The sequence below is a fragment of the Bos javanicus genome, chromosome 5 (genome assembly GCF_032452875.1).
Source record: "Bos javanicus breed banteng chromosome 5, ARS-OSU_banteng_1.0, whole genome shotgun sequence".
Lineage (NCBI taxonomy): Eukaryota > Metazoa > Chordata > Mammalia > Artiodactyla > Bovidae > Bos > Bos javanicus.
This window is the reverse complement of record NC_083872.1, coordinates 84,343,231-85,270,579: the sequence shown is the minus strand read 5'-3', so window position 1 is coordinate 85,270,579 and position 927,349 is coordinate 84,343,231. Positions and strand designations below refer to the sequence as shown.

The 927,349-nt window shown below is 40.4% G+C and overlaps 3 protein-coding genes and 3 long non-coding RNA genes across 22 annotated transcripts in view; 3 read left to right on the top strand and 3 right to left on the bottom strand.

Annotated features, from left to right (window-relative positions):
• Positions 1 to 22,390: 22,390 nt before the first annotated feature.
• Positions 22,391 to 38,367, bottom strand: LOC133248002 (uncharacterized). 2 transcript variants are annotated; one of them, XR_009736589.1, is made up of 3 exons: positions 37,526 to 38,367; positions 29,178 to 29,292; positions 22,391 to 23,656 (listed from the first exon to the last, which is right to left on the bottom strand). It is a non-coding gene; the product is annotated as an uncharacterized LOC133248002 (long non-coding RNA). The 2 variants fall into 2 exon arrangements; XR_009736590.1 differs by lacking the exon at positions 22,391 to 23,656 and adding an exon at positions 27,285 to 27,471.
• LOC133248001 (uncharacterized) lies at positions 36,885 to 109,280 on the top strand. The gene is made up of 2 exons (XR_009736588.1): positions 36,885 to 37,355; positions 109,121 to 109,280. It is a non-coding gene; the product is annotated as an uncharacterized LOC133248001 (long non-coding RNA).
• A 16,833-nt stretch (positions 109,281 to 126,113) lies between these two features.
• On the top strand, positions 126,114 to 172,475 carry LOC133247998 (uncharacterized). Its single transcript, XR_009736587.1, has 2 exons — positions 126,114 to 132,432; positions 170,826 to 172,475. It is a non-coding gene; the product is annotated as an uncharacterized LOC133247998 (long non-coding RNA).
• A 78,880-nt stretch (positions 172,476 to 251,355) lies between these two features.
• Positions 251,356 to 742,390, bottom strand: LMNTD1 (lamin tail domain containing 1). Of its 11 annotated transcripts, XM_061417580.1 has the most exons (16): positions 741,524 to 742,390; positions 624,274 to 624,449; positions 602,814 to 602,893; positions 601,807 to 602,070; positions 591,747 to 591,831; positions 473,538 to 473,688; positions 426,220 to 426,321; positions 315,272 to 315,332; positions 306,914 to 307,032; positions 300,045 to 300,280; positions 295,855 to 296,047; positions 279,750 to 279,936; positions 278,611 to 278,730; positions 274,255 to 274,469; positions 273,128 to 273,293; positions 251,356 to 253,868 (listed from the first exon to the last, which is right to left on the bottom strand). In XM_061417580.1, exons 9-16 carry the CDS (start codon positions 306,973 to 306,975, stop codon positions 253,821 to 253,823), a joined length of 1,227 nt encoding a protein of 408 aa, XP_061273564.1. In that variant the 5' UTR covers positions 306,976 to 307,032; positions 315,272 to 315,332; positions 426,220 to 426,321; positions 473,538 to 473,688; positions 591,747 to 591,831; positions 601,807 to 602,070; positions 602,814 to 602,893; positions 624,274 to 624,449; positions 741,524 to 742,390; the 3' UTR covers positions 251,356 to 253,820. The 11 variants fall into 11 exon arrangements, with proteins under 11 accessions (XP_061273564.1, XP_061273563.1, XP_061273565.1 ...); XM_061417579.1 differs by lacking the exon at positions 624,274 to 624,449; XM_061417581.1 differs by lacking the exons at positions 624,274 to 624,449; positions 741,524 to 742,390 and adding an exon at positions 727,302 to 727,373.
• Positions 742,391 to 742,467: 77 nt separating this feature from the next.
• On the top strand, positions 742,468 to 875,251 carry RASSF8 (Ras association domain family member 8). 6 transcript variants are annotated; one of them, XM_061417592.1, is made up of 7 exons: positions 742,475 to 742,569; positions 789,176 to 789,272; positions 789,571 to 789,608; positions 856,843 to 857,048; positions 870,532 to 871,421; positions 874,035 to 874,179; positions 874,794 to 875,251. In XM_061417592.1, exons 4-7 carry the CDS (start codon positions 856,946 to 856,948, stop codon positions 874,913 to 874,915), a joined length of 1,260 nt encoding a protein of 419 aa, XP_061273576.1. In that variant the 5' UTR covers positions 742,475 to 742,569; positions 789,176 to 789,272; positions 789,571 to 789,608; positions 856,843 to 856,945; the 3' UTR covers positions 874,916 to 875,251. The 6 variants fall into 6 exon arrangements, with proteins under 6 accessions (XP_061273577.1, XP_061273576.1, XP_061273573.1 ...); XM_061417589.1 differs by lacking the exon at positions 789,571 to 789,608; XM_061417591.1 differs by lacking the exons at positions 742,475 to 742,569; positions 789,571 to 789,608 and adding an exon at positions 742,717 to 742,817.
• Positions 875,252 to 921,244: 45,993 nt separating this feature from the next.
• Positions 921,245 to 927,349, bottom strand: part of BHLHE41 (basic helix-loop-helix family member e41) — a 7,177-nt gene continuing 1,072 nt past the window's right edge. The window contains exons 4-5 of the mRNA XM_061417575.1: positions 927,266 to 927,349; positions 921,245 to 926,790 (exon numbers count right to left, since the gene is read on the bottom strand). The exon at positions 927,266 to 927,349 is cut by the window's right edge and continues 28 nt beyond it. Coding sequence (XP_061273559.1) covers positions 925,679 to 926,790; positions 927,266 to 927,349 — 1,196 coding nt within the window. The 3' untranslated portion in view covers positions 921,245 to 925,678. The remainder of the gene's footprint in view (positions 926,791 to 927,265) is intronic.

Sequence of the window (927,349 nt, the reverse complement as noted above, 5' to 3'; positions counted from 1 at the left end):
ATCACCTGGTACTGCATCTCTTTTAAGTATTAGCAACTCAGTCATGTCCGACTCTTTGGGATCCCATGGACTGTAGCCCAACACATTCCTCTGTCCGTGGAATCCTCCAGGCAGGAACACTAGAGTGGGTAGCCATTCCCTTCTCCAGGGGATCTTTCCAACCCAGGGATCAAACACAGGTCTCCTGCATTGCAGGCAGATTCTTTACCATCTGAGCCACCAAGGAACCAGAGCATTTACCACTTGTTCTAACACAACATACAGTTTATTTTGCTTTCTTGTCTCTCTCCTATCAGAATATAAGCTCCATAAGGGGAGGGATTTTTGTCTGCTTTACTTACCACTACAAAAACAATAGACACTCAATAAGTGCATGGAATGTTGAATAACTGATGTTACCCTGCTTCTGAACTGTGTGAATCTAAATCCTTCTTTAGACAGAATACCTCAAAGTCTCTGTAGTCTTAACAAAATCTGCTTTTAAATTTACCCACATCACCTTCTGATATACCACACCCTGGAGATTCTAGAAGGCAATGGCACCCCACTCCAGTACTCTTGCCTGGGAAATCCCGTGGATGGAGGAGCCTGGTGGGCTACAGTCCACGGGGTCACGAAGAGTTGGACACGAGTGAGCGACGTCACTTTCACTTTTCAGTTTCATGCATTGGAGAAGGCAATGGCACCCCACTCCAGTGTTCTTGCCTGGAGAATCCCAGGGATGGGGTAGCCTGATGGGGTAGTCTGATGGGGTAGCCTGCCGTCTTTGGGGCTGCACAGAGTCAGACATGACTGACTCGACTTCGCAGCAGCAGCACATGATGGACACAGTGAGTTTTCGTTACTGAATGAATTTGCACTTATTTCTATGTTGCTTTGTAGTCACCCTTCAATGTAAATCACAGATGTATTTTGTCCAATTTCAAGTACATGATAAGCTCCTGTTTTCTCTGACAGCTGCTAACACAGTGTTCTCCCTATAGCTGGTGCTCCATAAATCTTAAAAGGACTATAATATAGAAGAGGGGAAAGCTTTATATAGCACTTCTGTGCTGACTATGAAAATTCTGGCACGAGCAGAAATGTAATCCGTCACGTGTCTCAGTTATCATCTAGGCTGGAGATTGCCGAGACCTGCATCCCCCTCTCTGTTCTGTGCACCCCACACCCCTGCCTCACCTCACATATTTTCTCTCTCCTAACTTTTTTCATCTATTGTAATGTAAGTATATGCACTAGTCTTTCTACCATTGGTCCTAAGCAGCCACCTCCTCCCTAACAAGCTTTTCTTGACCCTGGACTTAGAGTGGGTTTGTTAAGTCCCTTTAGTCGTGTCCGACTCTTTTTGACCCTCTGGACTATAGCTTGCCAGGCTCCTCTGTCCATGGGATTCTCCAGGCAAGAATACTGGAGTGGGTTGCCATGCCCTCCTCCAGGGGATCTTCCCGACGCAGGGATAGAACCTGCATCTTTTATGTCTCCTGCGTTGGTGGGTGGGTTCTTTACCACTAGCGCCATCCGGGAAGCCCAGACTTAGAGCTGCTACTACTGCTGCTGCTAAGTCACTTCAGTCCTGTCCAACTCTGTGCAACCCTATAGACGGCAGCCTACCAGGCTCCTCCGTCCCTGGGATTCTCTAGGCAAGAACCCTGGAGTGGGTTGCCTTTATGTGTGAAAGTGAAGTTATTCAGTCGTGTCCGACTCAGAGCAGTGGGTCTTAAAGGAAAGCATTTCGTGAATCATCAGGCAAATTTACAAAAATGCATGTTCCTAGGCCCCTGATCCAGATATCCCATTCAGTTGGTCTAAGATGAACCAGAAATCTTAATTTCTGAAAGTTGAGAAACTCTGATCTAGAAATACTCAGATTCCTCTCTCCTTGGCAGTTGCACTTTCTGCTAGCTTTCTTTGCCTGAGTTGCATAGTCTCCCTGACTTTGCCTTTCTTCACCCGCCCCACCCCCACCCCCCCAAGGACACACAGACCCACACTGATAATGATGCAGCAAGAAAAAAGGAATGACAAAAAGTATTAATATAAACTTTGGTGCTGTCAGACTTGCTCTAAGAGGTAACTGAAGTTTCTACCTTCTACTGTTATACATTCCTGGGCAGGCAGCCACCTACACATGTACCCACACTCACATCATTTTGCTCTTAATGAAGATCATGGGCTTCCCTGGTGGCTCAGGGGTAGAGAATCTGCCTGCCAATGCAAAAGATATGGGTTTGATCCCTGGGTTGGGAAGATCCCCTGGAGAAGGAAATGGCAACCCACTCTAGTGTTCTTGCCTGGGAAATCCTATGAACAGAGGAGCCCAGTGGGCAATAGACCCTGAGGTCACAAGAGCTGGACACAACTTAGTGACTAAACACCACCACCCAATGAAGATCATACTTACCCTTTCCTTCATGGGGTACTCCCTGATAGAATCAAAAGCTAAAGCAACAGGGACACCCTTGTGTTAGTTGGGCTCTTATGAGATATAAAATGCCAGGACATGTCCACAATACTGCAAATGCTGAGGGTTTATTTAAAGAAAATTAGCAAACTTTAGAAAATTGTATCATATCATCAGCCAGAACTCCCATTTGTTCCAGGAATCAACTGCAGCTCTTGTGATCCAAAATAGGCTCTGGTTGCTCAGCCCCTCTTTAACAAGCATCTATTGCCTATACTCCAGTAATTTTGCCATTCTCTCAAATCCACATCCCCTTGCTTCTTTTTCATAGTCTCAGCCTGTACTGCCATCTTGCTTCTGGTGACCACTCCCTGTGACTTGTGTTTAAAACATCCCAAGAGAGAGGATCTGAATGTATCTATCATTCATTATTCATTAGGATGGGCCTTTATGGGACATAGTTTTCCTGATGTGCTACCTGATTGGTGACTTGGTCTTCTTTATGCCTGCTTAGAGACCACTGAAAAAGATGGGAATACCAGACCACCTGACCTGCCTCTTGAGAAACCTATGCAGGTCAGGAAGCAACAGAACTGGACATGGAACAACAGACTGGTTCCAAATAGGAAAAGGAGTTTGTCAAGGCTGTATATTGTCACCCTGCTTATTTAATTTACATGCAGAGTACATCATGAGAAACGCTGGGAAAGAAGAAGCACAAGCTGGAATCAAGATTGCCGGGAGAAATATCAATCACCTCAGATATGCAGATGACACCACCCTTATGGCAGAAAGTGAAGAGGAACTAAAAAGCCTCGTGACGAAAGTGAAAGAGGAGAGTGAAAAAGTTGGCTTAAAGCTCAACATTCAGAAAACTAAGCCCATGGCATCCGGTCCCATCACTTCATGGGAAATAGATGGGGAAACAGTGGAAACAGTGTCAGACTTTATTTTTCTGGGCTCCAAAATCACTACAGATGGTGACTGCACCCATGACATTAAAAGACACTTACTCCTTGGAAGGAAAGTTATGACCAACCTAGATGGCATATTGAAAAGCAGAGCCATTACTTTGCCAACAAAGGTCCGTCTAGTCAAGGCTATGGTTTTTCCAGTGTTCATGTATGGATGCGAAAGTTGGACTGTGAAGAAAGCTGAGCGCCGAATAATTGATGCTTTTGAAGTGTGGTGTTGGAGAAGACTCTTGAGAGTCCCTTGGACTGCAAGGAGATCCAACCAGTCCATTCTGAAGGAGATCAGCCCTGGGTGTTCTTTGGAAGGAATGATGCTAAAGCTGAAACTGCAGTACTTTGGCCACCTTATGTGGAGAGTTGACTCATTGGAAAAGACTCTGATGCTGGGGGAGATTGGGGGCAGAAGGAGAAGGGGACGACAGAGGATGAGATGGCTGGATGGCATCACTGACTGAATGGATGTGAATTTGAGTGAACTCCGGGTGATGGTGATGGGTAGGGAGGCCTGGCGTGCTGCAATTCATGGGGTTGCAAAGAGTCGGACACGACTGAGCGACTGAACTGAACTGAACTGAGTGACCACTGCCTTTGTTTGAGTGCCAATCCTGGGTCCAGACAGTGGTGGCCAAGCAGCAGGATATGTAGCAGGGAAAGTTAAACAAGAGGAGCCACCTATGGATGTTTACATGGACCCTCCATCAGTTTTCTCAGATGAGTTGCTGAATAGGTGCTATTTGAAAGTGAAGTCACTCAGTCATGTCTGACTCTTTGCGACCCCATAGACTGTAGCCTACCAGGCTCCTCTGTCCATGGGATTTTCCAGGCAATAGTACTGGAGTGGATTGCCATTTCCTTCTCCAGGGGATCTTCCCAACCCAGGGCTCGAACCCAGGTCTCCCACATTGTAGACAGACGCTTTACTGTCTGAGCCACCAGGTGCTATTTAGATAGGTTTTTAAATTAATTAATTTTTGGCTGCTCTGGATCTTCGTTTGCTTTGCATGGGCTTTCTTCAGTTGTGGCAAGTGGGGACTACTCTTTGTTGCAGTGCACAGACTTCTCATTGCAGTGGCTTCTCTGGTTGCAGAGCACAGGCTCTGGGTGCACGGGCTTCAGGAGTTGCAGCACGCAGGCTCGGTAGTTATGGCTCGTGGGCTCTAGAGTGCGAGCCCAGTAGTTGTGCCACACGGGCTTAGTTGTTCTGGGGTATGTGGAGTCTTCCTGGACCAGGGATCAAACCCATGTCCCCTACATTGGCAGGCCAATCCCTATCTACTAAATTACTGGGAAAGTCCTGAATCAGATCAGATTAGATCAGTCGCTCAGTCACGTCCGACTCTTTGCGACCCCATGAATCGCAGCACACCAGGCTTCCCCGTCCATCACCAACTCCCGGAGTTCACTCAGACTCACGTCCATCGAGTCAGTGATGCCATCCAGCCATCTCATCCTCTGTCGTCCCCTTCTCCTCCTGCCCCCAATCCCTCCCAGCATCAGAGTCTTTTCCAATGAGTCAACTCTTCTCATTAGGTGGCCAAAGTACTGGAGTTTCAGCCTAGCATCATTCCTTCCAAAGAAATCCCAGGGCTGATCTCCTTCAGAATGGACTGGTTGGATCTCCTTGCAGTCCTGAATAGGTGCTATTTATTTCCCTTAGCCAGCACATAGTCTCCTCTGGACACTTATTGCATCAGACTTTGTGTTCCTTTTTGGCGTATCTGTTTTCTCCACTAGGTTGTTAATTTCTCGAAGTCCTTGCCCCATTTTACTCTGTATCCTCATCGAAACACCTCTATGTAGTGAATGAAGTTATAACAAAACTTCTGCCTTGTCTCTGCATAGTCACTTTGTATCCTCTAGCTAACTTCTCAGACCATTTCTTTTTTTATCTATTTATATATTTGGCTGCACCCGGGCTTAGTTGCAGCACGTGGAATCTTAGTTGCCGCATGCAGGATCTTTGCTTGTGGCACGTGAACTCTCTAGTGGCATGCAGTCTCAGGAGTTGCAACTCGTGGACTTAGTTACTCTGAGGCGTGTGGGAGCTTGGTTCCCTGACCAAGGATTAAATCTGAGTCCCCCTCACTGCAAGATGGATTCTTAACCTCTGGACCACCAGGGAAGTCCCTCTCAGATCATTTCTAAATGAATGTCCAGTCATCTTCTTGAATGCCTGTTAAAAACCCAAATTCCCCATCTTATTTCCCCAAGCTACTTCCCTCTCCCTGTTTTTTCCCTCACACTCAATCACTGTCATGATCCTTCAAAACACTGAGATTTGAAATTTTAATGTTTACCCCTCTCTGCTTGCAAGTTCCTTTTAGTGATACTTCCTAGTCTTTTCTCATCTGTGCCTCATCTACAGTCCTTCCTTCACACCTATGTTTCTAGAACAGCTTCCTTACCTCCTGGCTTTCTTCTTTTTCATTCAGGTCACATAATGTTGCCAAGTGAATCTTCCTTCCACATGTCTTTCATCGTCATCAACCATATATTCTGTACCGACTCCATAGAGGCTGCACTCATACAGATTATATATTTTAAAAGTGTAAAGAGTTACAAGCTAAGTTCCTAATGAGTACATAAAGACTGATCATTACCTTAGAAAATTAGAGAGGGGAAATGATCACTGGCCCCAGTTAATCCTTCACAAAGACTGACTCTTGCTTATAAATCCTTATTAACTCTATATCCAGTTGCAGCAAGTCCAAATCTTTGGCTCCCAGCTTATGATAGGACTCATAGTCCGGCACCATCCTGCCCTGAGATTTTGTCCCCTGCCTTTTCCCAAAGATGCCTTCTTTCCCTCAAAACAAACCTCCGTTCTGTGCCATAAAGCTAGGATATTATGTCTTTACTCCTTTCTTTTCACCAGGCATCTTTTTGCCTCTCTCTTTGCTAAAATTCTCTTTCTTTCAAGATCTAGCACAAGTCCTTCCTCCTATTTAAAGCTTCCTTAATTATGCCATCTCTTTTTGATCTCTCTCTTTATTATGTCATATGAGTCAATCATGTCTTCCCAAGTAAATTCTAAAATCCCAGAGGCGAGAAGCTATCTTAGGTGTGTGACCCCACCCACCCAAACAAGCCTAGTTCACTGCAATTACTCAATACCCATATAATACATATAACACTCTTATCAGCAAGGTAAACATGATGAAAACAGTGTTTGCGAAAGATTAGAATGGCAGCTAAAGGCAGAAAAGATTGGAAGGAAAAAAGACCTCAGGTAAGGTGTTTTGTGGATCATGTAACAGTATGGCAAGAATAATATGTTAAGTCCCTTCACTCATGTCTGATTCTTTGTGACCCAATGGACCGCAGCCCGCCCAGCTTTTCTGTCCGTGGGATTCTCCAGGCAAGAATACTACAGTGGGTTGCCATTTCCTCCTTCAGGGGGGTCTTCCCGACCCAGGGATGGAACCCAAGTCTCTTACGTGTCCTGCATTGGCAGACGGGTTTTTTACCACTAGCACTGGCTGAATTTCCAGTCTTATGACCTAGAACAAATTGGTGAATCTCTGGGAGTTTCATGTTTAGGAATGGGATGGTGACATAAGGGTTACTGTTTGTTGAGCTCCGATGAGCCGAACAAGTTTTATACACTCTTGTAAACAAACAGCACATCTGTCTCCTATCTGTCCGCTTCTGTTTCTCACTGGGACCACTGTTCTCCAAGCCACCATCCATCATCCCTTTCCCAGGGGACAGTCAACTGCTAACAGTTCTCCTGGCTGCTATTGTTGCTCCTCTGCAATCAGGTCCCATAACAGAGCAGCCAGACTAATTCTTTTCAAAGTGCAAACTGAATCGTGTGACCAGCTCAAACTCTCATTGCACTTAGAGTAAAAGTCAAGTTCCTTCAAGCTATTTCATGGGGTTATTTTTGTTCAGTCGCTAAGTTGTGTCCGACTCTTTGCAACCCCATGGACTGCAGCACGCTAGCCTCCCCTGTCCTTCACTAACTCCCGGAGCTTTCTCAAATTCTTGTCCATTGAGTTGGTGAGGCCATTCAACCATCTCATCCTCTGCTGCCCTGAAGTAGCTTCTACCTTTTTCAGATCATACCACTCACAACCCTTCCCCTCACTAGGCTCCAGCTACACTAGCCACTTCTTTCTTCCTATTCTCTCCCTGAGGCCTCATACCTCCATTTTCCTGCCAGAGAGCCTCAGCCTGCCTTCCTGGTGTCAGCTTAACATTAGCACTTCAGTGAGAGGTTTCCCCACACCTTGCTGAATCAGCACCCCTTCTCCCTGTTCCCTTACTTCTGCCCTTCAACTAATCCCTGTCTAACACCACGGTTTGCTTAACACCCATATCTGAAATTATCTCCGTCATTTGTTTGCTTGTCTCTTCCTCCCCTGAAATATAAATTTCATGAGCCAAAGACCCCTGAATCCTCAATGCCCAGAGAGAACTTAGTGCATAGTAGTCACGTCATAAAGATTTGCTGTTAGGTTGCTCTAAAGAAAATATAAGAACTAATAATAGTCCACTCTAAGTAAAGTCTTTGCAAGTTAATTTAAGTCTCTTGCTCTTGACTCTGTTTACCTAAGGCAATAGGACTTCACTGAAAGCTTGTTTTGTTTCTAAGAAAACCAGAAATTAGGTGTATTTTTTTAAAGAGGGGCTCATTGGATGACTTATTGACTACAAGCTTGATTTCCTAGATTCTGTCTGTCTTCCTTAATCACAGTTATTGATAAGTTGTAAGTTGTAAGTTTTGTGCATTCAATAGAGCTTTACTTTGCACATCAGTTGAACATTCTGGAGTCTAGGGGCATTAACCCTTTGGGACCAGGTGTCTAATTTAGTATCCATATGTCCTCAGATGATAGAAGCAAGACACTTTTTGGGGGGGAGCTAAATTCTTCTAGTCTCTGTGGAAGATTATATGTCTTTTCATATATCCAGTGAAAATAGCCATGTTTTTAAAAATAGTAAGAAAAGTAACATTGTTTTAACATGTTTGCAAATCTCTTAAAGGCCTGGCTTTACAGAAGCTAGATTTTCATATCTACTTTAGACAGATTCTCTGTTTAGACATCACACGTAGCATCTAAAAAATTCCACTATACACTCAAAAGAGAAATGAAAGTGAAAAAAGAAAACAACATCTTGGTGTTACTATGAATATAGATTTGACCTTGAGGAACACCTAAAAATGTCTTCAAATCTCCAGGGGTACCTGAACCATATACTCTTAAGAACTACTGTTCGAAAGAACTGCTGAATTTTTACTGGTAAACCAGAATCACATTTAATAGAGACCAAAGCCATGGTTAACTTTTCTAAAGTTATTCTTTTACTTCTCAGAACAGGCTCTCTGAATCCCTATTAAAAGGCATCGGACTTCCCTCAGTCAGTGGTTAAGACTCTGAGCTTCCAATGCAAGGGGCAGGTGTTTGATCCCTGGTCGGGAACTAAGATCCCACATGGCAGGCAACAGTCAAAAAAAAAAGAAAAAGAAAAGAAGGCTTCCATTGGTAATGGTGTGTAGGAGAAATTATCACTGAGGTAATATGCAAAGGTAAAACAGAAGCCCCAAATAATGTACTTCCTTGTGATAACTGCAAACTCTTATTTTTAGGTCAGTTTTGTGTTCCACAGGATTTTGAAGCACTTTATAAATAACAATTAATTAAACTTCCTAGGACACCAAAGGAATTATTTCCAAATATAATCTTTGTGTATTTGGCAGACAGTTTAACTGACAAAGAGAGTTTCAGGGCTTTTCCTGGCTTGAAGGAAAGTTGTGAGCAAAAACAAAGAATTTATCATCAATTTATTGTGACTATAAACACACTGTATATTCTCCAGATTGTTTTAATTTACCAGGTTTGTCAGGACTATGGATAATGTTGTTAAAATGAAAATTTCTACTCTCAGTGTCTCAACAATACTTAACTTTTTTCCCCTTCTTCTTTCTTCCTTTCTTTCTTTTTCTTTCTTTCTCTCTCCTTCTCTTCCTTCCTTATTTCCCTTTTTTGCTCCTCCCTCCTTTATTTTTTCCCTCTTCCTTCCTTCTTTTCTTCTTTCCTTCCTTTCATAATTTTTGAAAAAATACCCAAACTATGAAACTCTTCAGATATTAAATCTTAGCCTAGCTCCATAAAATACTTTGACCTTCCGAAGTCATCAACTGAGTTCAAATTCATATTGTATTCCACCCACTGATATTCAAGTCAGTTGCAAGAAAATCTTGTCACTCCTCTATTCTAAACCTCCAGTAGCTTCTCAAGTCATTCAAAGGCAGACCCCTCAGCATGCCCCACGAGAGACCCCCTTACCTTCCTAGAGGCATGTCCTTCTCCTCTTTTGTTGCCACACTGGCCTCCTCTTATTCCTTCGACATATCGGCAAGTGGTCACCTCAGGGCTTTTGCACTTGCTGTTTCTACCACATGGGAGGCTCCTGCCCTCTGATCACCCCATGACCCTGTCCCTTGTTTCCTTTAGGTCTTTGCTGAAATGCCACTTCCTCAGCAAGGTTCCTGACCACCTACTTTAAAACTGCAACTTCTACTCCAGAACTGTCTCTCTTCTCTTTATCTACTCTTCTTTTCTCCAGAGAACGTATCACTATCTGTCTGCCTTCCCTCAACTAGAAACCAAGCTATACATGAACTAGGATTTGTGTCTGTTCTATTCAATGCTGAATTCTCACCACGAGAACATGCAGGAGACACTCAAGAAATACCTGTTGAGTAAAACAACAAAAAGAACTTAGACACGTGTCATAATAGTAAGAAGGTGACAAATCACAAAAATATGCTAAAATATAATAAACATTTATTTCCAGAAAACCATCCTGACACCAGCTATTACATCAAGAAACAAGGACTAATGGACACTCTACTGAATTATTTCTGGCTTAACAATGTTATACAGCTTGTATCGTTTTCTAAAAGGTAAAAAACCCAAATGAGTTGTTTAATAGATAAAATCATGTGAGAGGTATGCAAATTCTCCTCATGAGTTTAGATGAGAGAAGGTACTCTGCCTTTGAACATGATTGAATGTTTCTTGTTTTCTCTTTATGATTTAGAATACCTATTAGCCTAAATTCAATTTCATGAAAATAAAATGAACCAATAACCAATCTGATTTTCTAAGTGAAAATTTGTTGTGATTTATGTAAAAATTATATATATATATATAAATCAAAGAACAAATTCTATACAAGAGTATGTAATTGTTGATAGAATTTGAAAAATGAAAGCTCAGAAAACAGAGCTAAAAATGAAGAAAATGTGAGAATCTATGTCTTGTTAAGCCTTTCTTGTGGTTTGGACAGTAAAGAGCCTGCCTGCAATGCAGGAGACCTGGGTTTGATCCCCAGGTTGGGAAGATCCCCTGGAGAAGGGAATGGCAACCCACTCCAGTATTCTTGCCTGGAGAATTCCATGGACAGAGGAGCCTGGCGGGCGACAGTCCATGGGTTCGCAAAGAATTGGATATGACTGAGCGACTAACACTTTCACTTTCATCTTTAGTTAAGACTGGGAAGGGACTTTCCTGGTGGTCCAGTGGTTGGTAATCCGCCTTCCAATACAGGAGATTCAGGGTTGATCCCTGGTGGGGGAACTAAAACCCCCACATGCCTCAGGGCAGCTGAGCCCGTACGCCACGACTATTGATCCCATGTGCTGTAGAGTCTGTGCTCTACATCACGAGAAGCCCATACACCGCAACAGAGATTCAGCACAGCCAAAAAAAAAATTTTAATGAAAAGTTTGAAAAAATGAGAGAAAGACTGGGAAGGTGCACGCATCCGGATGGTGGGGGAGTGTTATGTGTGTGCTTTTACCACACTGAGTAATGCTTGCTGGTGAGGGCGTCATCAAGGCTAGCAGCTGTCAACTAAGCAAGGTGTTGAGATGATTTAGCTGTGAGAATATCTATAAGTCATTTGTAACTGATATTAAAAGATTTCATACTTGAGTTGGCTTTAAGAAATTTAAGTCATGTTCAGAGTCATCTTGAGCACATGCTTCTCAAGCTGACTTGAATTCTCATGTGCTTTCTTGAGTAGGAGTTGCAGCTAGTTCCCATGGGAGTCTATGGTGAATGTGATTATCTTCAATCGTTTGCATCTCAGAAAAGACTGAGAATCATTGGTCTGGTTTTTTTTCTAAGAAAAAAGGAGAAATCCTGCAAAATAAAGAAAAAGAAGGAAGAAAAGTTTTGATGCCATTTTCAATATAGAGTCAGGCCGTCTTTTTCAAATAGTTCTCAAGTAGAACACTTGACAACCATTCATTGGGAGCTTGCTTTCAGATAGTCAGAGACAGGCTGCTGGGATGCATGTTACGTTCGTAGGGTAAAACACGAGTATATAAAATCCAAAAATCCTAAAAGGTGTAATATTATGTATTGAGACATTAACATAAAACTCAACATCCAAAGGTAGATTGCTTTCAGTTTTCTTTCAAATCTAAAGATTCATAGAGCAGCTGAGAAAAAAGCATTACTTCGTAACAAGAATTTGGGGCTGGTTAGGTTTCAGTAACATCTCTACCCAAAATAGTAAACAGTGTGTGGAGTGGTTTTTATTTTTCCTTATGTGCTGTTGAAGAAACAAGCTGTTGTGGAATTTTGCATCTAGTATGCAATCCTATTTCTATAAATTAAAGAAAGATGTGTAGTATTGCTGTGGTCCTGACTTACCATAAAGAGCTGTAATAAATAAATAATGAGGAATGCAGTGTTCTTGCCTGGAGAATCCCAGGAACGGGGGAGCCAGCTGCGCTGCCGTCTATGGGGTCGCACAGAGTCGGACACGACTGAAGCGACTTAGCAACAGCAGCATATAAATGCAAGACACTTACACAATTAGTAAATAATATCACTGTAAAGTACATAGTTTTACAATGAGGATAATCCACATTACCTCTCACCTGGGCTTTTGCCCCTCTCTCCTCCCACTATTTTTCCCTCTTTAAATCCACTTTCACATGCTATTATCAGATTAATCCTCTCGAGGCACAATGCTGACATCTCTCCCTAGTTTAGAAATCATAGAGAATTCCCTGGTGGTCTAGCAGTTAGGACGCCAAGCTTGCACTGCAGGGGGTCCTGGTTTGATCCCTGATTGGGGAACTAAACTGAGAGGCACAGCCAAAAAAAAAATTCATATAGCCTATAACACAGATACCTGCAGAATAAAATTCAACTCTGAATCTACTTTTCCAGTCTCATTTCCCATTAGTATCCTCCTTCAGGTACTTTAAGCTAAACTTCATTACTTCCTTACTTTTCCTGCCTCTAAGAATTTGCTTCCTGAAATTCTTGTTTTCATGTTTGAATCCTCCCTAATCCTCAAACATTAGCAAAAACAGGTTCTAATGGAGGAGGAATAGACAGGTGTGACACCTATGTTTTCGTTTTATGAGATGAATACAGTAGGCTCTCCTTTCTGCACTCACAGATTTAACTAACCTGGGATTGAAAATATTTGGAAAAAAAAAAAATTCAGAAAGTTCCCCAAAGCAAAACTTGAATTCGTCACATATCCAGCAACTATTTGCATAGCATTTACATTGTATTAGATATTATCAGTAATCTAGAGATGATTTAAAGTATATGGGGGAATATGTGTAAGTTATAAGCAAATACTACGCCCTTGTATACAAAGGACTCAAGCTTCCTCAGGTTTTGTTATCTTCACGGGTCTTGGAACCAATCCCCAGGGTTGCTGAGGGCCCACTGTGCCTTCAAACAGCACAACTCTTTAAATGCTGTTTTCCTACTGTCCTCTTCAAAGTGGGCTTCCCTGGCGGCTCAGTGGCAAAGAATCCACCTGCCAACACAGGAGATGAAGCTTTGATCCTGGTTTGGGAAGATCCCCTGGAAAAGGAAATGGCAACCCACTCCAGTAGTCTTGCGTGGGATATCCCATGGACAGAGGAGCCTAGTGGGCTCAAAGAGTCAGACACAACAGCGACTAAACAACAACCTCTCCAATGCATTTTCATCTTGCCCTTAACAACTTTCACGACAACATAATAACTTAAAAACAGTTTAAAAGTCCCACTTTTAGAGACTGTTTGGAGGAGCCATCCCTCTCTCATTCCCAACTAGGCACCTTCTGACTTCAAGTCTCTGCTCAGATGATACAATCTTCACAAAAGCTTGTCTCTGATTCACTTAGCAAAGAGTAATTTCCACTCTTCTCAGCTCTCACTACTATATCCACTTTTTTTTTTTTTTAACTTTTTGCCCATGCTACTCAGAATCTTGTTTCCCTGATCAAGAATCGAACCTGCACCCCTTGCACTGGAAGAGTGGCGTCTTAACCGCTGGACCACCAATGAAGTCCTATACTGCATCCACTTCTTTTATTCATTATCTGTGGGGCCTTCTAGGTGTCCTGTGTCAGAAACTACAAGGTGAGAATGATCCTGCTCCTATGTGTTTCACTGAACCCGTCTGTGTTTTTTGTGTGTGTGTGTTAGAGTTTTTTCAGTGTTCAAGGAATAAGCACACCCAGTGGAAAAGTGAAAGGTGAGTCTCTCAGTCGTGTCTGACTCTTGGCGACCCCATCAACTGTAGTCCCCTAGGCTCCTCTGTCCTTGGGATTCTCCAGGCAAGAATACTAGAATGGGTAGCCATTCTCATCTCCAGGGTATCTTCCCAACCCAGGGATCGAACCCAGGTCTTCCACAGTGCAGGCAGATTTTTAACCAGCTGAGCCACCAGAGAAGCTTCAGGCAATCCCCTAATTGATAGAAATACATTATGAAGCTCTGTAGGGAAGTAAGAGAAAGAACCACAGTCTCTACAGTCAAGTCATTGGGGAGTCTAAATCCAGGACATAGCAGTGCTCTGGACTCTGCAGGCTCAAAAGAAACTCTAGCCATCTGCTCAGCTAGCCGTCCCCATTCGAACTCAAGTAGCACATCACTGCTTGCTCCTTTTTCTTCTTTTCTGTCATCACAGTGACAGTAAGCATCTATCTCTACTTCTTCAACTTCAGTAGTGTTAACTTTTGAAAGGTGAACTTCATCAGGCTGTCTGGTGAGGGACTCATCAATTTCAGACTCCTATCTTGGGCAGAGCTTGTGCCCCAGACAGCCTCTGGGATTTTGGTATTGGTTTCAGATCCAATCTTCAAAGCATATTGAGATGCAACATGTATATAATAAGTAACAATTTTTAGCTGTTTTTCTTTGAAGTTGGCTATGAATCTATCAGACAATCAAAGCTTCACACTAGACATACCTTTATTATAGCTGGTTGGGATGATTCATATCTCCTAGTTGGATTGCAACCCTCTTGAAGACATAATTGTGTTCCATTCGTTTTTGCATCCTCCATAGAGACTAGTTTTAGTACCTGGCACAGACTGGATGCACAATAAATATACGTTGATATGTGCCAAGATTACACCCCAGGTGTAAATCCTATACCTCCTGACAAAATGCTCTGAAGTCCAACCTGGCCCTGGCTATTCTCTGAGGTGGCTGTGTATCACCCCTGTTCTCAGCAGCCATCACACTGAAATAGAATTTCATTGCTTTTATATATGGTTCTAGCCAGAAGGAGGGTGCAAAGTCAAAGGTGGGGGTAGAGGCGCAGGTCGATCGTCAGTTTGCCTTTTTCTCCACTGCGGTATGTTATAAACCATTTCATAAGATTCCACGAGAGCCTGGGGCCTCTGTATACATTAGGAAATGCTGAACTAATTGCCAGTTGATGTTTTAAATGTAGTAGAAACAAATTTTAGGGCTGGAGAAAGAATGTGAAACAAACTTTAGATCCCCAAACCACATTTCTAGTCCAGTTCTGATTTGGCAGCCATCCAGAGGGGCCACATTAAGATACAGATGACATTCTAAAAACAGAGATTTACTGGTACATTTCCTGTGATATATATATTTTCTCTCTGAGTAATTTGTTGTTTCCCCTTCTTCTTTGTATCTTCTAGATTGTATTTCTAGTAGTGGTCCCATATTTACATAAAACAAAACATTTTTACTTTTTCGTCTTTAACACTACTTGCCTAGAAACTTTTTATCACTAGGTTCTGTTTCACATTCACTTCCCAAAACTTCTGTTTCTCTAACTTTCATGCATTAGAGAAGGAAATGGCAACCCACTCCAGTGTTCTTGCCTGGAGAATCCCAGGGATGGCGGAGCCTGATGGGCTGCCGTCTATGGGGTTGCACAGAGTCAGACACGACTGAAGTGACTTAGCAGCAGCAGCAGCAACACAAATTATCTGTAACTGTACTTTGTCATAAATATTTCTGATGTGTATATTTCTTTTAGTAATGCTCTTTCCTGGAAAGAATACCAAATAAAATAAGTCCATAAAAAATGTAAAATGTTTAGGTAACATCTTATTTGACTTTCAAATTGCTTATCAAATATGAATGCTTTCACCCCAAAAGAGAATAATTTATTTGCTTTTCCTGCATGATTACCTCAGCGTTTGAAAAGAGAAGCACAAAAGTCATTTTGTAAGGCATCTAGTTGGAAATTTTTTCCTTAGAAACATTGCTACTTAAAAAAAAAAAAAAAAGAAACATTGCTACTTGAACTGAAAGAACGAGAGGAGTGAATGTTACATGCCTAGTAAGATAGATACTATGAATATATGAAACAGCACCAACCCCGTTTAGAGAATAATTCTAAAGCATTAACAAATTAAACAAATGAATATTTCACCTTTCTATTGGAAAAAAAAGAACAGGATGAATTCTTTAGACGATTTTATCTTAATATATGATCCATCAGTGTTAACCTCTTGAGTTAGATGACTTGGGAAATTATATATGTAGTCTCCATATTAAATGTTTTGTTACCCAGGAAATGCAGGCTTTTGTGGCACAGCTCTTAAAATTATACATAATGTATGACCACCATCAGCCTCAATTTATATTCAGCAAGTCTTTTTTGCAAAGCATCCATACCATTAGTAGAGACAAACGTATTTACCCAAAACTTTACACAGCACTCCGCATTTGCCATAATGAAAATGTTAATAGTCCAAATGGCATTCTATTTTATCACTAAAAGTTCTTGTTGTCTATTATTTACAAATGAAGCTATGTCACTCACATACATAAACTGATAACATCAACACACAGAGCGCCCTTCAAGAATCTCAATATAATACACCATCTGTGCATTGTTCCTGCAGGAATCTGTGAGTGCTAACAATATGTTTAGAGTCAGAGGTACTCTCCTAGTTGAAAATCTCTGTTAGAGAACCCTTTTCAGTGTTTACTTGGGAACAAGGACCCATAATGTTATGTTCAACAACATAATTTGGTTTCATTCAGGAGATAATTTCCTTTCCTAAAAGAATTTTTTTTTTTCTTTTAGGCCTAAACCAAGGGACTTTCAAGATAGAATGTAAATTGTTTTATAACAGCATAAAGTAGAAACACAGCAATTGTGCCTGAGCTTCCAGATTCTTTCTCATATAGTTAGAGTAGAATGATGCAATGAAAGACACTGACTACTTTACGTTTAATTTCTAGTTTGTTCTTTTTTAAACATTTTTTTATTTATTTATTTTTGTCTGCACTGAGTCTTTGTTGCTGCGCCTGGGCTTTCTCTAGTTGCGGAGACCTGGGGCTTCTCCTCCTTTAGGGGTACAAGCGTCTCATTGCCGTAGCGTCTCTTGTTGCAGAGCATGGGCTCTGGGGTTCAAGGGTTCAGTAGTTGTGGCCTATGGGCTTAGTTGCTCCCGGGCATGTGGGATCTTTCCAGACCGAGGATTGAACCCATGTCTCCTACATTGGCAGGTGGACTTTTACCCACAGGACCACCAAAGAAGACCCTCTAGTTTATTCTTTGATGAGAAAATTTCCCTATAAGTATTTAAAGCACTTTTTAGGAATTAGGGCCTCCTAGTAGCTCAGTACAGATGTGAGAGCTGGACCATAAAGAAGGTTGAGCACCAAAGAATTGATGCTTTTGAATTGCAGTGCTGCAGAAGAGTCTTGAAAGTTCCTTGGACTGCAAGGAGATCAAACCAGTCAATCTTAAAATCAACCCTAAATACTCTTTGGAAGGACTGATGCTGAAGCTCCAATACCTTGGCCGCCTGCTGTGAACAGCTAACTCATTGGAAAAAACCCTGATGCTGGGAAAGACTGAGGGCATAAGGAGAAGAGGGCAACAGAGGATGAGATGGTTAGATGACATCACTAGTTCAATGGACATGAACTTGGTTAAACTCTGGGAGATGGTGAAGGACAAGAAAGCCTGATGTGCTACAGTCCATGGGGTGGCAAAGAATCAGACATGACTAAACAACAGTAACTCAGTAATTCACAGACCCCTCTCCCTCTGGTTTTATTGTTCTAAGGACCTATACTGCTATTTTTCCTCTTCTCCTTTTCAACTTCACTTTAGTACTTGATCAGAAGGCACAATGCCCATAGCAGAAGTAAAAAGGAATGTTGTATTAAAATTATTTACAAAAATTTATATTTGGACTCTAATGATAGACAGTAAAATGGAAATCGGTATGTTAAAGGTATACCCAACCATGCATGAGTGCTAAGTTGCTTCAGTACCTCTGTCCATGGGATTCTCCATGAAAGAATACTAGAGTGGATTGCCATGCCATCCTCCAGGGGATCTTCCTGACCTAGGGATCAAACCAGCATCTCTGTATCTCCTGCAACTGACAGGTGGGTTCTTTATCACTAGAGCCACCTGGGAAGCCCACCCAACCATGAAAAATAATTAAAATTATAACTACACCTATTAGGAAGCTAAGAATTAAAAAAATTGGACTCAGTTCAACACATTTTGTCTCTTGAGCAGAACCATTTGGCTAGGAGACAGAAATATTTGCTTTAGAACCCTTCCAGCCTTATGACATACTGGGGAAAACTGGGGAGACCAAATTCTTTAGTCCCCAGCCATCTTAAATCACCTCCAGCCTGGGTTTGGTACCCTTGTTCCCACTGTGTTCATCTCTATAGGAGCACTTATTATTGTACCCTTTTTGTTTCTTGTTCACTCGAGTGTAAGCTTCTTGAGGTCAAGAGTCATGTCTTATTCATTCATACATCCAACAAATATTCATCAAATATCTTCTACGTACCAGTCATTATTTAAGGCACTGAGGATACAGCAGTGCAAAAATAAAGCAGAACAAAAAAACACTCCCTGCCCTTGTGTAGCTCACAGTCTAGGAAGATCAGGGATGTGTTGTGTTGCCTTTCTCAGACTTACCTGCCTATGTGTTTTCCACGCTTGTGTCTCTTATCCTTTCAATGTCTTCATTCAATGCCCCTGTTGCAATGTAACCTTGCTCAGTGTCTGGTATTCAATAAGTATTTGTTGAATTGAACAATTGTTTCTCTGTGTTCAAAGAAGCCATGGCTTGTGGCATTTCTAAGTTAGAAAAACATAAATACATTTCTGTGGGGCCCATTCTAAGGTGATGTGGGACCTGAAAAGAGAGAAAGATGTATGGAGATGACTCAGGTTTGCAGAACCAAAGAGTGGCCCAGGTCACTGTGACAGGGCCTGGGCCACTACAAGATGGGCTTGGTATTGTAGCTGAGCAGAGATGAAGATGGCTAAAAACATAAAAAAGGAATTTGAGAGGTATCAGGAAACCCCCTTTCACCACCTTAGAGGTAAGACTTAAAGAACTGAGCAGAAACCAATGGCCTGTTGAAAACCGGGGAGGTCACCCCAATAGATACAAATTTTCTTTTGGAATCCTATCCTGCTAGCATGACATTTTCTGGCTGGGAATGGAAGTAAAGGGAGAACAGAGGTAAAGATAGACCATGGACAATGAAGCTTTCTTAACAATAAGGGGCAGAGTCTATTCTAAAGATAAATCAAAAGATGGATGGATGTAGAGAAAACTCTATAGTAGGGCAGCAGACATGATTAAGGTTGAAAATAGCCTATAGGCCATTGAGGGGCCCCATGGACTCTAGAGTTACCAGCTCTAATATCCAGTTTAGGTCTTCTGTAGTATTCTTTCCCGTTAACTGCAGACTTCAGTAAAACTTTGTTCAATGTTTGAAATATGTTCTAAATATGTAATAAGGTTCATATTTAGCATAGTTACACTAGCAAAAAAATGGATGCTAAGAGATTGTTAATATAGAACATAGTATAGCCACTTAAGAATGCCATATTGCCACTAAGAATGGTGGTATAGAATTATTTATTATGATTTATTACCAAAATATTACTGAATGAAAATCAGTTCAGTTCAGTCACTCAGTTGTGTCTGACTCTCTGTGACCCCATGAACTGCAGCATGCCAGGCCTCCCTGTCCATCACCAACTCCTGTAGTTTATCCAAACTCATGTCCATTGAGTTGGTGATGCCATCCAACATCTCATCCTTTGTCATCCCTTCTTCTCCTGCCTTCAATCTTTCTCAGCATTAGGGTCTTTTCAAATGAGTCAGCTCTTCACATCAGGTGGCCAAAGTACTGGAGGTTCAGCCTCAGCATCAGTCCTTCCAATTAACACCCAGGACTGATCTCCTTTAGGATGGACTGGTTGTATCTCCTTGCAGTCCAAGGGACTCTCAAGAGTCTTCTCCAACATCACAGTTCAAAATCATCAATTCTTTGGTGCTCAGCTTTCTTTATAGTCCAAATTTCATATCCATACATGACCACTGGTAAAACCATAACCTTGACTAGACGGACCTTTGTTGACAAAGTAATGTCTCTGCTTTTTAATATGCTGTCTAGGTTAGTCATAACTTTCCTTCCAAGGAGTAAGCGTCTTTTAATTTCCTGCAATCACCACCTGCAGTGGTTTTGGAGCTCAAAAAAATAAAGTCAGCCACTGTTTCCACTGTTTACCCATCTATTTGCCATAAAGTGATGGGACCAGATGCCATGGGCTTAGTTTTCTGAATGTTGAGCTTTAAGCCAACTTTTTCACTCTCCACTTTCACTTTCATCAAGAAGTATATTATAAAATTACATGATCTTGTTTTTGTAATAAGAAATTAATATTTACATATGTATTCAGAAGTCTATCCAGTAAACTAAATAGTGGGTGGTGAAATTTAAAGTTTTTAATTATTTAAAAATTTTACCATTAAGTTTGTTGCCTGTAAAGTAATAAAATAATACATAACCTTTAAAAAGAGAAATAAAGAAGCAGAAAAACTAAGAACTGCTCGTGCAAACGCTATGCAATCTTTACAACTGCCAATTGGAAGGTTTTCTTACCTGTATCCATTTTTTCCCAGAGTGATTAGGAAATGAAATGCTTGAAACAAAACATGCCAGATATAGATATGTGCTGAGCGCCTACTCAGTACCAGTGCTGTATCATTGCTCAAGGCACTCCAGTGAGCACATCAGACGTGGCTCGCATTCTTACGGAATGGGGAACGTAAGAGTAGAGCCATGCTAACCATTTGCCACTGTCCAGTCACAGTGGAGGAGACAAGGCCTGGCTTAGCCATCATGCAGAAGTGGGTTCTGATGTTTTACCTGTGAAGCTCCTGACTGAAAAACTCAGTTACTCTTGCCATGGTCTCAGGGCATCTATGGTACACAGTCTTCAACCTACTGTCTCAAAACAGGCTCCTTGGCTTTCCTTGCCTGGACTCCAACAGGCTCTTTTTAGTTGTCACATCCCCTTTAATAGAATTTTTCTTCCCTTCCTGAGGCTAAAAGACTTTTCACCTTATTACTTTCCTTAAATGAGCTTTTATTCATTTAATAGAGCAATTTTTAAAGTGGTGTGAATTAGACAGTATGGCTAGCAAGTGGAGAGAATTTTAAAGCAGATAGGTGTGTGTGTGTGTGTGTATATGTAAGAGAGACTGGGGGTACATCCTCAGAGATCCTCAGATTCCCTCCCATCCTATGGAACTTACTAAAGCAATAAGTCCCTGCACTGTTTGCTGATTGAAGACCTTAATGAAAACAATGCCTGACAATATGTTTGATGAATTAGTGGTATCTACTCATTGCATTCCAAGAGGCCACCAAGGAAAAGGGGGCATGTATTCATTCATTCAATTCATATTTAATGTGTATTATTTTATGCCAGGCATTGGAGTGAATGGCAAACAGAAAAGAGTGAATAAGACAGGTAACTCTTCTATTCTTAAGAAGAGTATGACCCAACAGCAAAACAAAGACCCCACCCATCCACATAATGGTTTCCGTCTTATTATAAATTCCATATGCAAGCCCTAGGAAAGCAGCAAACCATAGGCTCTTCACATTAAAGTCAAGACAGGTCCGGGTTTATTCTCAGGTGTAGTGATTTTTTTTCAAAGTTTGTGTTTTAGAAATTTACTTTTTAAATCAATGTTTTCTTCTGAAGGTTTCCATTTACAAAAGAAATGTTTTAATTTGCTTTTTAAAATAAGCTTCACATTTCAGAAGTTTTAGATTTATATAAAAAATATGAAGATGGTAGGTACAGTCCAGTGATTTTTAAACCTGTGAACTTTTGAGCAAATGACAGTCTATTTGAGTCTCAGTTTTCTTATCTGTAAACTGGGAAATATAGAGTGGCTTTCATAGGTTTTTTATAAGAATTGAAAATAATATTTATAAAACATCTCACACTTGATTGATGTTTTATAAATTCTAGCTTTTATTATAGCCCTCCAGCCTCATTCTTGGGTTCATGTAAAGGTTAATATCCCAGAAGAAGAGGATATATGTATAACATATAGAGGGTTCACATTGCTGTACCACAGAAACTAGCACAACATTATAAAGGAATTATAGTCTATTAAAAAGGTAATAAAAATCTTAACAATTTTAAAAAGTAAACGCTAATGTCATTTCTGGACTTACAGGCAAGTCATTTATAGCTTTTCAATCTCTGTGTCATCTGTCCAAGGGATACTTCCAGAATGACCTAAGCACACTCTGTTCAAGGTCAGAGTCATACTAGTGTTGAAAAAAGAAAAGCCTTACTCTAGGAATTCTTGACTATGTAACCATTAAATCATGGCCACTCTTTTAGACGATTGACATACTTACTAAGCTGAAAGAATCTAGAGTTACAATCCTTCATACTTTTCCGCATGCCTTTTCCACAGCCAACTGAATTCAGCCAGAAATGAGCAAGATCAAATTACTCACTACTGGTGAGAATGGCCAACCAGCCAATTGGAAAAAAAAAAAAGAGAAATTTGCAAGGGAGCATCACCAGTGATGCTTCAGATAGTGCTGATAAAATGTACATGATTACATCACAATGTGTGTGTGTGTGTTTAAATCTATCTTCACTTGGCTTTTGTAAAAACTTCCCTCTTTTTTTGAAGACAAATGCTGAGATTCATTGCTAGTCGGGGGATAGTAAGGATTATTGTTATAGAGAACATTTTTTCAACACTACCAATATGCCAAACACCTTGCTTAGGGCTGCTGCTGCTGCTGCTAAGTTGCTTCAGTTGTGTCCGACTCTGTGCAACCCCATAGACAGCAGCCCACCAGGCTCCCCCGTCCCCGGGATTCTCCAGGCAAAAACACTGAAGTGGGTTGCCATTTCCTTCTCCAATGCATGAAAGTGAAAAGTGAAAGTGAAGTCACTCAGTTGTGTCCGACTCCTAGCGACCCCATGGACTGCAGCCTACCAGGCTCCTCTGTCCATGGGACCCTCCAGGCAAGAGTACTGGAGTGGGTTGCCATTGCCTTCTCCGGCGTATGTGTATTTTCTCATCAAATCCTCACTACGAATCAGTGAGGCAGGCACTGTTACTCTATCCAATCTACAGAGGTGGAAAATGACATTGAATTTGATTCCAGAGCTTGTGCTTTTAACCCCCAGATGGCACAGTTATAGCATTTTATTCATCAAATAATTTGAGTACCTGCTCTTCTGGGTATTATGCTGGTTCTGGGGATAATACAGAACAAGACAAACATGGACCTTACCCTCACACAGTCCACAGCGCAGTCAGAGCTATCCATTATGAAGGGATTTCAATAAAGTTTGATGATAATTACAATGAGAGCAGCATAGGGCACCAAGGGAATAGAACCAAAGTATAATTTCATACCCACTGATCTTTCCAGAGTTCTGAGACTGCATGCATTCTACAGAGAAATTTAGATCATTGATTACGTGTCACTCAGTTCACAAATCTGTAATTCTTTATCATCTCACTGGTTCTTTTTTCTTTTTCTTTCTCTTTGTTCTTCTTCCCTCACCCTTTACCCTTTCTTTATCCCTCCCTTTATTCTTTGTTTTCTTTCTTTCTTCTTTAACATCTAGGTTAAGAATATGTTTGGCTTCTCCTCTGTTGCCTTAGTTTTCTGGAATTCAAATTACTGTAGTTTTGTTCATCCCTGGAAGAAAGGAGATTTTTCAGATATTACTTTTTCCCTGTTATACAAAGGAAGGAAAAATATTTGGTAAGGTTTGAAGGCCAAGTTCTAAGACCCTTTTAAAAAATCATCTAACTCAACTCTTTTCTGAAAAAGCACTATCACCATCCAAAAAAAACCTCTTAGTTAAAATACTCATTGAATTTTTAAACATCAATCAAGTCCTATTAGATAATACTAAGTTACGTAGAATGAGTTAGAAATATGTATATTACATTTCCCTTGAGGACATTTGAATGTTAAAAGGAGAAATTCTTCTAGAAAATCATTTTGTTTTTGCCAAGCCAATAATATTTGAAAAATAATTTGAAATATTTTGTGAAACCTCATATCTCAAGAGATTCATCCATCTCTCCCAAATTGTTAGAACATGTGTTTTATTTCCACACCTAAACTTATCCAAATTGGGTACTCTCCTAGAATTAAAAAAAATCTTTAAAGGACAGGGGAGGAAAAAAAGCTGCTGCTGCTGCTGCTGCTAAGTTGCTTCAGTCATGTCTGACTCTCTGCGACCCCACAGACGGCAGCCCACCAGGCTCCTCCATCCCTGGGATTCTCCAGGCAAGAATACTGGAGTGGGTTGCCATTTCCTTCTCCAATGCATGCACGCATGCTAAGTCACTTCAGTCGTGTCTGACTCTGTGCGACCCCATGGACAGCTACCAAGCTACAAATTCAAACCAACTGCAACACTTGGATTTGAGTATTAGTCTGAAGTTTTTGCTTTTGCTTGAAGAATCTCTTTAAAACTAATAATAGCCACGCTATATGAAGCTCCTGTTACATTCCAGGCTTTGTGCAAGTTTTCAGTGTTGTGTTAATTAGATTCTTTATGGTGGCAAAAAAGGAGAAATGGTCACTTGGCTCAATTAAATAGGTTTATTTAGAAGGATGGCGTCTCTGGTGGCTTAGTTGGTAAAGAATCCTTCTGCCAATGAAGGAGAAGTGGATTTGATCCCTGGTTGGAAAGATCCCCTGGAGAAGGAAATGACAACCCACTCCAGTATTCTTGCCTGGGAAATCCCATGTACAGAGGAGCCTGGTGGGACACAGTCCACGGGGTCACAGAGTCTGACACGACTTAGCCACTAAACCACCACCATCATTTAAAAGGATACAACATGGGGAAGTAGAAAAGATGGGTAAAGTTCTCACTGCAGGCTCGTGGAAAACTAGATTTTTGTTCTAGGCACTCTGCAACAACTGAGTAAAAGCTCTAGTCTAGCCATATAAGCTCCCCTTTGGTGACCTCACAGGAGCTCTTGGCTTGCTGCCATGCACATGACTCAGCTCCTCTGGCTGTGTCTCTCCACCTGCTTATTTTTCCAACTATTGCTATTGACTCCATGCTGCTCACTTTCTTTCTGCCTCATGGCTTTGCTTACTCATGGCTTCTATTTCCTGTCACCCCTCTCCTCACTTCTGCATTTACCCAAGGCTGACCCTCCCTGGATGTTTCATACTAAAACTCTGCCAGAGAAGAAACGGCATGCCTCTCATGCCAGGCTTCATCACCGGCCACCAGTCTTCCAAGCTTTGTCAATCTCTGTCTCATGGGCAGAGTTACATGGCAAAAACACAAGGCTAACACAGCTGAGAAATCTGTATGCAGGTCAGGAAGCAACAGTTAAAACTGGACATGAAACAACAGACTGGTTCCAAATAGGAAAAGGAGTATGTCAAGGCTGTATATTGTCACCCTGCTTATTTAACTTACATGCAGAGTACATCATGAGAAACGCTGGGCTGGAGGAAGCACAAGCTGGAATCAAGATTGCTGGGAGAAATATCAATAACCTCAGATATGCAGATGACACCACCCTTATGACAGAAAGAGAAGAACTAAAGAGCCTCTTGATGAAAGTGAAAGAGGAGAATGAAAAAACTGGCTTAAAGCTCAACATTCAGAAAACGAAGATCATGGCATCCAGTCCCATCACTTCATGGCAAATAGATGGGTAAACAGTAGAAACAGTGGCTGACTTTATTTTTCTGGGCTCCAAAATCACTGCAGATGGTGCTTGCAGCCATGAAATTAAAAGATGCTTACTCCTTGCAAAGAAAGTTATGACTAGCCTAGACAGCATATTCAAAAGCAGAGACATTACTTTGCCAGCAAAGGTCCGTCTAGTCAAGGCTTTGGTTTTTCCAGTGGTCATGTATGGATGTGAGAGTTGGACTATAAAGAAAGCTGAGCGCAGATGAATTGATACTTTTGAAGTGTGGTGTTGGAGAAGACTCTTGAGAGTCCCTCGGACAGCAAGCAGATCCAACCAATCCATCCTAAAGATCAGTCCTGGATGGTCATTGGAACGACTGATGCTGAAGCTGAAACTCCAGTACTTTGGCCACCTGATGTGAAGAGCTGACTGATTTGAAAAGACTCTAATGCTGGGAAAGATTGAAGGCAGGAGTAAAAGGGGACGACAGAGGATAAGATGGTTGGGTGGCATCACCAACTCATTGGACATGAGTTTGGGTAAATTCTGGGAGTTGGTGATGGACAGGGAAGCCTGGCATGCTGCAGTCCATGGGGCCACAAAGAGTTGGACACGACTGAGTGACTGAACTGAACTGAAATGAGCTGAACACAGCTAAATAGAACTTCTCAAAAAGAGCTACGCAAATGCTTTTCAGGAGAGAAGAGTAAAACTAGCTAAGTGCCTTAAAAGACCTGTGCATGTGTTATTAACATGGAAACTAAACAGATGCTATTTATATGCCAAGTAGAATTTATCATCATCATGTCTACCTTGTATAATAATATATAGAATGTGTGTGTGCTTAGTTGGTCCAACTCTTTGCGACCTCAGACTGTAGCCCACCAGACTCCTCCGCCCATAGGATTCTCAGGCAAGAGTACTGGAGTGGGTTGCCATTTCCTTCTCCAGGAGATCTTGCTGACCCAGGGATCAAACCCAGGTCTCCTGTATTGCAGGTGGATTCTTTACCGACTGAGCCACCAAGGAAGCCCAATATGATTTGCTCTGGCTTGTCAAACATTTTTATTAGTAGAAAAGGTTTTGGCACCCTAAATGAAGATTGTTGATATTAAAAAAAAAAAAAAAAGGCTAGACTAGGAAGGCATAATGGTGGGCCAGTGGTTAAGAATCTGCCTTCCAAATGCAGGGACATGGGTTTGATCCCTGCTCGGGGAACTAAGATCTCACATGCTTCTGGGTAACTGAGTTTGAATGCCACAAGTAGAGAGCCCACACAGCACAACTAGAGAAGCCTTCTTGCTGCAACAAAGACCCAGCACAGCCAAAATTAAAAATAAAAACAAACAAAGGCGTAGCACATAACCCAGTACTTTTCAGCTGGGGATGTTCCAGGACAGTCAAAGACAGAGACAGGAAGAGAAGTGAAGCAGCACACACAACCAGCTGCCAACCCAAACACCCAGGAATTTATCTGTTTTCTATTTTTCACATGCACAGAAGCTTTTGCCTTAAGATTCTACAGCTTTTTTTTTTTTTTTTTATTCTTCCAATTTTATTTTATTTTAAAACTTTACATAATTGTATTAGTTTTGCCAAATATCGAAATGAATCCGCCACAGGTATACAGCTTAAAACAAAGTCTGAAAGCTATCCTAAGAGATCTGTGTCAAATCCCGGTTCCTTCTCATTCTTGTTATGTCAAAATGCATAAGTTAATTACCTTCTTTTGCCTTTCTTTCTTTGTTTTGAAGATGGGGAGAATGGTACCTCCTTCATAGGTTTGATGTGCTGATCTAGTAAGATACAGTGTATAATGCACCAGGGTCCTTGTAACTAAATAAATGTTAGTTTCATGTCAGATACTGAATAATATAACTCTACTGGTCATGACTTAATCTTTTTATTACTGGTTTAGAGAAGGATTTTTCAGCAGCTTCATGAATAAAATGCTGACTGAGTTATAGTCAATGTTTGCTATAGAAGTACTATGTTGTACTATAGATACCAAACTATATTGTTACTGTGAAAATCCAGCCTTTCAGAGATTTTTCATTGTACAGTCAAGGAAATAGGAAGAACATAAGGAAGGGGCATTACCTCATTGGGTTATTCACACATATTATTTAATATGTAATTCAATTTTAATTTAAATCACAATTCCTTGAAAATACTGTGCTTTTCAAAGATAAGGTATTATCATTTTTATAATTATGACTCATTTCTGGCTTCTAGGTACTTTTTCTTAACAACATTCTAGAACATTAATTTTACCTTATTAATAATGCTTCTTTTTTCAAAAATCTTTCCAATAGTGAGATCATTATACAAAACACAACCTTAGGTATCAGGAACACTAAAATCTGTATATGTACCAGTAGTTATATGTACCACTAAAATTGCTTTGTATGTACCAGTGTGGGTTATTTTTCATGCCAGTTTATCAGACAGATAATTGAAAACTCAATATTCAGTGACTTACCCAATTTTATAGAATTTTAGGATTGTACATATTCAGGGCACTTATTTGATATATGAGAGAAATAAGTACAGAGAATATATGTGAAATCACACCATAAATAATGCTGGGACCCCCAAAAAACATGGGTTTTTTGGCATTCAAGCCTCTGCCTCATGTTGAGACCAACAGAACAAGCACCTACATCCATTTGTTGAGTTATCATTTGAGGGTGAAGCTGAACTGAATTCCAATAAAAGGGCACATAATAATTACCAAAACTAGAAACATGGAAAATGAAGGCAGGGAAAAAAAGGTAAATATTTAATGCTATTTAACAAACTTAAAAATACCACATCAAAAAATAACTTTGTGTATTATACTACATCAAACTAAAATCTAATATTCTAGTAGAGAAGCCAATTAGAAAATCCAATGTTAGAGTCCTCCTTAGATTATATTAACAGTAGTTCTCAATTACTCATTTGTCTGAGAGAAAGTCTTACCTTTATTATATTGACCAGTGGGAAAAATGTGTTTAAATGTCTCCAAGAAGTTAATATTTACTCTTCTATGAGCAACAGCAAGTGAGATTTGATATGTTTAAGTAAGAGTCAATCTAGAATCTTATTTAAACTAACAGATTATTCTTTGTCATGAAATGGAATTCAAATGAGTTGATTTGCTATTTTTCTTTTATGTTGAGATAGTAGCTTCTATTATGATTGATGCTAATGCAAGTTAAGTGTGCAAAGCAGACAGGATAGGAATAATGGGTATCAGCCAACGTAGTCTCTGACCATATCTCTGGGAAAGAACTATATTATTGTAGGAAGCTTCTCACTTCTTTCCAATATTCCTTCAAAGCTGTATGAGTTATCTGTTTTGATATAGATAATATATTTGCCTGGGCTCAGAAATTATCCCCAACCAGATACTTGAAATGATAAATATTCATTATATCTTATAGTTTCTAAAGGCTAGGATTTAAGGGGGTTTGGCAGGTGGCTTTCAGTCAGGTTTCTCATGCAGTCATTAGGAGGCTTTGCTGGGGCTGGAGAATCTGGTTCCAAAGGTGGCTTACTTATATGGTGACAAAGTGGTCTTGGCTGTTGGCAAGTGGCTTTAGTTCTTCTCAATGTATGTCTCCTCTTGAGACTGCTTGAGCATCCTTACAACATGGCAGCTGGCCCCCTCCTCTGCAATCAATGGGTGAGATGAAAATAGAAGCCTTAATACTTTCTGTGAAGCTACAAAGTCACAGACCATCACATTCATTATACTTTATTGATCACTTTCCTATTCAGTCTATGAGGATATTACACAAAGGTGTGACTGCCAGAGTTGGTGATCTTTGGCAGCGGTCTTGTAGGCTGACTACCAAAAGGATAATGTATTAGCCAGGGCACGTTTGGCTCTCAAGTGACAGATACACCACTCAAATTCACTTAGGCAAAGGGAAATTTATTGCCTTGTCTAACTGGATTGTCATTAAGGATAGGATATACATCTATGCCTTAGATATTAATGAAACCAGCTACACAAAAACTCTGAGAACTCTCTGTCCATCCCATGAATCTGTTCCTCTTTGCATATCAGTGATATGCTCTCAAACCAGTCACATGATCAGGCACACTCTTTCTCCTTCACTTTCTTCAGTGAAGAAAAGCTCTCTTTTCAAATCCTGGGGTGGTTGTTGTTATTCTGTTGCTCAGTCATGTCCGACTCTTTGAAACACCATGCATTGCAGCACTCCGGGTTTCCCTGTCCTTCACCATTTCCTGGAAATGGTGAAAAACTATTGGGGAAAAACTATTATTAGTTCAACTTGCATCACATCATCATTTTTGTGGTTATTGGTTTGGGTACTACAGTTGACCATTACTACAAGAACCACCATGCTGAAGCTCAAGGCAGACAAACCTCTTAAGTGGTGTTCGTCCCAGAAGAGAAGAACTGGGGACAACCAAACAATAGTGGTCTACAAAACTTAAATATCTTAAGTAATTTAACATAACTTTTTAAAAACTAGTACACTTTGAATAGACAATTGCCTCTCCTCACTGCCAACATTTCCTTTCTCTTGCCTTCACTGACACATTTAAAAAAAATTTGGGCCATCAAGGGCAATATTTGTTAAAGAAGAAAACTTTCTAAAGTTCTTTATCAAAGGTGTGCTTTGCTTTAAATGTTATAGACGAAGTGAAGTGAAGTCGTTCAGTTGTGTCCGACTCTTTGTGACCCCATGGACTGTAGCCTACAAGGCTCCTCTGTCCATGGAATTTTCCAGGCAAGAGTACAGGAATGGGTTGCCATTTATGCACTATTTTAATTTGGTGTCATGTATTTGCAAACTGTTCAAATGAACCATGAGGGTGCTGAATAATGTGAAGCTAATAAAAGATCATTACAATGGCAGAATGGACAAATAGAATATTTGAAATCTGGAATGAGACAAAATTTGATAAAAATGCTAATGGCATGAAAATTGATTCTCTATTTGTCTACCTACATATATGTAATATTCAGAAAAATAAGATATTGTATTTATATACATATGCACATATATAATATATAATAAAATAGTTGTATAATAATATATAATAGATACTATATATATAATTTTATATAATATTATATGATGATGTTAATATTATAATGTAATTATAATATTCAGTTCAGTTCAGTTCAGTCAGTCAGTCGTGTCTGACTCTTTGCGACCCCATGAATCGCAGCACGCCAGGCCTCCCTGTCCTTCACCAACTCCCGGAATTCACTCAAACTCATGTCCACCAAGTCGGTGATGCCATGCAGCCATCTCATCCTTTGTCATCCCCTTCTCCTCCTGCCCGCAATCTCTCCCAGCATCAGAGTCTTTTCCAATGAGTCAACTCTTCGCATGAGGTGGCCAAAGTACTGGAGTTTCAGCTTTAGCATCATTCCTTCCAAAGTACACCCAGGACTGATCTCCTTTAGAATGGACTGGTTGGATCTCCTTGCAGTCCAAGGGACTCTCAAGAGTCTTCTCCAACACCACACTTCAAAAGCATCAATTCTTCGGCGCTCAGCCTTCTTCACAGTCCAACTCTCACATCCATACATGACCACAGGAAAAACCATAGCCTTGACTAGACGGACCTTTGTTGGCAAAGTAATGTCTCTGCTTTTCAATATGCCATCTAGGTTGGCCATAAATTTCCTTCCAAGGAGTAAGTGTCTTTTAATTTCATGGCTGCAATTACCATCTGCAGTGATTTTGGAGCCCCAAAAAATAAAGTCTGACACTGTTTCCATTGTTTCCCCATCTATTTCCCATGAAGTGATGGGACCAGATGCCATGATCTTATAATATTATATAAAATATTAATTAATCATATAATTATGTTATTGTTGATTATGTATTTGTATGTCCAGAAAGTCCTTTTGGGTTTTTATATAAGATGTCATAGAAATTAATTTATTTACTTAATTGGAGGCTAATTACTTTACAGTTTTGTGGTGGTTTTGCCATACATTGACATGAATTAGCCACGGCTGTACATGTGGCCCCCATCCTGAACTTTTTGGCCAACCCAAGAACTATATTATTACTACTACTAATATAAAACATGTATGTGTGCATATATACACAAAAGTGTATTCAGAATAGGAGAATAAGGGAGAGATATACTTACTGCTGGCAATATATGATAAAATACTAATGAACAGAAAAATGTAGAACTCCTCAAATCTGCCTTCTTTTTCTAAGTAGAGAGAAGACTGAACTTTCTTCTGGAAAGTGTAGATCAATCACTGCTAAAGAGAACCTGAAGCTAGAGATAGATAAGAGGTTAATGAGAAAGCACCTCATTACTTTAATGAATTTAATACTTCTGAGCCAGCCAAAGACTTATTAAGTTACTATACTACTACTTGTGCTTGAGGACTTGATTTCAGCCACCTTCGAGAAATCATGAGGTTCTTCAAGACTGTGCTGACCAGCTGTTATTACTCAGTCGAACCTGAAAGTATTCCCCTTGTGGATGTGAATAAATCAAACAGAGGTGCTTTCAAAAAGTAATCTTAATAAATCATCTTATCTGTCTAGTAATAACAAGGGCCATATGCTTCTGAAGTGTGGCTTGGAGAGGCGGGTTGGAGTCAATCCATACACGTTATCCAGAGATCAGCCAGCATCATTGACATTCATAGAAGCTGAGCAAGAAATCCCAGAGAGAACCTGAGGTCGTTTATTTGAGCCAGTTTACCACATCCTTCCTTCTGGAACCCTCAGAGATGACTTTCTCACAGATCCTACGAACATTTTTAAAAACTGTTTCGACGATAGGACAGCTGTAGGACAAATTAAAATAGAAATATAACACATCCACAAATGTGAGTCCCATATGCAATTTTAAATATAGTAGCTACATTTAAAAAGTAAAATGAAATATGTGAAAGTAATTTAACAATATATTTTATTTAATCCCGTATAGCAAAAATGTTATACTCTCAAAATATAGTCAGTAGAAAAAAATTACTCTGATACACTTAAATTTTTTTTTGTACTAAGTCTGAAACACAATGCATGTTTTAAACTTACAGTACATCTTGACTAGTCACCAAATGCTCAATAGCCACATATTGCTGGTGGCTGCTGTAATATTTGACAGCACAGGTCTGGTTTAGAACTGTGGACAGTGGTCCTCAAATCATTGTTATTTCTCTTTTTTTTAAATAAAGTTTTATTTTTAATTTATGGTTGCACTGGGTCTTTGTTGCTGCACATGGGCTTTCTCTAGTGGTGAGTGGTGGCTACTCTCTGATCGCAGTGTGCGGGTTTCTCATTGCAGTGGTTTCTTGTCTTGTGGCTCCTAGACTCTAGAGAATGGGCTCAGTAGTTGTGGCGCTTGGACTTAGTTGCCCTGCATTATGTGGAATCTTACTGGACCAGGGATTGAACCCGTGTCCCCTGCATTAGCAGACAGATTCTTAACCACAGAACCACCAGGGAAGTCCCAGTATTGTTCCTCCTTTCCAGGAGGATCTGAAGACTTACGAAGATACCTCTTTGACAATGTAGATGGATTTTCAAAGCCCCCTTCACACGTCTTTAGCTTTTTTGCATACCTTGTTTCACACATGTTCCTTTCTTTCACTCAACTTGCTAATGCTAAAAGTGGGGCCAATTCAATGTCTTTTCTATACCTTTCTCCATGAACAAATTTGTTTTAGAAAGACTATGAAGGCAGGACGTATCTGAGTTCAAATCACGTCTGTGCCTTTATGACTATCGTAGAGGCTTCCGGTTGTCCCTAATATCTGTCTTCCCCTCTGTAGATGTAGAAAACTTGACTGGGCACAAAGCCACTTAGAAAAAGAATTACATTTCCAGCATAACTTGCAGCAAGATATGGCTACATGCCTAAGTTCTGACCAAGAGGGTATAAACAGAAAGGTCAAGGGGAAACTTCTGGGAATCTTTCTAAAGAGCAGCACGGTGCACTTTTTGACCTCTTTTTCCTTCCTCCTGCTTAGAACACATATGCAGCCATCTTGGACTCTAAGGTCAAGTCCATGCATAACTTGAAACATCTTATCAGCTCAAAGACTCTAACACAAGAGGGAAATAAACTTCTATATCTGCCACTGCAGTTTTGGATTTTCTGTAACTTGAAGCAAAACTAGTACAACGATCTTGGGTAAAGATTTAACCTCTAACGTTATGAGAAAGGTGACAGTGGGAATTTGATATATGACTCCGGGAGCTCAAATCAGTGCTCTGTGACAGACTAGAGGGGTGGGATGGGGTGGTAGGTGGGAGGGAGGGCCGCAAGGAGGGGACATATGCATACCTATGGCTGATTCATGTTGATATATGGCAGAAACCAATACAATATTGTAAAGCAATTATCCTCCAATTAAAAACAAATAAAAAAAGAGAAAGGTGTCTTTCTAATGCTTAGTACAAAGTAAGTACTGTTCTAATGCTTATGTTCTAATGTCTGTTCTAATGCTTAGTACAAAGTCAGTACTTTACACTGTTAGATTTTTTTTTTAAGTATACTAAATTACAAATCTACTAAACTCTGTAAGTTTCTAAATAAATGCTTTTGTTATTCTTCCAACTCAGCTTCCTGGCTTCCTTCTGAACTAACTTGTAGATGATAGATACAAAGATCTTCATCGCATTTGCATTTCTCTCCAGAAAATTGCCTGACTGCCAGTTTAGTCATGCTCATGAATGCCTGATGGCTCAGAAAAGCCTCTGCAAGAACCTCTCAAATAAATATTTAGAAAGGCATTATGAGAGCACTTAGCAGTGCTATTCTAGTATTTCTAAAGCAACAAGATACCAAGATCATGAGGCCCTTCCTTCACTTTAAGTCGCATCTCTCAACCAAGCAGATATATTTACCTTGTTATTATTTTTAATAGGAAAACAGAATCATTAAAGCATTCTTTTAACAGGTTTCTCGCTTTCCAGGAGAGTGAGAAGCATAGGGAACACTCAATGTTCTATCAGTTGTTTTTCAGGTTCTTTTTTTGGTCGTGGAACAATATGTGAAAAATTTCAAGGAACCTCACTCTTTAAAAACAAAACCTTAAATGAAAACAGTTGACATCAGGAAGTATGTATTGCATAATGCCTAATTAAAGGTAACTGCCAACAAAGATTAAGTTTCTAGAGGATGACAATGTGTTTAAATTGTACATGGCACTTTTTCGTGTGTACATTGTCATTTACTATGCTTTCAAAGAATGGGTAAAAATAAAAAAGAAGGAGAGTATGTAAAAAAGACACAGAAGTTAACCCAAAAGAACCCAAGGACCAAAACTGGAGCAACAAAATAGAGTATTGGCTTATAATTCAAGAAATAATTGGAGAAGGGAATGGCAACCCACTCCAGTATTCTTGCCTGGAGAATTCCATGGGCAGAGGAGCCCGGCGGGCTATGGTCCACGGGGTTGCAAAGAGTCAGACATGACTGAGCACTAACACTAACACACTTTCAATAACAGTTCACACTGATTTAAATAAATAATTGGATGAATAAAGAAACGGGTTAAGGGACAAATTTTCTTACAAGAAATTGCAAAGAATGTATCTAGATACTTCTGCTCCTGGAAGTGGACTTAATTCCTCGCTTCTTGGGTATGAGCTAGACACAGTGACTTGCTGTAAAGTGTGGAAAGAAACAAAACAACACAATTTTGTAGTGAGGAAACCTGGCACCCAGCACCTTAACAAAGTGACCAAGGTTAATATTGTCAGTAATAACTCTTGTGGATGTCATGATACAAGGACAGTGTCAATTCACCTCTGTGGAATTATTTCTCAAAGCCATGTCTGTGTGCATGCTAAATCGTTTCAGTCATGTCCAACTTTGAGTGACACTATGGACTGTAGCCTGCCAGGCTCCTCTGTCCATGAGATCCTCCAGGCAAGAAAACTGGAGTGGGTTGCCATGCCCTCCTCCAGGGGATCTTCCCAACTCAGAGGCTGAACCATCTCTTACGTCTCCTGCATTGGCAGGTGGGTTCTTTACCACTAGTGGTACCTGGAAGCCCTCCTAAATCCATAATCCTAGTCTAATCATGAGAATAGTCAGACTAACCTATGGAATGCCTGACCATAACTCTTCAAAATTTTCAAGATCATGAAAAATGAGGAAAAACCAGGGCACAGTTGAGATAGAAGGAGACTAAGAAGATAGGACACCTAATGTCATGTTTATCCTGGATTAGGTCCTGGAATAGAGCAAGGACTAATGGGAAAAAAAAAAAAAAACAACTGGCAAAATCAGATAGTCTGTAGTTGAGTTAATAGTTTGGATGAATGTAGCATAGTTACAAAAGATGTTTCTCACTAGAAGAATGTTAAATGAACATTTGTAAAAAGCCTACTGGGTGACAGCACTATACTAAATTATAAATGTACCACATGTATATAATATTCATATTATGCATAGTTCCTTCAAGAGCTATTAAAAGAAATACGATTGCCCTCAGGGAATTAAACTATAAAAATGAATCAGAGCAAAAAAAAAAAATGAAAATCACCTTTAAATGATACCTATCATCTAAATAATGCTGAATGTATACTCAGGCACTATTCTAACTTTGCATATATGTATCTCAAATTATTTAATCTTCCGGAAATGCCATGAACTAGATATTTTTACTATTCATATTTTCTAACCATCTAAATAAATTTTGGCTGCACTGGGTCTTTGTTGCAGCATGTGGGCTCTTTGTTGCCGTGCGTGGGCTTCTCTTGTGGCACACAGCCTCTGGAGAGCAGGGGCTCAGTAACTGCGACATAAGGGCTTAGCTCCCTTGCAGCATGTGGCATCTAAGTTCTCTGACCAGACATCAAACCTGCGTCCCCTGCATTAGAAGATGATATCTTAACCATAGAACCATCAGGGAAGTCCCTTCTAACTTTTTAAAGTTTGAAATTATTATAAATACCTGGAAAGCTTCCAAGAAATATATATTCATCTTTTTAAGAAAATGTTTGCAATTTTTGGTTAGAACTTAACAAGGATCTTGTTCCTAAATTCTTTTTCTTTCACTTTCTCCCTTGTGGTTGGGTTATTTCCATCTGCATGCAAACATGTCTTAATATCATCTGTGTTAGAAAATAAATGATTAAAACAAATCTTTTACTTCCTCCTTAGCTGTTATACATTTCTTTGATCACCTTCAGGACAAAACTTTTGAAGTTGTCCATGTTACCTGTCTCTTTTCTTCCCTTGAAATCACTCCTCAATCCACTATGATCAGGCTATGTGAATATGACTCAACTGATATGGATTTTATGATCAAGTAATTTTATTTTGCAAGGTTCTTACATGCCAGCTTTCCACTCATCATTTAGTTGGATCTCTTATAGTCATTGTTGGAACATTTCCGTCTCTGGGCTTCCTTGACATCACAAACTTCTGATTCTATCCTATCACAGTAGTTCCTCATTCCCAATCTCCATTGTTCCTCAGTCCTCTTCCCCACACTCCCTACCCCGCCTCTCCTGGTGATCTCCAGGTCCATGGCCTTGGATGCCTGCCATATGCTTATGACTCCCACGTACATCCAGTTCTGACCTTTCCTCTCAGTTCCAGACTCATACATCCAATCGTCTACATGACATCGCTTCCTGGATAGCATCTCAAACTCAACATTTCCACAACAAGAGAATGTGAATGCTTAGTCGTGTCCTACTCTTTGTGGCTCCATGGACTGTAGCCCACCAGGCTCCTCTGCCCATGGGATTTCCCAGGTAAGAATACTGGAGTTGGTGCCAGTTCCTCTCCCAGTGGGTCTTCCCAAGCCAGGGATCAAACCTGCTTCTCTTGCATCTCCTGCATTGGCAGGCAGATTCTTTACCACTAGCACCACCTAGGAAACCCTGCAACTACTGATTCCTGGCCTCGCCCCACTTCTACTCACTCTGTCCAAATGTGCTCTTTCTCCCCATCTCAATGGCCCCACGACACACTCAGGCCAGAACAAGTGGCATTCATCCACAATCCAGTCCTCCTGACGTCTCAGAGTCAATCATACACAAGACCTGTTTGTGACATCTCCAATAGAACTCAAAGATGGTGCCTCTCTTTCATTCCACTGAGGAACTCCAGTAAAAATTTCTCTCTTGTCTCACAGAGTCCCTGCTGCAGTCTCCCTGTTCTCAGGGCTTCACCATTCCCGTCACCCAGCTGTATCTACCTGCCACTCAAGATCTCCACAAAGTGTACTCTGTGTAGACTTCTCATCTTCATAACTTTCTTTTTCAAATAAAATAAAATCATTCACCCTCCTAAGGTCCATAGACCTACATTGCTTGACTTCTACCGACCTCTGTAACCTTGTCTCCTACCACTCTCCCCTTATATGTTTCTTCCTGCCATATCCCTCTGCCTAGAATATTTTCCCTCTGACTTCTCTGACAGGATAACACCTACGCATTTTCTCAAGCCTCAGCCCTGTGAAACTTTCCCAGACACCCTTCTCTGCTAGATTTGCTTGATTGCCCAACAATTGTCCCTTCTTTGGTCTAAACCTGATTTTACCTCAGGGCTTTTGCATTTCCTGTTCCTTCTGCCTGAAAGGCTCTTCCCCCTAGAAGTCCTACGGATGTTCCATTTTATCACTTATTTCTCAGTTCAACTGTCACTTCCTCTGAGTCCTTCTCTGACCACCTGATGAAAAGTAGTTGCATTGTATTCTTCTGTCTCCTGTCCCTTCCCTTGGTTTTATTGTTTTTATGTCACTTAGCATTATCTGTAATTATTTTATTCATTTATCTGTGTACATGTTTCTTTTCTGTATTCCTCCACCAAGATGTCTCCTCTGGTGAAGAGCTGACACACAGATAAAGAGTTTCATGGATAAAAATTTAAGGATAGTTTATTATGTGCCAGTTACTACATGAGGTGAGGGGGAATAATTCTGAATAAAATATTGCTCCCCGCTCATGACCTTCCAGTCTAGGAAAAGAAGAATGATATGTAACCAAAAGCAATCATAATACCATATAATAAGTTATATTGAAGTATGCAAAACTAGCTGTGGAGTGCAAAAGAAGAAATAAGCAGTTAATGCTATCTCCACAGAGGGCTGACTAGGAAGACTTAACAGAAGTGCAATTTGAACTGAGTCCTGAAAAATGAATAGTAGTCACGTTTTAGTGAAGACATAAAAAGTATATTTCAAGCAGGGGGGTTAACTTACAAAAAAGAATGGAGAAAAAGAAAAAAAATTTAAAGGACAAGACACAAAATTGATCTATAGCTCAATGTCATCCAAATTATAATCCCAGACAGATATTCCGTAGAACTCAACGAGCTGATTCCAAAACATATATATGGAAACACAAAGGGCATAGAATGCAAGACATATGGAAAAAAATTGAAGCATTTATATAATACTGCATGATTTCAAGACTTACTGTAAAGTTACAATAATAAATAAATTATGGTACTAGTATAAATATCAGCAAAGATCAATAGAACAGAATTGAGAGCCTCCAAATAAATCCTCACTTAGACGTCCATTTGATTTTTGACAAAATACCAAAGCAATCTTATGGGAAAAAGAAATTATTTTTGACAAATGGTTCTTAAATAACTATATATCAATACAGAAAAAATGAATCTCAATGTCCATCTCACACTGTATACAAAAAAATAAATCAAGTTAGATTAGGTATCTAAACATGAAAGCTAAAACCATAAAAGCTTCAAGGAAAAAACAAAATAGGGAAGAGGCAAATGTTTCTTAGGATATGGAAAGCAATAGCCATGAAGGAGAAACTTGATAAACAAGATTTCATGAAATCAAAACCTTCTGATTATTTAAAAATGCCATTAAGAAAATAAATAGGTAAGCCACAGCCTAGAGAAACATTTTTAAAACTTAGATCTGACAAAAGACTCGTAAGCAGGCTATATGAAAAACTCCTACAACTTAGTAATAAAGATTTGAACAGATGCATCACAAAAGGAAGTGTGTAAGTGTACAACAAGCACATGAAAAAGGGCTCAATATCATCATTCATTAGGGAAATGCAAATTAAACCACAATGAGATGCCATTACACACCCACCAGAATGGCTAAAATTAAAAAGACTGACAACACCAAATGTTGATGGGTGTGTGGAGCAATCACAGCTCTCATACATTGGCAGAGAAGTATAATGTAGTAGAACTACTTTGGAAAAGATTTGACTATGACTTATAAAGTTAAATGTATAATTACCATATGACCCAGTAATTCCACTAATTTTTACACAAAAGAAATGAAAACATATGTTTAAAGAAAGACTTGTACAAGAACATTCATAGTAGCTTTATTTGTAATAGAAAAAAACAGAAAACAGCCCAGATGTCTGTCAATAAAAGAACGGATAATCAAACTGTGATACATCCATACTAAGGAATACTACTCAGCAATAAAAAAGGAATCAACTGCTGATATACTTGGATACACTCAAAAGCAGTACACTGGATGAGAGGAGAGTATATTCTGCATAATCCCGTTTATAGGAAATTCTCTGACGGTAAGGACAAATCTCATCTCCGGTGGAAAAAATTTAAGCAGTAGAAGGCTGGGGCTGGAATTAACAGGAAACTAAGGCCTGACGGAAGTTCCTGAAGTGATGATATAATGCGATATCTCAATAGGACTTTATATTACACAACATTAGTCAAAATTCAGTGGACGGCACACTTAATATTCACGCATTTTACTGCATGTAAATCTTACTTCAGTAGGAAAATAAGAGGTCATAAACAAGTACTGATCTGTGGTTAATGAAAATGCATGCAGTTTACTTTGATGGATAAAGGGGTAAAGAGATGAGTTAGCTATATAAAAAATAAGTACAATAAAACAATAATAAGGTCTAGATAGTGAGCATATGGATGTTCACTGTAAAATTCTTCCAATTTTTAAGCTTGAAAATATTACAAATGAAATATTGGGGGAAAGGCAGGAAGATACTAAGGATGTGGGGAATCCCAGACTGTATTCAACAGCTTAAATGTGGGGTAGTTGGCAAAAGATGAAACAGGAAACACAAGAGAAGCGTGATTGTGATGCCATTTCATGCCATGCTAAGGAGCTTGCATTTCATCCTGTGCCGTAATATTGCTCAATTGTTTTTGTATTCTCAAAGCTAGTATCTTTAGCTATGCCCTCATTAACCTTCACCTAGGATTTTGCAATGTATTTGTTTAGTTGAATTGTATCTAATTGAATGTTATGAAGAATGCCCTTATATTCCCTGTGAGTTTCCATAATTTTTCCTGTATCAATAGCATTCAACTTTGAGATTTTTGTGTATATTCAGAAATTACTGTTTGAGTACATTTTCAGTTGCCAGTAGTTTCAAAACTGTATTTTTTGTTTCTAGCCCTGAGCACCTTACTTTGAATTTTTCCCCAAATGAGCAAGTTTTACAAATGAACAATGAGAGATGAATTATCTTTGTTTTTCTCAGTATAAAGTATTCAAGTCAATGTCAAATATAAAGTATCATAGTAAACACCAGGGGGTTGCATAAATTGTCTAATTGTAAAAATAGCCTCTGTCTCCAAGGTCTTGACAGTCGAAATTCCTACATTTTATGAAACACAAAATCTTTAAAATGCATGCTTTGTTAGTTGGACAGGCATATATTTGTCAGATTCTGTGAGTCTTCTCCTGTTTCATTATTCTATTCACATTTGATAATGAGATAACTATTTGCAAAGGTGTAATGGCAGATGATATCATCAGTTTGAGCATGTTAAGTGTTTTTACCATCTATGGAGATAAGCAGCAGAGACTGAGAGCCTTATATTTCCCAACAGTTTCCTCCCAAATGTAAACTCACCTCCACAAGATGGTTTTAAGAAAATGATTTTTTTTTTTTTAAATTGTACCACGGAATCCTAGCTCCCGGCCAGAGATTAAACCACAAGATACAGCAGTAAAAGTGCCGAGTCCTAACCACTGGACTGCCAGGGAAGTCCTGAAAATAATTCTCTTTTTTAAAACAAGATTTAATTGATTTATTTGGCTGCACCAAGTTTTAGTTGTGGCATGCAGGATCTTTAGTTGCAGCATGTGGGACCTAGTCCTGTGACCAGGCATGGAACCTGGGCCCCCTGCACTGGGAACACAGAGTCCTAGACATTAGACCCCCAGGGAGGTCCCCCCAAAATAATTCTTAAAACACCATACTATTTATGTGCCAGATTTGAAGAAAATTGGCTTAAAATTTTTTTTCTTTCTTACTTCTTTCAGAGTCTCTTTATATTTGGATGATTTTAAAAAATATGAGGCAATGGCACCCCACTCCAGTACTCTTGCCTGGAAAATCCCATGGACCGAGGAGCCTGGTAGGCTGCAGTCCATGGGGTCACGAAGAGTCGGACACGACTGAGCGACTTCACTTTCACTTTTCACTTTCATGCATTGGAGAAGGAAATGGAAACCCACTCCAGTGTTCTTGCCTGGAGAATTCCAGGGACAGGGGAGCCTGGTGGACTGCTGTCTATGGGGTCGCACAGAGTCGGACATGACTGAAGTGACTTAGCAGCAGTAGCAGCAAGACATTAAATCTTTCTAAACCTACCAAGCAAAACATCTATTTGTTCTTGAGAATCCTTTCAGTTTGTGCCACAGTTAGCATTCTTAGAATTTTGCTTAGTGCCTGGTATAAAATATATAGGCTTCCCAAGTGGCTCAGTGGTAAAGAATCTGCCTGCCAATGCAGGAGATGCAGGTTCGATCCCTAGGTGGGAAAGATCCCCTGGAGGAGGAAATGGCAATCCACTCCAGTATTCTTGCTTGAGAAATCCCATAGACAGAGAAACCCGATGGGCTACAGTTAAAAAGTCAGATACAACTTAGCAACTTAAAAACAGTAGTATAAAATATATAGACAGTAAATACTACTTGGAAAAATAAACGAATAAATAACAGCTGTGATACTAGAATATTAGAAAATGCAACTAATGACTATGAATCTAAATATTAAACAGTATATAATCTCCTCTCAGCACTAAATCACAAAATATTAGGTACCCATGCATATATCAAATTACCTTTTCATGAAATTACAAGACATATGTAGTGTTTTGTCTGTGAAACCATTATTGCAAAAATTAGTTTTATACTAGCTTCAGTTGGAAAAAGGAAGCGTGAGGTCCTAGTTAGTATACTCAATACTTCTATCAATAGACTGTTTCTATTATCAGGTAATTGGTAAATAGAGGATCTCTACTGACATATATTTCTATGACTGGTGTACAATGATAATGGATGTTAACATCAAAGACAAATTTAACTCCAGAGTTGAATGCTAGGCAAAAGTTTAACGCCTATGAATTTTGGATCTGGAGGTCTCCCTCTTAAGTCTCTCCTTCTCTTTCACTTCATAGAATCATGCATCCTTTACCTTTAGCAGATACGTGAGTGTGCTCAGTTGCTCAGTCATGTCCCACCAGGCTACTCTGTCCATGGGACTCTGTAGGCTAGAATATTGGAGTGCGTAGCCATTCCTTTCACCAGGGGATCTTCCCAATCCAGGAATCGAACCCAGGTCTCCTGCATTGCAGGTAGATTCTTTACCATCTGAACCACCAGGGAAACCCTACCTAGCAGATACTGGTTACATAATCAAGAACCAATTGCCTTGAATTTTCTGCCTATTAGAGTTCCACTTTTTTAGGTCTCTGTCCTCGTCCATGGTGCTAGGTGCTTCAAGAGGTAGTGGCTCTACCTCTAGCTAAATTCAGATTGATCTAAGGCAGTCATGGCATTCTCTTTCTCCTGACCAGAGATGGACTTGTGACCAGAGATTTGATTTGTGCACCCATTTGTGACATATTTTCAACCAACACAGCATACTAGGGAAGTTTGTCTTGGCTTCAGGAAAATGTTTGGCCATCCTACAACGACACAGGAAGAGACTGTGCCATCTTTCTTTGGATATTGTTGTGACCTGGAATTGTTGCAGCTGGTGGCTCAGACTGTAAAGAATCTGTCTGCAATGCCGAAGACCCGGATTCAGGAAGATCCCCTGGAGAAGGGAATGGCTACCCACTCCAGTATTCTTGCCTGGAGAATTCCATGGACAGGAGCCTGGTGGTCTACAGTCCACGGGGTCACAAAGAGTCAGACTAACACACACTATGCCCACACACGGGTTGCAGGTGAAGCCAACACACAGAGAAAGGCAAAGGCAAGAGATTACAGAGATGTGAAGCTGAACTCTGTGTTTGTAGACTACCTGACTTTAAGATCAATTTTTCTGTAAAAGTAGTTTTATCAGTAACCTTGCTTCTGAGTACTGGATGTTCCCATGTTTTCCTTTGGTGTCACAAAGCCCTTCAATAGAGAGACTCCAGTCTACTTTCTACAGTGTTCCTCCTTCCCTATTTCACCACTTCTTCTAGTTCATTATTCATTAAAAGTTTCATTATCTGACTGCCTTTATTTTCAGCTGGATTCCAAGGGAAAATCCATCTGATGCTAATATTCACTAGAATGTTTCCGGGAGATAACCAATCAGGTACTGAATGGTATTAAGTTGAGAATGACTGGGCCCCTTGGAGTGTCCCATATTCTCAATGCAGAACTTGTTAGCTGAAATAAAACTTGGATTGATCCAAGATTAGAAATCTGACAAAATGAAGAGTATTTCAGGCAATGTGGGGTGATATCTAAAGTTAGCTATTAACTCATTCTTCCTGAGGCTATCAACTTATTTATAATTCCATAAAACCATATCAACTCATTTATAATTTTATGTGGATTTTATTAACTCTAAATCTTGGAAGGCTGATCATCTATGAATGATATACAGATATTTGACTTACATTCTCAACCTGGTCTGGAAGATGAGAATTTAATATGTATGTGCTTAATAATTAACATAAAGCCTTTCCTTAAAGTCTTTTTGTTAGGGCAAAAATATGCAAAATCAATTACATTAGAAGGGAAGAAAATTATTTTCTTAAAAACAAAAGGAATGCCTTAGCATATTATTTTATATAGTTCACCCTAAGGGTGGATTGTGAAGAGTAAAGCTTATTGATGGTCTGTGATGTTTTACTCTCTAGATGGCCTGTAAATCTAAATGATTTCATTCAAATGAGGCTAGATAGCCCCGTGGTCACATGATGGACTCTCAAACATAATTGGCGCCACTTAATAGAATGGTGGTTAGTATTGCTGTCTGAGAAAGGAGAACATGTGACTGAGGATCAATTTCACCTCATCACAACTGACAATTTCTTTTTTCAAATCAGATTCTTCAGGGGATACTTTGAAAAGCTCAGGTCAAGTGACAGAAGCTGAGAAATGCTTGTATGAGCATTTATGATGAAAGGATGAAAGGAGCTATTTTAAAAGCTGATTAAAAAAGGAAAGGCTGATCCTTTCGTCATGGGATATTCCAGGCATCTGCTATGAGTGAAGGCAAATAGGAAGCTTCTTTTTCAGATCCAACTGTGGTAGATCTACTATTCCATCAGGGATAGAGAGCCATGAAAATGGGATTATTAGTCACTGTGTACCAGCATCTGGCATAGTAACTGGTACAGAGGAAACGTCCAGTTGTCATTTACTGGAAAAGTGTTGAGTGTTAGTCACTTAGTCGTGTGTGACTCTTTGTGACCTCATGGACTGTAGCCCACCAGACTCCACTGTTTATGGAATTCTCCAGGCAAGAATACTGGAGTGGGTAGCCATTCCCTTCTCCAGGGGATCTTTCTCACCCAGGGATCAAACTCAGGTTTCCCACATTGCGGGCAGATTCTTTGCCATCTGAGCCACCAGGGAAGCCCTGCTTTTTATCAGGCTCTTACAAATAAATATATATAGTACTATTCAGGGACTAGGTACTATTCAGATACTATGATCAATAAAAGAGGGCTTCTGTTCTTGGAAGAAAGACTAAAGCGTTTCAAAACAATAATCAAGACAGGAACCAAGTCACTTTGGGAGCCCAAAGCAGAAAGTAATTAAATGCCTGGGGGAGCTTGAAGCATCTCCATAAAGTCTAACAGTGTTACTGTCAATATGCACTTACTGAATGCCTACTGTGTGCCAGTGGAAAGACATGGGATGTTTCCACAGGCATAAGAAGGCTCAGGTGGGACAGTGCCCAAAGGTTCAGTGTAATTGTAGCATAGCCTATCTCTGGAATCCATGGGAGAGGAAAGGACCAGTGGCAGGAGAATAAAGGTAGAAACTTCAATGAGCCATCAGGATTTCAAGGAGAGGGATGGACACAATTAAATCTTGTTTTGGAAAGTGTTTCACATGAAGAATGAATTAGTGGAGAGAGAGATTAAAAGCAGAAGAGCCAGTTAGGAGGTCTTTTTAATAACTCCTAGGAGGGAACTAAAATCATTGCCAGTGAGAAAGAAAAAAATACAGAATCCAGAGCTTTTTAAATAAAATGACAGAAGTACAATCAGGAGGACCAGGTGAATGATTACTTGTGGAGGGAGGAAGGGGATTGTTGAGGATTATTCCTAGGAGATACAGAAATGATTTCTTCCACAAAAACTCCTGTCTTTATGGATGTCACTAAATCACCAAAGAGAGAACAGCATAATGAAAGTAGTATTTTATTAATAATTTATTAATAATAATAGGTAACAGATTGCAGACATGGTAGGGTACTGAGAACAGAAGAAAAGATCCTCATTAAGCTCACAAAGCGAATAATATTAAACACAACATTCCCTGAAATTCAGCACTATTTATTATTAACTTTACCATAGATGTTATCAATAGTAATAAACAGTAATTGTTTAAAATAAACCTCAACTGTACACAAGAAACTGGAAGAAACATAATGATTTAAATTATGCCTCTAGATCTTCAACTGGATTTTTTCTCCTTGATTTTCAAGTCTTACCTTGAGTTTTCTGACTTAATCTTCACATATTTGGCCCCAAAGTCATATCAATGAGCATTACTAGTCATGTTTAAAGAGAAAAGGAAATAGCTAAGTCATCTGTTTCCACTTTTGATGCTGCATAGGTCTAGACAGGATGAATTTGTTTTAACAGAGCTTTGGGCTAGTAGCCACTCTGCCCCTGGAAATGTGATTTTTCAGTTGAGAATATGGTACTCTAGTATTGTCAGTGTTAAGAATGACTCAAGTTCTTTATAACTATTTGTATATTGATATTAATAGAAACAACAATAGTATAAACATATGGTAGGTTATAGTTTTAAAATAACTTTACATTTCTTATTTAACTTAGACCTTTGATGTAGATAGGGAAGATAAAATTAGGTTCTTTAAAATGAAATTTAAAAGACGCTTGCTCCTTGGAAGGAAAGCTATGACAAATCTAGACTGAGTATTCAGAAGCAGAGACATTACTTTGCCAACAAAGTTCCATGCAGTCAAAGCTATGGTTTTTCCAGTAGTCAGGTACAGATGTGAGAGTTGGACCATAAAGAAGGCTGAGTGCTGAAGAATTGATGCTTTTGAACTGTGATGCTACAAAAGGCTCTTCAGAATCCCTTAAACAACAAGGAGAGCCAACCAGCCAATCATAAAGGAAATCAACCCTGAATATTCATTGGAAAGATTGATGCTGAAGCTGAAGGTCCTATATTTTGGTCACCTGATGTGAAGAGCTGACTCATTGGAAAAGATCCCGATGCTGGAAAAGACTGGGGGCAGGAGGAGAAGAGGGTGACTGAGGATGAGATGGTTGGATGGCATCACTGAGTCAATGGACATGAGTTTGAGCAAACTCTGGAAGATTGTGAAGGACAGGGAAGCCTAGGGTGCTGCAGTCCATGGGGTCTCAAAGAGTCAGACACAATTTTGTGACTGAGCAACAATAGTGTTTCCAGCTGCAGTTCACTCATTCTCATTGCAATGGAATATTTTCACTGGATAAGTATCCCACAACTTATTTATCCATTTACTGTTGATGGAAATTTGGATTGTTTTCAGGTTTTTGGCTAATGCAAATAATGCTTCTATGAACTTTCTTGAATATGTGTCCAGAAGTGCACATGTACACAAGTTAGGGTAAATATATCTGGTAGTGAAATTGTTTAGTCACAAAACATGTACTCACTTGTTTAGCCACTAAGTCATGTCCAACTCTTTTTGTAACCTCATGGTCTGTAGCCTGCCAGGCTTCTCTGTCCATGGGATTTCCCAGGCAAAAACACTAGAGTGACTTGCCATTCCCTTCTCCAGGGGATCTTCCCAACCCGGGGATTGAACCTGTGTCTCCTGCATTAGTGGATTCTTTACCACAGAGCCACCAGGGAAGCCTGATGTACTTATTGGATAATGCCAAATCATTTTTCATTTGGTTATACCAATATATACCCCTGTCAACAGCATATAAATGTTCTTGTTTTTCTTACTATTCGCTATCACATTGTTATGGTTGGTCTTTAATTTTACCCTTTTTTATGGGTGTGTAGAACTATCTCACTCTAATTTGCATTTCTTTGATTATTAGCAATGGAATTGAACACTATTTCCATTGTGTTTATTGCTATTTGGATATCTTTGCTTGGAAGTGTCTGTTGAAATTCCATGTCCATTTTTTTCTTGGATTATCTTTCTTATTGATTGGCAGGTGTTCTTAATGTATTTTGAATATGTTATTTGCCATTTATGTACATTACAGCTTGTTCTTTCCTGGGTTTTGTCTCCCTTTTTTACTTTCTTATTGATGTTTTCTGATAAAAAGTCCTTCTTTTAATGTAGTCCAATGTATCAGTCTTTCCCTTTATGGCTATTGATTTTGTTTTGTTTGTTTTATAAGAACTCTTTACCGACCTCCGAAAACATGAACCATTTGTAGATAAAGAAATGGTGATGTGGAAAGATGGGGTTGTTTGCCAAACTTGAATTCAGATATTCTGATACCAAATTCTGCTTAAAAGGATATATTATATATATATTATATAAAGCAGTAACCCAGGGTGTTCCCAGTTGAATATGACTCTCCCTAAGTTTCCATAGGGATGTACAGATACATATGATATCATCTGTGCTAACAAAGATTCCACCAGATTTGAGAAGCATCCAGAGTTCCTTGTTAATACTCTGGCAACTTCCCCCAAACTTCTAAAAACTCTAGTTGCATTCCTGCTTGCTCGCTGGGAGCAAGTGACTGATACAAATCAACTCCATTACATCCCTAACATACAACAGTGTTAATTATATTTGTCATGCTGTACATTACATCTCTGGGCTTCTCGGGTGGTGCTAGTGGAAAAGAACCCATCTGCCAATGCAAGTAGACATAAGACACAGCTTTGAGCCCTAGCTCTGGAAGATCCTCTGGGAGGAGGACATTGCAACCCACTCCGGTATTCTTGCCTGGAGAATCCCATGGACAGAGGAGCCTTGGGCTACAGTTCATAGGGTCGCAGAGTTGGACAGGGCTGAAGTGACAGAACGCACGCACATTACATCTCTAGTACTTATTTATCCTATAACTGGAAGTTTGTACCTTCTGATTGCCTTCATCTAATTCCGCCTCTTCTCACCCCCCACCCCTGGTAACTACAAATTGGATCTCTTTTTCTATGACATTGCTTGCTGGTGTGTTTTTGAAATATAATTGACCTACAACACTATTTAGTTCCTGGTACATACACAGTGATTCAGTATTTCTGTACATTTCAAAATGATCACCATGGTAAGTCTAGTTGTCATCTGCCACCATACAAAGATATTACATGACTGACTATATTCCTCACACTATACATTTTATACCTGTGACTCCTTTAATTTGCTTTTTAAAATTTTTATTTTTTTCTGATTCATTTATTTTGTGACTGAAAATTTGTACCTCTTAACCACCCTCATCTATTTCTCTCCCCTCACCATCGTCCCCTCTGAAAAGTGAAAGAGCTAGTTCCTCAGTCTTGTCTGACTCTTTGCAACCCCATGCACTGTAACCCCCCAGGCTTCTCTGTCTATGGAACTCTCCAGGCGAGAATACTGGGGTGGGTAGCCATTCCCTTCTCCAGGGGTTCTTCCCCACCCAGGTAGATTGGATTCTGGATTGCAGGTAGATTCTTTACCATCTAAGCCACCAGGGTAGCCTATCTTCCCCTCTGGCAACAATCTATTTCCTCTCTGTATCTATGACTTTGTTTCTGTTATGTGTGTGCAATTGTTTTGTTTTTTAAGTTTCACATATAAGTGAAAGCATGCAGTAGTTATCTTTCTCTGTCTGACATTTCATTTAGCATAATACCCTCTGCTGCTGCTGCTAAGTCGCTTCAGTTGTGTCCGACTCTGTGCGACCCCATAGACAGCAGCCCACCAGGCTCCTCCGTCCCTGGGATTCTCCAGGCGAGTACTGGAGTGGATTGCCATTTCCTTATCCTAATACCCTTTGAGTGAGTGAGTGAGTGAGTGAAGTCGCTCAGTTGTGTTTGACTCTTTGCGAGCCCATGGACTGTAACATACCAGGCTTCTCTGTCCATGGGATTTTCCAGGCAAGGGTACTGGAGTGGGTTGCCATTTCCTTCTCCAGAGGATCTTCCTGATTCAGGGATCAAACCTGGGTATCCCACATTGCAGGCAGACGCTTTACCATCTGAGCCACAGGGATTGTCACAAATGGCAAGATTACATTCTTTTCAATGGCTGAGTAATATTTCATGATATGTTTATGTGTGTGTATATATATATATATATATATACGTATTACATCTTCATCATCCATTTATCTATTGATGGATGCTCATGGCACTTTCACATCTTGGCTATTGTAAATAATGCTGCAATGAACATATGGATGCATGTATTCTTCTCAAATAACTGACTTTGTTTTCTTCAAATGAGCACTCAGAAATGGAATTGCTGGATTGTACCATAGTTCTATTAAATTTTTCAAGAAATTTCATACTATTCTTCAGTGTTTGCACCAATTTATATTTCCACCAAGGGGGCATAGGGTTCCAGTTTCTTCATATGCTCACCAACATTTGTTATCTTTTTCATAATAGCCAATAGCAAGTTCTATTCTGAGAGCACGTAAGTCCAATTTGTTCCTAAGTCCAGCAAAGTTACCCTAGGCCCCCAATTAAACAATTGGCTGTATAGTACCGTATTATAATAGATCTATAATAGTTTTCACACAGCTCAGTTCAGTTGCTCAGCCGTGTCCGACTCTTTGCTACCCCATGAACTGCAGCACGCCAGGCCTCCCTATCCATCACCAACTCCCGGAGACCACCCAAACCCATGTCCATTGTGTCAGTGATGCCATCCAACCATCTCATCCTCTGTCGTCCCCTTCTCCTGCCCTCAATCTTTCCCAGCATCACGGTCTTTTCAAATGAGTCAGCTCTTCGCATTAGGTGGCCAAAGTAACTGGAGTTTCAGCTTTAACATCAGTCCCTCCAATGAACACCCAGGACTGATCTCCTTTAGGATGGACTGGTTGGATCTCCTTGCAGTCCAAGGGACTCTCAAGAGTCTTCTCCAACACCACAGTTCAAAAGCATCAGTCCTTCAGTGCTCAGCTTTCCTTATAGTCCAACTCTCAAATACATACATGACCATTGGAAAAACCATAGCCTCAACTAGACGGACCTTTGTTGGCAAAGTAATGTCTCTGCTTTTTAATATGCTGTCTAGGTTGGTCATAACTTTTCTTCCAAGGAGCAAGCGTCTTTTAATTTCCTGGCTGCAATCACTGTCTGCAGTGATTTTGGAGCCCAGAAAAATAAAGTCAGCCACTGTTTCCACTGTTTCTCCATCTATTTCCCATGAAGTGATGGGACCGGATGCCATGATCTTCGTTTTCTGAATGTTGAGCTTTAAGCCAACTTTTTCACTCTCGTCTTTCACTTTCATCATGAAGCTCTTTAGTAGTTCTTCACTTTCTGCCATAAGGGTGGTGTCATCTGCATATCTGAATTTATTGATATTTCTCCCGGCGATCTTGATTCCAGCTTGTGCTTCATCCAGTCCAGCATTTCTCATGATGTACTCTGCATAGAAATTAAATAAGCAGGGTGACAATATATAGCCTTGATGTACTCCTTTTCCTATTTGGAACCAGTCTGTTGTTCCATGTCCAGATCTAACTGTTGCTTCCTGACCTCCATATAGGTTTCTTAAGAGGCAGGTCAGGTGGTCTGATATTCCCATCTCTTTCAGAATTTTCCACAGTTTATTGTGATCCACACAGTCAAAGGCTTTGGCATAGTCAATAAAGCAGAAATAGATGCTTTTCTGGAACTCTCTTGCTTTTTCCACGATCCAGCAGATGTTGGCAATTTGATCTCTGGTTCCTCTGGCTTTTCTAAAACCAGTTTGAACATCTGGAAGTTCACAGTTCACGTATTGCTGAAGCCTGGCTTGGAGAATTTTGAGCATTACTTTACTAGCGTGTGAGAGGAGTGCAATTGTGCGGTAGTTTAGTACACAAAAAACAAACACACAAAAAATAAAGAAAACATTTTTAATCTTGCAATGAAAAGTGAAAATCTGTCACTAAGTTGGGTCTGACTCTTTTGTGACCCCATGGCCTGCAGCCTGCAAGGTCCATGGGATTTCCCAGGCAACAATACTGGAGTGAGTTGCCATTTCCTTCTCCAAGGGGTCTTCTCAACCTAGAGATTGAACCCATGTCTTCTGCTTGTCAGGTGGGAAAATATTCTTTACCACTAAGCCACCAATCTTATAGTGTACTACCCTGTAAAGTACAGTAGTACCAGCTACATCTCTGCTGCTTTTACACTTGCTTTTGGACATTATGGGCTTGAAATAAAGGTACTGTATTACTGTACTCTACAGTACTGTACAGTAAAGTTCACAAAAGTGCAACCACTTGTAAAGGACGCATGCATGTGACAATGTATTTTAGACATGTGAACTAATTTATGTGATTAGACTCGCGAAGGCATACTTGCATCTTCGAAAGTTCGAAAATTTATGGTTTTGTATGTGGGGGACTTACTGTACACCTCTCACTCTTTTACAAATAATTTTATTATTTATGCATCTATTTTTGGCTGTGCTGGGTGTTCATTGCTGCGTGGACATTCTCTAGCTGCAACGAGCCGGGCTTCTCCCAGCAGTGGCTTCTCTTGTGGAGCGTGGGCTCTAGGGTGTGGGGGTTTCGGTAGTTGTGTCATGTGGACTCAGCAGTTGCAGCCCCTGAGCTCTAGAGCACAGGCTCAATAGTGGTGGCGTTCAGGTTAGTTGCTCTGCCGAATGTGGGATCTCTTGCATTGGCAGGCAGATTCTTTACCACTGAGCCACAAGAAGTAGGGAAGCTCCTACCTCTCACTCTTTTATAACCATCCCTAAGAGAAAAGGGCTCAGAAAGATTCTGCTCATCTGGGAAAAATTCTTAAACAAGTGTCTTTTATTGAGATCTCAGTCGACCTTACTATCATGACCATCAGTTCTATTTCCTAGCATCCAGTGGATCTCTCAGGACCCAACCACTAGCTATCCTGTCCCCCATTTATCAGGGCATGCTATGTGCTTCTGCTGGGGTAGACTATGTCAGGCAATTTCTTCTACAAAATATTCTATTTAGCTGGTTAGATTTCCCAGAGCAAGACATGTCACCCTATTTGCTATTTGGTTTACCTCACTCACAAAGAAATCTGACCTTTAGAAATTTTGGTTAATCAAGTAAGAGAATGACTTCTTAGAGTTAAGATTTTAAAGTCCCCTTTCCCTGGGTATGTTTCTGTCTGATTTGAAGTTGTTCGTGGACTTCTGTGCTCTTCTCTTCCCCAGAAATCAGAAAGATTGTTTGGAGAAGGTTACCATTAATGCCTAGCTTTCGGGTCCGCCTGCCGCATATGACCTCTTACTCTGCTGGTGAAAAATAAGTTGAGCTCCTTCTTGTCTTGAATGGTCATTTTCCTTCACCTTTTGAAGTGGAATGTTTGCAAGAAGCAAGTTTCACCACTAATCTACAACTCCTTCATGTTGGCAGGTAATCCCTTCCACTCTTGAATAGATTCCCAAAAACTTCTGTTAAATTGAGTTTCTATTATCCACACCAGGCATTTTCTTCCCTCCTCTGTTGGAAGATTTGAAGGGGACAAACTAATCTACCATCTTATCTCTCAACCGGGCTTCCCAGGTACTATTAGTGGTGAAGAATCCACTTGCCAATACAGGAGACATAAGACACAGGGGTTCAGTCCCTGCGTGGGGAAGATCCCCTGGAGGAGGGCATGGCAATTCACTCCACTATTCTTGCCTGGAGAATCCCATGGACAGAGGAGCCTGGTAGGCTACAGTCCACAAAGTTGCAAAGAGCCAGACACCGCTGAAGCGACTTAGCACGCAGCATGCACGCATCTCTCAACTAGTGTCCAACCAAAAGTCCCTGACATTAGCAGATGTGCTGAGAATGAGCTGGGATTTTGGTAAGCTATAAGTCTCTCTCTATTTGACATTCCTCTTGAATTTCTTGGCTCCATACTGCTGTGCCTTATTATCTATCAGTGTATGACAATTCATCCTCAAATTTAGCACTTAAAACAGCAAACAGCATTATCTCACATAGTTCTGAGGGTCAGGAATCTGGATTGAGTTAGCTGGGTTGTTCTGGCTCAAGTTTTTGTATGAGGTTGCAGTCTGATAATGGTTAAGGCTTCAGTCTCTGAAGTCTTAACTGGGGCTAAGGAATTTGCTTTCAAGCTCATTAATGACTGTTGACAGGTAGCTTTATTTCCATACCACATTGGCCTTTCTGTTGGGCTGCTCATGATGTGACTTCTTTCAGAGAAAGTGATACATGAATAAAGATAGATAGAAAGGTAGATATATGAATAGATGGATAGATAATCTCCCAAGATGAAAGCAGAGTTTAAAAAATTTGTTTTTAATTTTATTTATTTGGCTGTGCCAAGTCTTAGTTGCAGCATGCAAGATCTAGCTCCCTGACCAGGGCTCAAATATAGGACCCCTGGATTGGGAGCATGAAGTCTTAGCCACGGGACAACCAGGGAAGTCCCCAAAATCTTTTTATAAGCTAATCTCAGAAGGGACATGCCATCACTTTTTACAGAATGCTCTTGGTCACAAAGCCCTATTTTGATGTAATGTTAGAGGAAACTATACAAAGGTGTGAATACCAGGAAGTGGGGTTCATAGGGGGCAATTCTAGAAGTTCCTACCATTATTAAGATATGGCATCTGGTCCCATCACTTCATGGCAAATAGATGGGGAAACAATGGAAACAGTGACAGACTTTATTTTTTTGGGCTCCAAAATCACTTCAGATGGTGACTGCAGCCATGAAATTAAAAGACGCTTGCTCCTTGGAAGAAGAGCTATGACCAGCCTAGACAGCATATGAAAAAGCAGAGATGTTACTTTGCCAACAAAGGTCCGTCTAGTCAAAGTTACGGTTTTTCCAGTAGTCATGTATGGATGTGAGAGTTGTACTATAAGGAAAGCTGAGCACTGAAGAATTGATGCTTTTGAACTGTGGTGTTGGAGAAGACTCTTGAGAGTCCCTTGGACAGCAAGGAGATCCAACCAGTCAATCCTAAAGGAAATCAGTCCTGAATATTCATTGGAAGGACTGATGCTAAAGCTGAAACTCCAATATTTTGGCCACTTTATGCGAACAGCCAAGTCATTGGAAAAGCCCTTAATGCTTGGAAAGATTGAAGATGGGAGGAGAAGGGGATGACAGAGGATGAGATGGTTGGATGGCATCACTGACTTGATGAACATGAGTTTAAGTAAGCTCTGGGAGTTGATGATGGACAGGGAAGCCCGGTGCGCTGCAGTCCATGGGGTCACAAAGAGTCGGACACGACTGAGTGATTGAACTGACTGACCATATGCCAGCCACCCTTCTCTACTGACAGCATCCTTGGAAGACTTGCTGACAGACATCACCTGACCCTGTGATGTCTGTATTGGTTAGTTCCTCAGTGTTTTTTTTTCCCTAACAGTTCTCTCCTCTCCCCATTACAATGGCCTTTTCCTTAGCAGCAAATATCTGCCCTTCGGCAACACGCAGTCCAGTATTATGGTAGACTTTTCTACCTTTTATTCCTAAATGTCTACATTTAGCCTTAAGTTAAGGCTTACTCAAATGCAAAGATGCATGGTTGCCCCCAGCTCGTCCCCAAATTTTCAGTTATGTCTGCGAAACCTCATTATGGAAACATCTCATTCATAACAAGGCTAAATGCTCCAATCGTACCTGCTAGGTAAAATCACTTTCCTTAAACTGGTAAAACTCACTGAGGGTTGGTACAGAGCATTATTGCAGTGGTTGGTACAGAGGATTATTAAGAAGTTCCTCTTTTCCCTCTTGGAAGTCTCTTACTGAAGTTTGTTTTTTGTTACCATCCTAGTATAAAAGCCTTGGAATGTCATCTTCAAAATTCTCACCCTTTCCTTCTCTTTATCATCTTTAACAGGTCTAATAAATCTGTAACTGTCAAACAAAATTTTCCTAAAAGTCTGAGCCGTTATGAAGAAAGTGAACACTTAAAGTAAAAAAAGTTAGAAAATCTAGCCTACAAAGTAGTTTAGAGAATTTCACTTGTTCATCACTATGAAGTGCCAGTCCATTCATCCTTAGCCTCCTCCATACATCCACATGGAAAAGGCTTCTGTTAATCCCAGCTAGTAGGACCTATTGTTGAGACACCTGGATTTTTTTTACCATCTAGCCAGAATGGAGATAGAATTCTTCTCTCCTACCTACCTAGAGGTTACCTCTAGTTTTTCTGCTTCAGGAATTTTCTCTTCGTGAAAATTCTCCAACCCTTAAAGAGAAATAATCCTTCCAAATCTAAAAAATTATCACTCTGTCCTTGTCAGGCTTAACATAACTATTTCTCAACAAGTACTGCTGCTGCTGCTAAGTCACTTCAGTCGTGTCCAACTCTGTGTGACCCCATAGACGGCAGCCCACCAGGCTCCCCTGTCCCTGGGATTCTCCAGGCAAGAACACTGGAGTGGGTTGCCATTTCCTTTTCCAATGTATGAAAGTGAAAAGTGAAAGGGAAGTCGCTCAGTCGCGTCTGACTCTTCACGACCCCATAGACTGCAGCCCACCAGGCTCCTCTGTCCATGGGATTTTCCAGGCAAGAGTACTGGAGTGGGGTGCCATCGCCTTCTCCTCTCAACAAGTGCAATAACCTGAAATTCACATAAGTGTTGCAGAAATTTAAAGTTGTTTTCTTACAACTACTATCATGATCAATTATTTTAATTATTGATGTGATTTCAGCTCAATTCAACTGGTGCTGAGAGAATAATTCTCAGAGTAAATTAGAACATGGGTAAAACAAACACTTTGACAGAAGTCGTATTTCATATAGTTTCTACTACAAAGAAAGGCATTCAACTTAACGTGTATATGTGTGTGCTCAATCACTCAGCTATGTCCGACTCTTTGTGATCCCGTGGACTGTAGCCTGCCAGGCTCCTCTGTCCATGGAATTTTCCAGACAAGAATACTGGAATGAGTTGCCATTCCCTTCTCCAGGGGATATTCCTGACCAGGGATCGAACCCTCATCTCCTGCATTGGCAGGTGGGATTCTTTACCACTGCACCACCTTGGAGGTCCTTATTTAATATGATATCCTTTCAAAAGTGACGTATGGATTCCAAATTAATTTCCAATCTCATGGTTTAACTCTGGCTTATTTCCCTGGTTTGCAATAGGTATGAAAATGGCATCTAGGTATTAAAAAGGGCTGAAGGTGCTGGAAGATAGGCTGTAATCACAGAGTCCCTCTTGCTATGAAGAGTCATCCACAGAATGTACCTTTCCTCTGCAAAACACCTGTCATTCAAAGTACACACGCGAACTGTGTCAGGATTCTCTGTACCTGGGATGGTAAGAGGATTTCCTATCAGGTGCCTGGAGGTACTTTGAGGAATGATAAAGTCACCCTCATGATCAGTAGCAGAGTCTATGATTGGTCACAAATGTCTGCCTTGGGGTATGAATGGTTTTATGTACCCAGGTGCCATGAATAGGTCATGCCCATCCTAAAAACACTGTTTGGTGGGTTCTGGGTTTCTCCCACACTCTTTAACCATCAGCCCATTTGGCCACATATGCAAGATGCCCAGTCCCAAAGATCTTTAGGAAAATGTCTCTATGTATTCCCTCCCCCAGACCTTGGAAGGTGAATTCAAGGAGTTCTTTTGGTTGACAAGATCAACCCAAAAGAATATGTAAAACAGATTTCTGTTTTACACTCTTTTTGGTGAAATAGCCTTTCACCAAAAGGTTTAAAACACATAGCTAAACTGAAAACCTTGAAAGAATTTATGAAATTGCTACAAATATCCAATAACATGCACTAAACGTGAAGCAAAGTGTATTTGTAAAGAAGTTCAGGAAGACAATAGTTTCTCTTAAAGTAAAGGGGGAAAAAAACCTTCCTGACACAATTTTATAAAACAAATATTTTAGGCATTCATGAGAACTAGTTCTGGAAGCTTGTGTAAAGAAAAGACATATTCTTTTCCAGCACCCACATAGCTGTAGCTACCCTGTCAACAGTCTCTAGAGTTCACATAATTGGCCCCAAGATTTTCAAATACTTTAGCCAAATCCCTGGAGTGAAATATTTGCCATTTAAATGTTCTTTGCTTCTTTCAGTCATGTCTCTTTCTTAATATCTTACTTGCTTCTTTGTCTAACAATTAATCATACTGATCTATGTAACCACCAGTTTTTTTCCCCTCTTTTAAGATGAACATACAATTCATATGAAGAGCATACCCTAAAGGGTAAAGAAGAGTTTCTGTGATTTAGGATATGCTCTATTGTTCAATGTTAAGGATCTTTATGATGGTATATGTAGGGTACAGGAAGAAAAACATCTTTCTATACATTTGAAACTGAAAAGGAGTTAAGAGTAATTAATGTTTACACTCTTTTGGTAATGAGTTAACATTTAAAGTAGTATAAATAACTTAGGCAATTTTTCAATCCCATAAGTATTTGCTAAATATCTACTCTGCAAATTGCACCAAGTAACGAGACTATAAAGATTAATAAAAGAGAATCTCTGCCTTGAAAAACGTACAACCTCATGAAAAAGATACACAAGTGTAATTTCTTATTTTTCTGTAATAATTAAGTAATATTGGATTATGACTAAATGGGCATACTCCCATCCCAAAAGAAGCATGGTTTTAGATCTTTTAAAAATAGAAGATAAAAAAATAATCTCTTCTATAAAGCTAAAGTAGAAATGGAAAAGGATTGAGGCATTTATACTTTGGATAACAGCAGTCATATTTTATATATTTCACAGTATATGAAACATCACTCTGTTGGGTTATTATGATCCCACATAAAGAAATTGAATCTCTTAAATGTTATTATATTCCTAGAAAGCCACATAGCTAGTAAGAGTTAGAACAAGGACTCAACCTCAATATTTGTACTCCAAGTTCAGATATGCCATATATGCAAGTAATTTTTCTCTAAATCCATAAAGGACTTCCCTGGTGGCTCAGACGTTAAATCGTCTGCCTACAATGTGGGAGCTAAGTCGCTTTAGTCGTGTCCGACTCTGTGCAACCCCATGGACTGCAGCCTACCAGGGTCCTCCATCCATGGGATTTTCCAGGCAAGAGTACTGGAATGGGGTGCCATTGCCTTCTCCGACAATGTGGGAAACCCAGGTTCAATCCCTGAGTCGGGAAGATCCCCTGGAGAAGGAAATGGCAACCCACTCCAGTATTCTTGCCTGGAAATCCAAGCATGTTTGATGTCCAGGACAGCCCCACATACAGTTCAGTAACTCCATTTCCTAAATTTTTTCATGATTTTTCTTGAGAAAGAGAAATGACTCTGTAAAGTAACTACACAAGCTTACCCAGCTTTTAAACACTACAAGTGGTTACTGGTGGGAGCTGTGTAATCTACTCTGAAGGTATCTAACACCGCTAATTCTCAGATGCTCAGGAAAATTTCTCAATATAGTTCTGCCTGAAGGTGGAAAAATAGGCCCAGTAACTTCAAAATCCTTATAGTAACATGATTTAGGGGAAAGGGCAATAAAAACTTTTTATCCCAAGTAGAAGCAAAACATTGAATGTCTAGATTGCTGGTCAATAATGAACAGGATAAACTTTACTTTGTGTAACCTTGTAAAATAGAGGCATTTATCTCAAACTTTTTTTCTGCTATTATTAAATTCTAGAGCTGGAGACCTGTGACAAATAACCCAGACTTTTCTATATTGTAGCAGCCAACTTTCCACTAAGGAAAATAGCTTTAAGCTTCGAAGACAAAAAGAAAAAGTGATCAGGTATGAAATTTTCACTAACATTTCTTACCAACTGGAATATAGAGCTAACCTATTATATTCAGAATCCATGCAAGACACTAGGGGAATCCAGAGAAGGATAAGACACAACACTTGTAACTGAGTCAAGTGTAGCAATTTTATTGGGATCATCTTTGATTCGCCAAATGGCAAGGAATCTGCATGATGCATTTGCAGTTCTAATTAAAACTCCCCAGAGTCCTTTCTTTGTCTCAGCCCTAATTCATTTCCAGACAGCCCTGCAGTTTTGAGGTGATTTGTATAGCTTCTGTGAAGAACATGGAGAGAACTCTTAGCAATCAGATGTCTTGTATAAGTGCAATTCATAGATTAAATTAGAGAAAAAAGTACCAACAGAACTCTGAGGAAGGAACCATGAAGTGGTCCTAAACCGTACAGTGTTCGTAACACATACGGGTGCTTAGTTGCTCAGTTGTGTCCAACTTTGCAACCCTGTGGATTGTAGTCTGGCATATTCCTCTGCCCATGGGATTCTTCAGGCAGAATACTGGAGTGGGTTGCCATTCCCTTCTCCAGAGGATCTTCTCAACCCAGTGATCAAACCTGGGTCGCCTGCACTGCTGGCAGATTCTTTACAGTCTGAGCCACCAGGAAACCCCATAACACATATGTGCACTTGATAAATATTCGTAGATTAAATAAAGGTGTTCTGTCAGATACTAATGGAGGCGACCAAGGTAAGGAAAGAATGTTTCTTTCTCTCTGGAGGTTCTTCTATCATGGGGACAGGGACACACAATGACTGTTAACAAGATGGACTTGCTGTGTGAGAGTCCTGAACTGATCCCAGCTTGACCACAGCAGAGGTCATGATCAGCACTGCATTAATAGTGGTCCTGAGCCTCTGAACTTTGCTCAACGTCATTCCTGATCTTCTCATCTAACAACTGTCAACCTTGAACCTCCTCACACATCAATGCATTTCATTCCTGACCTGTCTGGCATTACATGCTGGTACTGTCTGTTGGCGTCTAGCTTCACTTGGACTGATAACCTTAGCTGGAATTGCTGACCTTGGCACTGCCCCAGGAAATGTTTAGGAAACAGCATGGTGATTATTTAAGAGGGCAGACTCTTGGACTTCCCTGATGGTACAGTGGATAAGAATCTACCTGCCATTGCTGAGAATGTGGGTTTGATCCCTGGTCCAGAAAGATTCCGTATGCTGTGGAGCAACTGAGCCCGTGTGCCACAACTACTGAGTCCCCGTGCCCTAGAGTCCTGTGCTCTGAAACAACAGAAGCCATTGCAATGAGATTACTGCACACCGGAGCTAGTGAGTAACCCCCCAGGTTAACGACAATTAGAGAAAGCCCTAGTCCAGCAACAAAGACCCAGCACAACCAAAAATAAAATTAATTAATTAATTATTTTGAAAAAAGAAAGAAGAGAGCACAGACTCAACTTTCTGGGGCCATCTGTATTGGAAGCTTGGCTCTGCTATTCATTAGTTCTTTGACCTTGGGCTCATAAGTATTTTTTTAAGATTTTTTTTTGATGTGGACCATTTTTAGAGTTTTTATTGAATTTGTACACCATTGCTTCTGCTTTATGTTTTGTTTTTTGGGCAAGAGGCATGTGGAATCTTAGTTTCCTGACCAGGGATCAAACTGACACCCTCTACATTGGAAGGCAAAATCTCAACCACTGGACAGCCAACTGATTTTTTTTTTTTTTTTATGCCTTGGTTTCTTAATCTTTTGAATCAGGATTTTAATAGTATCTAACTCACAGGGTCCTTAGAACTAAATGAGTTAATACTTCCAAAATTATGTTCCTGGCACATAATCTCTGTGTTAAATAAAGGTTACCTCCTTGTGGTGTCCTCTCAGGACCATTTCACCAAAGCAGACAACAGGTTGCATGATTCTATGGCCTAATTGGGTCCTAGGACATGCTAGTTGACAAAGACCATGGAGTGAGTGAAGGTAAGGAGATGGAGGAAGAAAGGATGTCTAATTAAGAGTCCAGTGTGGCTAAGACAGTGGGCCCAGTGGCTGCAGATGTAGTATTGATTTTAGAAGGCTGAAAAGGACCTGTTTTTGGAGTAACTCAAATACCAAAATTTGGAGCTTGTAATCTATTCTGTTTGCTATGACAAGTGCGTTCTCTTGGCAAAACTATATTAGCCTTTCTCCTGCTTCATTGTGTACTCCAAGGCCAAATTTTCCTGTTACTCCAGGTGTTTCTGGCACCCCACTCCAGTACTCTTGCCTGGACAATCCCATGGATGGAGGAGCCTGGTAGGCTGCAGTCCATGGGGTCACTAAGAGTCAGACACGACTGAGCGACTTCACTTTCACTTTTCACTTTCATGCATTGGAGAAGAAAATGGCAATCCACTCCAGTGTTCTTGCCTGGAGAATCCCAGGGACAGGGGAGCCTGATGAGCTGCCGTCTATGGTGTCGCACAGAGTTGGACACGACTGAAGTGATTTAGCAGCAGCAGCCAGGTGTTTCTTGACTTCCTACTTTTGCATTCCAGCCCCTGATAATGAAAAGGACATCTTTTTTGGGTGTTAGTTCTAAAAGGTCTTGTAGGTCTTCATAGCACCGTTCAACTTCAGCTTCTTCAGCATTACTGGTTGGGGCATAGACTTGGATTACCGTGATATTGAATGGTTTGCCTTGGAAACGAACAGAGATCATTCTGTCGTTTTTGAGATTGCATCCAAGTACTGCATTTCAGACTCTTGTTGACTATGATGGCTACTCCATTTCTTCTAAAGGATTCATGCCCACAGTAGTCATCTGAGTCATACAATGGTCATCTGAGTTAAATTCACCCATTCCAGTCCATTTTAGTTCACCGATTCCTAGAATGTTGATGTTCACTCTTGCCATCTCCTGTTTGACCACTTCCAATTTGCCTTGATTCATGGACCTAACATTCCAAGTTCCTATGCAATATTGCTCTTTAAGCATCGAACCTTGCTTCTATCACCAGTCACATCCATAACTGGGTGTTGTTTTTGCTTTGGCTCCATCCCTTCCTTCTTTCTGGAGTTATTTCTCCACTGATCTCCAGTAGCATACTGGGCACCTACTGACCTGGGGAGTTCCCCTTTCAGTATCCTATCATTTTGTCTTTTCATACTGTTCATGGGGTTCTCAAGGCAAGAATACTGAAGTGGCTTGCCATTCCCTTCTCCAGTGGACCACATTCTGTCAGACCTCTCCACCATGACCCATCAGTCTTGGGTGGCCCCACACGGCATGGCTTAGTTTCACTGAGTCTATGGTCCGTGTGATCAAATTGGCTAGTTGTCTGTGATTGTGGTTTCAGTCTGTCTGCCCTCTGTTGCTCTCTCTCAGTGCCTACCATCTTGCTTGGCTTTCTCTAACCTTGGACGTGGGGTATCTCTTCATTGCTGCTCCACCAAAGCAGAGCCGCCGCTCCTTACGTTGGATGTGGGGTAACTCCTCTCCACTGCTGCTCCTGGCCTTGCACATGGGGTAACTCCTCTCGGCCACTACTGTGCCATGCAGCAGCTGAGGCTCTATACATGGACATCACCAGATGGCCAACACTGAAATCAGATTGATTATATTCTTTGCAGCCAAAGATGGAGAAGCTCTATACAGTCAGGAAAAACAAGACCAGGAGCTGACTGTGGCTCAGATCATGAATGCTTTATTGCCAAATTCAGACTTAAATTGAAGACAGTGGGGAAAACCACTAGACCATTCAGGTATGACCTAAATCAGATCCCTTATGATTATACAGTGGAAGTGAGAAATAGATTTGAGGGACTAGATCTGATAGATACAGTACCTGATGAACGATGGTTGGAGGTTTGTGACATTGTACAGGAGACAGGGATCAAGACTGTCCCCAAGAAAAATAAATGCAAAAAGGCAAAATGGCTATCTAAGGAGGCCTTACAAATAGCTGAGAAAAGAAGAGAAGTGAAAAGCAAAGGAGAAAAGGAAAGATATAAGCATCTGAATGCAGAGTTCCAAAGACTAGCAAGGAGAGATAAGAAAGCCTTCCTCAGCAATCAGTGCAAGAAATAGAGGAAAACAACAGAATGGGAAAGACTAGAGATCTCTTCAAGAAACTTAGAGATACCAAGGGAACATTTCATGCAAAGATGGGCTCAATAAAGGACAGAAATGGTATGGACCTAACAGAAGCAGAAGATATTAAGAAGAGATGGCAAGAATACACGGAAGAATTGTACAAAAAAGAATTTCACGACCATGATAATCACGATGGTGTGATCACTCACCTAGAGCCAGACATCCTGGAATGCGAAGTCAAATGGGCCTTAGGAAGCATCACTATGAACAAAGCTAGTGGAGGTGATGGAATTCCGGTTGAGCTATTCCAAATCTTGAAAGATGATGCTGTGAAAGTGCTGAACTAAATACGTCAGCAAATTTGGAAAACTTAGCAGTGGCCACAGGACTGGAAAAGGTCAGTTTTCATTCTAATCCCAAATAAAGGCAATACCAAAGAATGCTCAAACTACTGCACAATTGCATTAATCTCACATGCTAGTAAAGTAATGCTTAAAATTCTCCAAGCCAGGCTTCAGGAATACGTGGTCTGTGAACTTCCAGATGTTCAAGCTGATTTTAGAAAACGCAGAGGAACCAGAGATCAAATTGCCAACATCCACTGGATCATGGAAAAAGTAAGAGAGTTCCAGAAAAACTTCAATTTCTTCTTTATTGACTATGCCAAAGCCTTTGACTGTGTGAATCACAATAAACTGTGGAAAATATTTCATGATATGGTAATACCAGACCACCTGACCTGCCTCTTGAGAAGACCTGTATGCAGGTCAGGAAGCAACAGTTAGAACTGGACATGGAACAACAGACTGGTTCCAAATAGGAAAAGAAGTACTTCAAGGCTGTATATTGTCACCCTGCTTATTTAACTTATATGCAGAGTACATTATGAGAAATACTGGGCTGGAAGAAGCACAAGCTGGAATCAAGATTGCCAGGAGAAATATCAATAAATTCAGATATGCAGATGACACCACCCTTATGGCAGAAAGTGAAGAAGAACTAGAAAGCCTCTTGATGAAAGTGAAAGAGGAGAGTGAAAAAGTTGGCTTAAAGCTCAACATTCAGAAAACTAACACCATGGCATCTGGTCCCATCACTTCATGGTAAAGAGATGGGGAAATAGTGGAAACAGTGGCTGACTTTATTTTTCTGGGCTCAAATCACTGTGGATGGTGATTGCAGCCATGAAAATAAAGACGCTTACTCCTTGGAAGGAAAGTTATGACCAACCTAGACAGAATATTAAAAAGCAGAGACATTACTTTGTCAACAAAGATCTGTCTAGTCAAGGCTATGGTTTTTCCAGTATTCATGTATGGATGTGAGAGCTGGACTATAAAGAAAGCTGAGCACCGAAGAATTGATGCTTTTGAACTGTGGTATTGGAGAATACTCTTGAGAGTCCCTTGGACTGCAAGGAGATCCAACCAGTCCATCCTAAAGAGATCAGTTCTGGGTGTTCATTGGAAGGACTGATGCTGAAGCTGAAACTCCAGTACTTTGGCCACCTGATGCGAAGAGCTGACTCATTTGAAAAGACCCTGATGCTGGGAGGGACTGGGGACAGGAGGAAAAGGGGATGACAGAGGATAAGATGGCTGGATGGCATCACCGACTCAATGGACATGAGTTTGGGTGAACTCTGGGAGTTGGTGATGGACAGGGAGGCCTGGCGTGCTGTGGTTCATGGGGTTGCAAAGAGTCAGACATGACTGAGGGATTGAACTGAACTGAACTGAATCTATTCTGTAAACCTTGTATCATCACAAAATTACATTGGTATCTAGAAAGAACCATAGTGGTAGTGAGAAGGATGGACAGGAGGCTGGGAGGTTGTTTGGGCAAGAAAATATTTTTCAAAAAGTTGTAAGGATCTGGGCAAGTGATGCAACTCAACACTAAGGTGGTGACCAGGTCAGTGACATTGAGAAAGAAAATGCTCAGACAAGAAACGATATTTGGAAGCAAAACTATAAAAGCAAAATGAAGCAAAACTATTTGCATGTCTATTATAAGTTAGGCATGTTCAAAGTGGTTTGTAAAACATCCCATTTGATTGGTGCAACTGGTGCATGCTAAGTCGCTTTAGTTGTGTCTGACTCTTTGTGACCCCATGGACTATTTCCTGCCAGGCTCCTCTGTCTGTGGGATTCTCCAGGTAAGAATACTGGAGCATGTTGCTGTGCCCTCATCAAGGGGGTCTTCCTCCTCCAGGGGTGCAATGTGTACGTTGGGTAAATAGAGATTCTTGATCAATTCAGATGAAGAAACTCAGGGAGATTAAGCTCTTAGCCTGAGGTCACAGTTCAATGTGGAAGAAGAGAAATTCAACTCGACCCAGTCTGATTCCTAAGTCTTTCCCCGCACCTCCCACTGATTAAGTTCACGGAGGAAATGAGAGAAAAGGAGTTGAATATGCTTTGCAAATGCTCCTGATGGCTGGAAATTCATTAACTGAGGTGAGCAAGTTTCAGAGATGGGATGATTCCTTAAGCTTTGATTTTAAAATTTAAATTGTTTTGGAGTGTAGAGGGTGTTGCAGACAATTGGGAATTCAGGTGCTGAAACAGGAGAGAAGTCAGCATTGAAAGCATAGCTTTTGAAATCATTTTCCAAAAGGTGAAAGAGTTGAGATAAGCTCTCCAAAAGAGAGCACAAAAGGGTAAGATAAATGAGGGTCATGAAAGACCCTTGGTGGCAATTCATTTAATGAGCAGAAGAGAAGGAAAAGCCTGGGGGTGAAAGGTCAGATGAAGGAGTCCAAGACCTCAAGGAACAGAATTTCACCAGAAAGTAGATGGTCAAGCATGTTGGATGTTGCTGATATCAAGACAAGGTAAGAAAACAGGAAAGGCCAGTGGATTTGGAAGCTACTGAGCCCTTTGGGAGAACCATCTCAGGGGAGTGGAAGGAGCAAACCCAGATTGAAAGTGAAGGGTTGGTAATGAAGAAAAGCAGATGAGACATTAGGACAGGGATGGGGAAAATAGAACAAGTTTATCAGTTGAGGAGAAGTGAAGCAGCAAAAGTGATTGGAACTTCACTGATGGAGAACAAAGCCCTAGAGAAAATGGGAAAGGATGAGATCAGGTGTGGGTGAGGAGTCTTCCCTGGATGGAAAGTAAACCCCTTTCTCTTGAGAGATCCAAAATAATTCATGGTAAAAGGCAGGATGTGAAGGAAGCCCGTGTTGCCTGATCTCTTCTTCTTCAATAAAGTAGATGCAAATAATAATCTGCTGAAGTTGAACAGCTTGTGGGCATACTGAGGGGACAGGAAAAGAAAGAGTAGTCCAAGCCCTCCTGTTTCACCAGCCACAATTCTGTTAAGCAATCCATTGTATGTGTGTGTGTTAGTCGCTCATATGTGTCTGACTCTTTGTGACCCCATTGACGGTAGCCTGCCAGACTCCTCAGTCTATGGAATTCTCCAGGCAAGAATACTGGAGTGGGTGACCATTCCCTTCTCCAGGGAAACTTCCTGGCCCAGGGATTGAACCTGGGTCTCCTGCACTGTGGGTAGATTCTTTACCATTTGAGCCACCAGGGAAGTGGGAACATCCCATTGTAAACATTGTGTTTCTCTTTTCTGCTTTTTAGTGGCTTGTTTTTGGTTGTTCTTTGTTGGCATCATGCAAACAGATACAGCAGGTTTCCAGCTCTTCAAAGTGTTCTAATTTTCTCCTAGTACTTATGAAATGTATCTAACATTCTTTGAAAAAAGTAAAAATTCCAAAAGAAGATACAATTGTAGCAAAACAGCAAATAAATACATAAATAAGATATGACAACTCTTGCCATAAACCTACTGAAATTAACCCCAATGAGGTTTTTTATTTTGGTGAATTCCTGAAAGTGATAGTTAAATCATTTACCCGAGCTTTGTGTTAGATGACCAGCATGAGAGGCATATCTTTACTTTAAATGATTGTTCCTCACATTGCCTTTGCCCCATTTCAAGGCAAGAACATCTAGTATAGTGTAAGTAACAACATGGCTGTTGATAACAATAATAGAAACATCCCCAGTTCTCCCAAACTGTAGGTCAGAGATTGGACTTCAAAGGCAAGAAAATGAACTTTATGTGGAATGGGATGAATTCTAGGGCACCGCCTGCAAAGAGCTCCCCACTTCTCCATTTTTCTATAGAGATGATTGGTGTGATGAGAGGTCTTGGGATTTTCCTGCATGTAGAGAAAGAGTTGGTACGTGGCTGCTCTGGTTCAATTCTCATGGCTCTCTGAGGGACACAGAAAAGAGCAGGCTCCACGAGCTGTCTCAGCCAAAAATCTCAGGAGAAAACCTGAGAGGAGGATGGTGAAATTAAAGCCTTCCTGTGCGGCGCGTTTGCAATGTGGCTGAAAGAACTGTTCTGAATATCACTTTTCTTTGTTACAACACTTTTCACCTAAGAAGCTCTGACATCTCTCGCCTCCAGAGAATTCTCGCTATGTGGATGAGCACAGTAGCAAGCACAGGGCAGAAAAATCACCCAGATAGTTTTTCAGTTTGCTTAGTAAAGGCAGTGTGTTGAATCACATCTTACATTTGGCCTCTTCAAAATGTTTTCCCTTAAGGAATTGTTTCCCCAAGTGTTATGGACTGTTCACGAGGTGATATCTATGTTATGTATTTGCATGTGTACATTCAGTTGCTTCAGTCGTGTCCGACTCTGTGTGGCTCTGTGGGCCTGCCAGTCTCCTCTGTCCGTGGGATTCTCCAGGCATGAATCCTAGAGTGGGTTGCCTGCCCTCCTCCAGGGGATCTTCCCCACCCAGGGATTGAACTCGTGTCTCTTAGGTCTACTTGCATTGGCAGGTGGGTTCTTTACCAAGAGCACCACCTGGAAAGCCCATGTTGTATATTTATTAATACATAAATTACCTTGTTTAATATTATCAACAATGCTGAAAGGTGGCTTTTCTTGCCTCTGTTTTATAAATGAAGACACCAACTGCCTGGAAAATAAGTAACTTCCCCAAGATAATTCAGCTAGAAAAATGCGAAAGTGAATTTTGAGTATAGATTGTATGGACACAAAGCCCATGGTCTTTACACTGTGGTGGTGGTGGTGGTTTAGTTGCTTTAAGTCGTGTCCGACTCTTGTGACCCCATGGACTGTAGCCTGCTAGGCTCCTCTGTGCATGGGATTCTCCAGGCAAGAATGCTGTAGTGGGTTGCCATTTCCTTCTCTTAGGGATCTTCGCCACCCAAGAATCATACCTGGGTCTCCTGCATTGCTTTACACTGTAGGAAGCTACTTTTCCATGGATCCCTACTCTCACTCACACATATACTCTCCCCACCACTCCCCCTCCACCAGAGGTAGTTTCATTTTCTGCTTTTGTTTAAAAAAATGTTTGCTTTTCAGTAAATTTATGCTTAAAAAGTATACTGAAGAACAGACTTCCATAATTTGATTTCTGAAAAGTAATCAACCAGTATTACAGTGTTCTTTTTGTATTAAATTTTATGGGTCCAAACTACTACTTCAAAATATATATGTAATAATGTACTTGGAGAAAAATTAGAAAATATATAAACATTTATAATTTAGGCTCCACTAAGACCTGGTTTCAAACTAGGTTTCAAAATATTCAGGCAAAATTTACTATGTGGCTTTAGTTTCTAACTTAACCTTGGTTTTTGAAAGTCAAAATACCTGATTCCATAATGTACCATCAGTAATACAAACAAAGTATGTTATTCGGATTAATATTAGTGTCTGAATATTCAGTTTCAAATATAAATGATTATAATGTTTATGTATTATATATCTATAAAGAAGCAATCTAGAAATAAAATATTATGATGAATTTTATGATATATGTGTTTATGGAACTATTATAATGCTTTTAATATAAATGTTCTAGAAAGTCCTTAGAATAAAAGTTCACTCATGGGCCTTTTTCAGATTTTGTCAATTGAAGCATAAATGCATTCTCAGAATAAAATGATGCAGTAATTAATATTTGCAAATTTATGAATTTTATATACCAAACATGTCCCTCAATTATTAAGAACTTTCAAATAGTTAAAGATTGAGAGTTATTATGAATATGGATCCATAATCCCTTGTCCCAAATTTCTTATGGAATTCAGAAATATTCAGATTTTAGGAAGGTAATTTATTACATGCACCATATTTATCAACTCTTCCAGAGGGTCAAAGTGGGGGAAAGAAAATAATGAAACATGCTACTGCCTAGTAAGATGTGTATGAATATTTCTACAAAGCTTCACATCAGATCAGGCAAATTTTGCAGCCAAATGAGTTATGAAAATATTTTCATTTCTCAGAACTTTTGGATATTTAAATTCCAGATAAAGGATTGTGGACTATTTAAACAGAGACATTAGCAAGAGAACTAATGAAAAAAACACAAATGTTGTACCAACAAATGTTCAGACACGCCAAAGTGGTAACTTTAGATAGAAAAGTAGATATTGTTAACATCATACCATAATGCTAATCATAATAGAGTTGTGAACTGGGATTCATGACATTAAATAAAATCCATCTTTTAAGATAGTATTTAACTTTTAGTATTTAATTCCATTTTAGGTCTTTTTTATTTTTCCAAAAAAAGTCTCTATTTGGGATTTCATTGTACCTTGTGAAGATGAATTAAAATAATTCAGCATTACCATATATAAATTCCACATGGATAAAATCTAAAAGCATATTCCCTACATTTATGATGAAGATAACATTCATGAACAAAATAATATTAGAGAAAGATTTGCTACTCAAAACGTATCCTGTACTAGCTTCAAATTTCAAGACCATAGACTTTGTAAGAATGCTTTAATAAGATACTTTCTTATGGTTCTGAGTCTGTGGATTCAAAAAAATGTAAGCAAAAGGCTAGTTACAATGATTGGTATAGTTTGCCAAGTATGTAAAGATTAAGGATGTTTCAGACTTAACCACACCATGAATCCTAGGTACAAATTTTCCTCCAGAAAACATGTTGCTGCTGCTGCTGCTAAGTCGCTTCATTCGTGTCTGACTCTGTGCGACCCCATAGACGGAAGCCCACCAGACTCCTCTCTCCCTGGGATTCTCCAGGCAAGAACACTGGAGTGGGTTGTCATTTCCTTCTCCATTGTATGAAAGTGAAAAGTGAAAGTGAAGTTGTTCAGTCTTGTCCGACTCTTTGCAACCCCATGGACTGCAGCCTACCAGGCTCCTCCGTCCATGGGATTTTCCAGGCAAGAGTACTGGAGTGGGGTGCCATCACCTTCTCTGAGAAAACATGTTACTGAAAAGCATTTTCTGCTTTGCCCAAAAAAAGTGAATGATGTTGTTTGAAATGAGGCATCTCTCCAATAACACAACTGTAGGCTGTAGAACAATCTAACAGCTGACGGTGCTAAGCAATGATTGTTCCTGAGCTATAATATAAAACTTAAAAAATCTGATTTTTTTATTTAAAATTATAATCATAAAAATGTTTTTAAAAATATCACTTCAGATTTATTTTTGTATCCCAGAAGTTGATTCTATAATGGTGATAATAAGCTTCAGCCCCACCACAAACATTTTAATGCTTGGCCACTTGTGTGTATTTGGCAGTTTATATGTATTTGATACATATGCATATGTGTATGTTAGTGGCTCAGTCATGTCTGACTTTTGTGAACATGGGGATTCTCCAGGCAAGAATACTGGAGTGGGTTGCCATTTCCTTCTCCAGGGAATCTTCACAACCCAGGGATCAAACCCAGGTCTATTTGGTTTATATAATTATTTTATAAACAGAATCATACTGTGCATACTGACTAAATCATTCTTTTATTAATAGATTGATTACCTTTGCTCCCTAATTCAACTGTCAAAAGTAATTTTCAAATTTGGGCTATAAACAATGGAATAGTGAGAAATTTTGATGGATTGTTATTGATGAAAAATCAACCACTATTTATCACACTCCTATTACATGTCACGTATCAATCTAGGTAACTCAAATCAAAAACTATGTGAGAAAGGTGGTTTACTTTTATTCCAGTTTCACGGATGAGAAAATTGAGGTTCAGAGAAATTTAAGTGTTGAGTTTGAACCCAATGGTTTTTTACTTCAACTTTACAATTCTTTTTGCCATGTCAGCATTGTTTTTCAAAATTGAGTAAAGAGGAAGAATCTTGAAGACCCAAAGTGTTGACTTACATTATTTTTATTATAATACAATTTTAAAACATAGACATAAGACTAGGCAAAACTCCTAATTATTGTGACCCTCATATGACAATAAACCAAATTTATAAATCAAAGTCAGATAAAATCAACAGATTATAAATCCACAACATTAACATAATGGTAGATGTTGTTTTGCTGAAACTAAATTGTCACTGTTTCATTAAATAGTGGCGAGACAGATGTTTGTGGATTTTATTCTACTTGTCTACATGATTCCTTTGCTTTCCCATGTGATGAATCATTTGATGCACTGCCATTACCACTGTAGTTATTTTTTTCTTTTTGATACTTGACTATCACTTATTTTACTAGTAATTTTATTTATTTTTTCCCAGTGCATTTTAAAGTTATGTTTATTCTGTATTGTGGTGTCGTGGCTGATGACTCGATGGCAGGCCACGTTCGTTGTTTACAGAAATGACAGGCAACAGTTTTTGTCTGCAAATCTCTTCATTTTGGGTCTCAGTTCTCATTCATAAAAGGAGAGTTAGACTAATGTATGATTGGTTCCTTCAGACAATGACAATCTATGATGTCACCAGTTGCTTTTTTCTTCTTTTTTCCTTTTTGTAAACATTATTTTAATTGGAGAATGATTGCTTTACAATATTGTGATGGTTTTTGCCATACGTCAACATGAATCGGCCACAGGTATACATGTTTCCCTCCTGTCCTAAACCGCATCCCTCTTGGTTGCCCCAGAGCCCCTGCTTTGAGTGCCTTGCTTCATGCATCCAACTTGCACTGGTCACCTATTTTACATATGGTAATATACATTTTTCAATGTATATTGAAATGTTCTCTCAAATCATCCCACCCTTGCCTTCTCCCAGTGAGTCCAAAAGTCTCCTTTGCTGCCCTGCATGTAGGATTGTTGGTACTATCTTTCTAAATTCCATATATATGCATTAATATACAGTATTTGTCTTTCTCTTTCTGACTTACTTTACTCTGTATAATAGGCTCCAGCTTCATCTACGTCATTAGAACTGATTCAAACGTGCTTCTGTTTTACTAGTAATTTTAATAATGTCCTGTAAAATACAGTTGTGAGAAAATATTTTTGTTTTACAATTTTTGATTTAATACAATTAAATATACTAATGTTAATAAGCTATCATAAGTTGGATGTACATATAGAGATACAATACATACACTAGAATCCTGCTCTAGGATAATAAGTTATCAACCAGATAACTCTTGACTTCAAGTCTGTACACCATGCTCAATATAATGACTCAATTTTTCTACCACTTTCCTCTATTGAAACTAGTGGGAAATCATTGTTTGTGTAAAATAGCATGATTTTGCCTCGCTTGCTCTTCACACAATCATAAACAGAAATGCAAATGAGAATACTGAAATCACACGACCCTACTCAGATATAATACAGTCGTTTTGATTATTCAAAAGATACTTGTTCAAAATTGTAAAGCAATTTCCCACCAATTGAAAAAATAGTGGGCCAAAAATTAAGTATATATTTAATAAATAAATAATGTAAATGGCTAAATAAGAGTCATTATAACGTTGCTAATATATATATATATTTTTCTTATATATATTTGTCTTAATTGTTTTGGATAACAGAAAGAAGCACAAAATTTTTTAAAAATTTATCTTTGAACTTCCAGAACTCCTAAGGAGATCAATATGGACATAAACATAGGAACATTAGATGCTAGTAAGTATACTGTAAAAAAAAACCGAGAAAAAAAACTCTTAAAACAAACATAAATAACCAAATACTCCTTTCTATAGTTGAGCATGTTTGGGGAACTCATTACTGTATTAAAGGTTCTGAAAAATTCTCATTAATTTTGTTTCACTCATTTCAAATTAGAGTGCATTTTGGTAAATGCCACTTTAAACAACAATATACAGGGTAGTAGAATCAATAAAGACAGAGAAAATCTCATAATTTCAAAGACTGATCATCTCAAAATATTGACTGATACATCATTTTTAACTCAGACTTTTACATTTTTTTTTCAAGGCTGAGTCTTCAAAGGCCTATAGAAATCAGCTATCTGTTTATACCATGTTAAAGTAAAAAAGTGAAATGAAAATGTTAGTCATTCAGTTTGTGTCCAACTCTTTGCGACCCCATGGACTGGGGCCCACCAGGCTCCTCTGTGCATGGGATTTCCAAGGCAAGAATACTGGAGTGCGCTGCTGTTTCCTTCTCCAGGAGATCTTTCTGACTCAAGGATTGAACCAAGGTCTCCTGCATTGCAGGCAGATTCTTTACCATCTGAGCCACCAGGGAAGCCCTATACCATATTAAGCACCTGGTACCATTTTAAGCACCTAGTAATAATATCTGGATTTCACATTTATTTTAGAGAGAAAAATTATGTTTTTCATTGTGAATGTGGCCATAATGCCTAGTGCAGAGTCTTACCTGTGGTAAACATTCATTAAATGTTTGATAGTTGACTGTTGATGCAATTTCTCTAAGCCCCAGTTGTAATTCACAGGCGTAATTTTTGTTGAGAATAACCAAGACCATAGGAACTAAAGTATATGAGTGCAAGTGACAAAGCCACGGTACTGGCAGGAAACTCTAGCCCTGTTCTTGCTGAATATATATGCATAGAATTCATGGTATATGCATGAATAAAATATACAAGACATTTTTATTTATGAGTACAATAAACAGTACAATAAACAGGAAAGAACACGGGATGTATTTTTAGTCTGTGTTTTCCCTTCTTAAGAGACTGGACGGTTTGATGCTTCATGTTTTTAAAGAGATGCTTTCATTTCCTTTGAGATTTTTATGAGTTCTTTTCATTTGGGAAAAACTGCTGCCTCCTGTGACACATAGGTCTGTAGAAGCTGCTTGTGGATTTTGGCCCTGGGGATGTAGGCGTTATTGTGTATTTCTACGATAATTTTTCAGGGATATGTAACTTGCTTATAAAAATATGCCTGTGGGCTGAATTTTGGCAGTTAGCATTTTAGTAAGAGAATATATTTAGTAATATCTGAATGTCTAAACAAGTAACACATAGGTAAGCTATTTAAAAAAACTGGGTGATGAAAAACCAGTGGTTGTTATTGCCACCTTTTGAATGTGTTTGGTTATAGCTAAATATCAACTTTCAAATTTATTTTTTAAAAAACATTTGAGGAGCAAGGATTTGAGTTAGCACTACATTGGCTCACTTCATCATGAAAAACAAATAACTCAAGCCCTTCATTTGGAAAATTGGTGACACTTAGCTAGACCCTAAGTCAATATTAATTCATATTGACTTAGGTTCTCAGGTTCAAACTTTGAAGGACAGCAATGACTTGGGGTCCTCATTATAACTTCGCTTATTCTTCTTTAGTTTAGTTAGTTTAATAAGTATATATAGAGACTATTTAGCATCCCTAGCTTTGTCCTGACAGTCTACAGTGGCAGGACCTAAGAACCAGAGGGCATTAGCTTTGTTTAACAGGTGACTGTAACTTAAAGAGAAGAAGAAACAAATACAAGTAAACCATATTGTAATGTAAGTCCTTTGTTCAGAGGTATTGCCATTAATACTTTATGGAAAGGGAGACAAATGAACTAATTAATGAACAAATTGAAAAAGCCAAATGAATAAATAATAAGCATATTTAGAAGATGGGTTAGTGTGGTGAAAGCTTTATGCTTTGAATCCGAAGTCTACCACTGCTACCTAATCTCTTTTAGCCTTAATGCTTTCTTTTGTAAAATCAGGATAATTAGAGCTAATTTACAGGATTATATATATAAAATTATATAATTTTCATGACTAAGTCTTTATTGGAGTTTCACGGCTAGTAAGTACTATGAGTAGTACTCAATAAGAGAAGGGTTAGGTAGGGCAATGGCACCCCACTCCAGTACTCTTGCCTGGGAAGTCCCACGGATGGAGGAGCCTGGTAGGCTATAGTCCATGGGGCCACTAAGAGTCAGACATGACTGAGCAACTTCCCTTTCACTTTTCACTTTCATGCATTGGAGAAGGAAATGGCAACCCACTCCAGTGTTCTTGCCTGGAGAATCCCAGAGACAGAGGAGCCTGGTGGGCTTCCGTCTACGGGGCCACACAGAGTCGGACACGACTGAAGCGACTTAGCAGCAGCAGCAGGTAGTACAGGGCAGCCAAGAAACACCTTATCCTTTAATGGTAAAATCCACATATGCAGTAGACTGTAGACAAGGGAAGGAAAGCTTGGCTTCAGGGAGAGAAGCCTTTCTTGGCTCTCACTAAAGACCTAGATGCTAAAATCACGTGGTGTCACCAAACCAAATTTGGGTCTCATGGCCTGCCGCACAGCCAAGCCAGTCTAACGATACTGAGTTGTGGTGAAGGAAAGTACAATGTTTATTTGCAGGGCACCGAGCAAGGGGAATGGGCAGCTTCTGCTCAAAAGACCTGAGCTCCCTGATGGCTTTCAAGGAAGGGTTTTTAAAACAATGTTTGGGGTGAGGGCTGCAGTTTATGGACTTTCTTCTGATTGGTTGGTGGTGAGGTAACAGGGTGATGTTTCTAAAATCTTAATCATTAACTTTCTGGTTCTGACCAGTCTGGGGTTTGTGTGCTTGTGGTCAGCATGCAGTCACCATCCTCTACCTGGGTAAGAGTCCTAGTTTCTTCTGCAGAACAATTTAGAGATACACATCAGATTACTATGTACATCCCTTGGAGAGGAAGTAGGACCCTGTTTTAATGCTGAACTATTGTTTAAACTATCTTACTTGAACTGCTTTTGCTTTGTTTCTGCATTCCCTCACTTCTCTAATTAATAACTTGAGTCTACTCTTTGAAACTCAGGAAAGGCCTAGTAGACTAAAGCCTTTTTCTACAAACAAGAAGCAGGGAATCCGGAGGTGTTTTTGTACCCAATAAGGCCCCATAAGGTCTTGCCTTGTTTTAATCCCCCTTTTCTTCGATACTCCTCAGTTTTGAGGGGAACAGTGGCAGGACAAGAAATGGATAAAATTCAGGGCAAAAGTTAAGCAAAAGTCCCCCTTAAGTTTTAGGGGGACTTAGCTTCAGTGGGAGGATTGTAAATTAGAAATCTCTGCATTTTCATGGTCAATAGTATTTATAGTCATTGTTCTTAACAGTGCATTTCAGTTGTATGTGGTTACTATGACTGTTATTTTCTTTTGTCCAGAACTTGAGAAAGAGCTGACAGGAGACCTGTTGCAAAACTAAAGAAGGAAAAGAATCAGACGATGGAAAAACTCATCTGTTATTGGCCATATTTTCATGTTTTGGAAAATATACTGGTTTATCATTCAATCACACATTAAGTTGAGCACTAGGCTTGGTGCTTTTGCAGACATGATCTCATTTTATCCTGACAACAATGTTGGGAAGGGTGCATGATTATCCTCATTTTAACTGTAATAAAATAGGCTCAGAGAGACTAGTGGAGCCAGGATTAGAATGTGGGTGTTGTTTGCCTTTAACCACAGTATTGCACATGACATACTCGTCCATATCCGATGCAATGATTTTTTTATTCCATTCTTAAATATCCAATGGATAACTGAAGGAGGGACACAGAGGGTGGGGGAGTCAAATTGTGGAGGGCCATCAAGAGCTATTGGGGTGGAGATGGGAGGAGAGCAGGTAAACTGGGGCTGAATGGGCCTGGATAGAGAGGAGACCATCAGACGTATTCTAAGATGATGGTCTAAGGTGCTATGAATTCACCAATCGTGAGGTTCTCAGTGAGACCCCAGAAACATATTTCCCACTTCCTCATTTGCCTACAACATTTTGGAACTTGGTGGGGGAGTGCATAATTGGATATTGTACTGATTTCTATAATATTCTTTGATATTTGTTTTTGAAATAAGCTGAAACTCCATCTTCTCTAGCAAACATTTCAGGACTGCTGCTAAGGATGTGAGTACTCCCAGCAACTCCACTCAGTACGTGCAATCAGTTGCTCCGCCGTGTCCGACTCTTTCTGACCCTATGAACTGTAGCCCTCCAGGCTCCTCTGTCCTTGGGATTCTCCAGGCAAGAATACAGGAGTGGGTAGCCATTTCCTACTCCAGGGGATATCCCAACCCAGGGATTAAATTGTAGACAGTAGTTAACTCCTACGACTCCTTCCCACCTGCCACTCTTCTTCAGGCCCTGCTGACTATTCTGTTTATTCATAGCACATCTTACCCCTTTACTCAACATTGACAATGACACTGTCTACATCTCTTTTACAGTCCACGTGATGTTTTCTGGTTACCTGTCTGCCTCATCTTGGAAAACAGAATTTCCTCGCTATCTACTGGAAGACTTGGGAAAGAGCTTGAATTTGCAAACCTGCGAGAATTTCCATTTCAAGGAGGGAGGCAGTGCTCTCAGAAGGCTAGAGAAACTAGCCTGTCCCTGAAGCTTTGGGGTAGTTTCTGGACTCCTCCTTTTGCCCTCTGAGTTTCCAGGTTCACTCTTGTGTGGTAGAGGTGAAGTTTCCTATGACAATGAATTTCAGCCCAGCAGAGCCCCTGTTTCCAAAGGCTGTTGGGTGACACTGCTGCTGAAAGTCTAAGTCCCTGCCCCCTGGCCAACGAGAGCATTTAGACACCTGGTGAAAAAGGTTGAAAACAGATTGTAGAATTATTTAAGCATAATTTTGAGACCTATTTTACTTTATTACAGAAGGAATTTGGGGCTTCCCAGGTGGCTCAGTGGTAAAGAATCTGCTTGCCAATGCCAGAAATGCAGGTTCAGTCTCTGAGTCGGGAAGATTCCATGGAGAAAGACCTGGCAACCCACTCCAGAATTCTTGCCTGGAGAATCCCATGGACAGAGATGCCTGATGAGCTACAGTCCATGAAGTAGCAAAGAGTCAGGCACAACTTAGTGACTAAACACCAACAAAAGGAATCCATGTTTAATGAACAAACTTTGGAAATTTTTGATATGATTAATTGATAACAAAGGCAGAGGCATCTCTTAGCTGATTTGGAGACACTGTCCACATACTCTGCTCTAGTTAGAGGACAGATGTGACAACTGGAAGCTCTTTTTTCTCAGAACTCCATCTTACAGAGGAGTGGCTGATCTAGAATTTTACAGAGAGGCCTAGGGCCATGTACTATTATCATAAGGAGAGGATTAAAGCTGTGAACTTGCATAGCACTTAACAGGAGATATAGAATACATTAATTATCCATTTTAAAGAATAGCTCATGGAGATGTATTGGGATATCAAATTCTACCAAGTCATATTCCTAGTGTCAAAATAGCTGCAGAGGAGTATTCAAGAGATTATTCACTTATATATTCACTTAACAAGCATTTATTGAACACCTTTTATATTCAGTGCCATTTGGTTCAGTGCAGTTGCTCAGTTGTGTCCGACTCTGCAACCCCATGAATCACAGCACGCCAGGCCTCCTTGTCCATCACCAACTCCCGGAGTTCACTCAAACTCATGTCCATCGAGTCGGTGATGCCATACAGCCATCTCATCCTCTGTTGACACTAGGTGTCTAAATGCTCCCCTTCTCCTCCTGCCCCTAACCCCTCCCATAATCAGGGTTTTTTCCAATGAGTCACTTCTTTGCATGAGGTAGCCAAAGTACTGGAGTTTCAGCTTCAGCATCATTCCTTCCAAAGAACACCCAGGGCTGATCTCCTTTAGAATGGACTGGTTGGATCTCCTTGCAGTCCAAGGGACTCTCAAGAGTCTTCTCCAACACCACACTTCAAAAGCATCAATTCTTCGGCACTCAGCTTTCTTCACAGTCCAAATCTCACATCCATATATGACCACTGGAAAAACCACAGCCTTGACTAGACTGACCTTTGTTGGCAGAGTAATATCTCTGCTTTTCAATATACTATCTAGGTTGGGCATAACTTTCCTTCCAAGGTGTAAGCATCTTTTAATTTCATGGTTGCAATCACCAACTGCAGTGATTTTTGGAGCCCCAAAAAATAAAGTCTGACACTGTTTCCACTGTTTCCCCATCTATTTCCCATGAAGTGATGGGACCGGATGCCATGATCTTCGTTTTCTGAATGTTGAGCTTTAAGCCAACTTTTTCACTCTCCTCTTTCACTTTCATCAAGAGGCTCTTTAGTTCCTCTTCACTTTCTGCCATAAGGGTGGTGTCATCTGCATTTCTGAGGTTACTGATATTTCTCCCAGCAATCTTGATTCCAGCTTGTGTTTCTTCCAGCCCAGCGCTTCTCATGATGTACTCTGCATATAAGTTAAATAAGCAGGGTGACAATATACAGCCTTGACGTACTCCTTTTCCTATTTGGAACCAGTCTGTTGTCCCATGTCCAGTTCTAACTGTTGCTTCCTGACCTGCATATAGGTTTCTCAAGAGGCAGGTCAGGTGGTCTGGTATTCCAGTCTCTTTCAGAATTGTCCACAGTTTATTGTGATCCACACAGTCAAAGGCTTTGGCATAGTCAATAAAGCAGAAATAGATGTTTTTCTGGAACTCTCTTGCTTTTTCCATGATCCAGTGGATGTTGGCAATTTGATCTCTAGTTCCTCTGGCTTTTCTAAAACCAGCTTGAACATCTGGAAGCTTACGGTTCACGTATTGCTGAAGCCTGGCTTGGAGAATTTTGAGCATTACTTTACTAGCGTGTGAGATGAGTGCAATTGAGCGGTAGTTTGAGTATTCTTTGGCATTGCCTTTCTTTGGGATTGGAATGAAAACGGACCTTTTCCAGTCCTGTGGCCACTGCTGAGTTTTCCAAATTTGCTGGCATATTGAGTGCAGCACTTTCACAGCATCATCTTTCAGGATTTGGAATAGCTCAACTGGAATTCCATCACCTTCACTAGCTTTGTTCATAGTGATGCTTTCTAAGGCCCACTTGACTTCACATTCTAGGATGTCTGGCTCTAGGTCAGTGATCACACCATCATGATTATCTGGGTCATGAAGATCTTTTTTGTACAGTTCTTCTGTGTGTTCTTGCCATCTCTTCTTAATATCTTCTGCTTCTGTTAGGTCCATACCATTTCTGTCCTTTATTGAGCCCATCTTTGCATGAAATGTCCCCTTGCTATCTCTAATTTTCTTGAAGGGATCCCTAGTCTTTCCCATTCTGTTGTTTTCCTCTATTTCTTTGCATTGATCACTGAGGAAGGCTTTCTTATCTCTCCTTGCTATTCTTTGGAACTCTGCATTCAGATGCTTATATCTTTCCTTTTCTCCTTTGCTTTTCACTTCTCTTGTTTTCACAGCTATTTGTAAGGCCTCCCCTGACAGCCATTTTGCCTTTTTGCATTTCTTTTTCTTGGGGATGGTCTTGATCCCTGTCTCCTGCACAATGTCACGAACCTCATTCCATAGTTCATCAGGCACTCTGTCTATCAGATCTAGTTCCTTAAATCTATTTCTCACTTCCACTGTATAATCATAAGGGATCTGATTTAGGTCATACCTGAATGGTCTAGAGGTTTTCCCTACTTTCTTCAATTTAAGTCTGAATTTGGCAATAAGGGGTTCATGATCTGAGCCACAATCAGCTCCCTGTCTTGTTTTTGATGACTGTATAGAGCTTCTCCATCTTTGGCTGCAAAGAATATAATCAATCTGATTTTGGTGTTGACCATCTGGTGATGTCCATGTGTAGAGTCTTCTCTTGTGTTGTTGGAAGAGAGTGTTTGTTATGACCAGTGTGTTCTCTTGGCAAAACTCTATTAGCCTTTGCCCTGCTTCACTCCATACTCCAAGGCCAAATTTGCCTGTTACTCCAGGTGTTTCTTGACTTCCTACTTTTGCATTCCAGTCCCCTATAATGAAAAGGACATCTTTTTTTGTGTGTTAGTTCTAAAAGGTCTTGTAGGTCTTCATAGAACCGTTCAACTTCAGCTTCTTCAGCATTACTGATTGGGGCATAGACTTGGATTACTGTAATATTGAATGGTTTGCCTTGGAAATGAACAAAAATCATTCTGTCGTTTTTGAGATTGCATCCAAGTACTGCATTTCGGACTCTTTTGTTGCCATGATGGCTACTCCATTTCAAGGCCATTAGGTAGGTTCTAAATGAAAAAAGAGACAAGAAAAATTAGCAAACTTTGGTTCCTGCCTTTATAGGATTTTTAAATAACAAAAAAGATTTTGTTTGACATTTAGGTCATTTTCTACTAAAAATAATGCTGTGATGAAATCCCTGTGGTTAAATTCTTTTGCACATCTATAAATATTTCCTTGGAATGCATTTTTAGAAAGGGATTTGTAAGGTGTCATTTTGATGATTTTAGAACTTATGATAAAATAACCAGACAAACCCATAAGACTTAGATAGAATTTAATGGATTGTTATTTTAATATCTAAAAGAGTTGGGTGGCTCCAAAACCTTAAAAAGAATACAAGTATTTGACTCAAAAGAGCTTTAAATATATTGAAAGTCAAAGAAATACAAAATCAAATGAGGCAGTTTCAAGAGTGGGTGTCACAAACCTAATGTGACTTGAAAATTAGGGATAAAATGATTCAAGTCTAAGGTCCTTGGCTAAGTGACCATCTTTTGTTTTAAATGATGAACTCTCTGTTAGAGCTATAAATAGGGCTCAGTATGCCAGATGCCCCTCTCCTGTTACAAACAAGGATCCAGTGTTGCCTCAGCCTGTACCATCTGGTCCTTATGAAGCTCTGGCAAGCTGAAAAGACAATGTAAAAATTTCATGGGGAGGTAACCACCCAAACTGCGAAAGATGATATAATTACTTTCTTGGTGGTTAAGCATGTTTCACTTCCAAGAAGATTTAGACTTTCTCATGGTTTGAACATATTTTGTGTTAGGGAATCTTTCTGTACTTAGTATTTTTGGTAGATTCAAAGTTTGGAATTTGTCTACCAGAGTTAGCAGATCAGTTTTTTTGGTTACCACTTTAAACCCCCAGTACATAATGGATTTAGACTTGTGATTTAAGTTGAAATATTATTGAGGTGATACACGTGTTAGAATAGTTAAGAGGTCCCAAAGTTCATTGTACTTAAGAGTTTATTTTTATTAGGTTTATGATTTCTTTGGTACCAGGAAGACTTTGTTTGTTAAATCAGAAAATTATTTAAAAAAAAAACCCTGTATTTTAAACTTGTAAATAGAATTTAAGATGCTCATAGAAGTTCCTTTAATGTAAATGAGATCAGACATTAAGTGATGGCCCTCAAACGTGACTGAAAATATTTACTAGACATAGAGTACTATTTGTAAACTGAATTTAACATCTTCATTTTAAAAACTACTCTTTATAAATGTGTAGTTTTAGTTTAAAAATTCTGAATAATTCTTTTCTTTATAAACACAAAACTCTCCCTGTAAGATAATTTTTTTTTAATGTGAGTTTTAACACAAGATACAATTGCATGAGTATAGACCTCTGATAGCTGCTAGGTTGTCTGTGTCTCAAATTTCAAACTTTTTATTCCTGATTGAATTATTTCTGTGATACACTTATAAGCTGATTGGCTTATTAGAGTTTTAAGTAAAAAGAAAATAAATTATTAAAAGATTCAAGTGAGGATATAAATACATGTTTTGAATTCAGAGATTTGATTGGAAAGTTTTCATGCTATTAGAAAGAATAGAAAGAACTGAGATCAGAGATCAGAGATCAGATCAGTCGCTCAGTCATGTCCGACTCTTTGCGACCCCATGAATCGCAGCACACAAGGCCTCCCTGTCCATCACCAACTCCTGGAGTTCACTCAGACTCACGTCCATCGAGTTAGGGATGCCATCCAGCCATCTCATCCTCTGTCATCCCCTTCTCCTCCTGCCCCCAATCCCTCCCAGCATCAGAGTCTTTTCCAATGAGTCAACTCTTCGCATGAGGTGGCCAAAGTACTGGAGTTTCAGCTTTAGCATCATTCCTTCCAAAGAAATCCCAGGACCGATCTCCTTCAGAATGGACTGGTTGGATCTCCTTTCGGTCCAAGGGACTCTCAAGAGTCTTCTCCAACACCACAGTTCAAAAGCATTAATTCTTCGGTGCTCAGCCTTCTTCACAGTCCAACTCTCACATCCATACATGACCACAGGAAAAACCATAGCCTTGACTAGACGAACCTTTGTTGGCAAAGGAATGTCTCTGCTTTTGAATATGCTATCTAGGTTGGTCATAACTTTCCTTCCAAGGAGTAAGCGTCTTTTAATTTCATGGCTGTAGTCACCATCTGTAGTGATTTTGGAGCCCAGTAAAATAAAGTCTGACACTGTTTCCACTGTTTCCCCATCTATTTCCCATGAAGTGGTGGGACTAGATGCCATGATCTTCGTTTTCTGAATGTTGAGCTTTAAGCCAACTTTTTCACTCTCCACTTTCACTTTCATCAAGAGGCTTTTGAGTTCCTCTTCACTTTCTGCCATAAGGGTGGTGTCATCTGCATTTCTGAGGTTAGTGATATTTCTCCCAGCAATCTTGATTCCAGCTTGTGTTTCTTCCAATCCAGCGTTTCTCATGATGTACTCTGCATATAGGTTAAATAAGCAGGGTGACAATATACAGCCTTGATGTACTCCTTTTCCTATTTGGAACCAGTCTGTTGTTCCATGTTCAGTTCTAACTGTTGCTTCCTGACCTGCATACAAATTTCTCAAGAGGCAGATCAGGTGGTCTGGTATTCCAATCTCTTTCAGAATTGTCCACAGTTTATCGTGATCCACACAGTCAAAGGCTTTGGCATAGTCAATAAAGCAGAAATAGATGTTTTTCTGGAACTCTCTTGCTTTTTCCATGATCCAGTGGATGTTGGCAATTTGATCTCTGGTTCCTCTGCCTTTTCTAAAACCAGCTTGAACATCAGGAAGTTCGTGGTTCACATATTGCTGAAGCCTGGCTTGGAGAATTTTGAGCATTACTTTACTAGCGTGTGAGATGAGTGCAGTTGTGCGGTAGTTTGAGCATTCTTTGGCATTGCCTTTCTTTGGGATTGGAATGAAAACGGCCCTTTTCCAGTCCTGTGGCCACTGCTGAGTTTTCCAAATTTGCTGGCATATTGAGTGCAGCACTTTCACAGCATCATCTTTCAGGATTTGGAATAGCTCAACTGGAATTCCATCACCTTCACTAGCTTTGTTCGTAGTGATGCTTTCTAAGGCCCACTTGACTTCACATTCTAGGATGTCTGGCTCTAGGTCAGTGATCACACCATCGTGATTATCTGGGTTGTGAAGATCTTTTTTGTACAGTTCTTCTGTGTATTCTTGCCATCTCTTCTTAATATCTTCTGCTTCTGTTAGGTCCATACCATTTCTGTCCTTTATCAAGCTCATCTTTGCATGAAATGTTCCTTTGGTATCTCTGATTTTCTTGAAGAGATCCCTAGTCTTTCCCATTCTGTTGTTTTCCTCTATTTCTTTGCATTGATGGCTGAAGAAGGCTTTCTTATCTCTTCTTGTTATTCTTTGGAAATCTGCATTGAGATGTTTATATCTTTCCTTTTCTCCTTTGCTTTTCACTTCTCTTGTTTTCACAGCTATTTGTAAGGCCTTCCCAGATGGCCATTTTGCTTTTTTGCATTTAATTTTATGAAAAATCCCTCAAAACTAATTAAAAATTTGTGAAATAGCTCCCCACCCCAGAAAAAGGTTTAACCACCTGAAATATTTAAACTAGAGAAAAACAAGGTGAAGTGTCTCAACAAAGTTAACTGACTAAATTTGGCTTATAAATACTGATTGGAGTACTTAAACTCCCTTTTCTCACATTTCCCTGCCCCACATTAAAGCAAATAGAGCTAATTTTTTATTCTTAACCTAGCCTATTAAATACAGAATTTGAGGATATCTGAATATAAAAAGAGATATTCTATGAATTATATACTAAACAGATATTTTCTTTCCATTAGAGATAGTGGAAAGAAAGAATAAGCTTAAACTGCAGCAGGATTATAGGTGGACACTGTGAAAAAGTTTTAGGTCTCAAATGAAAGTGAAAGTGTTAGTCTGATTATTTGAGACCCCCAAAGACTGTAGCCCACGAGGTTCCTCTGTCCATGAAATTCTCCAGGCAAGAATACTGGGGTGGGTTGCCATTTCCATCTCCAGGGGATATACCCAACCCAGGGAATGAACCAAGGTCTCCTGCATTGCAGGCAGATTCTTTACCATCTGAACCACAAGGCAAACCTTAGATCTCAAATGGTGTTAGGCAAATAATGTACTATATGTATATATATATATATATATTTTTTTTTTTTGCAGGGAAAAGGAACTAAAATACATAGAGACCTTTCTTTCTTGGTTAGTAGAGACAATCATAGATAGATGCTGAGAAAACTTGCAGAGTAAAGGCAAAAGGGAAGGAAAGGAGAATCTGTAGCCCTTGGGCGTAGTCAAGTCCTATACACAATCTGAGAGCACAAATTTGGCCATTTAGTTCTTTCTACTTGCCCCCTCACATTCAGGTCCCAGGAAACTAGCTCCTAAGGACCCTTACTTTCATAATCCCTGTTCTGACCACATGGTCTTAATCTAACCAACTTTGTCCCCATCCCTCATGGCTTGTTTTTGATTAGATAAAAACCCTTCTTATTAAGGTGTTAATGGGTAACCCTAGGCTAAAGTTATCTTTGTCCAAATAGCACATTTACTTTGTAATCAGGTTCTCCCAAGTATTTATAACTTTCTCAAAGCAGTGACTTTAACAACATAATTCTCCAGAACTTTGTTAGATCTGCACAGAGTCGGACACGACTGAAGCGACTAAGCAGCAGCAGCAGTATATCCTATATAGCTGCTAATGCTAAGTCGCTTCAGTCATGTCAGACTCTGCGCAACCCCATAGACGGCAGCCCACCAGGCTCCCCCGTCCCTGGGATTCTCCAGGCAGGAACACTGGAGTGGGTTGCCATTTCCTTCTCCAATGCATGAAAGTGAAAAGTGAAAGTGAAGTCACTCAGTCGTGTCCAACTCTTCGCGACCCCATGGACTGCAGCCTACCAAGCTCCTCCGTCCATGGGATTTTCCAGGCAAGAGTACTGGAGTGGGGTGCCATTGCCTTCTCCGCTATATAGGTTAGATAATGATAAAGCAAGAAGGAAGGGTGGAAAGTGCTAGTAGCATTGGGGTGTCAGGTAGGGGAAAATTTCGATTTTAAATATTTATTTATTTCTTTGGTCGTGTTGGGTCTTAGCTGTGACATGCAGCATCTATGGTTGCAGCACACAGACTCTCTAGTTGTGGCATGCGGAGCTCCAGAGCTCACTAGTTGTGATAAGCAGGCTTAGTTGCTCTACAGCATGTGAGATTTTAGCTTCTCAATCAAGGATCAAACCCGTGTCCTTTGCATTGCAAAGCAAATCCTTAACCACTGGCTACCAGGGAAGTCCCTGAATTTCAATTTTAGATGGGAAGTTCTTCCTGAGGTGACACTCATGTATACACCTGTGGGTAATAAGGGAGCAAGCCATTGGGATATCTAGGGAAAAAATATCCCAAATAGAGAACTGCAAGTGGAAGGGTCCTGAGGCAGGAGCTGCCAGGTATGCTAAAGAACAGCAAGAAAGGACATGTGACTGTAACAAAGTGGGCAAAGGTGAGAGCAAGAGAAGATGAGTTCAGAGACATAAAAGAGTGCCAGTTATGAATGGCCTTATGAGCTGACTTGCCATTGACAGAGAAGGAGACTGTGGGAGGAGCTGACATGTGGAAATGTTGAGTAGTTTGTCTATGAGTCCAGAACTCAAGGGACGTCCAAGTTGGAGCTATAATTTTGGGATATATACTTAGCCAAGTTATTTATAAATGTGTAGTATATATACAAGGGGCTTCCTTTGCAGGTCAGTTGGTCAAGAATCTGCCTAATCAAGAATGCAGGAGACCTGGCTTCAATTCCCAGGTCAGGAAGATCCCCTGGAGAAGGAAATGACAACCCACTCCAGTATTCTTGCCGGCAGAATCCCATGGACAGAGGAGCCTGGCAGGCTACAGTCTATGGGGTCACAAGAGTCAGACATGACTTAGTGACCAAACCACCACCACCAGTATATATACGAACAATATATACATACATAAAGAATATATATATAAAATTGTAAGAATTGAGCCCTGAGGGGTACACCAGCATTTTCCTGTGACCCAAACAGGGCAGCTCGATCTCAAAGATGAGTGACTTATCTATTCTCCACTAGCAACCTCACCCACAAGGCTTAAACTATCCTAGTTCCATCCCAAATAATGCAGAAGGACCTGTGGGAATGCACTCAGCAATACTGTATGCACTTATTACAGTAGATGCTGTGACATGTGGTTACTCTTCGGGGAGCAGTGTTTTGATCTATTTCGTTTACTCTAGACACTTTCCAGTACTTTTCAGGATTGAGCACAGTCATGCTCTAAACATCTTCCAATTCAGATATTTTCCACTCCTTGAAAGGTTACAAATAATGATATCAATTTCCTTACCCATGAAGTAGGAATTTAACAGCTACTTCACAAGATTATCCTGATCAAATAAAGAAATAAAACACTGCCTCTAGTACAGCAGCCAGGGGCATGGCATAAAACCCACAACTGTTTACTGGTTTATTTCTTTTGCCAGATACAGTCCAGAAAACATTTTGGTTTGCTTTAAAAAAAAAAAAATTAGACTAGTTGATTATAGTATTGCTTCAGTTTCAGGTGTACAGAAAAGTGATCCAGTTACACATACACATATATGTATATACATATATGCATATATGAAAAAGTATATATATATACTCTTTCAGATTCTGTTCTATTATAGGTTATTATATGATGGAGAACATATTTGTCTATGTTGTTGTTGTATAACTGCTAAGTCATGGCCCACCAGGCTCCTCTGTTGATGGGATTTTGCAGGCAAGAATACTGGAGTGGAGTGGGTTGCCATTTCCTTCTCCAGGGAATCTTCCCAAACCAGGGATTGAACCCACATCCCCTGCAATGCAAGTGAATACTTTACCACTGAGCCACCTGGGAAGCCCATATAGTTCTCTATAGCTATATAGGAAATCCTTGTTTATTTTTTTTATGCATAGTGTTGTGTATCTGTTAATTTCATACTCCTAAATTATTCACCCACCTTTCCCTTTGGCTCGGAGGTTAAAGCATCTGCCTGCAATGCGGGAGACCTGGGTCTGATCCCTGAGTTGGGAAGATCCCTTGGAGAAGGAAATGGCAACCCACTCCACTATTCTTGCCTGAAGTATCCCATGGATGGAGGAGCCTGGTGGGCTACAGTTCACGGGGTCGCAAAGAGTCTGACACGACTTTCACTTTCTTTCTTTCCCTTGAAGACATTTTTTAAAAATCCACTGGACCAGACTGTAAAGATATGTTCCAGAATATCACCTAATGCTATATACAATTATTTTAAAAAAAGAATGTACAGGGAACTTCCAAGATTATCTTGGAATTGTATGAAAATATTAAATGCATAATCTTCTTCCCCTTTGTATTGTAATGATTTAACCCAAATAATCACGATGGTGTGATCATTGACCTAGAGCCAGACATCCTGGAATGTGAAGTCAAGTGGGCCTTAGAAAGCATCACTACGAACAAAGCTAGTGGAGGTGATGGAATTCCAGTTGAGCTATTCCAAATCCTGAAAGATGATGCTGTGAAAGTGCTGCACTCTATATGCCAGCAAATTTGGAAAACTCAGCAGTGGCCACAGGACTGGAAAAGGGCCGTTTTCATTCCAATCCCAAAGAAAGGCAATGGCAAAGAATGCTCAAACTACCGCACAATTGCACTCATCTCACACGCTAGTAAAGTAATGCTCAAAATTCTCCAAGCCAGGCTTCAGCAATATGTGAACCGTGAACTTCCTGATGTTCAAGCTGGTTTTAGAAAAGGCAGAGGAACCAGAGATCAAATTGCCAACATCTGCTGGATCATGGAAAAAGCAAGAGAGTTCCAGAAAAGCATCTATTTCTGCTTTATTGACTATGCCAAAACCTTTGACTGTGTGGATCACAATAAACTGTGGAAAATTCTTCAAGAGATCGGAATACCAAACCACCTGATCTGCCTCTTGAGAAATTTGTATGCAGGTCAGGAAGCAACAGTTAGAACTGGACATGGAACAACAGACTGGTTCCAAATAGGAAAAGGAGTACATCAAGGCTGTATATTGTCACCCTGCTTATTTAACTTATATGCAGAGTACATCATGAGAAACGCTGGGCTGGAAGAAACACAAGCTGGAATCAAGATTGCTGGGAGAAATATCAATAACCTCAGAAATGCAGATGACACCACCCTTATGGCAGAAAGTGAAGAGGAACTAAAAAGCCTCTTGATGAAAGTGAAAGTGGAGAGTGAAGAAGTTGGCTTAAAGCTCAACATTCAGAAAACGAAGATCATGGCATCTGGTCCCATCACTTCATGGGAAATAGATGGGGAAACAGTGGAAACAGTGTCAGACTTTATTTTTCTGGGCTCCAAAATCACTACACATGGTGACTGCAGCCATGAAATTAAAAGACGCTTACTCCTTGGAAAGAAAGTTATGACCAACCTAGATAGCATATTCAAAAGCAGAGACATTACTTTGCCAACAAAGGTCAGTCTAGTCAAGGCTATGGTTTTTCCTGTGGTCATGTATGGATGTGAGAGTTGGACTGTGAAGAAGGCTGAGTGCCGAAGAATTAATGCTTTGAACTGTGGTGTTGGAGAAGACTCTTGAGAGTCCCTTGGACTGCAAGAAGATCCAACCAGTCCATTCTGAAGGAGATCAGCCCTGGGTGTTCTTTGGAAGGAATGATGCTAAAGCTGAAACTCCAGTATTTTGGCTACCTCATGTGAAGAGTTGAGTCACTGGAGAAGACTCTGATGCTGGGAGGGATTAGGGGCAGGAGGAGAAGGGGATGACCGAGGATGAGATGGCTGGATGGCATCACTGACTCGATGAACGTGAGTCTGGGTGAACTCCGGGAGTTGGTGATGGACAGGGAGGCCTGGCGTGCTGCAATTCATGGGGTCGCAAAGAGTCGGAGACGACTGAGCGACTGATCTGATCTGATCTGATCATTAAAACGGGTCATTATACCACTTAAATTGTGTTAACAATCCTCTTAGCTGTTTGTGTTAATATTGCAGTTAATAAAAATCTAGGCTTTTGGAAGAAAGAGAACTTTTCTAACATGGTGCTTCATTATATCTGTAATATAGCACTGCTGACCCAGTGGTCATTAGATTATATATTAATGGATGTCCATGTATTCCTTTAACTACTATTATTTTAAGGATTTAACATGTCCTGGGCAGTGTCCTAGCCATTGGAAATTCGTTGGTGAATAAAATGCCATCTGTGCTCTGAAAAAACTTAATGTATGGTGAGAGTGAAGAATAGACTATGTCAAATTTTACAGTAGGAATAAGTTCAATGTACTATGAGAGGACAAGGACACCATGATTTTCCTCCACATCTGCCGTAATTCATTGAAGACTTAATTTATTGGAGGTCTGGCTTCAGATGTCACAATTCTACTTTACCAATAACAGATAATTTCAAATATAGCTTTGAAATGGAATAGCTCATTAGTATCTTTAAAGCTTCCTTTTTCCTTTCTACAAGGAGAAGTGTGAATGTGAATGCCTGATTTTAACCCCAGCTTGGCCAGCTGCAAAAATGATAGATATTACAGTCATTTTTTAAGTCGAGTCTGAATCACTGTTTTAATGAGTAAATTATCTTTCTGCAGATCTTTTGGTAAAGGTGCCAGAGTGTAAATGTCTTGGCTAAAGAACACCAGCCTTACTTTCCTCCAGGGAAATCAGATTTCATGAAAGTATTTTGATTTTCTTCCAGGAAAATCAAATTTAAATCAAATGTAAATCAGATTGACATTCAGTGGCTCTTGAAAACTACATCTCTAACTGGACTTAGTTTTTGTGTATGATAAACTCTTAAGCCATTTCACAGTGATTATTTTTCATTTGAGTTTCAAGGTAGATTACCAGTCTTCCTCAACACTTATTGAGTGCTTACAGGTCTGGGTTCTCTGGGGTGAGAATATGATAATATTCACCTCATAGCCCCACATTTCCTTCTGGACATTGGGAATTCTCTTTGATCCATTTTCAACCCCAGTGGTCTCTGTGATCTTTGTTCACGGAGGTTTAACATGTGATGCTCTCTAAGGCAAGAGAAAGGCAATAATTAAAATTCAGCAGTACTCTGAACCACCTAGAAATGATCCATACTTAGTGGGAAGCAACCTTATGTGAAATATTCAAAATTCCTTGCTTATTCACTAATTCATAACTTCAAAAACATCTCTGAAAAGGCTTATTATGGTTTCTACTTTTGAAAACATTAAGTAATTCAATAAGGTTGAATTAGGGGCAAAATTCTGAGGGAAAATAATCATGGCTTTAAATTTTTTTCCTGTTTTTTTTTTTTTTTTTTAATTTAGGAGTATAGTTTCCATTTTAGTGGGAAAGAATTATTACAATATTTGCCAAAAATAAAAAATGCCTCTTTCAAAGCTAGGCTTAGACTGTGAATAATAATTTATCTTGCATATTTTCCAATGAAAAATACTACTCTAACAGTCAAATTCCTATCCTTCTTGCCTCTTCCGGCATCAGTGTGTGCATATATAGATTTGCATTTTGAAGTGGATTTGAGATTAGTAGAGAATTATGCTTATAATTTTGTTAATAAAGATAAAGCACATCCTAATTAGGTCAATGAGTGAAGCCGTTAGATTCCTGGACTTAATAAATAAGCTGTATTGTATATGTTTCTTTACATAGCTCTCTTTTACTGTCAGTTACTAGAGATCAGAGTCTGAGGTCGTGAAATATACACAGACCCGACACAAAATGGAAGCTGAATAAATAGTTCTTGAACTGGACTCCCAAATAAGCCCTAAAGCAATTAGACTAGGCATAAGTAAGAATAGAATTAAATATTAAAAATAAACTTAGAGCTCTGGTTATGTATTTCTTCAAGATATTGATAAGCCCCAGCACTCTCTATAGGATTACTAAAGTACTAGTAGGTAAGAGGTAATGCAGACCTCCAGGGCAGTAGTACATTTTATGAGCAAATCCGTCTGCAAGTAGATTTCTTTTTCTTTGCTGTCTTTTCTTGGTGGTTGTTATTTCTAGTATCTGCAGTGAAACGAACTGAACTGCTGCATCCAACAATTTTCAGTTCTTGTTGTCTATTTAAAGCCATATATAGCAAGATTCCTAGAGCAGTGGAGTCTAATAATGGTTTTGTTCTTTCCTCTCTCAACAGCTGTGTGTGTGTGTGCGCTTTTCCACATCATTACTTATCTATTTAATGGGGGAAAATTCTGAGAAAAATTACCAAAAGACTGAATTTTGCCTGCAGTGACAAACTACAAAATCTGAAAGCAAAAATATATCCATTTCAGCAACTCATATCTCGCCTTGCTTTCTGACACTGGATCTATCTGCAAAATTTAAAGGTTTTAACTTAAAAGTTGTCTTTCCCTAAAAATATATAACGTGAAAAGAAAGTATAAAAAGGCCATATAATTAGTGCAAAGCCTTTTTGTTTGTATCAGGTTTCTGGGGTCCACATGAATGTATATGAGCTAACATCATTCAGAATATCTTCCTCTAAAATACTGGGCTCAGTCTATCTTCTTTGACCGGAGCACAATCCTGGTATGAGGAGGAAAAGTCCTTATAAAACAGCTCCTTTCCAGGTTTCCCTGGTTGCTCAGTGGTTAAGAATCTGCCTGCCAATGCAAGAGACGCGAGTTCAATCTTTGATCCTGGAAGATCCCACACGCTACAGAGTAACTAAGCCCGTGTATCCCAGTGACTAAAGAGTAGTCCCTGCTCACCGCAACTAGAGAAAAGCCTGTGCAGACAAAGACCGGCACAGTCAGACATAAATAAATAAAATTACTTTAAAAAATGTTCAAATGAGGCATGTGGGATTTATACAGATTCATTTGTAAGTGTTGGATTGGGATTTTTGTGTAAATTTTCTCAAATAAAGGCTAGCAGAAACCAAAAAAATAAAATAAATAAAAATAAAAAAATGTTTAGAAGAGCTCCTTTCCAGATGTTTTCCTTTCACTGATGTATTAAGCCCATTAACTATTTACTGAGTGCTTATAAGTATCCCTGCATTGTGATGCTGTGCTTAGTGGCTCAGTTGTTTCTGACTCTTTGCAACCCCATGGACTGTAGCCCACCAAGGTCCTCTGTCCATGGGGATTCTCCAGGCAAGAATACTGGACTGGGTTGCTATGCCCTCCTCCAGGGGATCTTCCCAACTCAGGTGTCGAACCCAGGTCTCCCACATTGCAGGCAGATTCTTTACCATCTGAGCAAGCAAGGAAGCTCATCCCTGCACTAGGAGGATACAAAGATGGAAAAAGCTAGATCCTTCTCCTTGGAGCAGTGGAAGGGTTACTGTGAGATGTATCCAGAGTGTCTTTTCAGCTGGGTCTGGGAGGTGGAGGTGGAGTTGGGGTGTAGGGGCAGCTGGGAAGAGGAGAGTAAATAGCAGTTGGATTCCTGAAGAAGGAATGTGGTCTTGTTCTCTTGGATTTTAGATGGCTGCTCCTCAAACTGGTGTGTATGTACTTACCCAGGGCCATCTGAGGCCTTAGAATAAACATAGTGCAGCTCCCTCAAGTACCAATTTACCCTGAGGATTTGGGGAGGGAACACCACCATTTTTATATTAAAATAAGCAGGTATATATTGTGAAGTAGAAAGCAAAACTTTCTGTTTGGCACAGTGGCTTAGGGCTTTGACTTAGAGTCTCAGATTTGCTCTCCCTCCGTCTCTGCTGCCGTGATGTGTCCTTTGTAATATCTGGGAAGTACTGGGCAGACATTTTGCTGAGCTGACATAGAGCCTGGCCCTGGGTATGGTCAGCCCATCCTCATCAAGAGGCTTGTAGCTTCAGACTGGCTCCTCTCTCCCTACAAAAAGAAAAACCACCTGTCTGTATTAGGTTTGCAGCTTCTCTAGTGGCTCAGTGGTAAAAAATCCACTTGCCAATGCTGGAGATGCAGGTTCGATCCCTGCATTGGGAAGATCCCCTGGAGAAGGAAATGGCAATCCACTCCACTATTCTTGCTTGGTAAATCTCATGAACAGAGGAGCCAGAAGGTTATAGTCCTCCAGGTCCCAAGAGTCAGACATGACTTAGCGACTAAACAACAACAGTGTTAGGTTCATTTCATCTTCCTCCCTTCTCAGGTTTGTGTTGAGCAGGTATTCAATATTTAAGGGAAAGGATAATAATTCTAGCACCACTTATTAAGACTACTATGTGCCTTGCACTTTATATATGCTTAGCTGGCATAGAGATGGCTATTTATTGTCATAGTATATGAAAATTTATGACAAATTGACATACTATAGCAATTTATTTAGGAGAAGGCAATGGCACCCCACTCCAGGACTCTTGCCTGGAAAATCCCATGGACAGAGGAGCCTGGTGGGCCGCAGTCCATGGGGTCGCTAAGAGTCGGACAAGACTCAGCAACTTCACTTTCACTTTTCACTTTCATGCATTGGAGAAGGAAACGGCAACCCACTCCAGTGTTCTTGCCTGGAGAATCCCAGGGACAGGGGAGCCTGGTGGGCTGCCATCTATGGGGTCACACAGAGTCGGACACGACTGCAGCGACTTAGCAGCAGCAGCAGCAGCAATTTATTTTTGATTTCTTTTTAATTTTATTTTCCCTGTGTTGGGTCTTTGTTGCTGCACGGGCTTTTTTCTAGTTCCGGCAAGCAGGAGCTACTCTCTGGTTGCAGTGCACGGGCTTTTCATTGCAGCAGCATCTCTTGTTGCAGAGCATTGGCTCCAAGCACTTGGCTTCAGCAGTTGCAGTTCCCCGTCTCCAGAGCACAGGCTGAACAGTTGTAGTGCGCAGGCTTAGTTGCTCCACAGCATGTGGAATCTTCCCAGACCAGGGATCGAACCCATGTCACTGGCAGGCAGAGTCTTTACCACCGAGCCTTCAGGGAAGCCCCACACTATAACATCTAATCCTTATTCTCCTGCTAGAAATTATGTTTGTTTTGCATATGAGAAAACTGAGACCTAGGTCACACAATTCAGAAGAGTGGCATCAGAATTTGAAGTTAGGATTATCTGACGCTAAAGTCCATTTTCTAAATCCTCCCCTTTATGCAACTCAGCTTGGGGGAAAAAAAAAATCAGACTTAGTCTACCATTTCTGGGGTCAATGAGTCCTGATGCTCAAAACATCATACTGGTACACTGTGTCCTAAACCCACAGGGACAAAGCCGTGCCTACAGGTATAAGCCTGTCCACTGTGCACTCGTGGAATCTCCACCCGGGTTGCCACACCCCTTTCAAAGCCACAGGACTCAAAACAAACACTGGGCAGGGTGGTAAAATGCAGATGCCTCAGGCTGGGGTGGAGCCCAGCTTGGCCCCAGCTTTTCAACATAAGAAGTGCATTTTGTGTACTAGCCTTACACCTGATATATGAGAATTAAAACTAAGATAAAAAAAATTAACTCAAACAATCTCAGTGAGCACCCCTCTCGGTTTTTACCACTACTGCCTCTCCCATAAGTGGTGGTTGGAGTTTGTTTGCAGACTTATGTAAATTGACACCTAATTTCCTAGTTGATCAATGTTTTTCTTATACCTGAATGAAGAAAGCTTTTTTTTTCTGGCAAAGCATGAGTTCACTAGAAACTCGTATATTGTTTTACAGAAACTTGCAAATCATTTTATGAAAGACATTTTCAGAATCTTTACTTGCTTTTACATATTGGGATGAAAAAACTTTAGTAGTTGAAGGGTAAGAAACATATTAAATACATGGTGAGAGCCTAGTTATGGGACTTCAGTCTGTCTGAAGAGGTATGTGTGAAGTTCACTAAACGTCACCTCTGATTTAGTATTACTGGAAGGCCCATGAAGTGATATCGTTAACCAGCATACAGGAGATTCAGAAGCAGATCACATTTTGAGGAATACTGTCCTGGAATACTATAGACACAATCACTTTGCTTGCTTTCTAATTTTTCCAGTTTTAAGAATGTGTTATTTTGTAATCAGAACCAAACATCTAGTTTTAATAAAAAGAAAATGACTCCAGCTGCTGCCTTTGGCTGTCATAAATACTTTCCCAAATTCCCAACATATCCCATGATTTCTCACTGAGTTTTAGTCCCTAAAAGACATGCAAATGGTAGATGCATCAGTACAGTGAACTAAAGATTACAATGAAACATTAAATTCTAATTCATTAGGATTTAAAAAACAATGCTGTAAAAATACTTCATCAAGAACTAGGAGCAGAAGAGGGGTATGGGATTGGGAGACTGGGATTGGTGTGTATATGCTATTGATACTTGGTATAAAATAGATAACTATGAGAACCTACTGTACAGCACAGAGCACTCTACTCAATGCTCTGTGGTGACCTAAATGGGAAGGAAATTTTAAAAAAAGGAGATATATCTATCTATCTGTCTATCTATCTGTATCTGGAGGAGGGCATGGCAACCCACTCCAGTATTCTTTCTTGGAGAATCCCATGGACAAAGGAGCATGGTGGGCTACAGTCCATGGGGTCACAAAGAGTCAGACACGACTGAGTGCGCATGCATCTATCATTGATTCCCTTGCTGTACAGTAGAAACTACCTTAACCTTGTAAAGTAACTATACTCCAATACAGTTTTGTTTTGTTTTGTTTTTTTTAATGGGAAAAGAAGGAAGGCTGCTATGGAGCAGAACTAGAAAGGACAAGAATGTCTGCTATGTCAGCACAGACAACAGTCATGCCAGTGAGAGTAGGCAAAGCTTGGTCTTCACGCCTTCGCAACCCCAACATTCTTCACTCAGTCATAAGGGTTCCAGAGCTTTAGGATCTCTGCTTCCCAGGGTAAGAAAAAGTGGACTAGCCTGTTGAGGTACTTTTGGAAAATACCTCATCATCCAGATACTTGCTATCTTCCCAGGATAAGAAATACTGTCCTGAAGGGAACTGGACCAGTTTCAGGGACTCCATGGAGAGAGACTCATGAGGCCAACACAGGTTCCCAGACTGAGCTGAGCAAGAGGATGCCATATTTGACGAGTACCTTGAACTGCAGACAAAATACTTTATTAAGGTTTTACATATAAAATTTTGCTTAATGTCATCCAAACTTTGCAACTACCCTACATTTTATAGCTAAGGTTTAGAGTTGTTTTGTTGTTCAGTCACTCAGTCGTGTCCGACTCTTTGTGACTCCCATGGACTGCAGCACTCCAGGCCTCCCTGTCCTGCACCATCTCCCGGAAATTGCTCAAATTCATGTCCACTGAGTGGGTGATGCCATCCAACCATCTCATACATACTCTGTCTCCATCTTCTAGGCTAAGCAGTTCCCCCAAGTTCACTCAGCTGGTAAGTGGTAAATCCCAGTTTCAAATGAAAGTTTGTCTCTTAGAGAACGAGCTTGTGGTTGCCAAGGGGGAAGGGATAGTTAGGGAGTTTGAGATGGACATGTACACACTCCTATTTTTAAAATGGTTACCACCAAGGTCCTACTGTACAACACAGGGAACTCTGCTCAATGCTATGTGTCAGCCTGGAGGGGAGTTTGGGGGAGAATGGATACGTGTATATGTATGGTTGAGTCCCTTTTCTGCCCACCTGAAACTATCACAACATTGTTAATTGGCTATACTCTGATATAAAATAAAAAGCTAAAAAAAAAAAATGAAAGTCTGTCTGACTTTTAAGCCTAGAATACCTTCCATTCAAGAGGGTCACAGGAGGAACCCTGATCTCAAAAGGCAGAAAAGATAATCTGGAGCACTGAAGGAGGCCAATGGAAAACTGGAGAAATGAAGGAATGAGGATGTGTGCCATGAGGCCAGCTTCAGCTTTGGTTTACTTTAGTACACATGAAGCATATTTTAAAGGAAGACTCGCATCCATTACAACTAAGATAGAAAATACACCCAGGAAAGGAAGAAGTGTTTATGCATTTACTTTCTAAGTAGAACTATGTAATCAACAACATCAGCAGCTTAAATAAGAAAAGATGATGATAAAAGGGAGCATTTTCTTTTGTTCCCTTTTTTTTTGTTTGTTTCTTCTTTTCCTTTTTAACATCTTTTTATTTTATATTGGGGTATAGCCAATGCAGTATTCTCACCTTCTAAATTTTATAGATGATAAATTTGAAACACAGGATAACTTATCAAAGTTTTCTGGTGGAAAAGTGGTGAAATAGGTTTGAAATTTCAAACCCAAGCCATGCAAGTCTAGAGGCTGTAGTCTCAATCACTATATTCCACTGAACTCAATTAGATAACAATGTTATATATGGACATGCTAACTTTTTGTTTTTACAGAAACATAGCAAGAAAATCCCATGGACGGAGGAGCCTGGTAGGCTGCAGTCCATGGGGTCGCAAAGAGTCGGACAGGACTGAGTGACTTCACTTTCACTTTTCACTTTCATGCACTGGAGAAGGAAATGGCAACCCACTCCAGTGTTCTTGCCTAGAAAATCCCATGGATGGAGGAGCCTGGTAGGCTGCAGTCCATGGGGTCGCAAAGAGACAGACAGGACTGAGCGACTTCACTTTCACTTTTCACTTTCATGCACTGGAGAAGGAAATGGCAACCCACTCCAGTGTTCTTGCCTGGAGAATCCCAGGGAAGGGGGAGCCTGGTGGGCTGCCGTCTGTGGGGTCGCACAGAGTCGGACACGACTGAAGCAACTTAGCAGCAGCAGCAAGAATCATTACATACTTAGGAAAAAGAAACATTAGAAATTCTGTAATTGTCCTGACATATGGTGCAAACATGGTCTAAAGAATAGACATGACCCCATAGATTGTGTAACAATCACAAGCGGGAAAACCAGTAGCCATACAGGGAGAATTAAGACTATACTTTGATTAATTAACCAAAGTTAAATTGCTAATGAAGAGGAGATGGATGTCACGTGTCCATCATGGAAGGAATACCTTGAGAAAGGCATAACATCTCTTTTGTAAGAATACATAATCTTTGGACTTGCCTGGTAGTCCAGTGATTAAGGATCCACTTGCCAATGCAGGGGACATGGATTCAATCCCTGGTCCAGGAAGATCCTACATGATGCAGAGCAACTAAGCCCAGGCATGAGGTTGGGCTCTCGAGGTTGGGCTCAGTAGTTGTGGCACATGGGCATGATGTAGGCTACCCACATTACAATGGTCCAAAAAATAATAGACTGATAAAAGATGTAGCAAATTAAAACACTTGGTGAATCTGTATAAAGTGTATATCAAAGTTTTCTGTACTGTTCTTGAAACTTTTTGGTAAATCCGAAATTATTTCAACATAAAAATTGTATTTTTTTGCTGCACTGTGTCTTTTTGCTGTGCTCAGGCTTTCTCTAGTTAGGGCCAGTGGGGCTTCTCTCTAGTTGTGGTGTGCAGGCTTCTCATTGCAGTGGCTTCTCCTTTTGCAGAGTATGGGCTCCACAGTCCTGCAGCGCACAGGCTTAGCTGCTCCTTGGCATGTGGGATTGCCTGGACCAGGGATCAAACCTGTGTCCCTTACACTGGAAGGCAGATTCTCAACCACTGGACCACAGGGAAGTCCCCAATATAAAAATTTACTTGAAAAAATGTTTCAAAGAGACATTGAGCTTATTACTTGATATTTTGTAATTGATTTATATAGAACGTATTTCAAGAAAGACAATTCGGTTCAATATCTTATGCAAAGTAGGACACAGATTGTGTTACTTTACAGGTTTGTGCTGCTGTGATTGTCATCATGATTCAGTCCCAGGAATCACAATGTTGTCATTAATTGTGATCACTTGTTATTAGCTAAAGAGCCTCTTGATGAGGATGAAGGAGGAGAGTGAAAGAGCCAAGTTAAAACTCAATATTAAGAAAAAAACTAAGATCATGGCATCTGGCCCCATCACTTCATGGCAAATAGAAGGGGAGAAGGGGGAAGCAGTGACAGATTCCCTCTCCTTGGGCTCCAAAATCACTGTAGATGGTGACTGCAGCCACGAAATCAGAAGACGATTGCTTCTTGGCAGGAAAGCTAAGACAAACCTAGACAGTGTGGTATAAAGCAGAGACATTACTCTGCCAACAAAGGTCCATATAGTCAAGGGTACGGTTTACCCAGTGGTCATGTACGATTGTGAAAACTGGACTGTAAAGAAGGCAGAGCACCAACGAATTGATGCCTTAGAACTGTGGTGTGGAGAAGACTCCTGAGACTTTCTTGGATGGCAAGGAGATCAAACCAGTCAGTCTTAAGGGAAATAGACCCTGAATACTCACTGGAAGAAATGATGCTGAAGCTGAAGCTCCAGTATTTTGGCTACCTGATGTGAATAGCCAACTCATTGGAAAAGTCAGTGATGCTGGGAAAGATTGAAGGCAGAAGGAGAAGAGGGCAACAGAGGATGAGATGACTAACTGGCATCACTGATGCAGTTGACATGAACTTGGGCAAACTTCAGGAGATGGTGAGGGACAGGGAGGTCTGGCATTTTCCATGGGGTTGCGAAGAGTCGGATATGACTGGGCAACTGAACAAAATCTTTATCACAATTTGTGGAAGCAAGCATTTGCTACTATTGTACTTGTTACTCTAATACTTAAAAATACTTAAATATTCCCAGTTTTGATGGAGTTCTTTTTTAAAAAATAGCTATTTAGATCATGGGATAATTTACCAAGAGCTGCCCAGAATCCTTTTTTATCCTGAGGTCACATAAGACTCTTTACAGTTTGAGACAGCCACCTAATTTTTTGTGATGGTAAATATTATGGATAATATAATTAAAATCTTCCCCCACAAATAGGGAGAAAAATTTCATATCAAGTCATTAAGGTGCATTTTTTAAATTGTCCAAAATTTGTTTATAACAATTCTAGTCACCTAAAACCCATCTATTGAACGGTGAGTCTATCCAAGTACTGCATAATTCAACTCAGTACTCAAAATGCATAAGGCAAAACTCAATTCTATTGTAAATTCATAGACCCTGAATCAGCTAGTTACTTCTTCCAGGACTTTGAAATTTGAATACAGCATTACCATGGCTTGTGGCTAATGCTGACAGAGGAGAGAAAGAGAGTAGAAACTAGAAAAATAAGATTACTTTCTTACTATAAAGGATGGGTGATATTAATGATACATAATTGTAACTCTATTGCCTGAGTGCTGGCAGCAGAATATTCTTTTTTGGGGTGGGGGGGCTGGAAACTCACAAAACAAACCCTAGTCAAGGTGTTTAGAGTGTTATTTGAGGAAGGCATGAATGGATGTGCTAATTATAACAAAGAGACACAAAAAATAAACCACTGTGTATATACAATGAATGAAGGAAGGCTTTATTTACAAAAACAGATGGAGCCTTGCAGAGAAGAGTTCAAGAGCAGTGAAGTGGCACCTTAGTTACGAAAGACTTTTGTTCTCTGTGAAGGACAGAGCAGTTCACCTGGGCCTGGATGAAGTATGTCCTCGAGACTGGCTTCCTCCTTGGCTGGCTTTCTTTACCTCACTAAGCTACCACCTGCATTTGACGGCTCAAAGGGAGAGAATGCATTGAGAAGTGAACTGGACATTCAGTTGCATTTGTCAGTTACTTTTCTCATTTAAATGAAGACTTTGTCACTCTATTTAACACAGCCATCTCTTGTTGGTTTAGCTAGTGATTTTAGACTCCTTGGTCCCATGGTGCCATGCTGACCCTTCAAAGGCAGAGAAGAGTTTCTGGAAAGCAGTGACTACTCAGTAACCAGTGCGGCTAGATTAAAGGATCTGCGTCTCCATGTGTTGTTCAGTCCCTCACTTGTGTCTGACTCTCTGCGCGCCCACGGACTGCAGTACACCAGGCTTTCCTGTCCTTCACTATCTCCCAGAGTTTCCTCAAACCCATGTCTATTGAGTCGGTGATGCCATCCAACCATCTCATCCTCTATCGTCTCCTTCTCCTCCTGCCCTCAATCTTTCCCAGCATCAGGGGCTTTTCCAATAAGTCAGCTCTTCACATCAGGTGGCCAAAGTATTGGTGCTTCAGCTTCGGCATCAGTCCTTCCAATAAATATTCAGGGTGAATTTCCTTTAGGATTGACTGGTTTGATCTCCTTGCAGTCCAAGGGACTCTCAGGAGTCTTCTCCAGAATCACATACTCTCCCTAAAGGACAGTTCTCTCTTGTAACCCTCAAGCTGACATCATTGGGAAATGTATCATTCTGCTAATTAACCACAATTAATTTTATGGCCCTAGTTCCACATCCTGTTGATTTTAGTATTATTCCCAAACACAAACTTGCATCAACTAAAGCATTACATCAACAATATGTTGAGTGGTGTCTCCTAACACCTCTCTCCTCTGCCTGCTGACAGCTGCATAGACAGGTAGGTAGCATAGAAAGATAGCAAGCTATTACCTAAGGTGTCAGGGGTGAGGGGTGGAGAAGGAAGGACAGGTACCATTTACGTTAAACACTCATTTTCCAGGCTGCATGTCAAAGGAACTCAGACACGTTCAGAAGACATCAGGCTGCATCGAATGAGAAAGGCAAATAGACTGAAGGGAGTCTGAATTTGCCCTTTCTCCACCCATTGAAGGAGGAAGATGAATCACAACCCCCTTGAAACCTTTACCCAAGTAGTGCTCTGCCAACAATCACTTACCCAGTTTCACTGTCTTCACAGTTCTACAGTTTTCTCTTTAAGCCATAATAACCTTCAGAGCAGTGGGGCTATCCCATGACCAAATGACACAAATATAATCCAGCTAATATCTATTGAATGCCTACCATATTCCAAACTCCACGGTTCACGTAATCATTTCATGTAACCCACAGAAGTCTACAAAGTTGTTGCTGCTGTGGAAAATTCTGAAAGACATGGGAATACCAGACCACCTGATCTGCCTCTTGAGAAACCTATATGCAGGTCAGGAAGCAACAGTTAGAACTGGGCATGGAACAACAGACTGGTTCCAAATAGGAAAAGGAGTTCGTCAAGGCTGTATATTGTCACCCTGTTTATTTAACTTCTATGCAGAGTACATCATGAGAAATGCTGGACTGGAAGAAACACAAGCTGGAATCAAGATTGCCGGGAGAAATCTCAGTAACCTCAGATATGCAGATGACACCACCCTTATGGCAGAAAGTGAAGAGGAACTCAAAAGCCTCTTGATGAAAGTGAAAGTGGAGAGTGAAAAAGTTGGCTTAAAGCTCAACATTCAGAAAACGAAGATCATAGCATCCTGTCCCACCATTTCATGGGAAATAGATGGGGAAACAGTGGAAACAGTGTCAGACTTTATTTTTCTGGGCTCCAAAATCACTGCAGATGGTGACTACAGCCATGAAATTAAAAGACACTTACTCCTTGGAAGGAAAGTTATGACCAATCTAGATAGCATATTCAAAAGCAGAGACATTACTTTGCCAACAAAGGTCTGTCTAGTCAAGGCTATGGTTTTTCCTGTGGTCATGTATGGATGTGAGAGTTGGACTGTGAAGAAGGCTGAGCGCCGAAGAATTGATGCTTCTGAACTGTGGTGTTGGAGAAGACTCTTGAGAGTCCCTTGGACTGCAAGGAGATCCAACCAGTCCATTCTGAAGGAGATAAGCCCTGGGATTTCTTTGGAAGGAATGATGCTAAAGCTGAAACTCCAGTACTTTGTCCACCTGATGCGAAGAGTTGACTCATTGGAAAAGACTCTGATGCTGGGAGGGATTGGGGGCAGGAGGAGAAGGGGACGACAGAGGATGAGATGGCTGGATGGCATCCCTGACTCGATGGATGTGAGTCTGGGTGAACTCCGGGAGTTGGTGATGGACAGGGAGGCCTGGCGTGCTGCGATTCATGGGGTCGCAAAGAGTTGGACACGACTGAGCGACTGATCTGATCTGATGTTATATATATATATATATTCATTTTTATACACTTAAATATATATGTGTGTATATATTTAAATTTAGATGTGGAAATTGAGGTTTATGAAGATTAAGCCACACAGGTCAAAGTTCACACTGCCAGTAGGTAGAACAGGATTGAAATCTGCATTTGTTCATGTTCTTCCCCACTGGTTACTGTTATCATTATTATTTTACTGAATATTCAAGTGGGACAAACGTAATGTTGCAAGAATTGCTCTCTTTAATTTTTGCTTTCATATTGATTTTTACCTTCTTAGTGCTTTGATACTTAATGTCATATTCGTCTAAACACTTAAGACAGACATAGTCATTCTGCATTCTTTCAAATATTCATAATGGTGAATGCCACTTACATCTTTAAGATTTCAGTCTACTTCAGGGGAAAGCACTTCACTGACAAAAGACAGTATCCCTGAAGAGCAAATAAAATGCCCACGGAAGAACTGTGGAGGAGAACAAAGATTACATTTTGTACCATACAAGGAATCTCAAACAAGTTGGTGTTCAATAAATACTAAAGGATATACCAATTGAACTTAAATTACCATTCAACATTTCAGGCTAATTTTACACCTTAATGAAATGGATACCCTTTTCATAATGGTCGAAAGAAATGATTAAAACTGCTCCTCCTATTCTGTGTTTATAAGATATTGGAGCCTTTGCTCTTGCCACCCCCACCCCCACAGTATATTTAAACTTTTATGCTCATTTTTTAAAAGAAAAGAAAATCAGATAAACAGTGATTTCCCCAAGGCAATACAAAGATTGCAGGGGAATTAATAGCTCCTGGTTTTGTCAACTTGGGCTTTAGGTCTATGTCCCAATTTTTTGTTTCAAAGAGAAATGTATTTTGCTTATTCTTCACATCATAGGTGAAGATATAAAGATATTCAAGCCCCTGGTTTAGCACAACATAAGGAGGTATTTTGCTTTAAAAGTAGTCAAACTAGATGATTTCTGAGATTTTTTACAAATCTGATATTACTCCAGGAGGAGAGCATTTAATACTAAAACCAAATAAATATGTAATGTAGATTAATATCTTTTCAATAATCTCAGATATGCAGATGACACCACCCTTATGGCAGAAAGTGAAGAAGAACTAAAGAGCCTCTTGATGAAAGTGAAAGAGGAGAGTGAAAAAGTTGGCTTAAAGCTCAACATTCAGAAAACGAAGATCATGGCATCTGGTCCCATCACTTCATGGCAAATAGATGGGGAAACAGTGACAACAGTGGCTGACTGTTTTTCTGGGCTCCAGAATCACTGCAGATGGTGATTGCAGCCATGAAATTAAAAGATGCTTACTCCTTGTAAGGAAAGTTATGACCAACCTAGACAGCATATTCAAAAGGAGAGACATTACTTTGTCAACAAAGGTCCGTCTAGTCAAGGCTATGGTTTTTCCAGGTCACGTATGGATGTGAGAGTTAGACTATAAAGAAATCTGAGCACCGAAGAATTGGTGCTTTTGAACCACAGTATTGGAGAAAACTCTTTGAGAGTCCCTTGGACTGCAAGGAGACCCAACCAGTCCATCCTAAAGGAAATCAGTCCTGAATTTTCATTGGAAGGACTGATGTTGAAGCTGAAACTCCAATGCTTTGCCCACCTTATGTGAAGAACTGACTCATTTGAAAAGACCCTGATGCTGGGAAAGATTGAAGGCGGGAAGAGAAGGGGATGACAGAGGATGAGATGGTTGGATGGCATCACTGACTCAATGGACGTGAGTTTGAGTAGGCTCCGGTAGTTGGTGATGGACAGGGAGGACTGGCATGCTTCAGTCCACGGGGTTGCAAAGAGTCAGACACGACTGAGCTACTGAACTGGACTGAACTGAATATCTTTTCAAAGTGTTACCTATCTGTTATGAAATATGTGAACACTGAACATATAGAGTTGTGGTAAACACAAAAATATGGCATCTGCTGTCATGCTTTTTTTTTTTCAAGTTTTCTTTTTTTTTGATATGGACCATTTTTAAAATCTTTGTTGAATTTGTTGCAATATTGCTCCTGTTTTATTTATTTATTTTTTGGTCACAAGGTATATGGGATCTTGACTCCCCACCCAGGGATCAAACCCATACCCTCTGCATTGGAAGGTGAAATTTTAACCACTGGACCGCCAGGGAAGTCCCTATCTGCTGTCTTACTTTAAATGAGTTCCCCAGTGATTATGTCAGAGCCAATTTATCTCCCAATTTGAAAGGTAAAACTTCTTTTCCCTCACCCTAGATGTTGCTTCTAGATAGGAACTGCCAAGATCTTGAGTTCTCCAGACTCCACAAGTTCTCCACATGCCTGACCACAGGCTCAAGGAGAGGCATGGAAACCAATTTGAGTAATGATAGTACTTACATCGTCTTTCCTGGTGGCTCAGTTGGTAAAGAGACTGCCTGCAATGAGGGGCCTGATGGGCTACAGTCCATTGGGTTGCAAAGAACTGGACACAACTGAGCAACTAACACACACGTGAGAATGGAGTTAACAGGCAGAGAAAAGTGAAGATAGGCTAGAGCTAGTCATGAGCCCTGGCTCTTAGAGTCCTCCAGGCCCCCTCACATACTTGGTCCTCCAAAAGCTTGGTTATAGAAGCAAATAAATTTCCCTATTTGTTTAAGATGGATCAAATTGGGTTTCTGTCACTAATATCCATTAGCCTTGACTAATGTTTCTAGAGAAGGGGTTCGGGAGGATTCCATTTTCAATTTTATACATTAATTGTATTACTCAGAATTTTTTTTGGCTGCAGATGATAGAAACTCTACTTGAGCTAACATAAGTGAAGAGAATTTACTGGATCATGTTTTCAAATGTATCAATGGTATAAGTGAAGCTGGCCTAAGGAATACCTGGAGTCAAGATTCTAAATGCCATCAAGAATCTCTCCTGTTTTTTCTTTCTGGATCTCAGCTGTCTTCCTCCTTAATTACAGGCTTGCCTTTTTCACCTATGGGGACATGGCCATTGTTGTAAGATTCTAGGCCTACCTGTTTACAGTATCAGAGAACAAAGTTCTTCCTTCCCCACTTGGGTCAGCAAAAATCTCAAGAAAGGATTCTGATTGGCCTGGTTTGAGTCACATGCCCATTCCTGCACCAATTACAAGAATATAGGTACTGAAAGTGAAAGTGTTAGGCACTCAGTAGTGTCGGACTCTTTGTGACCCTATGGACTGTAGCCCACTAGGCTCCTCTGTCCATGAAATTCTCCAGGCAAGAATACTAGAGTCGGTTGCCATTTCCTTCTCCAGGTGATCTTCCAGACCCAGTGATGGAACCTGGGTCTCCCACATTGCAAGCAGATTCTTTACCATCTGAGCCACCAGGGAAGCCTCTGTTCCCATAGACAGATTCTTTTCCATTGGGAATGAAATTGGGCCCTGGCAGTTCAAGAATCATCTGTGAATGGAAAGAGATGAAGTCTTTCTCCTCTTAACAGTAGCCAGTTACAAAAAACCCTCAGCAAGCACGTTGATTTGTTTGATTTGAGTCACAGTCTAATCTCTGAACTAATCACTTTGGCCAGGGACTCTAGGGCAGCACGGTTAAGCAATTCCTGCAGCCCAAGAGATAGAATTGAAAAGAAAATGGCAGCTTCCATTTGGAACAACTGACAAGAGCAAGAAGACAGTGGTTTATCAGGGAGTGTGGCTTGTTTCCAGAAGAGGAGAAAGGTGGGGAGTAGATAACTGTTTATATGCCTTCTGTTAACAGTTTGACGTGTACCTTCCTTTTCTCTCATGAGCAAATGTAGAAAAATAGGAAAATTCCAACGTCTCTACTCATGCTGGATGCATACCAGCACTCAAAACAAAGCATGTCCAGAATCTACATTTCCTTGTGAGAAGGTGACATATCATTCTATATCTGCTATTAATGTGTGTGTGTTAGTCATGTCCAACTTTTTGCAACCCCACTGACTATAGCTCACCAGGTCCCTCTGTCCAAGAGATTCTCCATCCAAGAATACTGGAATGGGTTGCCATTTCCACCTCCAGGGATCGAACTTGTATCTCTCTCATTGGCAGGCAGGCAGATTCTTTACCACTGAGCCACCTAGGAACCCTATGTTTGGATAAACTGTCCCTGTTTCTAATAGGAGGCATTCTGTTTTCTTTCAGGATCAGGAGAAAACCGGAATTCTCTCTAAAGAATTTGGAGCTACAGGCATAACCCTGAGGACTGGGGTTGAATTCCTTGCCTAACTTTTAGCAGAGGACATCGTTCTTAAACAATGTTACAAAGATATCCTTGAGATAAAATTCTGAGATGACTCTGTCACTTCTGCCACATCCCTTAACATATGTTCCTAGCATAATTTTAGGCGAATGGCATATTCTCAATGAATAGATCATTAATTGTCTTGGAATCTAAAATAGGTATGTATTTTCACCAGGCCTTTGCTGTTGGCTGGAGAGATTACATATTTGTGTGTATATATGTGTAATATTACATATATGTATTACATATGTATGTAATATGATTTACATTATATATAAGATACAAGGGATTCCCAGGTGGCTTAGGGGTAAAGAATCCACATGCCAATGCAGGAGCTGTGAGTTCAACCCCTGATCTGGGAAGATCCCTTGGAAGAGGAAACGACAACTCACTCCAGTGAGTTGCCAAGTCCTCTGGACAGAGGAGGCTGGCGGGCTACAGCACATGGGGTGGCAAAGAGTCAGACATGACTGAGCATGAACACACACATATATAATATACTATATAATATATAATGTATATCATTTTGCTGCTACTGCCAAGTCGCTTCAGTCATGTCCAACTCTGTGCGACCCCCATAGATGGCAGCCCACCAGGCTCCCCTGTCTCTGGGATTCTCCAGGCAAGAATACTGGAGTGGGTTGCCATTTCCTTCTCCAATGCATGAAAGTGAAAAGTGAAAATGAAGTCGCTCAGTCGTGTCCGACTCTTAGCGACCCCGTGGACTATACAGCCCACCAGGCTCCTCCGTCCATGGGATTTTCCAGGCAAGAGTAATGGAGTGGGGTGCCATTGCCTTCTCCAAATGTATATCATATTACATACTAAATATATAATGATTACATATATATAATATAAAAATATTTAATGTACAATACAAATGCATTATGTTTGAAAAGAAAGTAATGCCTTTGCATTCTGATAAGATTCAAAAATTATCTGGAAGGCTTTACAGTACAAGCCATGTAGCCAGGTTCCAGGAGTGCCCCCAGGGATTCTCACTTCCTTGGTGTTATGCTTTCTTATAGCCTCTTCTGACAATGAACAAGGCTGCTCTGTGTGACCAATAAAAGTAACACACAGATTATTTTTTTTTCTTTTTTTAAAATTTGGCCATGCCACATAGCATGTGGGGTCTTATTTCACCGACCAGGGATCAAACCCATAGCCGCTACATCAGAAGCATAGGGTCTTAACCACTGGACCACCAGGCAAGTCCTGGAGGAATGGTTTCTGAGACTAGGAGACTCTGAAGCTATGCCCTGTCTTTTAATAATAAAAGATACCATTCACTCTGGGAGAAGGCAAATGTCATGTTATGGCTGTTGACCAGCTCTATGGTGAGGCCTACATGGGGGAGAAACTAAGGTCTCCTGCCAACAGCTGCCACCAACTTGACAATCATGGGACTGGGTCACTGTCAGCCCCAGTTGCAACTTTTCATGAGATCAATCTCAGAGGACATCTGAGAAGCTCCTGAGAAGACTGAGCCCCAAGTGCCCAGAGAGGCCTTTTCTTGATTCCTGGTCTCTGGATAGACACTGAGAGACATAATACATGTTTATTGTTCTTTTAAACCCCTAAATTAGGGGTGGCTATTAGTTATACAACAATAATAACTAATACATAAACAAAAATAAATTTAACAAATATGTCTCAGTATGTTTAACAACAACGTCTCCTTCTGAAGTTCATTTTAAGATGTCAAATTAGTCCACGTTACCATAAATGGACTATGTTTTCTGATTCCTTGCTCCTTCTGAGTCTATGCATAACTTTAAGATGTGCATGCTCAGTTGTCTCTGACTCTGCGACCCCATGGACTGTGTAGCCCACCAGGCTCTGCTGTCCATGGAATTTTCCAGGCAAGAATACTGGAGTGGGTTGCCATTTCCTCCTCCAGGGGATCTTCCCAGATCAGGGGTTGAACCCAAGTCTCCTCTATTTGCAGGCGGATTCTTTACCACTGAACCACCAGGGAAGCCATCTTTAAGATGCTCTATTTCTAATAATTAAGCATTTGTCTTCAGCCAATGAGAGCTCTGTTACAGAGAGAACTACAAACACTGTTTTCTTTACCAGAAGTAAAAATTCAGGCCAGAGCTGAGGTCACCAGTAAAAGAATACAAAGTAACAGTTAGGCAATATCTCTCCACCCCACTGGACAGGTTTTCCTTTAAGCTCTAAACAGAACTAAACCTTAAAAAACACATGTAATAAAAGTGCTGCTGTTCATATATTTTGGAATTTTTGTTGTTTACTTTCACTAAGTAACCTGTTGAGAAAATGTGTGTTACTGAAATATTTTTAGTTATGTAAACTTTGTGTTAATTGCTAAAGGAAGGGGTTTCTGGAAACATTCAGGCTAATATTTGCTTTCCTGAGCACCAACTGTCCCTTAGTTACATGTTCAAAGGATTCAAAGAAAGAGCATTGAAAATTTCAAAGAAGGAAGCAATCATTTTTAAAAAAGAAATATTTTTAGAAAAATTCAGATTGATCTAGGTAGTCTAACAAAGGTAATAAATTATGCCAAGTTGATATTTAAAATTACAGAATTTAACATGAGTAGATATAAAAATGTGGCCTCTTTTTAGCTACAGAGCTTTTTTAAAAAGTCTTATCACATTAAAAATAATTGTTATTCAGAAAGTAGATTAGCCTAGGGCTGGGGTGGTGAGAGAAATGGGGAATGTATGCTAATGAGTTCAAGGTTTCTTTTCTGGGTGATGAAAATGCACTAAAATTAGATTATGGTGACGTTTGCACAGCTATGTAAATATACTAAAAAATCACTGAATCACATACTAAAAATGGGTGAGCTTTGTGAAATATATCTCAATAAAGCTGCTTTTCAAAATTGTCATGGATGACCCTGAAAACATTCGGTTAAAGGATTAGCAGTGTGTAAAAAAATCACCCAAAGAATGGTTCTAGTTCAAACCTTGTTTTTGTCCTGCTTCTAAGCAGTTACATGTTCATGAGCAAAGCTGAAATCAAATTTTAAGATGCCCTAGTGGTGCATTTAGAAATTTTTCTAACAAGAAATACAACCAGGAGTCTTTTTTAAGCTGAAAGTTATGCTTCACTCTGTGCTCAGACAATAAATCTGATAGACTTTGAACTTGCCGTTAGAACTGAAGACAGAATAGCTACAGCTGTTTGCAGTAACTATCAAGGCAAATGTGAAACACAAAACTGAAACCCTGACAAGTGAAAGAGGCATGCCTTTCATAGATATTACTGTCACCACACAAAGCATATAAGAGATTTTGCATTTCAATGATTTCAAAGGATTACAAGGAAACTGTTTTTCTATAGGTTACCTTATATATGTAATGGTGACTCCAAACAAGTCCAATTTTTGTTCAGTTCAGTTTTTTACTTGTGACATACTAGCAACAACAAAAAATCCTGTTAATTAGAATTTGTTGGCTGCCTGTAATATAAAAGGTTTTTGAGGGTTAGTTCTTCAGTAAAAATCCAAAGATAACTAAAGGCACCTAACTATATAACTTTACACATTTGCAAGTTAGTTAAAAGCTTCTTAAATACTCTAGGTCCAATTGTACATTTTATTTTAAAATATAAGATTTATCATGAAAACATCATATTTAAAATAAAATATAATGTATATAATGAAAGAATTGGAAGGACCAATGCTGAAGCTGGAGCTCCAATACTTTGGCCACCTGATGCGAACAGCTGACTCACTGGAAAAGGCCCTGATGCTGGGAAAGACTAAAGGCAAAAGGAGAATGGGGAGGCAGAGGAGGAGCTGGTTAGATAGCATCATCAACTCAATGGACGTGAGTTTAAGCAAACTCTAAGAGATAGTGGAGGACAGAGGAGCCTGGCGTGCTGCAGTCCACGGGGTTGCAAAGAGTCAGACACGACTTAGCGACTGAAGAACAGCAATGAAAGAAGCCAGAAACAAAAGACTGCTACTGGATAATTCTACTTATATCAGGTTCTGGAAAAGCAAAAGTAGAGGAAAGAAAATAGATCAGTGCTTCCCAGGAGCTGCAGGAGGAGGACAGTGATTACAGAGGCACATTAGGACCTTTTGTGGGGGGGCTGCACCCCACAGCACATGGGATCTTAGTTCCCCGAACAGTGACGGAAGCCGCATTGGAAGTACAGAGTCTTAACCACTGGACTGCCTGCTAAGTCCTTCTGGGCTGAAGAAAATGTTCTGTATCGTGACTACGGCTGTCATTCCTTTAAACATTGTTTATTCACTGGCTGCACTGGGTCTTCGTTGCTCCATGCAGGCTTTCTTTAGTTCCAGCGAGCGGAGGCCACTTTCTACTCATGGTGCACAGGCTTCTCACTGTGGTGGCCTCTCCTGTTGGGGAGCACAGGCTCTAAGGCTTCTGTGCTTCAACACTTGTAGCAGCTGGGCTCAGGAGTTGTGGCACACAGGCTTAGTTGCCGTTGGGCATGTGGAATCTTCCCAGACCAGGGATCAAACCTGTGTCCCCTGAATTGGCAGGTGGCTTCCTAACCACTGGACCACCAGGGAAGTCCCGTTGTCATTCTTTGACTTTGTGCATTGTCAAAACTCGTGAAACTGAACGTTAAAAGGGATAAATTGTAACTTGAAATCTAAGTATATATACTATGAAATTAGACTTAACTACTTTGAACAAAGAGTATGTTGTTAGAATTAACTAAATAATGCTGAAAATACATTACATCAGGAGGAAAACTGAGTCTATAGGTAATGGAGGTTTTATGTTGTCCCAAAACTTTTTATCTTCATTGCAGAAAACTTGATGAGAATAAGTTTTTAAAAAGCAGTCTGGATGGAAATCTTAACTCCATAGGCTAAAATTAGTTCATACAATCCCTATGAACAAACACTTTACAAGGTACTTAACGTCCATCATTCACTTGATTATTTATCATTTGCTGCATCCTCTTATAATTTGTATATTGCTTTTATTATTACAACTATTATTTAATAGCTATAATTTATGAAAGACCTACTAATATAAGGCTTCCTGAGCCATTCTCTCACTATTTTCCCTTTCTCTGTCTCTCTCTTTCTATATATGGCAATTTTTAAGTTTAATTTTACTTTTTTGAACTTTTTACTTTATATTGGAGTGTAGCCAATGTTTCAGTAGTTTCAGGTGGACAGCAAAGGGACTCAGCCACACATATGCAGGTATCCATTCTCTCCCAAACTCCCGTCCCGTCCGGGCTGCCACAAAACATTGAGCAGAGTTCCCTGTGCTATACAGTAGGATCTTGTTGATTATCCATTTTAAATACAGCAGAGTGTACATGTCCATCCGAAACTCTCTATCTCTTCTCTGGATTCTATTTGGCAATTTTTAAAAGACTTTATTTCACCTAGTTCCCTTGATGTAAACACTTTTTTACTATTTATTGAGCTAGTAGATGACCTGCATTATAATTACTCTTGGTATATGTATACACCTGTGGCTATGTTAAATATCTGTTATTATTACATAATATAGGAGAGATTTGAACCTAGGTTTTTTTCCATTGGAAAACCTATCTTTTCATGTTATTTCTATTTCCTTAGTATAATGGAGAAGGCAATGGCACCCCACTCCAGTACTCTTGCCTGGAAAATCCCATGGACCGAGGAGCCTGGTAGGCTGCAGTCCATGGGGTTGCTGAGGGTCGGACACGACTGAGCGACTTCACTTTCACTTTTCACTTCCATGTGTTGGAGAAGGAAATGGCAACCCACTCCAGTGTTCTTGCCTGGAGAATCCCAGGGATGGGGGAGCCTGGTGGGCTGCCATCTATGGGGTCACACAGAGTCGGACACGACTGAAGCGACTTAGCAGCAGCAGCAGCAGTACAATGTGAGTTGTTTGAAGGAAGAGGCAATGTGATATGAGTTTATTCATTTACAATCTCTACTGTACCTACCTCAGTACAATGCACAGAGCTGCTGCTGCTGCTGCTAAGTCGCTTCAGTCATGTCCGACTCTGTGCGACCTCAGAGACAGCAGCCCACCAGGCTCCCCCGTCCCTGGGATTCTCCAGGCAAGAACACTGGAGTGGGTTGCCGTTTCCTTCTCCAATACATGAAAGTGAAAAGTGAAAGTGAAGTCGCACGGTCGTGTCCAACTCTTAGCGATCCCATGGACTGCAGCCTACCAGGCTCCTCTGTCCATGGGATTTTCCAGGCAAGAGTACTGGAGTGGGGTGCCATTGCCTTCTCTGATGCACAGAGAAGATGCATGTATCTTGTTCCACAAGAACAGAACTGACCCATTGACCATCAACACAGAGAGTGGTAGGCTAATGAATTATTAATCTTATATCCAAATCTTTTGGGAGGTGTATTTTAGAGTTACAAGGAAGGGCTTCTCCTATTCTCAATGACAAACCTGATTTATAAATCATCCTTGAAAGTGATTGTCATTTTATTTTTAAAAAAATGATATTTCCACTTCTCACACAAGGCTTGGAGGTATAACTCTTTTCCATTCCAATGAATTTAAGATGCCATTTGATTGTGGTGGTGATGGCTTTTGTAGATGGGTGCTCAGCATTTTTCCATCATCTTTCTATGCACCTGCCTTGTCTGCAGAGGCAGGCAAGTCTCCCAGATGCCTTGCACCTGGGTCCTAGAATTTTAGGATCAGCCGGAGAGGTGCACTTGTGTAAGAGCAAAGCATCCTGCTGCTGCCTCTGCTTGCAAGCACAGCTCTGGAGTTGCTGGGTTTCATGTGACTGCGTTAGTACAGCACCTCCACTGTTTAGTCACTAGCTTCAAAGGCAGGAGGTGGAGTGTTTGTTTTCCTGATTTGGACTGCAATGAGTATAAAAGGGTTCTGAAGGCAGTAGCTCCCAATAGCTCCCTGATCATGGTAGTGGTCATGTAGTTATATCTTCCTGACTGGAGAAGGGCAATAGCTTTGTAAATTGTTTTTTTCTTTAAAAAAAAATTATTTATTTGGCTGCACTGGGTTTAGTTGTGACATGCAGAATCTAGTTCCTTGCTGCTGCTGCTGCTGCTAAGTTGCTTCAGTCGTGTCCAACTCTGTGTGAGCCCAGAAACGACAGCTCACCAGGCTCCCCTGTCCCTGGGATTCTCCAGGCAAGAACACTGTAGTGCGTTGCCATTTCCTTCTCCAATTCGTGAAAGTGAAAAGTGAAAGTGAAGTCGCTCAGTCGTGTCCGACCCTCAGCAACCCCATGGACTGCAACCCACCAGGCTCCTCCGTCCACGGGATTTCCCAGGCAAAAGTACTGGAGTGGGGTGCCATTGCCTTCTCCCTAGTTCCTTGACCAGGGATCAAACCCAGGCCCCCTGCATTGGGAGCTCAGAGTCTTAGCCACTGGATCTCCAGGAAATTCATGCAAATTATCCTTAAAGCTCAATCTTGAGTCTGTTTCTTCAGCCATTTAAAAGATTCTTAAGCCATTTAATACTGATAATAAATGGTTCCTCCTTAAACTAGCTTGAGTAGATTTTATTCTCTGCAAATGAACCCTGACCAATATAGAAATGAAATGGTTATAGTCATCTCTAGACTATAAAAATTAAATGGATGATGGCACAATACTGTCAATCAATATAATGACCAAAACAACTCCTGAGTCTAGCTATAAGGAATGGTTTCACATTGTTTAGATGGATATTGTCTATTTGTAATCTAATGAACTCCAAAGAAAAGGCTAGATATTGCAACACTGTCTGAAATAAGAAAGCATTAGTCAGAACCCTTAAATGTACTATATTTTCCTTTTGATAAGTGCTATTTAAAAGTGATATTAGGCATGATTATTAGAAGTAGGAGGGAGGAAAATAAGTAATTGGATCATGTGAAAAATATTTCTGAATAGAAAATTTTTGAGATATGCTAATTTTATGAATAGCTACTGATTTTGTCATGAGAAGTCTTAAGCAAAGTCTGTGAGAAATCAAAGCACCCCAAAAAGGAGGGCCCTCAAGAGCTAATGAAAAAAGAAAGTATTTGAGAGTACTGGAGAAGGGGAGCCCTTCTTGGAAAAATTCGCTTGGGGTCTAAAATTATACATGGAATATAAGTATAAAATTTTATTTTGAAACCATATAGTTAATTGATGCTAGACAACTTATTGCAAAGGATTTTGAATTATTGGAAGTAAAAATGGCCTTAAAATAAAGACTATGATGATGGTGCTGCTCTATTTTGGAGCATATTTTTCTTGAAGGGTGGTTACAGCCACTATAACAACTTTAATGATGCTTTAACCTAAAATAGTTTAGGAGGAAGTCTTACAGGACCACCTAGGTGTGCAGGTTATGTCATGGTGGATGTGTCAGCAGTGTGAAAGTATTATTTTAAAAAAACTGACTTGATCTTACAGTATACTAACCAAAATAGGACATGCAAAACCATGAAGTAATTTTTCCCAATATATGTAGGGATTAGAAACTCACATCCAGTCTGAGGCTTCATATTTTTTAAAAGAAAGTGGAGAAACCAGAAAGGGAACAGAGCATTGCACAGAGACTGATTAAAGAGTTAGAAAATAGGGCATAAAAAATGGTAAGGAAAGAGAACTGGTTTTATTTATCCATAAGGAGGTTAAATGGCCTTAATATGTAACTTAGTGGGCTATAAAAATAAAAGAGACAAGTTACATCTAGACCTCCTAACCACCAGACAGTAACAACATAGAATTAAATAAACAGGAACACAAAGTTTGCAACAACAATCACTTAAGCGAGAACTGGTTCTACCATTTGATTCCAAAATAGCTGGCCAGATAAGCTGAGAAAATCTCCATGATGAGAAAACACCAGGAAAGTGGAACTCTAGCTGAACTCCTGTGGTATCTCTGGATTACTAGATAAATATTCAAATATTTCATTATAGGACTAAATACTCCCAACTATCACTAATTATGGAGAAAACCATGAATGAGGAGGCCAGCATACTGTACCTGTTGTGGATACTTCTAGAAGTAGAATAGCTAAATCACATAGAGATCTAGCTAGCTATATTAGCATGTTACGGCAAGCTTTATGAATAATTGCGTAGGGCCTGCTTAACATGTACTGACAGATGTGAATATCCAGTAGTAGTATTTAGACTTTAAAGCTAGGCTCCATGCCAACAGGAGAAAAGACAAATGATTGACTCTTGGGTCCCTGTCTTCTTTTGGTGAGGTATCTGCATTGCCACAACCTCAGTGTTTTAAAGAATAAAGCTGGTCATTTTAGGCTAGTTTCTAAAATAAACCAAGCTAGGGGACTTCCCTTGTGGTCCAGTGGTAAATGGAATCTGCCTTGGAGTGCAGGGGTTGTGGGTTCGATCCCTGGTTGGGGAACTAAGATCCCACATGGTGCAACTAAGACTCAATGCAACCAAATAAACAATTAAATAAATTAAATAAATATTTTTTTAAAAAGCTAGTCTAAGATTAAAGATGGCAAAATAGCATGGGGCTGTATCAAATGCTGTTTATTACTTCTTTTGAAATCTTCTAACATCTTTTTGATAATAAAATGAGAGTCTTTAGTTTTTTCCTCTGGATACCCCACCCTCAAAAAAAGCATCACTAAGTGCCAAAATAATGTCTTAGACCCTAGACCACACTAGTGACTATGCATATCAAGAAACCCAGTGGTTTCCTATAGAACCACGATTCACATTCTTTGAAGGAAGAGGTAAGGGGAGTTTGGAGGGCAAGGGAAGGGGAAGTAGAAAAGTGGTGTTGCTAGAGATGTTCTGGATGTTTCCAGAATTCGATAGAACCCTGATGCTTTGTCCCTAGTGGCTCAGAGAGTAAAGAATCTGCCTGCAATGCAGGAGGCCTAGGTTCAATCCCTAGGTCAGGAAGATCTTCTGGAGAAGGGAATGGGAACCCACTCCAGTATTCTTGCCTTGAGCATTCTACGGACAGAGGAGCTTGGTGAGCTACAGTCTGTGGGGTCACAAAGAGTCAGACATGACTGTGGAACTAATACTTTCACTGATGCTTTAACACTGCCCTTATAGAAGATTACAATTCCAAGTAAAAGTGTTACTAAAAATAAAAAAGAAGCATGAGGAAATGTCTTCTTACTCCAAATGAAGAAAAAGAATGCACAATTATCCAATGGTCTTGAAATATTTCCAGGATTCTGTTTGGATAAGCAGGCAAACTGAGAGGTCTATATGTTCCCTGTTGTGAAAATCTGTGACTTTTGTGGTGCCCTATAGGCCCTGCTCTGAGCAGTTGGTTCTCTCTCCAACTGGAAAAGACCCTGATGCTGGGAAAGATTGAGAGCAGGAAGAAGGGGACGGTAGAGGATGAGATGGTTAGATAGCATCAGCGACTCAATGGACATGAATGTGAGCAAACTCTGGGAGATAGTGAAGGACGGGGAAGCCTGGCATGCTGCAGTCCACGGGGTCGCAGAGTCGGACATGACTGAGTTACTGAACAACAACCAGCTGCATAGGCTTCTGCCCCACTACAGGCCTGAGCATCAGCGATACAGATATAGCAGTTAATCTAGGACGCTATAGGTCCTAGCCAGGCCTTGGAGACTAGCATGGTTTCAGGGGAACCTTGTCTCCTTCTGAGACCACCAGCTGGCCAGGGTATGTAAACCTGAGATGGTGGAAGACCATCTTTCTTGCCACCAGGAGAGAGTCTTCAAGAAAATGAATCCATAAAGAGATGAAGCCAAGAAATGGAGAATGAAAAAGAAGCCTTATAGCAATGTTTGAGCCATGTACAGCCATGGCAGAGATAAACCAAACCTTGGTGTTTTTATTTCAAGGGAGCCCCAGTGAGCTTCATTTTTGTTTAACCTCTGTGGACTTACGTTCCTGTCGCTCACCACCAAGACTGACTAATACACTTCCATTTTACAGATTGGTAAGCAAAAGCATAATAACTTAAAATCTAGAACAAGCAAGATGTGAGAAAACCCACTGAAATACTTACTTATCCATAAGCAACTGGGTATGTGGACACAATTATATTTTCACAGTTTTATTTATTTGGACTCAAGCAGTTTGAAGTTTGTGTGAGGTTTTGTAGTACACAGGCGAAGAGCATGGGCTTTGAGTCAGACATTCCCAAAGTCCCAGTCCCAGCTGACATATATTGCCTGCAAGGCTTAGGTGAGAAGGGCACCCTCCCCAGATACCAGTTTTCTCAACTGTAGAAAAGGAAGGATAATCACCCCACCCACAAAAAAACTATTGTAAGGCTTAAATGAGATAATACATGTCATCTTCTGCTTGCAAACTCTATGTAAACCAGTGGATGGCACATGGTAAGGATTAAATAAATTCTTCCCCACCCCCTCTACCCTCCCCATCCCCCCTCTACCCTCCCCACCCCCCCCTACCCTCCCCGGCCCGCCCCCCTCCCCCAGCCTTTTCTTAATAGATAGCAAACACTAACATTACAAATGAGATCCAGGGAAAGGTTAAAGTACTAGGGAAAAAAAACTGTGCATTTCAAAGCATTGAAAGCTTTCCCCCTATGTTAAAAGACACTTGTTCCGAATATAAAACTGTTCTGAACATTTATTAGAACTATTCTTTTAAAATAAACTCTACTTACGAATCCTGTATATATAGCAATATTACTATGAATGAGTATTTAAAATTCAGCTTAATTTTGCCCTTAACTGTGTCTCTGCTTCCTCACCCTTTTCATCCCCACCAGCTTCCTAATCTCAAATTTCAACACCACCATCCAACCTCAGTTCAAGCCAGATAGTAGGAAGGAATTAATCTACTTCTGCTTTATCCTTTTGCCTTTAATTTGACTGTTTATGCCCATATCTGTTTCCTCACCACCTTCTCCTTTGCTCTTCCTGCAAAATGCCAAACACAGCAAGTCACATTTCTCAGGCTCCCTTGCCAACTAGCTCCTGGTTAGGCTCGGCCAACAGAGTAAAAGGGCCAAGGGAAGGCCCTTCTTCCCTCTCTTTGCTTCAGGTGACTGCATCTCTTTCATGGCCCAGCTTTCCCCTCACCGCTCATCCCCCTCCGGCAACCACGGCTCCTTGACTCTGGTGACAGCAGCCGTCCCTTTTGTCCCTTCAGTCTTAGGGGCAGTATCCCTGCTCTCCCTAATCTCGGGGTTTCCAACTGTTTCCTGTTTGTCCTTTCATGTTTCTAACACTCTTTACAATAGAGTGAAAGTGAAAGCATTAGTCACTCAGTCATATCTGATTCTCTGTGACCCTATGGACTGTAACCCACCAGGCTGCTCTGTCCATGGGATTCTCCAGGCAAGAATACTTGAGTGGGTTCCCATTTTGTTTTCCAGGGGATCTTCCTGACCTAGGGTTCAAACTCCAGTCTCTTGCATTGCAGGTGGATTCTTTACTGTCTGAGCCACCAGGAAAGCCCCTCTGTACAAAATTCCCAGTTAAATTTCTTCTATGAAACTTGCTGGCCTGGGTTTTGTTTTCCTGATCAGACACTGATGGACAGAATTTTCTCTCTCCAAATAGTGACCATGCCTTGCCAATTTTTGACTCTAATTTTCTTCATCCCTTTCCCACCATCTTAAAGCAGGTATCATGTCTCACCTGGACTGATCTAGTATCTTCCATCTAGCTCCCCTTAAAGCCCTTTTCCACACTGCAGCCAGAGCAAGCTTCCTAAAACACAGTCATCTTATTGTGACCTTCTTAACTATGCTTCTTAAATCCCCCTTCGGGGTATCTTCAATTCATATAAGAGTTAAGCTTCTTAGCTTAGCTAAGAAAAACTGTGATAGACACAATTTATCACCACCTGTCTCCTTTCCCCTGCCAACTTCATCTCTAGCTTTTCAATGTTCTAGTGACACTAACTTGCTTACAACGCTGGCTTACACACCCACTCACACAAACATCCTGTTGTTTCTTCTCTCTGGTCTTTGTTATAGTGTTTCCTTCCTACCTACCGACTTCCGACTGACTAGTTCTCTTTCAAAACTCAGCTCAAAGATGTCTCTTCTAGAAAGCTTCTGGGAGGACCCGGGCCACACTTCCTGTGCCTACATTTAACATGTCTTATTAACATATGAACATCTCCTGTTCTGAGTCTCTTTTGCCTCGGTAGAGTGCCATGAGAGCCCCACCCCTGCCTTCTTCATTCGTCTCCAGTTCTGTACTTCTTATCAAGAGATACTGGTTAAAGTGAACGGAACTATACCTCCTAAACCCTGGCAGCCAAATCAGGAAGCCGTTAGTTATCCCCATTTCCTTCTCCTTTACCTCCACATCCAATTATCTAATTAGTCTGAATTTTACCTCAGAAATCACCCTGATACCACGATCCTTCTTTCTCACTCCACAGCCTCTGCCTCAATCTTCCAAGTCATTGTAAGTTTCTTTGACCATGACCCTTATTGATAAATACATTTTGCACCATGACACAAGATATGCATTCTGCAGTTCAAGTTTTTAATAAAGTCACTTTTTTAAAATAAAATTTATTTATTTATTTGGCTGCATGAGCCTTAGTTGTAGCACCCAAGGTCTTCCAACTTCCTCGAAACATGTGGATCTTTAGCTGTGACATGCAAACTCTTAAGGGCTTCCCTGATAGCTCAGTTGGTAAAGAATCTGCCTGCAATGCAGGAGACCCTGATTTGATTCCTGGGTTGGGCAAATCTGCTGGAGAAGGGATAGGCTACCCACTCCAGTATTTGGGCTTCCCTTGTGGCTCAGCTGGTAAAGAATCCACCTGCAATGAGGGAGACCTGGGTTTGATCCCTGGGTTGGGAAGATCCCTGGGTTGGGAAGATCACCTGGAGAAGGGAAAGGCCACCCACTCCAGTATTCATGCCTAGAGAATTCAATGGACTGTATAGTCTATGGGTCGCAAAGCATCTGACACGACTGAGTGACTTTCACTTTCATGGAAACTCATAGTTCCAACAGGTGGAATCTCGTTTCCTTACCAGAGATAGAACCTGGGCCCCCTGCACTGGGAGTGCAGACTCTTGGCCACTGGACCACCAGGGAAGTCCCTGAAGTCACTTCTAAGAAAAAAAAAGTTGCAAAATGCAATCAAGAGGAAACTTACTCAAGATTGAAATAAAATAATTAATCATTCATTTTTTCCCTCATTTTTTTCCTTTTATTTTCCAGTTAATAAACCCTACATTATACTCAATGGCTTCAATTCTGTCATGCTTTGTACCTAAAACAATAGTGGCTCTGTTAAAACAAAGATACTTAAACACATTAAATTTTAAGTAAATCCACTTTGTTCATTTTGAAGACAAATCTATCGTGGAGGTGAATTTATTAAAAATTCAAATTGCCCACAAAGTTTATGCATAACAAACAAGTAAATCAAATAGAGGCTTTATGAAGCATCGATCCTTTTTACAAAAGACTCTTTAATATTTTCTTTCCCATTTAAGTCTATTTTTTCTAAATGCAGGTGTGAGTCATGAAAATCATTTTAAGATACACTCGTGGGTTGTGACCCACAATTTGAAAACCACTGTTCTAGGCTTTCATGATCACTTGCTGAACTACTGCAATTTCTTCCCAACTTGCCTCTTTGTCTCCTGTCTGGCTTCCAGGCAGTTACCTTTCTATTAATAAAAGGGACAAACCTAACTATGTCACTTTCCTTCTTAAAAAAAATATCCTGGAAGTTTGACACCATTACCTATAGACTAAAATCCTTGTTTCTTGACTTGACATATAAAGAAGACCAGTCCCAGTTCCACTTTTCACCCTGATTTCCACGCACTGCCAACACCTTCTCCACTGCACCCTGCAGCTTCCACCTCTCCCCTTACAGATGGACATCTTCCTAGCTCCATCCTTTTATCACTGTAGTCTCCTCCACCCGACATGCCCTTTACATCCTTATGGTCTGTTCATTCTTCAAGGCCCAGGTATCAGTATTATTTCTTTATGTCTCCGTCACTTTTCCTGGGCTCCATCATCTGTGTTCCCATTTGGCAATTTGCTTCATCACAGTTGCTTTTGTTGTTGTTTAGTCACTAAGTTGTGCCCAACTCTTTGTGATTCCATGGACTGTAGTCCGCCAGGCCCCTCTGTCCACAGATTTTCCACTGGAATGGGTTGCCATTTCCTTCTCCAGGGGATTTCCCCGATCCAGGGATCAAACCCTTGTCTCCTGCATTGGCAGGTGGGTTCTTTACCACTGAACTACCAGGGAAGCCCTCATAGTTGCTTTATATGGATTTTAATATGTATCTGTGTCACCTTTCATAATGTGAGCCTCTTGAAGACAGAATCTTGGTGCTATTAGAAGAGACAATGACTATGAAACACTTGGAACTGAAGTTGGCAGGATCAGTAAATATAAATTCCATTTATTTTTCCTTCATCTTTGTGCTCTATCACTCAACCATGTGATACACAATAAATGCATATTAACTTCCAATCTGTAACTTAATACCTTATATTTATAATTATACCTTAAATATTCCCTTCTCCAAGGGGATCTTGCAGACCCAAGGATTGAACCTGGGTCTCCCAAGCCTCTATACTTATAAAGAACTTTACATTTACATCTTAAATGGTATTTCTGCAAATAAACCCCATTGGTCAACCACAGGACAAATGGAATCCTACTTTACCAAGAAGGAAGCCAAGAACAGATCCAGAGACGATGTACTATTATTGACCAAGGCCACATAGCCAAGCTCAAATGCAGACCTGACTCCAAAGCCAGCTGCATCTTGTTTTCTTTCGGACAGGACTATCGCAGCCAGTAATGCCTCACAGCCATCCACCTGCTAGCAGAGCTCTGCCCAGACTCAGGGAAGAGCTATGGCTCTTATTCACCTCCAACTTGACTCCTCCCATGTCTTCAAAGACAATCTGAACAAAGTTCCTTTTCTGAAGATGTGTTAGTCACTCAGTCGTGTCCAACTCTTTGTGGCCCCATGGACTGTTAGCCTGCCAGTTCCCTCTGTCCATGGAGTTCTTCAGGCAAGAATATTGGAGTGCGTTGCCATTCCCTTCTCTAATCACCCCAATCCAGGGATTGAGCTAGGGTCTCTTGTATTGCAGGCAGATTCTTTACTGTGTGAGCCACCAGGGAAACCCTGCTGAAGATGGATTCCCCCCAAAAGGATTTTGGGAGACATGTTTCTCCATTAAAAAACAGAAAGAAGAAAAAACCTTCAGACCGCTAAGTGAAAGTGAAAGTGGCTGAGTCGTGTCAGACTCTTTGTGACCCCATGGACTATCAAATCCATGGAATTCTCCAGGCCAGAATACTGGAGTGGGTAGTCTTTCCCTTCTCCAGGTGATGTTCCCAAACCAGGGATTGAACCCAGGTCTCCTGCATTGCAGGCAGAGTCTTTATCAGCTGAGCCACAAGGGAAGCCCAAGAATACTGGAGTGGGTAGCCTATCCCTTCTCCAGCGTATCTACCTGTCCCAGGAATTGAACCAGGGTCTCCTGCATTGCAAGTGGATTCTTTACCAACTGAGCTATCAGGGAAGCCCACTAATTTCTCTAGTGGTTTCTAAGACCACTAGAGAAACAATAAATGTGAGACAGTTTGCTTACCAATAACAGAGTCAGCCAAAAACATGCCTAGGATTTATGCAGTGTTTTTTAGTTTAGTTTTTTTTTTTTTTTTTAAATAGCTGTAGTGAAGTTGCAGGGCTCTAGGAACCCACTGTAAGTATCTTTCACTTTCATTCTCATGGGGAATAAAGGTTGACAAGGATGGCAGACACGAAGCATTAAGTGATGACTCCTAAGCTCTATATTAGCAAGTGGAGGGCAAGACAATCCAGATTTAGCCAATGCCTGTTATGTCCTGGGAACTCCATATACATAATTTGATCTAATCCTCACAACCCCAGTCAATCACAAAAGTACTTCCTGAGTGTCTTCTGCTCTGTGCCTTACACTGGGCCAGGGAAATAATGATTCTTTCCCTGTCGAATTGCCAGTCTAAGACAGCAGTTTTCAACCTGTCTTCTACCCTTACACTCATGAGAGATACAGCATATCATTGGTCCCATGGGTTCATTGTGTTCTGAAGTTTGAATGGGGTTTTGAGATGCAGGCTGATGAAGCACCTTGAATGATTCTGGTGTAGTCCCCTTCTATATGAATAAACACACAGATTCAGGGAAATGAAAAGACACTCAGTCTACAGGGTTTGGGTGCTGTGATGGGAAAGCACAGTTCTTTGAATAAGCTGGAGGAGCACAAACCGTGAAGCTGGGTGGAGCGCAAAGAACTTTCCAGAGGAAGTGACATACACTGAGCAACGAAAGAGTAGTAGGAGCTTTCAGTCAGAAACATGGGCATGGGGATAAGGTGCCTTGGTATGGTGGCATAATCTGCTAAAGCTCAGAGAAATGACAAAAGAATTTGGCATCATAAGACAAACTGCACAAAATTCAGAATGGCTGAAGGGTGGTGTGCTAGCAAGGGGAGCAGCCAGAGTCCTAGGTCTGGGCTCAGTCTTGAGTGGCTTTGTGTCAGGCGTCATTCTTAGGGCAGTGGGACCCACCGAAGGGGACTGATGGAGGGGATATGGCTGCCTGGTAGAGGTGATTTTAGGGGCTGATAGACAGAAGGCAGCTAATCCAAGGTGGGAGTTGGCCATTATTTGGGTGTATTAGTTAAGGGAAAGGGGAATTAGCCAAGCTTTGGCTTGAATAACTGGGTGGGGATGTGAAAGGGTAGTGCCAACCTTTCATGGTAGGTGGCCGGGAGGTAGATAAGGAGCAGCTCAGTTTGGAACATTTAAGATGGTGGTGTTCAAGTGGAGATGTCCCGAGTATAGATCTGGAGGTCAGAAAGAGACCTGGGCAAGAGACAAAGATTTCAAATGGCAACAGGGGTCATGCTTTGGGTAAATCATCCAGGAGAGCGTGTTGAGTGAGAAGAGACTTAGCCTCAGAGGGAATTTTGGGAACCACCAGAATGCAGAAGAGTAGAGGTGGAAGAAGGGGCAGCAGAGGAGAATGTCAGTAGACGGCTAGCAGGTTACTTCCATTTTACAGATGAGGACACTGGGTCTCATATTCACAGTGGTCTAAGGCTTTCCAGCCAAGATGAGATAGAAACAGTCTTCAACCTCTATCAGATTCCTGGCTTTCAAATCACTTGTTTCTGTTTAAAAAATTATAATTATATACAGAGGTATAATCTTCTTCCCCTTACTTTTCCTCCTTTGAATTTCCCTTCCCAGACACTAATCACAATCTGCCAGTCTTCTTTCCCTTCCCTGGCTCTCTCCCCAACCTAGATGACTATCATGGGGGGTAAGGCAACCAATGGGAAAAGCAAGGACAGGACTCATCCAACCTTGAATGAGACTACAGACTAATGCTGAACATGGCCCCACTCTTAATTTACAAGGTAACTCACTCAGTTCTTTAGACCTGGCATTATCCAATGACCTGAGCTAGGAATGAAGTGATATATAATCATTAAACGACCTTATAAGACACTGTTGCAAACAGGGAGCAATGAGAAAATTGGCTTAAACGGTTTGGAGGAGCAGTTTTACTGGAGTTCTTACTCCAGGAGATTAAACATGTCACCTGAGAATCACCATGTTTAACCAGAACTAGGTTTATTGTAGTTGACTGACAACAGGGGTGAACGAAGGCTCTCGCTTGCCTTCTTGCTGTGAACTGAGGTGAGCCTGGAAGGTGCCCCGATCAAAGCCAGCTCCCTGCCCCCACAGACTGTGCAGGCTTTGGCGTCAGACTGCACGGGTCCCATCCGCAGAAGACACACTGATTCTCAGAATCTGTTTCTTTATCTGAAAAATGCGGCTCACAGTACTCACCCCATCCAGTTATTGTGAGAATTAAATGAGATAGCCTGCCAAAGCACTCAGGACCCAGCAGGAATGATCATCATTGGCTGCTGTCACCAATCTTTTTTGAGCTAAGCTCGGCTCACCGATGGAGTGGGCCGTGAGCCCAGGAGAACTGGTTACTGCGGTTACCTTGTGATGACCCTGAGCCAGGAATGAGGGAGCAGGTGAGGTCAGCGCCAAACTCCTCAATGTCTTCCAAGAGACAGAATGTACTAATGGACGCTATTCTCCTGCTGCGTGTCTGTCCTCAAGAGATTTCTAAGAAGCAGTGGCAAGGCCTCAGGAGCTAGGTCCCTGGCAGAGAGCAAGTTTCTGGTGACCACGGCACTCAATATCGAGAAAACAAAACCCCTGATAAGGTGCGGAGAAACTGTCAGGTTCTGCACATGGCTGGAACCCTTGGTGACTCCCTGGGAACCCCCTCCCCCCACCACCTGCTTTCCTCTGATGGACTTCAGCTCGCGCTAAGCTAAGGACAGCAGGGGACACTTGGTGCGCTTCCCTGGCCCCTCCCTCCTGGATTTCAGGACGTCCAGCTAAGCGCGGGGCTATCTTTAAAAGGAATTAGTCGTGGCTCCTATATAGCCCGCTGGTGAGGGCAACGTGGGACGGCCCAGGCCAGGAATTCCCCCGAGCGCCCCCAACGTCTGCCCTCCGCTGGAGAGCCCGCAGCGCCTCTCCCGGGGCAGCACCCCGGGCCCACAGAACCCCTCCGAGGAGAAACAACCAGCTCTGCAGATGCAGCCCTTGCAGTTTGGGTCTCTTCTCTCCTCTGACGTAATGTCAGTTTCCTGCTTTCGCACTGCAGTGTGCAGCTCGCTGGCCGGTAAGTCTGAGGATCAATGGATTGAACGCCAAGATAATCACCACCACTATCCTGCAGTTTATTTTCCACGAATACACCCCGCCCCCAAATTCCACGACTTTTGGCTTTTCAGGCGGTATTGTTCTCCCCTCCCCCCAGGAAGGCCGCCTCTACACACAGCCCAACACCAGGAAACAGGCGTCGGTTTGTGGCTCAAATGTGGGGCCGGGGCGGGGTCGGCTCAAACCTTCTCTGCACCCCCACCCCCATCTCCACCCCCTGCTTTGAGATGCCAAATCCCTAGCTTTGTTTCCAGCAAAACTATGGTCGGAGCGGCAGCATTTCCTCCCCTTCTCCAGAAACCGAGCTGGGAAGTGGGTAAAAACTATTTACTACGGAACGTGCTAGGACGCTTCTCCACGCCCCACACCCCCACAGGGAAAGGACCGGCAGCGACCGCCCCGCCACCTCACTCGCGCCGGGCCAACTGTAGCTCCGCGGCCGCTGCCACCGCCCAGCCGAGCCCGGGGAGACTCCCAAGGGCTCTTTAAATACGATCTATAAATACTACAGGCGCTCGGCGCGCGCGTCACGGCAAAACCGGCCTCCGATTGGCTGTCGTAACCCCGCTATTTGCATAGCCGGATTGCTCAACCGGGCGGCGACCTCAGCCGAGCGTGCCCCTCCCCCGCAGCGGGCGCGAGGGCCGCTCGGGGCCGGCGGGCGGGGACCGCTGGGTGGCGGCCGCGCGGCTCCGCGACGAGTGCGAAGCGGTGGTGGCGACGTCCAGAGTGACTTGAACTCCGGAACATTTCGAGTCTTGAGTCATGCGGCGGTCTTCCGGGAGGCCGGCCGCCTCCCAGAAGGATCAACTTTGCGCAGCCGAAGGCCGGCGCCTTTAGACCGGGTCATTTTGCTTTTCAAACACAGAAAGAAAAAGTTTGAAGGGTTTCACCCGAACAGATGCGCTGGGTGGCTCGCGGAGGCATCACGTGAGACCTTGGACACGCAGCCAGAGCCCTGTCCAATGACTTGCGTCTTGGGGTGTTCAAAAAAGGCTTTTTGCATGATCACTAGTCAGACCTCGTTAGTTTGAAAACCAAACCAGGAGTGTTCTGGAAATGAAAGAGGTTTAAAGCTAAGTGTTCAAACAAACAAACAAACAAACAAACACCCATTCATCGATAAGAAGCTAGGGGGAAAGAGTCTCTTGTAAAAACTCAAAATGTTCAGCTACTTGGCCCTGGCCGGAGCTGGTTGCCTCTGGGGAGGCGGATAGTGGCAGAGAGGGTCAGGAGGGTGGGGAAAGACCACGCTTTGGAATCCGGGAAGCAATCCGACGTTGCGGAGAATACTGGCACTCGGGATTCTGTTGAGAAGATGCTATTGATCGCGGGAGATAAATGTAGATAAATGCGCAGATATTGTTTTATATTAGTATTCAGATGTTATGAAAATAGTTTTATCTTCAGGATGTAATCTGAGAATAGGAACTGTGGCTGCCGATTGTTCCAAACATTCTAGGTAAAATCTACAGCATAGTAAATTCCTTACTTTTGAATGTGATAAATACGATGACTTTCAGTTTCCTCATTTTGTTTTAAAATGCCCTGCCTTTAAAGTGCAGAAAGCACATGGTAAGGGTCCAAGTCTTCCCGTAACAGTATCCTGAGAAGACGCTAGAAGTGTATGTTGGTGTCTTACACCGAGTCGGTCCTCAGAAAATGTTAGTGATGTGAATCAAATACGTTCATTAGAAGAAACTAAGCATTGATCAAAAATCTAAGGTCTCATTCAATTATGTTTCATAAATGTCCTTTCCCCCTATATCAAACTCAAAACTCATAGGACTCTTGTTATTCTACAACACTCTTGTAACTTATGTTACTTGGATGCAGCGAGTATGTATCTAAAAGCTTTTTGAAAAAGAACTTCGGATTTTAACTGAAGAGCGCCCTCTGCTGCCAAACTGTTTATGGGCAACGCGCCTGAAAAGTGAAATGCTTGGGAGTATGCCCACCTAGTGACAGACTTTATTTTTGGGGGCTCCAAAATCACTGCAGATGATTGCAGCCATGAAATTAAAAGACGCTTACTCCTTGGAAGGAAGGTTATGACCAACCTAGATAGCATATTCAAAAGCAGAGATATTACTTTGCCAACAAAGGTCCGTCTAGTCAAGGCTATGGTTTTTCCAGTGGTCATGTATGGATGTGAGATTTGGACTGTGAAGAAAGCTGAGCGCCGAAGATTTGATGCTTTTGAACTGTGGTGTTGGAGAAGACTCTTGAGAGTCCCTTGGACTGCAAGGACATCCAACCAGTCCATTCAAAAGGAGATCGGTCCTGGGTGTTCTTTGGAAGGAATGATGCTAAAGCTGAAACTCCAGTACTTTGGTCATGTCATAGAAAGAGTTGACTCATTGGAAAAGACTCTGATGCTGGGAGGGATCAGAGGATCAGGGGCAGGAGGAGAAGGGGACGACAGAGGATGAGATGGCTGGATGGCATCACCGACTCGATGGACGTGAGCCTGGGTGAACTCCGGGAGTTGGTGATGAACAGGGAGGCCTGGTGTGCTGCAATTCATGGGGTCGCAAAGAGTCGGACACGACTGAGTGACTGAACTGAACTGAATTGAAAACTGGCAAGGTGAACTTTGGGATATTTTTATGTCTTTGCAATTCATTTTGTAATTCTAGCCATTTTAATCATTTATGCTTAGCAAATAGGATCATTCAGTTCTGACTATTACCTTAAATATCATTCTCATTTCCACAGTAATACATAGCAGTTTATGTTTTAAAACCAATACTAAAGCAGGAGATAGACTTGTTTTACAGTCAGTATTGTCTGCATTGGGCTTCCCCAGTGGCTCAGTGATAAAAGAATTTGCCTGTAATGCAGGACGTGCTCAGGAGACCCAGGTACGATCTGTGGTTTGGGAAGATCCCACCTGGAGAAGGAAATGGCAGTCCACTCCTGGAGAATTCCATGGACAGAGGAACCTGACAGGCTACAGTCCATGGGGTCACAAAGAGTCAGATACAACTGAATGACTAAACAACAAACAACAACAAAAAATTCTCTGTGTTAATAGCTACCAAAATAAGAAAAAAAAATGCTTTAATCATTGAAATACTTTTTCCAGTAATTTTAGTGCTGTGTCATATGAATCATTAAAAGTTGACTAATTTGAACACACACTAATTGCAACAACTTACATCAGCGTTTTCCTTCTTAGCTTTTTTTCTCTCTGTCTTCACCAATGTTTCTCGTGCCCCAGGCCAAGTAGAAATGTACTTATCGAAGCTGCCTTTTTGGTTGTCATCTCTTCACTATAAAGACTGTCATTTTATTGTAGTATTCATGTATTTATTGTACTTACACAGTATTTTCCTCCCCTCTTTTTTAATGTTAATGTTTCTTTTACTAATTCATTTCTTTGTTATCCGTATTAATGTGCTAAGATGAAAACAGTTTTTAAAAAGTCCCAAGTAGCTATGTAAATTGGAAACTGCACATCTTGACTGCTCTTCCAATTGGTTCTCATTTTTCAGAGCTGCTCATCTTAAGGAAGAAAGAGATACAGTCAGAGGTTAGCCACTGGTACAGCTTTGAATCACTAGGAGGTAAGAGGATAACTGGTAAACCACAAATGAAGAGATAAGGGAGGCATGCATCTTGTGCTGTAAGTGCTAATATGGGCCTTTGGCTGCATTCCTCACAGTAAGCACTTTACCACTGTTTATAGAAACATACAGATAATGATCACGAATTAGCCTGTGGTTCTCGATTCTCTCTCAGTTGCAGAGTCAGAGATGGAAATAGAGTCCGTTATTATGCTGAGAAATGTATTTAGAAAAACGTACTGGGCGGTGGGGTGGTGGGCGGTGCTAGAGAGAGACTGTGTCCCTGTGTAAGCCCAGGGTGAGCAGTGTAGCATGGTCAAGGAAGTCCAGTGCTCCACCTGCCCTGTGAACTGGCCTCCCTTTTCTCAGTTACTGGTGCAGGAACTGAGATGCTCACAGCTGCCATGGGAATATGCCTGGCAATTGTTTGTCTCTCCACCCCCCATTTATTTAGTGATAGTAATGGCACCCTACTCCAGTACTCTTGCCTGGAAAATCCCATGGACAGAGGAGCCTGGTAGGCTGCAGTCCATGAGGTCACTGAGTCAGACATGACTGAGCGACTTCACTTTCACCTTCCACTTTCTGGCAACCCACTCCAGTGTTCTTGCCTGGAGAATCCCAGGGACGGGGGAGCCTGGTGGGAGGCCGTCTATGGGGTCACACAGAGTCGGACACGACTGAAGCGACTTAGCAGCAGCAGCAGCAACAAGTTGTTTTATTTATATTGTACTGTGCATGGGAGCAACTGGATACATAACAAAAGGCTTATGAATTGGTCCAGCTTCATTGCAGTTAGATCAACACATCCCTGAGATCCTGGGGTAATTAATAAATTAATTTGCAGTAGACTGCAATGCTGGCTTGTCTAGTCCATTGACCAAGGGATGGTCTCTAAACTGTATTAGCAATGTCTTTACCTGACAAGGAGATTATATGACCCATAGCATGTGGATATGGGAGTATGTACACTTGGTATGGCAGAAGTATGAAATACATACTTATAAAATTTGGGTTTTCTTTTCTGGGTATATACAGAAAATATACAGAAAGAAAAATATACTTGTTTTGTATATGCTGTCTATTGAGGAGCTCATAAATTCTGCTTACAATACTAAAGAAAACTATTTTGTTTTTGTAAAAATAAATTTATGACAAAATCTAGTTGATTTTTATCTTTTATAATTACTCCTTCACAGCTGTGCTTCCTCATTTAAACATACCTCCCTTTATGTAATTTTACTCTATACATCTAGAACATGGCCTCTATATATCTGTACTTGGCCTAAAGAATATTATTACTAGAATTAGTATATATCAAGGACCAACCAAAGTTTCTTGACAAGGCTAACACTATTGTTATTTGCATTTTATAAAGAAGATAATTGATCCAAGTTAGTGTCAGAGCTAGGAATCAAATCCAAGTCCATATGACTCTAGGTAAAACCCTCAGTTCAGTTCAGTCGCTCAGTCGTGTCCGACTCTTTGTGACCCCATGAATCGCAGCATGCCAGGCCTCCCTGTCCATCACCAACTCCCGGAGTTCACCCAGACTCACATCCATCGAGTCAGTGATGCCATCCAGCCATCTCATCCTCTATCGTCCCCTTCTCCTCCTGCCCCCAACCCCTCCCAGCATCAGAGTCTTTTCCAATGAGTCAACTCTTTGCATGAGGTGGCCAAAGTACTGGAGTTTCAGCTTTAGCATCATTCCTTCCAAAGAAATCCCAGGGCTGATCTCCTTCAGAATGGAAGGGTTGGATCTCCTTGCAGTCCAAGAGACTCTCAGGAGTCTTCTTCAACACCATAGTTCAAAAGCATCAGTTCTTCGGTGCTCGGCTTTCTTCACAGTCCAACTTTAACATCCATACATGACCACTGGAAAAACCATAGCCTTGACTAGACGGACCTTTGTTGGCAAAGTCATGTCTCTGCTTTTCAATATACTATCTAGGCGCTTACTCCTTGGAAGAAAAACCCTCAGAGAATACTGCAAGTATATAAAATTGAAAATGAAAGCCATAGGCCTAATACTACTCACTTTCTATGGTATCCTAGAGCAATACTTTCCAAATTATATATCAGAAAATGTTTGTTACATATGATAGATGTGAATGGCATGAAGAAAGATTCCATGATCAAATACGTTTTGGAAATAATGGGTTAAACCAACACTTTTAAATTGTAAAACTGTACGTTTGTGAGAGCCATTCATGCTTGTAGTCATTGTGGATTTGTATAGTTATTACTGTGTTTTTTCCAGGAAATGGCAAAAACATGTCTTTCTACTTTTGCATAATGTGCCATTTGAACTCTCATTGGAGCCAGAGATGGGAATAATATGAAACCCTTAACACCTGGATACTGTCCTTTTTTGTGCATTGCTAAAATAATCACTTCCTGATGCCTTTTGGGTTGACAGATTATTTGTACAAGATGGATTAAAAAAAACTTCTAAATCTTTACAGGGTTCTAAATGCCTTACTGGCGAAGGCAATGGCACCCCACTCCAGTACTCTTGCCTGGAAAACCCCATGGACGGAGGAGCCTGGTAGGCTGCAGACCATGGGGTCTCGAAGAGTTGGACACGACTGAGCGACTTCACTTTCACTTTTCCCTTTCATGCATTGGAGAAGGAAATGGCAACCCACTCCAGTGTTCTTGCCTGGAGAATCCCAGGGACAGGGGAGCCTGGTGGGCTTCCGTCTATGGGGTCGCACAGAGTCGGACACGACTGACTAGACTTAGCAGCAACAGTAGCAGCAAATGCCTTACACTATTACTTGTTACACCTAAAATATATGTTTGGAAAGTTCAAAGATTTTCTTGCTAGTGAGAGACTTGCCAAACTCAGTACAAGGACACTAGAATAACGAAATGTAAAATTATTTTAAAAATAGGCTAAGAACAAGTAGTTGGTTCACGTAAAAATAGCTGAAATTTGTGCGACTGCACTAGTACATATGCATGATATATATTCGTTTGAACTTGTTGATTGGAGAGGCTGTTTTTGTTCCTTTATCCTTGCCAAATACTTGTCCCATAGGAGGCATTTATGTGTCCAATATTTATTGAGTGCTTTGTTTGTACCTAGGCATGGTTCTGTTCCTGATGCTAGAGATATGAGTGAAAAAGTCTTCATTGAGCTTACGTTTTATTGGGCAGAAATACACGATAAATGAAAAGAGGGATGTGAAGCCACAAAATGAATAACGGATACTGAAAAACTTGTAGGGTTAGTAGATAGGAATTCTCAGTGAGGCCAAAGCATTTTTGAGATGGGTACCAGAGTAAACACACTGGAAGGAAGGGAAGGGTATGAGGTCACTTTTTAGGAGGTAATGTGATGATTGGTAACAATAAGAAGTTTTGACTTTAGGGTTGAGAGGGTTAAATAGTGTAGTGTAGTGTTTGTTGCTCAGTTCTGTCCAACTCTTTGCAACCCCATGGACTGTAGACCACCAGGCTTCTCTGTTCATGGGATTCTCCAGGCAAGAGTGGGTCGCCATTTCCTTCTGCAGAGGATCTTCCCAACCCAGGGATTGAACCCCGGTCTTCTGTGTTGCGGGCAAGATTCTTCACTACAGATTCTGAGCTACAGGGAAGTCCAAGAGGATTAAATGGAAGAAGATAAAAGGATTATTGGAGAGAAAAAGGTCAAGACTGAGAAGGCATGGTGTTGAATGGGATAGTGTGTAAGTGATGCAGCCACAGGGGATGGAGACAGAGTGAAGAGGAAGACAGTGAGCTCTGTGCTGCTCTGCGGCTGAGGAACTGAAGAGATCACAGGTGGTGCTGTGAGGAGGGCAGGTGCTGGTCAAGTTGTCTGGAATAACCTCAGAAAGGCTGTAGAGTCTGAGGGGCGCAAGAGGTGAATTGGTTTGGAAATAGCAGTTTATATAAATTCAGGTCAAAGGTAAAAGGAGGTGAGAAGACCATGGGGAGGAGAATTACCAGAAGCAGCCAGAGTTCAGCTAGGCCGAGACTGTGGTGGAAACGAAACTGTTCTCCTCAGATCAGGACTTGAAACCATGTGCAAGGACTCAAACCCAGCCAAAACCTTTGATCTTCCAGCTGAGATCACACACCTGGTTTCAGGACTTAATGAAGCTCCTTAAGTTCGTTGTGTATTGGTGCTGAATGAATTCAGCGAGAGGCAAAGTGATGGGGGCTATAGTCCATAGGGTTGCAGTCAAACACAACTGAAGAGACTTAGCAAACCCATAGATATATAGGACACTTGTAAGAGAGACAAGTGGGCAGGCAAGGGAGCTCTGATCCCAGGATTGAGTGGGGTACAATTTTATAATCAAAGGAAAGTGGGGGAGAGGAAAAGACTGACTTCTTCAAGTAGAAGTCAGGCTTGTATCACTAGCTCCTATCGGGCAGGAGAATGTCTGACCTTATGAGGTCAAACTAGGATTATCATGGCGCTTATTTAAATCAGTAGAAGGGCGATAACATTTTTCTTTCATTTAGTGGGTTGGGGCATATATCCTGCTTTTATTCATGGCTTTAGAACCTTTTGATGAAAGTGAAATAGAAGAGTGAAAAAGCTGGCTTAAAACTCAACATTCAAGAAACTAAGATCGTGGCATCCAGTCCCATAACTTCATGGCAAATAATGGGGAAGAAATGGAAATGGAAAGAGTAACAGACTTTATTTTCTTGGGTTCCAATATCACTGCAGATGGTGGTTGCAGCCATGAAATTAAAAGACACTTGCTCCTTAGAAGAAGAGCTGTAACAAACCTAGAGAGCATATTAAAAAGCAGAGACATCACTTTGCCAACAAAGGTCCATCTAGTCAAAGCTATGGTTTTTCCAGTAGTCACGTATGGATGTGAGAGTTGGACTGTAAAGAAGGCTGAGTGCCAAAGAATTGATGCTTTTGAACTGTGGAGCTGAAGAAGACTCTTGAGAGTCCCTTGGACAGTAAGGAGATCCAACCAGTCCATCCTAAAGGAAATCAACCCTGAATATTCATTGGAAGGATTGATGCTGAAGCTGAAGCTCCAGTAATTTGGCCACCTGATGTGAAGAGCTAACTCGTTGGAAAAGACCCTGATGCTGGGAAAGATTGAGGGCAGGAGGAGAAGGGGATGACAGGATGAGATGGTTGGATGGAATCACCACTCAGTGGACATGAGTTTGAGTAAGCTCTGAGAAATAGTGAAGGACAGGGAGGCCTGGTGTGCTCTAGTCCATGGGATTGCAAAGAGTTAGACACAACTGAGCAGCTGAACAATAACAATAGTTAAGCAGGTCTGCTTCATTCCACCATGTTCTGATAGTTTTCTTGAGTGATCATTAACTTACAGTGGTCTCCCAGTTCCTTAGGTTTCCCTCTCTATCTGTAATCCCCTTCTGGGACTTCTGTAGCGACCTGTGTAACTCTTCTGTTGTATCCCTATCAGAAACATCAGTTTGTTGAATGAATAAATATTGAATTTTCATATAGATAGAATTATTTCAGTTGAATTTTACCTTAATTCACTTTTTAAGATAATTTTAAAGTAAGGCAGTCTGACTCCCCTTGTTCATATTTTGATTTGTGTTTTAATATACTCTTGAGTCATACTGTTCATGGGGTTCTCAAGGCAAGAATATTGAAGTCGTTCGCCATTCCTTTCTCCAGTGGACCACGTTTGGTCAGAACTCTCTACCATGATGTGTGTGTCTTGGGTGGCCCTACATGGCATGGCTCATAGTTTCATTGAGTTAGACAAGGCTGTGGCCCACACAATCAGTTTGGTTAGTATTCTGTGATTGTGGTTTTCATCCTGTTTGCCCTCTGATGGATAAGGATAAGAGGCTTATGGAAACTTCCTGATGGGAGAGACTGACTGAGGGGGACTCAGTCTTGTTCTGATCGGCGCGGCCATGCTCAGTAAATCTTTAATCCAGTTTTCTGTTGGTGGACTGGGCTGTGTTCCCTCCCTGTTGTTTGACCTGAGGCCAACCAGTGGTGGAAGTAATGAAGATAATAGCAACCTCCTTCAAAAGGCCCTGTGCACACACTGCTGCACTCAGTGCCCCTGACTCTGCAGCAGGCCACCGCCGATCCACGCCTCCACCAGAGACTCCTGGACACTCATGGGCAAGTCTGGCTCAGTCTCTTGTGGGGTCACTGCTCCTTTCTCCCAGGTCCTGGTGTACACAAGATTTTGTTTGTACCCTCCAAGAGCCTGTTTCCCCAGTCCTGTGTATGTTCTGGTGGCTCTATGGTGGGGTTAATGGCGACCTCCTCTAAGAGGGTTTATGCTATAACCTGGTCTGCTGCACCCAGAGCCCCTGCCCCTGCAGCAGGCCACTGCTGACCCATACCTCCATAGGAGACACTCAAACACTCAAAGGCAGTTCTGGCTCGATCTCTGTGGAGTCTCCTAATGTACACAAGATTTTGTTTGTGCCCTCCAAGAGCCTGTTTCCCAAGTCCTGTGTATGTTCTGGTGGCTCTATGGTGGGGTTAATGGCAACCTCGTCCAAGAAGGCCTATGCCATACCCAGGTCTGCTGCACCTAGAGCCCCTGCCCCTGCTGAAGTTGAAACTCCAATACTTTGGCCACCTGATGTGAAGAACCGACTCACTAAAAAAGACCCTGATGCTGGGAATGATTGAAGACAGGAGGAGAAGGGGCAACAGAGGATGAGATGGTTGGATGGCATCACTGACTTGATAAGTTTCAGTAAGCTCTGGGAGTTGGTGATTACAGGGAACCCTGGTGTGCTGCAGTTCTTGGGGTCACAAAGAGTCTGACATGACTGAGCCACTGAGCTGAACTGATACTCATGAAGATGAAGTTGGAAGTAGAAGAGAGATATCTGAATTTAAAAGTATGTTTTGAGATGACAACTATCAATTTTTTACTTTACATCCTTAAGTATTTTTGAATTTATTACAAGGAAGTACCTGCTGGCACTAGTGGTAAAGAACCCGCCTGCCAATGCAAGAGATGTAAGAGACACAGATTTGATCCTGTGTTGGGAAGATCCCCTGGAGGAGGGAATGGCAACCTACTCCAGTATTCTTGCCTGGAGAATCCCATGGACAGAGGAGCCTGTTAAGCTACAGTCCATTGGGTCACAAAGAGTCAGACACAACTGAAGCAACTTAGTATGCACATATGCACTCCTTTTATAATAAAGGGAAAAGCAGAGTATATTTCTTTACCATAAATATCTGAAAATAAGGCCATCTAAAGTTAAAATGGAGATCCTGATCAGCTTTCCTTTTATTCCAGGGTAGGATGATTTCAGAAAAGGAAGATAATCAATACTATTTTTAGAGTGCTCTGATGTCTCCACCTCCCTACCCAAACAGGAGTTGGAGTTGGATTTTCTTCAAATACTTGAGCAGCTGTCCCTTTCTCTTTGCAAACAAGATGCTCTAAGGATGTCCCATACCATGTCTAGGCTCTTGTGGATATTTACCTATAATAAGGAAGGGTATAAGGGAGTTTTGAAGAGGAAAAAAGAGTTATCTGTGTTTTACATTTTCTAAGTAATTGACTCACTTGTATATTGTGCCAGTGAGCTCTACCAAACCTTTCTTGTTTAGTATTTTTTCTAATTTTATTGAGATATAGGTTTCCCCTGCTATATGAAAGCAGAACTTTCCTATGAAACATTCTGTAAGTCAAAAGGATGTAAAGCAAGGCAGCAACTCCCTTAGGATACATCTTGTTAACAGATGCACAAAGTAAATAGAGGTAAAGTGCAGATGCTCAGAGATACAGTTCAAAGCCATGGTGGCTTGATGCTGAGATGCTCTGTGTCGTTCCCAGGGAAGGAGCTTGGTGATGCCCCTCCCACTGCTCTCGGGGTGCTGGGCCTCTATCATGGCTTATTGAAAAACACTATTGCTATTTTTGCTTTTCTCCTTTTTTCATAAAAGTAAAAATCCTCATTGGATTTCTTTCATTTGGTAAAAACAGATACCAATGTAGGTCTTTTGTAAAAGCTAAGTGGCTTAAAGCAAACTTTCAGAAAACAGGGATTCCTGTATAATTGACAAATAACATACTATAAGCTTAAGGTATATCACATGATGATCTGATATATGTATATATTATGAAGTAATTACTACATTAAGGTTAGTTAACATATCCATTACCTTGCATGCTGCTGCTAAGTTGCTTCAGTCATGTCTGACTCTGTGCAACCCTATGGACAGCAGCCCTCCAGGCTCTTCTGTCCTCAGGATTCTCCAGCAAGAATACTGGAGTGGGTTGCCATTTCCTTCTCCCACTGGAAGGTTTAAGAGTATCTAAAATTTAAATATTAAATCTTTCACAGGAACTTTTTTTTTTTACATGAAGGGCACTAAATCCAATCTAAATTACACTGAAAGCCAAATGTAAAATAGCAACAGAATAAGCATTTTCCTAAAAGGAATAATCACTGTTGGGAGAAATCTACACATAAGGTATTTTCTTGCTTTGATACAGCTAAAAAAATAAAAATAAATTTCATGTCTAAATTTTTAGGCTTATAATATATAATTCTGTTTTTACAGATAGTTCAACTAGGGGAAATAAGTTAGCACAATCATTTGAATTGGTTGCCTACATACTGGACAGGGCTTATTCCTTTTTTAAAACTTCTTTGCACATGTAAAGCATGCCATGAGATGTCCTGTTTTGCCATGGATGGCGCAACCATTTTTAGGTCGATCCTGGCAAATCACACAAGGTTCAGTAGCATTAAGGGGAAAACTAGACTCCATACTTTCTTCTTTGTCTGGCATTTCTTCTCTCAAATTCTTTGACCTTGCATAGTTATCATTGTATGTGTGTATGTTGAGAACATTTAAAATCGACTTACTCTCTCATCAACTTTTAAGTATACCATGTGGTATTGTTAACTATAGTCAACAGGCTTTACGCTGGATCCCCAGAACTTACTCATAAATGAAACTCTATACCCTTTGACCTCTGGAGAAGAAAATGGCAACCCTCTCCAGTTTTTTGCCTGGAAAATTCCATGGGCAGAGGAACCTGGTGGGCTACAGTTGATGGGGTTGCAAAGAGTTGGACATGACAGAGCATGCATATACACACCCTCTGACCGTCATCTCCCCATTCTCCCTGTAAAAGTAAAACTATCATATGCTCCAGAAAAATCATTCCTGGATATATATCTAGATAAAATGAACTCACTATCTTGAACAGTTATCTGTGTCTGCATGTTCATTGCAGCATTATTCACAATAGCCAAGATATGGAAATGGTCTAAGTGCCCAACAAATGGATAATGGATAAAGAAAATAGAATATTATTCAGCTGTGAAAAGAAGGAAATCCTTTCAGTTGTGACAATGGGGATGGACTTGAAGGTTTTAGGCTGAGAGAAATAAGTCACGGAGAGAAAATCAAATAACTGTATGATCTACTAAATCTTCAAGTACATAATTCAACAATACTTTAGGCTGAATATTGCCTCCCCTTGAGTCATACTTTATCAACAATATATAAAAACAGGCCTATTCAATAAATAAAAAAATACAAGTACTTATTATGTGTAAGCATTATGCTTAAGAGCTAACTTTAGATCACCTCAAATCCTTGCAACACCTCTTTGTGGTAGGTTGTTGTCTAATTTACATGAAGAGACTGAGACACAGAGAGAATAAGTAGCCCTAGATAATGCAGTTATTAAGTCCTGGGACTAGGATAGGAAACCAACTCCGCCAAACCCCTCAGCACACAGCCTCCATTTAGTAGATATTATATTTTTCAATAGGTATTTTCATTTTTCCTGTGTTTTGTAGCTAAGATTATCAATAGAACTGGATATTTCTCTAAGGAGCTTTAGCGGAATGTCTTTAGAGTAGGAAAGCTTCAAATTTCCATAAAAGATCATCTCAAAATCACTATATAATGATAAGAATAAATGATGATATTTGTAGTGAGTATAACTCTTGATGTTACTTTATGTGACTTAGAGTACTTGTTAAAAGTACTTGTGACTCAAAAAAAAAAAAAAAAAAAAAAGGAAGCCTATCAAAACCCCTCAATGATTTTCAGTGGCATATCTGTTCCAAGAAAGGGACAGCACACTCAGTAGGAATTTTTTTCTCCTCAGCTTTATTGAGACATAATTGACTAGAAAAATTTGGTATATGTTAAAGGTGTACGAACCTTCATGAACCTCCATCCATAGTTCTTCAGGCACTCTGTCTATCAGGTTCATGATATTGTACAGGAGGCAGTGATCAAAACCATCCCCAAGAAAAAGAAATGTAAAAAGGTAAAATGGTTGTCTGAGGATGCCTAAAAATAGCTGAGAAAAGAAAAGCTAAAGGCAAAGGAGAAAAGGAAAGATATACCCATTTGAATGCAGAGTTCCAAAGAATAGCAAGGAGAGATAAGAAAGCCTTCCTCAGTGATCAATGCAAAGAAATAGAGGAAAACAATAGAATAGGAAAGACTAGAGATTGCTTCAGGAAAATTAGAAATATCAAGGGAACATTTCAAACGTTGTGCAAAGATGGGCACAATAAAGGACAGAAATGTTATGGACCTAACAGAAGCAGGAACATTTAAGATGGTGGAGTAGAAGTACATGTGCACATCTTCTCCTGTGAGAACTCCAAAATTACAACTCACTACTGAACGACCATTAACAGGAGAATGTTGGATCCCACCAAAAAAAATATACCCCACGTCCAAGGGCAAAGGAGAAGCCCCAGCAAGATGGTAGGAGGGGTGAAATCATGTTCAGAATCAAACCCCATACCCACCAGAGACACTTGAAGGGCTCAAACAAGACCTTGTTCACACCAGGAGACTCCACAGAGATCGAGCCAGACCTGCCTTTGAGTGTTTGAGTGTCTCCTATGGAGGTATGGGTCAGCAGTGGCCTGCTGCAGGGGCAGGGGCTCTGGGTGCAGCAGACCAAGGTATAGCATAAGCCCTCTTAGAGGAGGTCGCCATTAACCCCACCATAGAGCCACCAGAACATACACAGGACTGGGGAAACAGGCTCTTGGAGGGTGCAAACAAAATCTTGTGTACACCAGGATCTAGGAGAAAGGAGCAGCGACCCCACAAGAGACTGAGCCAGACTTGCCGTTGAATTTAGGAGTCTCTGACAGAGGCGTGGGTCAGTGGTGGCCTGGTGCAAGGTTGGGGGCACTGAGCACAGCAGTGTGTGCACAGGACCTTTTGAAGGAGGTTGCCATTATCTTCATTATTTCCACCATAGATTGGCCTCAGGTCAAACAACAGGGAGGGAACATAGCCCAGTCCATCAACAGAAAATTGGATTAAAGATTTGCTGAGCATGGACGTGCCCATCAGAACAAGACAAAAGTTTCCCCCTCAGTCAGTCTCTCCCATCAGGAAGCTTCCATAAGCCTCTTATCCTTATCCATCAGAGTGCAAACAGGATGAAAACCACAATCACAGAAAACTAACCAAACTGATTGTGTGGGCCACAGCCTTGTCTAACTCAATGAAACTCTGAGCCATGCCATGTAGGGCCATCCAAGACACAGGGGTCATGGTGGAGAGTTCTGACCAAATGTGGTCCACTGGAGAAAGCAATGGCGAACGACTTGAGTATTCTTACCTTGAGAACCCCAAGAACAGTATGAAAAGCCAAAAAGATAGGACACTGAAAGATGAACTCCCCAGGTCAGTAGGTGCCCAATATGCTACTGGAGATCAGTGGAGAAATAACTCCAGAAAGAATGAAGAGACAGAGCCAAGGCAAAAACAACACCTAGTTGTGAATGTGTCTGATGACGGAAGTAGAGTCCGATGCTGTAAAGAACAGTATTGCATAGGAACCTGAAATGTTAGATCCATCAATCAAGGTAAATTGGAAATGGTCAACAGGAGATGGCAAGAGTGAACATTGACATTTGAGGAATCAGTGAACTAAAATGGACTGGGATGGGTGAATTTAACTCAGATGACCATTATATCTACTACTGTGGGCAAGAATCCCTTAGAAGAAATGAATTAGCCCTCATAGTTAACAAAAGAGTCTGAAATGCAGTACTTGGGTGCAATCTCAAAAACAATAGAATGATCTTGATTAATTTCCAAGGCAAATCATTTAATATCAGAGTAATCCAAGTCTATACCCTAAACAGTAATGCTGAAGAAGCTGAAGTTGAACGGTTCTATGAAGACCTATAAGACTTTCTAGAACTAACACCCCCAAAAGATGTCCTTTTCATTATAGGGGACTGGAATGCAAAAGTAGGAATTCAAGAGATACCTGGAGTAACAGGCCTTGGAGTACAGAATGAGCCTGGGCAAAGGCTAACAGAGTTTTGCCAAGAGAACACACTGGTCATAGTAAACACCCTATTCCAGCAACACAAGAGAAAACTCTACACATGGACATCACCAAATGGTCAATACCAAAATCAGATTGATTATATTCTTTGCAGCCAAAGATGGAGAAGCTCTATACAGTCAGCAAAAATAAGGCTGGAAGCTGACTGTGGTTCAGATCATGAATTCCTTATTACAAAATTCAGACTAAAATTGAAGAAAGTTGGGAAAAACCACTAGACCATTCAGGAATGACCTAAACCAAATCCCTTATGATTATATAGTGGCAAATAGGTTCAAGGGATTAGATCTGATAGAGTGCCTGAAGAACTGTGGACAAAGGTTAGTGACATTGTACAGGAGGCAGTGATCAAAACCGTGATCAAAACCGTCCTCAAGAAAAAGAAATGTAAAAACGTAAAATGGTTGTCTGAGGAGGCCTAAAAATAGCTGAGAAAAGAAAAGCTAAAGGCAAAGGAGAAAAGGAAAGATATAAGCATCTGAATGCAGAGTTCCAAAGAAGAGCAAGGAGAGGTAAGAAAGGCTTCCTTAGTGATCAATGCAAAGAAATAGAGGAAAGCAATAGAATGGGAAAGACTAGAGATTGCTTGAAGAAAATTAGAGATACCAAGGGAACATTTCAAACATTGTGCAAAGATGGGCACAATAAAGGACAGAAATGGTATGGACCTAATAGAAGCAGAAGATATTAAGAAGAGGTGGCAAGAATACACAGAAGAACTATATAAAAAAGATCATGACCCGGATAACCACGATGCTATCACTCACCTAGAGCCAGACATCCTGGAATGCAAAGTCAAGTGGGCCTTAGGAAGCATCACTACCAACAAAGCTAGTGGAGGGATGGAATTCCAGTTGAGCTATTTCAAATACTGAAAGATTATGCTGTTAAGTGCTGCACTCATGCCATCAAATTTGGAAAACTTAGCAGTGGCCACAGGATGGAAAAGGTCAGTTTTCATTCCATTCCCAAAGAAGGGCAATGCCAAAGAATGCTCAAACTACCACACAATTGCACTCATCTCACACGCTAGCAAAATAATGCTCAAAATTCTCCAAGCCAGGCTTCAACAGTACATGAACTATGAACTTCCAGATGTTCAAGCTGGATTTAGAAAAGGCAGAGGAACCAGAGATCAAATCGCCAACATCTGCTGGATCATGGAAAAAGCAAGAGAGTTCCAGAAAAACATCTATTTCTGCTTTATTGACTATGCCAAAGCCTTTGACTGTGTGGATCACAATAAACTGTGGACAATTCTTCAAGAGATGGGAATACCAGACCACCTGATCTGCCTTTTGAGAAACCTGCATGCAGGTCAAGAAGCAACAGAACTGGACATGGAAGAACAGACTGGTTCCAAATTGAGAAAGGATTACATCAAGGCTGTATATTGTCACCCTGCTTATTTAACTTATATGCAGAGTACATCATGTGAAATGCTGGTCTGATGAAGCACAAGCTGAAATTAAGACGGCCAGGAGAAATATAAATAATCTAAGATATGCAGATGACCCCACTCTCATGGCTGAAAGTGAAGAGGAACTAAAGAGCCTCTTGATGAAAGTGAAAGAGGAGAGTGAAAAAGATGGCTTAAAGCTCAACATTCAGAAAACTAAGATCATGGCATCTGGTCCCATCACTCCATGGCAAATAGATTGGGAAACAATGGAAACAGTGAGAGACTGTTTTTTTGGAGCTCCAAAATCACTGCAGATGGTGATTGCAGCCATGAAATTAAAAGATGCTTGCTCCTTGAAAGAAAAGTTATGACAAACCTAGACAGCATATTATAAAGCAGAGACATTACTTTGCCAACAAAGGTCCATCTAGTCAAATCTATGGTTTTTCCAGTGGTCATGTATGGATATGAGAGTTAGACTATAAAGAAAGCTGAACGCCGAAGAATTGATGCTTTTGAACTGTGGTGTTGGAGAAGACTCTTGAGAGTCCCTTGGACTTCAAGGATATCCAACCAGTCCATCCTAAAGGAAATCAACCCTGAATATTCGTTGGAAGGACTGATGCTGAAGCTGAAACTCCAGTACTTTGGCCACCTGATGTGAAGAACTGACTCATTGGAAAAGACCATGATGCTGGGAAAGACTGAAGGCAGGAGGAAAAGGGGACGACAGAGGATGAGGTCATTGGATGGCATCACCAACTCATGGGACATGAGTTTGAGTAAGCTCTGGGAGTTTGTGATGGTCAGGGAAGCCTGGCGTGCTTCAGACCATGGGATCCTGAAGAATTGGGCACAATTGAGCAGCTGAACTGAACTGAAAGCTGAAATTTGTTGTTTTGATATACATATACATTGTGAAATGATTGCCACAGTCAAGCCCATTAACATATTCATCACCTCACATAGCCATGATTTGTGTGTCTGTGGGTATGTGTAGTGAGAACACCTAAGATCAATTATTTTAGCAAATTTCAAATATTATATAATACAATATCATTCAGTAGAGTCACCACAATGACTATTGTATAGTCACATTAGATCTCCAGAACTTATTCATCCTGTGTAATGGTGGAATTTTTAAACAGATGTGTTTATTAAAAGGACTGTGTATAGAGAGTGGGTGGATAAGGGACTAAGGGACCCAGTATGGGATGTTAAGACATCCAGGGGTGAATAATAGCAGGAAGCCATTACCTTTATAGATCCAGAGGGGAGGAGAGGAAAAGGTGTTATTGAAGCAGATGAGAATGTTAATCTTGAAAGTAGCCTCCACAAGACCCATAGTTATTGCAGGACCAACCACCCAGAGGAGGGTAAGTAGACACAATAAGCAGGAGGAATCAACACTCTAGCCAGAAACCAGAGGGCAAGGGACTGGAGTCAGGATAAGGAGTTTTCCTACCACAGAAATCACCCTTCTAGGGCACAGAGCAGGATGGAGAATGGGTCTGGGACAAACTGAGAAAAACAACAAAGTATCTATCAAGGAAAGACCTAAGAATGGTAATTTAGAGCCAAATTTTTTGTTGTTTAGTTGATAAGTCGTGTCCAACTCTTTTGGGACTCCATGAACTGTAGCCTGCCAGGCTCCTCTGTTCATGGGATTTCCCAGGCAAGAATACTGAAGTGGGTTACCATTTCCTCCTCCCAGGGATTTTCCTGACCCAGGGATCTAACCCACATCTCCTGCATTGGCAGCCAGATTCTCTACCACTGAGCCACCAGGGAAGCCCTTAGAGCCAAATAAGTCCCCATTATTTAGTAGGAATATAGCTATATTCAATAAAAGGCAATACCTTAGGAAGTAATTGAGACATATAGCACATTATTTTAGATTCGAACTATAATTCAAGCTGGTTTTAGAAAAGGCAGAGGAACCAGAGATCAAATTGCCAACATCCGCTGGATCATGGAAAAAGCAAGAGAGTTCCAGAAAAACATCTATTTCTGCTTTATTGACTATGCCAAAGCCTTTGACTGTGTGGATCACAATAAACTGTGGAAAATTCTTCAAGAGATGGGAATACCAGACCACCTGACCTGCCTTTTGAGAAACCTATATTCAGGTCAGGAAGCAACAGTTAGAACTGGACATGGAACAACAGACTGGTTCCAAATAGGAAAAGGAGTACGTCAAGGCTGTATATTGTCATCCTGCTTATTTAACTTATATACAGAGTACACCATGAGAAACACTGGGCTGAAAGAAGCACAAGCTGGAATCAAGATTGCCGGGAGAAATATCAATAACCTCAGATATGCAGATGACACCACCCTTATGGCAGAAAGTGAAGAGGAACTCAAAAGCCTCTTGATGAAAGTGAAAGAGGAGAGCGAAAAAGTTGGCTTAAAGCTCAACATTCAGAAAACGAAGATAATGGCATCTGGTCCCATCACTTCATGGGAAATAGATGGGGAAACAGTGGAAACAGTGTCAGACTTTATTCTTTTGGGCTCCAAAATCACTGCAGATGGTGATTGCAGCCATGAAATGAAAAGACGCTTACTCCTTGGAAGGAAAGTTATGACCAACCTAGATAGCATATTAAAAAGCAAAGACATTACCTTGCCAACAAAGGTCCATCTAGTCAAATCTATGGTTTTTCCAGTGGTCATGTATGGATGTTAGAGTTGGACTGTGAAGAAGGCTGAGCACCGAAGAATTGATGCTTTTGAACTCTGGTGTTGGAGAAGACTCTTGAGAGTCCCTTGGCCTGCAAGGAGATCCAACTGGTCCATTCTAAAGGAGATCAGCCCTGGATGTTCTTTGGAAGGACTGATGCTAAAGCTGAAACTCCAATACTTTGGCCACCTCATGGGAAGAGTTGACTCATTAGAAAAGACTCTGATGCTGGGAGGGATTGGGGGCAGGAGGAGACGGCGTCAACAGAGGATGAGATGGCTGGATGGCATCACTGACTCCATGGACGTGAGTTTGAGTGAACTCCGGGAGTTGGTGATGGACAGGGAGGCCTGGCCTGCTGCGATTCATGGGGTTGCAAAGAGTCGGACACGACTGAGCGACTGAACTGAACTGACTGATAGTGAAAGGCACTTTGGTATATAAATCTCCAATTAGTAGCTTAATTGGTGTGGGAGCCAGCTCCAGCTACTATAACAAAATACCATAGAATGGGTGGCTTAAACAACAGATACCTGTTTTCTCACAGTTCTGGAGCCTAGAAGGCCACAATCAGGGGGCCAGTATGGTTGGGTTCAAGTGAAAATTCTTCCTGACTTCTAGACGGCTGTCATCTTTTTTTTTTTTTTAATATGGCAGTATAGGGTCTTAGTGCCGCACGCAGGACTTCATTGCATCACGTGTTGCAGCACACGGACTCTCTAGTTGTGACATGTGGGCTCAGTAGTTGTGGCACAAAGGCTTAGTTGCCCTGCGGCATGTGGGATCTTAGTTCCCCGACCACAAATGGAACCGGCATCCCCTGCCTTGCAAAGTAGATTCTTATCCACTGGCCTGCCAAGGAAGTCTCTTGATGGCTGTCATCTTGCTGTGACCTATTTTGTGCATGCTTGGGGGCAGGGGTGGTAGAGATTGTGAAGTGAGGAGAGAGAGAGAGACACTTATTTTCTTCTTGTAAGGACTCTAACCCCTGGTGGCTCAGACGGTAAAGAATCTGCCTGTAATTCTGGAGACCTGGGTTTGATCCCTGGATCAGGAAGTTGCCCTGGAGGAGGGCATGGCAACCCACTCCAGTATTCTTGCCTGGAGAATACTATGGATAGAGGAGCCTGGCAGGCTATAGTCCATGGGATTGCAAAGAGTAGGACATGAATGAGTGACTAACACAAGGGCACTAATCTGATCTGTGACTTCATTTAATTCTGATTATCCTTCAAAGGCCTCATCTCCAATACCATTACATTGGAAATTAGAGCTTCAGCATAGAAATTTTGGAAGCAAATTGAGTCCATATGTTCTCTGATACTTCTTTTTAAACTTTTTATTTGGAAACAAATTTTTTTTTTTTTTAGTTGCAAATATAAGGTAGGGAGTTCCTGTATACCCTTCACTTGGCTTCCTCTAAGGTCAACACTTAAATAACCATTGTATAAACATCAAAGCTAGGAAACTACTATTGCTACAGTACTATTAACTAAACATTCAAATTTCACGTTTTCCCTGTAAAGTTTTGTTTTTATTCCAAGATCCTTGATAGCTCAGTTCGCAAAGAATCTGTCTGCAATGCAGGAGACCCTGGTTCGATTCCTGGGTTGGGAAGATACCCTGGAGAAGGGATAGACTACCTACTCCAGTATTCTTGGGCTATCCTTGTGGCTCAGCTGGTAAAGAATCCACCTGGAAAAAAAAAAAAAGAATCCACCTGGGTTTGATCCCTGGGTTGGGAAGATCCCCTGGAGAAGGGAAAGGCTACCCACTCCAGTGTTCTGGCCTAGAGAATTCCATGGACTGTATAGTCCATGGGATTGCAAAGAGTTGAACTCAACTGAGCGACTTTCACTTTCACTTCTATGATAAATTTAGTTGTCTTTAGTCTTTGCCAATCAGTGGCATTTTCTCATTCTTTCTCTTTCTTTAAAGACCTTGACATTGCTGATGAGTACTGGCCAATTACTTTGGAGAATGATTCTTATTTTGGTTTTTCTTAAGATTAAATTGAGATTCTGAATTTTTGACAAGAATACCCCAAAATGATCTTATATATTTCTCTGTTTATCATTTCAGGGACATATAATGTTGACATGTCATCTTACTGGATTTCTTCAGTATAATATTACTATTTTTCCCTTCATAGATAAATACCCTTAGGGGGATTGTTCTCTGCTTTGTGATTGTTTTGTGATGCCTTAAAACAGAAATAGGGAAGGGAAGGAAACTTCCTGCCCTCAATATTTTATGTACTGTCATTCTTTGAGACACACGAGTCTGAAAGTAATGTGAGGTTATTATTCCTATTTTAAAGAAGAGGAAGCTACATGGTTTTTTAGATTAAGTGATTTGGCCAAGATTACAGAAAGAAGCCTATTTTTTTCATTTTGAATAACTGTTGGATTTTCAAAAGAACTTACAAATATAATCACAGAATGTGTGACAATAGACTCTAGAAATCAAATTGTCTGATACCAGAACATAAATCAATTTTTTCATTCATTTTCATGTGCCTGCAGTGTGCTAGAATTTCTAGTCTTTAAAAACAAATCATGACTCAGACTGAAGCAACAGTTTAAAACCATAGCACATCTCCAAAACTCCTTGAAGGAAACAAGTGGTTAATTGAACCTTCAATCAGATTATTATTTATGTGCTTTTTAATAATCATTCTGTAATAGAGGCACAAACGATAGAGCAACACTCTTTGAAAATGTTGTGTCATGATTTGGGGGCCAATACAAGAACCACTTGCCGTAGATAAATAGTTATAAAGTGAATACATATAATGATGACTGATTTTTTAGGTATTTAGAATAAAAAGTGAAAGTGATAGTCAGTAATGTCTGACTCTTTGCGACTTCCTGGACTGGAACCCACTAAACTCCTCTTCCATGGAATTCTACAGGCAAGAATACTGGAGTGGGTAGCCATTCCCTTCTCTAGGGAATCTTCCTGACTCAGGGATCAAACCTGGGTCTCCTGCATTGCAAGGGTATTCTTTACCATTTGAGCACCAGGGAAGCCCACTTAGGATAAGAATCTGTCAATTAAATCACTGTGAATACTTTCTGATAGATTGAGTGAAGGTGGAAAATGGCACCTAAGTTTAAATTATATTTATATTAACATAGATAACTGTGTGCATGTGTGCTCAGTTGATAAGTCCTGTCTGACTCTTTGTGACCCCATTAACTATAGCCTTCCAGGCTCCTCTGTCCATGAGATTTCCCAGGCAAGAATACTGGAGTGTGTTACCATTTCCTCCTCCAGGGCATCTTCCCTACTCAGGAATGGAACCTGTGTCTCCTGCACTGCAGGTGGATTCTTTACATTGAACCATGGGGGATGTTTGCTTATTTAAAATTTAAATTAATTTTATTATTAGAGTATAGTTAATTTCAACATTGTGTTACTTTCTGCTCTTCAGAAACATTATGGTGAGCTTTGTTCCACATGGTAAGTCAAGACAAAATCCAGATTTAAGATAAGGATTCCATGGTCTTTTCAGTTCAGTTTAGTCACTCAGTCATGTCTGACTCTTTGCGACCCCATGGACTGCAGTATGCCAAGCTTCCTTGTCCATTACCAACTCCCAGAGCTTGCTCAAACTCATGTCCATTGAGTTGGTGATGCCATCTAACCATCTCATCCTCTGTCATCCCCTTCTCCTCCTGCCTTTAATCTTTCCCAGCATCAGGGTTTTTTCCAAGGAGTTAGTTCTTCGCATCAGGTGGCCAAAGTATTGGAGTTTCAGCTTCAACATCAATCCTTCCAATGTATATTCAGGACTGATTTCCTATAGGATTGACTGGTTTGATCTCCTTGGAGTTCAAGGGTCTATCAGGAGTCTTCTCCGACACCACAGTTCAAAAGGATCAATTGTTTGGCATTCAGCTTTCTTCATAGTCCAACTCTCACATCCATACATGACTACTGGAGAAACTATAGCTTTGACGAGACATATCTTTGTTGGCAAAGTAACGTCTCTGCTTTTTAATATGCTGTCTAGATTTGTCATAGCTTTTCTTCCAAGGAGCAGCATCTTTTAATTTCATGGCTGCAGTCACCATCTGCAGTGATTTTGGAGTCCAAGAAAATAAAGTCTGTCACTGTTTCCATTGTTTCCTGATCTATTTGCCATGAAGTGATGGGACCAGATGCCATGATCTTAGTTTTTTGAATGTTGAGTTTTAAGCCATCTTCTTCACTTTCCTCTCTCACGTTCATTATTTCATCTTATACACCATGTTATTTATACATATTGGTCTGAAATGCTTACCTTTTCTATTTAATAATATATCTCGGACAGCTTTCCAGGTCAACACCTCTCTCTCTCTAATGACTGTATGTGCTTAGTTGCTCAGTCATGTCCGACTGTTTGCAACCCCATGGACTGTAGCCCACCAGGCTCCTCTGTCTACAGGGATTCTCCAGGCAAGAATATTGGAGAGAGTTGCCATGCCCTCCTCCAGGGGATCTTCCCAACCCAGGGGTCAAACCTAGGTCTCCCCCATTGCAGGCGGATTCTTTACTGCTTGAGCCACCAAGGAAGCCCTAATGGCTGTAGGGTTATGTAGAATTCCATTCCCCTGTTGGTAGACTTTTATGTTTGTTATGGATTGAATGTTACCATCCTTCCCCCTGCCCTACAAAAGATATGTTGAAGTCCTAAAGCCTAGTGCCTCAGAATATGATCTTATTTATAAATTGTCTTTACAGAGGTAATCAAATTAAAATGAGTTCGATGGCTGTAATCCAACATGTCTGGTGACCTTATAAAAAGAGTAGATTAGGACACAGAAACAAACATGTGCAGAAGGAAGATGATATAGAGACCTGCATTTTTCATGTGGAAACAGAGGATGGGAGTGATGCATCTACAAGCCAGGGAATACCAGAGCTTTCTCGAAAATCACTAGTATCTAGGAAGAGCCAATGAAGGATTCCCACAAATTTCAGGGGAAGCATGGTCCTACTGACATCTTGATATCAGACTTCTAACTTCTAGAACTCCAAGTTAACACATTAGTTGTTTCACACCATTCAGTACTTTGTTACAGCAACCCTAGGACACTAGTATAGTGCTCTTCCTTCATTTTACTATTATAGACTGCTGCAGTGAATGTTCTTATACACATAGCTTTATGCTCTCTTGTTATATCTGTAGGATAAGTGCAATTATGAATCATTATATATGTGTATGATGTATGTTAGTATGTGTATTAGTCTTCTTGGGCTGACTTAACAAAATGCCATAGTTTGGGAGGCTTAAACATTGGAGATTTAATTTTCACAGCACTGGAAACTAGAAAGTTCAAAATCAAGGTGCTGGCCAACTCAGTTCCTGATGAGAGCCTCTTCCTTGCTTGCAGATAGGTTCCTTCTTGCTGCGTCCTCATGTGGTGGAGAGGGAGTTAGAAAGCTCTGGTGTATCTTCTTATAAGGACACTCGTCCTATCAAATGAGGACCCCATCCCCATGACCTTATTTAATCCTAAGGTCCCAAAGGTCCCATCTCCTAAACATCTCAGGAAGTTTAGGGCTTCAGCACAGGAATTTTGTAGGGATGCAATTCAGTCCATAGCATTCTGCCTCTGGCCCTCCAAAATGCATGTCTTTATTGCATGCCAAATACATTCATATCAATGCAACAGCCTCCAAAGTCTTAACTCATTCTAGCATCCACTCTAAAGTCTAAGCCTCATTTAGATATCTAAATTGGTGAGATTTGAGGTATGATTCATCCTGAGACAAAAATCTTTCTCCAGCTATAAACTGATGAAATCAGACAAATTACATGCTTCCAAAATAAAATGCTGGGATGGGCATAGGATAGACAGTCCCATCCCCAAATAGAGATACAGAACATAAAGAAGGCATGATGCCTCCCTAGCAAGTCCAAACCCTAGAAAGACAAATTCCATTAAATCTTAAGACTCCTCTTTGACTGAATGCCCTCCTTCCAGACCCACAGGGGCAAGGTCCTGCCTTTTGGATCCACTGGCATGGTGGTCCTAACCCTCTTGGGCAAGATCCACTCCCAAGGCTCCAGGGACCCCAAACCCCCCTGGCTCTGCAGCATGTCCCCACCTCTGAGACTTTAGGCAGACCGTCTGGCTGGTTGACACCCAGGTGGTGGTCCCACCCTTTGAAACTGAGGAGCAGCCCTAATGATCTGAATCACCTTTGGGGTTATTCTTTACTTTTCTTTGAGAATAGTATATATTCTCAGCCAACCAGCTCATGATCCCGTCCTGTAAGGATCTAAAATGTCCAATAGCCTTCCTTTATTCTGTCCCATTTTTTCTGTTTCCTTTAGTCCCACCTGTCAATAATCTCATCTCTATTACTGGCTTCTGCTGAGATGGCTGATTAAACCCATGAGTCACACCCAGGATCTTTTTATCTAATGGTTGTTCAGCCACACCCTTATTTTCTGTTTAGAACACTCTTTCTCTTTATCTTTTTTTTCAATATGGATAGACTGAGAATTTTCTACACCTCTAAGTTCTTTTTTGTTTAACAGTTCCTCTTTCAATTCATTGCCTTCCTTTTGCATTTTACTATAAGCAATCAGGGAATCACACTGCTCCTTCAACACTTTGTGTAGATATCTCCTTGGTTAAATTTAACTGATGTCATTGCTTATGAAGTCTTCCCGCCACAAAACATAAAACACAATTCAGCCAGTTTTGCCACATTAGAACAAGCGTCACTGTTCCTCCACTTTCCAATAACCTATTCCTCATTCTTTCTGAGACTTCACTAGAATGGCCTTTAATATCTGTATTTCTACCAACATTCTGTTCATGATCATTTATGTATTCTCTAAGAAGATGGACGTTTTCTCTCCATGGCTCCCTTTTCCTTTCTGAGCTCTCTTTGGAATCACATTTAATATCCATATTTCTAGTATGCACCTCAAAACTCTTCCAGCCTCTACCCACTTTCTGAGCTTCTCTGGTGGCTCAGACAGTAAAGAATCCACCTGCAATGCAGGAGACCTAGATTCAGTCCCTGGTTTGGGAAGATCCCCTGGAGGAGGGCATGGCAACCCACTCCAGTATTCTTGCCTGGAGGATCCCTATGGACAAAGGAACCTGGCAGGCTACAGTCCATGGGGTCTCAAAGAGGCACACACACTCCCTAGTTCTAAAATTGCTTCTACGTTTTTAGGTATTTGCTTCTACGTTTTTAGGTATTTTGGTATTTGGTATCCCGCTTCTTGGTGCCAAAATTGGTATTTGTCACCTTGGGTTGTCATAACAAAATACCATTGACTTGGAGGCTGAAACCACAGAAATCTGATTCTCACAGTTCTGGAGACTGAGAAATCCCAAGTGGAGGTGCCAGCCAATTTTTCTGGTGAAGGCCCTTTTCCTGGCTTGCAGATGGTTACATTCTTGCTGTGTCTACACATGGTGGAAAGAGGCAGTAAGCTCTCTAGTGTCACTTCTAAAAGAACACTAATCCTGTCAAATTAGGGCCACTCTTATGACCTCATCTAACCACAGGTACTTCTCAAAGGTCCCATAACCAAATACCATCACTTGGGGATTTGAGCTTTAGCATACAAATTTTGGTGGGACACCATTCAGTCCATAGCATTATGTATGTGATACTAGGTTGGTGCAAGCATAATTATTGTTTCAGACTGTGAATTTGAAATCATTATAACTAGGCTCAAATTCCTCTTTATTAGTCAAAATAGGAACCATTACAATTAACACATTTTGTTTGTTCCTGGCTCCTTCGCTTAGTGTAAAGTTTTTTTGTTTTTTTTTTAATTGGAGTATAGTTGATTTACAATGTTACTTTAGTTTCAGCTGTACAAAATGAACTGGTTATACATATACATATATCCACTCTTTTTTAATTCAGCACATGTTTGCCAATGAGAAATAAGTTTGTTTATTCCTGTAGTGTAAAAATTAGTGTTTCAGGATTTGAGGAATTCTTGAAAAGCATTTTCTGCATCCTGCTGGTTGTGGATTTTGCCTGCAAAAGTTGTCAAGATGCTTGACAAAGTGGTAGTTGGCGAGAGGTCAGGTGAATATGGCAGATGAGGCAAAACTTCATAGTCCAATTCGTTCAGCTTTTGAAGTGTTGGTTGTGTGTGTGGTTGTGTGTCGTTGTGGAAAAGAATTGAGCCCTTTTTCTTGATCAATGCTGGCTGCAGGTATTGCAGTTTTCACTGTGTCTCATTGATTTGCTGAGCATACTTCACAGATGTAAAGGTTTCACCAGGATTCAGAAAGCTGTAGTGGATCAGACCAGCAGCAGACCACCAAACAGTGACCATGACCTATTTTTGGTGCAAGTTTGGCTTTGGAAAGTGCTTTGGAGTTTCTCCTCGGTTCAGCAGCTGAATCGGTCATCACTGGTTGTCTGTGTTGCATAAAATCCACTTTTTGTGGCACATCACCATCTGATCAAGAAATGATTCATTGTTGTTGCATAGAATAAGAGAAGACAACACTTTACAAAATGATGATTGTTTTGCTTTGTGGTCAGCTCATGAGGCACCCAGTTATTGAGCTTTTTCACCTTTCCAATTTGCTTCAGATGCTGAATGACTATCAGTGGTCGACACTGAGTTCTGGGGCAACTTCTGTTGTAATTATAAGAGGATCAACTTTGATGATCCTTTCAACTGGTTGTTGTCACCTTTCGATGGTTGGCCTTTACATTCCTCATCTTCAAGGCTCTCATCTCCTTTGCAAACTTCTTGAACTGTCACTGCAGTGTGTGCTTGTTGGCCGTTCCTGGGCCAAATGTGTTGTTGATGTTGCGAGTTGCCTCTGCTGCTTTATGAACCATTTTGAACCCATATGAGAATTGTTCGAATTTGCTTTTTGTCTAACATCATTTCCCTAGTCTAAAATAAATATGAAATAAACAGCAAGTAATGTCATTAGCAAAAAAACATAAAGCATTAAATGTGCCTTGATTAATATAACCACATTCATTTAAGAATGTATTTTAATGTCAAATGGCAAAGTTCAATAATGCAAAACCACTTACTTTTACACTACCTGATACATGATTCACTTCCGAATTACACTGGTTGGCATTATTTTAATGTGTGTAACCAGGAGAAATTTTTTCTCTTTTGTGGAGTGGGGCTGAGTCAGGATCCACAGTAAACCATTTCCTTATATAGATATTATTATACTACTTAGACTTCTTAAAGAATTTTTGAAAAATTAATTAGTTAATTAATTTTTGGCTGTGCTGGCTCTTCATTGCTGGGTGGACTTTTCTCTAGTGATGGCAAGTGGAGGTTGCTGCAACTCTCTAGTTGTGGTGCAGGAGCCTCTCATTGAGGTGCTTTCCCTTTTTGTGCAGCCACAGGCTCTAGGGTGCAGGCTTCAGTACTGCCTAGATGCTTTAATCATGATTATGTGTAAAAGTGTGTTATTGTTTATCCGTTAACATTGACCTCTTAGAGAAGACCTACAAATATCATGAATTCAATAGTGGAGACAAAATCAGAGTTGGTTTTTATCCTCTAATATGAGAAGGCGATGGCACCCCACTCCAGTACTCTTGCCTGGAAAATCTCATGGATGGAGGAGCCTGGTAGGCTGGTAGGCTGCAGTTCATGAGGTCGCTAAGAGTTGGACACGACTGAGCGACTTCACTTTCACTTTTCACTTTCATACATTAGAGAAGAAAATGGCAACCCACTCCAGTGTTCTTGCCTGGAGAACCCCAGGGACAGAGGAGCCTGGTAGGAGGCCGTCTATGGGGTCGCACAGAGTCGGACACGACTGAAGCGACTTAGCAGCAGCAGCAGCATGAGGTTCTCAGAAGAGTTAAATTCATAGAGTCAGAAAGTATATTGGTAGGTGCCTGTGGCCAGGGCTGGGGAGGAGTGGGGAAGGGGGATGGGGTCTTAGTGTTTAATGGGGACAGAGTTTTAATTTAGGAAGATGAAAAAATCAGGAGATGGGTGTAAATATACTTAGTGCCACTGAACTGTACAATTAAATATGGTTAAAATAGTATATTTTATATTATGTGACTTTTATAAAAATAAAAATAAATTAAAAAATAAAAAACAAAAAGCAGAGCTTATCTTCTCTACTTCTAGCCTGGCCTCTCTACACCCTTTCTCTTGGCTGTTCATAAATACCCCTTATTTCTTTCTCTCTCTCCTGACACACCAGTTAAAACTTCTTTTCTGAAAAAGACTATAGTAAGGCTGTATATTGTCACCCTGCTTATTTAACTTATGTGCAGAATACATCATGAGAAATGCTGTGCTGGAAGAAGCACAACCTGGAATCAAGATTGCCGGGAGAAATATCAATAACCTCAGATATGCAGATGACACACCCTTATGACAGAAAGTGAAGAGGAACTCAAGCCTCTTGATGAAAGTGAAAGAAGAGAGTGAAAAAGTTGGCTTAAAGCTCAACATTCAGAAAACGAAGATCATGGCATCTGGTCCCATCACTTCATGGGAAATAGATGGGGAAACAGTGGAAACAGTGTCAGACTTTATTTTTTGGGGCTTCAAAATCACTGCAGATGGTGACTGCAGCCATGAAATTGAAAGATGCTTACTCCTTGGAAGAAAAGTTATGACCAACCTAGATAGCATATTGGAAAGCAGAGACATTACTTTGCCAACAAAGGTCCGTCTAGTCAAGGCTATGGTTTTTCCAGTGGTCATGTATGGATGTTAGAGTTGGACTGTGAAGAAAGCTGAGCGTCGAAGTATTGATGCTTTTGAACTGTGGTGTTGAAGAAGACTCTTGAGAGTCCCTTGGACTGCAAGGAGATCCAACCAGTCCATTCTAAAGGAGATCAGTCCTGGGTGTTCTTTGGAAGGATGATGCTAAAGCTGAAACTCCAGTACTTTGGCCACCTCATGAGAAGAGTTGACTCATTGGAAAAGACTTTGATGCTGGGAGGGATTGGGGGCAGGAGGAAAAGGGGACGACAGAGGATGAGATGGCTGGATGGTGTCACCGACTTGATGGATGTGAGTTTGAGTGAACTCTGGGAGATGGTAATGGACAGGGAGGCCTGGCGTGCTGTGATTCATGGTGTCGCAAAGAGTCGGACACAACTGAGTGACTGAAGTGAACTGAACAATAATTTACAGAATTTTTAGAATTTAACAAAATTGCCTTTTTATCCACAAAATTTTGCTTTTTAAGCCTGAAATTTTAGGCATTAATGAACAAAAGGACAGTTTGAAAAAAATGAAGGACCAGTCCAAGCATGCTTAAATATCAGACGCAGATGACCTCTAGTCCAGTTAGCAGGTAATGGGCCTGGTTAGCATGGGACTTCCTACCTGCCTTCTGTTTCTGAACCCTTAGACTGTGCATATATGCAATATACTGCTACTGATGGTCTGGTTGATCTCCAGGAACCTGTGACCTACCGCTTCTCTCCGTCCAACCAAAGAGCCAGGAAAGGGGAAGGAAGAAGAGATTTCAACATGGAGAAAGGGAGTGGACAAACGGCCAAGGACCTCACCAAGGTCTCAGCTGAAGTTAAATTCTTCATTTTCCTGTTGCGCTTTGGAAATACAATAAGCAACACATGTGGCTTGTGACTGGAGAAAATTCTCAGAGGACAAGCTATGAAAAGCTTGTCCACCTTTAGCTTCAAAGAAGGGCTCACATTGATTCTTTTCCTCCCAGCCCCACCCTTCTCTTCTAAGAGTTTCTCGTCTGCTTTTCTCTCCTGGGCCGGAGGTTTTTTCATGTGCTACTCACAATATACACTGTAAATTTAGTAAGGGTTTGGTTTAACTTTGGAGTGAATCTAAAGCACAGCTGTTTCCTTTTTCTTGTGCCTTTTCCTCCTCCCCATCAGTTTTTCCCTTAAGTTTGGACATTTACAATTTTAAAAAAATTAGCCAAATATCTGTATTTTACAACCAAAGCTGGTTTTTTAAAACATCAGCTTCATTTTTCTTTACTAAAGAACTGACATACCTGAAAGTTTCAGGACTCTAGCCACTCAGTGATAAATATTATTAAGAAAAATGATTGTTGGACTGTTTTGAATGGGAGTGTAGCTGTGGAATTTTTTTTTTTTTCTTTCCCCTTCACACACCTCAGGAAGGAAAATACATAAACACCCTTTGACTACTCTCTTGAGAAGTACTCCTTTAACCCAGAATAACCCTACACAAGTAAAACCTTTGTGTTTGGCATAGAGTGGATCCTGAGGAGAAGAGGATGTTGAAAAAGACACAGAACAGTGGGCTCTTCTCACAAAGAAATTCTGTACTTTTAGTTTCTTTGCTTTTAGTGTCTCTGAAAGCTATTTACTGAGGGGAGGGAAGGCAGAAAATGTACCCTTTACAGGGGCTGTTTGAATCTCTAAATCTGACTTCAGTTCTAAGGTGAATGACCTGTGTAAATAAAATTAAAATTACCTCAGGTTTCTTTATGCAATGTTCTTCCCTCCTTTCTTTGCCAACAGTTGGCTTCCAGTTTGGGTCATGCTTGTCAGTAAAGCACCAGGTGTGTAGACAGTAAATAGTATCAGAATGCTCTGGGGCTTTTTATACTCTCAGATTCATCAATTCACAACACCTCATGGAAATCAATTTTCATTTGGGGAAACAAAATACATTTTTGATATTGTGATATTTGCTTTTTTTTAAAACATTAGTCCCATGGAACATTGGACTCTATTCAGCATGGAATTCCTGTATTTTCAACTATTGCAAATTTTCTAACTTCCTGCCTTGTCATTATTTCTGATTTAATCTGTCTAAAACTGAATTTATCAACCCTTTCTGGTTCCTCACTGAATTTATTCATTTGCTGAAGAAAAAAATTGAGAGTTTTCTTCTAGTCACTGGGCTCGGTGCTAGGACTACAGTGGTGAAGAGACAGTAAGTCTCAGCCCTTATGGAGTTTCCATCATTCAAATAGGAGAGATCAGATTGTCGTTTAGTTTCTCAGTTGTGTCTGACTCTTTTTGCCACCCAATGGACTGTAGCCCACCAAGCTCCTCTGTCCATGGGATTTCCCAGGCAAGAATACTGGAGTGGGTTGCCATTCTTACTCCAGGGGATCTTCCTGACCCAGGGATTGAACCCACATCTCTTTACATCTCCCTCATTGAAAGGCAGGTTCTTTACCACTAGTGCCACCTGGGAAGCCCTCAGAGATCAGATAGTAAACAATAAATACCTTGATGATTATGTGACTTTGATTGAGACAAGTGCTATGAAGGAGATGCTCTGGTGCTACAAGTGAGTTTAACTGGAGACATTCTAATCTGGGAAGTCAGGAAAGCTTCGTTAATGAAGACGTGTTCAAAGTGAGCTCTCAAGATGATCAAGTGTCCCCTGATGCAGTACTGTGAGTGTGTCCAGGGGAATCAGTAGCTGTGGAAGGTGGTTGTGAGGAGACATATGTTTCCTAAAGAAACTGAGCAAAAGATAGGATTTCTGGAAGAGAATGAAGGGAGAGTGATGTAAAATTTAGTCTGGTGAAGAAGGGCTTGGAGCATGAAGGCCTTTGAGTCATTTGGGAGATTTTAAATTTTGTTCTAAGAGTAATAAAAAGCCATAGAAAGGTTTGAAGCAGGAGAATAACTTAATTTTTAAAGAGTAAAATAGAATAACTAACCACTGTCAGGAGAATGGAAATGGAATCTTGTAGTTAGGATTTTTATTGCATACTTGCCTTTAACTTCTGGTAACAAATCCTCTGCTTGTGGAGAATCCTTTCCCTGTGATGTGGGCAAAATGTGACTCTCCCTCATCCCCCATAACATGGGCTTCCCAGGTGGCTCAGTGTCTGTCAGTCTGTATGCCAATGCAGGAGATGCAGTAGACTAGGGTTCCATCCCTGGGTCGTGAAGATCCCCAGGAGCAGGAACTGGCTACCCACTCTGGTATTCTTGCCTGAGAATCCCACGGAAAGAGGAGCTTGGTGGGCTATAGTCCATGGGGTTGCACACAGCCAGACATGACTGAGCACAGCATCCTCCATTGCAGGTGTGGGCAAATAACCCATCTAAATGTAACTAATCAGAGTTTTTGTTCTCTTGGCCTGAGTGTATGGTTCAGCAGTGGGCAGTGACCCAAGTGAGAGTGACCAGCATCCTCCCTAGGACATCTGCTCAAACTCTCAGGAAAGAGATAATCCTTTTCTCTCTGGATTGTCAGCTCTAAGGGCCAGATCAGATCAGTTCAGTTTAGTCACTCAGTTGTGTTCAACTCTTTGTGACCCCATGGACTGCAGCACACCAGGCTTCCCTGTCCATCATCAACTCGTAGAGCTTGCTCAAACTCATGTCCATTGAGTTGGTGATGCCACCCAACCATCTCATCCTCTGTCATCTCCTCCTCCTGCCTTTGATCTTTCCAGCATCAGGGTCTCTTTCAATGAGTCAGTTCTTCACATCAGGTGGCCAAAGTATTTGAGCTTCAGCTTCAGCATCAGTCCTTCCAATGAATATTCAGGACTGATTTCCTTTAGGATTGACTGGTTTGATCTCCTAGCAGTCCAAGGGACTCTCCACAGTCTTCTCCAATCCACAGTTCAAAAGCATGAAGAGAAGTTAAAGGCAAAGGAAAAAAGGAAAGATAAACCCATCAGGTCAGATCAGCAGGGAAAATATTAGTAACCTTTTCTATTATTTTGGTGGTGGTGGTGGTGGTGGGGGACCTGAGACTGAAACCAACTTAGAGGGAAGTATAACCAAGAGCTGGAGAGAAAAACAGATTCCTGAAAAAATCAGACAAATCTATAGATTCAGTCATGAATAGTTTATTCCCTCTTGGTTAGGTGATGCAATAAATATACTTTCTTTTAAAAAAGTAATCTAGTTTGAGTAGAATTTCTGTCTCTTGCAATTGGAGTCCAGACCAATATAGGAGGTTAGATTAGGTTACATTAGGACATCTGCTCAAACTCTCAGGAAAGAGATAATCCTTTTCTCTCTGGATTGTCAGCTGTAAGGGCCAGATCAGATCAGTTCAGTTCTGTTCAGTTGCTCAGTTGTGTTCAACTCTTTGTGACCCCATGGACTGTAGCACACCAGGCCTCCCAGTACCAACTCCCAGAGTCTACTCAAACTCATGTCCATCAAGTTGGTGATGCCATCCAACAACCTCATCCTCTGTCATCCTCTTCTCCTCCTACCTTCAATCTTTCCCAGCATCAGGGTCTTTTCCAATGAGTCAGCTCTTCTCATCAGGTGGCCGAAGTACTGGAGCTTCAGCTTCAACATCAGTCCTTTCAATGAATATTCAGGATTGATTTCCTTTAGGATGGACTGGTTGGATCTCCTTGCTGTCCAAGAGACTCTCAAGAGTCTTCTCCAAAACCACAGTTCAAAAACATCAATTCTGCAGCACTCAGCTTTCTTTGTAGTCCAACTCTCACATCCATATATGACTACCAGAAAAACTATAGCTCTGACTAAATGGACCTTTGTTGGCAAAGTAATGTCTCTGCTTTTGAATATGCTGTCTAGGTTGGTCATAACTTTTCTTCCAAGGAGCAAGTGTCTTTTAATTTCATGGCTACAGTCTGCAGTGATTTTGGAACCCAAGAAAATAAAGTCTGTTACTGTTTCATTGATTCCCAATCTATTTGCCATGGAGTGATGGGACCAGATGCCGTGATCTTAGTTTTCTGAATGTTGAGCTTTAAGCCAACTCTTTCACTCTCCTCTTTCACTTTCATCAAGAGGCTCTTTAGTTCTTTGCTTTCTGCCACAAGTGTGGTGTCATTTGCATATCTGAGGTTATTGATATTTCTCCTGGCCATCTTGATTCCAGCTTGTGCTTCTTCCAGTCCAGCATTTCTCATGATGTACTCTGCATATCAATTAAATAAGCAGGGTGACAATATACAGCCTTGACATACTCCTTTCCCAATTTGGAACCAGTCTGTTGTTCCATGTCCTGTTCTAACTGTTGCTTCTTGAACTGCATACAGATTTCTCAGGGGGCAGGTCAGGTTGTCTGGTATTCCCATCTCTTTCAGAATTTTCCACAGTTTATTGTGATCCACACAGTCAAAGGCTTTTGCATAGTCAATAAAGCAAAAGTAGATGTTTTTCTGAAACTCTCTTGATTTTTCTATGATCCAACAGATGTTGGCAATTTGATCTCTGGCTCCTCTGCCTTTTCTAATCCAGCTTGAACACCTGGAAGTTCATGGTTCATATACTGTTGAAGCCTGACTTGGAGAATTTTGAGCATTGAATTGAGATTCATTAGGTGGTAGTGATAAAGGTGAGAGATAATGACTAGACTAGTGTGGTCATAATAGAGTTGGAGAGAAGCAAACACATTTGAAATCAGTTTAGGAGATACAGTTGGAAGGATTGAACAATTGATTAGATATGGGGGTGAAGCAAAAAGGGAAGTGTCAAAAATATTGGCCGCTTCTTTGCCTTGCACATCTGAGGATGCCATTCACAGAGATAGGAAACACCCAAGAAAGAATAGTTTTGGGCTAATGGTGAAAGGCAAAACTCTATTAGCCTTTGCCCTGCTTCATTCCGTACTCCAAGGCCAAATTTGCCTGTTACTCCAGGTGTTTCTTGACTTCCTACTTTTGCATTCCAGTTCCCTATAATGAAAAGGACATCTTTTTTGGGTGTTGGTTCTAAAAGATCTTGTAGGTCTTCATAGAACCATTCAACTTGAGTTTCTTCAGTGTTACTGGTTGGGGTGTAGACTTGGAGTACTGTGATACTGAATGGTTTGCCTTGGAAACGAACAGAGATCATTCTGTCGTTTTTGAGATTGCATCCAAGTACTGCATTTCGGACTCTTTTGTTGACCATGATGGCTCCTCCATTTCTTCTAAGGGATTCCTGCCCACAGTAGTAGATATAAGGGTCATCTGAGTTAAGTTCACCCATTCCAGTCCATTTTAGTTCTCTGATTCCTAGAATGTCAATGTTCACTCTTCCATCTCCTATTTGACCACTTCCAATTTGCCTTGATTGATGGACCTAACATTCCAGGTTCCTATGCAATATTGCTCCCTACAGCATCGGACCTTGCTTCTATCACCAGTCACATCCACAAAGTATTTTTTTGCTTTGGCTCCATCCCTTCATTCTTTCTGGAGTTATTTCTCCACTGATCTCCAGTAGCATATTGGGCACCTACTGACCTGGGGAGTTCCTCTTTCAGTATCCTATCATTTTGCCTTTTCATGCTGTTCATGGGGTTCTCAAGGCAAGAATACAGAAGTGGTTTGCCATTCCTTTCCCCAGTGGACCACATTCTGTCAGACCTCTCCACCATGACCCATGGATCTTGGGTGGCCCCACACAGCATGGCTTAGTTTCATTGAGTCAGACAAGGCTATGGTCCATGTGATCAGATTGGCTAGTGTTCTGTGATTATGGTTTCAGTGTGTCTGCCCTATGATGCCCTCTCTCAACACCTTCCATCTTACTTGGGTTTTTCTTACCTTGGACGTGGGGTATCTCTTCACAGCTGCTCCAGCAAAGCACAGCCACTGCTCCTTACCTTGGACGAGGTTGCCCCTCCTGACTTTGAACATGGAGTAGCTCATATGACCATGTATGGTCATAGTAAACACCCTCTTCCAACAACACAAGAGAAGACTCTGCACATGGACATCACCAGATGGTCAACACCAAAATCAGATTGAGTATATTCTTTGCAGCCAAAGATGGAGAAGCTCTATACAGTCAGCAAAAACAAGACTGGGAGCTGACTGTGGCTCAGACCATAAACTCCTTATTGCCAAATTTAGACTTAAATTGAAGAAAGTGGGGAAAACCACTAGACCATTCAGGTATGACCTAAATCAAATCCCTTATTATTATACAGTGGAAGTGAGAAATAGATTTAAGGGACTAGGTCTGATAGACAGAGTGCCTGATGAACTATGGAAGGAGGTTCGTGACACTGTACAGAAGACAGGGGTCAAGACCATCCCCATGGAAAAGAAATGCAAAAAAGCAAAATGGCTGTCTGGGGAGGCCTTGCAAATAGCTGTGAAAAGAAGAGAAGTGAAAAGCAAAGGAGAAAAGGAAAGATATAAGCATCTGACTGCAGAGTTCCAAAGAAGAACAAGGAGAGGTAAGAAAGGCTTCCTCAGTGATCAATGCAAAGAAATAGAGGAAAACAACAGAATGGGAAAGACTAGAGGGCTCTTCAAGAAAATTAGAGATACCAAGGGAACATTTCATGCAAAGATGGGCTTGATAAAGAACAGAAATGGTATGGACCTAACAGAAGCAGAAGATATTAAGAAGAGGTGGCAAGAATACACAGAAGAACCATACAAAAAAGATCTTCATGACCCAGATAATCATGATGGTGTGACCACTGACCTAGAGCCAGACATCCTGGAATGTGAAGTCAAGTGGGCCTTAGAAAGCATCACTACGAACAAAGCTAGTGGAGGTGATGGAATTCCAGTTGAGCTATTTCAAATCCTGAAAGATGCTGCTGTGAAAGTGCTGCACTCAGTATGCCAGCAAATTTGAAAAACCCAGCAGTGGCCACAGGACTGGAAAAGGTCAGTTTTCATTCCAATCCCAAAGAAAGGCAATGCCAAAGAATGCTTGAAATACTGCACCATTGCGCTCATCTCACATGCTAGTAAAGTAATGCTCAAAATTCCCCAAGCCAGGCTTCAGCAATACATGAAGCATGAACTTCCAGATGTTCAAGCTGGTTTTAGAAAAGGCAGAGGAACCGGAGATCAAATTGCCAACATCTGGTGGATCATGGAAAAAGGAGGAGAGTTCCAGAAAAACATCTATTTCTGCTTTATTGACTATGCCAAAGCCTTTGACTGTGTGGATCACAATAAACTGTGGAAAATCCTTCAAGAGATGGGAATACCAGACCACCTGACCTGCCTCTTGAGAAACCTATATGCAGGTCAGGAAGTAACAGTTAGAACAGGACATGGAACAACAGACTGGTTCCAAATAGGAAAAGGAGTTTGTCAAGGCTGTATATTGTCACCCTGCTTATTTAACTTCTATGCAGAGTACATCATGAGAAACACTGGGCTGGAAGAAGCACAAGCTGGAATCAAGATTGCGGGGAGAAATATCAATGATCTCACATATGCAGATGACACCACCCTTATGGCAGAAAGTGAAGAGGAACTAAAAAGTCTCTTGATGAAAGTGAGAGAGGAGAATTAAAAAGTTGGCTTAAAGCTCAACATTCAGAAAACTAAGGTCATGGCATCTGGTCCTATCACTTCATGCAAATAGGTGAAGTAACAGTGGAAACAGTGTCAGACTTTATTTTTCTGGGCTCCAAAATCACTGCAGATGGTGACTGCAGCCATGAAATTAAAAGACGCTTACTTCTTGGAAGAAAAGTTATGACCAACCTAGACAGCATATTCAAAAGCAGAGACATTACTTTGCCAACAAAGGTCTGTCTAGTCAAGGCTATGGTTTTTCCAGTGGTCATGTATGGATGTGAGAATTGAATTATGAAGAAAGCTGAGCACCAAAGAATTGATGCTTTTGAACTGTGGCCTTGGAGAAGACTCTTGAGAATCCCTTGGACTGCAAGGAGATCCAACCAGTCCATCCTAAAGGAGATCAGTCCTGGATGTTCATTGGAAGGAATGATGCTGAAGCTGAAGCTCCAATATTTTGGCCATCCCATGCGAAGAGTTGACTAATTCGAAAAGACCCTGATGCTGAGAGGGATTGGGGGCAGGAGGAGAAGGGGATGACAGAGGATGAGATGGCTGGATGGCATCACCGACTCGATGGACATGAGTTTGGGTAAACTCCGGGAGTTGGTGATGGACATGGAGGCTGGGCGTGCTGTGGTTCATTGGGTCACAAAGAGTTGGACATGATTGAGTGACTGAACTGAACTGAATGGTGAAAGGAGAAATTTAGTTCATTTTTGCTCATGTTGAGTTTAGAGTTCCTGAAAGTCACAGGTCTATTAACGGCACTATCTATCATTCTGCTAATCACTGAGACTTTAAACTATTACCTTCTTTGACATGTCTCACTCTCATTTCTGAAACTCCAGAAAGACCTTAAGGTCTGCATTAAAAAAAATCAGTTTTATTGAAGCATACTTTACCCCTAAAATTGCATACATTGTATATGTACAGCACAATGTGTTGTGATAAATGCTCATATCCATGTAACAATCGACACAATCAAGATACAGAACATTTCCAGCACCCCAAAATATCCTCTGTTCTCTTTCCATATCTGCCACTTGTCCCCCTAATCCTTCATCCCAGGCAAACATCAATCTTCTCTTTATTGCTGTAGATTAAATTTACCTTTCCTAAAATCTTTCATATAGATGGAACTATAGAGTGTGTGCTCTTTTATGTCTGGATCTTCTTACTTAGCATAATTTTTTTTGAGATTCACCAGTTTTATTGTTGAATTATTCCACTGATGGATATACCATAGATTTGTTAATTCACTCTCCTGTTAATGAATATTTGAATTGTTTTTAGTTTTGGGCTTTTAGAAATAAAGGTTCTATGCTATATGCTTGCCATGTACAGGTCTCTGTGTCACTCAGTTTTATTTTTCTTGGGTAAATAGCTAAGGGTTAGATTGCTGAGTCATATGGTAAGAGTATGTTTGTTTATAAGAAATTGCCACTGGTTTCCAAATGGCTGTACCTCCAGCAATGTATGAGAGATCCAGTTGCTTACACATTCTTGTCCATACTTGATATTATTGTTCTTTCTAATTTTAGCTATCATAATGCATGGTATTTCAACTGTGGTTAAATTTGCATTCTCCCGATGATTAATGATGTTGAGTATTTTGCTATTCTTTATTATTATTAAATGAAATGTTTATTTGCTCTTTGTATGTATACTTTGGAGGAGTGTCTGTTCAAATCCTTTCTTTTTAAAAAACACCTTTTTATTTGAAATAATTATGGGCTCATAGGAAGTTACAAAAATAGTATAATAAGTCTGATGTCTTGTCTTAGTTTTCCTATGGTGACATGTTATGTAGTTTATAACATAGTATCAACACTAGGAAATTTACATTGGTATTACTGTTAACAGACTTTATTCAGCTTTCACTTTTAATAAACCTACATTTATGTATGTGGATATGTTGTGTGTGTGCATGCATGCTTGTGTGCTCGGTCGAGTCTGACTTTTGAGTGTAACTAGCTAGGCTCCTCTGACTGGAATTTTCCAGGCAAGAATACTGGAGTGGGTTGCCATTTCCTATACCAGGAGATCATCCTGACCCAGAGGTAGAACCCACGTCTCTTGGATCTCCTGTGTGGGCAGGCAGATTCTTTACCACTGCGCCACCTGGGAATCCTATGTGTGTGTGTGTGTGTGTGTGTGTGGTGTGTTCTATGCAGTTTTATCCTATGCAAAGGTTTGTCCAATTGCTACAATGATCAAGATATGGAACAGTTCTATCACTGCAAAAGGATTCTCTTAAGCACACCCCATTACACACCCCATCTGATCCATTGTCCCTATCCTTTAGTACCAATGTTTGTTTTTTACGATTTTATCACTTTGAAAATATATAAAATCGTATAGTATCCAACTTTTTAAGATTGGCTTTTCCACTCAGCATAATATTTACACACATTGTGTCTCTCAGTAGTTTGATCCTTTTATATTATATGTATAGAATTCCATAATATGATGGATGTATCAGGGTTTTAACATTTACTCGTTGAAAAACATTTGGGCATTTGGGTTGTTCTAATTTTTGGCTATTTGTAAAGATGTGTGAACATTTGTGCACAGATTTTTATGTAAACATGGGTTTTTATTTTAATTTTTGTATAAATGCCCAACAGTGCCGTTTCTGGGTTGTATGGTAAGTGCATGCTTAATTTCAGAAGATGCCAAACTATTTTCCAGAATGGGAGCACCATTTTGTATTCCTGCCAGCAATGTACAGGAAATCCAGTTTCTCTGCATTTTTTGCCAATATTTGATATTATCGTGTTTATTTTCTTTTTTATTTCTTTCCTTCCTTCCTTCCCTCCCTCTAGGACTTTTTGTCTTTTTCTTTCATCTGGCTTAATAGGTATATAGTGATATTGCCACATTCAGAAAACGAAGATCATGGCATCCGGTCCCATCACTTCATGGGAAATAGATGGGGAAACAGTGGAAACAGTGTCAGACTTTATTTTTTTGGGCTCCAAAATCACTGCAGATGGTGACTGCAGCCATGAAATGAAAAGACGCTTACTCCTTGGAAGAAAAGTTATGACCAACCTAGACAGCATATTCAAAAGCAGAGACATTACTTTGCCAACAAAGGTTCATCTAGTCAAGGCTATGGTTTTTCCTGTGGTCATGTATGGATGTGAGAGTTGGACTGTGAAGAAGACTGAGCGACGAAGAATTCATGCTTTTGAACTGTGGTGTTGGAGAAGACTCTTGAGAGTCCCTTGGACTGCAAGGAGATCCAAACCAGTCCATTCTGAAGGAGATCAGTCCTGGGTGTTCATCGGAAGGACTGATGCTGAAGCTGAAACTCCCGTACTTTGGCCACCTGATGTGAAGAGTTGACTCATTGGAAAAGACTCTGATGCTGGGAAGGATTGGGGGCAGGAAGAGAAGGGGATGACAGAGGATGAGATGGTTGGATGGCATCACCAACTCGATGGACATGAGTCTGAGTGAACTCCAGGAGTTGGTGATGGACAGGGAGTCCTGGCATGCTTCGATTCATGGGGTTGCAAAGAGTCGGACACAACTGAGCAACTGAACTGAACTGACCTGTCTTGTTGACTTAAAAATGTTCTTTATACATTTTAAAGGTATGTCTTTTATGAGATATGTTTTTCAAACATTTTCCCCAGCTTGTGGTTTGCCTATTTACCTTCTTAATATCTTTTAAAGAGTAAAGGTTTTCAATTTTGACAAAGTCCAATTTATAATTTTTAATTCTTTTTTGATGATTTTTCCTGTCATATCTAAGAACTCTTTGCTTAATTCAGGGTCAAATGATAGTCTCCTATTTTTTTCCTTATACTTATTTAGTCTTTGTTTTTATCTATATGCCTATGATCCATTTTAAGTTTATTTTGATGCATGCAATGAAGTAAGGATTGAGGTTTGCATTTTTTTCTTGTGGATAGCCAGTCATTTCAATGCCATTCATTAAAGAGATTATCTTTTCCATGCATAATTACTCTAGAAACTTTGTCAAAAATTGACCATATATGTATAAGTCAATTTCTGGACTTTATATTCTGTTTCATTGATCTGTGTGTTTATTCTTTTTTTAATTATTATTTTCTGTATGTTTGTTCTGATGCCAACACCACACTGTCTTGATTTTTCTAGCTTTATAGTATGTCTTAAAACCATGTAGCATAAGCAACTTTGTTTTAATATTCAAAATTGTCTCGGCCTATCTAGTTCCTGTGCATTTCTGTATAAATGAACTAAGATTTTGACTGAGATTGCATTAAATCTATCAGTCAATTTGGGGAGGCTTGACACTTCAGTAATATCGTGTCTTCCAAATCATGAACATGATATGTCTCTCTGTTTATTTAGGTCTTCTTTAAATTTCCTAAACAATATTATGTAGTTTTCATATCAGTCTTTCACAATATGTGTTAAGCTGATTCCTAAATAGTTCATATTTCTTCATGCTACTGTACAATAAATATTATTTGAAAATATTCAGTTTCAAGTTTTTCATTGCTATTATATAGCAGTTGATGTTTAACATATATTCTGTGACGTTACTAAACTCCCTTACGAGCTCATAGGTTTTTTTTTTAGATTTTTAAAGATTTTCTACATAGGTAGTCATATGGTCAGAAAGAGACAGTTCTCTTTCTGCTTTGCTATCTGTAGACTTTTCGTTTCTTTTGCTTTCCTGATTGCACAGGTGGGGACATTCAGTACAATGTTACATAGAAGTGGTGAGATCTGATGCCATTGCCTTTCTCCAGATGTATTTGCTGAGTTCATATTGCTATTACTTTATTAAAATTTTTTGTATTAATATTCATAAGGAATATTAACTAGTAATTTATTTTAATACCTTTGGTTTTTGGTTTCAGGGTAATGCTGACCTTATAAAATGAGTTGGGAAGTGCTCTCTCCCCTGTTTTCTGAAGGACTGTAGGTAGGATTGATATTATGAATTCACCAGTAAAGCCATCTGGATCTGGCATTTTCTTTCTGGGAAGGTTTTCAGTTTTAAATTCAATTCCTTTATTAGAATTATACCTACTCAGATTTTCTGTTTCATTTTTAAGTCCGTTTTGGTAATACGAGTCTTTCAAGGAATTTATCCATTTCATATAAGTTGTTTATTATCAAAAGTTTTGTGTAATTTTCCTATTACGTTTTCAATGTCTGTACCATCTGTAGTGAGTCTTCTGTTTTGTTTCTGATACAGTTAATTTCTGTGTTCTTTGTTAATTTCCTGATTAACTAAGCAAGAGGTTTGTAATTTTTTCTTTTCAAATAATTGTATTTCCCCAATTTTTAGTCTCTATTTCTTTGACTTTCCCTGTTGTTTATTTTCTATTTATCAGTTTGATTTTTCCTGTTTCTTCTTTCCTTTTACTATGATTTTAATTGCAGTATTTTTACTTGATTAATGAGATTGGAAATTAGAACGTCACATTGGACCTTACTTCTATAAATTTAAAGCTGTAGATTTCTCTCCAAGCACTGCATTGTTGGCATCACACTATTTTAAAAACTTGAAGTATAATTCATATACATTGGAATTTACCCCTTTGAAGCATGTAAATCAGTTGTTTTTAGTAAATTCACAAGGTTGAACAGTCATCACCACAATCTAATGCCAGAGTACTTCATTACTCCAAGAAGGTTCCCTATGCCTGTTGCTGCTGCTCCTGCTGTGTCGCTTCAGTCTTGGCCGACTCTGTGTGACCCCATAGACGGCAGCCCACCAGGCTCCCCCGTCCCTGGGATTCTCCAGGCAAGAACACTGGAGTGGGTTGCTATTTCCTTCTCCAATGCATGAAAGTGAAAAGTGAAAGTGAAGTCTCTCAGTCGTGTCCAACTCTTAGCGACCCCATGGACTGCAGCCTACCAGGCTCCTCCGTCCATGGGATTTTCCAGGCAAGAGTACTGGAGTGGGGTGCCATCTGTTAGTGGTCACTTTTATTTCCACCTTTCCTCTGGCAAACGCTAATCAATTGGGCAGCATTTTGTTTACTATTCATCAACTGATGTACATTTTGATTGTATCCTCTGATTGTATCCTGACTTTTATCAGTAATGCTTCCATGAACATTCATATACAAGTTTTTGTTTGATCATAGGTTTTCAGTTCTCCTGAGTATATACCCAGAAGTGGAATTGCTGAGTCATATGATAGCTCTATGTTTAGTATTTTGAAGAAACCACCAAACTGCTTTCCACAGTGCCTGCACAATTTTGCATTTCCACCCCCCTCAATTAATCTGTATTTGCTCTAATATAAGTTATTTACATTTTTTATTATAGCCATCCTAGTGTGTATGATGGAGAAGGCAATGGCAACCCACTCCAGTACTCCTGCCTGGAAAATCCCATGGAGGGAGGGGCCTGGTAGGCTGCAGTCCATGGGGTCGCTAAGAGTCGGTCATGACTGTGCGACTTCACTTTCACTTTTCACTTTCATGCATTGGAGAAGGAAATGTCAACCCACTCCAGTGTTCTTGCCTGGAGAATCCCAGGGACGGGGAGCCTGGTGGGCTGCCGTCTATGGGGTCGCACAGAGTCAGACATGACTGAAGCGACTTAGCAGCAGCAGCAGCAGTGTGTATGAAGTGCTATCACATTGTGGTGTAGATTTTCATTTCCCTAATGACCAATGATGGTGGATATCTTTTCTCTTACTCAAGGGGTGGTCAGCCTTTTTATTTAATTCAGGTTGTCAGTTGATTGGATAAGGCCCCACCCACAGGGGAGGACAATTTGCTTTACTCAGTCTACTGATATAAACGCTAATCTCATCCAAATACACTCTCATGCAAATACCCAGAATGATGTTTGGCCACATATCTGGGCACCTGTTACTCAGTCAAGGTGACACATAAAATTAGTCATCACACTCACCTTCAAGACTAGAGGGATTAAGCTCCACCTCCTGGCTGGGAAAGTTTCTACAGATTTTTAACATTCTTCTGTAAGGGAAATTTGTCACTTTTCCCCATTGAGTGAGTCTTTGTTCCTCACAACCAACCAAATGGGCCCTAACACAGAAGGCCTAAAAGCCATGAAGGAGATAAATATTCCTTTGGTGTGATATTTTTGATTAAATTTAAATCATCGAAATGAAAAAATCCAGATCCTTTCCTCATATTCTATAGAATTCATTGTCTTTCTGGTGGTGTTTGCTGAAGCAGACCTCCCACAATGGTCTGTTCCTCACAGTTTATCATATTTACTGAGTAGCTATTATGTGCCAAGGATGATGCTTGGCCTGAAACTATGTCCCGGATGGCTCAGTGGTAAAGAATTCTCCTGCAATGCAGGAGACCCAGGTTTGATCCCTGGGTCAGGAAGATACCCTTGAATAGGAAATGGCAACTCATTCCAGTATTCTTGCCTGGGAAATTCCATGGACAGAGAAGCCTGTTGGGGTACAGTCCAAAGTGTTGCAAAGAGCCAGACACGACTGAGTGCAGAATAGCACATGATGGCCAGAAATCCTGTATTTAAGGAATTATAATCCAGTGGGTCAAACAGAGGTGTAGCGTTAGAAGATTTGGGTTGAGTCTTGCTTATCATTTATTCTGACCTTAGGCAGGTTAATTAAAAAAATTTTTTTTGGCTGCACAGTGCAGCTTGCAGTAGCTTAGCTCCCGGACCAGGGATCAAACCCATGCCATCTGCACTGGAAGGGTGGAGTCTTAATCACTGGACCACCTCAGAAGAAGTCCCCCAAATTCTTTGAATGTCAGCTTCTTCATTTGTTAAAAGAATATGATGATAGTAATAATAATGATAATAATAATAGTGATAATAAGAATGCATTGTTCACAGGGTTGTAGTAACTAGATAAAATGGTATTTGTGAAGGAAAAGGTAGGTTTTAGATCGCTGCACAAATACTGTTGTTCTCAGTAGCAACAGTAGGCAAGATAGACAAGAATAGATGTCATTAGCTCCAACTTCTGTGACTTTAACATAGTCATTAAGTGTCTTGTGCAGAATCACACAGCCAGTTCTGTGCACTGCTCACTTCAGAACACAGGTCTTTGCATTCTGTTGTTTCCATCCCACTTCACTGCAAGAACCTGATGCATTCCTGTTTCCAAGGGCAGCCTGTCTGTTTTTTAAATTTTGGAACACATAAAAAGGCATAATGTGAGATTAAAAAAAAAAAACTTCTGGTTTGCATTTATCTTGGCAGCTTGAAGAAAACATATTTGTCTGGGCATGTTTAGAAATGGATGATAGTTTTTGATTCTTATCCATATCCTCCAGGCTTTCTTTGGGACACAAAGATTATCTTTGGGGTTCAGGAAAACATAATGTCATTTTATTTTTCAAATCCTCAGTGTGTTAGGAGTTTTGAGGGTTATTTTTCCATACTGCCCTTTCATTGTAGCTATTATTTTTTAATCTAATATTCATAATTCATTTTGTTGAAGAAGAGATTTCATTTTATGCCAATAAATATGTATGACTATTGGAAGAGGAAAAAAGTGCCTGAGCTGTGAATGCTGGCAAGAATTATAGGGTACAGTATAGTGAAATAGAATGTGGGGGTTATATCACTGGGCTTCTCTGTAAAAACCACATGATTGAGAAGAAAATGGAATCATCTGCTGAAATTGATCAAGGAAATATCTTCAAAAGCATACTGGAAAAAGATAGTTAAAAGGACTCAGTTTATTTTACTTGTAAAATCATAATCCTTTATGGAAGATCTGGGTAAATAGACTTCAAAGTTTTGGCTTTGTTCAAGATTCCTTGACACGTTGGGTGGCTTGAAAAAGTAAATTCACTGTCTGGAAATTAGATTTCCAGATAACATTCTACTTGGTACTTGGGAGCTAATTATATTAATGACCAGTGCTTATAATAAGATTACTATGCGCCAGACTATATGCTAAGCATTTAACTAGCTATTATATCACTTAATCCTCTGCATACTTTGGGAAGTAAGTATAATTATTGTTTCTATTTTACAGATAAGAAGAAAATGTTCAGTGTATTATAATCATCTGTTTACATACTTATCTTTCCCTCTGGACATGAATTTATGAGGGTAGGGCTTGAACCTTCATATTATTCATCTCCCATGCTTAGCATAGACTCTGGTTCATAGGCAGTCAATAAATGTGATCTAATCTATGCTTCAGGAACCCACTGTCTGTATGATGAGTTGAAGTTCACTGTTTAGGCGAAATCAAATAAGGATTTATTTGTGGATGAAGAAAGGAGAAAAAGAAATGTAAAAAGCTATGAAAAGATAAATGGTAACTGATATAAGATTTTAAGTAAAGGCAGAATTGTAAGTTGGGCTTCCTGGCTCAGTGGTAAAGAATCCGCCTGCCAGTGCAAGAAGCATGGGTTGAATCCCTGGGTCAGGAAGATCCCCTGGAGAAGGAAATGGCGACCCACACCAGGATTCTCACCTGGAGAATCCCACAGACAGAGGAGCCTGGTGGGCTACAGTCCATAGGGTTGCAAAGTGACTCGACTAAAGTGACTTAGCACACATGAACACAAAAGAGCTGTTTAAAACTATCTTAATGGGTCACAGGTGGAGAAGGAAATGGCAACCCACCCCAGTGTTCTTGCCTGGAGAATCCCAGGGACGGCGGAGCCTGGTGGGCTGCCGTCTCTGGGGTCGCACAGAGTCGGACACGACTGAAGCACCTTAGCAGTTAGCAATGGGTCACAGGAGATATACAGTCTCACTTCGTTTTATTATGCTTTACCTTAGTGCACTTTGCAGATATGTATTTTTTTATAAATTGAAAATTGAATGTTTGTAGCAACCCTACATTGATCAAGTTTATCAGCATCATTTTTTTTCCAATAGCATCTGCTCACTTTATGTCTCTATGACACATTTTGGTAATTCTAGCAATATTTTAAGCTTTTCATTATCATTATATTTGTTATGGTGATTTGTGATCCGTGCTCTTTGATGTTACTATTGTAATTGTTTTGGGCACCACAAACTGTGCCCATATCAGATGATTAACTTGATAAATGTGTGTGTGCTGACTGCTCCACAGACAGGCCGTTCTCCCATCTCTCTCCCTCTCCTTGGGACCTTCCTATTCCCTGACACACAACAGTATCAAAGTCAGGCCAATTAACAATTGTATAACGCCCTATAAGTGTTCAAGTGAAAGAAAGAGTTACAGATCTCTCACTTTAAATCAAAAGCTAGAAATGATTAAGCTTAGTGAGAAAGGCATATTGAAAGTCTGAAAAGATAGGCTAAAAACTAGGCTTCTTGTACCAGTTAGCCAAGTTGTGAATGCAAAGGAAAAGTTCTTGAAGGAAATTGAAAGTGCTACTTGAGTGAACGCACGAATGATTAAAAAAAAAAAAAAAAAGCAGCATAGCCTTATTGCTGATGTAGAGAAAGTTGTAGTGGTCTGGATAGAAGATCAAACCAACCACAGCATTCCCTTCAGCCAAAGCCTGATTCAGAGCAAGGCCCTAACTTGCTTCATTTCTGTGAAGGTTAAGAGAAGTGAGGAAGTTGCAGACTAAAAACTGAAAGCTAGCAGAATTTGGTTCATGAGGCTTAAAGAAAGAACCAGTGTGAGGTGAAGCAGTAGGTGCTGACAAAGAAACTGCAGCAAGTTATCCAGACGATCTACCCAAGATAATTAATGAAGGTGGCTACATTAAACAGATTTTCAATATAGATGAAATAGCGTTATATTGGAAGAAGATGCTATCTAGGACTTTCGTAGCTAGATAGGATAAGTCAGTGCGTGGCCTCAAAGTTTCAAAGGACAGGCTGATCCTCTTGTTAGGCTAAAGTGGCTGGTGACTTTAAGTTGAAGCCAATGCTCATTTAAGATCCTGAAAAGGCCCTTCACAATTATGCTGTCTACTCTGCCTGTGCTCTGTCAGTGGAACAACAAAGCCTGGATGCCAGCACAACTGTTGACAGCATGCTTTACTGAGTATTTTCAACCCACTGTTGAGACCTACTGCCCAGAAAATAAATATCCCTTTCAATATATTACTGCTTATTGACAAACAACTGGTCATCCAAGAGCTATAATGGAGATGTACGAGATTCATGTTTTCAAGCCTGCTACACAATGCCAAAGAATGCTCAAACTACCGCACAATTGCACTCATCTCACACGCTAGTAAAGTAATGCTCAAAATTCTCTAAGCCAGGCTTCAGCAATACATGAACTGTGAATTTCCTGATGTTAAAGCTGGTTTTAGAAAAGGCAGAGGAACCGGAGATCAAATTGCCAACATCTGGTGGATCATGGAAAAAGCAAGAGAGTTCCAGAAAAACATCTATTTCTGCTTTATTGACTATGCCAAAGCCTTTGACTGTGTGGATCACAATAAACTGTGGAAAATTCTGAAAGAGATGGGAATACCAGACCACCTGACCTGCCTTTTGAGAAACCTATATTCAGGTCAGGAAGCAACAGTTAGAGCTGGACATGGAACAACAGACTGGTTCCAAATAGGAAAAGGAGTTCGTCAAGTCTGTATATTGTCACCCTGCTTATTTAACTTCTATGTAGAGTACATCATGAGAAACGCTGGACTGGAAGAAGCACAAGCTGGAATCAAGATTGCCGGGAGAAGTATCAATAACCTCAGATATGCAGATGACACCACCCTTATGGCAGAAAGTGAAGAGGAACTAAAAAGCCTCTTGATGAAAGTGAAAGTGGAGAGTGAAAAAGTTGGCTTAAAGCTCAACATTCAGAAAACGAAGATCCGGTCCCATCACTTCATGGGAAATAGATGGGGAAACAGTGGAAACAGTGTCAGACTTTATTTTTGGGGGCTCCAAAATCACTGCAGATGGTGACTGCAGCCATGAAATTGAAAGACGCTTACTCCTTGGAAGGAAAGTTATGACCAACCTAGATAGCATATTCAAAAGCAGAGACATTACTTTGCCAACAAAGGTTCGTCTAGTCAAGGCTATGGTTTTTCCTGTGGTCATGTATGGATGTGAGAGTTGGACTGTGAAGAAGGCTGAGCACTGAAGAATTGATGCTTTTGAACTGTTGTGTTGGAGAAGACTCTTGAGAGTCCCTTGGACTGCAAGGAGATCCAACCAGTCCATTCTGAAGGAGATCAGCCCTGGGATTTCTTTGGAAGGACTGATGCTGAAGCTGAAACTCCAGTACTTTGGCCACCTCATGCGAAGAGTTGACTCATTGGAAACGACTCTGATGCTGGGAGGGATTGGGGGCAGGAGGAGAAGGGGACGACAGAGGATGAGGTGGCTGGATGGCATCACTGACTCGATGGACGTGAGTCTGGGTGAACTCCAAGAGTTGGTAATGGACAGGGAGGCCTGGTGTGCTGCGATTCATGGGATCGCAAAGAGTCGGACAGGAGTGAGCGACTGAACTGAACTGAACTGACACAACATTCATTTTAGGGCCCTTGGAACAAGGAGTAATTTTGCCTTTCAAGTCTTATGATTTGAGAAATACCTTTTGTAAGGTTGTTGTTGCCATAGATAGTGATTCCTTTGATAGAACTGGGCAAAGTAAATTGAAAACCTTCTGGAAAGGATTCAGCATTGCAAATATCATTACGAACATATGTGATTCATGGAAAGAGGTCAAAATATCAACATTTATAGGAGTTTGGAAGTTAATTCCAACATTCATGGATGACTTTGAGGGGTTCAAGATTTCATTGGAGGAAATACCTGCAGATGTGGAAAAAACAAGAGAACTAAAATTAGAAGTGGGGCCTGAAGATGTGACTGAATTGCTGCAATGTCATGACCAAACATGGCTCCCCAAGTGACGCTGGGGGTAAAGAACCTGCCTGCGTAGGCAGGAGACTCAGGCGTGGGTTTGATCCCTGAGTCAAAGATCCCTGGAGAAGGAAATGGCAACCCACTCTAGTATTCTTACCTGAGAAATCCCATGGACAGTGGAGCCTGGGGACTACAGTCTTTGGGGTTGCAAAGAGTCGGACACGACCGAGCATACACACACATGACCAAACATGAATGAATGAAGAGTTGCTTCTCACAGATAAGCAAAGGAAGTGGCTTTTGAGATGGACCCTACTCCAGGTGAAGATGCTCTGATGATTGTTAAAATGACAACAAAAGAGTTTGATTAGTACATAAATTTAGTTGCTAAAGTAGTGGCAGAGTTTGAGAGAATTGGTTCCAATCCTGAAAGGTCTACAGTGGGTAAGATGCTATTAAATAGCATGGCAGGTTACAGAGAAATCATTTATACCAGGGAGAGTGAATCAATTCAAGCATCATCGTTGTTTTATTTTAAGGAATTGTCACAGCCACCCAAACTTTCAGCAGCCACCACTCTGATTAGTCAACCACTCTCAACACTGAGGCAAGACTCTCTGTCAGCAGAAATATTATAACTCACTGAAGGCTCAAATGATGGTTAACATTTTTAAGCAATAAAGTATTTAAAAAATTGTTATGCACATTTTTTTAGACATAATGTTATATAATACAATTAACAGACTACAGTAAAAGCACAAGTAATTTTTATATGCACTGGGAAACCAAAAATTTTGTGTGACTTACTTTATTGTGATATTTGTTTTCTTATGGTGGTCTGGAACTTAAAACTGAAATATCTCCAAGGTATTCCTGTATATTAATTAATAAAAATTTCATTGACTATTATAACTTTAAGCAGTGATTTTTAAGAAGAAATATGGTCATCAGTAGGAGGATGATATAAGCTTCATAAAGGTGTTCTTGGAATGCATCCTGATAGAATCTTAGTCTGCTCCCACGGCAGGCATCAGGAATCAATAACAGAACTCTTCCTCCATGAGCCTGACCTTTGCTAAGTAATCCGCAACTCAGTGCTCCTACTTCCCACAAAGAGTAGATTAGAATAGGCACACAAGTTGAAAACTATTTGCCATTCCAGATTTAGTGTATGGTACTTCTGAAGCTCAAATGTAGAAGAGAGATCATTGAATGCAGTGGATAAAAAAATTGGCATAGTGTATGTCATGTGATAGTTTTGGAAATATTATTAAATGTATTTTATTGCAGATGTATTTTTTTATATACTTCTGCAGCAAGTTTTTAGGGGGTGTAATTTCAACTTTCAGAAAAGTTGCCAAAATGATACAAAGAATTGCTTTACACCTTTTGTGTAGATTTACCAGTTGTGTATATTTTTCTCCATTTGCTCTATCATTCTACCTATCCATTATCTCTGCCTGTCTATCTGCATACACAGAGATTTCTCTGAGCCAGTCGAGAGAACATTGTAGCCATCATGCTCCTCTGCTCTTTTACTTAAAGTATTATTGTCACTAATTTAAAAAATACCTATGGTAATGGCTCAGACGGTAAAGCGTCTGCCTGCAACGCGGGAGACCCGGGGTTCAATCCCTGGGTTGGAAAGATCCCCTGGAGAAGAAAATGGCACCACACTCCAGTACTCTTGCCTGGAAAATCCCACGGATGGAGGAGCCTGGTAGGCTACAGTCCATGTGGTGACAAAGAGTCGGACACGACTGAGCGACTTCACTTTCATGGTAATACTGACTTCCTTTCTCTTCTGGTGTACAGTTCTGTGTTTTAGTACATGTAACCAAGCCATGGTCAGGATACTAAATGGTTCCATTACCACAAAGCTTTGCTCATGTTGCCCCATCCCTACCCCTAAACCCTGGCAATTTAAAAATGAGCGAAATCTGTAACCCTTTGGTACAGATCTGTAATCCTTTGGTACAGATCTGTAATCCTTTGGTACAGTTTTGTCTTTTCCATGAAGTCATATAAATGCAATTATGCAAATATAACCTTTTGAGATGGGCTTATTTCACTTAGCACATTTTGAGATTTATTCATGTTGTATGTAACAGTCATTTGTCCTTTTATATTTTCTGAGTATTGCAATATATGGAAGCTTATTCATTCGCACATTGATGCATTTGGGGTGGTTCTCTTTTTGGCAATCATGAATAGACTTGTGATAAACATTCATGTACAGGTTTTTAAGCAATAAGTTTGAATTTTCTCTACTGTAAATATCTAGGCATGAGTCAAGTTACTGGGCCATATGGTTGGTGTATATTTAAATTAATAAGAAACTACTAAACTATTTTCTAAGAGCTTCCCTAATAGCTCAGCTGGTAAAGAATCTACCTGCAATGTGGGAGATCTGGGTTCAATCCATGGGTTGGGAAGATCCCCTGGAGAAGGGAAAGGCTACCCACTCCAGTATTCTGGTCTGGAGAATTCCATGGACTCTGTAGTCCATGGGGTCGCAAAGAGTCGGACATGACTGACTTTCACTTTCAAACTATTTTCTAAGACAACTTTAATTTTTTGTATAACTACTAGAAATGTATGTAAAGTTCAATTGTTATGCATCCTTGTTAGCACCTAATTTTGTCAGTTTTTTTTGTTTGTTTTGTTTTAACCATTTATTAGGTATGTAATTGTATTACACTGTGGTTTTAATTTGTACTACAGGCTAGTGATGATAAGCATCATTTCATGTGTTTATTTGCAACCTGTATATTTATCTTTGATAAAATATTCAGATCTTTCACTTATTTTTAAATTGGGTAGTTTATATTATTATTGCTGATTTTGAGAGTTTTTTCAATATTCAATCCTTTGTTGAATATCTGATTTAATGTTGAAGCTGAAACTCCAATACTTTGGCCACGTGATGCAAAGAGCTGACTCATTTGAAAAGACCCTGATGCTGGGAAAGATTGAGGGCAGGAGGAGAAGGGGACAACAGAGGATGAGATGATTGGATGGCATCACCGATCCAATGGACATGGGTTTGGGTGAACTCCGGGAGTTGGTGATGGACAGGGAGGCCTGGCATGCTGTGGTTCATGGGGTTGCAAAGAGTCGGACATGACTGAGCAACTGAACTGAACTGTTATTAATTTTGATGAAGTCCAACTTATTTTTTCTCTTCTGGATTGTGCTTTTGGTGTCATATTTAAGAACTCTTTGCCTAATGCAGGTTATGAAGGTTTTCTTCTAAAAGTTTTAGGTTTTAACTTTGGAAATTTTTTACAAGGTGCAAGGCTTAGATTGACAATTTTATATATATATATGTGTGTGTGTGTGTGTGTGTGTGTGTGTGTGTGTATGTGTGTTTCAGTCTGGATGCTGATTGTTTCAAAACCATTTGTTGAAAAGACTGTCCTTTCTCCAATGAATTACCTTTACACTTTTGCCCATATTTGAGTGGTCTACTTTTGAGGTTTTTATTCTCTTCCATTGATCTCTGTATTTTGCTTTGCAATACCATACTGCCTTTATATTCTGTTTGCTTTACACTGTACACCGTATACTTTATAATACTGTAGCTTTATGCATACATGCTAAGTCACTTTAGTCATCCCTGACTCTTTGTGATCCTATGGACTGTAACCCACCAGGGTCCTCTGTCCATGGGATTTTCCAAGCAAGTATACTGGAGTGAGTTTCCATGCCCTCTTACAAGGAATCCTCCCCACCCAGGGATCGAAGACCCATCTCATAGGTCTCCTGCATTGCCAAGTGAGTTCTTTATCATTGGCGCCACCTGGGAAGCCCTGTAGCTTTATAATAAGTGTAAAAATTAGGTAGTGTGAATCCTCCAACTTTATTCATTTAAAAATTGTTCTGGATATTCAAGTTCCTTTGATTTTCCACATAAATTTTAGACTCAGCTTGTCTGTCACTACAGAAAATCTTGCTGGAATTTAATTGGAATTACATTAAATCTATAGAGAAATTGAGGAGAATTGGCATGTTAAACTGATTCTTTCAGTCTATCATCATATTGATAGAATGTGTCTCCACTGAACTAGGTCTTTTCTGACTTATAAGCATTCTTACTTTTATTATTTCTCTTCTATCTGGAAAACTTTAATTGACACTTTTTTAGAGTAAGTCTGCTGATGATATATTTTCTCAGTCATTTTTTCATCTGAGAATATCTTTATTTTAGCTACATTCCTGAAAGATATTTTAACTGGATATAGAATTATGGGTTGAAAGCTGTTTTCTTTCAGCATTTTAAAAGTGTTTCACTGCCTCCTGGCTCTCGTGGGTTTTAATGAGAAGCATGAAGTCATTCAGGGTTTCCCTGGTGGCTCAGATGGTGAAAAATGTGCCTGCAATATGGGAAACCTGGGTTCCATCCCTGGGTCAGGAAGATACCCTGGAGAAGAAAATGGCTAGCCACACCAGTATTCTTGCCTGGAGAGTCCCATGGAGAGAGGAGCCTGACAAGCTACAGTCCATGGAGTTGGATGTGGCTGAATGACTAACAAAAATGATGATGATGAAGTCATTTGGATCAAAATTATGACCACCTATATATTAGCTATTATTTTTCTCTGGCTGCTTTCAAGATATTTTGTCTTTTGTTTTCAGCCTTTTGGGTCTGGTATTATCTGGGTATGAATAATTTTGAGTTTTTTTTTTTTTTTTTCTGTTTGAGTTTCACCTATTATCCCACAGGTTCTCTTGGCTCTGCTTTACACAAAAAAAACTTTTAAAATCCCTATTGTTCAGATTGGGTAATTTTTACTGATATCTTGAAGTTTATTAGTAAGCCCATCTAGTAAGTTTTTATTTCAGTCAGTGTATGTTTTCAGTTCTAACCTTTTCTTTTGGTAGTTTTTAATACCTTTTGTTTCTCTCTTGAGACTTTCTATTTTTCATTTGTTTCAAGGGTTTTTACATTTACTTATTAGAGAATGATTTTAATAACTCTTTTAAAATCTTGGTTTAATTTCAACATCTGTGCTCTTGGCTACTGATTGCCTTTTCCCTTGAGAAACATCAAGATTTTCCCAGTTTTTTATATGCTGAATAATTCTGGATTTGATCCTGGACATTTTGAATAGTATGTAATGGGATTTTAGGTTTTGCTTAAATCCTGTAGAGAATGTTTGAAGTTCATTTGTATAGTAGGCAATTAAACAGTTTAGGTTTACTTTGCAAGTCCTTACCCTGCCTCTTTTGGGCTATGATTCCAACATCAGTTCAGTTTTCAAAATCTTTGTTGTGCTACTTGGCTCTGTCTCCTGTGTGTAGGGCTTCCCCAGCAGCATAGCTGGTAAAGAACCCTCCTCCACTGCAGGAGACACAACAGACATGAATTCAGTCCCTGGGTTAGAAAGATCCCCTGGAGGAGGAAATGGCTACCCACTCCAGTATTCTTGCCTGGAAAATTCCTTGGACAGAAGAGCCTGGCTGGCTACAGTCCATGGGGTTGCAAATAGTTGGACACAACTCTGTGCCCATGCACGCAATCTGTGTGTCACACCCAGTGACCAATCTGGGACTTAGGCAGTGACTCATCTTGTTCATCAGTCCTCGATGCTATTTATGGTCAGTTCAGTTCAGTCGCTCAGTCATGTCCGACTCTTTGTGACCCCATGAACCGCAGCACGCCAGGCCTCCCTGTCCATCACCAACTTCCTGAGTCCACCCAAACCCATGTCCATCCAACCATCTCATCCTCTGTCATCCCCTTCTCCTCCTTCCCTCAATCTTTCCCAGCATCAGGGACTTTTCAAATGAGTCAGCTCTTTGCATCAGGTGGCCAAAGTATTGGAGTTTCAGCTTCAGTATCAGTCCTTCCAATGAACACCCAGGACTGATCTCCTTTAGGATGGACTGGTGGGATCTCCTTGCAGTCCAAGGGACTCTCAAGAGTCTTCTCCAACACCACAGTTCTAAAGCATCAATTCTTCGGCACTCAGCTTTCTTTATAGTCCAACTCTCACATCCATACATGATCACTGGAAAAACCATAGCCTTGACTAGACGGACCTTTGTTGGCAAAGTAATGTCTCTGCTTTTGAATATGCTATCTAGGTTGGTCATAACTTTCCTTCCAAGGAGTAAGCGTCTTTTCATTTCATGGCTGCAGTCACCATCTGCAGTGACTTTGGAGCCCAAAAGAATAAAGTCTGACACTGTTTCCACTGTTTCCCCATCCATTTGCCATGAAGTGATGGGACTGGATGCCATGATCTTCATTTTCTGAATGTTGAGCTTTAAGCCAACTTTTTCACTCTCCACTTTCACTTTCATCAAGAGGCTCTTTAGTTCTTCTTCACTTTCTGTCATAAGGGTGGTGTCATCTGCATATCTGAGGTTATTGATATTTCTCCCAGCAATCTTGATTCCAGCTTGTGCTTCCTCCAGCCCAGTGCTTCTCCTGATGTACTCTGAATATAAGTTAAATAAGCAGGATGACAAAATACAGCCTTGACGTACTCCTTTTCCTATTTGGAACCAGTCTGTTTTTCCATGTCCAGTTCTAACTGTTGCTTCCTGACCTACATACAGGTTTCCCAAGAGGCAGGTCAGGTAGACTGGTATTCCCATCTCTTTCAGAATTTTCCACAGTTTATAGTGATCCACACAGTCAAGGGCTTTGGCATAGTCAATGAAGCAGAAATAGATGTTTTTCTGGAACTCTCTTGCTTTTTTGATGATCCACATGCACAACTCAGAGATAAGCCCAGGAGTTCACGCATAGTTTTAAGGCATGGCTTTCTGAAACTTCCTTCTCTATATGCCTTCCCCCCAGGGAAATCTTCCCTGCTCTTCAGTTTGGTTCATTTCAGTTCAGTTCAGTCGCTCAGTCGTGTCTGACGCTTTGCGACCCCATGAATCGCAGCACGCCAGGCCTCCCTGTCCATTACCAACTCCCGGAGTTCACTCAGACTCAAGTCCATCAAGTCAGTGATGCCAACCAGCCATCTCATCCTCTGGCATCCCCTTCTCCTCCTGCCCCCAATCCCTCCCAGCATCAGAGTCTTTTCCAATGAGTCAGCTCTTCACATGAGGTGGCCAAAGTACTGGAGTTTCAGCTTCAGCATCATTTCTTCCAAAGAAATCCCAGGGCTGATCTCCTTCAGAATGGACTGGTTGGATCTCCTTGCAGTCCAAGGGACTCTCAAGAGTCTTCTCCAACACCACAGTTCAAAAGCATCAATTCTTCAGTGCTCAGCCTTCTTCACAGTCCAACTCTCACATCCATTCCTGCTCTTAGGCACCCCTTTCCTGGTCTTCTGACTAGAAAGTCATGGCTTTAGTTTCCCTGATGTATTGTGCACTGCCCACAACCGTGTCTGCTACTGGGACCTTGTAGTGAGAGATCAGGGAGAGAAGAGCAACAGGGATTCCTCTCACACTCTTGATTCCATGGTTTCTTTGCTCAGAGAGAAGGGTTTCCTCTCTCTAAGTTTTAGTCATTTGTTCTGCTATTGTTGCCTCTGTGTCACTGTAGGATTAAATAGGGGCTGGGACAAGAGAGGGAATGAAAAACCCGGAGGATTTCCCTCAATCTTTCTGACCCATAAGAGGCCATTCTTATTCTCTTCTTGGACAAGAAAGAGAGGACTTTTGGAGCACTTTCAATCTGCTCTGGTATATACTTGTGGATTTTAGGTTGTCTTTGAATTCAGCGTGGGAGAAACTAGGTTTCAGAAAACTACCCCCAGTTTAGTGGTTCTCAGATATTTGTTTGTCTTTCCCAGTCTACCTGTTGCCATTGACTCTTCAAAGTCCTCCATACACCGTCTTTAAGGGACTTAATTGCATTTGGTGGGAGAGAGAGTAGGGTATGCTGTCTCCATTTCATTTGGAACTCAGAGAGTTCTTTGATCTTAAGTACTTCTTAAGTACTTTTCTGTTGTATTTCTCTTATTATTTATTTATTTATTTATTTTTGCTGTGCCACGTGGCTTGTGGGTTTTTAGTTCCCTGACCAGGGATCAAACGCAGGCAACTCAGCAGTGGAAGCACAGAGTTCTTACCACTGGACCACAAGCAAATTCCCTCAGTGTAATATTTCTTAAGATGAAGGACTTTCTCTTATATGACTATTTTTATAATACTATTATCTGACCCATGGTCCATATTCAAATTTTATCAGTTGCCCTAATGATTATAGTTTATAGTTTTTCTTTTCCCTGACTAAAAAGCATGCATTATATTTTGTCATCATGTTTCTTTATTTTCCTTTAATCTAGCACAGTTTTTTAATTTTCCTCTGTCTTTTGTGCCCTTGATATTTTAAACAATACAGACAGGTTATTTTATGGGATATCTTTAAATTTGTGTTCGATGTTTCCTAATGATTAGGTTCAGGTTTCTTCTTAACATTCATTACAGGAGATACATGATGTCTCTGTGGACCATTGTTGGGCTGTTATCTTTGATCACTCAGGTAAGATGTTGCTTAACAGTTTTCTCTAAAGTTAGGATTTGTGAGTGTCTTTAGGGACTGGATTCGATTATGAATATGACTACCAGGCTATAAGGAAAACTCTAGACTAGTGCTATCCTCCAGAACAATCTGCGATAGTGGAATGTTCCACTCTGCACTGTCCAATATGGTAGCCGTTTGAAATGTGGCCAGTGCGACTGAGAACGTTTAAGGAGTATAGTTTGAAGTTGAAAGTGCCCAGAGAAAATTACCATTTCCTAAAGAGTTTTTTCATACCTTGATTTCCTAAAATGCTCTGAGAAAAAAGTTCCATGGTCAAATAAATTAAGAATCGATCTACAGAACATACTTAGTGAAACACAGTACAATATGGCAGCATAGAGTATTTTTTCATTTGTCCTAGAACTAAGGTGTGGGGGAAATTGTCAGCTAATTATTTTGCGAATCCTCCCAAAACTTAACTGGCTTTGATAAATTACTTGCTGAACAGAATAGCCAAGTCAGTGGCAGTGATGAGATTTACACCAAACTCCAGAAGTTGAGGTCTTTCTAGTACATCAGAAATGGTAATAGAGAAAATGATATTGACATTCAGGTTGCCTCATGAGACTTTGTCTAAGGGTGATGAAAGCAAGAGTCTTCAAAGACTTATTTCTAGTGCTTGGATTTCATTTTCACAGTGCAAACCCAGGAAATGTTTAGCATTCTCAATATGAGGTCATCCCAGTCTTTCTAAGGGAACTAATATTAATATTAATGGCCCCTGTCAATGCGCAGCATAGCTATTGAGAGTGTGTTTCTTTCTATTTAAATAAATGAAATCTCAGAACAGAGTAAGTAGGCTGATGCCTTAGTGAAAGTCATTCAGAGCGTCACAGCAAATATTCTCATGCAAATCTAGTCAGTACAAAAGGGTCTAAGTGTCTCTCAAAATCACACAGGTAATGAGTTACTGAAGGGAACATAGGATGATTGGAAAATATGAAGAAAGGAGGCTTGCAACCCAGAGAAAGGAGAACAATTTGCAGAGACAAAGAACTCTTGAGTCAGAGACTAGAGCCAGCAGTTGGCTGGTTTGAATTAGAGGGGAGTGAACTTTGTGCCTTGTCTTCTTTCTCTTCCTTCAGCTCAAGTTCCTTTGGGAAACTCTTTGCTGAGCCTGGGTGGGTTGGAGAAATTTCATTCCTGTGACTGAAACTGTTGTTTTGACTGGCTCACTCTAGCAGCTGAGAGCTGTAGTTTGAAGAATTCTCAAGCAAAGGGATTGTGTCTAGTTGATGAGCTCAGAATTCAGATAAGATCTTGAAAGTGGTACCAAAAGTCATTAGTGTTGTCTGAAGCCATAATTCTTGAAGGTAATTGGGTTTAAAAGCAGAAGTATTTTGGAGATTGATTTCCTCCTCAATAAAAGTAGATTTTGTTTTCTTTTTGGGTACACAGTGGAAGTTGTGACCCAGAAATGCCCCTCTAAGACATTACAGATGGCTATTTTCATGTGCTGTTTGGCAGGTGTTCAGGAAAACCACAGGGGAAAGTTGGCTTTGAAATGGCTATGCTTTAAGGTGTATGGTGTGATACTTTGTAAAGATTCATTTTCTTGCCAAATATAACATTCAGTTACCAACTGGAAGTGTAAAAGTTCATATTTTCATGAAAATCTTAGCAATGAGTTTAACAGGGCTGCTTAATTAGGTTTCATTTTTTCCATTCTTCAGTGCCTACTTTCTTGACCGCTAGAGGGCATTGTTGGCAGTGATATCAAGAGAAAGTAAAACAAAGAATTTTGTCTATTTTTTCTTGAGGGCTTTTCCCCCCCCATTTTCATCTCAGCAGTAAATAATAATGTACATACAAAGGGTATTTTATTTGCTATTTTTCTTCTATTTTGAACCCTAGATACTTAACTTCAAGCCTTTTGGTGGGTTAATTTAATAAAAAATAAATCATAAATTTTTTTCAGGTTTTTAAAAAATTCTAAATATATATATGTCATTTTTTTTTCCTCCTCCAATGTTATGTATTCTTGCAGATCTTCTTTTGGAATATTATTGTGCAGTTAGGGACTCATCATTATGCCAACCAATGCAACAATTCCATTTTCCATATCATACTTTTCTTGACATTTTCCTGAAAATCAAGGCTTATTTATAACAGGCAAAGTCTCTTCTACACACTGATGAGGGGCTATCAAAATCTAAAAATAGTGAGAGAAGTTCTTTCCATTTTAGGACAATTTTATTATTCATCAGAAGTTCTTAATGTTCAAAGTCTTGCCTCTAGAATTCATTTTATTAGACAAGAACCTTTAGTTGCAAGTAATGGAAACCAAATCAGGCATGCTTTTGCAAAAGGGAGTGGTAATTTATAGTCAGGAAACAGAGATGTTTCATGGGCTGTGGCCAACACAAGAACTGGGAACTAGACATCAGGACGCTCTCAGTTTCTTGTGTTTGCTGTTCTCTATGTCATTACCTCATTCTGCTCTCTGGATATAATATTCTCCACTTCTCGCATCTCCATGGCCAAGCATGACAATAGAATAAGTGAAAATGACAGAAGGTCTTTTGTTGCCCAAGAAGAAGTGGTCCTGGTCCTAGCATTCTGGCTCCCTCTGGATGGTGCGTTATTGAATGATGTGGTGATGAGTGGATCCCATGGTCTTGGGTTCACTCCCACATCTTCTTCATGGTGAAATAGGTCTTCTGGTTGGATGCCTTACATGGGTGTCCAGGCCTGTGGTTGAGACACTGCATAGGTCCCTGGGCATGGTGCTGGCTCAGACTCTGGTATTTACATCTGTCCCTGTGAGGATGAATGGCTGGCCTTTCCAGGATGGTCATCTGAGTTAAATTCACCCATTTCAGTCCATTTTGGTTCACTCATTCCTAGAGTGTTGACATTCAGTCTTGCCATCTCTTGTTTGACCACTTGCAATTTGCCTTGATTCATGGACCTGACATTCTAGGTTCCTATGCAATGTTGCTCTTTACAGTATCGGACCTTGCTTCTATCACCAGTCACATCCACAACTGGGTATTGTTTTTGCTTTGGCTCCATCCCTTCATTCTTTCTGGAGTTATTTCTCCACTCATCTCCAGTAGCATATTGGGCATCTACTGACCTGGGGAGTTCCTCTTTCAGTATCCTATCATTTTGCCTTTTCATACTGTTCATGGGGTTCTCAAGGCAGGAATACTGAAGTGATTTGCCATTCCCTTCTCCAGTGGACCACATTCTGTCAGACCTCTCCACCAGAGTTGACTCATTGGAAAAGACTCTGATGCTGGGAGGGATTGGAGGCAGGAGGAGAAGGGGACGATAGAGGATGAGATGGCTGGATGGCATCACTGACTTGATGGACATGAGTCTGAGTGAACTCCAGGAGTTGGTGATGGACAGGGAGGCCTGGCATGCTGCGATTCATGGGGTTGCAAAGAGTCGGACACGACTGAGCGACTGAACTGAACTGAACTGAACTTCCAGGATGGAGGGGCTCCATGTAGTCAACTTGCTGCTAAGTGGCTGGTTGACTTCCTTGAGCAATGATGCTATATTGGGGGGTCAGTGTTGATCTCTGTTGCTGACAAGTTGGATATTCAGAGGCAGCAGTAATTGGATTGGCCTTGGTAAGTGGGGTTCATGCTCTTGGGCTTACATATAACTTCTGTTTCTACCACCATATCCACTCTGCTTGTGTGTCTATTCTACTTGCTCTGTGTGATTGATGACAAAGACTGACTAATGTCAAGTGACCATTCATTCTGTCTCCTTGGTTGTTCAGAGCTTTTCTGTAGTAGATGCTTTCTGGTCTGTATCCACATGTAATACACAAGTCTTCACCCTTTATGCTGTCACCTATTTGTCTATCCACAGGCCTCCTTGTCTCTTGTATATAAATATTTACATCCTCACCTTGGATCACTTCTCTTTCCATCCAAACGACCAATTGTACTGTATACCAGTCTACCATTGAGAAGAGTTTCCTCTCTGTTGTCTTTCCAGACTAGAACAGAGTTGCTGAAGTTTTAGTTTGCATTAGAATTAGCTGAACAGCTGTTCAAAACATAGATTGCTGGGGACTTCCCTAGTGGTACATCTGCCTGCCAATGCAGGGTACACGGGATCAATCCCTGGTCTGGGAAAATTCCATGCCATGGAGCATCTAAGCCCATTCTAGAGCCCAAGAACCACAACTACTGAAACCTGTGTGCCCAGAGCCTGTGCTCTGCAACAAGAGAAACCACCATAATGAGAAGCCTGTGCACTACAATGAAGAGTAGCCCCTGCTTGTTGCAACAAGAGAAAGCCCTCATGCATCTGTGAAGGCCCAGCACAACAAAAATAAAGCAAAATAAATAATTAAAAAAAAATCAAAACATAGATTGTTGGACTCGACCCCCAAATTTCTGATTAAGTAGGTCTGGAATAGGAACCAGGACTGTATTTCTTTTTTTTTTTTTTTTTTTAGGACTGTATTTCTAACAAGCTTCTAGGTGATGCTGATGCTTCTGGTCTGGGGACTGTGCTTTGAAAACCATTTGTCCAGAGATTATAAAATTCTATACTTCTTAGAGTCTTTAAGTAGTATTTTACCAGTTCATAAACAATATAAAAGCTTGTATCATGAAAACTGCCCGACTTATGATTACTCTTTTTGCTTTTATTTTCATGTATTTTACTTCTACCTATGTTGTCAGTTTTCATTCCAATCCCAAAGAAAGGCAATGCCAAAGAATGCTCAAACTACCGCACAATTGCACTCATCTCACACGCTAGTAAAGTAATGCTCAAAATTCTCCAAGCCAGGCTTCAGCAATACATGAACCGTGAACTTCCTGATGTTCAAGCTGGTTTTAGAAAAGGCAGAGGAACCAGAGATCAAATTGCCAACATCTGCTGGATCATGGAAAAAGCAAGAGAGTTCCAGAAAAACATCTATTTCTGCTTTATTGACTATGCCAAAGCCTTTGACTGTGTGGATCACAATAAACTGTGGAAAATTCTGAAAGAGATGGGAATACCAGACCACCTGATCTGCCTCTTGAGAAATTTGGATGCAGGTCAGGAAGCAACAGTTAGAACTGGACATGGAACAACAGACTGGTTCCAAATAGGAAAAGGAGTTCGTCAAGGCTGTATATTGTCACCCTGTTTATTTAACTTATATGCAGAGTACATCATGAAAAACGCTGGGCTGGAAGAAACACAAGCTGGAATCAAGATTGCTGGGAGAAATATCAAAAGCCTCAGATATGCAGATGACACCACCCTTATGGCAGAAAGTGAAGAGGAACTCAAAAGCCTCTTGATGAAAGTGAAAGTGGAGAGTGAAAAAGTTGGCTTAAAGCTCAACATTCAGAAAACAAAGATCATGGCATCCGGTCCCACCACTTCATGGGAAATAGATGGGGAAACAGTGGAAACAGTGTCAGACTTTATTTTTTGGGCTCCAAAATCACTGCAGATGGTGACTGCAGCCATGAAATTAAAAGATGCTTACTCCTTGGAAGGAAAGTTATGACCAACCTAGATAGCATATTCAAAAGCAGAGACATTACTTTGCCAACAAAGGTTCATCTAGTCAAGGCTATGGTTTTTCCAGTGGTCATGTATGGATGTGAGAGTTGGACTGTGAAGAAGGCTGAGCACCGAAGAATTGATGCTTTTGAACTGTGGTGTTGGAGAAGACTCTGGAGAATCCCTTGGACTGCAAGGAGATCCAAACAGTCCATTCTGAAAGAGATTAGCCCTGGGATTTCTTTGGAAGAAATGATGCTAAAGCTGAAACTCCAATACTTTGGCCACCTCATGCGAAGAGTTGATTCATTGGAAAAGACCCTGATGCTGGGAGGGATTGGGGACATGAGGATAAGGGGATGACAGAGGATGAGATGGCTGGATGGCATCCCTGACTCGATGGATGTGAGTCTGGGTGAACTCCGGGAGTTGGTGATGGACAGGGAGGCCTAGTGTGCTGCGATTCACAGGGTCGCAAAGAGTCAGACAGGACTGAGCGACTGATCTGATCTGATCTGATGTTATAAACTCTATTACATGTTATTGTTTTTGTTGTTTTTAATAGTCACTAGTCTTCTAAAAAGTTTTGAAGGACTTGGTCTTTTGCATTTATCCTAGATTTATTCTCTCTGAAGCTCTTTATTCTTTTTAAAACGTTAGTGCTTTGATTTGGAATCACTTCCTTTCATCTTGAAGAACTTCTTTTAGGATTTTCTGTATTTCATATCTGCTTGTGCAAATTTTCCTCAGCTTTTCTTTGTTTGAAAATATCATTATTTTACCTTTACTTATTTTCTTATTTTTAAATTTTATTTTATTTTTTTACTTCTTTTTAAAAACTTTTAAAAATTTACTTTATTTTATTCTATTTGACTATGCTGGGTCTTTATTGCTTCACAAGGGCTATCTCTAGTTCCAGTGAGAGGGGGCTATTTTTTGTTGTGGTGCCTGGGCTTCTCTTGCAGTGGCTTCTCTTGCTGTAGAGCATGGGCTCTAGATCTACAGGCTTCAGTAGTTTGCAGCATGAAGGTTCAGTAGTTGTGGCTCGTGGGCTCTAGACCACAGGCTCAGTAGTTATGGCACACGTGCTTAGTTGCCCTGAGGCATGTGGAGTCTTCCCAGACCAGAGATCAAACCCTTGTCTCCTGCATTGTCAGGCGGACTCTTAACCACTGGATCACCAGGGAAGTGATGATCCCCATTACTTCTGAAAGGTATTTTCACTGGTCAAGAACTTTAGGTCAGCAGTTTTCTTTCCTTTTCTTTTTTTCTAGCACTTTGACAATGTCATTTAATTGTCTTTTGGTTTCCACCATTCACATAATTGGGCTTCCCAGGTGGCAAAATGGTAAAGAATCCGCCTGCCAATGTGGGAGACACAGGTTTGATCCCTGGATGGGGAATAGCTCCTGCAGGAGGAAATGGCAACCCACTCAAGTTTTCTTACCTAGAGAATCCTGTGGACAGAGGAACTTGGTTGGTCACAAAGAGTAAGGAATGACCAAGCTACTGAGCACACATATGCATTCATGTAATTGTTCCTTTGAAAATGTCTTTTTTTTCCTCTGGCTGTTTTTAAAATTTCCTTTTATCTTTAGCTTTGAGCAGTTAATTATGATGTTCTTGGGAGTTTTTTCTTTGTATTTATCTCAGTTGGGATTCACTGAGCTTCTTGTGCTGTGTTGATGTCTTTTATCAGTTTTGGAAAATTCAGAGACATTATCTCTTTACATATTCCTCTCCATTCCTTTTCTCCTTTTCTAGAACGCTAGCACACGTTAGGCTGTTTGAAACTGTCTTTTTCTCTTTTTAAATTCCTTTTCCTATCTGCTTCAGTTTGAATAATTTATTTTGAGTTGTCTTTGAATTCACTGACTCATTCCGTGAAATCCTAATTTTCTGTATTGTATAGTCCTAGAAAGTTTATTTGGTTCTTTTTAGAGATTCCACTTCCCTGCTTAAATTCTTCATATTTTCATTCACTTTGTTCATTTTTTCCTCTATTTTAGCGTGTTCATAATAGTTATTTTGATACGTGTCTTAATTCCATCATCTGGATCATCTTTTGTTTTACTTCTATTATTTTCTTGAATATAAGTTAAACTTTCCTACATCTTTGCATGTCCTTTTTATTGTCAATTTTCATCTTGTGCTAGGCATTGTATTATGATTTAATTATATTTCTTTTCAGGTAGGGCACACATTTTACTTTATCAAGCAGCAAAGTTGAGGGGCTAATGACTTCAGTTCCATCAGGAATTGAGTTGGGATTGGAAAGGGTCACAGGTTTACATTGCTTTGGTTCCTAAGCAGATGACTACATCTGACTTCTAATGTATTGAGATCTGTCCTGTGTTCAGTACAGCAGCTCCCTCCATGTGACTTTGAGATTTAATCACTCACACTATGGGGAGCTCTCTCTACCTTTCCAACCTAGTGCCCTCGCTTCAAAAGCTGCCAGCGTTCATCAGCAGTCTCATGGGCAAAGACTGGCTGATGGGGAGAGCAGCTTGTTTCTTGGAGGATTCCTCTAGGTTCAGATATATCACTCAGGCTATTGTGGCAATGTTAGACACTCTTAGATTTTCCTTTCCCTTGGAAGAAGACTTCCTTTTCAGGTGGCAAGCTCAGTTACCTACCTATCCCACACTTAGCAGATGCTACCAAGGAGAAAATGGTTCTCCCCTGTCTGGAAGTTAAGTCCCCTAGACATTTTTGCATCCATTTTTCCCTTTTTCCAGTTTATCCATCTTCTCCCTACTTGTTAGAGCAAGAGCTCTAGCCTGCTGTAGACTTTTACATCGTAACCTAAAACAGAACTCATATAAATTGTTTTTAATCCCTATGAAAACCATGCAAATTGATATCATCACCTTTATTTGAAGGTGAATATCACCTTAATTGTTTAGTCGGTCAGTCATGTCTTGACTCTTTAGTGACCCCAAGGACTGTAGCCCTCCGGACTCCTCTGTTCATGGAATTCCCCAGGCAAGAATAATGGAGTGGGTTGCCATTTCCTTCTCCAAGGGGTCTTCTGGATCCAGGGATCAAACCCATGTCTCCTGCATTGCAGGCAGATTCTTTACCACTGAACCACCAGGGAAGCCGGGGTTAATGTCATCTTTAAGATTTAAATGAAGCTTAGAGTGGACCACTTGCTTGACATCATCCCATCTGTAACTAGTAGAGTCAGAATTTCACTACAGACTGAATTTCCCATGCCTCTAGAACCTGTGCCCTCTCTCTTCCCCAACCTGCCCTTTACTCCTTCTATTATAAATGGTCTTCTGTAAGGTGACTCAGAAAAAAAAAGTGTTCTGTGGTCAAATTCATCTAAGAAATGCTGTAGGCTATCTTCCCATCAATACAGTGTTTCCTAAATTTATTTGACTTCAGGACTTTCCCCCACCTCAGCAAATAATAGCTAGTAACACTCCACAGAGCTAGAGTTGTGTGGAGTACATTTTGCACAGAACAGTACTACATCATTCTGTCTCCTGATTCTGCTGCTTATGTCTTCCAAAAAGGTCATTTATGAATCATTTATAATAATTCACCAAAGCATTTGATAAAGACTACAGCTCTAAATTTTATTAATTTAATTATTTCCTAAAGAAGAAATACACATTTGACTGAATGTTTAGAATAAATCTATTTTAAACCATGCCCTAAAAAAGAAAATGGTAAACATGAGAGAACAGAGTTAGCAAAATGAATTATATTCTTTTATTTAAAATATATTCTCTTACCTAAAGCATGAAGGAAGTTGCTCTACCCTTATCAATAATGAATCATTCTGCAACATATAAAAATGCTACTTTAGAAATATTTTATGTCTAAAGGACAAGGAACTTCAACAGCTGAGATACTTATAGCTGTCCAGACAGAGATCATAAAAATAGAAGTATTTTCTCAATAAGGTATATTCATTGGATATCACTATCTGGCATTAATATTTTTGCCTGGATTTCACTGTAAAGATTAAAATAAAACATATAAAATATGTATGTTTCAGGAAATATTTTAAGTATATTAATTTGGTTCAGACTCATGATATAAAATGTCTCATGAAGTAAAAATCAAATTGACTTCCACTTTGTGTTCTGGAATTTCTACTAAATTCTGGAGTAAACGAGTGGCTATGTTGTTCTTTCGGACAGAAGGAGTTCTTTACATGGTTTGAAAGCATCATGGCATGATCTCCTGGGTGGATAGCTCAGTGGTTTAGACTCAGACACACCAGGCAGAGTAGTGTGCTAGGCTGTGATGCTATGCTCCCTGACCCTGAGTACCCAATGTTTATTGAGAAACATGTGGCTATTCTTGACCACAAAAACCATACTTCATTCATCTTCCCAGTGTTACATGAGTAAGTGCTGATCAGTGGTTCTATTAGAGGAAATATAGAAACATACCTCAGAAAAATAGTGATCTCTGACATACTCACAATTTCAGCTTAATCAGTTATAACTTCTTGGCCTTTTATTTTTTCATCTGAGAAAACCTTTCTTTCTCTTTCCACTTTTGAAGGGTAATTTAGCAGGATACAGAATTTAGTTTGGTGGGTTTTTTCTCTCAACACTTTGAAATATCTTAGTCCATACTCCTGTTACTTGTCTGATTTCTGAGGAAAGCTTGAAAGTAGTTATTATTATTTTTATTGGAGTATACAGTTGCTTTACAATGTTGTGTTAGTTTCCACTGTACAGCCTAGTGAATCAGCTATACATATACATATAACCCTCTTTTTGGGATTTGCTTCCCATTTGGGTCACCACAGAGCACTGAGTAGAGTTCCCGGTGCTATACAGTCAGTCTTCATTAGTTATTATTTTGTACATGGTAGTGTGTATGTCAATCCCAGTCTTGTTTTAGGTGTTCAGTTCAGTTCAGTCACTCAGTCGTGTCCAACTCTTTGCGACCCCATGAACTGCAGCATGCCAGGCCTCCCTGTCCATCACCAACTCTCAGAGTTCACCCAAACTCATGTCCATTGAGTTGGTGATGCCATCTAACCATCTCACCCTCTGTCGTCCCCTTCTCTTCCTGCCTTCAATCTTTCCCAGAATCAGGGTCTTCTCAAATGAGTCAGCTCTTCCCATCAGGTGGCCAAAGTATTGGAGTTTCAGCTTCAGCATCAGTCCTTCCAATGAACATCCAGGACTGATCTCCTTTAGGATGGACTGGTTGGGTCTCCTTGCAGTCCAAGGGACTCTCAAGAGTCTTCTCCAACACCACAGTTCAAAAGCATCAATTCTTCGGCACTCAGCTTTCTTCACAGTCCAACTCTCACATCCATACATGACCACTGGAAAAACCATAGCCTTGACTAGACGGACCTTTGTTGACAAAGTAATGTCTCTGTTTTAGGTGTACTTCCTTCCATTTCCTCTATCTTCAGCCCCTCCACTATTAAGTGTATTATTTTAAGGCAAGTACTGGACATTTCACTTCCGAATGATTCTCCAAGGATTTTTTTGTTTCCTATACATTATCTTTTTTTTTGTTAAAAAAAAGAAAATATTTATTTTATTTTGGAATTGTTTTAGATTTACAGAAAATTTGCAAAGATAGTACAGAGAATTTGCATAGTACAGAGAGTTTCCATATACCCTATTATTAATGTTTTACATTAGTATGATAAATTTGCCAAAACTACTGAACTAATACTGATACATTTGTACTAATTAAAGTCTATAGTTTGTTCTGATTTTTTTAGTTTTTCCCCAGTGTCCATTTTCTAGGGTCTTATCCAGGATCCCACATTACATTTCATTATCATGTGTCCTTAGACTCCTCTTGGCTGCAACAGTTTCTCAAATTTTTTTTCCCTGTTTTTCTTTTTTTAATACTGGTCAAATATTTTTGTAAAATGTTCCTTAATTGGGACTTGTCTGTTTTTTTTTCAAAAGTAGACTAGGACCTTGAGTTCTGGGGACAGAAACTGCAGAGGTGAAGTGCCCTGCTCATCACATCATATCACTGGGGTGTATCATCAGCATGATCCATCACTACCCTGTTAGCCTTGATCACCTGACTGACGTCGTGCTGTCAGTTTCCTTCACTGTAAAATTACTGTTCATCCCTGTTTGCATACTGTACTCTTTGGAAGGATGACTTGCTGTGCAGTCCACATGAGAGGGAAATTATGTTCTACCTTCTTGAAGGGAAATATCTACATAGATTATTTACAATTTGGCTGGGAGGTTTGTCCATTCTCTGCTGTTTACTTATTTATTCAGTTATTTGTTTATAGAAGTATATACTCATAGGGCTTCCCAGGTGGCTCAGTGGTAAAGAATCTGCCTGCCAATATAGGAGGCACAGGAAGCGTAGGTTCAACGCCTGCGTTGGGAAGATTCCCCTAGAGGAGGAAATGGCAACCCACTCCAGTATTCTTGCCTGAGAAATATCATGGACAGAGGAGCCTGGCCAGCTTAGTCCATGGAGTCACAGAGAATTAGACATGACTGAGCAACTGAACATGCATGCACACACATATACTCATAGGTATTTGTCTTATATCTTGAGTTATAATCCCATACTAACTTATTCATTTTTTGCTCCAGTTGTTCCAGTTTTAGCCACTGAGAACTCTTTCATTTGGTTTCCTCTGTGCCTTTGACATACCCACAACATTGTGGGCTTTTTAAAATTTTGATTGTTTTTCAATGACTTCCTTACTTGCTTAAGGCACGTATTGTGTATTTTCTGCCCCAGTCCTAGAATCAGTCACTTTTGGTTCTTTTTATTGGGGGACAGTACTTTGAGCAATGGAGAAGGCAATGGCACCCCACTCCAGTACTTTTGCCTAGAAAATCCTATGGACGGAGGAGCCTGGTAGGCTGCAGTCCATGGGGTAGCTAGAGTCGGACACACTGAGCAACTTCAGTTTCACTTTTCACTTTCATGCATTGGAGAAGGAAATGGCAGCCCACTCCAGTGTTCTTGCCTGGAGAATCCCAGGGACAGGGGAGCCTGGTGAGCTGTCGTCTCTGGGCTCACACAGAGTTGGACACGACTGAAGTGACTTAGCAGCAGCAACTTTGAGCAAACTGGGACATAGTGAAGGATAGGGAGGCCTGGCCTGCTGCAGTCCATGGGGTTGCAAAGAGTTGGACACACCTGAGCGACTGAACAACAGTAACAACTAGAAACTAAGAACTAGGTGCTAGGTGTGCTTATCATTACTGAGGTACCACTGGGTCCAGGCTCTGCAAAGAAATACACTTTGGGTACACATATCAATAGGTATTTCTATAAGTAACCATATATATATGTATTAAGCAAAAAATGAATTCATAGTAATGTCTCCAACTCTAATTCAATACCACATAAGCCTATTCAAGCTTTCTGCTCTTTTAATATCCCCTCCACCAGTGAGAATCCTGGCTCTTGCCTTTTGCAATCCATTTATATAGTATTAATAATTTAATACCAGTATACATGTATAGGGGCTTCCCAGGTAGCACTAGTGGTAAAGAACCTTCCTACCAATCCAAGAGATAAAAGAGACGTAGGTTCTATGTCTGGGTTGGGAAGATCCCCTGAGGAGCGCATGGCAATTCACTCCAGTATTCTTGCTGGGAAAATCCCATAGATGGAGGAGCCTGTGGGGCTACAGTCCACGGGGTGGAAAAGAGTCAGACACGACTGAAACAACTTAGCACGTGCACACACACACACACACACACACACACACACACAAGTATAGTGGTTTCCAAAATGTGAACCCAATCTCCAAGGAAACAACTTTATCAACTAAGATATAGTTCTTGTGTGCAATTTCTTTTGTCTTCAGTCTTACAGTCTTTACTCATGTCCAAAGTTATTTATTTAGGTCAGCACCTTATTTCCCCATACCTCTAATGATTTATAAAATCCAAATAGTACAAAACTATAATAACAAAGTAAAAGCAACCCATAAGGCCATTCACCCTCTAAAATGAATTCCTTAATACTATCAAATTCTTAGTGTTCTTTTTTATATCATCTTATAAATGTTTTATTTTACTATTGGCTTGAGTCCCAGATATAAACAAATTTCACCTATTGAACTTGGCTGACATAATTATTATGTTTTTTCTAATTCATAGGTTTTCTGCTCTCATTTTTACCTTGCCATTTACTTTTTGGAAAAAATGGTTTATTCGTCCTATAGAATTTTTCATTTACTGGATTTTGCTGATATTTAATGTCTTACTTCTTCCTCTGTTTTCCTAGAATCTAGTATTTTTGTAGTCTGTATTTCTTACAGTCTTCTATTTAGATCCAGAAACCTAAACAGATTTGATGGGAGGAGGAGGAGGAGGACACTAATATTTCAGAGACAGAGTTGAGTAGTTAGGACATTCATTCTTGAAGCAAATAGTATCTATGTATTTCTCTTTTCATGTTGATGAGGATGATCAATGCATTAAGATATTGTCAACGTGTTTACCCACTATAAAGTTCACCATTAGCCTTATACCTAATCATTTTAGCAACCATTGATGATGGTTACTTAGATCTAGTATCTCATCAAGATTTGGAAGCCACATCTGATGTATTCAGTTTACAAGTGCCAAGAGAAACTAATATTTAACTACTCATTCTCTGCAAGAAAATATGATATTGGAGTCTGGATTATTTGTGATAAGGTGAGAATGATGGCTTCTAAGAGTGACATTTAGTTTTACCACATTGCTGTACCAATAAAACTTGAGAACTGAATTAGAGAGCTGGAAGCATTGAGTTAACGACACAGTTCATCTTTCTAGGCAAGCTGAGTGATTTTCCTGATGTCTCTTAAACAGTGAGTGGTAAGGCTGGGGATAGAATATAGGTCTCTGGACTGTGGATTTGGTGTCCTTTCTGCCAAACTCTGATGCCATCCTGCTTTTGTGTGCTCTTCATCATTGGGTCAGAAGACACAATAACATCATTTATTTGGCAATCTGGAAAGACATAGGATTTGCTTATTTAAGACAGAAGGAAGCTTGCTTAATTAGTAATCAGCTTTGCTTCATCAGCTTCCCTGGTGGCTCCAGTGGTAAAGAATCTGCCTGCAATGCAGAAGACTCAGGTTTGATCCCTGGGAAGATCCCCGGAATAGGAAATGGCAACCCACTCCAGTATGCTTGCCTGGAGAATTGCATGGACAGAGGAGACTGGCGGGCTACGTTCACGGGTTGCAGAGTCAGACACTACTTCATAGAGAGGAGGTGGTCTATACCTCTTGGTAAGAAGAAAAACTCTGTTCTGGCTGGGGTGGGCTGGTCCCTGTTTTGCTCCTTGCTGATTTTATCACCCAGGATGAATGGTTAGCGGAACACTTTTTAATTTATTCTTAACCCTGGCTGAGAAAAAATGGTGACTGAAGTAAAAGAATTGCTCGTCTGCCCTTTACAAAATAAAGGCGGTCCAGATGTTTCCTTGGCACTTTGCACCATTTCCATCCCTTTCTGTGCTACCCTCTGTACCCCAGGAGCTGAAAAGACCGAGATTTGCATCTCCAGATTCCCTTTCCTGCAGAGGTTTGGATTTAATTTAAATAATGATAATGAGATGTATTCATGTGACATTTAGAAGGTAAAGGAAAGTTCCTCCGGCATCAGTGGCAGGTGTGTGAACTTGAGCAAATGTGGGTTTTACAGTTGCCTACTCTACTTCCCTGCTAGTCTCATCAGGACCTCTATTACCCTCACCAGAACTCTATGCAGCTGTGACTTTTAGCAGTGGTTTCCTGCAGTTTTTAGACCATTGGGTAGCAGAAGGATCCTGCTGATTTTTTGGACCAAAACTTCACCAAAATCCTGAAAGCTAGTTTAGCATCTATACTCCAATAAAAATTAAGAAAATATACTGAAGGCTCGTGGTCCCCACCTCTCCTGCAATTTCTATTCCCAGCTCTTCCAGTGGTTTTGAAAACATCTACTTCAATGTACTAATCCTTTTCTGTTTGAAACACACAGAATTGTTTCTGTTTTTCTAATTGTACTCTGATGTAAAAAGTTGTAATTAGTGTTCATGTCTGAAGTTCAAATGGTAGGACCAATTCATATCTCTGATAGTAAAGAAAACAGGAAACTACAAAGTAAGCTGTAAAACAGAAGAAAGAATCATGTTTTTACTTAAAAATGAAAAAGTACAGAAAAGTCCTGTCAACATTTTTCTTTGTCTTTTTTAACCTTAAAGTTAAGTCTATTTTAATTTTCATCATCCTCCCAATATCATTTTACATTCCCTTCTCCCTCAGAGCAGCCACTCTATTGAGTTTTTGTTTATGTACTTTTAACTCATATTTTATATGTAGTAATATTTTATGTAGTTTTAGAAATAGCATCACATGTATGTGTTCTCCATGTTGCATTTTTTTTTTAATTTCAGCATCACATGTTTTAGGGTCTGTTTTTAAGTCGTATTGATTTATTTTATTTTTGACTGTGCTGGGTCCTCATTGCTGCCCCCGAGCTTTCTCTGGTTGTGGCAAGCAGTAGCTTCTCTTGTGGAGCACAGGCTCTAGGCACACAGGCTATAGCAACTGTGGCATGAGGACTCAGTAAGGCACACTGGTTTAGTTGCTCCGGGCATGTGAGATCTTCCTGAACCCGGGATTAGAACCCGTGTCCCCTCCTTTGGCAGACAGATTCTTAACCACTTGGCTGCCAGGGAAGCCCCAACGTTACATTTTTGATGTTGATCCAGGTTCAGTTGTTTCAACTGCTTCATAATGTTTCCTGGTTGATTATACTTTATTGTATTAATATGTTTCCCTACTGATGGGCATTTAGTTTTTTTCCAGTTGTTATGGTGAAAGAGAAAGTGTTAGTTACTCGGTCATGTCTGACTCTTTGTGACCTCATGGACTGTAGTCCACCAGGCTCTTTTGTCTATGGAATTTTTGAGGCAAGAACACTGGGAGAGGACAGCCATTCCCTTGTCCAGAGGATCTTCCCGACCCAGAGATCAAACCTGGGTCTCCTGCATTGCAGGCAGATTCTTTCCCATCTGAGCCACTATTTTCTTATAAGATACTTACTTTACAGTGATATAGTCCATATACCCTAAAAGCAGAAAAGTCTGACTTTAAATGATCAAACAAAACAGATAGTTTAGATGAACAGGATTTTCTCAAATTCTTCATCCTTCTTACTCTATGAAGTCATGGAGACAGAAAGGAATCATCAGGGTTTATAAGTACTTGTGCATGCTAAGTTACTTCAGTCGTGTCTGACTCTGCAACCCTACAGACTATAGCCCATCAGGCCTCTCTGTCCATGGGATTGTCCAGGCAAGAATACTGGAGTGAGTTGCCTTTTCCTCCTTCAGGGGATCTTCCCAACCCAGGGATTGAACTCTTACATCTTCTGCACTGGCAGGCGGGTTCTTTACTACTAGTGCCACCACTTGTGAGTCATTGGTTTTTAAACTGTACATTGCAGTATTTGCTATTCAGTATCTTGTGCACACATCAATAAAGTAGCCATATGAAACTCCTTGACTCATGTGGAGACTGCTCATCTCTACCTTTTGTTTAGGTATGTCAATGTCAATTTCTTGGTCCCTGACAAATTCTCTGGCAGTGCAGAAATCAGTGTCAGAGCATAGATTCCGACAGTTACGACAGTTATGCTTAGTGACTGTCCGGTGTAGTCCTTAACAAGTGTTTAGTCACTCACTTGGAGGCATGTTTCATGCAAAGATATGTTTTGCAGCGGTACAAATCCAAGAGGGTTGAAATGAATCATAGCAGTTGATTAGTCTATGGTGGTAATGAGTCACTGGAACCAAAACGTTTTGCAAAGTGCTTCTTGGCAAATGACCAAATGCTCTGGCTTGAACTACTGAGACATCACATTTTGGAAAGTAGGAAGAAAATTGTGATGTCTTCCTATCTCCATGGAACATGTTTGTCAGCTGCCAGAGGAATATTTTCATTTTTGTATATACTACTTCCTTGTCTTAGAACATCCACTCAAATACTACCACTATGACTTGCAAATTGGAGAAGGCAATGGCACCCCACTCCAGTACTCTTGCCTGGAAAATCCCACGGACAGAGGAGCCTGGTAGGCTGCAGTCCATGGGGTCGCTAAGAGTTGGACACGACTGAGCGACTTCACTTTCACTTTTCACTTTCCTGCGTTGGAAAAGGAAATGGCAACCCGCTCCAGTGTTCTTGCCTGGAGAATCCCAGGGACAGGGGAGCCTGGTGGGCTGCCGTCTATGGGGTCGCACAGAGTTGGACACGACTAAAGTGACTTAGCAGCAGCAGCAGACTTGCAAATTCCTATTACTGATCTTTCAAGACCCATCTCAAACCTGAAGCATGTCTTGAGACTTAGTTACTTACTCGCATCACAGAGCCTCACAGCTGTTGGTCTCTATTGTTTTTAGACCATACTTTGGTCACCTGATGCAAAGAACTGACGCATTTGAAAAGACCCTGATGCTGGGAAAGATTGAAGGCTGGAGGAGAAGGGGACGACAGAGGATGAGATGGTTGGATGGCATCACCGACTCAATGGACATGATTTGAATACACCCCAGGAGTTGGTGATGGACAGGGAGGCCTGGCATGCTGCAGTCCATGGGGCCGAAAAGAGTTGGATATGACTGAACAACTGAACTGAACTGAACCATGTGATATGGTGATTTACCTGCCTTTGTATCTTTTTTGCTATTCTTCAGAGACAGAGATCAAGCTTTGGTTGTCCTTATGCACTTAGCAAAAGACACATAGCAGTGCTCAATTTGCAGCGCTCAATTCACTTTGTTTCTTTGTTAAGTGGGTATATTTCTGTTTATGTAGGCACCATGAACTGCCAGTAATTATAACAGTAATAGCTAACATTTACCCAACACTTCTTATTCTAGGAATTTAATGATTTCAAGTTTTATGTTCAGTTCTTAATCCATTTGGAATTAATTTTGTATATTAATATAAGGAAGGGTATAAGATAGTGGTCCAGTTTCATTTGTTTGCAGGTGGCTGTCCAGTTTTCCCAACAGCATTCATTGAAGATACTGTAATTTTTCCATTGTATATTCTTGGATCCCTTGTTGTAAATTAATACATGGGTTTACTTCTGGGCTCTGTATTCTGTTCCATTGATCTGTGTGTCTATTTTTATGTCAATACCATACTGTTTTGGTTATTAGAGCTTTGTAATACAGTTTGAAATCAGGTAGCATGATGCCTTCAGTTTTGTTCTTTCAAGTGTTTCTTATGTGCTAGGCACTTTTTCCTATGTAAAATTATTTATTCTATTTAATTAAAATTAGATTTTCTTCCTAACATAATATATAGAGGCAATATAGCAGAGTGTCTAAGCATGCAGCCTCAGATGCAAGAATGCATGCATGCTAAGTCGCTTCAGTCATGTCCAACTCTGTCTGGTGGACTGTAGCCCACCAGGCTCCTCTGTCTGTGGGATTCTCCAGGCAAGAATACTGGAGTGGGTTGCCATTCCCTTCTCCAGGGGATCTTCCCGACCCAGGGATCGAACCTGTATCTCTTATGTCTCCTGCATTGGCAGGTGGGTTCTTTACCACTAGCACCAGTTGGTACTTGTGTCTGACTCTTTGTACACACACACACACACACACACACACACACACACAGAGTCTTAAGTGCTTTAGTTGTATTAACTCATTTAATTCTCCAATACGATTCAGGAGGCAAGAACTGTAATCTCTTATGCAGATAAGGATGCTGAAGCAGAGGGAGATTAAGAAACTTGTCCTGGTGGTAGTTAGGAATTACACTCAAGCATTCCTGCCTCCAAGGCTGCATGCTTAGACACTGTGCTATATTGCCTCTATGTTATGTTAGGAAGATCTAAATATAATTTTAATGAAACAGAAGAAATAATTTTACATAGGAAAATAAAAATTGCCATTATTACAAGAAAATGTTTCAGGATGAATTTGAAGACTGTACTTGAATGAGGTAGAACTGTACATATTTGCCTGGAGGAAAGTCTCTGATGTATTATAATTGAGAAAACCAGATTTTAGAATAACTGAATGTTATGGTTCCTTGTGAATAAGAAGAAAATAATAGAAGGCTCATACAAGTTGGACCCTTTCCCCCCACATGTTTCTCCAGCTTACAAAATGTGTATGCATAGGCTGGGCTGTAAATATGACTCAAAAGGGGGTTAAGTAGGGAAGTGAGCTTATTAATTTTCCTTTTTTGCATTATTTCATGCTTTTAGTGGGAAGCATGTCACTCTCTTAATATCTGAAGATGAATTTAATAAGGTAAAATTATTGAAGATGAATGCAATAAAGTTGTAGTGAGAAATTCCAGAGACAGTGACTTGCCAAATCACACCTGGTAGGCAGAGTTGACTTAGTTCAGAGCAGTTTCCGTGGAACCTTCATATTAGGAGTGGTGGTTTTATTCTTCAGGACTGTGGAAAAGGAGGAAACTGTGGGCTAAGGCTGGTGGGTCAGACACTATACTCATATCTGCATCTCCCCCAGCTGTCCCTCAGGCCTGGGCAACTTTCTCAAGGAGAAACCCTGGCCACTTGCCATCACCTGCTTTCTCAGCCTGTTGTGGGTGAGGGTTCCTTAGGCATCCTTTTCTGACGGAGTGTCTCACACGGGCTCTGGCTCCTGCTGCCTCTTCCAGGTTCCAAGGAAGTACTTCCTATGGATCAGGATCTGGCTTCCCCAGCAGCTGCCCCAACAGGATGGAAACAGCTTGGAAGTACAGATATTATTTTCTTGGGCTCCAAAATCATTGTGGATGGTGACTGCAACCATGAAATAAAAAAGATGCTTTCTCCTTGGAAGAAAAGCTATGGCAAACCTAGACAGCATATTAAAAAGCAGAGACTTCCCTTTACCCACAAAGGTCTGTCTAGTCAAAGCTGTCAAAACTATGGTTTTTCCAGTAGTCATGGATGAATGTAAGAGCTGGACCATAAAGAAGACTGAGCACCAAAAAACTGATGCTTTCAAACTGTGGTGTTGGAGAAGATTCTTGAGAGTCATTTGGACTGCAAGGAAATCAAACCAGTCAATCCTAGGAGGAAAGGCACCCTGAATATTCATTGGAAAGACTGATGCTGAAGCTGAAACTCTAATACTTTGGCCACCTGATTCAAAAAGCCTAATTGGAAAAGACCCTGATGCTGGGAAAGATTGAGGGCAGGTGGAGAAGAGGGTGACAGAGGATGAGATAGTTGGGTGGCATCACCAACTCAATGGACATGAGTTTGAGCAAACTCTAAGAGTTGGTGAAGGACAGGGAAGCCTGGCCTGCTGCAATTCATGGGGTCACAAAGAGTCAGACACGGCTGAGTGACTGAGCAACAACAGGGGGTTGTGCTGCTCCATGCAGCTTACTTGGACAGGAAACAGAAGAGGGCCAGAGCATAAATCCTCCTCTCATCCTTCACTTAATCTGCTCTTCTGAGGTTCAGTGCTTCCAATGTGCTTTTCAGAGATATCTGTGCAGCAAAGCAAGGTTCTCTTGTGTGGCCAGCTCTCTACCACACTGCCTCATGTTTGCTTTCCTTCCTGCACTGTCTCCCATCCCCCTCTGCCCTCAGACTCTGGCTGTCCTGGGAGCAGGGGTGGTTGCATGTAAACTCTACATGAGGCTCTGTTTCCCAGGGGACTGGAGCCAAGACGTGGTGGGACAGCCTGGCTTAGAAGCTTTGACGCCTCATGTTATAAATAGTCCTCTGTACTGAAAATTAGGAAGCACTGTTTCAGTGCCTGACTTGTGGACTTTGGAAAGGATTTTTAAGAAATTGTTTCTGGCTTGATACAAGGAAATATAGGTTAGACACAATTATTCAGGAAAAATAACTTTTCTCTAAATTATATAGAAAGAAATTGGGATTTTTTTTGTGAAGCAAATTATGTGAATGAATTTGTATAAATACCTTGATGCTTTTATTTTATGGATTTATAGATTTTATTGTCTGTCTTCATTAATAGGGTATATCTTTTGAATTAACACCTTGTTGAGGACAAGTAAAAAATGCCAGTTTTATCCAACAAATGTTGACATTTTGACCACAGTTAAATATATAGTTAAAATAAATCTAAATAAAAAATAATGTGTACTTACCTAGAAATTTGATAAATATATTACTGTATAAAAACTAAGAATCAGTTATAATCCTACTTTCAAATACAGCATGCTAACATTTTGGTGTATGTCTACCCATGTTTCCTGTAGATAGGATATGTGTATATTTTACATATATAGTTTTATTTATTTATTTTATGTTGATATGTATAATATGGCAATATATATACCAAATAAACATGTAGAATATTTGTTACATATTACTATTTGCATATATTTTATAAAACCCCAAAATTTCATATATGATTTGGAGTATTATTATTTAAGTTAATATATTTTATTTCCTAAGATCTCAAATTTTCTAAAATGTGCATTTTAATGGAGACATTTGGTATTTCATTGTATGAACAGGTCAGAGCTTATACTGGTTAAATACTTTGTTGTTGGATATTTGAAATGTTTTAGGTTGAAGTACTTGTATAATTTTCCTTTTTTCTTTACAAGAATGTTATGCACTTTAGAAGGATAGAAAAAGCTTGGAGGGATGGTCTGGCTCTCACTTCTGTGTACCAGCCTTCGATCATCACTGTAAGCTGAACTGAGACAGTAAAATTATATGAAGGATTTATTCCATTCTATCTTCTTTTGTTCCTCTTCGTGCTCAGTTGCCCAAAACCTTCAGCTCCCTTCTCTCTCTGCTTATTGCCAAAACTAGTTATCAAGACCTCATCTATCTGGTTTTAATAACAGCAACAATAACAGCAGCAACAGCTGGGCTTATAGTGCTCACTTTATACCAGATTCTAGTCTAACCATTACATTTATTTTAACTCCTTTAATTCTCACAGACACTTCTAATGTAGACACCCTTTCTATCCCCAAGTTATAGATGAAATCAGGGAGGAATCAGGAAGGTTAATTATTCAAATTCACTTAGAGTTAGTAAGTGGTGGGGGTAGCATTTGAGTCCAGGCAAGCCAAGCTTCCCAGGTGGCTCAGTGGTAAAGTATCCTCCTGCCAATGCAGGTGACCTGGGTTCGATCCCTGGGTCAGGAAGATCCCCTGGAGTAGAAAATGGTAACCCATTCCAATATTCTTGCCTGGAAAATTCCATGGACAGAGGAACCTGGAGGGTATCAGTACATGGAGTCTGAGACAGGACTGAGAACTTAACATGCATGCACAGCCAAGGTGTGGAACCGGAAATCGCTATGTGATGACGGATGGCTCTGAGAGTAAACATGCTGAAGAAGTTCCGTTCTGAGTTCTGATTTCCATCCCTGGAAAGGGCTGCCTGGAACGATGTGTTGAGAAGGCTTCTGGGGCTGTGTCTGGGTTTAGAGGGGAAAAGGGCCATGATATATGAACAGTGGCTCCTTTCTATGAAAGCAAAGAGTGATTGCCTATTTGCCATCTTTGCTTTATGGTTTTTAGTTATGCTAGAATTATTTCCTTTCAGAGGAGTAAAATTCTAGAGATAAAAATTCTGTAAGTGGAATAGAGTTTGCTTCCACTTCTGCAGGAGGGAGATGAGAGAGCAGAGGTTAGGGTGATTTCAGGCTTCTGAATTCACACTTTTGCTCTACCACCTTCCTAGCACTGATGTGCTCCCTCTCTCAGTTCAGATGAGTCATTTGAAGAACTCTCTCTCTTTATATTTGTTTAAAAAATTACCTCTTTCATTCTGTCTGTCCTCAGTTTGAATGAAAACAGAAGTCAATGGAAAGCACAAAGAATTTGGAGACAGGCGGGAAGGATAGGCGGAAGGGATAGTTAGGGAGTTGGGGATGGACATGTACACACTTAAAATGGATAACCACCAAGGACCTACTATATAGCACAGGGAACTCTGCTGGATATTCTGTGGCAGCCTGGATGGAAGGGGAGTCTGGGTGAGAATGGATACATGTTTATCTATGGCTGAGTTGCTCTGCTGTGCACCTAAAGCTATCACAACATTGTTAATGACCTATATTCCAATATAAAGTAAAAAGTTTTAAAAGTAATCTCTTACCCCTAAAACAAAGGAATTTGAAGACAGAGTTATGGGCTTATATTTCTTGCTCCCATTGAATTAACTGTTTCCTTGTGTAGTATTTACTAAACCCTCTTTAGCTTCTCCTTTCTCATCTGTAAAATAATTCTTACTTAAATTGTTGTGAAGATTAAGTCAGATCCTTGTACAGGAAGTGCCTTATAGGCAAACAATGAATGTTATTCCTTCCATCAATCTCTCATATTCATCAATATATTGCATCCTTTTATATTTTTTTCTCTTTATTTCCGACAGAGGCCATTTACTAAAATGTTTACTAGCTTAAAATTTTAGTTTTCTTGCTTTTTGGCTATGTAGAAATATCCTTATCAAGCCTCAGGTATGGATGTTTCAGAAATTAACACTCAGATAAAGGCCTGACTAGTCCTTGGTGTCTACCTAAAACTGTATAATGGGTTATCTTAGTGCTTGCTTGTTCAAGAATCATATTTTAAGAATTACAGAATGCCTGCTCTCTCTTATGTTGCTAGTGCCACCATTTTCTAGATTGCTCAAGGCAGAAATGTAAAGGCCATCACATTCACCTTCTTTATTATTACTTATTTATTTTTGGTTGCACTGGGTCTTCTTGGCTGCACGTGGGCTTTCTAGTTGCAGAGAAAAGGGGCTGCTCTCTTGTTGTGGTGCTCGGGCTTCTCATTGCAGTGGCTTCTCTTGCTGCAGTGCATGGGCTCTAGGGCATGCAGGCTGCAGTAGCTGTGGCACATGGGGCTCAGTAGTTGCAGCTCCCGGGCTCTAGAGCACAGGTTTATTAGTTGTGGCAAACAGGGTTAGTTGCTTCGAGGCATGTGGGATCTTCCCGTTCCAAAGATTGCACCTGTGTCCCCTACATTGCAAGGCACATTCTTAACCACCAGCAAAGCCCTTCATCTACTTTTGTTTGAGATGATTACTACTGCTCACTAATCTCTCCTTCAGCAGTATCTGATCTGATGTTAATCTCATCTGGGCAGGAGAGAGTTTGGACACCTTTAAAAAGCACTACTTGCAGGGCTAGCTCTTGGTTGCCATCTTGGAACTTGACTTTGGAATGCTCCCTACACTGATAAGGCTGTTTTGCCCACCTGGGCTCTGACCCTGCTGCACCAGCTTGCCTAGATTAACTGTACAGATGGTGTATCCATGGTGAACACCTGCTTTCCTATTGGGAGTCTGGAATTTTGGTAGTTGTGGCTTGTCACACAGGCAGAGAGTGCCAACATGACCAGCTTCCAATGAAAACCCTGGACTTTGAGTCTTAAGCAGGTTTGGCTGGGAAGAAGCACTGATTTCTGTTTAAGTGTTCTGTGTGACCCTCCCAACTCTCCCCTCTTCAGCCCCAAAGGGAGAACTTTGGAAGCTTGTGTCTGAATTCCTCCAGACTCCACCTTCTGTGTCTTTTCCCCTTGCCGGGCCTGCTGTGTATTACTGTGCTGTAATAAGTGATAGCTATGATTACACTGCCTCTGTGGTAATGAGCCCTTCTCCATGTGGGTGGTCCTGGGACACCAGAAATACCATCCATTGTATTTTTCGTGTCTTAAAAGTTTTGAGTCTTTTTCGTGCCATCCACATCTCCTTTTAACAAGCTAAATCTTTTCTCTACCTTCTTGAACATTTGGAATATATTTATTATAATTGTTTTAATGTTCATGTCTGCAAATTTTATCGTTTGTGTCATTTCTGGGACTCTTTTCCTTGAATGATTGTTTTTTTCCTCCTCATCAGGAGCTGTATTTTCCCGCCTTTTGGCATACTTATTAGGTTTTTATTGGATGCTGGATATGGCAAATTTTTCTTGTTGCTTATTGGATATTGCAGTACCACTTTAAATATTCTTAAACTTTCCCCCCTTGCAGTTAGGTTGCTTGAAAATAGTTTGATGCTTTTGAGGACCCTTTTGAGCCTTGTTAGGCAGGACCAGAGCAGCCTTTAGGTCATTACTAGGTGCTGCTCTTCTGCTGTCTTCTCTGTCTGATGCCTTGCATATTAGGGCATTTTTCCACTCTGGCTGGTGGGAACACAAAGTCTTCTAGTCCTGTGTGAGTCCCAGGGATGGTCCTGCCAGTTTCTTGAGGTGGTCCTTTCCTTTTTTTTTAATTTTACTGATTTATTTATGGCTCTGTGGGATCTTCGTTGCTGCACAGGCTTTTCACTTGTTGTGGTGTGATGGCTTCTATTGCAGTGGCTTCTCTTGTTATGGTACACGGGCTCTAAAGTGTGCAGGCTTCAGTAGTTACGGCACATGGGCTCAGTTGCTCTGAAACCTGAGGGATCTTCCCAACACAGGAATCAAACCTGGGTCTCCTGCAACTCAGGCAGATTCTTAACCATCTGAGCCACCAGGGAAGCCCCTGCGTTGATATAAGGCTTTATAATTTATGTCCATATATAGTCCTAACATTTTTTATTCTCCCAAATCATTACTTAGGTTTAATATAAAGCAAACAAAATTCCCAAGGATCTTACAAAAGAATAAAAAAGCAAAACAAGCATTTGGAGATTTGAGAGAAGAGCTTTGCTTTTATGGGAGGCTTTTGATCATCACACTCTATTTCTGGCTTTAAAGAAGTGCATCCAGGCTTGCATGATAGACTTTGTCTCTCAAGTTTTTAACCTGCTCTTCACCTAGTTGTGTACACCAAAAGCTGTCTTCACAGACTCCCCTTTGTACTCACCTTCTGTGATGGAAAGCTGAAAATTAATATTATGTTGCTACCTTGACAGCTGAAAAACTGGGGAGGGCTTTGAGTAGCCTAATGCATGTCTCCGTCTTCACTCTGCTCTCATGGATAATGTCTCCTAGCCAAAAAAACCTTCTTTATCAAGGGACCAGGCACAGTTTCTGCTTATTCTTGATGAGTTTCCTGACAGCCTGTGGGATTATTAAACTAAACAAACCAATTGCATCCTCCTGTGGGAACCAGGGGGCTCCCTGTCCTCTTGATACTGCAGAGCCTGCCTCCCACAGCCCCTGGTGGTGGTTCACTGTGCCCCTGACCACAACATCCATGTGGCCTGTGTGGGTACTGTCTTCTCTCCTTGAGCTGTGAATGTAGAAAGTGAAAGTGTTAGTCACTAAGTCTTGTCTGATCCTTTGCGAACACTTGGACTGTAGCTTGCCAGGCTCCTCTGTCCTTGGAATTTTCCAGACAAGAATACTGGAGTGGGTAGCCATGCTCTTCTCCAGGGGATCTTCCTGACCCAGGGATCAAACCTAGGCCTCCTGCATCGCAGGCAGAATCTTTACTGTCTGAGCTGTATGTGTCTAGTAAACTGCCACTCATCCCATCTGTCCAGGGTTGGTTGTCACATGATTGGCCATCATCTCAGAGCCCTGGGACAGGAATCTCTCCCTGGACAGTGGGGTGGATGGGAGGTGACTAAAATGCTGTCCATTTTGCCATTTGTTCTGTGTCTGCTCACCTTTCAGTGCCCGTGGAGAAATGTGGGGGCTAGTGCCTCCAGGTTTACTCCATTGAACAAAGCGATGAGTCAGAGCAGGGAGGAAAGGGCAGGGAGAAAGAAGGCATTTTGAAAGTGTGCTTGTTAATCCTTTGAAAACTCTGGGAGTTTAAAGACAGAGGTTCCCAGAAGAGGTCAGGAGGGGGGACAAAGGAGTCAACCATGGCTTCTGCTCTGACTCAGCACTGGCCCTCCCACATGCTGGGAGAGGGTAACACAGAGCGTGGCAGAGCAGAGTGTTCTTTCTCTTTTCTTCCCTTCATCATCCTCACCCCTGATGGGAAGGAGGCTTTTAATCTGATTACATATCCAAGTTATGCTATGAGAAGTGGTCAATATTAGGAAGAGAAAGGTTTGCCTGTCTAATAACCTCTTTGGTCAAGGATTCCACTGGGAAGTTGGGAAGCCAGTTACATCCCAATATGGAACCAGGAGCAATGGTTGAGTTGGCTCTGGAGATGTGGTGGATGGGAAAGATAGAGTCAGAGGCTTTGAGTGGGAGAAGAGATAGGAAAGGAAAAGATCCCAATAAAGTGTCTATTCCATTGGAACTGACTTATTTCAGATATAAATTATAATTTCCACCAAATTTTTAAATAGCAAGAATATAATTAAATGATAAAAAGAGAAATATATGATGTAGTCCTGACTATAGTTTATTCTTTCTGAAAATTCCTACTGTTAGATTTATTAAATTGATTATGTTGGGGATCCAAAAGTTAATTTGAGTTAAAAGGGGAAATTTGTGGAATCTGGATTTTCTTCATAGGCAGTCAGTTTAAAAATCTTTCTTCTAGTTGGTGACTGGGTGTAGTTGTTTTAGTTGGTAAAGATCTCTTTCCATGTTGACTGAGTCATAATGGTCCCTTCTAAGAGACAAAGAACCCCACTAAAACACATCAGTCTGTGAACAGCACAAATGATAGGAAGGAGATTTTTAATCTGATTACATATCCAAGTTATGCTGTGAGAAGTGGTCAGTACTAGGAAGAGGAAGGTTTGCCTGTCTGATAACCTCTTTGGTCAAGGATTAGACCAACAGTTAGAAAAGGGCCCTATTCTAAGCATTTGTTTACATGCGTTGTCTCCTTTAATCCCCCAAACAACTCTACAAGGTAGGTGCTGACACTGACTGTGTGGCTTCTGGCAAGTTACTTGCCCTTTCTGGGTCCCATCTGTAAAATGAGTGAAACCACAGTACCTATTTCATAGAGTTGTTGTGAAGATGAAGACAGGATCAGTGTAAAGTTGTCATGCATAGTCAGCTGCGTCCGACTCTTTGTGACCCTATGGACTGTAGCCCGCCAGCCTCCTCTGTCCATGGGATTCTCCAGGCAAGAATATTGGAGTGGGTTGCCATTTCCTCCCAACCCAGTGATCAAATCCACCTCTCCTGTGTCTCCTGCACTGGCAGGTGGGTTCTTAACCACTGTGACACCAGGGAAGCCCCTCAGCATAAAGCGCTCAGCCCAATTTCTACAGTACATTACCTGTGCAGGTGCCACCCCAAAATATGCCTCTTTGGTATAAGATTATTTTGAAAAACTGCAGACACAGGAGAAACTCTGAAAACAGAGGAGAAGGGAAATTTACATTAAAAGGGGGCCTGTACCAGGAGGAGAGCTACCATCAGAGCATAACAGGGCAGCCTTTGTTTAACAAAGTTTCACCCTCCTTCTCTTTGAAGTCCTAGTTCCCTATGCTTTTCCTAGCTCAGGATGGTATTTAAGCCTCAATTTCTGGCCACTTTTGGTATCTCACATCTATGTAGGGCTCTTGTAAGTATATACTTAAAAATATTTTTTCTGTTGATCTGTCTTTTATTATGAAGGGTGTCAACCAAAGAACGCAGAAAAGTAGAGGTAAAATGATGTCTCCCCTATAACTGCTAAAGTATTTGTTGTTTAAAAGCTGTGCTATTTTTATTCCTGACTGTCCAAGGGAAATGTTTACAGACTATGGGTGTTACACATACTTGAAATTTTCAAAGCATTCAGAACATTAAACATTCCATCACTGGGCCATCATTTGAGTGCAAGCCCTGGTTAGTGCAGGAAAGAGGTGTGCCATAGCCATAGAGACTCTCACACCACCACGCGTGTCTGCAACTGTAGCCGAGATGTGGACTGTGGAGCCAGGGTGCTTCGATTCGAATGTCATTCCTGGCATTTAGTAGCCATGCAACCTTGGACATTTAGCTAACCTCAGTGCCCCTCAATTTGTCATCTATAAAATGGGGAGAACAGCAGCACTGGCCTTGTAGGGTTGTCATGAGGAGTAAGGGAGATGGCGCAGGTGAAGGGTGCTGGGCATGTAGTGAGCAGTAGTGAATGGAGCTATGACACACTGGTGAATGGCATTCGAGTAGAGGACCGCTTGATGCAGATCCTAATACACAATGCTGCGTGCTTAGTCGCTCAGGCATGTCCAACTCTTTGTGACCCCATAGACTGTAGTCCACCAGGCTTCTCTGTCCATGGGGATTCTCCAGGCAGGAATATTGGAGTGGGTTGCCATGCCCCACCCCACCCAACCCCACCCCTGCCAGGGGATCTTCCCAACCAAGGGATCTAACCCAGGTCTCCTGCGTTGCAGGTGGATTCTTTATTGTCTGAACCACCAGAGGAGCCCAAGAATACTGATGTGGGTAGCCTATCCCTTCTCCAGGGGATCTTCCCAACCCAGGAATCAAACCAGAGTCTCCTGCATTGCAGGTGGATTCTTTACCAGCTGAGTTACCAAGGAATCCCAATACAAAATGCTAATAAGGTTAACCAGGAGTTCTCACTCTTCTCCTGTGGACAGTCTCTGAAAAGAATGATTTTGGATGTTTTAACAACTAACATGTATTTAGTACTATTTGCAGGACACTGTGCTGAGCATTTTGCCTGATTTAATTTGATTTTATCTCCAATAATGCCATAAGATAGGTACTGTTGTCCTTTCCATTTTACAGATGAGAAAACAGAGGCCCAGAGAAGTAAAACACACATTGTTCCAAGCAGTTGGCAGGACTGATGTTGAAGGGCCACATGGATGTGGTCTGGGGTACTAATTTCGGTTCACCATTGCGTTCACATGCTGAAGGCTAGGTTGTGGATCAGGAAGGAGGCAGCTGTCTGGTCTGGGAGGGGCGGGAGGCACCCTAAACCTTTGCAAATTCATGTACCTGCTAACAGAGCGGGGGAAGATATGTGGTGGTGGAGAGAGCCGTGGGGCACGTTCCTTATCCTTCACGAAGAAGCCACTGGCACAAGAGGCCACCTCATTGCTGGGCCTGGTAGCAGAGGAAACAGGTTCCTGGCATTCCTGTGAACTATTACAAGCAAGAGAGGGGCTGAACTGGCTTCACGTGGAGACATGCCTCTTAGGACAACACTGAGGTGAGGTGGAGATGGCTCCTTTCTGCCCAGAAATATCCATCCTGACCACCTATCTGAAAACCCCTGTTTCCAGAATTCCCTGTTTACAAAGGGAAGGATACAGGGAACATACTACCTGTCTTCAGGTAACACTAATCAGTTCATCTCTTTATGTGTATTTAATGTCCTCCAGCTGAGCGAAAGAGGGAAAAAGAATAGAAAACTAAATGGCGAGTGGTTGGGGTGGAAGAAGGGATTGAGATGGGGAAGAGAGGGGTTCTGAGGGGAAAGTTGTTTGGGCACCAAAGCCAGTTCTGTCTGCTTCCAAATTCTGTTTTTTTTTTCCAATGTCATTCAGGAAGACCTCGTGTTAGCCTTTGGCATGGATGCTGGATCACGCTGACCCTTGGGAGAAAGCAGAAAGGAACTTTGTCTCTTTCATCTCTAAGAACACTTTCCTTTCTATTCAGCAGCTGCCTTATTGCAACTTAAGTTCCCATCAGTCAAGTAGACATTAAGTGGCTTCTTATATAAATACTTACAGGGCTCTGACTTTGCAAAGGTCTCTGAAAAGCATTCAATTTCTTATAAGTTCTTTGAAGTTTTCTTTTGGCTCCAGCAAGTGTGTACAGATATATACAGAGATGAAAATCTTTCCTGTGCAAATGAACTCCGCAACCACGAAGTTATATGAAAGACAACATGCTCACAATTTCCTGTTGGAGCAGGCCCCAGAGGTCACTTCCAGGTAACATGATGGGGATGTTGCTTTTGATGTTAATTAGTGTCCACATTTAGAATAGAAACTTTAAGAACTAAAAAAATATTTAAGAGTTTATGATAGTCAATTTGAAGGATATGGATAAATGTGAAGAAAATAAAAATCACTTGTAATTAATTACAAAACTGAGACAACTTCCACTGACAATCTTTTTTTTTTTCCTTTGGCCTTGCTGGGTCTTTGTTGTAGCACGTGGCCTTTCTCTAGTTGCCGCACACAGGCTCTAGAGGACACAGACTCAACAGTTGCAGTGCACGGGTTTAGTTGTTTCACAGTAGATGGGATCTTAGTTTCCCAGCCAGGGATCTAACCCATGTCCCATGCATTGGGAGTGTGGATTCTTAGCCACTGGACCACCAGGGAAGTGTCTCCACTGACAATTTCTGTTCAGAATGTATCTGTATCTCTATCTTTGTCTCTACCGATCAAGAATCTGTATTGGTTTTGTGGCATTAACCAGTTTTTATTAAAAATTTAATACAATTTATAATACATATAGTAAAGTATGTTGTTGTTCAGTCACCAAGTCGTGTTCAATTCTTCATGACCCCTTGAACTGCAGCATTCTAGGCTTACCTGTCCCTCGCCATCTCTTGGAGTTTGCCCAAGTTCATGGCCACTGAATCAGTGATGCCATCCAACCATCTCATCCTCTGTGGCCCTCTTCTCCATCTGCCTTCAATCTTTCCCAGCATCAGGGTCTTTTCTAACGAGTGAGCTGCTTATATCAGGTGGCCAAAGTACTGAAGCTTCAGCATCAGTCCTTCCAATGAGTATTCAGTGTTGATGTCCTTTAAGATTGACTGGTTTGGTCTTGCTGTAATACAGACAGAAAAAATGCACAAATTACAAGTGTACTTTTGTACAAATCCATGTGTTTTTACAAGCTGAACATGTGAAAGTTGCTCAGTGGTGCCTGACTCTTTGCGACTCCATGGACTGAATTCTCCAGGCCAGAATACTAGAGTGGGTAGCCTTTTACTTCTCCAGGGAATCCTCCCAACCCAGGGATCGAACCCAGGTCTCCCGCACTGCAGGAGGATTCTTTACCAGCTGAGCTATCAGGGAAGCCCAAGCTGAACATACCTGGTGCCTAACAGGCAGCTGAAGAAATGGGTGTTTGCATGAACTGGTGTCCATTTACTTGTACCCCCTGAGGGCCTTTCTCTACCTCAAATAGCTGGAGTTTTCCAACTTTATGTCTTGGGAAAAGGAGGTCTCAGCAGATCACAGAGAAAAGGAACTTGATTTTTTGGCAGAGATCCAAGATGTTGACAAGAGACTTAGAACATGAATCAATTTGAGCTGATTTTTCTAACCCTAAACCTAGATAAAAGATTCTTGAATGGGGGAAGAAGAGAGAAGAAAGTAATCAAATTGAGCAAAGACATTGGTGGGTCTCTTAGAAGACACCTTGGTCTGAAGTGCAGAAACTCTATCAGAGAAACTGTGGGCAGAAACTTGAATCCACGTGGAAGGTTTTTGGATCCAAGAGTATCTTGCTTTCAATACAGTGAAGATGTGAACCCTCATTCAACTCAACTAAAGTAGACCCCATGCTCCACATGTCAGCCTAGCCTCACAAGTGCTAATGTGCACATTTCAGACACACAGGTGATTCTGGTACTGATGGTCCTTGGTCCTCACTTCCAAAAACATGGGTATAGGTTTTTGTCTACGCCACGGCCATGATTCCTGGGCTTGTCTGTGTATCAGAACCACCTATTGACCTTGTTAAATATACAGGTTCCCAGGATCCACTACTGAATTTGATCATGCCTGGGAATCTGAGTATTAGCCAGCTCTCCCAGGGATTATTATGCAATCTGGCATCCATTGGAGGATTAAATTTGAGAAATGCTCTTCCAGTGGCCTGAGAACTATACCACTTTATGAGGACAAAGATTCAGTGCAGTGGTGCCCAGTGACCTAGTGGAGCCCCTTTAGAAGCAGTTGATGGGAGGGGAGCAGCTCAGGGGGTAAGGCTCCTTTCTTGCCCTTCTTTCAAGCAGACAGGACCCTTCTACCTAAATGGACTTAGATTCCAAGGTCAAGAAGGGTTTGCAAACCACTCTCAATTCCATAGTATCAGCCATTATCAAAAACATCTTTTGCTCTGTAACTTATTTTATCAGCAGAGGAATTTATCCAAGGGTGAGGGTACCACTGGGAAGAACTTTACAGGCCAAAATCCTCAGTCCCTGAAGAAGGGTTTTTGCAGCTGTGACTCTGTAGCTGTCTGCTGTCTAGCATCATGCCTGCATTTACAGGCCTCCTGTGGCTCCTGAGAGATGCTGCCATGGATTAGCTTATGCCCTTCTGACTTGAGAGTCCTCTGGGCCTGGCTTGGAGGTGTTTGGAGCTCTGTTCTCAATTATTAAAAGTATAGTGAAACTGCAGAGAACATTTACAATAGTAATAAAAATAATAATAAAAGAACTTTAAAAGTCAAGGCTATAGCAGACAAATTAGTTTGTTAACCTCCTCAGATGAGCTACTTTAAAGTGAGTGCTCCAAGTAGAATAACCTGCTAGGGTAATGGATGAGCCATTGATCAGTCATATCTAGAATATGCACTACTGAAGCCATGCCAGTGACCTGGCAGATCTTTTGGTTTAGGACTATGGCTCAGTTATTGACAGATGAATGTACAATGGAAACTCCCTGTCTGCCACTGGGAGCAAATGTAAAAAAAAAATAAAAAATGAAAAAGAACTATGACGGAAAGAAACCTAGAATTTTGTGTCTCCCAAATAATTCAAATATGATCCTAGAGAAGTTAGAGAAAATACAGGAGGAATGCATAGGACTGGGTGATTTCCATTCAAAAATGGAACTATCAAGGAGAAACAAAGGCAGAGAAGTGAGCCTCATGTCACTCAAAATCCTGATGCTGGCTGGAGGGTAAGAGAGCAAATGTTCTAACTTCTCAGCTGGATTTGGGAAGCAAGGATGGGAATATCAAATCAGATGGTGATTATTTCAATTTGCTTTTATCAAAGCAAACTTCTTATTGAAGTATATCTTGTTGTTGTCATGTCATGTCACATCTTCTTGACCCCATGGACTGCAGCACGCCAGGCTTCCCTGTCCTTCACCATCTGCCAGAGCTTGCTCAAACTCATGTCCATTGAGTCAGTGATGTCATCCAACCATCTCCTCTGTCGTCCCCTTCTCCTTCTGCCTTCAATCTTTCTTTTCTAGTGAGTTGGCTCTTTGCATCAGATGGCCAAAGTATTGGAGCTTCAGCTTCAGTATCAGTCCTTCCAATGAATATTCTGGGTTGATTTCCTTTAGGATTGACTGGATTGATCTCCTTGCAGTCCGAGGGACTCTCAAGAGTCTTTTCCAGCCCCACAGTTCAAAAACATTAGTTCTTTGGTGCTCAGCCTTCTTTATGCTCCAACTGTCACATCCATACATGACTACTAGAAAAACCATAGCTTTGACTAGACGGACCTTTGTTGGCAAAATAATGTCTCTGCTTGTAATATGCTGTCTGTGTTTGTCATAGCCTTTCTTTCAAGGAGTAAGCAACTTTTAACTTGATGGCTGCAGTCACCATCTGAAGTGATTTTATTTTACATACATAAATGTAAAAGCTCATAAATTTATAGTTCAGCTTTACAAAGTGAACTTAGCCTTTCTATAAGGTGTGTGTTCTAGATGAAGAGATAGAACATTAGCAGTTTCATTGATACTCCTTCCTACTTTCTCCCAATCACTGGCTCCCACAAAGGAAACCACTATCCTAACTACTAACTTGGGTGATTAGTTTTCCTTTCTTTTGAACTTTCCGTAAATGGGTTCATACACTCTATATTCTTTTGTATCTGGCTTCTTTTGGGCTTCCCTGGTGGCTCAAACAGTAAAGAATCTGCCTGCAATGCAGGAGACCCGGTTTCATCCCCGGGTTCAGAAGACCTCCTGGAGAAGAGAATGGCAACCCAGTCCAGTATTCTTGCCTGGAGAATTCTGTGAACAGAGGAGCCTGGCGGGCTATAGTCCGCAGGGTCGCAAAGAGGCAGACTCGACTGAACAACTAATTTTCTTTTCTTCTGCACTGCACTTGTTTGTGAGTTCATCTACATTGTTTCTGCAGCCGCTCATTTTTATTACTGTGTCGTGCGTGTTTCATCCTATGAACATACTACAGATTCTCTGTTCTGCTGTCAGACCATTTACATATTTTCAATTCTTTGCTGTTACAAACAGTGCCTCTATGAATTATTTGGGTGCTTTAAAAATACTTTTATCTTTTATATCATTACAAAAAATTCAACTCCTTTTATTTCAGAACGAAATATTCTCTGAGGACTAAGAGTTACACTTCAGCACTACCATGTTCTTTTCAAATAGCAATAAAATATTAGTATACATATTATCAGTGGTACTCATTGAATCTTCTCTTTTACTTTTTGAATAGTGGGAGAAAACTGTAAACACATAATTGAAAGATTGAGAAAGTGTTAAATATCAAGAAATTAACATTTATGAATGAGGATCCTTTGGTTGCCTGGAGAAGGAAATGGCAACCCACTGCAGTATTCTTGCTGGGAAAATCCCCTGGACAGAAGAGCCAGGTGGGCTATAGTCCATGGGGTTGCAAAGAGTTGGACATGAGCATGCATCTGTGCTCCTTTGGTTGAGAAGAGAGCTTTATTTATTTAAAATTTTTTATTGTTAGTTTCAGGTATACAGTAAAGTGATTCAGTTATTCATATGCATAAAATATATATATTATTTTTTATATTCTCTTTCATTATAGGTTATTACAAGATACTAAGTATAGTTCCCTGAGCTATACAGTAGGTCCTTGTTGGTTATCTGTCTTATATATGGTAGTATGTACATTTTAATCCCAAATTCCTAATGTATCCATCTCCTCCTTCCCCTTTGGTAATCATAAGTTTGTTTTCTATGTCTGTGAGTCTATTTCTGTTTTGTAAATAAATTCATTTGGATCCTTTTTTATAGATTCCTCATATAAGTGTTTTCATATGACATCTGTCTTTGCCTGGCTTACTTCACTTAGTATGAAAATCTCTAGGTCCATTCATGTTGCTGCAAATGGCATTATTTCATTCTTTTTTGGCTGAGTAATATTCCACTACATGTATGTACCACATCTTCTTTATCCATTCATCTGTCAATGGGCACTTAGGTTGAGAAGAGAAATCCATAATGTAGTTTTCTGTATTTCCTATATTTCATTATAGTCCATAATCAGGGTGACCTTTTTATGATAGAACATCCTTAAACCAATTCATGATCTCTTATAAACTTCAATTAAAGGTCCAACTTAAAACTGTTGTTTCCCCATGTATGTGTTCTAATTCTGGTGTTGTCCTGGGGAAGGAAATGGTGGGTGAGGTGGATGGGTACTATCTCACTGATGTTCTCTCTGCATTTTCTGAAACATCCATGTTCTCTCCTGTTGTTGTTGTTTAGTTGCTCAGTCATGTCCGACTCTTTGCCACCCCATGGATTGCAGCACGCCAGGTTTCCCTGTCCTTTACTATCTCCTGGAGTTAGCTCAAACTCATGTCCATTGAGACAGTGATGCCATCCAACCATCTCATCCTCTGTCACCCCCTTCTCCTCCTGCCCTCAATCCTTCCCAGCATGAGGGTCTTTTCCAATGAGTTGGCTCTTCGCATCAGGCAGCCAAAGTATTGGAGCTTCAGTTTGGATCAAGTTCAGTTCCACATGACAAAATAACAATATGAAACAAGACAAAATAACAGGAACTTAAATTTGATATGGTTTATTTCTGCCTTCAGCAGTCCAAGTTCATCAGTGATCCAAGATTTTGTTTCCCTTGTCTGTCATCCTAAGCACATGACTTCCATTCTTATGCTCACTCCATGGTTCAGTATGGTTGCTAGTGATCCAGCTGATAGCATGACTATGTTTATAACATAGAAGCAGGAAAGAAGGAAGAGAAAGTAAGGAGAGGACACAGTGGGGGGAGGGAGAGAAAGAAGGAGAAGAAAGGCGTGTCCTCTGTCTAGAAATAGTTCCTGAAAGTCACAAGCATTTCTGTTACATTCTCAAAGCCAGAATGTCATTGGGAAGTACCACCCGTTAGATGGTCATATTGCTGCCTCGTATAAATTGGGGCTGTGATAAGGAAGAGGAGACACAAGGATGCTGGGTAGAGGTAGGCATTTAAAGTGTTTGCCACACCTTTCAAGATCTTAGGCAAATGCTGGGTTTGCTAAGAGGTGGTGCAGCAATGTGGTAGATAGCAGAGGAGGATATGGGGGACCCTAAAGATAAAACTGCAGCCCAGGAATGCTGGCATCAGACCTGCCTGATTCAGCATAGGTAACTCCAGCTTCCTCTCTTGGGAGCACTTTATTTAGCAGCATGTTTTTGCAAAATGTAAAATATGAAGAAAGGAAAAACAAGTCCTTGATATTCATTAAGAGCATGAAGAGAAAGTGTGTTTGGTTTGTTGGCTCATTTTATTTTTGCCAGAGAGGCAAAGAAAGGAAGATGACAGAGCCTCCTCTGGTGATCTTCGTGGATAAAGGAAAGAAAGTCTGGTAAAATTCTTCTAAGTGTGGTCCTGCCTGAAAGTAGGAGGATGAACTGATTACATTTTAATAGATTAAAAAAAAACTAGTAATAAAAAATGAACAAAAGTGTAAATCCAATCTTACTGGATTTACTTTATATTTGCATGTGTGAGTGCATTCTCAGTCATGTCTGACTCTTTGCAACCCCATGGACTGTAGCCCACTAGGCTCCATGGGATGTTCCAGATAAGAATACTAGAGTGGGTTGCCATGCCCTCCTCCAGGGGATCTTCCCGACCCAGGGATTGAACCCACGTCTCTTATGTCTCCTGCATTCGCAGGCGGGTTCTATATCAGTGAGCCACCTGGGAAGTCTCCCACTTTATACTTACCAAATGACTATTCTTTAACTATGAGATAGTTAATGACTTTAACTGTTACAGCATATACCATTCTCACATTTTTAAAACTTTAAAAAAATTTCAGAACATTCACATATTTTTAAAAGACAGTGCTCAGTTTCTGAGCCGCCTTTGTAAAGTAACTTGGATTCTATGCTACTTATTCTTTGAATCTCTTTGGTGTGTTTGTAATAATAATAACAGCAACAACAACAGTAATAAATGATGGGACTTTGGTGGTCCAGTGGTTCAGAATCTGTCTGCCAATGCAGGGGACACAGGTTTGATCTCTGGTCCACGAAGATCCCACATTCTGTAGGACAGGGAAGCCCATGTGCCACAACCACTGAAGCCTGTGTGCCTAGAGCCTGGGCTCCGCAACAAGAGAAGCCACTGCAATGAGAAGCCCACACACCACAAGTGGAGAGTAGCATCAGTAGTAGAGCAAGCTGGTGCGCAGCAGTGAAGACCTGGTGGTGATAAGTCCCTGCTAGTTTAATATTATCATTTAAACAAAATGGGAATGCAAGCTAAGAGTAATCTCAAAAATCAGGACAGATAATTACTCACCCAGCTTGTGGTTAGGCAGGATCCCATTCCATATCCCACTGAATTTTTAATGAAATGCAGCATAGTTATGAGCGAAGATACTCACTTCAGTGAAAAATGGCTAAACAGTTGCACATTCTCTCCTTTTGTGAGGTTTGTACCCAAAATAGGTTGATTAAAAAGAGAAATCTAAGGCAAATCATTGTATTCATTTGACAATGCTATCAGCTTGTCTTTCTCTGGAGTTTGGAAGGCCAGTGTGGCCCAACTCTTCATTTCATCAAGTATCTATCACACATCAATTGTATACACTATTACAAAGTTTTGTATCCTTCCTACATGTAAACGTGATACTTATACACACATGGTGTAGTGGGGAGGTTGCCAGAACAGGCCTTATGCACCTGAGTTTTCTCGCTTTGCTGCTAACGAGTCGGGGGTGGACCAGATGAGTAAGAACCATAGAGAAGCAGAGCAACCTCCTTACTGATCTCCATGTGTCAGACGCTGTGCTAAATTCTTCACATTATTTCTCAAGTAATTTGTTCCATTAGCTCGACAGCTCTGTGAGGTAGCTGTTTATTCCCTTCATTTTACAGGTAAGGAGGCCAAGGAATAAAGAGGTTAAATACTGGCCCAAGGTCACATGGATGCTGTGGGGCTGACCTGAGAACGGAGAGGTCCAGACTCGATATTTCTAGAGTTTCTCCTTGTTTCCACCCTCTTGGATTCTATATTTTACTTGACTTTGTTCTTGTGTGCATGCTCAGTCATTTCTGACTCTCTGCAACTTCATGGACTGTAGCTCACCAGGTTTCTCTATCCATGGGATTTTCCAGGCAAAAATACTGGAGTGGGCTGCCGTTTCTTTCTCCAGGGGAACTTCCCAACCCAAGGACTGAACCCATGTCTCCTGTATTGGCAGCTGGATTCTTTATTGCTGAGCCACCGGGAAAGCCCCATATATTTTACTTACATCAATATTAAAACCAAATTGGAAAGTCATCTGTGAGCATGGTGGGCAGCATTCCTGACTGAAAGCAGGAAACACACCCCTGGATGGCTGAGAAATGTAATATGATTGTCAGTGTCATTTACAGGACTGAGTCACAGAAATGATATTTTGGGGGACTCTCCCGGGATGCTCAGGGCTGATCTAACAGGTAGCTGAGATGTAGCTGCTACCAGCAGCCAGACTCATCTGGTGTCATCGCTGCTGTACCAGCGTGAGTTTCCGAGTCAGTGTAACTGATGAGCCCTCTGCCCCTATTCCCAGACCCTTGGGATCCATGGAAGGGCTTCAGAGGATTCGTTAACCCCTTTAAATCGGGTGAAAATTTTGTATGTAGGTGATAGGAACATATTTTCTGAGGGGAAATTCATAGTTTTCCTATGGAGAAACACTACCTTAGGTTTTTTCCCAGAGGTTTGGCATCAAAGAGAAAGCTAGATGGTAAAGATATCTTGAAGGGAAAGAGGAGACAGAAGTTTATGTTAGTGCATGAAGGAGCCTGGCATGTGTTAGATCTCAGAGAAAGGAGGCAACAGAGGGGGAGAGACTGAGGATGTAGAGAAGAGTGACCCATAGAGCTTTGTTCTAATGGGGATGGGCGAGGACAAAACTGTGACTACAGATTGTGGAAGAAAGCAGCGGGGGCAGCTCTTTGTCCGGAGTGGAGAGGGGCAGATGGGGAAGACCGAGAACAATGAGTTGGAAGGAAGAAAACTGAAAGATAAGTTACCTATTGATTTGAGAGGTCAGGGATAAGACTAGGGGTGGGAGAAAAGTAGATTAATGCATACTCAGTTGCTAAGTCACGTCTGACTCTTTTGTAGCCTCATTGACTGTAGCCCACCAGGCTCCTCTGTCCATGGGATTCTCCAGGCAAGAATACTGGAGTGGGTAGTTGCCATTTCCTCCTCTGGGGAATCTTCCCGACCCAGGGATCGAACCTGCGTATCTTATGTCTCCTGCATTGGCAGACAGGTTCTTTACCATGAGCATCACCTGGGATGGGAGAAAAGTAGATTAAGTTTGGAAAAGCTGCCTCAGTGGATGCAACCAGCATGGAGGTCCAGCTAGGATGGAAAATCAAGGATTTTTTGGGGAACCAATGAATACAGTCCTGAGATTTCCCCATCCTTCTGGGCAGCACCAGATTAAAGAGTTGTTGCCCTGCCTTATTCACAACTAACTCCTACCCGCACAGCCACCATGCACGGTTGTACAGCGTATGCAATGCAGAACTCGAGATGTGCTCCCACTGTGGATACAGTGTGTGTGCTTTATCCTGGCATTCTGGCAGATGGCAGTAAAGCATCTTGTTCTCACAAAATCAATGTGCTACAAGATTCTAGCAGATGAAAACAAACTGTCTAGAAGCAGGGGAGCCTTTTTCAAATTGGGCAGAGAGATGCTGTCTGGTTTGCAGCAGCTCTGAGTGTAGAGGGGTAGGAAAATAATATGATGGGTGGTAAGATGCAAGTCGAAAAATGTCAGACTTCTGTGTGCCAAGCAGACCTGTGCTCTTCTGCCTCAGCTAATGCAGAATTGTCCCACTCTGCGCTGCTCTTTCCTAAATAACATGGATTGTGGGAAACAAGTCTCCTTCTCCCTTCTTCCTGAAATCCTCTCCTGTGTTCAATGCCTGATCTTCTCTGCTGAAGTCTGTCTCCCAGCACCTTGTCTGCAACTCACAAGGCACTATGTTTTATAACTATATTTTATTATTGTATTTTCTGTGTTACTATATTATAAGATGCATTTGTGTTTGTAGAACCAGAAATCCTGGAATGTGAAGTCAAGTGGGCCTTAGAAAGCATCACTATGAACAAAGCTAGTGGAGGTGATGGAATTCCAGTTGAGCTATTTCAAATCGTGAAAGATGATGCTGTGAAAGTGCTGCACTCAATATGCCAGCAAATTTGGAAAACTCAACAGTGGTCATAGGACTGGAAAACGTCAGTTTTCATTGCAATCCCAAAGAAAGACAATGCCAGAGAATGCTCAAACTACTGCACAATTGCACTCATCTCACATGCTAGTAAAGTAATGCTTAAAATTCTCCAAGCCAGGCTTCAGCAATACCTGAACCATGGAATTCCAGATGTTCAAGCTGGCTTTAGAAAAGGCAGAGGAACCAGAGATCAAATTGCCAACATCTCTGGATCATCGAAAAAGCAAGAGAGTTCCAGAAAAACATCTATTTCTGCTTTATTGACTATGCCAAAGCCTTTGACTCTGTGGATCACAATAAACTGTGGAAAATCCTTCAAGAGATGGGAATACCAGACCACCTGACCTGTCTCTTGAGAAACCTATATGCAGGTCAGGAAGCAACAGTTAGAACTGGACATGGAACAACAGACTGGTTCCAAATAGGAAATATGTCCAAATAGGAGTATGTCAAGGCTGTATATTGTCACCCTGCTTATTTAACTTATATGGAGAGTACATCATGAGAAACACTGGGCTGGAAGAAGCACAAGCTGGAATCAAGATTGCTGGGAGAAATATCAATAACCTCAGATATGCAGATGACACCACCCTTATGGCAGAAAGTGAAGAGGAACTAAAAAGCCTTTTGATGAAAGTGAAAGAAGAGAGTGAAAAAGTTGGCTTAAAGCTCAACATTCAGAAAACAAAGATCATGGCATCTGGTCCCATCACTTCATGGGAAACAGATGGGGAAACAGTGAAAACAGTGTCAGACTTTATTTTTGGGGCTCCAAAATCACTGCAGATGGTGATTGCAGCCATGAAATTAAAAGACACTTACTCCTTGGAAGGAAAGTTATGACCAACCTAGATAGCATATTCAAAAGCAGAGACATTACTTTGCCAATGAAGGTCCGTCTAGTCAAGGCTATGGTTTTTCCTGTGGTCGTGTATGGATGTGAGAGTTGGACTGTGAAGAAAGCTGAGCACCGAAGAATTGATGCTTTTGAACTGTGGTGTTGGAGAAGACTCTTGAGAGTACCTTGGACTGCAAGGAGATCCAACCAGTCAATCCTAAAGGACACCAGTCCTGGGTGTTCACTGGAAGGACTGATGCTGAGACTGAAACTCCAATACTTTGGCCACCTGTTGTGAAGAGTTGTCTCATTGGAAAAGACTCTGATGCTGGGAGGGATTGAGGGCAGGAGGAGAAGGGGACGACAGAGGATGAGATGGCTGGAGGGCATCACCAACTCGATGCACATGAGTTGAGTGGACTCTGAAAGTTGGTGATGGACAGGGAGGCCTGGCTAACTGCGGTTCATGGGGTAGCAAAGAGTCGGACATGACTGAGTGACTGAACTGAACTGAACTGAACTGAGTCCCTATATGATTTGAAATCCACAAATAATGACCGTGTTACTGTTGAGCCACTAAGACATTATTGTCCATATCGGATAGTGGGCTAGAGAGCAACCTGTCTTCCTTGTTGCCTGAAGCTATGAGGTTTGTGGCATTCTGTACTTTTTATTTTTATTTATTTTAAAACAAAGTAGCTGTTTATTCTTGATTTGCATTGGGTATTTATAACAAGTGCGTTTTGTTTCCCAGGTATGCGTTATTAGACATGAGAAAGTAACTGATATTACCCAACTCTCAGGCTTCAGTAGCTTTTTCTTGTTGCTTGTCTGTTTAATTTTTTTTAAGTATAAGTAGTTCATGCCAAATGGAAAACAAGAGGAATAACACACAAAACCCCTTAAGCCTTCAAAACTAAGTGAAAAACAACTAACCCGTTTATCCTAGATTCCTTTAGACATTTGCAATAAACACAGAAGAATGTCCTTGTGACATTCTTTAAAATCAGGAATCCTTAAGCAAGATCCCTTATGCACTAAGGCTTCCCCCTTACCTCTCTGATCGGACCTTCTTCTACCCTCCTCCATGCTCTCCAGTCTAGTTGTGCTTCCTTCCTGTTGCTCACACACACCAGACCGACCCCCACCCCGAATCCCTGTGCTCACTATCCTCCTGACGAAATTCTTCCACGTCTCCACTTGGCTTGTTCCTCATCTTCCTATCATCTGGCATGTCACCTTCTTAGGGACTCCTTCCCTGTCTAACATATTTAAAATTTCAGTAAACCCACTCTAGGCTTCCCTTCTGACCCTCCCCTGTCTTGTTTCCCAGCATAACAGCATCTTCTAACAGGCTGCATTGCTGTACTTACTTATTTTGTTCATTGTTAGTCTCCCATCACTAAAATATAAGCTCTGTGAAGGCAGATAACTTGTCTGTTTCTCACATCTACCCCAGCCCAGGACATCCCGCCACAAGGTGAACAGTCGGTGAGACCAGAGCTGGCACTCAGTCATTCTGTGTTGAATACATTGCTTGCAAATAGTTTCATATATTACTTTTAAAAATTATATATACAGTGACCAAAGTATATTATAAATCAAAAATTGGTCTGGCATTTGTGAATCACTTCCAGACTTTTGTGTAACCTGGTATGTAGAGTTTGGGCACTGATGGTATATATATATATATATATATATATATATATATATATATATATATAATTTTTTTTTTGAGAAACATTGATGATTCAAAGACAATAGAATAGTGATTTGAAATCAGGTTGGCTCTGTAAAATCTAGAACTTATCATGGCTAAATTGTGCCTGGATAGACAATAGCTAAATTCCAGTAGAAGTCCTTTAAACCCTCAAAGGGTACCTGGTGTAACTGTTTTGACAGTACAGATATTCTTCAGCAGCCAGATTCCCAAGACTTCTTTAAATCCCAAACTTAAGTAACCACCTAGTTTAATAAGTTAAGTCAGTGGATACGTTCTTCAGTCACCAGCATATATGAACACAGTATTTCTTCTTCTCATATACATATATATATATTTATTATATGTATGTTCTGATATATATGCTCTATTGTATAGATATGATTGAAAATAAATTCTTCTGAGGTTCCATTTGAAGGCTTCAAGTCAAGCAATGCTTTTTTTTTGAAACTCAAATCTTCAGCAGGAATTTCCTGGTGGTCCAGTGGTTAAGAGTCTGTTGTATTCTTACTGCCAAGGATCTGGGTTCAATACCTGCTTGGGGAACTAAGATCCTACAAGCTGTGCAGTGCAGCCAAAAAAAAAAAAAAACAACCCCTCTTCTACAGTATTTTTCTTTGTGGTAATGGAACAAAACTAATTGTCAATGACTAGATGGAAGTGACTCCTTGGAAGAAAAGTTATGACCAACCTAGATAGCATATTGAAAAGCAGAGACATTACTTTGCCAACAAAGGTCCATCTAGTCAAAGCTATGGTTTTTCCTGTGGTCATGTATGGATGTGAGAGTTGGACTGTGAAGAAGGCTGAGTGCAAAGAACTGATGCTTTTGAACTATGGTGTTGGAGAAGACTCTTGAGAGTCCCTTGGACTGCAAGGAGATCCAACCAGTCCATTCTGAAGATCAGCCCTGGGATTTCTTTGGAAGGAATGATGCTAAAGCTGAAACTCCAGTACTTTAGCCACCTCATTTTGAAGAGTTGATTTATTGGAAAAGACTCTGATGCTGGGAGGGATTGGGGGCAGGAGGAGAAGGGGACGACAGAGGATGAGATGGCTGGATGGCATCACTGACTCGATGGACGTGAGTCTGAGTGAACTCCGGGAGTTGGTGATGGACAGGGAAGCCTGGGGTGCTGCGATTCATGGGGTCACAAAGAGTCAGACACGACTGAGCGACTGAACTGAACTGAACTGAGATGGAAGTGAAGTAATTTGAAAAATAGTTCAAAATAAGTTTAAGAGCAAAATGGAGGCAAAAACGAATAACAGCAATGAAGAATTCCACATTCTCTAAACTTCAGGCTATAAAATAGCTATTGTCAGCAGTACATGTTTGAGTTATGAGTTAAAGTGATTAATGGCTAAGTCTGATCAGAATCAACAGGAGATAAGCATATTGGGACCTAATAACACTGCATATTGAGCCCAGAATCACTTCAGCTTCAGTAGTCTCCACCATGTTTAATTGTACATTTCCCACTAATTATACTTTTTACAGTTGTTGCCACTGCTGCTGCTGCTAAGTCACTTCAGTCGTGTCTGACTCTGCGACCCCATAGACAGCAGCCCACCCATCCCTGGGATTCTCCAGGCAAGAACACTGGAGTGGGTTGCCATTTCCTTCTCCATTACAGTTGTTAGGGATCATTAATCTTGAATTTCTAACACAATCTACTTTCATGAAGGTAAAAAAGTTATACCCCAGGACTTAACACAAATCTAACTGCCTCAATAAGGAATTGTAATACTTAACCGTTGACTCATTATGCTTTTTGAGAATGATCCGGGGTTGTCTCTTTTCCTGTGGACAAAACCAGTTACATTTTGGACAGGTCATTTGCTAATGTTCCCAAGTGAGGTTCAGTAATGAAATTCAAGAAGTGGAGACAAGAGGCTCCTCCTAAAATGAAGAAATAGCACGTTTCCATGTTTTTCAGAAGATGTACTTCTCTGTGTCTCCAGAGCAAGGGCAGCATGTTCTCTGAAGTCCTGTCCTCCAAGCTTCTGGCTGGTGACTGTGTTTGTGTTCAGCCCCCTCACTTGAAAAGGCACAGGCTTAGGAAACAGCTGTTCACAATTAAATTAATTATCATTTGTCAACAGTGTTCTGAGCTCAGAAATTCTGTGTTCACAGAAGAAAGCGCTGCCAGGCCACCGTGCTCTTCTGAACGTGCTTGTGCCCTCATCACCTATCTAGTCTGGGAAGGTAGCTTTAGGGTTTTCAAAGTAGCAACAGTGTCTTTGCAAAATTATTGTCACACAATCCACTAATCTTTTTCTCTTAGCTTTAGAACGCTTGTTCGTCATTTGTCTGAGATTTTTTTTCCATTGGATTTTGACTTGAAAATGAAAGACCAACAGCAGAGAATAAATGGGTATAAGAAATATCAATAGTATATATGTGTCAATCCCAGTCCCTCAATTCATCTCACTCCCCTTCCTTCCTTGGTGTCCATACATTTGTCCTCTGCATCTGTGTCTATTTTGCAAATAAGATCGTCTGTGCCATTTTTTCTAGATTTCACATGTGTGTGTTGATATGTATTTGTTTTTCTCTTTCTGACTTACTTCACTGTCTGTGGCAGTCTCTAGGTCCATCCAGGTCTCCACAAGTGACCCGGTTTTGTTTATTTTGGGGAGATTGACACATATACACTATTGATACTACATATAAAATAGATAACTAATAAGAATCTAACTGTATAGCTCAGGGAACCCTACTCAAGGCTCTGTGGCAACCTAAAGGAAATCCAAAAAAGAGGGAATATTTCTATATGCATAGCTGATTGACTTTGTCATACAGTAGAAACTAACACAACATTCTAAAGCAACCATACTCCAATAAAAAATTTAAAAAGAAATATCAGTATGGTTCTCTAAGAATGAACAACTAATGAATAAAGCTGATATTCCTTGGTAGTAACCCCACAAAACGTATGAATTAGAATTCTAATCATTCCATCCTTGGTTAAAACGTTTCTTTGCTGACAAATAATGTGAAGCCCTAAGACTTGGGAGTACCCAGAGCTTTAATTGTACTGACAAACCTTAAGGATGGTGTCTGTTCATGTAAAGCAAAGTTCACTCAGGAAGGGGATTAAATTCAAACTTGCCAGGTAATTATTGAGAAAAAAGTGTTTTTGAGTTACTTGGGTAGTTACTTGTGAGCTTTTTCTTCCAGATTTTTTTTTTCTTTCATTTTTGAATTTGAGAATGGGAGAGTCATTTAGAAAACATTCATATTTTATCCAATTGTAGTTTTCATTTAAACTCTTCTATTTTATTTTAGCATTTTTGGATACTCCCTCAAAACCCAATATGTAGAAAAGCAATATGCATGAATATGATCTTTCTTTCTTTTTTTTTTAAAGAAACACTTTATTTTATTTATTATTTTTGGTTATGCTGGGTCTTTGCGCTACATGTAGGCTTTCTCTAGTTGCAGAGCTACACGTAGGCTTTGTCTAGCTGCAGACAGCAGGGGCTACTCTTCACTGTGGTGCGCAGGCTCTAGGCTCCCTGGCTTCAGTAGTGGTAGCACTCGGGCTCTACAGTGCAGGCTCAGTAGTTGTTGCACATAAGCTTAGCTGCTCTGTGGCATGTGGCATCTCCCCAGACCGGGAACTGAACCCATGTCCCTGCATTGGCAGGCGGATTCTTAACCACTGGACCACCAGGGAAGTCCCTGAATATGTTTCTGGAAGCATTGCTTATAATAGGAAGCATTTGGAAATAGTAAGTGAATAGATAAGTCATGAGATTTGACTCAATGATCATCTTACTAGTTTATGAAGACTATGAAGCAACATGTACTATGCCTATAATAAAATTACATAAGAAAGTCCAGTGATATTACTAAAAAACAAAAAGAAGAAAATAAAAAACAGGATATAAAGATTGTATGTACTGACTTCAAGTGTACCTGTTTCTATAGCTTTCAAAATCTTTATGATGTGGCTGTACATTTATTATTTTAATTCAAAGTAATATATTAGGCTTATTTTTACACCAAAGAGAGCCTGTGAAAACTTTGGAAACTGTGGAAACTGAAAAGTTTAGTTTCTTAAAAAAAACTATTTGAGTTTAAATAAAAACCAGCTGAGTGTATCTCCTTTGAGTTTCCTGAACCCCTCCCCATTTGTTCAATATTTGAAGATTTTGAATAAGCCTGTAATGTGTAATTTATTCTTCTATAACACAATCCCATATCTTTTCTAATCTCTCCTTCTTAAAAAGATAGCAAAAAATAAGCAAATAAACACAAAGTTAGCAAAGAAACACCAGGTAATGATGGGCATCTATAGTGGTTTTTGTTAGCTGCAAAAGAACTAGCAAAATCTCCATTTGGCAAATTCAAACAGCATTTACGTATGTTCGTAAAATGTTCCTAATATAAGTGAAGGTTAAACTGTAATACTTCTTTCAGGGACATAATTTCTAAAACATGGAAATTACAGTTCTTAACAAAGTGTATGTTCTTTAGTTGCTAACAAATGAAAGTAACACATTTATTATCTAGATGGAGTGGATAAATTCACAAAATTTAAAAATGAAGCATTTACAAAGGTGTGGGAAAAAAGCCCTTATTTTGGGGGGTTATAGAAGGGAACTAGAAATCTGAAAATTATTTTTAAATTTTTGTGAATAACTTCAGTTTGGAACTAAAGCCTTTCCTTTCTCATTACTCTTGCCTTATTAAACTATTTGATTTTTTTGACTTCTCAGGCGGTACAATGGATAAAAATCCGCCTACCAATGCAGGGGACATGGGTTCGATCCTTGATCCAGGAACATCGCACATGCCAGGGAGCAACTGAACCTGTGTGCTGTAATTCCTGAGTCTGCAAACTGCAGCTACTGAAGCCCTCGCGCCCAGAGCCTGAATACCACAAGAGAAGCCATCGCATTGAGGAGCCCGAGCGCTGCAATGAAGAGTAGCATCCACTCATCTCAACAAGAGAAAGTCGATGTGCAGAATGAAGACTCAATACAGCCAAAAATAATAAATAAATAAAATAAAAAGTTAAAATTTTTTTTGCTTTTTTCGGGGGGAGGTGATGAGGGGAGATGTAGGGCATTTGGCATCCTCATACTCTGAGCCAGCAGTCCTAGTTGAATACAGAGCTTAACGAGCAAGCATTTGTGAAGTTTATATGATCGTAGAAATGTACGGAGTTCTCTAATTTAGTGCTTCTCTAAGTTCAATAGACTATGCAAACGCCTTTGACTGTGTGGATCACAATAAACTGGAAAATCCTTCAAGAGATGGGAATACCAGACCACCTGATCTGCCTCTTGAGAAATCTGTATGCAGGTCAGGAAGCAACAGTTAGAACTGGACATGGAACAACAGACTGGTTCCAAATAGGAAAAGGAGTACATCAAGGCTGTGTACTGTCACCCTGTTTATTTAACTTATATGCAGAGTACATCTTTAGAAACGCTGGACTGGAAGAAACACAAGCTGAAATCAAGATTGCTGGGAGAAATATCAATAACCTCAGATATGCAGATGACACCACCCTTATGGCAGAAAGTGAAGAGGAACTCAAAAGCCTCTTGACGAAAGTGAAAGAGGAGAGTGAAAAAGTTGGCTTAAAGCTCAACATTCAGAAAACGAAGATCATGGCATCTGGTCCCATCACTTCATGGGAAATAGATGGGGAAACAGTGTCAGACTTTATTTTTGGGGCTCCAAAATCACTGCAAATGGTGACTGCAGCCATGAAATTAAAAGACACTTACTCCTTGGAAGGAAAGTTATGACCAACCTAGATAGCATATTCAAAAGCAGAGCCATTACTTTGCCAACAAAGGTCCGTCTAGTCAAGGCTATGGTTTTTCCTGTGGTCATGTATGGATGTGAGAGTTGGACTGTGAAGAAGGCTGAGCGCTGAAGAATTGATGCTTTTGAACTGTTGTGTTGGAGAAGACTCTTGAGAGTCCCTTGGACTGCAAGGAGATCCAACCAGTCCATTCTGAAGGAGATTGGTCCTGGGTGTTCTTTGGAAGGAATGATGCTAAAGCTGAAACTCCAGTACTTTGACCACTTCATGGGAAGTGTTGACTCATTGGAAAAGACTCTGATGCTGGGAGGGATTGGGGGCAGGAGGAAAAGGGGACGACAAAGGATGAGATGGCTGGATGGCATCACCGACTCAGTGGACGTGAGTCTGAGTGAACTCTAGGAGTTGGTGATGGACAGGGAGGTACCTGGCATGCTGCAGTTCATGGGGTCACAAAGAGTCGGACACGACTGAGTGACTGAACCAAACTGAACTGAGGAAACTAAGGACGTGGGGCTAAGAAGGGAGGCTGATGTAGCAGTATGCTTTTATGAGGGGAATGGCCTTGAGAAGTTCCCAGAGGTGGTGTGACATTGTGATTTACAATAAGAAATATATATTTGGTCTTCTGCCTGTTCCTGGTGGGGCTTCCTAGGTGGCTCAGTTGGTAAAGAAGCTGCCTGCTAATGCAGGAGACATAAGAGATGAGGCTTCAATCCCTGGGTCAGAAGATCCCTGGAGGAGGAAATGCACCCCACTCCAGTATTCTTGCCTGGGAAATCCCATGGACAGAGGATCCTGGTGGGCTACAGTCCAGGGGATGGCAAAGAGTTGGATGTAACTGAGCACACATTCTCAAGCCTGTCCTGGTACAGAGTTCCCCAAACTCTTGGAATTCCCTGTGATGAGAGCAAAGGTTTCTTTTGTTACATTAATAAGTGACTTTTAGGAAACATCTAAGGAGGGGGCTGGTTGCCAGGGGAACCAACCATGTGATTAGAGGGCTGGACCTCTCAGTCCCACCCTCACTGACCTCCAAGGAGGGAAGAAAGGATGAATTCAGCAGCAGCAGCCAATTACTTAATCAAACATGGCTCTGTAGTGACGTGTCCATAAAACACCAGAAGGATGGGTTTGGAGAATTTGTGGTTGGTGAACACATTGAGATTGGAGGAGAGTGGTGTGCCCTGGGGGAAGCTCCCTGCCCCTTCCCCACACCTTGCCCTGTGCATCTCTTTCATCTGGCTGTTCCTTTTATAATAAAGCAGGTCGCGCTAGGGGTAAAGAACCCATCTGCCAATGCAGGAGATGCAAGAGACATGGGTTCATCCCTGAGTCAGGAAGATCCTCTGGAGAAGGGTATGGCAACCCACTCCAGTATCCTTGCCTGGAGAATCTCATGGACAGAGGAGCCTGGTGGGTGATAGTCCATAGGGTTTCAAAGAGTCAGATATGACTGAAGTGAATTAGCACACATAGTAAACCAGTGATCTAGAGAGTAAAATATTTCTCTGAGTTCTGTGAGCCACTCTGGCAAATTAATCTATGCAAGGAGGGGAACCTGCGATCTATAGCCGGTTCTTCAGGAGCCCATGTGACAACTGGACTTGGGATGGGCGTCTGAAGTAGTGGTGAGGGTTAGCATTGTAAAGGACTGAGCCCTTAATCTGTGGCATCTGATGCTCCCTCCAGGTCGTCAGAATTGAGTTAAATTGTTGGACAACCAGCTGTTGTCTGAGAATTTCTTGGTGTACGGGGAAAAATTCACACATTGTAATTAGGTGCAGAGTATAGGAATGCCCCAAAGACTTCAGAACAGAATGTTAGACATTCAGCTCTGTTATTTGCTTTGCAACAGGCTCACACAAACCCTCTTACTAGTATGATGCAGTATATGCTGTATACGTCATACAGCCCTGAGTAGGAAGCAGTTTGGGGCAGGAAGAATTCTGGTGGTGTCCAGCCTGATGGTTGTGTTCAGATTGTGGGAAGAGACAGCACATGCAGAAGGCAAGACCAGAATAGCCCATGTTGAATTCAGAAGAAGTCATTAGTGACCATAGGAAAATTAACCCCTTGACAATCAACAATCCCCAGCAATACAGGAGAGATGGGGGCCTTCACATGATGGGGTGCGGGATAATGAGTCTTTGAAACATTTTTAGGGAGATGACTACATAAAAATAAGGTGCTAATTGAGACAGTAATGTGTACATAGATATAGAAGGGAGAGACTAGAAATCAACTAGAAGACTTAATACATTTTAGATTTCACTTGAGGTTTCAGACGATAGGTGAGTAAAAGCCATTGTAGGTCTTGAACTGTAATGAGTTTCATTTTTACTTTGTGGATTTTCAGTTTGGAAAAATGAATAGGGCATGTGTAGAAAAGCATATTGCGTGCGTGCTCAGTCGTATCTGACTCTTTCAGACGCTATGGACTGTGCCCACGAGACTCCTCTGTCCATGGGATTTCCAAGGCTAGAATACTGGAGTGGGTTGCCATTTTTTACTCCAGGGGGTCTTGCCAACTCAGAGATCAAACCTGTAGCTCCTGCATCTCCTGCATTGGAAAGCAGGTTCTTTACTGTCGAGCCACCTAGGAAACCCCAAGGAAAGCATATTGATTAATCTCAATAGGACATTTTCAAAAGTCTTTTTAAAATTAGAGTATCTTCCCATCCCCCATGAAGTTTTTACCTGAAAATTTTATAAGACGTTAGTAGAATAGCTCAAGACAACTTTTCAATTTAGGCTCACACCTCCATTCTTTTCTCTTAATAAGATACCCTCCTCATTTCCTGAGACAGCTCTTTGAACATGGCAGTTTCCCAATAGCATATTTTCATAAGGAAGGTTGGACAATATGCCATCTATTAGCCAGGGAATATGAGCTACACTGTATAGATTGATATTGCCTTAACACCAAATTTCTGGGTAGGGGAGGGGGAACTATCACACAGACCATGGCTGCCTTTGAGTATCTATATGCTTTGTTCTAACAGCATATAATGGTGAAAAGCATTTTAAGAGAACCATGATGACTGTAAAGACAGACCTTTACTCTGAACCCAAAGTGTTTGCACAAGTTGTGTGCCTAACACACAGTGAGGCCAAACGAACTGAAAGGTTGTAGTTTGGAGCAAAGAAAGGTTTAATGTAGGGCCATGCATGGAGAAGGGCTTCCCTGGTAGCTCAGTTGGTAAAGAATCTACACAGTGCGGGAGACCCAGGTTCAATTCCTGGGTTGGGAAGATCCCCTGGAGAAGGAAATGGAAAACCATTCAAGTATCCTTGCCTGGAAAATCCCATGGATAGAGAAGCCCTGTGGGCTGCAGTCCATTGGTTGCAAACGGCACGAATGAGCGACTAACACTGAGGAACTGAGGATGCATGGAGATAGGTGTATGCTTGTGTTTTCAGTCGTGTCCAGCTCTTTGTGATCACATTGACTGTAGCCCAGCAGGCTCCTCTGTCCATGGAATTTTCTAGACAAGAATTGCCATTTCCTTCTCTAGGGGATCTTCACAACCCAGGGATCAAACTGAAGTCTCCTGCATTGGCAGGCAGATTCTTTACCACCTGAGCCACGGGGGAAGCCTCATACCTCTCAAAAGACCAAAGGGTTTCGGCAAAGCATTTTTAAAAGCCAGGTGACGGAGGTGGGCAGGAGTGGTTGGTCACACCTTGTGATCAGTTTGTGCACAGTTCTCTGATTGGCTGATGGTTAGGTAACAGGGTAGTGTCACAGGGGTTAACTTTTTCAGTCCTTTGGTTCCTAGAGGCCTGGGGCTATGTGCTCATACTCATCAAGTAATTAACATCTTCCATTTGGTGCGGGGTTTTCGAATCTGTAAAACAACTCAGGAAATGTGCATCAAATATTGCCATCAAGGTACCTCAGAGAGGAGCTAAAGCAGAGAGTATGGAGGAGGAGTCTGTCCCAGGAAGGCACCACGGGGTCCTGTGTGTATGTGTTAGTGGCTGAGTCGTGTCCAACTCTTCGCAACCCCATGAACTGTAGCCCGCCAGGCTCCTCTGTCCATAGAATTCTCCAGGCAAGAATACTGGAGTAGGTTGGCATTTCCTTCAGGAGATCTCCCCAACCCAGCGATGGATACTTGGTCTCCTGCATTGCAGGCAAATTCTTTACCATCTGAGCCACCAGGGAAGTTTGGTGGGTCCTGCTCGGTTGTCAAAGCTTGGAATAATCAATCACCATATTTGCTCTATGGTTTTTAAGTTTTTCAACTGTGTATATGTAGCTAGAAATTCTCTGACATATATTTTGTTTTAAAGCAAGTCTTATAAAAACCAAATTTGGAAAAGTTGAGGTTTCTTCAAAAAATAACCGCTGTATTATAGTGGGATAAATTCTCTGTCACTAGCCAATGTACTGCCAGATTCTAAAGGAGAATCTGGAATTACTATTTCCCTTCTATAACACACGAGAGCAAGTTCAAACACTTGGTCCCAGAACACAACACTCATGATTTGGCTCAATCTACTTTTCTAGCCCCATTTCCTTGTTCCTTCTTTTATTCTGTCTTCTACACACACACTAATATGAATGATCATTTCTCAGAGCCGCCCACCTAGTGACTTCTATTTATTTGCCACATGTGCTGATCAGCTTTTCTCCATTTGCTTGAGGCATCTTCACTTGTTTCTTAAAATCAGCTCCATGGCACCTATTTGGAACTCTCCATGTTCCAGAAAGCACATGTAATTTTATATTTAGTTTTATTTTAGTATTTCTTTGATTCTTTATTTTAGGATTCTTTGCTTTATTAAAAGTATCTTTCCCACTGGTCTATGTCCATAAAAGAACACATCATGTATTTTGAAAAATTCCCAGTGCCTAGCATACAGTAGATGCTCAGAATAACTAGTGATTAAGAATGCATGACAAGGAGAAAATAAGCTTGCAAAATACAGACTCGACAGACAACTGCTGCTGCTAAGTCACTTCAGTCGTGTCCGACTCTGTGCGACCCCAGAGACGGCAGCCCACCAGGCTCCCCATCCCTGGGATTCTCCAGGCAAGAACACTGGAGTGGGTTGCCATTTCCTTCTCCAATGCATGAAAGTGAAAAGTGAAAGTGAAGTCGCACAGTCGTGTCCGACTCTTCACGGCCCCATGGACTGCAGCCTACCAGGCTCTTCCGTCCATGGGATTTTCCAGTACTGGAGTGGGGTGCCATCGCCTTCTCCGACAACTACAAGCCCTTTAAGATATATCTCCAGCTAATCCACCTAGATTTCAGCGATTAAAGGAAGAGGGGAAAACATTAAGGGATTCTTGAATGGTGGTGCAAGAAATTAAAGAGATAGTTTATAATCTCTGGAGCCAATTATTGCTTCAGGACAATATTTCAAAGAGATTTCCCTTGTTTCAGTTAAATTGACAACATACCCCAGTAAAGGTGTTGTTGTTGTTTAGTTGCTCAGCTGTGTCCAACTCTTTGTGACCCCATGGACTGTAGCCCACCAGGCTCCTCTGTCCCTGCAGATTCTCCAAGCAAGAATACTGGAGTGGGTTTCTTTTTCCTTCTCTAAGAGATCTTTCCCACCCAGGGACCGAACCTGCCTCTCTTGCATCTCCTGCATTGGCAGGTGGGTTCTTTACCACCGTGCCATCTGGGAAGCCCCTAAATAAAGGTAAAGTCACACAGTTTCTAGCCTATTTTGTTGTGATTCTTTGAAACATTAGGATTTGCTAGCTGAACTTGGGGATGTACTTAATTTTCCAAGATTGGGACAGACATGCCCAGGTAAGATTATAAGGGCAAGATCAGGTTAAAAAGTAGTATGCTTTTGTTTTGATGATTTATACATAGTGGTGGTTTTAAAATAGGGTCTCCTATAGAGAAGTGGTTCTATGTCTCCTCCCCTTGAGCATGGGCTCTGTAACTGCTTGACTAACAGTTGAACACGGCAAAGTGCATGTTCTGCATCCAGACCTTGAGGAATGGGTAGCTTTCACTTCCTGCTTCTGAGGACACTCACTCTTGGAACCTGAGTAAGTTGTGTAAGGGGAAGTCCAAACTGCCTTGGGGAGAGCAGTCTGTAGCAGTTTCCCTGCCATGTAAATGAACCATCTTGTGAGTGGGTGTCTTCCCCAGCTACATCCACCCTGAATGCCTTGTGGTTTCCCTGTTTTCAGCAGAGCAAGAAGTATGAGACTTGAGCTTAAAAAGAAGTTCCCTTGCTACTTCTGCTCATGGTTACAGTGTTCCTCCTTCTAGTCCTAAAATTATTTTTCATTGACTAATATAAAATCTAATGTGTAATGCAGGCATAAAGTAGTATTATTATTCACCTTGGCAATCTGTTGATATTAAGGCAAAATTTGGCTTCCTGGCAATTCTATTGGCCTCTTACTTAGAGAAACCTTTTCCCCTCTTTCTAGGACCACAATACAGACACAAACTCAGCCTATTTAGAACAGATAATTCTGTTGTCAGATAATCCCAAAGGTTTCACACTGTTCATACTGTGGTAAAGCATAAGCAACAGGCTTATATGAAATTTCATGGCATTCAACATGCTGAGGGCTTCCCAAGTGGGGCAGTTGTAAAGAATTAGCCTGCCAACGCAGAAGACACAAGAGATTCAGGTTCTGTCCTTGGGTCGAGAAGATCCCCTGGAGAAGGAAATAGCTACCTCCTCCAGTACTCTTTCTGGAAAATTCGTTGGACAGAGAAGCCTGGCAGGTTGTAGTTTATGGGGCTGCAAATAGTCGGACATGACTGAGCAACTGAGCACGCACAGCACAGCATGCTGAACTTGTCTTTAGCCTAAGAAAAATAAAATCCCAGTATTAGGAAAGTAAAACTCCTCTAAAAATAACACTCTTTTAGGGGTTACCTCTCCACTGATCTCCAGTAGCATATTGGGCACCTACCGACCTGGGGAGTTCATCTTTCAGTGTCCTACCTTTGGCCTTTTCATACTGTTCATGGGGTTCTCAAGGCAAGAGTACTGAAGTGGTTTGCCATTCCCTTCTCCAGTGGGCCACATTCTGTTGGACCTCTCCACCATGACCCGTCAGTCTATGGGTGGCCCCACACGGCATGGCTTAGTTTCATTGAGTTAGACAAGGCTGTGGTCCATGTAGTCAGATTGGCTAGTTTTCTGTGATTGTGATTTCAGTCTGTCTGCCCTCTGATGCCCTCTCTTAGCGCCTACCATCTTACTTGGGTTTCTTTTACCTTGGACATGGGGTATCTCCTCACAGCTGCCACTCCTGACCTTGGATGTGGGGGTAGCTCCTCTCGGCGGCTCCTGTACCGGGCCACCACTGGTCCTGCGCCGACTACTAGATCCAATATGCTACTGGAGATTAGTGGAGAAATAACTCCAGAAAGAATGAAGGGATGGAGCCAAAGCAAAAAGAACACCCAGTTGTGGATGTGACTGGTGATAGAAGCAAGGTCTGATGCTGTAAAGAGCAATATTGCATAGGAACCTGGAATGTTAGTTCCATCAATCAAGGCAAATTGGAAGTGGTCAAACAGGAGATGGCAAGAATGAATGTCAGCATTCTAGGAATCAGTGAACTAAAATGGACTGGAATGGGTGAATTTAACTCAGATGACCATTATATCTACTACTGTGGGCAGGAATCCCTTAGAAGAAATGGAGTAGCCATCATAGTCAACAAAAGAGTCCAAAATGCAGTACTTGGATGCAATCTCAGAAATGACAGAATGTTCTCTGTTCGTTTCCAAGGCAAACCATTCAATATCACTGTAATGCAAGTCTATGCCCCAACCAGTAACACTGAAGAAGCTGATGTTGGACGGTTCTATGAAGACCTCCCAGAGCTTTTAGAACTAACACCCAAAAAAGATGTCCTTTTCATTATAGGGGACTAGAATGCAAAGGAAGTGAAGGAACACCAGAGTAACAGGCAAATTTGACCCTGAAGTACAGGATGAAGCAGGGCAAAGGCTAATAGAGTTTTGCCAAGAGAACGCACTGGTCATAGAAAACATCCTCTTCCAACAACACAAGAGAAGACTGTACACATGGACATCACCAGATGGCCAACACTGAAATCAGACTGATTATATTCTTTGCAGCCAAAGATGGAGAAGCTCTATAAAGTTAGCAAAAACATACTGGGAGCTGACTGTGGTTCAGATCATGAACTCCTTATTGCCAAATTCAGACTTAAATTGAAGAAAGTGGGGAAAACCACTGAACCATTCAGGTATGACCTAAATCAAATCCCTTATGATTATACAGTGGAAATGAGAAATAGATTTAAGGGAGCAGATCTGATAGAGTACCTGATGAACTATGGATGGAGGTTCATGACATTGTACTGGAGACAGGGATCAAGACCATCCCCAGGAAAAATAAATGCAGAAAAGCAAAATGGCTGTCTGAGGAGGCCTTACAAATAGCTGTGAAAAGAAGAGAAGCGAAAAGCAAAGGAGAAAAGGAAAGATATACCCTGCATTCAAATATGCAGAGTTCCAAAGAATAGCAAGAAGAGATAAGAAAGCCTTCTTCAGTGACCAATGCAAAGAAATAGAGGAAAACAATAGAATGGGAAAGACTAGAGATCTCTTCAAGAAAATTAGAGATACCAAGGGAACATTTTATGCAAAGATGGGCTTGATAAAGGACAGAAATGGTATGGACCTAACAGAAGCAGAAGATATTAAGAAGAGGTGGCAAGAATACACAGAAAAACTGTACAAAAAAGATCTTCATGACCCAGATAATCAAGATGGTGTGATCACTCCCCTAGAGCCAGACATCTTGGAATGTGAAGTCAAGTGGGCCTTAGGAAGCATCACTACGAACAAAGCTAGTGGAGGTGATGGAATTCCAGTTGAGCTATTTCAAATCCTGAAAGATGATGCTGTGAAAGTGCTGCACTCAATATGCCAGCAAATTTGGAAAACTCAGCAGTGGCCACGGACTGGAGGTCAGTTTTCATTCCAACCCCAAAGAAAGGCAATGCCAAAGAATGCTCAAACTACTGCACAATTGCACTCATCTCACATGCTAGTAAAGTAATGCTCAAAATTCTCCAAGCCAGGCTTCAGCAATACGTGAACCGTGGAATTCCAGATGTTCAGGCTGGTTTTAGAAAAGGCAGAGGAACCAGAGATCAAATTGCCAACATCCTCTGGATCATGGAAAAAGCAAGAGAGTTCCAGAAAAACATCTATTTCTGCTTTATTGACTATGCCAAAGACTCTGACTGTGTGGATCACAATAAATTGTGGAAAATTCTGAAAGAGATGGGAATACCAGACCACCTGACCTGCCTCTTGAGAAACCTGTATGCAAGGCAGGAAGCAACAGCTAGAAATGGACATGGAACAACAGACTGGTTCCAAATAGGAAAAGGAGTTTGTCAAGGCTGTATATTGTCACCCTGCTTATTTAACTTATATGCAGAGTACATCATGAGAAACGCTGGGCTGGAAGAAGCACAAGCTGGAATCAAGATTGCCAGGAGAAATATCAATAACCTCAGATATGCAGATGACACCACCCTTATGGCAGAAAGTGAAGAAGAACTAAAGAGCCTCTTGATGAAAGTGAAAGAGGAGAGTGAAAAAGTTGGCTTAAAGCTCAACATTCAGAAAATGAAGATCATGGCATCTGGTCCCATCACTTCATGGGAAATAGATGGGGAAACAGTGGCTGACTTATTTTTTGGGGCTCCAAAATCACTGCAGATGGTGATTGCAACCATGAAATTAAAAGATGCTTACTCCTTGGAAGAAAAGTTATGACCAACCTAGACAGCATATTAAAAAGCAGAGACATTACTTTGTCAACAAAGGTCTGTCTAGTCAAGGCTATGGTTTTTCCAGTGATCATGTATGGATGTGAGAGTTGGACTATGAAGAAAGCTGAGCGTCGAAGAATTGATGCTTTTGAACTGTGGTGTTGGAGAAGACTCTTGAGGGTCCCTTGGACTGCAAGGAGATCCAACCAGTCCATCCTAAAGGAGATCAGTCCTGGGTGTTCATTGGAAGGACTGTTGTTGAAGCTGAAACTCTAATACTTTGGCTACCCGATGTGAACAGCTGACTCATTTGAAAAGACCCTGATGCTAGGAAAGATTGAGGGCAGGAGGAGATGGGGACAACAGAAGATGAGATGGTTGGATGGCATCACTGACTCAATGGACATGAGTTTGGGGAAACTCCAGGAGTTGGTGATGGACAGGGAGGCCTGGTGTGCTGCGGTTCACGGTGTCACAAAGTGTCAGGCATGACTGAGTGACTGACCTGAGCTGAAAAATAAAATTTCTATTTGCATCTGTTTTGTCTTGTAATGGACTCAAAAGAATATGGCTAAGTTCTTGGATATGACTATTAGATATATTTCAAGTGGTTATTTTTATAAACATAATTGAGTGGTAACCATTTATATTATTTGAGCACAAAGTTGTATTGTTACCACGCATTTAAAACTTAACTCAGATGGCTAGATTCTAACGAACGCCTCCTCTACTTGGATTTGGGATTAAGTGCCAAGAGTAGGAGTTTATCCCCTCAAGAACTCTAGCCCTGATACTGATCTGAAAATTTGGATTCCTCTACAAGGCTCATTGGCAATTAACCAAAAACACTTCATCATAAGAACAATTTATCCTTTCATAATTTCTTTCACTATTTTATGCCAAAATCATAAAGTGTGTGTGTGTGTGTGTGTGTGTGTAACAGAGAGAGAGAGAGAGAGATAGAGGAAAAGTACTGGGATAGGGCTTAAAATATTCACCTATTTTTTGTGGCATATTCAGCAGAAGGTAAAGTTTGGGGTTTATTTCCATTGTAATTCATGTAGTTCATCCATCTGTAGATGAATTTGTTTCCCTAAACAGTGAATATTATTTAACAATACTTATTATTCAGATACTTCATAAAATAATCCTCACACAACTCCTATAAGATGGCTATAAGCAAAGTGCTACACCAAACTCAAAGAGGCAACAATGAAGTGGTAAAGTTCTGGGACCGTAAGATAAAGCTTGCTGCTGTCTAAGCCTGCTGAAGCCTAAAGGATCAGTCTTAAATCTTTCATTCAAGAAACGTAGGAAAACGAAATGCTCCAAACCCACATTCTTTCTTTGTAATCCCTGAGTAGTCTTGCCTGAGTAGTATTAACATTTAGGCAGTTAATGATTTATATCAGCATAGGAGATATATTTATATCACTCAGTCTTCCTCCTTCTATACCATTTCTAGAGAGACTGACTGTCCTTGAGCAGGAAGATGGTTTAGGCTTGTGCTAGAAAACTCCGTGGTGATGTCACTGACAAGAAATCTACTGCACTGAGCATTTATTTCTTTTTCTTGCAAGGGCAAAAGGTTATACACTTTCTGAGAGTGTGCTTCATGAAAATAATCAGTACTTAAATGCACTGTATTTTTGACCACCCAGAGAGGAAGTGCTCTTACAGAAGAGCTCAGGGGAGATGTTGTTATTGATGAAGTGTCAATGAATAGGATATGAATCAGATGAAATTCTCCTGAAGATACACAGTCTTCAAGTATAAGGAAGACTATTTGAGCTAAAATATGTTTTGAATTAGGAAATCTCTGCTCACATGAGGGATATAATTGGAAACACCTGAGGCTCACATGCTGTTTCTTTCATGTGTTCCTTTCACAAATCTTTGAGGGGAGGAGGTTGGGAGGGACGCCTGCATGGGTGAGATGTTTTCCTGGCTTCAGTTCCCAGAGTCCTTTGGGTTGTATGTTTATACTCCCAATGCGAACATGATAATCACACATGGAGTCAGCTGGAAGAGATTATGAACCATGAAATGTGGTAACTTTGATGTACACCCTTAGATGCTCTTATTGTATCCGCACAACACAATGGCTACCCAGTTTCTGTGGTAACTATGAAAAAGAACGAAGAGCCTACACAATTCAGCTAATGTGTGACTCAAAGATCACACTTCACGGTTCAAAGTGGCACAAGGTGTTCCTGAGAGTTGTCTGAAAGTGTACAAGTCTATGCCTAAGTGTCTAAAGACTAAGGAAATGATGTAATCAGGGTGGCCTAGTGACTAGAAAATATTTATGCTGCATCATTATGCTGGGGTTGATGTGAACTCCTTTTATCTCAAACCAAAAAGTTCATGACAAATTATTGTCAAGTGGTGTAAGTCTTCTCAGATGCTTTAAATCTGGCATATGCCTTTTTCCCCATCTTGGAAATACTGATAAGATTTTATTAGAGTTTTATTTGTTTGTTTACCATTTTAACTATTTTAAGCATACAAATCAGCAGCATTAAGTACATTCACAATATTGTACAACTATCATTAGTGTTTCCAGAACTTTTTCATTATCTTGAACAGAGATTTTGTGCCCCTTAAACAACAACTCCTCATTCTCCCCTTGACCTGGCCCCTGGTAAGCGCTATTGTACTTTCCATTTCTATGAATTTGCCTGTTCTCAGTACCTCAGACAAATGTCCTTTTGTGTCTGGCTTATTTCATTTAGCATAATATTTTCAAGGTTTAACCATCTTGTAGCATATATTAACATTTTTTTAAATGGATGAATAACATTCTGTTATGGGTATATACAGACTGGTTCCAAATAGGAAAAGGAGTACATCAAGGCTGTATATTGTCACCCTGGTTATTTAACTTATATGCAGAGTACATCATGAGAAACGCTGGACTGGAAGAAGCACAAACTGGAGTCAAGATTGCTGGGAGAAATATCAATAACCTCAGATATGCAGATGATACCACCCTTATGGCAGAAACTGAAGAGGAACTAAAAAGCCTCTTGATGAAAGTGAAAGTGGAGAGTGAAAAAGTTGGCTTAAAGCTCAACATTCAGAAAATGAAGATCATGATATCCAGTCCTATCACTTCATGGCAAATAGATGGGAAAACAGTGGAAGCAGTATCAGACTTTATTTTTTGGGGCTCCAAAATCACTGCAGATGGTGACTGCAGCCATGAAATTAAAAGACGCTTACTCCTTGGAAGGAAAGTTATGACCAACCTAGATAGCATATTGAAAAGCAGAGACATTACTTTGCCAACAAAGGTCCGTCTAGTCAAGGCTATGGTTTTTCCTGTGGTCATGTATGGATGTGAGAGTTGGACTGTGAAGAAGGCTGAGCGCCAAAGAATTGATGCTTTTGAACTGTTGTGTTGGAGAAGACTCTTGAGAGTCCCTTGGACTGCAAGGAGATCCAACCAGTCCATTCTGAAGGAGATCAGCCCTGGGATTTCTTTGGAGGGAATGATGCTGAAGCCGAAACTCCAGTACTTTGGCCACCTCATGCGAAGAGCTGACTCATTGGAAAAGACTCTGATGCTGGGAGGGATTGGGGGCAGGAGGAAAAGGGGACGACAGAGGATGAGATGGCTGGGTGGCATCGATGGACGTGAGTCTGAGTGAACTCCGGGAGTTGGTGATGGACGGGGAGGCCTGGCGTGCTGTGATTCACGGGGTCACAAAGAGTCGGACACGACTGAGCAACTGAACTGAACTGAACTGATGGGTATATACCACATTTTAAGAATCCATTCATCTGTTGATGAACACGAGTTGTTTTCATCTTTTATTACTTATGAATAGTCTGCCATTAATACTGGTATACCAGTATATGTTTGAGTTCCATGGAATGTGACTTTTTAAAAATAAAGTATTTTTAGCCCTTGATATTTGGATATAATAAACAAAACTCAGTGGTCACCACTAATGGGTTTGGGGGTTATTTTACATTTCTTCACTTTCTTTCACTTTCACTTTACATTTCTTTATTTTTTTCAAACAGAGTATATTTTGGGAAAATCCTCACTTTTCTTGCTCCTTCTCACATTTCAAGACTGTATATGCCCCATCTTCTGCATGTGTTATATAAATAAACAAAAATTAAAATACATTAAGCTGGGCTATGAGGCATAGACAGGATTTGTTCTCAGAAACAGAAGCAATCATACCTTCTGCCTATGAAGAGAAGGTCAACATTAAAAATGAACAAGTTCATTAGTTTTTCAACTTGTATACTCTTGATGAGTATAGAATAAGATCGCTAAAGAATAAGAGGTGAGAATTGTGTAAAAAAAAAAAAAAGTAGCTCCATCAGATTACTTAATAAAAACACTCTTGGTATTTCCTATCTATGGGATTTTGTACCTAGTGTCACAAGGTAGAAGAGATTATTTTGGCTGAATCTGAGTTACGTGCAGGCAGGTTTAAAAACTCCCAACTAGTTATCCCATAGAAACGTACTCTATTACTTCTAGACATTAGGAAGCCAGATTAACACATGCTTTAAAGAGAGAGATTCCTAGTGTAGAAAATCAGACAGACCACAAGATTTGGAATTCCTAAAACATGTGTTTTTGGAAAATGCATCTGCAGAAATGGCAGAAGTGGTTGACCTAACATCTGGGCAGGGTATAAAAGACTGAAATTAATGTTTGGGAAACTTCATGTGCATAAAATGAAAACGGTGATGGTTTTGCTTTTGACCAGTATTTTTCTTTGTAACAGCCTGGACAACAAATGTTTCAATTTGTGCACAAACTCTTATCTCCCTTCTCTAACAAATGGTATGAGGAAAGTCCTGAGGAATTATCTTTTCTAAAGGAAACCATGTTCTTGCTTGCTGCTGGCTTCCTCTCCTTTCCTGTGTGGAAGGCAGGCTGCATCATGTTAGGCATCCTTGTGTTGTTCTCCAGACTAGAATATTATCATCCTGAACAAAAGATAAAATGGAAATGCATGGTGAGATATAATATAGACTGGAAACATGTTGAAATTGTCAGAGCAATATAAAGTAGAAATGATCAAGTTCTTCACATTCCTTTTAAATGAAGACATGGAAACAGCAGATCTAGAACAGATTCATGGATGGGGGACAGAAACAGGAAGAAGTTATTTGCTGATGCCTTACCTTTTGCCAGGGTAAAAGGAGTATTTGCTTTTCTCTCATTCTAACTCAACTTGGTAATTTGTGTGCTTATTCAGGTTACAGTTCTTATGCTGAGTCATGACTTCTAAGCAGTGTAGCTACTTCACTACCTGATCATGGATACTATTTCTTTCTGGTCTTAACTATGAAAATCCCAATGATTCTGAGACAACCAGCTTAATAAATCATTTCTAAACTTTCACCCCTACATTTCCTTCTTGGTGGTACTTAAGTAGTATCTGATTAGCTTTTCCACTAAATAGCTAAGATATGCCCCAGATTTACAACATAGCAGGTAACACACATAAAAAAAAAGAGAAAGTTTTGTTTCTCTGTTGCAACTGCTTGAATCTTATCTAGGAGTCTTAGCAGGAGACTTCTAGTCTGAGATATTTATATTCTCCTACCTCTGAGAAAATGGAGTGAAGACACCTCACCCACATGTAGTTTCCTCTAACCTATGGAGTATCTCTGGTCCAGCGTGGAGAAGAGTCTAAATTGTAGGTGGTTTTACTTCTCTCATACAACCTTGCTGTGGCACAAGAAGGTGTGGCTGGGAACACAGAGAACAGGGTAGCCAACAGACTTGAAAGAAAGGAGGTTATGAGAAACAAATATTCTTGAAATTTCAACTGACTGAAGAATTTTGCAAACAGTCCACCTTGAGCACTGAGAGGAGAAAGACATAGATGGAAGAAACATACAACAAAATCTACATAGAAAATGCTAACATCAGAAAATTTAATCACTAGACTTTCAAAACTCCTTTCATAAATGGAAAGGACCTAATAGAATCAGAAGAGATTAAGAAAAGGCAGAAAGAATACACAGAAGAATTGTACAAAAAAACCTTTTAATGACCCAGATAACCAGGATGTTGTGGTTACTCACCTAGAGCCAGACATCTTGGAATGTGAAGTCAAGTGGGCCGTAAGAAGCATTACTATGAACAAAGATAGTGGAGGTGATGAAATTCCAGCTGAGCTATTTCAAATCCTAAAAGATGATGCTGTGAAAGTGCTGCACTCAACATGTCAGCAAATTTGGAAAACTCAGCAGTGGGCACAGGACTGGAAAAGGTCAGTTTTCATTCCAATCCCAAAGAAAGGAAATGCCAAAGAATGTTCAAATTACTGTACAATTGCACTCATTTTACATGATTGCAAGATTATGCTCAAAACCCTTCAAGCTATGTTTCAGCAATTTGTGAACTGAGAACTTCCAGAGGTACAAGCTGGATTTAGAAAAGGCAAAGGAAAAATAGATCAAATTGCCAACATATGCTGAATCATAGAAAAAGCAAGGGAATTCCAAAAATATCTACTTCTGCTTCACTGACTACGCTAAAGCCTTTGACTGTATGGATCACAACAAACTGTGAAATATTATTAAAGAGATGGGAATATCAGACCACATTCCCTGCCTCCTGAGAAACCTGTTTGCAGGACAAGAAGCAAGAGTTAGAATCAGACATGGAACAATGGACTGATTCAACGTTGGGGAAGGAGGATGTCAAGGCTGTACGTTGTCACCCTGCTTATTTAACTTATATGCAGAGTACATTATATGAAATGCTGGACTGGATGACTCACAAGCTGGAATCAAGATTGCTGGGAGAGATATCAACAATCTCAGATATGCAGATGATACCACTTCAGTGGCAGAAAGTGAATTAAAGAGCTTCTTGATGAAGGTCAAAGAGGAGAGTGGAAAAAGCTGACTTACAACTCAACATTCAAAAAATTAAGTTCATGGCATCCAGTCCTATCACTTCATGGCAAATAGTTGGGGAAAAAGTAGCAACAGTGTCAGATTTCATTTTCTTGGGCTCCAAAGTCAATGCAGACATTGACTGCAGCCACATAATTAAAATTCACTTGCTCCTTGGAAGAATAGCTATGACAAACCTAGACAATGTACAATGTACAATGCATTAAAAAACAGAGACATCACTTTGCCAACAAAGGTCCGAATAGTCAAAGCTATGGTTTTTCCAGTAGTCAACTATGGATGTGAGAGTTGGACCATAAAGAAGGTTGAGTGCCAAAGAACTGATGCTTTCGAACTGTGGTGCTGGAGAAGACTCTTGAAGGGTCCTTTGGACAGCAAGTAGATCAAACCACTCAGTCCTAAAGGAAGTCAACTCTGAATATTCATTGGAAGGACTGGTGCTGAAGCTGAAGCTCTAATACTTTGGCCACCTGATGCAAAGAGCCAACTCATTGGATAAGACCCTAATGCTGGGAAAGATTGAGTGTAGGAGGAGAAAGGGATGATAGAGGATGAGATGGTTGGATGGCATCACTGACTTAATGGACATGAATTTTAGTAAACTCCAGGAGATGGTGAAGGATGGGGAAACCTGGCATGCTGTAGTTCATGGGGTCATAAAGAGTTGGACATGATTGAATGATAACATACATATTCACAAGTTCTTGTCAGGGTTCCAAGGAAGGTTCAGAGGAGGACAAGAAGGACATCCCATGTTTGAGCTGTCCAGTTTGGGCCATTTAGAACAGTAACTGGTGTGTGAACACAGACCAGTTCATGGAAGGACTCTATCAGTACTACTTTTTTAGGAGCCCTAATACAACAGTGGTGACGGACAGGGAGGCCTGGGGTGCTGCAATTCATGGGGTCGCAAAGAGTTGGACACGACTGCGCGACTGAACGGAACTGAATACAAGAGTGCCTTACAAGTGTAAGAACTTTAGCCAATTATGAACTTAGTATGCCATGTTTGCAATTTTGCTGCTCTCCTCCCAGGTCCTAAGCAATTGAATACTCTCTCCCTCTCTCTTTTTTTTTTGCAATGGCATACTCTTGAGGACAGTACCGATGAAATGTAACAAGTTCCACTTCTGCCTTTGATCTGTCTTCCTTCTTTCTCCATTCTAGATCCTCAGTGTCTCATGGCAAGTCTGAGAGTTCATGGGGCAGGTGGCAGACAGAGACATGACTTGGCCTTGCCAAAGTTCTCTACTCTAACCTGTGAGGAGTTCTATTTCTGCAGCCTTCTGTGGCATCATCCATCTGCATGGCCCATTAGTCAGACAGTAGAACTCTCACACATTCCTTGCAAAGAACTGAGCAAAGAGCTTCTGGGAGCTGTGACTCCAAGTGCAAGGCATGGATTTATTTGGTTGTAGCATAGAAATGTGGTTAGTGTAAAAATGTAATTAGCAGTCAGAGATGCTGGAGATTGAACTTTGATTTTCTGTGTTTGTAACTGACATTCTTCAATTAGCAGTTTTGGAAATAAGACTTGAATCTTTTTTGGTGTAAGGAGATGTCTTAAGAGTCTCATGGTAGCAAATTGCTTTTTTCATGTGAATGAAGATGTCTTTTTCTAGTCCTACTTCTAAACTTGGGGGGTGTTTTTGCCTTTCAGACAAGTGGGTGGGGTGCAATCAGACAAAGACAATCTTCATGCTTGATTAGTAGAGTCATGTGGAAGAGCACTGGCATTAGGCTAAGATTTTAGTCTTCACTCTGCCACTTACTATCTTAGTGACTTTAGGAAAGTCACTGAATCACTGAGCTGAAGTTTCTACAGCCATAAAATGGAGATAATATCAGCCCTACCTATATCTCATAGGTTCAAACAAGATAATGTGAAAACCATGAAATCCTATACAGATGTATAACAATATAAGTCACCAAGGAATGATTATGAATGCCAGTGGGAACTGAATAATGACTTTGAACAGTTTTCTAAGAACAGACACACCAGATATGACTGCAATACAGAAGTCGTTCACTGACAGATGAAGTAAAATTTTGCTCCCACTAAAAGCTTCAGAAAATATTTGAGAGCACATTAATGATCCATCCTAAAGATGTCACCAGTTGGGGATGGAGGCTCTGAGAAAACAAAAGAAAGGCGTCTCAAGAAAACTAGGACTTTTCAACAGAGTAGGTACAAAAAACCTCAGAGCTACCAAAGGATTTCCCACAGAGAGGCTCAGAGAACAGCTCTGTGACCATGGTAGTTAAGCAGAATAATGCCTGAAGAAGACCAACAAAGGTTAAAAACTTTTGCCAAAATTATGTTATTCAATATCCCATGAGAGGATTTAGAACAGGTTTTTCCAACCAAAACCGACTAGAACAAAGTCCTGTTTTTGTTTTGAATATAACGTCCCTATTCCATCTCATCTGCATTTTGAGTATGCAGTGCAATTCCCTTCTGGTTACAGGAAGTGAAGGGTAATTGAAGTATAGAAGTGCTGGTTGCTAATGCCTGTGGCAGATTTCAGATCCCATCCTCTGCATTTCAATGACCCCCCTGCTCAGGGCTATGCCAGCTGGAAGAAACGGATTCCAGTGTAGATAGACTAGAAGTCTAGAAGACTTCTGGGAGTGGAAATTATATCAGTGGGGGCCAAGGCTGGATTCTCCAGTTCTTTGCAATGAAAAAATCCTTAATTTTGGCCTTGTGGTTGATTACTAGGTGAATGTTGATAAACTTGTCTCCACAGACTTCCGTTTCTTTCACTCTAGAATGACGTAGCTAAATTAAATTCTTTTACAGCCCTGATGTTTTATGAGAAGTGTCTGAGAAGATGACTTCCCGGAGGAATAGGAAGAGGCAGCCATCATGTTTTTAAGAGGTTGGAAGCTCAAAGATAACGAGGCTATAGAAATGGAAAGAGTGGACTTGTGTAAGAGTAGGTAACATTCAGAAAAAAAGAAGATGATCAGGAAAAACCGAGGAAGGGACAAACTGAAAGAAACTAGCAGCTGAGCAACCAGAGAAAACTCGGCAGGTTGGTACATAGACATGGGTGACGAGTGGGACCATGAAAGGCCAGCAGGCTGTGTAGGGTAGTAGTGTTAAGTCATTTTTGTCAGCAGAGTCTAGAATATTAGCAAGTTAGGGATCCAGTGCCTGCAGCTTTACTCTGAAATCAAGGAGTAAACACAAAGCTTCATCAGAAAAAAAGATCAATAAGACATATAAGTAGATCAGTCATGGACTAGAGCAACAAAGGATGTCAACTAAAGAAGGATACTGACCAAAAAGAGTCCTTGACCCCAAATTGTCTTGTCATCAGCTCTTGGGACAAGAGTTTAAACACAACCACTTATAAAACAGAAAGTCATTGTAGATATCACTTAGATGTAAATATCAGCACGAAAAAGATGAGGCAAGGTAGGAAGTGACTGGTTAAACAATGTAGTCATTTATCATCTAAATAGCAGAGGCCAGAGCTCCTACTCTTTCATCACCATTTAAATGATACACAATAACACAGCTTCCACAGTCTCCTTAACCAGAATAAGTTTTTTATACTATTAATACTTTGTTGCTCATAGGAACTAAAATGTACTGGTATAGCTGCAAAATGGTTTTTAAAGTTTGGAAAGGACTTTCTTCTCTTTTTAGCAATGAATGAGAATGGAGGTTTCTCCTCATCCTTGCCAACATTGGCTGTTATTATTTTTTTTTAATGTTTGAGGTTTTAAAACTTTTTTGAATTTATTTTTATTTGGAGGACAATTGCTTTACAAGTGTTGGTTTCTTCTGTACAACAATATGAATCAGTCATAAATATACATATATTCTCTCCCTCTTGAACCTCCCTCCCACCCCCACCTCCATCCCACCCCTCTAGGTCATCACAGAGCATTTCTGTAAGTATTCTAACTGACTCTGAATTTCAGTCACTCTTACCCATCAACTAGGATAGGATGAGGATATAAAAGGTAGGATGAAGGCAAAAAGTAAAGATGTGCTATTTCTCTGTTTCTCATTCTTAGAAAGTTTATCATACAACAGAGATGACAAAAATTGATGGCTCCAAAAGCAACATAAATATTTAACAGAAAATTAATCATTACAGATATATGAAAAAATTCCATGATCTGATGGCTTCTAAAGATGTATCTACAAATTATTTTAGCTTTCTTTTTCTGCAAAGAAGGCAAATTTGCAATATCTCTATATACTCACCTATAGATGTTGAATCGACTGCCTATTGCTTTCGTAACTCAGATGTCCTGTTTTTTCTTGATCTCTGCAAACCCCAAAAAAGGCTCGAGGTTAGGCAGATGGGCAAGATCCTATATGCTGAGCATTATTTTTTCCACATTAAAATAAACCCTGGAATAAACTAACAACCAAAGGATTATTTTCATTTGAAGGTAAAAATCTAAGGTATAAGGACAATATTTAATAGTAACTTGAATCAAAGTGTTTAAATACCACTGGAAAAGTATTATTTGATTGGTAAGTCCAAACTTTGAGTCATTTTAAAAGGGAACATAAATTTCAAGATATAATTAAAACTTTGAGAGAAAAAATATCTTGAAGATGTATTTTTAAAAACTGAGGTTGCAGAATAATTTTACCAGCATGTAAAATTCCTCAAATGCTTTCTACAGTTTCAGCAGCCACAATGATGCAGTAGCCAGTGAAGGGAGGTTCAGAAATAAGGTTGCATCAGGAGAGAGTTATTAATACAAGGAGATGTGTGGACAGAAGCAGACACCACCTAGCCTGCCAATTTAGGTGGCTCTATGCTGGTGATGAATGAGTTGACTATTCATCACCAGGGTAGGGTGGTGGCCTCCCTCACTTCCATCTATTTGGGCAGGGACTGAAAGTCACTTTGTTGAAATATAATTCCTACATAGAAAAAACCAAGCGTATCAAACTGAAATAGTACTGGATGGATGATCCCAAGTATAAATTACTTCTAGCCCAGAGATGAAATGTTGTTTTATTCTTATAAAACAAGAGAGGAAAGAAAAATAATATTTTAGGTGCAGATAACAATGCACTCCTCTGGAAAAGACCACTCTAGGGAAGCTGCTCAGTCATGCCTATCTCTTTTCCTTCTCTGTGAGTTCAGAAGAATTGTCAAGTGAATTGCTAGTATTTGATAGCCCACAAGCATGGCTGAGAGGATCCACCCCATGTCCAAGATCAGGGGCAACAGCCGAGAAGAGCTACCCCACGTCCAAGGTAAGGAGCAGAAGCTGAACTTTGCTGGAGCAGCCATGAAGAGATACCCCACATCCAAGGTAAGAGAAACTGAAGTAAGACAGTAGGTGCTGAGAGAGGTCAGCAGAGGGCAGACAGACTGAAATCACAATCACAGACAACTAGCCAATCTGATCATGTGGACCATAGCCTTGTCTGACTCAATGAAACTAAGCTATGCCGTGTGGGGCCACCCAAGACGCACGGGTCATGGTGGAGAGGTCTGACAGAATGTGGTCCACTGGAGAAGGGAATGGCAAACCACTTCAGTATTCTTGCCTTGAGAACCCCATGAACAGTATGAAAAGGCCAAAGGTAGGACACTGAAAGATGGACTCCCCAGGTCGGTAGGTGCCCAATATGCTACTGGAAATCAGTGGAGAAATAACTCCAGAAAGAATGAAGGGATGGAGCCAAAGCAAAAGCAATACCCAGTTATGGATGGGACCTGTGATAGAAGCAAGGTTCGATGCTTAAAGAGCAATATTGCATAGGAACCTGGAATGTTAGGTCCATGAATCAAGGCAAATTGGAAATGGTCAAACAGGGGATGGCAAGAGTGAACGTCGACATTCTAGGCCAATACTTTGGCCACTTGATGTGGAGGGCTGACTCATTTGAAAAGACCCTGGTGCTGGGAAAGATTGAGGGCAGGAGGAGAAGGGGATGAGAGAGGATGAGATGATTGGATGGCATCACCAACACAATGGGCATGGGTTTGGGAGTTGATGATGGACAGGGAGGCCTGGCATGCTGTGGTTCATGGGGTCGCAAAGAGTTGGACATGACTGAGTGACTGAACTCATCTGAACTGAACTGATTACAAAGTGTGAAAATGTGATGTGCAAGAAAGAATAACAAAAACACAGGGTGTTGCTGGTTAACACAGTGATTCTCTTAGCCACTAATAGGTTTCTAAATCTAATGAATCAGGATGCTGTTTGGCACATCACAGTGTTAACTTTCTGAACAGTGAGTTATGGACCTGGAATATAAACAGGCTTCTAAGATATTTTCCTTACACAGGCAATGGTTTAGGCAGAACAATCTAGCCATCGCTTCTCATCTTCTGGAGCAATTTGTTGGCATGAAGCACTCTTGTAAATATTTTACGTGTGTGCTTCCAGAATGACAAGCCTGAAGATGAAGGTTTTGAATTGCACCCCAAAACCTTGTTCTTCAGCAGAGTTTTGTATTTTAGAGCTGCAAACACTTACAGAAAATTCCCATCTATAATTTCTTGAATTTTAATGATGGGATTATTACTGGTAGTGCTTCCATTTCAGAGTGTGATGGTGGTAATTTCTTGGGTTATTTGATCCTGAAATATTTAGCACCTAGTAACTTTAATCTGAATATTTTGACTTCCAAAAATAGTATTTTTACTTTTCTGAAGCAAGGGGTCATTAATGATGTATTTTCATAAATTAGATTATAATCTTTCATAACTTTAAAATACTTCTGTTTTATAATGTTGAAATGTTTTGAAATACAAGATCTAGTCATGAAGTTACCCAATCATTTTATCATTAGGGCTAATATCTTGGAATTCTTTATATGGTCATTAAACAAACATTTATTTCAGCTGTAAGAAGAGACAGACAGTAGGCTTCTTAAGTATCAGTCATTGTTGTTAGAAGGACCAGTAACTAAGCTTAAAGTTTGTGGAAATTTAAATCCTGCCACTTTCCTTCCTGAGAAGGAAAATGAAACACCTGATCACGATTGTTCTCAATTCCTAACTTTGAACTATGCAGCTCGGGAGGATCTAAAGGATACCCCATTAGACAATCCTGACATGGAAATATTTACAGATGGCAGTTCTTTTGTTCGGGATGGAAAGCGTAAAGCAGGTTACACCATGGTGACCGCTGAACAGGTTTTGGAAACAAAATCTCTCCCCCAGGGAACCAGTGCTCTGTTGGTGGAGCTTGTGGCCCTGACCCGAGCTCTAGAGTTAAGCAAAGGGCAGCGGATGGGCCTGATAATCTATGTGAGTCTACTTCTGCTGACTCCAAAAATCCTGAGTCTGCCGTTTGATCCTCAAGACAATGTCTTCCTGTTCTGGGCTCACTCCTATGCTGCATTCCACAATCGGTCTAACTGTTGGGTCTGTGGAGCACTCCCCTCTTGGTCAGTGGAAGGCTTCCCGTGGTGGACATCCCCACTTCAAGGAAAAGACTTTCTCCAAGTCTGTGAATACCTTCGACAACAATCACATGCGATGCCTCTTCTTCATCTGATGACATCTACCAACCCTAAAATGGACTGGTGCAACACTTTGCACTTTAACTATGGACATAATGTGACTTTTAATTTTGATTCTGCTTTTTTGTTTTGTTTTTGCTCTTTGCTCCCTACATCTATAATTGTATAACTGGAATTGTTTCTAGCCGCATGAAAGCTTTTAAGTTACAAATGGTTGCTCAAACTCCTGCTACTGCTGTAGTTTCCTCCAACTACTATTTGGGGTCCCTGGATCAGATATCCTCAATATGAGGATTAGGAGAATATGTTGCCTCACCAATTTAGGGACAATGCCCCTTGTCAGCTCGGAAGTAGTTACGGAACGAGAATGACGCCCCTTTTCCCTAGGCAACATAATTCTCCTAAAAGAAAAGGGGGAATGAGAGAGTCAGTTCCTAGGCAGGTTGATAGGGAGTCTAGGGGTCCCCAAGGAGAGAGGGGTCTGGAATTCTCAAGGAGGAAGAAAGGGCAAACTTTTTTTCTTTCTCCACATTCCTTAGGATTATATAACAATAATGTATCCTGCCTAAGGACAGTCTTTGGATTCAACCTTCTGTTATCTTAAAATGTTAATTATGGGAGTAGATCTGGTCTTTACAAGGATGTATCTTGCCTAAGGACAGTGTTATCTTAAAATGTAAATTATGGGAGTAGGTCTGATGAGGTCTTTACAACCTCCAGATATTCTTTGGATTATATAACTTCATTGTTAACACTCGCAAGCGGGTACTCTTTCTGCCCCCTCCTGATGCCTATGTCAGAAGCTTTCTCTATCTCCTTTATACTTTAATAAAACTTTATTACACACACACAAAAAAAAAGAAGAGACGCATAAATGGTTCTCTCCTTTCTATTTTTTAAAAGAAACTCCTACAGAAGTTATAGTGATATTACAATCTAAATCTTCTGAAATCAAGCAGCAGAAGAGAAAAATCATTACTTTTAAACATATTATTTAATATAATTTTTCTTATAAAAGTTCCTCCTTTTCTTGATGCTATTATTCAATAATAAAAAATGAAGAGAAACCTTTGGCATTTTGTAATATTCTTACAAGCAATTATTTTCTACTCAGTCTGACTTTAAAAGGTCCAACTAATTGGCCTTCTATACTCCACATGACAGTCAAGTTTTGTTTTAAAATTTCTGTGTATCAATTATAGTAATACTGTTGACTAATACTGCCATCTGTATATATGTATAGACACACGCACACACATATATATATATATATGTATACATATATATGATATTAACTGAAAATATGGCCATTCACAGAAAAGTGACATTTGACATTCTAAATTCTTAATCTGATAAATGTAAATAATGCAATACAAGTCTAAACAGGAGTAACCAGAACAGACACTAATATGGAGGATGCATTTTTTCCCTTTGTTACCATTACGGATTGGAAGTATATTCTTATGGGAGAAAAACACTTTGATCTCAGGACAGATAAAGCTGAGTTTATTGAACTGTAATGAGTCAGAAATGGCCCACAGTCTAAACTAAAGTAAAAAACCAAGAATGTGATCTAAATATAGAGCTTACACTGATGAAATTTTAACTGTTTCATTCCTGCATAATCTATGTTCTGGTTTCATCTGTTTTTTAATTGATTTTTAAAGTGTGGCTTTGTAAGCCTCAGAAATCAAGGAACGCTATTGTCATTCTTACTATAATAATGGGCTTCCTTGGTGGCTCAGTGGCAAAGAATCCACCTGCAATGCTGGAGACGAAAGTTCAGTCCCTGGGTTGGGAAGATCAACTGAGGAGGACATGGCAACCCACTCCAGTATTCTTGCCTGGGAAACCCCATGGACAGAGGAGCCTGGTGGACAAAGTCCACCAGGGGTTGCCAAAGAGTAGGGCATGACTTAGCAACAAAACAACACTATAACAACATTGGTATGGAAGATGGTAGCAGCTGTTGAGTCCTCAGCTAAAATGAACACACCGCAATGTGCAATATGGATCACAGATGGTAGGTAAATGCATTAGTGAGCAAATAAAGTGGGCTGGAAGAAGCACACGCTGGAATCAAGATTGCCGGGAGAATATCAATAATCTCAGATATGCAGATGACACCACCCTTATGGCAGAAAGTGAAGAGGAACTACAAAGCCTCTTGATGAAAGTGAAAGAGGTGAGTGAAAAAGTTGGCTTAAAGCCGAACATTCAGAAAACAAAGATCATGGCATCTGGTCCCATCACTTCATGGGAAATAGATGGGGAAACTGTGGAAACAGTGTCAGACTTTATTTTGGGGGGCTCCAAAATCACTGCAGATAGTGATTGCAGCCATGAAATTAAAAGACGCTTACTCCTTGGAAGGAAAGTTATGACCAACCTAGAAGCATATTCAAAAGCAGAGACATTACTTTGCCAACAAAGGTCCATCTAGTCAAGGCTATGGTTTTTCCAGTGGTCATGTATGGATGTGAGAGTTGGACTGTGAAGAAAGCTGAGCACTGAAGAATTGATGCTTTTGAACTGTGGTGTTGGAGAAGGCTCTTGAGAGTCCCTTGGACTGCAAGGAGATCCAACCAGTCCATTCTGAAGGAGATCAGCCCTGGGTGTTCATTGGAAGGAATGATGCTAAAGCTGAAACTCCAGTACTCTGGCCACCTCATGCGAAGAGTTGACTCATTGGAAAAGACCCTGATTGCTGGGAGGGATTGGGAGCAGGAGGAGAAGGGGACAACAGAGGATGAGATGGCTGGATGGCATCACTGACTCGATGGACGTGAGTCTGAGTGAACTCTGGGAGTTGGTGATGGACAGGGAGGCCTGATGTGCTGCAATTCATGGGGTGGCAAAGAGTCGGACATGACTGAGCAACTGAACTGAACTGAAAATGCCTCAAACAGTACACACACCCACACTGTTAGCTTGTAGCAGTGTCTGTAGGATATTCTCTTCCAACTAGTTTTGCCATTTGAATTAACAGAAGAAAGTTGATAAAGTTGTCCATAGTCAGTTGGCTCTTCTCAGCAAGATGAAAGCATACGCTTGGTCTGGGAACAATGGTGACAGCACAATGCAAACACATGTGCTTTGTTGAGGGCCTTTAATGTTTCCAAGAATGAGTCTTTTATGCTGCAGTCAGTGCTCTGATAGCTCCAAGTGCATACTGCTGCTGCTGCTGCTGCTAAGTCACTTCAGTCGTGTCCGACTCTGTGCGACCCCAGAGATGGCAGCCCACCAGGCTCCCACATCCCAGGGATTCTCCAGGCAAGAACACTGGAGCGGGTTGCCATTTCCTTCTCCAATGCATGAAAGTGAAAAGTGAAAGTGAAGTCGCTCAGTCGTGTCTGACTCTTAGTGACCCCATGGACTGCAGCCCACCAGGCTCCTCCATCCATGGGATTTTCCAGGCAAGAGTACTGGAGTGGGATGCCAAGTGCATACTACATTCTATCAAAAATGTTTTACTTGTTTTATTTTTTCAAATTCTTATTGTGGATGATTCCAAACATGCAGGAAATATGAAGGAATAACACAAGCACATCTGTATACCTGTCACCCAGATTCAATAATTCATAGTTTGGCACATTTGCATTATCTATCCATGCTTATGTCACACCAAACCACTAGGAATCAACCAAAGATTCTGTATTTGATCTAAGAACAATCAATATGACTGCAACACAATAAACACACCTAAGGAAAGAACAAAGATTTGTCAAATCTAATCATTCTATATTCAAATTTACCTAATTATCTTAAAATGTGTTATCTAGCTGAGAATTTTGCTTTGCTTTCTTTCTGGCCAATAGTCTATTAAGTAAAACTAAATGGTAGTGACCCCATGTGGGCCATCAGGTTCAGACATAATCATGGCCTACACAAGATGGTTTCTCTCTCACTTAGTCTGGAGATGTGCCAACAGGCGTTCAGGATGGCGTTTGCATCCTCAACACATGGCTTCATCCCTAGGTTGAAATATGGCAGCTCCACTCTGTACTCATGGTACAGAGGTGACACAGAGGAGCGCACTGTCCAGGGCCATGATCCAGATGCTGTGTACACAACTTCTGTTCACGTTCCATCCTACAGAATGTAGACACATTGTCCTGCCTAGCTGCAAAGACCAAGAAAAACAGGCTTTATTCTTGGTGGCCATGAGTTTAGGTTTCCCTGGACCTATGGGTCTTGTGTCTAAAGGAACAATAGTTTAGGGGCAGTAATTAGCCATCTTTGCCATGAGTGTTTCTGGAAATAACTGAGCTCTGAGGAACTATCATAAGACTAATACATTGCAATATACTGATATGCTTAGATATGTTTTCAGGTAAGACTATTTTTCTCTTATACTAAATGTGCCTCATATTATTAATATTGAAAGTGAATATTGCTTTGAATATTATTCATTTTAAATATTAATAAATGGTCTATAATTTTAGGTTTTCTTTCTCCTTCCTAGACAAGATATAAGCTGTCAGGGTTCATTACTGTAACTATGCTTCCTTTCCTTTCTAATATGCCTTTTTTGGTTATTAAGCTTCTAAAAATAAACTTTTATTTAAGGATAACTTACTTGCAGAAAAGTTCACAAGTCATAACTGCACAGCATGATAAAAACAGTGATTCATGTAAACACCACTCAGATCAAGAATCAGAACATTGTTAGTATTCTAGAAGCAGTTTTGTTTAAGTGCCAAGGACTATTTCCTTCTTTCTTCCAGAGATAATGTTATTATGACCTTTAACACCATGGTTTAATTTTCATGTTTTTGAATTTTATATAAATGAAATCATATTTTGCGTGTTCCTTTCAGACTGGCATCTTTTGTTCAATATCATGCTTATATGATTCATTGGTATTATTGCATATAACAGTAGTTCATTTTCATTGCTGATGGGATTGTATTAATATATAATTAATCCATGATATTGTTAATGAACAACTGTATTGCTTCTCAGTTCAGTTCAGTCACTCAGTTGTGTCTGATTCTTTGCGACCCCATGGACTGCAGCACGCCAAGCTTCTCTGTCCATCACCAACTCCTGGAGCTTGCTCAAACTCATGTCCATTGAGTCCGTGATGCCATCCAACAATCTCATCCTCTGTCGTCCCCTTCTCCTCACACCTTCAATCTTTCCTAGCATCAGGGTCTTTTCTAATGAGCCAGTTCTTTGCATCAGGTGGCCAAAGTATGGGAGTTTCAGCTTCAGCATCAGTCATTCCAATGAATATTCATGACTGATTTCCTTTAGGATTGACTGGTTTGATCTCCAAGTATTGCTCCTAATTTTTGCCTACTACAAAAAGAGTTGCTGTGATCATTATTGTCTTTGTCATTTGGTCCACATATGTGTCTATTTGTTAGGCATATACGATTCCTGGGACTAAAACTGATGAATTATGGGATATTTGTTAATTAATTTTTATTGCCTTATTGCACTCAGACTTCTAGTACAATGCTGAGTGGGAATTGTCACAATGAAAATTCTTGCCTTGAGCTGGATCTCAGGGGGAAAACTTCAATTACTTTACCATTTACTATGATAGGAATTTTGTAGACATAAAAGAAAGTATATTTGAATTTTATCTATTGAGATGGTTATAATTTTCTTTTTTATTTTGTTAATTAATTTTCAAAGTTGGAGTCAACTTTGCATTCTTGAAATAAACTTTGTGATATATTATCTCCAAATAACCCACATATCAAAGATAATCACACTGAAAATTAGGATATATTTTGAACTGAATGATAATGAAAGTATGGCATACATCATGCCGGAAACACAACATTTCATATACTATTCTTTTAGTGTTTATCCTAAATTCCAACATGCATAATTGGTTTACTAAAGTCTAATATAAATGGATATTTTTACAACTTACTCAACAAATCATGACGTTTGGAGTACTTTAACTCCATTTTCTCCACTCCTAATTTTTGTGCTATTGATGTTGTTATTTGGGTTAAGTAGTATCCCTCCAAATGTATATGTATATGTATATGTCCTAACCTCTTGATTGAAGTCGTGAATATAACTTAATTTGGAAATTGAGTCTTTGCAGATGTAATCAAGTTAAGACGGATTTCTAGTAGATTAGAGTGGGCCCTAATTCAATGACTGATGTCCTTATAAGAAGAAGGAAATATGGATACAGACGCACAGATTGTGGAAAGATGGAGGCAGAGGTTAGAGTGATGCAATCCATGAGACAAGGAACACCAAGGAATGCTGGCAACCAGCAGAAGGTAGGAAGAGGCAAGGAAGATAATCCCCTAAAGCCTTCAGAGATAGTGTGACGCTGCTGAAAACCTGCTTTTAGACTGCTAGTCTCGAGAACAGTGAGAGAATAGATTTGTTTTAAGCCGCCGAGTTTGTAGTACTTTGTTACAGTAGCCTTGGGAAACTAACACAGCTGTTACGTATTTAAATTCTCTATTTTACCCCCCACAAGACAATCTTAGTATAGTTCTGTGTAGTGAATATTCATTTATGTTGAACCATGTTTTGACTCTGTATTTTTTTCACTTCTTCCAGCATCTCTGTGTATCCTTCTAGAATCATTCTCTTTCCAGCTGAAGTATTTTCTTAATGTGGTCTGTGGATGATTAATTCTGTTTTTGTTGGCCTGAGAATGTCTTTGTTTCATCTCATACTTTGAAGTTGATTTTTAGTTGGTATAGAACTCTAGGATAATAGTTCTTTTAATTTTTTTTTAAACTTTGTATTTTACATTGGAGTATAGTGATTAATAATGTTGTGACAGTTTCAGGTACACAGCAGAGTGACTCAGCCATGCACTCACACGTATCTTTCTATTTTAGGATAGTAGTTCTTTTAGCACATTAGCACACTGAAGATATCATTCCCTAGTCTTCAGATTTCCAGTATTTGGTTTTTTAAAGTTTTATTATAATATAGAGCTACTTTTGAATTTGTGCTGCTTAGAATTTATTTTTCGTGATTCTGTGGCTTGATGTCTTTCATCGGTTTTTGAGACTTTTGTCATTATCTCTTTAAATATAACTCTTGCCCCAATCTTACTCTCCTGTCCTTTTGGGACTCAAATTACAACTCTTGTCCCGTCTTTTTTTCAAACCTGCTTTGTTCTTTTTTTCCTTATTTTTCCTCCTCTATTCTTTCCTTCCTTCCTTCTTTCCTCCTAGATTTTGGAATATTTTCCACTCCATTTCATTTTCAACACTGCTTCTAAAATTATCTTTTAAAATGCAGACAAAACTCTAGAAGATATGTCTTTAAAAACCTTCAGTGTCACCTACTCTGTCCTTCATCAACATGCATTAAACAATTACTATATGTCATGTGCCGTATTTAGTGTTACTTATGTAAATTAAAATATTTCAATTATACAATATATTTTATGAATTAATATATTTGCAATTTTCTCAACTGAAGTCAAAGAAAACCTCTTAAAATTCTGATGTATATCTGTTAATAGCGAAAATTTAATGAACAGAAAATTTTAAAGGTATGTAATGAACAGACACCCTGAAAGCATTAAAGCAATTGTCTTTTAAAATTATCATTACATGGGACTTCCCTGGTGGTCCAGTGGTTAAGAGTCCACCAGCCAGCGCAGGGGACACAGGTTTGAACCCTGATCTGGAAAGATCCCACATGTTGCAGAGCAACTAAGCCTGTACGCCACAACTACTGAGCCTGTGCTCTGGGGCCTGTGAGCTGCAACTGTTGAGCCTGTGCATCCTGAAGTCCATATTCTGCAACAAGAGAAAGCACCGCAGTGAGAGAAGCCACACAACGAGAAGACCTCACACTGCAACAAAAAGTAGCCTCCACTGGCCACAACTAGAAAACACCCCAGTGCAGCAACAAAGACCCAGCACAGAAAAAAATATAAATAAATTTTTAAAATTATCACTTTATAATATACAAATACAGTGCAATTTATGTTGAACAAAAAATTTACTGAATACTCAATGTAAGTTGCCAACACTATAGAAAGGTGTATCAAGAAAATTTGAAGTCAAATTTCTTTGGTAAACAAGTTGTTGAGAATAAGTGAAGGCTATCATTAATTGGAGAAAAACATGAAGATACTTCTTAAAATCTCAAGTCTAAGTCATAAAGTCCTAAAAATGTGTATCTATAAAATATATATGTATATTAAATGTGTATATATATATATATATATATATATATATATATACACATATAACTTATTGCTGAAAAAGCTTTTTAAATTTCAGATCCAAATCTCATACTTTATAGATGAAGCAACTCAGACACAAAGACATAGGAAACTTAATTTTATGAAATGGAATATATTTAGGAATTTACAGAATTTCCATCATTCCACTTCTAAAAGGCATTATTTTGGGGGGTGCTATTTCTAGCATGCATTTAGCATACTAGCATGGTGGTTTTCGTACTGAGTGTACAGAATCCTGTGATTCCAAATAAGTGCCTCAGAGGTCACAGGGAAGAAGGAGAGAAGAAAATGGATGGGACTTCCTGGTGGTGCAGAGGATAAGAATCCACCTGCCAATGCAGGGGACATGGATTCGATCCCTGGTCCAAGAAGATCTGACATGCCACAGGGCAACTAAGCCCATGCACCACAACTCCCGAGCCCAAGCACCCTAGAGCCTGAGTTCTGCAACAAGAGAAGCCATTGCAATGAGAAGCCCGAGCACAACAATTAGAGAGTTGCCCCCATTCACTGAAACTAGAGAAAGCCCATGCATGGCAGCTAAGACCCAGCACAGCCAAAATGTATATAAATGAGTAAATAAAAGAAGAAGATAGCTATAGTGGGTAGTGGGAATCACTTTTCTTCAACTTGGATGGGTCTATTTTCATCCATTTCATGTATTGGGATTCTGCCCAAGATTTCACTTAAAAAAGCATCTTTCTGCTAAATATGTTTGTAAATAATTTTAACTTCTCCAGGATTTAGCTACTATATGAAAGCTTAGGATCTGGCACCATATCTAATCAGTTATTAATTATTTGGGAGCTCCTGGTGAACCTTGTGAAATTTCTTGCCAGAAAATATCACATAGGCTTACTTTTTTTTTTTCTCCAAGTTTAACAGATTCGTGGACTTCCTAAAGTCCACGAACAGATCCTGGGCTAATAACACCAACTCTAAAAGCTTTACTTAAAGGACTTATATAAGAAACTTCTGGTTGAAAAAAAAGTAAGAATTTGGGATTAATATTAGAATGTGTTGAGAAAAAATGGATTTTTTTTTTTAGCACAGCTTAACTTATAGGTCCCATTTATTCTGTCTAATGAGAAACAAAATATACTTTTGACAACACTTAAAGAGTCCTATGTCCTCTTGTTGTTCATGATGTTCTTTTGATGATGCATTCAGACACCTGATGCAAAGAGCCAACTCAATGGAAAAGTCCCTGATGCTGGGAAAGACTGAAGGCCAAAGGAGAAGGGGCCAGCAGAGGATGAGGTGGTTAGATAGCATTACCCACTCATTGGACATGAATCTGAGCAAATTGCTGGAGATGGTGAAGCAGAGGAAGCCTGGCATGCTGCAGTCCATGAGGTCTCGAAGAGTCGGACACGACTTAGCAACTGAACAGCAACAGCAGTAACTCAGACACTGTGCTAGAGCAGGAGTACTAGGTTGGCTAAAAGTTTGTTTGGGGTTTTCCGCGCCACTGCATGGAAAACCCGAATGGACATAAGTCAACAAGCTCATGGTACTGACTTTAGAGGCCATCTATTCTTGAGGATATGAATAATTTTAAACACTTTTACTACTTAACCACATTTTTACTAGTTTACACACACACATACATCACTTACCCTCCACTGGAATAGTTTCCCTTTGACCTACCTGGACTGGATCAGTCCGGGTTGACCTGAGCTGTCTGTTTAAGCTGTGTTCAGTCACGGAGGTGTTGTAAGCTTTGGTCAGTGCACAGTAGGGGTGTGCAGGGACATTAGGACTGCGGCACCATGGGCTGCGAGTGGGGAAAAGGGTTGGTGGGATTTCTTTTTCTCTGTAAAAGAAAAATTGAGCCCAAATTGAACTCAAAAGCCACTTCATCCAGTGATGTGAATAATGAAGGCTCCATTAGAGTGAAAGCATGTTCCAAGATCAGAGAGCATGGCTTTTCCAGTCTTGTGGGCATCACTGTTATTATATCAGAAGCATTTGACTACATATAAATAACATAAATTCTGTACTTTCAGCCACAGCCAGCTCTTGATCCAAGATGAAAGTTCTAGATGATGCAAATCTTCCTCCACCTAAACACTATGAAAGGCATGGTGGTGACTTCCTCTCTGCACTGCTCCTTGGCCTAACCTCTAACAGAAGGGCTGCTATGAAATGAAACAACCAGAGCGGGTCTTAATATCAACTTGTGGAAATTGCCAGCCTTTATTTTCTCATGAGTGTGTCTCTGCTTGCTCTGTGTTTTCATGTTTCAAAACATAAAAGCTATTATGGTTTTTATGGTTCCTATTTAAAACAGAAGTTTTTTGTGTTTTTTTTTTGTCTTTATCAATTTATCTGTTCATCACATTGTCACCCAGTCATTCCCACCTGTTCAACCCTTATTAATTGTGGGAAGGACTCAATTAAAAAAAAATAAATCAAGCAGACTTCCCTGGTGGCTCAGTGGTAATGAATCTGCCTTCCAATCCAGGAGACATGGATGCGATCCCTGATCTGGCAAGATCCCACATGCCAAGGAGCAACTAAGCCCATGTGCCACAACTGTTGAGCCTGTGCTCTTGAACCTGGGAGCAGCAAATACTGAGCCCATGTGCTGCAACTACAGAAGCCCACATGCCCTAGCGTCCGTGCTGTGCGACAAGAGCAGCCGCCACAATGAGAAGCCTGCGTACCACCGCAAGAGAGTAGCCCCCACTCTCCACAACTAGAGAAAAGCCTGCGTAGCAACAATGACCCAGCACAGCCAAAAATGAGATGAAAAAAAAAAGAGCAACTTTTACCTCTTAAGAAAAGCTTGAACTTGTTCCACCTGGCATTTTGAGGAATCTCGCTTACACTGATCTTGTTTTTCTTTACTCGTAGTTACAACTGCTGGCCAATGAAACATGTGCCTTTGAGGGGTTGCACTTATTATTGAGCATCTGTCAAATTCGATGTCAGTCTCTAATTTCTCCCACGCTTGCTTCCAGTGAATGGGAGTGTACCAGGCAACAGCCTAACAAAAATGATTCATTAATATTAAATACTATTAGAGTTAGGTTTTTAAAATGACATAGGCTTATTGCGGGCTTCCCAGATAGCTCAGTTGGTAAAGAATCTGCCTGCAATGCAGGAGACCCTGTTTTGATTCCTGGGTTGGGAAGATCCTCTGGTGAAGGGATAGGCTACCCACTCCAGTATTCTTGGGCTTCCCTTGTGGCTCAGCTGGTAAAGAATCTGCCTGAAATGCAGGTGACCTGGGTTCGATCCCCTGGGTTGGGAAGATCCCCTGGAGAAGGGAAAGGCTACCCACTCCACTATTCTGGCCTGGAGAATTCCATGGACTGTATAGTACATGGGGTCGCAAAGAGTCGGACACGACTGAGTGACTTTCACTTCACTTCACTTCACGCTCATTGCGATAAAATTTCAGTCAAACTGTAATGTCATTTATGTACTGTGAAATGATTAGTGAAACACACAATGAGGCTATAGTGAGACATCCTGCCTTAGTTTCCGACTCTGAAAATTTCAAGCTGCATCTCCTCAGGCAGGTTATCATTTACTCCCTTGGAAAGTATCCTCATATATAAAATGGGGAAGGTGGTGGCTATATGATGGCATTATGAGATTCAGTTAAGCTACTGAATTTCATAATTAAAAGGAACTGTGCAAAAAGTTATATTAATAAGTTAAATTTTATTAGTTAATATATTTGTATATTATATATTTATATAATAATTTATATAGAGTAAATATAATATAAATACATATATTAAATATGGGGCTTCCCCCGTGGCTCAGTGGCAGAGAATCCATCTGCAAGGCAGGAGATACAGGTTCAGTCCCTGGGTTGGCAAGATCCCTTGGAAAAGGAAGTGGCAACCCACTCTAGTATTCTTGCCTGGAGAATCCCATGGACAGAGGAGCCAGGAAGGCTAGAGTCCATGGGGTCATAAAAGCATCAGACACGACTCAGTGACTAAACAGCAACAATATTAAACATATTATATGTTAAATATAGTATAAATATAAAATATATATTAGATAATATAAATATGGGCTTCCCTAGTGGCTCAGATGGTAAAGAATCCACCTTAGATGGTAAAGAATCTTCCTACAATTCAGGGTTTCATCTTCAAACCTGGATTTGATCCCTGGAGAAACTCCCCTGGAAAATGGAACAGCTACTCACTCTAGTATTATTGCCTGGAGAATTCTACGAACAGAGGAGCCTGGCGGGCTATAGTGTACAGGGTCACAAAGAGACACAACTGAGTGACTAGCATCAGTTCAGTTCAGTTCAGTCGCTCAGTCATGTCTGACTCTTTGTGACCCCATGAATCGCAGCACGCCAGGCCTCCCTGTCCATCACCATATCCCAGAGTTCACTCAGACTCACATCCATCGAGTCAGTGATGCCATCCAGCCATCTCATCCTCTGTCGTCCCCTTCTCCTCCTGCCCCCAATCCCTCCCAGCATCAGAGTCTTTTCCAATGAGTCAACTCTTTGCATGAGGTGGCCAGAGTACTGGAGTTTCAGCTTTAGCATCATTCCTTCCAAAGAAATCCCAGGTGACTAGCATATACACACACAAACATATATAAATACATACATATATTATTTGAGATGGGAAATGGGTGTTAAAACTAAAGACATGAAGAGGAAACCACGATCTCCAAGCTAGAATCCTAGGTGGGCAGTTTGTTTTGGTTTCCTGAATATGTGGCATGTATACAACATATATGTGTAAAAATCATTCAGAAAAATCTTGTGTAGGGACTGATAATTATGTCTTTGTTCAACAGAGAAAGTTAAGCACTGCAGTATACACAAACGATCTACTTGTTCTTGTGTTTTGTTTTTAGTTTATAAAATTATAGAGGCTTAGATTGATGTTGTATCCTTTGAAAAACCCTCTGTTTGCCTTGATAAGTTAAACACACGTAAAGACAACACAAGGCAAGTTCAGCTAGGCAAAGAAAGAGAAAGATAAAAGATTTTTTTTCTAAATTTAATTTCATAGATCACAGCAGGAAACCCCACTTTTGGTTCAGGTCATCAGTTAGGGATTCTCCTCTTTTGCAGCTCAAATAGATATTTTTGTGGAAAATATGTTAATCATCTTTTGAGTAAAATCTCTCTCAATTAGATTGTAAGCCTTTCCTAGCCAAGAGCAATATTTTATTTCTTCCTGTATTATAAGGGACTTAAAAATATCTACTGATAATGATAATGTGATCAAATAAAATGATACAATTTTAATCTCACTTCTGAAATGTTGACCATCTGAACCTTGTGGGCTATTTTTAGTACCTAACAGAAAAATTTTTGGAGTTGGAATGTCTGGTTGTATTTTACTTTCGCCATTTTGCCAGTTATGTGACCTTGAGAAAGCCATTTAACTTTCCAAGCCCCAGTTTCTTCCTCTGTAAAATGCTTAATCTGAGAATCAAAGGAGATAATGCGCATATAAGCAGCCCTTCATGAGCCGCTACAGCACTGGAATTCGCTGCTCCATATTTTCTGAGAACAACGTATTGGGAAAATTCAAGGCATTCAGTCATATGAGATGCCTATTACATTTTTGGCATGTAATGTAGAGGCTACAAATCATATAGGACAAAAATGTGGTTGGTGAAAAAAATCTAGCCTTGTTTAAAAATCAGTAGCCTCATAGAATCATAGTGATTGTACTACATAATCTTACATAAACTCATGATGGAGCAGGACTAAATCTACCTTTATATTACACCATATGGCTTGTAGCTGATTGAATATTAACCATTGGCAAGTTAGTGATGAACCAAAAAGCAGTCTGTCATACTTTATTTAGGTTTCTATTTTTAGAGTTAGACACGACTTAGTGACTTAACGATGATATGACTGAACAACGATATAACTTCTCTTTGCCACACTTTTTTTTAAAAGAGTATTTTTCAAGTCCAGACTCAGGACCTATTCTAATCTATGTCATTGTCTACTATGTCATTGTCTACTCTTGTTTTAGTCAGATTTCAGGTTCTGTAACTTTTCCCACAAAATATAAATTATTTTCAACACACAAGTTATATCAACACAAAGCCATTCCAGGATCGCAAAGAAAGCTTGGATCTGTCTGTTTTTCAGCATGTCTAATTTCAAGGAAAATTTGTCTGCCAACTTCAGATAGTGAGATCCAGGATCACTGAGGTGAGAACAGGAATTAATTGTTTTTTTAAAAAAGGGGGAGAATTTTGTGCTTATATTAGGGTTTTTTGATTGACAACGTCACACCTTAGTGTATTTAATGGAAATATTTTCTATTTGAATTAAACAATGCTGATTGCTTTACCGTGGGGTGGAAATTCCAATAAGATGTGACCTTAAAAAAAGGCCCCCTCCCTCCTGAATCATAGACTTATTTCTAGTAGACTTAATTTTACAGTGAATAAAGTATAATGTGTGTGTGTGCTTAGTCACTCAGTCATGACCAACTCCTTGCTACCCAGTGGACTTGTAGCCCACCAGGCTCCTGTGTCCATGGGATTTTCCAAGCAAGAATACTGGGAGTGGGTTGCCATTTCCCCCTCCAGCAGATCTATCTTCTCCACCCAGGGATCAACCTAGCGTCTCTTGCGTCTCCTGCATTGTTAGGCAGATTGTTTACCACTAGCGCCACCTGGGAAGCCCGAATAAATTACATAGTCGCTACAAGTTAGAGTCTATAGTCCTCTGAGAGTAGGAATCTTGACCTGTGTTATATTCCCAACATTTATCACACTTATCACAGCCCTGGGAATAGAGAAGAATCTCGACAAGCAATTGAGAAATGAAGAAACTAATAGAAAAAAGCCCACATGTAGTTCCTTCCTTTCTCATCCTTCTCTTCAGGAGAAGGCTGAATGCCATAAATAAAATCCATGCTTGATTCTGAAACTTGAAGTTGCTTCTAGAAATACAGGATATTAAAATTATCTTTGCCAAACTATAAGCACCTCTTTGGCACTCAAGAGAGGCTGCTACTGATTTGCCTGACATGTTATGACAGTTAGTGACGGTTCTTTCCAAGCTTTTAAAGATGAAAAACTCATTGAGCGAGCTAAGAGGGGAAGGGAGGACACAAGCAGAGCTATCCGTTCTTATTAAAAACCATTATTAAGGACTGGACACTGACTTCACCATTAGGTTTGCACAGGATTGTTGTACAGTTTGGGCCTGTTTGAAACCTGTTTTGTTCCTTCCAAAGAAAATCAGATGGTGACTGATGCTTTACTTCAGATGCTGCTGTCCAGACCTGTAAGAAAAGATTTTGTTAATGACAGTTGCCAGTGGAGTTCAATGTAGTTTTATAACTGTAAGAGTTATTGCAACACATCTTTTAAACAGGTGAGTTTTTTTTTTTAAGATTAAAAAAAGTCTTTATTGAATTTGGCATAATGTTGCTTCTGTTTCATGTTTTGGTTTTTTGGCTTCAAGATATGTGGGATCTTAGCTTCCCAATGAGGGATTGAACCTGCAGCCCCTGCATCCGAAGGTGAAGTCCTAACTACTAGACCTCCAGGGAAGTCCCAGAGGTCTTTAAAATATATCGACATCCAAACCAGTTAATCCTAAGGGAAATCAACCCTGAATACTTGTTGGAAAGCCTGATGCTGAAGCTGAATTTCCAATCTTTTGGCCACCTAATTCGAAGAGCTGACTCATTGAAAAAGACCCTGATGCTGGGGGAAGATTGAAGGCAAAAGGAAAAGGGGCTGGCAGAGAATGAGATGTTTGGATAGCATCACTGATTCAATGGACACACGCTTGGGCGAACTCCGGGAAATGGTGAGGGGCAGGGAGGCCTGGCATGCTGCAGTCCATAGGGTCGCAAAGAGTCAGACATGACTTAAAGACTGAACAACAACAATAATCTGTAATGTCAAGTTGTATAACTGCAAAGCTAGTGTATGTAGTTTAGAGGGATGCCTGAGAAAGAGGGAGGAGCTCTTTAGTATCACCTAAGGAAACCTTCTCTTTCCTTTCTTTTAAAGACTATGCTGCTTAGTTTTAAGAACTTAGATATTTCATTTTGATAGTTAAAGCATAAAAACACAAAGTATTGTATGCCAAATTGAAGAAAGCTACAGAAATTTAATTATGAGAATTTATTTTCAGAGATGGACAAAGTGACACAATTAACTAACAACAACCCCAAAGTCACAGTTAACAGAGAGATCAAAGAAACCACCAGTGCTTAAGCCACAGTCTGACTGGGGAAATGGAGTTTTTCCTGTACAATTCTAGTTCATAGTATTTATATCTTATACTCACGGTTACTGTGGAATTGGCCTGCATTATGATACCGGGAAGGAATCGGTAGAGAGAGATTGTTTGTCCACCCACATTTTGTTGGAGAGTATGATTTCCAATTTCCAGCTCTTTGTCGGGGGAAGAGTTAATGAGCTTCACGAATAAACCCTTGACATTCACCTCAGCTATTTTAATGTCTCCAACAGCACTAGCAAATAAAATGCAAAGATTACAAATTGCATTCAGAAGAGAGGGTCTTTAGCTCACTTTAAGAACAGAAAAATAAATATGCTTTGGAAGTTGTTGCTGAGCACTGTATTCTGTTGGACAAATTCCATGTTGAAATAGTGTATTTTGTGCCCTAAGCAAATGGTGTGATTTCTTAGTTCTGCATGTTTATCTGTGGAAAAGAATTATTTTTATATAAAATATTTAAAGAAAGCTTTAAAAAATGCTTCACATACCAAGGTAAAGATGCCATTGTTGGTGTTTGGTTGCTAAGTCATGTCCAACTCTTTGTGGACATGGATGGATATAGCTCACAGAATTCCTCTGTCCCACCATCTTTGTCCATGGGATTTTTCAAGCAAGAATACTAGAGTGGGTTGCTATTTCCTTCTCCAAAGGATCTTCCTGGTCCAGGGTCTAACCTGTATCCCCTGCATTGCAAGACAGATTCTACCACTGGACTACCAGGGAAGCCCTAAAGATGTCATGCCATGCCATGCTATGCTAAGTTGCTTCAGTCATGCCTGACTGTGCGACGCTATGGACTGTAGCCTGCCAGGCTTCTCTGTCCATGGGATTCTCCAGGCAAGAATACTGGAGTGTGTTGCAATGTCCTCCTCCAGATCTTCCTGACCCAGGGATTGAACCTGCATCTCATTAAGTCTCCTTCATTGGCAGACAGGTTCTTTACCACTAACTCTACCTAGGAAGTCCAAAGACGCCATAGGAAGGCAAATTCTCTGCTGTACTTCCACCAGTACTGTTCTACCTCAATCTCGCTTCTCCTTAATGAAAATTGCAAGAATTTAGATTTTTTAAAATGTTGGCCTAATTTGTCCTTATGCTTGGTTTTATTTTTTTCTGTTTTTTCTCCCTAATCTCTTTGTTCTCTATAATTCAGTCTTGATTTTTTTTTCTGAGAATGTTCCAGTTCAATAATTCTCTCTTCTGTTGCATCAAATATATTGTTAAACTCATATACTTTTGAAATAGTAATTTCTGTTATTGGATTTATTTTATTTCTAGAATTTCCTATTGATTCTTTAATTTTAGTTTCCAATTCTATGCTAAAAACGTTTATCTTGCCATTTAATTTCTTGACCATTTTAGTCAATGTTATTTAAAAATCCCTATCAGATAACCATAATATCTGGATCACCTAGGCTTGTTTTTTGTGTTCATTTTTAATCTTAGCTTTGGGTCAAGTTTTACTATATCTTGTTACGTTTGACTTAGTGCCTAGTATCAATATAATATATTGAACTTTGCAGAGGTAATATAAAGCTATGTATAATGTTTTCTCAGTCCACAGAGGATTTACTTTAGCTCTGGCAGCCATCGACATTGGGGGGAAATCACTTTAACCCAATCAGGGTGTAAAATAATTTGACACTAAGCTTTGGCCCAAATTACTAGCGGTGTTAGTCACTCAGTCCAACTCTCTGTGGCCGCGTGGATTGCAGCCTGCCAGGCTCCTCTGGCCATGGAATTCTCCAGGCAAGAATTCTGGAGTGGATTGCTATTTTCTTCTCCAGGGGATCTTCCTCCCCCAGGGATCAAACCTGTGGCTCCTGCATTGCAGGCAGATTCTTTACTGTCTAAGCCACCAGAGAAGTCCAAATATAATGTAAGTGCTATATAAATAGTTGAAGATGAGTAGCAAATTCAAGTTTTGATTTTTGGAATTTCATGGAATTTTTTTTCAAATATTTTCCATATGAAGGGTCAGCTATACTTTCTTCTCTCCAAATATCAAATTCCTAGCAAATATATAATACTATATACAGTTTCAAATTAAACTAAATTAACAGGGTGGGGTTTTTTTTGTTTGATTATGCTTTAATCTGTAACATACTGCCATGAGTCTTTGGATGTGGCATTTAACCAAAAAGGCTGAATATGGTCACTCTCTGTATGAAAGGTGTAAATACATAAGGTGACAACATTTTTGTGTACTGTTTTTAAAACATGATAAATGGCATTATCAACATTACTCATAATTTAAATATTATGTATACATTAGAGATCATCTACATAGCAGCAATTATGTAAGAGGAACACTAGAAAATAAAACTTTATAATGTTCTTATGCAGTGCTTCATCAATTAAATGTTTTATCTGAAGAATCTATGATATAAAAATTAGAATCTGAGTTTTACTTTTTGAATGCATGGGTTGTAACCCACAGAAATGAGGAGTATATTGTTTGGTCAGGGTCTTATTAGTTTAAGAAGCAAAAAATTTAAGAACCAAAACATGCCACCATTAAAAATACTAAATCTGAAAATAATGTAGCTAAAAGTTAAATCATTCTGTCCAGTAAGTTCCAAAAAATTCACACATTTCAAACATTAAGGCAACTTTTCCCCAACCAAACAGTATTTTATAAAAATACATGTTACTTCAAAACATTATATACATAGTGACAATAAATTTAGCTAGTTGTAATCTTTAATACATTAATAAAGTATCACATATTACAAAGAATTTATGCTAGGTGCTTGCATGTATGTGCAGGTGGAATTAGAGTTTTAAGTACAGGCTTCATTGAGTGAAGTGAACGTCCTTCTTTAGCGAGTTCTCATGTCACACACATAAAGTGGCCGTGGGATCGCTTCTTCCCACTTCTCTACAATATTGGAACTGCATTTCTTCAGGTGACCAGACATTTATTTTGAATACAGCCTTACTATTGGATGTATTTTTGAAGTCATAACTGAAAATCTGGGATGACCCTCCTTCTTGACAGGCCCTGAAATTCAGTTTTTATTCATCCAGTCTTGTGAGACTGCCAAAGTCTCTGATTAAATTCTCAGCCTCTTGGTGGTGGTAGGTTAGTCACTAAGTTGTGTCCAACTCTTGCGACCCCATGGACTGTAGCCTGCCCGATTCTTCTGTCTCTGGGATTTCCCAGGCAAGAATAGTGGAGTGGATAGACATTTCCTTCTCCAGGGGATCTTCCCAACCCAGGGATCGAACCTGAGTCTCCTGCACTGCAGGTGAACTCTTTACTGCTGAGCCACCAGGAAAGCTAGTGAGACTGCCAAAAATCTCTGATTAAATTCTCAGCCTCTTAGCTGCTGCTTTCAAATCGACAACTGTTTTGAGGAGAAAAGTGGCTCCAAATGTCAGGCTATCTCTCTGAGTTCCCTCTCCTAGAAGAGGGCTTGTGAGAATAAAGGATGATTTATGTGAGAATAAAGGAGAATAAATTGAGATCTATGAAATCTTGATCTACACTAGCAAACTGCTTTCAGCAGTCTTATTTTATACCCATACTACATTGTACAAAGATGCCTGTTTTGTAGAGGTTCATTTGTGAGCAATTTATATACCAGTTCTTTTCTTTTACATTAGCATTATGGTTCTTACTAAGTTGTATATATAACATTTTTACGGTTCTTTGATAGCCCTTGAATTTCTCAGTGTCATCCTCATTCTAGTGCTATTGAATTCTCTGTGGGATGTTTTCATTTCTTGACAGAATTCCTTTTCGTTTTTCATACTTGCCTTTTCTGCCTGGGATGATGAGCAGTAGGTTGAGTTTTTTGTTTTAAACAGATAAGACCCTAGGATATCTCAGTTATCCCTTTGGTATCTGTATGTATTTGGATATGTATAGTTGCTTTTCAAAAATGTTCTATTATTCAAGTGAAATGTTTATTCAGTGATGCTAAATTTTTATTTTATGTATGTAAGTAGAATAGATTAGCTTGTCTGAAAGAAAAAATACTATTGTCCATATCAGAGCTAGTAAATTCATTTGCCTTCCTTTTGATATAATGCCAAAAGTTACAGAAAAATGCTTCATACAATACAAGGAAATTCACAGAGCCAGGGCTGTTAATCTGCTATCACACAGCCTTTTATAGTTATCTTTTTTCTTCCCTGTAAGCCCTCCCATTATTTCTTTCGTAGGAAAATGACTTGAAACCTCTGCTTATAAGTTGAGTGAGATGGGCTGAGTGTAGAGTGATATACTAAACAGTCTGTCAGTAGCCTTTGCATGGTCTTGATTTATAGATATTGAAAAGACAAATGGCCAAATCTCTTATTTTTTAAATGATAATTTTTCATTATTTAAGCTCTAATTTCTCTACTTGTAGGGTTCTACTTGATAGCTCCATGCTACTTATCTGCCTTCAGGGTTTTGCTACTCTAAAGTCTACTAAACTTATCTCTAGCATTTCAGTTCCTCCAATAGGCATGGATCTAACGTTGTCTGAGAAGATTGACCCTATGTTTATAGCTGCCATTAACAAAACGAAAGACGAAGACCACATGATCACAGTTTTTACATCAGATGCAGAAGAAATTTTTTTGACAAAATTCAACATCTTTTCACTATAACAACTCAAAAAATAGGTAACGAAAAAACATACCTCAGCATAATAAAGGCCATATTTGAAAACAACCTCAGCTAACACAGTCAATGAGATAAAATTTCCTTTAAATCCGGAACAAGGCAAGGACACCCATTCTCACCACTGTTATTCAAGATAGCACTGGGAGTCTTACCCAAAGCATTCAGGCAAGAAAAAGAAATAAAAGGTGTCAAATAAGAAAGGAAAAAGTAAATCATCTCTGTTTGCAGATGATGTGATTTTATAAGTAAAAATCCCTAAGAACATCACAAAACAAATTCATTAAATTTGTAGGATATAAAAATCAACATACAAAAATCAGTGATGATTCTGGGCACTAACTAACCAAAAGGGAAATTAAGAAAACAATCCCATTTACTTGGGCCAAAGATCTAAACAGACATTTCTTCAAAGAAGACACACAGATGGCTAACAAACATTTGAAAAGATGCTCAACATCACTCACTATCAGAGAAATGCAAATCAAAACCACAATGAGGTACCATCTCACAGCGGTCAGAATGGCTGCTGTCAAAAAATGTCTACAAACAATAAATGCTGGAGAGGATGTGGAGAAAAGGGAACCCTCTTACACTCTTGGTTGGAATGCAAACTAGTACAGCCACTATGGAAAACAGTGTGGAGATTCCTTAAAAAACTGGAAACACAACTGCCATATGACCCACCAATCCCACTGCTGGGCATACACACCAAGGAAACCAGAATTCAAAGAGACACAAGTACCCCAGTGTTCATTGCAGCACTGTTTATAATAGCCAGGACATGGAAGCAACCTAGATGTCCATCGGCAGACGAATGGATAGGAAAGCTGCAGTACATATACACAGTGGAATATTACTCAGCTATTAAAAAGAATGCATTTGAATCAGTTCTAATGAGGTGGATGAAACTGGAGCCTATTATACAGAGTGAAGTAAGTCTGAAAGAAAAACACCAATACAGTATATTAATGCATATATATGGAATTTAGAAATATGGTAATGATGACCCTATATGTGAGACTGCGAAAGAGATACATATGTAAAGAACAGACTTCTGAACTCTGTGGGAGAAGATGAGGGTGGGATGACTTGAAAGAATAGCATTGAAATATGTGAAACAGATCGCCAGTTCAGGTTTGATGCATGAGACGGTGCTCAGGGCTGGTGCACTGGGATGACCCTGAGGGATGGGATGGGGAGGGAGGTGGGAGGGTTGTTCAGGATGGGGACACATGTACACCCATGGCTGATTCATGTCAATGTATGGCAAAAACCACTACAATATTGTAAAATAATTAGCCTCCAATTAAAATAAATTAATTAATTTTAAAAATCCCTTACCTTAGCAATGAGAGAACAAAATACTTAGGTATTAAGTTAACCAAAAAATGAAAGACTTATATATGAAAAACCAATGAAGGAAATTTAAAAAGACACAAGAAAATGGAAAAAAATATTCTTCCATGTTCATGGATTGGAAGAATTAATGTCAAAGTGCTAATACTAACCAAATCAATGCAGTCCCTATCAAAATATCAATGACATTTTTAAACAGAAGCTGTAAAAAAACAATCCTAAAATTTATGTGAAACTACAAAAGACCCCAAATAGCCAAAGCATTCTTGAGCAAGGACAAAGCTGGAGATATCACACTTCTTGACTTCAAATTATATTGTAAAGCTTCAGTTCAGTTCAGTTCAGTTGCTCAGTCGTGTCCGACTCTTTGTGACCCTATGAATTGCAGCACGCCAGACCTCCCTGTCCATTACCAACTCCAGGAGTTCAGCCAAACTCACGTCCATTAAGTCGATGATGCCATCCAGCCATCTCATCCTCTGCCGTACCCTTCTCCTCCTGCTCCCAATCCCTCCTAGCATCAGGGTCTTTTCCAATGAGTCAACTCTTTGCATCAGGTGGCCAAAGTATTGGAGTTTCAGCTTTCACATCATTCCTTCCAAAGAACACCCAGGACTGATCTCCTTTAGAATGGACTGGTTGAATCTCCTTGCAGTCCAATTGTAAAGCTTAAGTAACTAAAACAATATGGTACTAGAATAAAGAAAAACATATACACCAGTGGAACAGAATTACAAACCCAGAAATGAACCCATATATTTATGGTCAACTGCTGTTCAACATGAGGGCCAAAAGCAAGGATAGTCTCTTCAAAAAATGCTGGAAATTGGATATCCACATGCAAAAGAATAAACTGCACCTCTAGCCCACACTATACATAAAAGTCAACTCAAACTGGGTTAAAGACTTAATAAGACTTGAAACCATAAAACTTCTATAAGAAAACATAGGGGAAAACCTTCTTGACATCAGTCTTAACAATTGTCAAGAACTCTGACATTCTTTGGTGTCTTAGGTAACACAGGCAACAAAAGCAATTATAGAAAAGTAGATTGCTGGGAGAAATACAAATCACCTCAGATATGCAGATGACCCCTCTCTTATGGCAGAAAGTGAAGAGGAACTAAAGAGCCTCTTGATGAAAGTGAAAGAGGAGAATGAAAAACTTGGCTTAAAGCTCCACATTCAGAAAACTAAGATCATGGCATCTGGTCCCATCACTTCATGGCAAATAGATAGGGAAATGATGGAAACAGTGACAGACTTTATTATTTTGGGCTCCAAAATCACTGCAGATGGTGAGTGCAGCTATGAAATTAAAAGATGCTTACTCCTTGGAAGGAAAGTTATGACCAACCTAGAAGCATATTCAAAAGCAGAGACATTACTTTGCCAACAAAGGTCCGTCTAGTCAAGGCTATGGTTTTTCCAGTGGTCATGTATGGATGTGAGAGTTGGACTGTGAAGAAAGCTGAGCACTGAAGAATTGATGCTTTTGAACTGTGGTGTTGGAGAAGACTCTTGAGAGTCCCTTGGACTGCAAGGAGATCCAACCAGTCCATCCTAAAGGAGATCAGTCCTGGGTGTTCATTGGAAGGACTGATGCTAAAGCTGAAACTCCAATACTTTGGCCACCTCATGCGGAGAGTTGACTCATTGGAAAAGACTCTGATGCTGGGAGGGATTGGGGGCAGGAGGAGAAGGAGATGACAGAGGATGAGATGGCTGGATGGCATCACTGACTCGATGGACATGAGTTTGAGTAAACTCCGGGAGTTGGTGATAGACAGGGATGACTGAGCGACTAAACTGAACTGAACTGAACTGAAGGCTCTTATATTATTTGAGAAGTGATAAAAGATAACATGAAAGTATTCTGCAATAGGCTCGAGATGTATCCTGTAAACTTGGAAGGAACTTCTAAATAACAGTTGTAGTAAATCAGCCAACAATGGAGACAAAATGGAATTCATAATAATAATTAATTCCAAAGAAGACAGAGGAAAAAAGAGAACACAGAACAGTTGCAGCAAATCAAAAACAAATAACAAATAACAGACATTATCAACCATATTAATAATTACTTTAAACGTGAATAGTTTAAAGGCCCAAATTAAAAGACTGAGATGGTCAGAAGGTGAAAAGGCAAGCCTATTACATGCTACCTATAAAACATAACATTAGATATAAAGAGACACATAAGCTAAAACTAAAAGGATAAAAAAATAACCATGCTAATACCAGTATTGGAATGGCTATATTGATATCAGACATAACAGATTTCTGAGCAAAGAATAATGCCAGGGATAAAGGTTATTTCATAATGATATAGACATCTGTTCATCAAGAGGAAGTAACAATCCTAAAAACAGAGCTTCAAAATACATGAAGCTAAAATTGAGAGAACTGCAAAGAGATATCAACAAATCCACAATTATAGTTGGAAATGTTAACACCTTTTTCTCAATAACTGATGGACACAAAATCAACAACATCAAAAAAAAAAAAAAAAGACAAAAAGCACCATCAACCAATTTGACCTGATCGATACTTATGAAACACTTCACTCAACATCAGAATATACATTCTTTGTAAAATGAACATTTACCAGTACAGGCAATATCCTGCTAAAAAGTAAGTCTCAATACATTTAAAATTGTATGACTTAAGTCATACAAATTATATTCTTTGACCAGTATGAAACTGAATTAGAGATCAATAACAAAAGATATCTGGGACTTCTCTGGTGATCCAGTGATTAAGAGTCCGTCTGCCAATGTAGGGGATCCTTCGATCCCTGGTCTGGGAATAGTGCACATGCCATAGGGCAGCTAGGCCGATGTGCCACAGCTACTTAGCCTGCACTCCAGAGCCCGTGAGCTGCAACAAGGGTAGCCACCACAATGAGAAACCTGTGCACCACAACGAAGAGTATCCCCTGCTCACCACAACCAGAGAAAGCCCGAGTGCTGCAATGAAGACTGAGCACAGCCAATAATAATAATGATTAATTAATTAATTTAAAAGGCTATCTGGAAAATCATTAGAAATGGAAAATCTGTAAAATTATTTGGGAACTAAATAATGCACTTCTAAATACTCAAGGAACAAAGAAGCCATAAAAATGGAAACTAGCAAGTATTTTGATGCCATCAGTAGGCACTGAATCTTGGGTAGACAGGCCCTGGAAGAAGATTCAGTCTCACTATGCAGAGACAATAAGGAGAGCCTGAAGTGTGGTCTGGGTGGAGTGGTGGTGGCCACCGTCAGTACAGTCAGGAGTATGCAGCAGCTCTCCTAGTGAGAGTGCCCTGGCTCTGCCTACCCCACACTGCAGCTTAGCACTAGATCTAGGGCAGACAGGTCCTGGAAGAAGATGCCACAGAAGCAGCCCACATCTCAGCAGCTGAACCACCTCAACTTCAGTAGTCACAATACCTCAAGCCCTAACCCCAGGGAACTCCACATCACAGCTTTGCACTAGATCTGGGACAAACAAAACAAAGACAGGTACATGACCCTGGGGCTGCTTCTGAGCAGAACTGCAGACACCTACACAGGTGGTTCAGAGGTCCTTTGTGACTGCAAAGACCTCATTTGCTTCAGCAATTACCTCCTTTGGGGCAGGGCATGCACTTAAGGGCAACAGAGTCTGACACTCAGGGCTTCTGCTCCAATAACTGAGTACAACTTGCTTCTGATAGGGTGTACAGCAACAGCCATGGAGCAGAGCAGCAAGCCCTGTTTCACAACCTGCACAGACTCTAGACACTGTAACACCAACCACACACCTATCACAGGGATAATGGCCAGCATACCCTTAGAAAATATACGCAGGTGTCCATAGCAAAAGCAGTCATCACACCAAGAACACTGGACACAGTCTACACAGGAATGTTCCTACATAAAAACACCTCTTCAAGACTACATTAGATAATTATTTTTCCTGAATTCATAGAGACAGAGAAAGTTGAGTTAAATGAAAAAGCAGAAGAGTTAATTCTGCTTAAAAGCACAAGGGAAATCTCTGCAAGAATAATGAAACAGAGTTCACCAGTCTACTAGACTCCCAAGTTCAGAAAAGGTGATAATAAAAATGATGAACTAAAAAAGATTATTGATAGAAATGCAGATCACAGAAACAAGAAATTAGAAATGATAACGATGAACTAATCAAAAATACAGAATTCAACTGCTGAGATAAAAACCAATCTAGAAGCAATGAGTAGCCAATTAAATAACACAGAAGAACAAATAAGTGATCTGAAAAGTAGAATAATGGAAATCAACCGATCAGAACAGCAGACAGAAAAACCTAAAAAAAAAAAAAAGAAGAAGAAAAGAAAGAAACAAATGTATTGGATAATATAAAATAAAACATGTGAACCTATATATAAGAGGGGTTCCAGAAGAAAGAGAGAGAGACAAGGGGATCAAAAAGGTATTTGAAGAAATTTTGGCTGAAAACTTCTCAAACTTAAAGCAAGAAGATCTCCAGGCACAGAAAGCACAGAGAGTACCGAACAAGGTGAAACCAAACAGACCCACATCAAGACATGTCATAATTAAAATGACAAAAGTTAACAATAAAGAGAAGATTCTAAAAGCAGCAAGAGAAAAACAAAAAGTCGTTTCACAAGGGAACCCCTAAAAGGCTATCAGCTGGTTTCTCTGCAGAAAGTTTACAGGCCAGAAAGGAGTGTCATGCTATATTCAAAGTCCTGAAAGGAAAAAAACTTAAAATCTAGGATACTCTGCCCAGCAAGATTATCATTTAGAACAGAAAGAGAGATAAAAAATTTCTCAGACAAGCAAAAAGAATTCAGCACTGGTTCAAAATTAGGAAAGGAGTATGTCAAGGCTTTATATTGTCATCTTGCTTATTTAATTTATATGCAGAGTATATCATGCAAAATGCCAGGTTGGATGAATCACAAACTGGAATCAAGGTTGCTGGGAGAAATATCAATAATCTCAGATATGCAGATGATACCACTCTAAGGGCAGAAAGTGAAGAGAAACTAAAGAGTCTCTTAATGAGGGTGAAAGGGGAGAATGAAAAAGCTGGCTTGAAACCCAGCATTCAAAAAAACTAAGATCATGGCATCTCATCTCATAACTTCATGGCAAATTGATGGGGGAAAAATGGAAATAGTGACAGATTTTATTTTCTTGGACTCCAAATCACTGCAGACAGTGACTGCAGCCACGAAATTAAAAGACTCTTGCCCCTTGGAAGGAAGGCTATGACATACCTAGACAGCATATTAAAAAGCAGAGATATCACTTTGCTGACAAAGGTCCATATAGTCAAAGCTATGGTTTTTCCACTAGCCATGTACAGATGTGAGGTTTGAACCCCTAAAGAAGGCTGAGCACCAAAGAATTGATGCTTTTGAATTGTGGTGCTGGAGAAGACTCTTGAGAGTCTTGGACTGCAAGGATATCAAACCAGTCAATTCTACAGGAAATCGACCCTGAATTTTTATTGGAAAGATTGATGCTGAAGCTGAAGCTCCAATACTTTGACCATCTGATGTGAAGTGCCAAATCATTGGAAAAGACCCTGATGCTGGGAAAGATTGACGGCAGAAGGAAAAGGGGGTGACAGACGATGAGATGGTTGGATGGCATCATCAACACAATGGACATGCGTTTGAACAAACTCTAGGAGATAGTGAAGGATAGGGAAACCTGGTGTGGGGCAGTCCACAGGGTCACAAAGAGTCAGACAAGACTTAGCGACTGAACAACAACAAACCTACCCTAAAACAGATACTGAAATCTCTTCTTTAAATAGAAAAGAAAGAATAATCTATAGGAAAGGGGAAAAAAAAATCACAATAGGAAAGGCAAATATATAGAAGGATTGAAAATCACTTAAATAAGTTAGTATGTAGATTTTTAAAAATTGTAAAAGTGATTATAACCATAATAAACAATAAAAGGATAAGCATTAAAATGTAAAATAGGACATTATCATCACAAAATGTCAAGACAACCTACAGATTGGGAGAAAATATTTGCAAATGATGCTACCAACAAGGGATTAATTTCCAAAATATACAAACAATTTATACTGCTTAATAACAACAACAAAAAACAACCCAATAAAAAATGGGTGGAAGATCTAAATTGATATTTCTCCAAACAAGACACAGAAGGAACATATCTCAACATAAAGCTACCCATAGCCAAATAATACTCAATGGTGAAAAGCTAAAAGCCTTCCTGCTAAATTCAGAAACAAGACAAGGATTCCAACTCTCACTACTTCTATTCAGCATAGACTTGGAAGTCCTAGCCATAGCAATCAGAAAAGAAAAAGAAATAAAAGATATCCACATTGGAAGGGAAGAAGGTAAAACTGTCCGTATTTGCAGATGATGTGATACTCTATATGGAGAGCCCTAAAATCTTCACACAAAAACTATTAGAACTCATAAATGATTTCAGCAAGGTAGCAGGATGCAAAATTAATATACAGAAATTTCTTCAATTTTTATACACTAATAATGAAATATTAGAAAGAAAAAAATTTTTTAAATCCTCAAAAACAACCCTCAAATGTCATCAAAAAGAATAAAATACCTAGGAATAAACTTAACCAAGGAGGTGAAAGATTTCTATGCTAAAAACTAGAACACACTGATAAAGGAAAATAAAAATGATTCAAAGAAGTGGAAAGGTGTCTTGTGCTATTGGATTGGAAGAATATTATTTAAATGGTCCTACTACCCAAAGCAAACTACAGATTTAATGCAATCTCTATCAAAATACACATGGCATTTTTTTTTTTTTCAGAACTGGAACAAATAATCCTAAAATTTATATGGAACTGCCAAAACAAGAGTAAGAAACCAAAACCAGAATTACCAAAGCAATTCTGAGGAAAAATAACAAAGTTGGCAGTTTTACTCTTCCAGTCTTGGGCTATACTACAAAGCTACACTGAGCTTCCCAGAAGGCAGAGTGGTAAAGAATCTGTCTGTCAATGCAGGAGACACAGGAGATCTGGGTTTGATCCCTGGGCCTGGAAGATCCACTGGAGGAGGAAATGGCAACCCACTCCAGTATTCTTGCCTGGAGAATCCCATGGCCAGAGGAACCTGGCCGGCTACATTCCATGGGGTTGCAAAGAGTTGGAATTGACTGAGCAACTGAGCATGCATGCACAAAGCTACAGTAATCAAAATAGTGTTGTATTGGCACAAAAACAGACATATGGATCAGTGCAACAGGATAGAGAGCCGAGAAATAAACCCACACACCTAACATCAATTAATGTATGACCCAGGATGTAAGAATATACAATGGAGAAAATACCATTTCTTAAACAAGTGATGTTTGGAAAGCTGGACAGCTAAAGCTGGGTGTAATCAACGAAATTAGAATATTTCCTCACATCGTATGGAAAAGTAAACTCAAAATTGTTTGAAGACCTAAATGTAAGATATGACATCATATAGCTCCTTCTTCTTCTTGATCAGTTGCTAAGTAATGTCTGACTCTTTGTGAACCCATGGACTACAGCATGCCATACTCCTCTGTCCTCCACTATCTCTTGGAGTTTGCTCAAATTCATGTCCATTGAGTCAGTGATGCTATCTAACCATCTCATCCTCTGCCACATATCCTACTCTCAATTTTCCCTAGTATTAGGGTCTTTTCCAATGAGTCAGCTCTTCGCATCAGGTGACCAAAGTACTGGAACTATGGCTTCAGCATCAGTCTCTCTAATGACTATTCAGGGTAGATTTCCTTTAGGATTGACTGGTTTGATCCCCTTTTGGTCCAAGGGACTCTCAACAGTCTTCTCCAGCACCAGAATTCAAAAGCATCAGTTCTTCAGGGCTCAGCTTTCTTTATGGTCCAGCTCTCACATCTGTACATGGCTACTGGAAAAACCATAGTTTTGACTAGACAGACCTTTGTTGGCAAAGTGATGTCTCTGCTTTTAAATACATTGTCTAGGTTTGTCATAGCTCTCCTCCGAGGAGTAAGCCTCTTTTAATTTCATGGCTGCAGTCACCATCCAGTGATTCTGGAGCCCCAGAAAATAAAATCTGTCACTGCTTCCATTTTTCCTTTTCCCTTCTATTTGTCATGAAGTGATGGGACAAGAAGCCATAATCTTTGTTTCTTTAATGTTGAGTTTCAAGCCAGCTTTTTCACTCTCCTCTTTCACCCTCTTCAAGAGATTCTTTAGTTCCTCTACACTTTCTGCCATTAGAGTGGTATCATCTGTATATCTGAGGTTACTGATATTTCTCCTGGAAATCTTGATGCCAGCTTGTAATTCATCCAACCAGCATTTCACATGATGTACTGTGCATATAAGTTAAATAAACAGAGTGACAATATACAGCCTTGATATACTCTTTTCCCAGTTTGGAACCAGTCTGTTGTTCATTGTCCAGTTCTAACTGTTGCTTCTTGACCTGCATACAGGTTTCTCAGGAGACAGGTAAGGTGGTCTTGTATTCCCATCTCTTTAAGAATTTTCCACAGTTTGTTGTGATCCACACAGTCAAAGGCTTTAGTGTAGTCAATGAAACAGAAATAGATGTTTTTCCAGAATTCCCTTGCTTTCTCTACGGTCCAATGAATGTTGGCAATTTGATCTCTGGTTCCTCTGCCTTTTCTAAACCCAGCTTGCACATCTCTAAGTTCACATACTGCTGAAGCCTAGCTTAAATGATTTTGACCATAACCTTACTAACACATCACTCAGATGGATTTAGAATCTTTTTTTTCATCTATCTTGAGTTCAAGAGAGGGAGAAAAGTGGATGTATAACTCACTTGTAAAAAAATATCCACTTGTTGAAGAATGTCTTTTCTTCATTGTATATTCTTACTTCCTGTGTCATAATATTAATTGGTAATAGGTGTGTGGATTTGTTTCTGAGCTTTCTATCCTGCTATATTGATCCTTATGTCTAGTTTTGTGCCAATACCACACCATTTTGTTTACTGTGGTTTTGTGCATGCATGATCAGTTGCTCAGTAATGTCTGACCGTTTGCAACCCTATGGACCATAGTCTGTCAAGCTCCTCTGTCCATGGGATTCTCCAAGCAAGAATATTGGAGCGGATTGCCATTTCCTCCTAGAAGAGAACATAAGCAGAACATAATTTAACATAAATTGTAGAAATATTTTCCTAGATCAATCTCCCAAGGCAAAAAGAAAAGGAAAATTTAAAAAACGGAACCTAATCAAACTTAAAAGCTCTTGCACAGCAAAGGAAACTATCAACAAAACTATCAACAAAACTATCAACAAAGGAAAAGACATCTATGGAATAGGAGAAAACATTTTCAAATGATGCAACCGGCAAGGGGTTAATATCCAAAGTACACAAACAGCTCATACAACTTAATAGGAAAAAAAAAAAATGTATCCAACAGAGGTAAAGATCTAAATAGATATTTCTCCAAAGAAGACACACAGTCACATGAAAAGATGCTTAACACTCCTAATTAATAGAGAAATGCAAATCAGAACCACAATGAGGAATTACCTCATACCTATCAGAATGGCTGTCATTAAAAAGTCCACAAATAATTTGATGTACATCTGAAACTAGCACAGCACTGTAAACCAATGATTTTTCTATAAAAGTTTTAAAAAATATGTTCATTACTAAAAATTCACAATTTAATCTGTTGCTCATGCAACAAGAAAACCAGGGTGAAGTAAATGCATAAATGAGTCATCTTTTATTTTGATTCTAACATCAACTTTCTTTCTGACCAATTCTTTTTTCTGTAGATACTAACAACCATAAAAATGGATATTTTTATAAGTGAGTTATAGGTCCACCTTTCTCCCTCTGTCTTGAACTCAAAGCAGATGAAAAAAAGATTCTAAATCCATCTGAATGATTTGCTAATAATAAAAAGTTTCTTATATAGAGTTAACTTTATTGGTAAGACTTATGTAGTGCTGTTTTCTCTGGCATCTTAGAAGAATTAACATTCCTTGTTTGGTTCCCTAGAAAGTTGTATTTATCCCTTTTAATTGCCCAGAATATTAAATAGTTATATTTTAATGGATTGCTTAGGGTTTGTAGAAGAGACCTTGGATCTAACAACAGATTAGATCTTTATTTCCTACTAATTTATTACTCCTACTCCAATAGAAGACAAAAATAGTTCAAATAGAGTATATACCTGGATCTAGATTGGCCCACTTCTTCAAGAATCATAGAGAAGTGCTTCCAACTTTTCTCGTGGAATGACTGCACAACTTTCCTTTTATCACCAAACAAAGACAGGAAATAATCTTCCCCTTCCCCAATCACAGCTGGCTCACCAGCAAGGACTGGAATAGAGTGTTTCTTTGGAATTTTGACGACGTTGAGTCCTTTCAAAGAAACCAAATATAGAGTAGATAAAAGAGTAAAAGGACCCAAAGCTACTATCTTTATTCCTTGCTTCTATACAAAACAATATTCTTTATACACTTTACTGTCACAGTCAAACTCAATGAAGATAGTTAGAAACTTTAAACCAAAGTCTGTAAAATAACCAGTAAGTGATTATTTTTAGTGACACTCAGTTCCTAGAGATTATTTCAGTTATCTTAAAACTATCAATCACCAGCATAATTATAATTTAATTAAGATGTAATAGAAGCAGTGTAAGTTTGTGAGTAGATAAAACATTTGAGTCTCTCAAATTTGGAAATGTACAGTTTATTCTATTTTATAATTACCTCTTCTCCCCAAATTGCTAGGCATAAATTAAAGTCTCAAATGAGTTCTTTCCTATCAATGGTGTATGTTTTGCCAGGCAGAGTTAAATTTCCTCTAATCAACTGAAATACTTTATTAGGAAGATAAAGTAATGCTTAATCAGATTCTAATGTCCTCTTGGAAGTTTACTCTTTTAAAATTCTCAATACTAAGATTCAAACATAAAATGGGTTTCATTATTTTGCATAGAAGAAATCATGCTGGATAAATCTAATTGTGTATCTGCAGAGAGGAACATTACAGAGAGACATCATGATGAAATAGAGCACTGTGTCTTGGATTTAGACACACTTGTATCCCAGCTTTGTCACTTACTGATTTAAACCAAATGATTTAAACCTTCAAATTCTCGGTTTTCTTGAAAATCAAATAAGGATAATACTACCTTGTGTGAGGCAATGTGAGGATTGCAGATAATATAGATGAGTGTCTAGCATTTAGCAGGTACTCAATAAATGATAGCGATTGTTGTAGCACAGGGACTTTGGCTAACGTGACCCTGGGTCCAAAATCATCAAAGGATTAAGACAATCTAGAGTGTGCTTTATCTTCTGTCTTTAACAAAACCAAAGCAAGGCAAAATATGAAAAAAAACAAAAGCACAGAGTTCCTAAAGAGGATTCCTTAGAGGATTTTGTTTAGAAGAAATACTTGGAATTAAATTAGTTCATTACTATTCAAGTGAGTATTTGCTAAATCTTTAAATTCCTTTGAAGAAAGAGACTATTTAGCATTGTTAACAGCTCATCTTGAGGGATGAAAATCTTTGTACTCTGAAAGGGAAGAAGACACATGGATCTTGGGTTCCAGTTGTCATCTCATCTAGAAATGAAATGGGCCAAATGCAAAACAAGTCTTGGGAGACACAGATACCTATCTGCAGAGTCAGGACCTACAGTGACTGAAGGAAAAGACTCTATTCCAGCACCACTCTCATCTTGCAAGGGGAAACCAGTATATTTATTTTTCCCTCCATACTAGGAGCTTCCACATTTCAACCCAATAGAGAACATACACAATGACACAGCGCCAAAGGATGAGAAATATTACTTCCTTAGATATAAAAGGTGTATTTTTACTTTTAAGCATAGAGATACTGGTCATTGCTCAAGGTCAGTGTGAACTTAGGAGGCTGCTTTGAAAATGTACCTTAGGCATACAAACACTGAGGCACAGGGAATACGGCAATAATGGCAAAAGGCCAAAATCTTGTGTGACACTATGTCAAAATCTTAGGAAGATGTCAGGAACAAAGTGAAATATAGAGGTTGTAGATGTGCACAGAATGGTAAGGGAAAATGAAGACATCAAGTAGTCATGGGTGTATTTGTGCTAACAATTTTGAAATTTGTTAGTTGAGGTAATACAAACCTCAAATTTAGCCTATTCTATGAGAAGGTACCGGAGAAGGTGATGGCACCCCACTCCAATACTCTTGCCTGGAAAATCCCATGGACGGGGAGCCTCGTAGGCTGCAGTCCATGGGGTCGCTGGGAGTCGGACACGACTGAGCGACTTCACTTTCACTTTTCACTTTCATGCATTGGAGAAGGCAATGGCAACCCACTCCAGTGTTCTTCCTGGAGAATCCCAGGGACGGGGGAGCCTGGTGGGCTGCCGTCTATGGGGTCGCACAGAGTTGGACACGACTGAAGTGACTTAGCAGTAGCAGCATGAGAAGGGACAGATACGTTCAGATTCACAACTTTATTGAGCACACTTATGTGCTAGGTGATTTTAATAAATATCTCATTTAATACTTAAAATAGCCCTTGAAGTTGATATTTTAACCTGCATTTTGTGGTTATGGAAAATGAGACTCAGAGATACCAAATATCTAAACTAATGTCTCATGTAAAGATTAAGCAAATTCTCATTCGAGTGGGAATGAACTAATTTAATTCCAAATGTTTCATGTTGTAGGTTTGAACCAAGGTTTTCTGTTTCCAAAGACAGTGGTCTTTTCATTAAACACTGAAAACTCAAAGTTTCCCAAACACAGTGAGGAACATACACCTTATAGTGTGAACACTGCTGAGTGCATTGCGGCAACTGCCAAAACTTTACTGTTATTTTCCTCGTTTCCAAATGATTGTTTCTCCCTTTCTCTCCACCATTTTATTACCTACTTTGTATTTCTTCTTTCTCTTATCTGTCTTTCCTTCCCTAAGCCATAGTTCTAAAGCACAATATGGACAATATTGTTAATCTTCCTGGTGGCATTCAGAGGAAGGGCAGTTAATTCCATACAACAAAATTTTCAGTTATCCAGAAATTCTAGATCATCTAGTTGGTCAAGCCATGAACCATTATGACAACATAAGATATTTTAATCATAGAGATGATGTACTTGGCCAATATATTTATGTGGCCTGAATATGACTCCCAGTGCTAGAATAAATGGTGAGTATAGTTAAATTATTCTGCATTTGGCATTAAGAAATGAGTATACTGGAGACATTCTGGAATATTCTTAAAGAGATGGGAATACCAGACCACCTGACCTGCCTCTTGAGAAATCTGTATGCAGGTCAGGAAGCAACAGTTAGAACTGGACATGGAAAAACAGACTGGTTCCAAATATGGGAAGGAGAATGTCAAGGCTGTATATTGTTGCCCTGCTTATTTAACTTACATGCAGAGTACATCATGAGAAGCGCTGGGTGGATGAAGCACAAGCTGGAAACAAGATTGCCAGGAGAAATATCAAGAACCTCAGATATACAGATGACACCACCCTTATGACAGAAAGTGAAGAAGAACTAAAGAGCCTCTTGATGAAAGTGAAAGAGAAGAGTGAAAAAGTTGGCTTAAAGCTCAACATTCAGAAAACAAAGATCATTGCATCTGTTCTCATCACTTCATGGGAAATAGATGGGGAAATAGTGGAAATAGTGAGAGACTTGATTTTGGGGGCTCCAAAATCACTGCAGTTGGTGACTTGCAGCCATGAAATTAAAAGGTGCTTACTTATTGGAAGAAAAGCTATGACCAACCTAGATAACATATTAAAAAGCAGAGACATTACTTTGCCAACAAAGGTCCGTCTAGTCAAGCCTATGGTTTTTCCAGTAGTCATGTACGGTTGTGAAAGTTGGACTATAAAGAAAGCTGAGTGCCAAAGAATTGATGCTTTTAAACTGTGGTGTTGGGGAAGACTCTTGAAAGTCCCTTGGACCACAAGGAGATCCAACCAGTCCATCCTAAAGGAAATCAGTCCTGAATATTCAGTGGGAGGACTGATGCTAAAGCTGAAACTCCAATCCTTTGGCCACCTGATGCAAAGAGTTGACTCATTGGAAAAGACCCTGATGCTGGGAAAGATTGAGGGCAGGAGGAGAAGAGGACAACAGAGGATGAGATGGGTGGATGGCATCACTGCCTTGATGGACATGAGTTTGAGTGAACTCCAGGAGTTGGTGATAGACAGGGAGGCCTGGCGTGCTGCATTCCATCGTGTCACAAAGAGTCAGACACAACTGATCAACTGAACTGAACCGATTGATACTGAAGACAAATAATAAAACATCATTCTGACTTCGAGGCATATAATGACTCAAACTATATGCTTTAAAAACACTCTAAAAAAGTTTGTGTTTTGCTTACCCAAGCTGTTTTCTGAGTGGGAATGGGTCACTAGAGCAGGTTTAAGAGGCTTTGGTCCAATTGTTGATATAGTTGCTCCACTAACTTGAGGGCTAGACAGACAGTAACTGAGAGGAATTTCATCAGAGAATGACCGTGAACATGCCAGCGTTGTGCTATCTGAATCTGTCGACGTTGGAAAGAAATGTACTAAAGATGGCAGTTTCTTTGGGACGTCGTCCTGTGAGTCTTCTATTCTGTGTACAAAAATGAGTATAACAAACAAAGCAAGACAGTCAAAATGATAGACTATGAACATAAGAAGCATTAACTGTCATTATTACTCAAGATTTTGCTTTTCAAAGGTATTATGCATCTAACAGAAGAGTATCTTATATTTTTAGTTTTAACAATCTGAATAAAACACTTCAGCATAAAGTCAAGCTTTTTTTTCTATTTGAAAATCAATAAACTCCTATTTCAGATAGTTTTACAAAAGTGTAAAACCAGAAAGGAGAAAATAAAAATTATTACAATTCCACCAACTAAAATTTTTACCATTTCCTTCCAGGCTTTTTATTAAAAATGTTTAAATTGAAATACAATTGATTTCCAATATTATATTAGTTTCAGATGTACAATGTACTGATTCAATATTTTTTCCTTCCAGGACTTTTTTTTTCACTCAAAATTGAGACTCTATAAACCATTTATATTCCACTTTTCAGTTCAGTTAAGTCGCTCAGTAATGTCCGACTCTTTGCCACCTCATGGACTGCAGAATGCCAGGCTTCCCTCTCTATCACCAACTCCTAGAGCTTGCTCAAACTCACGTCCATCAAGTCATTGAGGCCATCCAACTATCTTATCCTCTGTTGTCCTCTTCTCCTGACTACAATCTTTCCCAGCATCAGGGTCTTTCCCAGTGACTCAGTTCTTCCCATCAGGTGGCCAATATTGGAGCTTCTGCTTCAGCATCAGTCCTTCCAATGAATATTCAGGACTGATTTCCTTTAGGATTGATGGGCTGGATCTCTTTGCAGTCCAAGGGACTCTCAAGAGTCTTCTCCAACACCACAGTTCAAAAGCATCAATTCTTCTGCACTCAGCTTTCTTTATAGTCCAACTGTCATATCCATACATGACTGCTGGAAAAACCATAGCTTTGACTAGACGGACCTTTGTTGGCAAAGTAATGGCTCTGCTTTTGAATATGCTGTCTAGGTTGGTCATAGCTTTTCTTCCAGGGAGCAAGCATCTTTTAATTTCATGGCTGTAGTCACCATCTGCAGTGATTTTGGAGCCCCCCAAAATCAAGTCTGCCACTGTTTCCACTGTTTCCCCATCTATTTCCCATGAAGTGATGCGAACAGATGCCATGATCTTAGGTTTTTGAATGTTGAGTTTTAAGCCAACTTTTTCACTCTCCTCTCTCACTTTCATCAAGAGGCTCTTCAGTTCCTCTTCGCTTTCTGCTATAAGGGTGGTGTCATCTGCATATCTGAGGTTTTGATATTTTTCCTGGCAATCTTGATTCCAGCTTGTGCTTTATCCAGCCCAGCATTTTGCATGTTGTACTCTGCATATGAATTAAATAAGCAGGTTGACAATATACAGCCTTGACATACTCCTTTCCAAATGTGGAACCAGTCCATTGTTTCATGTCTGGTTCTAACTGTTGCTTCCTGATCTGCATACAGATTTCTCAGCAGACAGGTAAGGTGGTATGGTATTCCCATCTCTTTCAGAATTTTCAGTTTGTGTGGTCCACACAGTCAAAGGCTTTGGCATAACCAATAAAGCAGAAGTAGATGTTTTTCTGGAACTCTCTTGCTTTTTCGATGATCCAATGGATGTTGGCAATTTGATCTCTGGTTCCTCTGCCTTTTCTAAATCCAGCTTGAACATCTGGAATTTCTCAGTTCACATACTGTTAAAGCCTTCTTTGGAGACATTTGAGCACTACTTTCCTAGCGTGTGAGATGAGTGCAATTGTGTGGTAGTTTGAGCATTCTTTGGCATTGCCTTTCTTTGGGATTGGAATGGAAACTGATCTTTTCCAGTCCTATGGCCACTGCTGCATTTTCCAAATTTGCTTGCATATTGAGTGCAGCACTTTAACAGCATTATCTTTTAGAACTAGAAACAGCTCAGCTGAAATTCCATTACCTCTACTAGCTTTGCTTGTAGTGATGTTTCCTAAGGGCCATGTGACTTTGGACTCCAGGATGTCTGGCTCTAGGTGAGTGATCACACCATAGTGGTTATCTGGGTCATGATGATCTTTTTTGTATATTTCTTCTGTGTATTCCTACTACCTCTTCTTAATCTCTTCTGTTAGGTCCATATAGTTTCTGTCCTTTATTGTGCCCATCTTGCATGAAATGTTCCCTTGGTATCTCTAATTTTCTTGAAAATATCTCTAGTCTTTCCCATTCTATTGTTTTTCTCTGTTTCTTTGCATTGATCAGTGAGGAAGGCTTTCTTATCTCTCCTTGCTATTCTTTGGAACTCTGTATTCAGATGGGTATATCTTTCCTTTTCTCCTTTACCTTTCACTTTTTTTCTTTTCTCAGCTATTTGTAAGGCCTCCTCATACTACCATTTTGCTTTTTTGCATTTCTTTTTCTTGGGGATGGTCTTGATCACTGCCTCCTGTACAATGTCATAAACCTCCAACCATAGTTCTTCAGGCACTCTATCAGATCTAATCCCTTGAACGTATTTGTCACTTCCACTGTGTAATTGTAAGGGATTTGATTTAGGTCATACCTGAATGGTCTAGTGGCTTTCCCTACTTTCTTCAATTTAATTCTGAATTTGGCAATAAAGGGTTCATGATCTGAGCCACAGTCAACTCCCAGTCTTTTTATTTTTGCTGACTATAGAGAGCTTCTACATCTTCAACTGCAAAGAATATAATCAATCTGCTTTCGGTATTAACCATCTGGTGATGTCCATGTGTAGAGTTCTCTCTTGTGTTGTTGGAAGAGGGTGTTTGCTATGACAGTGTGTTCTCTTGGCAAAACTCTGTTAGCCTTTGCCCTGCTTGTTTTGTACTCCAATGCCAAACTTGCCTGTTTTCCAGGTATCTCTTGACTTCCTGCTTTTGCCTTCTAGTCCCCTTTGATGAAAAGGACATCTGTTTTTGGTGTTAGTCCTAGTAGGTCTTGCAGGTCATCACAGAACTGTTCAACTTCAGCGTCTTTGGCACTAGTGGTTGGGGCATAGACTTGGATTACTGCGATATGGAATGGTTTGCCTTGGAAACAAACAGAGACCATTCTTTCATTTTTGAGATTGCACCCAAGTACTGGATTTTGGACTCTGTTGTTCACTATGAGGGCTACTCCATTACTTCTAAGGGATTCTTGCCCACAGTAGTAGATATAATGGTCTTCTGAATTAAATTCATCCATCCCACTTTCATCATGTATTATATCTCCCCTTTCCATTAACATGAAAAAACATGATTATCATTTCTGTTTAATATATCATTGTTTACTATACCTTTTCCCTTTATTTTCTCCTGTTGTTTAATTGTTTTGCATTTATAAAGATTCTACAGTTAATGTATGCTTTCAAATACATGCTACAAATTAATAACTACAAATACAGCTCACATGTGTACGTGTGTGTATATTTGTGTATGTGTGTGTGTGTGGGGTTGCTGAAGGGAATAGCACAAAAGAGAGAAGGATTACTTTTCAGGCATTATTTCTGTAAGTAAATCTTACTATGAATAAAGAGATTTTTTTTTCTTTTTTATAAATAAAAAAGTATAGTATGCATTGATTTAAACAAAGTCCCTAAACCACAAACAGATATTTTATGAGTAAAACAATATTTTCATGGGGTAGTTCATGAAAAGACTTATGGCAACTGCTTTTTATGACTCACATTGAGGCTGTTCTCAGTAACCTCAAAGCAATCCATGTGCCTGTGACTGTGTGTGTTTTTAATGCAAGGTCCCCGAGTCCCATTCTTTAGCTCTGAAAAACCAGATTCATGGCCAGCCTAAGCCCCGCCTTCCTGGGGGCCACATACCTGTAAGTTATGAACTAAGTGTTTTGCCTCTATGCACCATCTCTATTTTGATCTCATTTTCCAGAGTTTCCATAATGTTATTTGAGCCAGTACTGTTTTGTTTTTCCAAATCTTTATGTAAGGGAACAAAGGCCTGAAACTTCCTAATCTGCCGTCTTTCTGGTGTTACTCTCAATGTCTTTGTTTACCAAGAGGTAGTCACAATTGTTTTATTCTATAATTGGTAAGTTCCTTCATCAGAAATGTTATATATCTGGAGAGCTTTCTACTCAAAATCAGACTTCTCTAAGTGTCCTTCTCACAAGGCACAGATCTCAGGCAACTTTAAAAAAGAATTAGATGGCATTGGCAGCTGCATTATTACTCTGCATGCTAAGTTGCTTTAGTCATGTCCAACTCTGTGCTACCCTGTGGACTGTAGCCTGCCAGGCTCCTCTGTCCACCAGATTGTCTATGCAAGAATACTGGAGTGGGTTGCCATGCCCTTCTCCAGGGTATCTTCCCACCCAGGGATAGAACCCGTGTCTCTGTGTCTCTTGTATTGGCAGGTGGGTTCTTTACCACAAGTGACACCTGGAAAGCCTGCGTTATTACCGTGCAGTCCTTAAAAAGCTTCAGCACATGCCATTCTACTGACTTCCCAACCGCTCATCTTTTGTCAAAGAAGCTCTAACCCATGAAGACACCCTTTTTGAGTATGACAGGGGTGGTAATGAAAAGGAGACTACAGAGGTCTATTGTCAAATCGCAAACATTTCATCTCTGTCTAAAATGAGACAGATCATATGACATAATTTTTCCCTGACACTGTCTAGAATAAGCAGGAAAAGGACCTTTCTCTTTCAAAGTTCCTTACATCTGGGTTTCATTAAAGACAACTGACTATATCTTTTCAGCATGTTCATTTTATAAGCTCTGGTTTTTTTTCTTCCTTTGGTAAAACAAATGCATTTCCAAATAAATTTAATTCCATGAAAGATTCCCAATGAGCTTTTGCAAATGTTGTGATCAAAGAAATCTGGTCTAGGGCCACAGGGGGGGTCTTATTTTTGTAGCTGAACAAGAAGTTTCTAATGGCAGCATGCACTTTTGGAAAAGCTAAAACATTTCAGGAAGGCATGAGCATGGGGCAGCCCACTGTTTGAACCCTGCCCTCACAGACCTATTAGACTCCTTTTGGAAGATGAGACTTTCTTCCTGGTGCTTGGTTAGATTTCCCTTTCCCATGTGGAAATTTTCAGGCCCTTACTTGGTATTTTGCTTCCTCTGTAACTAGTTAACACTAAAGCAGAGGTAGTTATAAATATTCAATTCCAGCATTTCAATGTTATTTCAATGTGGCATTGGTCATATTGACAACAATTATTAATATTTCTCAGATGACCTGTATGAACAAATATTTTTTAAATGGACTTGAACTGATCAGTAAACACAGGACATCCAGGTCCAAAGTAACATTGGGTTTAAATTTTGTATATTTAATATTAAAGATCATTTAAAAAATTTTAATTGGAGGATAATTGCTTTACAATATTATGTTAGTTTCTGCCATACATCATCATGAATCAGCCATAGATATACATATGTCCCCTCCCTCCCAGCTCTCTAGGTTGTCACAGAGCACCAGGTTTGAGCTCCAAGTGTCATACAGCAAATTCCCACTGGCTATCTGTTTTACATATGGTAATCCACATGTTTCCATGTTACTCTTTCAATTCGTCCCTCCCTCTCCTTCCCCCACTGTTTCCACAAGCCTGGTCTCTATGTCTGTATCTCCACTGCTGCCCTGCAAATAGATTCATCAGTACCATCTTTCCAGGTTCCATATATATGCATTAACATACGGTTGTTTTTCTTAAAGATCATTTTTTAACAAAACATTGGAAAACAAATGCTGATGCTTTAGTTGATTAAACGATTTACATTAGTAGTAAAAACAGAGAGTTGTAATTTTAACATCCTCCTAAACATTTCCTAAACCAAAATTCTCCAGCAGTTCTCTGTTAGTAAAGTAGTTTAAAGAAACTGTCTGTCACCTCATTAGAACTGATTCAAACGTATTCTTTTTAATGGCTGAGTAATACTCCATTGTGTATATGTACCACAGCTTTCTAATGAGGTGGATGAAATTGGAGCCTATTATACAGAGTGAAGTAAGCCAGAAATAAAAACACCAATACAGTATACTAACGCATATATATGGAATTTAGAAAAATGGTAGCAATAACCCTGTATGCGAGAGAGCAAAAGAGACACAGATGTATAGAACAGTCTTTTGGACTCTGTGGGAGAGGGAAGGGGGGGATGATTTGGGAGAATGGCATTGAAACGTGTATAATATCATATGTGAAATGAATCACCAGTCCAGGTTCGATGCATGATACAGGATGCTTGGGGCTGGTGCACTGGGATGACCCAGAGGGATGGTATAGGGACGGAGGTGGGAGGGGGGTTCAGGATGGGGAACACGTGTACACCCATGGCAGATTCATGTTGATGTATGGCAAAACCAATACAATATTGTAAAATAACTAGCCTCCAATTAAAATAAATAAATTTAAATTAAAAAAAAAAAGAAACTGTCCACCAATTGCTTTAACGTGTTTAGATATGAGTTTTGGAAACTCTACCAGGTCTGATATGATGGAGATTTGTCTAGGTGAATTTTTCTATTACTCAGGGACTAAACATTATAAAACAGTGGTTGAGGAAACTGTAGTATGTTATCATTAATTTTAAGAAATTTGTAGACTCAATTCTAGTTCTATTTTATAAGCCGTTTTGAAACAAAAAGGTCAAATGCTCCATCCTCATCCTCTGAAACTCATTTGTGACTTTCTTACTGTGCTTGAGTCTCCATCTTATCTTCTAGCTCATGGACTCCACTCTGCAGCACCGCCGACATTTCCTGAACAGTTTCTGAGTCTCTCTCACTGGCTGGAAAACAAGAATCTTTTCTTTTCTGGAAAAATAAATTATGGCATTAGACAATGAAGAGAACTGAGATTCAAGGCAGATTTTCTTTTTCAAGTGACCTCACTTGTTAATCTAACTACCTTAAAGCACTCTCCAGACATTATGATTTCTTCACCAAGATGATGCCAGGATTCTAATGTGAATGTGTAAGTACCGACATAGCCAACACTGATACTGGCTAAGAATGTTAAACAAATCAAGATGAAGGTGTGTAGCACTCACTGGAAGCAACTCAAGAGACAGGGCGGTAACCCAGCATAGCTACCTTTATGATTACAACTTTCACATCTGGCCGACACTGCCTGTTAGAACGCTATGAGGTAATGTCTCCATAGTTACAAAGTTCCGGCCTCTGAACAATTGCTGTGTTAATACTGCACCTGTTTTGCAGTTTGCGCACATCGAATAATGTAACTTGCTTTTAAGAGAGCCGTTTCTCCTACCAGGCAAATTTTGTCATCAAAATGTTTGTTATCCTATTTTGAATTTCTGAGGGTTAAAGCTAGTATGCAAATTTGACTGTTCTGGAGGTAGGAGGGTTGGTTCATTTGTTTTGACAAATGCTTTTTGAGGGCATGGCAACAGCTAGGCAACACAAACAGAAAACTTGTATATTTTGAGGCAAAAAGAAACCTATTGGTAGAAATAATGAAACCAAAGCCAGGAGTTCTAAACTCTTCTCCTAGTTATTCCAGCAATATGATTTAGAAGAGATCACTTAATTAAGATTCTACCTTGAGTAAAAGATCCACATTTAGTGTGTCATAATAATAATGGCATGGGGATACAATTAACACATATGAAAGTACATAATTGCGCATAGTAATAAGATATATTAATGATGATTACCAGATGAGTAAGTTCATTCAATAGATATTTAAACAAGCATTTACTATTACCAGGAACCATCAAGGTACTATGAACAAACAGTTCCTGCCTCAAGGAATAATGATAAAATATCTTCTAATTTAGATTAGAAAATGGTTTCCATCTTGGAATGATGCACAGTAGAATTTAAATATCAATACAAAGGACAATGAAGAAAGTAACTATTTTAATAAAAGAAAAAGACAATAAGTATATCACATAATGATACAAGTAAACTTAAGGAGGGCAAACATTTGACTATATTTTCTTCTTCTCAGAGATGAAGGGAAATTCCTTATTATGCTTATAGGCCAATTAAATCAACACGAAGAGATTTATAAATTTATATTTATGTTCAGAAAAGAATTAAAATGAATTTATTGCTTTTTGCCACCATCCCAGTTTCCTTACATCTTCCTATGGGGATGGTTTCCTAGCTATTATACAATTTTGTACTTGAAATACATATATTCCCATGATGTTTTATCAGAAAACCTATTCACATTTTCCAATATTGTTTGGCGAAAGAAAAATCTGCCAATGGGAAAAAGATTGAAAAGCTTTAAAACTGTGAAGGTTTTAATAGTTATTCCCCACACAAGACGTTTTCTTTATCTACTTCCCAAGCTAGAACATATATGCAATTAAAATCAATTTCCTCTTTTGCTGCTGCTCAAACTAAGCCAGTAGTTTTCAACAGGAGATGAAGTGAATCACAGGGAATTTTGTGAATATGCGGGGACATTGTTCAGGCTCCTCTGTCCATGGAATTCTCTGGGCAAGAATATTGGAGTGGGTAGCCATTCCCTTCTCCAGAGGGTCTTCCAGGGACTGAACCTGGGTCTCCCACATCACAGGCAGATTCTTTGCCGTCTGACCCATCAGGAAATCCCATGAAGGGACATTAATAGTAGTCATAAAGATTTGGTGGAGTGCTACTGGCATTTAGTGGACAGGATCCAGAAATGTTAGACTTTCTACAACATGGCAGATAATCCTCCTTGGTAAAGAATTTTCCCATGCACCATCTGACTTGCCAGACATTAATGGAGATGAAAAATAATTTATAATTATCTGAGTCTAAAGCCCAACTCTGTATTACATATAAGTGAAAAATATTTTTGTAACATTTTAATATTTACCAAATTTTCCAGGAAGTAACTATGCATTATTTACAGTGAGGGAAGATTATAGATTGGTTTGTTTAGACCTTTCCCAAAAGTTGTTCATCAGTTGGAAAAATTTGCATCATCAAAGGCAGTACCACTTGGTGTGTTCATGTGATATAACTTATCTGACATAGGTAATAACAGTAGCAACAATAACAAAATCAACATGAATCTGATGAATCTTCTAATTTACATAAAATACAGAGAACAGAAGAGCACGTTAGCTAATAGATCAAGATATTTAGAAGACAACCTGTGTAATTTGTGGATATAGCTTATATCTGAATTCAAGCAAACTAAAAAATGCAAAAGACATTGGAAATTTAAGTACACTGGATACTTAATAGTATTAAGGAGTAACTGTTACATATTTAAGGTGCATTATGGTATTATGTAGAAAAAATGGCAACCCATTCCAGTATTCTTGCCTGGGGAATCTCATGGGTAGAGGAGCCTGGTGGGCTACAGTCCATGGGATTGCAAAAGAATCAGACATGACTTAGCAACAAAACAACCAATAATGGTATTATGACTGTATTTTTTTAAAAAGATTCCTTGTTTAGAGATACATCCTAAAACATTGTAGATAAAATGATATGATGTCTAGATTTGCTTGACAATAATGCAGAAAGTAGGGAGTGGATGGAGTTGTGGATGAAAAAGATGGGCAGTGACTTGTAATTGTTGAAGCTAGGTAATGGGTACATGGAGGTTTGCTATACATTTTGTTTATTTTTTTCTATAAATTTTGAAATTCTCTGTAGTGAAAAGGGAAGGTCATTTGGGGATGTTGTAGACTCTGTATTCATTGGAAGGACTGATACTGAAGCTTCCGTCACCTGATGTGAACAGCTGACTCACTGGGAAATCCCTGACGTTGGGAAAGATTGAGGGCAAAAATAGAAGAGGGTATCAGAGGATGAGATGGCTGGATGGCGTCACCAATGAAATGGACATGAACTTGGGCAAACTTCGGGAGACAGTGAGGGACAGGGAAGCCTGGTGTGCTGCAGTCCATGGAGTCGCAGAGTCGGACACGACTAGGCAACTGAACAATAGCAACAAGACTTCTTACATTGATATCATCATCATGGCTGTCTCTAATTCAGGAAGGACAGAGTCAAGTTAGAGCTGAAAGGGAAAAGCAAAAACACTGTTTATGAGGTTCACCAGTCTCACACAGGTCCTTTTACCACAGCTCTGGAAGATGGGAGTCTCCCCATTTGAGGAAGTGACAGTCCAGAGAGATGAAAATCTCTTCCAAGGCTATATGGCCACTGGATGGCTGAGCCAGGATTTGGTCTCACATCCATTTCTTACAAAATCTCCTTCACTCTACTCCCTGTTTCTCTGCTGTAATTACTGTCCAATAGCTTCCTAACTCCTTACTACTTCTCTGCCCCTGAACCAGCTCAGTCCTGATCTTTCTCTTTGCTATGGTCTTAGATCACTCTCTCCCATTGTCCAGATTCTGTGTCATTTCTCTTTGGCCATATCCTCTATTGGGAAGACATCTGAATTTTGCATGAGAAATTGAAAGAGTATTTTTAGGGCAAAATAAGATGATGATAACTGAGTTTTATATTGTGAGCTTTTACCTTGATTAAGAAAAAAACACCATATTCTGTAATCTAAAAAAAGTAGGCAAAACATTATATGTCCATAATTTTTTAAAAGTTGAAAGACACAAAGAACTGGCTTTATGCACTCTGGTCTTCTGTTTCCCCATATGGAGAACATTTGCACAGTAGGAGATTTTTATTAAATCAGTAATATAAATAAAATGTCTTGTGTGAATGAAGGTAGTATATACAAAGAGAGTTTTCTTCCCCCTCTCAGGCCATGGATTGTAATTTCCAAATAGAGTATCATGTAATTGAAGATTACAATTTAAAACATGATTTTGCTCCACTATCTATGATTCAAAGAATTTGTATATCTGGGATACACTTTCACATTTGCACACATATTATAGTACAAATTCCTATTGTAAAGCATCTTGCTAGTCTAAAAATGTGCTGTATTGCTTCATATCCTTCACACAGATCCACATGTAAATAACACAGCCTTGAACAAAGATGTTATTATTTCACCTTGAAGTCAGGGTCACGTGAAGGTTCTACTGGAGGTGTTCACAGGAGAGGACAGAGGGCCAGTTATTAGGAGGTTCAAGTTTCAGATATCTTGCTCTGAATACCTTCATGGTCCTTCCCAATCACAAAATTCTATTGCCAAACAATACTAAGAACTCAGATTTGTTTACACGATACTAAATGTCAAACAATGGCTTGAATCCTCAAACATTCATATCAGTTTCAGCAACAGTTCATAAATAACTGCATAGATACATGTAATTACATGTAAAATAAATAAGTACATGTACTGAGGCTCAGCCTTTATCCATGAATCATTTCTATCCATGTTCTTTGGAGGAATAAAATATCTATTCTGAGACAGGGCATCTCAGACTTGTTCAGAAGGGCAGAGATCCAGAACATATGCTCTTATTTGCATAACATTTTCTTTGTTAAATATTTTCAAAAATACAAATCAATACATTTTTACTTCCTCTACACACTAGTTTTATATACATTTTACTAGCAAAAAGAAATGTACCTATATTATTTGGATACCATATGAACTCACAACTACCAGCTCAAACATCTTAAAATAAAATATATCACCCAACAAAGTGTTCAACCAAGAGCAAATGATTGGTTTTGAGATTTCCTATTCATAGGAATTTGCAATTTCATTTTCTTCTCTCATCTACTAGCAACCTTAAGCAGGAAAGTGGTGTCTGGAGACAAGGACTTGTGAAAAATGATTGGAGAAAGAATTTGAATTGAGAATATGTGATCCATTAACATTTTTCCTTTGCAAACAGGGTAAAGGCAATCATTCAATATTACAGTCAAACGCTTGCTCTCTACAGCTTGGAACACTAATGCCCCTTGGGAACAAGTGTGAGTAGCCATGGATTAAAGGAGTATGAAAGAGAGTTATTAGAAACCTGAATATGGGCTCTGCCTATGGTGTTAAGCACAAATATAAGATTGAATGGAGCCTCTCCCAACTCAGTGTGGAAGCACATCCAGGTAAGAAGGGGCTTCAATCCTGACTCACCCCTTCCTTCTTGGTTAGGGCACACATAACCAATTTTATCTGTGGTAGCTACTCTCAGCATTATTCATCATTGAGATAATGATGGCAATAGGTGGCAATAAGGGGTACAGTTTACTAAGGATGGATCAGTTACTCTTGAGAAATCCCTTGAGAACACTAGATACATAAATGAAGATGCTTTCATTATTCTCCTGACAATCTGAAGGTATTTTTGTTGTCATTCAGTTGCAAAGTTGTGTCCAACTCTTTGTGACCCCGTGGACTGTAGCATGCCAGGCTCCTCTGTCCTCTATCTCCCAGAGTTTGCTATTGAGCCGGTGATACTATCTAACCATTTAATTTGAAGTATAAACAAATGTAAATCGGTAAATTAAATGTAAGTTGTTTAGCAGATTTTCTCCTCCTGTGCTAATGAGACAGGAGAAGAAATTGAGAGAATCCTAAGGGTATGAGAACCCTGAGGTTTGCATTATGTCTTTTGCAAGAGAAGGACACTTCTGACCTTCACTAAGAACAGAAAAGAAATTACTGGGGTGGATAATACTGTGTTTGAAGCTATCCTGTGTCATTCATTTGAGACCCTGTATATCAGAAAGAGGGGAAAAAGCAGACATCTGAGATGGAATGAGAAAATTCCTGCAGTATTAGGAAACAGAAGTCCCTGAAGACCTTTGGCCATGTGTAGATTAGTAGAAGAAAGACAAGCTGGACATTTTTACATGCTGGAAATTTTCTTTGGCTGTTCTATTAGCCTTAGTTTTATGGTTACTCTTCTGTGTTCATGTTTGTCTCTCTGTTAATTTTCAGAGTGAATACTTTTACAACTCAGAGCCATAATTAATACTGAATACTACTACTACTGCTAGCTATCATTTAACATGTATTTCCTATTTGTGTTATGTATATTATAGGCTTACCAGGTGGCACAGTGGTAAAGAATCTGCCTGCCAATGAAGGAGACTCAGGAGATGTGGGTTTGATCCCTAGGTGGGGAAGATCCCCTGGAGGAGGAAATGGTAACCCACTCCAGTATTCTTGCCAGGACAATCCCATGGACAGAGGAGCCTGGCAGGGCTACAGTCCATGGGATCACAAAGAGTCAGACAAGACTGAGCATGCACACACACATGCACTCTATGTATATTATTTCATTGCATCCTTTTAAGGATGTAATATTATCCATCTTTCACAGATGAGGAAACTGACAATTAGAGCAGTCAGGTAACTGCCCAGAGTCACACAGCAGAACCAAGGCCAGGGTTCAGGTCTATCTGAATTTTGGGACTGGATTTTTGATCATTACATTTCTTCTGAAAAATATTGAGCACCACTGTTTACAAGACAGTTGGACAGATACTTTATAATATAAATGAATTGCAGACATGTTCCTTGCTCTTCTGGAATTTATTCTTTTGATGAGACAATAGTATCTGTGGGTATGAAAAAATAATGCATTATAGAATGTGATAAAAATCAGAGGATAGTTCTGTTAAGAGCTAGAAGAACTCAGAGAAGAATTAGTAGGAAAGCCTTCACAGAAGACATGGGATATGCAGTATGTGTGCACCTCAAAGGATAGATAGGATTTTGAAAAGCAGAGAACAGGAAGGAAGATATTATTTTATTCTTTCATGCATGCATTCACTCAACAGAGACATATTAATTACTTGTTGTGACTTGACAGTACTGAATGTACTTTTTCTTCGAGCATCCAAATCCAGGATAGGCATGGTATAGGCTGAGGCAGAGAGATGACCTGAGTGTGCAGTGCTAGAGTGTGCAGTGGTAGAGTCAGATACATAGTGGAGACCAGATCAGAGATGGCTGTGAACCCAGGCCAAGGAGTAGAATACACTCTCAGTATGCACTACGTGGGTTTCCCTGGTGGCTTCGTGGAAAGAATCCACCTGCCAATGCAGGAGATGATGGTTTGCTCCCTGGGTCAGGAAGACCCCCTGGAGAAGGAAATGGCAGCCCACTCCAGTATTCTTGCCTGGAGAATCCCATGGACAGAGGAGCCTGCTGGGCTACAGTTCAAGGGGTCACAAAAGAGTTGGACATGCCTTAAGGACTAAACAACAACAATGTCAATAGTTAGATTAATTACAGAATATTTCGTTGGTTGACATGACTGACTTGATGGACATGAGTTTGAACAAGCTCTGGGAGTTGGTGATGGACAGGGAGGCCAGGCATGCTACAGTACATGGGGTCACAAAGAGTTGGACACAACTGAGTGACTGAGGATATTTCAGGAGTTTCTTGGTTCTATTTATATGTAAGAATATGTGTGTTTTTCTTTTTCTTTTTTGGATTCATAGGCGCTCTTTATTCCAGATCAAATTTCTTTGCTGGATTTATGTATTACAAATATATTCTCTCAGATTATAATTTATATTTTCTCTCTCTGAAAGATGCATTTTATGAGTAGAGCATGTGTGTCCTTGTGCCATTACCACACTATCTTAAGGTAACTTTGTAGTATATTTTGTGTTGTCGTTTTAGTCGCTAAGTTGTGTCCTACTCTTTGAGACCCCCATGGACTATAGCCCACAGGCTCCTCTGTCCATGGAATTTCCTAGGAAAGAATACTGGAATGGGTTACCATTTCTTTCTCCAGGGGATCTTCCCTCATCTCCTGCATGGGCAGGCAGATTCTTTACCACTGAGCCACTTGCAAAGCCCCAGTATTGTATACAAGTCTTTCAAAAAAATTTAATAGTATCATGACCATTCTAGATTCTTTGATTTCCATGTGAATTTTTAGAATAATCTTGTCAATTATGGGCTTCCCTTGTGGCTCAGCTGGTAAAGAATCCACCTGCAATGCAGGAGACCTGGCTTCAATCCCTGGGTTGGGAAGATCTCTTGGAGAAGAGAAAGGCTCCCCACTCCAGTATTCTGGCCTGGAGAATTCCATGGACTATATAGTTCTTGGAGTCACAAAGAGTCAGACACAACTGAGCGACTTTCACTTTCACTTTGTCAATTGTGAAAATACCAGCTTAGATTTTGTTTGGGGTTGCACTGACTGTACGGGTCAATTTGGAAAGAATGGATTACCTGCAGTCTTCCTTTCCGGTAATAGTCTTGTCAGGTTTTGGTATGAAGGTTATGCTGGTCTCTGAAATAAAAGCAAAAATAAACAAATGGAACTTAATTAAACTTTAAATTTTTACTCAGCAGAAGAAACCATCAACAAAATGAAAATACAACCTATAGAATGGGAGAAAATATTCACAAATGACAATGAACGAAGTGTTAATATCCAAAAATATATAAACAGCTCATACAACTCAAAATCAAAAAACAAATAACCCACTAAAAATGGGCAGAAGACCTGAATAGATATTTTTCCAAAGAATACATACAGATGGCTAACAGGTTCATGAAAACATGCTCAATATTGCTAATTATTAGAGAGATGCAAATCAAATCAACAATGAGCTATTGTATATACCTATAAGAATGACTATCATTAAAAAGTTTACAGATAACAAATGTTGGGAAGGATGTGGGGGGAAAGGGAACACCTGTGCACTGTTGGTGGGAATGTAAATTGGTTCAGTCACTGTGGAAAACTGTATGGAGGGTTCTAAAAAACTAAAAATAGAACTCTCAGATGATCCAGCAATTCCACTCCTGGGTATGTATCTGGAAAAGATGAAAACACTGATTTGTAAGAATACATGCATCCCAATGTTCCTTAGCAGCACTATTTACAATAGCCAATATATGGAAGTAACTCAAGTGTCCAAGAATGGATGAATGGATACATAAGATGTGTTTTATACACACATACACACATATATATACACACACACACAATAGAATATTACTCAGCCATAAATGAGCTTCCCTCATAGCTTAGTCAGTAAAGAATCCACCTGCAATGCAGAAGTCTGTGTGCAATGCAGGAGACCTGGGTTTGATCCCTGAGTTGGGATACAATATTACCTATATGTGAAATCTAAAAAATAATACAAATGAATGTATGTAGCAAAATAGAAACAGACTCACTGATTTAGAAAACAAACTAGTGGTTACCAGTGGGGAAGAGGGAGGGGCAAGTTAGGGGAAAGGGGTTAAAAGATAAAAACTACTATGTATAAAATAAGTAAGCATCAATAATACATTGTACAACACAGGTAATTATAGCCATTACCTTGTCCAAAAAGAGAAAAGAAAGATTATGTTGGTCTCTTAAAACAAGTTGGTAAATGTTTTCTCTTTTTCCATTGCTCAGGATTGGCATTATGATTTCCTTATGTCCTGTGTAGCATTTATTCATGAAATATTTTGGACTTTACTTACTGGGCAGTAATAGTTATATGGCTGATTATATTTTCTATTTCTTCCTCATTGATTTCTGGTAAGCTGTGTTTTCCTATAGTCTCTTTGATGTTAGTGGAATCCATGATGTTCTCCTCTTCATTACTGATGCTGGTTATTTAGCTCTTCTATATATTTTTCCCCTCATTAATTTGCTCAGTCTTTTTAAAGAACCAAGCACTGGCTTTTGATTCTCTTTACTATACATTTTTAAATTTTCTTTGGGTTCAGTTTTCTATTATTTTTGTGAGTATTTGAGATGGATAGTTAGATAATTACATCACATTTTTATTTTCTAATATAGGCAGAACTTTATTCCATAAATATTACTATTCAGTATTTTCATTATCATTTATTTAAATATGTATTTTTAAATTTACATAGTTTTTTAGATAGCTGTTGCTTAATTTCCAAATATATAAAGATTTTCAAGTTATTTTTTGTTAGTAAGTTTTAATTAAATCCCTCTGTGGCCAGAGTTCATACTTTGAATAATTTATTTGAAATTTTATTACCTCATGGAAAGCATATGGTCTATTTTTGTAAAGTTTTTTTTATTGCTTTTGAAATAAGTGTATATTCTGAATTTGTTGAGTATAGGGTTTTATATGTCTCAATTAAAGTAACAGCAATAATTGTGTTATTTTTATCCTCATTGATTTTTTTCCTACTTATAAAAATTATAGACAGTGAAGATTCATCAATATTTTGCAGATTTTGTCTTTATTTTACATTCCTACCAATAGTGTGAAAGGATTCCCTTTTTCCAGCATCTTCACTAACACTTGTTATTGCTTGTCTTTTTGACAAAAACCATCTCCAGGTGTGAAGTGATATCTCATTGTGGTTTTGATTTGCGTTTCTCTAATGGATTAGTGATATTGAGCATCTTTTCACATATCTCTTGGTCATCTGTATGTCTTCTTTGGGAAAATGTTTATTCAGGTCTTTTGCCCTTTTTTTTTTTTTTTAAACTAGATTATATCTATGTATGTATGTGTGTGTGTGTGTGTGTGTGTGTGAGTATTGGAGAAAGAAAAAGTGAAAGTGTTAGTCATTCAGTTTTGTCCACCTCTTTGTGACCCAATGGACTATAGCCTGCCAGGCTCCTCTGTTCATGGGACTCTCCAGACAAGAATACTGGAGTGGGTAGCCATTCCTTTCTACAGGGGATCTTCCTGACCCAGGGATTGAACCCAACTCTCCTGCGTTGCAGGCAGACTCTACTGTTTGAACCACCAGGGAAGGAAACGGCAACCCACTCCAGTATTCTTGCTCGGAAAACCCCATGGATAGTGGAGCCTGGTGGCCTGCAGTCCATAGGGTCACAAAAGAGTCAGACAGAAGTCAGCAAATAACTAACAACCATATATATCTTTCCCTATTGAGTAGTGTAAGTTCCTTATATCTATTATTTCTTAGTGTTAGGCACCTGTCTTGTTTCCTCATATTTCTGAGTACTCTTGATTAACAATTATAGTTTATGAAAAAAAAATTATAGATCTAATTTAGACCTAAGATGATATATTCCTTTAGAGAATATCTAGTTGATGGCTGGGGACACAGAAAGTCCATATTAACTTAATTAATTCAATTAGGACTTACGACAGTTTGGAGCTGGGTTTCTGTTTCATTGAAGGCCAGTCTCTGTCTGGTCTATTCTTACTCCTAGGTTGAACTTTCAAGGTTCCAACAAGAATCTGGAAGGAGATGTTACTAGTTATTCTCTTTGTTGGGCCTTGACCTCCAACTTTTGTCCTCTGTATCCATAAATCTGTAAAATCTCTGTTTATTCTCTCAACCAGTTCTTCCTAAAATAACCTGACAAATTTAGGGCAAATCTGACTTTACAGATTAGTTATCTTTCTGGGTCTTTTTCATTCTTCTGTATCTTGGAAACACAATGCTTGACTGACTTGATCACATTTTGGTCTCTTTAGTTCTATTACAATTCCCTAGTTTTTCTATTTGTTTTCAGTAGGAGAATTAGTCCAAATTACCTGGGCAGCCCTTACTAAATCCTGATTCTCATATTGCTTAAATAAAATATTTGTATGTCTTTTGGCTCAACTCTTTACAATATATACTGGAGTCAACAAAAGAAATATTCCCTTTGGTATTGTGCTTAGACAAAAGAACTGGTCCTATAGCTTATAGGTTCCATGACAAATTCAAGGTGAAATTAAATTTATTTTGCTACTTGGCAATTTTTATTTGGCCTCATTATAGTTTTTCTTTCTTTCTTTCTTTCTTTTTTTAGCTACTTCACTCTTTCTGCTTTCAGAGAGTGTGTTATGCAAATTTAATTAGAAAATGCCTGTGAAAGTTCTTTGTAAATATTTAAAGAAAAATGCATGTATAAGGTGGTATTACTATTCTAGACTCAAAATCATTTATCTTGTAAAAACCTTGTGCACATAGATTAGCAGCACCTCTGAGAAGGTCTTGGTGAACTGTTCTCTGCAGAAGTGTTGTGCTTCATTGAATGATGACAAGTGATTTAATCAGACCTTCTCCTGGGAAGAAGGATCACAAAGTAAACAAAGCGTAATGTTCATCTGCATGTGAAATAAGTAAGATTAAGTAATGTGTCAAAATCATACACCTTATGCTCCATGGGAAAGATAAAGCTAGTACACAGCATCATAAACTGAATCCATGACCCTCTGACTCTAATCCCATGGCCTAAAATAGAAGCAATAAGACACTGAAGATTAGAGAAAATTCTTTTCAAAGACAACACTTCAAAGATTTGAAAATCAAAAAGAAAAACTCTCAACTCTGAGTTTCTATGCTCAGAGTTCCTTCCCCGCCTCTCCTTCCCTCCTTCCTTCCTTCCTTCCATAGCCAAGTATCTTTGAGGGGAAAAAACTATATTGCTTTCATTTCCTTACTGCTCACTCATGTTACATCCACTGTGGTATGATTTGTTCACTCATGCTTGCTCTTAGGGGTCACAATGACCTCCTAGTAGACCATCTAATGGTTTTATTCCTTCTCTGTTTCTGTATGACATCTGTCATTCTCTCCTGTCCTCCTTCCCTCCAAATTCTTGTCCAGCTCCCCTTTCTCCTCTTTTTCTCCACGTTCAGAGGATCCCTTTGTGTCAGTCCTTGGATCTTCCCTCTGTTTGCCTTTTCCCTTTCCTACTTCTTTCAACAATTTCACTTAAAGAAAAAAAAAAAAAATACTTGCAACCATTGTATCTATTTAGGGGTTTCCCAGGTAGTGCAGTGGTAAAGAATCTGCCTGCCAATGCGGAAGATGCAAAAGACTCAGGTTCAATCCCCGGGTCAGGAAGATCCCCTGGAGGAGGAAATGGCAACCTGCTCCAGTATTCTTGCCTGGAAAAATTACAGACAGAGGATCCTGGCAAGCTACAGTGCAGGGAGTTTCAAAGAGCTGGACGTGACTGAGCACACACACACTGTATCTTCATGACTTTAAAATCTCTTGTTTATGCTCTCCTCTTAAACTAATTGAGCAATTTCAACTACCTACTGATGGTTTCAACTGCCTACTGATGGTTTCAACTGCCTACTGATGGTTTCAGATTTTTCCAATCCTACTCAAGCTACTCATAATTGTTCTAGAATTAATGAGAGCTTCCCTGGTGGTCCAGTGGTTACGAATCTGCCTTGCAATGCAGGGGACACTGGTTTGATCCCTAGTCTGGGAATATCCCACATGCCATGGGGCAACTATGCCCAAGTGCCACAATTGCCAAGCCTGCACTCTGGAGCCTGGGAGCCACAACTACTGAAGCCATGCGCCTAGAGTCCACACTGTTCAGCAAGACAAGCACCACGAGAAGTCTGCACACCTTGACTAGAGAGTATCCCCTGCTCTCCACAACTAGAGAAGGCCCACGCACAGCAACAAAGGCACAAACAAAGCGTAGTCAAAAATAAAAAATATATATATATATATGTATATATTTAGAAAAAATGAGAACTCAGGCTGGCAGTAGATATCAGTTACCTTCTCTGTAAACAAACATGGACTAGAAGTAATGTAATCCTTTGACTTCTTTATGCCTGATGTAAGGGTGCTTTGAAATTAACAGACCCCTAGAGAGGTGGAGAGCATAACATTTCAGTCTTCCATTGAAAGACCACAAAGCTCCAGCCAGAAGCCTCTTTGGCTGATCCTTCCACCTAAGTCTCTGATGCCCAACTTTTATACCAGTTTGTCTAGTGATAGAATGGGGATTAAAAGTCAACTTCGTACCCTAGGAAACTGGTAACTAGTGATGGGGGAAGAACTGGTTTCGATCAATGCTTTTAGCCTGTTGTGCTGTGCTGTGCTCAGTCTCTCAGTCGTGTTCAACTCTTTGTGACCCCATGGACTGTAGCCCACCAGGTTCCTCTGTCCATGGGGATTCACCAGGCAAGAACACTGGAGCTTACCAGCTTACCAGGCTCCTCCATCGATGGGATTTTCCAGGCAAGAATACTGGAGTGAGTTGCCATGCCCTCCTACAGGGGATCTTCCCAACCCAGGGATCAAACCCAGGTCTCCCACATTGCAGGTGGATTCTTTACCATCTGAGCCACCAGGAAATCCTAAGAATACTAGAGTGGGTAGCCTATCCCTTCTCCAAGGGATCTTCCTGGTCCAGGAATTGAACCAGGGCTTCCTGCATTACAGGCAGATTTTTTACCAGCTGAGCTACCAGAGAAGCCCCCTTTAGCATAAATCAGTCCTTTTCCTTGTGGTTTAGATTTGCTCTCAGTCTCTCTCATTGGGCACTGAAAGGTCTTCCTTGATGAGAATGAGTCTCCCCATACTTCATAAGTCACCAAGGTCCATGTATGAGGATCACTTTTTGTATATCATGGTACCTCACTGAACCATATTTGAGTTTGAAGCACTCTGGTCTAAGATTATCCCTCCATGGGCACTAGACTTACCATTGATTACATCCTACAATTGCTTGGCCCTTTCTCCTAAACTCTTACTCTGCTGGTACAGACAGTATTGGGACACTTATAATTAAGCTCATTAGGACAGGACCTTAATGTCCCATATTCTCTTGTGCTCACTATTTCTTCTAGTATTACTTTCTCCTAGACACTCAATACCCAAATCACTGCCTCATCTTTGACAACTATTTCTCCATTGTTAGGGACTTCCCTGGTGACTCAGATGGTAAAGTGTCTGCCTACAGTGCAGGAGACCCAGGTTCAATCCCTGGGTTGGAAAGATCTCCTGGAGAAGGAAATGGCAACCCACTCCAGTATTCTTGCCTGGAAAATCCCATCGATGGAGGAGCCTGGTAAGCTACAGCCCACAGAGTCTCAGAGTCGGACACGATTGAGCGACTTCACCTTCACTTTCCTCCTTTGTTAGAACTTCAGTAAACCATCTACCAGGCTATTTTATTCTATGTCCATGACAACTCTCACTGATTCCTTCATTATCTAGCTAAAACAAAGCACTCGGTTTTCTCTCTCTTATCACTTGCCTTTAGACTTCCGATGACCTGTATAGTATCTGTGCACGTGCCCCTGGCTTTCCCACATCCTTGCCTTTGTTCCGATGATTCCCACTGATAATCATCAGCCTTCCCAACAAGGCTTATGCCTCTAAAAAGTTATTCTGTTTTCAAAACCAGTTTTCTCAGCTGTAAAATGGAATTTACATTGATTTCATGGAGGACTACATAAAATAATGTAACTAAAGGAGGAGGAGGCATGGCAGAGGGGAGGGCTTGGCAACCCACTCTAGTATCCTTTCCTGGAGGATCCCATGGCCAGAGGAGCCTGGAAGGCTAAAGTCCATGGGGTCACAAAGAGTCAGACACGACTGAGTGACAAAGTGCACAAAGCACTTTAAATGATAATCCTTATTACTTTCCCCCTTAATATTATAACGCATATCGTCCATAAAGTATTTTTTGATTCTCCCAGACTAGAAATGATTTCTTTCTCTCCTGAATATCATGGGATAGCTTTTCCATTCCTTTCCCCTGGTATTATCACGTTCTATATTACATTACAGTTATTTAGCACATCCCTTATCCAATCATAACAGACTCAAAGCTCCCTTAAGTCAGGGGCCATTTCTTGGGCGTATTTTTTCCTTCCCCAGTGCATAGAATAGATAACCTTATAAATATTTGCAAAAGAAAATGAACAAATTCACCACAGTGGTAATTATAGCATTATAACAATATTTACTCAAAAGTTATATCTTGATGAAATTACAAATGAACAAATCCCATTATATCCACAAATTGCACAGTGAATCATTCATGTGGAGGGTGATTACCTGGATCTTTTGGAGAGGTCTGGCAGGCTCTGAGAGACAAGTGAAGACCTGAAGAAGGCAGTGTTGCTGCTCAGAAGTAAGAAACTGGGAAGAATGCTTGTCCCTGGAGACAACCAATTTCAATTTTCAATTCAAGTAAGAAACTGAGAAGAAATGCTTCTCCCTGGAGACAAGCACTTTTAATTCCACTATGAAATTTCTTAAATTCTTTTGGCTATAAGATAAGCCATTATTTTATCAACTACCAAGAAAAAAGTCTAGGACAGGGAGTCTAATAAGAGACCCTGGCATAAAGCCGGAGTCCCCAAGGGACAGTTTCATTTTTCAACCTCAGCCCTGATAGGAGAGAGAAAAGAAAACTCTTCCCTGAGGTTCTGAACAATAACCTTTACTCACATAGGTATGAGATCTGCATTCATACCACCAGTGCGTTGCAAACAACTCAGAGAGAGAATCTAATTTAAAGTGGTCTCAGGTCGGTAGTGACCCTAGTGGAAATACATGCTCATATAAGAAATTCAATTCAGGCAACATCAATCCCGTAAATTGCCATTGATCATAGGATGCATCTCAGTTTCAGAGGTGTTAAATTGTGAAAAAAAAAATCACCCTAGAATTGATGTAATACATTGTTTCCATTATGTATTGAGAAGGTCTGCAAAAAACTCAATGAGGAAGATAGAAAGTAAAAACAAACCTCTCTTTCTTTGACCTTTTGACTGGGACCAGTTGCTTCTCTTCCAGAGACCCGTTAGGAAGTACCCTTGCCTCAGAAAATAGATTCTAGGAGTGTAGGACATTTGAGGGTCCATGCTGGTCGGAGAAGGCAATGGCACCCCACTCCAGTACTGTTGCCTGGAAAATCCCATGGACAGAAGAGCCTGGTAGGCAACAGTCCACTGGGTCGCTAAGTCAGACACGACTGAGCTACTTCACTTTCACTTTTCACTTTCATGCATTGGAGAAGGAAATGGCAACCCACTCCAGTGTTCTTGCCTGGAGAATCCCAGGGACGGGGGAGCCTGGTGGGCTGCTGTCTCTGGGGTCGCACAGAGTCGGACACGACTGAAGCGACTTAGCAGCAGCAGCTGGTCTCCCCATCCTGTCTTAACAGAGCCCGTGTAGGAGACTATCTGGGATTAGAAAGGAGATGGCAAGAACCCATTCTCTAGTCCCAGCGGACTGACTCCTTCCACCTGCTGGCGCCTCAGCTTCACTCCCTGAGAGGCTTCTTGCACTGCTCACCTTCCTGATTACACGTCTGCTTGCTTGTCTTCCTTTCCCACCTCACAGAGCAAAACAGGAAGCAGGTCATCTGTGCAAGCATTTTACATCACAGAGCACACGTTTGTTTGTGTGTGCATGTATACACTGGAGAAGGCAATGGCACCCCACTCCAGTATTCTTGCCTGGAAAATCCCATGGACAGAGGACCCTGGTGGGCCTCAGTCCATGGGGTCGCTAAGAGTCGGACACGACCGAGCGACTTCACTTTCACTTTTCACTTTCATGCACTGGAGAAGGAAATGGCAACCCACTCCAATGTTCTTGCCTGGAGAATCCCAGGGACGGGGAGCCTGGTGGGCTGCCGTCTATGGGGTCGCACAGAGTCGGACACGACTGAAGCGACTTAGCAGCAGTAGCAGCAGCACGTATACACACACACACAGAGACTGGGAAGAGTCGCTGATCACTTTTACAGTTCTGTGGACAAACCTAAATTCCTAAAACATGACGTTTCCTTAAATGGGAGTTTAAATGCCACCAGAGAGGAAGAGGGAAAGTGGTCCCGGCACATGGAAGGGCAGGTTTGAGCGAAATGCTACAGTAGTGCCTTTGGGCAAGCAGATTTAGTCTGAGGACTTAGGTGCGTCATGGTTAGGAAAGCAGTGACACTCTGGTAGGTGAGACTATGCCCCAAACAAACTACTCAACTCTGTAGTTGTTTTTTTTTTTTCCTTAGGGAAGCTTATGAGGATTGGTCACCAAATACAAATAGGATATGCTTTCAGTGTGACTTGAGATACTGATTATACAATGTATTACATGTGTATGTGAATCGATTTAATGCAAAACCAAGTAAATGAGAAAGTGTTTTAGTATTCTAATGAAGACTCACCACCACTGGTGTAGACTAGAGCCAGTTCAGACTATGCACCAATACTGAGCAGTTCCCCCAGCTGTCATTTGCCAAGTCAGTACTAAGGTTTTATGTGTAGCCTGTTACTATATGACAGCACGAAATCTTGGAATTCACTAGAGCAAAGTAATAAAAATGCTCTTTGAAGATTTGTCTCAGGAATATTTGCTAATCAAACTCACCTATAAATCAATCAAGATCTACCCTTGGGCTTATTAGCTCAATGAAATATCCAAATAAGCCAAACTTTGTTTTTAAGTATGTTTGACATTTATAAATTATGTGATATATAAGCTGACTCAAACCATGAAACTAAAATAAGTTTTTCTCTTAAAGAAGCAACAATGATATATCTTAGTTTCAAAGTGTTTCCTCCTTAGGCTGTGAATTTTCTATGAAGTTAAAAATATACATATGCATGAAAGTGAAGGGAAAGTGTTAGTCACTCAATTGTGTCCAACTCTTCATGATCCCCATGGAGTGGGTAATCATTCCCTTTTCTGAGAGATCTTCCTAACCCAGGGATCAAATCCTGGTCTCCTGCATTGCAGGCAGATTCTTTACCATTTGAGGCATGAGGGAAACCCCATACATATGCATATACATAAGGATACCCATGTACATGGTATAGAATAGGTACCGTTCATCATCTATAGGTTCGGTTCCTGGGTCAGGAAGATCCCCTGGAGAAGGAAATGGCAACCCACTCCAATATTCTTGCCTTGAGAATCCCATGGACAGAGGAGCCTGGCGGGCTACAGTCCATGGGGTGGTAAAGAGTCAGACATGACTGAGTGACTAACACTTAACAACAGAGATAAATTAAAGGCCCAATACTTTTTTCTCACCAAAATAGAAATTACTATTGTTTTACCCCTAAAGCATCTGCTTTTAAAACGTCTGAATCCATTTTCTTTTAAAATTATTGTATTATTCTTATTGTTATTTCATTTATTTTTATTTTTTGGCTGTGCTGTGCAGCATGTGGGCTCTCCATTCCCCAACCAGGGATGGAACCTGTGGCCCCTGCATTGGAAGGCAAAATCTTAACCACTGGCCCACCAGGGAAGTTCCTTTAATCCATTTTCAAGGGAGATATCTCTTTTGCTGATGAAATACGAAGAGCAACTAGTTAGTGCAGCTGATAAACCAACTGCCAAAATTGGTGATGTAATTATAGTTGTTTTATTTCTCTGGCCCTCTGACCCTGTTAGAACTAGGAAAGGTGATTCTGAGACAAAGAAATGTTGAATACCTCTAAGTCACAAAATTTAATAGAAAAAAATAATTGTTCCAAACTCTTTTGATTAAACTCTTTTAATATTATCCTAGGAATTTACTTTCTAACATGGAAAATTGATGGATAGAAATAATTGATATTAAAAGAGTTAAATCTAGGTTAGAAAATAGATTTACTCTTATATCCGAAAACCTCTTTCCCCATTCTGCTTCTATCCCTCCTTGTCCATGTGAAAATATAAAAACCCTGGTATCATGGGGCCCATACCTAAGAAGTGTGAAATGTTTCCTTACTGAGGAATGAGAAGATTATGTGAAAATACCTATGATTATGCTACCAATCTTGACAGCTGACTAACCAACAGAACTACCTAATTGCTCCTCATATTTAATCAGCAAAAGAGATGCCACCATTGGAAATGAATTCAGATTTTTAAAACTAGATGCTTTAGGGGTTAAAAAAATAGTTTCTGATTTGACTAGGAAAAAGCAGTCCTGGCCCTCTAATTTATCCCTAGTATATCAACAGCAGCCATATGATCAGCATAATCAGAACTGGCTTCTAAAACCCTTGGAATTGCCTGCTACGTGATGACAGTGATCACTGTCTTTTGTTATGTTAATTAGGTGACATTTGGATTCCATCTAAGGATGCATATTGAAAAGCAGAGACGTTACTTTGCCAACAAAGGTCCGTCTACTCAAGGCTATGGTTTTTCCAGTGGTCATGCATGGATGTGAGAGTTGGACTGTGAAGAAAGCTGAGTGCTGAAGAATTGATGCTTTTGAACTGTGGTGCTAGAGAAGACTCTTGCGAGTCCCTTGGACTGCAAGGAGATCCAAGCAGTCCATTCTAAAGGAGATCAGCCCTGGGTGTTCTTTGGAAGGAATGATGCTAAAGCTGAAACTCCAGAACTTTGGCCACCTCATGCAAAGTGTTGACTCACTGGAAAAGACTCTGATGATGGGAGGGATTGGGGGCTGGAGGAAAAGGGGACGACGGAGGATGAGATGGCTGGATAGCATCACCGACTCAATGGACGTGAGTTTGGATGAACTCCCGGAGTTGGTAATGGACACGGAGGCCTGGAGTGCTGCAATTCATGGGGTCACAGAGAGTTGGACATGACTGAGCGACTGAACTGAACTGAACTAAGGATGGGGGCTGGTTGCCAGGGAAAATAACCATGTAATTATCAGGTTCAGTTCAGTTCAGTTCAGTCGCTCAGTCGTGTCCGACTCTTTGCGACCCGATGAATCGCAGCACGCCAGGCCTCCCTGTCCATCACCAACTCCTGGAGTTCACTCAGACTCACGTCCATCGAGTCAGTGATGCCATCCAGCCATCTCATCCTCCGTCGTCCCCTTTTCCTCCTGCCCCCAATCCCTCCAAGCATCAGAGTCTTTTCCAATGAGTCAACACTTTGCATGAGGTGGCCAAAGTTCTGGAGTTTCAGCTTTAGCATCATTCCTTCCAAAGAAATCCCAGGGCTGATCTCCTTTAGAATGGACTGGTTGGATCTCCTTGCAGTCCAAGGGACTCTCAAGAGTCTTCTCCAACACCACAGTTCAAAAGCATCAATTCGTCGGCACTCAGCTTTCTTCACAGTGCAACTCTCACATCCATACATGACCACTGGAAAAACCATAGCCTTGACTAGACAGATCTTTGTTGGCAAAGTAATGTCTCTGCTTTTGAATATGCTATCTAGGTTGGTCATAACTTTCCTTCCAAGGAGTAAGCGTCTTTTAATTTCATGGCTGCAATCACCATCTGTAGTGATTTTGGAGCCCAAAAAAATAAAGTCTGACACTGTTTCCACTGTTTCCCCATCTATTTCTCATGAAGTGATGGGACCAGATGCCATGATCTTCATTTTCTGAATGTTGAGCTTTAAGCCAACTTTTTCACTCTCCTCTTTCACTTTCATCAAGAGGTTTTTTAGTTCCTCTTCACTTTCTGCCATAAGGGTGGTGTCATCTTGCATATTTGAAGTTATTGATATTTCTCCTGGCAATCTTGATTCCAGCTTGTGCTTCTTCCAGCCCAGCGTTTCTCATGATGTACTCTGCATATAAGTTGAATAAGCAGGGTGACAGTATACAGCCTTTATGTACTCCTTTTCCTATTTGGAACCAGTCTGTTGTTCCATGTCCAGTTCTAACTGTTGCTTCCTGACCTGCATATAGGTTTCTCAAGAGGCAGGTCAGGTGGTCTGGTATTCCCATCTCTTGAAGGATTTTCCAGTTTATTGTGATCCACACAGTCAAAGGCTTTGGCATAGTCAATAAAGCAGAAATAGATGTTTTTCTGGAACTCTCTTGCTTTTTCGATGATCCAGCAGATGTTGGCAATTTGATTTCTGGTTCCTCTGCCTTTTCTAAAACAAGCTTCAACATCTGGAGGTTCACAGTTCATGTATTGCTGAAGCCTGGCTTGGAGAATTTTGAGCATTACTTTACCAGCGTGTGAGATGAGTGCAATTGTGCAGTAGTTTGAGCATTCCTTGGCATTGCCTTTCTTTGGGGTTGGAATGAAAACTGACCTTTTCCAGCCCTGTGGCCACTGCTAAGGTTTCCAAGTTTGCTGGCCTATTGAGTGCAGCACTTTCACAGCATCATCTTTCAGGATTTGAAATAGCTCAACTGGAGTTCCATCACCTCCACTAGCTTTGTTCATAGTGATGCTTCCTAAGGCCCACTTGACTTCACATTCCAGGATGTCTGGTTCTAGGTGAGTGTGAGTGATCACACCGTCATGATTACCTGGGTTGTGAAGATCTTTTTTGTACAATTCTCTGTATATTCTTGCCACCTCTTCTTAATATCTTCTGCTTCTGTTAGGTCCATACCATTTCTGTCCTTTATCGAGCCCATCTTTGCATGAAATGCTCCTTTGGTATCTCTGATTTTCTTGAAGAGATCCCTAGTCTTTCCCATTCTGTTGTTTTCCTCTATTTCTTTGTGTTGATCGCTGAAGAAAGCTTTCTTATCTCTTCTTGCTATTCTTTGGAACTCTGCATTCAGATGTTTATATCTTTCCTTTCCTCCTTTGCTTTTCATTTCTCTTCTTTTCACAGCTATTTGTAAGGCCTCCCCAGACAGCCATTTTGCTTTTTTGCATTTCTTTTCCATGGGGATGGTCTTGATCCCTGTCTCCTGTACAATGTCACGAACCTCAGTCCATAGTTCATCAGGCACTCTATCTATCAGATCTAGTCCCTTAAATCTATTTCTCACTTTCACTGTATAATCATAAGGGATTTGATTTAGGTCATACCTGAATGGTCTAGTGGTTTTCCCTACTTTCTTCAATTTCAGTCTGAATTTGGCAATAAGGAGTTCATGATCTGAGCTACAGTCAGCTCCCTGTCTTGTTTTTGCTGACTGTATAGAGCTTCTCCATCTTTGGCTGCAAAGAATATAATCAATCTGATTTTGGTGTTGACCACCTGGTGATGTCCATGTGTAGAGTCTTCTCTTGGGTTGTTGGAAGAGTGTTTGCTATGACCAGTGCATTCTCTTGGCAAAACTCTATTAGCCTTTGCCCTGCTTCATTCCGTGTTCCAAGGCCAAATTTGCCTGTTACCCCAGGTGTTTCTTGACTTCCTACTTTTGCATTCCAGTGCCCTATAATGAAAAGGACATCTTTTTTGGGTGTTAGTTCTAAAAGGTCTTGTAGGTCTTCATAGAACCATTCAACTTCAGCTTCTTCAGTGTTACTAGTTGGGGCATAGACTTGAATTACTGTGATACTCAATGGTTTGCCTTGGAAACGAACAAGGAGGGGCTGGAGATTGAGTTCAGTCACCAATGGCCAATGATTTAATCAATTGTGCTTAGGCAATGAAGCCTCTATAAACACCCAAAAGGTGAGAGTTTGCAAATACTTGATCTTGCCTGTTTCCTCTATTAGACTGTAAGCTCTATAAGGGTAAGACTCTTTTTCTATTTCTGTTTTTATTAAGATCATGTTTAATGGAGAAGACAGAAAACTTTCCTCTTAAGGTCAGATCTCCATAAAAGAGGGGTGTCCACTCTTTCCACTTCTAGTCAACATTGTCAAAGGGCAATCAGGCAAGCAAAAGAAATAAAATCAAAAGCAACCAAACCGGAAATGAAATAAAACTATCTCTGTTAGCAAATGACATGATCTTTTATGTGGAAAATCCTAAAGAATCTGCTAAAAATCTATTAGAATAAATAAGTTCAGCAAGGTTGCAGAATACAAATCAATATACAAAAGTCATTCTTATTTCTATATACTTGTATGAGGAATTAAAAATAAAATTAAGAAAAAATCCATTTACAATAACATTAAAGAATAAAATACTTAAAAACACATGTAACAAGGGGCTTTCCTAGTAGCTCAGCTAGTAAAGAATCTGCCCACAATGCAGGAGACCCTAGTTCAATTCCTGGACCGGCAAGATTCCCTAGAGAAGGGATAGGCTACCCACTGCAGTATTCTTGGGATTCCCTGGTGGCTCAGATGGTAAAGAATCCACCTGCATTGCAGGAGATCTGGGTTTGATCCCTGGGTTGGGAAGATCCCCTGGAGGAGGGCATGGCAACCCATTTCAATGTTCTTGCCTGGAGAACCCCATGGACAGAGGAGCCTGTTGGGTTACAATCCATGGGATCACAAAGATTCAGACATGACTGTGTAACTAAGCACAGCACAGCACATGTAACAAAAGAAGTAGAAAACATACACTGTGAAAACTATAAAACTTTGTTGAAAGAAATTAAATAAGATGGAGCAGTGGCTGCGATGGCACAGGAGTGGCCGAGAAGAGCTACCCCACGTCCAAGGTAAGGAGCAGCCATGAAGAGATACCCCACGTCCAAGGTAAGAGAAACCCAAGTAAGAAGGTAGGCACTGAAAGAGGGCATCAGAGGGCAGACAGACTGAAACCACAATCACAGACAACTAGCCAATCTGATCACATGGACCACAGCCTTGTCTAACTCAATGAAACTAAGCTATTCCGTGTGGGGCCACCCAGGACAGATGGGTCATGGTGGAGAGGATGGACAGAATGTGGTCTCCTGGAGAAGGGAATGGCAAACCACTTCTGTATTCTTGCCTTGAGAACCCCATGAACAGTATGAAAAGGCAAAAAGATAGGACACTGAAAGATGAGCTCCGCAGGTCAGTAGGTGCTCAATATGCTACTGGAGATCAGTGGAGAAATAACTCCAGAAAGAATTAAAGGATGGAGCCAAAGGAAAAACAATATCCAGTTGTGGATGGGACTGGTGATAGAAGCAAGGTCCAATACTATAAAGAGCAATATTGCATAGGAACCTGGAATGTTAGGTCCATGAATCAAGGCAATATGGAAGAGGTAAAACAGGAAATGGCAAGAATGAATGTCGACATTCTAAGAATCAGCGAACTAAGATGAACTGGAATGGGTGAATTTAATTCAGATGACCATTATATCTACTACTGTGGGCAGGAATTCCTTAGAAGAAATGGAGTAGCCATCATGGTCAACAAGAGAGTCCGAAATGCAGTTTTTGAGATTGGATGCAATCTCAAAAACGACAGAATGATCTCTGTTCGTTTCCAAGGCAAACCATTCAATATCATAGTAATCCAAGTCTATGCCCCAACCAGTAACGCTGAAGAAGCTGAAGTTGAATGGTTCTATGAAGACGTACAAAACCTTCTAGAACTAACACCAAAAAAAAAGATGTTCTTTTCATTTTAGGGTACTGGAATGCAAAAGTAGGAAGTCAAGAAACACCTGGGGTAACAGGCAAATTTGGCTTTGGAGTACAGAATGAGGCAGGGTAAAACCTAATAAAGTTCTGCCAAGAGAACGCACTGCTCATAGCAAACATCCTCTTCCAACAACCCAAGAGAAGACTCTACAAGTGGACATCACCCGATGGTCAACGCCAAAATCAGATTGATTATATTCTTTGCAGCCAAAGATGGAGAAGCTCTATACAGTCAGCAAAAACAAGACAGGGAGCTGACTGTAGCTCAGATCATGAACTCCTTATTGCCAAATTCAGACTGAAATTGAAGAAAATGGGGAAAACCACTAGACCATTCAGGTATGACCTAAATCAAATCCCTTATGACTATACAATGGAAGTGAGAAATAGATTAAAGGGACTAGATGTAATAGAGTGCCTGATGAACTATGGACTGAGGTTCGTGACATTGTACAGGAGACAGGGATCAAGACCATCCCCATGGAAAAGAAATGCAAAAAAGCAAAATGGCTGTCTGGGGAGGCCTTACAAATAGCTGTGAAAAGAAGAGAAATGAAAAGCAAAGGAGGAAAGGAAAGATATAAACATCTGAATGCAGAGTTCCAAAGAATAACAAGAAGAGATAAGAAAGCCTTCTTCAGCGATCAACACAAAGAAATAGAGGAAAACAACAGAATGGGAAAGACTAGAGATCTCTTCAAGAAAATTAGCGATATCAAGGGAACATTTCATGCAAAGATGGGCTCGATAAAGGACAGAAATGGTATGGACCTAACAGAAGCAGAAGATATTAAGAAGAGGTGGCAAGAATATACAGAGAATTGTACAAAAAAGATCTTCACAACCCAGGTAATCATGACGGTATGATCACTCACACTCACCTAGAACCAGACATCCTGGAATGTGAAGTCAAGTGGGCCTTAGGAAGCATCACTAAGAACAAAGCTAGTGGAGGTGATGGAACTCCAGTTGAGCTATTTCAAATCCTGAAAGATGATGCTGTGAAAGTGCTGCACTCAATAGGCCAGCAAACTTGGAAACCTTAGCAGTGGCCACAGGGCTGGAAAAGGTCAGTTTTCATTCTAATCCCAAAGAAAGGCAATGCCAAGGAATGCTCAAACTACTGCACAATTGCACTCATCTCACACGCTGGTAAAGTAATGCTCAAAATTCTCCAAGCCAGGCTTCAGCAATACATGAACTGTGAACCTCCAGATGTTGAAGCTTGTTTTAGAAAAGGCAGAGGAACCAGAAATCAAATTGCCAACATCTGCTGGATCATCGAAAAAGCAAGAGAGTTCCAGAAAAACATCTATTTCTGCTTTATTGACTATGCCAAAGCCTTTGACTGTGTGGATCACAATAAACTGGAAAATCCTTCAAGAGATGGGAATACCAGACCACCTGACCTGCCTCTTGAGAAACCTATATGCAGGTCAGGAAGCAACAGTTAGAACTGGACATGGAACAACAGACTGGTTCCAAATAGGAAAAGGAGTACATAAAGGCTGTATACTGTCACCCTGCTTATTCAACTTATATGCAGAGTACATCATGAGAAATGCTGGGCTGGAAGAAGCACAAGCTGGAATCAAGATTGCCAGGAGAAATATCAACAACCTCAGATATGAAGATGACACCACCCTTATGGCATAAAGTGAGGAAGAACTAAAGAGTCTCTTGGTGAAAGTGAAACAAGAGAGTGAAAAAGTTGGCTTAAAGCTCAACATTCAGAAAACAAAGATCATGGCATCTGGTCCCATCACTTCTTGGCAAATAGATGGGGAAACAGTGTCAGACTTTATTTTGGGGGGCTCCAAAATCACTGCAGATGGTGAGTGCAGCCATGAAATTAAAAGCTGCTTACTCCTTGGAAGGAAAGTTATGACCAACCTAGATAGCATATTAAAAAGCAGAGACATTACTTTGCCAACAAAGGTCTATCTAGTCAAGGTTATTGTTTTTCCAGTGGTCATGTAGGGATGTGAGAGTTGGACTATAAAGAAAGCTGAGTGCCGACGAATTGATGCTTTTGAACTGTGGTGTTGGAGAAGACTCTAGAGAGTCCCTTGGACTGCAAGGAGATCCAACCAGTCCATCCTAAAGGAAATCAGTCCTGGGTGTTCATTGGAGGGACTGATCTTGAAGCTGAAACTCCAATACTTTGGCCACTGATGCAAAGAGCTGACTCATTGGAAAAGACCCTGATGCTGGGAGGGAACGGGGGCAGGAGGAGAAGGGCACGAGGATGAGATGGTTGGATGGCATCACCTACTCAATGGACATTGGTTTGGATGGTCTCCGGGAATTGGTGATGGATAGGGAGGCCTGGCGTGCTGAGATTCATGGTGTTGCAAAGAATTGGACATGACTGAGCGACTGAACTGAACTGAACAATAAATAGAAAGACATTTTATGTTTATAGATTGGAAGACTTAACACTGTTAAAATGGCTTTACTTCTGTAACTGATCTATAAATTTAGTGAAATCTCTGTCAGAATCCTACCAGACTTCTTTGTAGAAATTGACATGATGATCCTAAAATTCATTTGGAAACCCAAAGGACCCAGAATAACCAAAAAATCTTTTATCAATATAAGATGAACGAAGTCAAAGGACTCACACTTCCTGATTTTAAAAACTTATCATAAAGCCACAGTGGTCAAGGCAGTACGCTACTGGCATAAGGATGACTATATAATAGATCAATAATAGAATTGAGAGTCCAGAAATACACTCTCACATTTATGATCAAGTGACTTTTTACAGGGTGCTAAAACCATTCAAGGGCTTCCCTGTTATCTCAGTGGTAAAGAATCTGCCTGCCAATGCAGGAGACTCAGGTTTGATACCAGGGTCAGGGAGATCCCTTGGAGAAGGAAACAGCAACCCACTCCAGTATTCTTGCCTGTGAAATCCCATGGACAGAGGAGCCTGGAGGGCTACAGTCCACAGGGTTGCAAAAGAGTTGACACGACTTAGCGACTAAACAACAAAACCATTCAATGAGGGAAAGAATAATCTTTTCAACAAATGGTAATGGGACAACTGGACATGTGCATGCAGCTGGACCCCTTCTTCACACTGTATACAATAATTAGTTCAAACTAATCAAAAATCTAAATGTTAAGAGCTAAAACTATAACAGTCTTGGAAGAAAACAAAAGAGTAAATCTGCATGACTTTGAAACAAATTACTAGCTAGGACAAAAAAATCTGAGCAACAAGAGAAGAAACAAATGGGAAGTCAATAAAATTAAAAACTTGTGTACAACAAAGGGCATTACCAAGAGAATGATAAAATCCATAGAATGGCAGGAAATATCTGCAAATCATCCATCTGATAAGGAACTATCTAGACTATCTGAAAGAACCCTTCAGATAATATCAGATCAGATCAGTCGCTCAGTCGTGTCTGACTCTTTGCGACCCCATGAACCGCAGCACGCCAGGCCTCCCTGTCCATCACCAACTCCCGGAGTTCACTCAGACTCACATCCATCGAGTCAGTGATGCCATCCAGCCATCTCATCCTCTGTCGTCCCCTTCTCCTCCCTTACAACTCAATAATAAAAAGATTTTAAAAACTCATTAAAAAACTGGCAAAGGATCTGAACAGGCATTTCCCCAAAGAATATACACAAGTGGCCAATAAACACATGAAATGATGCTTGACATAGTCATTAGGGAAATGCCAATCAATACTACTTGTCTAGAAGGGCTATTCTCAAAAAGACAGATAGTAAGTGTTGGTGAGAATGTAGACAAATCAGAATTCTCAAACATTTGGCAGGAATGTAAAATGGTACAGCTACTTTGGAAAACAGTTTGGCATTTGCTCAAAAAGTTAAACATAGAGTTGCAATTAGACCCAGCAATTCCACTCAATGTAAAAGCCTAAGAAAATGAAAACATATGTTAAACCCAAAACTTGTACACAAATGTTCACCATATATCTATAGACACAGAAGCTAGGTTAGTGTTTGCCTTGGGCTGAGGAGGAAAGACATTATAGCTAAGGGGTGTGGAGATTCTTTTGAGAATGATTAAAATGTTCTAAAATTAATTATTAGGATTGTTGCACAACTCTATGAACATACTAAAAACCATTAAATAGCACACTTTGAATGAGTGATGTATATAAATTAGCTCTGAATAAAGCTGTCAGTTACATAATAATAATACAATAACAACTGAATACCCAGAGCCCTTAACACAGCCTAGTGGCTAACACAAAGCATGACTGATAATGTTAAGGGAATGTTTTCAACATATTGACTTAGAATCCTCAAGCAATGCTTGTTAGGTTCTCATGTTCATACCAAACGTGGAATATACCTTCTTTGCAGTAATCTTCAAATTTTAATATATGCGGGTCAACTAGGGAGCAGATTCCTGCTTCAGCACTAGAAATACCTTTCAGAAGGTTTGGAACAAGGCTCAAAGACTTGCATTTTTAATAATAGCTCTTCTAAAGTGCTGTGAAAACACTACTTTAATAAAACTGCAGCCTTATCCAAAGGCAGAGGCTTTGTTGTCTGGATAACCTATTAAGAAGTTAGAATTATTTAAACTTCTTTTCTCCTTGGCACTGGGCCAGGGGACAGGCACAGAAAACCTTTTTATATCTGATCCACGTAGGTTGAAATACATCACATAGGTTAAAAAACATCAATCTTTATGCATACAAGAAATAAGTAGCTTAGTTGCCCAAAATTGGTGATCCACTTTAATTTTTTGGCTTCTGCATGAACTAATGGATTCATTAAACACACATAACACACACACACACACACACACACACACACACACACATCCAGTCTAGCAAGAGAAAGGTGGAATGCTCAAGATTAAAATTAAAACTTCATTGGTTCTTCGTAAATTATTTCTGAAAAGTAGAAAAATACTTCTCATAAAACCACACAGCTGAAAAGAATTTTTTTCTTAACTATAGTAACATAAATCTGATATTTAAATAAGTGAATGTCACTGAAAAAATTATTTTTCTTAAATACAGTAACATAAATCTAGTATTTAAATAAGTGAATGTGAAAGTTGTTCAGTCATGTCTGAGAATTCTCCAGGCAAAAATATTGGAGTGGGTAGCCTTTTCCTCCTCCAGGGGTCTTCCCAACCCAGGGATCAAACCCAGGTCTCCCATATTACAGGCAGATTCTTTACCGGCTGAGCCACAAGGGAAGCCATATAAGACTGCATCAGTATTCTATAAGCACAGCCATGTGAGAAAGCATATCTGTATTTGATTCACATAATTATTTTATAGTACTTGTTAATTATAGTATTTTAGAGTTAGGACATACTTTGAAATGCTGGACTTGAAACGTATACTAATTCCACACCTGAAAAACTTTGGAACATAATATATAATGTTATTTAAATAATATAACAACATATTTAAAAATATCTTTGGTTCATATAGGAACACAGATATTTTTACCCTTTTTAATCCCTTTCTCCAATTTGTCATTCAGTCCTGTAGAGTTTGTGCCTTTGTTAGGAACGTGGCTCAGATGATAAAGAATCCTCCTGCTATTCAGGAGACCCAGGTTCAATCCCTGGGTTGGGAAGATCCCCTGAAGAAGGAAATGGCAGCCCACTCCAGTATTCTTGCTTGGAGAATTACATGGACAGGACAGCCTGGCAGCCTACAGTCCAAGGGGTTGCAAAGAGTCAGACATGACTGAGCAACTAACACTTATAAAGTTTCATTCTTACTTTATAAGAATGTGCTCTAGATTTACTATATGTTTTTCATTCCCAATGATTCAGTGCAAATACTTTGCCCACATTAACTCAAACTTGGGTTAGTGAACCAGTCTCTGCCGGCAGAGGAAGCAGCAATGCAGATATCTGAGGCAGCGGCATGTCTGGCAAGAGGCTGTTGAGGTTGGGGCAGAGACAGCAGAGGCAGAAAAAGGGCTAGAGAGTGATGAGGGAGGCCAGATCCTCAGGGGGTGATCAGTCATTGAGCTGAGGACTGAGAGGATCTGACTTCTGTTTTTAAGAAGTCACTTAGGCTTCTGTATTGAAAATACCTTGAAGGAGAGCAAGAAGCAGAGAAATCAGGGGAGGTGGTCAATGCCATCATCCAAAGAGAGCTGACAGGGCTGGTCACCACCATGAACAATGAAGGTGATGAGAAGGGTCAGGTTCTGGGTATATTCTGAAGGACATGTTGGTAGAATTTGGTGGTAGATTAGAAGTGAGGAGAGAGAGGTGAGAAGACTAGATGACTTCAGGGATTTAGGAATTAAGCTACTAGTTTACTGATAGACAGATGAATGATACATAGATAGATGGATAGATAGATAGATATTGGGTTGGCCAAAACATTTGTTTTGAAAACAAATCATAAGATGTTATGGAAAAACCCAAATGAACTCTTTGGCCAATCCAACAGATAAGATAGATACAGACACGATAATTAGCCTATCTCGTATATGCGACATAGTGATGATTTTTCTCACTTAAAGAGTTACTGAAACAATTAGAAATTATTGATAACAAAGAGGCCAACTGGTTTACCCAAGATCACCCTGCTAGGTAGGAACAAACTTGGCCTTAAGTATGACTCAGTGGTTATACCGAGCCAATTCTCTGCCCTATAGCACCATGGTTCCTGCACATATCTCCACTTCTTGGTCAGCAAAAGTCATAACACAGTGTTTGGGATTTTGAGAATTCACAGATTTTACATAATTCAAGATATTTTATAGACCTAATTGAGAGTGCAGTGTTTCAGTGGTATCAGCTGTAACTCCAGTTCCCACATTCTGCAAATGGATCTACATGGAATGCTTTGACAAAGAGTAAAGATATTTGCACTTTAAGGTCTGGTTTTCAAATGCAAAGAATAATTCATTAAAAAATACAAGAGACAGGGTTGAAGATTATTTGGGGACTAGAGGGATAGAAAACTGTGGCATCAAAGTTGATTATATCATCATAGTTTCATTATCATTTATTTTCTTTTGGCTACTTTGAAAATGTATGTTTTCATTATAGACAGGGATCTGATACTTATTCAGTAAAAAATATTTTTCTTTGACTGTGGAATGTAAATTTGGTGTGAGAGATGAGTTTGAAAATATTATACTTATATCAGATTTCCAAACTTTTTTGTATCAAAAGAAATACTAGCTGAAACACTTTCCAAATAAAAGGGATTATACCTGCTGAAAGCACCACTGGCTCTCATTTAAATTTCTGAGTTTTTAAAAAAGAGTCTGACCTTGAGGACAGCTGCCAGGTGGCATAGAACACAATGAAGATGAGAAGAGAGACACCAGCCAAAGCCAACACCTGAGTCTACCAGTTGTGTCCTGCGGACTCTTTCACATCTCCATAAAGCATTTGGGGTCTTGGATTTGAGTATTCCTTTCAAAAGGCTCATTCTCAGCAAATTCCCTGCTAGTCTAGATTCACTGGCATTTAACAAAGTCTGGTAGAGTCCTTCGGTCCTGTTGTTAAGACTTGCAAAGCACTGTGGACTCAGGGTGCAATCTTCAGCTGAATTTGGATATAGGAAATTAGCAATTACAAAGTGGTCTTCCTGCCAAAAATCACATGCTGTGGCCATTATTTTGCTCTGCGATGAAACAAGTCATTTTAATCCTTTGTAGTAGATGGAACAATGATACTTGACCAACCAAAAGGGAAAATTCTTAACTCAAGGGAGATATTTCCAACTACCACATGTAGACTTATGTACATAATAGGAAAAGTAATCTTTTTCTCACCAAGTAAAACCTTTTAAAATGATCTTGAAGTGAAGTTTCACAAAACCACCCCCACTTTAATGAGACACTTTGTAAATTTGCCAAAGTTTAGTACTATCTGACAACACAAAACTAGGTTTCCAACAACCAAGTTGAAAAGAGATATGAAGCAATTACACAGGAAATTGTGTTTACTTGGACTTAAAGATATAACATGAAATTAAAAGACGCTTACTCCTTGGAAGAAAAGTTATGACCAACCTAGATAGCATATAGAAAAGCAGAGACATTACTTTGCCAACAAAGGTCCGTCTAGTCAAGGCTATGGTTTTTCCTGTGGTCATGTATGGATGTGAGAGTTGGCCTGTGAAGAAAGCTGAGTGCCGAAGAATTGATGCTTTTGAACTGTGGTGTTGGAGAAGACTCTTGAGAGTCCCTTGGACTGCAAGGAGATCCAACCAGTCCATTCTAAAGGAGATCAGTCCTGGGTGTTCTTTGGAAGGACTGATGCTAAAGCTGAAACTTCAGTACTTTGACCACCTCATTGGAAGAGTTGACTCATTGGAAAAGACTGTGATGCCGGGAGGGATTGGGGGCAGGAGGAGAAGGGGACGACAGAGGATGAGATGGCTGGATGGCATCACCGACTCAATGGACATGAGTTTGAGCAAGCTCTACGAGTTGGTGATGGACAGGGAAGCCTGGCGTGCTGCAATGGAGGAGGCCAGGCTCCTCCATCCATGGAATTTTCTAGGCAAGAGTATTGGAGTGGGTTGCCATTTCCTTCTTCAGGGGTTCTTTCTGAACCAGGGATTGAACTCAGGTCTCCTGCATTGTGGGCAGATGCTTTACTGTCTGAGCCACCAGGGAAGCCATTTTATAGATGAGAAAATTCAGGTCCAGAGGATGAAATCACTTGCCCACAGTTGTTCTTCTAGTTGGTGACAATCAGGTCTGGAAGTTTTATATTCCACTCTCTTGGCTAGAAGGAAATGCCCAGCATCCTATGTTATTTGGATATTTGTATCTCTCCTTCTGCTTTTAAGTCAAATCCAAACTATTTTGCCTTTTCCCCCTCATTTTGTTTTTTCCTTCTATCTGCCTTGTGATAGTGAAAATTCCCCATGGTGTGACTTCTATCTACTCAGTCCTTCAAGCCAGAAATCAAGAGCCATCAACTCACCCACTAGATCACCATCTTTTAAGCCATCTGCTACCCAGACAGCTCTTAGATCTTGCCTTCACACTTCATCCTCACAAACATAGTCCCTATTATTCCTTACTGCAACATTACAGTAGTCTGCAGTAGTTATTGCTCCTCTTGTTTCCAATATTTTGTTTCTCAGTGGCAAAAACTACCAGTTGCCTGCACTTCCATTTTTTCTGCTATACTTCCCTGTTTACCTTGCAGTGGGTATGACCATGTGACTAAGTTCTGGCCAATGGGAGGTAAGTAGAAGAGTCATGTGACAGTTCCTGGGAATCTTCTTCAAGGGACTGTTGATGGACACACTTTGACCTCTTCTACTGTGTCCCTACTGAAGTTTGCTGCCTGAAATGTGGATACTGCCTTCTTGGGCATTAGATTGGGACCACTCATGAGAACAGCAATGTAAGAAGACAGTGAGTCTTTGACACCAGGGAGCCTTTGATGCCATATTAGACCTTGAACTGGGTCTCTGGACACGACTTTTTAAAAAAGATTTTATTGGAGTACAGTTGATTTATAATGTTGTGTTTGCTTTGGGTAGACAAAGCTTTTTAAAGTAGTGCTATTTTGGGTTACTATCAATCAAGTCAACCCTCTACTCACTATACAGCCGACCTCCTAAATTCCACAAAATCTTGAAGGTAATATTCCTGAAACATAGATTTGATCATGTCCCATACTTACACAGCCTCCCATACCTACTTTTAAAATGATAGTCATTTAAGTTCAAAGACATTCTAAAAGGTTTATGTTTTTACTCCCTTCCTCCATTTTTGTGTTTTTGACATCATATTTTCTTATCCCTTAACTATTTATTGAAGTTATAATTGATATTACAATTTTTGCCTGTTAATCTTCATGCTAGCTTATTTGAGTGATTGATCCACAACCTTTAGTATATATTTGCCTTTACTAGTGGGATTTTTCCTTTCCTATAAAGTTTTACTTCATATTACAGCCTTTTCTTTTCTACTTAGACTTCTACTTTCAACACTTCTTGTAGTGTGGTGTAGTTTTGTTGAATTCTTTTAGTTTTTGCTTGTCTGAGAAGCTCCTTATCTCGTTTTCAATTCTGAATGATAACCTTGCTGGGTAAAGTATCCTAGGTTGTAGGTTTTTCCCTTTGTACTTTAAATATATCATGCCACTCTTTTCTGGCCTGCAATGTTTCTGTAGAAAAATTAGCTGATAGCATTATGGTGGTTCCCTTGTATGTGACCCTTTGTTTTTATCTTTTTGACTTTAGAATTATCTCTTTGACAACTTTTGCTATTTTACTTTTATGTTGGTATAGGCTTTTGGGGATTCATCTTGTGGAGACACTCTCTGCTTCTTGTACCTGAAGGTATATTTCCTTCTTCAGGTATGGGAAATTTTCAGCCACAATTTCATCAAATATATTTTCTACCCTTTTCTCTCTCTCTCTCTCTCTTCTGAGACCTCTACAGTGTGAATGTTAGCATACTGAGAGACTCATTTCCTAGACAGGTTGATAAGAAGTCTAGGGATCCCCAAAGAGAGAGGGGTCTGGAATTCTCAAGAAGGAAGAAAGGACAAACTTTTTTTTCCCCTCTACATTCCTTAGGATTATATAACAATAATGTATCCTGCCTGAGGACAGTCTCTGGATTAAACTTTCTGGCTAATCCTGTTATCTTAAAATGTAAACTATGGTAGTAGGCCTGGTGAGTTCTTTACAACTTCCAGACATTCTTTTGATTCATTGGAGAGTATATAACTCCATTGCTTACACTAGCAAGCGGGTACTCTTTCTGCCCCCTTCTGATGCCTATCAGAAGCTTTCTCTATCTCCTTTATAGTTTAATAAAACTTTATTACACAAAAGCTCTGAGCGATCAAGCCTCGTCTTTGGCCCCGGATTGAATTCTTCTCCTCCAGAGGCCAAGAATCCTGGCATCTTTGTGTGGTTCAGCAACAACCTTTCATCTACTTGATATTGTTCCTGAAATTGTCTTCACTTAAAAATTATTTTTTCGTTTTGCTTTTCTATTTGGGTGATTTCCATTAGTCTTATCTCCCAGATCACTTATGCATTCTTTTGTATCCCTTAGTCTGCTATCAATTCTTTCTTTTTCATTCCAGTTATTGCATTCGTCAGCTCTGAGTGGTTTTTTAATATCCTCTGGTTCCTTGTTAGAAATTCTGTGTTTATTTATTCTCTTCACAAGTTCAGTTAGCATTCTTATTATTAATGCTTGCAACTCTTTATCTGGTAAATTATTTATCTTTGTTTTGTTAGTTTCCTCCCCCCCTACCCCCCCAACGACCAGAGGTTTTTCTTGTCCTTTCATTTGAAACAAATTCTTATCTTATTTTGTTAACCTTGTCTCTATGCACAGGCTCAGTTGCTTCAGTCGTGTCTGACTCTTTGCGACCCTATGGACTGTAGCCTGCCAGGCTCCTCTGTCAATGGGATTCTCTAGGCAAGAATACTGGAGTGGGTTGCCATGCCCGCCTCCAGGGGATCTTCCTGACCCAGGGATTGAACTCATATCTCCTGTATCTCCTGCATCGCAGGTGGATTCTTTAACCTCTTGTCTCTATGAAATTGGATTAAATCGCTATCTATCCAGGTCTTGAAGGAGTTTCCTTGTTGTGAGAGCATCCTTATGCGGTCTTCTTGTGCCCAGCTACTTTGGTGGAGAGCTGGATCTGAAGTGAGGATGAGCCCCGCCTTCCCTGAGGTGTGATGATAGCTATTACCTTGGTGGGAGGTGCGGCTGAAAATATAGAGGCTGGAGCCAGAGCCATGTGTGATCTGGGGCTTCTCCTATGCTCAGCAGGTGTCACCATCCTATCTAGGCTGAGCTTGGGTCCTAAGATGCTAGGTCAGAAGCCCTGAGGTTCTGGTCTGAGCTGGTTTTGTTCCCTCTAAATGTGCACTCTCCCATCTCCTGGCAATAGCACCTTCAACTCGGTGGGGAACAGTGCTAAAGGAAGTGGGCCAGAGTGGGCACCCAGTGTAAGCCAGGGCACATACTGGGATGGTCCCAGAACACCAATCTGACCTGCAGACTGATCCAGATCCACTGCTTCCGAGAGCACCAGCAATGGCCACCCACACCCCACTCAGACGCACTACTGGGTCCCAGCTGGCTCTGTCTCCCCACCCCAAGTGTACACTCTCTTTGGTACGGTAGCCTTCTCCCTGGTGAGGGTATGCACTGGGGCTAGAGGGTTGGGAGGTGGGAACTGGTCAGAGCCCTGGGCAGTTTCAATCTGCTTCTCCCACCTTGTGCAGGGAAGTAAGCAAGTGTGTGCACACTCTTCATGAATGGAACCATGGTTTACTACAGCCCTCCTGTAAGTCCCACTGGTTTTTAAACCAAATAAGGGGACTCATTTTCCTGGTGTTGGATCCCAGGGTGGGAGCCCCAATATGTGGTTTGGATCCCTCAATCCCTAGGGAGGATCTCTGAGCTTGTGTAATTCCCCTCCCCTTCTGTGTAGGCCCTGCCCTGGTGGTTGCTCCCTCCTTTCTTACCTGGTTCCAGGTAGATCTTTCTTTACAGTCTTAGTTGTAGAAGAGTCTTTCTGCCAGTCTCCAGTTTGTTTTCAGTGAGAATTGCTCCACATGTATGTTAGGGGTAACACACTGAAACTGCCCACTCTAGTCAGGCACCACAGTACCATTTGCATGAGTTATTTTATGACACAAGGTCCTGGTAAGGAATACGGAATTAATAGGCCACCACTAACCAGAAGAGTTTGGGAAAGGTCAAAAGAAGATGCCACATGTCCTTTCATCTCCCAGAATCCTTCTAACTGGCATCCATCTTGGTTGAGCAATGGGTACATCACCAGGAAGAACTCTGAGTCAGGACGATTGGCCTAGGACACCTGGAAACTAGTCCCATCACCATAAAACTTGAGACTGTGAGTCACATGACAGAGCAGTTCTACTGGGTTCCCTTACCCTCCTGGTCTCTGCCCAGGTGTCCTTTCCCAATAAAGTCTCTTGCTTAGTCAGCACATGTTTCTCCTTGGACAATTCATTTCCTGGTGTTAGACAACAGCCCATTCTCAGGCCCTGGAATGGGTCTCCCTTCCTGCAACACGTAGATGTAAATTTGATGTGTGCTGGGGAAGGTGAGCTCAGCGTCCTCCTCTTGTCCACCATCTTGATCTCCTCCCTGCATATACTGGAAACATTTATTTCTTGACATAGGTTGTACTTACATGAATATTTCCTTGAAATTGTTTATTAAGTCGTACATAAATGTCTTGTGGAGTTTTGTTTATGTATATTTCACAATTAAAAGGGGAGAAGGCCTGCATGTTAATTAATGAAAATGAAACATTCCAATAGGAAAGTGGGCAAAAATCAGAACTGAGTAGTCATTAAACATTAAAAATATTCTCAACACCATTAGTAATCAGGGAAATACAAATTAAAAATGCAATGGTATGGGGAGGGAGGTGGGAGGGGGGTTCAGGATTGGGAACACATATACACCCATGGCAGATTCATGTTGATGTATGGCAAAACCAATACAATATTGTAAAGTAATTAGCCTCTAATTAAAATAAATAAATTTAAATAAATAAATAAATAAAAATGCAATGAGAAACCACTTATGCTATGCTAAGTCACTTAAGTTGTGTCGGACTCTGTGCAACCCCATAGACGGCAGCCCACCAGGCTCCCCCGTCCCTGGGATTCTCCAGGCAAGAATACTGGAGTGGGTTGCCATTTCCTTCTCCAATGCATGAAAGTGAAAAGTGAAAGTGAAGTCGCTCAGCCGTGTCCGACTCTTAGCAACCCCATGGATTGCAGCCTAACAGGCTCCTCCGTCCATGGGGTTTTCCAAGCAAGAGTACTGGGGTGGGGTGCCATTGTAAGACCCACCAAATGTGCTTTAAAAGTATGATAATATCAACTCTTGGTGAGACTATGGAAGAACAGAAACTTCTATAAGCTACTGGAAACCAAACTGAAAAAACAACTGGGGCATTATCTAGCAGAGCTAACACATGTATGCCCACAACCCAGCAATTACTGTCCAGGATACATACATGAAGAGAAAGTGGAAGTGAAAGTCACTCAGTTGTGTCTGACTCTCTGTGACCCCCATGGACTGTACAGTCCATGGAACTCTCCAGGCCAGAATACTGGAGTGGGGAGCCTTTTCTGTCTTCAGGGGATCTTCCCAACCCAGAAATCATACCCAGGTTGATTAGGGAAGCCCAGATACAAACATAAGGATATTCACAGCAACATCATTTATAACAGCAAAATTTTGGAAACAACTTAAGTATTGGTCAATAGGAGAAAGAATAACATTTCTATTTATTTAACAGTCAGAAATAGATTAACTACACACATCTATGGCTTCCCAGGTGGTGCTAGTGGTAAAGAATCTGCCTGCTAACGCAGGAGATGCAAGAAATGCAGGTTCAACCCCTGGATGGGAAGATCACCTGGAGTAGGAAGCGGCAACCCACTCCAGCATTCTTGTCTGGGAAATCCCATGGACAGAGAAGCCTGGCAGGCTATGGTCCGTGGGGCCACAAAGAGTCGAATGCAACTGAGCACACACACATCTACATGAATGAATCTTACAAACATGTTAAGGAAATCAAGTCAGCAGAAAAAAAGTATGATTTTTTTAATATAAAATTAAAAACTCACAAAATTACATACATGCATGTTAGAGATACATACCTAAGGGGTAAAACTGCAAAGAAAAGAACTGATAAACCCCAAACTAGGGTGATGGTTGAGGGTGCCTATTGGGGGCTGGGATTGAGAATGGACACGCAGGTGACTATAAGATATTGCTAACACCCAATTTGTTCCTATTTCTCAAGCTGGGTGATAGATAGAAGTTGATTTATTTTACTTATTTTTAAATTACATATATTTTACATATGTTTTTGGTTATATTACATCTTTCATTTTATAAGTTGTTGACATTAAAAATAAAGAATCTTATTATTGTTTTGCTGTCCCAAGTACCAGACAAGTTTCCAGGAAAGGATTATGAGGTTTAACAATCTTTATGGCAAGACTATTCCACATGGAATAATTATTTTTAAAAAATGCTTTCTAGTTTACCAGTTAGACTTAAGAGAGTGTAGACTGTACAAACAATTATTCAGTGTGCAGATACCCCACGTTCACTTACCCCATGAGTCCCTGCACTGGCAGAAGTGTTTTATATCAAAGCTGAGCCCAAATTGGCCACCCATTATCCTACACACATTACTCCAGAAAACTCACACATTTGGGGGATTAAAGCCCAAGAGAAGACTCAATTCCCCTGCAAAACAAGGCTAATGCTTTGGAAGCACAAGATACAAGTTTATGAGAAAAGAAAATCAATACTTAATCATCAGTCCTCATGTTCTATTCTTGCTGTAAACCGTTCTTTTCTGAATAGTCCACCAACACTTTAATGCCTACGCCAGAATGTTAGAAAGCATGGTTTAGGCAATAATGTCAGAGTTTGATTGTTTTTAACAATGCTTCTTTTATAACCTAGAAATGTAATTAATTAATAATATCAGAAAAAAAACAGGAAGGGGGTCATCTTAAATTTTAAAATCTTTTAGTCTCATTGTCAAGTTACTAGAAAAGTATGAGATCACACTTGTAATTGGGCAGCATGACGCTCATTGCAACTTGTTAATCCTTAATTTTTCTTTCTTTAGAGCATGTATCCCGGTGAAAAGAAAAAACTTGCAACCATCTTGTTGATTGTTTTCGAACTGTATTATTCTGACTTTTTCCTGTTCAGGCTGAAAGGGAAGAGAAGTCAGAGGATGGAGGGGCAAGCAGCAGAAAGCACAAGCCATTGCTTCCACGTCCTGGCTATTGCAAACAGTGCTGCAACAAACACTGGGGTGCATGTATCCTTTCTGATCATTTTTTTTCTCCAGAGACAGGATTGCAGGAGTGGGATTGCAGGAATAATGTCATTTGCAGCAACATGGATGGGCCTAGAGGGTGTCATACTGAATGAAGCAAATCAGATAGAGAAATATCGTATGACATCCCTTATATGTGGAATCTAAACATAATGAATGAAATTACTTACAAAACAGAAAGAGACTCAAGACTTAAAAAATGAACTTATGGCTACTGGGGAAAAGGGACAGTTAGGGACTTTGGGAAGGTCGTGTACACATTGCTATATTTAAAATGGGTAACCAACAAGGACCTGCTGTATAGCAGAGAGAACTCTGCTCAATGTCATGTGGCAGCCTGGATGGGAGAAGGCTTTGGGGGAGAATGGACACATGTATATAAATATATAGTGAGCTCCTTCACTGCTCACCTGAAACTACCACAACACTGTTAATAGGCTATACCCCAAAACAAGTTTGAAAAAATAAAAGAAAGCCTAGGCTGTGCTTTGAGGAAAACCACTGCGTTTTGTGAATGCTGGAGGTGCCCTTGTAGTTAAGGGAGTTGCAGGACTTTCTCTTCTTTTCAGCATCACCTTTGCCTCAGACTTACATAGAAAAGCTTCCTCTCAAACTTTTCTAAGGGGCTTTTAATGACTGAGGGCTTCCCTGGTGGCTCAGATGGTAAAGGGTCTGTCTGCAATGTGGGAGACCCAGGTTTGATCCCTGGGTCAGGAAGACCCCCTGGAAAAGGAAATGGCAACCCACTCCAACATTCTTACCTGGAAAATCCCATGGACATAGGAGCCTGACAGGCTTCAGTCCATGTAGTCACAAAAAATTGGACATGACGGAGAGACGAGACTTTAATGACTGATAGCCAAAAAATTCTGAAGACTGTTTCCTGAGAAGGACCGAAAGTAAAAGACACTTCTGACATGATCAAACTACCCCACTAAACTTCCATATACTTGGATTTTCCTGGAGGTGGAAGACATGCCTTCCAACTAATTTGGCTTTTAACCTCTCTAATTTGAGTCACTGAGAACTGCACACAGATGGGAAGAGAAAAGAGGAGGAGAGTAATTGAGACAAAAAAACTCAGGCTTCATTTTCTAAGTTGCTCTGGGCTTTGTTTTTTTTTTTTTCCTTGTTTTATCTAACCTAGTCTGAGAGCCCGTCTTATGAAATTTGGACAATACAAGTTTCCCTAGATGCACACTGAGAAACATCTGGACTCTTGGCAGCAATTTGCCAAGCCCAAGTCAGCAACAATGGTTGCTGCCATAAAGAGCAGGAAGAAATGGTAGAGATAAATGAGTGGTAAATATTTCTGATAGATCACAATAAGATGTTCCCCCTCTTAAGTCTTGCCAGAGTTCCCTGTTTACCTTTTGAATGTTCTTAATTATACAACCTTTAACTTTGTGGAGCTCTGATTTAGTGTCACTTAATTTCATAAAACTATAACCAGATGTGCAATTCTTTTAATGTTCAAAGTTCTATCAGGAACATGTGTTGAGTATCTCAATAGAAAGGTTGCAAGAGTTCTTGAAAAATAAACTTACCTACTTTTCAAAATCAGATTTTATAAACTTTCCTATAACACCAGTGTGACATCAGTATATCTGACTCTTAACTCTCGCAGTCCGTATGGGCACAGAGAGGTCTTTTGTACATTTGTTATATAAGTCCTAGAACTAGATTCATGCACTTTTTGTTTTTAAGTTGGAAGGCTCCTTAGAGATGATTTAGTCTAGTCTTTTAATTCTAAAGAAACAATAAATGTGTGTTGAATGACTAAGAAAGGAATTCTATTATAGTAAGGTTTATAGAGGACATAAAGGTAATTCCTGCCCCATGAAATTGATATCCCGTTAGGCAAAAGGAGAAATATACACAAGTAACATGAGCAAGAATATTAAAGTGCCCCAAGTGGACACATGAAACACTGAAGTTTTGGAGTAGCAGAACAACTCAAAAATTCATGGTGGGGTCTGAGGTTGGAAGAGAGAACTTTCCTTTAAAAATATAAAATAGGATTTGGCCCTTAAGACCTGATCAAACTTACAAGCTTTTGCACAGCAAACAAAGCCATACAAAATGAAAAGACAACCTACAAAATGGGAGAAAATATTTGCAAATTATGTGACAGATAAGGGTTTAATCTCCAAAATGCACAAACAGCTCATATAACTCAAAAACAACAAAACAAACAATTCAATCAAAAAATGGGCAGAGAAGACCTCGTAGACATTTCTCCAAAGAAGACATACAGATGGTCAGTAGACAACATGAAAAGATGATCAATATCACTAATCGTAAAATAAATGCAAATCAAAACTACAATGAGTTACCACCTCACACCAGTCAGAATGCCCATGACCAAAAGTCTACAGATAACAAATGCTGGAGAGGGTGTGGAGAAAAGGGAACCCTCCTACACTGTTAGTGGGAAGGTACTTGGTGCAGCCAGGGTGGAAAAGAGCGTGGAGGTTCCTCAGAAAACTAAAAATAGAACTGCCATATGATCCATTCAGTCCTACTCTCAGGCCTATATCCAGACCAAACTATAATTCAAAAATATATATGCACCTCTATGTTAACAGCAGCACAATAGCAAAAGATGGAAACAACCTAATGTCCATCACAGATGACTGGGTAAATAAGATGTGGTACATAGGTACAATGGAATATTACTCAGCCATAAAACAGAATGGAATAACGGCATTTGCAGCAACATGGATGCAACCAGAAATTATCATACTAAGTGAAGTAAGTCAGAAAAAGACAAATACCATATGATATCACTTATATGTAGAATCTAAAATATTACACAAATGAGCCTATCTATGAAACAGAAACGGACTTATAGACATAAAGAACAAACTTGTCGTTGGCAAGAAGGAGGAGGGTTGGAGGGTAAGAACTGTGAATTGGGATTAGCAGATATAAACTATGATATACAGGATAGATAACAAGGTCCTGCTGTACAGCCCAGGGAACTATATTCAATATAATGTTGGCACAACACTATAAACCCTTCAGGGATCACAACCATGTCAAGGTGAAGGGTTTGCATAACTCAATGAAGCTCTATATGCCATGCTGTTCAGGGCCACCCAGATCATGAGCTCCTTATTGCAAAATTCAGGCTTAAATCAAAGAAAGTAGGGAAAACCACCAGGCCATTCACTGTGTTAGTCACTCAGTCGTGTCCAACTCTTTTTGACCCCATCCACGGACTGTAACTCTCCAGGCTCCTCTGTTCATGGAATTCTCCAGGCAAGAACACTGGAGTGGGTTGCCATTTCCTTCCCCAGGGGATCTTCCCAACCCAGGAATCAAACCCAGGTCTCCCACATTGCAGGCAGATTCTTTACCATCTGAGTCAGGGAAGCCCTAAATCAAATACCTTAGGATTATACAGTGGAGATGATGAATAGATTCAAGGGATTAGATCTGGTAGACACAGTGCCTGCAGAAGTATGGACAGAGGTTTGTAAAATTGTACAGGAGGCACTGACCAAAATCATCCCAAAGAAAAAGAAATGCAAGAAAGCAAAGTGGTTGTCTGAGGAGCCTTTAAATTAGCTGAGGAAAGAGAGAAGCGAAAGGCAAGGGAGAAAGAGGAAGACATACCCAACTGAATGCCGAGTTTCAGAGAACAGCAAGGTGAGATAAGAGGGTCCACTTAGATGAACAAGGCAAAGAAATAGAGGAAAACAACAAAATGGGAAACACTAAAGATCTCTTCGGGAAAATTGGAGGTATCAAGGGAACACCATGCAAGGACGGGCACAATAAAAGACAGAAACGGTAAGGACCTAACAGAAGCAGAGGAGACTAAGAAGAGATGGCACAGAATACACAGAACTATACAAAAAAGATCTTAATGACCTAGATAACCATGATGGTGCAGTCACTCACCTAAAATTGGACATCCTGGAGTGTGAAGTCTAGTGGGCCTTAGGAAGCATTACTATGAAGAAAGCTAGTGGAGGTGACAGAATTCCAGCTGAGCTAAACTCCTAAAAGATGATGCTGTTAAAGTACTGCACTCAATACGTCAGCAAATTTGGAAAACTCAGCAGTGGCCACAGGAAAAGGTCAGATTTCATTCCAATCCAAAAGAAGGGCAATGCCAAAAAATGTTCAAACTACTCTAAAATTGCACTCATTTCACATGCTAGCAAGGTTATGCTCAAAATCCTTCATGCTGGGCTTCAGTAGTATATGAACTGAGAACTTCCAGATGCACAAGCTGGGTTTCAAAGAGGCAGAGGAACAAGAGATCAAATTGCCAACATTCCTTAGATCATGGAGAAAGCAAAGGAGTTTCAGAAAAACATCTACTTGTGCTTTACTGACTACATTAAATCTCTGACTGTGTGGATCACAATAAGCTGTGGAAAATTCTTAAAGAGATGAGAATACTAGACCACCTTACCTGTCTCCTGAGAAACCTGTATGTGGATCAAGAAGCAACAGTTAGAACTAGACATAGGACAATGGACTGGTTCAAAATTTGGAAAGAAGTATGACAAGGCCATATACTATCATCCTGCTTACTTAACTTCTATGCAGAGTACATCATGCAAAATGCTAGGATGGATGAATCATAAGCTGGAATCAAGATTGAGGGGGAAAATATCAACAACCTCAGATATGCAGATGATATCACTTTAATGGCAGAAAGTGAAGAGGAACTAAAGAGCCTCTTGATGAGGATAAAAGAGGAGAATGGAAAAAGCCGGCTTATAACTCAACATTCAAAAAACTAAGATTATGGCATCCAGTCCCATCACTTCATGGTAAATAGAAGGGGAAAATGGAAGCAGTGACTGATTTTATATTCTTGGGCTCCAAAATCACTGTGGATGGTGACTGCAGCCATGCAGTTTAAAGTACCTTGCTCCTTGGAGGACAAGCGATGACAAACCTAGACAGGAGAGATATCACTTTGTATAGTCAAAGCTATGGATTTTCCAGTAGTCATGTACAGATGTGAGAGCTGGACCATAAAGAAGGCTGAGCACCAAAGAATTGATCCTTTCGAACTGTGGTGCTGGAGAAGACTCTTGAGAGTTCCTTGGACTGCAAAAAGATCAAACCAGTCAATCCTAAAGGAAGTCAACCCTGAATATTTATTGGAAGGACTGCTGCTGAAACTGAAGATCCAATACTTTGGCCACCTGATGTGAAGAGCTGAGTCATTCGAAAAGACTCTGATGCTGGGAAATACTGAAGCCAAAAGGAGAAGGAGGTGGCAGAGGATGAGATGGCTAGCATCATTGACTCAATAGACATGAATTTGTGCAAATGCTGGGAGACAGTGGAGGACAGAGGACCGTGTTGTGCTACAGTCCATTGGTTCGCAGGATCTGGACACAACTGAGCAACCCAACAACAACAGCAACATTATAAATCAACTATACTACAATACCAAAATAGAAGATTTGGCCCTTCAAAAGTCGGTAAGATTTTGACAGGAGAAAGTATAAATCAAGCAAATTGCAGCTAGGTAATAACGTAGACATGTATGAAAACTGAGAGAGAAAGCTCTGAAAATGAGTTGGTCTTTCCTCCTAGACTAAGAAAGAGCTATGCAACCAAACGGTTGCCTGACTGAAAAGAATTGTATTCTTGATTCAATTCTTTAAAATTCTTGCAAATACATCTGGTTTAAATGGCAACCTCTGATAACAGAATCTGCTACCTCTTGAGAGTTCCTGCCCCAACTTTGTTTACTTCTCTTTTCTCTTTATTGAGCTAAAACCATTTTTCTTATGGCTTGAATGTGTTTGCTCAAGTTCTATGTCTTACGGCCACACAGAACAAAAGCCCTTTTTTCCAACGTCTTCCCGCCCCCCTCCCCAAAATTGTGGTCATTATGGCCAAAATATCTCCAGTTTTTAAAACCACTCATTCTATGATATGGTCATTAATCATTCCCCATCCTGGACACTGAATTCTGACTGAACTCAGTGTTTCTGATATCCCCTTTAGGGGAAACACCTCCATAGGACACAATTCTGAAGACATTATGTGCAGAGAAGCAGTTTACTACCCCTCTTACTCTTTTCATAGACATCCTCATGTAACTGTTGCAGATTTAGGCCCCCTTCATTTAGACTTAATGTAGTAGGCAATGCAAGGCCTCGAAGGCTTTTGAGCACAGGCTGTCAGTGGCTACAGTTGCATTAGTGAAAGACAGACTGGAGGCCAGAAAGAGGGAGATAATTAGGAGATAAGGTAATGGTCCAGGCTCTGTCGGTGGCTCAGCAGTAAAGAATCCACCTGCAATGCAGGAGCCATAGGAGATGTGGGTTTGATCCCTAGGTTGAGAAGATACCCTGGAAGAAGGCATGGCAACCCACTCCAGTATTCTTGTTTGGAGAATCCCATGTACAGAGGAGCCTGGCAGGCTACAGTCAATAGAGTCGCAAAGAGTCAGACACAACTGAAGCGACAGCACACACGCCTGCATGCATACAAAGTAGTGTTCCAGGAAAAAAGGCCATGAGAGGCTGTTTTAGAGTGGTGATAATGCAGATGGTGTGTGATGGGAAGGGCATGGGGATGTAGATACCTCATTAGACGGCATCTCATTAGATGGGAGAGGGAGAAGCCACAGAATTTCCAAGGCTTTTAATTTGGACTGGGAAAATAGTGGTTTCAGTCATCACATATAATGAGAAACTCTTAAGGCACAATCAATTGCAAGGAAAAATGTTGGGTTTGGTTTTGGACATGTAGAGTTTGAGGTGGCACCAGAGGCTAAGAATAAAGGAAAACTGGGGAGCTTTCTTCCCTTAACAGTTGAGACTGTGGGAGTGGGTAAGACCCTCAAAGCAGTATAAGAAGAGAACCTTGAGAAACATCTGCTTTCAGGGGTTTACAGGAATCAGAAGAAGCAGAGGAGAATGAAGAGAACTCGTATAATCCAGGGTAGGGATATAAAGAGAGGGATTAAGTTTTTGTTTGTTTTTAAATTTTTATTAAAAACAGTATGGCTGATTTATAATGTGTTAGTTTCTGCTTTATAGCAAAGTGAATCAGTTATACATATATCTATATCTATCTATCTATATATATATAAATATTCACTCTCTTTTAGATTTTTTTCGCATATAGGCCATTATAGAATATTGAGTAGAGTTCCCTGTGCTATACAGTAGGTCCTTATTAGTTATCTATTTTATATATCATAGTGTGGATATGTCAATCCCAATCTCCTAATTTATCCCTCCCCTTGCTCTTAGTCCCTGGAAACCATAAATTTGTTTTTGACATATAGGAAAAGGAGTATGTCAAAGCTGTATATTGTCACCCTGCTTATTTAAGTTATATGCAGAATACATCATGGGAAATGCTGGGCTGGATGAATTGCAAGCTGGAATCAGGACTGCTGGGAGAAACATCAATAACCTCAGATATGCAGATGATACCACCCTTATGGCAGAAAGTGAAGAAGAACTAAAGAGCCTCTTGATGAAAGTGAAAGAGGAGAGTGAAAAAGTTGGCTTAAAGCTCAACATTCAGAAAAGTAAGATCATGGCATCTGGTCTCATCACTTCATGGGAAATAGGTGGGGAAACAGTGGAAACAGTGTCAGACTTTATTTTGGGGGCCTCCAAAATCACTGCAGATGGTGATTGCAGCCATGAAATTAAAAGACACTTACTCCTTGGAAGGAAAGTTATGACCAACCTAGATAGCATATTAAAAAGCAGAGACATTACTTTGCCAACAAAGGTCTGTCTAGTCAAAGCTATGGTTTTTCCAGTAGTCATCTATGGATGTGAGAGTTGGACTATAAAGAAAGTTGAGCGCTGAAGAATTGATGCTTTTGAACTGTGATGTTGGAGAAGACTTTTGAGACTCCCTTGGACAGAAAGGAGATCCAATCAGTCCACCCTAAAGGAAATCAGTTCTGAGTGTTCATTGAACGGACTGATGCTGAAGCTGAAATTCCAATCCTTTGGCCACCTGATGCGAAGAAATGACTCCTTGGAAAAGACTCTGATGCTGGGAAAGATTGAAGGTGGGAAGGAAAGGGGACGACAGAGGATGAGATGGTTGGATGCCATCACCAACTCAATGGACATGAGTTTGGGTAAACTCTGGGAGTTGGTGATGGACAAGGAGGCCTGGCGTGCTGCAGTCCATGGGGTCACAAAGAGTTGAACACGCGGAGCGACTGAACTGAACTGAACTCAGTCCAAAGTTTTTTTTTTAAATCATCAAATGCCAGGGAAGTCAGGGAGAATAAATACTGAGAGAAAGCTATCCCACTTGATGATTAAGAATACATATTATTAAAGGGTAATTTTAGTGGCATATCAGAGAGCAATTACCTAAGATATTGGGCTATGAGTAGGTCATGAGGAAGGGGAGACAACGAAAATTAATGACATAAAGAAAAGTGCCACTCAGGTGAAGGAGAAGATTAATAAAATCAAAGGAACCTGTTTGGTGATTATGACGGGGGTAGGAGGGGGTTGTTGGTTTTATTAAGGATGGGGATACCTGAGCACACAGTTAAAGGACACAGTGAAGAGGGAGGGTTGAGAGGAGGGAAGCACGCTGTGGAATCCTTGACTCTGTAGGTGAGTTGAGATACTTAAGTACATCCCATCCATAGTCTAGTCAAATATAATGGTTTAGTGCTAGCATTCAACTTAAGGACATTTGCAGTATATTACTGTAAAGAAAAAAGTAAAAGTGAAGTCCTGTCCCATTGTTTGTGAGCCCATGGACTGCAGCCTACCAGGCTCCTCTGTCCATGGGATTTTCCAGGCAAGAGTACTGGAGTGGGCTGCAATTTCCTTCTCCAGAAGAACAGAAGTTTAATGAAAAAAACTCCCCAAATATGATTGCGAAATAGACCACTGCCTTTCCTGCCTCTTTCTGTGTCTTCCTGTCCATCTTGATCTATTTCCCAGACAAGTGATTTGACAAGCCAAGTCAACTTCATATTGACCATGAAATTATTTCATACAGGCAGGTAAGTTAAGTAAAATGAGAACATTTTCAGTGCTGAATCCTGGGTCCTGAGAGAACATGAGCTTTACATCAAATATGACACTAGAATGGGACTCATTTTGTGCTAAACTGATTTCTTATTTAAATAGTTCTTTATAAATTTATGTTTCATTTGCTCACCATTTTGGCTGCTTCCCTTTATTGTGTGTGGTAGATTAAAGAGTAAATGTTTATCAGTTAAAGATACTTTTCCTTGAAACAGCAAAACTTCAGGGGTAGAATGTGCCTATTAAACCTGCTTTACCATTTAACCTTTAACATAATTGGACCTATTCAAAGGGTTTTTTGTGAGTTCAGTGAGATAGAGCTTTTATTTCTACTGCTAACTGTAGAAATAAGAAAAATGCCATAGCATTTGATAGAGATTCAGCAAAATTAACATTTTTTTTCTTTTTTTTAATTTTATTTTTAAACTTTACAAATTGTATTAGTTTTGCCAAATATCAAAATTAATCCACCACAGGTATACATGTGTTCCCCATCCTGAACCCTCCTCCCTCCTCCCTCCCCAACTCAAATGTTTCTTGTTAACATAAATGTATAAACTGTCTGAAACAACATGTCATTCCCTATAATTAATCACCTCTATCTGAGGTTGCTAACACACACACACACACACACACACACACACACACACACACACACTTCATAATGTCAGGTAGTGGTAAGGTCTATGAAGAAAATAAATAAGGCAGGTTAAAGAGATGATATCATTGATACTATTTTAGATAGTGTGGTCAGTGAAGGACTAAGAAAGAAATATTTAAGGAAAGACTTGGATGAATCAAGGCTTCCCTGGTAGCTCAGCTGGTAAAGAATCTGCCTGCATGTGTGGGAGACCTGAGTTCAATCCCTGGGTTGGGAAGGTCTCCTGGAGAAGGGAACAGCTACCCACTCCAGTATACTGGCCTGGAGAATTCCATGGACAGAGGAGCCTGGCAGGCTGCAGTCCATGGGGTTGCAAAGAGTCAAACACAACTGAGCCACTTTGACTTTTTGGATGAATCATACCCAACATTTCTTGAGCACTTACTATGTGTCAGACATTTGTGCTAGGCTCTATATCATTGAATCTTTATTCTGATTTGCTTTACAAAAGAGGAAACTGAGACTCAGGGAAGATAAATAACTTGCTCAGTAACTTACACATTCTAGTAAGACTCACAAGCTCTGGCTGAGACTTGCTTTTCCCCTTGCTGCTATTAATATTACTATTAACTTTAATACTAACATTAATGTTAATGGATGAGTAATGGCCTGAAATTAATATTAACATTACTGTTAATATTAAAGAAGAGGCCCTGTTGGGTAGAGGGTTTTCCCTTATTTATTTTTAATGACTAGTACCTAGGTAAGAAGTGAATTTTACAGAATTCCAGTGTCCCTGTGCAATCTTGGGTACCATCTGCCTCTTGATTGGAGGCAACAGACACTTCACTGATACTAGTCAAATCCAGAAGGCAGCATCTTAGTAGACAAGAAAGGATGAGACCTGATGAACCAGTGGAGGGGACGGCCTTTATCAGGGGAGAGGATCGTGTATCCATGGTAGTGAAGGAAGGTGGGTGGGTGTATTGGCATGGATGCAGGCGGCGGGTAGAGGTGGTGGTGGGAGCCTGCAGACACTTCCTTCTGGTGGCTTCTACTTTCTCAAAGAGTTAAAATAGGAAGGGTGATTTTAAAATATCAGTAAAGTACGAATTGATGCTTATTTTCTTTAGTGATAAGGTGATTCTCCCTAGTGTAAAACACTTCACTTAAGAGAAAACTACTGTAAGGGGAGATAGACAGGAAGAACATCAACTGCATTGCCAACTGATAAACAGCTAAGTAATACTAGTCTCAGTAGAGAAAGTGTGAGCCTAGAGAAGCAAGTAATATACTCTTCTTGAGTGACTGAAAGAAAGTTTTAAAGAGTAGGGGAAATCTGAAGCAGCACTGGACAGATCTAATGATAATAGACAGACTCTGGCTTAAGTATTGACTTAGCCAAAAAGTTTGCTCAGTTTTAAGTAAAAAATAAGGCACATTTTTTTTTCATTTTCACCAAGAACTTTATTGAACAATGCATTCACTAACCAAATGAACTTCTTGGCCAACCCAATATTTCTATTCATACTGATCCTAGGAGAGGTAGGTATTATTCCTGCTCCCATATTACAGGTCAAGGGATTGATGTACCCACTCACACAGCTTGTGTGTGCAGCACTGACACACATTTGCCTGGTCTGATTCCAGAGACTGCTCTCTCAATCATTTCCCCAATCTTAACTTTTCTAGATGAATTGTGCTCAGATCCTCAGTCATGTCTGACTCTTTGCGATCACATGGACTGTAGCCCACCAGGTTCCTCTGCCAGTGGGATTCTCCTGGCAACAATACTGGAGTGGGTTGCCATTTCCTTCTCCAGGGCAATCTTCCCAACCCAGGGATCAAACCTGCATCTCTTATGTCTCCTGCATTGGCAGGCAGATTCTTCATCATTAGTACTACCACAAGTTAAGAACAGCCTTTTCAATCTCCTGTTTGTCCCTCTGTGGTTGTTTATGCATTAGCTAACTATAGAATTTTACTGGAGATGGACATTTTGATTGATTTCAACCAAGTCTGTCTATTAGGGTTACCAAGGGAGCTTTTAGAAAATTTCAGGTCCCAGGCTGTACCTTTGGGAATTCTTATTTAATTGGTCTCTATTAGGGCTCAGGGATCAGTGTTTTTAAGAATCATTTCCCAGGTGATTCTAATGTGCAGCTGGGGCTGAGAGTCACCGACATAAATGAATGAAAAGAGTTCTGAGGGGTAGATTAAAGAATTTGATATTTGCAGTACCATCACTTTGGCTGGTTAAGAATTTTCTCCCTTAAAGTGGAAATGCTCTAGGAGGTTGGAGCACCCTGTTAAGTCTCTAAAAAGATCTTAGTAGGAGTGATTTTTATCAACTTTCCTTTCTCCTTGTGAGGAGATCTTCAGGAGGGGCCAACAGTAGAATCAAAGAAACCAAGGCTGACTAGAAAGTCAATGATTTGCTCTGTCAGTAAAATCATTTGATGTCAATTTGAATATTTGTCAATGTAATTTAATAATTGACTCCAAGACCAAGTCAGCTGCTAAAATGATCAAAAGATAACTCTAAATAAATTTCAGGATCATACTTTGGTCAGTAAAATACAAAGATGGCCAGGCTATGAGCTTCGTGAAAGCAGGTGATCTGTCTTTCTGTATCCACAGTACCTAGCATAGTATTATTACATGTAAAACCTAGCAGCCATTCATTACACACCTGTTGAATGAGTGAAATTCATCACCCATCTTCATCACTGTGAAATGATTTGCCCCAGAAGAGAGGCACTATTTTAAGACATTTTATAACTTGCTCCAATTTATTGATCCATTTCTGTATTCAGTGACATTTGGATCGTTCCCAATTTTTCCTGTTAAAAACAACACAAAAAACACCTTTGTATATATTTGCCTGGGCATTCACAGAGCAGTCTTTCCAGAATATATCCAAAAAAGTAGAATTGCTGGGTTAGTGGTATGTGCTTAGTAACCATTTATACATTATCAACTAGGTTTCCAACTTTATACTACAATTAATACACAAAATGAAAAATATGAAAAGAAGATTATCAGTTTGACTTAAGTATGGCATTGAAACATGTGAAATGTCATGTATGAAACGAGATGCCAGTCCAGGTTCAGTGCATGATGCTGGATGCTTGGGGCTGGTGCACTGGGACGGCCCAGGGGGATGGTATGGGGAGGGGGAGGGAGGAGGGTTCAGGATGGGGAGCACGTGTATACCTGAAATTTTTTTTAATTTTAAAAATAAAATAAAATAAAAAAAATAATAAAAATTCTAAATAACAAAATAAACACAGAGCAAATCAATGGCTTTCTAGTCAACCTTGGCTTCTTTGATTCTACTACCAGCCCTGCCTGAACATCTACTCATGAGGAGAAAGGAAAGTTGATAAAATCACCCCCACTAAGATCTTTTTAGAGGAAAGAATAGCAAGAAGAGATAAGAAAGCCTTCTTCAGTGATTGGGAAAGACTAGGGATCTCTTCAAGAAAATCAGAGATACCAAAGGAACATTTCATGCAAAGATGAGCTTGATAAAGGACAGAAATGGTATGGACCTAACAGAAGCAGAAGATATTAAGAAGAGATGGCAAGAATACACAGAAGAACTGTACAAAAAAGATCTTCACGACCCAGATAATCACGATGGTGTGATCACTGACCTAGAGCCAGACATCCTGGAATATGAAGTCAAGTGGGCCTTAGGAAGCATCACTACGAACAAACTAGTGGAAGTGATGGAATTCCAGTTGAACTATTCCAAATCCTGAAAGATGATGCTGTGAAAGTGCTGCAGTCAATATGCCAGCAAATTTGGAAAACTCAGCAGTGGCCACGGGACTGGAAAAGGTCAGTTTTCATTCCAATCCCAAAGAAAGGCAATGCCAAAGAATGCTCAAACTACCGCACAACTGCACTCATCTCACACGCTAGTAAAGTAATGCTCAAAATTCTCCAAGCCAGGCTTCAGCAATATGTGAACCGTGAACTTCCTGATGTTCAAGCTGGTTTTAGAAAAGGCAGAGGAACCAGAGATCAAATTGCCAAAATCCGCTGGATCATTGAAAAAGCAAGAGAGTTCCAGAAAAACATCTATTTCTGCTTTATTGACTATGCCAAAACCTTTGACTGTGTGGATCACAATAAACTGTGGAAAATTCTGAAAGAGATGGGAATACCAGACCACCTGATCTGCCTCTTGAGAAACCTATATGCAGGTCAGGAAGCAACAGTTAGAACTGGACATGGAACAACAGACTGGTTCCAAATAGGAAAAGGAGTTCGTCAAGGCCGTATATTGTCACCCTGTTTATTTAACTCATATGCAGAGTACATCATGAGAAATGCTGGACTGGAAGAAACACAAGCTAGAATCAAGATTGCTGGGAGAAATATCAATAACCTCAGATATGCAGATGACACCACCCTTATGGCAGAAAGTGAAGAGGAACTCAGAAGCCTCTTGATGAAGGTGAAAGAGGAGAGTGAAAAAGTTGGCTTAAAGCTCAACATTCAGGAAACAAAGATCATGGCATCTGGTCCCATCACTACATGGGAAATAGATGGGAAAACAGTGGAAATAGTGTCAGACTTTATTTTTCTGGGCTCCAAAATCACTGCAGATGGTGACTGCAGCCATGAAATTAAAAGACGCTTACCCCTTGGAAGGAAAGTTATGACCAACCTAGATAGCATATTCAAAAGCAGAGCCATTATTTTGCCAACAAAGGTTCGTCTAGTCAAGGCTATGGTTTTTCCTGTGGTCATGTATGGATGTGAGAGTTGGACTGTGAAGAAGGCTGAGCGCCGAAGAATTGATGCTTTTGAAGTGTGGTGTTGGAGAAGACTCTTGAGAGTCCCTTGGACTGCAAGGAGATCCAACCAGTCCTTCTGAAGGAGCTCAGCCCTGGGATTTCTTTGGAAGGAATTATGCTAAAGCTGAAACTCCAGTACTTTGGCCACCTCATGCGAAGAGTTGACTCATTGGAAAAGACTCTGATGCTGGGAGGGATTAGGGGCAAGAGGAGAAGGGGACGACAGAGGATGAGATGGCTGGATGGCATCACTGACTCGATGGACGTGAGTCTGAGTGAACTCCAGGAGTTGGTGATGGACAGGGAGGCCTGGTGTGCTGCAATTCATGGGGTCGCAAAGAGTCGGACACGACTGAGCGACTGATCTGATCTGATGTGGCTCCAACCTCTTAGAGCATTTCCATTTTAAGGGAGAAAATTCTTAACCCAAAGTAATGGTACTGCAAGTATTAAAATTCTTTTATCCCTCCTCAGAACTCTTCTTTCATTTAAGTTGGTAATTCTCAGCCCCAGCTGCACATTAGAATCACCTTTTCACTTCTTTCCAATGCAAGTAAAATATATAATAATAAACTCAAAGTTCTGAGTCCCCCTTTTGTAATCAGGTTATAAAATGGCTAAAAGAGACTACCACTCTGACTCCACCCCACCCCATTATGCCTGTCTTTGCCAGAGAAGATGTTTAGGAGAATGTTCCCATCTCCAGATGGTTCTTCCGGGCAGCCTGGCTGATGGTAGTCAGGCTGAGATCCAGGAAAGAATGATCTAAGGCTGCAGGTGCTCCTTCTGCTGTTTTTTCCAAAGCAAACTTCCAGCCCTTGGTGGGTGGGGCAGAGCCCAGCGCCTCCTGCAGCCCCTCCCCAGCACTCCTGCCTTTCCCTCCAGTTCACTCCTCTGACCCCCCACAGCCCGGCCCTGCCTAGGGACAGACTCCTTTTAGCAAACTGGACCCTCAAACTTTCCTGGGCATAACTAATACAAGAGAATTTTCGCTAAAGGTCATCATGGGTAGATTTGCTAATTCCTCCCTTTTTGAAGCATTCACTCTGAGATTTTTCTGCTAACATGTAAATTCTGGCAGTAATCAAATAACTCAGAGTGGAAGTCTCTGACCCTTCTCAGGGAATCCTCTGAACTCTCTTATCTCCAAAAGTTTTAGCTTTTAAATATTCAAGAGATGTGAAATGCATACAGTGATGACCATGTGTAGTTTATGATGTAAATTCGACTTGAAATTTGGGTGTGCCATGCTGAGAAAAAGGAAAAACAGCTTGATTATTGCCATAGCTTACTTTCAGTTATGATGGAGTTCCCCTTCCAGAGGAAATTGTATGTTCCCATATATTATTGTATTTTAGATGGAATACCAATACCTATGGGCTTCCCTGCTGGCTCAAATGGTAGAATCTGCCTGCAATGCGGGAGACTGGGGTTCAATCCCTGGGTTAGGAAGATCCCCTGGAGTAGGAAATGGCAACTCACTCCAGTATTGAGTGGAGAATTCTGTGGACAGCGGAGTCTGTGGGTTTTCCACACTATTAAACTTTTGGCTGCACCAGGTCTTCTCTGCAGCATGCAGGCTTTTTCTAGTTGCGGAGCATGGGCTTTAGAGTGTGAGGGCTCAGTACTTGCCCTGTGGCATGTGAGGTCTTATTTCCCTGACCAGGGATTGAACCTGCATCCTTTGCATTGCAGGCCAGATTCTTAACCAGCAGATCACAAAGGCAGTCCCCCATTCAAAGTTTTAAAAGGGCATTTCAGAAAAAAATGACAGACAGGCCTTTTTAAATGTTAATAAGAACTTTAACATCTTCTCTTCAATTCTATGAACTCAATTCCAACATTCACAGTTAGCAAAATAAATGTAATGGGTCTGTTTTGTTGTTGTTGCTGTTTCTCTTAAGCATAAGATACATGCTAAATTGCACCTTTTCCATGTAAAAGTTTCTTTTTCTTCAACGTGATAGGAGTAAAGCTCCTAGCTTTTCCTGCCGCAGGAAAACAAAAACTGTTGAAACTGCTACCTGACTTGTCCATCTTAATGGGCTCCAGGGACATGCCAGCTTCTCACAGAGCAGGTCATTCAATTTGACTTTTCTCTCCCTGTTTTTTCTCTGAAATGACCTCTCTTCTTGTGTTAAACACAAAAGCCTAAAGTCAGCATTGCAGCTTCAGGCACCAGGTCACCTTGTTCTTCCCACAAAACCCTGAGTGTATTGTATTCATCTCTAAAGCCAGTACTGTCTGCTGCCCTGTCTTCATTTGTTCTCAGTTCAGTTCAGTTGCTCAGTCACGTCTGACTCTTTGTGATCCCATGGACTGCAGCACGCCAGGCCTCCCTGTCCAGTACCAACTCCCGGAGTTTACTCAAACTCATGTCCATTGAGTCCGTGATGCCATCCAACAATCTCATCCTCTGTCGTCCCCTTCTCCTCCCACCTTCAATCTTTCCCAGCATCAGGGTCTTTTCTAATGAGTCAGTTCTTCCCATCAGGTGGTCAAAGTATTGGAGTTTCAGCTTCAGCATCAGTCCTTCCAATGAATATTCAGGATTGATTTCCTTTAGGATGGACTGATTGGATCTCCTTGCAGCCCAAGGGACTCTCAAAAGTCTTCTCCAACACCACAGTTCAAAAGCATCAATTCTTTGACGCTCAGCCTTCTTTATAGTCCAACTCTCACATCCATAAATGACTACTGGAAAAACCATAGCTTTGACTAGATGGACCTTTGTTGGCAAAGTAATGTCTCTGCTTTTTAATATGCTATCTAGGTTGGTCATAGCTTTTCTTCCAAGGAATAAACGTCTTTTAATTTCATGGCTGCAATCACCATCTGCAGTGATTTTGGAGCCCAAGAAAATAAAGCCCCTTACTGTTTCCATTGGTTCCCCATCTATTTGCCATGAAGTGATGGGACCAGATGCCATGATCTTAGTTTTCTGAATGTTGAGTTATAAGTCAGCTTTTCACTCTCCTCTTTCACTTTCATCAAGAGGCTTTTTAGTTCTTTGCTTTCTGCCATAAGGCTGGTATCATCTGCATATCTGAGGTTATTGATATTTTTCCCAGCAATCTTGATTCCAGCTTGTGCTTCATCCAGCCTGGCATTTTGCATGATGTACTCTGCATATAAGTTAAATAAGCAGGGTGACAATATACAGCCTTGACATACTCCTTTCCCAATTTGGAACCAGTCTGTTGTTCCATGTCCAGGTCTAACTGTTGCTTCTTGACCTGCATACAGATTTCTCAGGAGGCAGTTCAGCTGGTCTGGTAGTCCCATCTCTTGAAGAATTTTCCACAGTTTGTTGTGGTCCACACAGTCAAAGCCTTTGGCATAGTCAATGAAGCAGAAATAGATGTTTTTCTGGAACTCTCTTGATTTTTCAATGATCCAATGGATGTTGGCAATTTGATCTCTGGTTCCTCTGCCTTTTCTAAATCCAGCTTGAACATCTGGAAGTTCATGGTTCACATACTGTTGCAGCCGGGCTTGGAGAATTTTGAGCATTACTTTGCTAGCGTGTGAGATAGTGCAATTGTGTGGTAGTTTGAACATTATTTGGCATTGCCTTTCTTTGGGATTGGAATGAAAACTGACCTTTTCCAGCCCTATGGCCACTGCTGAGTTTTCCAAATTTGCTGGCATATTGAGTGCAGACTTTCACAGCATCATCTTTTAGGATTTGAAAGAGCTCAACTGGAAAATTTACTGAATCTTTGCCTTGTATTAAGTGTTTTATGTGCACCATGTCATGTGATTTTCTCCAGTGCTGTGCAACAGATATTTCACCCCAGCTAGGCCACAGGACTGGAAAAGGTCAGTTTTCATTCCAATCCCAAAGAAAGGCTATGCCAAAGAATGCTCAAACTACTGCACAATTGCACTCATCTCAAACGCTAGCAAAGCAGTGTTCAAAATTCTCCAAGCTAGGCTTCAACAGTACATGAACTTAGAACTTCCAGATATTCAAGCTGGATTTAGAAAAGGCAGAGGAACCAAAGAGCAAATTGCCAATATCCATTGGATCATCAAAAAACCAAGAGAGTTCCAGAAAAACATCTGCTTCATTGACTACACTAAAGCCTTTGACTGTGTGGACCACAACAAACTGTGGAAAATTCTTCAAGAGATGGGACTACCAGACCAGCTGAACTGCCTCCTGAGAAATCTGTATGCAGGTCAAGAAGCAACAGTTAGACCTGGACATGGAACAACAGACTGGTTCCAAATTGGGAAAGGAGTATGTCAAGGCTGTATATTGTCACCCTGCTTATTTAACTTATATGCAGAGTACATCATGCAAAATGCCAGGCTGGATGAAGCACAAGCTGGAATCAAGATTGCTGGGAAAAATATCAATAACCTCAGATGACACCACCCTTAGGGCAGAAAGTGAAAAGGAACTAAAGAGCTTCTTGATGAAAGTGAAAGAGGAGAGTGAAAAAGCTGACTTACAACTCAACATTCAGAAAACTAAGATCATGGCATCTGGTCCCATCACTTCATGGCAAATAGATGGGGAACCAATGGAAACAGTAAGGGGCTTTATTTTCTTGGGCTCCAAAATCACTGCAGATGGTGACTGCAGCCATGAAATTAAAAGATGCTTGTTCCTTGGAAGAAAAGCTATGACAAACCTAGACAGAATATTAAAAAGCAGAGACATTACTTTGCCTACAAAGGTCTGTATAGTCAAAAGCATGGTTTTACTAGTAGTCATGTTTGGATGTGATAGTTGGACATTAAAGAAGGCTGAGCGCTGAAGAATTGATGCTTTTGAACTGTGGTGTTGGAGAAGACTCTTGAGAGTCCCTTGGACTGCAAAGAAATCAAACCAGTCCATCCTAAAGGAAATCAATCCTGATTATTCATTGGAAGCTCCAGTTCTTTGGCCATCTAATGCGATGAGCTGACTGATTAGAAAAGACCTTGATGTTGGGAAAGATTGAAGGTGGGAGAAGAAGGGGATGACAGAGGGTGAGATGGTTGGACGGCATGACTGACTTGATGACTTTGAGTTTGAGCAAGCTCCAGGCGTTGTTGATGGACAGGGAGGCCTGGCATGCTGCAATCTATGGGGTCACAAAGAGTTGAACACGACTGAGGGACTGAACTGAAACTTGAAACTAAAGACAGATGGAGAGAAACTGAGGCAGGAGATAGATGGGCCCCGGGCTGAGCAGCTGGAGTTTGTATCCCATGGACACAAACTCCAAAATAGCAGGAGTGAGTGAGGAGCTAAGCCCTGCCTAGAAAAAAAGACCTCATATTCCTCATTCCCAAAGTCAAGGAGATCTTCCTGACTATATATGTGCAGAAAGTTTCTTTCGAGGTCAAAAAGTGAGGGGCATCACCTCATAGTCAGTGATGTCAACCTACCCACAGGCCTCTTCACTAGAATTTATCTTGGCTAAGAGCTGTGTGCATACATGGGAGGACCCTGAGATACACCAAATACAGACTCGGAACCAGGCGAAGCGAGATGACTGGCCAAAGGAAACCTGGAAAAAAATGCCCCATAAAGTGATTCAATCTGCCAGTAAGGCATGACTCTCTCGCAGCCTGCTCGTGCGTCTATCCACACGTATTGCACTCTTTTTCCTTCTGGTAGACACTTTACTTATTTTACTATTTACCATCTCTCTGTGGAAATTCATTTCTATACATCTGATGGGCCAGGGCCTTATCACTGGCCACCGGTCCCCGGTGGGGGCAGGAATCTAGTGGTTAGGATTCAGCACTCTCACCGCCTCTGCCTGACTTCAGTCTCTGGCTGGGAACTGAAACCCTGCTTCAACATGCTGCAGGCCAAAGCCACCTGAGATCAAAACTGACGTGCCAGAGGCTTAAGTAACTTTTCAAGAGAGTCAGGCAAGTGGCAGGGAGAGGACTCAAAGCTGGGTGAGCTGGCATCAGGGTTGGGCTCCTAACACTCCTGGGCTGCCACTGTCTGCATCTTCCATCCATGCACTGCTGAACCCCACTTCCAGAAGAGCAAGTCTCCTCTGGCTTCTTCACTGAAGTATTCCAAGGGCCTCGAGCAATGCGTGACACGTAATGAACACGCAACAAATATTTCTTACCTGAATATATCTCTTTTGTTAATTTTTTCTTTCACTTATTCATTCATTTGTTCAATCAAAAAATGTTGATTGAGCCCCTAACTCCAGGCCTTATTCCACACACTCAGGAAACAATCATGAACAAATTGTCTCCCCTTAGGAAGATCACACTGGGGCTTCCTTGGTGGCTCAGTGGTAAACCATCTGCCAATGCAAGAGACACAGGTTTGAGTCTTGGTCTGGGAAGATCCCACGTGTCACAGAGCAACTAAGCCCATGTGCCACAGCCACTGAGCCTGGGAACTGCAACTACTGAGCCCATGTGCCAAACTACTGAAGCCTGAGCACCCTAGAGCCCGTGCTCCGCAACAAGAGAAGCCACTGCAATGAGAAACCTGCACACTGAGACTAGAGCGTAGCCTGCCTCTCCAAACTAAAAAAAGCCCACACAGCAATGAAGACCCAGCACAGCCAAAGATAAACAAATAGATAAAATTATTGAAAAAAAAAAGAAGACAGCATTCTTTTTTTTTTTTTTTTGTCGTTCTGGGTCGTTGTGGCACATGGGCTTCTCTCTAGTTACAGCACAGGGCTTAGTTGCTCCAAGGCATACGGATTTCAGTTTCCCAACCAGGAATCAAACCCATACCCCTTGTATTAGAAGGTGGATTCTTCACCACTGGACCACCAGTCAAGTCCCAAGATTACATTCTTGACAGAGAAGACTGACTAATAAATAGTTACTGTCAGGTAAGGAGTTGTTGTGAAGGAAGAGAGCAGGGGAGAGAGGCTAGAAAATGACAGAAGAGTGCTATTTTAGCAAAGGTAGGTGTGGAAGGCTTGTCTAAAAGGCAGACACTTGTGCAGACACCTGAAGGAGGGAAAGAAGTGAGTTATTTGCTTATCTAGGTGAAGAGGGCCAAAGAGAAGAAATAGCAGGTGCAAAGGCCATGAGGTGGGAGCGTGTTGGGCGTGTTCCAGGGGCAATCTGGGGCTGGTGTGGATGCTTCTAGTGGACAAAGAGGAAGGGACTAAGACAGATAGTCAGAGAAGTGGAGGAAGGGACAGACTTAACAGGCCATGGAGAGAACTTTAGCCTTTACACTGAGTGAGATGGGAAATTAATAGATGATTTTAACAGAGAATTGATGGGATTTACTTCTTTAGTAAAAGAATCTCCCTGTGGGAGAACTGTAAGAGGGCACGCATGGAAGCAGATGGAGAGGTCAGGGGCTAGACCAATAGTCCTGGCCAGAGGTAATGGTAGGTTAGACCAGCATAGTACTGATGGTGGTGATGAGAAATGCCTAAATTCTAAATATCTTTCAAAGATGGTATGATTTGCTGATGGAGTGAACATGGGAAATGAAAGGAAGAGGAACAGCCCTAAGGTTTTAGACATTTGAAGGAGGGCGTTTACTGAATTGGGAAGGCTCTATGAGAACTAGGGTTGGGATTGGAGGAAAATCAAGAACTTGGATTTTGAACATTTTTCTCTCTGTTTCAGACTGCTTTGTACGGTGAGAGTATTCAATAACTATTATGTAAAACAACAACCCTGAGGACCATGAGGCCTGGGGGCCCTGAGGTCCCTGAGAATGTAAAGATGATAAAAATGACCTTCATCAGGCAAAGTGCCCCAAAGATTAAAAATTATGGAAATTAGATGGTGTATTTGAGATGAATCCTTCTCAATTAGTAGATGTTGTTTTAAAAGTATTCAACAATGAGGAACAACAACAGAAGCAAGGGGATGCAAAACGCAATACAGCTTTTCTGGTAGCAGCTTTGAAAGTGAGTAACCTAAAGGAAGGCTCACAGGTGGCTCAGTGGCAAAGAATCTGCCACCAATGTAGGAGACGCGGGTTCACGCGGGTTAGTCCTTAGGTCAGGAAGATCCGCTGGAGAACGAAATGGCAACCCATGCCAGTATTTTTGCCTGGGAAATCCCATGGACAGAGGAGCCTGGCAGGCTATAGTTCATGGGGTCGCAAAGAGTCTGACATGACTGAGCAAGAATGCAACTTGAGACCAAGATAGCAACTCAGAGACCCTAAAATCTAAACACTCTTAGGGTATGCCAAGCAGTACCTAACTATATGACATGGACAAGTATAAAACAGCAAAGCAGTGGTGAGGCCAGTGAACTGGAGTGCATGCATGACCACAGGCAGTGACATAAAATAAAAAGCTGTGCTGGCCCATGTTGCCCTTGACTTTGAGTTTGCAAATCCCTAAAATGATCAGACATCATTGGCTTTCATCCACATCATTCTTAGTTAATACTGATATGTGTACCTTTTGTTAAACTGGGCACATAGCTGAATTTTGTATGATAGAAACTGCACATCCTGCTTTCATTCATCAACAAATGTTGTCCTTATAACAAATATTTGTTAAACCCTCACTCTGTCAGTCACAGTTCTAGAAAAGACATGACAGCAAATGGATAGTGCTAAATAACACTTCAGATTATGTTACTGCCTCAGATAGTCAGAGATAACCACTGACAATCTCAGCTGTGGGAAAAAAAACACACTATACAACTGAAACAAACAGAGCACTGCAAATCAACTATACTCTGATAAAAAATTAAAAGCCAAAACAAAAACCCGGAAGAAAACATAAAGACACTAAAAGGATTCTGAGTAGCTAAATAGATGTTTGAAGTTGGGCATTCGTGCACTGAAGTTTATATGCTTAATTCAGAAGACATTTTTTCAGGACCCCATTCCTACTTTACACAGATTTTAACAATCCTAAACATCTGTTTTTGTAGCCCCAAACAGACAAATCAGAAATAAGTTGGCAGTAGACGACAAGGGAGGAGCAGTAACAGAGGTGGTCACACACAGAGAAGGGTTAGAATAGTAAGAAATACCAGTGCTCTGCTGAGGGGAAAAATACAAAATTTAAATAAACACAATGTTTTTTTTAAAAAACTGTGTGAGTCTGGGTAGACTTCATATTTTTTGTATGGACAAGAAGTCTGTTAAAGCTTAATAAACCTAAAGGCCTCACTATTTTAAAGCATAATACAGTCAGGAATGGTCATTTAGTAAGGTTTATATTAAACTCATAAAATTAAAAGATGCTTCTTCCTTGGAAGAAAAGTTATGATAAACCTAGACAGCATATTAAAAAGCAGAGACATTACTTTGCCTACAAAGGTCTGTATAGTCAAAGATATGGTCTTACCAGTAGTCATGAACAGATTGAGAGCTGGACCATAAAGAAGGCTGAGTGCTGAAGAATTGACGCTTTTAAATTGTTGTGGTGCTGTGTTAAGGTCTTCTTGACAGAGCGGAACCTGGGGACAGGAGTTGACGAAAAGAAGGTGAAGAAAAGAAGGACGCAGGGGACCCAAGTCTGTAGTATAACAAGGGCGCTTTATTCATGGCAGTGTGTTTATATATTGTAATACAAGGAAGCTTTAGGCAAAAAATAAAGTTAAGTAAAAAACTTTACCTAAGGTTTTACTTAAAGTTACTGTTGTTACGTCATAGGGCCGTAACAACAGTAACTAGAGGAAGAACAATCATCACAGGGCCAGAAAACAATCCATGTATTGGAAATAGGAACATGACTAAGTAGTTTTACAGAAAAGTAAAAGGTTAAGAGAGTTCCAGAAAAACATCTATTTCTGCTTTATTGACTATGCCAAAGCCTTTGACTGTGTGGATCACAATAAACTGTGGAAAATTCTGAAAGAAATGGGAATACCAGACCACCTGACCTGCCTCTTGAGAAACCTGTATGCAGTCAGGAAGCAACAGTTAGAACTGGACATGGAACAGCAGACTGGTTCCAAATAGGAAAAGGAGTACATCAAGGCTGTATATTGTCACCCTGATTATTTAACTTATATGCAGAGTACATGATGAGAAACGCTGGGCTGGATGAAGCACAAGCTGGAATCAAGATTGCCGGGAGAAATATCAATAACCTCAGATATGCAGATGACACCACCCTTATGGCAGAAAGTGAAGAGGAACTCTTGATGAAAGTGAAAGAGGAGAGTGAAAAAGTTGGCTTAAAGCTCAACATTCAGAAAACGAAGATCATGGCATCTAGTCCCATCACTTCATGGCAAATGGATGGGGAAACAGTGGAAACAGTGTCAGACTTTATTTTTCTGGGCTCCAAAATCACTGCAGATGGTGATTGCAGCCATGAAATTAAAAGACGATTACTCCTTGGAAGAATTATGACCAACCTAGATAGCATATTCGGAGAAGGCAGTGGCACCCCACTCCAGTACTCTTGCCTGGAAAATCCCATGGACGGAGGAGCCTGGTAGGCTGCAGTCCATGGGGTCACTAGGAGTCGGACATGACTGAGCGACTTCACTTTCACTTTTCACTTTCATGCATTGGAGAAGGAAATGGCAACCCACTCCAGTGTTCTTGCTTGGAGAGTCCCAGGGACGGGGAGCCTGGTGGGCTGCCGTCTCTGGGGTTGCACAGAGTTGGACACGACTGAAACGACTTAGCAGCAGCAGCATGACCTCAGTCCTGAAAACTACGTGCAACTCTGCTTATTCTTGTTTTCTAGAAACTGATAAAGAACAGAGGGCCCTTGAGAAACAGAAAACAACATATAAGATTCCTTAAAATTAAATGTTCCCTGACAGTGCTGGAGAAGACTCGAGAGTCCCTTGAATTGCAAGGAGATCAAACTGGTCAATCCTAAAGGAAAACAACCCTTAATGTTCCTAGGAAGGATTGATGCTGAAGCTCCAATACTTTGGCCACATGATTCGAAGAGAGAACTCATTAAAAAAGACCCAGATACTGGGAAAGATTAAAGGCAGAAGGAGAAGGGGATGACAGAGGATGAGATGGTTGGATGGCCTCATGGACTCAATGGACATGAGTTTGAACAAAGTCTGGGAGATGGTGAAGGACAGGGAAGACTAGCGTGCTACAGTCCATGGGGTCACAAAGAGTTAGGCATGACTTAGCGACTGAATCACAACAACATTAAACTCATACATTCTGCCTTAAAAAATTAGGAATCATACAATCCACAGAAAAGATTTCTCTGGAAATACTGAATGTACACATTTAGAAGGATTTGTTTCAGGTATTTGGAAAATCTATCAAAGTGAAATACCTCATTCTCCAATAATGCTGGGTTTCTGCTCTGATCCAGTCCTTTGGCCACATACATGGTGAACAGACACTAAAAACACACCCCAGACATGCTTTGCTATTTTCAGCAACTGCCCCAGACCCTCTCACATCACTCGCCCCTTTTGTCCCATCCAATTCCATTCCAGCGTGCAGCCAGCGTCTGTTCCAAAGCTCTGGCCTGCCTTTTGCTGCCTGCACTCAGAAGCGGACCTGATGACAAAATTTAGCTTCTCTGAATCCAACCTTTGGAGTTTCCTGGGAAATGGCTGCATGCACGCACATCAGGTATCCATGAGTTCTCACTGGGCCTTTGCACCTCAGAGCACACCCTAGCTTTAGCCCAAACTTGACCTGTACTTGAATTGGCCCCCTTCAGAGCTCACCATGACTGTTCTTATATTCAACATGAATTGAAAAATACCTTTCACACATAAAAAGGACACAACCAGCACAACGTCAATAAGGATGCAATTTGAGTTGTTCCTGAGTCAGTGATTTTTCTTTTTAGAAGTGGTTAACTCATAGAATCATAAATCTTTGTTGTGTTGTTCAGTCGCTAAGTTGTGTCTGACCCTTTGTGATGTGACCCCATGAACTGCAGCACACCAGGCTTCCCTGTCCTTCACCATCTCCCGGAGTTTCCTCAAACTCACATCTCAAACTCATAAATCTTAAGGCTTAAATTATCCTTAAAGTTTGCTATCAATCTTAACCTGAATACTGTCTACAAAACTACCAAACTCAGTTTATATGGGATTCCCTGGTTTTCAGAAATTTTCATTTACAAAACAGAAAACAAGGAAGAGGTACTCAGTCCAAAGCTGTGATACAGACCAAAGCTATGGGAAAAAAAAGAGTTAATGTAAGGATTAAACCAGTGACCTTGGCTTGTTTAAAGTAGAAAAAAGAGCTATCTAGCCACAGTTAGAGAGGCTGTGAAAAACCCAAACACATCCACTAAGTTTTACAAGTTTTTAATAATGTTAATTTTTGTATAAGGTAAAGGAGGATTAAATGACCATTATTTGCATTATTCAGATGTTCGTTAATTTAAAACTAAATTACATTTAACCACATGACCTGGGTTTCATATAGGAAACTAATCTAAAAAAAAGAGTGGATATATGTATATGTATAATGATTCACTTTGCTGTATACCTGACACTAACATAATGTTGTAAATCAACTACACTCCAATAAAAATTTAAAATAAAATAAAAATAAAAAGTTAAAAAAAAAAAAAAAGTTGTCTATAACCTCTGACTGAAGGCGAATAAAATGGCCAACATCCCAGCATTCACACGTTGCCCTTGCAATGAAACTTTTATTCTACTACCAATATTTTCAGGTGCTATGGAAAAACTGAGTTCTGTAGACCAAAAGTAAATATGTAATAGCATTACAATAGCCACAAAAGATCTGAGTGTTGGGCACATGCATATGCATGCACACACACACACACACACCCAGAACAAGAATGCTAATGGACATATCCCTGCAGCTAAGTTTCTTTCATTTACACCCCTCCTCATTTTTTCCTAGCCAGTTGAGCGTAATGTTAGCATGAGGAGCTCTTTGAATAATAACATATCTGATCTCACCGTAGCTCTCAACCAATAGCTTTCAAAGCTGCCTGGCTCTGATTTTCAACGTTCAGATCCCTGAACCATCACACCTTTGCGGCACAACTCAGTAATACAAAGTATCAAAATAATGTGACTTGAGTAATAATAAGGAACAAAATGAGCTCTAGAGGCCAGGGAGAAGAGTGTTCTGGTCCAAGCATCACCATTCACATTCCTACTACTGGCAACCCCACTTAGGCCTCTGCTTCTCTACTGGTAATATTAGGGAAGTCACTGAACAGTTTCTGTGAAATGGACCCCATAGTCTGGTCTGCTGTCTCTGAGGGATTCTAGAGCCTTCTCTGCCTCTTCCAGGTCAGGTCTCTTCAGCTCCTGTTATTCTTTTAAACCCACTCTTTTCAGACCTCTATGCTTACTCCTTAACTTCCCATCATCATCTGAGCAGTGAATTTTGTCCAGAAAGACTTTTTCTGCCTGATGGCTGCCAGAGTGCTGCCTGGTCTTTGGTCTCACCACCAAGACAGGCCCAGGTGATGGCCCAGAGAAACTTGAGCCTGGGTAGTGACCCTGTCTCCCTCTAGTGGTGGCCTCTAACAGCTTGAGCTGTGTACAGAACTTGTTTCTAAAGTTACAGTCTTAAAGAGTCTGTGGATTTAAAACCAATAATTCAGTCCTCTTCACAAATTGGTTATTCTAAGTGCTGGTTACAGAGGTGTGTTAAATTTGTTAAAATTAATAGACCTGAATACTCGTGATATTTTTTGTACATATGCTCCAAAAACTAAAAAAAAAAATGTATACAATTTTTAAAGGACTACTTTCCATTTCCAGTCATTTCAAAGTATTGGCTATATTCCCCATGTTGTACAATACATCCTTGAGCCTATCTTATACCTAAAGTTTGTACCTTCCTCTCCCTCACCCCTATGTTGCCCTCCCCCACCGGTGATCACTAGTTTGTTTTCTATGTCTATGAGTCTGCTTCTTTTTTGTTATATAGCTTCCATAGATAAATGATGTCATATAGTATTTGTTTTTCTCTGTTTGACTTAATTCAAAGGCTCTCCAAATCCAACCATTTTGCTGCAAATGGCAAAAGTTTGTTCCTTTTTATGGCTGAGTAATATTCTTGTGTGTGTGTGTGTGTGTGCATATGCACGTGTGTGCACACACATGCATTTCACATCTTCTTATCCATTCATCTGTTGATGGACACTTAGGTTGCTTCCGTATCTTGACCATTGTAAATAATGCTGCTATCAACACTGGGGTGCAGTCAACAAATATTTTTAAGTTAAGTGAACAGACTATGATTTTTTAAACACTGCTATGTCAATAATATTTTCCCCTAATGTAAACAAGTAAAACTCAATTTCCAGAGGAGCAGGAATTGTAACAAGATTCATGTTCTGTGAACACGTATGAAGTACAATTTGATCAATATAACTAGTGATTCTCCAGGCTGAATTTCCTAACAGCAGTTACTGGAACCTAAGAGCTTTGTCCTTTCCCACTAAAAGTGAACATCTTGGTTACAGGATAGAGTACAATAGAGATTAGAAACACCATTCTATAGCTCTATAGTTTCTAAACATGAATTGCACTATGTCACTATTTCTCCTTGTTTATTCCCAGGCTAAGAGTGCTACACAGATGGTAGAACTTTCAACAGAATAATCATGAAAGAATTGCTCCCACCCAACCCAAAACCTCAAAAATATTCCCAATGAGCTTGAACATCCCTTGAGAATACATCAAACAATGGCTTTTCTTGATTAAAGAGATTTGTTGTATGATTCTTTTAAAGGAGGCCTTTAAATTCAGTCATTTGAGAAAATGTTTGATGGAGTTTTGCACTCAATTTATAGAATAGCAGTAAATCTGTAAGTCTAGTAAAGAACATTCTACAATTTAAAAAAAAGGATCTATTCCACAGAGCCCAAATCCTGTGCCCAGAAAACACCCTCATGCTATCTTTTTTCTTTCTCTGAACTGATACTACAAAGGAAATTTTACATGCTAACAAGAGGGTCAGATGAAATCTCTTTGGCAGTGGAATCTATTCCTTTCAAGGGCCAGATTCTTTCTCTGTAACTACTGCTTATAACTGACAATAGCTTATTGTTCAACTTCTTGTTGGGTGATGGTGATGTGCCTGAGAAAGGCATTCGTGGAAGGAGGGAGGGACAGAGGGAAGGAGGTGTGTTCTTTTTTCTTTCTTTCTTTTTTTAAAGTGAAATAGTTTTGAAAAACTCTAAGTGCAGACACTGTTGTTAAAAGGAACAGTTCCAACTCTCATGATGACTTTTTCCCTCAAAGAACTGTGTGCAAGCAATCATTAATCAGTGCTTTCCATGGGTCATTCTATGTCGCAGAGAAATGTTAGTGCCTTGAATGTCCTTCAGGAGCTGGGGAGAAAAACAACCTAGAAAAAAGCATTGGAGAGAATCGCACTTAATAAATTTCAATTAGTAAAAATATTTTTTGGAAAGAGACCCTTTCATATCACACACAGTTCATTCAATTAAGTTTTCCAGATTCTTTCTGAAATTGTGTATAATTTCTCTCATTTGGAATCACGAAATGACAGATGCTTCATAAATTATCTAAATGTGTGTATGTTTATCCCACAGTGCATATGGTAATAACTATGTTTTTTTGCATATATTCGTGAACATGAATTAAATTAACTTGGGGAAAACATCTTGCTTGCAGCCAATTCTTGTCTTTAAAAGGCAAGGGATGTTATAAAAGGTAAAATTCAAATATAATGATTGAATTGCTTATATTATTTTTGTTTTAGACAGCCAATTTTGATAAAACTTGGACTGCAAGGAGATCAAACCAGTTAATCCTAAAGGAAATCAATCCTGAATATTCATTGGAAGGACTGATGTTGAAGCTGAAGCTTCAGTCCTTTGGCCATCTGGTGGGAAGAGCCAACTCACTGGAAAAGACCCTGATGCTGGGAAAGATTGAAGGCAGGAGGAGAAACAGACATTTATCCAACAGAGGATGAGACGGTTGGATGCCATCACTGACTCAATGGACATGAGTTTCAGCAAGCTCTGGGAGATGGTAGAGGACAGGGAAGCCTGGTTTGCTGCAGTCCAGGGGGTCACAAAGAGTTGGACATGACTGACCAACTGAACAACAACAAGCCAGTTTTGGTAAAAACGAATTTTGAGTTTTCGTAATCCCCCAATTTAAAATTTTTATCTATGGCTTAGAATCCACAAATAATATTTTTATTTTTGTTTAGTCATTAAAATCTAATGTTCTAAAACAGGAGTCTGGAGACCTGTTTCTAGCTCTGTCACATTGTAGTCATAAGACCTTCATTATGATTTTAACAATCCAAGCTATAGGTTCTTCACGCACCAAGACTAAAGCTTCTTCCAAACACGTTTTAAAACTGTACAATTCTGAAAAATTGTTCCTCTCCCCACATCCCCCTGCACCAAGATGTTTATGCACCAACTGCCGTAACCTGAGCAATGTTACTTTACCTGTCAAGAGGAAAATTGAGATGTGATCAAAGTTAAAATTCTTGAAATGAGATTATCCCAGGTTATCCAGGTGGGCCTAACATAGTTGCAAAGTTCCTTTAAAAAGGGATACAGGAGGAGTCAGAGTCAGAGAGTAGGCTTTGTGACGAGGAAGGCAAAGATCTGATTGTGGCCCCAAGCTAAGGAATGCCAGCCCCTTCCAAAGAGGCAGGGAATGGATTTTTCCCTTGAGCCTCAAGAAGGAACCAGTCCTGCCAACACCTTGGCTTAGCTCAGTGAGACTGATTTCAGACATCTGGCCTCCAGAACTGTAGGAGAATACATTTGCGTTGTTTTAAGGTGCTAAGTTAGTGGTAATTTGTCACAGCAGCTGTAGGAAATGAATGCTCCATGTTAGGGAAAAGGACTTCTCACTGCTGCTGTGAGGAACTCTGTGAACCCTCTCCTCAGTGAAAAAATCATACCTAATGAAAATTATCCAAACAACAATCATCTAAAGCCTCTGAAAATTGTCCTAAGGATATACAGAAAACGGGGAAATAGTTATTTAAGAAAATCTACTAAATCTAATGAAGAATATCAAGCCTTCGGCTTTCAAGTTACAACTTCCTACCTGTCCCCCAGTTCAGTGTAATGGAAGATCTATTCTGGGTGGGTGTGGCCAAGAAGGACATTGTCTTTCTTTCTTCAGACTGGTCTAATCAGAAAAGTCAGGCGAGAGTATTTAAAAAAGGCATTCCAATTGGAAAGAAAGAAGTAAAACTATCTCTATTTGCAAATAACATGATCCTGTATACAGAAAATACTAAGGATTCTACTAAAAACCTGTTAGAACTACTAAATGAGTTCAGTGAGGTGGCAGGGTACATGGTCAATATATGTAAATCAATTGTGTTTCTATCCAATAGTACTTAACAATTGTAATTCTATCCATCAGCAATATATAATCCAAAATCAAAATTAAGAAAACAATTCTATTTAGTGGTATCAAAAAGAATAAAATACTTATGAATAAACTTAGCAAAAGAAATGTAAAACGTGTACTCAGAAAACTAAACATTGCTGAAATAAAGATCTAAATAAATGAAAGAGGAAGAGATTTTATGCTCATGGATTGGAAGATGCAATATTGTTAAGATGAGAGTACTCCTCAAATTCATCTACAGATTCAATGCAATCTTATGAAAATCCCATCTATCTTTCTTTTTTCTACAGAGATTGGGAAGTTGCTCTTAAAATTTACATTAAATACAGGCTGTATTCATACAAAGAATATATAAAGAACTCTTGCAACTCAACAATGAAAAGACAATCCAGTTTTACAGTGGGCAAAGTATTTGAACAGACATTTGCCTTTTAAACCTCTTTTTGTCGGTTTTTAGCTGTGCCGTGTGGTGTGAGGAATCTTAGTTCCCTGACCAGTGATCAAACCCATGCCCTCTGCACTGGACATGCAGAGCCTTAACCACTGGACCATCAGGGAAGTCCTTGAACAGACATTTATCCAAAGACAATATACAAATAACCATTGAGCTTATGAAAGATGCTCAACATCATTAGTCATCAGAGAAATAAAAATCAAATCCACGATGAGATACCATTTCACACACTAGGATGGCTTTAATAAAAAGAGACAATAATAAGTGTTGGAAAGTATGTGGACAAATTGTAAGCCACATGCATTTTTTGTGAGAATGTATTTCTGTAAGTGTTAAATATAGAGTTACCTTAATACTCATCAATTCCATTCCGAGATATATACCCAGGAGATATAAAAACATATATCCACACAAAAACTTGTACATATATATCTATAGAAACATTGTTCATAATAACCAAAAAACGGAAATAATCCAAACGTCCATCAACTGATCAATGAATAAACAAAATGTAGTACATCCATTCTGGAGAAGGCAATGGCACCCCACTCCAGTACTGTTGCCTGGAAAATCCCATGGATGGAGGAGCCTGGTAGGCTGCAGTCCATGGGGTCGCTAAGAGTCAGACATGACTGAGCGACTTCACTTTCACTTTCCACTTTCATGCATTGGAGAAGGAAATGGCAACCCACTCCAGTGTTCTTGCCTGGAGAATCCCTTGGACGGAGAAGCCTGGTAGGCTGCAGTCCATGGGGTTGCACAGAGTCGGACATGACTGAAGCAACTTAGCAGCAGTACATCCATTCAGTGGAATATTATTGAGCAATACAAAGAAATTAAGGACTGATACATGCTACAGTATAGATGAACCTTGAAAACATTATGCTAAGTGAAAGAATCCAGCCACAAAGACCACAAATTATAAGCTTCCTTTATATGAAATAACCAGGATATGAGAATCTATAGGAATAGAAGATAGGTTAGTGGTTGATCCAAGCTGGGGACAAGGGAGGGGAATGAGAAGTGACTGCTAATGGGTATAGGGCTTCTTTTGGGGGTGATTGAATTTTTTTTATTTTGAAGTGTATTTTATTTTCTGTTCATTTACTCATACTGCCAACATTTATGGGACACCAGGAAGTGCTCAGTACTGAAAAGTTAAACAAAAAATACTTTCTGCACCTACTACTAAGCCTGGTGTATACTATATGCTCAAAAAAATAAGTTTTGAATAGATGCATAGAATAAATCTGACAAGTAGAAGTGTTCTGTTTGTATTTAATTTTTATAAAACTTTATTAAAGTATCAGAAATGGATTTTTACCAAGAATAGGTAACATTTGTATCCTAATTTCCTTTCTTTTACAAGTTAGGTATTATAAACTGACTGCAGTAGGCTGACTGCAAAAACAAATAGCAATAACAAAATTATTGGCCGATGTAGTAAGCTAGGTACAATGAAAATGTTCTGGGGCTTATTGGCAGGAAAAAATGGGTTCAAATAATTGTCTCTGGCACTTACTACCAATGTGACCTAACACAAATTATTTAAGTCTTGGTTACCTCATCAATTAAAGGGGAATAATAATAATAATATACTCCCTACCTGGTAAGGTTATTATTATAGGCATATTTCAGAGATACTGTGAGTCTGGTTCCAGACCACCACAATAAAGGGAATATCACAATAGAGTGACTCACAAGATGTTTGGTTTCCCAGTGCATATAAAAGTCCCATTTACCCTGAACTGTAATCTAGTAAGTGTTCAATAAGCTTGAAAAAAGTATGCACACCTTAATTTTAAAAATATTTTATTGTTAAAAAAATGCTAACTATCATCTGAGCCTTCAGCAAATTATAATCTTTTTGATGGTGGAGGATCTTGCCAGGATTTTGATGGCTGCTGACTTATCAGAATGGTGGTTACAGAAGGCTGGTGTGACTGGCAATTTCCTCATGTAAGACAACAGTGAAGTTTGCTGCAGCAATTGACTCTTCCTTTCCAGAACCATTTCTCTGCACTAGGCAATGCTGTTTGATAGCACTTTGCTCACAGTAGGACTTCTTTCAAAACAAAAATCAATCCTGTCAAACAGCCTTAGCAACTAGGTTTACTTAATATTCTAAATCCTTTGTTGCCATTTCAGCAATCTTCACACCATCTTCACCCGGAATAGATTCTACTGCAAAAAATACTTTCTTTGCTCATCAATTAAGAAGCAACTCCTCATCTGCTCAAGTTTTATCAAAAAATTGCAGCAATTCAGTCACATCTTCAGGCTCCACTTCTAATTCTAGTTATCTTGCTGTTTCCATCACACTTGTAGTTACTTCCTCTACTGAAATCTTGAAACCAGCAGTCATTAATGAAATTTAGAAACAACTTCTTCGAAACTCCTACTAATATTGGCATTTTTACTTCTTTCCATGAATCACGAATGTTCTTAATGGCATCTAGAATCTTTAATCCTTCCCAGAAAGTTTTCAATTTACTTTGTCCAGATCCATCAGAGGACTCACTATCTATGGCAGCTATAGATTTATGAAATGCATTTTGTAAATCATAAGTCTTGAAAGTAAAAATTACTCCTTAATCCATGGGTGGCAAAATGGGTATTATGTTAGAAGGCAGGAAAATGACATGAATCCCATCACACATCGTTGTCAGATCTCCTGGGTGATCATATGTGCTGTCAGTGAGCGGTAATATTTTGAAAGAAATCTTTTTCTCCAGGCGGTAGGTCTCAACAGTGAGCTTAAAATATTCAGTAACCATGTTGTGAACAGATGTGCCATAATCCAAGCTTTGTTGTTCCACTGATAGAACACAGGAAAAGTAGAGGTCTCATAATTCTGAAGGGCCCTCAGATTTTCAAAATAGTGAGCATTACCGAAGTTCAATCCCTGGGTCAGGAAGATTCCCTGGAGAAGGGAACGGCTATCCACTCCAGTATTCTTGCCTGGAGAATTCAATGGACAGAGGAGGCTGGTGGGCTATAGTCCATAGGGTCACACAGAGTCTGCAAAGAATATAATCATCTGATTTCAGTATTGACCATCTGGTGATGTCCATGTGTAGAGTGTTCTCTTGTGTTGCTGGAAGAGGGTGTTTGCTATGACCTGTGTGTTCCCTTGGCAAAACTCTGTTAGCCTTTGCCCTGCTTCATTTTGTTACTCCAGGTTTCTCTTGACTTCCTACTTTTGCATTCCAGTCCCTTAAGATGAAAAGGACATCTTTTTTGGGGTATTAGTTCTAGAAGGTCTTAGGTCTTCATAGAACTATTTAACTTTAGCTTCTTTAGCATTACTGGTAGGGGCATAGACTTGGATTACTGTGATATTGAATGGCTTGCCTTGGAAATGAACAAAGATCATTCTGTTGTGTTTGAGATTGCACCCAAATACTTCATTTCAGACTCTTTTGTTGACTATGAGGGCTACTCCATTTCTTCTAAGGGATTCTTGCCCACAGCAGTAGATATAATGGTCATTTGAATTAAATTTGCCCATTCCAGTCCATTTTAGTTCACTGACTCATAAAATGTCAGTGTTCACTCTTGCCACCTCCTATTTGACCACTTCCAATTTACCTTGATTCATGGACCTAATATTCCAGGTTCCTATGCAATATTGTTCTTTAGAGCACTGGACTTTACTTCCATCATCAGTCACATCTACAACTGGGCATTGTTTTTGCTTTGGTTCCGTCTCTTCATTCTTTCTGGAGTTATTTCTCCACTCTTTTCCAGTCGCATATTGGGGACCTACCGACCTGGGGAGTTCAACTATTTAGTGTCATTACTATTCACAATACTTCCATGTTACAGGCTGAAAATCTGTGTCCTCCTCAAATTCTTACATTGAAGCCCTCATCCCCACCATGATAGTGTTGAAGGTGGTACCTTTGGGAGATAATTAGGGTTAGATCAAGTCTTGGAGCCCCTATGATGGAATTAGTGTCCCCGGAAGGGGATAAGGAGACCAAGGATGTCTCACTCCACCATGTGAGGTAACAGGGAGAAGGCATTTGTCTTGAATCAGGAGTAGGGCCCTAATCATGCTGGCACCCTGATCCTGGACTTGCAAGCCTCCAGAACAGTAAGAAAATGTTCTGTTGTTTCAGCCACCAGGCCATAACATTCTGTTATCACAGTCTAAATGGACTAAGACACTTCATCTCTCTTTGGCTATCTCTGCTGACAGGTGCCAGGGAATTCATATTAGCTCTATTTTCCAAATATAACTTTTTTCTTTCAAAAATACATAAACAACAAGCCTATCTTTTGATCTCCTTTCCTCTCCTCACTTTGGAAAAGAAAAGCATTGAGAAACTGTTTCTCAGGAATTTCTATTTTGAGACAGAGCTCCCCTAGCTGGTGTTAATGGATTAATTTCATTCTGGTGCTATATCTGGATTAATTTCAATCTGAGCTCAATTACAGTCGATAGCAGTTATATAGATATACTGCCTGCAAATCAACCTCTCTGGACTGTATTTTCAAGTATACTATTTGGTCCTGTCATGTTTATTGCATATTTTCAATATTGGAGGCCAGTAGACATTCAGTGATTCAGCAAATATGCCAAGCACTTTTTTAGGGACTGGAAATAGCACACAAAATAAGAGGCTTGAAGAATATTCTCTCAAGAATAAGTTTATCAAGGATCTCATATTCTAAGATAAGTGGAAAAGACAGAAAATAAACAATAATATAGACATATAAAAATAGCAGTTTTTGATTGTGATAAGAGTTAAACAGTAAATGAGTCACAGTGAAATAAGCAAGGGAAGAGTTTTTAAAGCAGATGACATTTAAGTCACTCATGATAAGAAAAAGCAAGACATACAAGAACTGGAGGAACCAGGCAGGGCCAAGACTCTGAAAGCTTGGTGTGCTGGAAAAATAGGAGCATGATGAGTAAGCAAGGGAAAGAATGGCATGAAATGAAAAACATAAGCAAAAGCCTGACTATAGAGGGCCTTATAGAACATGGGCTAAACAGGGAAGAGATAAGACCTGATTTACAAATTTATTTATTTAATAGCTAGGAAAATGTTCCTGAAGGCTCTGTAGCAACTTTCCTTTCAATTCATTGGCCAGAATTATATCACATGCACTTTTTGAAATTGAAGTATAGTTGAACATGTTGACAATTTCCCTGGTAGCTCAGTTGGTAAAGAATCCACCTGCAGTGTAGGAGACCTGGGTTTGATCCTTGGGTTGCAAAGATCCCCTGGAGAAAAAATGGTAATCCACTCCAGTATTCCTGGAGAACTCCATGGACAGAGGAGCCTAGTGGGCTACAGTCCATGGAGTCACAAAGAGTTGGACACAACTAAGTGACTAACTTTCACTTTGATTGTGTTAGTCTCTGTTATACAGCAAATAACTGAATATATATATATATTATATAATATATATATATTATATTATTATTATATATTATATATATTATATATATATAATATATATTATATATATATATAATTCTTTTCCACTTTGTTGTTGCTGTTCAATTGTTAAGTCATTTTCAACTCTTTACAACCCCATGAACAGCAGCATGCCAGGCTTCACTGTCTTTCACTATCTCCCAGAGCTTGTTCAAACTCATGTCCATTGATTCAGTGATGTTATCTAGCCATCTTATCCTCTGTTGCCCTCGTCTCCTCCTGCCCTCAATCTTTCCCAGCATTAGGGTCTTTTACAGTGAGCAGGTTCTTCCCATCAAGTGGCCAAAGCGTTGGAGCTTCAGCTTCAGCATCAGTCCTTCCAATGAATATTCAAGACTAATTTCCTTTAGGATTGACTGGTTTGATCTCCTTTCTGTCCAAAGGACTCTCAAGAATCTTCTCCAACACCACAGTTCAAAAAGCATCAATTCTTCAGTGCTCAGCCTTCTTTACAGTTCTTCTCTCACATCTGTACATGACTACTGGAAAAACTATAGCTTTGACTAGATGGACTAGTTGGCAAAGTGATGACTCTGCTTTTAATACACTTTTCAGGTTTGTCATAGTTTTTCTTCCAAGGAGCAAGCGTCTTTTAATTTTGTGGCTTCAGTCACCATCCACAGTGATTTGGAACCCAAGAAAACAAAACCTGTCACTGTTTCCATTTTTTCCCCATTCGTTTTTGGTTATAAGATATTGAAGATATAAAATATTTCCCTGTGCTGTGTAGCAAATTCTTGTTGCTTATCTACTTTATGTATAGTTTGTATCTGTTAATCCCATATTCCTAGTTTTCCACCCTCCTTTCCCCTTTGGTAACTGTAAATTTGTTTTCTATGTCTTTGAGTTTGTTTCTGTTTTGTAAAGAAGTTCATTTGTATTATTTTTTAGATGCCGCATAAGTGATATTGTACGATATTTGTCTTTCTCTGTTTGAGTTACTTCACTTAGTATAATTTTTAGGTCCATCCATATTGCTGCAAATGGCAATATTTAATTTTTATGGCTGAATAATATTCCATTATATATGAAGATCTTGAACTGTTACATATTAACATCTTCAACTGGTAATGGACACTTAGGTTGCTTTAGTGTCTTGATTATTGTAAATAGTGCTGCTAGGAACATAGAGTGGCATGTACTTTTTTGAATTAGAGTTTTCTTTCTTCTGAAAGCAAACTTTGAAACTTTCTTTTGACAGAAAAAAGTTATATTTGGAAAATAGAGCTAATATGAATTCCCCGGCACCTGTCAGCAGAGATAGCCAAAGAGAGATGAGGTGTCTTAGTCCATTTAGACTGCGATAACAGAATGTTATGGCTTGGGTGGCTGAAACAACAAAACATTTTCTTACTGTTCTGGAGGCTTACAAGTCCAGGATCAGGGTGCCAGCATGATAAGTTCTTGGTTAGGGCCCTACTCCTGATTCAAGACAACTGCCTTCTCCCTGTTGCCTGAATGTGTGTTCTGAATGTATGTTCAGGAGTGAGACTAGGCTGCATCATATGGTAGCTCTATAATAAGCTTCACCTGGATGTCTAATCACCTCTGGGTATGGTCCACCTGGAAACCACATAAATTCGAGGTTTCTGATGGCAAGGAAGAAGGGAGGAATGACTGTTGGATAGACTGTTGATGGAGAGTACCACATAAAACCTATGCTATGCAAGTCAAGGTGACAAGCAGTCAGTTGGTTACACAAATCTGGATTTCAGGGAAGGGTGTCAGATGGTTGGCAGATGAAGTCTTCTACAAATGGCTGATATTTAATGTTATGGATTGGATAAGATCACCTGGGGAAAGTGTTTACATATTTAGAAGACAGTCCAGTATTATGTTCTGGCATATACCAATATTTAGGTAAAAAAGAAGAAACAAAGAAAGGACAGGCCAGACCTAGTTGCAGGACAGTATTTATCTTAAAAGCCAAAAGAAAAGTTTTCCAAAAAGGGGTTGGGCAGTTGGATCAGATGTTGCTGAGAGGAGAGTACATTGAGAACAGAAGAAGCATATACAGGATCTAGTAATGAGATTATTGGTGCCCTGACAAGAGCTGACTCAGGGACCGCTTAAGCAGAAGCTTGATAGAGTAACCAAAGACGGATTGAATGCTGGGGAAGTATTTTGAGAAAATTTGCTGTGACAAGCACAGAAAAATACAGTGGAGGGAATCAACAAGGGAAGGTTTGGGTTATTATAATTTTGGAGATTACAGAATTTGTTTGTATGCTGCCCGGAATGATCTGGTGCAGAGAAAGACATTGATGGTATAGAGTAGAACAAAATATAAGGGCAAAGTCCTTGGAAAGGTGAGAATGGTGGGATCAGAGTATGAGTGGAAGGATTATACTCTGATAGGAGAAGATACTTTTATTTAAAAAGAAAATAATACAGGAAGAATATGGGCACAGAGACTGAAAGGTGTGTACATTTAATAAGATGCAGACATTTCTGTAACATGGCTTAGTTTTTTTCAGTTAAGCATGAGTCTAAGTCATCAGATAAGAATGAGCTGGGAGACAGTGTGGGAGGTTTGAGGAGAGAGGAAACATGAAACAGTCATTTCAAAGACTCCAAAGGGAACTTTATTAGGGAAAGGTAGCCAAGGCCCTTTGGCAGTAATGTGGGCATATTTGAGGTTTGGAATCACAAATTTAAAGTGCAAACAACAGACAAGTGTGATATAATCTCCAGTAGGTAGAGGCACAGAGAATATGGCTAGTAGACTCTTGTAGGACTGGGGTCTAGCCAGGCAAGTACAGGAAGAGTGGGGCCTATACTTGAATTTAGCAAGTTTTCAAGAAAAGTATTTTGATAATAGATTGTGAACTGTAAGCTGGATATACAGAGAAGCCAAGACAGTAGTGAAAACTGTGAAAAGGTGACAGCATCAGTGGACTGGAAGCTTTGATAAAATTAAGGAATAAATTGCAATAGAGGCTCTAGAGTAAGGGGGCTGAAGGACTGGGGCTGTGACCATTTGAACAAGTTTCCACTTTCAAGAGTTAGATTGCTCATACATTATTACTTTGCATTTACTACAACTTTTTCAACAAGACCAAAGTACCTGCCAAGCCTGGCTTTTGCTAGTAAAGGGTACAATTATGTGTGGCTGAGAAGCAGCCATGTGATTAGGGAGCTGTAGTGTGCTAATTCAGCGACGACACAGTAAAATGGACCATGTAGCGTGAGATCTGAACAATAGGATACCATCAAAGTACAATGCAAAGAGCTTGGGCTTGAAGTCAGAGCAACTGATTCAGATCCTGATTGTGGCATATATCTAGGAGTGTATTTCTTAACCACTTTGAATGCTGAATTATCCTTTTAAACTGGGGTATGGTTACCCAGGGGTTATTATGCACCTGAAGAAAGATAATGCATGTAAAGTGCTGAGAAACAATAGGTTCTCAGTAAATATTAACTATTGGAAAATAAAAAGCCATGTTCCCACTGCTGCGTGGTAGTCTGGGATCCATTTAGGAAGCTTGTGCTCTGAGAGTAGGCGGTGAAGGGATGTGTCAACCAGAAGGAAGGGAAAGGATTCTCCTTATAGGGTCATGAGTTAGAGTGAAATCTTGCTTGGTTATGTTGGGATTTTATATAATACTATAATACTTTTGATGACAGGAATGAAGGTCTAATTCTTGGCTAGTCATATTTAGAGATCAAAAATGAAATCAAGGTACCTGAATTAATGTTTTTCTTTTTTCAGTTCAGTTCAATTCTGTCGCTCAGTTGTGTCCGACTCTTTGCAACCCCATGGACCGCAGCACGCCAGGCCTCCCTGTCCATCACCAACTCCCAGAGTTTACCCAAACTCATGTTCATTGAGTCAGTGATGCCATCCAACCATCTCATCCTCTGTCATCCCCTTCTCCTCTTGCCTTCAATCTTTCCCAGCATCAGGGTCTTTTCAAATGAGTCAGCTCTTCCGATCAGGTGGCCAAAGTATTGGAGTTTCGGCTTCAGCATCAGTCCTTCCAACGAACACCCAGGACTGATCTCCTTTAGGATGGACTGGTTGGATCTCTTTGCAGTCCAAGGGTCTCTCAAGAGTCTTCTCCAACACCACACTTCAAAAGCATCAATTCTTCTGTGCTCAGCTTTCTTCATAGTCCAACTCTCCCATCTATACATGACTACTGGAAAAATCAATTGACTAGACAGAACTTTGTTGACAAAGTAATGTCTCTGCTTTTTAATATGCTGTCTAGGTTGGTCATAACTTTTATTTCAAGGAGTGTCTTTTAATTTCATGGCTGCAGTCACCATCTGCAGTGATTTTGGAGCCCCCCAAAAATAAAAGTCTACCACTGTTTCCACTGTTTTCCCATCTATTTCCCATGAAGTGATGGGACCGGATGTCATGATCTTCATTTTCTGAAGATCTTGACGTACTCCTTTTCCTATTGGAACCAGTCTGTTGTTCCATGTCCAGTTCTAACTGGAACTGGACATTTTTTTTTTTTTAGTAAATGATAAATCCAAAACTAGGAGACATGGTAGTGGTGTTCTAGATGGTGCATGGTGGCAGACCTATCTCAGCCTAGCAGGAACATGCCAGTTATTCCCAGAGAGTCTATGGCAATTACAGGTCAGTGTTTGTAAATGGATCACAAAACCACCCTAGCCTTTACCTCCCTCTCAGCTTCCTGTGATTTCACAGCCCTTTCCTGATGCTCTGAATTCTATCTTCCCTAGTTCATCTTGTTTTATAGCATCTAAATACTTTGGCCACCTGATGCGAAGAGCTGACTCATTTGAAAAGACCCTGATGATGGAAAAGATTGAGGGCAGGAGGAGAAGGGGATGACAGAGGATGAGATGGTTGGATGGCATCACCAACTCAATGGACATTCAGTTCAGTTCAGTTCAGTCACTCAGTCGTGTCCGACTCTTTGCGACCCCATGAATCACAGCACGCCAGGCTTCCCTGTCCATCACCAACTCCCGGAGTTCACTCAGACTCACATCCATCGAGTCAGTGATGCCATCCAGCCATCTCATCCTCTGTCATCCCCTTCTCCTCCTGCCCCCAATCCCTTCCAGCATCAGAGTCTTTCCTAATGAGTCAACTCTTCACATGAGGTGGCCAAAGTACTAGAGTTTCAGCTTTAGCATCATTCCTTCCAAAGAAATCCCAGGGCTGATCTCCTTCAGAATGGACTGGTTGGATCTCCTTGCAGTCCAAGGGACTCTCAAGAGTCTTCTCCAACACCACAGTTCAAAAGCATCAATTCTTCGGCGTTCAGCCTTCTTCACAGTCCGACTCTCACATCCATACATGACCACAGGAAAAACCATAGCCTTGACTAGCTGGACCTTTGTTAGCAAAGTAATGTCTCTGCTTTTGAATATGCTATCTAGGTTGGTCATAACTTTCCCTCCAAGGAGTAAGCGTCTTTTAATTTCATGGCTGCAATCACCATCTGTAGTGATTTTGGAGTCCAAAAAAATAGTCTGACACTGTTTCCCCATCTAAATCCCATGAAGTGATGGGACCGGATGTCATGATCTTCATTTTCTGAATGTTGACATTAGTTTGGGTAAATGGACATTAGTTTGGGCAAACTCCGGGAGTTGGTGATGGACAGGGAAACCTGGCCTGCTGCGGTTCTTGGGGTCGCAAAGAGTCAGACACGACTGAGTGACTGAACTGAACTGAACTGAATCTCCCTTTTAAATGATCTTTTGCTTTTCTGTTAACAGACCACCAGTACTCGACTTGGCCCAGGATCTCTCTTTTTTTTTTTTTTAACTTGAGAATTTCTCAGAACTCTTTAGAGGGGCCTTCCAGGTAGCTCAAGTGGTAAAGAATCCACCTGCAATGCATTAGACTCCGGTTTGATCCCTGGGTTGGGAAGACTTCCTGGAGGAGGAAATGGCAACCCACTCCAGTATTTCTGCCTGGAAAGTCTCACAGACAGGAGAGCCTGGTGGGCTACAGTCCAAGGGGTCGCAAAAAGTCAGCACGACTTAGTGACTGAGCACAGCACCTTATGGGGCAGCCGGGTTGGGACTGATAGTGTCTGCTACCCACTGTGCCAACCCAATGTCCTGGTTTTTCAATACTCTCTGGCTTTAACTATTACAGGAGGAAAAAGTTGACTGGAAATATGCAGTGAGGAAGTGTCAGCCATATATCAGAGAGAGAGAGAAATCACTACTAACTGAACAGGTGGCCAAAACAAAATTCCGATTGTAGTGAGTTGAAAAAATTTTCAAATGTGATGTCCCAGTGGCCTTAGAAAATCCCTATAAAGTAGGTGGGATCTACTGGGTCTCAGAAAGTTTACATGTAATCTAGCTTTCCTCTAGAAACTTTGCTTTCAGATTAAGTGTTTACATTTTGGTCTTTAAACTTCATAATTCATTAATATGAAAACTTCATACCATGTATATATCACATATGAGAGGTGGCTGCTGCATACATATGCATGTATGTATGCTCAGTTGTGTCCAGCTCTTTGTGGCCCCATGGAGTGTAGCCCACCAGGCTCCTCTGTCCATGGGATTCTCCAGGCAAGAATACTGGAGTGGGTTGCCATGCCCTTCTCCAGGGGATCTTCCTGACCCAGGGATCAAACCTAGGTCTCCTGTGTCTCCTCAATTGTAGGCGAATTCTTTACTGCTTGAGCCATCAGGGAAGTCCCTTTAAAATGGTAGAATAGGGCTTTGATGTCTTTCTGTTGAATAGATTGGCCATTCCATAATGCGGTGTTCCAACAAACAATAATTTCTTATAGAATTTCTTACAATCCAACACACCCAATTTTTGGAACAAGTTACTTTATTAGCTAAAAAAAACAAAAACAAAAACAAAAACGTGTGGTTAAATCTATGACACAGGGGTTGTGTCTGTCTTGGTAACTCTTTTATCCCTAGCATGCTGCCTCATTTCCAACACTAACCAGTTGAATAAATATTTCAACCTTTCAGTTTTATCATCCACTGAGTTCCCAGCATTATCTACCCAAAAAAGCATTTATCATAATTTTTAAATTTCATTTAAAATCTTGAAACCGTGTCAACTGTCTCCAGTTGACCAAATGGCTCCTCTTGACTAAGAGTCTGTGAAAACAGTCAATTTCATTGCAACTGACAGAAAAAAATTTGAAAATTGATAAAAGTAGAGCTTTTAGTACAAATTTGAGGACTTTTTTTTTTTTACCTTTCCTTTCCTTTTTTTTTTTTTTTTTTGCCTATTCTGTTACTGTTGTTGAGTCTCTAAGTCATGTCTGATTCTACAGAACTTGGCTGATTCTAGTAGCCTGCCAGGTTCCTCTGTCCATATAATTTCACAGCAACAATACTGGAGGGTGTTGCCAGTTCCTTCTCCAGGGGATCTTCTTGACCCAGACACTGAACCTGAGTCTTCCTCATTGCAGGTAGATTCTTTACCGCTGAGCCACCAGAGAAGCCCATTACTATCATCACTAGCAAAGGATTGTTTAGTCACTCAAGATAGAAAATGTAGTTTTTAAAATATAGAGCTATTTTCACTATAAAAGTAACGTGTTTATGTTAGAGAAAATTTGGAGAATACTGATAAGCCAAAAGGAATGATCACCTAGAAGTCCACTTCTGTGAGTTACTTCTGTTCATGTTTTCATGTGTCTTTCCTGTTTTTACTCTATGTGTGTGTGTAGTCGCTCAGTCGTGTCCGACTCTTTGTGACCCCATGAACTGCAGCCCGCTAGGCTCCTCTGTCCATGGGGATTCTCCAGGCAAGAAGACTGGAGTGAGTTGCCATGCCCTCCTCCAGGGGATCTTCCCAACCCAGGGATTGAACCCAGGTCTCCCATATTGCAGGCTGATTCTTTACCATCTGAGCCACCAGGGAAGCCCTTTTTACTCTATACATGCATGTTTGTTTCCACAATCCTGGTATCTGTTAAATTTTTTTTTTTTCACTTCACAATAGATTGCATTATGTTTTGTTCAAAAACAGCCTTTTAATTCATGTCATTTTTATTATCTTAGAAGTTTCATTAACACATTTATGAATACTGTTCTTTCCTATCAGCGGTGATGACAAATATGACCATTTTCTAAAGTGTCAGGTGTTAATAGCATAGCAAGGCAATGAGGTAAGCCAGTTAACTGCCCAGTGGAAAAAATCCAGCAGCCGTTTCCCATTTAGTGTGGTGAGTCTGGACTCTGGAAATGCCAGTGCTGCCTGCTCTAGCTGACTGTTGAAAATACCTCCCCCCAGTTTTTCTCCTGTTTTACTCAGACCTAGCTGTCTGGCATACACAGTCATAGTAACAGCTCGAGCAGCCAAATTTCCTTAGCTCCACATCAATGAAAGGACAGAATGGCTGGCCTGATGTGCCTGCTCGGGGAAGCAACGTGGAACACCCAGCATGAGTAGGATATGCTCCTATCTCACCCAGAAAGGCAGTCACCGTAAAAGGAAGTCAGCCTGTGAGCTTATTGCTCTCACGCCCTGGCAAGGCTCCAACAAGTTTTATAGGTTTTATGGGATCTTATCTGCTTGATAACCCAGTTTAATCGTACAGAAAATTTATTTTTAAATATTTTACCTTATATGAATTAGCCTGTAAACAAAGGACTTTTCACAATTATTTTCCTAAGTAAATTCTTTCCACATTACATATTAGGATAACGAGTGCAATGGTCACTGTAATGATATGCATGCATGCCATGGGAATTACTCTTTGTCCTCTAATAACGCGTGCTACATCTACTGATTTATCATTTCATGTAACAAATATGTACCAAGCAGTGTGCTGAGTGCTAGGGAAATCTTAGAAGGAACTCAGCAGCCTGTCTCAAGGACCTCATGTACGAGAACTGTGCTGTCCAGTAATGTAGGCATTATCCACATGTGGATATTTAAATTAAAAATTTTAATTAATCAAAATTAAATCAAATTGAAACCTTGGTTTCTCAATCATACTAACCATACTTCAAGTATGTAATGGCAGCATGTAGTTAGTGGTTACCATACTGACAGCACAGATAATAGAAATTTCTATTATTGTATAAAGTTCCATTGGACATAATAGTGGAGACATGTAGTTAGTTAGTGGTTACCATACTGACAGCACAGATAATAGAAATTTCTATTATTGTATGAAGTTCCATTGCACATAATAGTGGGGACACTAAGAGAATATCAAAGCTGTTAATAAATTATGTTTCTGAACCTATCACATTGGATCCATTTTTCAAAACATTTTGATGACTCTTCACATACTGGTTTTGTAATTACAGAAACAATTCTGTAAGGAAGCTTAAAGAGAGATTTAGGAAGAGGGTGATGATGAGCATATGTTCATTGTTCAGACAATTTTATAAAATAATTTGTATGGACTACTTTCAGCTAACATTTCAAAGCACAGTATATACTTAGGGCTTATTCATGATAGTGAGTACAATTCACATTTCAAATAATCTTACTGTTGATTTTGAATTTCAGGGGTTAATTTCTTATCATATATAATTAAATCATCATTGTTGTAATTGCACAATGTGGCTGAAAATGAGTTTTTTCCCCTAAGAGCAGGAGTGTCCCCCCTGCAATTGTCTTGTTCACTTGCATTTGCATATGATCTCCCATCCACCATTTGTTTGTAGGTCTCTTTTTAAGCCATGTGTCTGTTTTGTGAGGGTAAGCTTTGTCATGCTAAATAATGTGATTTATAACTTCAATTAAGTAGGCACAGATCAGGTGCAACATTTTACAATCTGCCTTCATGGAAGAACCAGGGTGAGCACTGCAGTCAACCATCAACTCCTGCTCTTTCTCCAGCTGTCTCACACTCGACTGTCCTAACATAGATCATGTGAGACTATGAGTGTCAACATTTAGCAAGTGTTAGGAAAGCATATTCCCTTTCTTTTTTTTAATAAATAAAAATATAAATACTAACTCTAACATTTTCTTCCCCCAGCCCTCATCTCATGGGGTATAAAACCCTGTTTTGGAGGCCAATCATTTAGATTGTGGTAGGATATTATCAATCTTATCCTGTGATTTATGGATGATATTTTATTGGGGTCAGCCTCATTTTAAATTATGTTTATTTCTAACTTAATTTACCCCCTCAAAAATTTACAGCAGCCAAATAAAAATTTATATGGTAGAAAAATATTTTTAAACACACAAAATACCATACCTGGGATCCTGTATACTTGGGCTACATATTTGGTCATTACACATGTACACCCGTGGCAGATTCATGTTGATGTATGGCAAAACCAATACAATATTGTAAAGTAATTAACCTCCAATTAAAATAAATAAATTTATATTTAAAAAAAATTTTTTTAAAAAGGAAATAAACATTTCCATAGAAATAAACATTTCATAGGTTTTAAACTGAAAAAAAAAAAAAATTTGGTCATTAGCTTCCTAGTAGCCAGTGTGAGTCAGGAAGTATGAACCTCAGTGGGATGATCTTCATACAAATGGACAAATGTAGGCTTAGGAATGTTTAAACAATTTGTCCAAGTTTTTCTAGCTAGTCAGTGACAGACCAGAATGTGAATCCAGTTCGATTTAATCCCAAAGCTATTTCTTTTGAAATAAAGGTAGTTATAAATAGTTTCTCCCATTCTCCGGCTTATCTTTTCACTTTATGATTTCTTTTGATGTGCAAAGGCTTTTGAGTTTAATTAGGTCCCATTTGTTTATTTTTGTTTTTATTTACATTACTCTAGGAGACAGATTAAAAACGATATTATGGTGATTTATGTCAAAGAGTTTTCTTGTTCTTTCATAGTATTAGGTCTTACATCTAGGTTTTTAATACATTTTGAATTTAGTTTTGTGTATGGTATTAAAGAATGCTCTTATTTCATTCTTTTTTAAAATCTAGTTTTTAAGTGGGGTTAATACTTCCCAGGGGACTCAGTGGTAAAGAATCTGTCTGCCAATGCAGGAGATGCACAAGAGACATGGGTTCGATTCCTAGGTTGGAAAGATCCCCTGGAGTAGGAAATGGCAACTTATTCCAGTATTCTTGCCTAGAAAATTCCATGGACAGAGGAGCCTGGTGGGCTATGGGGTCACAAAGAGTCAAGTGTTGGACACGACTGAGCACACACATACACAATACTATTACCATGCAAATTCTTAAATTAAAGAAGATTAAATTAGATGGTATATTCGTTTCTGAGTAGTTCACAGGCATACAGTCTGCTGTGCTGTGTGTGCTCAGTGGTGTCCAACCATTGTCACCCCATGGACTGTAGCCCATCAGGTTCCTCTGTCCATGGGATTTTTAAGACAAGAATACTGGATTGGGTTGTCATTTTCTCCTCTTGGGGATATTCCCAACCCAGAGATCAAACCCACATCTCCTGTGTCTCCTGCATTGCAGGTGGATTCTTTACCCGCTGAGCCATACAATCTGAAAGCTAGATCAAAAATCAAGATGTCACCAGGGTTGCTTCCTTCTGAGTGTTCTGAGGGACAATCTGTTTGTTCTATGCCTGTCTTGGCTTCTGGTGACAGCCGCAATCCTTGGTGTTTTTGGCTGACAGATCATCCTTCTATTCCCTACCTGTGTCCTCACACTGGGATCTTCCTGTGCTTCTGTGTCTCTTCTCATCTTCTTATATTAATATAAACCCTTATGCAGATACACATTGAATTAATATATATCTACTAGTCCAGTAACTAATGACACCCGGGACATCCAAATGTGGTCACATGCTGAGGTCCTGGGGTTGAAAGTGAAAGTTGCTCAGTCGTGTGCGATCCCATGGACTATACGATCCGTGGAATTCTCCAGTCTAGAATACTGGAGGGGGTAGCTGTTCCCTTTTCCAGGGGATCTTCCTGACCCAGGAAACAAACGGGGGTCTCCTGAACTGCAGGCAGATTCTTTACCAGCTGAGCTACAGGGATGCCCCAACTAGGGTTGGGACTTCAGCATATCGCTTCAGAGATCACAATTCAACCCATCACAGAAGATGTATGTAAAATCTCTCCACGACAGCCAGTACATAGTGGGTTTTCAGGGTGTATGAGTTTCTTTTACTCTCCATTAGACTGAACTTCTGAAGAATAACAATTTTGTCTTATTCCTATTTGTAGTCTCAGTACCTTGCATACTCATACATATTAGATGTTTATTAATGCTTTTGGTAAATGATGAACCCCTAACTCGGTGGTGGTCTAGATGGTGCCTGATGGCAGACCTAGCCCAGCCCAGCAGGTGGAGGCCAGTTATTCCCAGACAGTGTGGCAATTAGGGGTCAGTGTTTGTATAACAAATGGGTTCTGAAAACATCCTTGTGTTAATCTCCCTCTCAGCTCCCTCTGATCTCACAGCCCTCTCCTGTTGCTCTGAATTCTAATTTGCCTCTAACTTATCATTTGATTGTGCTACCTTCTTCAGTTAATCTTGGTTTACAGCATCTAAACTCCCTTTTAAATTGTCTTCTGCTTTCCTGTTGATGGACTGCCAGTACCTGACTTGACCCTGGATCTCTTTTGTTTTAATTTGAGATTTTCTCGAAGCTCCTTAGAGGGGCAGCTAGGCTGGCACTGATGGTGTCTGCTACCCACATGTGTTAATCTGAAGGCCTGGCTTTTCAATACTCCCTGGTTTTGACTATTACAGGAGGAAAAAGTAGACAGAACATATGCAGCAGGGAAACATATTTCAGAGAAATATCACCATAAGCAAATCCTCTCAGTTTATACACTATAATACAAACTGATGTGAGTGAAAAGTTAGAATTAAAGAGTAGTCTATATTCAATTCTACACTTTCATTATTTTTAGGTAAAAATAACCACCAAAGCCAGGTTAAACTAGTAGATAATATCTTACAATGAATAAAGATTGTCTGTAATTAAAAAAAAAAGATTGTCTGTAATTAGCAAAACTAACAATCCCCTGGCTATATTTATCTATCATGGATAATACTTATAGATGATTATATTGTATAGGTAAAAAACTTCTCATTATAGCTTTCATGTATCACACTTACCTAAGACACTTCTTTTCTATCAGTGTAACTAATTAAATCCTTAGTTTGTGAAACTTCAAATGAAAATAACTATTGAGTTACTCATTTTCATTTAAAAGAAATGTGAACAAATACAAAATTCACCTGGAAAAGGATACTCTATATAGGTGAAAAAAAATCAACTAATTAGAATGATGGTTTTCCAACATAAGTCTGTTTACTTCTGCACCATATTGTCATGATTTGGATGAAATGATTTTTAAATTCTTGAAAAATCTTTTCCTAAGCGTGTATGGCCTCCCCTTTTCCATGCAATCAAGTATCTCATAAACTAGGTTCTTATCCTAGTTTGGTAACAAATTTTCAGGGAGAAATAGACCTTGGCAAGTCACTTGGTATTTCATGGATCTCTTTTTGCTTGCCAGTGTAGTAAGGATATTGAAATATATTATATTTTTAGGTCTCTTCCAGCTTTACGATTTTCAGATTATATGAATAGAGAAGTAGTTTTGATTTATACTATTCACCTTTTTATAGAAAGCTATTTTTAAGCTTCATGAAGCTTTGTTGTTGTTCAGTACTCAGTCTTGTCTGACACTATGATACCATGGACTACAGCACACCAGGCTCCCCTGTCCTTCACAGTCTCCCGGAGCTTGCTCAAACTAATGTCCATTGAATCGGTGATGCCATCCAACCATCTCATCCTCTGTCATCCCCTTTTCATCCTGCCTTCAATCTTTCCTACTATTAGGATCTTTTCTAATTAGTTGGCTCTTGGTATCAGGTGGCCAAAGTATTGGAGCTTCAGCTTCAGCATCAGCCCTTTCAATGAATATTCAAGATTGATATCCTTTAGAACTGACTGGTTTGATCTCCTTGCAGTTCAAGGGACTCTCAAGAGTCTTCTCCAACACCATAGTTCAAAAGCATCAATTCTTTGGTCCTCAGCCTTCTTTATGGTCCAACTTTCACATCCATACAGGACTACTGGAAAAACCATAGCTTTGACTAGATGGACCTTTGTTGACAATGTCTCTGTTTTAATGTGCTATCTAAGTTTGTCATAGCTTTTCTTCCAAGGAGCAAGCGTCTTTTAATTTTATGGCTGCAGTCACCATCTGCAGTAATTTTGGAGCCCAAGAAAATAAAGTCTGTCACTGTTTCCATTTCTTCCCCATCTGTTTGCCATGAAATGATGGGAACAGATGCCATGATCTTAGTTTTTTGAATGTTGAGTTTTAAGCCAACTATTTCACTCTCCTCTTTCACTTTCATCAAGAGGCTCTTTAGTTCCTCTTCGATTTCTGCCATAAGGGTGGTGTCATCTGCATATCTGAGGTTATAGATATTTCTGCTGGCTAGCTTGATTCCAGCTTGTGCATGTAAGTTAAAATAAGCAAGGTAACAATATACAGCCTTGACTTAGTCCTTTCCCAATTTTGAAGTAGTTTGTTGCTCTATGTTCAGTTCTAACTGTTGCTTCTTGACCTGCATACAGGTTTCTCAGGAGGCAGGTAAGGTGGTCTGGTATTCCCATCTCTTGAAGAATTTTCCAGTTTGTTGTGATCTACACAGTCAAAGGCTTTGGCGTAATCAATAAAGCAGAGATAGATGTTTTTCTGAAATTCTCTTTTTTTTTTCCAATGATTCAACAGATGTTGGCAACTTGATCTCTGGTTCCTCTGCCTTTTCTAAATCTAGCTTGAACATCTTTTATTTGCCAAGAAATCAAGTATTTATTCAAAAATAATAGAAAATCCAATCTACAAATCGACTTCTACAAATAACAGAAAAGCATGCTGGGTAAAGATCATGGTAAGGTTTCTGCATGGTACTTGTATAATCACACACAGATTTCTTAACTAAATGAGGTCACTCAGGTTATGCTGTGATTTTCAATATTAAGTGAGCAGAGGGCACATTCTGTGAATTTCCAGGGTTGATTCTGCACAAGTAGTCATTTTGCATATACAGCAAGCTGTGTCTATTTAAGGACAAAAATCCGTTTACCAAAGTCACCTTTACAAATTTTTAAAAATGTGTAAGTTTCAGCAATGCTTACAGTATGCTAGATTGATTAGATTTTTTTAAAGACGCTTTGAAATTTTGCACGTAATTTTGAACTAAGTGCAAATCTACAAAGCAATGGATGAGGCTGAGCATACCTTTTCTGTGCTGATTGCATCAGGTGTCTTAGACAAAGCTGCAAAGGGGGTCATTAGCTCCTAAAGGAGCAATTAGGTAAAAGTGTGGTAATTTGTCAAATGTATAATGTATGATGCTTATGGAAGGGTTTCACTCTATGAAAAATGGGTCAAAATAATAACAGATGTTTCTTAAAGGGACACTAACACAAGTCAATCTTTCTGTTTTTCTTTGTTCATATATATCTAAAGCCCATTTCCTATTGGTTGTTATATTGACCAATTTAGAGATTATCATTAGATTATTAATTACATATTATATCTTGCTTCAGAAACACAAATGTTTAGTGCTGATGGAAATATAAGATTACAGAATTTTCTAATTTTATGATCCAAATTCCCTGTATTGTCTTTTTCTTTAAGGCAGCCTTTCCAATACAGTACAAAAAGTTCTAAGGTCTTTAACTCTTTACACATGCAAAAACACTCCTATCACCTGATGAGCATGGAGAACACTTCAAAGTTACTAGTCATCTCATCAAGCCAGAATGACAGCATTCCAGACTGGAGATTCCCTTCTAGAGGGACTTAAAAGTGTGCGAGCCACAGGGAGCTCAACCCAGTGATCTGTGACAAGCTAGAAGTATGGGAGGGAGGTTCCAGAGGGAGGGGGACATATATATGCTTGTAACTGATTTGCGTTGTTCTATGGCAGAAACCAACACAACATTGTAAGGCAATTATTCTCTAATTAAAAATAAATTTAAAAATAAATCAATAAAAAAATTAAGGAGATGACGTGGTGAGAAAATTGGAAGTGAAAACTCACAACTCATCTTAGTATATTATCTTTGAAAAGAAGAAGAAAATCATCAGAGACTAAGAAAAAAGCAGAAGATACTTTCAAGATGCCATCACATGCAGAAGACACAGTGCCTGGGGTGAGGGGAGCTCCTGCACCTGGAAGGGAGGGCAGGTGTGAGTAGAGCCGGTTGTGGGAGAGCTGGGGCAACAGATCAGCACAGGAGATACTCTTGGTCATGCTCTTTTTCTCTCTTTTGGGAGAAAATATGAAAAGTGAAGAAAGAGGGGATAAGAAACTGCAATGTATTGAGCTGGACACCCTGTAAAATATTTTACAGAAATTTTATCATTTGGTCATTACAAGGCCCCAGAGATATGTGCGTGCTCAGTTGTACAGTTATATCTGACTCTTATCGACTTCATGGACTGTAGCCCACCAGGCTCCTCTTTTTCAGGCAAGAATACCGGAGGGGTTGCCATTTCCTTCTCAAGAGTATGTTTCCAATAAAGGGATCAAACCCACATCTCTGGAGTTTCCTGCACTGGCAGGTGGATTTTTCACCACTGTGCCGCCTAAGAGATATGTGGTAGTCCTCACTTTACAGATGCCTTCAACAATTCATCTCTTCATTTTATGTCTAGATAAGTAATTGATCTAGTTATATGCCATTCTGTTAACAAGTGACACCTACAGACTTTTAGGCCCCAAAGCCATGTTCATTGTCCATTTCACCACGCTGTCTCCCAGAGAAAAAGGCTGAGGAGTCTGTGTACAGACACGGCAATGTTGTATGATATTACTTTTGGGCGTGTGTGTGTGTGTGTGTGTGTGCTTAGTTGCTCAGTCATGTCTGATTCTTTGTGACTCCATGGACGATAGCCCACAAGGCTCCTTTGTTCATGGAATTCTCCAGGCAAGAATACTGGAGTGGGTTGACATATCCTTCTCCAAGGGATCTTCCCCACCCAGAGATTGAACCTAGGTCTCCTGCACTGCAGGTGGATTGTTTATCACAGAGCCACCAGGTAAGCCCTATCACTTTTATATAGAATCTAAAAAATAATACAAATGAATGCATGTGCAAAACAGAAACAGTCTCACAGATACAGAACACCAACTAGTGGTTACCAAATGGGAGAGAGAAGTAGGGAGGGGCAGTTTAGGGGTAGGGAATTTAGAGACACAAACTGTTATACAAAATAGATAAGTGATGAGGATGTAGCACAGGGAATTACAGCTATTACCTTGTAGTAATTTTTAGTGGAGTATAAGCTGTAAACATACTGAATCACTAGGCCTGAAACTAATATAATGTTGTAGACCAGCTGTACTTTAATTAAATTTTTTAAATTAAAAGCAGAGAAATGGAGGATGAGATGGACAGTGGCTTACTTTTGTTTGAGCATTAAGAGGACATGAAGTTGGAGGTTTAAGGAGAATAGAGACAATTTCATCTGTGATATACAAATTAGTCTATAATGAAGCGTTCTTTAATCTAGCTCTTACTGACTAGCTGTGGCTGAATAAAATTTAGGCAATCAACTCTTACTGGCTTAAATATACTTTGTCTTTATGTCTGTTTAATTGTCTGCCAGTACCATTCCTGACACTGTTTCTCTATCCCTCCTTCTGTCAGTAGTTAGAAATGCACCAGAACACTATATAAAGGAACTTTCTGTTGATATTTTTTATAAATCCATTTTAAAGCCACTGACTATCACCCCTGGTGGCTCAGACAGTAAAGAATCTGCCTGAAATATGGGAGACCCAGATTCAATTCCTGGGTTAGGAAGATCCCCTGAAGAAGGAAACAGCTACCCACACCAGCATCCTTGCCTGGAGAATTCCACGGACAGAGAAGCTTGGAGGTCTACAGTACACGGGGTTGCAAAGAGTCAGACGTGACTGAGCGACTAACACTATGATCCAATTTGTTTGTCTTAGCTCAGTTCATTTTCATTGAGTTTCTTTGAGAGAACACAGCTTATCAGGCACACAAGACTTGGGCAAATCAAATCAATGGCAACAAATATTTATTGAGCATGAATATCCTTGACACAGTTTGAGCATATTTACCTGGTTATGTGAAGATGATGGAGTAAACCAGGAAGCTGATTGGTAAGTAGAGCATCACTAAAAACAGTAATGACCTGAAAGGACCTTCTGTCCTGCCAGGACCTAACTAGTTACAGGAGAGGAGCACCAGGACCAGGGAGCTAGACAAGCAGGAGAGAACTGGCAAGGAGAGAACTCCAGCCAGCTATGAGCAGCATGAGCTCTAGACAGATTAGAGTTCTAACAGGCAGAAGAAGGGTGTGTGCTCTTACACTGCACACAGATGCGTGAATGTATGCTGGGACCTCGGTGGCAAATGCCAGTAGGCAAGAAGAGGAAACAAGAACTCCAGCTCTGAAAACAAAACCAGTAATAGCTCTGACCTCCCAGAAAGTAGCCAATAGCCTGGATATGTTTGAAAAGTGAGTGTGAAAATGATACAGAGGAAATTACTTGCAAAGTAGAAATAGATAGACATAGAGGACACATACCAGACCACCTGACCTGCCTCTTGAGAAACCTGTATGCAGATCAAGAAGCACAGCTAGAACTGGACATGGAACAACAGACTGGTTCCAAATTGGGGAAGGAGTACACCAAGGCTGTATTTTATCACCCTGCTTATTTAACTTATATGCAGAGTACATCATGCGAAATGACAGGCTGGATGAAGCACAAGCTGGAATCAAGATTGCCAGGAGAAATATCAATAACCTCAGATATGCAGATGACATCACACTTATGGTAGAAAGCAAAGAAGAACTAAAGAGCCTCTTGATGAAAGTGAAAGAGGAGAGTGAAAAAGTTGGCTTAAAACTTAACATTCAGAAAACCAAGAACATGGCTTCTGGCCCCATCACTTCATGGCAAATAGATGGAGAAGAAATGGAAACATACTTTATTTTCTTGGGCTCCAAAATCAATGCAGATGGTGACTGCACCCATGAAATTAAAAGATGCTTGCCCCTTGGAAGAAAATTTATGACTAACCTAGACAGCATATTAAAAAGCAGAGACACTACTTTGTCAACAAAGGTCCGTCTAGTCAAAGCTATGGTTTTTCCAGTAGTCATGTATGGATGTGAGAGTTGGACTATAAAGAAAGCTGAGTGCTGAAGAATTGATGCTTTTGAACTGTGGTGTTGGAGAAGACTCTTGAGTCCCTTGGACTGCAAGGAGATCCAACCAATCCACCCTAGAGGAGATCAATCCTAAATATTCATTGGAAGGACTGATGCTGAAGCTGAAATTCCAATCCTTTGACCACCTGATGCGAAGAGCTGACTCATTGGAAATGACCCTGATGCTGGCAAAGATTGAAGGTGAGAGAAGAAGGGGACAACAGAGGATGAGATGGTTGGATGGCATCACTGACTCAATGGACATGAGTTTGAGTAGGCTCCAGGAGTTCGTGATGGACAGGGAAGCCTGGCATGCTGCAATCCATGGGGTCACAAAGAGTTGGACATGACTGAGTGACTGAACTGAACTGAGAGGACAAATGACCCTGGAGGAGGGCATAACAGCCCACTCCAGTATTTTTGCCTGGAGAATCCCCATGAACAGGGGAGCCTGGCGGGCTACAGTCCATGAGGTTGCAAAGAGTTGGACACTACTGAGTGACTAACCACAGCACAGCACAGAGGACAAATGAATGGATAGAAACAGGGGAAGAGGAAGGGTGGAAGGAACTGGGAGATTGGTACTGACGTATATACACTACTATTTATAAAATAGATAACTAATGAGAACCTACTGTATAGCACAGAAAGTCTAAAAAAAAAAAAGTGAGTGTGGCCCCACATCAAGTTCTAGTACAGCATAGTTCTAGTACAGCATAAGTACCCACTGGAGCATGGAAGCAAGGAGAAGCAAGACTCCAGGGAGTGGGACTCCTGAATTCACGCCTCTACCATGAATTCAGTCTGTTGAATTCAGTCTGTTGAAAGACTGGAGACAATGCAACAGGCTTGAATAAAAGCGAGGCCACCTGAGCTGAGGGTAAGGAAGGATGTGCTGTGTGCTCAGTCATATCCGACTCTTTGTGACCCCACGGACTGTAGCCCGCCAGGCTCCTCTGTTCATGGAATTTTCCAGGCAGGAATACTGGAGTGGGTTTCCATTTCTTCCTTCGGGGGATCTTCCTGACCCAGGGATAGAAGGTGCATCTCTTGAGTCTCCTGCATTGGTAGGCAGATTCTTTACTACTAGAGCCACCTGGGGAGCCCTATTAGGGCATAAAGTGAAGAAGAAAGTGAAAGTGAAGTCACTCAGCCTACCAGGCTCCTCAGTCATGGGATTTTCCAGGCAAGAATACTGGAGTGTGTTGCCATTTCCTTCTTCAGGAGATCTTCCCCACCCAGGTATTGAACCCAGGTCTCTTGCATTGTAGGCAGACGCTTTACCATCTGAGTCACCACGGAAGTCCCTATTAGGGCATGAACAATCATCCAAAAGGGGCTGGTATGGCACAGGTCAAAGAGCGACTATCCCCAGGTTTTGGTATCTCTTGTCCAGCACGTTTGCCGGACTGACTCAAGGCCTCATCGGTTGAGGTTGGGCTGCAAGGATTAGGAGAGGGCAAAGTTCCCCAGCTTCTCTCTGTTCTGGCTTGATGGGCATTGGTCCTCAGCCAGACCACACCTCCCGGGGACATGCTTCCCTGGGGAACAGCGGAGGGGGGCTGAGGAATGTGGAAGAGCACAGAGGCAAATAGCTTCTCTCTGATTTCATGCTTCCTGTTAAGTGTGGGTCAGCAAGAACAACAGCCTGCAGGCAGATCTGACCAGGACAGGGACACCCACAGAGTTACTGGGATCTGGGAGTGTGAAAGCTTCCTTAGCTCCGGGGCCTACGCAGATGCGGGAGAGGTCATGCCAGGTCAGTGACCATGGCACCTGGTGCTGAGATCACCTTTCAAGGTGACCCTTCAAAGCCTGGGGTCATGAAACCAAATTAGGGTGCGACACTGGGGATGCCAGATCACCAGCCAGGTAGTGGTCCCTGAAGAACGTGCTAGGCAAGATTTTCCTGTATTCCTCATTCCAGCCCTTTCTTGGGGCTTGCTGAGCACTGGTTGGTCCGTCTCTGCCTGATTGTTACTTACACAAGGTTTTGGAAGTTATTTTAAAACATTTTAGCTTATCTTGGGTCGGCCAAACAGTTTGTTCAGATGATGTTACAGGAAAACCCAAATGAACTTTTCAGTCAACTCAACATGTATTTTTATCTCTACCAAAAGCTTTTTTGGTAAACATTAAATATTAAATATGTTTAAATTAAATGTTTTCTGAGTGTCTACTGTGTACAGATCACTCACTGTCAATGAAAAGAAAGATCTTGACCTGCTCACCCACATACATTTTCAATCAAACCACATGTGATTGTCTATATCATCCCTCTCTCTGCCCATTATATCCCTTCTCTCCATATGATACAGGCTCCTGGGGAGATTTGAAAAAACTAACCATTTTGACCAGCCTGAAATTTAAAACAAAATTTTTAATTAAAAAAAAATCAGTCTGGACAGGTGTGGGGCTTTTGCAAAGCAAATTCTTATTTTCAGAGATCTCTTTGCTTTTATTTGCCAAGCAGCCCTAAGAATGTCTGGATTTGGAGAGAAACCTAGGCTGGTCTGCAAGCATTTCGGGGAGTCTCTGTATTTTCTAGGAAATCTCAATGGGAGAATCCTTCCTTGGACTGGGAGAAGCTGCTAATATCACAGGCATAAGAAGGTTTTTCTCCCCAAATTTTCTTCTTCACCCCATCACCGCCATTAGCCTTCACCACACACATACACACACATGTCTGATGAGAGAGCAGATTTTATTCAAATATAAGGCCAAGCAGGGGCTTCCCTGGTGGCTCAGTGGTATAAAATTCGCCTGCCAATGCAGGTGACTTGGTTTTGATCTCTGGGCTGGGAAGATTCCTTTGGGGAGGAAACGGCAACCCACTCTGGTATTCTTGCCTGGAGAATTCCATGGACAGAGGAGCCTGGTGGGCTATAGTCCACAGGACTGTAAGAATCAAACATGACTTAGAAGCTAAACAACAGCAGGCAAAAGTGACTCATCCACTTACATCAAATCAAATAGAATCACCGGCAAGGCTGTAAGAAAACAACTTAAGAAATGATGCAGCATGTCATGATGACCCAACCAAAATAATCTAAACCAGTGAAGTACGGAGGGCAGACAAGTATTTCAAAAATCAAAGCAGAACCTTGCTTTCTGAGGGCTAAATGGCAACTAAAGGAAACAGATGAGCCTTGGTCTGGCTTGTAGAAGGCTACAACATAGAAAGGAAAGGCAAAAAAGCCCATATTCAGGCAAGGCTGGCAATTAAGGAAAACAAAAAGAACTTGAAAGAGGTAGATCAATGCTGTGAACCTGTAGCAAGCACAGGGCAATGCTGAGATGGTGTAGGTTATAGTTCACACAATCTCCACAATCTGTGCATTTTAAAATAAATTAATTAATGTAGAAAGGAAAAGGAAAATGTGTTGATTCTACTGATACAATGCAATTAAAATCAGTCTCCAAATCTGAAAAAAGAAATCATAGGCTCATTAGCTTATTAACATTTTTACTTTGAGTAGAAATAATCTTTCAGAGGGAACATGTCATAATATCCCCTATGCACACGTGGGTTCTGCCATTAATTAACTGACTGTCAGCATCTTCCAAAGGACTGCTGCCGCCTGCCTCGGTACAGGCTGTTCTGTTGGAAGAAAGGGGCGGAACCATGGTGTTCCACCACCCAGAACTTGTGCTAATGGCGCTCCTATTACAATATCCTCTGAATTGGAAAGGACCAAAAATGCCTCTTGTGAAGAGAATTAATGGGGGTACATGTAAGATTGCGAGTGGGAAAGAGAGGCCTGGGCACGAAGCCCAGAGACGGACAAGCTCCCACATGAATAGTTTTTCCCTAAGCTTTCATCAGAGATGCTGCAGGTCTCGACGTTGTCAACTGCTCACCTTGATGAGATTCTCAAAGGCACCTAACACAACACAGTTAGCAAGGTTAACCCAAGGGCACCAGGGTATTATTCTGACGGTCTGAAGATGAACAAGCGCTTAAAGCAAAGCAAACAAAACCAATCAACCAAACAAACAAAAAACAAAACTTTAGAGGAGGACGAGTACAGCTTTCAACCCTTAGAAATGCATCTGCAAGTTTCTAGACTCAGCATTTCCCAAAAGTTCGATTGTGAACGGCCTGTTTTGCTCAACCCTGTCCACTGCTATAAAACAAACATTTCTATATTGCTGCATACAGTATTTACAAAACATCTCAGAATTATTTACAGAGCATCTCAGAATATGGTCTTCAATCCAGGTAAAGAAAGCAAACAATTATAATCCATGCTGAGTGCTGATCATCTAAAAAGCAGTTAAGTGTGCTTACCGCAATCACTGCTGTTGTTTTAGGGCCACATAAAAATACAGTGCCTACGTGTTATTTGACAAAGTTGCCAAGTTGGTGAAAGGTTCTTTATGAGACAATAAAGAATAAATACAATCAGATAAGAAGACAGGAATTGCCACACTGGGTGGTCCAGTATTCTTGAAGTTCTGTTATTTGTTGCCAGCACAACCTCAGCGGGAGAGGGAGGGCTTGGTTGTCCTTCCGCAACTGTATGCCTTGCCCAGTTCTTCATCCCAAGGTGCAATCTCTGTTTTTATGGGCTCCTTAGCAGAGTGCACACTCCAAACCTTTCAGCATTACTTTGTTGCTAGGAATGGCTCTGCTTTTCACAAAACAGTTCAAATTCTTTCAGAATCCACGTATATTTTCTTCCATTTGTTCAGTCGCTAAGTTGTGTCCAACTATTTGCCACCTCGTGGACTGCAGCATGCCACATTTCCCTGTACTTCACTATCTCCCAGAGTGTGCTCAAACTCATGTCCATTAAGTTGATAATGCTATCTAATCATCTCATCCTCTGATACCTCCTTCTCCTGCCCTCAATCTTTCCCAGCATCAGGGTCTTTTCTAATGAGTCAGCTCTTCACATCAGGTAGCCAAAGTATCAAACTTCGGCTTCAGCATCAGTCCTTTCAATAACCCATTCCAGTGTTCTTGCCTGGAGAATCCCAGGGATGGGGGAGCCTGGTGGGCTGCCGTCTATGAGGTCGCACGGAGTCGGACACGACTGAAGTGACTTAGCAGCATTCAGGGTGAAATCTTTTAGGATTGACTGGTTTGATCTCCTTGAAGTCCAAGGGACTCTCAAGAATCTTGAGTTTCACAAAAAAACTTGCTATGTAAAATGGTAAGCCAGACAATGAAAAGTTTTAAGTCTTCACTCTCATTTTTTTTTTGGTAAGAAACTAAATAAAAATATCCTAAAAGGCATTTTTTAGAGCAATAAAGCATACTTGGGGGAGGGAGGTTTAGGAGGGACAGGACATACATATACCTATGGCCAATTCATGTTGCTATTAATACATCAACAGAAACCAACACAATATTATAAAGCAATTACCCTCCAATTAAAAATAATTTCTTTTTTTTTTTAAAGCATACTTGGAAAACTTTAAAGGTATTTACTCAAGAGGGATAAAACATATGGTCCTAAGAGAATTGAAGATCTCAAATTTGGGGCTTTCAGTAGCAGTATTTGGGCTTGAAATACTTTAAACTCTAGAACTGAGTCTTATCTCACTTTTCTCAGCAATGATCCCAGTACCTGACAAGGTCTTATTCAATCTGTATTTGCTTTTAAAAAATGACTGATACATTAGTACATTCATGTGTAATATCTACATCTATAAGGCCTAGTTGTACATGCATTAAAATATTATGGTTTTATGGAAGCTTTTAGTTTTTCAATATTTCCCTCTTCTTTCAAAAATTTTCCTATTACTGTCTTAATATGCTTTATATTTCTCAGTGGTTTCTATTACTATCTGATATTATGTTTTGGTTTACCTGCTTGGTTTTGGCCTGTTTTCCCCCACAAGAATGTGAGCCTATGGTGGGAGTAATTTTGTCTGTTTGTTCAAACATCATGTCAGGTCCTGAAATGGTACCTGGTAGGTATTAGATTGGTTCAAACATAATTGCGATTTTGGACCATGACTTTTAAATCATTATATCTGGCTCAAACACATCTTTATTAATCAAAATAGGAACAATTACAATCAACACATTTTTGCCAACAAGAAATAAGTTTGCTCATTCTTGTAGTGTAAAAATCCATGCCTCAGGGACTCTTCAAAAGCATTTTCTGCCTCCTACTGGTTGTGGAAGCGTTTTCCCTGCAAAAAGTTGTTGAGATGCTTGAAGAAGTGGTAGTCAGTTGATGAGAAGTCAGGTGAATATGGTCGATGAGGGAAAACTTTGTAGCCCAATTAGTTCAACTTTCAAAGTGCTGGTTGTACAACATTCAGTTGGGCTTGTCGTGGAGAAGAATTGGGCCCTTTCTGTTGATCAATGCTGGCTTCATGTGTGGCTGCATCTCTTTGATTTGCTGAGTATATTTCTCAAATGTAATGGTTTCACCAGGATTCAGAAAGCTATAGTGGATCAGACAGGCAGCAGACCACCAGACAAGGGCCATGTCCTTTTTTTGGTGCAAGTTTGGCTTTGGGAAGTGCTTTGGAGCTTCTTCTCAGCCCAACCACTGAGCTGAGTTGGTCATTGCCAGTTGTCATATAAAATCCACTTTCTGCACATCACAATCCAATAGAGAAATGGTTTGTTGTTGTCGCATAGAATAAGAGAAGATGACACTTCAAAATGACAATTTTTTTGATTTGTGGTCAACTCACAAGACACACACTTATTGAGCTTTTTCACCTTTCCGATTTGCTTCATGCCAAATGACTGTAGAATGGTTGATGTTGAGTTCTTCGGCAATGTTTGTGTCGTTATAAAAGGATCAGTTTCGATGATGGCTCTCACATGATTGTTATCAACTTCAAATGACCAGCCACTGTGCTCCTCATCTTCAAGGCTCTCATCTCCTTTGCAAAACTTCTTGAACCACCATTGCACTGTATGTTCGTTAGCAGTCCCTGGGTCAAATGTGTTTTTGATGATGTGAGTTGTCTTTGCTGCTTTACAACCCATTTTGAATTTGAATAAGAAAATCGCCTGAATTTGCTTTTTGTCTAATATCATTTCCATAGTCTCAAATACATATAAAATACACAGCAAGTAATAAGTCATTAGAAAAAAAAACATAAAGCAGGAAATGTGCATTAAAATGATATATAGTGAAAGTATTAGCCACTCAGTCATGTCTGACTTTTTATGATCCCATGGACTGTGGCTCACTAGGCTTCTCTGTCCATGGAATTCTCCAGGCAACAATATTGGGGTGGGTAGCCATTCCCTTCTCTAGGGGATCTTACCAACCCAGAGATCGAATCTTGGTCTCCCACATTGCAAGCAGATTCTTTACCACCTGAGTCACCAGGGAAGCCCATGATGTATAACATAACCACATTTATTTAAGAATGTATTCCAATATCAAATGGCAAAGTTCAACAGTGAAAAACCTCAATTACTTTTGCACCAGCTTGATAATATGCACTGAATAAGCACTTGTTGACTGGTGAGAAATGGATTTTCATACACATGTTGTCACTGACCCAGTATTCCCCACCAGAGACAGGGAAACAAGGCCAAGTGAAGGGACTCAGAGTCCAGTCAGGAGCCAAGAGGTCACTGCCCAGCCACCAGCAGGTCACAGATGGCAAATTCTGTGCCTTGAGCCTAGCTCCCTTAGTTAGTACCCCTGCCCAAATTCCTTTCGCAATGTGGTTCTTATTACTCTATGTGTATTTCGACCATTCAAGAACATAAAGACATTCATTTTTACATTTTATTTATTTTATTTATGGCTATACTGGGTCTTCTTTGCTATGTGAGGGCTTTCTCTAGCTCTGGCAAGCTAGGCTGCTCTCTAATTGCTTCTCATTAAGATGGCTTCGCTAGTTACTGCGTGTGGGCTCTCGAGCGCCCGGGCTTCAGTAGTTGTGACAAGTGGGCTCAGTTGCCCTGCAGCATGTAGAATCTTCCCGGACTCGATCAAATCCATGTCCCTGCATTGACAGGTGGATTCTTAACCACTGGACCAATAGGGAAGTTCAATACATTGATGATTTTTAATTTTAAACTAAAATAATATCAATAAAGTGTTCTATTTCCTTCTGCTCAATAAGCAGGCAGGCCAGAGAAACTCCAGTCTTTAGACTGACAACTTGTTGCCATGGTAACGATAACAAGTTTGATTTCTTAGGGAAGGTGAAAAACAATTTTCCGTTATTCTATTTAGAGAATAGTTTTTGTTTTTTTATTTTTCCACTTATTTGGGTATAGAAAAAGAGACACTCTCTTACCTTTTAAAAATTTAGTGGTCAATCATTGTAATTGTTTGATGTTTAATTTTCCCACAAAGACTTCAGACAATGTAATATTTCTCAGCAAGTGGAAGATATAGCGTGACCTTTATTCTATGTGATCAGCTTTATTTCCATTTTACAGATGAGTACAGAGAAGCTTCACAATACAATTACTATCTTCACAATTACAATTACACAATATCAATTACTACAATATACTTCACAATACAATTATCTATCTCAGCTCAAAATGAAAATGACTGACCCAAATGATTAGAATTGTAAGCAAAGTAGATCCAATTAGAATCCAAAGATGATATTAAAACTCTGAAAATGTGGTCCTTCTTCTCCATTTGGTTTGGTTTTCCAGTGACTCTATAAAATAGGGAGATTTAACACAGACACCTATTGGTGAGATGAATGACAAATGGAGAGTTGGAAGTGATTGAAGAGAGGGTGAACATTCATCAGCGTTTGCAGTAAATTGGATTATTTTAGACTAGATGCTGTTTTGGGAAGCTATGTACAAAGCTTTTATGGTGGGGGGCGGGGGCAGTTTCTGGAACATATTCTGTTCTCCAGGATGAAGGGGTATTCTAATGAGTGGGTTTTTTTTCAATACATGTATGATGTAGGACATAGCACAAAAGAATACTAAAATTGCTTTTTAAAACTATTTATTTATTCGGCTGCATCAGGTCTTCGTTGCAGCAGGCAGGAATCTTTCCTCGAGGTGTGCAGGCTCAGGGGTTGTGCCCCAGGGGTTAGTTTCTCTGTGGCAAGTGAGATCTTAGTTCCCCAACCAGGGATCGAACCAGGGCCCCTTGTGCTGCAGAGCAGATTCTCCACCACTGGATGGCCAGGGAAGTCCCCATAAAACTGCTTTTTTAGTGAATGAATTTGAATAATACTGACTTTTATTATCACAACCTAATACTTATGATTTTTCTTTTTCCAGGTTCAGTCTGCCTTTCCTGATATGTTTTACAGTTTTTGAGGGTATTGATCATGCCTTCTTCTTTATGTGTAGGAAATACTCAAGAAATGCTTCTCACTTTATCACTTTCTCTAATAAATATGAAAGTAATCAAAATGTTTCATTTTTCTTGAAAAAGAATATTTATTGAAAGACTATTAGTTCTACTCTGAAAATAATATGCATTCATTTTGGAGAATGGGAAATAACACAAAATAAAGTTAAAATTTGTTATTTTCCAACCTGGAAATAGCTTATACTAATAATATTTAGTAAATTTAATTTACTTATTTCTTCTTGGTTTATATAAAATATTCCCTTTAAAAAAACCTAAACCATGATTGCCATCTTGCTTTGTATCCAGCTTCACTCATTTGACATAAGTTAAATGAGGTACATTTAGGTACAATTAACACAATATAAAAGCAAGGAAGAAAAATAGAACACCTTATATTTTAAATTAGAATGACTCACAAACATGTGCAATGTTCTTTCTAAAATGTATTTTTAAAACCACTCAGCTATTATTAAATCCTAATGCAATAATCAGAAATGCCTGAAGCCCTGCTCTGAAGCACACAAAAAAAGGATGATCTTCAGGTGTTGGTATGCATTTTCACATTCTGTCCTGCTCTTCTTCCCACTTCAACTGCAGTTTGTCCTCTGTCAAGGAGGCCCAAGTACACGGAGGCGGCACAGAGCGGCTCAACTCCTCCCATCACTTCCTCTCATCCCAAGACGCAGCTGTCTTCTGTATCTCCAATAAGACGCTGCTTCTCAGCTTCTTTCAGTCCTTCAACACATCCGCGTACAGAACTCCCATCAGAATACCGAACATCGCCAATGCAACAGCTGGCTCTCATACAGCTACGTCTTCTCTTTCACTGTATTAGTTTTCAGGATTCATTTCATTGCCTGCTTTTTGACTTGGCTTATTTATTTGTTCTATATATACAGCAAAAGCTTTGATATGCTTTAATGTAATGAAATGATTGAATCATTCCTTATAAGCTATTTTAAAAAATCTTCAGTTTATAATAGAAGGTAACATTTTATTGCATTGCTTTATTTCTAAAAAAAAATTCAGTTTTCCAACAAATCAATAAAATAATAATAAATGAAATAGGGACTTCCTTGGTGGCCCAGTGGTTAAGAATCCACCTTCCAATTCAGGGGATGAGGGTTCAATCCCTGGTCAGGGAGCTAAGATACCATATGCTGTGGGGCAACTAAGCCTATCAGCTGCAACTACTGAGCCCGTGCACCACCATTAAGAAAGAAGCCTCCACACCTCAGCAAAGGATCCTCTGCAGGGCAGCTAAGACCCATTGCAGCCAAAATAAATAAATAAAAATTCTTAAAAAGAAATAGAAGTTAGTGGCTTAAAAGTAAAAGAGCTGGTTTTTGTCCTTGTTGTTGTCATTCTTAGCACTTTTAAATTTCATATCAATTTAGCATATGAAACAGAAAGTGAAACATTTGACTTTATTGTTAGTTGACCAACCATCCATGCATGCCTGGTACTACCCCAGGCTAGTGGTGGTTTCAGAGGCACTGAAAGCCATACGTCCTGGGGAAACTCCCCAGTCCCAGACAAACCAGGATGGTTGGTCAACCTGAGCCTTGTTCTGTAAGATACATTATATTTATCAGCCTACTGATGTTCATGATGCTGGAGGTATTTTCTAGGGAGTGAAAAATACTTTAAACAAATCAAATTTTTACCCATATTATAGTCCAATTCCTGCCAAGCATAACAATAGACAATTGTGATCATTCTGGGAGATGTTTTCAGCCCTCTACATATCTAAACAAGAATATGTGATCTGCAAAGTGAAAGTTGCTCAGTTGTGTCCGACTCTTTGTGACCCCATGGCCTATACAGTCCATGGAATTCTCCAGGCCAGAATACTGGAGTGGGTAGCCTTTCCCTTCTCCAGGGGATCTTCCCAACCCAGGTCTCCTGTACTCCTGGCGGATTCTTTACCAGCTGAGCCATCAGGGAAGCCCAAGAATACTGGAGTGGGTAGCCTATCCCTTCCCCACCCATAAATCTAACCAGGGTCTCTTTCATTGCAGATGGATTCTTTACCAACTGAGCTACCAGAGAAGCCCATACTGTTTGTTAATTGCCCAAAAGTTCATATGTTGATGCATGCATACAACAATGATTCAATAAAATTGCACCGATTCCATTTTCCACTGTCCTTTTGTTTCTGGTGACAATTAGTTTTACTAAACGGAACCAAAACCCCAACAATTCCAAACTTTATGTCTTTCAGACCTGACTTCTTCCCCCAAATCTTCAGCACTGGAGTCTCTACTAAAGCTTTAACATTTCCTGTAGTTTTCCAAAGCTGCTTCTCTGCACCAGTGCAAGGCATCCAACAAGAGGCCTGAGAAAGAGCACTCTGTTTGGTGGAGCCACACCTCTGAACATCTGCCATTCTTCTGCCTATTGTTAGAAAATAATGTACCCCTGGAAGGCTCCTTCTCTCTCCCTTCTTTAGCAGATTTTGCTAGCAATCTGTCCTTAAGCTCACTGACCTCGGTGCTCCATTTCTAACAGAGTGCAATATGGAGGCTGCCCTTTAATTCATCCTGGGGTTGAAGACTTTGAGTCACATACTTGTCAACATCTTGATGTGCAATCCTATTTTGTTAATATGAAAATTCATTACTGTTCCCACACAGCACAGAAACATTTCATAACAGCAGGGAAAAAGGGTTTTATGAATTAAGAAAAAAATACTGAGATTTCTTTCTCAGCTTGTACTACTAGTTTATAACTTGCACCCAGGAAACTCCAGTGTTAATGCTCATTGCTTGAGCATCTGGAAAGTGCACTCTCACTGATTTTGATAACTTAACCCATATCCTATAATGCATGGCAGTTTCCTAACTCCAAATTTAATTTCATTCGTAGATTTGGAAGGCACTGTGACATTTTTCATCCTGATAAAAATATCAAAGACCAAGTTTTTTTTAAACTTACTAGACACAGTTTTGAATTTAAATAGAGACCATGATTTGAATGGTGACTAACATAATTACTGTGGGACCATATTTTATTTTTAGAAAATACTTCAAGAGAAAACCAAAGATGTTTGGAATTAATTAGGTACCTCAGATTAAAGAGGTGTAATTTTAATGCATCAATCTAAAAAAGATAAATGGAACATTGTTTTGAAATATTATTTTTTAAAATGTAGAACTCTCAAAAAAAAAAAAACCCAGAACCTCAGAGACACATTGTAAATAATTAGATTGCTTAAAATCTGTCAGTTTATAAATATTATGTGAGGATTATGTTGGCTTCATGTGGTTCTATGTGAGGATTATGTTGGCTTCATGTGGTTCTTTGAGGATTTGAATTTTCTCTGCGATGGTGGTGGTAGATGCATAAATAAGGATTATATATCATATCAAGTTGTAACAAGAAAGGCAATGTGGCCTCATATTTCATCTTTTGGACTTTTCTAATCAGTTAGATACAGGTATAAGATTTAGTTCTGCCTCTTACTAACTGGGCCACTTTGGACAAATTACCAAATCTCTTTCAGCCTTGGTTTTTCACATCTGTAAAATGGGGATGCTCTCATAGGAATTAGATGAAATAATGTACAAAGAGCATGTAACACAAGGTCTGGCATCTATTAAGCACTCAGTACATGATAGACACTGTTACTAGGTTCATTAATCATCAGAGATACTGGGATAAACAATGAAAGCAACACTTTGTGTCTCCCAGGAGGTTCTCCCCAATTTATGATGGCACATAGCCCAACCAGAGTTCCCAGTACATACCAAATGTCTTTTTATCCAAGAAACCTTCCCTGATTCCCTCAACTATATATGAACATTAACTCTTACATATCCTTATCAGTGGCCTAAAGTAAAATCCCCAAATACACAGAGGCATTGGTATTTATAGTTCTTTGTGTTCTTACCACTTTGTGGGTAGGGGTTCTGTTTTCCTCATCCTAGCGTTCCTCACCCTCCAAGCTCCTAATGTCTAAGAGAGATGAATGTAGACAACTAGAAGTCCAAGTAGCATATATGTGCAAAGAAAGTAGCGTAAACAAAGCTGTCAGTGTTCAGAGGAGGGAGGTGATAAGAAAATATCTGTCTAGAGGAAGTAGTTTTTAAGTGGGACAAAAAGGCTGAAAAGAATTTCAAATAAGAGAAATAGAGAAAAGGCAACCTGATGAAGAAACACATGAACCACAAACAGTAAGTCAGTTTGATCACAGCAAGTTGAGTATGTGGTGGGCAGGAGGTCATCCCCAAAGAGAGATGCAATCTGATTGCAGAGAACTCTAAAGCGCAAGCAAAGGAGGCTGGATTTCGTTTTGGGGTCAATAAGGAGTTGTCAAAGCTTGGGAACCAGGAAGTGACGGAGAAGAGATGCCAGCTGCTCGCATCGTGACCTTCCAACTCTGTACTCATTAACACCTGTATAAACTTGCTAAGTATCTTCAAATTATCTGTCCCATTTCTGTGTCTTTAAGACACAGTTATGCTGCATACTAAGTCTCGAAAGTATGTAAAGCTAGCAGTCAACCACAGCTCCTGTTTCTGCAATAGAGAGTAAATTTCTGTTTTGTTTAAGAGCAGAGGTTTGGGAGGTAAAATGTCATGGATTCAAATCTTAGCTCTGTCAGTTATGAAAGAATGATGTCAAGAAATTACTTAACCACTCTAAGGCCTAGTTTCCTCACCTCTAGATTAAGTAGTTGTATTAACTCACAGAAGTTAAATGCCATGCAGGTAAAGAACTTAAGAGACACTGCAGAAACTGCTCATATGACTCTATGATTCATCATTCCTCTATCTCACCTCTCTGGTTCTTTAGATCCCTGGTTTTCTTTGGCTTCCAGCTTTTGATACTATTTCTAGTTCCCCATCATGTTTGACAATATGATAGGGCTCCCTTCTCCAGTATCAGGAACACTGCAAGTATCCACTTCAAAGGGCTTAAGCCTAACAGTATAATAAAGGGACTGTTTACAGAGATAACGACTGGGTTAAGAAGCAAAGGATGGTGGAACACCAATGAATGAGAAATCACAATCATCTTTAAAGTAGAAGAAGGAGCAATTCCACTCCTGGGCATATATCTGGAGAAAATCATAATTAAAAAGATACATGCACCCCAGTGTTCACTGCAGCACTGTTTATAATAACCAGGCCATGGAAGCAACCCAAATATCCGTCAACAGAAGGATAAGAAGATATGGCATATCTTTATATAAAGAAGATATATATATATATTATATATGATAAGTGTGTGTATTAGTTGCTCAGTCATGTCTGATTTTTCATGACTCCATGGACTGTAACCAATCAGGTTCCTCTGTCCATGGAAATCTTCAGGCAAGAATACTGGAGTGGGTTGCCATTCCCTTCTCCAGGGGATCTTCCCGACCTAGGGATTGAACCCCAGTCTCCCACATTGCAGGCTGATACTTCACTGTCTGAGCCACCAGGGAAACCCAAATTACATATATCCATATAATGAATATTAACAAAGGTCCATCTAGTCAAAGCTATGGTTTTTCTAGTAGTCACATACAGATGTGAGAATTGGACTATAAAGAAAGCTGAGCACTGAAGGATTGGTGTTTTTGAACTGTGGTGTTGGAGAAAAGACTCTTGAGAGTCCCTTGGATTGCAAGGAGATCCAACCAGTCCATCCTAAAGGAAATCAATCCTGAATATTCATTGGAAGGACTGATGCTGAAGCTGAAGCTCCAATCTTTTGGCCACCTGATGTAAAGAACTGACCCATTTGAAAAGACCCTGATGCTGGGAAAGATTGAAGGCGGGAGGAGAAGGGGATGATAGAGGATGAGATGGTTGGATGGATCACCAGCTCGATGGACTTGAGTTTGAGTAAGCTCTGGGAGTTGTTGACGGACAGAGAAGCCTGGTGTGCTGCAGTCCATGGTGTCGTAAAGAGCTGGACACAACTGAGCAACTGAAGTGAACTGGATTTCCCAGGTGGTGCTAGTGGTAATAGAGAAAGCAATTGCACCCCACTCCAGTACTCTTGCCTGGAAAAATCCCATGGATGGAGGAGCCTGGTAGGCTGCAGTCCATGGGGTCGAGAAGAGTCAGACATGACTGAAGCGACTTAGCAACAGCAGCAGCAGCTAGTGGTAAAGAACCCACATGACAATGCAGGAGACATAAGAGATGCGGGTTCGATCCTTGGGTCCAGAAGATCCCCTGGAGGGGGGCAATGGCAACCCACTCCAGTATTCTTGCCTGGAGAATCCCACAGACAGGCGATTCTGGCAGTCACACAGAGACGGACATGACTGAAGCAACAGCATACAATGGAATATTCAGTTCAGTTCAGTTCAGTTCAGTCACTCAGTCATGTCCAACTCTTTGCAACCCCATGAATCACAGCCTGCAGGATATTACTCGGACATAAAAAAAGAATGCAATAATTCCATTTGCAGCAATATGGATGGACCTAGAGATTGTTAGGGAAGTAAGTCAGACAGAGAAAGATAAATATACAGTATCACTTATATGTGGAATCTAAAAAAAAGTGGTACAAAAGAATGTTATTTACTAAACAGAAATAGTCACAGACATGGAAAACAACTTTATGGTTAGCAGGGAGTAAGGGGGGGGAATACTGAATGACTTGGGAGATTGGGATTGACACATACAGACTACTATATATAAAATAAGGACCTACTGTATAGCACAGCGACCTCTACTCAATACTCTGTAATGACTTATACGGGAAAAGAATCTAAAAGGAGTGGATATATGTATATGTAAGACTGATTCACTCTGTTGCACAGCAAAAACTAACACCACATTGTAAATCAATTATTGTTGTTCAGTCACTCAGTTGTGTCTGACTCTTTGTGTCCCCATGGACTGCAGCACGCCAGGCTTCCCTGTCCTTCACCATCTCCTGGAGTTTGCACAAAATCAACTATAGTCCAATAAAAAGTAATCAAAAAATAAAATACATGGCAAATCTTAAAACAATTTTATAATTAAGAAAAAAAAAAGTAGAAGAGGAACAAAGGTGTTGTGGCCTGAGGGGACGCAGCCGCTCCAGAACAACAGTGGGGCAGGGAGGGAGCAGTGTGTGCGCAAGAGAATCGCCCAACCTCTTTCTCTTCTTTCCCTCCAATGCCTTGCCAGTGCTTTCCACTGGCTGAACCCAGTTCAGAGCAAAACAGTAACAGAACCAGGTGATACAGTCTACAGAGGCCGGTTTTCTGGGACACAAGCAAGGCAGAGAAGATCAGAAAACAGATGGTGCAATGGGGCTGGGGCAAAATGTGTTGTTTTCTGAATAAGGGGTCTAAGTATGGAAAGGAATGGAAACATCTGAATGGAAGGTTATCACTGCCTCCATGACAGATGGAGGAAAGGAAGCTCAGAGAGGTAGTCTTGCTGAGGTTATCAGCTAGAAAAAGGAACCGATTTGGAGCCCTTAATGGTGCCTTGGTCCACCTTGTTTCCCACTACACTGCATGGCTCCGCTCAGAGTGATGGTTGAAATGACCTTAGTCTCCCCTAAGCAGTTTCTGCCCTGAGATAAACCAAGGGTGTGAAACCTCATTCCTTACCCCTCCTGCAGTTCCCTACATTTTTGGTCTGAATCCATTCACTGTGGTTTTCCAAACAATCTTTCAGAGAGGGTTTCTTAAATTGCCAATAACTTTGAAAGGTATTGACAATAAGAAATTGGATTCCCTCCTTTTTGGGGAGAAGGAAGATATAAAGACATCTGAAAGAAAGAAAGAGATAGAGAGAAAAGCAAGGAAAGAAAGAAAAAAAGGAAGGAAGGGAAGGAAAAGGGAGAGGGGGGCAGGAAGAGGGACAGGGAGAGAAAGAATCTCAGCGTAAACAGCTTGGGTAGCAAGATTGGTAACAACTAAAAACTGGAGACTAACCAAATGCCTGTCAACAACTGAAGAATGTAAAAACAAACTGTGGAAATCCATGTAATGAAATATAATACAGGGAGGGAACTAGAACTGCATACAACAAAGGGAATGAGTCAAAGATGTAGTATTGAGAGGAGGAAGCCACGGACCATTTGTACGATTTCAAAAGCAGGCAAAAATAATCTATGGTGTTAGAAGATAGGATTGTGGTAATTTTAGCATCTAGGAAATGAAAACAGGCTCCTGTGTTGTTAATCATTTTCTGGGTTTTGTCTATTTGCTTGTTTTTGTATATTTGTTTGATCTGGGTGGTGGTTGTAGAGGTGTGTTCATTTTGTGAAAGTTCATTGAGCTGCCCCTTAGATCTGTGTCCTTTTCTACATGCACAGACACACAGTTTCAGGGAGCCAGTTGCATTAGTCAGTTATGAAGCAGTAAAAATCAATCTTTCAAAATTTCTGTGGCTTTCAACACAAAGTTTTCTCTTTGTGGTAAGCACAATTCTAAGAATGGTGTTACACCTGTGATGATGTTACCTTACATGGCAAAGGGGTTCTGCAGGTCCTGCTGGGCTCCTTGCCCTTTGGTCCAGCCCCCACGTTGTGGTCCTGTCCTGCCTGTCCTGTCCTGCTCCTGTCCTGTCTCTGGCTCTTCCTGCCCAGCTCCTTCCCACGCTGCCCACGGTCCCCAGGAGCGCCATGGGGACCCCCTTATGGAGCCAGCAGTGCACAGGCTCAAGTCCTGCTATCTTCCTCGGCACCTCCTCTTTATGAATCAGTTGACTTGAAGATAAGATTATCAAGGCAGACCTAACCTAACTGTGGTTGCTGTTATTCAGTTGCTCAGTCCTGTCTGACTCTTTGTGACACTATGGACTGCAGTGTGCCAGCCTTCCCTGTCCTTCACCATCTCCCGGAGCTTGCTCAAATCATGTCCATTGGGTGAGTGATGCCATCTAACCCTTTTGTTCTCTGTCATCCCCTTCTCCTTCTTCCTTCAGTCTTCCCCAGCATCAGGGTCTTTTCTAATGAGACAGCTCTTCACATCAGGTGGCCAAAGTATTGGAGCTTCAGCTTTAGCATCAGTCCTTCCAATATATTCAGGATTGATTTCCTTTAGGATTGATTGGTTTGATCCCCTTAATTATGCGAACCAATTAAAAGCAGAGTGTTTTCTGGTCAGAGACTTGCCAGGGTGCAGATTCAATGTGCCATTACTGGCTTGAGGATGAAAGATGCCATACCAAAAAGGCCTGAAAGGAGCCCTTAGGAACTGAGGCCAAGCCCTGGCCCATAGCCAGTAAGAAAACAGAAACTAAGTCCTATGATCATAAGGAGACACGTTCTGCCAATAACCAGTGAGCTCTGAAAAGAACTTCAAATCCTAAATGAGAATAGCAGCTGACGTCTTGATTTCAGCCTGGTGAGATACTCAGCAGGGTATGCAGGAGCACCATGCCCACACATCTGACCTGTAGAAACTGGGAGATGATACATTGTGGTTTTAAGGTGCTAAGTTTGTGTTAATTTGTTTGCAGCAACAGAAAACAACCAGGGCACACTTACTCATATTTTGGTAGCTCTGTGTTGGCAGCTGCTAGAACCCTCTTGGCTCTGCTCCATGTGCCTTCACATTCTGGAACCCACACTGAAGAAGCTTCTCTATTTGGGACATTCATATGACAGAGGGAAAAGAGCAAGCAAGGTAGACAGAAACCCACGTTGCCTCTTAAAGCATGTAGTGTTCATCTTATCTGCTCACACTCCAGTGGTCAAAGCAGGCCACATGGCCAGACCCAAAAGCAATGGGACAGGATGTATAGTCTTATAGGAAAGGCAAGATCGAGTAATACTGAAAAACCATGCAATCTATCACCATGGAATGTTAGAACTGTGACCTAATTGGAAACAGCAGAGTCTATGGGGTCAGAAAGGCCACATATGAATCTTCGTACCACCACCTTACTGGCTGTGTGACCATGAAGTTAGGATATTTCTCTGAGCCTTGGTCTCTTAAATGGCAAACACCTATATCTTACAGGATTGTTGTGAATGTTAAATGTACCAGTATGATTCCTGATAGATACTCTAACATGTCTTCATAAATATTAGCCTCAGTCTCTTACCTTGGGGATTAACCAGAATATAATTCTTCCAAGGGGAGCAATCAGAGAAAGAAAATCATATCTAAACCCACCTCTTTTCCCCATATTTTCCTAATAAACTAATGCAGAGTCCAAAATGTATAACTCCTTTATACACTGTATCTTTTGACTGTTGTAGTAACGAATGGCTTGGGCTTCCTTGATAGCTCAAATGGTAAAGAATCTGCTGGAAATGCAGGAGACCTAGGTTCAATCCCTGGGTCAGGAAGATACCCTGGAAAAGGGAATTTCTACCCACTGCATGTTGTATTTTCAAGAGTTGCCAGTATTCTTGCCTGGAGCATTCCATGGACAGAAGAGCCTGGTGGCTAAAGTCCATTTGAAAAGAGTCGGGCACAACTGAGTGACTAATGCTTTCTTCACTTTTCATTTATTTTTTCAGTAACAAATGGCTTAGAGTAAAGAGAATATAATATTGCTCTTCTGAATGGGATTGTTGAATGCAATCAACATGTGAGGTTGGATTACTTTATAATTACCTTTCTAAACTGATGACTCACTTTAACACCTAATTTTGGCTATGGTGTTATAAAGCCATAGTTACTACAGGTGGAAAACTGGCAAATGAGTCAATAATATTTTGTCCTCAGAATGTTTAGATTTTATTTTTAACTTGCCTAGGTGGTTTTCAATGTATTTCAGGTTTCTAGTTCACAAATACCTCTTTTAAAGTAACTATTATTATTTTTAAGCCCCAATCCATTATTTAGGGTTTTAACTCTTTTTAAATCACATAAAAAATAACAATCTATCTCTTTCTCTCCTACACACACACACACACACACACAAAGAAATTAGTACACTTTCTTCAGCAGAAGAAAAGAGTCAAATTACTCAAAAACTTTTCAGATGGGGATTTCCCTGATTGTCCAGTGGTTAGGAATCCACCTGCAAATGCAGGGGACATGAGTTTGATCCCCGGTCAGGGAACTAGATCCCACATGGGATGAATCAACTGGGCCCATGTGCCACAGCTTCTGAGCCTGCACTCTGGAGCCCACAAGCTTCAGCTACTGAAGCCTGCATGCCCTAAAGCCAACACTCTGCAACAAAAGAGGCCACCACAAGCCTGCTCACCACAACTGGAGAGCGCCAGTGCACAGCAATGAAGATCCAGTGCAGCCAAAAGTAAGTAAATAAATAAACGTATCAGACGAAGACAACTACAGTCAACATTTTAGTGTATAGTCTTCCAATTTTTTTTTCCTGAATAGATAATATATAGACTGCATTTGTGTGTGTATACACGCGCACACGCATATATGGCATATGTTTGTATTTCTGTATGTTTACATATATTTCTCAAAAATGGAGCTATATATTATACTTATTTTTAACCTGCTTTTTCATGTAGTTATATACATATATACCATGGCTACAGTCCATAGGGTGGCAAAGAGTCAGACAAGACTGAAGCAACTTAGCACACATATACACACACACACACACACACACAACATTACTTTAATAATTTCATTTAATGATTTTATGTGTATTTTTCAGTTAGTATATTACTATTGAATATTTAGGTTATTTGTTAATTTTCTATTATTTACTCTGAAAGTGAGTTTCCACTAGCCCATATATATGAATTAGAGGGAGTCAGGGCATAGTGCTTGCTGGCCAGAGCACCCATTGATTTTAGCCCTGCTGATCGGGCAAGTCTGCTCTTAATATATATATATATTATATATTCTTGAAATGTTAAAAAAAAAACAACAATAAACAGAATCCCTCTTAGATTGGATGAGGCTTTTCTGGAAATTTTCAGCCATTTTATATTATCAAGAGTTGCCAGACAGAGATTTCCTTGGTCGAATGGTTAAGAACCCACCTTCCAGTGCAGGGGACACAGGTTCAATTCCTGGTCAGGGAACTAAGATTCCATATGCCACTGAGCAACTGAGCCCACAAGCCACATCTAGAGAATCCGTACACCACAGCAAAAGGTCCTGAATGATGCAACTGAGATTCCCTGTGCCACAACTAAGACCCAATGCAGCCAAATAAATAAATAGAGTTGCCAGATGGCACATAAGAGGACCAACATCTTGGTTTATTACCTGTCTTTTCCGTGAGTTGTCCTTATTGAGCTGTTAATTTCTCCAAGAAAGGGCATCAAAACGATTAAAGTGCTATGACTTTAGGTCAGAGATGAATTTAGTGCCCCACATCCACTGTCATCTCAAAGATGCTCATGATTAAAGCACTCAGGTGATGTCTTTCTTTATTTATTGAAAATAAAAATGGAAAAGAGAGCCTTATGTTCTGATTCTTTTTTTGCTTCAGATCAAGCAAATAATTGCTTTTAAGTCCCTAAAAGAACTTGTAGTAATGACTCTTGAAAGCCCTGAATGAAGCCATTGTTATAGAAACATGACTGCCTTTATGGGTGAAACAATTACATTTTTATACCACATGGAATTAAATGGAAGTTTCTATTTGCCTCTGTTAAGAAATGCCTTTGGAGAGACTGGGAGCCAATTACCCAGGAGCTGGTGGACACTGACCTCTAGCCAGCCCGCCTGGTCCCAGCCTTCTGTTGTCTCTTCCTGGGCTCCAACTGGAGCTCTTCTGATGAATGCACTATTGTTAGTCTCTTCGGAGAGGAGCTGTGAAAGGAAAGGGAAGATTATTGGTAAGTGGGTAGGAAAATGTTCCAACAAAAGAATGAAATGAAGTAATTAGCTTCCTTCTATATATAAGCACCAGCCTTGCTGTTAAATCTTCAGGCTGTAGCGAGTAAGGAAAACAATGACATTCCTGATGCATGGAGAGTCACCTGCAGCCATTGACCAATCACAGGTAAGGCCACTCTCTTCTTTACCCTGGGGAAAATGGGAGGTGTGTTAGCGTTAGTTGCTCAGTCATGTCCAGGTCTTTGTGACTCCATGTACTGTAACCTGCCAGGCTCCTCTGTTCCTGGGACTCTCGAGTCAAGAATACTGGAGTGGATTGCTATTTCCTTCTCTAAGAATGGCTCACATTTTAAAAGGTTTTAATAAGATGAGAACTATCCTAGGATAAATTTGCAGTCATCCCACCCCAGGGTGACATATATATATGCTTTTTAATTCCATCATGGTTTATCACAGGATACTGAATATAGTTCTTGTGCTATACAGTAGGGCCTTGATGTTTATCCATCCTATTTATAATAGCTTACATCTGCTAACCCCAACTTCCCAGTCCATCACTTTCCCTCCCCCCTCCCCTTTGGCAGTCACAAGTCTGTTCTCTATATCTATGAGTCTGTTTCTTTCTTGTGATAGATTTATTTGTGCCATGCTTTCCATTTAGAATGGGAATCATTCCTGAATGGAAGGACTATGTAAAATGACAAGCCCTAAAGGGAATAATTCTTTTTAACATGATATGACCTTTTGAAGGGCTTCTCTATGGCTCAGCTGGTAAAGAACCTACCCGTCAATGCAGGAGACACAAGAGACGCAGGCCATCCCTGGGTCGAGAAGATACCGGGGAGAAGGGAATGGCTACCCACTCCAGTATTCTTGCCTGGAGAATTCCATGGACAGAGGAGCCTGGCAGTCTACAGTCCATGGGGTTGCAAAGAGTCAGACACAACTGAATGACTAACACTGACTTACTTGGTTTAACAGGCCGGGGATTTTAAAACGTTATACACACTTATCTTAGATATTATAGTTTAACCTAAGACATATATGAGTACATTCAGCAATTGTATAATAGAATAGAATGCCAAGGACCTTCCTCTGAGTGTCTGCTAATTAGAGTTGTATCATTTGTCTTGTAAGAACCACACTCAAGCTTCTGTTTCCTTAAAGTGCAGCAAAATGCAATCTGAGTGCAGAATGTTAAAGATATGTTTACAAACTTTTCCCAAGCATGTCTGGTTCACCTTTCCTATACTGATTTGGATTATAATATTTTCAGGCCACTCACTCTCACCAAGTCGTTCCAAAGAATCTCAACTTAGTTTTCACAGGAACAATTCTATTTTACACTCAAGGTTTCATTGGTTTATATAATATGTAATTAAATGCTGTAACATAATGAACAGTACAAGTGCATTGATTGGCTCGCTGATAAAATACAACTGTTTCTTGGTAAAGATACAACGAAATTGATGGGACCAGGGCAATTCAATGTACCAGACCTCTACTAATCTCCAATGATGAGTGTGAAGGAAGATTGGGCAGTGTTGTTAATGAGGTGATTTGGCTATTTGGGAATTGATAATGTGAGCTAGAGCAACAGTAGAGCTTTCCAGGTGATGCTAATGGTAAAGTACCTGCCTGCCAATGAAGAAGCCACAGGAGACTTGAGTTCGATCCCTGGGTTGAGAAGCTCCTCTGGAGGAGAGCATGGCAACCCACTCCAGTATTCTTGCCTGGAGAATCCCACGGACAGAGGAGCCTGGCGGGCTACAGTCCATAGAGTTGCACAGAGTTGGACACAAATGAAGCGACTTAGCACTCATGCACAGCAACAGTAGTAGAAGTAGTAGAAAAAGATAGGAGAGGACAAACTGAAATGGCAGAAACTTTGGAAATAAACAGGCTTGAGTTCAAATTCTGACTTCATTGCTTAGCTGTGAACCTCAAAGTTTCTGCTTACTTACATGTAAAACAGGAATAACTGGTGCGGTGAAAGATCGGGAAAACACAGCTAATGTACTTAGCAGTGTACCTAACACAAGTAGGTAAACGATATAATATTATCAGTAGAATTTCATGTTGAATTGAGGAAACTGAAGACTCAAAGATGATTTCCTATTATCTACCCTTGCCTAAATAAATGATAATAAGATAAAAAAGATAACATCACTAACGGAAATAGGAAAACCAAGAGGAGAAACAAGAGAAGAACTGAACATATTTTCAGGCTGAGGGGAGAGAATCAGTAGCAAGAGAAATTTTTTTAAAAAAAATTAGAAATCAAATATGGTTTTCTCCATTGTATGAGATTGTGGGTGGTTTTTACACTCATCTTTGTTCCTTTCTATATCTTCCAAGTTTTCTACATTGACTGTATAAATACTGGGCTCAAAACAAAACAAAAATGAAAAACACCATTTCCTTCAACATGAGATATGAGATGGGGGTAGTCTATGAGATAATGCTCCAGGAAAAATGGAATAGGGTGGGATGGGGACACAGAGGGAGAAAAAAAAGCTTGGAAAGGGGAGAGAGAGATTGTTTCCACTGAGGCAAGAAAGAAAAGAGAATGAATGAAGGTTCAGAGAAGTTCTAAACTGGGGGTAAGACAATTTGAGGAAAATCACATCCTTTGGCTTCTATATTTTTAAGTAAATTAAGAGCCAAGGTAGTTTGGTAAAACTGAGGAGGGAAGAAAGAACCAGAAATATGGAAAGAGTGTCTGCTGTATATTTCAGGAAACCCTAACTCAGGGCTCTATAGTGACCTTAATGGGAAGGAAAGCCAAAAAAAGGGTGGGGGGTATATGTTACATAGAGCTAGTTCACTTTGCTGTGCTGTAGAAACTAACACATTACAATCAAACAAAGCAACTATACTCCAATAAAAATTAAATTTAAGAAATAAATAAAAACACTGACAGCTGTTGAACTTAAATAGGAAGGCAAGTGACAGGTGGGAAAGATACATTGTAAGGAAGCTTGGGACCTAGGAGACCCAGGAGGCCAAGTTTGGGTTTCTTGAAAAGCCTATTTTCAACAGGAACTAATATGTATCTTGTGGTTGCCATGGAGCTGAATAGAATGAGGAGGTCAAAAGGTATTAATAATAATGTTTATAGTATATAATATTATTTATAGTATAATTAGGAGGTTAAAAGAGAATACTATTTGTGCCAGTGTATGCTTTTCCTTTAATACATTTATATTTTTAAAGGGTTTTTAATGGCATTACTGAAACTACAATAAAGTGAAGAAAAGAAATACGGAGAGAGTAAAAATTTTTTTAAAACTTAATATGAGGAACAGAAAAAGGTTCAATTTGAAATTGATACAATATTCCCGAAGAGCCAGAGCAGCTGGCCCTCAGCTCAGAGCAGCTGAGGTTGGAGAATATGTGTGCATAGTGGTCAGTGGCCGAGTTATCTCTGTGGCTGCAGCTGACCATTTGGAAAGGGGAGTGGCAGCTAGAACTGGCCGGGCAGATGGGGCAGGAGAAATGGGTGTGGACATTTAGGAGAATCCTTCCCCTTCCCAGTCTGCGCTTCCTCCTCATCTCTCACAATGACTACCATGTCTTCTGTTGCTCCTTGCAGAAAGCCCGGGATCACGCTAGCCTTCTCCTTCAGGAACCCCCACCTAAACAGTCCCCAGGTTCTGCCCATTTTCTCTCCTAACAGTACACCCCTCTTCACTGTCACCGCAGCTGCACAGGCTGTTGTCCTCTCGCCCTGTGGCCTCGGCCTCTAACTGCTCGGCCAGGTCCGCTTCTGCTTCACTCAGTTCCATTCTTTGCACTGTCCTGGCCTTTAAAAGTCACATCAGGAACTGGTTCACCCTTTTAAGACCCATAAAGAGCTTCTGGTTTCTCTTGGAATAAGGACCAATGTTCCCAATATAGCTCACCAGATCCTCATGGTCTGGCTCTTATGATATCCCAGATTCACCTGGCAGAGGCCGGCCCCCACAGCCCCGCTCTCTATTCTCTGGGCACAAGGGCCTTCTCTTTGCTCCTCAAAGACACGGAGACAAAAAGTGACCCACAGAGACAGAGATGGGGGTGGAGTCTCATGTAATCAGATGGAGTCTCATATAATCAGATGCTACGGGCTTCCTAAGGAAGAGAGAAATAAACTAAATTGTGGAGCTTCCCAGGTGGCTTGATCACTGCTTCAAGAACAAGAACACTGCTTGAACACTGCTTCTTGAACAAGAAAGTGCTTGTGAACACTGGAGACACAAGAGACCCAGGTTTGGTCCCCTGGTTGGGAAGATCCCTTGCAGTAGGAAGTGGCAACCCATTCCAGTATTCTTGCCTGGGAAATCTCATGGACAGAGGAGGCTGGTGGGCTACAGTCCATGGGGCCACAAAGAATCAGATATGACTGAGTGACTAAGTACATAGCACAAATTAAAATTTAAAAACAAAGACTGAGCACTGACTCAAAGCGGTTAAACGATTTAAACTAGAGAGGAAAATGGTGTTTATTGATTGGCTTTCCCTTACACACTCCACGCTGGATGCACAGTGCTTAGGGAGCTCGTGGGGAAGTTCAGACCTGTTTTAGGGAATAACACCCATACCATATACAGACACAGGTTCGTCCAAGACAATTATCTCTGAGCATGTTCCCTGAATGTCCCAAAGGCATTTCTACCCCAGCAACCCCCTCCCACATCTACCCTCCACCCTATCCATCTCCAGAAGCTACACTTGTGCCAGAGAAGAACTGTCTTGGATCTCCCTGTACCTGGTACTACTGACCTGACCCTCCAGTCCTCTCTCAGCCAGGCTCTCAGCTTGTCTGGATATGGCATCTGCCCCCAGCCTAATTGCACCCCCGACCAGTCTGTCCTCCCATTCATTCTCCTCTCAGATACTGGGCTGATCCTTCTAAAATATCAATTTGACCATGTCGCTCTCAGGATGAAAAAAGAAAAAAAAAAAAAAGAGGAAATAGTAAAATGTAAGAAAAAATGTTGGCATTGCTCCCAAGGAGTAGGGAGGGAAAAAGGGATGACCTCTGAAAGTACTGTGATTCCAGTAGGGTGATCAGAGGAAAGCCAAATTTTAGTTGGTTGTACTCTTAGTTTTTCATTCATTTAATTAGATAATATCATAAGTTCAATATTTCTCTAAATACCTGTGAAAGGTCTGAGGCTCTGAAGATTATATGTACCTGTTAGTACTAAAGGGCAGACTCTTTCTAAAATGAGCCATAGATTTCTGCAAAGCTTAATTTACCTTCCACAAAAAAAAAAAAAAGAAAAAAATGTCAGAAAAGAAAAATCTCAGACTTTTTGTTTCACAAGAGTAGTATGACACTGTGGATGGTCACTGAAGAAAAAAAAAAAAATCTCTTGAAAATTGGTTGAAACTCAGTAATGACTTCAAGTAAGATCACCAAATATGTGCAAGTGACATTCTTACATTTCTACACTCGTGGGTGACTCAGCCCTTGTTCAGCAGGGCTGTAGGGACAAATCACTGCAGACTAGCGATTGCATTATACAAGCTGGATGATCAGGGTCCTCTTCTCTAGTTGACGTGTGTGCGTACATACTCAGTTGCTTCAGTCATGTCTCTTTGCGACCCTGTGGATTTTAGCCCACCAGTCTCCTCTGTCCATGGGATTCTCCAGGCAAGAATACTGGAGCGGGTTCCCATGCCCTCCTCCAGGGGATCGTCCCAACCCAGGGATTGAAACCAGGTCTTCTGTACTGCAGGTTTATTCTTTACTGCTGAGCCACCTGGGAAGCCCTTTCTAGGGGGCAAAGGCTTAAAAGAACTGTGCTTCAAACAGCATGTTTGTTTAGCAAAGAGCCTTATTTGCAGGGACCGTAGGAAGGGAGCCTCTTTCTAATTTCTTCATGTAAATGCCAAAGCACTTTTCAAATGTTATGAGAGCATCCACTTGAACTGCTGTATGTGACAAGTGAATGGTGTTTTCAAGTAACTCCTCAAATTATGACCCCAGACCTGGTCAATAAAGGCATTCAGGAATTGTCTAGAGCCTCAAGCTGCACGTATCATTTGTCTAAGTGGATGCCTGACATTCAAGCCTGAGCCTAAACTGGGTTCAGATGTTCTGGATGTATAAAAAGTGATGCCCAGTAGCATCCTTTGGATAACTCAAACCTATCTTATTTTTAATAAAAAAATTTAATTGAAGTATAGTTGGCATACAACATTATATTAGTTTCAAGTACACAACATAGTGATTCAACATTTATATACTTTACAAATTGATCACAATGCTAAGCCCAATAATCATCTGTCACCACACAAAGTTATTACAATAGTATTGACTATATTCCCTTTGCTGTATATTATATCCCTATGACTTACTTATTTTATAACTAGAAGTTTATACGTCTTGATTCCCCTCACCTATTCTGCCCAACCCCTCTGGTGATCACCAATGTGTTATCTGTATATATGAGCCTGTTTCTAGGTTGCTGGTTGGTTTTTTTTCTTAGATTCCACCTATAAGTATCGTATGGTACTTGTCTTTCTCTGACTTATTTCATTTAGCATAATACCCTCTAGTACGCTCATGCTATTGCAAATGGCAAGATTTCATTCTTCTTATGACTGAGTAATATTTATATATATATATACTCAATCTTCTTTATCCATTTATCCACTGATGAATACTTAGGTTGCTTCCATACCTTGCTTATTATCAATAATGCTGCAGTGAACACAGAGATGTATGTATTAATATCTTTTTAATTAGTGTTTTCATTTTCTTTGGATAAATACCTAGTAGTGAAATCGCTGTATTATGTGCAAGTTTTATTTTTAATTTTTTGGAGACTCCTCCATACTGTTTCTAGAAACACATCTGCAGGTAGAATATAGAAATGGTTCTCAGTGCAGTTTGGTAGCTGTCTTGTACTCACCATCATGAATCACAACTGGATGAAGGAGAAAGGGGAGTTGGACCTGTGATTTGGCTTTTAAGACACATGACCCAGAGAGTTGAAGGGACATCTCCTCTCCCCTCACTCCAGACCTCCATTCATCATTAGTGCTGCAAGAGAACTTTAATGGCATCTTCCAGTGTGAGATGGATGACCAGAGCCATGAAGAGTCACACACGATGGCAAGAGGGAACTTGTTCATGGTGGACTGTGGTCATTCTGCAGGGAGAGTAAAATCCAAAATAATTCATAATTTCTGGCCTGGCTGGCTGATAGGTGGTGGTATCACTTCTTGAAGTAGAGAATAAAAGAAAAGATGATGGCCAACTCAGCTTTGGAGATCTTGAGTTTAAGATGACTATGAAATTTCCAGGGAAAGGTGTAAAAAGAGCTTTAGAGAGAGTCTCGGGTAGAGCTATAAATTTAGTGTCAAAAGTTTAGAGATGTCAGTTAAAGTCATGGCTGTTGACGAGATGGTCTAGAGAAAGTACATGAGGAGAGCAAAAAAGACCGCAAAACCCTAAGACTGTCCATATTAAAAGGAGCAGTAAGAAGTGAGCTTAATAGAGTGATAATTAAATAACTAGGTAAGCCTACCTAGGGATGTAAGAAGAAGATCTGGGAAAGTTGCTCCTCAAGAAAATCAACTTATAATCTACATAGTTGTTTTTGAAAAATTATACCACTTATTTATTTCTAGATCTTTCCTTTCAGAAAAACTGACCGTAGAGTATTAAATCTGAAACTGGACACTCAAGTCAAAGAAATAATTGTTAGGACTTTAAAGATATAAATAAGGATATAAACCTTAGCAGTAGAGAATCCGCCTGCCAATGCAGGAGATGGTTTGATCGCTGGGTCAGGAAAATCCCCTGGAGAAGGAAATGGCAGCCCACTCCAGTATTCTTGCCTGGGAAATCCCATGAACAGTGGAGCCTGGCGGGCTAGTGTCCATGGGGTTGCAAAGAGTCAGACATGACTTAGCAACTGAAAAACGACGACAACAACAAATAAACCTTACATAAATTAGGATATGTTTAAGGATATAAACCAGTTAAGCCCGTAAATAATAAACAGTCATTAGCTGAAGCATAGCAGTGTTAAGTCCTAGAAATTTTATTTCTTTTAAAAAATTGATTGTCCAGAGCCACAATAATTGGTGCTTAAAAGTGATTAATCTCTTTATTTCCCCTCCAGTCATTTGAAACCTTCTATAAGATGCCCTAGTGGAAAAAGTTTAATATTTCAATGGAGACTTTACAAGGGCATTTGTTTTGCAAGGTTTTAGAGTTGTGATGGCACAGTTCTCAGTATCATAATTCAACAACCAGCCTCCTGCAAATCAGACGTTTTTATGCAGGTTCAGAAGCTATGCAGGACCGTAAACTCCAGTACTGAAATTTTAGAGAGCAACTCTTTCATTTTCTTTTAACTGGAAAATAAACAGACTGCTATCTTCTTTATAAAAGTAAGTCCTGCTGCTGCTTAGCTGCTCAGTCATGTCTGACTCTTTGCGACCCTATGGACTATAGCCCACCAGGCTCCTCTGTCTGGGATTCTCCAGACAAAGATACTGGAGTGAGTTGCTATTCCCTCCTCCAGGGGAGCTTTCCAACCCTGGAATAGAACCCGTGTCTCCTGCAGTGGCAGACAGATTCTTTACCACTAGCACCACCTGGGAATCCCGCTAGAGGCTGCAGCAGCCCTGAAACCCTGCTTTCTGCCTCCCAGTGGATTCTGACAGCCCTGGAATTGGCACAGGTCTCCCTGGGTCAGGCCGACATCACTAAGGGTGCCAGTATCAGATTAATTACACTGCCCTCTGATCTGACTTGCTAAGAATAAAAATCTGATGGGTCCCTGATGAATCTCAAACTGTATGATTAACATCTAACATGTGAGAACGCTTCACTCTACATCAAAACTGTATCATCAATTATCCATGTGAACCCTTGATGAAGAGAATGAACTTTTAAAATATGTTCAGGTTGCATGGATGTGGTGCCTGAGTATTTACCTTTGCAAATTATCATTTTTCAGTAAATGTAGCTTCACCACTTGTCCAGGTTTACCCAAGCCTCTTCCAGTTTTAGACTGATAATCCTGCAAACTGAGATGGTTGGTCACCCTAGGAAAATGAATCAATCTCTCTTGTTGGTCTTATTCTGAAAAATGAGAAAGGACCCAATTATCAGTTCAGTTCAGTTGCTCAGTTGTGTCCGACTCTTTGCGACCCCATGAATCACAGCACGCCAGGCCTCCCTGTCCATCACCAACTCCCAGAGTTCACTCAGACTCACGTCCATCGAGTCAGTGATGCCATCCAGCCATCTCATCCTCTGTCGTCCCCTTCTCCTCCTGCCCCCAATCCCTCCCAGCATCAGAGTCTTTTCCAATGAATCAACTCTTCACATCAGGTGGCCAAAGTACTGGAGTTTCAGCTTTAGCATCATTCCTTCCAAAGAAATCTCAGGGCCGATCTCCTTCAGAATGGACTGGTTGGATCTCCTTGCAGTCCAAGGGACTCTCAAGAGTCTTCTCCAACACCACAGTTCAAAAGCATCAATTCTTCGGTGCTCAGCCTTTTTTACAGTCCAACTCTCACATCCATACATGACCACAGGAAAAGCCATAGCCTTGACTAGACGGACCTTTGTTGGCAAAGTAATGTCTCTGCTTTTGAACATGCTATCTAGGTTGGTCATAACTTTCCTTCCAAGGAGTAAGCGTCTTTTAATTTCATGGCTGCAGTCACCATCTGCAGTGATTTTGGAGCCCAGAAAAATAAAGTCTGACACTGTTTCCACTGTTTCCCCATCTATTTCCCATGAAGTGGTGGGACCGGACGCCATGATCTTTGTTTTCTGAATGTTGAGCTTTAAGCCAACCTTTTCAGTCTCCACTTTCACTTTCATCAAGAGGCTTTTGAGTTCCTCTTCACTTTCTGCCATAAGGGTGGTGTCATCTGCATATCTGAGGTGACTGATATTTCTCCCCGCAATCTTGATTCCAGCTTGTGTTTCTTCCAGTCCAGCGTTTCTCATGATGTACTCTGCATATAAGTTAAATAAGCAGGGCGACAATACATAACTATATATAAAAATACAACCTGAGGATTCTATTTTTAATTGCAGCCTCTTCTTGCTTACTTAGCATACTGTAGCTATACTTCCAGCTAAATGGGATCCTTTTCACATAAATCTTTCCCCTTTTTAAGGGACTTTTTCCATTTCTTATGTGACACTTTCTGTTCCTAAGACCATAATTAACACTGCCTTCTAGATTGTACCAGATCATTCTGACCCAGACAGTGACCTTAGCTCCACAGGGAAGCCTTTTATTCAAGCCTAGCAGTTGTCCTGGTTTACTCATCACTTTAACTGCTGCATTGCAGAGTCACATTTCCCCATCCTACAAGTGAGTGTTTTAAGTGTTTGAACCAGGAAGAGAACAGAAACTCAAATGCTAGGTTAAGCTACATAAATAGTTTTTTTTTTTTTTTTTTTTCTATTTAGCAGTCCCTAGCATCTAAATTTGCTAAGTATACACTGTGAATCTCCAAAGAAATCAAATACATTCAGTATTTCACAAACATATTTGATCATGGATGTCACTTGAATAGCTTGTAGAATTCATGTCTGGCTGTAGAAAGTTTGAGAAGCACTAGTGAAGTGGTGGAAAAGCACAGACTTTGCTGCCATAGAGCTCTGGGTTCAAATCTTAGCTCCAGTGCTTTTTAGTTACATGCCTCATTCACTTAACCTATCAGTAAATCCTTTCTTTTGGAGAAGGCAATGGCACCCCACTCCAGTACTCTTGCCTGGAAAATCCCATGGACAGAGGAGCCTGGTAGGCTGCAGTCCATGGGGTCACGAAGAGTTGGACACGACTGAGTGACTTCACTTTCACTTTTCACTTTCATGCATTGGAGAAGGAAATGGCAACCCACTCCAGTGTTCTTGCCTGGAGAATCCCAGGGACGGCAGAGCCTGGTGGGCTGCCGTCTATGGGGTCACACAGAGTCAGACACGACTGAAGCGACTTAGCAGTAGCAGCAAATCCTTTCTTTAATTAAGTTTCCAAGTTATTATAAAAAAAGGATGTAAAGGAGGGAGGACATTTAAAGGCAACTTCTGTTTCCTCTTTTGTATATTAGGTACCTACATACTGGGGCTCCTGTAAGGAGTTATAAGCTTGTGTATGAAAGGCACCTGCCATATTACCTCAGAAGTTGATGGTGTAAATGTAACATGAATATCTTATCCCAGTGACTATAGATTCATGAGACATTAATGGACCAAAGCTAAAACAAAAAGCAGAAGTCTTGCTTTTTCTGCTCTTTGACGGCAGAATTTTATCACTTCAGAATTCCATTCCTTTGAGGCTTGACATTTTTATCATCTTACTGTTAACAAATCACCCTTAGCAGACATTGCTTGCTTACTGTTAACAAATCATCCCTTTGCAGACATTGCTTAAAAGATAATGGAAGCAAGTACCGTACTGCTTTGATTACTGTAGCTTTGTAGTATAGCCTGAATTCAGGGAGGCTGATTCTTCAAGTTTCGTTTTTCTTTTTCGGGATTGCTTTGGCTATTTGGGTTTTTTGACTCTCCAAACAAATTAATTCCATACAAATTTTTGTTCCAGTTCTGTGAAAATAGGCATTGGTAATTGGTAGAGATTGCACTGAATCTATAGACTACTTTGAATATTATCATTTTCACAATATTGATTCTTCCAATCCAAGAACATGGTATATCTCTCCATCTATTTGCATCAACTTTGATTTCTTTCATCAGTATCTTATAGCTTCTTAAGTATAGGTCTTTTGCCTCCTTGCTGCTGCTGCTGCTGCGTCGCTTCAGTCGTGTCCGACTCTGTGCAACCCCATAGACGGCAAGTTTATTTCTAGGTATTTTATTCTTTTTGATGTGATGGTAAATGAGATTGTTTCCTTAATTTCTCTTTCTGACCTTTCATTGTTAGTATATAGGAATGCAAGAGATTTCTGTGTATTAATTTTGTATCCAGAAATTTTACCAAATACACTGATGAGTTCTAGTAGTTTTCTGGTAGCATCGTTAGGATTTTCTATGTATAGTATCACGTCATCTGCAACTGAAGTGACAGTTTTACATCTTCTTTTCCAATTTGGATTCCTATTATTTCTTTTCTTCTCTGATTGCTGTGGCTGGGACTTCCAAAACTATGTTGAATAATAGTGGCAACAGCAGACATCCCTGTCTTGTTCCTGATCTTAGAGCAAATGCTTTCAGCCTTTCACTGCTGAGAATGATGCTAGCTGTGGGTTTGTCAGGTGCAGTCTTTATTATGTTGAATAAGTTCTCTCTACATAGATCAATGGAACCGGATAGAAAGCCCAGAAATAGACCCACACACTTATGGACAATTAATCTACAACAGAAGATGCAAGAATATACAATGAAGAAAAGACAGTCCTCTCAGTAAGTGGTGCTGGGAAAACTGGACAGCTACATGTGAAAAAATGAAAAAATGAAATCTAACACCATCCACAAAAATAAACTCAAAGTAGATGAAAGACCTAAATGTATGGCCAGACACTATAAATCTCTTAGAGGAAAACACAGGAAGAACACTTTTGATATAAATTTCAGCAGTTTCTTTTTCATTTTTTATTTTGTTTTGAACTTTTTTTTTATATTGAGGTATAACCTATTAACAATGTTGTGATAGTTTCAGGTGAAGAGAGAAGGGACTCACCCATACATAAACATGTATCCATTCTCCCCCAAGTCCCTTCCCATCCAGGCTACCACATAACATTGAGCAGAGTTCCATGTGCTATATAATAGGTCCTTGTTGATTATCCATTTTAAATATAGAAGTGTGTGTACATGACCATCCCAAACTCCCTAACTATCCTTTCACCCAGCAACCATAAGTTCATTTTCTAAGTCTGTGAGCCTTTCTGTTTTGTAAATAAGTTCATTTGTATCATTTCTTTTTAGATTCCACATATAAGGGATGTCATACAATATTTTTCCTCTGTCTGACTTACTTCACTCAGTATGACATTATCTAGGTCCATTCTATGTTGCTGCAAATGGCATTATTTCCTTCTTTTTAATGGCTGAGTAGTATCCCATATATGTACCACATCTTTTTTATCCATTCCTCTGTTGATGGACATTTAGGTTGCTTCCATGTCTTAGCTATTGTAAATAGTGCTGCAATGAATACTGGGGTGCATATATTCTCTCAGATCATGTTTTTCTCCAGATATATGCCTAAAAGTGGGAATGCAAGGTCATATGGTAGCTCTGTGTTTATTTTTTTTTTCGTTTCATATATGATATTATACATGTTTTTAAGGAAACTCCATACTGTTCTCCATAGTGGCTATACAAATTTTCATTCCCACCAACAATGAAGGAGGCTTCCCTTCTCTCCACACCCTCTCCAACATTTATTTTTTGTGGATTTTTTTTTTTATGACAGCCATTCTGGCTGGTGTGAGGTGATATCACATTGTAGTTTTGATTTGCATTTATCTAATAATTAGTGATGTTGTACATGTTTTCATGTGCCTATTGGTCATCTGTACATCTTTGGAAAAATATCCATTCAGGTCTTCTGCTCATTTGTTGACTGGGTTGTTTGTTTTGATGCTGTTACGCGTAATGAACTGTTTGTAAATTTTGGAGACTAATACTTTGTTGAGTACCATGAGAACCCCATGAACAGTATGAAAAGGCAAAATGATAAGATACTTAGAGAGGAACTCCCCAGGTCAGTAGGTGCCCAATACGCTACTGGAGATCAGTGGAGAAATAACTCCAGAAAGAAGGAAGAGATGGAGCCAAAGCAAAAACAATACCCAGTTGTGGATGTGACTGGTGATAGAAGCAAGGCTCGATGCTGTAGAGAGCAATATTGCATAGGAACCTGGAATGTTAGTTCCACGAATCAAGGCAAATTGGAAGTGGTCAAACAGGAGATGGCAAGAGTGAATGTCAACATTCTAGGAATCAGCGAACTAAAATGGACTGGAATGGGTGAATTTAACTCAGATGACCATTATTATCTACTACTGTGGGCAGGAATCCCTCAGAAGAAATGGAGTAGCCATCATGGTCAACAAAAGAGTCCGAAATGCAGTACTTGGATGCAATCTCAAAAACGACAGAATGGTCTCTGTTCATTTCCAAGGCAAACCATTCAATATCACAGTAATCCAAGTCTATGGCCCAACCAGTAATGCTGAAGAAGCTGAAGTTGAAAGGTTCTACGAAGACCTACAAGACCTTTTAGAACTAACACCCAAAAAAGATGTCCTTTTCATTATAGGGGACTGGAATGCAAAAGTAGGAAATCAAGAAACACCTGGAGTAACAGGTAAATTTGGCCTTGGAATACGGAATCAAGCAGGGCAAAGGCTAATAGAGTTTTTCCAAGAGAACGCACTGGTCATAGCAAACACCCTTTTCCAACAACACAAGAGAAGACTCTACACATGGACATCACCAGATGGTCAACACTGAAATCAGATTGATTCTATTCTTTGCAGCCAAAGATGGAGAAGCTCTATACAGTCAGCAAAAACAAGACCAGGAGCTGACTGTGGCTCAGATCATGAACTCCTTATTGCCAAATTCAGACTGAAATTGAAGAAAGTAGGGAAAACCACTACACCTTTCAGGTATGACCTAAATCAAATCCCTTATGATTATACAGTGGAAGTAAGAAATAGATTTAAGGGACTAGATCTGATAGAGTGCCTGATGAACTATGGACTGAGGTTCATGACATTGTACAGGAGACAGGGATCAAGACCATCCCCATGGAAAAGAAATGCCAAAAAACAAAATGGCTGTCTGGGGAGGCCTTACAAATAGCTGTGAAAAGAAGAGAAGCAAAAAGCAAAGGGGAAAAGGAAAGATATAAGCATCTGAATGCAGAGTTCCAAAGAATAGCAAGGAGAGATAAGAAAGCCTTCCTCAGAGATCAATGCAAAGAAATAGAGGAAAACAACAGAATGGAAAAGACTAGAGATCTGGCAAAACTAATACAATTATGTAAAGTTAAAAATAAAATAAATTTTAAAAAAAGAAAGAAAATTAGAGATACCAAGGGAACCATTTCATGCAAAGATGGGCTCAATAAAGGACAGAAATGGTATGGACCTAACAGAAGCAGAAGATATTAAGAAAAGGTGGCAAGAATACACAGAAGAACTGTACAAAAAAGATGTTCACAACCAAGATAATCACAATGGTGTGATCACTGACCTAGAGCCAGACATCCTGGAATGTTAAGTCAAGTGGGCCTTAGAAAGCATCACTACAAACAAAGCTAGTGGAGGTGATGGCATTCCAGTTGAGCTCTTTCAAATCCTGAAAGATGATGCTGTGAAAGTGCTGCACTCAATATGCCAGTGAATTTGGAAAACTCAGCAGTGGCCACAGGACTGGAAAAGGTCAGTTTCATTCCAATCCCAAAGAAAGGCAATGCCAAAGAATGCTCAAACGACTGCACAATTGCACTCACCTCACAGGCTAGTAAAGTAATGCTCAAAATTCTCCAAGCCAGGATTCAGCAATACATGAGCCGTGAAATTCCAGATGTTCAAGCTGGCTTTAGAAAAGGCAGAGGAACCAGAGATCAAATTGCCAACATCTGCTGGATCACGGAAAAGGCAAGAGAGTTCCATAAAAACATCTGTTTCTGCTTTATTGACTATGCCAAAGCCTTTGACTATGTGGATCACAATAAACTGTGGAAAATTCTGAAAGAGATGGGAATACCAGACCACCTGATCTGCCTCTTGAGAAATTTGTATGCAGGTCAGGAAGCAACAGTTAGAACTGGACATGGAACAACAGACTGGTTCCAAATAGGAAAAGGAGTTCATCAAGGCTGTATATTGTCACCCTGCTTATTTAACTTATATGCAGAGTACATCATGAGAAATGCTGGACTGGAAGAAACACAAGTGTGAATCAAGATTGCTGGGAGAAATATCAATAACCTCAGATATGCAGATGACACCACCCTTATGGCAGAAAGTGAAGAGGAACCAAAAGGTCTCTTGATGAAAGTGAAAGTGGAGAGTGAAAAAGTTGGCTTAAAACTCAACATTCAGAAAACGAAGATCATGGCATCTGGTCCCATCACTTCATGGGAAATAATGGGGAAACAGTGTCAGACTTTATTTTTTGGGCTCCAAAATCCCTGCAGATGGTGACCGTAGCCATGAAATTAAAAGACGCTTACTCCTTGGAAGGAAAGTTATGACCAACCTAGATAGCATATTCAAAAGCAGAGACATTACTTTGCCAACAAAGGTCCATTTAGTCAAGGCTATGGTTTTTCCTGTGGTCATGTATGGATGTGAGAGTTGGACTGTGAAGAAGGCTGAGTGCCAAAGAATTGATGCTTTTGAACTATGGTGTTGGAGAAGACTCTTGAGAATCCCATGGACTACAAGGATATCCAACCAGTCCATTCTGAAGGAGATCAGCCCTGGGTGTTCTTTGGAAGGAATGATGCTAAAGCGAAACTCCAGTACTTTGGCCACCTCATTTGAAGAGTTGACTCATTGGAAAAGAGTCAAGTGATGCTGGGAGGGATTGGGGGCAGGAGGAGAAGGGGACAACAGAAGATGAGATGGCTGGATGGCATCACTGACTCGATGGTCGTGAGTCTGAGTGAACTCCGGGAGTTGGTGATGGACAGGGAGGCCTGGCGTGCTGCAATTCATGGCATTGCAAAGAGTCGCACATGACTGAGCGACTGAACTGAACTGAACCTTGTTGGTCATATCACTTGCAAAGGTTTTCTCCCAATCTGTGGGTTGTCTTTTCATTTTGTTTATGGTTTCATTTGCTGTGCAAAAGCTTTTGAGTTTAAGTAGGTCCCATTTATTTTTGTTTTTATTTATATTATTCATAGCAGTATCTTTTTTGATCCACCTCCTAGAGTAATGAAAATAAAAACATAAATAAACAAATAGGACTTAATTAAACTTAAAAGCTTTTACACAGCAAAGGAAACCATAAACAAAATGAAAAGACAACCCACAGAATGGGAGAAAATATTTGCAAACAAGGGACTGACAAGGGATTACTCTCCAAAATATATAAAAAGCTCATGGAGCTCAGGTTACAAAAGCAAACAACCCAATTAAAAAGTGGGCAGATCTAAATAGACATTTCTCGAAAGAAGACATATAGATGGCCAAAAAGCACATGGAAAATGCTCAACATCACTAATTATCAGAGAAATGCAAATCAAAACTGCTGTGAGATATGACTTCACACTGATCAGAATGACCATCCTCAAAAAAATCTATAAACAATAAATACTGGAGATGGTGTAGGAAAAAAGTAACCCTCCTACATTGTTGGTGGGAATGTAAATTGGTACAGCCATTATGGAAAACAGTATGGACTTAGTATGGAGGTTCCTTAAAAAAATAAAAATAGAGTTACCATATGATCCAGCAGTCCTATTCCCAGGCATGTCTCTGGACAAAACCATAATTCAAAAAGATACATGCATTTCAAGGTTCATTGCAGGACTATTTACAATAGCCAATGAAAGGAAGCAATCTAAATGTCCATCAATAGAGGAATGGATAAAGAAGATGTGATACATATATACAACAAAATATTACTCAGCCACTAGAAAATGAAATAATGCCACCTACAGCAACATGGACAGACCTAGAGATTATCATACTAATTGAAGTATGTCAGACAAAGAAAAATATCATATGCTATCACTCATAATGAAATCTAATTTTAAAAATAATATAAATAAACTTACCTTTAAAACAGAAAGACTCAGAGATATTGAAAACGCACTTAAGGTTACCAAACAGGAAAAGTGTAGGGTGGGGGGAAGGGGAGGGATAAATTAGGAGCTTGGGATTAAAATACACACAGTACTATATATAAAGTAGATAACCAACAGGGACCTACTGTATAGCACAGGGAACTATACTCAATATTTTGTAACAACCCATATGGATGGCATCATTGACTTAATGGAAGTGAGTCCGAGTTAACTCCGGGAGTTGATGATGGACAGGGAGGTCTGGTGTGCTGCAATTCATGGGGTCGCAGAGCTGGACACGACTGAGCGACTGAACTGAACTGACTGAACTGATATGGGAAAAGAATCTGAAAAACAATGAATATATCAGATCAGATCAGTCGCTCAGTCGTGTCCGACTCTTTGCGACCCCATGAATTGCAGCACGCCAGGCCTCCCTGTCCATCACCAACTCCCGGAGTTCACTGAATATACATGTACATGTATAATTGAATCGCTTTGCTGTACACTTGAAACTAACACAACATTGTAAATCAACTATACTCCAATAAATTTTTTAAAAAGATAATGCCAGAAAAAACAAATAGGTGGAAAGAGAAGGGAAACAAGTATATTTTCTTCCCCTGTTTGAAGCTCCATAAGGCATATTAGCATAGTAAAGTGTCCTCTTGGCGGACAGGAAAGGCAAAAAGGTCATGAAGAAGGTGGAAAGAACAGGTCAGAAGGCATTAAAGATACAATTCACACCTTTCACATTCAACTAATAGTAAGATATGAGACTGGAAGCCCAATTGTTAAATTTCAGAGCCAAGTGTTCTACTAAAGAAAGAACAGTCTAATTTCACAGACTGGATATGTTCCAGAAAAAGTGAGCTTCAGACAAGTTTATTAAGCACGTTTCCCCACAGACTTCCCTTAAAAGAGCAGAGATACACTTCCTGGGAGAAGGACTAGACCAACACAGAGTATTGTTGTTCAGTTGCTAAATCAAGTCTGACTCTGCAACTCCATGAACTGTAGCATGCCAGGCTTCCCTGTCTTTCACTATTTCCTGGAGTTTGCTCTAACTCATGTCCATTGAGTCGGTGACACTATCTAACCATCTCATCCTCTGCTGCCCTCTTCTCCTTCTACCTTCAGTCTTTCCCAGTGGCAAGGTCTTCTCCAATGAGTCAGCTCTTTGCATCAGGAGGCCAAAGTATTGGAGCTTCAGCTTCAGCATCAGTCCTTCCAATGAATATTCTGGGTTGATTTCCTTTAGGATTGACTGGTTTGATCTCCTTGCTATCCAAGGGACCTTCAAGAGTCTTCTCCGGCACAATTCAAAAGCATCAGTTCTTTAGCACTCAACTTTCTTTATGGTCCAACTTTCACATCCATATATGACTACTGGAAAAATGGACCTTGGTCCATAGAGTCCCACTAGCATATCATTGGAGAAGGCAATGGCAACCCACTGCAGTACTCTTGCCTGGAAAATCCCATGGATGGAGGAGCCTGGTAGGCTGCAGTCCACTGTGTCGCTAAGAGTCGGGCACAACTGAAGCGACTTAGCAGCAGCAGCAGCATATCATTAAGTTATAACGAAAAGAATCCAATTCACTTTCATGCATTGGAGAAGGAAATGGCAACCCACTCCAGTATTCTTGCCTGGAGAATCCCAGGGACAGAGGAGCCTAGTGGGCTGCCATCTATGGGGTTGCACAGAGTCGGACACGACTGAAGCGACTTAGCAGCAGCAGCAGCAGCAGCATATCATTAAGTTATAATGAAAAGAATCCCCGATTTTCTTCTACTGTGCTATGTAAAGAATGAATTTCCTCTCACAAAGTTTCAGTTTTCTCTTGAAAAGAGGGATAATAATAACATTATCCCTTCCTAAGTTGACTGTGAGGATCAAATTAAGTAAGTTATGTGAAAGGTCTTGTAGACTTACCACCCTGAGGACAGGAGCCATGCCTGTCTTGCTCATCATGGTATTTCCAGCATGGTCTCAGGGTCTGGCAGGTATATGGCTGGTACCCTATAGACTAATGCTGAGTGAGTAAATTAATAGTTTATAAACTCAAAAGCCCTGAGCAAATTCTTGTTTGATGTTTATTCATTTTTTTGTATATCTTAGGAGTAGTTCATTATAGTATTCTAAGACTTTGATTTCATTGCATTTACTGTCAATCCCATTCTATGCAAGAAAGAGTTTTCAGATAGAAAAAATTAGAATGATTTCATATAGGCAGTCCTCCCAAGGAAGAGACATTAGCATCCTTAATCTTTCCAAAAATAATATCATCATTTTTTGAGTACTTACTGTTCCATGTGTTTATATGTAATAACATCAGATCATCATAAGTCCCTTTGTTACAACTATTTCTATTACATGATACAGATGAAGAAACTAAGGTGTAGAATGGTTATATAACTTCCAGAAGATTATGGAGCCAGCATTGGAGCCAGGCTGACTGGTTTCACAGTCCACACCCTTAACCATGGTGACCTGTTGCCTCTCATACTCCTCACATTGTCTTTCTTTTTCACTAGAGAAAACATCATAAACAAGCACTGGTCTGAAGTCTGGAGAACCACTGATTGATTTTATTTGATGATTTTTTTTTTTTTTTTTTGCTATACTAGTCTTCCCTCTGAAGTCCCAGACCCCAGGAATTTCAACCACATCTTGGGATAAGAATGACGACTAATTCTGATCAGAAGATAGTAGTGTGGAAAAAGAAAAAATAAATACTGGTGGGCTTCTATTTGTAAAGAAAGTAAAGAAAGTGAAGTCACTCAGTCGTGTCCAACTCTTTGCAACCCCATGGACTGTAGCCCACCAGGCTCCTCCACCCATGGGATTCTCCAGGCAAGAATACTGGAATGGGTTGCCATTTCCTTCTCCAGGGGATCTTCCTGACCCAGGGATTGAACCCAGGTCTCCCACATTGCAGGCAGACACTTTAACCTCTGAGAAGAAAATCAGAAAGACATACCATATGGGAGGAATATCTATTCTATTACAGGGGGCAATGTATCAGGCTCAACTAGTAAAATTTTAAAAAGCTGAGTCAGTGAATTCAGATACTAGTTTTTAACTTGTGGTGGCGTGAATGTGTGCTCAGTAGTATCTGACTCTTTGTGATCTCATGGACTATAGCCGCCAGGCTCCTCTGTTCATGGGATTTTCCAGGCAAGAATACTGGAGTGGGTTGCCATTTCCTCCTCCAGGGGATCTTCCTGACCCAGGGGTGGAACCCAGGTCTCTTATGTCTCATGCATTGCAGGCAGATTCTTTACCACTTGAGCTATCAGGGAAGCCCACAAAGTTGTTGTGGACAACCCAGCAAATGTTACCTTCTTTCATCTGTAAGAGTGAATTGAGCCAAGATCATCAGTAGAGCTGCACTAAATAGAGCTGAGACTATAAAAGAGATTGAACACTGCATACTTGGGGCCCCGCCTCCAGGTTCATGAACCAATCAGTGCAGAAAGTGTGAAAGTGTTAGTCACTCAGTCATGTCCGACTTTTTGTGAACCCATGGATGGTAGCCTGCCAGGCTCCTCTGTTCATGGAATTCTCCAGGCAAGAATACTGGAGTGAGTAGCCATTCCCTTCTCCAGGGGATCTTCCCAACCGAGGGATTGAACTCAGGTATTCCGCACTAGAGGCAGATTCTTTACCATCTGAGCCACCAGGGAAACCCAATCTGTGCAGAGATGGGTGTATGAGGGTTTCAGAAGAACACAGTTCTGCTCTCCTGGCTGGGTCCTTGCTAGGCTCTGACCATAGCAGCATGAGTGGCAGACCACAAGGCTGAATGAGGACAAGGGAATTTGTTTCTTTGCTTCTGACATGGAGCAAGACCCTGCGATTCTTCCCCCTCCCCATGCCCTCAGCCTGCCTTTCACCTGTAGAAAAACTTTAGCCAAAGAATAAGTTTAATTAGGGAAGTGAGAACATTCAGAAACAAAGGAAAACAATCAAAGGAGACCAAATAATAATTGTTTAGTCATTAAGCATAGTTCCTTTAGTTCCTTCTCAAGGGCTATAAATAACATTCTGAACAATATCTTTCGAACTGTCTTATAGAGACTGAAACCCCCACCAGGTGGAAGTGGTTAACTACAAGTTGACCAGACTGTAGCCATGACATAAGCTGCCACAGTTCTGAGAATGAACTGGCCTCAAGGAAACAGGAACAAACCGATCCTAGAACTGAAGATTAACTCTACTTAAAACAATCAAGATGACACTGATCAGACCAGTGATGACCAGTTTGTAGATGACTGCCAGAGCTGACTGTGCGGAGCCTGCAAGGAGGCCCCTCCCTTGCTCACTGATTGTCAGTGGGGGAAAGTCAGTCTTTGCAGATGTCTGCCTCACCCCTCCCCACCCCTACTGCTGCCAGCATCCAAAATAAAGTAAACTTTCCTTTCTACCAACCTTGTCCCTTTATTGACTTCTAAGTGGTGAGCAGCTGGACTCTACTTTCCATTACACTTCCTCTGAGTGGCCCCTGGCTGCTTCCTACTCCTTTGAGTGTCTCCCCAGCAATGTTGTTTGTTTGTTTGTTTCATCTAAAGCAGTTGCAGTCACAATTGGCTGCAGTTTTCAGATTCCATCCCCACCTCCACAGGACCAACTTGACCACCACCTTTCAGAATTACCAGCACCATCCAGTAGTGTTCCCTGCTCAGAGGACTGGTTCAACTGGGCAGGGCCTCTAGTCTGAGCTTTTATGTTCTGATAATGCCAACTCCCATCTTTTTCTCTGCAGTCTGGGAGTGGCGGCTGCTGCCTGCAGTTACCTCTGGCTACTCCTTTATAGTTTCAGTCCTCTGACATCCACTTGGTCAATGTCTTCATTAAAACATCTGGTGTGGCTTCCAGTTTCCTGGCTGGATCTTGGTAGAACAGTATCCATGTCCATCTCTTCTTACTCTTCTTAGCCCTCACCTGTCACTTGATACTTGCATATTTACATTACTGTTGAGAAGTTTTTTTTTTTGGTTTGCTTTGTTAATGTGTGTGTTCTGGTTTACCACTTAGATAAAAAAAACTTTGGGAAGCATGGGAAAATTTTACAGAGTTTAGTTTCAGAAAGATGTAGATTGAGATTTGGTTTTGTCATTTCCCAAAGAAGTGATTTTGAGCAAATTATTCTATAATTCTGTATGCCACTTTCTCACCTATCAAATGGTAACAACAATGCCTGCCTCATTTAAGGCTGAGAGGATAATAGTTATTATATATATATGTATACATATACATCAGTTCAGTTCAGTCGCTCAGTCATGTCCTGACTCTTTTCGATCCCATGAATCACAGCGCGCCAGGCCTCCCTGTCCATCACCAATCCCTGGAGTTTACTCAAACTCATGTCCATTGAGTCAGCAATGCCATCCAACCATCGCATCCTCTGTCATCCCTTTCTCCTCTTGCCTTCAATCTTTCTCAGCATCAGGGTCTTTTCCAATGAATCAGCTCTCTATATCAGGTGGCCAAAGGATTGCAGTTTCAGCTTCAATATCAGTCCTTCCAATGAACATTCAGGACTGATATCCTTTAGAATGGACTGGTTGGATCTCCTTGCAGTCCAAGGGACTCTCAACAGTCTTCTCCAACACCATAGTTCTAAAGCATCAATTCTTCAGTGCTCAGCTTTCTTTATAGTCCAACTCTCACATCCATACATGACTACTAGAAAAACATAGCCTTGACTAGATGGACCTTTGTTGGCAAAGTAATATCTGCTTTTTAATATGCTGCCTAGGTTTGTCATAACTTTCCTTCCAAGGAGTAAGCGTCTTTTAATTTCATTGCTGCAGTTACCATCTGCAGTGATTTTGGAGCCCCCCAAAATAAAGTCTTCCACTGTTTTCAGTGTTTCTCCGTCTACTTGCCATGAAGTAATGAGACCAGTTGCCATGATCTTTGTTTTCTGAAAGTTGAGTTTTAAGTCAACTTTTTCACTTTCCTCTTTCACTTTCATCAAGAAGCTCTTTAGTTCTTCTTCACTTTCTGCCATAAGGGTGGTATCATCTGCATATCTGAGGTTATTGATATTTCTCCTGGCAATCTTGATTCACGCTTGTGTTTCTTCCAGGCCAGCGTTTCTCATGATGTACTCTGCATATAAGTTAAATAAGCACAGTGACATTCTCCTTTTCCTATTTGGAACCAGTCTGTTGTTCCATGTCCAGTTCTAACTGTTGCTTCCTGGCCTGCATACAGATTTCTCAAGAGGCAGATCAGGTGGTCTGGTATTCCCATCTCTTTCAGAATTTTCCACAGTTTATTGTGATCCACACAGTCAAAGGCTTTGGCATAGTCAATAAAGCAGAAATAGATGTTTTTCTGGAACTCTCTTGCTTTTTCCATGATCCAGCAGATGTTGGCAATTTGATCTCTGGTTCCTCTGCCTTTTCTAAAACCAGCTTGAACATCTGGAAGTTCACGGTTCACGTATTGCTGAAGCCTGGCTTGGAGAATTTTGAGCATTACTTTACTAGCCTGTGAGATGAGTGCAATTGTGTGGTCCTTTGAGCATTCTTTGGCATTGCCTTTCTTTGGGATTGGAATGAAAACTGACCTTTTCCAGTCCTGTGGCCACTGCTGAGTTTTCCAAATTCACTGGCATATTGAGTGCAGCGCTTTCACAGCATCATCTTTCAGAATTTGAAATAGCTCAACTGGAATTCCATCACCTCCACTAGCTTTGTTCATAGTGCTTCCTAAGGCCCACTTGACTTAACATTCCAGGATGTCTGGCTCTAGGTCAGTGATCACACCATCATGATTATCTGGGTCATGAAGATCTTTTTTGCATAGTTCTTCTGTGTATTCTTGCCACCTCTTATTAATATCTTCTGCTTCTGTTAGGTCCATACTATTTCTGTCCTTTATTGAGCCCATCTTTGCATGAAATGGTTCCCTTGGTATCTCTAATTTTCTTGAAGAGATCTCTAGTCTTTCCCATTCTGTTGTTTTCCTCTATTTCTTTGCACTAGTCACTGAGGAAGGTTTTCTTATCTCTCCTTGCTATTCTTTGGAACTCTGCATTCAGATACTTATATCTTTCCTTTTCTCCTTTGCTTTTTGCTTCTCTTCTTTTCACAGCTATTTGTAAGGCCTCCTCAGACAGCCATTTTGCTTTTTTGCATTTCTTTTTCTTGGGGATGGTCTTGCTCCCTGTCTCCTGTACAATGTCATGAACTTCTGTGCTTTGTTCATCAGGGACTCTGTCTATCAGATCTAGTCCCTTAAACCTATTTCTCACTTCCACTGTATAATCATTAGGTATTTGATTTATGTCATACCTGAAAGGTCTAGTGGTTTTCCCTACTTCCTTCAATTTAAGTCTGACTTTGGCAATAGGAGTTCATGATCTGAGCCACAGTCAGCTCCCAGTCTTGTTTTTGCTGGCTGTATAGAGCTTCTCCCTCTTTAGCTGCAAAGAATATACTCAATCTGATTTCTGTATAGTTATTATATACACACACACACACACACACACACACACACATAGATATATACACATATATTTGTGCTAAGTTGCTTCAGTTGTGTCCAACTCTTTGCCACCCCATAGACTATAGCCCGCCAGGCTCCTCTGTCCATGAGATTCTCTAGGCAAGAAGGCTGGAGTGGGTTGCCATGCCCTCTTCTAGGGGATCTACTCGACCCAGGGATGGAACCCACATCTCTTATGTCTCCTACATTAGCAGCCAGGTTATTTACCACTAGTGCCACCTGGGAAGCCTGTGTATACATATATGTATATATGTATGTATATCAGATCAGTCGCTCAGTTGTGTCTGACTCTTTGCAACCCCATGAATCGCAGCACGCCAGGCCTCCCTGTCCATCACCAACTCCTGGAGTTCACTCAGACTCACGTCCATCGAGTCAGGGATGCCATCCAGCCATCTCATCCTCTGTTGTCCCCTTCTCCTCTTGCCCCCTATCCCTCCCAGCATCAGAGTCTTTTCCAATGAGTCAACTCTTCGCATGAGGTGGCCAAAGTATTGGAGTTTCAGCTTCAGCATCATTCCTTCCAAAGAACACCCAGGGCTGATCTCCTTTAGAATGGACTGGTTGGATCTCCTTGCAGTCCAAGGGACTCTCAACAGTCTTCTCCAACACCACAGTTCAAAAGCATCAATTCTTCGGTGCTCAGCCTTTTTCACAGTCCAACTCTCACGTCCATACATGACCACTGGAAAAACCATAGCCTTGACTAGATGGACCTTTGTTGGCAAAGTAATGTCTCTGCTTTTAAATATGCTATCTAGGTTGGTCATAACTTTCCTTCCAAGGAGTAAGCGTCTTTTAATTTTATGGCTGCAATCACCATCTGCAGTGATTTTGGAGCCCAGAAAAATAAAGTCTGACACTGTTTCCCCTGTTTCCCCATCTATTTCCATGAAGTGATGTATATACATGTATGTATGTACATGTATATATATCTATATATGTGCATATGTATGTGTGCTTAGTTGCTCAGTCCTGTCCAGCTCTTTGCAACTCTATGGACTGCAGCCCATCAGGCTTCTCTGTCCATGGGGATTCTCCAGGCAGGAATACTGGAGTGGGTTGCCATGCCTTCCTCCAGGGGATCTTCCCAAACCAGGGATTGAACCCAGGTGTCCTGCATTGCAGGCAGATTCTTTACCAACTGAGACACCAGGAAAGCCCAAGAACACTGGAGTGGGTAGCCTGTCCCTTCTCCACGGGATCTTCCCAACCCAGGAATTGAACCTGGGTCTCCTGCATTGCAGGCGGATTCTTTACCATCTGAGCTACCAGGGAAGTCTGTGTATATGTATATATACATACATATATATGTATATGCATGTGTATATATGTACACACACACATATATACACACACACATAATGGGGCTTTTCTGATGACTCAGTGATAAAGAATCGGCCTGCCAAACAGGAGACACAGGAGACTCAGGTTTGTTCCCTGGGTTGGGAAGATCCCCTGGAGGAGGGAATGGCAACTCATTCAGTACGCCTCCCTGAAAAATCCCATGGATAGAGGAACTGCAGGCTATAATCCAAAGGGTCACAACAAGTTGGACATGACTGAGCGACTGAGCACATGTATACACATAATGGCTTAATAAAGGCACTTATATATAGACAGTCAACAAATAACTTTTTATTCTTGGGGTGTTTGTGCTTAATTACCTAGGACGCTGGCTTTTACATGGTAGGCACTACTATATACTTGGTGGTGATGATGATTTAAAGTTTGCATGTACATGTATTTGTATCACAGTATTTGACACTGCCTTGCACACAGTAGTTCTCAATGAATATTTGTAGTCAAATGATGGACAAATATGATTAACAGCCCATAACAGGTTACAATCTATTTTTTGTGTGCATTTACTAAAAAATAGACTGCTGCTCTGTCTGCCAAGAATTCCAGAGCCCACTGTTTGGCAGAAGGTCTGTCTTACCTCTATGGATATATTATACATGTACCACATACTGATACAGTGTGTTTGACACAAAAGGTCTATTATCTAGTCAAATGCCACTTCTATTAGGTAAGAAATAAAACTCTTCTGGATGATCTTCCTTGAAGCAAAAAAAAAAAAAAAAGCCTGTGACTTTCATTACAGACTCTTATTTTCAATGAAAATGGAAAATGGGCCCCACCAACAGTTCATAGGAACCTAGAATAGCCCTGAAGACAGAGCACATGATTTGCTAGTGATGCAGCAGAATGTGAATCCCTGCAGCACCTCTGGCTGTCCTTGAACATCCAGAAGATGTCTAATCACAAGGAAGGAATAATAGAGACCAGGATGCCTGGGAGGGAGCACCGTGGGACTCCGGCAGGCTCTGCTGGACTCTGGGGAGTGGAAAAGTATTTTACATCACTGCAGTGCACTTGCCTTAGATAAAGTCCATCACACACGAAAAATGAAAGCAGTTAGAATCCATGTGGGATCTGAGGAAAGCTTTCTTACCTGTTTAAGTTAGTCTTTAGAATATGTTTTTACTAAACAATACCAACAACAAATATTGAACATATTTATTTGTATTAATACATATTTATTTATCCAGCTTGGGCTTCCAGGATGCCTCAGCAGGTAAAGAATTTGCTTGTAATGCAGAAGACTCAGGAGACACTAGGTTCAATCCCTGGTTTGTGAAGATTCCCTGGGGGAGGAAATGGCAACCCACTCCAGTATTCTTGCCTGGAGAATTCAATGGACAGAGGTGCCTGGTGGGCTACAGTCCATGGGGTCCCCAAAGAGTCAGACACGACTGAAGACACTTTCTCTTTTCAAGCTCATTAGGAAATATTGGACAATCAGGGCTGTCTGGTTGTTATTGAAGGAAAGGTACGCTGTCAAAATGGACAAATTCAGGCAAACAAAGTCCATTTGTGATATCTGAAAATAAATAACTCTGCTGGTGTCAGAATTCTGCCCTCCTGACTGGTCAGGTCAATCAGGGCTGTGTGCCTTGAGCAGAGCAGTTCTGAAGCTTTATTACACATCAGAGTTACCTGGGGGTCTTGGCTAGACAAGATCAAGGGGCCCCACTCACAGGTGGAGCCAGTAAGATTGACTGTTGATTGATTTAAAGGAATTGGCTCATGTAATCATGGAGGCTGAGTCCCAAGATCTGTAATCAGCAAGTTGGAGACCCAGGAGAACTGATGGTGTAAGTTCTAGTCCAAAGGCCAGCATAATCCAGATAGTTACATGCACCACAATGTTGACTGCAGCACTATTTATAATAGTCAAGACATGGAAGCAGCCTAAACATCCATCAACAGAGGAATGGATAAGGGAGATGTGGCACACATATGCAGTGGAATATTAGCCATTAAAAAGAGTGAAATAACACCATTCTCAGCAACATGGATGGCCCTAGAGATCGTCATACTGAGTTAAGTAAGTCAGACAGAAAAGGACTAATTCTATATAATATTGTTTATATGTGGAATCTTTAAAATGGATACAAATGAACTTATTTACAAAACAAAATAGAGTCACAGATGTACAAAACATACAGTTATGAGGGGAGTGAAGAGGAGAGGGACAAATTGGGAGAATTTGGGATTGACATATATATACTACTATATATAAAATAGCTAACTAAAAGAGCCTACTGTTTAGCACAGAGACTCTACTCAATACTCTGTAATGACCTAAATGGGAAAAGAGCCTTAAAAAAGAGTGGATATATGTATGTTTAATTAATTCACTTTGCTGTACAACAGAAGGTAACACAACATTGTAAGTCAACTATACGCCAATAAAATTTTTTTTTAAAGGCCAGTAAACTTGAGATCCAGGAAGAGCTGATTTTTAAGTTTAATTTCAAATTCAGGAGAAGACCAATAATACCCCAGCTCACATAGTCGGGCAGGAGGAGTCCCCTCTTACTCAGCCTTTGTGCTCTGTTGATGTCTTCAATCCATGACTCGAGGCCCACACACATCAGGGAGGGCAATCTGTTTTACTCGGTCCACTAATTCAAATGTTAATATCATCCAGAAATACCGTCACAGACACATCCAGAATAATGTTTGGCCCAACATTCAGGCTCCAGTCAAGGTAACACATGACATCAGTCATCACACCAAAGGATGCCACTGCTGCTGTTCCATGGTCCACACTCCGAGAACCACTCTTATAACATAAACTGAGTCAAGAATGATGAAGCCAGAGCTGGAGCACACTCAATAAAAAGTATATTGAGTGAGTTGAACAGTAAGTAACGAGTTTGTAATAGAAGGAAAGAAAGGATGGAGGGAGGGAGCAAGGACCTCTCTGTATAAAAACCTCAACTGGACATTAAGTGATCAGGGCTCTTGTCTGATTGGACTTCACTTCTCAGCTCCAGGGTGTGGCTCATATCCTCTCAGGTTTTTACAGCTCCATATTCCTAAATTCATTTCTAGTTTAAAGTGGAAGTAATGCTTAAGGATTGTTTAAAACAAATTATCTACTCAAACAATAATAGTGTTTTTTTGCAAGTTGGTCATGTGTCAGGTACCCTACTAAAAACCTTATAGCATTCTCCCACTCAATCCTCACAATAACTTAATCCTCACAGTATTTCTAGTCTGCAGATGAAGGAATTGAATTCATAAACTGAGGAAGTAGCTGAGCTGGGATTCCAATCCCGGTTCCTCTGACTTCACAAACCCTCCCTCTTACACCACACTGTACCACAAACATCAACAAAACATCCAATTTATATGCAAGTCACCACACTATGGGGAAAATCTCAAAGCTAGTGAGAACAAGGATTTTAGTTTTTAAAAATACTTAAAAGAAATTTGGAATACAGGACTGGTCAAAATGTTACTGGAATGTAATGTTAAAGATTAAGACACTATGGATCACGGTTTGGGGGCTCCCTGGTGGCTCAGTGGTAAAGAATCCGACTGCCAATCCAGGAGATGTGCGTTCAGTCCCTGGGCTGGAAAGATCCCCTGGAGGAGGGCATGGCAACCCACTCCAATATTCTTGCCCAGATAATTCCATGGACAGAGGAGCTTGACAGGCTACAGTTCCTGGGGGTTGCAAAAGGGTCGGATGTGACTTAGTGACTAAAATGACATCAATTGTGGTTTTAAGAGTGTCAAATTTGCAATGATTGTCTGGGTTTGGCACAGTTGGTAAAGAATCTGCCTGCCAAAGCAGGAGACACAAGAAACGTGGGTTCGATTCCTGGGTCAGGAAGATTTTCTGGAGTAGGAAATGGCAACCCACTCCAGTTTTCTTGCCTGGAAAATTCCATGCACAGAGGAGCCTTGCAGGCTACAGTCCATAGGGTCACAAAGAGTTTTACAACCTTACAGGACTGAATAAGTTAGTATAAGGAAAGCATTTATATAGTGCTCTTCATGGGGCAATTTGTGTATGAGAGCGCTTGTTAGTATCACTGTTATCTCCAGCACCTAGCTCCATGCCTGACACATGGAAGACTACATAAGTTTGGAATGAATTCAAAGAGCCCATGTTCTCTGGAGACTATAGCAATTATCCATTCAGCAATGATTTGATGTTGTTGTTGTTTAGGCATTATGTTTGACCTTCTAGAAACTCACTATCAGCCTTTGGACATCTCCTTCCTTTTCTCAAGGCACCAGTTTTAATAAAAGTTATTACCACCTCTCGAAGTGTCTGCCTATTGCTGGCTCACTGATATATTAATAAGGCTTTAATGTGCTGCATAACACAGAGTAAGAAAATCAGACAAAATCCTGAAATGCACCTTAAATGCCTGACAGTTTTTAGTTCTCACAACTGATGACAATTGAGACTTTAAGAGATTAAAAAAAAAAAAAAACTTTAACCAAGAGGAACTTTTTGAATTTGCCTTTTAATTAGTTCCCTATCTATAACTCACAGGCGATGACCTCTTGTTTTGCTTATCAAATCAACTGAATAAAAAAATCCCTGAAAAATGCAAATGACCCATACTTTCCTTAAAAAAATGGAACGTGGCCAGAAGAATTCAGAACATGGCATAATGAGTGCTGTGGTTTGTTCTTTGACATTTAAGAGTATACCTGAGCTCTTTAGCACGTGGATACTTAATATTCAATAACACTGAAATTTCCAGAGCTGCAGCCTGCTTCAGCACTTTAATTCCTAGGATATGCCAGTTCGCACATTAGCATTTAAATAGACAGCCTGGTCCTGCAGAAACCTAAGATATATGCCACATTGTAACGAGGTTCAGTTAGTGCAGGGACTGAGGAGTTTCTTTGCCTCTTCCTATGTTCCAAGCTCTCTTTCAACTTGTGCCTTTGCGGATTCGGGATGCTCCTCTATCTGCAAGATTTATAAGCAACGGCTTTGATATAGAACAGATGTATGGTGCCAACATTCTGCAATTCAAAAAAATACTCTTTCTCCTTTAGGATGTAATGTTGTGTTTTATCTCTGCTGAATGCTCACTATTATGTCACGAAGCAATTTTCACAGTTCCCTGGGTTTGTCTTGGAAGGAATAATTTTAGTCAGTCTTTATTCCAAGTTGAAACTTAATTTGGTATAATATCCCTTACTTCACTAAAACCACCAGGCTGAGTCAAAACTGGTTCACTCTTCATACACCTAAAACCCACAACTGCTTTCATGTAACAGTAGCAAATCCACAAAGTTCTAACTACCAGAGTGCTTTTATCTGGATGTGACTTGTTGTTTCGTCACTAAGTCATAATCTGACTCTTTGTGACCCCATGGACTGTAGCCCACCAGGTTCCTCTGTCCATGGGATCTTTCTGACTCAGGGATCAAGTCTATGACTCCTGCTTTGGCAGGTGGCTTCTGTATCACACTGAGCCACCCAGGAAGCCCTTGGATATGACTCAGGTCAGTTCAGTTCAGTCGCTCAGTCATGTCCAACTCTTTGTGACCTCATGGACTGCGGCACACTAGCTTCCCTGTCCATCACCAACTCCCGGAGATTACTCAAACTCATGTCCATTGAGTCAGCGATGCCATCCAACCATCTCATCCTCTGTCATCCCCTTCTCTTCCCACCTTCAATCTTTCCCAGCATCAGGGCCTTTTCAAATGAGTCAGCTCTTTGCATCAGGTGGCCAAAGTATTGGAGTTTCAGCTTTAGCATCAGTCCTTCCAATGAATTTTCAGGACTAATCAATTTTTCGGTGCTCAGCTTTCTTCACAGTCCAACTCTCACATCCATACATGACTACTGGAATAACCATAGCCTTGACTAGATAGACTTTTGTTGACAGGGTAATGTCTCTGCTTTTTAATATGTTGTCTGGGTTGGTCATAACTTTCCTTCCAAGGAGTAAGCATCTTTTAATTTCATGGCTGCAGTTACGATCTGCAGTGATTTTGGAGCCCCCAAAAATAAAGTCTGCTGCTGTTTCCACTGTTTCCCCATCTATTTGCCATAGTGGGACTAGATGCCATGATCTTAGTTTTCTAAATGTTGAGCTTTAAGCCAACTTTTTCACTCTCCTCTTTCACTTTCATCAAGAGGATCTTTAGTTCTTCACTTTCTGCCATAAGGGTGGTGTCATCTGCACATCTGAGGTTATTGATATTTCTCCCAGCAATCTTGTTCCAGCTTGGGCTTCATCCAGTCCTGTGTTTCTCATGATGTACTCTGCATATAAATTGGATATGACTACCCATCTACTAGTCAAGGCTATGGTTTTTCCTGTGGTCATGTATGGATGTGAGAGTTGGACTGTGAAGAAAGCTGAGCGCTGAAGAATTGATGCTTTTCAACTGTGGTGTTGGAGAAGACTCCTAAGAGTCCCTTGTTGCAAGGTGATCCAACCAGTCCATTCTGAAGGAGATCAGCCCTGGGATTTCTTTGGAAGGAATGATGCTAAAGCTGAAACTCCAGTCCTTTGGCCACCTCATGCAAAGAGTTGACTCATTGGAAAAGACTCTGATGCTGGGAGGGATTGGGGGCAGGAGGAGAAGGGGACGACAGAGGATGAGATGGCTGGATGGCATCACTGACTTGATGGACGTGAGTCTGAGTGAACTCCAGGAGTTGGTGATGGACAGGGAGGCCTGGAGTGCTGTGATTCATGGAGTCGCAAAGAGTCGGCCACTACTGAGCAACTGAACTGAACTGAACCCATCTACTAAAACTCAAACTGACTATACAACTTAAATCCCATGTTTCTCTAAGAGTCAATCAATCCTTTGACCTTGAGTGTGAGAAGCTTGGTAGGCTACAGTCCATAGGATTGAAAAGAGCTGGACATGACTGAAGTGACTTAGCATGCACACACTTGATAAAGGTAGGTCTTATCAATATTCCTGGACAAAATTTTATATTGCCTTGTCAGTATAACAATGGATACAAGGCATAAAGCTGGGGGGTTGTGTCAGACAAGTATGCGATTGTACCATTTTGCACTAAACCTCTCATTAATGAGCATTTTCATGGCATCACCTAGGGCTGAGCTGTTCCATATAGTAGCCATTTGTCACATGTGGCTACTTAAATTCAGGTAATTTAATTAAAAATTCAGTTCCTCAATGGCACTGACCACTTTTCTGGTGCTCAACAGCCACACAAGCTATTGAATTGGACAGTGTAGCTATAGAATATTTCCATTATTGGAGAAACTTCTGTGGGACAGCACTTGACCTAGAGTCTTAGGATTTAAAGAATCTCAAAAAGGGCAACCAACTATCCTGGTTTCCCCAGAATTTAGGGATTCCTCAGTTTGAGGAGTTTCAGTGTTAAAATTTGGATAATCCCTGGGAAATTGAGACAGCTCATCACCCTAAGAAGTCAGGTAGTCCAACCATATATCTACTGCACATATTTCTTCTACAACATTCTTTTTTATTTTTATTTGGTCATGCAGGCTCTTTGTTGTGGCTCACAGGCTTTCTCTACATGCGCTGCAGCATGTGAGCTCTTAGTTACCTAAGCAGGGGTTCAACCAGTGTCCCCTGGATCAGCAGGCAGATTCTTAATCCCGGACCACTAGGAAGCCCCTTCTGCAACATTCTTCACTCTGGACATTGCTGAGCCTGCCAGCTAAGTGATGTTAATCACTGATGTGGCTGAAGCAGGCAGTATGTGGAGAACTGGAGTAGATCAAGCTAAAAAAAAAAAGAGAGAGAGAGAGAACTGTTTCAGATTTCCTCCAAGAGGTAGGAAGTCCACAAGAGGAAGGTAAACCATTTAATCAACTACATCGAAATGGTCCCAACCATTGAAACAGAGCCCATTTCATAAGCAGCCTACAAGATCAATGAGAAGTCTATCATCAAAGGCACTTGTCAGAAATGGCTGTGATATTTACTGGTAAATTAGGGTCCTGTGTCATTACAGGCAGTACTCTGTTGAATTATTCCCCCCCCCAAACAAACATATATTTTGATGTCTGAATGAAGCTGTAGAGATCTTCTAGTCCAGCTTCAGTTTTTCAGTGGAGAGACCTGATGCCCAAAGGGCCTAAAAGTGAGAGAAAACCTTTATTGCTTTCCTGAAAGCAAGGGCAAAGGCACATACCAGTTTAAATTCTTGCAAAAGAAATTGATGGCATTAAACTAATAACTGAGCATTACATTTTTCTTACTTCTCTATTATTTATTTTTGCTTCAGTTCAGTTCAGTCGCTCAGTCCTGTCCAACTCTTTGCAACCCCATGAATTGCAGCACATCAGGCCTCCCTGTCCATCACCAACTCCCGGAGTCCACCCAAACCCATGTCCATCGAGTCGGTGATGTCATCCAACTGTCTTATCCTCTGTCGTCCCCTTCTCCTCTTGCCCTCAATCTTTCCCAGCATCAGGGTCTTTTCAAATGAGTCAGCTCTTCGAATCAGGTGGCCAAAGTATTGGAGTTTCAGCTTCAACATCAGTCCTTCCAATGAACATTCAGGACTGATCTCCTTTAGGATGGACTGGTTGGATCTCTTTGCAGTCCAAGGGACTCTCAAGAGTCTTCTCCAACACCACAGTTCAAAAGCATCAATTTTTTGGTGCTCAGCTTTCTTTATAGTCCAACTCTCACATCCATATATGACCACTGGAAAAACCATAGCCTTGACTAGATGGGCCTTTGTGGGCAAAGTAATGTCTCTGCTTTTCAATATGCTATCAGGTTGGTCATAACTTTCCTTCCAAGGAGTAAGTGTCTTTTAATTTCATGGCTGCAATCACCATCTGCAGTGATTTTGGAGCCCAGAAAATTAAAGTCAGCCACTGTTTCCACTGTTTCTTCATCTATTTCCCATGAAGTGATGGGACCGGATGCCATGATCTTAGTTTTCTGAATGTTGAGCTTTAAGCCAACTTTTTCACTCTCCTCTTTCACTTTCATCAAGAGGCTCTTTAGTTCTTCTTCACTTTCTGTCATAAGCGTGGTGTCATCTGCATATCTGAGGTTATTAATATTTCTCCTGGCAATCTTTATTCTAGCTTGTGCTTCCTCCAGCCCAGCATTTCTCATGATGTACTCTGCATATAAGTTTTTGCTTGCTGCTGCTAAGTTGCTTCAGTGGTGTCTGACTCTCTGTGATTCCATAGATGGCAGCCCACCAGGCTCCCCCTTCCCTGGGATTCTCCAGGCAAGAACACTGGAGTGGGTTGCCATTTCCTTCTCCAATGCATGAAAGTGAAAAGTCAAAATGAAGTCGCTCAGTCGTGTCTGACTCAGCGATCCCATGGACTGCAGCCTACCAGGCTCCTCTGTCCATGGGATTTTCCAGGCAAGAGTACTGTTAAAAACTATTTTACTTGATATTATGTTTGAAGTAACTTCCTATTGAGAAAGTTTTTAGTAAACACTGAATTAGTAAATATTGGGTGACAAGCATTCAGAATTGACAGAAGGTATGGGTAGGGAATGGTTTAATGTCATCAGATATCAGAAGGAAGTTGGAACTATTCCATTCTTACTTTGCTTTGTCTTCTGCAGCCAAGAGAGTGAGCCAACATAGTGGGGGAGTGAAACCCACATTAGGCAAGGAAATTGGAAAAGAAATTCAGGGCCCCTTAAACTTGGTAAAAATCCAGGCTCCTGACAGAGATAGATCTATAGTTTCATAGAACAGTCTTATGGACTCTGTGGGAGAGGGTGGGAAGATTTGGGAGAATGGCATTGAAACATGTGAAATGTCATGTATGAAACGAGATGCCAGTCCAGGTTCAGTGCACGATGCTGGATGCTTGGGGCTGGTGCACTGGGAAGGCCCAGGGGGATGGTATGGGGAGGTTGGGAGGGAGGAGGGTTCAGGATGGGGAGCATGTGTATATCTGAAATTAAAAAATTAAAAAAAAAAAAAGATCTATAGTTTCAAACCTGATTCCGAAACTGTGTGATCTTGGGCAAGTATTTCACCTCTTATTCCTCAGCAAGGTCATCTATAAAATGGGAATTAAAATAGAAACTATCCCATAATTTAAATAATATCCCATAGTTAGATAATATGTATAAACTTCTTAGAACAATGCCTGACCTGCTTAATACTCAATAACTGCTACTAATTATTATAATTATTATCACTAAATTATAGAAATGATTTCAGGTCTCCAGATCTAGATGAATTATACACCAGGGTAATGAACAACTGGGCTTCCCTGGTAGCTCAGCTGGTGAAGAATCTGCCTACAATGCAGGAGATCCTAGTTTGATTCCTGGGTCAGGAATATTCCCCTGGAGAAGGGATAGGATACCCACTCCAGTATTCTTGGCTACCCTGCTGACTCAAACTGTAAAGAATCTGCCTGCAAGATGGGCGACCTGGGTTCGATCCCTGGATTGGGAAGATCCTGTGGAGGAGGGCATGGGAATCCACTCCATTATTCTTGCCTGGAGAATCCCCATAGACAGAGGAGCCTGGTGGGCTACAGTTCATGGGGACACAAAGAATGACACGACGGAGCAACTAAGCACAGCACAGTGAACGACTTGCAGAAATATTTGTTGAATGATGAATACACAAAATACACTGCAGCCTGGAATCTGTAGTTTATGACTATTGCCTTGATCACAACATAACACACCTGCACTCAGACACTTACTGAAGCACTGCTGCACAAATGTCAGTCATTGGACTGTCAGCTGTATTCGTTTCCTACTTCTGCTATCATAAATTGTCATAGACTTAATGGCTTAAAAGAAGAAGAATTTGTTCTCTTACATTTCTGCAGGTCAGAAGTCTAAGTGAGTCTTATGGGATTAAAATCAGGGAGTGGTTCCTTCTTGGAGTTTCAGGGGAGAATTCATTCCTTGTCTTTCTCAGCTTCTAGAAGCCATCAGTGTTCCTTGGCTGCTGGCCTTTTCCTCCCATCACTCTAACCTCTTGCTGACCTTGCCACACCTACTTCTTTGTCTTTGACCTTTCTGTCTCCCTTTTAGAAGATCCTTGTGATTACATTAGACCCATGCAGATAATCCAGGATAATCTCTCCATCTCAACATCCCTAACTTAATCATATCTGCAAAGTCCTTTTTACCACATAAGGTAACATTCAGATTCTGGGATTTGTATGTGGACATTTGGGGGGGCCCGTTATCCATCCTACCACATCATCTTTATCATTCGAATTCTGCCATGTCTGCTTACCAACATAATATTACTTGATATTTGTCTTAAAATTTTGTTTTACTTAATTTTATCTATAAACTCAAGGTTTTGCTAGATTAGTTATATCTTTTTAAAACATATTAAAATAACATTTCAATGATTAAAATAAAATTTTGTTTATTTTCTAATATTCTCTTGGGTTTTGAGTGATATACATTTTGTATTTCAGGAAACTGATTATAAATTCTGCTATAAATTGACCTCTATTAGGGACTGGCCAATGATCTTCCCATAGTCTCAGGTAATTGGGAACATCTAGCTTAGTCTAATGAGCAGGCTTATTATCTTTTCTAAATTCTTTAAGTTCTGTCTCAATACTATCTTAGAATATATGAGTCATATTATTAAAGCCAAATATAGAAATTATTTGACCGAGCTACAGTTAGTGTCCAGTCTACTATGCTAGGGAAGGTCATTTTGTGAAAACATAATTGGGGATATGACCCATTAAAATAGAGTGTTATGCATCCAGGGAACTTGGCAGAACATGTGCATGCTCAGTGTCCGACTCTTTGTGATCCTATGGGCTGGAGCCCACCAGGCTCCTCTGTCCATGGAACTTTCCAGGCAAGAATACTAGAGTGGGTTGCAATTTCCTTCTTCTGGGGATCTTCCTGATCCAGGGATCGAACCTCCATCTTCTGCATTGCAGGTGGTTTCTTCACCAACTGAGCCACCAAGGGAAATAGATAACCAACAAGGATTTATCATATAGCAGCACATGGAAGTGGAAGTGAAAGTTGCTCAGTCATGTCCGACTCTTTGCAACCCCATGGACTGTAGCCTGCCAGGCTCCTCTGTCCATGGAATTCTCCAGGCCAGAATACTAGAGTGAGTAGCTGTTCCATTCTCCAGGGGATCTTCTCAACCCAGGATTGAACCCAGGTCTCCCTCATTGCAGGCGGATTCTTTACTGTCTGAGCCACCAGAGAAGCTCGTGGAACTCTGTTCAATGTTATGTGGCAGCCTTCACTGTTCACCTGAAACTATCACACCATTGTTAATTGACTATACTGGAATATAAAAGACTGGAGGAGGCAATGGCAACCCACTCCAGTATTCTTGCCTGGAGAATCCCATGGACAGAGGAACCTAGGAGGCTACAATCCATGGGGTCGCAAAGAGTTGGACATGATTGAGCAACTAACACACACAATATAAAAGAAAAAGTTCAAATGAAAAAAAAAGATGTTAACAGAAATAAACAAAAATTAATTTTTCTTATAAAAATAGATTAAAAATAAAAATAATTTTTAAAAAAGTGTAGCCTAATGTATTTTATTGCCTAAGCCATAACAATGTCAGCTTTAAGGAGTAAATGAAATCAGCTCATCACTGGGACCTTAGCATTAAGATTCCTTTGCTCCTGACTTATGAAGTATGTTGATTTGAGGACTATTTGTTTTACTTCGTACTATGTCCAGTCTTATTTCAGTAAAAATATAAAAATCCTACTGTTACAGAAATTGTAATTAGGTGCATTTGAATAATTTATATGAAACTAATTCCTGAATCCTGGATTATATTTAAAATTTTTAAAATGTATTTATTTTTGGCTGTGTTAGGTTTTCACTGCTGCTCACAGGCTTTTCTTAGTTGTGGCAATTGGAGGCTACTCTCTAGCTGGGGCGCACGAGTTTTTCACTGTGGTGGCTTCTCTTGTTGCAGAGCGTGGTGTCTAGAGTGTGGGCTCCGTAGTTGGGGTTCACAGGCTTAGTTGCCTGACAGCATGTGGAATCTTCCCAAACCAGGAACTGAACCCATGTTCTCTGAATTGGCAGGTGGATTCTTAACCACTGGATCACCAGGAATGTCCTGCATTTACATTTTTAGGAAAATATTGTAGTGGACATGAGAACATGCCTCACATACCTCTAACCAGAGAACTTGATCAAGGGTTCCAGCTATGATACTCTCAGATCCATCCCTGGGTTTGCAGTGGGGCCAGGCTTCTCATGGGTTCTTTCCAATAAGGACTGAGCACTGCAGGACTTCTAAGACAGGCCATTCCTGGGAGTGCAAGACTCCTCTGGTGTCCATTTATGGCTTCAAGACTCCCTGAGGACCTTGCTGAACCTTCTTAGATCACATGATAGTTTCAGATCTTTCCATCCAGCCTTCCTTCCCTCTTTTTGTTCACTATCCTTGCACTGTGATCAAAAGAATCTCTCAGCCTTCTTTGTCTCCCTTTTCTCTCAAAGCCATTTCCCTAATTACATTTTTGTGTGTGTTTAATCCCATCTTGGCATCTAAATTTTGAAGGAGCTGAATTAACAAAGATTTTGTAACTTTCCAACCATTAAAATAATCAGAACTTTTTTTCTAAAGGCAGATATGCATCTAATTTATAGAGTGGTTGTATCACGTTGTTTGGCTGCATATTTAAAAGGAGAGGATTTTCAACCTGGGGTTGTTCTGCCGTTTGGAGTACTTTGTTAGAGGTTCTGGCTGCTGCTAAGTTGCTTCAGTCGTGTCCGACTCTGTGCAACCCCAGAAACGGCAGCCCACCAGGCTCCCCCGTCTCTGGGATTCTCCAGGCAAGAACACTGGAGTGGGTTGCCATTTCCTTCTCCAATGCATGAAAGTGAAAAGTGAAAGTGAAGTTGCTCAGTTGTGTCCGACTCTAGCGAACCCATGGACTGCAGCCTACCAGGCTCCTCTGTCCATGGGATTTTCTAGGCAAAAGTACTGGAGTGGGGTGCCATTGCCTTCTCCAGTTAGAGGTTCCACAGTGGAACAAATAGTTAGGATCCATCAGCATATCAATGTGGTACAGGTAGATCCAGGCCATCAAAAGACCACTGACTATTAGAACGGTGAATGATGAAACAGACTTCAGTAGCTATCATGGGCTTTGGTGATAAGACAGAGTAGAGAGAAAGAGTTATAATAGAGCTCAGGTGTGAAGCAATTGAGACTAGATCTTACTGACAATTCATTTAAGATAGTACCTGGGAAAACCAAACAACTGCACTGAGAGGATAAAACCTGGCAGAGAAATGGCATAATAGAATAGTTGGCCTGAAGTTTCCTTTTGAAAAGATGGAGTGTTTCTACATAATACCCAACTTGGAGAAGATACAATACAATTAAGGTTAGGTCTTACTTAATGCTTCAGACCTTTAAACAAGGATCACTTCCATGTGTTATCCCATTTTGAGTGACAGAAATTTCATCTCTATGGCTTAAACTCCGGTGGGGCTTTAGGTTGTGACAAAGGAGTATTCTCCCATGATATAAACCTTAAATTCACGCAGCTTTTTGAAATTCCAATTTTATAATTCTAATTTCAGTCGTGATTTTTAACATATACATACACATAAGCAGACAGCTGGCAACTGCACAAAGTTTTAAGAAAAGATGAACACTCTCCACTGAACAACTTACCCTGGGGCACTCCCACCATTGAAGTGTAGCCACAAACAAGGAAAGTGACTTGGTGGCCAGAGATGGCAGGATGTGGGATCCAGCTAATGGCAGTGCCCACTCCCCAACTTCAGCTACCAATTATAAGGCCAGGTTGTCACCAGTGTTTCTGATTGATTTGCTACAAATTGGAGGTTCCACAAAACCAACCATGCCCTCTCCTCAACCCCACACTGATTTGATACAATAATTTGCTAGAGTGGCTCATTGTCATCCTTCAGTTGTTCAGTTGTGTCTGACTCTTTGTGACCCCATGAACTGCAGCACATCAGGCTTCCCTGACCTTCACCATATCCCGGAATTCACTCAAACTCATGTCCATGCAGTGATGCTATTAACCATCTCGTCCTCTGTCATCCCCTTCTCCTCCTGCCTTCAATCTTTCCCAGCATCAGAGTCTTTTCAACATTTTACTTCAGTTCAGTTCAGTTCAGTTCAGTCGCTTAGTCATGTCCGACTCTTTGTGACCCCATGAATTGCAGCACACCAGGCCTCCCTGTCCATCACCATCTCCCAGAGTTCACTCAAACTCACGTCCATCGAGTTGGTGATGCCATCCAGCCATCTCATCCTCTGTCGTCCCCTTCTCCTCCTGCCCCAAATCCCTCCCAGCATCAGAGTCTTTTGCAGTGGGTCAAGTCTTCGCATCAGGTGGCCAAAGTATTGGAGTTTCAGCTTCAGCCTCAGTCCTTCCAATGAACACCCAGGACTGATCTCCTTTAGAATGGACTGGTTGGATCTCCTTGCAGTCCAAGGGACCCTCAAGAGTCTTCTCCAACACCACAGTTCAAAAGCATCAATTCTTCGGCGCTCAGCTTTCTTCACAGTCCAACTCTCACATCCATACATGACTACTGGAAAAATTACTTACTAGATTACTAACTTATTACAAAAAGATACAAGGAAAGGCATTTCAGGTTGGAGATAACATGTGAAAAGGAACTTCCAAGAGGAAAAGGATGCCTTTGAGGAACTGCAAGAAGCAGAAAGTTATCAGCCATTGAGGAGCATGAAATAGGGCTTGAGAGGTGGGCAGAGGCCAGATTAAACAGAAGCTTGAAGGAAATAGTACACATTTTGGTTTTTATCCTCTGGGCAAGATTTAAACCAGAATAACAATATAAACTAATTTTTGTTTTAAAAAGACTACTGACTATTGTCTACAGCAGCCACATAGGGCATTCAAATTTTCTATTGGTCATGTTTTTAAGTAAAAAAAAAATACATATCAAATTAATTTTATTGATATGCTTTGTTTAACTCAACATATCCAAACTATCTGACCATTATCATGTTGTTGTTGTTCAGTCGCCCAGTTGTGTCTGACTCTTTGTGACCTCATGGACTGCAGCACATCAGGTCTCCATATCCCTCACCATCTCCTGAAGTTTGCCCAAGTTCATGTCCATTGCATAGGTATGCCATCCAGCCATCTCATCTTCTGACACTCTCTTCTCCTTTTCCCTTCACTCTTCCACTATCAGGGTCTTTTCCACTGAATTGGCTGTTCACATCAGGTGACCAAAATACTGGAGCTTCAGCTTCAGCATCAGTCCTTCCAGTGAGTATTCAGGGTTGATTTCCCTTAACATTGACTGGTTTTATCTCCCTGCTGTTGAAAGGACTCTCAGAAGTCTTCTCCAGCACCACAGTTCAAAGAAATCAATTCTTTGGCTCTCTGCCTTCTTTATGGTCCAGCTCTCACAAACACACGTGACCAGTGGGAAGACCATAGCCTTGACTATATGGACCTCTGTCTGGATAGGGATTTGATTCCTCTAGGAATTGAATATAAAAATCTGCATGTGCATCTCTGACTCCTGCAGACCAGTCGACAGCTCTAGGGATAGATCTGAAGTTAGAGGAAGTGTTAGTCACTTGGTCACTTTAGAATCTTTGTGACTCTGTGGACTGCAGCCCACCAGGCCCCTTCGTCCATGGGATTCTCTAGACAAGAATACTGGAGTGAGTTGCTGTGCCCTCCTCCAGGGGATCTTCCCAACCCAAGGATCGAACCCAGGTCTCCTACATTGCAGGTGAATTTTTTACCATCTGAGCCACCAAGGAAGCTCAATCATTATTATAAGCAATGTTAAAAAAAAAAAAAAAATGTTGACATCTCACATTTTTCCCCCTTGCTAAGTCTTTGAAACTCAGTGTGTGTTTTAAACTTACAAATATCTCAGTTCAAGCAAGCAGCATTTCCAGTGCTCTGTAGCCACATGTGGCTGGGTGGCTACCAGATAGACAGTGTAGCACTAGAGAATAAATCAGAGGGGCTGCAGTGGAAGCAACAGCCCAGTTTGGAGGCTACTGCAAAAGTCCAGTGAGACAAGCACTGCTCAGATTAGGACAGAAACAACAGAGATGGCAGAAAATGATTTTAGATCAGTCTCAAATTTGAGACTGATTTGAGATCAGTCTGGAAGGAGTTAAGAGAAGTAGACATGAAGGAATGTGAGGGAAAGGCTTAGAAGGTGAAATACAACCAGAAATAAGCCCTAGGATAATTCTAAGACTGTTCTAAATTAATGCTTTGATGTTGAATTTCCTCTAGGGCCTTAGCAGGATATATTTTTACTGTCACTTATGATTGTATTATTTTCCTTTTTATATCTACTTTTATTTTTGATCAACTGCTTTTATGCATTGGTCTGCTTCAAAATTCCCATTTCATCCTCAATTCACCTGTATATTTAATTCAATTTGATTTAACAGAAATTGTTTTGACCCATTTGTGCTAGGTTTTGTGCTGAACATAGAGAAGATAAAGAAAATAAGGAAGGATGTCTATATAAAGAAAAGCTTCCCTGGTGGCTCAGATGGGAAAGAATCTGCCTGCAATGCAGGAGACCCTATCCCTGAGTCTGGAAGATTCCCCAGAGAAGGGAATGGCTACCCATTCCAGTATTCTTGCCTGGAGAATTCCATGGACAGAGGAACCTAGAGGACTACAGTCCATGGGGTTGCAAAGAGTTGGACGTGACTGAGCGACTAACACTCTCACTTTTCTATATTAAGAAGCTAAGTATAATATATGAAACCTAAAGCATTTACTCTCTTTGTCCCAGTTGCCTTGGTTGTTTAACAATAAAGCATATCCTATTCTCATCCAGCATAGTCTCAGAGGATTGTGTATACCCCTGAATTTGGCAGTGTCTGATCATTCAGTCAGGGTCAGTCAGAATGACAAAAATCACTCTACAGATTTTGCATGAAACATGATTTAACAGTAGGGAATTAAAGATTTACCAAACCATTACAAGGGCTAAGACAGCAAAGGTCAGGAAAGCCCCTGCAAGCTTTCAGGAAATTTACAAGTACAAAAATTATCAGGAAAGCTGCTTCCTGGATCTCAGCTGTTTCAACAAATAAAATGATTCTTAGGACGTCTTTTGGGAACCACTGGCAACACCCATTGTGAACCATCCACCAACCCTCACTTGCCTGCCTATGGCTGATGCTGTAGAATAATGGAGTTCCTCTTTAGCTTGGGATTCTGGGAAATGTAGTTTCAGGGTTCCTCCCCGTGATACAAGGGAGATACAGAAAAGGGGTGGGCATGAAGATGAGATATACAACCAGGCATGGGTAGATTGTGCATGTAGTTGGTTCTGGGGTAAAAATTGCACATCTGTAAGCCTCAAATACTCTGTTTCAATTTAGTGCTGCCAAATAAATTTTCAACTAAATTTCTAACATTTAAATCTTGAATTATGCTTTGTTTTTTTCCCCCCAAAATCAGAAGGTAACTTAAGGTGTTTGAAAACAACTTGAAAACAACTAAACCCTAAAAAAAGTATTCAGAGATTGAATATACAAATAGGAAACAGCCAGAAAACTGCATATAAAAACAGAACTTTAGTCCAAAATCTGCAGCAAGCTGCCTAGGAAACCAAACCCTTTATGTATAATAAACATCCCAAGACGCCAGCCAGCTATAAGTCAGATGTGAGAAAACCAGATTGCTATCTCTGGTGACAATCCAGAAAACTAAACAGTAACTTCTGTAACAGTCAGGCCACTTGACCCCAAATGGCCAGGGCTTGATTAATAACTGATTAATAACTTGATTAATAAGCTTCCCTCATTTTTGTGCCCACTCCCAACTTAGTACCAACCAGGGAAAGTTAAGTGTATACCCCTGATCAATCACATAAGATGCCCCATTTCAAGCTAGCCTGCCTACAGTTTCTCCATGCCAATAGCACTCAATCATAGTATACCTGCAGCCTTTTCTTTTTTCCACTATAAAGCTTTCCCACTTTGCTTTTCTCATTTGTTTGGTTTTCTTTTTTTCCCCCACAGTATTAATCAAGGTAGGATGTGATCTAAGAAGAAACGGTATTGAATAAGGTAAATACCATATACATTTCTAGGCACCAATTTTCTCCTAAGTAGCAGGCAGTATGGTACAATGGATAAGTGATTGAATTCTGGAATCAGAAAACCAGACTTTAAATCCTACCATTTTCACAGTCTAGATGTGCTATCCAGATTATTTGCTTAACCTTGATGGCTTCGGTTTTCTCATCAATTATGTGCTCAGTTGCTCAGCTGTGTTTGGCCCCATGAACGGTAGCCCGCCGGGCTCCTCTGTCCATGGAATTTTTCAGGCAAGATTATTGGAGCGGGTTGTTATTTCCTACTCCAGGGGATCTTTCTGAGCCAGGGATCAAACTAGCATCTCTTACGTCTCCTGCATTGGCAGGAGGGTTCTTTACCACTAGTGCCACCTGGAAAGCCCTTTTCTTACCAACAAAGTGGCTACAATGATGGTATCTATTATTTAGGGTTGTTCGCTGGATTGAATCAGGTTACGGCTGTAAACTGCATTATTTAATTTGGTATTATCATTATGTTCTCTTTCCAAGCTCATGACCTCCATTTTGGTCCACATATAAATGACCTCTTACTTCATCATCCTTCCTCTATCTGATCCTTCCTTCAGCTCACTGAACATAAGCAACCAAATAAATCTTCTTCAACTGTTACCATCTCATTCCCTTACTCAAAAATTCTCAGGGCCATTAAAGACATCTATAACCTACCTTTCCACAAGTTCTCATAGTCTCTTGTACAAGAAGGACCTTCTGCTGTAGCCAAATGTGTATATCCATTTATCTAGAGATATCCCCCAAAGTCTCACACACAAGACCATTTTCCCTCCCACTTTTCATATTTGGAGTAAACTATACTTCCTTTCTCAATGTCTGAATCCTACATTTCATTTATGGTCCAGCTCAAATCCTCTCACCCCATTAAACCTTATCACACCACTGCATTCTACAGAAATTTCTCTCTCTCTAGAGTCCTAAAATTTTACTAAGCTCACTAAATTATATCCTGATTTGCAATAAATATGTCTTTTCATAAATGTGTATCAAAACCTAAGGGAGAGGATAATATTCCTGAAGGCAGGGCCAATAGTTTATTCTTTCTGGTGTATTGCCATATACCCACACATAATAATAATAATTGCTATTCAAGACTAATTATGTTTCTGTTGCCTTGCCAAACACTTCATTTTATCTGATTTATTTCTCTCCAGAGCTCTTGAGGGAGGGGTTATAATTAGCCATTTATCAGGTGAGAGAATTTGAACATAGAAAAGTTGAATTATTTGCCCAAGGTCACAGAAATAGTAATGATGAATCTGAGCCACCTAGGAATCTGTGACTCCACATCTTATGCAATTAATTAACATTCTGTGGATTGATTAAACATACTGCTTTATGAGATCCTGCCAGATAATGCATATAAATTTCCTCTCTTTATTGCCAGTGTCTCCTTGGAAAACCCAAATACAGGATTCACTTTAGAGATCGTGTATTTCTACAATGGAATCAATTTCCAGAGACATTTCTCTTAAACTTGTAGATAGAAATCTTGAAACAATCAGGAAAATATCAGAGAGCACATTTACTTAGCCATGTAAGTTGTTCAGAATTAAGATGCTGGAGAAGACATCACGTCAGGTTTATGGTTTCTTCATGTTTGCCGTTCATTCCTATTTTGAGCAGAATTTCGTGCCACTGTTCATTGCTGGATTTTAGGATACAATTCTCAGGTTCCAGCTAAGAAGAGGGATAACTTTTATTTACACCATTTCAAAAATATATGAATATCAAAACTAACATAAAATTTTAAATATTGAATATACTATGACATTAGTGTGAAAGAGGGTGTTTTTGGCTTTTTGGTTTGTCTTTCTCAATAATCATTCATTTTCAAAATGGTTTGGGAAAGTAGGAAGATGGTAGAGTTAGGAAAAAAAAAAACACACAAAAAACCTTGTCCAGAGTATCTTACAGTATGAATTTTTCAATCAGAGAAGCACATGGACTCTTGAGAGTCTTCCTGAATATTAAAAACACCACCTATATTTTAAAACTTGATCCTTCAAGGATGTTAAACTGACCTAGCTCTTTCTGCAATCCATGGTGTGGTAACTTGGGAAAATCCAATCCTGAAAAAAATTCTAACCCAAAGAGTATAAAGTTAAACAGGGATCTTTCTCAAAATACACTTAAAAGTATAAAGATGCCATGTCTTTATTCTTGTTTGTTCTATAAAAATACAAATGTATAGGAAGGAAATGATAATTTCAATCAACATTCACTGGTAATTAAAAGCAACTGTAGTCCTCGGGCTGTTTCTTTCCAATATGATCCAGTGATCAGAAGGAATTGGAAATGATTACATTTTAACTAGAAACACATTTCTGTCCACAACGGAGCTCTGAAGCATGAAAAAGACATGCTTGTGTTTGTGTTTCCATCTGGGGCTCTAATTTGAACTTCAGTGCTTATTCTCTCAGACTTCTGGCTGTGCAAAGATCCAGAAAGTCAAAGCCAGCATATTCTTTTACCCTGTTTCATGCAAAAAATAAAATAAAATTCCATGGCAAACAATTACCATGTTTGCCTTTTGTGGAATGGCTCTATTTAAATCCATTATAGGTTAAACAAGAGCACTTGTAAAATTCACAGCTCAGAGTTAATCTGGCTATATCCCAGGGCACCCAATCTGAAAAGCAAGTGATTGCAAACACTCTTGGGAAGGAAGTTAGCAATGGCCTATAATGCAAAACAGTCTGGAACGATTACATTTAGCTTGGTTTTCAAATTAAGAAATTCATCCCATGGTTGGTTTTTCATTTGAAAGCCTTCTTCAAGTCCCATTAAAAATGCTCATCTATTTCTGATACTCAGTTAGTGCATCCAAATGATATCATCATTAGCGATAAGGGGAAAAACAGTGAACGCTGTAGTGCCTTATGCCAGGAATTATTTGGTCATGGAAAGTACCTGGAGGTGCTTGTAGTTGCTACAACTTCACAACTCTGGACTGGGAATTCTGTTTTCTGTGGCCAGGAGGGAACGGTGAATTCACAGAAGTCCTGATGGGGAAAAAGAGGACATCCTGTGGCCCTTAAAGAACTTGGCAACTTACTGTATTTGATATGAAATGTACATCCTTTTCTTTTCTTAGTGTAAAATGCACCAAGGGCTTCCCCAGTGGCTTAGTGGGTAAAGAATCTGCCTGCAATGCAGGAGATACAGGAGATGTGGGTTCAATCCCTGGGTTGGGATGATCCCCAGGAGGAGGAAATGGCAACCCACTCCAGTATTCTTGCCTGAAAAACCCCATGGACAGAGGACCCTGATGGGCTACAGGCCATGGAGTTGTGAAGAGTCGAATACGACTGAGTGAATAAGCGTGCAAATGCACAAGAGTCTTTTTGATCCATGAGTCTCAGCTCCTCATTCTTATACTGAGAATCTAATAGCTATTTAGAATATTTTATAAAAAAAAAATCAAAGGATGTGATATCACTCTCAGGGCATTTAAGATTTCTTTCTGAGGTAGGAAAACTGAATGCCTATTAAAATAATGAGTATGAGCCACCAAACCCTATCCATGATCATTCAGTGTCTTTATTACCAAAACACTTTCCTCAGGAAGACAAAGGGGAGAAATGCTCTAACGGGAAAAGCATATTATGATTCATGGGAACAAGCTGATGCTCTCTGATGGCATACTCTTGTCATTCATTTCATTTCACAAGTGCCTATATAATGCTTGCCTCCTATGTTCCACGTGCTGTTCTCAGCACTTGACAAATATTCATACATTTAATGTCATGTCTCATGTCAACACGATGTAGGTGGTGTAGATACAATTATTAACCCCACTTTACAGATAATGAGACTGAAAGACAGGTTAAATAACTTGCCTATGATCAGACAATTGTGGAGCCAAGATTTTGAAGCCTTGCAGTTATGTTTATTCAAAACTCTCATGGTGTGAACAAGCGCACGGATCATCGATAAAAGCTGTTAAGTGCTATGGTCTTTGAGAGCAAATGGTAAAGTCGTTTTGTATTTGGTTGTATAAATTTTATAGCTTGGAGGTGGTTTTTTGTGTTTGTCGTGTTAAAGGACAAAACTTTCTAATGCTGCCATAAAATCTCTAGCTATACACGATAAGAAAAATGTACATAAGTCAGATATTGTTTCTGTACAGCTTTTCTTATTGGCATGCAGTGTCTAGATCTTTAAAATTTAGTGCTAAAATGAAAAATAGAAAAATAAGTGATGTATATATTGTAATATATCACATTTATGCAAACTAAACACATGCAACGTGAAACCATAATATGTGTTTACAAGTACACATGAAAAAAAAAGAAAGGATATCTGGCAAACCTTAGAAGAATTCAAAGAAAACAGGACCAGAGCTTTACAGGGAATGTTAATCATGAACTGAGGCTGGTATTTAACTTAACCCTCTGATTCCAAGACTGAAGCTGAGAGAAAGAATCCATCTAAATATTTATCCATGCATGTACTGAATTCATTTATCTAAGCAGTCATTCACGCCAACAAGGGAAAGTGAGAAAGTTTTCTGTGTTACTGATTAGATTATTAGATCATTTTATTATGTAACAATTATATAATTAAGGATCCTAAAGAGTTGATAGCCTAAGAAGATGTTTATATCAATTTGTGTTGTTTGAGTTGCAAACTGAACAACATTCTAACTTAAAGGAAGAGCTACAAACCATCATTTTATCAAAAAATGAATAAATTGGGCTCATCACTTCAAGGAAAATAACTGACATTTGGTAACAATGATAAAATTTAAGCTTTCAAATAATAATTTGAATAATAATATCAGTTATTTTCCTTGAAGTGACAGGTCCACTTTATTCATTTTTTGATTAAAAAAAAACAAATTGTTTATAGATATTCCTTTAGGTAAAAATGTTGTTCTGCCTGCAACTCAAACAATGGCTTTTCCTATATGCAATCATTGCATTTGGGTATACAGTACTGCTTAATGTGTACACTCTATTTGAAAGACATGCACTCAAGGGCTGAGATTTAATGCATTTTCACTGCTTCATCAAGGACACGGTAAGACTTGCATCTTTTTAACCTGAGTGCATGGCAATGAAGAACACGATGTCTGGGGCTCCCTACTTGATTTCTGCAAAGGCACCAGCAGATGTCCCTACCACTGGTGCAGATGTTAACACGGTGAATAGAGAATGACATCTTAGCATCATTACAAAAATAATTTCAATGTCACAGGGTCCCCAGAGGTCCACAGACCACACTAGTCAAACTTAGCCCCACAAGAATTCACATGCTAAACATATCTTAAAATAACTAATGAAAAGTGAATCAGGTACTTCCTGAGTTTCAAATAAGAATAAATCTGGAGATTTCAGGGCCATCTGTTCCTTAATTAAATTATGTGCCTGAGTGATATCTGGAGCATCAATATTTTTAAAAGTCAAACACTTAAGGAAATTTTCAAACTTTCTTAATTTCCTATTCCTAAAGAAGTTCACAGCTTCCTCAATGAGACTGTGAGTTAAATCACGGAACAAGTCTTTTTCTTTATGGCTTAATCAGAAGATAGTTCTAAGGCTGTTTCAGACCTGAGCTGAGTCACCGATCAATACTTAATCAGCCCACAGACTACAGTTCACTCAATCAGTTTTGAGGGAGTCATTCATTCAACTCTGGTTCCCAGATTGTCCCTACTACATTAAAATCCACAGAAACTTTGCCAGAAGTGTTCTAGCTCTTGCCCTAGAGGCAGACTCTCAGGCTCCTGAAATTGATATTTGGAGGATAGTTTCAGTTTCTGCACCTGCCTCCCCACCACATCCCCCTTTGTTTCTGTGGTTAAGGACTGTGCTCTTTTAATACCAGGCAGGTAAGGGAAGTACAAGTGCCTTACAACACTTAATAATTCATTGAAAGCATGAGTAAATCGTAAATCTCACTTCCTTCAGTTAGTGAACACTTCCTGATAGCCTCGTGGAGACACTGGACTGCATGCGGAAAATTAGAAGCAAGAATAATAGAGACAATTATAGCGGAGTCCCTTGGACAGCAAGGAGATAAAACTAGTCAATCCTAAAGGCAATCAACCCTGAATATTCATTGGAAGTTCTTAGCCTCCATAAACCGAAAACATGTTTGAGAGGAACAGCTCAGACCCATATGAAAAGGGCAATGCTCCAATGCTTTGGCCACATGATGCGAATAGCTGACTCACTGGAAAAGACCCTGATGCTGAGAAAGATTGAAGGCAGAATGAGAAGAGGGCAGCAGAGGATGAGATGGTTGGATGGTATCACCGATTCAATGGACATAAACTTGGGTAAACTCTGGGAGATGGTGAGGGACAGGGAAGCCTGGCATGCTGCAGTCCATGGAGTCATAAAGAGTTGACACAGCTTGGCGATTGAACAACAGTAAGCCACTGAAAAGTCAAATGACTGTTTCCAAGTCAGCACTGTTCCTATAACTCCACACTCTCCTGGCTGTATGGCTTTACACTCAATGGTCCTCCAGCCTGGAAACTTCTTCCCTCAGCTTTTTAAACTTAATGTCTTTCTGCTCAAATGTTACCTTAGCAGGGAGACTTCATTCTATCTAAAATAGCTCCTCCCCACCTTCTGTTTCTTATCATGTTTTATTTTTCTTCACAGGGACTACCACCAAATGACATGTTACATGTTTGTCTAATATTATCTCTTTGCTCCATTTGAATATAAGTTCTCAAGATCAAGGACTTACTCTTTATTCACTGTTGTATCTCAAAACCTAGAAGTTCCCTCTACCTACTAGGACATATTAAATATTTGCTGATTGAATGAACAAATAGATGAATGCTATAGCAGCTCACTCCTTGGAAGTAAAGCTATGAAAAACCTACACAGCGTATTAAAAAGCAGAGACACCAGTTTGCAGACAAATGTCTATACTGTCAAAGCTATGGGTTTTCCAGTAGTCATGTGCGGATGTGAGAGTTGGTCCATAAAGAAGGCTTAGTTCTGAAGAATTGATGCTTTTGAATTGTGGTGCTGGAGAAATCTCTTGAGAGTCCCTTGGACTGCAAGGAGATCAAACCAGTCAACCCTAAAGAATATCAAACCTGAATATTCATTGGAAGGACTGTTGCTGAAGCTGAAGCTCAAATACTTTGGCCACCTGATGGGAAGAGCTGACTCATTAGAAAAGACCCTGATGCTGGTAAAGATTGAAGGCAAAAGGAGAAGGGTGGGCAGAGGATGCGTTGGTTAGATAACATCACAGACTCAATAGACATGAATCTGAGCAAACTCCAGGAGACAGTGGAGGACAGAGGAGACTTGTGCACTGCAGTCTGTGGGGGTCATGTAGAGTCAGACACAACTTGGCGACTGAATAACAAGAGCAGCTCAGAGCAGGAAGAGGAGATGAGAGGCACTAACCAGGTGGTGAGGAATTATTTCATGGGTTGAAGTTTGAGCTGCATCTTGAAGGGTGTCTCTCATATGTTGGGTCAATGAACAAAGAGGCCTACTTGTCTTACAGGACTCAAGGGAGATGCCATCTTCTCAACAAGCCTTGTTGGGACCTCTAGAACTGGATGAGTTGCTACTGCTTTTGTATCCCCTAATTCTCCATGCTCTCACTGGAGTAGAATTCACTCCAGTGGATCTTATTTCCTCCCTACTTGTCTGGCTGCTCCAGTAGAATATTTGCTCTGGGATGATAAAGGCAGTATCTTATCTTATTCCTAATTGCATATCCAGCCATATCACAGATCCTGCTACCCCGTAAGTGCTCATTGACTGTGTTATTGATGAACTAGGCAGAGAGCTCACATAGAGGAGTGAAAAGCAGGCATGGACCAAATCAAGAGGATTTGTAGAGCTATGAAATGGAGTTTGGGTTTTGATCAGTGACATGCTGTGATAATCTATCATCTTAGCAAGGCCATAGGAACATGTGTGCATAGTGAAACAAGTGGAAAAAAAAAATCCAGTCAGAGACAAATTGTAACCATACTGCAATGATCTAGGCACAAGATAATGAAGGCCTGGACCAGGCCTGGTGGCAATGGGAATGGTCGTGAAGAAATAGATGTAGTCAAGGTCCTGGTGACTGATTTGATGTTCAGAGCAGCCATAGGTGATGCCATGTTCTAAGCTTGGGTGACTATGAAAGGGTGATGCAATCACTGTATCTTATGTTTCAACTCTTAATCCTAAGGTTCTTAAGAAAAGAAAATTTGGCAATTTTTTCCCTGTGATGGCACAATTTCTTTGTCTTAGGTATACTTAATACTAGAATCTGTCAGAATTCATTTATGTAGCCTATATCCTAATACTAAGCTTTTAGACAAAACTTTAAAATTCTAAGACTAAATTTCTCTCCTGATTGCTGTCAGTTACTTATCAAAAGAAATCAACTCCAGGAGATGACAGGATTCAGAGCTTTAAGAAACCTCAAGCAGACAAAGCAAACAGGATCTATCCCTCACGACAATGACTCAGGCAGAATCTGGGCTCAGTGAGTCACAGGCCAGGAGGAGGTGGGTGAGTAGAGGAGATGGGAGCACAGGTACTGGTGTTTTTCCTATTTCTGCCTTAGAGGTCAGCTCTGGTGCCTTCTCTTTTATATAATCAGAAAGTTGCAGTAAGGTGGAGAAGAAGGACAAGCTACCTAAAAATCAGCTGCATCCAAATTTCATGGACTTCACTGAGGAAGAATAGTTTTCCTAGAGAAATATAGAATGAGCCTGCTATTAGCCAGAGAAAGTAGATGTTGGGTACACTGAGATGGCAGCCATCCACACTCAACCTCGTTCCAGTCAAAGTGGATTTTCTGTAAGGAAACATGCTGATTGAAATTGAATTTGGGAGACTGGGATTGGCACACATACACTATTGACACTATGTATAAAATAGACAACCAATGAGAACCTACTGTACAGCCCAGGGAGCTCCGCTGAATGCACTGTAATGATCTGAAGGGGAAGCAAGTCCAAAAGGGAGGGCCGAAGAGCTACCCACTCCAGTACTTTTGCCTGGAGAATCCCATGGACAGAGGAGCCTGGCAGGCTACAAGTCCACGGGCTGCAGAGTCAGACACGACTGAGTGAATAATGTATATGTATATGTACAGCTGATTCATTTTCCTGTATAGTAGAAACTAATACAACATTGCAATGCAAATATTATTGCTGTTGTTCAGTTGCTCAGTCATGTCCAACTCTTTTTGACTTCATGGACTGCAGCATGCCAGGCTTCCCTGTCCATCACCATCTCCCAGAGCTTGTTCAAACTCATGTCCATTGAGTTGGTGATGCCATCCAACTATCTCATCCTCTGTCATCTCCTTCTCCTCCTGCCTTCAGTCTTTCCCAGCATCAGGGTCTTTTCTAATGAGTCGGCTCTTCATATCAGGTGGCCAAATTATTGGAACTTCAGCTTCAGCATCAGCCCTTCCAATGAATATTCAGGGTTGATTTCCTTTAGGATTGACTGGTTTGATATCCTTGCTGTCCAAGGGACTCTCAAGAGTCTTTTCCAACACCACGGTTCAGAAGCATCAATTCTTCGGGGCTCAGCTTTCTTTATAGTCCAACTCTCACATCCATACATGACCACTGGAAAAACCGTAGCTTTGACTAGACAGACCTTTGTTGGCAAAGTAATGTCTCTGCTTTTTAATATGCTATCTAGGTTTGTGATAGGTTTTCTTCCAAGGAGCAAGTGTCTTTTAATTTCATGGCTGCAGTCACCATCTGCAGTGATTTTGGAGCCCAAGAAAATAGTCTGTCACCATTTCCATTGTTTCTCCATCTATTTGTCACGAAGTGATGGGACCAGAGGTCATGATCTTAGTTTTTGAACGTTGAGTTTTAAGCCAGCTTTTTCACTTTCCTCCTGCTCCTAAATTGGAGAAACTATACTCCAATAAAAATTAATTTTAGAAAAAGAAAAAAAAGAAACTGGACCTGGAATGTCTTCAGGAAATGAGGCAGTTAGAAAGACTCTGTTCTACCTCTCTTCCTTCTTTGCTTCTCTCTGCATATCCTTCCTGTTCTTTCTGAAAGATTTCTTCAGCATCAGCATAGATTTTGCTTTCTCCTGACTTTAACTTTTCAGGACCCTGACTCTGTGTAATACCATCTCTTACTATTCTCCTTCAGTTTCTGCTAATTGCCTCTTTCTCTTCGGTTTCTAGTTTCAAATTCCAAAGGAAGGAAACTGTTGCTAAGGTCATTCGTGTCAAAGGTGATACACCATCCACTAGACATTGCTATCTATGGATTTCCTACTAGCCCAGTGCTAATTCTTATTCCAATCAGCCTAGTGAGAGTAGGGGGAAATTTTTTTTCTTAATCCCCTTGGCCACACCATAGGTAGCAAAATTTCCATTAACAGAGTTTGTTGGAAGGACAGTTTTTGCTAAATAATCTCTCACAAGTAAAGAACCAAGTGTGATATCAAGTACATTCCCCTAGTACCTTATACTTTCTCACTCTCCAAATTAATGACTTCACCCCTTCTAATACCCTCTCACCACTCACTGTCACTGCATTCTTCCCTAGAACATATGTGAAATAAAAAGGGACTACTTTATTTTCTTTTCCCTAAATCCACCAGCCTCTGGTCCTATCCAAGGCTGTACCCACCGCTTGTGCTTTGAATCCCACCCTACTTCCCTTCCCAAGAATTTCCCTCCCATTATTATCAGTTTTCTAAAATATATTGTATATGTCATTATGTATTTATTATCAGTGTTTTCCCACTTATGTCTCCCCACTATAAAATAGGCTCCTTGAGATAAGAATGCCGTCTACAATCTAACACTATTTCCAACACCTGAATTACTTAATCTCAATTAATTTTGTGGTCTGTTTGACTAATTTGAGTATGGTAGATGATCAATAAATAGGACTACTCTTTCTTGTATTCCCTTTAACTTCATTCAGTGTTTACTAGGCAATAATTTCTGTTTATAGAAACTTTCCATAAACAAAATACAGAGACAAATCTATTCAGTAAAAAAGAATCTTTACATTGTTGGTCTTGAAGATGAGTAACAAGCTGATGTGCATGTATTTTCCAAAAAGATGAATGTGTTTTCCTGATGTATTTTTCGAGATTCATTTCGCTTAATCAATCACTATCTTCAAATTGATGTGCTTTGTGTTATGCACATAGAAGAAATAAACGCTTTACTCTCAGGGAGCTTATAATCTAGTAGGATAACCACAGTTTCATGTATAAGAATGCTTATCACACTTTGGTTTATAAAAAGAAATTTTTGAAATAATCCTTTCAAATGTCCGATCAAAATATGAGTCAAATAAATTGTATTTGTAAAGAAGGCTATTTATTGTAACATTTCTTTGATAGTAAAAGATCAGGAAGAACCCAAATTGTGTTCTATTGTGCACTGGTTGAATAAACGAAGGTCACACCAACGAAATGAGTACAATGCAGTTGTGATCACAAAGACACATCGTTAGAGGAGAAAAGCGGTGTGTATAGTATGTGCATACTATACCATCTTATAGCTAAGAAAGAGAGGCAATACAAACACACACACATACACACTTTTTTATTTTAGAAATGCTAAGATAAACCAAAAGCTATAACAATGTTTACCTTTAGTGAGAATGGGAATTGGGTAAGGGAATACAGATGGAAGTTAGATTTTCAAAATATTTTGCAGATTTTACTTTGGAAACATATAAATGCTTTACAGCATTCTAAAAAATAAGAACTTAAAAAAATCAACCCCAAAGTTAGAATGCTAAAAGAAAAAAATATTTTTTGAGTTTGTCACTTAACCACTCAGGGAAGAGTTATTTCAAAGTGACTTTAAAACAGTAATTTTGCTTTAAAACAGCAAAATTTATCCTCAGTGGGATATATTCTGTGTGCTTAGTTGCTCAGTTCATGTCTGTTTTTGACCCCATGGATTATAGCCGCCAGGCTCCTCTGTCCATGGGGATTCTCCAGGCAAGAATAGGAGTGAGTTGCCATGCCCTCCTCCAGGGGATCGTTCCAAACCAGGGATGGAACCCAGGTCTCCTGCACTGCAGGCGGATTCTTTACTGTCTGAGTCACCAGGGAAGCCCTAAAGACAAAATAAATGCAAAAAAAAAAAAAAATTCTCCCCAATAATCAAAGCTCTTTTCAATAACCATGTTGTTAGAATTAATATATTCTTCTTTGGAAATTTTTATTTTGTTGTTTAGTTGCTAAGTCGTGTCTGATTCTTTTGGGGCCCCATGGACTGTAGCCCACCAGGCTCCTCTGTCCGTGGATTTCCCAGGCAAGAATACTAGAGTGGGTTGCCATTTCCTTCTCCAGGGGATACTGACGAACCAGGGATTGAACCCATGTCTCAGCATTGGCAGACGGATCGTTTACCACTGAGCCATCAGGGAAGCCCTCGAAATTTTTATAAGACAAAGCAAATACATAATTACACTATTTTTTTTTAGAAACCAAGTTTTTCAGTGAAGGAGAAAAAAGATACAAGTACAAATTGAATAGGTAGAAACTCAGTAATCAGAATTTGAATTGAAAATATCAGCATGAATTTCTCAACTCTTTTTCTAGCTTTGACCTCCTGAAAAGGTCCAGGAACAAAAATGACCCAGTAACTAGACTGGGTGTTCTAAATACCATTCTCTGTGAAAAAGAACACTGAAGATGATCTGAGATCTAGGTCAGAAATGTACAAAATGAGCGTGGATCATCTGGTTGAACCAGAAAGTCCTGAAAAAAAACCAAGATCTAATTTGAAAATCTTCTCACTGCTCAAAGATAGAATAATTTAAACACAGAAATGAATAACAACAACAGTAGACTGAAACATAATAAATATGTTTTAAGACCATTTGTTTACAAGAATACTTAGAAGTCCACTGGTGAACATTGCCCAATGTTAAGGAATTAGCTTAGTATTCTGAAAATTGATGAAGGAAGGAGCCAAGAATTTATATGCCTTTCCTATACTCTGGGGTTGGGAAGATACCCTGGAGAAGGGACTGGCAACCCATTCCAGTATTCTTGCTTAGAGAATCCCATGGACAGGAGCCTGGCAGGCTACAGCCCACAGGGTCAGAAAGAGTTGGACATGACTGAGCAACTAATACACACACACATACTTTAAGATAACCACATAGTTGATGTAGGAAAGCTATTCTTTATAGAAGAATTCTAGTTAAAAAGTGAAGAATAAATTATAGAATTAGATTATCTCAATTTTGCAATCCTTAATGGAATAATTGGTTTAGGTGTTAATCATAAATGGCTATTCAAATTGTTAGGTGAAATGCTGATGAAATGGAAAGGTTATATAATGAAAAGATTTGGCTGACATTATTTAACAAAAATTGATCAATATCAACATCACAAAATTAGAGACAATGAAGCATTATATCCTCCTAACATGATGCAATAAGAAGTACACAGTGACATCTAGGAAGTATTCTTGTAAAATGAAACCTGAATCTTATTAACTTATAGAAAACAAAGAGCTGAGGAACATAGTAAATGACACCACAGGGACACAAATCAGCAAAATTCGCAATGTGAGATACTCTATAATTTTTTTCAACTAATAAATTGCAATAAAAATAAACAGAAGAAAAATGAACCTGTATACTAAAAGAACACTGGAGACATAACAACCAAATGCTATATGTAAACCTGCTGGAATTCTGATTAAAACACACCAACTGTTAAAAAGAAGAGAGAAAAAGAATAAACATATCATGTTCTCAACACCATTATTAATTTTTGCAGAAGGAATATTATGTTTGGGTTTACATATGTGGTGGTTCAGACGGTAAAGAAACTGCCTGCAATGCAAGGGACTCAAGTTCGATCTCTGGGTCAGGAAGATCCCCTGGAGAAGGAAATGGCTACCCACTGCAGTATCCTGGCCTGGAGAATCCCATGGACAGAGGAGCCTGGCAGGTTACAGCCCATGGGTTCGGAAAGAGTTGGACATGACTGAGCAACTAACACTTTCACACCCATTTTTATGTTTAAAAAAACAAAGAATCCATATTTTTCATAAGTTCATAATGAAGTATTTACAGATTAATAAGATGATGTTTGAGATTTACTCCAAAATAATCCAACATGGAGAAGGGAAGGAGATGGGACGGAGGGGAAGCTGAAGTAGATTGACCATATGTTGACTGATAGCTGCTGAAACTGGGGGATGGGTGCTTGAGAGTTCATAATAGTATTATTATGCCTGTTTTTCCTGTGTTTGATGATTTCTGTAATAAATATTTTTAAAACATTATTACATCTTTATTTCATTTTTTTCAATTCTTTCTGGAAAACTATGACATGACTCATAGAAATAAATAACTAGGAAAATTCCTTTTAAGAGTTCTCTGAAATAATAAAGAATTCCATAAGCATCAAATCTTCCCTATCCCTTCATCAGTTATTGAAAAAGAAGGCTATTTCACACATCAACTGGCATGAAATATTGACATCATGGACCCTTGACTAGAAGGTTTTGATTTGGTATGAAGGAAATATAATCACTGAGTTAGAAAACATATGAATTTAAAAAATTATTTTGAGATTAGTTTTCCCCTAAGGTAACATTCTATTAATTTGACATTCAATAGAACTAAGGTATGTTTTTCAATTTGTCAAACATCTGTCACTGTATAATGATGAAAATTTTGATCTTATTCTACAATCAAAGCAATAGGACAACTTTTTTTAAACTAAAATCAACTCCCCTAAAACCTGCTAATCTTGTTTTCTACAGTGAGCTTGTCATCCATCCTGTGCCTGAGTTGACAAGGCTTTACAGTTCGGCCATTCCCCAACCAAACAGCCTGATGTCACCGTCTTGAATCATGAGTATATCTCAGTTATAGCTATAAGAATAAAATGCTGCAAAATAATGAATGCACTGCATCAACTGGACTTAATTAACACAAACTTCAAATGGTTCCACATTTCTATGAAGCAGAAAATTAAAGACAACACTTAACAAATGAAAAATGAAGGAGTGGCAGCATGTCACCACTAACCAATTATAAAAGTTCAGAGCATATCCTTAAAACTGTATCATATCCAAATGAAGGCATAGATACAAATGTGTTTAAATAAGATAGAATATGTTTAAATATGTTCATGTGTGTTGTCATAATAAAGGCAGCATCACAGAGTTCCTGAAAGTTCTGCCACAGACTATGCTGAAAAACTCCTAGAAAGGCAATGTTCCTACATTACTTTATAGACAAAACAGTGATACAGTTAATAATACAGGTTCAAGGATCTGACTTTTGGGTTCAGTTACCAACTTTACCATCAACTGGGCAGTCCTCAGTCTTAGTATGACATAAAGCAACACCTTCTTCCCAGGTTTTCATGAAGACTTTTGGATGTAGTTCTTAATGAATAAATTATGCATGGTGCTTGGTGCCTAGTTACCAAAGGGAAATACCCATGTCACTCTGACATTTAAAATCACTGTACCTGGATTGAACCTCTTCTTTCTAATGCAATATTTGGGCTCTGGGGTGAAGCCTACTCATTGTCTACTTTGTCACCTCATTGATTCCTTTATCTGTGATAGTCAGGCACACTGTCACCTGGAGTAAAAAGCTATACCTACCAACACACTTTGCTGCTGGAGCAGCCATGTGCCAATGTTCTAGCCAATGAGAATCAACTAGGTGTGATGTGTGGACCTTCCAAGAAATTTTCTGGAAGGAAGTGAATTTGTTCTTCCTTCTTTCCCTCCATTCTACCTCCTGGAATGTGGACGTGATGGCTGACACTATAGCAAGTCATCTGGACAACAAGGCCACACACAGAGGATGCCAGGATAGTTGAAGGGAAGGAACCCGAAATTGTAATGCTGGAGCTGCCTCAGCAGCCCTGGACTTCTTACTTCCAGATCTTTCCATGTGGGAGATACATTTCCAGCTGATTTTAACAAGGCTTTTGTTTTGATTTGTTTCATTACTATTGTTGTTGTGTTCTGTTTGTTACATAGAGGCAAGCAAGTCTTTTAGATATGGTCAGAGACAAAAAACATTGGCTGAAAAATGCATTTGTGTGTCAGTATCTGTGCCAATCCACATGCAGGTGAGGGGAATGATACAGACTTGCAGATGCTTGAGATTGTGGACAGCTTAAGAAAACATAGAGATCAGGTAAAGGAACAAAGTTACACAATCATGTGCTCAGGATATGGATCATGTGAATCAATGTATGACCATGACCTGTAATTAACATATGATGGAATAAACAGTACACAAAAATTCTTAGGGAACTTGAGACAAAAGAATTAAATAAAATGAGAAGAAAAGACATTTAGAGATATTGTTGATGGCTCTGGGGCATGATGAGAGGAAAAATTTATGCAGTTCTTGAGGCTTGAGAATGAGCCAAGGTATTTTGGCAGCATAGCACTGTAGTCAGTAATCTGTAACAAGTGAGAGAGCCTCTACACCAAAACTGTTCCTAGAATGAATCCACTCTGAATTTAATAAGGAAAAAGCTCCTATCCACATGAAGAATTATTCATTTAACAGCAGCTTTTTAAATTTTGTTTGTTTCACTGGTTATGGGTCAACGCATACACACTATTCTAAGAAATTGTTGGTTGACCCTTTGATAATAGCAAATGCAAATTCAATGCAATCAGCACTAAAAATGCTGTCAGTCTGGCTGACCTGGATTGTCTCTTAGCAGCTGACTGATGGGTCGCACGTTGTGCTCTGTGTAACAGCGAGAGCATGCTAAAATGCTTGCTTTTGCTTTGTGGCTGACCCACTTCTTCAATAGATAGATCTTTAATTGTGCAACATATCTTATATATGCAACCCCTTGCTATTTTCCAGTTATACTCCAAAGCTAGAAATAACCTTCAGCATTCATCTGGTGCAGCAACCTGGTTTAGGTAGATGCCAAATTGAAAATAACTAGGTCTGGTGATTATCCACAAAGCTTTAAGAGAAAATTCCCCTACTGCAGACCCTGCAACTAACTCAGCAGTCCATTGACTATTTTATCACCAAGTTTGCAATAAATTCTTCCTTACACAAAATAAAAAATATCAGTATTTTTAACGTACTCCTTTCCCCTTGTTTGGTCCTTTGCGGACAAAAGGAATAGCTGATCTGAATCTTTATGAAAAGCTCTTCCTATTCTTAAAAACAAAGGAAGTCATTTTTTACCTTCTTCAAGCCAAACAGTTTCAAATCTCTCAATTTTTTTCATATAATATTTGCATATTTGTGATTCTCTTCTCTGCATCAGTTCCAGTTTCCCCACATTCTTCTAAAGGTCTGATGACAATATGACCTGGACATATTGATCTGATAATGTCTGAGCAATATGAAGTATGAAGGAAACATAAATCTCCATATACAACTCATAAACTCTTATATATCCTGGTATCATTTTTTCAATTCTAGCACACACATGTGCACACAAACACACACACCATATGGTTGAAGATGGAGTCAAATTCCTTCTCTACTATACTTCTATCTGAATGAGGCTCCCTGACCCACATCTTTGTATCTTAGATCCTTATCAGGGATCTCAGCATACAACTGAGACGTCATCCCCTTTAACCTCCATTCGTTTATATGTGAGTATCTGGTCTGTTGTAACAAAGTTGTGAGCAGTAGCTGTGGTTTAGAAGTAGTCATACTCAGTGTGGAAGTTATTTTCATGGAAAGATAAGAAACACATAATCCAAAACTGACTCCAGTAAAGGTCAGGCAGAACTCTACATCATGATCTCCAGGTTACATGTACCAGGCACAGGGCTCACCTTGCAGGCAGATACTTTACTCCACGTTACAGATGAGGAAAATGAGTCACAAAGAAATAACTTCTTCAAACTATAAGAACTAGAACTACGTGAACTTCCATGACTACAGAAGACAGGGTTTTAGCCCATGATTATCTGACTCCTAGACTTGTACTCTTGACCATTTCGTCAAAGTTTCTACAAATAAGGATATGTCTAAAGAAAAGGGAACTTAGGTGAGACCTCTCATACTAAAGTAATTGAGAAAAACTAGAAAATCCACCAGAACCAAGCAGTGGTAATTCTTTAGTCAATACCAGAGTTTCTGTAGAGGGCTTACCCTTAGCTTAAAAATGGCTTTAGTATGAGTTCCAGAAGAATGATGTTCAGAGGCCACTTGATTACTGTTTCATTGGTGATAGAAACTGGTTTTTTGACATGAGAGTTGAAGTGCTTTTGTAACTACATATGGATATGCACTAAGAACTAGCCAGGATTTAGGCAAGAGTAGGGAATTAGTGCTGTGTAATAACAAATGGCAAATGCAGTTTCAAGCACTAGTTTCAAAAAAAGCCAATACGTGGAGAGCCAACAAGGACCTCCTGTACAGCACAGGGGACTCTGCTCAATGTTATGTGGCAGCCTGGATGGGAGGGGAGTTTGGGGGAGAATGGATACATGTATATGTATGGCTGAATCCTTCTGCTGTCCACCTGAAACTATCACAATATTGCTAATCAGCTACACTTCATTACAAAATAAGAAGTTCTTTTTTTAAAAAGCCAATGCAAATGAATTTTCTTCATATACATATACAAAGCCTATTTGAGATTTTACCTCTTTAATGATCCGCAGATGGTTTGGGAAAGGAGAAATGTAAAAGAAAATGTACGGGAACAAGCGAGACCAAATGTTAACGGCAAGTTAGGGCTGTCGGATTACCCAAGAAAACACAAGATGCCCAGTTAAATTTGAGTTTCAGATAGACAACAAATAAATTTTTAGCATAAGCATGTCCCAAATACTGCATGCATACACATATTAAAATTTATTCATCATTTATCTGAAACTCAGTTTTAACTGGGAGTTCTGCATTTTACCTGGTAACTCTATAGTAGATAAATCCAGACAGGGGTATATGAGTACTCATTGTTCTTTATTCAACTTTTCTATGAGGTTGAAATTTTTAAATTAAGAGTACTGAGTGTTTTCTACATATTTATTTATTTATATGGTCAGGTTTCTTCATATTATTTTAAAACTTTTTCTGTAGAAGAGAGAATGATTTGCATTGTATAACTGTATTTACTGCCTAAAGGCATCAGAAGAGATGAACAAGGTATAAAATTGGCCAAAGGCACTCAACTCACTTACACAGCAAATGGTTTGAACTGGGAAGGTTCTTTGTCCCCAGGGGTTCAAGAGAATTCTCTTTCCTTGTCCAGAAACAGTAGGCAGCTTGGGGACAACAACAGGGAAGATGTCACCATATTCCTCCCAGACTAAGAGACACCTAGTAACCTGACTTGGGGACACCTCCTCACCCCTTTAGGTGGCACCAACCCAGATGACTGAGAACCCATTAGCACCAAGATAAACCAAGCAGATCAAAATAAGGCTCTGAAAATTAAACTGCATTATAATCACAAACATATAAAAGTAGACCAAGTGTAAACCTAAATAAGCCTGCTAAAATAAAATATTTAAATAGGAATCTAGAGTCTCCTAACATAAAAAACAAAATGCCCAGGATACAAGATAAAAAAAAAAAAAAACTGTCATACCAAGAACCAAGAACATCAGAACTTGGATGCTGCTGCTGCTGCTAAGTCGCTTCAGTCATTTCCGACTCTGTGCGACCCCATAGACGGCAGCCCACCAGGCTCCCCCGTCCCTGGGATTCTCCAGGCAAGAACACTGGAGTGGGTTGCCATTTCCTTCTCCAATGCATGAAAGTGAAAAGTGAAAGTGAAGTCGCTCAGTAGGAAAGACCATTGATTGACACCAACTTTGACAGGAATCAGATGTTGGAATTATGTGAGAAGGCTTTAAAGTAGCCATAATAAAAATGCTTCAACAATCCAGTACATATCCTCTTGAAACAAATGAAAAAGTAGAAAATCTCAACAAAGAGATAATGTCAATTCTCTTCAGAAGTGTGTTGAGTATATTACTACATTGAATAGTATATTATTCAGTGGATAATGTAGATTTCTCCAAAGCAAAATCTTTGCAGTAAATGTAACAGTAAACATAGTCAAAGTAGGGGCTTCCCTGGTGGCTCAGTTGGTAAGGAATTTGCACAATTCCTCCTGCAATGCAGGAGACGAGGGTTCAATCCCTGAGACGGGAAGATCCCCTGGGAAAGGGAATGGCAACCCACTCCAGTATTCTTGCCTGGAGAATTCCATGGACAGAGGAGCCCTGTCCATGAGGTCACAAAGAGTAGGACAAGACTGAGCGACTAACATACACACACACACACACACACACACCACAGTCAAGGTAATGTGACATAGATAGTTTAATCAAGTGCAATCAATGTCCAGAATAAAAGAAATAATGTTTTAAGGGTCAACAAAGGCATACCTGCTATCTGTAATTTTTTGAAATTCCCATTTTTAGAGTACCAGTGTTAGAAAAAGAGGAATAACTTCAAAGTTATATTAATGTAAGCAACTTGATTCCTGTCTTAAGGGCATTGCCAAGAATTTAGCAAAAAGATCAAATGTCAGAAGTCTCTAACAAACAGCAGCAACGCTATCCAGCTACTGCTCTACAACGGAACTGAAGCATTGCAGAGACATGTAAATGGTTCCCTGAGCTATTTTGTGTGTTACCTGTGGTCATGTATGCAAGTGAGAGTTGGACTGTGAAGAAAGCTGAGTGTGGAAGAATTGATGCTTTTGAACTGTGGTGTTGGAGAAGACTCTTGTGAGTCCCTTGGACTGCAAGGAGATCCAACCATTCCATCCTAAGGGAGACCAGTCCTGGGTGTTCATTGTAAGGACTGATGCTGAGGCTGAAACTCCAATACTTTGTCCACCTCATCCGAAGAGTTGACTCATTGGAAAAGACCCTGATGCTGGGAGGGATTGGGGGCAGGAGGAGAAGGGGACAACAGAGGATGAGATGGCTGGATGGCATCACTGACTCAATGCACATGAGTTTGGGTGAACTCCAGGAGTTGGTGATGGACAGGGAGGCCTGGTGTGCTGCGATTCATGGGGTTGCAAAGAGTTGGACACGACTGAGCGACTAAACTGAACTGAACTGAACTGATGCCTAGTGGAAGCAAAATGTAAAGACAGTATAAACGTAGTGTCTAGGTCCCCATCTGGTAAGAAGACCTGTGCTAAGAAGAGTTGTATGCTCATGCTTAGTCACTCAGTCATGTTCGACTCTTTGTGACCTCATGAACTATAGCCTGCCGGGCTCCTCTGTCCATGGAGCTTTCCATGCAAGAATACTGGAGTGGGTTGCCATTTCCTCCTCCAGGGCATCTTCTCTGCCTAGGGATCAAGCTCGTGTCTTCTGTGGCTCCTGCATTGGTGGGCAGATTCTTTACCACTGAGCCACCTAGAAAGCCCCATTTGGTCATTATAGGAATGATTAAAACAGACATTTCCACTCTGGAAGTTTTCCAAGCCCTACTAGATGTTAGAATATCAATAATTACTGTACAAGTTTATTATGTTCTTATTATGTACCAGACACTGTGATAAACCTTTATTTGTGTTTTCTAATTAATGCATATAGCAACTCTCATGGTATTATTATCCCAATTTTATATATGAGGCCAGAAGGCTTGCTTAAGAAAACTCTCACGGTTACACATAGCAACTCTCAAATATTATTATTCCAATTTTACATATGAGGCCAGAAAACTTACTTAAGAAAACCCTAACTTCTTATTGAAGCCAACTTCCTATTACTCTCTAACTGCATTCCTTCAGCTAAACACAGCTCCATTTTAAATTCATGATAGTGAACTTTAAGGGATTTCTTGATGTGCCAGCATTCATATTATATTTTCTTAGGTCATTAACTTTTACACCTGTAGGCAACTATTCACAACTTCGCCTAAAATTTCCAACCCCTCCCTCATATCCTTGCTCTCAGTCAATTACTTTACCTTCTATTATACTGAGAAAATAGTCAGAAGAGAAATTCTGAACCTTCACACTCTGCGTTCTCTCTTGTCACTATAGATGAACTGTGTGCTCTGTGTTCCTGTCTCAGGCAACCTTTCTTGTGCCTCAGATTCCACCCTCTCCTTGTCCAGAGCATCCTTCATCAAGTCCCCCATTTCTGGTCTGCATTATTATTTTTTCTTTTCATTGTATCATACGTATCAGCATACAAACTTGCTGTTATTCTCCCACCTCAATATTGCCTTCTCCGATAAAACAAAATAAATGATCACAAAAGTAAAATTTCTCTTCCCTCCCTAGCCACTAACTGTATATTGTTACCTTTATAGCAAAATTCATTTGTCTAAACTTGCTCTCTATGGCACCCTACTCCAGTGTTCTTGCCTGGAAAATCCCATGGACGGAAGAGCCTGGTAGGCTGCAGTCCATGGGGTCGCTAAGAGTCAGACATGACTGAGAGACTTCACTTTCACTTTTCACTTTCATGCATTGGAGAAGGAAATGGCAACCCACTCCAGTGTTCTTGCCAGGAGAATCCCAGGGACGCGGGAGCCTGGTGGGCTGCCGTCTACGTTGTTGCACAGAGTTGGACATGACTGAAGAGACTTAGCAGCAGCAGCTCTCTCTGGGGCTTCCTAGGTGGCGCTAGTGGTAAAGAATCCACCTGCCAATGCAGGAGATGAGGGCTGGATCTCTGGGTTGGGAAGATCTCCTGGAGTAGGAACTGGCAACCCACTCCAGTATTCTTGCCTGGGAAAATCCATGGACAGTGGAGACTGGCAGGCTACAGTCCATGGGACCGCAAAGAGTCAGACACGACTGAGCCACTCAGTACAGAGCTCTCTCAAGTTCTTCTCATTCTCTTTAAAACACACTCTACACAGATCTTGCTACCCTGACCCTAATTAAGCTATTCTTGCCAAGGTCACCAGTGACCTCCACATTGCTAAATTCAATGGTCAATTCTTAGTCCTGTTTGCACCTGACTTTTCAGCAGCATCTGACACAGTGAATCACTCTCCCTTGTTGGTATACATTCCTCCATTGGCTTCCTGTGGTTCTCCTCCTACCTCCTAACTGCTCCTTCTGCTTTTCTGGTTCCTCATCATCTATCCAACATTCCTAACAGTAGAGTGTCCAAGACCCAGGTCTCAGTCCTCTTCTTTTCTTGATCTTCTTTTACTCCCTCAATGATCTCATCTCCTGGTTCTAGCTATCTTTTTTCTGCTAATGACTTTCAAATTCTTATCTCTAGCCTATGTTACTCTCCTACATTCCAGACTCAAATAACCAACCGCCTACTCTCTTTCTCCCTTTGAAATATCAGAGTTAGTATGTACAAAATCAAATTTCTGATCTTCCCATATCGGCCACAGTTCTGGCAAAAAACAGGTGTAGTTGTTTAGTTGGTAAGCTGTGTCTGACCCTTTTGCAACCCCATGGACTGTAGCCCGCCAGGCTCCTCTGTCCATAGAATTTCCCAGGCAAGAATACTGGAGTGGGTTGCCATTTCCTTCTCCAAGGGATCTCCTGATCCAGGGATTGAATCCACATTTCCTACATTGGCAAGCAGATTCATTACCACTGAGCTACCAGGGAAGCCCCAAAACAGGCAACACACTTAATTTTGGTAATTTGAGGCCATTTTAATAAAGGAGCTGTTTACAGGATGTAGGGAAGCCACAAAGATATCACAATACTCCAGTGTAACAAAGACAGTACTGTCCCATCAACTCTGAAGGATAAAGGAATAAACGGAGGAAGCAGTGGTTACTAGGGTGCAGAGGGAGAGGAAGAGAGACAGAAATAGAGAGACAGGTAGAAGGTCAGCTGAAAGGAGCTGTGACCCTTGTTGGAGGCGTATGTGTTTAAAGTAACTCCTCCGACCCTTAAATCTCTTAGTATTTCCAATTAACTGAACATACCTGGAAAGCCAAAGTGCAGAACTGAGGAGCTCTGTAGAAGTCAGTCTCGTGGGGCACAGAACAAAATGAAGAAGGCTAGACAGTGAATCTAACAGGGGCAAATAAAAAGATATCCTGCCCACCCCCAAAGCAACTCCACCTAGGGTCTTCCCCTCTATCAGCTGATGGAAAAGCCCTCCTGCTTTTTGCTCCAAGAAAAAAACAAGGAGTCGTCTTTGATTCTCTCACTTTGAATCTATCAGCCAATCTATCTCATTGACTCTACTGTCCAAACGTATTCAGACTGCTTTCATTTGTCTTAAGTGAATATTTTCTAAAATATCATTTTAATTTCTTTAGTGATTTTTGTCACTGTATTTTTGAGTTATTTCCTTAGTGGTTGTTCTGGGGCTTACCTTATTAGAACTAGTTTGAGATTTATACTAATTTAATTTCTATGAACTATGGAAACATTACTTCTATTAGATCTGTTCTCTTTCTCCGTTTTTGGTGATATTATTGTTATACTAATTGCACATATAAATGTTACAAATCCAAAATTACATTGTCATAATTATTGGGGCTTCCCTGGTGGCTCAGAGGTTAAAGTGTCTGCCTCCAATGCGGGAGACCTGGGTTTGATCCCTGGGTAGGGAAGATCCCCTGGAGAAGGAAATGGTAAACCACTCCAGTATTCTTGCCTTGAGAATCCCATGGACGGAGAAGCCTTGTAGGCTACAGTCCATGGGGTCACAGAGAGTCGGACACCACAGTGCAATTTAGTCTTTTAAAGAAGCTGAGAGGGAAAAATAAGAATAGCAAATGTACATTTTTATCTTTAGTTATATTAATCTTCTTATTTATTGTCACCATATCACTCCATTTTTTCCTATAAATTTCAGTTAGCATATAGAGGCATTTCCTTAGTTCAATACACCTTTGCTATGCTGTGCTGTGCTGTGCTTAGTCATTCAGTCATGTCCAACTCTTTGCAACCCTATGGACTGTAGCCAGCCAGGCTCCTCTGTCCATGGGATTTCCCAGGCAAGAATACTACAGTGGGTAGCCGTTTCCTTCTGGGGATCTTCCCAACCCAGGGATTGAACTCAGGTGTCCCACATGGCAGGCAGATTCTTTACTGTCTGAGCCACCAGGGAAGCCCCAATACATCTTTGCTTCTACTCAATTCTTTTTTCTATTATTGGCAATTATATTCCATTTTTATATGTTATAGGGCCCAAAATACATTATATACATATTATTTTACACAATTATTTTTAAAATCAGTTCAGAGAAGGATAAAAATATGCACTTATACTGTTTTTTTAATAATTATATCAACTATCTTTCTCAGTGATCTTTGTTTTTTCGTATGGATTCCAGTTAATATCTAGGGCCACTTGCTTTCTGCCTGAAGGACTTCCTTTAAATATTTCTTCTAAAGCAAATCTGCTAGTAGTAAATTCACTCAGACTTTATCTGGGAATGTCTTTATGTCTTTATTTCACCTTCATTCCAAAAAATAGTTTTTCTGGATACAGGATTCTTGATATATATATATATTTTTCCCATTGAGCACTTGCCTCCGTTGTTTCTAAGTTAGCTGTTAATTTCATTGCATTTCCTTTGTAAGTGACAAGTCACTTTTCTCTTGCTGATTTCAAGCTTTTCTCCTTCTCTTTGGATTTTAGACATGTGTGTACTTGTATATTTTTTGTGTTTATCCTACTTGGAAATCATTAAGCTTCTTGGATGCATAAATTCATGTTTTAAAATAAGTTTCATTCATTTTCAGCTGTTATTTCTTCAAATATTTTCCTTCTCCTTTCTCTCTCTCCTCTTCTACTGGTATTCCCATTACAACTGTGTTGGTGCACTGAATGCTGCCCCGCATTTCTCTGAGACCCACAGGTACTCCAAGACAACAGTGGTTTTGGCATGGCTCTTTCTGATTGTCTCTCCTTGAGCACACCTAAGTTGTCAAGTGCCACTAATTGCAGACTGATTGCTTTATTGTTTTCAACAGTGCATTGGCACATAAATTACTACCGACACTAATCCAATCCAAATTTGGCTCTTTGAAACGCATAGTTCCCAAAGTCAACATGTGAGATTTTAACTGACTCTAGGAAGGCTTTTCCTAGCCATGGCTTTCCCCATATCTTTCTGGAAAGCTACCTGGCCTATAGTTTAGCCTTTACTTCCAAAGAATCTGTGAATTTGACCTTTCACCAAGACTTCCACTGTTTTTGAGAGTGACCTTAGTCTTGAATGGTTGCAAATGACATCTTTGGGGAGGAATTTCGAACTCTCTGTTGTATGGCTTGCTCTTCCTCTTAGGCAAAAATCTCTTAGCCATGTCACTGATGTTATGGATGGGCACAAATAATACCCTTCTCTCTGAGTCACATTCCACTTCAGGAGCTGAGCATTCAGTGGTTGGCAAGTCAGCAGCCCCAGGTCTCATTGGCTTGCCTCTCTCAGCATAGAACACCTACCCTCACAACCAAGGAAAGAGCAATCAGGGCTCTAGTATTCTCAGTGGTGCCATGGCCACAGAATAGCCTCCATCCCATGAGTGGTGGTTAGACAGAAGGAGCCTCCAATTCCCAACCACATGCACCAGGAATTTAGCTTCACCAGTAGGTGACTGAAGGCAAGATGAACAGTATTTACATATTACCTTTCCCCAGAAGGTAGCCCTTCCAAATGGGGGCTTGGCAGAGAGAACCTGTGTTCATGGCTGTACAAGTTTGGAGCACAGTTTCCGTATCACTGAGCTGGGAGGGAACTCAGGGTTCTTGGCTCAAATACCACAACTTGTAGTTTTTACCAAGTTTCAGTAGATTTTTTGAATAAATGTTTCTTTATCTGCCGTATGCTCTCTGGGCCATTTCCTGAGACCCTAAATGGTTGATTTAAAAAAGTAATTTTTCCCACTGAGTCCAAAAAGCAATTTCTTCATGTCTGGGTCTCCTTTGCTGCCCTACACATAGGATCAGTGGAAGAAAGAGAGAGTGGGATGATTTGAGAGAATAACATTGAAACATACACATTGCCACATGTAAAATAAATAGCCAGTGAGAGTCTGATATATGATGCAGGGCACCCAAAGCCTATGCTCTGTGACAACCTTGAAGGGATGGGGCAGAGAGGGAGGTGGAGGGAGGGTTCAAGAGGGAGGGGATATATGTATGTCTATTCAATTCATGTTGATGTATGGCAAAAACTGTCACAATATTGTAAAGTAATTATCTGACAATTAAAAAAAAAAGAAAAAAACTATTAAAAGGTAATAGATCAAAAGTAATAATAATAATAATAATTCTTACCAGTTTCTGTGGGAAGGGGATCTGTGAAACTCCTCCCACTGTCATGCCAGAAGTAGAACTCTCTTCCAAAAGAAGCTTTTAAAACAGAAGTCAGACCATGCTATTCCTCTTAGAATCCTCCAAAGACCTTCCCTTCTCCCTTAGAAGAAAAGCTAAAGTCCCTACAATGGCCCATCAGACCCTGTGACCTGCCTCCCTCTTCCAAGCTCTCTGACTTCATTTTGTACTTCTCTCTCCTCCTGTTCACATTGTTCTAGCTACTCTTGCCTCCTTGCTGTCATCAAACACAGCAGCAAACTTCTGCTACCAGGCTAAACACTTGCTGTTCCATCTTCCCAGACACTCTCCCCTTAGATATCCACAAGGCCAGTCCCCTCATCTCCTTCAAGCAATTACTCATATAATCACCTTCTCAATGAAAGCTACCTTGCTTACTGTATTTAATATTATAAAACACTCCTGATCCTTTCAGCATCCCCAAACCCTTTATTGAAAAAAAATATGTATGTTTAACTTTTAATGTGTTATACAATGTGTTAATAAATTAAGTTTATTGTTTTTTATTGTTAGTCTCCTTCAGTAGCAGTGTTAGCATCAAGAAGGCACAGATATTTCTCTCTTTTATTCACCAGTACCTTCCTATCGTCTAAAACATCTAGTGCCTATTACTAGCAAATACTGAATAAATATTTGTTAAACAAGTATTAATTTTATGAAATAGTGGAGTCAGGATTTGATCAAGAGATTATGCTTTTAATCATGAACCTATGCTAGGATCACTTTCAGCTATTTAAATAAAACTCTTGGGCCGAAACAATATTTCACAAATGTGCATCAGTCGGGTGAGTTCTTACTGTTTATTTTAAAGATGCTTGGAGAGCTTCAGGTGATTGATGTCATAGGCAGGCATCTCTGAAGAAATACAAACTATAATGTCTAGGAAATAAAAAGGAGAGAAGTTGGGGGCAAACTTTAGAGTCAACTAACAGAATGATCATCTATATAACCATGGAAGATGAGACTTTAATCTATTTTGCTTTTTAATTGATTTTTACTTGATGTTTAAATTTGTTCCCAAATAACTTTTTAGTATTAAATTCAGATACCAAATCGTTAACAAGGCTTCCAGTTGATAAGGATTCGTTTGGACAGCTTTTTGTAAACCATAGCCATTTGTTAGTTTAAAATTTCATGGCAGATCTCATTATAAGAAAGCATAAACTGAGATCCAGTACTGGACCTGGGAATGGAAAGGAAGGTTGGCATTTGTTTTATGCAAGTGGACCCTACTCTGGATGTCTTGCTAAAATAAAACTCATGAGTTGAACTCACATTTTTACAAATATTTGCCAGCATAATAAGTTCTTGGAGCAAAAAGAAGTATAATTTTCCAGGTCATCTCTGAAAAGAAAAATATAAACTCTGCCCTCAGGGTTTTTCCTTTTTGTTTCTCAAATATTATGATCTGTATTTCTGCAAAGATGCCTGCCAATGACTTCAGTCACCTGAAATTCTGTAAGCACTTTGAAAATGAACACAAAAGAACTCATTTGGGGGCATATGACAATCCACTTTCTTCCTTCTTGGTTGCACAGCTTGTGTCTCTGTCTAAAGCTTCTCTGCCCATTTCCCTCTCTCTCTGAAGCATAGACCTTTGTGAACCTCTGTGTCCTTGAGAATTCTACTTTTCTATCGATTTGTGCAAATTCTGATAGCTATTCTTCACATTGCCTAAACACACCAGCCAGCTGCATTAACCTTTACTGTTTGTATCCTTTTAGCCTAGATCTGTGTTCCTCAACCCTGGCTGCATATTAGAATAACCTAGAGAATTTTTTTTTTTAATGCTAATACCCAGATTCTACCCTTAGGTTCTGACTCAGCTGATTGTAATGGGGAGTGGTACTGTTACAGCTTAAAAACTTCTTGGTGGATTTTAAGTTCAGCCAGAAATGAAACCCATTAAGTCTAAGAAATTTAGCCTTCCTAGGTCCTAATTTCCAATAAAAATATTGGAAATTACCTTTACCGTTCATATTTATACTTTATCTTAGTTTAACTTAAATTTTTAGTATAACTTGATTTAATAATTTTCATTTTGAAGTCATTAATGGACTGGCTTCAGTCTGCCAGACACTAAATTTTGCTACTGATAAGGAGTTGAACTTACCTCCCACCCTCATGTAGCTTTGGGTATAATTATAATATAAAGGGCAAGATGGACTCTGAACAAGAAATCACATGAGCATAGAGTGATCACAGTAGTCACTGACTCCTTAGGAAAGATGATTGTGCCTCACTCCATCACTAGAACCTCAGTGTAATGAGAGATGTATTGATAAATGTATATTGGGTATTTGAGTGACAAGCCTATGGTCTTTCCAGTGGTCATATATGGATGTGAGAGTTGGACTGTGAAGAAAGCTGAGCACTGAGGAATTTATGCTTTTGAACTGTGGTATTGGAGAAGACTCTTGAGAGTCCCTTGGACAGCAAGGAGATCCAACCAGTCCATCCTAAAGGAGATCAGCCCTGGGTGTTCATTGGAAGGACTGATGCTGAGGCTGAAACTCCAATACTTTGGCCACCTCATGAGAAGAGTTGACTCATTGGAAAAGACTCTGATACTGGGAGGGATTGGGGGCAGGAGGAGAAGGGGATGACAGAGGATGAGACGGCTGGATGGCATCACCGACTTGATGGACAAGTTTGAGTGAACTCCAGGAGTTGGTGATGGACAGGGAGGCCTGGTGTGCTGTGATTCATGGGGTCGCAACTGGGCGACTGAACTAACTAACTAAGACACAAATCTATTGAGTGGAATATTAAAAAATGTGTTTCATTTAATAAACTCCGTCTTTCAATGACAATACATTAGCAAAGATTCTTGCACACCTTGGTATGAAGTGCTTTAATGAGACCTTCAGTTCTTCTCATCAGTCATCTACTTACTCAAGTGCTGACTTGTATAAAAAGGATGGTGGGACATCTGACTTCCTTTAGAGATATTTGCCTTTAGGGATCTGTGGATTAACAGATCAAGAAATGTCCAGAAGGTAAAGTAAAAGAAGTAGGAGGTAAGAGGGGAGTTTTCTCCAGGCGTGTCCCTCTGTGTGGGCCTTGATTTGCCAGGCTTAGAATCTCTGCACTGTTACTTAGAATGTTCTCATCTCTATCCTTGTGTGACTGGTCCTGCTTGTCATTCAGATCTCTGCTGAAGTTGTTGTTGTTTAGTCTCTCAGTCAAGTCCGACTCTTTGAGACCCCATCAACTGGCATCAACCCCATGCCAGGCTCCTCTGTCCATGGGATTTTCCAGGCAAGAATACTGGAGTAAGTTGCCATTTCCTTCTCCACTCAGCTTAAATATCACTGTATAAAAATGTAAGCTGGAATTTGTTTTGATTAGGCATGGTAAGAATTGCAGACATAGAAATGATTACTATGAGGAAATAAGGTTTTTATACTCAGAGGTCCCTAGAAACAGAACGCGTAGCACACAGGACCACACGGGGAAGCACTGAAACAGAAAGGAAACAGAAAGGATAAGAGGAAAGCATGGCCCTGAGCCTTTATTGTGGTTTTCATGGGGAGGAATGAGCAAAGCAGTATAAGCCCCCAAGTAAGTTTAGGATAAGATAGTTTGAATAATTGTCCTAGTAGTCTGGTACCAGTGTTGGGTAATTTGGGGAAGGGAATAGTGTCCAGCACTGCAGAAGCCTGATAAGAGGCGGTGATGGAGGAGTGAACTCAGGTTTTCATAGCAAAGCATGCCCCCTGGGGAATCATCTGCTATCTGCAGGATTAGCTCAGGGTGGGGCAGTCTCTCCAGGATTAGAAAGGCCCCAAGATCACATCATTAAACACAGAAAACATGAATATCCTAATGACCTCCTCAAAGAGGCTTTCCCTGATCTCCCCAGGTAAAGTGATTAGCAGACACATTCTATCTCGCACTCCACTTTAATTCCCCCAAAATACTCCTACTCTGATATTTTTCTATTTCTATAATGGCTTGTTTACTCTCTTCTCCAATTGTAAGAATAAAAACATCGTTCATCTTGTTTATTTATTTACCTTCAGTATTTAAATCAGGAATACATGTAAACACTCAATAAATATTTGTTGAATTAAATGCATGCTTTCCTCTCTTCTACTTCGTCTCATTACAGGTTCTGTGAGAATCAGCACAAAGTTTAACACCTTAACTATGGATTTTCTCTTTCTAAAACCTTCAGAACATTGTTCCTAGAAAACCACAAAAGTCAATGGTGTAAGAACATGAGGAGAGGAAATGGGGGCAGAAAGGTTCTCAGCTCACAGAGACCTATGAGTCCGCTGACGATAAAGGAAAAGAGGGCTGGTAACAGGAGGAAGGTAGGCAGCCTGTGCAGTATCACTTGAAATTTTTTATTTGGAGTTTAACTTCATTCATTCTTGTTTATGCAAAAACTCCATACTGCTTACCTACATGTCAGGAAATAAAATATTCTCTAATTTCCCTAGAAAGGAACGTCATTAAGTCTTTTCTCTATACACTCTGTGCTGGGTCTGAAAGAATACTGTTGGGGTCTCACATCTGGAGAAAGAAATGAAGGAACTAAGGTAGTCCAAGGAAGCACAGAACGTATTCAAAGACATTTAGACACTTGTACATGTCAAAAGATGGAACCTATTATACAGAGTAAAGTAAATCAGAAAGAGAAAAACAAATATGGTTTATTAATGCATATAAATGGAATCTAGAAAGATGGTACTGACAAACTTATTTGCAGGGTAGCAATGGAGATGCAGACATACAGAATAGATTTGTGGACCCAGGAGGGGAAGGAGAGTGTGGGATGAATGGCGAGAGTAGCATTGAAATACATACATTACCATGTTTAAAACAGCCAATGGGAGTCTGCTGTGTGACACAGGGAGGGGTGGGATGGGGTGGGAGGTGGGAGGGAGGTTCAGAGGAATGAGACATATGTATACTCATGGCTGATTCATGATCATGTATGGCAGAAATCAACACAATATTGTAAAGCAATTATCCTTCAATTAAAAATAAAATAAATTTTTGAAAAAATGGTCAATAAATGGACTCAGTATGGAAAATTTGAGGCTTCTGAGTTTTACTTCCTCCACGTAGAACTTTCAACATATATATTTATTGAATGAGTGATTATGAGAGAAGAAAAACAGATCTGACCAGCAGAAAATCCCGATGGAGTTAAATGCCTTCAACTTAGTTAAAGATTATTAGGATTAATGTTGTGAAACACAGCAGTTCAGTTTCCCTTGTTTGTTTTCAGTGGTAAAGAAGTTGATGATTAAGAAATCCCAGAAATTGTTTAAGGCTTTTAGCACATTCATGGTTAATCTTAGAATAACATAAATGATATTAGTCAGTGACTTTACATTCTGCAGCTAGAGAAATAGGTTGAAATTCCCTGGGGACTGAAGGAAGTATAGTTATGGTTGATACGTTTAGCTCAGTTTAGATTTTTTTTTTAAATGATTGGCTGCATAACAGATGTCCACAAAAATGAGAGCCAAACAATAGTTTTACAAATATCAGTAATACAAAGAGAGTAAAGGGGAGAAAAAAGAGAAGCCTCAGTTTATAAACACAGCCAGCCCAGATGAATGGCCTCAAAGGGACTCACTGTAGTCAAGATATACAGATCTGCTCCTAATAGAACCCGAGGACATCGGCCGCAGCCCTCTGATGCATGAGCTGGTGTGTCTTTATTTGCATATTAAATACATAAATAACCAGCAGTGCAGGGAAGAGATACGGGGGCAAATGGAAACACGACATTCAAAGGGCACATTCATCTAGTTAAAAACTAGTTGGATCACAACCAGATTCACAGCGCATACAAAGATTCATCTGTTTGTCCCGGGGTCTGAATGTAAAACAAAAGCCATGCACAGGCCTCACCTGACTGATGCAGCCCGCGGGAAACAACTTGCAGATCACTTGTGTCACTTGTGTGACACTCTTTGATCACTTGTGTGACTCTCACCTTCACGCTCAGAGAACAGAACTGACGCAGGTCAGGTTGATTCAGCTAAAGTTAGGAAGCATATGTTATTATAACATTAACTGTGCCATGGTATATAAAGAATGAACTAGACGTGGTATTGTTAAAAGAATTTATTTACCCTTTAAAGGGGATGGGAGACAGATGGATAGTCAAATTCTATATAAAGTGACAAGTTAAGAGATCCAGGTTTGTACAGAATGCTGGGGAGCCCAGGAGTGTAACAGAGAAGCAGAAAGAAGGTTCCCTCGTAGTCAGCTGCAAGGAGCAGAAATTCAATCTGAGACACCTTAATTTTCTGTGCCCACCTTGATGGTGGGGAAGGTGTGAGGAGATTTGTTAGTTCGCTCTGTGCTTGGCTTCTATGTCCGCATCTTGCTCCCTTTAACATCAGTAACCTGGTGCTGGATGGCCTACTTTATGACTAACTCAGAAATTCCATGGAAACTCACTCCTAGAACCTTCTCAGAACTCCACGCAGGATCTGCCGTGGGGCCACACAGCACTTTTCCCCCATTCTCATTTTAGGGGAGTCCTGGTTTGGGCCCCTGCCTCCAGCTGCTCCTAACAAGAGACTGGGCTCTGGCATTTCTATTAGGCAAGTGAGAAGTTTTCTTCTTTGTTTATAAAAATCAAACAGGGTCAGGTTGTTTTGTTTTGTTTCTGAATATGTATGTATTTATTTATTTGTGCTGGATCTTAGTTGTGGCACGAAGGATCTGATTCTCTGACCAGGGATTGAAACTGGGCCTCTTGCATTGGAAGCATGGAGTCTTACCCACTGGACCACCAGGAGAGTCCCAGGGTCGAGGTTTTATAACAACATCTATTCACTCAAAGTTCAACCAACATTAATTGAGCCAAGTCTTGTGTGAGCCAATTCTGGCATGGTGGCGGGTGGGGGGCAAGTTTCCCCACAATAGACAAACAAGCAATTCTCAGTGAGTGTCCTACAATTCAACTAAATTCTGACACTGGCTTCTTGGAGGTAGTGTCAGATTCTCCAGCTTAAGGGTTCAATCCTATAAAACTGTCCCCCACAAACAACTATAGAACAGGGCTCCCAATGACCCCCTTCTTCGAGTTCCATTGATTTGCTAGGGCAGATCACAGAACTCAGAGAAACATATTACTTCCTAGATTACGGATTTATTATAAAAGCATACAACTCAGGAACAATCCAGATGGAAGAGATGCCCAAGGCAAGGTATGTGGGAAGGAGTGTACAGCTTCTACTCCCTTCTCCCAATTCTCCACGTGTTCACCAACCCAGAAACTCTCAGAACGATTGAACTCAAATCTCTAGCACATCCTTCCTCCCCCATGATCAAGGGGTGGGGCTGAAAGGTCCAACCCTTTAATCACATGATTAGCCTCCCTGGCAACCAGCCCCCATTCTCAGGTGCTTTCCAGAGCTCACTCAGTACCATAACAAAAGACAATTGTTATTGCTCTCAACACTTAGGAAATTTCAGTGGTTTTAGGAGCCCTATGCCAGAGCCTGTACAAGGACCAAATATGTATCTCTTATTATAAATCACAATATCACAGAAGTAGACACAGTGCACACAGGACAGAAGTTCTGTCCTCTGGGGAGGACTTGGATGGAGGCAGTCTTGGCTGGTGGTTCAGGTTAGACAATGGAACCAGACGTCTAGGCCTGAATTCTGGTTCCCTCTTGGTAACATTAGTTAAATTACTGTATTTCTCTTAATCTCAGTTTCTTTTTAAAAAAATTAAAAATTTAATAAAATGGGAATGATAATAGTGCTTATCTCATAAGATGACTATAAAGATTTTTAAATTAACCAAAGTAGAGCACTTAACGGAGAAGGCAATGGCAACCCACTCCAGTACTCTTGCCTGGAAAATCCCATGGCGGGAGGAGCCTGGTGGGCTGCAGTCCATGGGGTCGAGAAGAGTCGGACATGACTAAGCGACTTCACTTTCACTTTTCACTTTCATGCATTGGAAAAGGAAATGGCAACCCACTCCAGTGTTCTTGCCTGGAGAATCCCAGGGACGGGGGAGCCTGGTGGGCTGCCATCTATGGGGTCGCACAGAGTCGGACACGACTGAAGCGACTTAGCAGCAGCAGCAGCAGAGCACTTAAAAGAAGGTTAAGCTCAACAAAGCCCACTGGGATCCCTGTGGAAAAATAAGATGGAATCTGGGTGATTAGACAAGGTCTTATCTCTTCTTCTGTGTTTTCCTGTAGTGGGCAGAGATCTTGCACCCAACAGATTGGATTGGAACAGCATAGAATTGCTGTTCCCAGCATCCTGACTTCAAGCCACTTGGAGAAGCGCTACACACCTCCATTCAAGATAGTGGCAGCAGGCCATGTGCAGAGACACTGTACCCAGTACTTGGATCTGGGGTGCTATGAGTAGTATGTGCAGGATGGGGGAGAATCCCACCCCTCCCTCTGCAGATAGGAACCCTATAAAGCAGCCTTGTCTATGGCCTTTCGGGGCATGTGCTCTAGAGCCTGAGTTTGAACCTCTCCATTCTTTGATTGAAGAATAAAGCTTTCCTTTGCTTCTGAACTGAAATCAGTCTGATTCTACTGATGCCTGTGATACTGGGCACTGGGACCCTTACTGGGGACCGACTCCATAGGGTTGGTAACGATAGCAAGTCTATTGTTTATTATTACTATTATCATGGAGTTTGAAAGAAAGGTTAGCAGTTAAATCAGCAAAATAGTTTTAAATAGTGATAAGTACTGTGAAGGGAATAAAACAGGATTTTGACAAAGAAAGTGATTGTGAAAGTTAAGTTAGACTGTATCATCAGAGAAAATCTCTTTAAAAGGTGATGTTTAAGCTGAGTCAGGCAGACCTGGGGAACAGCATTCCAGCCAGAAGGATCTGCAAGACCAAAGACCTTATGACAGGAGCAGGATGGTGCTTGGGATATTGTACAAAGAGAATGTAAGCAGTGTGGCTAATCTAGAGAAAGACTGAAAGATGCTGAAGTCAAAGAAATAGGGTGAGGCCAGATCATAAAAGTCTGTTATTGACTAGAAATAGATTAGTTTCTCTCAGTGACGGACCTTACACAGAGCATGGCTCCACAAGGTGTGCACAGATACTGCGCAAGTGAGGTCAGAGGCTCTGTTCTGTTTTCCCAAATCCCAGGTGCAGGAGAAAAGGGAAAATCCCCTGTCAAAAAGGGGAGTCAATGGGTGAAGCTTCTCACCACTCTAGATGAGATACAAGTGGAGAGTGAGCAAGGAGAGGTTGTGATGGTAGCTGGCGATCAGATCTTCACTTGTCTGAAGAGTCTGAGTACATATTCCCTGAGGGGGTCTATGTACAACAGCCTTGGAGAGTAGCTGGTGGCCTCAGGCTGTGCTCCAGAGATGGTGGAGTCCCTTTACAAAAAAAGGTGGTGTTTGGACAGAGATGCCCACATACAAGTAACTCAAGGATTCTTTTAAAATACAGCAAAAAAGCTAATCAAATTAGATACTAACTTCAGTATTACAATCAAATTTCTTCAAGCTCTGTGTTTAAGGCTTATGAAATTTAATTAATTTAGGGGTGACCTCATCCCCAAAAGATTTATTACGAAGTAGTATTTGGGTGAAGATGCTCAGGTGCCATAGGTAGGATAATCATAGAATTCATCATCTAAGTCAGGACACTTTTGAGAGAGGAAGGAGATGCTATTAATAAAAATCCTTGAACAATAGTATATGCTAAGATTTTCTTGAGCAAATTAGGACCTACTAAGAAATTATGGGGGCTTCCCTGGTGGTGCTGGGCTTCCCTGGTGGCTCAGAAGGTAAAGCATCTGCCTGCAATTCGGGAGACCAGGGTTCAATCCCTGGGTTGGGAAGATCCCCCAAAGAAGGAAATGGCACCCCACTCCAGTACTCTTGCCTGGAAAATCCCATAGACAGAGGAGCCTGGTAGGCTACAGTTCATGGGGTCGCAAAGAGTCAGACACAACTGAGCAACTTCACTTTCACCTTTTCTTTCCCAGGCAGTGCTAGTGGTAAAGAACCCACCTCCCAATGCAGAAGACATAAGAGAGACAGGTTCAATCCCTGGGTCAGGAAGATCCTCTGGAGGAGGGCATGACAACCACTTCCAGTATTCTTGCCTGGAGAATCCCATGGATGGAGGAACCTGGCGGGCTACAGTCCATAGCAAGTCCAAAGAGTCAGACATAACTGAAGGAACTTCGCACCAACACAAGAAATTATGTACCCCTTTCTGAGACAAAGACCCTGAGAAGAACTTGAGATTTATTTCAATGAGGTAGGAAGTCATCAGTGGGTTGAATCAGGAGCATTACACTGTCTAATTTATATACATATTTTAAAAGATCATTCTGGCTTCTGTGTGGCAAATGGACTGTAGGGGCACAAGAAAAAGCAGGAACTTCCTAAGTGTTTGCAGTGGTCTAGGCATTGAAGAAAGTAGGGAAAACCACTAGGCCATTCAGGTATGACCTAAATCAAATCCCTTATGATAATACAGTGGAAGTGAGAAATAGATTTAAGGGCCTAGATCTGATAGAGTGCCTGATGAACTATGGAATGAGGTTCGTGACATTGTACAGGAGACAGGGATCAAGACCATCCCCATGGAAAAGAAATGCAAAACAGCAAAATGGCTGTCTGGGGAGGCCTTACAAATAGCTGTAAAAAGAAGAGAAGTGAAAAGCAAAGGAGAAAAGGAAAGATATAAGCATCTGAATGCAGAGTTCCAAAGAATAGCAAGGAGAGATAAGAAAGCCTTCCTCAGTGATCAATGCAAAGAAATAGAGGAAAACAACAGAATGGGAAAGACTAGAGATATCTCTTCAAGAAAATTAGAGATACTAAGGGAACATTTCATTCAAAGATGGGCTCGATAAAGGACAGAAATGGTATGGATCTAACAGAAGCAGAAGATATTAAGAAGAGGTGGCAAGAATACACAGAAGAACTGTACAAAAAAGATCTTCATGACCCAGATGATCATGATGGTGTGATCACTCATCTAGAGCTAGACATCCTAGAATGTGAAGTCAACTGGGCCTTAGAAAGCATCACTACGAACAAAGCTAGTAGAGGTGATGGAATTCCAGTTGAGCTATTTCAAATCCTGAAAGATGATGCTGTGAAAGTGCCACACTCAATATGCCAGCAAATTTGGAAAACTCAGCAGTGGCCACAGGACTGGAAAAGGTCAGTTTTCATTCCAATCCCAAAGAAAGGCAATGCAAAAGAATGCTCAAAGGACCACACAATTGCACTCATCTCACACGCTAGTAAAGTAATGCTCAAAATTCTCCAAGCCAGGCTTCAGCAATATGTGAACTGTGAACTTCCTGATGTTCAAGCTAGTTTTAGAAAAGGCAGAAGAACCAGAGATCAAATTGCCAACATCTGCTGGATCATGGAAAAAGCAAGAGAATTCCAGAAAAACATCTATTTCTGCTTCAGTGACTATGCCAAAGCCTTTGACTGTGTGGATCACAGTAAACTGTGGAAAATTCTGAAAGAGATGGGAATACCAGAACACCTGACCTGCCTCTTGAGAAATCTGTGTGCAGGTCAGGAAGCAACAGTTAGAACTGGACATGGAACAACAGACTGGTTCCAAATAGGAAAAGGAGTACATCAAGGCTGTATATTGTCACCTGTTTATTTAACTTATATGCAGAATACATCATGAGAAATGCTGGACTGGAAGAAACACAAGCTGGAATCAAGATTGCTGGGAGAAATATCAATAACCTCAGATATGCAGATGACACCACCCTTATGGCAGAAAGTGAAGAGGAACTCAAAAGCCTCTTGATGACAGTGAAAGAGGAGAGTGAAAAAGTTGGCTTAAAACTCAACATTCAGAAAATGAAGATCATGGCATCTGGTCCCATCACTTCATGGGAAATAGATGGAGAAACAGTGGAAACTGTGTCAGACTTTATTTTTTTTGGCTCCAAAATCACTGCAGATGGTGACTGCAGCCATGAAATTAAAAGACACTTACTCCTTGGAAGGAAAGTTATGACCAACCTAGATAGTATATTCAAAAGCAGAGACATTACTTTGCCAACAAAGTTCATCTAGTCAAGGCTATGGTTTTTTCTGTGGTCATGTATGGATGTGAGAGTTGGACTGTGAAGAAGGCTGAGCACCGAAGAATTGATGCTTTTGAACTGTGGTGTTGGAGAAGACTCTTGAGAGTCCCTTGGACTGCAAGGAGATCCAACCAGTCCATTCTGAAGGAGATCAGCCCTGGGATTTCTTTGGAAGGAATGATGCTAAAGCTGAAACTCCGGTACTTTGGCCACCTCATGCGAAGAGTTGACTCATTGGAAAAGACTCTGATGCTGGGAGGGATTGGGGGCAGGAGGAGAAGGGGACGACAGAGGATGAGATGGCTGGATGGCATCACTGACTCGATGGACGTGAGTTTGAGTGAACTCCGGGAGTTGGTGATGGACAGGGAGGCCTGGCGTGCTGCGATTCATGGGGTCGCAAAGAGTCGGACACGACTGAGCAACTGAACTGAACTGAGGCAAGAGATAATAGAGGCTTGAACTGGGGTGAAGGGGGGATAATGGAGAGAATTAACTATAATAAATACATAGGAGGTAGCTCTGACAGAGCTGACTGATGGATTGCAGTTTGGGGATGAGGAAGGCCTGAGTCCAATAACCTGAGCCGTTGAGCAGCTAAAGTTGCCTTTTACCAAGATGAGAGTTTTCTTTATGTGTCAGCAAAAAGGTGTGCAATGCCTTTAGCTTGATCAGGGGCAAGTAAATAACAATAATAGCAACAATAGTAATGGCAACTTAATTGTTTATGTCAAATACTGTTCTAAGCACCTTACATGTATGAATTACCTAACAGTGTATAAGGTAGGTATTATTTCCAATATTTTACAAATGAGTGCACAGAGAGATTAAGTAACTAAAGTCACACAGCCAGCTGGTGGCAGAGTTTAGGTTGGATTTTTCTGATTTGGGAGCTCTGGTTCCAGACTCTGCCTCTTAACCCCATGTCATAGTGCCTGTCTGGCTGACTCCATGATCTCTAATTTTAAACATTTGTCTCCTTTGTTGCATGCTGTTGGAAACAAGGGTCTCAGGTGACTGAATAAATTGGCTCACCTTAAAATATTCACTGAAATTGGAACACACATCCCTCTTCCCCAGAGATGCTCAGGAAGAGAACCAGTGAAATCAGAGGGACCTCACTAATCCTATATGGGACTATAATTCCGAGGAGTAAAGGAATATTAATCCTGTGTCTGCTGCATTTTATCAACTAGGAGGAGGCATGTGGTCTTCCTTCACCTTTTTTTTTAAACTTATTTGAAGTAATGGGAAGCACCATGCATTAATTATCTGGGAGGCAGCTCTGTAGTTTAACAGGCCATTCCCGGAGCAGGTTCCTGGGTTCAGATACTAGCTTACCACGTGTCAGGTAACCTTGGTATATTTCTTGACCCCATTTATGTCTCAGTTTACTCATTATCAGTAAAGTGGGTCACTTTGCCAGAGACTGGCCAGTCTCTCTCCAAACACAAATCCCTTTTCTCCAGGTCACAGAGTTAGGTTATATTCCCAGCCTCTCTTGCAGTTGAGTGTGACCAGATGGTGCTGACCACTAGGATAAGGACAGAAGTGATGGATGGCACCTTCAGGTCTGGCCCACATAAACCATCCACATAACACTCCATGCTCTCCTTTTATTTCTAGGTCCCACCAGCAGATCTAATAGAGGACTCCCTGCCCACAGGGAATGACAGAACTGCAGACTAGAAGGTGTCTGAGCCTCTGAATGACCTTGCAGAAGTCTTACTGCCAGGCAGGACCAATGACTTTGGACTTCGGGTAAACCAGAAATAAATGTTTAATGTGTTAAATCAGTGAGAGTTGGAGGTTGCTTATTAAAGCAGCTTGAATTATCCCAACTAGGAGAAACACCTACCTCATAGGTTACTTCAAGCACTAAAATATCTATAAAGGGTTGATGCAAATGTGCTTTCAGAAAATAAGTAAATAAATGTGCTCTCAGAACACAGAAGAAAAACTATCTCCATGGGACGTTTTGGCCCAGTGGTTAAGATTTCAGCTTCCAAGCAGAGAATGCCAATTTGATCCCTGGCCTGGGAGTTAAGACCCCACATGCCTCGTGGCCAAAAAGATAAAATGTAAGAAATATTGTAACAAATTCAATAAATATTTTAAAAAATGGTCTACGTCCCCCCACAAAATTCTTTAAAAAAAAGACTATCCCCATGATTCTCTTTTTCCAAATCCTTTGTTACAGCTAAAGGGCAATGTGGACCTTATGGGAAATCACGGTTCTCCACATAAAGCATTGTATTGTGATTGACAACACAACCTATTTGTGCATAGAAAAGCGTACAAGTAGTTTATATAAAATGAGGAGCACATCATGAATAAAGAGCAAACGTGACCTGGGGGCAAAACTCTGTGCTCCAAGGCTCATCTTGCCCTTCGTCCTTCCCAGGGTCCCCACAATCTTGGCTGTAGTCAGAGCAACAAGATCTCCCAAAGTGACCGAAGAACCTTGCTGAAGATTTAAACCAAAGGGATTATTACAACCCACTGTCTTTCTTTGGGGTAGATTCAGGCTCATGGGTGGTACATTGTGACTCCTAAAACAAGTGGGCATAGAGAGGACTTTAAAAGTTAGAAAATTGATTATACTATATAGAATCAGAGATGCATGCTTAGAAATGGAAATTATTCTTGAGGGATGCTTCGATTAGATTTGCCTTTGAAAATCTTTTATTATGGCCATAAAGTCCCAGAAAAAATTCAGAGATTCAAGAGAACATTCAGCAAGTGGTCAATTAGAATTCTACCCAATAGAAAGATTATGAACGAAAGGAAAACCAGTGACTTCATAGCGGACTTGTATACTTACTTCTTTCTACACACCCTGCCAAGTGTTCTCTAGACCAATACTGCTAAATAAATCTCTTAAAATTTGATTTTATTTTTTTCAAGCTCACCTTCACGCTTTTAAGATGTTGTGCTCCGTCATCATCACTCACCAACTTGTATCTCTAATGGTATCACAAATCTTATTTTATGAGGTAGCAGTGTCAGCAGATATACTACTTGGATGACATAAAGAATACTTCATAGCCTTGAGGATAAATAAGCCTATAGGTTCACAGATAGATAATCATATACCCACAGAAACCTCTCATCATTGGAAATTGTCCAATATACCAAAAAGTGTCTAAAGTAGGAAACATCCAGAGAAAAAGCCCATTATAAAGGCTCAAAACTGTCCTACAAATATAATCCCAAGGAAGCCATAGTCACATGGCTCAGGCCCAGACGGCTGTTACATTTAGAAAATTATATTTAAGATAGGACATCCAATGTTTATGTATACATTTCAACATCTTTAAAGAGGATAAAAATAAAACTCATTAAAATTCTCTCTTTGGAAGGAAGGTGGTTTGGCCAAAATGTTTGCTCTGGTCTTTCAAAACATGTTATGGGAAAACCTGAACTAACATTTTGGCCAACCCAATATAATGCCTCGAGCCTCTGGAAGCCTTCCACTTTCCTTCTCCAGAAGAACTGATTATGTTTCTATACCATTCCTTCCAAAAGTTCATCATTTCTTCCCAGAGCCCCTGGCAATGGATATGCCTTGTCTGTAGACCCCTGGGGGCCTCCCAGGTGACTCAGTGGGTAAAAGGATCCACCTGCAATGCAGGAGGCCTGGGTTCAATCCCTGGGTTGGGAAGATCCCCTGGAGGAGGGCATGGCAACCCACTCCAGTAATCTTGCCTGGAAAATCCCATGGACAGAAGAGCCTGGCAGGCTACAATCCATAGGGTTAAATAGAGTCGGACACAACTGAAATGACAGCACACACGCATGCATGCATGCACACAGAACCTGGGACACGAGAGCTCTTCTCTGCTTTTCTCTTCTGTCAAAAACCCATTGGCTTTGCTTTTGGCCTATCTCATCTTCATTCCATCATGAAAGTCCAATGGTTTGCCTGGAATTGGTGGAGGCTTCCTTTGTTTGCTGGAAGGGTCAGGAACTGAGCTAACCAAGCCAGAGCCATCCTCCTAAGTTAACTCCTTTCGTCCCATCACACCCACCAAGTATAAAGCAGTCAAGCAATGCCCTCAATGTGTACATATTGCCTCGAAAGGCTCCCTTGTAAAGAGCATTCTAATTCAAAATCAATGCTTTGTAGAAAATGCAGACAACCATTTGCCTCTGGTAAATGATTCAAGAAAGTCTGACTTGATAGCACCATCTCTCAAAAGGCTTTGCCCAGCTGAGCTTTACGTAACATAAAAAAGTCCCCGTCTGTTGCCTAGTAAAAGAAGAATAGCTTATTTTCCTACTGGGACTAAATTAAAAGATGAGGCCATTTCATCATATTTAGCAGCATTCCTATAATGCACAAAAGCTTCTGCAGCACTGATTGAAAGGAGAAGTTATCATCTGGCTGGTAGAAAAGATCTTGCAACTAAAACAAAAACAGTCTCACCCTTGACTAAACATTTGCTGTTAACAATCTGTCTTCTGTATGTGCCTGGGAAAACAACAGTCCCAAACACACACACAGAAACACAAATGTTCTATTCATAATAAATCTGCTCTAAGAACAATTACCTAAGTTTTTTTTTTTTTCCACATTTTAAGCTACATGCTTCATAAATGAACACTGGGAGACAAATGCATCTCCTCCAGTACTGAAGGTCCTCAGGCCACTTACACTGCTGGCTTTCAAAGGGAAAAAAGAAAAAAGAAGGATGATTTTCTTAGCCCTCATTATGCTCATTATGCTGTGCATTATTTCCACAAATAGGTTGCATTAATCCAAAATTATCTGTCTAGGACTTTTATCCTAGGCTTCAACTAAGAGAAGGACATTGGTCTGATTTGCCTTGCATGTGTGTTAAGAACCTTACTGTAGACAAGGAATCTCTTTGTACCTTGATTTTAAAAAACTCGACCAAGTTCATCCAACTACTTCTCTTTGGACTTTGAGTCTTATTTATGTGAGAATTATGTGAGATCCAAATGTTGGGTAACTATGGATAAAAAAAAGACTTCTGTCTTCCTTGTGGCAGTATAAAGAAACATTTCTTTGAACAATAGATAAAACATTTTTTGTTTTACTTCTTAAGCTGTTAAAAGAAGAAATTCCATTCTAAAATATGCAAGGACCTCCTTATAGCACAGGGAACTCTGCTCACAGTTATGTGGCCGCCTGGATGGAAGGGGGTTTGGGGGAGAATGGATACATGTATATACATGTATAGCTGAGTCCCTTTGCTGTCCACCTGAAACTATGAAACAACATTGTTAATAGGCTATACCCCATTAAAAAATAAAAATTAAAAAAATATGTTATTTTTTATTATTACTCACATAATGTTATATGTCAATTGTTATCTCAATAAAGCTGGAAAAATGTTAATACTTTTGCTATTTAAGAAATTGTGACTATAAATTATAATTATTTCACTTTAAATCTTTCTTACACATTGTTGAAGTGTTTTCTTTGGGAAACAAATTAGGAAAGAAAAAGAAAAGACTGTGATAAACCCATTTCAAGAATATTGCTCTAATTTTCTTATTTTCCAATAACTTAAGACAATATTCCATATCTCATTTCTCTTAATATTAACTATTTTTATATAAAATGGGGAAGTTGCTTGTTACAGGCATAAAAGAAAATTCTAGTTATATTTTATACTTAATAATTTCATAATTTTGAGGTTTGCTATTCTGTAACCTTCTATTTCATGTACCATTTAAAATTTCTTGCCATTTTTTTGTGAGCCTTTTAAATCACATTATCTGATTATTTTTGCTTCTTAGAAAGGAGGGCTTTTCCCATTTAGCTTGTTATGTATTGCCCTAGCATGGCAAAATCACACTCACAGATATTTAATAAAATTATCTGAAGATAAATCACAAACTGTATATATTGCTCATGTTGTAATAAGAAGACTAGAGGAATAAAACTGCGTTATCCTTCTAGCCCTATATTTGGACTGAACTAGGCATCTATTAGAATAGTGGAGACAATCTGGAGCCTCGCACGCAAAGAAGAGAGAGGTTTGGAAGCAATCCCAAAGGGAAATGACAAACATGTTTAATTATTGGAAAATGAATCAGATGGGGAAAACAACTGCTCTTGCTTAAAGCAGAAAAGAGTTTGTTCACACATGGGTTCCAAGCAAATGAAGGGTAGTTATCAAGAGGAAGATAATTATTCATTCTCCTCTCCTCTCTCTCTCGAAAAAACTCAAGACAATATTTACAGAAAATAACTGTATATATAAATTTTATTTAAGTGTTTTGATGAGAGGCTGAGTCAAGTCAGATTTTTCATTAGCTTTTTTTTTTTTAAGAAATTAAATTTTTTTCACTCTTTTAAAAAATTTTTATTTTATATTGGAGTATAGCTGATTAACATGTTGTGTTACTTCCAGGTATACAGCAAAGTGATTCAGTTACACATATCAGATCAGATTAGATCAGTCGCTCAGTCATGTCCGACTCTTTGCGACCCCATGAATCGCAGCATGCCAGGCCTCCCTGTCCATCACCAACTCCCAGAGTTCACTCAGACTCACGTCCATCGAATCAGTGATGCCATCCAGCCATCTCATCCTCTGTCGTTTCCTTCTCCTCCTGCCCCCAATCCCTCCCAGCATCAGACTCTTTTCCAATGAGTCAACTCTTCACATGAGGTGGCCAAAGTACTGGAGTTTCAGCTTTAGCATCATTCCTTCCAAAGAAATCCCAGGGCTGATCTCCTTCAGAATGGACTGGTTGGATCTCCTTGCAGTCCAAGGGACTCTCAAGAGTCTTCTCCAACACCACAGTTCAAAAGCATCAATTCTTCGGTGCTTAGCCTTCTTCACAGTCCAACTCTCACATCCTTACATGACCACAGGAAAAACCATAGCCTTGACTAGCTGGACCTTTGTTGGCAAAGTAATGTCTCTGCTTTTCAATATGCTATCTAGGTTGGTCATAACTTTCCTTCCAAGGAGTAAGCGTCTTTTAATTTCATGGCTGCAGTCACCATCTGTAGTGATTTTGGAGCCCAAAAAAATAAAGTCTGACACTGTTTCCACTGTTTCCCCATCTATTTCCCACGAAGTGGTGGGACCGGATGCCATGATCTTCGTTTTCTGAATGTTGAGCTTTAAAGCCAACTTTTTCACTCTCTACTTTCACTTTCATCAAGAGGCTTTTGAGTTCCTCTTCACTTTCTGCCATAAGGGTGGTGTCATCTGCATTTCTGAGGTTATTGATATTTCTCCCGGCAATCTTGATTCCAGCTTGTGTTTCTTCCAATGCAGCGTTTCTCATTATGTATGCTGCATATAAGTTAAATAAACAGGGTGACAATATACAGCCTTGACGAACTCCTTTTCCTATTTGGAACCAGTCTGTTGTTCCATGTCCAGTTCTAATTGTTGCTTCCTGACCTGCATACAAATTTCTCAAGAGGCAGATCAGGTGTTCTGGTATTCCCATCTCTTTAAGAATTTTCTGCAATTTGTGGTGATCCCCACAGCCAAAGGCTTTGTCACAGTCAATAAAGCATAAATAGACGTTTTTCTGGAACTCTGTGTTGGCAATTTCCTCTCTGGTCAGAAGGGCCATCATCAAAAAGTCTACAAACAATAAATGCTGGAGAGGGTGTGGAGAAAAGAGAACACTCTTGCACTCTTGGTGGAAACAGAAACTGGTACAGCCACTATGGAAGACGGTAGGGGGATTCCTTAAAAACTAGGAATAAAGTCACCATATGATCCAGCAATCCCACTCCTAGCCATTTAACCTGAGGAAACCAAAATTGAAAAAGACACATGTATCCTGTTGTTCACTGCAGCACTATTCACAATAGCTAGAACATAGAAGCAACCCAGATGTCCACTGACAGATGAAGGGATAAAGAAATTGTGGTACATATACACAATGGAATATTACTCAGCCATAAAAAGGAACGCATTTGAGTCACTTCTAATGAGGTGGATGAACCTAGAACCTATAATACAGAGTTAACTAAGTCAGAAAGAGAAAGAGAAATATTATATTCTAATGCATATATACAGAATCTAGAAAAATGGTACTGAAGAATTCATTTACAGGGCAACAATGGAGAAACAGACATAGGGAACAGACTTACGGACATGTGGAGAGGGCAGGAGAGGGTGAGATGTATGCAAAGTGTAACATGGAAACTTACATTATGATATGTAAAATAGATAGCCACTGGGAATTTGCTGTATGGCTCAGGAAACTCAAACAGGGGCTCTGTATTAACCTAGAGGAGTGGGATGGGGAGGGAGGTGGGAGGGAGGTTGGAAAGGGAGAGGATATATGTATATCTATGGCTGATTCATGTTGAGGTTTGACAGAAAACAACAAAATTCTGTAAAGCAACTATCCTTCAATAAAAAATAAATAAATTTCAAAAAACAAAAAAAACAAAGATCATGGCATCTGGTCCCATCACTGCATGGCAAATAGATGGGTAAACAATGGAAACAGTGAGAGATTTTATGTTCTTGGGCTCCAAAATCACTGCAGATGTTGACTACAGCCTTGAAATTAAAAGATGCTTGTGCCTTAGAAGAAAAGCTATGACAAACCTAAACAGCATATTAAAAACCTTTGCCAACAAAGGTTTTTCCAATAGTCACATATGGATGTGAGAGTTGGACCATAAGGCTGAGTATCAAAGAATTGATGCTTTTGAACTGTGGTGTTGGAGAAGACACTTGAGAGTCCCTTGGCCAGCAGTGAGATCAGACAAGTCAATCCTAAAGGCAATCAACCCTGAATATTATGTTGGAGGTACTGATGACGAGGCTTAAGCTCCAATACATTGGTCACCTGATATGACGATCTCACTCATTGGAAAAGACCCTGATGCTGGGAAAGATTGAAAGCAGGAGAAGGGGATGACGGAGGATGAGGGGGTTGGATGGCATCACCGACTCAAGGTACAGGAGTTTCAGCAAGCTCTGGGAAATGGTGACAGACAGGCAAGCGTTTGTGACTTCATGGGGTCGCAAAGAGACTGACACGACTGAACAACAGCAACAATTTTACTAGGGTTTTTAACCACTAAACGTATTTCTTTTTTTTTTGCTGAAATAAAGTGAGACTTGTTCAATCTGTTAAAAAATAAATAAGCAGTCTGATTTTATTTATGTTGTCTCTTTGAGTACATAGTTATTTTATTAATAATTTAAACAACCTGAAATTTGTAGAAAAACTGCAGAAATTGTATAAAAACTTTTATTTTCTTTCCTAAATTAAATTAAATTAATCTATTTTTGCTGTACCCCTCAACATGTGAGATCTTAGCTCTTCAACCTGGGATGAACTCATGTCCCCTGCTGTGGAATCATAGATCACCCTGGGAAGTCCCCAAAACTTTTATTTTTCTGAACTAATTCAACAGTTAGCTGCTGATATGATGTCTGATTATCCCCAATACGTTATTGGGGATTTCCTCAAGTAAGGTTATTCTCACATACGTAGTCAAAATAAACCATCAAAGTAAGGAAATTAACACTGATGTGTTCATTACTAACAATAAATCACCAGATCCCACTGGCATTTTACAAATTGTTCCAATAATTTCTTTTAAAGAAGAAGGATCCAGTCCAGAATTACACGCTGCATTTAGTTTCTGTGGCATCTAGGAAGTTCCTCAGGCTTTCCTGGACTTTCATAATCTTGACAATTTTGAAGATTCTAGGTGGTCAGTTATTTTGTAGAATGCTTCTGTTTGGGTTTATCCAAGGCTTCCTCCTGATTAGATTTTGATTCTTTGGCAGTAAGGAAGTGATGACGTTTTCTTCTCACTGCATCCCATCCATTTCTACTTGTCCCATCACTGGAGGGCTTCCATGGTAGCTCAGCTGGTAAAGAATCCACCTGCAGTTGAATTGAGGAGACCCCAGTTCAATTCATGGGTCAGGAAGATCTGCTGAAGAAGCGCCAGGCTACCCACTCCAGTATTCTTGGGTTTTCCTGGTGGTTCAGCTGGTAAAGAATCTGCCTGCAATGTGGGAGGCCTGGATTCAATCCCTGGGTTGGGAATATCCCCTGGAGAAGGGAACAGTTACCCACTCCCAGTAGTCTGGCCTGGAAAATTCCATGGACTGAATAGTCCATGTCGTCGCGAAGAGCTGGACACGACTGAGTAACTTTCACTTTCATCACTGGAGATATGAAATCACTCAATTAAGGTGTCTGCCAGAATTCTCCTCTGTGAAGCTACTTTTTCCCTTTGAAATTAATAAGCAGTTTGTGGGAAAGTACTTTGAAACTCTATAAATGTCGCATTTGGCATCAAACTATCAACTTTTTCATTGATTTATATTGGTATAGACTCATGGATTCATATTTTATTCATCAGTTTTAATCCATTACTATAAATATTTATTCTGCTGCTCAAATTGTCAAGGTTTGGCCAGGGAGCCCCTTCAATCTGGTCTCTATGTCCTTTTTTATTTTTCACTATGATTTTCTTTAAAGAGTTTCACAGCCAAATTGATGGAAAGGTATGGAAATTTCCCATAAACTCCCTGTACCCACACATGCATAGTCTCCTCCATTTTCAACACCCCTTCCCCAGAGTACATGACTGTTATTACTCATGTACATCTTTGTTTCTGGTACATAAACGTGTTCTAAACTTATTTAATACTTTTCCTGCCCTGAACCTAGGATCAGGCATTTTTTTCAAGAAGTCCTGGTTCTTTTTAGCAGAGAATGGTACTTAGAAACAGAGATATTTGTGCTAGACATGCTCCTTATTAATCCATACACATGTATTTACTCCTGTATCTTGCTCCATTCTTTGAAAGACCTGAGTTCAAACAGCTATTTCTAATTCCAGTCCAATACCATAGATTTCTTCTAGTTTTCTCTTTTCATCTTTGTACTCCTTCACTGGCAGCATGGAACTTAGCTGCCATTATCTTTTGTATAGTTCTTATTTCTTATTTGTACAAATAAATTTGCATATTTCTTATTAATCCCCACTGTGTAGCCAATCTGCCATGACTACCACTGCCTCCCTCTTCTACTGGCATAAATGTTCTTCACCCAAAAACCCCAGACCAGGCTGCCACCCCATGTAGATCCCCCTACTCCATTTGGGCTGTGACACCATGCTCTAGCCATTCTGGTACAACCTGCCCATCCCGATTCCCAGAAGCCTACTTTGCTCAGCCCAGTTTAATGCAATTTGGACAGAACTGTTCAGGAAGAAGTGAATGCAGGGTCCCTGAACATTTGCATCAAGCTATGCAATTCTTTTTACTTGTGGGTTTATTGAAAAATCATTAGTTCTAAGATAATTCATCGTAAACTATAATAATTTATATTAGGCTCAGAGAAAGAGAAACTGATATCATTCTCCATTTTCTAACTGCAACTGGTAAAAATGTCCACTGGATCTCTTAACTTTTCCTATGAAAAGAATCCTTAAAACCACTCAGCAAGACAATTCATTCAGAATATCAGTGATTCTTAAACTCTGACCCTCTCAATAGCTTTCCAAGTGAGGTACTGATATTTTAATTTGTAAAATGAATAAACTCAGAAGGATTAAATGGCTTTCCCATAGTCTTGGCATTTAAGAATCTAAATTCAAGTCTTTTGACTCCTCAATTCAGTGATTTACTGTCCAAGAAGACTGTTATCTTCCCAATGATACTTCTAGAATAATTGAAGGAGGGAAAGGATTTAAATGGTAATACTATAATAGAACCTCCAGAGTTTTTAAAATCTTCTGCATCATTGTGTTTTCTTCTCTCTAATATAAATAACCTAAGTGACATTTACCAAGAACTATTTTATATTCCAATACCCTCATAAGTCCTGGCTATTTTTCTTAGTTCTCATGTCCTTAGCTCGCATGTCCTATTTCCTAGAATGGGAAGCCCAGTCAGATAGGTTAAATGATTCGCTCAAGTTCACAGAGAGTTCTCAGCAATCATACCTTCTAACTGCCAGGTCAATGCCCTCATAATCTAAATTGACTTTGCTTAGAAGTGAAAGAAAATTCCTACATATTTCTTCATGTACCCCTCAACCTCTAGGTTGTTTATTTCACCCCACATGGCTTCCAGTACTTTATTCTGTCAGCCTGAGGAAACTCTCAATCTCTGATGGCCATACAGTCGAGAGGACAGAAGCCACGTCTACTCCAGTGTGCTATTTTGGTTCCATTTGAATGGTGAGATCTTGCAAATGTTGTCATTGTTGTGATCCTTACTTTTTGATAATTCACTTTTAACACAAAATTATTCATGTAAAAAATAAAACAAACCTCACCTTGGTATTGAGGTCAAGCAGTGCCTGGAGAATCCCAGGGATGGGGAAGCCTGGTGGGCTGCCGTCTATGGGGTCACACAGAGTTGGACACGACTGAAGCGACTTAGCAGCAGCAGCAGTGGGAATTATATTTTATTTTCTCTGAAACACTGATCACTTAAAAATCAGTAAACAATAAGAAAGTGACACTGGTCACTTCACGTCAGAAAATGATAAAAGCTTTATAGGGCATTTCAACTGGTGCTGTTGTTGTTTAGTCGCTAATCGTGTCTGACTCTTTGTGATCCCATGGACTGCAGCACACCAGGTTCCCTGTCCTTCACTATCTCCCAGAATTTGCTCAAACTCATATCTATTGAGTTGGTGAGGCCATCCAATTATCTCATCCTCTGTCACCCCCTACTCCTCCTGCCCTCAACCTTTCCCAGCATCCAATCAATCAGTGGTTCTCTTTAACTTGATTTGTACACATTTTATCTAATTTGTTTACATGTAGAGGAATTCAATATTTCCTAGCTCAAGGGAGTAAACAGGGCATTTTGTGGGTTCTGAGGTATGGTGATGTATGAGATGGGAGATGCAAAAAGCTAATATTTTTTATTTGATTGGGGGAATCAGGATATAAACATCTTTTGGTTGATCTATCAATCAACTGTTCAGTTCACGCATATATACAAACATGCAAATATTCACATACAAGGGTTAGTTCCAGACATGTGCTGACATATAACAGTTGGAAAATGCAAAACAAATCTGTCATTTTTAACACTGGAATTTAAAACTAAGTGAAGATGCTGTTTAAGTTGGTCTGTATCTAGTATCTACATTATGCTTTATTCCAAATGTCTAATATTAAGAGGTCTGTTATTCTGTTAATGATAGGAAAAGTTTTGAGACTGAGCATGAAGTGCTAAGTGCATTTTACATATGTTCTCTTATTTAATCTTCAAAACTTTCATAGGAGATAAGGACTGCTATTATCCTTGGCATTTATTCAGCAGGGGAAACTGAAGCTTGAAGAGATTAAATGCCCAAGGTCACAGAGCCAGCATGTATGTAACTTAGATTCAAATGCAAGTCCTCTGGCCTCTCAGTTGATTTTTCTCTGCTGTGCCATGCTGCCCCAGCAGAACTGAGCTTCTGTTTTAACACCAAACAACCTGATTCCATTCTGGTCACCCAAATGCCAAATGTCTTCCCATTTCAAAGTGGAATAACTTTTACTCTGTATTTTCTAGGGAAGGAATGATGGTGTTGAGGAGAGAGGACTCTGCCTTCTGAAAAACTGCTGAGAAATTTTGCAGATCATGTCATGGAAATACAACTTAACCTCAGACCCAAAACAAGTAGGTGAATCAAGATGGATGTCCTCTAGAAGGAAAGTGTTAGACAAATATTTCGTCCCTTTAATACAGTCATTGTCCTCTGTGGATCCTCTGGCCTCAAGAGCAGAACAATTATGTCAGCCAAACAGATACAATGGCAAAGCTCACCATATGCTAGCTTTCTCTAGACACTAAAATGAATGTCAAAGTCAGTTTTGAAGTTCAAGAGGAGGGGAAGTCATAAAGACAGTCTGAGGGCCTATAAACCTGTGAATGGCGCTGTTTCCTTGGCAGTGCTGCTACGTTTTGAGAGGAGAGAATAAAGCGGGAAGTTATTGAGAAAACTGAATACTTAGGCTTCACTTGATCATCCCACAAAATAGCAAACTCCATGAAGACACTTAGGATCTATAACTTTGGGGTTTTTAGTATTTGCCTAAAGCCTTGTTCTTAAGGGAGACCTGGGTTCGATCCCTGAGTTGGGAAGATCTCCCTGGAGGAGGGCATGGCAACCCACTCCGATATTCTTGCCTGGAGAATCCCATGAACACAGGAGCCTGGCGGGCTGCAGTCCATGGTGTCACAAAGAGTTGGACATGACTGAGTGACTAAGCACAGCACAGCAAAGCCTTGTTCAGAGTTCAGTTCAGTTCAGGTCAGTCGCTCAGTCATGTCTGACTCTTTGCGACCCCATGAATCGCAGCACGCCAGGCCTCCCTGTCCATCACCAACTCCCAGAGTTCACTCAAACTCATGTCGATCAAAGTCAGTGATGCCATCCAGCCATCTCATCCTCTGTCGTCCCCTTCTCCTCCTGCCCCCAATCCCTCCCAGCATCAGAGTCTTTTCCAATGAGTCAACTCTTCGCATGAGGTGGCCAAAGTACTGGAGTTTCAGCTTTAGCATCATTCAGAGTAGGTACTGTATAAATAATAAATTATCCACATGCCAATCATATTTATTAATACTGACCTGTTGGACATTTGATGGAGCACCTACTACATGCTTCTATTCTAAGTGCTAGAGATATAGAAGTAAATGAACCAAAATCCCAGCTCATATAAAATAAACAAATCAGTCTAAATATATGTTAGGTAGCATAAGTACTAATAAGAAAAATAAAACAGAGCAAGAAGAAAGAGAAAGAAGAAGAATAGAGTAAGGTGCTATATACAGATAAAGTATGATCAAAAAAGATCACAGTCTTTTTTTTTTACTGTGTATAATTAATTTTTTAAAATTTTATTTTATCTAACTTGACAATATTCTATTGGTTTTGCCATATATCACAATGAATCTGCCATAGGTATACATGTGTTCCCCATCCTGAACCCTCCTCCCTCCTCCCTCCCAGACTTGTGATTGCCCTAGTGGTGGGTAGAGCCGAGAAGCACTGGATCGGGAGTTTGGGATTAGCAGATGCAAACTATTATATATAGGATGGATAAACAACAAGGTCCTACTGTATAGCCCAGGGAACTATATTCAATATCCTGTAATAAACCATAATGGAAGAGGAAAAAAAAAAAGAATTTCCAAAGAAAATTTAGTGTCCACATTAAGATATACTGTGTCAAATATACGCTGGGTTTTGAAGATTCAGCACCAAAAGCTGAAATGTCTCATTAATTTTTATTGAGTACATGTTTAAATGATACTATTTTGGCTACATTGAGTCAATGAAATGTTATTAAAATTTTTTAAAATACATCTCTACTAAGGAGCATTTAAATAAAGAAGTTTAAAGGAATTGAGGGAATCAAAGTGTAGATATGGAATAACAATCTAACCTAATCAGTTAATAATTTTAATTTTCTGATTCCAATGCTTCCAACTCCCACCTGCTTGAAAGTGCAGTCTCCCTCCTGGAAATACCTAGGAATCACCAGGTACATTGTCATGACTTCTTGAATAAGACCTGGTAATTGGTTTAATAATGTGTTACATACAGGTAATCACATTTTATCATTTCTGATATTAACTAGTGAGTACACATCCTTTTCTACCTGTTGGTCAATTTCCTGAAAGGTAAATGGGAAGAGACTTTCCCATTTCCTACAAGAAAGGGAGCTTCTACACTATTGCACATAATTAAAATGAAATTTGAAGTTTCTACGACAGCTGGAACTGTTTCAAGCTGCCCTTAATAAGGTACTATAGAAGTTATAAATCATATATGTAAGCTTGTGGAAAATTCAAGTATGGGCAACATTCATTGGCTGCCACTGACCAGACTAATTTACAATCAACTGTGGCGATTCTCACCACAACTTCACTCTGTGGGTCAGAAGTACAATGCTGTAGGGTGTGAGAGAAGGGGCTGTTCACTGGGCCATCAAGGGAGTGGCTGACCCGAAGAATCAGCGAACAAGCAGTCAAATTCTCCATAACTTCTCCAGTATTCATGGGTATGAGCAATCTATGACTCAAACCTAGCAAACATTTATTTAGCACTTTCTCTATGCAAGACACCTAAACTAGTTTTATAAAGGGTTTGTAATTTTAAAGTATAAAACTTCTTACCTCATTGGACCTCTAGCTGCAGCTACAGTCCTTTCACAGAACTTGTTCATGTCATGGATTTCAGAGTGCAGAGGTAATGCAAGTGTTGTTTGAATTATGTAAACAGTTGTATTTATAAATCTGGAATGTGGTTGAGACACAGTTGGCCCTTAACAGACTAATTCCCAATTCTCTTTTTTACTCAAATGTCAAATATTCCACATTATACTCAATCTATATGAAATTTTATGCTCAATAGCTCCCCCTTCAAGTGGCTTGTTCTTAAGTGCCAGATGTAAATGCATTCAGCTATAAGAGGATATTTTTAAATTAGCACAAAAATTAGCACCCGAGATAATTTTGTTCATTTATTTAACTGTTCCAGAAGGACTCTGATATCTAGGAAGAATTTACTAGAATGTATTGGATAGGCATCTCAATGTCTCTCATCTTCAGATGATGAGCAGATGGGGACAACATTTAAATTTAAAAGTTCTCTCATTTCAATAGTGAGAGGACATGGTTTCCAGGCATTGCCTAGCTGTGGAAAGGTATTTCTGAGGACAAGAGAACATAGGTAATATTTCACAGCATGGTGATAGAGGAGAACTGGTTTCTGGAGAGGAAAAATGCCACAATGAAGGCTCAGGTGAAGCAGAGACAACACTGTTCTGGTGGTTACATTTTACGTAACACTGCTATGGTGGTTACACTAACATTCTATGGTAACTCATTCAGTTCAGTTCAGTTCAGTCACTCAGTCATGTCCAACTCTTTGCGACCCCATGAATCGCAGCACGCCAGGCCTCCCTGTCCATCACCAACTCCCGGAGTTCACTCAAACTCACGTCCATCGAGTCAGTGATGCCATCCAGCCATCTCATTCTCTGTCGTCCCCTTTTCCTCCTGCCCCCAATCCCTCCCAGCATCAGAATCTTTTCCAGTGAGTCAACTCTTCACATGAGGTGGCCAAAGTACCGGAGTTTCAGCTTTAGCATCATTCCTTCCAAAGAAATCCCAGGGCTGATCTTTAGAATGGACTGATTGGATCTCCTTGCAGTCCAAGGGACTCTTAGGAGTCTTCTCCAACAGCACAGTTCAAAAGCATCAATTCTTCAGGGCTCAGCTTTCTTCACAGTCCAACCCTCACATCCATACATGACCACCGGAAAAACCATAGCCTTGACTAGACGGACCTTTGTTGGCAAATTAATGTCTCTGCTTTTCAATATGCTATCTAGGTTGGTCATAACTTTTCTTCTGAGAAGTAAGCATCTTTTAATTTCATGGCTGCAGTCACCATCTGCAGTGATTTTGGAGCCCAAAAAATAAAGTCTGACACTGTTTCCCCTGTTTTCCCGTCTATTTCCCATGAACTGATGGGACCAGATGCCATGATCTTCGTTTTCTGAATGTTGAGCTTTAAGCCAACTTTTTCACTCTCCTCTTTCACTTTCATCAAGAGGCTTTTTAGTTCCTCTTCACTTTCTGCCATAACGGTGGTGTTATCTGTATATCTGAGGTGATTGATATTTCTCCTGGCAATCTTGATTCCAGCTTGTGCTTCTTCCAGCCCAACGTTTCTCATGATTGGCTCCACCTTAATCATGGGTCATTCCTGGGGGTCAAACCTTGTGTCTGCCTTGTGACAAAACAGGGATATTGTGATAATAAAAATTCATTTTAAAAGTATCTTCTTAGGTGATTATAAATATAGAAACATTGACTCCAGAAATTATTTTGCTACAGTCATAATTCAGACACCCTTTCCCCTTAAAGTGTAGCTAAAAGCATTTATCATGCCACTTTTTAAATTTTAACAAAGAAAAAGTGCACATTTGCAATAGAGTAAAATTTTTCTAGCACACTAACATGAGAGGGTCTCAGCTTCAAGCAGCACATACAAGTGATATATCAAGACTTTGAATATATAGATGACGCTAGTAAACCATCCGGAGAAGGCACTGGCGACCTACTCCAGTACTCTTGCCTGGAAAATCCCATGGGCAGAGGAGCCTGGTGAGCTGCAGTCCATGGGGTCGCTAAGAGTCAGGCATGACTGAGCGACTTCACATTTACTTTTCACTTTCATGCACTGGAGAAGGAAATGGAAACCCACTCCAGTGTTCTTGCCTGGAGAATCCCAGGGATGGGAGCCTCGTGGGCTGCCATCTATGGGGTTGCACAGAGTTGGACACGACTGAAGCGACTTAGCAGCAGCAGCAGCAGTAAACCATCAGTAGGAAATAGGTTTTGACTTATTTTTACTTGGCCACATTGAGATGCATTATGGTATCTTTCCCATTCTTTCTGTGGGACCAATGTGACATATTGGGCTTAATTAAGAAAAGCATATATTATACATGCTTCTATGAACCAAGCTTCATCACATCCGCTCCAATGGAATACTAGTGGTAGGTTGTTAAAATTCACTTGTAAGGAGGAGAATTTATTAGCAGAAGTCTAATAAAGTGTCTAGGGTGATGATGTCTTTAAAATGAAAATAAACTGGGCTTTCTCAACATTTAAAATCTCAGCTCTACTATTTACTAGCTGTATGGTTTTGTATAAACTATTTCAAGCTCTATCTACAATTTTAGTTCATGGTATTTATTTCTCATTGTGCTTGAGATAATGTGAACTGAACACAGTGCCCCAAACAGGAAACCCTCAGTAAATGTTAAACTCCTCTTCCACTGAGGACCTAATTGTTATAATATTTCTAGAAATTGTCAACTCAGAATTCCATGTCCAGTCAAGACGGAGTGAAAGGGTAAGGATTTACCCTCCTATTTAAAACAACTGTGAAGATGGGCAAAATATATGAAACAACAGGACATCAAGCAACAAAGAACAATGACCTTATAAGGAGGAAAGCAAGTAAAGTGAGGCAGTGTAACTGCTCCAGGCTACTGCTTGGAGAACATTTTCTGACAGGTAGGACAGAGGAGAACTGAGGCAGAGTCTGGCAGTTTCCTGAAATAAGCAGACAGAGCCAGGAACCTGGGAAAGTCAAGGTGGCTACAGTTCTCAGGGCACAGAACAGAAGAGAGGGCTGCGCAAAGACAGAACTCAGAAGAACTATAGTCCCTGTCAAGAATTCAGTTGAGTACTGATTAGGTGTATGTCTGAGGAAATCATCCACTCTGGGTAAAGATCCAGTAGAAATTATTAGAACAATAACTGAAGCTCAAATGGGGCCAGGACACAGGCTCTAATCCCAAAAGCCGAAATGGAAAACCCATGAGAGATAAATTAGAATGTGAATAAGGGTTTTGCCTCAACAGTGTGGGAAAATAATTAGCTCTAGATTAAAAACCAAACTGACTCAGAAATAACACAGGTGGTAGAACTGGCAGACAAAGGCAATAAATCAATAATTACTATCACATCTCAAATGTTCAAAGATATAGCAGAAAAATTGATATGTTAAATAAAGATACGGAAAATATAAAAATGACAGAAATTGAACTTTTAGAGATGAAATCTATAATGCTGAAGTAAAAAATACACTGGATGAGACTAAAAACAGGTCAAACATTTCAGAAGAAAAGTTCAGTGTCCTTGAAGTCATAGCCATAAATACCATCCAAAATGAAACACAGATAGAAAAATAAAGCCATCAGTAAACTATGGTATTCTTTCAAGTAGCCAAATATATGTATAATTAGAGTCCTCAATGAAGTGGGAGAAAAATATTTGAAGAAATAATAATCAAAATTTCCCAAAATTGATAAAAGTGATAAACATACAAATTTAAATGCTCCAAAATCTCCTAGCATAATTAGCAAGATTACCAAGGTACATCTTAACAAAATTCCTTAAGACCAAATTAAAGAGTAAATCTTAAAAGTCACATGGGGGTGGGGTGGGGTGGGTATTATCATGCATACAGAGGAACAATGAAAAAAGTGACAGATTTCTCACTGGAACAATGCAAGCTATAAGGAACTGAAGCAACATCTTTAAAGGACTAAATGAAAACCAAAAAAAAACAAAAGAGAGTTGTCAACATATAACTTTTCACCCAATGAAAATATCTTAAAGATGAAATTAACACTTTTTCATACAAATAAAAGAAAAAATAATAATCAGATAACATAACTACAAAGCGTGTTAAAGTAAATTCTTCAAGCAGAATGAAATGGTATCTGATAAAAACTTGGACCTGCAAAAAAGAATAAAGAAGACCAGAAATGGCAAGTAACTACCCTGATAAATATTTTTTAAAGAATATGTTATTTAAATCTCTTTGAAAGTTAATTAACAGATTGAATCAGAAATATTAATAAGACATTGTGGCGATTATAACATATATAGAGTAAAATATATGACAACAACACAATGACTGGGAGGGGACAAATGGAGGCATGTTTTAGAAGGATGTTATACTTGAAGTATACAAGTCTTGAAGTTAAACTGTGATAAGTTAAAGATGAATGCTATAAATCCTAAAGCAACAACTAAACTAATGCAAAAAGTTAGCTATACCTAATACACTAACAAAGGAGATGATGTGAAATCACAAAACAAAACAACTCAATCTAAAACTGTTGGTGAGAAAGAGAGAAAATAGAATAAATATATAGGGTAAATAGAAAATAAACAGCATGATAGGTTAAAATAGTCACATTGAATGTAAAAAATCTGAAGACATTAATTAAAGGCAGAGCTTGTTAGATTGGGTAAAATAATGCCAAGTATATAGTTTGGTATGAAAGCTACAAATAAGTTAAAGGTAAAGGATACAAAACTATATAGCCTGCCAGTGTGAATCAGAAAGCTGGAGTGACTCCATTAATATCAGAGCAAACAACGTTATCATGGATAGAGAAGCATTTCGTAATGATAAAGGCGGTCAATCCATCAAGAGGCCTAATAATCCTTAACATTTAGACTCCTAACAATGGAGCTTCAGCACATGTGAAGCAAAATGGATATAACTTAAAGGAGAAATAAACAAATCTACAATTACAGTCTGATATCATTTATTGTCTCTTGAGTTTTCTGTGGGCTAACTAGGTGGGAAACTGATTTTTTAAATTAATTACTTATTTATTACTTTTAGTTGCACTGAGTCTTCACTGCTGTACATGAGATTTCTCAAGCTGCGGTGAGAGGGGGTATGTTGTGGTATAAGCGCCTCTCATTTCTATGGCTTCTCTCTTTTTTTTTTTTTTTAATTTATTTTATTTTTAAACTTTACAATATTGTATTAGTTTTGCCAAACATTGAAATGAATCCACCACAGGTATACCTGTGCTCCCTGTCCTGAACCCTCCTCCCTCCTCCCTCCCCATACCCTCCCTCTGGGTCATCCCAGTGCACCAGCCCCAAGCATCCAGTATCGTGCCTCGAACCGGGACTGGCGACTCGTTTCATACATGATATTATACATGTTTCAATGCCATTCTCCCAAATCTCCCCACCCTCTCCCTCTCCCACAGAGTCCATAAGACTGATCTATACATGAGTGTCTCTTTTGCTGTCTCGTACACAGGGTTATTGTTACCATCTTTCTAAATTCCATATATATGCATTAGTATACTGTATTGGTGTTTTTCTTTCTGGCTTACTTCACTCTGTATAATAGGTTCCAGTTTCATCCATCTCATTAGAACTGATTCAAATGTATTCTTTTTAATGGCTGAGTAATACTCCATTGTGTATATGTACCACAGCTTTCTTATCCATTCATCTGCTGATGGGCATCTAGGTTGCTTCCATGTCCTGGCTATTATAAACAGTGCTGCGATGAACATTGGGGTACACGTGTCTCTTTCCCTTCTGGTTTCCTCAGTATGTATGCCTAGCAGTGGGATTGCTGGATCATAAGGCAGTTCTATTTCCAGTTTTTTAAGGAATCTCCACACTGTTCTCCATAGTGGCTGTACTAGTTTGCATTCCCACCAACAGTGTAAGAGGGTTCCCTTTTCTCCACACCCTCTCCAGCATTTATTGCTTGTAGACTTTTGGATCGCAGCCATTCTGACTGGCGTGAAATGGTACCTCATAGTGGTTTTGATTTGCATTTCTCTGATAATGAGTGATGTTGAGCATCTTTTCATGTGTTTGTTAGCCATCTGTATGTCTTCTTTGGAGAAATGTCTATTTAGTTCTTTGGCCCATTTTTTGATTGGGTCATTTATTTTTCTGGAGTTGAGCTGTAGGAGTTGCTTGTATATTTTTGAGATTTTATGGAGCATAGGCTCCAGGTGCACAGGCTTCAGCAGTTACAGCATGCAGGCTCGGTAGTTGTGGTGTGCAAGCTTAATTGCTCCATGCTCTGTGGATCTTCCCAGCTGCTGTTGCTGCTGCTAAGTCGCTTCAGTTGTGTCCAACTCTGTGGGACCCCATAGACAGCAGCCCACTAGACTCCTCTGTCCCTGGGATTCTCCAGGCAAGAATATTGGAGTGGGTTGCCATTTCCTTCTCCAATGGGTGAAAGTGAAAAGTAAGGGAAGTCGCCCAGTCGTGCCCGACTCTTAGTGACCCCATGGACTGCAGCTCACTAGGCCCCTCCGTCCATGGGATTTTCCAGGCAAGAGTACTGGAGTGGGGTGCCATTGCCTTCTCCAGGATCTTCCCAGACCAGGGATCAAACCTATGTCCCCTGCATAGGCAAGCAGATTCTCATTCACTGTACCACCAGGGAAGTCCTGGGCAACTGACTTTAAACAAATGTGTAAAGGCAATCCAGTGGAGAAAGGGGAGCCTCTGAAATGAATGATGGGGGCACAACTGAACACCCACATGTGAAACCCAAAATCAAACGAAAACTCCCATCCATTCCTTACAATTCAATAAATACAAAACCAGAAACACAATTCATAAAAGAAAAAACAAGTTGATAGATGAGACGTCACCAAAATTAAAAGCTTCCACTCTTTGAAAGACACTGTTAAGAGAGAATGAAAAGATAAGCCACAGACTGAGTGAAAATATCTTTACTTCATGTATCTAACAAAGAACTCATATACCAAATATATAAGGAACTTTCTAATCTCTATAGTAAGAAAACAACACAATTTTTTTCAGTGGGAAAAAGATTTGAATAGCCTTTCATCAGAGATCTATGAAGTGGTAAATAAGCACATGAAAAATTGCTCAATGTCTTTAGCCACTAAGGAATGTAAATATAAAAAAATCAGATACTACTACACATCTATTAAAATGGTTAAAATTAGCAAGTCTGAGCATCCCAAGTACTGACAAAGAATTTGTATACCTTGCTTATGGGACTATAACATGGTTCAATGACTTTGAGAAACAGTTCAAGAGTTAAACATGAACCTACTATATAATTCAGCTTTTCCATTTCTACGCATTAAGGGAAAGGAAAACATATGTCTATACAAAGACTTGCACACAAATGTGCATAGCAACTTTTATAATAGCCAAACACAAAAAAATAATCCAAATGTTCACTAACTGATCAATGGATTAAAAAATGTTGCAGTAGCCATGAAATAAAATACATTCAATAATGAACAAAACGAACTATACATGCAACAACATGGATGAATCTTAAAATATTTATGCTGGGTGAAAGAAGCCAGAAAAAAAAAGGGTACATACTATGTGTTAGTCAGTTTGGACTGCATAATGAATTGCCATGGACTGTGTAGCTTAAGCAGCAAACATTTATTTTTCCCAGCCCTGGAGGCTACGAAGTTCAACATCAAGTCACAGGGATGGTTGCATTCTGGAGAGGTCCCTCTTCCTTCTTCACAGCAGAAGACTTGCTTTGTCCTCACATGGTAGAAGAAGTTAGGGATTTCTCTGTGGCCTCTTTTTTAAGGCACTAGTATTCACCAGGGCTCTGCCCTCACGTCTAAGTACCTCCCAAAGTTCTCATCTCCTAATGCCATCATCTTTGGGAGATAGGATTTCAAGGTATGAATGTGGCATGGAGCTGGGGTGCATGAACATTCAATAGCATATTTTAAGTTTACTTTAACACAGCTATAAAAATTAGTTGGGCCCAATTTATTTATCTCTCCAGTGGCTCAGCTGTAAAGAATCCACTTGCAATGCAGGAGACTCAGAGGACGTGGATTTCATCCCTGGGTTGGGAATATCCCCTGAAGGAAGAAATGGCAACCCACTCCAGTATTCTTGCCTGGGAAATCACATGAACAGAGGAGCCTGGTAGGTTACACTACACAGGGTCCCAAAGAGTTGGACATAACTGAGCGACTGAGCACACGCACAATTTATTTAAAATAAAGCATTTTGTAAATGCCTTATGAGGACTTTGGTAAGTATGTTTTTCAGAACTAACATCCCTTGGATTTTAATAGGTTTTACTTAAAAATGGTATTCCGTGGTTTAACAGTTGAAAAGTTTGAACTAAACACAGCTAATTGATTTCTTTGTGGCAGGACTTCTGGGAGATTTTATTATGTAAATATGCATTGTGAATTTTCAATCAGCTCAGACCAGATCAGTCACTCAGTTGTGTCCGACTCTTTGTGACCCCATGAATCACAGCACGCCAGGGCTCACTGTCCATCACCAACTCCCGGAGTTCACTCAGACTCATGTCCGAGTCAGTGATGCCATCCAGCCATCTCATCCTCTGTCGTTTCCTTCTCCTCTTGCCCCCAATCCCTCCCAGCATCAGAGTCTTTTCCAATGAGTCAACTCTTTGCATCAGGTGGCCAAAGTACTGGAGTTTCAGCTTTAGCATCAGTCCTTCCAAAGAAATCCCAGGGCTGATCTCCTTTAGAATGGACTGGTTGGATCTCCTTCCAGTCCAAGGGACTCTCAAGAGTCTTCTCCAACACCACAGTTCAAAAGCATCAATTCTTCGGTGCTCAGCTTTCTTCACAGTCCAACTCTCACATCCATACATGACCACAGGAAAAACCATAGCCTTGACTAGACAAACCTTTGTTGGCAAAGTAATGTCTCTGCTTTTGAATATGCTGTCTAGGTTGGTCATAACTTTCCTTCGAAGGAGTAAGCGTCTTTTAATTTCATGGCTGCAGTCACCATCTGCAGTGATTTTGGAGCCCAGAAAAATAAAGTCTGACACTGTTTCCACTGTTTCCCCATCTATTTCCCATGAAGTGATGGGACCGGATGCCATGATTTGCGTTTTCTGAATGTTGAGCTTTAAGCCAACTTTTTCACTCTCCGCTTTCACTTTCATCAAGAGGCTTTTGAGTTCCTCTTCACTTTCTGCCATAAGGGTGGTGTCATCTGCATATCTGAGGTTATTGATATTTCTCCCAGCAATCTTGATTCCAGCTTGTGCTTCTTCCAGTCCAGTGTTTCTCATGATGTACTCTGCATATAAGTTAAATAAACAGCGTGACAATATACAGCCTTGACGAACTCCTTTTCCTATTTGGAACCAGTCTGTTGTTCCATGTCCAGTTCTAACTGTTGCTTCCTGACCTGCATACAGGTTTCTCAAGAGGCAGGTCAGGTGGTCTGGTATTCCCATCTCTTTCAGAATTTTCCACAGTTTATTGTGATCCACACAGTCAAAGGCTTTGGCATAGTCAATAAAGCAGAAATAGATGTTTTTCTGGAACTCTCTTGCTTTTTCCATGATCTTATTTCCCTAAATAATTTGACCATAGAAACTTTCTTCCAAGAATGTCTTGTAGGATTAACACTCTTTAGGCTTTTAATTTGGAAAATTCTGGCATAAAAACATTGTGATGATTCAAATACAATTGCTATGGTAAGAACTTCAAACTCCTTTTTTTAAAATTTTTAAATATGCATTTTATTTATTACTTACATTGACTGATATTTCTATAGTTATGATGCTATTATTATTATAGTGAGAGAGAGAGAACTGTATGCACCACAGTTTTATTTTTTTTTAATTTAATTTTATTTTTTAACTTTACAATATTATATTGGTTTTGCCATATATCGAAATGAATCCACCACAGGTATACATGTGTTCCCCATCCTGAACCCTCCTGCCTCCTCCCTCCCCATACCATCCCTCTGGGTCGTCCCATTGTACCAGCCCCAAGCATCCAGTATCGTGCATCGAACCTGGACTGGTGACTCATTTCATATATGATATTATACATATTTCAATGCCATTCTCCCAAATCATCCCACCCTCTCCCTCTCCCTCTCCCACAGAGTCCAAAATACTGTTCTATACATCAGTGTCTCTTGCTGTCTCGTATACAGGGTTATTGTTACCATCTTTCTAAATTCCATATATATGCATTAGTATATTGTATTGGTGTTTTTCTTTCTGGCTTACTTCACTCTGTATAATAGGCTCCACTTTCATCCACCTCATTAGAACTGATTCAAATGTATTCTTTTTAATGGCTGAGTAATACTCCATTGTGTATATGTACCACAGCTTTCTTATCCATTCATCTGCTGATGGACATCTAGGTTGCTTCCACGTCCTGGCTATTATAAACAGTGCTGCGATGAACATTGGGGTACAAACTCTTTTCTCATGAACTATTACAATTTATGATTAGACAACATGACCCTCACTAAAATCAAACATTAGAGCAGATTTTAGAAATACTTAAAAACTTGTTTGCTAATTGAATAGTTAATTGCCTCCAAGGGAGGCTATACATGAGATCCTTATATTTACTTTTTAATTAATACTTAATTTTGTTAAGCAGTTTTAGGTTTTTAGAAAATTTAGATGAAAAATACAGAAAGTTTCCATATCTCCCCATCCTTTTCCAGGCTTCCCTATTACTAACATATTGTATTGCCTGCTACATTTGTTAAAACTCATGAACTAATACTAATACATTATTATCAACTAAAGTACATATATTGCATTAGGATTCACTCTTTGTGTTGTGACTTTCCCTTGTAGCTCAGCTGGTAAAGAAATCGCCTGCAGTGCAGGACACCCTGGTTCAATTCCTGGGTCAGGAAGATCCACTGGAAAACGGATAGGCTGCCCACTCCAGTATTCTTGGGCTTCCCTGGTGGCTCAGTTGGTAAAGAATCCTCCTGCAATGTGGGAGACCTGGATTCAATCCCTGGGTTGGGAATATCCCCTGGAGAAGGAAACAGCTACTCACTCCAGTATTCTTGCCTGGAGAATTCCTGGACATGGGAGCCTGGCGGGCTATAGTCCATGGGGTCACAAAGAGCTGGACACAACTGAGCAACTTTCACTTTGAGCTGTACATTCCACGGGTTTGGACAAATGTATAAGGACATGTGTCCACCATTTACAGTATCATATAGAAGAGTTTCACTGCCCTAAGAATCCTTGTGCCCCACCTACTCATCTCAACCTTCCCCCATCCCTGCCAAGCATGCATTTTTTTCACAGTCTGTAGTTTTGCCATTCCCATGAAGAGATACCCCACGTCCAAGGTAAGAGAAACCCAAGTAAGATGGTAGGTGTTGCGAGAGGGCAACAGAGGGCAGACACACTGAAACCATAATCACAGAAAACTAGCCAAACTGATCACACAGACCACAGCCTTGTCTAACTCAATGAAACTAAGCCATGGCGTGTGGGGCCACCCAAGACAGATGGGTCATTGTGGACAGGTCTGACAGAATGTGGTCCACTGGAGAAGGGAATGGCAAACCACTTCAGTATTCTTGCCTTGAGAACCCCATGAACAGTATGAAAAGGCAAAATGATAGGATACTGAAAGAGGAACTCCCCAGGTCTGTAAGTGCCCAATATGCTACTGGAGATCAGTGGAGAAATAACTCCAGAAAGAATGAAGGGATGGAGACAAAGCAAAAACAATACCCAGCTGTGGATGTGACTGGCTATAGAAGCAAGGTCCGATGCTGTAAAGAGCAATATTGCATAGGAATCTGGAATGTTAGGTCCATGAATCAAGGCAAGTGGTCAAACAGGAGATGGCAAGAGTGAACATTGACATTCTAGGAATCAGCAAACTAAAATGGACTGGAATAGGTGAATTTAACTCAGATGACCATTGTATCTACTACTGTGGGCAGGAATCCCTTAGAAGAAATGGAGTAACCATCATGGTCAACAAAACAGTCCGAAATGCAGTACTTGGATGCAATCTCAAAAAGGACAGGATGATCTCTGTTCGTTTCCAAGGCAAACCATTCAATATCACAGTAATCCAAGCCTATGGCCCAATCAGTAATGCTGAAGAAGCTGAAGTTGAACAGTTCTATGAAGATCTACAAGACCTTTTAGAACTAACACCCCAAAAAGATGTCCTTTTCATTATAGGGGACAGGAATGCAAAAGTAGGAAGTCAAGAAACACCTGGAGTAACAGGCAAATTTGGCCTTGGAGTATGGAATGAAGCAGGGCAAAGATGGAGCAGCTCTATACAGTCAGCAAAAACAAGACCGGGAGCTGACTGTGACTCAGATCATGAACTCTTCAATGCCAAATTCAGACTAAATTGAAGAAAGTGGGGAAAACCACTAGACCATTCAGGTATGACTAAATCAAATCCATTATGATTATACAGTGGAAGTGAGAAATAGATTTAAGGGACTAGATCTAATAGAGTGCCTGATGAACTACGGACAGAGGTTCATGACATTGTACAGGAGACAGGGATCAAGACCATCCCCATGGAAAAGAAATGCAAAAAAGCAAAATGGCTGTCTGAGGAGGCCTTACAAATAGCTGTGAAAAGAAGAGAAGTGAAAAGCAAAGGAGAAAAGGAAAGATATAAGCATCTGAATGCAGAGTTCCAAAGAATAGCAAGAAGAGATAAGAAAGCCTTCCTCAGCCATCAATGCAAAGAAATAGAGGAAAACAACAGAATGGGAAAGACTAGAGATATCTCTTCAAGAAAATTAGAGATACCAAGGGAACATTTCATGCAAAGATGGGCTCAAAAAAGGACAGAAATGGTATGGATCTAACAGAAGCAGAAGATATTAAGAAGAGGTGGCAAGAATACACAGAAGAACTGTACAAAAAAGATCTTCGCAACCCAGATGATCATGATGGTGTGATCACTCACCTAGAGCCAGACATCCTGGAATGTGAAGTCAAGTGGGCCTTAGAAAGTATCCCTACCAACAAAGCTAGTGGAGGTGATGGGATTCAAATTGAGCTATTTCAAATCCTGAAAGATGACATTCTGAAAGTACTGCACTCAATGTGTAAGCAAATTTGGAAAACTCAGCAGTGGCCACAGGACTGGAAAAGGTCCGTTTTCATTTCAATCCCAAAGAAAGGCAATGCCAAAGAATGCTCAAACTACCGCACAATTGCACTCATCTCACACGCTAGTAAAGTAATGCTCAAAATTCTCCAAGCCAGGCTTCAGCAATACATGAACCGTGAACTTCCTGATGTTCAAGCTGGTTTTAGAAAAGGCAGAGGAACCAGATTTCAAATTGCCAGCATCCGCTGGTTCGTGGAAAAGGCAAGAGAGTTCCAGAAAAACATCTATTTCTGCTTTATTGACTATGCCAAAGCCTTTGACTGTGTGGATCACAATAAACTGTGGAAAATTCTCCAAGAGATGGGAATACCAGACTCCCTGATCTGCCTCTTGAGAAACCTATATGCAGGTCAGGCAGCAACAGTTAGAACTGGACATGGAACAACAGACTGGTTCCAAGTACGAAAAGGAATACTTCAAAGCTGTATATTGTCACCGTGCTGATTTAACTTATATGCAGAGTACATCATGAGAAACGCTGGACTGGAAGAAACACAAGCTGGAATCAAGATTTCCGGGAGAAATATCAATAACCCAGATATGCAGATGACACCACCCTTATGGCAGAAAGTGAAGAGGAACTCAAAAGCCTCTTGATGAAAGTAAAATAGGAGAGTGAAAAAGTTGGCTTAAAGCTCAACATTCAGAAGACGAAGATCATGGCATCTGGTCCCATCACTTCATGGGAAATAGATGGGTAAACAGTGGAAACAGGGTCAGACTTTACTTTTTTGGGCTCCAAAATCACTGCAGATGGTGACTGCAGTCATGAAATTAAAAGATGCTTACTCCTTGGAAGGAAAGTTATGACCAACTCAGATACCATATTCAAAAGCAGAGACATTACTTTGCCAACAGAGGTCCATCTAGTCATGGCTATGGTTTCTCCAGTGGTCATATATGGATGTGAGAGTTGGACTGTGAAGAAAGCTGAGTGCCAAAGAATTGATGCTTTTGAAAAAGCAAAATTGTTGCTTCTTCAAAAGCATCAATGTTGTGTTGGAGAAGATTCTTGAGAGTCCCTTGGACTGCAAGGAGATCCAACCAGTCCATCCTAAAGCGGATTAGTCCTGGGTGTTCATTGGAAGGACTGGTGCTGAAACTGAAACTCCAATACTTTGGCCACCTCATGCGAAGAGTTGACTCTTTGGAAAAGACCCTGATGCTGGGAGGGGTTGGGGGCAGGAGGAGAAGGGGACAACAGAGGATGAGACAGCTGGATGGCATCACTGACTCGATGGACCTGAGTTTGGCTAAACTCCAGGAGTTGGTGACAGACAGGGAGGCCTGGCGTGCTGCGATTCATGGGGTCGCAAAGAGTCGGACATGACTGAGCGACTGAACTGAACTGAACTGAATGTCATATGTTTGGAATCACACATTTAGTAAACTTTTTAGATTGATTTCTTTAGCTTAGCAATGTGCATTTATATTTCTTCCATGTCTTTTCATGACTTAATAGCTCTTTTCTTTTTATTCTTAATGGTATTCCATTGTATGGATGTACTACAATTTGTTTATCCATCCATTTATTGAGGGATATCTTGGTAACTTTCAAGTTTTAGCAATCATGGATAAAACTGCAATAGAACTGCTAGGGTTTTGTGTGGACAGATCTTTAACTCATTTGGGTAATTACCAAGAAGTGCGATTGCTAGATCTTATGATAAGAGCGCAAGTTCAGGTTTCTAAGAAACTGACATATTGTCCTCCAAAGTGTCTGTACTGTTTTGTATTTCCATCAGCAATGAATGAGAGTTCTTCCGTCATGTCCTCATTAGGATTTGGTGCTGTCAGTATTCTGGATTTTGGCCATTCTAATAGGTGTATATACTAGTATCTCATTGTTATTTTAATTTGCCTTTCCCTGATAACCTATGACGTGGAGCATATTTTCATAGGCTACTTTGCCATCTATATTTTCTTTGGTGAAGGGTTTCTTCAGATCTTTTGCCCATCTTTGAATCCGGTTGTTTTCTTATTTCTTATAATGAATGTTAAGATTTCTTTGCATATTTTGGATACCAGTCCTTTATCAGATATGTGTTTTGCCAATTTTTTTTAAGCAGTCATTACTTGTCTTTTCATTCTCTTAACAGTGTCTTTCACAAAATGGAAGTTTTGTTTTATTTTTTTAATGAAGTCCAACTTGTCGACTTTTTTTCTTTTACAAATTGTGCCTTTTGTGTTGTATCTAAAAAGTCATCGCCAGATCCAAGGTCATCTATATTTTTTTCTATGCTATCTTCACGGAGTTTTATAGTTTTGTGTTTTAATATTTAGGTCTAAGATCCATTTTGAGTTAGGTTTTGTTAAAGGTGTAAGGTCTGTGTTGACTTCCACTCCTTTGCACATAGATATTCAGTTATTCCAGTACCATTTATTGAGAAAGCTATCTTTGCTATAGTGTATTGTCTTTGCTCCTTTGTCAAAGAAAATTGAAAGTGTTAGTCACTCAGTCGTGTCTGCTCTTTCCGATCCCATGGACTGTAACCCATCGGGCTCCTCTGTCCATGGAATTCTCCAGGCAAGAATACTGGAGTGGGTAGCCATTCCCTTCTCCAGGGGATCTTTCTGATCTAGGGACTGAATCAGGATATCCTGCATTGCAGGCAGTTTCTTTATTGTCTGAGCCACCAGGGAAGCCCTTGTCAAAGGTCAGTTGGTGATATTTGTGTGGGTCTCTTTATAGGCTCTCTCCTCTGTTTCATTGATCTATTTGTCTATGCTTTCATCAATATCGTACATCTTGATTACTGTAACTTCATAATAAATTTTGAAGTCAGATAGTGTCAGTCCCCTAACTCTGTTCCTCTCTAATATTCTGTTGGCTACTCTGGGTCTTTTGCCTTTCTGTATTAAATTTAGAGTAAGTTTGTCAATATTTACAAAGTAACCTTCTAAGATTTTGAGTGGGATTGCATTGAACTTATAGATCAAGTTGGAAAGCACTGATTACCTTGACGATATTGAGCCTTTATCCATAAATTTCTTTAATTAATAAAACTAAAAGTCATAACTTCCTTCTTGTAGCTTTTATCATCCTAGGTTCCTTCTTTCTTTCTCCTAAGACCATTTATTATGTCCTTTTCCCCCCCTGATTTGCCTTTTTGCACTATAAAACATGATTTCTGCCCAGAGCTTATAACCTAGAAAAATGAGAAACTTGGTGATAAGATGGAAAGGAATGTTGTGGAGTGAAAAATATGCCCTTCATCATCTATACAAAGCCTTAGCACCATGCACAGTGCTTTGCCAAGGCACTTCATCAATATTAGTTAAATATGTCTTGCAAATATAGAATCTTAAACATTTACCAGTAGTAAAGTAGTAGAGTCAATTGTGACATGGATAGAACTTCTTTGAATTAGTCTTGTCTCTAGGTATGTTTAGATTATTGACAATTCCGTATACATCTATTTCTGTAAGTATTAACACAAAGTATGCTATTATATGGGCTTTCCTGGTGGCTCAGTGGTAAAGAACCAGCCTGCCAATGCAGATGTAAGAGACGCAGGTTCCATCCCTGGGTTGGGAAGATCTCCTGCAGGAGGACACAGCAACCCACTCCAGTATTCTTGCCTGGAGAATCCCATGGACAGAGGAGCCTGGCAGGCTACAGTCCATAGGGTTGCACAGAGTGGGACATGACTGAAGCAACTTAGCACGAATGCTATTATATGGGTTTCCCTGGTGGCTTAAATGGTAAAGAATCTGCCTGAATGCAGGAAATCCAGGTTCAATCCCTGGACGAGAATATCCCCTGGAGAAGGGAATGGCTACCCACTCTAGTATTCTTGCCTGGAAAATTCCATGGACAGAGGAGCTTGGCAGGCTACAGTTCATGGGTCGCAAAGAGTCCATGACTGAGCGACTAACACTTTCACTTTTCATTTTTTTCATGCTACTGTATGTTCTATCAAAAATAAAAATATTCTTTCTACAATACATCTATCCTTAAACATAGCAATCAACAGCAAAAATATATTCCACGAGGCACATTTCTCCATGTATTTTGATTCATGAGATTATCATTCGCAAAGTGGATATTTTGACAACAGTACTACACTGTGATATCTGTGTGTGGATCTGTGACTCACAGATTGGATTTTCTTCTCACCAAAGGAGTTTTTGATGACATCTCTTAAAACTGTGAAATAATTTTCTCATTTTAAGTAATTATTTTTCTCTGTAATGTACTGGGAATCCACTGTTTTCTCCTATTGATTCTTAAAATTGGGCTCAAGAAAACATACTTGCAAAAAAACCTTGAAGAAAATTTGGAAGTAGGGAGGAAGGTGCAAAACAGAAAAGGGCTTGCCAGCACTGAAAAAATTATGCCAACCTTTTAGCAGGCATATATATTGAGTTAATAACAATAATACCATTTTACAATTACAAACTTTGTTTTCCAAAGCATTTTCACAGATGTAATCCCGCCTAATTGTCACATGAAACCTGTTAAGGAGAGACCAAATGGCTTGCCCAAGATGAAAGCAGCAAGATGCTACCTCAAAACCAATTCTCATGGCTTTCTGTTTGTTTTTTTACCATTTCTGAGCTTTCAAGTGATTTAGTCATCACAAAATTATACATCTAGTAGACGAGAAATACATTTTAAGGTTCTAGATGAAAATCTTTATTTTGAATTTTTTCTTGTATTATTTCATCTCCTCTGGCTAAAAGGAAAGTTATGCTTTTATTTTCTCAATTTGGTTAGCAACCAAACTTCTTACAACTTCAAAGTAGTAAAGTTTCATTGATCAATCTATGCAGTGAAATAGATGGGGACTTGCTTTTCCATTTTTGATAAAAATGAGACATATAATAAGAAATATTATGGTCTTTGAAAGAAAACTTCTATTTTTCCTGTATATCTGTGCTCTCGTGACTCTTAACTCTATACCAATCTTCAATGCTAGAATGAATTGGAATTCAAAATTATGGGAGATCCCAACTACAAGGAATGAAAGGAGCTACTTCTTATCTTAAACATATATGTTTGTATGTGTGTGAGTGTATGACTGTATAGTCCTTAAATTCTAATACAGAAAAACCTATGCTTTAATGCAGAAGAGAAAAGCCTAGATAGTTATATATCAACTCTTCAAAATTAAAGTGAACTATAGATGTATGGCAAAACCAATACAATATTGTAATTAACCTCCGATTAAAATAAATAAATTTATATTTAAAAATAAATAAAAAATTAAAAATCTTAAAAAAATAAAAAATAAAAAAAAAGATTGAGTAATTGAAGAAATAGTCAGATGCCAGTTTTACAATTTTGCAATTGACTTGATTTATATATTTTAAATTATGTAACTTAAAAAATTGCTCTCTTTGGACAACGTATTATAATAATGGCATACTAGTTTTTAGAGAATTTTAGAATCCAGGCGCTAGTCCTGGATCCATTGCTAATAATCCAGTATTTCGCAGTCTTGGCATCCTCATTGGCAAAATGGCATCTCTAATTTTTTGCGACTCTAAACTCCTTTCCAAGGTCCTCTGGCCACTGACAGAAGCATGTCTGATGCCCAAGGAACTTCATCAGTGTGGTGCTTATTCTTTAATACCACAATGAAATTGTGAACTGCAGGTAAAATAACATCCTATGAAACAGAGAATACTTGATCTTATATTATTACATATCAACAGTACAAAAAGGAAAGAAAGGTAAGTTATATTTTCTTATTAAGAATGATCGTTTCTATCTTTTTATAGTCACTTAGAATGTCAAAATGCTTTCAATACACGCATGTGAATGGGCAAACCCCGTCCAGAGATTTATCTTATAGTTGATGTTTTCGTTGAAGGATTTCACTTCTGGTTGCTTCTTTTAATCGATTTCTTTCTTTCTTTTTTTTTTTTTTTTGAGATTCAAGAGCTTTATATCATCTTAATACCAAAAGGGGAGGGAGAATGCAGGCAATTTAAAGGAGAGCAAATGATGTTTAAGACAGATAAATGGGCCCTTCGAAGAACAGATGAGAGGTATGATTGTTGTCTTTGTTCAGTTGCTAAGTCATGTCCAGTTCTTTGTGACCCCATGGACTGCAGCATTAATCGATTTCTTAATGTTGCATATTTTACCGAGAAATGTTTTGAAATAATGAGACACATTATATCAAACATCTGAATTGCACTTAAGTTTACAATGCAGTTTTTACATATTTCATCTTGTTTAATCAATTATAGCAAAACTGAGTCAGGAATCACAGAGCATCACTGCCTTCTCCTACCTCTGCAAAGACTGAGAAAATGCTATTCATAAACTTTGGGTATCTCTGGTAAACAGAAGTTATAAAATGAATGATCCTTTGCCTCTGGGAGCTACATTTCAGACACAAACAGAGAGGCAACTAACTCATGCATTGAAAGAAACAGGACATCAAATGTCCAGGATGAAGTTCAGTGTAAGAGGGAAAGCTCATGAAACTTTAGTCATAAATGTGTTGAATCGTTTAAGATTTTTCTGGAAAAAATGGTAACCAATTTTCATATTAATTTATATAGCATTATGTGGAGTGCCATCAGCTCAATATCTTAACTTTAACACTAGAGAATTTAAATATACTTTTAAGGGAAATATATAACACATGTTCAGAGAAGTACACAAGTCACAAGTACACAGCCTGATGAGTTTAAGACACCCCGGAACAGCCCTTCTTCATGCCCTCTCCTAGTCCCTAGCACTCCAAGGCAATCAGTATTCTGGCTTTGTTTTTGAATTTTATGTAAATGGAATCATACTGCAAGTACTTCTTCTGCCCAATGTAAGTTTCTGAACTTCAAGCATATGGTTTTGTGTAGCAGTGGTTTCTGAAATCTCACTGCTCTGTGGTATCCAATTACATAAATACATTTCAATTTGCTTACCCATTCCAATGTTGGTAGACATTTGAATAGTTACTAGTTGCTAGCTATGAACAGTGCTGCTATGAACATGCTTATGCATGGTTTTTGATGAACACAACTACATATTATGTAACCCTTGCTTTGTCAATGAGTATGCATATATTCAGCTTTGTATGCATACTAAGTTGCTTCATTCGTGTCCGACTCTGTGTGACCACATGGACTATAGCCCCCCAGGCTTCTCTGTCCATAAGGATTCTCCAGGCAAGAATACTGGAGTAGGTTGCCATGCCTTGGATCTTCCCGACCCAGGATCAAACCCATGTCTCTTATGTTTCTTGCATTGGCAGGCAGGTTCTTTACCACGAGTGCCACCTGGAAAGCCCATATTCAGCTTTAGCAGATACTGAAAAATGATTTTCTGAAGTGATCATATTAATTTATACTCCCATCAGCAGCATATAAGAGTCCTAATTATTCCTTACCCTAGCCTTCCCACATGGTGCTAGTGGTAAAGAATCTGCCTGCCAAAGCAGGAGACTCGGCATTCAATCCCTGGGTGGAGAAGATCCCCTGGAGGAGGGCATGGCAACCAACTCCAATGTTCTTACCTGGAGAATCCCATGGACAGAGGAGCCTGGTGAACTACAATCCATGGGGCCTCAAAGAGTCGGATATGACTGAGCAACTGAACACACACCCAGCACCTGGTATTACTAAAGCACTTAATAACATGTTTATTTTTCTTGTACACCTATAGTTAGAAAAGCAAGTGATTTTGAAACTGTGAGCTTTTATATATTAAGGAAGAAAAAATTTGATTAACCTTTGCAGTTAAGTTAGATATGCTCTATCTGTCCTGAAAGTCTTGAGAAACCTTTGAGAAAGACACAAAACATATGGGTTCACTTTATGTTGTTTGTATGACAAAGCACTAAGTGACATAATTGCTTTCATCTGTGAGTCAGAATCAATTTGTGATTTTTAGTCGAAGAGACTTGATCTCGTTTGGAAGATACGTGAGTTCAGTAACATGAGGAAAGTCTGGGTGTTTTGGAGCTGGTGGGGAGTGATGTAACTTCCTTGGACTAGCTGTATGAACCCTGGGAAGAATCTATTTTAAGACACTTAGGGTTTCTATGCAGTTTATAAGATGAAAATAAGCTGGGCAATATTAGCGTAAAGAACACTCAAACATTGATTGCTTGTAACCCCAGATGCCACAATTCTTTCCTACTTTCCTATCAATGAGCCAAACAATGTAAATTACCAGAGAAATCAGTAAAACCAAAGATGCATTCACAACTCAAGTCATATTTTGGTTTAGAGGACAAAAACAGAAAAATTATGGTTCATCTGCATGTTTTAAAAGTTAGAAATGAGGAAAAGCTTTAGTTGATGTAAGAAATGTTTCTCCCTCAGCCGAAATGGAAGGTGCAGAGCTGTGAAAATCTACAGCACTGTATAACAGTGATGGTGGTAGGAAAACTCATTCCTGTAAGTCCCTTTTAACAAACTGGCATCTCCAGTTTCCCACCTTCCCTCACTGTCGGCTAATCTCTTATTGCCTTACGTTTGGATTGTTACCAACATCAATGTTTCCCTCTTAGCTTTTACTGTTAAATTTCTCTTCTTAAAAAAAAAAAAAAAAAACACATAATGCAATGGCATGCCCACATACTGTGCCATCCTGAAGTCACCGAACTTAATTTAGTCGTGATTCCCTTTATTCAAAAATATTTGTTGATCCCTATATAGAAAGCTACCAGAAGGAGTCTGAGGATGATAATAATATATGGAATCACTAATGTAATCTGATGAATAAATATTTTAAAGACCTGGTATAAAATTGAAATGAAATTTAAATTTATAAGATAGTCCTTCCTAAATAACTAATTTTAAACTGTATTTTTCTCTAGTGGAAAAAGTTGTGGAATACATATGATTTCTGAATTTCTTAATTCAGTGAAGATTCAGCGACACCATTAAGAAAATTTGTTTCCTCCCTGTGTTTAGGTGAAATGACTCCTTCATAGCATAACATTTAAAGGAGACTGTAAATCCCTAGTGGGAATGAAACTTTCTTTTTACTAATCATCTCACAATACCCAACAAAATGACACATATAAAAAGTTATATGATGATAATCATCTGATTGTTAAGAGATGAACTTCAAAATATAATGATGGGCTTCCCTGGTGGCTCGGTGGTAAAGAATGAATCCACCTGCCAATGCAGGAGACGCAGGCTCTATCCCTATTTCAGAAAGATCCTATATTGCCACAGAGCAACTAAGCATGTGTGCCACAACCACTGAGCCTGTGCTCTAGAGTCCAGGAGCTTCAGCTATTGAGACCATGCGCTGCCACCACTGAAGGCTGTATGCCCTAGAGCCCATGTTCTGCAACAAGAGAAGCCACCGCAATGAGAAACAGTTGCAGCACAACTAGTGAGTAGCCCCTCACTCTCCGCAATTAGAGAAAGCCTACAGGCAGCAACGGAGACCTAGCACAGCCAAAGATAAATAAATATTTTAAAAATCTATCTTTAAAAAAAATCCCAAAACATTAGTCCTATAACTGGAGTTGAAACAAAATTTTGTGGAAGTTCAGAGAAGGGAACTACTGTTTGAGCAGATGTTCTTCAACCTTCAGACACTCTGCTTAGGGCTCCTTTGTGATACTGCATCCGTCAGCTCTGGTTTATCAGGGAGGAATGATTAAAATAAAGCTCCTTCCTGAAATTAGAGTCTGGGGACCACACAGCTGAGGTCGTTTGTCCCATGGCAAAGAGTGGGCCTTGAAGCCACAGCGGTTTTACAAAATTTTGCATCAGGGTTATTTTAATGATTAATGACACTATTCCTATCTCCATTGAAGACAGATAAAAGGAAGTAGATTTTAGACTGCAAGAGGAATGATTAGGTGCACAAGTGAAAAAAAGAAAAAAGTCCTGATAATAGTAATGACAGAAGTAGTCATAATTTATTGAGTACCTACTGTTGCCCAGGTACCATTAGGCATTTTATAAGACTTATTTTAATACCCATAAAAACCAACATGGGTATTTCCTCCATTTTTCAGATAAAGGCATGAAAGCTCACCATGGTAACAAGCTCCTTTAAGCTCAAGCAATTAATCGGTGGCTTTAATCACACTTGCCGCCAAGCTGACATGACTCAAAAAGTCACATTCTTTTTATCACAGGACATTTCTCAAGCTGTGGATTTTGGAACACTAGCTTTATGAAAACAATGAGTTACAGTGTTTGAAATAAATGCTTGGGAAATACTGAGTTAAAGTTAAAGCAAGTTGCTTTACTATCAACTTGATCAGCTGGTAAAGAATCTGCCTGCAATGGGGGAGATCTGAGTTCGATCCCTGCATTGGGAAGATCTCCTGGAGAAGGGAAAGGCTATCCACTCCAGTATTCTGGCCTAGAGAATTCCATGGACTACAGTCCATTGGGTCACAGAGAGTCTGACACGATTGAGCGACTTTCACTTTCACTGGTCAAATGCACTGGTCATGCCCACCATGAATCCCCAGCAAAGGGATCTAGGGTCTAAGTGTCCAGTGGTTTCCAAACGTGTTTCATCACAGAACTCCTTTACTTCTGGTATAACAGGAAACTCCAAGAATTCATACTGCATGGGACAGAGCTGAGGAAAATCTGTACTACACTTATCTACTTCAAAGTCTCCAGTAGAGACTTTTAAAAGATGAGTTAAGCCACAGAATCACAGAGACAGAACAGTTCGAATCAAAACTTGACTTCCTTCATCTCCAACTGTGGGCATGCAGTCCTGGTCTGTCTGCGCTGTGAACACTGAGTGGGTGACTAACTCCACCTTCACACCACTCTTAACTGGCTGAAAACCCTCCACTTTCTGACATACCTCCTTTCTCCTCCAAGTGACTCTGTGAGGTCAAGTCTTGCCACCAAAGAACAGTAAAACAAGTCTTTCACTGCAACTGGGTGTGGTCACCATGTATCTCTCATGCTTATTGTGTCGTTCGTAGCCAACCTTCACTGACTGAAGGTTACAGTCTGTAGCGATCCGATTTCTCAGGCGGTTTGGCATGAAAAATCTGGAAGCATCCAGTATCAGATTAGGGCTTCCTCGTCTGCACTTCATCCAAGGGTACAGCAAACGAGTCCTGTCCAGTTTTGCAGCACCCCGGGCCCTCTGCCCTGTGATATTTCTCACGCTCCCAGTCTTTGTATGGATGGAAAGAAGACAAACTGCAGTTGCTACAGAGATAGGAAGCAATGCTCACCACACCTACGCAAGGGTTCTCTGAAGCTGCTTTGTGATGCAAAACAGCAGCCTTCAAAGGAGTGCTGACATGAACGTCAGGCACACCCTGATGCCTAAGGATTAGTGCAGGTTGTGTTTCAAAATGGACATAGTTTGTGCATGGTTTCAACCCTAGCATCACCAGGCTAAAGATGACTCCTCTCTGCACCAGAAAAACTTTCTCCCTGGTGATAAAGCATTACCCTCTATCAATATGGTCTTTTAAAAAATGGCATATGTTTCTTCTCCTTGCATTGATATAAGTAGAACAAGGAGAAGAAAAAAAGGAATATAGTATGGAAATAACTGACATATTCTATTAGTTCTTTGAATGTCTGAATCCTATGAGCTGCTGCTGCTGCTGCTGCTGCTAAGTCGCATCAGTCGTGTCCGACTCTATGCAACCCCATAGATGGCAGCCCACCAGGCTCCCCCGTCCCTGGGATTCTCCAGGCAAGAACACTGGAGTGGGTTGCCATTTCCTTCTCCAATGCATGAAAGTGAAAAGTGAAAGTGAAGTCGCTCAGTCGTGTCTGACTTTTAGCAACCCGATGGACTGCAGCCCACCAGGCTCCTCCATCCATGGGATTTTCCAGGCAAGAGTACTGGAGTGGGGCGTCATTGCCTTCTCTGATCCTGTGAGCATATAAGCATAATCCTATACTGAGGGCAGGAATTGTGTCTCATTTATTTCTCTAATCCCCACAGTTCCTAGCAGTAATCTACACTTAGTAGACACTCAGAAATAGCAAACAAAGGTTCGTCTAGTCAAGGCTATGGTTTTTCCTGTGGTCATGTATGGATGTGAGAGTTGGACTGTGAAGAAGGCTGAGCGCCGAAGAATTGATGCTTTTGAACTGTGGGGTTGGAGAAGACTCCTAAGAGTCCCTTGGACTGCAAGGAGATCCAACCAGTCCATTCTGAAGGAGATCAGCCCTGGGATTTCTTTGGAAGGAATGATGCTAAAGCTGAAACTCCAGTACTTTGGCCACCTCATGTGAAGAGTTGACTCATTGGAAAAGACCCTGATGCTGGGAGGGATTGGGGGCAGGAGGAGAAGGGGATGACAGAGGATGAGATGGCTGGATGGCATCACTGACTCAATGGATGTGAGTCTGAGTGAACTCCGGAGTTGGTGATGGACAGGAAGGCCTGGCGTGCTGCGATTCATGGGGTCGCAAAGAGTCCGACACGACTGAGTGACTGATCTGATCTGATCTGAGAAATAGCAAAATGAATTAATGAATTAGTTTATTCTAATTACTTGATTAGAAAAAAAAGTAGAAAAAATTATGGTTTAAGAAACAGACTGTCACCATTTCACTGAGACCTCTTCTTGGATAAAATTCAGGGATACCTGTAGAATCATTAGTTCCTGGGAAATGTAAAATCCTATTTAGGATTTTCAGTAGGAATGTAGTAAAAGTGACTGTCCCTTAAATACAGAATCTTCCCAAATTATCCTACAACTATATTCTCCTTCTTGGAACTAAACACGTAATGAAACTATCTTATATTCATGATTACTTAGAAATAAGTTAAAAAAAATCACTTGTGCCCACAGTGTATAATTCCAAACACACTTACACGAGAATCTGAAAGGTGTTTCCAATTACTATTAAGCAGTATGTCTGACTTAAGATATTCACGCTAGTTCAAGTGCGGCTGAGACCATGGATGTTAGGTTGGCAACTATCATAGTGACCTGCTAAAAAGCCTTACCTGTCATCTATTAAATAAGAGAGTTGAAATGTGAGGGATACAATAACATTGCCTAACTGGCCCAGCATGTTACTGGCAAAGTCCAGGATTAGAACCCAAGATTCCCAGTTCCCAGCCCAATACCCCAAATTGCTCCTCTCCCCAAATTGCTAAAAGTTGATCTTTTAGCTTTTCCATACTAAATCAACTCCAGGCCTGTGGACCAGGGAGCCTCTCCCAGTGGATCAGAGAAGCAGCCTCATCAAAAATTAGGTTGTTTGCTTATTTCTTGAAAACACATTTTTTGGCATCATCTTTTCCTTTTAAGCCTTTTGGCTTAAAATTTTTTTTTTTCCTAATGGAGATCTTATTTGTGTTAACATATTTTGAGAGCTAACCAGTGTCATGGCTGTGCCTTGGGCAAGGTGTTAGAAGGAACATCTGTCTGATAACCACATGTGGACAAGATGCAGAGTAACAGATTTAATAGTGAATTAATCCCTCAAGAATCTTTTTTTTTTTTTCAAGAATCTTACTTGAAGTTCATCAGCCTTTTCTTCTGCTGTTTAGAAAACTCATTCAATTAGCTATAATCATTCATAGGACATATCCCTTAATGTGTTAGCATCATCATATTTCTCAAACAGGCAATCCTGGTGAAAGAATAATCCAATCCTATGGTTAGACTATCTTATATTAGACTTTCTTAAAATACAGAACAATGCAGTTATAGATAGAAGGAAAACAAAACAGGAAAAAGAAAAAAAAACAACACTTGGTCCAGGATCTAGACCCCAGCTATAACTCTATCCTTTAAAATGGTTCACTTGGCAGGAGCTTAACCAGTGCAATAACTTACAAAGAATAGTAAATCGGCACATAATGGGAACTTTGGGTATAAAATACCTTTTAGACAGGGGGTTTGCTTATTTTATTTATGCGTATTTGCTTTATTTTTGTCACAAAATGTAGCAAGTATTTTTTTCAAGTTTTGTCGAAAAAAGAGAGCCCTAAAACAATCTCAATAACATCCACTCCTTAGTGAAGAAAAAACCTTTTTCTTAAATTATAGCATCTCCTGGCAGGACAGTGATGAGTTCTATTTCTTCAGGGATTTTATCCAGTTCTCCAGACTTGAAGGAATCAACAGATGGAGGAGGGAAAAGAAGTACATGGCAGAAGTCCCTGTGTCACACTGGGTCAGCATGGACTGCCCTGGGGTCCCTTCCGTCTGGGACAGGAGGAGGGTGAGGCTGGCTGATGCAGAGGAACAGGTCTGCTCTGTGTCTGGCCACTTAATGTCAGCTGGCAGGGGCAGGACTCCACGAGTCAGCAGCTTATCAGCCCCGGTACTCTCGGGAAAGCGCACCACTGAAGGATGGGCCCTATGGGGGCAGGACTTCATCAGCTCAACCATCTGAGTTCTGTTTCCTATTATAACTCCTTTTCACAGGAGAAATGATTTCCTAGTGGTCGGGCAGGTTCAGATTTATTGCTTTACTTGCTGGCTATTGGATTAGGAGAAAAATTCACCATCAGAATTCCTTAGCAACGCTGAAAGGTCATTTGTCTCATCAAATTCTGTCCTTTCATTGCACTCTTTCTATCTCAAATTTCTCTAATGGTTCCTTAATAATTCTAGCATTTGGTCTCAGCAGCCTTCTCTGCACGAAACACCTGTTTGGGCAAAGTTCAAAACGCCTCTGTATTCACTGAAAACAATCTGTTTGAGGGCGTGCATTTCTAATAATTCTAAAGTTCTTATTTCCATTGTCAGCATATCCACATTCAAGCTATCATAAAACACACATACACACTTTAAGTATCTAGACCCTCAAGGGCTATTTTGAGGAAATTCACCCACAGATCTATACAACTGGCACTGAGGCAGAATACTGTAATATTAGGATATGAGTTATGTAATATTAGGATACGTAGTAATAAAGGATATGCATTACTGACTTCAAGTTTTTCCAAAGAATAATGCTTATTTTGATTACTATCCATAATAATGGATAGTATTATGATTAATAGCTACAAAAGGATACATTAATTTAAAAATCTGATTCTAAGCAAGTCAGTATTTTAGTTGCATAACAGATTATACATATTCAGTTAAATTTCTTACTGTTTGTTTAATTTCTAGAAACTCCAGTACATATATGATATTCTTATTCTCCTTATTATTAATAATATGCCTAGTCTGACTTTTTGATTTGAATACACCTCTCATGATTTATGGCTATTCACACATTTTAACTCATTTTGAGACACTGTGGTCAGTTCCATACTGCAGAGGATGCCAGTCCTTTGAGTCACCATGGCATAAAGAAAACAGATTGTGACCTGCAACTGGACAGGTTGGATGGACTTTAAGGCAAGGGTCCTCCTCTGGCCCCTACTCACGCCTAGCACCCTGTGAGGGTCCTTGACCAGATGCCACTGCCCAATAAGCTGCAGATGCCAGTATGTGGCACAAGTATTTGGCAACATGTCAAATGAAAGGCAGCAAAGCACAGTGGAAGGTGGCTTTGGAGTCAGACAGATTGGGTTTAAATCCTGCTCTGACACTTAATCTGTGAAATAACCTTGGGCAGCTTATTTTACAGGTCTCTGACTTCCAGAGAGAAAATTAATCATAAAGAGTTATAGTTGGGTTTTCATATGGCTGGCCATCGAGAGTAGTGGTTAAAGGCATAGATTTCTAAGTTTCATCCTGCGCTGCCCGTTTTCTAGCTGCTCAGTCTCGGGCAGTTCCCATAAATCACGCTACGTCCTTGTTTCCTCACCTGCACTTGGGGGTAATGATTGTAACTCTCACAGGGTTTTGGAAGGATTAAATTTTTTAAATAAATGAAAAGCCATCTTTCACAATACTTGGCATGTGGTAAGCACTCAATATTAGCCAGTTATTTTTATGAAAATGAAAGAAAGTAAAAGTGAAGTCGTGTCCGACTCTGCAACCCCTTGGACCACCAGGCTCCTTTGGAAGCATCTTGATTGATTTTCCAGGCAAAAATACTGGAGTGGGATGCCAAGTGGATCTCAAATTCCTAGCATTCGTGGGCATGCCATCCTCTAGCCCAGTGTCTCTTTCATCCATGCTCTGTCTGTGCCTTCTGTTCTCTGTGTTCTAAGACCACGAGGCCATAACTGGGAGAATGAAAATAACTGCAGAGCTAGTGAAAGGAACTTGTAGTTAGAAAATTTCCTTGAAAATATACTCTACTGTTCAACTTAGTTCTTAGTTTAAAGCTCTTAAAACAGTATCTTTGAAATATCTAATCCTTAAGCCAGATATGATGAAGAAAAAGCATACATCACTTGTCCTCTTTGCTGAAACATCTATGTTTATTTTTTAGTGAAATAGTTGTAGCTGATGTAAACACTTAGCAATCAAGACGCTTCCGAAGTGTTTTCCTATTTTCATTAAATATTGTTTATCCCAAAAAGGAATGCTTTATGCTTTCAGCATTACTTTTAGAATGATACATATTTATGAGATAACATACTACTTTTAGAACTTTTTTGCATTTAAGTTTCTAAAAAATATTTACATAAGTTTTCCTCGAGCATTTGTGTAATTCTCTCAAGTATACTCTTTGATGATTTTATATATACATGTTCCTTTCATCTCTTAATCGCAGATTTATCTCATTATTCAATCAGAATATTTTAGATGAATACTGAAATAATTATTGGCTCTTAAAAAATCATGTAATCATAGCTGGGTATGGATGTAAATAATATACATATCTTATTAGTTTTAAAATATACTCATTTTTTACTCCAAATTTGAAACAGATGGATTTTTAAATTACTTTTGAAATACAGTTTATATTTATAAATAAAGGTGGCTTAACCTTGCTATCACCTAAAGAAAGTTCATTTATAATTTATAAACTTTGTTTATAATTTATAAACTTTGAAAATGTAGAAGACTCTTCTATTTACTACTGGTACATAACTTATGCATAGATATCTGTGTATATATGTACATATATGTCAAAATATTAAATGTAAATATATAGTATTATGTGTTAAATTAGCAGCAGTATATGCTATTAATGTAGTCAAGGTACCATCTTGGCATTCTCTAATCATTTTTTTCCATCCTATCCCTTCTCCTGCCATCACTACTGGTCATGATTGTTGTACCTTCCATATCCATGCAATAATTATAATGGAAGATGCCAAAGGATTCTGTTTCTGTGCTCTGCATCCCTTCCTTTTACAAAAAAAAAAAAAATTATTTTACTTATTTGGCTGTGTCAGGTCTTAGCCTTGGCACAAGGGATCTAGGTCCCTGATCAGGGATCGAACCCAGACCCCCTGCATTGGGAAAGCGGAGTCTTAGCCAGTGGACCACCAGCAAGTGAAAGAAAGTGAAAGTTGCTCAGTCATGTCTAACTCTTTGCAACCCCATGGACTTATACAATCCATGGAATTCTTCAGGCCAGAATACTGGAGTGGGAGGCCTTTCTCTTTTCCAGGGGGTCTTCCCAACCTAGGAATTGAACCCAGGTCTCCCACGTTGCAGGCAAATTCTTTACCAGCTGAGCCACAAGGGAAGCCCAAGAATACTGGGGTGGGTAGCCTTTCCCTTCTCCAGTGATCTTCCTGACCCAGGAATCAAACCAGGGTCTCCTGCACTGCAGGTGGATTCTTTACCAACTGAGCTATCAGGGAAACCCTAGGACCACAGCAAAGTCCCCTTCTCACGGTATCTCCATCTTCCCCCAGCTTCCACCTCATCCCAACACACCTACATGGGCCATGCACTCCTGTGTGCACGCACACACACACATACACACAAACATATGATGATACTTGATCAAGTCCATGGCTACAATGAAAGCTGCCTTATTTAAAATTTTATGTTATTTTCCTATGTTCAATTGGCTCATGGTACTTCTCAGGTCTACTATATTCTTCTATTTTTTATATATTCATTCCATTAATTTTTCAGAGTCTGATATTGAAACTTCAACTAAAAATCTAAATTTATCCACTTAAAAAATAATTATATTAATAATATATAGTGGAGCTATATGTAACTTTGTTCTGTATTTTCCAAGTCTCCTGTAAATGTATTATCATACTTTTATATATCAATAACCTCAGATGTGCAGATGACACCACCCTTATGGCAGAAAGTGAAGAGGAACTAAAAAGCCCCTTGATGAAAGTGAAAGCGGAGAGTGAAAAAGTTGGCTTAAAGCTCAACATTCAGAAAACCAAGATCATGGCATCTGGTCCCATCACTTCATGGGAAATATGGGGAAACAGTGGAAACAGTGTCAGACTTTTTTTTTTTTTTTGGCTCGAAAATCACTGCAGATGGTGACTGCAGCCATGAAATTAAAAGACGCTTACTCCTTGGAAGGAAAGTTATGACCAACCTAGATAGCATATTCAAAAGCAGAGACATTACTTTGCCAACAAAGGTCCGTCTAGTCAAGGCTATGGTTTTTCCTGTGGTCATGTAAGGATGTGAGAGTTGGACTGTGAAGAAGGCTGAGTGCCGAAGAATTGATGCTTTTGAAGTGTGTTGTTGGAGAAGACTCTTGAGCGTCCCTTGGACTGCAAGGAGATCCAACCAGTCCATTCTGAAGGAGATCAGCCCTGGGTATTCTTTGGAAGGAATGATGCTAAAGCTGAAACTCCAGTACTTTGGCCACCTCATGCGAAGAGTTGACTCATTGGAAAAGACTCTGATGCTGGGAGGGATTGGGGGCAGGAGGAGAAGGGGACGACAGAGGATGAGATGGCTGGATGGCATCACCAACTCGATGGACGTGAGTCTCAGTGAACTCCGGGAGGTAGTGATGGACAGGGAGGCCTGGTGTGCTGCGATTCATGGGGTCGCAAAGAGTCGGACACGCCTGAGTGACTCAGTTGAACTGAACTGATAATTTAAAAAATAAAAATAATTTTTAAATATTATTTTCCATTGTATCAGTATTTGTACATAGATAAATTATACATATATAATTAAAATAAACATTAAGTTGCATATACATTTATATCTTTACGTATACCATATAAAATTATGTATTTATATATATGACCACATATAATTTTGTTTCTTTCTTTTTGGTCAGAGTGATTTTTCCTTTCAGTTGTTAGTATGGTGCATTAGTTCAGTTCAGTTCAGTCAGTCAGTCATGTCTGACTCTTTGCGAACCCATGGATCACAGCATGCCAGGCCTCCCTGTCCATCACCAACTCCCGGAGTTCACTCAGACTCATGTCCATGGCATCGCTGATGCCATCCAGCCATCTCACACTCTGTCATCCCGTTCTCCTCCTGACCCCAATCCCTCCCATCATCAGGGTCTTTTCCAATGAGTCAACTCTTTGCATCAGGTGGCCAAAGTACTGGAGTTTCAGCTTTAGCATCATTCCTTCCAAAGAAATCCCAGGGCTGATCTCCTTCAGAATGGACTGGTTGGATCTCCTTGCAGTCCAAGGGACACTCAAGAGTCTTCTGCAACACCACAGTTCAAAACCATCAATTCTTCAGTGCTCAGCTTTCTTCACAGTCCAACTCACATCCATACATCACCACTGGAAAAACCATAGCCTTGACTAGATGGACCTTTGTTGGCAAAGTATGTCTCTGCTTTTCAATATGCTATCCAGGTTGGTCATAACTTTCCTTCCAAGGAGTAAGCGTCTTTTAATTTCATGGCTGCAGTCACCATCTGTAGTGATTTTGGAGCCCCACAAAATAAAGTCTGACACTGTTTCCACTGTTTCCCCATCTATTTCCCATGAAGTGATGGTATCAGATGCACAGAAGAAGCTAAATACTCTTCTCCCAATGACTTCACAACTTGGGAAGACAAATGATGCCTTTCACAGACATCTCTTTTCTGTATACAGTATTTCTGGGCCATAACTCGGAGCAGGTGAGAGTTGCAAATTGGGGAATGGCACACACTGTCTTGAGTATTTATTTATGTGTGTAGCTGCAGTCTCCATAGATATAAGGTTTGAAGATGTTTTTCTACACTGCATTTAGATTATGTCAAAAGGAGTCAGAGTTAATAAACACAAGCTGTGAGAAAGATAGTAAATTTTTAAAAACACAAGTACAAAAACCCGTTTATTCTAAGTTCCTGGATCAGTACCTAGCACATATAGTGGGCACTCAAAATATATAGATTACATGACTGATTGGATGAATTAATATAGTACTATCTTGGTTCAAGTAACAATAAAAATTGGGAAGGATGAAACTTCTCTTCATTTCCAGGAACGTATCACTATGAATGCTGAAGACAGAGACGAGAACCTGGTGGCCCAGAACACATGTTCTGTTTCCCAATCATGCAAAAAGAAACTTAACAAGTTTTCTATTAGAGAATCAGAGTCATCATCTGCTTACAGAACCCTAGACATGGATGGAGATCAAACAAAGATGTTGAAGAGAGGTCAGTTAGTCAGACATACTCATATTTCTTAATCAACAAGCTTGTGAAACAATGAAAACCTTGTTCTCACCCTGTGGCCTCAGTCAATCCATGAATAAGGCTCCGGACTCAACAGAAAGTTTGTGAAAAACAGTCTCATAATGACAGTCTGGTATTACCTAGGTCTTGCTGGATCATAGAAAAAGCAAGAGAATTCCAGAAAAACATCTATTTCTGCTTTGTTGATTATGCCAAAGCCTTTGACTGTGTGGATCACAATAAACTGTGGAAAATTCTTCAAGAGATGGGAATACCAGACCACCTGACCTGTCTCTTGAGAAACCTGTATGCAGGTCAGAAAGCAATAGTTAGAAATGGACATGGAACAACAAACTGGTTCCAAATAGGAAAAGGAGTACATCAAGGCTGTATATTGTTACCCTGCTTATTTAACATATATGCAGAGTACATTATGAGAAATGCTGGACTGGAAGAAGCACAAGCTGGAATCAAGATTGCTGGGAGAAATATCAATAACCTCAGATATGCAGACGACACCATCGTTATGGCAGAAAGTGAAGAGGAACTAAAACGCCTCTTGATGAAAGTGAAGGAGGAGAGTGAAAAAGTTGGCTTAAAGCTCAACATTCAGAAAACGAAGATCATGGCATCTTGTCCCATCACTTCATGGGAAATAGATGGGGAAACTGGAAACAGTGTTAAACTTTATTCTTTGGGGCTCCAAAATCACTGCAGATGGTGACTGCAGCCATGAAATTAAAAGACGCTTACTCCTTGGAAGGAAAGTTATGACCAACCTAGATAGCATATTCAAAAGCAGAGACATTACTTTGCCAACAAAGGTCTGTCTAGTCAAGGCTATGGTTTTTCCAGTAGTCATGTATGGATGTGAGAGTTGGACAGTGAAGAAAGCTGAGCACCGAAGAATTGATGCTTTTGAACTGTGGTGTTGGAGAAGACTCTTGAGAGTCCCTTGGACTGCAAGAAGATCCAACCAGTCCATCCTAAAGGAAATCAGTCCTGGGTGTTCATTGGAAGGGCTAATGTTGAAACTGAAACTCCAATACTTTGGCCACCGCATGCGAAGAGTTGACTCATTGGAAAAGACCCTAATGCTGGGAAGGATTGGGGGCAGGAGAAGGGGACAACAGAGGGTGAGATGGCTGGATGGCATCACCGACACGATGGATATGGGTTTGGGTAGACTTCGGGAGTTGGTGATGGACAGGGAGGCCTGGTGTGCTGGGATTCATGGGGTCGCAAAGAGTCAGACATGACTGAGTGACTGAACTTGAACTTACTGATCATTGTAAGGGTTTCCCTGGTGGCTCAGTGGTAAAGAATCCACCTGCCAATGCAGGAAACTTGGGTTCAACCCCTGAGTCAGGAAGAACCCCTGGGAGAAGGAAATGACAACCCACTCCAGTATTCTTGAAGGAGAAATCTCATGGACAGAGGAGCCTGGTGGGCTATATAGTGCATGGGGTCTCGAAAGAGTCAGACATGACTTGGTAACTAAAGAACAACTGATCATAGTGCAGCTACATTTTATTAACGGCTGCTTAAGGTAAATGACATACTGAAGTCCAATAAAAACGTCTTCCATGCACCGAGTCAACATACTACACACTCCTTAAGTTTTTAATGCTTGTACCGAAAATAAATGCGCTAGGAGGCTTGACCACTGTCACCTTTAAAGAAAATGTCACCAGCAATCTAACCTTCTTCACAGTTTTTCTGGACATGGGTGACCTCTTAAGGAATAGCCCTACAAAGGATGCTCAGTGTACAACTGACCAGGTTCTTCTTTGGAAAAGAGAAAGCCAGCTGACCTTCCTGATCTCCCCTGACGCAGCATTTGCTTAGACTGATGCATCTGCATACAGTCCGTGCTGCCTAATTCTTTCTAACTTAGTAACAAAAAAATGGCAAGATGGGATACAGACCATGTTTCATGCATTTTAATGTCCTAATATTTGTGAACTTGGAATGAAATGTAAAATATACCCAATTTGAGCAGCCTAGCGTGCTGCTTGCCTGGGCATCTGTTCATTTCTAGCTTTTCTACCTCTTAGTCATTTCACTTCTGCTTTTAATTGTAACTGCCACTTTTATGCTGATGGCACAAATCCTCAGGCTCTTTTTAATGACACTTGCAGTCCTGCTCCTGACCCCTGTCTCATCTAAAGTAATGGCTTAATCTCAATTGCTTTCAAATTTATGTTTATACACAAGAAGTGTTTTCTTGGATAAGAGAGTTCCATTTTTTTTTTAATGTCTTATTTCTTGTTTAATTTGTCACATTGGCTAACCAAGTCCAGAGGCTGGTCTCCAGGACTGCATAATTTTTCACTCACGTCTCAGTCTCTCCACATTCCATCACAACTAAAGCCTTCAATCACATTATCCTGTTGCACATCATGACTTTGGTTGCACATTGCCACCTACTCTACTTAATTAAATAATTTGTTGACACACGCAGATTTCTGTTTACTCTAGCCCGGGCATTCCAGCCAAGATAATTATATCTAGGGCTTCAGGATCTGCCTGTGGTAAAATGTTGAAGTAGGGAAAATTTTTCTTTGAACTTTCTCCCAGATGACTTATCAGCTCTATTTCCCTTTTTTTTTTTCTTTTCTCTATTTCATTTCCTTCCTCTTAGTTTGTGAATTGATCATCTGCTCTGGATATTCTCATCCATTCTTGATTTTAAATATTCTTCTTCATTGTCCTTAAATCTAACTATATATTCATTATCCCTATCTGGTTAAAAAATACAAATGAATTAGCTAAACTCCAATCCTACTATTCCCACTAAGATAATATTAATAGTAAGTAAGAAGCCTGTTGGTTCTTGAGCACTTAAGTTAGTTCAAGACTGTTGAAGACAAAGTACTAATTGAGGGTCATGGGTGCTCAATGCCCCATGGCAGGTGTTAGGGGTATGAAAGGGAATAAGACACTAGTCCTTGAATTCCCAAAGCATGAAGTCTAGTAAAGAAAACAGACATAGACATAGAAAATCATAAAGTCTTATGATGAGTTTCACGACAATTTTGGATCATATGGATCTAAGGAATACAGATAATGGGCAATGACTCTGAGCCACCCTTGTTTGATTTATATATTCTGTTTTCTTTCTGAAATAGATGTTTTTTTCTGGTTTTTTATTAATAGTAATTGCTAGCAGTTATTGAGAAAATACCATGTGATATTTAAGGGTAGCTCCAAATATATTACATATATTAACGCATCTAATTTCTCATTAAGGCTTCCAGTAAGTTAGTTGACTCATATCCTCATTTTATAGATGATAAAACCAAGGTGCACAAAGATTAAATTACCTATGTAAAGTCTCACAGACAGTAAGTATTACAGATATCATTTAAATCCAGTCATTTTGGTGGCTCATTTTGGCTCTAGAGCAGCATGGTCCAAAAGAAGTTTCTGTGGTAATCAAAATGTTCTATAACCTGTGCTTTCCAACACAGCAGCCACTAGTCACATGTGGCTATTATTTTAATTTTTAATTTTAATAGGCACAGCTTGTGACCACCAGACTCTGCTCCTTTATAGGGCAAGGTGATGTGGAAATGGAAAAGAGGGACCTGTCTGAGCAAAGACATCTGGGGTGATCTTCCATCGGAGATGTTGATAGTTTAATAGGCTGCTCTAGAAAATACTTCAAGACCTGCAGGAATAAATGCTCTGAAGGTGGAATAATTAGTATGAACTTGAAATTTAAAGGGTAGTGCATCCTACCAGTAACCTCTCATCAAGACACTTCCATCTACTAACAGAAGGTACCAGTTACCTTCAGGCTTGCTCCTTCTAACACTCAGGAGAAAGGATGGTGGACCTCAGAAGACCTTGAATGGAATTTAAGTGCTGACTTTTATTTTGAGTACTGAATTCCCAGATAATCAAAGACAAACAAAAATATAAGTTTGAGAAGGAGAGAGAGAAGAAATGTTCCTGACATGGGAGTAATAATAATATTGACAACAACAATAATAGCACTTATTGAATATATTCTATAAGTCTAGCAGGGAGCTTTGGTGCATTTTACATCTGATATCATCCTTATAACTTGGTAAGGTTGGAACTAATTTTTCTCTTTCTCATAGAACTATTTTTTAAAATTTTATTGGAGTATATTTTATTTACAATGTTGTGTTATTATCAGGTATACGGCAAAGTGAATCAGTTAAACATATATATATATAATCCCCTTTTTTAAAAGATTCCTTTCCCATATAGGTCATTACAGAGTGTTGAGTGGAGTTCCCTGTACTATACAGTAAGTTCTTCAATTCAGTTCAGTTCAGTCACTCAGTCATGTCCGACTCTGTGTGACCTCATGAATCGCAGCATGCCAGGCCTCCCTGTCCATCACCAACTCCCGGAGTTCACTCAAACTCATGTCCATGGAGTCATGTGATGCCATCCAGCCATCTCATCCTCTGTCATCCCCTTCTTCTCCTGCCCCCAATCCCTCCCAGCATCAGGGTCTTTTCCAATGAGTCAACTCTTCACATGAGGTGGCCAAAGTATTGGAGTTTCAGCCTCAGCATCAGTCCTTCCAATGAACACCCAGGACTGGTCTCCTTTAGAATGGACTGGTTGGATCTCCTTGCAGTCCAAGGGACTCTCAAGAGTCTTCTCCAACACCACAGTTCATAAGCATCAATTCTTCGGTGCTCAGCTTTCTTCACAGTCCGACTCTCACATCCATACATGACTACTGGAAAAACCATAGCCTTGACTAGACAGACCTTTGTTGGCAAAGTAATATCTCTGCTTTTTAATATGATATCCAGGTTGGTCATAACTTTCCTTCCAAGGAGTAAGCGTCTTTTAATTTCATGGCTGCAATCACCATATATATATATATATATTTAGTACGTATATGTCAATCCCAATCTCCCAATTTGCCCCTCCCCTCCCCTTTTGCTCCAGTAACTGTAGGCTTGTTTTCTACATCTGCAACTCTATTTCTGTTCCACAGATAAGTTCATCTGTACCATTTTTTAGACCCTACATATGCTATGCTATGCTATGCTAAGTCACTTCAGTCGTGTCCGACTCTGTACAACCCCATAGACGGCAGCCCACCAGGCTGCCCCATCCCTGGGATTCTCCAGGCAAGAACACTGGAGTGGGTTGCCGTTTCCTTCTCCAATGCATGAAAGTGAAAAGTGAAACCGAAGTCGCTCAGCCGTGTCCGACTCTTAGCGACCCCATGGACTGCAGCCCACCAGGTTCCTCCATCCATGGGATTTTCCAGGCAAGAGTACTGGAGTGGGGTGCCATTGCCTTCTCCGAGACCCTACATATAAGCCATATCATATGATACTTGTCTTTCTTTTCTGACTTACCACTCAGTATGACAATCTCTAGGTCCAACCATGTTGCTGAAAAAGGCGTTATTTTGTCCTTTTCTATGATTGAGTATTGTTCCATTGTATATATGTACTACATCTCCTTTACCCATTCATCCATCGATGGACATTTTAGGTTTCTTCCACGTTCTGGTTTTCATAAATAGTACTGCAATGAACACTGGAGTGCATGTATCTTTTCGAATTATGCTGGATCATATAGTACTCTATTTTTAGTTTTTTAAGGAACCTCCATACTGTTCTCCCTAGTGGATGCACCAGTTTACATTCCCACCAACTCTTGCCTGGAAAATCCCATGGATGGAGGAGCCTGGTAGGCTGCAGTCCATGGGGTCACTAGGAGTTGGACACGACTGAGCGACTTCACTTTCACTTTTCACTTTCATGCATTGGAGAAGGAAATGGCAACCCACTCCAGTGTTCTTGCCTGGAGAATCCCAGGGACGGGGGAGCCTGGTGGGCTGCCATCTATGGGGTCGCACAGAGTCGAACATGACTGAAGCGACTTAGCAGCAGCAGCAACAATATAGGAAGGTTCTCTTTTCTCCACACCCTCTGCAGCATTTATTATCTGTAGAGTTTTTGACGATGGCCATTCTGATCAAGGTGGGACTTCGTTTTGCAAATGGAAACATAAACAGGGAGGTTATGAAGTTTGTCCAAGATCATATGTCATATAAGTTGCAGAATCAGGGTTTAAGTCCTACCGTCTGGATCCAAAGCCTATGCTTTTTCCTCTAAGTTACCTTCCTGCTAATACCTCCTCACAATGCAGGCCACACTGCCTCTCTGTTGCCTCAAGAGCAAATGCTGGCATCTCAAGGTGTCTCCCCATTAGGGTTCATGATGCCCGGGGGCCTTTCCACCAGGCAGGACAGCAGGAGTGGCCAAATCTGTGGTGTTTGCTCAGGAGAACACACAGAGTGTGGGACCTCCAGATACTCTGGAATAATGCAGTATGCCAGGGTCCCTGACCACCTTTTAACTCTCCTTTGGAAATCACTGACATCATGCAGGCCTTATCTTTGAACCACTTTTTAAAAATCCACAACTGGGACTCCCTGGTGGTCCAGTGGCTAAGACTCCAGGCTCCCTATGCAGGGGGCCTGGGTTCAATCCCTGGTCAGGGAACTAGATCCCACATGCCACAACTAAAAATCCCGTGTCCCACAACTAAGATTTGGTGCAGACAAATAAACAAAGAATGCAAAAAAAAAAAAATCCATAATTATTAAACAACAGGAAAGAAGACTGAGGTGAGACTAATTAGAGGGGGAAAATCATATTCTCTTGAGGATGGTGATCAGCTGTTTTCTGTTTAACATGACTAAACAGAGGCAATGATTGTAAAGGTTCTCATGTAGTGTCGAGGGTAAACATGAGAAACACCTTCCTGACAGTGAAGGTAGGTTGTCAGTGATTTCTGAGCATGATTGTCATTTTGGAATCTCTTCCTCTTGAGAGAAAATAATAATAATCACAGAAACCAATACAGTATTTGAGAGATAATGTGAACTATCAAGAGGCTACACTTAGGTTCTAAAACCTTAGCATGTGTAGAAATTTTCCTACTTTCCTTTAAGATGTAGAATGACTATATCTGGATTGATATCCTAGGTAGTTTCGGATGGTAAGAAATTGACCCATAACTTCTCATGATAGTTGTGCCTCCAAGAAGAACTGACTCCTGTGATTAGTTCAGACTGAAAAAAATTAAAGTATGAAAATAGGCCTCTCTTTTCCATGTCTTTATTTTTCCATGTTTCCTGAAACTTCTGTTAGTGTTTATGGGTAGGAAGGAAACATTTAATTTAACCAAAGAAGTATTGAAATCTTAGAGGAAAAAGACAAGCACCCTGAAAAGTATGAATGATTAAATATAAATTTTGTAGACTATTTTTCTGAGCTTGTATGTGTGTGTGTGCCTGTGTGTGTGTCAGAGAAAGAGAGAGAGAACTTTTTCTTAAAAGTATTTATTCTAGCCTAATAGTTTGCTTTGAGATACACTCCAGTACAGTTCTGCAGTGGGTGGACAAAATACGTACCAGACAGACATAGAAGATGGCAAAAGGTCTTGCTTAAGTACCTGAAACGAGGAAAGACGGCTAATTCCAGAGTCCCCACAGAACTAAGTTTTAATCCCCCAGTTTGTGTGCCTACTTTGAATTTATACAAATTTCTTTAATATCATGTCTCAATTCATCTCCTTTTTCTTAAAACATTTCAAAACACCAAGATAATTTTTTTTTAGATTTCAGCCCACAAAGTAGTTCAAGAATTTGTTTTCTTCCACGTGAAAAGCACTGTACTAAAGGTACAGTTCACTCTAGATATGGCCTAAAAATATTAACCCTGCAGAAGCCGTTTAACCTCTTTTCATCTCTGCATTCAGTTGGCCAAGAGAAGACCCTGTCATGGCTCTCAAATGGTTACTGCTGCTGCTGCTGCTAAGTCACTTCAGTCGTGTCCGACTCTGTACGACCCCATAGACGGCAGCCCACCAGGCTCCCCCGTCCCTGGGATTCTCCAGGCAAGAACACTGGAGTGGGTTGCCATTTCCTTCTCCAATGCATGAAAGTGAAAAGTGAAAATGAAGTCGCTCAGTCATGTCCAACTCCTAGCGACCCCATGGACTGCAGCCTACCAGGCTCCTCCATCCATGGGATTTTCCAGGCAAGAGTTACTGGGCCAAGCAAATAACGTAAATAAACTTGAAGCCAAGATGCTTCGTTTGCATATTAACCAAAAGGCACATTCTTCTGTTCCGCAAAGAAACCTGTTCATTTTTTTTTTTTAATACAGTGCTCCCTCAGATTATATCCTCTTTTCCTATTTTTGACAAAGACAGAAATATCTTTCTTCTTGACTCCACTACAAGAAAACAATAATACAAACACAATGATCAAGGTCAACAGATCGCTATCTACAATATTGCCAGCCTGTCAGAGACTGCCGGAATTCAGCCCCATCTACAGCAGCGTCTGCTACCCACTGTGGCTGGTGGCTTCTACGCAGAACGCAGGCCCAGTGATGCCTAATATTCCAATTTTTCAAGAGAAGCCTAACATTTAGATTTTTTATTTGAAACACACTCAAAAATTTTGGCGACCAATTCAAAAAATTAGAAGAACTCAGGACTTCCCTGGTGGTCCAGTGGTTAAGAATCTGCCTTCCAATGCAGCAGACTGGGGTTTGATCCCTGGTTGGGGAACTAAGATCCCACATGCCACAGGGCAACGAAGCCTGTGCACCATGACAAGAGAAAGCCTGTGTGTCCCAACAAAGACCCAGTACAGTCAAACATAAAAATGCATACATAAATAAAACAGAGACACCATTATTAAAAAAAAAAAAAACACTATAAGAACTCAACTAGGGTCATCACTTTGGAGAAAAAACAACAGACAGTCAGGACCATCTGTGGCCCGGAGGCTGTCAGTTTAAGACTTTTAGACAAGTTGATTTCTAAGGTTTTCTCCCTAGTCAAATAGTTTTGTGATTTTCATTGGGAGATCCTGAAGTTTGGATCACAGTGGCATGAATCCTATTAAAATCATAGCTACTGCTGCCAGAGTGAGTCTCAGCATTACCTGCATCCTGAAAAAAAGAATTGCCAAGGAGAAGCCATTCATTACATTTAATAAAGTACCTGGTAACAAGAGGTTCAGAGGCAGTTCATTAAATTGTAATAGGAAATATGCATGTTTAGGTGCTAGTTATAATTCTCTTGAGACCTATGGAATAATAGACCATTGATATTTGATGGCATTGGGCTCTCCAGATGGCTCAATGGTAAAGAATCCACCTGTCAATGCAGGAGACGTAGGTTAGATCCCTGGATCAGGAAGATCCCCTGGAGAAGGAAATGGCAACCTGCTCTAGTATTCTTGCCTGGAGAATTCCATGGACAGAGAAGCCTGGTGGGCTACAGTCCATGGGGTCGCAAAGAGTCAGACATGACTGATTGAGTACAAAACTGGGCACACATATTTGATGTAATTAATGTTGACTGCAAGTTATGTAAGTTTCTGAAATGGAAATATCAATTTGGCATAGTATTGAACACATTTTTACATCACCAGCACCCACGAAATCCAGTGTCAGAGAGAAAGCACAAATTAGGTCCTTGAGTGCACTCCCTGGGCCATATTGGTATCTCACTGAACCCATTACTAGTCCCAAGGGTCCCAAAGAAACATGGTTTCCATTGTGATACATGCATCCACTGTATCAGCTTAAGGATCTCAGAGTAAGTAATGATATCTAAGAACAGTAGTTCCAGAGAACATGAACTGACTTCTTGGCACGCCACTTCTTTGTTGTGTATGCTTGGACAAAATACTTAAAGTCTCTGAACTCATTTTTCCATCTGCAAATACGGGATTTTGTAAAGGTCAATCAAAACATTATTTATAAAAGGCTGACATAAGGTAGATATACTCATTGAAGTGAAAGAGTGTGAGCAACCAATTGGTTTTGCCGAACAGATCCCAGAATATCTAGGACAGGGTTTCTCATGAGAATATCCTAACACACTGGGGAGTTGCACCACTGGTGGGAAAAGACAGGAGTTAGAGCGTCCGTGTTGGAAACAACACGTAGCCCAAAGCTTATCTTATTTCTACAGCAGCGGACTCACCCTGGGGGTGTTAGACATAGGAACATATACTCTAATGATAAAAGACACTGAGAAAATACAAGGATGCTTTTCACATTTTAAGAAACAAACTCCTTTATCCTTTGAACAGTTTGTTGTATTTAGATCATTATCAGAGTTCAATTAAAAAATGGCCCACTTTATCACATTATCAGAGCAGAAATTCAAGCAAAATTGATCAAGCTAAAGAGCAGGGCTGGAAACTCATGCTATCCAAGCTCAGAATGTGCCAAGGATTCAATTTGGTTTATGAAAATATCAGAGACTGTCTCTGTCACAGCTGCCCTGACCTCATGAGACACTCATCACCCACAAGGCCACAAAATTACCCCAGGTGGCCAGCTTCTAGGCTACCACAACCCTTTAAATTGTAGGTAAAACAAAACACAAGAGCATTTATCAAGAGTAGAATTGAAGGCTCAGAGAAAACTTTTGGTTGATGGATGCCCATGATTTTTTTTTTTTTTTTTCTTTTTTTGAAAGCAGGAAGAGAGAGGGTCCTTTCAAAATAAGCAGTGATTTAAAGCTTCTGATAATCCAACTTGGATTTTGGGTAGGTTCTCTCCCAGTACTGATTTTTTATTCTTCTAGGACTTGCATCTAACCTTTGGCCCAGTTTGCAATCTCTTCTACCTAAAAGATAGTGCACAGATTGCCTGAGATATAGAATAACAGCTGTGTTTTTTCTGGCAGTTCAAACACTTTGAATATAGGTCTTGGCAGTTGAAGTGCTAGCCTGAAAACTCTGCACTGAAGTTCTTTGAGAATTTATCAATTTGTGTTTAGGGACTTTTCAAGTGGAAAAATGAAGTTCTTCATGTTTTCACAGGCAGTTCCAAATTCCAAATTGTGTCAAGGGTAAAATGTTTCTGTGTTTGAAAGGCCAAGGCAGACTTACGTAACCCAGAAGAGGATAATCTAATGCTACCCCTGAAACAAATTATAGAGCTTTAAAAATGTACTATTCCATAACTTGATGCAATAGGAAGTGGTTCTTTCTCACTCCTTAAGCGAACTGAATTTGGTTTTCATAATAAACCCATAAGGCCTAGAGAATTAGAAATTCAAATCATTTTCATAAATAAAGAAGGTTTTGTTTTATATTTTCCATATTTGGGAAGCCATCTCTCTGAGGAGTTTTGCCAGGGGCACACTCTATGGGTTTTCCAAGTTGCCACTGGTAATTGTGATCTTTGTACTTTTTTCTTCTCTTTTTTAAAACAGTTAGGACTTCAGAGTCTTCATCTGGCTGCCACACAGGTTTGCAGAATTCATTAGCAAGATATTTTTCCAGACCAGGTTCTTCTTACTAGTCCATCTTTCACTCACGGTTTAAGTTATGGAATGAGAGGTAGACTAACTACTTGACAGTAAAGGATGTGTACAGAAAAGTGTAGGGTACATTATAATTGTTAAGAAGTATGTGCAAGGTTTTCTGTTCCACTAACGGTTTATGTACTGGAGTTTATATGCAAGGAAGAGTTTCTGTTACTGTTCAGTCTCTCAGTCAGGGCTGACACTTTGCGACCCCATGGACTGTAGCATGCCAGGCTTCCCTGTCTTTCACCATCTCCCGGAGCTTCTACAAAGCTTTATAGAGTTTCTACAAAGACAGTAGGCTGGCTAAACCAGCAACTCCAAGGACATCAACACCAAGTCCTTGACTGGTTTGTAACTGAGGGACTCAAGAGGTAAATTTGACATAAAGAATTGAGGAGAGATGAAAAGGGGGTGGCATGCATCACACACCCCTGGCCTGGTGGCCTGTAACTCCAAAGCCCATGGTTTTTCCAAAACATTGTGCTACATTCTATCTGTGACTGTTTCCATTTGGGAACCCAGCAACTATGATTTCCAACCATAGATATATACAATGGAATATTTGCAAGCTGTGAGCTTGGTGGGGAATGGTGGTGAGTGAAAAAGCACTATTCATCTTTAAAAGAATTTGATAAGACAACTATTCTTGGAGTTTGTATGCCAAGATTTTTTTGAAAGCTAAAGTTTGTAATAGAAACTCTGGTGCACACCCTAAACCACCACAGAAAAAACACAGGATGTTATAAGAAAGAATTTAAGAAGAAAATAATAACGGACTGGTACTCAAAGTCTTCCAGAAGTTTCTTTCACCCATAGCAGGATAAAACAGTAAAAATGAGTAACCAAATACTTTGTTCTAAGGGTGGGACAAACTATTTTTTTTAGAAAAACATATAAAAGCCAATCCAAACCTTTATTCAAGTTGATATGTGTTGTGAGTTTCTTGCCTTGTAGTGAGCACAGGTAGACAAAATGCTCTCCACAGAGCCTGAAAATGGAAGATCATGTGGTCATTGTATTTCCCTTTCAAAGGGCAAAACACCTTTCTACTACTCCTTACAAAATTAAAGTCTGATAGAATGGATCAATAGGTATAATCTTAGAAAGGTCAATGCACTGAACAAACCAATGGTATTAACATAGCATCTCCCAAGATGATCGTGCATTTCTATCCCACTTGCTTTCTTATTTTCTTTTTTTTGCCTAATACATCCATAGAAGCCATCTATGTTTCTTCCTTGCAAGTGTTTCAATTACAGACCATATTTTTATCATCTTGCAATTTTCCAAAGTTCTTTATTAATTTGGTTTTCTCAGCAAATGAGAAAAGCTAAGAAATCAGTAATATACAGAATTTTATTATCTGCAAGGATTTAGTGTTTTGGAGTGAATATTTTACTCAATTTCTATGCTGGAGAGTTCAGCATAATTCATGTAAGTCTATAATATCTAAAAAGCACAAATTTCAGAAGGCCTATTTTGCTTTTATTTTCACTCAATTTTTTATTTCACCGTATTTTTTTTCTCACTCAATCAGATAAGAACTTATCAATCAATTTATACTAAGGAAGTAATAACATTTATGTATTTCATAAATATTTGTTAAACACCTGACATGCCAGGCAAAAGTTAGGCACTGGGGTCAGATACAAAAATCTAAAAAAGAATCTGTGCTCTTGTCAAATATGTGAGGATCGAGCACAGAAGACAGATAAGCAAGAAAAAAAAATAAAGAGTGCTAAATTGCAACAGTTTTAACATGTGCTTGGGCTTCCCTTGTGGCTCACTGGTAGTAAAGAATCCACCTGCAGTGCAGGAGTTCAATCCCTCAACTGGAAAGATCCCCTGGAGCAGGAAATGGCAACCAACTCACTCCAGTATTCTTGCCTAGGAAATCCCATGGACAGAGGAGCTTGGTGGCTACAAAAATGGTGGGCCATGGGTTCACAAAAAGTCTGACATGACTTAGGCACTAAACAACAACAAAAACGTGTGTTTACAGGAGAGTACAAGTCAGAAGCACATAAGGTAGTTTAGATGGGACAAGAGAAAGCTGGTAAGAGGTAAATACGATGAACATACTCCTTGTGAATACTTGTCAGTACCTAAAATCGTTATTCACTTATTTATTTCCATGTTTATTGACTATGTGCTCCCAATAGTATGTAAGTTTCTACTGTATTTCTAGAGCCTAAACAAGGTCTGAAACACAATAAATATTTGCTGACTAAATAACTAACTAGTAAGAAATAAAGCTGAAGAGATGGATAACAGCCTTCTAAGTTATGCTGAGATGTTCAGACTGAGATGTTCAGATTCATTTTCCAACCAGTAGAAAGCATGGAACAGTTTCCAGTGAGAGAATGGTATGATCTGATGTGCAGTATCACCCTAACTTCAAAGAGAAAATGAATTTGGCAGAAGAGGAGAAGGTAATGAGCTTCAGTCAGGGACCTACACCCAGTTCAGTTCAGTTCAGTCGCTCAGTCGTGTCTGGCTCTGCAACCTCATGGACTGCAGCACGCCAGGCCTCCCTGTCCATCACCAACTCCCAGAGTTTACCCAAACTCATGTCCATTGAATTGGTGATGCCATCCAACCATCTCATCCTCTGTCATCCCCTTCTTCTCCTGCCCCCAATTCCTCCCAGCATCAGGGACTTTTCCAATGAGTCAACTCTTCACATGAGGTGGCCAAAGTATTGGAGTTTCAGCCTCAGCATCAGTCCTTCCAATGAACACCCAGGACTGGTCTCCTTTAGGATGGACTGGTTGGATCTCCTTGTAGTCCAAGGGACTCTCAACAGTCTTCTCCAGCACCACAGTTCAAAAGCATCAATTCTTCTGTGCTCAGCTTTCTTTATAGTCCAACTCTCACATCCATACATGACTACTGGAAAAACCATAGCCTTGACTAGATGGACCTTTGTTGGCAAAGTAAGTCTTTGCTTTTTAATATGCTGTATGGGCCAAATTTGATGGTCCAGATGGGAATGGACAGAAGTGGACAGATTCAGGAAATGCTTAGGAAACAGAACCAACACACCTTGGTGAGTGGATGGATATAGTGCAGGGAGGGAGATGATTAGTCAAGAAAGATTTCAGGTGTAACCAGTAGACATGCTCAGTCAGTTGCGTCTTACTCTTTGCAACCCCATGGATTGTAGCCCACCAGGTTTCTCTGTCTGTGGGATTGTCCTGGCAAGAATACTGGAGTGGGTTGCCATTTCCTTCTCCAGGGGATCTTCCTGACCCAGGGATCAAACCTGCATCTCCTGCATGGCAGGCAGATTCTTTACTGCTGTGCCATGGGGGAAGCCATTAGATGGTTGTATGATATTAATATTTATTAAGATATTAATACATATATTATTCTTATTTTCTATAAATAAGAATATAAATATTATGAGGTATATCTTATTTACCCCTTGGAAGAAAAGCTATGACCAACCTGAACAGCATATTAAAAAGCAGAGACATTAAAGGTCCATCTAGTCAAAGCTATAGTTTTTCCAGTAGTCATGTATGGATGTGAGAGTTGGACCATAAAGAAAGCTGAGCACCAAAGAACTGAAGTTTTTGAACTGTGGTGCTGGAGAAGACTCTTGAGAGTCCCTTGGACAGCAAGGAGATCAAACTATTCAATTCTAAAGGAAATTAGTCCTGAATACTCATTGGAAGGATTGATGCTGAAGCTGAAGCTCCAATACTTTGGCCACTTGATTCCAAGAACTGACTCACTGGAAAAGACCCTGACTCTGGGAAAGATTGAAGGCAGAACGAGAAGGGGACGAAGAGGAAGAGATGGTTGGATAGCATCACTGAGTCGATGGACATGAGCTTGAGCAAGCCCTGGGAGTTGGTGGTGGATAGAGAAGCCTGGTGTGCTGCAGTCAATGGGATGGCAAAGAGTCGGACATGACTGAGGGACTGAATTGAACTGAACTGAAGATATTAATAGGAAGCACTGGAGCAAGAAGAATTTTCTCCGGTAATATCAAGAACTCAGTTTTGAGGATAGGCATGTTGAGGTATTTGCATGATATCCAAGTAGAGATGCCCAACAGATAACCAAATTCATGAGAACAAAACTAAGAAGAGTGCCTGGACTGGAGATAGAAGTTGAGCGTCTAACTCAACAGAGAAATTGGTTGTGTCCCAAACATGTGAGGAGGCTATAATTGGAACAGAACATTTTTTTCTTTCCATTTCCATGACACTTGGTGTGCCACATTTGCTAAGCATTAGCTGCTGATGATGACAACTTCCTGGTGTCAGACTAGTCTTCAAGTTGAAGCGCCAAACTGCACTGACAGGGCCTCGCCTCGTGCAATTTCCAAATTGCTTGGCAGCTGAAAGAGGTGAAAAACTCATTACCAAGCCATCTGTCCTGAGATTCTGCCCTGATTTCTAGGCCAGAAAAATCTGAATAATTTCAAGAAATTTAAATAGCACACACAGATCAGTAAATTCCTTCCCTATCAGCTCTATACCCTAGTTTCTTGGGCATTAGCAGAAACCTCAGAAAGTTGAGCAAGGTGGCAGTATTGGCAAGTAGATTGTTGTTGTTGGGTCGCTAAGTCGTGTCTGACTCTTTTGTGACCCTATGGACTGTATCCCACCAGGTTCCTCTGTGCATAGGATTCTCCAGAAGAGAATACTGGAATGGGTTGCCATTTCCTTCTCCAGGGGATCTTTTCGATCCAGGGATTGAACCCAAGTCTCCTGCTTGGCAGGCAGATTCTTTACCACTGAGCTACCTGGGAAGTCCATATTAGCAAGCTGATACCCTAAATGCAAAACATTTTTCTTTTTTTTTTGCAAAACATTTTTCAATGAAAACATAATTGAACAGAGAATCAGAGGTCTTTCCATTGAGTACATTGCATTTTTGTTGCTAATGTTGTTTTTTCCCCCTCTGCGTCTCTGATGTTTAGGCCTATATTAAGGTGGATATGTGTGTGTGTTCAGTCATGTCCGAATCTTTGTGACCCCATAGACTACAGCCCACTAGGCTGCTCTGTCCATGGGATTGTCCAGGCAAGAATGCTGGAGTGGGTTGCCATTTCCTCCTCCTGGGGGTCTTCCTGATCCAGAGATCCAACCTGCATCTCCTGCATCTTCTGCATTGCAGGCAGATTCTTTATTGCTGAGCCACTGAGAAGCCCAATATTATTCTTTCTCAGTTCAGTTCAGTTCAGTTGCTCAGTTGTGTCCGACTCTTTGCAACCCTATGAACCACAGCATGCCAGACCTCCCTGTCCATCACCAACTCCCGGAGTATACTCAAACTCATGTCCATCAAGTTGGTGATGCCATCCAACCATCTCATCCTCTGTCATCCCCTTCTCCTCCTGCCTTCAATTTTTCCCAGCATCAGGGTCTTTTCCAATGAGTCAGCTCTTCGCTTCAGTTGGCCAAAGTATTGGAGTTTCAGCTTCAACATCAGTCCTTCCAATGAACACCCAGGACTAATCTCCTTTAGGATGGACTGGTTGGATCTCCTTGCAGTCCAAAGGACTCTCAAGAGTCTTCTCCAACACCACAGTTCAAAAGCATCAATTCTTCTGCACTCAGCTTTATCATCCAACTCTCACATCCACACATGACTACTGGAAAAACCATAGCCTTGACTAGTCGGACCTTTGTTAATAAAATTAAAACACAGTAGTGGCACCCCACTCCAGTACTCCTGCCTGGAAAATCCCATGGATGGAGGAGCCTGGTAGGCTGCAGTCCATGGGATCTCTGAGGGTCAGACACGACTTGAGCGACTTCACTTTCACTTTTCACTTTCATGCATTGGAGAAGGAAATGGCAACCCACTCCAGTGTTCTTGACTGGAGAATCCCAGGGATGGGGGAGCCTGGTGGGCTGCCATCTATGGGGCCGCACAGAGTCGGACACGACTGAAGCGACTTAGCAGCAACAGCAGCAGCAATGAAACTAGTGGAATCGTCACCGTGAATCTCTTCTTTGTTGCAGAGAAACTTCCCTGAATTCAAATCTTTACTTCCAACTTGCCTGCAGTCCTTTTCTCCTCTTTTCTTTCCATTCCTGATTTCTCTCCTGTTTTCCTTTCTTTCTTTCCTGGGGTAAGAAAAGAGCATGGCATACAGAGCCAGATAGAACTGGGTTTGGGTCAGATGCCTGCCTTATTTTTACTGAAGACTCTGAACCTCTTTCTTAAGTTTTAAATAATGATACTGATGATTTAAAATATCACAGGGTTACTATCTGGGGTAGATGAGAAAATATATATAAAATTCACTGCATAAAGATGGCTTAGAATAGCTACTCCAAAAAGATAGTTTATATTCTATTTCATTTTCCTCCATTAGAAAGAATGTTGGGCCTTAGTGTAATAAGACCCATTCAGTTCAGTTCAGTTCAGTCGCTCAGTTGTGTCCGACTCTTTGCGACCCCATGAATCGCAGCACACCAGGCCTCCCTGTCCATCACCAACTCCCGGAGTTCACTCAAACTCACCTCCATCGAGTCAGTGATGCCATCCAGCCATCTCATCCTCTGTTGTCCCCTTCTCCTCCTGCCCCCAATCCCTCCCAGCATCAGAATCTTTTCCAATGAGTCAACTCTTCGCATGAGGTGGCCAAAGTACTGCAGTTTCAGCTTCAGCATCATTCCTTCAAAAGAAATCCCAGGGCTGATCTCCTTCAGAATGGACCAGTTGGATCTCCTGGCAGTCCAAGGGACTCTCAAGAGTCTTCTCCAGCACCACAGTTGAAAAGCATCAATTCTTCGGCGCTAGCCTTCTTCACAGTCCAACTCTCACATCCATACATGACCACAGGAAAAACCATAGCCTTGACTAGACAGACCTTTGTTGGCAATGTAATGTCTCTGCTTTTGAATATGCTATCTAGGTTGGTCATAACTTTCCTTCCAAGGAGTAAGTGTCTTTTAATTTTATGGCTGCAGTCACCATCTGCAGGGATTTTGGAGCCCCCCAGAAATAAAGTCTGACACTGTTTCCACTGTTTCACCATCTATTTCCCATGAAGTGATGGGACCAGATGCCATGATCTTCATTTTCTGAGTGTTGAGCTTTAAGCCAACTTTTTCACTATCCACTTTCACTTTCATCAAGAGGCTTTTGAGTTCCTCTTCACTTTCTGCCTTAAAGGTGGTGTTATCTGCATATCTGAGGTTATTGATATTTCTCCTGGCAATCTTGATTCCAGCTATGTTTCTTCCAGTCCAGTGTTTCTCATGATGTACTCTGCATATAAGTTAAATAAACAGGGTGACAATATACAGCCTTGATGTACTCCTTTTCCTATTTGGAACCAGTCTGTTGTTCCATGTCCAGTTCTAACTGTTGCCTCCTGACCTGCATACAGATTTCTCAAGAGGCAGGTCAGGTGGTCTGGTATTTCCATCTCTTTCAATATTTTCCACAGTTTATTGTGATCCACACAGTCAAAGGCTTTGGCATAGTCAATAAAGCAGAAATAGATGTTTTTCTGGAACTCTCTTGCTTTTTCCATGATCCAGCAGATGCTGGCAATTTGATCTCTGGTTCCTCTGCCTTAAATAGGGTTATATTTGATTCAGTGAGTGATGGAAGAAAAAACCGGAGGGTAACAGGCTCAGAAATGAATGAAAACTAATGATTTATAGACAGTAAGTGATACTGGGATCACAACAAACTGTGGAAAATTCTTAAGGAGATGGGAATACCAGACCTCCTGACCTGCATCTTGAGAAACCTGTATGAAGGTCAGGAAACAACAGTTAGAACAGAGATGGAACAACAGACTGGTTCCAAATAGGGAAAGGAGTACATCAAGGCAATGTATATTGTCACCCTGCTTATGTAACTTATATGCAGAGTGCATCATGTGAAATGCCAGGCTGGATGAAGCACAAGCTCGAATCAAGATTGCCAGGAGAAATATCAATAACCTCAGATATGCAGATGACACCACTCTTATGGCTGAAAGCAGAGAAGAACTAAAGAGCCTCTTGATGAAAGTGAAAGAGGAGAGTGAAAAAGCTGGCTTAAAACTCAACATTTAAAAAACAAAGATCATGGCATCTGGTCCCATCACTTCATGGCAGGAAGATGGGGAAACGATGGAAACAGTGACAGACCTTAATTTCTTGGGCTCAAAATCACTGCAGATGGTGACTGTAGCCATGAAATTAAAAGACACATGCTCCTTGGAAGAAAAGCTAGGACAGTCCTAGACAACATATTAAAAAGCAGAGACATTACTTTGCCAACAAAGATCCATCTATTCAAAACTATGGTTTTTCCAGTAGTCATGTATAGATGTGATAGTTGGACTATAAAGAAAGCTGAGCACCAAAGAATTGATCCTTTTGAACCATGGTATTGGAGAAGACTCTTGAGAGTCCCTTGGACAGCAAGGAGATCAAACCAGTCGATCCTAAGGGAAATAAACCCTGAATACTCATTGAAAGGACTGATGCTGAAGCTGAAGCTCCAGCACTTTGGCCATGTGATGTGAAGAACTGACTCACTGGAAAAGACCCTGATGCTGGGAAAGACTGAAGGCATTAGGAGAAGGGGATGAAAAGGATAAGATGGCTGGATGGCATCACCGACTCAATGGACATCAGTTTGAGCAACTACAGGAGTTGGTGAAGGACAGGGAAGCCTGGCGTGCTGCAGTCCATGGGGTTGCAAAAAGTCAGCCATGACTGAGCAACTAAACTGAACTGAACTGGTGATACACCTACTCTTTCAAGAAGAGGGTAAAGGGGTTTAGGAACAATAGTATGAAGGAGAATCAGAGTCAAGGAAGCATATCTGTAGGTAGTGGTTGGCTGTCTTTTTAGGGTACAAGTTTTTTATTATTATTTATTTGGGGCTGTCCTGGGTCTTCATTGTTGCACAGGTGCTTTCTCAAGTTGCGGCAAGTGGGGGCTACTCTTCATTGCAGTGCATGGGTTTCTCATTGTGGTGATTGCTCTTGTTTTAGAGCACAGGTTCAGTAGTTGTGTCACACAGGCTTAGTTGCCCCTCGGCATATGGGACCTTTCTGGACCGGAGATCAAACCTGTGCACCCTGCATTGGCAGATGGATTAATCACTGGACCACTAGGGAAGTCCTAGGGTGGAGATTTGAGTGTCCCCATAACAACGAAAGAAAGAGACTGATGGAGAGGTAGAATATAAAAGTGAGAAGGACTAATAATAGAGAAAATACCTCCAGGAAATAGCAGCATTGGTAAAAGTTACTATAGTTATAAAAACAAATTGCCAAATGAACACAAATCCCTTATGGGCAATTCAAGCCGGATCTTTGGAAACCTGGGCTCACTTCAACCTAGCATTTCAATAGACAATTATTACAGGCCAGCAGTGCCAAGGACTCCATTGTGCATGGCTGAGGAGTACTGCAGGAGGCTCCTACCTGCAGCTGCCTCTCCCTTCTTTCTGAAATGGCAATTACTCATCATATGTCAAATGATTAATAGCTATATAGCTTCTTAAGATACAATCTGTGGGAAGGGCAGATTTCAGTTTGAGAACTCCATAATTTACTATTTGTATAAACTTGGGAAAGTTTTTAGATTTCTTTGAGCCTTAGTTTCTTGAACCCTAATACCAGAATAATGTAATAGAATTGAAGATAATGTACCTCAATGATAGCTCAGCTGGTAAAGAATCCACCTGCAATGCAGGAGACCCCGGTTTGATTCCTGGGTCAGGAAGATCTGCTGGAGAAGGGACAGGCTACCCACTCCAGTATTCTTGGTCTTCCCTTGTGGCTCAGCTGGTAAAGAATCCTCCTGCCATGTGGGAGACCTGGGTTTGATCTCTGGGTCAGGAAGATCCCCTGGAGAAGGGAAAGGCTACCCACTCCAGTATTCTGGCCTGGAGAATTCCATGAACTGTATGGACATGTCCATGGACATGGGGTCACAAAGAGTCAGACATGACTGAGCAACCTTCACTTTCACTTTCAGCATGTGTGTGTGTGTGTGTGTGTGTGTGTGTGTCTGTCTGTCTGTCTGTGTGCGTGCATGTGCGTGCACACACATGCTCAGTCTTTGCAACCTCATGAGCTGTAGCCTGCCAGGCTTCTCTGTCTTTGGGATTTTCCAGGCAAGAATACTGGACTGGGTTGCTACTTCCTCCTCCAGGGGATCTTTCTGACCCAGGGATTGAACCTGTGTCTCCTCCACTGCAGGCGGATTCTCTGCCACTGAGCCACCTGGGAAGCCCAGTAATTGGCATACTGGAAACAATTTTCATTGTGGTGTGTTAGAATACTGTAATTTGCCTATTTGCTTACTTTTGAATAATTTCTTTTTCTTTTCATAAAATTTGATCACATCTGATACAATGTACTTATGGAAATTTGAGCTGAAATCAGTGATATGACCCTAAAGTGGTCAAATGAAAAGACCATCACAGAATTCTGAATGACTTGAACAAGTAGAACTGTGACGTTCCCCCAGTCTAGACTCTTGTGACACAGACATGTGTGACACAAAAATTATCCATGGTATCCAGCTTCAAGAAGAGAACAGAAGACACATTTTCATTTAAATTTTCAGATGCTGAAGACATTAGTTTCAGGAAACTTCTCTAAGACGTTGGCATCTATTTACTTATTTTCTTCAGGTTTAAGTCAGTTTGATCCTTTCCCAATGTGATGGCAATTATGATATTGACAAAAACATGAAATATGGAAATTCAGAGGTTAAAAAAAAGTTTCATTCTATTTTACTTATGATATTATTATTATAATTATCATTATAGAGGTAAAGAACTCACCTGCTAATGCAGGAGCTATAAGAGATGCAGGTTTGATCCCTGGGTGGGGAAGATCCCCTGGAGAAGGGCATGGTAATCCACTCCAGTGATTTTGCTTGGAGAATTTCATGGACAGAGAAGCCTAGGGGGCTAAAGCCCAAGGGTCGCTCAGAGTCGGACATGATTGAAGCAGTTTAGCACATAGCACAGTAAATACTGTATTTAGCCAGGGGTTTTGACTAGATCAGTACATTAATAATACATTTTAAATTAATTTACTCATTTATTTATTTGGCTGCATCAGGAATTCACTGCAGCATGGAGGATCTTTGTGGGATCTTCTCAATGTGGTGCACAGACTCTCCAGTTGTGGTGTGCAGGCTTAGTTGCTCCGTGGCAACGTGGGATTTTAGTTCACCAACCTGGGATCAAACCTGTGTCCCCTGCATTGGAAGGCCAATTCTTTACCACTGGGCTACCAGGGAAGTCCCAAGGATACATTTTTCATGCAACATACTCAGAATGTCTAAGATTTAATTTATAAATGTCCCAGTTTTTGTACTGTCATTCCTTAATCCAGAATTCATATTCTACCAGAAAAGGCAGAACCTAAACTGTAATCCCTATCCGTGGGTAGTTAAATTGAATAGTGAAGAAATAAGAGGTGGCTTAAGGTAACAGGGCAAAGGGAGAGATCAGCAAAGTCCAAATAGGGTGACTCTTTGATACAGTACAGAAACACTTGTCAAACTTTCATGTGCCTAGAGGTCAGCTGGAGATCTTGTTCAAATGCAGATTCTGATTCAGTAAACCTAAAGAAGGGATCTGAGGTTTTGCATCTCTATCAGACCTCCGGGTACCCAGGATGCTACTGATTCCCACCACACTTAAGTAAGCAGGAGGAATCCAGAACTTAGTAATGAGCAGGGAGGGACCATGGCATGTACCCTCTAACTCAGCATCACAGAAAACATCTGAAAGCTCATCACCAGCTACCTGCTGTTTGGAGCTCCTCGCCTTCCAACAAAACAGCCCTCTGACATTTTGATGCTAAAAACCAACTTATACTTATCCATGAGCAGAAGGCATAAACTCTGGAAACATTTTACTCTAGAAACCTGATGGACATTGATCAAGTAGCTAGAGAAGTAACCAAAAGAAGGCAATATTGCTTGTTGAGGTGAAAGAGCAAAGACAAGACCAGGTACCTAACCAACTGTCTTTATCAGAACTTGGCCATTCCATACGCATGAAACTAATACAATGTCATGTGTCAATTATATCTCAGTAATAAACAGCTGGGCCATTCCTGCACATATGCCAGTGGTGATTCCCAAGATAGATCCTTTGGGAAAATGATAACAAATCTTTCTTTTGAAATTTTTTTCTGATGGGCCTATCTGTATGAGACAGTTCCTCTCCACTTTCTCTAGTATAAAACAAATTCAGATTCACATTCAATTTCAACAGATTTTAATTCTATAGTAAGCAATTATTTTAGAAGGAAGCACATGAGAAAAATCCTTGACTATATGAATACCTTAAAGAGGTGGTATGCCCTAATTACTTGTAGAATTATTGGCTTCTCTGAACACAAGAATTATGGTGGAACCCAACACCCTGGTATCTCTATTGTTCTTAGAATTTTTTTCTAAAAGCAGTCACCCCCTTTAGGCAATGAAGGCAGACTAGCTGTCCCCAACTGCTTTCAGTGTGGACAGAGGGAGAACACACCCTCTGATGACCTCAGGAAGGATTATCAAAGGTGTACTGTGAATGAATATGTTTACTCAGCAGTGAGCTAGCACGCATATTTAGGCATTTTATCTTTAACAGCTAAAGAGAATGTCAGAAGCTTCATTTCCTGGATAGATGATAAGCATCCTGTCCTAAGCGTGGACGAATACACAGCACATCATTTCAATTGTGGCATGAGTGATGGCTGTAAGTATGACAGCTGACACCTTCACTAAACCATTATTCTTGGAAACAAGGCAATGTATACACCCAGAGAGGAAAATTTTGCTAGCTAGGTGTTTACATCTGTATTTGCCACCTGGGGAGAAGAGTAGATTTACTTTCAGAAGGAGTATAAGTAGAGAAGTCTTTTCAATTTTACAATGGAGTGGCCGATGCTTTTGTTTCTTTCAAGTCATTTGTTTTGTTTTCTGGGTATCTTAATGTAAAAGAACTCTCAAAGGCTTTTGCAAATTTATCTTCTTAAACTGTAACCATCCTTTGGGCTAAAGAGTTGTTGAATTGCTTCAGAAATGGAAGTCCTGATTTATATCCATGGGCGCCGTAGTTTTGAAGGCACTCAGCACAGTGGCACCTACGTCTACTTGTCTTCGTCCCACTGATAAGCAGCAAAGCACCCCGGGGGGAGAGGCAGGGTCAGGCTGTCACTGAGAAGTTGGAGTTCGGGTTCCCCATGAGAACCACTCATCCTGTCACCAACACGATGCCTTTCTTAGACCTCCCAGACAAAAATAGATCTTTACTTGAGTTGGGAATGCAGGGAATGGAGAGGTATAGAGCAACGAGTTTCAATATTTCAGCTCTGTCTGTGAAAATGACTCCCTGTCTTCAGGTAACCTTGGTCAGGCTCAATCACTTAAACTGCAGGAAATTGATCTACCTTCCCTGTCAATCAAGTAAACAACCACTTTTTAAGATACTGATGAACACAGACAAAGACAGCAAATCAACTTGAAATAGATATATCGGGTTGAACCACTGCTGATGACGTTCGGATAGGGAACAAAATACTGAACTATAAGAATATTCTCCTTTATATTTTTATTTAAATACTGTCCTTTTAATTTTTTTTTTAATTGGAGTATAATTTCTTTACAATGTTAAGTTTCTGCAGTAAAACAGCATGGATCAGCTATATGGATACATATGTCCCCTCCCTCTTGACCCTCCCTCCTACCCCACATCCCACCCATCTAGGTCACCACAGAACACCCAGCTGAACACCCCGTGCATACAGCAGATTCCCACTAGCTAGCTATTTTATACACAGCAGTGTATATATGTGAGTGCTACTCTCTCGGTCTCATCCTCTCCTTCTCTCAGTGTCCACAATATACAAGCAGCTCATGCAGCTCAACATCAAAAAACCAAATAACTCAATCAAAAAATGGGTAGAAGACCTAAATAGACATTTCTCCAAAGATAATATACAGATGACCATCAAACACATGAAAAGATGCTGAAAATTGCTCATTATTAAAGAAATGCAAATCCATACTGCAAGGAGGTATCACCTCACACCAGTCAGAATGCCCATCATCCAAAAATCTACAAAAAATAAATGCTGGAGAGGATGTGGAGAAAAGTGAACCCTTTTTCACTGTCGGTGGGAATGTAAATTGATACAAACACTATGGAGAATAGTATGGAGGTTCCTTAAAGAACTAAAAATAAAACTACCATATGACCCAGCAATCCTATTCCTGTGCATATATCCTGAGAAAACCATAATACAAAAAGACACATGCATCCCAGTGTTCACTGCAGTGCTGTTTACAATAGCCAGGACATGTCAATGTCCACTGACAGATGAATGGATAAAGAAGTTGTGGTACATATATACAATGGAATACTAATTTACCATAAAAAAAGAATGAAATTGGGTCATTTGCAGTGATGCAGATGAACCTAGAGTCTGTCATACAAAGTGAAGTAAGTCAGAAAGAGAAAAACAAATATTGTATACTAATGCATATATATGGAATCTAGGAAGATGAACTATTTGCTGATAGGTACTGATGAACCTATTTGCAGGGAGGAATAAAGACACAGATGTAGAGAACAATTGCCTTTTTTAAAAAAAAACAAAGCGGCGAGTTTTGAAACAAATAGCCAATTTTAATTGATAATAATTTACTGTATCATGTAGCTTTTCCTAGGATATGGCTATTAAAGTAAAACTCACAGTTGCACAATCACCTTTTCTTCATTAATCTCCAGTAGTCTTATAAGGATGTCTAACTTCCCAACTAGATTATAGCTGGGCAGCAATAATGTCATTTTGTTCATGACTGAGGGTTAATCACAAGCTCTCTGTGCTACCCATGAGCTCAAGATGAATAGAGAGCTGGGGACGGTTTGTAGTCCAGCTTCCAAGAAATCCTCCTTGTGGTCTTGTGTCATTATCTATCTCTCTAATCACTCTACTCCTTACTGCTCACTATGGCGTAGTTGGATTGAACTAGGAGCTTAATGGGGACTTGGGGTGAGAAAGAGAAGGTGAGGACATTTTGTACCCTTGCCTTATCTTATGGATGATGGCCCCAGTGCTGTGTCACCAACTCATTTGCCCTGCTGCTCTCAGCTCTGAGATCTAGGTTACAGTAACCTTCCCTGGAGTTTAAATTTAAGTTTCTTTATTTTTATAAAATTGAAGTATCTCTGCATAGTGATTCTTGGTACAGCCATTTGTATTTTTTATATATAAATTTATTTACTTTAATTGGAGGCTAATTACTTTACAATATTGTATTGGTTTTGCCATATATCAACATGAATCCGCCACGGTGTACACATGTTCCCCATCCTGAACCCCCCTCCCTCCTCCCTCCCTGTACCATCCCTCTGAGTCATTCCAGTGCACCAGCCCCAAGCATCCTGTGTCATGCATCGAACCTGGACTGGCGATTCGTTTCACATATGATATTATACATGTTTCAATGCCCTTCTCCCAAATCATCCCACCCTCGGCCTCTCCCACAGAGTCCAAAAGACTGTTCTATACATCAGTGTCTCTTTTGCTCTCTTGCATACAGGGTTATCATTACAATCTTTCTAAATTCCATATATATGCATTAGTATACTGTATTGGTGTTTTTCTTTCTGGCTTACTTTACTCTGTATAATAGGCTCCAGTTTCATCCATCTCATTAGAACTGATTCAAATGTATTCTTTTTAATGGCTGAGTAATACTCCATTGTGTGTATGTATCACAGCTTTCTTATCCATTCATCTGCTGATGGGCATCTAGGTTGCTTCCATGTCCTGGCTATTATAAACAGTGCTGCGATGAACATTGGGATACACGTGTCTATTTCAATTCTGATTTCCTCAGTGTGTATGCCCAGCAGTGGGATTGCTGGGTCAAAAGGCAGTTCTATTTCCAGTTTTTTAAGGAATCTCCACACTGTTCTCCATAGTGGCTGTACTAGTTTGCATTCCCACCAACAGTGTAAGAGGGTTCCCTTTTCTCCACACCCTCTCCAGCATTTATTGCTTATAGACTTTTGGATCACAGCCATTCTGAATGGCGTGAAATGGTACCTCAGAGTGGTTTTGATTTGCATTTCTCTGATAATAAGTGATGTTGAGCATCTTTTCATGTGTTTGTTAGCCATCTGTATGTCTTCTTTGGAGAAATGTCTATTTAGTTCTTTGGCCCACTTTTTGATTGGGTCGTTTTTCTGGAATTGAGCTGCAGGAGTTGCTTGTATATTTTTGAGATTAGTTGTTTGTCAGTTGCTTCATTTGCTATTATTTTCTCCCATTCTGAAGGCTGTCTTTTCACCTTGCTTAGAGTTCCCTTTGTTGTGCAGAAACTTTTAATTTTAATTAGGTCCCATTTGTTTATTTTTGCTTTTATTTCCAATATTCTGGGAGGTGGGTCTTAGAGGATCCTGCTGTGATTTACGTCGGAGAGTGTTTTGCCTATGTTCTCCTCTAGGAGTTTTATAGTTTCTGGTTTTACGTTTAGATCTTTAATCCATTTTGAGTTTATTTTTGTGTATGATGTTATAAAGTGTTCTAGTTTCATTCTTTTACAAGTGGTTGACCAGTTTTCCCAGCACCACTTGTTAAAGAGATTGTCTTTTCTCCATTGTATATTCTTGCCTCCTTTTTCAAAGATAAGGTGTCCATAGATGCGTGGACTTATCTCTGGGCTTTCTATTTTGTTCCATTGATCTATATTTCTGTCTTTGTGCCAGTACCATACTTTTTTGATGACTGTGGCTTTGTAGTAGAGCCTGAAGTCAGGCAGGTTGATTCTTCCAGTTCCATTCTTCTTTCTCAAGATTGCTTGCCATTTATTTTGTAATTATGGTATCACTAATCATTACTATTTACTAAGAATGTATTAAATAGTTAGTACTCTAAGTAGACTATCCAATTAAATCTATTCAACACCCCTATGTGATATATATTATTAGTCCCCAAAGAGACTTAAGGGAATTGAAGCCCAGAGATCCTGTCTAACTTCCTATAACTTCTAAGAGAAGGAGGGAGTATTTGAAACTGGGTCTGTCTGACTACACAGTCTGTGCTCTTGATGTGGGAGTCATGAATATCTGCCACTTATTCTCATCTTGGAAAATAGGGCGTCTCTATGTTTGTTAGATTGTGTGGTTCTGAATAAACTGCAGGCACACTGAAGTAGAGGAACTGATAGAGCTGTCATTTGTTCCAGGGACAGCTAAAATACTACTATTAAAAAAAAAAAATTGTTCATAGCTTCAGGGAGAAAAAAGGCTCATATATGCAACAACCAGAAAAAAAGAAAAAAAACAGAAGCAACCGAATATCAATTAAAAGATCAACCATAAATGAATAAGTAGATATGGTAGAGCCGTGCGATAGAATATTATATAACAGCGAAAATAACTGAAGTACAACTACATGTAACAATGTGAATGAATCTCAGGGATTAAAGGTTAAACAAAAAAAAAGCTATTGCATAAAAGGACATAGTATGAGACTCCATTTATAAAGTTCTTTGGCATGCAAGACTAAATGACATAATACGGCTTCCCTGGTGGTACAGTGGATAAGAATTCACCTGCCAATACAAAGTACATGGATTCGATCCTTGATTTGGGAAGATTCCACATGCAGTGGAGCAATTAAGCCCTCACACTGCAACTACTCAGCTCACATGATACAACTACTGAAGCCCAAGCACCCTAGAGCCTCTGCTCTGCAACAAGAGAAGCCACTGCAACGAGAAGCCCGTGCACCACAATGAGAGAGTGGCCCCCGCTCACTGCAACTAGAGAAAGCCCACTGGCAGCAAAGAAGACCCCGTGCAACAACAACAACAAAAGTAATGAATTAATTAGTTAATTAATTAAAAATAAATAAATGATATAACCAGGGAATAATAACACAAAATTCAAGTCAGGACAGGGATGGGCTGTGAAGACAGAAGGGGAAGGATGAGATCTTAGAAGGACTCTCATAAAACAGCAAAGTTCAATAAAGTGTTCTTAAGCTTGGTGGTGGGCATCCAGGGAACACAGCATAACTATACTTTTAAAATTTTTTGTGTTGTCTTAATTTTAGCAAAATGTATGAAATACAAAATTGGCTATTTTAACAATTTTTAAGTATAGAGTTCAGTGGCATTAAGCATATTCACATTGTGTGACCATCATCACCAGATAAGAACTATTTTGTTAGTAAAATATTAGATTAAAAGAGTTTGTAGCAATAGCTGCTGATACTTATATAAACTTCACATATATCTTTGGAAGATTTTACATGATTGTAAGAAAACATCTCTTATTTTGTAGTGAGAAATTTGGTTTTTGTTGCTGAGAAAATACATTGGGTTAATATGGAGGAAATTAATATATTAATAATATGTGGAGGAAGGTTGAGATGTTTTATCTGAAACAAATAAAAAGCAGCAACATATGTTGAATGGGATCCGAAGGCTCAAGGTTACTTTGAGTTTGAGGAGTTCTATCTACTACATGTTAGGTCGATCGTAAAGCAAATTTTAAGTCAAATAGTCTTTTTATTGCATTAATTAAATTTCATCTCTTTCTAATTATTACATTGCCCAGTATTTAAAAAAAAAAAAAGTATGACAGTTGTATCAGTATACTTCCAAATACACATAGTTAGAAATGGCAAGTCACTGTTTTATTAATGTTTTGCATAATACCAGCTGTCTATGTGCTAAGTGAAGAGCAAAGATAAATAGCAGTTATATCCTATTTCCCATGGAGCTATATCCTATTTTCTATCAGCTCACACTTTTGAGTACAATTGATTTCAAGTTTTTCTCCAATGCTAGCATTTCAGACCAAAGTTTAGCAATTTCTTGCTGCAGTTATTCATTTGCTCCCTGTGCCTGCTGCAGCATGACTTGATCATTGTTTAAATGCATTTGTAATTTCAGAAATGGAAAGCAGGAAAAAAAAAAGGGAGTGGGGCTGTTTTAGGCAAGAATTCTGTTTTATAATAAAAGAAGTCATTGAAAGCTGATTATGTAACAAATCCATCAAGGCTGCAAAATTCCACCAGAGAATGAAGCATGATGGGAATTTTCAAGTCAGATATAATTTCTTTTCTGCCTGCAGGAGTTCTTTGTTAAAAAGCAATATATTAACTCATTTAAAAAAAATCTGGCAAGACTTCAAAAAAAGTAGCTTAATCTGCTACATTTTATGACATTTTATAGCCAATTCCTGTTTTAACAAGTTCATTCATTTAATCATTACAATAGATTATCTGATACATTCCTCTTTTATAAACTAGATTTTCCCTCATGAAGTATAGTTTGTTTAGATTTTCTTTAGAGCTCAATTTCTTTATAGGATAATTCATAAATATTCACATTGTACAATTTTGTGTTACACATTTATTATAAAAGGCTTAGCCAACAATGTACTATGAATAATAATGATGACACACTTTGCTGGTTCTGCCGCTTTAGGATTTTAATTAACAGCAAGCACATGGCACTTACAAGGCAGCATACAGATGATTTGTATGCTGGGACGACAGGGCGAAGTAAATTAAAATTGTAAATAACTGTTTCATCGTCTAAATACCTGTGTTACTGAATTCTGAGAGGCAGCAGGGTCCAGTGGAATGATTTGGATGACAAAGCCAGATTTCTGTTTTCTCAGTTGTAAGCTGTAAATGAAAATATCATCAACTAACTTACTTGCACAAAGAAATGAAACACCAGGTATACTATCTAAATCTAGTTATAATTTGTTGGGAGCATTCACTTAAGCATTTTCTGGAAATTCATTTGTAGGGAATACATATAGACCCAATTTGATAATGCTGATTAAGTTTCTATAAATCTCTGAAATATTTTCTTTTACAAAGTAACATGTAATGGGAGTACATGTAATGCACATATACATAATATACATTAAAATAAACTTTATGCATAGAGATGTCTTCCTCCTCCCCACCGAAGTTCCCAGTGCCTTCTCAGTCTGTGAGATCTAGCCAACAAACTGTATTGTTCACATATTCCTGGCTAAAGAGTATTAGTTCACCATACTGCAAAGATCCTCAATCAAAGAGTACTCAACATCATTTTCCTGAGTTGCATGGATTCTAAAACGTATTGTTTGCTAGGCAACGGCTGTTCTTTCCTTTGTTCGTTTTCTTTGCGAGGTTACTTGCAGTATTTATTGAATATTTCCTGTAGTAAAATGAATACCACTCCAGACCAAAGCAAATGTTTCACTCAGTTCAGCACTTATGCTGCTATCAGAATACCTTGCTTTCCACTATTTATTGTGTGTTATGATAAATGGTTTTGATCCATAACATCTGACAAAAGTCAAAATGTATGCAAGCAATACTTACATCTAAAAAAGGTGGTAAGGGGATAAGTGAACAATAAGCGAACCATGAAACAACAGACTGGTTCCAAATAGGAAAAGGAGTTCATCAAGGCTGCATATTGTTACCCTGTTTATTTAACTTATATGCAGAGTACATCATGAGAAACGCTGGACTGGAAGAAGCACAAGCTGGAATCAAGATTGCCGGGAGAAATATCAATAACCTCAGATATGCAGGTGACACCACCCTTATGGCAGAAAGTGAAGAGGAACTCAAAAGCCTCTTGATGAAAGTGAAAGAGGAGAGTGAAAAAGTTGGCTTAAAACTCAACATTCAGAAAACTAAGATCATGGCATCTGGTCCCATCACTTTATGACAAATAGGTGGGGAAACAATGGAAACAGTGTCAGACTTTATTTTTCTAGGCTCCAAAATCACTACAGATGGTGACTGCAGCCATGAAATTAAAAGATGCTTACTCCTTGGAAGGAAAGTTATGACCAACCTAGATAGCATATTGAAAAGCAGAGACATTACTTTGCCAACAAAGGTCCGTCTAGTCAAGGCTATGGTTTTTCCTGTGGTCATGTATGGATGTGAGAGTTGGACTTGAAGAAGCCTGAGCACCGAAGAATTGATGCTTTTGAACTGTGGTGTTGGAGAAGACTCTTGAGAGTCCCTTGGACTGCAAGGAGATCCAACCAGTCCATTCTAAAGGAGATCAGCCCTGGGATTTCTTTGGAAGTAATGATGCTGAAGATGAAACTCCAGTACTTTGGCCACCTGATGCGAAGAGTTGACTCATTGGAAAAGACTCTGATGCTGGGAGGGATTGGGGGCAGGAGGAGAAGGGGATGACAGAGGATGAGATGGCTGGATGGCATCACTGACTCGATGGACGTGAGTCTGAGTGAACTCCGGGAGTTGGTGAGGGACAGGGAGGCCTGGTGTGCTGCGATTCATGGGGTCGCAAAGAGTCCGACACGACTAAGCGACTGAACTGAACTGAACTGAAAAAGAAATGATACAAATGAACTTATTTACAAAACAGAAACAAAAATAGACTGACAGACTTAGAAATTGAATGTATGGTTATTGGTAGGAAGGGACAGTTAGGGAGCTTGGGATAGATATGCACACACTGCTATATTTAAAATGGATAACCAACAAGGAGCTACTGTATAGCACATGGAACTCTGTTCAGTGTTATGTGGCAGCCTGGATGGGGGGAGAATGGATGCATGTATATGCATGGCTGCTTTCTTTTGCTGTTCGTCTGAAACTATCACAACACCATTAATTGGCTACACCACAATACAAAATAAAACATTCAGAAAAAGAGAGAGAAAAATATGTTTATACTATGGGAAAAAATAGTAGCATATGAACATGTGTTCTTCCTACCCAGGAACGTGGAAGATCTCTCCATTTGCTTATGTCATCTTTGATTTCTTTCATTCAGTTCAGTTCAGTTGCCCAGTCGTGTCCAACTTTTTGTGAACCCATGAACCGCAGCATACTGGGCCTCCCTGTCTATCACCAACTCCCGGAGTTTACCCAAACTCATGTTCATTGAGTCAGTGATGCCATCTAACCATCCATCATTTGTCGTCCCCTTCTCCTCCTGCCTTCAATCTTTTCCAACATCTGGGTCTTTTCCACTGAGTCAGCTCTTCGCATCAGGTGGCCAAAATATTGGAGTTTCAGCTTCAACATCAGTCCTTCCAATGAACACCCAGGACTGATCTCCTTTAGAATAGACTGGTTGGATCTCCTTGCAGTCCAAGGGACTCTCCAACACCACAGTTCAAAAGCATCAATTCTTCTGTGCTCAGCTTTCTTTATAGTCCAACTCACATCCATACATGACCACAGGAAAAACCATAGCCTTCACTAGACGGACCTTTGTTGGCAAAGTAATGTCTCTGCTTTTCAATATGCTATCTAGGTTGGTCATAACTTTCCTTCCAAGGAGTAAGCGTCTTTTAATTTCATGGCTGCAGTCACCATCTGCAGTGATTTTGGAGCCCAAAAAATAAAGTCTGACACTGTTTCCACTGTTTCCCCATCTATTTCCCATGAAGTGATGGGACCAGATGCCATGATCTTCGTTTTCTGAATGTTGAGCTTTAAGCCAACTTTTTCACTCTCCACTTTCACTTTCATCAAGGGGCTCTTTAGTTCTTCTTCACTTTCTGCCATAAGGGTGGTGTCATCTGCATATCTGAGGTTATTGATATTTCTCCCAGCAATCTTGATTCCAGCTTGTGCTTCATCCAGATCAGTGTTTCTCATGATGTACTCTGCATATAAGTTAAATAAACAGGGTGACAATATACAGGTTTGACGTACTCCTTTTCCTATTTGGAACCAGTCTGTTGTTCCATGTCCAGTTCTAACTGTTGCTTCCTGACCTTCATACAGGTTTCTCAAGAGGCAGGTCAGGTGGTCTAGTATTCCCATCTCTTTCAGAATTTTCCACAGTTTATTGTGATCCACACAGTCAAAGGCTTTGGCATAGTCAATAAAGCAGAAATAGATGTTTTTCTGGAACTCTCATGTTTTTTCGATGATCCAGCAGATGTTGGCAATTTGATCTCCGGTTCCTCTGCCTTTTCTAAAACCAGCTTGAACACCTGGAAGTTCACGGTTCACGTATTGTTTGCTGAATCCTGGCTTGGAGAATTTTGAGCATTACTTTACTAGGGTGTGAGATGAGTGCAATTGTGAGGTAGTTTGAGCATTCTTTGGCATTGCCTTTCTTTGGGGTTGGAATGAAAATTGACCTTTTCCAGTCCTGTGGCCAACAGGTGAAATACCTGTTGCACAGCGCTGGAGAGAATCACATGACATGGTGCACATAAAACATTTAACACGAGGCAAGGATTCAGTAAATTTTCCAGTTGAGCTATTTCAAATCCTAGTTTGTTCCTTCATTTGTACAGTATTTCTCTGCCTTTTCATTATTTTGTTTTTAAACTTATTTGCTTGAGGTCTCCTTTTCCCAGGCTTCTAGGTTGAATTCCTTCTTCCTTTTGATTTCTGCCCTCTTAAGGTTGGTGTGGTGGTTTGTGTAAGCTTCGTATAGGGTGAGATTGTGCTGAGTTTTGTTTTGTTTTATTTTTTCTCTGATGGGCAAGGCTGAGTGAGATGGTAATCCTGTCTGCTGATGATTGGGTTTGTAATTTTGTTTTGTTTGTTATTTGGATGAGGCATCCTGCATAGGGTGCTACTGGTGGTTGGGCAATGCCACGTCTTGTATTCAAGTGGTTTCCTTTGTGGGAGTTCTCACTATTTGATACTCCCTAGGGTTAGTTCTCTGGTAGTCTAGGGTCTTGGAGTCAGTGCTCCCACTCCAAAGGCTCAGGGCTTGATCCTGAGTTTTACATGGTTCTGTATATTCTTTCCGCTGATTAGGTACTCCTGTTCGCTCTCAGCGGGTGTTCTGCATTCACTGCTGTGTCTGAAGGTGTGTTCCTGATATATCCATGGAGAGAGATGGGCTCCATGTCTACCTACTCCTCTCTTGTTCACAACATGGAACTCTTCGTGTCTGGATTCTTTGATTTAGTGTAGTGTTTTAGAGGTTCATCAAGATTGTAGCATGTATCAACACCTTGTTCTGTTTTTAAATTAATTTTTATTGGAGTATACTTGCTTTACAATGTTGTGATACTTTGTTCCTTTTAATGGCTGAATAATACTTTTCATATATATCCTAAATTTATTTGTTGAGAGTGGACAGAGAGTGAGTGTTTTTCACATTTTAGCTATTGTGAATAGTGCTTCTATGCACATCCATTGTATACAAGTGTTTTTTAGTACCTGTTTTTCAGTTCTTTAGGGTATATACCCAGGAGTGTAATTGCTAGATCATATGATAATTCTGTGTTTAACTTTTTGAAAAACAACAAATTGCTTTCCACAGTGGCTGCACCCATTTTATATTGCCACCAGCAGTGCACAAGGTTTCCAATTTCCCCATATCCTTGCCAAGATTTATTCTCTGTTTTTGTGGGTTTGAGAGCTGTGTTTTGGTTTTTGTTTTAAGCTATGAAGTGCAGTATGTGAGATCTTAGTTCCCCAACCAGGGCCCAAACTCGTGCCCCCTGCATTCAGAGTGTAGAGTCTTAACCACTGGACCACAAGGGAAGTCCTCTGTTTGTTTTTAAATAAATAATCATCCTACTGGGTGTAAAGTGGTATCTCTGCAGTTTTGAGTTTCATTTCCTTAATGCCTAATTATATTAAGCATCTGTCAGGTACATATTAGCCATCTATCTTCATTAGAGTCATGTCTAGTCAAGTGCACAGTACATGCTTTAATTGGGTTGTCTCTTTGTTGTTGTTATAGGATGTTTTGTATACTCTAAATACTACAACTTTATCATATTTGCAAATACTTTCTCCCACTGTGTAGGGTGTCTTATCACTTTCTTGATAATGTCTTTTGATGAGCAAAAGATTTAAATTTTGATGAAGTACAATTTACTTATCCTTTTTCTGCTTTTAAAATCATACCTAAGAATGCATTGCCAAATCCAAACGCACAAAGATTTAAGGGCTATATTCTCTTCTAAGAGTTTTGTGGATCTAAATCTTATATATGAAGTTGTTGTTTCATTTTACACTAATTTTTGTATATGGTGTGAGGTAGGGGTGCAGCATCATTCTTTTGCATGTGGATATCTAGTTTATCTCAACCCCATTTGTTGAAGACACTATTCTTTTCCCACTGGATTGTCTTGGCCCCCTTGTCAAAAATCAATTGACCATAGACGTATGTGTTTATTTCTAGATTCTCAGTTCTAATCCATTGGTCTATATAATGTCCATCCTTATGCCAAGACTCAAACTCTCACTTCTAGAAGTGGAGGTGGGTAAGGGCAGAGCAAAGTGCGTACTAAAAATACACATAGATGAAAAACACAGTTGCAACCATTGAGGAGTTCACAACCTAAATCAGGGATGTCTAATTCCTTGAAATTATACCAAAAAATCCTGAAGGTACAGATCACATTTATCTATGGAGAAAGATAAGCCATCAGCTAAGTCCTTCCTGGGTTCCTGAACCTCAGACTGTATGAGATAATAGATGTCTGTTGTTCCAAGTGACAAGTATGGGAGTTCTTATGCAGTGACAGACAATATGGATGGTAAATAAATACTAAACACAATTTAAATACTAAACACAATTATCTCCAATTTAAAATAAATTTTAAAAATAATACAAGAGAAAAACACGGTACTAAAAATAAGCACCCTCTCCATGGGTGCTCCCATGTATAGAAGAAAGACAATGGGCTGGCCTTGAGGTCAGGAACCTGGGTTCTAGGTGAGATCCATCAATTTTTTTGTGAAATGGAAATAAAAATTCATGAAGGTGCAGATCATATTTATCCATAGTTGTCTTTCAATCCCCAAAAGTTTGTATAACATATACAAAAAATAAGAATTAATTATGAGAATAACTGTTCTCAATTCTAGATATTTATTAGAATCTCTTGGGAAGCTTTTAAAAGCTAATGACTTGGGGGACTCATACCTAGAGATTCTGATTTAATTGGATGGGAGTGGGGCCCATGCACTGGAGAAGGAAATGGCAACCCACTCCAGTGTTCTTGCCTGGAGAATCCCAGGGACGGGAGAGTCTGGTGGGCTGCCATCTATGGGGTCGCACAGAGTCGGACACGACTGAAGCGACTTAGCAGCAGCAACAGGGGCCTATGTATGAATATTTTGTGAAAGCTCCTAAGTAATTATAATTTATGGCCAGTGTTGAAGACCCCTGGTCTAAAAGGAGAATCATTATATATAACAATGTAGGTTATTACATATTATGTAAATAACTCCAATATAGTATGATAAATGCTAAATACATAAATTTACAGTAACTGTTCTCTTTTCCCCTAAGATCTCACAAATTACAATTGGGAAATTTCTGATACAAAGACTGTGAAAAAATTTAATAGAACTTTTAACCAAATCCCTGTATCTTTATTTTTCTCTGTTTCTGGAAGCTGCCATCAAATGTCTTGGCACTGAGCCAAGTATTACTGCAACTATATGAGAAAGCCTGAGCCAAGGCCATCAGCTAAGCCCTTCCTGGGTGCCTGAACCTCAGAAACTGTGTGAGACAATAGATGTTTGTTGTTGCAAGTGACAAAGTTTGGGGATTGGTATGCAGCAACAGATATTACAGATGGTAAATAAACATTAAGGCACATTATTAAAAATATGCATCCTCTCCCTTGGTGCTCCCGCGTGCAGAAGACAATGGCTGACCTTGGGGTCAGGAACACAATTTAGTTCCATCACTTATTCTGTGAAATGGGAATAAAAATGTTTGTCTCCTTGGCCAAAACTGCATCACACATCCATAGCTACATCAACCGTGACTCATCCCTTTCAGTTCAGATTGGGGTTGCTCATGAAGTGCATGACTGACAAGAGGAAAGCTGAAACATACGCAACATCATACTTGGAGAAGAATTAAATGTTTGTGGAGTAAGTGACAGAAACCATCTCCTGACATCACATGGTAACACAATGACCTTGAACAAACAGCCTCTCTCAACTTTCTCTGATGGCTCAGCAGTAAAAATATGCCTGCAATGCAGGAGATGTAGGAGACCTGGGTTGGGAAGATTCCCCCGGAGGAGGAAATGGCAACCCACTCCAGTATTCTTGCCTGGGAAACCCCATGGACAGAGGAGCCTAGTGGACTACAGTCCATAGTGTTGGAAAGAATTGGACACGACTGAGAGACTGGAAGGCTTTCCAAAACAGAAACAGCTGACTGGAGTACTTACACTGGGATAAGGAAAGCAAGGAAAATAATTTTTGTATTTACAAAAATTAAATTTTAAAAATGTTATACACCAGAAGACTTATTCATATGTTTCCTATGTTTTCACCAGCAGAATGTTCTTCTGATCATGTAGTAGAAAAGAATATGTTGCCAAACCTCGAATGGTGTACAAAATTAAGTTTATAAAATGGAATTATACAACTTCCAAAAAAAAAAACATCATATGACAAAGCAGATACGGAAAGGTAATCTTGATGGTGTACCCTCCAAAATATTCTCTATTTGTCATCTATAATTTAGACTAGAAGCTTGGCCACCCCTAGTGTAACCATCTACGGCAACAGTAGGAATGAAGCACGATAAATGTGATGGCAGGTACTACACTGGAAATTGATAGTATCCAAAATATCTTCTAATCAGTAAAAAATCCAGAAATACTTTTCAGAAGTTGAAAAGTTATAATTCAGAAGCTTAATTGGGATCTTTTTGATTCCTATTCAATGGATAACATGATACCAATAGAGAATGATTTTCTTATGCCAACAAACAGACACCAATGAAAAGGAAACAGTGACAAAATCCTTATTTTCTTCAGCATATAAACAAATAGTGAAACAGCAAAGCAAAGTTTCCTATTGATAGGAAATTGAAACTGAAAGCAAATTATAGGAGAGTTTTATCAGACACTTAAAATCTTCCATTTCTATAGATTCCAAAGTTTGCTGAATAAGTACTTGGGACCCATATTTTTTAAAATAGTATTTTCTTCTATACCACAAATGATTTTTCATCAATATTTTTTCCAAAGGTAGTGAAAAGTCACTAGATTTCTAGTAACTTGATATCTACATTATATAAAATGGACTAAGAAAACAGCAATAACAATAACCATTTATGGGCTTCGTGTATAGTAATGGGAAAGAGATCATTGGGATGGTATTATTTTACAGCTTTTCTTAGATATTTGGTAGACCCACAGGCAATGTACAATGGAAGTAAGAGTTTGTTTTAACCTTTTATACTGGCTTCTCCCCTGGGTCCCAGTTTTGATATTCAAATTAGTGTTCACACTTGAAATCACATAATATGGGCAGTGAGGGTTGTGGGGAAAACTCGTAGAGTAGGTGAGGCTCTTGCAAGTATTAAGGTATCACAGGACTAGATTGTGGAGGTTTTGGTTTTTATTTTGGCTGTGGCACACAGCACATGCTATGTGGGATCTTTGTTCCCTGGCCAGGGATCAAACCTGTGGCCCCTCCATTGGAAGGTCAAAGTTTTAATCACTGCGTGGCCATGGGAGTCCCTCTGGAGGTTTTTAATTCTAAGATCTAAATTTTTAATTGTAAGTCTATTTATTTATTTATTTTTGGTTACACTGGGTCTTTGTTGCTGTGTGTGGGCTTTCTCTAGTTGCAGCAAGCAGGGGCTACTCTCTGTTGTGGTGGGCAGGTTTTTCATTGCAGTGGCTTCTCTTGGAGTGGAGCACACACTCTAGGGATCGAGGGCTTCAGTAGTTGCAGCATGGGGGCTCAGTAGTTGTGACTCATGGGCTTAGTTGCTCTGCAGTATGTGGGATCTTCCCAGACCAGGATCAAACTCACATTCCCTGCACTGGCAGGCAGATTCTTCCACTGTACCACTAGGGAAGTCCTAATTCTAAGTTTTTAATTCTATGTTGTCTTGGTAGGCAAAACTTGAATGATACACTTGGGTTAGTTTAGGATAAACTCTTCCTGTAAAGACTACCAGGCTTTCTGTTACACAGCATGTCGTGATTGTTTCTCTGTCTAAATATAAGTATAAACATTAAGATATTTCATTTCATTTTTAGTTCTAAGACTGCTTAAGTTAGAATCCTCAGCTTACCACCCATCACTTAACCATCTCATTCCTCACTGAAGTACCATGACTTTGCATGTTTGTTTGCCCTCTGTAAATGGGGGTGATAACAATATCTACAGGTTTCTCTGGTGGCTCAGTGGTAAACAATTCAGGAGACGTGGGTTTAATCCCTGAATCAGGAAGTTCCCCTGGAGAAGGAAACTGCAACCCACTCCAGTATTCTTGCCTGGAGAATTCCAGGGACAGAGGAGTCTGCTGGGCTACCGTCCCTGGGGGGTCGAAATAGAGATTGGGTACGACTCAGCAACAACAAAAATAACAATAATACCTCCCTTACACCTGAGGTTCCTGTGGGGATTAAATGATATCATACATATGAAGCACCTAGGACAATGCCAGGCACAAATAGCATTCATATTTCTAAGAAAAAAATGAAAACATACTCATTATTTCTCATCTCTCTTTTGTGCAAAAGCTACTGTTTTGGGGGGGGGTTTGGTTGTTTTTTGGTGTGTGTGTTTTTAACTGGATTGGCTGCTATGATTCCTAACCTTGGCATGGACAGTTTATTTACCTGAACAGGGGGAGTTCATGGATTTATGTGGCTCTGATCCCTTCATCCACAGGCTCTGGTTTACACTCCAACTTACCATAACAATGACTCAAAACCACTGCCATCCAACGCCCTGGATGCTTCTATGAAATGGCTTAGTTTTCTGTGTCCAGCTCACAGGGAACAGATGTGAAAGTGCAAAAGTAACAGCATAACAGTTTCCTTTAATTAGCACCTTCGTGAGTAAACTGAAGAAGAGTGAACCGTTCTAGAAAACCAAATTATCCTCCCATCTGCAGGCGAATCTTCCAGCTCCTCAGATGAGTCACCAGGCAGTGGAGATAACTCCTTCCAGCCTCCTCTGTGAATAAATGGGGCCTTTAGTCTTGGGGCTATAAATCTGGCCATTTTTAAGAGCACTTTAACCATTCTCCATTTTTTAAAAGCTGATGTTTTCATACAATCTTTATCTTTCTTTTCCTCTTCCCCTTTGTCAACACAAAGTGAGACAACTGTGCTCTTCTTGTTGTCACTGACTCAGCAATTCCTTTGTTTTTTATGAGCTCCTATCAGGAACTCATAAAAATATTACCAAATTAAGAACTAACTATGTAACCTCTAGGGCAAAAAAGAAAGGGATGTGAGGGGAGGGAGAAAACCTTGTTTTATCATAAGGAATTACCAGCCAATATCAAATGATACAAAATGATGCTTTTTGTTGTTTTAACATGAAATCAAATATTCATTTGAGAATATATTTTTCTGCTTCACATTCAGCATTCCCTGGTAGGATTAATTTTAATATCATGAGAGCAAACTCTAGCATCTCAACTACATCATCTGCATACTATAATGTCTATATGATTCAGATTTATAACAATTTGAATCCCAGGAGTTCAAAATAGATATAGCATTATCATTGAATTGCAGCATTTTCCTCTCTTTATAAAGATGAATTTATTCTTGAAATAAATTTATTCTAACCCAGTCTGATCTATTTAGGCACTGTTATAGATTCTGAGAACTGAAGAAAACTCAAGGGGTTCTCTAGTCTAAGCCAGACCACGGGTGGAATCTATCACGTAGAGGGGTTTTAAACCTCACCTTATGATTCTCCAAGGAAATAAATTTTGTAACACCTCCCAATAATTTCTTCCATAGCTTTGACTATACAGGGTGTGACCCTAGAGTAATGAAACAACACATTTCCATAAACCATTGAAAATTTTTCATTTCTTAGTCATATTTCACAAAGAGAATTTCTCACATCATCAGACTAACATTTTATTTTTTGCATAATTTTATTAGTACAGGTTGTTAGCAGGAAATTTTTAATTAGTTCACCATCTTTTTTTGGCCTCTTTCTTATTTTCTTTTGCCTTTAATGTCTTTTAACAAATGATGTGTTGCTATTTGCTGCTGTTTAGTTGCTAAGTTATGTCTGACTCTTTGTGACCCCATACTCCATACTCCTCTGTCCGTGGGTTTTCCAGGCAAGAATGCTGGAGAGGGGTGCCATTCTTTACTAAAAATTTTTGAGTTAAGGGATTAATAAACCAAACTGCCTTTATGATGATCTTAATCATCACAGATAACATTGCTGTCTACAATGTCCTGTAAAAGGCATCCATATTCATTATCTGATGAACAACAACAAAAGGCACACAGACACACAGAGGTGATTGGTCCAAGGTCATGAATCGCTGGAATATTTTTACTGCAGGACACTAACCAAATCAGTCATTTTAGAAATTAAGTACAAATGCTCATTTATGAAAGCCTATCAGTTTTTATAGCTTATAAGATGAACATTCACCTTCAAAAGGGCTCATAAATATTTTTGACAAAGAATGTTTATCTTCCTGGGTTTCTTTCATATGCTCCTAAAGAGCAATGTGGTTTTGCGTAGTGGTTACTTTTTAATACCTACTATTTACCAGATACTGTGTTTAAGGATGAGAACACAAAGATGAGGAGACCAGGCCCACACCTGGTGGAGCCTGCAGGCCTGCGGGAATTACTAACACAAAGCACACCACTTCCATACAAGCCTCTACTGGAGGACAGGGGGCCGGAGAGATGTGGAATCAGGCAAGACTTCCTGGAAGAGCTGCTGTACCTAGCACAATTTCTAATTTAATTTTTAAGAAAATAGACTGTATAAAAGAAAATTTAAAAATACTCAGTGTTTATCACAGAAAATTTAGGAAGACAAATACTGGAGGATGCGAGTAAGGGGGAGGCAAGATAGTATTCAACTGTGTGACAAAAGGGGAAGATTTCCTCTTTAAAATGCTTAAGCAGAGGGACTTCCTAGGTGGTCCAGTGGTTAATATGCCATGCTTCCAGTACAGGGACTGCAGGTTCAATCCTACATGGGGAACTAAGATCCCACATGCCATGCAGCGAGGCCAAATTAAAATAAAAATAATAATAAAATACTTAAGCAGAGTTGGTGAACATCCACAGGCCTGCTTCTAAGATTCTGAAAAAAATTCCAATGTGTGGGTTTTTTTCTTTACGCCAAGCAATTCTCTGACACAAGCCAGGTGTCCCTACTGCTGCTGCTGCTAAGTCACCTCAGTCATGTCTGACTCTGTGTGACCCCAGAGACGGCAGCCCACCAGGCTCCCCCATCCCTGGGATTCTCCAGGCAAGATCACTGGAGTGGGTTGCCATTTCCTTCTCCAATGCATGAAAGTGAAAAGTGAAAGTGAAGTCGCTCAGTCCTGTCGGACTCTTAGTGACCCCATGGACTGCAGCCCACCAGGCTCCTTGGTCCATGGGATTTTCCAGGCAAGAGTACTGGAGTGGGGTGTCATTACCTTCTTCGGTGTCCCTACAACTTCACTCAATTCTGACACTATCTACCTGGAGGTAGCCCATAAGATTCTACATGTTAAAGTCCCACAAGACAGCCCCACCCATCCCATCCCACATGCTTAACATGTGAATTTCTAGTTGAAGTTGTCACTTGTGATTCAACTGACCAAATATATGGAGATTATAGATTTCCTCCACCCGCTCCAGGGGTTTGATTAATTTGCTGAAGTTGCTCACACATTTCAGAAAAAAAAATTTTTCCTTCTGTTTATCAGTTTACTATAAAAGGATAAAACTCAGGGATAGCCAGATGGGAGAGGCGAGTAGAACAAGGTAAGTGGGAAAAGGCACCAAACTTCCATCCTCTCTGAGATGGCCATAGCTCAAAATACACAAAATATACAACCAAAGTTGCAAAGATAAAGAAATGAGTAAAACAGGCCATTTTAACAACAACTGTTTTTTAAAACCTATTAGCAAATAGACATTTGTTCAATTGCCTAATTTTGGTCCCAGAAGCATAATGTAGTTTTCACACACTTGGAGGAAACCACATTAGGCTGTCACCAAGGAAGGACAGGTCACTCATCAGTCTACATGCAAGGCCAGAGAATGGTACAGAGGGAGAGGGAGATGTCAGATAGAAGCCAGAAGGAAGGCGCCGCTTTCTTATAAATATGTAAATGGAAAAGCATGCATACTGAAAAACTTAAAACTCAACGTTCAAAAAACTGAGATTGTGGCATCTGGTCCCAACACTTCATGGCAAATACATGGGGAAAAAGTGGAAACACTGACAGTTTTTATTTTCTTGGGCTCCAAAATCACTGTGGATGTGAGTATAGCCATGAAATTAAAAGACTGTTGCTCCTTGGGAGAAAAGCTATGACAAACCTAGACAGAATATTAAAAAGCAGAGCAGCCCTTTGCTGAAAAAGGTCTGTATAGTCCAAGTTATGGTTTTTCCAGTAGTCATATACAGATGTGAGATTTGAACCATAAAGAAGGCTGAGCGCCAAAGAATTAATTCTTTGAATTATGGTGCTAGAGAACACTCTTGAAGATTCTTGGACTGCAAGGAGATCAAACCAGTCAATCCTAAGGAAAATCAACACTGAATATTCATTGGAAAGACTGATGCTAAAGCTGAAGCTCTAATTCTTTGGCCACCTGATTCGAAGAGCTGACTTATTGGAAAAGACCTTGATGCTGGGAAAGACTGAGGACAGGAGAAGGGGGTGACAGAGGGTGAGATGGCTGGATGGCATCACTGATTCAATGGACATGAGTTTGAGCAAATTCTGGAAATGAAGGACAGGGAAGCTTGACATGCTGCAGTCCACAGGGTCACAAAAAGTCGGACATGACTTAGTGATTGAACAACAACGATACTGAAAAATACTGGGGGACCACAAACCTACTGACCTTCAAGCTGACTGATCAGAACAGAATAGTGAATAAGTCACGACACACTGATGTGCTACAACTGGCTTGGACCAGCTCAGGAGAGCCTGAGAGTTGACTGTTAATTTCAGGAATTTTGCAAGGCAGATGACTTCATCCTGTAGCTTGAAACAGACCATGGTGGGAGTATTTACGTCACAGAAATGGGCAAAAGCTATAAACCAGGCTTCCTTTTCCCCTCAAGAGCCAGTTGTTAAACATTTACCAGCATTGAATCCTGACATTGTCACTATTTATGTGTTTATTAGTCAGCCTGACTCCAATAAGGAAACCAAGGACTCAAGAGATTGAGAGTCATATCCTTGGTGCCCTGTAAAATTGTAAGAGATTTGTAAGAGACAATGGAAGATACTGCCTAGATAATTGGTCTTTATACTGGACTTTGCAAATTCTTAAGAGTTTGTATACATAATTAAATTCAATTCCTGGTCGGGTAACTAAGATCCTGAATGCCACAGGGTTTGGCCAAAAATTTTTAAAATAAACACAACATTGTTTATAAACACAAATAAACACATTGTTTATAAACACAACAACATTGTTTATAAACACAACTATACTTCAATTAAAAATAAAAAAGAAAATGAAAAGAAACTTTTCTTTAAAAAAGATGGTATTTTAGCCCATAATTTTTCTGAATTCAGAACAATTGAGGAAATGTGTCAGAGACACTAATTCTTTTTATCATAGTTGGAGTGCTTTGCAGGACTACCAAAAATTTTAAGATACTTTGAAAAACCCCCATGGCTATAAATTTTACATGCCTTCTTTGCTGTTCAATGTGCTTTATTTCATAAGGTAATTAAAATATTAAAATGTATTTCATCAAACTATATTGTGAAATATTTATCCAATTACAGTCAATCCTCATTTTGTTTTACAAGATGTTCAATACTTTCTATCTCCTAGTAACAACAAAAAAAATTTTAACATAATTCTAAAATGTATAGATCTCAATTATAAAATGACTGAAAGGTACATAGTTGTTTTTTTTTTTTTAAGTCAGGAGCGAAGAAGTCTGGCATTGTGGCCTCAGGTTACTCTCACAGTCCTTACCATTAGACTGGAGAGTGAACATTTCTGGAGGAGGGTTAGACAGTGGTAAGCAAACCCTTACAGAATACCCAAAAGTAAAGAAGAGAAAAAAGAATCCCTTTGAACAGTTTAGTGACTCACTGCAAATGTTTCATCAAAGTTGTTGTTTAACAAAATACCTTCACTGAAAAGGGAAAGCTTTAGTTGCTCAGTTGTGTCCAACTCTTTGCAACCCCGTGGACTACAGCCTGCCAGGCTCCTCTGTCCGTGGAATTCTCCAGGCAAGAATACTGGAATGAGCTGCCATTCCCTTCTCCAGAAGATCTTCCTGACCCAGGGATTGAACCTGGGTCTCCTGCATTGCAGGCAGGTTTTTTACCATCTGAGCCACTACAGAAGCTCTGATGTGTGTGTGTGGGGCGGGGGGCAGGTGGGGGGGAAGTCTATGGAAAAGGAATCTAGAAAGCAATAGTTGTAAAACATGGTGAACTTCTTTTAAAATGATTATATATGTGTGTATATTTAAATACACATATATAAAAGTCAAAAACTGACTTGTTTCATTTTGCTTAAGAAGATCTTGAGCAGAAAAAAATAAAAACCGTTGATATCTATAAACAGTCATTAATTCACAGCCTACATTGTATCTCATGGTTTTGTTTTTTCAAGTATACCCCAAAGTCAGCTTTTCTTAGATCCTGTGATCTAAGTGTGCTTGATGTGAGCTCTCCTATGGAGTCATACCGGAGAGTAAATGTCTGTGTTATTAATAGTATCAAAGCAATAAATGTGTTCCTGACATCAGCTAAACCTGGGTATTTACAAGGCACCTGCACAGCCTCTAAGGCTGCTGGCAGAATATGTCGAATTGTTTCCTCTAAAAGCATCCACTAAAAATAACCCTTTTTTTCTTCTTTATTAGGAATTCCAGAAGTTATGGTCTCTTATAAAATCAAAAGCATGTGGGAACCGTTCCAGCAAGTTCCTTCGAGCATTCAAGGCGATATATTTGTGACCCTTCATACAGGGATGGCAGCAGCCATCTATGTTGATTGTTTCAATAAAACTCTCAATTTAAAGGTCATTTATTTTGGCAACTTGATGATTACATTTAGCCAGGTTGGAAGTAGGAGGTGAGATAAAATTTCCTTGATCAAGAAAAGAGAAAAAGTTTTTTTTTTAATCAAAAAAGTAGGCAATCTCAGTGGCAACAGTTTGTCCAAATAACTACAGACATTGCCTTAGTCTTCTGGCATCAAACAGTATAAAGAATGGCAAGAAAAAAACTCTTTCTGCTTTAGTGAAAAGAATCTATAACTATTCTGTTTTCTAGAAATGAGAGGAATAATTTATCCCACCAGTTCATCTATTTTCATGCCTAGGAAAACTTGTTTAAAAATTCTTTTCTCTTGCAAATGTATTCAGTAGTATTGATTTAGCCACTGCTTCTTACATCCAGGGCATGAAATCAACAGATAACTTATGTGCATGAAGGGAAATGAAAGACTTAGAAAATAATGCCTGTTAAAATACTTTTTAAAAAAAGTCAAAGGGAAGACATTTCTGAGAGCAAGGGAAGGGGAGTAAAAATGATGAAAGATTTTGCTGATGAAAGGAACTGTGCATGTTCAATCTATGCACCAAACTATGCACGTTCAATTCAAAGAAAAGACACTTAAATGACAATTATGAAAGGGAGGAGCCACTGGTTTTGGTTATTAGGCAAGGATTAGACGTAGCACAACAGATTGAAGAACACCCTCTTCACTCGGATGCCTTTAAGGGCAGCTTCTCAAATTCATTACTAGAGTTGCAACAGCCCTCCACTTGGGAGAAGCCAAGAAAGCTATCCTGCCTGCCTTCCTCCCTCCATCTATTTCTTTTCTTTCTCTCCCTCCCTTGTTGGAAGCACTCACTTTGCCTGATGCACTGTATTCTTTACGCTCCAGAGTCTGCCCAGTCAGATCAGCTTCAGTTTACTGAAGAACCTCCATTCACTCTGTGTGTAAACAAAGAACATTGCTGTCCATGCTCTCCTTTCCCCCTTGCTTACCAACTCCCCTAAAAATGTTTTCAGCTATTTTGCTTATTAGAATAGTCTAATTCCAGTGTTTAGGATGCAGTATTGGACTTCCCTGGTGGTCCAGTGGTTAGAAGCCTACCTGCCAACACAGGGGACAGGGGTTTGATTTCTGGTTTGGAAAGATTCCACATGTCGCGGGACAACTAAACTCGTGCATCACAGCTACTGAAGCCTGCAGGCTCTAGAGCCCAAGCTCCTCAACAAGAGAAGCCACTGCAGAAGCTCATGTACCATAACTAGAGAGCAGCCCCCACTGCTCTCTATTTACATAATTAGAGAAAGCCCGCGCAGAGCAATGAAGACCCAGAGAAGACAGAAAGGAAGAAAGAAAAGCAAGGGGAAAAAAGAAATAATGGAAGAAAGAAAGATGCAGTACTACTTGTTTGAAAACTCCAGCGTTGCTGGATTCAAGTATTGTTCCTTTTGCCTCCTTAGCTCCCGTTGGGCTCTCTGTACAGGAACATGCGTGGTGGGGATGGTGGTGGGTCTCAGGGACATGGGACTCTCTCACCTGAACAGGACGCCCTGCTCTCCTCTTCTCCAAGCTATCTCCCCCAGAGTCAGAGTCCCGAGAAAATGAAGAAACGGGCCTCCGAACTTGACCCCTGACTGAGACTGCTGTCGCTGCTCTTCCTCTGGCCCAGAATGACTGGCTTTGGTGTCATCTGTGTGTCAGGGAGTCAAACACTGATCTGGAAACACATGGGTTTTCTGCAAGGCCAACCCTTCCATGGCAAGTTTTCTAGGTTTGGAAGGAGACCACTCACTCACTCTCAGCTCCCTCCACAGGCCATCAGCGCCCCAGCCCCTTGCTTCAGAGAACTCCTCTTTCAGAAAATAACCCAGCCGCATCTGACTCAACTCATGTCTCCTCCTCACCCCAGATGGTGGGAGCGCCAGTGTGTCTGGGAGACCTGCTGTCCCAGCCTCTCTCTGCTGACCTTTCTCCAGGTCCCAGGAGCACTAAGCTCAGCAGGCCCAAAGGGTCTCAAATTTCAAAGGAGAGATCCTTACTCTTACTCCTCCCTGAGAGACAGGGGTGGGAGGGTGCAGGGGGTGTTGGAGAGAGCAGAAGAGTTCAGGTACCTCCTCCCCTCCCCTCTCCACCCCCACTCCACCCACCCCACCCCCCACTCCACTCACCCCCACCTTCACCCCATCCACCCCCACCCTCATTCCACCTACCCCTATCCCCACCTCTGCAAATTTTCTTGACAATGATCTTGGGATTTCCCTTCACTGTCTCCTCTCGAGAGGTGATAATGTGTGTACGCAGAAAGAATAACTTTTCTGCACAAGCATAGCACCTTTTTAAAGACAGCATTTTATCTCCCCGCCCTCCCCCATCACCATGTTAACTTGGGGGCCTTAGCTGGGGGCGGGAGAGAGTAGGGAAGGTGGTTGGTTACTGGCTGCTTCTCAGCCCTGCCTCCTCTCACTCCACCCAGGAGGTGGTAGCTGGCCCTCCTGCTGCTGTCACTGTAAATGCAGAATGTGAAGTACTTGGTGCCTTTAATCCCCCAATGATGCAACAGGAAAAATCCCTTTTCACACCCTGCTCCATGTGGACTAATCTGGACCAGCCACTGGGGCAGCCCCCCCTCCCCCAACCGCCCCGTCCCACCACCCCGCCCTTCCATCTACTTATGAGAGAGTCCCGGCCACTTGCTCCTGCCTCACTGGATGCTCAGTCCTCCTGACTGATATTTGGCAGTGGTCAGGCAATTCTCTACGTCATCATAGGGACCAACTCATCATTAACTTAGATGCTCTGATATCATCAAAATATACAACAAACTGAGAGGGAGAAACCAAGGAGCAAAATGTCTGCTGACAACTCAGCTTCTCTGTTTATTTTCCTGAGGATCCCTCCCCCACTGCATGTATCCCAACTCCCCTACCCCAGCGACAGCCTCCTCTGTGGACCCATTTTATCCTGCAAATCAGAATACTCTGAAACTATTCCCCATCCTTCCCCAACCTCAAGGGAAAGGATTCTCCCAGCTGATGGTTGTGCTCATGCTAAGTCACTTCAGTCATGTCCAACTCTTTGTGACCCTATGGACTGCAGCCCGCCAGGCTCCTCTGTCCGTGGGATTTTCCAGGCAAGAATACTGGAGTGGGTTGCCATGCCCTCCCCCGGGCGGGTCTTCCTGACCCAGGAATCCAATTTGTGCCTCCTGCATTGCAGGTGGATTCTTTACCACTGAGCCAGCAAGGAAGCCCAGCTGAAAGGCATATGCTTTTCCCCAGGGGATAGATTATCGCCTCAAGGCAGAGGTTCACAGAAATTCAGCAGCATCATTCTAAACTGCACCAGAGTTATACATGTAGAACTACTGTTGTCATAGAAATAAGAATGTATGCGTTAATGCCAAGCAACCTACAGCAAATTGCAGGCAACTGCCCAAGGCCCTGTGTTTTGGGAACCACATTAAGCACTGAGGCTTAGGTAGCTATTGGAAGAAAAGCAACAGCTGGTCAGTTGGTGGGGGGCAAAATACAAACATCTTCATCACATAAGCAATCTGTCATTTCTAACAGTATCACCAAAAAATGCGGTAAGGTTACCCTTTCCTCAAATACACTCTCCAGAGGGTCAATCTGTGACTTCTTTTCCTGCAATGTTTATAGTAACATTGACTTTAGTGGTTTTATTACCAAGATTCCACCTGTCCCAAAATGTAGACAGAGGAAAGAAAGCAGATGCAGAGATAGATCTGTATGAAGTGACTTCACGAGGCTGAGGTTACAGAGCTGTTATAAATGAGCTTCTAAGTGGCTACGACTCCAAAATTTTTTTCAAAACTCTGAATTTACAGACAAGAAGTTTACTTTTCCATGACCACAGATATACAAATAGAAATGAAAGCAAATGACAAAACGTATCTTTCTTTTCTCAAAATTTATGTTGTGAATGAGTAAAGGGAGAAACAGAACTGCCTAGGAACTGTAGTGCATGGTTCTACCACCTTTTTAAATATCTCAAATACAATATCACTCCATTCTTCAGCTCTACTCTTAGGTACAAATACACTGAAGGTTTCTAACTTTGATTTCTTAATTTACCTGTCTTGATAACCAATTGAGAATGTTATAAATCATTGTGTTATACAGAGATAATCTCTAATTTGGTTTCCTGGTGGCATAAAAGAGTTAATCTGTCTTTCCATAATTGAGTGTATCAATAACTTCTTGGAATAAGTTGCCCTTCACAAAGACATTTACAGAGAAAATAACAATCTTATTCCCTAGGAATTTAAAGAACAACTTTGGGAGGGTCACTTTGCCTTCCTCAGTCTTAATGTCATCATTTGTATAATGGAGATAACAATGACGATGATGATACTTTATTGTAACCTAAAGGACTGTTATATATGGGCTTCCCTGGTGGCTCAGAGGTTAAAGCGTCTGCCTCCAATGCGGGAGACCGGGTTCGATTATTATAACTGCTACAGAACACTTTCAGTTCAGTTCAGTTCAGTCGCTCAGTCATGTCCGACTCTTTGCGACCCCATGAATTGCAGCAGGCCAGGCCTCCCTGTCCATCACCAATTCCCGGAGTTCACTCAAACTCATGTCCATCAAGTCGGTGATGCCATCCAGCCATCTCATCCTCTGTCGCCCCCTTTTCCTCCTGCCCCCAATCCCTCCTAGCATCAGAGTATTTTCCAATGAGTCAACTCTTCGCATGAGGTGGCCAAAGTACTGGAGTTTCAGCTTTAGCATCAGTCCTTCCAATAAACACCCAGGACTGATCTCCTTTAGAATGGACTGGTTGGATCTCCCTGAAGACTAAGGGACCCTCAAGAGTCTTCTCCAACACCACACTTCAGAAGCATCAATTCTTCAGCACTCAGCTCTCTTCACAGTCCAACTCTCACATCCATACATGACCACTGGAAAAACCATAACCTTGACTAGACGGACCTTTGTTGGCAAAGTAATGTCTCTGCTTTTGATTATGCTATCTAGGTTGGTCATAACTTTCCTTCCAAGGAGTAAGCGTCTTTTAATTTCATGGCTGCAATCACCATCTGCAGTGATTTTGGAGCCCAGAAAAATAAAGTCTGACACTGTTTCCACTGTTTCCCCATCTATTTCCCACGAAGTGATGGGACCAGATGCCATGATCTTCGTTTTCTGAATGTTGAGCTTTAAGCCAACTGTTTTAACTCTCCTCTTTCACTTTCATCAAGAGGCTTTTGAGTTCCTCTTCACTTTCTGCCATAAGGGTGGTGTCATCTGCATATCTGAGGTTATTGATATTTCTCCTGGCAATCTTATTCCAGCTTGTGCTTCTTCCAGCCCAGCGTTTCTCATGATGTACTCTGCATATAAGTTAAATAAACAGGGTGACAATATACAACCTTTTCCTATTTGGAACCAGTCTGTTGTTCCATGTCCAGTTCTAACTGTTGCTTCCTGACCTGCATATAGGTTTCTAAAGAGGCAGGTCAGGTGGTCTGGTATTTCCATCTCTTTTAGAATTTTCCACAGTTTACTGTGATCCACACAGTCAAAGGCTTTGGGATAGTCAATAAAGCAGAAATAGATGTTTTTCTGGAACTCTCTTGCTTTTTCCATGATCCAGCAGATGTTGGCAATTTGATCTCTGGTTCCTCTGCCTTTTCTAAAACCAGCTTGAACATCTGTTGAGCTATTTCAAATCCTGAAAGATAATGCTGTGAAAGTGCTGCACTCAACATGCCAGCAAATTTGGAAAACTCAGCAGTGGCCACAGGACTGGAAAAGGTCAGTTTTCATTCCAATCCCAAAGAAAGGCAACGCCAAAGAATGCTCAAACTACTGCACAATTGTACTCATCTCACAAAACACTTTACAAACTATAAAATCTGATAACAGACATTAGTTACCTTCAAAATCCTGCTATAAGGCTCTACACTCTCTATAAAGACCTATATTACAACTGACGATTATCAGCTAGGTGTGTATGTCCAAAGCTATAACTACGTGCACAGAATGCACGTCTATCAGGATCATTTCTAAATGCAGCTCCTAAATCAGTGCTATATTTGAAAGTGCTTGGCACATTTTAACTAAGTTAATCACCATCCGGCATCAGAGGGCCCATGATGCTGCCTGGCCATTGCTAACTGGAAGCTAAAAATTAAATGTTAAGCTGCAAGAGCCATCCCAGGAATTAACAATGTGCTCCAGGCACACACTGCTGTGCCTTTTCCAGAGAAGCAGGAAGTGAAAATAACAACAAAAACTGCTCCATGGGGAGCCTTTACAACTGCCTGGCAGAGTGCTGAAGTCTTTCCACACACTTTACCCTTAACTCTCATGAGAGCCCTAGGAGGTAAGTATTGTGTTCCCTATTTTTGAGATGAGAAGATTCTAATTTTCTGATAAGATAAGGGACTGGAACTCATTGCTCCACCTTGGTTCTTAGCCAGTAGATGGGGATTGTGTCCTTCCACGCATATTTAAGGGTAACACTGACATTAGCTTATCAGGCCCGAAGACAGTTACTTGGAATCTTGCCTCTTTTCATACTCAGGACGAGGAGAGAAGGAAGATAAAACATAGAGCAGGTCATTTTGCTTCTGTTCATGTTTTTAGAAGGCTTTACAGTCCCAGTTCTGAAGGGAAGGTGGGACATCCTTCCAGAATTAGCTGGATTTGCCTCTCCTTGTACCCCGTGGCAGCTCCCTCATGAATATATAAGCAGCATAAGCTCTCCAGAACATCTGTCCAAGAGGAACAGCAGCGAGCGCTGCACCCCAGGTACCTTTTGAGAATCTGCCTGATTTTAAGACTGAGAGGTTTTTTTTTTTTTTTTTTTTTCCATCTGCAGCATCCCAATCTTAATAACCTGTAATTAACCTGATTTTTTTTTTTTTTTTTAAACATTTTATCCCGGTATTAGAAAAGACCCTGATGCTGGGAAGATTGAAGGTAGGAGGAGAAAGGGATGATAGAGGACAAGGTGGCTGGGTAGCATCACCGACTCAAAGGACATGAGTATGAACAAGCTCTGGGAGATGGTGAAAGACAGGGAAGCCTGGCATGCTGCAGTCCATGGGGTCGCAAACAGTCGGATATGACTGAGCGACTGAACCACAACCAAAACAACAAAATCAAAGTTTCTAGGAGTGAGTGACAGCTGAGGCAAATTTTTACCATCTGGGTGATTTCCCTGCACAGGGGAGCAGGTGAACCTGATTTCAGCAGCTAAATCCTACATCAGCTGATTCACAATTAAGTGCAGCCTCATTCATTCCAGGCTGTCAGAGAGCCGCACACTGAAGCCGAATCATACTCCTGTGCCCAACTAAGTAGAATGAATGCTAATGAAGAAATGTCAGGGAAGATGAAGCCACAGGATCATGGAAATTTAGAATGAAAGCTTAGATGAGGTTCATTTATTCCATCACTCAGCCAGGAGTCCCATTTGTCTAGATATAACAGATAACACATTTATCTACTGTTGGGTGACAAATTGCCACAAACTAGCAAAGTAATGGCACCCCACTCCAGTACTCTTGCCTGGAAAATCCCATGGACGGAGGAGCCTGGGAGGCTGCAGTCCATGGGGTCGTGAAGAGTCGAACACGACTGAACGACTTCACTTTCACTTTTCACTTTCATGCATTGGAGAAGGAAATGGCAACCCACTCCAGTGTTCTTGCCTGGAGAATCCCAGGGACTGGGGAGCCTGGTGGGCTGCCGTCTGTGGGGTCACACAGAGTCGGACACGACTGAAGCGACTTAGCAGCAGCAGCAGCAAAGTAAAGCAACATTCTTTTATTAGTATGCAGTTCTGTAAGGTGAAAGTCTCAAGGTTTTGGCTGGGTTCTCTTCTTAGAGTCCCACAGGGTCAAAGTCAAAGTGTCAGCTGGGTGGAGGTCTTATCTAGATGCTCAGGTGAGGACTCTGTTCACAAATACATTCAGACCATGGGCGGAACCCAGCTCCTTGTTACCAAGGGTGGAGGCCTCCATCTCATGGCTGGCTGTTTACCCCTAGCTGTTCTCAGCTTCTAGAGACCACCTGCATTCCTCATCACATGGCCCCTCCATTGTGGAGCCAACATTAGTATATGAAATCCTTCTCCTGCCTTGAAATTTTTTTCCTTTTATGCCATCAGCAAGACAAAGCTCTCCACTTTTAAGGGTTCCTGCAATTAGATTAGATCTACCTGAATTATCTCTCTTTCTAAAGGTTAACTCTGCCATACAATACACCACTCTCACAGGCTCCAGAGACTGGGGGGGGGCATGAAATCTTGGGGGACCACTTTAAGCTTCTGTCTACCACACTTGAAAGTGAAGTGTTAGTTGCTCAGTCATGTCCGATTCTGAGACACCATGGACTGTAGCCCCCTAGAATTTCTCTAGGCAAGATTACTGGCGGAAGTTGCCATTCCCTTCTCCAGGAGATCTTCCCAACCTAGGGATCAAACCCAGGTCTCCTGCATTGGAGACAGATTCTTTACCATCTGAGCCACCAGAGTGGCCACACTTAGCAACTAGAATTAATAAAAATATTGTTGGGTTTATCATATTCTTGAAAGATAAACATATTGTAAGTACAGGAAGAAGCAGTTAGAAATAATATTAAGAACCATGTCTAAATTTCTATACATGAAATTTTTCAAAGTTTAAATGGCATACTATTAACTCTCCAAGGAAGTATCTTAAAGAAACCAAGCTATGCACGTTGTTCTTCCATTGACACATGATAAAAATCAATCACATTATTTATTTACTCAATTGCTTAGTTAAAACTTGTGTCTCCTTTATGTTTGGGTCAATCTTATCTCTACTAGATTCTGCACCCTTGCAGGTGGTCAACAAGTTACCAACCAGTGTTAAAGTGCCTTATAAATTACTTGCCCAGGGATAGTGGTGATCATGGTATTTGGGTGTTCTAGGCAGATATCCTAAACCAATTTAATGCCTATATGTTGCCCAAATGCCCAAACCTATGAGGTTATTAAAGATGAGCTCAGGTTTATGATTGGTAAATTGCCAGCCACGCTATTAGAAGCTGAGAAGTTAATAGAAGAATTCTGAGGTGCCTTTTTCTGTATGATTGGAACAAAAGTTGTTTAGCTAGTTTCCTGGTAAGTACAGTCCCTGATTCCTGTAGATTCAAGCCCATTTCTGAGGCCAGTGATCAGGAAGTGGTTTTTTTTTTTTTTTTTCTGGTTAGTAAAAAAAACAGGTTTTGATTAGTAATTGCTATATTCATGCAAGCATAATAAAGTTTTCTTCCTGCATTCAATTTTTTAAAACTGTTACCTATCTTGATTTCCTAAACTGAAATACAGACTTTTGAAATTCCATGGTTTTTGTTTGATGTGGAATCTTTGCCAAAGCAGAAAACTTTGCTTCAAAAATAAATTTTGGGAATCTACATGAAAGCATGATCTTTTAATTTTAAAAAATAAAGAATATTCAAAGTATTCTTGGCCACAGGCTGAAAATCATCTTATGAATTAAATGATTTTCATCTTGAAAATCATTTAAAATATTTTGTTTCTTTTCTATCTACATCATCAGGGAAGTTCTCCTTCATTCCAGATAACAAAAGTGAAGCAGTATGACAGGAGACAGAATCATTTCCTGCTAATATTTCCAAGATCATCAAAATAAACTTGGAGAGCAGGCAGGTGGAAGCCCTTCGGGGGGTGGAAGTGAAGGGTTTCATTCACCAGCAAAGTCATTACCAGACCTTTGCCCTGGACTTCACCCTGCAGAAGCCCTGTCAGATCTTTCTCTCACCTACTGGATCCAAAATAAAGCTTTGTAGCCAAAACATTCAGTGACAGATGGCTCATTCATTGCTGTAATGCTACCCTTTGGGTCTCTGAGGGGATGATTTCAGGAATAGAAAGCAGGGCAAATATCAGAGTGGACATATAACAGAATCTAACACAAGCAGTGTTTCTCCAGTCACTGAAGGAATCAAGACCTTCCCTCCTAAATTCTTTACATCAAACAACAAGGCACGATCCTTCTCTCTCTCCAAATTGTAATTAGTGCATAGTCTGAGGCATTGTCCAATCCCCCATCAGACCCTACTAGCTTGGTCATTTTGCCAGCTACTTTATTTCCTTGTAACTAGAATGGTGATCATAAGAACATTTACCATTAGAACTTAATTAAGTGCCCAGCCTAAGTTAACTAAGCTTAGGTTTAGTTTAAGCCCAAGCACTCAGAAATGATAACTGTTCATATTTTCATTCCAGGATTTGATTAACTTGGTTTTTTCAGAAAGGAACAATGCATAAGAGAACATAAAGCAAGCTGCATAACAAAGGAAAACCACCAAAGGAAAGGATCTTTTGATAAAATTCCTAATTCAGATAGGACTTACACAAAGTTAGATGAAAGCCAGCATTTTATCATGTTATTGTGGAATTGGGGCAGCTTCTCTCTGAAACAGGCCTTAAGAAGCAATTACTTATTCTTTCCAGAGTTGAGATCTCTAAAGCAAAGGGAGATTGTGATTTCCTCCTAGTTAAGCTCTCCTGATAAAATTTTCACATTATTCATCAGAATTGCTTCTAAATTTCATTTTTCTTGTTTGCTTCTCTTTTTGAGAAAACATGTGGATTTTTTTTTCTATCCCATGCACTTACAAAGTTATAATTCATGAAGATCCTGCAGTTTGTTTTGCTTTCCCTAATTTGGCACAGCCTCATCTTTTCCCAGGAGGCCTGCATGTGTGCCGCTGTTTTCCAGTTTGTCTTGGCATCACGGCTTCACCTTTGGCACCAACTTCCGTACAGTTTTATCACCATTATCTGAACAGTGCCGCCCCATCTGCGTATGCTTCACAACTGCCCTCCTCTGCCTGGCTCAGCCTCCCGTTATATTACCCATCCATCTGCTTCTAAAGAATGAGGGAGTGATGCTGCTTCGCTCGGGGTTTGAGAATCCTGACCTTCTTTAGGGGTTAGTCACTGTGTATCATTGGGTTCCTAACTTTCTTTCTTCAAAATTTTCTTTTCTGGGGGCTTCCCTGGTGGTCCAGTGGCTAAGACTCAGCACTCCCAATGCAGGGGGCCTAGGTTTGATCCCTGTTTAGGGAACTAGATCCCACAGACCACAACTAAGAGTTCACACACTGCAACTAAGAACCCATACAGCTGAATAAATACATAAATATAAAACTGATTAAAAAAAAAATTATTTCCCAACTGAAAACCACATGAAATTAACCAGGTTCTGAGAAATGCTGGACTGGATGAAGAACAAGTTGGAATCAAGATTGCTGGGAGAAATATCAATAACCTCAGATATGCAGATGACACCACCCTTATGGCAGAAAGTGAAGAAGAACTAAAGAGCCTCTTGATGAAAGTGAAAGAGGAGAGTGAAAAGTTGGCTTAAACTCAACATTCAGAAAACTAAGATCATGGCATCCAGTCCCATCACTTCATGACAAATAGACGGGGAAACAGTGGAAACAGTGTCCGACTTTATTTTTGGGGGCTCCAAAATCACTGCAGATGGTGACTGCATAAAATTAAAAAACGCTTACTCCTTGGAAGAAAAGTTATCAGCAACCTAGACAGAGACATTACTTTGTCAACAAAGGTCTGTCTAGTCAAAGCTATGGTTTTTCCAGTAGTCATGTACAAATGTGAGAGTTGGTAAAGAAAGCTGAGTGCTAAAGAATTGATGCTTTTGAACTTTGGTGTTGGAGAAGACTCTTGAGGGTTCCTTGGACTGCAAGGAGATCCAACCAGTCCATCCTAAAGGAAATCAGTCCTGAAGATTCATTAGAAGGACTGATGTTGAAGCTGAAACTCCAATACTTTGGCCACCTGATGCGAAGAGCTGACTCATTTGAAAAGACCCTGATGCTTGGAAAGATTGAAGGCAGGAAGAGAAGGGAATGACACAGGATGAGATGGTTGGATGGCATCACCAACCCAATGGACATGAGTTTGAGTAAACTCCGGGAGTTGGTGACGGACAGGGAGGCCTGGTGTGCTGCGGCCCATGTGGTTGCAAAGAGTCGGACATGACTGAGTGACTGAACTGAACTAATGGTTTCTAGAATACCTTCAACGAGCTTTTGTTCTTACTATGATTGATTTAGGCTGAATGCCATTTTATCTCTGGGTGCCAGAATCTTTACATACATTACTTTTAATTTAACAATAATCCTATGTGTTAATAAGCGCTGTTATCCCCACCTTATTATTATGGGAATTTAAGTAATTACCCAATAGCCAGTAGTGGCAGTAAATGGCTGCCTTTCCCACCAAGCCAAGATGCCCAAACGGCACCTTTGAAGGACAGTTTTTCTCAAATATTTGTACGTATGAAAGTTATCTGGCATGTTTATTAAAAGTGTATACCACAGAGTTCATCCTGCAAATTTCAGGTTCCCTCAGCCAGATTTCTGATTCAGGGGGTGGATCCAGGCTCTGCCTTTCAACAGGCTCTCTGCCAGACCGATGTGGGGCAATCAGCACAGCACACCCAGCTCAGGAGAGATGTGACCTGGCTCTGCCTTCCCAGCTATGCACCAGCTCCAGACCAAGCACCCCTTAAAAGCCATAAATTAAATAAGTATTGAGATTCACATTTATAAGAAAACTTATGTTGTGTGGGGTTTTCCCAGAATTCAGATTTTATTGGGCGGCAGAATTCTAGCCTGGGGATCAACAGAACTGTTTCTTTGATCTCTTTCCTTTGCTGACTTCTTGTATGTCATTGGATCAAATAACTTACCTCATTGTGTCTCATTCTTGTCCTCTGCAGATGGACTGTGAAAGCAGATGTCCACTACTCATCACAGAAGACCACTAAAGAAGAAAACTGTGACCATGGCAAAAGCATGAAAAGCTCCAGGCACAGACTGTGGTGTGAGTCCTCAAGATAAATTACCGCATTACAAGAAGGGCATGTTGATTTTATCATGGTTACCATTTACTTTACAAAACAACCATTTGGTTGGCATCTGTGAGACTGGCGTGTAGAGGCTTGCAAGGCACAGGTTTTGTGTTCTTGGAAAAGTTATGTTGTAGTCTGTGTACCTTATTTTCTTCATGTGTGAAATGGGAGTAAAAGAATTATCAACCTCATGAAGTGTTGAGTTCAGTCACTCCATGCTTCACATAAATGAGCTTTGACCAATTGCTCAGCCCAGATATTTTTATTCTCAAGAGTTTGGCTTCAAACTATTGATAATATCAACATATTCATTCTCAAGTCTGTGCTGTATGCTATGAGATACAAGGTCTTACAAAAAACAAGTAGCTAAAACACACTTACATGATACTAAAGCAACTGACTTGGGGGGATTTTCACGATGTATTTTTTATGGGGAAAAGCTCCTTAATTGAAAAAAAAAAAAAGTGTCTATAATATGACCCTAGATTTTAAAAACAACATCAAAGCAATGACTGATTCCTCCAAATTTTGATATCATACATTATAAACACACATATAAACATACTCATTTATAAAATATTCAATACATGATTTACTAAGTGTATATATATGATTAACATAAGTTGTTTGGGAGAGAGAATAAAGAAATGATAAGAGAAGAAGGAAGACATGGAAAAAACCTAAACAAATAATAGAACAGTTTTAAAAAATATAGAGATGATTTTAAAAAGGATAAGTGATAGGACCTTATTTAAATAAATTTGCATCTGTATGTGTATATGTGTGTGTGTGTGAACAGCATAAAAACATAGTCACAAATACTATCAGTGGCTATCTCAAAGCATTGAAATGCAAGGAAAAAATGCTCTTTAGTGGTCTTTTTCAGTATTGCAATACTGTTTCTTATAATGACAAAAGTTACTTATAACTGAAAACATGGGACTCTGTCAAGATATTTATTAGTGCATATGATTTATTGTTTTACTTTTTTCAAATTGCCCCTAAAAGGTATGAATTACTTTGAAATGAGAAAAATTATATTCTTTAAAACAGTGTTCTTAGTAATAATAAAATGCAGTGGAACAAAGATACTCTTAATAGAAACCAAAGTTGCTTCAGTTACCCAAATAAAGCAGGCTGCACAATGAACTTGTTTTGCCAGAAGAAACTCAGTTACTGAATTCTTTCTTTCTTTTCCTTCTGTAAATGTTTTCAATGAAGTAAATATTGGATTTGTCAAATGAATCTAGGTTTTTAAAAAATTTTTATTGTATGGTTTTACTCATGTTTTCTCAACTTACTATTCTTTTCTATGGCTCATCATGTCCAAAACTGAACTCATCATTTTCTTCTGCCTCAGCTGACTTCTCTTCTTGTCTCTGTATTGGGTGCGGACCCTGGATCTTCCCTGCAGTTCATAGGTCCTCTTCAGTCAATGAGTCAGTCATTTCTGCAGACACTATCCTGATATCAGATCCTATCACATCTCTTGCCCTCAGCCATTGTCCTCACTGGTCCTGCCTAAATTGCAACTGTTAGCTTTAAATCAGTTCCTGGGTTTCTTCAGGTCTCCACTTTGAAATTGTCATCAGGCAGGAAAATGTCTAAACTTCTCTACATGCCACATAAGAAAAGTAGACGCTGTTCGCCTATCTTCACTTCTTTCCAGGAAACAAACCGTCTTCCCAAAACACGCTGCCTTGGGGCCTGTGGGTCACAGTGCTCTCACTCCCCGTGATGTCACAAGCCAGGTGACAGCTTCACCCCCCTGAACTCAATACCCGGTTCAGAGAGAGGCATCTGATAAGCACAGTCATCCATTCTGTCCCAGAACTCTTCTGCTAGAGTGAGAAGAAAAACTCTCTCCTGCTTTTGGTGGGTCACAGATTAAGTTAGCAAACTCCTCTGAAGACTTGTTTTCTTGAAACTTTCTAGGAGGTCATGTTCAAATAGTGTAGACACAGTAAGTCATTTCTTTTGGTTGTCCTATAAATAGGCACATATTTTCATCCAGTTTGGGACCAATTCCCATTTTATAAAGGCTACCAGGTTAGTAGTGATTTATGGTGATTTTTACTTTATTTTTAGTGTGGTGGTTCCAAAAAAGGAAGATATTAATTCTAATTTCTAATTTCAGCTGGGCTATAAGTGTCTTCATTTTTTCACACTCCACATTATAGGATTGCCATAGTAATTGTTTATTTTTGTTCTAACTTTTTATTGATAGATAACTGCATTAAAAGTACACAAAGTGCATGCCTCAATAAATTTTCAAAACTTAAAACAACTTTGTATATTTTATGCACATAGATAAAATTTAATGTGTCTAAGGTCAGGCTGAGTGCCGAAGAATTGATGCTTTTGAACTGTGGTGTTGGAGAAGACTCTGGAGAGTCCCTTGGACTGCAAGGAGATCCAACCAGTCCATTCTGAAGGAGATCAGCCCTGGGATTTCTTTGGAAGAAATGATGCTAAAGCTGAAACTCCAGTACTTTGACCACCTCATGCGAAGAGTTGACTCATTGGAAAAGACTCTGATGCTGGGAGGGATTGGGGGCAGGAGGAGAAGGGGACGACAGAGGATGAGATGGCTGGATGACATCACTGACTCGATGGATGTGAGTCTGAGTGAACTCCAGGTGTTGGTGATGGACAGGGAGGCCTGGTGTGCTGCGATTCATGGGGTCTCAAAGAGTCGAACACAACTGAGCGACTGAACTGAACTGAAGGTCAAGACCATATTCTCATTTTTCTCAACTGCCAAATTAAATCCCATGTGCAGAAGTAATGCCCAATGTTGATGTCACTGTCCTTCACCTATCAGACAAAGATTTTATACTTGAAAGTCACCAGGTAGAAAGGCTACTCCAGCATATGTATTTAACAATTCTTACGTCAATATGGAACAATTCTTCAATACTTTGGGTACTATTATTATCTCAGTTTTGTAGATCAGGAAACTGGTGGACAGAGACTTAAAAAGTGACTGAGATCAAATAGTAAGTGGAAGAGAGCAGGACCACAAAACAAAGCTCAATTTCCCCCAAATTATTTAAATCATCTAATTCCTTCACTAGGATGATTACATTTTCACTGAGACTGAGCAAAAACTTAACAATTTTTCTTAAGACCAAGAGAAAGAATCCACTTTCCTTTAGTAAATGTTAGCAGTGATTCAACCTTGGAGGAGGAAAACAGTTGAGGGAACTCGAATAGCATTTAAAATCCTTCAAAGAAGATATGCAAGAGTATGTGTTAGAAATTACAGACTAACTTTTCATTTATGGGCATCTTCCTGCATTTCTGACTACATCCAGATCCCTCTGCAGCACCAACTTCTTTTCTATTGCTGTTGGTATGGAATCTCAAAGATCCTTAACTTAGGAGCTCTTCCTGATTGGTGAGATGGTGCTTCTTAGTGGACAGCCTGCTTCTCATCTCTCTAAATGCCTGACATTTAATTACAGAAGGATGGATGAGAAAGATCTTCCTTGAGGCCACTGAGAAAATCCCAGCCAAAAAGCCTACAAATTCCCATTTATTCCAATTGCTTAAGGTAAAGAAATTCTTCAGATTCCTTGGATATGTTTAAAAAAAATTCCAAGACTATTTACTTTGATATATAGTTTGAAAAGCTATAGATACTGCTAAGACATCTGTGGGAGACAGAGTTATGTTCTGATTCTGATTTGACTGTGACTACTTCTGTTTAAAAATAAAAAGCAAACAGTAACCATTAGGGATTTAGTACCTGCCTTTCTTTATGTTTTTATTCAATATAGCTAAGATGAAGACAAAAATTTGGTGAGACTTTACAGATGAAGTGAAGAAAATAAAATACACACCAATTTGCTGTCTCTGACACAGAATATTCTAAGGAGTACAGTGGAATCAATCTATCTTGAGTCTGAACTAGTACAGGCTATACATGAAGACTGAGTATATTATAGATCTATAGACAAGGGAGATAAGATAGAATAAAAGAATAATTTTGAAGTTGCCTTTTAATTAAAGTTAATGCATCACTGTAACTTTAAAAGCAAAAATAAATCTAAGCAACTTACCATCTTTCTAAAGTAACTTTTTTATGAGTAACAATTGCAGTTATAAAAGACTATGGTATAAAATTTGTATTAGGGAGAAACATGGTCTTAACCTTTAAGAAATTATCTCTTGCTCTTTCTATGCCAAAATAACTCTCTTAATAAATGTCTTTCAAATCAAGTAGTAGCAACCACAGAAAGTATGCCTGCCTGCATTTGCTTTATGAACTTGATCTGAAGAACGATGACGGTATAATTCCATTACCCTGTAAATCATCACTTTCTTCACTGATCTCCTCTCATTTCCAAATATTGGTGGGATCTAGATAGTTGAGAAAGGTCCTGGAGGCATCACCTTCACCCCTACCTGCCCCAACTCTTTGCATCCTGCATCCTCATGACTTCATGATACGCCAAACCTCCTCTTGCTGGAATCACAAGATCATACTGATTGGTTTCTATGCCGTTACAAGCAAGAGGTGTCTTAAAATGCAGTTTATTCTCCCTCCTTCACTGTTGGTGGGAATATAAGTTGGTACAACCACTATAGAGAACACTATGGAGGTTCCTTCTGCTGCTGTAAGTCACTTCAGTTGTGTCCGACTCTGCGCGACCCCATAGATGGCAGCCCACCAGCCTCCCCCGTCCCTGGGATTCTCCAGGCAAGAACACTGGAGTGGGTTGCCATTTCCTTCTCCAATGCATGAAAATGAAAAGTGAAAGTGAAGCCGCTCAGTCGTGTCCAACCCTCAGCGACCCTATGGACTGCAGCCTACCAGGCTCCTCCTTCCACGGGGTTTTCCAGGCAAGAGTACTGGAGTGGGGTGCCATTGCCTTTTCCATGGAGATTCCTTAAGAAAGAAAAAATAGAGCTACCACATGATCCAGCAATCCCACTCCTGGGCAATATCCAGGAAAAAACATGCTTCTAAAGGGCACATGCATGCCAGTGTTCACTGTAGCATTGTTTATAGTAGCCAAGACATGGAAGCAACCTAAATGTCCATCAACAGATACATGGATAAAGAAGATGTGGTACAAATATATAATGGACTACTACTCAGCCATTAAAAAGAGTAAAACAATGCCATTTGCAGCAACATAGACGAACCTGGAGATTATCATACTAAGTGAAATAAGTCAGACAGAGAAAGACAAATATCATATGATCTCACTTAATGTAGAATCTAGAAAACAATGATACAAATGAACTTATTTACAAAACAAAAATAGACTCACAGACTTATAGAATGAACTTGTGGTTACCAGGGATGAAGGGTAGGTAGGAGGGATAGATTGAGAGTTTGGGATTGACATGTAAACACTGCTATTTTCAAAATAATCAACAAGGACTTGCCATATAGCACAGGGAACTCTATTCAATATTCTGTGATAACCTAAATGGGAAAAGAACTTGAAAAAGAATACATACATGCATGTGTATAACTGAATCACTTTGCTGTACACTTGAAACTAATACAACATTGTTAATCAACTATACACCAGCATAAAATTTTAAATTTTAAAATAAAATCAATGTAGTTTTTCTTGATCTATAGTAATTTTAATATTATCACAAATATACACTAACATCATCTTTCTAAACTAGCACACCAGATAAATTCCTCACCATATGGAGAATTAAGTTAACATTTGGTTAGGCAGCGTGAACTATAATACAAAGTTACCATCATCAAAACATTATGATACTGGCACAAATACAGATACACGGATCAACGGAACAGAACAGAGAGCTCAGAAATGAATCCACACTCGTACGGTCAATTCATTTGTGACAAAAGAGCTAAGAATACCCACTGGGGAAAAAAGTCTCTTCAACAAATGATGTTGAGAAGCCTGGACAGCTATGTGCAAAAAAATGAAACTGGATTTCATTCTTACACCACATACAAAAATAAACTCAAAACAGATTTAAGAGTGAAACGTTAGACCTGAAATCACAAAACTTCTAGCAAACGTAGGTAGTAATCTCTCTGACATTGGACTTAGCAATTTTTAAATTTTTTTATGTCTCTTCAGGTAAGGGAAACAAAAGCACAATTAAGCAAGTGAGACTACATCAAACTAAAAGCTTTCACATCAGAAAAGAAACAAGCAACAAAACAAAAGGCAAGCTACCAAACAGAAGAATATTTGCAAATGATGTATCCAGTAAGGGACTAATATCCAAAATATACAGAGGGCTCATACACCTCAATATTGAAAGAAAAAAAAAAATCTGATTTTAAAATGGTCTCAGGGACTTTCCCGGTGATCCAGTGGTTGGGAATCCGTCTTCCAATGCAGGGGACATGGTTTCAATCCCTGGTCAGGGAACTAAGATCCCACAGGCTGCAAGGCAACTAAACCCACAGGTCACAGCTAGACAGCGTGTGTGCCACAACTAAGATCCAACAGAGTCACAAAGAAATAAACACGAGCACAGGACCTGAAGAGACATTTTTCCGAGGAAAACATACCAATGGCCAAAAGACATATGAAAATGTACTCAATGTCACTAAACATTAGGGAAATGTAAATCAAAATGAGATACCACCTCACACCTGTCATGGTGGCTATTATAAAAAAGATAAGAGACAACAAGTGTTGGTGAAAGATGTAGAGAAAACGGACCTCCCACACACCTCTCACGCACTGTTGTTAGGAACGTAAATTGATGCAGTCACAATGGATCAAACCTGGGCTCCCTGCATTGGGAGCAGAGTCATAGCCACTGGACCACCAGGGAAGTCCCCTCATTTCTGGTTTTAATAATATTTATAAAATTAGGGATACAAAAAAAAAAAAAAAGGTGTTCTTAACTTGAAGTCTTGGTTAAGAATGCTCCAGGGACTTCCCTGGTTGAGGAACGAAGATCCCATAGGCTACAGGGCAGCTAAAGCCCATGCGGGTCAACTACTGAGCCCTTGTGTTGCAAGTAAGACCTGATGCAGCCAAAATAAATATTTTTTAAAAACGAATACTTCAGTGGACAGTAACAGAAAACACTATGAATGGTGGCTCCAGTCAGTCAGTTCAGTCACTCAGTCGTGTCCGACTCATTGTGACCCCATGAACCGCAGCACGCCAGGCCTCCCTGTCCATCACCAACTCCCGGAGCTTACCCAAACTCGTGTCCATTGAGTCGGTGATTCCATCCAACCATCTCATCCTCTCCCCTTCTCCTCCTGCCCTCAATCTTTCCCAGCATCAGGGTCTTTTCAAATGAGTCAGCTCTTCGCATGAGGTGGCCAAAGTACTGGAGTTTCAGCTTCAACATCAGTCCTTTCAATGAACAGCCAGGACTGATCTGCTTTAGGATGGACTGGTTGGATCTCCCTGCATTCCAAGGGACTCTCAAGAGTCTTCTCTAACACCACACTTCAAAAGCATCAATTCTTCAGTACTCAGCTTTCTTTACAGTCCAACTCTCACATCCATACATGACCAGAGGAAAAACCATAGCTTTGACTAGAGGGACCTTTGTTGGCAAAGTAATGTCTCTGCTTTTTAATATGCTGTCTGATTTGGAAATAACTTTCCTTCGAAGGAGTAAGTGTCTTTTAATTTCATGGGTGTAGTTACCATCCGCAGTGATTTTGGAGCCCCCAAAAGTAAAGTCAGCCACTGTTTCCACTGTTTTCCCATCTATTTGCCATGAAGTGATGGGACCAGATGCCATGATCTTCGTTTTCTGAATGTTGAGTTTTAAGCCAACTTTTTCACTCTCCTCTTTTACTTTCATCAAGAGCCTCTTTAGTTCTTCTTCACTTTAAGCCATAAGGGTGGTGTCATCTGCATATCTGAGGTTATTAATATTTCTCCTGGCAATCTTGATTCCAGCTTGTGTTTCTTCCAGTCCAGCGTTTCTCATGATGTACTCTGCATATAAGTTAAATAAGCAGGGTGAGACTATACAGCCTTGACATATTCCTTTCCCAATTTGAAACCAGTCTGTTGTTCCATGCCCAGTTCTAACTGTTGCTTCCTGACCTTCATACAGGTTTCTCAAGAGGCAGGTCAGGTGGTCTGCTACTCCCATCTCCTGAAGAATTTTCCAGTTTATTGTGATCCACACAGTCAAAGGCTTTGGCATAGTCAATGAACCAGAAATAGATGTTTTTCTGGAACTCTCGTGTTTTTTCCATGATCCAGCAGATATTGGCAATTTGATCTCTGGTTCCTCTGCCTTTTCTAAAACTAGCTTGAACATCAGGAAGTTCACAGTTCACGTATTGCTGAAGCCTGGCTTGGAGAATTTTGAGCATTACTTTACTAGTGTGTGAGATGAGTGCAATTGTGCGGTAGTTTGAGCGTTCTTTGGCATTGCCTTTCTTTGGGACTGGAATGAAAACTGACCTTCTCCAGTCCTGTGGCCACTGATGAGTTTTCCAAATTTGCTGGCATATTGAGTGCAGCACTTTCACAGCATCATCTTTCAGGATTTGAAATAGCTCAACTGGAATTCCATCACTTCCACTAGCTTTGTTCATAGTGATGCTTCCTAAGGCCCACTCGACTTCACATTCCAGGATGTCTGGTTCTAGGTGAGTGATCACACCATCGTGATTATCTGGGTCATGAAGATCTTTTTTGTACAGTTCTTCTGTGTATTCTTGCCACCTCCTAATATCGTCTGCTTCTGTTAGGTCCATACCATTTCTGTCCTTTATCGAGCCCATCTTTGCATGAAATGTTCCCGTGGTATCTTTAATTTTCTTGAAGAGATCTCTGCTGCTGCTGCTTCTGCTAAGTCACTTCAGTCGTGTCCAACTCTGTGCGACCCCATAGACAGCAGCCCACCAGGCTCCCCTGTCCCTGGGATTCTCCAGGCAGGAACACTGGAGTGGGTTGTCATTTCCTTCTCCAATGCATGAAAGTGAAAAGTGAAAGTGAAGTCACTCAGTCGTGCCCGACTCTTAGCGACCCCATGTACCGCACCCTACCAGGATCCTCCATCCATGGGATTTTCCAGGCAAGAGTACTGGAGTGGGATGCCATTGCCTTATTCTAGTCTTTCCCATTCTGTTGTATTCCTCTATTTCTTTGCATTGATCGCTGAGGAAGGCTTTCTTATGTCTCCTTGCTATTCTTTGGAACTCTGCATTCAGATGCTTATATCTTTCTTTTCTCCTTTGCTTTTTGCTTCTCTTCTTTTCACAGCTATTTGTAAGCCCTCCCCAGATAGCCATTTTGCTTTTTTGCATTTCTTTTCCATGGGGATGGTCTTGATCCCTGTCTCCTGTACAATGTCACAAACCTCAGTCCATAGTTCATCAGGCACTCTATCTATCAGATCTAGTCCCTTAAATTTATTTCTCACTTCCACCATATAATCATAAGGGATTTGATTTAGGTCATACCTGAATGGTCTAGTGGTTTTCCCTTTCCTCAATTTACGTCTGAATTTGGCAATAAGGAGTTCATGATCTGAGCCACAGTCAGCTCCTGGTCTTGTTTTTGCTGAATGTATAGAGCTTCTCCATCTTTGACTGCAAAGAATATAATCAATCTGATTTCGGTGTTGGCCATCTGGTGATGTCCATGTGTAGAGTCTTCTCTTGTGTTGTTGGAAGAGGGTGTTTGCTATGACCAGTGTGTTCTCTTGGCAAAACTTTACTAGGACTGTACAGTCCATGGAATTCTCCAGGCCAGAATACTGGAGTAGGTAGCCTTTCCCTTCTCCAGGGGATCTTCCCAACCGAGGAATTGAACCCAGGTCTCCCAAATTGTGGGCAGATTCTTTACCAAGTGAGCCACAAGGGAAGCCCCATGATGGTTTAAGCGATAATAATTTTTTGGATTTATTTTACAAGAATTTCATAAGCAGGTAGTCTCAGAACTGGGTTAGTGAGTAAAATATATAACCTGGGACTCATCTCATTCCATCTTTGTATTCTGACCATGCTTAGCTGTCAGTTCTTCATTTCATGTTTGTTGCTTATTATCAGGAGGGCTGCCACAGATTTAAGATTGGATGCAGGGAAAGGAGAACTGTTAACTAGCTCTGCACTCACATACACACTGACACCTTAACAGTTGTTAAGAGCACTGGTGTCCAACCTTTTAGGCATCAGGGGCTGGTTTCATGGAAGACAATTTTTCAACGGATTGCAGGGGCAGGGGATGGTTTCACACGGTCATGTGAGCTATGGGGAGCAGAAGATGATGCTTCACACTCGCCTGTCACTTACCTTCTGCCATGCAGCCCTCTTCCTAACAGGGGCTGGGGATCCCTGCTTAAGAGGATTCAAATGTTCTCTCTCTTAAGATGTCCACAGACTTCCCCTTAACAGAGGAAGTAACTGGCTCTTCCAGCATCCATAGTAAGAGGTCACAGAATCTCTTTAGGGTTAGCCCACTAGCAGTCTCTGTCACTCTGATGAAAACCATCTAACAGAAACCAACAACAAATGTCACAACATGGTGAGGCACATGAAAGATTCTAATTAAAGCTCAGAACGTGAAAAGTCAGCTTATTCACAGCTATCTTCAATGTTTTTACAGACGCCCTAGCCAATGATCATAAGCCAAGAAAGCCAAAGACAGTCAATTAAAAATTTTAGATTTAAAATGGAAAAATTACAATTCAGTTCTTCAGTATCATTAGCAATATTCCAAGTGCCCAGTGACCTCATGTAGTGGCTACCATATTTGGACTATGTAGAGAACATTTCCATCATCTTCAAAAGTTTGATTTGACATTGCTGCAGTTTAGAGGGAAAGTTGTCAGTACTCATCAATCTTGAAAATGTGAACATTAGTTGAAAGTACAACTGCATTGCTGACAATAATCTATTCAGTCAAAATATACAAATGTACAAAACTGTATGTATATATAAAATTGCAATATGATGAGCAGTACTCCAAAACTGCAAGTGATACAAGCATCATCAACAGAGAGGGAATTGAATACATTGTAGTACATTCAAATTACAACAGAAATATCAATCACCTCAGATATGCAGATGACACCACCCTTATGGCAGAAAGTGAAGAGGAACTCAAAAGCCTCTTGATGAAAGTGAAAGAGGAGAGTGAAAAAGTTGGCTTAAAGCTCAACATTCAGAAAACGAAGATCATGGCATCCTGTCCCATCACTTCATGGGAAATAGATGGGGAAACAGTGGAAACAGTGTCAGACTTTATTTTTCTGGGCTCCAAAATCACTGCAGATGGTGACTGCAGCCATGAAATTAAAAGACGCTTACTCCTTGGAAGGAAAGTTATGACCAACCTAGATAGCATATTCAAAAGTAGAGACGTTACTTTGCCAACAAAGGTTCGTCTAGTCAAGGCCATGGTTTTTCCTGTGGTCATGTATGGATGTGAGAGTTGGACTGTGAAGAAGGCTGAGCACTGAAGAATTGATGCTTTTGAACTGTGGTGTTGGAGAAGACTCTGGAGAGTCCCTTGGACTGCAAGGAGATCCAACCAGTCCATTCTGAAGGAGATCAGCCCTGGGATTTCTTTGGAAGGAATGATGCTAAAGCTGAAACTCCAGTACTTTGGCCACCTCATGCGAAGAGTTGACTCATTGGAAAAGACTCTGATGCTGGGAGGGATTGGGGGCAGGAGGAGAAGGGGATGACAGAGGATGAGATGGCTGGATGGCATCACTGACTGGATGGATGTGAGTCTCAGTGAACTCCGGGAGTTGGTGATGGACAGGGAGGCCTGGCGTGCTGCGATTAATGGGGTCACAAAGAGTCGGACACGACTGAGCGACTGATCTGATCTCATGCAGATATTTGAATGAATGATACAGGTCTATATATATTCACAAGGAAGGGTGCTTGGCATATATTGTTGAGTGAATCAAGCAAGTTATGCACATACACTATGATCCCATTTTGATTTAAGTACATTATTTGTAAATTTGTACAAAATTGCATATATATATATATATTTGCAGGAGGATGGAATACATATATTCAGGACCAGGAGGAGGTGACTGAGATGCCTATGGCACAAAACTTTTTGTATCTATGTAAATTATACATCCTAGATGCCTCACTTGCCTAGCCTAGTCTTGGCCCTGATATGTTCGCATGTATATAGAAAAGTCTTTGAGAATAATCACACATGCATAAAGGAGTATTTTCATCTTAACCTGTTTCACTTTTATGTTATTTTTTAAAAGAGGGATGTGACCTGAAGCCAGCTGTTTATTGAAGCCTCTGCCTAAGGGAACAGTGGGCATGACAACAGCAGTAAACAATCTGCTCTAACCTGGAGCCCCTTACAGACTGTGTGTGCCTGTCCAGTCACTAAGTCATGTCCGACTCTTTGCAACCCCATGGAATGTAGCACACCAGGCTCCTCTGTCCTCCACTATTTCCTGGAGTTTGCTCAAATTCATGCTCATTGAGTCAGTGATGCTATCTAACCATCTCATCATCTGCCACACCCTTCTTTTGCCTTCAGACTGCTGCTGCTGCTGCTAAGTCGCTTCAGTCGTATCCGACTCTGTGTGACCCCATAGACGGCAGCCAGCAACATGTTAATATTTGACTGGGTTTTCTTGATGAGTTTCACATAATTTCTGAAGATTTTCATTTAACCCCCTTAAACAGAGAACTGTTACCAGCACTTTTAGTATATAAATAATCATATTTGCTTCTACTTGTATTGTTTCATATTATATTCTCAGTGCTTATTAGTAATAGCTCTTTCAGACCACAGTTTCTGGTATAATTACCATGTAATCAGCTAAGCAAAATTTTAATAACTTTCTAACAACATGGAATGTGGTCATTCATTTGCTAAATTGTTATAGTAGCTCAAGTCACTGGTCTATGAACCAACGCTGTTAATCATGGACTTTCCAACACAAATTGAGTGACTTCAGCCTTTTTCACTCAACGTCTATCTATATGTTCTTCTGATCAGTGTTCATATTTCTGCTGTGTTTTTTCAGTTTTTGAACTTTCAATGATTATTTCAATGAAACTGGATAACCTTATATTTTTCAGGAGAGCTTACTTGCTATAACCCGTTACCTTTTGTATTCAAAGCTAACAATGGGCTTAGCTTTGTTTCAGTATGTATACTTTTCACAAAAGATAGATGAGTAGACAGTGTGCCCGGTGTTGATACTAATAATGACTTGACGCAATCCTCTTGCTATTTATATATTATCGTCATGTGATGTGAAATATTTCCACTGTGTTCTGTTATTTTTTTCAAAGATGGGATGAATAGTTCCTTTTCTGTTTTGAAACCTTTCAAATCTTCCCATAAAAAGTCCAACCCATAATTCCACATTCAGATTCACAATTATAAATCAGTTAGTGACTAAAATAAAATTTAAAACATATTTCAAAGTACCGATCATCTGGGTTTTATTGTTCCCAAGTGTAATTTTTAAAGACAAATTCAGGGTCCTCAAATCCTCTGCCAGGCCAGCATGCCGTGGCCATCAATCTGCGGAAGAGTGAAGACTATCTAAGTCAGCCATCTGTTTGGGCTCCATGAGCCCCACTTTTCCCCAATGACTAGATCAACTTTGGTGATGGGAAAATACTGATAGTTGCTTAGGAATTGAAGTTAATCTATAATTAAGCATACTTTTAACCGAAGTTTGACTTCAATAGGGTTAGCACTTATTATTTCTTTAAAGAGTAAACAAACTAAATATTTTAACATTACATAAAGTGACTCATGTTTTTGGATGCATACCTGTTTGTAAATTTTATCTACATTTCCTAGTTGAAGGAAGAGTGAAGTCGCTTTTAAGGAAAAGGAATTAACTGAGTTTTACATAGTAGACACGTTCTATTTCACTCCTAAAGTTCCTTTTGGCCAGATTAGATTGCATGAAAAATAGTATTGACTTGGTTCCTAATAGTCAAAGTTGCCCTTGAAAAACAGAAATTGTTTAAGACCAATACTCTGGCCACTGGATGCGAAGAGCCCACTCATTGGAAAACACCCTGATGATGGGAAAGATTGAGGGCAGGAAGAGAAGGGGGCAACAGAGGATGAGATGATTGGATGGAATCATTGACTCAATAGATGTGAGTTTGAACAAATTCAGGGACATAGTGGAGGAGAGGGAAAAGTTCATGGGGTCCCACAAACAGGACTGAGCGACTGAACAACTCCTTCAGCAACACAGTGTTCATTTCCATTTTTTAATCACAGGGAAGCACTTGTCAATAATCTCTATTGAATATTTTAGATGTTTCCTTCTGGACCTCAGTTTTCTTACAAATTTAAAAATTAGAAAGTTGAAAGAAGTAATCACGATAGTCCTAACATTGTATGCTGCTGCTGCTAAGTCACTTCTGTCGTGTCCAACTCTGTGCGACCCCACAGATGGCAGCCCACTAGGCTCCCCCGTCCCTGGGATTCTCCAGGCAAGAACACTGGAGTGGGTTGCCATTTCCTTCTCCAGTGCAGGAAAGTGATAAGTGAAAGTGAAGTCACTCAGTTGTGTCCGACCCTCAGCGACCCCATGGACTGCAGCCTTCCAGGCTCCTCCGTCCATGGGATTTTCCAGGCAAGAGTACTGGAGTGGATAAACCTATCTAAAACTTGAAATGGTCTAATAAAATATATTCTCACTTTGTGTGCTATTTGATGTGCATAGATTTTTTTCCTTTAAAATTTCTGCCTGGTTATTACATTTCTCTGACATTATTAAAATAGCTACTTACGGTTACCATTATCTGAATTAGGTGTATTAATAAGATAGCTTATTTGCAAGGAACAGAACATAGTATTATTTGGTTTAAGCAAAAGCAAAGATGATGATTCACATACCTGGGATATTCAAGGGTTTGGGGTAGAATATGATTCAAGTGTTCAAACATCTTTAGGTATTGACCTCACTCCACATCTAAGCTCTTCTTTGTTTCTGGATCAATTTTCTTTGTTCTTTGTTTTGCATTTATTTCATGTATAACATTAACAATGATTATTAGTTTCACTCATCTTTACATCCTGTGAACTCAGCAACTCTACTCTTGCAAAAGTGTGTTCTTTCCTGTCAGCTCCTGAAGCCCTAGGATGGACTCTAAGTGTCCTGAGTTGGGTTACATGGTCAACAGGAACCATTCCCAGTGGTCAAGAGGATTTGTATTCTCATTGACCAGATCTGAATCATGTACCCCATCCCTGATGTCAAATATATTGTTGTTGTTTTTGTTGTTCAGGGTCCAACTCTTCGTGACCCCATGAACTGCAGCACGCCAGGTTCCTCTGTCCTTCACCATCTCCCTGAGTCTGCTCATATTCGTGTCCACTGAATTGGTGATGCCATCTAACCATTTCATCCTCTGCTGCCCACTTCTCCTTCTGCTTTCAATCTTTCTCAGCATCAAGGTCTTTTCCAACGAGTCAGCTCTTCGCATCAGGTGGCCAAAATATTGGAACTTCAGCTTAAGCATCACTCATTCCAATGAATATTCAGGGTTGATTTCCTTTAGGATTGACTGGTTGGATCTCCTTGCTGTCCAGGAACATCCTCCAGCATCACAATTCAAAAGCATCAGTTCTTCAGCACTTGGCCTTCTTTTATGGTCCAACTCTCACATCTGTACAAATATATAGTCACCTGATTGAAACCATGTGGACTTGGAGTGGAGGGGTGACCCCCAAAAGGACAGGTGTGTTATATTTAAGGAGAAGTAGTACCGAGCAAGCCAAACCACCAGGTGTCTACTGTGCTGACCCCTGATAGCATTCCATCAGCCTGAGTCTCTAAACAATACACTCCACATTCAGTCTATTTGTGCAGCTGTTAATGAGTTGAGTCCAAAACATTTACTTTATGGCACTGACTTGATATTTTCCATAGTATAACACACCACATGCAGCGATGGAACATTAAGAAAACAAGTAGAGAATTTAATACGATAATAAATAGATCAGCAAATGTTACTCTCTTGTTCACTTTCCAGGTTCTAAGATTTGAGCTCCAGTAAATTTTCTACTCATTCTCAACTTGCTTTATTACTAACTTTTTCAAACGACAAAAACTATTTAATACTCTCGTTACCATATTCTCTTCAAGGGTCTTCCTGGAATCCACTGGCAGCATCTGTGTGTGGGCTCAGTCACTCAGTCGTGTCTGACTCTTTGCAACCCCATGGACTGTAGCCCACCAGGCTCCTCTGTCCATGGAATTATCCAGGCAAGAATACTGGAGCAGGTTGCCATAGCATCTATATACTTACAAAAAAATCTTAACATTATTATCAACTAAAGAGCCTCATATAAGGCTCAAGACTCAGCAGGTGGGATCTAATGTGCTTTGCATTTCTTTACAAACTGATTTGGGGCATCTGGACCTTCTATGTAAATTTGCTTTTAAAATATTTGAAATTGTCAATAAGAAAAACAAACTTAGCACCTGACTCAAAGTCATACTTTCCTAGGCATTTTAATTGTATATAATTGATCATCCTCATGATTTACCCAAAATATTTGTACTATAAATTCTCTCTCTTTAGAGAACTCTTCACCTAAGTGGGTCTCCTCAGACAAGAGCTACTGCACTTGAGGTGAACAGTATCATTTCAGATGCAAATGAGGATAGACTGGTGTCTAATGTGACTCACAGAGCCAGTTATTCTGAGCCTCCAAATAGTTTTGTGGTGATTAAGCAATACTGGACACCTTTATGTTGTTAGGGGACTAATTCACTAGGTTTTTCATCATAAACAACAATTAACACTTTTTTTCCCCTTATTTTTCTAAAGAGCATGATTTCTCCTGGCAGTTAACCAGGTTCTGAGTGGATGACTTTTTGCTTCTTGGGATAAATTATGCAAAGGCACTCAATAAGTCAATGATTCTGATTTGAAATATCTATAGTGCTGGATAAAAGTCAGTCACCTGCTTTTAAGGGAACTGTAATACTTTTAGGGCAGCAATGATAGCCACCACTTGCTTTTAAATATATATTTAAAAAAAATATTTGGTTATAAAGACTGTAGGAAGACCTGATCTACTGATTATGGATAAGCCTCCTGGGGTCTTCTAAAGAGAAAAATCCTAGCAGAAGTGTTCAGCTCCATTGCAAGAGGGAAAGTCTAAAGGTAATAGCCGGAAAGCAACCATGACCCTCTAGCCAAGGGGAACAGGAGGAAATGGTTGAGGGGGAGACTAAAGTACCGTTGGACTACTCTTTGAGCAAAACCACAGGCTGTGGGCAGCAGGGCAATGCTTTGATTTTTCCAGCCTACCCCTAGTTTTATCCTTTGGTGTGATTTTCCTAGATGCCACATATCCTGGGTGTGGTATCCAGGATCAGGATGACTGATCCACGTAGTGAACAGTAAGAAAAGGCAGAAGTATTCCATGTTTCAGGCTGGATAGACAGGATCTGACTCCAGTAGGCAGCAGCCCAGAGTGTGATCTGGGAATCCATCCACAGTGAAACGATGAAGCAGCAAATATTAACATAATGCTTTTGAGATGGACAGAAGGGCCAGACCAACCTCAGCTCCAAGGATGGCTTTAAGACTCACTAGCTGGGTGATTAGGAAAGTTGCCTTACATTCCCATGCCCCTCTTTCCTCATCAAGAAAGCTGAGATATTAATAGTATCTATCAATATCTTACAGCAGTACTGTGATATCCTGGAGCATAACTGTTGGTAGGCAGATGGCTCAGATGGTAAAGAATCTGCCTGCAGTGCAGGAGACCCGGATTTGATCCCTGGGTTGGGAAAATCCCCTGAAAAAGGGAATGGCTACCACTCCAGTATTCTTGCCTAGAAAATCCCAAGGACAGAGGAGCCTGGCGGGCTACAGTCCATGGAGTTGTGAAGAGTTAAGTATTCAGTCTAGAGTAGTGGCCCAGAGGACTGACTGTGATGTTGGGAAAGCTGACTGACAGTGGAGGGGAGGAGCAGAATAAGGAAACGGAGTGTCCCTTTACTGGAGTAAGCCACACGGTCACAATCGTCAGGGGCCAGGCATCTGTCCACACCCACACTGGGCAGCCTGTTAGCCATCTTCCTAAAAATGGAATATGTGGTTGCAGTACCAGACACCACCGAACTGACTTCAAGAGTTCTTCAGCAAAATTTAACCATTGATTAAAACATAAAATAAGTAAGCTTTCTGGTTGGAAAATAATTTCCCTAAATCATCTGGTCTGTCTCTCTTTCACTAGGCAGAGTTCAATTCAAAGACCTCAAAATATATAACATGAGTTTAATTTCAAGTATTTATAAAGAAATTATCTTCACAATCTCTCTTGACAAATTATTTCAGTGGGTCACAATCTTTACCTCAAAAAGATATTTTAAAAAATCAGATTGGGTATACAGTGACCTTGGTGAGGCTTCCCCAGTGGCTCAGACAGTAAAGAATCTGCCTGCAGCGCAGGAAATCCGGGTTCAATCCCTGGGTCAGGAAGATCCCCTGGAGAAAGGAATGGCAACCCACTCCAGTATTCTTGCCTGGAGAATTCCATGGAGAAAGGAGCCTGGCAGGCTACAGTCCAAAGTGTTGCAAAGAATCAGACATAAAAATAGTGACCATTTCCAGTGGGTCTGATCTTATCCTTTCCAGTCTGTCTTTTCTGAAAAGTCTACTTCCAGATCAGTGAACTGAATCCTCAGTGGGGAAAAAAAATGTATAGTAATTTGAGAAGTTAAAGAGGTTCCATATATACACATATTTAGAGCATTCAGATTCGAAACCGTGGACATGAATTTGTTTCAACTTCCCACTACAGTTCAGACTTACTCTTGTAAAATACAGCCTCCAATACTTCCCTTCATAGCAGACTTCGTTTCCTTGTCCTCAGCCCACTACACATTGGACTTACCCTGAGAGCATGTTAAAAATTCTGATGCTGAGGCCCCACCTTCAGAAATTCTGGGATGACAAGCCATTGCCTTCTGTTTGTTCCCTAAAGTTCTCAGGCGATTCTAGCAGTGTTGAGAGCCATGGCTCTCTGTGGAATGATATATGCAAAGGCAGGAAGCACTTTTCTCTCTTTCTTTTGTTCTGAAGTTTCCCAACTTAGTCATTTTTTAAAAAGATTATGATATGAACATGATCTCTTTAATTAAGATGACTGCATAATCAACCTGTCTTTTCATCTGAGTGATTTAGAGAGAAATGATACAGTAGCTCCTACAGTTACTATGAAACAGTCTCATAAATTGTATTTTTAAATTACTGAAACTATGTTCGCCAGCCAATGAACTTTTTTTCCCCCATAAACCAAGCAGATAAGGATTTCTATAAAAGTAATTAACGAGCCTTTTCACCTTCCATAGAGATATGTCTTCTCTATTTCTAACAGTGATACCATCAGGCTCCTAGGCATTCATGCCTGCTACTGCTCTAAGTCACGTCAGTCGTGTCCAACTCTGTGCGACCCCATAGACGGTAGCCCACCAAGCTCCACCGTCCCTGGGATTCTCCAGGCAAGAATACTGGAGTGGGTTGCCATTTCCTTCTCCAGTGCATGAAAGTGAAAAATGAAAGTGAAGTCCCTCAGTCATGTCCGACTCCTAGTGACCCCATGGACTGCAGCCTACCAAGCTCCTCCATCCATGGGATTTCCCAGGCAAGAGTACTGGAGTGGGGTGCCATTGCCTTCTCTGTTTCATGCCTGGAACCTTGCATCTCTACTATGATGCCTTGTAATGAGCAAAAAAAAAAAAAAAAAGGAGCTCTGTTTATTTTCAATTTATAAATAAAATATCCCATTTGGTGGTGGGGGTTTGGGTTCACAATGACTTTCACCTGCGATCCTCTTTGCGAACCTCTGTCCCTGCTGTTTCTGGGGCTGTCTGGGTTCCTGCTGCTCCACACTGTTCCCTGGCCCTTCTTTTAATAAATATTCCTGAGGTCCTTCATACATGCCAGGCACTATTTAAGACTGTGGACCTGTGGCAGTAAGCAAGACAGGCCAGAAGAGCCAGTTCTCTTGTGATGATTACATTCCAGAAGGAGAAACAGAGAATAGAGAACAAATAACTAAGAAAATGATTAACCTATTTCCAAGGCAGGAGGAGAGACACAGATGCAAAGAAAGGACCTGTGGACACCGCAGGGGGGGCGGGGGGTGGGGATGAACTGGGAGACTGTGATTGACATACACATACCACCATGTGTAAAACAGATAGCTACTGGGTAGCTGCTGTATACCACAAGGAGCTCAGCCTGGTGCTCTGTGATGACCTGGAGGGGTGGGAAGAGGGTGGCGCGAAGTGGGAGGGAGATTCAAGAGGGAGGGGGTACATGTATACATATATCTGATTCACTTCATTGTACAGCAGAGACTAACACGACATTGTAGAGCAATTATCCTCCAATTAAAAAAGAAAGAAACGAAATCGCACTCTGTGTAGTCCAGAGAACGCAGCATATTGCAATCTCAGGTTCCACAGAACACACTTTGGGAAATTCTGGTCTCCTACGTGCATCTAAGAAAAGTTACCCCTCCCTGGTTATCACACACTCTCAAATGACTGAGCTTTCTTCCAAGAAAACTTTCATTTCCTCTTATCAACAAACTCCTCTAGAGTTAGGTCTAGCTTAGCAATTAGCAATTTCCAGAATTTCATCTATTGAAAGCTCATTCTAAGTATTTTGTCTTGAAAGTCAGTAGAGGAATGTTGAAAACGGCATGGCCATAAAATTTCAAATGGATTTACTTTTGCTATGGAACTCCTAATATGTTGATTTTCCCCCCCTCTGGTTTCTTTGTCATTTTCTATTGGCCTTGACTCTAAATTTGTATTTTAGTTCTTAGACTGACCAAAGATGAGATTTTCCAGCTCCTTATATTAACCTGGTTATTCTTTCTCTTAATTCAGCTCCTGAATTCAGTTTCCCCCTAGGGCCATTTTCACTTCACCTTTCTTAAGTTTTTTTGACAGGTCTGGTGATACTTCAGTATCAGGACTAAGCCAAAATATATGTTACTTTTTGCCAATGCAGGGGCTGCTGCTGCTGCTGTTAAGTTGCTTCAGTCGTGTCCGACTCTGTGCGACCCCAGAGACGGCAGCCCACCAGGCTCCCCCGTCCCTGGGATTCTCCAGGCAAGAACACTGGAGTGGGTTGCCATTTCCTTCTCCAATGCGTGAAAGTGAAAAGTGAAAGTGAAGTCGCTCAGTCATGTCTGACTCTGTGCAACCCCATGGACTGCAGCCTACCAGGCTCCTCCACCCATGGGATTCTCCAGGCAAGAGTACTGGAGCAGGTTGCCATTGCCTTGTCTGGCCAATGCAGGGGACATGGGTTCAATTGCTGGTCCTGGAAGATTCCACATGATGCCCAGCAACTAAGTCCGTACGCCACAACTGCTGAGCCCATTCTCCACAAGAGAAACCACTGCAGTGAGAAGTCTGTGCACCACAGTGACGGGTAGTCCCTCACTTACTGCAACCAGAGAAAGCCTGCATGCAGCAACGAAGACCCAGTGCCGTCAAACATACATTAAGTAATTTACAAATTATGTATGTATGCCACTTTCAACTCTTTTGGCATAGTAATCATTCATTTATTAACATTTAACAATTAACATTCATCAATTGAACATTAACTGACCATATACTGTGTTCTTAGATCCACATGATGCACATGAGTTACAAAGATGAGCAAGACATGGCTCCCCTTCTAACGTTTTTCTACGAAAAACGCAGATATGTAAGCCAACGAAGGATAAGGTCTGTGGTCAGTTGGTTAGACAGAAACTATTAATCACAACACATAAAAAAAATGAAGTGCATAATTATAACTTAGACCTTTAAAATATACATTCATTCACCAAACTTTAAGATAGAGCATCGAGTCCTTTCGTGTGGTTGCTGAATGGAATTCTGCATTGTCTTTCCTGTAGAGCCGTAACACATAATCCATCATTTCTAGTTTCAGCTTATTTAGAATAGAGTAAAAATATAATAATACTGTGTAAGCACTGGAGTACTAAAACCATGTATAGTTTGTGATTCCACACCCACCCCCACCCAGTCTCTTGCAGCCGTCTTGCTCACATCTATTCTGACAGCTCTTGTTTTAGCATCTTACTTTTATGGTCTTCCCAAAGCATTCAGATAAGTTAACAAGAAATAATAACTTTCACCCCACACTTAATATCTCATCAGTTTAGTATTTAATTAAGTTACATGTCTTAAAATATCAAGTACAATGGACATAATCAGATGTGAATACACACGCAACTGAGTCTTGGTAAGTACACACCCCACATGGAGGGAGACAGAGACATGAGGAAAGAAAGAGGGACTCCCAGCTGGGAGCATCCACAGAGCCTACAGCATCTAACAGTGTATTTTACAGACAGCAGGAAATTCTCTGGTTAATCTGGTAAACTGCTTAAGAGGCCTCCTCATATTACATTATTGCAATACAATATAAATGGTTTAATAAAGTCTTATGCAAAATGTTGTTTTACCTTAAAAGTATCCTTCCCTGTTACCAAGCATAAATGATAATTTGTATTTTTTTGTTTTCAGGGATGTCTTTTATTATTTTAACTTACCTTTGAAATAAGCACTTCAAAGTTTCTAACATAAAACAAACAATGAAAATTATCTGTGCTATGCCTTTACCTCAGTCACCAACCTCCAGGAAATGGAGGAAACGATGCCACCAGTTCCTCCTGTGTCCTCACAGAAGTTTTGAAAATAAGTATAAAAATGCATCCAATACATAATCATGTGCAGTTTCTTTTCTTTTTTATAAAAATACAAAATGCTAGCATATTAGTTCTATCACTTCCGGGATGAGTTTTGACATTTTGTTTCACCCTCTGGGAGTCAGAATTTTCATCAAGCAGGTCAAGAACTTGTCAGATGCTCTGTATTCAGTAGACCAAGGCTTCCAGCAGATGGCCAGATTATATGCCCATTCAGTTCAGTTCAGTTCAGTTCAGTCACTCAGTTGTGTCCGACTCTTTTCGACCCCATGAATTGCAGCACGCCAGGCCTCCCTGTCCATCACCAACTCCCAGAGTTCACTAGACTTACATCCATCAAGTCAGTGATGCCATCCAGCCATCTCATCCTCTGTCGTCCCCTTCTCCTCCTGCCCCCAATTCCTCCCAGCATCAGTCTTTTCCAATGAGTCAACTCTTTGCATGAGGTGGCCAAAGTACTGGAGTTTCAGCTTTAGCATCATTCCTTCCAAAGAACACCCAGGGCTGATCTCCTTCAGAATGGACTGGTTGATCAGGCAGAACAAACAGAACAAACAGCACTCCTGGCTAAGCCCACTTTGCATAGGGCAGGCCCAGGTGGAGGAAAAACATATAAAAGGAGGAGCCAAAGGGCTTTTTCTCGGACTCTCTCTCCCGCGTGCATGCGTGCGCTCTTTTCTTTCTCTCTCTCTCTCTCTCTCTCTCTCTCTCTCTCTCTCTGCCTCTCTCCCTCTTGCTATCTTCTAAATAAAATAGAGCTGTAACACTGAAAAAAAAAAAAAAAAACAGAATGGACTGGTTGGATCTCCTTGTAGTCCAAGGGACTCTCAAGAGTCTTCTCCAACACCAGAGTTCAAAAGCATCAATTCTTCAGCGCTCAGCTTTCTTCACAGTTCAACTCTCACATCCATACATGATGACCACTGGAAAAACCATAGCCTTGACTAGACAGACCTTTGTTGGCAAAGTAACGTCTCTGCTTTTGAATAGGCTATCTAGGTTGGTCATAACTTTCCTTCCAAGGAATAAGCGTCTTTTAATTTCGTGGCTGCAGTCACCATCTGCAGTGTTTTAGAGCCCCCAAAAATAAAGTCTGACACTGTTTCCACTGTTTCCCCATCTATTTCCCATAAAGTGATGGGACCAGATGCCATGATCTTTGTTTTCTGAATGTTGAGCTTTAAGCCAACTTTTTCACTCTCCACTTTCACTTTCATCAAGAGGCTTTTGAGTTCCTCTTCACTTTCTGCCATAAGGGTGGTGTCACTGCATATCTGAGGTTATTGATATTACTCTTGGCAATCTTGATTCCAGCTTGTGCTTCATCCAGCCCAGTGTTTCTCATGATGTACTCTGCATGTAAGTTAAATAAGCAGGGAGACAATATACAGCCTTGACGTACTCCTTTCCCAATTTGGAACCAGTCTGTTGTTCCATGTCCAGTTCTAACTGTTGCTTCCTGACCTGCATACAGGTTTCTCAAGAGGCAGGTCAGGTGGTCTGGTATTCCCATCTCTTTCAGAATTGTCCACAGTTTATTGTGATCCACACAGTCAAAGGCTTTGGCATAGTCAATAAAGCAGAAATAGATGTTTTTCTGGAACTCTCTTCCTTTTTCAATGATCCAGCGGATGTTGGCAATTTGATCTCTGGTTCCTCTGCCTTTTCTGAAACCAGCTTGAACATCTGGAAGTTCATATTCCCATTTCTACTATATATCTTGATTCTGTGCTAGTTGTGTAAAATATATCAAGAATACATCATCTGTTTCCTCTCTAAAGTCAGTTCAACATCATTTCTGTCCCTTTTATCCATTTAAAAGGTATGTACTTTATGGATTTCCTTAAAGTTGCATCTTCTTGTCATACTGTACTATTATACTTTCCTTCCTATCAGATTTTTAGTAATTATTTATTTGATGCATGAGATGAACTGTTTCATAAATATGCTTCCAACAAGTCTTAGTATTTCTCATTAGCTTATATATGTGTATACATTTTGCATGGTGCATTCATTTCATTTACAACCTACATGCTTTACATATGCTTTGGTATTTGAATTTCTAAGTAATATTTCCAGTCTCCTCTCATTATTTTCTCATGTGAATCACTGAGAAACTCTTTCAGTCCTGTTTTTCTTTCTGTATACTATCTTTTCTCCTACAAAGAAATTAGTATCAGGGTTTTATCTGGGAGTTTATTCTGCTTTCTCTATATTTTCAACATAGAGCCCTCTTGAACAGGTCAGCTAACCTCTGGGAAAACATGTTTCTTCTTCCCCATTTTGCAATATGCACCTCACTCTAGCCAAGAGCCTATCTTTCCAGGATATTAAATCATGGGCCAGGTATCTAAGCCCATTTTATCAACACTAACTGTACTGTCAGCAGTTCTCTTCCCAGAGATCCCTCTATCTTTCACATGTCCTACTCCAGTGAAAAGGAAACAGTGGAAACATGACTTTTGCTGCACTAGTTTTTGGCCTAAAAATTCAGTCCCTAAAAATGTTTCCCACTTCTTTTGCTGGAATCTTTTTTCTCTTCTATGATGAACAATTTGCTAACTTGCCAGCTTTGTTAACTAACTCATTAATTTTTCCAACAGACACATATTTAGTACCCAAGGGCTGAGTTGTTAAAATTTAACTTATTAAATTCTATAATAATTTATTACTGTATGGCTATAGTATCTATAATTTTAATTGGTAAGTATTACATAAAAATCTGTTACAAAAGATATGGGAACACACAAATGGCCGTCAGGCACAGGAAAAGCTGCTCAACATTACAAAAATGAAAATCAAATCAAAACTATAGACCAGTACCACCTCACTCTGGTCAGGATGGTCATCATCAAAAAGTCATGAGTAATAAACACTGCAGAGGGTATGGAGGAAAGGGAACCTACTAACACGGTTGGTGGGAATGTAGATTGGTGCAGCAGCTATGGAATACAGTATGAAGGTTATCTCAGAAAACTAAAAATAGAGCTACCATATGATCCAGCAATCTCACTCCTGGGTATATATCTGGAAAAACTATAACTTAAAAAGATACATATACCACAATGTTCATGGCAGCACTCTTCATAATAGCTAAGACATAAAAGCAACCTAAGTATTCATTAACAGATGAATGGATAAAGAAGATGCAATATCCATACACAATGGCATATGACTCAGCATACAAAAGAATGAAATCTTGCCATTTGATAGACCTAGAGATGATTACACTATGTGAAGTAGTCAGATAGAGATGGACAAGTATCATGATATCACTTATATCATCATCACATCATGTGGTCACTCAGTTATATCTGACTCTTTGTGGTCAGACCACAGTGGTTTGCCAGGCTCCTCTGTCCATGGGGTTCTCTAGGCAAGAATACTGGAGTGGGTTGCCAGTTCCTTCTCCAGGGGATCTTCCCAATCCAGGGATCAAACCCAGGTTTTCCATACTGCAGGCAGATTCTTTACCAACTGAGCCATCACTTACATGTGGAATGTAAAAAAAGTGAACTTATTTACAAAACAGAAATAGACTCACAAATGTAGAAAACAAAATTATGGTTACCAAAGGGAAGGGAAAGGAGGGATAAATTGGGAATTGAGAGTTAACAGATACACACTAAGTTCAGTTCAGTTCAGTTCAGTCACTCAGTCGTGTCCCACTCTGAGATCCCATGACTCGCAGCACGCCAGGCCTCCCTGTCCATCACCAACTCCCGGAGTTCACCCAGACTCACGTGCATCGAGTCAGTGATGCCATCCAGCCATCTCATCCTCTGTCGTCCCCTTCTCCTCCTGCCCCCAATCCCTCCCAGCATCAGAGTCTTTTCCAATGAGTCAACTCTTTGCATGAGGTGGCCAAAGTACTGGAGTTTCAGCTTTAGCATCATTCCTTCCAAAGAAATCCCAGGGCTAATCTTTAGAATGGACTGACTGGATCTCCTTGCGGTCCAAGGGACTCTCAAGAGTCTTCTCCAACACCACAATTCAAAAGCATCAATTCTTTGGCGCTCAGCCTTCTTCACAGTCCAACTCTCACATCCATACATGACCACAGGAAAAACCATAGCCTTGACTAGACAGACCTTTGTTGGCAAAGTAATGTCTCTGCTTTTCAATGCTATCTAGGTTGGTCATAACTTTCCTTCCAAGGAGTAAGTGTCTTTTAATTTCATGGCTGCAATCACCATCTGCAGTGATTTTGGAGCCCCCCAAAATAAAGTCTGACACTGTTTCCACTGTTTGCCCATCTATTTCCCATGAAGTGATGGGACCAGATGCCATGATCTTCATCTTCTGAATGTTGAGCTTTAAGCCTACTTTTTCACTCTCCTCTTTCACTTTCATCAAGAGGCCCTTTAGTTCCTCTTCACTTTCTGCCATAAGGGTGGTATCATCTGCATATCTGAGGTTATTGATATTTCTCCCAGAAATCTTGATTCCAGCTGTGCTTCTTCCAGCCCAGCATTTCTCATGATGTACTACTACATATAAAATAGATAAACAACAAGGATTTACTGCATAGTACAGGGAATTACATTAAATATTTTATAATAACCTATAAGGGTTTTCCAGGTCATACTCGTGGTAAAGAACCTGCCTGCCAATGCAGGAGACTCAAAGAGATGTGGGTTCAATCCTAGGATCAGGAAGAACCCCTAAAGGGGAGCATGGCAACCCATTCTAGTAGTCTTGCCTAGAGAATCCCATGGACAGAGGTGCCTGGTGGGCTACAGTCTACAGGGTCACAAAGCATCAGACATGACTGAAGCAACTTAGCACACATGCACACATATATATATGGAGAGAAAAACATTAGTGATAGAAACAGAGTAACAATAATAGAAAAATAATAGAGTAATAGAAAAAATACATTGTAATGCAACATAAAATTGTTTTTCAGGACAAGAAGGCCAGCTCCAGAACACTTTGCTGGTTATGACCCTAGTGTTCTTTTCTAGTTTTTTGGTTTTGTTTTTTTTTTTTTGGGTCAATATCCCACCAGATTCTCCTTGGGAATAAGATAAAGACTAAAATAAAAAGTCATCTCCAACTGAGTTGACCAAATCTTTGTACCCATTCACTAATTTAACATATGATCTGTAACTTCCAGTTGCTGCTATGATGATTACCTAGCAATCACCCACTTTAGATGGATTTGTACACCGAATATTTATGAATGCCAAAGGAATAATTGGGAAAACATGACAAATGATTTTTTATCGCTATAACACACTATACATTTATCCTATAATTTAGCTGCAAAAGTTATTAATTGTTTAGCAGTAAGGAAGTTTACTGTGTCCCGAATATGTCACTCTACTATCAGGAAGTAGTAATATTGTCTTTTTAAATACTTTAACACAGGGACTTCCCTGCTGGTCCAGTGGTTAAGAATTTACCTTCCAATACAGGGGATGCGGGTTCAGTCCCTGATTGCGGAACTAAGATCCTGCATGCTTTGGGGCTACTAAACTCACACAACACAACTACTGAGTCTGAACGCTGCAACTAGGGAAAGCCCATGCAGCCAAAAATAAAATAAATAAATTTAAAAATTAATACAAATATGGAGTGTCCTAATTCATGAAGATGAAAAATTATAAAAAAAGAAAGATAAGAATTTTTGGAAATTCCAATACAGATACAAAAACCATATACGGGAAAAGGAATTAAGGCCAAGCAGAAGTGCAAAATATTGTGTTGAAAGTAAACACATCTCTGTTCCATGAGAGAAACTTACCCATCGGGAAAGTAGTATGAACAACGTTTCCTTTAGTTCAGTTCTGACTACAGAATTGCCAGGGGTAAGACAGAAAGCTAAGTTTTCAGATTTCTTCCACTTCCCTCATTTTCAAGGCCAAACTAGACCTGTTGAATCTTTTGGTCTCACACCATTTCTCCCCCATGCTCATTTACAGAATGGAAATTAGAAAAGACATTCTAATACAAGTAGTATGGGTTTTAGGGTAGCATGGTTTTTAGTTTAAAATTTTATCTCCAGTACCTAGGTCAGCACCTGGCCCATCATAGCTGGTCAAATCTTTGTTAAATTAAATAAATGCATTCTGTTATCTGTACCTAACTCCATTTAACTGTCACAGACTTTATCACAAGAAGTACTTTCCCATATCTCCTTTGCAAATCTACTGAAAGAGCTTCAATCAATGTAGCAATAGCTGTTAGAGGAGCAATTCTTCCTCTAGTCTAATCTGTCAAGAAGCCACTATGCTACCTTCATATTCTTTGGAATTTTAAAGAAAAAAATTACATTCAAATGTAGATTAACAGATCTATGTATGAATTACAAAAATGTTCATTTGAAACACTAATGATAATGATATTAATAGTAAAAGCAGTCATAACTTCCAAGTTCTGCTTCAATATTCTGATTTATTTTAAGTAGCTAATGAACTCTGGGCAACGGAGAGTGCTTACCCAGTTTCTTTTGCCTCACATAACTTTAGTCAGTTATTGGCATCTCTATTCCATTTCTCTTTGTAATTCAGAACAGAGGTCATTTCTAAATTACATACCAATTTTCCCTCATTACTTTCTTCAAGGTAATTTCTTTATCTCCTTCAGTGATCATTTATTTATCATCTGCTGTATGTTAGGTCTTGAAAATACAAAGGCAAATAAAACTTAGACTCTCCCTCCAAATAGTACATAAACCAATGGAGTAGATCAGCAGTTATATAATTACAAAATGTACGGTGGTTAGAGTTGGACTATAAAGAAAGCTGAGTGCCGAAGAACTGATGCTTTCGAACTGTTGTGTTGGAGAAGACTATTGAGCATCCCTTGGACTGCAAGGAGATCCAACCAGTCCATCCTAAAGCAGATCAGTCCTGGGTGTTCATTGGAAGGACTGATATTGAAGCTGAAATTTCAATACTTTGGCCACCTGATGTGAAGAGCTGACTCATTTGAAAAAAGCCTGATGCTTGGAAAGATTGAGGGCAGGAGGAGAAGGGGATGACAGAGGATGAGATGGCTGGATGGCATCACCGACTCAATGGACATGGGTTTGGGTAGACTCCAGGAGCTGGTGATGGACAGGGAGGCCTGGAGTGCTGCGGTTCATGGGGTCGCAAAGAGTAGGTCACGACTGAGTGACTGAACTGAACTGAGCTGTGGTTGCATACAGGAAAGGCAGGTAACCCCGACTTCCCAAAAAGAGACAGCACATGGACTGAGTCTTAAATTACAAGTAGAAGTGAACCCCTTGGACTACAAGGAGATCCAGCCAGTCCATTCTAAAGGAGATCAGCCCTGGGTGTTCTTTGGAAGGAATGATGCTAAAGCTGAAACTCCAGTACTTTGGCCACCTTGTGCAAAGAGTTGACTCATTGGAAAAGACTCTGATGCTGGGAGGGATTGGGGGCAGGAAGAAAAGGGGACGACAGAGGATGAGATGGCTGGATGGCATCGCTGACTCGATGGACATGAGTTTGAGTGAACTCTGGGAGATGGTGATGGACAGGAAGGCCTGGCGTGCTGTGATTCATGGGGCAGCAAAGAGTCAGACACGACTGAGCAACTGAACTGAACTGAACTGAGAAGTGAAGTAGCATGTGAAAAGGTATGGGATGAAGGTAAACCATAGCATATTCAGGAAGCTTTTGGTAGTTCTTTAAAGAGCAAATTTGGAAAACTCAGCAGTGGCCACAGGACTGGAAAAGGTCAGTTTTTATTCCAATCCCAAAGAAAGGCAATGCCAAAGAATGCTTGAAATACCGCGCAATTGCACTCATCTCACATGCTAGTAAAGTAATGCTCAAAATTCTCCAAGCCAGGCTTCAGCAATATGTGAACCATAAACTTCCAGTTGTTCAAGCTGGTTTTAGAAAAGGCAGAGGAACCAGAGATCAAATTGCCAACATCTGCTGGATCATGGAAAAATCAAGAGAGTTCCAGAAAAACATCTATTTCTACTTTATTGACTATGCCAAAGCCTTTGACTGTGTGGATCACAATAAACTGTGGGAAATTCTGAAAGAGATGGGAATACCAGAACTCCTGATCTGCCTCTTGAGAAATTTGTATGCAGGTCAGGAAGCAACAGTTAGAACTGGACATGGAACAACAGACTGGTTCCAAATAGGAAAAGGAGTACGTCAAGGCTGTATATTGTCACTCCGTTTATTTAACTTATATGCAGAGTACATCATGAGAAACGCTGGGCTGGAAGAAGCACAAGCTGGAATCAAGATTTCCGGGAGAAATATCAATAACCTCAGATATGCAGATGACACCACCCTTATGGCAGAAAGTGAAGAACTAAAAAGCCTCTTGATGAAAGTGAAAGAGGAGAGTGAAAAAGTTGGCTTAAAACTCAACATTCAGAAAATGAAGATCATGACATCTGGTCCCATCTCTTCGTGGGAAATAGATGGGGAAACAGTGGAAACAGTGTCAGACTTTATTTTTTTGGGCTCCAAAATCACTACAGATGGTGATTGCAGCCATGAAATTAAAAGACACTTACTCCTTGGAAGGAAAAGTATGACCAACCTAGATAGCATATTCAAAAGCAGAGACATTACTTTGCCGACAAAGGTCTGTCTAGTCAAGGCTATGGTTTTTCCAGTGATCATGTATGGATGTGAGAGTTGGACTGTGAAGAAAGCTGAGCGCTGAAGAATTGATGCTTTTGAACTGTGGTGTTGGAGAAGACTCTTGAGAATCCCTTGTACTGCAAGGAGATCCAACCAGTCCATTCTGAAGGAGATCAGTCCTGGGATTTCTTTGGAAGGAATGATGCTAAAGCTGAAACTCCAGTACTTTGGCCACCTCATGCGAAGAGTTGACTCATTGGAAAAGACTCTGATGCTGGGAGGGATTGGGGGCAGGAGGAGAAGGGGATGACAGAGGATGAGATGGCTGGATAGCATCACCGACTCGATGGATGTGAGTTTGAGTGAACTCCGGGAGTTGGTGATGGACAGGGAGGCCTGGCGTGCTGCTATTCATGGGGTCGCAAAGAGACGGATACGACTGAGTGACTGAACTGAACTGAGAGTGTGAGACTAGATAGAGGTTTGCAGGACTAGATAAGATTATTAAGCCTCTCTGCCCTCCTAAAAAGATTAACCTGAGTCCTCTACATAGCTATCTAAAAATTTTAGTTGAGGAAACATTTCCATAAAAGAAAAAGTTCTGTGGTGACACAATTGAAAGTATACTTGAAGGCAGAGCAAGAATGCAGGCAGAAAGAAGGGTTAGGGGAAGCCATTGTCATCCTGTTTTTTATTTTTTTAATTTTTTTATTATTATTATTATTTTATTTTACAATATTGTATTGGTTTTGCCATACATCAACATGCATCTGCCACAGGTGTACACGTGTACCCCATCCTGAAGCCCCCTCCCACCTCCCTCCCCATACCATCCCTCTGGGTCATCCCAGTGCACCAGCCCCAAGCTTCCTGTATCCTGCATCGAACCTGGACTGGCGATTCTCTTAACTGAGACACAAGATCCAATTGTTTTGAATTTCTCCTTAGAATCTAAGTATACGGGAATAAAACATTTTGGCTTTCTTCTCTCATGGACTGGATAAAAATCGTCTGTTATTTTCACCTGAGGTTATTTGAGATTAAGATCTAAATATAAGTACATTTCTAGAGATACCTTCTATCAACTCTTCCCTGGAAGTACATGCCATAAAGGAATTCAATAGTCAATCAGAACCCTAGTGAGTTGGCTTCTTAAATGGATGAAAGCAGCTGATAGAAGAAAGAGCTTAAACAGTAATCCTATTAAAATGTAAGTTAAGTCAACTCACCATCATTTAAGATCTTTCAGTGTCTTTCTATCTTACTCTGAGTAAAAGTAAGTCTTTATGATGACTCACAGGCCCTACAAGAGCAGGTTCCCACTCTCTGACCTCAGTTCTTCAAGTCCTCTTACCTCCCTCATGTTGGGGCAGTGATGCGGGCCTCCTCACTGTTCCTAGGTCTTCAGACGCACTAGCAAATTGAGCACTTGCTTCTCTTGTTTTTCAGTTATCCTCCTGGCTTGCTCCCTCAACTCCTTCAGGTCTTTTCCTTTCCTTACCACTTTATTTAACAATAAGATATCCCTCCTGTTCACTAAGCTAATATCACTAAACACTGTTCAATTTACATTTATGATAACACTCCACACAATCTAATACTTTTATTTTACTTATCACTTAATGTCTATCTTCCACCTAGCTACAACTAGAAAGTTGGTTCCTTGTGGGCAAGGATTTTTCATGTTTTCCTGTCTCTCCAGTGCTTAGAACAGTACCAGGTACATGGTATAAACTGAATGAATAAACTGCTGGTCCAGCATGACTGTCAACCATGGTGATCTGAAGACCTAAAACATGGACCAGGAAAACCATTACCACGGAAAGAACCCTGCAGTTATTGTTTTTTCCATCAGGAAGTCACTAGCAAAGTCAGATACAGTCTGAACCGTTTCCATCAACACAGAGGTTGGTATAAGGCACTATAATTAGGACTTCAATCACAACATTAATAATTAATTTACAGGCTGATTCAAATTGTTGTACAGTAGAAACCAACATAATATTGCAAAGCAATTATCCTTCAATTAAAACAAAATTTTAAAAATAATTATATACAGTTTCCACTTGACATTAAATGACTATGAAACTGTGTTAAATTCTTTAATATAAAATTTGCACTTATTCATGATTGTACCTTTCTATTCTATCTGATAACAACAAAACACTCATTACTCATTACTACTGAGAAAGAGTTTTTGTTGAAAATCATTTCATTGCCTTCAGCCTTGTATTTAGACATCTTAGGGTCTTCATTTCAGCTCAGTTCAATCTCTCAGTCGTGTCTGACTCTTTGCGACCCCATGGACTGCACCACACCAGGCCTCCCAGCCCATCACCAACTCCTGGAGTTTACTCAAACTTATGTCCATGGAGTTGGTGATGCCATCAAACTATCTCATCCTCTGTCATCCTTCTCCTACCTTCAACCTTTCCCAGCATCAGGGTCTTTTCAAATGAGTCAGCTCTTCGCATCAGGTGGCCAAAGTATTGGAGTTTCAGCTTCAACATCAGTCCTTCCAATGAATACTCAGGACTGATTTCCTTTAGGATGGACTGGTTGGATCTCCCTGAAGTCCAAGGGACTCTCAAGAGTCTTCTCCAACACCACAGTTCAAGAGCATCAGTCTTTTGGCACTCAGCTTTCTTCACAGTCCAACTCTCATATCCATACATGACTACTGGAAAAACCATAGCCTTGACTAGATGGACCTTTGTTGGCAAGGTAATGTCTCTGCTTTTCAATATGCTGTCTAGGTTACTCATAACTTTTCTTCCAAGGAGTAAGCATCTTTTTATTTCATGGCTGCAATCATCTGCAGTGATTTTGGAGCCCCCCCCCAAAAAAGTCTGTCACTGTTTCCACTGTTTCACCATCTATTTTCCATGAAGTGATGGGACCAGAAGCCATGATCTTTGTTTTCTGAATGTTGAGCTTTAAGCCAACTTTCTTACTTTCCATTTTCACTTTCATTAAGAGGCTCTTCAGTTCCTCTTCACTTTCTGCCATAAGGGTGGTGTCATCTGCATATCTGAGGTTATTGATATTTCTCCCAGCAATCTTGATTCCAGCTTGTGCTTCATCCAGCCCAGTGTTTCTCATGATATACTCTGCATATAAGTTAAATAAACAGGGTGACAACATACAGCCTTGATGTACTCCTTTCTTGATTTGGAACCAGTCTGTTGTTCCATGCCCATTTCTAACTGTTGCTTCCTGACCTACAAACAGATTTCTCAAGAGGCAGGTCAGATCGTCTGGTACTCCCATCTCTTTCAGAATTTTCCAGTTTATTGTGATCCACACAGTCAAAGGCTTTGGCATAGTCAATGAAGCAGAAATAGATGTTTTTCAAAATGTGGTCCGCTGGAGAAGGGAATGGCAAACCACTTCAGTATTCCTGCCTTGAGAACCCCATGAACAGTATGAAAAGTGTCTTCACTTGGAGGTGACCAAAGCAGCTGAAGCAATCATCACAATTAACAAAACTAAATTATTGGACTGGACTAAATTGAGACCATTCTTTAATGATCTTAATTTTTGGAAGGTTTCTATTGCTCTTTCATTTTGTAATCATAAATGACTGTCATTGTAAAAAAAAAAAAAATATATATATATATATATACATGTAGATAAGAGTTTAAAAGAATAAGTTTATCTTTTCCCTTCTCCTTAATTCCACAGCCTGCCCCAGAAGTTAATACATATAGCAGCCTTTGTGTATTTTTCTATGCTTCTTTCTATGCATTTATACAAATATTCATATTCACAGTTTTAGTTTTAAAAGATTCAAATATATATATATATATATATATCTTTAATTCTCTCTCTCTCTTTCCTCCCTTCCTCCCTCTCTTCTTTTTCTTTCTCTCTCTCTTTCTTTCTTTCAAACGCTTTCTTTACCTAACAATGTGTTTTGGGCATTTTTCCACATCAGTGCATACTGAGTTCAGCAATCACATGTCTAGGTTTATCCCTCTGTCCTGGATTAACTATTAATAGTGCCCTTTTTCACTGTCAAAAGTAGCCTAATTTGGATGATAAATTGTATGGTCTTAATATAAAGTTCCCTGGTTAATGAATTCATAGCAGTCCAGAAAACCATAATTTTTGTCATTACTACCCTATAAATGAATATTTAAATGTCACTCTGTATGGTATTATGAACAAGGTTGCAGTGAACACTCAAACACAGATATCTTAGTGCATGTATATGAATATTTCTATATGATACATCAGAGAAGGCAATGGCACCCCACTCCAGTACTCTTGCCTGGAAAACCCCATGGACGGAGGAGCCTGGTAGGCTGCAGTCCACGGGGTCGCTAAGAGTCAGACACGACTGAGCGACTTCACTTTCACTTTTCACTTTTCTGCATTGGAGAAGGAAATGGCAACCCACTCCAGTGTTCTTGCCTGGAGAATCCCAGGGACGGGGAGCCTGGTGGGCTGCCGTCTCTGGGGTCGCACAGAGTCGGACACGACTGAAGTGACTTAGCAGTAGCAGCATATGATAAATTGTTTAAGTCCAATTGTGAGATTAAAGGACATATACATTTATTTTTTTAATTGAGGTAGAGCTGCTTTTGCTGTACAATGGAATTAATCAGCTACATGTCTACATTTTTAATATACTGTCAAAAAGTTTTCTAAAAATATATACTATTTTATACTTCCATCAACAGCACCCATGTCCCTATATGGTCACCAGCAAACTCTGAATATTTGCCTATTTTGGCCAATTCAGTGAGCAATATATCATATCTCATTCATTATAGTCAATTACAGTTGAGGTTCAGTTTTTTCAGGTTCTCTCATATTTTGCCAAATTTTCAATTGGGTTATTTTTTCTCTTATTAATTTGTAAGTATTCTTTTATATTAAGTCTGATATAAAATATAAGTTGTAAATACAGTCATTTGTTTCCCAGTAGCATTGATATAATTCTTATTTCCTATAGCTATAACCAACAATACTTTGATTCTCAAAAGTGGTTAAAACACATATAACAAAACATACTATTAAACTTTCTTATCTCCCAAAGTTAAAAGTTTATATATATATATGTAAAATATATATGGTGTGATCACCCACCTAAAGCCAAACATCCTGGAATGTGAAGTCAAGTGGACCTTAGAAAGCATCACTATGAACAAAGCTAGTGGAGGTGATGGAATTCCAGTTGAGCTATATCAAATCCTAAAAGATGATGCTGTGAAAGTGCCACACTCAATATGCCAGAAAATTTGGAAAAGTCAGCAGTGGCCACAGGACTGGAAAAGGTCAGTTTTCATTCCAATCCCAAAGAAAGGCAATGCAAAAGAATGTTCAAACTACCACACAATTGCACTCATCTCACACGTTAGCAAAATAATGCTCAAACTTCTCCAACCCAGGCTTCAACAGTCCCCTTGAACTTCCAGATATTCAAAAGATTTAGAAAAGGCAGAGGAACCAGAGATCAAATTGCCAACAACCGCTGGATCATAGAAAAAGCAAGAGAATTCCAGAAAAGCATCTACTTCTGCTTTACTGACTATGCCAAAGCCTTTGACTGTGTGGATCACAATAAACCGGAAAATTCCTAAAGAGATGGGAATATCAGACCACCTTACCTGCCTCCTGAGAAATCTGTATGCAGGCTAAGAAGCAACAGTTAGAACTAGACATGGAACAACATACTGGTTCCAAATCGAGAAAGGAGTACATCAAGGCTGTATATTGTCACCCTGTTTATTTAACTTATATGCAGAGTACACCATGCGAAATGCCAGACTACATGAATCAAGCTGGAATCAAGACTACAAGCTAGAATCAAGATTGCTGGGAGAAATATCAATAACCTCAGATATGCAGATGACACCACACTTCTGGCAGAAAGTGAAGAAAAACTAAAGCATCTCTTGATGAAAGTGAAAGAGGAGAGTGAAAAAGTTGGCTTAAAGCTCAACATCAGAAAAAGAAGATCATGGCATCTGGTCCCATCACTTCATAGCAAATAGATGAGGAAACAATGGAAACAGTGACAGACTTTATTTTGGGGGGCTCCAAAATCACTGCAGATGGTAATTGCAGCCATGAAATTAAAAGATGTTTTCTCCTTGAAAGAAAAGGTATGACCAACTTAGAGAGTATATTAAAGAGCAGAGACATTATTTTACCAACAAAGGTCTGTCTAGTCAAAGCTATGGTTTTTCTAGTGGTCAGGTATGGATATGAGAGTTGGACTATAAAGAAAGCTGAGCACTAAAGAATTGATGCTTTTGAAGTGTGGTGTTGGAGAAGACGCTTGAGAGTCCCTTGGACTGCAAGGAGATCAAACCAGTCAATCATAAAGGAAATTGGCCTTGAATATTCATTGGAAGGACTGATGCTGAAGCTGAAACTCCTATACTTTGGCACCTGATGCAAAGAATTGACTCACTAGAAAAGACCCTGATGCTGGGAAAGATTGAAGGCAGGAGGAGAAGGGGATGAATGAGGATTAGATGGTTGGATGGCATCACTGACTTGACGGACACGAGTTTGAACACACTGGTGATAGACAGGGAAGCCTGGCATGCTGCAGTCCATGGGGTTGCAAAGAGTTGGAGATGACTGAGCGACTGAACTTAAATACACACACACACATATACACTTTATATATACCAATGAGCTTCCTAGTGGCTCAGATGGTAAAGAATCTGCCTGCAATGCAGGTGACCCAGGTTCATTTTCTGGATCAGGAAGATCCCCTGGAGAGGGAATGGCTACCCACTCCTGGAGAATTCCTTGGGCAGAGGATCCTAGTGGGTTGCAAAGAGTTGGACACGACTGAGTGACTGACTCTTTTCATATATATCCAACCATATACAAGTACTGTGAACTATGAACAGGTATGGTCTTCCACTGAATATGTTGTGAGTTATTTTATTTATATACATTATTTATCCAAATTTCATATTAATTCCTTGTTTTTATAAAAAAAAACTTTTTTTTACAACTTTTGAGTGCAACAAACACATACGTATTAAATGTAAATCACTCTAGCTTTTACATATAAAATCTCATCTCGTTAGAGGAAGCAAAACTTAATCAGATTCTTTTGCATTTTTCATGCTTTGACTATATCTCCTAATTTTATCTTCAACAAATTTCATCAGGGTTGAGTTAACCTTCATCTTTATGTCACAATGGATTGCATTGTATGTCATCCTAGCATAGAATTGACAACTGAAGTGTTACTAATCAATTTTCTCAATAATTTATAAAGAAATGGAGGGTTTCCTCACCTGGAGAAAATGTTTAATGATCTTCAGAGAAATAGAAAAACAAGCATGCATATAAATAACAAGGATTTATATAAATAAATGAATAAATAAGCAAACAAATAGATAAATACATATATATATATAATATATGAATAAATACTCTTAAAATTTTGCAGGCAAAAGATTTCCCTCAAACATTTTCTCAAATGAATACATGCTGTTTGCATACTGGTGGTCAAATAATCTTTCATTTGAATTTGTATGTAAAAGCTATTTAATAAGGTATTGTCTTTTCTCTAAATAAACACACTGTTAATTAATTAACAAAAATTAAATATAAAAACAGATGTCAACAGTAGCAGGGCTTCTGATTAGCATAATATTTAAACTTTATATATAATAGGCTTTTTGTTTTATCAGAATCCCACTGCAAGCAACAACAGGCATTAAATGTGGATTTCAGTATTTTTATCATACTCTGATTTATGTCTAACAAGGCCTTATCATTTCGACACACTACCCATTTTAACAAATGACACAAAGGGAAAATCTGGGCTGTTCAAATGATACCACACGACAGCAACTGGGAACGATTGATCTCTCCCTACGTAGGGTCAGTTTAATCAGCTGTGGTAAATAGCTGAATTGGAACTTCAGGGCCTGATTTATCTCTGTATACAGGCATATTCTCTCGACTTCCAAATTATTAGATAAAAATTCTTTTTACAATAATTCTGTACCTCTGTCCACTTTAAAAATCACCTGCACCAATTTATGACATTTTTCATATTCTCCAGACTGCCCATAGGGTTTCACTAATGATGGTCTAAATGTGAGGAATAAACCTTGGTTTTCCTGCCATTTGACTCTGTGCAGTTGTTATAATTCCCTTGGCTCTGATTCAAATTATAATTGCTACATTAGATGAGATTGGAAAGGAAGTATCTTGTTGGCTCATTCCTCTGAGTATTTCAAAGCATTGTCATCACAGCAGATCATTAATGGTAATCAAAGTTCAACTCTAAAGGGCTTGAGTGAAAATTTTTTAAAAGCAAAAGATCTCTTTTTCCATCCCTTAGCATATTGACACCTTAGTCACATCCAATCCCACCCAAACCCCAATTTGATAGAAGTCAGCTTGTGTTTTCTTCCAGATTTGATCACTATTTCCAGGACACAGTTCTCATAAAATAAATCATTCACATAATTTAAAACTAGATGTTGATTTGAAAGTTTTTAATAGTCTGCAATTAAGGTGAAGATCTGGCATATTTGACTGATCTTCTCCATCACCACTTATTAATAGTTGTATATTGAAACTGGAATCAGTAGATTGAATAAGGTTTTTTCTTATGCCATCTGCTGATACTCAATGAGGAAATGTTCTAATGCTGCCCTCCATTTCTGACAGTGAATGAGCCTGTAAATCATTTAAACAAATCAGCTCACTATTGCTGCCCACAGTGAATCCACGAGAGAGATCTGGAGCTGGAGAACACTGGATTAAATTTCAGTTCTACTACTTATTAATTATGTGACCTAGGCAAATTGTCTCTACTCGCCAAGTCTCATAAAACGAAGATCATAATACTTACCTCATTAAGTTGGTATGAGAATAAAATGTTAAAGGTTCAGCAGCATGCCTGACACTTTTTAAGCATTCAAACAGGTGATGTTATGATTGTTATACCTTTTTTTTGGTGGATTATTTTATAATAAATTATGCTAATCCTTTATATTATTTAAAACCATGTTAGATTTGTAACTCTCGTACCAATTTGCATCTTTAAAATTAGGAAAATTTTAAAGTTGTCTAGGGTATCTTTTGAAATGAGTATTTTTACACATTACTAGTAGAAGTACATGTGGGCATATTCCTTCTGGAAAATAATCTGGTAAAGACATCAAAAAGTTTAAATATGTTCACATACTTCAGGTTGGTTTTCCTGTTCATCTATCCTAAGGTTCTAGTTATAAAGATGTTCACTGGAGAATTACTTATAATACAAAGGTCAGAAAATAAATTTACATGTTCACCAGTTAAGAGTTATGGCTCAAAGATAGGAACAAAAAGGAGGTAAACTAAAACTCCTGACATTATACATAAAATAAATGTAAGAAGATTCTGGGGGCTTCCCTGGTGGTCCAGTGGTTAAGAATTCACCTGCCAATGCAGGAAACACCAGTTCGATCCCTGGTCAGGGAAGACCCCCATATGGCGTGGAACAACTAAGTCCATGAGCCACAAATACTGAACCCATACTCCAGAGCCCTCAAGCCACAACTACTGAGCCTGTACACCCTAAAGCACATGCTCCACCGAAAGAGAGTGGCCCCCACTCTCTGCAGTCCATGCACAGCAATGAAGACCCAGTGCAGCCAAAAATAAATAAACAATTTTAAAAAAAAAGAGAAGACTTTGGCAGGTAGAGAGAAGGTAGAGAGCTCAGGACCTGGGGAAGGACACTGAAGTGACTCCCCTGGATTTTCTTTTTGCTGGAGAAGCAGTCACCTGTAAGAGCCAATGAGCACAGACAAGGGGAAAAACAGCCTCAAAGTGGGTCAATTCTCTCTAACCAAAGGACTCGGAAAGGAGTGACCAAGGAAGATAGAGAACATTTAGACAATAACTTCCCCTGCCCCAATCCACTCTTAGCCTAAGGGAGAAGGGTAACTCATTCCTGCTCCCCATTTGGTCTCCACCATTGGTGCTAAGCGGGGAGTGGCTTCCAAATGTCTCCACTGACACCACCCCAAAAGTGAGAGAAAAATGTACAGCCCACCCAAAGCGCTGTCAGCAAAGGCTGGGAGGGGGTTAGAGATCTTGCTGGCCCGTAACAGGCCACCCTCTCCCTTAGTGGAGACAGGAATTTCATTCTAGCCTGACAGTAGCATTGCTTTTCACTCACAGGTGTCAGTAGAGATCACAGGCGGAGCCTCAACTTTGAACCTCACCTGGTGGTAACGAAGCAGCCCTGTATCTCCCCATATGTGTTAGACGTGCACTGCCACCCTCACTCAGTGGTAGCAAGGCACTCCGCCTTCAAAGCTGTGTGGTGGAGACCAGGTGGGGAGCAGCAATGAGGCACCGTCTCCCTCTGGCCAGGGCCATGTCACTGGTGGCCTAGTGGGGAGCCTGACTCCTCTGCCTGCTTATCAGCTATAGGACTGCTCCTGCCCACTCTGTCCCTCAGGTGTCAATAGAGACCAGGTGGGCACCCAGACTTCTAACACCACCTGGCATCGAGGAGGCAGCCTCCCACCAACTTGCCCTCTGGAAAAGTGTCAGAGAAAGTCTCCTAAACCAGAAGATTTAAATGAGATCCAGAGTTTCATAACATAACACTGTAAATGTCTAGTATACAACTGAATATCACTCATCATACAAGAAGCAGCAAAATCTCATTGAAGGGGAAAAATCAATGTTCATCTGTTTAGATGCCAACACTGAAATAATATAGATGTTGCATAATCTGACAGAGACTTTCCAGCAGCCATCATAAAAATACTTTAACAATTGTGAACACGCTTGAAACAAATGAAAACAACAGAAAGCTGTAGTTTTTATAAGGATGATATAAATTAGAAACAAATAGAAATTTCAGGATTGAGGAATACAATAATCAAGAAAAGAAAAAAAACTTAATGGATATGCCCAACAAGAGAATGAGGAGGACAGAGAAAATAACCAGTAAACTTGAAGACAGAACAATAGAAATAACCAATCAGAACAGAGAGAAAATGGACTAGAAAAAAAAAGGGGGGACGGGGTGGGACAGAGTCTGTGGGACTATAACAAAAGGTCTAACGTTTGTGTCACTGGAGTTCCAAAAGGACAGGAGAAAGAAGCAGGGCTGAAAAACCATCTTTAGATAATGGCTGAAAATTTCCCAAATTTGGAACAATGCATACATATTGAAGACACTAAGCAAACTCTAAATAGAAACTCAAAAGAATTCTACAATAACACACATCATAGTCAAGCTTCTGAAAACCAAAGGCAAAGAAAAAATTCTTAAGAGCAGCAAGAGACAAACGATGTCTTACCTAAAAGGGAAAAACAATTAAACGACAGAGAATTTCTCATCAGAAGCCATGAGGGCTTGTAGAAAGTGACACAACATTTTTCAGGTGCTGAAAGTAAACATCCAGCAACCTAGAACTCTATATCCAGTGAAAGTATCCTTTGGTAATGGAGAGGAAATCAACACATTATAAAACAAAGAGAATTTGCCATCAACAGATTTACTCTAAAAGAATGCCTAAAGGAAGTTCCTGAAACAGAAAGTAAATAAGAAGGAATCTTGAAATATCAGTGTATACTTTTGCGTTCTGTCTACACTTTCCCCATGAGTATGAATAATTTAACCAAAAAACTGTTAAAATGTTAATTAGAAAAACTACAGCACTCATTTTTCTTTTATTAATTCTGTTAATAGCAAATTAATGTGTTTATTAAAGTACTCATTTGCACATTTTCTTCTATTTTTTCTGTGTATTTATCTTCTGTCTCTTTAACCTAGCAATAGGAGTCTCATGACCAATATTCAATTTTCCATTTCTTTCTCATCTCTCATACAGCATCTGCAAAGTCATTTGTACCTGATAAATAATTAAAATGTTGCTAAATTATTAGATAGCTGACTCCAGTACATTGAGATTTTAGAGATAGGAATAAACACAGTCAGTTAAGAATAGCAATTCAGGACTTCCTCGGTGGTCCAATGGTTAAGAATCCACCTGTCAATACAGAGGACACGGGTTTGATCCCTGGTCTGGGAAGATCCCACAGGCAGCGGAGCAACTAAGTCCACGCTCCAAAGCCTGTGAGCAGCAACTAGAGAGCAGCCCCTGCTCGCAGCAAATAGAGAAGCCCAGAACAGCAATAAAGACTCAATGCAGCCAAAAATAAATTTAAAAAAAAGAATAGCAATTCAATATTAATCTGGGAGAAGGAAAAATTAGACTTAAAATAATCATAATGGTAAAAATCACTATTATTGAGCATTTACTTTATGTCAGGCATGGTTCCAAGAACTTTATGTTTTTAACTTCATTAAATCATCCCCCAAATCCTAAGAGATAAGTTCTATTGTTTCCTTCTTTTATAGATTATTAAAAAGAGGATTACAGAGTTTAAGCCCCTTGCCCAAATTCATAAAGCTAATAAAATATCAGACAAAGATTTAAACCCAGGTTTGTTTGACTCTAGAGACTGAACTTTAAACCGTAAAGCTACATATCTTCAATTTGCCAAAAATATACTGTCTTTGTGGAGTAGGAAATGGCAACCCATTCCAGTATTCTTGCCTGGAAAATTCCCTGGACAGAGGAGCTTGACGGGCTACAGTCCATGCAAAGAGCTGGACACGATTGAACATGCATGCATACATGCATACTATCTCTGAAAATCATCCAGTTCAATCAATTCCCTCTTTCCTGGAATAAAGCTGATTAAAGATTTAGAGCAGTTGATGACTTACAAAACAAGGAGCATATTGTTCCTCCTTTTTGCAAATGAAAAACAAAGTATTTTGGAGAGATGCTTTTCCTAAGCTTCATTACTTTGGTGACTTTGGACCAGGAAAGACAACTCCAACCATTCCAATCTTTTACGTAAATTTAGCACCTCACTAAGTCACACTGGTCCCTCCTAAAGAGTGACTCCAATATTAGCATTACAGTTCTAGAACTTCTCAGATCAGCATCAACTATACTTAAGAGTTCCCCTCTGCTTTCTCTTTTTAAAAAATATTTATTTGGCTGCACAAGGCTTCCCTTTTGACTCAGCTGGTAAAGAATCCACCTGCAATGTGGGAAACCTGGGTTCAATCCCTGGGTTGGGAAGATCCCCTGGCAAAGGGAAAAGCTACCCACTCAAAGTGTTCTGGGCCTGGAGAATTCCATGGGCTATATGGGGTCGCAAAGAATCAGACGTGACTGAGTGACCTACAAAAAAAACCCAGGTTTTAGTTGTGGTCCATGGGATCTTCAATCTTCATTGGGGCATGCGGAATCTTTCAGTTGCAGCATTCAAACTCTTAGTTGCAGCATGGGGGATCTAGTTCCCTGACCAAGGATGGAACTTGGGCCCCTGTATTGATAGCACCAGGGAAGTCCCAATTCTCCTTTCTCTTAATGGAGTCTTTTGCTTGGTGATTGAATTTAGATTCGAACACACAAGAGTGTGTTCAATCCTCTGGCCCTATATACTAATACCTTTGATAAAAGACACTTCACTTACCTGCCACCTCTCCTCCCTCTCTCTCTTTCTCTCTCTCTATCACACACACACATGCACACACAGCAGGGGAGAAGGGTCTGACAAGAAAAGCAGGCTATGCCGATGGAAGCAAGCAACATGTACTTCCCTCCAGGTCACATTCCTAGAGATTCAGGCCTTATTTAACAGGCACAGATCTTAGATGGGCTTCCCAGGTGGTTTGGCGGGTAAACAGTCTACCTGCAATGCAGGAGATGCAAGAGACGCAGGTTTGATCCCTGGGTTGGGAAGATCTCCTGGAGGAAGGACATGGCAACCTTCTCCAGTAATCTTGCCTGGAGAATCCCATGGACAGGGGAGCTTGACAGGCTACGGTCCATGGGGTCACAAAGAGTCCGACATGACTGAAGTGACTGAACACACATGCAAATCTTAGAAGAATCTGAGAGAATTTCCAGACCTCTGCCAAGGGAGTTCAAGGATATCATGGAACAAAAAGGAGTCTTCAAAAATCCATGTCCATAACATTCTGCATAGTTATCTGAGAAAAAAAATCTCCAGAGAATTTATTCTTAAGCTTTTCTGTGTCATTCATTTCAAGGTCTGATAACATATTTTGCAGAAATGAATAGTCCAAAGGAAGGTAGTTTCCAATCAACAAAATCAAACCAAGACACTGGGTGGGGTGGGGGTGGAATAAAATGTAGGATTTGTTGACAGCGTTTGTTGGAGAAGGAAGAGGAGAAGGAGGAGACACAAGGAAGGAAAGGAGGGAGGAAAAAACTATTTAACCTGGTGAGGAAGACATGAATTTTTGTCAAAAATAATTTTATTGTTGAAATTTCATTAATTCCATTAATGTCCGTAGCACACTAGAATAGTCTCCCTTTCCCTTTTTTGCTCAATTATTTTTTTCCAACTCTGAATCTCAACACTTCCTTGAGACTTTAATGATCAGGGCTTTCCTTCACTATGATATACATTTACATTCTATATGTATGGCCTTTGCCTCTTCTTGCCTAAACTCTAGGCTGCACACTGCCTAGTCCATCCTCTCCCCCAAACCCACCACGCTGTCCACCTGCTGAGCTTGGCTGCCTCTGATGCAGCTCCTGTGGCTGCTCACACTCACACAATATTGAGTCCAAATCTGCCTGGCAGATAAGGCCTTCCATCTGGCTTTATCACACGCTTCCAACCAAGCTTATTTTTCAGTTCTTTGCTTATTAATAAAGCTCTGATGGCAAGCAAGTGATGATGCCCATTGAGTCCCAGTGGCAAGCATGCATATCTTGCTATCAGGAAAGTTGTAAAGGAAACAGCAGAGGCAGCCCCTCCCCTGAGCAACTCAAAGCCAAATGAAAACAAAATTAACTCCAGCAATGAACTTAGGAGTTATGTTTAAGATGCACTTGCACTTATTCAGACACTTGCTACAGAGGATCTGAAGAAGAGCAGGAGCCAAAACACATAAAGCATTGATGAGGTGACATTAGAAGCATTTATCTGTGCACGCCAAGTACAGGTAATACTACTCATTAAGCTCTATAACTAAATGAATGGGGGATTGAGATTTTCCAAATATATCTTTATTCATTTACAAACTTCTTTTACTCAGGGCTGGACAAATTTACCCTCTTCTTTAAGGAACCTCTTCTTTAAGGAACAGGTTTGGGTAAACAAGAGGTTTTGATCATGCTGAACCCAGTTATTTGCTGTTACAGAGCTAGTCTGCAATTTCTAAATAGACTATCAACATAATGAGGTGGGAAGAGGCCAATTAAGCTGACATTGGCTTGAGCCTTGAGAGAACTCAGTCACCAAAGGCCTTGTCAGATCTGTTATTGAACGAGTCAAAGAAATTCTCTCTGATGAACGAAAATAGGCATTTTTTCACCACCATCACTACTTAAAAATGCAAATGCTGTGTGAAATAAAGTACCTAAACTCAGCTGTGATTTAATACTACCTATCTCCATGGTGAGTGTTCAAAAGGATGAATCAATAGATCCTCCAGTAGAACATGCTTAGCTGCCTTTAAAAATCTAGGGGCTTTTTTAAACTATGTGAATTAAAATGAAAATTGAGAAATAAAAATTACAGCTTCTATGTCTGGAGGGTTAACAGTAAACCACCAAAGAATGTATTCATAGCCAACAAATTTTCATTGGTTTGTATAAACATTATCTCTGATACAAAAATGAATAATTCAAGAAAGGAAATATAGACTTGTTTCATATTCAAATGTTGATATATGCTTGTGACATTAAGAAATTGACTATAGGTTTGACTTATTTTGCACTGATAATGAAATTTTTAAATCCTGTGACAATATAACTTATTATCTCCCATAAATATTAGACTCTTTGATTTCAGAGCTAAAGCAAGAAAGAATCTCTGCTTTGTATTTGCTTGGTTGTTTTCTACCTAACTTTAAACCAGTTTAAATATTTTTAATTTTAAACATATTTACTCAGCCATTAAAAAGAATACATTTGAATCAATTCTAATGAGGTGGATGAAACTGGAGCCTATTATACAGAGTGAAGTAAGCCAGAAAGAAAAACACCAATACAGTATACTAACGCATATATATGGAGTTTAGAAAGATGGTAACAATAACCCTGTATACGAGACAGCAAAAGAGACACTGATGTATAGAACTGTCTTTTGGACTCTGTGGGAGAGGGAGAGGGTGGGATGATTTGGTAGAATGGCATTGAAACATGTATAATATCATATATGAAACGAGTCGCCAGTCCAGGTTTGATGCACGATACTGGATGCTTGGGGCTGGTGCACTGGGACGACCCAGAGGGATGGTATGGGGAGGGAGGAAGGAGGAGGGTTCAGGATGGGGAACACATGTATACCTGTGGCGGATGCATGTTGATGTATGGCAAAACCAATACAATATTGTAAAGTTAAAAAATAAAATAAAATAAATTAAAAAAAAAGAAAAAAAAAGATTTAAACTTTTTATTGTCATTTAGATTTTTTTAAAAAAAAACATTGTTTGGACATTATCGTCACATTATCTTATATTTATTTTTTAAAAGCAGGCATTTTCTACTCTTATAACATGAGCATATCTAACAAGTTACCAAAGAGAGTTGTTCATATAACGTAGATGGCAATAGTGTTGACTGAATTTCATCTGTCTCATCACAGATTCTTCCAACAGGTCATGTGGTTTTAATTTATAGTTTTCTCTGTCTGGACCTACAGATCACTATGACTTAAAAGTATGGATACATGGAAGTATTTTCTGGATGTTTCTAGGCATAATTACCAAGAATAGTAGACAAAGCACATCAGTCAGTAACATCACACAGTTTTAGTGACCATCTCTTGAGACACTGATCACATTCTTCTTGGTGTTGCTATTATTTTGGTTCAACACAGGCAGATTGTGCCTCTTTCATCTTTCTATCCTCCACAGTGCCTAGCTGTGTATACTGTAGATGCTCACTAAATATTTGTTAAATTTCTGGTCAAAGAAATAAATGACTAATGACTGAAGCCATATTTCTATCCAGGAAAGAGTGGAACAAACCCACCAATATGCCCTTCCTGTATGAAATGAAGAAAAAGATTCTGAAGGAAGTAGTTTTTGTCTCGAATGGCCAACCAAAGTTCTTATCAATTAACTTTATCTCAAAACCACAAACTGAAAAGAGAAGAAAATGTGAGTGTGCCTCTTAAATTTCTTAGAAGCCTTCTATTGTCCTGATGAAGAATGAATGACTTATAAGGTTTGGAGGATTTTTAGAGTTAAGGGTCTTTGGAAGAGTCATTTTGTTTAAGCATTGAAGTACATTCTCTAATCCCTTCTTTACACACACACACACATGCTTTATCTGAAGAAGTCTGGGGGTACCTCCTAATTTCAGTTCAGTTCATTCAGTCATGTCCAACTCTTTGTGACTCCATGAACTGCAGCACAACAGGCTTCCCTGTCCATCACCAACTCCCGAAGCTTGCTCAAACTCATGTCCATTGAGTCAGTGATGCCATCCAACCATCTCATCCTCTGTTGTCCCCTTTTCCTCCTGCCTTCAATCTTTCCCAGCATCAGGGTCTTTTCCAATGAGTCAGTTCTTCACATCAGGTGACCGAAGTATTGGAGCTTCAGCAGTAGCAGCAGTCCTTCCAATGAATATTCAGGACTGATTTCCTTTAGGATTGACTGGTTTGATCTCTTTGCAGTCCAAGGGACTCTCAAGAGTCTTCTTCAACACCACAGTTCAAAAGCTTCAATTCTTTGGAGCTCAGCTTTCGTTATAGTCCAACTCTCACATCCATACATGACTACTGGAAAAACCCTAGCTTTGACTAGAAGGACCTTTGTCAGCAAAGTAATGTCTGTGCTTTTTAATATGCTGTCTAGATTGGTCATAGCTTTTCTTCCAAGGAGCAAGTGTCTTTTAATTTCATGGCTGCACTCACCATCTGCAGTGATTTTAGAGCCCCCAAAGATAAAGTCTGTCAACATTTCCATTGTTTCCCATCTATTTGTCATGAAGTGATGGGACCGGATGCCATTATCTTAGTTTTCTGAATGTTGAGTTTTAAGCCAACTTTTTCACTCTCTTTTACTTTCATCAAGAGGCTCTTCAGTTCTTTTTTGCTTTCTGCCATAAGGGTGCTGTCATCTGCATATCTGAGGTTATTGATATTTCTCCCAGCAATCTTGATTCCAGCTTGTGCTTCATGTAGTCTGGCATTTCGCATGATGTACTCTGCATATAAGTTAAATAAGCAGGGTGACAATATACAGCCTTGACGTACTGTTTTCCCAATTTGGAACCAGTCTGTTGTTCCATGTCCTAATTTCAGCCTAGCCTTTAAATGTTAATGCTTCTTAGGGTTTGGCCCAACTCTCTCCATATTCTTCATGTTCTCATTACAGCCCTCAATGACCTGAGTGGTCAATGTCCTTCCAGCCTCATCCTCTACCATTCCCCTCTTCATAATATATACTCAGGGTTCATAGATACTCACAGCTCTCCAGTAAGCACATCCTATTCTGCATCTTTTCACCTTTGTCCATGTTATTCTTTTCTCCTGAATTGCCTTCTAACCTTCCCAGACTCACTTCTTTTCCCTTTCTCCACTTTAATCTTCCTTAGCCAGCAATCTCCTTTTCACACTTTAAACATAGTTAAGGCATTATCATCATTCAACAGCATCCATCTACCCATCACTGCACTAACCACAGCATCCTCCTCTGGAGTCCTAGAGCATCCTGAGAACAACTCCGTAATCGTCTTTGCCATATTTTTGAAAGTGTCCATTTTATGTTCCTGTCTCACCCATTAAACCTTGATTTACTTGGATGAAGAGACTGCATCTTCTTGGTATCTCCAGCATCTCATTTGATGCTAGCACCTATGGATGTTCAGTAACTATGTGCTGAACTGAACTGAAATAAACTAAACGGATGATGGGGGAAATTGGCTTTCTCCTTCCTTTTTAAACATGCTTTTCCCTTTTAGAATTTGCTTCTTTAAGACTTAAGACCTTCCAGAAGAGGTAAGAATTTGATAAAATGTCCTATAGAGGTTTGATATCTCTCTAAATCTAGTTTTCTTTTTATTCTCAAAACCATTTTGGACTAGTCAAATGATTCTTGGTATCAGTAACTGGAAAAAAAAAAAGCTGTCCAATTTTTTAACACTAAACACTTGAGGAATGTATTGGAAAACACCAGAGAATATGGGCTGAGTGGGTGGACTCAGCACAGCCTTAGTACTCTGACTCCTGGGGAAGCTTCCTAGTAAGGGCACTCACTATCCTATCAGCTCTAGAGAAAATATTGCCGAGCTTTTAGTTAACTGAATGGAACAAGGCGTCACATTGTTGCAGGAAAGGGCAGAATGCTACCACCAGATTTTTCAGGACCATCTTATGTGAAATGTGTGATGAGAATTCATCTTTGGAAAGCACACAGATGGCTCTGCCATCGTGACTTTTTGTTGTTGTTTTTTACTATTTTTAACTTGTTTATTTATTTGGCTGTGTCAGGCATGTAGGATCTTTTGATGTGGCACGTGGACTCTCCGTGGCAGGGAGGCTCCAGAGCATACTGGCTTCAGTAGCTGTGGAGTTGTGGCGTATCAGCTTAGTTGCTCTGAGGCGTGTGGGATCTCAGTTCCATGACCAGGGATGGAACCCATGGTGTGGTCTCCTGCATTGCAAGGCAGATTCTTTACCACTGGGCTACCAGGGAAGTTCCTGCCATCAAGCCTTTTAGAACAACCCCAAATCCTTTGCTGGTAACACCAAAGGAATTAATAAATGGTGGAGACTGTTTACCATTTACTTGATGGCTCTAGAGATTTCTGTTTTTTTAAAAAAATGAAAAGAAGAAAAGATAAAGAAGTGTAGGGAGAAGAAGAGACCATTGCTGGCATCCCAGGTTTTTAAAAGTTGCATATGGTCTCACTGATGCAAATAAAATAATTCCAGGCAAGGCAGTGTTTTAGGTAGAGGTGAGTGTTGGTCTTCTGAGGCTTCTAGATAATCCATGCAAGCCCAAATGAACCCATGCACAAGGTGGCTGGTAGACTGAGCACTGTGCCATGCATTCCAAGCAAGGAATGTAATGTCTAATGAAACTTGGCTCAAATATTTCCACATTGAATATTTTATTGGGTATGAGATTTATACACACACTAATGAAAAATCTCTTTCAGCTTTCCATTGACCTTTCCAGATAATATAATCTCTAAAAGATACTGATTTTTTTTTTAATATGGTGGTAGAAAAGAGGCATTCTGCTTTCACTTCAAGCACCAATGTGTGTGTGTGTATGTGTGTGTGTTAGTTGTTTAGTTGTGTCCAACCTTTGTGACTCCATGGACTGTAGCCCGCCAGGCTCCTCTGTCCATGGAATTCTCCAGGCAAGAATGGCGATTCCCTTCTCCAGAGGATCTTCCCGACCCAGGGATAGATCTCAAGTCTCCTGCATTGGCAGGCAGATTCTTTACCATCTGAGCCACCAGGGAAGCCCATTACAAAACCAAAACTAACCTCCTCCCTAATTCAAAGAAAGAGCCCTAGACTAAGTACATATCCATAACTTGTCAAGACAACCAGTTTACAAAATCAGCTCATCTTTTTCTGAATTCTTTTCTTACTGTCAGCAGAAAGTGTAATGCACTGAGCTCTATAAATACACTTTCACCAATGTGTTAATGAATTAATGACTTGAGAAATACATATTTAAACTTCATATGAGTGGGAGTGATTCCAGAGTTTGAAATATCTTATTGAAACATTTGGCTATAAAGTATAACAGAAAATATTTACTATGAGAACATATTTTTCATCATCTTGTGACTACTTTGGTATTAGACAGAAAGTCTAAAAATTCCTAATCTCTTTTGCTTTTGCACAAAAACCTTATGGTTAGCAGATCTTTTTAAGATAGCACAAAAAAAGCTTTCAATACACTTATGGCAAAAGTAAAACAGCTTATCTATTTCAAAAGATACTGGAGTAGTAACATACACACAAAACTTCTTTGTCTATTTCCAAAAATCAAAATTTTATGAAGGAAAACATTCAGGATCTTTAAAATTAATTAATGGGCTCATTATCAAAATTCCAAGTGTACAAATGTTCAATAGGGAAATATGTTCAAGATAGCTAAGAAGTAGCTTTCCAATAATGTTGATGATTCAAGATTATTGCCATATTTGCAATACTGGCAACAAAAGAAGACTTGCATATTTAATCCACTAGCTTTCATTTCTCCCTGAATACCAAGGAGATTAAAGGAGATTAAATTCATTTGCATCAGACTATGGTGTTAATGTTGAAGAATTTATTATCCCCTTTCCAGCATTGTGTTAGAAGTACTTACTTTCTTTCTTCTTAGATGTTCTAGGATTTAACCTCATGAGTGCCAGGAAGATTCAAGAGACTCTCAGTGTAAAATCACCAACCTCAGGCTTAGATCCCTGCAATAGGATTTGTTGTATGTTGTCCTGGGCACCGGCTGTGCTGATAGTTGCAGGGGCAATGTCTTCTATTTACCTAGGCATGGTGAACTGCATTAGGTCTGAGTAAATAACAGCCAAGGTCTGTCTAATAGCCACTGCATTCAAAACATTTGTTGTGTGAAGGTCTGTGCTTGACTGGCTCAGGTATGCTTATTATAACAGACTAAGAATACCAAACCACCTGACCTGCCTCTTGAGAAATCTGTATGCAGGTCAGGAAGCAACAGTTAGAACTGGACACGGAACAACAGACTGGTTCCAAATAGGAAAAGGAGTACATCACGGCTGTATATTGTCAACCCTGCTTATTTAACTTATATGCAGAGTACATCATGAGAAACGCTGGACTGGAAGAAGCACAAGCTGGAATCAAGATTGCCGGGAGAAATATCAATAACCTCAGATATGCAGATGACACCACCCTTATGGCAGAAAGTGAAGAGGAACTCAAAAGCCTCTTGATGAAAGTGAAAGTGGAGAGTGAAAAAGTTGGCTTAAAGCTCAACATTCAGAAAACAAAGATCATGGCATCCGGTCCCATCACTTCATGGGAAATAGATGGGGAAACAGTGGAAACAGGGTCAGACTTTATTTTTCTGGGCTCCAAAATCACTGCAGATGGTGACTGCAGCCATGAAATTAAAAGACGCTTACTCCTTGGAAGGAAAGTTATGACAAACGTAGATAGCATATTCAAAAGCAGAGACATTACTTTGTCAACAAAGTTTCGTCTAGTCAAGGCTATGGTTTTTCCTGTGGTCATGTATGGATGTGAGAGTTGGACTGTGAAGAAGGCTGAGCGCCGAAGAATTGATGCTTTTGAACTGTGGTGTTGGAGAAGACTCTTGAGAGTCCCTTGGACTGCAAGGAGATCCAACCAGTCCATTCTGAAGGAGATCAGCCCTGGGATTTCTTTGGAGGGAATGATGCTAAAGCTGAAACTCTAGTCCTTTGGCCACCTCATGTGAATAGTTGACTCATTGGAAAAGACTCTGATGCTGGGAGGGATTGGAGGCAGGAGGAGAAGGGGACGACAGAGGATGAGATGGCTGGATGGCATCACTGACTCGATGCACGTGAGTTTGAGTGAACTCCGGGAGTTGGTGATGGACAGGGAGGCCTGGCGTGCTGGGATTCATGGGGTCGCGAAGAGTTGGACACGACTGAGCGACTGAACTGAACTGCACTGAACTGAACTTAAGAAAAAAATTTAAATGGTGTCTGGTACAAAACCACGATGGCAATTGAAAGATCCGTAGTCTTTCTGTATTCTGAAGATCACTATCCACCTCCTGGACCATCTTTTTTGTTCTAAGAAGGATGACCGCATTAAGATCAAAGTTCTAGGCCTATAAAATGGATAATGTAAAAGACGGTTTCCATGCCTGTCTATCAGTTCTACTGTCTCAGAGAAATGATTTAATGACTGATTCTCTGACTTGCAGCTTATTTTTCCCTCTAAAGAATTCTACCATAATGTACATTAAGTGTTCAGTATGTTTATGTTTTTCACACTTGCATTTCACAGATTCATTTTACATTTAAATTCTTATCATAGTTGCATCCCTTCATTGCTGGTGGACATTACATAGCACAGGCCTTTCATCACTCCGCAGGATGCTCTTCTTTGAAGGGAGGTCCCTTTCATTCTAAAGGGGGAGTTTTAATGACAAGGCTAATTCCAAAGCAAGGATTTAAAGACTTGCAAATGGCCGGTAAGAATCTAAAAAACATATCCTATTTGCAGTTAGGGCTGCAGAGATAGCAATTTGGTATCTATTTCTATCTACTTCTTATGATAAAGAAAACACATATATAAATTAGCCCTTTGTTTATTTAAGAAAAACAGTAGCTGTCTATAATTAAGGACCACATGTTTTCATTTAAACCTGAAAAATCTGGATTTATACTTCCTTTTTTAAAAATTCCAACTTTGGCTAACAGCCCCTTCCTTTTTAAAAAATTTCTTCACTTAACTGGCACAATTTTAGATCAGTTAGTTTCTGCCCAGTTTGCTGCAAATGTTCAAATGCAGCAGTAACATCTTCTCTCTTAAAACAAAGGACTTGGTCCAGGTCTTTCATCAAATCTTTGAATCTATTTATCCAAACATACCTGTCCATATTCTGGTCTCTAAATGCACTTGGTTCTAAGTCACTCATAGCTCTGACATATTTAATGTTTGCATATAAGGTCATTCTGCTGTGCTGTTAAAAATACATCTTCAGTGAAATGAAACTGGATGATTTCTAATCTTTTATGTTCAAACTTTTTGTCTTAAAATTTTCCAAGGAAATTGGTATTATTTTCAATGGGAGTGCATGTCATGGTTTATGGGCCTGAAGATTTGGAGTTCTCTCTTAATGATTTCTGCAGGAATGACTGAGGCCTTTTGCTGGAAATGCAGTTGGTTTTGGGGACAGGAGAGAGAACAAGTCGGAGGTACCCACCGTCTGAAAGAGAAATACTAGCAATGTGGTAAGAAGCAGAAACTTTCTAGTTTTCTGTTGTTATTGAGCCGAAAGTGATATGAACTGATGAAAGCAGCAAATCTCGCTCAATGCAGCATGAACATGGGGACTCAAGAAATAAAAAGCGGGAGAAAGAAGGAGTCCTCCTAACAAGGTTGAAGTGTGATGAGATAATGTCACCATTTTCAAAAGAAGCTGAACTTCCAAAGAAACACACGGGCCCACCAGTGTTCTCATGGGATGTTTTGGGAAAGAAGGAAAAAGAAAAATGGCAATATTCTAGCAATGTTATATACTCAGGAGATTCAACTGAACAGAAGGATGATGGAGAGAGTAGAGGTTTTCATATCTACCTTTATTAGCTTAAGAAATTTAACTTTTAGATTCATTATCCGTGGTTATATATTTTCACCATAAATATAAATATACTTGTTATTATAAATTATAAATATTACATTATAAATATATAAATATATGAGATACTTCATTACATATTATAAATATACAAGAGATACATTCTCCCAGATGCACATTATACTCCTAATGGTGACTACTTCCGAGGAGTGATATAGTGGTGAACTGGTTGGGGGAGGACTTCCACTTCTTAATTCGTATGCCGTGCCTTGCTCAGTAGCTCAGTTGTGTCAGACTCTTTGCGACCCCGTGGACTGTTGCCTGCCAGGCTCCTCCGTCCATAGGATTTCTCAGGCAAGAATACTGGAGTGGGTTACCATTTCCTACTTCAGAAAATCTTCCTGACCCAGAAACTGAACCCATGTCTCTTGCATCTCCTTCACTGGGAGGCATATTCTTTACCACTGTGCCACCTGAGAAGCCTTTTACTTTGTATAATTCTGTACTATTTAATTTTTTATGTGTGTGTATTATGTGCAGTCAAATGTATACCTGTTTCCCTTGTAATTCATACAAAAATCTATAATATACCCTATAATTTGAAAAAAAAAAAAAATCAACCTGCCCTGGTCATGCATGCTAAGAATTATTTTATGCTAAGCAAGACCCTTGTGGTAAGCTTAATAACTAAAACCTCTTCGATTTAGTTATGTAGTGAGTTTTTCTCTACCACAAATACTTCTAAAGTAAAATTCTAACATAATATGGACAGGTAACACATTGTTTCTAATGTTACCACCCCTTTTTTAAGGAATAAAAATGCAGCCCGCCACTTGACTCAATCACTGCCTGCCAGGGGCTACAAGGTCACAACACTGGGTTGACCAGTTTCCCCAGGAGCGTGCCATGGGCAGGAACCTCAGGGACTTTTGTTTTTACTTTCCACTCTTGCATTTCCCAGTGGAACACAAGTGACAAAAAATACATTCAAGACGGCACATAGCCTCAAGGACTTACAACCTGCCTTAGCCAAAGTACGGCAAGAGCTGGGATTAGAACCGGCATGACCAGTCACTTCTATCTTGGCACCCCCGTCTAAATTCTAACACCCCCCAAAATCATCATCATCATGTCTTCCATTTTGGTGTCAGCCATACTGTGAGTCACTTCCTATACTTGTGCCTAAAAGCAGGACTTCCTTGGCAGTCCAGTGGTTAGGATGAGGGCACTTTCAGTGCCATGGGCCCCAGTTCAACCCCTGATCAGGGAACTAAGATCCTGCAAACACGGCAGTACAATCAACAAAAACAACACAAGTAATTCACCAAACTCTTATGGTTCACAAAATGTTGCAGATTAAATTCTCCTGGAAACAGACCCTAAAACAGAAGACTATGCATTGAGTGTTACAAGGTATGTTCTTGGGGTTAATATTTGTACAAATGTTAAGGAAGGAGGATCGGGCAGAGGGAGCAGTTGAGCTGTAATGAAGTCCCAACAGAGCCTCACCCAGTCCTACAGCTGGGATGGCCCTGCAAAGCTGTGCCGAGTTGAAGCAAGGTCCCTCTTGCCAACCAGTATTTAGATGTAGGCAGGGGCTACACTTGAATAAAGTGGCTGTTTCTGGCACAGAGCAGTGACCAGAGAAGGCTACTCACTCAGCTGTGAGAAGTAAGCACTACATTCCCAGCCATGGAGGAGTGAATGCTCCCACCCTGAAGGGTGGATGGAGCAGTTCTCCACCAGGGCACTAAATACCTAAATATCAGCCTCTTTCTACCATAGAATGTTGTTACTTAACCTGCAAAACTGATAAATTGGCACTTATTACCTGAGATTTGTTCTGTCTGGCCCGTTTGTACGTTCTTAATGTGACACCATGCATAAATATTCTCCAGTTCATTCATTAATTCATTTAACTTCATTCAATTCAAAAACTAGAGGGTGAGTACCTGCAATATGCCAAGCACTGCTTAGATCTGGTGATAAGAACAGATACTTCTTTGCAGACACTTCTGCAAAGTGCAGAAGATTGATAATCATTTTATAAAACATTTACTGAGCGTTTGCCTTGAGGCAGGCTCTGTGCATCTGTGTTTAATTTTCTAACAACTTTGTAAATTAGTTTCTATTTTGATTTCTGTTTTGCTAGTTGAGGAGACTCAAACTTGGAGTTTAGTAAACTTTTCCAAGGTCACTCAGCTATTAATAATAAGGTGTGGCACAGGGTTGGAGCCCAAGCAGAATAATTCCAGAGTCCCTAGTCTTTCCCTGAGGGAAACAGTAACACAGAAAGACAGTCTCAGTAGGAAGTGATAAGAGCTGAATGGTAACAGAGGAAGACAATCTCTGGTATAAAGTGATACAAGCTGAGGAAAAATGTCAGGCAAGAGCATACAAGAGAAAGTGGTCCAGCCTGGAGAGGCGGAGACAACGTCCTGAAAGAAGATTTGAGTTAAGATTAAGATCATCAGGGCGAGGAAGAGTTAAAGAGCTTTCTAGGCAGACAGATTACCACAAACAAAACAAAGAGGTAAGGTGGAACTACAAGTAGTTCAAGGTTACTAGAGCATAAACAGGCAAAGCAGGGAGTGCCTGGAGGTGAAGTGGAGAAGGAGCTGGGGCCAGGTCAAGGTGAGCCTGCTGAGCTCTGCTCAAGAATGTCTGCTTAAGTTTAGAGGACAGAAAGCCATTCAACAGCTTAAAATAAGGAAGGACAAGGTGGGGTCTGTGCTTCACAACATAGGGAAGCACAACATCTGTGCTCCTCAAAGGGGAGGGCTTAGGGTACATGCCATACTGAGAACTCAAGAATTAGCTGCGGAGGAGGGAAGCGAGAGAAAGCACAGATGGCTGGAAGCTGACTGATTGCTTGGTGGTTCTGCTGACTCACAGGATGAATCCAGAAGGAGCCTTTGGTGTGGAGGGGGAGGGGTGCACAGTGATGAGGAAGGCTAGAGGGCAGATGTTTCATGCAGGTTAGCACTGGTGATTAAGGGAGTTATGCAACGTATATATATATATATATATATGTCCTGTGGGCAGTTGTGAAATCATGCAACTTAGAAACGTAGATTACATCTTGAACTCATGTTCTTTCTTTCTTTTTTTTTTGACTTCCCTGGTGGCTCAGACGGTAAAGTGTCTGCCTACAATGCAGGAGACCTGGGTTTAATCCCTGGGTCAGGAAGATCCCCTGGAGAAGGAAATGACAACCCACTCCAGTATTCTTGCCTGGAAAATCTCATGGACAGAAGAGCCTGGTAGGCGACAGCCCATGGGGTCGCCAAGAGTCGGACACAACTGAGCGACTTCACTTTCTTTCTTTCTATTTCAAATCCTAAAAGATGATGCTCTTTAGTGCCACACTCAGTATGTCAGCTGATTTGGAAAACTCAGCAGTGGCCACAGGACTGGAAAAAGGTCAGTCTGCATTCCAATCCCAAAGAAGGGCAATGCCAAAGAATGCCCAAACTACAGTACAACTGTGCTCATTTCTCATGTTAGCAAGGTACTGCTCCAAATCCTTCAGGCTAGGATTCAGCACTACATGAACCAAGACATTCCACATGTGCAACTTGGATTTAGAAAAGGCAGAGGAACCAGAGATCAAATTGCCAATATCCGTTGGATCATAGAGAAACTAATAAAATTCCAGAAAAACATCTACCTCTGCTCATTGACTACACTAAAGCCTTTGACTATGTAGATCACAACAAGCTGTGGAAAATTCTTAAAGAGATGGGAATATCAGACCACATTACCTGCCTCTTGAGAAACCTATACAAAGGTCAAGAAGCAACAGTTAGAACTGGACATGGAACAAAAGACTGGTTCAAAATTGGGAAAGGAGTACATCAAGGCTGTATATTGTCACCCTGCTTATTTAACTTATATGCAGAGTATATCATGGGAAATGTTGGGCTGGATGAAGCACAAGCTGAAATCAAGATTGCCAGGAGAAATATCAACAACATCACAAATGCAGATGATATCACTCTAATGGCAGAAAGAGAAGAGGAACTAAAGAGCCTCTTGATGAAGGTGAAAGAAGAGAGTGAAAAAGCTGGCTTAAAACTCAACATTCAAAAAACTAAAATCATGGCATCTGGTCCCATCACTTCATGGCAAATAGATGGGGGGAAAAGTGGAAACAGTGACAAGTTTTATCTTCTTGGGCTCCAAAATCACTGTGGATAGTGATTGCAGCCATGAAATTAAGATGCTTGCTCCTTTGAAGAAAACCTACGACAAACCTAGACAGCATATTAAAAAGCAGAGACATCACTTTGCTGACAAAGATCTGTTTAGTCAAAACTATGGTTTTTCCAGTAATCATGTATGGATATGAGAGCTGGACCATAAAGAAGGATGAGCACTGAAGAACTGATGTTTTCAAACTGTGTGTTGGAGAAGACTCCTGAGAGCCCCTTGGACAGCAAGGAGATCAAACCAGTCAATCCTAAAGGAAATCAATTCTGGATATTCACTGGAAGGACTGATGCTGAAGCTAAAGCTCCAATATTTCGGCCATCTGATGTGAAGAGCTGACTCATTGGAAAAGAGCCTGATGCTGGGAAAGACTGCGGGCAGGAGGAGAAGTGGGTGACAGAGGATGAGATGGTTGGATGGCATCACCGACTCAATGGACATGAGTTTGAGCAACCTCCGGGAGATTCTGAAGGACAGGGAAGCCTGACATGCTGCAGTCTATGGGGTTGCAGAGAGTTGTACACAACTGAGTGACTGAACAACAACGCTCAGGTTCTTGATGTCTCACTGCAGAAAGCATTCAGTGAGACAAAGTGTTAGGTAAGAAATAGATTCATTTAGAGAGAAACACACTCTACAGACTGAGTGGGAGCCGTCTCATAAGGCGAGAACAGCACCATGATGTTGGGTTGTCAGTTCTTATATGGCTGGGTAATTTCATAGGCTAATGAGTAGGAGGAATATTCCAGCTATTTTGGGCAAGGGCTAGGGGACCTCCAGGAATTGGGCCACCACCCACCTTTTGGCCTCTGATGCTTGGTTTGGAACTGTCATGAAGCCTGTGGGTGTGTCATTTAGCTTGCTGATGTGTTACAGTAAGCAATAAGCGAGCGTATACTGAGGCTCAAGGTCTAGAAGTTGACTTGTCTGCCATCTTGGGCCTATTTGGTTCTAATCAGCTTATGTTGTGTCCTTGGGCTATGCCATTCTTTTAAAGGTTGTGTATGGCTGCTACCCTGCTGCCCTCCTATTTCAGGTGGATATTCAAGTCTGAAGTGCAGATGAGAGGTAGGGGCTGGATGTAGTTGGGAGACATATTAGAAAGTCAGTGTAGTGAAAACTGCAGAGCGAGGGGACTTCCTCGGGCTTCCCAGGTGGTGCTGGTGGTAAAGAACCTACCTGCCAAGGCAGGAGACATGAGACATAGGTTCGATCCCTGGGAAGAGCCCCTGGAAGAAGAAATGGCATCTCACTCCAGTATTCTTGCCTGGAGAATCCCATGGACAGAGGGGACTGGTGGGCTAGAGTCCACAGGGTCTCAAGAAGTCGGACACAACTGAAGCAACTTAGCACAAGCACGGGGGACTTCCCTGGTGGTCCAGTGATTAAGACTCTGAGCTTCCGATGAAGGGGGTTTGATCCCTTGAGGAACTAAATCCCACATGGCAAAGCAAAACTAAACCTGCAGAGCTGAAATGACACCACGAACATTTTCTACACCGAGCATGGGGAAAAAAAGGATAGAGGTGGACTAAGGATCAAACCTTGAAGAAGGGCAAGCAGAGAAGAGTTTACAAAGGAGGACAAAGAAGTAGAGATGGCAGAGGAGTGCCCAGTGTCAGACAGAGAGGGAGAGAATGCTTGGTTTGCAATAAAGAGAGTAGCTCCAGTGTTAAAGGCATGGGGTAAATCAGGTAAGTCAAGTACTGCAAAGTGTGTATGGAGTCTGGCAATATGCCAGGAACACTGACTTTTCCAAGACTGCCTGTTGGAAGCAGAGATGGTAGAACTGAATTGAGTACCCCAAATTGGAAAGGTGAATGGGAAGTAAAGGGTGGGGATAGTTACATGGTATTGAAAATTCATTCAAGAAGGATGAAGGGAAATGAGTGAAAGATGGGAACTACAGAGGCCCCAGTTTAAGAAGGTTGCTTTTTTTCTTAACATTTCCCAGATAACTAATATCTGTCAGACACTAGGAAGATATTTCATCTTGAGATCTGCTCCCTGCCTTCAAGGGACTCATAATCTAATGCAGGAGACAGAAACATGAACAGCCACAGTAAATTGTGATGACAGTGGTGATAGAAGTATGATTGAAGAACCAGGGGAAGAGGGAGGAGAAAGCCCCTGACTTTGCTTAGAGGTCAGGAAGTCGGTGAATCAGCTGAAGCCCAGCAGGTGATCAGCAGAAAACAGAACATCTGTGGGGCAGCAAGCATGAGTGCATGCTCAGTCATGTTCAACTCTTTTGCGACCCTATGGGCCACAGCCTGCCAGAGTCCTCTGACCATGTATTTCCCAGGCAAGAATACTGGAATGGTCTGCCATTTCCTCCTCCAGGGGGTCTTCCCAACCCAGGGATCGAATCCACGTCTCTTGCATCTCCTGCAATAGCTGGCAGATTCTTTACCTCTGTGCCACCTGGGGAAGGAAGGGACAACATGGTACAATGTAAAAGAGGGCTACATTTGCTGAAATGAATGTTTGGTGTGGCTGACTGCAGGAGAATGGTGGAGGCAAGAGATGACACTAGGAAGGTAAGAGTGAGTTCCCATTACCGAGGGCTTTGCTGTGTTAAAGAATTTGAACCTTTTCTAAGTAATGATGGAGAATTGATGCTTTCAAAGTGTGGTGTTGGAGAAGACTCTTGAGAGTCCCTTAGGCTGCAAGGAGATCAAACCAGTCCATCCTAAAGGAAATCAGTCCTGAATATTCATTGAAAGGACTGATGCTGAAGCTGAAACTCCCAATTCTTTGGGGACCTGATGCAAAGAACTGACTCATTGGAAAAGATCCTGATGCTGGGAAAGAATGAAGGCAGGAAGAGAAGGGGACCACAGAGGATGAGAGGTTTGGATGCTATCACTGACTCGATGGACACAAGTTTGAGCAAGCTCCAGGAGTTGGTGATGGACAGGGAAGCCTGGCATGCTGTGAAGTCCATGGGGTCTCAAAGAGTTGGACACGACTGAGGGACTGAACTGAGGACATATTTCTCCTTTTTTTACAGCAACCTTCAGACTAATCCCGTTATCTTAGGATGTTGTGGGAGCTGGTCTGGTAAGACCTTTCTATTGTTAGTAACCAACTGAAAAATTATATAAGGCCTTGATAAGACTAGCAAGTGGGGCACTCTCTGCCCCCTTCTGATGTCTATGTCAGAAGCTTTCTCTGTTCCTTTTTCACTGTAATATAACTATGCTACACAAAAGCTCTAAGGAATCAAGCCTCATCTCTGGTCCCAAAGCTAAATTCTCTTCTTCGGAGGTCACAAATCTGACACCATTCACCATAAGCTATCACCATGAGAATACTTATGTGAGATCAGGGAGAAGAAATAGTTAACTATCATTGAAGATTTCTGAATTGGTGGCTGAAGAGGTATAGAACTTGTAACAAGAAAGTTTTAACATTTATAAAATATAATGAGCTTAATTCAGAGATGCCTGTGTGATATCCAAAGAGCACAAATATCCAAGTACTGGGGCAATGTGCATGTGTCCAGTGTGGGATCAGGGTGGAGTTCAGAGATAGATCTTCAACAAATGTTAGTTACAGCAGGGGAACGAACAGAGAGAGAAGAGAAAAGACTCAGGGCAGAACCCTGAAGAATCCACATGCAAGAGGTTGACGTGGGAATGTTTGCATCAGCTTTTGTGGGGAAATGGGGGGAGAAGAGCCCAGGGACAAGTATAAAGTTTACTAAGTGGCCCTGAGCCTGGTCTACAATGGAAAACTTTACTTCTGCAGGAGTTCTATCCACAGGGCCACATGAGTTTCTATAGCAACATAAGGTGACCCAAAAGAGTGAGTGAACTGAACCCTGGTGGGGAGTCTGCTGGACACATCAGCCAGAAGGAAGCAACGTCAAGAGATTTGAGGGTCCTAGTGAGTAAACGGAGAAGGCAATGGCAACCCACTCCAGTACTCTTGCCTGGAAAATCCCGTGAATGGAGGGGCCTGGTGGGCTGCAGTCCATGGGGTTGCTGGGAGTCAGACACGACTGAACGACTTCATTTTCACTTTTCACTTTCATGCATTGGAGAAGGAAATGGCAACCCACTCCAGTATTCTTGCCTGGAGAATCCCAGGGACGGGGGAGCCTGGTGGGCTGCCGTCTATGGGGTTGCACAGAGTCGGACACGACTAAAGCAACTTAGCAGCAGCAGCAGTGAGTAAACAGTTGAATCTAAGTTGCATAAAGAAGGACGTCAAAACAGGGGAAATTGAGTATTCTTTGAATTCAATAGCCAATGCAGCGATAGTGTAAAATGAATTATTGCTCCATTAAATTATCATTTTTTAGCACATTTATAAAGTAAATTTTTTGCAACTCAGGAGAAAACAAAAGATGCTCTTTGGTCCCAGGTAAAGAAATAAGAACCCAGTGAAATTTTATAACTTTCTTACTTGTACCAGGAATAAGAATATAGGACTAATCTTTTTTTGCTTTTTACTTAAAAAAATTTTTTTTTTCGCTGCTCTGGGTCTTCGTTGCTGTGCATGAGATTTCTCTAGTTGCAGTGAATGGAGGCTACTCTTCCTTGCAATGTGCAGGCTTCTCACTGCAGTGGCTTCTCTTACTCTACAACATGGGCATATGGGATCAGCAGTCATGGTGCATGGGCTTACCTCTCTCACGTGAGATCTTCCTGGACCAGGGATCGAACCCACGTCTCCTGCACTGGCAGGCAGATGCTCAACCACTGGACCATCGGGGAAGTCCAAGCTTATCTTCTTAGTGCCTTCTAAAGGAAAGCCTTGGGGTGGGGTTGGGATGCAAGAAGATCCATCTAATGAAATTCTTACATCCACTGCATACAGATCTTGATTTGTACCCCACACATTTATAATATCTCTAACTTCAAATGGTTGAGGAATGCAGTTGGTGAAAGAGTGATATTTATAACATCAAGATAAGAGAAACCAGAGACCCATGAGTTTCAGCAAGACAAAAATGAGTCATGTCCCTCTTTATTTCTGATAATTTGTTTGAAATTTCACAATTCTTTTTTTTTTTTCTTTTGGTTTCACGACATTGGTGAAGGATCTGGAGTATCCCCAAATTGTAATTTGAATACTTATTTAGAACCCACCAATTAATTCTAATAACTATGTTACAACATGGAAAATGCTTACATTATCATGTTGAATTAAAAGGATAGGCAATCATCTGTAAGCTATAGTTGCAACTATGTAAACCATGTGGAACTGAAACATGAGTTGTGTAGACAGTGGAAATGTGAAGATTCTCCCCCTCTACTGTCTAATATGTAATTATTTTTTCAGCAGAAAAGAAAATCCATTTGTGCTTGGCACAGCTAAGAAATATGTAAAGCACACTCAATAGAATAGAATGGGCTTCCCCAATAGTTCAGTTGGTAAAGAATCCACCTGTAATGCAGGAGACTCTGGTTTGATTCCTGGGTCGAGAAGAACTGCTGGAGAAGGGATAGGTTACGCACTCCAGTATTCTTGGGCTTCCCTTGTGGCTCAGCTGGTAAAGAATCCGCCTGCAATACGGGAGACCTAGGTTTGATCCCTGGGTTGGGAAGATCCCCTAGAGAAGGAAAAGGCTACCTACTCCAGTATTCTGGCCTGGAGAATTCCATGGACTGTATAGTCCATGAGATTGCAAAAAGTCAGACATGACTGGGCAAATTTCGCTTTTTACACTTTTCGCTCGCTTTTGCTTTTCATTCAATAGGTATGATTCTATTTCATGGGAGCCTATAAATCTTTTCCACTCTGAAGACCTTCAGCTCTGTATTTTGAAAACCAGAGCCTGAAGCTTTTCCCTCACTTGCTGGGACAGCTAAGCCTCTAGAGTCTTAAATCTTATGTTCCACATGCAGACCACAGCTGCATCTCTTTCTAGCTCCTATATGCCTGTCATTCCCATGATACTTATTTTTTCAACTTCATCAAAATCTCCAGTTCCTTAGAGTCTCAACCTGACATCTTCAAATCCCTGACTCATCATTTCCATCTAGAATAACTGATACAAAACCTCGTTACATATTTCCTCGTCTAAACTCCAAAGTACTTTTATTCTCCCCCACCCCCAGATGCACTGGGAGAACATCCCATCTTGTCGACATACTAAGAGATTAAACCCTAATCAGGAGGCAACTTTGATCATTACTTAGAGATTAGTAACTGCCGATCTCATATCTGTCTTCCTTCCTAATATTAATAGAATTTAATTCTTTTCAGCATGACAATGTGCAGCACCAAAGATTACACTTTTCAGATTGCCTTACAAATAGAGGTCACCAATGAGAGATGTGCAGTAGTCATCTGGGGGAGAGGTCCCAGGAATACTCTTAAATGGAGGCGAACTCATCTGGATGGTTTGTTTCCTTTTGTCCTTTCTCCCCTTTTCCTCTTCATGACTGAGATATACAATGACTGGAACTTCAGCAGCAGTTTTAACACCATGAGGAAACCTTTAAAAAGTCTCTACATGCTAAAGATAATGGAACAGAAACGCAGCAAGAGCCTAAGGGCACTGACAATATTGAATAATTACTATATAGCCCTAGACTTCCTGCTTGCAGACTTTTTTTAGTTTTTTTTTTTTTGTAAAGGAAAATAAACATTTGTCTTTTAAAAGTCATTATTATCACATAATTGTTACTAGTGATTTGGCAGTTCCTAACAGACACAACTGCTTCATCCATTCATTTTCTACCATGTGTTTCTGACTGCTTGTTCTGAGTTTAGCATTATTTAAGAAGTTTGGGTAAAAACAAAAAAGTATAAGAATAGTTTTAGAGTACAAATATATTTCCTATTTCTTCTATTTAAGGGAAGACAGATCTTAAAAATCAAGATGAACTTCATGGCAAACTATATTTTTCAAACACACTAAAAACTAGGCAAGAAGCACTGTGCATTATCAAAGACAGCAGAGGGGGTGAGTGGAATACAGTGACTGAGAAAGAAGATGATTACATGACTGTACTTGGAAGAAAGGAGAAGGTGGGGGTGATGGGATACAGTCACACTGTTTCTTCTTAGGCAGGAAGGAAAATCATGAGCAATGGATCAGAACATGAAAGTCGCTCAGTCGTGTCCAACTCTTGGCTATACAGTCCATAAATTCTCCAGGCCAGAATGCTGGAGTGAGTAGCCATTCCCTTCTCCAGGGGATCTTCCCAATTAAGGAATCAAACTAGGTCTCCCGTGCTGCAGGCAGATTCTTTACCAGCTGAGCCACCAGGGAGGCCCAAGAATATTGGAGTGGGTAGCCTATACCTTCTCCAGCGGGTCTTCCGGACCCAGGAATCAAACCGCAGTCTCCTGCATTGCAGGCAGATTCTTTACCAGCTGAGCCACCAGGGAAGGGAAATAAGAAGCATAATTTCAGGAGGTACTAAGGACCGTAGTCTGGTTAAATTCATTCTGCTGGGAGCCCTCAGATAAAACAGCCAGCCTATCTGTTCCGGAGTGTTCCCTCTTGCAAAACCACACATTTATAACATGCTTAGAAGTTGTGGGGTGAACTCCATATAACACTGTCAGTGCCACAGGATTTTTATTACTGTACTACACTTACCTTTCTTCATAAGGTTGCTATAAAATTAACAACTTTATATGCAATTAATATTTCACAGTCCTGGGACTTCCCTGGTGGTCCAGTGGTAAAGAATCCACCTTTCAATGCCAGGCATGTGGGTTCAGTTCCAGGTCAGGGAACTAAGACCCCACAGGTTGCAGGGCAACTAAGCCTGTGTGAGAGAAGACTGTGTGCCTCAACAAAGAGCCCCCAGGCCACAATGAAGACCCAGCACAGTCCAGAAAAATTTTTTCATAGCCCTCTGTCTTTATGTCCTTAAGTTGTCTGCTTAAGGCCTATGGGGTCTGTGCTGAACAAAATTGCTCTTCAGGGTGTACTTTATGGGGTCTTCCCTGACATGGTGGGAACGGCCTATGGCATCCTTGCTCAGCGTGTGTGTCTTACTGTGTTTCTGTCCTGTTATGCTGTGCTGGCTAGTATATCATGCTGTCACTAAAGATTTTGCTGTAATCTTTTACCAAACAATATCATACGCCAAATGCACTCATCTTTCTCATGGTCACAATTCAGAAATCTACACTGCTTTTAAGTCATTCAAGTTACCTGTAGGCAATATTTAACCATCTGTGTACCACTGATGTAAGACAGTACTAAAACTGACTACAGTAAAAACTGCTAAGAGTTCTACTTCCTCCTTTTCCCTCCAGTACAGATCCTAACACGTTTCTAAGTCTTTAGTTAGAAAGACTTAGAAACCTTTAGACCCTGCTCCTCAATTCTTTCTTTTCTCATGACTCAGTTCCTGTCCCTTCAAGTTTTTAATAATATTAAATGGTGTTTCTCAGATTTCTTCTATAGCCATTGAGTATTTCAGCATAAGGGCTAATTTTTCAGTAACTCAATGCGTTGAGTAAAAGCCTTAACCTGCACAAACACTTAACCTACTCTAATTTGATAACCTTACTTCTTTCTCTAAAACCTGGCACTGTTTAAGGAAAAAGTATCATGGGTTAAGGGCTGGGCATGCAGGAGACCAGACTCCTGTGGAAGAGGCGTCTTTGGGAAGGCTCTTGGGAGACGGGAGATCACAGCTTTGTACCCATTCTGAGTCCAAGGTAAGGACCAAAGTGCCATCACAGTGACTTTATCTCTTTTTTTTTGGGGGGGGGGGTGGGTCCTGACCTGGGAGCAAGTGGCAAAGATTAGGGTCCTTCTCTCTAACTGAAAGGCACTAAAGCCAATCATTTTCACCACAGGGAGTAATCACTTAGGTAATGGCATTCTCTTCAGAAGCCTTCCCGAGTGACTCAGAAGTAAAGAATCTGCCTGCAATAAGGAGACATGGGTTCGATCCCTGAGTCAGGAAGATGCCGTGGAGAAGGAAATGGCATCCTACTCCAGTATTTTTGCCTAGGAAATCCCATGGACAGAGAAGCCTGGTAGGCTACAGTCCATGGGGTCACAAAAGAGCTGGACACAATAACAACAATTCTCTGCAGATGTCTAGCAAGAAGGGTCTTAAGTCCTCGGATAAGTTTACCAGCTTCAATATTAAATAGCATGGAAAAATGCTGTAAACAACATTTAAAGGCAAACTCTTTTGAGTTTGGATTATAACATTATACAATTGTATACTGTGTATTCCTATTCAAGTTCCTGCCACAGATGAACAGTTAACTATTCTATTGTAATGGAAGCCTGGACCAGCTGTGAGAGGAAAATTCACCACCTTCTACTAGGAAGATTAGAGGCTGTTACTAGCAAGGCAAAAACCAGTTATTAAAGTTTTCTGGGTAAATAAAGACTTTGAGTTACTGGGGATGGGTAAGCAATTAGCTTCTCACAGAATACAAAGAGTGGATTGGAGAAGGTGGGCAGGAGCTTAAGTACAGTCCTAGTCATTCACCGGAGAAGGCAATGGCACCCCATACCAGTACTTTTGCCTGGAGAATCCCATGGACAGAGGAGCCTCGTAGGCTGCAGTCCATGGGGTCGCTAGAGTTGGACACGACTGAGCGACTTCACTTTCACTTTTCACTTTCATGCATTGGAGAAGAAAATGGCAACCCACTCCAGTGTTCTTGCCTGGAGAATCCCAGGGACGGGGAAGCCTGGTGGGCTGCCATCTATGGGGTCGCACAGAGTTGGATACGACTGAAATGACTTAGCAGCAGCAGCAGCAGTCATTCACACCTAAACTTATTGTCTTGCCTTTCATCTTGCTAACTACTGACCCAAGACACCCCAGATAAGACACAGGAGAGTCGATGTGAGTTCAGGATTTGCACAACGTGCTTCTATCCCTTAATGGCTATGGATCATGAGCAATTCACATAAACTCTTTGGGGAACAATTTCTCATTGTGGAAAACAGTGTGATTAATACCTACTGTGTAGGGTTATTGGGATAGTTAGCAATGTGGGTGTGCGTGTGCTCAGTCGCATCCAACTCTGAGTGACCCTTTGGATTGCAGCCCACTGGGATCCTCTGTCCATGGGATTTTTCAGGTAAGAATAATGGAATGGGTTGCCATTTCCTCCTCCAGGGGATCTTACTGACCTAGGGGTTGAATCCATGACTCCTTGTACTGCAGTGTCTCTTGCATTGCAGGTGGATTCTTTACCACTGGGCCATTTGGGAAGCCCTAGTTAGCAATAATATATGAATACACAAAGTGAAACTCACTAAAGTTGTGTCCGACTCTTTGTGACCACATGGACTATACATTCCATGGAGTCATCCAGGCCAGAATACTGGAGTGGGTAGCCTTTCCTTTCTCCAGGGGATCTCCCCAACCCAGGGATTGAACCCAGGTCTCCCACATTGCAGGCAGATTTTTTACCAGCTGAGCCACAGGGACGCCCTTAATTCACAAAGTATATGGCATATAGGCGCCTTTCAATACATGATAAACATTGCTATAAATATATAACAAACCTCCATGTTTTCCCCAACACACACACACACACACACACACACACACACACACCCCAAGGGTAGGGAGAGAAGAGAAGGGAGAGAAGAGGGCAATAATTCTATGCTGTTGCAAAAGGAGAAGCCTATTGAAACATATTTTTGTTACTTTATCATTTCAGGTTTAATAAAGAACTTACCTGAGCTATGGCTTTTATACTGAGTCAGCTTCCACTTAGATGGATATATTACTTTAATTTCCCAGAGAAGGGGCAAGAAATTTTCTTCAAGGGAAAGGAGTGGGAGACATTGCCCATCAGTCATCCACTTCCGCAGAGACTGACAAAGTCTGAGTCTACCCGAGCTCTTTTTCCAAGAGCCTTGGTAATCCAGCCCAGCGTGGAAAGAAGTGGCAGTGGGAGATAGCATCGTCCCCCTCATTCCTGCTCACCAACCCCCATCACAGACACACATCCTTCTCCAGAACATGATCTGCCTTCCAAAGGCAGAGGAACACTGCAGAGGAACAGGAGAGAACTCCTTTCTTCAAGTAGTACATTTCTTCAAGTACTACTCCTTTCTTCAACACCTGCCATTTTGCCATGACTCATAGCATCAGAGTGGCTGCAGATGCCCCTGCAGGCTGTGCCCCCGTTCCCTCTGCTGCTGGGACTGCTATCTGCTGATGCTTCATAGTTGACCTCCTCCCCAGGAACTGCTCTCAGTCAAAGAGGGCTGCCCTGCTCTCCCTGGGCAGCCTGCATCCAGGGACTACTTGAGGGAGGGGTACATACAAAGGCCCAGCACCATCACCTCAATTCAGAAAGAAGACTTCAGCTCCTGAACTTCACTGGAGATCTGCTGAGGCCTCGGTGACAGCTGCATCACAGCCCAGGTCTGCCCCTCTCAAGGTGTTGACTCTTCCCTGTTCCCTCAGCCCCTCACAGGGGCTCCTCAGAGCTCTCACCAACTACACAACTGCCTGCACGCGAATCTCCATCTCAGTCCTTAAGTAAGATCAGTCTAAAAACGGCCTTCGACAGTGAAGGATAGAATATGGTAGGACCACCCTGCTGGCGAGGCTCCTTACAAGGAACTAATCCTGTGCCCAGCCACTCACTGAGAACCTGGGAGAGTGCAGAGAGGCATGCTCAGAGTACCTGCCCACCACAGGCTGGCTGGAAACTGCATTTACCAGACACACAGCCTAGGGGAGGAGAAAAGCACCTGGGGTCTAGAGCCAAATGCCTGGGTGGAGTCATACCTCTTTGCCACTTGCTTGGTCATATGACCTTGAGCAAATTCCTTAATTTTTGTGTGATTTAAATATATAATAGTACCTATAAATTGAATATATAACAGTATCTACCACATATATATATATTTATTTATATTATACATAACTAACTGTGGTGCTGGAGAAGACTCTTGAGAGTCCCTTGGATGGCAGAGAGATCCAATCAGTCAATCCTAAAGGAAATCAGTCCTGAATATTCATTGGAAGGACTGATGCTGAAGCTAAAACTCCAATACTTTGGCCACCTGATGCAAAGAAATGACTCACTGGAAAAGACCCTGATGCTGGGAAAGACTGAAGGCAGGAGGAGAAGGGGCAACAGAGGATGAGATGGTTGGATGGCATCACTGACTCAATGGACATGAGTTTGAGCAAGCTCCAGGAGTTGGTGAAGGGCAGGGAAGCCTGGCGTGCTACAGTCCAAGGGGTCACAAAGAGTCAGATATGATTAGTGACTGAAAAAATACATATACAGATATAGATATACACACATACAAACGTACATACGTCAAATAGCACCTACCTTACAAAGTTGTTTAGAAGGATTAGCTGAGCCAACATGTGTAAAGAGCTTAAGTTGGTCCTGGAACACGGTATATATTCAGTAACTGCTAGCTGTCATAAAATATTTGGATAATCCACGTGTATATCTCTATTTAGGAACACCTAGATTACCAAAGCACTTGCACATTTCTATCTCCATCCTTCAAGACAGTAAATTTCTTGAGAGCAAAGATAATGTATTTAAAGATTAATACTAATACACACATTCATACCTTTATACATGTCTATGTATGTGTAAATGAACATGTTTATATGCAGAGTATGTGTAAGTATCAAACTACCTAAAACTCTGCTTATTTGGGGGTTTTTAGTTTGCCTGTTTTTAATTTAATTTTTGCTGTTTTGGGTCTTCATCGCAGCATGTGGGCTCAGTAGTTAAAGCGCCGGGACTTAGCTGGCCCTCAGCATCTGGATCTTAGTTCCCTGACCAGAGATCGAACCTGCATCCCCAGCTTGGAGAGCAGATTCTTAACCAATGGACCACCAGAGAAGTTCAAAACTCTACTAGTTTTATGCTTTGGATACCACAGAGAGAGAATCTGAGATTGTAATGGCCCTGGGGGGAGTAACAGAAAGGAAAAAAACATAGCTCCATCAAGCTCTCCAGGGGTCCACAGTGTCCTGCCAGGCTCTGATCCCTCACCTTGAGAAGGCTTCTCTCCAGTTAATAAAGAATCCATTAGAGACCGTACCCTCGGGACAGCACCCTCCGTCTAGGACTGAACAGCTCTCGCCCACATCTGAAGATGTACCATGGAGACAAAGGGTTTCTCTGCTTAGTTGGTACCTGGAATTGTGGTGGTTAATAACCCTTTTGATTTGCAGGGTAGTAACTCTGACACGTTATATTCATGAAAAGATTGAAACAGAGATGATGATGCCTGTGGGCGTCAAAATTTAATCTTTCTTAATATTAAATTCACTTAGAAATACCCTGAAGTCAACAGGTTGTTGAGTGAGACACTGAGTTCACAGAAAGTTCTTTAGCCAAAGAGTTTCTAAAAATGTTAATCCATTTGAAAAATAGGAAAACCCTATTACTCATGGCATCCTTATTTGGTAACATTTTCTAACCAGTTAGGGAAACATTACAGTAGCATCACAAAAATTCTAAGTTGGAGAAGACTGCAGAAGATAATGTAGTTTAACCTCTTTTATAAATGAAAAAAAAAAAAAAACCTTGGAAAGATTATATGACTTGTTCAAGGTCACACAGATTTTTTTTTAATGTTTTATGAAGTTCTGAAGATCAAGCAAAAACCAGATCAATATTTAAATACTTAACCACCATGTGTCTCTTAAGTGATGCAACTGAAGGTGGAGCCATAGAGTTCAAGGGGAATCTGAGTTTATACTGGTGCTGCAGCAGCAAAAGCAAAACCCACTCCGGCTTTTGAAACAATGGTGGGACACCTGCCAAGGGCTGTGCGCTGTGTGCCTCCGGACTACGCGTGCGTAGCAAGCAGAGGGCAATGATCAATTGCCAGTCATTGTCCACTTCAAACAATTCAGAATCCATGCAGAGGCTCGTCGAAAACTGGCTTAAGAAATAACAATGGTAGAAGTGTTGTTATCAAATACAAGGAACAATAACAATAATGAACATCAGCAGGATGCTTTACAGATTACAAAGTATTTTCAAACACAACGCTTTCCATCTTTAGGATGGAAAAGCACCAGACAAGTAGCCTTGCTGCTGCTCTGTAAGGACCACGTAAACTTAGGACACTGGACTAAATACAGCGTATCAGTCAGCTCCAAGTAAAACTATATTAAATTGAATCAAACACATGCGGGGAAAAAAAGTAGCCTTGTTGTTGTCATTATTACTACTACTACCTACAAACCAAGAGACTTAGGTTGGTTTAGAGAACTCCCGTCACTCGTCTGAGCCAGGACTCACGTGCAGTTGTCACTCCAAGCCCTGGAAACATACCCCTATTCAAAGACACTGATCCTAGACAGATTCATGCTCTCTGCTGAGCTCCTACATCACAAACAACTGAGAATGGAGGTTAAAAGTGGAGTCAGAAACATGAACCACTTACTTCATTACAGAAGATTCTCTCTCTGCCCAGAGCAAGGATATTCAGTACCTAAAGGGTGTTTGGGGCTTCCCTGGTGGCACAGTGGATACGAATCTGCCTGCCAATGCAGGGGACACGAGTTCGATCCCTGTTCAGGAAGATTCCACATGCTGCAAAACAACTAAACCCGTGTGTCGCAACTACTGAGCCCGTGGGCTACAACTCCTGAAGCCCGCGTGCCTACAGCCTGTGCTGTACATGAAAAGCCACCACAATGAGAAGCCTGTGCACCACAGCTAGAGAGCAGCCCCCGCTCACCACAACCAGAGAAAAGCCCCCTGCAGCAACGACGACCTAGTGCAGCCAAAAATATATAAGTAAGAAATAAATATAGCAGCGTGTCATGTAAAAAATATATTTTTGTAAAAACACTTAATTCTTAACTAAAAAAATTAAACAAAATGTGTGTGAAGGACCAAAGCTGTGATTCTTCGGTGACGATCTGATTTAAGCCACTGAACTATTAATAGACCGCACTTAGTGTGGACCTGCGGAAATTTTGTGCTCTTGTACTTAATAAATTCACCCTTTGTTTTCCATGAGACCAAAACCACTCAGACCCTTTCCTCAAGAGCTTTCCGGAACTAAGTGGGACACAGACTTCTTCAGTGCACGGAAATGAAGGGATTCAGAGGAAGGGGCAGGGCAACTGAATAAAGATCCTCTTAGAATTCTGAGTAGGAAAATGGAAGACTTCTATCATCTGTAATTGCTTTCATGATTCAATCTCCCTGGGCCCTACCTAACCCCCTGAACATTCACTATTTTTACTGCCTGACCTAAGCACAGATGTATCTGAGGAAGCAGCCATAACAGCGTGGTTCAAGTGTTTTTTTAAATAACCTCATAAATGGAGGCTGCTGGGAACAAAGGGCCGCGATGAAAACCATTATGTTCACCTAAATGGTGCGCTGAGGTGTATAAGGGCTAAACCGAAGAAAAACGATGGCTGTCATACACCACAAGGAAAATGCGGTTAAACATTCTTTAATAATCTACTTCAGTTTTCTTGAACAAGTAAAGCCTTTCTCACTTCTTAAACTGCATTATTAGAGCCCAACCTAAAGTGAGGCTCAAACTTAAATTTGTTAATAGGATATACTCAGAGCTTGAATGTGTGTATATGATTTGGGAAAGCATATATTGGTTACTGCTAGGTGGATCTCACATTTGCTCCAGTTTGATTTGCGAGAAGCTATTCTTAAGTTGTCCTACTTATTAGCTATTCTGATTTCTAGGGTGCCCATTTATGGAATGCCAGAGGGGAGCATAACACCAGGAGCAGATTTTTCTTAAAGCAAAGTGGGATATCTGCATGAACTTTTTAAACAGAACTTTGAATGCACGCCAATCTGGAACACATATTTATTTCATGCTGACTGACATCAAGAAGAAGTAAACACGTGACTATACACACAGATGTAATTACAAATTACAACCTGTGCTTCTCACTGCCATCTACTCAAAGACACTCTGCTGGATTTCTTCAAACGATGACTCCTTTGCTTTCTGGAGTTTAATGAAATTTTGACTATAACGTAACACTATGCCATTTCTTAGAGAAAGGCATGGCCACCCACTCCAGTATTCTTACCTGGAGAATCCCATGGACAGAGGAGCCTGGCGGCCTACAGTCCATGCGGTTGCAAAGAGTTGGACATGACTAAAGTGACTGAGCATACATGCAAGCCATTTCTAGGCAATTTAGGATGCCTCATGACATTGGTTAGAACTTCAACATTTTTAATGACATTAAAATATTTTCACAAACACACCCATTTTTTCTTCCTTTTTCTATTTAATTTTCCTTTGAAAATCAGGGAAATAGGAATAGTTTACAGTAACTCCTGAATTCCTTTTTAGAAGTGTGGCTACGTATTGAAGCTCACTGTTTGATAAATATAGTTTGAAACATTTTTATGTAAATGAGTGATAATCTACGTTTGTCAGAAAGAAACTCATTTGCCACTTTCCTGTCCATTAACTCCAGAGAAGGCAATGGCACCCCACTCCAGTACTCTTGCCTGGAAAACCCCATGGATGGAGGAGCCTGGTGGGCTGCAGTCCATGGGGTCGCGAAGAGTCGGAGACGACTGAGCGACTTCACTTTCACTTTTCACTTCCATGCATTGGAGAAGGAAATGGCAACTCACTCCAGTGTTCTTGACTGGAGAATCCCAGGGACGGGGGAGCCTGGTGGGCTGCCGTCTATGGGGTCGCACAGAGTCGGACACAACTGAAGCGACTTAGCAGCAGCAGCAGCAGCAAGCTATTTTATTTAGAAAATACTTATGCTTTTGTTTTAGGTCTCCAAGCTAGTCATTTATCCATGACAGAATTTGTTCTTCAATCAGTTGATAACTTAAAAATCTCCTCGAAAAGCTTTGCCCTGACCAAATGCCTGTTGTCTTCTTAGAGGAAAATAAATCATTCCTCTAACAAATTACATTTCTTGGCATTTAATCAATCTCTTACTTAATCTTGGTTTCCAACTATATTCCAGGTGCAGAAATGAAACTGTAGTTTCAATTTCAGTAACCCTTCCAATGAATAGAGGCCATTTTGGAAATTCATCAAGAATGTCCTAGCATGGCACTACAAATGAGAAAACTTTTCTTACCTTTTTCCCATGTCCACTAATCCTTACACTTTAACACCCAAATTAAATTTTATCTCCCCTGTGAAGTCTTCCATGATTCATCCTATTCCTATTTGAGAATTAATTCATCCTGCTTGCATGAACAAAACCAAGTCAATTTGAGAGTCAATGACTAGAAACACTTTATTCTTAGACTCAAGAGGAATAGAAAATTGATTGGATGGGCTAATAGAGAAATTTTGTGAGGACAGCAAGAGAGTTTTTGTTGAACAACCTCGACCACCTCATTTCACAGTGGCTCTGGAGTCAAACAAATCTAGGATGGGCTCAGCTAAAGGAATACAAATTTCATTACTTCTACAGATACAGAAACAGTGGAAACAGTGGCTGACTTTATTTTTCTGGGCTCCAAAATCACTGCAGATGGTGACTGCAGCCATGAAATTAAAAGACGCTTACTCCTTGGAAGGAAAGTTATGACCAACCTAGATAGCATATTCAAAAGCAGAGACATTACTTTGCCAACAAAGGTCTGTCTAGTCAAGGCTATGGTTTTTCCTGTGGTCATGTATGGATGTGAGAGTTGGACTGTGAAGAAGGCTGAGCACTGAAGAATTGATGCTTTTGAACTGTGGTGTTGGAGAAGACTCTTGAGGGTCCCTTGGACTGCAAGGAGATCCAACCAGTCAATCCTAAAGGAGATCAGTCCTGGGTGTTCATTGGAAGGACTGATGCTGAAGCTGAAACTCCAATACTTTGGTCACCTGATGCAAAGAGCTGATTCATTTGAAAATACCCTGATGCTGGGAAAGATTGAGGGCAGGAGGAGAAGGGGACGATAGAGGATGAGATGGCTGGATGGCAGCACCGACTAGATGGACATGGTTTGGGCAGACTCTGGGAGTTGGTGATGGACAAGGAGGCTGGTGTGCTGCGATTCATGGGGTCGCAAAGAGTCAGAAACAACTGAGCGACTGAACTGAACTGAACAGATACAGGACAATTCAAATACTCTCTTCCTTCTTGAGTGAGCTTTGCTGGTTTGCATCTCTTTAGGAATGTGTCAATTTCATGTGTTGCTCATAATATACCCTTATCATCCACTAAATGTTCAGGGCTGATAATAAACAAATTAAGGACAGACTCAATGAATGTGTAAGAAGGCAATATAATTTGTTGGATTTGTAGTAAGGTTCCCTTCTTCATTTCTGATATTGGTCATTAGTGTTTTCTTTCTTCTTTTTCTTAAGTCTCAGTTCAGTTCGGTTCAATCACTTAGTCATGTCTGACTCTTTGCAACCCCATGGACAGAAGCACACCAGCTTCCCTGTCTATCACCGACTCCCGGAACTTACTCAAACTCACATCCATTGAATTGGTGATGCCATCCAACCATCTCATCCTCTGTCGTCCCCTTCTCCTCCCGCATTCAATCTTTCTCAGCATCAGGGTCTTTTCCAGTGAGTCAGTTCTTTGCATCAGGTGGCCAAAGTATTGGAGTTTCAGCTTCTGCATCAGTCCTTCCAATGAACACCCAGGACTGATCTCCTTTAGGATTGACTGGTTGGATCTCCTTGCAGTCCAAGAGACTCTCATTGGTCACAACGCCCAACACCACCGTTCAAAAGCATCAATTCTTCAGCTCTCAGCTTTCTTTATAGTCCAACTCTCACATTCATACATGACTACTGGAAAAACCATAGCTTTGACTAGATGGACCTTTGTTGACAAAGTAATGTCTCTGCTTTTTAATATGCTATCTAGGTTGGTCATAGCTTTTCTTCCAAGGAGTAAGAGCCTTTAATTTCATGACTGTAGTCACCAGCTGCAGTGATTTTGGAGCCTGATGTTTCTGAACTGTGGTGTTGGAGAAGACTCTTGAGAGTTCCTTGGACTGCAAGGAGATCCAACCAGTCCATTCTGAAGGAGATCAGCCCTGGGTGTTCTTTGGAAGGAATGATGCTAAAGCTGAAACTGCAGTACTTTGGCCACCTCATGCGAAGAGTTGACTCATTGGAAAAGACTCTGATACTGGGAGGGATTGGGGGCAGGAGGAGAAGGGGACGACAGAGGATCAGATGGCTGGATGGCATCACCAACTCGATGGACGTTGAGTCTGAGTGAACTCCAGGAGTTGGTGATGGACAGAGAGGCCTGGCGTGCTATGATTCATGGGGTCTCAAAGAGTCAGACAGGACTGAGCAACTGAACTGAACTGAACTGAACTGAAAATACAGTCTGTCACTGTTTCCACTGTTTTCCCACCTATTTGTCATGAAGTGATGGGACCAGATGCCATGATCTTACTTTTCTGAATGTTGAGTTTTAAGCCAAATATTTCACTCTCCTCTTTCACTTTCATCAAGAGGCTCTTTAGTTCTTCTTTGCTTTCTGCCAAAAGGGTGATTTCATCTGCGTATCTGAGGGTATTGATATTTCTCCTGGCAATCTTGATTCCAGTTTGTGCTTCATCCAGCCTGGCATTTCACATGATGTACTCTGCATATAAGTTAAATAAGCTGGGTGACAATATACAGCCTTGACATACTCCTTTCTCGATTTGGAACCAGTCTGTTGTTCCATGTCTAGTTCTAACTGTTGCTTCTTGACCTGCATCCAGATTTCTCAAGAGGTAGGTCAGCTGGTCTGGTATTCCCATCTCTTTCAGAATTTTCCAGAGTTTGTTGTGATCCACACAAAGGCTTTGGCATAGTCACTGAAGCAGAAGTAGATGTTTTTATGTAATTCTCTTGCTTTTTTGATGATCCAGCGGATGTTGGCAATTTCCTCTGCCTTTCCTAAATCCAGCTTGAATATCTGGAAATTAACGGTTCACATATTGCTGAAGCCTGGTTTGGAAAATTTTGAGCACTACTTGACTAGCATGTGAGATGAGTGCAATTGTGCGGTCGTTTGAGCATTCTTTGGCATTGCCTTTCTTTGGGATTGGAATGAAAACTGACCTTCTCCAGTCCTGTGGCCACTGCTGAGTTTTCCAAATTTGCTGGCACATTGAGTGCAGCACTTTCACAGCATCATCTTTCAGGATTTGAAATAGCTCAACTGGAATTCCATCACCTCCACTAGCTTTGTTCATAGTGATGCTTCCTAAGGCCCACTTGACTTTGCATTTCAGGATGTCTGGCTCTAGGTGACTGATCACATCATCCTGGTTATCTGGTCATGAAGATCTTTTTTGTATAGTTCTGCTATGTATGGCTACCACGTCTTCTTAATATCTTCTGCTTCTGTTTGGTCCATACCATTTCTGTCCTTTATTTTGCCCATCTTTGTAAGAAATGTTCCTTTGTTGCTCTAATATTCTTGAAGGGATCTCTAGTCTTTCCAAATCGATTGTATAAACTTGAAAACACTTTATCTAGACTTCAGAAAGTCTGAAAAAACTTTATCTAGACTTTCTCAAGTCTAAAGTTTTTTCAAGTTTATTAATCTTTTCAAATAACCAGTTTTTAATTTAATTGATTTTCTCTATTGTCTTTCTGTTTACTTTTTTGCTGATTTCTACTGATCTCCATTATTCCTATCCTTCTACTTATTTTGAGTTAAATTTGTTTCTCTTTCTAGTTCTTTTTTTCCCCCTCTGAGATCCTTCTTTTGAGACCTTTCTTCATGTCTAAGCATTTAATGTTATAAATTTGTTTCTAAAACTACCTTGACTGCATCCCACAAGCTTTTATATGTTGTATGTTCATTTTCTCTCTGTTCAAAATATTTTCTAAACTTTCTTGTGTTTTCTTCTTTTACCTATAGATTGAGAATATGTCGTTTGAGGATATTTGGGAATTTTCCAGATAACTTTGTAATTGATGCATTGTGCAATTCCTGCTTGCTATCTGATGCTAAGTTTGAAGGCATGACTTATTTCACTCTCTAGTCTATGTTGATGACTTCCTAGTACCATTTGATCCCTGAAATGTGCCCTCCGCCAACCAGCTTTATGCCCCTCTCTCTTGCTCTTCTCTAGTCTCCATGGGGCTCATCTAGATGTGTCTGACTTCTTATCACTTACATAAATGTCACAGGAACCCAAATGTGGATCAATTAAAAGACTACCAAAGTGCAGTAAGGGTCTGGAAAAGATTGAATAATGCACAGAATTAATTTCTCAAGAAATATTCATTAACTGAGAAATAGGGCATGAAAAATGTATAATGTGGTTTTACTCAAACTTGAGAATTAACAGGGTTGATAAGATCAAAGTAATCAGGACTTTCAATAGTTAATAAGACCCTCCTTGGACATAATTCCACAATTCTAAATTCTTCCAAAATTATCTTCCCATTTTTACCCTTCATTTCTTTGTAGAGATATCAAATGATTCATGTGAATTATATATTCTCTCTCACAACAGAGAATATTATCAGTCTGTAAATACTGTTGGGAATCTCTTACACCCTGGAGTATAGTCCAGCCCTGGAAATATTAGATCAATGTCTCACCATGGATACTGAAAAATCTGGCCAAGGGACCTAAACTATAGATTGTAAGACTGTGTTGGTTTCCATTGCTATGACTAAGGTCAGTGCTCGGAGTCACAACAGAAAATATTGTCATTCTTCATCAATGATTATACTCACACCTGTGACTGGCAATTCCCCTAACTTCCAGATAATATCAATTTATTATTTACAATTACAACCTGTACAACCCAAACTACTTCCCAACTTTTCAAAACTTACATTCAGGTTACAGATGTGAGAATTATAGCAAGGAGAGTGGGTTTTTTTAATTTAAAAAATGAATTATTTTTACAGATACATACTGAAATATCTGTCCATAAAATATCTTTATAAAAACATAAATGTAGCTACTTTTGTATAAAATAAAATATACTAAATATACTGGAAAAAATTTTCAATTAATCTCAAATGAAGAGTTGTTGTGCAGTCAACCACTCATGTCTGACTCTTTGCAACCCCATTGGACTGCAGCATGCCAGGCTTCCCTGTCCTTCACCATCTCCCAGAGCTTGCTCAAACTGATGTCCATCAAGTCAGTGACGCCATCCAACCATCTCACCCTCTGTCATCACCTTCTTCTTCTGCCTTCAGTCTTTCCCAACATCAGGGTCTTTTCCAGTGAATTGGCTCTTCATGTCAGGTGGCCAAAGTATTGGAGCTTCAGCTTTAGCATCTGCCCTTCCAGTGAATATTTAGAACTGATTTCCTTTAGGATTGACTGGTTTGGTCTTCTTGCTGTTCAAGGGACTCTCAAGAGTCTTTTCCAGCACCACAGTTTTAAGTCATCAATTCCTCAGCATTCAGTTTCTTTTTATTATCCAGCTCTCACATCCATACATGACTACTGGAAAAACCACAGCTTTGACTAGATGGACCCTTGTAGGCAAAGTAATGTCTCTGCTTTTTAATATACTGTCTAGGTTTGTCATTGCTTTTCTTTCAAGGAGCAAGAGTCTTTTAATTTCATGGCTTCAGTCACTGTCCACAGTGCTTTTGGAGCTCAAGAAAATTAAATCTGTCACTGTTTCCACTGTTTCCCCATTTATTTGTCATGAAGTGCTGGGACTGGATGCCATGATCTTCATTTTTTGAATGTTGAGTTTGAAGTCAGCTTTTTCACTTTCCTCTTCCGCCATCTTGCTTCTCCATCTTTGGCTGCAAAGAATATAATCAATCTTATTTCGGTACTGACCATCTGGTGATGTCCATGTATACAGTCATCTCTTGTGTTGTTGGAAGAAGCTGTTTGCTATTACCAGCCCATTCTCTTTGCAAAATTCTGTTTTAGCCTGTGTCCTGCTTCATTTTGTAGCCAAGTGCCTTTATTCCAGGTATCTCTTGACTTTCTACTTTTGCATTCCAGTTCCCTATGATGAAAAGGACATCTTTTTTGGTGTGAGTTGTAGAAGATCTTGTAGGCGTTCACTGAAGCATTCAACTTCAGCTTCTTCAGCATTAGCGGTTGGGGCATAGACGGATTACTGTGATACTGAATTGTTTGCCTTGGAAATGAACCCAGATCATTCTATCATTTTTGAGCCTGCACCCAAGTACTGCATTTCAACTCTTTTGTTGACTATAAAGGTTATGTGATAGTACTTGTTAATATATCTGTACATGTGGAAAAACAGTTTAAACATATAGGATATCATTTCTATATCCTCTTTGTATAAAGTCTCCAGACAGACATCTCATACAATGACGAACAAACTAATTCATAAAAACTCCTCAGAATTTGAGGAAAGTCATGATTTATCTTCATGGAAGCCAGGCCCTATAAAATATACCCTTTTTATGGCATCTGGAGCAAATCACCAAAAAAACAAGGGAAATGTTTAAACAGGCAATTTAAAAACCTTGAGGATGTCCTTCATCCGATTATACACAAAGCTGGGGCCTGTAATCCTTAGGGTGATCCCCTCAGTGTTTCCTAACTCGTAATTCCCCTTCTGCTGCTGCTAAGTCACTTTAGTCGTGTTCGACTATGTGTGACCTCATAGATGGCAGCCCACCAGGCTCCCTTGTCCCTAGGATTCTCCAGGCAAAAACACTGGAGTGGGTTGCCATTTCCTTCTCCAATGCATGAAAGTGAAAAGTGAAAGTGAAGTCGCTCAGTCATGTCAGACACTTAGCAACCCCATGTACTGCAGCCTACCAGGCTCCTCTGTCCATGGGGTTTTCCAGGCAAGAGTACTGGAGTAGGGTGCCATTGCCTTCTAAGACAGCCTGTAAGAAGGAAAACTAGACCAGCCCTGATTAATAAGTTGCTTCTGTAAGCACAAATGGAAAGGGTAACTTCTGAGCTGAATTTTTTCTCTCTCTATTCAGAAATCACAGGACTTAATTCATTTATAAAAGTGATGTCTGTATTACTGTGTATTTATTAACACAAACACATCTCCAACTGTATTTATGGAGGTTAAACTAGCATAGTTCACTATCTGCAAAATGTGTTGAAAAGAGCTACAAAGATGTCATGCTTCCATGAATAGTTTTGTGGTAATTGATTTTTTAAATAGGCAAATTAAGCTGTGAGGCTGCTACAGGTCACCAATATAATTTGCCTTTTTGGATTAGCATTATGACACTATTTGGTCTCAGTAATGGAAAGAGGATTGATTACACTAATGCTAAAAGTTTTTGGATATAAGATTTTTTCATATTTTATAATCACAAAATATGACCGAGAGATAAAATCAAGATTCCATTTTATAATCAAAATGACTTGGGAAACTTGGTCAAAACCAGAAAAAGTATGAGGCAAAGCAAAAGGAAAAAAGAAAACAAATGGAAGGCTAAAAACTGAGGTTTTATCACACAGGAAGGAAAGAAAAAAAAAAAGATTAAAAAGACAGTCCTATAATCAAAACTCATACTTACTTATTATCAACATGTCAGAGAGACTAAATTAAAAAAAAAAAAAATCTTGCCATCTGTCCCCACTCTGTGTGCTGCTGCTGCTCTGAGGGAAAATAAATACATTCTGGGTTGATCCCAAGAATACTGGGCTTACTATTAGTAACATCCTCACTAATGTGCCTTAATCAACCCTTCTGCAGTCTAAAAATATAAACAAAAATTTGATGATGGATTGTGAATTGACCAGGAGCTTTGATCTCATGTCTGCCATTTGGCTTTACTATTATTGTTTTTGCTTTGTTTGGTTTGGTCCCATTCTGCAACTCTTAAAAGACAGAACTCCATTTCAATCTCAATAGCAACTAAGTAATTCTGAACACTATGCAATCCCAGATTTTAAAGTGAAACCTGAAGTATCACTTTGAACAAATGGCTGGGGAAGAAAACAACCATAAAGTTTGTTTTGTTTGACAGTGACTGACAATGATATTATTGTCTACACATGTATGTCTGTAAATACTATCGTGCATCTCTTTCCCCTGGAGTATACTCCAGCCCTGGAAACAATAGATCAATGTGTCACCATGGATACTGAAAAATCTGGCCAAGGGACCTAAACTGTAGATTGTAAGATTGTGTTGGTATCTTGCTATGGCTGAAGTCAGAGCTCTGTCTTTCTCGTTAGGAAGAACAACCCAGGGAAGGTGCTCAGCACTACTAGAGATCCCCATGCCTGTGGGTCCTGCTCTCACCCTTGACCTACCTTGGCTCCACAGGCTCTCCTGAGGTCTCAGTCATTTCAGTCGTGTCCAACTCTTTGCAACCCCATGGACTGTAGGCCATCAGGCTCCTCTGTCCATGGGATTCTCCAGGCAAGAATAAGAATACTGGAGTGGGTTGTCATGCCCTTCTCCAGGGGATCTTACTGGCCCAGGGACTGGAACCACGGCTCTTGTGTCTCTTGCATTGCAGGCAGATTCTTTACCCACTGAGACACCTGGGAAGCCCCCAAAACAGAGTGTATAAATTGTATATAGAAACAGAATATATATCTTTATACAATTCAACAATTTTCAGTGGCTAAAAAAATAACTACTGATACATGCAGCTACTAGATGAATTTCATAGACATTATACTAAGAGAAAGAAGCCAGACACACACTAAAAACAACAGTGTGATTATATTTATGTAATTCCTAGAAGAGGAAAATCTATTCCATTATGGAAAAGGTCAGAAAAACTGTTGTCTCTGGAAGGGGCAGACAACGGACTAGGAAGGAGTGCAGGGGTCAATTTTCAGGCGATGGAAAAGCTAGAGATGTCGGTTACACAGGTGTAGACACTGGTTAAAACTCGTTGAATTGCACGTATAAGGTTTATGGCTTTCACTGTATGCTTCTGATCTAAAAACTTAAAACAAATATTAATCAGCTTTTTTTCCCCAGTGGTATAAATTAGCCATTCTGAGACTTGTTCCTGCATATTCTAGGCTTGAGCAAAATGCTAGGCTTTTGGAAATAATGGGAGCCAGGTTTCTTGTTATCAAGGAATGGGATAACCAATACAGAAAGTAAGGAAATTAGAACTCAGCTGTGCAACAGAGCAGGGATTACCCACATATGGCTTTTGAACCCCTGACATGAGGCTAGACCAAATTGAGGACATGCTGTAAGTATCAAATATACACTCATTTAGGAAGACTTACTACAAGAGGGAAAAAATACAATATCTCACTAATAACTTTTTATACTGTTTGTATGTTGAAATGGATACATTGTGTTAAATAGATATATTACTAAAATAGATTTCAATTGTTTCTTTTTTTACTTTTTTAAACATGGCAACTATAAAGTTTAAAATTACACATCTACCTATCTTTTTCCCTCTGAAATGGCCTGGAAATAACAGCATACCAGTAGCAATAAGCACATTTAACACTCAGATCTTGGTGTCATTCTCTATTAAAAGGAAATATAGCTGCCTGGAGAAATGGTTGATTTCACAGCTGAGGCAGAGTAAGGGTAAGATGAGCTCAGAACATCTTATTTCACAAAAAGTAAAGGATTATTCAAAACATAACGGGGTATAAAACTTCCCTGGTGGTACAGTGGACAAGAATCTGCTTGCAATGCAGTGGACAACAGTTCAACCTCTGGTCCATAGAGATTCCACGTGCTGTGGTGCAACTCAGCCTGCGTACCGTAACTTCTGAGCCCACACTCTAGGACCCGAGAGCCACAACTAACGAGCCCCTGTGCCACGACTACTGAGCCTCTGTACTGCAGCTACCACAGCACATGTACCTAGAGCCCAAGCTCTGCAACAACAGAAGCAACCACAATGAGAAACCCGTACCCCACAGCTGGGAAGTGGCCCCTGTTCTCCACAACTAGAGAGAGCCATGCACAGTAACGAAGACCCAGCACAACCACAAATAAACAAATAAATAAAAAATAATGGGGTACATAAAAGTGACACTAAAAAATTACTGGAGGTTCCCCCAGGCAAATCTAGGATAATCTGAGCATCAGAATGCATGACGATAGTAATAGATTATAACCGATTTAATAAAATAAGAATCTATGAGTCCATATCCAATGAAATAAATAAGAAGGGATCATGCTTCCTTATAGTAGAATATCAACTAATGAAGGAAAACAATAATGGAGACAAAAGATCATCAGTTCAGTTCAGTTCAGTTCAGTCGCTCAGTCATGTCCGACTCGTTGCAACCCCATGAATTGCAGCATCAATGGATACTAAAGCTAGTTGGGTAAAAGTTTTATGATAAATGGCACTATTTACCATGCAGCCACAGCGTCCCCTTTTGGGTTCCCTGGTGGCTCAGAGGTTAAAGCATCTGCCTGCATTGCAGGAGACCTGGGTTCGATCCCTGGGTGAGGAAGTTCCCCTGGAGAAGGAAATGGCAACCCACTCCAGTATTCTTGCCTGGAGAATCCCATGGACGGAGGAGCCTGGTGGGCTACAGTCCACGGACATGACTGAGCGACTTCACTTTCTTTCTTTCCCATATATAAATTACAAAAACTATATAGATATCTAGTTTAGAAGGATCATTCTTAAACTTAAAACTGAAAAAATTACCAAGGTAAACCAGAATTAATTATGCAGTCTTGTTGCCTTTGAGTTTTTAAATATCACCGAGAGAGTAAAACTACCCCTCTACCCCAAATCTGATGAAGGAAAATTAACCTCGTCTAAGTGTGGTTTACGAATCACTATCAGTGTCATCTGAATTCTTTTTACAAAATCTTTATAAGATATAAAAGGCAGAAAGCCTTCACATCCCAAGGAAGATGGCAACAACAAGAGCAATGAAAAATATTATTTACAGAACTAATTAGCAAATTTAATAAGGATATAAGTGAGAAAAATAATATATGAAATTACACTGTCATTTTTATAGCTATATTTGTTATTGTCATTCTTTAAAATGATATAATTTTAAGTAATATCAGATATCTTTTATAAACTTTGCACTGACACTTTTAAAACACTTCACGTAATTTTTAAAACAAAAATAATTACAATGATAAAAAACTTCATAATGACAGGTCAAAAACTAGAAAATTACCTATAACATAGATATTTGGGGTTTCTTTTCTTTTCTTTTTTTTAGCTATGCACTGCGGCTTATGGGATCTTAGTTCCCAAGCTAGAACTTCAACCCAGGCGCCAGCAGTGAAAGCACCAAGTCCTAACTACTGGATAGCCAGAGAATTCCCCTAGATATTCTATTCTTAAACAGACTATACAATAAAAAAGCCAAGTTTATTGCCCAGCTAAATAATTTTGATTGTTAAAAAAACAATAGTCTCTTAATTACACATGTTCTGTAGTCAGAACAATTTAAATCAAGTAATGAGTAGGCACAAACCATGATGCTGTGCTGTGCTAAATTGCTTCAGTCATGTTCGACTCTTTGCCGCCCTATGGACTGTAGTCTGCCAGGCTCCTCTGTCCATGGGATTCTCCAGGCAAGAATACTGGAGTGGGTTGCCATGCCCTCCTCCAGGGGATCTTTCCTACCTAGGGATCAAACTCATGGCTCTTGCATTGCAAGCAGATTCTTTACTGCTGAGACACCAGGGAAGTCCACAAACCAGGATATCTAGCCTCAAAATTAAAAATTCAATCATATGTCAACAGCTGTATAAACAGAAGAAGATAAGGTGACTTATTAATTTGTTTGATTATTTATAAGATAACATCTTTGGGGTGTGGCCAAGATGGCAGAGTAGGAGGACCCTTGAGCCCACCTCCTCTCGTGGCACACCAAAATCACAACTACTTACAGAGAAACCGTCTGAGAATGACCTAAAGACTAGCAGAAGACTTTCCACAACTGAAGACAAAAAGAAGGAGCTACAACGAGCCCGACAGGCATGGCCAAGGCGCGACATGCTCAGGAACAACAAACACCCCTAGCAACCCTAAATGAAAGAATACCACAACTGCCGAGGTCTTCCCCAAAGAGGGAAGAGTCTGAGCCCCATGTCGGGCTCCCAGGCCCAGGGGTCTTGCACCAGGAAGATGAGCCCCCAGAACAACTGGCTTTGAAGATCAGTGGGGCCTTTAGGAAACAGGCTCCACTTTTAAAACACCCAAAAAAGTTTCACAAGCTCTAAGTACAAGCAAAGAGGCAGTAGTTTGAAAGTAGCTGGGGTTAGACCCACTTGCTGACCTTGGAGGACCTGCCAGAGAGGGAGAAGGCAACTGGGATGCCTCCTGAGGAGAGAAATCTGATGGCAGCCCATTCTGGAGTCTGATCTATCTTGATGACACCTGCACTGGCAGGCACCATTTTGGAATTTTCCCTCTGATCTAATTAGTATTGGCGCTTACCCTGCCAACCAGTGGGCCCACAGAAGCCAAGCAGCCAGCAGCCTGGGAACCCAGCTCTGTCTACCAGTGAGGCCACAGCCACAGCAAGAAACAGAACCTCATATCTAACTGAGCCAAAGGCAAACCCATTGACCAGCATGCTCACAGAAATTGACCCCACACAACAGATAAGCCCTTGCAGCTCACATAGAGGACGCCCCTGAAAGCTTATCATTATGGTGACCACAGGAAAGCATGCGAATGGGCCCCACAGGACATCTCCTACATAAAGCCACTCCTCCAGTATTAGGAGACATAACCACCCACCTAGAAATAAACACACAAAAATAAACACAAAAGATTAGACAAAATGAGGAGACAGAGGAATACATTCCAAATGAAGGAATAAGACAAAAGCATCAGAAAAAGAACTAAACAAAGTGGAGATAAGAAATCTATCTGCTTGATTAATGATGGTCATGATTAAAGGTGCTCACCAAAGTCAGGAGAAGAATGGATGAACGCAATGTGAGAATTTAAACAAAGAGTTAGGAAACATAAAGTAGACCAAACAGAGCTGAAGATTACAATAACTGTAATAAAAAAATACACTAGAAGGAAGCAACAGCAGATACACGATACACAAGAATGGGTCAACACACACACAGAACAGGGAAACCACCCAGGTGAGCCCCGTTTAAGAGCCCTCTGGAACAACCTCAAGCACACTAGCATTCACGTTACAGGGGTCCCAGAGGTGGTGTGGTGGGAAAGAGTCTACCTGCCAATGCAGGAGATGCAAGAGGCATGGGTTCAGTCCCTGGGCTGGGAAGGTCCTCTAGAATAGGAAATGGCAACTCATTCCAGTATTCTTGTCTGGAAATTTCCACAGACAGAACATGGGAGGCTACAGTCCATGGGGTCGCAAACAATCAGACACGGCTGAGCGACTAAGCACAAATGAGGCAGAAAACATACCTGAATAAATAATAGATGAAAACTTGGAAACAGATATTCAGGGTCAAGAAGGAGAGAGTCCCCAGCAAGATAAATCCAAAGAGGTCTAATCCAAGGCACATTAAAATTAAAATGACAAAAATTAAATATAGAGAATCTTGAAAGCAGCAAGAGAAAAGAAATCAGTTATATACAAGGAAATTCCCATAAGGCTATTGGCTGATTTTTCAACAGAAACTGCAAGCCAGAGAGAGTGGCAGGATAGCTTCAAAGCAATGAAAGGAAAAACCTAAAACCAACAATATTTTACCTGGCAAGGTTATTATTCAGATGTAAAGGAGAACTAAAGAATTTTATAGACAAGCAAAAGGTAAAAGAGTTCATCACTAAATTGTTCTTACATGAAATGTTTAAAAGGACTTTTCTAAGCAGAAAAGAAAAGGTTACAACTAGAAATATGGAAATTATGAAAGGAAAAAATCTCACCAGTACAGGTAAATATATAGTAAAGATAGCAAGTCAACCATGTACAGAGCTAGTACGAAGGTTCAAAAACAAAAATGTGTCTTAAATGACATTTCAGACTGGGATAAAATTAATATTTACAGAATATTCCACCCCAAAACAGCAGAATACACATTTTTTTAGAGTACATAGAACATTCCTCAGAATAGATGACATGGTAGCTACAAAAAAAGTTTCAAGAACTATAAGACTGCAATCATATCAAGCATCTTTTCCACCACAAAGGCATGAAACTAAAAATCAACTATAAGGAAAAAAGCTGCAAAAAACATAAACACATGGAGTATAAACAATATGCTTACTAAATAGCCAATAATTAACTGACAAAATCAAGAGGAAACAAAAAATACTTGGAGAAAAATGAAAATAGATACAAAATGTGTGTGTGTGTGTGTGTTATTTGCTTAGTCATGTCCAACTCTTTGCAACCCCATGGACTGTGGCCCATCAGGCTCCTCTGTCCATGGAATTCTCCGGCAAGGAAACTGGAGTAGGTAGCCATTTTCTTCTCCAGGGGATCTTCCTGACCCAGGGATCGAACCAGATCTCCTGCATTGCAGGCAGATTCGTAACCGTACAAGCCACTATGGAATGGGGGCAAAAACAGTTAAGTTTACAATGATACAAGCCTACTTCAGGAAACAAGAAAAAATCTCATATAAACAATCTAACCTTAAACCTAAAGGAATTAGAAAAAGAACAACAAACAAACCCCAAATTTGGTAGAAGGAAAGAAATCATAAAGACCAGAGCAGAAATAAATGAAATAAGAGACTGAAAAAACAATATAAAAAAAATCAATGAAACTAAAACCTGGTTCTTTGAAAAATAACCAAAATTAATAAAATTTCAGTCAGACTCAATTAGAAAAAAAGTCAGAGGGCCCAAATAGATCAAATCAGAAATGAAAGAGAACTTACAGCTAACACCAGAGAAATACAAAGACTCATAGAGATTATTATAAACAATTACACACAATATACTAGACAACCTAGAAGAAATGGATAAATTCCTAGCAACATACAATCTTCCAAGACTGACTTAGGAAAAGAATAGAAAATATGAAAAGACCAATCACCAGCAACAAAACTGAATCAGTGATTAAAAAATAAAAACAAAAAAACTTCCCCCAAAACGTAAAGTTCAGGGCCAGATGGCTTTGCAGATGAGTTTACCAAGCATTTAAAGATGAGTTCATACCTTTCCTTCTCAAACTATTCCAAAAGAAACTGAAGATAAAGGAATATTTCCCAACTTATTCTGTGAGACCAGTGTTACCCTGAGACCAAAACAAGAAAAGACACCACAGAAAGGAAAAAGGCAAGAAGGAAAGAAAACTATAAGCCAGTATCACTGATGATCATAGAAGCAAAAATCCTCAACAAAATACTAGCAAAGAGAATTCAGAAGTACATTAAAATGATCATATACCATGATCAAGTGGGATTTATCCCAGGGGTAGTAGGATGTACAATATCCCACAAATCAATCTATAAAAATCATGTGATTATCTCAATGCATGCATGCTCAGTCACTTCAGTTATGTCTGACTCTTTGCAACCCCATGGACTGTAGCCTCCCAGGCTCCCCCGTCCATGGGATTTTCTTAGTAAGAATCCTGGAGTGGGTTGCCATTTTCTTCTCCAGGGGATCTTCCTGACCCATGGATTGAACCTGCATCTCCTGCATTGCAGGAAGATTCTCTACCACGGAGCCATCAGGGATGCCCATGATTATCTGAACAGATGAAGAAAAGGCTTTGGAGAAGATTTAATAACCACTTTATGATTAAAAACTCTCAACAACGTGGGCACAGAAGGAACACACCTCAACATAATATAGGTCATCTATGACAAATCTACCACCACATTCAAAGATGAAAAGCTGAAAGCATTTCCCCTAAGATCAAGAAGTTGAAAGCATTTCCTCTAAGATCAAGAATAAGACAAAGATATCCACTCTCACCAAGTTTATTCAACATAACATTGGAAGTCCTAGCCAAAGCAATTATACAAGAAAAAGATATAAAGGCAATCCAAATTGGAAAGAAAGAAGTAAAACTGCCACTGTTTACAGATGACATGATACTATATACAGAAAATTCTCAAGATGGCACCAAAAAAACTAGAATTCATCAATGAATTCAGTAAAGTTGCAGGATATAAAATTAATATTCAGTGTTTCTATACAATGATAATGAACTACTGAAAAGAGAAATTAAGAAATCAATCTCAGGCTTCCAAGGTGGCTCAGTGGTAAAGAATTCGCCTGCCAATACAGGAGACACAGGTTCAATCCCTGATCCGGGAAGATTCCACATGCCACGAGGCAACTAAGCCCATTTGCCACAACTATTGGCTCTGCGCTCTATAGCCTGGGAGCTGCAATTATTGGGCCTACATGCTGCAACTACTGAAGCCCGTATGCCCTAGGGCCCATGTGTTTTAGTCACTCAGTTGTGTCCAACTCTTTGTCACCCCACCAAGCTCCTGCGTCTATGGAATCCTCCAGGCAAGAATACTGGAGTGGGCTGCCATTTCCTTCTCCCTATGGCCCATGCTCTGCAATAAAAGAGGCCATCATAACGAGAAGCCCACACACCACAAACAGAGTAGCCCCCACTCATCACAACTAGAGAAAAGCCCACAAAGCAGTGAAGACACAGCACATACAAAAATAAATAACATTACAAAAAAGAAAACAATCTCATTTATTTACAATTTCATTGAAAAGAAATACACTTAGGAATAAATATACCTAGCAATAAATCTAACCAACGAGGTAAAAGACTTGTACTCTGAGAACTATTAGACACTGATGAAAGTGATGAGAATACAAATGGAGAGATACACTGTGCTCATGGACTGGAGGAATTCATATTGTTAAAATTACTGTACTACCCAAGGTAACCTACAGAGTCAATATAATCCCAGTGGCATTTTTCACAGAACTAGGATGAATAATTCTAAAATTTGTGTGGAAACACAAAAGATCTCTAATGGCCAAAGCAACCTTGAGATCAAGAAAGATGCTGGAGGTATCACAACCCTTGATTACACACTGATTTGTCTCCTCAGGCAAGAAAAATAAAAGCAAAGATAGACAAATGAGATAACATCAAACTAAAACCTTTTGCATAGTGAAAGAAACTGTCAATAAAATGAAAATGCAGCCTATTGAGTAGAAGAAGATATTTGCAACTGACATATGTGATGATGGGTAATATCTGGAATATACAAAGAACTTACATAACTCAACATCAAACAAACCTATAGCTTGATTCAAAAATGGGCAGAGGATCTGAATCGACATTTTCCCAAAAAGCACATGCAGATGGCCAACAAACACATGAAAAGATACTCAGTATCTCAAATTATCAGAGGAATGCAAATGAAAACAACCACAGCGAGATACCACCTTACACCTGTAAGAATGGCTATCATCAAACAGATAACAAGTAAGTGTTGGTGAGGATATGGTGAAAAAGGAACCCTGTGCATTGTTGGTGGGACTGAAAATTGACTCAGACACTATGAAAACAGTATGGTGCTTCTTCAAAAATTGAAAAGAGAACTACCATTTGATCAAGTACTTTCACTTCTGGGTATTTTTTACAAAACAAAAACATTTATACCAAAAAATATATGCACCCCAATGTTCATGGCAGAATTATTTAAAATAGCCAAAATATGGAAGCAACCTAAGTTTTTGTTGATGGATGAATGAATAAAGATGTGATTTACATATACAAACACACACACACACACACACACACACACACACACACACACACACGCATACCAGAATATTACCCAGCCATTAAAAATGAAATCTTGCCATGGACAACAACATAAATGAATCTAGAGGGCATTTAGCTAATTGAAATCAATCAGACAGGCAAAGACAAATACTGTACGACCTCACTTATATGTAGATTCTAAAAAACAAAACAAACAAAATGAAATGAAAACAGGGTAATAGATCCTGAGAACAAACAGATGGTTGCTAGAACAGAGGTGCATAGAAGGTTGGGTGAAAAAGGTAAAGGAAATTAAAAGGCACAGACCTCTAGTTATGAAATTTATAACCCACAGGGATATTAACATACAACATAAGGAATATAATCAACAATATTGTAGTAACTCTGAATTGGGACACAGGGTTACTAGACTTATTGTGGAGTTCATTTTGTAATATACATGAAAATGCCAAGTAATAATATAATATACCTGAAGCTAACATAACATCTTAAATCAACTATATTTCAATATTTTTAAAAAGATAACTTCCTTTCAAAAAAATTTAGCTTCTTACAATAGAAGGCATACAGAATCTGTGTTCAAAATGAAACACAAACTTTCCGTCTGAAACTGTGGCAGGTTCAGATGTGAAGATGAAGGTGCCTGCTTTCCAGAGTTTTCTGAAAAAGCAAAAGAATGTCCATGGAATTGAAAGCCAAATATCCACTGTAATTGCTGACTTCAAGGCACTTATGAAGACAAAAGGAAGCTTCTTTATGAAAGGGTTAAGTGCTATCATCAGGAATGAGGGTCAGGCTATAGGAATACAACTTGAATAAATAAATGGCAAGAAAAACTGGCAGAGACTATGCATCTCTGAACTTCAAATTAACATCTGCCATAAGCATCAAAAGAGTCCCAAATTCTTCACTGTCCAAAACCTCTTGGCTGTCACACCTTGTGGGGACTGTGAAGTAATATATGTCACAGATTCTGCAACCCGGAGAAGACCAAGAAACAGTGGATCATCCTGATCTTTAGGCAAATATGGCATCCTCTGAAAGAAGGGCATAATCAGATTTATTTGGTTGTCAAACCCTTCAGAGCTGCAAATGATTTACTGTGCTTTATTAAATTTACTTCTTGCATATTTTGAAAAGAAGAGAATAGTACACTCTGTGTGTGCGTTTATGTGTTCACATACACTCACATCTGTGTCTTTGTGGAAGACAGCAAAGGTTGTTTGCTAAAGAAAGCATAAAAGACTTTTTAGCAAAATCAACTGAAGGCATCCAAGTGACTATTTTAAAAGTATGATCATCCTTTTAAAAATTGTTTTTAACAGTTTAAAACATTATAAAAGAGAAAGGAAATTCAAACCAAGTGGGGAAAAGATAATGTAAACAAGCCAACTCTGAGAACCATGAGAGTTCTCATGATTGTTTCAAATCTGCGATATGTTTCCTCAAAGCGAGGACAATGGACACACTAAATTATAAAGCTTTGTTACTGGAATAAGGAAATATTCTAATTCCTCAAAAAAGGGAAGGATTTCCTTGATTTTAAATCAGAAAGATAGCCCTCATATGGAGCAAATGATGCTATATAATGTAATATAGTATAAAGTATCTTCAACTGGATTTTTATTGCTAACATCAAATGACTGTCTAAAGCAGGGGTCCCCAAATCCCAGGCCACAGACTGCAGGAGGTGAGCGAGAAAAGTGTCACCTGTATTTCCAGCTGCTCCTCATCACTCACATTATTGCCTGAGCTCATTATGTATCACAATGTAATAACAATAGAAATAAAGTGCACAATAAATGTAACGCACTTGAGTCATCCCAAAACCATCAGCCTCCTCCCACACCTCCACATCCATGGAAAAATCACCTCCCACAAAACTGGTCCCTGGTACCAAAAAGATTGGGATTGGTGGTCTCAAGCACTGCTGCTTCACAAAGGCACTTCTGGAAGGGTTAACTTAGCCTCCCTACTAAGCATTCTGCCCTCCCATGCTCTGCAAATACCACTGTTCCCTGGAGAACACATATGATCATTACTGTATGCCTAAGTGAATATATTTTCCCACCTGATTCTATCCTGTCATATAAACATAGTCAACAGAATCAAATGACCACAAAATCCACTGATTCATTATCTGGATGGACACAGGAACAAAGGCTCGGAAAGTTGTCAAGGATTTCAGAGGACTCTTGGTCAAATGATAAGTTACAGCAGCAAATGTCACAAAAGGCGTCCCTGACAATCGGTATAGGACCTTGGCATGCACACCATCATGGACAGTTGGATCACTCGCTCACAAGGCCATCTGCTCATGGCTGCAGACAGTTGTTTTATTATGTTATGCTGAAAACTACTGGACTGTATTCCCACCAGCTTTTAAAGTCTGTCCTTCAGATCAAGTGAGCAGCCCTCAAATCTCAGAAGACACTTTGCTTTACCGCTTCAATATTAACTTTCCTAAGCCAAACATCTTTAGTTCATGCTATTCACCTATTTAAAATGATGATAATAAAATTACTTTCTTTTTTCTTTTGTTTTTGGCCATGCCATGAGTGGCATTCAGGATCTTAGTTCCATGACTAGGGATCGAATCTGAGACCCTATGCAGTGAAAACAGAATCTTAGCCATTACAGGGACTGCCAAGGAAGTCCCTAAAATTACTTTAAGAGTCATGTAACACGTCAAAAATTTTTCAGTGCTTTGTATACATGTTCTCATTTTATCTTTATGATATATCTCTGAACACTACAATAGGTGTTTTAATCACGAGAAAACTAACCAGCCCCTAGATCATACCACTGGTTTATGGCAGAATGTAGACTAGAAGCTTGCTCTCTTCATTTTCTTCCTATCTCTGTTTTTAAATGAGTATTTATAAACTACAGTGAACACCTGCGCTAACCTCAGTGAATATTTAGGAGAAGGAAATTTTGAAGTCATTTTACTAATATTAAGAAAATAATCAGGAAGACACATTTATGGTAATTAAGGGTTTTTTCAGTAGTCATGTATGGATGTGAGCTATAAAGAAGGCTGAGCACTAAAGAATTGACACTTTTAAACTGTGGTTCTACAGAAGACTCTTGAGAGTTTCTTGGACAACAAGGAGATCAAACTAGTCAATCCTAAAGAAAATCAACCCTAAATATTCACTGGAAGGACACATGCTGAAGCTGAAGCTCCACTACTTTGGCCACCTGATGTGAAGAGCCAACTCATTGGAAAAGACCCTGATGCTGGGAAAGATTGAGGGCAGGAGGAGAAGGGGATGACAGAGGATGAGATGGTAGGATGGCATCACCGACTCTATAGACTTAAGTTTGAGCAAACTCCGAGAGATAGTGAAGGACAGGGAAGCCTGGCGTGCTGCAGTCCATGAAGTCGCAAAGAGTCAGACACGACTTAGCAACTGAACAACAACAATACTTGCAAATTTACAATTTTTCCAAGTGTTGAGAATTTTTATATAGGTGCTTAAAACTTCTAGAAGAGATATTAAAAGTTTTCTTTTGTTTTTAGCTAAAATTTTGATAAAACTATAGGTCTAACTTCAAGTTCAGGTTTAAATTCTCTTATCCCCACTATATGATAATAAACTAATACAAACCTTCTGGCTTATCAAATAAATCTAGACATCTTAAAAGAACTTTAAAAAAAATGTGTGCAGGTTCTAGGCCTTTCTGTACTTCAGTCATTTCAGATACCATTTTCCCACTGTTTTCCCCTACATCCATCTTCAGCCATTCAATTACTGAGTTTGTGTGCAGCTTCTGACTTCTCTTTTGTGTTCCTAGCAAGAACTGTCAAAATTCAAACATTTACCCTGAAGCAGCAACAACAAAAACCCACTGAATACATAAAACTTCACCCATTGGGGTAAAATCCTTAAGGGTCTTAGAACTACATAAGGTACTCAATTAGATACACAGAAGCAGCGGTAGTTATTGGCATACAATTAATATATCAGCTTTAAAATGTGCCTCCAGGGGCATATTTCAACAAAGTCCAACTTAACTTTCACTGTGCCCAGGAAGTGCACAGTGAAAAGTCAGGTGGTGGGAGACCTCTCTGAGGATCAGCCTGCCCTCATCCATTGGATGTGGACATGTGCACCACTGCAAGAACTTCTGGAGGGCAAGCTGACACTGTAGTGAGGGGACAGACAGAAGGGGAACAGAAGAGGCACTCCACTTCTCCAGGCAACAGAGCACACACCTCTGAAGATTTAATGAGCTGGGACTTACGGCAGATTGTACTACTGGAAATATTAGCCTGATTGCACATTGTTTGAGTAGAATAGGTCTGCTCTTTAGTTTCTTTTTTCCTTCTCAAATGTGTCCAAATGTCAATTTAAGCCATTTTCCTAAGGAGCAAACTAACAGCCAACGCTGTATTGAAAACAAAAACTAGTCAAAATGGCCACAATCAGAGAGGAGCACATTAGGAAGATGTGCATGAAATTTAGATCAACCAGCCTCAGGATATTGACTCAGCCACCAGTCAGGCATATTTCCAGTGTTCAGCCTTGCAGGCAATCACCAGTGGTTGGGCAGCAGTAATTCAAATTATCATGCTACCAAAATACGGAATTGGTTCCTTCACCTTGCATCTTCCTAGGATTCTTTATTAAGAATTCTAGCTTTAATTTTCCTCAAAGTTTTTTTTGTTTTTGTTTTTGTTTTTTAATGTAGACCATTTTTAAAGTCCTTATTAAATATGTTAAAATATTGCTTCTGTTTAATATTTCACTTTTTTGGGCCATGAAGCATGCGGGATCTTAGCTCCCTGACCAGGAATTGAACTTGCACCCCCTGCATTGGAAGGCAAAGTCTTAACCACTGGACTGCCAGAGAAGTCCCGAGAATCATAGCTTTTAAAATATCATTCCTGACTCCCCAGTCTTTGCTGTGCTTTCTTTCTAGAAGCCAATAGAATCATTGAAACAGAGCAGGCTTTCGAAGGAAAGAGTCTGCTTTTGTCCTAGGTTCTCCTACCTACAGAGAGAGGATTATTATTCCAGGCTCCTCATGTTTTTCCTTGCATCTAGAGAGACCTCAGTTCATGTAACATTTCTAACCTCCTTACTCTTTTACCAATCTGTCTCAGAGAATGAACAGCAAATTACTGAATGATAAATTTGAGAAAAGTAAATAGGGCCTGCAAAAGCTCAGCCACCGTCAAGCTCTCCTTCCTTGGGGAATGGCTCCAGTAATGCACATATATGCACATCTTGTCCTCCATGTTGGAAGTTTTACAAGGGGAGCCCCCATGGGAGGAGACGTGTCCAATCTGGCCTGGCCCAGTAGATTGGTCTGCCTATTTCTGAGCTATAGCATTAAGAAGCATGCTGCACTTCTAACCCCACATTATCCCTCCCAGTCTTAATCAGTAATAAGTATGGTATTCTGATCTCCATCTGTCTTTCTCTTTGTCTATCTCTTAAGTGGCTTGGAACTCAGGACCACTTTTTAACTGTGTTGACCTTGCAAAGCTATTTTACTACAATCATTCTTATCCACTCATGTGAACATCTTGTGCCTCTTTGTAATGTTATTATTTTGACTACGTGGCAGAAATGTGAAGGTAAAGAGTCTAGCACAGAGCTTGTCATTCAATTAAAGTTTACTTTGCTTTTAATTTTATTTTAGTCATCACCCCATTGTTTTAATTCCATCTTCCCTTTAATTTCCTCCAATAAATTGGCTTCTTATCTCTTATCATAGTCATCAACACTTTTTTATTAATATTGGTTTTTAATAAATGTTTGGCTGCAAAGGGTCTTCATTGCTGCACGTGGGCTTTCTCTAGTTCGAGCGAGGCAAGTGGGGGCTACTCTAGTTGCAGAACATGGGCTTCTCATTGCCATGGTATCTCTTGTTGTGGAATACAGGCTCTAGGTGTGCAGGCTTCCACAGTCGTGGCATGCAGACCCAGTTGCTCTGTGACATGTGGGATCTTCCCAGACCAGGGACAGAACCCGTACATCAGCTCAGTTGGTAAAGAATCTGCCTGCAATGCAGAAGACTTAGGTTTAATCCCTGGGTCGGGAAGATCCCCTGGAGAATAAATGACAACCCACTCCAGTATTCTTGCCTGGAGAATCCCACGGACAGAGGAGTCTGGCAGGCAACAGTCCATGGGGTCGTATGAGTTGGACATGACTTAGCAACTAAACCACTACCACCCTATACTGGTGGACAGATTGTTAACCACTTGACCACCAGTGAAGTCCTTCAGTGCTTTCTTATTAAACCTTTCTGTCTCTAGACACTGCCCTAAATCACCCTAAATGTGGTTCTTAAAGTGAACGAGCAGCATCCACATCTTTGGGAAATTTGGTAGAAAGGAAACTCTCAGGCCTCATCTCAGATCAATTGAGTCAGAAACTCCTGGGGTGGGACCTAGAGACTTGTGTTTTTATAAGCCCTCTGGGTAATTCTGATACATGGTCAACATTGAGAAACAAAGGCCTAAGTCATTCCGTTTCTGTTCAGTTCCATGATTTGTCTCTGCCCAGATACTTTTCTTTTCGTGCCTTAGTCTCTTTGTGATTACCAACCATTTTGTTTGGTATCATTATCAATTGTTTCTTACCTGAAAGCCCTAATTACCAACCCCTCATCTCCATCCCAAAAGGGGTAAAAAAGAGTAACTATTTGGCCCTCAGATGGTTTAAAATTAGTATCCACAGGTCTCTTTTATACAGATTTTTTTTTTTTTTTTGCCCACTCCAAATTATTATACGTAACTCACTGAAAATTTGGGCAACTCAATTTGTTTTAATTTAGTTTACCAAGCATCCATTTTCAAAGCCACTGGATAACACAAACCTACTCACAAATCTGCAAATCTTTGCTCTGTGTTTTGTTTTTAATGTGTAAATAGGAAATCTCCTGCTAGAGGAAACTACAGGTAGCACTGAAAAATAAACTGGTTTTCACAGCACCAGTTTCCCAACAACCTGAATAGCACCAAGCAATTCAATTATCCTAAAACTGTCATCCAATTTGCTTCTCTGTGGGAGAGCTAGTATTCTTATGTCATGAAGACCAAGAAATTATTTGCTTTCTGGAATATGTGAATATTTTCCTTCCTATTACTGCTGAATTTCTGAAAGAATATCTGGGGGCAAAGGGGATTGGGATGGGGATTGGGACCAGGGGTAAGGGGAGAAGAGAGAAAACAGGAGCTGAAGAAAAAAAAATAAAAGATTTTTTAAAATTTCAAATGAGACCCAAATATCACTATTTAACGAATAAGCTTTAAAATTATCCTTTAGTAAATTTTAGTTAAGTCTAGGTACTTCAAATAATTAAATGGTTCAGATATTTATTAAGTTCCTTCCTACCATTCCTCAAATATTTATGCAAATTAATTTTCAATCAACAAAGTCTGTAGACATTCATGGGTCTATAATAAATTAGTGTTAATGAGCAACATTTTGGGGAAATATCATTCTTTCTCATGCCATTCATTTATGAGGCATTTCGAAAGAAACCAAGTCATTCACTTAAATTGTAATGAAAAAGCGTTTAGTATTTATTAGTGTGTAGGAGTCTTGTTCTCAAGGGAGTATTTCACAGCTATTATTCATTCAATCTCAGTTTCCCTAGGAGGGAGGGAGAGGGTGCCCAGTGAGCCAAAGTCCATGAGTTGAGTCATTGTTCAGCTCCATTCCAAAGGACTACTTAGTTTCAACCAAACCTCTGAGGTTCAAGTTAAGATTCTCTGGCTAAGGCTATTCTCTGTGATCTAGTCCCACTAGCAACAGCTCAGACATCACTTATCCATGGACAGAAAAACTTCCTGTGGAACAAATGCCTTCCAGGATAAAGCAGACATTCCGAGTTGCATCTTCAGATTTCTTCTGAGATTCCTACAGTCCCCATAAGGGCCAGATCTTACACCTTAGTCTCAATATTACAAGATCTTTAATTTGGTTATGGTGAAGGAGAGAAGTCCTTCTTTCTGATTTCATCTTCATTGATTTCTATCTTTTCTCCTTGCTTTATTCTATAGAAATGACACCTTGGTCTCATTTCTTTCTTAAGTCTTCTTTCTAATCCTAACTGATCAAATTCCTTCTGGTTTCCCTTGCTTTACCAATCAATCTGGACTCCAGACAAGTGACTTCAACACTGCCTTCCTGAACACTCATTCCACTCCTTTTCTTGAATCTTTCATGTTAATTTCAGTCTCTGATCCTTTCAACTCCATCTCTTACACCTAAGCTACCAAACTTTTGGGAAAGACTCCAAAACCATTTCAAATATGGTCCAAAATAAAAAACAATAAATAAATTATCCACCTTGAAGAATATTAATGTTAATATTAGTATTATTTTTAAAAAATGGAAAAGTCATTCTTAGCTCTTAACAAAACAGGCAGCAGGCTGGACTTGGTCCTCTGGTTGGCTGACCCATCTCAGGGCCATCACCACAGTCACGTGTTCCTCAGCCCTTTATTCCTCCCTCCCCATTGTGATACTGTTTCCTCTTAAAAGCTGTCTTTATGTTTGTTTTAAATGAAGAGTTGTGTGCCATGTTATTTTCTGCAGGTAGAGACTTCCTCTAGATGGGTCTTAGGAAAAAAAAAATATTAATACAGTCTTCCCATTTGCAGATAAGGAAGTTGAGGCCCAGTTTGGATCTATCAAAGAGTTGAGTAGCACTAAAGCCAGCATTTGAAGATTCTTTGCAGTAAGACTCTAGAAGAATTGTCACACAGGAGTCAATTACTATAATGTGGCTTATAACATATACATTATATTTTTAAGCACAGAAACCAAGACACAAAATTTAATCAAGGTTCTTTTCAAACCTATGATCTGTATTATACTGGCTCCCCTTGATATAACCATGTTCTCTCATCAGTTGATGGCTGGTTACGATGCTTCCACTTAGCTTAGTCAGGCTGCCAGGGATTGGTGGAAGCAAAGAACTATAGCAAAGATCTACAGATGTCGGTATAAGGTAGAAGTAAAAAGCTTCATATGAGTAAAGAAGATCTAGATAATCACTATCATAATCTTTTACTGGCAGACAGAGTTAAAGTCCAGTACAGTAAGTCCCCAACACAAGAATGTTACGACTTTCAAGATGAGAATGTGCATCTGGTTCCAGCAAGAAACCAAAACCTGTGCCATCAACATCAGGCATGAGGAAAGTTTCAGCTGGCCCTCCATCTCCTATTGCTGATGATCCTTCAGCTCTACCATCTCCTACCTCCTCTCTCCTCCAGTCAGTAGCTCTTCTTGCCTTTTCACTTGATGCCAACCCTTGAATGCCAGCTGTTATACTGGACTACTGCACTTTTCAAAGTACTGTACTGTACAACTAAAAATGTTTGATTTTTTGTGCTTCTTTTTTATTATTTGTGTGAAAAGTATCATAAACCTATTACAGTACAATACTGAGTAGCCATTTGTATTAGTTAGGTACTAGGCTAACTTTGCTGGACTTACAAATTGGCCTTACAAACATACTCTCAGAATGAAATTCATTTGTATGTAGGGGACTTAATGGGTTTTTTTAAAGTAAGATGAATTTACTACTAGTTAAAATATGTCAGGAGAGAATGAAATACTTTCCTGAAGCACCTTACCTGCCTCCTGAGAAATCTGTATGCAGGTCAGGAAGCAACCGTTAGAACCAGACATGGAACAACAGACTGGTTCCAAATTGGGAAAGGAATAAGTCAAGGCTGTACATTGTCACTCTGCTTATTTAACTCATATGCAGAGTACATAATGCAAAATGCTGGGCTGGATGAAACACAAGCCGGAATCAAGATTGCTGGGAGAAATATCAATAACCTCAGATATGCAGATGACACCACCCTTATAGCAGAAAGCAAAAAGGAACTAAAGAGTTTTTTGATGAAAGTGAAAGAGGAGAGTGAAAAGCTGGCTTAAAACTCATTCAAAAAACAAAGATCAAGGCATCCAGTCCCATCACTTCATGGCAGACAGATGGAGAAACAATGGAAAAAGTGACAGACTTAATTTTCTTGGGCTCCAAAATCACTGCAATTGGTGACTGCAGTCATGAAATTAAAAGATGCTTGCTCCTTGGAAGAAAAGTTATGACAAACCTAAATAGCATATTAAAAAGCAGAGACATTACTTTGCCAACAAATGTCCATCTAGTCAAAGCTATGGTTTTTCCAGTAGTCATGTATGAATGTGAGAGTTGGACTATAAAGAAAGCTGAGAGCTGAAGAACTGATGCTTTTGAACTGTGGTGTTGGGTGTTGTGACCAATGAGAGTCTCTTGGACTGCAAGGAGATCAAACCAGTCAATTCTCAAGGAAATCAACCCTGAATATTCATTGGAAGGACTGACGCTGAAGCTGAAGCTCCAATACTTTGGCCACCTGATGTAAAGAACTGACTCACTGGAAAAGACCCTGATCCTGGGAAAGACTGAAGATAGGAGGAAAAGGGGATGACAGAGGATGAGATAGTTGGATGGCATCACTGACTTGATAACATGAGTTTGAGTAGGCTCTGGGAGTTGGTGATGGACAGGGAAGCCTGGATGCTGTAGTCCATGGGATCGCAAAGAGTCAGACACGACTGAGTGACTGAACTGAACTGAATGTCTATTTTATCCTCTTAAAAGTTCTGTCTCAGAATTTACCCAGAGTTTTGAGTTCCATGAAGAATACAGTAATATTCACTAGTGCTTCCCTCGTGGCTTGGTGATAAAGAATCTGCCCACTGATGCAGGAGACATGGATTTGATCCCTGGGTTGGGAAGATCCCCTGGAGAAGGAAATTGCAACCCACTCCAGTACTCTTGCCTGGAGAATTCCATGGACAGAGGAGCCTGGTGAGCTATACAGTCCATGGGGTTGCAAAAGAGTTGGAGATGACTTAGTGACTAAACAACAGCAACATTAATCTCATAGATTCTTCTGTAACCCCATTTCCTACTTGTTCAATTTTTAGATTTTAAGGAATGAATTCATCCCTATTTCATTCTGGCCTACATGTTTTCTCTTTAGCCATGGGCCAATTTGGCACTATTTATTTTAACTTTCATATTTTATATTATTTTGTTAGTATCTATTCTAATGGATACTAATGGAAGAAGCATACAAAAAGCCTTAATTATAAATGTTATTTTACTTTGTGAGAAAAACAAAGCAAATCAACAAATTATATAAACAAAAATATTCAGCAAAGAAGTACCATTAGATATGACACCAACTGTGGTATGAACACAAACCATGAATACATGTGTGATTCTGCCCTCATTCCAATTTATAATTTTTCCTTTTTGAAATTCAATGATGTTAACCTTGCTTTATGCTTCTTTCATTATTGTGTTATAAAGTGACCCCTGAAGAATTTTGTTTCTTGAGATTTCATTTGATCATAAGCAGAATTTGGCCCTAATTAAAATAGGATTATCATGGGATACTATATCAAAGAACTGTGCTTCTGAGGTGGGTATTCTTTTACCTATTTTCCTTTAATAGATATAATGAAGGCCAGAACATATTACCCTTTTCAAATAACAACTCTTTGGAAAATATGTCTGGCCTTGGTAAACAGATTTTTATGTTCAAATGGAAGATTAAATGAGCCTCACTCTTGGAAAATATGTCTGGCTTTGGCAAACAGATTTTTATGTTTGAATGGAAGATTAAATTAGCCTTAGCCATTTCTTAATGCATAGAGAAAACTCCTAGGAGAAACAAAGATGAATGTCCACAGAGTTTTGTTTTCTGAGGAAGATGACTCTTGTGTTTATATAGTTTGATTATTCAGTATACTGAGGTTAAATACAATAGGACATCTTGTAAAATAATTTTTGCAGTAATTTTATGGAGTAGACTAAACTGCCATTAAGAAAAGAGCCCCAAAGTACGTGGCTCCAAGAACAATGAAGCTTATTTGTCTCCCAGCTAACGGGGCAAGGTAAGTGCCCCAGCTTGGTGGGCAGCTCTGCGTCAGTCACTGGAGACCCAGGCTGGCAAAAGTTCTGCCCTCAACAGCTGGTGTGCAGGGCTGTTCAGGTCTAGCTGGTCAAGTAGGGAAAAGAGAGGGAGTCTCCGGCCAGGGAGATCCACTTAAGCAGATAAGGCAAAAGTTCTTCAAACCACTTGTACTCACATTCCATTGGCAAGCATCCAGTCCCACGGCCACACCTGGCTCCATGGCAGACTGGAAAATCATGGCAGTCTCTCTATGTGGCCCGGAAGGAAGAGGAGAAAAACAGAAATAGTGGACAACTGCAGTTTCCACATACTCTAATTATGAAAAATTCACAAATCACCAACCACATGCATTGCAAAGGTCTCTAGAATGCTACCCAAAACAATAAAATGTAAGAAATCAACAGGTTCAGTTTTTTCTACTATGAAAATATTCAACAAGGTAAAAACTAAGGCAGGTCTCTTTGATTTTATGTCACCACATCAAAAAGATTTTTTTTTTTTGTACCAAACACATAAAGGAAATACCCCACTTAAAATAAATCATGTTCTAAAAGCTGGGAATTTGTTTTCTCGTAGAAACAATGTTCTAAAAATGGCCAGGTTCCAAAATTATTTCAAAAGGGCTCATTTACCTCCTGTGGTACATCTGCAATGAAGGGTACTGGAACACAATACTGTACTGCAGCACTCAAGATGTGAGCCAGAAATAATTTTTAAAAATATTTTCAGTAAGGAAATTAAGTTTAATTAGAGAAGGATATGGTGGGGGGAGTGGGAAATGAATATTAATACTTTAATATAAAGTCAAAGTGAACTCTCAGAAGTATTCTGGTGGTGGTTCTTTAATTTAAAAACACACCAAAATGTGCAGTCCTCTTTCAAGGTTAATCATAAGCAAGATGAATATGCTTACCAGCCATGCATTACAGGTAGATTTTTGGAATAACACGGGAGGGAGAATATAATGAACAGGGGTGTACTAGGAGAGGAGTCTAAAGGTAACCAGGAAAGAGAATGGAAGGGAGGAAAAATCTCCTGTGCTCAAGCCTCTAGTGTACAAGGCGTGAATAAAGAGATGAGCAGAAGGAAAGACACAGCTAGTGTGGAGGAAAGGAACCAAGACGGACACAGGCATCCATCTAGGGGGATGGGAAGAATGGGGTTTGAGTTTTCCCTGATCCCATCTCCAGGACGTTGAATACTGGCTGCCATGAGGGTCTCAGACTGGTAGAGGCAGCATGCACATGACCACAAGGACAGAAAGAATGTTCACGATCTAAGAGGGATTTAGGGAGTGACTGACTTCTATTTCATTTCACTCTAATTGGCACAAGGAAAATTTGTGGTTAAAAATTAAGAAAAGGAAAACATATCAAAACACAAATTAGAGGACCCCCCCTGGTGGTTCAGTGGTTGAGAATCCGCCTACCAGTGCAGGGGATGTGAGTTCAATCCCTGGTCGGGGAACTAAAATCCCACATGCTACAACAAAGAGTTCAAATGACACAACTAAGCCCCTGTGCCAGATGGAAGAGGTCCTTGAGCCCCATCGAAGACCCAGCACAGCCAAAAAAAAAGTCAACTAGAAGAATCTTGATAGCAGAAAAGATACACCTGAACGGGGCCCCTATGAAGGTAATTCTTTGCATCTTTCAAGTACACATATTTTCTTTTTCCTTCTAGCTGTTTTATTTCAGCGCAACTTAATAGTTCCTTAATACAAGAGGACTTCTAAAGATGCTTGATCTTGAGTAAAAAGGCAATTTTGAGCAGCTTGATCCCGGGTTAAGTCTTGTGTCTTAAATACAGTGGAAAGCTGTTCCCCACGAGCATGGCTGACTGCTCACAGCCCATTGATTGCAGAACTCACCAAGGGATGTGGTTTCTCTTGCTTGACAACCGCACGTACTATAATCAGAAAGACATGACGTTGGGCTCCTCCAAAATTGCATCGAATTGCTTTCTGAGCAGTACTTGATCTAACAGCGGCGCTGGCCACAGAGAACCATCACCACGGGCATCACCAGCCCACCCAGCCTTTCTGAAGACCGACCATGAAACAGGGATTTCTTTAACTTCTGAAAATGAAAGCACCTTTTGAAAATAAATATAAATTCTCAAATTGGCTGCAAACTATTGAATCAAATGCTCTTTGTGGTTTCAGAGACTATTAAGACAACCCCAAACCTGTCAGCACAATTTCACTCACAAATTTCTCTTATCCCGGTTTATTGCTGCATTGACTATTTTGCAGAGAGATACAAGTTTATGACACAAGGAATAGAAATGGTGTGTAGCTTAATAAATACAAATGTTTGTCTGCATCCTATCTTGAGTCTTAACTCTGAGTCTAATTCGCTGCATTATTTTGAGCAGTCCCCAGACATCTCTGGCTCTGACTCCTCAACCAGTAATCGAAGACATTGGATGAGATGAGCCCAAGACCCCATCCAGCTCAACTGACAGGCAGTAATTCAAGTTTTCTCAGCTTCAGTTTGGCCGTGACAAGGGACTTGACTGCTTTATAGAGAGATTCAGCAATCGGTTCAGCCAAATCACCTGGCTTATCAATATTTTTCATTTGAAGTAATAAGTTCTGAGTGAGGATGTTTATCAGCAGAATGGACACAAAAAAACAAACAACTATGTGAAGAAACTGTTCTGTCTCATATTTGCCCACCTGATATTGGTGCTCGCTTCTGAATCATCACCAGGGCATTCCTCTCCCCGTTCCTAACGAAGAGGCTGGGTTTCTGGTCTCACACTTGACTCACTGTCCCACCATGAGATAAGAAGGGAAAGCATCTCACTAAAACATCAGGCCTTCGACCTGAAACTTCTGATGTCTATAGTAAGAGTAAGGATAAAGGCTACCTTGAACTGGGGTCCCCTCTAGGTCAGATCACATTATTTGGTAAATATTCATTATCATCATCTCTGTTTATACATGCAGAGATGAAGGCCCAGACAGATAAACAGCCTGAAGTCAGCCCTATTAGCCCTATTCTGGATGCTAATCCATTCATTCCGGGTTGCCTGGAGGCATCTACAGGGCTCTGTTCTCAAGAGTGGGGCAAGAGTAACCAGGAGGATGAAGAAGGGTTAAAAACTGACAACCAGCTTTAGAAGACTTCAATATACTTCATTCTCAAATAGTCTATGGCTTTTGCTAATTGTCCTTGTTCAGGCTCAGGACTCTGAAGGGAATTCTGAAAAGTGCATTAATTTGCTTTTCATTTATCTAACAACAAGACTCATGCAAGCACCTCTTCTGTGCATAATGACTACTGAATTGGCTGCTGGAGAGCAGGTCTGAAAGAAGAGAACACTCCAAGATGCTAGCCACACCCTGGGAGGATTATATTCTGGTTTTAGAAACCTTTCAAACCTCCTTTAAACCTATGTTACTTGCTAATGCATCTTCTCTTCTGCCCATGTTACTTTCTGCCCATACTAAGAAATTAGGGTATCACCATAGTGTACTTTCTCTCAGTTTTAGAAACCTGAATTTTATTTATTCATGTGAGTTCTTCACTATCTCTAAAATATATCCTAAGGACGTCCTTTGAGCACTCACAGTAAAGTATTTATTACATGTAAAGCAGTTCCTACTCCAGATCACAACCTCTTTTCCAATTCCAGACTACTGGAAAGGCAGAAGTTAAAATGACCTGCCATGGGGTCTCTATCAGTTTCCTTCTTCTGCAGAGCACCCAGGTCTAAGGATTGATTGCCAAGGCCTAGAATTTTAGCTCCCATGTTTCATTCTGTCTTATTTTTTTAAACTTAACTTGTTCCTAATAACTCCTTTATATTCCTTTATTTGTAGTTACATATAATGGCCAGAGAGAACTAGACTCCTTACCTACACAGACCCCCAGAGTTACAGTCATCATTATTCTTTTATTATATTACAGGAGAAGGGAAATTGACATGCTATTCATCTCTGATTAATTCCTGACACTTGGATCTAATAAACAGAATTTTTGTTTTAACCAACACTTCCCTGGGAAACAGCAGGTGCTAAAATTAAAACACAGAACCAAAAAACATCTCTGCCCTGAGGAAAATAAAAAGATCTCTTTTTGACTTACTCTCTGAAGCTGTCCAGGGCTGAATTGATTATCTACTTCCGTCTAGAATCACTAGAGTATTATGCAGTTTTTCCTGCAGCTTGACATGCTGTCACGACCCCGATTAGTACATGGATGTCACAGTTTTGAGGGCAGCAAGAAACACGAGGCTATTTCTTCATAAAGTATCCAGTCTTTGTCCATTTATTTGTTATAAAGCTCTGGTGGCCTGTATTCCTTACAAGATGATGACTGTTTTGGAAACCAATGCTCAGAAATCAGTATACAAATTGAATGCTAGGAGTGAAGTCACAGAATAAGGTTAAAAAATAAATAAATAACAGAGTTATGTTCACTGAGTATTATGTTCCTGGTGCAAATGAAGCCTAACTCATTTTTTTTTTTTTTCCTGTATTTCTTAATTGGATTTCTGAACTGTTCTTTGGGTCATTATCAGAAGCTGAAGCAAGCCTTCTATGTCTCTTCTCTTTCAATGGCACTAATCATTTTAATTTCTGATTCATATGCTCAGAACGTTAGAGCTAGATGTGACATTTAAGGTAATTCTATAAGCCCTTGCTGTGAAAGGAATGCAGACCCACCTGTATATTTGATCCACTTGGAATAAACACAGATGGAGGGTATTCAGAGAACACTGGAAGAGGAAAGGGGATTCCCATCAGGCAGCCAGCTCTATCAGTCAATGCTGAGGTCAAAGAACCTCTGTCAGGCCACACTTCCACCACACAGAGGTGCAGGAAGGCAAATGGACATGTCCAGGGTCACAAAGCTAATTAAACAGAAGAACTAGCACTCAGTGGGTTATTTATCGGGATGGTCTCTTATCTGTTAAAAGACATATAAGACCAGGAATGTCCTTGAAAATGCACATCATTGTCTTAGCCATAGTTCACTTGTGGGTTATATGCCTGATTTGCTTGTAAATTGACTTGGAAACATCAATCATTCTAAAATAGTAGGTTAATTTATTTTGCTGGGTGAGCAGTCCATGGTGAGAAAGCTTTGATGCTGCTGGGACTGCCCAATCCTCACTCTCTACCCCTCAGCCTCAGCACACTTGGAGGACCAGGTGAAAGGGATCTGCCTAACCCAGACCTCAATTTACAATTCCAGTTTAATCTCTGCACCCTGAACCCATGCCAACTGTACGCTTCATTCTCTCAGCTCTTTTTAAGTCTTGCCTCACTAATTAACCACATATCATACTAGGAAAAAGTGTAGATTTTGAAACCAGACTTCCTGGATCTGAATCTCAGCTGTGCCACATCTAATGACGGACTATGATTTGGCTTCCTAATCTATAAAATAGGTATGATAATAATATATATGATACAGGTTGCTATATTTTAAAATTTATTATGTTAGACGTATTTAGAACAGTGTTAAAAAGCCAAGACATCACTTTGTTGACAAAGTTCCATCTACTCAAAGCAATGGCTTTTCCAGTAGTCATGTATGAATGTGAAAGCTGGACCATAAAGAAAACTGAGCGCTGAAGAACTGATGTTTTTGAACTGTGGTGCTGGAGAAGACTCTTGGAGTCCCTTGGACTGCAAAGAGATCAAACCAGTCAATCCTAAAGGAAATCAACCCTGAATATTCATTGGAAGGACTGATGCTGAAGCTAAAGCTCCAATACTTTGGCCACCTGATGCAAAGAATGGACTCATTTGAAAAGACCCTGATGCTGGGAAGATGGAGAACAGGAGGAGAAGGGAACAACAGAGGATGAGATGCCTGGATGGCACACCCACTCAACGGACATAAGTCTAAGCCAACTCCAGGAGCTGGCAATGGACAGGGAGGCCTGGGGTGCTACAGTCCATGGGGTCGCAAAGAGTCAAACACGACTGAGCGACTAAACTGAACTGAAAGTATATTCTCTCCTATAAACCTGCAGATAATAATAATAATAGCAACAACACTTACTTATCAAGCAGTAAATGCTTGATAAGTAAGTAAATGATATCAAGCAGTGTAAATGCTTTACACACATTATTTCAGTTAATCACTGTAACTCTTCACATGCAACCAATATTATCCTCTTCTCCCCTACCCCGTATTTTTTTGGCAGGTAAGAAAGCTAAGGTCTCAAATATAAGAAGCAGAATCAGGACTTGTACCAAGATCTGTCTTGATATCCTCCTAATCTTTCTGAGAAAAGAGCTTTAGAGTTCTCTTAAAGCTCTTTTATTTCAACAGACTGCCTTACCTCCCATGCAGGTCAGGAAGACTGGGATCCCCACCCAGGGTGATGAGCAGCAGCAGGAAGGGACGGGTCTCTCCGGGAAAGTGTGAGGAATAAGACGATGACACCATTACTGTCTTAACCAGCCACCCCCATTGTGTCACACGGCACCTATGTGGGCTATACTGCTAAGGGCACCCCAACTCCTTACTTATTTGAGAACCATATCGGGAAATATTCTGGTTCCAGCCAGGGTGGTACCATTCGTAATCTCAACTTCAGTAGTTCTTGGAGTCATTTATTTCTATCCCAGCCTGTAGGGTAAAGGGAACATCTCTTTCATTTCCTGATTAGGGAAAAAATTATAGTTTTACTCCCTTCCTTCAGAGCCTATAATAGCCAGTATCTTACACTCTTGCCCCATACTCATCTATTCATCCATGTCAAAAATGTACCTTCCATTAGTCTAAAATGGTGCCTTCAGTGGAAGGCTTGGGGCTGAAGGGCCAGGGGAGGAAGAGAAGGGAAGTCTCTGAGTTTGCTAGAGGAACACCGTGAACTGCCTTGTAACCACTCCTGTACACCTGCCCACACCTGTATCTCCCGGGCGGCTCTGCATCTGCCTCCCTCACTCCCCCACAGGACCACAGAGCCTTTCCTCAGCACCTCCCAGGATAGCCTTGGGGTGCTTCTGTGAAAGCAGCCTTACAGTACATCCTGTTTTTCTCAAAGACCGACCGTAGTACCCACACTGGGCTTGGCTCATGGAGCTAAACTTAGAAGGGGGATGGATAAATATTCAAACTATTGTACAATTGTGCTCATTTCATATGCTAGCGAGGTAATGCTCAAAATCTTTCAAGTTAGGCTTCAACAGCATGTGAACTGAGAACTTCCAGATGTACAAGCTGGATTTAGAAAAGGCAGAGGAACCAGAGATCAAATTGGCAACATCCGTTGAATCATAGAATAAGCAAGAGAATTTCATAAAAATACCTACTTCTGCTTCATTGACTATGCTAAAGCCTTTGCTTGTGTGGATCATAACAGACTGTGGAAGATTCTTCAAGAGATGGGAATACCAGATCACCTGACCTGCCTCCTGAGAAATCTGGATGCAGGTCAAAAATCAACAGTTAGAAATGGACATGGAACAACAGACTGGTTCCAAATTGGGAAGGAGTATGTCAAGGCTGTATATTGTCACCCTGCTTATTTAACTTATATCCAGAGTACATCATAAGAAATGCTGGGCTGGATGAAGCACAAGCTGAATCAAGAGCGCAAGAAGAAATATCAACAACCTCAGATATGCAGATGATACCACCCTAATGGCAGAAAGTGAAGAGGAACTAAAGAGTCTTTTTTTATAAAGGTGAAAGAAGAGAGTGAAAAGCTGGCTTCAAACTCAACATTCAAAAAACGAACATCATGGCATCCAGTCCCATCACTTCATGGCAAATAGATGGAGAAACAGTGGAAACAGTGAGAGACTATTTTCTTGGGCTCCAAAATCACTGTTGACAGTGACTGCAGCCCTGAAACTAAAACACTTCCTCCTTGGAAGAAAAGTTATGACAAATATAGACAGTGTATTAAAAAGTAGAGACATCTCTTTGCCATCGAAAGTCCATCTAGTCAAAGCTACAGTTTTTCCAGCAGTCATGTACAGGTGTGAGAGTTGGACCATAAAGAAGGCTTAATGCTGAAGAATGGATGCTTTCAAACTATGGTGCTGAGAAGACTCTTGAGAGTCCCTTGGACTGCGTGGAGATCAAACTAGTCAGACCTAAAGGAAATCAATCCTCAATATTCACTGGAAGGACTGATGCTGAAGCTGAAGCTCTAATACTTTGGTCACCTGATGTGAAGAGCTGACTTATTGGAAAAGATCCTGATGCTGGGAAAGACTGAGGGCAGGAGGAGAAGGGGATGACAGAGGATGAGATGGTTGGATGGCATCACCGACTCAATGGACATGAGTGTGAGCAAACTCTGGGAGACAGGGAAGGACAGAGGAGCCTGCCATGCTGCAGTCCATGGGGTCACAAAGAGTGGGACACAACTTACTTACTGACAAATTAAAAATCTCCCCATGTCCACTATCATATTTAGCTGTCAAAGTATTATAGGATGTCAGAGAAGCTGAAGTTGAATGTTTATTATATCAAGAGTGGTGGGAAAAGGGGATAAGAATCTGAAAAGGAACATATAACTGAATCACTTGGCTATATACCCAAAACTAACACAAGACTGCAAATCAACTTTAATTAAAAAAAAAAAAAAAGAGCAGTGGAAAAGCTGTTTGAAGAAAGGCAAGTACAGCTCCAGTGGCCAGGGAAGATAGAAACCCTGGTGTGCAGCTCAGGGATTGATGGAAGAAAGATAAATAGGCAAGTACCGTTTCTAGGGGCAGTGGAAGAAAGAGGGAGCTTGGCAAGTGGGCCTCAGACATAAGCCTTAACCCAAGGCGCCCTTGTCCCATCCCAGCCTGTCTGGAGCTATCCTACATTTTCCTAACATCCTTTGCTCCTCCTTTGCTGGGCACTTCACCTCAGTCCCTGCAGCCTCCATCATCCACCCCTGCTTAGCACTACGTGCAAGTGAGGAGGGAGGGAGTTGGCTCTTCACAACTCTAAGTTGTGCTCTGAACATACCTTCCTTTAGAAACGTGGTCACATGTGGTACTTGGCATCTGAGGAACTTTTTAGTAGTATGCTTCAGTTGTTACAGGATCAGTAAGGGTTGGTGTGGGGCTCTGATTTGTTAGTGGGTACTGCTGGTACCCTTCTCAGATCCCTTTCTCGGGCTGTGTCAGTTACTAAATGCAGGTGCCTCCCTCTCAGAGAATCCTCTTTGCCCTTGGGGAATAGGAGGTGCCATGCCTTAGGTGTTACCACCAACCCACAGCCAATGAGTGACCGATAATAGGAGTGTAAAAGGCCAGTCTCTTTGGCCAAGGGACCAACTCTGCAACCCAGTTCCTGCTCTAGACTGCCCCATAGGATCATGCTGGAGCTGGGCTCCTTCTGAAGCACAGAATCCCTGCCTCGGGCTCTACTTCCAGAGAACCTGATCTAATACTATACATGCTCATCTTGTGTTTACTAGAGGTTCTTTATTGTCACCACAGCAATACATCTCTAGGGAAACCAAGGGTAAGAAGAGGAACAGTTTGACAGGACCCTAACCAAATTGGGACATGTAATCCAACTCAGTGGATAATATTCCAGTTGTCGATGGTCAGTTACTAAGTCGATGGTCAGTTACTAAGTCGTGTAATCCAACTCAGTGGATAATATTCCAGTTGTCGATGGTCAGTTACTAAGTCGATGGTCAGTTACTAAGTCCACCCCATGGACTGCAGCATGCCAGGCTCTTCTGTCCTCCATTATCTCCCAGAGTTTGCTCAAATTCATGGCCATTGAGTTGGTGATGCCATCCAACCATCTCATCCTCTGCTGCTCCCTATTCCTGGGCCTACACCTAATATCTGCCCTTCTGCTAACATTAACAGTCCACCTTCTACCAAATTTGAAATGAAGATTTATTTTGTTCATACTCTAATTTTTCTCTTCTTACAGAATATGATTATACTTGTTAAAAGAATTGGATGTGCAGCATTTATTATTAATCAATATATGTTACAGTTCTTTCAAATGTTGCTGAATGATTCTAAATTATTTTATACTAATTATTCTTACTATGATCATATAAATTTCACATTTCAAATTTATTGTTGGGCTGTTTCCTTTCCAGGAACTATAAACTCTATTATTGTCCATGACTGGGTCCTTGATAAGGAGGCTCTGGTTAAACCAGCAGTGTTATAAACAGATCAGATGTCCAATTTGCAATTAATAAAAATATATAATTGAATACATGAAGGCAAAGCAGAAGATAATTTAATCTTCCTGCTATAATTCAGAGTCATATGAGATCATCATTATAAACCCCAATTATAGCACTGGAGACTTGGAGGGAGTTGGTGTGCGGCATTCAGGCTAAAAGAATGTCAGACAGTTCAGATTTTACTGCACATATTTACAAAGGTACAACTTCATAACATCAGGCACCGCATTCACTGTTTTCCCCCAATATCCTAATCCCAGTATAGGCTCTTGTTGAGCTAGTCTCAGCTGACTAAATCCACTCTTCTAGCCTATAATTAAAAAAATAAGAAAATGGAAAATAAGAAAATTTATGGGATTATCCTCTCAAAAACTTCTACCTAAATAAGAAGCCAAACACATTTTAAATCCTATTTCTAAATATATTTGCATTTATTCCTTTTGATATACCCTGTTAAAATTTCCTTTTATAGTTTATGCTTTTTCTTTTCATACTGCATTTCACTGATTAATAAAATATATTATTTTATTAAATAATAATGTGCCCCATCATATTATTAGAGGGTCTTTTAAGAAGCTGTTTATGATTTGGTATCTAAATGTTTTACTATTTTTTTAAACAAGAAACTATCATTAAATTAAAAATTCTTATAGATCTGAGAATTGTTGGTTGTTTCTAAAAAGGCCCTTTACGTTGGTCAAATAAATCACAATAATTATAGATCTTTGCTGTGTTTCAGTATGTGTACAAGATATTCATTAGGAATGGTAAAGAAAACCACATTTAATTGCTTTCTATACACATACTGAAGAGGAGGGATTTTTTTTTTCCTTCTAAACTTGTCAGTAACCGTGACTAAATACGGGCTTGGTAAGTGTCTGAAAAACTCTAAATGATCCCATTTGTACAAATTTTAGTAGATGACCTCAGGCCTCTAGGTAGCCTTGATGTCACAAGACTGGAGTTGTAACTCCAGCTATCACGTCTGTGTTTTAGGCAAGAATAGCGCTTGAGTCAGCCGTGCTCATAAATAAGGACACACAAATGAGTTTTCCTGGAAGGCCCATACAACACCTTCCGTCCACAGGGCCAAAACTTAGTAACCCCTATCTGCAAGGAAGGCTGTGAGAGAGAACTCACTGAGCACAAAATCAGGTTTCTATTTCTAAGAAAGGAGTGGAGAAAGAGAATGGGATAGGCAACTAGCATTACTTGCCTCTTTCCCTCTTTTAGAACCGCTTTTCTCAGATGGACTGTGAGCTCACAGAAGGCTGAGATTATGTCATGTCAATCTATGTAAACTCAGAACCTAGCACAATACCATATTTATTATGCTTTTGTTATGTTTATTATTTAAGGAAATGGAACCCTCTGCTCGTTATGCATTAGAAAGATGATCCAATGCAAATATAACATGAGCAGGTGACATGAGTTTACTGCATTTATACAGTCATTCATTCATATCACTGTTATTTCAACTCATATTAATTGAGCTCCCGGTCTGAGCCAGGCCTGTGTCATGTACAGGGGATACATGGACAAATACAAGATAGCCCCTGGCTTTAAGAAGAGGGTGGGGGAGCAAGGCTGGGGAGTACAGGGAGGCTCCACTGGTAAACAAGCAATTTCGGGGTCACATGGTAGGAGAACCTAGGAGTGGTCCTGAGCCACTGGTTGAGATTAGGCAGCTGTAAACTACTCTGGGTAAAACACAAGAGTGTGGAACGAAGGAGGGGAAAAGAAGGAAAAACAGTGGAGTTAGATAATAATGGAATGTCTAAGTTAGAGTCCACAATTCACTCCTTCCAGCACACATACTTTCTTCGTGACAAAAATGTTTGTTTCTCCCTTGGGACTTCTTCCTGACACGTGGCTCTTAATGGACCTGACCCACTGACAAGCTTCTTCTGGCCTAAGCCATAGACACGACTGTGTTTCATGGGCCTTATCTGAGCACAGTACAACTGTCTTCCCAGCATCCCATCTTATAAGGTGGTGTTCTGGTGGACCAGTTTGGGAAATGCTGGCCTAGATATGATTCCATAGACACAATAAAGAGTTGCCAGGGATTTCCAGAGAAAGGAATTTATTTCCATGAACTGCACATGTGAACTTCGTGTGTTAACACCTTGGGTTTCAGTTATATGGGTCACCAAAAGGAAAGAGGTTTTATTGGATTAATGAGGCATCATTTTAGCAACCACACAGTCAAAAAAGTTATTCAGATGACAATTTTACTAGTAATGAAGACAGTATCTTTTCTTTCTGCAAATAACTCAATTCAGTTCATGACATATATGGCTAGACATGTATCTACATCAATTCCTACTTTCTTTGCCTAGCCCAGAGAAAGAGCTGTCTTCCTAACCATGAAGCAGAAGTCATAAAAGAGAGATTTGATGATTCCATTCTGTGGCCTTGAAGATGGAGAAAGAGACCATAAGCCAAGAGATGGAGAAACTAGAAGAAGCAACTAAGTGGATTCTCCCCTAGACCCTCCATGACAAAAAACAGCCCACATTTTGATTTTGCGATTTCTGATCTCTGGAACTGTAATAACACATTCTTATAGCCTCTAAGTTTGCGGTTAACTTGTTTACAGATAGCAGCAGGAAACTAATAATACATACAACGTAACTCTAGGTGCTGTTGACTAGTTCATTCGCACTGATTCAGGAAAGAGGAGACATATGTCTCTCTCCCTTGGGATTCTCCTCTTTTCTGAATCCACCCTCTTAGATTCTTCTCTTGCATATAAAATCTGACTGTGTCACAGGGCTTTAAGTGCATGAATACTCACTTATTCGAGTTAGGTTACTTTCAGGGAATATAATTAGAGACCAGAAATAAGGGTTGTTTACAAATCCTGCCAAGGACATTTGGTGTGATCTCAGGAAGGCTTAACAGGGATGTGATTTACAGCTAAGAAAGCTCAAAACAAATTATACTATACACTGAACAAAGAATGAATTAACCACATGGGGCTAAGGTAGGGAAGGGACTTGTCTCGGTTTATCCAGGCTGGACAGTGGTAAGTTCACTGGCATCTGTAGCCACCAAGAGGGCAACAATGGGCATGAGGACACCTCAACAGGTTCCTGGATCCTAGTAAGTGCTTCTCTTAAACAGTGGACACAGTTACTCAATCATAATAAATTTCATCTTGATTTACATGCTGGTCGTATGAAAGGTGGTTGTCGTGAGTCAGTCAACTTGTTCACCTCTGGACAAATGATAAAATCGAGGTCAGCACCCTCCTGGTGATCAACAGAAACAAGATTAAGGTTCTTCTACTTGGTAAGATCTGGAGCCCAGGTTCAACAATAACCACACCCCATACTGTTATCACTCACCCCTGTTTCAGGACCTCCATAAAAGAAGGACGACTATTCCAGCAAAACAAGGGAGGCAGGTTCTACAAAAGAAGGAGGGGTCCACACTGGCAAATGCCACGTGGGGGCTGAATTTTTCCATCATATTTGGCAATCAGGCAGTGACTGATGTTATTCAGAGGAGTGAAAGGTTGACAAGGGAATGAAAGCTTAAGAAATGTTAATATTAAGGCTGGAAAACTCCTCTGAGAAGAGGATCCAATGCCCTCCATCTTTTAAAAAGTTCCCCTGGGTTTTACACTTGAATCATAAAGAACTCTTCATGTTCCCAAATCCTCCAACTGTTGATGAGCCAAATTTGAGTCTTACCATCTCTCTCCTCAGTTCACCTCCGAAGCAGAGGAACTAACGAGCTGTGCAAGAGCTAAAGGTCAAAAAAACAAGAGGAAGAAACAAAAAGTCTACCAACCCAAACTCCAAACAAGTCAAGCCCTGAGTAAGGTGAGCGGTCACAAGCTGTGCTTCAAATGTAATCATCCCGGTTTCAATTATTAAAAAACCAACAAAAAAACGAGTGTCTGGAGAATCAAAAGGGACACTTGATCTTCGGAATGCTTCCTTGCGTCTCATTCATCATCTATTCTCATACCATCTCCCTCCAAACTGAAAGCCCTTCCTGAGTTGTGAGCTTGTGTGACTACAAGTCTGAACCGAAGACCGAATTTTGTCCGGTGACTAGAGTAACCGCATGCCATAGAAAAGAGGTGGAACTGTGAAGACGACACATACATGTGCGTTTCCAAATAAAAACACCGCTCTCCTTCCTCGACGATGTGCTCTACTCAAAGGTATACGTGTGTAGGGGCTGGGGTAGGGTGGGGGAGCGGTTTTCTGAATCTGAGCCCAGCTCTTTCTAAACTTGGTTACTCACGTCTGATTCATTCGCTGTGTTTTTCGTCTCCTGTCTCTGTCATTGCCTGCTGCTGAGAAGGGGGTCGCTGAATCATGCCACTCCAGATGAAAAGCAATTCAGACCCTCAGTCCTGGGGGGGATGGAAGGGCCCTTTTTTTTTTCTTTCTTTCTTTTTTTCTAACAGAGTCTGCAGAAAAAGCCTCCTACTTTCCGGGGTGACCGAGGAGGGCAGTTTTACAAGTCTCACCCCCGGGCGATGGAAGATTTTGCTCCGTGAGAGTCAGCGAGGCACCGTGTCTGGCTCTCGGACCCACCGGGCCTCGGTGGGCGGGGGTGCGTCGCGGGCCGGGTGGCGCGGGGGCCGAGCCGGCGAAGGGGGCGGGGGCCCGAGCGGCCGGGCCGCGCTCCCCGCCGCTTTAAAAGATCCCACAATGCAGCGCTGGCGTCCCAGTTCCGTTACAATGTCTCTCCCGGCGCCGGCGAACCGGCGAGGCGCGGGAGGGGCAGCCGGGGAGCGGCGGCTGTAACCCGAGCGCCCGGCCGAGGGGGGCGCCCCCGCGCCGCCGCTCTCGCGGGCTCAGCCCGCGGCCCGGCGAAGGGGCGGAGTCGCCTGCCGCCCGGCCCGGTCCGGCCCCCAGCCCGGCCCCCCGCCCAGAGGCGCCGGCCGCGAGAGCGAGCCGGCCGCCGAGTCCGCCGCCCGCGCTCGTCCGGCGCCCCTCACCGCGCCCGGCGCCCAGCTGCTAGCCGATCTTCACCGGCCCGCCCGCTCGCGGCCATCTGCGCGGCGCTGGGAGCAGCTCCCGCCGGCGGCGCCGCGGCTATCCGCGCGCTCGCACACCCCGGCACCCCGCCCGGGGCGTCCGCGCTCACCTAGCGCCGGCCCGTAGGTGCGCGGAGAGGGCGCGCCGCGAAGCCGGGGCCTCCCGCCGGGGACCGAGGCGCGCGGAGCTGCGCGGCTGGGGACCGGCGCTGGGCGGCCGCTGGGCTCCGGCCGCCGCCGCGTCCCCAGCGCCCCAGCTGGCCCCGCGGGGCGGCCTGCGGGGGCGGCGCAGTTGCGAAACTGAGTAAGTATTAACTTTACTGGGCGGCCGCGATTTCTGGGCAGCGTCCGGGGACCCCTCCCTCCTCCTCCCGGAGCCTTTGGGCTCTCCCTTCCCCGCCCCTCTCTCTGCACCTCGGGTTTCCTCGCCCGATCACCTCCAGCTCCGCCGCCGCCGCGGGCTCCGGCTTCCTGCGGTTCACCTTTTGCCTGCTGTCTCCCCCTTTGCGCGTTCTCTCCGCCGCAGACCCGCGCCTTGACCAAGACAACGAGGTAGTTCCCAGCCTCTCTGTTTCCTCCCAGTGTCCTTGGCCGGGGAGTTTAGAGGCCACTTTTGTTGGGAAGGGAAACGTATGTCTGGCTTCTTTAATATTTTTCTCTCTGAATGGAAATCGGATGCTCGCTTGCCCAGCGTCGGCTTGGTGAAAGCTTCTTTCTTTCCTCTAAAACGATGATTGGTTTACAGGTTTTTAAATGTTGTTTGAACAATTAACCATCCTCTGTTCCTAGTCCCGCTTGCCTCCAACCCGTCTGGGGAGGGGAGTCCAGATGAGGGGACTTTCAAAGTAATTCCGTTTTTCAACTAGAAACTTTGAGAGGATTCGTCGCGGAAAGCTTAGTAAGATTGAACCTGAAGGGACGTGAGCTTTGAATGTGAGGTCCACGGGTAGCACAGTGTCTTACAACCCGAGAACCTGGACTCCTAATCGAGTGTTGCGTTGTTATTGTAGCATCCTAGAGCCGCCTGGGGTTGCTAGACCACTACTTTCTCAGCATCAAACGGCATCTTGAGCACTGCAAGCGTCGGGTGTAATTGTCAACTGATCTTTAGGCATTCAGACGGGAAGTAGATGCAGGGCACGTTTCATAGCTGACTTAAACCCGTCAGGTTAGCGCAGTCAATACATGGAAGCATTGCATTTTGGGGTTTTGTTTTTGTTTTTAACCCTCCAGCCTGGTGACAGCGAGGACGAACATTTATGGGTTTTCCAGTATAATGTGGCTCAGCAGTTCTTCGTCAGATCTGTTTTGTCTGCAGGAAGCCCCTTTAAATATGTATAGATCTCTAATTTTGTGTCGATTGGATTAACTACCCATTCTGGTAGGAGGCCCCAGGTAGTCTTTTATTTTTGCTATTTATTTTCTTTTTTCTTAAGTCTGTCTCATGTCTGGTCTGCCAAGAGTTGGCAGTCATGTTGTGAAGGAACAGAAAAATGGGAAGCTTTCTTGATGGATTTTCAGCATCCCATCCTTTGCCTGGGCGAGGCAGCAGTGAATGCCAGCTAGCCCTCTGCGGGGAAGTGCTGAATGGACCCGAGAATCAGGAGGCAGGACAGAGAAGAGCTCTGTAGTTTTGGAGGGTGGTCTGTGTGAGATGTTATCTTCTCTCTGGCATATTAATTGGACTTTTAATCATGTTTATCCCCATGGGGAACTGTCCCCAAACCATAAACATTACGTGTGACCATCCCCCACTTAAAGACCAAATGTGATTTGATGGTTATTCTTTTGAAGGATCAGACCCAACAAAAATAAAATTTGTAATGTAGATGGTAAAAACCTTCCAAAAATCTCCCTGTCCTCATTTTCTCTTCTTTTAAGAGTCTCAAACTGGTGCTCTCAATAAGAGACACAGTTGGCAGTAATGCTTTGAATTCTTTCCAGGTTCATTGATGATGCCTAATTTGGGGGCTTCAAGGGGACATCTGAGAGAGAGGAAATCATGAGACTGTGCAGAGAGGAAAGGCATTTCAGTTTGCTGAAGTGTCAGCATGCTGCAGGGAAAAGCAGTTAAAAAGAAGGGAAAATGTTTAGATTGCTTCAAGGGTACATGTTTCCTGAATTTGGCATTTGATTGAGATATTTGGGAATTGCAGATTTTAGATTATAAGGTTGTGGTATCATTTCTTTTTGCCTAAAATTTTATTTTTATTAAGGTTTCGATTTTTTAATGTGAATCTCAATGCTTGGCCTTGTAGCCTCTGTGCTGGGTGGCTTGTGTTAATTTTTGACTTGAATGCTTTGGCCATTTTGAGCTGTGATAAGGGTTTGAGAGTTTCTTACTCATTAATTGGTCTATCTTATGTTGATATAGGTAATGACTTGAGAGTAAAAATATTGTTCGTCATTGAATATTACTGCTCTTTTCATTATGGTTGATTCCTGGAATAATGACTTTGCTTGTTTGTTGTACGGCATTAAGGTCCCAGATGTCTTGCTAGCGTTTAAAACATTGCAAAAATCTTTGCAGGTAGAAATGGAGCGGGGATGAGAGTGAGACAGGAAAGCATTGTGCAGCAGGACTCTGAGGATATGGATTTTAAAACTATCATATCACCTGTTTACTTTCCTAGAATGCTAGCTTGCTCCAACCCTAAATAGATTTCAAAATTCAGAGTGCAGAGGTAGTTTCCAAGAGCTCCCTATAGTGGAAAGAATACTTATCCCATAGCCAGCCAGCCAGACTCAGGTGGTAAGTGTAACTTTGTTACTCCAGCTGAGTAAGCTTGGCCCAGCTGTTTCCACATCTGTGAGCTACAGTTTGCTTTCTGTAAAATGGGGATATCATTAGTAAAAGTGATGCCTGACACATCGTAACCAATAAACGGCAGCATCTGCAACAAAAACCAAGCTCAGGATTACTCCACTTTTCAGACTGTTCCTTCTCCGTTTTTCATCTCATCTACCTAATGAGTGGCTCAGGCTGGAGTCATCTTCCACTAGATCTTTTGTTCTGTCACCCCCACCTAGCCAGTTTGTCACAAAGTCCTGTCTACTTTTTCTGGCATAATCTCTTTGAAACCTGATTTTCAGTCTCCATTGGGCTCCCATCTTAGTTCAAGCCACCATCCTCATTCCCCACTGCAGAGATCTGCCACTCAGGCTCTGCCCTCCTTCTAGCCCTTCTTCCCACCAGCAGCCAGAAAGGGAAAAAAGAAGTCACTTGCTGTTTAAAGTCTGCAGAGCTCTTCTTGGGATAAAATATAAAATCTGCAAGGTCACGTGTGGTTTGGCAGCATCCCCCATCATCGTCTCTGGTCAGCCACAGGATCCAACTCTACAGCCAGCTCAGCTAGGGCTGCCGCTGGTGGTCTGTTTCAGGATCACCCCCTCGAGAAATTTCACATCCTCTATGCTGGTTCTGGTATCCTCTATAAAGGTCTTCTCTGAGAAGGCCACTCTTAAAGTCATGCAACTTAGAACCCCTTTATTGTCTCCCTCATAGAGTCAGCTTTTCCTTCTTAATGCTTACCACAATTTATAATTATTATTTGTCTCATGTTTCTCTCATGCCTTTGAGAGCAGAAATAATGCCTGGTTTATTCACTAGTCTATAGATACCAGTGCTTCTTGTGTGTATAGTAAATGCTTAATAAATATTGTAATGAATAAGATAGTAATACAAGTTGTGATTTGTATATTGATTGCCTTCTTTATCACTGTTAAACCTACTTCTCCTAACACAAAAGCCAGGCTTGGTTATCTCCTACATTCCTTCTTTGCTGGTTTTATGTATACGGTGAAATAACCTTTGCACATATCAGGTAAAATGAATACGTTGAGGCTCTGTGGAAAATTCTAAATAAACTGAGACACCGTTTAATTAGTGTTACTCTTGTGATTTTCTGTAGATAATCCTTTTTTCTAAGTACATCATTAAAGGGATTAGGTTGTTTTTTTTTCTTTCAGTAATCCTGTGCTGATGAAAAAACCTTACCATGTCATATTACTTTGCATGTCATGTGATATAACATGTTAGTCAGGAGCTGTGGATTACATGGTGATCGAATTCAAAGGAAGGAAGGACAAATTGGTAGAAAAAGGAGAGTTATAGACTTGAAGATGGCCAATACTGTCCAGCTGTTGCTGTAACTTGTATAAATAACTAGGTATCGTTTGGCCATTTAGTTAAGGTAGAGAGGTAGTTGCTTAAAAATGGGAACCACCTAGAGGTGTGGAAGTTCTTTTTCCCTTCTCTCTAAAGCATTCCTTATTCTAGCCAAAAAAATCCCATGACTTTCCGAGGCCAAGGAAGGCTTAAAGCTTTGAGTGTTTTTGTCATGTGGTTGCTCTTTACAAAATATTCACTTAATGCACTATGACTCTTAAGTATTTATGTCTTTATTAATGTTTCTGGCCTCTACTTCTTGCATAATTGCCCACATGTTCTTTTGACTAGTTTTTTAGAACTTTGATTTCCTTTTAGGACTTACCCCTCACACCCTCAGCATGTAGTAGTTCCAGTTCTTTCCCAATTTTGTATCTGGTAGGTCACCAAGTGTACAGGGAACTTAGGAGTTGATTGTAGGATTTATTTCTTTGCACTCAAACTCTAGTTTTCCCCCAAATGTTCTGTGTCTTTGTGGTTTGGACCCTGAGTTTTTGCCACCTAAAAGCTGGATGCCCTCAGGTGGGGAGAGTAGAACAAAGGAGATTAAAGCATTTTGAGCCTCCTGTTATGTGCCAAGCTCTGGGCTAGGTGCTCTTACGGAAGAGAAGTGGGTAGTTTACCTGGTTAACATCATGAAAAGATATCTTAAGCTTTTCATACATGGGCTTCACTCAAGGAGATTGTTCTTGTCGTTCCCTCATTTTCCCATCTTTTATTTTCTAGTCGGGAAGGCATGACAAGTAGAAATGCCCTCTGTAGCCAGACCCTTTTCCTCACCTTGATCCTTATTTAGACCTGCTTTTCCTTGTATAAAAATACTGGGAGTGGGTCTGAAGAGGGGTGCATGCTGTGACATGCCTTTGTGGGAAGGCTCTGTGCCCCAGGATGCTCGCACTGTGTGTGTGTGTGTGTGTGTGTGTCTGTCGTGTGCACACACTCAATCATGTCTGACTCTTTGCGACCCCATGGATTGGTAGCCTGCCAGGCTCCTCTGTCCATGAGATTTTTCAGGCAAGAATACCGGAGTGGGTTGCCATTCCCTTGCTCAGGGGATCTTCCTGACCCAGGGATCGAACCTGTGAATCCTGAATTAGCAGAGGATTTTTTTTACCATTCTCACCACTTGACCTCCAGCCACCCTGTGCTGGAGAAGAAAGTTACTGTTGAAGCCCTTGTATATACATATTTACTGGCTACTCTGCATGACCTTGGAGCCCAGAAAAGGTCATGCAGAGTAGCCAGTAAACATGACTTTATTTTTCTGGGCTCCAAAATCACTGCAGATGGTGATTGCAGCAAAGAAATTAAAAGATGCTTACTCCTTGGAAGGAAAGTTATGACCAATCTAGACAGCATATTAAAAAAAGCAGAGACATTACTTTGCCAACAAAGGTCCATCTAGTCAAGGCTATGGTTTTTCCAGTGGTCATGTATGGATGTGAGAGTTGGACTATAAAGAAAGCTGAGCGCCAAAGAACTGATGCTTTTGAACTGTGGTGTTGGAGAAGACGCTTGAGAGTCCCTTGGACTGCAAGGAGATCCAACCAGTCCATCTTAAAGGAGATCAGTCCTGGGTGTTCATTGGAAGGACTGATGTTGAAGCTGAAACTCCAATACTTTGGCCACCTGATGTGAAGAGCTGACTCATTGGAAAAGACCCTGATGCTGGGAAAGATTGGGGGCAGGAGGAGAAAGGGATGACAGAGGATGAGATGGTTGGATGGCATCACCGACTCAATGGACGTGGGTTTGGGTAAACTCCAGGAGTTGGTGATGGACCAGGAGGCCTGGCGTGCTGTGTTTCATGGGGTCGCAAAGAGTCGGACACGACTGAGCAACTGAACTGAACTGAACTGCATGACCTTGAAGTTGGCGAAAGCGTTTTAGCACCAATAGCATTTATTACCTATTTATTTCACAGCCTTGCTATGGATTTAGAAGACTTATTTTTGGCAAATTTTTTTTTTTTTTTGGTCACATTCAGATATATCACAGATCTCACTACATTTAACTCCAGTGCTGTCCAAGTTTTATGCATGAAGAAAGGCATTTTCTCATTCAGAAGTATATGTTTTATTCTTTGTTTTGATAAGGAATCAGATAAAAATACAGGTTTTAACAAGAGAGTTTTGATAGTTTTCCATGAGGTTTTATTCATGTGGGCAATATATTTTGTCACTCTCATTTACTGTCATTGGCTTGTGAGTGCTAAATCATGTTCATCTTTTAATAATAGTAATTTTCATATTGGAAAATCAAAAATAACTTAAGATTACATTATTCTTCTAAATATAAGTTTATACATTGAAAAAGTTAGGGGAACTTCCCTGATGGGCGTGGTTAATGCACCTTCCAATATAAAAGAGTTTGATCTGTGGTCGGGGAACTAAGTAAGATGCCATAGGGCAGCTCCTCGTGTTATATTCTACTGAGTAATAACATACAATGCATGTCGGAAAGAGTACCACTTCAGTTAAAAGCTAGGCTGGACCTGGGTAGCCTTAGAAAAGTATGATACTGGCCCAGCCTCATGTCTCCCAGTCTTTAAATGGGGCTACTGATTTGTCACTCAGGGCTGGTTTGGAATAAAAGAGATGTCTGTGTGTATGTGGAAATGAAAGTATGTGAAGTGTCTCAGTGAGGAGTTGGCGCCTTCCCCCTCACCCAGCTCTACTGAACTCTGTCTGAACTGGAGGTCTGGACAGGCCTCAGGGCTCTTTGGAGAGGCCTAGTTCTAAGTCCTCTGCAGCCTGTCCAGATCGATGGTCAGGGAGCACCTGAGTTAGAGAGAACACTGGCAGTGTCAATCATCCAGGGTGGGAGTAGAAAGTTTGCTAGTTGACATGGGCGGCCCTCCCCACCCCCACAGTCTGGAGGCAGCCATCCCCACAGCCTTGTCTATTGGTAACCCTTCCACTCGTTGAATTTCTTTTTCTTTTCTTTCTTTTTTTTAAAAAAACATTTATTTATTTGGCTGTGCCAGGTCTTAGTTGTGGCATGTGGGATCTAGTTCCCTGACCTGGGATTGAACTCCGGCCCCTGTATTGGGAGCACAGAGTCTCAGCCACTGGACCACCAGGGAAGTCCTTCATTAAATTTCTATCTCACTTTTCCTTGGCTCCTTATCCTCAGCCTGGAAAGAACATGCCCAAGTCTCTCTTGACTTTCCTGCTCCTTCTGTCTCCTTTCACAGCCTACTTCTTACAGGAGTTGTCTGTGTTTACTACTTCTGCTACATCACCTGCCAAGTCACTCTCCAAAGGTGCCATTTCTTAGAAGCATTTTTTGCCACAGGCACCAATATCCTAGTTGCCAGAATCAATGGGAGCTTTTCAATATGAAAACCCCAATACGACCAAAGTTCTCTGTAGAGTGTTTACACTATTGACCTCTCTCTCTTTGCTTTGAAACTTCTCCTTGGCTTCCTTGTCAACGCTCTTTCTTTGTTCATTCATTCATTCATTCAAAAATAAACTGCATGCCCTTCCATGTGTGGAGCTGTACTAGAGCACAAAACACACGGACTCCAGTTCTCATGAAAAGTGTACTCTGCTAGGGGGAGTTAGATAATAAATGAATGAGTAATTGTATACTCATTTTACAATGATAAATGTTTTGGAGGAAAAAATATAGGAGGGTGGAGGAATTGAGAATACTAGGGTGGGAGCAGAGATGTAATCTGGTATTGGATGGGCAGGAAGTCCTCACTGAGGAGAGCACATTTGAGTAGAGACAGTAATGAAGTGAAGGTGCCAACCCTGTAGCTGTCTGGAAGAAGATACTCTCCAGGTTGAGGGAACAGTGAGTGCAGAGACCCTGGAGCAGGCACATATGGGGTGTGCCCATCAGAGTAGCCAGACCAGTTGTAGGAGATGAAGGAAAAGAGGTAGTGGGGACCCCTGTACTAGGGCTTTATTGACTGTAACACAGATTTTGGTTTTTACTCTAGGGTAAGAAGACAGTTGACAGTCTTGAACAGAGGAATGAATGAATTGGAGAGTAACATGGAGTAGTCGGCAAGAACATGAACTCTGGGGCTGGCTGGCTGGGTTGAAATCCCAGCCCTGCACGTACTGGCTCTGTGCCCTTGGAGTAGTCTGATAAATTCTGTGCCTCACTGGTAGAGTTGGATTAGGAATGACACCTATCTCCCAGTGTTCTGAGTATTCAGTGAGTTCATGCTTGTAAAGAACAGAGCATGGCAGATTGTAAACTCTGTAAAGGGTTAGTCGCTTAGTCGTGTCCAACTCTTTGTGACCCCATAGATTTTATCCTCTGTCCATGGATTTCTCTGGACAAGAATACTGGAGTAGGTAGCCATTCCCTTCTCCAGGGCATCGTCCCAACCCACGGATTGAACCCCCAGGTCTCTTGCATTGCAGGCAGATTCTTTACCATCTGAGTCACCAGGGAAGCCCCAAACATTACAAAAGTACTTGTTAAATAAAATAGTAATGTTGAAAAGGTTCACTTTGCTCTCTTGTAAAAAGGGCTTGTCAAGGGAAATTAAGAACAAAAGCAGGACACAACTAGAGAGTCCGTGAACTGCAACAAAAGATCGCACACAGCCAAATAAATGAGTAGTAAATATTCTTTAAAAAAGAATAGAAGCGGGAAGCCAAAATGTGGAAACAGCCTAAGTGCTCATCAATGGATGAATGGATAAAGGAAACGTGGTGTCCATATACAGTGAAATATTGTTCTGCCAGGAAAAAGAAGGAGATTCCATCATTTGCCACAACGTGGATGGACCTTGAGGACATTACACTAAGTGAAATAAGTTAGAGTGAGACAAATACTATATGGTCTCAATCTCACTTATATGTGCAGTCTTTTACAATTGCACAAATAAGGGGTAGGAATGGGGGGGCATGAAATGGGTGAAAGGAGTCACATGGTACAAAACCAGTTATAAGTCCTGAGGGAAGTCATATACAGCATGGTGACTTAATAAAAAGGAGAGAAAAAGAATGGAAGCAGGAAGAGCAGTGGGGAAATTAATGCAGTAATTCACGCAAGGGATGGAGTAGTAAGGTGCTAGTGGTGTAAATGGAGAGAAGGGTCACACAGTGGTGTGTTTGGAAATGGGGTTGACCTGTTGGCTGGAGGGGAGGGTGAGATCTGCTTTTCCTTCCATCTTTGATCTTTCAGACTAAACATTCTTTGCTTTTTCCTCTCCTTTTTGACCAGAAGCTCCCAAACACGGGTACCATTTGGAGATACATGGGGATCTTTTGGTTGTCACAGAGTCCAGGTTACAGGTATTTCCGACGTGTAGTGGGCAGAATCTGGGCCACGTGGTGAAGACCTGTCCCTTGTATTTTGTTCGTAGCCTCCTGGTTGAGAAGGGCTGCTTGAGACCTCCTTCCTACCTTCCCTCCCTGTCCCCCCCACACCTATGATTTCTTAAACTCCAGTTCTATGTGGACAGCAGGGGGCCTCTGAGCCACCTGGAATATTTTTTTCAAAATGCTGTTTGTTTCTGTACTGTGACTTGCAGACCCCTCTCCATAAAACACACAGCAGTCCCTCGGGATCAGCCTGCCGCTTGACTTCTTCCTTGATGCTTGACCTGGGTTTGTGGTACCATCATCCACCTTGTTCCTAATCTTGCCTTTCCTGTACCGCCTCACCTTGCCTAATTCATCTAGTCCTGAGCGCCCTTCTGAATAGCTCAGGAAATCGTTTCCATTTCTCCATCATTCACTACCCTAATTTAGCATCTCATTTGGACTGCTGCCACGCCACTGGTCTCCCTGCCTGAGACCCGTTTTCTGCATATCACCAGAGCTTTTGGATACATGGATCTCACTGACTTGCTAAAAACTCCACTCCGTCACTGCCTGCAGGCTTGAGTTCGGACTGTTTTGCAGCCCACAGGAGCTGTGAAATCCGTCGCTGGTCTCCCACCCTGTGGCTGCCCTGCCTCCCGGCTTGGCTGCCCTCCAGCTTTCCCCTGTCATCTGGACGAGCCAGGCTGTAGCAGAACTGAATTAACACGCTGTTTCATGCATTGATGCTGAAACATCTAAATGTGCTGTTTGATCACATGAAAAGAATGGTTCAACCTTTCCCTTCCCACCAAAATACCCTTCAACCTGGCCAGCCTCTGTTCCTGAAGGAGGTGCTCACTCCCTCAGGAGTCCGCCTTGCCTTCCTTCTCTACCACATGCATGTATATTTCTCTCCTTCCTTTGCATTGTCATTTCAGAGGCTCTCTACTTCAAACAGCTGAGGTTCTGAGGGGCTCTTCTTAAGCTCATTTGTTCACAGGTTCAAAGTGACTAAGAAGACTCTAAGCTTGCAGTCTCCTGATCGGGTTCAAGGAGTGTAAGTTGGCTCTTTGAAGCTTTATAGCCTGCTCTGCCCTTGCTGCTGGATGTTCTGTGTGGCATCTCTTTCTGAAGTAGAGCAGCTTTGTCCATATTAAAAATCTCTTGAGGCAGGTGGCTCCTCCATGGTCTCTTTGGAGCCCTGGGGAGCCCTTTAGTAGCTCTTGGAGTCCAGGGTCACTTATCACCTCCTGATTTGCAAGAGCCTCAGTGGGTTCAGCCCTGTGTGCTCAGCCTTTCTGTTCTAGAGCAATTCCCTGGCCTCCTGAACTAACATTGGGCCAAGTTTCCACCTTTGGTTCTGATCATCCTGTTGTGTTCAAGATGGAGAAGCTTCTGAAATTCTTTGGTTAATTATGACTGCTAGGTTATAATAGGTATAAATTAACTTTTTTCACCCTCACCCCGTTCATCCTTTGCTCTTCAGGCTTCTTCCCAATCTTCATTCCATATGCAAAAGGGGGAAAAATATTTTTTACCCTACTCAGCTATTTTTATTAGCTCTCCTTTTGTGTTTGTCGTATTTGCGTCTATTTTTTATTAGCACTTTAAACGTGTTGTACTTTTTACATTATCAGATATGATGGGATTAATAGTATTTGTAAAATTATTTAAAGTGTATTTTAAAGACAGCAAGCATCTTTGTTCACAGACAACAGGCACGAAGGCACCCACCCAGGCCGAGTCTTCAGAGCTTGGCTCTGGGGCCGGTATTTGTTCCCATCTGTACAGTTGTGATTTGAAAGCTCAGGGGGAGTTGGGGTTTGTTTCATGTTACCTTTCCTACTAGACTACAGTTTCCAGAATGCAAGATCTGTATTTATGTAATGCTCCACCAACTGTAAACTTTGATGGGAGGAACTTGTTTGATTCTCATTAGATCCTTAGGACTTCGATCAACACACTAACTACTAACAACAACACTATTAGTTGTTGGATGAGTTCTAGCTAACATTTATCCCCTCAAGAGGAACCGTGATACACTGCCTCTTAAGTATTTAGCTGTGCAGACTAAACGAAGAGTTGGAATAAAGCTGACTGAATCATTCATTTTATATGGATGACTGAGATGATAACTGAAATCTAGGTTTGTAGGAATGAAGGTTTTCTTTGGCTTCTGGAAGCACTTCAACAAATAATAAGCACTTGCTGTGTTCAGAAGGAAGGTTCTGTGGAGGTTGCAAGGAAGGGTAATGTGGGTCTGTAGTTTGGGGAAGCTTATTATGAACAATGAGGGTATGATAAGTGATTACATGTGGCAGAATATGCTGTAAGATAAATATTCTAAATATATGAAGGAGAGCAGGAGAGTGCCTAAGTGACAGAAAGGGTAAAGGTATTCACTACAGCAGTATCTGTAATAATAAACATTGGAAACATCTCAGTGGTTGGTCGCAGGGCACTGATGCAGGCACCAGAGAGACTGTCGCACAGCCATTAAAAGTGTTTATGAAGCATTTATAGTAACTGGGGTAAGTGCATATGCTTTTTGTTACTGAAATGACAGAAGATAAAGTTTTACATACAGTGTGATCATAATTTAACAATGGAAAAAGAAGCACCAGGAATAAAACACCAAAATATAAACATTTTGTCTGACTTCAAGCATATTATATGTGTGTATGAATGTTTGTACATGTACAGTTGTGTATACATATGTATACACGTCATAAATTAAGCTTCATTGAATGTTCACACATGAACATACTCATGCAGCAAGTGCCCAGATGAAGAAATAGGATGTTACCCTCATTCCCACAAACCCCCGTGTGCTCCTGACTCCTAATGGCATTCTGTAGTTCTGAGTATTTTTTGTTCCTTTTATAAATGGAATCGGACAACGTGTACTCTTTAGTGTCTGGTTTCTCACACTCAGCATTGTGTGATTCATCCACATTGTGTATGATTGTAGATCATTTATTCTTATTAGGGATGAGTGTTTAAAGCGATTTATTTATTATTTCTGGTTTTGCTGGGCTTCACTGCTGCGTGTGGGCTTTCAGCAGTGGCGGAGAACAGGGCTCCTTCTCTTGTTGCAGAGCACGGGGCCTAGTGCCTGGGCTTCAGTGGCTTCCGCCTGCAGGCTCCAGAGCTCAGGCTCAGTAGTTGCTCCACAGCACGGGGACCTTCCCGGCTCAGGGATCGAGCCGTGTCCCCTGCATTAGCAGGCAGATTCTTACCCACGGTACCACAAGGAAAGTCCTTTACGGATGACTTTTAATCTCACACTTTCATCTTTTTTCTATGTTTTCCAGAATTTTCTATAATGAGCATGTATCTTACAATCAGAAAAGGCATTTTCTATTTAAAGAGCAAAGGCAATTTATTTGTAAAGTGCTGTATAAACTCAGTTGGTCAATTAGATTAAACCACAGGACGTGTGAAGGTAGGTTGAGGCTGTCCTGAAAACATGTGGTACAGTACAATGTGAACTCAGCGTTAGGGGACCCAGATTCTGTTTTGTCATTTAGTGATCATGGGACTGTGGACACATCCTTGAATTCCTTAATTCCTTTAACCCTCAGTTTGCTCATCTATCAGTCATCTGGGTGTGATGATATCTTCCTTAGAGACCTGGCATGGGGATTAATTGAGATAACAATGATGAGTCTATGAAGTGGTCTGCCGGAATGTGAGGCCCTTCATTTAAAATTTGGAGTTAGCCACAGACTTTGCCCAGTGCAGGGGGCCCAGGTTCGATCCCTGGTCAGGGAATTGGATCCCACATGCCACAGCTGAAGATTCTGCATGCCACAACTAAGACTCAGTGCAGCCCAATAAACAGATAAACATTAAAAATAAATGGGTAAAATTTGGAATTAGAAAGGGCAGATGCTCAGGGAGGGAACTCCTGTCCAGTTGCCATTCGTTTTCTCTGTGAAGTGAGGTGGGGGTTATTCACAAGCGAAAGTACCTAGCTTTGAGGTGGGGGTCTGAGCACAGCAGAGAAGCTTTGGGGCAGGCAGTACAAGTCCTCGGTGAGCTGGGGATTCCAGGGAAAATAGAGGGAGAGTTCAGCCCTGTTGAGGGTCCAGCTATGGTGCGAGCATAAATGTGCAGGCAGTGTATGAGTTTTTCTTCTAGATGCTGCATTTATATGTCTTACTTGGGCTAATATTCAACCAGTTCTTCCTGATCATACAAGTGGAGGAGGTAGAAAAGGGAAGGAGAAAGCCCACCTGATACATAAGGGCCATGACCAGTCCACAAAGAGAGCACTTTCTGATTATAATGTGAATCCCATAAAGTCCTTGGTGATTTGGACTTCAGGTTATCTTTCTCCATGGTATTTACATTAAAAGGGAAGGCTAAGATTTCAGTCTCGCCCACAACACAGGCAGGGAACTTCTATTAATATGGGTGTGCCTCAGGAATATTGTGGGTTTAGTTCCAGACCACTGCAGTAAAGCAAAGTCATATGAATTTTTTGGTTTTCCAGTGCATTTAAGGTTGTGTTTACACTATACCATAGTCTATTAAGTATGCAATAGCATATGTCTAAAGTAACAAATGTGCATAATTTTAAAATATTTTATTGCTAAAAAGTTAAGTATCATATGCACCCTCAACAAGTCATATCTTTTTGCTAGTAGAGGGTCTTACTTTATTGTTGATGGCTGCTGACTGATCAGTGTGGTGATTATTGAGGTTAAGGTAGCTGTAGCAATTTCTTAAAATAAGACAACAGTGGAGTTTGCTTCATTCATTGACTGTTCCTTTCACAAATGAATTTTCTGTAACATGCAGTGCTGTTTGTTAGCATTTTACCCACAGCAGAGCTTCTTTCAAAATTGGGGTCATTCCTCTCAAACCCTGCCACTGCTTTGTCAACTAAGTTGATATACTAATCTAAATTCTTTGTTGTCATTTCAACGGTCTTCACCAGGAGTAGATTGAGATTTAATTTCAAGAAGCCACTTTCTTTGCTTGTCCTTAAGAAGCAACCCCTCACCCATTCAAGTTTGGTCATGAGATTTCAACAATTCAGTTACAGCTATGGTTGCTTCCCTGGTGGCTCAGACAGTAAAGTGTCTGTCTACAGTGCGGGAGACCCGGGTTCGAGCCCTGGGTTGGGAAGATCCCCTGGAGAAGGAAATGGCAATCCACTCCAGGACTATTGCCTGGAAAATCCCATGGAGGAGGCTGGTAGACTACAGTCCATGGGGACGCAAAGAGTCAGACAGGACTGAGCGACTTCACTTTCTTTGGGCTCCACTTCTAATTTTAGTTCTCTTGCTGTTTCTACCACATCTGCAGTTATTTCCTCCACTGGAATTTTGAATCCCTCAAAGTCGTGTATGAGGATTGGAACCAACTGCTTCCAGACTCCTGTTTTGAATGGATGTTTTGACCTCTTCCCATGAATCATGAATGTTCATAATGGCATCCAGAATTGTGATTCCTTTCCAGAAAGGTTTTCAGTTTATTTTTCCCAGTTTCATCAGAGAAATCACTACCTGTGGGTGCCATAGCCATATGAAATGTATTTCTTAAATCATAGGACTTGAAAACCAAAATTAGTCCTTGATCCATGGGCTGCAGAATGGATGTTGTGTTAGCAGTCTTGAAAACAGCATTAATCTCATTACACATCTTCATCAGAGGTCTTAGGTGACCATGTGCACTATCAGTGAATAGTAATATTTTTAAAGTAATCTCTCCCCACCTCCCCCCCAAGGCGGGCTCAAGAATAGGCTGAAAATATTTAGCAGACCATGTTGTAAACAGATATGCTATCATCCAAGCTTTGTTGTTCCCTTTATAGAGCACAGGCAGAGTGGATTTAGTGTTAATTCTGAAGGGTCCTAGGATTTTCACAACAGTAAAGAGCACTGGCTTCAGTATAAAGTCACCAGCTGCATTAGCCCCTAACAAAATAGTCAGCTTGTCCTTCAAAGCTTTGAAGCCAGGCATTGACTTCTCCTCTCTAGCTATGAAATTCCTAGGTGGTATCTTTTTCTAACAGAAGGCTGCTTCATCCACACTGAAAATCTGTTTAGTGTATTCACTTTCATGAATTATCTGAGCTAGATCTTCTGGATTTCTTGCTGCAGCTTCTACCTCAGCGCTTACTGCCTCACCTTGTACTTTCGTATTACAGAGACACCTTCTTCCCTTAAGCCTCATGAACCAACCTCTGCTAGCTTCAAACTTTTCTTTTGCAGATTTTTCACCTCTGTCAGCCTTTACTGAATTGAAGAGAGTGAGGGCCTTGACCTGGAATAGGCTTTGACTTAAGGGAATGTTGTGGCTGGCTTGATCTTCTAAGCAGACTTAAAACTTCATATCAGCAATAAGGCTGTTTCACTGTCTTATTTCTCTGTTCACTGGAGTAGCACTTTTAGTTTCGTTCAAGAACTTTTCCTTTGCGTTCACAACTTGGCTTACTCTTTGGCCCAAGAGGCCTAGTTTTTGACCTGCCTCTACTTTCAACATGCCTTCTTTACTGAGCTTAATCATTTCTAGCTTTGGACTTAAAGTGAGAGACGTGCAGTTCTTCCTTTCTTATAAACACGTCAGGGCCACTGTATACTTATTAACTGGCTTAATTTTATTATTGTTGTGTCTCAGGAAATAGGGAGGGCCAAGGGGAGAGAGGAGGAGGGCATGGCAGCCCACCCCAGTATTCTTGCCTGGAGAATCCCCATTGACAGAGGAGCCTGGAGGACTACAGTCCATAGGGTTGCACAAAGTCGGACACAACTGAGCAACTTAGCACGCACTCAAGGAGAGAGAGAAAAACAGGGAGAAGGCCAGTGGGTGGAGCAGTCAGAACACACACATCTAGCGATTAAGTTCTCCTAAGAGCAGCGTTCATGGTGCCACCAAGTAATTATAGTCGTAACATCAGAGGTCACCAATCACAGATCACTGTGGTGAAAATGTTTGAAATATTGTGGAAACTACATAAAAATGACATAGAAACAATGCTATGCAAAATGCTGTTGGAAAAATGGTGCCCATAGGCTTACTCAACACAGGATTGCCCCATGCCTTCAATTTGTGAAAAATGCACGATCTCTGTAGCTCAGTGAAGTGAAGGGCAAGAAGATGAAGTGTGCCCGTATTATGTTTTCTAGCTCTGAGAGTCCTCAAATTACTAGCAATTTTAATTATTTGAGATCTTTTCAAATAGAATAGGGCTTCAAAGGCCAGCCTGGAACCCTGTTCATGGGTAGTATTGTTTCTGTGGGCACGTGCTAAGTCACTTCAGTCATATCCAATTCTTTGCGACACTATGGACTGTAGCCCACCAGGCTTCTCTGTCCATGGGATTCTCCAGGCAAGAATACTGAAGTGGGTTGCCATGCCCTCCTTTAGGGGATCTTATGACCCAGGGATGGAACCTGCATCTCTGACATCTCCTGCATTGTCAGGCGGGTTCTTTACCATTAGCACCACCTGGGATTTCTATGGGAGTGGTACTGGGGTCTGGTAAAAACTGCTGGGGATGCAATCTAGCTTGTCAGCCTCTTCCAAGGAAAGCAGTGGCTGAGCAGCTCACCCTGAACCTGTTGTAGAGCTTAGGGGTGTGTGTGTGTCTGTGTGTGTGTGTGTCTGTGTGTGTGTGTGTCTGTGTGTGTGTGTGTCTGTGTGTGTACGTGCACGCATGTGCGCACACACACTGAGTCACTCAGTCGCTCAGTCCTGTCTGTTTGCGACCCTACAGACTGTAGTCTGCCAGGCTCCTCTGTCCATGGCATTTCCCAGGCAAGAATAATGAAGTGGGCTGCCATTTCCTTCTCCAGAACATCTTCCCAACCCAGGGGTCAAACCCAGGTCTCCCATTTTGGCAGGCGGATTCTTTGCCACTGCCCCACCTAGTAAACATGGAAGATTAGCTATTTGTAGGTAAACAAGGTTTAGTTCACTTCAGTCACGTCACTCATTTGTGTCCGACTCTTTGTGACACCAGGCCTCCCTGTTCATCACCAACTCCCAGAGTCTACTCAAACTCATGTCCATTGAGTCGGTGATGCCATCCAAACATCTTATCCCCTGTCATCCCCTTCTCCTCCCGCCTTCAATCTTTCCCAGCATCAGGGTCTCTTCCAGTGAGTCAGTTCTTTGCATCAGGTGGCCAAAGGATTGGAGTTTCAGCTTCAACATCAGTCCTTACAATGAATATAAACAAGGTTGGTAGTTTGTAAAGCACCTTTACTCATTGTTGATCCCTTCACACAGCATCTGTTGAGGGCCTGTAGGCTGGATATGCAAAAGTGAAAAAGAACCAATCTTATCTTTGAGCTCCTTTTTATCTGGGCTGGGCCTTTGAAGAAGTCATTTTTGGAATGTGATAATGATCAAGTGGAGATGTGGGATCCTAGGGGAGGGGTTGGAAGTGAGTACTGCTGGAAAGGTGGTCCTTAGTCTGTCTGAGGAGCTCAGGGGAGGTTTAAAAGGAAAGTTCACTCTCTGAGTGAACTGAGACTTGAGGATGAAAAGGCTTTTTCTCCCGTGTGTCTTCCATACAGATAAATAGCAGGTACAAAGGTCCAGTCTGGGAGGGAGAACGTGGCCTGCTGGAGAGCTGCAGCTAGTCTTGGTGTCACTAAGGTTAGATGGGCATCGTGGCGTGGGATGGCAGGAGCTCAGCATAGGGGTCATCGATCCTCCCTGGGGGAAAGGATATCACCTTGTCCTGAAGTTTGTTTAGTTTTTTGTTGATGACAGTGTTGGTTATGAGAAACACAATTTTTCCAACTCTGTCCTGCGTTAAGAGTTCTACCTCTTCAGATTTTACATTGGGAAATACTGAGATTGTTTCAGAATTAGCCAGGATTCTGCGCCTTCCAGTTCAGTGTATTGAGGTCACCTTTTATTCAGCCGACAGACATTCATGAAGCATACGTGAAGTCCAAGGAATTCTCTTTGCTGTGGATGGTGATACAGAGACAGGAAATGGCTTCTGCCTTTCAGGAAGCTTACAGTTAACAAAGCAAACTTGAACTTTCAAAAGCCTCCTTATGGAAATAAAGATAATAGCAAAAGCAGAGAGGAAGGGCTTGTTCCTTACAACCATGGAAAGCAGAGAAATCTATTTAGAAGACAGTTCACTCTGATCATGGACTGAAGGACCAAAAGAAATGTGACAGGTGGACAGTGTGTGAAGATGGGCCCAGGCTGGAGAGAGGAGCTCAGGGCGTAGGTAGGTAAGTACCCTTGGGACGTAGCACAGTGTCTGCAGTCACTCAGTGTGGGGGTGTTGGGAGGAAAGAGAAACAAGGCTGAAAATGTGGCTGAGCACCAACAGTGAGTATCTTACCTGCTGCACTGAGGAATTTGGGCCTTATTCCAAGCTTTTTGAACAAGTTTTCTATGGGTCTTCTCTCCATCCCAGGCCATCACTGTCTCTAGTCTCCTATCTGCTGTGTTGAAAACAGTACACCTTGGGATTTCCCTGATGGTCCAGTGGTTGACTCCCGGGGCTTCCACTACAGAGGAAAGAGAAGTGAAAGTGTTAGTTGCTAAGCTATGTCCGACTTTCTGCTACCCCACGGACTGTAGCCGCCAGGCTCCTCTATCCATGGGATTTTCCAGGCAAGAATACTGGAGTGGGTTGCCAAGCCCTCCTCCAAGGGATCTTCCCAACCCAGGGATCAAACCCAGGTCTCCCGCATCATAGGCAGATTCTTTACAGTCTGAGCCACCAGGGAAACCCCCCACTACAGGTGACATGGATTCAATCACTGGTCAGGGAACTAAGATCCCACATGCTGCAGGCTGTGGCCAAGAGAGAGAAAACAAAGAAAAACCAGTTCACCTTATCCTGACACCACATGACAGGGACGCTCCCGGTTTTGCACAGATTACCAAGAAAATTGTGATCTTAAGGATGTTTCCCTGGTTGAAGCTTAATCCCTCAGTGTTGATTCTCTTCACTTTAGATTTTTTTCAGAACACAATTCAGTTTTTCTTCTTCTGTTTTTTTCACCCATGACACACTGTCAGTCCCTTTAAGGGTCTTGGATCTGGCAAGTCATGTGTCTCTTGGGGGATGTGATCTGCATCTCCCCTGTGAGTGTGGCCTGTTTTTCTCTTTTTTAAATAAAAAATTATTTATTTATTCTTGGCTGCGCTGGGTCTTCATTTCGGCGCAGGCTTTCTCTGGTGTTGCAAGCAGAGGCTACTCTTCATTGTGGTGCGTGGGCTTCTCGTTGCAGTGGCTGATCTCAGGCACTAGGCAAGACGGCTCCGCAGTTGTGGTGCACAGGTTTGTTGGCCCATAGCATGTGTAATCTTCCCAGACCAGGGACTGATCCTGTGTCTCCTGCACTGGCAGGCGGATTCTTATCCACTGTGATCCACTGTACCACCAGGGAAGTCCCACAATTCAGTTTTTCCATCATTTTTGTGTTCATTATATAATTTGACTGTTAACAGTTACTGGAAATAGATCAGATAATTTACAGTCAGATAAGTCACTTCCAAAAGCCTAAATGAGTAGCCCAAGATGGTTCAGCTAGGAGAATTTGAGGACGGATTAGAAATAGCAACGTCAGGACCCTCTTTGGTCCAGGGTTCCCTCCATGAAGTCCTTATGCCATGGCTTTCCATTCCACTGATTCTGACTGCTGATAAATGCATGCCTGCCCTGTTATGACATCGACAAGATGTTTGCATGGGTTCACCCCTGTTGGGTGTGACTTAAGTATTTTGAAATGGCTGAGATTACGGGTTACATCCATAATCATTACACAGATAGAAACTGACTGGCTTATATGGGAGTTTGCCCATAGCCATCTTATTATTTTTTCTCTAAGGAACAGCCTAACTTCTTAGTAAGCATTTATCATTCAACTGATAATTTTTTTTCTGGAAATAACGCAAATCATCGGAATTTTTATTCTTAACCTCATACATTTAGCAGGAAAATTGTTTTTCTGTCTTTCAGGTATTTAGCAAGCTAAGACAGTTAAGTGTGTACTACCTTTGTGAATCATTTTTAAGCAATAGGACTTGCCAAGTTAAGTACACAACTTAAAATACTTGTAAGGAAAAAAAAACTTGCTCTTTAAATATGCTCTTTGATTTTGTCCAGAGCAATAGAGTTGGCCCTTTGAAAGTCACTACTGAGAACAACCAGGTTGTGAGGCAGCTGTAAATAAGGGAGAAGATACTGGTTTGTGTAATAAGAACCACGGACATCGAGTACTAACCTGTAGGATTCCTATAGAGGTGTGGTGGTGTTGACCCTGGGAGAGGCTTGGGAGGTCGTTTTACCATATTCTCTTTCAGAAAAGCAGCCCCTGGAGAACAGACGTGAGAGGTCGCATCGTGGTTGATGAGGGACTCAGACTTGCCACCCTTCTCTGTTCAAATCCTCAAGTGCTCTCTGTTACCGTTAGGGCCGGGCCTCACTCCCCGACCTGACCTGGCCCTTCTTGTCTCTGAAGGAAGTGTGGGAGAGGGAGGCATTTCCTTGTCTGATAACAAAGGCACCCAAGAGAGAATAGATAAAAGTAAGTACTTGTTTATCAGCGCTGAGTGAATGCAATTTGATGGCATTATATTAATGACAATAAGATTTAGGCCTGTCTGGAAACGAAGATGGAACTCCTCTAACATACTATTTTAAAAAATAAAATAGACTCTAATCAAGTATGCAGAGGCTCCTGAGCTTCCAATAGAGAGAGCCGATCTGGAACACTTTGTAAAATTCTAAGGTCAAATCAAGTTATTTTTAAGCTCCTAAATGACTGGGGCAATGCCTAAATATAATACCCATATATATATCTGGAAGCCAGATTGGCCAGCCTCTCCTGTTTAGCAAGAATACCTGCAGTGGCGGTCACAAAACCTCTAAGCTCCCTCATTCCTATCTTTATTTATTTAATATTACATTAATTATATGCTACTATGTATATAATTTATTAATAATGATATTAATTGTGTTAATAGATAATAAATATTGTTTCACTTGCAGTCCAGAATGTTTTAGATTTTAGACAGAAACCTGCATGTGTACATGTATTTTGGTAGGGAGCCAATTCGAAAGCCATGGGATGAGAACCTTAAAAAACAGGCACGTGGATAAAATTCATATCCAGGAAAGAGGCAGGGCAACAACTAGGCCAGCGTCCTTCAGTTTCAAAGTACAGTCAATAAAGTTACAAGAGTATTGCACATAATGGTGGTGCCTTACAGTATTCAGGTCGATCTCACATCTTTTAAATTATTTGATTATCACAGCAAACGTGTGTGAATGGTAGGCTTAAACATCACTCACATTCTCCATGTCAAGTTCAATCATAGACTACATCATCTGATATAACAGGTATCCAGAACATTCTTCCATAGTCACACTGGTCTTGGCCAACTTCTAGGTGTCTTTTTTGAGAGAGTCAGTACATGAGGGTGTCTACGAAAGAAGCCTGAAGCAGCAGGGCTTCTCTGTTCTCTTACAACCTCACAGTCAGGTTAAAAGCAAGTTTCAACTCAGCTACTACACATGCAGTTGACTTTTAAGCTTTGAGCTTTGTGTCTTTAGGTGTTCTGGTACACCTTTCGAGAAATGCTTACTCAAAACAGAAAACAACATGGCAGAGAAGGTTCTTGGTCTTTAAGTTACCATCAGAGATTTAGGCTTTACTAGTAAGATCATATGCCTCTTGAGAAACCTATATGCAGGTCAAGAAGCAACAGTTAGAACTGGACATGGACCAAGAGACTGGTTCCAAATAGGAAAAGGAGTATGTCAAGGCTGTATATTGTCACCCTGCTTATTTAACGTATATGCAGAGTACATCATGAGAAACGCTGGGCTGGATGAAGCACAAGCTGGAATCAAGATTGCCAGGAGAAATATCAATAACCTGAGATATGCAGATGACACCACCCTTATGGCAGAAAGTGAAGAGGAACTCAAAAGCCTCTTGATGAAAATGAAAGAGGAGAGTGAAAAAATTGGCTTAAAGCTCAACATTCAGAAAACTAAGATCACGGCATCTCATCCCATCACTTCATGGGAAATAGATGGGGAAACAGTGGAAACAGTGTCACACTTTATTTTGGGGGGCTCCAAAATCACTGCAGATGGTGATTGCAGCCATGAAATTAAAAGACACTTACTCCTTGGAAGGAAAGTTATGACCAACCTAGATAGCATATTGAAAAGCAGAGACATTACTTTGCCAACAAAGGTCCCTCTAGTCAAGGCTGTGGTTTTTCCAGTGGTCATGTATGGATGTGAGAGTTGGACTGTGAAGAAGGCTGAGTGCCGAAGAATTGATGCTTTTGAACTGTGGTGTTGGAGAAGACTCTTGAGAGTCCCTTGGACTGCAAGGAGATCCAACCAGTCCATCCTAAAGGAGATCAGTCCTGGGTGTTCATTGGAAGGAATGATGCTAAAGCTGAAACTCCAATATTTTGGCCACCTCATGCAAAGAGTTGACTCATTGGAAAAGACACTGATGCCGGGAGGGATTGGGGCAGGAGGAGAAGGGGACGACAGAGGATGAGATGGCTGGATGGCATCACCGACTCGATGGACATGAGTTTGAGTGAACTCCGGGAGTTGGTGATGGACAGGGAGGCCTGGTGTGCTGTGATTCATGGAGTCGCAAAGAGCTGGACATGACTGAGTGACTGAACTGAACTGAGATGATCTTACCCTGTTCATTCAAGGGTAGAAGTGTCTCTGAAACACTTTAGCAAGCTCACTTACTAGAATTATCTAATTTCACCAATGTGATCCTGTTTCTAACACTCATCATGCTAATTAACAAGCAGCTGATTCCACCAAAGAAAATCCACCCAGTCAGGTAATGAGCTAAGTGTCCCCAAAGCATTTGTCTGTTGTAACGCCCTCTCAAGTGTGCTCCCCGCCTTGGACAATGCACTCCTTCTCCCATCAGCCTCAGCACTGTCACAGACTAGCACAGGCTGTTTCTGCTGAAAATCTTCCAAAAGTATATTACAGATATTGAAACTCATTTCGGCTGTTGTGATATCTTGGAAGGTTACATTATTATTTGTGTACTCTATTTAATAAAAAAGAGAGATGTGCTTATTAGCGGTCACATTAGTTTGATTAGAGAATAGTCTCAACAAAATGTGAAAAGTGGGTTTTGCCCAAACTAAGGTAGCATGGGTAGTACATGTGTATATCATCTGCTTAATGTCTGTTTGCATTATACCAACTTTAGACAGCCTAAAGAGTGAGTGAGTCTCAGGTGTAATTTTCTAAGAAAAAATATGAGCTAAAGATTTAAACATTTCTAACTGAGGTAAAGCTAAGGTTTTGACACCCACTCATACGTACAAACACTTTAAACAAGCTACAGCCTGGTGAATGCTATGTGCAAATATTTACATATTCGAGTATGTGGTAGATGCAGTTTGGTAGTTAAACTTGATATACATGATTTGGGGAGAGAGGTTGGATGCATTACCTGTAGAATAGATGTGAGTCAGTGGCATGCACATATATGTTTTTTCTAAGTCTTAATATAAATTTAACCTATATGTCACTATATTCTATTGCTATCCCCCAAAGGAAAAATATATTGAATTTTCCACTCTACTTACCAACACGTGGCAGTAGTTACCACAGTAGGTAGTAGATGAAGAACAATGACTAGATAAGCTTGAGCTGGAAGCTGGTGAAGAAGAGAGTCAGCTGCAGGGAGCATTCACACTGGCCCGGGCAGGAAGGTAAATTAGAGAGAAAGACTGAGAGAAGCGCCCTCCCAAACGTGAAGGAGACGGCCTCATGAACAAAGAGCTAGCCAGCTGCGTTGAGGCTGCAGTTGGAAGCCAAGTAGGGTAAGGACTTGACTTCTGGCGATGAGGAGAGCCTTTGTGATGTCTCCAGAAGAGTGAGGTAGCACTGAACTGAGGAGTCTGAGGAAATGTAGGTTGATTTTTAAATGATGAGAATCATTTGATGTATAATGTATCTGAGCACTTGTAATGTGCCAGGTCCTAAGCACTTTATATGCATTAATTCATTAAATCTCACAGCCACCTCAGAGAGTCTGTGCTTTGTTCCTCACCTTTTAATCTATGCAAAAATTGATTTACAGAATAATTTGCCCAAACTCACAGGGGTGGAAGAGTGGGGCAGAAGAGCTCAGGTTCTAACTCAGGCATGGCTCCACCGCTGTGGACTTCAGCTGCCATTTCATCCTGAAGCTTCACTATGGATGAGAGAGGCTGGTGCTCATGTATTCTTTGTCCTGAGTTGAGTGGTGGCAACACAGAGACAGCGCCTTGAGGAAATCTCACAAGGCTTGAGGATGGTTCAACAGCACAGGTAGTTGCCACTGCTGAGGTGGAGTCGGGACTCAGGGAGGCAGGGGCCAGCTTTGGTTGTGGGAGGTGGGAGAGGAGAATCAGGGAAGGCCTTTTGGAGAAGACCCTTAAACTGAGGCTCACAGTGGCAAACTTCAGAGTGTTGATTTAAAACATCACATGTGAGAAACTGGATTTCATCCTTAGGTCTGCTTCTTTATGTTTTTATCAAATTTTCTAAGTACCCTTCTCTCATGGGTAAAAACTGATTGAAGCAAACATGCCATGTCTTTAAAAGCCTGCAGTGAGTTTGTCCTAATGAGGTTCTGAACCCACGAATGTGGACATTTTGTTGTTGTTTGTTTTGGCTAGGTGCGTCGGTGTGCTCTATTACTCATAATTACATGTGACTTTCTCTCTAGAGAAAGAAAAACCAAAGACTTCCCTCGCATGTTCTATTTTAAGAAAAAAGCATGTACATATATGCAGTAAAGGGGTCAGTTTTTTTGGTTAAAAAGATGGAGTAAGCATTATGCTTTCTGTGGAGTCTTTACTCTTCTTCTGTAATCATTTCTGTGCTTTCACTAAAAGCACCTTACAAGAAATAAAATTGTTGCCTAGATGAAGAGAATGGGGAAATTAGCACAAAATAGTTCTGGAAATCTCTCCAGCCCTTCTGAGTGAATGTCCCTCTGGGCCACAGGTGCCTGCTTTCCACTATGTGGTTATGTGATGCAGCTGAATTTATGGTTTCTTATTTATGTAATAGTTTTGTATTCTAGTCTTTAAAAGCAAGCAAATTATAACTTTTTGAAACCCAATGAATTCCATAAAACAGAGTTGTTGGTTTGTTTGTTTGTTTGTTTGTTTGTTGGTATTTTTTTACTTATCCAAAAGTTGTTTTATTCCAGTGGCTCACTCTTGGTTTTGCTTGAGGGTTTATTGACCTAAATAATAGTAAGAACCATGAACTAAGTGGTTATCGTATGTTCAGGGCTGTGGTAGGTTCTTCACTCACATTTTCGTTTATCTTCACAATTCTACGAGGTAAATTTACTCATTTAACAAATGAGAAAATAGCCTTGGAAAAATTTCTTAAAGGACAGAAAGTTAAGTGCCCACTGGGGAAGCTGGTCGGCTATAATGAGGCTGGCATATGGAGAAGCAGCAGAGCTGGGGAGCAGCCTGCACTGAGCAAAGAATGCTGCCTGGGGTGGTGCTGGGGGCTCTGGGCGCACGGTGCCCTGGTCTTGCATGAGTGAGCCTTCTCGTCTGTGGGGGTGCGTGTTTATTTACAAGCCCTTTATGGCAGAGTTTGCACTCATTGCAGCAGGCAGGGAGACAGCATGAAGGGAAAAGTGGCTTTGGTGTAAAGATGAGTGGTGAGGACTGTGGCAAATTAGAGAGCTCAGAATTACCTAAGGACGGGGAAGTGGGGGCAGTCCCTGCTTAGCTCCAGCTGATCACTGCCCTTAGGACACATGGGTGGACCAGGGTTTGACAAATCTTCAAGTTGTTTTTTCAGAGAAGTTATATGTTTGGAATTTTGGGGTAACTTCCATCCTTAAAAAAAAAAGAAAACCACTTACTTTGGTCAAACAGAACAAAATCCCAGATAACGGAAGGTGGGTTTGTGCTCTGAAAACTTTAAGTGTCCCCATGTTAGCTGGTGGGAGTGGGGTCGGGGCAGCACTAAAGTCCTAGGTTTGTGGGAGAGGACTTCTTGGCTACCTGAGGATCCTCTGCCGGGGGATGGAAATATTGGACTGTCGGGATAGTCTCATGTCAAGAATAATTAAAATCAAGCTAGTTTTTGTTTTTAATTCATGGAATGAGATTTTAATTCAGTGATTTTTTTTTTTAAGATAAATTCCTTTAAAACTTTCATCTTAGGAATGAAGGATATCAAACTGCCAGCCTTAACAAACAATGTATTGAATATAATATTGGGGAGTGTGAAAGGACATTATTAGCATATTATCCTGTAAATTTAGATTTTGTCCAGTAGAAAATAAGCAATGGATGAGTGCTTTTTATGGGTTTATAGGCAGCATAAGGAAATACTGAGGCAATTGTTTTATTAAAAAAGGAAAGACATATATTGTTAGGGTGAATTCTCTCCTGATCTGCTGGGTCAGGCCTGCTTCACTTGTCTTATTTTAGCATGGAAGATGAACTTTTGTCCTTAATGATAAATTATATGGTCACCCTACATAACATTAACGTGCTCTTTAGTTGCTGATGTCTTTCCCATGGAGGTGGAATGAGGCAGGCGTGCTAGATGGCCATGCTGCTTCTTGTAAAATTAATCATTGAAACAAAGGCGTGTTCACCTCAGAGTGACTCTCAGCCTTTCCTGAAGGATCTTGCTGTTACTGTCAGGGTTTTACTTGTCTGCACCACTTAAAGGGTGATTGATGATTTCTACCTTATAGTTTTCAAAGGCATCCTTCTTGTTAACTTTAACCTACTCTCCTACTTTCACGTCTCTATCAAATTTAACTGGTGGTGTGTGATGAAAGCATAGCAATCCCCATGTCAAGGGTCTCTATTAAAACTTCTTTATAATCATCCTTAAATGGCACTGAGGTAAAGATAATAAAACTCTGATTTTATGGATAGAAAAGCACATTTCTAGGCAAACATCTTGTATAATATTTGAGCTATCGGGTGATACTTTCTGGATATATCAGTTTTCAGAAATTATTTTTATAGTGAATTATATGCTGAATAATATGATAGTCCACATCTTTTTCAACTTGGGATTAATCTATAGGTATGTTAATTAAGTTTGTGAATGGAAAAGTCTGAGGACATAGATAAAAATCTAAAACTGACAGATTGAGAATTCAGAATGATTAAATGACTTAAAGCAATGAAACACTAAAAGACTAAATTTAATGGGTCAGAATATGAATCTCTGCATTTAGATTCAAATAATAACAGTTACGCAAGTACAGGAATGAGGAAACAGCACGGCTCGTATGAAACACCTAATGGTTTTAGTGGAACAAGTTTCAGTTCAGTTCGTCGCTCAGTCGTGTCCGACTCTTTGCGACCCCATGAACCGCAGCACGCCAGGCCTCTCTGTCCATCACCAACTCCCGGAGTTCACTCAGACTCACGTCCATCGAGTCAGTGATGCCATCCAGCCATCTCATCCTCTGTCGTCCCCTTCTCCTCCTGCCCCCAATCCCTCCCAGCATCAGAGTCTTTTCCAATGAGTCAACTCTTCGCATGAGGTGGCCAAAGTACTGGAGTTTCAGCTTTAGCATCATTCCTTCCAAAGAAATCCCAGGGCTGATCTCCTTCAGAATGGACTGGTTGGATCTCCTTGCAGTCCAAGGGACTCTCAAGAGTCTTCTCCAACACCACAGTTCCAAAGCATCAATTCTTCGGCACTCAGCCTTCTTCACAGTCCAACTCTCACATCCATACATGACCACAGGAAAAACCATAGCCTTGACTAGACAGACCTTTGTTGGCAAAGTAATGTCTCTGCTTTTGAATATGCTATCTAGGTTGGTCATAACTTTCCTTCCAAGGAGTAAGCGTCTTTTAATTTCATGGCTGCAGTCACCATCTGCAGTGATTTTGGAGCCCAGAAAAATAAAGTCTAACACTGTTTCCACTGTTTCCCCATCTACTTCACATGAAGTGATGGGACCGGATGCCATGATCTTCGTTTTCTGAGTGTTGAGCTTTAAGCCAACTTTTTCACTCTCCACTTTCACTTTCATCAAGAGGCTTTTGAGTTCCTCTTCACTTTCTGCCATAAGGGTGGTGTCATCTGCATATCTGAGGTGATTGATATTTCTCCCGGCAATCTTGATTCCAGCTTGTGTTTCTTCCATCCAGCGTTTCTCATGATGTACTCTGCATATAAGTTAAATAAGCAGGGTGACAATATATGGCCTTGATGTACTCCTTTTCCTATTTGGAACCAGTCTGTTGTTCCATGTCCAGTTCTAACAGTTGCTTCCTGACCTGCATATAGGTTTCTTAGGAGGCAGGTCAGGTGGTCTGATATTCCCATCTCTTTCAGAATTTTCCACAAGCTAATAGGAAATACCGTTGTTTAAGAAGTTAGCCTAAACTTTCATTTCTGGTGGTATTTGAGATTGTATATTCTATTCTTCCACCACAAACTAAAAATAAAAATGCTAGATAAATTTTATAAATATGGCTATAAAATTGTTGAGAAAGAAACATTGGACTGAAAGTGAAAGTGAGAGCCCAGAGAGGTGAGTGGACATCCAGTGTGAGAGCGCATGCCAAATCCAGCAAATATATGCTTTGATTTCCTCGGTCTCCTGTTGCTTTAGAGACAGGAGACAAAGCCCAGTCTGTGCTAGGGGAAAATGTTAGATATAAGATGTCTCCACAGAAATCTGGGACCACCTCCCTGAAGGCTGCTTCCATAGTGCAGTGTTGAACAAGAAACACAGCTTTCCCCCTGACCTCCTCTCAGCCCCTTAGCAACTCGAAGGAAAACTGCCTATCTAATATTTAGTAACCAGTAACCAGTATCCATGCAGTCCTAATTTGGATCTATCCAGGCGAGCCCCCAAAGGGGGAAATATATACAGTTGTAAACAGTGGTTCCAGCATAGTAGCTCAAAGGCAGAAACTGGCACAGGGTCTTTCTGGAAGAATCTTTCTTCAACCTAGGCTTCAAAGAGTTCAAAAAAATGTAACCACAAGAAAACTTAACTCACAGTCAAAAACTATAAAACAGACAAGTAAAGCCAAGTGTCACCAATAGAACCAGCCACAATAGTAGGAACAGAATTAGACACATAGTGATTCTAGATACAATTGTCAGACAGAGAAGGTAAACTAGCTTTGTACTGAAGAAATGAGAAGGTTAAAAATGTGAGTAAACAGCAAATGAATGTAACCATGACAGAGGAGGTCTGAAAACTAAATAGAGCTTTGAGAAATTAAATATGTAATTGGAATTTAAAAATCAAACAGGCTTAATGGTAAATTTGACATAGGCAAAGAGAGCTAACCAACCAGAAGGCAGAACCCGTAGTAAGGCACTCATTTACTGACACGTATAGACATACAGATACATGTGTATAATTTAAGCCAACGTTTTGAGAAACTGATCATATATCCTCCTAAGGGTAGTGTTCTTTGCTGTTTTCCTTTCTAATTTGCACTTTTTCATTAAAAAAAAAAAAGTTGGGTTTTATCTCAGAAATTTTGTGAACCACAATGGTCATTACCACAGTTTTGAGGAAAACTGATTTTAATAAAGTTGAAAACGGATATTGTTATGGCCACCACTGTTCACAGCACTTTATGTGGCCCACCACAGAACACCTGGAAGGAAACAAAATGTTGATTGTATAAAACATAACTGTGGTGTAGTTTACACGTGAGCTACTGTAGAATGGAGTAATGCTGGGGATGATGAACAGCCAGGACAGCATGGCACCACTCAGTCAGAAGCGATCTGCCCAGAAACAGCTAGCCCCAGCCCACACCTGTGCGTGTCGGCCCCTTTCCCAGCTTTGAAAATGAATGGATCACTGATTGAAATATCAACATAATGTTGAGTGGAAAAAACAAATTGCAAAGATCATATGTGGTCTAATTCTACTTAGATGAAGTCAGAGATTTGAGCACACTAAACAGTAGATTTTAGGGATACAATAGTTTAGGGATGCAGAGGTGTGATTTGACTATTTTTAAAAGGCAAGAATAAACACAGAATTTAGGAGAGTTATTGTCTGCTGGTGGAGGATAAAGGGAGTGTATAAGGAAGAGTCAAAAGGAGCTTCAGAGGTTTTAGTCATTTACTTTTTCTTTGTAAAATTGGGTATGGGCACACACAAGTTTGCTCCCTTGAAATTCTTTGTTGTTGTTCGGTTGCTGAGTCATGTCTGACTCTGCCCCCCTGGACTGCAGCGTGCCAGGCTTCCCTGTCCTTCACTACCTCCTGAAGTTTGCTCAGATTCGTGTCCATTGAGTCAGTGATGCTATCTAACCATCTCATTCTTTATATTTTGTACCTATTTAACATTTAATGAAAATAGTTTGACTCAAAAAAGCCAAGGAGGGATCAGCACAGGTAATAAATCTTCCGTGCAAATCAGGCCATTTGGGAGCCAAGTTTTCTGAACATTCACAAGCTGGAATGTGTCCAGAGGAAAACATCCAGGGTGGTGATACAGACCTGCTTGTGAGCCTTTCATTTTTCAGATGCAGGTCACGTGGATTCTGAGTGTGGGGTTTTGATTTTCCCCGGTCTGTTGGCTGGCAGAAGTAGGAGCGAACTCTCAGGTAAACTCTGAGGGTAACGTGCCTTTGCTGCGCTGTACAGAAAGATGTTCTAAAAAACACCCCACAGTTGTTCTGTGGTTTGCTAAAGGTGTTTTTTTTTTCTTTTTTTTTCTGTCAAATGCTATAACTGTGGGCCTGTGGCATGTTGTAATAGTATACCAGCCAACAGAAACGGGGGATCTTTTGTTGCTGGCTTCAGACAAGTCCTCTGCTGTCCATAGCTCCCCGGGCATCTCTAGATTCGGGTTGTGTCTGTCAAGGGGGCACACACACTGGGTAATTTCATCTGGTGCTTTTGGGGGGAAGGGCATTCTCCATCCTGTGATTGCTCTTTGGCTGTGCAGGGAGCCAGTATGACCAGGGTCTCAGCTAGATGTAAACATGGAGGGCTGGGCAGAGGGTGGCCTCCGTCTAGGTTGTGATTTCATGAGGTGAAGGAGCGCATTAGTGATTATTGGGTATCTGCAGTGTGCCAGCTGTTGTTGGGCATGACTTTGAACACTTCATTTTTTTAAAGCAGTTTTAGATTTACAGTAAGATCAAGGGGCAGGTACAGAGATTTCCTGTTTACCCCCACCCCCTCATACACATAGCTTACCCCATCACCAACATCCCCCTACCAGAGGGGCACATTTGTTACAGCTGACTAGCCTACAGTAACAGGTCTTTGTGGTCGAAAGCCCATAGTTTACATTACTGCTGGCTTTTGGTATTGTACATTCTGTGTGTTTGGACAAATGTATCCTAATGACATACAAATAATGATATGTATCCACCATTATAACCTCATGCTGAGTATTTTCACTACCCTGAAAATCCTCTGTGCTCTGCCCATTCATCTCACCCTCTCTGCTAACCTCTGGCAACCCCTAGTCTTTTCACTGTCTCCCTGGTTTTGCCTATTCCTAAGTGTCATATCATTGGAATTATAGTGTGCAGCCTCTTCAGATTGGCTCTTTCACTTAGTAACTGGCATTTATGTTTCTTCTGTGTCTCTTCAGGGCTTGTTAGCTCATTTCTTGTTAATGCTAAGTAATATTCCTTTGTCTGGATGTGGCACAGTTTATTTATCCTTTCATCAGTTGGAGGGCATCTTGGGTACTTTCAAGTTTTGGCAGTTATGAATAAAGCTGCTGCAAATACCCGTGTGCAGGTGTTGTATGCACGTAGTTTATAACTCATCTGGGTCAGTACCAGGGAGAACAGTTGCAGGATTGTATGGGAAGAGTATATTTAGTTTTATAAGAAAACCACCGGACCGCCCTCTAAAGTGACCGCGTCATCTTGCATTCCCACCAGCAGTGAATGAGTTCCTGTTGCTCCACAGTCTCACCAGCATCCGGTGGTGTCTGTTCCAGATTTGGGCCATTCTAATAGGCATATAGTGGATCTTGTTGTGTTCGTTTGCATTTCCATGATGACATACAGTGTAGAACAGAAGTCTCCAACCTTTTTGGCACCAGGGACTGGTTTTGTGGAAGATAGTTTTGCCACAGACTGGGACAGGTGTCGGGGGGGACGCTTTCCAGATGATTCTCGTAAGGAGTGGGCAACCTAGATCCCTCACACGCATAGTTCACCATAAGATTCGAGCTCCTATGAGAATGTAATGCCATGCAGAACCATAGGAGGCAGAGCTCAGCTCAGGTGGTAATGCATGTGATGGGCATTGGCTGTAAATACAGATGAAGCTTTTCTTGCTCAGTTCAGTTCAGTCACTCAGTTGTGCCCGACTCTTTGCGACCCCATGGACTGGAGCACGCCAGGCTTCCCTGTCCATCACCAACTCCCAGAGCCTACTCAGACTCACGTCCATCAAGTCAGTGACGCCATCCAACCATCTCATCTTCTGTCATCCCCTTCTCCTCCTGCCCTCAATCTTTCCCAGCATCAGAGTCTTTTCCAATGAGTCCATTCTTTGCATCAGATGGCCAAACAATTGGAGTTTCAGCTTCAGCATCATTCCTTCCAATGAATACTCAGGAATGATCTCCTTTAGGAATGACTGGTTGGATCTCCTTGCTGTCCGAGGGACTCTCAAGAGTCTTCTCCAACACCACAGTTCAAAAGCATCAGTTCTTCAGCGCTCAGCTTTCTTTATAGTCCAACTCTCACATCCATACATGACTACTGGAAAAACCATAGCCTTGACTAGATGGACCTTTGTTGGCAAAATAATGTCTCTGCTTCTTAATATGCTGTCTAGCATATAACTTTTCTTCCAAGGAGCAAGTGTCTTTTAATTTCATGGCTGCAGTCTCCATCTGCAATGATTTTGGAGCCCCCCAAAATATAGTCTCTCACTGTTTCCATTGTTTCCCTATCTATTTGCCATGAAGTGATGGGACCAGATGCCATGATCTTAATCTTCTGAATGTTGAGCCTTAAGCCAACTTTTTCACTCTTCTCTTTCACTTTCATCAAGAGGCTCTTTGGTTCTTCTTCACTTTCTACCCACCACTTACCTCCTGCTGTGCAACTCAGTTCCTAACAGACGATGAACTGGTACCAGTCTAGGGATTGGGGACCCCTGGTATAGAGCATCTTTTCATATATTGGTTAGGCATTTTCACATAAAAACATTATGTTTCAATGGGGAGAAAGTGGTGGTCTTACCCCATCTTACTGATGTGGAAGTTAGGGAGGGATGGCTGAAATCAGTCATTTGGGGGAGAGAAGGCCTTCTAGTCAGGAGAGCCACTGCTGAGAGTGGCTCAGGAGAGCCACTCCGTGCCAGAGGCTGTGTTTGGGAGGCTTCAGAGCACGGACTGCAGTAGCAGGACTGGGCATGTGTGCTGACTGCTGTTTGCTAGCAGGGGGATGGGGGTGTTGTGCATGGTGGCAGGGGCCTGGGTTGTAAGCTGTCTAACCACCCCATGTCTCTTACCTCATCAGAAAATCAGGGATTAGGAAAGGAAATGGCAACCCACTCCAGTATTCTTGTCTGGGGAATCCCATGGACAGAGGAGCCTGGTGGGCTACAGTCCATGGCATCGCAAAGAGTTGGACACAACTTAGCAACTGAACAACAGCATACAATCAGCCAGATTGTGATTTGGGGAAATAGTTCTGGATAGAAATGTGGCATAAAATGGAGAGTGAAATGACCTAGCAATATGGAATATAGAGCTTTGTAAGAAATTAAAATTTGTGTATAGAATAGTAGTTGCAAATATTCAAACAATAAAGTCTGTGGCTAAAAGAAAATGAGAGATTCTTATGAATTAATGAAAGTAAATGAAATAATATGCATAAAGTACTTCGAACAGTTGCTTGACACAGAAAAGGCTGTAAACTGTTGAGAGAAACACCAGAAGAAGCAGACAGTTCTCCTGGTTTCTAGCGTGTAGCGAGCCTGCCCTCAGTCTGAAAGGGCTGAAATACTTCCACCTAGTCTGGTTTCCCCAGCATCCCAATCTGGGTTCTCCCTGCACCAGGAAGGTGGGTGTGGCCTTGATGATTGACATGCATCAGGTCCTCCTCCTCCAGGATCCTGTGGTCTTCCAATGCCAGAGGGATGTTGCCAGTGAACAGACACTCAGCTGCACTCATTCCCCAGAGCTGGCCCTGCAGATGAGACTCTGAGGCCTAGGGAGGTTCTGACTGTTCCAAAGTCACTTCAGCAGAGCTGGGGGAGGGTGTGGGCTGTGCTGCCTCTAGGACGTGCAGAGGACAAGGCCAGTTTCCTCTTTGGAGCCCTGAATTCATACAGTGCATGTGACCTTGCGCTTCTTGGGTCAGCAGGGCCATCGGAACTCCTGGATTCCATGTACCCTTTGGGGCCTTTTGAGATGCAGACTGTGCACAGCATGCCAGGGCAGCTTGCCTTTTAGGGGAGCCCCTCTGCCCTCCTAACCCAGCTTCTTTCTAAAATGTGTGGAGATGAGGTACCCATTGGCTTATTCTCTGAGTTCCCCTCGTGTCTGACCTGTGGTCATTGGCTTCTCACAACTCTGATGAAGTTCTCTGCGGCTTGCTGCTGCTTCTGTTGGCTTTAATAATTTCCCCTTCTTTATCCTCTTTCCCCTCTTGTAGCCCTTGTGTGTTTCTGCCATTTTCCACACCTGGGAGTTCATCACTACACAGCGAGCTGGTATGAACTGGAACAAGGTCTGAGTTGAATCCATCATAGGTGCTATGATCTGTGCAGTCTCCCCTCTCAGCTTTCTTTTAATTAGCCTGGAGCCACAGTGGACATTATTGACACAGCATTGTAGTCAACACCATGTGCTGTCAGCAAGGGGGGAGAGTACATCAGAAGTGGACCACAAATGTGGGAGATAGTAACTCCAAAACCGATCTAAGGATATCCCTTCTTTAAGACATTCAGGCAAGAAATGATAAGGTTTCAGAAATAGATGAAGTGTAATCCACATAAGTGCCTGGCATAAATAGTGTTTAAACATACTCTTTTAAAAGATACTCTTTTCTTCAGCATGCTGCTGCTGTTGCTAAGTCGCTTCAGTGGTGTCCGACTCTGTGCGACCCGATAGATGGCAGCCTATCAGGCTCCACCGTCCCTGGGATACTCCAGGCAAGAACACTGGAGTGGGTTGCCATTTCCTTCACCAATGCATGAAAGTGAAAAGTGAAAGTGAGGTCGCTCAGTCGGTCCAATTCTTAGCTTCAGAAATCAGATCAGTCGCTCAATCATGTCCAACTCTTTGCAACCCCATGAACTGCACCACGCCAGGCACCTTGTCCATCACCAACTCCTGGAGTTCACTCAAACTCACGTCCATCAAGTCAGTGATGCCATCTAGCCATCTCATCCTCTGTCATCCCCTTCTCCTCCTGCCCCCAATCCCTCCCAGCATCAGAGTCTTTTCCAATGAGTCAACTCTTCGCATGAGGTGGCCAAAGTACTGGACTTTCAGCTTTAGCATCATTCCTTCCAAAGAAATCCCAGGGCTGATCTCCTTCAGAATGAACTGGTTGGATCTCCTTGCAGTCCAAGGGACTCTCAAGAGTCTTCTCCAACACCACAGTTCAAAAGCATCAATTCTTCGGCACTCAGCCTTCTTCACAGTCCAACTCTCACATCCATACATGACCACAGGAAAAACCATAGCCTTGACTAGACGGACCTTTGTTGGCAAAGTAATGTCTCTGCCTTTGAATATGCTATCTAGGTTGGTCATAACTTTCCTTCCAAGGAGTAAGCGTCTTTTAATTTCATGGCTGCAGTCACCATCTGCAGTGATTTTGGAGCCCAGAAAAATAAAGTCTGGCACTGTTTCCACTGTTACTCCACCTATTTCCCATGAAGTGGTGGGACCGGATGCCATGATCTTTGTTTTCTGAATGTTGAGCTTTAAGCCAACTTTTTCACTCTCCTCTTTCACTTTCATCAAGAGACTCTTTAGTTCTTCTTCACTTTCTGCCATAAGGGTGGTGTCATCTGCATATCTGAGGTTATTGATATTTCTCCCAGCAATCTTGATTCCAGCTTGTGTTTCTTCCAGTCCAGCATTTCTCATGATGTACTCTGCATATAAGTTAAATAGGGAGGGTGACAATATACAGCCTTGACGTACTCCTTTTCCTATTTGAAACCAGTCTGTTGTTCCATGTCCAGTTCTAACTGTTGCTTCCTGACCTGCATACAGATTTCTCAAGAGGCAGATCAGGTGGTCTGGTATTCCCATCTCTTTCAGAATTTTCCACAGTTTATTGTGATCCACACAGTCAAAGGCTTTGGCATAGTCAATAAACCAGAAATAGATGTTTTTCTGGAACTCTCTTGCTTTTTCCATGACCCAGCAGATGTTGGCAATTTGATCTCTGGTTCCTCTGCCTTTTCTAAAACCAGCTTGAACATCAGGAAGTTCACGGTTCACATATTGCTGAAGCCTGGCTTGGAGAATTTTGAGCATTACTTTACTAGCATGTGAGATGAGTGAAATTGTGCAGTAGTTTGAGCATTCTTTGGCATTGCCTTTCTTTGGGATTGGAATGAAAACTGACCTTTTCCAGTCCTGTGGCCACTGCTGAGTTTCCCAAATTTGCTGGCATATTGAGTGCAGCACTTTCACAGCATCATCTTTCAGGATTTGGAACAGCTCAACTGGAATTCCATCACCTCCACTAGCTTTGTTCGTAGTGATGCTTTCTAAGGCCCACTTGACTTCACATTCCAGGATGCCTGGCTCTAGGTCAGTGGTCACACCATCGTGATTATCTGGGTCATGAAGATCTTTTTTGTACAGTTCTTCTGTGTATTCTTGCCATCTCTTCTTAATATCTTCTGCTTCTGTTAGGTCCATACCATTTCTGTCCTTTATCGAGCCCATCTTTGCATGAAATGTTCCTTTGGTATCTCTGATTTTCTTGAAGAGATCTCTAGTCTTTCCCACTCTGTTGTTTTCCTCTATTTCTTTGCACTGATCACTGAAGAAGGCTTTCTCATCTCTTCTTGCTATTCTTTGGAACTCTGCATTCAGATGCTTATATCTTTCCTTTTCTCCTTTGCTTTTCACTTCTCTTCTTTTCACAGCTATTTGTAAGGCCTCCCCAGACAGCCATTTTGCTTTTTTGCACTTCTTTTCCATGGGGATGGTCTTGATCCCTGTCTCCTGTACAATGTCACAAACCTCAGTCCATAGTTCATCAGGCACTCTTATGTATCAGATCTAGGCCCTTAAATCTATTTCTCACTTCCACTGTATAATCATAAGGGATTTGATTTAGGTCATACCTGAATGGTCTAGTGGTTTTCCCTACTTTCTTCAATTTAAGTCTGAATTTGGCAACAAGGAGTTCATGGTCTGAGCCACAGTCAGCTCCTGGTCTTGTTTTTGCTGAATGTATAGAGCTTCTCCATCTTTGGCTGCAAAGAATATACTCAGTCTGATTTCGGTGTTGACTGTCTGGTGATGTCCATGTATAGAGTCTTCTCTTGTGTTGTTGGAAGAGGGTGTTTGTTATGACCAGTGCATTTTCTTGGCAAAACTCTATTAGTCTTTGCCCTGCTTCATTCCTTATTCCAAGGCCAAATTTGCCTGTTACTCCAGGTGTTCCTTGACTTCCTACTTTTGCATTCCAGTCCCCTATAATGAAAAGGACATCTTTTTTGGGTGTTAGTTCTAAAAGGTCTTGTAGGTCTTCCTAGAACCGTTCAACTTCAGCTTCTTCAGCGTTACTGGTTGGGGCATAGACTTGGATTACTGTGATATTGAATGGTTTGCCTTGGAAACAAACAGAGATCATTCTGTCATTTTTAAGATTGCATCCAAGTACTGCATTTCGCACTCTTTTGTTGACCATCATGGCTACTCCATTTCTTCTGAGGGATTCCTGCCCGCAGTAGTAGACAAAATGGTCATCTGAGTAAAATTCACCCATTCCAGTCCATTTCAGTTTGCTGATTCCTAGAATGTCAACATTCATTCTTGCCATCTCTTGTTTGACCACTTCCAGTTTGCCTTGATTCATGGACCTGACATTCCAGGTTCCTAAGCAATATTGCTCTTTACAGCATCGGACCTTGCTTCTATCACCAGTCACATCCACAACTGGGTATTCTTTTTGCTTTGGCTCCATCCCTTCATTCTTTCTGGAGTTATTTCTCCACTGATCTCCAGTAACATATTGGGCACCTACTGATCTGGGGAGTTTCTCTTTCAGTATCCTATCATTTTGCCTTTTCATACTGTTCATGGGGTTCTCAAGGCAAGAATACTGAAGTGGTTTGCCATTCCATTCTCCAGTGGACCACATTCTGTCAGATCTCTTCACCATGACCCGCCAATCTTGGGTTGCCCCACGGGCATGGCTTAGTTTCATTGAGTTAGACAAGGCTGTGGTCCTAGTGTGATTAGATTGACTAGTTTTCTGTGAGTATGGTTTCAGTGTGTTTGCCCTCTTGCAACATCTACCATCTTACTTGGGTAAAAGCATTGGGTAAGGGCATTCTTAGCTTAATGTAGCCTTATTGCTTATACTTTTCTTTGTTTTGAAATGCCATTTATTAAAGATTAACGTAATTTTGAAATAGTGCAATTTAGGAAATTAGGTAATTGTTTAAAGTGTACTTGAACATGCCAACATACTATAGTAATTTTCAGTGTTAGTAGTAGAATATTCTTTGCTCTTTTTATTTTTGTTTTTTTTAAAACACAGGCTAAAAATTTTCTACCTTCCCTTATTTTAAATGAAGAATGAAAATCATTGTCACTTGAAATTAATTCACACTATTTAAAAAAGAAATCCCTCATGTTTAGTCACTAAGTCACGTCCAACTCTTTCCAGCCCCATAGACTGTAGCCCGCCAGACTCCTCTGTCCATGGGATTCTGCAGGCAAGAATACTGGTATGGAGTTGCCATTTTCTCTTCCAGGAGATCTTATCAAACCCACATCTCTTGTGGCTCCTGCATTGGCAGGCAAATTCTTTACCACTGAACCACCTAGGTAGGGGCTTTTTAAAATTAGTTCTCTTGAGACCGTTAGGGGAAAAAATGGGAGAAAGTTTAAAACATCCATACGAACAAGCTTCTAGTCAGAACCGTCAGGTCTTTAAAAACAACCTTGGGATTTTTCCTGTTGTCTGGTAGCAGTATTGAACAGATGGTTAGTTGATAACAATCCAGCTGAATAATGAAATCTGATAAGCTAGGAAGAGGTTAACTAGATCAATCTGTAGTATTTAGGAAAATTTTCAGGGTGATTGGGGAGTGGTAGTTGAAATCAGTATTTGAGCTTTCACTTATATTAATGCAAAAATAAAGCCACAAGTTTGTTAGTTAAAAATTGTTTTCTTTCAGTTAAAAAAATTCCCCTCCTCCAGTCTCCCCCACCAGTCCTTCCTTGTAGGGAGAAAAGGAAAAGAGAAATTTGTCAGCTGGCTGCCTGCATTGCCACCTCAGGAAATAGCATGTCAAATTCCTGCTTTATCTAGACCCTCCTCCTGGCCTGCCCTTCATCCTCGTTTATTGAGTGTGCTAGATTTGGTGCTAGGTGCTGGGCCTATAAGGAAGAAACGAGACAGAATTCATGATGCAGGAGGGGCATGGGTCTGACAAATAACACAACAGACTGTGGAAGCTGCCAAAGAATCTTTTCATTGTGTTCAGAGAAATTGTTATCTGCTGATAACAATTTACAACTTTATCAGGTGTTGGTTTTTTTTTAAACCTTTGTTAGTTTACTTCATTTAAATTAAAGGCCAATTAATTTCTTGTGAGTTTGTTCCAGTCTTGGAGGAGTTATAGGGGTTCAGAAGGGTATAGCAATTCCACCTAAATTCTTCTGAAAATCACTGTGCCTTCCCAGAGCCTTGCACTTTCTGAGCAGTGGCAAAGACAGCTTTCTGATATGGCCTTTGCTGAAGGAGCCTGTTTCTGCTTCCTTTTCTATTCTTCAGGTCTTTTTCCTACCTAACATTTCTCTCCCATTGGTTTCCTCTTAAAACGTTAATCCAACCACGTGTTCCACCCTAATCACTGGGCCACACCAGTCATCCTACGGTTCTTTTCTCAGTGCTCCCTTGATGGAGTTCTTTCTTGTGTCTCGGTGTCACAGTGTTCTGGTAAGTGTTCTATAGGGAAACGCAGCTTCTATCAGCGGGGTTATGTTTGTCCTTTCATCTGGATGCATTTAACAGTGTTCTTGGTTTGGGGCCAACTCAAGCTAGAGTTAAGGATCTTCAGTAAAGACACCTAGATAATTTGAGACTACTTTCTACAAACTCTGCAGTTGATCTTCTGAAAATAACTCTTCAACAGTACATGAGTTGTGAACTTCCAGATGTTCAACCTGAATTTAGAAAAGGCAGAGGAACCAGAGATTAAATTGCCAACATCCTTTGTGGGTGTGCCTTAGTCACTCAGTCCTATCTGACTCTTTGCAACCCCATGGATCATTGAAAAAGCAAGAGTTCCAGAAAAACATCTACTTCTGCTTTATTGACTTCACCAAAGCCTTTGTGTGGATCACAACAAACTGTGGAAAATTCTTCAAGAGATGGGACCACCTTACCTGCCTCCTGAGAAATCTGTATACAGGTCAAGAAGCAATAGTTAGAACTGGACATGGAACAGTGGGCTGCTTCCATATTGGGGAAGGAGTATATCAAGGCTGTATATTGTCACCCTGCTTATTTAACTTATATGCAGAGTGCATCATGAGAAATGCCAGGCTGGATGAAGCACAAGCTGGAATCAAGATTGCTGGGAGAAATATCAATCACCTCAGATATGCAGATGACACCACCCTCATGACAGAAAGCGAAGAAGAACTAAAGAGCCTCTTGATGAAAGTGAAAGAGGAGAGTGAAAAAGTTGGCTTAAAACTCAACATTCAAAAAACTAAGCTTGTTGCATCTGGTCTCATCACTTCATGGCAAATAGATGGGGGAACAATGGATACAGTGAGAGACTATATTTTTGGGCTCCAAAATCACTGCATATGGTGACTACACCCATGAAATTAAAAGATGCTTGCTCCTTGGAAAACAAGGTACAACCAACCTAGATAGCATATTAAAAAGCAGAGACATTACTTTCCCAACAAAGGTCCATCTAGTCAAAGCTATGGTTTTTCCAGTAGTCATGTATGGATGTGAGAGTTAGACTGTAAAGAAAGCTAAGTGCCAAAGAATTGATGCTTTTGAACTGTGGTGTTGGAGAAGACTCTTGAGAGTCCCTTGGACTGCAAGGAGATCAAATCATAAAGGAAATCAGTCCTGAATATTCACTGGAAAGACTGATGCTGAAGCTGAAGCTTCAACATTTTGGCCACCTGATGCAAAGAACTGATTCATTGGAAAAGACCCTGATGCTGGGAAAGATTGAAGGCAGGAGAAGAAGGAGACAAAAGAGGAAGAGATGGTTGGATGGCATCAAAGACTCAATGGACATGAGTTTGAGCAAGTTTTGGGAGTTGGTGATGGACAGGGAAGCCTGGCGTGCTATAGCCCATGGGGTCACAAAGAGTCGGACACAGCTGAGCAAACTGAGCTGTTACTTGGGCTTCCAGGTGGCTCAAGTGGTAAAGAATCCACCTGCCAATGCAGGAGCCACAGGATACATGGGTTCAACTATTTAAAAGACATTAACTGGGTTCAAATCAAATTGTCTAATCTTTGTGACAATTTGTCACATCTTTGTCATCTAGGGACTTCACATCTTAATATGAAAAAGCTAAGAAAATTTACAGCAATAATACAAGTAGAAAGACTTATTTCACAAAAACTCCCTGAATATCTCCTAGGATATGAACTCTACTGTAGGCTTTTTTTACAAGTCTCTTTAATACTTCCAAAACGTTTATTTGGTGGTATTACTACTACATATTGGGTTGGCCAACACAATATTAGTTACATCTCACAAAAAACTACACAGTTGATAGAATGAAATTCATTTGTTAATTTACCTTCATAATTTCTTTACTGTCTGTTTTTTTTTTTTTTTACCATCTGAGCCACCAGGGAAGCCCCAAGAATACTGGAGTGGGTTGCTAGTCCCTTCTCTAGGGGATCTTCCCAACCCAGGGACTGAACCTGGGTCTCCTGCATTACATACAGGCAGATTCTTTACCATCTGAGCCACCAGAAAAGCCCCTTAAATTTCTGCTGTATTTTAAATATAGTAAGGAGTTAGTAAATGTTTATTAAAATTGAATAATTATTTTTATTGTTACTACCATTGCCCTCTGCTTTACAAACTAATATAGCTGATAGCCTCATAATGGATTCATTTCCATAGAAAATCTCCATCACTGTTTATGTAGTCATGTTATTGTTTTAATATTTCATATGGAATATGTAGAACCCAAGATACATTCCTTACTACCTTTGCATGTTGCTCTTAGCAGAGCTGATGATTCAAAGATATGGGACATCTGTGAGCTTTGGTATCAAAAAGGAAAAAAAAACTGAATGTTCCTACCTTTCTTTTATTAGAAAAAATTAGGAATTTAGGAGAATTTCTGATTTTTGTATTTGTGGTTTTATTTTGTGAAAACAAAGGGATAGCACTTAGGAAAATGTGCCATCACATTTTATTTACAGTTGAATATTTACATTTGAATGTTAGATGGCTTTCTTTTTTCAATAAGAAGGAATGTGCTTTTTGAACTTCCTGGCATCTTGGAGAGTAGAGAGTAGCTTCCTTTAGGCTTTTTCTTATATCACCTGTGAGACTTGAATAGGCAGTGATAAGCTCTTTTCTGATTTCTACAGTAATAAAAATGCCCCTGCTGTCCATTTATTATCCATCCTGGTGGACCTAGTTTGGGAGAAGAGAATATATCCAACAATTAATCACCAGTTGTGCAGAGACATCTATTAATACAAGCAAATGAAGTGCCTGCCTTCTTGGGGGAAAAAAAAATTTTTTTTTTTTTTTTGGATTTTCTGCATTCTAATGGGAAAAAAAGGCAACACCTCTTAGAAACTGGAATTTACTTTGCTCTTGAGTTATCCTTAATCATCCTGTTTTGCTTGGACTCAGTATATAGGAATTGCAACATCCTGATGCGTTCATGCACAGTCACTTAATCATGTCTGACTCTTTGCGACCCCATGGGCTGTAGCCCACCACTGCATTATCCTGGCAAGAATACTGGAGTGGCTTGCCATTTACTACTCCAGGCAATCGTCCTGATCCAGGGGTTGCATCTCGTGTGACTTCTGCATTGACAGGCAGATTCTTTACCCTAAATCACCTGGAAAGCCCATAATATCCTGATACTGTTCATTTCTCAAGAGGCAGGTCAGGTGGTCTGGTATTCTGATCTCTTTCAGAATTTTCCACAGTTTATTGTGATCCACACAGTCAAAGGCTTTGGCATAGTCAACAAAGCAGAAATAGATGTTTTTCTGGAACTCTCTTGCTTTTTCCATGATCCAGCAAATGTTGGCAATTTGATCTCTGGTTCCTTTGCCTTTTCTAAAACCAGCTTGAACATCTGGAAGTTCACGGTTCACGTATTGCTGAAGCCTGGCTTGGAGAATTTTGAGCATTACTTTACTAGCGTGTGAGATGAGTGCAATTGTGCGGTAGTTTGAGCATTCTTTGGCATTGCCTTTCTTTGGGATTGGAATGAAAACTGACCTTTTCCAGTCCTGTGGCCACTGCTGAGTTTTCCATTCTGAAGGAGATCAGCCCTGGGATTTCTTTGGAAGGAATGATGCTGAAGCTGAAACTGCAGTACTTTGGCCACCTCATGCGAAGAGTTGACTCACTGGAAAAGACTCTGATGCTGGGAGGGATTGGGGGCAGGAGGAGAAGGGGACGACAGAGGATGAGATGGCTGGATGGCATCACTGACTCGATGGACGTGAGTCTGAGTGAACTCTGGGAGTTGGTGATGCCAGGGAGGCCTGGCATGCTACGATTCATAGGGTCGCAAAGAGTCAGACACGACTGAGCAGCTGAACTGAACTGACTGTGTTCATTTACATCAACAACTTCTGTTTGCATTCTTACGAGCTAATTTAAATAAAGGCTGTTTGGGTGACAGTATCTGTTGCTGCATAACAAGTTGCCAGAAACTTAGGGACTTAAGCATTTTATCTCACCTAGTTTCTTTGTATTAGGAAGTCAGGAAAATCCTAGGGGCAAGCTGGGCCTCAGGATGTTTCATGAGGTTGCAGCCCAGATTTCTTCCTGTTCTGTAAGTGGTCCACAGGAAGGCTTGACTGGAACTGGAAGATCTTCTGCCAAGGTGGTTTCCTCACAAGCCTAGCAAACTTGATCTGATTTTTGGCAGGAAGCCAGTCATGTACAGATGTGAGAGTTGGACCATAAAGAAGGCTGAGCACAGAAGAACTGATGCTTTCAAACTCTGGTCCTGGAGAAGACTCTTGAGAGTCCCTTGGACTGCAAGGAGGTCATACCTGTCAATCCTAAAGGAAATCAACCCTAAATGTTCGTTGGAAAGACTGATAAAGAAGCTGAAGCTTCAGTACTTTGGCCATCTGATGCGAAGAGCTGACTCATTGGAAAAGACCCTCATGCTGGGAGAGATAGAAGGCAAAAGGAGAAGGGAGCAGCAGAGGATGAGATGGTTAGATAACATCTGGACTCAATGGACATGAATCAGAGTAAACTCTGGGAGACAGTGAAGGACAGGGAAGCCTGGCGTGCTGCAGTCCATGGGGTCACAGATTCGGACACTACTTGATATATGGCAAAACCAATACAATATTGTAAAGTTAAAAAATAAAATAAAAATTAAAAAATGTCAATTTTAGAAACTACTTTTCAAGTACCCACTTCCCAATTCCAAAAGACTTGCTTAAAAGCAAAGCTAAAAAGAGTGATGAGGCTTTAAAGAAAAGAAGATGGATGGGGAAAGAAATTCTGAATTAGATAAATAAGAATCCCTTTGCCAGCCAAACTACATATAGCTAGCTTCTAAGTCCAAGGTGGAAATCAGGGTGATTAGTCCATTTCACCTCTTCTCATGTGGCTCTGAATTTGCCACCCAGTTCTCTGCCAGCCCTCTCTCCCAGCAGGGTGGACCCTTCCTTGCTTTTTGGACAATGTCACAATCTGCGGACATGCTCTTTTACCAAAGGGGTGTTAGCTTCAAATCTGTGTCTGTCTTATAGCTCCTTGAGGAGGTAGGTAGGTCTCGTTGAAGCCAGAAGGCTCTAACCCATCTGATAGAAGACGATGAAGCAGGAATTCTATGGTATCTAGTTGGCTTAAAACCTGTTCATTTTCATTAGAAAATATTTTAATGTGAATGCTACTCTTTTCTTTAAAACTTAGAAGCATGCACTAATGCACGTGTGCACTTGGAGCTGTAACACCATGGAAAAAGTAACCTGAAAATGAAGGGCACTTTTACAACAGCTATTGACTTAATATGAAGTACTCGACTAGTAACCAGATTTGGAAGCAATGTCTCCACGCAGGGGTGTAGAAGCTGAACAGGGAGAACCCAGTGCTCTCTGCAAGAGGGAAGTTTGGACTAATTTTCCCTTCCTCGGCTGTGTTTGGAATGTATATATATCTGATAGCTTGCCTCAGATTTGGGGTCCACCAGATAGTTCCATACTGTTTCTAATTTGATACTTTGTTTTATGTCATAGCTAAGACTTTAAGGACTATCAACTTTTGGGGGGTGGTATTTCCTATTCATAATAAAAGTAGTTGGGTGTTTTGGTATATTTTTAAAAAGTATCATTAGTGGAACATGGTCTTGTTACTAAAGTCAACCTTGCTATAAATAAACGCAGAAACGTCTGCAAAAGGCAGAGTCTGAATGTGGCAGACATAAGAATTGCGTCAATTCCCATCTTGTGGCCAAGATTTCTTTCTTTGGCTTTCTTTATAACTAATGTCATGGCAGAGTTTCACATTCTCACAGTATTAGGCAAGTGAATGGTCAAAAGAACTGGTGCCAAGCCACCCTGTTTCTTAGGTTAGCCAGTGGTTGTCGTTTGTACTCACCAAGGAAGAATGTGGCATGTTTTTGTTTTTATTTTTTAAAGACTGAAAACCCCAAGTTCTCCCCTTCCGCTTCATTTTTAGACCCTGGCTTTAGGCAATTTTCCAAATGTCTAACTGCTTAACTGCTTTCAAGAAATTATTGTGGTATTTCAGAGAACTTTGCTCAGGAGAAAAAGAAGGCACAACATCTTTCCTAGAACACCATGGGCCCATCAAATGACCTTTTAGAGAAACAACGAAAATTCCTCTTTCAAAGGCACACTAATTGAAACCAAACCAATCTAGCCCACAAGCATTGCAGTCAGATGACCAGAGGGGAGTGCCCACGAGGGGAGGAAAAACTCCTTTTGGAAAAACCATTTGAAGCTCAAAGCTGGTGTATTTTTCTCTTTCATTAAAAGTTAAAATGGGAATGATTTAGCATGTCTAAGTTAAAAGTTAGCCAGGATTCTAAGAACACTGTGGACCTTTTCAGGTGCCTGCGTAGCTCCTCCTAGAATACCTGTCTGGTGCTCCGCCCTTCCTCAAGACTACCTCACACTGCTCCCAGCTGGGGACCCCAGCCCTAGAAGGTGAGTCGGCAAGTTTGTACTCCATTCCTGCATCCTAGAAGACTACCGCTTCCAGTGGCTTTTTAAAGAATAATTTTCAAAGTTTTGAGCGACTTTCAGAGCTTGTGTTCACTAACAAATCATTTGTACACCCTTTATTTAAATAAGTACGAAGCGTGGTTAGCAATAGTATCTTTTGTCTCACTGCCTTATAAATTCTAGATTCCAACTTGGAATCTGAGGCAAAATTTTGCAATTCTTGGGCTTCCTGAGCACTATACTATTAATGCTTTAAACTTGGCAATTTCTTTTAAAACAGATAAGTAATTTCTAACAGTCGAAGATTAGAAGATCTTGGTAAGTCTGAAATATATCCTATAGTTTGAGTTTCCATCTGAATGTGATAGTATCAATAATTGGCTTCATTAAATAACGGGGCACAAAAGCCCCTGAGGAGGAAATATACAACTATTTCCCACTTGCTTTTTGTATGTCAATGTGTATGGTCTCTTGTCTCTTGAACATTAAGGTGACTTATTGGTCTCAAGAGGGGAAATAATTTGACCTTGTTTGTAGTCAGTGAATCACTTACAAATAAACTGTTCACATGTTACAGGTGAATAAACTCTTTAAGGGCACCAACCAGCATGCTGTCATATAAATTCCTTAGTCCCTCATTTACAAAAGTTATGTGCTTGCATTTTTGCCTAGATGATGAGTTTTGAAGGTCTCCTATAAATTAATTTCCCCTTAGAGCCTTCTAGTAATTGCTAGGCTGTGGAAGGAGTGGATTTCTAAGACCACAAGTTCACATCCGCATCGGTTCAGTTCTCTTGTGGACTCTTCTGCATTGCTCTGGCATTAGCAAAAACCATGACTAGAAGGCTCCAAGAGTTGAGAATGAAGGATAGTCTGGTTGCAATAAGGTAAATTCATTATATTCATGTGAGCACTGAAAAATCCTAGTTGAGCCCTGCAATTTGTAATATAGTCAAAAGAAAAAAACCAAGAGACACAGATGTGAAAAACAGACTTTTGGACTCTGTGGGAGAAGGCGAGGGTGGGATGATTGAGAGAATAGCATTGAAACATGTATATTATCATATGTGAAATAGATTGCCAGTCCAGGTTCTATGCATGAGACAGGGTGCTCAGGGCTGGTACACTGGGATGACCCTGAGGGATGGGATGGGGAAGGAGGTGGGAGGGAGGGTCAGGATGGGGAACACATGTACACCCATGGCTGATTCATGTGAATGTATGGCAAAACCACCATAATATTGTAAAGTAATTAGCCTCCAATTAAAATTTAAGAAAATAAAAATAAAGCATGTGCTTTATTTTAAAGTGGGCATGATCAAAAAAATAAAAAAGAAAAAAAAATTAAAAAAAAAAAGCATAAGGAAGAATTGTATTGTATTATGTAGCTCCATTGACTAAACTTCTCTCCATGATTGTATCATCACTTAAATTTTAGTTTTAGCTCCTATTACTGACAGAACTGTTCTACAGGTCTTTCTCTTACACATTCATTATTTTCTATACAGGAGGATTGATGTTTAAGTTACACCATGAAGGAACTGTGCTTCAGGTTTAACTTTTAAGGATTGTATACATTTGGATTTGAATGCTTCAATTATTTTGTTTCTCTTGGAACACTCATACTTATTTACTAATACAAATAGGACAGCAATATGAGTTGCTTGGGGTTGACTGCTGAAGAGTTTTCATTTTTCACTGTTTCTTCTCAAATGCTCAGTAACAGTCTTTGATTCTTGACTTCAAGAGCAAAGAGACCCCTTTAGCATTTAGCATACTGCTCTGTTTTTCTTTTTTAAATAAAGCTTTGTTTGAACTAACAAAACTTTTTTGCCCATGCCAAATACTGAGCCAGCTTACTCACACGAACAGCATATGTGAGTTCCCTAGCCTTCTCAAATGAAGCATGTCATTTTAGTCATGTTAACTTTGATGAGCAGCAAAACCAACTTTGAAATTCTTAGTATTGCTTTATTGTAAAACTACCTCTTTTTTTTTTAATGCAGCGAGTTTAAATTTTTACTGACTTAAAAATCAGAATAACTCTACTAAATCACATTTCTCCATCACAATGCAATTTCTCCTAAGCCATTATTCTCTTAGAGAATGAGGATAGAGAATAATTCACAGTGTTATTTATCAAAAGGCATCTTTGTTAGTTTTATAAAGTTGAGGCTGTGTGAGACCTAACTATAAAATAAAGCCCATGTTTTGTGTAAAAGATTAGGTAAAACCAAGTTTAGATTTTACAGGTTGCTTATTTATGCTTCTCTTTCTGTTCTAAATAGCACTGTAGTATTCCCTCACCCTCCTTCTCTGGTGCTTTCCTGTAAAAAGCATTAGTGAGGGGAAAATTATGGTAAACAAGGCTTAGCTCTATAATCTTCTTTCAAACTGCCTTGCAAGTAATTTCCCATAGTTTCTGTAATGAAGCATATGGTGGTAATACGCCCTGTGCCTCTGGTAATGGGGAGCAGTTTCAGAGTACTCTCTGCATTTTATATCTGAAGCTTTGTATGTACCTTTTCAGGTTAGGTGTCCTATCCCCTGTAGATTTAATGGAATTTATTTTTTTATGCTTGTTCTTAGTTTAAGGGTTTAGATGGGGGCATTTTTGTTAAAACTTGTAAAGAGGTGTTTTTTGTTGTTACAGATTGATCCAAACAGGCTTCAGGAGGCTTGAAATGGTCTTGTGGAGAAAGCAACTTGAGAGAAGAAGGGGGAATATTTTCTGTAATTTAAGTTGTCATAGTAACCTGCATCAAGGCCTGGAATCCAGGCCTGAAGAATTTCAGTGACAATAAACATTCCAGTTGCATTCATCATCATCTTTTTTTTCTAGGAGAAAGGAGCCGTCTATTGTGACCTAATTATTTCATTTCTGTTTTTAGAAAACGGTTAGCAGTTTGCATTTTTTAGCACTTTTGAAATTTCCCTGGTAGAGTAAAAATGAAAAATGTAGCTGTTTGTATTAGAAGTTGATATTTTTCTGATAATGTATCTCAAGCTATTTCAGATGGCAAGACAGATTCAGTATAATGGTTACTTAATGAAATATGAAAGAAACAGGATTTGCTGAGGATTTGAAGAGATTGCCACACACATTTATTAATGTGCAAGTCTTAAACAGTATTAGAATCTGGTTTTCATGAAGCTGTGATTTTGGGATGTTATGAATTTCCTAATATCAGATTGTTAATATTTTATGGCATCTTGAACTGTGGTCTTAAACATGAATATATGTTAATAAAGAGGATGAAGGTAATTTTTATTAGCAGAATAGGTTTACTTTGAGAAATTTGTATCTAGATATTATGTTTAGATCTGTCATCTTTTACAAGGAACAGTACGATATTTCTAAAGAGAAAGTTTTTTTTAGGGTTTGCTTCTTTCTTGCCTTCTGCAAGATACTCATTGCTAACCAAAATTATTTGGAGTTAAAAGTGTTCTCCTGAAGCAAGAAATTTTAGAAATAGTGAGGTAAGGATGTGTATTCCATTCAATTTAGGAAACATGGAAAATAAATTGGAAGATTATGGCTAGTCTCATTTCACAAATATATACACAACGAGCAGTGATGGGATGTAACTGTAGTTACCTAAATGAAAAGCAGTAATGCTTTTGTATATACTTCTCCACATATGTTTGAGAATCTTAAATGGATGATTTTTAAAAAACATAAATCAGTAATATTGGAATTTTAAAATATAGAAAGGTAGATTGAGAAAACCTAGTCAATAATTTACTGGGAAAATGTGAAGCAAAATAAAACCACCCCCTATCTCACTGTTGAGAGATATTTCAGCTCTTTCTGTTGTCTGGGAAGTAGCTATAATTTTATAAACAAAATTGGAATCAAGCCGTTGATAGCCAAAATACCAATAATGGTGAAACACAGGATTTTTTTCTCCTATTAGAATAAGCAACAAACTAGCTGTCAACATTACTGCCTAAAATATCTTTGAAATACCTAATCAGTATATTAAGAAAAAAGAGCAAGGGAGAAAACGGTTGGAAAGGAGGATAAAATTATTTGTAGATAATGAAAAAAAACCACAAAGACAATCAACTAAAAACCAATAGACTGTAGTAAAGTTCCAATGCAAATAATGGAAATATCATGATCTATATAGTAATAATAACCTGTTCCAAAATGTGAGAAAAAAGGAACCCATTCATAGTAGCAACAAAAATTGTGCTGAGAATTAAACTTTGTGAGAACTGCAAGTAGCATATAGGAAGGAAACCATTAACCTTCTTTCAGGATGCAGAGACTCCCTATGGAAGACAATTCATTAATTATTTTCCATCTCTTTACATCGATTTGTAAGTTTAATATAATCAATCAAAATATCAGCAGGAATTTTTTTTACAGGTCGGTGATTCTGAATTTCATATTTATAAAATAAATAAGAGCCAAGAAATATTTATATAAAGAATAATAAAGGCGAACTCAATTCAGTTCAGTCGCTCAGTCGTGTCCAACTCTTTGCAACACCATGAACTGCAGCACGCCAGGCCTCCCTGTCCATCACCAATTGCCAGAGTCTACCCAAACTCATGTCCATTGAGTCAGTGATGCCATCCAACCATCTCATCCTCTGTCGTCCACTTCTCCTCCTGCTCTCAATCTTTCCCAGCATCAGGGTCTTTTCAAATGAGTCAGCTCTTTGCATCAGGTGGCCAAAGTATTGGAGTTTCAGCTTCAACATCAGTCCTTCCAATGAACACTCAGGACTGATCTCCTTTAGGATGGACTGGTTGGATCTCCTTGCAGTCCAAGGGACTCTCAAGAGTCTTCTCCAACACCACAGTTCAAAAGTATCAATTCTTCTGCGCTCAGCTTTCTTTACAATCCAACTCTCACATCCATACATGACTATTGGATAAACCATACCCTTGACTAGACGGACCTTTGTGGACAAAGTAATGTCTCTGCTTTTTAATAAATAGTGATTCAAAAATAGCATGATGTCAAAAATAGCATAAAGTAGAACAATACTTGAAACAGAATAGACAGCCTAGAAGAATGTTATATTGATTAAAAATAACAACTAACAAATATAAAAATGTAGTAACAAATACACTAGAAGAGAATATTCAGAAATAACTGACTTGGGGTTTTTAGGGAAAGATATGTAAAGATTTAAAAAGAGAATGATTTATAGATGTAGTTACATTAAAAAATTAAACTTTGCATATGTCAACTCATAAAAAGTATTCTCTCTATGTGTGTGTATGTGTGAATATTATTACATATATATTTTTAGAGTTAATACCCGTATGTAAAGAACTCCTTCAAGTCAGTAAGAAAATAAATGCCCAGTTAAAAATTAGTTTGTAGGAACTTCCCTGGTGGTCCAGTAGTTAGGAATTCGCCTGCCAGTGCAGGGGACATGTGTTTGGGTTCGATCCCTGGTCTGGGAACTAAGATCCCACATGCCGCTGGGCAGCTATGGCTGTGCACCACAGCTGCTGAGCCCAGTACTGCAGCCAAGAGCTCATGCGCCAAAACGAGGACCCAGCGCTGCCAAAAATAAATAAGTAAATATTTTTGAAAAAATTAGTTTGTAGCTGTTTTTAGTTTTTTAAGGAACCTCCATACTGTTCTCCATAGTCACTATACAGTGTACATTCCCACAAACAGTGTACGAGGGTTCCCTTTTCTCCACATCCTCTCAAGCATTTACTATAGACTTTCTGATGATGGCCATACAGACTGGTGTGAGGTAATATCTCATTGTAGTTTTGATTTGCATTTCTTTAATAATTAGCAATGTTGAGCATCTTTTCTTGTGCCTCTTGGCCCCCTGTATATCTTTGGAGTTTGAGATTGACATGTACACATTACTATATTTAAAATAGATAGCCAACAAGAATCTCTTGTATAACTCTGCTGAATATTCTGTAACAACTTAAAGAAAATTTAGGTTGTATTAAATAGTTCCTAGTGGAAAGTTTAAACAAAAATACAAACAGGTGTAGACCTAAAGGTTTGTTCAACTTTAATATCATGTGGTATGAGTGACCTGCATGCAAAATGTAACATAAGCAGACATATGTAATTCCTAATGTTGGCTCTGGGAGAAATAAGAAAGATCACACTGCTCATGTAATGCAACTAGGACACAAACTACTCTGTGGCAGTACTAGAATTTTTTTGTCTACCTATCTACCTGTTTATCTGTAGATAGTTTATTACAGGTTCTCTAAAACAAATATATTTGTATTCAGAAATTTGAAAATAGATTGTTTTCTTTTTTTTTTTTTTAAAGTTTGACCATGACTGTGACTGTGTCTGAGATTCATCCTATGCCTTATTGAAAATTTTACTATAAAGACATATTTCTTGAGATGGACTATACACAGAATCAAGTATTGAAGGGATCATCAGTCTCTGGGCAGGGCTGAACAGACTGCATTCCCAGGCTGCCATTCATATTAGACTGTGGCATGTACCTGTGTATCTGGGATTGTGCTTTCCCGAAGTGGGACCCAGCATCCCTGGAAATGATAAAGAGCAGTGGGTCCCTATGTTTAAATCTTCTCCCTTTCCTTCTCCCTTTCCCCGTGCCTGTGGTATCAAGTGTCATGGCAGTCTAAATGTTCCAGGATTGATTGCCAGTGACATTGAATCAAACTTAATAAAATCTTTATAGATTGAATGAGAAAATTAGGGTGTTTATTTTAATTTCATAGATACTTTTATTTATGATTTATTTCGGCCCCATTTCCCCATTGACTCTACTTTGTTTACAATGATTATACCTGAGCAAGAAATTTAAGGAATTTTTAGGAAATATACGTATTCTAATCTAGTCTTCATAAACAATATTGTCGTAACCAGTCTCCCTTCTGTCCCCAGTTCCTTCTTTTCACAAAGATGCTGTACCTCTCAATGCTGAAGTATTACCTTGTTAATTTACTTGTGCTATTTTTCCTGAATATGACTCTTAATGATGACCTTATATTTTCCAGTAATGCTTATAGATTTGAGGGCACCAGAGCCCCTTTGTGACTATGGATTAACTTCTATATTGAAAGAAATTGCTAACTTAAAGTAATTCAGTAAGTACAAAATGTATAGAAAGGGATAAAATGCAAAATAAGATTACCTCCTTTCATTTTTCATCTTTTAACTAAAAGTAACCACTGTTAACAGTTTCTTGGGTATCTTTGTATGCAAAGAACATGTATTTGTATCTTTCTTTAAATTATATAACAGTTGCTGTGTCTGTGTACACGCACACGTGTGTTTGTGTGTATTACACAAGATTCTTTACAAGTTGACTCCTGTTATCACCAGAATAATCTTAAAGGCAAATATGATTGTCAGATTACATGTTGAATATTACAATCAATATTTATTGCTGGTTTGCATTCTTCCGTTTGGCTGAGTTTGTAAAAATGAGATTAGTGTGTAATTATGTTAGATTGTCCACATCTCCTCCTGAATGCACCAGTGATTTTTCTCTTAGTAGAGTCGTTGTCTATGACCTGGTTTCTGTCCCAGTGAATTGAGACAGTGCCTCCATCTACCTGAATGCATCATTCAGTCTAGGTACCATTCAGTTCACAGTGTGACTGGAATCCTCTACTGCAGTTTTTTCATTTGATGTTGGGTAAGAGTAAGTTATATCTACTACTGTGGGCAGGAATCCTTTAGAAGAAATGGAGTAGCCATAATGGTCAACAAAAGAGTGCGAAATGCAGTACTTGGATGCAATCTCAAAAATGACAGAATGATCTCTGTTTGTTTCCAAGGCAAACCATTCAATATCACAGTAATCCAAGTCTATGCCCCAACCAGTAACGCTGAAGAAGCTGAAGTTGAACGGTTCTAGGAAGACCTACAAGACCTTTTAGAACTAACACCCAAAAAAGATGTCCTTTTCATTATAGGGGACTGGAATGCAAAAGTAGGAAGTCAAGGAACACCTGGAGTAACAGGCAAATTTGGCCTTGGAATAAGGAATGAAGCAGGGCAAAGACTAATAGAGTTTTGCCAAGAAAATGCACTGGTCATAACAAACACCCTCTTCCAACAACACAAGAGAAGACTGCACATGGACATCACCAGATGGTCAACACCAAAATCAGACTGATTATATTCTTTGCAGCCAAAAATGGAGAAGCTCTATACATTCAGCAAAAACAAGACCAGGAGCTGACTGTGGCTCAGATCATGAACTCCTTATTGCCACATTCAGGCTTAAATTGAAGAAAGTAGGGAAAACCACTAGACCATTCAGGTATGACCTAAGTCAAATCCCTTATGATTATACAGTGAAAGTGAGAAATAGATTTAAGGGACTAGATCTGATAGAGTACCTGATGAACTATGGACGGAGGTTCGTGACATTGTACAGGAGACAGGGATCAAGACCATCCCCATGGAAAAGAAGTGCAAAAAAGCAAAATGGCTGTCTGGGGAGGCCTTACAAATAGCTGTGAAAAGAGAAGCAAAAAGCAAAGGAGAAAAGGAAAGATATAAGCATCTGAATGCAGAGTTCCAAAGAATAGCAAGGAGAGATAAGAAAGCCTTTCTCAGCGATCAGTGCAAAGAAATAGAGGGAAACAACAGAGTGGGAAAGACTAGAGATCTCTTCAAGAAAATTAGAGATACCAAGGGAACATTTCACGCAAAGATGGGCTTGATAAAGGACAGAAATGGTATGGACCTAACAGAAGCAGAAGATATTAAGAAAAGGTGGCAAGAGTACACAGAAGAACTGTACAAAAAATATCTTCATGCCCAAGATAATCACGATGGTGTGATCACTGACCTAGAGCCAGACATCCTGGAATATGAAGTCAAGTGGGCTTTAGAAAGCATCACTACAAACAAAGCTAGTGGAAGTGATGGAATTCCAGTTGAGCTATTTCAAATCCTGAAAGATGATGCTGTGAAAGTGCTGCACTCAATATGCCAGCAAATTTGGGAAACTCAGCAGTGGCCACAGGACTGGAAAAGGTCAGTTTTCATTCCAATCCCAAAGAAAGGCAATGCCAAAGAATGCTCAAACTACCGCACAATTGCACTCATCTCACATGCTAGTAAATAGTCCTCAAAATTCTTCAAGCCAGGCTTCAGCAATATGTGAACCGTGAACTTCCAGATGTTCAAGCTGGTTTTAGAAAAGGCAAAGGAACCAGAGATCAAATTGCCAACATCCGCTGGGTCATGGAAAAAGCAAGAGAGTTCCAGAAAAACATCTATTTCTGGTTTATTGACTATGCCAAAGCCTTTGACTGTGTGGATCACAATAAACTGTGGAAAATTCTGAAAGAGATGGGAATACCAGACCACCTGACCTGCCTCTTGAGAAACCTGTATGCAGGTCAGGAAGCAACAGTTAGAACTGGACATGGAACAACAGACTGGTTCCAAATAGGAAAAGGAGTATGTCAAGGCTGTATATTGTCATCCTGCTTATTTAACTTATATGCAGAGTACATCATGAGAAACGCTGGGCTGGAAGAAGCACAAGCTGGAATCAAGATTGCTGGGAGAAATATCAATCACCTCAGATATGCAGATGACACCACCCTTATGGCAGAAAGTGAAGAGGAACTCAAAAGCCTCTTGATGAAGGTGAAAGAGGAGAGTGAAAAAGTTGGCTTAAAGCTCAAAATTCAGAAAACTAAGGTCATGGCATCTGGTCTCATCACTTCATGGCAAACAGATGGGGAAATAGTGTCAGGCTTTATTTTGGGGGGCTCCAAAATCACTGCAGGTGGTGATGCAGCCATGAAATTAAAAGATGCTTACTCCTTGGAAGGAAAGTTATGACCAACCTAAATAGCATATTAAAAAGCAGAGACATTACTTTGCCAACAAAGGTCCATCTAGTCAAGGCTATGGTTTTTCCAGTGGTCATGTATGGATGTGAGAGTTGGACTATGAAGAAAGCTGAGCACTGAAGAATTGATGCTTTTGGACTGTGGTGTTGGAGAAGGGACTCAAGAGACGGGACTCTTGAGAGTCCCTTGGTCTGCAAGGAGATTCAACCAGTCTATCCTAAAGGAGACCGACCAGTCCTGGGTGTTCATTGGAAGCACTGGCCACCTCATGCGAAGAGCTCACTCATTGGAAAGGACCCTGATGCTGGGAGGGATTGGGGGCAGGAGGAGAAGGGGATAACAGAAGATGAGATGGCTGGATGGCATCACCGACTCGATGGACATGAGTTTGAATAAACTCCGACAGTTGGTGATGGACAGGGAAGCCTGGCGTGCTGTGATTCATGAGGTTGCAAAGAGTCGGACACGACTGAGCAAGTGAACTGAAGAGTAAGTTACATATGTAAAGGACTTTGTATGTGAAAAATTCAGTGAATGATAATGGTCATCCTTTTTATCAAAATAGTGCTGTTCTCCCCAAATGCTTCAGTCTCGTTTCAGATAAAGGCTAGATATATTTTTATGTAAGTAGATTTTCTTTCTTTTATGCTTAAGGAGACTATATAATTGTTCAAACCTGACACTTTAGAGAGTGAAAGTGAAGTGAAAGTGTTAGTCACTTAGTCGTGTCTGACTGTTTGTGATCCATAGACTCTAACCTGCTGGACTCCTCTGTCCATGGAATTCTCCAGGCAAGAATACAGGAGTGGGTAGCCATTCCCTTCTCTAGGGTTTCTTCCTGACCCAGGGATCGAACCCCGGTCTCCTGCATTGTAGGCACATTCTTTACTCTCTGAACCATGGTGCTATTGGTAATTATGCTAGGATACCAATGCAAACTCTGGCTATTCCAGGCAAACCTGGATGAGTGGTCACCCCAAGAGTATATATGTCCCTAGTACCTGATTTGTGGTGCAGGCTCAAAGAACTTGGGCCATTGTCCATTGAGGGAGATGGGGGTACATGGGACAAGTGAGGTTGCTTTTATCGTTCAGGGCTTATCGGAAATCATCAAACCATTAAATTGAGGTTAACAATAACTATCTTACATGGTGGCTGTAAAGATGAAGTGAAACCGTGATCTTATAAAGCATAAATGTACATCTGGTAGTTGCATACCTCTTAAATCCCCTCTACATCTCTGTAGATTACTTTAGTGGCTCTGGTGGCTAAGTTTTGTGCATAGATGTTTCTGCTGTGCTATGTACTCACCTCTCGTACTTCCTTTCTGTATCTTTTGACCGGACATTGTAAGTGGTAATCGTAACTAACTGCACACATGGTTCTACGGTTTACAGTGGGAGTTTAGTCTTGTTGTTCAGTTTACAGGTCGTGTCCTACTGTTTGTGACCCAATGGACTGCAGCACACTAGGCCTCTCTGTCCCTCACTATCTCTTTGGAGTTTGCCCAAGTTCAAGCACTTTTTGACCCTGAAAAGGCATGAGTTGTAGTATCCGGTAACCACACCCACTTTCCCCATGAGGTCACGGTGGTATGCTTTTTGTGTGTGCATGCTTACTATCTTTTGGATGAATCATAATCTAAATAGGGGAATTTTTTTTTCTGGTAAATATCTGATAAGTGTGAATGTTTATATGCATTTAATAGACTTTGTATGAATCAAAGGCACTTGTTTTAAATGTCGATTGTAGAGATGTATTTCTTCCCTGGAAAAAAAATCTACTAGCTGAACCTTAAATTGATAGGATAATTGGTAGTATATATACAAAATTTGATTTTCTTTTTTTCAATATTTATTTATTTATTTGGCTGTATCGGGTCGTAGTTGTGGCACGCGGAATCCTAGTTGTGATGTGCTGACTTCTCTAGTTGCAGCACATGGGCTTCTCTGACTGCAGTGAAAGGGCTGAGTTGCCCCTTGGTATGTGGGATCTCAGTTCCCCCACCAGCGATCAAACCTGTGTTCCCTACATTCATGGTGAATTCTTAATCACTGAATCACCAGGGAAGTCCCAGCACAAAACTGGAGGAAATAGTAGACTTCCAAGTTTGGATCTTTTGTAAAATGATCGGAGCCTTTCACCATTATCTTCCATCGCTGTTCTCTTTATCAGCAATTCTGTTGGACATGGTATGGCCCAGTCTTTTGACTCACAGAGAGTTTACAAGGGGCTAGATAGGTGAGTGGTTATGGTCATGTTATAAATTATGCATTGGTGAAATGAAAGGGAGAATGGATACATGTATATGTATAGCTGAGTCCCTTAGCTGTTCTCATGAAACTGTCACAACATTATTAATCAACTGTGATAGTAATAGTGTTAGTCACTCAGTTGTGTCCGACTCTTTGTGACCCCATGGACTGTACCCGCCAGGCTTCTCTATCCATGGAATTCTCCAGGCAAGAATACAGGAGTGAGTGGCCATTTCCTTCTCCAGGGGATCCTCCCAACCCATGGATCAAACCCAGGTCTCCTGCATTCAGGCAAATTCTTTACCATCTGAACCACTGACCATACCCCAATATAAAAAACTTCAAAAAGAAAAATAGTGGAACGAAGAAGGTGCTATGGGAGCCCATGGGGGAGCGCCACAGCTGCAGAGGTTAAGGGTGAGTGTTTGTGGGGGTCATTTGAGCCGACTGTTTAAAGGTGAGTTGGTCTGCAGGGAGGCAGGAGAAGGCGTTTTCGAATAACCTGGGAAATAGCATATACAGAACCTAGAAAAGCACATAAGGAGCATGATGTGTTTGGGGATAAACAAGTACATGTTGGTCTGAAGATGAATATGGATGAGAAGCAGATGACTGATTTTTAAAAACAGTATTCTTTTTCTAGTTTGATAGAAACAAGCTTTCCTTTTAGGGGCTCTGGGCTTTATGGTAATTGAATGGATCAAAATGATATATAAGTAAATAATATTGATGGTTTGGAGTAACCTAAACTTCAGATATCTCTGTAAGGGAAAAATGGGTATGGGGAACTGGGAATAGAAGGGAGACTGGTTAGGATCAAACCTGTTTATGAAGACTAGATTAGTCAGGTGTTTCCCAGATGAGCAGTATTATTTTTAATAGTGGTAGTTACTTTTCTCAGCCCTTGCTTCCTCTTCACCTCCTATCCCTCAAGCACCCAAGTCAAATAAATGTGATGACATGATTAATTAACTAATAAATGGAGACTAGCCCATGAACTTCCATTTAAATCTAGTATCTTTAAATCTTTTAAAGTTTCATATGTGTAAGAATAGTAGGCCTTCAGGAGATCCTTTTTTTTTTTAAGTATCAGATCAGTCGCTCAGTCATGTCCGACTCTTTGCGACCCCATGAATCGCAGCACGCCAGGCCTCCCTGTCCATCACCAACTCCCGGAGTTCACTCAAACTCACGTCCATCGAGTCAGTGATGCCATCCAGCCATCTCATCCTCTGTCGTCTCCTTCTCCTCTTGCCCCCAATCCCTCCCAGCATTAGAGTCTTTTCCAATGAGTCAACTCTTCGCATGAGGTGACCAAAGTACTGGAGTTTCAGCTTTAGCATCATTCCTTCCAAAGAAATCCCAGGGCTGATCTCCTTCAGAATGGACTGGTTGGATCTCCTTGCAGTCCAAGGGACTCTCAAGAGTCTTCTCCAACAACACACTTCAAAAGCATTGATTCTTCGGCGCTCAGCCTTCTTCACAGTCCAACTCTCACATCCATACATGACCACTGGAAAAACCATAGCCTTGACTAGATGAACCTTTGTCGGCAAAGTAATGTCTCTGCTTTTGAATATGCTATCTAGGTTGGTCATAACTTTCCTTCCAAGGAGTAAGCGTCTTTTAATTTCATGGCTGAAGTCACCATCTGTAGTGATTTTGGAGCCCAGAAAAATAAAGTCTGACACTGTTTCCACTGTTTCCCCATCTATTTCCCATGAAGTGATGGGACTGGATGCCATGATCTTTGTTTTCTGAATGTTGAGCTTTAAGCCAACTTTTTCACTCTCCTCTTTCACTTTCATCAAGAGGCTTTTTAGTTCCTCTTCACTTTCTGCCATAAGGGTGCTGTCATCTGCATATCTGAGGTTATTGATATTTCTCCCGGCAGTCTTGATTCCAGCTTGTGTTTCTTCCAGTCCAGCGTTTCTCATGATGTACTCTGCATATAAGTTAAATAAACAGGGTGACAATATACAGCCTTGACGTACTCCTTTTCCTATTTGAAACCAGTCTGTTGTTCCATGTCCAGTTCTAACTGTTGCTTCCTGACCTGCATACAAATTTCTCAAGAGGCAGATCAGGTGGTCTGGTATTCCCATCTCTTTCAGAATTTTCCACAGTTTATTGTGATCCACACAGTTTATTATTTATCATTTTATTAGGCGGTAGAGTATTTATTAGTTCAGGGTTTGATCTCTGGTTGCTGGCTGCCTAGATTCAGGTCTTGGCTTTTCCCCTGTTGAGGTATGTGATCTTGGGCAAGTTTTATAACCTCTCTGTGCCGTGGTTTCCTCTTCTAAAAAGTAGGGACAATAATAGTATTAGTCTCTTAAGATTATTATGAGAATTAAATTTTTACATCCAGAGCACTTAGAAAAGTGCCTGGCATATGGTAAATATTTAATAAATGTTAATACTTTAACAAAAGCTGTCAGGCATTTAATATTTTTAAAGTGAGAAAACCAAATCTCCCCTTCTTCCCCAAATAGCATTATAACTGGCAATGAATGCTTGAGTGTTGGCTGTGTGAACTGTAGTTATTTATTCTTCTTTCAGTGGCTGTAAACAGCTTCTTGTATTTCTGAAGATGAAGGAATAGAAGTCATCTTCCCATCTGGCCTCATGTCTGTATATCACCTTTGACACCTAAAAGTAACTGTGGTCATATGAGACTGAGTTGGATTTTTAAAAATTGGTGGAGATGGTGATTAACATCTTGATTTGTTTTTTTCTTAGGCCTTCAGTATCCATGATCTTTAATGTCATGTGAGTTTGTCCATCTTCCTGGTTTGTCCCTCCACCCAAATTTATAGAATCAAAATAAAGGAAACTGTATCTCCAAAATTAAAAAAAAAAGATGAGATTTCCATGAAGCCAGTAGCCTGTTATCCACTGGGTGTGTGTTGGCATGGACTCGTCCTCAGGGAGCTTGGCAGTTCTGCCCAATAATGAGGGCAGAGTTCTCCTTGTGTGGTTTGCCCAGGGACCACCCTCCCAGCTTCCAGATTTGTTCTCAACAACCCAAGTCTGTTTTATAAATCCATGGTAAGATGTGGCTTCTCTAGCAATAGCCAGTTTTCATACAACACTTCTAAGTAGATGAGTCTAGTTTGACACTCACAGCAAACAAAGGAGAGAAATAGTCTTATCAGTATTCTACAGAAGGAGAAATAAGAATCCATGGGTTTAAAGGTGTTCAGGGTTAGACAGTAAAATAAGGAGTGAGCCCCCAGGTCTGCTGACTCTTTAAATCCTCTGCCCTTCCATTTTCCTGATGTCTAGTCGAATTCACTCAGGCTCAGTAAAATCATGTAATAGTCCCATGTGTCAAAGCCAATCCTATTAATTAGAAATCATAATCATGGGGTTAGAATTTCAAGTAATACTATTATATTTGGTACTGTTTTTAACTGTTGAAAGCTGCTTTTTATAATAAAAGGACCTAGTTTCCTTTTAGCAGTATTGTTCATTCACATATAAGAATTTTCTAACCAGCTTTAAATGTTTAAAAGTCCTTTTTTATTTTATGTATATATATGTATATAGATATATATATATACTCTTTGTCTTTAAGTGGATTTCATGTTGACTGAAGTTTGTTCTCTTTCACTGTAGCTGGTATTGAGCAGGCCTAGATTAAGACTCTGAAATTCTTAGAAAAGTGTAACTACCAGTTCTTATCCTACACTGGTAGGTAGGTGAGTGGTCCCAGGAAGGGTGAAATGTTCTATTTTTGTAACCATTATTTTCCTAAGCCTCATTCTGAGTAAAAGGCACATTTCTGTATTGCGTGGACAAACCACAAACCCATACTGTTGGTTTGAGGTATATAAGAGGGTGGCCCTGGCCGTTCGCTGCTTCGTGGAGCTGTGTTCGTGTTCCTGGCATGAGCTGCCAGTGCTTCTGCTCAGCAGATGCAGCCACAGCTGCCAGTGCCATAGGTCCAGTGACTTGCTGAGTACGAGCTTAGTCACCACTGCAGCAGATTTGGGCAGAGGCCTGCCTAGTCCAAGATCACATTCACTGATCAGTCACTAATGAGCTCTGAAAGACTCAAACTCCTTCAGTAATACTAATAGCAGCTATTTTTAAAGTCATTACTACATGCCAGGTTGTATTTAAGTCTTCATAGTTATTGCAACCTAGCTCTGACAAATGTAAGGATTATTATTCCCATTTTGGAGAAAGAAATGGCAACCTACTCCAGTATTCTTGCCTGGAAAATCCTATGGAGAGAGGAACATGGTGGGCTATAGTCCATTTGGTCACAAAAGAGTCAGGCACGACTTAGTGACGAAACAGCAACAATTCCCATTTTAGAGCCAAGGAAGCTAGTAATTTGTCTAAGGTAATATACTTAATGAGTGGAGAGGTCAGCATTTGAACCCAGGGCTGTCTGAGCACTAAAATGTGTCCCTAACTAGCAGCTTCCATAGGAGAGATGGTGAAATATATCGCATGTATTTGCTGCCTGTCCATGTGTGTGCTCAATCATGTCCTACTCTTTGTGGCCCCATGGACTGTAATCCACCAGGCTCCTCTCCATGGACTTCAGCACACCACTGGGTGTGTTGAAATTGGGCTGATTTGCTTTGGGGAAGTAATATAGTAAATAATTGCTGTATTTTATCAGAAGAACAAACATGCAGTATTTTTCTATAGAAGTCTTGGTTGAAGTAGACAATTAAATTTCAGTTCAGTCTCTCAGTCATGTCCGACTCTTTGTGACACCATGGACTGCAGCACGCCAGGCCTCCCTGTCCATCACCAACTCCCGGAGCCTGCTCACACTCATGTCCATTGAGTCGGTGATGCCATCCAACCATCTCATCCTCTGTTGTCACCTTCTCCTCCTGCCGTCAATCTTTCCCAGTATCAGGGTCTTTTCTAATGAATCAGTTCTTCGAATTAGGTGGCTAAAGCATCAGTCAGCATCAGTCCTTCCAATGAATATTCAGGATTGATTTTCTTTACAATTGACTGGTTTGATCTCTTTGCAGTCCAAGGGACTCTCAAGAGGCTGCTCCAGCACCACAGTTCAAAAGCATCAATTCTTCGGTGCTCAGCTTTCACATCCATACATGACTACTGGAAAAGCCATAGCTTTGACTAGATGGACCTTTGTTGGCAAAATAATGTCTCTGCTTTTTAATATGCTGTCTAGGTTGGTCATAGCTTTTCTTCCAAGGAGCACGTGTCTTTTAATTTTATGGTGGCAGTCACCATCTGCAGTGATTTTGAAGCCCAAAAAAATAAAGTCTGTCACTGTTTCCCCATCTATTTCCCATGAAATAATGGGACAGGATGCCATGATCTTAGTTTTTCAAATGTTGAGTTTCAAGCCAACTTTTTCACTCTCTTCTTTCACTTTCATCAAGAAGATCTTCAGTTCCTCTTCAACAATTAAATTTAATACAGGTTAAATTCCACTTTAAATAATATAAAATGATTTCCATGTCAAAAAAAAATTTAAGACAAGTTGATTACTGATTTATGTATATTTATTTGAAATTTTTCTCATAGATATTTGAAATAAAAGAATAAATTTTGACAATGCTCATGGAGTTTTTAATGAAATTAGATTTTTTTTTTTTTTTTTACAATCAGCAGAAACTGGCTGTGGAATTCTTATTAAATTTTAATCGTAGATCAAAATACTAATCCTATAAGAATTGAATTTAAAATTGTGTTACGGTTAAAACTGTGGAAATTATTAGGATTACAGCTTTTAGTTAGTCCTTTTTCCTTTCGACCGTAGCTACTACTTCAGCTGAAGATAGTAGGTTTTTTTTGTTTTTTTTTTTCAATTCCACAAATGATCAGATAGACATTCCAGTGTCTTTCCTGCCCCTCTCCCCTTTTTAAGTTTTTTTAAATTAATTAATTTTTTTTTTTTTTTGGCTGCTGGGTCTTCATTGCTGCACACAGGCTTTCTCTAGCTGTAATGAGCTGGGGCTGTTCTTTAGTTGCGCTGGGCAGGCTTCTCACTGTCATGGCTTCTCTTGTTGCAGAGCTCTGGTTCTAGGCACACAGGCTTCAGCAGTTGCAATTCACAGACTCTAGAACACAGACTCAGGGAGCTCAGTAGCTGTGGCACACGGACTTAGTTGCTCCAAGACATGTGAGATCTTCCTGATCCAGGGATCAAACCCATGTTCCCTGCATTGGTAGGTGGATTCTTAACCACTGGACCACCTGGAAAGCCCCTCTTCTGACTACTGGATATAAAGGGGCTGCTCCCACTGCAGGATTATTGAAGAGCATCTTGGCACAGGATTCAGTGTCAGAATTCTTGAGTCAAAGATCAGTAACACCTATAATATTCAATTGTTATTCCTGCTGCTTAGTGTTCAAATTTCTAGAAAATTCATTCTTTTCTCCTCTGAAATCTGAGATATAAACTGAGAAACAGAAAACAGAAAACATATCAAAATATGTTTTTCTAGGTAGGCAATTCAATCAACAAAGAGATTGAGGGTGAGATTTAATCCAAATTAATGTGTAATATGGGGCTTCCCCTAGCTCAGCTGGTAAAGAATCTGCCAGCAATGCAGGAGACCCTGGTTTGATTCTTGGGTCAGGAAGTTCCCCTGAAGAAGATCATGGCAACCCACTCCAATATTCTTGGGCTTACCTGATGGCTCAAATGGTAAAGTATCCACCTGCAATGCGGGAGACCTGGGTTTGATCGCTGGGTTGAGAAGATTCTCCTGGAAGACTGTGTAAGGTCATGGAAAATTGCTTGTCTTTTGTGGGTGTCTTTTAAACTAAGTAACTCTAAGTACTTTAAGTTACTTATCTCAATTTGCAAAGAAATGAAATAACTGGTTAGTAGTAATTCTTCAGTCACTCTGCTTGTTCTCAGTAATACCATTTCTATTTCTTCTTTATTGATAAGGTTCTAGCTATTCATACTTTTAAAACAGAAGATAATACTTCTCTGTAAGACTGTGACCACAGACCCCACTAACTCTAATGGTTACTTTGAAGTGCTGGTGGCCAGTTGAAGTTTATAATTTGTTACCAAATTACTATTATCTTTATTTTTATCCTGTATTTTGCCTGTCAGGCAGTCATACTGTCCAAAATTGTAGAGTCAAAACCTTCAACTGAAGAGTTTGTTTAACTAGAGACAGGAAGAGCCTATTTACCCTTGAAACACATGGGAAATTCATTCATTTTCTTTTGTTTTAAACTCTTAAAAGTCTGGAAGTTATTACAGGCTATTTGGGGGTTTGGTTGGTTGGTTGATTGGTATTTTTTGTTTTGTTTTTGGATTTTGCGACACTCTTTTTCTGATGTCTAACCAGTACTTTTTCCTTGCTTGATTTATAGTGTTCTTTTAGATAAAGAATTAGCTTCTCACTAATTTTAACATCTCTCAATAACCTTGGACCATAGCTTATGTGTCCAGGATTTTTCATGTAACATTACTTTAATTAATCTGCATATTCTTGTTGCCTATTTTACAATCGCAATTTGGGGTTTGATGGGTGGCGCAGGGTGGGTGGGTAGAGACAAAGGAGGACTTTTTTTTTTTGAGTAAAGCACTGTTTATTACCTTTAGAAGAATATCCAACCTCAAAAACACAATCACCAAACCCTGGGGAGTGGATTCTGTGTGATTTTGTTCCTTAGATGGTATGGCAGTAAGACTTACAGGGGAGCACAGAGATGAGCATGCACAAGGCAACAAACACATTCTGGGTATTCTGAAACAAACAAGGTGGTCAGTGAAAACCAATTTTAAAAGACTGGCATCACCGATCTTGCATGGTGCATTGAGAATGGTACCTCCTTTCTTGGCATGGTCAGGTTTAAAGCACGGCTTGAAGTTTGGGATTTCTGATCATTGACTTCAGAGTTGCTTACTTGACTTAAAGTTTGCTCTCCTGATTCCTGTATCTTGGTATTTTCACTGGTAAGTCTTGCTCTTCTTCCATCAGGACAAATACTTCTTTATTACACTTATGTGACTGGATTACAAATGTCTCTCATCAGTCTTCAGAGTCCAGAGGCTGCAGAGTAGAACCTGGGGACCAGTTCAAACACACAGGAGTACCAAGTGGCTCAGGGTTTTTTTAATGTATTAATATTTCATCAAGGTAGAAGTGACATATAACATTCGTTTTGGGTGTACAACATAAGGATTTGATATTGTGAAACAGTCACTGCAGTAAGTTAACACCATCCCCTTACAAGATGTGTTTTTTCTTAAAATGAGGACTTATTCTTTGTGTGTGGGGGTTTTTTTTTTTTCGCTTGCAATGAGAGTTATGATTTCTCTCAGCAACTTTCAAATACAGTATTACTAACTATAGTCACCGTGTGTGTATATTGGTCACTCAGTTGTGTCTGACTCTTTGTGACCCCATGAACTGTAGCCCTCCAGGCTCTTCTATCCATGGGATTCTCTAGGCAACAACACTGGATTGGGTTGCTATGACCTTCTCCAGAGGTTCTTCCCGATCCAGGGATTGAACCTGGGTCTCCTGCAATGCAGGCAGATTCTTTACCATCTGAGCCACCAATTACATCCCCAGCCTTACTTATTTTGTACCTGGAAGCTTGTACCTTTGACTCCCGTAAGCCAATTTGCTCACCCCCTCCATCACCTCCTGCCTCTGGGAGCCACCACTCTGTAGCTATAAACTTGGGGTTTGTTCTTATTGTTTTAGATTCCACCTACAAGCGAGATCACATGATATATCTTCTTCTCCCTTATTTCACGTAGTATAATGTTTCAGGGTCCTTCCATGTTGCAGATAGCAGGATTTCCTGGAATAACATTTCTGTGTGTGTATATACATGCCACATATTCTTTATTTATCCATAATGGACGTTTAGGTTGTTTCCATTTCTTGGCTATTGTAAGTAATGCTACAGTGAACATTAGGGTGTGTGTATGATTTTCTTTTGAGAATCATAGTATTTAATACATGTGCATTATACATACAAACCAATTTGAGTATTTGTTTGTTTTGTTAAAGTAATGAATCAATATGATGTTGAACCTGTCTTGAGAATGAGAGAAAATAGCAGGTGAGTTTATTTAATGCATACTCTTGATATACCTGTTTTATAAACCCTTTAATTATTTCAAAGCATTTTCTAAATTAAAAATATCTGGAATAAAAACTGTTAGATTGTCCAAGTTTATCTTAATATATCTGTAACAGGTATATTTTCCAGCATATATATAATTGTTTCACATTAATCTAACAAACTACTGTTTTCACGTTTGTTACACACTTACAAATAAATGAGTTTTTACTCCCAAAAGAATCTTCTCGTTGCCAGAAATTACTGACAGTTTTTAAAATTAATTTATTTTATTGAAGGATAATTGCTTTACCATATTGTATTGGTTTCTGCCATACATCAGCATGACTCAGCCATATGCATACATATGTTCCCTCCCTCTTGAACCTCCCTCCCCCTCCATCCCACCCCTCTAGGTTGTCTCAGAGCATCAGATTTGAGTCTCTGCATCATACAGCAAATTTCTACTGACTAAGATATATATTTTTGAGTTAGCATGTTTTTTTCTTTTTTGGCTAAATATCCAGAAGTGGAATTGCTGGATTGTATATACTTAATATTTTTAATTTTCTAAGGGACCTCTGTTCTCCACTAAGTTCATTCACATTTCCACCTACAGTGCACCAGAGTTCCTTTTTCTCCATATCCTTTCCAACACTTGTTATTTGTTGTCCTTTTATAATATGCATTCTGACAAGTGTCAGGTGGTACCTCATTGTGATTTCCATTTGTATTTTCCTAATGATTAGTGCTGTTGAGCATCTTTTCACATGCCTGTCAGCCATCTGTGTATTTTCTTTGGCAAAATGCTTATTCAGGTCCTCTGCCCATTTTCTAATCTGGTTGCTTGGCTTTGGGGATTTTTTGTTTATTTTTGATATTGAGCTGTATGAATTCTTTATATATTTTGGTTATCAATACCTAATTGAACAGAGTTTGCAAATATTTTCTCACATTCAACATGTTGCCTTTTTAATTTTCTTGAGTTTCCTTTGCTGTGCAGGAACTTTTTAGTTTGATGTAATCTCAAACTTGTTTATTTTTGTTATTATTGCTTCTGGTTTTTGGAGTCAGATTCAAAAAATCTTATCAAAACTACTGTCAGGGAACTTACTGCCTGTCTTTTCTTCTAGGAATTTTTTGTCTTCAGGTCTTCCACTAAAGTCTTTAATCCACTTTTAGTTAATTTTGGGGTATAATGTAAAATAATAACGTAGTTTTATTCTTTTGCATGTGTCTGTCCAGTTTCCCCAAAACTTCTTTGAAGAGCCTGTCCTCTTTCCATTATATCTTCTTGGCTCCTTCATCATAAATGAATTGACCATATATGCAAGGATTTATTTCTGGGCTTTCCCTTCTGTTTCATTGACCTATGTATCTGTTTTTAGTCCAGTAACACACTGTTTTGATTACTATAGCTTTATAGTATCATTTGAAATCAGGAAGTGTGACACCTCCAGCTTTGTTCTTTCTCAAGAATGCTTTGACTATTTAGGGTGTTCTGTGATTCCATACAAATTTTAGGATTGTGTAATTCTATTTCTATGAAAAATACCATTGAGATTTTGATAAGGATTGCATTGAATCTATAAACTGCTGCTGCTGCTGCTGCTGCTACTGCTAAGTCGCTTCAGTCGTGTCTGACTCTGTGCGACCCCATAGACGGCAGCCCACCAGGCTCCCCCGTCCCTGGGATTCTCCAGGCAAGAACACTGGAGTGGGTTGCCATTTCCTTCTCCAATGCATGAAAGTGAAAAGTGAAAGTGAAGTCGCTCAGTCGTGCCGGACTCTTAGCGACCCCGTGGACTGCAGCCCACCAGGCTCCTCAGTCCATGGGATTTTCCAGACAAGAGTACTGGAGTGGGGTGCCATTGCCTTCTCCAATAAATCACTAGTAGTATGGAAGTTTTAACAGTACTAATTCTTCCAACCCAGGAGCACAGAATATCTTTTCATTTAGTGTGTCTTCTTCATATTTCACCAATGTCATATTACTGCCTTGGCAAAATTTATTTCCACTTTATTTTGATGTAGTTGTAATTGGACTGTTTTCTTAATTTATCATTTTGCAGGACACTGACTTATTATTCTTTTAAAGAAATGTTTGGATTAGTTTTTAAAATGCACTACTTAGATTTTAATACCACATTTTAAATTGTGATCTTTTAGATAATTCTCTCATGAAAGAGAATTTAATTTTCTGGATATCTATTGTTTGATAGTGATTTTTAAATTGTGTCTCTAGGGGTTATAGTTTAAAAGTTATAACTATGGCATTTGTCTAAGATATAATAGGAAAAGTATAAAAATAAATATCATTTGATATATATCACAAGTATATTCATGTGGTAAAAGACTGAATATTACTTTATATGGAAAAGAAATAAGTTAAGGATCTCAAATCCATATCCTGGATTATCTAGATGAGCTCTCATGCAGTCATATCTATCCTTGCAAGAGGCAGAGGGAATTTTTGAGGCCAAAGATGATGAGTCAGTGGGAGGCAGAGACAATAGTGATGTGGTCACAAGCCAAGGAATGCCTGAGCTACTGGAGGTTTGAAGAAGGATTCTTAGAACTTCTCTTAGTACCTTGGGAGAGACCTGGCTCTGCTGATACTTTGATTTTGGTTCAAAATCAAAACTGATTTTGGACTTCTGATCCCTAGAATTGTAAGAGAAAATTCTTTGTTTATCACTTTGTACATGGACTGAATGTTTGTTTTCCCCTAAAATTCGTGCGTTGTGGTCTTACCCCATTGTGATGGTATTTGAAGGTGACACCTTCAGGACTTAATCAGGCTTAGATGAGGTCATGAGGATAGAGCTCCTATGATGGATTTCATGCCCGTATAAGAAGAGACCAGAGAGCTAGTTCTCTTTCTCTCCATCATATGAGGATACAACAAGAAGGTGGCTGTCTAAAAGCCAGAAAGTGGGCTCTCATTAGACAGCAGATCTGCTGGCATCTTGATCTTGAACCTCTCAGCTTCTCAGATCTATGAGAGATAACTGTTGTTTAAGTTATCAAGTCCATATATTTTGTTCCAGCAGCCTGAACTAAGATATTTAGTAATGACGCAGATACAATAAAAAAAATGTAGATATAAGGTAAATCATAGGAGAAAATATTTTACAAAGAGAATGGCAACTATTTTTTTTTTTTTTGAGAATGACAATTACTTTTTAAAAGAGAGTATTGTATTTAGTGATAGTGAGGAGATAATAAAACAAGCATTTTCATACACTTTAAAATGGAGCACGATTATAAAGCTATTAGAAACTATTTTCAGAGTATTTAAGGTCAAAATATGACTACCACATAATCCTAAGTAAACACAGAATTTATTTTTTAACATTATGAACCAAATATTAGGTATCTAGTTAATCTATTCCATAGGAAAAGAAATGTGAAGTAAAAAGCAACGTATGGAGCAAATCTGCCTTTATTTAATCCTTACTTTCCCACTTCTTAGCTGTGCAGTCTGGGCAAAGTACTGCAGATTTCTGGGCTTCTGTTTCCGTCTACGAAAAGCATGATAAAACAACCTATGCACCTTATAGAGGACTAAATGTGGTGGTATTTTCTCAGTGCTCAAAACAATGACTAGCATACTCTTAAGTGTGCAATGTAGTGTTTTCGTTTGTGTATAATACAGATTGGAATAAAAATTTTTTAATCTAGGAGGGCTCTTTACCTGATTACTTCAAAATTCATTTCCTTCTTCCTGCATTTGAAACACAGATACTGAAGAAAGGCTCCACTTCCACAATAGCAGACCTGCCCCACAGCAGAATACAAACATAACTGATAGAAACTATTAAAAAAATAAAAAAGTCCCTGGGTATTGCCCCACAGGTATGTACCAAGTGAAGAAAGATTTATTCAAGAAAATCTGCTCACACATGGTAAGAACAACCAATATGGCAGTCGAGTCATGACCTACTCCTACGCTGTTGCCCTCAACTCAGCATTACAATATCTCCACTCTCAACTGGTGTTGCTGAGAAGACAGGCTTCCTCTCCTTTCATCTCCCATGAACGGATACCATGTCTTACCGGGAGGGTAGGCTGCCAGCATTTCTCACCTCCTCCAATGTCAAGTTACAGAGGCTGGATTCCTGGTAAGTGCAGCCAAGAGGTCAGGAGCTCCCATCCTTCACCCAGCCCCTACTGATAGAATGAAGATGTTATTGCAGGTGTGCAGGCCTAGAATACTAGGGCCCCAGGTGCCCTCACTGCATCTTGCTTGATGGTCAGAAGTTCCACACTGGGAGAGGCAAGCCAAGGACACAAGAGCTACTGCCTGCACTCAGCTCTTGGAGCAGGGCCTCAGAGATTTTGCCTAGGGGAAGAGACAGTCCATAAGAACAGAGAGCTTCAAAGCTCTTTCCACAGGAACTGATTTTATTTCAAACAAGAGTGTGGGGAAGTTCAAGTTTCAGGATACTCTCAGAAACAATGGAAATCTCTAAAGTAAGCAAATGAAAGAAGGCTGGTAGAACCTCTTAGTAAACAAAATGCTAAACCATAGGCCAGTTTCACAAAAGAGAACCTAGGAAAGAGCTAAGAAAAGCCTTCCTGAAGTCAGAACAAACCTCAAAGACTAGCTGAAAAAACTGCCACTGCCCACACTGAATTGCATCAGACTATGAAACAATTTGGACTGCAAGGAGATCCAACTAGTCCGTCCTAAAGATCAGTCCTGGGTGTTCATTGGAAGGACTGATATTGAAGTTGAAACTCCAATACTTTGGCCACCTCATGCGAAGAGTTGACTCATTGGAAAAGACCCTGATGCTGGGAGGGATTGAGGGCAGGAGGAGAAGGGGACGACAGAGGATGAGATGGCTGGATGGCATCTCTGACTCGATGGACATGAGTTTGAGTGAACTCCGGGAGTTGGTGATGGACAGGGAGGCCTGGCGTGCTGCAATTCATGGGGTCGCAGAGTCGGACACGACTGAGCGACTGAACTGAACTGAACTGATTAAACAATTTATGCCCCATAGCATTGTTTGCAACAATGGAGCAGTAAGTCAGAAATTCTTTAAGCCCAAAACCTAGGCAGATGCCTTAAGTGGGGGCAGGGTGGGGGTGCAGATAACTGGTAACAGAAACTGCTTGTGAGAGGACTCAGATGTTGAATTTAACAGAAAAAGACCTCAAAGCAGCTGTTGTAAAGATGTTCAGATAAGCAAAGGAAACCATGCTTAATGAAGTAAAGGAAGCCATGATATCAGCCTCTCATCACATTGAGAGAATAAAGAAATTATCGATATAGAAACTGTAAAAGAGAGCCAAATAGAAATTCTAAAGTACAATGAAAAGTACAGTAACCAAAATGAAAAATTCACTAGAGGGGCTCAGCAGTTGGTTTGCACTGGCTAAAGAAACTAATGAACTCAAAGATGGATTGACAGGAGGCCATGCAATACGAATAAAAAATGAAGAAAAATGGACAGCGCCTCAGAGAATGGTACCACTAGGGCTACTGACATAGGTGTAATGGGAGTACTAGAAGGAGAGAAGAAAGAGAAAAGAGCAAGGAAAAAAATGGAATAAATAATAGCTGAAAATATCCCAAATTTGATGAGAAACATTAATCTATACATCCAGAACTTGATGAACTCCAACAAGGATAAACAAAAAGAGATTCATACTCAGGCACATCATTATAAAATGCAGAAAAACAAAGAGAAAATCTATTGTAAAAGCAGCAAAAAGAAAAAACAACCAGTCACTTAGAATGGAATCCCAATAAAATTAATAGCTGACTTCTCATCAGAAACAATGGGGGTCAGAAGGATGATAAAGAAAAAATTGTCAATTAACAGTCTTCTGTCCTATAAAACTGTCTTTCAGAAATAAAATCAAAATGACATTTCCAGATTAACAAAATTCATGAGAATTTTTGCTTACAGATTCACCTTGCAAGTAATCCTAAAGGAAATTCTTTTTTTTAAAAATAGTAATAACATGGGATTTATACTCAACAAACTTAAGTATACAATACAGTATTGCTAACTATACACACACTGTTACATATTGCATCACTAGATCTTTTTCATTTTGCTTGACTGAAATTTTATACCTATTAAAGAGCAACTCCCCATCGTCCCACAGCCCATCTCCTGGCAGCCACCATTCTACTTTCTGCTTCTATCTGACTGCTTTGCATTCCTCATATAAGGAGAATCTTGCAGAATTTATCCTTCTGTGACTGCCTCATTTCACTTAATAATGTGCTCCAGCTTCATCTATGTTGTAGCTATGACAGGATTTCTTTCTTTTCTTTTTGTGATAGAATATTTGGTTGCATGTATATACTACATTTTCTTTGTACATCCATCCATTGACGGACATTTAGATTATTCCCAACTTTTAGCTCCTGTGAATAATGTTGCAGTGGGCGTAGGTGTATAAATATCTCTTTGGGATCCTGATTTCCAGTTGTTTTGGATAAATACTCAGAAGTGGGATTGCTGGTTCATATGGCAGTTCTATTTTTAACTTTTGAAGGAAGTTCTATACTGTTTGAAAGAGCCTGCACCATCTCATGATCGTGCACCTGCCAACAGAATACAAAGGTTGCAGTTTCTCCACGTCCTCACCAGCACTTTCTGTTTTTGTTTTCGTAATCACTGTCCTAACAGGTGTGAGCTGATGTTTTACTGTGTTTTTTGATATTTGTTTCCTTGATGATTAGTGATGAGCATCTGTGGACGGTATGTTTTTCACCTTTGGGAAAATATTGTCTATTCAAAAATTTTTGCCCAGTTTTAACTTAGGTTATTTGGTTGTTTTTGTTTTTGTTTGCTCATTTTTGCTGAGTTGTAAGAGCTCTTTGTAAATTATGGACATTAATATCTTATCACATTTGTTTTGCAAGTATTGCATATGTTTTCCCATTTTGTAGGTTGCATTTTTACTTTGTTAACTTCTTCCTTTATTGTACAGAGCTTTTTAGTTGTATGTCCTCCCACTTGTCTATTTTTGCTTTTGTTGCCTGTGATTTTGGTGCCATATCCAAGAAATTATTACCAAGCCTAATGTCAGGAAGCTTCCAGTATGTTACCCTCCTGAGAATTTTACAGTTTCAGGTCTTATATTTAAGTCTTTAATCCATTTTGAGTTGATTTTTGTATGTTTTGTGAGATGAGAGTCCAATTTCATTTATTTACTTGTGGATATATTATTATATGTTTTTAAATTACAAAGTGTGATGCCACCAGCTTTATTCTTCTTTCTCAAGATTTTTTTGTGAGGGGGGGACTACTTGTGGGTATTTGCAGTTCCGTATGAATTTTAAAATTGTTTTCTCCATTTCTGTAAAAAATGTCATGAGATTTTGATAGGGATTGCATAGAACCTATAGATTACTTTTGATAGATGGGACGTTTTAACAGTACTAAACTATCTGTACCTGAGCATGGAGTGTCTTTCCATTTGTGTGCTCTGTGGTTTCTTTCATCCAAGTCTTGCTTTCAGTTTACAAGTCTTCCACCTGCTTGGTTAACTTAATTCCTAAGTATTTCATTCTTTAATGCAATCGTAAATGGGATTGTTTTCTTAATTACTTTTAATGGATGTTTTGTCATTAGTGTGTAGATATCTGGTTTTTGTGTGTTGGTTTTGTATCCTGATTCACGGAATTTGTTAGTTGTAACATTTTTCGTGTGTGGATGCTTGTTTTCTACATATAAGGTAGTAACATCTGCAAACAGATAATTTTACTTCTTTCTTCCTTATTTGGATACCTTTTATTTCTTTTTCTTGCCTAATTGCTCTGGCTAGGAATTCCAGTACTATGTTGAGTAGAAGTGGCAGGAGTGAGAATTCTTGCCTTATTCTCAATCTTAGAACAAAAGCTTTCAACTTTTCACTTTTGAATGATGATAGATGGTGGCTTTTCATATGTGGCCTTTATAAGTTGAGTTAATTTTCTGTACTCCTAGTCTGTTGAGAGTATTTATTATGAAAAGGCATTGAATTTTGTCAGATGCTTTTTTACATTGATGAGATCATGTGATTTTTATCCTTCACTCGGATATGTGGGATGTCTGTCATATTAATTGGTTTTTGTATTTTGAATCATCCTTGTATCCCAAGGGTAGATTGCACTTGGTCATAGTATATGATCCTTTTAATGTGTTTTTTAATTTGGATTGCCTGTGTATTGTTTAGGATTTTTGCATCGATATTCTTCAGGATGTTGACCTATAACTTATACTATGCTTGTCTGGCTTTGGTATCAGAGTAATTCTGGCCTCAAAATAAGTTTGGATATGTTCCCTCCTCTTCAGTTTTCAAGGAGTTTGAGAAGAGTTTGAGAAGGAGTGGCATTAATTCAGTTTTTAAAAATTTCTGCTCTCATATTTATTAGTTCCCTCCTTCTGCTAAATTTGCACGTAGTTTACTTTTCTTTTTCTGGTTCCTTAAGGCATAGAGTTAGGTTGTTTATTTGAGGTTTTTTTCTTCCTTTTAATATAGATGTTTATTACTGTAAACAATCCCCTTAGTACTGAGTTTGTTGGTCCATAAATTTTGATTTACTGTGTTTTCTATTTTGTCTCAAGATATTTTCTAATTTCCCTTTTGTTTTTTGACCCACTGGTTGTTCAAGAACATTGCGTTTAACTTCTGCATATTTCTGGATTTTCCTGTTTTGCTTCTACCGTTGAGCTCTAATTTCATTACATTGTAGTTAGAAAAGATACATGTTATGATTTCAGCCTTAAATTTGATAAAATTTTTTGGTTATTTAATATTTGATCTATCCTGGACAGTGTTTTATGTACACTTGAGAAGAATATATATTCTACTGTCGTTGGGTGGAATGTTCTGTGTGAATATATGTCTTTAGGTCCATCTGGTCTATGGTGTTGTCCAAATCCTTTGTTTCCTAATCTATTCTGAATGATCCATCCATTGTTTAAAGTGGGGTATGGCTGTTCCCTGTTATTACTATATTGCTGTCTGTGTTTCCTTTCAGTTCTGTCGGTGTTTGCTTCATATATTTAGATATTATGATTTTGAGTGCATGTATATTTATAATTGTTGGGTCTTCCTAGGGAATTTTACCCATTATCATTATCTCATGACACTGACTCTAAAAATATTGGCAGATGATTGGACATGTATTTGATTAATGTCAAATATGTAAAATACTTGTCATGTTTTATTATTTACTGCCTAACCCATGTTTACAATTAACCAGCCAATTACCATTTTCAATTATAGTAGATAAGAGACTTCTGCTATGAAGCTCTGGCCTTGGAGCTAAGAACTTCCTGGAGACTGGGTTTGAAAGTTGTTAAGTCATTAATAAAATTAAACATATTAAGCATCTATTGTGTGTTTGACCTGTCAATATGTAGCTGGTCATTGATACCATGACAGTGACTTTGGTCACTCAGGGAGAGAGTTTAAATGAGTGGCATAGAGGATAGAGCCAGAAATTCACTAGTTAACATCAGCCTGAAAATGAACAGCCCACAGTGATGACTAGTGGAGAATGACCAGATGGATAGAAGAAGCTATGAAAAGTAGGATATAAAAAATCAGGAAAGAGTGTTTGCAAAAGAATGATCAGCAGCATCAATGCTGTAGAAGCACCAAAGAAGATACAAGAGTAACTTGAGTGTGAAGATACGGGCCACCAAGCAGGAGATTCTTGGGAAACTTGTTGGCAATGTTTCATTGGTAAATGGAGGACAGGTTAGAATGAATTCTGTGAGATGAATGGAAATGAATTATAATTGTAAAAACTTGAACTATGTATAAATTTAATATTTTGCATATTTGAAAATATGTTTCACTCATAACTTCATTCTCTTTTCCCATATTCTGTGGAATTATAGATGATTTTATTATCTGGAGCCTTCCTTTGGTTTTTGGAATTTTCTATAATGAACATATTTTGCCTTTGTAGTTGAGAAAGAAAGTGTCTAAAAGATATAATGTATCTAGAATGTTTCCAAAAGATACAACAATGTGCAGTAGCCTTATCTATCAATATGTTGGAATACAAAAAAATGTTTTCTAAACAAGTATTTCACAAATTGCTAAAAATTTCTGGGCTACAAAAGATCCTTTTCTTTGGAATTTCCTTTAATTTTACATGGAATAAGAAAAATTGTGTTTTGGAAAGTTCTGAAGCCTTGGGTAATCATAAGGGTCTCTGCTGAATTGTCTTTTGGCTTCTATAATCCACACACATGGAATTATTAACCTATTCTAACCCTTGAATTTTACTTCTCCTTGTAGCTGTAGTAGAGTGACAGCAAATTGAGAGAATAAGGCCCTCACTTAGCTAATGAGATTGAAAAAATGAGATTGAAACTTTTGATCATCACCTCCTTTCTTGTATTATATAGGAGGTGTGGTGAGTGGGAAAGTGTTTACCTACCATGTGTTTAGTGCAAGACACTGTGATGAAGTCAGGGTCTCTTTCTCTCCAATTTGTTTGTAAATATATATATATATCGGAGAAGGCAATGGCACCCCACTCCAGTACTTTTGCCTGGAAAATCCCGTGGATGGAGGAGCCTGGTAGGCTGCAGTCCATGGGGTCACTAGAGTCGGACACGACTGAGCGACTTCACTTTCACTTTTCACTTTCATGCATTGGAGAAGGAAATGGCAACCCACTCCAGTGTTCTTGCCTGGAGAATCCCAGGGACGGGAAGCCTGGTGGGCTGCCGTCTATGGGGTCGAACAGAGTCGGACACGACTGAAGGGACTTAGCAGCAGCAGCAGCATATATATATATATAGACCCTGAAGGAGCCCGGGCTAATTTCTTTTTTCCTGAAAGCTAGATTTGGTAGATAAAATGTAGCTTTGACATGCAAAGCTAGATTTAAAAAGTAATATAAATCTTTACGGCAGCCTTTAGTTGAAAATACCCAGAATTGGTTCTTTTTATAATACAGAGTAGAAAGTCTTGAAGTCTCTTTCATCCATTTCTCTCCATTCTCCCTCACTAGCATGGTAGTCATCCAACAAATCTTCTGCCAAGAAACTGCATCCCAGTGTCCATCCGTCACTGCTGAGCTCAACTCTGTTCATCGTGTCAGCCTCAGGCTGTTTTCACTTCTGTTGTCCAGGACCTGCGTTTCTGCATTAAGGAGCAAGGTGGTGGCAGGGGGCGGGGGAGTCCATCCTCATATGGTTTGGCTAGGGAGAGAAGAATGTTGCAAACGTGTATTTTTTTAAGTTGTATCCTTATAACAAATACACAAGTGCTTTTTTCTCTTTGTTTTTGTTTTTTATCTCTCTGGGGAAGGGTGACATCTGGTGGCTGAAACAATAAGCCCCAATTCAAGATATATTAAAGCTTGAGGTAAATCATTTCTGCTGAAACTGTGTGCATATGTTCATGTTTTGTCTGTGTGTGTGTGTGCAATGTCCCATGTACTCATTCCAAGTAAACCGGTGTGTGTGTGTGTGTGTGTGTGTGTGTGTGTGTGTGTGCAATGTCCCATGTACTCATTCCAAGTAAACCGTGTCTTTGCCACCATGTTCAAATGCTGCCTCTTTTGTTACTCATCACCTATGTTCTTTATTCATGCTTGGCCTTAATTCAATATCCAAAATATTTCCTTAACGGAATGTTTCTTAACAAGACTATCTTCTTGATAATCTTTTATGTAATTAAAACCTAAAACTTTTCTGTTAGTTTTAAGTTCTTAATTGTTAGTGATCATTCTAATAGAAAAACAGTTTTACCTAATGGTTAAAGAAATATCCACCTGAAATTATGCTGTATGATTTATACTCCTAGCTTTATTTATCTTTGAATCAACTCTCTATCCAATATTTAATTGGGTTGCTTCATCAGAGATACTTATCCTTGACTTGTTTAGTCCATCAGTAAATGGCAACCAGAATGTCAGTTTTGTTTTCAGGTGATTTTCATTGGTTTGGTTATTGTGCCTCACTTTGTTTAAAAAAGGAAAAAAAAAAGTTGCGGGAGGATTTAGGGCAACAAATGCATATTACTAAAAATATAAAAATTATTTTAAAATAAAAATGTGGCAAAAGAGATAAAGGTATCTTTCTCTTAGAGTACAGATTGCACTATTATATCCCTAAATTTTCTCAAAACTGATTTTAATTCATTTGTTTTTTAATAAGCAGTTGATAAATGTTATAGTGATCGATATAGTTACAGTTAATGATACAATAATTCTTGGTAGTTTTTCCCCATGGTCAAAAGAATGCTTTATATTCACAAGAAAATAAAAGGCAGTTTTGTTAAGGAGCCATGGTTTTCAGAATTTAGACCTACATTGTTTCTCATGCCTTTATAATCCTAAGTAGTGGGATTTTAAGAAGCAGAAGTGAATCCATTCCACATAATTATGCTTGCTTTGAAAGAACTTTCTGTGGGGCGAGGCTCTATAGGATGACTTTTTAAAGCCTCTTGTCTGGAGAAGATGGATTTTATAATCCAGTATTGAATTTTTGTCTATCACACATAGAATTATCAGCCTGTTTTGTTCAGCAGAACTGTTACTCACCCCACAGGCATTTTTGCCGAGGTGTTTGGGGCTTCCCTGGTGGCTCAGACAGTAAAGAATCTGACTGCAATGTGGGAGACCTGGGTTTGATTCCTGGGTCAGGAAGATCCCCTGGAAGAGGAAATGGCAACCCACTCCAGTAATCTTGCCTGGAGAATTCCATGGACAGAGGATCCTGGCAAAGAGTTAGACCCAACTAAGCAACTAACACTTGGTATGATACAGTAATTCCCATGTTACTCTAAATATAGTAGAAAAGTATATTCTAGTGGATAATATTTAACCTCTTTTGTAAATCAAATAGGTATCTTTGAATTTCTCTTTTTTCCCCAGAATTAGATTTTTATAGATAAGCAACTTCAAAGTAACATCTAAAACAGTTAAGACTCAAAAAGAGTTTTTTTTAACATACAGTATACCAACAACTGGTTTTCAAGGTCAATTGTGTATCACAAAATATCAAAACTATGGTGCAAAGAAAGCAATTAAGTCAAAAGCCAGACTGTGCTTAATTACTACATTTCTTGAACCATTAACCACTATTCTATTGATAATCTGGGCTTCCCTGATAGCTCAGTTGGTAAAGAATCCACCCGCAATGCAGGAGACCCTGGTTCGATTCCTGGGTTGGAAAGATCCACTGTAGAAGGGATAGGCTACCCACTCCAGTATTCTTGGGCTTCCCTGGTAGCTCAGCTGGTAAAGAATCTGCTTGCCATGCAAGAGACCTGGGTTCAATCCAGGGGTTGGGAAGATCCCTGGAGAAGGGAAAGGCTACCCACTCTATTCTGGCCTGGAAAATTCCATGGACTGTGTAGTCCATGGGGTTGCGAAGAGTCGGACACAACTGAGCAACTTTCACTTTCACTTTTGTTGATAATCTAAGACATCTTAATCTCTCAGATATATATGATATACTATTTTAATATATTAGTTTCTAGAGAAACAGTACTTCAATGTCATATAGTAATAAAGCAATATAGAGACTGTGTAACTGTTACAGAAAAAATGTACTAATTACTCAATATCTGCAAATATGTTTTACAGAGTATCAGTACCATGTAGATGATCTGTAAAGTACAAAAAAATATAGCATATATAGAATCATACATCCAGTTACTGTGTTACAGAATTTTTAAATGAAGCATGATAATATTTTAATCACTATTGTTTCCTATCCTTATCAAAAATATTCACTGTTGAAACATTATTAGAAAATAATAATGTAAATATAAAGGGGGGAAAGTAGTTTATTTGCTACCACACCTCTTATGGCTGCACTTCACATCATCAAGGTTATTTATCTTCCTGTTTGTCATCTAGTCAGAGGTCTACAAACTGTTTCTGTAGAGGGCCAGGCAGTAAATATTTTAGGCTTTCCTGGCCATGTGGTAGAACCACTCAGTTCCCACACTGTAGCACATGGCAGCCATAGACAGTAGTAGGTAATTTAATGAATGTGACTCTGTTTCAAAAAAACTTTATTTACAGAAACAAGCAGCAGGCCATACATAGCTTACTGATAATCCCTTGCAATATGGTCATAGAGATAGTAAGTTGAAGCAGTATATATATCTGACTTCTGACCGGCTTGGCTGCTGCTGCTTTCAGCGTCAGTAAAGATTCTTTACAGTGATATAATGCCTGACAAAACAATGCAGTAGGCTTTCCCAAACAGTGGATTTACTTGCAGACTTTTTTCCTTCTATATTTTGAGGTATGTGGAAGTTTATGATATTTTGCCACTCCATAAATGAAGCATTTGACAATGGCAGGATCGCTTTCATATTATTTTGCCAGCATTATAAAACTTCCTACCTCAGGTGTAGGTTTAGGGAGTTTCATTGTGCCAGATTTCTGGGTTACTTTGATTTTAGCAACTGCTAAACCTTTAAAATGTCAACACTACAGGGTGCTAGATTTGGTTAGGTTTTTTCCTTTTCAGTTGTATCCCTTACTCGAGCTTTCAGAGTATGCATTGGCTCAGTGTTACAGTTGGGATCCATGCTTCCTCATCAAGGTGCTGTGAAGTTAATCCAGAGTTCTTGAGCTGGATCACCCACATTTCCTAAACCTCTGTCATTGTGCTTAGTAGAGGTGAGCATGTGTGCTAAGTTGTGTCTGACTCTTTGTGACCCTGTGGACTGTAGCCCACCAGGCTCCTCTGTCCATGGGATTTTCCAGGCAAGAATACTGGAGTTGGCGACCATTTCCTTCTCCAGGGGATCTTCCTGACTCAGGAATCAAACCCTTGTCTCCGGTATTGGCAGGCAGGTTCTTTACCACTGAGCTACCAGGGAAGCTTAATAGAGATACAGACCAGATTTGAGCCAGGCTGAGGGAAGGGTACAGTTTGGTAGCAGTGGGGCCAGGACAGCAGAAAGGCATAGCAATTATAAAGTTATGAATGCCTAAGATAATAAAGGTTTTGAACTATTGGCAGTGAAAATGTCAATCAATTGATTGAGAAATTTCAAAATAAAGTATTGGAAAACAAATGTCTGATTCTAAAGGTGCTTTTTAAGTCTGGATAATCAGAGATGGGGTAGGAGAGCTTGAGAGAAGAGGGTTTACTAGAGTAAAAATTTACGTGTAAAATTACAGCTGTCCCCATCATTATTAAAAATATTTATCATTTAAAGAAATTCAACCTGTATTTTACTTATAAATATGTTCCAGATAAATGTACCAAAATATCTTGTTTCTCATCATCATATGCTATTTTAATGCCGTGTATATTTGTGTGTATTTAGTTTAAGTTTATATGCATGATACAGGAGCCTACAGCACATAAAGGAAACTTCCCATATCCCAGGAGAGCAAGTAACTAAATTATGGCCTTGGGAAACTTGAAAATTTTATATCTGGAAAACTTTGGGATTGGGAGTTTTTCCACTGAGCTTGCTTCACTGAAAATATCTTTCCTCCCAGATAGTTTGTAGCACTTTCTTTTAGCTCACTTCATCCATTTTTTTGGTGATGATTTACTAATTTATTTTCACATATAAAACTTCTAAATGTCTTTTGGAAAAACGTATGGAAATGTTTTGCTTGCTGTTGCTGCATTTTTCCTAAAAGGAAGTGGGAGAAATTTGAGTCATTAATATACAACAATTCTGCTGTGTCTGTATGCTTTTAGATTCACAGCAGGTTGTTCAAAACCAGCTAGGTAAGGAACTTTGGAATGTTTGTTCAAAACAAACTTCTGGCACTGTTTGTATAGAGAAGTATATCCCAAAGTCAAGTTCGTGAACTCATGGGAAATCATCAGGGCTTAGTCAAAGGTTCCCTTGGGATAGATGAATTTTTAGAAAGAAGGACGATAACAAAAAAGAATTTGGAAATTGCTACACTGGTATGAAGCAACGAATTTTGAAAATATTTTCTGGCTGTTTTTATATTATATTTACCTGTTTTTAATTGATAAAACACATGAATTTTTAATCCATAGAAATCTCCAAATCTATTAAAAGGGGCTACATAGATTTCATTAGTATGTGCAAGGTCAGTTTCTTTACCACTCTTTGATTATTTAAAACAGGATTAGTAATAGGAATATCAGCTGAGAAATTCTGATGATGTTTGAAATGCCAAGATTGTCTACATAATTAAATGGCATATGTACACACTTTGGCTGTATTCCAAACCCAGGGATTACGTGCCTACATGAATCCCATGTGTCTACAAAAGCTGCTAGGGTAAACATCTGGAATCTTTTACTACCAAAACTAAAATATTAAACCTAGTCAGTCAAAAGAGCTTCTTACCCACAGATGTCCTACAGAGAGCAATTTTTGTGTGTGATCTTATTTTAAAGCAGATGTGTTAGGAACTAAATATATCAGATGCTTCAGCCACCCTTGAAACGTGACTTTTTCTTTAAGGTAAAAATAAGGACAGGTTAAATGTTGCTGAAGAGTTCAATTCAACCCCAAATATTCCATAATGAGACAGACAGGATCAGTTGGAGATCAAATTCTTACTAAAACTGTGTGGCTCAGTTCCCAGGCAGCTACAGAATCTATTGGAACTCCTTTGATCAAAAGAATTTGGTATCTACTCACATAAATACTGAAGCTCTAAGTAAAACTTGTGATCTTTCAGGTTGCAACAGAAAAACCACAAATTATTTATATCATTTTTTGGTTTTACAACATAAAACAACAAGAATGGTGAGCTTTCCCATATTTTTTCCACTATGCTCCTAAAGTATGCTTTTAGTAAGTTATTATCTCTTTCATCCTAAAGCATATTAAAATTTTCCAGAATAGAAATGGTTTCTCTAGAAAAATCACATTATCCAGATTCTTATTTTAGAGGCAAAATTAATAACATGAAGGGTTGTGGGTTTTCTTATGATAGATATAATATGAAAGTGAATATTCCCATTCTCACAAAAATAAACTTAAAGAGTCATTAAGTATTATTTTGTTTAAGCATATTTCTTTGTGGAGGTGAAATCTGGTTCTTTGCCTTTAATATGCAAACCTGCCTGGCGCATGAGGTGTTTGCAACTCTCCAGGTAAAGATTAACCACAAGGACTAGAGTCAGACTCAGTTCCAGTCCCAGCTCCAAGTACTAGCTGTATTGAATCAAGTTAATTAATCTTTTGGAATGCAGAGTTCCAAAGAATAGCAAGGAGAGATAAGAAAGCCTTCTTCAGAGATCAGTGCAAAGAAACAGAGGAAAACAATAGAATGGGAAAGTCTAGAGATCTCTTCAAGAAAATTAGAGATACCAAGGGAACATTTCATGCAAACATGGGCTCAATAAAAGACAGAAATGGTATGGACCTGACAGAAGCAGAAAATATTAAGAAAAGGTGGCAAGAATACACAGAAGAACTGTACAAAAAAGGTCTTCACGACCCAGTTAATCACGATGGTATGATCACTCACCTAGAGCCAGACATCCTGGAATGTGAAGTCAAGTGAGCCTTAGGAAGCATCACTACGAACAAAGCTAGTGGAGATGATGGAATTCCAGTGGAGCTATTTCAAATCCTGAAAGATAGATGCTGTCAAAGTGCTGAACTCAATATGTCAGCAAATTTGGAAACCTCAGCAGTGGCCACGGGACTGAAAAAGGTCAGTTTTCATTCCTATCTCAAAGAAAGGCAGTGCCAAAGAACGCTCAAATGACCACACAATTGCACTCATCTCACACGCTAGTAAAGTAATGCTCAAAATTCTCCAAGCCAGGCTTCAACAATACGTGAACCGTGAACTTCCAGATGTTCAAGCTGGTTTTAGAAAAGGCAAAGGAACCAGAGACCAAATTGCCAACATCCACTAGATCATGGAAAAAGCAAGAGAGTTCCAGAAAAACATCTACTTCTGCTTTATTGACTATGCCAAAGACTTTGTGTGGATCACGATAAACTGGAAAGTTCTGAAAGAGATGGTAATACCAGACCACCTGATCTGCCTCTTGAGAAATTTGTATGCAGGTCAGGAAGCAACAGTTAGAACTAGACATGGAACAACAAACTGGTTCCAAATAGGAAAAGGAGTACGTCAAGGCTGTACGTTGTCACCCTGCTTATTTATATGCAGAGTACATCATGAGAAATGCTGGACTGGAAGAAGCACAAGCTGCAATCAAGATTGCCGGGAGAAATATCAATAACCTCAGATATGCAGATGCCACCACCCTTATGGCAAAAAGTGAAGAACTAAAGGGCCTCTTGATGAAAGTGAAAGAGGAGAGTGAAAAAGTTGGCTTAAAGCTCAACAGTCAGAAAACTAAGATCATGGCATCCAGTCCCATCACTTCATGGCAAACAGATGGGGAAACAGTGTCAGACTTTATTTTTGGGGGCTCCAAAATCACTGCAGATGGTGATTGCAGCCATGAAATTAAAAGACACTTACTCCTTGGAAGAAAAGTTATGACCAACCTATACAGCGTATTAAAAAGCAGAGACATTACTTTGCCAACAAAGGTCCGTCTAGTCAAGGCTATGGTTTTTCCTGTGGTCATGTATGGATGTGAGAGTTGGACTGTGAAGAAAGCTGAGCACCAAAGAATTGATGCTTTTGAACTGTGGTGTTGGAGAAGACTCTTGAGAGTTCCTTGGACTACAAGGAGATCCAACCAGTCCATCTTAAAGGAGATCAGTCCTGGGTGTTCATTGGAAGGACTGATGTTGAAGCTGAAACTCCAATCCTTTGGCCACCTCATGTGAAGAGCTGACTCATTGGAAAAGCCCCTGATGCTGGGAAAGATTGAGGGCAGGAGGAAAAGGGGACAACAGAGGATGAGATGGTTGGATGGCATCACCAACTCAATGGACATGGGTTTGGGTAGGCTCCAGGAGTTGGTGATGGACAGGAAGGTCTGGCATGCTGCGGTTCATGGGGTTGCAAAGAGTTGGACACGACTGAGCAACTGAACTGAACTGAATTTACCTTTCAAAGCCTCTACATTCTTACTTGTAAAATGAGCACAATAATAGCATTTCCTTAGTGCTTCTGTGTTCACAAGTGTCCTGGCATAGAGGAAGCTCTTGGCATCTGCTGGTGCCTCCTTACTACCACCACCTCATTAAGCAGGACCAGAAGGTACCTGGGGCTCACCTGGTGAGGTAGATAGGAAGGAAGAAGATGTTCCAAGCAGAGAATATTATACATGGTGGGTCACAAAGATTTGGTTGCCTCACAAAGGGAAAGATGTAGTTGAGGGAGGGGCTGGAGTGACATGGGCAACAGTAGGAATGTGGACTTTATCCTAAACGTCAGTGAGGAGCATTCATGGACTTGAGTATAAGAGGCCTAGATGTATATTAAGAGTGAATGAATGAAGGAATCAATGAGGAAATGAACTAGGTTGCTTTTGGATACATTTTTTCTGAGAAAAAGCTAAAACACGGAGAGGTTGTCATGGTATCTGCGTTTTTTTTATTTGGCTGCACTGCACAGCCGCAGGGTCTTAGTTGCCTGACCAGGGATCAAACACAGGGTAGCATGCACATAGTCCTAACCACTGAACCACCAGGGGAGTCCAGTCTGTGCTAGTTATGCTGAGTTTGAACACTTAGGATTGGAGGAGTGAGGCATAGATGGCTCTATATATTCATCTTTTCAGTATTTTCTATTTTTTCCCCTTCAATGAACATTTCTGTTTTTGTTAAAGAAATGTTAAATGTATGAAAAAAGCTCTTTTTCAACCCAAGTGATTTATTCTTAGCCAACTATGAAAATAGGAGTGGACTGTCATCATTAAACCATACAACTTATTAAGCAAGAGTAAAACTGGCAGACAGTCATGCCCACACAAGAAGGGTCATTGCTTTGGTACAGCCTAGAGAAGTTCATTAACCTTACCTCTGGGAGTTAATAATTTTTATCAATGGTATTGAACAATTGGGAAAATGCCCATTAAAGTTTATAGGGAAACCCTGGAGTTAGCTTCATGAATCTCAAAGATAGGATGAAGTTCATAGTGACTAAACTGACTAAAACCAAACTGTTTCAATACAAAGAAGTTACCTGAAAAGGTAAGAACAGTCTACAACAGACCAATTAGAACAACTCTGTAGCTTCTTGGTGAATCTGCTGTATGGTTTTTAGTCAGATGGACTTTTAAAACAGTTCTTAATCCAGTATCACAAATTTTAATGGGTATATTAAATAGAAAAGATGTAATAAATAATTTGCTGTATTTGGACCATGTCTCACCCTTATTTGACTTCACCTCCCTTTCCCGTCTGCTTTTTAATAAAGTCGCAGGAAGTTTTGCAAAATTTTCTGAATTTGAAGTGCAGACAGTAAATGCTAGAGGACCTGGAGTTACTTAGCCTATCAGAAAAAAATCATGAGTAATCTTCTAAGAAGATTGTTTGATCATTCCCACTCAAAAGTTTTATTTTTTGAAGTAGTAAGTGTGATGAAAATCCTAGGTAAGCATGGGGCTATTCCTTCCTGCCTCAGTGGACACATCTCCCATCCCCCTGCTCAGCCCTTGGCCACTGTATTCATGGAAGCTGAGTATCCTGTCCTTGTGGTGTCGCAGCTGGAAAACAGAGAAACCCTGACCCGGATGATCTCCAGGTTCTTTCAGGTGCAAGAGGTCCACATCCTTTTAAATGTGTGTAATTGCTGCTAAAGAACTACCATAGTAAGGAAGATGGGTGTGCATGCGTACTCAGTGGATCTGACTCTTTGTGACCCCTTGGACTGTAGCTCATCAGGCTCCTCTGTCCATGAGATTTCCAAGGCAAGAGTACTGGAGTGAGTAGCCACTTCCTTCTTCAAAGGATCTTCCCGACCCAGGGATCGAAACTGCGGCCCTGACTCGGCAGGTGGATTCTTTACCACAGAGCCGCCTGGGAAGCCCAAGGTAGCTGGGAGACTGCCCTAAAACAAAAGGTGGAGAAGCAGTTGTGCCTGGTGACGTAGCGTGTATGTTTCAGTGAATTCTGAACACCACTCTGGAGTAGAGCATATTAAAACAGACTAGTTAGGAGATAATGAAAAACAGTAGCCTAGCACTGTTGAGCCACCAGGGAAGCCCCTGTTTTCCTCAGAGTTTGTTAAATTCTCTTCTTTTAATTGGCAGCGAGGAAAAATAGGAAGCAAACAAAGGTCAGAAACCATTTCAGCCTCTCAATTTAATTTGGAGAAGACCAGAATGTTCAGAAAGTTGGTGTTGATTTGTATATCTACATTTAACTTGGGTTACGTCAGGAATCTTCCAAGGTTTCTGTGGCTTCCATTATATTTCTTCCTTCTTGTTTCTGTACCCACATTTTGACGAGTTAGAAACAACTGGCTTAGTGAATTTTTAGTTCGTTGGTGATAGAAACCATCTGAATATTCTTTGTAAATCATACCTCTCTGATGGCGGTGCATGTTGGGGAAATCTATGACTCGCTGTATAGATTCATCTCAAACCTTTTGACAAGGACTTCTCTTTTCTGAAGTGGAAAATTGTAACTGGGGAATAAATAAAAAATTATTTAGCAAAGATTAATGAATGTCTTATTTTTTTATTAGACAACCAGCAGTCAGGTTAGCATTGAAATGATAAGTTTAGCACAGTAAATGTAGGTAATTATTTTCAAAAGCGAATCTGTTTCAGAGCATCCACAGCCTTTGTATGGCCAGTGGACCTCCATGACTACTTCAGTGGGCTTCTCTACAACTTGTGGTGGTTGGCAGGGGTGGGAGGGAGGGGGGAGGTGTGCATGGACATGTTTATGAACACAGATTGAGAGAAGGAAACTGGATGCAGGGAAAGAGCTTCAGAAGAGTGGTTGTGTCCTAAAATCAAAAGCTACCTCTAAAGGTCACCACTTTCCCAAGAGTCAGAGACTAAAGGAAAGTAATGGCCCAGCCAACCTCAATGTAAATTAAACCGAGCCCAGCTCAATTCTTGACCTGAACTTGAGTGCCTGTGATGTGTGTATACTTAAGATCTCACTTTCTCTTTGGGATATTGTCTTTCTACCCTACATGTTTCCACTGTCACTTAACACACCAAGCCTGTGATTGTCTGTAAACAAGCCATATATAGTATTATATATGTGCTTGAGATGAACTCATGCCGCATAATAAAAGTTTGCTCTCTGAATAATGTCTTCTCTACTGTTTTAGAGTGAAGCGTTGTTTCAGGATCAGAGTCTCAAAGGAGAACTTGCTAAGCTCTTTTGGAAAGAGACCATTTTAAAAAAAGCAATGAAGACCACAAAGACAAATAAGCTAAAATATGTGGGTTTGACAGTTTCCTGAAAGCATTTACATTCTCCATTAATTTTGAGCACCCCAGACCCTGCGTAATTACTTGTGTGTTTTTTATACTTTTTGTTTAGAACTCCAGCTTCTGAGGCATGTTGGAGAGCCCAAAACTATAGAACTAGATATTTGGTTTTTAAATATGTCTTCAGCATACACTTTCATCATTGTTACCCAGGGCATGTTAGGAAAAAAAAAAAATTACTTGTATAACCTACTCTTTAATTCCCAAAATTAATTTGGGAAAATAATTCAAAATGCTTTCTTCTTCAAAAGTTTTGGTTTTTTTTTTGTTTTTTTTTTAAGCCCGTTTAAAAGGGAACATATTTAATTTGCTTCATTTCCAAGCAGATATAATTAGTGCTCAGTGAAGCCTCAGCTCCCAGCACACAAAATGAGGACATTGCTTTGTCTCTTGTTGGTTTTATTTAATTTGACTTTAATGTCTTCACACTGAATTTATTGGCCTGATAAATTACTCCTTTGTTTTCAGAGACAAACCTTTCCTATCACTCAGGTCTCTGTCAGTTTTTTCTACTTAGAGATTTGTGGAACATTCACAGATGTTCATTCTTCCTATATGATTGTAGAACTTTTTTTCCATAGAAAATATTTATATTCTTCAAGTGTGTTTTGAGTTCTTTTCTTTTAGAAACTACATTAATGGCACTTGCAGTGTGAGGTATTGGAATCACAGGACTGGGAGGAACATCTTAGGATTTCCTTGTGACTGAGCTGGAAACAGGATCCAAAGCTGTGGGCTACCTGTGAGGCTCCTCTGCCAGTGAAATTGAGCCTACTGCTCAGGATCAGGCTCCAAAGGTCAGGAAGGGGACTTTCACAGCATTTTCCAGAAGAGTTAGCTTTGCTAAGTAGACAGGTCAATCTCCATTCCTTGGTTTTGTTGGCAGATGTACAGTGGCCTTTGGATTCATCTGCTTGTAGTTCCCTTGTGATAAATTGGGGGAGATGATAGGGGCCTGAATGGTGAGTTTTATGGTACATTCTATTAGGGCTGGCAGTTAGAGAACTGAAGATTAGAAACCTGAGTTCTTATTAACTTAACTCTTGAGCAGTTTAGTTAACCAGCTGTTCTGGTGTGTTTTGTTTTGGTTTTGGTGGTAGGAAGCGGTGTTAATAAAATCATCGTGATAACTGCCTTGCCTAACTTTATAAATGATCTAACACTTACCAACACTATTTGAATCTTTCAGGGTAAAAAAAGTATTATCTTGAGGTTTAATGATTCCCACACTGTGGTCAATGGTGTAAAACATCATGGTCTGTAAACAGCAGTAGTAATTAATGATTTCCTTGTCATCTGCTCCCAATTTTTCTGATAGTTTGATTTCATGTTAGTGCTCTTAGCCTGTTACCTTCAAAGGAGTCTTCCTGTGACCTGAGAGTTGAAAGGGTGCCTTTTGCTTTTACTTGCTGTTTAGTTCTTGAGTGGATTTATTTAGATAAAGATTATACATGCTCAGTCGTGTCTGTTTGCGCCCCTACAGTCTGTAGCCCGCCAGGCTCCTCTGTCAATGGGATTTTCCAGGCAAGAATACTGGAGTAGGTTGCCATTTTCCTTCTTTCCTTCAGGGTATCTTCCTGATCCAGAGATTGAGTCCATGTCTCCTGCATCTCCTGCATTGGCAGGTGGATTCTTTTCCACTAAACCACCTGGGAAAAAATTATAACTACTGGCTTAATTTAGAGAAATCAACTAATTTGCCTAGATTTGCTTCCCTGGTGGCACAGAGGTTAAAGCATCTGCCTGCAATGTGGGAGACCTGGATTCGATCCCTGGATCGGGAAGATCCGCTGGAGAAAGAAATGGCAACCCACTCCAGTATTCTTGCCTGGAGAACCCCAAGGACAGAGGAGCTTGGTGGGCTACAGTCCACGGGTCACAAAGAGTCGGACACGACTGAGCGACTTCACTTTCACTTTTCACTTTAATAAGTATAAAAAGAAAAAGAATGTTTGTTATTTGTGTCTTTTCTGTATAATCCCATGTTGCTGAATGTCTGATCCCGATGGTACCATGATTAACAAAGAGCATGGGAATCACATTGTATATTTAAAATAATTTTATTTCTTTGACTTTGATTATTCTCTCCAAAAATTTGTGTTGGATTCATTTAAACAGTGGCCTTTTTGTTTTGTTTTTAGTAATGGTCACATTGTTTTTGTGTTTTTAGTTAATTTTGAATAACAACTTTAAACATATTAGTATTCTTACTCTTTTTTTCAGCATTAAATGACATTTATTGTTCCATACATCTTGAGACTCAAAAAGGAATGCTAAATAGACAAGCAAAACTCTAAAATAATGAAGAGAGAGCTCACTTCTTTCCTAAGTGATTGGTACAGAAAACATGTGGTCATATGAAAGGAAAGGGGAAATGACAGAAAGGAAAGCTCTCCAGCTTAGGGTCTATACAAGTAAGGGATATTTTCAAGCCAAAGATGGAATATTTAAAGACAGTACTTTTTTTTATATCAAATAACCCTATTTATGAATAGTATTCTTACTTTTTAAAAAGGAATTTAGCACATTGTTTCTCTCCATAATGTAAGATTTATGGTTCAGTAGCTAAGCACAAATGATTGGATTTGAATAAAAAAAAAAAAATTAGCAGTTTCATTCTCTTAATCATTTTGTCGCTATTAGGTGAATTTTGAACAGTGGGAAAATTTTCAAAGGGAGTCCAAATTTAGACTTCTACTAGTGCTTCAGCACCTATTAGTGCTGCAGACACCTCTTGACAGTGAAAACATCTGTCCTGTGTTACAATGCAGAAATACCCTTAGTCCCATCCCCACCCCCCCGCACCCCACCCCTGCCATCTGAGAGTAAACTCCTTAGGTCTTGAATCAATCCTTGATTCCCCTTTTATTAATGAGGTAACTGCTGACTCTTTATTGGGCTTTGACTTTTTATTGTTTTCTGAGCACCAAATATATAGAACTAAGAAGTGTATTTTATTTCATTTTTTAGACCATGATTAGCATAGTTTTATTCTGTATGATTTTTTCATAGTCTAAAATTTAATAATCTATCATCTCTCCTGAATATATTGTTATCCATCACATTGAACACAAGTCGTGAGATTTTTTACATTAGTTTTCATGTATACAACTTTTAGAGTATTTCATTGTTTAATTTATTCCTTAGAGGTTCACACAGTTGCTTCTTTGGAAATTCAGAATAATATTGTGGATTTGTAGAAATTTAGGCAATCAGAAATGCATAAATCTCCTGGCTTTGACATTGGATGATTATATAATTTGAACAGTTATCTACTGGGTAATTCATTCATTAATGAGCGTGCAGTGTGTTTACAGGATTAATAGTTTTGAAGAAGGGGGTATCCTGATTTATAGTTAAGCTATAAACAAAGAGAATATGTATATATGTGTACATGGGAACTTGTGTGAATGTATGTGCATATGTATAATATAAATACATGTATACATACATAAATATATACACATACATACATGTGTTGTATGAATTCTCCAGGCAAGAATACTGGAGTGGGTTGCCATTTCCTTCTACAGGAGATCCCAGATCTCCCACATTGCAGGCAGACTCTTTACCAACTTAGCCACCAGAGAAGCCATCATACACATATACGTGTGTTAAAATATAAATTGCTAGATCTAAAATACTAATTGTCTAGATCAGTCTTAAAATGAAAGCATAGGACAACCCAATATAAATTTTACAGTAATTCTAAAGAGAAGCTGTTTAAGGGATAATTAGCATATACATGACTGAGTTTTATAGCTTTGTGTCTCCTCTCTGATACTTTGATGTGTTGAATCTGTCTTCTCAGCATGAGGTACAAATTTGCCATTTTGTTGGATGCTCTACATAAATACGTATTGCTCTTACAAATTCAAAATACCCAAAACGTAATTAACTTTTCATTTATGGCAGAATCACAGTAAGATAATGAATTGCTAGTTATTGTGGATGTTTTGGCATTTTTAGAGTCTAGTTTTAAAAATGAGATGAGGTATATGTTAATTCTATCCTGAAATAATATAATTATAAGTCAAAAAGGTCTGTTTATCTTTTCCCTACCTAAAGAAGCTAAACATAGAAATTTAAGAACTTGCTGACTGAGAAAACAAATAATGTATTTGAAGGAACAGTTGGGTAAAGAGCATGTGTTGTATTCATTCTGTATATTTACAGGCTATGAAATGGGAAAGGATATTAACCACAGCCTGTCTATGGGTTTATTTATCACCATAATCTTAAGTTATTCAGATAGACAGTTCATAAACCAGAATCTGAAAATGGCTTGAGAAGTCTGTGCTGTTTACTTTTATCAATTCCTTTGTTTTGATTTCATTAGATTCCTTACATTCTTTTTCTTAAAAACCTTCTTAGTTTGTAGGGTGGTGGTTGCGTTTCTTCTTGACTGGTGACATTTGGCCTATTTTGATTAATTTGTTTTTAGAGAAGGAGAAGCTTTGCTTAAGTGATAAGGTATTGAGAAAGAGCTGTGTCAGGAGAATGTTATACTACATTGATTTTTTTTGCCATTTCTGAACATTAGACATTTTTGCAATTATCTTTCTATCTACTCTTTTCATAAGTGTGATTAATTGCACATTTTGTTTCACTAATTATTTTAAAACTAATATTTCTAAAATTATTTAAATGAAATGTTTTATTTGGGAGTTCCCTGGTGGCCTAGTGGTTAAGATTCTGGGCTTTGACTGCATGGATCAGATTCAATCCATGGTTAGGGAATTGAGATCCTAGATCACATGGAAGCCACAAATTGTAGGTTAAAACAATAGTATTCCTTCTCTAGGTATTGACTTGGGATATATTTAAGAACTTTACAATATGGTGTAATATTCACAGTAGCATCTTTAATGATAAGATTTAACATTTATTCCAGAGTTTAAATCCATAATGCAAGGTTTTACTGACCTTGAAATGCTTGAATGCCAATTTTGTCACCTCTGGGTTCACACTGACACTTCCTCACTAGTCCTGTGCTTTTTTCCCCTCAGTTAATGGTAAACTGTAAATTCTTCCATGTGCAGTTAGCACAACGAGTGCTTGGTGCATCCTGCATGCGGCAGCCACTGTGCTGGAGTGTTCAGGAGGTAGAATGAGAGTCAGAGGAGTTAGCAGATAAACACTTTGAGAGCTGCCACGGTGAAACCAAAACAGCACTTTGGAAGCGCAGGGGAGAGTAGCCACCTCCAGATGGGAACAGGAGCCAAAAGACTAGGGAACGATGCCCCGAAGGAGGTTGCAGTGAACTTGAAGGATGTACAGGAATCAGAAATGTTTTCCAGTGAAGGGGAGCAGTGGATGCAGGGTAAAGATGCTTGAGAGAATGATATATTCAAAGAACTGAAATATCTTGGAGCTGGGAGAGTTGCAACGTAATTAAGTGGTGGTCCATCAATGACCAGAGGGCAGCGGAGAGCTATCAAAGGACTCTGAGCAGGAATATAGAATCAAATTTGTGTTTAAGAAAGATCTTCTGTAGCAATAATGTATAAAATGAATGTGTAGAGAGAGATGGGAGGGAGGGCAGAGGGATCAGTTGGCAGGCCATCACAGGCTAGAGCAACTCCACTCCAAGCCAGGTGGCCTCATTTGTAATAACCAAAAATTGTAAACAACCACGCTGTCCATCAAGAGAAGATAGATGAATAAATTGTGGTTTATTTGTACAATGGGAAATCCTACTGCAGTGTGAAAGAACAAAGTACTTGCTATGAACAGCAATGTGGATGAAGCCCAGCAAACATACCGTTACCAAAGAAACCAGGCACCACTTCATAAGATAGACTCCATTTATGCAGAATCCAAAACCAGGCAAAACTAGTCTGTGATGAGAGGCCCCTTCAGGGAGGGGTCAGGATTAGGAGAAGGTGGCGTCTTGATCTTGGAAGTGACCTAGTGTGTTTGCTGTGTGAAAATTCGTCACACTTAATTGCTGAATTTTTCTGTAGTATGTTTTACTTTAGTTAAAATGTTTCTTCAAAAATCAGCTTTTCTCAACTGCTAGGCACGTACATTACCCCAGGACCATTCCCAACCCCCTTCTATCTAGTGAAAGTGAAAATGTTAGTTATCCAGTTGTGTCAGACTCTGGGACCCCATGGACTGTAGCCCGCCAGGCTCCTCTGTCCATGGAATTCTCCAGGAATTCTTCAATTTGTGTTTCTTACAAACTGAATATTTATGACAACCCTTCATCAAGTAAGTCTGTTGGCATTATTTTTCCAACAGCTTCGGTGTCACATTTTGGTAATTCTCACAGTATTTAAACTTTCATACTATTATTGTATTTGTTATGGTGGTCAGTGATTTTTGATGTTGCTGTTGCAAAAAGACTCAGATGGTGGTTAAAGTATTCTTTAAGGAAGGTATGTATGTACATTGTTTTTTTAGACAGAATGCTATCACACACTTAATAGACTTTGGCATAACTTTTATATTCACTGGGAAAGCAGAAAATAATTTGTGAGCCTCACTTTATTGCTATAATCATTTTATTGCAGTGGTCTAGAACCAAACATTCTATATCTCCAAACAATGCTTGTACTTTTAAATATCACCAAAAGATGTACCTATTTTTGCACATCATCTAGGGATTTCATTACTTAATCAACTTATATTTTCCTCAGGAAATACATAGAATAAGCAAAATAATTTTTGGCTCTTAAGGTTAAGGTTAAAACAATCCTTTTCAAATTGTTTGAATGGATACTTTTAAAATTTTCTTTCTGTGATTTGATATAGTTCTAGTTTAACAAAGATGCTTAGAGATCACGCCTGTTTAATTTTGCCAAATATAATATCTGCCTTCCACACTTTTAAAGCATTTTGTACTTTTATCAGCTGGTCCCAGGAGAAGAGGCCTGGAAAGGCCAGGGAGCCATGGGTAGCATGAGACAGTGACCACTTGTTTGGTATGAAGGGGTGTCGTAAGAGTGATGGAAACGAAGACCAACATACAGAAGCAAACAAATCAGTTTAGGTCAGGGCCTCCAACAGCCGCTACCACCACCCTCTTTGTGAGCCAGTTCTGATGGCAGTGGAGAGAAGTATAAAGTCAAATTTGCATTTAAGAAAGACAGTTGTTACCCTTGCTCTACTGTGTTAATTAAATCTTAAAATTGAAGTTGTAAAGTTTTATAGTCTATTAACCACTTTGACAGTCAAAGAAAGGTGCTCACCTTTTCCTTAATTTTATATACTTATTTTATTACTATTTCCTCCTCAGATTATTTTATTTTGGCCTTGAAATGTTCATATACTAATTTAGCTTTGAAATACATACCTGAAAAGGAGCGTATTTGATATATAGTGGTAGTGGTGGTGGTTTAGTCACTAAGTTGTCTGACTCTAGCAACCCCATGGACTGTAGTCCACCAGGTTCCTCTGTCCATGGGAATTTCCAGGCAAGAATATTGAAGTGAGTTGCCATTTCCTTCTAGGGGATCTTCCTGACCCAGGGATCCAACCCCCATCTCCTGCATTGCAAGTGGATTCTTTACCACTGAACCAGAAGGGAAGCCCATGTTCAGTATATAAAATCTGGCTATTTAAGTCACCATTGTAACTGTGTAGAACTTTCCTGGTGGCTCAGAGGGTAAAGCATCTGCCTGCAATGTGGGAGACCTGGGTTCGATCCCTGGGTGGGGAAGATCCCCTGGAGAAGGAAATGGCAACCCACTCCAGTATTCGTGCCTGGAAAAACCCCATGGACGGAGAAGCCTGGTGGGCTACAGGCCATGGAGTCTCAAAGAGTCGGACACGACTGAGTGACTTCACTTTGTAACTGTTAGGCAAAAAGTATTTTGTCGAAAAGTTTATGCACTTAATTCTTCATAGCTGTAAAAATGGGCTTGTTTGAAAAAAAAATGGGCTTGTTTGTCAGAATTAATGGACTCGATGTTTATGATATTAAGAGTGAGAAATCTATAGATGAAAAATACATTTACTTTTATCTTATATTAAGTAAAACTATGGGTTTCATTGCACAATGTCATTAATGCTAAATTCAGAAAACAGATTCCCTTTACCTGAATGGAGGCTATAAAGTATTGAACATGATTTAATATCATGTAAATGGATGAAAACCAACAATGAAGTAGCCCATATCTATTTGGGTATGGAGAAGAAAAGCAATTCTGCCTTGCACATTGGCTTATTGTAGTGGAAAGAAAATAGACTCCAGAAGTCTGAAAGCATTTGGATTCAGACACAAGCTCTGTCCTTGCTTTACTGAGACAAGGATGACTGGCAGGAACCTCAAGGATCATGTATTCCTTACTAAGTCTGATTGGATCAATGAACATCAGCTCCGTGCTTCTTCTCAGTTCTGTGGCAGTAATTAGGCTAAGTATGTTATTCACCCTAGCGGTGGCAGTGGCGCTAGTGGTAAAGAACTCGCTTGCCAGTGCAGGAGACTTAAGAGATGCAGGTTTGATCTCTAGGTTGGGAAGATCCCCTGGAGAAAAAAATGGCAACCCACGCCAGTTTTCTTGCCTGGAGAATCTCATGGACAGAAGAGCCTGACAAGCTACAGTCCATAGGTCGCAGATAGTTGGACACCACTGAAGCGACTTAGCACACATACACTCAAGTCATTCAGCCTAGTGGCATTAGAATTAATAGCTCCCATGGTCCTGTCTGCCTGCTTACTTTGTCTTCTGAGCCAGAACTGATGATTACAAATGTCCTGGCAAGCTTTACTAGTAACTTTATTTCATCAGTATGAATAAATTTTTTTGTCTTTCAAAATACTTACTTACTTTCAAGCAGAAACTGGGAAGACAATCACATGTAAAATAGTTAAGTAAAAAACCTTGATGAATACACTCATTTGGTCATCAAAATATGAAGTTGAAAATAATGTTGTATTCCATACTTTGAAAACAGCAATATTTTATTCCAGTGACAAACCCAAAGCAGATCCCAACTAAGAGTTAAAGCTCTTTTATTCATACAAGTAGCCCTTAGACAGGAATCATACAGATTTTTATCCAGAATGGTCTCACCTCCCCATCCTTATCTTTTTATTGTGTTACTTTTATGGAAATTATTCCATGTGTTTATGTGTTTTCCATAAATAAATTTTTGTTTAGAATTCCACTAAGCAACCACAATCAACCTCAGACAGAATCTAAATCATTTTTATAGAAGCAGAAATAGTCCAATAAGGGGTCTCAGGTTAATTGAGAGGCATGGGTGGGTTACTAATCGACATGGAATGATTTGTCATTTGATCAGCACAGTGATATTACTGACGGCACTTTGAAAATTGGCCCCACCCAATAAATAACTCTTGGGATGCAAACCTCATGGTCCTAGAATCCTTTCTCAAAGGTATAATGAAGCACAAAGACTCACCAGGAGAAGGATGAGTGAAGGCCCTGTCTTGCCATGGGTCGGGTGTTGACCACAGACAGTTATGTCCTTGTACAGCCCGTGGGAATACAACGTGTCCTGGCATGGCCGTCCCCCACAGCTGTCCCCCAGGGCGCACGGGAGGTGGGTGTGGTGGGAGGTAGGTGTGGTGCAGGAGAAACTGACTTATTTGGATGAGGGCCACACAGCACCCCCTGGAGGGACAGAGTCGGGGAATTGACCCTTAACCGCTGAGCCACTGCGGCCTCCAAATCGCCATCCTGGGTTCATCGACCTGTCTCTGCTCTTTCCTTCTGGGCCTCCTCGCACTGGGGGTGGGAGGGCTGGGTGTCTTCCTCCTGCTACTCGTTGTTGTAGAACTGAATGGTGGCTCACATTGGGAAACTGGCTGACACCTTCTCCCTGGGACTCTGCAGATACTTTTGACACTAGAAATGGATAGCTGAAGTCTTTCAGGATGCTGAAACCTCAAGGCCCCTTCAAACCAAAGGTTTGTTGTTCACCCCCTGGCTCAGGCTCACTTCCAGTTCTGGTGGGTTCAGCATCCTGAGGGGTCAGGATCCAGGGTCTTCATGCAAACGGCTCTCGGGCCTGCGCAGGGGCAGTGGTCCCCAGGCACCGTCCCTGGCGCAGTGACAGACACAGCCCCGTGCCTCCCGGGCTCTGACAGCCTCCTCAGATGGATCTCCTGGTGACCTCTGAGCTTGCACCCCTCCAGCAGCGGCAGTGATTGGCTATGCCTTTAACTGCCCAGGTGAGGGTGCTCCAGTACAAATAAATTTTTTAGTAGTTATGAGTATTATCAGATAAGGATCTGCCACATGCTGCTTTAGTGACTCTGGCCTAGTTACTGATTCCTCTATGCCTCAGTTTCCTCATTTGTTTCATAATAATTCATGCCACATAGATGAGTATCAAAAGGATTAAATAAAATTTTATATACACACGTTTATTACATATATGATACATGTAAATATATACACACTTAGCTTTGCATCTCTCACATAGTAAGAGTTCAGTAAGTGTTAGCTGTTCATTATTATTGTTGCTAGCTTAAGTAACAAAGACATGCTTTCATTTGAGGTGTTTGGTTTACAATTGAGGTACCTTGATATATATTTACACTTTGGTATCTATTTAAGGAGAAATAGCATGAATCTGGGCTTCCCCGATATCTCAGCTGGTAAAGAATCCACCTGCAATGCAGGAGAGCCCGGTTTGATTCCTGGGTTGGGACGTTCCCCTGGAGGAAGGCATGACAACCCACTCCAGTATCCTTGCCTGGAGAATCCCCATTGTCAGAGGAGCCTGGCGGGCTACAGTCCACGGGGCCACAAAAAGTCAGACACAGCTGAGCGACTAAGCACAGCACACAGCACAAATCTATTTGTACTTCAATCTGTCTTTTAAAATCTCACGTTTTCAGTGACTGTTTTAGTAGAAATACATTGTTCCATTATTGCTCACTGCCGGTTTTCTAATAAACTTAAAGGAGAGCCATGAAATAGCATATGTAATAAAAAGCATGATTTAACTGATTCCAGAATTCAGGGTTTTCATATTAAGACTTGGAGAGTGTGATATCTTTCCTGGTCCTGAGAGCTCCAACAGAAGGTGGCTCTACACACATGCCTGAAGCTACCTCTAAAGTGTCACAGGCTAGACTGGGACATCTGCAGAAGGTATAACTGTAAAACAGATGACTTTTTAATTTTTTTATTTTATTTTTAATTGGAGGATAATTACTTTTCCGTATTGTGATAGTTTCTGCTATACATCAACATTTAACAGCCACAGGCATACACTTGTCCCTTCCCTCTTAAACCTCCCCCCACCTCCCACCCGCTCCCACCCCTCTTAAGTTGTCATAGAGCACTGGCTCTGGGTTCCCTGCATCATACAGCAAATTATCACTGGCTGTCTGTTTTACATAGGGCACTTGGAGAAGGCGATGGCACCCCACTCCAGTACTCTTGCCTGGCAAATCCCATGGATGGAGGAGCCTGGTGGGCTGCAGTCCATGGGGTCACACAGAGTCTCGACCCTCGAAGAGTCGGACACGACTGAGCGACTTCCCTTTCACTTTCACTTTCATGCATTGGAGAAGGAAATGGCAAACCCACTCCAGTGTTCTTGCCTGGAGAATCCCAGGGACGGGGGAGCCTGGTGGGCTGCCATCTGTGGGGTCACACACAGTAGGACACGACTGAAGCGACTTAGCAGCAGCAGTGCATATGTTTCAATATATTGATTCTTTACTGTCTGAGCCACCAGTCCTAGCTATTGTAAATAGCACTGCAATGAACGACGTTGGGGTGGGTACAATTTTTTTTTTTTCAGTTATAGTTTCCTGAGGGTGTATGCCCAGTGGTGGAATTGCTAGGTCATATGGTAGTTTTATTCCTAGTTTTTTTTAAAGGAATCTCCATGCTGTCCTCCATAGTGGCTGTATCAATTAGCATTCCCACCAACAGTGCAAGAGGGTTCCCTTTTCTCTGTACCCTCTACAGCATTTGTTGTTTGTAGACTTTTTGATGATGGCCATTCTGACCGGTGTGAGATGATACCTCATTGTATTTTTGATTTGCATTTCTCTAATGAGTGGTGTTCAGCATCTTTTCACATGTTTATTAGCCATCTCAAAACAGATGACTTTATGTTTCTTTTTTCAATAATACAGCAGCACAAAGTGGAACCCAATGGTGTATTATTTTTATACTTTTAGATTTTTTAACCAGTAAAATCAAGTTGTAAGGTCACGCACCATTCCACCTTCCATGAACATTTAAGAAAATTGGCAAAAACAAGCAACATACAGTTTTTTCATGCTAATTTCTTATGTCAGTAGCAACCCCCATTTTATGGTCCAACTGTTTTCATTAGAGTTCTTAACAGGAGCAGCTCCCTCAACATCTTCTATATTGGGCACTTAATTTATCTCAATATGTGTTAAGTTTAATTATTTAATTTCAGTTTTCAGAATAATCTAAATTGATATTACTCCAGAGATTAGTTAGTGTCTATCCATGTGACCTTGATCAAATGATAAAGTTTAGCCAGACCTCAGCCTTCTGTGTTCAGTGAACTGATTATACTAGTTCTTGGACAGCAGATTGCTAGCTCTGAAAAGCAAGATACCTGTGCATCTGGTTTCAGTGAACTCTCTGAAGTGAGTGCCCTTATATGTCTAGAGAATGCACTATCATGTGGCCATCCCTCGCTGGCATGTCTAGGTGTAAGGAATCCACAGCTTCCTTGGGACCTCACCCTGTACAGCCAGATTCTATTTTTGAGTGACATTGGAAGGCTTGTGACTTAAAAGGGAAAATATGGCAAGGCTGGAACAACAGACAAAAAGAAGAAAGATGCGTGTGTTGAGGTTAGTAGCATTCGTGCAGAATGGTGGCATTCCAGATGAAGCTGACTCAGGCTTACTACCACTTGGAAGATTTCAGCCATCAGGAATTGGCTTACAGTCAGGGCTGTAGAGGATCTTAGAGGTCCCAAGACTGAATTGTTCATTTTTGTGTGTTGGTCTTGGTTCATTTCCATCATTTTGATGACATGCCTTCAGACTAACCAAGTGGCCTTTGTCTCATGCCTCCCGTAGCTCCCTGGATTCTCCTGTGATCTTTTTCAAGATGCAAATTTCCAGGTTAAATTCCAAAGCAGAACACTTCCCTTATGAGTATTCTGTTAGCCAGAAGTCAAAGACTTCAAGCTAATAAACATGTCTTTGTGTTTCCATGGGGTATTAGAATGATTTTACAAATGGTAACCATTTTGAGAGGATTAGGGAATAAATTACTTTTTGGTGATGTCAGTATATTAGACTGATGAAAGGAGTTATTTAGAAGAGCTTGCTTTTGAGATGAACTTTGGTTACTGGAAAAACATCTGTTCTCTAAAATGGATAATTAAAGATTTTGCTTTTTCTTGAATTATAATTATTACATAAAAATCCTGTGTTTCTTATTCAGAGCTTCAATTCACAGGTCGAAATCTACCCAAATTGTTAGTTCATATATAAGTACTGTCCTGGCAAAGTACTGTACTCCTAAAAGATTTTCGATAACTGCTCTATGACCTGTTGGTTTACACCTCTCGGTGTGGGAGAAGTCTCCATTTCAAAATCATAGATATGGGTTTAACCTTATATTTGATTCAGAAAAATATAGTTGTCAATAAGATATCCGGAAATGAGCTTTCAATAAGAAACTTCAAATTTCATGCTAAAGAAAAAACTGAGGTTGCTAGATATGTTTATTTAAAAATTTTAATTTTTAAAAAAGATAGTTCTTAGTAGAAGGATCAGTATTTTCATATCAATGACTTTTTTTTTAAGGCATTCTATTTCTCACAAATGTCACTTGAGAAGTTATGCATCTTGGTTGAAGTGATATATTCAGGATTTGAATCTCAGTATGCTATCACCCTGATCAATGTTCCCTTGAAAAAAGTGGCTTATTCCAGGAAGTAGTTTTTAATAGTGTGAATTTAAGGAAATGCCAGAAATATCTAAGAAGCTTTGCTTTATATTTAAAGCAAGAGTTAAAAATCATCACAAACAGGCAAGCATATTTTATTTAGGGACTCTGTAAAATAAATGTCAACATAATTTTCTAAAACTGGAGGAATAATTTGTTGGCGCTGAAAAATAAATGTGATGAAACACTTATTTTGCTGAAATGCACATTTGTTTACCATAGGTTCTCTGAACTAAAACTGTAGTCTCTTAGCACGGTTTATTAATAGTTAATTTGCCTCCTTTTTCTCCTGGAATGGCAGATTTGTGCCTACTGTCCCATTGTTGTTTGTTACTAGAAGTAAATTTCCAAGAGATGACAGATGAGATTTCTTAGTGTAATTTAGGACATTTTAAGAGCATTTATTTGGGTACTGCTGCTGCTAAGTCGCTTCAGTCGTGTCTGACCCTGTGCGAACCCATAGAGGGCAGCCCACCAGGCTCCCCGTCCCTGGGATTCTCCAGGCAAGAACACTGGAGTGGGTTGCCATTTCCTTCTCCAATGCATGAGAGTGAAAAGTGAAAGTGAAGTCGCTCAGTCGTGTCCGACTCCTAGCGACCTCATGGACTGCAGCCTACCAGGCTCCTCCGTCCAGGGGACCCTCCAGGCAAGAGTACTGGAGTGGGGTGCCATTGCCGTCTACGGTGAATCCTTTTAAGGAGACTAGCCTTATTCATTTCTTGGTTTCTTTATTCACCCCAGTTGTGAATATATGCCCCCAAATTACTAGGTTCATGACCTCAAGAGGGTTAGTTATTTAAGCTTTCTGAGACTCGGTTTTTTCACCTTTAAAAGAAGATGAGTGATACCAAACTCGGTGAACTGTGCTGTGAGGGACAAATGAGGCGTGATGCACTGGGCTTGGCGGGCAGTTAGTACTCACCACTCCTGGCCATGGTTGCAGAGTGGTCACATGCCCATGTCATGTTTGGGAAGTATTAGCTCACTGCATGTGTTTGAATGCTGTGACCTGAGCATGATGAGTAATAGAGGAAAGAGTATGGGTTTATTGGATTTAATAGTTAATACACACGTAGTACTTGCATTATAAACTTTTAAAAACATACTATTAAAAAAAATTCTATGATTTAGACAGATGTCTGAAAAGAAACAATATAAAGCCCATCTTTAGAAGAGATGACTTTGTTGTGGGAATGAAGACTTTTTTTTTTATAAGCAAAAGAGAAAGCAAGGGTTCTATTAAATTTTCTCATTTGTCCTTTATTGTTCCTACAAGTAAAACTTCCAACAGCGTATCCATCACCACTTCTGAGTGCCTCAAAATACATTAAAGAGTGGGCAGAAATCTTATTCTTATACATAGGCATATTTTCTAAAAGCTAGTAGTTTGCATCCTATAGTATAAAATAAAGACTTTTTATAGGCATTGTGGCCAATTCCACTGCTCACCTTCCCCCCACCCCCCATGCTAAGTCACTGAGTGAGTTTAACAGAGTTTGACTAGTTTCTCTACCATGGGTTATCAGAACCTTTGTCTCCCAGAGATGACATGTTATGAGAAGTTTCCCAAAATTACTGAACTGGAAGACTTTATTTCCCATGGTGCGTCTCTCAGGACTGCCATTCTCAAGAATTAATTTTCAGTGCAGTTCAGTCGATCTGTTGCTGCTGCTAAGTCCCTTCAGTTGTGTCCGACTCTGTACTACCCCATAGACGGCAGCCCACCAGGCTCCCCATCCCTGGGATTCTCCAGGCAAGAATACTGGAGTGGGTTGCCATTTCCTTCTCCAATGCATGAAAGTGAAAAGTGAAAGTGAAGTCGCTCGGTCGTGTCCAACTCCTAGTGACCCCACGGACTGCAGCCTACCAGGCTCCTCCACCCATGGGATTTTCCAGGCAAGAGTACTGGAGTAGGTTGCCATGTTCAGTCGCTCATTCGTGTCCAACTCTTTGTGACCCTATGGACCGCAGCACACCAGGCTTCCCTGTCCATTGCCAACTCCTAGAGCCTACTCAAAACTCCAACTCCATCTCAAGCTCCGACTCAAATGTCCGTCACATCAGTGATGCCATCCAACCATCTCATCCTCTGTCGTCCCCTTCTCCTCCTGCCTTCAATCTTTCCCAGCATCAGGGCTTTTTCAGTGAGTAAGTTCTTCACATCAGGTAGCCAAGGAATTAAGTTTCAGCTTCAGCATCAGTCCTTCCAATTAATATTTAGGACTGATTTCCTTTAGGATTTGACTGGTTGGATCTCCTTGTAGTCCGAGGGACTCTCAAGAGTCTTCTCCAACACCACAATTCAAAAGCATCAATTCTTCAGCGCTCAGCTTTTTCCATAGTCCAACTCTCATATCTATACATGACCACTGGAAAAACCATAGCTTTGACTAAGGGACTTTTGTTGGTTAAGTAATGTCTCTGCTGCTTTTTTTTTTTTTTAATTGGGTGCTAATTACTTTACAATATTGTAGTGGTTTTGCCATACTCTGCTTTTTATTATGCTGTTTAGAGTGGTCATAGCTTTTCTTCCAAGGAGCAAGCGTCTTTTAATTTCATGGCTGCAGTCACCATCTGCAATGATTTTGGAGCCCCCCAAAAATAAAGTCTGTCACTGTTTCCATTATTTCCCCATCTGTTTCCCATGAAGTGATGGGACCGGATGTCATGATCTTCGTTTTCTGAATGTTGAGTTTTAAGCCAACTTTTTCACTCTCTTCTTTCACTTTCATCAAGAAGCTCTTTAGTTCTCCTTTGCTTTCTGCCATAAGAGTGGTGTCATCTGTGTATCTGAAGGTAGTAATATTTCTCTCGGCAATCGTAATTCCAGCTTGTGCTTCATCCAGAATTCATTTTGGGAGACGCTTATTTATGTTACTAAGGTCATCTTCCTTAACTCCACTCTTGACCTCGTGTACCGTTTTATAACAACCCACTTTCTGTGACACCATTTACAGAACTGCATTATAGTGAAAAAAGGGGTTTGATTAAAGTAAACTTTGACTGGCGTCTGAGGCAGCTTTCCAAGGACTCTTACCTCTATCTGCCAAATCTGGCTTCCCATCACCTTCCTTTCCTCTAGTGTGTTTTCACTGTCTCTCTCTCCTCTCACATTCTACTTCATCCTGTCGTGCTCTCCAGGCTGGTTTTCTCTTCAGTTCTTTTCCCGTTTCTGCAGACAGCAGGCACCCATAGACACTTCTTACATCAGTAATATTTGAACATTAAGAAGTTATTACTTTTTTAGTTGGTAGCAGTTATTCTATACAGTTTCATTGAATTCTCACATCAAATTAGTTTTAGAATGAGCCAATATGAACTCTTTTAGTTATTTTTTTTTTACCAATTTTTTACACAAAGGAGAATTTTAGTATCTGGTTATTAATAGTTCTTATAAGTACTATTCAGAATATATATTGTGTTCATTGTGCTGAATCTCTTTCTCTGTGATGCAGAAAGAGCTAGCGGCCAGCATCAGTGTTTGACTTAACTAAAGTAACTAGTTTGATCTTGAAACTTTTATTGTAACCCAGTTTATCTGTATACTATTTTTACACAGAATTCTTTGATATGCAGTAATGTCAGGTCTTGAAGAAAGCTAACAAGAAAAGAAATGTTAAAGTTGGCAGTAAGCTAGTGTATGCTTGTGTGCAGTGTCCAGGGAGTGATGAGGTTTGCTCAACAGTTTGATGGTTGCTATCACAAGGAAGTTATATCATTTAGAGATGCGCCATCAGTTCTCGTCATTGGCAAGAGCCGGACAGGGAGGCCTGGCGTGCTGTGATTCATGGGGTCGCAAAGAGTCGGACACGACTGAGCGACTGAACTGAACTGAACTTGGTCACAACGGTTTCATCAACTGATAGTATATCACCTTGTTTTATGTGTTTTTCCATTAAAGACACTTTGTTTAATATATGTCATTGATTCACCAACATTGAATTCACAGTCAGCAGCACTATAATACATGCCTGAACAAAGCTTACCTAACAATGTGTATTTTTCTCTAGGTCACATCAGAGCCTTCATGCCCTTAGGAACCCTAGACAGCACTTCAGCACAGTGCGTGGGGACTTTTTTAAACAGTGAAGTCACCAACAGAAACTACAAAAATGCAAAATATGACCCTATATATAGACTGAGAAAAGGACATTTGTTGACAGAATGGAAGCTGAAATAAGACAGCACTGATTTTGCCCAACCCCAGCGGGGAACGTGTAAGCCAGGCAACTCCCAATTTTTCACCTCTTTATACATGTCTGTGAGTGACCATGAAAGTACCACACGTGTGAATTTGGGGTTACAAATAAATTTTAGTGAGTGGGTGAATTCACAAATAAGGAATCCACAAGTAATGAGGATTGAATGTAATTGTTTATTAAAAGCACTGGTCTTGGGGTCATATGTCTCCACAAATTTAGGTGCTTAATTCCAATAGACATTTTTTAAATTGAAGTATAGTTGATGTACAATACTGTGCTAGTTTCAGGAGTACAGCAAAGTGATTCAGTGTTTTGGTGTTTGTTTTTTTGTTTTTTTTTTTTCAGATTATAGTCCATTATAGATCTAGGTGGTGCTAGTGGAAAAGAACCTACCTGCCAATGCAGGAGGCATAAGAGACACAAGTTGGATCCCTGGGTCAGGAAGATTCCCCTGGAGGAGGGCATGGCAACCCACTCCAGTATTCTTGCCTGGAGAATCCCACGGACAGAGGAGCCTGGTGGGCTACGGTCCAGAGGGTCGTACTGAAAGGACTTAGCACACACACATAGGTCATTACAAAATACTGAATATAATTCCTTGTTCTATACAGTAAATCCTTGTTGCTTATCTATTTTATTTATAGCAGTTTGTATCTGTTAATCCCATATTCCTAATTTCTCCCTCCCTCCCTCCCTTCTTCGGTAACCATAAGTTTGTTCTCTGTGTCTGTAAGTCAGTTCCTACTTTGTATGCAGATTTATTTGTATCATTTTTGAGATTCCACATATAAGTGATACCATACAATTATTTGTCTTTGTCTGACTTCACTAAGAATAATATTTTCCAGGTCCATCTATGTTGCTGCAAATGGCAATATTTCATCCTTTCGTTTATGGCTGAGTAATATGCTACTGTATATATGTATATCACATCTTCTTAAGCCAGTTGTCTGTTGATGGGCATTTGGGTTGTTCCTATGTATTGGTTATTATAAGTATTGCTGCTGTGAACATTTGGGGGTATGAACATACAAAGAAAACATATGTATCTTTTCAAATTAGAGTGTTCATTTTTTTCCAGTTATATACCCAGGAGTGGAGTGGTAGCTCTGGTTTTTTATGGAATCTCTATTATTTTCCATAGTAACTGCACCAATTTACATTCCCAGCAGTGTTAGACTTCCCTGGTGGCTCAGATGGTAAAGAGCCTGCCTGCAGTGCAGGAGACCCAGTACCAGCCCTGGTCAGGAAGATGCCCTGGGGAAGAGCATGGCCACCCACTCCAGTAATCTTGCCTGGAGAATTCCGTGGACAAAGAAGCCTGGCAGGCTGTGGTCCATGGGGTCGCACAAGAGTCGGACACAACTAAGAGACTAACACTGCTACTACAGCTACTACACCAACAGTGTATGAAGGTTCCCTTTTTTCCACACGCTCTCCAGCATTTACTATTTATAGAATGTTTGATGATAGCTATTCTGACCCATGTGAGGTGATACCCTGTTGTGATTTTGATTTGCATTTCTCTAATAATCAGCAGTGTCGAGCATCTTTTTGCTTGCCTGTTGGCTAGCTGTTTGTCTTCTTTGGAGAAATGTCTGTTTAGGTCTTCTGCCCGTTTTCTGATTGGGTTCGTATTTTTTATATTGAGTTGTACAAGCTATTTGTACATTTTGGAAGTTAACCCCTTGTCTATTGCATCGTTTGCAAGTATTTCCCACCAATCTGTAGGTTGTCTTTTTGTTCTGTTGATGATTTCCTTTGCTGTGCAGAAATTTTAAAGTTTGATTGTTGTTCAGTCACTAAGTCACATCCTACTCTTAACACCCCAGGACTGTAGCCTACCAGGCTCCTCTGTCCATGGGGTTTTTCCAGGCAAGAATACTGGAGTAAGGTTGCTGTTGCCATTTCCTTCTCCATCGGTATCTTCCCAGACCAGGGATCGAACCCACAGCTCCTGCATTGGCAGGCGAGTTCTTTACGAGTGAGCCACCAACCTAGCCCATTAAGTTTGATTAGGTCCCACTTATTTTTGCTTTTATTTCTTTTGCCTTGGCAGAGAAAACATTGCTACAGTTTGTCCCAGAGAATGTTTTGCTTATGTTCTCTCCTAGGAATTTAATGGTGTCATGTCTTAAATTTATAATTAAACCATTTTGAATGTAGTTTTGTATATGGTGTAAGGGAATGTTCTAATTTATTTGATTTATATGTAGCTGTCTGGCTTTCCCAACACTACTTGTTGAAGAGACTGTCTTTTCTCCATTGTATATTCTTGCCTTCTTTGTCATAGATTAGTGGACTGTAAGTACATGGGTCCAATCAACTTTTAAGATAATAAATGCTTCTTAGCTGAAAGAATACTTGCTCCCCAGTTGCAAGTTACTGAATAAACCTAGTTCTTCATTATAAAAATTATTAAAATAATAGTGGTTTGAATATAAAAACCTCACAATGAAAACAATAACAACTCTGCAGTAGAACCTTACTTCTACCTACATCACTGTTTCCATGGAAAAAATGTATTCCAGATTCCAATTAAGATGCTATGGTCCTTCTGCTTCCTGAGTTTTTAGTTCCAATGATGACCAATCCACCACACGCACCTACAGTGTAGGACTTCCATTTTCCCCTCTAGTCTAGTTCTGGGAGCAGAGCTTAAGAGTTGGACTCAGAGGGTATAAAGGAAAGAACAGGGTTGCAGCTTTTAAAAGAGAGTACCTGGGGCTTCTGCTTGGAAGATATTTTTCAAATGATTCTCATGAGTAACCCTGATCATAAGGAAAGGAAGGGATGATTGTCAGTATAGCTCCAAACTTGAAAAAGCAAAGTGATCCTCCTGCAACAGAATTTGGGACCACATGGTTCTTTGATCTGATCCATAAGGGTGTTTCCTACCCTTCTTAAGAATCTGAAAGATATTATTAGCAGTGTTAAAAACGCAGATGCTGATCTTCGCAATGATGAGCTATGGTAGAACGTCTCTGATCAAGAGGATAAATACCCTGAAGTTTATATTAATTAAGCAGTATTATTTATGCTCTGTGTTTTCCCACAACATTACTATACTCTGTGATATTTAACAGATGTGTATGTCTTATGTTCATTTGTATTCAGTTAATGATTAAAAATTCAAGGTGAAAAGATAATAATGCAGAAAGGAAAATATGTGATGGTATACTAAAACCTTTATGGAACTTAATAATGAACCTCAGAGGTTTCTTCTAAACAACAAGCTTCCTGGGGTGGGAGAGGAGGACTTTTAATGAGATCTGCTGTCTTTCTTGTTAGTTTTCCCAAGTTTAATCTTTTTAAAAATAATTATTTACTTTTATAATGTTTAAAATTTTAATACTTTAAAGTTTTATTTCCATTTACAATTATTGCAAAATATTGGCTATATTCCCAGTGTTGTACAACATCCTTGAGCCTGTCTTATGTCCAATAGTTTGTACCAGCCACTCCCCATCTATATTGTCCCCCACGTCTAGTAACCACTAGTGTGTTCTCTGGGTATCTCCTCTTTTTTTTTCATATTCACTAGTTTATTGTATTTTTTTTTTTTTTAGATTCCACATGTAAGTGATATATAGTATTTGTCTTTCTCTGACTTACTTCACTTAGCGTAGCGAGTTTGTCCATGTTGCTGCAAAAGGCAGAATTTCATTCTTTTTAATGGCTGAGTAGTTCCGTTGGATATATACACCACATCTTCTTTATCCATTTATCTGTTGATGGACACTTAGGTTGCTTCCATATCTTGACTATCTGCTACATACATTGGGGTGCGTGTATCTTTTCAAATTAGCATTTTTGGTTTTTTCAGATATATACCCAGAAGTGGAATTGCTGGGTCGTATAGTAGTTCTATGTTTAGTTTTTTTGAGAAACCTCCATACTGTTTTTCCACAGTAGCTGCACCAGTTTACATTCCCACCAACAGTGCGTGAGGCTTCCCTTTTCTCTGCATCCTGGCCAACGTTTGTCATTTGTGTTCTTTTTAATGATAGCCATTCGGACAGGTGTGAGGTGGTATCTTCTTGTGATTTTTGATTAGCATTTTCCTAGTGATTAGTGATGTTGAGCATCTTTTCATGTGCCTATTGGACATCTCCATTTCCTCTTTGGAAAAATGTCTATTCAATTCTTATGCCTATTTTTTTAAATTGAAGTGTTTGTTTTTTTAATGTTGAGTTGTATGAACTATTTATATATGTTGGATATTAATCTTTTACCAGCCATATTATTTGCAAATATTTTCTCTCATTCAGTAAGTTGTCTTTTTGTTTTGTTGATGGTTTCCTTTGCTGGGCAAAAGCTTTTAATTAGGTCCAAGTTTAATCTTTAAATGAAACATAAGGGACTATGTATTAAATATGTTTTATTTCAGCTTTAAAAATTCAGCTGTTTTTTATTTTTAATAAAATAATTTAAATGTATTAATGTAATACAATATATTAATGTTTGACTACTTTTCATCTTAATTTATCCCAAAACAAATAATGCCTATTCTATTTTTAGGAAATAGAGTACCTACCAGAAAAGGAACTCAATCTTATTTAAGTCAGAACTCTTAGGTTTCCTTTCTATAAGTGGTCTCTAAATAGATTAGGAAGAGTAGCATATAAACCTCTTGTTTGAAATCTGGTATGTACACCAGCTTATATAATGTTCCAGGAAGTCTAGCGGCAAAGGAACTTTTCAGGCTTTATCTACTGGAATTCTTACATTTCCTTGGCTTTGGAACCCTATTTCCCCAGAAATTTTAACATCTTACATTACTTTGTAAATGAGGGAACACAGATATGGGAATCAGCTTGTTGCAGGCAAATGGCCCTTTCTCTGGGCAGAAAGAGGATTTGTGAAGCCATCTTGGCTACAGTGGAGTCAGAGACCTGAAGCAGCATACTGGGAACCTCAAGTCTTTCTTCCCCTTGTTTTCAGGATGACAGAAAATATTTTGTACCTTCTCTAGAAAAACTAATTAGGTTTATTCTCCTTCATTTCACGTGTTTCTGACTCTGCCCGGGTGACCAGGTGACCTAGAACTGTCTTAGGTCCTATAAGAGAATGTGCAAGGACTAAGTTAATATTTTGTAGGAAAAGTTGTATTGTTTTTTAAATAAGTTTTTTGATAAGTAATTAATCCTGAAATGCCAGTGCCATTGTAAACCATTAAACAAATTTAAATGTTTTCTTTAATTAAATCAATCTTTATTACATGTCATAAACTTTAACATTCTTTTTTAAAAACAGCAAAGAAATAGGAAGATGACAATGGGCAAACAAATTGTAGACTGACTAAGGATTTTTATTAAACACAGGAACAGTTGAGTTTTTAAAAACCCACAGGAAAAAGAATTGCATGTGATTGATTTTTAGTAGGGTAGTAATAACTTCTAATCAGTAGAAGAAATCAAGGCATTTGATTTGACCATATGAGAATGTAAAATTTTCTGTCTCACTTTATTTATGCAGCTAAATAAAATATCAAACACTGGGGAAGCACAACAAGTAAAACAAAAAGATTGAGGTTTACATTATTGGAATAACTTTTTAATTTAAGGCAATTATCTAACTCTTGTTAAATAAATAGGAAGAGGGCAAGTAGCTCATACACGGGAAGCTTCAGTCAAAGGATTACATAACCTTAGGAAGATATCTTTACAAATGTTGGCAAGGCCACAGAAGCTGGTTCAATTATGATTTCTAAATGACCAGAAAAAACTTTTTTCTTTTTTTTAACCTCAGAAATTATCCTAATGAAATTTTTTTTAATTAATAGTTTGTAATTGAGCAAAAGGGCTTAGGCAAGTAAATACGATTTCCTTTAGTCAGTGGAGAGTGATGTTATGAGTAATATTCTAATCATGAAGATGGTAGTACCATGAGATGTCATGAAAGGTGGCCGTGGTCGTATTTACACTACTCAATTCAGTTAAGTTCTGTGAATAAGTAAGCCCATGGCCATTAACGGTGGTAGGACTATGCTGTATTAAAATTTGTTTTGGTAACATTTACTTATTAGAAGAAATGTTAAGATTTGTTTTCTTAACACTGTTTTTTCCTCTTTTTAGCTGACTACACAGTCTCTGCCTTTTCCGTGTTTTCGTGGCCAGAGACATGACCTGACAGCTTGATGACCAGTCTCAGGGCCCTCGGGTGACTGGCTGGGGCACCATGGAACTTAAAGTATGGGTGGACGGAGTTCAGAGGATTGTTTGTGGGGTCACCGAGGTCACAACTTGCCAGGAGGTTGTCATAGCCTTAGCTCAAGCAATAGGTAAGTGAACTCAGGATGTCTGAGCTAGACACTTTATACCTGTACTCTCTGTTTCTGTTTGTTTGTTTGAATACAGGAGTCGTGTGGGTTGTGTTCCTCTGGTCCCATGATGCATCTCTCAGGTGCACTTTTACTGACTGCTGTCCCCCACGCCCCGCTCAGGTCAATCTGTGAAGACACTTTTCTCTGCCTCGCCTAGATTTCACTAGAGTCTGCACTGTCTTGTCTTCTCCTGATGTTTATCCTAAACAACAATTTCTGGAACTGAAAATGTTTTCTTGATCCAAAACATGGATTTCAAGTTCCCAGACCCTTCATTAGGGAAAATCCAATTTACTTATTATTCCGAATACTTTTAGAAAAGAAAATACAACAAATTAAATGACGTATTTCTTCCTGTAAAAAGTACAGGAAGATAACATGCACTTTTTAAATTTTACACAGGGAAGGTGAAGTTGTCAAATCCATGCTTGCTGGCTCCATCTTATCCACTTACCGTGCTGCAACTTTTCTTCTTATTTATTCTCAATTCATCTTTATCATATTTTATGCATATATTTTAGTTGCTGTAATTCCTTTTGGAACATGATGAGCGCATAAACACCTATACCAGTAAAGCCAGTGATGTGGGCTGAAGTTTGTATTTGCATCTTAAATCCATCACTTAGCAAACATGTAGAGTTGACCCTTGAACAGCACAGGTTTTAACTGTGAGGTCCACTTACATGTGGTTTTTTCCCCAGTAGTAAATCCTGCTCTACTACACAATCCAGGGTTAGTTGAATCCATGCATGTGGACGATCTGCAAATAGAGGGGGCCAGCTGACTGTAAGTTACATGCAGATTTTCAGCTGTGTGAAGAGCTGGTGCCCCAACCCCTGCATTGTGCGCCGTGCTAGGTGTCATGCTAGTCTTTATTGGAAGCATGTCGAGCCAGCTCAGGCTGAAGACAAGGCACTGTTACTGTGGCACCTTTGCATCTGGTAGAGGTGACTACAGCCCAGGATTGTGGCAGATGCACTGTTAGAAGTTGTCAGTGTCCCTGTGCAAAGACAGAGGCTTTCCTTTAATGCTGACGCCTTTTGATTTTTCCTGAAACACTGAATGTGAAGTGAAGTTGCTCAGTCGTGTCCGACCCTTAGCGACCCCATGGACTGCGAGCCTACCAGGCTCCTCTGTCCATGGGGTTTTCCAGGCAAGAGTACTGGAGAGGGGTGCCATTGCCTTCTCCGAAACACTGTATAGCACACTCATATATTAAAACAATGCTGAGAGTGCTGGCTTTCACATCCCTTGAAATTTTCTTACATTTGACACTACTGTTATGTTTGCAGACATAAATTTAGTTATTAGAGAGGAGGAAATTAAGGTATTAATTTTATCTCATATTCTTTGCAACTTAGTTATCACCCCCTTTAAAAAACTAATTTAAAAACATAATTTATTTGGAATAAATGTTTAGTATTATTGGTTTATTATCTTTCTTAGTGAAGACTAGAATTAGCAAGTATCAAATCTAAGTTTCTTTTGTTATATTTGAGAATCAAGCCATGGACAGTGGTTAAAAAACAACAAGACGGAGAAGGCAATGGCAACCCACTCCAGTACTCTTGCCTGGGAAGTCCCATGGACGGAGGAGCTTAGTAGGCTGCAGTCCATGAGGTCGTGAAGAGTCGACATGACTAAGTGACTTCACTTTCACACACTGGAGAGGGAAATGGCAACCCACTCCAGTATTCTTGCCTGGAGAATCCCAGGGACAGGAGCTCGGTGGGCTGCCATCTCTGGGGTCACACAGAGTCAGACACGACTGACATGACTTAGCAGCAGCAGCAGCAGCAGTGGTTTTTAGAAAAGTCAGAGTAGTTGAAGACTATAATAAGCTGCCTTTGTTCAATTGGTAGCCATGTTCTCTACACAGAATTTCAAGGTGAAACTGTCCAGATGTACCAGGTGTGTGTTTATCCGTTTGGACTAAAAAGGATACTTGTTTGTGGACAAGCTAAAAAGAAGCTTTAACTGAACCTATCCCCCAATTTTGCTTTCTCAGTAACTCAGGCCAGAACTATTTTGAAAAGTTGACAACTTGAGTACAAGAGGCTTTATGACATTTTTCCATACCTGGCTAAGCAACCCTTTTTCTGATTCATAAATACTTCATTGAATTTAGAATTCACCTGAGAGATGATTCAACTGTTGATCCCCGCCTCTGTTGTACCGTGAGATTTTCTCAGCCTCATGTTCAGTATGCTTCTGATGCACACTTAGGTATTTATCTCCCTTGTCATGAGAGTTATTGATACTCCAAGTCTAAACACTAAATGAAAATGTTCCTGTATTTTGACCTTATTTCTACTATAAAAAAATAATAGAGGACTTATTAATTAGGGAAATTTCTGCCATAACAAACACCTGGAGAAATCTCTGTGGTGTCACATAGTAAAAGTTTAGTTACACTAATAGCAGCATATGGACTGAGCAAAACTGCAGATGTTTCTAAAAAATTTATAGTGAAGCAACCTATAGAATACCTTCTTGGGTTTAAGTCCACTTATTTGCCTCATATAGGGGCACTATACATATGATTAGGGATTATTGAGTTTTTCTGGATAGGTAAAATTGCTTTCAGGAAACCATCAAGATATAAAAACATGTACACAGTTGGCAATCAGCAAATATATATAACAGTTAACAGTTTCTGACTCAATGTTGTTAATTCTGATCAATCAAATTAAGCTAGAAAAGAGCTTAAGACAAACCATAATTTGATAAAAGATTCCTTTAAAATATTTATTTGGCTGCATCGGCTCTTGGTTGCTGCAGGCAGGATCTTTCTTTGCAGCACGCAGGCTCCAAGTTCGAGGCTTCAATAGTTGGAATGCATGGGCTTAGTTGCCCTGTAGCATGTGGGCTTCTAGTTCCCTGACCAGGGATCGAACCCATGGCCCCTGCATTGGAAGGCAAACTCCCAACCACTAGACCACCAGAGAAGTCCCTTGATGAAAGATTTTAAATGTTATCTACTAGTATAGATGAACATCCTTTATGCTCTGATATTTGACAGGTTATATTTGGGTGGTAGAAGTCGAATACTTTCTGAAATTATAAGACAGTAACTAAAAATGAAACCATGACATACTTAATTGGCGTGAAGTGATTAAACTGCCTGGCAGGAGTGCACTGTGTTTGGTCACTGTACACCCTGGGCTTTCTGAAACATTCCCAATTATAAATATTCAACCTTGGTTTTCCCATAAACTATCCCAGAAATGCCATTATTTCAGAATTCAAACTGCTTCTTAAAATTGTACATGAAACAGAAAACCTTTGACAACTCATCTGTCTCAAGTTATAGTTGAGAAAATGCATTTGCTTTGATAAAATCACAAACAAAAAATATGAAAAGAAGATACATCTCCCCTCAAGTAGCTTAGAACTTAAAGTACAGCTTACAAAAGATTAGAGAGGAAGAGAAGAGGAAGAAATCAAGGAGACTAAGGGAGAGGTTTTCTGATTCCTACTGCTTTGTTGCCTGGTGCCAGTGGAAGTACTGAAGATTCAGAGTTTTTCTCTGTTCCCACTTCTTGTCCTCAGATCTTTTTCATTTGGGGCCAGTGAAAGTGAAAGTCGCTCAGCCATGTCTGACTCTTTGCGATCCCTTGGCCTATACAGTCCATGGGATTCTCCAGGCCAGAGTACTGGAGTGGGTAGCCTTTCCCTTCTCCAGGGGATCTTCCCAACCCAGGGATTGAACCCAGGTCTCCCGCATTGCAGGCAGATTCTTTACCAGCTGAGCCACAAGGGAAGCTCTTGTGGGCCAGACAGAGCTAGCATTTAATAGAAACAAGTTGATTGGAGCTGGGGGCCCAAGGTGGCATGGACTGTTCTAAGAAGCCACATTTCTTAGAGTTTGTCCCAACAGAATCAGTTCTCAAACAAACACATTTTATACTGAACTCTAGTTTTACTATTTGTTAATATTTCTCTTCTCTGAAAGTTCCTTCAAAGTGTGGAGGTCCTGCTTGTTCTTATACCATTGCTTTTCCTGAAGCAGGTGCTCGATAAAAGAGTTTCTAGAACAGTGGTGCCCCCTAGACCTTTCTGCAAGGATGGTGATGTTCTGTGCCTGCATGTCCGGTGCGGTAGCCTTGAGCCACATGCAGCTATTACGTACTTGAAGTGTGGCTAGTGTAACTGAGGAATTGAATGTTTAATTAAAGTTTAAATGTGGCTAGTGGCTACTGGCTATTGTAGTAATACGACTAATTGCTATCTAGACTAAAAATGTCAAAACCCAAGCTTTGTGTCCCATCTATTGCCCATCCTCAGATTTCTTCCTTCTTATCTCCACAAATGAGGATGCTTGCTTTTTTTTTTTTCAAATAAAAAATTTTAATTGTAATATTAAAGGAAGAGCAAGGGGAAGAAAGAAAAACAGGAAGAAGTAAAGATAAAATGTGCATCAGCAGGCAGGCCCTCCTGCATCCCATCCCACCTTAGACTGCAGGCCGAGCCCCAAAGGCCATCAAGGGGCTCTCTGCAGAACCCTGGACAAGGTCTCACAGACCTGCCTCATGACCTTCACTTCTTCCCTCGCCTTGCAGGTCCTGCCTTCACTGTGGTGGGGCCAAAGGAGCCCAAGGGCCTCCTCAGTTCAGTTTAGTTGCTCATTTGTATCCAACTCTGCAACCCCATGAACTGGAGCACACAAGGCCTCCCTGTCCATCACCAACTCCCAGAGCCTACCCAAATCCATGTCCATTGAGTCGGTGATGCCATCCATCTCATCCTCTGTCGTCCCCTTCTCCTCCTGCCTTCAATCTCTCCCAACATCAGGGTCTTTTCAAATGAGTCAGCTCTTCACATCAGGTGGCCAAAGTATTGGAGTTTCAGCTTCAACATCAGTCCTTCCAATGAACACCCAGGACCGATCTCCTTTAGGATGGACTGGTTGGATCTCCTTGCTGTCCAAGGGACTCTCAACAGTCTTTTCCAACACCACAGTTCAAAAGCATCAATTCTTCTGCGCTCAGCTTTTTTTATAGTCCAACTCTCACATCCATACACGACTACTGGAAAAACCATAGTCTTGACTAGACAGACCTTTGTTGACAAAGTAATGTCTCTGCTTTTGAATATGCTGTCTAGGTTGGTCATAACTTTCCTTCTAAGGAATAAGCATCTTTTAATTTCATGGCTGCAGTCACCATCTGCAGTAATTTTGGAGCCTCCCAAAATAAAATCTGCCACTGTTTCCACTGTTTCCCCATCTATTTCCCATGAAGTTATCGGACTGGATGCCATGATCTTAGTTTTCTGAATGTTGACTTTAAGCCAGCTTTTTCACTCTCCTCTTTCACTTTCAAGAAGCGCTTTAGTTCCTCTTCACTTTCTGCCATAAGGGTGGTGGCATCTGCATATCTGAGGTGACTGATATTTCTCCTGGCAATCTTGATTCCAGCTTGTGCTTCATCCAGCCCAGCATTTCTCTTGATGTACTCTGCAAAGAAGTTAAATAAGCAAGGTGACAATATACAGCCTTGACGTACTCCTTTTCCTATTTGGAACCAGTCGTTCCATGTCCATTTCTAACTGTTGCTTCCTGATCTGCATACAGGTTTCTCAGGAGGCAAATCAGGTGGTCTGGTATTCCCATCTCTTTCAGAATTTTCCACAGTTTGTTGTGATCCACACAGTCAAAGGCTTTGGCATAGTCAATAAAGCAGAAATAGATGCTTTTCTGGAACTCTCGCTTTTTCAATGATCCAGTGGATGTTGGCAATTTGGTCTCTGGTTCCTCTGCCTTTTCTAAAACCAGCTTGAACAAATGGTAGTTCACAGTTCACATATTGCTGAGGTCACAATGACCCCACCCACACCTCAGAGACGAGGGGCTGAGCCCAGAATTGCAGACCAGTAACACTTTAATTGATTAGATCTAAAATCTTTGTATTATCTTTGATTATTTGTATTAATTGTATTGATTACAATTTTTATTAATTGTATTAATAAATTTTGTATTTAATTTGTATTAATTAAATAAATACAAATAAAATTTGTATTAATCTTTGATTCTTTTCCTGCTCTAGTGCCTTATAACTAATCCATCAACAAGTCCTGCCCACACTACCTTCAGTGTATATCCAGAATCATGTTGCTCCTCCCCATAGCCACTAACGCTTGATATAAGCCGCCATCATGACTCACTCAGATTTTTGCAGTGGCTTTCCAGCTCATTTCCCTGTATCATTCTGATCCCCTCCAGCCTATTCTCAACAGATTTATTTAAAGTAATACTTTGAAAATGCACATTATCATCAGTGTTCTGCTCAAAACCCTTTAATAGTCACCAGACTCACTCAGAAAAATTTAAAGTCCATGCACTGGTCTTCAGCACCCTATAAGAATCCCTGCTCTACCCACAATCTCACTCACTGTTGATTGCTTTCCTCTTAAATATATCAGACATTTCTGCCTTAGTCTTTGTATCTGTTCCTCTCCCTGCTGAGAATACTGTGCACCCAGATATCTTCCAAATTCACTTCCTTGGCTCACTGCTTAAATGTCATCTTTTTAAAAATATTTTTTAATAATTGTATTTACTTATTTATTTTTGGCTAGCACTGGGTCTTTTTCTTTTAACTTTTTATTTTGTATTGGAATATAGCTCAGTTGGTAAAGAATCCACCTGCAATGCAGGAGACCCCAGTTCGATCCCTGGGTTGGGAAGATCCCCTAGAGGAGGGAAAGGCTACCCACTCCAGTATTCTGGCCTGCAGAATTCCATGGGATTGCAAAGAGTCGGACACAACTGAGCGACTTTCACTTTCACAGCTGATTAGCAATGTTGTGATAGTTTCAGGTGAACAGCAAAGGGACTCAGCCAAATATATACATGTATCCATTCTCCCCCAAGCTCCCCTCCCATCCAGGCTGCCACATAACATTGAGCAGAGTTCCCTGAGCTATACAGTAAGTAGGTTCTTGTTGGTTATTCATTTTAAATATAACAGTATGTACAATTGTATCATTTCTTTTTAGATTCTATGTATAAGAGTTGTCATAGGATATTTCTCCTTCTCTGACTTACTTCTTTCAGTATGGCAATCTCTAGTATATCCATGTTGCTGCAAGAGGCATTATTTCATTTTAATGGCTGAGTAATATTCCATTATATACATGTACCACATCTTCCTTATCCATTCCTCTGTCAGTGGACATTTAGGTTGCTTCCTTGTCTTGGCTAATGTAAACAGTGCCGCAGTGAACACTGGGGTGCATGTATCCTTTTAGATCATGTTTTTCTCCAGATATATGCCCAGGAGTGGGAGTGCAGGGTCATGTGGTAGCTCTCTGTTTAGTTTTTTAAGGAACCTCCATACTGTTCTCCAGAGTGTCAGTACCAATTTACATACCCCCCAACAGGGTGGGAGGGTTCCCTTCTTTCTACAACCTCTCCATCATTTATTATTTGTGGATTTTTTGATGATAGTTATTCTGACTGGTGTGAAGTGATATCTCCTTGTAGTTTTGATTTGCATTTCTCTAATCATTAGCCATATGAAACACCTTTCATGTACCTATTGTATAAGTTCTTTGGAGAAATGTCTGTTTAGATCTTCTGCCTGCTGGTTGACTGGGTTGTTTGTTTTGATGCTGTTAAGCATCATGAGCTGTTTGTAACTTTTGGAAATTAATCCCTTCTTGGTCACATCATGTGCAAATATATTCTCCCAATTTGTGGGTCGCTTTTCATTTTGTTTCTTAATGCCATCTTATCCCGGAGCCCCTCCCTGATTGCCCATCCATGCACACCTGCGCACACATAGCCACACACATGCGCATACTCCCCATCTGCTGTACTCTTATTTTTCTCTATTGTACCCCAATACATTACCTATAGGCCACAATCCATTATCCACATTTTTGAAACCTAAAAAATTCTGAAACCCTAAAATTTAATCATAGTTAGTTTGTTAGCCATACCTGTATACCTTGAACTCATTTGGGAGTAAAAACTGGTCTGATTTGATATGAAGCTGAGGCTGTTTTTAATCTATATTTATTCAATTTGGCATGAAATTGATATATTTTACTTAAGAATTTTCAATATGTTTGACTGTGGACTTGCAGGATAGCACTCTGCTACCTTTCTGTCATCCAAAAAATTCTTAATTTTTAGCATATCTGACCTTAAAGCTGTTGGATAACAGACAGTAGACCTACATTCATTCATCCACGTGCTGTGTATTGCCTGCCACTGTTTGCTTATTCTTTATTGCCATAGCTTAAAACCATGTAGTAGACACTCATACATACTTGAGAATAAATGAATGAATTTTTTAAAGGCTCTGTGAACTTGGTTGCAATTGGTGCAGGCTGAACTGTACAGTACAGACTGAACTTGGTGACCACCTAATGTCCTATTCATCCGTAAGGTTATATGATCCTTGAGAAGGTAAAGAAAATAATGTATCACATTTAACTCTTAATTTCATATATAAATGATCAATTCTAGAAAATTATGAATTGGTTAATTTTGTATCTGCTTACAAAGTGGCACTATCTATTGTAGACTGTTTTGAAATTTAGCAAAACACAGGGAAGGTAAAAGAATGGCTCATGACCTTGCTTCCTAGAAGTAAACATTACAAGCAGTTCTTTCTGTGTACCTACAGATGAGCTTTAAAAAAAAGATTTCACTCTCCATAAAGCTTCATAGTTAAAGTCTCACTTTTCACTACTGAATTGGGAATTAAATTTTCCACATCATTTAACCCTCACAACAGTCTTATGAGAAGAGCCCTGTTTGACCCCTGTTTTGGAGGTGATGGAGCAAGGCACAGAGATCTTAAATGACTTGCCCAAGCTCCAGTAGCTGGTAAGGAGCATCCTGGGATCAAAACAGAAGTCTGGTTCAAGAACCCCACTGTTAACTACTGTTATACTGTGTTATTTATATCCTCTATAATCCCAGTGGACAACTGTTAGAAAATATAGTTACCGACTATTACATTCAATTACATTGAATTACAATGAATTACATTGAAGCAAAAACTAAAAATCCTTAGTAGTAAAATATATGGCTTTTTTATAACCAAGATCATCTTTTACAGTTTTTATATTTATAGCAATAGTATAGTGTATCAGCCATAATTCTAAGTATCTTCTATATTTTCCACATCCCTAAAAGATTTTAACGAATGGGAACACATGTAATTCACAACATGCATCAGTCAGGATGGGTAAGATTACGCTGCATTAATAAACAATCCCCCAAAACTTAGTGGTTTATATTGATGTGTTAGCTGTTATTTTGGTTAATACTATTTATGTAAAGTAACCAACACAAAGCCTAGCGTATAGGGGACATACTCAATGTTAATCATTATGAAATCAATAAATGTTCATTATTTTTAATGGTAGTAAGTTTGTAATAAAACCCTAAGTCCTAAATTAATATGCAATAATTCTGTGATTATGTGATAGTCTCATCAACACACTGGAAAGATATACTGTGAATGAATAACAATGTGTTGAAAGCACAGCTAGCTGCCAGGTTATACTGTGTCATTGTCATCATAAGAAATACTCTATGGTGAGTTACCTTAATAGCTGCATGCAGGACCTATAGAAAATGACTGACAAATTTGCAGAATACTTGCATATATCACTAGGAAATTTATATAATATATATTATATAAATATATATATATATATGTATATAATCCGCCTTCCAGTGCAGGAGACTCAGGTTTGATTCCTGGGTCAGGAAGATCCCTCTGTGAAGCAACCCACTCCAGTTTTCTTGCCTGGGAAATCCCATGGGGGTGCCATTCCCTTCTCCAGAGGGTCTTCCCAACCCAGGGATTGAACCCAGGTCTCCAGCATTGCAGGCAGATTCTGTACCACCTGAGCCACCAGGGAAGAGACCATATGTGAATATGTGTGTGTGTGTGTGTATTTATATATATGATACAATATAAGTTCTGTTACAGAGCAATGTTTATTGTAAGAATTCTAAACCGTTACGGAATGAATTAATTAGGTTCACTAACTAATTTCAAAATGTTTATAACTCAAGGGGCAAAGTATTGTCAGAAAAACTGAGTCAGACAGCATAGATTTTTCACTACAGATATAGAATAAGTCCGATGTTAACTGAAATTACTTATAATATGTCCAGAAACAGGAGGATATGTTAGCATTAAATTCATAAGAAATCAGTACTAGGTCTCTGTCATGTTCTTTTGAAGAACATACATTATTCATATTTGGAGTAAGGAGAATTTGATGCTAGAGAAAAAATCAAATGTCAGTTAAAACTAAAATTTCTGCAGAGCGTTTATAATCAGGGTGTTTAATTGAATATATTCTCATGGCCTGACACTATTTCTGATAAATGTCTGTTCAGTGTATATTTGTTGAATAAATAATAAGATGTGACACTTTTAAATGATTTTACTTTTTGTCTCTAAGAAATTTCCTAAAATTGTTTCTAAAACAATAGTTGCCACTCTTTTTAAATGGTTGAAATAAGGGCATAATGCTTCTGGATGACTCATATTTGAATATTTGAGTATATATTTGGGTATATATTTCTAAAACTTCATATTACTTCATAGTCATGTATTCCGCTTTAAATTAGGTGAAAAGTCATTTGTTACTCCTTTTAATGATGTCACTCATACAATGAGATTCCCCTAATGCACTAAAATCACTTTGTGATTTTCCTCATTATATGAAGTTAATGATTCTTGGGATTATACTCAATTGCTTCAACTCTTCTAAAGTGTAGCCAGTATTTTATTTTTCATTACAGATTATAGCATTCAGACCCAGGTAGCCAAAAGCTTTAAACTACAAATGCCACAGATAGATAGATATTCCTTTTTATTTGTCTTAGGCTACATTGAGATAGTATACAAGGTAGAACTAAATGTATCCATTTAATAAACTGCACTAAAAGGAGTTCTGCAGGAAGAATTGGAATCTGTCTAAATGAAGTATTCAGATTCTGTAAGACCTTGCCAAGAATAGGTATTAAAAACAATGATTATGGGATTTAACTCTTACATAAACTATCTAAAACCCAATTTCTATAATAAAATCAAAGTATTAATTCATTTACCTCTTAAAAAGCTTTTTTATGTTGCTGGATGTATTTTTTTTTTTTTTTTTTTTTTTGCCTAATTGCACTAAATATGCATTATTTAAGAGAAAGGAAAAGCTGGCAGTAAAAGTAATATTAAATAATCTACCAAGGCATTCTCATGGAGTAGCAGTACCATTAAGCATTGGAAGAATCAGCTTTATATATAAGTATGACTCAGTTACAGGCCTTAAATTTTTTAATTTCGTTCATACAGTGTAATTATTCAGTTTTCTTTTTAAAGACGCTTCATGGCCTGGTAGGATTAGAGAACATTCTACTGGTCTTATCTAACCCTTCGTATAGACTGGTGAGGACATGGGGTCCAGGTGGCAGGAGAGAGATCCTAAATAAGAGTCGCTGACAGACACTGGAGCCAGGAACACACAGTGCTGTGGTCTTTGAAGCAGTGCATGCATGTGGGGCGAGTGTAACCTTGAAGATTGGTCATGTGGTTTTTCTGCGGGTAATTACAGTCATTTTTAACCTGAAAATCTTAGAACATTTTTATTCCAGAAAGCCAAATCCAGGGTGCAAAGACATTTCAGTCTCCTTGTTTGCCCAGGTATTTCGATAATAGTAACAACTAATGACGCCAGTGATAAAGAATCCGCCTGCCGGTGCAGGAGGCACAGAGACGTGGGTTCGATCCCTGGGTTGGGAAGGTCCCCTGGAGTAGGAAATGCAACCTGCTCCAGTATTCTTGGCTGGAAAATCCCATGGATAGAGGAACCTGGCGGGCTGCAGTCCATGGGATCACAAAGAGTTGGACACACACACTGACTGTCAGAACCTGTGAGGTGCTCCTGCCCTCCCCATTGTAGAAGTGAAGGAATGCTGCTCATCCATTCAGTAATTTACCCAAAATTAAAACTCCAGTCTGTTTGCTTTCAAATCTTCCAAGTTTTCAGCTGCATCCAAAATTCAGGTTTCCTTAAAGAAGATCATACACATATACTTAGAGCAATGTCATTTTTCAGCTTTTGAATTGCATATGTGGATGTTCATATGTGACATATCCAGACTTCCATTTATTGGACCAGTAGTTGAGGAAATACTGCTACTGGTCCAGAAGTTCATGAAATTAAAAAAGAAAACACAAAAAATAAATCTGTAGTGTATATGCCAGTATTATAATTGCTAGATGGCAGGGTGAGGTTTTCTGGTAATAATACTAACTATTAATGGATACTTTTTAAAATTGAGATATCATTAATATATAGGGGCTTCCCCGGTGGCTCAGGGAGACCTGAGTTCGATCCCTGGGTTGGGAACATTCCCCTGGAGAAAGGAATGGCTACCCACTCCAGTAGTCTGGCCTGGAGAATTCCATGGACAGAGGAGCCTGGCAGGCTACAGTTGATGGGCTTGTAAAGAGTCAGACATGACTGTGCAACTTTCACTTTCATTGATATATAACATTAGTTTCAGATGTCTAATGGACATTTTTCACAAATTAATATCCATCTGACCCACACATCTTAAATGGAAATATTTAGGAAGTGTATTCAAACTAGTGACAGAAAGTCTTCTGAATGTTTATCTTCCATAATTACTGTTATATTCAGTATATTTTAGTATAAATATAATTTTATTCTATTTTTGTTCTTTAATAGTATCATTCTGCCTTGTTAATTTTTTTTTAAAGACTCTTTGAAGTTATTATTTATCAAAAGTGAACAGGACTTCTCTTCAGGTCCCACTTTTTATATGAAATTGTTTTGAAGGGTTGTTTTCATTGAGGTGATTTTTTTTTTAATTTGCCACAGGTGTACAGGAAGGTGAGGGCAGAGGAAAGGCCTGTCCAATGCCTGTTAGCTGAGTAGCAGGTGCTCCATTGGCTCCATGTCTCCCTTCAGGAGGAGAAACAGGGGCCCCAAGCTTCCCAAGTCCTGATGTGCAGGGAAATTAGCGGGATTCACCAAGTAGACATTTGCTCGAGTTCTGAAGTCCTTCCTGGTTCCTGGAACCAGGTCCTGGCTTCCAGCAGAACTCTCTAGTGATCTCCTTAGTTTCAACAGGAGGTCTTGCCCCAAACGAGGTCGGGGCAGTCAGACAGGAAGATAGGTTAAGATTCTCATTGAGGTTTAAAGTATAAAGATGATTTTCTAAAGCAAGTCTGAAGGGTATATGCAATTCACATCCCATATTTTATGTGTTACATATCTTAAGGAGTTCAGTATCTTCGAGTGAAGTTTTTAAAGGCATCATAGACTGGAATGTGATACTTACTGAGAAAACACAATTATCCAATAGGTCCTCTGTTTGGAGGCATTATTTTAGCTATTACATATCTCATCTTGAAAATTTATTTTTGTCTTTTTTATCTAGGTCGAACTGGAAGGTACACGCTTATAGAAAAGTGGAGAGATACTGAAAGGCACCTAGCACCTCATGAAAACCCTATCATATCCTTAAACAAGTGGGGGCAGTATGCTAGCGACGTACAGCTGATCTTACGTCGCACAGGGCCATCTCTCAGTGAGCGACCCACGTCGGACAGTGTGGCTCGAGTTCCTGAAAGGACTTTGTACAGGCAGAGTTTGCCCCCCTTAGCTAAACTGAGGCCTCAGATTGACAAAACAATCAAAAGGAGAGAACCTAAAAGGAAATCATTAACATTTACAGGAGGTGCCAAAGGATTAATGGACATTTTTGGAAAAGGTAAAGAAACTGAATTTAAGCAAAAGGTGCTGAATAACTGCAAAACAACCGCAGATGAGTTGAAGAAGCTGATCCGTTTGCAGACGGAGAAGCTCCAATCCATTGAGAAAGAGCTAGAATCAAATGAAATAGAAATACGATTTTGGGAGCAAAAATATAATTCTAACCTTGAAGAGGAGATAGTCCGCCTGGAGCAAAAGATCAAAAGAAATGATGTAGAAATTGAAGAGGAAGAGTTTTGGGAAAATGAATTACAGATTGAACAGGAAAATGAAAAACAGCTGAAAGATCAACTTCAAGAAATAAGACAGAAAATAACAGAATGTGAAAGCAAGTTAAAGGACTATTTGGCTCAAATTCAGACTATGGAAAGTGGTCTTGAAGCAGAAAAATTGCAACGGGAAGTCCAAGAGGCACAAGTAAATGAAGAAGAGGTTAAAGGCAAGATCGGTAAGGTCAGAGGGGAAATTGACATTCAAGGCCAGCAGAGTCTAAGGCTGGAAAATGGTATTAAAGCTGTGGAAAGATCTCTTGGCCAAGCCACCAAACGATTACAGGTAAGAACCTTTTTATAAAAAGAATGGTTTTTTTTTAATCTGTTTAAAAGAATATCTTTTGGCATCTTCTTTAATGATTATTCATTTTCCCTTACATTTAGAGTTAGAAACCTACCTTGGTTTATAAGTTTCTTAGAATTTCTGTGACTTATGACAATGCTAAGATAGGAGACTAAACCAAAGATGAGAGCTGGAGCCACAGGTCCTTTTCCATGAGAGCAGCTTTCTTAACTGTGGTAGTGGCAGCACTAGGTAATTGGAGACAGGAGATGAGAACCTCAGAGCAGGTGTGGACACTAATGAGGAGGTAGTGAATCTGACCTCCTCCTTTTAACGGTAGGGAAACCAAAGCTAAAGAGATCACCGAGAAGTGGTTCACAAAGGCTGTGTGGCTAGCTGTCTGCGTATGTAATCGCCTCTCCTTTGTTACTAACCACGTCTTCTCTCCTCTCCAGAGGGGCAGGTTCCTCCCTGACTTTTTCCCATCTCTAAAGCACATACAGGAACGTTTATATTTCACACTCAGACCACGATCACTCAGCTTATATTTCTTGGATGCCTATTCTTGGAAAGACAATGTGCTGGTAAATGTTATGGGAGTTGCAAAGAGGTATCAGTTTCTAACAGCTGAAATGAGGAGACACAATTGATTATAAAATGGTTACTTAACATTTTTTTTAAAGATTTTTTGGCGGGGGGGATGTGGACCATTTTTAAAGTCCTTTTTGAGTTTGTTACAGTATTGCTTCTGTTTTATTTATTTATTTATTTTTAGTGTTTTGGTCAGGAGGCGTACCAGGGACAGAAGTCACACTTAACCACTGTGGTGCCAGGGAAGTCCCTGGCTACTTACATTTAAACTGAAGTTAAATAATATTCAGTAAAGCTGTTTAAAAATATTAAATAAAGTTAAATTTCTGTTTTAGTCATATTTGGCCTCTTTTCAAGTGCTCAGTAGCACATGTGTTCAGGGGCTCAGTTTTTGGACAGTGCTGGCTTAGAAGCTCTATAATCATGGATCAGAGAGTGAACCGTGAGGCTTCAGGGCACAATGGTTAGAAATTCAGACTGTGTGTAGTAACAGCATCTCCAAATAGCACCCGTGCACATTGGAGTTTGAGAAGAGATGCTTTAGAGGAGGAACAGTTCCACAAGCAGAGAAAGCTGAGGTTTCAGGAAGAACTGATAGGATTTCCTGTCTCTGCAATTCATTACGGTAAGAGGTAGAACTACCACCAAAATTTGGAAAATCAGGAATTTCTCAGTAATAGAAGGTTGTTAACCTATGATTGGTCAGTATTGTACTGTTCTGTTCAGTTGCTCAGTCGTGTTCGACTTTTTTGCAACCCCATGGGCTGCAGCATGCCAGGCTTCCCTGTCCTTCACCATCTCCCGGAGTTTGCTCAAACTCACATCCATTGAGTCTGTGATGCCATACAACCTTCTCATCCTCTGTCAGCCCTTTATTTAGACACTTAAGGGTACATTTGGAAATAATATTGCCTTGATATTACATACTAATTTATGAAAATTGTTATTAGTAAACCCCACTTCCTGTGAAAAGTATCTGAGAATCAAATTACTCAGATATCTCCAAGTACCCCCTACACTCAAAGTAGCAAAAAACCACCACTCCTTTCTCTTTTCTCTTCCCTCCTTACTGGTTCTTCAGACTCACCCAGCTTAGATGAGGCCCTGCTGCTTTTCCTTAACAGTGCCCTAAGAGGGAAAGAGAAGAAAGTCCATTTGAATAACAGAATGCCTCTCCTTGCTTTTGGAGCTTTCTGGCCATCCAAGCTTGGTCTTCTTACTTTAGAGCTCTTCAGTTCACAGACCTGCTTGTCAAGGATTTAAAAACCCATAGTGGAAATCTTGCTTTCCTTGTGCTCTAACATAAATCTCAGTAAAGCATTTCATGAAAACTTAAAAACAGTTTAAAAAAAAACAAGGAGCCCAAATCTCATGAACCAAATGACTATTAATTTTGCTGTATATCATCAAGTAGATGGGCTTCCCTTGTGGCTCAGTCGGTAAAGAATCTGCCTGCAGTGTGGAGACCTGAGTTCAATACCTGGGTCAGGAAGATCCCCTGGAGAAGGAAATGGCAACCCATTCCAGTATTCTTGCCTCGAGAATTCCATGGACAGAGGAGCCTGATGGGCTACACACCATGGGGTTACAAAGAGTCAGACACAACTGATTGACTGACACTTATTATGAAGTAGATAATGGGGAAGTATAGTTATGAAGAGCTTAGCAAGATTGCTGTAAACACTGGGATAGATGGAATCCAGTATTTTATTCATGAAAGTCTGTAGACAAAGATTTATTTCATCAGGTCCATAGTGTACTCCTAGCAGAGGAAGGCATGACATTTAAAAGCACAAACTGAAGAAGCTGTTGTCTTTTACTTGCCTATTTTTTGGCCCATGCCTCAGAGTGAGCTTGACCTCCTCAGCCCAGTATGTCAATATAAACCGGGTTTGTTACAAGCACTCTTGTGAAAGTGAGCATCCCACATTTAAGCCTGTAGCAGGTAGACAGTGACCAGGATGTCTGTAGCTGGCCAATAGTGAATCCTCAAATTTTAGAAAAAATTTAACTTCCGTCTAGGACAAAGAACAAGAATTGGAGCAGTTGACCAAAGAGCTGCGGCAAGTCAACCTCCAGCAGTTTATCCAGCAGACAGGGACGAAAGTCACCGTTCTGCCAGCGGAACCCATTGAAGTGGAGGCCTTGCATGCAGACATAGAAAGGGGTAAGATTTGAGAAACTATTTTTTCAAAACTTGATGTTCACTGTTAACTTTGAATAAACTGCTTACATTTGGTTGCAACATTCTCCTACTACTCAAAGCTGATTCTTGGGTCACTTAAAGAAAATTTTTTCTGGGAAGAATCAATAATATTTATGTTATTTATTTACTTAGATGGGTAGATATCCTATCATTAATTTTAAACTGTTTCCTTGCAAACTTTTCCTGAAATATGTGTGAGCCATGGTCTATTAAATTGAGTGGTAACTTCTCTCTGTTCCTAAAGCCCCTTCTTCCTCTCCTAAAAGTCTTTGTTATTAATTTGTGCTGGTATTTAAAAGACAGTTCTAAATCTGCCTATGCATATGATATGAGCAACCCAGAAAGAGAGGCACAGTGCTCACCGTTTTCAAAAGATCATGAACTCATCAGATGACTGGAAACTATTTTATCAACTGAGAGGGTCAAGCAGACTCAGCCTGTCCTCTCACCTAGAACCTATGGGGGTGCAGTCATTACTCTGTATCACTTGGTTCTTGAGAACAGGGAGAGTTCTAATTTCTCATATCCAGGTCACTGGTGCAAACATCAAACGATTTTCTCTGTTTCTTGTTTAGAGGCACCATTCCAGTCCGGGTCTCTGAAGCGGCCTGGCTCCTCTCGGCAGCTCCCCAGTAACCTGCGTATTCTACAGAATCCTATCTCATCTGGTTTTAATCCTGAAGGCATATATGTATAACATTACCTGTCTTCAGGGTGAAGATCCAGTAAAGGTACCAAGGACGGTGAAGATTATTCCTCCTTTGATTTTGTGCCAATGATGAACAGAGGATCTGTTTCACAAGCCACCGTATCTTTTTTCTGTCCTAAGTTGCATACCACTTGGAGCCATACCCTGTGCACTGATGCTAAAGAACAAAGAAACTGTGTTTTCACACGTCCACAGTGTTGACGTTTTTGTCCAGCAGCTGTAATGCCAAGCCTTCATTTTTATTTGTAGCATTTTGAGAGCATTAGGAAAGTATTATACAGTGTGCATACATAAATAAAACCGTGACTTAAGAGTGAAGAGAAATATGTGACTGACTTAGTTTATTTATTCCATGTAATCAATTAATGAGTGAATGTTGATGTTTTAATATTTTGTATTAATACTTATCCTGTGACTGAATTACATTACATACCGTGTGATAATGACTTTGTGTGCATGTCGCCAGACTCCACGCATTGCTGATTTACAGCTCCACAAGTGTCATAGGATGCTCTGCCATTGTGAACCCATCCTAGCCACTGCTTAATTAGGTGAGAGAATTCAGGTTTTCTTTTTAATCTGAAGTTTAATCTTTCCTTTACAGTATTTCCAGCATAGGAATGACCGCATACAAAAATGGAAATATTTTCATGAAGTAAATTTTATATATATGTTTAAAATGTTTGCAGTGCTTCAGACACTGTTGAATAAAAATATACTTGTTGAATATCTCTCCAAACAGGCATGGGGTTTCCCATAACATGATGTGTTTTGTTTCTGCCCTGCCTTTTATTTTAGTCTCATGGATCCTCAGAGTTGCCATAATAGACACATTAGAGATGTCTGAGGATATTTTCAGGAAGGTTGCTTTAAGTGATATATTTTTTAAAATAACCCACTTTGTATGTATGGTCTATTGCTGAAAGCACCCTGGATAAGTTATTGCTTGCACATAATTTACTGTGTACATTATAAACGGTTGCAATTTCTCCAGTCATTTAGACAGAAAGTAGATTGGAGTTAGGTACTTTTTACTAAGGAAATAAAGTTAAATTCAGTGTTCATTTTCATTAATTTTCAGTTCGACTTTTACAGGACATGAAGCTCCCTTTGTGCATATATTTTCTTATTTATAAAACCAAAAATGAGTCAACACCCTTCCCATGAGTACTGACCTAACTGAGATGCACCAGATTATCTGGATGGATGTGGTCAGATACCTAGCCATTTTTACATTCCCTCTGATCAGAATTTGGTACAATATAATTTAGACTTTATTCTAAAATTTAAAATAGTTTTTAATTCTGAGGAAAACATATTGTCTGTATTATTGACATGCAACAGAATAACAGTGGGTTAGTATATTAATGCCATGGTAACAATAAAAAGATGTAAGTTATTCGCTATGCATGAGGGCAACTTTGGATGTTTTAAACATATTTGACTTATTTTTGGTTTAATGAATGCTAAGAATGCTGCTATATTTAGGTTTCCAGTGAAAATTTTTAAGAATGGCTATGACAATATATAGAAGCTTCTGAACTGAAAGTAATAATGCATAGTTGCCTTTTCTAGTCCAGCTAAATGGCAGACCTCAACTAAAGATATTTTCTTTGGGTTCTTAGAATTATCAAGTTGACCTTGCCATTATACTGTTTTTCAAAAAAACTTGATAAATCAATGATTCTTACCTAATAACCACAACCTATACACATTTGCTCTCAGTTTGTAATAGTTATTTCATATCTATATATATTTAAAAATTAGAATTAAAAAATCAAAATAATTTGTAGATTTTCTGATAATAATGGTTTATGTATGCCCGATATATGCCTTATTTTTAAAAGGTTCCATTCTATACTGGGTCATTTTGTTATTGTTGTTCAGAGAATTGAGATCTTATTCACAAAGAAAAACAATTTTTATAAATTGATTACATTCTATTTAAATCAAAACGTTAAACTGAAGACATATTAGACTTTGCAATTTTTCATTGCAAAGATGCCTGGGCATACCATGAAAAACACAAAGTCAGGATCCAACTCAATTGTTGTCAATTATTATCAGCATTAACCTAATAACTTTAAAGAAAGGCTGGCCGGATCCTGACAGTTCATCTGAATTTTCAAGCTGCCAAATAATCTTCACAGACCTAATTACAGATAGAAATACTATTTCCTAGATAAGAAGATTATATAAATGTGAATTTGATTAATACAATGAGCAACTGTACTTTTTAATCAGTTATATAACTTCTGGAAGTACATCTCTAAGAAATCTTTTCTAAGCCTTTTTTTAAAATAGAGGAAAGAAAACTCATCTCCCTAGAACATCTTAAAAATATCTTAGTCTATTTCTGATCATTTTTATCTATTGTAAATATAATGAGTTAGATTAGGTACCACATCTTTGGATATATTTCAGAGAGGGGAAGTGGGCACTGGTATGCAAAAATGCTAAATAGAAAATTTTGCATCTGGGGGAATATTCAGTTTCTGAATACTAAATTAGATTATAAGTTTTTTTAATTATTATTACACTGAAAGTTGTTTTATTGTGATTTTCTACAGGTATTAAGTACATTAGAAGATTTTTTTTCCTTACCAAGGGATAATTTAAAATACTATTAGTATATTTGACCCTTTGGAGTGTTTGTCATCCTCAGAGAATGATCTGTAGTGGGTTGCCTCAGTCCTTTTTTTTTCTGATGAAATATTTTGGTTAGCTTTTTTTTTTTCCCTGATGCATGGGGAATTTATATGTGAGATTTCGGTTGGTGTTAATAGGAGTTACCCAATTAATTAATTCCCTCAGCCATCACTGAGCTAGTCATCAATTTCTGTAGTTCAGATTAACTGTAGATGAGAGCTAAAACAAGACTAAGATAGTAAAAACACAGAACTTACGGTGTGAAATGTGAATATTAACAATGTGTAAGAAGAACAAAAAAGCACTCGCTTCCAGAACATAAATACGTGTTGTACCTGCACTAAAAGAATATTTTCTTTGTGAATAAGAGCAAAGTGGCCTTTCAAGAAAAGAAACGTCATTTAAATCCACTTCTGTGAACACCTTTCCAAGTTAGAACTATAATAACAGATTGAGGAAGTAACATGGAAAAGGAAAAAAAAACTCTTGACTTCAGGTGTGCAAAGGGCATGAGCAGATGGACGGTTCCCTGTGTACATTGCCTTGGAAAAATTGGGCCTTAATTTATATGTAAATAACAGTGCTGTGCTCGCATCCCTCTTCTACCTAAAGTTGTCTTTATTAGTCCATATGGTATTAAAATTTAGCTCGTTAAGTCTTACTTTTATATTATGTCAGTTTTTTTTTAAGTTGCATGTTTATGCTGTTTGCTGCAGTGTTTTTCAGTTTGGGTTGAAGGCCATCAGCTGTATGGAGAAGACAAAACAATCACTATTGATTCAGTATTGCTGCTTTACGTTTCCAGAATAAGCTTTCGATGCCAGGACAGTGACTGCTTGAAAGCTGCAGGAGCTCTATTCCAATGCATTTTATATATTTTTAGAAACCAAATAAATGCAGATAACTATTTAGTATACTAATTATATTAAACCAGCAGAAATATAAAGGCAATAAAGTATATACATATATATATGGGGGGAGGGGAAAGGTTAAAAAAATAGGTTTACAGCCAGACGCAGTGATAAGCCCTAAATGTATTTCTCAATCTGTCTTTCTTTATTGACCCGAAGAGGATTTGAGTTGCTGCAGCTTTAAACAGAAAATTGCCATGTTCACCTACTATGAACCCATAAGTATGCTTTTAGTACTGCTTTGCTTATGTACAAGTAAAATACCTGTAATCTGTATTATATGTAATTATTTCTTTTCTTTTGACTGTCATTTCAAAATGTATATTTTCTGATAATTATCATGAGCTGTAAAACAAAGGATCAATATCTGATATTCTCCCAAATAATAAATTTTCAGGATTCACTGGGGCATTACAATTGCTGGCTTGTTTCTTTAATATTTTAAAACATAATTTTATTTCCTTTAAAAAAAAAAATGCCCAAGAGAAAAGGTCTGCCTAGCAGTGACACAGAGTTACATTTTTCTAAAAGTAATGTTAATTATTATAGGTAAGGCATTACCTCTTGCTGCCAAGACAGCTGCTTCATCTAAGTGAAACTGAATTAAACTAATATGCCTCGCTTTTATTTCAAAAGTAAAAGAAAAATTATGTATTACTGTAGCTCTGTATTCCCAAATCTCTTTAAAACCACCAGTGAAAGGAAGAGAAAGAACAATTCAGGACTTCCCACCTGGCATGATGGGCACAGTAGGAGGTGTGTTCCACCATCCCGGAACTTTAGGTAACTCATAAGTAGTTCACAGGGCCCTTGAATTTAGTCCTTCCAGATACTGAGGTACTTTCCTGTATCCCATGATAAAACTGCGTAATCAGTTATACAGTAACCAGCTTCTACACTTTAACCACCTTATTTTTTTGACTGCGCTGCTTGACATGGGGGATCTTAGGTTACCTGTGCATCCTACTCAGTCGTGTCTGATCTGTGCATGCGTGTGTGTGCTGTCTCGTCCGACTCCTGGTTTAGCAAAGAGCCTTAACCACTGGACTGCCAGGAAAGTCCCTAATCGCTTATTAATGTGAAAGTAACATCTGTGTGTGTGTGCTCGCTCGTGTTCAACTCTTTGTGGCCCCATGGACTGTAGGGCTCCTCCGTCCATGGGATTCTCCAGGCAAGAATACTGGAGTGGGTTGCCATTTCCTCCTCCAGGAGATCTTCCTGACCCAGGGATTCAACCTGCATCTGTTGCATCTCCTGCATTGGCAGGCAGATTCCTACTAGGGCCACCTAGGAAGTAATATGGAAGTATATAAATGATCTTTATATTTTTTATAAGTAGAAGTTAGATCTTGATCATGAAACTATACATATGAATAATAGTATGTTATAAAAGCAAAGAGAAATGAGGAGTAGTAATTCAAAGTGTAAATTATTCTATGTCTTAGTTTGGAGGGCTTTTAGAATTTTAATTTCCGTCCTGTCTTCCTTACCTGCTGTCCACTCCACGTGTTTGTGCTGCCTCCCTAAGGAAGGACCAGCAGAGTTCAATAAAACAGACATGAACGTGCTGGGCACATGCATGCTTTCTACAGACATTCAGAGAGCCTCTGCTGTTGGCCAGACACTGGACTGAAGTTAATATGATCTGTTTTGCACCTCAAGGAGGTTTATAGTCTAATGACCATCACTAAAGGAGGGCTTCACCCCAACCCAGGTTGTTGGCAAGCCCCAGAGGGGATGATGTAAACTGGAGAGGGCCGCCCACACAGAATGATGAAAAGGCTGGAAAGGCTAAGAGAGGAGATAGGAATCCATCCTGAAGGGCCTGGGTTGCCCTGGAAGTTTAGACTTTATCCTTAGGGCCACGAAGGAGTCTTAAGCATGGAAATGAAGTGATCGGATTAGCATATTAGAGAGATCTTTCTGACTGGCATCATGGAGAACTGCCAGAAGGGTCAAGACTCTTGGCAAGAAGGACCATTTACGAGCTCTGCAGGTGTCCGGTATACTGAACTAAGAAGGCTGTTAGGGTGTAGTCAGTAACAAGTTTTATTGAGCACCTACTATGCATCAAGAGAAGAGAAACAAACAGATGATGAACATCTGAAGTAGTAGCAAAGGATATGATGTTTAAATGGTGGAGAAGGGAAAAAGGAATCCAAGAAACCCCAGGTGTTTGACAGCGGTTTGCATCCTTAAATGAAAGGGTGGAAATGGTATTGTGGGTCTCAATGATGAGTAGTCCAAGTACTCTGTTCTGTTTGCTGAAGGGAAAAGCTGGGGACAGGAGGCAGGGAAGGGAGAGAATAAAGACACAGAGAATATACATTTGAGAGATGGGCCTTCAGGGAGCCCCTCCCAGTACACATCCCCTGCAGCCTTTCCTGTGACAATGATGAGGTTTGGGGGAAAGCTCCTTGCAGCACCTAATTTAACCACCCCAGTCTCTTCCTCTGGAATGGTGAAGGCCTGTTTTCCCACATTTATACTTCACTTTCTGTTCTACATTCACCACTTTGATTCATCTGCTATGAGAACATGCCCAAGATGATGGAAAGGTCTGACTGGTCTAGAATGAAAAGAAGTGAAGAGAAGATGGACAATACAAACTCACCTCTGTTTATGCCAAGTCAATATTTACAAGTTTCTTGCAACTGCTGGTGAAAAATAAGTGAATTGGGATTTTATTGTTGTGTAGTCGCCATGTCCAGCTCTTAGCAACCCCAGGGATTGCAGCACACCAGCCTTCCCTGTCCCTTCACCATTTCCTGGAGTTTGCTCAAACTCCTGTCCATTGAATCAGTGATGCCATCCAACCATCTCATCCTCTGTCTCCCTCTTCTGCCTTCAGTCTTTCCCAGCATCAGGGTGTTTCCCAATCAATCAGTTCTTTGCATCAGGTGGCCAAAGTATTGGAGCTTCTGCATCAGTCCTTCCAGACTATTCAGGGTTGATCTCCTTTAGGATTGACTGGTTTGGTCTCTGCTGTCCAAGGGACAGTCAAGAGTCTTCTCCAGCACCACAGTTCAAAAGCATCAATTCTTTGGTGCTCTGCCCTCTTTATGGTCCAGCTCTAACATCCGTACATGGCTACTGGAAAGACCATACATAGCCTTGACTAGACAGACGTTTGTCGGGAAAGTGATGTCTGCTTTTTAACACACTGTCTAGGTTTGTCATAGCTTCCTGCCAAGAAGCAATCGTCTTCTGATTTCATGGCTGCAGTCAGCATCCACACTGATTTTAGAACCCAAGGAGAGGAAATGTGTCACTGCTTCCACCTTTTCCCTTTTATTTGCCATGAAATGATGGGACCAGATGCCATGATCTTAATTCTTTTAATGTTGAGTTTTAAGCTGGCTTAAACTTCACCCCTTCACTCTCCCTCACCCTCATCAAGAGGCTCTTTAGTTCCTCTTTGCTTTCTGCCATTAGAGTGGCATCATCTGCATATCTGAGTTTGTTGAAATTTCTCCAGGAAATCTTGATTCCGGTTTGTAGTTCATCCAGCCCAGCATTTTGCATAATGTGCTCTGTGTATAAGTTAAATATACAGGTAGACTGACAATAAACAGCCTTATCATACTCCTTTCTCAATCCTGAACCAATCAGTTGTTCGATACAGGGTTCTAATTGTTGCTTCTTGACCCACATACAAGTTTCTCAGGAGACAGGTAAGATGGTCTGGTATTCCCACCTCTTAAAGAGATTTCCACAGTTTGCTTTGATCCACACAGTCAAAGGCTTTAGCATAGTCAATGAAACAGAGGTAGATGTTTTACTGGAATTCTCTTGCTTTCTCTATGATCCAGTGGATGTTGGCAATTTGATCTATGGTTCCTCTGCCTTTTCTAAATCCAGCTTGAACGCCTGGAAGTTCTTGATTCACATAATGCTGAAGCCTAGCTTGGAGGATTTTGAATATAACCTTATTATAAGCGATCTCTAGTCTAACCTTACATGGGAGATAAGTGCAATTGTCTGGTGTTTCAAGCATTCTTTAATACTACCCTTCCTGGGAATTGGGATGAGGACTGACCTTTTCAATCCTGTGGCCACTGCTGGGTTTTCCAAATTTGCTGACATGTTGAGTGCAACACTTTAATATCATCATCTTTTAGGGTTTGAAATAGCTCTGCTGGAATTCCATCACCTCCACTAGCTTTATTGACAGGAATGCTTCCTAATGCCCCCTTGACTTCACACTCCTGAATGTCTGGCTCTGAGTGAGAGACTACAGCACCATGGTTATCCGTCATTAAGATCTTTTTTGTACTAGTTCTTCTGTGTATTCTTGCCATCTCTTCTTGATCTCTTATATTAGGTCTTTACCATCTCTGTTTTTTATTGTGCCCGTCTTTAGATGAAATGTTCCTTTGATATTTCCAATTTCCTTGAAGAGATCTCTCGTCTTACCCTTTCTGTTGTTTTCCTTGGAATTCCTAGTAATAAATGCTGCTTTTAAATAAGAAAGCAAATCATAGACACTTTAAGCAAAGAACACAATGAGCTACATGCTGTACAGCCACAAACAGCACACAGGAGGCTGGGCAGAGCAGGGGTGAGTAGTATATACGAGGAATACCCCACTCCGCCCAGAGGAGCACTCACAGCACTGCCTGACTGCTTCCATACTATCCCCAACAAACACAGCTTGCATCAGAACCCCCAAGGACTAGACCCACCCAGGCCACCTCGACAGGTTTAAAAGGTCTCCTTTTTATTGAGCCTAAATAGATTTCCTTGCTGTTTCCAACTTTCCCTAAGACCCAGACAGAAAAAACAATTTTTCACCAATGTGACAGCACTTCAGATACTTGAGGGCTTTGCAGGAGTGGTAGAGAATCCACCTGCCAATCCACCATCACCTGCAGGAGATATGGGTCTGATTCTCGGGTCAGAAAGATCCCGAGAGAAAGAAATGTCAACTCACTCCAGTATCTTTGTGCTATGGACAGAGGAGCCTGGCAGGCTACAGGTCATAGGTTTGCAAAGAGTCAGACATGACTGAGCAACTGAGCACACACACATCTTTGAAGGCATCTCTTATGCCCTCAAGTGTTCTCTTTCCCAAAGTTTAAATAGTATATTTTCCAGTCTCCACACTTGAATGTACCAAAGAGGACTGAGCATAAAACTCCAACGTCTGTGATCTGACCAGGTCAACATGGAGGAACTTGACTCATTGTTATGCAGCCTAAAACTCAACTGGGTGGGTGGTTAGGTTTTGATGAACCTTGTCTCATTATTGAATCATGGAGCTGAAAGTTGGCTAAAATCCTGGTTTTTGGTTTTTTGGTTTTTTACATTTTCTGCTGCTAGCCAAGTCTTTCCTGATTTGTATGTGTGTGGAATTGAATCTGGGGAAGCATGTGCAGAATCTTAATTTATCAGAATACTTATCATCCCTAAACACTCTGAAAGTAATAAATTCCAGAAGGAATATGTGGACTTTAGTCAAATTCATAACAAGGTTACTTTTTTGAAGGGCAGAGCGCTGCTGGAGCACATCAGAGGTGAGCAGAAAGCAGGAACAAGCTCCATCAAAGAGAGCGCACAGGCTCTAGAAGATCTAGTAGGCTTTCATCAGTCATGTTTGTTTGTTTGTTTGTTTTAATTTATTTATTTTTATTTGAAGGCTAATTGTTTTACAGTATTGCATTTGTTTCTGCCATATATCAACGTGAATTAGCCATAGGTAATATGGACATATTACATAGACAAACGTCCCCTCCCTCTTGAACCTCCTTTCCACTTCCCACCGCATCCCACCCCTCTAGCTTGTCACAGAGCACCAGTTGTACTTCCCTGAGTCATACAGCAATCCCACTGGCCATCTATTTTACATATGGTAGTGTATATTTTACATAGGGTAGTGTACATGTTTCCATGCCACTGTCTCCATCTGTCCCACCCTCTCCTTCCTCCCCCTCCACACCCTCCGTGTCCATACGTCTCTCCTTTATGTCTGCATCTCCACTGCTGCCTTAAATAGGTTCTTTAGTACCGTCTTTCTAGATTCCATACGTCAGTTCAGTCGCTCAGTCATGTCCAACTCTTCACAACTTCATGGACTGCAGCATGCCAGGCTTCCCTGACCTTCACCAACTCCTGGAGCTTGCTCAAGTTCATGTCCATTGAGTCAGTGACGCCATCCAACCGTCTCATCCTCTGTCTTCCCCTTCTCCTCCTGCCTTCAATCTTTCCCAGCATCAGGGTCTTTTCCAATGAGTCAGTTCTTCGCATCAGGTGGCCAAAGTATTGGAGTTTCAGCATCAACATCAGTCTTTACAATGAATACTCAGGACTGATTTCCTTCAGGATTGACTTGTTTGATCTCCTTGCAGTCCAAGGGACTCTCAAGAGTCTTCTCTTCTTCGTTCAGTCTTCTGAATGTTGAGTTTTAAGCCAGCTTTTCCACTTTCCTCTTTCACTTTCATCAAGAGGCTCTTTAGTTCTTCTTCACTTTCTGCCATAAGGGTGGTATCACCTGCATATCTGAGGTTATTGATATTTCTCCCAGCAATCTTGATCCCAGCTTGTACTTCATCCACCCCAACATTTCACATGATGTACTCTGCATATAAATTAAATAAGCAGAGTGACAATATACAGCCTTAATGTGCTCCTTTCCTGATTTGGAACCAGTCTGTTGTTCCATGCCCAGTTCTAATGGTTGGTTCTTGAACTGCATACAGATTTCTCAGGAGGCAGGTAAAGTGGTCTGGTTTTCCCATGTCTTAAAGAGTTTTCCACAGTTTGTTGTGATCCACACAGTCAAAGGCTTTGGCATGGACAGTAAAGCAGAAGTAGATGTTTTTCTGGAACCCTCTTGCTTTTTCTGTGATCCAGCAGATGTTGGCAATTTTACCTCTGGTTCCTCTGCCTTTTCTAAAACCAGCTTGAACATCTGGAAGGTTACAGTTCACATACTGTTGAAGCCTGGCTTGGAAAATTTTGAGCATTACTTTGCTAGTGTCTGAGATGAGTGCAATTGTGCAGTAGTTTGAGCACTCTTTGGCAATGCCTTTCTTTGGGATTGGAATGCAAATGTATTATGTCTAATAAAGCCCATGATAAAAACCCCAGGTGGACATAAATGAAAAATCTATAGACTCTGCGGACCAAGGACAGTTATGGAGAGATTGTCCGAATGATGGTACAGCAAAAATGTCAGGACCTGGCATTTGGCTTAAGATCAGGTTGACCCATAAAATTAACCATCAGAGTATGTGTGTATATTTAGATTATAATACATATAATATCAGCCAAATAAAACCCTTTCTTCTTACTGAATACCACTATGTACAAACTCTCCAGTATGTATCTCCAGTAAACCATTGGAATCAGTATTGCTATTAGACCATATTTCTCTTGCCAAGAGCTCTGGCATCAAATAAATGTATAGGATTTAAAGAAAATAGTGGATCAACCCTTTGCACAGTCCTCCCTAAGCAAACCCTCATGAAACTTCATGTCAAGCAACCAAATGGACGTTTAGGCAAACTCTGGAAAACCTGTTTGCTAGAAACCAGTTCATATCTAACCATAAGTCTCTTGTTTCCTTGTCTATTTCTTATTTTATGACATAAGTGAATGAAGAGAGAATGCTTCTGAACCAGATTTTCACTGCTTTTCATTTCTTCTTGCCTCAAAGTTATATCCTTGATTCTTCCAAATCAGCAAACGTTGGCATGCCCTTCAGGTCCATTCAGGGCACTTGTATGCTGATGGACATCATTCTGGAATTCTGTCACTTTGAGATATCTGTCATGGGGGTGGGATCCACCGGCAAAGGAGCTCCTGAGAGGATGCTGAGTCTAGATTTGTACTTTTCCTGTTGAGATGCTGGTAGAATGTGCACTGACATATCCACACATGACATATCAAGGCCAACAGATGGGGAAACTGGGAACAGTGACGGACTATTTTCTTGGGACCCAAATCACTGTGGACAGTCACTGCAGCCATGAAATTAAAAGCTGATCGCTCCTTTCCTGAAGAGAAGCTATGACAAACCTGGACAGCGTATTAAAAGGCAGGGACATTACTTTGCCGACAAAGGTCCGTATAGTCAAAGCCATGATTTTTCCAGTAGTCATGTACAGATGTGAGAGTTGGACAATAAAGAAGGCTAAGTGCTGAAGAACTGATGCTTTTAAACTGTGGTGTCGGAGAAGACTCTTGAGAGTCCCTTGAACAGCAAGGAGATCAAACCAGTCAATCCTAAAGGAAATCAGTCCTGAATATTCATTGGAAGGACTGATGCTGAAGCTGAAGCTCCAATACTTTGGCCACCTGATGCAAAGAGCCGACTCACTGAAGAAGAGCCGACTCTGAAAAAGACCATGATGCTGGGAAAGACTAAGGGCAGGAGAAGGGGGCAACAAAAGATGAGATGGTTGGATGGCATCACCAAGTCAACGGACATGAGTTTGAGCAAACTCCAGGAGATGCTCAGGGAAGCCTGGCATGCTGCAGTTTATGGGGTCACAAAGAGTCAGACACAACTGAGAGACTAAACAACAACAACATCCAGTCAGCATTTGAATATGCAGGTCTGCAGCTTGAGCAGGAAACAAAGCTGAAGATGGACTTACAGAAACTATCCACACAAAGACAACAGTTGAAAATGCAAGAAAACACCCCATCATAAAAAAAGTACAAATTTTTTTTTAATTTTATTTTTAAACTTTACAATATTGTATTAGTTTTGCCAAATATAGAAATGAATCCGCCACAGGTATACCCGCGTTCCCCATCCTGAACCCTCCTCCCTCCTCCCTCCCCTACCCTCCCTCTGGGTCGTCCCAGTGCACCAGCCCCAAGCATCCAGTACCGTGCATCAAACCTGGACTGGCGACTCGCTTCATACATGATATTATACATGTTTCAATGCTATTCTCCCAAATCTCCCCACCCTCTCCCTCTCCCACAGAGTTCATAAGACTGATCTATACATTGGTGTCTCTTTTGCAGTCTCGTACACAGGGTTATTGTTACCATCTTTCTAAATTCCATATATATGCGTTAGTATACTGTATTGGTGTTTTTCTTTCTGGCTTACTTCACTTTATATAATAGGTTCCAGTTTCATCCATCTCATTAGAACTGATAGAAGAGGTAAGATTTCTTAGGGAGAAGTATACGTATTTGCTATTCCATATGATCAGAGGACCAGCAGTCTCGGGGACAGCCAGGAACTGTCTAGAAATGTAGTCTAACCACACTCCAGACTTCGTGAGTTAGAATTTGTATCTTAATGCCAATAACATGATATTCACATGTATGCTCACCTTGGAGGAGTCCTGGAATTCACCCAGGAGAGGGCCAAGGGCAGGAGTTGAGGAACCATGTGCATTTATGAAGCTGATGGACACGAGACTTGAAAGAGACGAGGAGGAATCAGAAACTGAAAACATCAAGAGAAAAGTCATTGTCTAAGGGCAGATGATAGAACGCCAGTCTAAACAAATTGCACCAGGGTAACAAGATGATAGGAGGACACATTTTTTAAATTAATTTTATTGGAGTGCAGTTGCTTTCCAATGCTGTGCTAGTTTCTACTGTACAGCAAAGTGAACCAGTTATACATGCACATATATCCTCTTTTTTTTTTGGATTTCCTTACCATCTAGGTCACCCAGAGCACTGAGTAGAGTTCAGAGCTGTACAGCCTGTCCTCATTAGTTATCTATTTTATACATAGTATCAATAGTGTATATATGTCAGTCCCAACTATGAGGATAAATTTAACCAATGCCTTTTAGTTTTTAGTGTCTTTTGTCTGTAGCAACTCCAGATTTTCTAGAGAATACTAACAGTATCCTCTTTGCTCTTCTGGCCTCCATGCTCAGTTAGTTAGTGTTAGTCATTCAGTCATGTCTGACTTTGCAACCCCATGGATGGTAGCCCACCAGGCTCTTCTGTCCATAGGATTCTCCAGGCAAAAATGCATGTTCAGAAGGGATGAAAATATCACCAAGTATCCAAATATCTGAGCCCTTCTTACCTCTTAAGATGGCAAGTTGCTTTTTGTGTGCTGGTGAATTAGGGTGCTGCTGCTGCTTCTCCTGCTGCTGCTAAGTCGCTTCAGTTGTGTCCGACTCTGTGCGACCCCACAGACACCAGCCCACCAGGCTCCCCCGTTCCTGGGATTCTCCAGGCAAGAACATTGGAGTGGGTTGCCATTTCCTTCTCCAATGCATGAAAGTGAAAAGTGAAAGTGAAAGTGAAGTCGCTCAGTCGTGTCCGACTCCTATCGACCCCATGGACTGAAGTCTACCAGGCTCCTTCGTCCATGGGATTTTCCAGGCAAGAGTACTGCACTGGGGTGCCATCGCCTTCTCTGGTGAATTACGGTAGGTGAAGTGAATTTTGAGATGGGAATAAACTGCCCTACAAATAATCTTGGTGATTTAAACCTAACAGGCCAACCTAGATGTCCATTGACAGATGAATGGATAAAGAAGATGTGGTACATACACACAATGGAATAATACTCAGCCATAAACAAGAATGAATTTGAGTCAGTTGTAGTGAGGTGGATGAACCTAGAACCTGTTATACAGAGTGATGGTAAGACAAAGAATTTTTGTCGGAAAGACAAAAATGTTGTATGTTAGACATATCTATGGAATCTGGAAAAGTGGTACTGCTGAGCCTACGTGCAGGGAAGGACTGGAGACGCAGGTGTGGAGAATGGGCTTGTGGACACAGCGAGGTGGGGAGGGGGATGAATGGAGAGTAGCACTGACCACTATCATGCGTAAAATCACATGTAAAACAGCCACTGGGAAGTTGCTAAATAACACGGGGAGCTCCGCCTGGTACTCTGTGAGGACTGATTTACACTGTTGTATGGCAGAAACCAACACACTGGGTGGTTTTGCACGCAATTTTCCTCCACTTAAAAAATAAAAATTAAAAAGCTGAGATGCTTGACATTTTAAGATACATGGTATGCTGACAAGTATTTGTAAAAGATTAAGAAATTGTTTTAAAAATACCTTCAAAATAATGATGTATTTCATACATTAAAAAAAAACCTTATTTGAACTCCCAAGTTACTGCATCCCTTAAAGTATTTTTTAATCATTAAAAAAATGAATAAATAAAGCTAGCAGGACAACAAAAGGCAATAGACTTGACTGGGGCTGAGAAGTGAGGGTTGAATAGGGAGGAATAACCAACACCTGGAGGAAAACAGGATCGGCCAAGATGGAGAGGACGTGAGGGCTGTGGGCTCTAGGGACATCCGCACAGGCTTCCGCAGGGCAGGGGATGCGCCAGAGTGAGCGTGGCTGAAGCAGGAGGCTCGTGTGGCTCACGTGGAGGTGGGGAGAGCAGAGCTGTGAGTTCAGTCTGCTGCCTTCCAGGGCTTCTCCCCCAGGGCAGGCTAAGGACCAGGCCCCTCACCTCTTCTCTTCAACTATATAGCTCCGGGGCTCCTTGTGCTATCCAGCGGAGGGGAAGGAAAATACCAAAAACTGACCAATATAGCATATAATTATGAAAAAGAACAAATCTGATATTTATTTAACTTTTAGTGTTGTGAAGAAATTCATGCTATTTCATGTCATTTACCCTCTATGCCACCAGGGGCTTCCCAGGTGGCGCTAGTGGTAAAGAAGTGAAGTGAAGTGAAGTGGCTCAGTCGTGTCCGACTCTTTGTGACCCCACGGACTGTAGCCTACCAGGTTCCTCTGTCCATGGGATTTTACAGGCAAGAATACTGGAGTGGATTGCCATTTTCTTCTCTAGGGGAACTTCCCGACCCAGGGATTGAACCCGGGTCTCCCGCATTGTAGGCAGATGCTTTACCATCTGAGCCACAAGGGAAGCCCTTAGTGGTAAAGAACCTGCCTGCAAATACAGGACACCTAAGAGATAACAGGGACGATCCTTGGGTCAGGAAGATCCCCTGAGGAAGGAAATGGCAACCCACTCCAGTGTTCTTGCCTGGAGAATCCCATGGACAGAGGAGCCTGGTGGGCTACAGTCTATAGGGTCACACAGAGTTGGACAAGACTGAAGTGACTTAGCACACACTATTGCCACCAGAATTGCCTTTTTTTTTTTTTTTCTGATAGACTTTATTGGAAGCAGTTTCTCAGAGGTTAATAGTCATTAACTCCTAACACCTAGGATGAGGACCCCGTCTCCCCACTCAGTGTGGTTGGACAGACCCTCCTCTGGCTAAACTTTACCATTCCCAAATCCTCACTGCAGGGTGTCCTTGGCTATCAGGCTGTCCATTGTGCTTAAAGAGTGACCCTGCAGGAAGAGGGCCCTCTGTCTCCAAGTCTCCAATCCTCATACCTGCCTTCCTGGCTGTAGATAAAGAAGTTTACCTAACATACTTCCTTTCTTCTCACCCCATCAATTAGGTTCATATGCTAATAGCATCCTTTACTTCCAATCACAGAAGTTATAATTAGATAGTGGTTTGTCTGATTATGTGATATCTATCTCCTATACATCATTCGGGCTTCTCTGGTGGCTCAGCAGTAAAGAATCTGCCTGCAAGGCAGGAGACGCAAGAGACTAGGGTTTGATCCCTGGGTCAGGAAGATCCCCTGGAAAAGGAAATGGCAACCCCCTCCATTATTCTTGCCTGGGACATCCCATGGACAGAGGAACCTGATGGGCTAGAGTCCATGGGGTCATAGAGAGTCTGACACAACTAAGCACACACACAGACCACTTAATGTCTATCTTACTATCCTGTAAGCACCACAAGGGCAGGGACCACGACCAGCACCAATCACAGTCACTGCCATTTGATATGCAGTCAGTATTAAAGAAATAGAGGAAAACAATAGAACGGGAAAGACTAGAGATGTCTTCAAGAAAATTAGAGATATCAAGGGAACATTTCATGCAAAGATGGGCATGATAAAGGACAGAAATGGTATGGACCTAACAGAAGCAGAAGATATTAAGAAGACGTGGCAACAATACACAGAAGAACTATATAAAAAAGATCTTAATGACCCAGACAACCATGATGTGTGATCACTCACCTACAGCCAGACATCCTGGAGTGCAAAATTAAGTAGGCCTTAGGAAGCATCACTATGAACAAAGCTAGTGGAGGTGATGGAATTCTAGCTGAGCTATTTCAAATCCTAAAAGATGATGCTGTGAAAGTGCTGCACTCAATATGCCAGCAACTTTGGAAAACTCAGCAGTGGCCACAGGACTGGAAAAGGTCAGTTTTCATTCCAATCCTAAAGAAAGGCAATGCCAAAGAATGTTCAAACTACTGCACAATTTCACTCATTTCACAAGCTAGCAAAATAATGCTGAAAATTCTCCAAGCTAGGTTTCAACAGTACGTGAACCGTGAACTTCCAGATGTTCAAGCTGGATTTAGAAAAGACAGAGGAACCAGAGGTCAAATTGCCAACATCTTTTTCATCTCATAGAAAAAGTGAGAGAATTCCAGAAGAACACCTACTTCTGCTTCATTGACTGTGCTAAAGCCTTTTACTGTGTTGATCACAACAAACTGTGGAAAACTCTTAAAGAGATGGAAATACCAGACCACCTTATCTTATCTCCTGAGAAATCTGTATGCAGGTCAAGAAGCAACAGTTAGAACTGGATGTGGAACAACAGACTGGTTCCAAATCGGGAAAAGAGTACATCAAGGCTGTATATTGTCACCCTGCTTATTTAACTTATATGCAGAATACATCATGAGAAATGACAGCTGGATGAAGTACAAGCTGGAATCAAGATTGCCGGGAGAAACATCAATAACCTCAGATATGCAGATGACACCACTCTTATGACAGAAAGTAAAGAGGAACTAAAGAGCCTCATGATGAAAGTGAAAGAGGAGAGTGAAAAGCTGACTTAAAACTCAACATTCAGAAAACTAAGATCACAGCATCTGGTCCCATCACTTCCAGGCAAATAGATGGGGAAACAATAGAAACAGTGACAAACTTTATTTTATTGGGCTCCAAAATCACTACAGATGGTGACTGCAGCCATGAAATTAAAAGATGCTTGCTCCTTGGAAAAAAGTTATGACCAACCTAGATAGCACATTAAAAAGCAGAGACATTACTTTGCCAACAAAGGTCCGTCTAGTCAAACCTATGATTTTTTCAGTAGTCATATATGGATGTGAGAGTTGGACCATAAAGAAGGCTGAGAGCCAAAGAACTGATGCTTTTGAAGTGTGGTATTGAAGAAGACTATCAAGAGTCCCTTGGACTGCAAGGAGATCAAACAAGTCCATCCTAAAGGAAATAAGTACTGAATATTCATTGGAAGAACTGATGCTGAAGCTGAAGCTCCAATACTTTGGTCACCTGATCCGAAGAGTCAATTCATTATAAAAGACCTTGATGCTGGGAAAGATTGAAGGCAGGAGAAGGGGACAACAGAGGACAAGATGGTTGGATGGCATCACCAACTCAATAGACATGAGTTGGAGCAAGCTCCAGGAGATGGTAAAGGACAGGGAAGCCTGGCGTCCTGCAGTCCATGGGTTCGCCAAGAGTTGGACATGACTGAGTGAATGAGCAACAACAACAATTTAATGGAATGAAAAGAATGAATTTCACCTTGCATATGAGAAGATGAAGACTTATGAGCCATGTCATATCACTAACAAGTGAGATCCAGAAATATGGATCTGTTCTCACTGACTCCACCACCTACCTATCGTCCATGCCAGGAGCCTCCTCACCTTCCTCTAGACTTCAGTCTCCTGGTGGTCACACTGGTGCTGGACCAGGTGGTGAGGGGGATGCAGGTACAGAGGTGACTCCAGACTGGTCCTTTCTCAGTTGCCCTTCCTCTGCTTGTTCACCCATGGTCAGTATATATTTTATGAATACTAACTTGGCGTCTACCCTAAGAAGTCTGTCTGTTTGCAGAAGGTCTTAGCATCTGGCCCAGCAGCCTTAACCCTCATGTAGAAGATTGTATTGAGGAATCCAAAACCATGACCTCTCACCTCTCCTGCACCTTCATCTATATCATGGACTTGTCAACTGGGGGATGGAGGGGAGCACAGTTGAGAACTGTGTTTTATTCAGTGGACTTTCTGAGGACTAACGCCCAAGAGGCGGCCTCAGATAGTTCTGAGGGACCACTCCGAAGAGGTAAGGGAGGAGCCAGGATGTACAGTTTTTGCAACAAAAGCTCAGGCAGTTAGAACATCAAAAGATTACTGTTAATTAAAGAAAACCAGATACCTCTCTGTGTGGGAAGCTGCAAGAGCTTGAGCTCACTGAAATCACTTCTTCGATATGCACCTTAACTAGCTGGGGCCAAACTCCTGGTTTTTTCCATTCTGAATCCCCGGGGTACACAACTGTGGACGGCTGCAGTGGCTGATGGCTTGATTTTCTGATATGGCAGGCAACATTCTTCAACCGCAGACTCCAGTACACACACACTCGGGTTAACATATGGTACTTGTATTTTTTCCAATGGGCAGGATCACCTCTCATTCCTAATGCAGCAGTTCCGTCTGTGTCCCAGATACCTGGGTTATGTAACCTGAGGCTAGTCCTTGATCCACGAAGCCAAGCTCGAGGTCCATTCCCAAAGCCCAGGCGTCCTTTGCCTCAATTTTCTTTCTCCTGCCCAGAGCTACATTCCTCAACAGGTCCACTCTATCTGCTACATCTGCTTACCTCCCTCTTTCTGTCTTCCATGCCCACAGCTCCCTCTTATTAAAATATTTCTTAGGAGTTTGAGATTAACAAATACAAATTATTACATATAGAGTGGATGAACAACAAAGTCCTACTGCAGAGCACAGGAACTATATATTCAATATCCTGCAGTAAACCGTAGCAGAAAAAAATATAGAGAAAAATGTATATAACTATATAACTTAATCACTTTGTTGTACAGCAGAAATTAACATTGTAAATCCTCGATATTTCAATAAATAAAATATTTCTTCAAAACTCCATTAAGCTTAATATCCCTAAGAAAAATAGGATAAACACATTCTCGCCTAAATGGAAATTAGTTTAACTACCTTTTTTCACTGTATAGTGTCATTGAAGCAAATTCCCAAAGTTTGAATGACTCGAAGTACTTTTCAATGATCCTTTTACTTGTTTGTTCTATTTATCACAACTCAGAGAAAAAGGCATTCTCTACAGACTTTCCTCTACCTCTGTTGACCATTTATTGGATTTTTTAAAAAGCCTGTTTTTCTCCAAGCAGCCTGTAGCACCGAGAACGTGTGAAGAAAGAGTGAGGACGTTTGCTCGTGTGGAGTACGAAGGTCAAGCCGGAAGTGATTCAGTTGCCCCTGGAGCGTGATTATGAATCAAAGCCTGATTTAAGTCTTCCACCTTCCCAGGGGATGCAGCGAGCTACAGCCACGCTCTCCCTGCCTGGTCGCCGGCGCCCTCTGCAGGAGGACTCTGTCTTGGTTTCACTGTAGCCAAAGCTCCCTCAAAGTTAAGTTCCTGCAGTCTTTACAAAGCCGGAAGCCTGATCTTGTGACACTGTTACCTGCTAATTGCGCCCCCCCCCCGCCCCGCCCCCCGCCCCGCCAATTCCCATCTGTTTAAAATTGGGGATTTGTTTCCATGCTACTAAATTTCACTAAAAAATTTCTGTCTACACAGAAACTCTGGTGTGTGGCCGACTTTCAAATCTGGGTGGAAATTCTGACATGGATATCCATGTTCTGATTTTATTTTTAAAATCCCTTGGCATATAAAAATAATTACTTTCTTGTTTTCCCTTTGTTCTAGATCTTTAAACTAAGTCTGTATTTCATTTGATCTTCCGTATTGAAGAGAAAGTATTTGGAGCAGGCTGAGCTGAAGAGTAGAAAGGTGAGAGAGAAATTAGGCTCTAAACCTCATCTTCTCCAATTTACTATGAAGCCTTGAAAAGCCATCTCACTCCTGTGGGCTTTGGTGTTATCTTCTGTAAAATTAAAGGACATACCAGCATGATTCCCCAAGATATCTTCCAGCTCTGAGAATTAGTCACCTTGTGCTTACTCCTGGGTCATTCTTCTCTGTCAATATTTATCACTTTTTAAAAAATCCTATAAAATCATTTCTATCCCCTACCTTGTGTTTTGTGCTATTTAATGGTCATGTTTATGAGTCTATTGCATTTGTTGTACTCTCTTAAACAGAGGTCAGTGATCATACATGTAAATTTCTCAAGAAAAAGCAATGACATAGTCATTTTGATCATGTTTTTAATTTTTTTTTAATTTTCTTTCTTTCTCCATCCTCTTTCCAATTATGTATTACATAGATATTTCTTTACTCTGTAGATTCTTTAGTATCCAGCATCAGACTCTGAAGGGATAATAGTTAATGATCTTTTATCAACCAACAATAAAAACATTTGCTGAGCACCTACTATGAGTCAGATATTCTGCTAGGTCCTATGAATACAAAGACAGACTAACCCTGGACCCTGTAAACTAAAGGCTAAGAGGAAATGTTCCTGTACTGTTTAGAAGTTAATGTGTTGCTGCCTGCTCCTCATTATTCTTGCTTTATCCCCAAACTGATTTCAAAGATATGACACTGGATCTCCAGTCCCTAATGTGAACAGATAATCTGAGGCAGAGGAATACCATCTTCATACATAAAATATGGCTTCTCTTATATACATGTGGCAAATGAAAATTCTTACATGATTGTCTCAGCTTCTCCATCTGTAAAATGTAGTTTTGTGTGTGGACTTATGGCAGGCAGTAAGACTACATGATTCTAAGATTCATTCTAATTCTTATAGATCTGTGGTTTGGACTTAGAGGTCAGTATGCTGCTGCTGCTGCTGCTGCTAAGTCGCTTCAGTTGTGTGCGACTCTGTGCAACCCCATAGACGGCAGCCCACCAGGCTCCCCCGTCCCTGGGATTCTCCAGGCAAGAACACTGGAGCAGGTTGCCATTTCCTTCTCCAATGTATGAAAGTGAAAAGTGAAAGTGAAGTCGCTCAGTCGTGTCCGACTCTTCATGACCCCATGGACTGCAGCCTACCAGGCTCCTCCATCCATGGGGTTTTCCAGGCAAGAATACTGGAGTGGGGTGCCATCGCATTCTCCATAGGTCAGTATACAATGTTTTTAATAATTGATAAGAGACAAGACTTTACTTCTTCATAAAGTAGCAGAATGCTTAATAAACTAGAAGAAATGAAGCCAAATCCATAGACTCTTTTCTTGTAGGAAAATCAAATGCATATCTACAGTGGTAGACTAATTGGTCAAGATCACAATATCAGTGGAATCAAAGCTTCATTAAAACAGAGGCACGTGCATTCAAAAACAAATCTCATATCTGGCTGATTGTGAAGATCATTATCATCTTTTTTTAAAAAAGTAGAGATGAACAAAGTTGAAAGACTCCATGACCAAAATACCTGAAGTACAAGAGAAGTTCAAGGAAGTCCTTCAGGCAGAAAGAAAACGATACCACTTGGAAATATGGATCTACCCAAAGGAGTAAAGAGACCTGCATGGAACAAATTTCATTTGCTCATATTCCAGCCTCTACCAGATGAAAGGCAGCAAATGAAGAAATGGTAGAAACAGATCAAAGGTCTGGTAAACACATAAGCTGATCATTTGCAGAAGGAACAGCTGATAACTCTACATCCAGGGAAGAAAAGAGGGGGAAAAATTCTTGGAGGAGGAAAAGAAAGAAGAGAAGAAATAATTTTAAAATCCTAATGGGCTAATGCCAATTAGGGTTGGACATCAAGAAAAAAATCAAACTACATTCAAGATATGCTTAAAAGAGGGTGGGAAACCAAGCTATGCCTTTAAGAGATTTTTTGTTTAAACTGAGTAAGCTAAAATTTCATTACGAGACTAGTAAAAAATTTAAAACTGGCCTTATACTGTTTCTTTATAATTTTGTGGCTGCTGTTCTGATTTCCAAACTAGATGGGTCTTGGAAGGCAGGAATTCTGCCTTCTACCTCCAGACTGCCTCACTCTCATAATAGGCTCTAAGCCTGGGACTCACAGAACAAGTGCAGTGATTGCTGTGATTGAATCCTTGATACATTAATTGCATAAATTTTCAACTGAAATGTGGTCCAGATACCAGGCCTATTTAGTCACACCTTGAAAGTTTAAGCTGAAGGAGCACTACGACTAGTCTCTTCTTAAATATTATGATTTGAAAATTTTAACTTAAGTTTGCCTCTTGTCACATAATTATGCTGAGGAGTCAGAAAATCTTTTCTGGTTTCTTTACAGCAAATATCTTTCTAGTCTTTCAGACAGAGATTCCCCAACCTCCAGGATCTACTGCCTGATGATCTGAAGTGGAGCTGATGTAATAATGATACAAAGTGCACAATAAATGTAATGTTCTTGTATCATCCCCAAACCATCCCCCCACCCCCATTTCAAGGAAAAATTGTCTTTCATGAAACCAGTCCCTGGTGTAAAAAGATTGTGTGTGTGTTAGTCAGGCAGTAGTGTCCAACTCTTTGCGACCCCATGGACTATAGCCTGCCAGGCTCCTCGTCCATGGGATTCTCCAGGCAAGAATACTAGAGTGGGTTGCATTTCCTTCTCCAGGGGATCTTCCTGACCCAGGTCTCCTGCATTTCAGGCAGACTACTGTCTAAAGGTTGGGAACTGCTGTTTTAGAATATGCCCCATTAGATGTAGTAAACATGCCCTCGCAATTCCTACAATAATGATCTTTATTCTCACCTCAAAATGGTGGCGCTGAATGAAACCCTCCTCCCCCAGGTAGGACCCAACCGTGAGGCTTCAGTCACAGAATGTCACTTCAGCTGCCCCTGCTTGCAAGTAACTGTCGACTGGTGATTTTACACGAAGAGAAGTGCCTCCATATTCTCCCAAAGACCCTGAATTACACATTCCCATTCAGGACTGATGAAGTACGAACACGCAAAATAGATTTGGAATGTACATTTGTGCCTTCAATCTGTACAGGGCCCTGAAATTGAGGGGCCCTCCCTGTGCTTGGATTAATGCTCTGCTGTAACTGTCATGAAATTCTTGATAATTTTATTTTTGACTTTGTGATTTGTAAGTGAAGTCAAATGGGAGAGTGGAGCGAGCACGTGAGCAGAAGAGATACACAAAACATGCATGTCCATCGTTCCTTGGCCCTTCATCTGCAAACGGCATTCTCCATGTCCCATGAGCACAGAAACCCAGTGGGCCCACAATGCCAAGGAGTTCAGCAACATGCAAGGCTAGTACAATATATGTGTCTACATTGATGATCGAGTCAGTGGGAGCACTGAGAGACATTCTTCTCTTTGGAACCATAACTCACTTTCAATGCAAATAGAAGACAGTGGTGTTTTAAGAAACACAAAATGACTGAGAAACCCTATCATATTCTTTCCCCCTCCTGTTATCTATCCAAGCATTTATGCTGTATGTTTTGACATAAAGAAAAGGGGAAAACATTGGGAAACTCACAGTCCCTTTTCCTTTCCATCCTTACATACTCGTCAGTGAGCCAAAGGTAGAGAATGTTGGTTGAATGTGTGTGAATCAAGAAGTGAAATTTTAAAAAATAGTTGAAGTACTTTTGTTTAGCATTTCCATTGTTCTGAGAAGAACAAAATGCATAAGTGTGTATGAGCTACAAAATACGAATTGTGTAGTTTCAATAATTTCACAGTGTGAGTTACATTTGTGCTTAATAGAATTATATTTATTCTTATATTTGCATTTTTCTGTTCTTAAGGATTTGCACAGAGTGAAGTAGGCAAAACTTGTCCAGGGCCTGTAACACTTTAAATGTTGTCAGAGCTCATGTGGGGCACAAGATAAGGGGCATAATATATTGCACAATATAAGAATGAAAGGCAAAATTCATTCAAGTAATAAAATTTTAATTTTTACATTATTTACATAAAATAGCAAATAAAATCACCATAAGAAGTTAAGGGAGAGGTTGAAGTAGAAAATAAAAAAGATTTTAATATATATTTTAGTACTTTTAATGGTATTCTTGTCCTATTTTTTAAACAAATGATCCCACATTTTCATTTAGCGGTGGGCTTTGCTAATGAAAGCGGGGGGCTTTCATTAGGTGTGCAGCCCTGAAATGGAAAAAGCAGAAAATGATGATGAGAACATCAAATTTGAAGCAATGACAGGAAAACATTTATAGGAATTTTTCTTCAAACAATTGCAAATAAGTGTTATAGCTACTCATTCTAAGAGAATGATACACTTTTAAAAGTTCTCAATTATCTGCATCAGTTAAACACAGCACCTTGATTTCCCGTGCATCTGGCAGTGGGCTACTGGAGATGCCTGCAGTAACAAGTTGTACACTAGGGGGCAGCAGCTACCCTTCATCAACCGTCTGGGGCTCCAAAGCGGCAGGACTAGGAGTCCTTGCAGAGACCGGCAGAAAGTCTACCTAAGAAGCTTGCTGTTTATTTTAATTTGCCTTGTTGTATTGTTTTTGAAAGTATATGGACCTCTTACCCCAAGGACTTAAAGTGTTTCTTTGCTAGAAAAGAAATAAGTAGTAAACATATTTTATTTGCTCACCCTCTGTGACTCATTTCTAAAGTGACAAAGTAAGACAGTCTGAAAGATGGATTTAAACTGTTTCTCTGTAAAACCTGGTAGCCATTGGTCATTTTTATCTCCCATGCATTTGATCAAAGGGAACAATTCATTTCACTGAGGCCACTTAGCAGCTGTCAGGTGACAATTTTGTAACTCAAGAAGGGTGTGCAGATTTCAGAGAGGACTGCCAAGGATTAGTAACCATTACAAAGTCCACACTCAGTCACTCAACTCTGCTTGAATCACTGAAGAATCAGAGTGTCCCAAACAGAAACAAGAATCTACAAGTCCATATTTTTAAAGGAAATAATTTACAAAACTGACTTTATTTGTCCAGCTATGGAAAGCTATCCAGTTACCATAAAGTGGGCATAGCATTGCCCTACAGATGAGTTGGCTCAAACATAGCAGTATCATATTCAATTGCTCCAAAAAGATTTCCCAAATAAAAATTTTGTAAAAACTAGATTTAAAGTTCAGTGAAACAATATAATAAGAATCATTGCTGGGTATTCCAGACTCTTTGGAAAGATTTTGTAAAAGAAAAAAATATATATGTATATATCTCAGGTTATCACCAACGTCCAGGGAGGCGCTGTCAACAAAGACAGTTCTACCCACGAGGGGCATTGGGAGTTCTGCAGGGTATTCCTGGTGGCATCAGTGATTAGAGGCACTACCACCACATTACACAGTGGAGAGCAGGGATGGTCAACCTCCTACAATGTACAGGGGAACCGCAAACAGTGAAAAAGTATCATCATGTGTGCCTCACAGCTTTTAATACCCTGCCTTAAATTTACCAGGGCATCCCTGGTGGCTCAGATGGTAAAGACTCCACCTGCAAGGAGACCCAGCTTCAATCCCTGGTTTGGGAAGATCCCCTGGAGAAGGAAATGGCAACCCACTCCAGTACTCTTGCCTGGAGAATTCCATGGACAGAGGAACTTGGTGGGCTATGGTCCATGGGATAGCAAAGAGTTGGACATGACTGAAGTGACTAACACTTAAATTGACCAGTGGAAAACTTGTGAATAATCTTTTGATCCTGGAAATGAAGTCCATTTTATGTATAAGCACGAATCATTTCTAGTGTGTTTTTAATAAAATTGAGCGTTCCAAGAATATAACTACCAGGTTCATCAAGGGAAACTTGTGCTTTATTTTTTCCAAACAGTCATGAACTATCTCTGAAGATCATGTCACGAGCAGCATCTCCACTTGTGGTACTGAGTTATCAGTAAAATACATTGGCAACAGTTTGTGTCAGTAACTTTTGATTTATGGTAATTCCATGTGTACATTTAAATACAGTGAGTTCCCTACATATGAACCTTCAAATTGTAAACTTTCAAAGATGTAAACATATTATAAACCTATTTTCCTAGGCTATATTTGTTGGACTTATGATCAAATTGGACCTATGAATATGTTCTTGGTATGGAACCTGTTAGTATGTAAGACACTTACTGCCTCTTGGTCTTCATTCATAATGTCAAATACAACTTGAAGATTTTTCTACATCTCTTAAATTCCACATATTATCAGTGTAAGCATCTGACTGCATTGTGTTTTATAGTAGAGTTATATCTATGTATTTTCATATATATTAATATATTTTCCAGTTATTTCTTCTTTATATTATAGGGAAAATAATATATATTTTTAGATTTTGTGTATTATAAATTATATTTTCTATGGATTTTGTTTCAGGGTAGTAAGGGAAGATACCAAAATATTTGTTATATAAAGGGGGATTTGGGTCTTATAGGTTTGAGATCCAAGGTTCTAAGGGTGTAGCTACCTCACCAACCCTACCCCCGTCCCACCATACTCTTGATGTTTGCACAGAAGGGAATAGTAAGTAATACGAAATGGTTAGTAGCTAGTCCATGAACACATTTTTCTTCTGATTAATAGTTTTTTTAAACAGTTATAAATTGAGCATTCTCATACTATATGGGTATAAATATAGAATTGTGAAAAGTACATATTAATTAATGTCATTCATTAAGTATTATTAAGTGCCTACTAGGTGTAAGACATTTTACAGTTAAACAGATAAGTGTCTAAATAGCAACAAAAGCATTGTTACCGTAAAGAAAATCTCATTCTGGAAAAATGAAACAAAATAAAAAATATGGATTTAATATAAAGCTATTTACTATACATGACAAAATAATTGACTGGGTGAAATTTTTATCTGGATATTTTGGAAGCATTTAATTTGTGAAAAAAGTGAAAGCATTGGTTGCTCAGTTGTGTCTGATTCTTTGTGTCGTTATAGACTGTAGCCCGCTAGGCTCTTCTGTCCATGGAATTCTCCAGGCAAGAATACTGGAGTGGTTTGTCATTCCCTTCTCCAGAGGATCTTCCCGACCCAGGGACTGAACCCAGGTCTCCTGCATTGCTGGCAGACTCTTTCCATCTGAGCCACCAGGGAAGCCCTATTGACTGCATGAAATTTTCGTCTGGATATTTTGGAAGCATTTAATTAGAATCCTATCTGTATCAGGCAGGTTAGGTCACAATAAACCAAAAGCAGAGTAGATATGCAAGAAAAATAAGATGAAAGTAAGATTTCACAATAGGGGAATAAAGCAATTTTTAAGAAAACAACTCAGTAATAAAATGATACAGTATTTTTGACACAAATATAAATTTCTTAGAGTCAGAATTACATGACTGTAAAATTAGTCTAGTTTTTGAAGTTTTTTTATATGACTATTTGGAATCAAATTCTTTATAGTAAATTTAGTGATAGAAAGAAGTAGTCTTCAGCAATTAATAGGGACAAATTAAATGTTACTACAGAAATTTGTTTTTCTTTCCTCTGACTGGTTGCTAAAATCAGGTATGGACTAGCAAAGGGCAAAACAAGCCTGGGGAGGGTGGCTGTGTGACTAGAGCAAGTTGCTTAATCTCTCAGCGCCTTCCTTATCTGTTAGCACCTACCTCATAAATGTCATAAATTAGTACATGCTATGTACTTAGCACAGTACCCACCAGTATATATAGTAAGAGGCACATAGCAAATAGCCACTGTCATATCCCTTTTCCACACCAGAAATACGAAGACTGTTCATGGGAACAATCACCTAACTCAGGAAAGGTCATTTTTTTTTTTTTAAAGCATTAACTATTCTACAAGGATACAGGGCACTACACATTCTATTTTTTTAATTTTTTTAAGCTTTTTACTTTATATTGGAAATCAGCCAATTAACAACATTGTGATAGTTTCACCTGAACAGCAAAGGCACTTAACCATACATAAACATGTATCCATTCTTCCCCAAACTCTCCTCCACTCAGACTGAGAAAAGACCATCTTGACCTGACTAGACTCACGTGACTTCCTTAGCAGTTCAGGGTTCCAGACATGAGATCTGTCTGGATGCAATTAAGGGTAGTTGACAGCCTGGGACTCCTGGGATGTTCTGACTAAGCATATATTCAGTTTTGTGCTGGTTAGAAACATGGAAGGTCTGTGTGGACTTTAAATACAGGAGTTTGTTACCCAGCAACAGACAGAAGTTTGAAGAACTTCTGAGTTATCTCACATCTCATTCGTGAAGCAGCTTCCTGTTCAGTGGCTATTGACTCTGACCACAGTGAACCCAAGAGCTCACGGTCCTCTGACCCAGAAAAACCCTCACATGAGAACTGATTAGATGGTGAGACACAAAGAAAACTAGTTTTACAACCTACAGAGGGGCTGAAGGTCAGTCTCACTGTCTGGGGAGCAGGAAGGGCAGGGCCACTGCCCCTCACTGCCCCCCAACAGGGGCAAGCATGGGAATGAGCTGCAGAGCCTCTGCTGCTCTGTAGCCCCAGAAAGGGCGGACCTAGCTGGGGCATGCTGATCCTTCATCCTAAGCGGAGACCATATCTGTCTCCCTGCCTTCCTGGCTTTCCACAGCATGGCCAGGGGACTCACCCAGAAAGCAAGGAAAATACAGCAAGTCTAAGATGACGTCATTTAACCCTTAATGAGCTATTTTTAGCTCATTAAAATCATCCTTTTTACAGGCAAGGAAACGTACATTTAAAGAAGTAACACCTAAGGTCATAAAGCGGATAAGTGAGACTAAAACTGGGCTGTCTCACTTCAGAGTCCATGCTCTTGACCTCTGTGCTAGACTGCCTCCTAAGAACCAACTATAGCTAACATTTGTTTAGCATCTGAACATTCATGAACCTCCAAACCCTCAAGGATCTTATACCATCACTGTTTCTTTACATCGGTAAAGAAATGGACAGAAGGATGTGTAAGCGATTCTCCAAAGTTTATGCAATTAGACAGTGGAGCCAGGATCTGCACCCCAGGCGTTTTGAACCTCAGCAGAATTTACAATTGGAATGCTCAAATGGAACAGGGTGAGCTATGCTGAGTGCCCAGCTTAAGGGGAAAGAGTGCTAAGGCCAAGACCTTCGCCTATTTTTGCCTTTGCTTTGCCTGTCCAGACAACACTTTTACATGGATAGAATTACCCAATGATAACCTGTATCCTGGTTACTGCATTTGTACAGTCTAGATATAGTACAGTGATATGTAGGATTTGTATAACCTGAGAATGTCTTGTCTATTGAAGATGAGTATTGCAGAGCACACCTTGAGATTTAAGCAATATTCTTAAAGTAATAGGTCAGTAGTATTCCACTCCACATGGAAATCCTTCCAGCTTTAGTGAACAAGTACTGTCTGTCTACGCCAAAGTCTTTGACTGTGTGGCTCACAATAAACTGTGGAAAATTCTGAAAGAGATGGGAATACCAGACCACCTGACCTGCCTCTTGAGAAATCTGTATGCAGGTCAGGAAGCAACAGTTAGAACTGGACATGAAAACAGACTGGTTCCAAATAAGAAAGGGAGTACATCAAGGCTATATATTGTCACCCTGCTTATTTAACTTATATGCAGAGTACATCATGAGAAACGCTGGGCTGGCTGGATGAAGCACAAGCTGGAATCAAGATTGCCAGGAGAAATATCAATAACCTCAGATATGCAGATGACACCACCCTTATGGCAGAAAGTGAAGAGGAACTAAAGAGCCTCTTGATGAAAGTGAAAGAGGAGAGTGAAAAAGTTGGCTTAAAGCTCAACATTCAGAAAACTAAGATTACGGCATCCGGTCCCATCACTTCATGGCAAATAGTTGGGAAAACAGTGGAAATAGTGGATGACTTTATTTGGGGGCTCCAAAATCACTGCAGATGGTGACTGCAGCAATGATATTAAAAGATGCTTACTCCTTGGAAGGAAAGTTATGACCAACCTATACAGCATATTAAAAAGCAAAGACATTACTTTGCCAACAAAGGTCCGTCTAGTCAAGGCTATGGTTTTTCCAGTAGTCATATATGGATGGGAGAGTTGGACTATAAAGACAGCTGAGTGCTAAAGAATTGATGCTTTTGAACTGTGGTGTTGGAGAAGACTCTTGAGAGTCCCTTGGACTGCAAGGAGATCCAACCAGTCCATCCTAAAGGAAATCAGTCCTGAATATTCATTGGAAGGACTGATGTTTAAGCTGAAACTCCAATCCTTTGGCCACCTGATTGTGAAGAGGTGACTCATTTGAAAAGACCCCAGTGCTGGGAAAGATTGAAGGTGGGAGGAGAAGGGGACAACAGAGGATTAGATGGCAGGATGGCATCACTGACTCAATGGGCATGAGTTTGAGTAAACTCTGGAAGTTGGTGATGGACAGTGAGGCCTGGTGTTCTGCAGTCCATGGGGTCGCAAAGAGTTGGACATGACTGAGCAACTGAACTGAACTGAACTGAACTCTCTGTCTAAGATGCTAAGACTCAGAAAGAGATCACAAGATGAGAATCTTCCATCACCCTTGAGGACAAAAGCTCTCTAAATTTTCAAGCTCCCATTCCACTACTGTGATCTAATAACCTACCGCTTACTGTGGATTTCAGAAAATCTGACAGGGAAGAGTAGTTAAATCTATAGGGGATTGCTGAGCATGAGAAAGGAAATAGAAATAACAATCTTGGTTACAGTTGAAGCCCCCAAACTGGTCTTGAGCCTCTGTGGTGCCTGTCTCATAACACTGCCCGGCATCACCAGGAGGTTTTGTGAGCTCAGAGATGTCTGCAGTCACAAGGACCTTAGCATCTAAATGTAAAAGAGAGTTACGGAGATCAGTAACCTCATACCCGTTTCACCACATTTCCCCTCCCTCCCGGGAAAACTGTTTTTCAGCTGGAAAACATATCAAGTGTTTCACCAGTTTATCTCTTTAGGCTCAGTTGTAAAGTTTATTTAATGTTATCTCAAGTAACATGGGTGCTCAGGTGTGTCTGTCTCTTTTGCAACCCCATGGACTGTAGTCCACCAGGCTCCTCTGTCCATGGGATTTTCCAGGCAAGCATACTGGTGTGGGTTGCCATTTCCTTCTCCAGGGGAATCTTCCTGACCCAGGGATCAAACTCATGCCTCCTATGGCTCCTGCATTGTCAGGCAGATTCTTTATCACTGAGTCATCTAGGAAGCCCTAGTTAATTTATCAATTATCAACTTATAATAAATGTAGAATATACTATTCTCACAAGATAAAACTTTCTCAAAAATATTTTCAGCCCATGAAGTAAAAAGTAATGCAATGCTTTTCTCAGCTACATAATAAATTATCAATACTGCCAAATTTTACCTATTTCCAATATTAGAGATATTAAACTTTTAGAAGGTCCATTCATTTTATGGGTGAATGGATGCATTAACTAATTTTTAAAATATTTACTTAATGCCAGGCATGGTGTTAGGTACTGGGGCTATCCAGATTAATTAACCAAAACCCAATAGCCTACCTGGTCAATATAATCAGTATAACTTCATGAGCAGCAACAAGAAAAGTAAGTCCATTGGAAGTATTCTAAGTGAGGACATTTGAGGAAACGTCCAAAATAGAATTTAGGAGACATTGTTTTTGTCCTATTCTGGCGCAATTACTTTGTTGTCTGTGTGAGCCAGAGAGCACACATTCTCCCACTGTGAGAAGAAAGGGGTGACAAGTACTTCAAACCAACTACGTGTTTTTTGGGCAGAACCCAACAATGGTAAGACAAAACATTTGCAGTTTATTGTAAACCTAGATCCAAACTGAAGGAAAAAGATGCCTGAAATATAACCTGGAATTCTTGATAACAGTGCTTTGGAGCTCAACAGATGTAAAGATGAGCAATTCAGGAGTTTCTTGGCAGTCCAGTGGTTAGGATTCCACACTTTCATTGCCAAGGGAAGGGTTCAATCCCTGGTTGAGGAAGTAAGATCCCACAGGCCACGTGACACCATCAAAAAAAAAAAAAAAGTTCCCAGGATTAAGAATCACTCACTACTATATATAAAATAGATAACCAACAAAGACCTACTGTAAAGCACAGAGAACTATGCTCAACATTCTGTAATGACCTATATGGGAAAAGACTCTGAAAAATAATGAATTCATGTATAACTGAATCATTTTGTTGTACACCTGAAACTAACACATATTGTAAATTAACTACACCTGCGTGCTAAGTCGCTTCAATTGTGTCTGACTCTCTGTGATCCTATGGATTGTAGCCCACCAGGCTCCCCTTTCCACGGGATTCTCCAGCCAAGAATACTGGAGTGGTTTGCCATGCCCTCCTCCAGGGGATCTTCCCAACCCAGAGACTGATCCCTGTGTCTATGGCATTGCAGTCAGATTCTTTACCACTGAGCCACCAGGGAAGCCCAAGTGTGTGTGTGTGTGTGTGTGTGTGTGTGCGTATGTGCACGCATGTGTCAGTTGCTCAGTCGTGTCCAACTCTTTCCAACCCATGGACTGTAGCCCGCCAGGCTCTTTTGTCCATGGGCTTTCCTAGGCAAGAATACTGGAGTGGGTTGCCATTTCCTTCTCCAGGAGGTCTTTCTGACCCAGGGATTGAACCTGGGTCTCCTGCACTGCAGACAGACTCTTTACCATAAATCAACTATTTTCCAATAAAATCAAAAAAATAATAAAGATGGGCAATTCACCTTTACCTCTGCCAAAATATCTATTCCCAACAACCAGAAAGAAAAATGACTAAAACCACAAATGTAGGGAAGGGAGCTGGGTATTAAACTTCCAGATGTCTTGCAGGCTGATGCTAAATCCTGTGAGGAGAGCCAGCACATCTCGGCCCTTACCACAGCCAACTGTCCAGGAAAGGAGTCCTAGTCTTCACAGGCAAGTGGAAAGTTTATGACATGACAAGCCAACTCCACAGCTTGACATCCAGTCCTTTGAAACTGGACAGTCTGGGTTCAAGCCAGGTAAGCTGTAGGAAGGTAGGCCTTCATCCACAGAGGCCATACAGTGAGGGAGATCCAACCACCATTCTGCTGAGTCGGGCTGGGTAGGAGGACAGTGGCCAGAGCACCGAATTTCTCACTGTCATGAATTACTCAGGACTCTAGAACTAGAATGGAGTTGATAAATACAGATATATCATCCTTATTTCTCTAGAGACAGATGCTATTTAAGTTAGGTAGACATACATGAAATGGCTAATACTTATCTATTTGAAAATGTATTTAAGGGAATGTGTATTTAAGGATCCCCTTTAGTTCTTAATTTGGGTTGTGAATTTTGAGTTAAGAAAATCTGCTCATCACATAGTGTCAGTGGGTACTTGATGTCCACATGACTTACAAGTGGTGATGTTGACCTTGATCTGCGAGTGCGGGTGGTACTTTCCAGGGTTCTTCACTATAAATCACTACTTTTTCTTTCCATACTAACTTTGGATGTAATCCCAGTCTACACTCAAGTGGGATGTTTTGTTTACTATTTATTTTGAAAACACTTCAAACTTCCAGAAAAGTTAACAAAAATAGCATGATGAATTCCCATATGTGCTTCATCTAGTTTCTCCCCGAGAAACATGCTTTGTCAGTCTCTCTCACTCCCTTTACACATCTACGTATTAATACTATTTGTATTGTTATTGTTTCAATTAAACCATTTCTGGAGAAGGCAATGGCACCCCACTCCAGTACTCTTGCCTGGAAAATCCCATGGACAGAGGAGCCTGGTGGGCTGCAGTCCATGGTGTCACTAAGAGTCGGACACAACTGAGCGACTTCACTTTCACTTTTCACTTTTCTGCATTGGAGAAGGAAATGGCACCCCACTCCAGTGTTCTTGCCTGGAGAATCTCAGGGACAGGGGAGCCTGGTGGGCTGCCGTCTCTGGGGTTGCACAGAGTCGGACATGACTGACGCAACTTAGCAGCAGCAGCAGCAGCAAACCATTTCAGAGTAAGTTGTAGACAGCTTTGTCCCAAATACTTCCACATGTCTATCCCAAGAATAAGGAGTTCTTTCATAGCCACACTACAGTGATCAATTCCTGGAAATTTTACATAAATGCAATATTATCATCAAATACTATATAGTTCAGAATTTCTGCTTTTGTCTATGATGGAGGATCTGGTACTAACCTTCTCACCATAACTATAAAATTAGACAAAATGTCTAAGGCAAGTGTTTTCAGACATTGGAGAAGCAACAACACAGGGTAGAGCAGGCAGAGAATCAACCCCTGAAGGCAGGGAAACCTAAGAGGGGAGCCTTATGACTCCCGGCTGTCTGCCTGGGGAAATTCGCCTGCTTGCAGTGTAGCGATCTGGAATCCAAGCCGAGAGCAGCAGTCCCTCTGAGCTGAGGAGGAGGGGATGGGGCCTTGGGCAGCTGAAGCACTGGAATCTGCAAGGCAGGGCCTCAGGCAGGAGCTGTCCAGTTTATATAAATACCATCATGAGTTCACACTGATCCTTCTAACTCTAATCTAGGATCACAAGGCTTTCCCTAGTCTTCTAGTCCATACTTCTGGCACTCTTTTAGAAACCCAGAGCAGACTGGTAAGGTAAATCACCAGTCTCATTGTCAAGTCTCTCAGCTGAAGAAGAGCTTGCCAGGGATAACGTGACAGAAGGAGGGACCAGGAGCAGCCATCACTTGTGTGAACCCCTGAGGACAAGTGATAGAAAACACAAAAAGTGATGGATTTGGGGACAGAGGGGGCCCCAAACATAAGTAGAAATTTAGAGGGTATACAGTAGCATGTCTATCTTCTAGAGTGTCAATTAGATATTACTTAACTGAAATTTCTATTTAGTGGTAGTGTATTTTTTATTTACCTCAATAATTATTTCACCGCAGCGTCTTCATTTCTGAACTCTTTCTTTTGATTCATTTCTCTGTTCTCTAAGTGTAGATCTTTCAGTAATTTTTTGCTGAAAAAGGGGTTCATGGATTTGGTTTCCCTTGATTCAATGATTTTAGTCTGAGTTGAGTTTTGTAATGACCTTGGCTGCTGCTGCTGTGACTTCAGTCCTGTCCAACTCTGTGCGACCCCATAGACGGCAGCCCCCCAGGCTCCTCTGTCCCTGGGATTCTCCAGGCAAGAACACTGGAGTGGGTTGCCATTTCCTTCTCCAATGCATGAAAGTGAAAAGTGAAAGTGAAGTCGCTCAGTCGTGTCCGACTCTTAGCGACCCCATGGACTGCAGCCTACCAGGCTCCTCTGTCCATGGGATTTTCCAGGCAAGAGTACTGGAGTAGGGTGCCATCGCCTTCTCCAATGACCTTGGCAGCTTCTGAAAAACTGTTGGCTTCTGGTCACCCTCTCAGACCAATTCAATCAAATTCTCTGAGCAAATGATCCATGCAACAGAGGTTTTTAAGAAATTCCTCAAGTGGTTCTGATTTGCAAACAAATACTTCCAATTTCAAAAAAATTACATAAATAGGCTTTCTTAAGAAAAAGAAAAACAAAGAACCAAAGAAAACTGCAAGCAAAATGAAAAGAAGCAGCCTAGGAGTCACCCGAAAATCTGGTCAAGCACAGATTCTGATTCAACAGCTATGAAATGGCAACTGAAATTCTGCATCTCTAATAAGCTTCCCCCAACGCCAATGCTGCTGGTTCATGTATCACACTTCTGGGTAACAATGCTACGCCTCTGTCCTCTGCAGTGAATGTTGCTGTGGAGGAATCTGGAGCTACCTGAACTTTTCCTCTATTCCCCTTTTGGGTAGCTTGATTCTTATTCCTGGATATTGATAAGATTCTCTTTGAAATTCAGATTTAGGTTATGGGTATTAGCAAAGAACAGAATGAAGATTCCCACTTTGATATGACATTTGCTTCTAAATTTTTTTTCTGGTGCCCAAATGTGTAACAGTTTCAGCTCTTGCTGAAGACGGTCCATAGGATAGGCATGATACCTGGCCTGCAGAGTGGCTGAGACTCCTGTCTCCTCTTTTGCATATTCATTCTTAAAATAAAATGCCATCACTTGAGGGAACTGGAGTGAGTCTGTTCCTTGCAACCAAAAGAAATTAATTAAAACATTAGAAACCATAGATTAAAAAATACACAACATGAAAATCAAGATTGCACAGAAAGCTGTGTCAAAAAAACATGAATGTAAAAAAAAATGTACTTACAGTGATGGCTGGCAGTGGGGGACAGATATTTTCTTAATTTCAATGTGCTTCTTACAAAAAAAATTATTTGAACTAGACTGATTGACAGATAATAAATAAGAGAAAATGTAGAAAATTACAGAGCCAAAAAGGAAGGGAAGAGAGAATACAGATTAAAATGTGATCCTAAAAGATTCTGGAAGACTTAAAACCAATTAAAAGCTGAAAACTGAGAAATAAGAAACTCTTCAAGGAATAGAAGGTGAAATCTTACACCAGGAGAATTATAAAAATTTACAAAACCGAAGTACAACTTGGACTACAAAATAAGCTGAATATAGATGAGAACAAGAAAGTAAAATTTGCAAGGATACTAAAAGGTTAAAGGAGAAGGCAATGGCACCCCACTACAGTACTCTTGCCTGGAAAATCCCATGGACAGCTGCAGTCCATGGGGTCGCTGAGGGTTGGACACGACTGATCAACTTCACTTGCACTTTTCACTTTCATGCATTGGAGAAGGAGATGGCAAACCACTCCAGTGGTTCTTGCCTGGGGAATCCCAGGGACGGGGGAGCCTGGTGGGCTGCCGTCTATGGGGTCGCACAGAGTCGGACAGGACTGAAGTGACTTAGCAGTAGAAGGTTAAAATAACTATTAAAATTAACATAAGAATGAAAGTTAATTATGAAATAATTTTAAACAGATGAAAATCAAAATTAAAAAAGGTTGAAGGTGAACAGGGTAATAAGGAAGATATAAAATAGAATATGAGAATAGGATTAAAGATAAATATAATTAATTTATACAGACTTTAAAATACCATCAAAATATATTTTTTAAAGGTTTAAAAGTTGGAGGAAAAGAGAATAGAAAAATGTCTCAAAACATATAAGAGGTAAGAAAGCTTAGTGCTTTTATAGTCTTTCTCCAGGGGACAATCTGGTAACTCAGCAGTGGTGTCCTTAGGTGGAACCCAAGGGGACAGAGAGCAATGTGACACTTTGGACGTGGAGGCTTCCCCATTGCTCTCCTCAGCAAGTGCCAGAAGCCAGCCTCACCAGCAGTAATCAGAGAAGACAAATAGGAGGTATTAATACAGCAGACTCACAGCTGGAGTCAGGGCACCGCCCTGACCCAGAAGGAACTCCCTAGCCTGCCAGCCACATTTGGGCCTGGATTATCTCCTCCAAATTTAGCCCACACTCAAGAGTCAGGGGAAACTACTGTCTCTACATCAATACACATGAAGCATCAGGTGTCAACAGTTGTCTTACTTACGTATCTAGACAATTTTTTAGGAACTGGGCTATAGCCCCCAGATTTTAAAAAGAAAGTGGGGGTGGTTACGTTTTACTCTCCATTATTCTTGCCTGGAGAATTCCGTGGACAGAGGAGCCTGGCTGGCTGTGGTCCATGGGGTTGCAAAGAGTCAGACACGATTGAGAGACTAACACTTTCACACTTTATTTGGTAAATGTTTATTAGGCATCTTGCCTGTCCCTGACAGTGTACTAGACTCCAGGAATACAATGATGAATGAATAACAGAACTCCTTTAACAGAAATCTGGACTCACCGTGTGGAAAGGAGAGTGGTGGTTTAACAGTCATCAGTGACACAAATTGAAGGGCTGGCTCTGAACAGAAGGGTGACTTTTTCCTCTGTAGTAGCAGGAAGGAAAACGAGGGTGTGGAAGGAGGTAGGTAGGAAGGGTGAGAGCTGGGGAGATGATGCCTTATGATTTGAAGTAGGAGTTTCCCGAGACTGGGAAGATTCGCAGAGGACTTGAGGTAAGTGGGACAAAGGTCTGAGACAGAGGGTCATTAAGGAAATATGAGAAGGAGCTAAGGACAAGTCAACAGTCACAGCAGAGAGGGCCAAGAGAGGCTGGAGATGGTGCCAATCTGAGCAGGAGCAATGTTTGGGTGTGGAAGACACACCCAGTTAATTACAACACAATGTGAACAATCCCGGGGTGACAGGGTAATTTATTGAGACATTATCAATGTTCTCATTGCATTTTTCCCTTCACCCATTTTCAAGAATAGCTTCAGGGCTACTTGTATCAGGGACGTTTGGGGTTAAATGCTTGAAGAAAACCTCTCATCATGCCTTCCTCCCACCCCACTGCCACCCTCCTTTAAAGCAGATGTCTCAGAGTGACTTCCCCAGGCTAATACTTTTGACAGACATGCTTCATTTATAAGGAATAGTGTTTTGAGATTTTTAAAAATAGTTGCCAACATTCTGGGAGTAGATTTCACATTAAAATCTAGACTTCAGATTCTAAGTCCAGTGACCTGGAAGTCCTGGGCGACCTTTTCACCTGGCTACAATTAGTTGGAGTAATGTCTGCCTCTCTTACGGGGGTACAACCTCCAGTTCACTGTGATCCCTGTCATTCTCTATGGTCTTATTCTCAGCCAACATCACTCATTTAAGTTAACTGCCTGGCTCCTATAACCCTCTCCAAAGTTGGAGATTACCTTAGGAGTAGAGGCAGAAGCAATAAGGCATTGGGGTCACAGGTCTACAGTTCTTTTGATGTGGCAAAGGCCCAAGTGGGAATGGGGACTCAGTGCCCCTAAGGTCTGGATCCCCAGCCTCAGCAAAGACTATACCGAGAGTGGCAGTCTTAGACACTGACAAGTATCTCAGACGGTACGAGTATGAAGAGAACCTTTCTTTGTTATCCTGGGGTCCCAAGTCCTTGTGAAATCCTAAGGAGGGTGGAAGCAGGACGGCCCAAAGTGATTGAGATTTCTTCCCACCAGCCCTTGGGGAGGTGGCTTGAAGTTAGACTTAATGAGAGAAATAAGGACATCATTTCTTGCACACGCATGCTTGTGCAGTGAGAGTTTAAACAGCCAAGTGGAGATTTAAAGAAAGGGCTAAGAGAACACAAAGCAAAGGAATGGGTGAGGTTCCCTTTTGATTCAGACAGTTCTGGAAGTTTTGACAGAGGAGATGTAATTTGGGCTGAGTTTTGACCCATGAGTAGGAGACTTCCAAATAAGGTTATTTCACCCAAAGACAAACATTTGACAGTACAAAGCATATTAAGGAACTTGTGATAGTTCAGTGCAACTAGGGCAATTGATGCCCATCGTCTGGTTGGGGGCAACAGGAGAAGGGGCAGAGTCAAGGGAAGTGAAACTAGAAGGGAAATTGAAGTTTTCATGACTTTTTCTTGTAATGGGTTGTCTCTAACTATTCTTTAGCGCCCTGTTGATATTGAAAGAGTTAACTGAGCTGGCAGTACGGTCAATGCATGGGAAAGAAAGACTGGAAAAAGGCCACTGAGCAGGTTCTTGCAATAATCCAGGTGTGAGACGATAATACTTGGAACTAGGACAACAATTGTGGAAATGGAGAGGAGAGTTTGGATTTCATCAGCCATTTATTGAGTGCTTACTGTATGCCAGGCATTGTGCTAGATGCTGAGCATACACTGACAAATACTGACTGGCTCTCCCCATGAAGAAGCTCATTGCCTAAGGGACAAAGGTTATCACACCTGGCAAAGCCAATGAAGAATAGAAGTACTGGGGACCTTCAAGCCCTATGTACTGTAAATTCTATCATGGGTTGAAGTCTGAGGGTCGCAATCACTTCCTCGCAGGCTCAGTAGCCATCTGACAGCTGAGATAGAATCTTTGAAACTTACGTCTACAGGTTGCCTCAGGGGATGGGAAAATGCTCAGTCTAATTTTTAATTTCAAAGCAGGTATTTCAGTTTAGTGAACAATTTCTTTTAACCATAATTTGTAATCATTTGGACTAAGATGGAAATGATATTAATTCTATTGTTAGGGGAAATCTATTAATGCTTAAATACCGTATCTATAATGTTATTGCAACAATAAAATTCAGTCAGCCTCCAAATCACTCCCAAGTCGTTTCCCATTTGCAGGTATCAGGCTTTAACTGCCTTTGACTCTTTACCACTTGCTGGTGGCTCTGTGTCACCCAGGTGCTCAATAAGTGTTGAGGAAATGAACTTTAACATGCAAGGGTTGCTTTGAGAGGCCGTGTTCTGTTGTCTTTAGTGAGGTAATCAAGCTGAAATGCTTGCCAGAGATGTTCATTCATTCATCCAGCAAATGTTTATCTAAGATCAATACATGTTTAGTAAAAAAAATAAAATAAAAGGCAAATAGGACTTTCCTGGTGGCACAGTGGATAAGAATCCACTTGCCAATGCAAGGGACTCTAGTAGATCCCTGGTCTGGGTGGATTCCACGCTGCTGAAGGACAAAGCCCCTGCACTCCACAACTACTGAAGCCTGTGTGTCCTAGGGCCAGCAAGCCCCAACTACTGAGCCTATGTGCTGCAACACTGAAGCCTGTGCACCTAGAGCCCAGTGATCTAGGAGAAGCCATCACAATAAGAAGGCCATGCAGCACAATGACGAGTGGCCCTGATCACTGCAACTATAGAAAGCCGGCTCGCAGCATCAACCAGTGCAGATAAATATTTATTTATTGCCAGGTACCATTTGGTAGTCATTCCAATAAATTATTGCCAGATACCATTCTTGGCATTAGACAAAGAGCTGCGAACAAAATAAAGTCCATGTTCATCCCAATGAGACAAGCAGTGAACAAATTATATGTCTGTGTATTCATACAAATCCGTACATACATGATGTCTGGGTGATTCCTGCTATGAAGAAAAAAGAGCAAAAATAAAATGATAGATAAGTGGCATTTTATATATTGCCTACAGGCTGCTCAGGGGGAACCTCTCTGAAGAAGCTGGCATTTGAGCAAAGATCTAAAAAAACGTGGGGGTTCGGTTGGAGTCAACTATCCCCCTTCTGGGGATTGAGTGTTGCAGGCAGATGGATGAGGCAGTGCACACATTCTGGGAAAAGATCAAGCTTGTCCTGTTGGAAGAGCAGCAGGGAGGCTAGTAGGCTCCAAGAGGTGAGGGAAGGGAGAGGGGAGGGGAATTGATGCCTTTTGCCTGGTATCTTCCTAAGTACCAACTGAAAAAAATCCAGTGTAGTGAGAGATATGATCTCTAGAGGCCATAAATAATAATTGGTTGGCAAATGCCTGGAAACTTACAACGCTTCATTGCAAGTTTTGAGCACCATGATGGGTGATGAATGTCTATATAGTCACTGCTATATAGCCAATGGCAAGTTAAGAGCTTGATAGATATTTGTTGACTGAATGTTCAAAATCTACCTTTGCTTTTTCAACTTTCAGAGTATTACTGATAACTAAGCTGTCTCCTACAAACACTTTGGGTGGTACAGAAGTGTTATTCAAATTCAACCTGCAAGACATTGCGCATACATATCATTAGGAGGCAAACAACCATGAATTCGTTTTGTGAATGTCTGTTTGCTCACAGCAGTCTGCCTCCAGGGTGGCACTCAGTGTGCCCTTTACTCTGGAGAGTTCACAACCACTCTAGCACGTCTTAGCAAATACTGGCACCTGACTTGTCCAAATATTATTGGCAACCCCCGAGCTCACTTTCCATCACATGACCCGAACCAAATCTGCAAGGGGTAGTGAGGCTTCTCTATCTTTGTAACACTGCCGTGTGCACCCGCTTGGCCAAAGGGCCTCAACGAACTCCACATTCCTTCAGAGGAATTACTCACTTTAGATCCTTTATAAACATGCACGTTTCCAGACGTGTTACAAAATCAAGTTACTGAGATCACTTCAAAAAGCCGAAGGGTGAGACTTGCTCATTTTTCCTAACAGAAAGCGTTTCTAAGTAATTTTGGAAAATATAACATAAAACCCATCCCCCAGCCCCTGAATAATTTCCTCCACTTTACTGCACCCTGCAGAATCCTTTAGGGCCACAGAATCACTCCTTTTACTTTACACCTTGCCTGGAAAGTCCCAATATATTTATCACAAATAAATCCCCTACTGATTAATTAATGAGAATTCAATTTGCAAAACTGAGACCAATGAAAGATGCTCCCCCCAAACTCCGCCCCCCCACAACGTTCCCCCCTGCCACTGCCAGAGGTTTCTCCAACAAGACGTGCCCAGGTCAGGCCAGGGTCTGGCCCGCGTCCCGGCGCCGCCGGGTGTGTCACAGGGTGTTACCCCCACCCCCTAGCTTGTCACTTCCCCTGGCTGCGGCCAGTCCAGGCATGAAGTTCCCGCCCCCAGGCCCTCCAGGGCGGCTGTCGACCTTCCTCTAACCCGCTCCCGGCAGGGCTGCTCGGAAACTGCTGTGTCAGAATGGTTCGAGGAGCGCGGAGTCACAGCCAGCTTTAATTCGGGAGGAATGACTACCGCGGGCCGGCCCGCTAGGACTCGGAGAAGCAGGGTGCGGCGCAGCTGTCGGGAGGGCGCGTCCCCGTCCCCGTCCCCGCCCGACCGCCTCGCCCAACCCTCTGCTCTGCCCTCGGCCGGACCGCCCTCCAGTCCACCCCAGTCACCCGCCGGCTCCCTCGAGTCCGTTTCTTCTGGGGGTAGAGGGGGAGAGGGAACGGGGTCCACCGCGCACGCGCAGAAGGCAGCGCGCCGGAGTCTCCAGGTCCCCGCCCCGCCCCCTCTCACGTGCCGCACAGCGTGCGCCGCGGCATGTGCGCGTGCACGTGACAGCGCCGCGTCCGGCCCAGGATCCCTCACCCGGCTCGGCTGTACTTTGAACCCGGGCGTGGGAGGGGGGAGAGAAGGGGGAGGGGGCCCGGAGGAAGGAAAGCCAGGCGGGGACGGGAGGGGGAGACAGGCCTCCGGGAGAATGATATCATCGGCCGATTTATCGCTAGGCAACCTAAGAATGCGTCTCTCTTTCCAATCCTAGAGCTCCTTGAAGATCTGCCGGCTGATGACATTATTCCCCTCTTGCTTTAACTCCCCCCACCACGCCGCGCTCGAACGGCGATTTCATAACTAGAGTTGGTTTTCCAGTTTTTAAATGAGTACGTTTCCAACACAGAGCTCAGAAATAGGTCCTTTATCGCGCCCACTTGTATCTGCAGAGCTCGCCAGGGTGCGGGTGGCTAGTCGGGTTTCTTCACCAGTTTGGTCTCATGCGGACCACACAGCTACTTTATAGCTGTGCAGATAAGCCCGTTAAGACACATATATACTCGAAAACAAAACTCCGCTTAAACCACCGAAAGAGAAGCCGGTGTCTTTAAAACCCCCTGTCAGAGGGAATTTTATAATTACTCGAAGTAACTGAGGTCTTCAGAAATTTAATCCAAACTGCAGTCCCCCTGTCAAAACTAGCTTTTGAAGCACTGCTTGAACCTGTAAAGCCTCATGTGAAAGCCAAGTTTTAGAGTTACCTGGTGGATACTCAGCATTTGACAGTGTATATACACGTGCATACCCGTATTTAAGAGACTTCAAATTGAAACCGTAAAGTTGTGAAGTGAAGTGAAAGTCGCTCAGTCGTGTCTGACACTTTGTGACCCCATGGACTATAAAGTCCATGGAATTCTCCAGGCCAGAATACTGGAGTGGGTAGCCTTTTCCTTCTCCAGGAGGTTTTCCCAACGCAGGGATCGATCCCAGGTCTCCCGGCATTGCAGGCGGATTCTTTACCAGCTGAGCCACAAGGGAAGAGGGAGATCCTCCCTAAAAGTACCTTCTCTTCCCTTCCCTAAAAATACCCTATAAAAACTGTAGCATATCACCCTCTTTTCTACTTCCTCAATTCTAAAGATTCTCTCGGTCCAGATGCTTGGCTTAACTTGATCCCTTCTTTCATGGAGAAACTTAAGAATCACTAGGTACAGAGGGGTAGAGACAGAGGTGGTAAACTCACCAGATGATGTCGGGACTTCTAAACCAAGGAGGAAACCTTTCTGGATGTCTCCAAAGTGAGTAGACAGCAAAACTGTATGGTTCTATGTAGGGTATGTTGAAAATTGTTTTTCCAGAATTTCGCCATCATAATTATCGCATGCTCTTATGACATAATTTGAAAAGGCTATCACCGTGCTAATCTTCCCTTGTTCACCAAAAGCATATAGTCTGCTTCTTATGACCTCAAATGGACTGGCTTACCTCATTTAAAGAGAAAACCTCAGCCTATCGCCTCCTAATTACTATACTATAGGATAATGGTGTAAAGAACAGTGGATTTAAAACCAAAAAATCTGGTTCTAGTCTTGGTTCTGCCACTTACTGAGCTACCTGACCTCGGATTAGTTGGCTGCTTCAGCTTTGTCCCATAGGTTTGGAAAAACAGGCTTTAGGATTCTTGTTTCCCTCTTGGGCTCCTTTCTCTTATTTCCCCTTTGGGTACTGAGTGGAGAACATGGATCATCATGCCCCTACCTGTAGGGGAAGAAGTCATCCTTAGTTTCTTTTTAAGATGGATGGGTGAGGTGAGACAGAGCTGCTTGCCAGGTACTATTTTTCTCCCCTCTACTTCATTAGATATTATCAAGTTATGAATACTATTCTTTGCAGTAGGAAATATCATGACCCTGCCTCAATCCCACCAAATGGCCCAGATCCTCAGGAGATGATGGTGAGAGTCAGTATGGCAGTCAAGTTAGAAAGAGACTTGAGAAGTTAGGAAGTACTTACTCAGACCTCAAGTCAGATGTAACCAATTAAACAGTCCTGGTCCTTAGCACAGGACCAGACGGTGCCAGAGCCGTCTCTTTGGAGATGGACTTACTCTCCTATTGCTTCTGTAAAACCCAGCTACTTTTTAAGGTCTTCTCTGGTCCACCCAAATGAAGTTAGCAACCTTCACCTGCAAGTATTATAATCATGGCTACAGAGCACTTGCTATGTTGCCTTGTAATTTATTTTAGTGTAGGTCTGTCACCCCTAGTAGACTTTGAGATCCTGAGATCATTCATCTTTAATCTTCCAGCTCTTACCACAGCACCTCACACACAGTAGGAGAAAACAAATACCCGGAACCCCATGTCCACTATTTCTTGAATAAGTAGGCTCAAGGAAAAAGGAGTCTGTTGCAATCCACACACAAGGAGTCTAGAACCTCTCAAGGCTCTCCAATGGGCATGTCTAAATTCAGAGGCAGCATCAGGGCCTACGTGTCTTCCCTGTCAGTTCCCAGAGTGCTTTAGCTAGACCTGCCAACCAAGATATCCAAAACCCAGAGGCAGAGGAGATGGTACACCAGAATCAGGGGCCAGAGTCATCCATGAATCAAAATGCAGGATCAGTTTTCACTGAAGGCCATTGGTCCCCTATTCCTATCAACCTGAGGGAAAGAGTATTCATCAAATCAAATAATTGGCTTCTGGCATTGGAATTTATTTTGTAGTAGCTGTAAAATAAAACCATTTTTATGTAATAAAATGATTAAATATACAAAGTGTTTGAAGGCTTTTGCATAAGTGTTTCTGATATGGAATATTGCTGAGAATGTGAAAGTTAAAGGAAATAAATTGGCAAGATCAACATGTCATTGATTCTACAAGTTCACAGAATTTAGAGAAGTGCCCCTCAGGTATTCTGTTAGAATGTATTTATTCTCATTTTATACGCATTTCAAAGGGTGTGGTTTTGGTTAAATGGCTTCCCAGGCCACAGTAATTCAGAAGTAGCAAATTAGATAAGACTTGGAGGCAGAGGCTCTGACACATCAAGAAGTGAAGCTGGTAGCCTGACCCTGAGTAAAGAGACTGAAAAACCTATAAAAAAAGCAGATATAAGGACTCAAAAAGGAATTTAGTGCAGGTGCCAGTCTTCCCAGATGATATTTGTAGTGCAAAAGTGATGTTTATAATGATGACCCTGAATTATTGAGAAAGGTTAACTACAGATAAGGTATTTCTTTCTAAGATACGTGTAACATATTTTATTAAGCTTTTCACTGAAATACTAAAGAAAAAATAAAGAAAAGATAGACAGTGTTGGCACCTGAACGCAGAAGCTTCTGTTCCTCAATCATTGTTTCATGGGGCACATATCATTCCCTGAAGTCACATAAATTGGACATCACTTAGTTCAAGATTTTAAACCATCAACTTTTATAAAGGTTTAGTTTTACATTTGTTCAGAGTTCTCAATATGGAATCACTGAACAAGTGCAAGAAACCTAATTTTAAGACAAACGTCCAATTCCTTTCCTGGAGCTTTTTTTTTTTTTTAAGTACATGCTACACATGTTTTTTTAGTATAAATCCCATCCTAATCATAGAAAATATGTGATAATTTTCCATGTCAATCCCCTGTTAAATTCTATGAAAAACTGGAACTTACACTGGACTTAAGCATGCACTGTATGGGGAGTTACGCATCCTCACGGGGGTTTCCCAGGTGACCCTAGTGGTAAAGAATCCACCTCCCAATGCAGGCAGTGCAAGAGATGTGGGTTCGATCCCTGGGTCAAGAAGATCCTCTGGAAAAGGAAATGGCAACCCACTCCAGTATTCTTGCCGGGAGAATCCCATGGACAGAGGAGCTTGGTGGGCTACAGTCCATGGGGTCACAAAGAATCGGACATGACTGAAGTGACTTCACACACATATGCACTGTATACCCATTTGGACTTATTTAAAACAGCACAGTTAGAACAATGGGTGGGCCTAAATACTGATCTGAGGGTCTAATAGGTTAAGAATTTTTGTTGAATGAAAAACATCAGATTGCTCTCTGAAGTAAAACACTATTATCACAATAATATAGCCAACTTTTGGCATTACAATGGGCTTAATTTGCTCATGAGGGCTCTGTTCATTTCTGTCTAAAGTAAAAAGTCCTGCCTAGTCTGTACAGCCTTGTCTTCTCAGAATCTCTACTCGAGTTCACCTCCCATGAAGAGGTTCAGAATTGACCTGTGACATGGGCAGGAACAGCCTGAGGCTTGACATACTTTTGAAAAAACCTCAGGTAATGGGCAATAACAAAAGTTGTGGACTGTATGGTTAGTAACAGAGAAGAAAATGAGAAATAGTTTTCACAATGCTAGAAACTAAATTCTAGCCATACTTTTGAGAGCTATTAAAATATAGTTCCTAGTGCCTTATAAATGTGCTTAGTCCTTTGGGGTAGGAAAGGATTTTTATCAGTTCAATATGAACTTTGCTAAGAGCTCTGTGTATGTAAAATTAATTGATATAATACTATATGTGTAAAAACATTATTGACCCAAGATTCATATTTGTCATATATTGAAAAATCACATATACTACAAAGGATCTAGGCTAAACTTCACAGCAATAGGTATAGAATCCTCTTCAGCAAATTATGACGACTTGTCTTTTGGTTCATTAAAATAAATCAATGACTAAAATAACATTTTTCAGATGCAGTACAGATAATATTATTTTGCAACTCTATCCTCAGCAGCTTTATCTTATTACCATGCTAGTATAAAGGCATTTGAAATAAAAATCTAATCTCTAAAATCTGATCTAACCCTAAGGTTTTTTATTACACCAAAACTATACAAATGCCAACATTTTATTATCCTGACTTACTCTGCATCTCTTTTGGCTATAAAACAGATTATTACAACATGTCATTAACATGTAGCTCGAAGTATTCAAAATGCTATTTTTTCCTTTATTTTGGTTTAGACAGAATATTTTTTTAAAGTTCAATAAGTTAAAATGCTCAAAAATCCTACATAGTTTTGCAATGTTAATATTTGTTTCCTTTGTTCCTGTGGCTTATTTGAATGCTGCCCAATCAAATTTGGTTTATTTGGTTCAAGATGCTGCAGTGGGAAGGAGTTCACTGACTGGGGAATACAACAGATCTGGCCTCTAGTGCTAGCTCTAGGTAGCTGTGTGACCTTGGGCAGATATCTGATCTCTCTGGGCTTCATTTCTATTTAAAATGCAGGGGGCTGGACAGCTGTTCTCTGAGCTTCCTTCCGGCTCCACTTTCTATGACTTGCAGTTTGGTTGCCATAAAGTCAGCAGAGGGAGCACTTTTTCTACATCTCATAAATTTTGACTATTATTTCAATACCTCTAAGAAATCAAGGGGTTTGTGACCATTATTGAAACTAGATATTGACAATCCTTCACACAGTTGGTATCAAATCTAAATCTGATTATAAACTTGAGAAAAGTCTAGAAATAATTATTTCTCTTACTTGAATTCCATAATAAAGTCCCACGAGAGACTTACTTTATAAAGCTTAAGAAGCTAAAATATACCGAGAAATTAGCCACTCCTAAGTGGTACAGTATTTATATAGGACCCAGTGAAAGAGAAACACCAGGCCATATATCAGAGGCTATCTGGTGTCAAAGATGAAAAGGGAAACACACCTCAATCATGAAAGCATTAGAAAACTGGGTGTGACATAAACAAACTAGGTGACTGACTGATAGGTTTTTCTTTTGCACTTTTCATGTAGATACATTGGGAACAAGCAAGTAGATACAGCTAGAACCTGGAGGCTTGCAAGACATCTGAAATGTGTGATATCAAGCCACAGACAAAGTTGGGTATCTGAGAACCTAAATGACCTTCATCCCTGTATTCCTAGATATCTTACAACTAATCAAGCATCCCTTATGCCTTTTTAATTATTAGACGATCTCATAGCATACATATATTAAAGTTTTTATTCCTTAGTAAGAATTTTAAAATCACAAAATAGCGTGGCAATATTTATTTTCGGTAATAGAATTTATGGAGTGCTGAAAATACTAGAATATAAAGATGATTTCTAGTTTATCTTCACATACTAAACTTTTCTAAACCAGCTGGTTTCTTGCAGACAGTATTTATTTTTTTTAATAATTTAAGACAGCATAAGCTTGTACCAAGCATAAGCATTATAACAAAAGTGCAACTTTTCAGCAAGTCCTCCCCCAAAGATATTTGAACTCAAAATATCATTAGCACTTATTTTCTCCCTACAAAAATAGCATGTCAGACATCATTAATTGGATGTATTAACAACTATGTACATAAGAGCCACCTTGTAGGCTAAGAGTTTAACGTTGTTTAAACACAGCGTTTGAGGCAAACAGTAGCAACAGCAGCAGCAAATGCACCAAACGGACTGAACGACCCAGATATTTTCTTCACTCATAGTCAGACTGTTGTGTCTCACCCCTTACATAACATTCAAGTGAGATTTCTCACAGTGCTACCTTGGCAACACACTAAAAATATCTAGACAAGGTCTTGGTTTAAGCCTTATTAAAAAAGCTTTCTTTGTGATTATCTAGTATCTGGTTTGGTCTCCAGAAAATACATAGACTTGGGAGATAGGAAGGCCTCACAGGGCTCCATTCCACATGTTTACTGCATTTCCAAAGGAAACTGTCCATTCCTTCCTCCTCCACGTTTGTGAATTAACAGAATATAGGATAAATCAATTTGGACTTTTTAAAGTTCAGTGCACATTCTGTTTTTTTTTAACAGGAAAATGATACAAACTTAGAAACATGATGGATTAAATAATGACAGGGTAAGAACAGAGGCACTCAATTTCACATATATATCTATATATATGAAATTAAGATGAGTTAATAGATTCACGGTCAATTTCTCAATAAAGTGCTAGCAAATGTACTGAGAATGACTCTGGCCTTCCTCATCCATCTCTTTCCCTGACTTAGTTCCGACCATGGCCCAACTCCGCATCTCTTTTAAACGAGTGCAAGTACTAAGTAAGAGACACCACTCAAACTACTTCAGAATGGGTTGCAACGCGAGCGCCTGCACTCTCACCTCTTCCTCTTTGACAAATGCACGCCTTTAAAAAAGCTAAACATTATAAAATACTGGAGTAAGTCGAATTCGAAAAGGTCCTCCTTGTGCCTGTGGAAAACCTCCTAAAGCAGGCAGGACAGCTCTGAGACGCAGGCAGAGACCAGCTACCTGGGGTTCCACGTTACCTTCTCCTACCCTGGTTCAGAGAGCAGACCGTTCTCACTTCCTCGAGAATTCGGTTCTGTATTTTAAAAGAGAATGGAACGTGGCCTAAAAGAAGGCCAAACTTATTATGGGGAGTTCTTCAAAGAAAGAAAAGAATCGGTATCTAGGAGGTTCTTTGATAGCTGGTGGGGGAAAAAAGGGATGTAGGTGTGCGAAGGATAGTGGGCGGTGAGGGGTGAGCAAAACAGGAACTCCACATGTACACAAGACACCTGTGTTGTTGTGTTGGTTTTTTTTTTTTTTAAAGCCTGTCGTGCATCTCTTACACTTCCTCCCTTAAAAACGTTAAGGGTGTTTTAACTTATTAATATTATTATTCCGCGTGAACCCTGGTCCCCTCTCAAGTGGAGCACGGATTCAGAGGGTTTCCTTTGCTGGCTGCGAGGGATCTTCCTGAGCAGAGCTCTCCGGGTTCCCGGGCTCGCGAGCGCCGGCGAAGGGCAGGTGGGTGCGGCCGTGCGGGTGCGCGGGGTGCAGAGCCCCAGGGGGCGCCACCTCGTGTGGCAGGAGGGTCGCGGCTGCGGCGGCGGCCGCCGCCTTCTCGGGAGGGGGCGACAACACGGAGGACAGGCAGGGGAAGGCGGCGGCGGCGGCCGCGGCCGCGGCGGCAGCGGCGGCGGCGGCCGGAGCAGGGATGCCGGGGTACAGCAATGGAAACGGGGCGGCGGCCGCCGCCGGGTACAGGTACTTCTCCAGGCCGCTCTTGTCCAGGAAGGGCTGCACGTAGGCGGCGGCCGCCGAAGGCGAGAGGAAGTAGAAGGGCAGGCAGAAAGGGGCCGCGGCGGCCGCCGGCTGCGCGAAGGGCGCGCCCCCGCCTCCGCCGAACGCCACCAGCGAGCTGAGCAGGGCGGCGTCGGGTCTCAGCAGCGCGGCCGCAGCGGTCGGGTCGGGCCCCAGGAGCGCGGCCGCCGCCGCCGCCGCGCCGCCCCCCGGGCCGCCGCCGCCGCCGCGGGTATCCAGCCTCATCCTCTTGGGCGCTGGCGAGTCCTCCCCGGGGGGCTCCTGCTTAATGGTGACGCGGCTCGCCCCCGCGCCTTTGCCCTTCTCGCGGTCCGGCCGGGCCTCGGCCTCGCCACCGTAGCCGCTATCGGTGTCCGTGTCGTTCTCGGCGGCGGCGAGCTCGGAGCTGGGCTGAGTCCGCTGGATGACCGGCACGCAGTGGGCGAGGGGCTCCAGCTTCTGCCCCGCGCGCTCCAGGCAGGGGGCGGCCCCGGAGCCGGCGGGGGCGGCCGCCGTGGGCGCGCCGGTGCCTTTGCTCAGAGGAACCTGTTGAGTCAACAGCTGCGGGGTGGGCAAGAACTGGGTGGCCACGGCGTGCAAGTGGTTGATCAGCTGGACACACCGCGGCTCCCTGGGCGTCCAGCTCTCAAACCGGGCGAGGTATTGCAAGACTTCTTTGGCGCATGTTTGAAATCCCGAGTGGAACGCATCCAAGTCGGACTGAATGGGCGATTTCAGAGATCGTTCCCCTAGGATGAGGAAGGGGTGGGGGGCGGGGGAAGGGAACAGAGGAATGAAGGCAAGAAGAAAAATACCGACGTTGAAACATCTGCTTATCACGTGGGCCCTGCACTGACTAAAGTGATCTCGGTTTTTCCTCTGTATTCGAATGATATTATCCACCGGTTGCCGAGGGGTGGGAGGAGTAGGGGGTGGCGGGGGGGTGGGGAAGCAGGGGGGGCGCTCTAGTCCCAGCTGAGAAACTAAAGTGGAGAGGGCGCAACCACCAATTTAAATAAAAATCTGATTCCTCCGAATTCTGCTGGAAGCCTCTAGGATGCGTCGGGAAGTGGGCACTTTCTAATGAAGGGAAAGTATAAGCAATTTAACAAATGAAAGTGAGCCCTGGGAAGGAGGTGGAGGTGGGGGAAGAATCTTAACACTGCTCCTCTGTGGGTTGCCCTGCTTCATCGGGGGTGGGTTGGCCTCCCTGAACTGACTTACCATTCTGTAAAGCAATTATCTTCTGATGTTGCTGCTCCGTTAAGGCTGTCAAAGCTTTTAAGTGTTTCAAAGTTAATTCCAGGA

What these genes read in the sequence shown, in the direction of transcription:
- LMNTD1 (XM_061417577.1), bottom strand. Translation starts at nt 307,147, where the DNA reads ATGTCTGGAGAGTGCTTTAAG. An exon ending in GTTCAAGCTTTTCTTAAGAG is followed by an intron (nt 273,294 to 274,254) that starts GTAAAAGTTGCT and finishes TTTCTTTTACAG; the next exon opens with AGAAAAAGAAATCCCACCAA. An exon ending in CCCGGACTGATCCAGTCCAG is followed by an intron (nt 253,869 to 273,127) that starts GTAGGTCAAAGG and finishes TCTTTTGTTCAG; the next exon opens with GATGATAATATTCTAGTCTG.
- RASSF8 (XM_061417593.1), top strand. Translation starts at nt 856,946, where the DNA reads ATGGAACTTAAAGTATGGGTGGACGGAGTTCAGAGGATTGTTTGTGGG. An exon ending in AGCCTTAGCTCAAGCAATAG is followed by an intron (nt 857,049 to 870,531) that starts GTAAGTGAACTC and finishes TTTTTTATCTAG; the next exon opens with GTCGAACTGGAAGGTACACG. An exon ending in GCATGCAGACATAGAAAGGG is followed by an intron (nt 874,180 to 874,793) that starts GTAAGATTTGAG and finishes TTTCTTGTTTAG; the next exon opens with AGGCACCATTCCAGTCCGGG.